At 46.5% G+C, this 1,153,433-nt stretch overlaps 2 protein-coding genes across 2 annotated transcripts; both read left to right on the forward strand.

Annotated features, from left to right (window-relative positions):
* Nucleotides 1-338: 338 nt before the first annotated feature.
* Nucleotides 339-20,061, forward strand: POLR2K (RNA polymerase II, I and III subunit K). The gene is made up of 4 exons (XM_069220553.1): nt 339-469; nt 855-930; nt 15,056-15,148; nt 19,919-20,061. Exons 2-4 carry the CDS (start codon nt 870-872, stop codon nt 19,939-19,941), a joined length of 177 nt encoding a protein of 58 aa, XP_069076654.1. The 5' UTR covers nt 339-469; nt 855-869; the 3' UTR covers nt 19,942-20,061.
* A 108,816-nt stretch (nt 20,062-128,877) lies between these two features.
* Nucleotides 128,878-826,139, forward strand: SPAG1 (sperm associated antigen 1). Its single transcript, XM_069220554.1, has 19 exons — nt 128,878-129,192; nt 132,329-132,457; nt 147,617-147,776; nt 180,091-180,219; nt 180,760-180,827; nt 262,808-262,920; nt 265,255-265,360; nt 370,389-370,519; nt 476,911-477,017; nt 483,624-483,741; nt 564,506-564,901; nt 565,261-565,360; nt 636,495-636,647; nt 695,956-696,104; nt 720,380-720,521; nt 749,567-749,693; nt 785,943-786,107; nt 796,521-796,868; nt 825,267-826,139. Exons 2-19 carry the CDS (start codon nt 132,333-132,335, stop codon nt 825,402-825,404), a joined length of 2,775 nt encoding a protein of 924 aa, XP_069076655.1. The 5' UTR covers nt 128,878-129,192; nt 132,329-132,332; the 3' UTR covers nt 825,405-826,139.
* Nucleotides 826,140-1,153,433: the final 327,294 nt, after the last annotated feature.

A 1,153,433-nucleotide genomic window follows, 5' to 3' on the forward strand; every position in this document is an offset into this window, starting at 1 on the left:
GGAGGTTGGGGGGGGGAGGAGTTACGTCTTTATTATTTTGTTTAAAAAAAAAAACTCCACTTTTTCTTTCTGAAAAGTGTAGTTTGGATAATGGAAGCGGCTTCCCAGTTCCCACAAATCAGGCAACCCGAAAACCCAGACAGGCAGAACCGAAAAGCCACTTGTCTTGGGCCACGTGGAGAGGTCCCAATGAAGCCCAAAACCCCAGAGCGACTCCAACATGTCAATCACTCGCATTCCCATGCCTTGCACCACATGCGGCTCTTGGGTGCCCCGGGGGTGCCAGTCTGAGTTTACCTCTGGCTGATGCTCACTTTCAGTCTAGAACAAGCAGTGTCTGCGCTGGAAAAAGACGTCGCTCCTGACGTAATACGTCATGCGCCGTTCCTGCGGCTGAGTTCCGGTGATCGTGTTGTGCTGGGTGCTGCGAAAACAAACTGGGATAGCGTTTGTGGATGTGATGAAAGAGGTAAACCGCTTCCCACCCGGTTTTCGCCCCGGACCAGAACCTCCTAACCACTGTTGTTTTTTAGACCTCCGTCCCATGCTCTAGAGTGGCGCCGTTTTTTCGTCCTACAGCATGCATGCCGACGTCTTATACCTGTTAAGTGGGAGATTCTGATAACAAAATCGGGGGAATGTATCCTCCCCTTTGGCTTTCACTGAAGCAGGGGTTATTTTAGGCGGACGACTGTTGGAATAATGCTATTTTCGACTTCAAATATCAGAGTCTTACTTAAATCGACACTGTTGGCGTATTGCTAATTCGTGCAGATTAGTTTACAAATGTTCTTCTAAATGTGTTTTTGAATGTATAGTGTTAAGTTTTACCCAACTTAGTATTTGCTTTTCAGTTTTAAGGACAAAATATGGAGCCCCCGAAGGATGCACCACCCCCCAAGCAGCAACCAATGATTTATATCTGTGGCGGTAAGATTAACTGGTCCTTTTAACTCTTGTGGTCTTCTGTAAAGTTAAATTGCGTTGTCGTATGACTACTTTGCTGGAATTAATTTGTATGTAAAATTTGTAATTTCTCGGCTTTTAATTATATTCGGTACTTTAGCTCTACATTTGCATATTTGCGGGTGCTAAAACACAGTTCACAACTATTTTGTAAGAGTACGATTTCCTGACTGTGAGTTCTTGTGAATTCATGAAAGCCACTAATTCAAAGACATATACTGTGGGTGCACTTTTGTGACTTTCTTTAACAATTGGGTCCCTAATTATGTCTGGCTTTAGCAAAGACATTTTGTTTTTATTAAACGACTATTTCTCTATCTGCTGGCTTTACTGTGAGGGATTGCATTCTGCTCTTCCACATGGAACGTATTGTCACACAAAGTAGTTTTGCTCAGTGCCAGGAACTACTGTGGCAATCAGTGGCGTGACGAAACTGGAGGTGCCACCACCCCAACAAAGAACATGGAGGGACCCCTCCCGGCTCCCTCAGTGCAGGTGCTGTGTTGAATGGGCCACCTAGAGTAGGGCTGGGGGAAGGGGGGCCTTTGTTACACCACTGGTTGCAATGTTTGCTTTTCAAGACCAAAAACCTTTTTTTGCTTTTTGCCAATATTCGTTACAATGGTGTGGGCCTAGCAGCTCCCACAACAATAAAGGGTTACAAAAGCCATGTCAAAACAAGACATGCATTGACGAAACTGAAAGACTCACAAAAAATGTTGCATCGGTTGGCTTTGCCAGTGCCTGTTTATTTTCATGGTTCCCTTAATCTTGTTGAAAGTGGTTACACTGATTTTCCATTGAAATATTTTTGGGAAACACTCACATGCATCAACACATTTTACTAAATGACGCTTTAAAGAAATAGCACCTAAAATTTCATAGTAGCAAAACTTTTTTCTGAAAATTTTATTTTGAAAGGAAAGAATCATCACTCTTGCTTACGAGCTTCTGCAAACATTTGCACCTAATCAGATAGCATTATACTTCGCCTCATATTGTTAAACTTTTCAAACATGTTTGTACACTTGTGTTATTTTTTTTATTTTTTTACTGTAACCACTGTCAGTAGTGCAGTATGACCATAAAACATTTATTTACAGTCAAAGGGTTTGTGCTGCAGGGGCTTGGGCCTACTTGTCCTAAGGACAAAATAAACATGAAAACATGTTGCCCTCGGCCCCAAACAATATGTGCAGGGTGATCGGAATTCCACATCCCTGCAGTTGGTAGCTGATTTGCTTTTACTTTCTTCAGTTGTACATTTTTTGTGTTCTATGTTCAAAGGCTGTCTGTCACTATCTGTCTCAACCACTGGATGATTTGAATAAGCATCCATGAATAATAGTATTGTTGCCGTTCAGGGAGTGTGCAAAGATCAGCGCTCACAAGAAACAAAGGTATCGTGAAATATAATTTATAAAGCTCACATCTACTCTATAAACTGTCACAGCACTCGGAATTGACAGCTCTTCACTAGAGAAAAGATGTGTAAAACCCACCCCCTAACCATACTTACTGAGCAAAGAGCCAAGTTCAAGTTTTCAGGCTCTATCCAAATATTAAATGAGTGTCTACCTCTACCCTGAGAGGCAGTTCATTACATGGGACAAAGCTATAGAATCCTTTTCACTGGGTGCAGGACAGTACCTTCAATATATCAACATTTCTACCCTGGCTCACGCAGTGTGGCTAACCTTCCCTGATGCCCCTCCTCCCCAACACCCTAACAAGACTACTAGATATGGCCCACGGCCGTAGACTGATCTCCCACATCTATAGGGTGCTACACGACAATATACTGACACCAATACTCAACATACAGACCAGGTGGGTGGAGTATTATTGCGGGAACCTCTAACAACTGGAGACTGGGTAAAGGTTCATGGGGGAATGTGGCCACCTAATTCCAGTGCATGATTGAAGCTGCTGCTATAGCATTATATACACCAAAAAATACCTCACTCCAAAAACCTTGCGTGCTGTATACACCACTCGACCAGCCTGCTGCACGGGGCCCCAACAGCATACATATGGTATCGTCTTGCCCATCCCTGCCCCCTTACTGACGGGAAATACTGCGGGATGGGCTGTGCCGCTTGAGATCCAACGGGTGTTGCTGGGCCTGCTTCTGTCTCCTGCAAAGAGAAAATTGAGTAGCTCATAGTGGCTCAAACGGATACCCCTCACATATACAACATAATTAAGAGGTTCCTGAATGGGCAGTCACAGAAGAAGTGCAAATAAGGCATGTTCGTAGGGATGATAAACTAGAGGATGACTTGTATTTTTGGTCCGCTATGTTGTCTGAGCTAAAGGAACCACAGAGAATTACCTGTTCCAGGGATGCAGTGACGTGAGGTAATCATTGCACCCTCACTTTGACGGAGAGGGAGTTCAGGGAACCTTAAGCTAAGAATGGATGCACCACAGACTTACATAGACCATTTGTTCTGAACCTATCCTGCACCACTTATTGGAACGAAGCACATAAGCGGGAAGGGGAGATGGGGGTGTGTTCAAGTTTACTGGGTGTGGGTATGGACCGCCGACTGTTGTTTTCATCATTGTTTATCAAAGATAACTGTTTTTGGTGATAAACTTTGTCCTAGGATATCTTTATTAAGTGTATTCTGAAATTATGCTTTCTATTTCATTATGCTAATTTTCTATAAAAACCTTATTTTAAAAAAGTGTTTTTCTAGTGCCGAGATATAGCGAGAAAGAGAATTCCAGAGCTGAGCAGTAAGAAGGACAAAGGCCTGCCTCCCCATCTAGCATTTTGAAATCTGGGAATGATAAACTGTTTCCCCTGTGCAGTGTGTAGCAGTCCAGGGAGATGGTGCAGCTGAAATTTAAACAGGCAAAAAAGTAAGGTCCTTGACCTTGCAGAGCACGATGAGCAATACAAAGAGTTTTGAAAGACGTTCTTTTCTTAACAGAAAGCCAATGCAATTTTTAAAATCTCCTGGAATACTGTTCTGAATTTAGGAATATCCAAAATGAGGCTGGTGGCAGCATTTTGTACAGTTTGTAATTTGGTTAAAGAATTGTGCTTAATGTTGAAGAATAAGGCATTGCAGTAAGCCAACCCAGAGAATATTAAGGCAACAATAAAGTTTCTGCGCTGACTCTGGAATAAAAGGAAAGGCTTTAAGGCAGCAAATTATGTTGGAATAAGAAGAAGCTGTATGATTGACATAGATGTCGAAGGCAAGATGTTCTTCAAACGCCACCCCCAAATTTTTAGGTAGGAACAGGAGGGTGAGCCTATGGTAGGAGGCCACCAATTGTGAGACCAAACCGAGGAGTGACCACCAAAATGAAGAATCTGTTTTCTCGGCTCTTAAGTTTTATGGGATTATCCTTAACCCACTTACTGATTGCCAACACACAGTTGTTAACATTTTGAGCAACAGAAACAGTGTCATCCTTAATCGTAATTATGATCTATGTACAGTCTGTGTAGGCTAAATACACTGGGACCAAAAGATTGAAGGAGCTTGACCAGAGGAATGACCTACAGAATAAATAAGGTGGGGCAAAGGGACAAGCTGTGAGGCACACCACAGGGCTGCAGAAAAGGGCATGGAAGTGAACTGCCCACATCTGACAGTCTCAGGTCTTTAGGAAAGAAAATAACTAAGAAAATTCAGGGTTATTCTCTTGATTCCCCCACTTGAGTAAGACTCCATATCAGAAGTGAGGTGGACATAGTATTGAAGATTTTGCACAAATCTAACACAATAAGCACTGTAGCCTCTCTGGTGTCAACAGTGGTTCTGACATTAGCAACCACTGCCACTAATGAAGACTTCGTGCTATGCCCTCTCCTAAATCCTGTTTGAGACTGCTTTAGTAGGTCCTAGTGATCAACAGCCATCATATTCTGAAAGCAGCCAGAAGTAATTGCAGTATTAAGTGGTGGTGCAAGCTGAAAAAACGACTGCCTCAGAGACTGGATGCAGAATTTTCGATTGACGTGTCCAGGGGGGGAAAAAGGTCTCTCTCTGTCTGGCGTCTGTCCCCCAATCTGTTCTGTACACAATTGTAATTTAGTATTTTGGGAGCTGAAGGCCCAATTTTCACTTCTTGATTATGGTGGATATATGGTGCCTTTTTGAATAGCGAAACAAAAAGTTTGTATCCAGTGATCAGGTTGAACTTACAACAGTATGAATATAGGTGATAATGGGTGACAGCCCACTTTATGGAAAACGCTTTCTTGATTTGTGATTTTGCCTTTTGGTGTCAGTCAGCAATTTGCTTGTTAAAGCAATCAGGTTCCACTGGTTCTTTAGATTAAAGTTTTACTAAGATTGATTCAGGCCTCAACTGAGGTCAACCATCTTAATAATATACATAATAATACAGAAAAATAATAAAAAATAAAAAATAAAAAAAAATTACATTGGTTACTTAAATCAAGAGTTAATGGAAATATTAGTTCAGAAAACCTAGAGAAAATATTTTCAGGACGTTCTTGAAGGATTTAGAAGGATTGAAACACACTCATTGGGAAGGGACATAATAATAAATACAAACATTCTTCCATAATTATTAAATTATATTTATAATGAAAGGGATTTAAAAGATACCTAAGGGGGTTAACAAGAGCTGGACAGCAAGAAACCATATGGCTTAAATCTTGGCTCCCTCCATTACATAGTTGGCACATAAGGGGATATGTTCCCAGATTAACCCATTTACTAGTAAAGAACTTCAAAGGAACCTTTCCAAGCCTCAGTAAAAGTATTACTTTTCTTGCATTATGGCCTAGCGATAAGAACAAATAGCTTTGAGCCCTATCACAGAGTACTGTTTGGAAAAGAGTTATACATTTTTAATCCAGAACAGTATTCTGTTTCACATCTCAGTCTTGATGAGGCATTTGTAAGCTATCATCTCATCTGTCCAGGAGACCAGAAATCGAGGCACATCATTAAACCGTAAAATTTACATTGTGCAAATTTACTACAAAGGTATCATTCTGTTGTCAAGCTAAGGACAATTCCTGCTTTAATAATTATTTGAGAGGACCTTTGTCCTGCATGGATTATATTATATGGCCTTCCTACATCCTGTGCAATTGAATGTGTAAAAATGCCAATGAGGCCAAATTCAAGGCTTAAAGCCTTGATTGGAATCATGGAACTTGCTTTTGCTAAATTTCTGAAAATGTTTTCCTTCATAAAAGTCAAAACAAGACCATTTTGATATTGTAAATACTCTTAATGGAAATTTATGTGGGTGGAATTTTTACTTTATAAATTTCTTATAGGTTTGGAAAATTACGTCTCCCCGAGGAATTCAAAAGAATATTAAGTGCATCTGCATGATCTTAGGCAGTGCTTCCATTTAATAAAAAATTTTGCTTACTCTCCCAGATAGTATAGTTTTCTCACCTAAGATAAGTGTAAGGTGTAACTTGTTCCATATTCTCACCACCTGTTGACCAGCAAAATAGATCGCAGTACCTCTTACCCCTGAAAGATAACACCTTTGCTTTAGAAATATTAATTTTAAGGTGCTGCTTTTCTGTATAACCCATAGTCATCTGTAATTCTATTGGTGTAAAATCAAATAATGCCACATACACCAAGAGGTACAGGGGTTCAGTTCCTATTCTAGGGTTTACTTCCTAACCTCTAAGAAATACGATGGCAGATCATACTAAAACAACAAAATAGGAGTGGTACCAATATGTAGCCCTGCTTAAGTTCATTTACTGTTTTATCTCGGATGTTAACACTTTGTTCACTACCATCAAAGCACTACACCAAACTGAGGTATGGAGTGCAATTTTCACTCTTAGCAAGTTTGGCGGAATGGCTGATCCAACTAGTTGTTCCCACAGAACTGGTCTATCGCCTCTGTCAAAAGCTGTGGAGAAATCTATAAAAGTGGCGTAGAGTATTTGGAGACTCAAATTACTTATCAATTAAATTTTTAACAACTGCAGTATTGTCAGTTACTTGGCATTTAGGTCTAAAACCTAATTGTTCTTGTGGAATAATTCAGTTTTCATATTCCCAGGCTTGTAGCTGTTAATATTTTGTGCAGAAATCTTGCCAGTTGTGTCAGGGAGAGAAATTTGCCTAAGGTTACTAGGATTTGATCTGTCACCTTTTTTAAACAGTGGAATAATGATACTTCCTTCCCATGAGCTTGAAATACAACCTGTTTCAAAACACTGCTCATACAATGGTGCTAAGAAAAGCTCCCCATGATTTCAGATTGATTTTTCAGGGCTAAGACTGGATTTTGATCTGGTTTCATAGCTCCCGAAATTCTAGCTTCTATGATATAATTAACAATCTGTTTACTTGACCGGGGAGGACCTCCTTGAAGTGCTGACTTTGAGCTAAATAAAGATCAAGGAGAGAGTCTTGAGCTGATAAATTTTTATTCTGTGCCTAGAGTGTATTAATATAATAAGACCACCACGCCTTCCGTGAAATTAATCTGGCTGTGATGCTCTTTTTTGGTCCCACATCTAAATGCTACTAATCTACAAAATTGCCTTGAAATTTTATGTGTAGTGGCTTGATGGCATTTGGACCAATATTGATTAAATAATGTGCTTATTAAAGCCAGACAGTGTTTTTGCTTTCCTTAAGCTTGAATTGCTTTACATAGATTTTCAGTTTGGAACAGATTGTTTTCTAGTGAGTTTTTATTAATTCGAAATATACCACAAATTTCCTTTTGCCTTTTGGTTCTTTTTTGAGTCTCTTCCTATCTTAGCAATTTCTCTATGCCCCTCGATTCTATAATTATTATATCAAACTTGGCATCCCTGCCTCAGACCAAATATCCCAAGATTAGTTTATTAGAAAGATCTATACTTTTTATATTCCAGTCAATACAGACCTGTTTGTCAGCCTGACCATTACCAGTCCCCATGAACTACTCTTAAGTAGATTGAAGCAGGATCTTGATGGATACTTTAGACAACTGTGGTCCATGTGCTTTTGGTCCATCTTGTTCAATTTAAGGATCTGGGCAGATGCATCATAGGTAGAGATTATGTAGTTGATTATTGATGATCCACACCTGCCAATTCTAGTCTGTGTTGCAGGGACATCAGGTACAATTTGTGCATTTAATAAGAGTACCTCCAATTGTATTAAGAGTAGTTGTTTACACCTCAAGTTAGCTGTATGACAGTGATTACACTATGGCACAAACATCTTCTATTTCTTAATTTCTATAAACTCTCATTAAATTGTTACGATCTCTTCACATTGAAATCACCCCCAATTAACAACAGAGATTTGGGATTATTTGCAATTGCACTATCAATTAATTTAAATATATTTACTCGTCTCCAGTTTTTCTGACCTTGGGGGTATGTATGTGTGTATTAAGTAGAAGAAGTGAGTTTTTATTATATGGATTATACTCCTACCATTTTATTTTTATATTGGATATAGTTAATAGGTCCCAACAAGAATTCAATATTCTAATTGAAAGCTGTTGAAAGTAATATGGCTAGGTTGCCCCTTGCATGGCCTTTGCTTGAACAGCATGCAGGACTGTTAATTACATAACAATTATCAAAGACCAAATCCTTTACCGAGTCTATCAGAGCTACTCAGTGAGAGTTTTAAATTAGCTAGTTAATGTTGCCCTCCTGTAGGACAACTAAATTCCAGGAAAGAAGAAGGCAACTGTTGTTAATGAGGCAACTTGAAAGCCACACTGTTTTATTTGTGTTTTACCTTCCTGGTAACCTAAACCAATACAGATCCTCATTCGGGACCCCTGGGTTGATTGGTCACAAATATATTACTCTTCTAGCTGCAGGGTCGGCTTACACAATCAATGAATTAGATGATTCTAGAAAGCTTGATATGCCAGGAGATCTAGAACTGTGGACCATGATACTTAAATCAGTTACTGCACTGCACATGCTGTTGGACTCCCTCCATCACGTTGTTGATCTGTATGAGGAATATCAAATCCATTTGTCCGAAGATGATCGTCTGAATGACCAGACATTTAGATTAACTGAATTTAACGATGACTAAAATTCCATTCTTGCAGTAAATATAACCAGATTGTAGTTGCTGGTACTTATAATGTGGCCATTAAATGTTTTGTCCATTTGAAGGACAGTATAATTGCAAAAACAACCTCTTTAAATGATTAATGTGGTGATAAAGATCTTAATACAGCTCAGTGGCTCTTACCTGGAATATGATTAAATGAAAGAAATAAGCTTGACCTAACTGACCTAAACTTTTGTGTTCTGGGGATGAAGGGTTTAGACCCTGGATCTGTTGTTTTTTGAGTTGGCAAGATTGCAGAGCAATCGGTATGCAAAGTTTGAGAGGTTTGATTTGCCATTGGTTGCCATGCTACACTTGAGCTCGAGCTGGTCTAGTTTTCTACTTGGAGGGGTGATGGTGGGGGTAACTTTTTCTACCAAATGGAGATTAAATCGAATGCGATATAGATAGTTTTTTTTCCCTATAATATATATCTATATAAATCTTTGTTAACTTTTTTTTTTTATAGATTTCCTTCTGTGATTAGATTCAGCAAGACTTTTCTGGGGTCATTTTTTTTTTTTTTTGTTAAAAATTGAAAAACAGGGAGCATGGATATTAATTTGGGCATTTCTGAAGGTTTATGGCTTAATTTGACCGCCACTGCTTGACATTTTCTCAAGAGCTTAAGCCTTTGGAGTTCTACCTCTAAAAATTAGCTGCAGGTGAAATTGTCTACTTCTATGGCGGAGGGCTACCTGTTGTACGGATTGGTCTAAATGCAGCTCAGTAGGCTTAGACTTCAGATAGCCTCACACAGTAGAAAGTTCTAGGTAGATTAATCATCTTGTCCAGCTCTCTACTGTGTGAACAAAATATGTTGCTTAGGTGTTCAGCCATTACATTCCTTAAGTTGTATGTGCTGATTTTGAATGTAATTATTATTATTATTTTTTTTTTAAATTTTTATATATATTTTTTAATGGGGTATGATGAATTCCAAAATCCTAGCCTCTGGCAGCTGTGCAGGCCCCCTGTATGCATAGATGCGAGTCTTTACTGATGCAGTTTGGGACTGGGCTTTAGCAATTAATGTTTTAGCAGGACATTCTAAATATATCAAGGTGGCTACTGTGAGTCCTTGTATTTGCACTTTATATTTTGGTGGTGCGCACTTTACTTAGTCTGATCGATCCCTGGATCAAGAATGTCTTTCTCATCACCATCAGTGTTATAGCTTTAAGTTGTGGTGTCTCCAGACACTTGTGGCCACTGAGGCGTGTCTGCAGTGATCTCATTTCTGTTGGTGCACCACATCTAGACAGACAGCAGCCTCAGCATACTCTGACAAAATGATTGTCACCTGCAGGCCGAGCATGTTTTGCTTTGTGCTAGACATTCATCCATTGTGTAATTCTCACCTTTATGCTAAACACAGAGGGATTCTTCATTTTGGTTACTTTGCCTCACTTTTGTCGTGCTGTCTGCTCTGTGCATCTTTTGCACTCTATTTTAATCAGGATTGAAGGTTCTCCTTAATCTTTCACTGACATGCATGCCAACGCAGCTTCTAAATTTGAAGCACAGCCATTTGATTGCTCAGCAGACCTGCCCAGGGTACAGAATGAGGTGTCAAAACACCAAGAATGAACACCCCTGAATTTGCTGTGCTCGAATGCCGTCAGTGGGGGAGAGGACATCATCAATGCACTTGCTGGCAAGTTCTGAGATGAGTACAGAAATTGTTGAACTCATGTTTTGCCTGTTGTAGCACAAACCTTTTGCAGTTTAGGTTAAGTTCTGGATTTAAGTGAGCTACGAGTGCAACAACTACAGCATTTTTGTTATCTTCATTATTTGTATTTCGTAAGGTTTTTGTAAAGGGTTGTATATTTTCTTTTTTTGCTGAGTGCAGCAAGAGGGACAGTTTAACTCTTGGGTTAGTTTCTCTGCAAAATATGAAGTAGTCAGATAGGTGACCGCTCCACAAGATTCAGCGAGGTGCTGCGGTTGTATGTACAGAGAGTTTACTAATAGATGGTAGTAAGCATACCACTATGAGAACATGTATAGGTTAAAGGGTAGCAGCGGACACTGGCACGTTTTGCTTGAGTGCATTGACGTTCTGGTATCGACAGTCGGTTGTTAAAGTTCCACTTGTACCAAAATTTTGATCACATGCTGTAGGGGTTGGCTTCAGTTTCTTACGGGACAACAGCTTGCTGTACTGTATTAACAATAACCAGCAATTGCTGCTTGTGAGGACAGTCAATGTAAATGTGTGGCTGAGCGCATCAGAGCGGTCTATCAGAATGCAGTCTTGGTATGCAGTAGTAGGTAAAGGCCGGTATGTGGTGTATATGAGTTCTGTCTTGTTTCACCCATATTGATGTCTATCCTGCTTTACCTATATTGACATATCTAGTCTTTTTTTCCTTATAACTGGCTGCTGTGCAACTGGTAAGCAGGGCACTATGTAGGCCCAGGTGCATTTAGGGTCACAATAAGCAGGCAGGAACCGTGATGACTGGGCCAGCTGCTACATCGGCCAGCAAATATTCCCCATCCAGTGTCATGGGATTCAGCATAGGTGTGTCGACGCAAAAGTGAACTCACACTCTAGGTTCATTGCATGCCTGGGCCAGGTGAAGGAGAGCTGTGGTTTGGTGCGAGTCATTTGCAGTCTCAATGCTGATTTGCTGTCCCAGTCAGTGTGGAATAAATTGGCAAGACACTTTGGTTATCTTCAGGGGCTGGTCCTGTGCGCGCCAGCTCCTGTAGTATATCTATGAAAAAAGTCTGTCTGTGTGTGCAGCTTGTGTGGACTGTGCTGGGTGGCACACAACAGTCCTTAATAAAGGGGTTTGGGTAGGACTATATAATGTTCTGGGTAAAGTATTGTGAGGAACCAGGGTTTTTCAACTCGATTTACCTTCTGTCCCAAGTAAGCAGCTCTGTAAAACTGTTTGATTAAAAAAAAAAAAAAAAAAAAAAAAGACATTTGATAAAATATTGAGTACAGTCAAGTGGCAATTACTTGGATTAACCTTCAAGCCAGCTTGCAGGATAGCTCCATGGTGATGACCGGTCTGGGATTTTGTGAAATGTCTACTTGTTCAAGACGTGGGATTCTTTAAACAGCTAATTGTCTGGTATAAATATTAACTTGTCCCGTTTGGTACCAGGGAACAAATTATGATAGTCTCAATATATCAGAGCTCTAATAATACTCTTGCTGATTGTGCTAGGGCTGATACTATGGCATGCTTTGGAATCTACCTAAACTTTGAATGTGTCATATTTCGGTTTATGCTTGACTCCGTTTATAGGGCAGCATTTTATTAATGCAGGACTCTGAATATGCCAGTACGTTGGTTATTCATAAGTTATGATTATAAGAGCATCCAGGATTCACTGTTCCTTCTGAGAAATTGTCCTGTGATTTTGGTCTGGCAAATTTTCTTTTAAGCATTAACTTGATTAAACAAATACTTCACATACCAACTACGGTGGGTATGCTGATGGTTCTTAGGACACTGCGTAGGTGACACTTGCTCCTCGTTGAGACCTTTGCAGCCGAAGTCTTTTTGAGTTCTTGCATTCTAAATTTGAACCTTGTCAATCATGGCCTCTGTGTGTTTAGCCCAGTTTTGCTTTCGATTAAGCCTGCAATTTATCAAGCATGTGGCACCCTATGTGACATCTATCCAGTTGTTGGGTTTGTTGAAACACCAGGGCTGCTTATCCACTGTAGGCTTAAGATATTGGAGCACTGAGTTGCGCAATGTTCAGAGATCTATTCAACATGGTCAGATCCTTAACTTGAACCCAATTGTAGAACAGTTTTTAATATTCAGAGGCCAGTTCTTGATTCTCAGAACCATGATTAATGCTTGTTGGACCAAACTAAACTGAATATCACAAGGACGCAAGTTATAGTTTCTTAAGGGTGCAAGTTATAGTTAATTGAAAGAACTCTAACAATAACTCACCCCCTAAGTTAACTATAACTTGCGCAGAGATGCCAGCAGGGAAAGAGATTAAACCTCCACTTCCAGCACTTTGACAGCTCTCACCTGCTGGAAGTTAAGTGTTGACTCTTTCCACGTCTGAGCAAACGGCTGTGTCCCCAAGGGTGGGCACCGCTGGGCATATCAAGAGCCTCCCCTGAGGGTGGTCCCCATGGCCATTATTGGCTCCACAAGGGGGGCTGCGTGGCCCCCTCCAACTTTTACTTTAGCCATTGGGAGGTGGTGGTGGCTGCCGGGGCCAGAGGTCTGTGACTGACACCCTTCATCATGTTATCTGTTATTTCAGCCCTGGGAAGGTGGCAGTCCCCTGGGCTGCGGGGGTGGGCATTGATATGAATTTGTTCAGTTGTATTTAAATAACCATATTTACATATTGGTCTGTGCTATATTACGGTACCTTTGTGTTATGCCGTGGTACATGGCGATGACAGTAATATTATTGGTTAATAAAAGCCTGTGCAAGATAAAGACAGCCAATTTTGTTTTAACGTAAAATGTAGCTCGTTACTCTTTTTGTAATGTATAGACCGAAATCAGGCATTTGAGCAAAGCCTCTAGTTAGGAAAAAGTAGCTTTTTTAATTTTTATTTATTTTGTTCCAAGTTCATGAAGTACCACTGCTTTCACAAAACTACATAGAAAGTACTGCAGTACTCATTGAATTAAAAAAAGGAAAACTGTTATTAGTTATTGGATTAAATATAATTATTTGATGTAGACAATTTTAATTTCATGAAAGTATCGCAATACTACTGAGGAACTGCATTGAATGGAAAACGAAAATGCGGATACTGATGTTCCCAATGAGCTTTGGCCTATCGCAAAAGTACCACGGTACCAAAACAGAAATGTAAACTACTTAGGGCCATAATTAACAACATTATATGCTTAGAAAGTAATTTAAAAAAACTTACAAATGCAAATAAAAAATAGACAGGTTTAGTTACAGTTGGGGAAAACGCAATTTATTATTTCTATACAAAACCAACTTAAACTACACAAACATTAGAAATGCAGAAGTTATAACTTAGTTAGTTACTCTGCCCTCTTCCATGCAGTGTTCCCATAAATGATGTCATTTGAGATGTTATGAGTATTATGACTTAACATGTTATAAGTGATGTAATATGAAAGGGTATAAGTGTGTGCGTGAGGGAGGGGTGATTTATAGTTAATGTAGCCTGGCTAACAAGTTCACAATACTGTGTATGGAGGTGCAAGAGCTATAGCAAGTTTTGGGCGAGGCACAAATTAGAAGTTCAAATCTTAATGTCAACAAAGTTATAGTGTTTGTTGGTTTTATATAGAAATAATACATTACATTTTCCTAACTTACCTACTCTCGAACCTTTGTTTGTTTTTCAGTGTGGTTGTGTGTGCACACATTCTAGTAAAGGGGTTCTGGTCATATCACAAATGGATTGTAAATTTAACCAGAACCAATATAAGACCATTAAGGACCACATTACAGATGATGTATTTAAAAAAAAAAAGAAAAAATCGTTCAACAGGAAACACATTGAAAACAGTAACATTGTGGAATTGTGTTGAAATTGACACCAATTTCTAAAATCGGTGCCCCTAAGAAATAATTAATCTGCCTGAAACAACTGTTTATTATGTTGTCCTTGTATTTGACCTTTTTAAAAAATCCTTCCAATGTGCTTAAAGGTAATGTTCAAGTTTCACAGTGTGAAAGATGATAGTGCTGAATTAAAGAAAAGGCAATTAAAGAGCAGGTATACTTCATACAACGTATCTCTCAAATTGTCCCTTTGAGGCAACACATCGTATAAAGAATCTATTGATTTGCTCTGAACGTTTAATCCATCTAATTTAAAATATCCGGATATAAGGTTGATGCTTCTGTTTACCTGCTGGCCCTGGATTTTGTGTGGTCTCTTGCTTCTTGAGTTCTCTGACGATCAGAATGATGGACTGGATACATTGCAGAATTGCCTTGCATGCTATGAGCACAGTTGCTCGTTAGGAAAATAACTATTTAAAGCATATATTTAGGATGGTACTAGATTTACAGTGTTTCTTCGGTTCTTTCTTCTACAGAGTGTCATACCGAAAATGAAATTAAAGCCAGAGATCCCATCCGATGCAGAGAATGTGGCTACAGAATAATGTACAAGAAACGAACAAAGAGATGTATCCTTTCTCTACATTTGTGTGAGCTTTGGCATAGTCCATATATACTTAGGTTATACTGTTGATTACACTAAGACATTTTTATTCCTTATTTCGTAGTTTTGTTTGACGTTAATAAAAAGAACGTGTGGGATCATAAAACACATTTGAAAAATATTTCCTAAAAAAAATATATTTTCCAGGAAACATGCTAGAATGGGCACAAGTTTCTCTTTACCACTCTGAAACAGTGAACTTCAAAATGTGTAATGCACCCAACGGTGTGAGGGGAAACCACACCCTCCCCTTCCCAATTTTTCACAATTATTTAAAGAAAATTGGCAATGTTGAAATATTTCTAGACTTATTTAATCTTTGTATTAAGTTCTGTTACTGTTTTTAAAATGCAATCAAATGCTTGATACCAAACATACTATTCTGGTCAGGTGGGTTTTACTGATGTGTAAAACTATCCACAGAGTGATTATTGGGGGTAAGGGTGGTGATTTTAAAGAGTATTTGGAGTCTCCTCCAACACACTCCCAGCTTGGATAGAAATGACAAAACATTGCAGAGCGGTTTGGTGGTGATACATTTTTTCAGCTTACAAACAAAGCCCTGTTATCAGCACAATGTTTCTTTTGGCCAGAGCCTGGCACCCCTGCTCCTGAATCATTTGAGGCCCCATTAGGAGGGCCAGCCCCTCTTCCGAAACTCCCACTCCCCCCCCCTTTTTTTTTTTTTTTTTGCTGATCCTAGTTTCTAGATTCATCACTATAAACAAGATTTGACTAGAAACACCACATTGGCAATGTTTCATTAAAGAAACATTAAGTTGGGGATGGCTGTCATATTTAAACTGCATACAAGTTTAAACATTCTGCTGCTGGAATCTGACTGGTGCATCACATGTATAAGGTTGTTATTTATGCTGGTCGGTTTATGCCTTGCCAGTGGAAATAAATGTGGCCAAGCAACCTGTTATAGAACTATGTTACAAATGTTACCAGTGATGTAATTTTTGTATGTTAAATGATTACTTAGGAGTGGATTGCTTGAAAAAAAATGTTCATCAAAATGCAGCTTACAGTGGGCACTGAGTGGAATTAAAATGTGTAGGCTTTGCTTACCTTACATGAATACATTGTTTATAAAACAATGAAAAGTGGATTTGATTTTGTGCTCGTGATATTATTGAAGCTCCACAAATATACTGTTGATTAAACAATATCCTGCATTTGCTTCTGCATATAGGCTGCTTTTTAAACCACGACTACCTGTAAGCTCGGAGTTGCTTGAAAGTTCACCTGCAATGTTCACTTACAGTGGGCCCAGATTGCAGTTTGAATGTTCTGATTTTAGTTTGGTATCAGGAAGAGGTTACTGACGGGTTACTGATTGAATAATAGGCCATGACCTATTATTTAATCAGTAACCTAACTAATTATGTTTTCTTTTCTTGAGTGTTGCTTCTTCCCTCCCACCACATATCCCACTCTCATCCCATCCCGTACCCCGATCCCATACCCCGTTTGTTTGTGTTTTTTATTTCCTCCAATTATTGGTATTGCTTCTTCCATCCTATTATCTGTGTAGCTTCTTTCCTCGTATTATCTGTTAACGTCTTCCTTCCCACTATCTGTGTTGCTTCTTCACTCCAATTATCAGTGGTGCTTCTTGCCTCCCTTTACCCCTGGTGCTTCTCCCTTTACCCCTGGTGCTTCTCTCCTCCCAAACCCTCCCTTTACCCCTGGTGCTTCTCTCCTCCCAAGCCCTCCCTTTACCCCTGGTGCTTCTCTCCTCCCAAGCCCTCCCTTTACCCCTGGTGCTTCTCACCTCCCAAGCCCTCCCTTTACCCCTGGTGCTTCTCACCTCCCAAGCCCTCCCTTTACCCCTGGTGCTTCTCATCTCCCAAGCCCTCCCTTTACCCCTGGTGCATCTCTCCTCCCAAGCCCTCCCTTTACCCCTGGTGCATCTCTCCTCCCAAGCCCTCCCTTTACCCCTGGTGCTTCTGAAGCTCCCACGCTCCCTTTATCACTGGTGCTTCTGAACCTCCCATTATCCGTGTTGTTGCTTCTTCTCTCCCATTACCCGTGTTCCTGGGGGATCAATGGATTTGGTGCAGGTATTTGAAATGGATTAGGCTCCGTCTACTCTTTAGGGACAATCATCTAGTCTACCCACACCAGTGTTTCCACTATTTATCTGTGATTTCAATACCTAGGTCCTCTAGCCTTAGGATATGTCTGTGTATCCTCAGTCTGTATGGTGTGGGGACCTGTATGTAGTAGGAATAGGTAGCTACAGTACCTTGCATGTTGGGGGCTATGGAGAAAGAGGCCTGGCATTCCCTACACATCTCCCAAAGTCTAAGTTAAGAAAGAGTGTCCATCGTTAAATGGTGGTCACCAGTTATCATCACAGACCGGTCCAGGAAGTGGCCCCCGGTGTAGATGTCCGGTTTGTGTATTCCCATACACTACTCTAAGCCTGAGGGTGTGTGTGTGCGTGTGTGGGGGGGGGGGGTGTAGTATGGTAATCCTAGTGTCCTTCCCACACTCAACACTAAAATCCAGTGTGAGGCAGCCACTGTACCCATAATAGACCTATAGACAGAAGTCTGGTAGAACAAAAGCAGAATCCTTCAGCAACCAGACTGTGGATCCACAAGCATAGTCTTGGCATCCTGTTCTTCCCTCTTTCAAGTGTACCCCAGGGGCTTTATGTGGTTCAAAAGACCTGTGATGCTTGTGACTCTGGGGTATCAAAAGGATGGGTACAGCCCCCACCCTTCTGCTGGGCTCAAAGGAATCATCCCTGCCCATTCAGATCAACCTATCAATCAGTGACCTTTTGTGTAGCTCTCAGGAAGAATTTCACACCTCATCACACCTTAGTACAGCTTGGGTGAAGCTTGAGGTGCAATCCATATTAGCCTCCGAGAACTTCAGACCAGGGGGAAGTAGCTTTCTAAGAGTTACTTTTTCTAAATATTACAATCCAACTTAACCATTGAATTGGTTTTTTAATAGTTGTTTATTTGTCTAGCTGGTCCCTTTCCTGAGAGATCTGGTATTAGTATTTTAATCATCACTCTGGTTTTCTGCACAGGACCGCTACCCTACCAAAGTGAAAATAGCTTTTGGGTGCTTGTCACAGTAAGGATATGTAGAAATGTAAAGTTAACATGTCCTACTTTTAAATTCCATGCCTTCTGGGCCACAAGGCCTACATATGGATGACTTAATATTTAAAATGAACTTTCTTATCTATCAAAGAGGGTTTATTTTGGCTGATAGAATTGCAGTTTTTTACATTGTTATAGTTCGGCTACAGTGGTAGGTCCGAATCCATGTTTGTAGTGCTACTGTAGTAGATGGCATGATGGGTGCTGCAGTCCACTGGTGGCAGTTAACTTCCAGGCCCTCGGTACACTTTGTACGACATACTAGGGAATTATGGGCAAGAAAAATATGCCATTTGGGATTATGCTAATACAACCGTGTTTAAAGGGGGAACACACACACTTTACTGCTGGTTAGCAGGAGTAAAATGCAGAGAATTCTAAAGCCAGCGCAAAAAAAATAGGGTCAAGCGAAAGGTGAAAACTCTGTAGTGACCATGCAGAAAAGGTGGATAATCTTATGGACAAACAGTCTTCTTAAAGGTTTTCCAGTGGGTTCAGAACTCGTATGTGATAGAAAATAGGTCTTAACTGTGAAATATTTCCTCTAATTGATTGCGTAATTTGATTTTCCTAAAGAAATAAAGTTAAAAGGATGCTTTCATCTAAAAGAAAAAATAAACAATGGCAATGATGCTCTGAGTGTGAATCAGTACATCTGACAAGCTCAGCCTGGCCAGGCCCACCATACTCTATAGTGTCAATGTGCCACGAACGAAGAGCACATTTTGGAATGTTTTTAATTTCCTTACAGTGAAAATTCCAGTTAAAATTTGACTAATAATTAGAATACACGTTGCATCAAACACATTTCCCCAACAAAAACACACATTTCTCAAAACATCGACAGACGTTTCTTCAGTCTCTGGCAACAGTGAATAGTAAATGGAAAATTATATGATTCTTTTTAAAGCGCACCAAAATCAAGAAACTATGCAATACAAGAAATATATACCAAGTAATATAGTCCTAAATTGGCATCTCGGGGTTCTGGTGACATTTACAGACCACTCTGCCTTTCACCTCTTGGCTTGTAAATGTCATCAGAACCCCTCAATTGCAGTCATTTATCTTTTTTCTCTTAAGAAGGGCTTTAGCTTTTTCAGTTTCCTGTTTTTCATGACTTTGGTGTTTTTCCATTTTGAAAAAAATATTTTCACATGTCTATAGGAAATCCAGGGCAGAGGTGACTTTTTTATTTGGTGTGACAAAATATTAATGCAAAAAAAAAAATAGGTACTTTATATCCTTTTTAGTGCTGCCAATAGGCTCACTTTGAGTTTGAGTAGCCCTTTATGGTCAAAGGGTAGTGGAGTTTTCAGATTGTCTTCATTTTTATTCCTAAAATAAAATGCCTTAATAAATTAAACCTATGATGTTAGTAGTAACCACTTTGATCAAACAGGTCTGGTAAATAAGGTCATCCAAATGTGCTTTTAAATATAATTTCTGTGTGTTCATTGCATTTTGCTCTTTGTATGTAGTCACAAGGATTGTTTCACAAAACAAAATGTGATGGCCAGGTAAGTTGCCTTAAGTTTTCAGAGTTGTCATTTTTAATATACTTTCTTTTGCAAGTATTTGTTCCTTAACCCATCTTGTACCAGTGGTCGTTTTTGATGCCCGATGACGCACCTCCATTACTTTGAAATCTTGTTTTTCTCAAGTTGTTAGATTATGCAAAATGTTTCTGCCCTGATTTAAAAGGCTGTGTTTTTCTATAACTAAATTATTAAACATTTTAGAAGGATTTTCTGTTTCATATGATTATGAGTATTACCAATCTAGCATTTTTTTTCTCGGTAAGATGTCTTTACCTCTGGGACTTCAGCACCAGAGCTAAGGGTTCAGGGTGCCCCTTCCCCGACCCAAGATGTTTGCCAACACCTCCTTGTTTAAGTGTTGGCAGTCAGTCAGATCTCAGCACGAGATCGGGAGGGTTCATGGAGCCTTTGCATATATACAAATTAGAATTTTCTTTAATATCTCAAACTACTGAATGGAGTTAAACAAAATAATATAGGGTGCTTTCTGGACCAAGATCTACCTTTCTGCCAAATTTGGTGTAATTCCATCCAGTGGATCGGCACTATTCCTGTTTTGGAAAAAAAAAAAAAAAAATCCCTATGGAAAGTAACATGAAGAAAACATATTTTGGGAAATATAAAGGAGAGAATGTGTATACTTTAAAATCCAAAGCAGGAGTGACGTAGCATTTGGTTGTTAACTGTATGGGTCCCATGGGAGTATCTAATCTGATTCTTCACTCAGGGAACACTACGCAAAACATAGGCCTGCAGCCTTTAGCAAAATCTTCAAATGATTTTCCTCAGTACCATTAGCAGATCAGTGTTTTTGAAAGGCTATTTGGTCCAAACAGAATCGTGCACTTTCATAGTCTCCTCAGTTTTCTCTGCACACAAACAAAGGTTGTGTCTAGAACAAGTCAAGTTGGATTGCTTCACAGATTAGGGCACAACGCCTGATCAGAGACAAAGCCTTCTGTGCAACACCCTATTGCATATGTTGTGTTAGACCTGGCATAGTTGGTGTGGTTTTTCCCCCTAATCTTTTTTGCCTTCACACCTCCTGTTTTTGCTGGTCTTGGGGCCCTGCACACTTAACCACTGCTAATCAGTGCTAAAGTGCTTATGCATTATCTTAAAAATATGTTGAATTGGTTTATACCTAATTTGCATATTCAGTTTACTTATAGTGACATTTATTATGTTACCCTATTTTCTTTCTACTTGTCTTTTTCTTTTTACTGTATTGGGCTGCCTAAGACTCAGAATGGCTGTATATAGATTAATGGGATCAGCAACATAGTAGGCCTTGAAACTCTGTCAAAAAGTGCTTATTCTTTAGTTACCTTAATGGGCTGTGCATGTTAAGCAGCTCATCTAGCCCACAGCTTAAGTCAAGAACCTCACATATATTCATTAGCCACTGATAAGGCATGTGCAGCCAGGCCCTATGGACAACCCCCAATAGTTTGTAAAAGTACATTATAAAGATTCCTGAAATTAGCAGAATGGCATGCAACCTTAGAACAATGATTAGTACCCTACTGCAAGATAAACTCTGTATGGGTAACCCATACATAATGCATTCTTCAACAATATATAATTTCTGAAAATATTCAGATGTTTTCGAAATAAATACCTGCACCTTATAAGCCTTCAGTTAATATATAAATTATCTATAGCAGTGTATGGCAACTAGTTAACACGGGGGGAGACATGCCCAGACATCCAGTGGTGGCTAACTTTTTGTAAACAGAAGATTCAGCTTTTCTTACGTATTTTTGGGAACAGGTTTTAAACAACGGTCTACTATATTTTCTAAACCTTAAACTTGTTGCATTCAGTCCCTACCTTGTTTAACATGGAGGACTGCTTATAATTAAAACTTTACTGGTAGATAAAGGATACTGAACCTAACTGGTCTCCAGAGGTATGCTATTTCTACTCTATACATACAAACATGCAATTCTGTGCTGTATATAAATGTAGGCCATTCACTGTCAATGTTTTGAAAATTGATTTAAGAGTTTATGGAGTAATGTGAATAGCAGTGTCATGGATAATATAATCAATGATGCCATTTATCATGTCATGAGTAATATGTGAGCTCACCAGCAGTGCATGACTGGGGCACAAGTTATATTTGGCTAATTGAACTATAACTGGTGAACTTCTGTGGGTTTTTTTCTTTTTAAATGTCTTACTGTGTGATTTTGTCACTTAAGTATAACGTCTATTAATCTTTGAGTTTTATTGTGATTTTTTTTTTTTAACATAAGCTAAAGTCTTATTTATAACGTCACTTTAAGCTTTGTTTTTTCTGTGTGTGTGAGATTGCTCCTTTCATTCACAGAACACTCTGCTCATGCTGAGACTCTACTGAGTTTCTTTAACCTCTCCTCATAAGAAGCTCTACTTTGATTTATGATTGATTTTTATTAACAGCTCCTGGTTAATCTTAGCCAGCGTCATTTATTGGTCTGCGAGTAAATGGCTGGAATTTCTCTCTGATGGAAGGTAAATTCTTCTTGTAAAATGATAACTTAACTGAAATCCCCGCTCCACCACCTCATTTTGTATCATTTAGTATAATCATCAATCTCATCCACATACATCATGGGAACTTTAACATCAAGGTGAAGAGACATTCCCTTTGTGACCTGATGTTGCCATTCTAAAACATGCTGTTAACTGAAATATACACTTTACTTAATCTGTGTTCTAGATTCAAGTTGTGGTGATTGGGTACTCTTACATGTCTAATTTTTCTTGCCATACCTGTATACCTTGATATTGTTGGGCTCTAAATATTTTTCCTTTTGCTGTTGATGTAAATCGGGTACCTGAACCTGCCATTACGTCGGACCAATTTGAATAAAGCAATTGGGTGAATTATAACTGTCTTAACCCCTAGAATATTAGTTTTAGGGCAACGTAACTCATCTACTTCCCTTTTTACTCGTGTTTCTGTTGGACATCACTTGGTCAGCATTACCCAGTTCAGTATTTCCATTGGTATCACTTGTACCCAAGTCTACTTGTGAAGTTTCTAAACTGAAACCTAAAACAGTGCAAAGCTTAGCACCCTAATTAAGTCTGCTGTTCTGTACTAAGGAAATGCTTAAGTCAGTTTCGTACCAATATTCAAAAAGTGATCTACTTTCCCCTCACCCAAAGCTCTCTGCCTAAACTAAGTCATGATCTTTACAGGGGTACATGGTTTTTGGAACCACATGTATATATTCCTGATTTCTTTTTTTTATTATTATTATTTATTGTGGTTTTGTCTAAAAGCTCTTACTAGGGATGGCCACTACAATGCTGTTCAGAGCCCACATTCAATGTTTGCATGGAGATATTGTACACTCAATACTTTTGACAGTGTCACTCTCCTAAGAGTGAATGCTTGTGATTCCTAATTCATTATTCTTGCATTTTTACTTATTTGAACACCTAATAATAATTTGCTATCAGATATACTGATCACTGTTGCCAAAGTTATTGTTAGCTGCAAGCACTCAGGTGGTAGCAACATGAATTTGCAAGTTCACTTGCCAACTTATGACGCAACTAAAAAATAAAGCCATTTCATCATTGTGTGTTGCTCTTCCTTAAAATGTGGTTTACCTATCCAAAGTCTCTATTATGTTTAGTATGATAGTTAGTGCCTCTGAACACTGATGGCAAATTCGAGGCAATAAATGCATGTCAAATCTGCAGAGATCACAATTGCCCCCTTTTGACACTGACTCTGATCTCCTATAGACATGCTGATTAATCTGGCTTCTGCAGACATAAATCCATGATGGCTGCCACATAGCACTTCGTGTGTGTTGGCGTATGACTGACTTGCACAAAGCGTGAAGACGACTGGGTGATTTACTGCACTGGAGCCTACCTATAAACCGAATCTGTGCAGTAGAAATCTTGAAGGTTATCCACAGTGCCATCTGCTCCAATCACTTGCCTTCACGGAGTCTGAATTCCGGAGTGCCACAGCAGGCACCAGCATTAGCTCCATACAAAAGCCAACTTGTTGCTAAAAAAAAAAGTGGTAAGAAAAACTACACCATGAGAAAAAGAAACAGTTATTCTTGAAATAGTTGGTGACTGGTGAACATCTCTTAACTAAGTGAAAGAAATTAGAATATAATTCAAATTAAACATACAAACATGGATTGGGAGCAAAATATTTGACTTAGAATTACAGAATGTACAAATATAACACTAGGAATTATATTGCATTCCTTATTTATATACCACAGTGGTACTGGGTAACCATATAGTGTTTGGGGAAGAACTTTTAGTTGGTGATTTCTACTGCCACCTAACCTTTTGTGGCACCACCTGACCTGGATCAGGTCCCTGCTGTTGAAGACTCCGGACATCACTCCCAGAGATCAGCAAGGCTGTGCTGGTAAAGGGCAGGACAGACTAGGAGGCTACCAGGGGATTGGTGGCTGAGTGTTCATGAGATTAAGGAGTGGGCAGGATCAAAGAATCATTGGTCAATAATATGCTTTCACATTTGTACAATGGTACTCACTCCCTCAAACTCTTCTTAAGTTTACCAGGTGATGTATATCATTCAGAACACCATGTTCTTGCATACTTTTTTTTTCATTACAGCTCAATGTGTTTTGGGAGTTGTCGTTCTGACACCTAAGTTGAACCAGTTAAACAATATTTCTATATTACAAAGATTTGCAGAAGGAGAGGCTGGCCTGGCGTAAGGTTCCCCTAGTACGCTTGGCTGAGACCCTCCATTAGTGCACTGACTCATGACTTACCACTTCCTCTTCTATGAGGGAGCCCCAAAAGATATCTTGAGACCAGTATAAATCACTTCTGTCTGTACATAACTCCTCCGCACGTACAAGAACTCAAAGAAATAACTCCGAAACAGTGGCAGCTCCTCTGCAATGGCGGAGGAGCGTTGACCCACTTGCTCAGAGCCAGCAGCTGAAAAATAAAACATTTTATTACTGTATTATTTTTCAGCTGGTGGCTGAGCCAGCATGTGCAGGGAGGGGCAGGACTGGGCCATGGGACGGAGGAGGACGCATAACGTCTTCTTAAAAAGTGTGCTTGTTGGACTGGCCGTCTTAAGCCAGCCAAACTGACATGAGCACTTAGGTTTCTCCAAATCAGCTGTGTTGCACAGATGGGTTGGAAAAACAGGCCAAACTCCAATGCATTGTCCAATCAGCAGACCAAGCTGCTGAGACCAATCCTGGTGCTGCTCTCATGCTATATTTAGCATGAAAGCAGCACCAGGATTGCGGGGGGGGGGGGGGGGGAAGAGCAGGGGAGCCTGTGCTGGTGTCCCAAGGTTGCTGGGGCACCATCAGGCGCAGGAGAGAAGAGGAGCGAGATGGCCGGCAGCAAGTTTTTTTTTTTTTTCTTTTTCTTTTTTCATTTCTCTAATCCCTTGTCCACTCCCCAACCCCCTTACTTGAGATTTGCGGTGGCTGTCACTTCTCCGGAAGGTAACAATGTAAAACCGTCTAATTACACTACAGGTGGCTGCCTTAAAGGCTCTAAAGATGTTTACCTGCTAGTTTTGGGCTCCCGTGCTGTACAGGATTGCCTTCCTTTTTAGTAGTATCGCTATTGGTAAAAAAAGATTCTGAAATTGCTTTGTGCATTAAGCCTCTGCAGCAGGAATTCTTACAACTTTCCCATGAATAAAAATGAGGCCACTCACAAGCACTTATACATTTGCTTTTTTGCTCGTCTAACATTTATCATTATAAGATTAACAGACATTCCAAAGTTGATAGTTGTTAGCTAGTCCAAGCCGTTGTGTTTGCCAATGCTTTTTGCTGATTGCATGTTTGCTCGTGCGCCAAGACGCATGCATGGCTACCAGTCTTGAAATGGGTTCATGTTAAACCTTATTACAAGACAGCTGATGATGCACATGCAGATATTGTGACTCAGGCAGCCATTTTAATTCACTGTTCACACATGGTGGGCAGCCATGTTAGAACACGAATGTAAGATGTAACAAAATAAACAAAATAACGTGTGCATGAAAGGATGCAAGGTGCCGAACAATTCTTTGCAGCAGCTCAGCCCTTGCTAACAAAATTTTATTTCAACTCTGGGAGTCGGATGGGGAGCAGGTTAGTGGGGCCTGAAGGGGTGACAAAAATAGTGGGAGAGAGTAAGAAACATATGAACCGTTATTGAGTGCTGAAATAAAATATTATCTTATTGAACAAGCAGTGGAAGGATGCAATGCATCCCATCAGGACACTGTGACACTGAAATGTTCTTGGGCAGGAGAAATAGAAATAAAGGGAAGACATTCATCGAATGGAGTGGAGACACAAAGCCATCATATCATGAGCAGGGAACCCACTGTCATACCAAAGGCCTCTCTATTCATCATTTCAAACTATAGGCCTTGTCAATTGACCGCTAAAGCTGTTTGTAAATAAGTACTAAATAAATGGGGTTGTAGACCTATAATGTATTAGGATGATCATGTTACAACAGGAACATAAGTTAGTTACCTTGTAGAAGTACTCCATGGGATTGCTGTTTTTCATGGCTATTTCTAAACCATGATATTGGAACTTGAGCCTACATGCCAGAGTGTCAGAAGATGAAAGTGGGAGACTTAAAAAAAAAATCGAGATGTATGTCCCCCATTGACTTTTATGGAAGCAGAGACAATTTCAGGCGGGAGACAGCCAAAATTAAGCCATTTTTGGCTTTCAAAATGGGGTCTTTCCTGCCTGAATTTGGTCTATTGGCACGTTTGCATGAGATGGTAGCATTTTAAATGTACCTGATTTCATGGCCATGATTGCTTTGATGTGGCAGAGAGGCTATGTCACACAAAGGCGTTGAAATGTCCACACCTAAATGTACTGATGTATAAACGTCACACATAAGCAAGCTGAAAACATGGCAGCTACTCATCTCCTTCTTGAGACGCCGCCACCAGATGCATCATCTTTCCATCCTCATGACTGTCCTGGAATCGTGCTCTTCTCTGGTGGTGCCCCTTTTGGGCTGATGCTCTCGGCCTGGTGCGTCCTTGAGGTACAAAATGGATACAGGAGGCCCTTTCTGTTAGCGGACCAGATGTTCCGGACAGTCCCATTGTTTTCAAGGACTAACCCGGCGTCGCAACACATTTTGAAAGAATAAATACGTACTCCGGTTTTTGAGTGAGGGTAAGGTGGCAGGCGCATTCATCACACTGCTATGCAGTCTCAGGTTTACACCGACCCTCGGGGTGCGTGAACCCTCATTTTATGGAAAAAGAGAAGATCAGCAGAATAGACAATAAGGCTGCTTTTGTTTTGCAGCCTCTTCATTCTAGAATCTACAGTGAAAAGTGAATAGGTGTAATTAAAGTCTAATCATCGTAAACAAAGAACATTTTATTAACAAACTACTGCAATTTCTATTATCCACGTTTATATTTACATGGACATGTTTTGATACCTGAAAATAAGGGCCCTGTAGCTGGGGCACAGCACAGGGTGAACGGACAAAGTTACTTCAGAAGTTTCTCAAAACACACAAGAGGAAAATTATTTATTTTTTACATTTGTGTTTCTTGATAAACTTCTGATCAGTCTGTTCACCCTACGCTGTGCCCGGCTACGTATTTCGTTGAAGTGAATATGTGTCACTTAACATTCAAGCGTTCTGGAAAAGACGATTGCAGTTTACACCAGTGTTCTTTGTGCCATGCACTCCTAGTTAAAATTGTATTTCGTATAATAATCTGTCTTAGACATTTAGCAGCGTATTTATCATTGTGTTGTTTCACCCTTTCTCCACACAAGGGACCTCAAGGGCGATGCAACAACAAATTCAGATTTATCAAGCCATGCATGCCACCTTGGATGGGGCCCTGAGGGGCTTGATCATTCCGAGGGCAACACAAGCCAGCACAAATCACTGCCTTGCATTACTGTGCTCCAGGAAGGAGTTCCATGGGTGCAGCGTGGGTGTTCCCAAGCATCCATCAATAGATTTTGGGGCATTTCTAGATTTACAAACACTGGTAAACCTTGGAATGCGTCAAATTGTTACGCCTGAATTCTGCATCACACTAAGAAAGAGGACAAGGCCTCCGAGGATTGTTTTTTACAGGAAGGTGCCCCTTCCGGCACTTCTGTATGATTGAAGTCCCTGTTTCTTTATGGTACAGGGTTTACAATGAGAGTACACTGCAAATTCAAATGCTGAGAATGATGTCTGCTGTTATGTGCAGACCTGCGTCGAAGGATTCGATACTGTAAACAATGAAGTACTCAGTCAATTTTTACTTGATTAAAGAGCGGAGCAGTGTGATTATAGAGCTGAGCAGGCCGTGCCTCGCTCTGCACAGTCTCTGCACGGAGAAGGAGAAGCAAATTGTGATGTCCTGTGACATGATGGCAATCATGTCACATGGCTAGTGCTCTCTGTGCAAAGCCCAGCAACCTTGGAGTGTTATATGGCAGCATTCCAGAATTATAAGTCAGGCTGAGCAGAGGAGCTGGCGGGGCTATTTGAATAAATCTCTTACCTGAACTTTCTTCATGGATGTCTTGTGCCTCAATAAGTAACATTTTCACACTGGCGAAAAGAATGGGATCAAACATCTCAAAGGCAGCTGCTAACTGAAATTAAAGTGGACACCACTTCCTAAAGGAATTAGTGAGACAGCTGTTTAAGCTACATCCTATAGAAATAGGTTTCAGCGCGGAATGTGGCCATCCTGGAACAGGCTCACTTATTGAGACAAGCTCTACTGGCATAGAAAATAAAACATATGTACAGGTGGCCATCATGGAATAGGTTCACCCATTAAAATAAGCTCTACTGCCTGTCAAAAATATATTGAATGTACTGGTGGCCATCTTGGATCATGTTCAAGCATTAAAGCAAACTACTTTCCATAAAAAAAATATACTGAATGAACAGGTGGCTATCTCAGAAAAGGTTCACTATGTGACTTTACAGACACTTTATATATTTGCCTGTTTGCCTTTTCATCTCCCATTGCTTAACGAGTACAGATGTCGCAGTTTTGGAAGTTTGAAGTCATTTTAAGTAAAAACATGTCTTTGGCCTGCACCACGGAGCCTCCATGCGCAGTCTAACTGTCATCCTGACTTGGCATTGAAAACTACTGCCAAACCTTGATCTCTCCTTTTCTTACATTTAATTCACCCCTAAAGTAGGCCCTAGGTAGCCCATAGAGCAGGGTGCATTGTGAGAAAAAGGCAGGACATATACTTTTAGGTTCTCTTGTCCTGATAATGAAAAACTCCCCAAAGCCATTTTTCATGAGAGTGAGGACTGCCCCTCTCATAGGCCAGCATTGGGAATTCCTTATATTGCCTTTAAGCTGTAATTCCTGATCAGAGAGGAGTAGCTGCATCATGTTTAGTACCGTTGGAATGGTCATAATAAATTGTCTCTCCTGGTGAGGTCAGATTTATTATTACTATTTTAGAAATGCTACTTTTAGAAAATAGGCATTTTCTGTCTTCACTGTCCTGGGTGCCTGCAGCCTATCTAATACATGTCTGGCTTGGGTTAGGTGACAGCCACACTTGTGCATTCCCTGTGTGGGAGGGCACCCCAGCATGAGGAGAGGTGCCCCTACGAACTCCGATTCCAATGCACTAGACTTAGTACGTGCAGGTAAGCCATTTAACCTGTGTCCTGGATACAAGTCACCACTACCTGTGGCCCTGTTACATAATGGTAACTCTGAACCTGGGCATGTTCGGTGTCAAACATGTCGGAATCATGCCCCAATATTAATGCCAGTATACATAGAGATAGCCAGTGGCTGTGTACTAAGATGGTGCGCACTTCCCAAATTTTTTCTTCTTTGCTGGTATTAAAATCCAAAAAAGTACATATTATTGACAGTTAGACATATATAATATACGGAGTGCCAGAGTGTCTCCACACCCAGCCACAAGGTGTGTAGATTGTGATCCCGAAGGTCCACAATGAGTGAATTAAGTTGAAAGAACCACGGCACATCCAAGCATTCCAAATGCAAGTCCTTTATTCTTCTTGGGTATTCAATGAAAACAGCAAACGTTGTACCAATCCATGTATATACAGCCGACACGTGCTTCGTCGTGAAAACGACTTTTTCAAGGCTGTGAAACCATATCCAAAACATATCATGGTCAGCCAATAGTCCCAATGCCTAGTGTACGATCTTTGCCATCACCAAAAAAATGTACCCCTCCTTTTGTGTAAGGTGGGTTAGCAAATAACCGATTGGTGCTCGCCTAGATTGCTAGAGAAAGGAATAATAGGCATGCTGAATGGATATAGCCCATAGATAAGAATTTTATGGAGTGAGTCGTATCACCCAGTGTACAAGATTACAAAAATGCATATCAGTGACCCTAGTGGCGAACAAACTAGAGGAAGAGGGAAGATATCTGTATAGAAGCAATAAAAGAACCACCAAGGATTATACTCAAGAATCATACCTTATTAAAGACTGTAAGTTATTTGATCTGTGTCACAATATGGTCGTCTTGTAATATTCGGTGTAGAAGTTGCTTATCACGTGTGGATATATCAATATATATCTGATGGTACACCTTGGTAATGAATCAAGGTTTGTACCAGGACCATGATAAGTCCAACTGAGAAAAGAAAATAATCAAAAGAAAAGCTCAGTGCCATATACTAGTAAGATGAGTAATGAAAATAGTGACATCATATACAGTAACGATCTAGAGGTGAGTGATGTGTCCTTCTATATCTAGAGAAAAGGTATGTGTGTTCATACTACAAAAACATCCATCTCCTGATATGGTGGTAAGAATAAAGTAGACAATTTGCACTATTAGGATTCAATCTTTAAATGCAGCATAGCATATTGGTCCTATCTCCCTCCTAAGGAATATTCAAAACAGATTGCCAAAGTGGAGAAAATAAATGTTCGGTGGCATGTGTAGTTGCAGATACACATGCTGTGCACATCCCTCCATCTGGTGTTGGGCTCGGAGTGTTACAAGTTGTTTTTCTTTGAAGAAGTCTTTTCGAGTCACGAGATCGAGGGACTCCTCCCATTTCGACTCCATTGCGCATGGGCGTCGACTCCATCTTAGATTGTTTTATTTTCCGCCATCGGGTTCGGACGTGTTCCTTTTCGCTCCGTGTTTCGGGTCGGAAAGTTAGTTAGAATCTCGGAAAAATCGTTGGTATTGTTTGCGTTCGGTATCGGGTTAGTTATAACAGATCAACACCGATTTTTGAAGAGCTCCGGTGGCCCTTTGGGTTTTTTTCGATCCCCCCGTCGGGGCCTGGTCGGCCCGGCCACGTGTCTCTTCAAGGCTGATGGAACGGACCCCATTCCGCTTCTGCCCAAAATGCCATAACAAGTATCCATATACAGATCAGCATCTGGTCTGTAACTTGTGTCTGTCTCCAGAGCACAAGGAGGATACATGTGAAGCCTGTCGAGTGTTTCGGTCGAGGAAGACATTAAGAGACCGAAGAGCAAGAAGACTGCAGATGGCGTCGGCGGCGACAGGACAAGGGCGTTTTGAGGAGGAAGAAGAAAGCTTCTCCATCCATGAATCGGACTCGGACGAGCTCGATCCCGAAGAAACGCCGAAAACCGTGAGTAAGACATCGAAACATAAAACTCACGAGAAGACAACAAAAGCCCAGGGGACGCCACCGCCAACAGGCCATGGCTTAACCCGAAAGATAGGTGACCGATCATCGGCACCAAAAAAGGGCATGCATGTGGCGAAGTCATCCGACTCCGGTCGAGATACCGCCACACAGCAATCTCGGGCCAGAGACCCCGATCCCGAACAGATTCAGCACCGAGACAGTGGCACCGAAATGGTTCGGCACTGAGAAACCACGACGCCGAAAATAAAGAAGGTTGCCTCTGAGCCCAAAAAGGCGACCGAAAAGATTTCGATTCCGAAACATCCAGCATCGGAACTGAAAACAGGTTCCTACACAGAGGAACAGGGATTGTCCTCCCAGATGCAAGGACATAAGTTCGGAGAGGAACTTGAATCTGTTGAGCCAGACTACACTCAAAGAAGGCTCCACATTCAAAAAGACACAGGGAAGATAAGCACTCTTCCCCCAATTAAGATGAAAAGAAGACTTGCCTTTCAAGAAAAGGACAAGCAGCCACAGGCAAAGGTGGCAAGACAAACAACTCCACCACCATCTCCACCACCATCAATGCATACATCACCGGTAGCCACTCCACCACTGATGCAATCTCCGACTCATACTGCAATGAGTCAAGATGATCCTGATGCATGGGACCTTTATGATGCTCCTGTATCAGATAACAGCCCAGACTGTTACCCTACAAGGCCGTCGCCACCTGAAGACAGTACATCCTACACGCAGGTGGTCTCAAGGGCAGCTGCGTTTCATAACGTCACCTTGCATTCAGAACCAATTGAGGATGACTTTTTATTTAATACACTCTCCTCCACTCATAGCCAATACCAAAGCTTACCTATGCTCCCAGGAATGCTAAAACATTCAAAACAAATATTTCAGGAGCCTGTTAAAAGCAGAGCCATAACTCCAAGGGTGGAAAAAAAGTATAAGCCACCACCAACAGACCCTGTTTATATTACGCAGCAATTAACACCAGATTCTGTGGTTGTTGGGGCAGCTCGCAAGAGAGCAAACTCTCATACCTCGGGAGATGCACCACCTCCAGACAAGGAGAGTCGCAAATTCGATGCTGCGGGTAAAAGAGTTGCAGCACAAGCAGCAAACCAATGGCGTTTTGCCAATTCACAAGCACTTTTGGCAAGATACGATAGAGCTCATTGGGACGAAATGCAGCATTTCATAGAACACTTACCCAAAGAGTTTCAGAAAAGGGCACAACAAGTGGTAGAAGAAGGACAAAGTATCTCCAATAATCAGATACGGTCATCAATGGACGCAGCAGATACAGCTGCAAGGACAGTAAATACTGCAATAACAATAAGGAGACACGCATGGTTGCGTACGTCAGGATTCAAGCCGGAAATACAACAAGCCGTGCTGAATATGCCCTTTAATGAACAGCAGTTGTTTGGGCCGGAAGTCGACACTGCTATTGAAAAACTCAAGAATACTAATACCGCAAAAGCCATGGGCGCACTCTACTCCCCACAAAGCAGAGGCACATTTAGCAAAACACCATTTAGGGGAGGGTTTCGAGGTCAACCTACAGAGGCCACAACCTCACAAGCAAGGCCCACTTATCAAAGCCAATACCAGCGGGGAAGTTTTCGGGGGCAATATAGAGGGGCACAATTCCCAAAAAATAGAGGGAAGTTCCAAAGCCCCAAAACCCCTCAAAACAAACAGTGACTTCCAAGTCACACATCCCCAACACATAACACCTGTGGGAGGGAGACTAAGACAATTTTACAAACATTTGGAGGAGAGAACAACAGACAGACTTGGGTACTGGCAATTATCCAGCATGGTTATTGCATAGAATTTCTCAAATTCCCTCCAAACGTGCCACTGAAAACACACAATATGTCAAAACAACATATAGATCTTCTAGGACTAGAAGTTCAGGCATTACTACTAAAAGAAGCAATAGAATTAGTACCAGAACACCAGAAAGGAACAGGAGTTTACTCTCTGTACTTTCTCATACCCAAAAAAGACAAGACTGAGACCTATATTAGATCTCCGAACATTAAATACCTACATCAAATCAGATCACATGGTGACATTACAAGACGTAATCCCACTACTCAAACAACAAGACTACATGACAACACTAGACCTAAAGGATGCATATTTCCATATACCGATACATCCTTCACACAGAAAGTACTTAAGGTTTGTGTTCCAAGGAACACATTACCAATTCAAGGTGTTGCCATTCGGAATAACAACTGCGCCAAGAGTTTTTACAAAGTGCCTAGCAGTTGTAGCTGCACATATCAGAAGGCAGCAAATACATGTGTTCCCCTACCTAGACGATTGGTTAATCAAAACCAACACTCTAGAAAGGTGTTCACAACACACAAAGTATGTCATAGAAACCCTACACAAACTAGGTTTCTCAATCAACTACACATAGTCACACCTTCTGCCGTGTCAAACACAGCAATACTTAGGGGCGACAATCAACACAGCAAAAGGGATTGCCACTCCAAGTCCACAAAGGGTTCAAGCATTTCACAATGTAATACAGGCCATGTATCCAAATCAAAAAATACAAGTCAAAAAGGTGATGAAACTCCTAGGCATGATGTCCTCATGCATAACCATTTTCCCAAACGCAAGGTTGCACATGCGGCCCTTACAACAGTGCCTAGCATCACAGTGGTCACAGGCACAGGGTCAAATTCTAGATCTGGTGTTGGTAGACCGCCAAACATACACCTTGCGTCAATGGTGGAACAGTATAAATTTAAACCAAGGGCGGCCTTTCCAAGACCCAGTGCCACAATACGTAATAACAACAGATACCTCCATGATAGGGTGGGGAGCACACCTCAATCAATACAGCATCCAAGGACAATGGGACACTCACCAAAAACAGTTTCACATAAATCACTTAGAACTATTGGCAGTATTTCTAGCGCTGAAAGCATTTCAACCCATAATAAGCTACAAACACATTCTTGTCAAAACAGACAACATGACAACGATGTATTACCTAAACAAACAGGGAGGCACACACTCAACACAGTTGTGTCTCCTGGCACAGAAAATATGGCATTGGGCGATTCACAACCACATTCGCCTAATAGCACAATTTATTCCAGGAATTCAGAACCAGCTAGCGGACAATCTTTCTCTGGATCACCAACAGATCCACGAATGGGAGATTCACCCCCAAATACTGAATACTTACTTCCAGAGTTGGGGAACGCCACAAATAGATCTATTTGCAACAAAGGAAAACGCAAAATGCCAAAACTTCGCATCCAGGTACCCACAAGATCAGTCTCAGGGCAATGCGTTATGGATGAGTTGGTCAGGGATATTTGCTTACGCTTTTCCCCCTCTCCCACTCCTTCCATATCTAGTAAACAAGCTGAGTCAAAACAAACTCAAACTCATAATAATAGCACCGACATGGGCAAGGCAACCTTGGTACACAACACTACTAGACCTCTCAGTAGTGCCTCATGTCAAACTACCAAACATACCAGATCTATTAACGCAACATAAACAACAGATCAGACACCCAAATCCAGCATCTCTGAATCTAGCAATGTGGCTCCTGAAGTCCTAGAGTTCGGACATTTAGACCTTACACAGGAATGTATGGAGGTCATAAAACAAACTAGGAAACCTACCACTAGACATTGCTATGCAAATAAGTGGAAAAAATGTGTCTATTACTGCCACAATAATCAAATTCAACCCTTACACACACATCTGCCAAAGACATCGTAGGATACTTACCACATTTGCAAAAATCAAAGCTAGCTTTTTCTTCCATTAAAATACATCTTACAGCAATTTCAGCTTACCTGCAAATTACGCACTCAACTTCTCTATTTAGAATACCAGTCATAAAAGCATTTATGGAAGGTCTAAAGAAAATTATACCACCAAGAACACCACCAGTTCCTTCGTGGAACCTCAACATTGTCTTAACACGACTCATGGGTCCACCTTTTGAGCCCATGCACTCTTGTGAAATGCAATACTTAACATGGAAAGTTGAATTTTTAATTGCCATCACATCTTTAAGAAGAGTAAGTGAGATTCAAGCATTTACCATACAAGAACCATTTATTCAGATACACAAGCATAAGGTAGTTCTACGAACAAATCCTAAACTTTTACCAAAAGTCATATCACCGTTCCACTTAAAGCAAACAGTAGAATTACCAGTGTTCTTCCCACAGCCAGACTCTGTAGCTGAAAGAGCACTACATACATTGGACATCAAAAGAGCGTTAATGTACTACATTGACAGAACAAAACTAATTCGCAAAACAAACCAATTATTTATTGCTTTCCAAAAAACCTCATACAGGAAATCCAATTTCTAAGCAAGGCATTGCTAGATGGATAGTTAAGTGCATTCAAACCTGTTATCTTAAAGCTAAAAGAGAACTGCCTATTACACCAAAGGCACACTCAACTAGAAAGAAAGGTGCTACCATGGCCTTTCTAGGAAATATTCCAATGACAGAAATATGTAAGGCAGCTACATGGTCTACGCCTCATACATTTACCAAACACTACTGTGTAGACGTGCTAACAACACAGCAAGCCACAGTAGGACAAGCAGTACTACGAACACTGTTTCAGACAACTTCAACTCCTACAGGCTGAACCACCGCTTTTGGGGAGATAACTGCTTACTAGTCTATGCACAGCATGTGTATCTGCAGCTACACATGCCACCGAACGGAAAATGTCACTTACCCAGTGTACATCTGTTCGTGGCTTTAGTCGCTGCAGATTCACATGCGCCCACCCGCCTCCCCGGGAGCCTGTAGCCGTTTAGAAGTTGATCTTGAACATCTGTATATTTGTAAATATATATATTACTTTAAACTACATTATGTACATACGTATTCACTCCATTGCATGGGCACTATTACTAGCATATACAACTCCTACCTCACCCTCTGCGGGGGAAAACAATCTAAGATGGAGTCGACGCCCATGCGCAATGGAGTCGAAATGGGAGGAGTCCCTCGATCTCGTGACTCGAAAAGACTTCTTCAAAGAAAAACAACTTGTAACACTCCGAGCCCAACACCAGATGGCGGGATGTGCACAGCATGTGAATCTGCAGCGACTAATGCCACGAACAGATGTACACTGGGTAAGTGACATTTTCCATATAGAGCTTGAAATTAAATCACCCGCATATGGAGTGTCCATTATGTTGTTGCCACACAACTCTGACTACCATGATCAGTGCTAAAGTGCAAGTGCTTCCAGTGTAAATTGTATTGGTGATTGTGGTTTAACTATGATTGGTATATTTGATTTACTACTAAGTCCCTAGTAAAGTGCACCATGTGTGCCCAGGGCTTGTAAATCAAATGCTACTAGTGGGCCTACAGCACTGATTGGGCCACCCACATACCAATGCAGTGTGTGTGTGTGTGTGCAGGTTTTAAACTGCCAATTCGACCTGGCAAGTGCACCCACTTTCCAGGCCCAACCCTTCCCTTTTAATACATGTAAGTCACTCCTAAGATAGGTCCTAGGTAGCCCCATGGGCAGGCTGAAGTGTATATAAAAGGTAGGACATGTACTGGTGTGTTTTACATGTCCTGATAGTTAAATACTGACAAATTCGTTTTTCACTATTGCAAGGCCTATCTCTCCCATAGGTTAACATGGGGAATGCCTTTAAATATCTTTTAAGTGCAGATTCTTATTGGGAGCCGATAGAGATTTGGAGTTTGGGGTCTCTGAACTCACAATGTAAAAATACATCTTTTGATAGAGTTGGTTTGTAGATTGTCTGTTTGAGATTGCCACTTTTAGAGAGTGGGCATTCTCTTGCTTAACCATTCTGCATTTCTGCCTGCCTGTGCAATCCATGTGTGGGTCAGTCCGACAGTTGGGCTATTTGTGAAATCCCTCTAGACAGTGACACAAAGGGAGCTGAGGTGTGTCCTGCATATCTTGACGAGTCTTCCTGGGCTACAGTGGGGCGGGAGGAGCTGACACCTGCAACTGAAAGGGCTGTGCATGTCCTCAAACAAAGCAGCCTCCAAACCCCTGGAGTGTGTCTGGGGCCAGGCCTGGGCAAGGCATGATCTTGTGAACAACAGTGCCTTTCCTTTGACGTTGGCCAACTTCAAAGGCAGAAATGAGTACCAGTAGTGGACCCAAAACCCTAGACTGGTAGAACACTTCTGGATAAAGAGGAACCTCTGCCAAGGAGAACAGCTGAAGACCTGGATGAGCAGTACTGTTGCTTTGCTGTGTGTGCTTTGCTGGGTTGGCCTGCAGTTGCTACTTCTGCCTTTAAGAGGACAAAGACTGGACTTTGCTGTGTATCCTGCTTGTGAAATTTCTCAAGCCGCTGCTTGCACTGTAACCTGTGGGCCCTGCACTCTGCATCACCTTGCTTACACTGCAGCCACCGCTGCTCTACACTGACACTGACCCCGCTGGCTGCACCGTGGCCTGAGGACACTGCATGTGAGGTACATGAAGCACCATCCTGCCCCACACTGCAGCCCCAGTCCACCGACGCCAGCGCCATCGACCCCAGCATCATCAACAGTTGTCCTAGTCTGCACTGCGACCCGTGGGTGCCGCATGGAGCCCGCTCCGTGTCATACAGCTGCCTTGGGCCTACCGACGCCAAAGCTTCAGCAACAACGACAACGCTGCCTGCACTGTGACCTGGAGACACCACACGCCGCCTCACCCCACTTCACACCGCAGCCCTGGTCTCACCAATGCCACAGGACGCCGTCACCGAGCCGCTGTCTGCACTGTGACCTGTGGGAACCGCATGTTGCATCGTCCCGCTTTGCACTGCAGCCCCAATGCCATTAATGCCAGCCCCCCTGACTTCATCATCAGCCTAGAGTTTGATCTGCAATGTGTGGGACTTCAAGGGCCTGACAACCCCTGTACCAATCTCCGGAACCGATGCCTGTTGACGCTAGTGACGCTGCACTCCGGATCTCATCGCGAGGATCACGGTGTCCTATATTTCCAAAATACTGTTTGCGGGTCTTCCCGACACTGTAGCTGCCCGCAACCCGATGGCCAGCCTGAACTATCAATCAATCAATCAATCACTGCATTTGTAAAGCGCGCTACATACCCGCAAGGGTCTCAAGGCGCTGGGGAGGGGGGGTGCTACTGGTCGAAGAGCCAGGTCTTGAGGAGTCTTCTGAAGGCCAGCAGGTCCTGGGTCTGTCGTAGGATGGTGGGGAGAGTGTTCCAGGTCTTGGCGGCGAGGTAGGAGAAGGATCTGCCGCCGCCAGTGGTTTTTCTGATGCGGGGGACTGTGGCGAGGGCGAGGTTGGCTGAGCGGAGGCTTCGGGTGGGGGTGTGGAAGCTGAGTCGGTTGTTGAGGTAGGTGGATCCGGTGTTGTGCAGTGCTTTGTGTGCGTGGATCAGGAGCTTGAAGGTGATCCTTTTGTTGATGGGGAGCCAGTGCAGGCCTCTCAGGTGGAGTGTGATGTGGCTGCGGCGGGGGACATCGAGGATGAGTCGGGCCGAGGCGTTCTGGATGCGTTGGAGTCGTCTCAGGAGCTTGTTTGTAGTTCCTGAGTAGAGGGCGTTCCTGTAGTCGAGTCTGTTGGTGATGAGGGCCTGGGTAACAGTTTTTCTCGTGTCAAGGGGGATCCATTTGAAGATCCTGCGGAGCATACGGAGGGTGTTGAAGCAGGACACGGAGACGGCGTTGACTTGCCTGATCATGGAGAGAGTGGAGTCGAGGATGACCCCCAGGTTGCGTGCGTGGTCCGTGGGTTCCGGGGCTGTGCCTAGTGACGTGGGCCACCAAGAGTCGTCCCAGGCTGATGGGGTGGGTCCGAGAATGAGGACCTCCGTCTTGTCTGAGTTCAGCTTCAGTCTGCTGTCCTTCATCCAGTCGGCTATGGCCTTCATTCCTCGGTGGAGGTTAGCTTTGGCGGTGTCGGGATCTTCGGTGAGGGATATGATCAGCTGGGTGTCGTCGGCGTAGGAGATGATGTTGAGGTTGTGTTGTCGTGCGACGTGGGCGAGGGGGGCCATGTAGATATTGAACAGTGTCGGGCTGAGGGAGGATCCCTGTGGGACGCCGCAGATGATCTCAGTGGTTTTGGAGGGGAAGGGTGGGAGGCGGACGCTCTGGGTTCTGCCGGAGAGGAAGGATGTGGTCCAGGCCAGGGCCTTCTCTTGGATACCGGCGTCATGGAGGCGTGCTGATAGGGTGCGGTGGCAGACCGTGTCAAAGGCTGCTGATAGGTCCAGGAGGATGAGGGCAGCTGTTTCTCCTTTGTCCATCAGGGTCCGGATGTCGTCAGTGGCGGCGATGAGGGCGGTCTCGGTGCTGTGGTTACTGCGAAAACCAGATTGGGACGGGTCCAGGATGTTGTTGACTTCGAGGTAGCGGGTCAGCTGTTTGTTGACAATCTTCTCGGTCACTTTTGCCGGGAAAGGGAGCAGGGAGATGAGACGGAAGTTCTTGAGGTCCGCCTTGGGCTTCTTCAGAAGGGCGTTGATCTCGGCGTGCTTCCAGCTTTCTGGGAAGGTTGCTGTCTCGAAGGAACAGTTGATTGTTTTCCGGAGGTGGGGTGCGATGGCTGCGCTGGCTTTGTTGAAGACGTGGTGAGGGCAGGGGTCCGATGGGGATCCGGAGCGGATGGAGTTCATGGTTTTGATGGTGTCTTCGTCGCTGACGCTGGACCAGACGGTCAGGCGACTGGTGCGAGTGGTAGTCGCAGGGGTGGTGGACTCGGTGGTGGGTGAGGGGGGGTCGGGGTTGAAGCTGTCGTGGATGTCAGTGATCTTGCGGTGGAAGAAGGTGGCCAGTGAGTCACACAGGTCTTGAGTTGGCGGGATGTCGTTGGTGATGGAGCTGGGGTTGGAGAGTTCTTTCACGATGCTGAAGAGCTCTTTGGTGTTGTGTGCGTTGTTGTCTAGGCGGTCCTTGAAGGCGGTCTTCTTGGCGGTCCTGATGAGTTGGTGATGTCTGCGGGTGGCGCTCTTGAGGGCTGTGTGGTTGTCTGGTTTTCGGTCGTGGAGCCATTTCTTCTCCAGCTTCCGACAGGTGTGCTTGGAGATCCGGAGGTCCTCGGTGAACCAGGCGGCTTTCTTGTTGGTGTGGTTGGTTGTAAAGGTCTTGAGAGGGGCGAGGGTGTTGGCGCAGTCGTTGATCCACTGTGTGAGGTTGGTCGCGGCAGTGTCTGGGTCGGTGGGGTCGGTGGGTGGTCTCAGGGCGAGGGCGGTAGTCAGTTGATCCCCTGTGACCTTGCCCCAGCAGCGGCGTGTAAGCTGTTGGGTGAGGTGGTGTGTGGTGGGTTTTCTGAAGGTGAAGTGGACGCATCTGTGGTCGGTCCAGTGTTGTTCGGTGGTGTGGTTGAAGGAGACGTGGGGGCTTGCGGAGAAGATGGGGTCAAGCGTGTGTCCAGCGGCGTGAGTGGGTGTCGTTACTAGCTGTTTGAGTCCGAGGTTGGCGAGGTTGTCGATCAGGGCGGTGGAGTTGGCGTCGTTGTTGTTCTCGAGGTGGAAGTTCAGGTCCCCGAGGAGGATGTAGTCCGTGGAAGCGAGGGCGTGGGTGCTGATGAGGTCAGCGATGGTGTCACTGAACTGTGGGCGGGGTCCGGGAGGTCTGTAGATGAGAGTTCCTCTGAGGGTGGTGTTGGGGTCGGTGTGGATCTGGAAGTGCATGTGCTCGGCGGTGGTGAGGGTGTCATCGGTGTTCGTTGAGATTTTGATGGAGTCTTTGTGGATGATGGCGATTCCTCCTCCCACTCCGTTGGTGCGGTCTCTGCGGGAGATCTTGTAGCCCTGTGGGATGGCTATGGCAATGTCTGGTGCTGAGGTGGCGTTCAGCCAGGTCTCCGTCAGGAAGGCAACGTCAGGGGCAGTGGAGTCTAGGAGGTCCCAAAGTTTGATGGCGTGCTTGCGAGCGGAGCGGGTGTTGAGGAGGATGCAGCGGAGGTGGTTGGGTTCTCTGGCTGGTGGTGTGGAGGGTTGGATGCTGGTGAATCTGCAGTTCCGGCAGGTGAAAGGCCCCTGGGTGCGTTTCGGGGTGGCCCGGTAGCAGGGGTGGTCTCGTCTGGTGTTGAGTGTGTGGAGGGTGCTTGCGTCGTACTGCAGTCTGGCGTTGCGGGGGGTGCGGGTTCCAGGGGTTCTGGTGCTGGGTGCGGTCCAGGCGCGGACGGGCGCAGACGGGCGCGCCTTAGGCGCGCCCGCTTCGCGGCCTCCATATGAGGGCAGAGGGAGGGAGGAGCAGCTGGGAGGTGGGAGCGGGGCGGCCAATGGGAGTGAAGGGGGCGGGGCAGCAGGGGCTCAGCAGCAAGGGAAAAACCCAGGGGAAAAAACTGCGGGAAAAGACGGCGGGAGAGGGACAACAGAGCACAGGGGTACAGAAAGCAAAACACAGGGGCACAGAATGGAAAAAACAAGTGGCACAGAAGCACAAGCTCAGGGGAATAGAAAAAAGGGAGCAAGTAGTCAGGCGGCAAAAGTGGCAACGGAGGTTCAACCCACAGGGGGCTGCGTGGCAGATGGGGGGAGCGACCTGCCTGGTGACAGGGTCAAAGGTCGCTCCCCCTATTGGATTTGTTGTTCACGACGCTGTGATAGCCACAGATGGAACTATTTACTTCAAGGAACTGTATTTTTAAGTTCATTTATGCAAAATTCATATCTTGATTACTGTATGTTGGATTGTTCTCATTTAGGTCTTGTTTTACACAGATAAATATTGGCTATTTTTTCTCACACTGGTATGGTGTCCGTTTGTAGTGTTTTCACTGTATTACTGTGTGTTATGTGCAAATGCTTTACACATTTCTTCTGAGATAAGCCTGACTTCTCATGCCAAGGTATCAATGGGATGAGCAGGGGTTATCTGAGCTGGGTATCTCCCTTACCCTGACTAGAGTGAGGGTCCCTACTTGGACAGGGTGTACACTGACTGCCAACTAGAGACCCCATTTCTAACATTGGTTTTCAGTGGTGAGGATAGGACTTGCATTTGCACTTGACCTACAGTGATTGGTGTACACTACTACCATATCGCAGACCACTATGTACCACATACAGGTTTTTTGTTTTTGACTTTTCCTTTGATCTATTTTTGGTCTTGAGTTCTAGTTGAACTTCCTACTACATCATCTCTCAGTCAAGAGAATCATCAGTTAAATCCCTGGATTTGGGGTTTGATGAGGATAGGTTAGAAACCTACATCATGAAGGAACTGAAGTCAGTTTGCAAAAGCCTCAAAGTCCAGGGGCCTCACCTAGAAGGAGGAGCTACAAAAGGTGCTGATGGCCTGGGTAGCAGCCAGAAATGCCAGTGGGCATTTTAAGGGTTCAATTGGGGAGACCGTGGTGCCAAATCCAAGGGAAGATATGCTGAGGGTGCAGAAAATGCCAGGAGGGGAGGTTCCCTCTGGGTCAGGCAGCAGTAGTGTTTCCAAGGGTCTGGCCCCAGAAGAGCTGGAGAACAGGAGGGAAATTAGGAGACATCAGATAGAGCTGGAAAGGTTAAAAATGCAGGACTAAAGGGAGAAGCGAGCCATGGAAGAAAGGAAGATGCTATTAGACCATGAGCTCAGAGTAAAGGAGCTAGATCCAACATCAATGGTGGTAGCAATACCTCAGTGCACTCAGATAGAATAGTACAGATTCCAAGAAAGTAGTCAGGGAGTACAAGAAGGGAGATAATATCCAGACGTAGTTTGAGGGATATGAGGCACCTATCCACATGAAGAGTGTCCCTGAGATGAATTGGGGAGTAGGGTTGTGGAACTACTCCACAGAGGAAGGGAGGGACACCTTGTTAGCTTTGGGTAAGGGGTACAACCTCACCTATTCTGACACAAAGGAGGCCCTTATCACTAGGTGTGGTCTCACTCCTGAGAAGTACAGGGATCAGTTTAGAGGAAGTAAGAAAACTGATTCACAGACCTGGTTAGAATGTGTGGATTATTTTTGCAGATCACTGGATGGTTGGGTGAGGGGCAGTAATGTCACAGATTTTCAGGGGCTGTTCAGCTTAATTGCATGGCAGCACTTGTCTAGTCTGTGTTTTGCCAGAGCCAGCACTTGACTGTTAGTAAGCTGACTGACCCCAGGAAGCTTGCTATGGAGGCGGACCACTGGATGATTACCAGGGTCCACAAGAAGGTATGTGGGGGAGACTCTGCCAAGGTGGGCAGAGTCCCCAGCAACAGAGTAGGGGGCAAGGGTAAACAAAAGGACCCCAATCTAGTACCCAGGGTAGAAATTCCTACCCCCTCACCCCACCTTGGAGATAAGAAACCATGGGTCTCTTCATGAAACCCTGCAGACACAGGACCCTGTAAATGTTTTTGCTTGTGACTAGGTGGGCCACTTGAAGGGGGATCCAAATTGTTCCAAGTGGGCACAGCCAACCGCTGGTGGCAGACCAAGAGGTTGGCCAGTGTAGAGCTTAGGGAGGAATTGGTCTGAGGTGGGTGTTGGGAACCAACTGAAATGACCCTTGTCTCACTAGAGAACAGTGAGATGGTCCAGAGAAACCTAAAGCCTGATAACACTGAAAAGTACAGGGGCAGTGGGTGACCATCAATGGGCAGAGGGTAAAGGCTTTCAAAGATATTGTGACCATGGTCTGGTGTATTCCATCAAGTAGTTGCAGTGGATAACTTGTAGCGCCAGTGTAGGGTGATGCAGGTTCCCTTTGAATGGGGGGAGAGGGGGTGTCTCAGGTTCCTTGAGGGTAGCTGTGAGTCCCGCCATGCCTGTTGACTGTCTGCTGGGCAACGACCTAGAGACTTCTGCCTGGACAGAGGTGGAGCTCAGGTCACACTTGAGGGGCTGTTGGGGTTGCCAGAGTGGGCGTGTGTGACCACACAATCCATGGCAACCAGTCAGGTTGATCAGAAGGACCTGGAGCCTGAAACAGTGGCCTAGTTGCCTGACAAGAGAAAGGGAAGGGGTCATGGGAAACCTGCCCACGGTTTAGGAGGAGGTGGGGGGGATGCTCCGGCACCTATAGAGGAACAGGTGGCCAAACTGGGAGGTCTACCTGAGCTGACCAATTGGCAGCAAGAAGGGGGTCCAACTAGGGAGGAATGCTGTGCAGAGCAGAAGATGTGCCCTACTCTTGTGGGTCTTAAGCAGCAGGCAAAAGACCAGGCAGCTGGCTCTAAGCCCAAGTCTCACCTGATCTATTAGGAGAATGGTCTCCTGTATATCAGCCTAAGGCTGCTGAGCCTGGGGCAGCCCATGTGCTGGTGGTATCCCAATGCTTCAGAGCCTTCCTACTGGGTTTGGCTCATGATGGGCATCTGGCAGGACATTTGGGGCAGGGCAAGACCTTTGGCTGACTTTTCACTCACTTCTACTGGTCCCAAATGAGAAAAAATACTGATGCTCTTTGTAGCTTCTGCCACATTGCCAAGTGAGTGGCAAGAGTGGAGGGAAATGTAAAGCTCCCCTCCAACCCTTCCCTGTCGTGAGCATCCCTTTTGGGTAAATGGGCATTGACATAGTAGGGCCTCTGGACCCCAAGACAGCTCTGGGCAACAGGTTCATCCTGGTCTTGGTTGACCATGCCACTTGGTACCCAGAGGCTAGCCCTCTGAGGACAGTGACGGCACCCGTCGCAGCCCGGGCAGTGATGGGGATCTTTAACCGAGGGGGGTTTCCTGAGAAGGTGGTATCTGACCTGGGTACCAACTTTATGTTCATGTACATAAGACCATGTGGAAGGAGTGTGGAGTCAACTAGCTCGCCATTCAGCTGAACCCTGAAAGGCATGATTGGGGGTCTGTCAGACTCCATGAAGCATAAGTGTGATGTCCTCTTGTCATGCCTTCTCTTTGCCTACAGGAAAGTACCACAGAAAGGGGTTGGCTTTGGCCACTTTGAGCTGTTGTATGGGCACCCTATGAGAGGCCCTCTAAGTCTGGTAAAAGAGGGCTGGGAACAAGCTCCTAGGAAGTTACCCCAGGAAGTATTTAGTTTTATGCTGGTCTTCATAAACTAGACTGCCTGCTTCAGGAAGCTCGCTCAGGAGAAACTGGAGGCAAGCCAGGAGGACATGAAACGCTGGTACGGTCAGAATACCTCTTTGGTTGAGCTTCAGCTTGGCCAGAAAGTGTGGGTCATGGCCCCAGTACAGCCCTGTACTCTACAGGACAAGTGGACATGGCCATTTGAGGTAAAGGAGCGCAAGACTGATGTCACCTACTTGGTGGACTTGCAGACTCCTAGGAACTCCCTGAGGGTCCTACATGTGAACAGCCTCAAACCCCACTTTAGGAGGTCTGAGTTAACCATGCTTCTATCTACAGATGATGGGGTAGAAGAGGGGAGTGAGCTTCTCCCTGACCTCCTGTGTGCCAGGGAGCAGGATGGGTCAGTAGAAAGCCTGATCCTCTCCCCTTCTCTGACTCTACAAAAACAGAGTGAGTGTCGCCCAATACTGTGGCAATTTTCAACTCTGTTCTCACTCACTCCAGGTGTCACCCATCTATGCACGGATGATGTAGACACTGGGGACAGCCTCCCTGTAAAACACAATGTTTACAGGTTAGCTGGCAGAGTGAAGGCAGGCATCAGGGATGAGGTATTCAAGAACTTAGCTGTAGGGGTGATTGAGCACTCCAGCAGCTCTTGATCCAGCCCAGTGGTTTTGGTACCTAAGGCTGCTGCACATGGTGCCACACCAGAACTTCATTTTTCTGTGAACTATCGTGGGCTCAATGCAGTCACCAAGACGGATGCCCACCCCATCCCCAGAGCTGATGAGCTCATTGATCGGTTAGGAGCTGCCAAGTTCCTCAGCACGTTTGATTTATTGTCTGGGTACTGTCAGATTGCCTTAACTAATGGGGCCGAAGAGAGGTAGGCGTTCTCAAAGCCAGAGGGGCACTTCCAGGTGCGGGTCATGCCCTTTGGGTTGAAGAACGCCCCTGCCACCTTCCGGAGGTTGGTCAATCTCGTCCTGGCTGGGCTTGAGAACTTCAGTGCCACTACACTGCTGTTTTCAACTCCAGTTGGAAGGACCTCTTGCACCACCTCTGGGAAGTGTTGAAGGCGCTGCAAGACGCCTGTGCTGCTGGCCCCAGACTTCTCAAAGGAATTTGTGGTGCAGACATGCTTCAAAGCATGATGTGGGAGCGGTACTCTCACCACAGCTGAACAAAGAGGGCTTAGGCCAACCTGTATTCTTAACAGGAGGCTACTCCACAGGGAACAGTGGTGGAGTGTAATTGAAAGTGAAGCTTTTGCAGTGGTCTAGGCACTGCAAAAGCTAAGACCCTACTTGCTTGGGGCTCCCTTCCGGGTTCAGACCGACTACAGGCCCCTCAGATGGTTAACGCAGATGAGGGGTGAGAACCCAAAACTGTTGAGGTGGTCCATTTCCTTACAGGGGATGGATTTTACAGTGGAACACCACCCACGCCAATCCTGATGGTCTGTCCAGGTTCTTCCACCTTAGTGATGAGAACTCCCAGGGGGTTGGGTAGTTCTCTCAACTCTCAGCTGGATGGGACACATGTTAGACATGGCATCTTATGGTGTGTTTCCCCAGTCTTTTTTGCCTTCTGACTTCCTGTTTTTATGGAATGCTGGACTTTGTTTTGCTGGTTTATTGTCTCTGTGCACTTAACCACTGCTGATCACATCTAAAGTGCAAGTGCTCCCTGTGTAAATTGTATTGGTGATTGACGTTTAACGATGATTGGTATATTTGATTTACTAGTAAGTCTGTAGTAAAGTGCACCATTTGTACCTGTAAATCAAATGCTACTAGTGGGCCTGCAACGCTGATTGTGCCACTTACATAAGTAGCCTGTAAACATGTCTCAGACCTGCCACTGCAGTGTAAGTGTGTGCAGTTATAAACTGAGAATTAGACCTCACAACTGCACCCACTTGCTAGGCCCAAACATTCCCTTTTACTACATGTAAGTCACCCCTAAAGTAGGCCCTAGGTAGCTCCATGGGCAGGGTGCAGTGTATTTAAAAGGTAGGACATGTATTGGGGTGTTTTACCTGTCATCAAAGTGAAATACTGCCAAATGTGTTTTTCGCTATTGCAATGCCTATCCCTCCCACAGGTTAACATGAGGACTGCCTTTAAATATCTTTTAAGTGCAGTTTCCCAGTGGGAGCAGATGAGACATGGAGTTTGGAGTCTCTGAACTCACAATTTAAAAATACATCTTTTGGTAGAGTTTGTTTTTAGATTGTCTGTTCGAAAATGCCACTTTTATAAAGTGGGAATTTTCCTTGCTTAACCATTATGCTCCTCTGTCTGCCTGTGGAATCCACGTCTGGGCCAGACTGACAGTTGGGCTGTTTGTGAATTCCCTCTAGACAGTGACACAAAAGGAGCTAATGTGTGTCCTGCATATCCTGATTAGTCTTCCTCAGCGAGAGTGGGGAGGGAGGAGCTGAAACCTGCACCTGAAAGGGCTGTGCGTGTTGTCATACAATGCAGCCTCCAATCCCCTGGAGTATGTCTGGGGCCAGGCCTAGGTAAGGCAGGATCTTGTGAACAACATTGACTTTCCTCTGAAGTTTGCCTACTTCAAAGGCAGAAATTAGTATACGTAGTGGACACAAAACCCCAGACTGGTAGAATACTTCTGGATCAACAAGAACCTCTGCCAAGGAGAAGAGCTGAAGAGCTGGAAGAGCAGTACTGCCATTTTGCTGTGTGTGCTTTGCTGGGTTGGCACCTGCAACTTCACTCGAGCGGCTCTGCCCTGCATAGCTGCATCCCGTTCCTGGTGGCAGCACGGCCATGGACATTGGACACTCGCACTGAGGAGTCCCCGGCACCATCCTTTTGACATATTACTAATTTCGTGCACATTGATCTTACTACCCTTAACCTTCAAAGATAAGTATTTCGTAATCGTATTGAGCTTAAAAGTAACCAGATAAACAAGCTTTATTTTTCTATACACCCGTGTGAAGTCTCTTTCTATGGTGTACCTTGTATGACTATTGTGTGTGTGTGTGTGTGTGTGTGTAGTGAAGGAAAATGGCTCCTTGTTGCAGTTACCCCCAACATTTTGCCTGATATTGATGCTAACTTGACTTGAAAATGTGCTGCGACCCTGCTAACCAGGCCCCAGCACCAGTGTTCTTTCATTAAAAATGTATCATTGTTTTCACAATTGGAACACCTCTGGCACACAGATCCGTCCCTTGTAAAAGGTACCAGTAGTACCAAGGGCCCTGTGACCAGGGACGGTCCCGAAGGGCTGCAGCATGTGTTGTGCCACCCAAAGGGACCTCACACCTAACACATGCACACTGCCATTGCAGATTGTGTGTGTTGGCGGGGAGAAAAAGGCAAAGTCGATATGGCATCCCCCTCACGATGCCATGCACACAAAATACTGCCTGTGGCTAAGGTAAGTCACCCCTCTAGCAGGCCTCAAAGCCCTAAGGCAGGGTGCACTATACCACAGGTGAGTGCATAGCTTCATAAGCAATATGCCCCTACAGTGTTTATGTCCATTCTTAGACATTGTAAGTACAGTGTGGCCATATTAAGTATATGACCTGGGAGTTTGTCAAAACGAATTCCACAGTTCCATAATGGCTACACTGAATACTGGCAAGTTTAGTATCATACTTCTCAGAATAATAAACCCACACTGATGCCAGAGTTGGATTTATTAAAAAAATGCACACAGAGGGCATCTTAGAGATGCCCCCTGTATTTGACCCAATCCTGCAGTGCAGGACTGACTGGTCTGTGCCAGCCTGCCACTGAGAGACGAGTTTCTGACCCCCTGGGGTGAGAGCCTTTGTGCTCTCTGGGATCAGAAACAAAGCCTGCACTGGGTGGAGGTGCTTCACACCTCCCCCTGCAGGAACTGTAACACCTAGCAATGAGCCTCAAAGGTTCAGGCTTCTTGTTACAATGCCCCAGGGTCAAAGAACCTGCACAGCGACCATTCAGCAGGACCATCGACCTCTGAGGATTCAGAGGACTGCCCTGCACCCAAAGGACCAAGAAACCCCTGTGGACAGCGGCTCTGTCCAAGAAACCAAGAAACAACCATCTTTAAAGGGACTCCAGCCTCACTCCGGAAGCGTGAGTCCCCAACACTCTGCACCCAACGCCCCCAGCTCGTGTCCAGAAGAACCAACACTGCAGAGAGGACCCCCCTGGCGACTCCCATGACGTGGACACCCTGAGATGACCTCCCTGCACCCCCACAGCGACGCCTGCAGAGAGAATTCGAAGGCTCCCCCTGACCACGACTTCCCGGTAACAAAGGAACCCAACGCCTGGAAGAAGCAGTGCACCCGCAGCCGCCAGGCCTGAGAAAAACCAACTACTGGTACAGGATTGACCAGCAGGCGGCCCTCATCCTTGCCCAGACGGTGGCTGGCCCGAGAAGCCCCCCTGTGCCCTGCCTGCATCGCCAGAGTGACACCCTGGACTCTCCATTGATTTCTATCTACAACCCGACACCTACTTTGCACACTGCATCCGGCCGCCCCTGTGCGATGAGGGTGTATTTTGTGCCCCCTAGTGCTCTACAAAAACCCCCTGGTCTGCTTCCCGAGGACACAGGTACTTACCTGCTAGCAGACTGGAACCAGAGCACCCCTATTCTCCATAGGCGCTTATGCTATTTGGGCCCTACTTTGACCTTTGCACCTGACCGGCCCTGTGTTGCTGGTGCTGGGTGTTTGGGGTTAACTTGAACCCCAAACGATGGGCTGCCTATGTCCCGGAGACTGAACTTTTAAGTGCTTTACTTAACTGAAGGATTAACCATTACTTACCTCCCCCAGGAACTGTTGATTTTTTACACTGTGTCCACTTTTAAAATAGCTTATTGCCATTATTGCCAAAACTGTGTACATTACTGTTTTAATACAAAGTTCCATATTTACCTATGCCAAGTACCTTACAATTTATGTACTTATTGAATTCTGAATCTTGTGGTTCTAAAATAAATTAAGAAAATAATATTTTACTATATAAAAACCTATTGGCCTGGAGTTAAGTCTTTGAGTGTGTGTTCTCATTTATTGTCTTTGTGTGTACAACAAATGCTTAACACTACCCTCTGATAAGCCTACTGCTCGACCACACTGCCACAAAATAGAGCATTAGTATTATCTAATTTTGCTACTATCAACCTCTAAGGGGAACCCTTGGACTCTGTGCACACTATCTCTCACTTTGAGATAGTATACACAGAGCCAACGTCCTACATGTAGTACAAGTACTTTACACATTGCCTCCTCAGTTAGGCCTGCCTGTGCTGCACCTAGCTACCAAAGGGTGAGCACAGGTTATTTTGTGACATGTCACTGACTTGCCCTGACTAGAGCTGTGGTTTTTACTTGGGCCGGGTGCATACCTCTGCCAACTAGAGGCCCAGTTTCTAACATTGGCGTTAAGCTGTGAGGATAGGACTTGTACTTGTGCAATACCACATAGTGATTCAGTGTACACTACAACTTCACACTTAGACCTAGTCTGTTTTTGCCCGACCTGTACCAATTTGCATAGTTTTTTTCGATTTTAGATTAGAATCAGGTTATTCAACAGCAAAAGGATTTCTGCAAGGACTTTCAAGAGTCCACAAGGGGCTTCACCAGGAAGGTGTAACTTCAGAAGGCTTTGAGAGGCTGGGCAGAGGCCCAGGTTGCAGGGGAAGACATCCCGTAGGAGGAGCAGGAAATTCTTGAGGAGGAGGAGGACCTGATCTTGTAAACCCTAATGAGGAAGTGGAACCACCTGTGGAAAAGGCTAACAGTTTGCCAGGACCAATAGTGGTTTCTACACCAGGCAACAGTGTCTCTTCCAGGAAACTGTCACCAGAAGAGCTGGTGGACAGGAGGGAGGAGAGAAAACTGAGGTTGGACCTTGCCAGGTTGGAGCTGGCCTGTGAGTAGAGAAAACTGGAGAGGAAATTGGCCCATGAGTTCAGTTTGAGAGAGCTGGGCATAAGTGTCCTGGAACTGAGATCCAGCAACGGAAATGGTGGCAGCATAGTGTCTTCCAGTGAGTCTAAAATCCACATCCCAAAAGATGTGGTTCCCGGTTTTAGTGTGAATAATGATGTGGATAAGTGGCTAGCAGAATTATGAGGTAGCTTTAAGAGTGCACAGAGTACACAGGGTCCCAAAGGTGTTCTGGGAAAGCAGTCTTTGGTGGTACATGCCCCTGGTGGGAAGAGACACCCTTCTTTCTTTAGAGGTGGGGGACCAGACCAACTACCCTGATGTGAAAGCCATCTTAATCAAGAAGTTTGGTCTAACACTTGAAAGGTATAGCCAAAAGTTCAAGGCCAGTCACAAACTCAACACACAAACATGGGTACATTTTCTAGATTATGCTGGCAAGGCACTGAAAGGCTGGGGGAAGACAGCAATGTGTATGATTTTGATGGACTGTACAGTTTGTTTTTGAAGGAGCACATGCTTGATAGTTTTTTTCAAAGATGAACCAACACTTGGTGGATAGGAAGCTGACTGAACCAAGGAATCTTGCTGAGTAGGCAGACTTCTGGGTCAGCACCAGAGTGTCCTCAAAGGTATCTGGGGGGACTCCCAAAAGAGTTGTCAGGGTTTCCACCAGAAGGAAGAGGGTGGAGATAAAAGGAGTTCTTTTAAAGGCCCCCAAACAACTCACAAGGGAAAGGTCTGGTTCATTTTCCCATTCTGGCCATCAAAAACCAAACCACCCTGACAAAGGTCAGCAACCCAAAACGCCCAAGTGCTATGAGTGTGGCGAGTATGGACTGTAGGAAATTGCCCTCTGTTCGGCATGCTTTTGCCTGCTGTCAGTGTGTTTTGACTGTGTTCACTGTGATCCTGCTAACCAAGGCCCAAGTGACTTTGCACTCTCCCTCTAAATTTGGTTGCTTAGGACTTAGTACACACCACAATTGGCGTACTGGTGTCCCGATGTAAGTTCCTAGTATATGGTACTTAGCTATCCAGGTCATTGGGGCAACAGGGTTTCGCCATGAGCTGCAGCATGTATTCTGCCACCCATGGGAGCCCATGCAAAATGTGTCTGCAAGCCTGCCATTGCAGCCTGAGTAAAAAGATGCATGCACCCTTTCCCTACAGGTCAGTGCACCAAGTCACTGTAAGTCACACCTATGGTGAGCCCTCCTAGCCCAGCGGGCAGGGTGCAGGTACCTGTGTGTGAGGACACCCCTGCATGAACAGAGGTTCCCCAGCTCCATTGCAATGGATTTCGTAAGTTTGGGGAAGCCATTTTACCTGTTTATTGGACACAGTCACTACCTGTGTCCAGCTACACAATGGTAACTCCAAACCTGGGCATGTTTGGTATCAAATATGTCATAATCATACCTCAATACTGTTGACAGTATTGGTTGTATGATTCCATGCACTCTTTGGGCCCCGTAGAGGACTACCAGCATGCCTCCTACTAGTCTTCTGGGGTTTTCCAGGCAGCCCTCGCTGCTGCCACCCCTCAAACAGGTTTCTGCCCTCCTGCTGCTTGACCAGCTCAAGCAGAGGAAGGAAGAACAAAGGATTTCCTGTGGGAGAGGGAGGTAACACCCTCTCCTTAGGAAATAGGTGTTACATGGCTTGTTAGAGGTAGCCTTCCCAAGCCACTGGTATTCTTTGAAGGGCACATTTGATGCCCTCCTTGCATAAATCAGTTTGCACCAGTCCAGGGACCCCTGGTCACTGCTCTGGCACAAAACTGGACAATTGAAAAGGGAGTGACCACTCTCCTGTCCATCACCACCCCAGGGATGGTGCCCAGAGCTCCTTCAGGTGGTCACTTGATTCTGCCACCTTTAACCCCTTCGCTACCAGGCCTTTTCCCCTCCTGTGCCGAGCCTTTTGTTGGCTATTTGGGGCAGTTCGCGCTTAGGCCCTCATAACTTTTTGTTCACATAAGCTACCCACGTCAAATTTGCGTCCTTTTTTTCCAACATCCTAGGGATTCTAAAGGTACCCAGACTTTGTGGGTTCCCCTGAAGGAGACCAAGAAATTAGCCAAAATACAGTGAAAATATATATATATTTTTTTAAATGGGAAAAAAGGGCTGCAGAAGGCGGCTCCTGGTTTTTCCCCTGAAAATGGCATCAACAAAGGGTTTGTGGTGACAAGATCACCATCTTACCAGCTTTCACGAACTGGCAGACTTGAATTAGAAAACCCAATTTTTCAATACAATTTTGACATTTTACTGGGACATACCCCATTTTTACTATTTTTTGTGCTTTCAGCCTCCTTTCAGTTAGTGACTGAAATGGGTGTGAAACCAATGCTGGATCCCAGAACACTAAACATTTCTGAAAAGTAGACAAAATTCTGAATTCAGCAAGGGGTCATTTGTGTAGATCCTAGAAGTGTTTCCTACAGACAATAACAGATGAAATAAAACAATATTGAAATTGAGGTAAAAAAAAACAACATTTTTCTCCACGTTTTACTCTGTAACTTTTTCCTGCGATGTCAGATTTTTTAAAGCAATATACCGTTACGTCAGCTGGACTCTTCTGGTTGCAGGTATATATAGGGCTTGTAGGTTCATCAAGAACCCTAGGTACCCAGAGCCAATAAATGAGCTGCACCTTGCAATGGGTTTTTATTCTATACCGGGTATACAGCAATTCATTTGCTGAAATATAAAAAGTGAAAAATAGGTATCAAGAAAACCTTTGTATTTCCAAAATGGCCACAAGATAAGGTGTTGAGAAGCAGTGGTTATTTGCACAACTCTGAATTTCGGGGTGCCGATACTAGCATGTGAATTACAGGGCATTTCTCAAATAGATGTCTTTTTTACACACTGTCTTACATTTGGAAGGATAAAATGTAGAGAAAGACAAGGGGCAATAACAAATGTTTTGCTATTCTGTGTTTCCCCACATCTCCCGGTTAAAATGGTACCTCACTTGCATGGATAGGCCTAGCACCCGCGACAGGTAATGCCCCATAACACAACGTGGACACATCACATTTTCACAAAGAAAACAGAGCTGTTTTTTGCAAAGTGTCTAGCTGTGGATTTTGGCCTCTAGCTCAGCCGGCACCTAGGGAAACCTAGCAAACCTGCACAGTTTTGAAAACTAGACACCTAGGGGAATCCAAGATTGGGTGACTTGTGGGGCTCTGACCAGGTTCTGTTACCCAGAATCCTTTGCAAACCTCAAAATCTGGCCGAAAAAACACCTTTTCCTCTCATTTCGGTGACAGAAAGTTCTGGAATCAGAGAGCAGCCACTAATTTCCTTCCACCCAGCGTTCCCCCAAGTCTCCCGATAAAAATGGTACCTCACTTTTATGGGTGGGCCTACTGCCCGCAAAAGGAAATGCCCCAAAACACTATCTGGACACATCAAAATGATCAAATATAAAACTACCTGTTTTTGCGAGGGGGCACCTGCGTTTTTGGTCCTGGGCTCAGCAGCTTTCTAGGTAAACCTACCAAACCCAGACATTTCAGAAAACTAGACACCCGAGGGAGTCCAGTGAGGTGTGACTTGCGTGGATCCCCCAATGTTTTCTTACCCAGAATCTTCAGCAAACCTCATATTTAGCTAAAAAATCAAATTTTCCCACATTTCTGTGTGGGATCACCACAATGGGACACATTTCATACCACCCAATGTTCCCCTCAGTCTCCCGGTAAAAATGATACCTCATTTGTGTAGGTGGGCCAAGTGCTTGTGAAAGGGAAGAGCCAAAAACATGTTGATATTGAGGGGGAACCAAAGGGGGTTCAAAAGGGCAGTTTGCAAAAAAAACATTTTTAGGCTGACAAGTGCAGCAGAAGTTTTAGCGGTATATATGAGACAATGCTGGGTGGTAGGAATTTTGTGGATTCCTGCAGATTCCGGAAGGTTCCATCACAACCTGGGAAAAATGTGTGATTTCCAGCAAAGTTGGAGGTTTGCAGGGGATTGTGGGTACCAAAATGGTGCGGGGTGCATGTGAAACACACCACCATGGAATCACCCAGATGTTTAGTTTTCAGATGTGTCTAGGTCTTGTGGATTTTTCTACATGGCAGCGTTCCAAAGTCCATAAAGTGCAGCCCTCACCATTCCTAGTGGGACGATTTTGAGAGTAAGCCAAGCTCTCATGGCCCAAATGTAAAACTAAAACCCAAAATAATCAAATGTCTTCATGCTTGATGTGGGATAAGATGTTTTAGAGTGCAGGGGAGAGCTGAAAGACTGTTACCCCCTTCAGTTGAGGTGGGGGCGTAACCAGGCCCATACTGGTTGGTAGCCACCACACCAATATATATATATATTTTTTAATTCCCTGGTATCTAGTAGACCTTCTGCCCCCCAGGGGTGTGGATCAGGGGTAATTGCCCCATCTGCCCACTGGTGGGCAGAACAACTTTGGCCCCATTTATTTGGGGAGGGGGTATTGCCATACCCCCACCCTCTTATTTAAAAAAAAAAAAATCTTCCCTGGCCTCTGGTGGTCTTTCTGCCCCACCTTGGGGGCATATGGGCCTTCCAAAAATAGGCCCATCTGCCCCCAATGAGGGGCAGATATGGCCAACAGTAATGTTCCCCCATGGGGAGCGACCCTTACCCAAGGGGCTGCCCCACTAAAGAAAACACACACATACACCAATCCCTGGTGCCTAAGTGGTTTCTGCCCCCATGGGGGCAGATTGGCCTAACAAAAATTGTCCGATCTGCCCCCAAGGGGGGGAAGAAATGTTCTAAATACAATTTGCCCCCCAGGGGAGCGACCCTTGACTAAGGGGTCACTCCCCACCTCTAAAAAAACAAAAACAAACAATTTTATTTATCCCTTGCGTCTAGAGGTTTCTGCCACACCTGGGGGCAGATCGGCTTAAAACAATAGGCAGATCTGCCCCCACGGGGGGCAGAAATGGCCTAAAATAAATTTGCCACCCCGGGGAGCCACCCTTGCCTAAGGGGTCGCTCCCCTTGCGTTACATTGGCGCAAAAAAAAAGATCCCCGGTGCCTAGTGGTTTCTGCCCCCTTGGGGGCAGATTGACCTAAAATCGTCCGATCTGCCCCCAAGGGGGGCAGAAATGGTCGAAATACAATTTGCCCCCCAGGAGAGCGACCCTTGCTTAAAGGGGCACTCCCCATCTCTAAAAAACCTAACAAAAAAAAAAAATCCCTGGCGCCTAGAGGTTTCTGCCCCCCCTGGGGGCAGATCAGCCTAATAACAAATGACCTCAAATAAATTCCCCCTTGGTGGCAGACTGGCCTCATAAAAATAGGCCAATCTGCCCCCAAGGGGGGGCAGAAATTGCCTAAATATAATTTGCCCCCTAGGGAGCGACCCTTGCCCAAGAGGTCACTCCCCAACTAAAAAAAACATTTTTATTTATCTAGTGCCGCCCCCCCCGCCCCCGGGGGCAGATCAGCCTAACAATAGGCCGATCTGCCCCCGGGGGGACGGAAAAGGCCTTGAAAAATATTGCCCCCCTGGGGAGTGACCCTTGCCCAAGGGGTCGCTCCCCTCATGCCAGTTTCATCCAAAAATAAATCCCTGGTATCTAGTGGGCATTTCAAAAGCCGGATTGTTTTACAATCTGGCTTTTGAAATGCTCTGAGAGACTTCAAAGGGAAGGAAATTCCTTTCCTTCCCTTTGAAGCCTCTCAGGCCCCCATCACATGATCGGAAGAGAAATGCATGGCATTTCTCCTCCGATCGCGCTGGAAATGGGGAAGTGGCCTCTGATGAGGTCAGCGCGCAAATGTGCGCTGACGTCATCAGACTTCACTGGGGGGGTCAGGTGGGGTCGGGGTGAAAGGGCTTTCCCTTCCATCCCTGCCTTTGGGGGGGTGGGAGCTCTGTGCCCAGGACGTAATGGTTACGTCCTGGGCACACGAGCACTGTGCCGTAGGACGTAACCGTTATGTCCGTGGCACATAACCAGTTAAGCCAAGGTGGGCAGAGGCCCCTGGGAGCATCTGAGTGGCCAGGCCAGGCAGGTGACATCATAGCCCCCTCCTGATAGGTGCTCATCCTGCTAAGTGACCAATCCCGCTTCATGGGCTATTTCAGATACTCAGATTTGATGTGCAAGATTCTGCCAGGACTCCTCTGCATCATTTACTTCATCTTCTGGCCACCGGGACTGCAACTGGACCCCACCAGGAACCGACATTCTGCAACTCCAGCGATGACTCCGGTTGGCAGCATTGTTTCCCCGGCTCCTTTCAGCAACTGCAACATTTCCCTGGCTGTGCATCCTCTGAGGGCAACGAGTATTCAGCCTGCACAAGAAGTAAGAGGCAATCTTCCTTGGAGTGAAGGAGTAACTCCCCTGCATCCGCAGGCACCAACTGCAACGACAACCGGCTGCTTGGATCCTTTGTCCTCCAGAACTACATGGATCATGCATCACAGGTGGTGGTCAGGAGTAGTTCTCTTGCTTCTCTCTACCAGCTGACCAACGTGGGAGATGGTAAGCCCTTGTCTCTCCTTGCAGGACAGTACCCCTGTGCACCACAACTCTTGCAGCTACTGGGGCTTGTTTGTTCCTCCTCCAAGGGATCATCATGGTCCGTGTAGCCCCGGCCCCCAGCACTTCTTCCTTCAAAGCACAGTCTCCTGCCTGCTACTCCAGCGACGTGGGACTCCTCTTCAGGTGTGACAAATGGACCTCACTGCGACTCCTGTGCCTGCTGCCTGTGGGGGCTGCCTCCTCTTCTTGTGACTCTCCCAGCTGCTGAGGTTGACCTTGGACTCCCTTCCTTGGGTCGAGTCCCCTGGACCTTGCTGGTCCCCTTCTGCCTTGCAAAACTTTCATCTTCAACTCTTGCATTTGCCAAGGCTTGTTGGTGGTTTTCCAACACAACTGACTGACTGCATCACAACCGCCAACGTGGGACATCACTTGCATCACTTCTGGAGCCTCCCCCCTCAGGAAACACCAGCACAGCACCCACCCAGCGGGCCCATCCCTCTGTCCCCACGATACATCAATCAGCAGTGTGTCCACCACTACAGGGAACCCAGGCAAACCCACCAACCCAAGAAAATCAGGGACCTGGGGCAGTGGCAGTGGGCACATGGTTCAGGGGACAGAGGCACAGGATAACCGGGAAACTGGGAGGACTGCTGTGCGACAGGGGGAGGACAGGCCCAGGGAACCCACTCTCCACGAGGCACTCTCCCACATCATGGGAGCTTACCATCATTCCCAGGAGATGATGGCAACTGTACTGGCCAAGTTTCAGGAGACCCAGCGGCTGCAGGAGGAACACCACCTTGGGATCAAGGAAGACTTGAAGTCCATTAACACCACCCCGGTCCCCATTGCAGGGGTGCTGGAAGACCTCACCAACACCAGGAGGGACACAGTGGCACAACAACAATGAACAGCCGTCCACCTCTGCTGGCGCTAGTGGACATGAGGCACCGCCACAGGAGCAACAGGACACCAGCACCCCACCCCCTTCAGATGAAGAACCACCCTGCATAAACGGTCCCTGAGACCCCCCTGAATGTCACCCTTCTGTCCCACTATGTCACCCTGTCCATCCTTAAACTGTCATTGCTCCACTTCCTAAGCCCCTTTGGACAATGCACCTGTGAAACAAATAGACTGGACTCTGCCATGGACATTCCTCCACCATCCCCTCAGCCCATTTTACAACCCCCTCCACTTATTAGCACAGGAATAAACACACTTCAATCACAAAACAATCTGGAGTCAGTCTGTGCTTTCATAAATGTGTAATTGCAATAACTATGGAATATATCAATGTCAATTTACTTGTTCACATACCAATGTAACACAGCTGTAAGCCAGCAGTAAACATAGCAGAGGGCACAAAGTTGGACCCAAATTTGTAAAATGGAAAGTCAAAGTGACAAGTCAGGGTCCATACACTAAAAGAAAATGACACTTTTATGCTAGTTCCAACAATAGAATGAGATGTGGGAAGCAGTGGCATCTTCTTACCTGTGTCTCACTGGAAATATTGCCTGATGATGTTGTTTCGGTTGTCGATATCCTCTGTGGTTCTAAAAATTCTGGACCCATGTAATTTACTTTGCCACAGCAGTACGATTTTAGTATCAAAAGACCGATAATGACTAGTACACTAAGCATGAGCATTTTCGCTCAATTCCAGCAGCGTTTTCACCTCGAAATCGCCAATTTCGTACTGCACTCGTGGCTCCCATTTTATACACGGCAGCCATTTTTAAAAGTTGCCCTCACATAGGCTTATAATACAGTCAGATTTGATTCCAAGGACACGTACACCTTGATTGACTTTTCTCTGACCTGGGCAAGCTGGAACCATTGCTTCAGGCCAAACCTGTTTGGTCAGTCCCTCTCCCAGTGGCCGAATCAGATAGCATCAAGGCACACCATGCCATAAAACCCTTATTATCGCTCACACACCCTGCCTAATCTTGCTCACACCTGCACCTGCTCTTTTCTTCTTCTTACTTTACGAGGGGGAGGTGCCCGTTTTTATTGGGGGTCCACACTTATCTGATGTAAAATACTAGGCCTTGCCGGGTAATTTATTATGGGTTGGATGACATGAAATATGAGGTTTCATCATGACACTGTTTTTTCCTTTGTAGTGAAAACATGTGAATGACAAACCAAAATGTCAAGAATGTTTGCCTGAAGCTTAAAAAACTGTATATAAGGAAACCTGACTTTGCATTGAAACACAGTCTCCTGAGAACATACAAACCGTGCTGTTGTACTTCTAGGACGCTTGTCACTTGGTTGCAGCCAATAAATTCGATCTTTGACTTCACCTAGAAGACTCTGAGTTTCTGTGGTCTGAATCAGGAAAGTACACGAGGTCTTTGGGTGTACCCTGGCACCACTGGGTTACCGGATCAGTACCGGTTCTGAAAAACCCAGTACCTCAGTTGGCGCCCAACGTGGGGCGATACCAGCGGTACCGGTCCAAGCCTGAGGTCCGTGGGGAACTTCGTGTGAAAATTCTGGAGGAAGGCCGCCACTTCATCGACTCCTGCATGTCGACGTGGTCCGAAAGTCTTTGCTGCGAGGTTCCCCGCTTCCCGACGGCTACGAAGGACTGCTGCCCTGGCTATCGCCCTGATTTGGACCCTTGATGTTTGGTAGAGTGAAACGATAAGACGAGTCTTCTGGTGACGTCATCGATATTTTCAGTAAAGTATAAGTGGAGCGTCTCCCAGTCCTTAGTTGGACACTTGGTTTGGTCCTTAGTTGGACATTTGGTTTGGTATCCCTTCGGGATCACTTTGATTTGGAACTTGCAAGTACCAAAGCCGAAGGACTCGTGTATTCACAAGACTATCGTAAACGATAATCCTTTGAAGTTTGAAGCTAGACTAGTGAGCGAAGATGCCTGGTCTTAGCAGACTTGGAAATTTGTTTTGTCTTGGTTGTAAAAGGGACTCCCGGTTGGAGGACTCATGTCCGGTTCCTCCGATTGGAACTCCAACCTATGAACTATATGTGAAGCACGGATTGGGCCCCATCACGTTTAATAAAGTATGGGTCCGCTATTCTTGGAAATAAATGTCTGTGAGGCTGTTTTTGCAGTTTTTTGGAACACTATTGAGAAAAGTTTTCTTTTCTCTTGTAAATATGACTTACAACTAGGATCTGCAAATGGTTCTTTAAGTAAATTGCGACGGCGCTATTTATGAAAAATGGCTAAAGCGCGCTGTATTGTGTGTCCTGAGTGTTTTCTGTTTATATCTGAAATGAGCTCAATGTGTGTTTGTGGGTCTTCTTGATGTTTTCAGTTTGTTAAGTAAAATGTTGGTTAATTAATATTAAGTAGAAACTTAGAAAAAATCCAGAAATGAACCATGTGATGTGCTAACATAGCTATATGTTGTTCTTTAATTTATAGAATGAGCAATTGTGCACATATACAAAACTGCAGTTAAATGCTTAATAAATTAGAAAACACATTCAATAGATATAAATAGGGCCCCCCCCAAAAAAACGAAATTATCTATTTTTGCAAAAAAATAAATAAATTTACAGCATTTTTCTTAGATGCATTGTATTAGATGTTCACAGGCAAACTTTTCAGCTGCAGTATATTTGATAGGAATGTTCAATTCAGCCAGCACTTTCCCAGTTAAACACTGGTGGAATTTTGCATAACCTTCCTTTTAAATGAAAGTGGCACAAAAATGTGACGCATTTCAAGTTAGGCTTATGCGCTTAGGCTTGTGAGTTAATGTATCCCAAATAATAGGCCAGGGATGCAGCTTGCTTTTATATGTGGAATTATCACCCAAAAAAAAGAATGATTGGGTTTTTTTTTAAAAAAAAGAAAATTATTAATTATGGAAAAATTATTAAAAAAATAAGTGCCTTTCAAAATCGTTTTTTAATATTTATAAAGCTTAATACCTATACTATGACCTCCTAGCATTAAAATTTAATTTAAGTTATGTTGCACCGCTAAAATGACATTTGTATGTGCAATTTTCCCTTGGCGCAGGAGCAAACAAGCTCATTTCTATAAAGTATAAGTTAATATTTTCAATGGCTGACTCATGGATTGTGTAATAGACATTCTGGTAATGCATATTATGCAAGAAAATTGTAGGATATTGATTTTTAATGCCTAAAATATCAAAGTCGATTTTGGGCAAAAGCACTGTTTAAACTGCATTTTCTTTCATTCAGAGTACTTTTTAAAGTGTCTCGGGCTTCAGTAAATGCATACATTTAGGTTTGATATATATTTGCAGGTTGTGCCTTCTTATGATTCAATGAGTCAATGTGCCAGTACAAAGGCTTGTTTTAATATCGAGGTTGAAGGTTCTAACTTCAGCTGGGCCTACTGAGACGTTCATTCATTCGAGGTTGATGAAATATGTACCATTGCATGGGATTGCAACAAGCATTTATTCTAACAACTGGTATGTGTGTTATTAAGGTTTGTGAATTATTCACAGTAAATGTAGTTTAATAATCTGGAAATAGAGATAATTTTGTTTTGCGCCTAAAAAGGATTTTTTTTTTTTTTTTAAATAGAGTGAATTATTGCAGGTTAGAAGGAAAACAGGAAGGCCTACTGTCTTTGACAGATTCAGAGTGGCATAAGCTAGGAGAGCTACAGAGGCTGGCTCAAGTCACGCTGCTGAGATGCTATCTTTAGTTTTCCCATAAACAATGGAGGAGGCTGTCATGTTGACACTTGTGACCTTTTAAATTAGGGCCTTGTCTCTGTGAAATGCAGAATGACCCTACAAGCCTCTAAAAGTGGGATTTCTGGTTTCTCCAGAAGAACATCAATACAATTAAAGAACTTAATTCCAAAGGGAAAATATAAAAAAAGGGGTTTCTTCGAAAGTCCCAACATCATGTTAAATGCTCTGCAGAACTGATACATTTGTGTCTCCGCTCTAAAAAAATAAAATGATGCCTGCTAGTTGCTTTTATTTGACAGAAAACGAAGTGTTGCATTAAGTCTTAGACAGAAAATAAGATGCAGCCCTTTTCTAAAATTTTGAAGGCTACATGCCTTAATGAGAACGATTTACCAATTAAGACTTATTTTTCACAGTGGAAATTGTAGGTGCCAAATTAATATGGAGTGTCAGTGTAACAATTTTTACTTTTAGAAAGGTAAAACTAAGGTGGCTTGATGTTGCGAAGTAACTGACAAGAGGGTAACAGTTAAGTAATGGAAATTTATTTTCATGTATTTGGTCCTATCATGAATTGTTCTTGCTGGTCCTGTATGTTAGAAGAGAAACAGTAAAGTTATATTTGACAGCAGATTTCCATTGCCTGGTGATCTACTGTCAAAAGGAGGGTAAGGATTTTAAACCTGACAAATTAAACAGGCCCAAATATTGGGTTTTGGGCTGCAGGTTTACAGTGCATAAAGTACATGACATGGTGTTGTGTGTCACCGCTTATTCACACATGCTATTGTTTTGTCTATGCTTTTTGTGCTTGATACACAGCAAGTATATCTGATAGCTTGACGTTTTGTGCATTTTTATTATTTTTTATTTGTTTTTTTTGCATGTTTGTTGCTGCTTTTGATACTATTACAAGCTCCCCTGTGTTGTGAGGGGATGGTCATGACGATGCCCATCGCTACGCAACAGTTGGTTGAACTTGTTCTGGTTACTAAATTCCACAGATAATGATATTTCATGCTGTGAACATAAGAGACAACACTTCACCAGTGCATGTCTATTTGGCTATAATGGTATTGAAGGAAAATAAAAAGAGATATACAGGATCAAAGTGTGTCACCTGCAGTTAGTCACGTTACTGCCCCTTCCCTTAAAGGAACAGGCAGCCCTACATTTATGTAGCCTTGATTGGACCTAAGGATGAAATTATAGATCTGTGACTCAAGGTGGCCTAATTTCTATATTACATTAGTTAATGATGTTCTGTTTCCTAAGTAGCATATGGCTTTTGTTCCTTAAAAGAAAACCAGGTTTTCATTTTTTCCTGAAGAAGGAACTGAAACATTAGCTAGGAGTACCGTATATGGTGTAGTCACCAACGGTAGAGTTAAAATTTGTGTAACTTTGGCCTTCGTGTATCACCCGTACTCTCGGTGTTGTGTCACATGCCTGACTATCACCCAAATAATTTTTTTGTTCTTCCTATAGATTTTTTTCTTTTGTTACTTCCCCTGACCAATGTCGCATCATGCTTAGTTATTGAGATTTTAGCTATGTCCTAGTCCCATTTCTCTTTTTCAAATTCCTTTCACCAGTCAGACCTTTTTATTATTATTGATGTATTGTTCAGGTTCACATTTCCAGACTGCAGTGATGTACCAGGGACCCCCATGTTATGTATAATTCCCTTTGGTATGATCAGACTGGTTTTCAAGAATTTGCCTTAGGCCTGCTTCAATGTTTTCCAGCCTGACTGTCAGGGTAGCGATAGACGGGTTAACTGACTCAATATTATAGTAAGACAAGTTTTCCATCTCAATAGGAGATATCTTATGTTTACCTTTTTGAACATGACAAATTTTCAATGTCTATTTTAATTTGGTTTTCGGTTCCCTTCTGTTCCTGTTACTTAAATTTTTGGTGGGATCAGATGTGTCCTAATCATGCAAATATCAGGACCCTCTAGTTCTTGTCTTTTTGTTTGCACATTTGACTATTAGCCTGTGTATTGCACAGTGCACCTGATGCACAGTTTTTAAAGGAAGGTTTCTACATGTCCCTGATAATCGGTATCATGTGATTTCTCTATTGAGATGTTCTAAGATAAGGAGGGACACCTAGACTTAATCATTGAGGAAAATATGTGTTTACCCCATTAGACAATGCCACTGTGTGAGGAAATCCATTCAGCTAGAATTCTCATGTAGCTATAGATGGCAGAGAATAATGGAGAGAACCCAATTAAAGATGCTAGAGACCCTGTTTTGACCTTCTGCCTTTGTCTTTGTATTTTATGCCCATGGTGTATGGCTACTCCTTTGAAGATTGCAGACCACCTGCTTGCAGTCCCCTTGTTAAAAACCATGAACTGTTTTTGTACTAAATTGAAGGGAACTAACAACTGTGGCACATTTCCTACGTCACTAGATTCTGCGGGTATCAAGTCATAATAACCTGCAGGACATTGATTTAAGCCTAATTCCCATCAGTGACAGCTACAGATGAAAGACGAACGTTTTGGCCCTACAGTCTCAGCACCCAGAAAGTAGCAAAGCTGGACAGCGATCGCCAGCGCATGGTATCGTACTTGCTCCATCAGACGGCGTTGGACATCACAAAACCAAAGTTTCAGTGTAAAAGAGCTAAAGAGAAGGATTCCTGTTGTTGATGGCAGAGCTGTTTTGAGGTTTCATTTCTCTACCTGTCATGTGCTGGTAACCTCTGACAGTGTGCAATCCCTTGAGCCCCTTGGCCTGAGTTTTGGCCACACACCCCCTTTTCTTTGCTCCAACGGAAGAAGGACAGTGCACCGGAGATTTCAAGTTTGGAAAAAGGCACTATATTGTGGTGCCCATGAAAGAGCAGCTTGAGCGTCCTCTGACACTAAATAATGAGTGTTGGAGTCTGAAAGTGCTGCTGAGCTTGAGCTATTTCCCAATTAATGGTGCTTGGGTCTGCACGAGATGATTTGTGCCCTTGATCAATGAAGAGCACATTGTTTGTAGTGTCTGCCACAGGGGAGAGACACTGGTGCATTGCTTTAAGACATTGAGACTTTCGAGTGAGCTGTGGGTGTTTGCCAGGAGGGCACTCCAACTAAGCAGTACTTTTCTCACGAAGAGGCCTGAATTGAGAGGCCCATGCGAAAGAAAACAACAAAAGAAAATTTGATGGACAATAGAAGCCTGCCAGAGAGGCTTTTTGAACGGACTCTGGGCATAGTTGGTTTCACAAGAGGTTTCTGTGTGATTGTATAGACTAGGTGTTAGGAGACTGATTGTTTTGCTGGCATTGTTTTAAAGTACTACTCTGTTTAGTAAAAGCAGAATAAAGTCCATTTTCTGTGGAAAGAGTACCCCCTTTTCACCTTAGAGCATTGATGAGAGTCACCACTGTTCCACCTGAACATACCAAAATTACTGAAATGCAGAGGAGCCCTAAAAATGTTACTAGATAATTTTAGGATTTGCTTTTTGGTTAGGGTTGTGAAAAATTATTATTTCATTTGTAATAGTGGTCACTACTTTCTCCCGTTGTCTATATGTTCTTAATAACGTGTTTTCTAGTGTCTTTTAAACATGATGTTGTCTTTTATGGGTGGGATTGTTTTTCTCTACTCAATTGACTTCTGCACCCACTTCCCAACCTATGTCTTTTCCTACTATTGTTTCTTTGCACTCTTTTCACCCTTTTCCTGAACATGAGCAGGTTAGAAGATCAGAGTTCGTAAGCAATTCTTTTGTACAGCTTCTGCATCAACACTAGTTAGTAGTGAACATCACTAATTGTTGGGTGTGTGATCTTATGCCACCTACTGCAGATAGAGGTATTCCTTACTTTGTCCTGCCATATGTGGCCTCTGTGTTACATCATGCATAAGGAAACTTGCACCAAGAGACGAGCTAAATACTAGGATGATGTTACAGCAACATCTCAACGACTTTAGAAACATAGACCTGGACTCAGATTAGCATGAGAATAGGTTTATTGCCTATGTAAGGGCAAAAGGAGGGTTTGTGGTTCTAAAAATTCTGGACCCATGTAATTTACTTTGCCACAGCAGTACGATTTTAGTATCAAAAGACCGATAATGACTAGTACACTAAGCATGAGCATTTTCGCTCAATTCCAGCAGCGTTTTCACCTCGAAATCGCCATTTTCGTCCTGCACTCGTGGCTCCCATTTTATACACGGCAGCCATTTTTAAAAGTTGCCCTCACATAGGCTTATAATACAGTCAGATTTGATTCCAAGGACACGTACACCTTGATTGACTTTTCTCTGACCTGGGCAAGCTGGAACCATTGCCTCAGGCCAAACCTGTTTGGTCAGTCCCTCTCCCAGTGGCCGAATCAGATAGCATCAAGGCACACCATGCCATAAAACCCTTATTATCGCTCACACACCCTGCCTAATCTTGCTCACACCTGCACCTGCTCTTTTCTTCTTCTTACTTTACGAGGGGGAGGTGCCCGTTTTTATTGGGGGTCCACACTTATCTGATGTAAAATACTAGGCCTTGCCGGGTAATTTATTATGGGTTGGATGACATGAAATATGAGGTTTCATCATGACACTGTTTTTTCCTTTGTAGTGAAAACATGTGAATGACCAACCAAAATGTCAAGAATGTTTGCCTGAAGCTTAAAAAACTGTATATAAGGAAACCTGACTTTGCATTGAAACACAGTCTCCTGAGAACATACAAACCGTGCTGTTGTACTTCTAGGACGCTTGTCACTTGGTTGCAGCCAATAAATTCGATCTTTGACTTCACCTAGAAGACTCTGAGTTTCTGTGGTCTGAATCAGGAAAGTACCCGAGGTCTTTGGGTGTACCCTGGCACCACTGGGTTACCGGATCAGTACCGGTTCTGAAAAACCCAGTACCTCACCTCTTCTTCTCCCTCATCTTCTTCACTGTCCACAGGCTCCACAGCTGCCACAAGACCACCATCTGGCCCATCCTTCTGCAGAAAAGGCACCTGGCGTCGCAAAGCCAGGTTGTGCAGCATACAGCAGGCCACGATTATCTGGCACATCTTCTTCGGTGAGTAGTAGAGGGATCCACCTGTCAGATGGAGACACCGGAATCTGGCCTTCAGGAGGCCGAAGGTGCGTTCGATCACCCTCCTAGTTCACCCATGTGCCTCATTGTAGCATTCCTCTGCCCTTGTCCTGGGATTCCTCACTGGGGTCAGTAGCCATGACAGGTTGGGGTAACCAGAGTCACCTGCAAATGTCGAGGGACAACTGTTAGACACACACTAACCCTTAGGGTCAGACCCATACCCAGAAACCTATGTCAACTGTATTGAGACCTTGCCCTCACCTATTAGCCACACACAGTGCCTCTGGAGTTGGCCCATCACATAAGGGATGCTGCTATTCCTCAAAATGTAAGCGTCATGCACAGAGCCAGGATACTTGGCATTCACATGGGAGATGTACTGGTCTGCCAAACACACCATCTGCACATTCATAGAATGGTAGCTCTTCCGGTTTCTGTACACCTGTTCATTTCTGTGGGGGGGGGTACAAATGCCACATGTGTCCCATCAATGGCACCAATGATGTTGGGGATATGTCCCAGGGCATAGAAGTCACCTTTCACTGTGGGCAAATCCTCCACCTGAGGGAAAACGATGTAGCTGCGCATGTGTTTCAGCAGGGCAGATAACACACTGGACAACACGTTTGAGAACATTGTCTGGGACATCCCTGATGCCATGGCCACTGTTGTTTGAAAAGTCCCACTGGCCAGGAAATGGAGTACAGACAGGACCTGCACTAGAGGGGGGATTCCTGTGGGATGGCGGATAGATGACATCAGGTCCGGCTCCAACTAGGCACACAGTTCCTGGATTGTTGCACGATCAAGTCTGTATGTGACCAGGATGTGTCTCTATTCCATTGTCGACAGGTCCACCAGGGGCCTGTACACTGGAGGATGCCTCCATCTCATCACCTGCCCCAGCGGACGTGCCCTATGGAGGAGAACAGCGAGCAGAGAGTTATCCAACACTGAGATATCACAATGTCTTATTTTCAGAAACGTAATTAATCCGCAATGTGCCGGTATCTGTCTATATTCCCGGCCTAGATAGGTGTGACGCAGTTAACATCCATCCCATGTGGCCTCCTGAAATGGCAGCTGCCTGACCTGTAAGGTGGGACAAGGGGATATGAGATAACTGCGCTGGCATTGTACACCGTCGCGGTGGGCGGTCGAAGACCGCGGCGCAATTCAGCATTGGTTAACATTGGGCCCTGTGGGTCCCAGGAGCCAATAACAATGTACACCGGCGGTGACAGTACGCACCGCCGCGGACGTGACCGCCATTTTTCTGTCTGTTCACTCACTTGATACCTGACCTTCAACAGGAGAGGACCTACACTGCAAGTGCTGCTGTGACCTGAGTCTGGAAGCGACAATGGCTCATGTGTCTGGGGAAAGGGCCCCTGCCTTCATTTCGGAGGAGCTGGAGAAACTAGTGGATAGGGGCCTCCCCAATACACGCAACTGTACGGTCCTCCAGACAAACAGGTGAGTACACTGTGAGCATGCTGCATGGGCAATGCCTGTTTTGAGTGGTGTGGATGGAAGATACTGGGGGGGGGGGGGGGGCTGAGGCCTGCATGTGCGGATGGGGAGTGTATGTGTGTCAGGGCAAGGGTGGGAACTGGGGGGCAATGAGTATGACGGTCCGGACGGGTAAGTAATTTCCTTTCCCCCTGTACCATTCCTCTAGGTCAGCACCAACCAGAAGAAGGGTATTTGGTGTGCCATCGCCAAGGACGTCTGGACCCTGGGGGTCTACCACAGATGGAGCACCCACTGCCGTAAAAGATGGGAGGCCCTGCGCCTTTGGAGCAAGAAGACAGCAGAGGCCCAGCTGGGGATGGCTTCCCAACGTGGGAGGAGTGCCCATCGCACCATGACCCCCCTGATATTCCGGATACTGACAGTGGCCTATCCGGAGTTGGATGGGCGCATGAGGGCATCACAGCAGCCACAAGGGGTTGAGTACACTCTCATTCAGCTGACTCTGCGTGCATTACGAGGTGTCTCGGTGGGGGAGGTGGGCAGTGGGTTCCCCTAGGCCAGGACGAAGTTGGTAGGCAAGGTCCCTTGTGAGGCGGACTATGTGGCACCCCAACCCCACCAGTGGTAAGAGCCATCTACATCTAGTCAGGCTCCTGTGACTTCCAGGTGTGCAGCAATTGGTCTTAGGCCTCGTACCCCATGGTCAGCTGAAATGTCTAGGAACTGTTAGTGCATGGCGTAGTGCAGAAGGCTGCTCCATGTGTGTTGTGTCCGCCAACGGTAGTGGTGTTGCATGCACTGAACATATCTTTCTTTTGTCTCCCCCCCCCCTTTTTGTGGTCTCCCTGTTCTTGTGTGCAATAGCATCATCAGGCGGAAAAGCATTGGCACCGGAGCAGGAGGGAGCTGCAACCCACTTGGCCCTGGTGGGCGAAACAACAGAGTCTGAAGCCACCAGTGGGACAGAGGGTGAGGGGAGCTCCACGGCGGGGACAGGAGCAGACAGCAGTGACAGCGACTCCTCCTCTGATGGGAGCTCCCTTGCGGTGGCGAGCACCTCTGTGCCCACCGCATCAACAGGTACAGCTGCCAACCCCCTACCAGCACCGCCCTCCCGGCAGCCCCTCAGCGTGTGTCCCAGCCCCGCTCACCCAGAAGGGTGGGCATTTCCTTCGCCCCAGGCACCTCAGGCCCTGCCCCAGTCAGCCCTGCTGCCCTCAGTGAGGAGGCTATTGATCTCTTGAGATCCCTCACTGTTGGGTAATCTACCATTGTGAATGCCATCCAGGGTGTAGAGATGCATTTGCAACAAACAAATGCATACCTGGAGTGCATTCATTCTGGGCAGGCAGCCCAACAGAGAGCATTTCAGGCTGTGGCCTCAGCACCGATGGCAGCCATTGTCCCTGTGTCCAGCCTCCCCCCTCCAACTTCCTCCACCCAGATCCAATCCCCTGTACCTCAGCCTATCCCAAGCACACCATCAGACCAGCATGCACACTCATCAACACACAAGAGTGGCTCAGGCAAATATAAGCACCACACATCCCACAGGCACTCACACAAGCACCATCTCCATGCAGACACAGCAACATCCACTGCCTCCATTGTGTCCCCCTCCTCCACGTCCTCCTCCTCCCGCCCTGTCTCGTCTCTACTCACACCTGCATGCACTACATCCTCAGCCACAGCCTCCATCACCAGCACGCCCATCACCACACACTGCTCACGTGCACTCACCACCCCCACTACAATAAACACATCCCCAGTGTCCTCTACCAGTGTGTCTGTGAGCCCTCCTCCCAAAGTACACAAACGCAGGCACACACCCACCCAACAGCCATCCACCTCACAACCACTACCTCTAGCTCCACTCCCAAACCCCTTCCATCTTCCCGTCCCAGTGTGTCTAAGAAACTCTTCCTGGCTAACATTGATCTCTTCCCTACACCTCCCACCATCCTTCCCCTAGGGCCAGGCTTTCCAGGTCCCAGCCCAGTACCTCAGCCACCAAATCCCCAGGCACAGTGGTGCCTGAAACTGCGGGGTCATGGAGTGCGCCACCCATCAGGGCTGCCAGTGTGCCGCGTAGCGAGGGCAAGGACATTCCACCACCTGCCAAGGCGAGAAAGGTGCCCACATCCCGGAGAGAGAAGCCGAAAGTACCAGCCACCAAGGGCTCAGCAAAAACCAAAGGGGATAGTGGCAAGACAACTGCGCCACCATCAAAGCTGGGGAAGAGCCAAAAGCTGAAGAGCAGGTCAGGAGAGGGCATGGTGGCACTGACTGAGGGACCAGTGTCACACTTTCTGTCCACGACCACGCCCACCTGTACGGCGGCGAACACCGCTAGCTGCCCGCCACCACAACCGCCACCTGCACCTTCACCTGCACCGCCCCCAGCACGTCTACAGCCTCAGCAACAGTCCCCAGCGGGCAGCCGTCCGAGGCTGCTGGAAACGTCCTGATGTATCCCTCTGCAGGTGCTGACCCATGCACCGCAAGCACTGCCGGCAGCACCGACGCAAGCACTGCCGCAACAGACACCGCCGCGCGCAGCGCCACCTGCACCGCCCCGGCACGTCTACAGCCTCAGCGACAGTCCCCAGCATCTTCCCCAGTGGGCAGCCGTCCGAGGCTGCAGGAAACGTCCTGCTGTGTCCCTCTGCAGGTGCTGACCCATGCACCGCCGCCAGCACCGCCGCAACAGACACCGCCACAAGCACCGCTGCGACAGACACCACCGCAAGCACCGCCACCTGCACTACCCCCAGCACGTCTACAGCCTCAGCGACAGTCCCCAGCATCTTCCCCAGTGGGCAGCCATCCGAGGCTGCAGGAAACGTCCTGCTGTGTCCCTCTGCAGGTGCTGACCCATGCACCGCCGCCAGCACCGCCGCGACAGACACCGCTGCAAGCACCGCCACCAGCCCGAGGCGTCCTCGGACACAGGCACCACCGCTGACATGGCTACCATCCCCAGTGGTCAGTTGTCTGAGGCTGGAAGAGAGTTCCTGGACCCTGGGCAGCTTCCATGAGGCATTTCTTCCATCACTGTTTACACCTGCAGGTGGAAGGCGCAGCCGCAGCAGTGTGGGGTATGTCGCTGCCTCCATGGTGTACCATGCTACCTGAACCTCGCAAATTTCGTGGCACGCACACCCAGGTGAGAGAATTGTACTGGCCACTCTGCACGTGGAGCACTCTGGGCACCATGCCCCCTCCAGAACCAGTGGAGAGATACATCCACTACCTGAGTCCTTGGCAGGATGAAGCACTCTGGGCACCAGGCCCACTCCAGAACCAGTGGAGAGATACATCCACTACCTCTGTCCTTGGCAGGATGAAGCACTCTGGGCACCAGGCCCCCTCCAGAACCAATGGAGAATGACATCCACTTAAGAGACTGTGGCTTTACACTCCCCAGGATAAATCAGTGGGCAACCCACCCACTGGAGAGACTTGAGAGACTGTGGCTTTGCACTCCCCAGGATAAAGCAGTGGGCAAACCACCCACTGGAGAGACTTGAGACTGTGGCTTTGCACTCCCCAGGATAAAGCTGTGGGCAAACCACCCACTGGAGAGACTTGATAGATTGTGGCTTTGCACTCCCCAGGATAAAGCAGTGGGCAAACCACCCGCTGGAGAGACTTGAGAGACTGTGGCTTTGCACTCCCCAGGATACATCATTGGGCATGGAGCCCCCTTGTGCAGCAGTGACTTCGTGCGTTCATCAGGCTGAGGTGCCCCCCCTCCCTCTGAGGTGCCTGTATATTTTTGATCTGATGCCCCAGCAGTGTTCTCTCCGTTTCCAGTCAGGTATCATGTGTGGGCCTCGCACATGTATTTTGGGCCCAGTGGTCCACGGACAATGATTAGTACACTGTCCGAACTTGTGTAGTTGGTGTACATATTTGTATATACTGAATTTTGACTTTTGAATACTGGATTTTTCTTGATTACAATGGTGACAATCATTTCCTTTTGTCCTTGCATTCTTCCAGGGGGTGGGGGGTGTATATGTAATGTTGCTGCATGTATTTGTACGTCTGTTGTGTGTGGTGGTGAGGGTGGGGGTATTGCGTGTGTGTGTCACTCTCTTTCCTCCCCCCTTCCCTGTGTTGTAGGGTCAGTACTCACCAGGGTCGCCACCACCACCGTTCGTACTCCTGGTAGAAGAGGAGGTAAACCAACATGGGTAACCCATGAAGTTTGGGCTCCATGGCGTCCTGGTTCCTCGTTGGGTGTCGAGAGGTCAGTGTTTTCCCTTCTGTGTACTGTTTCTGCCGTGCTTTTGGTAGCGTTGGTTCCGCCCCGGAAAAGGTGGTGGATAGGCCTCTTGTTATAAGGTGGGCGTTACTTTGTCTCCCACCTGTCTGTTGGCGGTGACCGCTGCGCTGTTTGTTTCTACCGCCGTGGTGGTCGGAGTGTTAAAGTGGCTGTTTATGTTGGCGGTTTCCGCCACGGTTGTAATCCCATTCTTTTTTCCGCCAGCCTGTTTGCGGTATTACCGCCGCTTTAACACCAACCGCCAGGGTTGTAATGAGGGCCATAATCTCAGAAATAGAGACAATATAAAAACGCCTGACAGATATCAATATACTGATACACCCCAATCTCGTTCCTTTCAGGACTCTCTGGAAAAAAGCAGTGAGAGACGTGGGCGCTCAGAGCAAAGAACTGAGTATGTGAGACAGAGACAGGAACCACAACGCTCAACAGAAGTTTCTGTTGAAAAAGAAGAGAAACTTCCCCAACAAAAACACCAATTCAAAAAGAAAAAAGTGGCTACAGTTGTAGTCCGACATGCCAATCAAGATGAGGGCTCTATTGAAGTGGGCATTAGCACTATTAGACAGCGTGGCAGAGGTCACAATAGTTTGCCGGAATTTTCTAGAGCATCTGGAGGTGAAAGCAACTGATGACTTCCCACAAGTAGAAACTGCGGACATGCGTGTCTCTACACCTGATAGGGTGTACAAAGTAAGATTACAGTTAGAAGAAAACATAGAGCGCACAATCAACACAATCTTTTGGGACTGCTTCGTAAACATATATGATAGTCTACTGGCCGAAAGGGATTGGCCACCTGAATTTGTCCGAACTTGCCCATATGGGGAAGATGTTATTAAACCTTTTTCTCAGCCCTTGTTCCCGAGGAGCTCGCAGAATCCTACGCCATCAATTGGGCATTGGCTCAGGCACCCACGTAGGATGGAATAAAGACTCTCCCTATCATGTAATTCCTATTAAAAATCAGCCCCAACCACAACCCCAATAGCCAATAAAACATGATGCAAAAGTGCCCGTGAGGGAAATCCTCACACAGCTGGAGTACCAGGGCGTAACTGAACCCTGTGTCTCACCAATGTATAATCCCTTATACCCAGTAGCTAAACCAGAACATTCATACAGAATAGTCTTAGACTACAGACATTTAAACTGTCATACTTGCACATATGCTATACAAAACTCACATAGCAGAGCACTCATGAACAACATAGTGCACAAAAAAATACAAAACAACACTGGACATTTCCAATGGTTTCTTCTGCCAAAATATAGCGCCTGAAAGTAGAGACCTAACAAGTTTCAGTAGACTAGGCTCCCAGAAAAAATTCTGTCATTTACCTCAGGGGTACAAGAACAGCCCAGGACTGTTTGTGACTCGTGTGACTTCAATATTGCACGACATTGACCCTGAAGCATTGTCCTATGTAGATGATATTTATCTCACGGATGATGAATTACTGCAACATTTAAGACGGGTAGCCTGCATCGTTGTAGGATTTGCCGAGTTCGGCTAAAAATTCAATAAAAAAAAAAACAAATAGCCTTTCTTAGTGTCCTGTTTATGGGATACAAGCTATCAAGTGAAGGAAAGAGCCTAGCACCACAATTCTTAGAAAACTGTGCACAATTACAACCTCCAAATACAATTAAAAAACTCCAATCCCTATTGGGGTTTCTAAATATTGGCAGAACTTGCATTCCTGTTTACGCATCAAGCATAAAACCTTTCAAGTAAATTTTGAACTGTCGAACCCACACACATTCTCAGTGCTTTGCAGACAGACATGCTTGCAGCACAACACCTACACACAAGGGACAACAAAAAACATCTGGTCATCAGAGTAATTGATGGTGCCATTGGTTTCACCTACATAGCTTTCAATGAAGGTGAGACAGTCCCGATTGCTTACAAATCACATTTGAATTCAGCAGCAGAACAATGCTTTGGTCCCATTGAGAAAATTCTCACTGCTGTTCAGATGGCCATCATTGAAGAAAGACCATTAGCCCAAGGGAAACCCATTATTGTCGTCTCTCCAATTACAGCCCTTGAGGCTGTTACCAAAGCCAGGTTTCCAAATGCTAAAGCATTACATCCACATTGGATTCAATGGGCAACGTCTTGAACAGCCACTGATGTTGACTACATTTTCGACCCAAAATTACAAACTCAAGAATTTGTGCAATATGAAGTAGAATACCCAGTTCCAGCAAATACACTGCCTATTAATCAATATTAAAGAGTCATGTACACCGATGTTCAGCACAATCTGCAATTGGCACAAAACATCAATACTTCGCTGCTTGTGGAGCCGTAAGTGGCTATATGGAGGATAATACATTTTGTCCCCAACATACATCCACGCAAACCCTAGGGGATTACACAGAACAACTAACAGAGCTAAAGGCTCTGGTGATGGCACTGGAACACACGGATCCTGCACAGTTAACATTGATTGTCTGTGATTCGTATTATTGTGTCCAGTCCTTCAATGAATACCTGCATTACTGGCACCAGAATGGGTTCAGAGATTCGAAAGGCAACACCATTAAACACAGACTTCTGTGGGGGAAAGTAGGGGATCTGAAAGGAAACGCTGCCAAACGTCAATGTTCTACATACACTTGGACACCAGCGGGTTGGAATACACGTTGCTGGAAATACACTGGCTGATGAAGCCGCCAAATCAGCAGTAGCTACAGCTGCTGTTGCCTCAGTAACCCGTTCTGGAATATAACCAGACTATGACATATGGGCTGTTGTGAAAGCCACGGCTGAAGGCACGCCCCATCCAAAAGCATTTCCTGCTAAATATTCCTACCGAATGGAGGCTGCCTAGACGCCAAAGTAAAAATACCAGGCGTGGGGGTTCGAGTAATTCCCAACAAAGACATGAGATCAGAGTTGATTAAAGCAGCACATGAGGGAGTTGCATCTGCCCATGCTGGTGTGGCGGCTACAATAGCATTATTGCAAGCACATTATTGGTGGCCAGGTCTATACAAACAGACCAAGCAGTATATCCTTTGTTGTGACATCTGCCAACAAATTAAGGGTTCCACCGTCAAACGCCCACCGCAGACCATTGTGTGTGTACTTGGACCATTGTGGTCCCCTAACCCCAGACAGTGCATACAAATACATTTTAGTCCTGTTGACTCTTGCTCCAGATTGCTATGGGTGTGGCCACAATGCTCGCCTGACACTCAGACTGTTATTAAAAATTTGCAAGTCATTATCGGTACATATGCAGTTGCGGCTTTCCACTCTGACCAGGGCCCTGCTTTCACCTCAAGGGCATTCAGGAATGCCATGGCTTTGTTAGGGGTCCAAATCCATTACTCGTCTCTATTTCATCCCAAGGGAAAGAGTGTTGTGGAGTGACAAAACCGTGATTTAAAGCAGTCCTTAACAGCCAGAGTCTTAGCTACGGGTCTTAGTTGGCTTACTCACCTGTATGGAGTCCAGAGAGCACTTAACAATCTGCCTAGAAGGTCCCTGGGGGGTCGTACTTCATACGAGTGCCTGTTTGGAACACAAATGTATGTTCCAGATCTTGATAGTCCTGGCCTGGAGGCGGCAGAAACACCTTTTGACATAAATGAACATGTCACTGTTTTGCAGGAATTACAACAGTTCTGTGACAACAACGCTTCTGCCAGTATTACCTCTGCAGGAATTAAGGATGTTCCAATAACACCTATTGGCTGGATTCCAAATGTTTGGGATCTAGTACGTGAAAAGGTCGCTGTGAAAAAGGACTTTGGTCCATCTTATTGTGCACTGGTCCCAGTCTTGAGAATACACGGTACAAGAACTGTAATTCTACCACCGTTGGCTGGTGCTAAAGAAAATCATTTTGTATCTATTGACAATGTCAAGTTACACCATGTGGCCAATCCTCCACAGCAGACCAAGGACAGCAGCCAGTAGTTCCTGAATCCCTATCATTACTGGTCAAGAAGTCCCTCTACAAGTTTTGCGCAGCAACGCTGACACCTCTCTGAACTTGGGGAGGGTGGAAAATGATCTTGCAATAGTTCCACTAACATCTGTTACAACAAACAATACAGAAATTACTGATCGATTTGACACAAGTTCAACACAGATAAAAACTGATAAACTGGCTTAAGACAAGTTACTTTATTTTCCCATGGAACTATCTGTTGCTTTCCTTGACTGTATTAGCTTTCCTCCTATGGATTGGCTTTGTCATGCCATTCTTTCTATTAGTACATGGTCATTTTCTTCCTGAAAGATCAACAGTTGAACTGGTGGGTGAGGTCCTAAAACCCAATTTTTCTTCTCACAAGGTCCGCAGAGACTTGTTTTTCGTGAACATTTCCGCTGTACTAATTTCTGATGGGATTGTTTGGGATAAAGTCACATTTGATATACACGGCCCCACGGAGGTCATTTGATGTAATAATACCCGGAGTTGTTTCTGATGACTGGGATGTGAAAATAGTTGAGTCTATGATGACTGAATTGCAGTATATTACTGTATTTGAAAGTGAGGACGTTTATCAATCTAAAGATAATTATGGTGATATGTTTTGCTATAATTATTATGGGCACCATTTCTTTCACAGAGCAAGTACCCCAAAGACTATTTTTAACTACACACAATGGGAACATTGTCCAACTCCACCACAAGGGAGTTCTAAAACATATTCTGAAAAGTTTGCATATTTTTCTGGGCACGATGTTAAAAATGCTGAGTCATATTATTTTAAATGACTATAAATGGAAAATGTACATATATTATTGACAAATACTAAATTCATATATTTGGATTCCTTTGTTTCCCGGTTGGCTATAGAAGGCTATGAATATTGGCTGAAGTCGATTGACTTAAAAAGTGTGCGGGGAACAAGAAATTGGCAAATAAGTGGGGAGGAAGCTTTATTAAGAGCATGCCGGATACCTGTTCAAATGATATTTTTAAATGAAACTGTACAGCAGACGAGTTGTTTAAGCTTAGCAAAAATTAAGGATTTGAATGCGCCCAGTATTCCTGCCCCTGCTAAATTTTACAAATGGCAAAAGTATGTAAATGCAACTGAAGATCAGCTCGATGAATGGGTCCAGAATGGCACGTTTAATGCTTCACTCTCACGTCCTGGCAGGTGGTTATGGTGGCCAATAGATACCAATGGGTGTCATAAATGTTTTAGAAACTCTACAGGGGGTTTTATAACAAGTAGGCCGGACCCTCCGTATGTGTCATCCAAACATGTGGGTATAGTAACAACTTACAGTGTAGGGAAACTGTTCCATCAATGGTTGAAGAGTTCCTCACTTGAGGTGTTAGAGAACACCTCGGTCTCCTGTCTAATAACACTGATTTACAGGATTTCCTGTTATGCCCCAGAGAACAACACAAAAAGCGCTTCTTATACGCAGTCTATAATGAAATTTGGGAGCTTTCCCAACAAGAAGCTGCTGCCAGGTTAAGGCAAATTGACCAGGAAAACTTACAGAAGTCATTAGCTGTTGTAGATAATGGGTTTAACATCCTGTCCAACAGGATATACACCTTAAACAACATTGTTTCTTCTGCAATAGACATAATACAAAGTGATATGTCTTTGTTACACCATGGACTGAGTCAACTAAGGTCCATTGTGCAGGACACTACAAAAACTGAAAACAGGTCGCATTCCCTGGCACCACATTAGCGCAAGGGACATATTTTACTTACGTCATGTTTAATATCAAAAAGTTAGAAAAGTTGCCTTTTACTGTAGTCGAAATACCATCTGCTGAGTGGTTAATTCACAGGGTCATTAATCTGCCTATTTCAACACTCCAATTCACGTCCTGCTTAAAAAACATTCCAGTAGGCAGATATGAAAGGCTAGGAGATAGTTACATCCATGAGGTGTGCGAGCTGACCTTCTCGTACAAATGTCTCAGTGGCATGAAAGAGGTCTTTCTTAGCGCTAGCGAATGCGAGACTTCTGTAAGCCATTCGATTGTTTGTAAACAGCTGTCCTTGCACGGGCGTGTAACGCTTCGGCAGCGAACTTGGCTTGTTATCTGAAGGGAGTTCCAGTCCCCTTGATTAAACCTGAGTTCCAGGTGCTCTCAAATGGCAGCTATGTCCTCCTCAATAGTGAAAACTGTTGTAGGATGCAGGCCGGAATAGTTTATGTTGTTTTGGTCTCCAAAATTGTTACATGCTGCGGGAAAGTACTTTTTCCTCCCACAAGACAGAGAGAAGTAGCTGAGATTTGGCCCATATCGCTACTTCAAATGTGATTTTTGACAAGTTGAGCAGACTCAAGGCTTTATTGTTCCAAAAACATGTGGCGCTCACATCTGCACGCAAGAACTATGCACCTCAGGTGGGAAGGTCATCAGCAGAGATACAATCACTTTTAAGTACCAACTTTCTGTGACACTTTGGTGAGCCCGTGGGACAAATATTTAATGGGTCTAGTACTACTAGAATCGCAAATGTCTTTAAGGCTGTTGGTACTGGTTTTGTTCACACCTTCTCCTCTATATTCGGTTTGATAACATCAGCCATCCACTCAATATTCTCCAGTATTTTCGGGGGATTTCCTATAACTTTAACTATAATAGGTGGCATCTTGCTATTGCTACTTTTTCTGCGCAATGGCTGTCCCGCTGCAACAAGGAGGAATGAAAGCACTCCCACCACCACAGCTGTGTTGTGAACGCATGATGCAGTTCTTCGGAGCAACACTCCTGGAGCAATTGGAGTGTGACTAGTCTCTGTCATTCAGACCGGTTTTGCATTGTGTGCAGCCTGTGTTTCGGTGCCTCTGGTGCTCATTTGAACATGCACTGAAAGTTTGTATTTCTACGCAGCACTTGCTTTCATTGGACGCTGATCTGTTGATGTTCTCTCTGAGGGTTCATTATCAGACATGAGCATTGAGGGTGTGTTTGCTACGGGAAGCTGCTTATGAGTTGCCCTTCATGGAAAATGCAGCTCTAAAGTCACTGTTGGCACACCACGGAATGTTGCTGCCTTGGCTGGAGCTCAGGCTTTGGAACACAAATACTCCTTGGTTTTCCTTGGTGATGAAGTTCCAACCACCTGCCGAAGTGAAATATTTCCTGTATTCAATTATCCTGCATTCAACTGGCAACTTCCAAAATGACTCTGACTCTTGAAATTAGTTCCTTTTACGCCACAAGTTACCGTTTTAAATTGTCCTTTTACATATGCTGAACTGTCCTTTTAAATTGTCATTACTGACATTTTTCATACATATGCCTTAGGTTGAATTTTAGTAGCTTTTATATATAATTAGACTTTGAACCACCTTTGAACCGGCAAGGGGAGGGTGTTGTGTAGCCATTTTAGTTATAGCACCATACCCGTTATTTTAGCAAACTAGGCCTGTCACTGTGCACTTTAACCTAGATATATTTTTTTCAGCTTCATTTTATTATTTTGAGAATAGCCACATTTGTGGTCTTGTTTTATTTTCTCTATCTAGCTGTTCTTTGCCTAGGCCACTACCCCGTTCTTAAACAAGACATTTCTTTCACTCTGTGCTTTTCACAAGGCTGCAGTAAGATAGGTTGCCAGCAAACGTGGTAATGCTTTGTCTCTAGTGTGCATAGAAACATACACCCTCTTAAGTAGGGATTCTGTCTTGGAACATCAGCTGTTTTATTATAAAAACACTTCTCTGTCCCATACATGTTAGAGGGAGATTCCAGCCAGATGACCACGACTGTATGTTGATTGCTGAACGCTTCGCTACAGCTGCTTCTGTAAGCTACAGGCCTCTTGCTCAGGTATGAGGGATGATGTCTTCGCTGGGGAACCTGAAAGGCAGAACTAGAGCTTAACATGCTGTGCTCTAATATAGCCTAGGTAGTAATTATTTTAATAATCTTAGTGACAATATGGTAGCGTTATTTTTATGCTTCACTCTCCTTGTCACAATTTTAATCCTGTCCTTCTTTATCGTCCTGGTTATTGAAGTACATGCTTTATTATCTAAGATGCAGTTGCTTCTTTAAAATGCTATTGTAACATATGCTGCCTCTGATTGTCCTTGTATATGTGAGACTAATGTAAATGAGAGAAACGGATTTGATCTGAGTGACCACGATTTCCCTGAGGAATCAATTGTGTCATGCGCTCGGCTGCCCAATCATCCCTGCTCTTGGGTGGAGATGAGGCACTGCTAGTTAGCCGGAGCAAAACCTGGATTAGGCTGACAGTTGTCACCTGTAGTGGGTGAATCTCAGTCCCCCACACTGTAGGTGAGTCTGACGCTCTAATCCAGTAGTCTCATTAGAATGTCTCCTAGATAAGTCTTGGTTGCTCATCCGCAGCTACCTCTAGAAAGCCCTGGCTTACTAGACACTGCTTACACCTCACTAATAGGGGATACCTCGACCTGGTATAAGGTGATAACACCATAGGTGCTTACCACACACCAGGCCAGCTTCCCACATTGACACTGCCTGGGGGGCCTCAAGTGTCCAAAAAGAGCACACCATTCCCACTAGAAGTAAGAACCCAGGGCTGGCTAGCATAGTGCTGGGGAGGAGTGTTTCCCAGTTAATGGGAGGGAGTTAAGTGGGCTTACCCTAGTGTCTCTGGGTGACTGTGAGATGGTTCCTACGCTCCATGTATATCCAATAGTACAAAGTATAGGCAATGGGTCACCATCAATGGGCAAGCTGTTGAGGCTCTGAGGGACACAGTTGCCAGTATGACTAAGGTAAGGAATCAACCGGTGTCCCAAGAGCATTCCACAAAGTCGTGGCGGCTGACAACAGAGAGGGTCACTATCCATTTGCCCTGGTCCATTTGAGGGGGCAGGTTCAGGTCATCTGAGAGTTGCTATAAGCCCTGTCTTGCCTGTGGACTGTTTGTTAGGTAATGACCTAGAGTCCTCTGTCTGGAAGGAGGTAGAACTCAAGAGTCATGTGGAGATCTATGGGTTACCTGATTGGATCTGTGCCCCCACAAGATCTATGGCTGCCTGGGAGGGAAGTAGAGAAGGGCTGGAGCTTGGAACGAGGGCTCAGCAAGCTGCTAAAAAGGGGAAAGGAAGAGGGTGTGGTAAACCAGCCCCTGAGTGTACCCCTAGTGGGATAGATGGGGTGCCCTCTGGGGCCACCCCGGAGTCCACTGAGGAGGGCACTGTTTTCCTAGGCGACCTGCCTAGGTGAAAGGAGGACCCACCAAGGAGGAGTTCTGTAGGGCACAGAGGGAGTGTCCAACTCTTGAGGGCATGCCGCAGCATGCCGAAACCCAAGCAGCAGGTGATGTCTCTGGGAGCTATCACATTTACTGAGAGAAAGGCCTCTCATTTAGTGAGTCTAAGGCTCCTGTGAATAGGACAACAAGAGATCTGGTGGTCCCCTAATACTGCAGGGCCTTCCTACTGGAGCTGGCTCATGAGGTAGCCCAGGCAGGACACTTGGGCCAAGACAAGACCTTTGCAAGGCTTGTCCTTCACTTTTATTGGCCCAAGATGAGGACCTCCTCAGGCACATTCTGTGGGACCTGATTAACCTGCTAGTCCAGTGGGAAGACAGGGCAGAAGTGGAAGGCTCCCCTGGAACCACTGCCAGTCATTAGTACCCTCTTTGAAAGGGTAGGCAGCATCATTGTTGTGCAAACTGATGTGTCAGACCATGGCGTAGAGGCAATACTGTCACAACTCAACGAACAAGGCCTGAATCAACCTGAAGCCTTCTTCTCTAGGAGTTTACTTCCCAGGGAACAGAGGTGGAGTGCTATAGAAAGAGAAGCTTTTGTATGGTTTTGGCCCTGAAAACATTGAGGCCATACCTGTTTGGCACTCACTTCCTGATTTAGACTGACCACAGGACCCTCAGGTTGCTAACACAAATGAGGGGTGAGAACCCAAACTGTTGAGGTGATCCATTTCCCTAGAGGATATGGAATTTGAGGTGGAACAAAGACCTGGGTTAGACCACACAAATGCTGACGGTCTTTCCAGGTTCTTCCGCCTTAGGGAGGAGAACTCCCTAGAGGTTGGGTAGCTCTTCCCACTTTCAGCTGGGGGGGGTGGGCACGTGTTAGACCTGGCATCTGTAGGGAGGTCTATCTCCAGACTTTCTTGCCTTTACCTCCTGTTTTGTTGCTGTATCTTTTTGTTGGCCTTAGGACTCTGAGCACTTTACCACTGTGGATCAGTGCTAACGTGCATGTGCTTCTTCCCTAAAGCATGGTAACATTGGCACATCCAAAACTGGCATATTTAATTTACCTGTAAGTCTCTTGTAGAGTGGTGTACCCTATACTCAGGGCCTGTAAATTAAATGCTACTAGTGGGCCTGCAGTGCTAATTATGCCACCCACTCAAGAAGCTCTGTAAACATGTCTCAGGCCTGCAACCGCAGAGCCTGTGTGCACACTCTAACTGACACCCTGACTTAGCATTTAAAACCTCTGCCAACCTTTAATCTCCCCTTTTCTTACATTTAAGTCACCCCTGAGGTAGGCCCTGTGTAGTACATAGGGCATGGTGCCAAGTAAGCAAAAGGCAGATCGTATACATGTAAGTTCTTAAGTCCTTAGAATGAAAAACTCCCAAAAGTTGTTTTTCATTATATTGAGGCCTGCTACTCTCATAGGCGAGCATTGGGAATTCCTTCTATATTGCCTTTAAGCTCTAATTCCTAATCTGAAAGGAGTAGCGGCATCATGTTTAGTACCATTGGATTGGTAATAATAAATCCTCTCTCCTGGTGAGATCGGATTTATTGTTACTATTTTAGAAATGCAACTTTTAGAAAGTAGGCATTTCTCTGCACTTATTGCTCTGGGTGCCCACATCCTATCTCCAATACACATCTGGCTTGGGTTAGTTGACAGCTACACTTGTGCATTCCCTTCAGACGTCCACAACACAGGATACTCAACTGCATCTGCATACTGGTGGGTCTTCCTGGAGAGGAGGTTGGGAAGGGCTCACACTTATACCTCCGAGAGGTAGTGTCTGGAGTCCACACAAAGGGGCTAATTACCTCCTACTAATAGTCTGGAGCTAAGGCTGACCTGAAAGGGGGACCTATGCACTTTACAAGAACTCTTTGTAGTGACCTCACACAACAAATGCACTTTTTGATATAAATATTTGGCCCATCACCCACTCAAGACAGTACACTTCGGGACTCAAGATACGCTGCTGGAGTAAAGACTGCTTCATGCCAGGATTGCCACTCTGCCAGGACCGTCCGCTCTCAGGAACTGCTGCCCTGCTTAGTTGTGCTGCCCTGCTGCCTGCTGATCTCTGCCCGCTAACCCAAGACTCGACCTCAAAGCCCAGAGTGACTACGAGCAGAGGTCCTGCTTTCCCCTCACCGCTCGCCTGACAACTCTTTGACTTTCACCCAAGCAGCTTCTGCCCTGTTTTGTTGTTCTCATTGCATCAACCCCACCGAGCGGCTTCTTCCCTGCTTTGCCGCTCTCACTGCATCAACCTCATCCGAGCAGGTTCTGACCTGCTTTGCTGCTCTCATTAGATCAACTTCACCCAAGCGGCTTCTGCCAAGCTTCGCTGCTTGCATCTCTACGACTTCCACCTGAGCGGCTTCTGCAGGCTTCACTGCTTGCAACTCTTTCACTTTCACCCAAGCAGCTTCTGCTCTGGTTTGCCACTCTCATTGCAACCCTTCAGCTTTCACCCGAGAGGCCTCTGCTCTGCTTTGCTGCTCTCATCTCTTCAGCTTCACCCGAACGGCCTCTTGCCCCGTGTGGCCGCTCACACCTCTCCAACTTCACTCGAGCGTCCCCTCCCCAGCATGGCCGCTTGCACCTCGTCAACATCCACCCAGGTGGCTCTGGCCCTGCATAGCCGCATCCCACTTCTGGTGGGAGCACAACCAGGGACATTGGACCCTTGTGCCGAGGAGTCCTCAGCACCATCTTTCTGACAGATTACTCTTTTCTTGAACATTGATAGTACTACCCTTAGCATACAAAGTTAATTCTTTCTGTATCATATTGAGCTTAAAGGAATTCAGATAAATGAGCTTTAGATTTCTATATACCCCTGTGAAGTCTCTTTCTGTGGTGTACCTCGTATGATTATTGTTGTGTGTAGCACAATACTTTACACATTGCCTCCTAAGTTAGGCCTGCCTGCTCTGTGCCAAGCTACCAGAGGGTGAGCACAGGCTAATTTGTCCCAGGCTTTCTCTTTCTGTAGTCCCTATTTCCAACAATTGTTTAGAGGGAAGTTGGGTTGTCTAAGGAATACAAAGATGATATCAGGCTAAAGAAGGGTGCCATACCTACTGCAGCCAAGGTACAGCACATTCCTTTGAATGCGCAGGAGTTGTGAAGTTAATAGATGCAGGTGTTGTTGAGACAATAGAGGCTACGGAGTGATTGGCTCCCATAATGGTATCTAGGAAAAGAATGTTCACCTGTGTGTCAACTTAAGAACACTTAATTGGGAGGTGATTGTTGATATGATAAATTTTCTCTTCTTAACTTTGACAAACTAGTCACCACACTGGCAGGAGCAAACTACTTAACTATGTTGATTTGAGTTCAGCCTACCACCGGGTAGAACTTGGAGATTCTTCTCAGGAGTTGACAGCTTTCATAACGCCAATGGGAGCATTTTCATTTAAAAGGATGTCCTTTGGGTTAGTGTCCGCAGCATGAGTCTTCCAGAGAGTGATGTCAGATATCCTAAAAGGATTACAGGGCATCAGGCGCTATCAAGAAGACCTGTTAATTTTTTGGAAAGGACAGAATGGAATACGATGATAGAGTATGTGCAGTTTTGGAAAGACTAACTAGAAAAGAGAACAACGCAGACTCTGAAAAGAGAACAAATGCAAATTTGGTGTACAGGAAGTGAATTAACTAGGTTACCATATTTCTGGTTCGGGTAATAGGCCAAAGAGGGAGTTAGTGGATATCATCATAAATCTTAAAGAACCAGGTAACAAGGAGGTGTTAGTAATGACAGAATACTACAACAAATTTGTAAGAATTTATGCACAAAAGACTGTCAATTTGGGAGTGAGAAAGTGAAGTTTGAATGGAATACTGACTGCACAATGAATTTGAGAGTTTAAAAAGTGATTTGCAGAATGCTCCCCGTTTGCAGGGGTATGTTCTGGGTGATAAAACCATTATAGTTGCATTATAGTTGCAGATGCATGCTGGAAAGTTTGAAGGGTCTTGGTGCAATTCTGCTTAAAAAAAGAAATGGAGTGGAGGAACTGATTGCATGTGCACAAATCACATTGTTTGAAGGGGTCTTAAATTTTTTTCTCAGTAATTAAGAGGGGGCTTTAGCTATATATTGAGTCTTGAAAAAATGCCAACATTTTGTGTTGGAGAATTCTTTTGGGGTTTATTCTGACAGTAACCCTTTGAAAGGGGTCTTCCTGAAAAAGGGACTTCATTCAATATTATCTAGAATACGTAGATTACTCAGGTGACTGTCTCTCACGTCTGGTAAACATCAATCATGAGGAGGCTAAAGAGATTAAGGATGATTTGTTTGAGGAAACTGAGTGTGTGTGTGTGTGAAGTGACTGCTGGTGCTGTGACAGGTACTGAATGGAAAGCTGAGTTAAGAAAAGGCAGGGTTTTATGTAAGTCACAGAGGCAATAATGAGTGGGAAAGTAAATTCACTGTCCAGACCCTACTCCATGATTAAGGGCGGGTTGGCAGTAGATGATGACATTCTCTTATGTGGCACTAGACTCTTTCCACTACAGAACCTCAGGAACAAATTGATATCCTTAGCTCATGAGGGTCATCTTGCAGTTGTTAAAACAAAGAAAAGACTAAGGTCCAGCTACTGGTGGCCGGAAATTGACACTGAAGTTGAAAGATGTGTGAGGAATTGTGTTCAATGTAACAACAGTGACAAGATATTGTTCACAAGACGTACGGTTGGTATGCAGGAAACGTCCTGCTCATCTGTGAGATGAAGTGGACATAGATATCGTAGGTCTGCTGAGGGGAGAGCATCATACACCTTATTTAATCATTTTTCTTGACTTATACTCTGGGTGGGTCGAGGGTAGTTGTGAGTTGGACATATTGTCAAGTTGTATTACAAAATTTTGGAATGAAGTCTTCAAAAGACAGAGCTTTCCCAAATCTCTCTTGTTGCACTACAGTCTGCAAATTTGTTCTGCAGAATTTGAAGACTACTTAAAAAAATTGGGGTATTAAACATCAAAAATGTTTGGTATATTGTCTAGAAATGAATGGGGCTGTTGAGAGGTTAAATAAAATGTTGAATGAGAGCATGCAATTAGCCAAGGCATATAATATAGATTGGAGGAAAGTTTTAAAAGAATGAATCACAGCTTATCACATGTCTTTCCATTCACAACTCCAAAAGGAAGTCTCCATTTGAACTTTTTTAAGGGTGCAATTCCAAGTATGGATGAAGTGGGGTAAAACAATAAATTCAATGGCTTGGGAGAGTTATGTGAGAAAGAACTCTGTGTGCAAAAGAAATGAAAGGAATATTTTGACAGAATTAAGGGCCAGATGTATCAAGCTTTTTTGCATTCGCAAACGGTGCGAATTGCAAAAATCGGCTGTTTGCAAATGCAAAAATGCTCCCTGCGATGTATCAAAGGCATTTTCAGTGTGAAAATACAGAATCGCAAAACTTTGTGAATTTTTGCAAATATGACATGGTTTTGCGAGTCGTAATCAATGTATCACAAACAGTGACATGACATACCGAATCGCTATTTGTGCAATGCAAACTGCAACACAGTTTAGCGAATCGCAGAAAGCAATCCGCAAAATCGTAGGGCAATTTGCAATATGCTGATTGCGACACGCAAAACCATGTCGCAATGGGATGCATCAAAAAATCGCAAATTGTGAAAAATTCGCAGAATGGCCTTTTGCACATGCAATTTACCACAAATTGAAATCAGGTGGTAACCAGGTGCAACCTATATAAAGAGGCCCAGAATGCCTCAGCCGCTATTCCACAATGGCTGCACTCTACATGATGGTGAGGAGAATGAGAATGTTGGCAGGTTTAAGGACAGGGAGGAGATAGGAGCGCATTTACAGAGTGCGCATAACCCTTTTTGACCAGACAGAGGAGGAAATCTATGAGAAGTACAGGTTAAGCTCAGCCATGATACTTGACCTGATAGCAGAGCTCCAACCCATACTGCAGCGCACCACCCATGTGCAGGTATTATGCTCTCTGCACCTATTAGCCTCAGGGAGCTATCTAGGGGTCATAGCAGCAGCAGGAGGGGTCTCACAGAGTGCTCGCTCACGATTCTTCAAAGCATTTCTAAATGCCATCCTGAGCAAAATACAAGAGCACATAATATTCCCCAACACGCCACAGGAAATACAACAAACAAAAATCATTTTTATCAGATTGCATAATTCCCTCATGCCATAGGTGCTATTGATGGGACACATGTAGCTATCTGTCCACCATCAGCCACCGAGTAGGTCTATCGGAACCGTGAAAACCATCATTCCATGAACATACAGGTGATTAGCAATGCCTCTAAAATCATCACCGATCTAGTGGCCAGATACCCAGGTAGCACACATGACTCCTACATCTTTTGCCACAGCGGGATTCATACTAGACTGCTAGCTGGGGAGTTTGGCGAAGGATACCTACTGGGTAAAGTAATAGATGACTATGTTGTATTGAAGTAATAGTGATGTCAGATTCAAACATTGTGATGCTATTAATTCTGTTTGACCAATGACTTTGTGTTTCACCGCTGCGCATATTAGTTGCTCAATGTTCACCAGTAGCACATTATGGGCCTGATTCTAACTTTGGAGGACGGTGTTAAACCGTCCCGAAAGTGGCGGACATACCACCTACCGTATTACGAGTTCCATAGGATATAATGGACTCGTAATACGGTAGGTGGTATATCCGCCACTTTTGGGACGGTTTAACACCGTCCTCCAAAGTTAGAATCAGGCCCTATATGTTTTGTTCAGTTTAGCTGCCTATTGGCTTTAACATGATATTAGACATTACATTTTGTATTCAGCTCAGCTGCCTATTGGCTTTGACATGATATTAGACATTACATTTTGTATTCAGCTCAGCTGCCTATTGGCTTTGACATGACATTAGACATTACATTTGATATTTAGGTTAGCTGCCTATTGGCTTTAACGTGGAGTTAGACATTGCAGTTGAGACATTAGATGTCTGTGTTTTTCCAAGCTGTGTTTTTCCACAAGATGGACCAAGCTGTTTTCTTCACACCAGACTAGACCTGATAAGAGAGAGTACATTTGGTGTTTTCCTTTCTGCTCAGCCTTGGGAATAGGAGAAGTCTAGGAGATCTGGCCAGTCTCCAAAGGCTTGCGTAGTTTTCCCGAGTCTGAGAGGACGGGGCATGCTTTTGTAAGGATGTCTCTGGGCTACAGTGAGTTAGATTCGAATCTGCTTGACTTCAGGCTGGAGCTAGACGTCAGTTTCCAGTCTCCTGTGTGGGTAGATAATCTCTTTCTCGCAGTTGACCGGAGTCATCAACTTGCAGACCCCAGAAAGATGAAGCTGAAGATAGCTCCTACTTGCTCATACGGTGATGAATTTTGACTTTTATGCTTTGCTACTATAATCATATAATATATACCTGCTGTGTACATTGCAAATGAGCAGTACTGTGATATATTTTGTTTTCTTGCTGCGACTACTTTGTGCTTGAAATCTACTAATTTGTCTCTCAAGAACTTGTGGGTGGGGAAGAATTAACAGCAATAAAAGTCTTCTGTGAACTCAGAAGTGCATTCCAGAGAGGTTCTGTAAGCTCTGATATGAGATATGTAGGAAAGCAGAACATTTTGGCGTAGCCGTCAGTCTTGAAAGTCGAATTATAGATTTCTACGTGCACAATTTAAGAGTGTAATTGTTTTTAGTTGTTTGGAGAGTTACAGAAGCACGGCAGACCATGTTTGAAAATGCATGTGTAGTTAAACTGCCTGATGGTGCTGTGAGAAGCATGTTTTCTTGTTGTGATAAAGCATATTTAGAAAATGTGCCTTTTGAAAGAAATGATGTTCTTTTTGCCCTTGACAGAAGGGTTTGGATACTTTTATCTGCTTACAGAAAAATGCAGGAGAGATGTAGGCAGTTAGAACATGAAAATAAGAATTTACGTGAGCAAATTAGCCAGATACATTAACGCAAGATAATGCTGAAAGTTATAAAACTACTGTTGTAGAAGAATCTGTCTTTTCCCATTCCAGTAATGAGGGGGTTACGACAGCTGTGAGCCAGTCTGAGCCTCCGTGTGAGCCAGGTTTTTTGGCAGTCAAAGTGCATTCCTTAACTGATAATACGGAGAATAGAGCTCAGAATGTGATTTACGAGGTCCCGTCGCAAAATGTGCAAGTAAAACAAAAGATTTTAGAGTTTCTTACTGTTTGCACTAAGCAAGAGACACCGAGTTTCATTTGCTTGTTTGATTTTTGGAAACAGAATAGCCCACATCTGAGTGAAATCCTAACACTTTGGAATATGGTCACTAGGAAAAATTATAAGCAGCTGCATGCTTGTGATTTGGCAAATGAAATAATGACTTTAGGTTTCTGCGCAGTGCAAGAGGAAAACACTGATTTACATGTAAATCAGGGACAGGGGAAGAAAAGAGTGCCCCTAGCTAGGATCATACACTGGATCTGGTACTTGCAAGTCAGGGCTAGAGTTACTGCAGCCCTACATGAACAGGTGCCACAAGCCCCTTTTCAGGATGTGGAGAGGGTGCAGAGAGTACCACAGGTAAAAGAGTCACCAGTGAAATTGAATGTCCCATTTGAATTCGTTACCTCTGAGGATAAAAAGCATGTTTGTTTGACTAATGATTTATTGACTGAAATGTTGTTTTCTAGCACAAGAGAAGGAACAGTGTTGTACAATGTGTGTCAGATTTTAAAGCAAGAGCTGCGTGAGATGTGTCATTTTTACTCTGATTCTTGGTTCATTGCCAATGGTTTAGCCGTTTGGTTTTCCACATGGCTTGTACATAACTGGTTCAATTCCCTTGCAGATGTTAATGAGAAAAATTCAGAGTCTGAAGTGTCCACCCAGAATTCTGACTTAGTGGGGATGGCTAAGTGGGTGCACCAGAAATGTGAACAGCTGGGAGAAAAAGCCTCTTACAGGTGGGCAGAGATGAGAGACATGCACATTCCCCTAGATTTGATAAACACCGTGCAGCACGCACAAGAGAAATCTGTCCCACAAGCAGTCACAAAGCAGTTGGAGAGAGGAAAGTTACCAGGACAGATATGGCAAATTGATCAGGTTTTAGGGGGGAGTGATTGCTGCAGATTACCAAGGAGAAATCAAAATTATGCTGATAACTATAAAATAATCTGATTCATTCATACAAATTGGAGACAGAATGGCCCAACTTGTCAAAAATGCAGTAAATGGAGGTTTGGTAAAGAAGGAGTCTGCCCCAGCCCCTCTGACAGTGCAAGAAAAGGGAAGCTGTGGTGCAGCAGATAAAAACCTCAGTGCTGAGGTGTGGGTTGAATCCCCAGATGACCCTCCAGAACCTGCAGAAATAATAACAAAGGGCCCCAAATACGTCCTGCTGATTATAAAACAGGGAAAAGAGGAAGGGTACATTTCAAATGACAAATGTTATTTTCAAGAAAAGTCATACTTGTTTCTTTTGCAGATCCTACCACGTTTCGCCACTGTCCCTGAGTGTGCTGTGTGGTCTCCCTTCAGGTGTGCGCGTGTGGGGTCGGGGAAGGGACCGAACCGCCAACCTGAACCTGACTGAGTAAAGTGCAAGCACCATGGATCCATTTAGCGCAAATGGCGCCTTCTGTTCAAGCTTAACTTGTTTGATTGCATTCTTCCACTGGAACTAAGCAACCTTAACAGTTAACTGTCTGTGTTTTTTCGTGTGGAACTCTGACTTTCGCTTACATTCCAGCAAACCTTTCAGGTGGACCGTGCACCTTTACATGAGTAGTACTCATGCTACATCAAATTGCTATTTTAGAGACACTATTATCTCAATCAGAGTATAAAAGTTTCAGTCTTTTCTTTGTAGATGTATCTGATGTGAAAGGTTTTGAGATCAATATGTTGATCCACTTCCATTGCTTTACAGTGATTGCTTTTATCATTCAAATCTGATTTGCTTACAATGTTTTTTTTGTGTTGATGTTTTTTTTTTTTTTTTTTTTTGTTTGAAACAAGAGATATGTGAAACAAAAATTAATTGGTCATAGGGTGGAATGTGATGCTATTAATTGTGTTTGACCAATGACTTTGTGTTTCACCGCTGCGCATATTAGTTGCTCAATGTTCACCAGTAGCACATTATGGGCCTGATTCTAACTTTGGAGGACGGTCTTAAACCGTCCCAAAAGTGGCGGATATACCACCTACCGTATTACGAGTTCCATAGGATATAATGGACTCGTAATACGGTAGGTGGTATATCCGCCACTTTTGGGACGGTTTAACACCGTCCTCCAAAGTTAGAATCAGGCCCTATATGTTTTGTTCAGTTTAGCTGCCTATTGGCTTTAACATGGAGTTAGCCATTACATTCTGTATTCAGTTTAGCTGCCTATTGGCTTTGACATGATATTATACATTACATTTTGTATTCAGCTCAGCTGCCTATTGGCTTTGACATGATATTAGACATTACATTTTGTAGTCAGCTCAGCTGCCTATTGGCTTTGACTTGACATTAGACATTACATTTGATATTTAGGTTAGCTGCCTATTGGCTTTGAGATGACATTAGACATTACATTTGATATTTAGGTTAGCTGCCTATTGGCTTTAACGTGGAGTTAGACATTGCAGTTGAGACATTAGATGTCTGTGTTTTTCCAAGCTGTGTTTTTCCACAAGATGGACCAAGCTGTTTTCTTCACACCAGACTAGACCTGATAAGAGAGAGTACATTTGGTGTTTTCCTTTCTGCTCAGCCTTGGGAATAGGAGAAGTCTAGGAGATCTGGCCAGTCTCCAAAGGCTTGCGTAGTTTTCCTGAGTCTGAGAGGAGGGGGCACGCTTTTGTAAGGAAGACTCTGGGCTACAGTGAGTTAGATTTGAATCTGCTTGACTTCAGGCTGGAGCTAGACGTCAGTTGCCAGTCTCCCGTGTGGGTAGATAATCTCTTTCTCGCAGTTGACCGGAGTCATCAACTTGCAGACCCCAGAAAGATGAAGCTGAAGATAGGTCCTACTTGCTCATACGGTGATGAATTTGGACTTTTATGCTTTGCTACTATAATCATATAATATATATCTGCTGTGTACATTGCAACTGAGAAGTACTGTGATATATTTTGTTTTCTTGCTGCGACTACTTTGTGCTTGAAATCTACTAATTCGTCTCTCAAGAACTTGTGGGTGGGGAAGAATTAACAACAATAAAGGCCTTCTTTGAACTCAGAAGTGCATTCCAGAGAGGTTCTGTAAGCTCTGATATGAGATATGTAGGAAAGCAGAACAAACAGTACTCATTTTACCCTCTGTTCATTCCAGGAGACAGTGCCTACGCAGTGCGCACCTACATACTGACGCCCTACCTGAACCTTGCAATGCCTGCAGAGAGGAGGTACAATGATGCACACAGGGCAACCCGCAGTGTGATGGAGCGGACTTTTGGTTTCCCAAAGTGCCGCTTCATGTGCATCCATAAGCGTGGAGGGGACTACAGTACAGCCCAGAGACGACATGTAAAATTGTGGCCGCATGTGCAGTGTTGCACAACATAGCAACGAGAAGGGGCATACCTGTTGAACCAATGGAGCCGGACTCAGATGAAGATGGTGATCCCTTACCACCCCATCACCCAGTAGACAGGACCAGTGCAGCAGAGGGCAGGCAAAGACGTGCTGACATCACGTGCAATCCATCACAGGGGCTGTAAGACTGCTGAGGCTAGAGAACTCCTCACTATCTCCACCACCCAGTTCACTGTTTGTAGCACTGTGTGCTGTCTGCATTGTATCTATTGGGTATTTGCACCAAGCCCTGTGCAACGTCCCGACTGCAATGTGCCATCTCGACCTGCATGCCCACAGCACGTCGTGACATCATGGCAGTTGAGCTAGCAAGCCGATTGACTGATATTCAGAACCCATCAATCCTTCTCATAAATTGGTGATGGCGCCTATGGTGACTGACACGCTCCTTCTGACTCTCAGTGCAGAGGTCCTTAATGGCATTTGTCAAGTCCTTTGTGTTTTCGGCTGCTGTTTGCTGTCCCTCTTGCAGTGACTCCAAATGCTTGTTCATTGCGCCCATGTTCTGATTGAATGACACCAACTGCCTGTGCATTGACCTCATGTGTTTGCATTGCAGGATCTGCACTTTCAGCATGGAAGCTTCAAGTTCGCCAAAGATTGATGGGCCCTCTCTTTCCTCTGTGCACTGTCTGCCTGCATCGTGACGCCTCCTGAGGGGAGTTGACTGACGCTGGGGCAGGGACTGCTGTGTACCTGTGGATCTATCCTCTGGGGGTGGTGTGGGGAATTCATCCGGCATCTCATCTGAGTCCAGGGTGTACTCTGGGAGAGATAACACCCTTGCCCTGACTCTGGTTGGTGCAATACTGAGAGACTCACTTGTGTTGGAGTCGGACTGTGGCTGTGTTTCAACATCCCCCAAATTTCCACTTTCTGCTGCAGCAGGGCCCGGGACATCTGCAACGACAATGTGCAGCATGTCATTTATTTATATCTCACAATAAGTAGCACAATAGTACATTTTCTACTCTGACGTCGTATCACTGTGACATGTGTGTGTTGTTTCCCCATGTGGCTTAATACCAAGTTGTTTTTTATGTGGTTTATTGATCTTAGGATTGTGGCCTATCACTCCCATAAGGCATTGTTGTGTTGTATGTAAGATGTGGCATGGACTACTTATATGGCTGCATCAAGCTAATGGCTATTTCTAGGAGACCTTTGAACATGCACATATGGGGATACGCATCATTACTGCCCTTACATTTGCTGGTGCTGGGTGTCCCTGATGTGTCAATGTCAGTGACACCACTGACGGCTACCGGAAGCAGGGTGGACTCCACCATGTCTTCCATTGTTGTGGACAGTGTCTGGATGGGTGGTCCTCCTCCGGTGCTCCTTGCCTCATTTAGCCTGGTGGCTACCCTTTCTTTGGCACGGGAATGCAGGTCATACCATCCCTTGCGAATTTCCTCCACAGAGCGCTGCGCAACACCCACTGCACAGAGTTTTGTCTGGATTTCCAACCAGAGTTTCCTTTTCTCACTTTCAGGGACCTGGAATGAGTTCTTCCCAAAGAGTTTGTCATGGTTCCTGACCACCTCCTTGGTGAACACCTCCAATTCCTGCTCACTGAATTTGAGCTTGGGCTTCCTGTCTCCCTTGTCCTTCACCTTCCCATCAGTGGCCATGTTGCAATTTGGTCCTGGCTGGTTCACAAAGCTGGCTCCCTGGTGCTGGGCTGTGTTTCCCTGCCTGCTCCCGTGGGTGTGGCTCCTGGAAACAGCATGGGCTGACTCACTTCCTGGTTGTGATGTCATCAGGCTGTTCTGGGTTGCCGTTTTCGAAATTTGCGATTTTCAGATACCGAATTGCAAATGATTTGCAATTCGGTATTTGCTAATCGCAAATTGCTTTTGCGAATTTTAAGAAATCACAAATACTAACTCGCAATTTTGATGCATCCCATTTTGCATTTCTAAAATACCAATTTCTTAAAATTCACTATTTAAGAAATGCAAACCGGAAGCCTGATACATCTGGCCCAAAGAAAGTAAAAGACAATGTGAGAAAAAATTAGAGATAGTGTATAAAATAGAGTTCTGGCTGCTTGCACTCAATGGTCCAAATTCACAGAGGTACACAAAGTAGCTGACTAAAAATAATTTGTATTTCATTAACATGTTTAAGGTATAGGTCATATATATTTACTTATGTAACCTCTTGTGTTATTATGGAGGGAGAAGTGTGATGTCCTTCCTGTGACATGATGTCAATGATGTCCCCTGGCTAATGCTCTATGCGCAAAACCCAGCAACCTTAGAAAGTTATATGACAGCATTCCAGAGTTGTCATTTGGGCTGAGTATAAGAGCTGGATGGGGTGTTTGAATAAAGCTCCTACCTGAACTTTCTCCATGGATGTCCTGTGCCTTAATAAGGAACATTTTCACACAAATCCTTCACAGCACAAGATATGAGGATGCTTGCAGTCCAGTTCAAAGCACTGAAATGCAAGTATCTGCATCACAAACCTTGGAGTGCTATATCTTAACAAACTTTCAACTGGGCGTTTGCTATTTTTCTCTGTTAGACTTTGTGATCTGAGCACAATTAACAAAAACCCACTGATGTACCTTATCATTTAAAATATTAAGGCCCTCATTATAACATTGGCGGTAAAAACTGTCTACCTCTGTGGCGACAGCCGCCAAAATACCGTCGCCGCGGCTACCACCAGTCCGCCAAATTATGACCGAAGCCGGAATTCCGCCAGAAGGATGGCGGAATTCCGGCTGCGGTCATGGTGGTGGATGGCGGTAAGGTGGCGCTGCTGCCAGCAGCAGTGCCACGCCAGTAGACTGCCGGAGACCGTATCATGACACATGATACGGCCTTGTGGTGTTCTGCTGGCCAATGCTGCTGCTGGCAGCAGCGCCTGTCCCGTCTCCTGCTGAAGGACCCCCTGAAATCAGGTAAGTTGGGTGCTCTGACAGGGGAGGGGGGTGGGGGCGTTGTGTGTGTGTGTATGTTTGTGTGTGCGTGGATGCGAGTGTGCATGTATGGGCGTGTGGGTGCGTGTATGTTGTGTTGTGCGAATGTGTGTGTGTTTGTATGTATGTAAGTGTGTGTGGATGTGTGTGTGAATGGATGTATGCATGCGTAGTTCAATGTGAGTAATAGTGTGTAAATACGTGTGTTCGATGGTGTGTGAAGGTGCGTGTATGTTGTGGGGGGGTCTGGAGAGGCAGGGTGTTGGGGGTGAAACCTGGGGAGGGGGAGGGGGAAAGGGATATTTTCTAAACAGTTTGTGTGGCTCTGGGTATTATTAAATAAAGATACCTGAGTAAGTCTACCACTAGCAAGGATAGGTTAATTAGTTATTCTGAGCTAGACTGCTTTTACTTTATATGTTTAGCTGATTTTACCTGTGTTTATTTTTTAATTGGGGTTGCACTTTGAATGTGACCTGCACTTTAAATCTATTACACTACTGCTTTGCTGTCATTGGGAAAACAGTTGATACAGTCTTTTGTTTTTTTTGGGTCAGGCAGCCATTTCTTTCTCCTTAAGACAACTGGAGGCGCCCTTCTGGTTGGCAGTGCACACTCTAGTTGTCCAAAGAAGTGGGGCTTGGATGCATAAAACCAGGAGCACAGCCAGAAAGTGCAATCTGAGTTAGACTGCTTTTGCTTTTTGCTTTTTTTTCTGATTTTACCTGCCTTTATTTTTAAATTGGGGTTGCACTTTGAATCTGGTCTGCAGATTAAACCTATGAGAGCCCGTCTGACCTTATTTGGCTTTTTATCTTAAATTAATAAGGGGATGCATTAGAGGTTCGATGGACCTTTTGACTGCGCTTAGATTAAATCCCATCATATGACTCAATTTCAATACAAATCATTAACAATATCAATCAACAATATCAATAATCTCTGGAGTCAGTAATCTCACACACCAGGACCCCTTTGGCCATGAATGACCAAACCTTTATGTAAAAGTTAGAATGTTTATTTCCCTATATTAACAATGCTAATATCAAGTAGCTTAATCTCAAAATCAAATGGTATACACACAGAAACAACACCGGTTGACCGAGCCTTCTAAAGAATCTCAATTTAACTAATGCATGGACTACTACGCATTCGAGAGTTACAGTACAAATCAATAGCAAGAATACAGTAATTCTGCAAAAGAAATAGCATACAACTAGATTCAGCAACTGAGTAACATCAATTATTTATTAATAACAACCTATTTGCATTTTTGGATTTCCTCTACTACCCTTCTGATTAGAATAATATGTTTGGGCTTCATGCAAAATAATTTTGTCAACATAAATTTGGAAAACATCTAGTTATGGCACTATCAAAATTTGCGGTTGGTACCTCCGAACAAAAGACAAATTACAACAACACAATAACATTTGATTAACATCTCTCCTCAATATAGATCAGCAATCTAAATTGTCTTCGTCAATTGGACATCTGTTCGGTCAGCATCAGCAACGGACCATTAAAGGGAATGGTTCAGAACTAGGGACTTTAAGCTATCTGAACCATATGGAAAGCTATGTCTAAGGGATCAGCATTCAGCATCAGAAGTTTAAGCAATAAAGTCAAAGGTAGAAATAAAGTCTTCAGGAACCGTTCAGCTCCTCAGACAGAATAAACAAGCTCCTCTCAGGAGGATAGCAAAGTGGGAAAAAAACTGTCTCTCCTCAGTGCAGTCATGCTAAGTTAAAATCATCCAAAACTCTTCCGACGTCGCAATTGGTCAAAGAATTGTACATTTACATTTAGTCCAATGAAGATGGAACTTCAAATCTAAGATATAACTAAACTGTCTTTAATATGTCGATGATTGGCTCCTCTTCTCCTTTTCCCATTGTCGGACTCGTCAGGTAACAATTTAGCATCACTCTGTTCCCCAGTCAGAGCATCCATTGTTCGCTCCTGGGAACATCGCTTTCTCACACACTAGTCTATACAATGTAACAGTAACTAGTACAGCATATTCTGGCAAGCAGTTCTCATGGGAAAAGACAGCATCTACTAGTGTTTGGTCAACTCAGTGAAACAATGCAAGTATTCATTTCTCTAAACAGCTATTTTATGTGAATTATTTAAGCAGTGCAACTTAACATGAGGTCGTGCAACTAGGCCCAAGACCTTGCTAACTTAACGGCCTACAATGAATAAAGCAAATACATAATACGTGATCATTAATATAACACACTACTACATTAGTTTAAACATGAGCACATTATTTCATATTAATGAGCAATTAATAAGGACACTTTATGAATACTGACGGCCACTCAAGTAGGCACATTTTTCAAGTTGTGCATTATCTTACTATAATAAGTAAAATTCTATGCAGATTCATAATTCAGAACACATGAATATTTATTAGTAATAATTCAGCGTTCGCACCTGTTCCACTGCTGCTTTGCCATCATGGGGAAAGCGGGAGGGTGCCCACACGGCTGATACTTTCTTTTGATTTTTTGGGGTCGAGCACCCATTTTTTCACTTTCGAGACAACTAGAGGCACCATTTTAGTTGGCAGTGTGCACTCTAATTATCCAAGGAAATGAGGCCCCGGATGCATAAAAACGGGACCGGGACGCAGTTCCACCGATGGAATGCCGAATACAAGTCTGTCTATGCCTGTCAGCCTCCTGACAGTGACCAGCACTAGCCACTATGCCCAAAACAATATAGATACAGAGGCTCAAATTTCTTACTCTACCTCAAAGCTCCTTAAGTTAAAGGTCACGAACCACTTCCCCTTTCTGGTCCCTCCTCAGAGAACCAAGGTCTCCCTGTGCTGTACCATGCGTAATTTTCATGTAAACACTACTTCTGGCATAGAAGCCCCCCACCCACCCCTGTGCTTTTATGCATAGCAACACATTTCCAGCCTTTTTGATTAATGCATTCCTCTGTAATAAGTTACCAGACATTCTGTTTATTACAGAAACCTGTCTTTCTTGCACAGCCAGTCTGGTCATTAAAATGGCCATTTCTATGGGATATAAAATGTATAATCAGACTGCCTTAATGGTAGGGGTGAAGGTATCGCCTTAGTGTATAAACATGAATATAGCTGCTCAATATTCCCCACCATCACCTGGTAGGGACTAAAGCATTTGAATTTTGCCTCTCACTCAACCTTCAACAGTCTGTAGGAATGGTCCTTATATACAGACTGCCCGGGCCGGCAGGTTTCTCCTTCCTGAATTTTCTGGACGTCACCCTGTCCCATTTGGCCTTGAGGTTTTCCCATTTTATGTTTTTACAATATTTTTATTCATTTGGACTGTCTGTCCAAAAATGAGATGTGTACTTTGCTAGATACAATGCTATCCCTGGATCTCATACAATGTATCTCTAAGCCTACCCATCATGCAGGTAACACAATTAACTTTGTGTTTTCTAATGAAAAGATGCATATGTGGGATCCTCTTTCTTTATCTTGAACAGACCACTTTCTGACTAAATTAAGGTAGTCTACAACTTCTCAGGCTGGTGAACAGCTCCATTTCTTTAAACCGTACAAAAAGATAAATAAGAGTTAACTTGTAAGATCCTTGAAAGAATCTGTTCTTATACTCTCCGGTTTGTTCGAGGCGGACGTCATTTCCTTAGACACCTGGATTCAAAATTCAGTTGAAAAATTGCCCCATGTTTTGGTCCATAAACATTGCAGAAATAGACCGTCAGGACCTTGGTTTATGGAAAGCTTAAAGCTGGCGAAAAATACTGTAAAAACATTGAGAGAAAATGCAAAGACTATAAAGTGGAGGATAAAGCTATCTATTGAGCCGTCCTTAAGAAATACCAGGCCTCGGTTAAGATGGCAAAAAAACACTTCTATGAAGGTTTGAGAGATGTAGCTAGCAATAAACCTAGGGAAGTTTTTAAAATAGTGAAAAATTTCATCTCCCAGAAGGCTTGCGTTGGAGGTTTGGAGCCTTCAGCTGAATAGTGCAAACAACTGGCCTCTTTCTTTGTACATACAATTCAGGATATTCAGTCTAGCCTGAATATGAAGCAACTGCAGGATTGTAGCCTGACCATCTCCACTGAAGCAACTGAAGCAGTAACAGGCTCGCTATTGTCCTTCAACCCCATTTCTTTGGAAAACACTATGGCTGCCATTCTCTGACTTAAGTCAGGTTCTGCCCTAGATCCCTGTCCTCCTGTCAACATGTGGGCAGTGCGCGCTCTACGGGCGACTGGAATGCAAAAACCCAGCACGTATGAGATGACGTAATTCATGCATTATGTTGATATGCTGTTGCTTAACTTTTTGCATTGCAGAGTTTAATCCTGAAGACTATATTTAAGGTGCTTGTAAATACTGTTCATTTGCAATGTGTTTCTGCAGGCTTTAAGAGTGTGTCAGGGTGTGGTCACTTTCCAGGGCCATCTAGAAACTTCCCCTGCAGCATGCCTGGGTGTGGTTTGTGGGTTGGGCTAAGACTCTATAAAAGGGAGCCAGCCCAGCTCCACGTGCTCACTATTCAGAGGTCCCGGTGCAGAGCAGCAGCAACTTCCTGAGCTCCTGTTCCAGAGGCCTACTTTGATCTTCCAGGCCTCTGCCCTTCATTTACATTGGTGATCCTTAATCAGGGCGGTAAGACGGAGGTTGGGCTGGGCCCCTAACCCCGTTATCGAGGACGCTCGAGTTCTTGGGCCTAATTCTTGCATGATAAACAATTTTACTCTTGCGCTTGTGAATGTGCGCTTGGGCGTTTCGTGGCATTTGCATGCTGACATTCAAATCGGCAAGACGCGCGATTCATGTTCTTGTGATTTAACCATTGATATTCATTGTGCGCTACCATTCCTTGACAGTTACATGGTGGCTTTCGAATCGGCAAGACGCGCCATTATTTACAAGGTTGCATTCGAATCGGCAAGACGTGCGATTCTTTACTCGTGTACAAATCAAGATATTAATTGTGCGCAACCATTTTCTGACATTTACAAGGTTGCATTCGAATCGGCAAGACGCTCGATTCTTTACAAATCAAGATATTCATTGTGCGCAACCATTTTCTGACATTTACAAGGTTGCATTCAAATCGGCAAGACGGGCGATTTGTTTCTTGTGCTTAATTCATGTTACTCATTGTGCGTGCTATCATTTCTTGGCATTCACATGGTGGTCTTCGAATCGGCAAGACGCGCAATTTCTTTTTCCTGCGCTTAATTCATGTTATTCATTGTGCGCAACTATTTCATGACATTTACAAAACTCTTGTGGAAATCCGCGATGTGCGCAATTTGTGTTCTGCATTCTAAAGATCTAAAGTGCTAGAATTCTGGATGTTTATATTCTATGTGCATGTAAGGTCTTTAGTACAATTCCTATTATTTTCCAAGGAATGTTTGGATAGCCTTTATCCTCATGTAATGAGGCCGTGTTAATTCTGGGACATTGTTCTGGAAGGTTCTTGTATTCCTTAAACAGTATGTTTTCAATTCATGAAAATTCCATATGAAACATTGTACTAACCATTTTTGATTCTTTTCCAGGTACCTAGATTTAGTGAGGCATAATTAGAGTCTAGTTCTAGGCCATTCTTGTTTCCTTAGTTTTAGGTATTATTTCATGTCCGAGTATCACTGAACTCTAGACTCAACAGAGTATTATTTCATGTTTCAAGTATCACTGAACTCTAGACTCAACAGTGTGTTATTTCATGTTCCGAGTATCACTGAACTCTAGACTCAACAGAGTATTATTTCATGTTTCAAGTATCACTGAACTCTAGACTCAACAGTGTGTTATTTAATGTTCCGCGTATCACTGAACTCAAGGCTCAACAGAGTGTTATTTCCTGTTCCAAGTATCATTGAACCCTAGATTCAACAGAGAGGTTTTAGGAATCTAAATGTGGTTTTGAATCTGATGTTGTGTTGTTTAATCTTTTGCTTCCCACAGGTATCCTTCCAGGCTGTCCCCTTCCTAATCCCCTCTTTCCCTCTTGAACTCTCTTAGCCTCTGTGATTCATCTATCAGAGTCTTGGAGCTGTTCAGTGGTGGACGTGTTGGGAACGTGCGCAGACCCCGAAGATCTGGTGACTCTGACACCTCCTAACATTCTTGCTCTAGAGGCTGTGGTCAATAAGTTGCTAAATGACTCTCTCACCACCTTGTTTGTTCCATCAACCTGGAAGCATTCTAAGATCCTCTCCTTGTTTAAAACAAAACGGCAGCAGATCTCAATGTGCCAGCTAACTACAGGCCTATTTCTTTGCTGCCTGTGATATCTACACTGCTGGAGAAATGTATCAACCAACAACTCTCACATTATCTGGAGACTAATGACCTCCTCCATTCCAGCCAATTGGGCTTTAGACTTAACTTTAGCACTGAAACAGCCTTACTCAAAGTTATGGAGCTTATCAGTAACACTTTAGGCACAGGGGGTAATGCTGCCCTGATATCATTAAATCTCTCAGCAGGCATTAACATGATAGCCCATCCTAGGCTTCTCTCCCACCTTCAGACTATTGGTATTTATAGTCTTGCACTGAAATGGCTGATGTCTCTCTTAGAGAATAGAGGACAGGAGGCATGTGTAGCATCTACTCCAGTCCCAGAACATGCAAATAGATTACACCACACATGGGAGCTGCGGTTGAGCATGTCTTTATTCCCCAACATCCATTCGCAAACTGTGCATTATGTCACTCTTACCAGAACCACAACCTGACTACTCCCCCACATATCATATAGCTCCTGTTCAGAGTTCGCCCAGAACCACAGAGCTCTAGTGCCTATAGAAACAATATGCTACATCTCCCCCTTTGTTAAATAAAAGGTGGCAGGCATCATTTGAAATTACATTGTCTAAATCAGTCTGCGAGGAGTCCGCACTTATCTGCTGGCTCTGGTGATCTGAGATGATTGAGGTCCACCAGTTTCGGCTAATGGCACAAAGGCTCAGGCTCGGGAGCCGGACCTGAGAGTATGGTTGTCTTCACTATTGTTGCAGGAACTGGCAAGTGTCAGAGTAGGCGTTTAAAGTGTGACGTATCCCAAATGATGGACTTTCCAGAATTAAGTGCTGTCACCATGTGCCAATTGCACGTCACCACCTGTAAAGTATAACTAGCAAAAGGTGTGTCCATCTTGCGCTTGTGTCTCTCCTTTACCAGTACCCAGTCTCCTTTGTTAAATACTGTTTCCTAGGCTTGTTGTCACTGATCTGCATATGTAGGAGGCTGGCTCAGTTTATGATGTACACCTATGGTGTGGCACCCTATACTGATTCCAAGCAACCCTTAATGATAGTGCTTAGGTGTCCAGATAGCAAATACTCTCTAGGGGTAGCAGAGGCGGGCAGTTGAAGCTTATCTAGGAGGAATGTAAAGCACTTGCAATACCACAGTAGCGAGACAGTAACTCCCACATGAGAAAGAACCACACAAGTGTTGCGTAAATAAATGATTCTTTATTGCAGCAGTAACTACTCCCTTTGGAGATTGCAGCAGTAACTACTCCCTTTGGAGATTTCTACGCACAATATATACAAAAAATAACAAGCAGGAATAGCATAAAATATATAGGGCTCTATGGGTGAACCAAACCATATACTAAGGAAGTAGAATGCAAAATAGTAAACACAGCCCTTAGTGATAGTGTTTAGGGGCCAGATAGCAAAAGCTCTCTAGGAATAGATGAGGTGAGCAGCTGAAGCTTTTCCAGGAGGAATGTAAAGCACTTGCAATACCACAGTAGTTAGGCAGTAACTCCACTCACAAGAAAGAACCACACAAGTGTTACAAAATAAAGGATTCTTTATTACAGCACTAACTACTAGACCAGCATTGGTATATCTCCCTTTGGAGATATCTACACACAATATATATATACAAAATAACAAACAGGAATAGCATAAAATATATAGGTCCCTATGGGGGTTCAAACCATATACTAAGTAAGTGGCATGTGAAATAGTAAACCCAACCAAGGTAAGTGTGGGAGTTAGCTAGGTGGTGGGGGTAGATGAACACACCAGAGGTAAGTACAGTAAGTGCCCCAGTGACCAGGAGCGGAGGTTCCTACCCAGTTGTTCCATAGACTAACACAGGGAAGTAGTGGTTGGAGTTTGTGTGTTTCAGGACCCTTCGGAAACCAAAAGAAAAGAGGAAAGTTGGAGAGTGTTCCCTCCCAAGGATACCCAGAAGACAGGAGTACCTACACCAGGGGACCCGAATGCATAGGGGTGAAAGGACCTCGAAACCCCTCACAGAAGTCAACTGAATCCTTGGAATCTCCAGCTGCTGTTGCGACCCATGGACCAGGCCGATGGAACCCAGGGATGGGTCCTGACATAGAGGACCTGAAAAGGAAGGAGACAGAGTTCAACACCTGTGGAGTTGCCCAGGCGGTGCAGGTGGCTATGCCCACCGCCCCCAGAGGTGAAACTCCTGCAGGTGGGTGAAAAAAGACCAGCTGCGGGGTCCAGGAGCTGCAGAAGACCCTAGTAGTCACCTACGAGCTGTCCCTCGCCGGTCGCCGGATTGCAGGACAGTCAGTGACCAGCGAGGCCACCAACAAGCACTGGCAAATGCAAGCAGGAGCTGAAGATATATTTGCAAAGTTTTGGGTCCCAGCAAGGAAGAGGGGACTCTACCCTTAAGAGGGAGTCAGGCTGGCCCTCAGCATGTAGGAAGAGCAGCAGAAGTCCTCAGAGTCCCCATGAGTGACCCTCAGGCGATAGGCACAAGGAATCACAAGAAGGCCTCAGCAGCACAACAAAACAGAAGTCACACATAACATGAGTTGTAGGAGAGAGGTTGAGCTTCGAGTTGTAGTCCACAGGACTTTATATTTGTTTTAAGCCCTAGGGAGGTGACGGTCCCAGGGGCTGCAGGGGGGATTCTGGCCCACCCAGGGGGCTTCTTAAAAACAAGCAAGCAGCCCAAGATTTCTTTTTTTTTATTCCCATAAATTTGTGTCTTGCGAAATCTCAGCAACATTTTTTTTAAAAAATATGTTTTTCAGCCCTGGGGTTGTCCCTCTAAGACCCCATTACCAGAGCTGAGGGATCAGGGTGATTCTACCCTGGCCCCTTGTCTTATTTGCATTTCTCTTCCGATCAGGGGCTGGGGCAGGCAGAGGCATTAAAGGGAAGGCCTTTCCTTTCCTTTGATGTTTCTTTGAGCATTTCTGAAGCCCGATCGTGAAGTGATCGGGCTGCAGAAATGCCCTCTGGACTCCAGGGATTTTGGTTTTGAAATGTAAACAATGGATGGGAGCAACTCCTTTGGCAAGGGTCGCTTCCCTGGGGGGCAATTATTTATTAGACCATTGCTGCCCCCTATGGGGGCAGATTGGCCTATTTTAATTAGGCCTATCTGCCCCCAGGGAGGGCAGAAGCAGCTAGGCACCAGGGATACATTTGTTTTAATCTTTTAGAGATGGGAAGCAACCCCTCAGGTAAGGGTCTCTCCCCTGGGGGGCAAATTCTTTGTAGGCCATTTCTGCCCACTGTGGGAGCAGATGGGCCTATTTTTATTAGGACAATCTGCCCCCAAGGGGGGCAGAAACCACTAGACACCAGGTTTTTTTTTAATGTCAGTTTCACACAAGGAGAGCGACCCCTTAGACATGGGTTGTTCCTCTGGGGGGGGGGGCAAATTTATTTTAGGCCACATTTTCCCCCCCGGGGACTGATCAGCCTATTTAATTAGGGCGATCTGCCCCCAGGGAGGGCAGGAACCACTAGGCACCAGGGATTTTTAATTTTTTTTTTTACAGATGGGGATGCCCCTTAGGCAAGGGTTGCTCCCCTGGGGGGGGCAATTTATTTTAGGCCATTTCTGCCCCCCTTAGGGGCAGATCGGCCTATTTCTATTAGGCCGATCTGCCCCTAGGGAGGGCAGAAACCACTTAGGCACCAGGGATTGGTGTGTGTGTTTTGTTTTCGGGTGCAGCCCCTTGGGCAAGGGTTGCTCCCCATGTGGGCACATTACTGTTGACCATTTCTGCCCCCCTTTCAGGCAGAACGGCCTATTTTTGTAAGACCCATCTGCCCCCAAAGGGAGCAGAAAGTCCACCATACACGAGGGAAGACTTTTTTTCAAAAAAAGAGGTTGAGGGTATGGCCATACCCCCACCCCAAATAAATGGGGACAAAGTTGTTCTGCCCACTGGTGGGCAGATGAGGCAATTACCCCTGATCCACTCCCCGGGAGGGCAGAAAGCCTACTAGATGCCAGAGAATTTTAAAAAAAGAAAAAATAGTGGGGTGGTGGCTACCAACCAGTATGGGCATGGTTATGCTCCCAGCACTACTGAAGAGGGTAACAGTCTTTCAGCTCTCCCCCTGCACACTAAAAGATCTTATCCCAACAGCAAACAAGAGGACATTTGATTATTTTGGATTTTGGTTTTACATTTGGGCCATGAGAGCTTGTCTAACTCTCAAAATCGTCCCACTTGGAACGGTGAGGGCTGCACTTTTTGGACTTTGGGACGCTGCCATGTAGAAAAATCTACGAGACCTATACACATCTGAAAACTAAACATCTGGGTGAGTCCAGGGTGGTGTGCTTCACATGCACCCCACACCATTTTCTTACTTACAATGCCCTGCAAACCTCCAACTTTGCTTAAAATCACTTATTTTTCCCCCATTTTTGCGATAGAACCTAACCTTCCGGAATCTGCAGGAATCCACAAAATTCCTACCACCTAGCATTGTCACATCTATACCAATTAAAGTTCTCACTTGTCAGCCTAAAAATAAATTTTTTCAAACTGCCCTTTTGGAACAGCTTTGGTTCCCCCTCAATTTTGACATGTTTTTGGCTCTTCCCTGTCACAGGCATTTGGCCCACCTACTCAACTGAGGTATCATTTTTTTCAGGAGACTGAGGGAAACATTGGGTGGTAGGATATTTATGCTGCTGCAGTGATCCCACACTGAAATGTGGGAAAAATTAGATTTTTTAGCAAAATTTGAGGTTTGCTGAGGATTCTGGGTAAGATAACACTGGGGGGATCCACGAAACTCACACCTCCCTGGACTCCCTCGGGTGTCTAGTTTTAAAAAATGTCTGGGTTTGGTAGGTTTCCCTAGATGGCTGCTGAGCCCAGGACCAAAAAATGCAAGTGCCCTCCCCCGCAAAAACAGGTTGTTTTGTATTTGATAATTTTGATGTGTCCATGTAGTGTCTTTGGGGCATTTCCTGTCGCGGGCACTAGGCCTACCCACACAAGTGAGGTACCATTTTTATCAAGAGATGTGGGGGAATGCTGGGTGGAAAGAAATTTGTGACTCCTCTCAGATTCCAGAACAACTTTCTGTCACTGAAATAGGAGGGAAAAGTGTTGGTTGTTTTTGCCAAATTTTGAAGTTTACAAAAGATTCTGGGTAACACAACCTGGTGAGAGCCCCACAAGTCACCCCGTCCTGGATTCCCCTAGGTGTCTAGTTTTCAAAAATGCACAGGTTTGGTAAGTTTCCCTAGGAGCCGGCTGAGCTAGAGGCCAAAATCCACAGCTAGGCACTTTGCAAAAAACAGGTCCTGTCGCAAGCATGAGGCTTATCCCCACAAGTGAGGTACCATTTTTAACGGAAGACTTGGAGGAATGCTGAGTGGAAGGAAATGTGTGGCTCCTCTCAGATTACAGGACTTTCTGTCACCAAAATGTGAGGAAAAGGTGTTTTTTTTTGCCAAATTTTGAGGTTTGCAAAAGATTCTGGGCAACAGAACCTGGTGAGAACCCCACAAGTCATCCCATCCTGGATTCCTCTAGGTGTCTAGTTTTTCAGAAATGCACAGGTTTGGTAGGTTTCCCTAGATGCCAGCTGAGCTAAAGGCCAAAATCCACAGGTAGGCACTTTGCAAAAAACATGTCAGATTTCAATGTAAAAATGTGATGTGTCCATGTTGCATTTCCTGTCACGGGCATTAGACCTGCCCACACAAGTGAGGTACCATTTATATCGGGAGACTTGGGAAAACACAGAATAGAAGAACAAGTATTTTTGCCCCTTGTCTTTCTCCACATTTTCTCCTTCCAGTGTGTAAAAAAGACAACTATTTGAGCTAATATGGGGACCCCGGAATTCAGAGCTGTGCAAATAACCACTGTTTCTCAACACCTTATCTTGTGCACATTTTGGAAAATTAAAGGTTTCCTTGATACCTATTTTTCACTTTTTATATTTCACCAAATAAATTGCTGTTTACCTGGTATACAATGAAAACCCATTGCAAGGTGCAGCTCCTTTATTGGCTCTGAGTGCCAGGATTCTTGATGAACCTACAAGCCCTATATATCTCCACAACCAGAAAAGTCCAGCAGAGGTAACAGTATATTGCTTTTTAAAATCTGACATCGCAGGAAAAAGTTACAGAGTAAAACGTGGAGAGAAATTGATGTTTATTTACCTCAATTTCAATATTTGTTTATTTCTACTGTTATTTTCTGTAGAAAAACCTTGTAGGATCCACACAAATGACCCCTTGCTGAATTCAGAATGTTATCTACTTTTCAGAAATATTTAACTGTATGGGATCCAGCGTTGGTTTCACACACATTTCTGTCACTAACTAGAAGGAGGCTGAAAGCACAAAAATTAGTAAAAATGGGGTATGTCCCAGTAAAATGCCAAAATCGTGTTGAAGAATGTGGTTTTGTGATTCAAGTCTGTCTGTTCCTGAAAGCTGGGAAGATGGTGATTTTAGCACCGCAAACTCTTTGTTGATTCCATTTTCTGGTGAAAAAAACACAAGGCTTCTTCTGCAGCCCTTTTTTCCCCACTTTTTTTAATGAAATGTTTGAGGTATTTTGACAAATTTTTTGGTCTCCTTCAGGGGAACCCACAAACTCTGGGTACCTCTAGAATCTCTAGGACGTTGGGAAAAAGGACGCAAATTTGGTGTGGGTAGCTTATATAAACAAAACGTTATGAGGGCCTAAGCGCGAACTGCCCCAAATAGCCAAAAAAAGGCTTGCAACCTGAAGGGGAAAAGGACTGGTAGCGAAGGGGTTAATATCTCAAAAACTACTGAATAGATTTACACCAAATAACAAAAAGCCCTCTTGCCGGACCAATCAATCAATCATAAGATTAATAAAGCGCGGCTTCTCACCCTGGGGGGTATCCAGGCGCTGCGACTAGTAGCTATTCATAAAAGAGCCATGTCTTGAGGCTTCTCCTGAAGTCTAGGAGGGTGCGGTTGGTATGCAGGAAGGGCGGGAGGGTTTTACAGATCCTGGCAGTGAAGCAGAAGAAGGAGTGCCTACTGCTGCAGCTGTGACAAACTCTTGGGACTTGAGCAAGAGTGAGGGTAGTGGAACAGAGTTTACTGGTGGACCGGTGGAAGGAGAGTCTGTGGTTGATGAGATGGGGTCCGATATTGTGGAAGGCTTTGTATGCAGGGGTGAGAACCTTTAATTTGCACCTTTTGTGCACGAGGAGCCAGTAGAGATCTCTGAGGCAGGAGGTGATTCAGGTCTGTCTAGGGAGGTCCCCCTCCATCAGTACCTTGAAAAAATATATATATATACATATATATATATATATATATATATATATATATATATATATATATATATATATATAACTGAAGACGGTGTCCTCGGTGCTGTGAATCTGACCCCGGAGGTGGGATGGATATGAATGAATTAAAAAAAAAAAAAAAAATATATATATATATATATATATATATATAAAATCACTTGCTGCAGCGTAGCCTTCCCGCACCTGACCGCCGGTGGTGATGATTTCTGATTTCTGACGCGTGCCACCGCGTCTATGTACGCGTTTCGGCATTTCTGCCTTTGTCAACCTAACGGTCGCCATATTGTGTTTCCTTTATATATCACATGATCAATTTGATTCAAGGACGCTGAATACATGTTTCAGAGAGACTTATCTTTTTACGCAAACATTAATATACCAATTTCTATATTCCTCAAATTAATATCTACATCATTAACATTATTTTTGAATCGTTTTGCCACAAAAAAGATATCATATGTAAAAACACCTGTCACAAGACATAACGATATGGACAGTTACATAATATCCATACTAAGTCAATCTTGTTTTCGTCCGAATAATTCCCTAATCAATTAGTCCAAACTTGATTTGTATCTTCAATCTCTATTATATTTAACTTATTGCAAATATATCCAAAATTTATAAATAATAATATCTATAGTATGTATTTTCTTAAAAGTCAACACATCTAATATAAATTATGAATTTACCATTTCATTAAATATCATGTGGCCTTTCCATAAATGTAATAGATATTCATTTAATCATGTAACCTACTGACTGGTTGTTTACCAAGATTTCCAGAGACATAAAATATAAAATGTGAAATGGGTGATTGCCATATAAATTTCTAAACTTATTCATTCACTTACCTACTTCTCACCTCACTTGAAATTCTTACATTACAAATGTATATACAGCTCCTCACTACTATTCAACCTGTTTGGTTCTTTAGTATCAAACATTATTATATATCTTGATTCCAAGGTCCTCAGTTTCTTCTCTCTATCTCCTCCTCTAATATTTTTTACTATTCCATCTATCACAATGTACTTTATCTCATCCACCTTACCATCATGTGGCGTGCAACTGGATAAGTCTCATCCTTGTTTTGGATAGCTCTAGGATGTTGTAAAATACGTTTATGTGCCTGTAACTTAGTACTCCCTATATAAATTTTAGGACAACTGCATCTCAAAATGTATATTGCAAAATCACTTTTACATGTGTATCGTCCCCTGATATTATGGACCCTTTTTGTCCCATCATCGCTGTTTTAATAATCTCTCTCCATTTTTGCATGTTTACATTTGGAGCATTTATAAAATCCATTTTGTTGTTTTAACCAAGTGTTACCTGTTTCCTGTTTTCTAATGTCACTTTTTACCAGTACAACTTTCATAGATTTACTTGTGCACCTATCACAGGATAACTTGTCAACATGTGCCCCATGTTTTTGCAATATCCTTCTAACTTGTGCATGTGCAGTGTTATAAGTCATTATAAACCTGTGACTTCCTGATCTCATCTTCCCCTTTTTCCTTTTATTTTCTTGTACATTGAATAAAAGGAAGTCTCTGGGATACAAATTCACTTTTCTTCTGGCAACCTCCAATGTTGTATCAGAATAACCTCTCATTTTTAATCTCATCATCATATCTTGTTGTACTGTATTAAAATATGTTTCAGTACTACATATTCTCTTGGCTCTTAATAACTCTCCTAAAGGGATACTATCTTTCAGTGGTTGGGGATGAAAACTTGCTGCATATAATATATTATTCGCTGCAGTGGGCTTTCTGTATACTGTAGTTTCAATTTTTCCATTTTCTATCCTGATTTTAACAACTTAGAATTCTATCTATTGTGTGTGTGTATGACCCATAAATTTTAAATTTAAATCATTCACATTATATCTCGAATTAAATTTCTTGCACTTTCCACATCACCTTTCCAAATGACAAAATTTTTGTTGATCTACCTCAACCACATTACGATATCATTGTTCCATATATCTAGAGGAGGACTATTGAGAACCTGTTCCTCCCACCAACACATATATAGGTTCGCATAACTTGGGGCGAAACAGGTTCCCATCGCCATTCCGCAACTTTGTTCACAAACATGTTAATGACGTAGATATTAATTTGAGGAATATAGAAATTGGTATTTTAATGTTTGGGTAAAAAGATAAGTCTCTCCAAAACATGTATTCAGCGTCACTGAATCGAATTGACCATGTGATATATAAAGGAAACACAATATGGCGACTGTTAGGTTGACAAAGGAAGAAATGCCGAAACGCGTTCCTGCGCACCAATAAATTTGATATTTATTATTCCTTTGTTTGTGGAGTGCCGTACTTCTTGAAGTTAGGAAGAAAGTGAGGGTACATAGAGGTGGTGGCGCGCGTCAGACATTGACACCACCGGCGGTCAGGTGCAGGAAGGCTACACTGCAGCAAGTGATTGTTCATTTACTTTTTTGCCCCCGCTTTGGAAACTGACATAATCACGCTGCCCAAAGCCACGTGAGGGCCCGCTGCAGGGTTGGAGGGCACCGGAGCAGGAAAACACGACAACAAGTGGTAAGCACGATAAATCTTTATTATTTATACGAGCGGAGCCGGGTGCCACTGAATATAGAATAATGATACTTTGACAGTTGCTCAAACGTTTGGAGAATGAGCATTCATTGACAGAGAAGAGAGGATTCGAGGATGGCCAGTAAAATACAAAGAATCTACGACAATAGAAAACAGAGAGCTAAAATGGTGCTTGCAAAAACCGCAAGTAATGGAATGAATCAGGAAGGATCCAAAAGTGTTAATAATGGAACAGACATTTATGGTTTATTTAAAGAACTTGAGAGGTTGAAAAAAAGAGAATGAAATAAATGGTTGTAATGTGAATCTTTAAAAAGATATTTGGATGCAGAAAGAGTCCCTAGAGGACTAAGAATTTTGATTACTCCCACATATGATGACCCTAATCCTGGTATGTTAAAAGAATGGGTAATACATAACACACAAAGTTCAGCAGGAATGATGAAAATATTAATCAAATATGCTCAGATAGACAGAGATAATGTAATTGAAAAGATAGAGATGGTTATTAAACAAATTGAATTATTTGAAGACAAAAAATTTGCAGAAGCTTTAAATCAAGAAATGGATGATCAATTGAGAAACGTAGAGGAAGATATTGTTCAAAAGAAAGCACGTAAATTCAATAGAGATAAAATGGATTATAAAACAGGACAGATTTATACATTTGCTAAAAAGTTTGACCATTGGAGAAGACAAAAGTTAAATGGATCTCATATGAAGGAAGTGAATCCGAAAATGGGAGGTACAAATGTTGACCTAAGTGAAAGTTCAGATACAGATGAAAATGAATCAATAAGAGTGAATTCACATACCACCTTGCAAGAAGAATTAGATTTTTTAAGGAGGGATCGGAGAACCAATCACAGACCATGGCGAGGAAGTGGCAGGTTAAAAGGAAGAGGCAGAGGAAGAAGAGATGAGGTGGTAAGAGAAGTTCGTACAGACGAACAAGAGAAGATGTCCCAAAGCAACAAACGATATTGATGGATAATAAGACAGTTCTTAATTTATCTGAATGTATATTGTATGAAGAGGGTCAAAAAAATCTTTCATTGGGACTATCATTTTGTGAGGTTAATGGATTTGAGTATGTGCAAAGTAGAATAGACCTTTTCCTTTTCGTGAGAAAAATGTAAGTTGATGAAAATCCATAAACTTAAGAGTAAAAAGAGACTGGACATGATACGATTTGAAACCAACATAAACTTATTAATTGAGGCTATTTCTCTGATGAAAGAATTGTGGGAGTTAGACGAGAATGCCATGGAAACTATTGATGAGATGAGAATCACTGAGAAATTGGAGTCAGAAGGTGTAAAAATAGATGAGGAAGAAGGATCATGTTTAAATAGCAGCCTATTGTGGAGATCTAATGGACAAGTTTGTGGACACAGTTATTAAAGAATTTAAAATGTTAAAATTGAAAGTAACGAAGAAAATAACAAAGATCAAATCTAGCTATACAAAAACATTGGAAAAACTGTCAGAAAATTCTCAAATAGTAAATAGGAGCTCAGATAAGGGAGGCAATGTTGTGATTTGACCTTTACAAGACTATATGGATGAAGCATACAGACAATTAAATGATGAAATCTGCTACAAGAGAGTAGATATGAAATATGTGGAAAATATTAAAATAGAATTTTATAAAGATCTTTTGGAAGGATCAAGGTTTTGTCACGGTTTTCATTGGGCTTACCGTCGAAGTTGATGTGGGTTGGGGAATGACCCCGGTTCCGGCAGGTTCTGCTCTGGTCGAGGTAGGGGCGACCCCTTCCAGTAGCCACAGTGCTGTTTGACAATAGCAAGCAACTACAGCCCGTGCCCTCCAGAAGGAGTCCCAGAGGAAAAAAACCCAATAGGGTAAAAAACCTCCAACAGGAACTCCCTGAAACAGAAGGAGGACACAAGGGCGTTAGAACTGAGGATCCGAGAGTACAGGAAGACTGGTCAGGAAATACTGGATTCACAAGAAGAAACCAGCCGGAGCGTGACTACCACCAAAGGAGTGTTGCAATGCAATGAACAAGCAGCTGAATTCCCCTTATATACCCCTAGACAGGAAGTAGGAAACAGGAAGTAGAAACACCACCATCTTGGATTGGGGAAAAGAGTATAACATTGAATAAAGAACATGCGTCCAACAAAACGAAACAATGCATGCTGGAAAGAGAGGAAGTGGGCAGCATGCTGGGAAAGGGAAAAGGCATGCATAAAAACACCACCATGTGCAGGTATCCGGCTTTTGCCTGTGAGTACTGGTAAGTGCAGAAGGTTACCTAAATGCTTAAATGTAAAGCGCACTAAATGCGCTATGCGCGGCAGGATCTAGACCCAACTCGGGGTCTTATCTCCTGCCGCATCTGCCCTTGCTGTAAAGACAGAAGAAGGGGGCGCGGCGAGTGCTGCAACCCCTGGCCGGACTCGCGGCTTCCCCTGCGGCCTGCCCGCAAGCCGCGGCTTCCCCCGCGGTCTGCATGCAGGCCGCGGTCTTTATCAAATGTTGCACTGCGGCCGCCGCGGCGCGACAGTAGGTCCCCCCCCGAGGCCCCAGGTTTGTGAGGGAAGAGTCGGAAAAAGCAACGGACCAAAAGAGGGGCATGAATTGAAGGGGCATCCTCCCAGGAACACTCACTCATAGGGTAGCCTTTCCAATGAATAAGATATTGGAGGCGCCCATGGAAAAACCGAGAGTCACAGATTTCCTAGACCTCGTATTCGGGCACATTATCAACCAACAGAGGAGGAGGACAGGAGAATTGTCTGTGAAAAGGATCAGGAAGGTAAGGTGTAAGTTGAGAGACATGGAAAACAGGGTGTACCTTCCACTTCGGGGGCAGGCGAAGACGCACAGACACTGGGTTAATCTTTTTGAGAATCAGGAAGGGACCATAAAAACGGGGTTTGAATTTGTTCTGAGTGAGTCGGAGAGGTAGGAATCTAGAGGAGAGCCAAACTTTATCATGGACCTGATAGTGAGGAGCCTCACAACGTCTCTTATCAGCTACCCTCTTCATGCGAGACTTAGTGGCCACAAGGTTGGAATGGATAACACGTTGGACACCTCGTAGTTGTCGGACATAGGAGGAGATGGCAGGAAGATTGGAAGTATCTTTCAGGGGAGTCGGAAAGGCCTTAGGATGGAAACCGTAGGAGCCATAGAAAGGGGAGACCTTCGAGGCGCTGTGTATGGAGTTGTTGTAGGAGAATTCTGAAAGCAGTAAATAGGTAGCCCAATTACTCTGTGTAGCATTGCAGAAACTACGTAAATATTGTTCGAGGCCTTGATTGAGTCGTTCCGTCTGTCCGTTAGTTTGAGGATGGAACCCTGATGATAAGGCCACTTCGATTCCCAAGGTCTTACAGAATTGTTTCCAGAATCGGGAGATATATTGAGGACCCCTATCCGATATAATGACCTGAGGTAATCCATAAAGTCAAAAGATTTCTTGTGTAAAGATTTGACCTAAATCTTTTGCCGTTGGCAACTTTCTTAAGGCCGTGAAGTGAGCCATCTTAGTGAAGAAGTCCACGGTTACCATTATTACGTGATTTCCCATTGAAGAGGGTAATGAGCACATGAAATCTGTGGAGATGGTGTGCCATGGGCCTGGGGGAACTGGTAGTGGGCGAAGTAAACCTACTGGTTTAGTACGGGGTGTCTTGGCTTGAGCACATATAGGACAGGATGATACATATTCTTCCGTATCTGTTTTGAGAGTTGGCCACCAGAAGGAGCGAAGCAGAAGTTCTTGAGTAGCTTTCATTCCTCGATGACCTGCGATGGTGGAATCATGGCACATACGTAAGGCTTCAGTCTGTACTAGTTTAGTGGGTAAGAACAGGGCCTTATCATTATAGTAATACCCTTGATCTATATGAAGTTGCGGCCGCAACTTATTCAATTCTGTGTCTTCTAGACGGGCATATTCGGCCCTGACTTGGTCTAAAAAAGTCTGTGCTAAACCAATGATTTTGTTATTGTCAAATAGGTTCTGAACAGGAGAATCACTGCACTCAGGGTAACGTCGGGACAAGGCATCCGCCAGGATGTTCTGCGAACCAGGGATGTATGTGATATAAAAGTCATATTGGCTGAAAAAGAAAGCCCATTGAGCCTGCCGGCTATTCTGACACTGAAAGTTTTTTAAGCACTGTAGATTTCTGTGGTCTGTCCGGGCTTCAAAGGGTTCTTTCGAGCCCATCAGAAAGTGTCTCCATTCTGTGCATGCGGTCTTTAAGGCGAGTAATTCACGTTATTGCACGGAATAATTCCGTTCTGAGTCGGATAAGATATGGGAAAGGTAGAATACCGGGTGCTCTAGATCATCATCGTCTTGTCTTTGCAGTAAGGCAGCCCCAATGGCTCTTTCGGATGCGTCTGCGACCACAATGAATTGTTTGCTGGTGTCTGGGTGTCGTAAAATGGGGGCTTGAATAAAGGCTTTCTTTAAGTCTTGAAAGGCTAACTCTGCGTCTTGTGTCCAACAAAAGCCCTTTTTTAGATGGTCTTTTTTAAGGGTTTGAGTAATATAGCTGGTTCTCTGTGCAAAGTCTGCTATAAATTGTCGATAGAAGTTGGCTAATCCCAAAAAACACTGAGTCTCCTTGATGGAAGAAGGAGATGGGCAATTCAATATAGCTTGCACCTTGTCTGAATCCATGGCGACTCTGGTTTGGTTAATGCAATACCCCAAGTATTTTACTTCCGTCTGGTCAAACTCGCACTTTTCCGGTTTGCAGAATAAATGGTGTTGTCGGAGTCGCTCTAGAACTTGGCGAACATGCTTAGAGTGTTCCTCTGGGTGAACAGAAAAAATTAAAATATCGTCAAGATAAACTACTACTGTTTGTTGCAAAAGATCGGAAAAGATAGAATCCATGAACCTTTGAAAAATGGAAGGGGCATTGGTGAGTCCGAATGGCATTACTCGATATTCGTAGTGACCAAAAGGTGTCCTAAAAGCGGTCTTCCACTCATCACCTTCTTTAATTCTTAAAAGATGGTAGGCTCCTCTGAGATCCAGCTTGGTGAATCTTTTTGCCCCTCTGACTGCTTCTAGGATGTCCTTAATGAGGGGTAACGGGTACCGATCCTTAATAGTGATCTTGTTTAATCCTCTAAAATCAATACAGGGACGCAAATCTTTAGTCTTCTTAGGAACAAAGAAGAGAGGAGCCCCTGCAGGTGAAGAGGAGGGAGCAATCAACCCGCTCTGTAGGTTCTCATCAAGGTATTCCTTAAGAATCTGCTTCTCAGGTTCTGTGAGAGAGTACATTCGCCCAAAAGGAACCACTGTATTTGGTTCTAAAGGAATGGCGCAATCGTATTCTCTATGGGGTGGCAGTTCAGGTTTTTCTGGCTTCTGGAATACGTCGGCATATTCCTGATATTGCCTGGGAACTCCCTGTAGGACGTTAATAGAGCATCCCACCTTAGGGGGTGCGGTTAGAAGACCTTTTGGGGACCAATAATCCCCTGCTAGGTAGCAGTGGTGCTGGCAAAAGTGAGAGGATAAAGAAATAGTTCTTGTTTCCCAGTTGATATAGGGGTTGTGTCGTGTGAGCCATGGAATTCCCAGGATCATGACGTGGTGTGGCGATGAAATTAAATCAAACGAAAGGTTTTCTTGGTGTTTCCCAAACTGTAGGCAGAAAGTAGGGGTGGTATATTGTACGGGTCCTGAGGCCAAGAGTGACCCATCCACCGTGTGTACTTGTTCTGGTACTTCCTTAGGTATTTGTGCTATCTGTCGTTCTTCGGCCCACGCTTCATCTAAATAGATGCCACTGGCTCCGCAGTCCAATAAGGCCAGGGTTTTTTCTTCTCGGCCATCAGTCAAGTAAAGGATAACTGGTAAAAGAAAAAGAGCAGTTCCTTCCTCCCTGGAAGAACAAATGGAAGGTATTTCACAATATCCCGTCCTCACCCTTCTCACTGAGGACGGGAGTTGGCGTTTCCCAAAGGCTTGGTTGGACGAATGGGACAGGTGCGAATTAGGTGACAAGCTGCACCACAGTATAGACAAAGGGGGGTCATTCTGACCTTGGCGGTCCATGACCGCCATGGTGGAGGGCGGCGGAAGCACCGCCAACAGGCTGGCGGTGCTTCCTGGGCGATTCTGACCGCGGCGGTAAAGCCGCGGTCAGAAAAGGGGAGCCGGCGGTTTCCCGGCGGTTTCCCGCTGGCCCAGGGAATCCGCCATGGCGGCGCTGCTTGCAGCACCGCCATAGGGATTCCGAGCGCCTTCCCGCCAGCCTGTTTCTGGCGGTGTCCACCGCCGGAACCAGGATGGCGGGAACGGCTGCCGTGGGGCCCCTGGGGGACCCTGCACTGCCCATGCCACTGGCATGGGCAGTGCAGGGGCCCCCTAACAGGGTCCCACAAAGATTTTCACTGTCTGCTGTGCAGACAGTGAAAATCGCGACGGGTGCCACTGCACCCGTCGCACCCCTTCAACTCCGTCGGCTCCATTCCGAGCCGGCTTCATTGTTGAAGGGGCTGTCCCGCTGGGCCGGCCGGCGGTCTTCTGGCGGTCGCCCGCCGGCCCAGCGGGAAAGCCGGAATGGCCGCCACGGTCTTTTGACCGCGGAGCAGTCTTTCGGCGGGAACCGCTTGGCGGGCGGCGACCGCCGACCGCCGCGGTCAGAATGACCGCCAAAGACCCTTCCTTCGTCTGTGTTCTCTTTTGCTAGCTGATAAAGGTCCTCGAGCCATATCAATTTGCATTGGCTCTTCCTCGGTAGCCCCCTTAGTTTCAGGACGGACTTCCTCAGTACGATGAGAGAAGGTGCGAGATGTCACTGAGTGTGATAGCAAACGACTCTTCCTTTTCTCCATTCTTCGTTCATTCAACCGACATTCTATCGTCAGAGTCTGATCCATCAATCCTTTAAGGTTCTCTATTCTAGCAGAGTGCACCAGTTCGTCATTAATGTCCTCTCTGAGACCTCTGCGGAACAGTGTCACCAAGGTACGTTCCACCCAGGACGTTTCTGCTGCTAATTGTCTGAAACGGGTGATGTATTGTAATACATCTTGATTCCCTTGTTGGATATCGCAAAGAGCTTCTTCTGCTGAAGCCTCGAGTCCGGGGCGCTCAAACATCTGTTTAAAGGTAGTGACAAAGGCAGAATAATTAGACAGGCAGGGATCATTTCTTGTCACTAAAGGAGTGGCCCAAGCCAAGGCTGGCCCCGATAAGGCGCTAATCAAATACCCCACCTTGGTCTTGTCTTGCACAAATTGCGAGGGGCGAAAGGCAAAGTAAACCGTCAAGGCATCCAGAAATTCTCTCAATTTTGTTAGGCTCCCCAGAGAAACGAGGTGTAGTGGCAGATACTGAGAGGACATCAGTGGTCCTGGATGCAAAGGCTTGTCGATAGACGGTATTTTCAGTACGTAGCTGTTGGAGTTCTTGAGCCTGTTGTTGTATTGTCATGAGCAGGGTCTGACTGGTGGGTTCCGTATTTGCTACTGGATTATCCATGGTTCTGGACTGCAACTGGATTTGTGGGCATTGTAATCTGTCACGGTTTTCACTGGGCTTACCGTCGAAGTTGATGAGGGTTGGGGAATGACCCTGGTTCCGGCAGGTTCTGCTCTGGCCAAGGTAGGGGCGACCCCTTCCGGTAGCCACGGTACTGTTTGACAATAGCAAGCCACTACAGTCCGTGCCCTCCAGAAGGAGTCCCAGAGGAAAAAACCCCAATAGGGTAAAAAACCTCCAACAGGAACTCCCTGAAACAGAAGGAGGACACAAGGGCGTTAGAACTGAGGATCCGAGAGTACAGGAAGACTGGAGACAAAGACAGGTCAGGAAATACTGGATTCACAAGAAGAAACCAGCCGGAGCGTGACTACCACCAAAGGAGTGTTGCAACGCAATGAACAAGCAGCTGAATTCCCCTTATATACCCCTGGACAGTAAGTAGGAAACAGGAAGTAGAAACACCACCATCTTGGATTGGGGAAAAGAGTATAACATTGAATAAAGAACATGCGTCCAACAAAAAGAAACAATGCATGCTGGGAAGAGAGGAAGTGGGCAGCATGCTGGGAAAGGGAAAAGGCATGCATAAAAACACCACCATGTGCAGGTATCCGGCTTTTGCCTGTGAGTACTTGTAAGTGCAGAAGGTTACCTAAATGCTTAAATGTAAAGCGCACTAAATGCGCTATGTGCGGCAGGATCTAGACCCAACTCGGGGTCTTATCTCCTGCCGCGTCTGCCCTTGCTGTAAAGACAGAAGAAGGGGGCGTGGCGAGTGCCGCGACCCCTGGCCGAACTCGCGGCTTCCCCCGCGGCCTGCCCGCAAGCCGCGGCTTCCCCCGTGGTCTGCATGCAGGCCGCGGCTTCCCCCGCGGCCCGCATGCAGGCCGCGGTCTTTATCAAATGTCGCGCCGCGGCCGCCGCAGCGCAACAGGTTTAATTAGTAGGGAAGAATATGCTTATTTGAAGGTGGATCATCCTAAACTTCCTGTGTTCTATCTGACTCCAAAAATACATAAAAATGAAAGAAAACTTCCTGGTAGACCGATTGTAGCAATACAAGGCAGTTTATATGAATTTGTATCAAAATATATATATACATTTTTACACCCACTAGTGTGTAACTTACCATCATATTTGAAAGACACCACAGAGTTCCTACAACGGGTGTTTGATGTGAGCTGGGAGACAGATATGATTCTTATGACCTTAGATGTCACAGCTCTATGTACCAGCATCCCGCATGAAGATGGAGTGAGATCAGTTGAACATTTTTTGAGGGCAAGACCCATAAGGTTTTACAAACATAGTAAAATGTTGATTACCATGATTAATTGGTGCTTGAAGCATCATTTTCTTCAACAATTAAGTTTTTGAACAAAGTTGTGGGACGGTGAAAGGGAACCTGTTTCGCCCCAAGTTATTCAAACCTATAAATGGGTTGGTGGGAGGAACCGGTTCTCAATAGTCCTCCTCTAGATATATGGAACAATCATAGTGTAATGTGGTTGAGGTACATCAACAACATTTTTGTCATTTGGAAAGGTGATGTGGAAAGTGCAAGAAGTTTTATTCGAGATATAAATGTGAATGATTTAAATTTAAAATGTATGGGTCATACACACACACAAGAGATAGAATTCTAAGTTGTTAAAATCGGGATAGAAAATGGAAAAATTGAAACTACAGTATACAGAAAGCCCACTGCAGGGAATAGTATATTACATGCAGCAAGTTTTCATCCCCAACCACTGAAAGATAGTATCCCTTTAGGGGAGTTATTAAGAGCCAAGAGAATCTGTAGTAGTATGATGAGATTGAAAATGAGATATTCTGATACAACATTGGAGGTTGCCAGAAGAAACGTGAATTTGCGTCCCAGAGACTCACTTTTACTCAATGTACAAGAAAATAAAAGGAAAAAGGGGAAGATGGGATCAGGAAGTCTTATAACACTGCACATGTACAAGTTAGAAGGATATTGCAAAAACATTGGCACATGTTGACAAGTGATCCTGTGATAGGTGCACAAATATTTAAAAAACTTCAGTTGACCTATAGAAAAAGTAAATCTACAAAAGATGCACTGGTAAAAAGTGACAATAGAAAACAGAAAACAGGTAACACTTGGTTAAAACAACAAAATGGATTTTATAAAGGCTCCAAATGTAAAGCGTGCAAATATGAAGAGAATATTAAAACAGTGGTGATGGGACAAAAAACGGTCCATAGGATCAGGGGACGATACACATGTAAAAGTCATTTCGTAATATACATTTTGAGATGCAGTTGTCCTAAAATGTATGTAGGGAGTACTAAGTTACAGGTACCTAAACTTATTTTACAACATCTTAGAGCTATCCAAAATAAGGATGAGACCTATCCAGTTGCACGCCACATCCATGAAATGCATGATGGTAAGGCGGATGAGATAAAGTACAGTGTGATAGATGGGATAGTTAAATATATTAGAGGAGGAAATAGAGAAAAGAAACTGAGGACCTTGGAATCAAGATATATAATCATGTTTGATACTAAACAACCGAATGGATTAAATAGTAGTGAGGAGCTGTATGTACATTTGTAATGAAAGAATTTCAAGTGAGGTGAGAAGTAGGTAAGTGAATGAATAAGTTTAGAAATGTATATGGCAATCACCTCTTTCACATTTTATATTTTATATCTCTGGAAATCTTGGTAAACAACTAGTCAATAGGTTACATGATTAAATGAATATCTATTACATTTATGGGAAGGCCACATGATATTTAATGAAATGGTAAATTCATAATTTATATTAGATGTGCTGACTGTTAAGAAAATACATACTATAGATACAATGATTTATAAATATTGTATATATTTGCAATAAGTTAACGATAATAGAGATCGAAGATACAAATCAAGTTTGGTCTAATTGATTAGGGAATTATTGTAACGAAATTGAGATTGACTTAGTGTGGACTTTATTTAACTGTCCATATCGTTATGCCTTGTGATCGGGTGTTTTACCTTATCATAACTTTTTTGTGGCAAAACGATTAAAAAATAATGTTAATGATGTAGATATTAATTTGAGGAATATAGAAGTTGGTAAAAGGTTTGGGTAATAAGATAAGTCTTTATGAAACATGTATTCAGCGTCATTGAATCAAATTGATCATGTGATATATAAAGGAAACGTAATATGGTGACCTTTAGGTTGACAAAGGCAGAAATACCGAAACGCGTTCCTGAGCGATAATAAATTTGATTTTTATTATTCCTTTGTTTGTGGAGTGCCATACTTCTTGAAGTTAAGAAGAAAGTGAGGATATATATATATACACATATATATATATATATATATACATACATATATATATATATATGTATGTAGGTTGGTATAGTTAAGACCTTGTTTTCATAGGAAAAGCGTTTTTTTGTTTTGCCAATAATTTTGGCACCGTTTGACAAATCTTTGCAAAATTTTCTGAACTAATTCAAAAGTCAGTTGAGCTGCTGTCTTGAAAGTTTGGGGTGATCCGTTAAGAGGGGGTAAAAAAAACCAGGGGTCTCAACATACATTTTCCTCATGTATTTTCCGATATGGATTTTAAACATGACTACAGCCGAATCTGCTGGACAGAATTACACCACATTTGCCAGAGAGCATGCTTTTTGTGATTTGGTGTAAATCCATTCAGTAGCTTTAGAGACATTAAAGGCATATGAAATATGGATATCTAAGACGGGGAGGCTCTTGTGCTTGTTCTTAACTTAGCCCCTGGCTGGGCCTGTCCCATGGGCATGCACATATAAAATATAAAGAAGGGGGGCACAAGGCCTCTAAGGGGTTTGTTAAGCTCCAGGGACCCCCACCTCTCTGGGGCTACATTAAAAACAATATATGGGGGCCATGTTGACCCCCTGGGCCCCAGGGACCGCCACCTCCCTACAACTAAAATGAACATAAATGAAGGGGTCTGCATGGACCCCTACCATGGGGACCACCACCTCCCAGGGGCCAATCACTAATTTCAAAGCAGGGGGCTGCACTGCCCCCCTCCATGCCCTATGCGGCACCGGGTACCTCCATCTCCCCATGGGCGGCCCATGCAAAAGAAAGGAGGGATGCTGCACCCCCCACCGGAGTAATTTATAGCCCTTCCGACTGCCATCCCCGAGGGCTGCCCCCGGGGGGGGGGCAGAAATCCACTAGACACCAGGGAAAATGTTATTTATTGTTTTTTTGTTTTTGTAATGTTTGGGGAGCGACCCCTTGGGCAAGGGTCGCTCCTCGGGGGCAAATTATTATTAGGCCATTTCTGCCCCACGGGGGCAGATCGGCCTTGCGATATGCCCCCAGAGGGGACAGAAACCACTAGACACTAGGGATTTTTTTTTTGTACTTGCGCATAAGGGTAGTGGCCCCTTGGGCAAGGGCCACTCCCCAGGGGGGCAAATGTCTAAATCCACTAGACACCAGGGAAAATGTTTTTTATTGTTTTTTTTATGTTTGGGGAGTGACCCTTGGGCAAGGGTCGCTCCCGGGAGGGGGGGGGCAAATTATTATTAAGCCATTTCTGCCCCCCTGGGGGCAGATCGGCCTTGAACCACTAGACACCAGATTTTTTTTTTTTTACTTGCGCATAAGGGGAGTGGCACCTTGGGCAAGGGCCACTCCCCAGGGGGGCAAATGACTTTTAGGCCATTTCTGCCCCCCCGGGGCAGATTGGCCTAAAATTATTAGGCCGATCTGGGGGCAGAAAACCACTAGACACCAGGAATAATTTTTATTTTGTTTATTTTAATTTTTTCATGTTTGGGGAGTGAGCCCTTGGGAAAGGGTCGCTCCCGGGGGGCAAATTATTATTAGGCCATTTCTGCCCCCCCCCCGCGGCAGATCGGCCTATTTTTGTTAGGCCAACCTTTAGACACCATGGATTGGTGTGTGTGTATGTGTGTGTTTTGCTTTGGGGGGGCAGCCTCTTGGGCAAGGGTTTCGCTCCCCATGGGGGCACATTACTGTTGGCTATAACTGCCCCCTTGGGGGCAGATTGGCCTATTTTTGGAAGGCCCATCTGCCCCCAAGGGGGGCAGAAAGCCCACCAGAGGCCAGGGAAGATTTTATTTTTCAAAATAAGAGGTTGGGGGTATGGCCATACCCCAACCCCAAATAAATGGGGCCAAAGTTGTTCTGCCCACCAGTGGGCAGATTGGACAATTACCCCTGATCCACACCCCGGGGGATCAGAAAGTCTACTAGATGCCAGGGAATAAAAACAATAAAAGGAAATAGTGGAGTGGTGGCTACCAACCATTATGGGCCTGGTTTGCCCCCACCCGAACTGAAGGGGCTAACAGTCATTCAGCTCTCCCCGCACACTAAAACATCTTATCCCATGGCAAGCAAAAGGACATTTGATTATTTTTGGTTCTTGTTTTACATTTGGGCCATGAAAGCTTGGTAACTCTCAAAATCATCCCACTTGGAATGGTGAGGGCTGCACTTTTTTTTTTTACTGTGGGAAGCTGCCATGTAGAAAAATCCACAAGACCTAGACACATCTGAAAACTAAACATCTAGTTGATTCCAGGGTGGTGTGCTTCACATGCACCTCGCACCATTTCCTTACCCACAATGCCCTGCAAACCTGAAACTTTGCTGGAAAGCACACATTTTTGTGATGGAATCTGCAGGAATCCACAAAATTCCTACCACCCAGCATTGTCTCATCTATACTGATAAAATTTCTGCTGCACTTGTCACCCTAAAAATGTTTTTTTTTCAAACTGCCCTTTTGGACCCACTTTGGTTCCCCCTCAATTTCGACGTGTTTTTGGCTCTTCCCTGTCACAAACACTTGGCCCACCCACACAAGTGAGGTACCATTTTTATCGGGAGACTTGGGGGAACGCTGGGTGGAAGGAAATTTGTGGCTCCTCTCAGATTCCAGAACTTTTCTGCCACCGAAATGTGAGGAAAAAGTGTTTTTTTAGCCACATTTTGAGGTTTGCAAAGGATTCTGGGTAACAGAACCTGGTGAGAGCCCCGCAAGTCAACCCTTCTTGGATTCCGCTAGGTCTCTAGTTTTCAAAAATGCACAGGTTTGGTAGGTTTCCCTAGGTGGCGGCTGAGCTAGAGGCCAAAATCCACAGGAAGGCACTTTGCAAAAAACAGCTCTGTTTTCTTGGTGGAAATGTGATGTGTCGTCGTTGTGTTTTGGGGCTTTTCCTGTCGCGGGCGCTAGGCCTACCCCCACAAGTGAGGTACCATTTTCATCGGGAGACTTGGAGGAACACTGGGTGGAAGGAAATTTGTGGCTCCTCTCAGATTCAAGAACTTTCTGTCACCGAAATGTGAGGAAAAAGTGTTTTTTAGCCACATTTTGAGGTTTGCAAAGGATTCTGGGAAACAGAACCTGGTGAGAGCCCCACAAGTCACCCCGTCTTGGATTCCCCTAGGTCTCTAGTTTTTGAAAATGCACAGGTTTGGTAGGTTTCCCTAGGTGGCGGCTGAGCTAGAGGCCAAAATCCACAGGTAGGCACTTTGCAAAAAACACCTCTGTTTTCTTTGAGAAAATGTGATGTGTCCACTTTGTGTTTTGGAGCACTAGGCCTACCCACACAAGTGAGGTACCATTTTTATCGGGAGACTTGGGGGAACATAGAATACCAAAACAAGTGTTATTGCCCCTTGTCTTTCTTTACATTTTTTCCTTCCAAATATAAGACAGTGTATAAAAAAGACGTCTATTTGAGAAATGCCCTGTAATTCACATGCTAGTATGGGCACCCCAGAATTCAGAGATGTGCAAATAACCACTGCTCCTCAACACCTTATCTTGTGCCCATTTTGGAAATAGAAAGGTTTTCTAGATACCTATGTTTGACTCTTAATATTTTAGCAAATGAATTGCTGTATACCCGGTATAGAATGAAAACCCACTGCAAGGTGCAGCTCATTTATTGGCTCTGGGTGCCTAGGGTTATTGATGAACCTGCAAGCCCTATATATCCCCGCAACCAGAAGAGTCCAGCAGACGTAACTGTATATTGCTTTCAAAAATCTGACATTGCAGGAAAAAGTTACAGAGTAAAACGTATAGAAAAATTGCTGTTTTTTTCACCTCAATTTCAATATTTTTTTTATTTCAGTTGTTATTTTCTATAGGTAACCCTTGTAGGATCTACACAAATTACCCATTGCTGAATTCAGAATTTTGTCTACTTTTCAGAAATGTTTAGGTTTCTGGGATCCAACATTGGTTTCACAGCCATTTCTATCACTGACTGGAAGGAGGCTGAAAGCACAAAAAATCGTAAAAATGGGGTATGTCCCAGTAAAATGCCAAAATTGTGTTGAAAAATTGGGTTTTCTGATTCAAGTCTGCCTGTTCCTGAAAGCTGGTGATTTATTTTAGCACTGCAAACCCTTTGTTGATGCCAATTTCAGAGAAAAAACCACAAGCCTTCTTCTGCAGCCCTTTTTTCCATTAAAAAAAAAAAAAACGACATTTTCACTGTATTTTTGGCTAATTTCTTGTTCTCCCTCAGGGGAACCCACAAAGTCTGGGTACATCTAGAATCCCTAGGATGTTGGAAAAAAAGGACGCAAATTTTGGCGTGGGTAGCTTATGTGCACAAAAAGTTATGAGGGCCTAAGCGCGAACTGCCCCAAATAGCCAAAAAAAAAGGCCTGGCACCTGAGGGGAAAAAGATCTGGCAGCAAAGGGGTTAAGTAAATAGCGCGCGAGAGAGAGAGAGAGAGAGAGAGAGAGAGAGAGAGGGCGCGCGCTCTGCATTACGTCCTATTTTTATTTCTATGTTCGTCCGAGTTTGTTTGTTTGGTCTGAAACTCTAGTCAACCTATCTAGACGCTATTTAGACGATTCCTACCTGTGTCTCAACCCGGTTCTTGTTCCATCCACGGTCTGCCTGCTGTCAATTTCCATTATCGGCTTTTTTTATTCTTCTTTTATGTTAGAGACAGTGAATAATCCCAATATCAAGATGGCCGCCATGTTACGTACATAGAGCCTTACGAGTTGCAGTCTGAGTCGGTTTTTTCACTGGCGTCCCTTTTCTCTTTTCTTGCACCCTCCACCTTCGATCTTGTTTGGTACGTTCCTATGGAAACGGACGATCCAATTTTGGTTTTAAAGGGACGCAATAATATGGGAGTGTAAAGGCGATACAAAATATTAGAGGGGGCTTCGGTGAAAAGGCTGTGGTGCTTTATGACACTATAATAGGTATAGGTGAATCACTCGGTAACACTAATTTTCGAGTCTCACCCGCAGCTGGAGCGGGCCAACTAATCAATCAATCATTCGAGGGCGCTAGAACTTTGAGACTCCACTTCACGCAGAAGCCAATTTATCTAACGCCAACTGCCGCCCACAACGTCACCGTCCCTGCAGAGGCCAGACACAGCACCTTCCTTTCGACAGGTAAAGCACAACCAGATTGTGGCAAGACCATTCGCAATGCATGTGGCTGCCACATGCATGGCAATGGTCCACCCCTTCTTTCAACTTTGTTGGATCAGTTTATGAAACAGTGCACGTCGTAGGTTTTCGTGATTATAAAGAGTGCCATTGAGACAGGTGTATGCATCCGTCCTTTTAGTTATTTATTAAAGCATGTATCCATGCACTTAGTCTGTCCCCTTCTATAACCATGTGTCCAGTCGTTAATGCAGACATCCATTCGTTTCGTCTTTTGTTCATGGCATTGTTTCTCAGCATTACAAGGAATCCTCTGTGCGCTCGATTCTGAAAAGCTCTCCAGCAAACCCATACAGTTCAAGAGATGGCATCTGGTACTCATTTGCCATTAAAATGCGTACAGTTTTGCACTTCCCGTTTGTGTGATTATTTGTAATACATATAGGACTCCATTGGCTGGAAGAACAGATCTTCGTGGACCTTGTAAGGGGATTTGGTGTTTTGGAAACAAATATTAATAATATTACAATTTGAAGTCTGATTAAATTAAGTTGGTTAAATCATTTAAGATTCAGTAAATATAATATGTTTTATGTAAATGTTCCCAGAAAATAAAATGCTGCCCAATAAGACGCTCAGTTACGCATCATTCTTACTTGGGAGTCCCCACATCTTATAGAATTGGGTAGGTGATGTAAGATCTCCCAATATTACCCTGGCAGATCTATTTACTAATAAACGTTTAGATTACAGCAGTGACTTTGCCTATTGCACTTTGGTCATGTAAAAAAGTTCCAAAAGATCATTTGTCCTCTTCTCCAAAACTGTTTTGGTACCAGTTGTTGTAATTTAGACTGTATAGCATCTAATATGACCATTGGTGAACCAAGTTGATCTTCGTGTTAGAAAGGATTGTTACTTATTTGTCTATAACTTCATAGGAATGTTTTGGCTGGAAGGTGGACAGTCAGCCCATGTTTTGTGGTAATTTTGTGCCCAGCTAAATCTTCATAGATCATATAGGGTAATGTAGTATGTTTGAAAACAACCTAAATATTTATGAGACAATTTGATTTTCCTTTAAGACAAGTAGGTTTACTTATTTGTCCATAACTGCATACGAATGTTTTGAGATGACGATTTGGTGCCACCTCATCTGACAAAATGTACTTGTCTCAGACATTTTGCAACCAGATCAGGTAGATAGATGCTCTGTTTATCGTGATCAGTATGAATATTGGTGAGCCAAGTTGCTGTTCATGAGAGAAAGAAGGTTTACTTATTTGGACATAGGAATGCATTGATGTGAGGTTCATTCATTTGATGCCACCTGTTGACACTTTTTGGTTAGCTCAGACGGTTTACATATGAGTAGTGCAGTGTTTTTTATTAGGATCCGGTGAATATTGAATATGGCACAGTTGGCCCACTTCTTGATGTAAAAGTTACTACAGTTAGGCTTAATATATATATTAATGTTATGTTTGAAAAAAATCATATTCATAGAATGACAATGGTAAGTTTGATTACATGGAGTTGATTGAATTATTTAAGGTATGATAAAATGAGATATGTTTAGTAAAATGTTGCCTGCTTGTAGGATGCTGGCCGAATAAGATGCTAAAGATAGCCTGAAAATAAGATGCTGGATGAATAAGAGACTAACATAAGAATCATCACATAAACACTATGATTTTCAGTATTTGACATCAATGTGCACACTGTAGGACACGTATCAATGGCCCCAGGAATTTGATAACTTATTTATACTAGTGATTACCAGTTCTGTTTGGAGCACCCCACCAAAGGAAGATTTTACAGTCCTTGAATCACATCTAAGCTAGGATGGACAAAAACAGACTTTGATTTGAAAACCTAGTAAAAACGGTTTCTTACAATTACCCCTCCACCTACTTATCTGAAATTATAATAAAGTGAATAGTTTCTGCTTAGCAGGCATCATACAGTAAAGAACGTTGGACAGAGGATCATTTTTAAGGCCCCTTGTCTTATGCACATGAGTTTTAGGCATAGGAATGATCCCCCTAGGTTCCTGTTTTAATTCTTACAAAGCTTCAGAAAAGTTAGTCTCCAGTACCTTCAAACTTTTTTCTTTCTGACCATAGGTTTAAAAGCTCTAGAATGTAGGTTTGGGAAGGCAGGAGTTTTCAGGGGAGAAGGGGTGCCGAGACGAAGGTCCTCTCTTTCTTCTTGGCCCTCAGCCGTGGAACTCACTATGTTTGAAAACCATTTCCTTTAAATCCTGACTTTAGTCAGCTTCTTTTGTTATTTGCATGCTTTCTATCCCAAGATGCCTTTGGGCAGTGCTTAATTTGTAAATAAAAAGTTGCCAGTGCCCAAGGCCCTCCTCTTAAACACGCGGCTCCTGCAATTAAATGTGGAACACGGAATACTGAGGCGGCGTAATCCTGAAGCCATGTCGGGCTTCTTCAATCCATATAAAGTCACTCCCTGCCCCTTCAGCTCACTCTTGCAGCTTTCTACTTTCTCCCTTGGTGACCATTTTTCGTTTTTCCCTTCATCCGTCTTTCCCATATGTGTCTTTTTTGCTTGCAGCAAATTCTTGAGTTGAGGCCGAAGAATAAGCTCCTGCCGTCCAAAGGTAAGTGCCGGTGCTCTTCACTGGAAACCACAAGCACAAATTAAGCACTGCCTTTGGGTGTATGTTGCGTTCCACAAGTTGTTCTTCTGTTCCATCCCTTGAAACTTAACTTGAGGTGAATTTATTTTCTAGTTATTTCGTTTTATGTGCAAAATCCGTGGAAGAGATGGCATTGTTATTGTCTGGAAAGTAATTACTGACACCTCCCCCAAACTGGATTGCACACTGAACGATGGTCTAGAGAAGGTAAAGAAACATGCTGTAAGGTTAGTGAAACAGATAGACTAGTTACACAAATTAATTCAGCACACATAATTACCCAATGCAGAGAAAACCATACTGGGTACACATTTGTTAGTGATGTAGCTTTAAACCTTTGTTTTCGTAGCAAGAGACATTGTAGAACTCTTACAGGCATGTTTCACTTTATACCATTTCCTGCACTTTTAAGATGAGAATAATTAGAGGTATATTTCTGGTACTAAATTCATTTTATTCTTTCTTCCTAATTTTCAGAGACATGTCATCCATAATGAACTACGGGACAACAAAAACCTATAACATTCCTATCGACCATCTTGATTACAAGTTCATTGAATCATGTACAGATGTTAAACACTTGGAAAAGATTCTCAGCATACTAAGGTAGGCCTTCATTGTTGCTGTTGTGTAGTGTTTTCACATTTATATTTCCTTACTGTTTTTTGCAAAATATTTAACTGAGCACCAGATTTTCACTGTATAACTTGTTGCAAATGTTTTGTGGAGAGAAACATAATTGGGTTGGATGGCTCCGTCTGCAGGCATTTTCAATCACTTGCAGTAATCACACTGCATATTACGCATGTGACGTTTTAACAAAATATTTGAAGCATGGGATACATTTTACAGGTACCTTTTCTGTTACTCTTTGAACATTTCGTAAATGTTTCATAAATATTGGTGTTTTTTATTCCAAATCAGCGGGTTGTGATCCCAGTGGGTTTGGCCGCACTTGTGATTGGGTCCCTAGAAGGACCTAGTTATAAGTAATAGGAGGTAGATATGTGAAAATTGGATGTTGTGTCAGTCATACCTCTTTCAAACTCTCGTTACAAAAGCAAATGGGGTCACATCAATGAAAAGTTTTTAAAAAACTCATCCAGAAGATTGATATGGAACTATATTTTCAAAACTCTGGCACTGTTGTTCTTTACCAAGGCAGTCAGTAATATAGCAACTTTGTTAAGGTGGTGACAATTTTAGAAGCCCGTTTATTTCATTCACCATGTTTCCAATGGGAGAAAAATGGGCTGGGGATGGTTGTATGACACAACCACGCATGCCGTAACAATGTGGTTCTAACCATGACTAGGTCTTTCCACACATGCCTTTACCACGCATGCCTTTATAACGAATTTAGTTGTAAACGTATGCTTAGTAAAGGAATATGTGGAAACAACATGCATGGTTGTGTTATACAACCCCCCTCTTAACCTAAAAAAGTACCCCAAATGAGGCCCAAAACAATCCCCACCTCTAAAAACCTCCCACACAAAAACCCTGGCCCCTGTTTACAAAAATAGCTACCTTGCCCCCCCCCCATCCGCCCTGAGCCCTAAAACTTCCACTACCCCTAAACACTAAACTACTCCGACACCCCCCTCTGGCCCTAAGCTCTAAAACCTTCCCCACCTCTAATTACTAAAGTAGCCCGACCCACCCTAAGCCCTAAAAAAGAAAACTAACCCGACCCCCAACACCCCACCCCTAAAAAAAAATAAACTACTCCAACACCCCAACCTACCTGAGCCCCTGAACCTTCCCCTACCACTAATAACTAAACTACCCTGGCCCTCTGACCCCCCCACTCCGTCCCTAAAAAATAAACTACTGCAACTGTCCCACCCACCCTCAGCCCTAAATCCACCCCACTGCCAAACACTGACCCTGCCCCAGCCCCACTTAGCTCACAGCATCCTCTCCTGCTCCTTCCTCCTCTCTGCTCTTCTCCCACCCTTCCTTAATCCTTCGCCACCTCTTGAAAATAAACTACCCACTCCCCCACCCCACCCATAAAAAGTAAACTACCTCCGACCCTGCCCCAGGCCCACTTACCTCACTGCGTCCTCTCTCGATCATTCCGGCTCTTATCACCGCACCACTAGACCGCTCCCTGCCCTATCTCTGCCTAAACCACGCATATGCAATCCATAGCTGTTTAAATATGGTGGTTATGAAGGAAAGAGCCAACTCTTGAGTAGTCTTCTGAAGACAAGATAGTTATCTGTGGATCTTATATTTGGGGGTAATGAATTCCATAGTTTGGCTGCTTGAACGGAGAAGGATGTACCACCTATAGCATTTTTCTTGTATGCTGGTGTTCTAAGGCGGGTTGCCAATCTTGAGCGGAGGTTTTTTTTGTTGAATGTATTTGGTTATTTTGTTTCTGATAAAAAGCGGTCCTGTTCCATGTATAGCTTTGTGGGTGATACAAAGCAGCTTGAAGGTGCATCTTCTGGCAACGGGTAACCAGTGTAATGCTCTCAAGGCAGGTGAGATGTGGGCTTGTGGCTTTACATGTAGTAGTAGCCTGGCAGAGGACTTTTGAATACTTTGTAGTTTTTTCATATTGGATAGAGATGATCCATGGTAGGGGCCATTGGCGTAATCCAGTTTGGATAGTACAAGCACGATAGTAGCCTGAACCTTGTGTGGAAAACCGAGGTGGGGGAATATACGTCGTAGGGTCTTCAAGGTGATGAAGCTTGTTCGTGCTAATTTGTCCACTTAGGTATTCATTGTTAACTTGGAGTCCATGATAATTCCAAGGTTTTTAACTTCCTCAGATAATCGAGGAGTGGTCCGAGATCATCTGGCCAGGCGCACAGTGGATCGTAATGTTTCCAGTCACCACATATGAGTATTTCTGTTTTGGAGGCATTTAGTTTGAGATAGCTCCAAGAAATTCACTGATCAACGGCTCTGAGACAACTGAAGATTTGTGAGTTTTCAATGTTTTGGGGCATTCTAATTTAAGTAGTATTTGTGTGTCATCTGCATAGTTGCAGCATGTGAGTTGAAAATCATTGATCAGTTCTGGTAATGATATCATGTAGATGTTGAAAAACAAAGGTGAGATGATTGATCCTTGGGGGACCCCTGCTTTTGTGAGGTAGGGTTTGGACGAGAAGGGGGGAAAATATATGATATTCTTTTTTGAAGGTAGGATGTAATCCAGTCGAGAGCAGTACCTTCTATGCTGGCTTTGTGGAGAATTTGAGCTAGGGTGTCATGGTCAACCGTATCAAAGGCAGCGGAAAGGTCCAAGAGAAGTAGTGCTGCAACTCCATTGCGGTTCACTGTGTTTTTAAGATCATCCCAGATTGCGGTGAGTGCCGATTCACTGCCTCTTCCTGGGCGGAAACCAGTTTGGTAGTCTGAAAGTATGGAATTGTCTTCAATGAATTGTGACATCTGGGCGAATGCTGCTCTTTCTATCCGTTTTCCCAGGAAAGATCCATTTGTGATTGGTCTGTAGTTGTTGGGGTCCTGCGGGTCTAGGTTTGTTTTCTTTATTAACGGTCATATGTATGCTTTTTTCTGGCCTACAGGAAAAGTTCCTGTAGTTAAAGAATTGTTGATGATTCTTCTTACAGGTGTGGCAGCAGAAGTAGATAAAAGAATGTTCTTAAAGATGTGTGGTGGGCAAGGGTCAGAAGGCTACTATTACATGTAAAGCCACAAGCCCACATCTCCCCTGCCTTGAGAGCACTACATTGGTTACCCGTTGCCAGAAGATCCACCTTCAAGCTGCTTTGTATCACCCACAAAGCTATACATGGAACAGGACCGCTCTTTATCAGAAACAAAATAACCAAATACATTCAACAAAGAAATCTCAGCTCAAGATTGGCACCCCGCCTTAGAACATCACCATACAAGAAAAAGACTATAGGTGGTACATCCTTCTCTGTTAAAGCAGCCAAACTATGGAAAATTACCCCCAAACATAAGATCCACAGACAACTATCTTGTCTACAGAAGACTAATCAAGAGTTGTTTCTTTCCTTCATAACTGCCATATTCAAACAGCTATGGATCGCATATGCCTGTGTTGATAAATACATTTAATCTGATTATGTGTATATTCTAGTTTTTGTATAGTTCTTTAGGAAATATGTATCGTTACTATGTCATTACAAATCACACACATACTCTTTAAACCTGTTTAACTAATGTATATTTACTCACAGTTTAAATATGTATATGTATGGATGGGTATATGTGTATGTATTCATGTGTGTGTGTGTGTGTTATGTGTATATATATATATATATATGTATGTTATTCAGTGCTTAACATATTCATAGGTCATTGCATAGCTCCTAGATAAGTTGTTATATTAGATACTTATGAATCCCTTCTCTCATTTTATATCACACTGATCAAATGTTTTATTATCATAAGCATTTGGATATTCACAAATTGAGTAAAGATAACTAAATGTTAGAAAAGTACACTTATTAATTAACTTCAAATATTACAAATCTTGTAAGTCTGTGTTTATACAATACTACTTTTCTTCTCATATTATACCCATTATTATATTCCTTCAACATATATTCCCTTATGTATTTACATATCTATTTATTACTCTAGTCCTACTGTATTAGAGAAAAATTTAATAAATATAAAATCTATAAATACAATTCAAATTATAAGTACATTAAAAAAATATTAATAATAATGAATAAATAAATTAAATAAAAATAATGATAGTGTGTGTATATATATGTATAGATAGATACAATTAAAAATACAAATATTATAGTTTTACTCTCTTGTAAGCTTTACTTTGTCTACCCATCACCATATGTCATGTCTCTATCAATCTATCCTCCATCCCCACTCTGACTCATCCCAAACTCACTCTACTACTTTCACCTCCTAAATAACCCTGCCTAAGCTCTTCACTCCTCTTCCACATGTAACTCACCCAAACCTCAGTTTAGGACCATGATCTCCCAAACAACTCTACTAAATTCTCCCTCATTTAGCTCACCTTTGACTCATCCAAAACCCCTCCTGGTACTAACCTTTTATCTTCTCACCGGTGTCCACTTGAGGAAACAACAGTTGTTTGTTTTTAGGGATAAGTGAATGGCCAACGGGTCCCTGAACTAAGAAAAACTATGGGTCTGCTACCAATGTTGGGCCCCAAAGGTTTCTTGGAAAAAAAGCCTCTATTTTAAAATCTGCTGGGCGGAGGCACAACTTTCCAGTAGCAAGATGCCCACAATAAATGACACCATGTGCAGTAAATCAACCAGTTGGTGAACATCTTGCCACCATGTCCTTAAAAGACTAAAACATTTGTGTGCATTAGATAGGATGTTGTTTATTGTGTAAGGACCGGATTATGCTCTTTTAAAGTTTACTTAATAATAAAAGAGCTACCTGCATCACATGGCCTTTGAAGCCGCAGCACCTGTATCTAAAATCTTGAAGATTATCCACTCAAGTTTTAGACAATGAAAATTTGACTGAATTGGCACTCCTGAGTTTCTGGGCCGATTGTTTGCATTCATTGGCAAAAGGACTGCTCTTCCGCAGACTATGTTGGACCTCTCATGTGCCTTTGATTCAGTGTAATCACACAATCCTCCTGCAGTGTTTGTCCATTGTGTTAGACTCAACATCTGATATAATTGACTGTTCATGCTTGTTTTTCTCACAGCCCGTCATGCCTCTATATACAGTGCCTTAAGGGTCCAGTGTTTCAGTGACCTTTATTATTTTTATAAGACCTCTGTTTGACCTTGGCAATAACCTCAGAGTTGCTTTCCAATCATATTTGGACAACAGAGCAATCTATATTTGATTTTCACAAGCTTTCCAATCCAGTTTAGGATTGTTTTTCTTTTTGGAGGACATCCAAATTTGGATGAGGATGAACTGTTGTTGGATTAACCAGGCAGAAACCGAGGGGATACACCTTTGGATCAAGGTTAGACCCATACTCCAAGCTCTGGAGTTCCCTGGCATTTTGGCCTCAAATTTCGCACGTGCAAAAAGTGAAAAATGTGGAAATTCTCTTCCACCTGAATCTTCCCTAAGTCACAAATACAGTGTGTAATAAAAGGCGACTTTTACAATCTACGAGATTGGTTGGTTGGTGCAAACATAAGTACTTGAGTGGAATACTGCAGTGACCTCTGTGCAAGCCTTCAAAAACATCTGATAGATGGTAAAGGACTCAAAATGCAGCTACATGGACAATATTTTTATAGATTGAGGGATTTGAAGAGGTCTTTCCTGTGAGTTAGGTCTTTAAACAAACATTAGAAAGGTCGGTTATTGGTTAATGTTGCCTAATTAGGTATAGTTAGTATACAATAAATAATTTTTCCAGGTGACTGCTATATTGTAGTTTGCGAAAAACAATGTACTAGACTTAAAATGTTTTCTAGAAATAATATAACATATCAAAAACCATTGACCTGACTGGGGCACAAGATGACGGTGCTTCTTGGAGTTCTGAGTTAGGGCCCTAATCCATCTCCCATCTTGTCTACCACTGATTGTAGTGGGTCTGTTCCAACTCATGGACCAAGTGGCAAAGATATGGAGCCTCAAATGATGCAACTCTGAGACCACTCAAATGACAGTCACAGCAGAGGCCCTGCTCTTGTTGATCTCAGCCTACTGGAGGAGGTGCGTGTCCCACAGACAGGATGTCAGAGTACATGTAAGGCGGCAATACCTTGAAAGCAGAGGCTAACGGGGGGGAACCCAGCATTGCCTAAATGGTGTAGGCCCATGCAGCTGGCAGAGGCCAGTTGAGGTGGGGAAATGTTGATGCTCAGGCCGTGGCTTAAGGCTGAAATGGGTCTGCAGCAGACAAAGATGTTGGTGCCGGCTGATGGAGGATGGTCTGACTGGAAAACATATATAATTTGAGTCTCGGGAATCATGCAGCAGTTAAAAACATGGAACACTGCAAGAAGTGCAGCGACCCAGGACCTAACAGATCTCCCTATGGTGAATCATCAGCTGAGGAATGTCTGAGTACTTGGGGGATGGGGAATAAATATACGTACTGTGTACTGGGTCTTGTATTGAACACTAATAACTGTGGTTGCACTGCTTTAAGGTGATATGGTGAGCAAGCGATGGCGCAAAAATATATTTTTTCCAATGAAGGTGTGCACTGAGGAAGAGAAAAGGAGAACATGATGCTGGACCCACAGAGTTGATTAGGATCAGGAGAAACATGAAACTAGAGTTGGTGTGATAGAGTGACAAATAAGGACCATATGTACAAACACTTTTTCCCATAGACACAGAATGGGTAAAAACCTTTGCTACATCTAGCCCTAAAGGACTTCAGTACTGTGGTACACGACCTAATGCCCTTAAATGTGAAGTTGGTAGAGGGTTTTAGTGTGATGGGGTCCAAAATGGAACAGGTAGAAAAGCTACAAATTGAATCCCTTAGTGAGTATGTGGGATCCTTGCGCCTTTTCCACCTGCGTCTTTCTGAGCATCTAGCTTTTCAGAGCAAAAGACAGCTGACGCAAGAGCAGTATAGGGAAGAGCACTGCTGCAAGAGTACAGGCCAGCCTTCCAAGGCCTTCTGAGAACTGACAGGGGTTGACCACCAGGATACATTTTTGAGGTGCACTGGGTCCTTCGATGGGAGTGTAGTTTGAGTTCACTGGACACATCAAGGTAGAGGGACTGACAATGTGAAGGGGCAAATGTTTTAGGCATCAGTCAGAACTTTGTTGGGGTGCTACACTGGAGTACCAAACACGTTGCCCTCAGTGCACCAGCCAAACAGACATTGGAGGCAATATTGCCTTCAGTGGGCCCCATGGAATCTGAGTTGGAGATTCCTCATAGCATACGTCTGTAGAAGCTCGATCTGTTTGGTCTGGTGGGGCAAAGGAGATGCCGTCCAGAGAGATGTTCTGTTGGATTTGTGCCTCCGGTTCCCTAGTTGCTTGAGCAGCCACCTTTAGAAGAGCAAAACTGTGGAATAACTTTACAGCTTTTCTGGACTGCCCGTTTGCCTGCAGTCCGACCTTGGAGTGACCTTAAACTTGGAGGTAGTGGGAAAGTCTTGAAGCTTTGAGAATGCATACCAATGAAGGTGCCTGAACATGAAAAGAGGTAGTGTAACTTTACATCCTTTTGGAAAGTTACAAAAAACTCTGCCCACCGCAGAAGGAAAAGATATGACAGAAACCCATGGTATCACAAGGACAAGCAAGAAAGAATATACACAACTCACTAAGGGTGACCTACTGACCACATCTGATCTCCAAAGAGCAGGCAGTAAAAGCTGAGATAGCGGTCACAATGAATGTAATATCTAAGGACTTCCAGTCGATCCGTGAGTGCTAATGAGGATGCCATCTCGACCATGTCCTCCCCTTAGAAAGATAAACTGATTTTGCTCACTAAAGCTGTGAATGATATGAAAGTGATCTAGGACAAATGTGATGATCTTGAGAACAGATCACAATTAGATAGTATATGGATAACGAATGCCACAGAGTCCGTGGAGGGAGAGAAAATTAAAGCCTACTGCACAGGCCTGTTTCATCACCTCTTGTAAGAGAATAATGGCTTTGACATTACGACTAGGAGAGCGCACAGAGTGGGAGTACATGGGAATGAACGTGTGACCAGGCAGAGAGCCATATTAACAAATCTGTTCTCGTCTCAGCTGATGGATATGACAGTACAGGAAGAGAGAAGGGCTAAAGCTATAGTTCATGATGATAATGCTGTCTAGCACTATTAGGGTCTGTCCCTGAATATCCTCAACCAAAGACTCCTTCAGGAGGTCACTAGAGAGCTCAGGAAGAGACAGATGAGATGCAGGTGATGAACATGGCACACAACGGATTTGCTGAACTGCTCCCAATGATTCACAAACACCAAATCAATGGGGAGCACGATTGGAATTAAGTAGGAATAGCAGGAAAAGAGGAGGGGTACACTAGGCTTTTACCCCCCCACCCCAAAAAAAACACAACGGGAAAGACTCCCTAACCTTGTGGTATACAAGTGAATGGACAATCACATTGCTTTGGAAAGATCAGCATACATTTTGTGGGGCACCACATTAGCTCAAATGAGCATAGCAAAACCTATTTCTTAGGCCTAATGGGAGGTAATAAGTAGACTGGCATTAGAGGCACACCGAGGGGGTCTTCACCAGGTGTTGGTCAATGCATCATCCATGGAGGATCCGTTAGGTGGTCCAGTAAGCAGCAGCAGTAGTACTGGGCCAGCTTCCTTCTACTTGATGCCTCATGCCCTTGTCGGTCGCAGTGTACAGGCCTTACAGTGTCTGCGGAGTGTATTTATTTGGGTTCATGCGTCGTCTTTCGGGCCTTGCGAGCAATCAGTGTGGCCTCCCCTTTTGCCTGAGGGTCCCTGGCCATGTCTGGGGCCCAGGCTGCAGGCACGGGGGTAGGTGGAGGAATCAGTCTCATCTTGCCGCCTTGCAACCATCAGCGGTTGTTCTTCTCTGCAGCCTCCAAGCCCCTGCTGGGCTGCCACATTCACTTCTCATTCTGCAAGATGACACAACCCTGCAGCAGTAGCTGCACCAGGGTCTGCCCAAGTCTATTCTAAAGGTCATGGAGGATGCCAGGGGACTATGCCATTCGAGGCTAGTCAGCCAGGATGATCAAGAGGGTCCGGTGCCAAGCGGAGCTCTATCAAGACTGGTCTACCATGTTGCTTTTAAAGCCACGCCCTGGGGAGAATTATTTTGACAGACTAATATGACACCATATATCAAATGTCCTTACAAAAACAGGTCTCAGTCCTAATATGTATACATGGACTAATTTTGTATCATCCTTAGGTAAAATAAAAATTAGTAGTGAATATTCACCTTCCATTCCCTTATCCAGGGGCACACAACAAGAGTGCCCATAGTCTCTTTTCCTATAAGTTTTTCCAATGGAACCATTAATGTGTAACATAAATAAAACCCTATCACAGTTGGTCTGTTAGTGAATCAAAGATGCTCAAGCTTACCCTGTTTGCAGATTACATGCTAGGTTAGCTAGTCAAATCTAACCAGCTCTTCTTGAAGAATCATGCCAATTTACTAAAGTCTCTTGTTTAAAATAAATTGCACATAATTACTCTGACTGGGCTTATTGGATCCCTCAGACAGCCGCAAGACTGTAAAATCATGGTCTGAGTTGGATATTGGCACCCTTTTAAATATTTTGGTTTAATCTTCCCAACACAAACAAATATTTATGCATGAAAAATTCCTCCATTGTAACCTTTTTTTGCACAGACATATATGGAGGAATCCTTAAATCACATCACTGGGATGAACTGCAAGCATAAACATGAATTTCTTGCCAGAATTACATAGCAAAAACTTTGCCTTTTAGGTTTCACTAGTATATATTGATACAAATGCAATGTAACCTGACTGCATTCATTTGGATTAGCCAGAGTACATAGAACCACATTACATAAACGCCTAATAGATGGTGGTTTGGGATTTTCCAATGTAGAAACCAATATAGATGAGCCCAACTGTGCCCAGTACTTCACTGGCTTAACCATCCCTATCTTGGTAAACCCCGGAAAGCACCTATGCTTTTATTTTTTAGACTCCCAAACCACAAGCCCCTACCCTTTATAGCCAAATTTTTAGAATATTGGACACTTTTATTTAGGAAAGGAGGTAAGATAACTTTCCATCCCTAGGGCACCAGTTGTTTTCCACCCCGATTTCTGTCCTGCGATTATAGACCCTGGTTGTAATGGAGCGAGATCACCTAAGCTTCTCTTTTGGGGGAACTATTTCTGAATGTGGAAATGCTCCGCAGAGATGCATACTTTCATTTGTTTAACCTCTTGCATTATGAAACATGATGAATTCTGACTCCACCCCCTACCACACTGGATGAATTCAAAAGAAACTTTTAAAAATGGAGGTCAAGAAAAGACCCCAATGGGAAACTTTTTCTCACATCACCAGACACAAAAAATATCTCTAATCTTTTGTTATATATTTCTTTTATTTATTTTTCAATCAAACATTAGCACAATAAAAGAAATGGTGACTACCTCCTATCCCTCCCCCCACAGGTCCAGAGAGAGATGCACCACTTTGTCAGCATATTTTGTTTAAAGCCAGGACATGATGGTCAAACATCATAATAAAACTGTATATGGTGCACATTTTGGTAACTGGACCACGCTAAGCCATCCTCCCTGGCGCTCACCATCATTTTTTACTGTCACTCCTCATCAGAGTCCGTTCCATGCTCTGCAAATGGTTCCTCTATTTGTTGCTGTAAGCGGATCTCTACCATATCCCGCTTTACTCTACCCCCTTATTCCATCCCGGTATATATCAGTCTATGCCTCACCCCGTATTCTGCATGCACCCATCACGCTAATTCCCAAAGTCATTGTTTCTTAGTGGTGATCTACTGTTCATCCACTGCAGTGCTATGCATTTCTTTGCCACAGCTAAACCTAGTTTTACAACCCTTTTCTGCATATTTTTTATGTTTGGGTCGGGCCACCAGTACCACAAGACTCAGCGGCATTGTGGGTGATAGTGGCAGTTCGGTCAGGACCCCCACCACCGGAATCATATTGTTCCCAAAAAGCTCCCACTTTCGGCCATGTCCACCACATGTGGATTTAAGTCTCTGAAGTTGACCGGCATCTTGGGCAGTGTTCCTGCTTGGTCGAGTCTAGTCTGTGCAGCCATTGTGGTGGAATGCAATCCCTGTGCACGCATTTATAGTGTACTAATTTTAACCGTGCATTACGAGACACCTTCCTGCAATTACCCAGCACAGAGGCCCAATCACGCTCACTTCGTTCTTCACCCATGTCTCCCTCCTATTGTGCTTTCAGAGTGTAAATGCAATCAGCTCTCTAATCCATATCTTTTTATATTTCGCTAAGCAGTCCACCATCCACTAGAAAGCATACCTACATCTTAAACAGTGCAGGCCTGATTCCGACCTTGGCAGATGGGCTACTCCGTCACAAATGTGATGGATATCCCGCCCCCCGTTTTAAAAGTTCCGTTATATCCAAAGGAACTTGTAAAACGGCGGGATATCTGTCACTTTTGTGACAGAGTAGCCCATCCGCCAAGGTCGTACCCAGGCCCTGAATGTCCTGAAAACTTATGGTCCAATATGTGTTCTAGTTTAGACCATTGAAATCATCTATATATCCACTACATAAAGAAAATGCTTATAAAATAATCACAAGATGGCATTTCACTCCATTTGCTTCAAAGCAACATTTAATAGCTTAGACCTTTGTTGAAAAGGATGTGGAATCCTTAATACATTTAAGGGGGGGGTGTGTGTGTATGTATATGTGTGTGTATATATACACACACACATTAGAATTGAGTTGTCTCAAATTGTTCACTTGCATTTATCTACCATTCAATCCTATGGCTATTGCCTTGTTATTTAGGGGACGAGAGTGAATATCCATTCTCATCCCTGACAGTGAAACTACCAACCGATTTACTTATATTGTCTAAACTTATCAAAACAGACTCATCAAAGGTTCAGTCAGTTCCACTGACATATTTGTGATGGACAAAAGGGCTGAATGTGTATGCTGTGGAGACCTGGTCGTGCACTTGGTGAAGCGTCAGTTGATGCGGTGCTGGAAGTCACCCCATGCCGCATCTATTCTCTCATGGAGTGAAGAGATACTGTGCTGGAGCAAAGCCGAAAGTTTGATTCTCAGGTGCGAAAAATACAGAGGGCTGAGACATCAGCCGATATCACTGGAGTGGAATGTAATGGTGAAACGTTTAAGAAACAGAATGAGGCAAAGGAGTTAACACATTAGGATTAGCAGCGTCCCTAAGGAAACGTTTTGGGCCAGAGAGAAGTTGGAATCCCTGGTCTTACACACTTACAGACCCGTGTAGCTTTTATCCTTGGCTTTCCCCCATTGTCACCAAGGAGACAACACACGCAGGTACCCACTTTATATGTGAGCTTTTTCAGAGAGATCAAATGGTACCTGCGACCCACATGGCTTTAGTCAAGTAACTAATGACAGAAGCGGCTTGGGAGGATGTGGGATGGTTTTGTTGTTTTTAACACTGTTACATAACACAAGATTGGTTTGAAATATCTAACGGTCCGATGCTTGGACCGCCCATCTCCACTACTGTTACGCATGTCCACATACCTGATGTATACAATGTTTGTCGAACCTTACTAAAATGAAAAACCAATAAAGTTAGTTTTAAACAAAAAACGTGTATGCTGTGGAGAAATTATGACTTGCTAAGAACAAAATGCACAAATTAAAAAAATAAAACCTGGCTGCCATTTAAGAAGTATGCCAAGTCACAGAAAGTAAATCATATGTGCCTGTCACACTGTGCGCATCTAATTTAGGCAGAATGTTGTCTTACTCAAAAAGCTTCAATAATGAAAATTTATGTGCTATGTAATTCTGTTTCACTCAATTACCCATCAGTGATGTTTTGTTCTTCTATTCTTTTTATCTTTCTAGACATAAAGTATGGAAATAAGTAATGTTTGATCATTTCGAGCTTTCAGTAGCCCAAGATATTTTGTTATTTACTCTAAAGTATCTGTGATGCTCCTGTCTCTCCATATCTAAACAAAGATGAATACTGTTGTTAAACACCTGAAAAAGCATTTGGTATTTTGATATAGTCCATGCTTCATTTGGATCGCTCTGAGGTTATTGAAGCAGTCCAGCACTGCTTGAGGTGCGATATAAAACAGTTAAACGTTACCAAACGTTATGATCATGCTGTCACTACAAGACTCCCATTTTAGGTTTTGTTACTTGCTAACAAGCACATTATTCAGTATATGAAACATCTGAGATCAAAAACTGTAGAGAGTTAATCAGCCTTTTTTAGACTACAGATCTAATCATTTAACCATTTGTGCAAGCAGTCTTCTTTTGAAATTGTAACATATGATTTGTTACTAAGAACGAATGTATCATGTAGTAGCAGATTAATTATGCACAGTTTTTAAAATCTAATAACAGGAAGTTTTTAAAAGTGTGTTTCCTACGTCAGAAAATGTATCCCCTGTTACTAGGGAATGCATAAAATATGGATACCTTTCAGGTTTGCAAGTAAATTAGAGTAAATCCATGCTATTTCCCTTGACTCAAACCAACAAAAGATGTGATGTTGAGTACCCACTAGAATGAACTGTGAAATATTTAAGGATTTGCATAAACGGAGACCAAGACGTTGTTATTAGCTGGAAGATTAGGAATAATGAAATGATCATCCTATAGATGTATAACATTTCTTTGATACTAATTCAACAGAATGCTTAGGTCCCTTCCAGTTAGATTGGTAGGGTGAACTAAGCAGCCTAGCTTGTGCTTGTAAATACTCCGCTTACCCAATGAACAAGGTGGTTTTAAAACACCTGATATGGAACTATATTATTTATGTGCACAAGCACAGCATGCACAGCACTGGTACCACTTGACCTATTGTTACCACACCTAGCAGTGGCTAAAGACAGAGCATCACTTATGACGTTGATGGCTATGATACATCATTTGATGGCCTGAAGAGGCTAAGATGGATATGGTCGGATGTACATTTCATGCATGGCATAAAATTAAAGAAAGAGTGAACCTTACTATTCTGTATCCGCCGGAACTACCACTGTTACACCACCCCAAATTAACACATACGGAAGAAGGGAAGTCACTACAGTGATGACATAGTATATGGTTGAAAATATTTGGGTCATTATTCCGGGAGGCAACCTTCCTTACCATCCACTGCCTAGAAAACTCCTCCTATTACAGTTAGTTCTTGTATTAATCCACACATCTAATTGATGCATATCCCAGGGAGCTCCCAATAATGCAGGCTCTGTGGTTTTTGCTGACATCCAAGATGCATAAAAAACTCTGTAATGTTCCGGGAAATGTTGGACTATAATGTTGCACAGGACCCCAAAGTGTGCCTTTTGGGCTCTGCAAATGAGAGAACAATACATATTAGGAAATCTCCATCAATTGCATTACTGATGGTAAAATACTATAGTTTGCACTTTGTGCCTGTAACGGAGAATTAGAGAAGAGACTTAGTTTACTGCTATGAACAAAAGTTGTTACTTAGAGCTTCCCACCCAAAGGGTATTTGGGAACTGCTTAAACAAATTCTAATAAAACTGTGAAGAGATCCTGATAAATAATGTAGAGCCCAGGGCAACCAAGAGTAGTCTGAGAAATCTGAAGGGGACATGCAGTTATCTTGCTACCGCACAAATTCCTAGCCTGGAGGCAATATTGGTGCATGGAATATGTTACGCATGGGCTACTAGAGTTTTGCTGTAATTGTTTAATAGGATAGCTATGTCACAGTGATGCCACGGATTATACTACATTCATGTTCAACTTCTTTTTCTGTTTGTTTTTTTTTCTTTCTGCATGCCAGTAAAATAAAAACAAAACGGTTTTCTTGATTTTCATTAGACATGAATGTAGGCATGTTTTACAGCAAATAAAAAAGTTGATAATTCAAGAAATCAGCTGTTCCATATTGTCTTGGTTATATATGTGTTATTTGGCCTTCTCTTTGTCGTGTTTTTTTTTATCTACTTCTTACTTGCTCAGGACAAACACAATAAAGTGTATAAGCATTTCAGTTGTACAGTTCTCCCTCTTTCACAGTGATACAGTAGAAACAAGAGTATTAAGTTTGTCTTGTGGTTTATTCATTTGATTGTATTTACTTTAAAATTTTGTATTTCATTTAAGGTCGGGTGAAGAAGGGTGCTACCCAGATCTTACGGAGTTTTGTGAAAAGAGACTTAAAAGCTTGAATCCAAAAAGCAGAGCCCTACGAAAAGACAAACCTGCTGCCACCCCTGCCAGTTTTACTTTCAAGGAATGGGAAAATATTGAAGAGGATGTTGAGGTGCACTGTAAATTCAGTCATTTAAGTTATTGTATTTACAGATCAGAGTACCCGGAAAAACACCGTTCCTTCATAATTGTTTTTTTGTTTGTTCCTAAGACTTATTCCTTTTGGCTGTTTGGCGGGGAGGCTTCATTATTTTTCCATGTACTAACCTTACCATTGGTTATTGTTTTTATACCTGTCTTCTAGTTTTACACCTCTTTAGTGAAAGTAACATGTATAAAGCACTTTTACAGTTTAGTGATTTAAAGTAAATATGCTGACATCTGATTTTGGATTAACGTGTTTGCAGTTGCATGCTTAGCACAATTTAGTGCCAGGTTGACAAGTAAAGTGCATTTTTTACAGCATACGTGCTTTAGTTTCTTACTCCAGTATGCATCATCAGCTATCTTTTCCTGGTCGCTCTTGTGTTCCCCTCGATTCCTTTGATCAATTCATAGTCTTTTGATGATTTGTCTGCCATCTGAGAAGAGTAACCCTCTCAAAGGTTTTAATGTTAGTGTTAGCACAGAGTTATGCAAAGCCGCACAAGACCTTTTTGGAAAGTCAAAATATCTACATAGTTCTTGGACAAATTCCTTTGTTAGCTTTATAGTTAAAGTTAATCTGACATTTCATAATAACTGATGTAGCGAACTGGAGCACCATAAATTAATAATGGTAGCAATAGCAGCATGGTGTACGATTCTGAACAATATCATTGAATAATCCGCTCCATTGTTATTTCTTATACTGGTGTACTTCCATTTTATTGGAATCTTTACAAGCGTGTGCGATGATGTGTTATTTTCAAAAGTGAATCCTAACTAACAGAGAAAGTGAACCAATCCAATTTTGTGCTTGTAAAGTTGTCACTTTTTTGCTGAAGATTGATGTTTTTGTGTTCAAAATATCCTGCATTGGTTTGTTATGTTCTGAATATTCAGCCAGTTGATTTATAAAATTTGTATTAATGCCTGAAGTGCAGCATCACACAGCAAAACTTATTGGTGCAAAATGTATTTGATCAGATACAGATTCTAAGATCGGAGAGAGGTCACAGAGTAAAATGAATCAGAGTTTAGTCTTTTGCACATATATTACAGACACTTAGCTTTCTCAATTTTATAGAGAGTGGATACACCTGCAGGTTATTCTACTGCACCTCAAGTTTTAGGGTTAAACCCTTTTTTGTTAAAAGCACACACAGTCAAGTGTAAAAACTTTAACAATATTATCCATAACCCTGCGCACACCGTTTTACTGGAATCTCTGCTTCATCTTTATGGGGCCTATAACATTTCTCTTATTCTACTCACAGGAAGGACCTGTGACTGGTGGCGAGATATTCATCACAAAAAGTCATTATTTTCCCTCACTCGTTTTTGGGCAATAGTGTGTGGCTGTCTCAGTCTGAATAAATATATACCTTTGACTGTCACAGTCTCACAGTGCCAACCTGCTGATGTTTCTGCCCCCTTTTTCTACATTTTTTAAAAATCTCCACAAACTATCTCTTCCTTGTGAGTGTGATGAGACATTGATCAGAGAAATATAGGAGGCATTCCACGCTTCGGCATCAGTTGCTTTTTTTATGCTGTACAGCCTAGAACCCTCTTTCAGTTATGTCTGCAGAAGAGAGAAACCATCTCTGTCTATCTCAGGTTATAGTCATTATTTCACACTTTTGAGGCAACTGAAAGGCCATATTCACAATAGGATAATGTTATTCTTGTGACTCTATCAGATATCCCAGTTTCTGATGGATACAACTACCTGTGGATTCCTCACCTCATGGATTCCTCACCTCATGAATACTCCCATGGCGCCAGCATTCTACGGAAATCTTCTTACTAGTCTCTGCACGTCGACGAGGACGTCACTGTCTCGCACGCGACGCCGTCTGACGTCATACAGGCAATAAGAGGTCCTCGACGACGTGCGGACGTCAGTTCCCTTTTTTCCGTGCATTCGAAACGGTTATCTTCGAGGGAGCAACTGTTACTCTTGCGGTTACAGTGTATATCTTGCTGCGTACTCTTTCTCTGTGGAAATAATGTCGCAGAGAAAGTCTGGATTTAAGCCTTGTCGTGAGTGTGGAGGCAAGATGTCGGTGACGGATCCTCATTCCGATTGCCTTTGGTGTTTGAGCTCCGACCACGACGTCTCGACTTGTGATTCGTGTCAGCACATGAATCCGAAGGCCATTAAAGAACGCGAGGCGAAGCTGTTTATGGCCAAGTCAAAGGAGAAGCATCACAAGAAAAAGTCTTCTCCAAGACATCGGCGTCATCGAGACTCCCGGCGCCGTAGAGAATCTCGGCGTCATTCAAGGGAGGCTCGTTCCAGGTCTCCGGATCGGCGCCGGAGGACATGGGAGGTCAGCCCCACGGTGACGCCGCATCCTTCGACGCCGTTGCTCTCTCCGACGTCTCCAACTTCGCCTGGACAGGCGTCGGTGATTGAGGTATTGGAGCCTCAGGTGTTTTCTCCGGCGCAGACGCCGAGGCCGGCGTCGGGGTCGCCTCCGAGTCAGGCACCCCAGTATCCGGCTTTTCCCACCCCTGGAGCCGATAGTTCCGCATTCTTGAATGCGATGTATGCCATCTTCCAACAGATGGCTCCAGGGGGTGCTCCGGCTGGGCCTTTGGCCTTTTCTTTGGGTGATCCTGCGCCTCTTCGGCCGGCACCCTTTATGCCCTTTCTCCCGTTTGGGAACGTGGGCTCGGCGCCAGTGTCGGCGCCGGTGGCCGCTCCGATGGCTTCGGAGGGATTGGCCCCAGGGATTTCCATCCCGTCGACGTCGAGATTTCGGCCTGTGACTCCGGTGGGTCCATCCGTTTCATCTGCTCTTCAGTCGGCGCCGAAGTTACCTGTGGCGCCGGATGCGGCGTCGGTGGCTTCGGAAGATCGGCGCCGATCTCCGACTTCGGCGGAGGTGTTGTCGACTCCGCGGATTGAGCAACGACTGCATTCAAGGAGGCGTGCTCTCCGGGTACTAGAGGAGCAGGAGTACCAACGAGCCCTAGAGGAAGGAGAGCTAGAGGACTCGGGTGATGGGCTGCGTGGACTGGAGTCGGCCAGTGGGCTGGACACTTCCCCTGAGTGGGACCTTTCGTCCCCGGGGGAATATACCGAGGAAGCTGCTTCCTTTCATACAGTGGTACGGAAGGCAGCTAGTTTTTTGGACCTGCCTTTGCCGGTGGTGGAGGCGAAACAAAACCTTTTGACAGAGGTGTTGCATCCGGCCTCAGCCGCGGCGGAGCCTCTATTACCTTTTAATGACGCTCTGCTGGATCCGGTTTTAGAGGTGTGGAAGAAGCCGGCATCTTCCCCAGCAGTTCACAGAGCCGTGGCCAGGAGGTATCGGACGGCTCCAACTGATCCTGGTTTCCTATCTAGGCACCCTACGCCGGAGAGCTTGGTTGTGCAGGCCTCCTGTTCGTCCAAATCAGCGCCTGGTTCTTTCCCGACGGTGCCTGGGGACAGAGACTCAAAAAAGCTAGAGGCGCAGTCGAAGAAGATTTTTTCGTCCTGCAGTCTGGCGTTAAAAGCCACTAATGCGACCTGTATCCTGGGGAGGTATATTCATGCTCTGATGGATGACATCTCCTCTTCGTTTACAGAGCTTCCCCAGGGTCTTTTGGATCTTGTCTCTGATGCCCAGGCTGCTGCGACCCAAATTATCCAGACGGGACTGGATACCACCGACTCGGTAGCCAGAGCAATGGGCACAACTGTGGTGGAAAGGAGACAGGCCTGGCTACGTAACTCGGGCTTTTCGGCAGATGTACAGTCCACATTGTTGGATCTCCCGTTTGATGGGGACAAACTGTTTGGGGCTAAGGCTGATTCGGCCTTGGAACGTTTTAAGGAGAGCAGGGCCACGGCTAAGTCGTTGGGACTCCAAGCTCCTTCTTCCACGGCCTCTTCCAGATTCTTCAGGAGGTTTCGTGGATTTGGGCGTGGCTCTTCCTCCTCTTCCTTTCGGGGAAGATATCAGCAACCTGCCTCTTCCCATCCCTATAGATCTTTTAGGGGGAGGGGTAGGGTCCGCACCAGGGGAGCCTCTCAGCAGCACTCTGCCTCTTCCTCATCCTCTGGCGGGGTGCAGCAGGGGAAGCAGCCTTAGGCTTCCACCATTTCCCACTCACTCCTCTCCTGTAGGGGGAAGATTACAGCATTTTCTCACCAAATGGGAGACTGTTACGTCGGACACTTGGGTTCTCAGTGTTGTGGGAAAAGGCTACACCCTTCCCTTTCGGGAGTTTCCGCCCCTCATCCCGCCCCGCCCTTCGTATTGTTCACAAGAACACCTCCTGTTGCTAGAACAGGAGGTAGAAGTCCTCCTTTTAAAGGGCGCGGTGGAGTTGGTCCCGGAGCAGGAAAGGGGTCAAGGAGTTTACTCAAGGTATTTCCTGATTCCCAAGAAGGATGGTCGTTTGAGACCAATTCTGGACCTGAGGATCTTGAATTGGTTCCTCAAGCAGGAAAAGTTCAAGATGCTGACCCTAGCACAGGTGCTTTTGGCGTTGAACATGGAAGACTGGATGGTGTCTGTCGACTTGCAGGATGCTTACTTTCATATCCCGATACTCAAGTCACACAGGAAGTATCTCCGGTTTGTGGTGGGATCGCAACACTACCAGTTTGCGGTCCTTCCGTTTGGTCTTACTTCAGCACCTCGAGTCTTCACGAAGGTGATGTCGGTGGTTGCGGCAGAGCTCAGAAGGAAGGGGATAGCAGTATTCCCTTACTTGGACGATTGGTTGATCAAAGCCAAGTCCCCGGAGCTTGTGTTGCGTCATCTGCAGTCAACAACCCAGTTGTTGTTCGACCTGGGCTTTTCGGTGAACGAGCCCAAATCTCACCTGGAGCCCTCTCAGCGCCTCCTGTTCATAGGGGCAGTACTGGATACGACATTGGGTCGGGCCTTTCCTCCGCCTCAGCGGATTCAAGATATTCAGGATTTGGTTCCAATGTTTCGAAATGGAGCGGTAGTTCCAGTCCTCAAGGTCCTTCGTCTGCTCGGTCTTTTTGCCTCCTGCATTCTGTTGGTCACGCATGCTCGCTGGCACATGAGGGCTCTTCAGTGGTGCCTCCGAAGGCAGTGGTCTCAACACAGAGGAGATCTAGAGGGTACTGTCAAGATCTCCAGAGATGCTGCTGTGGATTTGAAGTGGTGGATTGCAAGCAACAATCTTTCACAAGGAAAACCGTTCCAGCAGTCGCCACCAGTGGCCACAGTCATAACGGATGCTTCCACTCTAGGGTGGGGAGCTCATCTGGGGGATCTGGAGATCAAAGGTCTTTGGTCTCCAGAGGAACAGATTTTTCACATCAATCTGTTAGAGTTACGGGCTGTACGTCTGGCTCTCAAGGCCTTCCTCCCTTCCCTTCGTGGTCAGTCGGTACAGGTCCTAACGGACAATACTACCACGATGTGGTACATAAACAAGCAGGGAGGAGTGGGGTCGTACCTTCTCTGCAGAGAAGCTCTTCGACTATGGTCCTGGGCAAAGGACCATCGGATTTGCTTGATAGCAAACCATCTGGCCGGAGTCTTGAACGTGCGTGCGGACAGTCTCAGTCGCCACTTCTCGGCAGACCACGAGTGGCGTCTCCATCCAGATCAAGTCCGTTTAATCTTCCAGAAGTGGGGGTTTCCTCGGGTAGATCTGTTCGCCACTCGAGAGAACGCGCATTGTCCGTTGTTCTGCAACCTTCAGTATCCGATGCAGGAAGCATTGGGGGACGCGTTTCAAATGACCTGGTGCGGCCAGTTGCTTTACGCGTTTCCTCCCATACCCTTGATTCCTCGAGTATTGAGGAAGATTCGCCAAGACCGGGCTCTAGTAATCGTAATAGCTCCGGATTGGCCAAGGAGGGTGTGGTACTCCGACCTTCTCCAACTCTCAACGTGCCCGCCGCTCCGTCTCCCTTTCAGGGCAGACCTCCTCTCGCAGTCGCAGGGGCAGGTTCTACACCCCAACCTCCAGAGTCTGCACCTACATGCCTGGAGATTGAACGGGGCAACCTGAGTTCCTTCTCTCTCCCGCCTGAGGTAGTGGATGTTATATTAGCGGCCAGGCGACACTCCACTAAATCTATCTACGCTAATAGGTGGTCTAAATTTGTTGCGTGGTGTGGAGAGAGGCAGATTGATCCTTTACAAGCTCATCTATCGGACGTTTTGTCTTTTGCTCTATCTCTGGCGCAGAAAGGTTGTGCAGTGGCTACCATTAAAGGTTATTTATCGGCCTTGTCAGCCTTCATATGTCTTCCAGACCAACCATCTTTATTTAAATCCCCTATTGTTATCAGATTCTTGAAAGGTCTTCTAAATCAATATCCTCCAAAGCCATTCGTTATGCCGCAATGGGATTTGTCCTTAGTCCTGACTTTCCTTATGGGGTCCCCTTTTGAACCTATGCATTCTTGCCCCTTGAGGTATTTGTTTTTAAAAACAGTCTTCCTGATAGCTATAACATCAGCAAGGAGAGTGAGTGAGTTGCAGGCCTTATCAGTAAAACCCCCTTATACAACTTTTTATGGGGATAAGGTGGTGTTGAGGACCAAGGCTGCTTTCCTCCCGAAGGTTGTTTCACCCTTCCATTTGGCTCAGGCAATTACTTTGTCCACGTTCTATCCTCCGCCTCATCCTTCCAAAGAGGAAGAAAGACTGCACCGTCTGGATCCAAAGAGAGCGTTGAGCTTCTTTATCGATAGAACAAAGGATTTCAGGCTGGAGGATCAGCTGTTTATTGGATACGTGGGCAAGAGGAGAGGAAAGGCAGTCCACAAGAGAACACTATCCAGGTGGGTTCTTTGCATTAAAATATGTTACTCTTTGGCAAAGAAGGATCCTCCTGAGGGCATTAGAGCTCATTCCACCAGAGCTAAGTCGGCCACTTCGGCCTTAGCCAGAGGTGTTCCTGTGGTCGACATCTGCAAGGCCGCAACTTGGTCGTCCCTTCACACTTTTGCAAAACATTACTGTTTAGATTCTGAGGTTAGAAGGGACGGCCATTTTGCACGGTCAGTGCTGCAGGATTTCTTGGTTTGACCATTTAGGCACCCACCGCCGGGCGTGGTACTGCTTTGGGACTCTATTCATGAGGTGAGGAATCCACAGGTAGTTGTATCCATCAGAAGAACGAGTTACTTACCTTCGGTAACGACTTTTCTGGTGGATACATTAGCTACCTGTGGATTCCTCACGGTCCCACCCGCCTCCCCGTTGCCTTTATGGTCTTGCCAAGTAATCCTTGAGTGCGCTCCTCTTGATCTTTGAGGGTGCAATAGATGTATATATATAATATATTTGTATATATATATAGGTATATGTGTATATATCTTTATGTATATACTTGGTGTGTGTATATATTTTTAAAAGAAAGAGTTTTATATATATATATATATATGTACATAAAAAAGATTTACAGTTATTCATACAATGTGGTGTATTTTTACAATATAATGGATGTTGCTTTGTTCTTTCATTGCATTGCCTGGTTGTTCTCATGCACGTAAAAAATTATTGGTACTGACGTCCGCACGTCGTCGAGGACCTCTTATTGCCTGTATGACGTCAGACGGCGTCGCGTGCGAGACAGTGACGTCCTCGTCGACGTGCAGAGACTAGTAAGAAGATTTCCGTAGAATGCTGGCGCCATGGGAGTATTCATGAGGTGAGGAATCCATGAGGTGAGGAATCCACAGGTAGCTAATGTATCCACCAGAAAAGTCGTTACCGAAGGTAAGTAACTCGTTCTTTTTAACCATCACCTCCTCCGGGTATTCTGCAGCAAGCTTTGTACTCATCTCCAGGACTCTGTCTGTTCGCTGGTTGACCGGCATTTCAAACCTCTTCTCCAGTGTGACCAGACTCTAAATGGCAAGGGTGTAAACATAAGCTTCTCAACGCTCATGCATTGGTCCATTCCCCGTTTCCATTCCTCCACTGAGGGAAGAGTGGTTTCACTCCAACTATATGTCCTGGCCACAATCAAGTCAAGACGTAGCATTGCCCACCTATCACTACTACTATCCAGGTCTGTATTATTATTTAAAAGGATCAACTTGGGATTGTCAGGAACCCTCCTTTTGATCACTATCCCTAAAGCAGAATAAATTCTTCTTTAGAACCTCTCTATTTCCTGGCAGCCCCATAGGGTTTGAACTAGAGACCCCTCTTGAGAGGGACATCGAAGGCAAGGCGGTGAGCCCACCACACCTATTTTCCAGAGTAAATGGTGAGTAAATTCTGCACTGTGTATGATCTTCTTTAATTATCTCAATCGAAATCAAGAAGCAATGGCTGCCTTCTTTGAAAACATAAGGGCTTCTTTCAATTCTGAGTTGTAGAGTGATCCCAGATCCCCTTCCCACGCTGACTTCAGATCTCTGAAGGGGGTGGGCTTGTTAACCATCAGACATCTGTGAATGTGTAATTTTTTGTGTTCCGAGATTTCCCCGGACAACAACCTGGCTTCTAGAGTTTTAAAATCCATCAGGATTTCCATGCTTATGATATACGGGGTGAGGTCATGTCTAAGTTATAAGTACAGAAAGAACTGGTTGTAGTGTAGCTTATATTCTGTTTGTAGGTCTTGAAAGGATTTCATTTCTATGCCCTCCACTATGTCTCCCAGCTGGGACATGCATCCCACTGCTTGAACCCCTCTAGTGCAGATAGCCATGCCAACTTTGTCCCCACCCACACCTGTGTCTTCCTTGTGATGTTTCGGTCCCACCCAATCCCAAGTGTTTCTGTCTAAAGTATAAACAGCACCGTTGTTGCCAAGGGGAGATTTGGGTCAGGAGAACCACCTTAAATAAAATGTATGGGTGATCTACCCCCCTCTCATAGTCCACTTCTCGGAAGTGAATGGTGGGTCTCCGTGTATTATACCACCATTTGTTTACGGGTATCAAGTGGGCTGCTGAATAGCAGGATCTAAAGTCTAGCACAACATTCACCCCATCATATGTAGATTTGTAGCATCTCTTCAATGCTATCCTGGGAACACAATGATCCCACAGGAAGGTTATCAGCAGTGACCCTGTCTGGGTAAAAAAGGAATGCAGTATTTCAAATGGGAAATTTTGGAGATGGTGTGGTGGCTGCAGCAGAGCTACCATCTTGAATATGGTTGACCTACCCAGTAGTGACAGCGGTAAATTATCCCAGAAGTTCAGGGCTCCCTCTATACGAATGACAGTAGAGTGGATATTAGTGTACTAGGCCATCATAACATTCTGTGTGACATAGACTCCCAGGTGCCTAAACCCATGTTTCCAAATTCATAGACCTTTAGCCCACTTAAAGTCTTTAGTGCAGGATCCCATCACATACACCACGTCTTCGATTTATTTCGATGCGGAGATCTCACCGAATATCCTAAAGATTTGCAGAACTTTCGGGCCAGACCATTCTGGATCATTGAAGAACACCAAAACTTTGTCTGCAGCAGAATTCTCAAATCACTGTATCTTCAGGAAAGCTTTATTGACATCAGTATCCGTGGCTTTATTGAAGTCCATGAAAGAGCAGTGCAAATTATATTGCAGTTTCCGTCTCCTGCACTTTGATGCCACAAAATTATAATGTTAATTTAAGCATTCTTCTTGACTGACACAGTGTATGTTTTCATGGTGGGACCATGACTACTGTATGTGGCATGGTCTCAACCTCTGAGGCCATTCATATTGGATTTATCAATAGCTTTTGAGAAAGTTAATTACACTACATTGATTGTCTAGGAGTTTTTCAGGCCAGTTCTCTGGGGCCTTTGGAATTTTGGGGTAATTAGGCCGACACAAGAGATGACTTGCTTTTAGGCCAGCACCTGCTTGCAGAAAAGCACAAAGCTTTTTCTTTATTTGTTTGATTGTCCTTGTAATTAGGGGTCCTGGCTCCACTCCCTCCGACGTTATGTTAGTTTAATTTAATGGCATTATTGGGAGGGATGCTTTCTCATTATAGCTACCTTAAATTACTTTCCTCTAAGCTAGACACCTTTTTGATAGCTTGTTTTCTTTTCCCAGCCCTCAACTCTGCAGAGTAGGCTTTCGTTTTGCTAGGAGATCACCTGTGCTCCAGTTCATTTTGATTTTTCTAGTCTGTTTCGTTTTTATATAAAAATGTATTAATAACTGAAGAATCGGTGATCCTATATAGATCGCGAGTGACATTTTACAAATGTGCCTTCCTTCTTTTTTATGCATGTTGGAAGACTCTTTCTACAGGAAATTGCGCAACAATGTGCCCCACTCTCCTCAGCCCTAGATGTAAGCCAGCATGTTTTGACCTTTTGTGGGGGAACTGCAGTTTGAGCTGAAGGTCTTCCTCGGGGCTATGCTAGACTAGTTTAGGATACTGTGTGTAAAAAAAAAATCTAAATATATTTGCGTTTGTAGTTTGTGAAATCAAATAGTATTGTACATATCCTATTCTGCTTCTTTGAATTGTCGGGCTGGATTCAAAGGTTCTCTGTGGCCGTGTATTTCTGCTCACTAGGGGTCCAAGTTGGCATAAGCATTTCCGCACCCTTTTGGGCCAAACAAAAATAATAATAATACAGCGGTTGCCTGGGTGGGACAACTCATTTGCAGTAGCAGACAGACAGAGACTGCCGGTTTACCTGGGAGGATTAGTTGTTCATATTCTGGAGTTCTTGGGTCTTTTCAATGCTTGCCTCCTGAACAGTCTGCAGTTAGTAAAGGAACAGCGTAACTAATCAAGTTGTCAATGTTCAGCACTAGTTTGTTTTACTGGTGCTATGGTCACTTTTCTGCATGTTCTATCCTTTTTACCCCAAATCTTCACTGCTGTACCCTTTGTTTTCAGCTAGAAATGTATACTTAAGCAGGCATGAGTCCCGCATCTGCTGGATCGTTTTATCCAGTGGGATATCTTTTTCTTTGGAGTTAGCGGGAGGTCCGGCTAACACTGGGTTCTTTTTACTTCCAGCTGTGTGTGTAATCAATGCCCCTGGCTTATTACAGGCTTTGTCATCAATTTCATTGGCTAAGCAAAACACGGTTCAATGTCTGAGGTGCATATCGCTATAGGTATCAGGTGGCCGCAACTTCTTGATGTTTAATTCTGAAGCCAGGCACCTTCCACGCCATGGCCACCTGCATTTTATACAGGACTAACACAAGGTTAATGAACCTATGAAGGTGTTTGTCTCCCTTCGCTCTGGGGCATAGTCCCTACAGACAGGATTTGGGTGTAGACACAAGGGTATGTTCTGCAAGTTCAGCAACTGTGTTAGCGACCACATGCCAGATAGTGTGCAGCAGCGAGCAATCCCATGCTATGTGGTAAAACCCAGGTTCTAGAAGTTTGCAGCGGGGGCACACAAGGGCCGGCATCGGAAGCATACACTAGATGCGCTGAGGGTAGAAGGCATCATGGTACACGTAATTAAACTGTTTGAATCAGAATCTTGGGTTTGAGATACGTTCTTCACCTGTTGAAGCGCCAGGACCACACCTTATCGGACAAGGGCTGTGGCTACACGCTGTCCCATTTGGCATTCACCCTCACTGCATAATCTGGCAGTGTGGAATAGAGGTATGCGTAAAGGGTAGTAATAGTGTGTCGTATACCATCCTGGGTCTAAAGCATGTGCAACGTGGGAGGCTTCCCGTCCTCATGCCCCATGTGGCACGCATTGTGTTTTGTATGGTGTGGAATGGCAGAAACTGACCGGCCCACATGCAATAAGTGTCCATGACGTCGGGAAAAGACATGAGGATGCTCTCATGATAAAGCTCCTCCAGTTGTTTGACTCCCACCACTGACCTGTTTCATATTGTTGTGCCATGCTGCTGAGTCATGGTAGGTCCCATAACTCACTATACGGCTAGTATAGGCTGAGATGCCCTTTTCCATGGACAAATCTACACCAGCAGACTCGGGCAACGACCATGTCACGTCTCACGTCTGGGGCGAATGGTTGAATCAGACAGCCATGTGTACATGCTCGTGTTACCTAAGACCTGACGGAAGAGCACTAATTCGGTGCATGTGGGTATCCTCAGCCAGGCCATTGGCCACTGCAGCTGTGCTGCCGCATAATACAGATCGGCACTGGACACAATAAGGCCGCCTTTGAGTAAAGGTCGTTGCAGGGTGGTAAGTGCAACCTGATGGCGACCCCCCACTCCATATCAGTTCGAGCAAGATACCATGCAGTTAGCAAAAGAAACTTCTGGGGAGTACTATTGGAGTGCCGCAAAAAATTAAGTAATCGAGGTACCAGCATATTGTAGATCGCCATGTGGCCCAGGGCGGACAGTGGCAACAAGCTCTAAAAGGGCAAAGACCAACAGATAGAACACACACTTTGTCTATATTGCCTTTATTGATGTTTTTTCCCCAGTGGTAAATCTTGACATCCAGGTACTTGAACGTATCATGGCACTGCTGGAGATAAGTCTCAATCGGAGTATCTCTATGCAGTTTGTAGCGCAGCACCAGGGGGAACAGACATAATTTAGACCAATTCACCCAGAGGCCTGAGACGTCCCCAAAAACATCCAATAAGGGCATGAGGCATCGTGGCCTCTACATCAGGAAGATAAACTAGGGCATCATCCACATACAGCAAAACAATGTGATGTACACCCAGCTCCCGAATCCCCAGTCGGTGTACCAATTGTCAAAAATGGCAAGCCAGCGACTCCATGGCAATGGCAAAAAATGTCAAAGCAGGCACCTTTGTCTGGTGCCTCTCCAAACGGCAAAGCTGTCGGAGATCAGCTGACCAGTCCTGACCCACGCCGTTGGGCTGTCATACAGCGTACAGATCCATCCCAGAAAACCAGAGCCGAACCACATGCATTTAAGGGGAGCAAGAGAAAATTTAACTGAAGGTGTCACCCCGCCTCTCCCTCCCCCCCACCCCCTGACCAAAGGCTTCGGCTGGAGTGCTGTGAATGAGGCATAATGGATGGCGGATGTTGGTGAATGTAGTACGCCCTAGTATGAATCCAGATTTGTTGACCTATACAAGAGTAGTAATGATAGGGAGCAGGTGGTTCGCAGGCACTCTGCCTATGATCTTACAGCCAAGGTTCAGTAGTGAAAGAGGGGGGTAAGAACAACCGTTCAGTGGATCACTGCCAGGCCTAGGTAGGACAATGATTATGGCCTCTCAGAGCGAATCTGGAAGGCGCCCAGTCATTTTGGCCTCGTTGAACATGTTCAGCAGGTGCTGAGTGGCTTCTTCGTAGAAAGTAGCAAAATACTCAGTCAGCAGCCCGTTGGTGTCGGGCGTCTTGTTCCTGGCAATTTGGGAAATAGCTGCCCGTGTCTTCTCCAGCTGCAGAGGCTCAACCACCAGCAAGTCTCGTAGAAACCTCTGCATGTGACCCGGTTGGGGGTTGGGCTGGGTCTATTGCTGTGTACAAACCCCAGTAATAGTTCTGGAATGCATCATTGATGGCTGTATGTGACTTTATTTGAGCCATCGTCTAATCTAATCACTGCAATCAGGGTACGTCGCTGGTCCTCCTTCACTAGCCACGTAAGCAGTTTCCCCAAGTGATCCTGCTCAGCATGCAGAATAGCTGTATGCCGTTTGTAATCATGTTTCCCCGGTCTGCTACTTACACAGCTGCTGGAGTTGCTTGTCCGTCACAGTATGGGGTACCCACCCTTATTTACAAAGGCCACACGCCCTGCTTGGTGGTTACTAATTCCCCTGGCAAGTGTCGGCCTATCCCCCATGAGGCCACTAGGCAGGGGCCTCAAGTAACCACTTTATGCTTGCTTTACTCCAGCGCCCAGGATGTAGTGGAGCCCTTGTTTAAATCAGAATAGTGTGTAATGCACTATGGCAGATCCTAGTGGTGAGGGGGTGGGGAGAGAAAAAGGCTCTATTTGCAGCCACTAGGAGGGTATAGTGGGCCGTTGTCTGCCCCATCGCTGGGTAATCAACAAGGGGCAGTGGTCTGAGAGGGTACATGCTAAGCACTACGCCCAGGTAATCAGTGCTCCCAGCTGCTCAGTACAGTGGGAAAAAAAATCTAACCTTGTATGCACATCATGAACCAGGGAGTAAAAAGAGTGCTCAAGAACCAATGGGTGTCAGTTGCTATGCATCATAAAAGCATTGGTGGGTGAGCCAGTTGTGAAAGTGTTGTGTGGTATGAACATATGTGGCTGGGTGCAAGGGAGGGATAGAGTAGTTGAGGCGACATCCGGCACACAGTTAAAATCACCTCTCCAGAGCCCCAGGTGTTGAGGATCTTGGAAAAGCACCGGTGTGAGAGTATAAAAGAAGCCTGACTGGTTAGTGTTGGGGGTATAAATTGCCACCAGTGTACAGGCAGTTCCGTCAAGGTGGCCCTCTAATATCACACAGCGCCCCTCTGTGTCTGCCCTATAAGTGTCTAAGACAAACGGGGACCCCAGATGGGATCCATGTGAGCACTTACCGGGCAGATGTCGATATGGATGTGCTATACACCTGCCCTCTCCACTTTGCAGGGACATTTTGCAGCTTCGCTAACGTGAGATGGGTTTCCTGGAGCATGGCAATGTACGTGTGACAGTCTTTAAGATAAGCATAAATGCAATATATTTTGGTAGGGGTGGCCATACCGTGCATATTCCATGTAAGAATGTGATGTTGCGGGGTTTGATTATCAGCTGTGGATCCCATTATTTGAGCCAGCGGCGGGCATTACATTGAATGATATGGTGCCCCACTGTATCCCGTGTTGAAAGCGACTTACTACAGAGGAGGCCATCCTCTGCCATATAGATTGCCCTCTGAAAACACCTGTGTGGTCGGAAGACCCACAAAGAGACACCAACAAAACAACAATTAGAACCTGAGCAATAAAGAGCTTAAAAGGCTTCATTCCCACATCCCTCCCTCACCACCCCGACAGTGGGCATATGTGTCCTTGTCCAGGATTCCCCAACTTGTAACCAAAAAACAAACGTAGTCCACAGACTAGGGGCCAGATGTATAATTTATTTGGATAGCGATTACCTAATTGCGATTTTCTGGAAATCGCAATTAGGTAATCGCTATTTGAATGTATAAAACTCCAGGAGTTTTGTTTAACGGTTCACAATGGCTCACAATTTGACCTACCTCATTAATATTCATGAGGTAGGTCACAATTTGTGACCCATTGTGAATAGCTACAGTCACAGAGATGGTGGCCTGCTGGGCTCAGCAGACCACTGTGTCTGTGTTTGCTTTTAAATAAAGCAATCTATTTTTTAAAATGCAGTTTAAAAAAGAAAAATAAGAAGTTTTCTTTTCAGTTTTTTAAGAGTAGGCAGTGGTCCGTGCGACCACCGCCTGCTCTTAAACAATATTTTCACATGCATTCACAAAGGAAAAGAGGTCCCTTAGGGACCCTTTCGCTTTTGCGAATGGGTTACCACCTTAGGTGGTAAAATGCTAATGTTTTGCGATTGCATGACGGTCACAAAACATTCCTGCATACCGCTGCGATTCGGTATTAGGAAGGGGCGCCCTTGACACAGCCCTTCCTAATACCGAATTGGTATGTAATCACGATTCCAAATTGCGATTCGGTAACAAGTTACTGAATCACAAATTAGGATTCGTACATGCCAAAATGCATTTCTGCGGTTGCAGATGGCCCGCTCGGGCCGTTTGAGACCGCAAAAATGCATGCTACATCTGGTCCTAGGACCCTTGTGCGTTTGCCCCTTATCCATGTTAAGCATGGATTTTAGGATCCTTGGTAAGATTTTTGCCCTCCGATTACTCCCACATATGCTGGCACTTATACACAGTGACAAAAACCGGTTTATCCCAGAACGGAACACGTCTCTCAACTTTTGTAGACTTTACCATGTTGTCCATCAACTCAATGTATTGCTCTGTCATAATGCTGTTGTTATGTCGGTGGACCTGGAGAAGGCCTTCGACTCAGTGAGTTGGCGCTTTCTTTTTGAGGTCATGCGCCTAATGGGGCTGGGCGAGCTCTGGGTGCAATGAGCTATGTCACTGTATTTGGCCCCCACTGCCTGGGTTAAAACAATCCACACCATTTCCACACAATGTAATGTATATAGGGACACAATGCAGGGATCTCCATTATTGTTTGTCCTGACCATTGGGCCATTGGCTGAGTGTTTCCAACAAAGAGGAGTGGGCTTCGGAGTGACAGTGGGGGAAAGAGAGCACATTATCTCCCTGTACATGGACAATATATTGCTTTATCTTAACGATGTTCCTATGGGAGTTACATCTGCGATGATCTTACTGAGGAAGTTTGCAACATTCTGAGGACTTGGGGTCAATAAATCAAAGGCATACTTATTCCCCATGACTGCAGTCTCCCAGAGGCGAATAGGATATCATTGGACCTGAATTTAGCACTAGTGACCTTCTGATATCTATGAATACATATATTCCATTCAGAAGATGCAGGAAAGTGCCACCGTTGGCATGGTTACCCTTCCTCCCCCCGATACACACACACTCTCACACTTTTTGCCTAGTGTTGATGCCAACTTTGATTGAAAGTGTGCTGGGATCCTGGTAACCATGCCCCAGCACGAGTGTTCTTTCCCAAAATCTGTACCTATGTTTCCACAATTGGCACAACCCTGGCACACAGTTAAATCCCTTGTAAAAGGTACCCATGGTACCAAGGGCCCTGTGGCCAGGGAAGGTCCCCAAGGGCTGCAGCATGTATTATGCCACCTAGGGAACCCCTCACCCAGCACATATGCACTACCTTTGCAGCTTGTGTATGCTGGTGGGGAGTAAAAGGCAAAGTTGACATGGCATCTTGATTTGAGCATGCCAAAGATTTGTTCAATTACAGCTCTAGTGCGGCAATGGGCAATGTTGTATTGCCTCTAGTTTGTGGTCTAGAGAAGCTAGGTATGGGGTCAAAATCCAAAGTCATAAAGCATAAGCTCTTTCTCCTGGTAAAACAAAGATAAATGCGAGCATGACAGCACCTGCTGTTAGACAGACATGTATGTCCTTTGTGTTAAGGCATCACATCACCTAGTAAATAGTACTCATCAAACTCCCCACGTTCCCAGCATTGTTGTACGGCACTGAGCCTGAAGATGTATGCACCATGGGTGATTCCTGGGTGTTTGGGAACTATATCTGTGATGACAGATAAATAGATATATACGCAGACAATTTTACATTTTCAGTTTTACCTGTTGCTTCTTTATATCTACTTTAATAATCTGTTAATATTACTTAATTTTCTAAGCAGTCACAAATACCCTGAGAAGTCATTGCAGACCCCTAGGGTCCCTGGACTGCTTGTGGTCTCCCATCTTCAAATTCTCTGCGGCACTTTAGCCTAATGAGCTTGCATTCTGAAGATTATTTGGAGGGTTTGGTTACTTGATTTTTCAACGTATGGTAGTGTGGAGTGTTGAGATCACTTTCTTGATGCAGCACTGGAATATACTTGACAGCAGGTGAAGTCTCCACAGTTTTGCACTCATGAACCGGGTGGTTTCTGTGCACACAGCAAACGCGTGGGAGAACTGCCGATGTTGTTTTACAGGGGAATTGTGCTATTATGTTAGGCTCCACACTTTGCTTTCATAAAGTGAGCTTGGGGAGTGAAGCTATCGAAGGGTTGTAACATTATTCTTATTGATGGATTGAAGTATGTTAATCAGTTGATGATGGCTGTCAGAACCCCTTTCAGAGGGCCACGGGGCAATCGGATGGTTTTGGCCTTCAACTCCTCCTTTCCCTGGGCTTTGCTTAATATGGACTCTGAGTAACTGGGCCAAGTACAACCTCTTCAGGCTTATCACGCACAATATGCACAGTGATCCCAATAACAGAATAGTTTAGTCCAGTACTTACTTTTGGTAAGGGAAGCAGTATTTATTTATACATCAAAGCACAACACACTAAATAATCCACACATAAAGTCTCTCAATGCTAGCGCCCTAGCGCTGGTCTAGGAAGTATCCCCCTGCAAGTCCTCTCCCTGCGCTAAAATGTGTGTCCCTGACGAATCTATGGAACTGGGGCGATGCTGCAGGGTGGGTTCTGCTCTTGCTCCTGAGTCCCCCTGCTGATTGTAGGGATACCTCCGACACAGGTGATAGCCCAAGAGTTCATTTGGTTCTCTCGTAGCATATGGGGACAGAGACACCAGGAACGATCCCAGTGAGGTTGATTGTAATGGGTGATGGCCCCAACGACCCTAGTGGCCACCTCCTGGCATATAAAAGCCACGGGCGACAGCCCCAATGAAGGCAATTGCATCAGGTGAGGGCCTCAACCCTCCCATTGTCGCCTTCCTGGCATACACGAGTCACAGACACTGGGGACAGCCCCAACGAATGCAGTTGCAATGGCCTTCAGCTTCACAGTAGCCCCAATGGGGTTAACGACTTCCACAAGAGGGCTGGCAGTGCTTTTACAACACCGTTCTTGACTGAACTAGGTTCCTCAAATCACTCACCAAGATCCACCCTCCAGGATTCCCTCTGGTGCTCGGTCCATGCAGGCCAACAGTGATTTAAGTACACAGCTGTGGAACTTTACCTTATGTGTGGTAGGTACTGGTCCCATAACACAAGTAAAAAGGCCTGTTCAGAACACTGATCACTACTAAACTCAAAATTTGTATGCAGCACCACAGCGCTCATGTCACTTAAATCCAAGGAAGGGCAGTAGCCCTCTACCACAATGAGGTTAGAGCTTGGGGTGCCTCTCTTGGTCTAAAAAGACAGCACTACCCGGAGGCAGGCCTTAGTCATGGTGCACACATGATCTGTGTTCGCCTGTGCCCAAAAATCAGTTCTAGGGACCCAGCTGTCTATGTAATTGAGGCACTCGGGGCCAAGGTGCACCATGCAGTTGACGTTTCTATTCAAACAATGATGTAGAAGGCCTTTTCTTGGAGTATTTCTGCTGCCAGTTTTGTATCTTCGGTGGCTCGTATTCTATGCCCTGGTTAAGTGTAGTTTGTGGTGTGCTCAACTTCTGTGCAATTAAGAAATATTCTAACCTTGATTCTATTGTTCTTTTTTACGGAAATCATGATATTGATATTTTTAGGTTTACCTACAGTGGCCAGCATCTGCGGTACTCTTTGAGAAGATTAAGAATGCAATGGAGTCCTTCCTTGGGTGCGAGAGGGATTAGTCCATCTGCATACAGCACACATCTTATTTCTGAACCGTTCAGCACCTTACCTCGGCTTGTGATTCCCTAGTAGATTTGCAAGTCATTAATGTAAAGGTTAATCACGATTTAGCTGAGGTTGCAACCTTGTCTGACTCACCATTCCTGTTTGAAACCTCTAGTTTCCATTCTATTCACCTTCATCTTAAAGTTGATAGAGGCATACATAGATTTTATTATGTCCGATGTTTTGCCCCTATTCTGACTTAAAGTAACTTGGTGTCTAGTCCTGGTGCTAGATTGAATCAAATTCCTTTCAGATTTCAATTAATCAAGCTATAGGTTTCCTATTTTTTGTTCTTTACGTGTTTGCTGGTAAGACTCTAATATGCAGAATATAGTCACTGGTTCGGTATTCGAGGAGGAAACAGATATGGCTCCAATGTGAAATTGTAACTGTCAGTTTGGTACCTCAGCTTTGTATGATTCATAAGACGCAAAACAGGTTGTTTATATTACTGTTTACACAGATTGCCCTGTAGTTTGGATTCAGGCCATCTCTATTTGAAAACAGGACTCGAGAGCCCTTTAGACCACGTGTCTAAGAAATTTCCTGATTGTAGTGTGATGTTGAAATGTTTACTGATGCTTTCCTGAATTTGGTGTGAGCTGTGTTGAGCAACTCGTCCTGTACTTCATCTGAACCACAGGAATCTTTTAGTTTTTAATTCCCCAACTGTTACATGTTTATGTATGGAGTTCTGCTGGTCTGTCCTGCATGATTTGTCCTGAATATTCAGTATTGTAAGAATGTTATTATGGTTTTCAGCAGCGATATGTTTCTTTAGAAGTGGCCTGTTCATGCCAGAAAAGTTTGGACAGCTAGATGTGGGTTCTCACTTGTTTTCAGTTTACCTTGTAGATACAAGAAGGAATCGCTGTTGAATGCCGTAATTGTTTTTGATGCTCGTTTTGCAGGTTCCTATGTTTTTGCTTTATTTTTTTTTAACATTTTCCAGACCATAGATCTGGTTAATATTTGGTTTGAATTTTGCAATTTTTTTATTTTCAGTGCATCTGTTGCTACACTGAGCAAGATATTATTATATCTCGGGCAGCTTGGTTCATTTGGTCTGTTGTATGGTTTTAAGTTTCTTAAGGTGGGCACTACTCATGCTTCTTAGTGCATTGGGGTGAACGCTAACCAAAAATGTTTCATTCCTCTGCCAGACAAATGTAGGAGAAAGATTGTAAATGTTTTTTGGGGTTATCAATTTTTTGTTTACCAGTTTTGAGCTGTTTTGTTGTACATAAGTATTTGCTAGTGTGCTGAGATGGTGATTGTTCTTTGCCATTTATCTCAGAGGGTGTAGGATCTGTGTTAGTATTGTTGATCATCCTGCTGCTCTAAGTTCAGTTGAGTGTAAATTAACCAATGGAATCGCCTTTCCTTCACTTGCAAAGAATAACCAGTCCTAGACTTCTGTGTAGTTTCAGTACATTCTTTCTGTTTGAATTGGAGCTTTTTCACAGCTATTACTGTGTGGTAATGGTTTCCCCTGTGAATATAAGTTGGTTTCCTGGTTTAAAAGTAAATTTTAATCTGCACTAAGATGTGCATTCATAATCTAGCAGTAGATGAGGTTTCCCTCTCTTTAAAAAAATTATTTATGACTGTTTCATTGTGGTGTGGTCTGTATAATTGTGTATTAGACTGAATTCATGTAGGACATGTAGACTGGACAGAGGTAGACTTCTCACAGAGTTTGCATTAACTGGTTTGAACCAGATGTATGCAGAGGCTTTGTTTACTGGTGTGAGAAACTCTGCTGATCTTTCCTCCTGCCACACCAGGATTCTTCCTCTAACTGCCTACTTAGGTTTTTACGTCAGAGCCTACCAGACAACGCAGCTGTGTGGTACATGAAAGACATCTTGAGGTATTTCCGAAAGTTGTCCTGGGAATGCATCCTGCCCGTTGCTTGCCGTTGGCTTTGTGGTTTGTAACTCAAGTTTTCTGGCTTTCCATTTGCTGGCTTTGTTTTCTTTAAGCTCCCAGCTCCAGTTTGTATCTCCTCATGCCAAAGCTGTGTTTACAGTATTTTTCCACAAAGTTGTTTTTTGTAATAAGGCCTATCAACATTTTTCTTATCTCATCACATTTATTGGGCACTCAAAGACCCATGTCAAATGTTAAACTGTGTCTTTGAGGGAGCCTGTGTTTATTTTGCTTTTCAGCTGACTTTGAAGTGAGAGTGTTTACAGGAAGGAAGACTGCACCGTACTGCCTCCATAGAGCCTGCTTGTGCCCATTTTTAAAATTATTTTATTTTAGACATAGCCACCTCAAAAGGTATCTCGTTCTTCAGCTACACAAAACATTTTCCTGTCATTCATGGGGCATGAAGTTCACTATTGGCATTGCCAAGTTGGGTAGAAGCATGAACACTTCTAAAATGGTGTTTAAAAACTATTACTTACGACAAAAAAACTCACACTGATTTAGTCTGATGTACTAGTACTACTAAGAGGAAACTTTTATGCTTGTGAATTAAATATGTTTTTGGAATTTTTGCAGAGACATTTTTATATTTAACACGTTCTTTGCAAAATTCCTCTTTGGTGGATCAATTTAATTTGTGAAGCTGACTTTTTAGTACAAAACTGCATTTCAGTCTCAGCTTCCGCCTAACATTGGTTGATCTTGGGCAATTTACACTGTTTATGGCCAATTCACTTTCAAGCACAGGATAAGATCTTTTCACAGGAAAGACTCCGACTCATTGTAACACAATTTAGCGATGCTTGGTCTTCACTTTGATGTGTAAAGCATATGTTTTAGTTATGCCATCTGTGGCAACTTGTCTTGGAGAGTTGGATATGTTTAAAGGCTCTTTTTAAGAAAGCTTTTCTGTTTATGTTTAGCTACACAATAACTATGTATTCCGTCTGCAACTGAGCCTTTTTCAGAACACATATAATACTGGATATGCACAATTTCCTCATTTGTCCTTGCAGACACTAGGGCCATTAATTGAATGGTGCAGTGGCATAGGGGCCAAAAAATCCAGGAAACCCACTGAACACCAATTATTGCTATATTTTGCTACTAAACAAGCAGTCACAAATGCAGTTACCTTGCAGGCACTAAGGCCATGATTTGAATGGTGTAGCAGGCGCAGTGGAAAAGGGGCCAAAACCACCAGGAAACCCACTGAACACCGATTTATTGCTATATTTACTGCTACCCCCAACTTGGAATAAGCAATAGGCGATATCTCCTCGCTCCATAGTGATGGTCTGCCATCGCAGTGCTGCCTGTGGCGCAGTCTGAGCACCGCCTCTGCTGCCACTGTGCCTCCAGACCCTTCTCCTCTCCCCTCACAACCTTCCTCCCTCATAGGCTTCCTGTTTTCTTCACCTAGGACACTGGCACACCTTAAAAGTGTTTGGATCACCTTTTTTCACATTACGGGCAGCTTCTATGAAAAGCACTTAAAAGTTTTATAAAGTAACTATTTCAGCGCTTTATAATGTTGTGTAGCCATTTTAGTTATAGCTCCATGCACGTTGTTTTAACACACTAGGCCGCTGTGCACTTTAACATAGATATATTTTATTCAGCTTTGTCTTATTATTGTTACAATAACCATTTTTCTGATGGATACACCTACCTGTGGATTCCTCACCTAAAGAATTCTCCCCTCGCGCCAGCTTCAATGGAAATTTCTTCTAGCTCTGCACGTCGACGATGATGTCACAATTGCCCGACTCCACGCAACGCCGTATGACGTCATCTAGGCAATAAGAAGCCCTCGTCGACGTGCAGACGTCAGTTCCCTTTTTTCCTTGCCTTTGAATAATGTTTTTTCTTCGAGGCTAACAGGGAGCTACAGTTGCGCATCTGTAGTTACTATGTCGCAGCCAAGAAAATCTGGCTTTAAGCCTTGTAGCCAGTGTGGGGGTCAGATGTCGGTCACTGACCTCCATGAAAATTGTGTATGGTGCCTTAGTTCCGACCATGAGGTCGAGTCATGCGGTTCTTGCCAACGCATGAACCCTAAGGCGCTTAAGGAAAGAGAGGCTAAATTCTCCCTAGCCCGTTCCAAGAAGAGGAAGGAAAGGCGGCATCGTAGAGAGTCCTCTTCTAAATCTTCGAGGACTCATCGTCGCCATGGAGACTCTCGGCGTCGTCACGACTCGCCGCCGATCGAGTAGAGGTCGGTCCGGGTCCAGATCCGCATCTCCATCAGCTCGGCGCCGTGGGAGATTAGCCCGACCATCACTCCTCCGCCTCCTACGACTCCAGCTTCACCTTTGTCGGTATTTGAAGTCGAGCCTCTTCAAGAGCCGGCGGCTTCTCCGGAGCAGGAGATGCCTGGTCCATCATCGGCTTTTATGCCGGCGCAGACACCACAAGCATATCCAGCTTTCCCGGCCCCGGGTACGGATCCTGCTGCATTTTAAAATGCCATGTTCAACATCTTTTCCACCATGGCGCCTGGTGGAGGGCATGCAGGTCTGTCAGGTCCTTTGGCTTTTAATTTGGGTGCTCCGGCTCCTTACAAGCCGACGCCCTTCATGCCATTTTTGCCTTCTGGAGCCGCTGCAGCGCTGATGCCCTTGGCGTCGCCCAGGAGACCTGTGACACCTACAACGTCTGCTATTCCGGCGCCGGTGGATTCTCCACGGATCCAGGCCACAGTCAAGGTGCCTGTGCCGCCAGAGGGTCCGGCGTCGGATGGATCCGAAGAGCGGCGTCAGCGTAGATCTTCGGCGTCGGCCGATGCCTTATCGACGCCGGGACTCAAATCCAGGCTCCGGTCCAGAAGACTAGCTTTGCGCCTTCTGGAAGAGGAGGAATATAGCAGACAACATCTGGAGGAAGGCGAAATCTTGGAGCCTTCAGGTGATTTTCAGGGCCTGGACAATGCGAGTGGTTTTGACACTTCCCCTGAATGGGATTTGGCTTCCCCTGGGGAGTATACCGAAGAGGCTGCATCTTTTCATGCAGTAATAAGGAAGGCTTCAGACTTTTTAGATCTTCCTCTTCCGGCTGCTGAGGTGAAAAGGAAACTTTTGACGGAAGTGCTGCATCCGGCTTCAGTGGTGGCGGAGTCTCTCTTGCCCTTCAATGAGGCTCTCCTGGACCCCATTAAGGACATTTGGAGAAAACCTGTGACTTCTACAGCTGTCAACAGGGCGGTAGCAAGGCGCTATCGTGCGGCTCCAGGTGACCCGGACTTCCTCTCCAAACATCCAACTCCGAAGAGTTTGGTTGTTCAGGCATCGTGCTCCTCCCGGTCATCCCCTGGTTCGTTCCCAGGGACCCATGCGGACAGGGAGTCAAAGAAAATGGACCACGCAGCAAAGAAGGCCTTTTCGTCATGCAGTATGGCCTTGAAGTCGACCAATGCAACCTGCATTTTGGGACGTTATATTCATGCCCTTATGGAGTAAGCAAAAGGTCATCCAAACTTGCCACAAGAGGTATTGCATTTGCTAACGGTAGCTCAGGCGGCTGCGACCCAGGTGATCCAGTCTGGGTTGGACACCTCAGACTCTGTGGCAAGGGCTATGGGTACATCCATAGTGTCGAGGCGTCGGGCTTCTCTTCGCTCATCAGGCTTCTCTTCGATGTACAGGCAACTCTTCTGGATCTGCCTTTTGACGGGGAAAAACTCTTTGGGACAAAGGCAGATTCTGCTCTTGAACGCTTCAAAGAGAGCAGAGCCACAGCGAGGTCGTTAGGACTTCAGGCAGCCACTTCCTCTACCTTTAGGTCATATAGGAACTTTAGGGGTTTTGGACGTGGCTCCTCCTTTCGTGGCAGGTTCCAGCCACCAAAACAATCTGCAAGCTCCCTGCCTTACAGATCTTTCAGGGGCAGGGGGAGCCACCCAGCAGCACTCTGCCTCTTCCTCTTCCTCGGGAGGGGTGCAGCAGGGAAAGCAGCCTTAGTCCTCCACCACTCCCTGTTCACTTGTCTCCGGTAGGGGGGAGACTTGACCAATTTCTTCCAATGTGGGAGTTTATAACATCAGACTCTTGGGTCATCGACATTGTGAAGAAGGGGTACGCTCTTCCCTTTCGGGAGTTCCCTCCTCCCTTCCCTCCCCGCCCATCCTTCTGTTCGGAAGACCATCTTCTGTTACTGCAACAGGAGGTGTTATCCCTATTGTCAAAAGGCGCAGTAGAGTTGGTTCCCGAGCAGGAGAGGGGTCAGGGCTGTTATTCAAGATCCTTCCTGATCCCCAAAAAGGATGGTCGGTTGAGACCAATTCTGGACTTGAGGATTTTGAATTGGTTCCTCAGGCAGGAAAAGTTCAAAATGCTGACCCTTTCACAGGTTCTTTTAGCGTTGAATGAAGGAGATTGGATGGTGTCTGTCGATTTTGCAGGATGCTTACTTCCATATTCCGATCCTCAAATCGCACAGGAAGTATCTCAGGTTTGTGGTGGGGTCGCAGCATTATCAGTTTGCGGTCCTCCCGTTTGGTCTTACTTCAGCACCTCGAGTCTTCACAAAGATGATGGCGCTGGTAGCTGCAGAGCTCAGAAGAAGAGGGATAGCGGTGTTTCCCTATCTGGACGATTGGTTGATCAAAGCCAAGACTCCGGAGCTCGTGCAGCGTCACCTGCAGTGGACAACTCAGTTGTTGTTCGACCTGGGTTTTTCAATCAATGTGCCCAAGTCTCACCTAGAGCCCTCTCAACACCTTCTGTTCATAGGGGCAGTACTGGACACAACATTAAATCGGGCCTTTCCTCCGCCCCAGCGGGTTCAGGACATTCAGGCGTTGATTCCGATGTTTCGAAATGGAACGGTAGTTCCAGTCCTCAAGGTCCTTCGTCTGCTCGGTCTGTTTGCTTCTTGCATACTGCTGGTCACTCATGCATGCTGGCACATGAGGGCTCTTCAGTGGTGCGTCCGCAGGCAGTGGTTTCAGCACAAAGGGGATCTCGAGGATTCGATCACGATCTCCAGAGACACTGCAGTGGATCTTCAGTGGTGGGCTGCGATCGGCAACCTGTTGCAAGGAAGGCCGTTCTCGCTGCCTCTGCCGGTGGCCACAGTTGTAACGGATGCTTCCACTCTAGGGTGGCGAGCTCATCTGGGGGACCTGGAGGTCAAAGGCCTTTGGTCTCCAGTGGAACAGAGGTTTCACATCAATCTGTTGGAATTGCGGGCAGTACGTCTGGCTCTCAAGGCCTTTCTCCATTCCATTCGCAGTCAGTCAGTCCAGGTCCTGACGGACAACACTACCGTGATGTGGTATATAAAGAAAACAGGGAGGAGTGGGGTCGTACCTTGTTTGCAGAGAAGCTCTTCGACTCTGGTCCTGGCTTCAGGACCACAAGATTTGCTTGGTAGCAAATCATTTGGCCGGAGTTCTGGATGTACGTGTGGATGTTCTCAGTCGACGCAGCTCGGCCGACCACGAGTGGCGTCTTCATCCGGATCTGGTTCTTTACATCTTCCAGATGTGGGGGTATCCGCAGATAGATCTGTTCGCTACTCAGGAGAACGTGCAGTGCCCGTTATTTTGCAGCCTCCAGTATCCGGTGCAAGGAGCTTTGGGGGACGCATTTCAGATGTCCTGGAAGGGTCAGTTGCTTTACGCGTTTCCTCCCATACCCCTGATTCCTCGAGTTCTGAGGCAGATCCGCCAAGACCGGGCCCAGGTCATCTTGATAGCCCCAGATTGGCCAAGAAGGGTGTGGTACACAGACCTCCTCCAACTCTCTCTGTGCCCTCCGCTCCGTCTCCCTTGCAGGGTGGACCTCCTCTCGCAGTCGCAGGGGCAGATTCTACACCCCCACCTCCAGAGTCTGCACCTTCATACCTGGAGATTGAACAGGGCAATCTGAGTGCTTTTTCTCTCCCACCAGGAATGGTGGATGTTATTTTATCAGCCAGACGACACGCCACCAAATCGATCTATGCAAGTTGGTGGGCTAAATTTGTACGTTGGTGTGGAGAGAACCGAATTGATCCCTTAAAGGCTCGCTTGTCTGATATATTATTATTTGCTCTTTCCTTGGCACAGAGGGGTTGTGCAGTTGCCACAGTTAAGGGCTATTTATCAGCACTGTCGGCTTTTCTGTGCCTCCCAGATCAACCTTCCTTGTTTAAATCTCCGCTTGTTTTGAGGTTCGTTAAGGGGCTCACTAATAAGTTTTCGGCCACACCATTTGTTATGCCACAGTGGGACCTTAACTTGGTATTAACATTCCTAATGGGATCGCCATTTGAACCAATGCATTCTTGTGCTTTGCGTTTGCTGGTTCTTAAGACTGTATTTCTGGTGGCCATAACATCGGCCAGAAGAGTCAGTGAGCTTCAGGCTCTTAGTGTAGAGTCTCCATACCTTTCCTTCTTTAGAGACAAAGTGGTGTTAAGGACCAAGGCGGCTTTGCTCCCGAAGGTTGTTACACCCTTTCACTTTGGGCAGTCTATTACTCTTTCTTCCTTTTACCCTCCGCCTCATCCATCCAAGGAGGAAGAGAGGCTCCACTGATTGGATCCACGAAGAGCATTGAGCTTCTTTGTCGAGAGGATGAGGGAGTTCAGGCAAGATGATCAGCTCTTCGTTGGATACGTGGGGAAGAGGAAAGGCAGAGCAGTCCACAAGAGAACGCTATCCAGGTGGGTCCTTCTCTGTATCAAGCTTTGTTATCCCTTAGCTAAGAAAGAACCACCTGTGGGGCTTCGTGCTCATTCCACCAGATCTCAGGCTGCTTCTTCGGCTCTAGCTAGAGGTGTTCCTGTGGTTGACATCTGCAAGGCGGCAACTTGGGCATCCCTCCATACTTTTGTCAAACATTATTGTTTGGATTCTGAGGTTAGGAGGGATGACCATTTTGCTCGCTCGGTGCTGCAGGATTTCTTGATTTGACCATTCAGGCACCCATCTCCAGAGGTAGTACTGCTTTGGGACTCTATTCTTTAGGTGAGGAATCCATAGGTAGGTATATCCATCAGAAGAATAAGTTACTTACCTTTGGTAACGCTTTTTCTGGTGGACACATTAACTATCTGTGGATTCCTCACGGTCCCACCCGCCTCCCCGTTGTCTGACTGGTCGTTCCACGAAATCCGTGGGTGAGCGCCATTGTCATGTGTGTGTGTGTGTGTGTGTGTATATATATATATATATATATATATACCTGCTTTATCTATATAGTTATAGCATGTATATATGTATTTATTTCTCTGGTTCTGATAATTCAAGTACCCATGATTGAATTTGACTGCCATATTGGGTTTCATATGGACCAGTATTGCTGTTAGTTACTCATTATTTTATTGTAATAAATGTGTGTTTCACTTCTTTTGATGTAATTATGTTCTCGTCAAAGTCAATGTTCACCTGTTTGCCTCTAAGGTACGTAAAAAATGGTGATAACTGACGTCTGCACGTTGACGAGGGCTTCTTATTGCCTAGATGACGTCATACAGCGTCGTGTGGAGTCGGGCAATTGTGACGTCATCGTTGACGTGCAGAGCTAGAAGAAATTTCCGTTGAAGCTGGCGCGAGGGGAGAATTCTTTAGGTGAGGAATCCACAGGTAGTTAATGTATCCACCAGAAAAAGCGTTACCGAAGGTCTTGTTTTATTTCTGTCTATCTAACTTTTTTTGCCTAGGCCAGCACTTTGTTCTCAAACAAGACATTCATGATCACTCTGTGCTTTTTCCAGGGCTACAGCACGGTACATTGCCGGTCAACGTGGTAGAAGTTTAGTCTCCAACATTCCTAGAAAATACACATCTTTACGTAGGGACACTTTCTCAGAATATCAGCTGTGTTATTATAAAAACACTTCCTTGTCCCTCACACGTTAGAGGGAGATTCCAGCCAGGGAACCATGACTGTATGCCGATTGCCGAATGCTTCGCTACAGATGCTAACGCAGACCACAGGCCTTTGCTCAGGTTTCGGGGTTGATGTCTTCCCAGGGGAACCTGAAGGGCAGACTTAGAGCTTGACATGCTGTGCTCTATCCTAGCCTAGGTAGGGATTAGTCCATCGATTATAGTGACAATATGATAGCGTTGTTTTTATGCTTCACTCTTCTCGTCACAATTTTAATACTGTCATGTTGTGTCGTCCTGGTTATTGCAGCTCACGCCTTGCTATCTAAGATGCAGTCGTTTTATTAAACTCATTATTGAAACATATACTGCTTCTGTTTGTCATTTATATATGAGCCTGCATTGTAAGTGAGAGAACCGTATGAGACCTGAGTGACCGCGACTTCCCTGAGAAGCCAAGCATGTCATGCGCTTGGCTGCCCAATCATCACTACCCTCTGGTGGGGATGAGGCACTGCTAGTTAGCCGGAGCAGAACCTGGATTGAAGCGACAGGTGTCACCCGCAGTGGGTTAGACTTAGTCTCCCACACCGCAGGCGATTCTGCCGCTCAAAATCCAGTAGTCTCATTAAAATAATGAGAGCCTACGCGACAATAAGAGCACCAGTTACACTGCGCAGTCACTTTTTATGGCACTGGAGAGATAACATGAATTGGCCAGGATCACAGGAAGTTGGGCCAACGCCAAGACTTGCACCCAGTTCCCCAAGTCAGCTACTCTTTTTGTTATTTCACAGCTTTATTACAGTCATCTGCAACACATACAAAAACCATTGACTAAGACAATAGATTTTGTATAGGCGAAACATATAGGCTTTGCCAATGCTTGTTCTTTATTTTTACTTATAATACCATCTAAAAATATATACCCTCAGGATGTTCGCTGTACGAAAACTTCTCCAACATTTGATTTGACTGAAATATTGTCCAAGTAGAATAGCAACCCAGGCCAGCCAAAGGGTGCAAGACAACTGACTTGCCTCTTGGGGCCAGATGTAGCACCAGAACATTTTGCGAGTTGCAAATTGCGAGTCAGACCGACTCGCAATTTGCAACTCGCAAAATTGTATGCAGAAAGGTGTCTCAGACACCTTCTGCGACTCGCTATGGGGTCGCAAAGACCCACTTCATGAATATTAATGAGGTGGGTTGCATTTTGCGACCCCATAGCGAGTCCATGCATTCACATGGATGGTGGCCTGCTGAAGACAGCAGACCTCCATGTCTGTGACTGCTTTTTTAATAAAGCAATTTTTTTTTTTTTTATTGCAGTCCATTTTCCTTTAAAGGAAAACGAGTTGCAATACAAAAAAATAATGAAACCATTTGGTTTCATTTTTTCAGAGTAAAAAAGTAAAAGCTCTGAAAAATTATTTTTTGCAACATTCACAAAGGGGTTCCCGTTTGCGAATGAGTTACCACCCACTTCAAGTGGGTGTTAACTGCAAATTGCTTTGCGACCACTTTCGCAGTCACAAAGCAATTCTGCATTGCGGTGCGAGTCGCAAATAGGAAGGGAACACCCCTTCCTATTTGAGAGTTGGATTCACATTTTGCGAGTCGGTACCGACTCGCAAAATGTGAATCAGCATCGCGATGGCCATTTTGCATGTCGCAAACTGCGTTTTTCACAGTTTGCGACATGCAAACCGGTTCCTACATCTGGCCCTTAGTTCACTCTTGGCATTGTCAGGGTGGAAGGATGAAGGTTTCAGAATTCATGTTTGAAAACTCTTCCTTAAAAAAATAAAAACTTGCACTTATTTAGTCTGATGTACTACTGCTAATAAGATGAAACAGTTCTGCATGTGAATAAAATCAATTTTTGGAATTTTTGAAGAGGCTTTTTCATATGTTACACATTTGTTGCAGAATATCTTTAAAAATGCCCCGAAAGTTAACTGTGCAGGACACCCTAGTTACTTGCTTTCTTTCGCATCAATTTATCTTGTAAAAAAATGCTTGTCCGTTTTGAACAGGGGGCCGCATGCAAAGGTCATGAGTGCTCTTGCGGCCTCCAGACTACAGATCTAAAGAGATGTTATAGTATAGATTATACAGCAGCTCTGGCTTCAGTGTAGCATAACTGCAAGTAAAAAAAAACAAAAAAAACGATAACGCAGTCAACGCTGGCAGTGTCCTAAAACGTTTTATCTTTACTTTCAGCCATTTGCAACATAGCCAAAAAAAACATTGGCAAAGCCAATAGATCTTGCATATACAAGACCTATTGGCTTTGCCAATGCTTGTTACAGTAGGCACATTAAACTCTCTGTACCCAAGAAGGCAGCCATTAAAGAACTGTTTATCAATTCAGAATCATTACTTCGTGACTAACCACCCTCTACCAAAAGTCTGCCTTTTTATTTGTTAAAGCCTATGCATATTACAACTTGTACTGGTGAGATACATAATGATTGGGACTCGGGTATAAAATGTTGATTACTTATAATCGTCCTTGTAGTAGGCTGAACTCGGACTTAAACTAAAATAAAATCATGTAAGTTCTCTCTCTTTCTGTGCAAATGTATAGCAGAACGCTGAGTCAAGGAAGCCTCGTCAGGGTATAAATGCAGCTCATAGACCTTCCAGTATGAACATGCTCTCGGGGAGACCTCACCAGGTTACGTGTGAAATGTTAGCGACCTTTAGGTTTATTCCCTTCACTCCAGGTTATGTGTGAAACGTTCGTCTGATTTACAGCTCTCTGAAACCTGCAAACCTACGCAAAGCAAACACAATTGGAGCGCAACACCGGCTCCGATGCACCACGCCCATCCACACCCACATAGAACACACTCTACCCAGTCTTATCTCCATTTCCACAGACTCCTGAGGACAAAGTAGAAGCCTTCGCAGCTGCATCAGTGACAGTGCCATGCCGTAGCAATAGCTGATACCATAGTGGAATCTGCAGACCAGGCTTGCTATGTTATATTGTCATTAATCGTTCTAAGGAGCCACGCAAAACTTAGGTGCAATATTTATCAGTAAAGTCCAACTCTCCCCTGTATTTACCTGGCATTCTTCTCGTGTTGAACCTCTGCAGTACTGAGTTGCCGAAGTGTATCTGGGGATGCCATTTTCATCGCAGTACTCTCAATTCCGATACGTGTGGTAACATTCACATTTTCCAGTGTGGTTTGGTTATATTTGCTGTTTTAGAAGAGCATGTTGTCCAGTCCGATAGTCATCAGTGGTGGGAGTTTGGAAGGATGAACCAGCCCTGGGCACTGGAGTGGAATCACAGTGCTCTAGCTCATGGCTGTTCTTGCGCGTTATCTAATACACTCAAATGGGGGATTTCTTTTTTTGCAGAACTGGTTAACTGACATAAAGGCGAAGGAAAAAACAGGACATTTTCAGAAAATGGAAAATACACTTGAAGAAAGTCTAGAAAATGTGCCACCAGTTCGTAGTTCTAAAATCTGTGCTTCAGTTGTCAAGGTAATTTTAAAGTACTTGTTGTTTATTTGCACATCTCTTAACTGAAATTTTCCTGTTGATTTACACAAAAAAGTGCTACGACTATCAAAAGTATGAGTTTATTGCATTAAATAATCGGATCAAAATAAAAAAAAAACAGTGTGTTAATTTTCAGCTTTAAATAACTTGTTTATGGTCCCTTAAAGATACCTGTGTGGATTGCTGGCAGTGTTGCACAGTGATGTCAGTTCTTTAGTATGTAGTTCCACCGCTAATAAGCGTCAAAAGAAAATATTTGTTGTGTAGAATCTAAATAATTACACACATTGGAGAAATACAGAGCGCTTCCTTTGTAAGTATTTGTAAGATTAATAAAACTGATTTTGGAGATCTGTTACTTTCCATATACGTGTAGTGCAATATTACCTAAGTTGCCTTTGCAAAAACCAAGGAAAGTGCTGATGCACGAAAGCAATATTAAGCAGTTACAATTTACCCAATTATGAGGAAGAGTGGTGTTCTATTTTTTTATTGACTGTAACCTGTATGTTTCGGTTACAGAATAAAACCCCAGGAAATGCATCGGGAAAAAAGAAGAAAACTCCTCGAGATTACAGGGAGTGGGAAAAGTAAGTCTGCATCCGTGTCATTGCAGGGTGAATGTTCAGCAGAAATGATTTCCCTCCAGTTGAATCGGGAGGGCAGAGGCTCTCAAGCCCTTTTATTGAATGGGTTTATTCCAAGTCAGTAAAGATCTGGGGCATGTGAATTCCCTTCCGCTTCTCTTACAATACTTGTCTTGATTGAAGCTCTTCCCCATTTTTTTTTTTCCCTTCAGCTCCTCACTTTCTCATATTTTATCCTAACTCCATCCCCTTTTTCGTTTTTTTTTTCAAGTGTTTCAAAATGACAGGAAGTGCCTTAAAAGCAGTGCCATATAAAACACCAAAGATGGATAACTTAAGAATTGTCTCACTACTTTCGCTGCTTTTTTGGGATAGAAATGTGAAATCAAGGAGAAGCCTCTTTATGTATTGGTCTTTTCTTTGTAATTATATTTATATAGCGTTTATTTCTCTCGTAGGGGATTTCCATGTATAGTCATAAGCACAGAATAGTTCCGCGCGCCTGCGGGGACCCCGGAGCACTGTTGTGTAGTATATTCTTAAGTGCAATCATCAGCTCCTTGACAAAAAAGGTCTGTGAAAAACACTTAAGAATAACAATGTGCAGCCTATGTGAACAGCTACACAGGCCAAATTGTTAGAAGAAAAAAACAGTTGTAGTGTAAATTTCACGTTTAAACCTCTATTTATTCTATAAATACATAAATAAATACATTCTCATATTTTATTTACACCTCTCATGAGAATAAAACAATGTAGGGCAGTGTAGCCCATAGGCTGCCATTATACAGAATGAAAATAGAACTGTGCCTTTAAGAAAGTAAAGTCTTCCTGTTTCCCATCATGCACAGCAAAAGGCAGTTGCCTCAGTTCTTTTTTCCGGCTCCTTTCTGACAGGACCCTGAAGCATTGAGCTCTACCTCACAAAATCCTTTTGTGACAGAAATTCATTTAAAATCTTTTGAATTTCATTTTCACTCGACGTTTTTAACATTGAGTGATAATTTTCTGTTTTTTTCTGTTAGATTCTGACAGAATTTTGAGGTTTTTCTACTTCAGAAATGCCTTCACTGTTTGACAAATGTCCTTCTTGTGGCAGAAAAAAGGCCAAAACAGATCCACATCGGGTCTGCATAATTTGCCTTCCATCCAGCCACAAACCGGAGTCGTGTGACATCTGCAAAACCTTCTCCAGAAGGACCCTTCGTGACAGGGAGAAGATCCGACTCCAGGCGAAAGAGGACAGGAGGAAAAGTGGTCATTCTACCACAGAGCGAGGAGAAGGTCAGTCTTCTACCAGGGCTCACACTGGTTCCTCTATAACTCCGACCAGACCGGCTCAAAAACGGCACAGGTCTCCGACGACGTCGAGGGCATCGACGTCGAGGCAAGGAACGGCGCCAACATGCTCGCCGTCGAGGAGTGGTTCGCCGGCGAGAAAGAGACATCGCTCGCCGTCGACGACGATTTCGCCGTCGAGACGGCGTGGACTTTCGCCGTCGAGATCTGGGTCACCGTCGACACGGCGAGGACGTTCCACGTCGAGGAGATCTGAATCCGGTTCGCCGTCGAAACGGCGAGATCGATCAACGTCGAGGGGTGCTCGACGTCGTAGACGTTCACCGTCATCACGGCGACGTCGAGGGTCGTCGTCGAGAGATTCTCAACGGCGAGAAGAATCGACGGCGAAGGACACTCGCCGTCACCGTACTTCGACGTCGAGGAGTGTGTCGACGTCGAGACAATCAAAAAGACCTAGGAGGGTTTATACAACCTCAGAATCCTCGGCTTCAATCATCCTCCTTCCAGCGTCTCCACAACTCTCTCCTCGACAATCACCATTGCCACAGACGCCGGTAACACCTACGGCGCCTCTTCCGGCTCCGCCTGCAGAGTCTGTTTTGAGGACTCCAACGCGGTCTGTAAGACGTTCGGGACATTCCTCTAGACGCTCTTCTTCCTCTCGGCACCGTCATGACCCACAGAGATCTCAGCATTCACATCACAGGCGTTCTTCTTCGTCTACACGGGACTACTCTCCAACCCTATCGGACTCACCGTCCCCGAGAGTGTCCCCCATAGATGATGTGAATACGTTCCAGGAGGTCTTAGTACGAGGGGCAACCAAGCTGAACATCCCGCTGGCGGTACCTGCCCCATCGACGTCAGTGATCTTCGAGACCTTGCATCACAGGACATCTTCCAGACCTTTGCTTCCACTGGTTCCAGGTCTCCTTGAACCAGCAATGGATATTTTCCTTGCACCGGCCGCAACAAAGTCTGCTCCTTCCAGACTTATTAAAAAATATCGTCCACCAGAACAAGATCCTCTATTCTTGAGGTCGGACCCAGTTCCTGATTCGGTGGTCATAGTAGCGGCAAAGAAACTGCATTCAACCTCACCATCTTCTTCTTCACCTCCAGATAAAGAGAGCAGAAAGATAGATGCTGCAGGACGAAAAGTATGCTCTACTGCAGCCGTCACGATGAAGGCAGCCAGCGCTACTGCGTTATTAGGGCGGTACGATCGTGCCCTCTGGGACTCTTTAATACAGTTTGCGGAACATCTTCCTAAGGATAAAAGGGAAGATTTCCTGGAGGTCGTGGGTGAGGGAGCCATGGTGTCTAACCAAATTATAAGTGCTGCAGCTGACTCTTCGGTGCTATCCGCACACAATTATGCACACGGGATAGCGCTCAGAAGGCATGCATGGTTGAGACTTACATCTCTCAAACCTGAAGCGCAGCAGAGAATACAAAACCTGCCTTTCTCGGGCTCCACCTTGTTCGGTTCTCATGCCGATGACGAGATGGCTAGAATGAAAGCTGAACTAGATACCTTGAAAGCGGTAGGGATGGAAAGACCGAAAGAACAAAGAAAGGTTTTCCGGCCATATCAACGACGACTTTTCACCCACCGGTATCAGTCGCCACACTGGATGTCTTCGCGCCCCCAGCAGCAGCAACAACAGCAGTATCAAAGGGGTTTCTCTACTCAGCGAAGGTCGACAAGGGGTCGTTCAACACCTCAAACTCAGGCAACTCGACAGGCTCCCACGTCTAAGCCCTGAATCTTTGCTTCCCCCTCCTCCGTTATCCACTCCGGTAGGGGGAAGTATCTCAAATCATCTGGACGAGTGGCTACGCATCACAACAGACGCCTGGGTATTGAATATTGTGAGACATGGTTACGCTCTCAGATTCACCAGTCCTCCACCATCTGTTCCACCCAAAACAGCCAACCGCCATCTCGAAGCTCTACAGTTAGAGGTCAATATCCTATTGCAAAAAAGAGCCATAGAACCCGTTCCCATCAGCCAGCAAGGGAAGGGGATTTATTCGAGATATTTCCTTGTACCGAAAAAAGGCAAACAAGAGTTTCGTCCCATCTTAGATCTGAGGACAGCAAACAAATGGATTCGCAAAGAAAAATTCAGGATGTTAGCCTTACACCAAATTTATCCACATCTACGTCAGGGCGACTGGCTATGTGCGATAGATCTTTGCGACGCTTACTTTCACATCCCAGTAACCAAGAAACATCGAAAATTCCTAAGGTTCACTGTCGGAAAACGCCATTACCAATTTGCAGTTCTACCTTTCGGCCTAAAATCAGCGCCAAGAACTTTTTCCAAATGCATGGCGGTAGTAGCCGCCCATTTGAGGAAACAGCGAATATTCGTCTACCCCTATCTAGACGATTGGCTCATAAAGGCCTCCAGTTGTCTCGAGACACAGCAACATTTCGAATGGACTCTACAACTGCTGCAAAAACTTGGTCTTCAAGTCAATCTCCTGAAATCTACAGCAACACCTGTTCAGAGGTTGCATTACTTAGGGGCCATTGTAGATACCAGGCTAGGAAAGGTGTTTCCTTCGGAGGAACGACGGTTATCGATTCTCCAGAAGTGCAAACAACTGCAGGAAAGACCTCAAGCCACTGCAAGAATAATAGCTTCTCTACTGGGCTCGATGGCGTCTTGTATCCATCTGGTTCCCAATGCTCGCCTCCATATGAGACCATTGCAGGAAAACCTGGAGGATCAGTGGTGTCAACTGAGGGACGATTGGGAGAACAAAGTCCTTCTTTCTCCTCACACCCTACAATCCCTCAAGTGGTGGTGTTTACCCAGCAATCTCTTGGTGGGGATTCCGTTCCAACAACGGCCCCCATCTCAAACCATCGTAACAGATGCGTCACTGATCGGATGGGGGGCGCACATGGAACATCTTCGAGTCCAAGGCGAGTGGTCACAGAGAGAGAGTCTCTATCACATCAACCTGCTGGAACTTCGCGCAGTCCACCTTGCGCTCAAAGCCTTCCTTCCCTCTCTGAGAACGGAAACTCTCCTTCTCCAGACAGACAACGTGGCCACTATGTACTACGTGAACAAACAAGGAGGCACCAGGTCCAGAATTTTATCCAGAGAGGCTCAGACAATCTGGCATTGGCTTCTAGCCAGGAACCTGTCACTAGTGGCAACTCACCTGCCCGGCATCCAGAATGTTCAAGCGGATGCCCTCAGTCGGGTAATGGACGAGAACCACGAATGGGTACTACACGACGACGTCGTTCATTCCATTTTCGCACTCTGGGGTACCCCCTCTACAGACCTATTCGCAACCCCAGAAAACAAAAAATGCCAAAACTTCGCCTCCAGATATTACCATCCAGGGACACTGGGGAATGCCCTGTGGATAAGCTGGTCAGGAGCATTTCTTTACGCCTTTCCACCGCTTCCCCTGATTCCGGCGGTCCTCCAGAAGCTGTCCAATGTTCAGACCAAAATGATCCTAATTGCTCCGGAGTGGCCACGCCAGTGGTGGTTCCCAGACCTTCTTCACCGGTCACTCAAACCACACATCAGGCTACCATATCGTCCGGACCTTCTCACGAAGTTCAGAGGGCAGATATCTCATCCCAACCCCTCATCGTTGAGTTTGGCAGCATGGCTCCTGAGCTAGTGCAATATGGACACTTGAACCTACCTCAGGATTGTATGGAAATTCTGAAGGAAGCAAAGCGCCCTTCCACACGATCAGCCTATGCAAGCAAGTGGAAGAGATTCTGCATTTGGTGTTTACACAACAACATTGACCCGGTTTCCTGTGGAGAACAATCTATCCTGCCATACTTGTTAAGTTTGGCAAAATCGGGCTTACAACTGTCGTCAATAAAAGTTCACTTGGCGGCTGTCACAGCATACAGAAAGAGTCCTTCACAAACTTCCTTTTTTCGGATTCCGATTATTAAGGATTTCCTAGAAGGTTTAAAGAAGGTTTTTCCCCCCATTAGAAAGCCTTCTCCTCCATGGGAACTGAACGTTGTCTTATCACGTCTGATGCTGCCGCCATTCGAGCCAATACATAAGGCATCGCTGCAACATCTCACATGGAAAGCTGCTTTTCTGGTGGCAATCACTTCAGCGCGTAGGGTCAGCGAAATCCAGGCCCTTTGCGCTCAGGAACCCTACACGGTTTTTCATTCTGCAAAAGTGGTAATGAGAACTCATCCAAAATTTTTACCTAAGGTAGTCTCCGACTTCCATGTGAACCAAACAATTTCATTACCGACTTTCTTTCAGAATCCAGCTACTCCTGCTGAGAGAACTCTGCATTCTCTGGATGTAAAGAGAGTCTTGAAATTTTACTTGGACAGGACAAAAAGCTTACGAAAATCACAACAGCTTTTTATTAACTATGGCCCAATCAGAACAGGTTTGGGTACATCTAAACAATCTTTATCCAGGTGGATTGTTTCATGTATAATGTTATGTTATCAGTTAGCAAACAAATCCCTTGGTGGTAGGCCAAAAGCCCACTCTACCAGAGGGAAAGCAGCTACTGTAGCCTTGATGAGAAATGTCCCTTTGGCAGAAATATGCAAGGCTGCCACTTGGAGGTCGGTCCATACCTTTACTAAGCATTACTGCCTTGATACAGACGCTAGGGCAGATGCTCAGGTTGGGCAGGCTTTGCTCAAGAATTTGTTTGCATGATTCATGTTTTTCTCAGTATTCTTATGTCTACTCCACCGCGGTTATGGGGATGGGCTTGCTACTCTATTCAGTGCTTATGACTATACATGGAAATCCCCTACGAGAGAAGAAATGGTTTCTTACCTGTAACTCCAGTTCTCTCGTAGGGGTATTTCCATGATAGTCATAAGCAACCCTCCCTCCTCCCCGGTGGAGTTGACATAGAACATGAATATTATGGAGGTTGGTACTCCAACAAATGTTTTGTTTTTTCTTCATGTCAGGTTAATAGCCTCCAAAAAAGAACTGAGGCAACTGCCTTTTGCTGTGCATGATGGGAAACAGGAAGACTTTACTTTCTTAAAGGCACAGTTCTATTTTCATTCTGTATAATGGCAGCCTATGGGCTACACTGCCCTACATTGTTTTATTCTCATGAGAGGTGTAAATAAAATATGAGAATGTATTTATTTATGTATTTATAGAATAAATAGAGGTTTAAACGTGAAATTTACACTACAACTGTTTTTTTCTTCTAACAATTTGGCCTGTGTAGCTGTTCACATAGGCTGCACATTGTTATTCTTAAGTGTTTTTCACAGACCTTTTTTGTCAAGGAGCTGATGATTGCACTTAAGAATATACTACACAACAGTGCTCCGGGGTCCCCGCAGGCGCGCGGAACTATTCTGTGCTTATGACTATCATGGAAATACCCCTACGAGAGAACTGGAGTTACAGGTAAGAAACCATTTCTTATATAGCGTTTACTACCCACTGATGAGTTGTTGAAGCGCTTTTCAGGGGGTACCAAAGGTGGATTAGTGGCGAATTAGTAGAGGGAAATATAAATTGTTATTAGGAATGATGGTGGTGGTAGACAGGTCTGTTAGTTGGATGGATAGTGTAGAGGATGGATGGCAGAGGGAACAGTATAGAAGTAGTTGTTTTTTGTTCATAGTGGTAAAGAAGTCAGAGTGGAGATTCGGGACATTTTGGAACAGAAATACGATGAGTCATATAGTGGTGTTTTTGTGAGGTTTCGGGAAATTCGTTTTTTTCCTTCTCTGCAGTGGTAAGAAAATATCTTAATATGTAGATACGTGACCACATATAAGAGTTACACACACATAGCTGAATATGCTTATGAAAAAAAGGAGATATAAAATTGTACTAGATAAAGTACCCTATGTACAAGCATGGATCAATATTTACAAACTCAGGCTTTGTTTTTGCTGTAAATTAAATCAGATACTATTAAACGTGTTGAATGTTTGCGAATTGTAGTTTTACCAGGAAGACGTTGGAGTGGTTTATTTTTTCGCTTTTATTTAAAGATACAACATTTACGTTCCATTATCTTTCTTAGTGGCTCTTGATGCAGTCTGTATAGTATCATGTGGAATCAATTTCTGTGCGTTTCGCAGAATTTGTGTTAGTTTGAATCAAGTTATTGGTCACAGCTTTGAGGTAATGTACTTTTTTTTTTTTACTTCCCTGTAACCTTTGTAGATCTTATTAATTATGACAATGTTGCCTACCATGTGTATATCCGACAAATCGTTTTATATTTAATGCCTGTTGATGCAGCTAATCTTTCAATTACTGCTTCAGACAAGTGGAGACATGGATGAAGGCAACGGGTATTTTTCTTAAACTGTGAAAAACGTGTGGCGTTGCTTTCAGGTTTTGAGGTATCAAGCACATTAACATAGCATCTGGCCTTTTGACCAAGGCCCTTAGCCTTTCTCCTCTACACCAAGTCCCTTCCACCCAGACTTTCCCTCAGACTCACTGACTCGCCACCAAGACAGAATAAAAATGAAAGGAATTCCATCAAGGTTTTCCTGTCCCACTTTCTTAATTCATAAAAAATAGGCATCCATTTTGATTTGGAAATAAAAAACTGTGTCCTTGTTTAGCCAGTTTTGGATTGCTACCATTTAACAGAGGACAGTTCATAAGACTGCAGGTCTAATCCAGGTGCATTCTACGTTTATCTATATTTCATCATCCACATGCAATTTAAGGTTTAAAGATGTGGCGCATTTAAAGGCATTCAATTCAAAATTGATACGGTAAGGGTTACAAACTCAAAGCATTGTGTTGTGAAAAGCAATGCCAGTAGTTCTGCAGATAGAATGAAGTCCATTTACATTCAGAGCCGTACATCCTGACAAGGAAAGAATGTTTTTCCATTGACTGGTTGCCACATACTTTTCTCTTCCCTGGTGCACTTGATCCTGGTCTCTTCGTTTCCCTTACTCTGACCTGCTTTCCTGAAGAGTTCCTTCGCTAGCAAAAAGTTACAACAAAATGGCCACTATCTTTTGCTCAGTTTAATACACAAGGTTTGAAGGTTTTCCATCTCACTCCATTCCCTGCGATTGGTCCGAGTTTTCTTCCATGTCAGGAGTTAGGCCACATCAGTTTTGCTGACCCTTTTTAGGTGCTTACGCATTGATCCATAGCTACCTTTTTACCAAATGTACATGTCTCCCTTACTTCAGTGAACAAGCAACCAGGAATGTTAAACTAGAAGAAAATCTAGTTCACTAAATAATTCCATGTCAGGACAAATGTTTAGTATTGTGCTGTACTTTCTTTCCTACTCTAAAACTGCAATGTGAAAAGCATTATAACAAACAAATACCAATAGCCTGGATAGCTCAAGTCCAGGTATGTGGGGTGAAAATAACCACACATACAGCATATAAATCTTGTGCAGAGCGTATTTCTATGCTTCCCTGCAGATCTCAGATATGTGTCATCCTAATACTCTTATCTTTTAAGGCAATTTTTTTTGCTTTGTCTTACCCTGGCTATAATTCCTGTCTTCATATATCATTACCTCAATTGTATAGATGTTTAATAATACCCCTTCTTCCAGTGATATTTACATTTATGGATGTCTCCGGTGCTTGAGCTGGTAGCGCTGCGTAGACCTGTTTCGGCAGCCGTCAACGATTTCCCTCCTTCATTCCAGAGCTCTGTCAGCTTTCAGCCTCAGGCTTGTGGCTCAGTTCAAAGCCATCCTTCTCCTTTGTGCCCGAACTCTTTGATCTGCCTTGATCAAGTGGCAGAATTTTCTCGTTACTTCTCAGCATCTAGGAGTTTAGGAGCACAGGAGGTTGTGAGAGAGTTCAACCGACTCTTTGCCTGCTAAAACCATCAATCTCTGTTCTGACTTGCTTTTGCCTTTTCCATTGATGCTTCAAAACACAAGACCTTGCAAGACTACAATAATTATGCATATGGATGTTACAAGGAAACAAGCTGACACTTCCCATCATATTTTGAGGAGCACCTTCCCATGAGATAACTGTAGCACTACAAGTGCTGAGCAGGGATTTATATATAATTTCATTATCGTTGATTAAAGTGTCTGCACCATACCTCCATGAGTGAGAGGAGAACTCTTTAAGTACAACAGAGCCCCTACAGACCCTGACAAAGACTTTGTGTCCCTTCACGAAAGGATATGAGCAAGATAGATCGCACTGTTCACTTAGATGCTTTTGAAAAATGCAAACTGCTATGTGTGACTGAAACTTCAAAGAGGTCACTCACTGCTATAATCTGACGACCTCAGAAGCAGTCAACTTGTCCAACCCCTTCGCCGAACTCTGATGAACTAGCAGGTGATCCCTATCTGTTACAAGATTAACAGCCTTGGTGATCCCAATTTCTGGGGCTCACACATTTGCTTCAGAACCCCAAAAAAGGTCTCTTGTTAGGGCATGTTCAGTTCAGAAAATATTATTCACCCAAGGTCATCCAAATTGACTCCGTCCCCTAAAGTAGATGCTTATAAGCAATCTGTCCTTCACCAGGCATTTGAAAATGAGATCTACAACCAACTTGGGTAGGAATTCGCTTGGTCATTGCTATAGGGCAAGGTGGCTGCTACTTCTGAGTCTTCAAGATTTGTACATTTATAGGAAAGAATGTGATCCCAAGAAGAGTGTTGGTCAGTACTTCAAGCCCTGCCATGATAAACTGTTTGACCTTTGAAGCCCTGTTATAATAACCTTTGAGATGGCAGTTATGTGAAGGACAATGGTTTCCCGGTAGACCCATGTATTGTGGTGCAATATGCACATTCAGTAGTTTGTCTTCTTCGGTTTGGCCATCTGTGCTATCTCCACAAGGAGCCAAGACATTCATCTACTCCTTGTCAAACTGGGTAAACTTGCAGCCTTTGAAGTTGGACCAGTTATAGACAGTCTTCTGTTTGGGGATCCGTTTGAAAAAAGAGCTTAGTTGATTTCTGAACCAAGCCTCAGACAAGGCTGATTTATATCTTTGGAGGTTTACAATTATAACAATTTTACCTGGGCCGGTTATACAGTAGTTGAGAACTTGCAGTCTACCACTTTATTAAACAAGGTCCCCAAAGGATCCAAGGCAGAGGCAGTTCAGGCAAGAGGGGGTTGCGGCAGCTTCTTCCCTTTGGCGCAAGAGATCACCAGCCAGCAGTGTAAACAACTCCTCACTTCTTCCCAAAGAAAATGGGGGAAAGGTTATGGGAATTCTTTTCACAGTTAGCGGTACCCATCACAAAAGACCTGGATACTAGGTGTGGTGCAGGGTTTCCATGTACATTTCATAGGAACCCCTCACCAACCTTCATTGCCTATCTCATTCTTTCCCTCAGACCAACTTGTCATAGATAAGGCGAATAACACAATTTGTGGAAATAGATGATCCAACTGGCTGTTCTACAGCATCAGCAGTATTTTTTGGTCCAATGGAAAGGCAGAGGTTTTTGATTGGTAATAAACTTCCTGAGAAAATTAGATGGATGGCTCCTCTATAGACACTTCTAGTTGAGTACATTAGTCTTCTGAGAGATCACCTGAAAGAGGATGCGCTGGATGGTCTGTTTGGACCCAAAGCAGGCTTACTTAGTGGTCATCACTGTTCTGCTACAATGTTGATTTCGCCAAATCCTTTGAAACAAATAGATCAATAAGTTAGCCCCCCTCTGTGCCTCTTGTTGTTTCACCAAACTGATTGTGGAGGTTCATGTGGGAAAATGGTTTGCATGATCATTTTCTTGCTGACATGATCCTCATGGAGTAGGACTCGTATGTTTTCCAGGTACATTTACACTGGGCAGAGTCCCATGTCCAGAATCTGGGCTTCATTATGGATGTTGAAGTCTGGGATGACCCCATCCCAGCAGATGAAATTCCAGTGTTTCAGGACTGATTTGGTCTTAGAAGCCCAAAGATTCCCCTTTTCAAAATCAACTCAAAAGGAACGAAAGCGAGTACCAACAATTGAAACATTAATTTGAGACTCTTGGCAAGAATTATAGGCCTGCTTGTTCAGTTGATTCTGGTCATCTTCTTAGGCCCTCTCCATTACAGGCTCTTTTTGAGGGTCTTTCTTGGGCAGACTTAACCCTTTGGTGCCACAGAAGTAATGGTTGCGTCCAGTGGCGCAGGTGCTGGGCCCCCACAGACGTAACCATTACGGCCCCCCCACCCCCGGGCAGGGATGGAAAGTAAACCTTTTCCTATTCCACCCTCGCCCCCCCAGTGACGTCTGATGACACAAGCGCATGATCGCGTGCTGACCTCATCAGAGGTCGCACCCATCGCACTAGAAGCTCAGCTTCCAACGTGACTGGAAGAGAAATTAGAGCATTTCTCTTCTGATCGGGGGTGGAGGCGGTCAGAGAGGCACCAAAGGAAAGGCTTTTCCTTTCCTTTGATGCCTTTCTGAGCATTTCTGCAGCCCAATCGCAAATCGATCGGGCTGCTGAAATGCCCACTAGTCACAACAGAGTGGTTTAAAAAAAGAAATAATGAAAGGGAGCGGCCCCTTGGACAAGGGTCACTCCCCTGCGGGGCATTTTGTTCTTAAGGCCTTTTCTACCCCCACTTGAGGGCAGATTGGCCTAGTTTAATTAGGCCCATCTGCCCCAAAGGGGGGCAGAAACCTCTAGATGCCGGGGATTATTTACTTTTTTTTTTTTTTTTTTTTACACAAGAGGCGAGTCACCCCTTAGGCAAGGGTCACTCTCCTGTAGGGCATTTTGGTATTCAGGCCGTTTCTGCCCCCCTTGGGGACAGATCGGCTCATTTTTATTAGGCCAATCTGCCCCCAAGGGGTCACAAACCACTAGACACCAGGGATTTTTTTTTTGCCTGTGGGGCAAATTTATTTTAGACCATTTCTTTCCCAATTGGGGGCAGGTCGGCCTATTTTAATTAGGCCAATCTGCCCCCAAGGGGGGACAGAAACCATTAGGCACCAGGGATTTATTTATTTATTTTTACAGATGAGGAGCGACCCCTTAGGGCAGGGTCGGTCCCCTGGATGGCAATTTTATTTTAGGTCATTTCTGGCCACCTTGGGGGCAGATCGGCCTATTTTTCTCAGACTTGGGGGCAGAAACCACTAGACACCAGAGATTTGTTTTGCGCCAGTTTCACGTAAGGCGAGCGACCGCTTAGGCAAGGGTTGCTCTCCTGGGTGGCAAATCTATTTTAGGCCATTTCTGACCCCCTTGGGGGCAGATTGGCCTATTTTAATTAGTCCGATCTGCCCCAAAGGGGCGGCAGAAACCACTGGGCAACAGAGATTTTTATTTTTTACAGATGGGGAGTGGCCCCTTAAGCAAGGGTTGCTCCCATGGGGGGCAAATTTATTTTAGGCCATTTCGGCCTAGTTCTATTGGGGGGCAGAAACCACTTAGGCACCTGGGCTTGGTGTGTGTTTTGTTTGTGGGGGCAGCCCCTTGGGCAAGAGCCGCTCCCCACGGGGGCTCATTACTGTTGGCCATATCTGTCCCCCTTGGAGGCAGATCGGCCTTTTTGTAAGGCCCATCAGCCCACCAGACACCAGGGAAGAATTATTTAAAATAAAAAGAGGGTGGGGGGTATGGCCCTACCGCCACCCCAAATAAATGGGGATAAAGTTGTTCTACCCACCGGTTGGCAGCTGGGGCAATTACCGCCAATTCACTCCTTTGGGGGGAGGGCAGAATCCTACTAGATGCCAGGAAATTTTAAAAAAATTGTGGGGTGGTAGCTACCAACCAGTATGGGCATGGTTCTGCCCCCACCCCAGCTGAAGGGGGTAACCGTTTTTCATCTCTCCCCTTGCACACTAAAAGATCTTATCCCAACTGCAAGCAAGAGGACATTTGATTATTTAGGGTTTTGGTTTTACATTTGGGCCATGAGAGCTTGTTTAACTCTCAAAATCGTCTCACTTGGAATGATGAGGGCTGCACTTTTTTGACTTTGGAATTCCGCCATGTAGAAAAATCTACGAAACCTTGACACATCTGAAAACTAAACATCTGGGTGAGTCCAGGGTGGTGTGCTTCACATGCACCCAGCACCATTTTCTTACCCACAATGCCCTGCAAACCTCCAACTTTGCATAAAATCACACATTTTCCCCACATTTTTGTGATGAAACCTACCGGAATCCGCAGGAATCCACAAAACTCCTATCACCCAGCATTGTCACATTTGTCCAATTAAAAATTCTGCCCTACTTGTCGGCCTACACTTTTTTTTTTTTCCAAACTGCCCTTTAGGACTCGCTTTGGTTCCCCTTCAATTTTGAATTTTTTTTCCCTGTCATAGGCACTTGGGCCACCTACACAAGTGAGGTATCATTTTTATTGGGAGACCAAGGGGAACAGTGGGCAGTAGGACATTTGTGCCATTGCGGTGATCCCACACAGAAATGTGGGGAAAATATGTCTATTTTTTATTTTCTTTTATCTAAATTTGAGGTTTGCTGAGAATTCTGGGGAAAACACTGGGTGATCCATGCAAGTCACACCTCCATGGACTCCCTCGGGTGTCTAGTTTTCAGAAATGTCTGGGTTTGGTAGGTTTCCATAGATGGCTGCTGAGCCCTGGGCCAAAAAATGCGGGTGCCCCCCACCTCTCAAAAACAGGTAGTTGATAATTTTGATATGTCCATGTGGTGTTTTAGGGCATTTCCTGTTTGGACACTAGGCCTAGCCACACAAGTGAGGTACCATTTTTATGGGGAGATGTGGGGGAACGCTGGGTAGAAGGAAGTTTGTGGCTCCCCTCAGATTCCAGAACTTTGCAGCACCGAAATATGAGGAAAACGTTTTTTTTTTTTTTTTTGGCCAAATTTTGAGGTTTGCTAAGGATTCTGGGTAACAGAACCTGGTGAGAGCGCCACAAGTTACCCCCTCCTGGGTTCCTCTAGGTGTCTAGTTTTCAGAAATGTCCAGGTGTGCTAGGTTTTCCTAGGTGCCGGATGAGCTAGAGGCAAAAACCACAGCTAGGCACTTTGCGAAAAAAAACATGTCAGTTTTCTTTGGGAAAATGTGATGTGTTCATGTTGTGTGTTAGGGCATTTCCTGTTTCGGAACCTAAGCAGACCCACACAAGTGAGGTACCATTTTTATTGGGAGACTTGGAGGAATGCTGGGTGGAAGGAAATTTGTGGTTTCTCCCAGATTCCAGAACTTTCTATCACTGAAATGTGAGGAAAAAGTGTTTTTCGTTTTTTTTTTTTTTTAAATCAAATTTTTAGGTTTGCAAAGTATTTGGGTAACAGGACCTGGTGAGAGCCCCACAAGTTACCCCATCCTCGGTTCCACTAGGTCTCTAGTTTAAAAAAAAAAAAAGCACAGGTTTGGTAGGTTTCCTAGGTGCAGGCTGAGTTAGAAACCAAAATCCACAGCTAGGCACTTTCCAAAAACCACATCAGTTCTCTACAGTATGTAAACATTTGATGGGCCCATGTTGTGTTTTGGGGCATTTCCTGTTGCGGGCAGTAGTCCTACCAACACAAGTGAGGTACCATTTGTATCGGGAGACTTAGGGGAATGCTGGGTGGAAGGAAATATGTGGCTCCTCTCATATTCCAGAACTTTCTATCACTGAAATGTGAGAAAAAAGTGTTTTGTTTCTGCCAAAGTTTGAGGTTTGTAAAGGATTCTGGGTAACAGAACCTGGTACGAGCCCCACAAGTCCCCCCCATTCTGAATTCCCCTAGGTGTCTAGTTTTCAAAAATGTATAGGTTTGCCAGGTTTCCCTAGGTGCCAGCTGAGCTAGAGGCCAAAATCCACAGCTAGTTACTTTACAAAAAACACATCAGTTTTCTTTGGGAAAATGTGATGTGTCCCTGTTGTGTTTTGGGGCATTTCCTGTTATGGGGACTAGGCCTACCCAAACAAGTGGTGTACAGTTTTTATCGGGAGACTTCGGGGAATGCTTGTTGGAAGGAGGTTTGTGGCTCCTCTCAGACTCCAGAACTTTCTATCATCGAAATGTGAGGAAAAAGTTTTTTTTTTTTTTTTGCCAAATTTTGACGTTTGTGAAGGATTCTGGGTAACAGAACCTGACGAGAGCCCCACAAGTCACACCATCGTAGATTCCCCTAGCTGTCTAGTTTTAAAAAGTGTACAGGTTTGGTAGGTTTCCCTAGGTGCCGGCTGAACTAGAGTCCAAAATCCACAGCTAGGCACTTTCCAAAAAACACATCAGATTTCAGTGTAAAAATGTGATGTGTCCATGTTGCGTCTCCTGTCGCAGGCACTTTACCTACCCACACAAGTGAAGTACCATTGTTATCGGGAGACTTGGGGGAACACAGAATAGAAGAACAAGTGTTATTGCTCCTTGTCTTTCTCTACATTTTGTCCTTCCAAATGTAAGACAGTGTGTAAAAAAGAGGTCTATTTGAGAAATGCCCTGTAATTCACATGCTGATATGGGGACCCCAGGAACTCAGAGATATGCAAATAACCACTGCTTCTCAACACCTTATCTTGTGCCCATTTTTGGAAATACAGAGGTTTCCTTGATACCTATTTTTCACTTTTTATATTTCACCAAATGAATTGCTGCATACCTGGTATAGAATGAAAACCCACTGCAAGGTGCAGCTCATTTATTGGCTGTGGGTACCCAGGGTTCTTGATGAACCTACAACCCTTATATATCCTCGCAACCAAAAGAGTCCAGCCGAGGTAACAGTATATTACTTTAACAAATCTGCCATAGCTGGAAAAAGTTATAGAGGAAAACGTGGAGTGAAATGGCTCTTTTTTTAATCTCCATTTCAATATTTTAGTTTTAGCTGTTACTTTCTGTAGGGAAACCTTGAAGGATCTAAACAAATGACCCCTTGCTGAATTCAGAATTTTGTCTCCTTTTCAGAAATATTTAGCTGTCCGGATCCATCATTGGTTTCACACCCATTTCTGTCACTTACTGGAAGGCGACTGAAAGCACAAAAAATAGTAAAAAGGGGTATGTCCCAGTAAAAGGCAGAAATTGTGTTGAAAAATGTGTTTTTCGCATTTAAGTCTGCCTGTTCCTGAAAGCTGGGAAGATGGTGATTTTAGCACAGCAAACTGTTTGTTGATGCTATTTTCAGGGAAAAAATACATGCTTTCTTCTGCAGCCCTTATTCCCATTTTCATTTTTTTAAAACACAGTTTTAGTTGTATTTTGGCTAATTTCTTAGTCTCCTCCAAGGGAACCCACAAACACTGGGTATCTCTAAAATCCCTAGGATGTAGGAAAAAAAGAATGCAAATTTGGCGTGGGTAGCTTATGTGGACAAAAAGGTAGGAGGGCCTAAGCACAAAATGCCCCAAATAGCCAGAAAAGGCTTGGAACAGGAGGGGGAAAAGGCCTGGCAGCGAAGGGGTTAAAGACACTTACTCTGTTTTTTTTATTTTTTTATTTCATAGGCGTCTAGATTATGTGCAAATGAGACTTCTGTGCTTTCCGCCTCAGTTCTCAGCTTCTGCTGTTTTCCAGATAGAGGCTGGGGATGCAGATTGATTTTCTTGTTATGTTCAAGCTGTAAACTTGCATTATCCTCATAGACCGTAAAAATTTCAAGACATCACCATTAAGAATTTTCTGTTCAGTCCTTATCTGTGTCTATGAAAGACGCAGATGCAAAGATTATCCGATCTTGAAATTCTTCATAATATTGAATTATTTGTTTAGTTACATTGGTGTCTTATTGTTGTTGTTTTACCTTCTAAAATATGTTAAGAATCATTTATGCTGTTTTTTCTTGCCCTTTTTGCCTCCTAAAATTATGCTATAAATGGAACCTGAGATATGTTGAGTAAGATGTTTATTTCCTCCTTCTATGTAATGACGAGAGAGTGGAGTAATGTGTGCCTTTATTATACCTTTCGAGATGGATTTGTAAAAAGAAAGCACTTTAAACTATGTGACCTGTAGTTCTTGCCCCTAAGCGCCATCAGTGCTGATGTGATTTCTTTTCTGGCTGCTGTTTTAAAGAATAGTACTGAAAGTGAAGAACAATCCATGCTGCAGCTTCCTTAACAGAATATAACAATGTTGCTCGTGATAGGTAAAAATGTTTTGCAGCATGACTTTTTTCTGGATCCACATGTGGGTGTTTTATTCTGCCATGTAGTGCTACGGTCTGGAATTCTCCTTGTAGTTTTTTCTTTTTTTTTTTCCTTCGGAGTAGTGTCGACCATTAGGCATGGCTATTGTATAGAACCCCACCAAAAATAAGAGCAAAGACAACCTGCGACTGCTGCAGATAGTCAAGGGCCTCCTAGGCAAACAATCAATAGAAAGAGTACCAAAAGGACCAGAAAACCAAGGGGTCTGCTCAGTTGGCCTTTTTGTACAGAAGTCAAAGCCATTTTGGGCCCACGTCCCTTAAACAATTTCATAAAGACACACAAATTCAAGATGGCTAATCTACATGAGGTCACCGAGTGCTTGCGGAAGGGTAACTATATTGCCACCATAGATCTCAAAGATGTCTACTTACATGTGCCCATGAACAACAAACGCAAGACGTTCCTGAGGTTCGTCATGGACAATGTGTAGAAAAGTGACTTTTTGTGGCATGGTTACCCCCCACATTTTGCCTGATGTTGATGTTAGCTTGACTGAGTGTGTGCTGGGATCCTGCTAACTAGGCCCTAAACTGTATCATTGCTTCCACAATTGGCACACCCCAGGCACAGAGAAAAGTCCCTTGTACTTGTGGCCAGGGAGGGTCCCTAAGGGCTGCAGCTTGTATTGTGCCACCCTAAGGGACCCCTCTTCAAACACATGCACACTACCATTGCAAATTGTGTGTGTTGGTGGGGACAAAAAGGTAAAGTCGATATGGCATCTTTCTCAGGGTGCCATGCCCACAAACCACTGCCTGTGGAATAGGTAAGTCACCCCTCGAGCAGGCCTTACAGCCGTAAGGCAGGAAACAGTATACCACAGGTGAGGGCATAGCTATGTGAGCAATATACCCGGACAGTGTCTAAGTCCATTCTTAGACATTGCAAGTGCTGTGTGGCCTTATTGATTACATGGGTTGGGAGTTTGGCTTCACTGAAGGCTGGAAAGTTTGGTATCAAACTTCTCAGCACTATAAAACCCGAAGAGATACCAGTGTTGGATTTATTGACAAATGCACACAGAGGTCATCTTACAAATGCTCCCCCTGTATTTTACCCAACCCTTTAGTGTAGGGCTGACCAGTCTGTGCTAGCTTGCCACTAACAGACAAGTTTCTGACCACATGGGTTGAGAATGTTTGTGCTCTCTGGGGTCAGGAACAAATCCTGCTCTGGGTAGAGGTGCTTAACACCTCCCCCCGGCAGGAACTGTAACACTTGGCAGTGAGCCTCAAAGGCTCCTGTCTGTGGTTTCACTGCCCCAGGGCACTCCAGCCAGTTGAAATGCCTCCCACCCGGACAAGGCCTCACTTTTGATGGCAGGTCCGGCTGGGAAATTAGTAAACACTAGGAGGTGTGCCTATCCCGGCCAGTACCACCCCTGCAGTGCCTGGGCTGAGGTGAACCCCTCCTGGCAGAATCCTCAATCTTGTTTTGGAGGATGATAGCCAATAGGGGTAGGCATGTGCCCATCTCCCCAAAAGGAGTGCCCACTCCTAGGAAGGGTGTAGCCACTGGCTTCTGCCCTCTGACCATGTAACACCTCTAAATCCAGTATTTAGGGGCACCTGTGAAACTTGCTCTTCAGATTGCTGGCGACCTAACAAGAAAAAAAAGGACTGAAGAGCCGCACCAGCAGAGAAGACTCTAAACGACAGCTGACTTGGTCCCAGCCCTGCCAACCTGTCTGCAACTTCAAAGACTCCTGCTAAAAAAAGAAAACTCGATCTGCAGGACCAGTGACCTCTACAAACCCCCAGAGGACTGCCTGCCTACCCAAGGACCAATATCTCCTGAGGACAGTAGCCCTGTCCACAAGAGACATCCAAGAAGGGCTCCAGAACCGCCCAAGATCTGCGTGTCCTACCCACTCTGCACCGGACGCCCACGGTCTGAGTCCAGGTGGCCCATTGGATCAGAGAGAGTCCCCAGGAGATTCCAACCTCGAGTCCACCATGGGTTGACCCCTCCTGCCCTATACGACAATGCCTGCAGCCTAAGTCCAGAGGACCCCCCCCTAACTGTGACCGGTTCCGGTGAAGATTTCCCAACGCCTAAAGGTACCCCTACACCCGCAGCTCCCTGGCCTGGAGGAACCCAACGCACTGTCCAGCAGCATCCAGTGGGCTCTCTACTTACCTGTCCAGAAGCTGTTTTTCTTCACTCAGTTCCCTGAACCAAGTCTGCAGCATCTTTGTGACCCCCTGGGGTTCCCTCATTGAAAAGCATTGGGAGCCCGATCCTGTGTTTGCGTCCTGCACCTAACTGCCCCTGTGCCGCTGAGGGTGTGTGTTTGGTGCTGACCTGTGCCCAACCTCCCCGGTGCTGATCTAAATGCCCCAGGTCTGTGCCCTGAACTCTCAGGTACTTACCTGCAAGCAGTATTTTTCTGAGCACCCCTGTCTCCATAGGATTCCATTGGGCACTCCACACCAAGTTTGATTCCTGCATCCGGCCGGCCCTTGTTGCTGTGGCGCACTCTTGCTGTTTACCTAAACTATGTCCTGTGGACATCCTAACTGCCAAAGATCGCAAGTCAAGTATTTACATGTGATTTGTGTTGTTACTTTTCGTTTCCTAGGACCGCATTTCTGTGAGAAATTGCTTGGTGTGCAATTTTGAAACTGAAAAGTCTTTCTTGGCTGTAGACTGTTTTATCTGTGAATTCTAAACAAAGTGCATTTGATACATAAGAGTGATACATCATTGAAACTCTACTTACCTGCAACAAAGATCCTTTTGGTTCTAGAAATAGTGACAAAGTATATTTTGATACATAAAAGCATTGGCCTAGAGTAAGTCATTCGGTGTGTGCCTCATTTCTTGACTGTGTGTGTACATGAAATGCTTAACACTACCCTCTGATAAGCCTAAATGCTCGACCACATTACCACAAAAGAGAACATTCGTATTATCTACTTTCGCCTCTGTAAAGCCTCTAAGGATCTACTGGACTATGTGCATACTGTACCTAATTTTGGTATAGTATATGCAGAGCCAGCGTCCTACACAAGTTACATGTCCCAACTGTGAGCCCTCAAAGAAATGAAAATGGATGACTTACCTAAAGTCCTCTGCTGGTCTGCGGCATCCCCAACATTTGAAAAGGAAACAAAGGAAGTGGTTAAAATAAAAGCAGGACAAGAGAAACTGAAAGCAATAAATATAAAAACAAGGGAAGGACTTTTCATTTATAGGGGAATAAAGATGTCATGGAGAGACACGAAGGACTAACAGCTGGGAAGGGGGAGGAGCTAATGGAGGCAAAAGAAGCAGCAGCTGATGAGGAGTCAGTGGGGACTCGAGAGGGAGACAAGCAGAGCGAGGAATGCATGTTCATCCCACTAACTGTGGAGCAAGACAGAGTAGTGGGAAGTGGAGTGTTGGAGCGGCGACCCACTCGAGGAAGAGGGTGCCCATTGAGAAGTGCTAGGGCAGAGGAGGTCAGGCTCAGAGTGGCAAAGAACACAAGTGCAGCAAAACCAGCCGAAACTGGCTTTTCAGCTGATTTGGCTGCCGGTGAGACTATCAGACTGGCCACTCTCCAGGAAGAGCGTGGCTAACCCAGGTGCATGCGAGGGTGCAGAGTTGGAGGTTGGTAAAAGAAGACGCTAGGGGATCCACAGATCAGTAACGAGGAGAGGACTCTTAAAGTATAAATTATGGTATAAACTAAACAAAAGCTATTGCAACCACTAATCCAGTCAAAACAAGCGACTGAGTAGAGTAGAAGTCCTTTGGTATAAATTAATTTTTTCCTTTTTGTGAGTTGTTGAAGAGATATAGTTTTTTTCTGGTTGCATATGAGTTGAAACGCAGAAACTATGCCTGATAAAAAAGGACAAAAGAGTGCAGGGGGACAGTAAAGTAAACCCCAGTATATTTTTTTTTAATAAATCCAGAAATGCAAATTGGGAAGCAACAGTCGTCTATTCCTAATAAGGAAGGGTAGAAGTAGAATAAAAAGAGGGGCAAAGAAAAAGTAATTGAGAGGAACAAGATAAAAAGAAAAAAGAAGAAGAAGAAGGGAAAGGAGAAATATTAGAATAGAATAGAACTTAACTGTGTCTATCTTTACAATGGACTCCATGCGGGAGGACCACATACTGCCTAGAAGAGAATAAAGAATCCTCAGGAAAAATCCACGTAGAAACCCAGTCAACCAGTAGAGTTCAACTGAACTATTTCATATCCGAAAACACCTACTGAAGGAAGGAATATAATTCTAAGACTGTTTAACCAGTTAAATTTGAATAACCCCATATAAATCCCAGTTATTTCTCTGTTGCTTCATTCAGATAAACGAGGGACAAGGTGACAGTACGTTTTCAGTTCAGGCTTCTACTTTTTGGGATAATGTCTGCAGGTAGGGGATTCTCAAAGCATGCCGCTGTAGTCGCAGCATAGGATAGAAGAAAGAGGTTAGGTGTCTACCCTTATCTAGACAACTGGCTAGTAAAGGCGAGATCATGCAAACACTGCCTGAAGGACTATCACAGAAACACTTCACAAATTGGGGTTCTTCTTAATTATGTGGAAGTCATCACCAGTGCCACAAAGAGAAAAGATTTTCTGAGGGGCAAGACTAAACCTTAATGAGTCCCAGTCTGCAAAAGAACCCTGACACTGAAAGAGTAAACTCTCCTTTTCCTGAAGGGACAGTCTCCGACGTTGAGGACATTGGGGAAAATAATGGTCATGGTGGCATCATGCATAACCCTAATAACGTGCATGGTTGCACATTAGACCACTGCAGGAGTTGTTACAGTGCCAATGGTCTCTGGCAGCCAGGTGTTGGTAAGATCTAGTGGTTCTCACAAAAAAGGTACAGAGAAAAATATGGTAGTTGGGGGGTCTGTAGGCATCGGGTTTTCACATCCAAGAGCACTCGTGGTCAGGGGTCCTGTGTGCTGAGGCTGCAGGCATTGTCGGGGAGTCCAGCGGGGAGGGGAGACCCAGGGTGGACTCGAGCTCAGGGGACGTTGTTGGCACCAGTGACACTCCTCAGATGGGTCAGGGGCGATGGGTGCAGTGGTTGCTGAAGGTGTTGGGTTTCCTCTCACCACAAGCCTGCAGGAGAGGGGGTCTGCATGCAGAGGCTGCAGGTGACATGGGGGGAGTTGAAGAAGATTGAAACCTGAGTGGACTCGGACTCTGGACAGATGTGGAACCTTGCTGGCACTGTTCGTTTGCTTTACCTCGGGGTGAACATTAGGTGCAGAGGTCACTTCAGGTGTGAGGTTTTGCTGTTCTTGAGGCTGCAAAGTCCCTTCTTGTTAATTTGTTGCTGAGCAGGTCCGCTGCTCATGGGAGTCTTGAGTATTTTTTAGAAAGCAGGCAGTCCTCCTGGGTATCTTGGAGGCTGCTGCTGGACGAGTCCTCTTCTTGGGCAGAGTGCAGTGAGGTCAGCAGGCAGGTAGGGCTGGTACCGGGTCAGCTGTTTCGTTTCCTCTTCTGCAGGGGTGCAACTCTTCTTTGTCCTTGCTTTGGAGGTCATCGAGGTCTGAGTTCTAGGGTTTATGGTTGCCACCGAAATACTCAAGTTAGGGGCGTTACTGGAAGTACAAGGTGGTAGCTAATGGGTGCTCACCTTTAGGGTGACTACACCCTTTCTATGACCACTTCCACTGGGAAGTGGGCATAACCCTAGCCCTAATGGCCTAATTCCTTCCAAACAAGATGGAGGAATTTAAAAAGTAGTCTTCACTTCAGCTCGTCCACCTTCGGGGTGGGGCTGGCACGAAGAGAGCACTCCTCCTAATTTAACTAATTGTCCCACCTGGGCTGCCACCAACAATAGGGATGGTCATCTCCGCCATCTGGAGAGACCTGGGTCACATTACAAAGGCGACTAGGCCTTTGAAGCCCCCAGCCCTAGAATGTCCATCCTGCCTGGGAGGGGTGTTAACAACCCCACCCAGTGCAGGCTTTTGTTTCTGGCCCTCAGGAGCACTGGCTGTCACCTTGGGGGGCCAGAAATGCATCTGTGGTGGCTGAACTGGTCAGGACCTGTCAGCCAGCACACTAGTAGTTGTTAGGTTTTCAGGGGGCACCTCAAAGGTGTCCTCTGTGTTCGTTTGTTTTATAAATCCCTTACTGGGGACTCAGTGAGGGTTTATTATTCTGAGATGTTGGATACCAAATATCCCAGGGTTCAGAGACGTCATCTTGTAGCTGGGGAACTCGTTGTGACCAATGTCCAGCACATGCATTTACAAGGCTTCCCTGATCACTTTCTGTGTCTCAGAATCGACAAAGACAATGTTGATAGGAGCAGATATTAGGGGCTCCGTTCTTACTCTGGCCATTATTGAGGTATACAGTAGGCAAACCATGTTCGTAAAGCGGGAACTCAAATAATATCTTGTCAGGACCTGGAGTAGGAAAGGCCAGTCTAATGAATTGAACACCTTTTCCAGATTAAGTACCAGGCAGCCATCCTGGGGCCACTGTGGTGGAGGATGCTTTAGGATCCAAAAGAAACATCGTAAGTTAAGTGATGTAGTGTGGGATAGTACAAACCCTTTTTGATCTGCACAGACCAGGGTAGGGACCAGTGGTAGCAGTCGGTCTGCTGTAACCTTGACAAATATTTTGTAGTCAGGATTCAATAGTGCTAGTGGTCTGTATGTGTTAAGGTGTGGCGGGTCCTTATGTGTCTCGGGTCAGGAGATTAGGAATGGATCGTGCAGTGTGTCAGGGATACGTGCAGTGCCAGCGCTTTCTCAGAAGACGCGACCAGTCTGGATGCTATCAGTGAGGCATATGCCTTATAAAATTCCATTGGTAGTCCATCAGGGCCATGGGTTTTTCCAGTAGCACGGGCTTTAATGGTGTTCTGAATCTCCGTTAAAGTGGTGGGTTCATTAGGTTCCAACCATTGATCTGATGTAGCTTGAGGTAGGGGTAGCGTGGATAGAAATGAGTCAATGACGTCCGGGGGGATGTCATATCAGGGATATACAGGGAGTGCAGAATTATTAGGCAAGTTGTATTTTTGAGGATTAATTTTATTATTGAACAACAACCATGTTCTCAATGAACCCAAAAAACTCATTAATATCAAAGCTGAATATTTTTGGAAGTAGTTTTTAGTTTGTTTTTAGTTTTAGCTATGTTAGGGGGATATCTGTGTGTGCAGGTGACTATTACTGTGCATAATTATTAGGCAACTTAACAAAAAAAAAAATATATACCCATTTCAATTATTTATTATTACCAGTGAAACCAATATAACATCTCAACATTCACAAATATACATTTCTGACATTCAAAAACAAAACAAAAACAAATCAGTGACCAATATAGCCACCTTTCTTTGCAAGGACACTCAAAAGCCTGCCATCCATGGATTCTGTCAGTGTTTTGATCTGTTCACCATCAACATTGCGTGCAGCAGCAACCACAGCCTCCAAGACACTGTTCAGAGAGGTGTACTGTTTTCCCTCCTTGTAAATCTCACATTTGATGATGGACCACAGGTTTTCAATGGGGTTCAGATCAGGTGAACAAGGAGGCCATGTCATTAGATTTCCTTCTTTTATACCCTTTCTTGCCAGCCACGCTGTGGAGTACTTGGACGCGTGTGATGGAGCATTGCCCTGCATGAAAATCATGTTTTTCTTGAAGGATGCAGACTTCTTCCTGTACCACTGCTTGAAGAAGGTGTCTTCCAGGAACTGGCAGTAGGACTGGGAGTTGAGCTTGACTCCATCCTCAACCCGAAAAGGCCCCACAAGCTCATCTTTGATGATACCAGCCCAAACCAGTACTCCACCTCCACCTTGCTGGCGTCTGAGTCGGACTGGAGCTCTCTGCCCTTTACCAATCCAGCCACGGGCCCATCCATCTGGCCCATCAAGACTCACTCTCATTTCATCAGTCCATAAAACCTTAGAAAAATCAGTCTTGAGATATTTCTTGACCCAGTCTTGACGTTTCAGCTTGTGTGTCTTGTTCAGTGGTGGTCGTCTTTCAGCCTTTCTTACCTTGGCCATGTCTCCGAGTATTGCACACCTTGTGCTTTTGGGCACTCCAGTGATGTTGCAGCTCTGAAATATGGCCAAACTGGTGGCAAGTGGCATCGTGGCAGCTGCACGCTTGACTTTTCTCAGTTCATGGGCAGTTATTTTGCGCCTTGGTTTTTCCACACGCTTCTTGCGACCCTGTTGACTATTTTGAATGAAACGCTTGATTGTTCGATGATCACGCTTCAGAAGCTTTGCAATTTTAAGAGTGCTGCATCCCTCTGCAAGATATCTCACTATTTTTGACTTTTCTGAGCCTGTCAAGTCCTTCTTTTGACCCATTTTGCCAAAGGAAAGGAAGTTGCCTAATAATTATGCACACCTGATATAGGGTGTTGATGTCATTAGACCACACCCCTTCTCATTACAGAGATGCACATCACCTAATATGCTTAATTGGTAGTAGGCTTTCAAGCCTATACAGCTTGGAGTAAGACAACATGCATAAAGAGGATGATGTGGTCAAAATACTCATTTGCCTAATAATTCTGCACTCCCTGTAAAGCACTGTAATGGCACTACAGTTTGTCATGGATTTTCCATTGTCTGTAGAGTAGAGTACTGGTTTTTGCTTGTAAAGCTTCTATACGGCGTCGGAGTTTATCCTGTCTTATTAGCCAGGAAAGAAGGGAGCCAGCTCTATCTGCAGTGGCGTGTGTCTTGGCTGAGTGTGCTGCATAATTCAGACAGCGCAATTTTTCTAGGAGTTCAGTTTTTTTTTTTTTTTTTTTTTGGGCCGTGGTAAGTAGCAGATTGCGGTCTGAGTCCTGTATTGTCTCTTTTTCTAGATGCAGCAGCCATCGCTCCACTGTCGCACCCTCCCCATCCAATTGTATGTGTATGTTCCAGGTCAGTCCCATCAGTGACCACAAAGGGTGAGCTTGAAAGCATCCCATTCTGTTCAGCGCATATTAACAGAGCACTCGTTAAGGTAGAAGTATTCAGTTATCATATGATTAACGGACTCGGAAACCCGGGGTCCTCAGTTGTCGCCGGCTGCAGCCGCCATGTGGGGACCAGTGGAGGACCCGTGTCCCAGTCCAGTTCTAAGAACTGGGAGTCATGATCAGATTGAGTGCAACCCAGATAATCAGTCTGCGCTATGAATTGTGCAAGATTTCGGTGCAAAGCCCATGCAGAATTGAGTGAAATTTCTAAACTCTGGTGGAGGCATTGCAGGAGTGCCAAAGTTTCCAGTTGTGTAGCCAGTTAGTGAGGGAGTGGACATTAGAGGTTGCTGCTGTGCCCTCTCGGGGGAAAGGAGTGATGAGCGCTGCATCCAAAACACTATTGAAGTCTCCTCCCAGTAACCAGGGTGTTGCACTCCATTGAGAGAGGACCCCCAATAATTTGCATAAAAAGGGGCTCTGATCAGTACTGGAGACATATATGCTGCCAATGAGTATATGGTTGCCTTTTAGGCATCCCTTAACTAATGCATACTGACCCTCCAGGTCTGTTACCACGTCTTCCATCATGAACAGGACCCCAGCTTGGATCCGTATTAGAGTCCCATGAGCATAGGAGGAGTAGTTAGTGGTGTATATCTGGCCGTGCTAGCGTTGTTTAAGTTTGTCAGCTTTCAAAGCTGTCAGGTGGGATTCTTGCAACAGGGCAATGTGTATGGCTTGACGCCAGAGGTAGGAATATATTGTATAGCGTCTAGTGATGGTGTGAATGCCGCACACATTCCAAGTCAGTACTTTAATTTGGGGGGGGGGGGGAGTGTCATGATAATTGACTGTGTTAGTCCAGGTTTCCTCAGTATAAATCAGAGTGAAGGATAACAGGAGTAACAGATGTTTTTACAGTGTGAGGGTTAAAAGATTTGGGTTGTCTGAAAAGTAGCAACATGTAAAGCATAAGATAGGGCACAAAACATGAAATCATTAACATATCACATACAAATTAGGGCAGTGCACAAGAACCAGTGGCCATCCAAACCCATTATAATGGTAATGTTGAGGGGGGGAGAGTGGTTAGGCTGCTAGTCTTAGATGGTTCAAGACGTATGTCTGTTTATCTTGTGGAATCTGTTTGGTCAGCCTGGGTCCGGTTGTTATTTGGTGTATGCAAGGGCGACCCCATACACAGTGATAGTGTGTCATTGCTGATAGTTAGGTGGGTAGTTTGGTCACCTTGTTGCAAAAGTGTGCGTTTTGCGAAATTGATTGAAGCAGAGCAATGTTTTCAGAACACAGGTTGGGATGAAATACAGAAGCACAGATTCACAGAAGGAGGGAGTTCAATTAACAATACCCTCAGTTTGTGGGGTGACATCCGGTCGGGGAATCTAATTACATCCAGAGGGTCACTAACGATTGAGCTCTCTTTGTCAGAAGAATGCGGCCTCTCGATGTCCGAACTGGAGCAGCGGGCGTGTCAGTGATGGTGACAGCTTTCATTAGCTCCTGGTGGCACTCGGCAATGATTTATCTAGATCAGGGGCTGCCTGAGAGTGCAACAGGATTTTAGACGGGTTCTGCTGCGTTTGCGTTGGTTTTTACGAAGCAGGGCTTTTTTGTCTGTCATGGCCAGTCTCCAACCATTCCCATGTGTCTTCTGGAGAAGTGAAGAAGTGTGTAGTACCTTCCGCCATGACCCAGAAGCGTGCCAGAAACAGTAGTGAGTACTGTAGATCCAATTCTCTGAACTGGCGCTTAACAGCAAGGAAGGAGCCCTGCTGGCACTGTACCACAAGTGTACAGCTGGGAAGAACATTATTTTGGCTTTATCTATCTACACCTCAGGAAGAAGTCGTGTCTCCCACAGTAACACATCTCTGTCCCGGAAGTACAAGAATCAGACCACGATTGTGCGAGGGCTCAATCCCGGTGGAGGTCTGCGTGATGGGACCCGATGGATGACCCCTTTGATCTATGGGATACTACATTAGGGTTTGAAATTCAAAAAAGTAGTGGAAGATAACTGTATTAATTTCCAGTCACTGTTCTGAAAAGTTTTTAATGCAGATAATCCCCTGCCTATTAGCTCAGAAAGAATGGATAAAGTGGAGAAACAGTGATAAAATAAAGTATTTTCATTGTCTGAGAGACAGTGCGAAGCACGTCTTATCTACTGACAGAACAGATTCCTAAAGTGGATGGATCACAGGTGCACATACAATACAGGGATAGCCAAGTGATGCTCTTCCAAGGCTTGACAGTGACAACTTTGGTGAAAAGAATGCTGTAACATGAGTTGGAAAGGGTACATAATAAGTCTTCCTTGATGGTCTTCAGTTTCAATAAAAGGACAGGGTAACTTGTAATACTTGTGAAACCAGTGGAATAAACCAAAATAAATCTCAGACCGTGAGGGGGACTGTCACTAACCTGCCCTCAGAAAGGGTAATGGTGGCAAGGGAATAGTGGACAACCTAAAGCGAGGAAGAAAAAACTTCTCTTGAGTATATTAGGGAAAGGTCTTCTTATGAACATACCTTCACTTGAGTTTGGACAAGCCCTAACTGCTGTAGTGATTACATCGGAAGGGTTATCTATCCACAGGAAAAGGAGTTTTAGTTTTTGTGTTGGAGGTTACTGAAATCGGCCTCCACTTTGAGAGAGGAGGATCCTAATAACGTCCTGTGCGGGTTGGATGTTGTCAGAAGTGACATACTCAGTTAATTTTGATTACTTCTACTTTTTCTTCTGTATGTTTACTAGAGGTGTGAATGCATGTTTGCACCACAAGAAAGCCCTGGGACTATCTTTTGCACCTATGATAACCTGAAACACATTGGTTCAAAAGAAGTGCATAACATGTATCTCATTTTGATTAATCTGTTATTTGTTTGTAGCGATGGTATTAGCAGGTCGAACTTGAAGAAGGAATAGGTGGGTGAAGGTTGTGCACATACCTAGTAGACTTTTCCAGCAGCACTGGTTGGTTGTAGACAAGGGCAAGATTTGTTAAAGTTAGTGTCAATACATATACACAGTATACACTTGTTAAATAAACATCAAAGCGTCTGGCAATACTCATAACTCAGATATTGTGTTCCTGGAAGAAAATTCAGACAAGAAGAGGAAGAAACAGAGACTCTTCAACCCAGATTCACTGCTCACTTTAGTCTAAAACAGCAGAGGTAGCCATTTTGATTATGCGTAATGCACCATTACAGCATATCTTAACCAGAAGAGAGTTGATGGTTTGCTGAGTATTTACTCAGTTTGAACATATTGGAACAAACACTACTCAATATCTACACCTCCAGCACAGGTAAGGATACTTATATTATTGGTACCATGCACTAGCTTAGTTACCTGTTAAAGTGTAAGGTATTATGGTGATGTGCTCTCAGTCCACCCAGGGATGTTTGTCTTGCCAGATTGAGCCCAAGGTAAGACAACAAGGTAGCAGTGAGCAGAATGCTAGGGGAGGTGATAGGTGGCTTTAGACTAATTGATGTTTCAAGTTGCATATTTAGGAGAAGGATTATTCCTATTTTACCTCAATATGTAGAACGTACATAAGGCTTTCCTACCTCTATTGATCGGCAGATGAAGGGTTGGAAATATTGTTCTGAGATGGGTGTCCTGTCTCTGTCGGACCATGCTCTCCTTTTACTGGAATGGTGAGATAGTTATCCTAGACAGTGTACATGGAGGTGGCAGCTTAAAGAACATCTCTTCAGAGACTTGGCACATGCGCATAAGATAGGAAATAAAATAATTTTTGAGCAAACACAAGGGTGATGTCACGTATCTGGACACTATATGGGCGGCACAAAAAATGTTGTCAGCAACATGTTGATAGTGCTGAACGTGCAAACTAAAAGATAGTGACTGATAGGATCCTTACTAAGATTACTTGTTTTTTAGCTTTTACTAAGATGACTTGGTTTTCTGCTGACATTTATAAAATCTTTACACTGATACTGTTCATTCGTATTGCAGGAATTTTTTAATATTTTCAGCTTTGTGATGGGGGTCACACCTTCTATGATAGAGGCAGATATAACACTAATATTGAGGCCAGAAAATGACACTAGTCTAGTGCAAGTTCCCTAGAGAAATTGTACTTCTTAATATCAAAGTTAAACATTTACCCTCCTGTCTGGACAAAGACTTACCAAGGTTGAAAGATGCCGAACATTCAGGCTTTATCAGCGATTATCAGATGCACGATATTTGTAGAGCAAGTCACCTCATAAAAAAGGTTACTTGGAAAAAGATCTTACAGATAATTGCAGTGCTCGGTGTTTAAAAAGCATTCACCAGTGCAAATGGGAGCTTCTTAATATTGGTACTCAGTAAAATGGGATTTAGGGCTTATTTCTATAGTTGAACCTTTTCTAGGGATCTGGGAATTGCTTTTTTAGTTGGGCCTTTGCTAATTATACAAACCAGAGGGTGAAGACAGTGGTGAATGGGAGTAGGTCAGAAGTAGATTTCTGATGGATGCTTCTATTCACAGATTCCTTGCCCTAGAACAGTGGTTCCCAACTTTTGACTTCTTGAAACGCAACAATGCACAAACAAATACAGAAACGACCCTTCATCAAACACATACACAAATGATAACACAGTTTATTTAACTTGCAAACAAATCTAAACAAAAAAATATAATTGTTTTTATTTTAATAGGAAGGTTGGAGCTTTTCTAAACTCAATTGACGCATCGTCCGTACTATATACTGTTTAATGCACCTGCACAGCTCCCACAAATCACTCTGAGGATACTAATTTAAATTTTAACCTCCAATTTCAAACTCCTTGACATTTACAGTCCGTTTTTTATATTTTAAATTGTGCATGTAGCCACTTTATTTATATATATTTTATTAATCTGTTAATAATTAATTTTCTAAAGAGGCGCGGACCCCCTCAGGAGGCTTCGTGAACCCCCAAGGGTCCCCTGACTACGGGTTGGGAACCACTGCCCTAGAATATCCCTCAGGTGACCGAGTGGTTCTGGAGAATTTTGTAGCAATACACCTACATGCTGATAGGTGGTATTGTGCTGCTCTGCTCCGACTCTATTCCACCCTGGAAGTGACCGAGAGGAACCACTTATAAGCTCCACCACAGGGTGGCTTCCAGCGCTGATCTAGAGCACCGCTTCCATCTTTGTTTTTCTAAAAACTCCAAAGAGTGTGTTAGGGAACGATATCCCCACCGAAAACTACAGGATTCAAGCTATGAAATGACTGAAAGAAGCAGATGTCTGCCATGGACCCGCATGTGGTATGATTTTTATGCAAGGGTTCTGGACACAACTTAAAGACCTGTCAAATATGCCGTAACCCCTTCACTGCCAGGCCTTTTCCCCCTCCTGTGCCAGGCCTTTTCTGATGGATACAACTACCTGTGGATTCCTCACCTTATGAATTCGTCCTTCCGTCAGCATCCAACGGAAAGTCTTCTTCCTAGCTGTCCACGTCGAGGAGGACGTCATAATGGCACAACTCCACGTGACTCCGTCTGACGTCAACGTGCCAATAAGAGGTCCTCGTCGGCGTACTGATGTCAGTTTTCCTTTTTTCCATGCCTTCGACGCCAACGGTTTTTCTTCCTCGCTCGTTGATAACTGTAGCGCTTTTTGGTGGTTACAATGTTGCCTCCAAAAAAGTCCGGTTTCAAGCCGTGTAGAGAATGGGGGGTCGGGTGTCAGTGACCGACCCCCATTCGGATTGTATTTGGTGCCTTAGTTCGGAGCATGATGTAGAATGATGCTCTTCGTGCCAGAGCATGATTCCAAAAGCTCTGAAAGAGCGCAAGGCGAAGCTCTTCTTGGCAAAAGCGAAGAAGAAGGGCCATAAGAAGGATTCCTCCCATGCTTCTCCCAAAAGGCATAAGAAGAGGCGTCATCATGACTTTCGGCGCCGTCATGACTCTCGGCGCCGTTTGGAGCAGAGCCGGTCGAGGTCTTCTCGACGCCAGAAGACATGGGAGATGAGTCCTACTGTCACACCTCAGCCTGGGAGTCCGGAGTTGTCGCCGGCTCCATCTGTATTTGAGGTCGTTCATCGTAGCCCTCAGTTTTCGCCGGCGTCGAGGGAGCCTGATGTACAGCAGACCTCTGCTCAACAATACCCGGCTTTCCCGGCTCCAGGGACGGATCTGGCTGCATTTTTTAATGCTATGTATGCCGTGTCCAATCCATGGCCCCTGCTGGTGCACCGGCGGGTCCCACGGGGCCATTGGCGTTTAATTTGGGCTCTCCGGCGCCGTACAAGGCGGCTCCATTCATGCCCTTCTGCCCTTCGGAGACTGGCGGTGCAGCGCCAAGGGTATCCCCTGGCAGGAGTCCTCCACTTGTGACGGTGGATCCTTCTTCACGTCAACCGACTCCTTCTCTGCGCCATCCGACGTCGTTGATGTCCCCATCCAGACCGGCTCCATCGCCTTCCTGCCAACCGACTCCGAGAAGGTCATCGTTCGACTCCGTGTCGGCACCGGCGCCGGGTGAGTCTAGGAGTCATCCATCTCTTCCTGGGCCCTTTCGGGATTCGAAGTCGTCGATGGACTCTTTAGAGACGCCGGCCCTAGAGACACATCTTAGATCCCGTAGGAAGGCATTGAGGCTTTTGGAGGAGGAGGAACATAGACAGCTGGAGGAAGGAGAGATTGAGCCTTCAGATGAGTTCCAGGGTCTTGCCACTGCAAGTGGTCTGGATACTTCCCCGGAGTGGGACATTGCGTCTCCGGGGGAGTTTACTGAAGAGGCCGCTTCCTTTCATACAGTGGTGAGGAAGGCAGCAGAGTACCTGGATTTGCCTTTGTCTGTGGCGGAGGTGAAAACTAACCTGCTCACAGAGGTACTACATTTCTCTTCGTCCAGTGCTGACCCTTTGCTGCCTTTCAATGAGGCTTTAACTGAGCCTATTTTGGACTTATGTAAGAAGCCAGTAACTACTCCTGCTGTGAACAGGGCAGTGGCAAGGAGACATAGGGGCGCACCAGGAGATACGGTTTTTCTATCACAGCATCCAACTCCGGAAAGCTTGGTAGTCCAGGCGTCATGTTCTGCAAAGTCTGCTCCTGGGACATTCCCTGGAGTTCCAACTGATAGGGAGTCCAAGAGGATGGAGCAGTCTTCGAAGAAGATCTTTTCATCTTGTAGTATGGCGCTCAAGGCTACTAATTCTACCTGCGTGCTGGGCAGATACGTCCACGCCCTTATGGACTCCACTAAAGAAATGGCGAAGGAACTCCCACAAGAGATGCAGAAATCGTTTGGATCCCTTTTTATGGATGCGCAGGCTGCTGCTCGGCAAATTATACAATCTGGCCTGGATACCTCGGATTCCATAGCCAGGGCCATGGGAACATCTGTGGCTACTAGGAGGCATGCCTGGTTAAGGTCCTCTGGTTTTTCTTCAGATGTTCAATCCACCTTAATGGATCTACCATTTGATGGGGAAAAATTGTTTGGGGACAAGGCGGACTCTGCCCTTGAACGGTTTAAGGACTGTCGGGCGACAGCTAAGTCCCTGGGCTTACAGACCTCTGCTACAATACATTATAGACCTTTTCGCAGGTTTCGGGGATTCACTCGAGTCTCTGCCTTTCGGAGGTTGCACTCCTATGCCCAGCAACCTGCCAATCCGCCCTATCGTGCCTTTAGAGGGCGGGGTAGGGGTAGAGCTAGAGGTCCTGCCCAGCAGCTGTCATCTTCGTCATCCTCCACTGGTGGACAACAGCAGAAGCAGCCCTAGTTTTCCCCACTTTATCGTCCATACTTCTCCTGTAGCGGGAAGATTGAGTCTTTTTCTGCAGAAATGGAAGTCGATTACAACAGACTCGTGGGTGCTAAGAATTGTGGAAAAGGGTTATGCTCTTCCCTTTCAGGAGTTCCCTCATCCCTTTCCCCTCGTCCCTCCTTTTGTTCATAAGACCCTCTTCTGTTGTTACAACAGGAGGTTGTCACCATGTTGGCAAAGGGCGCTATAGAGTTGGTGCCGTTGTAGGAAAGGGGTCAGGGGTGTTATTCAAGATATTTCCTGATTCCCAAAGTGGATGGTCGTTTACGGCCGATCCTAGACTTGAGGATTTTGAATTTGTTCCTCAAGCATGAAAAATTCAAAATGCTGACCCTAGCGCAGGTACTATTAGCATTGAACGAAGGAGACTGGATGGTGTCTGTTGACTTGCAGGACGTGTATTTTCATGTTCCGATAATCAAGTCGCACAGGAAGTATCTCCGGTTTGTGGTCGGAACGCAACACTACCAGTTTGCGGTCCTTCCGTTTGGACTTACTTCAGCACCTCGGGTTTTCACAAAGGTGATGGCAGTTGTTGCAGCACAACTCAGAAGGAGGGAAGTAGCGGTTTTTCCCTACCTGGACGATTGGTTGATCAAAGCCAAGTCTCCAGAGCTTGTGTTGTCTCATCTGCGAATGACAACTCAGTTGTTGTTATTCGATCTGGGTTTTTCTGTAAATGTACCCAAATCTCACCTGGAGCCCTCAACGCCTCCTGTTCATAGGGGCAGTACTGGACACAACAATGTTTCGGGCCTACCCCCCGCCTCAGCGGGTTCAGGACATTCAGGTGCTGATTCCGTTGTTTCAAGTTGGAGCGGCAGTTCCAGTCCTCAAGGTCTTACACCTGCTAGGTCTGTTTGCTTCTTGCATTCTGTTGGTCACTCACACTCGCTGGCATATGAGGGCTCTTCAGTGGTGCCTCCGCAGGCAGTGGTTCCAGCACAAAGGAGATCTCAGGGATTCCATAAAGATCTCCAAGGACGCTATAGTGGATCTTCAGTGGTGGACAGTGGACGGCAACCTTTCCCAAGGAAAACCGTTTTCACTGCCACCTCCGGTGGCCACAGTGATATCGGATGCTTCCACTCTAGGGTGGGGAGCTCATCTGGGGGACCTGGAGATCAAGGGTCTTTGGTCTCCAGCGGAACAGATGTTGAATATCAATCTGTTGGAGTTGCGGGCGGTACGTTTGGCGCTCAAGGTCTTCCTCCCTTCCCTTCGCCGTCAGTTCAGGTCCTGACAGACAACACTACTGCGATGTGGTATATAAACAAGCAGGGAGGAGTTGGGTCGTACCTTCTCTGCAGAGAAGCTCTGCGGCTCTGGTCCTGGGTTCAGGACCATCAGATTTGCTTATTTGCGAATCATTTAGCCAGAGTACTGAATGTACATGCAGACGGTCTCAGTCGTCACTTCTCAGTAGATCACGAGTGGCGTCTCCATCCAGACTTGGTCCTGTACATCTTCGGGATGTGGGGTACGCCTCAGGTGGATTTATTTGCCACTCAAGAGAACGCACATTGCCCGTTGTTCTGCAGCCTCCAGTATCCGTTGCAAGGAGCGTTGGGGGATGCGTTTCAGATGTCCTGGAGCGGCCAGTTGCTTTACGCGTTTCCCCCCATACCCTTGATTCCTCGGGTTCTGAGAAAGGTTCGTCAAGACCGGGCCCAAGTCATCTTGGTGGCTCCGGACTGGCCGAGAAGGGTATGGTATACAGACCTGCTTCAACTCTCTGTGCCCTCCGCTCCGTCTCCCGCTCAGGGCAGACCTCCTCTCACAGTCGCAGGGGCAGGTTCTACACCCCCACCTCCAGAGCCTGCACCTTCATGCCTGGAGATTGAACGGGGCAACCTGAGTTTGTTTTCTCTCCTACCGGATGTAGTGGATGTTATTTTATCGTCCAGGCGACACTCCACTAAATCCATTTATGCCGGCAGGTGGGCAAAATTTGTGGTTTGGTGTGGGGAGAATCAAAAAACTCCCTTGAAGGCCCACCTTTCTGATATTCTTTTGTTTGCTCTTAGTTTAGCAAGGAAAGGCTGTACGGTAGCTACGGTTAAGGGTTATTTGGCTGCTCTGTCTGCGTTTCTTTGCCTTCCGGACCAGCCTTCTTTGTTTAAGTCTCCAATTGTAAATAGGTTTCTTAAAGGTTTAGTGAATATTTTTCCTCCTACGCCCTTTCACATGCCTCAGTGGGACTTGAATCTGGTATTGACGTTCTTGATGGGTGCGCCTTTTGAGCCCATGCATTCATGTCCGTTGAGATATTTGGTCATAAAGACTGTGTTCTTAATTGCGATCACTTCTGCTAGGAGGATTGGAGAGCTTCATGCCCTTTCTGTTAAACCTCCTTTTACCATGTTTTTCCCTGACAAAGTGGAACTGAAAACCAGGGCTGCTTTTCTGCCGAAAGTTGTCACTCCTTTTCATATAGGGCAGTCTATTACCCTACCCTCGTTCTACCCTCCTCACCACCCTTCTAAAGATGAAGAGAGGCTCCATAGGTTGGACCCTAAGAGGGCGCTGAGTTTCTACCGTGAGAGGACTAAAGACTTTTGCCTGGATGATCAGCTGTTCGTTGGGTATGTTGGACAGCGAATATATGTATATAGTTGTATTTTAAGGTATCTATGAGAATATATGGGTTCAATGGACAATGTTATTGTATCTGTATATATATCTATCTTTACGGTTTTTGCTGGGTCGGTTCTCACCTGTTCGCCTCAAAGGCACGAAAAAAATGGGGTGAAACTGACGTCAGTACGCCGACGAGGACCTCTTATTGGCACGTTGACGTCAGATGGAGTCACGTGGAGTCGTGCCATTATGACGTCCTCGTCGACGTGGGCAGCTAGGAAGAAGGCTTTCCGTCGGATGCTGACGCAAGGACGAATTCATAAGGTGAGGAATCCACAGGTAGCTAGTGTATCCACCAGAAAAAGCGTTACCGAAGGTAAGTAACTTGTCCTTTTTGGCTATTTGGGGCAGTTCGCGCTTAGGCCCTCATAAGTTTTTGTCCACATAAGCTAGCCAAATTTGCGTCCTTTTTTTCCAACATCCTAGGGATTCTAGAGGTACCCAGACTTTGTGGGTTCCCCTGAAGGAGGCCAAGAAATTAGCCAAAATACAGTGAAAATTTCGTTTTTTTTTTTAAAATGGGAAAAAGTGGCTGCAGAAGAAGGCTTGTGTTTTTTTCCCTGAAAATGGCATCAACAAAGGGCTTGCAGTGCTAAAATCACCAGCTTCCCAGCTTTCCGGAACAGCCAGACTTGAGTCCGAAAACCCAATTTTTCAACACAAATTTTGCATTTTACTGGGACATACCCCATTTTTACGATTTTTTTGTGCTTTCATCCTCCTTCCAGTCAGTGACAGAAATGGGCGTGAAACCAATGCTGGATCCCAAGGGGTTATTTGTGTAGATCCTACAAGGGTTTCCTACAGAAAATAACAACTGAAAAAGAAAAATATTGAAATTGAGGTGAAACAAATGGCAATTTTTCTCTACGTTTTACTCTGTAACTTTTTCCTGCAATGTCAGATTTTGGAAAGCAATATACCGTTACGTCTGCTGGACTCTTCTGGTTGCGGGGATATATAGAGCTTGTAGGTTCATCAAGAACCCTAGGTACCCAGAGCCAATAAATGAGCTGCACCCTGCAGTGCGTTTTCATTCTATACCGGGTATACAGCAATTCATTTGCTGAAATATAAAGAGTGAAAAATAGCTATCAAGAAAACCTTTGTATTTCCAAAATGGGCACAAGATAAGGTGTTGAGGAGCAGTGGTCTCTGAATTCTGGGGTGACCATACTAGCATGTGAATTACAGGGCATTTCTTAAATAGACGTCTTTTTTACACACTCTCTTAAATTTGGAAGGAAAAAATTTAGGGAAAGACAAGGGACAATAACACTTGTTTTGCTATGCTATGTTCCCCCAAGTCTCCCGATAAAAATGATACCTCACTTGTGTGGGTAGGCCTAGCGCCCGCAACAGGAAATGCCCCAAAACGCAACGTGGACACATCACAATTTTTGACAGAAAACAGAGGTGTTTTTTGCAAAGTGCCTACCTGTAGATTTTGGCCTCTAGCTCAGCCGGCACCTAGGGAAACCTACCAAACCTGTGCATTTTTGAAAACTAGAAACCTAGGGGAATCCAAGATGGGGTGACTTGTGTGGCTCTGACCGGGTTCTGTTACCCAGAATCCTTTGCAAACCTCACAATTTGGCTAAAAAAACATGTTTTCCACTCATTTCGGTGACAGAAAGTTGTGGAATCTGAGAGGAGCCACAAATTTCCTTCCACCCAGCATTCTCCCAAGTCTCCCGATAAAAATGGTACCTCACTTGTGTGGGTAGGCCTAGCGGCCACAAAAGGAACTGGCCCAAAACACAACGTGGACACATCACATTTTTTCACAGAATACAGAGGTGTTTTTTGCAAAGTGCCTACCTGTGGATTTTGGCCTCTAGCTCAGCCGGCCCCGGGGGTGCAGAAATGACCTAAAATAAATTTGACCCCCCCCCCCCCAACACCACCCTTGCCTACGGGGTCGCTCCCCCGGTGTGACATTGGCGCAAAAAAAAAAACATCCCTGGTGCCTAGTGGTTTCTGCCTCCTTGGGGGCAGATTGACCTAAAATCGGCCGATCTGCCCCCAAGGGGGGCAGAAATGGTCTAAATACAATTTGCCTCCCCCCCCCCCCCCCCCCCCCTCTCCGGGGCAGATCGGCCTAATAATTTGCAAGCAATCCGGCTTTTGAAATGCTCAGAGAGACTTCAAAGGGAAGGAAATACATTTCCTTCCCTTTGAAGCCTCTCTGGGCCTCCCCCACGTGATCGAAAGAGAAATGGAAAGCATTTCTCTTTCGATCGCGCTGGAAGCTGAGCTTCCAGCGCGATGGGAGAAGGCCGTGTGACAAATCGGCACGCGATCGCGCGCTGATGTCACAGGCGGGGTAGGGGGTGGTCGGGGGTGGAAGGGGAAGGTCTTCCCCTTCCATCCCTGCCTTGGGGGGGGGGTGGGAGGGGAGCACAGTGGGGGAGCGCTAGTGCTCCCCCCAGTTCCCGGGTGCAGGACGAGGTGATCTGGTCCAAGGCACCCGGGAACCGGTGCCCTGGACGAGATCAACTCGTCCACGGCACAGTAGGGATTAATGCACCCGAAGCTGATTCCAGGCTGGGAGTTGAAGTTGGACATTGCTGAACAAAGAAGTCACAGTCTTCACTCAGGTCCTGCTCTTGCTCCAAGTCACAGAAGGGGAGTCTGTCAGAGGTCCATTCGGTGACTGCTCACTTCCTGCTTTAAATCTTCACTTAAGTCTGAGTGCAAGCAAAAGAAAGTGAAGTAGGACTCACCAATCTGACCCCAAAGAGAAGGCTTGAGAGTGTCAAGATGTAAGTAACACTCTTTGCAGGTAATTACGGAACACATTCCTCAGTTGATCCTGATGCTTCACAAATTACTAGGGCTCTGACCAGCAGAAAATAGAGGCCTCCAAAAAGACCATGCTGCACATCTTTAGTGTGCTGCTGGACTACTGTGGTGCATCTTTGGTTTCCCCTGAACCTCAGGGGCCTAGAGTTGGGTCCTTCTCCAGCATTGTTTGGTGCTCTGGTATGTGTTACCAGACCTCTACCGTCTCCTCATTTTGGGACCTATAACCGGACCCCTACAAACTTCCAAACAAACTTCCACTCTGGCCCGAGACTCACGCCAGTCCCAGTTGCCCCAATGTAGGCTCCACCGCAGCCATTTGAGGATCATGTGCACAACCAACGTCATGCTACAAAAGTATAAGAGAGCAGACAATTGTTGTGCAGGTTTACTCTAATCCAGAGTTTCTAACTCAATGCAGTTCAGAGTAGAGGCTCGTTTTTTTTGTCGTACGCTGAGGGTGCACCTCAGGATACTGATGATGATGCTGGCGAAGAGAATAGCTTACTCCCCCAACATTATGCTGGTGATGCCTTATACCTTGATTTACAGAATGCCAGTGGGGTTGGAAAAAATAATTTGATGTGGTAGTTGGAGAGCAGCTGAAATACTAGAATTAGAGCTGTCCTCCTTTGAGACCAATACAAATGTTTAGACAGAAAGTTTGCAGCAAAGCCTTTGTTTCCTTTTAATGACACCTTCTTGGATACTTTGATGGTTACCTGATTCAAACCATATTCTTGCCTGCCTGTGGCCAGGCAGCATAGGCCTGTGTCAGGTGACCCAGAACTTCTCAATAAGCACCCGTAAAGCTCTCATTGTACAATCTTCGACCAGGCAAGTGAATCCTGATAAATTTCCAACCAATCTCGTGAACAGAGTATCCAAATGGATTTATGCCTTTGGCAAGTGAGTGTTTTCTTCTACTAGCCTGGAACTGAGAACCATAAACACAAACTGTCTGTTGGGCCAATACACATATACCTTTTGGGACATGTCAGCAAGCTCTTGCTAATGGTCCTGCTGTACCCTCTGGACCTTATGAACCCCTTTTTGCCCAGACAATCCATTAGGCGTAGGACACAGCGAAGTGTGTCATCTGCGCAAACTTGAATGCCATGGACTGCATTGGCAGGGCAGTTGGTATCAGTGTTCTGCTTTGCAGGCACCCTGTATGAAATCAGCTAAATTATCTAGCAATGTATAGACATTGTTAATGGGCGTGTCCATTGAAGGATCTTGTCTCTCTGGAGAGATGGGAGAATCAGTTCTGGAGCACTTTAAAGATAGTAGGCCTTTACCCTGTTCCTTTAAGCTGTTGCACACAGCAAAGAAATGTCTCTACCAGTTTTGCATATTTTAGGGGCTACTCAATGAGGATGCCATATAGGAAACACCAGTCATTAATACAGCAGACAGCTCGGCCTTTTCAGGGACGCATCCCGAAGACAGCGAGCAGACAAGTAGGGGACCCAGTCGTCCAACTCCTCATTCACAGTTACCAGTAAGGTGATTTAGTTTGTGTTTAGTGGCTCATATGCAAATGGTTGAGGGCAGTATTCAACATTACCTCCCAGGTTGGTGATCCATTCCTGCCAACCAATGGATCTTACAGTTTGTTCAAAAGGACTGAGCCGTACGTTTACTCTACTCCCCAGCCAATACTCCTCCCAAACCAGAATGAACTTCAGAGGAGCATCTGTCCATCCTACTGCAGAACTTAAACCCGTTTCTCTCCATATGTGCCATACAGTAGGTACTGAATTCAGAGAAAGCCGAAAACCAAGAGTTGTTGTTCCCACTATTTCCTCATCCTGAAAATGGTCAGGCCTTTCTTGAACCTTCAACCCCTGATTGCCTTTCCTCATCCTGAAAATGGTCAGGCCTTTCTTGAACCTTCAACCCCTGATTGCCTTTCTGCAGAGAAACAAAAGAAGCTTGCGCACATTGGCTTACATCCATTTCAACCCTAAACACAGGATACTGGATGGTGTCCATGAATTTGCAGTATGTGTATTTTCGTGTACCTGTCCTGGAGTCCCATGGGCATTTCTTGTATTTCAAGGTGGGTATGAGTATTTTCAGTTTGTGGGGATCCCTTCTGTCCTCACCAGCGCCCCTTGGATATTCACAAAAGTGATGGTGGTGCTTGTTTTCCAGCTTTGGAGGTCATGAGTGACTGTATTGTTGTATCTTGCCGACTGGCTGCTGAAGGCTTGTTCATCGCAGTCAGCTGTGGACAACCTCCGGATGATGATGGAACTCCAAACATTGTTAGAGTTAAGAATTCCTACCTGATTTCATTAGAGACTTACATTCATTGAAGCATGGAGTTCAAGACGTTTCCTCTGCTGCAACAAGTCTAGGATATTTAAGCTATGATCCAAATATTTCAAGCCCAGTTTTGTATCGCAGTGAGGGTGGCTTGAGGCTTCTGGGCCTCTTACCCTTGTGCATCCTCCTTGTCAGTTGTACAAGGTGGCACATGTGAGTCCTGCAGCAAATCCTGAAATCTTAGTGGGCCCAGAACCATGGCCACGTTTCTGACACAATCAATGTCTTGGGAGAGAAGGCCCAAAGATCTGCAGTGATGGCTGACCAACCACAATTTGTCCTGCAGCAGGCTTTCCTCCCAAACCCACAGCTAACAGTGGTGACAGATGTATTGTTGCTACGGACTATCCATTTGGCCCTGAAGGCTTTCCTGTCACCAATCAGGGGAAGCAGGTGCTGATTCTCACAGGCAACACTACTGCCATGTGGTACTGCAACAAGCACCAGCTTGTAGCTGGAGCACCAGAACATCACCTGATAGCCAGTCACCTGCCTGGACCCCAGAATGCTAGAGCAGCTGAACTGGGCAGAAGTCGTTGGGCAGATCACAGGTGGGGTCTTCATCTCAGAAAGGTGCAGGGCATATTTGAGCAGTGTGGAGAGTCCTGGCTAGATCTTTTTTCCAAAGTAAAAAATTTGCTTTTGTACGTTGACGTTTTGCAAGAGCATTTGTTAGAAGACACATTCCAGCTGTAGTGGAACAAGGGACTCCTGAGTTCCACCGCTACCTCTCCTTCCCCACATTCTGAAGAGGATCAAGAACAACCAAGCCCAAGTCATCCTACTTGCCACAGATTGGGACAGGAGAGTGTGGTACCCAGAACTGCTGAGCCACGAGAATCCGCCCTCTGATGATGCTACCACTTTAGGAGGACCTCCTTTCTCAGCAACAGGCAGGGTCCTCCATCTGAACTTTCACAGCTTACACCTCCATGCATAGAGAGTGAGTGCTAACAGTTGACTACATTCAATTTGCCCTGCTAGGTGGTAGCTAGCATCCTCGCTTGTAGACAACCCTTTACATATTCATTCTATACTGGGCGGTGTGACAAGTTTGTTACTTTCAGTGTGTACTGTAACAGGTTATTTTTTGCCCTTTTCGCCTTTCTGCATTTGCCAGACCTTCTGTCTTGTTTAGGTCACCTGTTGTGATGAGGTTTATTAAAGGTTTAACTCACATGTTCCTTCTTAAACTGTGATTACCCAGTGGGACCGTAAACTGGTGCTGCCATTCTTCATGTATATGCTCTTTGAGTTTATGCCTAATTTCTCTCTGCATACCCTCAGTCAGAAAATTGTGAGAAATGTGCAGCTAGAAGTATCCATCTGAAGAACAAGTTTCCTTCCATAACACTCTTTTTGATCATTACTCTACTTAACTGCAGATTTCTTGCTTCTCTCCTACCTCCCCAGTCTGTTAAGTGACCTAGTTTCATCATCTGAAGGGGTCCCAAGTAGTAATCCACCCCCTGTTACCAGCAATTGTTCACACCCTACATCTGAGGGTGCAGAAAGGGAAAATATAAACTGAAACAGACACACAGGTTTGGCCATTATAAGTGGCCCTGCTCCATCACTTTTGGGGTGCTGAGAAGTCAGATTAGAGCCATACAGTGCCACTTGTAAGCATGTGAGAGAACTGCTACAAAATTCTCTGTATCAAATCTGGTGCCTGGGAGATCTTCTAAGTTGAGGAATCAGTGTTTAGGTAGAGTATCCATTCATCATAGCAGGTAAGTTACATGTTCCTTGTAAGGAAGTACATCAGGGCTGCCCTCTGTCCCCTGCTCTTGTTTGATTTATAAATTAACCTCTTAACATCCTCCCTAAGATAGCACTCGTAGATTTTTTGTAATTCCTTTTGGTGAAAAACAACACAAGATAGATTTGCTTATTTGTTGAACATGTGCTTTCAATTTTATACTGCACACAAGTTTCATTGGCAGCTCTCCATGCACAGCTAGAGCTGCTCAAGTATGTTACAAGGTTCAAGGGTAGTAAAGATAGATCAGAGAGATTATTTTTACCCCTGCCTGGGGAGCAGGCCCATAGGTTGAATTGTCATGCTAATTGAATTTAGTGGGTAAATTGTCAATATTTATGACTCAACAATATTGAATCCTTATCTGCAATGTTAATATATTATTGACCTCTGCCTAAACCGAAAATCCAGGTGGATTTCAATAGATGGAGATCTCTGCCATGGAGAGGAAGGTTGACCAAGATGAAAATGAATGTAATGTCACCACTGTTATATCTATTTTGGGGATTGTCTTCCTCAAGCCCCAAAGAGATTTCAGTGTTATAGAAAAAGATCAGTTTTTTATGTGAGGGAGGGGTAAGGGCAAGGATCTTCAGGCAAATTATAATAGGGCTGGAGGAGGGCTAACCAGCCCAAATCTTTTGTGAGATCATCACACTGCACATACATGACTTTACCAATCTAAACTACACAGGAAACTGGTAAAGTGAGTCCACCATATGGATAGGGCAGTGATATGTAGGAGACTATGGGACTTGCTGTGTGCAGTTTATTATTCAATGCACCTCATTAAGGAGACTGAGCAATATATAAGCTATTTAAAAAGGCTGAACAGCACTAGAATTGGGTGTAACAATCATCCAGGGGACATGTGTTAGACAAGGAAATAAGTGATGAGGAGTGGGAGGGTAGTATAATTGCAGGATAAAACAATGAATTACAAAAACACTCAACACAAGGAGCTATGCTATCAAATAATATACATTGGGTACAGCTCTGTAGATTTTTTTTTTTTTATAGCCAATTTTATTTCTTTCTCCTCCTCACCATCCTTTTCCTGTTTTGTATTAGGATTCCCCTGCTGCTGCGTCCCCTGCGGCCCCTCCCGCCTCCCCCCTCTTCCTCACCTTCCTTTTCCGGTTTTGTATTAGGATTTCCCTGCTGCTGCGCCCCCTGCGGCCCCTCCCACCTCCCCCTCCTCCTCACTGTCCTTTTCCTGTTTTGTATTAGGATTCCCCTGCCGCTGCGGCCCCTCCCGCCTCCCCCCTCCTCCTCACCGTCCTTTTCCTGTTTTGTATTAGGATTCCCCTGCCGCTGCGTCCCCTCCCGCCTCTCCCCTCCTCCTCACCGTCCTTTTCCTGTTTTGTATTAGGATTCCCCTGCCACTGCGTCCCCTGCAGCCCCACCCTCCTAGCCTTCCAATTTGTCCAGCCCTCCCTCCTCCCAGCTGCCACTCCCTCCCTCCCGCCCATTTATGGCAGCTGTGGCGCGGACGCACCGCTGGCGCGCCAAAGGCAAGCCCGTCCACACCAAGACGCGCCCAGCGCCAGTCCCCCTTGCCCCCTCAAACAAACCTACTCCCCCCTCACCCTCCACTCACTCAACCCAGGCCCTCGCCCCCACCTGCACCCTTTCCAGCCCCACACACACTCATGGCCCCTTCACCTGCCTCACCTGTCATTTCTCCTGCTCCTCACACCACACACCAACCATAGCGACCCCCTGACAACAAACACAACACCCCCAACGCAATACACACCAACTCTGCCCCCACACCCACCAACCAGCCTGCTACACACCACCCCACAACCAGAACATACCCCGCAACAACACCCTCATGCACCACACCAACACCACCCACCTCAACTGCCTGCTCCTCAACACCCGCTCCCTTCACAAACATGCCATAGAACTCTGGGACCTCATCACATCACACTCACCTGACATCGCCTTCCTCCCGGAAACCTGGACCAACCCCTCCTCGGAACCCGACATAGCCATCGCCACCCCCAAGGGATACAAACTCAAAGACCGCCTCAACAGGCCAAGGGGTGGCATTGCCATCCTACACAGAGACACCATCAAAGTCACCACCAGCTCCCAAGGCACTATTGACAACACAGAACACATGCACTTCCTAATCCACATTAACAACAACTCCACACTCAGAGGTACACTAATCTACAGACCACCAGGACCATGCCCCGCCTTCTGCGACACCATCGCCGACACCATCAGCTTGCACGCCCTCACTTCCACAGACTACATCCTACTCTGTGATTTCAACTTTCACTTGGAGAATCTACAAGACCACAACTCTACATCCCTCATAGACAACCTCACCAACCTTGGACTCAAACAACTGGTCACCGCACCCACCCACTCAGCTGGACACACGCTCAATGCAATTTTCACCTCAAGCCAACACATAGCCTACACACACACCACCAAACTCCTCTGGACTGACCACCACTGCGTCCACTTCTCCTTCGCCAAACCCCCCACACACCACCATCAACACACCACCCCTACCGCATGTGGGACAAGATCCCCACAGAACGCCTGAACTCCCAACTGGCTCACAACCCTCCCCCACACCAACGACCCCAACACAGGAGCACACAACCTCTTGAAATGGATTACTACCTGCGCAGACACACTAGCCCCCCTCAGAAAATACATCGCTACCCGCAACATCAAGAACGCCCCATGGTTCACCCCCGAACTCCAAGCGCAAATGCCACCAAGCGGAGAAAATATGGCGACAAGAACTTTCTACAACCAACTTCTCCACCCTCAGCCACCATTCGCACCCATCACCAACTCATACGCACCGCAAAAAGAGACCACTACAAGACACGCCTTGACAACAACTCTCAAAACAGCAAAGAACTCTTCACCATCATTAATGAATTAGCCAAAGCCAGGCACATAGACCCTTCACACACACAGCCCCTATGTGACGCCCTTTCCAACCACTTCCACCACAAAATCCTGGACATCCACAACAGCTTCATACCACACACACCCCTTACTCACCCAACTCAACCCCCACTCATGATCCCCCCTACCACACTCACCACCTGGGCCCCCACCACACATGAAGAAACCGAAAAAAACATGAACTCCATCCACTCCAGATCCCCCTCTGGCCCCTGTCCACATTGGATCTACAACAAAGCCAGCCCAACCATCTCCCCCATACTCCGTGATATAATCAACTCCTCCTTCGACTCCGCCACCTACCCAGACCTCTGGAAGCACGGGGAACTCACCGCTCTCCTAAAAAAAAAAACAAAGCCGACCCAGAGATCCTCTCCAACTATTGCCCCATCTCCCTCCTCCCTATCCCCGCCAAGGCCGCAGAGAAACTAGTCAACACCTGCCTATCCCACTACCTCGAAGAAAACAACACTCTTGACCCCTCACAATCCGGGTTCCGGAAGAACCACAGCACGGAAACCGCCCTCATCGCATGCACTGACGACATTAGGACCAAAGTCGACAAAGGCGAGACCGTCGCACTCATCCTCCTAGACCTCTCCGCAGCCTTTGGCATTCTCTGCCACCACACAGTCCGCACACGCCTCCACAACATAGGAATTCACCACAAAGCCTTAGACTGGCTCACCTCCTTCCTCACTGACCGGATCTTGGGAAGGCCGCCTCCCACCTTTCCACTCCACCACCACCTAGATCAACTGCGGAGTCCCCCAAGGGTCCTCTCTCAGCCCCACACTCTTCAACATTTACATGATCCCCCCAGCCAACATCCTCCGATCACATGGAATCACCATCCTCTCCTATGCAGATGACACCCAACTCATCCTCTCCCTCCCCCGCAACCCCACCACCGCCAAAACCAACCTACACGCAGCTCTCCTCGACACCGCCAACTGGATGACAACAAACCACCTCAAGCTTAACTCCAACAAAACCGAGATCATCATCTTCGGACCCAACAAAACCATATGGGCCGACTCCTGGCGGCCCACCGGCCTAGGACCAGCACCCACCCCCGCAAACCACGCACGCAACCTTGGCATCATCCTGGACCCGACCCTCTCCATGACACAGCAAATCAATGCTCTAACCTCCTCCTGCTTCCACACATTCCGCACCCTAAAAAATTCCTTCAAATGGATTCCCCCAGAGACCAGGAAGACAGTCACCCATGCACTCATCAGCAGACTAGACTACGGTAACGCCCTCTACGCCGGCACCACACTCAAATCACACGCAAATTCCAGAGAATCCAGAACACAGCTGCACGCCTCGTCCTTGGCCTCCCCCGCCACGAACGAATCTCACCACACCTTAAATCCCTTCACTGGCTCCCCATAAACAAGAGAATCACATTCAAGATTTCAAGATCCTCATCCAAGCACACAAATCCCTCCACAACACCGACCCGACATACCTTTTTTTTATTTATTTTTTTATATATTTTTATTAACACTTTGTTGTCTTACATTTGTATGTCTGTTCATGGTAACATCTTGTACTCATTATACATATCCATCAGATAATCCGCATTTGTGATATATATTACTTGTGATCTCCTTGGTACTGTTAACTTTCCTTATGCGTTCATTGATCATTGACTCTAATAAGCTGATCCCATTGTCTTACTATGCTATGTTCCTCGCTGTTCTGCGTTATCATTTTGAATCACATGAGTAAACAACAATCTTAAATCAGTTCTAAACTATAGCTTGAAGGAAGAAAAAAATAAAGTAAATAAACAAAAAACAAGGAGTCAACGTGTAGCGGCTTTGTGTGGGTGGGTCTTGTAGCTGATATAAAAGGCACAAAAACATAGGAAAAGGGGGTCAGGCCCAGGGCGCACCAATGTACGGGGGGACGGCCAACCACTCACTCCACCCCTCACCACCGTTAGTGGTGTAACAATTTCCGTCTCGTCCGTCTCTATACTACGTCTCTCGGTGTGGTCTATTTATGAGTTCGGCCACTTTCCTGCCCCTATTTGGGAACCTTACCCCCTGGGTCAACCTCGTAGAATGTGCTGATCGTCTCCTACTTCTACATCAGGGCCTACTGGTCTCTTGATTAGGCCATCCCAGCTCGTCACCAGGTCTTCCCACTCCGGGGCGATGGGAACCTGACGGATGCCCCTGGCCTCCTCGGCCTTCAGGACCTGCAGCTCAGCCCTAGACCATCTTAAAACATCACCTTTCCATTCAGCCAGCGAGGGGTGGCCAGAGGCCTTCCAGCCCTTTGAGATCAGTCTTTTGTAAAGGGCCAGGGTCAGGTCCAGGAAACGCCCTCTCACCTTCCCTCGTAGCGCAGCCGCCCTGAGGCCCAGTAAGCACAGATCAGGGGTGGGCCGCAGCTCCGTCCCAAATAACTCAGATAGGATAGTCATTATCTCCTTCCAACCAGACTGAAGCACCGGGCATCCCCACACCATATGGTCGAAGTCCGCATCTCCACCCAAACATCTCGGCCAGGTCCTAGGGGTCCCCCCGTAGATGCGGAATAGTCAGTGAGGTGTAAGGTACGTCCTATGTAGATAATTGTATTGAATGTATCTTAACCGCGTGTTACGCGAAACCCCCGAGGGTAAGCCAGTGTTTTGTTCCACTCTGAGTCAGTCGTGTTCCCCCATCTTTCTCTCAAGGAATGTAAAGGATCTAACACGGCCTCAACCTGGGCCCGGTATATTTTGGGGATCAAATGAGGTTACTCCCCTGATGTCAGCAGTAGGTGTAGCACCCCGTGGGTAGCGGGCTCTGCGTTTATCGTGTCCCAGTGGTCTTTCAGAGTATGCACTAGCCTCCCGAAGAGCAAAAACTGACCCCGGGGAACACCCCCACCCGATAGGACAGTGAATCCCTTCAGCACACCCTCCTCAAAGAGCCCCCTAACTGTCTCCATCCCCGCTCTAGTCCAAGGACCAAGCCCCAGACTCCCTGGTCCTTTCCCCCCGGGCTCCAGAGCCAGTGCTGACAGCGGCAAAGCCGGGGAATATGGCGGGTCCACTCCAACCCTTCTCGCGCACCTTTTCCAGCATGCCATTGCGACACTAATCATTATGTTGTTCCCAGGTGGGGCAATTTTCCTGCCTGCCATGCGCGCTGCAATCCAAGCCATATCCGTTACCCCATGGGCAGTACACAAGTGCAGGCGTCCTCTGCCCACCAGCCAACCAGACACCCACTGTGGTTGGGATGCCAGATAATATGCCTCAAAGTCAGGGACGCCCAGCCCACCCATGCGGGTCGGTCTGCAGATGGTCGTCAATGTAGTGCGTCTGCGTCCATCGTCCCATATTAGCTCCCTGAGCAACGCGTTCAAATCGCGAAACCATGCCGGGGGGATCAGTAACGGTAAGTTAGCGAAGTAATAGAGGAGTCGGGGAAGCATAATCATTTTGGACAGCGCCACTCTGGCCATTATTGTTAGTGTCAGTGAGCGCCAGAACCCAACCGAGGACCGCAATGATCGGATCGCTTTGCCAAGATTACCATCCCTGAGATCGCCCAACTCATGGAATATTTGAATGCCCAGGTATTTGAAGGTCCGTGGGGCCCAGTTCACATCTATCGGGCATACTCCTGGGCGCGCGCAGCCGGGTAACATGGGAAACACATATGTTTTGCCGCGGTTAAGACGTAGCCCCGATACCTCCCCGAAGTCCTCCAAGACCCTTAGAGCCCAGGGGAGACCACCAGCTCCGTCCCTAAGATGGATAGTATATCGTCTGTATACAGGGAGACAACGTGCTCAGTTGGCCCTCATTCAATCCCCTTACCCCACACCCTCCCCCCGCAACTGGGCCGCCAAAGGCTCAATCGCCAGGGCGAACAGCAGCGGGGACAGGGGGCACCCCTGCCTGGTTCCACGAAACACTGGGTATGCACTGGAAATTGTTCCAGTCTTCACTCTCGCTAGTGGGGACGAGTACAGCAGGTCCACCCATCTAACCCAGCTCTCCCCGAGACCCATTGTTAACATCACTGCCCTCAGATAGTCCCACCTAATCGAGTAGAAAGCCTTCTCGAAATCCACCGCCAGCAAGATCCCCGCTGGCGGTTTCAATTTGTTGGGCATGTGCAAGATAGTGAAGATTCGCCTAAGATTCAGGGAGGTGCTGCAACCAGGGACAAAACCATTCTGGTCAGCGTGTATCAGTGTGGTCATGAGGGGGAGCAGTCGGCCGGCCATGATCTTACTAAGGATCTTAAAGTCACTGTTTAGCTTCGATAATGGACGGAAGTCGGTCACCGATGCTTCCCTACTGTTTGTCTTGGGGAGTGGCACCACCAGAGCCTCATGCAGCGTGCATGGCAGCTCTCCACAATGTATTGCCTCTGCGTACATCTCCACCAACCTAGGAACCAGTAAAGGTTTATATTTTTTGTAAAAATCCATGGGAAGACCGTCCGTACCAGGGTCTTCCCAGGGGCCAGCTGTGCTATGGCCTCATTTATCTCCTCCGCAGTCACCGGCCCCCCTAGGCTGTCCCTACCCTCTGGACTCCGCATCGGCAGGGGGATCTCCATTAAAAAGTTGTTGAAGGCCTCCGTCTCCAGATTGCTAGGTCTCCTATACAGGTGCATATAATAATCCCTAAATGCGTCATTAATGGGGCCTGGACTAAGTCTGCGATTTCCCCCTCTGCCCAGTACACTCGTGATGGGCTCGCTATCTCCACTCGGGCGCACCAGCCATGCCAGTAGTTTACCCGATCTGCCCTCCTCTGACTGTAGGGATGCCAGGTATTTTTGCGTGCTGTGACACCTGAGCCGTTCCTCAGCTTGGAAGTGTTCTCTGCGGGCGCGGTCGTATTCCTCATCTCCTTGTGTTACCAGACCCTGTCTCAGTTCCCCCTCATGTATGACCTTCTCCAGGGCAGTTAGTTCCCTCTCAAGCATGCGCCTCACCCCTGCCGACTGCCCAAGACAGAAGCCCCTTGTCACCACTTTGAGTGTCTCCTATTCCACAGCCCTGGAAGGAATGGATCCCTTGTTGGTCTCAATGTGTTCTGCCAGATGGCAGCGCAGTGCCTCTCTGTACGCCTGATCTTCGAGCGCCGCGGGGGCCAGTCTCCACGGCGGTATGGGGGGGTCTGTCCTGCGATACCCTCAACTATAACAATAGTGGATTATGATCCGATATAGTGCGGGCAAGGTATTCAGAGTGAGTCACACTACGAGCCAGCCCTGCAGTGCAGACCACCCTATCAATTCTGGTGTGCACCCGGTGGAGGCCCGAATAAAACTAGTAGTCCCTAACGGCTGGATGCTGCACCCGCCATATATCCACTATCCCCAAGTGCCCAGCCACTCAACCAGTCTTTCAGCTATCTTAATTGACATTGCCCCTTGTAGTGGCGGGGTGGACCTGTCCATGTTTATATCTAATACTGCGTTGAAGTCCCCTCCTATTAGTACTTCCCCATTGCGTTGGCGGGTAAGGTGTCTTGATAAGCCTGTCATGAATGAGACCTGGTCTTGATTAGGGGCATAAATGCAACTCAAAACCATTGGGGTCCCGTGTAACTTCTCCTCCAGTATCACGAACCTGCCCTCTCTGTCTATGTTGGAAGAATCAATCGTTAGGGGGACCCCGCCCTGATCCAAATCAGTACGCCTCTTGTATAAGCTGAGTATTCTGTGGCAAACACCTGCCCCCTCCACCTGCGTCTCAGTTTCTCTCCCTCCCCCAGTGCCAGGTGAGTCTCCTGTAACATTGCTACCTGCACTCCCCTTCTCTTTAGATAGGAAAGAATTCTATGTCTTTTGGCCGTAGTGCCCATCCCCCTGACATTCCAGGTTATGAAATTGTAGTCTGCCATCTTGTTCTTACACTCTGGTAAAACCGGGCCTGGCGCGCCCGGGATTCTGATTGACCCCCCGCATGCTCATACCTTTACTGTGGTCGGTCTCTCCCCCCCACACTGCTGATTTAACTCGTAACTGCAAACCCCAACTCCCCATCCCCAGGGCGCCTCCAGAACTGTAGGTTGCCCAGAAAACTGTGCAACTTGTTAAAAAACATAACTGCAGTACTCACCAGCATAGTTGTACAGGCGAGAATCTAGTCAGGGGGGTGGCCAGGTCTGGAGGGGCCACTCATTCACTCAGCGTGCCATGTCTCCGGGCGCCTCTGCAGGCCTGGGATATCCGAGTTCGTCGGCCATTTGTGGGGTCACCTTCGGGGCGCGAGACAAGCACCCTGAGTCCCCGGCGGAGGACACCATTGTGTCATCTGACTTTTCTTCAGAACCCTCCTGGGGGGACACCTCCCCGCCCACTCGGGCCACCCTCCTGCCCGTCTCTCTCTGCGTTTGCGTTGGCGCCAGTCGTGGGCGATCTCCAGACCCCTTCCCCCTCGGGGCCCGGTGAGTCCTACTCGCCCCCGGGCTCTCACGCGTGGGCCGCGCCGTTTGGGACCCATGTCTCTCGAGCCATTCCCATGCCTCCTCCGGGGACTGGAAGAACGTGGACTTCCCCTCCACAATCACTCTTAGTCTTGCTGGATATAGCACCGAGTACTGGATCCCTTTGTCGCGTAGGGCTCTTTTAACTGCTAGGAATGAGGCTCGCTTGTTCTGAATGTCTAGAGTGAAGTCTGGGAATAGTGTCACCTCCCCATTTGCCACTTTAAACGGGCCCATCTCTCTTGCTTTCTGTAAAAGGATGTCTCTGTCCCTGAAGTGCAGGAGTTTGGCGATTACAGCACGGGGAGGTCTGCCAGGGGCAAGAGGTCTCGACGGCACCCGATGCGCCCGCTCCAGCGTGTAGAAGGGGGTCAGGCACCCCAGTGTGACCACCGTGCTCAACCATTTCTCCAGGAATTCCACCATGTTCTTCCCCTCGGTCCCTTCGGGGAGGCCTACCACGCGCACATTGTTCCTCCTGTTTCTTCCCTCCGCATCTTCGGCTCGTTGTTCGAGCCTAGCCACTCTGCCGTCCAGAGAGGTTACCTCCGCCGCCACATCTTTCTGCCTTGGCACGATGTCCGCCAACGTGGATTCCAGTTTATGGTGATCAGCTCTCAGGAGACCCACCTCAATCGCAACTTGGTTGATGTTGCGTTGCAATGTTGACTTTGTGTCCTTTATCGCCCCAAGTATCTTGTCTAGGGTGTCTTGGACTTTGGCTTGTGTCTGATTCTGTGAGCCCGCTTCTCTGTCCCCGGGCAGCGCCGCGGGGTCCATGGTTCTGTTCTTGTGTCGGCCCTTGGGGGGCATCGGTCAGGCAAGGGGATGTACCCCAGGGGCCGAATGTTATCGTGTGCTCTTCTTCTGTTCTGTCCCCCCGTTTTTGTCTCCACTAATTTCACCTCCGCTCCCGGGTAGCCCTGGGCCGGGCTCCAGGCGCCCCACCGGCCGTCTCCGGCTTCCAGTCGCAAGGCCAGGGGGCTCTACGTTAACAGACCGTGGCCGATTGCCACTCACTTCGGTTCTAGCTCCTCCACTCGTTACTCGCACCGGGCCCCTCCCCACCAACTGGGATCAGGAATGCGCCGCAACCGCGGCCCGGTCGTCCCCCCACGCGGGGCACTCACCATCTCTCCAGCGCTTCCTCAGTGGCTATGTCTACACTCTTGGTCGTGCCCAGTGTCCACACTCAGGGGTCGATGGTGCCCCAAGGCGTCCAGCAGTTCGACAGTCCTCCCCTACCAGGCAGCCGGTCACCATTCCCCTGTGGGGTGAGCCTCTTCCGGCGCGAGCTCCACTGGACGTTCCTTTCTGCTTCAAGTCACACTCTTCAGGGGGATATGGCCCCCCCACTCCCAGAGAGGCCCCCGGTGATCCTGCACAGTATGAACACGGACCGGCTCCTGTTCCGCGCCGGGTTGTGTCCTCACCTACTACTCAGGCCTTCTACTTCTTCTCAGGGGCCTGAGAGGGCCCGCGGAGGCCCCCGACCAGCAGAGTCCATCTCCATACTCATGACTCATGGGGTCCCTCGCCCCCCTTCAGCAACTCTTCAGGTGGCCCCCTTGGGGAGCCCACGGGTCGCGACGCCGATTCGTCTTCCTGGTGCCCCGCCTGGGCATGTCGCAACGCTCGCAGGTCGGCCCCAGCAAAACCAGGGCCGCGCCCGCCTCACCGACTTTGAAGGGAAAGTGTTTGTTGGGGCGAGGACCCACCAGGGCCCCCAGCCCTCGCCAGCCGCTCCAGCGCCTTCAATGTGGCAGGGAGACCCGGACGCGGTCCCCACCGCACACGAGCCGTCCGCTCCGCACTCGCGGCGGCCCTCAGCTCCACCCGAGGCCGCGGCTCCAAGCGAGGGGAGGGGCTGCCAGCCTCCTCCCTCGTCAGTCGGCCCGACTCGATCCTCCGCTCCCCACGGGTCCGCAGCGGAGGCTCAGCCGCGTCGTCGGCTGGTCCTCTGCGCAGCGCTCGCACTCCAAGGAGGGATGGCCCGGGCTGGCTCATTTTTCAGGAGTTTTGCTGTCGGCCCCTCCGGAGCGAGTTATTCAGACGTGCGCCATGTTCAGAACCGACCCAACATACCTCAACGAAAGAGTGAACTTCCACACTCCCACCCATAACCTCCAATCAGCCAACCTCACCCTAGCCACAGTCCCCCGCATCCAACGCACCACCACAGGAGGCAGGTCCTTCTCCTACCTCGCCCCCAAAACCTGGAACTCCCTCCCCACCAACCTCCGCAAAACCAATAACCTCCTGCTGTTCAGAAAGAACCTCAAAACATGGTTGTTCGAACAGTGACCCTCCTGCCTCCCCACCCCCCAAGCGCCTTGAGACCCTCACGGGTGAGTAGCGCGCTTTGTAAATCTTTTTGATTGATTGATTAATTATTTTAATAATAGAACAAGACAGTGAGCACATATCAATTTAATCAGTAAAAACAGATAAATACATTTGACGACAACACCTCCCTCCCCAACAATAAGAACAAAAACAAAATAATTCCACTCAGGAGGGTAACCTATGATAAGCCCGCAATTTCCCCCAGATTTTCTCATACTTTTAAGGACAACCTTGTGCTTCATATATTGGCTTGTGTAGCTGAGAGCACCAGTCAACCCCAGCTCATCATTTAGACATCGATGGTGCCACAGGTCTTCTCCACAGTTGTGCAATGTTTCTTTTAGCCACTAGGCATGCAACCCCCACAAAGGTTTGGTCTGCCCTTGGTCCACCCAACTCCTCCAGAATCCCCAACAGCGCCACCTTAACAGTCAACTCAACTGGATGCCACAGAACCCCGGAATTCTCCAGTTCTACTGCCTCCCAGAAGGGGAGCACCCCAAGACATTTGTTGGCTACATCCAGAAGGTGCACCTTCAGATGACCACATCTAGGACAGCCAGGGGGCGTTGCTGGACATATGCGTTGTAGGCGCAATGGGGACAAATATATATCATATGTAAGTAATTGATCTGCACTATCCGTAGGCTATGCAGAAATTTAAAACTACCTCCGTACAAGGAGGAGTAATTCACAGGACGGTTCCACCATTCATGTCTGTTGGACCCTTCAGAACGTGCAACACTTTTGGTAGGAATTTCTTAGTTGTTATAAATAGATATTTGGCTCCCCAATTTCATAAGTACCTGAAGTAGTAATACGGAGGCTGTAAGATCCCCAAGTCAAAGCAATAAATCTGAGAAGATCCAGGCAGGGCATCTCCTAATGACAGTGATTTATCGGATACTGGTAGCTGTGAATGTGCTGTACCCACTATCTTTGACTTGATCAGCTATAGGCAGACATTGCAGGGAACAAAATTATGTACAGCATAGCCTGCCACATCTTTAGGGGTACCTAGCATCCCCTGATGAAACTCCTTCTCTAATAAATAATATGATCATGAGACTGACAAAGCTAAGTGCATTAGATTTACATTCTTGGCTAGGTTATATCAGTTGTAGAGTGATGACTCTTCCATGATAATTGAAACTCTGATTTACACTTAAGTTTGTACATCTCAAGAGTGTGTGAACGGGAGGCGGAAGGTTGGGGGGATTAATGTTATTATATTAGGCAGTGGCTATATTGATTGAATTTCATCTTTGGATCTGAAATTCTGTATGGTAATTAAGGATATTTAGTGCAAAACTGAATCACACTTACCTGATTTCTGTGTAGTAAATTAATGTCAAACCGCGATAAAATGTTTGTAGTTTAAAAAAAAAAATGTCTAGAAAGTATAGACCAGCTTTGTTTTTTCTTCTGGATCAGTGTGATGATGAACTGTTTTAGCTTCTGATAGAGTGTTTTCATGTGTCAAGTAAGGCACTGATGAGTAAGCTAATAAGCAAGGTCAGGAAGGGTCAGCCAACATGCAAAACTTGGTATTGCAACGTTTGCAATAAGGGGAAATTTGAGAGTAAACAACACGTAGGTCACATCTCATTCTTGAGTGGGAGTAAAATCCCACAGTAGAAGATGTCAATATTTGATAATGAGGTGAAGGAATGAGGGTGCCATTGGTGTAGTTGAAATTATTTAACTAATCGCATAGCAGAAATTACTGTTGGATCCTGAACAGATCTTTGAAATAGTTTTTCTCTTTGACTATTAATGCTTTACAGTTAACATTTATGCTTATTAGCATAGTTTGCTTATATCCTCTATTGGATATATCACACAGTTTGATTCTTTCAGAGTATGGACTTCAACCGGATTTGTTTAAAATTCGGCCAGGCCATTTTAGCATTCTCAGTTTGTTAATGTACCTGACATTGACAGTTTTTTGAGTGGCTCAGATTTTGATCTTCTGTAATTGCATGGGGTCCCCCTGATTCAGGTAGCTGTTAAATCTTTTTTCAACTTGTTCAAGAAGCGCTGATGACCACTGGGTAGAAAGTTTATCAACGCTTAAGAATGCCTCCCAGAATGTGCTGATGAGGAGCCTCCTACACAGTTATCCCTCCCTTTGGAAAATAAGTGCACAGGAGGTGCGTGTAAAGGGCTGATAAGTGAAGGTTAGGGAAAACACAGATATAAGCCTGTGCTCTCCTGTGTTGTGCACTCTGCTTTGTGTATGTGTGTTGCATGTTTTTCCTGTGTACATGGGAAGGAAACTGCATGCTTGGAAAATAGTGATGGGTAGCATAGCATGATCCTGCACAAAAGGATAGCTCCTTTCTAAGTTATCTCTCTCGTTCCCTGTCGAACTGGCTCTGCGGAAGTCCAACTAGTTGTGCAGAGCCCAGGTTGCTCATATCTTCCACTTTTGTTTGAGCATATGTCCTTCACTCTTCATCTACCCAAATAACCATGCCACCGATGAGTAGAACATGATTCTTCATAGTTAGAGGCTTGTTTTAGGTGCAGTGATGGAGCTGCTTGGGTTAGATTCGTAGACCAGTGCTCAAACAAACATCTGCCATTGAAGTATTCAAAAAGCTTTTAGCTGGGCCCTTTGAGGGCCTTGCAATAGGTAGTGTTTGAGAAGATAACGATAAACGAGATTCCCAGGAGTTCCCCACTCGAAGAATGTTTTTGGTAACCTGAGGTGATTGTAGGAGCAAAATGTGAAGCTTTGTTGAACCAAGTCTTGCTTACCGGCTAGTACATGTGAAATATCATTGAGCAGAGTTTTTCACACCAGACCTAGCATAAATGTTGCCTCCATACAGTTGATTGTTTTGATTCTTTTGCTGTGATGCCCTGGTGGATTCATTTGATTATTTGATGGTGATGCCCATCAACATGTGGCAGTCATTTGATACCCTTTGACTAGGTTTGTTTAACATAGTGGGTTTTGGAGTAAGTTAGAAGTGATCCTGACATCCAGTGACGCCATCATACTTTAACTGTGGCTGAATCCTAAGGTTCCATGTATACTTTTACGATGCCTTGAGCCGCATGGAGTTGATATTTAGAGGTGTTTGTATAGATTGACACACAGATAGTCCCTACTTTCTGTTTGGAGGAGGGCAGTATCTTTGGCTTCTGGGAATGCTTGAGGCACTGCTGGTAGACTGACCATGATGAGGACATGCTCAAGAGATAGTTTAGTAGCTCCTTGCCTGCCATGTTCCACTTGGGTACATAAGACTTGATTAATACTGATTTTTGGATGTTGGCTCTAAGGGGCAGAAGTAAGTCTTCATCTTTTGTCATTTGCCTCTAGAGACACTAGGTTGGTAAGCAGGCACTGAGGCAGCAATGAAGGGATCAGCATGTTTATAACAGACACCATAACTAACTCCTGACCTTAGGCCAGGAGGTGTGTTGCTTCTGAACTTTGGGAAACTAACTTCAATGACAGTGATTTGGATAAAGGTAAACTAGTTGTGGTGTTGGCTTTTCTGTGACTTTTTGGAGAAATGTAGTTTTCAATAACTTTTGTTAAGTTTTAAAAACAATGTGACATGGCCCTTGTTATAAGTACAAGGAAACAAAATGAAAGTGCATATACAAGACACCAAGGGCCAGATGTATCAAGCAGTTTTGCCCATTCTGTGTCTATGGGAAAATGTGTTCATACATATGGGCCCAAATGAGCAGTGCCAGTTAACATTTTGTAAAAAGAACTCTCCCCCAAACAGTATTCTGAAACTTGTTACACAGCAAGGTCGGCAAAGGGTGGGATGAAGGACCATGTGACTCATTAGTTTAGGGAATAATCCTCCAGAGTACAACATAAGTTAGTGCTTGAGGAAAGCACTGCCTCGGACGACATCAGAGAGACAGTATTAGCAGTGAGGCCCATGAATATTAAGGAATAAATGTTTGGTAGTGTCAGCCTTTGTTCACTTTTTCATATCCCACTCTTCAGTCTTATTCCACTTCCTGGGAGTATGCGATCTCAAACCGTCCCAGGTGGCCTCTGGTTAAAGCTCAACCATAATCAATTAATGTTGCTCATCTCTGGTCTGAGAACAGGTGCACTCTTTGACCAGAAAGATGTAGTTTGTGTTTCTTGTCTGCAGCTCTCATGATGAATTCTCAGTGTGACATTGGATAATTGCAGCTTCAGTGTGCCAGCTCCTGACCTACTTCCTGGTGGCTTTGGCTGCCAGATGAGAGAAGGAGCATTCTCCCTTGTTGGATCAATGTCCAGACACAAAAACTAGGCTTCTCCTCTTAGGATTCCCATCTTCCTGCAATGTCAGGCTTACCTCCCTCCCTCTCTACAAGAGAGGCAGACTCCCAGGCAGACCTACAGCTGTTCCAGCAATATGGTTCAGACTTCAGATGAATTCCTCTTACCTTTGGGAGACTGTTTGGCTAATACCAGCCTTGGATCGCAGTAGTTTGAGTACTCTGTGGAGCACTTTGTTTGTGAAAGGTCACATCTGCATTTTTTTTATTTATTTCAAAGTCATTTTTATTAAGAATTTATACAAGCAGCAAGATACAGAAAGAGAAATATATAAAAAGAGAACATTTATTAGTGTGAGGGTCACAACTGCATTTCTAAAGCAGTCCAGCCTCCATACTCCCAAATGTCAGTGTCACAGGCTACTCTCTACTACTAGGGAATGTGAGGATTACACTTTCTCTCTGGGGATGCTATATCAGAATTCACAAGACCAATTGTGGATGAGCCTGTGCTGTGCTTTACCAGGGACATCCACAATGGGTTTCACTGGTCTATGCAATCATATGCTCACAATAACCATGGAGTCCATCCTGCTACCAGATGTCATACATGGAGTATTCATAGGGATGTCCGCACAAGGTGTTGCCTCAAGCGGAATATTACTCAGGTGGGACCTTTCGGCACCACACTCATACCGAAACAGGAAAAAATGTCTGTTTAGTATTATCAATCAGAAGAACTATGTGCTGCCAGTAATAGTTAATGTAAATGTCCCAAGACATGCATGGTATTCCTGTGTTGATTAGTGAATGTGCTTGGTGCGTCCCTCCAGACCTGAGAGCAAGGCATTTGGTCTCCAGGTCAGTAACAAGTTCTAGGCCTCAGTGTGCATGCAGGATAATTATGTGTGCTAGGATAAAAATGTCAATATACTAGGTAACCTAGGGTTTGGGTTACTTAGGGCAAAGATGCAAGGCTTATCTACAGTGCAGGTGGCATTCTCAATGCAACAGGGAACCCCAGAGCAGATCCTTCAGTGTGTCTCAGCAGCACTACTCCTGCTCCACCTACTCTCACCTATCACACAGTCTCCCAATATTGCATGCTCTCCATGTTCTCCTCACTGCTGGTTGTTCTAGGTCTACTTTGAGGACCCCCAGTGTAGGAAGTTGGCTCTGCATGTGCTATTTCAAAGTAAGACATAGCATGCACAGAGTCCAAGGGTTCCCCTTAGAGGTAAGATAGTGGCAAAAAGAGATAATTCTAATGCTCTATTTTGTGGTAGTGTGGTCGCGCAGTAGCCTGATCAGAGGGTAGTGTTAAGCATTTGTTGTACACACAAAGGCAATAAATGAGGAACACTCACTCAAAAACAATTCCAGGCCAATAGGTTTTTATATAGAAAAATATATTTTCTTAGTTTATTTTAAGAACCACAGGTTCAAGATTTACAAACAAAACTTTAAATGAAAGGTATTTCACTCAGGTATCTTAGGAACTTTGAATCATCACAATAGCGTGTACAGTTTTGGCAAAAATGGCAATAAGCTATTTTAAAATTGGACACAGTGCAAAAATCAACAGTTCCTGGGGGAGGTAAGTATTTGTTAGGTTAACAGGTAAGTAAAGCACTTACAGGGTTCAAAGTTGGATCCAAGGTAGCCCACCGTTGGGGGTTCAAGGCAACCCCAAAGTTACCACACCAGTAGCTCAGGGCCGGTCAGGTGCAGAGGTCAAAGTGGTGCCCAAAACACGGGTTTTGTAGGGCACCGGGAGGGGGACACAAGTAGGCACAGAAAGTACACCCTCAGCGGCACAGGGGCGGCCGGGTGCAGTGTGCAAACAGGCGTCAGGTTTGCAAAAGGTTTCAATGGGAGACCCACGGGTCTCTTCAGCGATGCAGGCAAGGGGGGGCTCCTCGGGGTAGCCACCACCTGGGCTAGGGAGAGAGCCTACTGGGGGTCGCTTCTGCACTGGAGTTCGGTTCCTTCAGGTCCTGGGAGCTTCCGGTGCAGTGTCTTTACCAGGCGTCGGGTTCCTTGAAGCAGGCAGTCGCGGTCAGGGGAGCCTCTGGATTCCCTCTGCAGGCATCGCTGTGGGGGCTCAGGAAGGTCAACTCTGGCTACTCACAGGCTCGCAGTCCCCGGGGAGTCCTCACAGTGGTGTTAGTTTTCTGCAGGTCGAGCCAGGGGCGTCGGGTGCAGAGTGGAAAGTCTCACGCTTCCGGCGGGCAACGTGTGGTCTTTAAAAGTTGCTTCTTTGTTGCAAAGTTGCAGTTTTGGTGAACAGGGCCGCTGTCCTCGGGAGCTTCTTGGTCCTTTTAGATGAAGGGTAGTCCTCTGAGGCTTCAGAGGTCGCTGGGCCCTGGGGGATGCGTTGCCGTTTTTCTTGAAGTGGGGAGACAGGCCGGTAGGGCTGGGGCCAGAGCAGTTGGTGTCTCCGTCTTCTCTGCAGGGCTTCAGGTCAGCAGTCCTTCTTTGTCTTCAGGTTGCAGGAATCTAGTTTCCTAGGTTCTGGGGTGCCCCTAAATAATGAATTTAGGGGTGTGTTTAGGTCTGGGAGGGCAGTAGCCAATGGCTACTGTCCTTGAGGGTGGCTACACCCTCTTTGTGCCTCCTCCCTGAGGGGAGGGGGGAACATCCCTATTCCTATTGGGGGAATCCTCCAACATCAAGATGGAGGATTTCTAAAGGCAGGGGTCACCTCAGCTCAGGACACCTTAGGGGCCGTCCTGACTGGTGGTTGACTCCTCCTTGTTTTTCTCATTATCTCCCCTGGACTTGCCCGCAGAAGTGGGGGCTGTGTCCAGGGGGCGGGCATCTCCACTGGCTGGAGTGCCCTGGGGCATTGTAACACGATGCCTGAGCCTTTGAGGCTCACTGCTAGGTGTTACAGTTCCTGCAGGGGGGAGGTGTGAAGCACCTCCACCCAGAGCAGGCTTTTGTTTCTGTCCTCAGAGAGCACAAAGGCCCTCACCACATGGGGTCAGAAACTCGTCTCTCAGCAGCAGGCTGGCACTGAACAATTAGGTAAAATACAGGGGTCATCTCTAAGATGCCCTCTGTGTGCATTTTTTAATAAATCCAACACTGGCATCAGTGTGGGTTTATTATTCTGAGAAGTTTGATACCAAACCCAGTATTCAGTGTAGCCATTATGGAGCTGTGGAGTTCGTTTTTGACAAAATCCCAGTCCATATACTTAATATGGCCACACTGTACTTACAATGTCTAAGAATAGACTTAGACACTGTAGGGGCATATTGCTCATGCAGCTATGCCCTCACCTGTGGTATAGTGCACCCTGCCTTAGGGCTGTAAGGCCTGCTAGAGGGGTGACTTACCTATGCCACAGGCAGCATTTTGTGTGCATGGCATCCTGAGGGGGATGCCATATCGACTTTGCCTTTTTCTCCCCACCAGCACACACAATCTGCAATGGCAGTGTGCATGTGTTAGGTGAGGGGTCCCTTAGGGTGGCACAACATATGCTGCAGCCCTTAGGGACCTTCCCTGGTCACAGGGCCCTTTGTACCACTGGTACCTTTTACAAGGGACTTATCTGTGTGCCAGGGGTGTGCCAATTGTGGAAACAACGGTACATTTTAGATGAAAGAACACTGGTGCTGGGGCCTGGTTAGCAGGGTCCCAGCACACTTCTCAGTCAAGTCAGTATCAGGCAAAAAGTGGGGGGTTACTGCAACAGTGAGCCATTTCCTTACACCAAGTTTATATAGAAAAATCCACTGGTCGGTCAGTACTTCCACCACTAGAAACCTTTATCAATAGTAGTTTACAGCGAAGGCAGTGCCACTGAGTCACAGGAAGGGAGTCGTACCATGCTACTTAATAAACTCAGCCATTTCAATCTCCACTTAGTTTTTTCCACAATGTAGATGTTTAGTGGCTCAAATGTATGCCTGCAAATTGACAGTGTTATAGTAAGGCACTGGCCTCCCATGATTCTAAATGAAACCTGATAAAATGAGTACCCACCTAGAGAGGAGCTGCAAGTTTTTAGCAGATAGGAAATAAAATACGTTCTGTGTTAACAGCATTTTCTGGTGCTATGATAGTGGTTAGAATAGGTGATCTCTGTGTATTTATTTATGTATACAGGATGAACAGGTCTGCATGCAATTATTTGCTGAGTACTCAGAGACATTTTAAGGCATGGCTGATATAATAGTTTTTTTCATTTAACACATTTAACTGCTGGTCATTTGCTTCATTGAAGCTCGGTATGCATGCTTGCCTGCTTCAGCCTGACCTTAGTGCTCTTGGATCTCTGATGGTGATTAAATTAAAAATAATTTTTACTCCAGTATTGTAACTTTCATAGATTCACATGCTTAGAAAAGGCAATGTCCCCAAAGACGTGATAGCAATAACATTATAACATTAAAACTTCTACATTTTAGTAATCTATCCAAGTCCTTATGTAAAAAAGGACTAAACTTGAGCCTCAGCCAATCGGAGCACCCCACCCTCTAGAACCCTCCTGAGAGAAGCTCCAGTACCTCAGATTTTCTACCTCACGTCGTGGTAGGGAGTCTCCTCTGAGCTCTGCTCAGTTTGTTTCTGTGGAAGAGGATTTAGTCACTACATCTGAATTTCTACTTGGTTATTAAGTGTTACTGATTTACACTCACACTTTCTTGAGCCTGATTTACCAGCATAATGTCTGAACGAGAAAGCAAAAGTCTCTTTAGAGCCTGCAGTACTTGTGGGAAGAGAAGGCACCATTCAGAGGATCCTCATAGAGATTGCATATATTGCCTCTATTCTGAGCATTTGGCTACTGACTGTAAGCTGTGCCGTACCTTTTCCTCAAAAACTTTGAAGAATAGAGAGGGAAGATTGTTAATATGGCTCCAGAAGCTTGAATCAAGAAAGAACCCTGTCTCTGACTCTGACTCTGACAGTGAAGAGTCTTCATGGTCTTCTAAAAGATCCCAAAACAGGCAAAAAACACCTAATTCCGAAAAGGGTTCAAAACAACCCTCAAAGACTTTCAAAAAGACCTCACAGGGGTCTAGGGAAGGCCACAGTCTCTCATCCTCACCTCAGGAGAAAAGATCTTCCTCAAAGTCCAAGTATCAGCCTTCAACATCAAAGGAGGTGCATAAACCGTCCTCATAGCCTTCTACGCCTCCTCCAAAGGTTCTGTCTGTGCTCAGAAAGCCTTCCTCAGCTCCTGACGGCAGACCGTTGACGACGTTTCCACAGTCGAAGTTATCGTTGTCGACGAGAACTTATACTGCGGCTGCATCTATGGCGACGACATCGACCGTTACCAGTCTCTCAATGGTGGCTTCCTGTTCCTTGACGACATCTACGTCGATGGTGACGAAATCTAGACCGTCGACGCTGAAGAACAAAATGTTGTAGTCGACGATGATCCCAACGACGGCTCTGTCGACGACACCGTCGACAATGAGGATTCCTTCGACTATGCTATCGTCAGCGGCACTGTCGACGGGGACAAGTGCAGTTGGGCTAATGGACACAACTTCGTTGATGGCCACGTCGACAGCACTGTTGTCGACACCGTCGACGAAAAGGAAAGCACAGTCCTTGTCTGGGAGAGGGGATATAACTCCAAGAGGCACATCCCCAAGTAAGGTCACACCTTTAATTCCAACTCATCTTTTGGAAGAAGATTCTGATGATGATGGGCCGTTTGGGGCAGCCCATAGTCCTTTCCAGCTCCATGTTAAATGTCAAGAGGATGAAGAGGAATATTATCAGCAGTATTATTCTCCTCAACGACAGCAGCCAAATGTGTCAGAGGATATGGTCTGTATCCCGAGTTCCCCTTATTTCTGATTTACAACTGATGTTATCAGATTACAAAAAAAAGGTTTCCATCGGCGCCACAATCGGACATACAAACGGTGTCTCCTCCCTTGGTGCCGGCCACTCCAGTGCCACAGCCTAGGTTATCTCCTAGATTGGCTAGAAGTACCCCGCAAAGGTCTTTTATGCAGGTTACTGACTCCTCGGATGAGGAGAGGGAGGAAGCAGAATGTGAATTCGGATTGGGACAACTATATATTGCTGACACCCACATCTCTATCGCCAACTCCTGTGGATTCTCCCCCAGGAGATATTGGGGGTTTCCATAATCTGCTTGAGAGAGCAGCAAAGATATTTGCATTGCCCATGTCACTAAGCAGATGGATTGCTTTTCATGCATCTGAAAGGAGCCTTTTTTTAAAAAGAGTATCCACTCCATACCCATAGTGGGCTACATCTGGGAAGAAGGTCTCAAGGTGATGAGAAATCCAGCTACGGTGACAGCAGTCTTACCTAGATTGGACAAAAAATATAAGGCACCAGAAACCCCCCAGCTTGTCTTGTTAGTCACCCGAAACCAGACTCAGTCATAACCCAGGCAGCTCAGAGATGTTCAAAAAATCCATCAACGCCAATTTCAGCTCCTCCAGACAAGGAAGGGAGGAGGCTGGACAACATTGGAAAGTGTTTCTCCTCCATGTCTGGGCTCATAGTAAGAGCAGCAAATTTGTTGACAATCTTGGGGAAATATGACAGACAGCTGTGGGCTGATATTGCTTCGTATCTAGACCACCTTTCGAAAGACTCTAAGGCGGAGGTCAAGAAGATCCTCTTGGAGGGAGAGCGCACCTCAGCTGAGGTAATAGACTGTGCCATGGACATTGCGACCACAGCCTTTCGGCAACTAGCTGGTGGGGCAGTGCTGCGACGTCAGGGCTGGCTTAGAGCGACTTCCTTTCGTCTGGAGGTTCAGAATAAAGTATTGGACTTTCTGTTTGATGGGGAGGCTCTTTTTGGCAAGCATGTCGATGAGGCCCTACAAGCCATCAAAACGGATACAGACACTGCACGGTCCTTAGGAACCCTCCAGTTTAAGAAGATGTCCTTTCGTGCCTCCAGGAGTTGAGGAGTTTCAGCATATTGAGGGAATTACCAGCGCTTTTGTTACCCCTCCTATACTGCCCAGCAGTTCCGACCTCCATATTCTCAAGCAACTATCCCAGGCGTCCTATTCTAGACCCCCTCCCAGGGGTAGAGCGCATCAGAGAAAAGAGGCGGTCAGACGCCAATGACAAGTTCCAGGCTCCGGCTAAAAACTCACCACAAATCCAAAAGATAGGGGGAAGGATATCACACTTCTATCGGAAGTGGGAGCAAATAACATCGGACTAGTGGGTTTTAAAGATTGTTCGATTTGGCCATACCTTAGAGTTCATTCAATGCCAACCTTCTCATCTTCCTCATACCTTCTTTCATAAGCATCTAAAACAATTCCAGCTGGAGTTCGTGACCATGCCTCAAGAAGGGAGCAATAGAGGGAGTTTCTTCTTCAGAAAAAGTCAGCGGTTTTTACTCCTGTTTCGTTCTGGTACGCAAAAACTGGGAGTCTTGGCGTCCCATTCTCGATCTCAGGGACTTAAACTAATACCTCAAACGTCAAACCTTTCGCATAGTCACATTACAAGACATTTTTCTCCACATGAATCACGGAGATTATATGACGTCCCTGGATCTGCAGGACGCTTACTTTCATATTCCGATTCCACCTGCCCACAGAAAATATCTGTGTTTCACACTAGCCGGCAGCCATTTCCAATTCAGGGTTCTTCCATTTGGACTGAAGTCCGCCCCCAGAATCTTTACGGTTGTGGAGAAAGAAAAAAACTGCACATTTTTCCCTACCTGCTCATGACTTGGCATTATTTGAGGAGCTGGGTCTCACTCTGAATTGGAACAAGTCGAACATAGTGCCAACAAGAGTGACGACCTTTTTAGGGGCAAAAATCGACACCATCAGAATCAATGCTTTTCCTTTGGTGGAGAGGCAAACAAGACTCATTTATCTAACAGAGTACAAAGAAAAAAGTCTCTTTCAGTGTGCAGCTACAAGTCACTTCTGGGAATAATGTCTTCTTGCATACAGTTAGTCCCCTTTTGTCGACTGAGAATGCGTCCCCTGCAAGAGGAACTAGATCCTTAATGGATTCAAAAAGAGGGCTCATTCAACAACTTAATCACAGTAACTCCTCAAATGATCCAAGCGCTCCACTGGTGGGTGGACCATTTAAACATTGCAGTCGGTCTTCCTTTTCTACCTCCTCGTCCTCCTCTGGTCATTACCACGGATGCCTCCCTAGAGGGATGGGGAGGGTATCTTCAAGAGCTTCCGATAAGCGGAAGGTGGAGCAACTCTTTCCAGAAATATCACATCAATTTCCTGGAATTGAGAGCGTGTTTTTCCTGGACCTGCAGGCTTTCCTTCCAAGAATAAGACACTCAGCGGTTCTCATAAGAACAGACAATACTGCGACAGTGCAATATTTAAAGAAGCAAGGGGGATCAAAATCTCTTCTATCTCGAGAATTGCAGGAAATTTGGAATTGGGCCATTCGGAATGGCATCAGTCTACGAGTTGGACATCTTCCAGGAAGGCAGAACGAGACAGCAGACACTCATAGCAGGCTGACGTCCTCCTGTCACGAATGGGAGCTGAACCAGGAGGTGCTTGACCAAGTTTTCAGGAGGTGGGGGAAACCCAAACTGGATCTTTTTGCAGTTCCGCAGAACACCAAATGCCACTTTTATGCAAGTTGGGTTCACCATCCGGGCTCTAGGGGGAATGCATTTTTGTAGACATGGTGAGGAATGTTTGCCTACGCTTTTCCACCCATTCCCCTGATCTCAAGAGTACTTGCAAGGATCAAAAGAGAGCCTTTCAGGCTCATCCTGATAGCTCCATTCTAGCCTTGCCAACATTGTTTTTCGGAACTCTTCCTGCTCTCAGAGACAGACTACATTCCACTGGAAATTTCACCACAGCTCTTGACAAGGAACGAGGGTCAAGTTTTGCATCCGGATCCCAGATCACTCAAATTATTGGCCTCGCTCCTGAACACAATCAGTTCGCCCATTTAAATATTCACCCTGAATGTTGGGATATTCTTTTAAAAGCCAGAGCAGACAGCACCAACAAATCATACTCTTTAAAATGGAAAAGTTTTTGTTTCTGCTGTCAGAAGGAGCAGATTGATCCTCTGTTGTCGCCGCCAGAGCAAATATTGCCCTATCTCCTCCATCTGGCTTCGACGGGCTTGGCCCACGCATCCATCAGGGTGCATTTGGCGGCTATATGTCGCTTCAGACGTTCGCTGACATCGCCATATCTTTGGTCTTCTAGATTGGTCAAACAATTCCTCAAAGGGCTCTCTCGAGTTTTTCCACCAGTAAGGCCTCCTCCACCGTCTTGGCAACTGAACACGGTTCTCTCTCAGCTTATGAAACACCCATCTGAACCAATACACAGGGCGGATTTAAGGCACTTAGGGTCTGATTATAACTTTGGAGGAGGTGTTACTCCGTCCCAAAAGTGACGGTAAAGTGACGGATATACCACCAGCCGTATTAAGAGTCCATTATATCCTATGGAACTCGTAATACGGCTGGTGGTATATCCGTCACTTTACTGTCACTTTTGGGACGGAGTAACACCTCCTCCAAAGTTGTAATCAGGCCCTTATTGTGGAAAGTAGCTCTTCTGCTAGCCCTTCTTCTAGGCAGGTCAGCGAGATCCAGGCATTGACCATTCAAGAGCCTTTCCCTTCAATTTAAACAGGATAGGGTGATCCTTCGTACTAACCCGAAATTTGTTCCAAAGGTGCCATCAGACTTTTATATTAACAAACCGTTGATTTTTTAAATCTTTATTTCCGAACCTGACATCTCTGGCAGAAAGAGCTCTGCACTCGTTGGACATCAAAAGGAATATCAAATTTTACTTGGAAAGAACTAAGCATTTTCAAAAGTCTACTCAATTGTTTGTGTATAGTGCCCCACGGAAGGGACAGGCCCTTTCCAAGCGGAGTTTAGCCAGGTGGATAGTAGCTCCTATAAACTTTTGCCATCAAGCAGCTGCGAAGCCTTTACATTCTTCAGTAAGTGTGCACTCTACGAGATCCGTCTCAGCATCCATGGCACTGTTTGCAGGTGTACCCCTGCAGGACATTTGTAAAGCAGCCACCTGGAAAAGTACTCACACGTTTACAAAGCACTAATGTCTGTATGCCATCCCTAAAGGAGATGTAGCGGTTGGTCAGGCGGTCCTGCGACATCTGTTCCAGTAACGGTGAGCTCACTTTACCTCCCTCCATCCTTCTTTTCTGTTATGCACATTGCATGGTTTGATCTTTGTATGTTTCATTTGTTCATAGTTTTCATAGCATATAAATAGGCATGCTAATAGGTAATACTATCTTTATAGAATGTAATGCTTTCATGTTATTGCAGATAACTCAGTGATTTCTCCCTAATTTAAATCGTGTGAAGTCAATGCAATGTGCTCTGAATACTGCTTTATAGTCTGATTCAAGCATGTGAATCTATGAAAGTTCCAATACTGGAGTAAGAAAATTAGTCACTTACCTGTAACTATAGTTCTCCAGTATTGGAATCTTTCATAGATTCACATGCGACCCACCCACCTCCCAGGGGAAGCTCACCTTTAATATCTCTTCTTCAACCCGTAAGATACCACTAGTGCTTAGAAAATCTGAGGTACTGGAGCTTCTCTCATTAGGGTTCTAGAGGGTGGGGCACTCTGATTGGCTGAGGCTCAAGTTTAGTCCTTTTTACATAAGGACTTGGATAGATTACGAAAATGTAGAAGCTTTAATGTTATTGCTATTATATCTTTGGGGAAATTGTCTTTTCTAAGGTACCGGGGACTCCCATCTCGACGATGGGGAATGATTCAAGCATGTGAATCTATGAAAGATTCCAATACTATAGAACTATAGTTACATGTAAGTAACTTATTTTCTTCTCTTCATTGTCTCTATCCTTATTTTACATCATCTCTTCAACCTCAATTCTTTTGGTATTCTTCTATACCTCTTTAACTAGCTCTAGTCTTTATTTACCTGTCCCTCTCAACTCTCTTTAGCTCATCTCAATGCAGTGTTATCTCTCTCCCTGTAGCTGTATTCCAACTAGTCTTCCAGCTGTTTCTCACGCATTACTTCATCTCTTTATCCTATTGGCCCTCTTTTTCACCTCTCTGTGCCACATTCCCCTAACATCTCTCATTAACTCATCTCTCTCTAACACACCGTTCTCTCTCTTGCTATCTAACCTATTTAACTAGCAGACATTTGCAACTTTAATTGCCCACCTCCCCTCTCTTCCTTCTTCTGTTCCTTCTACCCTTCCTTTTTAATAACCTGTAGGAAATTGGGTTATTAGTTGAGGGGGTAAGTAACCACCTCAAGTAATATTCTTAATATTTGTCAAGGTGAACCACTAAGGTCACCAAAATAACCTGTAGCTCAACCCCCTGGTAGTTATGGAACAAACCAGACATGCTCAACCTATAGGCAATGTGTAAAGTATTTATGCAGTATCAAAACAGTAGTATAGCCAAATGCAAAACAATAAAAATCCAAAACTAAATCAGAAAAACGGAGTACAATTTAATCTGCAGAATGACACCAAAATGACAAAAATCCAATAAGGGGAACGGGAGATGTGAATTTTTAATGTTTTACGTAGAAACAACACCAATAAGCGCAAAGTGCCAATGATAGTCAATGGTTATGGTAGATCAGGACCTATGTGCAATTTGATGCTGACTGTGATGGAGCGTGCATCAGATACACTAATCAGGTTTGCCTTGGTTAAAGATTTTATGTTCTGACTTTTGTCCTTTACGCCCCGGTCCACCACAGGAGTACACCTTTAAATCCTCAAGAGAGGCAACTAGAGGCTCACAGTCTAGCAGGCACAAGACAGCAGTAAAGTCCAATGCAGGTCTAATTGCCACTGGCCAGTTTTAGGAAAAGGCCTCTTATGGCTTGGTTTGTCCCTGCAGCTTTAACATGAAGTCAGCTTTATGACCCTTGGATTTCACTTTGTCCTAGGTAGAAAATGGAGAACAGGTCCAGTCCTCTAGGCTCATCTCAGGCCTCAGGCAGCAGCTTCAGTGCTCCTCTGATCTTCCAAAGGTAGATGCCACATTTTATGCCTGCCATGAGCTAGTGGGTGGGAATGAGCCCTTTGGCATGTCCTAACCAATGCGCTAAAGGTTCCCTGGGCTAATCCTTCCCCCTTTGGGCATTTCCAAAATGACAGCAGTTTTTGGCCACATTAACCAGTTAGGGCTTGGGCTTTGAGGGTTGTGGCGTGTGAGGGGCATTTACTACGATAATCCTAGTGTCCTCCGACTAACATCAAAATTCAGTTTGAGACAGTCACTTTTCCCCCCCAAGAAACTCAGGAGACAGCAGTCTGGTAGAACAAAGCAGGGTTTATCAGCATCCAGACAGTGGACACACAATAATTGTTTTGAAATCTGGCTCTCGTCCTTTGAAGTGGGTCCCAATAGTGATATGTAAAAATCTCAGCCGACCTGTCAAGCAGGTCTTGACAGTTCAGCATGGTGCAACACTGCGATGTGAACATATAAAAAGGGCAAATTTCCAACCTTAACCTACTTGTTTTTTGCAACGTCTCTTTACCTTATTCTCTGTCATTACCTTCTCTTTCTCAACTCTCTTTACACTTTCTTCTCTGTTTCAACTCATCTTTGCTGAAATTTCCTCTTTCTTTTTGCGCCACTCTACCAGACACTGTTTTAACCTCTGTATCAACCTCATGTCTCAACCTCACCTATGACCTCTTTTCTTTCCACACCTTATCTTTTTATACTCATCCTGTCTCTACAATGTTCTGTTCTTTACTACTCTCATCACCTTATTTTTTCCTATACCTCTTCTCATTTTAACCCTTTCTACTCCACCACTTGTTTTCTACCTATATACTTTTCTCCTTACCTCACTTCTCTCTGTCTCTACTTCTCTCTAATACATATCTTTTTACCTTGACACTCACTGCCTCACCTTCGGTATACCCGACATACCCACACCCCTGACTCGCTCTTCATTTTCTTCTCTCTGAACTTTGTGCGTGGGCGTAATTTTAATTTTTAGCACTGGTCCACTGCACATCCACAAAGGGACTCTAAAAAGATGATCACACTTATATGGTAAGGAGCCAACTTTATTGATGCCAACAACACCAGGCTCAGGGTAGCAACTGCCATCCTCACAACCCAGGATCCTACCCACCACATTCTAAGCAGCCCATACCCAACACATCCCCCTTCCTTCAAATGGAAAACAATACATAACTAAATGCACAATTACTAAGCTAAACGAATCAATAACATGGAAATAAAGCAAATTAAACATCACCAAAAAAACTAAAAAGGAAAAGATCATGTACATAATGGTAATACATGTCACAGAGAAAAATAGTGGAGAACAATTCGATATCAACAGTACAGATAGTTGATGAACAAATGACCCCATTGGAATTATACATGTTCAAAACAGCTACAGCACATAATATTTACATTTGTAGTGCAGGGATTTAGTACAAACAGGATTAGTGTGAGCATCTTGGTCTGAGACCACTGTAAGCTTTTCATTAGAACCAACACCCAGACTCGTGCAAACATGCTCAGACATTGAATCAGGAACAATATAAATCATACTTTAGGAAAACCTTGAAGAACCTTTTGCCACCTGGTGAGGTCTTTTAATCTCCATCTTTAATAGGTAACGCTCTCCTAGGTTCTTCGACCATACTGTACTTTCTTTGCAACACACTTCTCACATCCATCACCTGTTCAGCTTTGCTCAGATCCATCATGTTCCTGTCCTTCCATTGTTTATTTAACCCAGAGCCCACCACTCTTCCTCTTAGTAAATTAAAAGGAGACATTCCAGTACTAATGTGAGGTGTAGTTCTAACTGCCCAGAGCATATCCTCGATGACTCTTCTCTAATCTCAACCATTCACCAGTGCCAACTGCAACTGATGGAACTGATCTTTAATGGGGTGATTGAATCCTTTCACTAAACCATTACTGAAGGGATGATACAAAGAGGTTTTCGTGTGTTTGATGCCCACAGATTCCAAAAGTTCGGTTATCTCCCTAGACAGTAACCTAGTCCCATTGTCAGTCACTTATTGTTCTGGATAAACCTTCCTGACAAACACATCCTGCAAAAACTCCTTTATCAAAGTGGTATTCACATTTTCAACAAATTTCACAGCTAGCCATTTCAATGTGTAACCACTAAAACCAAAGCATACTTGGGAGTGTTACCTAAAACAGCCAAAGGTCCAGCAATATCAAATGCTAATTTACTCCGTGGCACATCATCACAATCTACCGGTGTAACAAGACTCAGTACCAGCACTTGAAATGTGTCATGTTACATGACATAATGTTTGACATCACACACCAGGTCAACAAAAGTCTTAGCTCACCCTCTGTTTCATGGCACAAATGCCCATGTGGCATTCATGGGCAAGAACAGTACTTTGCCACGGAGACCACAAGGAACCACCAAAAGTTTGTACCTACGCAATAATCCATCCATCATACAATATTCCCCTGCAACTCTCCAAAAGAGAACAAAGACATCTTGCATCTCCTTAGATATAGGCCATTTTCCTGATAAACATTTATTGACTTTTCGCAACATAACATCACTTTTGATTACTTCTTTCCTCTCCACCTCGTACAGTGCACTATTCATAACAGTACCTACCGAACACACAAACTACACATCATCACAATCCTGATCAATCTCATGAAACTGGTCTGATAAGGACAACTTGGACAAACAGCATCTGAGTTACGTACTCTGGCAATGTATTGCATTCCATATTGAAACTCTTTCAGTCTGTAATGCCATTTAACGAAGCAAGGAGTAGCACTACCAACACAACTAGTTTTAAATAAATCAACATGAGGTTAATGGTCAGACTGTAAAATATACTCATTTCCCCAGATAAAATTCTTGAAGTGCTGGACACCCCACCACATGGTCAAAACGTATTTGTCAATTGTAGAATGTGTGCTCAGCACATCATAAACAATTTGAGGCAAATGCAATAATTTCCTCAGTACTGTTACCTCTTATTTGAACGGTCCCAAGACTCTCAAATCATGTTTTTTTTTTATTATTGCCATAGACCAGGATGTTGTCCTGAAATTATGCAAACCTAGTCATGTCTTTGAATAGATAGCTCATCAATCGCTGAAAAACAGCTGAGGCAGATGCCAGACCAAAAGGCATACGCATATAAGGGTCTCCACTCTAATGTGTTGCAAAAGATGCTAGGTGTCTTGATTCCACACATAGTTCTACTTGATGGTAAGCAGCAGACATACCAAGGGACATGAAACTGCAGCTCCCTTAAGAGTGGTCAACACCTCTGGGAGGGGTTGCCGATCTTCCCAGATATTGATATTTAAGTCACATACTCCACTTACAACCTTAAAGATTTGTCCGGTTTGCTTGCAATAACTGTGGAGGACAACCATTCTGAGACTTCGACCGGTTCAGCCATACCGAACGTACATAATTTATCTAACTCCGCTTTAAAGTCTTTCCTCAACACTATAGGCACTCTGCGTAGTTTGTGTACCATGGGGTGGGCATTCTACTAGAAGACTATTCGATGTTGAAATCCTTTTAATCTTACCATCTCATCCATACGCACATCAGGATACTGGCTAACCCACTTACAATAATCCACTGCCACACATTGCAATTTGCGATCCCCTAAATAGGAAATCGTAAATGAGGATTACCTATTTGTGATTCCTATTCCCATATACAAAGCAATTCCTAAATGCAAATTGGACATTTAGGAAATGCAGTTACCGTCAACTCCAAGTTTATGGTAACCATGTGCAATTAAAAAAAATAAAAAATAAAAAGTGCCCAACTATGTTTTTTTTTATTTTTTTTATTTTTTTTAATAGTGCAGTAGGCACACACATGCCCTTAGGGCATATGTGTGCTCTAAATATGCACCTCTATTTTTGGGGTGCATCACTGGGAGCCTATTGCCCATAGCCATCCTTTGTTTTGCATTTCCCAAATAGCGATTTCCTAAAAGAAATCCCTATTTGGGAAATGCAAAACCGGCCTATTGGAGCAATTGCAAAGGAATTTCCTAATTGCAGTTTCCTAATAGCCATTCCTACTTTGTAGGAATGGCTATTAGGAAATCGGTAATTATTTGCATATCATTTTGTATTTCCTAAATAGCGATTTCTATTAAGTCGCTATTTAGGAAATGCAAAATTGCATTTTGGTACATCTGGCTCACTGTTATCAACCTCCCAATTTAGCTTCAAATTTACCACTACGTCTTTCCCCATAGGCTGAAAATATGATGCGAGATTCCTCAAGATGAACACATGGAAATCCCTTAAAATCATCCTCACTCATCAAAGTATAAGGGGAACAAGAATCAGCCTTTAATTTACTTTCCTCCCCTTAACCAATACTTCATAGTGAAGGGTATTCTCTTCAGATAGGAATTTCCAGACACAGTTTCCACCACTTCTTCTTCAACATCTAATGCAGATAATGTTGACACCACATTTTCTTCTATGTTAGCCACATAATCACTTAAAATACTCATGGTTCCACTCAAACCTTTCCGACTCACTCTTAATTTATGTACACAAGTATAATGCCCCATTTTGCCACACTTGAAACACTTAACTGCTGGACAAAACTGTTACCGGAATGCATCTTGCTTCCACAACGAAAACAATTAAGTTTGCACTCACTGTGAACAAACGTATTACACCCCCCCACATATAAAAAATAAAATAAAACACACATTCATTCTCTCTCTCAGTCCTTGGTTGCTAACAAACGGTTTTAATTGTTTCTATTGTTTTTTTCAAAAAACTGATCTAGAATAATTTTGTCTTTGTATTACTGGTAGTTGTTTGTTGCTGCTAATGTGCGTAATGCTGCCACAAACTCATCAGTTGGTTGACCAGGAAGATGTGACCTTTCTAAAAACTTTTGACTTTCTAAACCTCTATTCTTCTTAGGATTAAGGGCCAGATGTAGCAAGGCATTAGCGCCTCGCAAACTGCGAAAAACGCCATTTGCGAGGCACTAATGCCCGCGCGCGATGCAGAAACACATTTTGCGAGTCGGAACCGACTCGCAAAATGTGTTTGCGACTCGCAAATAGGAAGGGGTGTTCCCTTCCTATTTGCGACTCGCACTGCGATGTAAGTTGATTTGCGACCGCGAAAGCGGTCGCAAATCAACTCGCAGTTACCATCCACTTGAAGTGGATGGTAACTCATTCGCAAACGAGAAGGGGTCCCCATGGGACCCTTTCCCCTTTGTGAATGATCACAAAATTATTTTTTCGTAGCAGGCAGTGGTCCAATGGACCACTGCCTACTCTGGGGGGGAAAAAAAAAAAAAAAAAAAAAGGTTTCGGTAATTTTTTTATGTGCAGCTCGTTTTCCTTTAAGGAAAACGGGCTGCAGATAGAAAAATAAAAACTGCTTTATTTAAAAGCAGTCACGGACATGGTGGTCTGCTGTCTCCAGCAGGCCTCCATCCCCGTGAGTGCCCAGACTCGCTATGGGGTCGCAAACTGCGACCCACCTCATTAATATTAATGAGGTGGGTCTGTGCAACCCCATAGCTAGTCGCAGAAGGTGTCTGAGACACCTTTCTGCATAGCAAATTGCGAGTTGCAATTTGCGAGTCGCTCTGACTCGCAAATTGCAAGTTGCAATTTGCTGTCTACCTACATCTGGCCCTATATCTTTTATCTGAAGTTTTCATGACCGAAAGGCATTCGTCCATTACCTCATTGGCACTACCCTCACCATCACCAGCACTGCTAAGCACATTTACAATCTCTAAGGGTAGAGTTTTCAAAACATTTCTGCCTTCTGGACCCAAGTTAAATGTCAATAAAGCTTTCTTCTTGTTGGATGTGAACGTATCTCCATTAGTGGCATTTAAACGTGCTTCAAAAGCTTCTCGCCATTGTTCCCAACACAATGTAGAAGTACCTGGTACAGATAAAAAATGGTGGTGGTGCCAGAGTTGTTTCCATAGTTATACGCTACACATAAAGGAGGGGACACTAACTTGCGTGGGTGAGTTGCTGCCACCAAAAGAAATCACCGTAAATATGCCTGCAGTGCCAGAACAGAGTGCAAGTCAAATAATAAGCACAATGCAAGGTGTGCCTATCACAATTTATGCAGGCACCAGAACCACTATATAGGTGTGCTTATCGCCGATGATGCGGGCAACAGGATAGCGTAACCAAAAAAACAAATCCCACAAAGTAAAATATGTTCTAGGTATGCCTGTCACAGATATTACAGGCGCAGTCTGAGTATTAAAGTAGAGGTGGTGGTGATGCCAAACTAAGATGGCTGCCAAGCAAAAAGGAATGCTTCAGTAAATATCACGGCATCCTTTTACTCCAGCAATTCCCAATCCAGAATGGCCGCAAGCAAATTGGACTACTTTCCAATGGAAGAAAATGGACACCAGGAGTCATGAGTGCATCACATGGTACATGTTCGGTGCGTGTTTTTAGAACAGGCTGGTCACTCCTCACCACGCAGTTGCAGTGATTTACCAAATATTGCTGGGAGCCCCACAACTGAAACAAGCCAGTCCTCACCATTGGCGGTCCGTTTAATTTGGCCGTGTGCTGCAGGCTGTCTTGCTATGGAACCTGAAACTGTGCACGTCGCTGAAACCATGTGCCAACCAGCACATACAGCATGCAGTGGCTTCGCAATCCAGGTGTGTTTGAACCCAGTGCTGATGGCACTTGTTGCCACTGAAAAGATAATGACACTTTTGTATGGCAAAGAGCCAACTTTATTGATGCTAACAACACCAGGCTTAGGGCAGCTATTGCCATCTTCAGAATCCCTCACCCAAGATTCAACCCACCACATTCTACTCAGCCCATACCCTACAGACTCCTAACATATCTTTCCTACAACTGAAAGAACATGCTGGGTTTGAGACTGAATTCCAAGGAAAGTATTGTTTTTAAATATACCTATTAGAGATCTTAAGTCTGTATCAGCAGCACTGGCCACTATACCCAGAATTAAAAAATCTAGATGGGGAGGTTCCACAATGGCTTATCTCTGAGCTAAATTGTGGAATTCCCTCCCCTGTAGCCTTCAGCAAACAAGCCATGAACAAAATTTCCGGAAAGCACTCAAAACTTGATTTTTTTAGGATCTTCTTTTCTTTAAGCATAATTATAGAGATTGTCCTATAGCGCTGGGAAGCCTTAGGGTCGCCATGCGCTATATAAGCATCTTAACATAACATAAATGACAATGAAAGCCTAGATCCAAGTGGAAAAAAACATATCAATGCTTTTTGAAGCTATCTTTTAGCACTGTTTGGCAGACAGATGTTGAACAGATTGACATTTGCGCTGGTTTTATGTGCCCACTGTTTTGACAAATTTACAAATAATTTAATTTTTTTTTGTTTTGTTTGAATTAACTGAAAATTAACTGAAAAAGGACAATACATTCACACAAGTACCTCAAACTGTGTCTTATGCAGAGCTCTAAAAATCCTTGAGATGACGCTGTCATTATTTCTGAGTGGTGTGTTTTGCAATAGGGCCACACTTGTAGGAATGAGACAAATCAATTATATTGGGAAAGAAATTCAGAGCTAACTTGCAATCACTTGCGGGCCACTTACATGTATGCTTCCCGCAGTCCAATTAATTTTATCTTGCAAATTAAGAATAAGTCTTCCTCTGGAGATGGTCCAAGGTGTCTTCCTCTAGTGGGGTATGCCTTCCCCGGATCTTTTTGCCACTGTTGAGAATGTGCAGTTTTGCAGTCAGTGTGAACTGTAATTTCCACTTCATGGTTCCTTGGGAGACTTGTTTCACCCACTATGGGACTCCAGTCTTCAGTACACATTCCCATGTCTGCTCCAAGTTCTGACCAAGATCAGGAAGGAGTGGCCTCAGATCATCCTGTTATCCTTAGATTGGGCTAGAAGAGTGTGGTACTCCAATTTACTGAGCCTGACTATTGGCCCCCTGGTGCACCTTCCTCATTGGGAGAGCCTCTTGTCTCAGCAAGGAGACTAGATCCTGCACTCAAATCTTCACAATCTATACCTCTGTGTGCAGATCTTAACGTCATAAGTTTGATCTGCCCTCTGAAGTAGTGAATGTCCTTCTTACGGCTAGACATCCATCTACTAAGCCTATATATTTAGATTGTTGGGCAAAGTTTGTGGCCTAGAGTAAATACCTTCAAGTTGATACTGTTCAACAAAGGTGCCTGATGTTTTGCATTATATCTGGACCAGCATGGTTTTCCAATGGGCATCTTTACAGGTTATTTGCCTCCCTGTTCAGCCTTTCTACTGTTGGGTAAACTGGGACCCAAGCCCATGTGCACAAGGTGCAGGGGCTGAGTTCATTGCACCAATCCTTGAGTAGGGGAGTCCAGGTAATTTTAGCCCCACACAACGCACTAAGAATGCCGGCTGGCTCCACCAAGAAGGTGTAGTGTCTGCATTTAGAGTGAAATCTATAACCATGTATGTTTAGATGTGTTTTATAGCTGTCCACAGTGGATCAGCCGTGGTTATCAGACTTCACCTGGGAGAGCGTTTTCCCTTGGAAGGAAAACACATAATCAGTTGGGCTCAGTTCCTATTATTAAAGTATCAACTCTTGGCATAGGAGTGAATACTATGGTAGTCAGGCATGATCTCTCATCATAACTTGATGCACATGCCTCTCTCATTTAGTGATCAACCCAGAGGTCTTCTATAGGGCTGACCACTGACTTTTAGCCTATATTGGGAGATTTTCCAATTATCCGAGCTATAACCGGTCTAAACCAGCATGATGAAAATACGTCAACTCGGACTACATGCTTATCTACACGTCCACTGTCAAGCCTTGAAACTTAGATATTACGTAGCTTGTAACAGACTTGAGTCCACTTATGTAATAGCAAAGTAATTGTGTAGATTAAATAACACATTCACAAGTTCTGCGAAAGACAGTGAAAGGCTAAATGTGGACAAAAGGCAGGCAGACTAATTTGTCGCGCTCAAAATGGCAAAGAGCTTTGGGAATTTACAAGACTGCTTTTTCTAACCATCCTGTTTTTTCATGTCACCAGTGGTGATGTGTTTACGAAGGGGCTCGCATATAAGTTTTGCATTGTCCTGTTTAAATGGCCTTAATTTGGTACTCACATTCTTGATGTGCTTGTCCTTAAAGCATATGTATAGTTGCTCATTGAGACTGCTGAGCATTAAAACAGTATTTCTCATGCAATCACTTCTGCACACCGTGTCAGTGAGTTACATGCATTGTTAGTACAGCCTCCGTACACCACCTTCTTTCTGTACAAGTTGGTATTGCAAACTCTTGTTTCCTTATGGAAGGTGATGTGACCCTGCAATGTGGAACAGTCTGTCACCCACTTAGCCTCCCAGCCTTTTTTGTTCTGTCTCAAACCTCCTAGTAAGAAGAGAGGCTGCACCACTTGAACCCAAAAAGTGCTCTTAGTCTTTATAGTGAATGCATGAAGGAGCACCAGGTTAATTATGAGCTTTCTGTTGGCTTCCCTAGTGCTCAGAATGGAAAATCATTCAAGAAACACATTTGTCTAGGTAGAATGTTGTGTGCATAAAAACTTTAGACCCATTGCACTAGAGCCAAGTCCTTTATAAAAGCATTAATGGGAGGTGTTCCGGTATTGCACATCTGTCAGACTACCACATGGGTGTTCATTCACACACTCACCAGGCATTGCTGTTGTAACTATAAAGTGCCCAGGGGTGTGCTGGTGCTCTCTCTCATTCCTGCAGCACTTCTTGGAGTAAGACTGTTTGACAGATACTCCACCGTTCAAGCGGTACTGCTGTGGCATCTATGCAAAATATGAGGAGTGTACAGTTATAACTATCCATCAGAATAACAATTTACTTCCCTTCAGCAATACTCGTTCTAGTGGATGCTCTGTCTAATGACTGATTCCTCTCTATCGTGTGGAAGGCGCTTTTAGGGTTCTAAAGCTCCCATGTGAGATGTTGCACACTGTTAAACCTAGAAAAACTGAAGTCAGCATGCAGAGGTGGCACTTATAAAAGGATCCGTGCCATCAGTTCTGGAGGCAGTTGTGAGGCTGCTGGTGCAACCTTCCAGCGCACAGGAGCTACAGCTGAGAAACGTTCTGGATCAAGTATGAAGCCTGGGGAAGATTCAAAAGGTGAGAAATCTGGTGTTGGGGTATATACCGGAAAGAGCTTTACCAAAGGTAAGTAACTTGTTCATTGACAGATGAGGTAAGAAATCAGTAAATCTATATTTTAAAATATGTCAAAATACTTTTTTTTTTTTTTTAATTGTAGGTTTGATGTGGAAAAAGAATGTTCTAAGGTTGATGAAGATAGTGGAGAAAAATCTGCAAAAGCAGTGATCAATTCAAAGCTGCCAAAGATCCAGAAGAACATAGACACTTCTGGTAAATATACTTAAGCTTTTGGAAATTTCTTGTACATGTTTTTTTCTCCTGAATGTATGGGGCTGAATAGTGATGTTTTCTATTTTTAGATTTTTAGCGTTTTATGAACACTTAATATCACTGCCTAGGTCTTTTTTAAATATGAAATAAATTAGTGTGTCTTGCCTTCATTTTTTAATTTTTTTTTTATAGCTTTGTCTTTTTGCCTTCCTTTCCCAAACTCTGTTCAAAAAGAAAAAATAACAAGAAATTAAATAGATAAGCAGTTAACTCTTAATTCTAGTAAAAGGGAACTGATAATGTAAAACAGCCAAGACCCACAATGCACTACACTGGCAGTTAAAACCTCTGTTTACTTGTTCCACTGTGTAGAGAAACAAATCCCAGCACACTAAGGGCTTAATATTGTCGAGGTTGGGTGATGAAGCAGTTGGTGTTTTTGCACTCCAAAATTAGATATCTCCCCTGGCCCAGCAGACAACACTTATGTTGATAAAAATTGGCAATGTATTAAAAGTTTGAGGTGTGTTGGTTTCTGTCAATATATTAAAAGTTTGACGGACGTCTCCATCAACATGACATTACCACTTGTCAAACATGTTACTTTTTTTTTTTAATTGCCAAAACAAAATCCCAAAGTGGGAATAGAAAAAACTAGTGACCCTCATACCTTGGGTGTCCTTAGTTTTTCTGTTATCAAAAATAAAATCTTGCGTTTGGATTTTGTTTTTGAAAATTAAAAAAAACATGGTCTGGGGGGTCATTTTACAGTTTTCACTGCATCTTATCACTAGGCTTTACTTGGTGGTGACCGCAGTGAAAACTGTCCATTCAACTGCCTGCTCTAATTGGATGGGCAGTCAAGTTGCCAAATCTCTGACGGCCCTAACTCTGTTGGGCCGTGGGAGGAGTATGTCAGGGACCGAGCAGTCTTTATTTCTGACATACTGAAGGTCTGCCAAACTGTAAGTGTGCTGAGCAGACCTTCAGTTTGGCAATTCCGTTGCTATTGCGACAGAGTACCCTCTTCTCTAACCTGTAAATCAGGTTTAAAGCTCTAGCTGATCTCTCTCAAATCCTCCTTCAATCTATGATCATTCACCAAAACTGGACCTTCCTCCTGTAGTGGCCTTCAGCATCAAACTCCCTTATTTCTGGGTGCCATGGTGAAACCCTACTTGTCCTCCTACTTATTCCCCAAAACCTCTCTGTTAAGACAAAAGTCAAGCTGCCATCCTTTGCCAGACTCTGTTGCACTTTTCTTAACTAACTGGCCTTTATGTCCTTAAGCTTTTCTAAAATGTTGCAGCCTAGACCCATTGCTTGGCGGTGATGGTGGTACCAAAATAAGCATATGAGGTCCTGACTTCTCTTGAAGTACCAGCAGCATATGAGACTCAACCCAACAAGTATTATTAACTGGGACACTTGCATAAAACACACCACTAGAAGTTGAACTGCAATGCTGTTCACAACTCTCACAAATAAACCCACCCACCAAGTCTCAGGGTAGACACCTACCGCTTGTGGCATTTTTTGTAAACAAACACTTCAGGAAAACAGCAAGCAATTGGAAAGAAGTATGTTAAAGCCACGACAGCTTCGTATATTCTTCTACTAACTCACAAACCACCATAATCCCCTATCTTCCCGACCACTTCTTCAAGGTTGCCTCATACTCCATGTTCCTCTAAAGCCACAAATGCAGTGCAGAAAATATAAAACAAACAACTGATTAAATCGATTAGATGGCACACAAAGACCACTAACTATTGTGCTGGGTTACATCAGGAGGGCAGGATGTACAGGGTAGATGGATAAGGGATTAGAAGTGTAGCATTTTCCGTGCAACTTAGTTTAGGTTATTTTTTCTATTGTGGATTGCCATGGAGATAATGATGAATGATATGATGTGCAAAAACTATAAAAGTTGTTGTCATTACTGTATAGTTGGTATGACAATTTTAAAATCTACTTGTTTGAAAATAATAAAAACAAATTTAAAAACAAAACAAAAACTAATTTGCTATGTTCCTGTAGGTTCTGCAGAATCATGTACCACTTTGCAATTATATTTTATTAATGAAATGAATATTAATTTAGGTACCCATGCTAGAGAAACATTGAGACAGTTGATTAACTATTTAAGTGGCTACTGCATTTACTCTGTATACAGTGTGGATTGTTTTAAACTATTTTGTGTTTTTGTTGTTTTGTGGTTTTTGAAACTTTTTAAAAACAGTTCTAGAGTTTGATATACATACAGCAGAGACTAGGTAAGTGCCTGTTAACTAAATTACAACCAACTATATTTGTGCTTAAATTTTGTTTTAGGGTCTTCTGAAATTGAAAAAAACTATATTGCTAACCATGAAAAAGAAAAGGGAAATGAAGCTTTCCGAACTGGAGACTATGAAGAAGCCGTGACTTATTATACAAGGTGGGTTAATGGCAGGCCATTACAGCAAAGTTTTGTACATTACTTAGTTGAAGCATTCAACATGTAACCGTGTAACACGAGAATAGATAGAATTATCTGTAAAGAGCTCACAAACAAAAGTAGGCTTCAGCATATGATAGCGACCACAGTACAAAGACCTGTGACTGGTTTCATATGTGGGACCCAAAGTTCAAATCACCTTGGAATTCGCATCAAAGAACAGATAATTCACAAATAGGTAAGCAATAGCGGAACTATCTATTATGTTCCAATTTGAGCATTTTAAAGATGGTTATGTAAGGTATTAATCACAAGGATCAGTGGAAAGAATAATAAAGATGTATGAGTGGCAGCACCTCAAGTTGGTTGATGGTAATAATATCTAGAGAGGTGAAAGATACTATGAATTGGTATGCGCTATGTCATCTATATGGAGCTTTGTGACAGCAATCAGCTAAATTTTTATTTATTTATGTTTTTTACTTCAAACATTGTATGGTAGAGTCCAAAGGTCTGGTAATACCTGTGCAGCAATTTATAACCAAAAACATTTTTTTAAAAGAAGAAATGGTGCAAATGTAATTAAGTTAGCGTAATGAAGGTAATGTAGCAATGGTCGAGCCAAGTTCCAGAGGAGGGTGGTTAGGCCTAGGTAGGTATTAAATTGATCCTCTTGGGAGGCATGTCCACCATGGTGACTTGATCGGACGCAGAACTGCAGAGCTCTGCCGCCACGATCATAAAAGTGGTGATTTTGGGAGCCACTGTGACCCCCCCCCCTGCTGACAGAGCACGGATAACATCGTGCAGAAGGAGGGTCGGAGGGGAGAGGAGCCGCTGCAGCCACTGACCGGCCCGCAAGACAGTCGCTGAGCCGGAGAGCGCCGCAGGAAGAAATGGCAGCCGCCTCTGGGAGCAAAGGGTGCACTGTAGGTCCCTGCAGCCTTGAGCGTACGCCGTGAGCATAAGAGAGGCGGCCCTGGGACCTGCGGTGGCTCCGATCATGTGAGGCATAGAAGGCCTCCAGCGACAGTGCAACATACGCATTAGAGGCATGCCGCTCCAGGGAGATGCGGGGAGATTGAAGGACTACATCCTCCACCTGTTCCGCCAAGTGGCTCCGGACCTGGAGGAGCAGGACATTATTTTAGACCAAACTCCTAGAGCGGGTCGACTGGCTCGCTCTCCGGGGAAACCACAAGGCATTCTAATATGTCTGTATTACTACTGGCAAAAAGAAGACATCATGGCAGCAGTGAAAGTTAAGAACTTCATCAAATTCGAGGGGATCAAAGGATGGCTCTATCAGGACCTCTCCCAGACTACCCCCCAGAGACGAAGGAGTCTCTGGCCCCCCACAGAACTCCTACGCAAAAAAGGGATCAAATACAAATGGGGGCACCCCTTTTGCATCACTTTCGTGTGGAACAATGAGACACATAGGCTGCGCACCATGAAAGAGGCCTGACAGCTGATGGCAGGGGAAGTATTGGGACTGGACGAGCCTCCCTCGCCCACGGAGAGATCCCGATCCCCACCCGTCCACTCGCCAGGAGCAGAGGAAGGAGATTCGAAAAACCATCAGCCCAGGAAAAAAGTCGTGAATGGTCAGCTCTACTTCAACAGCTACAACAGAGCGAAAATGCCACTGACCCAGACAATGACTGAAGGGGTGCCCCTGAGGAGAGGGATCCCGGTGGTTGGCCTGGTCGCTGGGGGTGCGAGCAGATGAGGGGCTCATGATCAGTTGCCTCAGCGCTCACTCCTATATTTGTGTTTGGATGAAGGGCATCGCCAATGACATGGACCCCAACGTTACGCTACACATGCAGGTTCCCTTTCGGGGGAACCATTAAGTTAACTTGTTGTTTGGTTGTTTTTATGTTTCCCTCACACATAGCCCATACAGATGAAGATGACATGCCTTGCATATACACACACAGTAGGACTCAGAAGGGATTAGGGGTGTGGGGGGGTCACCATTCTCCCCAATAACGGCGAAACAGATCAGATTGCATGCTTATGGTTAAGGTCTTAAGCTTAAACGTCCAGGGGCTGAATGCGCAGGTTAAACGGCTGGCGTGTCTAACCTTTCTCAGAGACTCGTGGTGCGATATATACCTTATCCAAGAGACACACTTGCTTAGGGTGGACTGGAAACGCCTGCGCTCAAAATGGTTTGACTGGCAGTACTTCACATCCAGCCCTAAGAAAACGGCCGGAGAAGAGATCCTTCTGGCTACGCGTTTCCCAGGCCAGGTAGTCCAGATCCAGTTTGAAAGTGCGGGCAGAGCACTGTCCTTGTGCATTGCCATTCAAGGATACACAATCACACTAGCGAACATATATGCACCGAACTCCCACCAGGAGGCAATCTTAGAGGCAGCTGTAGGGCAAATACTGACCACACCAGACAGAGACTTCATGATAGGAGATTTTAATTTGGTCCCACATGCCACATTGGACAGGTCCATGCAGAGGGCCGGTTAGGTTAGCGCACACTCCTCTACATTTCGACAATGTCTGGCGATGGCAGGCCTTGTGGACGTCTGGCGACTACGCCACCCACTAGATAAGAATTACACCTTTTATTCCGCAGTTCACCAGTACTACACCCAGATCTAGTACTTGCTCCTCTCCCAACACTTGAGCACACAAACTACAGCTACAGACATTGGGGTGGATAACTCACCCATTTCAGTTGACTGCCGCTTGCCAGGGTCACCAATACAACAACACTCCTGGCGCCTAAATCACACACTTCTGTGCCAGGACGAGCCGATTTCGGAAATATCCCTAGCTGTTACAGAGTTTCTACAGACTAACGATAACCCAGACATCCCGGTGGCCCTGCTGTGGGACACATTGAAGGCAGTGCTCCGTGGCAAATTTATTGCAAGGGTGAGCTGGCTGAGCAGGCATAGGAGAAACAAGAGGAACCGATTAGACACCGAAGTCAGGGGCTCGGGGGAGGAACACAAACGCACAGGTTCTTGCAGAGTCAAGAGGCAGCTGACGGCTGCATTCAAGCAGCTCAGAGCCCTATACATAGGCAAGGCGGATCATGCTCTTCTGCTCTTAAAACAGAAATTGTATGTGAAAGGCAACAAAGCGGGCGTTTATTAGCTCACCGGCTTTGCGCTCAAACCCTTTGGCTACGAATAGTGGAGGTGGTAGGTCCTCAGGGCAACCGGGTAGTTCAAGATAAACATATAGCACAAGCGTTTGAACATTTCTACACCACACTGTACATGGCCAAACACCTAGACTGCAGCCAAGCAGAATACTATCAGGGCCAGATGCCACTGAACAGCCTCTCCATTTCTGGGTCGGCAGCTCTAAAGAAAGATATTGATGTCGAGGAAGTTCTGCAGGTCATACAAAAGCTCGCTCCAGACAAAGCACCAGGCCCAGATGGCTACGGAGCAGCCTTTTACAAGACCTTTGCCTCAACCCTAGCTCCTGTCTTAGCTAGACTCTGCAACTCATGTAACGTAAGCGTCACCCTTACAGAATCTATGCTCCAAGCTACTATTATAGTCATTCCTAAACCAGGCAAAGATCTGGCCCTGTGCTCATCCTATCAGCCTATTTCGTTATTAAATGTAGATGCCAAGATCTACACGGCATGGCTTGGGCCATACATGCAGCACCTAGTTGACCCAGATCAAGCAGGATTTATTCCAGAACGCAATTGCAATGTTAACTTTAAGCGCCTGTGTCATTTAATAGACAAGGCTCCCCGCTCCCATACCCCCATGGCACTTCTCTCAGTTGACGTGGAGAAATTGTTCGATAGAGTGCATTGGCCATACCTACAGCTGGTTCTCAATAAATGGGACTGGGATTGAGATTTAGTCAATGGGTGTGGGCCAGTTACGAGACCAGAGTAGCAGTCAGGGTGAATGGCATACTACCGCCCCCCTTTGCTATCAATAGGGGAAACCGTCAGGGTTGTCCATTGTCACCGCTACTGTTCGCTCTTTACATAGAGCCTTTTACAGTCTGGGCGCGACTCAAAGGGGGCATTAAGGGCCTGAGAAAGGGCGGCAGAGAGCACAAGATTATGACGTGATAATCATGCTGTTCGACCCCATGGCATCCTTGCCCCCTCTGATGGGGTAACTTGAGACGTTTGAGAAGACCACGGGACTTAAAATCAACCACGTGAAATATTGCATCGTTAACATTACTCTGTACAAAGTCGACCAGACCTACCTGAAACAATGCTTTCCATTTGTGTGGGCACCTCAGGAAATCAGTTACGTAGACCGCCAGATATTTCCAAGGCTAGGCCGCACAATAGATGGCAAATATACAAGGCTCTTGCAGGGAGCCAGGGCAGACTTAATATCCTGGAAGAAGCATCTGACTTCGTGGCAGGGGAGATTAGTGGCAGTTAAGATGTCACTGCTTCCAAAGATGTTATATGTTATGCAAACCCTGCCAGAGCAGGCACCCGCCCCCAGTCCTCACTAAAATACAGCAGCTTGTTGATGACTTAATTGGGGAGGAAAGGTGCAGATTGCAGGGAAGTATGCCAGTCTGGCTCCCGGGGAAGGTGGGCTGGGCATCCCATGCCTAAAGAAATACTACCAGGCAGTTCAACTGAGTTATATGGTGTAGTAGGCCAAAACCCGCACGGAGAAGCACTGGTGCTTTATCGATCAAGCGCTGGCCTGCGTCCACATATGGAAAGTACCCTGGCTGCCCAAGCCCCATAGACCACCCAGTGTCTACATTTCTCCTGTCTTACGAGTCAGTATGGGAGCCTGGGATGCAGTCCAGACCAGCTGCAAGCTATCCTCCCACATCTCACCCCTGACTCCCTTTATGGGTAACCCAGAGTTTTCCCTTGCAGCACGAGGTGCCTCCTTTGACTCTTGTCAGAAGGTGAGTTGCAAGAGGCTGGGAGATGTATTTGACACGGAGGGAATCCTGGATTTTTCGCAATTACAAACGTGTTACGACCTTCCCTCCAATGTTCGATGGCAATGCTTGGCCCTGAGGCACTGGCTACTACAGCCAACCATCCGCCTTCAGGCGAGTCAACCGCTGACTAGTTTAGAAAAGTGGCTGATCACTTGCTCAGAGGACAAGTGCATGCTCTCAGATATCTATAAACTCCTTAACACTCCCATAGAATTTAACTAGCGCAGAAACGCTGGGAACTAGAGTGCGAGCGCACATTCACTGACAAGGAGTGGAGGGACATCTGGCGCAGAGCACACAAGTCGGCAACTAGTGTGATGGGTAAAGAGACATTGATCAAAACAGTTCACTACTGGTTCTACACACCAGCTAGAGTGGCTAAGTGGAAGAAGAATTCCGACGGGTTATGCTAGAGACACTGCTGACAGCCAGACACCCTGGGGCATGTGCTGTGGCATTGCCCCAAAATTCGGACTTACTGGGATGAAGTGATGGCTGACATTAACAAAATCTGGAACACAGATCTGTCTCAATTCCCTAGCTACATCCTGCTGTGTCTACCAAACCCACTCCCATACCCCCTACATTCTCCAAAGGGGCGAGTGATAACGTTGGCACTGGTTGTGGCTAAACAAGTCCAACTGGCATGCTGGGGCACAGATCAAATACCAACACACTTGAAATGGATCTACAAACTGTGGGACCTCCTGGGTATGGAACAATTAACAGCTAGTATAACGCACACATTGCCACAGTTTGAGAAGGCATGGGGAGACTGCATGCGCTTTATGTCTGACAAATTTAGAGAACTCACCTAGCATACATACTTACTCATATTGGGTCTCACACGATCCCTACACGCTAAGTCCTGATCTAAAGGGGGGACCCTTCTGCGACCCTCTTTCACGCTTCAGGCGTCAGGTTCATTGCTATGCTTTGGGAGGTTGTTTATCAAATTTTTTCCGTCCCCTCCCAATCTCTCTCCCCTCTGTCCATCATATGTGTTTACCCACCAGTTGTTTGACGTATTTTGTAATTGCTTGTTATACAAATAAACAGATCTAAACCGTAAATTGATCCTCTTAAGACAAGCATGCGTAAATAGCAGTAGCTGAGGAGGTTAAATCCAGTTATGTGACATAGTAGAGATAGCGCAATGATGAGTCTGAGTACTGACGAAGAAAGTACAGACTTAATTCATGACACCAGTACCCACCATTGGAGCTCTGTGTGTATTGAGTCCAAAAGGATGATGTGCTTCGATTATGACATATCAGTCAAGGGTGAGGACCAATTACTGAATGACCACACCAGTTGTAGGTTGAGTATTTTTAGTCATAAAGGGCCAGATGTAGCAAAAATAAAAACTGCGACTCGCATTTTGCGAGTTGATGCGACTCGCAAAATGCGAGTCGCAAATTGGAATGCCAGAAAAAAAAGCGATCCGATTTTGCGACTCGCAGCCGGACTCGCAACGCTGTGTGCGAGTCTGCAGTTTGCGAGGTCGCTGTTTGCGAGTGTGCAAAAACAAACTCGCAATTAGCGAGTGGGTGTCGCAAATTGCGAATACCTTCAAAATTGCTTGCAGATGCAGCAGAACACTCCAGAAAGCATACCAGAACACTCTAGAAACACTTCCTGGCACATGATGATGGCATCACAGCCAGGAAGTTAACAAATACACCTGGGAGGAGGGCTCAACAGTGAGCAGTGTCTCTGCCACTCACAGTAGGGTGCTGAGGAGTGGTAGGCACAGCACCATGGACGCAGCAGGGACCAGCCAGGCTGGCAGGAGGGGCAGGAGATCATAGATAACAGCCAGGACAGATTAATGTGGCACATGGCGTTAATGTGCCACATGACTGGTTGGCATTTTCCTGCCCATGGACAATTTCAACTTGTATATAGTTTCTTCATGACATTACTAAAACTGTTATTTTTGTTCCACTTAACAAATGGTTAATAGGTGAGTATGGTGGGAGTTGACACGTACTGTCCAAAATATTGCGTTGCAATATGGTCCCGTCTCAGTCTGCCTTGATTAGCTAGACTCCTATCCCCATGATGGCGATGTGGTTGTTCTTGCTCTTCATCATCAGGATCTGGGTCTGCAGGGGTGAGAACTAGCCCACGTCGGGTGGCTATGTTGTGGAGGATGGCGCATGCGACCACAATTTTGAAAGCGGTAATGGGGGTGTATTGGAGGGCGCCTCCACTGCGGTGGAGGCATTTGAATCTTGCCTTCAGCAGTCCGAAGGTGTGCTCGATCAGGTTCCTGGTCCTCTTATGCGCACTGTTGTATTGCCTCTCTGATTCATTTCTGGGTGTTAAAAACGGAGTCATGATCCAAGGCCTGAGAGCATATGCACTGTCACCTGTTGGGCACAAAAGTACACGGTTAGGAAGTCCAGATTGTCGTGCACTGTGACCTGTGTGTATGTCTGCAAGTGTCTGTGTCTCTACCTAGGAGGTAACCGTCTCCAAATTCCCCACGTTCCAGGCGTTGATGTATCCCACTATGCCTAAAAATGTATGAGTCATGGGTACTGCCAGGAAACTTAGCTACGATGTCCGTGATGACATAATGGGCATCACAAACAACCTGTATGTTGAGTGAGTGGGTACACTTCCTGTTGCGGAAAATGTGTTCCAGATTAGCAGGGGGGCATATTTGAATGTGTGTCCCATCTACACACCCTATGACATGAGGAAAGTGGGCAATGCGGTAAAAGTCCAGCTTGGTGCTGTTAATTTCTGCCTCATTCCTTGGTAAGTATATGAAGTGAGACATGTGCGTGACTAAGGCATCTAGGAAGGCCCTGAGGAACCTTGACACTGCACTTTGGGATACCCCACCTGCCACGGCAATGACCCCCTGATAGCTCCCTGAGGCCAAGAGGTGCAGTGCGCATAGTACTTGCACATGCGTAGGGATGGCGCAGCCACGCAGAGTCTTGTGTTCTAGCTGTGGTTTCAGTAAATCTATTAATTCTAGAATGGCTGCGCTGCTAAGGCGGTATTTGTCACAGATCTCCTCTTCAGTTTGCTGAAAAAGAGTCTGCCTGGTTCTATATATCTTCTCCTGTCTGTGGCCCCTCCTCCTCCTCTGCTGGGCTGCGTAGACTCTCCTCCTCACTGCTATCAGGTATATCTCCGCCATCTTGAGTAACCCAGATGCCTTCTGGGTCCCCTTTTATACTTTGGTGATGGTTACCACCTGCTCTGAGTTAGTGGTAAATGGGACATGCAAACTGGGCTTTTTGCGACTAGTCGCAATTTGCGAGTTGCAATTGCATAAGGTTTGCGACTCGCAAATTGCGACTTGCAATTTGCGGGTCGCAAAATGGGGTCGCAACGGATGCGACTCGCAAACGGGTCCCATCGCTTTTTGCGAGTCGGATATGGGCTTTTTGCATCCCATTTCCGATTTTGCACTGTCGCAAATTGCGAATCGGCCCGTTTGCGAGTCGCAAACGTTTGCTACATCTGGCCCAAAGCCTGTTAGTTATGGGAGGCAAAAAATAAACATATTAGATGGGTATGTTAATGGGAAGAAGCAGTGTCATGTGTTGCTCGTGTGGGGAAGATAATACAATTGACGTAAAAAAATTTATAGGAATCAAAAACAGACAGTAAATGTCAAATGTCAGTGAATTGGTAACGTAGGTATTTAAGAGTGAATGTGAACGAAAGAGGAAACCAATATGATATTGTACTGCCAGTAATTGTGATGACTAATCAAACTGGTAATGGAGTGCTAGTAGAGTTCTGTCTGTTAGAATAACAGTATGAATGTTGTTAAAAAGGAGTAGAGACGTCTTATCCATCTGTAATTGACTATAGAGTATGTAGCCACGGTGTGAGTACATGCCATTTTGGCATGCACTTTGGAGCTTGTGTAAACTGTGCTGTAATGGAAATGAAAACAGGACAGAGTATTGCTTTCTTGAGAGAAGAAAACCCAGCCATAATGAAAAGTTTTGAAGGAAGATGAGCGAGGTGTTTTATTGAAAAGGAGTCAGTGAGTTACGTGAAAGCACAATGACAAGTGTTGGTCTCTTAATGTCTCATGTTGATATTGAAAATATGAGAAGTCAGTACTACATAGTGTTCTGATTTTGGACTTTGTGAAATGCATATTGTGTTTATAATGAGTATAATTATCTAGTAGAAGAGAGCGCGACCCTTGTCATTTTGGAAAGGAGACTGAAAACATAAAAAATGTTTGTCAAATGATTGATTCAGGCGTATAGGAAAGGCCAAGCAACATAGCTTTCACATTTTTTCATTTAAAATGAGTACAATTGTTACAAGATAATGCTCTGTTAGAATTTCTATACATAGACATGTTGGATTCATCACAACAGTAGATAACTCATATCCATATTTAGAAGATATTGCAAAGATTTGTATGTCATATTATGTAACAAGCAAAGGAAAAACATATGTTATTATAGACCTATTGTCAATGAGTTTTAATGAAAACAAACCAATTACATTTTCCTGAGAGAAGTGACAGCTGCTCTGTTTACCAAAATAAAGAATAGAACGTGTTGGTCATCCTAATGCAGTTATAACATTATATGATTAGTCATTCAGATGTTAGAAAGTGATGCAGTTACCAGTTTAGTTGAGGCTCTGTTCCAGAGTATGTAGCTTAATAAACTACTTGGCTCCATTCTTACAAAGTCCTAGTGTTCTTTTGCCCCCATTGTAACTGTTCTTGGTTGTCTCTAGCACATGGATTTTCAGTAAGATGTTGTCAGGAGTAGGATGTGTAGTATTGTAAGCGACCACCGGATAGACTCATTCTGGTTTTGTATGGCTCAAATATGTTCTTGGATTTGTTCTTTGAGGTCTCCTAATAGTGCTTAATAATAGATCGGTGAGCAGTGACAGACAATAACATAGGCCACAAAGTTGGTATTACTGTTAATGAAGTTAAATATTTTATATATCTGATAGAGACTTCTAGCTGCAGAACACTTACTTTAGAATACCCTGGCGTCAGCTTCGAATCTGGAATTTTTCTGCTGAGCAGTACCCTGCGTGTGCCGTCAGATGGCGTCATTTGAATCCGCATGCGTCGTCCAGATACGCGTGGCGTCGTCAGCGTTTTTTGAGCCGTCTGTGACATCACGGTTGTCTATACAGACGCCACCTTGGCGCAAAGGTCTGGAAAGAGCTACCCTTTTTCTTCGACTTTCTATGTTTTTCAGCTTGATTGTTTGAACATGTCTTCTAGAAAGACTGAATTCAAACCGTGTGGTGCATGTCATCACACCATGTCGGTCACGGATCCACACAGTGTGTGTCTCTCTGGTGTTTGGAGAAGGTTCACAACTCTTCTTCGTGTTCCGACAGCCGTCTTCGGTTGGTGTGACTCCGAGGAGGTCACGGTCCCGCAGTAGGAGGAGGTCGCGGCACCGCTCACGGAGCCCCAAGTCCTCTTCTACGCATTCGAGGTCATCTTATCATTCAGGTAAGAGGCAGAAGAAGAAGAAGTCCAAGTGGACTTCAACTTCCCAACGCCTGTCAGCCGACGAGGTGTCTAGGGAACATCGATGTTCCGAGCACGGTTCCGCTGAGCCATCACCAGGGCTGTCTTCGCTTCTTCCCCTTTTTCTGGGGACCGGAGTGACCCCCGCTCAAATAAAGGAATTTTACGAGGCCATGCGCCTTGTTTTTGAGCGTGCTGCACCCTCAGGTGGGTGTTTGGGCCCCGCGGGGACAGCAGGGGTCCCGTCGGGTTCAACGTCAGTGGCTTTGGCCTCGCCGCCATTAGGGAACCCAGGATCCGATAGTGGATCCGGACCGGCCCACTGGTGGTAGCCCCATCCTCATTCCGGATGCTCCGGAGCCTGAGCGACTACATCAGAGCCGATGCTGCCCTTCAATGAGGCCCTAGAGGATGTCCTTCTTGGAACATGGTCCAAACCCAACACAGGGGCTCCTGTGAATAGGACGGTCGGCCGCCGCTATAGACCTGCTCCAAATGACCCTAGTTTCCTTACCCAACACCCCACCCTGGAGAGCTTGCTGGTCCAAGCCTCCACTTCCTGTGGTGCCTTCCCTTCCGCACCCCCAGTTAAGGAATCCAGGAGGCTGGATCAGCTTGGAAAGAAAATGTTTGCTTCCTCCAGCCTGGCATTGAGGTCAGTAAATACCTCTTGCCTTTTGGGCTGTTTTTCACATACTTTATGGGATGCAGTGGCATAGGTGCTGCCCCAGAGGGCGTACGGGACACTCTCACCCAGGCTGTCAAGGATGGGAGAGATGCAGCCAAGTTTACAATCAGGTGTGGATTGGACATGACCAACTGGCTGGGTAGAGTGATTGCGTCAACAGTGGCCCTCGTCGCCACTCCTGGCTACGTTCAACTGGCTTTTCAGGGGATGTCCAGTCTAGTTTGATGGACATGCCCTTTGATGGCTCTCGCCTTTTTGGTGAGAAGGCAGACTCCCCGGTTGAAAGGTTCAAGGATTCTCGAGCTACGGTCAGATCCTTGGGCCTCTCAGCGCCACCTCGTCAGCAGTCTGTCTCCCGCCCCTTTCAAGGCTTCGGAAGGGACGTGGTACCGCGCAAGCCACAACTCAGCCACTGTCCTCAGGCTTCACACCATCCCGGGAAAGGATGTGGTCGTGGTACCGTCAGACCCAGAGGGTCTGGCCAGCGGTTGGCCACCACAGAGCCCCCTCCACTGCGCCCAAGTCCTCCAAGTATGGTTCTGCAGGACCATGTCCGTCCAGTTGGAGGGAGGATTCAATTTCATCTCCCTCACTGGCATTCCATCACAACGGACAAATGGGTCTTGCAGGTCATACGGAAAGGCTATTCCCTCCCCTTCCAGTCTTTCCCTCCTTCTATCCCTCCGACAAAAGAACAGCTGATGGAGGACCATTTGGTTTTGCTCCGCGAGGAAGTTATGGCTCTCTTGGCCAAGGGAGCTATAAAAAGGGTCCCGATGTCAGAAGTAGACAGTGGTTGTTATTCCTGCTACTTTCTGATTCCCAAAAAGAACAAGGGCCTTTGCCCTACCTTGGATTTAAGGGACGTCAATCTATTCCTCAAGAAGGAGAAATTCAAGATACTCACTCTTGCTCAGGTCTTGTCTGCCTTAGACCAAGGAGACTGGATGGCAGCGTTGGACTTGCAGGATGCGTATTTTCACATCCCCATCCTGCCTGCCCACAGGCGTTACTTGCGGTTCAAGGTGGGCCACGAGCACCTTCAATTTACCGTGCTCCCCTTCGGTCTCACCAGTGCCCCTCGGGTGTTCACCAAAGTGATGGCGGTGGTGGCAGCTCATCTGCGCAGGTTAGGGGTTTCAGTCTTCCCCCCACCTAGACGACTGCCTGTTGAAGGCTCCGACGCCCCTGGCTCTTGTCACCCTTCTCCAGACGATGGCGGACCTCCTCTCCTGCATTCGTTGGGGTTCACTAGAAATGTGCCGAAGTCACACCTGACTCCCTCTCAGAATCTCACTTTCATTGGAGCTATCCTGGACAGAGTGCAGTATCGGGCCTATCCTCCCGAGCAGCGAGTCCAGGGTATTCAGGTTATGATACAGATGTTTCTGCCTCTATCCTGGATTTCGGTGAGACATACTCTGAGGATGTTGGGACTCATGTCTCCCTGCATCCTATTGGTCAAGCATGCCAGATGGCATATGAGGGCTCTGCAGTGGGACCTGAAGTTCCAATGGGCACAGCATCAGGGGAATCTTACCGACGTGGTTCAGATCTCAGAGGGAACTGCAAAAGATCTGAAGTGGTGGTTAGTGAACTGCGATTGGGTCAGAGGCAGACTCCTCTCCCTTCCCCAAACAGATCTCACAGTAGTGATAGATGCGTCACTTCGGGGATGGGGTGGCCATCTGGGAGAGGTGGAGATCAGAGGTCGCTGGTCTCCGGCGGATTCCAGGCTCCATATCAACTTGTTGGAGCTTCGGGCAATCTGGCTAGCATTAAAAGCATTTCTTCCTGCTGTGAAAGGGAAGGTAGTGCAGGTGTTCACGGACATCACTCCTGCAATGTGGTACTGCAACAAGCAGGGTGGTGTGGGGTCGTGAACCCTTTGTCAAGAGGCTCTGCATCTCTGGACATGGCTGGAACAGCAGGGCATATCCCTGGTGGGTCAACACCTGGCAGGTTCTCTGAACGCCAAGGCGGACAAACTCAGCCGTCGATGCTTAGCGGACCACGAATGGTATCTCATCCTGAGGTGGCGCAAGGTCTCTTTCAGCAGTGGGGAGAGCCTAGGTTAGATCTGTTCACCTCCTTAGAGAACGCGCAGTGTCAGCAGTTTTGCGCATTGGAGTTTCCAAGGGGGCTATCGCTAGGCGACGCTTTTCGTCGCGAGTGGAGTTCAGGCCTCCTGTACGTCTTTCCACCCATACCACTTCTGCCCAGAGTTCTCAAGAAAATCAAGAACGATCAGGCCCAAGTAATCCTAGTGGCTCTGGATTGGGCACAGAGAGTCTGGTATCCAGAGCTTCTCAAGTTGAGCATCAGTCCTCCAATCAGGTTGCCTCTTCGGGAGGATCTTCTGTCGCAGCAACAGAGGAAGGTTCTCCACCCGAAAGTGTCAACTTTGCGGCTTCATGCGTGGAGGTTGAGCGGCGACAGTTGATGGGCGACAGTTGATGGTCTATGACCTCCCTCCCGAAGTCTGTGATGTCAGTCAGTCTATGACCACCCTCCCGAAGTCTGTGATGTCAGTCAGTCTATTGATCCTCTTTCTTTTTCTCTGTCTAATGTCCTTTTGTTTATTCTATCTCTTGCCCAACAGGGTTCCTCCATAGGGTCTCTCAAGGGCTATCTTGCTGCCTTATTGGCTTTTCTACGCTTGCCTGACCAACCATCTTTGTTCAAGTCTCCCATCGTACAGAGATCTTTAAAAGGATTTGTACATATGTTTTCACTTGTGCCTTTTGTCATGCCCCAAAGGGATCTTAATCTTGTACTTACTTTTCTAATGTGTGCTCCTTTTGAGCCTTTACATAACTGTCCTCTCTGGCTGCTCACTATTAAAACAACCTTTTTGGTGGCAATTACATTTGCCACAGGAGTGAGTGAGCTGCAGGCTTTATCATTAAAACCGCTGTATCTCACAATATATCCTGATAAAGTAGTCCTCAGAAATCGTGCCTCTTTCCTCCCCAATGTGGTGACCCCTTTCCATCTGGGTCAGAATATCACCCTGCCCACCTTCTTTGCACCACCGCATCCCTCTAAGGAAGAGCAGCGTCTCCTTCGGCTGGACCCATAAAGAGCGTTGTCGTTCTAACTTGACCGCTCAAAGAGTTCCGGGTGAACAACCAACTCTTTGTGGAATACGTTGGTGCAAAGAAGGGTCGGACAGTACAGAAATGGTCCATTTTGCGCAGGGTCATTCTCTGTATAAAGATTTGCTACGCTTTGGCCAAGAAGCAGCCTCCAGCGGGCTTGAGGGCTCACTCTACCAGAGGAAAAACTGCTACCACTGCGTTAGCTCATGGCGTGCCTATACTTGACATCTGCCAAGCAGCAACGTGGGCTTCCTTGCATACGTTAGCAAGACACTACTGCCTGGATAGCCAGGTGAGGAGAGAGGGACATTTTGCCCACCCCGTCCTGCAGGACTTCCTGGTATGAAATATATCCAGGCGCCCACCACCAGGAGTTATAGCTTAGGTATCTATTCTAAGGTAAGGAATCTGCAGCTAAAAGTCTATCAGATGAACAAGTTACTTACCTTGGGTAACAAATGATCTGGTAGAGACTCTATCTAGCTGCAGATTCCTTACACCCACCTAAGCCTCCCCGCACTGCGGATATATATCTATTATGTTTTTAGATTTTTGCCTTTCTTAGGGGTATGTCTTTTTTCTTCAAACAATCAAGCGTAAAACTAAAATGTTTATTGGTTCTTGCATGACTCTGTGCTTCTGGTGTGGGAAGTTGTGGGGAAAGAACTGTCGTACGTGTGCCGAAGTGGCGTCTATATAGACAGACGGCTCCAACGACGGTGGCGATGCCATGCGGAGCTGGACGACGCACGCGGATCCGAGCGACACCACCCGGCCGTGCGCGGAGGGTACTGCTCAGCAGAAAAATTCCAGATTCGAAGCTGATGCCAGGAAATTCTAAGGTAAGGAATCTGTAGCTAGATAAAGTTTATACCAGATAATTTGTTACCGAAGGTAAGTAACTTGTTCTTCTCTGTTACTGTTGTATTGGAATTCAAATGTTTTGTACTTAGCATAATGACACGTTACAGCTGTCACATTTGTAGAAGCCCGTTGGCTTATGAGTTAACCAGGTACTTGGACTTGATTCTGTCTTGGGCTGTAGAAAGTTGTGACATAGTTTGCCTCGTAAGGTTTTCCTTCTGCTACAAGATAGTTTTAGGTTCAGAGAATCAGATTATGCAAAGTGTTATCCAGGGTTAGAATAAGCCAGTGTTTCAGCATCATTTTGTAGATTTCACTGCTAGATGAGTTTTAGGGAGTAATGAATTGTGAAATAGCTGACTGTAAGGAAATGCCTCCTTGGCATGGTTACCCCCTGACTTTTTGCCTTTGCTGATGCCAAGTTATGATTTGAAAGTGTGCTGAGGCCTGCCAACCAGGCCCCAGCACCAGTGTTCTTTCCCTAAAACTGTACCTTTGTTTTCACAATTGGCACACCCTGGCATCTAGGTAAGTCCCTTGTAACTGGTACCCCTGGTACCAAGGGCACTGATGCCAGGGAAGGTCTCTAAGGGCTGCAGCATGTCTTATGCCACCCTGGGGACCCTTCACTCAGCACAGACACACTGCTTGCCAGCTTGTGTGTGCTGGTGGGGAGAAAATGACTAGTCGACATGGCATTCCCCTCAGGGTGCCATGCCAACCTCACACTGCCCATGGTATAGATAAGTCACCCCTCTAGCAGGCCTTACAGCCCTAAGGCAGGGTGCACTATACCATAGGTGAGGGCATAGGTGCATGAGCACTATGCCCCTACAGTGTCTAAGCTAAACCTTAGACATTGTAAGTGCAGGGTAGCCATAAGAGTATATGGTCTGAGAGTCTGTCAAACACGAACTCCACAGCACCATAATGGCTACACTGAAAACTGGGTAGTTTGGTATCGAACTTCTCAGCACAATAAATGCACACTGATGCCAGTGTACATTTTATTGTGAAATACACCCCAGAGATGCCCCCTCAAAACATACCTGACTTCCAGTGTGGGCTGACTAGTTTTGCCAGCCTGCCACACACCAGACATGTTGCTGGCCACATGGGGAGAGTGCCTTTGTCACTCTGTGGCTAGTAACAAAGCCTGTACTGGGTGGAGGTGCTTCTCACCTCCCCCTAAGGAACTGTAACACCTGGCGGTGAGCCTCAAAGGCTCACCCCCTTTGTTACAGCGCCACAGGGCATTCCAGCTAGTGGAGATGCCCGCCCCCTCCGGCCACGGCCCCACTTTTGGCGGCAAGGCCAGAGGAGATAATGAGAAAAACAAGGAGGAGTCACTGGCCAGTCAGGACAACCCCTAAGGTGTCCTGAGCTGAGGGGACTCTTACTTTTAGAAATCCTCCATTTTTTAGAGGAGGATTCCCCCAATAGAATTAGGGATGTGCCCCGCTCCCCTCACGGAGGAGGCACAAAGAGGGTGTAGCCACCCTCAGGGCTAGTAGCCATTGGCTACTAACCCCCCCAGACCTAAACACACCCCTAAATTGAGTATTTAGGGCCCCCCAAAACCAAGCAAGACAGATTCCTGCAACCTAAGACGAAGAAGGACTGCTGACCTGAAAGCCCTGCAGAGAAGATGGAGACACCAACTGCTTTGGCTCTAGCCCTACCAGCCTGTCTCCCCACTTTAAGAAAAACTGCACCAAAGACGCGTCCCCCAGAGTCCAGCGACCTCTGAAGCCTCAGAGGACTACCCTGCATCTAAAAGGACCAAAAACTCCTGAGGACAGCGGAAGAAACAACTTTGCAACAAAGAAACAACTTTTAAAGGACTGCACGTTTCCCGCCAGAAGCGTGAGACTTTCCACTTTGCACCCGACGACCCCGGCTCGACCTGCGGAGAAACACTACAGGGAGGACTCCCCGCCGACTGCGACCCTGTGAGTAGCCAGGGTTGACCCCCCCTGAGTCCCCCAGCGACGCATGCAGAGGGTGTCCAGAGGCTCCCCCTGACCGCGACTGCCTGCTTCTAAGAACCCGACGCCTGGTAAAGACTCTGCACCCACAGTCCCCAGGACCTGAAGGATCCGACCTCCAGTGCAGAAGCGACCCCCAGTTGGCCCTCTCCCTTGCCCAGGTGGTAGCTACCCCGAGGAGCCCCCCCCCCCCTTGCCTGCCTGCTTTCCTGAAGAGACCCCTGGGTCTCCCATTGAACTCCATTACAAACCCGACGCCTGTTTGCACTCTGCACCCGGCCGCCCCCGTGCCGCTGAGGGTGTACTTTCTGTGCTGACTTGTGTCCCCCCTGGTGCCCTACAAAAACCCCCTAGTCTGCCCTCTGAAGTTGCGGGTACCTACCTGCTGGCAGACTGGAACCGGGGCACCCCCTTCTCCATTGAAGCCTATGTGTTTTGGGCACCACTTTGACCTCTGCACCTGACCGGCCCTGAGCTGCTGGTGTGGTAACTTTGGGGTTGCCCTGAACCCCCAACGGTGGGCTACCTTGGACCCAACTTTGAACCCTGTAGGTGGTTTACTTACCTGCAAAACTAACAAATACTTACCTCCCTCAGGAACTGTTGAAATTTGCACTGTCTAGTTTTAAAATAGCTTATTGCCATTTTTGCCAAAACTGTACATGCTATTTTGCTGATTCAAAGTTCCTATGATACCTAAGTGCAGTACCTTTCTTTTGAAGTATTGATTGTAAATCTTGAACCTGTGGTTCTTAAAATAAAATAAGAAAATATATTTTTCTATATAAAAACCTATTGGCCTGGAATTGTCTTTGAGTGTGTGTTCCTCATTTATTGCCTGTGTGTGTACAACAAATGCTTAACACTACCCTCTGATAAGCCTACTGCTCGACCACACTACCACAAAATAGAACATTAGAATTATCTCTATTTGCCACTATCTTACCTCTAAGGGGAACCCTTGGACTCTGTGCATGCGATTTCTTACTTTGAAATAGTACATACAGAGCCAACTTCCTACACTGACTTACCAGTACCATGTGTTTTGAAAGTAGTTTGAACCTCGGTACTTGTGAGATTTTATGTTTGGACTTGGTCAGTATGTCTATACTATGGCCTCTATCTAAGAAGAGTGATTCCATGAGTGTGAGCTCTTTTTGGAAAATAGTGTCAAAACTGCAGTGGTGCCCTAGTCTAGTCATTTCCCCTAAGGGTAGTGATTGATTGCAATTGCAATGTAGGATGTGCAGTTGAAGTGTGAAGGATAGTATTGCATACTGTAGGTTTTCTACATAGCTTCAGTGCTAATGGTTGGTCCTGACTACTCATCAAAAAATTCAATAGATGTACTACTATCATGATGGATAAAGTGTAAGTTATAGTTGTTAAGATATATGATGAGATCATATAGTGTGAATATTTCAGAGATCCAAATTATAATGATATTGTCAATGTATCTGCCCCAGAAAAATGTTTTCGTAATGTTTGGTGAGTGGTGTTTCCACATATGTTGTCCATTAAAGGAGCCCATGTAGAGGTTTGCATAAGATGGCAATAGTTTAGCTCCCATTGCAGCACCCTATATTTGTTTGTGCCTTTGCTGATCCTGGATAAATACATTATTATGTAGTACAAAATTAACAATTTCTGGGATTTAAGGTAGCCCATGTAGAGGTTTGCAGAGGATGGCAATAGTTTGGCTTCCATTGCAGCGCCCTATATTTTACTGTGCCTTTGCTGATCCTGGATAAATACATTAATATGTAGTACCAAATTGATAATTTCTAGGATTATGACTATTTTAGACGTCTTGATTTCCTGCAAGAGAGAAATTATTTGGTGGCTTGAAGGCCTCCAATCTTGTGTGTGCATGTTTATAAAGAGCTGACATCTAAGGTCATGTCCCAGATCTCTCCATTTTTGTACATGTTTTGTAACAGTTGTAGTGACTGATAATATTTGATTTTTATTTAGAGTCTTTATTGATCTCAGCAACATACCTGGATCTGTTCCTAATCACTATGTTACCCCCATTATCTGCCTCTTTAATAACAATGTTGGAATCTTCCATTAGTGACTCCAGGGGTGAGCGTTATTGGGGACATAAGTTGTCACAGTGCCACATGTATCGGTCTTGGCGCTCCTCAAGGCTGTATAGGTTCATTGGCTACTAGTTTGTGGAAGCAGTCAATGTTGTTACCATATGGTAAAAAATGGGCTAAAGATTAACTTTGTTTCGAGACCACTTTCTTTTGAAAAATTCCTCCTGTGTTTGAAAGTAAGGTATTCTTTTATAATAATAATAATAATAATAAATATACTTTTTCTGCTAAAGAGCCATAAAAGTGTTATATCCAAATACATAAAACGTATATAACTTAAACAAATATACATATATCAATTAAGATAAACAGTATAGCTGTATATTAAAAATTGAAAAGAGAATCAATCATGCAATGAGTAATGATACAAGGTTTCTCTAATAGAGCCTACTATATACATGGACTGCTGCCTAGAACTGGCTTAGTGGTGAATTATGGCTCCCCAAAGTCTATTTGGTTAAGAGATCTCAGGAGTTATCACCTTAAGTCTAACGTTCCAGGCCCACTGCAAACAACATAAGACAGAAAGCGGAACTTTTTTCTTTGGTGTCACTCTTCAGGACCCTTATGGCATCCCAGAATGTCTCACAACATAGTTTGCATACAGCAATAACCCATTTCTATATGGGGGACAGAAAAATAAACCATCTTACTATGTTGCCGGCAGTAGGTTGGTGAGCAAGCTGTTTTGTCCCATTTTAAAGGCAAATATCTTAACGGTAGAATGCCACACCTGAATTCTGTCCAAGTGTGGTTCAAAACTAGGAGTACCTTTGTGAGCCAAAAACTGTCCTGACACACTCCCCTCAGTCTGATCAATCCAGATCCTCATTGTTACACAATCCCAATAGTTCCTTGTCAGTTTCTGGATGACTCCTATATCTATATTTCCCGGGAAGTTCCAAATCTCCCCCATGTTAACCATTTTGCACAAATTCTTAACATGCTTTAACTAGGGAGTACGTGTTTGTGTGTCACTGGAAATTAGTTATGTAAGGGATTCCCTGTAAGGAGCCAGCTCCAAAATCGACCAGACCTGTACCCAGTATAGAAGTGGTTTTAGTGAAATGACCTGATGAATGCTGTTTAGTGCTAGGTCAAATCTTAGGGGTAAGGGGGATGGACTCTGGGGTAAATTTAAAAAAAAGGCCCTTATAAACCTATTTTAAATCATTGTAAGAGCAGTCGTTTATATACCGCCCAAACCTTGGCCCCATACGAGGCTGATGCCACAGCTCTGTATACTTTTAAAGCAGGCGACAAAGATATCTCTGTGGTAGCCTTGTACATCCTGCCTAGGGCTGTTACCATCCGGTAGAGAGTAGACCTACTTTTCTCTAGTTTTGGTCCCCAGGTCATATTGTTTGCTGCCTAACCCCAAAGAAGTAAAAGCTTTTGACCTGTACTAATGGTACAGCCTCAATAGTCATTTTACCCCTGAAGGACGGTGCAGGTTTATTGCCATGTACTTCCAGACCTCTTTGAGAGCAGAAAGCTGCTAATGAATTCAGTTTACATTGCAAGCCTATGGTGGTTCTAGAGATGAGGAGCGTATCATCAGCAAACATAAGGAGTGGGACAGAGACTCCAGCAGATATGGACACGTTGTGCCTGCACTGTAGTAGCCATTTAACCCCCGTTAATGTATCTTCACTGCTTCCTTCAAGCAGTTTTTTGCATTGCAGCACTCTTTGGTGAACCAAATTGGGAGGTGTTTCCTCCCCTGCACCCTGTTTTTTCAAAGAAATTACTCTGCTGGTCCATCAGTTGGCAGTGAAGAGAGACAAATTGGATGTTGTTCCCATAGTGACTAGTGGAGAACGTGTTTTCAAAAATAGTTCAGAAATTTGTGCCAGGACCTTGCTGTTTTTCCCTACTGCTGGCTATTTGATGTTCCTTCTGTTTGTGATCACAATCCGATCAATGTTGTGGCCAAAGTCAGGTTTAAATTTGCAAGTAGGCTGGTTTGCAGTTTGGCACTCAAGGCTTGATGGTCACTGTCCATTCTTGGAATTGCTTCCATATCTGTCAAGAATGGCTGTAGAAGGCGGTGGTCCAAAAATATATAATCTATGGTGCAGGTTAGCTGCCCTCTTTTGAAAGTGATAATACATAGTAAGGCACCCGCCCAAAAATGTCCAATAATGTAATTTTGTATGATCTTCACAGTTTTATTTCCATATTCTTCTTCAGATCAAACTCCAGCCAATACGTGTTTAGTATGGGAAGCAACCCAACGACTTCATCAGGGCTGCAAATAAAAATAAATATACATAGTGTTGTACAGTTTTGCTAGAGTGAGTTTCTGAGAAATTATCTAATGCCCTTTTGAGCCAATACCTTCCCTGTGCCTTTCTGTAGAATTCCCTTGCCCATATTACCAGATTGACCCCACTTTTTTTATGAGCAAGTAGCCCTTGTACCTTCCCCTATTACCAGATTGTCCCCCCTTTTCTTTAGGAGCAAATTAGCCCCTCCACCCCTCTATCAGCGTATCGATTTCTGCCAAGGTGCAATTTTCTGCTTAAAAGTCTCAGAACCTTTTTGGCTACCCCTGCTCCTGGGATTCTGTTGGATGCTTTCAACATAATTATACTCACTCGCTGAATGTGTCACAACTGCTATGGAATAGTTGTTTACCTATCACATTTCATAAAAGAGGAATGGTTAAATTTTTAAAAACTAAACACAATTATGACCAGACTACTTCGTTTTACAATGATTTAGCAATTTTACCTTAAGATGCTAGATGTGGTATAAAAACGAAAACTAATTTATATACTTAAAAGGCGAATATCCCTCTTGTTTAAGCTATCAGAACAAAACGACCACATAAAAAGAGCCACATGCGTTTCAGATTGTTTCATGAGTACTTAGGCCAGTAAGTGCCTTCAGAAAATAGAAGCTCTAAAACAAAAGCCCCTTCATTCAGGGAGCATAGAAAAGTATTTGGGGCTAACAGTAAAAAATAATGCTTTATATGTGAATCACATCAAGCAGAGGTGATCGAAAGATCTTAGATTCCTAAAATCAATGAGGCGGTGATCTTACCAGTCTTTAATAATGGCAGTTGGCACAGCCAGGAGGGGGGCCCTGCCCTGCCTCTTCAGGTGCTGACAGGCACAGGACGAGCCCTTCCTTGGTCTGGGCTTCGCCTGGGTGTGGCCCACGCTGCGGAAGAAGGTAACGTGCTATATAATACCGAACAGGTGAAAATTGTTGCAGGGTCCGCCTCCAGGGGCCCTGGGATTGGTGGATGATGCAGTCCTCAGTTACTTTTGATACCGATGAACTCCCGTGCTGCGGGAGAAGGTAATGCACTCTATAGTGCTGAACTGGAGCACAGATAAAAATTGTTCCAGGGTCAACTTCCAGGGCCCTGGGATTGCTTGATGATGTAGTACCCAGTTACTGCTGACACCTCTGGACTTTTATGTCTTTTCTTATTTCATAAAGGACGTCTGGGTCTTCACAAAATATTATTGTGTGTATACTTAAGCTAATAAGGAGGCACCAATCTGACAAAGTAATTAAAGCATGTGTTCGCAAACACAAACTATTTTCAATCCAGCCTCACAAGAGAAGAAAATGCTGCTACCTAATTGATGCAGAGCATGTGAATCCAGAAAAGATTCACCCTACAAAACAAAAGTCAGTTTTGCAGCCTGAAGATTTTTCTAGATTCATTCACCCCCACATTCCCAAAATGATGAGGACGTTTGAAGACAGAAGACAAAGATGATATAGAGAGAAGTAGGAAGCCATGACAAGTACCAGAGTCACCAAGAGGGGAAAAAGAATTTGCAGAAGGGGAATACAAAGAGGGGCTTTATGAGTAGGTTTCTGAACGTCATAAGAGGATGGACAGGACACCAAATAGTCAACACTGCCCAGAGAAAAAAAAACACAGGACTGCTAAAGACAATTCCTGACCCAAACACAACACTGCAGAGTGATGCACCGCTTTTGCATTAAGAAATTCATCAAGCACCAAACTACTCTTAACTATTTTGCTATGACCCAAACATTTCTCTCAAACTTACCAGAAGAAAATGTGTATTGAGACTGTCAGGTGTATTTAATTTGTTGTTGATGTGAGTTCTGGCACCCTTTTGTCACGAATGACTCACAAGAAATCCACACTGTTACTTTAAAGGCTTTATTTTAAGCCAGTTTTAGTGCATAATAAGTGAAAGAGTATAATTGCAGAAATTCATGAAATCGTATTGCGAGCTTATGCAGAAAATGTAAATGTTAAAAAAGTAGATAACACATTATATTATTAAACAGTGCATTTTAAAGGTTCCCCACTTGCCTGACCTTCAGGCATTAAAGCTTTGCCATAATGAGGGTCAGTATTTCAACAGAAGCATCACACATTCATACCTATACCTCATAGGTTTTCCAGGCTGTAGGTTTGTCTGCAAAACAAGACTGATACACCTCCCCTGAGAGAAATGTTATGATACAAACAACCCAAATTGCTGTGGGTGGCTCAACTTGCAGCTGCACTGCTCTGCTGTCTAGAATGTTGTTGAAGCCCAAATATCTCTTTGGGAGAGGGTTGTGGACAGATAATATATACTGTTGAAACAGATGCCACAAAACAATGTAAATTTTGACTCGCTTTATTCCAGGAAACAGCCCGACTGCAACACATAAATACGCCACTCCTCCCGTCCACCCGTACTCCAACTCCCGCCTTCGAATCCCTCACCACATTCCATTCTTAACATTCTCCGGCTCGCGTGCGTAACTCACACGAGCCAGCCATTACATAGTATTAGATCCACGATATAACACATCTTCCCCTTTACACTTATAGAACTCTTACATGTACATATTTCCATTAAAATAAACCCTACATCATAACACAATAACTAAAAAAAAAACACTACATATAATTATTAATTTTACCTTTTTTACTTTTAACAATTATTGGAATCAATTGCACACATAGTCACTAAGCTTTCCAGGTCTTGTGATTTTTCTGCCACTTCTACTAAATGTATCCTTTTTCCCAGTTGTGACCTCTTCTTGCACAAGAGTCCAGTTGTCTATATCTTCCTGTGCTACATTAGCATCTTGTGTTGGAACATCGACTTCACCCTGCGAGCACATGTTATTCCCAGTTACTTAATCCATTAACCATTTGGTGTTAGTCACACCCTTATTTTCACAACCCTTATATGGTGAGACTCTGCTTAAATGCCACACTTTCCCATCCTCAAGTAGCACAGCATTACACAAACCTGATGGATACAACTACCTGTGGATTCCTCACCTAAAGAATTTTCCCCACGCGCCAGCTTCAACGGAAATTTTTCTTCTAGCTCTGCACGTCGACGATGATGTCAAAATCGCCCGACTCCACAAGACGCCGTATGACGTCATCCAGGCAATAAGAAACCCTTGTCGACGTGCAGACGTCAGTTCCCTTTTTTCTGTGCCTTCAAGTAAGGTTTTTTCTTTGAGGCTACCAGGGAGCTACAGTTTCACTTAGGTGTAACTATGTCTCAACCGAGGAAATCGGGTTTTAAACCCTGTAACCAGTGTGGGGGTCGTATGTTGGTCATGGACCCCCATTAAAATTGTTTACGGTGCCTTAGTTCCGACCATGAGGTCGAGTCATGCGGCTCATGCCAACGCATGAATCCTAAGGCCCTTAAAGAACGAGAGGCAAAATTGTTTCTTGCCCGTTCGAAGAAAAGGAAGGAGAGGCATCATCGGAGAGAGTCTTCTTCGCGATCTTCGAAGACTCATCGACGCCATGGGGACTCTCGGCAGAAGATGCCTGGTCCATCATCGGCTTCTCCTCTGTCGCCGGCTCCTCAGCCTTATCCGGCTTTCCCGGAGCCGGGTACGGATCCCGCTGCATTTTTAAATGCAATGTTTAATATCTTTGCCACCATGGTGCCTGGTGAAGGGCATACAGGTCCGTCGGGTCCTTTGGCTTTTAAATTGGGTGCTCCGGCTCTTTACAAGCCAACGCCATTTATGCCCTTTCTTCCTTCTGGAACTGCTTCGGCGCCGATGCCCTTGGCATCGCCTAGAAGGCCTGTGATGCCGACAACGTCCGCTGTTCCGGCGCCGATGGATTCGCCACAGATCCAGTCGATGGTGAAGTTGCCTGTGGCGCCGGAGGGTCCCGCGTCGGATGGATCTGAGGAGCGGCGCAGTCAGATCTTTGGCGTCGGCCGATGCCTTATCGACGCCGGGGCTCGAATCCAGACTCCAATACAGGAGATTGGCTTTATGGTTCCTGGAGAAAGAGGAGTATAGCAGACAGCATTTAGAGGGAGGGGAGATCATGGAGCCTTCGGGAGACCTCCAAGGCTTAGACATAGCAAGTGGCCTGGACACTTCCCCCTGAATGGGATCTGGCTTCCCCAGGGGAGTATACAGAGGAGGCTGCTTCATTTCATGCTGTGGTGAGGAAGGCTGCAGACTTTTTGGACCTTCCACTTCCTGCTGCGGAGGTGAAGACAAACCTCCTGACCGAAGTGCTGCATCCAGCGGCGGTGGTGGCGGAGCCTCTTTTGTCTTTCAATGAGGCTCTTTTGGACCCCATTAAAGAAATCTGGAAAAAGCCAGTGACTTCGGCAGCCGTCAACAAGGCGGTAGCAAGATGCTATCGTGTGGCACCAGGTGATCCGTACGTTCTCACCAATCATCCAACTCCGGAGAGTTTGGTTGTTCAGGCGTCGTGCTCCTCCCGTTCAGCTCGTGGTTCGTTCCCCGGGGCCCCTGCGGACAAGGAGTCTAAGAAAATGGAGCAAAAAAAAAATTTTCTTCGTGCAGCATGGCATTGAAGTCTACCAATGCGACTTGCATTTTGGGGCGTTATATTCATGCCCTTATGAATGAGGCTGAGGGTCACCCTGGTTTGCCACAGGAGGTATTGAACCTATTGTCGGACGCTCAGGCGGCGGCGACCCAGGTGATTCAATCTGGGCTAGACACCTCGGATTCAGTGGCAAGGGCTATGGGCACTTCCATAGTGACGAGACGGCAGGCCTGGCTGCGTTCATCAGGTTTCTCCCCGGATGTACAGACTACTCTCCTGGACCTGCCATTTGACAGAGATAAACTTTTTGGGGCAAAAGCCGATTCTGCTCTAGAAAATTTTGAGGAGAGTAGAGCCATGGCGAGGTCATTGGGACTTCAGGCAGCCACTTCCTCTACTTTTAGATCTTTTAGGAAGTTTAGAGATTTTGGTTGTGGCGCTTCCTTTCGTGGCAGGCTCCATGCAGCAGGACAACAATCTGCAGGAACTCTGCCTTACAGATCCTTCAGGGGCAGGGGTAGAGTACGTACTAGAGGTGCCACCCAGCAGCACTCTGCCTCTTCCTCTTCCTCAGGAGGGGTGCTGCAGGGAAAGCAGCCTTAGTCCTCCACCACTCCCTGCTCACACGTCTCTGGTAGGGGGGAGACTTGCCCACTTTCTTCCCATGTGGGAGTCCATAACATCAGACTTCTGGGTCATCGGCATTGTGAAGAAGGGGTATGCTCTTCCCTTTCGGGAATTTCCTCCTTCCTTCCCTCCCCATCCCTCCTTCTGTTCGGGCGACCATCTTCTGTTATTGCAGCAGGAGGTGATGTCCCTTTTGTCGAAAGGCGCAGTGGAGTTGGTTCCAGAGCAGGAGAGGGGTCAGGGCTGCTATTCAAGGTACTTCCTTATCCCCCAAAAAGGATGGTCGGTTACGACCAATCCTGGACCTGAGGATTTTGAATTGGTTCCTCAAGCAGGAAAAGTTCAAGATGCTGACCCTGTCACAGGTTCTTTTGGCGTTGAACGAAGGAGATTGGATGGTGTCTGTCGTTTGCAGGATGTGTACTTCCATATTCCGATCGTCAAGTTGCACAAGACGTATCTCCGGTTTGTGGTAGGGTTGCAGCACTATCAGTTTGCGGTCCTTCTGTTTGGTCTTACTTCGGCACCTCGAGTCTTTACAAAGGTGATGGCGGTGGTAACAGCGGAGCTCAGAAGAAAGGGAATAGCAGTATTTCCTTATCTGGACGATTGGTTGATCAAAGCCAAGTCTCCGGAGCTCTTGCAGTGTCACCTGCAGTCGACAACTCAGTTGTTGTTCGACCTGGGATTCTCAGTGAATGTGCCCAAATCTCAGCTGGAGCCCTCTCAACGCCTCCTGTCCATAGGGGCAGTACTGGACACAACGTTGAAATGGGCCTTTCCTCCTCCACAGCAGATTCAACATTCAGGCATTGGTTTCAAGATGGAGCAGTCGTCCCAGTCCTCAAGGTCCTTCGTCTGCTCGGTTTGTTTGCTTCTTGCATTCTGATGGTCATGCATGCACGCTGGCACATGAGGGCTCTTCAGTGGTGCGTCCACAGGCAATGGTTTCAACACAAAGGAGATCTTGAGGATTCGATCAGGCTCTCCAGAGACACTGCAGTGGATCTTCAATGGTGGGCTGCAGTGGGCAACCTGTCGCAAGGAAGGCCGTTCTCGCCGCCTCCGCTAGCGGCCACAGTTGTAACGGATGCTTCCACTCTAGGGTGGGGAGCTCATCTGGGGGACCTGGAGATCAAAGGCCTTTGGTCTCCAGTGGAACAGAGGTTTCACATCAATCTGTTTGAATTGCGGCCGATACGTCTGTCTCTCAAGGCCTTCCTCCCTTCCCTTTGCGGTCAGACAGTTCAGGTCCTGACGAACAACACTACCGCGATGTGGTATATAAACAAGCAGGGAGGGGTGGGGTCGTATCTTCTCTGCAGAGAAGCTCTTCGACTCTGGTCCTGTCTTCAGGACCACAAGATTTGTTTGGTAGCAAATCATTTGGCCGGAGTTCTGAACATGCATGCGGATGGTCTCAGTCAGCTCATCTCGACCGATCACGAGTGGCGTCTTCATCCGGATCTGGCTCTTTACATCTTCCAGATGTGGGGATACCCTCAGATAGATCTGTTTGCCACTCAGGAGAACATGCACTGCCCGTCGTTTTGCAGGCTCCAGTATCCGGTGCAAGGAGACTTGGGGGACGTGTTTCAGATGTCCTGGAAGGGTCAGTTGCTTTGTGCGTTTCCCCCCCATACCCTTGATTCCTCGGGTTCTGAGGAAGATTTGCCAAGACCGGGCCCAAGTCATCTTAATAGCCCCGGATTGGCCAAGAAGGGTGTGGTATTCAGACCTCCTCCAACTCTCTCTGTGCCCTCTGCTCCATCTCCCCTACAGGGCAGACCTCCTCTCGCAGTCGCAGGGGCAGGTTCTACACCCCCACCTCCAGAGCCTGCACCTTCATGCCTGGAGATTGAATGGGGCAATCTGAGTTCCTTTTTTCTCCTGCCGGAGGTGGTGGATGTTATTTTATCAGCCAGGCAACACTCCACCAAATCGATCTATGCAAGCAGGTGAGCCAGATTTGTCAGTTGGTGTGGAGAGAACCAAACTGATCCCTTGAAGGCTCATTTGTCTGATGTATTGTTATTTGCGTTAACCTTGGCACAGAAAGGTTGTGTAGTTGCCACAGTTAAGGGGTATTTATCAGCGCTGTCTGCTTTTCTGTGCCTCCCAGACCAACCCTCTCTGTTTAGGTCACCTTTGGTATTGAGGTTCATTAAGGGTCTCACTAATAAGTTTCCGCCCACTCCGTTTGTTATGCCACAGTGGGATCTTAATTTAGTATTGACCTTTCTAATGGGATCGCCATTTGAGCCGATGCACTCTTGTTCCTTACGATTGCTTGTTTTAAAAACTTTGTTACTAGTGGCCATCACATCGGCCAGAAGAGTGAGTGAGCTCCAGGCTCTTAGTGTAGAGTCCCCATATCTTTCTTTTTTTAGAGACAAATTGGTATTAAGGACCAAGGCGGCTTTCCTCCCGAAGGTTGTTACACCCTTTCATTTGGGGCAGTCCATTACTCTCTCTTCCTTTTACCCTCCGCCTCATCCATCCAAGGAGGAAGAGAGGCTTCACCGGTTGGATCCACGAAGAGCATTGAGCTTCTTTGTCGACAGGACGAGGGAGTTCAGGCAAGACGATCAGCTCTTTGTTGGATACGTGGGGAAGAGGAGAGGCAGAGCAGTCCACAAGAGAACGCTGTCCAGGTGGGTCATTCTCTGTATCAAACTTTGTTATTCCTTAGCAAAGAAAGAACCACCTGTAGGGCTCTGAGCTCATTCCACCAGGGCTAAGGCAGCTTCATTGGCCTTGGCTAGGGGTGTTCCTGTGGTTGACATCTGCAAAGCGGCAACTTGGGTGTCCCTCCATACTTTTGTCAAACATTATTGTTTGGACTCTGAGGTCAGGAGGGATGGCCATTTTGCATGCTCAGTGCTGCAGGATTTCTTGGTTTGACCATTCAGGCACCCACCTCCGGAGGTAGTACTGCTTTGGGACTCTATTCTTTAGGTGAGGAACCCACAGGTAGTTGTATCCATCAGAAGAATAAGTTACTTACCTTCGGTAACTCCTTTTCTGGTGGATACACTAGCTACCTGTGGATTCCTCACGGTCCCACTCGCCTCCCCATTGCCTGATTGGTCTTACCACGAATTCCTTAGTTGAGCACCGGTTTATTGTATATTTGTATATAATGATGAGATGTATATATATATTTCTTTCTGTATATGGTATTTTTCAAAGGAAGCATGTTTGGATATGTATATATATTTGTTTCCATATGAGTGTGTTGTTTCCATTAGTATAATTTTATATTATTGCAATAAATGTTGGTATTTAATTTTACTTGATGTAATTATATTTCTCTGCAAAGTCAATGTTCACCTATTTGCCTCAAAGGCATGTAAACAAATGGTGATAACTGACGTCTGCACGTCGCCGAGGACTTCTTATTGCCTGGATGATGTCATACGGCATCGCGTGGAGTCGGGCGACTGTGACGTCATCGTCGACGTGCAGAGCTAGAAGAAACATTTCTGTCGAAGCTGGCGCGTGGGGAAAATTCTTTAGGTGAGGAATCCACCAGAAAAGGCGTTACCGAAGGTAAGTAACTTATTCTTCACAATCTTTAAGGGAGGATAAAATGTGTTTCACACTCTTCAGACCACTCAAACACACATTTCATTTTTAACAATTGTCTAACGGGAAAAGTCTTATGGGAAAAATTATGCACAAAGCTAGCATAATATCCCCCCTGGACCTAAAAAAGCTGTAACCTCGTCCTTATTTGTTGGTGCTGGTGAATCTTTTATCGCAGCTACTAGACTAGCTTTAGGTTCAATACCTTTACCGCTAATCTCGTGTCCCAAATAAGTGACACTCCGTCTAGCTATTTTGCACTTACTGTATTCAGCTGCAAGACCCTTATCCCCTAACACCTGGAGAACAGTTTTAACATTAGCGTCATTGTTGATTTTCGAATCACCCATAATCAAAATGTCATCCTGCAAAAAAAAAACATCATGCAACTTGCGGAATAATTTAAACATTAGCCTTTGGAACATAGCAGCCGCGGATGCTAACCCCAATGGAACCCTGACAAATTGATAACATCCAAATGGCGTAATAAAGGCAGTTAACATACTGCTAGCAGGATGTAACAAAAGTTGGTGATATGCAGAAGTAAGGTCAATTGTAGTAAACCATTCCTTACCTTTAGTTAAAGCTAAAGTTTCATTGATACTTGGTAAAGGAAATTGGTCAACTAAAATATTGTTATTAATGTCTCTAAGTTCCACACATAACCTCAATTTACCATTAGAACATCTAACCACAACTAATGGAGAAATCCAATCAGACACCTCAACTTGTTCAATAATGCCTGCTTGTAATTTCTTGTCTAACTCACTAGACACTTCATTTTTAATGCTTAAAGCTAAATTCCTCGCTTTATGGACAACCGGTACCGCGTTTTCCTTAAAAAAGTTCCAATATAGGATCTTGTTGAACTTACCAGTGGTACCCGAAAATACTTGGGGAAATAGGTCCTTTACAGATGTATCATTTACCTCTTTAGCCTAAATCACAGACACAGGTTCTGTACTGTTTGGGTCAAGGATCATTCCCAGCGCACCTTGGTCCCACCAACCCAAAACAGAAGGCCCAGACTTAGAAACATACATTTTGCATTCCGCCCTACGATCTTTGAACACGAATAATAATTTCCTGTAGCCAATCAAATGGATAGGTTCACCAGTGAAACTTTTCGGTGAAATATCAGGTGTAACAAGATCCCCACCAATGATATGTTTACATTTCTTTAACCAAACCAATTCATTTACAATTGTGTAAGGTGACCCAGAATCAGCAGTAACAGTGAAAATGACACCTCCCATTGATATTTCACACTTCGTTTTTTTTCGTTGACAATCGGGTATTGAAGACTCAGTATCTTTTATGTTGAGTACCCACATGTTCCTGTCATCACTGTCCGAGGTTGAAGCAGAATCAGTGGCACTCTCTAAAAGCTTTATTGGCGACTCTTTTTTTTTTTTCATGCAGGCTTTAACAAAATGTCCCATAATGCCGCAACCAGAACACTTGTGATTCCGGGCTGGACAGCTCTTGTCATTTGCATAATGTCCCAGTAATCCACATCTGAAACACGTAACATTTGCCCATTGTAAAATCCTTCATCTTCTTCTTCTTCTTAAATTTACTGGAGTTATATTTCCTTGAGGAACCGTTTGTTCCAATCGAATATTTGTTTGTCTCTGTAATCTTGTTGACAAGATTGTTAGACTCTGCTTTCAAATCATCTTCTTTTTTATTTCTCAGTAAAACCGCTTTTGCACACCTTCCAATCAATTCTGCTTTTTTGACAACCTTCATTACTCCTTGTAAAGACGATTCTCCTTTAGTCCATAAACAATCCTGTATATTCTGGTTCACAGCATGCATAACTATTTTGTCTCTTATGAATACGTTGTGTAAGGTACCGAATCTACATGTTAAAGCCAAATTATTTAAAGCTGAAACATATTCTTCAATTGTTTCTTCCTTTTCTTGCTTTCTATGAAAAAACTTGTAACAATCAATGCCAATACAAACAGTGGGGGCACAGTATCTATCCAAATCCTCTAAAGCATGTATGAAGACATCACCCTGTTCTCTTTGTTTCTTTTCAATTCTGTTGTACGTTTTAAGACCATGTGGCCCTAAACAATGTAATAAAATAATCTTCTTTTTCTCTACAGAAAAATCATTATCTTCGTCACATGTAGAAATGTAGTTTAAAAAATATTCTCGCCCTTCTTGACATTTTGTAGATGCATTGCCACTTCCAGGGATAAAAGTTTGTGGTGGCGGTAAATTCAAATTATTTGAAGCCATTGTATGTATTAATTGGTATGTATTTAGTATACAGTACGACTATTTCTTCATAAACTTCATACAGTTCGAAAGTATGACAGTTGCTAAGCATGTTGTGCTCTCTTGGTAACAGTGCTAGGAAACGAGAAGTCGCACAGTTAAAAACAGTGTTGAAGGTTGCCAAACAACCAATACAATGCTGAGCGAGCAGCCGCGCAGTCATTGGCCCAGATAAACGTAGCCATGCAACTAACAGCGTGAGGACGGAGAAGAATAAAAAAAAATTGATCGCTTTTTAAAATGCTAAGCGCTCATTACACAAAGGCATAGGCCACATAAGTCAAATCGGGGTTGGTGGTTTAGTTGTCAGAGTTCCTACTCTGACATCACCATTGATGCAGTGGTACGGCAGTGCAGCGCGAGGAACAGTATAAACAGGACACACGATGCGCAGGTGCAAAGGAATCCAATAATGCTGTAACATGTCACACTGCAGGAACACAGTAGAATACCAAAATAACTCACTAGCGTTGAAAGCCGAATACTAAAGTCCGTGTGGATCGATTGACTGCTAATGAGTCGGATGATGATCCCTGTTGAATGGTTGTTTGTATGTAAGCTGGACGATGATTGTAGATTGCGTGGTGGTCGGGGCTGTGAGTCGCTCATCGCCAAATTTGTTGAAACAGATGTCACAAAACAATGTAAATTTTCACTCGCTTTATTCCAGGAAACAGCCCCGACTGCAGCACATAAATACGCCACTCCTCCCGTCCGCCCGTACTCCAACTCCCGCCCTCGAATCCCTCACTACATTCCATTCTTAACATTCTCCGGCTCACGTGCGTAACTCACACGAGCCAGCCATTACATAGTATTATATCCACGATATAACATATACTCTGTTGACCGTTTATTTGGAGAAAATTAATTCTTGTTATCATGAGGTAAGGTGAAATAAATAACATGAGTTCCCTTGACTTGTGTTAGAGCTTGGCACCTTTCAGCCACCTCCAAAGCCTTGATCATAATAGTGGGTAACTTCTTGGAATACCAGTTTGTATCCAAACATATAATTTTGTGGGCTCAACATAGAAAAAATACACTACATTTGAATAGGGATTTGGGAGGGTACAACACATTTAACAAAATATGCATTACTTATGTCTATAGTTGCATTATATAAACGAACATATGATCCTGGTTTCATTCATTAACAGTTTAGGCACTTGGAACATTTTCATTTATCTTGTCATCGATTTAAGGCAACTGCCCTACTATAGTTATTATAAAGTGCATCATATCCACTAATATCATTTCTAAGGATTTAATGTACATAATGCCAGCATGTTACATTGGCTTATTCCGCTCAAGTCCTATATTGTCTCAAGAGCTGTTCTAGTGCTGGTAATTCCTGAGGACTCAATGAAGAAGTAAACAATGGCACAATACATTGGGGGCTCCTAACAGACATACAAGTCAAGATATATGATAACATGACTGTCCATCAAGCAAATGGCATGTGTTAGAGTTGTTTCAGGCCATTTGTTGGGAATATCTACTCAAACCATCCTTTCTTTCATTTGCTATTCATACACTTTTATATAGTGCAAACATCACCCCAGGGCATTAAAGCACTTTGTAGTAACAGGACATTTGTCAAGATACAGGTAAACAGTTTAGAGTCTTTGTCCAAGATTCCCATTATCACTGGGTGAGGAGATCTATCAGTCTGATAGAGACTTCTAGTTGCAGATTCCTTACCTTAGAAATTATCCCAAGCGTCAGACTGGATCCAGATTTTTCATGACCAGTGCCCCTGCGTGCCCCGGAAGGTGGTGTCGATCAGCTCAGCCTGCATTGTCATCATGCGGAAGTGACGTTCCTGGTACCTATATAGGCGCAATCCAGATGTGCTGACGTCCGTTCTTTTCTTTCCGCACCAGCCAATGCAGATCTGGATCACTGTTTGACTCAGCTTTTTTGGACGTTTTGTCGAAGCTTTTTTGAGATTTTTCTCCTTGTGTGGCAGGATGTCATTTAGGAAGGCCGGCTTCAAGCCCTGCAGGGCCTGTCATTGGCCGATGTCGGTGACGGACCTGCACCTTGTTTGCCTGTGGTGCTTGGAACTCCACCACGACCTCAACTTGTGCTCTTAAGTCTGTGAGGGAGTGCTCCCTACAGCTAATGGCGGCCTGCTGTGCGACTCAACTGTACTGCTGGAAGTAATGGTTGGGTGGAAAGTCCTGGGACTGGTCACAGAGTCCGAGGTCGTCGCCCCATTCAAAATCTTTGGGACACTTGGGTAAGTCCAAGCAGAAAAAGAAGTCGAAGTATGCTTTGACTTATCCATGTCTGTTGTCTGGCAAGATGCAGGAGCATTTGCATTCTAGGCCTCCCTCAGCAGTTGAGCCTGCACCTGGACCGACTCTGCGCTTCCCAGAGTTTCCGGGAGCCGGAGTGACCTCTGTCTAAATGTAAGAATTTTATGACGCCATGTGTGCCCTCCAGCACCGCGCCTTTAGGCCATGCGGGGTAAGCAGTGGGTTCCGTGTTGGCAGCTCTAGCCCCGGCACCAGTAGGGCCGCAAGGATCCGATTCTGGATCTGGACTGACAATGGTCATGCCACCTCGACCTTCCCTGTCACCAGTCCCAGTGCGATGCTTCCGGTGCCGCCACCAGCGGCACCATTCCCATTTTAATCCCTGACTCTGATACAGAGCCATATCCGGCGCCATCGGGAGCCTTGCCTCCTTATTCAGATCCTGAGCCCTATTCCTATGGGCCTGGCCTCAGGGACAATGGGAGGGGTCACTGGACCCTGAAGAAGTCCAACCTTATGAAGACGATCTGGACTGATGTGAAGAAATGGATGAAGCCACTGGGCTGGATACTTCCCCAGATGCTGACATGTTTTCTCTCCCTACAGTGGCTACGGAGAAGGGTGCGTCTTTTTGCAATGGTGGTGCAGAGGTCTGCAGAGGTCCTTGACCTCCAGTTGCCTTTGGTGGCGGTCAAGACTAATGTCTTGAGTGAGGTGCTTCAGCTGGGACCGCTCCTCCTTTTTAATGAGGCCTTCACAGATGTCCTTTTGGGTACCTGGTCCAAACCCAACACAGGGGCTCCTGTGAACTGGACAATCGCCTATCGCCACTGACCCAAGTTTCCTCATGCAACTCCCCACCTCTGAGCGTTTGATGGTCCATGTTTCCATCTTCTGTGTCAATCTTGGTGCGTTCCCTACCACTCCTGCGGATAGGCAATCCAACAGACTGGAGACACTAGGGAAGAGGATGTTTTCTTCCTTCAGCTTGGCATTCCGGTCTGTGATCACTGCATGCCTTTTGGGCCACTACTCCTATGCTCTGTGGGATACAGTTGCGCAAGTGCTGCCTATAGTCCCAGAGGAGGCCCATGTCGTGCTCTCCCAAGCTGTAGCAGACAGGAGAGATGCAGCAAAGTTCACAATTCGATGTGGACTCGACATCACTGACTCACTAGAGAGGGCGGGTTAATCAAAGGTGGCCCTTAGTCGTCGAACCTGGCTACGTAATAGTGGCTGTTCAGGGAATGTCACGTCTTCTTTACTGGACATGCCCTTCGATGGATTCCCGTCTTTTTGAAGATAAAGTGGACTTGGCACTCGAGAGGTTTAAGGACAGTTGGGATATGGCTGGGTCCTTGGGCTTATCTTCCACCCTGCGCCATCCCCTGTCTGTTTTTTGCCCCTTTCATGACTACTGAAGGGTCTACCACCTGTCATCACCCGCCCGCCCCACTTGCAGTCCATAACATTGGACAGGTGGGTTTTGCAGATAGTTCAAAAGGGCTACTCCCTCCTCTTCTTGATTATTCCTCCCCCATGCCACCATCTGAAGACATCTCAAGTTAGGCTGACGGAGGATCATCATTATCCCCTTCCCAAGGAAGCTGCGGCTCTCTTGGCCATAGAGAGGGTTCCGCTGACAGCAGCATGTTGTGGTTGCTATTCCCGCTACTTTCTGGTGCCGAAGAAGAACTGAGTCCTACCTCCTATCCTAAACCTGTGGCTCCTCAACTACTTCCTCAAGAAGGAGAAATTTAAAATGCTCACCTTGGCTAAGGTTCTCTCTGCCTTGGTTCCAAGAGTGGATGGTAGCTTTGGACTTTCAGGATGCATATTTTGATATTCCCATCCTGCCTGCCCACAGACGTTACCTGCAGATCATGGTCAGCCACAAGTATTTTCAGTTTGCTGTGCTCCCTTGTGGCCTGACCAGCACCCCTCAGTTGTTCACCAACGTGATGGCAGTGATTGCAGGTCATCTGCGGAGCTCAGGGGTGACGGGCTTCACCTATCTCAGCAACTGACTGTTGAAGACAGGCTCGCCCCAGGCTATCATTTCCTACCTCCTGACTAAGGTGAACCTCCTCTATTCATAGGGGTTCTTTATAAAAATGCGGAAGTCACACCTGACTCCCTCTCAGATGCTCACTTTCATTTGAGTTGTTCTGGACTCAGTGCAGATTGTTATCCTCCCAAGCAGAGAGTCCAGGACATTGAGGCTATGATACCGATGTTTTGAGCCCTATACTGGGTTTCGATGAGACAGACTCGGAGTCTGTTGGGACTCATAGCCTCCTGTATCCTGCTGGTGACAATAGCCATGGTGGCATATGTGGGCTCAACAGTAGGTCCTGAAGTTCCAATGGGCACAGCATCAGGGGAATCTCTCAGACATGATCCAGATCTCAGAGGGAACTGCAAAAGATCTGCAGTGGTGGCTTACGAACTGGATCAGCAGCAGATCCCTCTCCCTTCCCCATCCAGATCTTAGAGTAGTGACAAATTCGTCACTCCTGGGATGCGACGGCCTTCTGGCAGAGGTACAGATTAGAGGACTCTGGCCTCCGATGGAATCCGGACTCCACATTAACCTGCTGAGCTCTGAGCGATCCAACTGACATTGAAATCCTTTCTACCCTCCATCAAGGCAAGGCTTGTTCAAGTGTTCACAGAGAGCACCACTGCCATATGATACTGCAACAAACAGGACAAAATGGGTTCGTGGACCCTGTGTCAAAAGGCTTTCTGTCTCTGAACGTGGCTGGTACTCCAGGGTTTATCCCTGATGGTTCAACACCTGGCAGATTCGCTGAATGCCCGGGCGGACAAACTCAGTTGACGATGCCTAGTGAATGACAAATGGCCTCTCCATCCAGAAGTAGTGCAAGGTTACTTTCAGCAGTGGAGAGTGCAGTGGTCAGCTCTGTTTGCCACTGCTGAGAACGAGCAATGTTAACGAGTTTTGTGTGCTGGAGTTTCCAAGGCGGCTCTCGCTCAGAGATTCTTTTCATCTCGAGTGGAGCTCAGGCCTCCTGCATGCCTTTCTGCCTATAGCACTTAAGCCCAGAGTTCTCAAGAAGATCAAGAACGACTAGGCCCTGGTTATTCTTGTGGCTCCGGACTGACTAGGCACAGAGAGTCTTGTATCCTGAGGTTCTGAGCATGGCCATCGATCCTACGATCAGGCTGTCTATCACTTTGGAAGGATCTTCTTTCACAGCAGCAGGAGAGGGATCTTCACCTGAACCTGTCCAGTCTCTGCCTTCTTGCGTGGAGGTTGAGCAGCAGCAGTTGACGACCTTCCTCCCGAAGTCTGTGATGTCATATGGGCAGCCAGGCGTTCCTCCACCAAGACTGTATACGCCTGCTATAGGAAAAAGATTGTGGCATGGTATGTAGAAAAACAAATTTACCCCCTTTGTGTCCCCTTCCACCTTTCTAATGTTCTTCTCTTCATTATATCTCTTTCCCAAAAGGGCTGTGCTCTGGACAGTCTTTTTCTACATTTCTCAGATTACCTCATCAAACTTCTCTTTTCAAATCTCCTATTGTACATAGGATCTTGAAAGGTTTAGTTCATCTTTCTCCCCCTTATTCCTTATTATGATGCCCCAGTGGTGCTTTAATCTGGTTCTCACATTATTGATGTGCTCTCCCTTTGAGTTACTTCAAAATTGTCCCCTGTGGTTGCCCACCATCAAAACGGCTTTCCTTGTAGCTATAACATCTGCCCAGTGAGTTAGTGAACTACAGTCCATATCATCTAAGCTGCCCTATCGATCTATACATCCTAACAAAGTGGTGCTTTCTTCCATAGGTGGTCATGTGCTTTCATGTAGGTTAATACGTCACTTTCCCTACTTCTATGCTCCACCTCACCCTTTCAGGGTTGAGGAGTGTCTCCATCGCCTGGACCCCTAACAAGCGTTGTCGTTCTACCTTGACAGCACACAGGAATTTTGGGTGGATGATCAACTCTTTGTGGGGTATGTCAGAGCTAAAAAGAGTTGTGCTGTGCAGAAAAGGACTATCTCCAGATGGGTCATGCTCTGCATTTAAATCTGCTATCGATTGCCCCCCCCCCCCCCCTTGAGGGCTTGCGCGCTCCTTTCTCCATAGCCAAAGCTGTGGCCACTACATTAGTACGCAGTGGTCCGGTCCCGGATATCTACCAGGCAGCAATATGGGCCTCCCTTCACATGTTTACCAAACATTACTTCCTGGACAGTCAGGTCCGTTGTGATGGGCATTTTGCCTGTTTGGTCCTGCAGGACTTCCTGGTCTGAAATTGGTCCGCAGACCCACCTCTTGGGATGGTATTGTGTGGGAATCTGTTCCAAGGTAATGAATCTGCAGCTAGAAGTCTGTATCAGATGAACAAGTTACTTTAAGGTAATGCCTAATCTGGTAGAGACTGTATCTAGCTGCAGAACCCTTACTGGCCCACCCTTCCTGCTTGTTCTGCAAGCGGTTTTCTAGGAACAGGGCTATATCCCTTTCAGGGTCCTGGCTATCCACACCAGTGGTCAGTGTTCTTCATGGCTCCTTGCTTCTGGCGTGGGAAGTCATAAAAAGAAAATGGCGATCATGCACGAGGAGCTGATTGATGCCACCTACCAGAACGCAGGGGTACTGCTCACAAAAAAATCTTCCAGATCCAGGCTGATGCCTGGGATAATTTCTAATGTAAGGAATCTGCAGCTAGATATAGTCTGTACCAGATAAGGCGTTACCAAAGATGGGGAACTTGTTCATCAGCAACATATTTAATATATAAGATCCTTGAGTTCTTGTATTCAATTCCAAGAAGTGCTGTATAAAGTTTAAAGAGAGTTGGTGTTTAAATAGAACCTTTTGCAACACCCTGCATTTGGGGAACAGAACTACAAAAGGAGTAATAGAGTTTGAAATCAATTTGTATGGGATATTCAAGTTAAAGATTGCCATATATGTATGTTTTCATTAGTATTGTATTCATTGATATTTATATAGCACAAATTCAGATTGTTTACATGAAGTGGGGATTACAAAAGTACATTTTTCACACACATAGACACAGGGAGATTAAGTGTTGATTCAATCGCTGAGGCTGTGATTTAAACTTGGTCCTCTGATGCCAAAGTTGGCAACTCTAGCTGCTAGGTCACATCTTCTCTATATGCACATTGAGAATATTAATGAGCATAGCATAAATCACTGTATCAAAGTCAGTGGTTTCAAGGATGCCACAAGCATCATTAACAACCTGGAGTCAACTTAGTTTCATTTCTTTAGCTCTCTCTGAAAGGTGATTGAAAATACGTTGTGTGAGATGAGAGTTTACACAACTTTAAATAATCTCTGTATAGAACATTAGTACCAAGTGAGACAGAAATTTGTTGAGGCACCCTGCATCCGTTGTGAATTTCATATGTAGGACCGTGACTTGGCATACTTTGAGGCTATCCAAGAATACTTCTTGTGCTAGGGATAAATTCACTAAATTGTGAGGTCAAGTCTTTAGCAATATTAGAAACAGCTGTGCCCAACTGCACCACTTTGGCCCATGTAGTATTAGTTCCCACAATGAAAGAACACAGGGACTGGCACCATTAGGGAAGCCTGGTTGAGTGTAAAACAGGGGGTGGGGGGGTGGTTCACCATGTCATCAGAGGATTGATGTAGGATGCATAGGCCCTCATTACCACACTGGCGGTCGGTGTAGAAGTGGCGGTAATACCGCAAACAGGCCGGGCGGAAAAAAAATGATATTACAAGCATGGTGGTTACTGCCATGCCAAACCACCACTTCTACACACCGACCGCTAGGGTTGTAACGACTGCTGGGCTGGAGACTTCAGTCTCCAGCCCAGCAGCCGTCACTGGACCGCTGGCGGTATCACGACCCCGCATACGGCCATGCATTTCGTGGGGTTCTGTACTGCCACGAAATCCATGGCAGTAGGCACTGTCAGTGCCAGGGAATACGTTCCCTTGCACTGATAGGGGTCTCCCCCACCCCTCTCCCCAGAGTTCTCCCCTCAAACCCACGACCCTCCTACAACCCCCCAAAGGCGGCAGGACTCCCCCCAACATTGACACACACCCCCCCACCCCCCTACACGCACACTCACACAACTACTTCACATACACGCAGACATACACGCACCCATTTCCCATACACACAACATACCCCCGCATGCATACACGCACTCACACCCTCCTCTACACACTCACACCCCCATGCATGCACACAACACCCCCTCCACCCCCCTCCCCTAATGGACGATCACCTTACCTTGTCCGGTGATCCTCCGGGAGGGAACGGGAGCCATGGGGACTGCTCCGGCCTCAGCTCCCTGTCACCAGAACACCGCCACACCGAATCCTGGGTTGTGATTCGGTGGGCGGTGTTCTGGATGACGTGGAGGTGGAGCAGCCTCCACTTCACCGCCGACCGCCAGTATGACTGCTGGTGGGCTCTCCGTCCGAAAAAGGGCGGAGCGCTGCCAGCAGTCATGATACGCTGGGCGGAAAACCCCCTGCAATGGCGGTCTTCAGCACGGCGGTACCTCGGCTGTCTTTGAAAAAGACCGCTGAGGTCTAAATGAGGGTCTTAATGTTTTCAGTTTTTTGTGTTTCCGGTTACCTCACTCTTGCATACAGTGCAAGGGTATTCCTCTGAACACAACTGATTAGTGCAGGGGAGTGGGAATTTCATTTGTTTGCACCATTATGGTGGTGGATTTTCCAGGGATCTACACCCTAGTGGGCTCAACGGACCACTTAAGGGGGTCTCTATATTACAGTGTTAAAAAACACAGGTATTTTTCAGCCCCTTCGTCGTGCTCCTCCCCACTCACTGACCAGCACCACTGTTTTTGTGTTTACCTTCTCTCTAGTTGTTCCTCCTTGTTCCCTCCCATCACTGAGAGCCTTATTTAGTTTGATAGAATTTGGCAAATGGCATTCCTGTGGCATAGAAAATCTTAAAGTGGGAAGGAGGAGAGGGGATTGTGTACAGAGACACCATGACACTAGAAGTAGGTAATAAATCTTCCTTTCCAATCCGAAGCTTCAAATTTTCATTTGACACCCAACGCTTTCAGTTTCTCTGGCCATGATTCTGGCCTGTCTTCCAACTGGGAAAGAAAACGGCCTCATGGGGAAGTTTCTGGAGATATGCAGCTCAATATACCTTAACTATGACAACATAGTCACCTAAAGTGACTTAAACTAGCAAGGTGACTGCACCTATGCTTTAATTATAAGTAGGCCTAGGCAGAGTTTACGTAGCCACGATATCCGGAACTCCACAAATTTGCTAAAAAACACCAAGTTACGCTAGTGGGTGGAGTTTCTTGCCACGCATTTTCGTGTGACGTTTAATGTCACTAGCAACGCAAATGTCCTCACGTTGGAATTCTTGTGCGAAAGGCACCACACGGTTTGCATGGGTGCGGCCATCTTGTTTTTTGCTCAGTTATGGTGCTCGGGCCAAGTATTAATCTCTCTTATATCTATCCTTTCCCACACTTTTTTTAAAAGTTCCTCTAGTTTTTGTTTAATATATTACCTTTTTTTTCCCCTCAAAGCACTTCATCAGTTAAGGAAGTAGAAAGTTCTGTGGTGCCCCAGGTCTAGTCAGGGAAGTAGAGTTCATCCTCAAACTCGGGTAGTGCGCCCAGAAGTTGGTCAGCAAGCACACTACCATGACATGAGTCTGACCAGTCAGCCTCATCCAACTCCAGTTGTACTTAAGGTATGGTGTAATTCAGTGTATAAAAAGCTGATTCGTTTTGATCTGGGTCAATCTCTCAATGTTTTGGGGCAAGATACTTGTCCTTCTCACTGTACCAGCTGCACCAGCTGTATAGAACACACGTTCAGCAGACACACTGGCTACAGGGCAAGCCAGATACTTTGCCAGCCTGCTGAGCACTGGATTTTGGTGCCTCTTCCCATACCAATACCCTAATGGGTTTTGATCCAGATAGACCTCCGTTGGGTCATACAGGTAGGCCTGGGCCATCCTCTCAATAGTCATTTGTGCTCCACCTTGCTTGACCTCTTTTACCTTCTCCTCTGTAATGGACTTAAATCCTGCTTTTAAAAAACAATCAAATGCAATTTTGGGGCTGCTGCTCCTGTTGTTGTTGCTGGTGTTGATTTTGGCTGCTGTGAGCCACCAGCACTTTTCCTCAGGCTCTATGGAACTTGTAGGCTGCACCCCAGAACTTCTGCCCATGAGTGGGTTTCTAATTTCCAGATGTTCTTTTTCTAGGTCATTGGCTTGCTCAGCAATCCACTTCTTGTAGATTGAAACATCCCGATCTGAAAAAGGAATAAAAGTAGCCAGTAATTGTTTGTACCGTGGGTCAAGAATTGTGGCACAGATGTAATGTTTGGATGATACAGTGTCTCCTTGCAGCCTTATATTATTAGATAAGCAAAGGATTAAGCTCTCCTCCAACTCCTGTGCATTTGTTTTTTCATCCACACCTGCATACGTTTCAGACACCTCCTTTAGCTGTTTCTGCAGCATATCTGCCTTTCACAGTTGCATCCCCTCTTTGCATGACATTTTCATTGATCAGTCTGTACTGCTCAAACAGATGTTGCAACATATAATAAGTTGAATTCCAATGTGTTGGCACCTCCTGTATTAGGGATTTATTTGGCATTCTATTATCACTCTGAATAATCCTCAACAGCTTGCAGGCTTTGAAAGAATGGCTAAAGTGAGTGCTTATTATTCTGTATGTGGACAGTAAGTTTCTGATTCCGGGTTCTATTTTGAGAAAGTCCTGTAGAATGATGATTATGCAGTGCTCTAAACACAGGACCCTGAAATAGCCGCCATCTGACAAGGCCTTAACTATATTACTGCCATTGTCTGTGGCAACAAATCCAATGCTAAGCCCTCTCGGGCGCAGCCATTCAAAGACCTTGTTGTAAAAGTCAGCCAATATGTTTGCAGTTGTAGGGGATTTCTCCATGGCGAACACAGCTACTGTTGCATGCCTCCGAGCACCCTTAAAAATGTTAGCACTGTCAACACGTGCAGATATAATTTCTCTAACCCCCACAAATGAGATCAAGCGTGCAGTGATGCACATGTAATCAGTGGCTTGGCAACTGGTCCACATGTCTGTCGTCAGGTGGATTGTGTGAACAGCACTCTGCTGCAAAGCTTGTCCAACCAATTCCAGCGCATCATGATGTAGCGCTGGAACAGCAACTTTTGCAAAATAGGTCCGGTCGAGAACCTTCCATTTCGGGCAGATAGCTGCCACAAATTCTAGAAACCCCACTCCTTCCACAAACCAAAAAGGGAGGAGATGCAACACGAGCATTTTAGCCAGCTTCCCATTGTAGAAACGTTCTGTTGGGTGGTTTGCTTTAGTACTACTCCTCCTGCCTAAACATGGCAGTAATAGGATCTTTTTCTTTACTGGGGCCACTGATGCAGGCTGCATCAAAGCAGAAGGCGGTGTTAGGCTCAGTGTGCATCTCAGGGGGGCAGCCACTGTATGTTCTTGACTTGGTGTTTCAACCTGACACTGAGTCTTCCTGTGCCATTGCAATGTTGCTGATGTGGGTGACAACACTACTGCACTGCTGGGGACAGGGCTGATTTGTGTACCAAAAATGTCACCCTCTTTTTCACCTTCCACCATGATCGGATCCGATTCTCTGCTTTCAACACCTTCATCAACACCACTTGCAGGCTTTTGGCCGCTAAGGTATGCCTCCCAGTGGATTGCATGGTGTTTTCTCAAATGGGTTGTTTGGCCTTCAGTTCCATAGTTTGTATCAAGCTTACCCCGACTAACACTTGCTTGACACATAGAGCTTCTTTTCACTAACTGTAAAGAAGTCCCAAACTGGGGAGATCAACTTTTTAACTCTGGAGCCACTGCCAGTGTCTGAAGAAGTGGCAGTAGGCGGATGTTGTTTTGATGATGTTTGCCTCTCTGCAGTGCCTACTTCTGCTGAGGTGGATGTGGTTGTAGGTCGCAGTCGGGGCCTTGTGAATATGGAATCTGGTGGAGGTGGTGGTATCTGTGCCACATCCCTCAGAGCAGGTTGAGAAAATGGGGTAATGTTGGACTCTGCTGGGGCTGGGCTAACATCCATGATGACTGGCTCGTCGTCAGACTCATCCCCTTCTTTAACCATAACACTAAGGCTTTCTGATGGATACACCTACCTGTGGATTCCTCACCAAAAGAATTCTCCCCTCGCGCTAGCCTCGATGGAAATTTCTTCTAGCTCTGCACGTCGACGATGACGTCACAATCGCCCGACTCCACGCGACGCCACCTGACGTCATTCAGGCAATAAGAAGCCCTCGTCGACGTGCAGACGTCAGTTCCCTTTTTTCCGTGCCTGAATAACAGTTGTTTCTTCGAGGCTCACAGGGAGCTACTGTTACCAACTGATGGTTACGATGTCGCAGCCCAGAAAATCCGGCTTTAAACCTTGTAACCAGTGCGGGGGTCGGATGTCGGTTACTGACCCCCACGATAACTGCCTCTGGTGCCTTAGTTCAGATCATGAGGTCGAGGCGTGCGGTTCGTGCCAGCGCATGAACCCTAAGGCGCTCAAAGAAAGAGAGGCGAAGTTATTCTTGGCTCGGTCCAAGAAGAAGAAAGAGAGGCGTCATAGGAGGGAGTCTTCGTCGAGATCCTCGAGGTCTCGCCACCATCATAGTGGCTCTCGGCGCCGTCATGGATCTCGGCACCAATCGAGCAAGGGTCGGTCCAGGTCTAGATCGGCTTCTCCGTCGGCTCGGCGTCGTCCGACGTGGGAGATAAGCCCGACCGTCACCCCTCCTCCTCCGACGACTGCAACGTCACCCGCCTCGGTCTTTGAGGTCGAGCCTCTCCAGAGGCCTGAAGGTTCTCCTGGCCAGGAGTTACCCGGACCCTCTTCGGCAGTTTTGCCGGCGCCGGTGCAGCAACAACAGTACCCGGCTTTCCCGACTCTGGGATCGTATCCTGCAGTGTTTTTGAACGCTATGTTTAACATCTTTGCTTCCATGGCACCGGGTGGAAGTCACGCAGGTCCGTCTGGTCCTTTGGCCTACGATTTGGGTGTTCCGGCATCTTTCAAGTCGGCGCCGTTCACCCCGTTTATGTCTACTGCGTCTGAAGCGGCGCCAATGGCTACACCTGTTACGGCGCCGGTGGATTCGCCTCGGATCCCATCGACGTCTAGGATCGCTGTGGAGCCGGAGCCTCTGGCTTCGGACGGATCCGAGGCTTGGCGCCGACGGAGGTCTTCGGCGTCGGCTGACGCCTTGTCGACTCCAGGCTTGGAGTCAAGACTTAGATCAAGGCGTCTGGCCCTCCGTCTCTTGGAAGAAGAAGAGTACGCAAGGCAACATCTGGAGGAAGGAGAAGTTGTTGAGCCCTCAGGTGACTTCCAGGGTCTAGACTCAGCTAGCGGCCTGGACACTACCCGGGAGTGGGATCTAGCTTCTCCTGGAGAGATCACAGAGGAGGCAGCTACGTTCCATAAGGTTATTCGTAAAGCTGCAGACTTTTTGGATATTACTCTTCCCACCGCGGAGGTTAAGAGAAATTTGCTGACTGAGGTCCTCCATCCAACATCTGCTTCTGCTGAGCCTCTTCTTCCATTCAATGAGGCTCTGCTGGATCCTATAAAGGATATTTGGATGAAGCCTGTATCCACCGCTGCAGTCAACAGGGCGGTGACTCGGCGTTACAGGACGGCGCCTGGGGATCCGGTGTTTCTCTCCAGGCAACCAACTCCGGAGAACCTTGTAGTCCAAGCATCATGTTCCTCCAGATCCTCTCCTGGCTCGTTTCCTGGGGTTCCTGCTGATAGAGAGTCGAAAAAGATGGACCATACTGCTAAAAAGACTTTTTCATCGTGCAGTATGGCCCTGAAATCTTCTAACGCCACATGTATACTGGGACGTTACATACATGCCCTTATGGAAGAGGCAAAGGGCCATCCTAATGTATCACAGGAGATGCTGCTCAAGCGGCTGCGACGCAAGTCATCCAGTCTGGTTTGGACACTTCGGACTCGGTGGCTAGGGCTATGGGCACGACCATAGTCTCTAGAAGGCAGCCTTGGCTCAGATCATCTGGCTTCTCAACGGACGTGCAGGCTACGCTCCTGGATCTCCTGTTTGATGGGGAAAGGCTCTTCGGTTCTAAGGCTGACTCTGCCTTCGAACGCTTTAAAGAGAGCAGAACAACAGCTAGATCCTTGGGACTCCAGACGTCGGCCTCATCCACCTTTAGAGGCTTTCGCAGATTTAAAGGTTTTGGTCGTGGTTCCTTTCGAGGAAGACTGCAAAGACCACAACAAACTGCTTCTACCCTGCCTTACAGATCCTTCAGGGGCAGGGGCAGAGTCCGTACGAGAGGAGCCACCTTGCAGCACTCTGCCTCTTCCTCTTCCTCAGGAGGGGTGCAGCAAGGAAAGCAGCCGTAGTCCTCCACCATTCCCTGTCCATTCGTCTCCAGTAGGGGGGAGACTTTCCCTTTTTCTTCCAATGGGAGAGGTCATAACATCAGACTCCTGGGTCATCGACATTGTGAAGAAGGGGTACGCTCTTCCCTTTCGAGAATTTCCTCCCACCCTCCCTCCCCGCCCATCCTTCTGTTCGGAAGATCATCTTCTCCTGTTACAGCAGGAGGTATTATCCCTATTACAAAAAGGTGCAATAGAGTTGGTTCCCGAGCAAGAGAGGGGTCAGGGGTGCTATTCAAGATACTTTCTGATTCCCAAAAAGGATGGTCGGCTAAGACCGATTTTAGACTTGAGGATTTTGAATTGGTTCCTCAAACAGGAAAAGTTCAAAATGCTGACCCTCTCACAGGTTCTTTTGGCGTTGAACGAAGGGGACTGGATGGTGTCGATCGATTTGCAGGACGCGTATTTTCATATTCCGATCCTCAGATCTCAAAGGAAGTATCTCCGTTTTGTGGTGGGATCGTAACATTATCAGTTTGCGGTCCTCCCGTTTGGTCTTACTTCAGAACCTTGAGTCTTCACGAAGGTGATGGCGGTGGTAGCGGCAGAGCTCAGAAGAAAGGGGATCGCTGTGTTTCCCTATCTGGACGATTGGTTGGTCAAAGCCAATACTCCAGAGCTTGTGCGGTGCCATCTCCAGTCGACGACTCAATTGTTGTACGACCTGGGGTTTTCAGTCAATGTACCCAAGTCTCACCTGGAGCCCTCTCAACGCCTCCTGTTCATAGGGGCAGTATTGGACACGACATTGAATCGGGCCTTTCCTCCGCCACAGCGGGTTCAGGACATACAGGCTTTGATTCCAATGTTTCGAAATGGAGCGGTAGTTCCAATCCTCAAAGTCCTTCGTCTGCTCGGTCTGTTTGCTTCTTGCATACTGTTGGTCACTCATGCACGCTGGCACATGAGGGCTCTCCAGTGGTGCGTCCGCAGGCAGTGGTTTCAGCACAAAGGGGATCTCGAGGACTCGATAAAGATCTCCAGAGTCACTGCAGTGGATCTTCAATGGTGGGCAGCGGTCGACAACCTGTCTCAAGGAAGGCCGTTCTCGCTACCCCCACCAGTGGCCTCAGTGGTAACGGATGCTTCCACTCTAGGGTGGGGAGCTCATCTGGTGGACCTGGAGAACAAAGGCCTTTGGTCTCCAGTAGAACAGAAATTACACATCAATCTGTTAGAATTGCGGGCAGTACGGCTGGCACTCAAGGCCTTCCTCCCTTCCATTCGCGGTCAGTCAGTCCAGGTTCTAACGGACAACACGACTGCGATGTGGTATATAAACAAACAGGGAGGAGTGGGGTCGTATCTTCTCTGCAGACAAGCTCTTCGGCTCTGGTCCTGGCTTCAGGACCACAAGATCTACTTGATTGCACATCATTTGGCTGGAGTCCTGAATGTGCGTGCAGACATTCTCAGTCGCCGCAGCTCGGTCGACCACGAGTGGCGTCTTCATCCAGATCTAGTTCTGTATATCTTTCGGATGTGGGGATATCCACAAATAGATCTGTTTGCAACTCAAGAGAATGCGCAGTGCCCGCTATTTTGCAGCTTCCAGTATCCAGTGCAAGGAGCTTTGGGGGACGCGTTTCAGATGTCCTGGAAGGGTCAGTTGTTTTACGCCTTTCCCCCCCATACCCTTGATTCCTCGAGTTCTCAGGAAAATCCGCCAAGACCGAGCTCAAGTCATCTTAATAGCTCTGGATTGGCCGAGAAGGGTGTGGTATTCGGACCTACTCCAACTCTCTCAGTGCCCTCCGCTCCGTCTCCCTTGCAGGGTGGACCTCCTCTCGCAGTCGCAGGGGCAGATTCTACACCCCCACCTCCAGAGCCTGCATCTTCATGCCTGGAGATTGAACGGGGCAATCTGAGTTCCTTTTCTCTCCATCCAGATGTGGTGGAAGTTATTCTATCGGCCAGGCGACACTCCACCAAGTCAATCTATGCGAATCGTTGGGCTAGGTTTACAAGCTGGTGTGGAGAGAATAGTTAGATCCTTTAAAAGCTGGTTTATCTGACATTTTGTCATTTGCACTCTATTTAGCACAGAAAGGTTTTTCAGTTGCCACTGTTAAGGGTTATCTGTCTGCACTATCTGCTTTTCTGTGCCTTCCTGATCAACCATCCTTCTTTAAGTCACCAATTGTTTTAAAGTTTCTAAAGGGACTCACTAATAAGTATCCACCCACGCCATTCGTTATGCCTCAGTGGGACCTTAATTTGGTTTTAACTTTTCTTATGGGAGCCCCGTTTGAACCCATGCACTCTTGTTCTTTACGGTTCCTAGTATTTAAAACTGTTTTCCTAGTGGCAATAACATCTGCCAGAAGGGTTAGTGAGCTTCAGGCTCTAACTGTAGAAACCCCATTCCTTTCCTTCTTCAAGGACAAAGTGGTGTTGAGGACCAAGGCGGCTTTCCTACCGAAGGTTGTTACACCCTTTCACCTGGGGCAGTCAATTACTCTCTCTTCCTTTTACCCTCCACCTCACCCATCCAAGGAGGAGGAGAGGCTCCATCGGCTGGATACGCGAAGAGCACTGAGCTTCTGCGTCGCCAGGACGAAGGAGTTCAGACACGATGAACAGCTCTTCATTGGATACGTGGGGAAGAGGAAAGGTAGAGCGGTGGGTCATTCTATGTATTAAGGTCTGCTATTCTTTGGCGAAGAGAGATCCACCTGTGGGGCTTCGTGCCCATTCCACCAGGGCCAAGGCAGCTTCATCAGCTTTGGCTAGAGGTGTTCCTGTGGCTGACATCTGCTGGGCAGCAACCTGGGCATCCCTCCATACTTTTGCCAAACATTACTGTTTGGACTCTGAGGTCAGGAGGGATGGCCATTTTGCTCGCTCGGTGCTGCAGGATTTCTTGGTTTGACCATTCGGGCACCCACCACCGGAGGTTATACTGCTTGGGGACTCAATTCTTTTGGTGAGGAATCCACAGCTAGGTGTATCCATCAGAAGAATAAGTTACTTACCTTCGGTAACGCTTTTTCTGCTGGATACAGTTACTACCCGTGGATTCCTCACGGGCCCACCCACCTCCCCGTTGCCTGACTGGTCAAGCCAAGATCTCTTTGGGTGCGCATCCTTGGACTTGTATATAGCTTTCACATGCTTATGGCTGTTTTCTTTGTATATACTTTTCCTTTGCAATTTAAAATAGTGAAAAGGGCATTTTGGACTGGAATTGTACATATAGATATATATTTATTTCTGTCTCGGATTGAGCATTCGAAACTGTGGTTTTTATTGAGTTTTATATTAAATGTTTTTATTTTCATCTATCCTGGATGGATGTGTACTCTTTAGGTTTAACCTGTTCGCCTCTATGGCATGTAAAATATGGTGATAACTGATGTCTGCACGTCGACGAGGGCTTCTTATTGCCTGGATGACGTCAGGTGGCGTCGCATGGAGTCGGGCGATTGTGACGTCATCGTCGACGTGCAGAGCTAGAAGAAATTTCCGTCGAGGCTGGCGCGAGGGGAGAATTCTTTTGGTGAGGAATCCACAGGTAGTAACTGTATCCACCAGAAAAAGCGTTACCGAAGGTAAGTAACTTATTATTCAGGAACTTTCCTTTTCACTTCTTGCCTCTCCTGACTGAGTGACGTGTCTCAGACTGAGGTGGCATCCAAGTGGAGGCTTGATGATCTGAAGAGGGCCTTGAAGAAGAAGATGGCGTAGACCTGGATGACAGTGGATCTTGTGAAAGAGGGGCTTCTTAGGCTTCCTCAGCATGAGGCTCAACATCCTGATGTGCTCCTACTTCAGGAGGAACTGCTTGCTGGCTGTGGCTGTTGTTGTTCACTGGCCTGAGTTTCCGTTAACGATTGGGCACTACTTTGAGAAAGAGAAGTCCAATTCAACGTCACTGCTTGTTGGCGTTCCTGTGAATAGAGGCGGCCTCTGTGCCAGACATGGGCTTGGGCCTAGTTCGGAGTGGGGCCGCTGATGCGGGAGTGTTGCCCCCAGCTTGCTCCCCAGAGGCTGGTGTGGCAGGCACACGTTTTTGCCCGAACAAGTTATGGGGGACTTACCAATGGTGGGTAGCTCCTTCTTATCACTGGCCACTACTTTCTTTGGGACTATCTTGAAGCTGTCAGTTGGCGGTAGCACTTAGCTTCACAAGCTGATGAGATGTCTATGTGGTCTGAGTGTGGTCATGCGTCACGTCGTACACAGGCCTTCTGTCTGGCAGTACTGTGGGTGATGTCTCTTTCTCGTCATGCACATAAAAGCACACATGCAGGAAGGATATCAGTGAAACGTGGCATTGTTGCACTTGCTTTAATAGTAGAAACAATACCATTTAATGGTTACTTAACATAAATATTTATATGATAATACAGTGTATCCATCTGTAAAAGCACGCCAACTTTAACTTTCATTATCACACTCCTGAAGGATAAGAAAGAGCAACAACTAAAAAATACAGAATGTAGCTATTAGCTTTTTGTGCATCAAGTTGGCATGTGGCACTCAGGGAGGTGCTGGTAACAAATTGAATAATCCTTGAATAATGTAATGTAATGCAACTGTACACCTGTGGCAGGCATGAAGCCCATGGGGAAAATGGAAAAAAAATGTAAAAGAATAAAAATGTTAATTTATTTAAACGAAATCTAAAACCAAGAACAAAAAATATATATATATTTTATTATTATTATTATTAATTATATTATTATAAACTTAACATAAGTTACTTTAAAAAAATTGCATTCAAAAATATATATATATTGTTGATATAATAGGGGAAGGGGACTACCATGAAAAAAACACAGGGATTTGGGAGGTAAGGATTGGTTTAGGTGAAAAATGCAAAAAAAAGTATATAATAAAATATAAAACACTGCTCATACAGTACATTTAGTAATAAGCATTGGCCTTCTAGGCTTCAAGCATAACACAACAAAGAAGAACACATGCAGGCCTGAAAGCAAACTGGTTGCCTACACAAAATGGCCACCAGCAACATGGTCAATCAACAACCAGCAAGGAGGCATGGCCACCACAACAAAGAAGAAGACATGCAGGCCTAAAGGCACACTGGCTACCTACCCAAAATGGCTGCCAGCCACATGGTCAAACAACAACAACCAGCAAGGAGGCATGGCCAGTGGCCACAACAAAACACATGCAAGGCCTAAAAAAAAGCACACTGGCTGCCTACATAAACTGGCCGCTAGCCACAGGGTCAAACAGCTGCAAGGAGGCAGGCCCACAACAAAGAACACATGCAGGCCTAAAGCACCCTGGCTACCTACACAAAATGGCCAGCAGCCACATGGTGAAACAGCAACAACCAGCAAGGAAGTATTTAGTCGTCGAAGAGCGCTTCGACGCCTCGCCAGGGATAGTAAGCGCTATATAAATACTATTACAATACAATAAAATAGCCACCACAACAAAGAACACATGCAGGCCTACTGGCTGCCTACACAGAATGGTCACCAGTCACAACAAGCATGAGGAATAGAAAACAGAAAACACATACAGGTAATTTGGTATAAGACTATAATTGACTATACAAAAAGGGCCCCTGGCCACAGGACATGGGGAACAAAGACAAATGGTGGCCTATGAGAAACACTCTCACGCACTGGCCAGACAAATAAGAAATTTGGTACAGGATTAAAAACAGCATTAAGTCAGTAATTCCCAAAAAGAAAATGAAAGGGGCTAAAAATGTTACAACAACACACATCAATCAAAGGCATCAAGTATTATCCCACCATAGACTGTTTGCAGAACAAAAGTTAAATACCGCCTAACAACATTTTTGTTATATTTAATCCAATGCCTTCTATGGTATTTCAGTTCAAGAGATACCACAAACAGTTGTTTCATCATGCACTCATGACTAGTACTGGGCCTACAGATGGAAGGCCTATTCCATTAGCAGTCTAGGCCACTTAACATTAACATAATGCATTAAATGAATATTGCAAATTTACAAAACAAACCATGAAGAAAATGTAGTGAACTGTAAAACATGTTTTCTTTATAGATGACAAATTACACGTAAAACTGTAACTATGTCCCAAATGCAGGCCATCCACCACAATACATTTAAGAACTGGAATAAAAGTACAGATACATCCTGGTGCATGCCCTCTATCAAACAAACAAGCTGTACAACACCCTTTATACAAGTGTTTTGAACTTTGTTGTGAAATTTCAAATACAACAAAGTTCTTAAATCCAATGATACATCCAGGAGACAAAGAAAGTGATCCTTCCAGCTTGAAATCCAAGTGAAAAGTGACCAGGAGATAGACAAAGCATTGGGAGGAGCCTGCTGGAATGGAACAGGAAGTTGGAGTCGCTATAGCACTTCCTTTTGTACTTCTTGCACAAAAAAATCAACGCGAATGGTCAATTAGAGAAGATATTTAACTCGAAGTTGTAGATTTAGCTGCTTTAGCTTTGCCAGTTTGCAGCCGCGGTCGATTGTGCTCACTCGTGCTTGCCTACGTCACAAAAGACGCTCCGGAAGTCGCTGATGCAGAGCTAAATCTCGCGGGCGGGTACAAATCTCGTTTGTGCTTCGAGTGACTGCAAGTCTCTCCCCTCGCTTCCTGCGCATGAAATGACATCAAGTGCGCCAACGGGGAAAAACTCCAGTCCGTTGCGGAGTGCAGAGTCTATCGGTAATGCTGTGTTCTCCGTGAAATGCAGAGTTGCAGAATTCTGCAAACTCCACCAGCGGAGCGGACTTTTTCGCCCAGGTCTAATTATAAGCACTTAGCCAGTGAATTAGAGGAGTTAGTTAGTAAAGGTCCAACTCATAAATCCAGGCAGACTTTGGACCGTATCCACTTTTTGTTTGTATGTTGATCTGTAGAGCTCACATTCCCCTGGAAGTATTTTGGTGCTGCCTGTCTGATGGATGTCCTGAGAAAGGAAGTTATTAAAGCAGTGGTCTGGTACATCAACTTTCTAATTAACTTTGCTCTACAATATGCCTGCTAAAAAAAGGTGATAGAAGTGGGCGGAACTTTGACAAGAAAGTAGGGGAGAACGAACACAGCAAGTTCGTACCCGCTTCATGGACAAGGCTCCTGCTAGCTATGACTCTTCCACATTACTACTGGAGGCAGTTTTTCAGGCCATCATGCAAATTGCAGATACTCTGCTTCTTCATACTAACCGAGGGCAGGAGATGCCCCTGCACAAAATATGTGATATCCAGTAGAACTTAAGGCAGAGAACTGATACTTAGACAGTGCGAGCGTAAAGGGAGGCAGTAATCAAAATCTAATAGAAACTTTTAGCTGCAGATTGCTTACCTTAGAATATTCCCCAGCCATCCAGTTGAATCCTGAAGGAAATTTTGGAGCAGTACCCCTCTGCGCGGAGGTGGCGTCATTCGGTTCCACAAAGGCGTCATTGACCCTGGAACTGACTTGTGCAGTGCCTGTATAGGTGCCACTCCAGTATGCTGACGTCAGTTATTTTCTTTCCGTGCCAGATAGCAATGATCCGTGAAGAGCTACCCCTGAGTCAGTTTTTTCCTAGTCTTTTTGTCAACACTTTTTAAAATAATTTATTCTCCTGGTGTGACAAGGATGTCACCTAAGAAACCTATGGGTTTCAAGCCATGTAGTGCCTGTCATAAGCAGAGTTCTGTGACAGACCCCCACTTGGTTTTTCTGTGGTGCTTGGAGAGGGACCAAGACTCCAGGTCCTGCAAGGACTGCTGCACCATGCATCCGAAGGCGCTTAGGGAGCGTTTTCTCAAGCTCCTTGCTGTCCGACGTTGGATGACCTTGGGGCGTTCATGATTGTGAAAAAGGTCCCTGGACTGTTCGGAGAGCCTCACCCGATAATTTTCACCTCGATTGGAGTCGTCAGGTAAGTCTCATCGCAAGAAGTCAAAGAGGTCTTCGACTTCACTGCACCTGTCCAAATTCTCAGACACGTGGGAGCGTTGGCAATTCAGGCCGTGCTCCTCTGTGGAGTCGGCATCAGGGTCTGCGCCACACCTCCCTGACTTCCCCAGAGCTGGAGTACCCCCTCACCCCACCCAACTAAGAGTTCTAGGAGGCTATGCACTTCCTATTTGGGCAGTCTGACCCCTCTAGAGCATCTTTGGGCCCCATGATTACAAGGTGGACTAGATTCCTGCTAGCCGATTTGCTATCAGCACCAGTTAAGACCCTTGGATCCATTGCTTGTTCCGGAGTGTCACCACCTGCAAGACTGCAACCTTTCTTGACTCCCACTGCAGTAACAATGCTCTCATTGTTATCATCCTCATCATCATGCACGACTCTGACATGAAGGCCATCCGCCAGCTCCGTCGCCAACTAGGACCATGCCCTCTGAGTTGTAGCCAGCGCCTTGTTCTTTCGACAGGCCTGAAGTAGGAGAGGAGTGGGAGGGGTCTGAGGACCCTTATGGATACCATCATCCCCTAGATGACACAGATGACAACTAGTATTAGGAACTGGCGAATGCCAGTAGGTTAGACACCTCACCGGGCACTAGCTTAGTCTCTTCCCACTACCCTGGCTACGGATGAGGGTGCCTTATTTGATTTGGTGCTGTGAAGGACGGCTGAAGTCTTGAACTTTCAGTTGCCCTCAGTGGCAGTCAAGACAAACTTCTTGTCAGAGGTATTTCATCTGGGAGTTGCCCCCTCTGAACCCTTACTCCTATTTAATGAAGCCCTTACCAATGTCCTACTGAGGGCCTTGTCTAATCCATGCACAGGGGCTCCTATGCACAGGACAAATGCCTACTGCCATTGCCCCGCTCTAGGGGACTCCAGCTTTCTCACCAATCACCCCACCTTGGAGTTCCTGGTGGTTCAAGTCTCCATTTCCTGAATCAAACCTAGCATGTTCTTTGCCACTCCACCAGATAGGGAATGCTAAAGGCTGGATACCTTCGGTAAGAGGATGTTCTCTTCTGCAAGTCTGACACTGCCATGAACACAGTGTACCTCTTGGGCTGATACTCCCATACAGTCTGGGACTCGGCTGTGCAAGCTCTGACCATGGTCTTGGAGAAGGCCTAAGCCATACTGTCTCAGGCAATTGCAGATGGCAGGGATTCATCGAAGTTCACCATCAGATGTGGACAGATAACTGTCGACTCGCTGGGGAGAGCGATTTCATTGTTGGTGACCCTTAGACGCCATGCCTGGCTGAGAACCTCTGGCTTTTTGGGGATGTCCAAGCTTTGCTTGTGGACATGCTCTTAGATGGCTTTCGCCTTTTTGTTGAGAATCAAGACTTGGCTCTTGTTCGCTTCAAGGATAGTAGAGCTACGGTCAGGTCCTTGGGCCTATTCATGGCCCCCTGCAAACCCCAGTCTGCCTTCCATCCCTTATGTGGCTACAGAAGGGCCTCACAGCCACGTTCACTCCCACCTAGCCACCACATCCAACAGGCCACCCAGCCATTTCTCAACCAAAGGCATGGTTCCCAGAGACCACATTGGGCCCCTGGCCAGCGTTCGGCTCAGTCTGCCACCCTCCCCGGCAGCTGCACCCTCCAAATTCCTTCAGTGTGTCTTTCTATCAACATGTCCATCCAGTGGGGGCTGAGTACGTTGTCACCTGTACCACTGGAAGTCAATAACATCCAACAGATGGGTTTTACAGATAGTCCGAAGGTGTTAGTTCATCCCCTTTCCGTATACCCCTCCAGCCACGCCACCCACTTATGACCGGCCGACGGAGGACCATCTTTCCTTGCTCTGCCAGGAAGTGTTGGCTCTCTAGGCCAAGGGAGGCATTGAGAGAGTGCCCACATCAGAAGTAGCTCATAGTTGTTATTCCCACTCCTTTCTGGTGCCCAAGAAGGACAAAGACCTTCATCCTATTCTAAACCTGTGCCTTCTCAACTTCCTCCTGAAGAAGGAGGAGTTCAAAATGCTCACATTCGCTCAAGTCCTGCCTACCGTGGAGACTGGATGGTAGCATTGAATGCATTCTTCCACATTCCTGTCCTGTCTGTCCACAGGTTTTATGTGCGGTCTGCAGTACGCCAAGAGCACTTCCAGTTTGGTGTACGCCCCTTTCTGCCTCATGAGTGCCCTAAGAGTGTTCACGAAAGTAATGGCGGTGGTTACAGCATGTCTGCCGAGGTTGGCGATTCCAGTCATCCCCTACCGCGACGATTGGCTGTTGAAGGCAGGTTCGCCCCCGGCAGTCATCTCCCACCTCCTGACTATGGCAGGCCTCCTGCATTTGCTGGGTTCACTATAAACATGCCAAAATCACACCTGACTCCCTTTAAGATGTTCCCTTTTATTGGAGCCGTTCTGAGCGCAGTGCAGTTTCAAGCGTATCCCCCTGAACAGCGAGTTCAGGAAATTTGGGCTATGATTTGAGCGTTGCAGCCTCTATCCTGGAATTCGGTGAGACTGATTCTGAGGTTGTTGGGCCTCATGGCCTCCTGCATCCTGCTAGTTACACATGCCCTTTGGGATATGCAGGCTCTGCTGTGGGACTGGAAGCCCGAGTGGGCACAGCATTAGGGAATTCTCCTCAATGTGGTCCAGATCTTGGAGGGAACTGCAGTGGTGGTTGACGAACCACGACTGGGTCAGCGGCAGACTCCTTTCCCTTCCCCAGCCACAGTTGACTGTACTGACAGATGTGTTGCTCCTGTGCTAGGACCACCATCTGGGAGTGGTGGAGATCAAAGGACTCTGGTCTCTGGCACAGTCGTGGCTTCACATCAACCTTTTGGAGTTTTGAGCGATCTGCTTGGCATTAAAGGACTTTCTTCCCTCTATAACGGGTCGTCTGGTGCATGTGTTCATGGACAACAACAGTGCCATGTGATACTGCAACAAACAGGATGGAATGGGTCATGGATCTTTTGTCAAGAGGCCCTGTATTCTGGACATGGCTGGAACTTCAGGGCATTTCCATGGTGGTTTAACACCTGGCGGGCTCTCTGAATGCTAGAGTGGACACACTCATTGTCAATGCCTCGCGGATCATGAATGCAAAAAGAACAGATGATGGACGGAATGCTGAACAAATCAAACATTCACCCCAAGTCACAGATCTGGCTTTAATCCATTGTTTTTTTGCTCACGATGCCACCCCAGTTTGGAGTTTGGACCTAGCCATATGCAAATCAGTCTTGACCCTGCTCCCCAGGGGAACAGTCCAGCCTGAACTGACAGGCCAGGTCCTTTGTGGACCAGAAACAAGCATCCTGGTACCGTTTTCGGGGTATCACCCCTCATCAGCCAGGCTAGCTTGAATCCAGTGGCACAGAGAGCACGGGACCCAAATCTGGGCATACCCTTCCCACTTAGGGTGACAAAAGCCCTAGGAGATCATGCAACTAGAGAAAACACAGGAAAGAAAAAAGCAACAAAGAATTTGGAGGGATTCTCTAATTTACAGACAAACAGAATTTGTGTAAATAAAATATTAATCTGGTACTGTATAGAACACAATATTAGTTGTAAAACCAAAGCTGTGCATTATGCTTATATTCAAAGTTCATGATATTATATACAAATGTTTTTAAGGTACATGGATGTAACTGTAAGAATGGTGTTTGATTGTATGCATGTGGAGTTTGGATGGACTTTTTTTTAGAAGTATGTGCATATGTTCTTTAAAATATAAAATATTTGAATAAATTAATGTTTTGTGCATTGGTTATGAATTGATAAGAATAAAATAGTTGTATTTAATCAACTTCCTTCATCTGCCATGTAGTTTAATTAGTTAAAGATCCAGTTGGGTTGTTTTTAAAGATGCTAGGGTTGCCTGGGGTTGGGTTTTTTGCATTTTGTATTTTTTGTATTTTGTTAAATAACTGATCCACAATTATGTAAAAGACATCACAATGAATAATTTACCGTTTTGGTGAAAGGTGTGGTTCTAACTGAATCTGCATGATATTGTGAACAACAGTTGGCAATAGTTTTGTTTTATGGGGCATATGTTCCTAGTTGATCTGTCTAACTAAGACGAACACAGGATCTGAAATAGCTAAGTGAGAGGATGAAGACTGAGAATCCTAATCTTCCAGAAGGCAAGGCTAGAAGTGTCCTAATTGGAGAGTGTGCCTTGGTTTAATAGGGATGGAGGTTGAAGTTGCTACACTGAGTACTACATAACTTCAACCTCCATTCCTGTAGGGAAGTACAACGAATAATAAATGATGGAGATAAGAGATGTTTAGCAAACAGAGAAGAATAAGGGTTTAACAGAGTAAGAAAGATGTCAGTCTACATGTTGCCTATGTGGTTAATTTTCTGAGACGTAGCCCAATGGAGAGGAATTGGACATGTAACTGTTGTGCTAGGGACCAATAAGGTCTAGCATAAGCTTTTTCGGGTAGAACAAACATGAGGCGACCCTATGGAGAAATGTAAACACCCTGGAACTTTAGTTCTAGCCCCGCCTCTGACTCAAGAAATAAGTCAGAGGTGACGTCTAAAGGCTGTTATGGGAGTATTGGGGTAGGAGTAGAGAGGAAGAGATGTTGAGGAAGTGGTAGTAGAAAAGGTTTTAAAATTCAGGAAAATAAGGTAAGTTAGCAAGGACAGAGGGGAAGGAAAAAGGTGGGTGCATTCCAAAGTAAGAGTTTGGGATTTTACCTTGTCACAGTTGTTATACTTTTTTATTATCATTGGTAATCATACCAAGGATGTTGTTTCATAAAATTAATTCAGTACATACCCATCTCCTATGGGTTACGGGTTGGTATAGGGTGACACTGGCTAAACTTTGTCTCCTGACGGCAGAGACCTGAAATGGAACTTAACCACCTTGCAGCACTCTAGGTGGGACATGATGAAATGGACACTTGGATAAGCCCCTGAGTGCAAACGGCTGGGAGCTCAGGAGAAAGGAGACCACTTGCAACAATATACTGCCCATAAGCTATTTAGAGAATCATGTATACCTTTTCAAAGCTGTAAGGACGCTGCTCATAAGGCAATCCCAGTGTTAAAGGTTGTTAAGTAATAGGTTTGTGTAGGAAAATGGCTCCCTGTTGCAGTTACCCCCCACTTTTTGCCTGGTACTGATGCTGACTTGACTGAGAAGTGTGCTGGGAGCCTGCTAACCAGGCCCCAGCACCAGAATTCTTTCACTAAAAATGTGCCAGTGTTCCCACAATTGGCACACCCCTGGCACACAGATAAGTCCCTTGTAAAATGTACCAGTGGTACCAATGGCCCTGTGACCAGGGAAGGTCCCTAAGGGCTGCAGCATGTGTTGTGCCACCCTAAGGGACCCCTCACCTAACACATGCACACTGCCATTGCAGATTGTGTGTGTTGGTGGGGAGAAAACGGCAAAGTCAACATGGCATCCTCCTCAGGATGCCATGCCCACAAAATACTACCTGTGGCATAGGTAAGTCACCCCTCTAGCAGGCCTTACAGCCCTAAGGCAGGGTGCACTATACCACAGGCGATGGCATAGCTGCATGAGCAATATGCCCCTAAAGTGTCTGTCTATTCTTAGACATTGTAAGTACAGTGTGGCCATATTAAGTATATGGTCTGGGAGTATGTCAAAACAAACTCCACAGCTCCATAATGACCACACTGAATACTGGGAAGTTTGGTATCAAACTTCTCAGAATAATAAACCCACACTGATGCCAGTGTTGGATGTATTACAAAATGCACACAGAGGGCATCTTCAAAGATGCCCCCTGTAATTTACCGAATCCTTCAGTGCAGGACTGACTGGCCAGTGCCAGCCTGCCACTGAGAAAGTTTCTGGCCCCCTGGGGTGAGAGCCTTTATGGTCTCTGAGGACAGAAACAAAGCCTTAACTGGGTGGAGGTGCTTCTCACCTCCCCCTGCAGGAACTGTAACACCAGGCGGTGAACCTCAAAGGCTCATGCCTTTTGTTACAGCACTCCAGGGCATCCCAGCTAGTAGAGATGCCCGCCCCTCCGGCCACTGCTCCCACTTTTGGCGTCAAGGCAGGAGAGGATAATGAGAAAAACAAGGAGGAGTCACCCACCAGTCAGGACTGCCCCAAAGGTGTCCTGAGCTGAGGTGAACCCTGCCTTTAGAAATCCTCCATCTTGAGATTGGAGGATTCCCCCAATAGGATTAGGGATGTGCCCCCACCCCTCAGGGAGGAGGCACAAAGAGAGTGTAGCCACCCTGACCGTGACTTCCTGGAACAAAGAACCCAGCGCCTGGACCAAGCACTGCACCCGCAACCCCCAGGATCAAAAGGAACCGAACTTCAGTGCATTTGTGACCATCAGGCGACCCTCTGCCTAGCCCAGTCGGTGGCTGGCCCAAGAAGCCCCCCTGTGCCCTGCCTGCACTGCTAGAGTGACCCCCGGGTCCCTCCATTGACTTCTATTGAAAACCAGACTCCTGGTAAGCACACTGCAACCGGCTGCCCCTGTGCCGCTGAGGGTGTGCTTTGTGTGCCTACTTGTGTCCCCCCCCCCCCTCCCCAAGTGCTCTACAAAACCCCCCTGGTCTGCCCTCTGAAGACGTAGGTACTTACCTGTTGGCAGACTGGAACCGGAGCACCCCTGTTCTCCATAGGCGCCTATGTGTTTTGGGCCTTACTTTGACCTCTGCACCTGACAGGCCCTGTGTTGCTGGTGCAGTGACTTTGGGGCTGCCTTCAGCCCCCAACGGTGGGCTGCCTATGCCCAGGAAATTGAACTTGTAAGTGCCTTACTTGCCTGAAAAACTAACCAATACTTAACTCCCCCAGGAACTGTTGATTTTTGCACTGTGTCCACTTTTAAAATAACTTATTGCCATTTTAACTAAAACTGTGTATGTTACTGCTCTAATTCAAAGTTCATTACTTTCCTGTGTGGGGTACCTTGCATTTTATGTATTTATTTCAAATCTTGAATCTTGTGGTTCTAAAATAAATTAAGAAAATATATTTTTCTATATAAAAACAATTGGCCTGGAGTTAAGTCTTTGAGTGTGTGTTCTCATTTATTGCCTGTGTGTGTACAACAAATGCTTAACTCTACCCTCTGGTAAGCCTACTGCTTGGCCACACTACCACAAAATAGAGCATTAGAATCATCTAATTTGCCACTTTCAGCCTCTAAGGGGAACCCTTGGACTCTGTGCACACTCTCTCTCACTTTGAGATAGTATATACAGAGCCAACTTCCTACAGTTTGATTGTGCTTTTGTTTGTTGAGGTTGTGTAGATCTGACCATAAAAAGTGGGACTGAGATGGACTCCTCATGGTGGCCCCAGAATTTAAACCTACTGGAGGCCCACATACTGATGGGGATCCCTGGGGAAAGGAGGAATAGTACAAGTTTATAAACCTTTAATACTGAACTCATCAAATCTTCCCTCAGTAAAGACCAAATGGGAGGCATGGGTGGGTCCACTGGAGGATAGCGAATGAAGAGAGACCTTGATGGCTCCAACGGAGCTAGTGATATCAGCCAGACTTCGACTGATCCAGTTGAAATATTTGTATGTAACCCACTTGACACCAGCACTGCTATGGAAGGCATGCCGACGATTGACATCTGCACACCCCATTGTTCCAAGCCAACAGTAGACTTCTTCTACATGGCTTGGATTTGTCCTGTCGTTGAGAGGCACTGGTCTGCTGTATGTCACTCAGTTCGACAGGTAGTAGAACAGCCCATAGATCTCTCCCTACGTATAGCCCTCCCGGGATTACTCGAGGATGTGGGCAGGAGTAGGAGTGAGTAGTCATTGATGGGGCTCAGCACCCTGGTTGCTAAAAGAGACATCACTGTGCCTGGAATTTGGCAAGCCCACTTGCGTTAATGGCATGGGGAAAAGAGATGGATTGGTTCTGAAAGATGGAAGAAGCAATGTATATTGAAAGAGGATAACCCCACAAGCACAAAAAATCTGGGGCCAGTGGTTGACCCATTATAAACTGGACTAATGTGTGAATTGATGTTTATTACATATTTGGTAATGCTGTTGCACATGACAGTATGTGTTGTATTGTTCCTTTGATTGCTTAACGAAATCAATACGTTTTCGGTTATATAAGAAAAGGGAATTAGATGAGCAATTTGAAAAATGTAATGTTTATGTATACAAAGTGTTCTAAAATAATAAAATATATTTTAAAAAGTTCAGCATCACAGGTGCCGTCATGTGGCTTGTGAGTTTCTAAAATCAAAGCTGTGATACATACTCTTACCAAAAGCACTGTGAGGTGGAATTTGGCATTTAGAGTAGAGCAGAGAATCCACTACATATTACAATATAGGTGATTGCAGGGATGCTGGTTATATGATGAGGTTCTACTGTGTTATCACATCAAATGCACTTAACCTTAAGGCCCATTTCTGGATAACCATATTAGATTGCATCTCACCCTTTGCAGTGTAGTAGTCACCCAATTCCAAGTAGTATTCATGAATGTTTTTGTAGCTTGAGTTATATTTTAATTAGGTGATAATCCTACCCAAAAGGAAGGGGGAACTTCAGAACGGAGAGTATGGTTGGATGAAGTCTGGTAGTACCAGATCTATTTGTGTTTTTTAGGTTATATTAATCAGTTCAGGATGAAGTAGATGTTTCAGAATCTGTAACTCAAGAACAAGAGAAAAGGGACAGTTAGGAATTCAATCAGAGCCAGGCCAAGTTCTGTGTGGTGCTATTGCTGCCCCCAGTTGTGTGAAATTAATTTGTATTCACAAAGGAACAATGAGTTTTCAGTCTTTTGCTGAAGCCTTTATAGTAAGTTTATGCCCTCTGCCTTGTATATTACTCTTCCTCCTTTTTTGTGTATCACCTCCTTGTTGTAGCAGTGTTCCTTGTAAATTCCTGTTCAGCATGTTTGTCTAGTATCAAGGTAGGCACTACAGAATCACATTCATACTTGTATACATCCATGCACCTATACATGGGCTTGAGATCAGTGCATTGCCCAGCCTGGCATTGTTTTCAATTAAGTTTCTGCCTCCATGTTTCATCCATTTGAAAGCTTTTTGTATAATATAGTGGGCTGTTGATGAAAGCAGGGTCTGGTTAGGCACATATCGAGGTTATTAGTTTTTTGCCTGTACTATAACTTGGTTAAGGTACCACACCTGTGATGTTGTTGGCCTGATTTGCAGACCTATTTTCCCTCTGAAGTGTATTTTGGTATCCTCTGTGTACATGTGGAGGTTCATCTGATACTGTGCTTAGAGTTGGGCCCAAAGCACATTGAAGAGCAGGCAAATAGGAATGGTAAATGTAGTACTACTCAAGATAACTTCATGTGATGATTTACTCAGTCTCAAATTATTGACTGCTGTTTGAGGAAAAGCATCAGCTGTTCCAGAAACTCCCACCTAGAAACATTATTTAACAGCCAAGTATTCATCATGCCAGTTTCATACAGTGCTGAGCTGCGTCACTTGCCTATCAAGGAGGCTGTGTCTGCTCTAGAAGCCTTACAGTCGTTTGTATTCATTAAGTTCCCAAAACAGGTGGCAACACTGAACAGTGAACATCATGGATGTACCTTGAAATATCATTGCAGCAAGTTTCTGCTAGTTGTTTCTCTTCGAATCCCTACAATAGAGCTTTAGACAAACCCTCATTTAACTAAATTGGTCAAAATGGTTTCAGTTGCTAGCAGAAGAGAACCTAGAGACTATGGGGGTTATTCCAACTTTGGAGGAGGTGTTAATCCGTCCCAAAAGTGACGGTAAAGTGACGGATATACCACCAGCCGTATTACGAGTTCCATAGGATATAATGGACTCGTAATACGGCTGGTGGTATATCCGTCACTTTTGGGACGGATTAACACCTCCTCCAAAGTTGGAATAACCCCCTATATTTTGTCCTTTCTTGAACTTGCATTACTTGAACAAGTTTTTGCAGAATGACAAGCTCAAAACTGTGAGACAAGCTCAAATGATTCAGGCCTTGCAAAACCAATCAAGTTTATTCACCTTATGGACATGGATTCTTACATTTCTATCAGTTCTCTGTAGCTGGTAAACACTACCAATTTAATGTCTTGACCCTTGCGCCTGTACCTATATGTGAGCAGACTGTCTTAAGCAGGGTCATTGTAGTGGCGATGGTGGTGCATCTGGGCCAGTTGTGTGTGGTCCTTTGTCTAGTTATAGCAGCACAGTTTGTTTTTCAGGGCACTTTCTAATGGCCTGTTCCTGATTCTCTTCATGAGACATGTGCTATACTTCATTCATGTACCAAAGGCTTCCTTGGTACCTTGCTAAACGCATCAGAGCTGCCACTAACAGAATTCAGGGGAAGCCTTTACCTCCACTAAATAGAGTTTCAGCCATCACCCATCAGTCCACCGTTTCAGTACCAGAGGGGATGTACGCACCCTTATTTTGTATCTAGTTCCTGGGCCTCCAGTATGGGTTGTAGTAGTGGTCATCACACTGTCACTGTGCCATCATTGACTCCAAGCATTGGTTGGATTACCAGGGTGTGATGCCAGTGTTCTAGCACTTATCTGCAAACTTGTCTTGATGAGGCATGGATGATTCCTTAATCATGGCAGAAGGCTTCTACTAACCTTCACCCCTGATCAAAGTAGTCATATGTCTACTTTTTTGATTTGGGATCACTTCTGGGGTCTTTGATGCACTTGCAGAGTTAGTACCGCATGTATAGTTGAGTGAGCTCCTTGGTCCTGGGAAACGTTTTTGCTCAGTGAAGGACCTTGTGATGCGGGTCCCAGCTGACCATACCACACCCATACAGAACATCAACAAGAAGGAAGTTGTGGGTTTCTTTGGCTTTAGAGGTAGACCTTGACACTGTAAGTGGGAGAATGCTCATTATGACTTGTTTTATTGTGGATCAATTAGCCAGCTAACGTACTCAGGCACATGCCCTGAGCCAGGTGAAGGTCAGCTAGGTGATGATTGGTTTTCCCATCTCCTGTGGGGGTAGTACCCGCAGTTTTGTTTAAGGGACAAAGGGTCACTTAAGAATATATTCCTACCAGACCAGTCTTAGTCTTTATTTCATGTTCCTCCTAACTTTTGTTCTTCCCCCAGCCCTGGGAGATCTAGTAGAATTGGTTTTGTTAGCACCAAACTCGTTGTAGCAGAGCTAGTATTCTGACCACTATTAGTCTTGGTTTGTGTTGAGGCCAGACTTTATGTCCCAACAGAGAGTAACATGCGTGGAGGCCGAGACGCAAACCCTTGCACAGTAGTCTCTCGTAGAACAGGTTGGTGGGGATAAACCTGGCAGCAAGGCATCTCCGCAACATTATATTTCTGATGGATAATTATGAGCGCAAGTGCTCACCTCTAGAATATTACCCAGGCATCAGACTGGATCCGGGATTATTTTAGCAGTGCTCCTGTGCACTGCTAGGTGGCGCAGTGCAGCTCTGCATTGACTCCATCCCACTCTGGAAGTGAAAGAGCCAACCCAGCATGCTGACTCTAGTTCTTTCTTTTCTCACCCTTGATTACAGATCCCAAACTGCACACCCAATTTTGTCTGCCTTCCGGCAACTCCCCAAAACAAAACCCACTGTGTCAGGGAACAGTGTCCCCTCCTAAAACTATAGGCTTTAAACCTTGCAAAGATTGACAAAACATATATTGGTCATTCACCCTCATGAGGTGCGTCTTTGGGTTTGGGACATGACTCCAAGTCATCCGAGGAGTGTGCTCTCATGTACCTGAAAACTGTCTGGGACCAAGAAGCAAAGCTGCACATCGCCAAACACAAGAAGAATCCACAGATTTCAATAAGTCCTACTCCAGGTTTAGGGTGCAGACTCCTGAGGTCACTTTTGCAAGAAGTCTTCGTGGCTAGAGTCCTTTGGCAAGTCAAAATTCAAACAAAAACACAAGAAAGCATAGCATCCCGCCACTCTGACACCATCGCTCCTTCTCTTGAGACCATTGGTCTCCTTCCCAATCTGCAGTTATGGAAATGATCCTGCAGTTGATCCCAATGCATCCTGAATTCCCCAGGCCACAGGTGACTCCACAGCAGATTGAGATAGTAAGAGGGCGTTCTGCATATTTTTGGCACTCTCCTGGGTCAGCTTTGGACCCTAAGTGTCTGCATGGGGTGGTCAAACATATTGCTGCTGGCAGATCCATCCTCTGAGCTCCTTGTACCCATCATGGACTCTTCACCAACTCTAGTGAAGACTTTTGACTCCACGACCTTCCTTGATGCCTACTTCATAGACACTAGTGCGAGGTGAGTCCAATGCCGGCTCCAGTGTCTAAACCTGAACTGGCTCCGACTTGATCTCGACCAAAGTCATGCTCTGAATCCACTACAGCTAGCCTGGTCACCATACAACTCGAGTCTTAGTCTATGCCTTCAGTACTGCGGAGGTCTTTTCAGAGGATCAACTGTCTTTTTGGCCCCGGCTCGGACCAGAGCTTGCTACCAGATGATGTTGATGGGGATTATTTGCCTCCTCATTATGATGATGACAGATTTTACATGGATATACAGGAATGGGCTTTGTACTTCTCTTATACAGGGTTGAACCCACCTTTTGGACCCCCCAGACGGTAGAGAGTGCTTCCTTTGCTGTGGTTATTCAGCGCACAGCTGAGGACCTGGACTTACACCCGCCTTCTGTTGATGTCAAGACAACCTCCTTACTGAATTTTTAAAACCTGGGCCCTGGCTTCCATCAATGAAGCCCTTACTGACATCTTTTGAAGCCCTGTTCTTGCCCACTTATGAATAGATAGGTGGCCAAATGCCACAGACCGGCACCTGGCAACCCTAATTTCCTTACAAAACATGCCACTCCAGAGAATCAGGTAATGCAGGCTTCCGCCAGCAGGGTGAACCCCAATTCATTCCCTGCAGCTCCACCAGACAGGGATTCAAAGGAGATTGAGGTATTTGAAAAACAAATGTTCTTTCTGTTCAGCCTAGCACTGAGGCCAGTCAATGCTATTCGGCTATTGGGCTGATAAACACACTCCCTCTGGGAACATGGCCAACGAAATCTTGCCAGCAGTCCAGGCCTTTCCACTTATATATTGTTTGGACATTGTCTATTTGTGTGCTTTGGTGTAATTATAAGTTTTCCTCTCTTGGTTCTTCTGCTCAGACAATTATAGATGGTCAGAATGTGGCCAAATATGTGGTTTGTACTTGCCTTGATATTACTGATTGTCTGGGAATGGTGGTTGGCATGAGTGTGTGCTCTGCCACTCATGGATGTGTACCTCAGGTTTGCGACGAGAAAGCAGATTTTGCCTTGTAACGCTTCAGGGAGAGTAGGGGAAAGGCATGCTCCCTGGGCCTTTTGGCCCTCTATCAGTTTCCTCATCTGTGTAGGAAATTCTGAAGGTACTCCATGGGGATGGCTTACAGGCAGCGTCAGTTTCCCCAGCTTCTGCTGCAGTCACTCTAGGGACATGTATCTGGCAAGCAGCAAGGAGGTGGCCAGGGGTATTAGTTGTTCAGCCCCCCTCTATTGCAGGAAGAGCATCCACGCTGCTTTAGCTTGCCCTTAGCGGTGCACCACCACCCTGTGGCAGGCAGAATTTTGTACTTTCTCCCTGAGTATTCATCCATCCCATCTGACACATGGGTCCTTCAGATCGTTAAGCATGGATGTGGGCATTTCTTTCTACCCCACCACACCTTTCTGCCACATCAGAATGGCTCTCAGAGGAGTATCTGTCCATTCTAATGCAGAAGGTGAGAAATTTACTCTCTAAAGGACCTGTTGAGAGGGTTCCAGATTTTTAAATAGGGACGGGTTGTTACTCTTGTTATTTGTTAGTACTAAAGAAGGATGGATGGCTTCTGTCTTTTATAGATCTTTACCCTTCGAAAGCCTTGCTATGGAAGGACAAATTTGGAATGCTCACTCCGGCTCAGGTTTGTCTTCCCTTATATTGAGCGACTGGATGGTAGCATTGGACCTGTTGGGTGTATATACTTATGTATCAACCTTGCAGTACCTGTGGCTCAAGCAGTTCCAGGTTTGATGTTATCTGCAGTTCATGGTAGGCCAAGAGCATATTCAGTTTCATATGCTTCCTTTCAGCTTCACCAGTGCGTATTGGGTGTTCACGAAGGTGATGACAGTGGACACCACCAATCTTCGGAGGTTGGAAATGCCAGTTTTTCCCTACCTCAATGACTTAATGGCTGTCGAAGGGTGGCTCTCCACAGTTGGTCATGAACTACCTTTAAACGAAAGCAAAGTCAATGATCAACGAGTTGCACTTGACCTCTCTTTGCTGCGGCTTCTTTCATAGAAGCTGTCTTGCACACAGTACAAATCAGGGCCTTCCTCCTTAGCATTGTGTACTGGACGTTTGGCCTGATCTGCTTACTCAGCCCTGGTCTTGGATCTCAATAAAAGTAGTTCTGAGGCTTTTTGGCCTCAGCCTCCTGCATCCTCCTTGATAACTACACCAGGTGACATATGCAGCCTCAGCAATGGAATCTCAAGTTCCAGTAGGTCCAGGACCAAGAAAACCTGTCAGATGCCATTCAGATTTTGCAGGATACGGCATATAAGCTGCAGTGGTGGCTCATTGACTTCAGTTGGAACAGCGGCAGATCATGCTCTCTTCCCCAGCCACAGCTGACTGTTGAAGGATGTGTTACTGCTGGGCGAGGGGTGGCCACTTGTGAGAGACTGAGTTCAGAGGATTCTAGTTGCCTGTGGAAACCCAGATCTGTATCTGTCTGTTGGAGTTGTGGGCCATTCTCCTTGCGTGGATCAAAGTAAGGCTGGTGTAGGTTCTCATGGATAACACCACTACCATGTGGTGCTCTATCAAGCACGGCAGAATGGAGTCCAGGGTCCTGTGCCAAGAAGCCCTGTGTCTCTGGAGTGTCGGGGTGTTTTCCTAGTGGTGAACCATCTGGGAGGCTCTTTGAATGCCAGGGTGGATGAGCTATGCTGCTGGTATCTGGTAGATCACAAATAGCATCTATAACCCAAGGTGGCACAGGGCAAGTGGGGGGACCTGGGCTAGATTTTTTGCCACTTTCAAGAATGTGCAGTGTCAGCAGTTTTGCGTGTTGTAGTGTCCATGAAGAGACTGTCTCAGAGACACGTTCGGGCTAGAGCGGAACACAGAACTCATCCACGCCTCCCACCCTGCCTCTCCTGTCAAATGTTCGAAGGAAATGTGAGTGGTCCAAAGAAATCTGAAGCAATATATAGGTCATCTGCATTGTAAAGACTCGATCCACAGGATACTAAGGTTATCACAGCCCTGGTAATGACTGTTATGCATTTTCTGCATTAAGACATACCATACAAACAGGTTGCTCCTATCGTAGATATTTCTTCAGATTTTTTTGGAACATTCACATTTCCTTTGAACATTTGACAATGTCTCAGCCATGAGAAAGTCAAACTGATGAACCACGTGTCAGCTGCCATTGTACCTATATGTGTATTCGTTCATCTACATTGTGAAGACTCCATGGACGCTGAAAGAAACATGAGAATAAATCAAGTTTCAGTTACTTCAGCACAAGTTCTAATTACTTCAGTTTACTCTAATTTACTTTGGCCTTTCCATTTATATATTGTTTGGACGTTGTCTATTTGTGCGCTTTGGTGTAATTATCTATAAGTTTTCCTCTCTGGAGCAGATGTCCCAGGTCGGTTGTATCACCCTTGGGTGGCGGGGTGACCATACTGTGTGAGCAACAGTAAGCAAAAGAATATTGAACTTTTTTTATACTGCACTCCCTTACTTTGGCATCCATATAGTTGTGCGAACACATGGCATAGCCAACATTATATTCGTATTTCAATAGGAAGGTCTTCCTTGGACACCCTCCCCCCAACTGGACATTTTGCAGCGTGATCCATCAGCTCATAGGTTGCAGTGAAAAATAAAAGGCAGCTTGTAAAAAGATATTTCCCAATTTGGACCCAATATTTGCGACCTTCCTTATGTGTCAAGTCTGTGGTTTTTAAGATGATTTGTGGTCTGGACCCAACTTTACTTTAAGGTTGTGTGGGGTCCCCCAGAAAGATGCTTGTTGCAAACAACTAGCTGAAGGCCTGCCGATCTGATGAAAGTTATGGTCCTTTCAGATATGCGCCATACACTCAACTAGGGAGTACGACCTTGATCTTTCATTCGCTACTGTAGAAAGGATGTGCTGTGATGACGACACCCTATCTTTCACCTTACCATGTATTCTTTTTATCTCATCTTACTTGAACATATTTTCCTATAGTTGCTGCTGTTCGTGGTGCATGTTTTTGCTTGTTAGTTTTTTTGTGTTGATTTTTTGGCTCATCGCATTGGCAATCTGTCGCTGGAGAATCTGTCTTTGATAACTGGATTCATTGCCATTCTACCATATCTAATACAAATGTCGTTTTTTTGCACTGTGATACAGAGTCAAGAATAGTTAACCTCCCAAACAAAACAACAAAAAAAAACAGCTGATCGTCCTCAGTTGTTCCGCTTTTCAGTCCAGCCTGTGCTGGCTTGGATATCTGCCAGTGTGACTGTCATGAGTTCTCTTGAAATGTGATTTTAGTGGTGAATTATCGCGTTCTTTCTGTTACAAATGACCCCGCAGGCCTTGATGAACAAACATAGTGGAGATCTTAGGTGTATTTTCGTGTTCAGTTATGTGCATTTATCAGTTAATAGATTATAGTGCTACCTATTGCCTTTGTGCTTTCTTCTGCTGCTCGTTGAGGTGGGTCTTTGAAGGCCAGTCGGTGTCTGTCGGTCAGCAGGCTGAGCAGTTGGCACTGCCTGACCTGGCCGGCCTGTAATCCTGCTGCTGAAGTTATTTTCGGCTCTGCATGCATTATCCGTTCGAAGCTCCTTTCAGGGGATTTACCCTGGTGCCTCTGGTTACACCACAGATTGCTTCCACAATTTAATGTATGAGTGATTTATTCAGTTCTGTGTAGAAATAAGCAACATTTATGGTAGATTGTTCGTAAATGTTTTTATTGAAAGAATGTTACCCGTGATCGGGTCGGCGCTGAATTAGTTCTGTTGAGAATGTGGGCCATTGTTCAAGCTCTAGTCCACTAATTTCATATTTCTTGTGTATGTTCTATACAGCATTGTGCCAGCATCTCACCTTTCCGAGCGCTGAGCCTAGAGCAGGCGCTTTGGATGAAAGTGTGTCTGCTTCGCTGTCAGCCCCCACCCCCAACTCGGATCAGGCTGACAGTGAGCAACGAAACATAAACAGCAAATTATCAGACCATTGACCAACAGTGAACAGGGATATCACCGTTTGCAGTTATCTGAAAAGTGATGCAGACCCACAAACTACCCGATCTTCGTTTTCCAAGGACTTTTCCGTTTTTCTCTCGATCGGGGAGGGAGCAGTTGGCCATTGCTCACCCAGTCTATGGCGCTTTTAATACAGACATCATAAGTCAGACCTGTGTTTACGCTACTATTCCCACCTTGTTTCCAGCTCTATGATGATTGTGCTGTTGACTAGATCGGACTTTGCCGGATGTAATGTTCTGTTGCTGTGTTGTGCACATGATGGGGAGAGGGTTCTGTCTAGTGTGCACTCTTAGAGAAAGACCATTCGTAGATTAAATTGGAACAGTGGTGTGTCGTGTAATTGTTGGGCTTAGTTTGTCTTTGAATGCCCCTTATCTCGTTACATGAGGTTTCTTGTTTGCTTGTGTTCACGATGTATTAAATAGAGGATGTGTATTTGTTTTACATTTAAATGGTGAGAGTAGTCATATGAGGAATAATTCTCCAAAACCAGAGGTACCTCTCCTTTACATTAGTGGTGCTCGCTGTTGGTGAATAGTCAGCCTTGGTTATCCTGTACAAGAAAAACTGAAGGAGATGCAGTGCAGTCTTCACTTACACAAATTCTATAACTCGTGGTTGTGCTCAAGTCATTAATAAATGCTGAACAAATGAATTGAGAGGTCTTCTTTTAATTATGTGAGTGAATTCACAGTAAATAAAGCCTGCATGTGAGGCATCTTACAGATAAATGTTATGTTATCCACATTGTAGAACATCTTCAACCTTTAGTATAACATTGTAGCACTGTCCTGGGCATCCCCTTTGCACCATTGATATACTGGTGTTAAGAAAAAAAAGCGAGAGAAAGGTGTATCTACAGAAGTTGGGGTCTCCTTATACAAGCTACTAGGCCCACCCTGCAGTGTCAGCAGTCAAAGCTCAGTCAGCTGTAGCTCCGTGATTCGTACACACCAAATTAGGGAAAACTAAGAATGGGATCTTTATCCATCAGTACTCGACACCAGTCAGGTATTGTTGCCATGTAAGAGGGACGTGTGTCGCCCACAAAATGAGAAAAAAAATCTGATCCCCATCACTTATCCTGATGGGGGTTAAAAATGAATGGAAGGAGAGCAATTGCATGTTCTATGGTCTAAGTGGTATATGAAAAAATGGTTCGCAATTCCTTTTCTGGGTTGACAGACACATTCGATGAGTTGTGCTTCTGTGATATAATGCATGCAATGTATGCATAATCTTTGCAGTTAACTCTTACACTGTAATTGGAACTATTTTAAAAAAGTGGTTTAAAGAAACAGTGTAGCATGTTCTTGTGAGAAAACATGGCAATTGACCCCATTTTGACACATGGATTTTTATTGAAAACAACCTTCTCTTGGATGAATTCGAAAATGCTCAACACAAGCATAGGTCCTGGTGTTTCAATAGGCTGCAGACTGGTCACAGAGTGTTTGGCCAGAAGTAATGGGACATTTTCCCATTCCACTGACACAGGTTTGTAATCTCAGAGACTTCATGGACAGAGCTACCACTACAAACTCAAGTAGAAGCAGTCGCTAACAGCTGTAACTTTCAGTTCCCTTTCTTCAGAGACTGTTGTCTCTCTTTGTTATTGCTCAAGTGTTGGTCATGGATGCCTTTTTAACAGTTAGACTTTTACTTGGATTGCCAAAGGTAAAACATGAGCCAAGCGGGGCAGTGATAAAACCCCCTGGTCATGTATTCCAGTACTTGAAGCACCTGGACAAACTCCACGTGCTGGACATTTGTTTTATTGGATAGGACTACTGTCTGTAATTTGTTGGTGGCATATTAAGTAGAGGCAGAGCTGGAAAGGCAGAACATGTTCACACTTAGATGTACAAAAGTGAAATGCGTTCCCATGTGGCAAACACTTTATAGCAGCTGTTCTGTCCCTCACTAGGGATTGGCACTCTGTTTAGATACTAGCCACAGGGGCAGCTCCTCCATATCGGCAGAGGAGGGTCGCCCCCGCCAGCAGCAGAAGCTGCAAACTTTTCAGAACCAAAGGATAATAAACTAAGTTTATTATCCTTTCGTGCTGCAAACTTTTCAAAACGAAAGGATAATAAACTATGTTTATTATCCTTTCGTTCTGAAAGGGGCGGGGACACGGGGTGCCGTGCTCTGAGGGAGAGTCACATTTGCCAAGCTGGAGAGAGCCTGCACAGGCTCCTAGTCTGCCTGGGAGCGCCCTGGCTGGGTTCTCCCAGCCAATCCTGACGCCGCTCACAGTTGGCGCAGGGCAGGCTGGGAGCCCCACCCGCCCAGCCCCTCTTAGGAGCTGCGACTGACTAGCCATGCAGTCAGGTAGGTCTTCTGCGTTTTGAGATTGTACTAAGATCTTTATTGAATCTTCTGCTGCTGTGGCAGGGTATGAAACAACTTTCATCCACATAAGATACTGGGATGTATCACTGATCTATTAGAAACAATGACTAATGTAGACTGGAAAAAGGGTGTGGCACTAAGGAGCATTAGACTTTGATGTTGATTTTTAGAGTCCATGCTTAATCTCTTCCTGGTTTCTTCTTTGATTATTCAGGCATGATTTAGTGCTCACCTGTGAGTTGTGTAGCTTTATTTTTCATTAAAGAATTAGTTGTTTGATCATTTACTTCTCGATTCTAGGTGGTTTATTCCTACTAAATCCAGTTTTTTGATACAGGGTGAGAGGCCCACCTTCTTCTAAAAGTGCCAGCTGCAGAGAAGTTGAGTAGGCTATTTTCATATTGCCCCCCAAAAATGGACAGTTTCTTTGGGTAAAATCTGTTGATCGAGGCTTTAGTATCTGCTCTATACCCCAGGCCACAGGAATTTTGCGGCAGGGAAAGACCAAATTATGTGGCATGGTTGATTAAATTATGTGTGAAAAAGGGCAAATTATTTGGTGTAATACAGTATGTTTTGTGTTAGTTTTACTTCATTATTTTGACATTTTCACAAATGGCAATAATGTCTGGGCAAAGTCTGTCTGTACTACTTCAACACCCAAATACAGAAATAAGCAATTAAAAGATGATCCGTCAACCTTTACAAAGAGCTTTCTATTGGGCAAGAAGACATCCCCACATTTTTAGTAATTTTTGTTATCCTTTCGAGCTAGAAAACATTTTTTTTAATTAAAATCTGCAGATAATGCAGCAGATGATGTATTAAATGCCAAATGCTGCACGTTAATAATTATGTGAAAAATGTTGTGGCTGCTGAATCACATAATCAGTCAATCAATCAGGATTCTTATAAAGCACAACTACTCACCCTTAAGGCTCTCAAGGTGCTGGGGGGGGGGGGTTAGAATGAATCTGCAGTTTAGTTGAAGAGCCAGGTCTTGAGGCCCTTCCTGAACTGTGGCAGCGATGATGATTGCCTGAGGTGCAGAGGCAGGGAGTTCCAGGTCTTCACAAGCAAGGTAGGAGACCGATCTTCCTGCAGCTGTGGACTTAGAGATCCATGGGATAGTTGCCAGGGCCATTTGGGCAGAGCGGAGATGTCTGGTGGGAGTGTAGAAGGAGAGGCAGTGGTTGAGGTATGCAGGTCCGGCGTTATGGAGGGCTTTGTAGGGGTGCATGAGGAGCTTGAAGGTAATTATTTTGTTGATAGGTAGCCAGTGAAGGTCTTTCAGGTGGTTGGTGATGTGGCTGAGGCCTGGGATGTTCAGAATGAGATTGGCAGAGGCGTTGTGGGCTGGGATGTTCAGAATTAGATTGACGGAGGCGTTCTGGATGTTTTGCAGTTTCTTTAGGAGTTTCTGGATGGTGCAGGCATAGAGAAGTTGCCACAGTCAAGTCTGCTGCTGACGAGCGCACGGGTGACCGTTTTCCTGGATGTGGGGGGGATCCACTAGAAGATCTTATGAAGTAGGCTGAGCGTGTGGAAGCAGGAGGACGAAATGGCATTGATTTGGTGGTTCGTTGACAGCGAGGAGTCCAGGGTGATGCAGAGGTTTCGTGCGTGGCTTGTGGGTGTGGTGGTGGGGGGCTCTGAGGGCCACCATTTGTCCTCCCAAGTGGAGGGGCTGGTGCCCAGGATGGTCTTGTCAGAGTTAATTTGTGAGGCAGCTGACCTTCATCCCGTTGTGGAACTTGCTCTTGGTAGCTGTGAGTTTGTCTGTGAGGGAGAGAATTAGCTGTGTTGGCGTAGAAGACGATGTTGAATGCATGGCTTTTGATGATGGCTGCAAGCAGGGCCTTGTAGATGTTAGAGGGTGGGGCTCAGGGAGGATCACTGAGGCACTCTGCAGCTGATCTCTGAGGGTTCCGAGTTGAACGGTGGAAGTCTGACTCCGTTCGGCCGCTAAGGAAGGAGTGGATCCATTCTAGGGCTTTGTAGCGAATGCCGGCATCGTGGAGTCTTGTGCAGAGGGTGTGGTGGGAGATGGTGTCAAAGGTGGCTGATAGGTGCAAGAGGATGAGGGCAGCAGTTTCGCCTCAGTTGAGGAGGGTGCGGATGTCATCTGTACCAGCGAGGAGAAGCGGTCTAGGTGCTAGGTTGGCTTCTGAATGCCCATTGGGAGAGGTCCAGGATGTGGTTCATTTTGATGAACTTGGAGAGTTGGGCATTGATAGCTTTCTTGATGACTTTGGCTGGGAAGGGGAGCAGCGAGATGGGTCTGTAGTTCTTGAGGTCCGTCGGGTCGGCAGAGGGTTTCTTCAGCAGGGGTTTGATGTCTGCATGCTTCCGGTGTTCCTGGAAAGTGGCGAACTCAATGGAGCAGTTAATGGTGCGGCAGAGTTTGGGTGCAATGGTGGTGCCGGCTCTGTTAAAGATGTGGTGATCCTCAGGGTGTCGTCAGAGGTGAGGTTGGTCCAGTTGAGCAAGGACTTCTGGGGTCTGGAGCCATTGGGTGCAGTGGTTGTAGTTGTGGGTGGGGTGGGTGGGTCTTGGTTTGCCAAGCTGTTGTAGATCTCCTTGATCTTGCAGTGGAAGAAGGTGGCGAGGTTGTCGCAGAGGTTTTGAGAGGGGGGAAGGTCTTCTGTCTCTGTGTTGGGTTTGGCGAATTACGGTGAAGAGTTCTTTGCTGTTGTGTGTGTTGGTGTTCATGCTTTCCTGTATGACTGCTTTCTTTGTTGTTCTGATGAGATGGTGGTGTGCAGCAAAAGCAGTTTTTAAGGCTGCATGGTCTGCCATGATCTTGCTGCTCCTCCATATTTTCTCGAGCCGTCTGCAGGTGCGCTTGGACTCTTGGAGGGCGGGGTAGAACCAGCTGGCTTTCTGGGAGGGCTGCTTGTCTAAGGGTTTCCTGAGGGGAGCCAGTGTGTTGGTGCAGTTATATGTGAAGTGGCCCTGACTATAGCCTTTATGAGGCAGTGCCATTGTGAGTCTTTGTGAATTTCTGGCTACTCTGCAGTACCATTTTTTTTTTCCAGAGCTCAGAGAGGCACACACTGCAAGGGCATGGCTTCGCAGCGCATGGAGTAGAGTGGTGAGCTCCAGTGAGCCGGGCCCCACCCCACCCTCATCCTGCTGTCGAGAACCACGATGAATTGTTGGATACGGGTTCTGGATGACGTGTGGGTCCCCCAAGATGAAGATCAGACCCCGTAAGCGCGTCGAAGGAGCAGCAACCAAAACTCCGCTGGTGGGATCGAGACGATCCAAGATGGTGGCCTTGCCCGAGACTGCTCCGGCAGCCTTGCATGGCTGAACCCGGAGAGAGGAGAGGAAGATCCAGATGGCGGAGACATCCCCCAAAGGCGGGATCACACTGGGGGCACCAGGAGGGAACAACGGCACCCGCAGACAGGGAGAATTTGAGGAGGCTGGGCGGCCTGCACCAGGAGAGGCCCAGAGGGGAGTGCTCTGCAGATCGCAGATAACAAAGCCCGGGCCGGCGACCAAGGGTACTGAGCTGATCCAGCCCTAGAGGTGCCCCAGACGACGAGCCTGCTGACTTGGGAGACCCTGAAAACACCGGCCGCACAAGACTGTGAGTGGACAGCCGGTGATTAAAGAAGTGGGAGAGGAGAGTGGCAGCTGCAGAGCACGGATGGGACACGGATAGGGGACACAGAGGGGAAGGCCCCAGCTGGCAAACATGAACAACACTTTTGGGAGAGAGAACACTACAGCAACAAACTCAGATCTCACGCTCAAGGGTGTGAATAGACGCAGCTAGATCCCACTAGACAGACTGAGAAGGCGAGCAGCAGAAGAGACTTGGGTTGGGCCATGGAGTCCCCTATGAAAATTTTAATGGCTGGAAAATGTGGGACCCCTTCCATGTTGCGTCACACCTGTTGTGGGGAGAGCTACCCAGTTGTGGGATTTTTAGTGAGGAGGGTGGAGAAACCAATTGTTGATATATAGATTATCATGAAAGCGCCTGATCCCACGGCGGGCAAGGTGCGAACGGCATCTGATGAATGAATAGCCACAAGAGAGACGTAGACAGGAAGCAGTATACAAGGCTGTGCATAGAATCCTGAATGAGGGCACTCCTATAAGGTATTGGAAGGAACGGAGAGCAGAAGAAGAATAAATTACATGGTCTGCCCCACAAGACTACACCATGGGTAAACCTCTAAAAAAAGAGAGATGGGGAATTGGGGGATCTCGGCGCAAGGGGCTAGCTAACGGGAAGTCGGAGCAAAGGTTAGCTGAATCGTTGGAGACAATTCCCCACCCCTTCAATTCAAAATGTATTGCAAGCTTTAGCGGCATCGAAAGAGGCCCTAGAGGTCAAAATTGACACACTTAGTATTGATCTGGTGCTCTTGCGAGACGACCACAGGCACCTATCAGAGAGAGTCACTGCGACTAAAAGGGAAATCTCTGAGATGATACCTACGGTGGTAGAAGTAGGGGAGTCGAATGGACTCTGTGGAGTCTCGACTGCGCGCACTTTAGAATAGAGCAGAGATGTGGAAAACAGAGCACGCTGCAACAACATTAGAGTGGTAGTACTCCCTGAGAAAGTAGAGGGCTCCAACATGGTGCGCTACCTGGAGTAATGGATCAAGGAGGAAGTAGCCCTGGAGGGACTCTCTCCCTTTTTCGCCCTGAAGAGGGCACATAGGGTACTGACTCTACAGCATCCCCGGGGTGACGCCCCCCCCCCCAGGTCTGCAGTGGTGAGGTTGTCCAACTTTAAGGACAGGGGCAAAAGTTTACAGCGCGCTCGGACGGGCAGCGATATAGTAGTGGAGAACAATAGGGTTTCCATATTCCCAGACTTTTCCAGGGAAGTACAGTGCCAGAGGGCCACCTTTACTGCCGTGAAGAGATGATTGAGAGAGGCAGGAATAATATACTCAATGCAGTTCCCTGCACGACTCCACAGGAACACAATTCATTGCTACACCCTAAGAGGCCTGGGACTGGGCGGAGGGGCAGCCCAAACCAAGCCCAAGCGGACCACCCCGATCGCAGAAGAGAAAGTGGTGCCCTCGTTCATGGGAACGGGAGACAAAGACTGGCTCTCCCATGGCGCAGGAAGCACAGAAAGGCCGACAGGAAGCAGTAGCTGCGGCAGCATCCTTGGGTGGAACGTCGCCAGACCTTGGATCCCCGCTCAGGGAGGCGAGTGAAGACGGAACGGACTCAGATAGAGACTCAATAGCATCAATACCCTCCAGCGAGATCCTACCAGTCGTCACCCCGGGAGCTGCAGATGAGATTATTTAGAATGATCTTGGATCATAATCCTTTAATAATAGGAATTTGATGGGTACCCCCGACTCCCGGTGCCCACATGGCGACTCAGGCCAGAATTGTTAGAAGACCAGGTCATTAGAAATGCCATTGCTACAGATATAACTACCTACTTCAGCGACAGTGAGGGTTCCATAGACTCACGACTCCTGGAATGGGACGCCTTCAAGGCAGTAATAAAGGGGAGATGCATCTCCGCTGCCAACGGTGTCAGACATATGATAATACGGGACATTGAGAAGGCAGAGCAGGAGCTGAGGGAGATAGAGCAGAAACGCCCTGGAGAACCAGAACTCCAAACATCAGTCATGGACACCCGAGTAGCAACAGGGGTTGAAAGGCTCTGCTGTTATGACTATAAACCTTACCTGGCGAGAACTCATGCTGAGGGCGACAGAGTGAGCTCACTTTTGGCATGGTTGGCGAATCCGCAAAAGAGGGAAATTAGAAACATCCCTAGGCTGGATGGCCTACAGCCAGGCTGCAATTAATCAGGAATGTTATAATTATTACTCAGATCTCTATAGGAGCAAGGTCCACTCATCACTGACAGACATCCAAGAGTAATTATCCCACCTTAACCTCCTGATAATCTCGGGGCAGGAATCTGAGACCCTAGGACAGGCAATTGAATTGTCTGAAGTGCATGCCAAGGTCACAAGCATGACGTGAAACAAAACTCCAGGACTGGATGGCTTGCTGGTTGAATTTATTCTTCCTATATGGCAGTGCTGGGGCCCCGATTGGTGAGCATGTACGAAGAAGCCAAGATAGCCGGGACTCTCCCTCCATCAGTGCGAGAGGCCCTTCTTATTCCCGTTTTGAAACCTAGGAAGCCACCCACAGATTTGGCTTCCCATCGACCTCTGTCAATGTTATCGGTAGATTACAAAATCCTTAGTAAAATACTAGTGACACGCCTCCTACCACATATGCCCAGCTTGATCTATAGGGACCAGGCGGGATTTATCCCTGGATGATGTACAGCCCTTAACATACGCCGACTTCTTATTATTGGGTGACAGCTCTTATGATAAAGCCAGTGCAGAGGTCTTTGCTGTAGATTTCGAGAAAGCATTTGGCAGCTTACAATGGCCATACCTTTACAAAGTGCTACGCAAATTTGGGCTAGGCGAGAACTTTATAGCATGGTCGCGATTACTGTATGCCATGCCACGGGCGAGAGTCTGCACATGCAGCACTATTTCAGGGGACTATTAAGTGGAACGAGGCCCCAGGCAGGGATGCCCACTCCTCCCTCTCTCGTCTTTGCCCTGGCCATTGAGCCCCTTGCAAGCCTAGCAAGAGCAGGTACTGCCTATAGAGGCTTAAGAATGGGGAACAACACCCGTTATATGGCTTTATACGCTGATGATCTATTGCTATTTTTAGCGAGCGCAGATGATGCACTTCGAGGAGCAAGGCAGCTATTAGGTCGTTTTGGATCATTATTGGGCCTTCGGTTTAACTGGGGGAAATCCAGTCTTATTTCCCATGATCCCTGCCCGAGCGGCACCTCGGAACCTGAGAGGCCTACAATGTGAACCGCATTGTTTGACGTATCTGGGAGTGCATGTCTATCATAACAAAACAGACCTTTTTGAAGGTAACATAGGGCGAGCGGTGCAGGGACTTTCAGCAATATGACATTCTGGGAATCACTGCCCTTATCAGTGGCAGAAAGAGTTGCTTTATGGAAAATGATTACCTTACCATGATGTTACACTACAACTATGGATACCCCAAACCTTTTTTAAGGTTCTGACTTCATTAATAATTAGATTTCTGTGGGGACGGGTAGATGATAACTTGCGCTTGAAAACCTTCAGAGACCAAAGGGGGATGGGGGACTGGCAGTACCACACTTCGAGACCTATTATCTAGCAGGCCAACAGCAATGGTTGACCCAATGGATAGCCAGCCATGTGCGGCTGGACAAAGTGATAACACCCTTTACTCCGGACCTCCTGACTGCCCAGGGTGGTACTCCAGCTCGACTCTCTGGCTGTCACCCTACCAGCGGAACTGAGGGTGCTGTGTGCCTGCTGGCTGTGCTACCTCTGCAGATCGGGTGAGAGCAGGCCTGATACCTCAGAGATCCTCAATGCAATTTTTATCACTTTTACCCCATGGGGGTGACTGGAGTGGACTGTCTAGCTGGGTAGAGGCAGGAGTAACATCGATGGGAACATTGTTTGAGGCAGACGCTTTATTACCATATGCAGAGTTTAGGACTAGATATGACTTACCGCAGGGACACGTCTTGCTCCATAGAATGGGTACTGAGGCAATCACTAAACACTGGCGCATGGGACTAACAGGACCTTCCCTCACTAGAATCTGTCAATACTTGACTAATCGTGCACATACATATAAGGCAGTGACTTTCCTGTACGGTAGAATGAGAGCAGCCCTTTGTCAGCTCCTTGCAACCCTTAAATTGAAGTGGGAAGAAGACCTGGGCACAGAGATCACAGATGTTGAGTGGGAGAACATATTGACCTGTTCCCCAAAGTATCTAGGAATGCCACATATTCAGGCTCATTAACCTATATGTACTATACAGAGCATATTTGACACCAGGAAGTCTGCAAAGGCATTTTAATATCATGGAAGCCAGATGTCTGAGGCGTGAGGAGGAGGCAGTAGAGTTTTTTCATATGTTCTGGGCCTGTCCAGTTTTGGGAGGTTTCTGGAACTCAGTGATTGGTATACTAGCAGAAGTCATTGAGAGGGAAATCCCGTATGACCCCAAATATTGTTTACTCAATGGGTACACACACACATCCCGACAGAAAGTGACGAACCAGTTCCAGGACCTAGCGCTATTGTTAGAAAAAAGAGAGATAACTAGGTATTGGAAATAGGTACAAGGCCCCCAGTGCCCCGGCCTGGAAAATGGAAGTAGTAACGTGGGCAAAGGCTGAAGAGATGGTGAAGGACCGAGAGGTCAAAAAAAGTCAGGGTTTAATTGAGAAAGCCCGGGCCTGGAGTGGTTTAATATGTCTGTTAGAAAATTCAGATAATACAGGTGGAGTTATGCTTGCATGTCTTCTATTGATGAAGAGTTAATTTTCTTCCAGATACTCTATACCAACGACACATAGTGATTTCATTACTAGTGGCTTTGATCTTAGTCTACCACATTCTTTGCGTCACATGAGTAAGAGGCTTTTTCTTCCATGGACATTACTGGAAATCCTGTGGAAAATGAGTCCTGCTCTTATTTTGGGTCTGTAGAAAAGCCCAAATGAGCAGATGGTATATGTTCCACTACTGTCATCTCGCTTCTATATCCCATGTTCGATTAAGGTTATTAGACCAAATATGTCTGCATCAGGGGGTACTATCAGAAAACCAATCTGCAGTTCCTCCTCTTTGCCTTTTGTCAACATCCAGAGAATGTTCACATCAATGGTTGCTGTAATGGTGGGCCACCTTCACTACTAGGATATACATATTTACCTATATACAAAGGACTGGATGATCAGAATCAAACCTCAAAATTGATTTTCAGAACACCTGGATAGTACAATCACCATTATGCATAGCGTTCAGTTTTTCTTTATATGGAAAACAAACTGTCCTTGATGCCTTGGCAGAAAATTCACTTTAAAGGAGCAGTGTTGAACATGGTGCAGGTATTAAATCTTCCCTGACTTTGTGAAAGTGGACAATATTCTCACTATATGATCTGACAATTTATGGATGGCTTGGAGGAAACAGCCAGATGATTGCTTCAGCTTCAGTTCTGATCACCTCCTAAATTTTCCTGGGTTTTCATGCTTAGCTGAGAAACTAGTCTCTTGTAGATGAGTCACCTGGGCAGTAAAATTAATTTGTAAGAAATCTTTCCATTACAGACATTGCATTGGTGGGCTTGTCCTTTGAATGCATTTTAAAGCAGGAGCTGTTCAGGGTTCCGCAGCCCATTCTTACAGCTGCCAACACTGTGGACTCAGGCTACAAATAATCTTGTTATACCTTTGGACTATCTCTTGTTACTTCTGAGCATTTCTCCCCTCGGAGAGACAACAGTTAATAATTGTCACAGACAACTCAACCATCATGTGATTGGTAAAAAAAAATCCCTAATGGAGATAAAGCTTTCCAGAAATTCTGAATCACTCTCCTCTTTCCCTGCTTTTGAAGGTGTTAGTTTGTTGTTATGTCTGATATGGTATACATTTTTTGGGGGTCTGCCTTTTTCCTTAGCCACTGTGAAGGGCATAAACGTTGGTAGGAAAATCAACATGATCATGCCTTACATGGATCCTTTTACTCATGTTCTGCTGACCGGCAGATGGAGCTGCACAGTGGCATTGAAACACCACTGGATCAATACTTTTACAAAAAGATTGTTGATACAGTCTGAAGACTAGAAAGGTGGTTCGTAGAAGGGATCTAAGAGATTCTGTGGCTCCATCTGAATTGTTCAATGTTATTGAAGATGCATAAATTATTCTTATGATGGATCCTTTTAACTGCAGATTCCTCACCCTTTGAAGTTTCCCAGGCGTCCCACTGGATGTAGAAATGTAAAAGCATTACTCCTGCATGCTGGTAGGTTGTGTGATGTGGCTGTCCACCAACGCTGTTCTACTCTGAAACTGACAAATGGAGCCACAAATAAGCTCCACCCATGTATGTTGAAGTCGGCTCCATTCTTTCTGCGCTTTCAGCCGTGGATTGAGAGTTTCTCCTTTGCCAGTAGACCACAAATCTCTTGAAAATTTACCAGTTTACAAGGAAAATGTAATCCCCTAAGATGATAGGGTTTAAAAACAGTGTATGGACTGTTGCAAACTGATGTCTGTGACAGACCCTCACTAAGTATGTTTATGGTGTCTGGGGCACAACAGATGAACTTGAGGGCTAAACTTTGTCACTGAACATCACAAGACTGCACGTTGCAACCAGTCGAAGTCAAAAGGAAGGTTCCGTTCCCACCGTGGATCGTGATTGCGATTAGGGTTCATGTAAGTCCAAGTAAAAGCATAAAGAATTGAAGTGGGAATTGGCCCCTTCTCAACACTATTGGACTCCAGAGAGAGTTCAAGGGCATCAGTGTGCCTCCCAGTTTCACTGCCGATCTCCATCCTAGTGTGGTCCTGCACACCCCGAATTTCTGGGGCCCTCTGCAATGTTGCAGCAAGTAGAGGCCTTCAGGAAGACATGCTACACATTTTTGGCACTTTATCAGATCCCTTTGGCATGCCTTTGGGTGCACCCTAACTGCCCTCTGTGCCCCTTCAATCTGTATCAGGTCAAGACCGACTCTAATGCTCACTTTGTTCCTGGCACAATCCTATGTGCCAGTTTTCTTCACATCGATGGTGATGGTGATGGTGATGTCAATGTCAGGGAGGATATGCAGCCCATCGTGTTATCTGACTCCAAGCAGAATCCAACATAACCTCAACTGAGATTGAGCCTGGCTCCAACCAGCACACAACCAATAGGCAATCCTTCAGATTCTGATACCTTGCCCTTACCGTTTGGTAGGATCCAAACGTTACACAATCTTTGTGGCACTGACTCAGGTAATGATAACTATAATGAGGGGAACTACTGTGTTCATGAGTATGAAGAGGAAAATTGAAATGAAGAACTTCAAGATGCCAGGGTTTAAGATACCTCACCAGATACAGGCCTTGTATCTCCCCATGGCTCTGCCATGGAAAAGAGTGCCACCTTTGCAGTTATTATGCGTTGGACAGCAGTTCTGGATTTCCTGCTCTCGACAATGAAATTCAAGATTACTGTGCTAACTGAGGTACTACAACCAGGCCAGGCCTCTACAGCGCCCGTTAACATTTAATGAAGCTGTTATGGATACCTTTTTAGGCATGTGGTCAGAACCATGATCAGACTCACCTGTTAATAGGCAGGTTGCTCATCTCCTTTGTCTCACATCAGGCGACCCACCCTTTCTTACTCAACACTCAAACGCCAGAGAGCTTGGTGGTAAAAGCATCTAAAAGTTGAGTCAGTCCAAACATTTTTCCTTCCACTGCAAGAATCAAAAAGGTTAGATAAATTGGAAAAATAATTTTCTTACCTGTGAGCCTCGCCCTGAAGTCAGTGAGTGCCAGCTGCCTGTTAGTCCACTTCTCTATTGCCGTTTGGGATAGAGTGGCACAAGTTTTGCCAGCTGGTCCGAACAACATTTGGGCTTCCTTTAATTAGGCTATTTAAGACAGTTGCAATGATGCTAAATTTGTCATATGTTCTGGCATGGACACAACTGACTGCTTAGGTTGAGGGAAGGATACTAATGTGGCTCTTCAGTGCCATGCCTGGATGAGATCTGTGGGCTTAGCCAGAGATGTCTAGTCATCCTTAACCGACATGCTGTTTGATGGCTTTTACATTTTTGGTGAAAAAACGGACTACCCTGGAACGGCTCAAAGAGAGCAGAGCCATAGCACGCTGTCTGAGCATTTCTGCTCCCACAAGACAATTCCACCAGCAATTTTGCCTTCTCAATGTCCATGGGTGGGGGTTTCTATTTTGCCAGCGCTGGCAGCCAAACAAGCATTTAAGCCCTACTGTGGCTACGGCTGCAGTTTTTAGAGAGAACAGTCAGGACAGCAGGGACAACATGCAGTGCAGTCTTTGCCCCTCCAGCACCCGTAGCTGCAAAACATCTTTAATGTGCCCTTACCATCCCACAGTCACCCTGCCAGAGGCAGGATCTGATCTTTCCTCAGGTGTGACAAGCCTTTCCTTTAGACAATTGGGTTTTCCAAATTGTTCATCAAGGCTGTACCCTCCAATTCCTTACTATCCCACCACAGCTTCCACCACGCTCAGAGCAGCTGACAAAGGACCGCATGTCCACCTTGCAGCATAAGTACAGGCCATCTTGGCCAAAAGGCCCATAGAGAGGGTGTCAGCCTTGAAAGTAGGAACTGGGTTTTACTCCTGCTGCTTTCTTGTGCCGATGAAGGATGGAGGCCGTTGCCCCTTTTTTAGATTTCTGCCCTCTCTAAGCCTTCCTGCGGTAGGACAGATTCAAGATACTTACTGTAGCCCAGCTACTGTCTGCCTTAAGCTCCAGAGACTGGATGGTGGCTTTAGACCAGCAGGATGCCTGTTTCCACAACACCGTCTAGCAGGCCTACAGTCATAGTGCTCGCTTTGGGTCTCACCAGTGCCCCTCACGTGTCCTCAAAAGTAAAAAGTAATGACTCAGTCACAGCACACCTTCGACGTCTGTCTGTTTAAGGCAGACTTTTCCCAGGTACTCGTCAATCACATCCAGATGATAGCAACCTCTTAACATCGTTGAGGTTCACTATCAACATGCCAAAGTCACATCATACTCCTTTGCAGACTCTCCCATTTATCAGTGCTGTTCTAGACATGGTATGGTTCAGTACCTTTCCCTCTGAGCACATAGTCCAGGACATTCGGGCTACGACCCCAATGTTTCTGCCTGGGTCATGGATCTCAATGTGGATGACTCAGATCCTACAGGTGATGTTTGCCTCCTGCACCATGATAACCAAATATGCCAGATGGCACATATGGGCTCTGCAGTGGTCCCTTGTGTCCTCAGTACCCTGCAGGTGTTCACAAAAGTGATGGCTTGGAAGCAGCTCACCTTTGGAGGTTGGGAGTATCAGTCTGCCTCTACCTCGACGACTGGCTGTCAAACGCTGGCTCATCCCAGGCAGTGAACATCTTAACATCAATGGGGGTCACTATCAACCTGCCAAAGTCACACCTGACTCCTTTGCAGACGCTTTCATTCAACTAAGCTATTCTGGATACTGTCACGTTTCTTTCCTTTCCCAGGCAGCAGTGAGTCAGCACTTTCTCGCAATAGTTTTCAAAGCAGCTTTCTCTCTTTGAGATGCATTCCATCTAAAGTGGAGAGTGGGACTCCTATATGTCTTCCCACTGCTGCCTTTCCTGCCCGGAGTTCTTAAGAACAACAGGAATGATGATGTCATCCTCTGTCTTCCGATTAAGTTGATGCTTGGGGGGGATTTTCTGACATAGCAGCAGGGCAGAGTACTGCATCCAGTGTTGCACAATTTGCATCTCCATGCTTGGTGATTGTGCGGCGGCAATTGACCTCTTTTGGCTCCCCCGTTGAGGTTGTTAGTTTCCTCTTAGCAGCAAGGTGTACACTGGTTGTTGGGACAAATTTGTAGATTGGTGTGGCACCAGACATATTGAACCCTTACAAGTGAAGTTGTCTGAAGTTTTATTGTTTTTCCCATCCCTTGCCCAGCAAGGCCTTGCTGTGGGCACTTTTAAGGGTTACCTATTGTCTCTTTCAGCTTTTTTGCAGATACCGGATCAGCCCTTTTTATTTAAACCTCTTGTTGTGATAACATTTTTGAAAGGTTTGTGTAAGAGGCTGGCTCAGTATATGGTGTACAACTACAGGTGAGGCACCCTGTACTGAGGCCAGGCAACCCTTAGTGATAGTGTACGTGGATCTAGATAACCAGAGCTCTCTTAGGGGTAACTGTAGAAGGCTACTAAGGCTTATCCAGAAGGGTGTAAAGCTGTTGCAAATACCACCCAGGTCAGTCAGTGAGGCCCATACAGGAAAGAGCCGCACCAGTGTTAAAGAAATATATAATATTTATTATAATACACACTCTAGAACTTACTTAGGTATATCTCCTAACCGGAGATTTGGTCATACAAGAATATACTTAGCAACAGGTAAGTAAAGGCATAAAATGACATAGGCCCCTATGGGGGGGCCAAACCATATACTAAAAAAATACAATGTGAAGCTCACTCCCAACCCAAACTCCCACCAAATAACCTTTAGGACTGGGAAAGTACTAAAACCCCAATAGTTAGTAGGTAGGATTCCCCAGAGCCCATGTGTAGAGTAGAAATCTCAGGTTTGTGTCTATAGGCTAGCATGGGGAAGTCGCAGTTGGAATTTTCACGTTTCTGGACCCTTCCCAGAGGACCTTGAGGAAACCCATTGGGACAAGGGAGGTCGGATAGTGCCCCCACACATGGATGCCCAGAACAGTGGAGTACCTATACTAGGGAGCCCAAGTGCATGGGGTGAAGTCTTGTCAGAACCTTCAGCTGAAGTCAATAGGGATCTCAGTTGTTCAGCCGCTGTCGCAACCCATGGACCAGGTTGGTGAAACCCAGATGTGGATTTTGGAAGAAGAGGACCTTAGGAGAGAGAACAGAATCCAGACCACCCAGAGGTGCCCAGGCAGTGCATGAAGGCACTGCCCACCCTTCTCGGTGGTGCTTCGTAGAGGACAGTGGATGAAGAAGTGCAGCTTTGAAGATCCCAGGAGTCTTCAAACGAGCTGTCCCACACTGATTGTCGAGTTGCAGAGGGGTCAGTGGTCAACTGGACCACCAATAAGCCTTAGCAAATTCAGAGAAGCGTTGCACAGAGTTTGCAGGATTTGTGGGGACCAGCAAGGTCCAGGTGACCCAGCCTTGGCAAGTAGGTCAGGGTCAGCCCTCAGCAAGCAGGAGAGCCCGCAGGAATTGTTGGGGCCCCCATTCAGACCCTCTCACAGCAGGCACAGGGAGGCCTCAGCAGCACAGCAAAGAGGGAGTCCCACGCGGCAGGAGTTACAGAGAGTATGTCGTTCTTGGACCTGGAGAGTGCTGGAGGGCAGGGCTTCTTGGAGCTAGGAGGTCCTTGGGCTGAAGAGCCAACAAGTCTTGGTAATGACAAGCAGAGACAGTGCACAGGGGTTCAAGCCAAGCAGCTCTAGCAATGGACCACAAACCTCCCAGTTGCAAGGAAGATAGGTCAGAAGTCTGGACAGCCACAGAACCACCACCTGTTGCAGAGCCTTGGAGAGTCCGTGGGACAGCAGGGTCCACAAGCGGGTCGTCATCACTGAGGTACCTGCTGATGCAGGAGAGTGACTTCTTCGCTCCAAGGGAGATTCCTTCTTGCTTTCCTAAGTGCAGGCAGAGTCCCAGTGACTTTAGAGGATGCATGACCACAGGATTGCAGAAGCCTTTGCAGAACTTGGAAACTAAGTTGCAGTAGGAGCCCTCCTACTGGTTTCAGTCTTGCGTCTTGTTCCAGCGAATAACAGCAACGGTTCCGGTTTTCAGGTTGCAGAAGTGTCTTGCAGAGGAGACTTGCAGATGGTTCCTGAAGTCTTGCAGACAAATCTAGAATCCCACCCCCAGGGGAGCCCTTAAGTAACCCGGGAAGGGGGTTGGACACTTACTGCAGTTACCCACCTATGAGAGGGGGTCAGGGAAGTCACCAAGCTGGACTAACCAGTCAGATGCTCACAGGGGCCTCTGCTCATCTTATTTCCAAGATGGCAGAATCAAGTGGCCACCTGGCAGAGATCTGTGCACCTCCTTAGGGGAGGAGCTGAACAGTGGGGTGGTGACTCCCCTGTCCCATGTGTAGTTTTGCGCCTGACCATGAACCTGGGGTTCCTGCACAGGTGCAAACCAGTTTGTGCAAGGAGGGCACAAAATGTGCCCTTCAAAGCAGTCTGGTGGCGCTCAGAGGCACCCCCACCCCAGCCCACAGACATCTATTTCTAAAGAGGAGGTGGTCCCACCTCTATCTTACAGAAAATCCTTTGTTCTGCCTTCCCCTGCCCGAGTTAGGCCCAGCAGCAGGATGGCAGAAAAGTGTCTGGGGTCAGCAGCAGCACGGGCTGACATGCAGACCTTGCAAGGCTGTAAAGGCAGACTTCTGGGGATCCCTTAGGGAACCCCAAAGTACATGGTATAATGCAACTAACACTGGAATTGATGTAGTTGCATGATTCCAACATGTTTGATTCCAAACATGCCTAGGTTCGGTGAAGCTATTATATAGTTGAACAACTTGTGTTGACCAGTGTCCACTTCTTACCTTAAAATGGCTTACCCACACTTACAAAGCCCAGGGAATGGAGTCTGTGGTTTGTAGGGGCACCTCTGCTCATTCTTGGGTGCCCTCACACTTACAACCATGTACCCTGCCCTTGGGCTGAAGGGACTACCTTAGGGGTGACTTACAGGGACAGAGTACAGGGATCATGATATAATGTAAACCTTATACCTGGAATGAAAGGTGCATGCATCATTTCACACAGGCTGCAATGGCAGGCCTGTAGTCACAGTTTGTGTGGGCCCCAGGGGTGGCACAATACATGCTGCAGCCCATGGGGCACCCATGGTGTACCAATGCCCTGGGTACCGAAGTACCATATACTCAGGACTTACATGGGAGCACCAGTTTGCTAATTGAGGGGTGTAAAAGTTACCTTTCAACTACATTTAGGGGAGAGAGCACTGACACTGGGGTCCTGGTTAGCAGGATCCCGGTGTACTACAGTCTGAACATGCCGAAACCAGGCAAAAATTGGGGTTAACTATGCCAGAAAGGTGCTACTTTCCTACAGTTTGCAGCATTTATTTCCCCCCCAAACCATTTGTGTTGCCACCTTGGGACTTGAACTTAGTCCCTAATTTTTTTATGTGCACCCCTTTTGAGCCACTGCATAGTTGTCCATTGAGACCTCTTATGTTGAAAATAGCCATTTTCTGATGGATACAACTACCTGTGGATTCCTCACCTCATGAATACTCCCATGGCGCCAGCATTCGACGGAAATCTTCTTACTAGTCTCTGCACGTCGACGAGGACGTCACTCTAGCCCACGCGACGCCGTCTGACGTCATACAGGCAATAAGAGGTCCTCGACGACGTGCGGACGTCAGTTCCCTTTTTTCCGTGCATTCGAAACGGTTATCTTCGAGGGAGCAACTGTTACTCTTGCAGTTACAGTGTATATCTTACTGCGTAGTCTTTCGCTGTGGAAATAATGTCGCAGAGGAAGTCTGGATTTAAGCCTTGTCGTGAGTGTGGAGGCAAGATGTCGGTGACGGATCCTCATTCCGATTGCCTTTGGTGTTTGAGCTCCGACCACGACGTCTCGACTTGTGATTCATGTCAGCACATGAATCCAAAGGCCCTCAAGGAACGTGAGGCGAAGCTGTTTATGGCCAAGTCAAAGGGGAAACATCACAAGAAGTCTTCTTCCCCAAGACATCGGCGTCATCGAGACTCCCGGCGCCGTAGAGAATCTCGGCGTCATTCAAAGGAGACTCGTTCCAGGTCTCCGGATCGGCGCCGAAGGACATGGGAGGTCAGTCCCACGGTTACGCCGCATCCTTCGACGCCGTTGCCCTCTCCGGCGTCTCCAACTTCACCTGGACAGGCGTCGGTGATTGAGGTATTGGAGCCTCAAGTGTTTTCTCCGGCGCAGACGCCGAGGCCGGCGTCGGGGTCGCCTCCGAGACAGGCACCCCAGTATCCGGCTTTTCCCACCCCTGGAGCCGATAGTTCCGCATTCTTGAATGCGATGTATGCCATCTTCCAACAGATGGCTCCAGGGGGTGCTCCGGCTGGGCCTTTGGCCTTTTCTTTGGGTGATCCTGCGCCTCTTCGGCCGGCACCCTTTATGCCCTTTCCCCCGTTTGGGAACGTGGGCTCGGCGCCACTGTCGGCGCCGGTGGCCGCTCCGGTGGCTTCAGAAGGATTGGCCCCGGGGATTTCCATCCCGTCGACGTCGGGATTTCGGCCTGTGACTCCGGTGGGTCCATCTGCTTCAGCTGCTCTTCCGTCGGCGCCGAAGTTACCTGTGGCGCCGGATGCGGCGTCGGTAGCTTCTGAAGATCGGCGCCGATCTTCGACTTCGGCGGAGGCATTGTCGACTCCGCGTATTGAGCAACGACTTCATTCAAGGAGACGTGCTCTCCGTGTATTAGAAGAGCAGGAGTACCAACGAGCCCTAGAGGAAGGAGAGCTAGAGGACTCGGGTGATGGGCTGCGTGGACTGGAGTCGGCCAGTGGGCTGGACACTTCCCCTGAGTGGGACCTTTCGTCCCCGGGGGAATATACTGAGGAGGCTGCTTCCTTTCATGCAGTGGTACGGAAGGCAGCTAGTTTTTTGGACCTGCCTTTGCCGGTGGTGGAGGCAAAACAAAACCTTTTGACAGAGGTGTTACATCCGGCCTCAGCCGCGGCGGAGCCTCTGTTACCATTTAATGACGCTCTGCTGGATCCGGTGTTAGAGGTGTGGAAGAGGCCGGCATCTTCCCCAGCAGTTCACAGAGCCGTGGCCAGGAGGTATCGGACGGCTCCAACTGACCCTGGTTTCCTATCTAGGCACCCTACACCGGAGAGCTTGGTGGTGCAGGCCTCCTGTTCGTCCAAGTCAGCGCCTGGTTCTTTTCCGACGGTGCCTGGGGACAGGGATTCAAAGAAGCTAGAGGCGCAGTCGAAGAAGATTTTTTCATCCTGCAGTCTGGCGTTAAAAGCCACCAATGCAACCTGTATCCTGGGGAGGTATATTCATGCTCTGATGGATGACATTTCCTCTTCGTTTACAGAGCTTCCCCAGGGTCTTTTGGATCTTGTCTCAAATGCCCAGGCTGCTGCGACCCAAATTATCCAGACGGGACTGGATACCACCGACTCGGTAGCCAGGGCAATGGGCACAACTGTGGTGGCAAGGAGACAGGCCTGGCTCCGTAACTCGGGCTTTTCGGCAGATGTACAGTCCACATTGTTGGATCTCCCGTTTGATGGGGACAAACTGTTTGGGGCTAAGGCTGATTCGGCCTTGGAACGTTTTAAAGAAAGCAGGGCCACGGCTAAGTCGTTAGGGCTCCAAGCTCCTTCTTCCACGGCCTCTTCCAGATTCTTCAGGAGGTTTCGTGGATTTGGGCGTGGATCTTCCTCCTCTTCCTTTCGGGGGAGATATCAGCAACCTGCTTCTTCCCATCCCTATAGATCTTTCAGGGGGAGAGGTAGGGTCCGCACCAGAGGAGCCTCTCAGCAGCACTCTGCCTCTTCCTCATCCTCTGGCGGGGTGCAGCAGGGGAAGCAGCCTTAGGCTTCCACCATTTCCCACTCACTCCTCTCCTGTAGGGGGAAGATTACAGCATTTTCTCACCAAATGGAAGACTGTTACATCGGACACTTGGGTTCTCAGTGTTGTGGGAAAAGGCTACACCCTTCCCTTTCGGGAGTTCCCGCCCCTCATCCCGCCCCGCCCTTCGTATTGTTCAGAAGAACACCTCCTGTTGCTAGAACAGGAGGTGCAAGTCCTCCTTTCAAAGGGCGCGGTGGAGTTGGTCCCGGAGCAGGAAAGGGGTCGAGGAGTTTACTCAAGGTATTTCCTGATTCCCAAGAAGGATGGTCATTTGAGACCAATTCTGGACCTGAGGATCTTGAATTGGTTCCTCAAGCAGGAAAAGTTCAAGATGCTGACCCTAGCACAGGTGCTTTTGGCGTTGAACATGGAAGACTGGATGGTGTCTGTCGACTTGCAGGATGCTTACTTTCATATCCCGATACTCAAGTCACACAGGAAGTATCTCCGGTTTGTGGTGGGATCGCAACACTATCAGTTTGCGGTCCTTCCGTTTGGTCTTACTTCAGCACCTCGAGTCTTCACAAAGGTGATGTCGGTGGTTGGGGCAGAACTCAGAAGGAAGGGGATAGCAGTATTCCCTTACTTGGACGACTGGTTGATCAAAGCCAAGTCCCCGGAGCTTGTGTCGCATCATCTGCAGTCAACAACCCAGTTGTTGTTCGACCTGGGTTTTTCGGTGAACGAGCCCAAATCTCACCTAGAGCCCTCTCAGCGCCTCCTGTTCATAGGGGCAGTACTGGATACAACATTGGGTCGGGCCTTTCCTCCGCCTCAGCGGATTCAAGATATTCAGGATTTGGTTCCAATGTTTCGAAATGGAGCGGTAGTTCCAGTCCTCAAGGTCCTTCGTCTGCTCGGTCTTTTTGCCTCCTGCATTCTGTTGGTCACGCATGCTCGCTGGCACATGAGGGCTCTTCAGTGGTGCCTCCGAAGGCAGTGGTCTCAACACAGAGGGGATCTAGAGGGTACTGTCAAGATCTCCAGAGATGCTGCTGTGGATTTGAAGTGGTGGATTGCAAGCAACAATCTTTCACAAGGAAAGCCGTTCCAGCAGTCGCCACCAGTGACCACAGTCCTAACGGATGCTTCCACTCTAGGGTGGGGAGCTCATCTGGGGGATCTGGAAATCAAAGGTCTTTGGTCTCCAGAGGAACAGATGTTTCACATCAATCTGTTAGAGTTACGGGCTGTACGTCTGGCTCTCAAGGCCTTCCTCCCTTCCCTTCGTGGTCAGTCGGTACAGGTCCTAACGGACAATACTACCACGATGTGGTACATAAACAAGCAGGGAGGAGTGGGGTCGTACCTTCTCTGCAGAGAAGCTCTTCGACTATGGTCCTGGGCAAAGGACCATCGGATTTGCTTGATAGCAAACCATCTGGCCGGAGTTTTGAACGTGCGTGCGGACAGTCTCAGTCGCCACTTCTCGGCAGACCACGAGTGGCGTCTCCATCCAGATCAAGTCCGTTTAATCTTCCAGAGGTGGGGGTTTCCTCGGGTAGATCTGTTCGCCACTCGAGAGAACGCGCATTGTCCGTTGTTCTGCAGCCTTCAGTATCCGATGCAGGGAGCGTTGGGGGACGCGTTTCAAATAACCTGGTGCGGCCAGTTGCTTTACGCGTTTCCTCCCATACCCTTGATTCCTCGAGTATTGAGGAAGATTCGCCAAGACCGGGCTCTAGTAATCTTAATAGCTCCGGATTGGCCAAGGAGGGTGTGGTACTCCGACCTTCTCCAACTCTCAATGTGCCCGCCGCTCCGTCTCCCTTTCAGGGCAGACCTACTCTCGCAGTCGCAGGGGCAGGTTCTACACCCCAACCTCCAGAGTCTGCACCTACATGCCTGGAGATTGAACGGGGCAACCTGAGTTCCTTCTCTCTCCCGCCTGAGGTAGTGGATGTTATATTAGCGGCCAGGCGACACTCCACTAAATCTATCTACGCTAATAGGTGGTCTAAATTTGTTGCGTGGTGTGGAGAGAGGCAGATTGATCCTTTGCATGCTCATCTATCGGACGTTTTGTCTTTTGCTCTATCTCTGGCGCAGAAAGGTTGTGCAGTGGCTACCATTAAGGGTTATTTATCGGCCTTGTCAGCCTTCATATGTCTTCCAGACCAACCATCTTTATTTAAATCCCCTATTGTTATCAGATTCTTGAAAGGTCTTCTAAATCAATATCCTCCAAAGCCATTCGTTATGCCGCAATGGGATTTGTCCTTGGTCCTGACTTTCCTTATGGGGTCCCCTTTTGAACCTATGCATTCTTGCCCCTTGAGGTATTTGGTTTTAAAAACAGTCTTCCTGATAGCTATAACATCAGCAAGGAGAGTGAGTGAGTTGCAGGCCTTATCAGTAAAGCCCCCTTATACAACTTTTTATGGGGATAAGGTGGTGTTGAGGACCAAGGCTGCTTTCCTCCCGAAGGTTGTTTCACCCTTCCATTTGGCTCAGGCAATTACTTTGTCCACGTTCTATCCTCCGCCTCATCCTTCCAAAGAGGAAGAAAGACTGCATCGTCTGGATCCAAAGAGAGCGTTGAGCTTCTTTATTGATAGATCAAAGGATTTCAGGCTGGAGGATCAGCTGTTTATTGGATACGTGGGCAAGAGGAGAGGAAAGGCAGTCCACAAGAGAACACTATCCAGGTGGGTTGTTCTTTGCATTAAAATATGTTACTCTTTGGCAAAGAAGGATCCTCCTGAGGGCATTAGAGCTCATTCCACCAGAGCTAAGTCGGCCACTTCGGCCTTGGCCAGGGGTGTTCCTGTGGTCGACATCTGCAAGGCCGCAACTTGGTCGTCCCTTCACACTTTTGCAAAACATTACTGTTTGGATTCTGAGGTTAGAAGGGACGGCCATTTTGCACGGTCAGTGCTGCAGGATTTCTTGGTTTGACCATTTAGGCACCCACCGCCGGGCGTGGTACTGCTTTGGGACTCTATTCATGAGGTGAGGAATCCACAGGTAGTTGTATCCATCAGAAGAACGAGTTACTTACCTTCGGTAACGACTTTTCTGGTGGATACATTAGCTACCTGTGGATTCCTCACGGTCCCACCCGCCTCCCCGTTGCCTTTCTGGTCTTGCCAAGTAATCCTTGAGTGCGCTCCTCTTGGTCTTTGAGGGTGCAATAGATGTGTATATAATATATATTTATATATATGTATATATCTTTGTGTATATACTTGGTGTGTGTATATATTTTAAAAGAGAAAGTTTTATATATATATTTATATAAAAAGATTTACAGTTATTCATACAATGTTGTGTGTTTTTGCAATATAATGGGATGTTGCCTTGCTCTTTCATTGCATTGCCTGGTTGTTCTCATGCACGTAAAAAATGATTGGTACTGACGTCCGCACGTCGTCGAGGACCTCTTATTGCCTGTATGACGTCAGACGGCGTCGCGTGGGCTAGAGTGACGTCCTCGTCGACGTGCAGAGACTAGTAAGAAGATTTCCGTCGAATGCTGGCGCCATGGGAGTATTCATGAGGTGAGGAATCCACAGGTAGCTAATGTATCCACCAGAAAAGTCGTTACCGAAGGTAAGTAACTCGTTCTTCATCACCATAACATTTGCAATGCGTGTGAGCAAGCTGCAGGCTCTTTCTCTCATGCCACCTTATATTACGCTCTTTATAAATCAGTTGGTGTTGAGGACCATAGCTTCTTTTCTACCAAAGTGGTCACTTATTTTCATGTCGGGCAGGTTATCTTCCTTCCTGCATTTTTTGCTCCACCTCACCCAAACTAAGGAAGAGAGGAGACTCCACTGTTTGTATCCTTCGAGGGCACTAAGCTTTTATACTGATTTCTGCACAGGACATTGAGTAGATGATCAGGTCTTGGGGATTTAAAGAGCGTAGGTAAGGTAAGGCACTGCAAAAATAAACCATATCTTGAGGGATTGTTCTTTGCAAAAGGATCTGCTGAGGACTAGCTAAAAAGCAGTCCCCCGGAACGCTTATTGGCTCATTCCACCAGAGCTAAAGCTGCTACCTCTGCACTGGCAAGTGGGGAGCCTGCTCTGGACATTTGTCAGGCAGCTATGTGAGCTTTGGTACACACGTTTGTGAAGCGCTACTGCCTTGATAGGTTGTTGAGAGGGACATTTTTCCTGCTCTGTCCAGCAGGACTTTTTGTTCTGAACCAGTTCACAAGCCCACTACCTGGGGAGGTTCTGCTATACAGTAGTATGTTTTCACAAGATGAGGAATCTGCAGTTAGAAGTCTCCATTGGAAGAACAAGTTACTTACCTTCAGTAGATGCTCTTGCTAACTGCAGATTTCTGACCAACCCTTTGTCCTCCCCGTTCTGTGAACTGGATTATTTTCCATCTAAAAAGGTTCCTGTCTAGAAATCTTCACACTGGAGATGCCAATATGCCGATAGGCTCTATACCGGAGGACAGCCTAGAAAGCAGCTGATTTCAGGTATGGGTGGCGCTTATATGCAGCTCTGGTCATCACTTTCGGAAGTGAACGATTTCTGTGCAAAGTTACAGAATGCCACCTAGTTGTGCTCGAGTACTGTTTTAAATTTTCTTGATCTAGTCTTATGCTTGGGAAATATTCACAAGGTAAGAAATCCACGGTTAGATTATACACCAAAAAGAGTGTTACCATGGGTAAGTCAATTATTCTTCCGGACACTGTTGATTTTTATTTGAATGACTGTAAGACACTAAATGCCCTGAAATTCTAGTCTCCTACAGCATCAGGATCACTTCAGTTTTATACAGAACAGCTCATTGAAAAATAATATAGTCACAGCTTTAAGGACGCAGGTTACACCAGCCTTGGCTGATCCAAACGGGTTAAAGGCCAGGCCAAAGGAAAGTGGTGAACTACTTGTTGTAATACAAATACGTTTCAATATTCTTTAAAAGGATATCAATGTTATATTCTTATCTGTAATATGGAAAAGGCCTGTCATAGAAAAAGCATGCTTGCTGCAGGTTGCCTTCAATATGAAGTATTCACAAATCTTGGCAGCGTTAGATCTTTTACTGTGGAATCTCATATATTTCCCGCTTTAGTTCTTTGTTACGAAATATTTGTTACTTAAGAATCAGCCCAATGCCAGTTGTGCTTGGGTCACAATATCTACAGAACACATGCCAAACTGAGAGTTTTAAGTACTTTGCACGTTAATTTTGGCCTTTAGACTTTTATAAAAGCTACAATGAAAATGAATATTTTTCCAAATCGATTTTGTTTTAGTGAAAATTGTTCTAGAAAAATAGATCACTCTGCATCTACCCAGTTGTTTGAAAATTGATTATTTATTTCTTACAAAAAATTGGTGTATGTAGATTGATGCATTTTTGATGCATAGTTTTAGAAGATTTGTATTGCATTAAAGTAAAATACTTTGTGAAGCTATTATTTAAGTTATTTGTTTTTTTTACCGCATGTGGCAGTTTAAGAATTAAAATGTATTTGCAGCTTACAAAAAATACTCACTATGGCAGGCGTTGTGTATCTCAGTGCCAACTGTCATGCTACTTCACCAAACAAATGTGCATGTTTTTAAGAACATAACAAATTACCAAGCCATGCTGTTATTCGAAATAAACTTTAGACTATCAGAGTGCTGTTGTGCTCTGATAGGCTAGACACTAATAAATCATTTTTTGCGGAAGCTTTCACTCAACTCTTTACACATTCATTCAGGTCCATTTCGAATAGGACTCGTGTCTAGAAAATATAGAAAAAGTGCAAATCTTCACTTAATTTGTCGTTCAGGTTAGATAATACGGGTTTGTGTTAATATATATATTTATTTTGGTCAATTTCATTATTGAGGTTTTAACAATTTTTAATTAACTGCATCTCGCTGATGCAAACAAGACATCATCAAACTATGTTTCTACTGCTGTACTGTTCTGCTTTTTAAATATGGGATCAGAATCAAGGATAAGAGTGCAATTGTGTAGTTATGTCAAGGGACCTATTCCTAAACGTCACTTGGAGTGGTGTATAATTTTAGTCATGGATCAATTATTTATCCCATCTGCAAAGTACTGTTCCCATTTGTTACACATTTTTTAGGTATAAACCCTAGCCGTGTATGTTGAGATCTATCAATGCCACATTTACATATTATGACATTTGGGGACACTTGGCGTCTCCGCTTTTGGGCTAGGTTTCTTTTTCCTAATGGTTTAGGGAATATTTTCTCAGAATTTGTAAAGCCCTAAGTCAGTGTTATTCTTTACATTTAAGGTCCCATGTACTCTAAGCGGGAAAAAGTACCTCAAGTACACCTCTGGAATAGTCCTCTGCGTCTCTCATAGGGGATTTCCATGTATAGCCATAAGCACTGAATAGTTCTGCCCATGTGCAGGAACCCCCTAGCAGTTCTTTAATAAATCTTCTTCAGTGGAGATATTTGCCTTTCTTCAGGAAGGTATTAAAGACACTTAAGAAAGAGACAGATAATGCAGTCAATATATATCTAAGCTACAACGTACCAATTCTTCATCATGAAGTCGAAAATGGGCCAATACATTACATATGTGTATAATGTACGATGTTTTGCAAATAGTATAAATCTTCTTCACAAACCCCTTTTTATGATAGAGCAGGGCAGAGTAGCCTCATAGGCTGCCATTATATGTCTAAAATAGAGACAGTGCTTTTAAGAACCTAGGGACCATTAGTATCCTATCATGCCCAGCAGGTGGCAATTGTTTCCGTTTTTTTTCCCTGCTCCTGCTGAGAGGACCTGAAGCATTGAGCTCGACGTTTTATAGTTTTTTTTTTTGTCCTCAAAAAATGTTTGTCTGAAATTGGTGACAACACCTTTACTTGACGTCATTTAACTTCTCCTGCCTTTGCCTATTATTTTTTGCCAGACAAACTGAGGCATTTTGTCAATTAAAATGCCTTCTTTGTTTGGTAAGTGTCCTCCCTGTGGCAGGAAAAAGACCAAAACAGTCCCTCATGAGGTCTGTATCATCTGCCTACTTTCATCACATCTTCCTGACACCTGTGGCATCTGCAGGTGCACTCTGCACAACAGAGAGAAGATTTCCCTTCAAGGAATAGAAGAGAGATGTTGTCAGCAAATACCGCCTACCAATGGGACTTCAGAATGAAGGGAAGTTCAGTCTCCCACCAAGGCTGTTCCCTCAGCTTCTAGTGGACGTGGAAGGTATGAAAAGCGTGTTTCCAACCAAAGACATTGGTCCCGGTCAACGTTGAGAGGATCAATTTCGAGGCAAGGTATGGCACCAACATGTTCGCCATCAAGAGCTGGCTGGACCTCAAGGAAACAACACTTGACATTGAAGGGACATCAGTCGATGTCAAGGGATCATACACCCTCTGTACATCGCCGGCGTACAGTGTTGAGAAATGCTTCGTCGTTGAGGAGTGCTGGTTTGCCATTGAGACTGTGGACGGTCACAGTCGAGGGCTAAATATCAACAGGAAAGTTCAACGTTTAGGAGTTTGTTGATGTTGAGGAGGGAAAGATAAAAGAGAAGAAGAATGTATTCTTCATCGGAGTCGGAGTCTTTACCTTCTCTAGTTGTGTTACCATCTCCATCACCTCCTCCAACTGCTTCACCCCCTCCAACGCCACCACCTCTACTATAGGTGCTTCCTCTTTCGTCAGCGCCTCCTCCAGTATCTCCTGCTTCCAAGCTTCAGGACCCAGAAGCACTCCAGCTCCCAGGCCTCAAACATGCTCCTGTTCACGCCATCACTCTTGTCATCGACACCATACACGGGGTGCCCTTGTATTTCGACTCATGCTTCCCATATGTTAAAGGTCAGGCTCCCATTGTCGACATGCTGATCAGTCCTCTTCCCCAACTTTATCAGACTCACTGCCACCAAGTCTCTCTGGTTTGATGACATTACTACCTTTCAACAGGTGCTAGTCTGAAGGGCCGCAAAACTCAGTATACTGATGTCGGTACCCACACCGTCTACATTGGTAATCTTTGAGAAGCTACATCCGCGTACTGCTCCCAGACCATTGATTCCACTGGTCCCGGGTCTCCCCGAACAGGCCATGCACTTGTTCCTAACTCCAGCAATAGCTAGGTCTGCTCCATCCAGGCTTCAGAAGAAATACCAACCTTTAGATCAAGACCCATTATTTCTTCGCAATGATCCTCCACCCGACTTTGTCGTCATTTTGGCTGCTAAAAAAGTCCTCTCTGTCATTCCCTACATCTCCAGATAAGGAAAGTAAAAAATTGGACTTAGCAGGCTGCTAAGTCTGCAGTATAGCGGCCGCGTCTGAAGGGGGATTGGCTTTGCTCCATCAACCTTCACAATGCATACTTCCACTTTCCCATTGTCAGGAACCATCGGATATTTCTCAGATTTCTTGTGGGGCAAGACCACAACCAGTATGCAGTACTACTATTTGGCCTCAGGTCAGCACCCAGAACATTCTGCATGGCTGTTGTGGCAGCCCGTCTAAGAAAACACAGAATCTTCATCTACCCCTATCTAGACGACTGGCTCATAACGCCATCCACTTTTCACAAAGCTCAACTGCATTTCAGTTGGACTTGCCAGCTCCTTCGTTGGTATTCACATCAACATCAACCAGTCCACATCAACACCAGCCCAGACATTGCATTACTTCACGCAAGGTGTGTCCTTCGGAGGACCGATGCTTATCGATCCTTCAGAAATGTCAGACTCTCAGGACAGTGCATCATCCAACAGCAAGAGCAGTCTCATTTTTCTCGGCTCGATGGCCTCCTGTATCTTCCTCACTCCAGAGGCTCGGCTCCTCATGCAACCTCTCCAGAAGTGTATAGAGGACCAGTGGGACCAGCTGACGGGCAACTGCGAGGACAAGATCACACTCTCCTTACATGCGATATGATCCCTCAAGTGGTGGTGTTCTCCAAGCAATCTCCTTCAAGGGATGCTATCCCAACAACAGGTCCCTCTCAAACCACTGTGAAGTATGCATCGTTGCTCATATTGGGAGCCCCCCATGGATCACCTCCAGATTCAAGGCTCATGGTCTCAGAGATGACATACCATATCAATTTCCTCAAGCTCTGCACAGTTAATCTAGAGCTCAATGCCTTTCACCCATCATTCACCACCAACACCCTGCTTGTACAGACTGACAATACAACCACCATGTACTACCTGAATGAACAAAGGGGCACCAGATCCAGAGCCTTGTCACTAGAGGCCCAGACCATTTGGAAATGGCTTTTGGCCAGGAACCTCAGGGTAACAGCAACTCAGCTCCCAGGCGCACAGAATGTGCAGGCAAATGCTCTCAACAAAAATCATGAGTGGGTCCTGCACAAAGAAGTCGTTCAAAGCACCTTCCACTTGTGGGGCACCCCTTCTACTGACCTTTTCACCACAGTGGAAAACACAAAATGCTGCAGCTTTGCCTTCAGGTTTTACCATCCAGAGTCACTGGGGAATGCGCTGTGGATCGACTGGTCAGGCAAATTTCTCTACGCCTTTCCACCGGTTCCCTGATCTCGTCAGTCCTGATCAAGGTGTTCCACTCCATAGCCAAGATGATCCTAATTGCTCCTGAGTGGCCATGGCAGTGGTGGTTCCCGTATCTTCTTCACTGGTCACAGCGTCCACATCTCAAGCTACCATGGTGGCCAGACCTACTGACAAAATTCGGATGACAGATAGTGCACCCCAATCTCTCCTCCTTGAGTTTGGCGGCAGAGCTTCTGAGCAAGTGCAGTATAGACATTTGACCTTGCCACAAGACTGCATGGGGATCCTCAAGACGGCCTTCCACTCGCTCCGCTTACGCCTTCAAATGGAATAGATTTTGCATCTGGTGTTCCTCAAAGAACGTGGACCCGATTACTTGCCAAAAGGATGCGATTCTACAACACCTTCTACACTTGGCTAAATCTGGCTTCCAATTCACTTTCATGAAGGTTCATTTGGCAGCTCTTACTGCCTGCAGGAGATTGTCACAAACATCTTTTTTCCAAATCCCTGTCATAAAATGATTTCTTAGAGGGTTGATTAAGGTTTTCCCTCCAATTAGGCGTCCCTTGCCTCCCTGGGAATTCAATATGGTGCTTTCTTGCCTTATCCAGTATCCCTTTGAACCCATCCACAAAGCTTTCTTACAAAACCTTACGTGGAAAACAGCTTTCCTGGTAGCAATTACATCAGCTTGTCTGGTGAGCGAGGTACAAACACTAGGTTCTCACAAACCATACGCTGTTGTTCATTCTAGCAAAGAACTCACACAAAAGTCCTTCCTAAAGTAGTATCAGACTTCCATGTAATTCAGACTATCTCATTTCCTACATTCTTTCAGAATCCCTCTACTCCAGCACAAAGTTCTCTCCATTCACTGGATGTTCGGAGGGTTCTGAAGTTTCATCTCTATAAGATAAGGGAATTCCGACAAACTGACCAATTGTTTATTAACTATGGTCCGGTACGCACGGTATTAGCCACCTCCAAACAATCCATCTTCAGGTTAATAGTTTTATGTATTTTATTGTGCTACCAAAAAGCTTATAAATCTCTTCCAGCTAAACCTAAAGCAGATTCTGCTAGTGGGGAAGTGGTTACTGCTGCTTTACTATGCATATCTAGATTCCACAGATTTGCACAGCAGCTACTTGGAATTCAGTACATACTTTTAACAAGTACTACTGCCTAGACTCTGATGCTGGAGCAGATGCTCATGTAGGGCACACTTCCCTCTGAAATCTGTTTGCTTAAACCGTTTAAGTGATGCTCTGTCTTCTCCACAGTGATTTGTGAGGATGGGCTTGCTACTGTATTCAGTGCTTATGACTATACATGGAAATACCCTACGAGAGAAGACATTGTTTCTTACCTGTAACTCCTGTTCTGTCATAGGGAAATTTCCATGATTTTTAGATTATATTGTGTTAAGTCTTGTACATATTTGTATAGGCATGCACATACTTTATATCATTTATGAAGGTATTTTATTAAATAAGGTCATTGCATTTTATTGTTGACAATCTAAAGCATACCTTACTCAATTTATCTAATTTACTTTCTTAATTTAGAAGTATATCAGCCCAGCCCACCATAACTGCATATAACAACAGAGCTCAAGCAGAAATCAAGAGACAGAACTGGCAAAATGCTTTGAATGATTGTGAAAAAGTACTGAGTCTGCAACCTGGCAATTTAAAAGGTAAACAAGTTAAAATGACATTACTTGATATGTTAAAATGGTGTCACAAACTTCTGTATTATTACAAATTTGTGGGTGAAGTTCACCATCACTGCAAAATTATTTTTATTTTCAGGTCCAAACTTTGTTTATATTGTTTTATTCCTGTCTTTTATTTAACACGTAGTTTCAGGGAGCACTGGAGAACTTTACAGGGCCATAACATATCTAGGGAAACCTAAGAGAGTGAATGGGGGAGAACAAGCCAGATGTCAGCTGCAATATATGTGTGTGGAAAGGAGGGATGCATCAATTTGGTGCATTTGGCAGTGAGTCTGGGTCATCCTTGTAACCATGAGAAACAGTGGCTGGCCGTGAGAATGTTTCAACAATGACATTTCTTCCACCCCTTCCCACACTCATTGGTCCATATATTAATAAAGTCTGAAAGAGAAAAGGGTGATTTTTGCATAACACTCATGTGAATAATAGTCACCTTAGAACACTGCAACATCCATTTTGTTGAATTATTTACCTAGGCATTAAATATAGGACTAGCCTGCCCTTTCAGAGTACTTTGAGGCCCTATTAGGAAATGAAAGATACTAGAAACAAAATCAAGATCTGAATAGCTGTTATCAAAGTGTGTATCACATCAAAGAAAATATTCTCAACAGTAGGCCATTAGGTTAAGGTTGCAATGGCTGTAGGGAACACAAGCCTTTTATTTGGTCTGTGACCTGCCCTCAGTTAGATATATGGTTAACAGTTGACCAGCTTACTGTATTATTTATCTAGGGTACGTTTACAATTGAAATAAATAAGTATTCCCTCTTTTGCAGGTAGGTTTGCTTAGGAAAGCATTATTGTTGGTATAATTTGAAAAATCTATGAAGTTAACCTGTGCTGCTCTAGGTATAAACTGTCTAGTCTGATCATTTTATAGATGTGGAATGACTTGTGTCATTAAAAATTAACTAGGTAAGGGCTTTTATATATTTTTTATTTATTTATTGAGAGTTTTCATATGCTTATACTTTGAGCATCAGAGCACTATATGGCTAGAGGCTGTTCTGAAAGAAAGAACATGCTTGTAGGGCACACTTGCACTAAAAACAACTGCTTGTTGGTATGTAGCATCTGTAATACAAAAATGCACCCTGTAGTGCAGGACTTGACGATAATTGACAAAGATAGCTCTTGGAACATCCCCCTACCATCCATAGATCATTGCTTGAGTACAAAGAAGGGTGCATTTATCTTGGAAGCTCTAGTTGAGAGAAGGATGCACCCATTGAATGGCTGAACACTATCATAAACCCTCCTAAACCACTTTTAGAGTTGGTCAGAGGCAAAGTATCATTGATTACATGGCGCTAAATATCAAAGCATGGCCCTGAGCTGTTGACATGAAAGTTCATGGCAGGATTGAAACTGATCATGATCCCCTACTTTTGGTCATGAAGCATCCACATTCGAGCCCCCCCCCCCCTTTAGATTATCGTGCAAGTAGTGCTAACTTTGCCCTAACACCAAAGAAGAACATTGTCGACATCAACAACAATTGTGGCTCAAAGATTTACACTTGTCACAAATGGATAACCCTGTAATCCTCAATCATAGCCCCGGTTCTGGGAAACAGCAGCTGAAAAAACTTGGAGTTGTTGGCGCAGACGGCTGTGGCCAGAAAAACAAAACCCAGGCTTTATTGTAATACCCTTCTCTAGACTTTCTAGACTGCCACGATGTGAATGCTTAAAACTAAAAAGCCACTTTCCTTAGCTGTGAAAAACCGACATCTGTCAGACCACAATGAACAGCTCTTCTGTGACAGCAGAAGGCAGTATAAACAGTTAATAATGTTTAAGAAGAAACACCATTCCAAAAGCTCTGGCAAGCTCTACTGGACCTAATAGCCTCAAGAAAATCAAGGAAATTTTGGGAGATCATAAGATGGGGCTGATAAGGTCATCTGAAGAACTTAGAGCTGAACATAAGCTCACAACTTTGGCTAAACCTCTTCATAATACTCTATCAGAAGGAAGGAGTTCATTCACTGGGAAAAATAAACGCTTCAGCCCTGCAGTTCCATGCTACGCTAGGAGAAGTACTACCCCAATGGAAACATTACAACTAAAACTGAACTGCGGGAAAGCTGGTCCGAAGCGAACATTAGCAGAAATCTCAGCTTAGAACAACAACTTTTGGACCACTTTTGCAATTCCCTATTTTTGTCCGTTAGTGAATGCCCCCATCATTTAACTCTGGGGCTAATGGATAAATTCAGCAAAAATGAAGTGGCTCAAGTGATTCAAGTTCAAAAGACAGGTAAAGCTGCTGGACTGGACAAAATTCCTTCCAATGTCTTCCGCAATCACTTAACCTTATGGTCACCTGTATTAACTTGCTCTTTTAATAACATCTGGTCTCTTAAGGGAGATCCCATCCTCCTGGAAATAATCATTAATCATGCTGTTACGTAAAAAAGGGGCCATAAATATAGTGGGGAATTATCAACCAATTTTATTGCTTGATGAAGTGGGAAAACCTTTCGGGTAGCTGTTATTATCCCGCTTGGAGCAGTGGCTGGAAGAAAAATATTTAATATCCCCGTACCAAATGGTTTCAGGACAGGTCAGAGTAGAGTGGTTCAAGTTTTTAGACTAAATCTCATCTGTTCCAAATTATACATTGCTTAAAAGTTGTCACTTTATCTAGTTTAATCGATTTCCAAGCAGCTTTTGACATTGTTGATCGCCCCAGACTATAGCAAACCTTAAGAGAGCAAGGAATCCCAGAAAAGCTATTAAATCTAATAATTCCACTACATTCCAATAACATCACCTGGGTGAATTACAGTAGCAGAGGCGAATATACAGCAGAGCCCCAATACAGTGTGGCGTCAAGCAAAGCTGTGTCCTAGCACCTAGCCTTTTTAATTGCTTCATTAATGCTGTTGTGAAATCATTAACAAAACTTAATATAGATGTGCCCAAAATGAAGTAGGAGTCAATCCAAATAGTACTCTTTGCAGACAGTGCAGTGCTAATGGCCAGAACAGATCTATCACTCCACCGCTTACTGGCAGGTTTTGAGTTATTCTGCGGCACCAGAAGTTTAACCATCAATGTTGGGAAAACAAAACAGATGATTCTCAATCAAAAATCTAATTTGAAAGCAACTTTTAGGCTCCACAACAAGCCTCTGGGTCATGTGTCCATTGATGACTACTTCGGAATCTGTCTGGATGACAACCTCTTGTGGGCCCCGCAACTGTCCAAAAGCAATACTATTCTGGCCCTGCAAGAGGGAGCAGTGCTGCAATTTGCTAAATCATGCGGAAACCACTCAGCAGGCTCGGCAATGCTAATGTACAAAATGAAAGCGAGAGTAGCAAGTACTATGGGACAGAGATCTGGAGGTATAGAAAATCCCCATCAGTTTAAATCACTGGAAATATATTCATACAACGCCTACTGCATCTAGGCTGGGGAACACCAATGGACGCTTTGAGAGCGGATCTTTATGTCGAAAAAAATCAAGGATCACATCACATTGGCATCGTTAAAGTACTTGATCCTTATGTGGTCTGAAGGTGAGCTTTCCTCTTACGATCCACACTCTTGGATATCATGACGAATCAAAATCATCACAAAATACCATTGGTCACCCATATATCAACTGTTTTTCACAACATCGGCATAGAGGATCTCTGGCTCCATCCATCAGGGAACCATCACAAAGGCTAGCCGCAATCTGGTTATAAAGTCAAAATGGGAACATATTAATCAAGCAAAGCTAAGCCGAGCAGGTCGTCTGATAAAATGCTTTTTGCCATTCAAACAAACCAGCAACTTTGAAACCTTCTAAGACGAAATGTTTCCAGCAGAAAAGAGAACTCTCTATCTAAAATTCAGACGGGGCACATTGCAAGTGGCATCAGTTACTAAAAGATGGTCACCAAGCCTTATGAGGGAGCAGATATGATCCTTGGGAGGCCCATAAACACTAACCCATTTCCTCCTGCTTTGCCATCACACATTATGGATAAGAAAATACTATCTATGGCACTTTTTATTCAGCATAACATTATGAAATGCAATGAAGCAGAAGCTCTCTGCATAAGAACAGATTATAAAATCATAAGTCTCGGCTATCTCGTCTTATATTCACCCAGCTTGGATATCAAGAGCTTCAGTCCAGGAACAACTCGGAATTAGCATCCCATATTGCTTTGATAAACTGCAAATCAAGAACTCACTGTGCACTTAATATACTGTCTTTGGACTTGTATAATATTAATTAATTAGTAGCTGTGGTCCACTAAGTTAAGGCACTGGGAAAATGCACTGCTCTTTGTTTCCAACCAGCACTATAATGTTGTGTGCAGAGAAGCGTTGTTACCAGGGCACGAGCATGGCACTCAAACTATAAGTTATGTAAAACTCTCACAAATACCTTACCCAAGTTGGTTTGATCAACACTCTCTCAGACCTATAACATTTGTTGTTTATCCTTCTATCTGTTGTTAACACTAACTTTGGGGTTTGTTCTGTGCCTTTTACAATATCGATGGCCTTTCTGTAGCTTCCATAAGCCAGTTGTGATTGCCACATAAAGGGAAAGTACTCAGAAAACTGCCAAGCACTAGCACTTCAATGGAGGAAGCCAGCTCATAAGTAGATACATTTTGCCCAGCTGCCTACTTGCGTACTGCTAACGCACCCTGTGACAACCTAATGGCAAAGGCATCCCTAAATAGGGTAATCCAATGCCATTTGGAGCAGTGGGGGATGGCACCAAGGGTAGCACTACTGCACCTGAGCCCCACAGTAGAATGCCAACCCCTTTAAAGATACCTAGTGTAATAATTCGAACTACACTAATAAAGTAAGTCCTTTCTTTTGTTAGCATTTAGCGGTGATGTGCCGATTAGTTGCAGGACTGTTACCAAGGGATGTATCTCTGCACTTGCATTATATCGGGTTTCAAGTTGACCGCCCTGCGATAGCACTTTGTCTTGATGCCCCAAGTACAAAGCTAGTTGGTTTCTTTTGTGCGGCAGACATTGTAAAAAAAATATTGAATTTAGCGAACCATCCACACTCTTTAATGTGTTTTCATGAGCTAATTGCGACTCTTACTGTAAGTATTGTGTTTTTAACCTGCACTGCTATTTGTTATGGTCTGATATGGCAAAAAACAATAAAGATTTTATTTGGATTTGATTTGATTTAGAGAGAGGGTTGTTGAGTTAGAATCCAGTCTGTGAAGAAACAGCCATAGTCTGATATCATTCCGTCTCTACTCCTGTGATTGTGAGATTTAGTCAAACACAAACTGCAACAATTCTGTTTCCACAGCTTTACTGAAAGAGTTGTTGAAATCTAGTTCCACCCCTAGCCTTGGGTTCAGTACGTTCCATCGTCTGGCTCCCTAGATTCCCAGAAATCAGTTTCCATGTGTATTTCTTCTGAAGGCTCTTCGAGAGAAAAGGTGTGTTATTGTAGATTGACTATACTTTCTATTGAACATGTAGTGGGGGCAGTTTCCCATGAATCCTGATCCTCTGCCACTATAAGAGTTGCGTATGGTGCAAAGAACTTCAAACTTTGATCTTGCATCTACTAGGAACCAGAAGAGAGATTTCAAGTCTGGTTTTATATTGTCAAACATATTGTTGGTGCTTGATTTTGGAACCTTTGAAGCCTGATTAGGTTTTTTGGGAGCCTCTGTAAGCATGTTTAAAGTAGTGTAAATTAGCCATGACAGGACCGCTTGTCTACTCCACCTGATGTTCTTCTTAGAAAAGTGGAAGGATTCTCTGGCTTAGGCTGCTAGTGCTCCCTTTGACCACATCATCTGCCTAGTAAATGAAGGAGAGTTTGAAGTCAGATGTGACTCCCAGGAACCTGGTTATGGGGGAACTCAAGTGGCAGTGAGGTTGATTCTAATTCTCCCTCAAAGGGGATTACTATATGTTCTTCATTCAGGCAAAGGACGCTCTGTTTCGTGCTGCGATGTACGTGGTCAGGCAATTGTCACACACACATACAAAGCTTTACGCAACATTGACCCCATGTACCTCAACAACATAACCTACCACCCCCTATCCCTTCCTTATATGCAGAACCCGGTCCAGAGGTTGTGCCCTCTCCTACCTTGCTCCTAAACCCTGGAGCGACCTGCCTTTGCACCTCAAAGCCTCCTCTACAGTTCTTGAATTCCACTAGAAACTGAACCGGGTTAATATTATCTGCCACACCTTGGCCTCTGGCCCCATATTCCATTCTCCAGGAACTTCCGGAAACAAACCCCTGTTTGGATACCCAACATAAAACATTAAGTACAAACAACTAATCCCAGTTTCCTCCCTCCACAGCAGAGCAGCAACGGTCCTCCACTCAAACTTGAAAAGTTTAATTGGAGAGTATATTCTATTGTCTGACTCATGATCAAGGCAATCTAGGTGGGCGTGTCTACTGACCAAGTAGAGTTGCGATTCTCAAGTCCCCCAGAGTCATGTTCTTTCTAAACTTGCAGGATAAATGAAAACCACTGGGCTTTTCATGGCAGCATCATCATATACATGGACCCACCCCTATTTCTGGGGACTTCTACTCTCTACAGCTTAGGAGTTTACACAGATGCTGTATAGATTCTCCATCTCTTAGAGGGTGTCCAACTGCCACCTGGTTGCCTTTGTCTCAAATACCTTATCTCTCAGAATCACGTCTTCAGCAGTTAGAGGTGTGTGAGGCGGCATCCCTTTCAGACTGCCACTCAGAGGTCCGAAGCTCTCTGCTCTCTACATCTGAAGTTCCAGGTTGACCAATTGCAGACACCACTATCACTGCAACTGCCTTGTCTTTGTATGTTTGTGATCTGGTCAGTCTTTAACTGCTTTTTCTTTCTCTCTGGGAGAGTTGGGTATTAAAGTCTGATCAATTACATTTCTGTACATTTCCAACCTATCCCATGCTACTGAAGGTGCAGTAAAAGAACACCTATTTATTGTCAATCTTACATTTCAGTTTAGATATTTATCTACGAATATCAACAAATACTGCAGACCAGGTTCTCTCAGTGCTCTCTTGACCTCTAGGAAGGAGGCCCTTTTATGCTGCTGCCATATAGTCTGGGAACAGTGTCACAGAACAGTTCTCGATCTTAAAGGTTCCAGTGGTACATGCCTTTTTGCAGAAGAATCTCTCTGCCACAGTAATGGAAAAGCCTGGCCGCTACTGGTCTAGGGAGGCCCCATTTGGGTGGTCGGCAAGAGATGACTTTAAGCACCCAGTGAAAGCGAGAAAAAACTTCTGGGGTACCACCTCAGTCTGCATCCAGTGTTCAAGATAGGAAACCATGCCCTATACCCCTCCTGTAGGCCAACGTAGCTTGTTCCAGCACTTTCTATACTCTGCATCTTCACCCTGTATTCCAGCAGGTGAACTTTTTCTGCAGGCTAGATGAACTGTTTTGAAGAAGTGCAGGCAAGATGCATCTCTTTCAGTGATTCCTCTGTGGCTTCACCCTGCCTGCCTGTCTGAATATCTGCAATTATCTACTCGGCATATACCTACATACAAAGTCACGGTATCAGTTTTCAGTTGGCTGGCCTCCCTGGATTCTGAGATTGCCTCCAGGATCTTCATAGGATGACCCTACCCACCCCTTACGTACGAGCCATTTTCAGCCTGGGTGTTCATCTCCTTCTGCCTGGGCTTACCCATTGTGATCACCGTCCGCAGATATTCAGTGATAAAGCTTACAATTTTAATTGGCTTCTTCTCAGCATCAAGGAGAGACTAACACACTGGATAGCCCACCAGGCATATCTAATGTAAAAACATTAACAGAGCTTATGCACTAAGCAACTGGCTTCTCTGACCTGGCATCCTCCACAGCATTATCACCCTGCTAATCATACACCGCCTGCTGCTTTCAGTTGGTAATTTGCCCCTTCAAAGTCTTGTAGACCAGTAGGCCACCTTAAATTGTTTACTGCACTAGATACGGCCTCCAGTGGTCTATACCTTGCACCTCCTGCTCCAGGTTCATAGTCCAGGCATCACTCACAGAAAAAGGGCAACCAGTCCCTGGGGCAGCAGCGAAATTATTTAGCCCAAGGGGTTTGTTACACTTACAGCTTACCTCCTCCAGAGTGTCACTTTCTTACAGCACTGTGTTCCTCCTCAAAGCTTCGAGTGCGCCTGCTGTAGCCATCAGAGACTCCTGCCACAAGTGTGCCACCATGAGGCTCATAGCGCGATCATCGTATAGAGGTCTCATGAGTCCTGGAGAATCATGGGTTCCTTCCAACTCCGGAGGAAGTCTACCCACCTAATATGGAATCCTCTTGCGGATCCTCCGTGACCCCAATCCCTGACATGTTCTACACCTCTCTTCCTCCTCAATGTGCCTCTCCACTGCCAGGTCCAGGCACACACAGCATACCCTGAGGCCCTCTCCGTTCCCTCCGCTGGGTTGTGTTAGAGGCAGGATCCAGCTGATAACCCAGGTTTCAGAGCCAGTACTCCTCGGACACGATTGTATGTGCCACTGACATCGCCCCAGCACTGGCTCCCTTCTACAGCTGCACAGTACTCTGTCAGTGCTGCTGTCACCAAGAACTAAATCCGAAGGTCTCAGTAAGTGAGAACCAGTGCTCAGTATCCTATTATTATGGATGTGTATATAATAATACAATCTACCTTGACTAAAAAGATCAAAATCAATCTAATGTAGTATGTATATGTAAGGAAATGTCTCGTTGGCATGGTTACCCCCAGACTTTTTGCCTTTGCTGATGCCAAGTTATGATTTGAAAGTGTGTTGAGGCCTGCTAACCAGGCCCCAGCACCAGTGTTCTTTCCCTAACCTGTACCTTAGTTTCCACAATTGGCACACCCTGGCATCCAGGTAAGTCCCTTGTAACTGGTACCCCTGGTACCAAGGACCCTGATGCCAAGGAAGGTCTCTAAGGGCTGCAGCATGTCTTATGCCACCCTGGGGACCCTTCACTCAGCACAGACACACTGCTTGCCAGCTTGTGTATGCTGGTGGGGAGACAATGACTAAGTCAACATGGCACTCCCCTCAGGGTGCCAAGCTAACCTCACACTGCCTATAGCATGGATAAGTCACCCCTCTAGCAGGCCTTACAGCCCTGAGGCAGGGTGCACTATACCATAGGTGAGGGCATAGGTGCATGAGCACTATGCCCCTACAGTGTCTAAGCAAAACCTTAGACATTGTAAGTGCAGAGTAACCATAAGAGTATATGGTCTGGGAGTCTGTCATACACGAACTCCACAGCACCATAATGGCTACACTGAAAACTGGGAAGTTTGATATCAAACGTCTCAGCACAATAAATGCACACTGATGCCAGTGTACATTTTATTGTGAAATACACCCCAGAGGGCATCTTAGAGATGCCCACTGAAAACATACCCGACTTCCAGTGTGGGCTGACTAGTTTTACCAGCCTGCCACACGCCAGACATGTTGCTGGCCACATGGGGAGAGTGCCTTTGTCACTCTGTGGCTAGTAACAAAGCCTGTACTGGGTGGAGGTGCTTCTCACCTCCCCCTGCAGGAACTGTAACACCTGGCGGTGAGCCTCCAAGGCTCACCCCCTTTGTTACAGCACCCCAGGGCACTCCAGCCAGTGGAGATGCCCGCCCCCTACGGCCACAGCCCCACTTTTGGCGGCAAGGCCGGAGGAGATAATGAGAAAAACAAGGAGGAGTCACTGGCCAGTCAGGACAACCCCTAAGGTGTCCTGAGCTGAGGTGACTCTGACTTTTAGAAATCCTCCATCTTGCAGATGGAGGATTCCCCCAATAGGATTAGGGATGTGCCCCCCTCCCCTCAAGGAGGAGGCACAAAGAGGGCGTAGCCTCCCTCAGGGCTAGTAGCCATTGGCTACTAACCCCCCAGACCTAAACACACCCCTAAATTGAGTATTTAGGGGCTCCCAGAACCTAGATTCCTGCAACCGAAGATGAAGGACTGCTGACCTGAAAGCCCTGCAGAGAAGACGGAGACACCAACTGCTTTGGCCCCAGCCCTACCGGCCTGTCTCCCCACTTCAAGAAAAACTGCAACAGAGACGCGTTCCACAGGGTCCAGCGACCTCTGAAGCCTCAGAGGACTACCCTGCATCTAAAAGGACCAAGAACTCCCGAGCACAGCGGCTCTGCTCCAAAGAAGAAACATCTTTGCAACAAAGAAGCAACTTTTAAAGACAACACGTTTCCCGCCGGAAGCGTGAGACTTTGCACTCTGCACCCGACGCCCCCGGCTCGACCTGCGGAGAAACAACACTACAGGGAGGACTACCCGGCGACTGCGACCCTGTGAGTAGCCAGAGTTGACCCCCCCCTGGACCCCCCCCAGCGATGCCTTCAGAGGGAATCCAGAGGCTCCCCCTGACCGCGACTGCCTGCTTCTAAGAACCCGACGCCTGGTAAGGACACTGCACCCGCAGCTCCCAGTACCTGAAGGATCCGACCTCCAGTGCAGAAGCGACCCCCAGGTGGCCCTCTCCCTTGCCCAGCTGGTGGCTACCCCGAGGAGCCCCCCCCTTGCCTGCCTGCTTCGCTGAAGGGACCCCTGGGTCTCCCATTGAACTCCATTGCAAACCCGACGCCTGTTTGCACTCTGCACCCGGCCGCCCCCGTGCCGCTGAGGGTGTACTTTTTGTGCTGACTTGTGTCCCCCCCCCGGTGCCCTACAAAACCCCCCTGGTCTGCCCTCCGAAGACGCGGATACCTACCTGCTGGCAGACTAGAACCGGGGCACCCCTATCTCCATTGGAGCCTATGCGTTTTGGGCACCACTTTGACCTCTGCACCTGACCGGCCCTGAGATGCTGGTATGGTAACTTTGGGGTTGCCCTGAACCCCCAACGGTGGGCCACCGTGGACCCAACTTTGAACCCTGTAGGTGGTTTACTTACCTGCAAAACTAACAAACACTTACCTCCCCCAGGAACTGTTGAAAATTGCACTGTCTAGTTTTAAAATAGCTTATTGCCATTTTTGTGAAAACTGTACATGCTATTCTGCTAATTCAAAGTTCCCAAGTTACCTAAGTGAAATACCTTTCATTTGAAGTATTACTTGTAAATCTTGAACCTGTGTTTCTTAAATTAAACTAAGAAAATATATTTTTCTATATAAAAACCTATTGGCCTGGAATTGTCTTTGAGTGTGTGTTCCTCATTTATTGCCTGTGTGTGTACAACAAATGCTTAACACTACCCTCTGATAAGCCTACTGCTCAACCACACTACCACAAAATAGAGCATTAGAATTATCTCTTTTTGCCACTATCTTACCTCTAAGGGGAACCCTTGGACTCTGTGCATGCTATTTCTCACTTTGAAATAGTACATACAGAGCCAACTTCCTACAGTATGTAAACTAATCCTTATAAAGAATGAGAGTTTGTTCTCTTATGGTAAAAAATTAGATGCTGAATACAGTTAAAGTGGGCAAAGTGACCCACTTACAAGATAAATAGGTGCATGCTTGGCAACAAATTAGGCAAATTAACACATAGTGCAGGGTACAATACACCCCTATCATGTATTAGTTATAGGGAATTTGTTGGGGAGGACAGAAAACCTAGTCATGGTCTGGTGCTTTTGTAAACAGTGGACTCTCGAACCAAGTATTCTAGGTTGGTGCTTCAATCATAGAAGTATAGAGGGGGAAGGGATTGTTTTACAACAAGAACTTAGTTTAGTATGGAAGATTGGCATGCACATGCGCAGACCACCATACGTTTCGGGAGTAATGCCTCACCATGGGGCTCCACCTGGTGGCCCCCAGAACTTGGACCTACCTCCATGCCTTGCTTACAAGCGAGAAACCTCAGAATCACCATAGAAAACAAATTGTACATGACTGCCCAAGTCACTGCACTGGTCTCGCCCTGCTTCATCACCATAATGATGCTGAAGAAAATCTTCACGTAGCTACCAGATAACACCATGGAGAAGATCAAACAAGTCCTCATCACCAGCAGATTAGGCTATGGGAACACCCAGTATGCAGAGATAACCAGCCAGCTCACAGGAAGACTGCAGACTGTCCAAAAGGCAGCAGCCAGACCAGACCTCAACCTCCCATGCAGAGCCCAAATCACACACACCTTACGGAACTCCACTGGCCCAAGATACACAAGTGCACACACTTCGAACTCCATCGGCACCTACAAATCACTCCACAACATAGGCCAGGCCTACTCTAGCAGGAGCATTCATTTCCATCAACCTTTCATAAACCTCCGCTCTTCTGCTGTCTCAGTGGCATACACCCCATGCGTATACAAAACACAGCAGGGGGTCTTGTTTATTCATACTTTGCTTCTAGAGCCTGGAGCAACCTATCACAACACATCGTAGCCTCCTCTCTTTCTGAGTTTGTCAAGAAGCTGAAGACCTGACTTTTCATGTTAGCCCTCCAGGGCTGGACTCACACACTAGTTATATAGCACTTGGATACCCTCATGGGTGATCAGCGTGTTATAAAAACACTGATAACAATAACATATTTCATCCCTTATTGTGGGATATGAATGCCCTCATCCACTATGTCACATGCTTCATCATTGGGCTGCTACTACTCCCCCTGTGTTGCCATCATCGGGATGGAGGAAAATATTTTTTTATCATTTTTCTAGGGATCCAATCATTTACAGTGATATAAGGCTAAAACTGCCTTAGAGATATCCAGTCGGTTCTGATCCTTTAGTTGTGGTTTCCCCAGACAGGATTAAAAACCTTGTAGATCGTCGCTGGGCTTTATCACCCTACCATCTCTCAAATTGATGTTGTCTACATGTTTGGGCCAAACCTCTTGCCCGGCTAAGGGTTGATGGCCTTCATCAGGACTATAAGATCTCTACTTCCAAGTCACTGTCAATGTCAATCTGTCAGTCTTGTCACTAAAAAGCAAAGTGTTGAATATTGCACCATGCAAGTACCTTACTTTTCAAATGGGAATTTTGATGATAGGAGTGTTTCTCCAAACATCTTGTTAAGTAACTCCTAACCCAGGGTGGGGACAAGAGCATCACACTGGAGACGCATATTCGTCACAAGCCTGACTCCTCTTCATTAAGCGCTCCAGACCCTCCTTCACTGCACAGATTAGGCTACACCTCGACCTCCCATTGATTTCAGTGTTAAAGTTTAATCTACTGCTTTCTATTTACCGTTGGACTCCCATTTCGATGACGGGGAATGATTCAAGCATATGAATCTATGAAAGATACCAATACTGGAGAACCACAGTTACAGGTGAGGAACTTACTTTCTTACTAAGTGAAACCTTTGTTGACATATAGCCAGAGCATGGACCGAAAAATAGGCTGATATGTAATGTTTTTCAGCACCCTTTGCAACACACAAATCACACTTCTTACTATATATTCACCCCTGTACTTTTCTACACCAAGATGGTGCCGATTTGATGGAGACACTCCAAGGCCTTACAGTCCTGGGTTAAAACTTAGATGTGCAGATGAACTGGGAGGTAGATAGATCTGGGCCTCCACTTGCAGCCCCACTGAATTATTCTCCTTTGGCAGACTTCACACATTCATTGGGACTCACAAACATCTGGTGACACTTCTACACTGAGACAGCGGAGTGAGTACAACATTCCCTCAGGAATACAAAGACCATTCTCTCAATTAGACTATTTTTTGTCTCAATGGCTGAATTTAGGCAAGTAGCTGCAGTCAACCTGCATGCTCGCTGTTTGGTCACGCCTCGCTAGAAATACAAGTCCATAGTAGAGCTCCACAAACAGCCTCACCCTGACAACACCTTGCTTTATTTTCAGATTAATGCTGGCGCAGTAAACTTCCTGGCTATCACATGGGAGTCATAGAGGGTAGTTATGTGCTGTACTGTCATTGGCGTATCACGTTTAAAATGCAAACAGGCAGAGACAATAGCTGAACTAGAGGGGAACTCGAAAACGCATGTAGGGAAAATAACAGACGAACACCTGCAGAAATGACAAAACAATAAACTGAGATAGCATCATACTTTGATGAAGAAAGAAAAACATGTCAAGGATCACAAAGTATGCTATATGGTCCGAGCGACAAATCTGATAAACTAGTTAATTGGCTGAATCAGAGAGAAAAATGCACCAGATGCGTATGTTGAGTAAGTGACAGGAACAGTACATTCATATCTCTCCTGAAAGAAATAGCTATCAGTTTGCCCAATACTATAATAATCTCTTCAACCCTACAGCCTATCTCACAAAATGCCCTGAATGCATCCGCACAGCCCCATCTCTTCAAGAAAATCAAGCAATACTAGGTGAAATATTAACACTTAAAGAAATATCAAAGGGCTGCCACACAGCTTATTTCTAGGAAAACCCCTTGTCTAAATGGTCTAAGTTTATTAACTCATCCTCCCCAAGACTTGTATATTTTTGACCAAGGGAGACAAGAGTCCTCCCCAATGACCTTGATGAGCCACATATCAAGGTTATTCTTAAGCCAGAGCTCCCAGATGAGGATGCTCGTCATATAGGCAGATGCCCTTCATAATAACGAAGGCTAAGCTCCTTAGTGAAAACTATTGCAAACCAACTATTAAAAGTGTTTGGGGATCTGGTCTGTACGTATTCATGGCACTCATCACTCAGGTCAGCACATTATAATATTCAACATGTCTGTTTTTTAATCCAACATGTCTTTAAAGACCTGGCTCTATAGTTTAAATTACAGGAACTTCCATCCCTTCTGCTGATAGTCTTCTTTGAGAATGCACCTGATACCCACCTTCTCTTGAGTCTATATATTACTCCTTCTTATTCACCTAAATATTGGTTCTAACTTAATTTCATACACTTAGATACTATAAAATGGACTAACGGTGCAAGTTAAAGTTGGAGGTACCCTGTGGTACCCTTCCCTATCAGAAGGCAGTGCCCACAGGGATGCCCTCTATCACTATTGTTGTTTACCATAGCCATTGAAGCACTTGAATACAAACTAAAACAAGGCACAGAATGCACAAGTGTACATTGGTCAGAAAACAGAGGCTATAGAATTCCTATATGCTGAAAATGTATTAATTTACTGAAATAACCCCATGTCAAGTCTACAGATTTTCCTAATTCTCAACGAGTCTAGTCTATACTCTGTGCTAAAGGTGAACAGAAGTATGACCCAACTCTTCTCTTTGTGTCCCTTGGTCCACTATAGGGCCTGATGTGCCCCAGCAATGTACAAGTAAACACACAATATGTAAGTATTTGGGCATCTTTATGCCCAATAAAGAACTTAGTTGTTGAAGGTGAAAACGTATAGCTGTATTGGATATAACCTGTTAAGATATCCACCACTGGCCTAGTATACCACTTATCTATTATGGATAAGATCAACTTAATTAAAGTTATTTTTTCCTTAAAATCTTAACTATTGCAGCTCCAACAGCCCTTTTTAAAGCCCTTATTTCCCTAGTGAGATCATTTATATGGTAGGGCAGACCTCACTGGGTGGCCATGACCAGGTGCTATAAATCCACCTTTGATGAAAGATTATGCATGGCTGACTTTACCTCCTACTACACATCCAGACATCTGCAAGTAATAAATGACTGAATATATGGCTGCACCTCAGACTTTGGGAGAGTCTTTCTGCTATATTCTATGCTATATATTGCTATGTGGCAGCAAACTGTCTCTTAAGCTGCTGCCCACCAAAAAAGTGGAGCTTAAAACATTTTAGGGCTTTTTGATGCAGGTAAAATGGTCCAACAAAATTAGTGGCGTAACCCCTCTCTGGGTGTAAGGCCACTTCCCCCAAGTTAACGTTCTGGAATGTATTAGAAAATTGGACTGATTGGTTATGTCAACAGTGAATGATATTGCCTCATGCAACATTCAGAACGTCCCTTAAGAAGTCCCAGACCTATTCTTTTGCAGCGCTACCAGGGTCAGGTATCTTTGTTTATGGGAAGGGAAGGTACCTAGCGTGGCCATAGATTTGGTCTGTGACCAGGGCCATCAGGTTGTACTGCTGGTTGGCTCATCTTACAGTAGTGAATGATTGTTTGAGCTATTTGATTACACCACTAAACTGGAATCATGTTGTTTAATTAAGTAAGTGTATTTGACTTGCTGTAAGGCAACCGGTTGTTTGTAAGATGCTGGTGCCTCATATTGGTTGGAATGGCAGTCTAATGTGGAAGACCACACTGTGATTTGAACATGTTTGAGGCAGGATTTGGCACCTAATAGATGCCTGGCTGGTCAGTATCTCAAAGTTGGGGGATATATGGAGAGGTGATCAAATTAACTATTTGCAGATCTTGGCGCTGGATTTGATATGCAATTTTATCAGCAACTGCAAGAATGACTTGCACTTGGATCTTATGGAACATCCTTCTCAGAGTTTAGTCCTCCTGGAGCAAAATTCAGTACAGGCATTTTCCAGGTTAACAAGACGCTTCTCATTGATACCCTGACGCCTTTGCTCATATGAAGGAACATTGAGCAGTTGACTTGGGTGTGTGACAGAAGAGAAGTGGATGGTCCAATGGCAGGTGATGATCTCTGCCAGCTGTACCTGATTTAATTCAGATACAGTCTTAGAGAATATTGCTGTTAAGGGTACACGAGAAAAATGCAGAGAAGTCAGCTGACAGACTGCCTCTACTGCCTCACACAGATTGGTAATTTCATTTGACAACCTGGGACCCTGGGTGGTTTAGGGTACTTGGAGGAAGGTTGCACATACGTTGTTAGTGGTGCGTGGTTGGAACCTTGAACAGACCCTAAAATGGTGCTCTTTGGTCTTGAGAACATTGATACAATAGAAGGATGAAAATACTGGTCAGCCTATGGCTCCTCTTAACCTGCTGGGATAGCTCTAAACACTGGTGGTCTAGCGATGCTGCAAAGAGGCGGGTCTGGCTATAAGTGTGCCAGGATATTGGGATCATGTTATAGCCATTTCCGGTTCTCAATCTAGTTCTCAGTTAACTCTGTGTCCTTTCGTTATATGTTGTCTAAATTCACCAGTGCGGATGGAAGTGTGCTATCCCCATATTTTAAATGTGCTAACTTAAATCTGTTGTGAATGCTACCCCCATAGATGATTTTACTTTCTTGTAGATTTTATTTTTTACTTTCAAAAGGCCAAGAAAACTTTGTTAAAAAAAATTTATGTTTTTGAATGCCTCTTCTGTATATGTCATTGACATTCCCAAATAACACCCCTGCTATCTTTTATTGTGTCTGGACATTTGTAACTTATGTTTTTTTCTTAGAAGTTTTGAGTCACAAGACTTGCTGTGACTACTCCCTTAGCCACCAAAAACCAGGATTATGATTCCAACTCAGATTGTTTATTTCCGCCATGGGATTTCAGACGTTCAAAGATCTGCTGTGAGATGAGCATTTTTTTCAACACATACTTCACAACTAGCCTTCAAGATCTCCATCCCAGTGACTTGAAAACAATTGCTACTTATCCTGTGCCATGTGGTAAGATTTTCACCAGCGTCAGAGCACTTTAGTTTGAAACCACTGTATCAATGACTCTTCGACAGATATCGATCAACACCTCTGCCCACCGCATCAACAGGACTTTGATACTTTCAGATCGTATTTCAGAGAATGACTACGGAGGGGTGAAGGGCTCTTTTTATAGTGGACCAAAATGAGGTACACTATGCAAAGAGTCCTAGAAATCTGCCAGAGGTATCACAGAGGCTCCAATGACATCCCAAATGTTCTCTTTTGTGGTAGTGTGGTCAGGCAGTTAGGCATATCAGAGTATAGTGCTAACCATGTACGGCACACACTCATACAGTAAGTGAGACACACACTCAAAGAAATCTGACACATATTTATAAAAATAACACTTACTTTTATGTAAATGTTTACACCAAGATCACTGGAATCAAGTGAGTACTTTTCGAGATATGGCTTTGTAGAGTTTTTGAAAGTTGACACCTGGTGCAAGTTTTGAGTGCGGTAATGTTATCCTATGGGGGAAAAACATGTACTTCATTCGGGCACTTCACACTGCCTTTTGGAACTGTTTTCCAAGATTTAAGGTGAGTAAGGGGCAAGGTCCAAGGCCACATCAACAGGTCACCTCGGGAGGTTCTGTGGCGTCCGGGTGCAGAGATGTTTTATGGCACCTGGTGTTCCATTCACTTAAATGGGGAACAGTCCAGTCACAGAGTTGCTGCAGGGATGGATTGGAAGGTCAGTTCAGGGGAACCCACAGAGAGGCTCGAACTTTGAGGTTCTCAGGCTGGTATCGGGGGTTCCCTAAATACTGAATTTAATGGGCGTTATGGGGAGGGATGGGTAGTAGCTAATGGGCCACTTACCCTTGGGGTCACTACATCACCTAGATGACCTCTTCCTGTGGGGAGTGGGCATCACCCTGTCCAGAGTTTCTAATTTTCACCACAAACATGATGGTGGAAATTCCTAGGTTGTGTCCACTTCAGGCCAACGGGTGTGTCCAGCCTGGAACGGCGACATGCTTCCTGCATAGATGTTTTCCCACCTGTCCAGGTGTCAGACGGGCCCTGGGGCAGGGAGAGTTGGCATACTCCTGTTAGGAAAGCCAGTTGTGCATAGCTAAAGGCAGTGGCCTTCTTTGAAGCTCCCTGCCTTGGAATGCAGATTTGTGGGTTATCCTTCTAGAGAGAGGTGTGTTAACACTCCGACCAGATCAGGCTTTGTTTCTGACCTCTAGAGAGCGGAGGCTTTCACCTTGGGAGGTCATATTCTCGTCTGTTGGTGGCAGACTGGCTAGAACTGGTCAGCGAGCTCACCAGCAGTTGGTAGGTTTTTCAGAGGACACCACTAAGGGGCCCTCTGGGTGTATGTATTAATAAATCCATCACTGGAATCAATGAGGGTTTATTAATACGAGATGTTTGATACCAAACAACCCTATCTTCAGAGAAGCCATCATGTAGCTGGGGAACTTGTATTGACCAGTGTCCAGCACATGTGTTTAAAATAGCTGGCCCTGCACACTTACTATGTACAAGAACCGATAAAGACACAGTAGGGGCGTATTTTCTCATTCATATACTCCTTCTCTTTTAATATAATGCACCCTGCCTTAGGGCTGAAAGGCCTGCTGCAGGAGTGACTTAAACAGATATTAGAAGCAGTGTTTTAGGGGATGCGACACACACAAGTATGTACCATGTCGTGTTTTCACTTTTGGGAGCACTTTATCACTCATCCTGCAATGGCAGTCTGCATAAGTTTGGTGCTGGGTCTCTTTGAGTGGCACAAGTTGTGCTGCTATTCTTAGGGGTCCTCTTCAGTACCCATGCCCTAGGTACCAGTGCCATCATTTACTAGGGACTTACAGAGGTGCTAAAGGTCCTTAACACTTGGGGCTCAAGTGACCAGGTAGCTTGTTTTGGGGAAGGAATAGTGTCACTTGGGACCTGGTTAGCAGGAACCCAGTGCACTTCAGTTACATTACATCAAAACCCCTGGCAAAAAGTGGTGGCAGGGGAGTACTACAACCAGAACCTAGCGTCCTACAAGAGTTGTTCTTAAACTTACATTGTTACAGTTTTGCCCTTGGTGCAACATCAAGTACCCCTGGTCAGACTGTCACATAACTCACTGTCTCACTGGAATATGACTAGCCACCTGTGATACCTGCCCAGCCTGTTGTTGCACGAAGACCCTTCAACACTGATGAGAAAAGTATTGGGCACATCACAGAATTCAACAACAAGACTCCCCTGACATCTTCAGACCGGAAGACTTATTCAGCCTTAGGAGGCGGAGGCAGGCCCATCCTCCCTACCAGTCCCCCAGGTGGGTGAGAGCCTAGAGATGGTTTTCTCTGAAGGCTTCAGCATCGAGCAGGAAGAGGAGAAGGAGGAGCATGTGCACCTGGCCCCAGTGCTTGAGGCTGAGGACCATACCCACCCCTATGCCCTCAGTCCTGCATGACGAGATGCAGCAAGGTCAGTCTTCTCAATCTTGTAAGTGCTCCTAGACTGAAACTGCATCAGACTTCATATCCATCTCCATTATCGGAGACAACCCCATCCCTTTATACCGATCAAGCCTTTAAGGATATTGAGCCTTGCCACCCATCAATGCACCCAAGGAACCAAAACACCCTGCGAAAGAGCCCGAAGTCGACCTGAAAGGCCAATCTCTAAATGGACACAGAAAAAAACACTTGATGCTGAGATCTAGCACTCAGTAGCAATCTACCCAGCTGCCGCTGCCAGAGGCCCCCAACAGGAGGCAAAAGAACATTTTCATCTGCCTCTGAGGGAAAGATTCTTGCCAAGCCTCCTTAACCAACATATCCACCTTTATGAATACCCGAGAAGTGCAAGTTTGCCTTTGAAGAGAAGAGTCACCCTTTCACCCTCCTGCTCCTCCAGGCTGCAAAAGGGTTAGGGGCACTGCTTCAAGCCTGCTACTTCCTCCTCCCTGCTCCTCGGTTTCTTCTTTACCACTGCCATGTCCTCGTCCTTGAACGCTTCCACAGCCTCTCTCCTCAATTCCCTCCTGATTTGCTCTCCTTTGAATCAGACCATGGTTATTGTTAGCACCCTCAGGACCTGTACATTTGAGCCCTTGGTGCCCTTGTAAGGGTATGACGCTGGGGACGACTATAACTTGGCTCCCATTGATTGACCTGACATAGACACGTACTACACCAAACCCTCCCCAGCAGATGACACCACAGTTATTCAGTAATTTGGAGGGTCACCCACCATCACAAGGTGAACATGCACATCATCCAGGACAAAGATGATTTCCTGGTGGAGACTCTTTTAAAAATTGAGAGTTCTGTTCAGTATCTCCTCATTCTCAAGGGTATGCTAAGGTCGGCAACCAATGACTTTCAGAAGGTGGTGAAAATGAGGGGCATCATCCCATAGGTTGGAAAGAAGTTCAGATCTGCTCTAAAAGATCCACAGCTACATTTGGGTGAAGTTCCACCAGACTAGCTGGTTGAACACACAGTTGCAAACCTCCTTCAGCGCCAGTAAAAGTGATATCTCTCTGTCTGACAAAGACAGCAAACAGAAGGATGCTACTCGCAAATGTATCATTATATAAATTGGGGAAAACTGTAATATATAGTTTAAAGGCCTCCCAAACTGATGAAAACTGGGCAGTAGATATGGTATGATACTTGAATCCCACCTGTAAATGAAGCGAATTTCAGTAAAGACTAGGCCATGGAAAATCCATTCACATTTCAACAGTTATAACAACCTGTGCAGATTTGGGGCCTGATTACGACCTCAGCGGAGGGGATTACTCTGTCCCAAATGTGACGTATATCCCGCCCGCCGTATTACAAGTTCCATTATGTCCTATGGAACTTGTCACACAGAGGACAGGGTATCCGTCACATTTGGGACAGAGTAATCCCCTCCGCCAAGGTTGTAATCAGGCCCTTGATGTTTTATGCTGTATTATGTGAGCTCTCATAAACATATGATAGAAAAATGAAACCATCAGACAAACAGTGTGATGATCAAGATTTATTTTTAGATTTTGACAAAATAGTCTGATTTGGGATTTTCATTGCATTCAACCACTTGGTTTTTGCAGAAACAATCTACAGTTGAAAATGCAATTAGTAATACTGGTAATAAGGTTATAAGATTATATATATAATAATATTCGAAAACAATAGAGTACTTAAGAATACTGTTGCCCAGCGCAAAAGTCCCAGATCTATGGGCCCCCACCTACAATTGTTGAACCTCTCTCCACTAGCAAATGTGTTGCCTATATACAATTGGATTAGGTTAACTCCATGCCTGACATTCAAAAGTGTGAACCCAATGAACAGGGAAGCACAAACAAGAAATTAACAAGAAATCTAAAAAACAAAATGGATTATAGGTAAAATTTAAAAATCAATACAATAAAATTAAAAATTACTGTACAGTTTCAAGACCATAGCCACAATTTACTGATAAATGAAACGTGCAACAATCACAAAACATATTTGAATTTCCAAGTCCAATATTTGAAAGGAACTGACATATTAAATATGATTGTAACTCAGTGTTGCTTTCTACTAATTTCAAACCACTCCTATTAATCCAATATCGATGTACTGTAATAAATATTACCATCTATACAAAACCATTCTAACAAACCTATTCAAACCTAATAATTCTAACACTTAAGGTACAATGACATGTACTTCAAGTTTCTCAACTCCCTTATTAGAATTGCATGCTTCACTTGATATACATTGACACATGTTGATGAATTAACACAAAAGAGTCTGCTCAGTAACCAAATAGTCCCTGGTAATTTATCTGAATTAAGTAAACCGAAAAACCATGTAAAATGTCAGTGTTAATCACCTAATAATAGAACAAAACCTCCATAAAAGACATGGAGAAAGGTTATAGTTACTTTAGTAATGAATTAACTCCCTAACGGAAGTTACTAACACTTACAACCCCGAAAACATACAGTGGACCAGTTATCACAGACTGTCAAAAGGCCCTCATCCCACCGGAATTTTCTAACATCACTAAAAAACAGCCTAAGTATGTAACAAGTGTTTCGCTCAATAAGTCTAATATTGTAAAACGTATTGTTAATAAATTTTGACTTTAGCATACCTACCTCCTGTATAGCTCTCAAACCATCATAGTCTATCCCACATTCAGTCCTTGAAAAGTGTGTCAACTTTGTTGATATAATGGTGTAGTCAAATTAAAACAATTATACACTATCCAAAAAAGTAACGCAACCATCTCTAATAATTAAGAAACCAGACATACTTAATAGCAAGTTAAGAATCCTCAGTTATCCATATCCATGAGTCAATGTTCTGGCATATGATATAGTAAAGAGTACTTATCTGAAAGCAAGACAAAAACATCCAATTAAGTTTCCAAGAAACCAATCAGGTTAAGGTTTTAAGCATTTACACTACCATCACAGTCAAATGGTAATACATACCCCTTATTATAAGCAATAAGAGTATTTCATAAAATTTCTGTCTGGTCTTTCACAACAATAACCCCACCTGATAATACAGAAGAACTGTAAAACAAACAAAATGGCTCAGATAACAAACTCCGAGAAACACTATAAAAGTGTGGGCTCAGCCCAGAAAAAACCACCCCAAAATACAAGGGTAACCTTAAAGCAAAGTACACAAATCCAATATCCCCCATGTATCAATTACCTAAAAATAAGGCTCAACATTACTAACTCTCAAAGTTGCCATTGCCACTTATGTGTGACTCTTGACTTTTACAGTTATTGTTGTGGAAAGACTGGACAGAATTTTGATGCAATACTCTTATTGCTTTAAAAAAAAAAGGGGTATGTATTACCATTTGACCGTGATGGTAGTTTAAATGCTTAGACCTTTAACCCTACTGGTTTCTTGGGTTCATACTTTCTTTTTTTTTGTAACGTCTTTTTATTCATTTTTCATAGTTGTAACATTAGCATGGCTGTTGCCATACATATTGTGAAAAAAACATAACTCATTCCCCACCCCACCCCTCCCTGCCCAGACCTCCACCCGGTCCACAGGCCATGGTGTGGCAATCGATCCATTCCCATTTCCCCGGGTCCATTTTATCCATAAGAATGCTGGTATCTGTAATAGCAGCCCCCTCTGTTGAAGGGGTGAAGGTATTCATAACCGGAGTCCATGTCCTTGGTACCCACGGGTCATTCCCCCTAAATTCCCCATTCGCCCTATAATTTCTCGAATTTCGTTTTTTTTGGTGCACATCCTCTTCCCTTGTATATCTCTTTCCAGCACTCTACAGTACTCATTCCCATTTCCCACTCTGTGTGTGTGTGTGTGTGTGTGTGTGTGTGTGTGTGTGTGTGTGTGTGTTGGGGGGTTGTTTCCCACTTCTGTGTGGTCTTGCTTCACCACAATACATCCCAGGTTTATCAGGTGTTTTTGATATCTTCTGTGTTCTGATGGATACAACTACCTGTGGATTCCTCACTTCAAGAATTTTCCAAAACGCGCCAGCTTCGACGGAATTTTTTCTTCTAGCTCTGCACGTTGACGATGACGTAACAATTGCCCGACTCCACGCGACGCCGTATGACGTCATCCAGACAATAAGAAGCCCTCGTCGACGTGCAGACGTCAGTTCCCTTTTTTCCATGCTGTAGGACGTTGGCTCTGTATGTGCTATTTCAAAGTAAGGAATAGCATGCACAGAGTCCAAGGGTTCCCCTTAGAGGTAAAATAGTGGTAAAAAGAGATAATACTAATGCTCTATTTTGTGGTAGTGTGGTCGAGCAGTAGGCTTATCCAAGGAGTAGTGTTAAGCATTTGTTGTACATACACATAGACAATAAATGAGGTACACACACTCAGAGACAAATCCAGCCAATAGGTTTTTATATAGAAAAATATCTTTTCTTAGTTTATTTTAAGAACCACAGGTTCAAATTCTACATGTAATATCTCATTCGAAAGGTATTGCAGGTAAGTACTTTAGGAACTTCAAATCATCAAAATTGCATGCATACTTTTCAAGTTATTCACAAATAGCTGTTTTAAAAGTGGACACAGTGCAATTTTCACAGTTCCTAGGGGAGGTAAGTATTTGTTAGGTTAACCAGGTAAGTAAGACACTTACAGGGCTTAGTTCTTGGTCCAAGGTAGCCCACCGTTGGGGGTTCAGAGCAACCCCAAAGTCACCACACCAGCAGCTCAGGGCCGGTCAGGTGCAGAGTTCAAAGTGGTGCCCAAAACACATAGGCTAGAATGGAGAGAAGGGGGTGCCCCGGTTCCGGTCTGCTTGCAGGTAAGTACCCGCGTCTTCGGAGGGCAGACCAGGGGGGTTTTGTAGGGCACCGGGGGGGACACAAGCCCACACAGAAATTTCACCCTCAGCAGCGCGGGGCGGCCGGGTGCAGTGTAGAAACAAGCGTCGGGTTTGTAATGGAAGTCAATGGGAGATCTCGGGATCTCTTCAGCGCTGCAGGCAGGCAAGGGGGGGATTCCTCGGGGAAACCTCCACTTGGGCAAGGGAGAGGGACTCCTGGGGGTCACTTCTCCAATGAAAGTCCGGTCCTTCAGGTCCTGGGGGCTGCGGGTGCAGGGTCTCTCCCAGGCGTCGGGACTTTAGGTTCAAAGAGTCGCGGTCAGGGGAAGCCTCGGGATTCCCTCTGCAGGCGGCGCTGTGGGGGCTCAGGGGGGACAGGTTTTGGTACTCACAGTCGTAGAGTAGTCCGGGGGTCCTCCCTGAGGTGTTGGATCGCCACCAGCCGAGTCGGGATCGCCGGGTGCAGTGTTGCAAGTCTCACGCTTCTTGCGGGGAGCTTGCAGGGTTCTTTAAAGCTGCTGGAAACAAAGTTGCAGCGTTTCTTGGAGCAGGTCCGCTGTCCTCGGGAGTTTCTTGTCTTTTCGAAGCAGGGGCAGTCCTCAGAGGATGTCGAGGTCGCTGGTCCCTTCGGAAGGCGTCGCTGGAGCAGGATCTTTGGAAGGCAGGAGACAGGCCGGTGAGTTTCTGGGGCCAAGGCAGTTGTCGTCTTCTGGTCTTCCGCTGCAGGAGTTTTCAGCTGGGCAGTCCTTCTTCTTGTAGTTGCAGGAATCTAATTTTCTAGGGTTCAGGGTAGCCCTTAAATACTAAATTTAAGGGCGTGTTTAGGTCTGGGGGGTTAGTAGCCAATGGCTACTAGCCCTGAGGGTGGGTACACCCTCTTTGTGCCTCCTCCCAAGGGGAGGGGGTCACAATCCTAACCCTATTGGGGGAATCCTCCATCTGCAAGATGGAGGATTTCTAAAAGTCAGAGTCACCTCAGCTCAGGACCCTTAGGGGCTGTCCTGACTGGCCAGTGACTCCTCCTTGTTGCTTTCTTTGTTCCCTCCAGCCTTGCCGCCAAAAGTGGGGGCCGTGGCCGGAGGGGGCGGGCAACTCCACTAAGCTGGAGTGCCCTGCTGGGCTGTGACAAAGGGGTGAGCCTTTGAGGCTCACCGCCAGGTGTTACAGCTCCTGCCTGGGGGAGGTGTTAGCATCTCCACCCAGTGCAGGCTTTGTTACTGGCCTCAGAGTGACAAAGGCACTCTCCCCATGGGGCCAGCAACATGTCTCTAGTGTGGCAGGCTGCTGGAACCAGTCAGCCTACACAGATAGTCGGATAGGTTTCAGGGGGCACCTCTAAGGTGCCCTCTGGGGTGTATTTTACAATAAAATGTACACTGGCATCAGTGTGCATTCATTGTGCTGAGAAGTTTGATACCAAACTTCCCAGTTTTCAGTGTAGCCATTATGGTGCTGTGGAGTTCGTGTTTGACAGACTCCCAGACCATATACTCTTATGGCTACCCTGCACTTACAATGTCTAAGGTTTTGTTTAGACACTGTAGGGGTACCATGCTCATGCACTGGTACCCTCACCTATGGTATAGTGCACCCTGCCTTAGGGCTGTAAGGCCTGCTAGAGGGGTGGCTTACCTATACTGCATAGGCAGTGAGAGGCTGGCATGGCACCCTGAGGGGAGTGCCATGTCGACTTACTCGTTTTGTCCTCACTAGCACACACAAGCTGGCAAGCAGTGTGTCTGTGCTGAGTGAGAGGTCTCCAGGGTGGCATAAGACATGCTGCAGCCCTTAGAGACCGTCCTTGGCATCAGGGCCCTTGGTACTAGAAGTACCAGTTACAAGGGACTTATCTGGATGCCAGGGTCTGCCAATTGTGGATACAAAAGTACAGGTTAGGGAAAGAACACTGGTGCTGGGGCCTGGTTAGCAGGCCTCAGCACACTTTCAATTGTAAACATAGCATCAGCAAAGGCAAAAAGTCAGGGGGCAACCATGCCAAGGAGGCATTTCCTTACACATGCCTTCAAGTAACGTTTTTTCTTCAAGGCTACCAGGGAGCTACAGTTTTACTCCGGTGTAACTAGGTCTCAACCGAGGAAGTCTGGTTTTAAACCCTGTAACCAGTGTGGGGGTCGAATGTCGGTCACGGACCCCCATGAAAATTGTTTATGGTGCCTTAGTTCCGACCATGAGGTCGAGTCATGCGGCTCATGCCAACGCATGAATCCTAAGGCCCTTAAGGAACGAGGGGCAAAATTGTTTCTTGCCCGTTCGTAGAAGAGGAAGGAGAGGCATCATCGGAGAGAGTCTTCTTTGCGATCTTTGAAGACTCATCGGCGCCATGGGGACTCTTGGCGTCGTCATGAATCACGGTGCCGATCGAGCAGGGACCGATCCCGTTCAAGATCTCCGTCAGCTTGGCACCGGCCGACGTGGGGGATTAGCCCAACTGTCACGCCTCCACCTCCAACGACTCCGGCTTCTCCGACATCTCCACTGTCGGTATTTGAGGTCGAGCCACATCAGGAACCGAGGGCTTCTCCAGAGCAGTAGATGCCTGGACCATCATCGGCTTGCTTCTCCTCCGACACTGGTTCCTCAAACTTATCCGACTTTCCCGGTGCCGGGCACGGATCCCGCTGCATTTTTTAATACAATGTTTAATATTTATGCCACCATGGCGCCTGGTGGAGGGCATGCGGGTCCGACAGGTCCTTTGGCCTTTAACTTGGGTGCTCCGGCTCCTTACAAGCCGACACCCTTTATGCCCTTTCTTCTTTCCGGAACTGCTTCGGCGCCAATGCACTTGGCGTCGCCCAGAAGACCTGTGACGCTGACGACGTCCGCTGTTCCGGCGCCGATGGATTTGCCACGGATCCAGTCGACGGTGAAGTTGCCTGTGGCGCCGGAGGGTCCTGCGTCGGAAGGCTCCGAGGAGCGGCGCCGTCGAAGATCTACGCGTCAGCCGACGCCTTATCGACGCCGGGGCTCAAATCCAGGCGCCGATCCAGGAGATTGGCTTTACGGCTCCTGGAAGAAGAGGAGTATAGCAGGCAGCATTTAGTGGAAGTTGAGATCGTGGAGCCTTCGGGGGACCTGCATGGCTTAGATACAGCAAGTGGCCTGGACACTTTCCTGGAATGGGATCTGGCCTCCCCGGGGGAGTATACTGAGGAGGCTGCTTCATTTCATGCTGTTGTGAGGAAGGCAGCAGAATTTTTTGACCTTCCACTTCCTGCTGCGGAGGTGAAGACAAACCTCCTGACCGAATTGCTGCATCCAGCGTCGGTGGTGGCAGAGCCTCTTTTGACTTTCAATGAGGCTCTTTTGGACCCCGTTAAAGACATCTGGAAAAAGCCAGTGACTTCAGCGGCCGTCAACAGGGCGGTAGCGAGAAGCTATTGTGTGGCTCCAGGTGATCCGACTCCGGAGAGTTTGGTTGTCCAGGCATCGTGCTCCTCCCGTTCTGCTCCTGGTTCATTTCACGGGGTCCCTGCAGACAGGGAGTCTAAGAAGATGGACCTTTTCTTCTTGTAGCTTGGCATTAAAGTCTACCAATGCGTCTTGCATTTTGGGGCGTTATATTCATGCCCTTATGGATGAGGCTAAGGGACACCCGGGTTTGCCACAGGAGGTATTGAACCTGTAGGCGGTGGCGACTCAGGTAATTCAATCTGGGCTGGACACCTCGGAGTCAGTGGCAAGAGCTATGGGCACATCCATAGCGACGAGACGGCAGGCCTGGCTGCGTTCGTCAGGATTCTCCCCGGATGTACAGACTACTCTCCTGTACCTGCCATTTGATGGAGACAAACTTTTTGGGGCAAAAGCCGATTCTGCTCTAGAACGTTTTGAAGAGAGTAGAGCCACGACGAGGTCATTGGGACTTCAAGCAGCTACTTCCTCTACTTTTAGATCTTTTAGGAAGTTTAGAGGTTTTGGTTGTGGCGCTTCCTTTCGTGGCAGGCTCCGTGCGGCAGGACAGCAATCTGCAGGAACTCTTCCTTACAGATCCTTCAGGGGCAGGGGTAGAGTATGCACTAGAGGTGCCACCCAGCAGCACTCTGCCTCTTCCTCTTCCTCCAGAGGGGTGCAGCAAGGAAAGCAGCCTTAGTCCTCCACCACTCCCTGCTCACACATCTGCAGTAGGGGGAGACTTGCCCACTTTCTTCGCATGTGGGAGTCCATAACATCAGACTCCTGGGTCATCGGCATTGTGGAGAAGGGGTATGCTCTTCTCTTTTGGGAAATTCCTCCTCCCTTCCCTCCCCGTCCCTCCTTCTGTTGGGACGACCATCTTCTGTTATTGCAACAGGAGGTAATGTCCCTTTTGTCGAAAGGCGCAGTGGAGTTGGTTCAAGAGCAGGAGAGGGGTCAGGGCTGCTATTCAAGGTACTTCCTGAACCCTAAAAAGGATGGTCGGTTGAGACCAATCCTGGACCTGAGGATTTTGAATTGGTTCCTCAAGCAGGAAAAGTTTAAGATGCTGACCCTGTCACAGGTTCTTTTGGCGTTGAACGAAGGAGATTGGATGGTGCCTGTCGATTTGCAGGATGCGTACTTCCATATTCCGATCCTCAAGTCGCACAGGAAGTATCTCCGGTTTGTGGTAGGGTCGCAGCACTATCAGTTTGCGGTCCTTCCGTTTGGTCTTACTTCGGCACCTCGAGTCTTTACGAAGGTGATGGCGGTGGTAGCAGCGGAGCTCAGAAGAAGGGGAATAGCAGTATTTCCTTATCTGGACGATTGGTTGATCAACGCAAAGTCTCCGGAGCTCTTGCGGTGTCACCTGCAGTCGACAACTCACTTGTTGTTCGACCTGGGATTCTCAGTAAATGTGTCCAAATCTCACCTGGAGCCCTCTCAACGCCTCCTGTTCATAGGGGCAGTACTGGACACAACATTGAATCGGGCCTTTCCTCCGCTGCAGCGGATTCAGGACATTCAGGCGTTGATTCCAGTGTTTCAAGATGGAGCGGTCGTTCCAGTCCTCAAGGTCCTTCGTCTGCTCGGTTTCTTTGCTTCTTGCATTCTGCTGGTCACTCATGCACGCTGGCACATGAGGGCTCTTCAGTGGTGCGTCCGCAGGCAGTGGTTTCAACACAAGGGAGATCTCGAGGATTCGATCAGGATCTCCAGAGACATTGCAGCGGATCTTCAATGGTGGGCTGCAGTCGGCAACCTGTCGCAAGAAAGGCCGTTCTCGCTGCCTCCGCCAGTGACCACAGTTGTAACGAATGCTTCCACTCTAGGGTGGGGAGCTCATCTGGGGGACCTGGAGATCAAAGGTCTTTGGTCTCCAGTGGAACAGAGGTTTCATATCAATCTGTTGGAATTGCGGGCGATACGTCTGGCTCTCAAGGCCTTCCTCCCTTGCCTTCGCGGTCAGTCAGTCCAGGTCCTGACAGACAACACTACTGCGATGTGGTATATAAACAAGCAGGGAGGAGTGGGGTTGTATCTTCCCAACAGAGAAGCTCTTCGACTCTGGTCCTGGCTTCAGGACCACAGGATTTGCTTGGTAGCAAATCATTTGGCCCGAGTTCTGAACATGCGTTCGGACGTTCTCAGTAGACTCATCTCGTCCGATCACGAGTGGCGTCTTCATCCGGATCTGGTTCTTTACATCTTCCAGATGTGGGGGTTTCCTCAGAGAGACCTGTTTGCCACTCGGGAGAACGCGCACTGCCCGTCGTTCTGCAGCCTCCAGTATCTGGTGCAAGGAGCTTTGGGGGACGCGTTTCAGATCTCCTGAAAGGGTCAGTTGCTTTACGCGTTTCCCCCCCATACCCTTGATTCCTCGGGTTCTGAGAAAGATTCGCCAAGACCGGGCGCAAGTCATCTTAATAGCCCCGGATTGGCCGAGAAGGGTGTGGTATTCAGACCTTCTCCAACTCTCTCTGTGCCCTCCACTCCGTCTCCCTTACAGGGCAGACCTCCTCTCGCAGTCGCAGGGGCAGGTTATACACCCCCACCTCCAAAGCCTGCACCTTCATGCCTGGAGATTGAACGGGGCAACCTGAGTTCCCTTTCTCTCCCGCCAGAGGTGGTGGATGTTATTTTATGGGCCAGGCGACACTCCACCAAATCAATCTATGCAAGCAGGTGGGCCAGATTTGTCAGATGGTGTGGAGAGAACCAAATTGATCCCTTGAGGACTCATTTGTCTGATGTGTTATTATTTGCTTTAACCTTGGCGCAGAAAGGTTGTGCAGTTGCCACAGTTAAGGGCTATTTATCAGCGCTGTCGGCTTTTCTGTGTCTCCCAGACCAACCCTCCCTGTTTAGGTCACCTTTGGTGTTGAGATTCATTAAGGGTCTCACTAATAAGTTTCCGCCCACTCCGTTTGTTATGCCTCAGTGGGATCTTAATTTAGTAATGACCTTTCTTATGGGGTCGCCATTTGAGCCAATGCATTCTTGTTCCTTATGGTTACTAGTTTTAAAAACTGTATTTCTAGTGGCCATAACTTCGGCCAGAAGAGTGAGTGAGCTCCAGGCTCTTAGTGTGGAGTCCCCATATCTTTCCATTTTTAGAGACAAAGTGGTGCTAAGGACCAAGGCGGCTTTCCTCCCGAAGGTTGTTACACCCTTTCATTTGGGGCAGACTATTACTCTCTCTTCCTTTTACCCTCCGCCTCATCCATCCAAGGAGGAGGAGAGGCTCCACCGGTTGGATCCGCGAAGAGCGTTGAGCTTCTTTGTCGACAGGACGAGGGAGTTCAGGCAAGACAATCAGCTCTTCGTTGGATACGTGGGGAAGAGGAGAGGCAGAGCAGTCCACAAGAGAACACTATCCAGGTGGGTCATTCTCTGTATCAAACTTTGTTATTCCTTAGCAAAGAAAGAACCCCCTGTAGGACTCCGAGCTCATTCCACTAGGGCTAAGGCTCCTTCGTCGGCCTTGGCTAGGGGTGTTCCTGTGGTTGACATCTGCAAAGCGGCAACTTGGGCATCCCTCCATACTTTTGTTCGCCATTATTGTTTGGACTCTGAGGTCAGGAGGGATGGCCATTTTGCCCGCTCAGTGCTGCAGGATTTCCTGGTTTGACCATTCAGGCACCCACCTCCGGAGGTGGTACTGCTTTGGGACTCTATTCTTGAAGTGAGGAATCCACAGGTAGTTGTATCCATCAGAAGAATAAGTTACTTACCTTCGGTAACGCCCTTTCTGGTGGATACATTAGCTACCTGTGGATTCCTCACGGTCCCTTCCGCCTCCCCGTTGCCTGTTTGGTTTTACCAAGAATTCCTTGGGTGAGCACTGGTTTCTGGTATATTTGTATATAATGATTAGATGTACATGTACATATTTATTTATCTATATGGTATTTCTTAAAAGAAACATGTTCGGATATGTATATACATATATTTATATATTTGTTTCCATATGAGTGCTATGTTTCCATTACTATAGTTTTATATTGTTGCAATAAATGGTATATAATTTTATTTGATGTAATTATATTTCTCTGCAAACTCAATGTCACCTGTTCGCCTCAAAGGCACGTAAAAAAGTTGTGATAACTGACGTCTGCATGTCGACGAGGGCTTCTTATTGTCTGGATGACGTCATTCGGCGTCGCGTGGAGTCGGGCAATTGTGACATCATCGTCGACGTGCAGAGCTAGAGAAAACATTCCGTCGAAGCTGGCGCGTGGGGGAAAATTCTTAAAGTGAGGAATCCACAGGTAGCTAATGTATCCACCAGAAAAGGCGTTACCTAAGGTAAGTAACTTATTCATCTGTGTCCTCCCACACACCAAACAGCGCCGTCTATGATGTTAGGTCTAGTGCCTTACCGGTGGCTGCTTCCAAGGTCCTACCAACTCCCTCCCAAAAGGGCCAGATGCAAGCGCAGGCCCACAGAGTATGCAGGAAAGTGTCCTCTGAACCACATCCTCTTAGGCAGTGCACATGAGTTATTTTACCTATCCTATAAAGTAGGGTACGGGTATAGTACACTCTGTGTAGAACTTTCAGTTGGATCAATCAGAAGCTGGCTTTAATGGCTACCCCAGCTGGGTGTGCCAGTGCCTCCTGCCATATCTCCTCCTCCAGCTCATGTAGGTCCCGACTCCATTTTGCTTGTAAAGGCAAAAGAGGTTTTTGTGTGTTTCTCATGAGGATGCCGTATGTCAGCGAAATTAGTTTCCTGTTTATTTCCCCATTAAGGAGTCTGGCTTCCAGAGGGGATTCTTCCTGTGTTTCATTGTCCAGTGATTTGCATGCCCTGAGTGTGTGACATATGCTGTGTATTGTAACCATTGTATATGTTAGTTGTGAGTTTGTAAAAGGTACCACCCAGTTTGCGTCCCACACGTCAGTTAAGCTGGATATTCCGATTGCATTCCAGCCTGAGAATCCCTTCAATGCGCAAACCTGCTTTAGTCTAAATCCCTCCCACAGCAACGTTTTGGGGGTGAGTCTACCCGTCCAACACATCTTCAATGTTAGCCTCTGCCGTATTAACAATACCGTTTTGGTTGCCGGGCATGCCTACAGTGATAATTTACCGCCATAGAGTGTGTGCATATAGCTGTGGTCCCCAAGCATTCACCGGTCCTGTCTAAATGCCAGGTTGTCCCAATCCGCGTGTGCCCATTCATTTACTGTGCTAACATGTGCCGCCTCATAGTATTTTTTAATGTGCGGCAGGGCTATACTTGTATTTGGATCTCTGCAAAGCTCTCAGGGAGATTCTAGGCTGTCCCCCTGCCCATAGTATGTTGGGTAGCAGGGAGTCTACCTTGCCAAAGAAGCAGCATGGCACCCTGTATGGGTAGTTTTGTAGAATGTAAGGCAAGTGTGGTAGAGCCACCATCTTATACATTGCAGCTTTGCCTAGAAGCTAGAGTGGGAGTGTCTGCCAGTGCCCCACCTCCTGCTCTAATCGTTTAATCTGGGGTACATGGTTTGCCTTGTATGCCATATCCGGGTCCTTTGTGATCCACATTCCTAGGTATTTCAACTGCTGTGTCTCCACCCTCAGTGGAAGTCGCATATCATGGTGCCATGTCCCTGCGCCAGCAGAAGGAGGAGCGACTTCTCCCAGTTTATGGCTAAGCCAGAGTGGTCATCAAATAATCTAAAAATAACTTCCAACCGGACTGTAGATTGCGGCACCTTACACAAATATAACAGGATATCATCAGCATATAAGGGGATAATCTCCTCCTTGTCCCCTCTACCTGGCTGCCCCCACACCAGCGGGTCCGTTCACACCCAAGCTGCCAGCGCCTCAGTAGCAAGTGTGAAGAACATCAGGGATAGTGGCCACCCCTGCCTTGTGCCTCTACCAATATGGAATTGCCTCCATCAGTGTCCATTGACCTTGACTCTTGCTGTTGGGCGGTCATATAAAAGTTTGACCCACTGAATGTATTTGGGTACAAATCCCATTTTAGCCAGTATCCCAAAGAGGTAGGGCAATACGATGGAGTCGAAGGCCTTGTTTGCATCTAATGACGCAATGGCCCCACCCTTTGGTGAGTCTCCAATTGTGGCCAAATTATTGTGTAGTCTACATAGGTTCAGTTTGGTGGATCTACCTGGTATAAATCCGGTTTGATCCAGATATATTAATTTGTGGATTACTACCTGTAACCTATTAGCCAACACTTTGGCTAAGTTCTTGATATCAGCATTTAATAAGGATATGGGTCCGGGAGAGTCCCATTTGTCGAAAGGCTTGCCTGTCTTCAAGATCAGTATGCTTGTAGCTGTTCGCATGTCCTCTGTTAACTGGCTGTCCTGAAGTGCTTGGTGATAGGCCGCAAGTAGTGGAGGTGCCACTTTGTGGCGTAAGACCTCGAGTAGTTCAGCTGGAAGCCCTTTAGGGCCTGGGGCTTTCGCTGACACTAGCTGTCCCACTGCGGAGGCTATCTCTTCCACCGTTATGTCAGAGTCCAAATTCTCTGTTTACTGGTTACCCAGCCACCTCATAGGACAGTCTTTAATGACATCCAGCACCTCCAGGTGGGTGGCCCTCAATTGTGATCCATAGAACCCCTCTAAATGGTCTGCCAGTGTCTGCGCTATGTTCCTACTGTCTCTCACTAGGTCTCCTGCTGCCGACCTCACCTCCCTTATCGTCATGTGTTCCCTTTCCTTACTGGCCAGCCATGCTAATAATTTCTCAGTTATGTTGCCCCTTAGTAAATATGTTTTTGTTTTGCTAGGTATGCCGTCTTCACCTCATCTCTAGCTGCTGTCTAGTATTCTGCTCTCTTATATTCCATGACATCTTTCCGCGAGGGTAGTGGGCTGTGCATGTATTCTCTTTCTAAACTTTTTAGTTCCTCTTCTAAGCTAGTCAGCCCTTCTCGTCTTCTCCGTCCATCCCCTTCTTCCCCGCTAATAATAACCACTCATATTGTTGCTTTTATAGGCCTCCCATGTTGTCATTGGGCTATCTACTGAGAACTGGTTTTCTGCCAAAAAAAAAAATGTTTGGTTTCTGTGTCGAGGTGCTGGACCTCCTTTCTAGTAGCGAGGTGCCACGTTTCTATTCGCCATTGCCATCTCGGCTTTGGAGTCTTGGTGTCGATTGTCGCCACCATCGGAGAATAATCACTAATACCTCTTGCCCGATATTCCACTGACCGGAATGTAGAATGCGTGTTCCCCATGGTGAAGATGTAGTCTATCCTAGAATGCATGTTATTTGCCCCTGAATAATAGGAGTACCCTCTCTGTCACGGGGATGTAAAGATCTCCATGTGTCGCACAGCCCCAATGCATGGGTAAAACCAGGTAGTTATCCTCTGGTGGAGTCCCCCCTCCTTTTTCTCGCTCCCCCGGTCCAAGATAGTGTCCATTGCCAAATTGAAGTCTCCCCCCAATAGAACTAAATCTGGGCCAGCTTTGGTCAGCACTCCGCCCACCTTTCTTAGTGTCTCTAATTGTAATCCCAGAGGGGCATACACATTAACTAGCAGGATTTTTCCCCCTCCATCTAACCCAGGAGTGCAATGTAGCAGCCAATTGTATCTTTCCACATGCATGTTATGTGGAATTGAAGTTGTTTTTTTCAACAGGCTCCGTGTGAGCCCGATTTGTATTGAGCAAAATCAGCCACTTTGAATCTGCCATGTCCCATGCTTAGTTGCTGTTTGTCCATTAAGTGAGTCTCTTGCAAGTACACTAGGGCCCTCATTACAACCCTGGCGGTCTGTGTTAAAGTGGCGGTAATACCGCAAACAGGCTGGCGGAAAAAACTGGGATTACGACCGTGGCGGAAACCGCCAACATAGACAGCCACTTTAACACTCCGACCGCCACGGCGGTAGAAACAAACACCGCGGCGGTAACCGCCTTCAGACAGGCGGAAGACAATGTACCGCCCACCGTATTTCAAGATGCCTATCCGCCACCTTTTCCGGGGTGGAACCAACGCTATCAAAAGCATGGCGGAAACAGTACACAGAAGGGAAACCACTCACCTCTCGACACCCAACGAGGAACCAGGACGCCATGGAGCCTGAACTTCAGGTGTTACCTATGTTGGTTTACCTCCTCTTCTACCAGGAGTACGAATGGCGGCGGCGACTACAGTGAGTACTGCACCTACAACACAGGGGAGAGGGGAGGAAAGAGAGTGACACACACACGCAACACCCCCACCCTCACCCTCACACCCAACAACATACACATAAATACATGCATCAACACTACATATACACCCCCCAACCCCGGGAAGAACGCAAAGACAAAAGGAAATGATTGTAACCATGAAAGATCCATAAGTCAAAAGTAAAAATTCAGTATATACAAATATGTACACTAACTACATAAGTCCAGATAGTGTACCAATCATTGACCGCAAACCACTGGGCCCAAAATGCATGGGCGAAGCCGACACATGATACCTGACTGAAAACGGAGAGAACACTGCTGGGGCATCAGATCAAAAATACACATGCACCTCAGGGGGGAGGTGAAGGGGGGCACCTCAGCCTGATGAACGCACGACGCCACTGCTGCACGAGGGGGCTCCATGCCCATTGCTGTAGCCTGGGGAGTGCAAAGCCACAGTCTCTCAAGTCTCTCCAGTGGGTAGTTTGCCCACTGATTTATACTGGGGAGTGCAAAGCCACAGTCTCTCAAGTGGATAACAGTCTCCACTGGTTCTGGAGGGGGCCTGGTGCCCAGAGTGCTTCATCCTGCCAAGGACTGAGGTAGTGGATGTCATTTTCCACTGGTTCTGGAGGGGGCATGGTGCCCAGAGTGCTTCATCCTGCCAAGGACTGAGGTAGTGGATGCCATTCTCCACTGGTTCTGGAGAGGGCATGGTGCCCAGAGTGCTTCATCCTGCCAAGGACTGAGGTAGTGGATGTGATACTCCACTGGTTCTGGGAGGGGGCCTGGTGCCCAGAGTGCTTCATCCTGCCAAGGACTGAGGTAGTGGATGTGATACTCCACTGGTTCTGGAGGGGGCATGGTGCCCAGAGTGCTCCACGTGCAGTGTGGCCGGTACAATTTCCTCACCTGGGTGTGCGTGCCATGAGATTGGCGAGGTTCAGGTAGCATGATACGCCATGGAGGCAGTGACATACCCCACACTGCTGCGGCTTCGCATTCCACCTGCAGGTGCAAATAGTGATGGGACGGCTGCCCACTGGGGAAGAGGCTGGGGACTGTCGCTGAGGCTGTAGAGGTGCCGGGGCGGAGTCTGTGGCGGCGGAGCTGGCGGCCGTGTCTGTGGCGGCGGAGCTGGCGGCCGTGTCTGTGGCGGCGGTGCTGGTGGCGGGGCATGGGTCAGCAACTGCTAAGGGACAAAGCAGGACATCTCCTGCAGCCTTGGACGGCTGCCCACTGCGGAAGAGGCTGGGGACGGTTGCTGAGGCTGTAGACGTGCCAGGGGCGGTGCAGGTGGCGGTTGTGGTGGCGGGGCGGTTAGCGGTGTTCGCCGCCGTACAGGTTGGCGTGGTCGTGGACAGAAGGTGTGACACTGGTCCCTCAGTCGGTGCCATCATGCCCCCTCCTGACCTGCTCTTCTGCTTTTGGCCCTTCCCCACCATTGATGATGCCACAGTTGTCTTGCCACTATCCCCTTTTGTTTTTGCTGAGCCCTTGGTGGCTGGTAGTTCGGCTTCTCCCTCTGGGATGTGGGCACCTTTTTCACCTTGGCAGGTGGCGGAATGTCCTTGCCCTCGCTATGTGGCACACTGGCAGCCCTGATGGGTGGCGCACTCGATGACCCCGCAGTTGCTGGCACCACTGTGCCTGGGGATGTAGTGGCTGAGGTGCTGGGCTGGGACCTGGAAAGCCTGGCCCTAGGTGAAGGATGGGGGGGGGGGTTAGCCAGGAAGAGTTTTTTAGACTCACTGGGATGGGAAGATGGAGGGGGTTTGGGAGTGGAGGTAGTGGTTGTAGGAGGTGTACGTCTGCTGAATTTGGGTGAAGGTGCATGGGCAGGAGGCTGTTGTGAGGTGGATGGCTGTTGGGTGGGTGTGTGCCTGCGTTTGTGTACTTTGGGAGGAGGGCTCACTGACACACTGGGAGAGGACACTGGGGATGTGTGAATGGTAGTGGCGGTGGTGAGTGCACGTGAACGGTGTGTGGAGATGGGCGTGCTGGTGATTGAGGTAGTGGCTCAGGATGTAGTGCATGCAAGTGTGAGTGGAGACAGGGAGGGAGGAGGAGGAGGAGGACGTGGAGGAGGGGGACACAGTGGAGGCAGTGGATGTTGGTGTGTCTGCATGGGGATGGTGCTTGTGTGAGTGCCTGTGGGATGTGTGGTGCTTAATGTTTGCCATGTCCACTCTTGTGTGTTGATGTGTGTGCATGCTGGTCTGATGGTGTGCTTGGGATAGGCTGTGGTATAGGGGATTGGGTCTGGGTGGAGGAAGTTGGAGGGGGGAGGCTGGACACAGGGACAATGGCTGCCATCAGTGCTGAGGCCAGAGCCTGAAATGTTATCTGTTGGGCTGCCTGCCCAGAATGAATGCCCTCCAGGTATGCATTTGTTTGTTGCAAATGCCTCTCTACACCCTGGATGGCATTCACAATGGTAGATTGCCCAACAGTGAGGGATCTCAGGAGGTCAATAGCCTCCTCACTAAGGGCAGCAGGGCTGACTGGGGCAGGGCCTGAGGTGCCTGGGGCGCAGGTGATGCCCACCCTCCTGGGTGAGCGGGCACGGGACACAGGTTGAGGGGCTGCTGGGAGGGCGGTGCTGGTAGGGGGAGTGGCAGCTGTACCTGTTGATGCGGTGGGCACAGAGGTGCCCGCCACTGCAAGGGAGCTCCGACCAGAGGAGGAGTCGCTGTCACTGCTGTCTGCTCCTGTCCCCGCCGTGGAGCTCCCCTCGCCCTCCGTCCCACTGGTGGCTTCAGACTCCGTTGCTTCACCCTCCAGGGCCAAGTGGGTTGCAGCTCCCTCCTGCTCCGGTGCCAATGCTCCTCCGCCTGATGATGCTATTGCACACAAGAACAAGGAGACCACAAAAAGGGAGGGGGAGAGACAGAAGAAAGACCTGTTCAGTGCATGCAACACCACTACCTTTGGCGGACACAACACACATGGAGCAGCCCTCTGCACTACGCCATGCACTGACAGTTCCTAGAAATTTCAGCTGACCATGGGGTACGAGGCCTAAGACCAATTGCTGCACACCTGGAAGTCACAGGAGCCTGACTAGAAGTAGATGGCTCTTACCACTGGTGGGGTTGGGGTACCACATAGCCTGCCTCACAAGGGACCTTGCCTACCAAGTTCGCCCTGGCCTAGGGGAACCCACTGCCCACCTTCCCCACCCAGACACCTCGTAATGTGCGCAGAGTCAGCTGAATGAGAGTGTACTCACTGCCTTGTGGCTGCTGTGATGCCCTCAAGCGCCCATCCAACTCCGGATAGGCCACCGCCAGGATCTGGAACATCAGGGGGGTCATGGTGCAACGGGCACCCCTCCCATGTTGGGAGGCCATCCCTAGCTGGGCCTCCGCCGTCTTCTTGCTCCAGTGGCGCAGGTCCTCCCATCTTTTATGGCAGTGGGTGCTCCGTCTGTGGTAGACCCCCAGGGTCCGGACGTCCTTGGCGATTGCACGCCAAATACCCTTCTTCTGGTGGGCGCTGACCTAGAGGAATGGTACAGGGGGAAAGGAAATTACTTACCCGTCCGTGCCCACCAGTTCTCACCCATGCCCTGACGCACATGCACTCATCATCCGCACATGCAGGCCTCAGCCCCCCCATGTATCTTCCATCCACACCACTCAAAACAGGCATTGCCCATGCAGCATGCTCACAATGTACTCACCTGTTTGTCTGGAGGATCGTACAGATGCGTGTACTGGGGGAGGACCCCATCCACTAGTTTCTCCAACTCCTCCGAAGTGAAGGCAGGGGCCCTTTCCCCAGACACTGTAGCCATCGTCGCTTCCAGACACAGGTCACAGCAGCACTTGCAGTGTAGGTCCTCTCCTGTTGAAGGTCAGGTATCAAGTGATGGAACAGACAGAAAATGGCGGTCACGTCCATGCCGGTGCGTACCGTCACCGCCGGCGTACATCGTCATTGGCTCCTGGGGCCCATGGGGCCCAATGTTAACCAATGCAGAATTGCGCCGCGGTCTTCGACCGCCCCCCCGCAACGCTGTTCAACGCCAGCGCCGTTACCTCATATCCCCTTGTCCCGCCTTACAGGTCAGGCAGCTGCCATTTCAGGATGCCACATGGGATGAATGTTAACTGCGTCACACCTATCTGGGCCGGGAATATAGACAGATACCGGCACATTGCGGATTATTAATGTTTCTGCTAATAACAAATTGTGATTCCTCAGTGTTGGATGAATCTCTGCTCGCTGTTCTCCAGCACTGGGCACGTCTGCTGGGGCAGATGATGAGATGGCGGAATCCTCCGGTGTACAGACCCCTGGTGGACCTGTCGACAATGGAAGAGAGACACATCCTAGTCACATACAGACTTGATCGTGCAACAATCCAGGAACTGTGTGCCCAGTTGGAGCCAGACCTGATTTCATCTATCCGCCATCCCACAGGAATCCCCCCTCTAGTGCAGGTCCTGTCTTTACTCCATTTCCTGACCAATGGGTCTTTTCAAACAACAGTGGCCATGGCATCAGGGATGTCCCAGCCAATGTTCTCTAACATGTTGTCCAGAGTGTTGTCTGCCCTGCTTAAACACGTGCAGCTATATCGTTTTCCCTCAGGTGGAGGATTTGCCCACAGTGATAGGTCACTTCTATGCCCTGGGACATATCCCCAACATCATTGGTGCCATTGATGGGACACATGTGGCATTTGTACCCCCCGCCGGAATGAACAGGTGTATAGAAACCAGAAGAGCTACCATTCGATGAATGTGCAGATGGTGTGTTTGGCAGACGAGTACATCTCCCATGTCAATGCCAAGTGTCCTGGCTCTCTGCATGACGCTTACATTTTGAGAAATAGCAGCATCCCTTATGTGATGGGGCAACTCCAGAGGCACTGTGTGTGGCTAATAGGTGAGGGCAAGGTCCCAATACAGTTGACATAGGTGTCTGGGTATGGGGCTGTCGCTAAGGGTCAGTGTGTCTAACAGATATCCATCAACATTTGCAGGTGACTCTGGTTACCCCAACCTGTCATGGCTACTGACCCCAGTGAGGAATCCCAGGACAAGGGCAGAGGAACGCTACAATGAGGCACATGGGCGAGCTAGGAGGGTGATCGAACGCACCTTCGGCCTCCTCTAGGCCAGATTCTGGTGCCTCCATCTGACAGGTGGCTCCCTATACTACTCACCGAAGAAGGTGTGCCAGATAATCGTGGCCTGCTGTATGCTGCACAACCTGGCTTTGCGACGGCAGGTGCCTTTTCTGCAGGAGGATGGGCCAGATGGTGGTCTTGTGGCAGCTGTGGACAGTGAAGAAGAGGAGGCATAAGAAGAGGATATCGACAACCGAAACATCATCATCATGCAATACTTCCGGTGAGACACAGGTAAGAAGATGGAACTGCTTCCCACATCTCATACTATTGTTTGAGCTTGCATAAGTCTGTCATTTTCACTCAGTGTATGGATCCTGACTTGTCACTTTGACTTTCCATTTCACAGATCTGTGTCCCACTTTGTGCCCTCTGCTCTGGTTACTCCTGGCCTACAGCTGTGTTACATTGGTATGTGAACAAGTAAATGGACAATGCTATATTCCATTGTTATTGCAATTACATATTTGTGAAAGCACAGACTGACTCCAGATTGTTTTGTGATTGAAGTGTGTTTATTCCTGTGCAAATATGTGGAAGGGGTTGAAACATGGGCTGGGGGGGATGGCGGAGGAATGTCCATGGCAGAGTCCATTCTATTTGTTTCACAGGTGCATTGTCTAAAGGGGCATAGGAAGTGGAGCAAGGGCAGTTTAAGGATGGACAGGGTGACATAGTGGGAGAGAAGGGTGACATTCAGGGGGGGTCTCATTTCCTGGTGGGGGTCTTGGCAATGTTCTCTGTCTTGTTCCCGGATCTCAGGGACCATTTGCGGGGTGGTTCTCCATCTGCAGGGGGTGGGGTGCTGGTGTGATGTTGTTACTGTGGCGGTGCCTCCTGTCCACTAGCGCCGGCGGAGGTGGAGGGCCGTTCATTGTCCAGGCTAGTGTCAGGGGCCCCTTGTTGTGCCACTGTGTCCCTCCTGGTATTAAGAAGGTCTGCCAGCACCCCTGCAGTGGTGACCAGGGTGCTGTTAATGGACTTCAAGTCCTCCCTGATCCCAAGGTAGTGTTCCTCCTGCAGCTGCTGGGTCTCCTGAAACTTGTCCAGTACCGTTGCCATCGTCTCCTGGGAATGATGATAAGCTCCCATGATTTTGGAGAGTGCCTTGTGGAGTGTCGGTTCCCTGGGCCTGTCCCCCCCGTCGCACAGCAGTCCTCCCAGTTTCCCTGTTATCCTGTGCCTCTCTCCCCTGAACCGTGTGCCCACTACCACTGCCCCCAGGTCCCTGATCGGCCTGTGTTAGTGGGTTTGCCTGGGTTCCCTGTAGTGGTGGACGCACTGCTGATTGACGTGTCTTGGGGACAGAGGGATGGGCCCACTGGGTGGGTGCTGTGCTGGTGTTTCCTGAGAGGGGAGTGTAAGGAAATGCCTCCTTGGCATGGTTACCCCCTGCATTTTTGCCTTTGCTAATGCCAAGTTATGATTTGAAAGTGTGCTGAGGCCTGCTAACCAGGCCCCAGCACCAGTGTTCTTTGCCTAACCTGTACCTTTTTCTCCACAATTGGCACACTGTGGCATCCAGGTAAGTCCCTTGTAACTGGTACCCCTGGTACCAAGGGCCCTGATGCCAGGGAAGGTCTCTTGGGGCTGCAGCATGTCTTATGCCACCCTGGGGACCCCTCACTCAGCACATACACACTGCTTGCCATCTTGTGTGTGCTGGTAGAGAGAAAATGACTAAGTCGACATGGCACTCCCCTCAGAGTGCCATGCCAACCTCACACTGCCTATGGCATAGATAAGTCACCCCTCTAGCAGGACTTACAGCCCTAAGGCAGGGTGCACTATACCACAGGTGAGGGCATAGGTGCATGAGCACTATGCCCCTACAGTGTCTAAGCAAAACCTTAGACATTGTAAGTGCAGGGTAGCCATAAGAGTATATGGTCTGGGAGTCTGTCATACACGAACTCCACAGCACCATAATGGCTACACTGAAAACTGGGAAGTTTGGTATCAAACTTCTCAGCACAATAAATGCACATTGATGCCAGTTTACATTTTATTGTAAAATACACCCAGAGGGCATCTTAGAGATGCCCCCTGAAAACATACCCAACTTCCAGTGTGGGCTGACTAGTTTTACCAGCCTGCCACACACCAGACATGTTGCTGGGCACTCTCCCCATTGCTGGCCACATGGAGAGAGTGCCTTTGTCACTCTGTGGCTAGTAACAAAGCCTGTACTGGGTGGAGGTGCTTCTCACCTCCCCCTGCAGGAACTGTAATACCTGGCGGTGAGCCTCAAAGGCTCACCCCCTTTGTTACAGCGCCACAGGGCATGCCAGCTAGTGGAGATGCACGCCCCCTCCGGCCATGGCCCCACTTTTGGCGGCAAGGCCGGAGGAGATAATGAGAAAAACAAGGAGTCATCACTGGCCAGTCAGGACAACCCCTAAGGTGTCCTGAGCTGAGGTGACTCTGACTTTTAGAAATCCTCCCTCTTGAAGAGGGAGGATTCCCCCAATAGGATTAGGGATGTGCCCCCCTCCCCTCAGGGAGGAGGCACAAAGAGGGTGTAGCCACCCTCAGGGCTAGTAGCCATTGGCTACTAACCTCCCAGACCTAAACACACCCCTAAATTGAGTATTTAGGGGCCCCCAGAACCTAGGAAGACAGATTCCTGCAAACTGAAGACGAAGAAGGACTGCTGACCTGAAGCCCTGCAGCGAAGATGGAGACACCAACTGCTTTGGCCCCAGCCCTACCGGCCTGTCTCCCCACTTCGAGAAAAACTGCAACATCGACGCGTGGCCCAGGATCCAGCGACCTCTGAAGCCCCCAGCTCGACCTGCGGAGAACAAACAATACAGGGAGGAGCCAGTGAGTAGCCAGAGTTGAGCCCCCACCCCAGCGACGCTGCAGAGGGAATCCCGAGGCTCCCCGTGACCGCGACTGCCTGCTTCAAAGAACCTGACGCCTGGGAAACACACTGCACCCGCAGCCCCCGGACCTGAAGGATCCGACCTCCAGTGCAGGAGCGACCCCCAGGTGGCCCTCTCCCTTGCCCAGGTGGTGGCTACCCCGAGGAGCCCCCCCCCGCCTGCCAGCTTCGCTGAAGAGACCCAATGGTCTCCCATTGAAACCTATTGCAAACCCGACGCCTGTTTGCACTCTGCACCCGGCCGCCCCTGTGCCGCTGAGGGTGTACTTTTGGTGCTGACTTGTGTCCCCCCCCCCCCCGGTGCCCTACAAAACCCCCCTGGTCTGCCCTCCGAAGTCGCGGGTACCTACCTGCTGGCAGACTAGAACCGGGGCACCCCTATCTCCATTGGAGCCTATGCGTTTTGGGCACCACTTTGACCTCTGCACCTGACCGGCCCTGAGCTGCTGGTGTGGTAACTTTGGGGTTGCCCTGAACCCCCATCGGTGGGCTACTTTGGACCCAACTTTGAACCCTGTAAGTGCTTTACTTACCTGCAAAACTAACCAATACTTACCTTACCCAGGAACTGTTGAATTTTGCACTGTGTCCAATTTAAAAATAGCTTATTGCCGTTGTTGCCAAAACTTTACATGCTATTGTGATGATTCAAAGTTCCTAAGATACCTGAGTGAAATACCTTTCATTTAAAGTATTGTTTGTAAATCTTGACCCTGTGGTTCTTCAAATAAACTAAGAAAATATATTTTTCTATATAAAAACCTATTGGCCTGGAATTGTCTTTTGAGTGTGTGTTCCTCATTTATTGCCTGTGTGTGTACAACAAATGCTTAACACTACCCTCTGATAAGCCTACTGCTCGACCACACTACCACAAAATAGAGCATTAGAATTATCTCTTTTTGCCACTATCTTACCTCTAAGGGGAACCCTTGGACTCTGTGCATGCTATTTCTTACTTTGAAATAGTACATACAGAGCCAGCTTCCTACAGGGAGGCTCTTTGGTGGCTTGTGACAGTGGCAGGGGAACCGACTGTCCCGCGGTCCCAGATGGCCAGGCTGGTCATCTTGATCCAGGCGTGCAGAGTTGCTGTCATCACTGTGGGCCTCTTCTTTGGGGGGAACTGGATATGTCTGGCACCTCCTGTCCAGTGACGTTGGGTAGGGGTGCTGTTGGGGTGTAAATGCATAGTTATTGTATCTGTGTGTGCCATCGTGTGCAAGGGGTGAGTTACCCTCTACTCCTGTGCTTGCATTATTGGCTTGGTCCTTGTGTGATTGGTGATTTTGGGGCAGGAGTGAGCCTCTGTACTGGACATGCTTGGGTGATGGGTGTCCATGCATTGGTGTTACATGCAGGGCTGTCGGGGTGATGGGTGTGAGGGTAAGAGTGGGAGTATGTGATAGGATGCAGGTGGGGTGGGGGATAAGGTAGTAAAGATTTGCCTTACTAGAGTCCTGTCCTCCTGATACTTCTGCGAGGCCCTCAGGATGCAGTATTGCCAAGACCTGCTCCTCCCATGTTGTTAGTTGTGGGGGAGGAAGTGGGGCTCCACCGCCAGTCCTCTGTACAGCAATCTGGTGTCTGGATACCACGGAACGCACCTTCCCCCGTAGGTCATTCCACCTCTTCCTGATGTCATCCCGTGTTCTTGGATGCTGTCCCACTGCATTTACCCTGTCAACAATTCTTCGCCATAGCTCCATCTTCCTTGCAATGGATGTCTGCTGCATCTGTGATCCGAATAGCTGTGGCTCTACCCGGATGATTTCCTCCACCATGACCCTGAGCTCCTCCTCAGAGAACCTGAGGTGTCTTTGAGGTGCCATGATGTGGTGTGGGTGATGTGTGAGGTGGTGTCTGTTGTGATGTGTGAGGGGATGTGTTGGTGTGTGTTGTTTGAGGTGCGTGGATGTTGTGTAAGTGATGGTGTTGTGTGTCTGTGGATGCTGGTGTTGTTTTAGGTAGTGTCTCTCTCTGGCCTGCTTTCAAATTTCTGGTAGTAAGGGTTTGTGGGAAATGTGGGTGTGTGTGTGGGTGTGGTGTGTGTATGTGTATCAGGTGTGTGTATATTTTGAATTGTCCAATGTGGTTGTGTTTTGTAAATGTGTGTGTGTATTTTGAACGCAGCGGTGTGTACCGCCAATGTTTTACAGCGGTTGAAAGACCACTGCGTTGATTTGTGGGTTGTGATAGTGTGGGTGTATTCTTGTTGGTGTCACGGTGGCCATTTTGTTATCGCCAGTTTTTCACTGACCTTTGGTGTGGCGGACTTGTGTGGGTGTCTGTATTGTGGCGGATTCCGACCTGTGGGTCGTAATACCTGTAGCGGAATTCCACGGCCACAGCGGTATATTGGCGGTCTTCTGCACGGCGGTAAGCGGGATTTACCGCCAGGGTTGTAATGAGGGCCTATGTCCGTTTTGATCCCATTAAGAGCCCGTTGGACTAACCCCCTCTTCTCTTTATTTTGCAAACCATTGATATTCCATGATGTCAGCAGTATGGAGATCGTGTGTGTCATGGTAGGTATTTACACTCTCTTCCGAATTGATGGGCCTACCTGTCTAAATGATGCTAGTGTGCTGGTGCATGTCGGGTGAAGAATAACATCATAACAGATCCCCCATCCCTACATCACGTGCTGTGATTTTTTAACTAACCACCTCCCCAATTCACGGCATGTGTACATCCTAATTCAACTTTAACGATAACTCAGTAAAACACTCTTTGCTGGGGTGGCTATCCGCCACACTCTTTGAGCAATCCACTGTAACCTTGCACCCCTCCCTGCATCCCTATCTTCTGAAAGGGGGTGGGGGGGCAGTGATATTGTTTTCCCCTCTCCCGTACCACTGGGCCCTGCTGCGTCTGCCTTGACCCTGCCACAGTAATATGGGCTTTATCCCAGTTGATCGGCCATCATGGGTGTTACCACTGGCCTGTCTTCCTCGGGTTCAGTTTCTGTTTTTTGTGTGTTTTGGATCGCTATCCTGATCCTCGGTTTCCAGGACTCCATTTGTTGAAGCTTAGGACTTTGGTGTGTTGTTGCGGCTCTTGAACAGTGTAGGAAGTTGGCTCTGTATGTGCTATTTCAAAGTAAGGAATAGCATGCACAGAGTCCAAGGGTTCCCCTTAGAGGTAAAATAGTGGTAAAAATAGATAATACTAATGCTCTATTTTGTGGTAGTGTGGTCGAGCAGTAGGCTTATCCAAGGAGTAGTGTTAAGCATTTGTTGTACATACACATAGACAATAAATGAGGTACACACACTCAGAGACAAATCCAGCCAATAGGTTTTATATAGAAAAATATCTTTTCTTAGTTTATTTTAAGAACCACAGGTTCAAATTCTACATGTAATAGCTCATTCGAAAGGTATTGCAGGTAAGTACTTTAGGAACTTCAAATCATCAAAATTGCATGTATACTTTTCAAGTTATTCACAAATAGCTGTTTTAAAAGTGGACACTTAGTGCAATTTTCACAGTTCCTAGGGGAGGTAAGTATTTGTTAGTTTTACCAGGTAAGTAAGACACTTACAGGGTTCAGTTCTTGGTCCAAGGTAGCCCACCGTTGGGGGTTCAGAGCAACCCCAAAGTCACCACACCAGCAGCTCAGGGCCGGTCAGGTGCAGAGTTCAAAGTGGTGCCCAAAACACATAGGCTAGAATGGAGAGAAGGGGGTGCCCCGGTTCCGGTCTGCTTGCAGGTAAGTACCCGCGTCTTCGGAGGGCAGACCAGGGGGGTTTTGTAGGGCACCGGGGGGACACAAGTCCACACAGAAATTTCACCCTCAGCGGCGCGGGGGCGGCCGGGTGCAGTGTAGAAACAAGTGTCGGGTTCGCAATGTTAGTCTATGAGAGATCTCGGGATCTCTTCAGCGCTGCAGGCAGGCAAGGGGGGGGTTCCTCGGGGAAACCTCCACTTGGGCAAGGGAGAGGGACTCCTGGGGGTCACTTCTCCAGTGAAAGTCCGGTCCTTCAGGTCCTGGGGGCTGCGGGTGCAGGGTCTCTCCCAGGCGTCGGGACTTTAGGTTCAAAGAGTCGCGGTCAGGGGAAGCCTCGGGATTCCCTCTGCAGGCGGCGCTGTGGGGGCTCAGGGGGGACAGGTTTTGGTACTCACAGTATCAGAGTAGTCCTGGGGTCCCTCCTGAGGTGTTGGATCGCCACCAGCCGAGTCGGGGTCGCCGGGTGCAGTGTTGCAAGTCTCACGCTTCTTGCGGGGAGCTTGCAGGGTTCTTTAAAGTTGCTGGAAACAAAGCTGCAGCTTTTCTTGGAGCAGGTCCGCTGTCCTCGGGAGTTTCTTGTCTTTTCGAAGCAGGGGCAGTCCTCAGAGGATGTCGAGGTCGCTGGTCCCTTTGGAAGGCGTCGCTGGAGCAGGATCTTTGGAAGGCAGGAGACAGGCCGGTGAGTTTCTGGAGCCAAGGCAGTTGTCGTCTTCTGGTCTTCCGCTGCAGGGGTTTTCAGCTGGGCAGTCCTTCTTCTTGTAGTTACAGGAATCTAATCTTCTAGGGTTCAGGGTAGCCCTTAAATACTAAATTTAAGGGCGTGTTTAGGTCTGGGGGGTTAGTAGCCAATGGCTACTAGCCCTGAGGGTGGGTACACCCTCTTTGTGCCTCCTCTCAAGGGGAGGGGGTCACAATCCTAACCCTATTGGGGGAATCCTCCATCTGCAAGATGGAGGATTTCTAAAAGTTAGAGTCACCTCAGCTCAGGACACCTTAGGGGCTGTCCTGACTGGCCAGAGACTCCTCCTTGTTATTCTCATTATTTTCTCCGGCCTTGCCGCCAAAAGTGGGGCCTGGCCGGAGGGGGCGGGCAACTCCACTAGCTGGAGTGTCCTGCTGGGTTGGCACAAAGGAGGTGAGCCTTTGAGGCTCACCGCCAGGTGTGACAATTCCTGCCTGGGAGAGGTGTTAGCATCTCCACCCAGTGCAGGCTTTGTTACTGGCCTCAGAGTGACAAAGGCACTCTCCCCATGGGGCCAGCAACATGTCTCGGTTTGTGGCAGGCTGCTAAAACTAGTCAGCCTACACAGATAGTCGGTTAAGTTTCAGGGGGCGCCTCTAAGGTGCCCTCTGGGGTGTATTTTACAATAAAATGTACACTGGCATCAGTGTGCATTTATTGTGCTGAGAAGTTTGATACCAAACTTCCCAGTTTTCAGTGTAGCCATTATGGTGCTGTGGAGTTCGTGTTTGACAGACTCCCAGACCATATACTCTTATGGCTACCCTGCACTTACAATGTCTAAGGTTTTGTTTAGACACTGTAGGGGTACCATGCTCATGCACTGGTACCCTCACCTATGGTATAGTGCACCCTGCCTTAGGGCTGTGAGGCCTGCTAGAGGGGTGTCTTACCTATACTGCATAGGCAGTGAGAGGCTGGCATGGCACCCTGAGGGGAGTGCCATGTCGACTTACTCGTTTTGTCCTCACTAGCACACACAAGCTGGTAAGCAGTGTGTCTGTGCTGAGTGAGAGGTCTCCAGGGTGGCATAAGACATGCTGCAGCCCTTAGAGACCTTCCTTGGCATCAGGGCCCTTGGTACTAGAAGTACCAGTTACAAGGGACTTATCTGGATGCCAGGGTCTGCCAATTGTGGATACAAAAGTACAGGTTAGGGAAAGAACACTGGTGCTGGGGCCTGGTTAGCAGGCCTCAGCACACTTTCAATTGTAAACATAGCATCAGCAAAGGCAAAAAGTCAGGGGGCAACCATGCCAAGGAGGCATTTCCTTACACAACCCCCCCCCAAACGAAAGAGGATGAGACTAACCTTTCCCAAGAGAGTCTTCATTTTCTAAGTGGAAGAACCTGGAAAGGCCATCTGCATTGGCATGGGCAGTCCCAGGTCTGTGTTCCACTATAAAGTCCATTCCCTGTAGGGAGATGGACCACCTCAACAGTTTAGGATTTTCACCTTTCATTTGCATCAGCCATTTGAGAGGTCTGTGGTCAGTTTGAACTAGGAAGTGAGTCCCAAAGAGGTATGGTCTCAGCTTCTTCAGGGACCAAACCACAGCAAAGGCCTCCCTCTCAATGGCACTCCAACGCTGCTCCCTGGGGAGTAACCTCCTGCTAATGAAAGCAACAGGCTGGTCAAGGCCATCATCATTTGTTTGGGACAAAACTGCCCCTATCCCATGTTCAGAGGCATCAGTCTGCACAATGAACTGCTTAGAATAATCTGGAGCTTTGAGAACTGGTGCTGAGCACATTGCTTGTTTCAGGGTGTCAAAGGCCTGTTGGCAGTCCACAGTCCAGTTCACTTTCTTGGGCATTTTCTTGGAGGTGAGTTCAGTGAGGGCTGTCACAATGGATCCATATCCCTTCACAAACCTCCTGTAATACCCAGTCAAGCCAAGGAATGCCCTGACTTGAGTCTGGGTTTTTGGAGCTACCCAGTCCAGAATAGTCTGGATCTTGGGTTGGAGTGGCTGAACTTGGCCTCCACCTACAAGGTGTCCCAAGTAAACCACAGTTCCCTGCCCTATCTGGCATTTGGATGCCTTGATAGAGAGGCCTGCAGATTGCAGAGCCTTCAAAACCTTCCTCAGGTGGACCAGGTGATCCTGCCAGGTGGAGCTAAAGACAGCAATATCATCAAGATAAGCTGTGCTAAAGGACTCCAAGCCAGCAAGGACTTGATTCACCAACCTTTGGAAGGTGGCAGGGGCATTCTTTAAACCAAAGGGCATAACAGTAAACTGATAATGCCCATCAGGTGTGGAGAATGCTGTCTTTTCTTTTGCTCCAGGTGCCATTTTTATTTGCCAGTACCCTGCTGTCAAGTCAAAGGTACTTAGAAATTTGGCAGCACCTAATTTATCAATGAGCTCATCAGCTCTTGGAATTGGATGAGCATCTGTCTTGGTGACAGAATTGAGCCCTCTGTAGTCCACACAAAACCTCATCTCTTTCTTTCCATCTTTGGTGTGAGGTTTGGGGACTAAGACCACTGGGCTAGCCCAGGGGCTGTCAGAGCGCTCAATGACTCCCAATTCCAGCATCTTGTGGACTTCCACCTTGATGCTTTCTTTAACATGGTCAGATTGTCTAAAGATTTTGTTCTTGACAGGCGTGCTGTCTCCTGTGTCCACATCATGGGTACACAGGTGTGTCTGACCAGGGGTTAAGGAGAAGAGTTCAGGAAACTGTTGTAGGACTCTCCTACAATCAGCTTGCTGTTGGCCAGAGAGGGTGTCTGAGTAGATCACTCCATCTACTGTACCATCTTTTGGGTCTGATGACAGAAGATCAGGGAGAGGTTCACTCTCTGCCTCCTGATCCTCATCTGTTACCATCAACAGATTGACATCAGCCCTGTCGTGGAAGAGCTTAAGGCGGTTTACATGGATCACCCTTTTGGGGCTCCTGCTTGTGCCCAGGTCCACCAAGTAGGTGACCTGACTCTTCCTCTCTAGTACTGGGTAAGGGCCACTCCATTTGTCCTGGAGTGCCCTGGGAGCCACAGGCTCCAGAACCCAGACTTTCTGCCCTGGTTGGAACTCAACCAGTGCAGCCTTTTGGTCATACCAAAACTTCTGGAGCTGTTGGCTGGCCTCAAGGTTTTTGGTTGCCTTTTCCATGTACTCTGCCATTCTAGAGCGAAGGCCAAGTACATAGTCCACTATGTCCTGTTTAGGCTCATGGAGAGGTCTCTCCCAGCCTTCTTTAACAAGGGCAAGTGGTCCCCTTACAGGATGACCAAACAGAAGTTCAAAGGGTGAGAACCCTACTCCCTTCTGTGGTACCTCCCTGTAAGCGAAAAGCAGACATGGCAGGAGGACATCCCATCTCCTTTTGAGTTTTTCTGGGAGCCCCATGATCATGCCCTTTAATGTCTTGTTGAATCTCTCAACCAAGCCATTAGTTTGTGGATGGTATGGTGTAGTGAATTTATAAGTCACTCCACACTCATTCCACATGTGCTTTAGGTATGCTGACATGAAGTTGGTACCTCTGTCAGACACCACCTCCTTAGGGAAACCCACTCTGGTAAAGATACCAATGAGGGCCTTGGCTACTGCAGGGGCAGTAGTCGACCTAAGGGGAATAGCTTCAGGATACCTGGTAGCATGATCCACTACTACCAGGATATACATATTTCCTGAGGCTGTGGGAGGTTCCAGTGGACCAACTATGTCCACACCCACTCTTTCAAAGGGCACCCCCACCACTGGAAGTGGAATGAGGGGGGCCTTTGGATGCCCACCTGTCTTACCACTGGCTTGACAGGTGGGGCAGGAGAGGCAAAACTCCTTAACCATGCTGGACATATTGGGCCAGTAGAAGTGGTTGACTAACCTCTCCCACGTCTTGGTTTGTCCCAAATGTCCAGCAAGGGGAATGTCATGGGCCAATGTTAGGATGAACTCTCTGAACAGCTGAGGCACTACCACTCTCCTAGTGGCACCAGGTTTGGGGTCTCTGGCCTCAGTGTACAGGAGCCCATCTTCCCAATAGACCCTATGTGTTCCATTTTTCTTGCCTTTGGACTCTTCAGCAGCTTGCTGCCTAAGGCCTTCAAGAGAGGGACAGGTTTCTTGTCCCTTACACAGCTCTTCCCTTGAGGGTCCCCCTGGGCCTAAGAGCTCAACCTGATAAGGTTCAAGCTCCAAAGGCTCAGTTCCCTCAGAGGGCAGAACTTCTTCCTGAGAAGAGAGGTTCCCTTTCTTTTGCTGTGTTGCAGTTGGTTTCCCAACTGACTTTCCTGTTCTCTTGGTAGGCTGGGCCATTTTTCCAGACTCCAGCTCTACTTTTTCACCCTGTGCCTTGCACTGTGCTCTTGTTTTCACACACACCAGTTCAGGGATACCCAGCATTGCTGCATGGGTTTTTAGCTCTACCTCAGCCCATGCTGAGGACTCCAGGTCATTTCCAAGCAGACAGTCCACTGGGATATTTGAGGAGACCACCACCTGTTTCAGGCCATTGACCCCTCCCCATTCTAAAGTAACCATTGCCATGGGATGTACTTTTCTCTGATTGTCAGCGTTGGTGACTGTGTAAGTTTTTCCAGTCAGGTATTGGCCAGGGGAAACCAGTTTCTCTGTCACCATGGTGACACTGGCACCTGTATCCCTCAGGCCCTCTATTCTAGTCCCATTAATTAAGAGTTGCTGTCTGTATTTTTGCATGTTAGGCGGCCAGACAGCTAGTGTGGCTAAATCCACCCCACCCTCAGAAACTAGAGTAGCTTCAGTGTGGACCCTGATTTGCTCTGGGCACACTGTTGATCCCACTTGGAGACTAGCCATACCAGTGTTACCTGGATGGGAGTTTGGAGTGGAACCTTTCTTGGGACAGGCCTTGTCTCCAGTTTGGTGTCCATGCTGTTTACAGCTATGACACCAGGCCTTTTTGGGATCAAAGTTTTTACCCTTGTACCCATTGTTTTGTGAAGAGGCTCTGGGCCCACCCTCCTGTGCAGGTTTTTGGGGGCCTGTAGAAGACTCTTTACTATTTTTAGTTTTGGTTGTCTCATCACCCTTCTGCTGGGGAGTCTTTGTGACCCCTTTCTTTTGGTCACCCCCTGTTGAAGTCTTGGACACCCTTGTCTTGACCCAATGGTCCGCCTTCTTTCCCAATTCTTGGGGAGAAATTGGTCCTAGGTCTACCAGATGCTGATGCAGTTTATCATTGAAACAATTACTTAACAGGTGTTCTTTCACAAATAAATTGTACAGCCCATCATAATTACTTACACCACTGCCTTGAATCCAACCATCTAGTGTTTTCACTGAGTAGTCAACAAAGTCAACCCAGGTCTGGCTCGAGGATTTTTGAGCCCCCCTGAACCTAATCCTGTACTCCTCAGTGGAGAATCCAAAGCCCTCAATCAGGGTACCCTTCATGAGGTCATAAGATTCTGCATCTTGTCCAGAGAGTGTGAGGAGTCTATCCCTACACTTTCCTGTGAACATTTCCCAAAGGAGAGCACCCCAGTGAGATCTGTTCACTTTTCTGGTTACACAAGCCCTCTCAAAAGCTGTGAACCATTTGGTGATGTCATCACCATCTTCATATTTAGTTACAATCCCTTTGGGGATTTTCAACATGTCAGGAGAATCTCTGACCCTATTTATGTTGCTGCCACCATTGATGGGTCCTAGGCCCATCTCTTGTCTTTCCCTCTCTATGGCTAGGATCTGTCTCTCCAAAGCCAATCTTTTGGCCATCCTGGCTAACTGGATGTCCTCTTCACTGGAGTTATCCTCAGTGATTTCAGAGTTGTTGGTCCCTCCTGTGAGGGAACCAGCATCTCTGACTATTATTTGTGGAGTCAGGGCTTGAGAAGCCCTGCTCTCCCTAAGTAGGACTGGAGGGGGGGAATTTCCCTCCAAGTCACTATCTTCATCCTCTGAGTTGCCATCCTCAGAGGGGTTGGCCTTTTCAAACTCTGCCAAAAGCTCCTGGAGCTGTACTTTGGTAGGTTTGGGGCCCATTGCTATTTTCTTTAGTTTACAGAGTGACCTTAGCTCTCTCATCTGTAGATGGAGGTAAGGTGTGGTGTCGAGTTCCACCACATTCACATCTGTGCTAGACATTTTGCTTCTAAAAGTTGGAATACTTTTTAAGAATCTACAACTGGTTCTAGAATCTAATTCAAACTTTTACAAACTTTTAAACCCTAAAAGAAATGCTAAACAGGATCTAACACAAGGCCCTAGCAGGTCTTTTAAGAATTTAGAAAACTTTTCAAATTGCAAAAATCAATTTCTAATGACAATTTTGGAATTTGTCGTGTGATCAGGTATTGGCTGAGTAGTCCAGCAAATGCAAAGTCTTGTACCCCACCGCTGATCCACCAATGTAGGAAGTTGGCTCTGTATGTGCTATTTCAAAGTAAGGAATAGCATGCACAGAGTCCAAGGGTTCCCCTTAGAGGTAAAATAGTGGTAAAAATAGATAATACTAATGCTCTATTTTGTGGTAGTGTGGTCGAGCAGTAGGCTTATCCAAGGAGTAGTGTTAAGCATTTGTTGTACATACACATAGACAATAAATGAGGTACACACACTCAGAGACAAATCCAGCCAATAGGTTTTATATAGAAAAATATCTTTTCTTAGTTTATTTTAAGAACCACAGGTTCAAATTCTACATGTAATAGCTCATTCGAAAGGTATTGCAGGTAAGTACTTTAGGAACTTCAAATCATCAAAATTGCATGTATACTTTTCAAGTTATTCACAAATAGCTGTTTTAAAAGTGGACACTTAGTGCAATTTTCACAGTTCCTAGGGGAGGTAAGTATTTGTTAGTTTTACCAGGTAAGTAAGACACTTACAGGGTTCAGTTCTTGGTCCAAGGTAGCCCACCGTTGGGGGTTCAGAGCAACCCCAAAGTCACCACACCAGCAGCTCAGGGCCGGTCAGGTGCAGAGTTCAAAGTGGTGCCCAAAACACATAGGCTAGAATGGAGAGAAGGGGGTGCCCCGGTTCCGGTCTGCTTGCAGGTAAGTACCCGCGTCTTCGGAGGGCAGACCAGGGGGGTTTTGTAGGGCACCGGGGGGGACACAAGTCCACACAGAAATTTCACCCTCAGCGGCGCGGGGGCGGCCGGGTGCAGTGTAGAAACAAGTGTCGGGTTCGCAATGTTAGTCTATGAGAGATCTCGGGATCTCTTCAGCGCTGCAGGCAGGCAAGGGGGGGGTTCCTCGGGGAAACCTCCACTTGGGCAAGGGAGAGGGACTCCTGGGGGTCACTTCTCCAGTGAAAGTCCGGTCCTTCAGGTCCTGGGGGCTGCGGGTGCAGGGTCTCTCCCAGGCGTCGGGACTTTAGGTTCAAAGAGTCGCGGTCAGGGGAAGCCTCGGGATTCCCTCTGCAGGCGGCGCTGTGGGGGCTCAGGGGGGACAGGTTTTGGTACTCACAGTATCAGAGTAGTCCTGGGGTCCCTCCTGAGGTGTTGGATCGCCACCAGCCGAGTCGGGGTCGCCGGGTGCAGTGTTGCAAGTCTCACGCTTCTTGCGGGGAGCTTGCAGGGTTCTTTAAAGTTGCTGGAAACAAAGCTGCAGCTTTTCTTGGAGCAGGTCCGCTGTCCTCGGGAGTTTCTTGTCTTTTCGAAGCAGGGGCAGTCCTCAGAGGATGTCGAGGTCGCTGGTCCCTTTGGAAGGCGTCGCTGGAGCAGGATCTTTGGAAGGCAGGAGACAGGCCGGTGAGTTTCTGGAGCCAAGGCAGTTGTCGTCTTCTGGTCTTCCGCTGCAGGGGTTTTCAGCTGGGCAGTCCTTCTTCTTGTAGTTACAGGAATCTAATCTTCTAGGGTTCAGGGTAGCCCTTAAATACTAAATTTAAGGGCGTGTTTAGGTCTGGGGGGTTAGTAGCCAATGGCTACTAGCCCTGAGGGTGGGTACACCCTCTTTGTGCCTCCTCTCAAGGGGAGGGGGTCACAATCCTAACCCTATTGGGGGAATCCTCCATCTGCAAGATGGAGGATTTCTAAAAGTTAGAGTCACCTCAGCTCAGGACACCTTAGGGGCTGTCCTGACTGGCCAGAGACTCCTCCTTGTTATTCTCATTATTTTCTCCGGCCTTGCCGCCAAAAGTGGGGCCTGGCCGGAGGGGGCGGGCAACTCCACTAGCTGGAGTGTCCTGCTGGGTTGGCACAAAGGAGGTGAGCCTTTGAGGCTCACCGCCAGGTGTGACAATTCCTGCCTGGGAGAGGTGTTAGCATCTCCACCCAGTGCAGGCTTTGTTACTGGCCTCAGAGTGACAAAGGCACTCTCCCCATGGGGCCAGCAACATGTCTCGGTTTGTGGCAGGCTGCTAAAACTAGTCAGCCTACACAGATAGTCGGTTAAGTTTCAGGGGGCGCCTCTAAGGTGCCCTCTGGGGTGTATTTTACAATAAAATGTACACTGGCATCAGTGTGCATTTATTGTGCTGAGAAGTTTGATACCAAACTTCCCAGTTTTCAGTGTAGCCATTATGGTGCTGTGGAGTTCGTGTTTGACAGACTCCCAGACCATATACTCTTATGGCTACCCTGCACTTACAATGTCTAAGGTTTTGTTTAGACACTGTAGGGGTACCATGCTCATGCACTGGTACCCTCACCTATGGTATAGTGCACCCTGCCTTAGGGCTGTGAGGCCTGCTAGAGGGGTGTCTTACCTATACTGCATAGGCAGTGAGAGGCTGGCATGGCACCCTGAGGGGAGTGCCATGTCGACTTACTCGTTTTGTCCTCACTAGCACACACAAGCTGGTAAGCAGTGTGTCTGTGCTGAGTGAGAGGTCTCCAGGGTGGCATAAGACATGCTGCAGCCCTTAGAGACCTTCCTTGGCATCAGGGCCCTTGGTACTAGAAGTACCAGTTACAAGGGACTTATCTGGATGCCAGGGTCTGCCAATTGTGGATACAAAAGTACAGGTTAGGGAAAGAACACTGGTGCTGGGGCCTGGTTAGCAGGCCTCAGCACACTTTCAATTGTAAACATAGCATCAGCAAAGGCAAAAAGTCAGGGGGCAACCATGCCAAGGAGGCATTTCCTTACAAACAGCCTGTAGTTGCACCACTTTCATCTGTGCCTTGGCGGGGGAGGATGCCGTGGTCTTTCCCCCTCCGCCTTTGCCTCCCCTCCTCTTCTGTGACATTGTTCTCCATTCCTTTTTCTCTTCTTTTGTAGCCTGCTCATCTCTTCCCAGCCCCTGATTGTCCATCCATCTCCAGGCATTTTGTGCGTCTGTGAAAAAGTGTGTTTTCCCTCTGTTCAATTCTCAATTTAGCTGGGATTAACAGTGAATATTTGAGTCCCGCTTGCCACAGTCTTTTTTTAACTGATATGAATGCACTTCGCTGGGACTGCACCAGGTTCGTATAGTCCGTATATATGTGTACCTTTTGACCTTCTATGGACCAGGGGCCATATTTCCTAGCGGCCTACATAATTACATCTCTGCCCCGAAAGTTCATGAGCCTGGCTATTATTGGGCTGGGGGATCCTCCCCGTTTTAGGGGTATGCTGGGATTTTCTGCGCCCGTTCCACCGAAAAGAAGTGGGAGGGTTTACCCTGGAGGATGGTCTGCTCCTTCCAGTTCTCCATGAACAGTTCTATGCTTGGACCGTCAGTCTTCTCCGGCATCCCAACCAGTCTCACGTTGTGGCGCCAGAATCTGCTTTCTGCATCCTCAATCCTGCTCGCCAGGCGCTGCAGTTCCCTATCCATTGCTTTGCATTTTTTAGTTAGGTCTACAACTTGCGGCGTAACAGTACTCAATTGGTCTTCAGATTCTTTGACTCTGTCTGTCAGTTTCCGTTGATCATGTCTGAGGAGCACCACCTCTCTCTCTCTACTGCCGCAATTTGACTTTCCAGTGATATTTTGGTGTCCTTGATGGCTTGTAAAATGGTGGTCGTATGAGCCGCCAGTTGCGTATTGTCGTCTTCTCTGCTCAATTCTTCCGGACTAGGGCCCGCTGCACCTCCATCCATCCTAGATTCTCTCTGTCCCCGGTTTTGCACCATTGTACCACTGTATTTTGGCTACCTATGTGCATCCTGCACTGTGCTGCACTTTTTTCCACCACACAGCGCGGGGTTCGTGGGAGGCCCTGCAGAGTCCCCAAAGCTGGTTGTCTCTCCGTGGTCACTCACATGCAAACCGGGGTGCTTCAGGTGTCACCCACAGCACTCTTTCTCATGCGGTGTTCTACTCGCCTTCCGGGGATTGCCGTTGGTGCAGGGGTTATCCACTCTCAAGTGTTGGAGGGCAAGAGGGGGCGCTGGCCTTGGTGCTTCCAGCGGTCGGCATCTTCTCGATCTTCTATGCCGCATTCTTCCTCATCCCAGTCCAGCTCCCACCTCCATGTCCCTGCCCTGCTTTAGTCCCCCAGAGGGAGGGGACGGGGCACCTCCCTCAGTCGCGCGCGGGCAAAAGGAACGCCCACAGTGTCCCCTGCCACGCATGTTTGCGCATTTCCTATTCCTCTGTGCGCTTCCAGGTGTTAAAGGGTGGGGCAGGGGGTCTTACTGGTGCTTCTCCCAGCAACCGGCATTGCCATTTTTCTCCCGGGCCATGTCCTGCTGCGCGCCCATCCTCTGCCTTGTTCCTCCTGGCTGTCACTCCTCGTTGTCCCTCGAAGAGGTGGAGATAGGGCAGTTGGGGTGCTCTGCCTGGCCCCCCACGACTTCCAGTGTGGGTCCCTCTGGCCCACTATATGTCTTCCGGGCCTGTGCTCGCCCCTGGTGCGCTTCAGACACCGGGCAGGGCAGCTCTCTCCAACTGTGGGTCCATAGGCGCTTCTTCTGTCACCTCCTGGAGGGCCCCAGCCCAGTCGGTCCGGGGCTTACCGACTCACCTCCTCCGGCGTCCTCTCCTCAGTCTTCCTTTAGTGCGGTGCTCACCAGGCGCCATCTTGGAGTCAGGCAGTTCGCTGCAGCTGCCTCTGTGTCACGGCAAATCCGGCCTTCTGCTTGGTTTTGCGGCCCCACAGTTGGTGCCCTGTGTTCCGCCCATTGGTGGTGTGGGTCCAGAAGGGTCTACGATTGTTTCCAACCAGGATTTAGGGGGGTCCCCAGGGCTACCGGGCCGGGAACTCGACGAGACTACGTCCTGTCGCCTGGGTGCTCATGCCACGCCCCCAGGGTTCATACTTTTCAATGCAAGGCAAGGAGTTAACCCAATCCATTTGTATCTAGGCAGCGCAACATTTGCTACTGAAGTGAAGTGTTTCAATTGTTCAGATCAGTTGTATGTATTTTATTGGTTGCATTTTTAATCCTGTTTGTTGTTGTTGTTTGACTTATGAGATATACTAAAGTGCACTTATTTTGATCCTACAGCCCTGAGGAAGTGCTTTATGGTGAAACGCGTGTTGATTCTTCTAGTTATCTATTTTTATTGTGATCTGGACTAAAGAAACATTCATGATCAGCGAGATATTAAATGTCTTTGGAAGTGGGTTCAAATTAGTGTGAAAAGTTTTGTTATTCTCAGATCGCAACAAAGTAGACCACTTGCCCTGGTCAGCAATATCCTGAAACTCTCTATTTTTGGATTATATATATATATATATATATATATATATCACTCTTCTTTTTTGCTTATCACCTTATTACCAAACAGTATTTCTAATTGTGTTTTCCACTGTAGATTTTTTCTGCAAAGACCAAGTTGAGGAATGCAAATGAAAATCTGAATACCTTGTCAGAATCTAGGAATAAATCCTGATCATCATTATCTGGTTGTTCCTTTTTCTATCATATGCTTATGAGCGCTCACATAATATAGAACAAACATCAAATCCACACGTTATTTCTGTGTGAGACGTTTATTTATTCTCAGATCATATACATATATATATATATATATATATATATATATATATATATATATATATATATATATTACCTACTGGCACTTGTCAGTAGGTAGTTATACTTAGGACCTAGTTTCCATTGAAAAAGCAGTTATTGACTTGCCTGTTTCTTTGGCACAAATGATGAATCCTCACAAACGTTTTCATAAGTGTGCCTGAGATTTATGTTGGGCATGGAAAGTTTTGGGGTGATCCGTCAAGCGGGGCCGAGAAAAAGGGGGAGTCAAAAAAGTGCATTTCATATTTTAATTCCCATAGGGATTTTAGACACCACTACAGCCTGAACTGCTGGCTGGAATTACACTAAATTTGGCAGAAAGGTAGTTCTTGCTAGGAGAAAGAGTGTTTTTTGTTATTTAGTGTAAACCCATTCAGTGGTTTTTGAAATATTAAAAGAAAACCAGATTTGTATATCTGGAGGCGCGAAAGCTTATTGAATACTCCCAATCCCCTGTAGAGATCTGATTGCCTGCCAACACTTCAACCAGCCGACCAAACATACATGCACACTAGGGGAGTGCTCTGTGCACTACCCTCACTGCTTGTCACTCCCATGGCCCAGCCCCCTTTAAAAATAAAACGATAATAAACTTAGTTTATTATCGTTTTAATTTTAAAGGTTTGTAGCTCCTGCTGCTGGCAAGGGGGGAGGGGGGCAACTCTCCTACACCCTGAAGGCTGAGCCGCCCCTGATTTTATTGGCCTTTTGTGTTGATCTTGAGATTGCCTCGAGTTCCACAGTGGTCGGGGAAGAGAAGAGGCCTTGCTTTATCCCAGACTTACGGAAGGAAAAAGAGGTCCTCTTTTACCTCAGGCTGTGGACAGATCTACACCTGATTTAGAATTTAGTGGTAATGAAAATTCCTCCTATTTCTGCCTGAAGTGTTACAGCCGGAGCAGAATATATTAATGACATTTCCTTCACCAACACCATGCATTTGTGACACTTCAGCAGACACTGAAGGATTCTCTGTTACCATCAACCTCTAGATCTGGCCCCCTTTACTGCAGTGCTACTAGGGAACTTAGTTAGCATAAGTAGGGCACTCCCTATCCTTCTCTTGTTACAGGTGAGAACATTCCAGACACCCTCTCTCCTTACTCTCTCCAGACTTCTCCCTCTCCCCTTTTTCACCTTACTCTACACTTTCTCTCTCTACTCAGCTACCCATTCAATACTAGCTGTATGTCTAGAACCCCCTAGGCATTCCCTCTCTCTCTTTCTTGTGAGTCTCCATCTTGCTTTCCTTTCTTGTTATACTCCTTCCTCTAGTTATATGGTTGCTATGCACATGCTTATCCAGGTCTGCGTTTGTAAACAGAGCCTCTGCTCCAACCTCTTCTCCTTGACAGCTTCCACTCATTTCACTGTTCTGCTACTACTACTCACCCAAGTGCCTTTGAGAACTTTCAATATACCCCATCAGTCATTTTTCAGCCTGGCCTAATGATAGGAAGTGCTGCAGATCCCCTAGTATTGTTCACCCGTTTGCTAAATCCTCTCCCACCTTTTTGTCTTGTCTTACCTGCCTCATGAACAGTTCCTCCACTAGTGCAGATTGCTGCATTTCCTTTAGTCACCTGTTCACTCGAGTAGCTGGTGGGTGAAGCACTTGTATTGAAAAACATCTTGTTGCCATCAACCCCCAACATTGCAAAATGACCCCATACTCTTCTGAATAAAGGCAGCACACTGAAGTATACAAAAAATTGCTGGGTGGAATGCTTGAATTAATCTCAGCCACTGGTAATTACTAGGGGTCGCATCCCAGTCCATCGTTACTTTGCACACCATGCCACCTCAGTTTGGACCCAGCCATATGCAAATCAGTCTTGACCCTTTTGCAATGGGAACAGTCCACACCGAACTACCAAGCAAAGTCCTCCCTAATTCAGAACACAAGCAACCCAGGACTGGTTTCACCCTTATTTGGGATTAACGTCCAGGTATGGCTTGGTTCCAGTGGCACAGGATCCACGTCTGGGCATACCTGTCCCACTTAGGCTGTCACACTGAAGTATACAAAATAGTGATGGAAGGAATGCTTGGTGACACGGTGTGCAAAACAACAAGTGGCTGAAATGTGTATGCGAGCTGGGGTCTACGTTAGAAGCATTACGCGCTGTGTTGTGCGTGTTAGTGTTTACATGCTGGACTTCGTCCTTCAGAAAGATCTATTTTTCAAAAGAAGTAATTGCTTTCTTAGCATATAGGTGGAATGATCCTGTTCCTGTCAAACAGTTGCCCAAATAAGTTGTAGCCTGCCTATTGTCAAGGGAGAAAGCTATTCAGTAGGAGGCCTGGGTTAAATTTGGGGTTGTCAAAATGGGCTTCATTGGAGAGGGTAGGACATCGGGTCCTTATGCAGTGCCACTTTCTTCTTGACCGCTAGCATTGTTCGTGTAATAGAAGATGAGTAAAGGCCCAGGTGCTGTTTCTGAGGAAGCCATGGGACCTTCCAGACGTATGTGTTTGCTACTGCCTGATCCATGAAGTACCATTGTTTGTGAATTTCTGTGTAGCTCCATTCTACCATCTAGCACAGCTACACTACCTGGTATTATTGAGTAACATTGGGCACACCCAATCCCCCCTCAGTTACAGGTCTATATAGAAAGTTGTATATATGCATGGCTTCTTTATGGTTTCCACACAAAGCGAGTAATTTCAGTTTGAAAACATTTTAAGGGTATTGGATGATTTTGTCAATGGGAGGGCCTGCAATAGGAATAGCACCCTAGGCCGAATGGTCATTTTTAGGGCTGCAATGCGACCTAGCCAGGAAAAGCGATATTGTCGCCATTAATGTTGGACTTCATGTGTCGGAGGAAGTGGTAAATGATCACTGCCATGTTGTTACCAGTTGAATCTATATGTATACGTAAATATGAGATAGATGTGGCGGCTCAGGCTATCTGATTTTGGCTGATTAGTTGAACTTTGTGGGTCTTCGGGGACAGTGAGATTAGGAGCCTGTATTTATTTGAGGTTAACTTTAAAGCCTGTGACGCCTCCAAAGTGTTGGAGCTCAGCTACTAAAGCAGGCACAGAGTTAAAAGGGTCTCTAAGCCCTCACGTCATCAGCATAAAGGCTAATAGTGTGGGTGTCCACAACAAAACGCACCCCAGTAATCCAGGGGTAGTCTTGGGCACCCTGTGCACCCTGTGTTCCATATGAAGTGCAAATTATAGCGGCCATAGTAGGCACACCTGCTGAGTCCCTCTTTGTATAGGAAAGGGGCCCGGCTCCCTTCACTCATACCACCGCCATGGGGAAGCCATACCCACATAGAATCCACTGGCAGAACCTATCCCCAAAACTAAAATTGTTTTCAGAGTAGCAATCTGGTATGGCTATTGAAGCCTATTGAACACTTTTTCGACGTTGACAGCAAGTACCATCGCCTCCCACTGGGACCACCTTACTTTATCCACAATATGTAGTGTCCGTTTGGTATTATTCTTACAACTTCTATGTGGTATAAACCCTGCCTAGTCTGGTTCTATCAGTGTGGGCATGAGGGGGGTTCAGTCTATTGGGAAGGATACCAGTGAAGAGTTTCTTGTCGCTGTTGATTAATCCGATTGGCATATATGAGTTTACCAGACAGTATTCTTTCCCTGGTTTGAGATTAACTGTTATGGAAGCATCTAGAATAGAGGGAGGCAGTGCAGTTGATCTGTGAAGGAATTAGAGTCTAGTGGGGATCCACGCCAGTGGTTGACGGAATGTTTTGTTGTACAACGAGGGGAAGCCATCTGGGCTAGGGGATGCAAAGGGTTTGAGCCATGCTATAGCTGCTGTGAGCTCCTCGTTTCAGATAGGTGTCTCAAGGATTTCAGCCTACTGGCTGTGTAGTGAGTCTAATCATCCGGACACCCTGCAGGTATGTAGTGATACCACTGTCATACATATCTTTGGTGAGGTAGAACGTTTGGTAAAAATCCCTGAAGATCACAGATGTATGTTAATTTCAGTACCCTCTGTCCCACCCTTGTTGACAATGTCATGTACTCTGTCACTGTGATGTTTAGCACACAGCTTGTGCGCTAATAGTTTGTCACATTCTTCTTCCCCTATATACAATTTGTGTTGTAAATGGTACATTGCGTATTCTGCCCTATTAAAGTCCAGTCAGTTAAGTTGGGTAAGTGACGCATCTAGTTTACGCCAAACTCGTGGTGCATTTGTGCGTTTGTGGATGGCCTTGAGTTCTTTCAGTTGTCCCTGCAGCTCTGCCATTTTTTCCCATTGAAGCCTGTTTTCAGTGGCAGAGATGGCTACCAGAGTGTGTCTATCTGAACATCCCTGGTGTCCTTTATGAAATTAGCAATAGTTTCAGAGATCACCAGGACAATGCCTATTTTTTAATAATACTGTCCTGGAGTCTCCACAGCCCCAGGACTTGCCGAGCTCCATTCAACCTCAGGGAAATAGTGGGGCATGGTCCGACAATGAGATGGGATCTATACATGCCTCATGGACCAATGCCTGTAGCACTGGGATACCCAGAAAAATATCAATGCATGCGTATGTTTTCTGGGCAGCTGAACAGCATGTGTAATCCTGAAACTCTGGGTGTGCAAACCTCCACATTTCCTCTAGTGTCTCCCCATCCCGCACCCGTGCCAAGCCGCCTTGAGAGATCACCCCCACCTGTCCATAATGCTGGCTCAATCTGCCAGGGTCATTGTTCAGCTCTAGGTTGAGGTCATCCCCTTATTAGGACTCCAGAATCCAGGGATTGAAGAACCTCCGGGACACCTCTCTGCAGGATCTGCTACTGGCTCTCGTTGGGTGCAAAAATAGTTGCATTGCTGAGTGGTTTCTCTCCCACCCGCATGCGAAAAGCCAGTGCTCTCTCCTTTATTTGTGGCAATCTTGCTAATCACCTCCCAGCAAAATGTTCAGGAAATGAGGGTGGCCACCCCTCTTTATTTGTCGGTCTAGAGGATGGGTATTGCTGTGGGAAGTGACAGAATTTAAATCTGTGCCAGTCCTCTTTTATGAGTTGTGTCTCTTGTAGAAGGCAGATGTCTCCTACATTTTGCTCTAAAAAACATAGCACCACTGCCCTCTTAAAGGGTATTTAAGCCTTGCCCATTGGGGCTAATTATTTTCACATCAATGGTAGCATTGGAGAGATCTCTAAGATAACAGTTCAGACCTGTGCAAAAGAGCCAGGGGCTTTGTGGGCGGCTGACACCTCTGGGTAGTAGTTTGAATGAGGAGACAGTCATAAGAGTGTAAGGTGGGGGCAGTACAGTGGTTGTAGTGTGAGTTAACTCCAAAACCTTCCACATACCATAAACATTAAAACAAACGTAAGGTCCATGCACTGTGGTGAACCAAGAGATGTGTTCAGAATCCTGGCCAATGATCATCGTTCGCTGCTCAGGGGCATTCCCCCACCTCCCTTTACCCCCTCAGCTCCTCCAAGGTTTCAGAATTTGGCAAAAGGACTTCAGCCTGCAGGTTTAAACCATCTATTGCAATACCAAGGGTGGTGCTGTGGTCATTCTATATCCTGGTGGCCTCCCTCTTCAGTAAGGTTATCCAAGACCACCTGTCTTTCTTGTGCCCTTGCATCAGGGTTGAAACCCAGGCCCGTTCGGAACTGGCTTTACTTCTTGTACTCCAAGAAGATGGAGACTTGAGGCCCCTCTCAACTCTTAATCTCTTGAATCTGATCATTCAGCACAATAGGATCAAAATGCTGTCCTTCAACCAAATTCTGTTCGCCCTCCATCTGCATATTGGCTGTTGTCCCTGGACCTCCAGCACTCCTGCTTTCATCTGCCAAACTCACTCGACACTCCCTACCAGAGGGCCATCATGAGGTCTCAGCACTATCAGTTCATGGTTCTACCATTTGGGGTGACGTCCATACTGTGCGTTTTCACTAAGTTGCTGGCTGTAGTGATGTTTTAACTGCAGATTTCTGGAATCAGTGTATTTCTGTACTTCATGACATGCTCGTAAAGCACACCATGACACTCCTCTATAACTTGGCCTTCATAATTTCCCAGAAGTGCAAACCTATTGTGACACAGAGTATGACATTCATAGGTACGGTGCTGGACATAACCTGTAAACCGGATGGCAAAGGTATAATATATGATTTTGATGTTTCTGGGTCAAACATGAAACTCGATTCTGCAAATCTTGCTCCCATTACGTTTGATGGCCTCATGCATTCAGGTGGTACCACTCATCAAATAGTGAATGAGGGCCCTTCAGTGGTGCCTGAGGAAACAATGGCTCTATCATCGTGGGAGCCTCTCAGTTTGTGTGCTGATCTATGATTCTGTTCTCTCACTAGTGGATCTTCCCTTCCAATCTTCTAGTAGATCCTCTGTCCAGTCCTCCATATTCACAGGCTGCTGTAGTTACGGACATCTCCTTGTTGCGCTATAGTGTTCATCTGGGCAATATCACAGTTCCAGGCCTATTGTCTATGTCTGAGCAGTCCTTACTAATAATAAATAAGTTAGAGCTGCTGGCGGTCCCATCCTGCCATGTAAGCTTTCATCCCCTCAGGGAGTGCCATTCAAGTTTTGTCAGACAAGACGGCCACTGTTCATTATATCAACTAACAGGAAGATCTGGGCTACATGAGCCTATGTTTGGTGACAGCTTGACTGCGCCAATGGGCACAGCAATGGTACATTTTGCCAGTAGCTGCACACTTTGCAGGAACACTCAACATGAGGGCATTTCCTCAGAGACCCTGTTCTTAGAGGACCATGATTAGGAACTTAATCCCAAAGTGACAGAAATTATCTTTTCCAGATTCTAGTGTTCATGTGTGGATTTTTTGCCATGGCTCAGAACATAAAGTTTCCTTTATTTGTGTTACTCTTCCCTCTCAATGTTTCCCCGAAGGATGCTTTCGTGTTCAGTTGGTCACAGGGACTGTTTTACTCCTGCTTCTGCAGAATGAGCTGCAGAAGGTGTTGGCTCATTGAAAGCTGATTGCTCCGGTTGGGCTAGGAAGATTTAGTACATTGTTATGTTGGAACTCAGCACTCTGCTCTCTCACCCACTCCTACCTAAGGTTGTCTGTGCTTGCAGTAGTGTGTTCAGATCCTTCAGCTTAATTCTCACAAGAGAGTGAGCAATGCCTACTAGAGACTGTCTCTTGGCTACCAGGAAACTTGCCACAAAGTCCAATTATCCTGGTTGTTGAAATACGTTTGTACAGTGATGTGAGTCGGAAGATCTGAACCCCTTTTTGACTTTATACACTTCACTCAATCTTTAAGCTGTATCTGCCTTTGTGTCTCCCTGACCAGCCTTCTTTGTTTAAGTTCCCAATAGTGGCACCTATTCTGAAAGGCTGACTCCACCTGTTTCTTTCAAATCCTTTTTGTTGTTTTATCAGTTGGTTTGAATCTTGGATTAACCATTTGGCATGGCATCGCCATTTGAGGTGATGCATACTTGCCTGGTTTGACTTCTGACTACGAAAACTGCTTTCTTCTTGACAATAACCTTGGCTTGTAGAGTTGGAAAAATCAGGCTCATTTGGTCTGACTATCACTTACAGTATTCTAGTTGGATAATCTGGTTTGCTTTCCTACTGAAAATGGTATCTACTATCCTTTTTTCCTCCTCCTCCCACCAGTGAGGAGCAGCGACTGCACAGAACGGACACCAGTCACAGAATATCTTCTTATATTGACTGCACACAACAGGATACAGTGGATGATCTGCTGTTTGTTGGCATTGCTAGCCAATGGGTAACCGAGTGCACAACTCTTTGGACTACCCTTCTTCTGCTGGAATTAATCCTCATGCCAGGCAGGCTATGGCTGCTTTCATGGTTCTCACCAGAGACTTTCAGTGGCTGACATGCGTCAAGTGCACATATGGCGATCTTCACATACTTTTGGTAAGCATTATTGCCTCATAGGTCAGGCTTAACAGATACTTTAACAGGGCTGTATTGCATGACTTACGTGATCAATTGGCACAACTCAATCCCACCTCTTTGGGGGCTGTTTAATTGAGAGTCATTTATAAGGTGGGGAATCTACAGAAAGAAGCCTTCATAAGAAAAAGTTACTTAACTTCTGGAATTATATTTCCTGAAGATTACCCACACCTTCCTTCCTCCCCCAATAAATTAGTCATGTGATTATTAAGCTTCAAAGGTACCCCAAACATTTTGGTTCCTATCAGCACTCCTCAATGGGGTGCAGAAAATGTTCCAAGGGCTTTCCCCAGGGCGTCTCTTGAGACGTTACATATCTGATGTCTGATGTTGCACATCTTGGGCGATGGGATGACTGAAGCTGCATGCGCCCACCTGGTAATACAAAAGAGCTGTTGCAGAAATACAAAGTTTCCATATTCATTCTGGTGCCTGGAGAACATTCATAAGGTGAGGAATCTGCAGTAACTGAAGGTAAGTAAATTTTGTCTTCTTTTGCAAAGAGGCAATTTTATTACCATAAAAGTTGAAGCAAGAAAAATACATTCCTCCTAAATACAAACATGAGCAAATTGTTGTGAAATATGTGTTTCACTAGAGCCTTAAATGGTCTTTCCCTCTACCTTCTGATTGGAGAGAAGTTATCTCTAAGAACTGTGCAAATTGTCCTTTGATTATTTGCTTAGCAATGAATATGCATGATTTGGTGTGCATATTCATGTTGGTCCCCATTGTATGGTCCACTATATATGCACAATCCGAGGGCATAGTGTTTGTCAAGTGTCATTTTCTCAACAGGACCATTAAAGGTTTCCTAGTTGAGAAGTACTTGAAAGTCATGACCCCACTTTTCAGTGGAGCACAACTGATCTCTTAACTCCCAACCGGAATTACACGTAGTGTACCCTTTGGGTAAAAGGTGAATGGACAGATGTCTCCTCACTACATCGAGTTATGCTCATTCAGATAATGTGTGTGAAGAGTCAACAACTCTGTCATATTAACTGTCATCTCCAAAGGGAGTATTGTATATGGATAAGGATCCCCATCTTTGCCCATAGAAACAGTAGACACACTCAGTTGTTGGTATTTTACAATAAAAGGTTATTTGTTATGCACTATTCAAACATAAATCATATCGGAATGGTGGTAAGGCAACAATATTGACATTTCAATTTCCTTCCCAGCCTGATTAATGGGAGGCTAGGATTCCATGTAGCTCTAATTATTGCATGAAGTCCTTCAGAGAACGGGCATTTTCAGTTCTTTGTTGTGTTAGCGTGACTAATGTCAAGTTATAGCTCTGAAAATAATATGGTGATCTTGTACACCAACTGCTAGTATTCCATTTCACAATACTAGTTTGTAGGCCCTAAGCCTGACACACATGCTCTCCAGAGTTAGTGCTGTCATGTTGGTATACAATTAGATCTGCCTTGCATGTATAACCAGGTATGCCCTTCCACACATGACAGAGCATCTTAATGAACAATTACAGCTTGGGCCAGCAGTCAGTGCTGAAGCAAATGCAAATATAATGTCACTGCTTTCAGGACTGCCAGTAGTGACTTTAGAGAAAGGATCATGTTTACATAATGACCGAGAAGCAATAACAGGAAATTCATTACAGAATTAATTGGCAACTTTTTCATCTAATGTACGTGTTACTTCATAGTGTGTGCTTCAAGCATTTAGCATGTTTCTAGGTGCTTCAGGTTTGTAAGAAAGAACAGAGACGACTTGATTGACCATATTTAACTAATTGGTCAAGTCAAGAAGTTGGGATTAGAGTCTAGGACTCGATTCGCAGACCGAGATGTATCTAGGTCACAACTAATACCTACATTTTTAGGTCTTGACTATAAGCTCAAACTTCTGGTTAGAAAAGACAAATTGTGGGCTTATCAAGAACTTGCAGAATGCTTACAGAATGCCTATTGCTTACCATTGGTTGGCTTTCTCACTTTTACTTCTTATTTGATGGCTTGCCATATCCATCTTCTCATCTTGTCTTTGTCTCTTCACTGGAGCATAGCCTCTGTAACATCCTTTTGCTTGGCTGACTTGTATCTTTCCACTGCTTACTTGTAGGTAACTACTTTGTTCTTTTTGCTTAAGTACTCCATGAGAATGCATGTATTTTTAAGCTGTGTCCCTGTGAGCTTCTCCCCTGACAAACATCTGCCTCCAGGCTCCATATTGCTGTCTTAATCGTGTTGCAACCTCTCTCTTGTGTGCTTCTACCCCTCCAAAACTCCCCTTGCTCCTCAATGCTCTGTGTTGCTTTCACGCTTGTTTACTTCACCACCCCCATGTTGCTGTCTTTTGTGTGCTGTTTGTCTCCTCGTTTGTCCACTCCTGGTTTCTTTCCACAACCAACTTCTCCGTTGCCACCACCCTATGGTCTTTTTCAAAATATTTTGGTTTGGGAGGACCAGCCTGCAAGTTGTTGCTGGCCCATAAGCCTAAAAAAGTGCTTTTCTATGACATTTTCGTTTTTTTAATTACTGATTGATCACCATCAGGAAATTTTAAAAATGGCATATGCATCATTTTCTAGGACCTTGCATGCATAATGACATACGCTACGCACTCACACACATCATCAAGTATACGGCTGGTCATCATGCCTTTCTTTTTTCTTTTGGCTCTGCCACACAGCATCTTGCCTTTATTCCACAGCATCTAAAAAATTCATCCGCAAAGCCAGTAGTTCTCGAATGTGACGCCCACTGTCTTTGCTAGTGCTTGTTATTTTTTATTTTTCACACAATTTGTTCAATTCAGCAACAGTTGTGGAGTTAGTGTAAGTAAGAAAGGAGATAAAACAAGAAAAAGTAGAGGATTACAATTTCATACAGCAAACAGCCAACAAATGCTTAATACTGAAATGGAAAACACTATTGGACTGCATCATTGCAAAGAGGAACTACTAGGGTCTTGGACCTTTACACCAGGAATAGTAAAGTCACTATGGGTAATAAGGACATCTTCAGACAGCTGAGGACTATTCCCATGGACAACATACCCAGCAAGCCCTGAACAAAACCCTTTCCCAACATCAGCATATTGATCATAAGCTGTGAGCGGGCACATGACATGAAGAGAGAAAACTCATTATTCCACAACATACTCAAAGAACCACCAAATACTTCATCTTGAGGGATTCCATATGAAGATAGGTTACGCCCATTTGCAAAAACTACCCTTAAGACTAGCAGGATACAAACCACTGGCTTGAGCACAATGAGCTACAAAGTTCTTCCTAATCGTCTGCATTTCCCTTGTTTGAATAAATAGCTACAATGTGATGCTTGGGATACTTCTATGTTTTGTCAGCGTTTCATGTACACATATTTTCATTGAGTTGAACTTGCAATCAGCAACATTACTGGTTGCTTTCCCTATGCCATTGATTGATTTGCAGTTTTCCTGGTGTATTTCACATTAATTCTAGGGCTTTAAATAATAACCAATTAAAAAATACATGTAATATAGTGCTGTCACTGAATTCTCATTAGGTTCAGAACATGTTGGTGTCTACTACAGCTCACATGTACTCGTTTTGTTGATCTTTGAATGAGCCAGAGTCAAATCTTCTTAAACTTATGATTTCCAGTGTTTTAAACTGTGGAATGCAGAGTGCTTAAGCCACAAAGCAATAATATAAAGAAAGAAAGATTAACTATTTCCTTCTGCCTCTAAAAGAATTGACCTCTAAGAGAATGTACCATTTCCTAGCTATCTTTAGGGATATTTTCAATTCCATTAAGGACACCGAGGCGAGGATTATGCATTTCTTTCAACTTTTATTGCTGCCCAAAATGACTACATATACTTCAATCAAAAAAGACTACATGTCCCATGAGTCTTAGGCTTTTGACCACCAACAACTAATAACGTTGCTCAATGTTCAACAAAGCAATTCACAAAGGAAAAACACTTCCTATTTCTTTATGCAGACTTATTCACTTTGTTTGTGCAGACTGTTCACTTATTCTGTTTAATCAAGATGTTAACACATACCTTTGTAAAATCTCCTGGGTGGGAGGTATGTAACTCTGTACATGGGAGGGACACTCTTCCCGTCTGTGTCCATAATAGAATTTAAACTTTCTTTCACAATAGTTAGGAAATTGTACATTCTGTGTCAGAACCAGAGGCTCAGATTAAGTTTAAAACTTACTTCCCATCAGTAAAGCCAGTAAAACCACCCTCATCATTGATTTGAAATAAAACTTTTTAAAAGTAGAATCTGTGGACTGAGCAGCCGGATTAAGTATGACCCTCCAAACGGCTACAGAAAGAGAAGGCTTTAGAAGCCATAGCCTTCCTGGTGAAGTGCACCCTAACATAGACGTGTGAGTGCCTGCTTACTCCATGACTCACCTTACCCATTGTCCAATGGTAGGGGATGGAAGTTGTTGAAACATATTCTTTGTCTTTGAGTAGCTGTACCATACCCACAGGACTTAATTAATCTGTCATAACCTATGGGGCACCTCCCCACACACATTTTAGGGTAATGGGGGGAAAGCTAGGCAATGTACCACTCTTGTGTGGGATTTCTTGTTTCTGGAAACCATAATAGATACTTCCTCTGGAGTAAACATCCTCAAAGTAATAGACAGTGCTTTTACATCAGATACTCTCTTAAATGAGACGAGACATGGTAAAATCGCCAACTTACCTGTTAACTGTTTCCTGGATAAGAATTGGTTGCCTTGCCAGGACATCAATAACCTAAGAACCATGATTACATCCCACAGTTGGGAATATCTGGGTTCACATCCAAATTCCTCTTAGCAGCTTGCATACTAATGAGTGCTCTCTTGCTGGAATCCCATTGAAGGTTAGATGGCCCCCTGAAATACCTGCTCTTCAGATGCTAATTGTCCGATATGCCCAACCTGCATCTGCCAGTTCTGCACTATGTCTGTCCCAACAGGATCTAAACCCCCTCTCACACACCACTGTGACCACTGCGCTAAGCAGAGCTTTAACGATTGATAATAGATTCCGCCCATGCTCTCTTGATGAAGTTAGAAGCATGTTGTGATAAGCCTGTGATATCACACTGTCCCTTGTAATCTTCCATGTCTTCAGATTGAGGGCCCCTTCCTATACAATTTAGTGTGTGTTTCTCTACCATTTAGTGTGTGTTGCTGTGAGCATCCCTCAGCAAGTTGAGAGTCCAGGGAAGTGTGATTGAAGAATCTACAGAAAGTTGAAGATCTGTAAACCAAGACTGCCATCTCCAAAGTTTGTAACTAACACCGCCTAATATCTGCCTTCTGCCTCCTGACCTGCGTGGTCAGTCTCGTTATAATTGGAAACAGAGGAAAGGCCTATCCAGGGATTGACTCCAGCCCTGGAGGAATGCAACTGGTGCAAACCGAAGAAGTGTGGAAGCTATTTGGCACTGCCTCATTTGTTCATTAATACTCGAAACAAATCCGGATCCATCTTCCAGGCACTGAAATCCCGTAAATGTTCGGAATTCCAATCTGCTATTATGTTCAGTTTCCTGGCTGTCACAGATATCTTGTGTTCTAGGCAAGGATCCCACAACTCTTTGGCTAATTCTGTTAGGGCCTTAGATTTTGTTCCACCTAATCAGTTTATGTATCAGACGGTTGATACATTGTCCATCTTCAGGAGTATTGAGCATGACACCTTGTTCGCCGCCAGACTCCTCACTATAAATGAGCCTGCCAGTTATTCTAGACAGTTGATGTCCAGCATCATGGCCCTCCTGTGGTAATATCGCCACAATGAGCTCCCCAGACTGAACAGCTTGCAACAGATTCTATAACTAGAGTGAGCCTGAAAGTGGCTCTGGCATTCCATGCCACCAGTGTTTCTCCATCTTTGCTTCCTGGATAAGGTCACCTTATCTGCGCATATCTGTTGCTAGCTGGGGTGCATGATCTTCAGTCTCTGCAGCACCCTGTTATGCAGGGGTCCAAGCAATATCACGTGTATGAACAACATAAATAAACCTACTGTTCTGGTTAACTGTCTCAAAGAGACTTTTTCCTTTACTAGATTTCTCTTCACCTTCCTTCATGTTAAAGCCATCTTTTTCTAAAGTAACTTCATCGTATGTTGGACTACACCTGTCATAAATCATAAGAACACTATCCTTGGAGAGGGTTTGAATTTAGTTTTTTGTTTATCGATTATAAATTCCTGGTCCATCTGAAAATAGTCCTAAAGTCATTAGGGATCCAAAGCATCAGTAGCATGTTCTCTGGATATACTATTAACCAGAGCCCACGATCTCTGAGACATTCTGTGGGCATTTTCATTACTTTGTGAAAGCATCAAGGTGCAGAGGAAAGGCCAAATGGCAGGCTTGCAAATTCTTATACTTGTGGTCTCCACTTGAACCGAAGGAACCTTCTGTGTTGTGGGAAAATTGGTATGGTGAAGTATGATCCTTCCGGTTCAATCTCACCAGCCAGTCATTTGGCAACAGAATATCCCTGAAGAGGTGCATACCCTCCATTTTGAAATGGCCATATACCAGCCATTTGTTAAAGTTTTTCAAGTTTAGGATGGAGCGAAGCCAGCGTTAACACTCATTTTACGATCAGGACCTACACTTCGTGATATACAATCGCAATATTTGCTTGTGAATAGGAAAAGGTTTGAGGTTGAGTTTGTTGGTGTGGAGTGTTCCGCATTGAGGTCGAGTTTGTTGGTGTGGAGTTCCGCAAAACTCTAGTGTGAAACCTCATAATGGTCTGAAGCACCTAGCGTCCCCTGTCATTTCCTCCCTTTGTACAAAAACCACCTGAGCCTTCCTCTACCTTATGTTTGAAAGAAAGGGTACGTCTTACCAGTGGTTTTGCCTGGTACATTGCTGGCACCCCGGATGAAACCCATTTGCCTCGGACCCTGCTGTTGCCTCAGGTGGGGAAGAAGCCCCCAAACTTCTGCTGGTCCTGCCAATGTACAGGTAATCTTGTGTCTGATAGAGACTTCTAGCTGCAGGTTCCTTACTTTTGAATTTTCCCAGGCGTCAGACTGGATCCGGAAACTTTTGCTCAAGTAATACGCCTCTGTGTGCCATCTGGTGGCTCTGTTCCGATACACGTGGTATTGTTGGCACTAGAAATTACGTTGTGGTTACCTACATAGGTAAAAAGAACAGTAGATGGACAGAATGTAGACCAAACCAAACATTCATCCCCCGTCACAGATCTGGGTTTAATCCATCATTTATTTTTTGTTGCTCACCATGCCATTCCAGTTTGGACCCAGCCATATGCAAATCAGTCTTGACCTTGTTCCTCATGGGAACAGTCCAGCCCGGACTGCCAGGCCAGGTCTGTGACTCCTACTACTGTGTGCAATCCTTCAATGAATATCTGCATTATTGGAAAATGAATGAGTTCAGAGATTCTAAAGGCAACACCATTAAACATAAATTGTTGTGGGGTAAGGTTGCGGGTCTGAAAGAAACGCTTCCTAAAGTCCATGTTGTACATACACTTGGACACCAGCGTGTTGGAATACACGTTGCTGGGAATACTTTGGCTGATGAGGCTGCAAAGTCGGCAGTGGCTATCGCCACTGTAGCCGCGGTAACTCGTTCGAGTTCAAAACCAGACATAGCGATTTCGGCTGCCATAAAAGCTACGGCTGATGGCACGCCATTTCCTAAAGGATTCCCTTCTAAATATAGTTACTGCTTGAGTGGTGCACTAAATGCTGTTGTTAATATTCCAGGCGTTGGTGTACGTGAGTTACCGAACAAGATTGAGAGACCTCGATTAATTTCTGCAGCACATGAAAGGGTGGCATCTGCACATGCTGGTGTGGCTGCCACGATTTCACTTTTACAGGCCCGTTATTGGTGGCCTGGTCTCTATAAGGAGACAAAGCAGTATGTCCTTTGTTGTGACGTCTGTCAACAAATGAAAGCATCGTCGGCTAGACGCCCGCAGCAGACTCCTCTTCTGATATCAAATAGACCATTACAGTGTGTGTACTTGGACCATTGTGGTCCACTGACACCAGATAGTGCATGCAAATACATATTGGTTGCTGTAGATTCGTGCTCCAGATTTGTGTGGGTCTGGCCACAGCGCTCGGCTGACGCTCGGACTGTTATTAAAGATTTGCGTATCTTTGTCGATACATTTGCAGTTGCGGCTTTTCATTCGGACCAGGGCCCTGCTTTTGCCTCTAAGGCATTCAGGGACACCATGGCTTCGTTGGGGGTCCAACTCCAATTCTCGTCTCCATTTCATCCCGAGGGAAATTCTGTCGTGGAGCGTTTAAATCGTGATTTAAAGCAATCATTAACAGCCAGGGTTATAGGTACGGGTCGTAGTTGGCTAGCCCACCTGTATGGAGTACAGAGAGCACTTAATAACTTGCCTAGAAGGTCACTGGGGGGTCGTACTTCATATGAGTGCCTGTTCGGAACACGAATGTATGTTCCTGATCTAGATGGTCCTGGTGTGGAGGCGGCAGATACGCCCTTTGACATAAATGATCGTGTCACTGTTTTGCAGGATTTACAACAATTTCGTGAAGATAACTCTTCTGCGAGTGCTGCCTCCTCTGGAATTAAGGATGAGCCAGTAACACCTACTGGTTGGATACCCAGGATTCGGGATCTAGTGCGTGAAAAGGTCGCAGTAAAGAAAGAATTTGGTCCTTCTTATCGAGCACCTGTCCCGGTGTTGGGGGTGAGCGGCACGAGAACTGTGATTTTGCCGCCGCTGCAAGGGGCCAAAGGAAATCGTTTTGTTTCCATTGATAATGTCAAGTTACAACATGTGGCCGATTCTGCACAGCAGACCAAGAGGGACACCCAGTAGTTCCGGCATCCCTCTCACTACTGGGGAAGAAGTCCCGCTGCAGGTGATTTGCACCGACCCTGTTTCCTCTCCGAGCTTGGGGAGGGTGGAAGATGATCTTGCGATTGTTCCACAGTCAACGATTGATATCGATTCTTTTTCTCAAGTTGCTGTACGTTCTACTGATGTTTCTGAACATGTGATTTATAGCGTACCTAGGAGAGAACCTCCATCAGCTTCCTTGTTCACTGTTGCACCTTTTGCAAGAACTGCCTCTGGCTGCTTCAACGACGCGGATGCGGCTGTATCCAGCTCTTCGTCTTCGCTGTCTTCAATCCGAGGTCCACGTAAGCTACTCAGTTGGCTTAAACGTACATATTTTGTTGTTCCTTGGAACTATTTGTGGCTTTTTATGGCTGTACTGACTATTTTTTTATGGTTGGGATTTGTGGTTACCTTTTTTCTGGTAATACATGGTCATTTTCTTCCTGATCGATCAGACATTGAGCACGTGGAGACTGTGTTGAGACCACATTTTTCGTCTCATATGGTTCGAAGAGACTTATCCAATGTGAACATTTCTGCAATACCAATTCCGGATGCAATTGTGTGGGATAAAGTAATGTTTGATATATATGGTCCCACTGAATTGATTCAAATACCGTATGTTCTTAAGTTATCAATGAATGATATTGTTATTCTAGGCATTGTTTCTGATGATTGGGATGTGAAGACAGTAGATGCTATGCTAAAAGATTTGCAATATTATACTGTCTATGACGATGAAGATGCTTACCAATTTAGAGATAATCATGGTGATATGTTTTGCTACATCTATTATGGACACCACTTTATTCACAAAGCGAGTAGCCCTAAGTCCATCTTTAATTATGTACAATGGGAACATTGCTCGACTCCTCCACAAGGGAGTTCGAAAACGTATAATGATAAATTTGCATATTTTTCTGGGCATGATCAGCGAAATGCTAAGTCTTACTATTTTAAAGTGACACCGTATTCTAATAAGCAAATTTTGTTGACCGATACTAAATTACTGTATTCTAATTCGTTTGTTTCTAAACTTTCGGTCGAAGGATATGAATACTGGTTGAAGACTGTTGACTTGAAAAGTGTTTGGGGTACGAAAAATTGGCAAATGCAAGGCAGAGATACATTATTTCGAGCATGCATTATCCCTGTGCAAATGATTTTCCTCAATGACACAGTACAACAGACTAGTTGTTTGGGCTTGGCGTCGATTAGAGAATTGACTTTGCCTAGTATACCTGTCCCTTCTAAATTAAATAACTGGCAGCACTATGTGAATGCTACTTTTAGTGAATTTACGCATTGGGTCCAGAATGGTACGCTTAACGCTTCATCGTTACATCCGGGCGGGTGGTTATTGTGGCCTGTAGACACTAATCAGTGTCATCAACGTTTTGTTACCTCTTCTGGGGGGTTCAGGACTAGTAGGGCAGACCCTCGTTACATTTCACCAGAACATGCTGATATAATAACTACATACAGTGTGGGGAAACTTTGCCAACAATGGTTGAAGTACTCCACGCTGGGTGCAGTTAAGTCACACCTCAAGTTACTGTCTAATGGTACTGATTTACAAGATTTCTTATCAGGTCCCAAGGTGCCCCGGAGAAAAAGGTTCTTATACGAAGTGTATAATGAGTTTTGGAAACTTTCCCAGCAGGAGGCTGCAGCCCGGTTAAGACAGATTGATCAAGAAAATCTGCTGCAGACTTTGTCTGTTGTTGATAATGGCATGCATACCCTTTCTGACCGTGTTTACACGATTGACAGCATTGTCTCTTCTGCTATTGACATTATAAAATCAGACATGTCTTCTTTATATCATGGGCAGAGTCAGACACGATCTATCATGCAGCTGGGTTGGACTCTTCAGACCTTGAAGGGCGGGTCGCGTTCCATGGCAGCACATTCGTGCCAGAGAGATCTTTATCTCCTTTAATTTAACTCGTCAACAACAATTGATGGCTAAGAAGGAAGCGACGTATGTTATGTTAAATATTGAAAAGTTGGAGGAACTGCCTTTTACGGTGGCTGAGATTCCGTCAGCTGAGTGGTTGATTCATGGGGTTATTAATTTGCCTATCTCCACTCTGCAATTTACTTCTTGTTTGAAGCACATTCCGGTGGGTAGATATGAACTATTGGGTGACAGTTACATACACGAGGTGTGGGAGCTTCCTTTTCAGTACAGATGTGTTAATGGTTTGCGGGAAGTTTTTCTTAGCGGTAGCGAATGCGAAGCTTCTGTTAGCCATTCCATGGTTTGTAAACAGCTGTCCTTGCACGGAGCGTGTAATGCTTCGATTGCTAACTTAGCTTGTTATCTGAAGGGAGTTCCAGTCCCGGTAATTAAAAACACTTTCCAGGTGCTTTCTAACGGCAGTTACATTGTTCTTAACAGCGAACGCTGCTGTGGCATGCGTGCCGGAATAGTTTACGTCGTTGTCGTCAACAAGGCCGTTACGTGCTGCGGGAATGTGTTGTTTCCCCCTACTGAATTTAGGGAGGTAGCGGACATCTGGCCTCATATTGCTACTTCCAAGGTTGATTTCGACAAGTTGAGTCGGCTGAAAGCTTTATTGTTTCAAAAGCATGTGGCCCTTACATCTGCTAGCGAGACCTACGCACTTCAAGTGGCAAGGTCATCGGCGGAGATACAGTCCCTTTTGAATACTAACTTTCCGAGTCACTTCGGTGAACTTGTGGGACGTATATTTAATGCATCCAGCACTGCTGGTATTGCTCATTTTTTCAAAGCCGTTGGTGTTGGTTTCGTTCACACCTTCTCTTCCATATTCGGTTTGATTCCTTCGGCTATACACTCTATTTTCGGAAGCATTTTTGGGGGTTTCCCGATTACTTTGGCTTTATTGGCTGGAGTTTTGCTGTTGTTGCTATTTTTTTGCAATGGCTGTCCCGCCGCAACGAGATCCTGTATTGCTGCTCCCGTCAGCACAGCTGTGTCGTGAACGCATGATGCAGCGTTTTGGAGCAACACTCCTGGCTCATCTGGAGTGTGACTGGTCTTTGTCGTTCCGACCGGTTTTGGATTGTGTACAACCTGTGTTTCGATGCCTTTGGTGCTCGTTTGAACATGCACTGGCTTTCTGTCTCTCACTGCAGCGCTCTCCAGTGGTTGATCTTGATCTGTTGATGTTCCCGATTAGGGCTCATTCCCAGACTTGTGCACTACGGTTGCGTTTGCTTCGTGAAGCGGATTATGAGATTCCCTTCCTGGAGGAAGATGGTTTTGTCTCTTTCCTTGGCACTACACGGGGTGCCGCCCTGAATGGTTTTGGGGCTTTGGAACACACCTGCTCCATGGTACTTTGTGGCGTGGATCTTCCGATATTGACCTATCTCGAAGTGGAGGAGCTTCTACGTTCTATTGCTTCTGTCTGACAATTGGATTTTTTTTCTCTCTCTCCCGACTAAATTGACACTATATTGCAATTCGCTCTATCGTCACATGTTTCCTAAATTTATGACTTTGTTGTCTTCTCATCTTGTCGAAATGTTGGGTTTAAATTTAGGTCATGTTTTTTTTTTATGTTGTTGGAACCACTTGCTACCGACAAGGGGAGGGTGTAGTGTGGTCAGTTTTACGTATATTTTGCGCATTAGCTTCAGGCCTTAGGCCTCTGTGCACTTTGCCCTAAATATATTTTATTCATTTGCTAACAGCTTAGAGCCTCTGTGCACTTTACTCTAAATGCTTTCTATTAGGCTTCGTACTGTTATTTTACAGAATAGCCAGTTCTACGGTGTTGTTTTTTATTCATATCACACTGTTTTGCCTACTTCAGCACTGGAGTTCTTCATAACATATTCACTCTGTGCTTTAGTCAAGGATACAGTCTGGTACATTGCCGATAGACGTGGTAGGAGTCTAGACTTGCCATTCCTGCGTAGGAACATTTTGTGATCACGATGACATGTTAGTTATAAAATCACTTCCTTGTCCCAATACATGCAAGAGGGAGATTCCGACCAGGGAACCACAACTAGACGCTGACTACCTCGTTGCAGATGCTGAACCAGATCACAGGCCTTTGCTCAGGTATGAGTGTGTCCGTCTCCCTAGTGATACAGAAAGGCAAGCTGAAAGCTTAACATGCTGTGCTCTAAATAGAACAAGCAGAGGGAGAGTAGAAACGGTTAGGAATTATGATAGCTTTATTTCTATGTTTTACTCTCCTGGTTACTATATCAATCCTACTATGTTGTATTGTTCTGGTTATTGCGGCTCACGCCTTAATATCTAAAATACAGTTGTTTTATTAAAACATTATATAAAACTTATACTGTCTTTGTCATTTGTATATGAGACCATATTGTGAATGAGAGAGTTGGTTTGGATCTGAGTGACCACGACTTCCCTGAGAAGTTCCAAAGATGTCATGCGCTCGGCTGCCCAATCATTTCTTCCCCGTGGGAGAAATGAGGCACTGCTAGTTAGCCGGAGCAACAACCGGATTTAGGGTGAAAGAGTTCCTTACACGTGGGTCAGACTCAGTCCCCCACACCGTTATCGATCCTGCTGCCTAGAAATCCAGTAGTCTCATTTAGGATAATGAGAGCCCACGCGACACTCCCTGGACCAGAAAAAAGCATCCTGGGACTGGTTTCGGGGTACCACCCCTCTTCAGGCTAGCTTGAATCTGGTGGCATAGTGAGCATGGGACCTCCTTCCCACTTGAGGCGACAAATGCAAACAGAACAGTAGATGAACAGAATGTAGACCAAATCAAACATTCACCCTTAGTCATAGGGGCCATACAGGTGTGCGAACATCACTTATTTTCTTTCCACGCCAGTTATCGTAGATCCGGAGAGAGCTACCCCTCTGTCATTTTTTGACAGGGCTTTTTTGACATTTTGTTTGTTGTTCGTGTGTCGAGGATGTCATCTAGATAAGCAGGGTTCAAACCCTGTGGCACCTGTCACCATGGCATGTCAGTTACAGACCCTCACCTCATCTTCCTCTGGTGTCTCGAAGGCGACTATGACTTCAAGTTGTGCTTGGACTGCCTGGCCATGGCGTTGAAGGCTTTGAGGGAGTGGTCCCTAAAGCTGCTTGTGGCCCGGCAATCGACGACACCGGCACGCACGACTCCTTGGAGGTCTCAGTCGAGGGACCGCTCCAGGATCCCTAAGTCCTCTTCATCACACTCAAGGTACTCAGGACACTCCGGGAAGAGGCACAAAAAGAAAAAGAAGTCCAAGAGGAATTAGACTTCACCTCGTCCGTTGGCTGATGATACGAGCGGAGAACATTGGCGTTCCACGCACGGTTCTGTGGAACCGTTGCCCAGTTTGACTCTGGGCCTCCTCCCGTTTCAGGGAGCCGGATCGACACCCACTCAAATAAAATAATTTTATGAGGCCATGTGATGTGTATTCCTGTGGGCTGACCCCTCTGGGCGCGCCTTTGGGCCCCATGGTGTTGGAGGAGGCCTCAACAGGTTCCGCCCTGGTGGCTTTGGTCTCAGCTCCAATGGGGTCCCACAGATCCTCACCGGCACTGGTCTTACCGAGGCGACTTTCTCCCAACACCGATGTCCCCAGTGCTACCAGTGGCTCTACCTCCATTTTGATTCCAGACGATCCGGAGCTGAAACGGTGTCGCATGACGCTGATTCCAGCACCGCCGGCGCCTACAGGTGCCAGATCGTTGCCTGAGCCTTATTGTTCACAGCCAGGCATGGGAGAAGATTGGGAGGGGTCACTGGACCCTCTAGAACACCAGTTAGAAAGATCTTTGGACTGGTATGAGGAACCAAGGAAAGGCCAGTGGACTGGAAACCTTTCCAGATACTGGCTTGCTCTCTTCCCCCCACGGTGGCTACGGAAGAGGGAGCTTCCTATGCAGTGGTGGTGCGTAGGGCAGCGGATGTCCTTGATCTCAAACTGCCCTCAATGGCTGTCAACACAAACATCTTGACTGAAGTACTTCAACCTGGCTGGGGGTTCCACTTCCGAACCCCTTCTGCCCTTTAATGATGCACTTACTGACATCCGGCTGGGAACTTGGCCCAAGCCCAGCACATGGGCTCCTGTAGACAGGATGATTGTCTGCCGCCTTTACCCTGCACTGGGTGACCCTAGTTTCCTCAGCCAGTACCCCACCCCTGAGAGCTTGGTAGTCCAAGCCTCAACTTCCCATGGCACATTCCCTTCCTCTTCCCCGGATAGGGAATCCAAGTGGGTGGACCATCTTGGGAAGAAGTTGTTTTCTTTCATCAGCCTGGCACTGAGGTCAGTGAACACTTCATGCTTATTCAGCCATTAATTTCTCACACACCATTTGGGATTCGGTTGCACAGGTGCTGCCTGAGGTCCGGGAGGAGGCCTAGGCCATTCTCTCCCAAGCAATAAAAGATGGGAGGGACACAGTGAATTTCACCATTCGGTGTGGCTTGGATGCGACTGACTCGCTGGGCAGAGCGGTTGCGTCAGCAGTGGCCTTATGGTGCTGAGATTGGCTGAGAACATCTGTTTTTTCGGGGGATGTCCAGGCAAACCTCATGGACATGTCCTTTGACTAGACTCGCTTGTTTGGTGAGAAAGCATACTCGGCGCTGGATGGCTTTAAGGACTCTTGGGCTACAGCCAAGTCATTGGGCCTCTCGGCAACCCCTCATCCACTGTCTCCCTTTTGCCCCTTTCGTGGCTACGGAAGGAGCGTGGCACTGCACCAGCCCCGTGCCTGCCACTGTCCTACGCAACCACCCCAGGCTTTGTGAGGATGTGGGTGCAGTGCCTTCAGACTTGGAGGGTCTGGAAGCCAGAAGTCGTCCGCCAGCCAGCACCTGGCAGCTGCAGCCTCAAAGCCATCCTAGTTTGGTTCTGCAGGACCATGTTTGCCCACTTGGAGGGAGAATTCACCATCATCTCCTCCACTGGCAGTCCGTCACATCAGATGCATGGGTACTGCAGATCATTCGGAAGGGCTATACCCTACCTTTCCAATCCTTTCCCCACCCCATCCGCCAACATTTGAACGGCTGGCGGAGGATCATTTGTCTCTGCTCCAAGAGGAAGTTACGGCTTTCTTGGCCAAGGGAGCCATAGAAAGGGGCCCGATATCAGAAGTAGGCCATGGTTGTTATTCCTGCTTCTTTCTCATACCCAAAAAGAACAAGGGTCTTTGCCCTATTCTAGATCTATGGACTGTAAGTCTCTTCATCAAGAAAGAGAAGTTCAAGATGCTCACATTGACTCAGGTCTTGTCTGCCCTAGACCTAGAAGACTGGTTGGTAGCGTTGGACTTACAGGATGCCTATTTTCATTCCCATCCTGTCGGCCCAGAGGCTTTACCTCCACTTCAAGGTAGGCTATAAACACTTTCCGTTTAACGTGCTGCCATTTGGCCTTACTAGTTCCCCTCCAGTCTTCACCAAGGTGATGGCGGTGGTCGTAGTTCATATGGACAGGTCATGGGTTTTAGTCTTCCCATACCTTGACGACTGGCTGTTGAAGGCGATTTGCTCCAGGTAGGTGTCTCCCACCTCCAGACTATGGCAAACCTTCTGCATTTGCTGGGGTTCACTATAAACATGCCAAAGTCACACCTGACTCCCTCTCCAACACTCTCTTTCATAGTAGGAGTTCTGCACCTGGTGCAGTTTCGGGCTAATCCTCCAGAGCAATGAGTCCAGGATATTCAGGCTGTGATACCAATATTTAAGCCTCTATCTTGGATTTCGGTGAGAATGACTTTGAGGCTGCTGGGCCTCATGGTCTCCTGCATCCTGCTGGCAAATCATGCCAGATGGCATATGCTAGCTCCGCAGTGGGACATGAAGTTCCAGTGGATGCAGCATCAGGGAAATCTCTCCGACGTGGTCTAGATCTCGGAGGGACCTGCGAAAGACCTGTAGAGGTGGATTATGAACCGCGATTGGGTCAAAGGCAGACTCCTCTCCCTTTCCCAACTAGAACACACAATAGTGACCAATGCGTCACTCCTGGAATAGAGCCGCCATGTGGTAGAGGTGGAGATCAGAGGACTCTAGTCCCCGGCGGAATCCAGACTTCACATCAACCTGTTGATGCTCCGGGCGATCCGCCTAGCATTGAAGGCATTTCTTCCCACTGTCAAGGGGAAGTTATTTCAGGTGTTCACGGACAACACCACTGAAATGTGGTACTGCAACAAGCATGGCGGGGTGAGGTCGTGGACCCTTTGTCAAAAGACCCTGCGTCTTTGTACATGGCTGAAACAGCAGGGCATAACCCATGGTGGTTCAACACCTGGCATGTTCTTTAAACACCAGGGCGGACAAACTCAGCCGTCGATGCCTAGCGGATCACATGCAGCGTCTCAATCCAGAGGTGGTACAAGGTCTCTTTCAGCAGTGGGGAGAGCCTTGGTAAGATTTATTTGCCTCCGAAAAGGAAGCTCAATATCAGCAGTTTTGCGCATTGGAGTTTCCAAGGCTGCGATTGCTCAGCGATTCTTTTTGTTGTGAGTGGAGCTCAGGCCTGCTGTACGCCTTTCCGCCCATACCATTGCTGCCCAGAGTTGACCAGGCCCAATAATCCTTGTGGCTCCAGACTGGGCACGGAGAGTCTGGTATCTCGAGCTTCTGAAGTTGAGCATTGATCCTCTGATCAGGCTGCTCCTTCGGGAGGATCTTCTGTCGCAGAGGAGGGTTTTCCGCCCAAACCTGTCAATTCTACACCTTCATGCTTGGAGATTGAGCAGTGACAGTTGACAGCCTTTGTCCTTCTTCTCGAAGTCTGTAATGTTATTTTAGCAGCCAGGCGTTCCTCCACAAAAACCGTATACTCGTCATTGGCAAAGATGTGTAAAATAATGTACAGAGAAGTCTTTAGATCATCCTTCTGCTTCTCTCGCTGATGTTTTTATTTTCAATCTGTCTCTTGCCCAGCAGGGCTCAGCTCTGGGCACTCCTAAAGGCTATCTGTCTGCTCTACCCACCTTTCTGCGGCTGCCTGATGAACCCTCTTCAAGTCCCTCATTGTAAATAGGTTTCTAAAAGGGCTTGTACATCTGTTTCCCCCTACGCCCTTTATCATGCCTCAGTGTTTAGTTCTCACATTCCTCATATGGGCTCCCTTCGAGCCACTGCACAATTATCCCCTGTGGCTGCTTATCATCAAGACAGCCTTCTTAGTGGCAATAACATCTGCCCGGAGGGTGAGTGAAATACAGACCTTGTCATCCAGGCCGCCACATCTCACAATATTTCCTGATAAGGTAGTGCTTCGCACCTGTGCCTCTTTACTCCAGAAGGTGGTAACCCCATTTCATTTGGGATAAACTGTTACCCTGCCCACCTTCTTTGCTCCCCCGCTTCCCTCTAAGGAACAGGAGCGACACTCGAAAAAGACCCTAGGCCGCACAAAAGAGTTCCTGGTGGATGACCAACTCTTTGTGGGGTATGTGGGTGCAAAGAAAGTTTGGGCAATACAGAAATAAACCATTTCACGCTGGGTCGTTCTCTGTATAGAGATCTAGTACGCCCTGGTAAAGAAGCAGCCTCCTGAAGGCTTATGAGCCCATTCCACCAGGGGAAAAGCTGCAAGCATGGGGTTAGCTAGTGGAGTCCCAGTCCTGGACATGTCAGACACCAACGTGGGCCTCCCTGCACACATTTGCCAAACACTACTGCCTCGACAGTCAGATCTGCAGGGACGGGCATTTCGCCCGTTTGGTCCTGCAGGACTTTCTAGTATGAAAGAATTTGTCCGCGGTCCACCGCCAGGAGGGTATGGCTTGGGTTTCTATTCAAAGGTAAGGAATCTACAGCTAGAAATCTCAGATGAACAAGTTACTTACCTTCTGTAACGCATTATCTTGTAGAAACTCTATCTAGCTGCAGATTGCTTACACTCACCCATGTCTACCCCCTTTGCAGACTTATTTGCTAGGGTCAGGGTTTTCCCTTTCAGGGCCCTAGTTTGGACACAAATACTTATCATTTCTTGTCATGGCTCTTCACTCCTGCATTGAAAGTAATTATTAAAGTAATTTATGGCCGCGTGCATGGGGGGCGCCTATATAGGTGACCTTGCCATCACTTCTGGGGCCAGTGAAGCCAACCACACCATGCAAAGCCGAACGGAGCCACCCAATGGTGCACGCAGGGATATTTGTAGGGAAATGCCTCCCTTGGCATTGTTACCCCCTATCTTTTTGCCTTTTGTTGATGCCAGTTATGATTGAAAGTGTGCTGGGACCCTGCTAACCAGGCCCCAGCACCAGTGTTGTTTCCCTAAACTGTACCTTTGTCTCCACAATTGGCACATCTCTGGCACACAGATAAGTCCCTTGTAACTGGTACCCCTGGTACCAAGGGCCCTGTGGCCAGGGAAGGTCTCTAAGGGCTGCAGCATGTATTATGCCACCCTGGAGACCCATCACTCAGCACATGCACACTGCCTCACGGGTTGTGTGTGCTGGTGGGGAGAAAATTACTAAGTCAACATGGCACTCTCCTTAGGGTGCCATGCCCTTAACCCACTGCCTGTGGCATAGATAAGTCACCCCTCTAGCAGGCCTTACAGCCCTAACGCAGGCTGCACTATACCACAGGTGAGGGCATAGTTGCATGAGCACTATGCCCCTAAAGTGTCTAAGCAAAACCTTAGACATTGTAAGTGCAGGGTAGCCATGAAGAGTATATGGTCTGGGAGTCTGTCAAATACGAACTTCACAGTTCCATAATGGCTACACTGAAATCTGGGAAGTTTGGTATCAAACGTCTCAGCACAATATATGCACACAGATGCCAGTGTGGGATTTATTGCAAAATGCACACAGAGGGCATCTTAGAGATGCCCCCTGCATGCCAGTCCGACTCGTAGTGTTAGGCTGACCAGTTCCTGCCAGCCTGCCACAACCAGACGAGTTTCTGGCCACATGGGGTGAGTGCCTTTGTCACTCTGTTGCCAGGAACAAAGCCTGCACTGGGTGGAGGCGCTTCTCAACCCCCTGCAGGAACTGTAACACCTGGTGGTGATCCTCAAAGGCTCATGCCTGTTGTTACAGCGCACCAGGGCATCCCAGCTAGTGGAGATGCCCGCCCCTCCGGACACAGCCTCCACTTTTGGCGGCAAGTCCGGAGGAAATAATGAGGAAATCAAGGAGGAGTCACCTACCAGTCAGGATAGCCCCTAAGGGACCCTGAGCTGAGGTGACCCCTGCTTTTAGAAATCCTCCATCTTAATTTTAGAGGAATAGGGATCTGCCCCTCTCCCCTCAGTGAGGAGGCACAAGGAGGGTGTAGCTACCCTCAAGGACAGTAGCCATTGGCTACTGTCCCCCAGACCTAAACAGACCCCTCAATTTAGTATTTAGTGGCGACCCTGAACCCAGGAAATCAGATTCCTGCAACCTACAACAAGAGGAAGGACTGCTGACCTGAAAGCCCCGCAGAGATGACGGAGACGACAACTGACTTGGCCCCAGCCCTACCGGCCTGTCTCTAGACTCAAAGAACCTGCACAGCATCGCATCCAGGGTGACCAGCGACCTCTGAGGACTCAGAGGACTGCCATGCACCCAAAGGACCAAGAACCTCCAAGAACAGCTGCACTGTTCAGAAACAGCAACAAACATGCAACAAAGAAGCAACTTTGAAGAGACTCTCACTTTTCGCCAGAAGCGTGAGTCTTCACACTCTGTACCCGACGCCCCCGGCTCGAGTCCAGGACAACAAACACAGCAAAGAGGACTCCCAGGCGACTCCAACGACGTGGACACCCTGAGACAACCTCCCTGCACCCCCACAGCGACGCCTGCATAGAGGATCCAGAGGCTCCCCTGACCACGACTGGCTGGTAACAAAGGAACCTGATGCCTGGACCAAGCACTGCACCCGCAGCCCCCAGGACCGAGAGGAACCACCTACCAGTGCAGGAGTGACCAGCAGACGGCCCTTATCCTAGCCCAGTCGGGGGCTGGCCTGAGAAGCCCCCCTGTGCCCCGCCTGCATCACCAGAGTGTCCCCCAGGTCCCTCCATTGTTTTCAATACAAAACCCGACGCCCAATTTGAACACGGCACCCGGCCTCCCCTGTGCCGCTGAGGGTGTGTTTTGCATGCTTGTGTCACCCCCCCCCTTTCGCCCCCTCCTGCAGTGCGCTACAAAACGCCTCTGGTCTGCTCTCCGAGGAAGCAGGTACTTAAATGCTTGCAGACTGGAACCGGAGCACCCCTGTTCTCCATAGGTGCCTATGTGTTTTGGGTCCTCCTTTGACCTCTGCACCTGACCGCCCCTGTGTTGCTGGTGCAGTGGCTTTGGGGTTGCCTTGAACCCTCAACAGTGGGCTGCCTATGCCCTGGAAACTGCACTTGTAAGTGCTTGCTTTATTTACCTGAAAAACTAACCAAAACTTACCTCCCCAGGAACTGTTGATTTTTGCTCTGTGTCCATTTTTGAAATAGCTTATTGACATTTTAACCAAAACTGTGTGTACTACTGTTTTAAATCAAAGTTCTATACTTACCTGTGTGAAGTACCTTACAATGTATGTACTTAACTAAAATTTGAATCTTGTGGTTCTAAGAATAAATTAATAAAATAAATGTTTCTATATAAAAACCTATATGCCTGGAGTTAAGTCTTTGAGTGTGTGTTCTCATTTAGTGCCTGTGTGTGTACAACAAATGCTTAACACTACCCTCTGATAAGCCTACTCCTCGACCACACTACCACAAAATAGAGCATTAGTATTAGCTAATTTTTCCACTATCAACCTCTAAGGGGAACCCTTGGACTCTGTGCACACTATCTCTCACTTTGAGATAGTATATACAGAGCCAACTTCCTACAATCAGTATGACAGTGCAATGACTCTGCAGATTAGTGGCCTATGCCAATGAAAGATGTAGCCTCCTCAAGTTTTGTCTAGTCTGTTTGTGGCAAACAGCTGTTTTGTTCTGGATGGATCAGCATTGGGATTTCCTTTTGATGATGAGCAAAGGCTTTAACAAAGACTTATGGCTCAACGTTAATGAGGTATATAGGGGAGCAAGAGCTATCTAGTGGATCTGCAGGTTTTGGCACAAGTGCAGTGGTTACCACATGGCAGTCTTAGGAAGAGTACCGACGTGCACAAACTCATGAATCATGAATCATAAATATTGCAGTATGGCTAGAGAAAAGTGCTCAAATTGCTCGGCTGGGAGGTCATTTGTCCCTAGATCTTTTAAGCCTTCATGGATGCCTGTACCTTTGCTAGCATAGGAGACATTGGAGAAGGAGCTTAGCTAGTAAGTCTGCCCAGGCCAAAGGGCATGTTGAAGGCCGCACAGCTTGTAACCCCCATAGCATCCTGAAAAGGGCATTAACAATATGGATTAGGCCTGTGATCCTCTCGAAAGACTTGGTACTCTGCTCAGGGGCCTAGCCTTGTGGGCTCATCTGTTGAAGCCTGACAATTCTCAACTTTGCCATTAAACATGTATACTTTGTGTTATGAGGCAAGCCATGTGGCACTTGTCAAGTCCAGAACAGTCTGTTTCAGGGTGAAGATGGTCGCCTCCAGCCAATGAAAGCAAGAATCATTTTGTCTGGATGTGTAATCTTTTTCTAGTTGAAAGAGTTTAGATTCAAGTCTGGTGATTGTTTCCTCCCTATGCATCTCTTATTGACACCAGCAGTCCATTGCTTTCCCCCAAATGATGACTTTGAATGCCTCCCAGAGCACACCAGCTGATTGAAGAGACTGTGCATTCAGCTGGAAGTAGCACTCAGTTTTTTCTTTGAGATATTGGGAGAACTCACCATCCATTAGCCATGAGACTTTTTACTGCCAAATACCAAGGAGCACATCATTGTTGTGTCCCAGACAGACTTTTATTAATACAGTGTCAGATATCCCCTTGCCAGGATGTGGTTACTCAACACACAAGGGACATTCAGAGGGTGAATTAAAACATATTTTAGGAAAGAAAAGAAATGATGTGACAATGACAAATCTGGGGATACTAACCTACTGCACGTCGGCTAGTCTAAGTGATCCCAACCAAGTGGGAAGGGGAGAAGCCAGGTGTGGAGCAGATGTTTTCTTGCTTCAGATGTCTAAATCCTGATACATGACTTTGTTAAAGGCATCATCAATTACCATGACACCCCGGTAGACGTCTGTGATGAGGGACCTCAGTTCATCTAAACAGGAATATAAGAGGGGGAGATAGATACATATGAAAGTCTGTGGTTGCCCTCACAGTGTCCCAGAGACATGCCGATCTGGAGTGGTCCTGGAAACTGGGAAAGGGAATAATTTTTAAAGAAGAATGGCATCTCATCTAGATCCCATTGTGAAGCTTCCGTGGCATGCTTATGTGTATGCAAACCACCAGAAAGGCTGCACTTGCTACCTAGGTGGTGAGTCTCCTTGAAGCATTCACACTGCAGGAGAGAATGTATTTTCACAAATTGTAGACCTGCCTCCTTTAATCCCATCTTTCAGTCTGTTGATGTTCCAGGACATCACCCAGAAGCAAAATGTCACAATCATTATCACACAATGCCATCTGTTCTCATTAGCAGATATGTGTGAGCAAAAATGCAAGAGCCTTAAACCTGAAGACAGCCTTACAAAGAACCCTTCCAACATTGCTCCCTCACTTACTCTTGTACCCCAGAAGTATCTGTTGCCCCAAATAATCTACATCCAAACCACCCCTAAATAAATATACCTAACCACCTCCTAAATAAGCATACTTAAATATTGAAGTCCTTCCACTCCCCATCCTGTTTGTCTGGAGGTGTGCAGCCCATAGCTCTCTGTGAGTCTCATATGCCAAGGTAAGCCAAGCTGCATAATGGTCAAAGAGGGCGGAGAAAAAGAACTAACCCCATTCATGTCTCTTCCCTCAATATCCTGCAATAGCAGAGCCCCGAGGGGAGATGCCAGGAGCAAAATATGTATCTCCATTGAAACAGAAAGTTTGTTGAGGTCAGGCATTTGGATGAGCACTCCACTACAGTCACATTCTCCTCCCTAGGGCAGGCTGTAAGGCATACTACCCCACAGAGTTAGCACAGCCAGTGTCCATGTAGTATATAATGGCTTAGGTGCAAGAGTTGTAAAATGCAATGCCAACTTAAACCCCCACCATGTCCCCCTCACCATAGTCTCCCCAATAGTATATATACACCCACCCTATGGCAGGTTCAGGGCCTGTGATAGAAACAGTCAGTAGAAATTGGCACAGATAGATAGAGAAGGTCATGTGCTTGCAGGTCAGCAGAGGGATGAAAGATTAGAAAATCAAACATAGCATGTTTCAGATTTCTAATACAGACTTTTAGCTGCAGATTCCTCACAATTTGATTCTTCCCCAAGCGTCACATTGGGTCTGGAAACTTTTCAGCAGTGCCTCTGTGCTGTGGTATGTGGCTCCGCGCAGCTCCTCACTGAGGCTATTCTGTTCCAGAAACGATGTGCAGGGCCTATATGGGTGCTTGTATAGGTACCACTCCTGCGCTGACATCAGATTCACCACATGCTGATTCAGAACTCTCTCTAATTTCTCAGAGACATTTACCTCAGATATTTTGTCAAAAACATTCACACTGTTCAAGCGAATGTCACCGCAAAAACAGGTTTTAAACCCTATAGGGACTGGTGCAAACAAATGACTTGACAGAATCCCATCACATATGCCTGTGGTGCATGGGGTCGAGCCACAACTTCAAGACCTGCAACAAATGCGCACTGATGAATCCAGGACCATCTGAGACCGCCAGGTGAAACCCTACTTCGCCAAGCTTAAAACCCCATGACAAGACCAGTCCAAGTTGAAGATTAGATATCGGTCCCATTCTTGCTTCAGAAGTCGACAAAGCCATCCCAGAAGACAGTCTTCGTCGAGACCTAAATCGTCTGGTAAGTTACAAACAAAACATAAGAATTCAAAGTGGGACTTGCCCCCTCTCACCACTCGCATTCACCTGAGAAGACACGGGTGGCACCATGGCTCTCGATCTCGATTCCAGAGTCTGTCAACTTCTTTCCAGCACAATTTGAGATTCTGGTGCCATTCACCACTCCTTCAAATATTGAAGAAATCATTCTGGGAGACCATGCTCTAACTCTTAATACCTTTCCTGGGTCTCTCTGGCATGCCTTCGGGGTCCAAGGAGCTGAGTGGTCTTTCATTGGGAGTACTGCCGGCAGATTCTTCCTCTACACCAGTCGGACTCTACAAGCCCCTCACAATGCCTCTGCTCCAATTCCGGTCCTTGCTTCTGGCACCACAGTCCACAACAGTCCCTGAAACTTTGACGCCAAATCCATTGATGCCGGACTAGCAGATTTCAGTAGTACTCTCGGACTCAAAGGTGGTGTTGGTCCATCCTCGACAAATGCCATGCCCGACCACTGTTGCATCGCTGCTTTCCCTAATTTACCTGCCGACTCCACAAGGGAAAACGCACACCGTACACTCCCTTTTCGGCATGGACTCACACAAAGATTATGACGCTGGTGATGAGTTTGCTCAGTCCTATCATGAGGACAATTGGTTTGACAACTTGCAGGAGGCCAGTGGTCTTGACACCTCCCCTCAATTAGGCCTTCCCCCACCCCTTGGCCCAGCCACCGAGGAATTCCCCTCTTATGCCATGGCGATGCGTAGGGCAGCTGAAATCCTTAACTTCAAGCTCCCTACCTTGTAGATTAAAACAAATGTGCTAACAGAAGTCTACCAATGGAGCACACACCTGCTGAGCCTCTTCTGCCATTTAATAAGGCACTAACAGATACCTTGTTGGGTGTGTGGGCAGAGCCTTCCTCCCAGGCAACAGGTAAATAGAGACCAACGTCCTGCCCTAACTTTTGGTTGTGCAAGTGTCCATTCAGTAACTGCCAGCTTTTTCTTGGAATGCTTCTCAAATGCCCTTTTTGGAATTAGTCGCTCAAGTCCTCCTTGGCGTCCCTGAAGATCACTGACTTGTCCTTGACAGTCGGGATTTGGCCAAGTTTAAAATTTGTTGTGACTTAGACACCACTGATTCAAATGGGTGGGCCATTAACACTGCTGTTGCCATTCACCGCCACACATGCCAGTGGGCAGCCAGTTTTTCAAGTGACATCTGGTTGTCCCTATTGGACATGCAGTTCGATGGGACTTGTCTGTTCGGGGGTAAAGCAGACTCTGCTCTCAAGCGGTTGAAGGAGAGCAGGGCCATGGCTCACTCTCTATGCCTGTCTGCCCAACCTTGCCAACTGCACCAGACTTGTTCATTTTGTAGCTTCAGCAGAGGAACCCCATACCACCAGCCAATCCAACCACAGCATGGCACCCAGCATTTCCAGTTCCTTCTTTCTTGGTACTGAATTTCAGTGAGGTTGACTCAGAGACTGCTGGGATTGATGGCTTCCTGCCTCCTTCTGGTCGAGCATGCCAGGTGGTATTTGGGGGCTCTCCAGTGAGACCTAAAGTCTCAGAGGGCCCAACATCATACGGACTTCTCCGGCCACATTCAGATTTTGAAGAAGACTGCAAAAGACCTGCAGTGGTGGCTACTGGACTTCTATTGGATCCACAGCAGACCCCCTCCCTACTTCACCTTGAGCGGACATTGGTGGCTGATGTGTCACTTCTGGAGTGGGGTGGCTACCTGGGAGAGGTGGAGATCAGAGGCATCTGGTCTACAGCAGAGACCGGGCTCCATATAATCTCTCAGGAGCTGAGGGCCAGCCGCTTGGAGCTGAAAGCCCATCTTCCATCCATCAAAGACAGGCTGGTACAGGTGCTTATGGACAAAACCACTGCATGTGGTAGTGCAACAAACAGTGCAGGATGGGGTCACAGACCCTGTGCCAGGAGGCCTTGCACCTCTGGAAATGGCTGGACCACCAAGGACCACTGGCAGGATTGTTGAATGCCAAGGCTTAGCCATCTGCACCTAGTAGATCACAAGTGGTAGTTACACCTGAAGGTGGTGCAAACTCTCTTCCACAACTGCTAAAACTTTGGCTTGATCTGGTATCCATCATTGAGAACGTGCAATGTCAACACTTCACGTTGCAGTTTCCAAGGTTTCTCTCTTGTTCTGAGACATGTTCCACCTTGAGTGGCACTCAGAACTCCTGTATACAATTCTGCTAATACCACGCTTGCTCCCATTTCTCAAGAAGATTAGGACCGACTAGGCCCAAGTCATCCCAACATGGGGCATGCAGAGTATGGTATCCAGAACTCCTGATCCTGAGCATCTGTCCTCCAATTAGGACGCTCTGAAAGGATCTGCTGTTGCAGTAGCAGGACAGGGTTCTGCCCCCGGGCCTTTGGAATCTCCTGCTTCATGTTTGGAGATTGAGTGACAACGACTGAACCACTTCAACCTTGCTCTGGCGGTGGATGATGTCATCTTGGCAGCCAGGTGTTCCTCGACAAAAACTGCATTGTATGGCAGTTTTTGTCGAGGAACATGCAACAATGACCACCTCCAGTTCAAGTTAGCTGACGTTTTGTTATTTCTTTTTTCCCTAGCCCAGCAAGGCCTTGCTCTAGGCACAGATAAAGGGTACCTTTCAGCTTTTTTGCAATTGCCAGATCAGCCCTCTTTAATGAAGTCTCCAATTGTCTTTCTTGAAAGGGTTGCAACCTTTGTTTCCTCCTCCTCTCTTCGTCATGCTACAGTGGGGTCATATATTGGCCCCCACTTTTTTTTAAATAAATTCTTTTTGTTGTTTTTCAAACCATAAACAGGGTCCACACTGTCATATCCATTAATGCATAGAAGGTACATACATAGGTTACGTAGCACCTTAGAACATTATGATTTAATTTATCATCCAGCCCTTCATGGCGCTTTTACGTCCATCTCGCTGTCTTGGCGAAAGATTGCTTTCCTTTCCTCGTTGCCCACCCCCACTACCCTTCTATGGGCCATGGTCTAGGCCAGAGTAGTTGCCCGCCCCCCCCCCCCCCCATACCTTTTCCAATTTCTTAGGGTAGCCTCTGCCATCATATATAACCTTCTCAATTTGCGGACACCAGTCCAGATCACGTTGCCAGTGTAATATTTGAGGGATAACCACGCTCCCCAGGCTCTTGCAATGTTATGTTTAGCCACTCCGGCTGCCAACCTCTGCCAAATTTCTGTTAATCTGGGCCGGTATGTTCCCCTGAAATTCCCAGGATTAGCCACTTAGGATCCAATGGAATTTCAAGTGAAGTGATGTGGGACATTTCTCCGACTACTCCTGCCCAATATTCCCTTATTTGGGGACATTCCCATATTATGTGTATAAATGTGCCATCTTCGTTGCAGTTCCTTAGGCAGCGCAGATTCTCTGCCCTGCCGGCTTCCCTGCCCTGCCAATTTTAAATAGGAGAGTACGCAGGTAATATAATCTGTGCAGAATTTTTTGTTGTACCAGCCTGAATCTGGCCCTAATGGGTAAGGTCAGTGAGTTTCCCCATCCACCCCAAGTGTGTAGTTGCATCTTTCCAGACCCGGATCACTGTCCTAGTGTGGTGAGTAGAGCTTGCTCCCGTCGCGTGTCATGTAGCAGGGCTTTGGGTCCCCTCCTTCCCATCAGATGTCTTTCCATCTTGCATGCCGGGTCCTGTTGGTCCCCAAACACCCACTCGTTGACAAAGAGAAGGTGTGATGTCCAGTAGTATTTCTGAATGTCTGCTACCGCCAATCCTTCCTTGTATAGACTCCTCTGTAGTTTGGTTAGATCAGTCCTAGGCATCCCCTGCCCCCACAACTGTCTTCCCACCTCCGAGTCTATCGCACCAAATACCTCACGTGGAATGCTGTATGGAGTGTTTTGCAGGAAATAGAGGAGGCGCGGCAGGCTCATCATCTTATAAAGCAGTGGTTCCCAACCTTTTAATTTCTGTGGACTCCCACTTTAATATTAATGGAACCCAGGGACCCCCAGTGAATCATCATGAGAATCCAGGGACCCTCGCCTGAGTCATTACTAGAAGTTGGGGACCTAATTTGTCAATATTTGTTAATATTTTTTAATTTTCTAGGCTCCTCCTGAGAAGGCTTCGCGGACCCCCAGGGATCCCCGGACCACAGGTTGAGAACCACTGTTATAAAAGAAGCCTTCCCCCATCAAGGTCAGAGTGAGTTCGTGCCAGTGAGTCACATCCCCCTTAGGTTTTTCCAGTTGGGGGTTCAGGTTTTTCCTCAGAAAGTCCCCGGGGTCTCTGGTTACGTATATTCCTAGGTAGCGAAAGCCCTCCGTCACCACTGGGGCCCGCCAATTCCTTGGGAGGTTGGGCTTCTCTCCTGCAATCGGATACACCACCGATTTTGACCAATTTATAGTATATCTAGAGTGGTTGCCAAATATTCTAAATATTTGCATGAGCCTGCCTATTATCAGTGAGGGCCGTGAGACGTAAAGAATATCATCCGCATACAATGATATACTTTCCTCCCAGCCTCCCAAAGCTTGGACTCCCTTCACCAAGGGATCCTGGCACATCAGTGCTGCCAGTGGTTCTAACACCACTCCATTGACCCTTACCCATGCCATGGGTGAGGTGTATAGCAGCTTGGTCGACGTACAAAACTGCGGCCCGAACCCCAGTCGCCCCAGGACTGCAAACATATAGTTCCACTCCAGGGATTCAAAACGCCATTTTGGCATCCAGTGCCATCAGCTGCCTGGTCCACATCCGGCCTCGTGGTCCGGTGCAGCACACCAAACAGGCGTCGAAGATTGAGTTTCATGCTTCCATCCGGCATGAAGCCTGACTTGTCCGGCTGTACCAGGGATTCTATTACTCCCCACAACCTATTGGCTAACACTTTGGCTAGTACCTTAGCCTCCATATTTAGTAAAGATATCGGCATATATAAACTGCATGCCTCTGAGGCCTCCCCTCTTTTTGGATCACCGTAATCGTCGCTGCTCTTTGGTCTGCTAGTAGGCAGTCTCCAGTAATGGACTGGTAATTACAGTAGCCATTCCTTTATACAGTCCGACTACGATCACATTCTGGCCCGCAACCTTCCCCTTCTGTAAGTCTCGCAGCGCAGGGTCACCTCTTCCTCCATCATCTCGACCTCCAGGGCGTCTCTATCGTCTTTCTGCAGTTCCTGCAATTGGATATCTCTGAGGAAATCCTTGCAGTCCTCGGCAGACATATCTGTCCTAGAGGCATACAAGTTTTCATAGTAATCTGTGAAGTTCTCCGTTATGGCTGTCCCAGTTGTTTGTGTGGCCTGCTCTGAGTTTTCTACCCTTAGCACCCATGCACATTCTCTGTCCCTCCGCTCCAGCCATGCGAGTAGCTTGCCTGCCTTTGTAGCCCACATCGTATAGCCAGCTCTGAAGCGCTATGGCATACTGCCTGACCTGATTCTCTGCCAAAGATCTCAGCTCCATCTGTCTCAGTTTCTCTTGATCTTCTGGATCATTTGAAGCCAGAACTGCCGCTTCCAGGCTGACTATGTCTTTCTCTATGACAGCGCATGCTAACCGCGTCTCCTTCTTTGCCACTGCCAGTAATGCCTGTGCCTGTCCCCTCAGAACTGTCTTGAAGGCCTCTCACAACGTTCCCGCCGACGGTACAGAGCCCTGATTCTCTGTGAAGTAAAGAGCTGCCCCCTCCCGCAGGCTCTCTTTGGTCCCCGAGTCCCTCAGGCCCCAAACGTCCATCCGGCCCGGCAATGTGTAGTCCCTTTGTGAGCCCATCAATTTGACCCAGACCGGGGCATGATCAGAGATATCTTCCGTAGATAGTCGCGTTGCGGAACCAGTAGGTATGAGCGCACTGAGTGAAAAGGTAGTCCAATCTAGAGAAACACCCATGGGCCGGCGAAAAGTATGTGTATTGTCTTGAATGTGGGTTCCTTTCCCTACAGAGGTCAGTCAGGCCCAGTGCCCCCGCAGACTGGGAAAGTGTCCCCAAGCCCCCTCCCTCTCCTGAGGTACCGGATCTATCTAACTCCGTGTTCATGGTCAGATTGAGGTTGCCACCTAAGATAAGGATCCATGAGGATAGGTTCAGCAGCAGATCCCCCACTTCCGCAAGGGTCGCCGCCTGCAGTCGAGAGGGGAGATATACTGAGCACCGGTTGAGCGTGGTACCCTCCCAAGTCCCTGTTCGAGCCACATTGCGGCCCCTATGACTGCGCCACAACCGGTGGATGATAAGGGGTAGCGTTTTCTTAACAACGATGCTCACTCCCCTGGAGTCTGTGGTGTACGCTGTGTGTGCTTTATGTGTGTAACCAAATCTGTCCAGGGCCTTGTAGTGGTTGCCTCTGAGATGTGTTTCCTAGAGCAGCACCATACCCAGGGTATGGCGTTTTATGTGCTGTAAAACTAAGGTGCGCTTTATCCTGCTCCCCAGACCATTTACGTTCCAGGACCATATGGTCAGGTTGTGTACTGGACTACTCATTATGCAGCGTTGATTCTGTAAAGGGGCCTGACCCTCCTGCCTCCTGATGTGTCCTCCTGCACCATGCCAGGGATCTCAATCCCTTTTGAACGTATTGTGTAAACTCCAATTGCCCAAAAATAGGGATCTAAGAACATAACTATTCCTGAATTTCTCACATGAAAACAGTTGTTTCCCCAACTCCCCCTCCCTGCTGCTCTGCTCCGTGAGCTCAGAACAGCCAACCCACCCAACTTACAGAGCACCTGTCACCCTAAACAAATCATACTTTGCCGGGGGGGTGCCGCCGCCTATATGGTGTCGCTCAATGGATCTTATTTGGGCAAGCGCCCAGTGTCTTCCCCCTTTGTTTTGGTTAATTGTTGTGCTCCTGGTTGCTATGTAGCGGAGCGAACCTAAGCGTTATTCATCAACTCCCCCTGGGAGGGAATTCAGTCAGCCCAATGTGTACATATTCTGGATGTTCTCAGTCCTCCTCTTGCATTGGGCGCTTTCCATTTTTCCCTCTTGGTCTGGGTTGTGTTGTTGCCACTACACTGGTGGCTCGAGCTCTCCTTCCATCTCCCTGCCTGTTTCCTGGTCTCCAGCCCTCCAGCCAGTCCCATGCCTCTACATGGGTGCCAAAATACCAAGTCTTACCCTCAGCTTCCACTCTCAGTTTAGCTGGGAATAGCATCATGTATCTCAGTTCCTTGGCCCTCAACGCTCTTTTAACTCAAAACTCTTTTGTTGGTGCTGTACCTGGAGGGTTAAATCAAGAAAGAAGTGAATGACAGCGTTGTCTTGCTTCAGGTTCCCGAAGGTTCTAGCCGCCTGTAATATGGCATCCCTATCTCTATAGTTAAGAATCCTGGCGACTATTGTGTGCAGCGGCCTTCCTGATTTCGGTGGGGGGGCCAGGTATCCTGTGTGCCCTCTCCTCCGAAAAGAAGTTAGACAGGCGTTTTGGTTTGAGCTTGTTTAGGACCAAGTCCTTCATGAATAGGACCCTCCTTGGGCCTTCCATGCCCTCCGGAACACCCACCACCCTCACATTGTTCCTCCTGGATCTTCCCTCCTGGTCTTCCAGTCTGGCTTCCATTACTAACTCTTTTTGGTGAGTGACCGGACCTGCTCCTCCAATTTTTTTGTTGTAGCCAGTAAACCATCTATGTGGGTTTCTGCGACTGCTACTTTCGCAGAGATCTTGCTCATATCCGCTCTGAGGAGAGTGACATCGATCTGAACTGCGTCCAGCTTCGGTTCCAAGGGGGCAGTGGAGACCCGAAGGTCCTGTATGGCTGCCTTGATTGTGCTCAGCTAGGGCTCCCCTCCCGGGCTCAGGACTTCACAGGAGGACCCGCCTCCCCCTCCTTGGGATGAGCACTCCACCATCTCCCTTACTGTGTACCTATCCAGGCTGTTTGTAGCTTCTTGGGAGTGCGGCCTTTAACCATGGTCTCTGCCTTCTATTCCACACTTTGTGTGGGCAGACGTCGAAGCTGCTTGCCTCCGTGCTGTCCTCCTTGAGTTGCCTCACTGATAAACCTCTTAAAATGTTGCCACCTCCAGCTCACGCTTTCCACTATTTGCTTTCCTTTCTTGGCTGCATGGGCGCCAGACTTGGGTTCTTCCTTACAGGCTCACCGCGTGTGTCTTCTTTTGTTCCCCCGGGGCCTTCCTTATTTTACTTACTTTGCCCGATGGCTCCCGGCATCCTGCGCCCCGCTCCATGTGCCCTGGCTGTCACTCTGTGGTTTCCCCCCTCTGCACTCTCTGAGGGTGTCCACGGGGTCAAGATGTGAGGGGTGGCATTCACTGCACCGCTGTCCCCTCTGTCGGATCTGCGCTCTGTTCCGCTGGTTTCTCAGCTTCTGCGTGTGGTTGTCTCCCTAGCCGATGGGATTCCCCAGAGATCCCCGGGGCTGTCCTACCACCTCCCAGGAATGGCAGGAGGCACCGATGAGGGCCCTTCCGCTTAAGGCTCTTCACTGCGGTTACGACCGGCGCTCCCCTCCAGTGCAGCTGTCAGGCTGCCTTGCTCCGTCCACCATTTTGTGGGCCATCGGTCGGCTCTGGTTATGCCGTCCTCAGCCCTCAATTCGCCTCGTCCACAGCTGGGCTGGTGTTTCCAGGGTCTCGGGATCAGGGCTTGCCTTGTGCCCCGACATTCACAGGATGATGCCAGATTTTGGGGGTCTATTCACCCCGGCGGCACTGGAGCTCGCTCAGAGCACAGCCATCTTTGTTGGCGGCAAGCTCCCGGCCCTCACTTTCTTGATGCATACTCCATTTGAGTTACTTCACAGTTGTTCATTATGACTCCTCACCCTTAAGACTGTGTTGCTCAGTGCCATAACATCAGAACAGCGTGTGAGTGAGCTTTAAGCTCTGTGTTATCCAACTGTATACCAATTTCTTTGCAGGCAAATTATTTTGGGGGGTTTCGTTTTTTTTAATGGGTAGAGGCATCTTTTTTGCCCAAGTTTGTTATGCTGTTCCATGTCGGTCAAAAATCACCTTTCTGGTGTTTTACGTTTTGCTCTCCTCTCTAAGGAGGACAATAGATTCCTTAGCTTGGACTACTGAGAATCTACATAGATTGTATAAAAAAACTCCAGGTGGATGATCAACTCTTTGTAGGGTTCGCCGGAACCAAAAAAGGCAAGGCAGAAGAGAACCATTTCCCCCTGGATTGTGCTCTGCATTAAAATCTAATATACACTGGCTAAAAAGCAGCCTTCGTAATGACTACATGCTCATTCTACCAGGGCCGAAACACTATTGTCTGGACGGTCTGGTTCACCTAGAAGGGCTTTGGGGACTTTCTGGCTTGAGTCCATTCACAGACCTACCTCGGAATAGGTACTGCTTTTGTCTGGGGGCAGGGACAGTCGAAAGCAACTAGCATCAGTGGGCAGGAGTGATGCCTATATAGGCCCCACACATGATTTCCAGAGCAAAATGGCATCAGTGTGGAGCTGCATAGCTCTATCTATGGGTGCACAGAAGGTACTGCTGAATGGTTTCTGGATCCAGTCTGATGCCTAGAGAATATTCAAACGGTGAGGAACCTGCAGCTAGATAGAATCTCCCAAAGGTAATTAACTAGTTCTTCACTGGCATCAGCCCTGTCAGTTGTTAAGTGATTTTGATTGGAGACTAGACCCTTTCTTACATTAGGGGACAATCCAATTTGTTCAGCACTCTGTTGGGTCAAAACTCCTTTCAAGGCTTGGTGCATGTTTCCTTTTCGCACTCAATTCTGTCTCGGTTGTTACCTGTCATGAGGCTGGCTGCTAATGAGTTGTTGCTCCTTGACCAAGTTTCATTCTGTCTCTGGTGGGACAAAGAAATTAGATTTTCCTCGGAGGATCAGCCTGAGTTGAATGGGGAGCAATAGTTTGTAGTCAAGTTGCATCACCCAGATGTTTTCTAATGTAAACATTTAAAAGAAAGAAATGCATTACATACTTGGCATGTTCACCATGGAGTACATTGAGTTGTTTCTATACATCATATTGGACTTATAGGAGTAGGAGTAGGAATTTTAAAAACAAGTGCACATTTCCCACCCAAACACAACAGTTTTAGTATACATTATGTAACCAAATGATATGAGTATTGCACATGCATCCTTTCGCTGATATCTTTCACAGAAGTCACATCCCTGGACCCAGTTTAGTCTTTAAGCGCTAGTCTATGATGTGGGTCTTGGGTTTAAGAGATCATCTTTAAGGGGACCCCAAATTTCCCTGGGATGGAAACACTGTGGAATTATCTCCACATGCATTTCAGGTTGTTTATTCAAATATATAAGGTCCTTAAGCCGTCAACCTTGAATAGTTGCGCGGCTATGCCCCAGTGTTTAGTCACTTGCCTTTTCTGTTTCTCTGCAGGAAAATCCCTAACATAATCCAGCAGAGCTACTTAGGGGGTCCAACAAAACACTGTAACCCACCATTTTAGACACTGTTTCAGTAATTACCTATGAGTATTTATTGATCAGAGGGCATAGCCCAGCCAGATGTAAGAATTCTACATTTGGAGCCTTACACCTATGGCACCTTGCATCCTCTCTAAACCCACACTTCTTCAGTCCAATTAGTGTGCAATAAATTTGGTAAAGGAATTGGAAATGTAATATCCTCAGCCAGCTGTTGGGTGTGAAAGGGCTCCAGGCTGTGCACATCAGAATGACCAGTCTGTGTTTGATAGCTGGCTGTGTAGTTTGAGGTTCAACTTGATCCCCAGTTTTGGTTTAACAGCAATAAAAAATGTCCCCTTGTCCTGGACTTGCATTGTGTAATTAGGGATAAGCATCACTCTTGTTGACTCAAAGAAGACCTCGCTATTCTGATGGGCACCCAGAATATATTGTCTCAGTTCATGTAGTTAAAAAGTCTTCAGGTGAAGGGCCTTGGTGGCTCTGGGTGGTGAACAGGGGTGGAGCCTTGTCGACAGGGCCTGGTGGGCTTGTTCAGTGATGAAGCACAAAGATAATTCATCTGTCAGGACCAAACACAAGAGTGAGGACTGAAAGAATTGCTCTGCATTGCCTTCAGTCTCTTCATGGATTGATTTTCACAGAGCATACACACCTCCGCATACTCTACTTGGCCTTCCATGTGTTTGGTTGAGTCTGCTAGACACATCACTGTAGTTTTGAGGGTAAGAAGCATGTATTGCATCTGAGATCTGACGCTCTGTTGCGGTTACTTGGTCTACCATTAAGGAGGTCCTGAAAAGTAGAAAAAGATCCATGGCCTCTTCTCTAATCTTATTCTCCAGTGATGACTGCATAGTTTGGATAAATTGAAGGGTAACATCTGCAGTTATAGTTGCTGCTTCAGTCCTCTGCGTTAAGATTGATAATGAGGTTTGGGAGTGAAGGGATTGACATGTGCATTGGCGTTGCATTTGATGATTTTAGTATGTTGCTAGGGGCAACTCCCTTCTCTTTTGCAATGTTCTCAGTGATAGGGGGGTAACCAAAATCATGTTAGTTGCCACCTCTTCAGAAGGTGTTCAGTGTCCCCAGTCCACCTCATTCTGTGGCCTCCCCTGCCTTTGCCTTTATGGATTGTTTTCTCAATCCTGTCCCCTCTTTTATCAGTCTTTTAAGTAAGGATTGCTGTATATTCCCATCATCTTGTGTCAGTTATTTTGATATGTTGTTTCTCCTTCTGGTTGTATTGATAGCTGCAACACTGCACCAACCTGGGGCACCAGAAACCCCTAAGACAGCCTTTCACTAGTCAAGTCTCCATAAAACTCACCCAATTTCACCATCTGCCAAAGTCCGATTGGCGATGGATGCATGTGCAGGTGGGTGGTGTGGAAGGACTTGGAGCTGGTGGCCGGCACTGTCTGCCGGAAGAGCCTCCCCAAGATTACTTTTGTCCAAGCTAAAGTCCTAGAAGTTTTTGTGTTTGGGCTCTGCCCCTCATTGCAGCAGTGAGTAGTCGGGGATGGGGTGTACATTACCGCCAGAAGCAGCCCACCTACATAGCAGTTAAGGATTTTGGGAGATATTCACTGCACCACATACAGGTGCACCAGCTCTCCTCTCTGCCGGTATCCATCCGCTGCAGGAAGTGATGCAGCATGCTTGGGGACACAGCAGACCTGGAGTGACTTAAAAAACAGGGACCCCATATTAAAGGGCACCAGAGACCAACTTCCCTCTTGCCTTGGGTGCCATGCAATGGGCGAAAACTGTATGTTGCTGAATATCCAGTTGATGAGATGGAAGCCCAGTACTGTAGAGTGGATGGCCACCTCACCTCATTCAGCACAGCCTAGTACTCCTTTGTGGGCCAAGTTCCCCAATTGTGCGTATGTTTTCAACTTTGCTGCCCTGGTATCTTTTGCCTGTGTTCATTTCTTCATTACATCAATGGTGCATGTAGTCCTGGGTCATGACCAGAGAAATACCTTGCTCAAAATACATGCGGTGCTGCTAGAAAACCAGTTGGGTGGTAACCCTAGTTGGTCACAGGCAATGTGGCTCTGCTCAACTCTGGCATCCCATAGCCATCTCAGAGTTGATGCCTTCAGGAGTCGCCATGGATGCTTCACTTAAACATCTTTCTAACTTCTGCTCTGCAGCCTATTGATATGGGCAGCTGGGACAGCATCAGGACTAGCATTAGGTGCTTGTAGATCAAGGGGCAGTGGAACAGCATTTCCTCAGCTGCGCTGGCCTGTTCCTCTCTCGATAGGATTGTAAAGGCATAAGGCCTCAAGGCAGACACTCCCTAGCTGGCGGCCCGCCATGTTGACCAGCCTGGTCATGATCTACAATCTGCTAATTCATATTTGGAGGTACTTTGTGAATAATTCTGTTATACAATTGTATAGCCTATTAGCACCCACTAATCTCTTGCACTGTTGCTGTTAATTATCTGTTCCCCTGCAGAGATTGCAATATTAATGTTCCACAATGGCTGTTTTTTGTTTTTAGGACTCTTGCGCCGGGCGACTGTAAACAATCACCTGAACAACTGCCAGCGAGCAGCAGAAGATCTTAACAGAGTGCTACAGGAGGAGCCAGATAATGCAATAGCACAGGTAACACTACACAACTGAATGCAAGATTATCTTCTGTCACTCTCTGAATATTTGTGTGGCAGTGTGCAAAAGGGGCAGCTTATGTGAACACATTAACAAGGGTAGAATAAATGATGACACAATTTGTGCGTGGTTGCATTTTATGCATCACGTATATGTGACTTACTGTTCAATTTGAAGCAGTAAGACAACTTCCAAAGCAAAACCTTCTGTTGTGTGCTCTGGCTGACTAGTTGAGAACCTATAAGTAACTTGGCCCTCTGTAGTATTCTTGGCTAGTATTCTCACTACTATGGAGTACTGGCATGTGTATAGCACTCATAGGACCTGCATGAATTTATCTACTCTCAAGCTAGGACTCCCTGGTTGAAAATGACTACAACATTCATCACATGTACTCTCCTTTAATCCAATTTATACAATATTAATATCCAAAGTGGTCCTTTCTAAGCGTCTCAATGTTTGTTTCACTTAGGCTTGTAATTTTTGCCAAATGTTCTTTTTCTCATGTTCATCTTTACCTTCCACCCTAAGAGACAAGTGAAATTAGTGCTTGCAGTTGAATAAAGTGGAATTAATACATTTTAGCTTTCTCGTCCAATGGATAATTGTTGTACATTTTTCACCTGCGTGACCCTATTCCTTTTGCAATATTTTTAGAAGAGTCAGAGGTAAAAGTGACAGCACCATTGTTTTCTCTCTAGCCTACTGGAAAGTAATCAGTGCTGATATGTGATTTTGCTCAATAAACACATACTTCCACAGGAGTAAAACCTACATTTAATGATTCATATGTATTCTTAAACGTCAAAATGATAAGTACTAAATGTGCATTAGATTAAAATAAGAAAGCACCTTTGAAAGAGCGAATTCCATGTTTCTGAAAAATTGGATTGGTGAATCTCATAGGTCCATACCTTAATTTGATAATGACAACACATGTAGTATATTGTGTAACTACAAAACGGACAGTGTTGGTCCCATTTAGACGCGTCAGTCTCTGCTCTTAGATTAATTGCTAACGAAGAGGCCTCTATTTTAAAAACTGAATTGGAACGGACATACTCTAGGAGCTAATGTGACCTAAGTATGCTTTCATAGCCATAATTTTAGCGGTGTCATAGATCAAGCACGGTGTCCTATTATTTGCATAGTTCAGTAGATAATTTTCTCAACTAATTTGTGCTGTAGCTCTTTTAAAATAGAATAGAATTATTATTTGACCTGCTGGACCCCCATAGATCTATTGTGGCTTTAGAGAAGTTCAAGCAAGAAAGGGCATTTGTTACTGATCTGTTAAACTAAAGTTAACAATTAGAGATAAGTCGAGATAAATAAGCTGCCGTAAAGTATACAGATCTGCGTTGTACAATGTGACTAAGATCTAACAATCCAAGTGCATCCCTTGATCTGACAATTGGCATTCTCGGGTCAAGATGGTTTGCTTTCACTGATAAATTATGATTAACATCAAGGGAAGATTCCTTCTGCAGCTTTGACGCCTTTCCACTACATTTCTCAATAGGCACTGTAGGTAATGTAATAAAACAACCGGATTCTTTTATTCATACAATAATTTCATAGCATCCGGACTCTGCTTTCCTATGCTTGAGAGATAAAATCAGTTACAATCTATTTACGTTCATAATTTTCCCATGACAAAGTTGATCGAAAAAGGACACCAGAATCGACATTTGTTAACTGTGATGGGTAGTTGGTCTCAGAAATATCAAGTCATTGATTATTTTTACCTCATAATTACTAGAAAACACAATGATGTAACACATTGTTTGAATCATTTTCTCTGGAGTCCAAAAGGAGTAAAGCCTAAAAAGCAATTTATCAAGAGGTCATCTGTATATAATAAAAACAAGAGAGGGGTAAGCACACAGCCTTGTTTTAATCTGATCTGTTACCAACCTGCTTCCAATATTTACCTTTAGGAGTTTGTCCTACTCCCCAAATGTCCACCACAGAAGTGATGAAAAGAACCTCATACAAGTGCTGCTTCTATGTGTTAAGGTTGGTTCCTTTCTTTTTGTGCCTTCGAATGCAGACCAGCAGCGCGCTCTCACTTTTTTCTCATCGGTTCATGAGTGTTTTTTCTCTAACAAACAGGCAACATGTTCCCTTCTAAAACGACAGGGTTTAAGCCTTGTTGGGACTGTAGTAAGCATATGCCTGTGACAGACCCACTTGAGATATGCTTCTGGTGCTTGGATTCAGGACACAACTTCAAATCATGTAAAGAATGTGCCCTAATAATTCAAAGGCGGTCCAGGACAAGCAGCAAAGATGCACATCGCTGAACACAGTAAGAAATGGTACAAGTCCTGATCTTCGTTCGTAGTCAATGGTGTGGTCTCACTTACACTCTTGGGGCCATTCCTGTGACAGATTACCTTCACTTTCCAAGTTTTCTGACAAGTCAAAGATAAAGCGAAAGCACATAAACCTTAGCAAAATTCGTTCCAGTCCCGCCACTCTCTGCCAGGGAAGTTGCAAGGACATTAGGGTGTGCCTCTTGGCCTGGTTCCCAGCCCCTCACGGAGGAGCCTACTCTGAAGCTGCAGTCTAAGATTCCTTGGCCATTGGTGCCATCGCTACAGATTCAGGCCTTCAGGCCCAAGGATCCGCAGAGGCCTCCAGTCAGGGTACCGCTGACTGGTCCGAACTGTGCACCTTCTGTGCCTCCCTATCCCATCTTGGGTTCAGCACTGGCTTTGATGGTGACTTAAACTGATGCACCAAAATCCATAGGAGTCCCTTCTTTGCAGACGCCAGTCGCGTCACCGGCATAGGAGGAGGATTCAGTAACAATAAAAGTGTTCAGCTTCAGACCGAAGTTGTCTTGGCCTCGACCAAGGTCGTATCCCGAATCTGCCAAGGCGCACCTGATCCCTGTACAATTTGATTCTGAGAAAATGCCTCTACCTCGCAGCCACCCTTCAGCGCTCCAACAACTTTTTGATTCTGACCAGAGTCAGACAGCTTTTGGAGATTATGGGGTGATTTACATCCACACTATGATAATGGCAACTTTTATATAGATTTACAGGAAGCCAGTAGGTTGGACATGCCCCTGGACACCATTGGTTCCACTCCAACCCCCTCCAGCCCATTAGTGGAGTAGAGTGGTTACTTTGCTGTGATCATATGATGTACAGCAGAGGTACTGGAGTTAAAGCTTCCTTCTATGGAAGTCAAAGTGAACATACTGAATATAGTTCTGCAGATTGGAGAAGCTTCCTCAGGACCTCTGCTGCCAACTTCTGAGGTCCTGACAGATGCAATACAAATATTTCAGGGTCTTCTACAGATTTCAACAGTTCCAGCAGAGGGGGCATTGAATAAAGAATATGATGGTTGCTTCCTAAACCACTCCAGAATCTTCCTCTATCTATCTTGCTACATCCTGTTGCTGGCAGACCAGCAGGACCTCCCCCAATGCCCAGGAACCCTTAATACAGGAGGGAAGGTTTGCTTGAGGCCTCATTTTTAAATCCGGGCCTGTATCTACAAAGTGTGGGGTCCCCCTGCTGCCAGCCCACTCCACATGACTGGGATGTTGTGGCAGGAGACTGTGGCAGGCCTCAGAAGTAGTCCATGAACATAATGTCTCGTCACCACCTGCACCAACGGAACTGCTGAGATTCCGACAGAGGAATCCCACCTCGCTGGGGTCAATGCACAGTGAACCGCAGTTGCTGGGGTGGCATGCAGCCTTCGAACCTGTGGCATACTAGGTTAATCTTTTCCCCACTCAAGTCCATCATTCCAGGCCTCACTTGCTGACAAATTGCTGGCTTAGACCTGCGGCATGGCGATCCAGCTACAGAAGCACACCTGAAGCCCTTCATGCACATTACATTTTGCCACTCCTGAAGCTTTGGATGCAGCTTAGCCTCCCATCAGTCCCCCTGGGGTTCCTGTCTGTCAATGAGGCGTTGTATCCGTTGAACATGGGGAGACACCGTACTCGCTGCCTGGATGAGCAGTACCCATCTTCACTTTAGCTATGGGGAGATACTTACCTGCTTCCTCACAAGAGAAAAACAAAATAGACATTTACATTCCAACCATCCGAACTACCCAAACTAGCCAATGAGGTTCCTCTGAATCAACAGCCAATAAAGCCATCAGGTACTGACCCCATAGTGCAAGCAATACATGCCTTCCATGCAGCTCTCAAAACCAGCATAGGGGAGGTAGGAACAAATGTTGCACTACTGCGTAATGTAATGCCAGGATCCCTAAAACAGAAGGCCACATAATGAACTGAAAGATGTAGTCACAAAAGTAAAATCTACTCTGTCACGCCTCAGCACAACATTCAGAATGAGCTGAAGATGCTGAGAACAGGCTGTGGAACAATAGCCTAATTGTAGTTGGCTTCCCTGAGGAAACGGAGACCCTATCTACTGAAAGGTTTCTGGAAGCCTGGTTTACCTCTTTGCTGTCACTGAGCTAATTGTTGCCTTCCTTTCACCTGGAAAGGGCCCACAGCAAGCTAACACAGCACCTCCCACCAGGCTCTTCCTCCCTCATCTACCCACCCCTTGGCAGGCTAAAGTCTTGAACTATACAGACAGAGCCGCAATTTTAAAGGGTGCAAGAGTAATGGAAAGCCTGTCATTTCAGTCTGCTGTTATGATGTTTCCCGATTACAACCGCCTGTTTCAAAAACAGAGCAGAGTCTTTGATAAAGTCAAACAGAAGTTGCAGGCAATGAAACTAAAGTATGTGCTTATGTTCCCAGGCATGCTTATGCTGCTCCATGACTCTCACTTCTTCTTTGATTTCCCCTGCGACTGGGTGGCAGAGAAAAGGGAGCTGAAGCATAACTCCCTTCTCCCTGTGGAGGATGCTGTCCTCAATGGAGGCACGGCCTTCACTTGGGCAGCACCACCCAAGAAGGTGGAGGTGCTCGCATCAGCATGGCTTGCAAGGCGAGGGTGCCTGTCTGCAGTAGATTGGGTTCAGGGCCTGACCGTAGGATGTGCCACAAGGGGTTGGCATAGTTATATATGGTAATAAAATATTATTTTACGTAAAAAAAATAAAAAAAAACTGATAAAAACAAAGGTTAAAGTGATGTTATACTTAGGTATGGTAATAATAGCTTACTTTGCGTTAAAAGAAACCTCAGAACGTCATTGTAAAAAAACACACAAAAAAACAAAGGTAAAAGTGATGTTATAGTTAGGTGAAAATGCTAGTTCAAACATAACACTGCTTATTACATCACTTATGATATGTTCTGTAACATCAATAACATCAGTGATGACAACATTATGCTTAGGGGACCCTGTGAGTTGTAGTTACTTAAAATAACTATAACCGGTGAAGTGAAATTCAGTGTTTGTTAGTTTAAAATTCTACGTTAAACTGATATTTTCACCTAACTAAAATCCCACTTTAAACTTTTGTGTGTGTGTGTGTGTCTGTGCGTGTGAGTGTGTCTGTGCGAGCCCCCCTTCTAACTACAGAGTACCACAATGCTATCTTTATTCCCTTTTCCCCAGCAATACCACCTAAGCACAGCAACACAGTGCTCTGTTGTGGCACTTAAGTCCGTTCGAGAGCAAGAAACAAGGCTATATTGAGAAAAGCGTGATTGGTTAGAGCAGGATATAGTCTCTACTTTCACTGCGCATCCGCTGTAGCAAAGCATGCAGCTGTATCGCGTTCCCAAAGAAAGTAAAGTCCAGCTATAGCAGGACATGCTGTCCTTAACAGTGTTTTCATAAAGCAATTCTTTTGAAAAATGTATTTTTGTATTTTCAAAAACGAAACACATACTTTGTTTGTGTAATTGTCTCCACAAGAGACACAAGCGAAAGTGGTTGTGAGAAGACAGTATTGTAGGCAGTTTAATGGTGTAGTTAGGATACAGAGGAGGAAAGACTTATTTTGAAAATGGGTAAGTGTTTTTTTGCGGCTAGATATTTGTGGGCAGTGATCTCATGGGAGGCTCATTGGCCATGTACACAGAACATGGACAATGAAGACTGACAAGAAGGTAATATCTTCGCACCTTCCTTAACCCATGCTTTTTTAATGTTCCATGTATAGGAAACCATATTTCTTTGTTCACTTTCAGTGACCTACAAATGTTTGTTCCAAGCTAGGGATCAGAAGATTGAGGGGTTTAAGTGCTTGAAGCACTGAATGCCAGTACCAATTTTCAGTAATATTGAGGCTTTCAGCATGTGCAGAAAATTCTGATTTTCTGGGTAGGTCCTTCTACTGTAAGTCTTCAAAGCTAATTGTTAGGATCCATACTTTTTTTGCTTATGTCTTGTGTCAAGTTTGTTCTCATTTTGGCACCAGGCTAATTCAGTTTCTTACAAAGTAATCCATTAATGATTTATGGCCTATCATGGAGGAGGCTAAGGAAAGCAGGGCTTGTGCGTGATACCATGTCTTATTATTGTGAATCTTCTCATGTTGCCTTTTGTCACTATATACAGTGAATGATTACTTGGTCATGTGGATAGGCTTGATATAAATTGGCCACATGTGATTAGGTCTAGTTGTTCATATCAATGTCTACTTAAAGATTTTGACCCTATGTGTCCTGTATTCATCTTGTTAACATTTCAGAAACTTCTGTCCGAAGTAGAACAAAAACTGAAAAGTTCTGAGAATGTCACTCATGGAAAAGGAAGAAGAATTCTTATCCAAGATGTAGAAGGATCTGATGAAGAAGAAGATAAACAAGGTGAGGAAAATGGCTAAACAGATAAAAGTATAAAACCTAACACTTGCTACACAATTTTAATACTTTTAGTCTATGATATGAGCTTTGGAGTATATACAGCCTTCTCTAACATGCTCTTTTCCCTAGCAGCACCTTTCTTCTTATGAAAGGACTTCTTTGGCTTCACAGATGCTGGACAGATTTCCCATCATTGTGCACTATCTCCCGCAGAACTATCACTATCACACGTGTAACTGAGGTTGACTTACCATATGTAAATGCCTGCCATCCCATGCTCTTGAGCATCTTCCATACTGACCTGCCAGCCACTAAGGATTCGTACAGTGCCCTTTATGTTGTACTACTTAAGCTTTGTACTTATTGTGGGCTTTAACCATAGTGTCATAAAAAAGAAGCAAGAGCCCTAAACACAATGCTCTAGTCATGATTTTTTTATCCTTTCTCTCACCAATTAATTTTCCGTTAACACTTGCAGCTGAGCAGATACTATCTGCAAAGCAGGGAAAACGAAACCTGGCCTCATCAACCCTCTTGTGAACATAGTTCACAAGGATAAACTGGCACATAAACTACCTCAGATCTTCTGCACACTCTGGAGAGGACAAACTCATGTTACATCCTTCTCCAGCTATGCCTGAGGGGTTCTAATCTGGGTGGCCCTTGGTGTTCCCTCAACATCATATCCTAGTCCCCGAGGGACGCTACGTAATATTATATGGCACTCTGGATGGAAGAGAGGTTTGCTTTATTAATACCTACGCCCCCAACACTAACTCCCCGGACGTTTATACCATTGTGGCCCAAGCCGCCACTCCGTATCTAGTGGCAGATGTGATCATGGCAGGGGACCACAATTGTATTTTAGAGGGCAAAAAAGACCGCAATCCCCCACAACACACTGAACCTTACATGAATGAAGCAATTCATGATCCCATAGAATTACACCTGTGTGACCTCTGGCATCCCTGCAACCCTGACACTTATCAATTCTCCTGTTGTACCCCAGCCACGGGCACACATAGTAGATTGCACTATGCCTTATGTCCGACTCCATGGCACCCTGGGTTTTACATATTTCTTATTTACTTCGATATTTGTCGGATCATTCCCCCATCCTGTTTGAATTTGGGCGGTTGGAGGGTAGACTGCAATTGCAGTCGAAGACACCTTGGCCCATTATTTCCTGAAGAACTGGGGTACCTCGTTCAGCAGGGCGACTGATTGGGACATAATGAAATCTGTGATACAATGGGTATGCCTCAAAACAACTTACGAGGTTAGAAAACAACTTGAGAGAGACATCACACTGCATGAACAGACCCTCCACGATATTGAGAGGGACCTCTCTTCCCACCCAGAGCGCCTGGAAGACTGACGCGACATAGGCAAAGCCCTGGTAGATGACTGGCATCGACTAGAAAAATACACCTTTACAGCATACTGCCAGAGACTCCACGCAAAAGGAAACAAAACGGGTGCAATGCTTGCCTGATTGACCAAACAGGAACTTTCTAGAGCCCCAATCCTGACTCTACACACTAATACGGGACATCCTATTTGTACACAAAAAAACATTAATGAAGTATTTTTCTCTTATTTGAGTGATATGTATGCCAGCCATGGGCAACCTCAGCTCAATAACATATTAGGATATCCCCTCGCCATCTCAAACCCTAGCCTTTCTTCAGAGGATAGTATGAACTTAGATAATCCACTCACATGAGAAGAACTTCTCACAGCTCTCCGTAAAATAAAAACTGCAAAAACTCCCTGGAAAGACAATCTCCCAGTTGTGTTCTACCTCAAATACTCAGATATCCTAGTAGGTAGGTTATTGGAGGTCTTTGAGGATGCCCTCCAGAGAGGGGCCCTTCTTCCTACACTCCAGGAAGCCATGATAGTGATGATATCAAACCAGGCAAGGACCCTACTGTGGCCTCAGTATACAGACCCATTTTTCTCTTAAATGTTGATGTTAAGATACTAAGGAGTGTCCTCGACGGTCGTCTTCGTCCATATCTCCCGTCCCTCATACACTTGGGCCAATCTGAGTTTATTCCTGGGAGTAGTAAATTACACAACCTGAGACGGCTTTCCCACATATGTATATAATGCCTCCTAACACCTAGACGGTGAACAGGCTTTCTTAGACATCAACAAGCCTTTGATTCTTTAAACTGGATGTATTTATGGCAAGTCCATGGCAAGGTTGGGCTGGGCCCCAACTTTATTCTGTGGATCCAATTATTGTATGTGGGTCCATGTGCCCGAGTGCGCACTGAAGGGATAGTTTCCGATCTAGTTAATTTGAACAGGGGCACCAGGCAGGGATGCCCCCTCTAAATACTTCTTTTCGCATTGGTGATGGAACCCTTGGCTACACGACTGCACCAAACACTACACTCATGGGGGATTACCATAGGAGGGACTACTCATGTGGTGTCCTTTTACGCCGATGATGCCGTGGTCTATCTCCGGTGTCTGCCCTATTGCTCATACAGAAGATGCAAGAGTTTGGCAAGATTTCTGGGTTGCGAGTCACCCATTTCAAGTTTAGCTTATACCCTTTGGCCTCCTTATTGGGAGTCGATATCAATGATTTGCCCTCCAGTGGAATATCCTGGAAAACTTGAGATGTTGGATATTTAAGGATATACCTTGCCCCCACAGAACCAGGACTTCTGAACTTAAACACTGGAAGAGTAATTACAGGACTTAAGATATCACTGGAGAGGCTTCCCTCTCTCGCTTATGAGAAAATGGCAATAGCTAAAATGATCTTACTCCCCCTGCTGCCCGTATATCCTCTAGCGCACTTTTTTTGTGACCCCCTGCCACTACTTCCAACTAATTGATAGTATATTCACTGATTTATTGTGGGGTGATAAACGTGTGAGCCTCTCTACACTAAAAAGACCTTGGTCCCGTGGTGGGATTGGGACCCCAAACCTATAATTTTACTACATGGCCGCACATATTCAGCTTGTCATCTAATGGTTAGCTGATAAAAGCTCATGGGAGACAAATCTTCGAGGGCTCTTACGGGGACACAACACTCCCTACATTGCTGATGACTGGCTCAAAATGTCCTCCTGACACACCCTACGTAATACGTCAAGTGGCTGGGATATGGGAGGAAACGGTCAAGATGGTAATCCAAAAGGCCCCAATTGCCACAGACCTCCCCATTTGGATACTACAACCATTCACCAGAGTGGAGGAATCCATGTCGCTACAGTGTTGGAAATTTGCTTTGGGTCCAGGACAATTTTTACAATACCACAAACATTCGGCCACAGCTTGCAAGATATGGCCCACATTTCTCGATGCCCCACCTAGCTCCATTACTCTCACCACACTACAGGGCATGGCTGGGATTGACGCTTAATTATACACCTATATCAGGCATTACGAGATGATCTTCTGCTGCAGCCTCTTTGGAGCCAAGCCAGATGAGAGGAGTTGCAACTAGACACGCTGACAGATAATGATTGGGAACACATAAATAAGGAAGCCCGCACCGCAAGCACTAATGCAAGATTCAAACGTACACAATATAACTTTATTCATCAAACCTACCTTTCTCCCACTACATTAAGTATCATTTATGCCACACACTCCAATAGGTGTCCTCGATGCCAGACCCCAAAAGCGGACTGTGTGCACATGGCTTGGGACTGAACTGCCCTCTCCCCCCTACTGGACACAAGTGATGGGCAACCTTAATAGAGGCTCGGATGGACTATGCCACTGGAAACATGACAGGTACTTCTAGGCCTTATTGCTTCCCCTTCTGGTAAAAAAACTCAGTAGAAAGTTTCTTATACTGGGTCTGACATTGGCAAAACATTGAATTGCTATACAATGGTTGAATCCTTCACCTCCTGTATATGGTGACTGGCTCAGAGTTACTCCAGTATTGGAACTTTCATAGATTGACATGCTTGAATCATTCCCCGTCGTCGAGATGGGAGTTCCCGGTATAATTTACACAAGTAATGTCAAGATATATTAACAAAGAAAAAGGCCCTAGGCCTCTTCAATTTAACAGTCTATCAGAGTCATTTTGTGAAAAGGACCAAACTTGAGCATCCACCAATCAGGCATCAGCACCCTCCAGAATCCTCCCGAGAAAAGCTCCAGCACCTCAGATTTTCTACCGCATGTCGTGCTAGGGAGTCTCATCAGAGCCCTGCTCTTTCTTCACACCTTTTTCAACATTTTTCTCTCAGAGAAACTTATCTAACTTGATTTGTCAACTATTTTCCAACTATGTCTGACAAGGAGAAGGGTCTCTTCAGAGACTGCAAGACTTGTGGAAAGAAAAGGCTTCATTCTGAAGACCCTCATCAAGACTGCATTTACTGCCTCTACCCAGACCATTCAGCTAAAGACTGTAAGATTTGTCATACCTTTTCCTCTAAAACTTTAAAGGACAGGGAAGGCAGATTATTGATATGGCTGCAGAAACTAAAACATAGAAAAGACCCAGTTTCCGACTCTGAGAGTGATGAATCTTCAACATCCAAGAGATCATCAAAGAGGGCGAGATCAGGCTCCAGATCTCCCTCACAACTCTCAAGAAAAGCCCACAAAAAGACTGCTTCAGGGTCTTAAAAGGGCCGCAGCCCATCTTCTTCCCCAAAGAAAGTTTCCAGGAAAGTGGGGAAAGGCCATTCTTCCAGTTCAGAGAGGCACAGGAAATCTTCCTCTGTACAACCTTCTGTGCCTTTTAAGAAGCCATCCTCTGTAACTGGGAAAAAAGCATAGTCGACGACGGATTCATTGTCGACGGTACCGTCGGTGAGTGCTTTTCCGGCGATGACATCTACTGCTGTGTTTCCACCGTCGACGAGGACAGGTACCCCACCATCGTCGAGAACTGCAGCTACGACATCAGCATCGACGACCGTCTATACATCGTCATCGTCGACGGTGCTGATGTCAGTGTCAGCCCTACCGTCGTCGACGGTAGACTCGGTGGCGAGACTTTCTTCTATTAAAATCTCTGTGCATCCAGCGTCTACGACACTGTCCACGACGAAGTCTATATATACACCGTCGACGAGAGAGAAACATCTAAAAAGTGTGGAAAAGCTGACGCCAACTCATACATCACCTAGTAAGGTGTCCTCCCTTGTTCCAGTACACCTTTTAGAGGGAGACGGAGACTAAGATGATGAGGGGCCATTTGGAACAGCCCACAGTCCAGCCCAACTGAACGTAAAGTATCAGGAAGAGGAGGAGTATGAAGAGGCCTATGACCCCCAATTTTATTCAGAACAGCAGCAATACCAACAGGGAGCATTTATTCCTTCCTCCCTATTAACTGACCTCAGAGCGATATTGGTTGATTACAACAGGAGGTTTCCCCCTCAAGGAGAACAACCTCCCCCATCGCCCGTCTCTGGGGTTACCACTCCACACCAGAGGCCAACTTCCTTACCTCTCACGAATGTGGCCACTCCTGATATGACACTTCCTCAAGATACCGACATCTCAGAAGGGGATCAGGAAGAAGGGGAGCTCCTGGACACTCACTCAGAGTGAGACGAATACATCATCCCTGGTCCTCCTTCTCCTTCTCAATCGAAGGTGGAATCCCCACCAGAAGATATCGGAGGGTTTCACAATGTTCTAGAGAGAGCTGCCAAACGTTTTGCTTTACCAATGCCTACCAAGCAAACAGACTGTTTTCTGTACGACTTTAAGGAGCCTTTTCATAAATCCGTGCGCTCTATCCCGATGGTAAACTACCTGTTGGAAGAGGGCCTTAAGGTCATGCATAATCCGGCTACAGTTACGGCAGTACTGCCTCGTTTGGATAAGAAATATAAAGCACCTGATGATGCGCCAACATGCCTAACTGGACACCCTCCTCCAGATTCAGTGGTAGCTCAGGCAGCACAAAGAAGATCTAAGAATCCTTCTGCCTCGATTTCCGCACCCCCAGACAAAGAGGGTAGACAACTAGATAACATAGGTAAAAGGTTTTCTTCTATGGCTAGCCTAGTGGTTAGAGCTGCCAACTCTTTAGCAATACTGGCTAGGTTTGATAGACAGCTTTGGGCGGACATTGCACCTTATATTAGCCAGTTGCCGGAAGATGCAAGATCAGAGGCAAACTAAACTGTACAGGAGGGTCAACGCACGTCTGCAGAGCTTATAGACTGCAATGGACATAGCAACTACTGCTTTTCGACAACTCGACGTTGCAGCTGTGCTAAGAAGGCAAGGTTGGCTTAAAGCTACCTCTTTCCGTCCAGAAGTGCAAAATATTATCTTGGACTTACCTTTTGATTGCCAGGCGTTATTTGGGAAACACATTGATGACGCCTTACAATCCATCAAATCGGAAACAGACACGGCAAGGTCACTAGGGACCCTGCTATATCGAAAGTCTTCCTTTCGACCTAGAGGGCGTGGCCAACCCTCATAAAGAGGAGGATATCAACAACACAGGTATTCCACCTATCCTTCCTCTTCCCAACAATATCGTCAATACTACTCACAAAGGCAGCCGCCGCAACCTGCCTATGGTAGACCTGGAGGCCGTGGATGCTCAACCCGCCCGGCCAAAGATTCGGCTCGTAGAACCTGATGCTTCCGAGGCTCCGGCTACGTCCAATTCTCCTCCTTTCATTCTGGGCGGGAGGATATCACTGTTCCTCAAACAATGGCAAACCATTACTTCAGACAAGTGGGTCCTACAATTAGTGAAACAGGGCCATACTTTAGAATTTATCCAGATACCTCCATCTAACCCCCCTGTCCCCCCCCGCAGGACTCCTTCAAGATACCCTCAACAACTCAAAAAGGAGATCGACAAAATGCTTCTCAAAGGAGCTATAGAGAAGATGCCTCGAGCCCAGCGAGGAACAGGATTTTATTCCAGGTTCTTCCTCATTCGGAAAAAGTGGAAGGATTGGAGGCCGATCCTCGATTTAAGGGAGCTAAATATCTACTTAAAAAAGCAATTGTTCCGTATGATCAGCCTACAAGGCGTCCTCCTGCATCTCAATCAGGGAGATTTCATGTCTACACTAGACCTGAAAGACGCATACTTCCACATACCCATCCACCCTGCCCACAGAAAATACTTGAGATTCACCATAGCCGGCAGCCATTTTCAATTCCGTGTCCTTCCTTTCGGACTGAAATCAGCTCCCAGAATATTTACCAAATGTCTAGCACCAATCGCAGTCTTTCTCAGAAGGAGAAAACACAAAAATGTTCCATACTTAGACGATTGGCTGATAAAGGCAAGCACCTACGCAGGAGCGCACAAATCAACAAAAAAGTGCGTTTCCTTACTAACCAACCTCGGACTCACCATCAACTGGGAGAAATCCAAGCCTCTACCAGCACGCAATATTACCTTTCTAGGGGCAAAACTGGACACACAATCCACCATGGCATGTCCCATGTCAGAGAGGCAACAAAGGTTACTGACTCTAGCAAGTGGCATACAGAAAAGAAGAAAGGTTACTGTCCGTCTGTTCAAGTCTCTGTTGGGCATGATGTCTTCATGCATACCTCTAGTTCCTCTATGCCGTCTAAAGATGCGCCCCTTACAGGAGCAACTAAATTGTCAATGGCTCCAAGTGTCAGGGACTTTCGAGGATCAGATACAAATAACTCCGATAATGCTCAGAGCTCTGAGATGGTGGTCTCAAAGGCATCATCTATCAATCGGCCTTTGTTTCTACAGCAGCCAGCTCCGTGGACCATAACGACGGATGCATCACTGGAAGGCTGGGGAGCTGTGTTACAGGATCTGCAAATAAGTGGCAAATGGCCACTGCATCTGGCATCAATGCATATCAATTGGCTGGAGCTCAGAGCAGTGCACCTGGCCTTACAGGCGTTTCTTCCCAAGATCTCAGGATCGCAAGTGGTAATAAGGATGGACAACACCACTACGATGCATTACCTCAACAAACAAGGAGGCACAAGATCTATCACTCTCTCCAGAGAAGCCCAAACAATCTGGAACTGGGCCTCGCAGCAAGGCATCACACTATCAGCGGTACACTTGCCGGGAATAAAAAACAAGACAGCAGATGCACTCAGCAGGCAGAAGTCAAACTGCCACGAGTGGGAGCTAGACCAGACAATAGTGAACAACATTTTTTCCCAGTGGGGAACACCAACAGTAGACCTGTTTGCGAACAAACACAACGCCAAATGCCAGTTCTTCGCAAGTTGGCATCACCAGAAGGGATCTTGGGGGAATGCATTTTCGATAATCTGGTCTGACATCTTTGCTTACGCCTTTCCTCCAATTCCGTTGATCCCAGGGGTACTCACGAAGATGAAAGCAGAGCCGTGCACTCTGATATTGATAGCTCCGTACTGGCCGTGTCAACATTGGTTCACTGAACTTCTCCTTCTATCAATCAAGCCTTACATTCCGCTGGAGCCGTTACCCCAATTGCTAACAATGAACAAGGGCCAGGTTTGGCACCCCAATCTGAAGTTGATGCGTTTATCAGCCTGGCTCCTCACCACAGAGAGTTCGCGCATTTGAATATCCCACAGGAGTGTAGGGATATTTTGTCAAAAGCCAGAGCGGATAGCACAAATAAAACGTATTACTGTAAATGGAGACGATTCTGTGTATGGTGTCATCAGCGACAGATTGACCCATTAGTCTCACCACCAGAGGAAATATTACCGTACCTATTGCAGCTAGCTCAAGCTGGCATGGCACATTCGTCCATTAAAGTTCACCTAGCAGCTACAGCTGCATACAGACGTTCAGATGCTACACCCTCACTCTACTCCTCTCATCTGATTAAGAGGTTCTTGAATGGGCTTTTCAGAGTTTTCCCTCCTTTCAGACCACCACCTTCCTCGTGGAACCTGAATATTGTCTTAGCACAACTGATGAAGCATCCGTTTGAGCCGATCCATCGTGGTTCTCTCAAGTTCCTGTCATGGAAGGTTGCTTTATTGGTAACTCTCACATCAGCTAGGCGAGTCAGCGAGGTGCAAGCTCTTTCCATTCAAGAGCCATTCCTACAGCTTAAACACGACAGACTGCTAATGCACACTAACCCGCATTTTATTCCAAAGGTTCCTTCAGACTTTCACATCAACGAACCTTTAGTCTTCAAATCCTTTTTTCCTCATCCATCTACTCCGGCTGAGAGGGCATTACACTCCTTAGACGTTAAAAGATGTGTTCAATTTTATTTGGACAGGACAAAATCTTTTCAACGCTCTAATCAGCTATTCGTAGCATACAGTGCTCCTAGGAAAGGACATCCACTCTCTAAGCAGAGTATTTCCAGATGGATCGCCTCAGCCATTCGCTTCTGCCATCAGGCAGCGGGAAAACCTCTGCACTCGCCTGTTTATGCTCACTCCACAAGAGCAGTCTCATCGTCAGCGGCATTGTTCGCAGGAGTTTCACTACAAGACATCTGTAGGGCAGCAACATACATTCACAAAACACTACTGCTTGGAATCTCTATCTCAGGGAGAGGTAGCAGTGGGTCAAGCGGTTCTCAGGAATCTCTTCAGGTGAAGGTGAGCCATCTCTTCTACATCCCTCCATCCTAGAACAGGTATGCACATTGTTTATGTCCATTATACTCGCTTATACAAAAAAAAAAAGAAAGTAAACAAGAGTAAGAGAACATTCTAACAGACAGATAAGTGGTCGTTTTTAATGATAGTATTCATATCACAGACGTGTTTTGGGATACTTTTTGCTCTCTCTCTCTCTCTGCTGTCCTTTATGTGTATGTATGTATATGTATGTATATGTGTATATATATATATATATATATATATATATATTTATATAGGTATTGATGATTATAGATATATATTTATATATAGATATAGTTACATATTTAAGTGTATACCTTTATAGTTACATATATTTTATACAGGAATATAATGAGATTTCATGTATCAAGGTGCTTTCGATCAAATATGTTATTGTATTACAATGTGCATAGCTACTGCTATCTACTCTGATTCAAGCATGTGAATCTATGAAAGATTCCAATACTGGAGTAAGAAAATAAGTTACTTACCTGTAACTGTAGTTCTCCAGTATTGGAATCTTTCATAGATTCACATGCGACCCTCCCACCTCCCCGGAGAAGCTCACTTCACCTCTCTCTCTCTCTCTCTCTCTCTTTTTCCTGTACTGTACGCACTTGTGCTTGGAAAATCTGAGGTGCTGGAGCTTCTCTCAGGAGGATTCTGGAGGGTGCTGTCGCCTGATTGGTGGATGCTCAAGTTTGGTCCTTTTCACAAAATGACTCTGATAGACTGTTAAATTGAAGAGGCCTAGGGCCTTTTTCTTTGTTAATATATCTTGACATTACTTGTGTGAATTATACCGGAGACTCCCATCTCGACGACGGGGAATGATTCAAGCATGTGAATCTATGTACGATTCCAATACTGGAGAACTACAGTTACAGGTAAGTAACTTATTTTCATATTGTTGAATGAACTACAGCAGAAGAAAGTTGAATGAAACATGTACACACTGATGACAAACTAGCAGATGTTTTTATAGTGTGGGCAGCATCGCTGGCTGACCTTAAGGACTTCTCCTCTGATGCCAATACGGAACATTCATATAAAACTGCACACACTAATGATGCTACTTAAATATATGTTCCCCTCTGAGATATTACTGTGTTCAATGTTATATCCATGGAATGCCTAACACAAGAGCAAGGGAGGGGTCTGGAAGAGGAGTTCAATCTGTTGATATGATCTTATTGGTGAATCATAAGATCTCATGTCTCATAAGGTAATATGTTTTCCGAAATATGTATAGCTTTGAAACACTAATAAAGATTATTTAAAAAACAAAACCTCAGATCTGCCAGAAACGCTTCAGTTATGGGATCCCCAGCTAGATTTTGGGAAGTCAAAGATAATCCCAATTATCTATTTTACAAGTCTTTCTTTAACACTAACCAAGGCAGTAGCAAATGCAGGGCTATTACAGTAATAATACTTGAAACGTTGGCAAGTATTGGATACGTAAACAGATAGTAAATACCTAACATTTTAAGAAGAGCTAGAAAGAACCTCCGTTTGATTGTCTGCCAATCTGCTAGAAATGTAAACCTTCCAATTTCCTTGAACTGTTCCTTATTGACTGATTTTGAATGCATCTTTCATGAGGTCACAGGCAGGCAGCTAACCTTTTGGGCACTGTCTCTTTGAATCAAGCAGGTACGCTCTCATATACCAAAACTCTGAGTTTTTACATACTATTTCCCTGTAGAAACATCACACTGGACATCAGACCACAGCATGAGATGTATAATTTAATGAGGTTAAGAGAAATACGGTGCAGGAACTATACACGTGGCTAGGCACAGTTGCAGATTTAATTGTGATATTGCTGAACACAAGCAATGGTAAGTGTAAGGAAAGGCCTCTTTGGCATGGTTACCCCCTGACTTTTTGCCTTTGCTGATGCCAAGATATGATTTCAAAGTGTGCTGGGACCCTGCTAACCAGGCCCCAACACCAGTGTTTTTTCCCTAAACTGTACCTTTGTCTCCACAATTAGCACAACCCTGGCCCCCAGGTAAGTCCCTTGTAACTGGTACCTCTGGTACCAAGGGCCCTGATGCCAGGGAAGGTCTCTAAGGGCTGCAGCATGTCTTATGCCAACCTGGGGACCCCTCACTCAGCACATACACACTACTTGCCAGCTTGTGTGTGCTGGTGGGGAGAAAATGACTAAGTCGACATGGCACTCCCCTCAGAGTGCCATGCCAACCTCACACTGCCTGTGGCACAGGTAAGTCACCTCTCTAGCAGGCCTTACAGCCCTAAGGCAGGGTGCATTATACCACAGGTGAGGGCATATGTGCATATGTGCATGAGCACTATGCCCCTACAGTGTCTAAGCAAAACCTTAGACATTGTAAGTGCAGGGTAGCCATAAGAGTATATGGTCTGGGAGTCTGTCAAACACGAACTCCACAGCACCATAATGGCTACACTGAAAACTGGGAAGTTTGGTATCAAACTTCTCAGCACAATAAATGCACACTGATGCCAGTGTGCACTTTGTTGTAAAATACACCCAGAGGGCATCTTAGAGATGCGCCCTGAAAACATACCCGACTTCCAGTGTGGGCTGACTAGTTTTTGCCAGCCTGCCACACACCAGACATGTTGCTGGCCACATGGGGAGAGTGCCTTTGTCACTCTGTGGCCAGGAACAAAGCCTGTACCGGGTGGAGGTGCTTCTCACCTCCCCCTGCAGGAACTGTAACACCTGGCGGTGAGCCTCAAAGGCTCACCCCCTTTGTTACAGCGCCACAGGGCATCCCAGCTAGTGGAGATGCCCTCCCCTCCGGCCACTGCCCCCACTTTTGGCAGCAAGGCTGGAGGAGATGAGGAAAACAAGGAGGAGTCACTCCCCAGTCAGGACAGCCCCTAAGGTGTCCTGAGCTGAGGTACTCTTACTTTTAGAAATCATCCATCTTGTAGAAGGAGGATTCCCCCAATAGGATTAAGGATGTTCCCTTCCCCACAGGGAGGAGGCACAAAGAGGGTGTAGCCACCCTCAAGGACAGTAGCCATTGGCTACTGCCCTCCCAGACCTAAACACACCCCTAAATTCAGTAGTTAGGGGCTCCCAGAACCGAGAAAGATAGATTCCTGCAACCTAAAGAAGAAGAAGGACTACTGACCTGAAGCCCTGCAGTGAAGACGGAGACGACAACTGATTTGGCCCCAGCCCCACCGGCCTGTCTCCCTACTTCGAAGAAAACTGCAACAGCGACTCATCCAACAGGGTCCAGCAACCTCTGAAGCCTCAGAGGACTACCCTGCATCTAAAGGACCAAGAAGCTCCCAAGAACAGTGGCCCTGTTCAAGAAACTGCAACTTTCTGCAACAAAGAAGCAACTTTTAAAGACCACACGTTTCCCGCCGGAAGTGTGAGACTTTCCACTCTGCACCCGACACCCCCGGCTCGACCTGCGGAAAACTAACACTACAGGGAGGACTCTCCGGCCACTGCGAGCCCGTGAGTAGCCAGAGTTAACCCCCCTGAGCCACCACAGCGACACCTGCAGAGGAAATCCAGAAGCTCCCCCTGACCGCGACTGCCTGTAACAAGGAACCCAACGCCTGGAACCAGCACTGCACCCGCAGCCCCCAGGACCTGAAGGAACTGAACTCCAGTGCAGGAGCGACCCCCAGGCGACCCACTGCCTAGCCCAGGTGGTGGCTACCCCGAGGAGCCCCCCCTGTGCCTGCCTGCATCGTTGAAGAGACCCCCGGGTCTCCCCATTGATTGCTAACAGAAACCCGACACCTGTTTGCACTCTGCACCCAGCCGCCCCTGTGCCGCTGAGTGTGTACTTTCAGTGCCTGCTTGTGTCCCCCCCCGGTGCCCTACAAAACCCCCCCTGGTCTGCCCTCCGAAGACGCGGGTACTTACCTGCTGGACGACTGGAACCGGGGCACCCCTGTTTCCATTGAAGCCTATGTGTTTTGGGCACCACTTTGACCTCTGCACCTGACCGGCGCTGAGCTGCTGGTTTGGTAACTTTGGGGTTGCCTTGAACCCCAAACGGTGGGCTACCTTGGACCCAACTTTGAACCCTGTAAGTGTTTTACTTACCTGTGAACTTAACATTTACTTACCTCCCACAGGAGCTGTTGATTTGTGCACTGTGTCCACTTTTAAAATAGCTCATTGCCATTTTTGTCCAAACTGTACATGCTATTGTGATTATTAAAAGTTCCTAGAATACCTGAGTGAAATACCTTTCATTTGAAGTATTATTTGTAACTCTTGAACCTGTGGTTCTTAAAATAAACTAAGAAAATATATTTTTCTATATAAAAAAACTATTGGCCTGGAATCAGTCTTTGAGTGTATGTTCCTCATTTATTGCCTGTGTGTGTACACAAATGCTTAACACTACCCTCTGATAAGCCTACTGCTCGACCACACTACCACAAAATAGAGCATTAGAATTATCTCTTTTTGCCACTATCTTACCTCTAAGGGGAACCCTTGGACTCTGTGCACGCTATTTCTTACTTTGAAATAGTATATACAGAGCCAACTTCCTACAGTAAGCATTATCAAGGTTACTACATTCACAAATTGTATATTCAAACAATTGAAAATCATCACAAGCCAACAAAATATTTCATAATCTGAATTCATTATTTATAATATAAAATCATGTTACCCCTTACTGGAAGTAGGGTGACAAGTCATAGGTTATAAATTGTGATGATTCAGAACACCACCCAATATCAGTTCGATATATGGGGGATGATGTTAGTTAAAACAGTAGTTTCCTTAAGTCAACACACAAGACTAACCAAAATTTAATATTTCTCCTGTATCTGTGTGGATGATTATAACTATGAAATCACAATGCTTATAAAAGTTGCACTTCCATGGTCACTTTGAGAAAAATATGATAGGTGCAAAATAAAAAGACAAATCTGGTGACAAAAATGCAGTGGCGTCTTATTTCAGAGATATAGATTTTGATGCATAAGCAGCAAAATCGAAATGTCATCTGAAAAGTCAGTCACCAGAGGGAAAATGCTGGAACAGATGTGGATGGTGACAGGACTGAAAAGGAATGTTCTACTCAATTGTAGCCAGAGTTACTTAAACATCCTTTTTAGAAGGATAGCAAGTTGCTACTAGCTGAATTGTATCTTTGACAAATTTAGTACCAGGTATTGTCAGCAAAGGGAGTGTTGTATTCTGAATGATGTTTTCAGTGGCTCCAGACAACACGGTAGATCATGCAGCAGCAATGTTGCTCAACAGAGTAATTAAGGAAGCAGGTGTTCCACTTGTACCTGTTGCAACAGAGAAGATGATGTACCCGTTGTATCAGGTTTCATGTTCTCAAATTCAGAATCGGCACTGGTGAATTTAGACATGGTGAACACCTCGCCTTCATCATAATGAACAATATGTGGAGAAGCTGTCAAATGTGGATTCACTGCCAAAAGTAAATTTTCATTGAAAGAAGCATATATCATGTTTTTCTCCAATGGAAAACAGGTTTTACAACTGATGCTTGTGGCATTTTACGAAAGGTCAGGGTGAATGTTTAAAGAGTTGTCTAAGGATATCTGCCCCATATACTTTCCGGACAACTATATGAGCCACTTAATTTCACAGCTGAAGTAAAGATGGAACTATAGCAACATCTACCAGCAAGAAAGGTCCAACTATAACCATGGCCATTTGCCCCAACTAAAGCATCACTCCCATACTCTTAAAATCTCGAACGATGGGAATACATCAAGATCTACTGGTAAGACAGGTGTAATTCCTGAAAACAATGCTGATATTGTTGTTGTAAGTATTGAGCTGACCTCTCTAAATATAAAGCATGAGCAACACTGATGTTGGTATTTGAGAAAGCTGTATGAATTCCAGTGGTTTTTGATGCCTCAAATATGTTCAGAAGCAATTTGATAAAACAAGTATTGTGAGCCATTTGAAGAAGTGCAGAGATTTTGTAACGGTTCCAGAGCACTCCATACATAATAATCTGCTGGAGAAGTGAGAACAATATTTTGTTTCCCTAGGAGTCCTAAAGGCTGAGAGAATTTATCAAAGTTCAAGCTACTTAGTTCAGTGTTGGGCCACCTTAGATCAATTAATGTTTCAACAGATGGTGGGATAATAGTCATCCCACCGCAGTGGGGTTATTAAAAACAAAATCTAAGGGAGTGATTCTGACCCCGGCGGTTCACTACAGCCGGGGCCAGGGTCGGCGGGAGCACCGCCAACAGGCTGGCGGTGCCCCGCAGGGCATTCTGACCGCAGCGGTTTGTCCGCGGTCAGAAAGGGAAAACCGGCGGTCTCCCGCCGGTTTTCCGCTGCCCTGGGAATCCCCCATGGCGGCGCAGCTTGCTGCGCCGCCATGGGGGATTCTGACAGCCCATACTGCCATCCTGTTCCTGGCGGTTCTCCCGCCAGGAACAGGATGGCGGTATGGGTTGTCGTGGGGCCCCTGGGGGCCCCTGCAGTGCTCATGCCAATGGCATGGGCACTGCAGGTGCCCCCGTAAGAGGGCCCCACATTGTATTTCAGTGTCTGCATTGCAGACACTGAAATACGCGACGGGTGCCACTGCACCCGTCGCACCTTCCCACTCCGCCGGCTCAATTCTGAGCCGGCGTCCTCGTGGGAAGGCTCTTTTGCACTGGGCTGGCGGGCGGCCTTTTGGCGGCCGCCCGCCAGCCCAGTGCAAAAGCCAGAATCACCGCAGCGGTCTTATGACCGCGGAGCGGTGTTCTGGAGGGGGGAATTCTGGCGGGCGGCCTCCACCGCCCGTCAGGGTCAGAATGACCCCCTAAATCTTTTAGGGTATTTTTTAAAGTGGTTCCTGCTGATTGTACTGCATACTTATTTTGGAAGCAAGAATTTAAGGAGTCGAATGAGCTGCGAACACCATAAGTGGCTCATTCTTTTTGTTAGACTGACAAAAACTAATTCTGTTTATTGTATATTCTCACCAGAAAATCTTAATGTCATTAATATGGACCAATACAGTTTCATCATTGTTGACCATTATTTCGCTGACCTCCTGAGTGTGAACCCGTAGCCAGCACTCAAGAATGGCTTGTAAACTTAATTTTCTTTTTCAAAGAGTGCAAACCTACCTGAAAGCTGGCGGTTACGTTGCTGCTGAGAGCTCATTGTTCATTCATATTTTCAAATGTATGCACACATGTAGTTCAGGTGGGCATACAAATCTGCTGCAAATACATTCACTTTGCTGCTTAGATCATCTACTTGGCTGAAAACGTAATCTTGGAAGAAACTAGGTGCAAATAAAAACATGTTTGCCCTTTGAGACTCACATACGCTGTAGTTTGTTCTTTTGTCAATCCCTTTGGCCCTCGTTCTGGCTAAACCACTGATAACACATTGAAGATCCTATGCTTTTTGATCAGTTGGAGGTGGATGAGGGGTAGCTATCAATCTAGGTGGGTGAGCATTGGGTTTGGTTGTCATCACTTTCTCAGAAAACTCAGATTCTTGTTGTGATTCACTGATTTCTGCTATTTTTGGACAATTTGTTCAGGTTTTTTTCCATTGTACACGACCTGTAGCACTCGTTAAAATGATGAAATATTTCATCCTCTTCACCTATCAGTTTCAATCTTTTGTGAACTTTGTCTTGCCGTATTTCTGCAGCATCTCAAACTCTCTTCTGTCCACCTGCAATTGATGTTAGCTTTACTTTCTGATTAGTCTGACATATGGCACATTTTTCTTTGTTGAATGAGTACTCAGATTTTGTAGTTAGCAATACTCTGTCAGGAGGTAAAGATCCTCTGCCACCAACTACTTCGCTAAGGTATATGAATTTTAATCAACAGGAAACCTGAAACAAAAACAATATTAAAATAAATTACCAATATGATGGCTAAAACACATCATTATAGAGCTGCCAATTTGGAAAATGGCAGAAGGGTTGCTCTGATGAGTTATTTTCTGTCTCTATAATAAGACTACTTGACTCCCAAAACCTATGTTTTGACATCAAAATAAAGTATATAGGTCTCATGGTTCCTGAAATATTACATTATCACTGCAACTCAACCGACATTTTAAAAAATATTGTCCAGAAAACATTATCCCCGGATTAGCAATGTCTACCTAAGCTAAATTACTTCTATAATGATACAAAAACACAAATCAAAAATAAAAATCTCTGGACAACAATTTTTTTTTACTGAGGTATATCAAGGGTTTAGGACTATATTGCTAAAGTATTATTATCTTGACTTCTCAGATTTATAACTCTTAAAAGGACAAAGTAGGGCCCCCTTCATTGAGAACTACTACCTGAGCTAAATGATTTTTGTCCCAAATTTGTAGCTTTCTGTAGGAAATGGGTTATTGTTTTGGGGGAAAGTGGTGGAGCCCTAATCAGGAAGCAACCACTATTTCTATCTGATAGAGACTTCAAGTTGCAGATTCCTTACGTTGGAATTTCCCCCAGGCTTCAGTCTGGATCCAGAAGATTTTCTCGAGCAGTACCCCTGCGTGCCTTTAGGTGGCGTCAGTCGACTCCGTGTCCGTCGTCTGTGTCATGTTGAGTGGATATCACGTCACGGGTCCTATATACGCGCCTCCCTGGTGCGCTGACGTCAGTTCTTTTCTTTCCACGTCAGCCTACCGCAGATACGAAGAAGAGCTAACCCTGCAGTCACCTTTTGACAGACAACTGTTGTGGAAGCTTTTTTGACATTCTGGTGCGTCAAGATGTTGTCACAGAAGACTGTATTCAAGCCTTGTGACTCCTGTCACGGGCTGATGTCAGTGACGGATCCACACCTCTTGTGTCCCTGGTGTTTGGAGCACGACCAGGACCCAAAGTTGTGCTCTGAGTGCTGGGCCATCAACCCAAATGCTTTGAGGAAGTGGTCCCTAAAGCTACTTGTGGCCCGGCACTCGGCTCCATCTCACTCTCGGTCTCGGTCAAGAGGAAGGTCCCGAGACCGCTCGCAGAGCCCACACTCTTCATCGTCCCACTCTGAATCCTCTGGACATTCGGCTAAGCACGAGAAGTCAAAGAAGAGCAATCGTTATTCGTCTTCACCACATCGGTTGGATGACACAATGCGGGGAAAGGAGTGTCGTCTCTGTAGGCCTCCATCCTCGGAGCCTACTTCTAGGTCGGCTCCGCACCTCCTCAAGTTTCTGTGAACAGGAGCCATCCCTGCCCAATTGCGTGAATTTTAGGTGGCCATACACCTCATCTTTTGGCAGTCTGACCCTGCCGGTGCACCTTTGAGTCCCGCGTAGTCGGCAGGGACCGCCTTGGTTTCCGCACCAGTGGCTTTGGCCTCAGTTCGAGAGGGCACCCAGGGATCTGTTTCCAGATCGGAACCGGCGACGGTCATGCCATTGCGACCGTCCCCGATGACAGTTCAGACGACTGCGCTCCTGACGCCACCCAGGCCCATGGTCGGTGTTGATCCCATACTCATTACCGACTTCGACACAAAGCCGGATCAGTGTTGCTCTCTGCCGATTCCTAACTTCTATTCTTATGGGTACGGGTACAGTGAGAGTATGGAGGGGTTGCTGGACCCTTTAGAATACCAGCTTGATGATCCCATGGACTGGGCTCAGGACCTGGGCAAAGCCAGGGGTCTGGACACTTCCCCAGATGCTGGCATGCTCTCCCAAACCACCCCCCCCCCCTTCCATGGCTACGGAGGTTTGAGCTTCTTATTCAGTGGTGGTGACGAGAGTGGCCGAGGTCCTAGGCCTTGAGCTGCTTTCAGTGGCCGTCAGGTGCTTCAGCCTGGGGCTTCCTCTTCAGAACCCCTTCTAGGAAGCTTGCCTGGTGTGTGGTGAGCACCTATGGTATTATCACCTTATACGAGGTCCAGATATCCCCTATTAGTGAAGTATAGGCAGTGTCTAGGAAGCCAGGGCTCTCTTGAGGTAGCTGTGGATGAGCAGCCAAGACTTATCTAGGAGACATGCAAAGCTTATGCAATACCACTACTGTCACACAGCACTTACACACATGAAAGAACCACACAGTGTTAAAAAAATAAAGGTACTTTATTATGGTAACACAAATACTAGAATACTAAATAAGCAATGCCCCAACGGGAGGTAAATAAACCTCCAGCCACTGTGATGTTCATGCTGCCCAGCCTACGCGTGGCCGGAGGTGTGGGATCCAACGTCCTTGTGGATCAGGGGGCCAGCGGTCTCCAAAACTTCCTAGTCTGAGGCTGCTGCCTCCAAACCTCCCACTGCAGCCTCCAAACCTACCTAGTCTGATGCTTCCCCATCAGGGATCAATTGGAGGCAGGATTCGCCATCAACTGCCCCACTGACAATCTATCACATCAGACAGGCGTGTATCGCAAATAGTCCAAAGGGGCTACTCTCTCCTCTTCGAGGCTTTCCCTTCGTCCATGGGACCATCCTATGACTGGATGACGGAGGTTCACCTGGCACTTATCTGTGAGGAGGTTACAGCTGTCTTGGCCAAGGGAGCCATAAAGAGGGTTCCTGTGCCAGAAGTAGGTTGTGGTTGTTATTCCCGCTACTTTCTGGTGCCCAAAAAGGGCAAGGGCATCCGCTCTATCCTAGACCTACAGGCCCACACTCTCTTCCTCAAGAAGGAGAAGTACAAAGTGCTCACTCCCTGGACCCAGGAGACTGGATGGTAGCTTTGGACTTGAAGGACACAAGTTTCCATAATCTGATAAAGACTTCTAGTTGCAGATTCCTTACCTTTGAATTCCCCCAGGCGTCAAGTCTGGATCTGGAGATTTTTCTTCGAGCAGTACCTCGCCGTGCCGTCAGGTGGCGTCGGTTGTCTCCACGGGCATCATTGGCGGCACGTTCGTCGTGATCGTATATAGGCACCACCCCGACGCGCTGAAGTCAGTTCTTTTCTTTAAGCACCAGCCTCAGCGCAGATCCGGAGAGAGCTACCTCAGTCACTTTTTTAATACAATTACATTTTTGTCAAATTGTTTTTGACGAGGTTGTGGATAAATTGAGGGATGTCCCGCAAGACCGGTTTTAAGCCCTGCGACTCCTGTCACTGAATGAAGTCAGTGACGGATCCGCACCTCGTGTGTCTTTGGTGCCTGGAGCGCGATCACGACCCGAAGTCGTGCTCCAAGTGTCATGGACCCGAAAGCTTTGAGGGAGTGGTCCTTAAAGCTAATGGTGGCCTGAAACTCCCGTGGCGCTCACGGTCTCGTTTGAGAGGAAGGTCTCGAGACCGGCCGCGTAGTCACCACCACTCTTCGTCCTCAAAGTCATCAGGACATTCGGGTCATAAGAAAAAGAAGTTGAAGAAGGACAAGCATTTTTTGACTTCACCCCATCGCTCGGATGATGTGGCGCAGGAAGATTGTCGACACTCTAGGCCTCCGTCCTCGGAGCCTTCATCTGGGTCTGCTCTCTGCTTCCCCGACTTCCCGGGAGCTGGAGCAACCCCTGCCCAGCTCAAAGAGTTTTATGAGGCAATTTGCCTCATTTTTAGGGCAGACCAACCCACCTTCGGCACCCTCGGGGACAGGTGAGTTGGTGGGGGCCCACTCGGGTTCGAAGTCGTCGACTTCAGCCACGGCTCTGGAGTGCTCCTCCGAATCCAATCTTGAATCCGTCCCGATGCCGGTGGTGTCACAGCAACCTTCCCTGGTGTCTGGTCAGATATCGACACTGCCGACGTCAGTTGGGCCCACAATCGACGTCGATCCCATTCTCATACCCGCAGACCCGGAGCAAGAATGATGTTGCTCAATGCCGATTCCGTTCTCTATGGCTTCTCCTGGATCCAGACCCTTATGCTTATGGGTATGGATACGGGGAGAGTTTGGAGGGGACGCTGGACCCTTAAGAATACCATCTTGACCCCCAAATGGAAAGGGTGTAGGATTTGGGTGATGACAGTGGTCTAGACAACTCCCCTGACACTGGTATGTTCTCTCCTCCTACTGTGACTACGGAGTAGGGCACCTCATACTCCATGGTGGTGAGAAGGGCAGCTGAGGTCTTGGATTTTGAACTACCTTCTGTGGAGGTTAGGCCTAATATCCTAACTGACGTGCTTCAGCCGGGGTCTTCCACGTCAGAACCCCTTCTTCCCTTTAATGAGACACTGACGGACTTCCTTTTAGGTACTTGGTCCAGACCCAGCTGCGCCGACAGACCCAAAATTCCTCACCCCACACCTGAGAGCCTTGTCATCCAGGCTTCATCTTCATCGGGCGTATTCCCTGCCGCACCCCCGGATAGGGAATCAAAAAGACTGGACAACTTGGGGTAGAAGTTGTTTTCTTCCAACAGTCTAGCGCTTCGGACCATGAACACCGCATGCCTTTTGGGCGTCTATTCCCATACTCTCTGGGATACGGTTGCGCAAGTGTTGTCTAGAGTTCCGGAGGAGGCCCGGACTGTCCTTTCCCAAGCTGTGACAGATGGGAGGGACTCAGCAAAGTTTATGATTCTTTGTGGACTGGATACGACCGACTCTGTGGGCAGATCGGTTACATCGACGGTGGCATTGAGCCTGGTGTTACAATGCCCCAGGGCACTCCAGCTAGTGGAGAGGCCCCCCGGGGCACAGCCCCCACTTTTGGCAGCAAGTCCAGGGAGATAATGAGAGAAACAAGGAGGAGTCACCTCTCAGCCAGGTCCACCCCTAAGGTGACCAGAGCTGAAGCGACCCCCTCCTTAGAAAAGCCTTCATCTTGGTTTGGAGGATTTAGTCCAATGGGATTTGCTCCCCTCCCCAAAGGGAGGGAGCAGAAGGAGGGTGTAGCCACCCTCAAGGACAGTAGCCATTGGCTACTGCCCTGTGACCCTAACACACCCCTAAATTCAGTATTTAGGGGTGACACTGAACCCAGGATTTCGGATTCCTGATGACCTACTAAGAAGAAGGACTGCCTAGCTGACGAGCCCCGTAGAGAAGAAGGAAGACGACAACTGCTTTGGCCCCTGCCCTACCGGCCTGTCTCCAACTTCAAAGAACCTGCACCAGCGACGCATCCGACGAAACCAGCGAACGGCAGAGGACTGCCCTGCAACTAAGAAGGATCAAGAACTCCCGTGGACAGCGGACCTATCCAAACAAGAAAGAAGAAACCATCTTTGAAGGGACTCTCACCTCACTCCAGAAGCGTGAATCCCCACCACTCTGCACCCGACGCCCCTGGCCCGTGTCCAGAGAAACCAACGACCCAGAGAGAACCCCCAGGCAACTCCAAACGACGTGTCCACCCTGGGCTGACCTCTCTGCACCCCTACGACCACGCCCACAGAGGGAATCCCGAGGACCCTTCCTGACTGCGACTGCCCGGACAAACATATCTGATGCCTGGAGAAGCACTGCACAGCCCCCAGGTCTGTGAGAAACCGACCACCGGTGCAGCAGTGACCAGCAGGTGGCTCTCACCGTTGCCAAGTTGGTGGCTGGCCCAAGAAGCCCCCCCTATGCCCTGCCTGCAACGTTTGAGTGACCCCCGGGTTCCTCCATTGATTTCTATTACAAACCCAGCAACCTGTTTGCCCACTGTACCCGGCTGCCTCTGTGCTGCTGAGGGTGTGGTTTCTACTTGGGGCCCCCGATACTCTACAAAAACCCCTTGGTCTGCCCTCCGACAACACAGGTACTTACCTGCAAGCAGGCTGGAACCGGAGTACCCCCTGTCTTCATAGGCGCCCATGTTTTTTTGGCTCCTGTTTCACCTCTGCACCTGACTGGCCCTGTGTTGCTGGTCCTGTGTGTTTGGGGTTAACTTGAACCCCCAGCGGTGTGCTACCTATGCCCCAGAGACTAAACTTGTAAGTTGGTTACTTACCTCACAAATTGTATTGTACTTACCTTCCACAGGAACTGTTGAAAATTGCACTGTCCACTTTTAAAATAGCTTTTTGCTATTTTGAAGAAGTCTGTGTACAATATTGAAATAATTCAAAGTTTTGAACTTAACTGTGCAAAGTACCTTTCATTCAATGTACTTACATGCTAAATGAATATTGTGGTTCTAAAATTAATTAAGAAAATAATATTTTTCTATATGAAAACCTATTGGCCTGGAGTTCAATCATTGAGTGTGTGTTCTCATTTATTCTTGTGTATGTACAACAAATGCTTCACACTAGCCTCTGATAAGCCTAACTGCTCGACCACACTACCACAAATAGAGCATTAGTATTATCTATTATTGCCTCTGTCAAGGCTCTTGGGGAACCCCTGGACTCTGTGCTCACTATATCTCATTTTGATATAGTATATACAGAGCCAGCTTCCTACAGTAATGTTAGCAGCCAAGCGTCCTGCCAGCAGAACTGTATACGGCTGTTGTTGAAACAAATTTGTGGCATGGTGCACAGACAAATCTGTTGATCCCCTTCGGAACAGAGCTCCTCAAATAGAGTTCCTCTTGTTTGTTCTTTCTCTAGCCCAACAAGGCTGTGCTTTGGGCACCGTAAAGGGTTACTTGTCTTGATTCACTGCTTTCCTATGAACCTGAGCAACCCTCCTTATTTAAATCTCCTATTGTTAGTAGATTCCTGAAGGGTCCTGCCCTTATGTTTCCTTTTTCACTGTTCATTATGCCCCAATGGGAATTAAAATTGGTTCTTATTTTTCTGATGAGTGATCCTTTCAAGACACTTCAGAATTGTCCACTTACTCTAAAAACAGCCTTCCTTGTAGCCCGCATGGTCAGTGAGCTGGAGGACCTTTCATCAAAGCAACTCTTGTTTTCCATCCATCCTGCTAAGTTGGTGCTTCGTCCCAGGGCTTTCTTTTTACCAAATGTGGTCACACCCTTTCATGTGGGCCAATCCAACACCTTGCCTACTTTTTACACACCCCCACATCCTTCTAAAGAAGAGGAAAGACTCCACCACCTGGACCAAAAAAGAGTGTTTTGATCACACCAAGGAGTTCAGGGTGGATGATTAACTCTTTGTGGGTTAAGTGGGTGAGAAGAAAGGTTGGGCAGTGCAGAAGAGAACCATCTCTATATGGCTTGTTCTATGCATTAAAATGTGCTATGCATTGGCTAAGAAGCAACCCCCGAAGGGTTTGCATGCTCACTCCACCAAAGCAACAGCTGCAACAACTGCTTTAGTACGTGGAGTGCTGGACTTTCCTCATTAGTATTGTAGTTCCCTTACAAACTGTTGTGTTGTTCCTAGCACAACTCCTCATCTCCACTTGTCATCATGACATTCTTCGGCCATTCAGGCACACCTGTGTTCACTAGTTCTCTAACCCAAATTAACATGTTACATTCAGAACCTTTCCCCAAACTACTAGCTAGGAATGTTTTTTTTAAATTTTTTTAATGAGCTAGCATGATGTGTAGCCATTATTTATTAGCTATGAACACTTTTTGTTACAGTCCATTTTTAATTTACATTTGTCAAAATAGACACCATTAATGCACATTTGCATTGGCCAGAAAGGTGGAGAGTTTCATCAAGTTGATTAGCCAACAGATGTTCGTTTCAGTGGTTGTTTTATGCAGCTTGACAAAGTCTATAGCTTCTAACGTTGAGGGTAATATGTACAGTTATTAAAATGTATACCCTGAAATAAAACCAAATTAAAACACTGCCTGCAGCATATTTTTCCTTTCATTTACGTCACAAGAAGAATTTAACCCAAAAGTAATGAAGGTGCCACCTGCCTAAAGTTACTCTTCAGTTGTGCAATAGATGTGCATGCAAAACCAATAGAGCAGCATGCACATACTTGAAAGCAGAATACTTAAGGATACTAGGGGTTACAGGAACACCTACACCACTGTCTCCCTGCACAGATTCCACAATTTCTCACAAAGTTATTTCTATTTCACTTAGTCATTAAATAGAGCAAGTGCAGAAGAGTGAGTAAAATCTATTTCAGTTAATATTCATATATTAACTGATGGGTGTTCTCATGCTACGCTTGGGGGCTGCCTATTCCATACCATAGTACAGTCATTAAATGCTAACTTATAAGTTCAGATATCCACTTATTGTCCTTACATACACAGGCCTAGTCTCAAATGACTAGGTATAGTCCCAACCGCCCAGACACAAATAATGTACACCCAGATATAACTTGAATGTTTAGCTACAGCGTTGCATGTGCAGGTATAGCCCAAAATCCACAGGCCCAGCAACAATATGCCATGAGCCAAGAAACAGCTTTGAATGCCTACTTACTTACAGCCTGGAATGATGAGATGTAACCATAACATACCTAGGTACAAGTAGCACGTTACATGCTCATACTTAGTTATATGTATGCCCAGAACATTCTCATAAATGTTGGTATAGCCTCATATACCATGGCAAACTCAGAATGTGCCTCTGTAGTCTTGGATGCCCGTAGCTCTTATTGCCTGTTGCAACTGCCAATTATACATGCATCTGTTCTAAAGTCCAATGTAACGTAAGAATGCACCTTTCTAGTGTTTGATACCCATTGTGGCCTCTCCACATGCGGATGGACCTACTTAACGCCTCCCAATCAGGATTCCATGCCAACCACAGCACTGAGACCACACTGTTCGATGCCACAGAAGACATCAGAATCCTCCGGGACCACAGAGAGACTGTTGCCCTGATCAGACTCATCAACAAACTCAACAATATCGGTATTCAGCAAAATCCCCTCAGGCAGATCGCCTCCTTCCTCACAGGGGGCACACATAGCTCCGGCTGCCTCCCTTCACCTCAGAACCCAAGGGCATCTTATGCAGCGTGCGCCAAGGATCATCCCTCAGCCCCACCTTGTTCAACACCTACATGACCCCCCTCCTCACAGACATCGTCAGATCCAACGGCCTCAATATAATTTCCTAAGCAGACAACACTCAGCTCAACCACTCACTCACCAAAGACCCCTTCACCACCAGAATCAACTTTTGCAACACCATGACCAACTTAGCTAACTGGATGAGAAACAACTTCCTTAAACTCAAGTCCAACAAGACACAAGTACTGATCTGAACTGAACACAACCCAATGAGACCACAGCTGGTGGTCAGCAGAATTCTGACAAACACCCACACCTACAGAATCTTTAAATGGACCTCAGTCAGCACTATAAAGACTGTCTTGCAGGCCCTTGTCACCAACTGACAACCACAGCAATGTGCTCTATGCCAGCATCTCCACTCACCTCCTCAGGAGACTCCCGAACATACAGAACACTGCAGCTAGGCTCATCCCGGACCTCCACAAACTGACCCACATAACCCCTCACATCAGAAGCCTCCACTATCTCCCCATCCGTAAGAGATGCCAGTTCAGTATCCTCACAGATGCCTACAAAGCTCTGCACAATCAAGAAACATCCTACATCAACTATTGACAGAAATTCCACCGACCCCCAAGACACTTGCGCTCCTCCTCACAAGCCCATGCGCACACCCCTCGCATCCGTTGCAGCCTCAGCGAGGGTCGTTCGTTCTCCTACATTGCCGCCAACACCTGGAATGATCTACTCCTCCATCTCTGAACAGCACCCTCCCTGGCAGACTTCAGGAAGAAACTCAAGACCTGGTTCTTCGATGCAGACATTGCTCCCACTGCACCCAGATACCCCTAGGGGGGACTGTGCTGCGCTATAAAAATGCTGATTGATTGATGTAGCCTCAAATACCCAATGTAGGCTCTGAATGCACGTGGGTACCCTCAAGTGCCATCTGGATGGCCCCAATAAATAGTTATTGATTCAAACCAGTTAGAGGCTCTGCTATGTGCTATTACTGTATCAGCTAAACCGTTGTCCCTTATTGACTAGGGATACAATGAAAGGATAGTATCACACATTCTAAAGTGTAGCTCCTGTCCCCTCACTGGCTAAGAGGAGACTTCCAGATGTTGTAAACTGATTAATAAAGGAACTGGGATAGGGATTTGTCCTTAAGGCTGCAAAAGCACCTTTTTACCTAACAGTATACTTGAATTTCTCATTTCTTGAGCATTAACTGGAAACAAAACGAATCATTTTGTTATGAATTACAAGCACAAAATGTATTGCAGATACATTTTGTGACTCCCCTACTGGTAGCCACTGTGTCCAGTGTAAAGCCCACTCCTGTGGGCCTGTGGCATCCTGGCACTGAAAACCTTGACCATGATGAGCAGGTTCTGAGTTACAGAAACATAATTTTGGAGTTTCTTTGGGTCCTAACAGCAAAGTAACATTCTGTTTTTGGTCTGTCACTAGATCTCCTGAATTTGTTTGTATCCAGTTTAATCTTTTTAAAGGATTCCCTGTAACAGTCACCAGAATTAACAATGCAAACCAGGCATTGAAGTGAGCAATGCCCTTTCATTTGGTTTGGGCTTTCCAGTGGACAGTTAGAAGGTAGATGTTGATGTGCTATAGTCTTTGTAGAACCCCCTACTATTCACTCTCTAGACTTTGGGATTGGAAATGTATAGTAAAACAGAGACCAGATCAGATTTGAAGATCTGTGAGTCTTCATGATCCCTCTCAAATAGAATAGCATTATTTATAGACTCCAACATTAAATAGACTTTAACGTTGTACTGTATAAAATGGAGGATAACATTTGTTTATAGTTTTATTTATATATATTCGATTGCATGTGTAGCTGCACAGATACACATGCTATGCATATTCCTTCTGACATCTAGTGTTGGGCTCGGAGTATTACAAGTTGTTTTTCTTCGAAGAAGTATTTTCAGAGTCACGGGATCGAGTGACTCCTCCTCGGTTTCACTGCGCATGGGCATCGACTCCATTGTTAGATTGTTTTCTTTCCGCTGTCGGGTTTGGATGTGTTTCCTCTCACTCCGAGATTTAGATTCGTAAAACCTTAGAAAACCTTCTTATTCGCCTGTATTGTTTCGATCACGTTTTCCATCTAGCATCGAACTGGTAGTACCGTTGGAACCTTCTTTTTCGCCCTTTGGGGCGCGTGTGCCCAACTCAGGCCTATTCAGGCCTACTGCGTGGAAAGCCTGATGGATCGGACTCCATTCTGATTCTGGCCTCTGTGCCATGCGAAGTACCCCTATACAGACCAGCACTTGGTTTGTAATTTGTGCCTTTCTCCAGACCATCAGGAGGAAAATTGTGAGGCCTGTCGATCATTTCATTCAAAGAAGACTCTCGGAGATCGCAGAGCTAGAAGACTCGAAATGGCGTTGAAAAGCAGTGACCTTCCACTACCTTTTTGTGACCGAAAAAACAACAAACTTAGGAGCCGAAAAAATCCTCATATACAGAGGAACAAGGACTTTCAAATTTTGTTTGAGAAACCCATAGAACCTCTGAGGAAGAGCCTGACATTGACCCCATTTTACAAATTATGGATGAGAGACAATCCAGAATACACATCCATGAAGAGACAGGAAGAATTGTCACTGCGCCTCCTTTACAAACAAATAGAAAGCTGGCTTTCCAAGAGGAACTGAACTCAGTACAGCCACCAGCAAAGGTGCAAAAACAAAAGGAGAAGCCAATACCTCTTCATACTTCTCCTCCTCATTCATCTGTCTCACCTCACACCAACCCACCACCAATGCCTTCTCTTACACATTCATTTTATTCACAGGGAGATACGGCAGACCCCTGGGATCTTTGTGACCCTGATCCCATCCCAGATAATGACCCAGATACTTACCCATCAAAACCATCTCCACCAGAAGATACCACTGCATACAACCAGGTCATATCCAGGGCAGCAGCTTACCATGGGGTAACCATGTATTTAGAGCCACTGGAAGAAGATTTCTTATTTAATACACTATCTTTTACACATTCCAAGTACCAGTGTCTCCCAGTGTTAACAGGCATGGTAAAACACGCAGACCAAATTTTTAGCGAGCCTGTAAAAGCTAGGATTATCACACCTAGAATCGATAAAAAGTATAAGCCTGCACCCTCTGACCCAGACTAAATTACTCACCAGGTCCCTCCAGATTCAGTGGTGGTCAGTGCAGCAAGAAAGGGGGCTAATAGCCAGTCTTCAGAAGATGCACCTCCCCCTGATAAAGAAAGCAGAAAATTTGACGCAGCAGGAAAAACAGTTGCTGCATAGGCAGCAAATAAGTGAAGAATTGCAAATTCCCAAGCACTTCTAGCCCGCTATGATAGGGCCCATTGGGATGAAATGCAGGATATTATACAGCATCTTCCAAAAGAGCACAAGAAGAGGGCACAGCAAGTAGTAGAAGAGGGGCGCAAGCGATTAGTAATAATCCAGTAAGATCTGCCCTTGATGCTGCTGATACAGCTGCAAAGAGCGTAAACACTGCCATCACAATCAGAAGACATGCATGGCTGCGCTCCTCTGGTTTTAAACCAGAAATTCAACAGGCTGTACTTAACATGCCTTTTGATAAAAAAGCACCTCTTTGGCCCAGAAGTGGACACTACTATTGAAAAACTGAGAAAGGACTCCGATACTGCGAAAGCAATGGGCGTTTTGGACACCATCCCATATAGAGGTTCATTTAGCAGGCCACAGTTTCGAGGAGGTTTTAAACCACAATCCTCAGAGGCTTTTACCTCCCAAACAAAGCAACCACAACAAACCTAGTATCGACGAGGTGGGTTTAGAGGATCGTATAGAGGTCAATACTTTAGAAATGGAGGTAAATTCCACACCTCTAAACAAACAACAACAAACCCTAAACAGTGACTTCCTTCCCTCCCTTCCACTCCACACATCTCCTGTGTGTGTGTGGGGGGGGGGCTACAGCAGTTCCACTCTCATTGGCAAAATATCACCACAGACAACTAGGTATTATCAATTATCCCCAATGGCTATTGCCTAGAATTGATAACCACCCCTCCAAACATTCCGCCAAGATATCACAAGTTGTCCCCCGAACATGCAGTTCTGTTACAACAAGAGGTACAATCTCTACTGTTCAAACAAGCAATAGAATAAGTTCCACAGTCCCAACAAGGAACAGGAGTATACTCACTATACTTCCTAATTCCCAAAAAAGATGACACCCTCAGGGCCATACTAGACCTCAGGCCCCTCAATCTATACATCTTGTCAGAGCATTTTCACATGGTAACTCTGCAAGATGTTATTCCACTACTTCAAAAACAAGATTTTATGACTGCTGTAGACCTCAAGGATGCGTATTTCACATACCCATCCACCCAGCTCACAGAAAATACCTCAGGTTTATCACAGCAAGAAAATACTACCAGTTCAAAGTGTTGCCATTTGGCATAACATCAGCTCCAAGGGTGTTCACAAAGTGTCTAGCAGTAGTAGCGGCATACTTAAGAAGACAACACATCCATGTCTTTCCATATCTAGACAATTGGCTAATAAAATCAAGCAATCTTACACAATGCCAAAAACATACTCGTTATGTGATAGAAACTCTGCACACAGTAGGGTTTTCTATAAACTACCAAAAGTCACACCTTCAACCAGCACAAGTACAACTGTATCTAGGTGATATCCTAAATATTCAACTAGCTCTAGTGTATCCAAATATACAAAGGACACAAGCTTTCCAAAATGTAATACCACTCATACAGCCAAATCAACAATACACTGTACTATTTATCATGAAGATTCTAGAAATGATGGCATCTTGCATAGCAATAGTCCCACATGCAAACTGGAACTTGATACCCTTACAGCAGTGCCTTTCACAACAATGGTCACAAGCACATGGTCAACTTCAAGATCTAGTGTTGATCGACCGCCAAACACATATGTCCCTTAAATGGTGGAATCGCAGCAATTTAATGAAGGGGCGGTCGTTTCAAGACCCTGTGCCGCATACCATAATTACAACAGATGCATCAGTGATCAGTTGGGGAGTTCACCTCAACGATCAAACCATTCAAGGTCAATGGGATGTCAAACAGAAACAGCTACACATAAACCACTTAGAATTATTAGCTGTGTTCCTTGCCCTAAAAGCATTTCAACCTCTTCTCAAACAGAAGAATGTTCTCATAAAAACAGACAACATGACAACCATGTATTATCTCAACAAACAGGGAGGAACACATTCATCTCAACCGTCCCTTCTAGCCCAAACAATTTGGAAATGGGCAATTCACAATCAAATTCACCTACTAGCACAATACATTCCAGGAATAGACAATCAGTTGGCAGATCTCTTCAGCAGAAATCACCAACAAACACACGATTGGGAGATTCACTCCCAAGTACTTCAAAAGTACTTTCAAAGGTGGGGAACACCAGACATAGATCTATTCGCCACAAGCGAAAACGCAAAATGCCAAAACTTTGCATCCAGACACCTTCATCCCCTACCCAAGGGCAATGCTCTATGGATCAATTGGTCAGGGATATTTGCTTACGCTTTTCCCCCATCCCAATCCTTCAATTTCTAGTCAACAAATTATGTCAAACATCACTCAACATGATACTCATAGCACCAACATGGGCACGCCAGCCTTGGTACACAACACTATTAGACCTATCTGTAGTACCTCACTCCAAACTCCCTAACAGACCAGATTTGTTAACACAAAACAAAGGTCAAATCAGGCGTCCAAACCCCAATGATCTCAATCTAGCGATTTGGCTCCTGAAGTCATAGAATTTGGTTATTTAAATCTTTCATCAGAATGTATGGAAGTAATTAAACAAGCATGAAAACCTACTACTAGACAGTGCTACGCGAACAAGTGGAAAAGATTTGTCTACTATTGTCAATCTAAAACCATAGATCCACTTACAGCATCTACACAAGATATTGTATGCTATTTGCTTCATTTACAGAAATCAAATTTGGCTTTTTCATCCATTAAAATACACCTTACTGCAATATCTGCACACTTACAAACTATTCAACATACTTCTCTATTCAGAGTTCCTATTATCAGAGCCTTCATGGAAGGATTAAAATGCATCATTCCACCCAGAACACTACCTGTTCCATCATGGAATTTAAATATTGTACTTACCAGACTCATGGTACCACCTTTTGAACCTATGCACTCTTGCCAAATTCAATTTTTAACATGGAAGGTCACCTTCCTTGTGGCTATTACTTCTTTAAGAAGAGTTAGTGAAATACAAGCATTCACTCTTGAAGAACCTTTTTTTCAAGTACACAAACATAAGGTTTTACTAAGAACAAATCCAAAGTTTCTACCAAAAGTAGTATCACCTTTTCACATCAATCAAACCGTGGAATTGCCAGTCTTCTTTCCACAGCCAGCTTCTGTGGCAGAAAGAGCTCTTCATACATTAGATCTCAAAAGAGCTCTTATGTACTACATAGACAGAACTAAAGCTTTAAGGAAAACAAAGCAACTTTTTGTTGCTTTCCAACAACCTCATACAGGCAATCCTATATCAAAACAATGTTTAACAACATGGATTGTTAGATGTATACTAACAAGTTATATCAAAGCAAAGAGACAACTTTTGATCACTCCTAAAGCACATTCTACAAGAAAGAAAGGTGCAACAATGGCTTTTTTAGAAAACATACCAATGGTTGATATATGCAAAGCAGCTACATGGTCAACCTCTCATACATTTACAAAACACTACTGTGTTGATGGGTTCTCACAGCAACAAGCCACTGTAGGCCAAGCTGTCTTAAGGACTTTATCCCAAACAACTTCAACTCCTACAGGGTAGCCACCGCTTTTTGGGAGGACAAACTGCTTTGTAGTCTATGCATAGCATGTGTATCTGCAGCTACACATGCCATCGAACAGAAAATGTCACTTACCCAGTGTACATCTGTTTGTGGCATGTAGTGCTGCAGATTCACATGCACCCTTCCTCCTCCCCGGAAGCCTGTAATCGTTTCTAACATTTGTACATATGTATATACATCTACATTTGCATGGACATCTCTTTATATTTCTATACTCTATCACTCCTTTCTTCACCCTCTAACAATGGAGTCGATGCCTATGCGCAATGGAACCAAGAGGAGGAGTCACTCGATCACGTGGCTCTGAAAAGACTTCTTCGAAGAAAAACAACTTGTAACACTCCGAGCCCAACACTAGATGTCGGAAGAGATATGCATAGCATGTAAATCTGCAGCACTACATGCCACAAACAGATGTACACTGGGTAAGTGACATTTTCCATATATATCTTTCTTGCCCTTAACTATTGGAAATAAAAACCTACTATTTTCTGAAGATATACCTGGACATTAATATGTCTTGAGTGCTTATCAGTAATCTTCTATATTTCATGTCCTACTCTTCCTCATCACAGAATTTATCTATGAGGTTTCACCCATCGACTTGTTCACGGCTGAACAGCTAAAGATCTTGTTTATTTTTTATAAGTTATGTCTCTCCTGAAACTCTGGTAGTAACAAGTACATAAAATATTAAACCATTACTGCAAATCTCCCAGGGACTGAGGGATGGCTTGCTGGACTGTAATGAGGAAGAGTACAACTTGACGTAATGAAAATTACCAGTAAGTAATCAGGACATTAGCACATCAGTTTTTAACTCCTCCTAATCCTTACCTATGAGGAGATAGCAAGCAGTATTGGAAGGGCATGGAACAAAAACATAACACCTAATAATGCAGCATTCTTGAAAAACCTTATTACAGATAGCATATTATATAGTTACAGATTTCAGTATGGCCGTACAAAACTCATAAAAGTTCTGAGTGATGCCCAAGTGGCTGTACTACAGCTTCAAGAAGAGGCTGCTGCACCCCTAGTTGAACAACCAGGGACATAGGTGGGCAGAGAAACTTCAGACTGAATAAATACCATGAATGTGGCAGAATGTAACCACCTGTTAAGAGCAGCAACTTGGGGGTGGTGACCTATACAAAAATGATGCAAAGAAAACCAAAAACCCGAAAGGAACCAGTTTGACTGAAATAAATCTGTACCTCTCTGCCCACATCAAGGATGTGGATTGATCTTTGCAGTAAAGTACCATCATTCTAGCATAGTTACCCCCACTTTTTGCTTGATGTCTGTGTGTTTAGACTGTAGTTCATTTGGGACCCTACTAACCAGGGCCCCAGTGGCTGTCTCTCTCCAAATTTGGTTGCTAGGTAACTTTATACACCCACAATTGGCATACTGGTGCACTCATATAAGTCCCTAATATATTGTACTTAGGTACCCAGGGCATTGGTACACCAGGGTTCCCCCATGGGCTGCAGCATGTATTGTGCCACTCATGTTGGCCCATGCAAACTTTGTCTGCAGGCCTGCTGTTGCAGCCTGCATGTAATGGTGCATGCACCCTTTCACCACAGATATAAGGCTTGCCGTACTTCCTGGTCACTGCAACTAGGCCCAAGGGCAGGGTGCATGTCCCTAAGTGTGAGGGTACCCTTGCATGAGCAGAGTACCCCTACAAAACCCCAGACTCCATTCCTTGGGCTTTGTAAATGTGGGGAAGCCAACTTAAGATACGTAGTAAACACTGGTCAACAAGAGTGATCCAACTACATAATGGTTTCTCCAAACCTAGTCCTGTTTGGTATCAAACATGTTGGAATCATGCAATTACACCGATTCCAGTGCTAGTTGCATGATCTCCTGTACTCTGGGGGTTCCTTAGAGGATCCCCCAGTTCTGCCAATGCAGCCTTCTGGGGTCTGGCTGCCAGCCCATGCTGCTGCCGACGCCAGACACTGTTATGTTCTCCTACTGGTGAGCCTGCCTTAGGCAGAGGAAGACAGAACAAAGTTTTTCATGCAAGGGAGAGGTGTGACCACCTCCCCCTGTGTATTAGGTGTCTAAGGGCTGGGGTGAGGTGGGCTGCTTTACAGGGTGCATTTGGTGCCCTCCTTGCATAATCTGGTTTGCACCAGTGGAGGAAACCCCAGTTCCCGCTCTGGTGAGAAACTGTACAAAGGGCAGGGGAGTAACTACCCCCCTATCCAGCTGCTCCCCAGGGAGGTGCACAGAGCTCTGCCAGGTGGCCACTTGATTCTGCCATCTTGAAAATAAGATGTGCAGAGGTCCCTGGGAGCATCTGACTGATTAGGCCAGGTAGATGACGTCCCTGACCGCCTCTGATAGGTGAGTCACCCGAGAGTGACTAACCCCCTTTTAGGGTTACTTAAGGGCTCCCCCGAGGGTGGGTCATCGGTAATGTCGAGCAAGAATCTACAGGGAACTCTCTGCAAGACATCTTCCGCTCCTGGACTCTGGAACTGCAGCTGGTCTGCTTTGGAACCAAAACAAGTCTGCTTCTGGTCGAAGGCTCCCATTGCAACATTGTTTCTCCGGATCCTGCAATAATTCTGCAACCTCCAAGGCTGTGCATCCTCCAAGGTCACAAGGACTCTGTTTGCATCTGGAAGAACAAAGGAATCTCCCTAAGAGTGAAGGAGCCATTCCCCTGCGTCCACAGGCACCTCAAGACAATGTCGACCAGCTGGTGGAGTCTGCTGTCCCACAGACATCGAAAGGCTCTGCATCACAGGTGGTGTGTCTGTGTCATCCTCTGGGTCCTGCTTTTCTTCTGATCAGCTTGGGAGACTGTGGGCGCCTGCTTCTGCCACTGAAATGGAACCCCTGTGGACCGTGACTGTTGCTCTTGCCTCCAGGAGATCTCCAGGCACCACGAAGCCCAAACCTCCAGCACTCTTCAACTTGAAGATCAGCCCCTGTCCTGCAACTCCTGCAACGTGGGATTCCTGTTTTGTTATGCTGCTGAGGCCTCCTTGTGTCTCCCTGTGTCCATTGCCTTTGGGTCTCTTGTGGGGGCTCCAACAACTTCCGCTGGCCTTCTTGTGTGCTGTGGGCCAGCCCTGACTCCCCTCAAGGGTAGGATCTTCTAGACCTTGCTAGACCCCAAAAGTCTGCAACTACATCTTCAGCTCCTGCTTGCATTTGCCAGTGCTTGTTTGTGACCTGGCGGGTCACTGACCCTCTTGCAATCCGGTGGCCGTTGTGGGACAGTTCGTAGGCGACTCCTAGGACCTTCTGCAGCTCCTGGCCCCTGCAATTTGACTTATTTCTCCACCACTTTGCAGGAACTTCACCTCGAGGAGGGTGGACATTGCCACCTGCACCACCTGGGCACTTCCAAGGGTGCTGGACACTGTGCCCTTCCTTTTCAGGTCCCCCACCTCTGGAATCCGCCCCTGGGTTTAACCAGCCTGGTCCACGGGTCACAACAGCAGCTGGGCAATTCGAGGCTTCCACTGACTTCAGAGAGAGTCCCTTCTCCCCTCTACATTCAGGTCTCCTGGTGTAGGTACATCCGTCTTCAGGGTATCCCTGGATGGGGCACTCTCCAACCTTCCTCTTGCCTGTTGGTTTCCTCTGGGTCCACTGGGAAGGGTCCCAAAATACACAAATTCCACCCACTACTTCCCTGTGTTAATCTATATGACGACTAGTGGGTGGGTAACCACTTTGCACCTGGTTACTGGGACAATTACCGTACTTACCTCTAGTGTTTTCATCTACTCCTATCCCCTAGCTAACTACCACACTTACGTTGGTTGGGTTCACTACTTCGCATTCCACTTACTTAGTATATGGTTTGGCCCCTCCGATTGGGCCCCGTATTTTTTATGCTATTTCTACTTGTTATTCTGTGGATATATTGTGTGTGGACGTCTGCAAAGGGAGATATACCAAAGCTAATCTAGTAGTTAGTGCTGTAATAAAGAATCCTTTATTTTGCAACTGTTGTGTGCTTCTTTCTTGAGTGAGTTACTATCTGACTACTGTGATATTGCAAGTGCTTTACATTCCTCCTGCATACGCTTCAGCTGCTCGCCTCAGCTACCCCTAGAGAGCTTTGCTATCTGGAAACCTATTCACTATCACCAAGGGTTTCCTGGATTCAGTATAGGGTGCCACACCATAGGTGTACACCATAAATTGAGCCTGTCTCCTACAATCTCCACCTGAAGAAAGTGAAAGCCCAAAATAAGGTTCCCACTCTCCTAATGAAGGTAAAAATGGCAGAGTATTTTTGGCACAAACTTTAATGAAGGGCAAAGAAATTGACCTTCGAGAGAAAAGTGGTAGAACACTTCAAACTTCCCATTTCTCCAAGTCTTCACACAGATGTAATTGCTGCCAAAAAATGACCTTGGCAGAATGTTTTTTAAAGGAACGTACTTCCAGAGGTTCAAAAGAAGGATAAGAGCTCTAGGAACAGGGAAATGTACTTCAGAGTAGGTAAGCTCAAAGCTCCTAAGTAAGCGAAAAGCTGGGTAATTAATCTGACTCAAGTTATCCTTTGGGTCGCTAAAAGCTCTAAGGCAGCTAACATAGAAGAAAGGAGACAATAAGACCCAAGATAAACCATATTATCTGTGCCATAAAGCAAGATACCCTGTACCTTCTGTAGTGGACATACATGAGGTTTGGTAATCCTTCTGTGAAGTAGTTTAAACTCAATTAAGAGATACTGGGAAAAAGTTAAACCATCATAAGGATTTCACAAAAATTCCAACGGGTTACAAGAAAGTGGAGCCAAATCTCTACAAGAACATCAACGAAAGAAAGGATCCCATTGCTGATTACAAGATTTCAGAGTAGAGCTCCTGAAAGACCGTTGGATATACTTCCCTTTTGCTTCTATATCAGGGCAATCACTCCCCCCCCCCACCCCCCCCCCCCACCCCCGCACAAAACTGAGTCCTCTGCATCCACATAATCTCCACTTGGTAGATCTCCAATATCACTTACGGATTGTGGAGTAATAACTAGGGCAGGTGATTATCTTCAGCTGGTGTGATCAATGAAGGTATACGCCTGGAATTATTTTACTGTAAAATGCCACCACAGCCGCTTCAAAGCTTGTAATGCCTGATTATTCTCTGTACTGGTGCCTTCCGGGTTCTCCAGTAAGTTGGTGTCTGACTCAGTAGAGGTGAGCTGGAGGAACTAGGAACCCCAAAAGGTAAGTACCAGGGTGCCCCCCTGCAACCAGGAGAGAAGAGGTAAGTACAAGGTTCTTCCCCAAACCCACAGGAGAAATTTGGAAAAGGACTGTGCAAGACCCAGACAAGACTGGAAGAAACCAAAGGTGGATCCTGACAGAAGAGGACCTGCAAAAGAAGGGGACCAAGTCCCGTTCGAGTTGGAGTGTCCGGCTGTGGCAGGAGCCACTACCCACCCTTCTGTGGATGCAGGACCAGGTCGACGGTGGATAAAGAAATTCAGCAGTGCAGCACAGGAGCAGAAGAGGAGTTCCAGAAGTGATGCAAGTGGTGTCCCACGTCGGCGGTAGTGATGCAGTCAGTCAGTGGTGTAGGAAAACTACCAACAAGTCTTGGCAAATGCAAGAGTTGGAGAAGAAGGTTTTGCAAGGCTGAAGAGGACCAGCAAGGTCCAGGGAACTCGATCCATGGAGGGTGGTCTTAAGTGACCCTCAGCATCTGGGAAGTCAGAAGAAGAAGAGGCATCCCCCACAGACGACTCACAGGTAGCAAGCACAGGAGTCCCAGTGAGGCCCTCTCAGCACATCTGAAGAGGAGTCCCACATTGCTGGAGCAGCAGGCAGGAGACTGTGCTTTGCAGGGAAGAGTGCTGGAGGGTGGAGCTATACGGAGCCTGAAGATCCCTTGGAGGAGTAACAAACCAGCCTTGGTAGCAGCAAGAGTCGAGGTGCACAGGGGTACTGTCCTTCAAGGAGATGCAAGGACTTACCGTCTCCCAAGCTGGACGGCTGGTAGAGAGGACCAGTGGGACCACTCCAAACCAACACCTGTGATGCAGGATCCACGCAGTTCTGGAGGAGGGAGGATCCACGCAGCCGGTCGTCGTTGCAGTTGGTGCATGCGGATGCAGGGGAGTGACTCCTTCACTCCAAGGGAGATTCCTTCTTGCTTCTTGTGCAAGCTGAAGACTCATCGCCCTCAGAGGATGCACAGCCCGGGAAATGTTGCAGCTGCTGGAAGGAGCTGGAGATACAATGTTGCAAAGTGGAGTCGTCGCTGGAGTTGCAGATTGTCAGTTCCTGGTGTGTCCAGTTACAGTCCTAGTGGCCAGAAGATGAAGTAAACGATGCAGAGGAGTCCTACTGGAATCTTGCACATCGAATCTGAAGACCCGCCTGAGAGGGAGACCCTAAATAGCCTAGGAAGGAGGATTGGTCATCTAGCAGGCTGACCACCTATCAGTAGGGGGCTGTGGAGATCACCTGCCTGACCTGGCCACTCAGATGCTCCCAGGGGCCTCTGCCCACTTTGGATTCCAGATGGCAGAATCAAGTGGCCACCTGGAGGAGCGCTGGGCACCACCCCTGCGGTGGTGATGGACTGGGAAGTGGTCACTCCCCTTTCCATTGTCCAGTTTCACGCCAGAGCAGGGACTGGGGTACCTGGACTGGTGCAAACCGGTTTATGCAAGGAGGGCACCAAATGTGCCCTTCAAAGCATACTGGTGGCTTGGGGAGGCTCCCCCTCCCAAGCCATGTTACACACATTTCCAAAGGGAGAGGGTGTTGCTTCCCTCTCCAAAAGGAAATCTTTTGTTCTGCCTTCCTCTGCTTGAGCTGGTCAAGCAGCAGGAGGGGCAGAAACCTGTCTGTGGGGTGGCAGCAGGACGGGCTGCCTGGAAAACCCCAGAAGACGGGTAGGAGCAATGCTAGGGGCCCTTTAAGGAACCCCCAGAGTGCATGGAATCAAACAACCAATACTGGCAACTTATTGGGTGTATGATTCCCACATGCCCAGGTTCGGAGTTACCATTATGTAGCTGGACAAAAGTAGTGACCTGTTTCCAGTACACTGGTAAAATGGCTTCCCTGCACTTACGAAGTGCAGGAAAATGGAGCTGGAATTCGTAGGGGCACCTCTGCTCATGCAGGGGTGCCCTCACACACAGGTACCTGCACCCTGCCCTCTGGGCTAGGAGGGCCTGTCATAGGAGTGACTTACAGTAACCTGGTGCAGTGACCTGTAGCGAAAGGGTGCATGCATGCACCTTTTCATGCAGGCTGCAATGGCAGGCCTACAGACACATTTTGCATGGGCTCCCATGGGTGTCGTAATACATGCTGCAGCCCATGGGGAATCCTTGGTGCCCCAATGCCCTTGGTATCCAAGCACCGTATACTAGGGACTTATATGGGGGCACCAGTATGCCAATTATGGGGTGTACTAATTCCTAAGCAACCAAATTTAGAGAGAGAAAGAACAGTCACTGGGGTCCTGGTTACCAAGACCCCAGTGAACACAGTCAAAACACACTAACAGCAGGCAAAAAGTAGGGGTAACCATGCCAAAAAGAGGGTACTTTCCTACACTGCATATCAGTTTTTTAAAATGCCACGGAGTGCTGGATGATGTATTCTACACAGCTGAATCCTCTAAAGAAACAGACAAAAGAGAACATATGGTAAGCTTAAAATTTACCATTAATTTGCGGGTGCTGCAGAGCTAGGCGCCTGTCCTAACAAACAGGAAAGAAAACCGACATTAGGAGGGATGTAGCTCTCTTATATCTTATCTCTTATATCTTCTTCTATCTGAGGAGATAAAAAATAAAAAAAAGTGGAAGATAGGGCCTTTAGGTTCCTGTTCATAAGAGGTGGATGGGTTACAGCTCATAGGTAAGGACTAAGATGAAGAAGATGGACTAGATGGTAATGAACATTTATTTGAATTGTAATCATTTTTATTGCCTTTTTAATGATAAAGCAGTTTCTCAACAGAATCTATGTAATTTACCCTCCTCCTCTCCAGGTTCACACCATCTTCATCTTTGTTTGCTCAAGATAATACTTCTCATTCCCCTTTTCCAATTTTTGCTTGTCCCCGTCTTGTCTATTGTGATGTCCATGAATGTGCTTTTAGTATATTCGGTCATGATGTCACACTAATACAATCTCGTGTGAGGAACTTTAGAACTGGGCCTGAGCCTCTGAGTCTGTTTGTTCATGTTTGTGCTTTCATAGGTTAACTTTACGGTACCCAATAGAAACCACAAATTTGTATTCACAAACTAAACCCCATGGTTTTCCTTTTACCATAAAATGTGAAAATTGTTTGATTAACTGCCAGTAACAACTTAGATATTGTTTTCTCTTTCATACCATAAAGCGGATATAGTTCTTCAGATGGGGATCCCAATAATGTTACAGATAGAAATCTGGTCAAATTTGCAACTGTTTTTGCTTGAATGGAGTCTAGTATCTTGTAGTAATTCTCTGTTTGGACAGCTCCATAATATGTGGACCAAAGTGCCCTCTTAGCTGCATTCCCTCCTGCACATGTTAGGATGTGTGCTGTGTACCTAATACATTCTGTGCAGTGTCAGGTGCCTTCTTTACAGGGTTTTATTGTCACTGTTTCATCTCCTGCCCATTTCTTTGAAAATTGTCTTGCCCCAGTAATATTTGTTCCTGTTGCTCATGTAATGTTGTATCTAGATCCTCTTCCCACTGTCTGTCGTAAGGTTTACATACAGAGGCTTTTGTTTCCATCAGAATTTTGTATATTAAAGAAATAGCTTGTATGTGATAGAGACTTCTAGCTGCAGCTTCCTTACCTTAAAATTCCCTGGCGTCAGCTTTGAATCCGGAGTTTTCTGTGAGCAGTACCCTGCGCGCGCGCCGTCGGACGGCGTCGTTCGGATCCGCGTGCGTCGACCAGCTCTGCGTGCGTTGCCAGCGTCGTTGGAGTCGTCTATGACGTGACGGTTGTCTATATAGACGCCGTGTCGGCGCGCGTACGTCAGTTCTTTTCCTTCCGCGCCAGTTAAGCGCAGTTTTGGAAAGAGCTACCCTGCTTCGACGGTTTGTCGACGCTTTTTTGACTGTTTGGAGTCATGTCTTTGAGAAAGACAAGATTCAAGCCATGTGGTGCGTGTCATCGCACCATGTCGGTGACGGATCCGCACCGAGTTTGTCTTTGGTGCTTGGACAAGGACCACGATTCCACCTCGTGCTCCGATTGTCGGGCCATGGCGCCGAAGGCCTTGAGGGAGAGATCCCTTAAGCTTCTTGCGGCCCGACATTCGTCTCCGGTCGGCGCGACTCCGCGGAGGTCACGGTCTCGCAAAAGGAGGAGGTCGCGGCACCGCTCCCGGAGCCCCAAGTCCTCTTCCTCGCATTCGAGGTCATCGGAAGGTAAGAGGCAGAAGAAGAAGACCAAGCGGACTTCGTCTTTGCCACACCCGTCGACCGTTGAGGCGTCTAGGGAACGTTGACGTTCCAAGCGCGGTTCTGTGGAGCCGTCGCCAGGGTCGAGTCCGCGTCTTCCCCCCTTTCTGGGGACCGGATCGACCCCGGCTCAAATTAAAGAATTTTACGAGGCCATGCGTCTCGTCTTTGAGCCGGCTGTACCCTCGGGTGGGTCTTCGGGCCCCGCGGGCTCAGCAGGGGCCCCTTCGGATTCGACGCCGGCGGCTTTGGCCTCAGTGCCGTTGGGGACCTCAGGATCCGATAACGGATCTGGACCGGCGCCGGTCTCTCACAGTCGACCTCCTTCGGCGCCAGATCCGACGTCGACGATTCCGCCACTGGCGCCCACCGGTGGCAGCCCCATCCTTATTCCGGATGATCCGGAGCCGGAGCGACGTCCTACGACGTCGACTCCGACGGAGCCGAATCTGCCCAGATCATTGTCTGAGCATTATTTGGAACAGCCAGATGCAGGAGAGGAATGGGAGGGGTCTGAGGACCCTTTAGAATCAGGACTGCAGCAGGACTGGTATGTGGATCTAGGGAAGGCCAGTGGACTGGACACATCTCCAGATACTGGTATTCTCTCTCCTCCTAATGTGGCTACGGAGGAGGGGGCTTCTTTCGCTATGGTGGTGCGTAGGGCAGCTGAGGTCTTGGACCTAGATTTGCCTACTGTGCCAGTCAGGACAAATATCCTGACAGAAGTGCTTCAGCCGGGGGTGTCAACATCGGAACCGTTGTTGTCCTTCAATGAGGCTCTTACAGACGTCCTTCTGGGTACGTGGTCCAAACCCAGCACAGGGGCTCCTGTGAATATGACGGTCGGCCGCCGCCATAGACCCGCTCTCAGCGACCCTAGTTTCCTGACACAACACCCCACTCCTGAGAGCTTGGTTGTCCAAGCCTCTACTTCACGTGGTGCCTTCCCTTCCGCTCCCCCGGATAGGGAATCCAAGATACTGGATCAGCTTGGGAAGAGGATGTTTTCTTCCTCCAGCCTGGCATTGAGGTCTGTAAACACCTCTTGCCTATTGGGCCGTTATTCCCATACTTTATAGGATACGGTGGCGCAAGTGCTGCCCTGGTCCAGGAGGGCGTACAGGACACTCTCACCCAGGCGGTAAAGGATGGGAGGGATGCAGCCAAGTTTACAATCCGGTGTGGCTTGGACACGACCCACTCGCTGGGCAGAGCGATTTCATCGTCAGTGGCCCTTCGTCGCCACGCCTGGCTACGTTCTACTGGTTTTTCAGGGGATGTCCTGTCCAGCTTAATGGACATGCCCTTTGATGGCTCTCGCCTTTTTGGCGAAAAGGCAGACTCCGCGCTTGAGAGGTTCAAGGATTCTCGAGCCACGGCCAGATCCTTGGGCCTTTCAATGCCGGCACGACAGCAATCTGTCTTTCGCCCCTTCCGAGGCTTCGGGAGGGGCGTGGTGCCACGCCAGCAACAGTTTAGCCACCGTCCTCAGGATTCACAGCATCCCGGAAGAGGACGTGGTCATGGTACCATCAGACCCAGAGGGTCTGGCCAGAGGTCGACCGCCACACAGCCCCCCTCCACTGCGCCCAAGCCCTCCTAGTGTGGTTCTGCGGGATCACGTCCGTCCAGTTGGAGGGAGGATTTGTTTTTATCTCCCTCACTGGCTTTCCATCACCACGGACAAGTGGGTCCTGCAGATCATACGGAAGGGCTACTCCCTTCCCTTCCAGTCTTTCCCTCCTTCTATCCCTCTGACAAAGGAATGGCTGATGGAGGACCATTTAGCTTTGCTCTGCGAGGAAGTTACGGCTCTTTTGGCCAAGGGAGCCATAGAAAGAGTCCCAATATCAGAAGTAGGCAGTGGTTGTTATTCCCTCTACTTTCTGATTCCCAAAAAGAAAAAAGGCCTTCGCCCTATTTTCGATTTAAGGGATGTCAATCTCTTCCTCAAGAAGGAGAAATTCAAGATGCTCACTCTTGCTCAGGTTTTGTCTGCCCTAGACCAAGGAGACTGGATGGTAGCGTTGGATTTGCAGGATGCGTATTTCCATATTCCAATCCTGCCAAGCCACAGGTGTTACCTGCGGTTCCAGGTGGGCCACGAGCACTTTCAGTTTACCGTGCTTCCTTTCAGTCTCACCAGTGCCCCTCAGGTGTTCACAAAGGTGCTGGCGGTGGTGGCAGCTCATTTGCGCTGGTCAGGGATTTCAGTCTTCCCCTACCTGGACGATTGGCTGTTGAAGGCTCCTAAGCCCCAGGCTCTCGTCACCCACCTCCAGACGACGGCGGACCTCTTGCATTCGCTGGGGTTCACTATAAATGTGCCGAAGTCACACCTGACTCCCTCTCAGAAGCTCTCTTTCATCGGAGCTGTTCTGGACACAGTGCAGTATCGGGCTTATCCTCCCGATCAGCGGGTTCAGGATATTCAGGTTATGATTCAGATGTTTCGGCCTCTATCCTGGATCTCGGTGAGACAGCCTCTGAGGCTGCTGGGACTCATGGCTTCCTGTATCCTGTTGGTCAAGCATGCCAGATGGCGCATGAGGGCTCTGCAGTGGGTCCTGAAGTTCCAATGGGCACAGCATCAGGGAAATCTTACTGACGTGGTTCAGATCTTGGAGAGGACTGCAGAAGATCTGCAGTGGTGGTTAGTGAACTGCGAGTAGGTCAAGGGCAGACCCCGCTCCCTTCCCCAACCAGATCTAACAGTAGTGACAGATGCATCACTTCTGGGATGGGGCGGCCATCTGGGGGAGGTGGAGATCAGAGGACACTGGTCTCTGGCGGAATCTGGGCTCCACATCAACTTGGAGCTGCGGCGATCCGGCTAGCGTTAAAAGCATTTCTTCCTGTTGTGAAAGGGAAGGTGGTGCAGGTGTTCACGGACAACACTACCGCAATGTCGTACTGCAACAAGCAGGGCGGTGTGGGGTCGTGGACCCTTTGTCAAGAGGCTTTACGCCTCTGGACATGGCTGGAACAGCAGGGCATGACCCTGGTGGTTCAACACCTGGCAGGTTCTCTGAACGCCAGAGCAGATGAACTCAGCCGAAAATGCCTAGAGGATCACAAATGGTGTCTCCATCCGGAGGTGGCGCAAGGACTCTTTCAGCAGTGGGAAGAGCCTTGGTTAGATCTGTTCCACTCCGCAGAGAACACGCAATGTCAGCAGTTTTGCGCGTTGGAGTTTCCAAGGGGGCTATCGCTAGGTGACGCTTTCCGTCGCGAGTGGAGTTCAGGCCTCCTGTACGCCTTTCCGCCTATACCACTTCTGCCCAGAGTTCTCAAGAAAATCAAGAACAACCGGGCCCAAGTAATCCTTGTGGCTCCGGATTGGGCACGGAGAGTTTGGTATCCAGAGCTTCTCAAAATGAGCATCGGTCCTCCAATCAGGCTGCCTCTTCGGGGGGATCATCCGTGGAGATTGAGCAGCGAAAGTTGATGGTTTATGACCTCCCTCCCGAGGTCTGTGATGTCATTCTGGCAGCCAGGCGTCCCTCAACTAAGTCGATCTACGCCTGCCGTTGGAAACATTTTGTTTCTTATTGTTCAGAGGTCTATTGATCCTTTTTCTTCTTCTCTGTCTAACTTCCTTTTGTTTATTTTGTCTCTCGCCCAGCAGGGTTCCTCCTTGGGGACTCTCAAGGGCTATCTTGCAGCCTTATCGGCTTTTCTTCAGTTGCCTGATCAACCATCTCTGTTTAAATCACCTATAGTACAGAGGTTTTTGAAAGGGCTTGTACATCTGTTTCCGCCTGTGCCTTTCGTTATGCCCCAGTGGGATCTTAATCTGGTTCTTATTTTCCTTATGTGTGCTCCTTTCGAGCCCTTGCATAACTGTCCTCTCCGGCTGCTCACTACTAAGACAGCATTTTTGGTGGCAATTACATCTGCCAGGAGAGTGAGTGAGCTGCTGGCTTTATCTTCTAAACCTCCTTATCTAATGATATATCCTGACAAGGTGGTGCTAAGAACTTGTGCCTCTTTTCTCCCCAAGGTGGTGACCCCTTTCCATCTAGGTCAACATATCACCCTGCCCACCTTCTTTGCACTACCGCATCCCTCTAAGGAAGAGGAGCGTCTCCATCGACTGGATCCAAAAAGAGTGTTATCGTTCTACCTTTACCACACTAAAGAGTTCCGGGTGGACGACCAACTCGTTGTGGGGTACGTTGGTGCAAAGAAGGGTCAGGCAGTACAGAAATGATCCATTTCGCGCTGGGTCGTTTTCTGTATAAAAATATGCTACGCTTTGGTGAAAAAGCAGCCTCCTGAGGGCTTGAGAGCTCACTCCACTAGGGGGAAAGCTGCTACCACTGCGTTAGCACGTGGCGTACCGGTGGTGGACATATGTCAGGCCGCAACGTGGGCTTCTTTACACACGTTTGCGAAGCACTACTGCCTGGATAGCCAGGTGAGAAGAGAGGGGCATTTTGCCCGTTCTGTCTTGCAGGACTTCCTTATATAAAATACAAATAAAAAATAAAATCTCCTTCAGACCCACCACCATGGGTTATAGCTTGGGGATCTATTCTAAGGTAAGGAAGCTGCAGCTAGAAGTCTCTATCAGATGAACAAGTTACTTACCTTCGGTAACGAGGTATCTGGTAGAGACTCTATCTAGCTGCAGATTCCTTACACCCGCCCAAGCCTCCCCGCTCTGGGGAAATTTTTTCTAATGTGCATATGTTTATATATATGTATCTATCTATATATATATATATATATATATATGTTTCATTTTGGCAACTTTTGCCTTTCTTACAGGCATGAAAGTGTTTTTTTCCAAACTGTCAAAGAAGTTAAAAGTGTATTGGTTGGTTCTTCCATGACTCTGTGCTTCTGGCGCGGGAAGTTGTGGAAAAGAACTGACGTACGCGCGCCGAGATGGCGTCTATATAGACGACTCCAACGACGCTGGTCGACGCACGCGGATCCGAACGACGCCATCCGACGGCGCGCGCGCAGGGTACTGCTCACAGAAAACTCCAGATTCGAAGCTGACGCCAGGGAATTCTAAGGTAAGAAATCTGCAGCTAGAGAGTCTCTACCAGATACCTCGTTACCGAAGGTAAGTAACTTGTTCGTTTGATAGGTGTGTGTTTTAATCAGCTTTTCGAAGGGTGTGAGGGATCTGGACCTGCCCCCTTAATCTGTGGTTGGCACACCCAGGACTTTCTTTGTATTTATCTATATCTTTCTTTTTTCTGTAGCCCACATTTCCCCTTGACTTGCTAGAATGACTTAATCTGATGTTTATGAAATACGTTACCTACAGTGTCACATCTAATGCTTTTCCAGCCTTTAAAGGCCTTGTCGTCTAATCCTGGAATAAAATCAGTGTTATTTAGTAGGACAGGGTAAAGTTTGCCAAGTATACCATACCTCTAGGGTGGACCTTGTCCTTCCATGCTTTTGGTATCCATGCCACCTCCCACAAAGATCTGTCAGTCTGCATAGCTTAGATCTTGTTTTCCCATTTTCATGTGTGTCCACCCTGACAAATATTGAAGGTGGGATGCTTGATAGTATCTGAGGATATGTGCTGTACCCAAACCTCCCCTTCTTGGTGTGAGTATTCTTTGATTTCAGTCAATTCTAGGTTTCCCATCCGCCCAGATGTAATATGGGTATAAAGCTGTAGTGTTTTTATATCCCTTTTCACTATTACCAGAGCAGTTGCGCCAAACAGGTAGACGTATTTTGGCAATATTGTCATGCATATGGCTGCTTTTCAACCTAGACAAGCTATCTTGTGAGTGTGCCAGCCATTAAGTTCCAGCTGACATTTATTTGATTTGTGTAGTTGTTGTGTCTAAGCCTAACTCAACCTCCACAAGTAATCATTGACTGTGCATCAAAGCTACCCTTGGAGAGTTGGTAGTACCAATGTGTGAGGAAATTAGATGTATTATATTATATTGTATGGCTGTGTGACCCTCACGGTGTAATACACTTGCCAACCCCTTTAGGATTCATTTGTCAACCCTGCAGCCCAACCCTGTCTAGCTGTGGCTCTAAGCAGCACAATTTACACAAAGTAACAAGTGTAAAGCGTTTAAACTTCACCAAAACAATTGAAGAAGAAATTGACAAGACACCAAACAAATCTGTCACCAATTTATAAAAATAGACTGTATTTTATGTATTTTAGACACCACAATGAAAAGGATTCACTGTAGAGTTCTGTAGATATAGAATTCGCAAGATATCATAACTGAAAACATTTCACTCAATTGCGAACAAACATAAGTAAGTTAACAAATTTAACACTTAGAAAAGTTTTCAGCACAATGTTTAGGCTAGGTGTAATGCAGTCATTTAGAGTCACTTAAGTTGATCCAGTCGAGGGACAATCAAGGTCCTCAGAAACAGTTACCTCAGCAGGTGAGGCAGTCTTCAGTTTGTTCCAGGCACCGTTATCCCTTGCAGGGCTTTGTTATGAAAGTGGTCCTGATGCAAGGAATGAAGGATGCTAAAGATGCTCAAAAGATGCTGTGAAAGCGATGCAGTCAAAGGGAGTCTTGCTGATACTACTCCTCTGTCCACGGAGGGGACAAGGTGATATTGTCACAGGGTCTTCATCCCTCAGAACCCGCTTGGTGGTGGCGGCAGAAGTCTAGTTTACAATCGGCCACCAGTCAACCAGTATTGCGATCACAGGCCAATCCTTCGTGGGTTGAAAACTCATCCTCTAGACGTCCCAGCTGCACTCGGAAGACACTTTCTGGCTTATTGAATTCGGTTGCAACATTGTGCATCTTTTCCTGGTCACTGGTGCTGCACGGGGGCGGTTAGCCGCAGTTTGGAGATGTTCTGACCATGAGGTATGTTTCACCCTGCCTTAGGACTTGCTAGGCCTGCCACAGGGTGACTTACACATATACAAAAGGGAGGTCTGTCAATTACTTTAAATGGCAAAGTTGGGCTAGCAGTTTAAACTGCTCTTCAAGTCTGCAAATGGTGCGTTGTAAATCTTTTTTTGTTACTCCTATCACACCCAGGCACAATCAGTGCAGAAGTCCCTGGGGTGACCCTCTAACTTACATGCCCAGGGTACCCTGGGTACCATTTACTAGGGACTTACAGGTAAGTTTGCTTAGTCAATTGGGTATGAGCCAATTAACAGTACTATTTAAGGGTAAGGGCACAGCCATAAAGTCTGATTAGAAGGCATCAGTGAACTCTCAGAGTTGAAAACCCAGCAGCGTCAGTAAAAGCACTTGGGGGTGACCATACAAAAAGAGGCATTTCCTTACACAGTGAAGTACTTGTTCAATCCAGTTTGAGTGAAATATGACCCAAGTGTCTGGAAAGCTAGTGGTAAATAACTACGCACCATGGAAACTGCCTAGTAACTACTGACTGCAACAAACCGGGGAGAAGGCATTGCATTGGTGAGAAAGCACTGTTCCAGACTTCAGGATAAAGTAATACCACTCTAAGTCCAGTACATTTACAAATAATGTTTAAAAGATGGTTGACATTCTACGAGTAGAGGAATTAATATTGAGGGTCATGATTGTTGGAGAGCTTAAGATTGCTTGTAATTAAAAAAAAAAAATAGATTTGAATGAATGCAGAAAGATGAGCTAACGATCTAGCTTTGTAGGTGGATCAAGCAGCCTCTGATGTTGGGGTTGTTGGAAGTCAGGACCACTGGAGTTTTCTCCCTCTCTTCACACAACCTATGTTCCAAGTTAACTAGCTCTTGTATCCCCATGGGCTTCTTACTTCTGAATTCAAATAAAAACAGTGGAGTTTTGGATACCTAAAGGCTTAAGAGAGTTTGGGATATAGAGACTCCTCACATGTAATCCCTCCCTCTCACTGTACAATATTTTTTATCAGAGTGGCTCATATTCACTGACAACTAAGATATAATAACTACAGAAAACAAGCACATGCTCTTTTGTTGCACAGAAATACTACTCCTGGATATTATGGAAGTGCTTAATAGAGGCCTTTAGGCAGAATAAGAGTGCAAGGAGGGAAAATACGTTTTCAGATAAAAAATATTATAGATTTTTGAAAGAGAGGAATGCTCATGTCCTGAAAGCTAGGAAGTTAATATAGGAGACAGTTAAAGCAAAATCACCCCACCCCACATTGCAGCTGAAACTGTTACTTCCATATGTCCCTCGACTAGATGCACACAAGGAGCCTGCGGGAAACCACATCATTGGTACCGTTCTGCTTGTATGAGTGAGTGCATTTGAGGTAGTATGTAACAGATTCATTATGGATGTAAAGGTAGCAACTGTACTGGGTCTGTCCATCCCCCTTAGTAACAACAATGATATGGAAATAAAAAATATATACTTGCACAAAGGAGGCCATTGTGCTCTGGTTATGGCTGACCTTGGACATTACTCTAAGAATTCCAAGAGTGTGACGAAACACTGTATTTCCCAGCTATTGACTTACATCAATATATGGAGTGAACATCAAGGTGTGTTTTCTGATAGAAACTTCTAGCCGCAGATTCCTCACTTTGTCAATATTCTCCAGACATTCAACAGGATCCGGAAACTTTTTCCATAGTGCCCCCGTGCCCTGGAAGTTGGCCCAGTGCATCTCTGCACTGACACCGTTCTGATCCAGAGGGGTAGTGCAGGGCCTATATAGGTGCTGCTCCTGCATACTGACATCATGTCCTTTATTTCTGCGCCTCCAGACACAGATCGGAGCTTCTCTCATCTCTCAGACCACTTTTTTGATTTTTCTTCAACAAATGTCTACAGTGTGCAAATGATGTCACTCCCTAAGACGACCAGTATTGAACCCTATAAGGGATGCCCGTGACAAATCCCCACCATGTTTGCCTGTGGTGTCTGGGGTCGAACCACGACTCCAAGACCTGTGGGGACTGTGTGTTGATGAACTCAAAGGCCATCAGAGAATGCGCAGTGAAACTTTGTTGCCAAGCACAAGAATACACAATGCCAGGACGGCCCCAAGTTCCACTCCATGTCTTAGGGCTCGATTCCCGAAGTCGACAGAGCTGCTCTAGAGACTGGTCTTCATTGTGCTCCAAGTCCTCTCGTAAACATAAAAACATAAAAAGTTGAATCAGAGCTCTGTTCCTTCATGCCATTCCCACTCACCTGACAGTGTGTGGGCGGCGACAACAGTCCCATGCCCATTCCCAAAGTTGGCTGAATTTGGAGGCGATTCTACAGCTGTTTCTGGCACAACCTGCATTTCTGGAACCTTTTGCCAGATTGCGCCAGATCGAACAGTCCTGCGCAGCTATTCTCTGGCTCTTCAGGTCTTTACTTACTCATTCTGGTGCTCCGTTGGGCCCCAAGAAGCCAAGAGGCCTCCCACCTGGATTACAAGTGATCCCTCTGAGTCACTTCTGCCCTGGGTTCCAGACCCCACACTGCCACCAGCATCCATGAGCACATTAGGCCCAGGAGCACTGATGCCAAGCTTGCCACCCTGATTGTCCTCTCCCATGTCAACTAGGACCATTGTCACAAAAGAATCTAACAGAAGTTTCAGCACTCACTTTACCACATGGAAAGTAACATTCTTTACACTCCTTCTTTGGGACAACCTCTAATAACAATTACGACCAGAGTGATGAGTTTGCTCAGCCCTATGCTTACAACAGATGGTATGAGAACTTGCAAGAGGCTAGTGGGCTAGCCACATCCCCATGAAACAGTCCTTTTCTCTCCACCTGGCCTGGCCACAGAAGAATCTGCCTCCTATTCAATGGTTATACGTAGGGCAGCTGAAGTTCTTGAGCTCTACTTCCCCACCTTGGAGGTAGAAAAAACATCTTAACCGATGCCGTGCAGCCTGTCCAGACTGCTTCTGAGTCTCTCCTTCCCTTCAGTGAAGCACTGATGGATATCCTCCTAGAAGATTGGGCTAAGCTTTGTTCTGGCCCTCCAGTTAACCGGCAAATTGCCAGGTGCCACTGTCCTGATCCAGATAACCTGGCATTTTGTCACAGCGCTAGTGGCTTCTGGTACCCTCTGAAAGTGGTGGGGTAAGTGAAGTGCTCCACCACTTCCCAAAAAGTGAAATAAAACACCTCCTCCCCCCAAAAGTAAAACCTTAACCACCTCCCTCCAAAAGTCCAAAATAAAATACCCCCTCCCCCCAAAAGCCCAAATAAAATCATAACCACTAACTACAAAACATAACCACCACACTTACATGCATTACACATTTCTAATAAATAAAATAAAATGGTACTGTCGCGTAGGCTCTCATTATCCTAATGAGACTACTGGATTTTGAGATGCAAGATTGTTCACAGTGTGTGGGACTAAGTCTGACCCACGGTGAAGGACCCTTGTCACTCTAAATCCGGGTTTTGCTCCGGCTAACTAGCAATGCCTCATCTCTCCCAAAGGGAAGAGACAATTGGGCAGCCGAGCACATGGCATCTTAGTACTTCCCAGGGAAGTCGTGGTCACTCAGGTCACAACCGGTTCTCTCACACACAGGGCAGTCTCATATATAAATGACAAAGGCAGTTTGAGTTTTAAAGATTGGTTTAATAAAACAAATGTATTTTAGATAGCAAAGCGTGAGCTGCGATAACCAGAACTACACAACACAGTAGGATTAAAATAGTAACGATGAGAGTGAAGCACAAGAATAAGGCTATCATAGTGCAACTAGATTAGGTCCTCTCTAAGTTATATTCTGAGCACAGCATGTAAAGCTCTAAGCCTGCCTTTCAGGTTCCCCCGGGAGGACATCAACCCTCATACCTGAGCAAAGGCCTGTAATCGGCATTAGCATCTGCAACGGGGCAGTCAGCATCTAGTTGTAGGTTCCTGGCGGAATCTCCCTCTTACGTGTACTAGGACTAGAAAGAGTTTTTATAACTAACACGCAGATGTTCTAGGAAAATGTCCCTACATAAGGTTGCGTTTTGTCTACGAACACTAGAGACTAAACTTCTACCTCGTGTACTGGCAATGTACCAGACTGTAGCCTTGACTGAAGCACAGGGTGAGCAAGAATGCATTGTTTGAGAACACAGTGCTGAACTAAGCTAAACAGTGTGATAGAAATAAATAAAAACAAGACTGCAAAACTGGTTATTGTAAAATAACAGTGCAAGGCTGAATAAAATGTATCTACGCTAAAGTGCACAGATGCCTAATATGTTAACCTAACGTGCATGAAGCTATATTAAAAATGGCTACACTACAGTACTTACCCACGGCTCTGCATCCTCCTCAGTGTTCTTCTGCAGTCTGATGCACGAAGAGCTCTCTGAACCAATCCAGTCTAAGACAGCTGGGTGGAGAGCTTCAAAGTGTGTATGTCATTGGCCAGCACAAGACAGATGGCCTAAGTGACGTGCACTTTCGAGCATCCAGTTAGCCCTGCTTCAAACCTCCATGCTGCCAATTGGCGGCAGATGACACGTCCTGCATGTCTCTGTGCTCGGGGTAAGCTGGCTGCTGCAGTACGCACATTGGTAAAAAAAAATTGATAATGAAATCTTTTTATTGCCATTTAATTTTTTTGCTGCGCGCATCGCAGCTGGCGGGCTTTTGTGAAGAAACCGCAGGTGCACAGCACCCCTCTCTTGAGAATCCTGTGGTGCAAACTTCTGCGAGCCAATCCCAACAATTTCCCTACCTCTCCCCCATAGAGGGACTCTGAGAGAGTGGAGACTTTCTGGAAATTATTATTCTCCTCAGCCAGTTTGGCCCTGCGATTGATCTATGTTTCCTGTTTGTTAGATTGCTATACTCATGCCCTATGGGACTCAGTGGCACAAGTCCTCCCTGGTGTTCCAGAAGACCTTTGCCCTGTTCTTTCACAGGCTATTGTGGATGGTAGTGATGCAACCAATTTGTCGTGGCTTGGACAGAACAGACTCCATTAGGTGACCGATGCTTGGCTGCGATCAGCTGGGTTCTTGAGCAACATTGAGTCCACCCTAGTGAAAATGCTGTTCGATAAGACACACTTGTTTGGGGACAAGGCTGATTCTGCCCTTGAACATTTTAAGGGGCTACAACTCTTTCTCCGGGCCTTTCTATCCAGCCTCACCAGCAACAATTCCAGCATTCCTTTTGCGGCTTTGGACAAGGCATTCCCTACCGCCAGACTGTCCCACCTCTGCAGGGAACCCAGCAGTTTTGCGAGAGAGGCTGACGTGGCCACCTCCATTGCAGCCAAGCTTAGCATGCTGGTCAGGCCTCCCCTCCCCACCCCCTCTTTAGTGTACCCTTACAAGGTCACACCTGCTCTGTGGGAGGCAGAATACACTAATTCTATCCGGATTGGCAAGCAATCACGTCATACAGATGGGTTCTGCAGATTGCAGAGGTTATGCCTGACCTTTCCTTTCTTCCCCATCGCTCCTTCCACCATCAACCAGTGACTGATGGAGGACCATCTTCCCCTTTTTGCAGCAGGAAGTGCAAGCCCTTTTGTCCAAGGGGGCTGTTAAGAGGGTGCTGGTGCCACAGGGTGGGCATGGTTGTTATTCCTTCTACTTTCTGTGCCCAAGAAGGAGGAAGATCTAAGGCCTATTCTAGATCTGCATCCTCTCAATGCCTTCCTCCAGAAAGAGAATTTCAAAATGCTCATCCTGGCCCAGGTGTTGTCGGCAGGAGACTGGATAGTGGTGTTGGACCTGCAGAATGCCTATTTCCATATTCCCAACCTGCTAGCCCATCGTCACTACCTTTAGTTTGTGGTGGGAGAGGAGCATTTTCAGTTCACTGTGCTCCCCTTTGGTCTGACCAGCATCCCTGAGGTGTTAACAAAAGTGATGCTGGTGGTGGTCTCACACTTTCAGAGGTAGGGTGCACTCTTTCCCTACCTCAATGACTGGCTATTAAACTTGGGTGCACCCTAGGCAGTCAACCACTGCCACACTACAGCGAACCTCCTGTCATCTTTGGGGTTCACTATGAACGTGCTGACATCTCACCTAACTCCTTTTCAGACACATCTTTTCATCAACCATTCTAGACACGGTTCAGTTTCTTGCCTTTCCCCTGGGAAAGAGTGTCTAGGACATTCAGGCTGTGATTCTGATCTTTCCGCCTCAGTCCCGAATTTCAGTGAGGTTGACTCTGAAGCTGCTGGGATTGATGGCCTCCTGCATCCTGCTGGCCTAGCACTTCAGGTGGTATATGTGGGCTTTGCTGTGGGATCTGAGATATGAGTGGGCTCAATATCAAGGGAACTTCTCCAACTACATTCAGATTTTATAGGAGACTACTGGACTGCGATTGGGTCAGAGGCAGACCCCATTCCATTCCACCCCCCTCCCCCCCCCCCCCCCCCCCCCCCCCCCCCCCCAGAGCTGACATTGGGGACCAATGCGTCATTTCTGGGCTGGCCGGCCTCCTGGGAGAGGTGGCGATTTGAGTTCTTTGGTCTCAAGCTGGGTCCCGGCTCCATATCATCCTTCTGCAGCTGAGGGCCATCCACTTGGAGCTGAAAGCCTCCCTGCTGTCCATTCAAGGGGAGGTTGTTACAGGTGCTCACGGACAACACCCTTTCCATGTGGTACTGCAATGAACATAGTGGGGTGGGGTCATGGACCCTGTGCTAGGAGAGCTTGAGCCTCTGGAAATGGCTGGACCACCAAGGGGGTCTTTCTAGTAGTGAACCACCTTGTGGGTTCACTTGATGACAGGGCGGACAAACTCAACCATTGAAGCCTAGCAGATTACCCCAGGAGGTGGCGCAAGTTCTCATTTGCAAATGGGGAGAACCTTGACTCGGTCAGTTTGCCATCGCTGGGAACACGCTGCCACCACTTCTGCTTGCACAAGTTTCCAAGGTGTCTCTTGCTTGGAGATGTGTTCCACCTCGAGTGGATTTTGGAACTCCTACATGAATTTCCACCATTAGCACTCCTGTCCAGAGTTCTCAAGAACATCAAGACAGACTGGGCCCAAGTCATCCTTGTGGCCCTGGATTGGCCATGGAGAATATGGTATCAAGAACTCCTAGATTTGAGCATATGTCTTCCGATCAGGCTGATGCTCTGGGAGGTTCTGCTATTGCAGCAGAAATGTCGAGTTCTCCACCCCAGACTTCACAATCTCTGCCTTCATGCATGGAGATTGAGCGGCACCAGCTGAACGCCTTTGATCTCCACCCGGAGGTAGGTGATGTCATCTTGGCAGCCAGGCATCCTTTGACGAAGACTGTATACACCTGTCTCTGGCACACGTTTTTGACTTGGTTCGGAATGCCAAATTGACCCCCTACAGGCCCAATTTTCTCATGTCCTGTTGTTTTTTCTGTTTCTGGCCCGGACAAGGCCTCACTTTGTGCAATGTAGAAGGTTATATTTCGCCCTTTTGAATTCCTATGATTGCCCGATTAGCCTTCATTGTTTAAATCACTGGTTGTCATGCAGTTTTTGAAAGTGCTACAGCATATGTTTCCCCCTTCTCTATTTGTGTTGCCCCAATCGGACCTCAGTCTCATCCTTACATATTTAATGTGTACTCTGTTCGAGGTGCACCACAGCTGTCCCCTTCAGCTTCTCATGATAAAAACTGTGTTCCTAATTGCCGTCGTCTCCACATGGTGTGTGAGTGCACTTCAGGCTCTTCCCTGATATGCTGGTTCTGCGTACACCGGCATTATTTCAAATGAAAATTGTGACACCATTCCATGTCAGTCAAACCATCACCCTGTTGGCATTCTGTGCTTTGCTTGTCATCTCTAAGGAGGAGGGACTTCATCCATTGAATCTTAGAGAGCGCTCTGCTCCTACATTGAGTGTACAAAAGATCACAGAGTGGACGATCAGCTCTGTGTGAGGTTCGCCAAAACAGAAAAGACAAGGCTGTAAAGAAGTGTACAATCTCACGCTGGATCGTGCTCTGCATTAATATCTGCTACGCACTGGCAAAGAAGCAGCTGTTGGAACGTTTATGGTGCACTGTTGCCTGGCCTGCCAAGCCCGCTGAGAAGGGCACTTCACCTGCTTGGGCCTGCAGGACTTTCTTGTTTGAATCCATTCACAATCCACCTACCCTTTGGTCCTTTGGTATCTATTCACAAGGTGAGGAATCTGCGGCTAGAAGTCTCTAGCAGAAGAACAAGTTATTTACCTTTGGTAATGCTCATTCTGATCGAGAATCTATCTAACTGCAGATTTCTCCCATCCTCGTCCATTCTGTGATTAGACTCTACCCATTAATAAAATCCCAAGTCTAGGAATCTTCACAAGGACCACACCAATTTCCTTTTGGGGCTTTATCTCTGGGGGTGTGGTCATTCTCAAAAGCAACTGACGTCAGCATGCAGGAGTGGCCCCTATATAGGCTCTGCACATCATTTCCGGAGTGAACTGTTATCAGTGTGGAGCAGCAGGGAGTCCCCTGCCAGCACGCAGACGTACTGCTGAAAAGTTTCTGGATCCAGACTGATGCCTGGTTAAATATTCCAAAGGTGAGAAATCTGCTGCTAGATAGAGCCTTTACCAGAAGGAGTTTTACAGAAGGTAAATGACTTGTTCATTAGTGTGGTCTGCGAGTTTATTTTAATAATATACTACAAATGACCTGATTCATATCAGTAAATTTTTATGTTGAATGTTGATCCCTGTAAGTACCTGTACTATAATATATAAAAGTAATTTTTATATAATATCAGCATTCTAGGCTCTTTGTAGGTAGACTTAAGTTAGCCCACAATGCAACTCTTTGTCTAACTTTAGGCCTCTGTAAACATAATCTTGTCTTATTGGTACAGAGTTTCTTGCATTGCCGTTTATTCAAAGAACACAGCTCCTTTGAAATTGCCTAGTTAGCCTTCAGATGTTGGCCTGGGATCTTCTGACCTCGCAAAAATGGCCCTACTTACTCTTCCGCTTGCATGTACTCTACAAAGTGCTAACCTGATGCCTTTTGATGTACTCTGCACAATACTGAAAACTAGCAAGGATTGATGCTCCACTGTCCAGGTGTGTGTGTGTTTGTGTGTGTGTGTGTGTATATATATATATATATATATATATATATAACACCACTTAAAAAAACAAAGGTAACAGGGACGTTATAAATAGGTTCTGAATTTTCTCACACAAAACTATAGAAATTCAGCAGTTATAGTTAGTTATTTCAAGTACCTATAACTCGTGCCCTGAAGTAACTATAACTCTGGCCTCTGCCATGCTCAGTTGTTTCTTCAATAATTTGACTGCTAATGATTCATTGATATTTTTAATGACGTTATAGGAGTTGTCATGAGTGCTATAATATCTGGGGTAATTAACAGTGCATGGCAAAGGCTCGAGTTAGTTACTTGAAATAACTCTAAATGTAACGACTGAATATCTATGGTTTTGTGCAAACAAATTCAGAATCTAACTATAACATCCTTGTAATCCTTGTTATTTAAGTGAATTTCTATATTTATTTTATTCCATTTCCTAACTATAACATCCCTTTAAAGTTGTTTTTACTGAATTTCTATATTATTATTTTTTATTTACGTAAAGTAATTTTAATTACTATATGTTAATTCAACCACTGCCTAGCATGGCCTTTGGATGTGTGCGGTGCAGTTGGCCGTATGGCCTGGCCACATGCCAGGCCCTGCGGCTAACCCCCTATAATCACCTAACTCCGCAGGCATACGTCTCTGAGTGGGATTTCAGTCCCGGGCACCCCATCTCCCAGGGCCCAGCCATGTACCCTGGGTGCCCCAAAGGGCAATCAGTGTGCAATAGGACCGCAGGGGAAGTCTCAAGGCCTCTGCCGTCCCAGCTGGCCCCCTGCCTCCTGTGGGAGCCGGCATTGCTATTGCACCCAGGGAGCTGCTAAACATGCAGCTCCCTAAAAGAGCAATCATTTCATCTCTTTCCCTGCCCGCATCTCTGTGGGCAGGAAAAGAGATTAAACCTCCAGTAGGTGAGAGCACTTTGACAGCTCTCGCCCGCTGGAAGCAGAGTGTATGTTCTGACTTGGTAGGAGCTGTCAAATTTGTTCAGTAGTTTTTGAGTTATTTAAGGTTACAAAATATAGCTATATAAGTACGCTGATCCCACTTGTGGCAGAATCATGGATCCAGGGCAAAAGCAAGGCCCTTTTTGGCTGGCTGCAACCTCAAAGGAGAATTGCGCCCGCCATTTTGTTTTTCACATCAGCCCGGGGAAGGTAAAAATATAGGCCTACATTACAACATTGCCAGTAAGTACCGCCTACCGCCACGGCGACGGCCGCCAAAACTCAGTCGCCGCGGCTAACATCCGTCTGCTGAATAATGACCACAGCCGGATTTCTGCCACAAGAAGGGTGGAAATCTGGCTGTGGCCATGCTGGCGGATGGCGTTAAGGTGGTGCTGCTACCACCAGGTGGTAGCAGCGCCATGCCAGTAGACCGCCGTCAGCCATACTATGACATGATACGGTCTGGTGGTGTTCTGCTGGCGGGCGCTGCTGGCGGTAGCAGCGCCCGTCCTGTCCCCTGCCGGAAGTACCCCTGGATCCAGGTTAGTCAGGTTTTCTGACAGGGGAGGGGGGTGGGAGGTGTGTGTGTGTGGAGGGAGTGGGGGGTGTGCATGAGTGTGTGTGTGAATGCAAATGTATGTGGAGTGTTGTTTGCATACGTGTATGCGAATGCGTGTGAGTATGGATATGTGAATGTGTGGCTGTGTGAATGTGGTGCGGATGTGTGCATGAATGAATGGATGCAAACTTGTATGCCTATGTGAGTGAGTGTGTGTATGCGTGTGTGTGGGGAGGTGGAGGATTGGAAAGGGGGAAAGCGTGGATGGAGGGGGGTGAGGGGTGTCAAGGGAGTTGTTAGGGGGGAGGAGACCTCCTATCAGTAACAGGGAAGGAAATCCCTGGCGGGCCGACCGCCATGGTTTTTGTGGCCTTGCGAACACCACAAAAACCATGGCGGTAGGCAGGGTCAAAATGCCTGAGGCGGTACAATAGGAGCCACCGGCTAGATATTCTTATCTCCAGCCCAGCGGCTGCTACCGCCATGGCGTTCGGAATGGTACATTAGCGGGTTGGCTTCAGCCAACCTGCCAATGTCATAATGTGGCAGTATGTACCGCCAGCCTGTTGGCGGTACCATTACCACCGACCGCCGGGGTCATAATGACCCCCATAGTGTAAAAACATGTAAGGGGTCAGGATACGGGTATCCTGACCCCCATAGGACAGATGGAGGGGTCCCTTAGGATCTGCTCATGAGCAAACAATTGCCCAACTTTTTTTTTCATCCAATCTGTGCATCCCTGAATCCACCACAGGGCTCAGCACTGCCCCCCTGTGTAAACTTGCAAAGGATCCGCAGGTCCAGGAAAAAATGGAAAAAAAATACACCCATGGCATCTAAACCCATGCTGCATGTGGCCTTGGGTGCATGCCGGACAGTTGGCTGCAGGCTATGCGGCCAACCCCCACTGCACATGGCCGATGGCCGTGCACGGCAGAGGTTGTATTAACGTGCAGTAAGTAGATATTACTTCACATGAAAAAAAACATAGAAATTCACTGGAAAAAAAATAAAGGTTACAAGGATGGAGGTCCGGCTTTAGGGCAGTGCAACTGGTGTAGCCGCAGTGGGTGCTGACCTGAGGGGGGGTGAGGGGGTACTGTGTTTAGCATTAACTTTAAAAACACCCTACTGCAGAGTTCCTTGTGTGACCAGCTTTCAGTCAGCTACAAAAATGTCAAGATAACTCGTGTGATTAATGTTCCTGCTAGAGAGAGATCAGAGTTTTGTCTAGTGGCAGTTTTGGCTCTCCATAAAGTAATACAGATGGTGTAGGAAACTGGCCCTTGTTGCAGTTACCCCCCTCCCCACTTTTTTGCCTGATGTTGATGCTGACTTGACTGAGAGGGTGCTGGGATCCTGATAACCAGGCACCAGCACCAGTGTTCTTTCCCTAAAAATGTACCATTGTTCCCACAATTGGCACACCTCTGGCCCACAGATAAGTCCCTTGTAAAGGGTACCAGTGGTACCAAGGGCCCTGTGGCCAGGAATGGTCCCCTAAGGGCTGCAGCATGTGTTGTGCCACCCTAAGGGACCCCTCACCAAGCACATGCACACTGCCATTGTAGATTATATGTGTTGGTGGGGAGAAAAAAAAAGGCAAAATTGACATGGCATTCCTCTCAGGGTGCCATGCCCACAAAACACTGCCTGTGGCATAGGTAAGTCACCCCTCTAGCAGGCCTTACAGCCCTAAGGCAGGGTGCACTATACCACAGGTGCGGGCATAGCTGCATGAGCAATATGCCCCTACAGTGTCTAAGTCCATTCTCAGACATTGTAAGTGCAGGGTGGACATATTAAGTATATGGTCTGGGAGTTTGTCATTACGAACTCCACAGCTCCATAATGGCTTCACTGAATACTGGGAAGTTTGGTACCAAACTTCTCAGCACAATAAACTCACTCTGATTCCAGTGTTGGATTTATTCTAAAAAGCACACAGGACATCTTAGAGATGCCTCCTGTATTTTACCCAGTCCTTTTGCTGTTTGGTCTGTGCCAGCCTGCCACTAGCAGACACGTTTCTGAGTCCATGGGGTGAGGGCGTTTGTGTTCTCTGAGGTCAGAAACAAAGCCTGCATTGGGTGGAGGTGCTTCACACCTGCCCCCTGCAGGAACTGTAACACCTGGCAGTGAGCCTCAAAGGATCAGGCCTCCTGTTACAGTGCTCCAGGGCACTCCAGCTAGTGGGGATGTCCACCCCCTGGACAAAGCCTCACTTTTGGCTGTAAGTTTGGTGGGAAACTTAGGAAAAACAAGGAGGAGTGACCATTTCAGCTCGGGCAACCCCTGTGGTGTCCAGGGCTGAAGTGACGCACCTCCCTGCAGAATCCTCCTTCTTAGTTTTGAGGACAGGGACCATGTGGGTTAGGAATGTGCCCCCCTCCCCAAAGGGAGTGGACACAAGAAGGGTGTAGCCACGCTCAGGGACAGTAGCCAGGATTTAAGGGCTCCCCTTAACCCAGTTCATCAGGTTCCTGGCGACCTCACAAGATGAAAGAAGAAAGAAGAAGGACTGCTAAGTTGAAACCCAGGCAAAGAAGGAGGAAGATGAAAACTGACTTGGTCCCAGTCCTACCGATGTGTCTTCTGCTTCAAAGAACCTGCAAAAAGAAGGCAATGCATCCTGTGGGCCCAGCAACCTCTGCCAAGCTTCCAGAGGACTGCCTGCATCACAGAGGACCAAGAACTCCTTTGGACAGCGGCCCTGTCCAAGAAGAAAAATCATCCAAGGACTCCAGAACCTCCTCGGATCCAGAAGTACTGACCATTCTGCACCCGACGCCCATGACCCGTGTCCAGTTGGCCCAACCGGCTAGAGCGGATCCCCAGGCAATTCCGAACAAGTGCCCACCCAGGGCTGACCACTTCTGTCCCTCACGACGACGCCTGCAGTTTGAATCCAGTGGACCCCCTGACTGCTAAAGCTCCAGACGAAGATATCCGATGGCTAATGGTACACTGCACCCCCAGGCCTTGGAGAACCCGACCTCCGGTGCAGCAACGTTTAGCAGGCAGCCCTCCTACTTGTCCAGCCTCTGGTTTTCCCGAACTGACCCCCTGGACTTAGCCTGCAGCATCTAAGTGACCCCTGGGGTCTCATCATAGAAAAGCAATGGGAGCCCGACACTCTGTTTGCACCCTGCACCCAGCTGCCCCTATGCATGTGTGTTTGGTGCCTAGTTGTGCCCCCAGCATAACCACTCCCCCAACCCCCACCAGTGCTCCTCTAAACCCCCCAGGTCTGCCCTCCGAAGACTTGGGTACTTACCGGCCAGCAGATCTGAAACCGAGTGCCCCCAGTCTCAATAGGAGCCCATGTTTAATTTGCCTCAACTTTAACTCCTGCACCCGGCCGGCCCCATGTTCCTGGTGGTGATTGTTTGGGGTTAACTTGAACCCCAACCTGTGGACTTCGTAACCCTGGGAGACTCGAACTGTAAGTCAAGTACTTACCTGTAAATCGTACTAACTTTTCTCCCCCCCAGGAACTGTTTCTGAAAATTGCACTGTCAACTTTTAAAACAGATAATTGCCAGTATTTCAAAAACTGTATAATTTATCAATTTCAAACAAAGTATTATTGATATATGTGTGAAATCCGAATCAATTGAAGTACTTAACGGCAACTTGAAACTTGAGGTACTACAAATAAATTAAGAAACTATATTTTTTATATATAAAAACCATTGGTCTTGAGTTACGTCATCAAGTGTTTGCTTCTTCAATTGTCTCTGTGTGTACAACAAATGCTTGCACTACCCTCTGATAAGCCTAACTGCTCGACCACACTACCACAAAAGAGAGCATTAGTATTATCTACTTTATCCTCTGTTAAGCCTCTGGGGAGCCCCTGGACTCTGTGCACACTATATCTCATTTTGATATAGTATATACAGAGCGAGCTTCCTACAGAAGGTGAATATGCCTGCTGCAAAGAACGCCTACTGTGTAGATCACAGATCTATATTTTATGTGGCTAGAGCTGTGGATTACTGCTGCTGTCACAGAGGCTCTTTTGTTACCATGGGTTATAAAATACATCCCTAATATAGAACAGTGACTGTTATCAAAGAGCTGCATGCAAACTACATAAAATAGTTAGGACATTATGTTTTTCCCCATTCTTTCACTAACTATTCCTAATGTTGCCAAAGAGGGTTTGTTTGGGTAGAAGTGCATTCTTATTAGTAAAGCCAGCCTTTACCACTGCTTTAAAACAAAAGATATATATGTGAGAGAGGGCATATGGAGGGGCCCTTTTGCCCAGTGGTACTGAAGGAATCAGAGAAGGTCATGGGGGAAGGGGATGCCAAAGATTATTGTCGCACTGGGCTCCACCAGCGCTAAAGCCAGCCTTTCAGGGACGTTATAGTTAGGTTGATGTTTTACCCACACAAAACCATAGAAGTTCAGCAGTTACTGTTATAGTTATACTTAGCTGAAGAAACTATAACTTGTGCTGTTAAGTAAATATAAGGCACAAGTTATAGTTTCTTAACATAATTATAACTATAGGTGCTGGATTTCTATGGTTTTGTACAGATAAACGCAGTGGCTGGCGCCGCAAATCTCAAGGGGTGGGGGTGTGGCAGAGATGGGGGGATAATAAAATATATTTTTTAAAACAACTTACCTGTACTGCTGCCGGCCGCCTCGCTCCTCTTCTTTTCCTGATGGTGTCCCAGCAGTCCCTGGGACACCAGCACATAATCCCCCACATAATCCTGGTGCTGCTCTCATGCCATAACTAGCATGAGAGCTGCACCAGGATTATTCTGAGCGGCTTGGGCTGCCGCTCAGACAGTGCACTGGATTCTGTGCTGTTTCTCCAAACCGGCTGTGCAACACAGCTGGGTTGGAGAAACCTAAATGCGCATGTCAGTTTGGCAGGCCTAAGACGGCTGGCTAAACCGGCATGCGCACTTAAGTGCACTCACTCCACTTCTCCTCCTCCCCCATGGCCCAGCCCCGCCCCTCCCTGCACACACTGGCTCAGCCAGCAGCTGAAAAACTTTAATCATATATTGTTTTATTTTGCAACTGCTGGCTCATAGCCAGGGGGTGACACTCCTTCGCCCTTTTGGAGGAGCCGCCCCTGTTAAAACGTTAACTTCACTATAATGTCCCTGTAACCTTAATTTTTTTCAGTGAAAATATCTTTATATATATATATATATATATATACATATATATATGTTCGATGGCATGTGTAGCTGCAGATACATATGCTATACATTGCTTCCGCCATCTAGTGTTGGGCTCAGAGAGTCACAAGTTGTTTTTCTTCAAGGAAGTCTTTTTGGAGTCACGGGATCGAGTGACTTTTCCTCTCGGTCATACTGCGCATGGGCATCGACTCCTTTGTTAGATTGTTTTCTTTCCGCTGTAGGGTTTGGACGTGTATCCTCACTCTCCGAGATTTCGATTCAGAAACTCTAGATAACTTTTTTTGACCGTTGGTATGGTTTCGATTGCGTTTCCATCTATAGTCGAGCCGATAGTACCATTGAAAATCAGATTTCGCCCTTTTGGGTGCGAGCGTCCAACTCGGATCTGTTCAGGCCTACCACGCAGAAGCCTGTTGGATCGGACTCGATTATGATTCTGTCCTCGATGCCACGTGAAATTTCCATCCACAGACCAACACTTGGTATGTAATCTGTGTCTCTCTCCCGATCACCGAGAAGAAGATTGTGAGGCCTGTTGACTGTGCCGATCCAAGAAGTCACTTTGTAACCGGAGAGCCAGGAGACTGGAAATGGCATCGAAGAGTACAGAATATAAACCGACACAGTTGGGGAAGAACAGGCGCAGACGGCAGTTTCCATTCAGGACACCGACTCCGAAGAAGACTTGGAGGAAGATAGCCAACTCATCACTGCGGGTCAGCACGTGAGTACGACTGCCCCTATGCCCACTTCTAAAAAATCATCAAAGGTCTTGGGTGCACCACTGCCAGAAGGCCATGGTTCGACCCGAAAGAAAATACTCGGCGACCAACCATCGGGTTTGGCCACGAAAAAGGCCACAACAACTTCGATACCGGAATCAAGCAAATCTACCAAAAGCTCAACATCCAAACCAAGCCGGCGTCTACACTCTTTGGAGTAGAAACTGCGACGTCCTGCCTCAGAGCCAAAACAACAGGCTGCATTTTCAGGCCCCAGAAAATAGCAAACTTCGGAGCCGAAAAAGTATTCTTACACAAAAGACCAAGGACTTTCGAGCCGATTAAAGCAGAGCTCCAAACCATATGATGAACAGTCCTATAAATCACAGAAACAATCAGAATACATTTCTGAGGACACTGACATTCAACCTATTCTGGAAATCATGCATGAAAGACAGTCAAGGATCCATATCCATAAAGAGACTGGGAGGATCATTGCTGCACCTCCTCCACAAACAAAAAGAAAGTTGGCTTTTCAGGAACATCTCGATACTGCTCCACCACCACCAAAGATTTTTAAAAGGAAGGAGAAGCCATTACCCTTGCTTTCTTCTCCCCCGCATTCACCACAATTTTCTTTTTCACCACCACCCTTAGCTCACCACCATTGCCTTCACCAACTCACTCACACACTTATTTCCATGATAATACAGTTGATCATTGGGATCTGTATGATCCAGATCCCATACCAACTAATGACCCAGACCTATATCCTTCAAAACCTTCGCCACCAGAGGATACAACTGCATATACACAGGTCATCTCTAGGACAGCTGCATACCATGGGGTACTCATGCATAGTGAGCCTTTAGAAGACGATTTCCTTTTTGATACACTATCCTCCGCGCATTCACGTTACCCATGCCTACCAATGCTACCTGGCATGATCAAGCATGCAGAAGAAATATTTAAGGAACCTGTTAAAGCTAGGATTTTAACATTATGCATAGATAAGAAATATAAGCCTGCATATATTACACATCAGGTACCTCCAGACACAGTGGTTGTCAGTGCTACCAGAAAAAGAGCCAATAGTCAATCATCGGGGGACACCCCTCCCCCTGACAAGGAAAGCAGAACGTTTGATGCTGCTTGCAAGAAGGTAGCTACACAGGCAGATAACTAAAGGCGCATTTCCAGTTCTCAAGCCTTGCTAGAAGGTATGATAGAGCACACTGGGACGAGATGCAGGAACAGTTACAACACCTGACAAAAGAACATCAGAAGAGGGCTCAACAATGTTGAAGAAGGTCAGGCAATAAGTAATAACCAAATAAGGTCTGCTCTTGATGCTGCAGATACAGCAGCTAGAAGTGTAAATACTGCTGTAACCATACGCAGACATGCATGGTTATGTTCTTCTGGATTCAAACCAGAAATACAGCAGGCAGTACTAAATATGCCTTTCGAAAAGAAACACCTATTTTGTCCTGAGGTTGATAACACAGTAGAGAAACTCAGGAAAGATTCCGACACTGCTAAAGCAATGGGAGCCCTATACACAACACCTTACAGTGTCTCCTTTCATAAGCAGCAATTTAGAGGAGGATTCAAGCCTCAATCTACAGAGGCTGCTACCTCCCAACCTAAACAAGGTCAACAACAACAGTACCAGAGAGGGGGATTTAGAGGCTCTTATACAGGCTAACATTTTAGAGCCAGAGGCAAATTCCAGGCCCCAAACAATGTCACTACATCAAAACAGTGACTTCATAAGCATGCCACAACCCTACATATCTCCTGTGGGGGGCTGTAAGGAAATGCCTCCTTGGCATGGTTATCCCCTAACTTTTTGTCTTTGCTGATGCTAAGTTTTGATTGGAAGTGTGCTGGGACCCTGCTAACCAGGCCCCAGCACCAGTGTTCTTCCCTAAACTGTACCTTTGCTTCCACAATTGGCACAGCCATGGCACTCAGATAAGTCCCTTGTAACTGGTACCCCTGGTACCAAGGGCCCTGATGCCAGGGAAGGTCTCTAAGGGATGTAGCATGTCTTATGCCACCCTGTGGACCCCTCACTCAGCACATACACATTGCCTCACAGCTTGTGTGTGCTGGTGGGGAGGAAATGACTAAGTCAAGATGGCACTCCTCTCAGAGTGCCACGCCAACCTCACACTGCCTGTGGCATAGGTAAGTCAACCCTCTAGCAAGCCTTACAACCCCAAGGCAGGGTGCACTATACCACAGGTGAAGGCATATGTGCATGAGCACTATGGGCCAGATGTACGAAAGGATTTTACCCATTCTGTGTCTATGGGAAAAAGGTTTCGTACATATGGCCCTATGCCCCTACAGTGTCTAAGCAAAACCTTAGACATTGTAAGTGCAGGGTAGTCATAAGAGTATATGGCCTGGGAGTTTGTCAAACACGAACTCCACAGTTCCATAATGGCTACACTGAAATCTGGGAAGTTTGGTATCAAACTTCTCAGCACAATAAATAATTTATTGTAACATGCACCCAGAGGGAATCTTAGAGATGCCCCATGAATACCAATACGACTACTAGTGTAGGCTGACTAGTTCCTGCCAGCCTGCCACAAAACCAGACAAGTTGCTGGCCACATGGGGAGAGTGCCTTTGTCACTCTGTGGCCAGGAACAAAGCCTGCACTGGGTGGAGGTGCTTCACACCTCCCCCTGCAGGAACTGTAACACCTGGCAGTGAGCCTCAAAGGCTCACCCCCTTTGTTACAGCGCCTCAGGCCATCCCAGCTAGTGGAGATGGCTGCCCCTCCGGCCACTGTCCCCACTTTTGGCGGCAAGGCTGGAGAAGATAATGAGAAAAACAAGGAGGAGTCACCCACCAGTCAGGACAACCCCTAAGGTGCCCTGAGCTGAGGTGACCCTTGCCTTTAGAAATCCTCCATCTTAGTTTTGGAGGATTCCCCCAATAGGATTAGGGATGTGCCCCCCTCCCGACAGTGAGGAGGCACAAAGAGGGTGTAGCCACCCTCCAGGACAGTAGCCATTGGCTACTGTCCTCCCAGACCTAAAAACCACCCATAAATTTAGTATTTAGGGGCACCCCAGAACCCAGTAAAGCAGATTCCTGCAACCTGAACTACAAAGGAGGACTGCTGAGCTACAAGCCTGCAGAGACGACGGATGACAGCAACTGCTTTGGCCCCAGCCCTACCGGCCTGTCTCCAGAGTCGAAAACCTGCAACCAGCGAGGCATCCAACAGGGACCAGCGACCTCTGAAGCTTCAGAGGACTGCCCTGACCCCCAGGACCAAGAAACTCCTGTGAGCAGTGGCTCTGCTCAACAACAGCTACATCTTTGCAACAAAGAAGCAATTTTCAAAGAACTCACTCTTCCCGCCGGAAGCGTGAGACTTCACACTCTGCACCCGACGCCCCCGGGTCGAGATCCTGAGAACCAACACCCCAGGGAGGACTCCCCGGTGACTGCGACCCCGTGAGTAGTCAGAGATGACCCCCCTGGACCTCCACAGCGACGCCTGCAGAGAGAATCCAGAGCCTCCCCCTGACCGCGACTGCCTGTAACAAGGAACCCGACGCCTGAACCAAGCACTGCACCCACAGCCCCCAGGACCTGAAGGATCCAAACCTCAGTACAAGAGTGACCCCCAGGCAACCCTCTGCCTAGCCCAGGTGGTGGCTGTCCCGAGAAGCCCCCCCTGTGCCTGCCTGCACCGCCAGAGTGACCACCAGGTCTCTCCATTGTTTCCTATCTAAAACCTGACGCCTGCTTTGCACACTGCACCCGGCCGCCCCTGTGCCACTGAGGGTGTGTTTTGTGTGCCTACTTATGTCCCCCCGGTGCTCTACCAAACCTCCCTGGTCTGCCCCACCGAGGACGCGGGTACTTACCTGCTGGCAGACTGGAACCAGAGCACCCCTGTTCTCCATAGGCACCTATGTGTTTTGGGCACCTCTTTGACCTCTGCACCTGACCGGCCCTGAGCCGCTGGTGTGGTAACTTTGGGGTTGCCCTGAACCCCCAACGGTGGACTGCCTAGGCCCAAGAACTGAGACTTGTAAGTGTTTTACTTACCTCACAATCTAACCTTTACTTACCTTCCCCAGGGACTGTTGATTTTTTTTTTAACTGTGTCCACTTTTAAAATAGCTTATTGCCATTTTAACAAATACTGTATATGATATTGCTTTGATTCAAAGTTCCTAACTTACCTGTGTGGAGTACCTTGTATTTTATGTATTTACTTCAAATCTTGAACCTGTGGTTCTTAAAATAAACTAAGAAAATATATTTTTCTATATAAAAACCTATTGGCCTGGAGTATGTGTGTATTGCCTGTGTGTGTACAACAAATGCTTAACACTACCCTCTGACAAGCCTACTGCTCGACCACACTACCACAAAATAGAGCATTAGAATTATCTAATTTTGTCACTATCTTACCTCTAAGGGGAACCCTTGGACTCTGTGCACACTATTTCTTACTTTGAAATAGTATATACAGAGCCAACTTCCTAAAGGGGCAGACTGCAGCAGTTCCACTCCCAATGGCAAAATATCACCACAGACCAATAGGTACTTTCAATTATCTGCAATGGTTCTTGCCTAGAAATGATTTCTACCCCTCCAAATATTCCTCCTCGTTATCACAGGCTGTCCCCAGAACACAGCGTTCTGTTACAAGAAGAAGTACAATTGCTACTACTAAACGAGGCAATAGGATTAGTTCCAAAATCTCAACACGGAACAGGGGTATACTCACTATTCTTCCTCATTCCCATAAAGGATGGCACTCTGACCCATTACAGATCTCAGACCACTAAATCTATTTATCCTGTCAGAACACTTTCACATGGTAACTCTCCAGGATGTCATTCCACTACTACAAAAACAAGATTACATGACTGCATTAGATCTTAAAGATTAGTATTTTCATATTCCCATCCTGCTCACAGAAAATACCTAAGGTTTGTGATAGTGGGAAAACACTACCAATTCAAAGTTCTGCCATTCGGCATAACAACAGCTCCAAGTGTATTCACAAAATGTCTAGCGGTAGTAGCAGCTTACCTAAGAAGACAACAAACGTGTATTTCCTTATCTAGACGATTGGCTAATAAAATAAGGCAATATTATACATTGTCAATAAAACACTCAATACACAATAGAAACCCTACATAGAATAGGGTTAACTCTCAATTACCAAAAATCACATCTTCAGCCAGCACAGGTTCAACCTTACCTAGGTGGTACTCTCAATACACAAAAATCCTTAGTCTATCCAAATACACAATGGATACAAGCTTTCAAAAATCTCATACCACAATTGCAGCCAAATCAACAATATACAGTAAGATTTATCATGAAACTATTGGGAATGATGGCATCCTGCATAGCAATAATATCACATCCAAGACTAAATATGAGAACAGTGCCTCTCACAACAATGGTCTCAAGCACAGGGTCAATTGCAAGATCTAGTGTTGTTAGACCCCTAAACGCACAAGTCCCTTCAATTGTGGAATCTCAGCAATTTAATGAAGGGGCAGTCATTTCAGGACCCTATGCCTCAGACCACAATAACAACAGATGCATCAATGATAGGTTGGGGAGCTCATCTCAACACCCTTACCATACAAGGGGAATGGGATTCAAAACAGTTAAATTATCGCATAAACCATTTAGAATTATTAGCTGTGCTCCTTGCCCTAAAAGCGTTTCAACCACTTATCAAACACAAGATTGTCTTGATAAAAACATACAATATGCCAACCATGTATTATCTAAAGAAACAAGGCGGGACACATTTATCTCAACTGTCCCTTCTAGCCCAAACAATATGGAAATGTGCAATTCACAATCACATTCACGTACTAGCAGAATACATTCCAGGAATACACAATCAGCTAGCGGATCTCCTAAGCAGAACACACCAACAGATACACGAATGGGAGATTAACTCTCAGGTACTTCAAAAGTACTTTCAAAAGTGGGGGACACCAGAAATAGACCTATTCACAACAAGCGAAAGCGCAAAATGACAAAACTTCGCATCCAGACACCCACACCCTCTGTCCAAGGGCAATGCTCTCTGAATCAACTGGTCAGGAATATTTGCTTACGCTTTTCCCCCTCTCCCACTACTTCCATTTCTGGTAAAAAAAACAGTGTAAAACCTCTCTCAACATGATACTCATAGCCCCCACGTGGGCATGACAACATTCGTACACAACACTCCTAGACCTGTCAATAGTACCTCACTGCAAACTTCCAAACAGACCGTATTTGTTAACCCCTTCGCTGCCAGGCCTTTTCCCCCTCCTGTGCCAGGCCTTTTTTTGCCTATTTGGGGCAGTTCGTGCTTAGGCCCTCATAACTTTTTGTCCACATAAGCTAACCAAGCCAAATTTGTGTCCTTTTTTTCCAACATCCTAGGGATTCTAGAGGTACCCAGACTTTGTGGGTTCCCCTGAAGGAGGCCAAGAAATTGGCCAAAATACAGTGAAAATTTAGTTTTTTTCAAAAAAATTGGAAAAAGTGGCTGCAGAAGAAGGCTTGTGGTTTTTCCCCTCAAAAAGGCATCAACAAAGGGTTTGCGGTGCTAAACTCAGCAGCTTCCCAGCTTTCAGGAACAGGCAGACTTGAATCAGAAAACCCAATTTTTCAACACAATTTTGGCATTTTACTGGGACATACCCCATTTTTGCAATTGTTTGTGCTTTCAGCCTCCTTTCAGTCAGTGACAGAAATGGGCATGAAACCAATGTTGGATCCCAGAAACCTAAACATTTCTAAAAAGTAGACAAAATTCTGAATTCAGCAAGAGGTCATTTGTGTAGATGCTACAAGGGTTTCCTACAGAAAATAACAACTGAAAAAGAATAATATTGAAATTGAGGTGAAAAAAACATCAATTTTTCTCTACGTTTTACTCTGTAACTTTTCCCTGCAATGTCAGATTATCGAAAGCAATATACTGTTACGTCTGCTGGACTCCTCTGGTTGCGGGGATATATAGGGCTTGTAGGTTCATCAAGAACCCGAGGAACCCAGAGCCAATAAATGAGCTCCACCCTGCAGTGCGTTTTTATTCTGTACCGGGTATACAGCAATTCATTTGCTGAAATATAAAGAGTAAAAAATTGCTATCAAGAAAACCTTTGTATTTCCAAAAAGGGCACAAGATAAGGTGTTGAGGAGCAGTGGTTATTTGCACATCTCTGAATTCCGGGGTGACCATACTAGCATGTGAATTACAGGGCATTTCTCAAATAGATGTCTTTTTTACACACTCTCCTATATTTGGAAGGAAAAGATGTAGAGAAAAACAAGGGGCAATAACACTTGTTTTGCTAATCTATGTTCCCCCAAGTCTCCTGATAAAAATGATACCTCACTTGTGTGGGTAGGCCTAGCACCCGCGACAGGAAACGCCCCAAAGCGCAACGTGGACACATCCAAATTTTTGAAAGAAAACAGAGGTGTTTTTTGCGAAGTGCCTACCTGTAGATTTTGGCCTCTAGCTCAGCCGGCACCTAGGGAAACCAACCAAACCTGTGCATTTCTGAAAACTAGAGACCTAGGGGAATCCAAGGAGGGGTGACTTGCGGGGCTCGGACCAGGTTCTGTTACCCAGAATCCTTTGCAAACCTCAAAATTTGGCTAAAAAACCACATGTTCCTCACATTTCTGTGGCAGAAAGTTCTGGAATCTGAGAGGAGCCACAAATTTCCTTCCACCAAGCGTTCCCCCAAGTCTCCAGATAAAAATGATACCTCACGTGTGTGGGTAGGCCTAGCGCCCGCGACAGGAAACGCCCCAAAGCGCAACGTGGACACATCCAAATTTTTGAAAGAAAACAGGTGTTTTTTGCGAAGTGCCTACCTGTAGATTTTGGCCTCTAGCTCAGCCGGCACCTAGGGAAATCTACCAAACCTGTGCATTTCTGAAAACTAGAGACCTAGGGGAATCCAAGATGGGATGACTTGCGGGGCTCGGACCAGGTTCTGTTACCCAGAATCCTTTGCAAACCTCAAAATTTGGCTAAAAAAACACATGTTCCTCACATTTCTGTGGCAGAAAGTTCTGGAATCTGAGAGGAGCCACAAATTTCCTTCCACCCAGCGTTCCCCCAAGTCTCCCGATAAAAATGATACCTCACTTGTGTGGGTAGGCCTAGCGCCCGCGACAGGAAACGCCCCAAAGCGCAACGTGGACACATCCAAATTTTTGAAAGAAAACAGAGGTGTTTTTTGCAAAGTGCCTACCTGTAGATTTTGGCCTCTAGCTCAGCCGGCACATGGGGAAACCTACCAAACCTGTGCATTTCTGAAAACTAGAGACCTAGGGGAATCCAAGGAGGGGTGACTTGCGGGGCTCGGACCAGGTTCAGTTACCCAGAATCCTTTGCAAACCTCAAAATTTGGCTAAAAAACCACATGTTCCTCACATTTCTGTGGCAGAAAGTTCTGGAATCTGAGAGGATCCACAAATTTCCTTCCACCAAGCGTTCCCCCAAGTCTCCAGATAAAAATGATACCTCACTTGTGTGGGTAGGCCTAGCGCCCGCAACAGGAAACGCCCCAAAGCGCAACGTGGACACATCCAAATTTTTGAAAGAAAACAGGTGTTTTTTGCAAAGTGCCTACCTGTAGATTTTGGCCTCTAGCTCAGCCGGCACCTAGGGAAACCTACCAAACCTGTGCATTTCTGAAAACTAGAGACCTAGGGGAATCCAAGATGGGATGACTTGCGGGGCTCGGACCAGGTTCTGTTACCCAGAATCCTTTGCAAACCTCAAAATTTGGCTAAAAAAACACATGTTCCTCACATTTCTGTGGCAGAAAGTTCTGGAATCTGAGAGGAGCCACAAATTTCCTTCCACCCAGCGTTCCCCCAAGTCTCCCGATAAAAATGATACCTCACTTGTGTGGGTAGGCCTAGCGCCCGCGACAGGAAACGCCCCAAAGCGCAACGTGGACACATCCAAATTTTTTAAAGAAAACAGAGGTGTTTTTTGCAAAGTGCCTACCTGTAGATTTTGGCCTCTAGCTCAGCCGGCACATGGGGAAACCTACCAAACCTGTGCCTTTCTGAAAACTAGAGACCTAGGGGAATCCAAGATGGGGTGACTTGCGGGGCTCGGACCAGGTTCTGTTACCCAGAATCTTTTGCAAACCTCAAAATTTGGCTAAAAAAACACGTTCCTCACATTTCTGTGGCAGAAAGTTCTGGAATCTGAGAGGAGCCACAAATTTCCTTCCACCCAGCGTTCCCCCAAGTCTCCAGATAAAAATGATACCTCACTTGTATGGGTAGGCCTAGCGCCCGCGACAGGAAACGCCCCAAAGCGCAACGTGGACACATCCCATTTTTTGAAAGAAAACAGTTCCTACCTGTGGATTTTGGCCTGTAGCTCAGCCGGCACCTAGGGAAACCTACCAAACCTGTGCATTTCTGAAAACTAGAGACCTAGGGGAATCCAAGATGGGGTGACTTGCGGGGCTCGGACCAGGTTCTGTTACCCAGAATCCTTTGCAAACCTCAAAATTTGGCTAAAAAAACACATGTTCCTCACATTTCTGTGGCAGAAAGTTCTGGAATCTGAGAGGAGCCACAAATTTCCTTCCACCCAGCGTTCCCCTAAGTCTCTCGATAAAAATGGTACCTCACTTCTGTGGGTAGGCCTAGCGCCCACGAAAGGAAATAGCCCAAAACACAACGTGGACACAACATATTTTTTCACAGAAAACAGAGGTGTTTTTGCAAAGTGCCTACCTGTGGAGTTTGGCCTCTAGCTCAGACGGCCCGGGGGGGGGGGGGGGGGGGGGGTTGCTCCCCATCTCTAAATAAACAAACCAAAAAAAAAACATAGGGGGGCAGAAATGGCCTAAAATAAATTTACCCCCCCCACCCCCACCCTGGGAGCGACCCTTGGACCCTTGCCTACAGGGCGCCTAGAGGTTTCTGCCCCCCCACCCCCCGGGGGCAGATCGGCCTAATAATAGGCCAATCTGCTCCTAGGGGGGGCAGAAATGGCCTAAATATAATTTTCCCCCAAGGGGAGCGACCCTTGCCTAAGGGGTCGCTCCCCACCTAAAAAAAAAAAAAAAAAAAGTTACAAATAAAAAACAATTATCCCTGGTGCCTAGAGGTTTCTGCCTTCCGAAAACATGCCCCCCCTGGGAGCGACCCTTCCCCAAGGGGTCGCTCCCTTTATGACAATATCACCCAAAAAAAAAAAAAATCCCTGGTGTCTAGTGGGGTTTCAAAAGCCGGATTGCAAGCAATCAGGCTTTTGAAACCCTCGGAGAGACTTCAAGGGGAAGGAAATACATTTCCTTCCCTTTGAAGCCCCTCCGGGCCTCCCCCACATGATTGAAAGAGAAATGCTTAGCATTTCTCTTTCAATCGCGCTGGAAGCTCTGCTTCCAGCGCGATGGGGGAGGCCCCTGTGACTAATCAGCGTGCGCTGATGTCACAGGAGGGGTGGGGGTCGGGGTGGAAGGGGAAGTCTTCCCCTTCCATCCCCGCCTTGGGGGGGGGGGGTGCACGGGGGCGCGCTAGCGCTCCCCCAAGTTCCCCTGTGCCATGGACGAGATGATCTCGTCCAAGGCACAGGGGAACTGTAGCCTTGGACGAGATGATCTCGTCCAAGGCATAGAAGCGGTTAACACAAAACAAAGGATAAATCAGACATCCCAATCCCAGTGCTCTCAACTTAGCGATTTGGCTCCTGAAGGCATAGAATTTGGATACTTGCAACTTCCATTAGAATGTATGGAAGTTCTCAAACAAGCATGCAAGCCTACAACTAGACAATGCTATTCTAACAATTGGAAACGATGTGTTTATTACTGTCAATCTAAAAATACTGACCAACTTACAGCATCAATACAAGATATTGTATGCTACCTTCTTCATTTACAAAAGTCAAATTTAGCTTTCTCATCTATTAAAATTCATCTTACTGTCATAACAGCATACTTGCAGACTATACAACATACCTCTCTCTTTAGGGTTCTAGTGATTAAAGCCTTCATGGAAGGACTAAAATGTATTATTCCACCGAGAACACCACCAGTTCCTGCTTGGAATCTGAATATTGTACTCGCAAGACTAATGGGCCCACCCTTTGAAACCATGCATTCGTGTGAGATTCAATTCCTAACTTGGAAAGTTGCTTTCTTAGTAGCGATTACTTCATTAAGAAGAATTAGTGAAATACAGGCATTCACTCTCGAGGAACCTTTTTTCCAAGGACACAAGCATAAAGTTGTAGTTAGAACTAATCAAAAACAATTCCCAAAGTTTGTATCACCTTTTTACATAAACCAAACAGTGGAATTGACACTCTTCTTCCCTCAGCCAGATTCAACTGCAGAAAGAGCCCTTCACACTCTTGATCTTAAAAGAGCTCTAATGTATTATGTGGTTAGAACAAAAGAGTTTAGAAAAACTAAACAGCTTTTTGTTGCTTTTCAACAACCACATAACGGTAATCCTATCTCTAAAAAGAGATTAGCTAGATGGGTAGTTATATGTATTCAAACATGTTACATTAAAGCAAAACGACAACTTTTAATAACAGCTAAAGCTCATTCCACTAGAAAAAAAGGTGCTTCTATGGTATTCTTAGGAAACATACCAACGGCAGACATATGCAAAGCTGCCACATGGTCTACGCCACATACATTTACAAAGCATTACTGTGTGCATGTATTTTCAAAGCAACAGTCCAGTGTTGGTCAAGCTGTCCTTTAATCATTATTTCAAACAACTCCAACTCCTACAGGCTAGCCACTGCATTATTTTAGGGATAGCAACTGTTTTTTAGTCTATGCATAGCATGTGTATCTCCAGCTACACATACCATTGAATAGAAAATGTCACTTACGTAGTGTACATCTGTTCGTGGCATATAGTGCTGCAGATTCACATGCACCCTCCCTCCTCCCCGGAAGCCTGTAGTCATTGCAGTTTCTTATTTGTACATATGTATATACATTTACATTTGCATGGACATCTATTTTACTTATTACTTGTATAGTACATTTGCATTCTTACACTCTATCACTCCTTCCTACACCCTTTTGCGGGACAACAATCTAACAAAGGAGTCGATGCCCATGCGCAGTATGACTGAGAGGAGGAGTCACTCGATCCTGTGACTCCGAAAAGACTTATTCGAAGAAAAACAACTTGTAACACTCTGAGCCCAACACTAGATGGCGGAAGCAATGTATAGCATGTGAATCTGCAGCACTGCATGGCACGAACAGATGTACACTAGGTAAGTGACATTTTCAATATCTTTCTACACATTCACTAAAAAAACAAAGGTTACCAGGACGTTATAGTTATGTTCTGAATTTACTCGTACAAGACCATAGAAATTCAGCAGTTATAGTTAGTTATTTCAAGTAACAATAATTAGCGCTGCAAGGTAACTATAACCCACGCCTTTTGAGTGAATTTCTATGTTTTTTTAACGTAAAGTAATTTTGATTACTATACGTTAATCCAACCAGCGCCGCGCACCGCTTTTGGCCATGCATGGCAGGGTTTTGCCATAGAGCTTGCAACCAAGCCCTTACCCAACCCCACACCATGCATGGCCTTTTGGCCATGCACAGCGGGGGTTAGCCATAGAGCCTGTCTGTCAGTGGATCTGTGAGTGGATGTGCGAGTGCCGGACTGGGTCTCAAAGTGGGTGTGTGAGTCTGAGTGGCTACATGAGTGTCTGAGTGGGTATGTGAGTGGGCACATGAATCCCTAAGTGCATGTATGAATGAATGAATTAGTGTATGAATGAGTCTGTGAATGTTTTCTTACTCTTTTTTTTTTGTTGCATATTCTCGAATGTCTTTGAATATGTGAGGATATTCACGAATATCGTGCATGGAGAAGAAAAACAAAAAATTTCAACCTACAATTTGACCCTCAAACACCCCTACACCACACCCCTTGGGTCAGGGCGCCTCCACCCTGACCCCTTATACCACTTATCATTTCTATTTTCAGCCCTGGGGACCCTCTCCCATGACATAAAATGGCTGCCAGAACTTTCTAGTGAGATTGCGGCCAGCCAGTCGCAGCATTCCTGTTGTCGCGCGCATTTGCAAATTCGCTGCAATCATCGGGAACATTTCACAGCCAGAGATTTACAAATGTATTTTCTCTGTAATTTCTCAAAAACTACTGAATGGATTTACACCAAACAACCGAAAGCACAATCTGAAACCAAAATCTAGCTTCCTGACAAATTTGGTGTAATTCCGTCCAGTTGTTCGGACTGTAGTCATGTCTAAAGGTCCTAAGGGAATGGATATGGGAAACACAACTTTTTTTTACCCCGCTTTTTCTTCTAAGTCCCCACTTGACGGATCACCCTGAAACTTTCCATGCGCAACAATAATCACCTGCCACTTTTTGGGGAAAATTTTGTGAAGATTTGTCAAACCGTGCCAAAGATATAGGCAAGTCAAAAAAATGCTTTTTCTATGGAAACATTGTCCTAATTATAACTACCTAGTGGCGACTGCCACTAGGTTATTTATATATATACATACATATATACTTATTTTATTTTTTTTCACTGATTTACTTATATACCGCTATGCAGCCATGTATACCATTCCCTTTGAAATGTTTTTCATGGACATTTTTTTAATTGATATTTACACTTATTTATGGAACGCATTTTAGGCAGCCCTTATATGTTGTTTTATTTGCGTGCTGCGTCTCCTGTTGCTGTATTTTCTTAAAGGGACTGCCTGTCAAAGGAATGTGGAATACTGTGATATATGATTCTACAATTATCAATATATTACATGTGTGACTTTTAATTACTTTCAGCTTAATTTAAATTTCAGCTAATCATTTCGTAGAAAAAGTGCTCTTTGCCTGATTTCTCTAATCGATCTTACTCATTGTCCTGCCTTTAAGTTCTATTGACCACGTGCTTTTGGTGCTTATATACTTCATTTACCACTGACGTGATCTGATCTTGAACCCGTAGCTTGGAGGTGAAATGTTTTCTAACTGTGTTTGCTATCGGGAGCATGCAGTGCCTCAGTTTGGAATCCTTTGCATGAGTGAACATATAAAGGAGGATTGCGCTAAAGGAAATGGAAAGGGATATTTAAGAATGAAAAGGCATTTAGAATGTAAAAGGATTCTGAACCCAACAATATCTGAGCACTTCAGAGAGCTCTGTGACACAGACACCCCGGTGTACAGCGGCAGAATCAATAATGTAGCAGATAATAAAGTGTCTTCGTGTTTGCATCTGCGGTACCACATTACTTATGAAGTCTGTTGCCCGGAAGTTATTGTGTGTCTTTTGTACGCGAACGTTTACAATAAGTACACAGTTTATTATTTCAGCTGGTGGTTTCTCGTCTATATTTTACTTAGTGACTAAAATACATTGTTACTTTCTGTGCTGCTGCAGCAGTGCTTGTTTCACGTGCACTTTAAGCCCCAGAGGGTTAAGTGGGAGGTTTGTGTAATGCACCTTCCGATTACTTCCCCAAGGGGTGCTGTCTGCGCTCTGGAGTTGGGGGCTCGGCCGCGCGTGACGCCCATCTCCCTCTAAACATAAAACAGCAGGGCTGCTGGTGTGCAGGACGTCACTTGTGTTACAATCGATGTCCCCGCGGCAGATTTATGTTTTTCCGCCTCTGAAGGTTCCCCGGGCAGGTCTTGCCGGTTGCTTCCCCCTCCCCGTCGCTGTATTGGTTGCTCCTGATGATGCGCGTACTAACTGAGCTGCTCAACTTCCTTGTAGAAGCCGGAGTGCCCGTGGGAGGAGAGACCGCAGAGCAGAGGAGGAGCGCAATGGGCAACGCGCAGAAAAAGTTTCCCGGCCGAGAAGATGAGTCCCCGGCCAGGAGGCCAAGGGAGGAGGTGGAGAGCGAGCTGGGCAAAGGGAACAGCAGACCGTCGCCGGGGAATAACGGCAACCGGCAAAAGGAGGCTGACATCGCGAGGAACGCCGGCCCCGGGCGGACAGAGCCGAGGAGCGCCCCTTCAGGTGCAGCGACGGATGCAAACCGCTCCGCCAGCCGACTGCCTCTCAGCGCAGCCGCCCTCAAGAACCAGGGCAACGAGCTCTTCAAGCACGGCCAGTTCGGAGAGGCGGAGACCAAGTACTCTGCGGCCATCGACAGCCTGGAGAGCACTGGTGAGTCTGCCTGCCTTCCCTTCCACCTTGTCTCTGAGTGACAGTGGCATGCAGAAGTCGCCCTCCTTGTCAGGAAGTGACAGGGCGAATTCCTTCTCCGTGACTCAGTGTCTTAAGGTGTGCGAGCAGAATGGTGACGCGCGTGTGTGTGCTGTAATAATCTAGTGGTGAGTGCTGAGGGCGCGTGCTGGCCTGGAGTGCCCGGGTACTGGGTAAGCCCGGTCCGGTCATCGAGGACTCTGCATCATCAGCAGGCTGCCTCGCTGCAGTGAAACTCGGAGAACGCATGCCGCGCGCGCCTCTGCTAGCACAGGCACTGGCTCTTGAATATTAACACAATGAATTATAAATCCTTTCAGGGGCGGGAATCCCGGAAGAGCTGAGCATCCTGTATTCTAACAGAGCGGCGTGCTACTTAAAGGATGGCAACTGCGGGTCCTGCATTAACGACTGCACCAGGTACATTATTAAATAAAACAATACCCTCCCAGGGACTCCCAACCCACAATACACTCAGCGTTTTGTGTATGTACATGCAAAATCCAAATGTAACGACGATGGTGCCAGAAATATGTTTGCGATTGTGGATGTATCCACGGTGCTGGTTCTTTGTGCCTCACTTGCTGGCTTGTCAGCAGTAGGCTGTGAAGACGCGTGCTGCATACATTTCAGTTAGTGTTCAGTCTTTGGGTACCCTGTTTGCAAGTGCTGCTAGGATTCCCTGACAAGAAGACTGAGGTTAAGGGAAGCACAGGTATAATTTACATGAATGTATTCACAATATGAAGTCGTTTCACTGAGATATGTTCTGCTACCAGCCCCTTTGCATTTGTGGAAACACAACACCCTGCCAGATGTGTCTGGAAATATATGACCAGAATACAGTAGGTTAACATATATATTGGATCAGTTACAGACAAGATAGCAAACGTATATATTTTAGTATAGTTGCTAGCTTACTTTGGTCATACGCATTTATGACATGCGGTTTGAGTTTTATAGAAACAATTCATCATGTATGTCGGCATTCACTTTTCCATAAGAACGCAGTCGCTCACTGATGACATCATTGGTATGCATTGTCATTCTGGTCTGCCTTTGAAACAAAAAAATATGTCAGACTGTGCATTGGCGTATTCTGGTTTTGGGAATATGTGTTATCAGCATGGCGCAGTCACTGTTGTGTTCTTCTGGTTTGCATTGGTGTTATAACTGGGGCAGAAAACTAGGTTAAAAAAACAAGCATTGGCAAGGGCAATAGTTCTCGCATATGTAACATCTGTTGACTTTGGAGTGGACTGGAACGAAGTGGAGTGTATTGCGTGGAGTGACGTGTGTGGTGGTGTAGAGTGACATTGTGTGGCATGGATTCGCATTGAGTGGAGTAGCATTGTGCGGAGTGGCGTTATGTGGCATTGTGTAGACTATAGCGGAGTGGCGTTATGTGGCATGGAATGGCATTGTCAGATGTGGAGTGGCATTAGGTGATGTGGGGTTTAAGTGACATTCAGAGGCAGTGTGTGGAATGAAGGGGCGTTGTGTGGAGTTGAGTGGAATTGTGTGGCATGAGTGGAAGTTGGTGGAGTGGACCTGTATGTGCATTGTGTGGAGCTGAACTGGGTGGAGTGACTTTCCATTGTGTGGAATGGAGTGGGATTGTGTGGCATGGAGTGGAATTGTGTGGAGTGGAAATGTCTGGCATTGTGTGGCGTGGGACTGTGTGGTGTTGAGTCAAGTGGAACTGTGTAGCACTGTGTAGTGTGAAGTGCTGCAGCCCTTAGAAACCTTCCCTGGCATCAGGGCTCTTGGTACCAGGGTACCTGTTACAAGGGACTTATCTGAGTGCCAGGGCTGTGCCAATTGTGGAAGCAAAGGTACTGTTTAGGGAAAGAATACTGGTGCTGGGGCCTGGTTAGCAGGGTCCCGGCACACTTTCAATCAAAACTTAGCATCAGCAAAGGCAAAACTTTAGGGGGTAACCATGCCAAGGAGGCATTTCCTTACAGTAGGGGTACCTCTGCTCATGCAGGATTGCCCTCAGATACAGGTACCTGCACCCTACCCTCTGGGCTAGGAGGGCCTGGCATAGGGATGACTTGCAGTGACACAGGCTGCAGTGGCAGGACTGAATACACATTTTGCATGGACTCCCATGGGTGGCATAATACATGCTGCAGCCCATGGGGAAACCCTGATGCCCCAATGCCTGGATGCCTAGGTGTCATATACTTGGGACTTATATGGGGTCACTAGTATGCCAATTTGGGGGTGTACTAAGTCAGGGACACCTGAATTTAGAGGGAAAGAGCACAGTCACTGTGATCCTGGTTAGCAGGATCCCAGTGAACATAGTCAAAACACACTGACAGCAGGCAAAAAGTGGGGGTAACCATGCCAAAAAGATGGTACTTTCCTACAGTGTAATTATGTGGAATTGTGTGGCATGGACAAAAATCAAGTAATATGGAGTGGATTTGTGTGTGTTGGACCTGGCCCTTTTTACAGGGTCATCCGAAAACCTTTTGCCTTCCCCCTCGCTGTTTTTTTTCTGCCCCTTTTTGTTGATGTTAGGACTCTGGGCACTTTTTGCTAAAGTTCGTATGCTCTCCCTTCTAAACTGGGCATGATTGGCTTACATCTGATTGGCACATTTAATCTACTTATAAGTCTATTGTACAGTGGTATCGCTATACTCAGGGCATGTAAATTAAATGCTACTAGTGGGCCTGCAGCGCAGCTGGCGCCACCCACAGATGTAGCCTTTCAAACCTGTCTCAGGCCTGCTACCGTTGAGCCTGCGTGCGCAGTTTTTTGCCACAGGGACCTGGCATCTAAATTTACTTGCCAGTCCTAGAACTCCCCTTTTACTACATATAAGTAATCCCTAAAGTAGGCCCTAGCTAGCTCTATGGGCAGGGTGCTTTGTGGGTAAAAGGCAGGACATGTTCCTGGTTGTGTGGCCTCAGCTAGTAATGACAAACAGTCTATTTGGTTTGTCACTATTATCGTTGCTTCCTCACTCATAGGATCGTATTAGAAATTCCCTAACATAAGTCTAAGTGGTATTGCCTGATCTATGAGGTACGGCGTAGGCATATTTGGTATGATTGGAATGGTAGTGAGAAATGCTGCCTTCTGGTGTAGGTGGGTTTTTCATTACCATTATAGAAATGGCACTTTTAGCAAGTGAGCATTTCTCTGTGCTTATGACTCTGGTGTTTTGCAGCTTGCCGCCAATCCACGTCTGGGGCAGAATGACAGCTGGGCTTTGTCCATCCGTTCCATACAGCCTGTAGACCGGGAGGGTGGAGGTGTCACAAGAGTGCATACTGAATGGTCCTCCTCGGCAGGGAGAAGGAGAGGCGGATAAACACCTGCATTTGTAAAGGAGGTGCCCTGGCCTCACACAAAGGGCTCGTTTACCCCCTACTAATGTCTGGAGCTAGTGCTGGAGAAGAAAGAAGGCTCTCCTGGAGACAGTTGGTGCTAGTTGGAGCCCCATCTCCCCCTTTATGGAGCCTGCGCAAAATGAGTATAAGTACAGGGGGTTGTCCCCCACATTGGAAGGACACTGATGGACTTGGAAGCAGATGCTGCTGGAGGGGGACTAAGAAGCTGTAAGGAACCACCACTGGACTGACTTGTGATCTGCTGACCTGAGGTCTGCTAAGTCCCGGAGGGACTGTCACTTATTCTACAAGGCCCCGGTGAGCTGGCCAGATGCTTACCCTTTGCCTTGAGTTCCCCCAGTGATCCCCAGGGGTTGCGTTGAGTGCCCCAGTCTCCTCTGCCTTAATGCCTCCCTTGGGCTGCGTCGTACAGCTGAACACTAGGAGATTGCCGCTGTCTCTGATGGAGCACATGGAGAGAGCTTTTGGGGACTCGGCGTGTGAAGAGCACTTGATTTTGGCCCCAGGAGCGTAAAGAGTGCTTCAGTCCCGTTTTTCTTCGCAGCCCGTGAAGAGCGCTTGATTGTGGTCCCAGCAGCATGAAGTTCGCTCCTCTCCTTTTTGCCTTGCCAAAGCGCTGTTCCCCATCCAGGAGGGCCGGGGCGAAGAAGGAGAGCGGCGGTGATCGCAGGCAGTGTTTTGCTGAATTTAGGCGAGGCGTACACTCCCTGGTGCCCCTGGGGCACAAGCCGGAATCTATTTCTACAAAGTGAGGACGCAGAGTAACACAGCGCTCCTCTTCACTAATTTACAGCCATGGCCTGGGCTGCCGAAGATGAGGAGCCGACTTGCGGCTGAACCCTTCAGGAGGTTTCTGGGGGGGGGGAGGGCAGGTTTTCCTCTCAGGGAGAGGGCAGTGGCTTTGTGGACCCCCAGACACCCTTGGGAAATGAGAGGCAGTTCGGAGGAGGAAGCCGCACCCGCAAGCAGCTGCATTGGCGTGGGCGGCTGCCAGAGGATTGCTACTCAAGCAGGGAACCCAGAGGGGTCGCCCCGCCAGGAGGAGTCTTGAAGTAAGGGCATACCTTTGGTTGGGGACACTCCCCTTGTCAACCTTTGCAGGGTGTGACGGAACCTCGACTGAGACCCCGCTCTAGCTAGAGGGAAGGTGCCCGCATCTACAGTGGTAGAAGCGCAGGAGCTCCCGAGGGGATGGAGCGCGTCCAGGTCCCCATATTGTTCCTAAAAGAAGCGCGTCAGCGCTGTAACTTTCAGATCGAAAGAACTGTGGGGTGGTTACCTCCTTACTCTTGGTCTCTATCGCCAGGATGTTTATGCCCTTTTGGCCTGCTAAATATTATGGTATAACCTGACTGAGATTTTCCATCACACGTCATGTTTATCAGGTTAGGTGAGGATGTGTGTATTTTCAGGCTATACATTTCAGGAGGGGCATTGCAAACTGAGCTGGTGACCTGACCAATATGGAAATTCTGTCATGATATGTGCCCGTTTTATGTGCATTCCTACTGTTGTCTTGCCATTCATGATCATGGGCTCATTATGTTATGGGCATTTATAGTGATAATGATGATCTGCCATATGGGAATGTTCCATTCTGTGCATATTTTTGGTGATAAGGACAACCTGACTACTGCTTGTGTTTCTGGGTATTACTAGTTGCCTATGTGTTTACTTGACTACTGCTTATTTTCGCAGAGTACCAATAACCTGTGTAATGTTCTGATAACTGCTTGTGTAGCAGGATATTACAGATACATGTCGTTTTTGGGCTAATGATGTTTTATGCAATACAGTTTATTTTTTACATAACTTGTTGTGGTGTTTCCTTTGTGGTATATTTGTGTCACATGTGTTGTGTGTGTTGTACAAATACTTTGCACATTGCCTCTGGGATAAGCCTGACTGCTTGTGTCAGGCTACCAAGGGGGTGAGCAAGGTTTATCTTGGGTGTGTAACTCCCTTGCCCTGACTAGAGTGGTGGGTTTTGCCTGGCTTTGGTGCATACCCTAGCCATCCAGAAACGCCATTTATAACAGTGTGGCATGAAGTGAATTTATGTGGCATGGAGTGGAATTGTGTGAGGTGGAACTGGGTGGAGTGGATTTGAGTGTAGCGTAGCGTAGTGGAGTGGCGTTGTGTGGAGTGGAATTGAATGGCATTGTGTGGAGTGCAGCTGAATTGTGTGGCATAATGGACAAAGATGGGCGGCAGAGGCACTGCTTGGCACACATACCGACTATATTTGATTACAAGCATATATCACATGCACAGCTCCCACAGATAAAGGCAGCTATGTAGATGTTCCTAAGAAGCTTGCAATTCTATCTTCAGTACCTGCAGCGGGATCTCGGATGAAAAGTGGCTCCATACCTGTCCAATCTGATAGAGACTTCTAGTTGCAAATTCCTTACCTTAGAATTTATCCCAGGCATTAGACTGGATCAGGAGATTTTTCTTTCAGCAGTACCCCAGTGCACCATCGGGTGGCGTCAGTCGAGTCCGCAGGAGTTGTTGCTGTGATGTCACTGCGGTTGTACACAGGCGCCACCCTTGAGCGCTGATGTCAGTTCTTTTTTTTCCGTGCCAGCCTACGCGCAGATCTGAGAAGAGCTACCCCTAGTCATTGTTTTGACTAACTGCAAGACTTTTCTCAAGTCCTTTTTGATGAGTTTTGGATGCATCGAGGGATGTCCCGGAACACCAGTTTTAAGCCATGCGACTCCTGTCACTGAATGATGTCTGTGACAGATCTGCATCTTGTCTCTTTGGTGTCTGGAGCGTGACCACGACTTTCCGGGAGCCAATGCCACCCCTGCCCAATTGAAAGAGTTCTATGAGGCCATGCACCTCATCTTTGGGCAGACCGACCCGTCCTCTGCGCCTTCAGGCCCAGGAGAGTCCGTGAGGAGCCTCCTCGGATTACACACTGGCGGTTTCGACCTCTGCTCTAGGGGGGCACCTGCTGATCTGCTCTTTGATACAGACCGACGCCGGATGTGCCAATGCGACCTTCCCTGGCATCGGGACAGACCTTGACGCTCCTGACGTCAGTTGTGCCCGCAATCAACGTTCATCCTATACTTATCCCCGACGACCCGGAGTCGGACCGGCATCGTTTGACGACAATTCCATTTTCTATGGGCTCTCCTGGGCCCAGGGTGGATCCTGACCCTTCTTTCTATGGGTACGGATATGGGGAATAGTGTAGAGGAGTTGCTGGACCCTTTAGAATACCAGCTTGACCCTAAAATGGACTGGGTTCAGGATTTGGGCGACACTAGCGGACTAGATACCTCTCCTGATGCTGGCATGCTTTCTCCCCCTACCGTGGCTACGGACGAGGGGGCTTCATACTCCATGGTGATAAGAAGGGCTGCTGAGGTTTTAGACCTCGAGCTTCCTTATGGGGAGGTCACTACTAACCTCATGACCAAGGAGCTTCAGCCTGGGGCTTTCAGTTCGGAACCCCTCCTTCCCTGTAATTAAACCCTTACAGACGTCCTACCGGGTACCTAGTCCAAACCCAGCACAGAGGCTCATGTGAATAGGATGGTTGCCTGCCGCCATCGGCCCGCGCAGATGACCCCAAATTCCTCATCCTACGCCTGAGAGCCTTGTGAACCAGGCTTCTTCATCATCTGGCGCATTCCCTACTACTCCCCTGGTAGGGAATCACAAAAAGACTCGATAACCTTGGGACAAAAATGTTTTCTCTAGTCTAGCGCTGTGGTCTGTGAACACTACATGCCTTCTGGGCCAATACTCCCATCCTCTCTGGGATATGGTTGCGCAGGTGCTGCCTCGAGTCCCGGAGAAGGCCAGGGTGGTTCTTTCCCAAGCTGTTACTGAAGGAAGCGATGCTGGAAAGTTCATGATTCGTTGTGGACTGGATACAACCGACTCACTAGGTAGATTAGTTTAATCGACAGTGGCGTTGAGGTGCCACGTCTGGTTTAGGACATCTGGCTTTTCAGAGGATGCCCAGCAATCTCTGATGGACATGCCCTTTGATGGCACACGTCTCTTCGGAGACAAAACGGACTCAGTGCTTGAGCGCTTTAAGGAGTCCCAAGCTACAGCATGGGCCCTTGGCCTCGTAGCTGCTACTCGCCCCCCCGTCCCCACAGTGCTACTTTTCACTCCTTTCATGGCTATGGAATGGACATCCAGCCGTGTTGGTTTCCACGCTGGCACTGACCAGCGCATGCTTCAAGGCCTCTGGGCAGCTGCAGGATCCCACGTGCTCATGGATCAGGAAGCCAGCGGTCCACCCGGTCTACCCCCACCCCCTCCATTGCTTCCAAGCCTTCCTAGTCCGTTGGAACATCCTGGACCAGTTAGTGACAAGATTCACCATCACCTGCCGCACTGGGAATCCATCACCACAGACAGGTGGGTGTTACAAATTGTCCAAAGGGGCTACTCCCTCCCCTTGGAGACTTCCCCTCCGAACATGCCACCATCATTTGATCATCTATCGTAGGATTATTTGCCACTACTCCAAGAGGAAGTCAAGGCTTTCTTGGCCAAGGGCACCATAGAGAGGGTCCCTGCACCAGAAGTAGGTTGAGTTTGTTATTCCCGCTACTTTCTGGTGCCCAAAAAGGAAAAGGGCCTTCGCCCTATCCTAGATGTCCGGTCACTCAATCTCTTCCTCAAGAAGGAGAAGTTCAAAACACTAACTCTAGCTCAGGTCCTGTCTGCCGTGGATCCTGGAGACTGGATGATAGCATTGGACTTGCAGGACATCTATTTCCACATTCCCGTCCTGCTGGCCTACAGATGTTACTTGCGATTTGTGGTAGGTCATGAGCACTTTCAGTTCACCGTGCTCCCTTCGGTCTTACCAACACCCCTCCAGTGTTCACAAAAGTGATGGTAGTGGTTGCAGGTCATCTGCGCAGGTTAGGGGTTTCAGTCTTCCCGTACCTCGACGACTGGCTGTTGAAGGCGAACTCTCCTCAGTCTGTCGTCTCCCACCTCCAGACTACGGCAAACCTGCATTCGCTGGGGTTCACTATAAACATGCTGAAGTCACACCTGACTCCCTCTGAGACGCTCCCTTTAATTAGAGCTGTTCTGGACACAGTGCAGTTTGGGCTTATCCTCTGAAAAAGCCAGTCCAGGATATTGGGGCTATGATCCCGATGTTTAGGCCTCTATCCTGGATTTTGGTGAGAATGACTCTGAGGCTGCTGCACCTCATGGCCTCCTGCTGTTTCAATATGCCAGATGGCATATGCGGGCTCTGCAGTGGGACCTGAAGTTCCAGTGGGCGCAGCATCAGGGGAATCTCTCTGGCAAGGTCCAGATCTCAGAGGGGACTGTACTAGTTCTACAGTGATCTCACCTTAGGGACAGATGTGTTACTCCTGGGATGGGACGGCCACATGGAAGAGGCAGAGATCAGAGGCCTCTGGTTTCCGGCAGAGTCTGAGCTCCACATCAAGCTTTTGGAGCTCTGGGCGATATGACTTGCATTGAAAGCATTCCTTCCCTCTCTCAAAGGGAAAGTGGTGCAGGTGTTCACCAACAACACCACCGCCATGTGGTGCTGCAACAAGCAGGGCGGAGTGGGGTTGTGGACCCTCGGTCAAGAGGCTCTTTGTCTTTGGACATGGCTAGACCGCCAGGGCATTTCACTGGCGGGCTCTCTGAACGCCCGAGCAGACGAACCCAGCCTTCGATGCATAGTCAGTCACGAATGGCGTCTCCATCTGGAGGTGGCACAAGGTCTTTTTCTGCAGTGAGGAGAGAATTGGTTAGATCTGTTCGTCTCCGCAGAGAATGTGCAATGTTGGCTGTTTTGCATGTTGGAGTTGCACGGTGGCACTCACTGTGTGACACTTTATGTCACAAGTGGAGCCCAGGCCTCCTTTACGCCTTCCCGCCAATACCACTTCTGCCCAGAGTTCTGAAGAAGATCAGGCATGACCGGGCCCAAGTAATTCTGGTGGCTCTGGACTGGGCACAAAGAGTCTGGTATCCTGAGCTATTGAGCATTTCCATCAATCCTCTGATCAGACTGCCCCTTCAGGAGGATCTTCTGTCGCAGCAGAAGGGGACAGCCCTTCATCCAAACCTGTCCTATCTGTGCCTCCTTGCGTGGAGATTTAGTAGCGACAGTTGGCAGCTTTACAGCCTTCCGCCGAAGTCTGTGATGTTATCTTGGCAGCCAGGCATGCCTCCACCAAAACGGTACACGCCTGTCATTGGAAAAAAAATTGTGGCATGGTGTATCAACAACTCTTGATCACCTTTCTGTACCTCTCTCGGAGGTTCTCCTTGTTATTCTTCCTCTTGCCCAGAAGGGCTCTGCTCTGAGTGCCATCAAGGGTTATTTGTCTGTCATCTCTGCCTTTTTAAGGCTACCAGACCAACCTTCTCTGTTCAAATCTCCCACTGTTGGGAGGTTTCTTAAAGGACTCACCCACATGTGCCCTCCTATGCTGCTCATAATGCCCCAGTGGGACTTCACCGTGGTCCTCACATATCATGTGTGCTCCTTTCGAGCCGCTCCACAACTATCCCCTGCTGCTCTTGACTCTTAAAACTGCCTTCTTGATTGCCATCACCTCTGCTCGCAGAGTTAGTGAGCTCTAGGCTCTCTCTTCAAAGCCACCCTTTCTGGCTTTCCATCCTGACAAGGTGGTGCTTCGTACCAGGGCATCCTTCCTTCCCAAAGTGATACCTTTTCATGTAGGCCAATCAATAACCCACCCCCACATCCCTCTCATGGGGAGGAGAGTCTCCACTGCCTGGATCCAAAAGGAGCACTGGCGTTCTACCTAAATTGCACCAAAGATTTCTAGGTGGATGTCTAACTCTTTGTGGGTTATGTGGCTACGAAGAAAGAAAGGAAGGGTGGTGCAGAAGAAGACCATCTCGCAATGGGTAGTCCTCTGTATCAAGATGTGCTATGCTTTGGTGAAAAAGCAACCCCCTTATTGTTTGCGTGCTCATTTCACCCCGATCAGCTGCTGCTACCACAGTGTTAGCACATGGAGTTCCAGTCCTGGATATCTGCCAGGCAGAGACCAGGGCATCCATGCACATGTTCACTAAACACAGGTATCTATTCTGAGGTAAGGAATCTTTAACTAGAAGTCTCAGTCAGATGAACAAGTTAGTTACCTTTGTTAACGATATATCTGGTAGAGACACATTCTAGCTGCAGTTTCCTTACTGACCCACCCAATCCTCCCCTCTCTGCGAACTGATTTCTAGGAACAGGAACTTCCCTTCAAAGGCCTTAGTTTTGGTGCACCATTCTCAGTGTTCTTCAAGGCTCTGCGCTACTGGCTTGGAAAGTCATGAAAGAAACTGACGTCAGTGCGCCAGGGTGGTGCCTATATACAACCAAGATGTCATCACTGCGACCACAATACCCGTGGAGTTGACCGACTGGGGTACTGCTTGAAGAAAAATCTCTGGATCCAGTCTGACACCTGGGGGAAATTCTCAGGTAAGGAATCTGCAACAAGAATATGTCTCTACCATATATATTGTTACCAAAGGTAAGTAACTTGTTCATCACCTCCACTGTCCCGTGTACCAGGCTATTCACTTAGGAGCAGCACAAGTGTCATGACAGAAGAGGTTCTCCTAAAATATCTGAACCATCTACACAGAGTTCCCAGTTAGTGCTCCGAATGGGCCACAAAACACTATAATAAAGTACGTGAATCAGTTCATATGATCGAGGAATCATATGTATTGCACATAAGTGGTAGTGCTTAATGTTTGCAGATGGTGGGCATCCACACTTATTTTTGTAACCTGGAGCGTTTGCATCTTCACACACTGACTCACAGCATGCAAGAGAGTGTGAGAAGCAGAAAAATGAGAATAAAGAAGCAAGAGAAAGATAGTGACACATTGAAAAAAGAAGAAAGAAGGGGTAAGGTTGTGCAATCAACACTGACAGCAGCCTTGTTGTTCGGCAACCCCGGCATTGGGCACGGCTGGCAGGGGCTCCAAGAAAACCTCCTGGATCTAGCCTTCCTCCTATATTTATACACAAAATGAAGGATCAGTGAGGGGTGGCGAGGGCCAGGGGGCGAAGGATGTGGCATTGTGGCCTGAGTTGCTGACTTCGGAACTGGGGAACGAAGTTTGAGTGTCTGCTTCGGTTCAATATTGTGTAATTCGTGGATAATCACAGAATCTCCTGTGTCTAAAAAATGAATGTGAAGTTGTAGTGTAACTGTTGACCATGTAAAGAGCTCCAATACCTTGGAGTTTGGTCGAGTTCATGCGATAACAAAAATGCTAAATCAAAAAAAGAAATATTACCTCCATCGTAGCTTGAGCAGAGGATGGGGACTAACTAAAGTTAATCAATCTGTGCTTCGTTCGTGCACCAGAGGCTGAAAAGGAAGTGCTGTAGGACACACTCTTGCCAATTAGGAGGCAGCAAAGTAGAGTGCCAGTGATGCCAACATATGGTAAGCGATCGGCGTGCTGCAAGCCCTTTATTATAAACAGTACCCCTCCCTGCGGAACAGCACATGCGCTGTCTTCAGCAAGACCTAAAAATGTGTAGCCAGGTTTTCTTGACTGGACGGACCTAGCCCCAAATCTTCTCTTTTTGAATACTGATTGACTATTAAATGGCACAGTTACAGTGATGGACATTGTGTCATGGCATACTAAAGCAAATTTGGTGTTATTTCGAAGGGCACAGGGTTTTTGCTTGTTTTTTTTTTAATCCCATGGAACCTCTTTGGCGCTGCTGGGTAGATTGTGGGAGCACGCTCTATGGTAGATTTCTAATGCACATTCTTATTGATTACTCCTGTGTTGCACGTGTGGCAAATCGAACATTTATAATATACTCAATGGAATAATGTACCACCTAGGGTAGATGTTTCACCCTTGAGCTCTTTCTAAGATTAATACAAATTGATTTACCGTATGATACAGACCACATATATGTGATTTGCTGTTCTGGGGAAATGTTGTTCAAGGGTACTGCGGCAGCCTCTGAAGTAACTGAATATTTTATTAGCTGCCATGCCTATAAAACCCATAAAATTAAAGCCAACCTATTTGAAAAATTGGCCTATAAAATGCACTGTGGCCTAACGTTTTTCCAAAATGTTCTTATGGTTCCTAGGGGAGCTTGGGGATCGTGTACAAATCCTCCAACCCTCAATGTAAGTTTTTCAAGCAATTTCTTGAGGGTTGGTTGTGGACATATAGAACTTAGCCTGCACTGCCCGCAGAGAGTGCTCGCTTGGTTGAATGTATGATAGGTGTACTTGCTTGCTTGGTTGAATGTGTCATATTTTTTCGGTTCTGGTCTGTGTTTGGTTTCTCACCGACTCGTTATCCCTCCCTCTGTTTAAAGTACTGCTATAGGTTCAAAAGTCCCTGACAGTGCCAATGTGACATCATAATTTTCAGTCAGACCTGCTGCAGTTTCTTTGCACAAAAGATGTGTATGAGAAGTGTAAGGCAAGTGTTCTACATGGAGTGTTTGACTCTGAAGTGCATGTGGGGACCTTCCAAACTGGTACTCCTATTAACTCCTCACTCTTTCTGGTAACAATTTTATATTTGGTCATAAATGGTCCCCCTCAAAGTTCTGATTGTCTGTGTATCATGTATGGATTTGTTTGGAAAACGTATATGGTGCGCTGTGTGTGCACCCCCTCCACTGTTATGTATGAAACTACTATGGTTAAAGGATGCTCTATAGTGGGTAGACTCCTCCCCTGCTGGCTTATCATGTCACTTCACCTCTTTAAGTGCATCTTTCTGACTTCCATTGCCCATCCTCAATGAAGGAGAGGCGTTGTATTATGAACTGGACTAAGTTCCATAAGGCTAGTTTGACCTTGGTTGAGTGACATTAAACACACAGAAATGACCAAAAGAGCAAGGTCAGTCTAAATACCTCTTAAAGTAAAAGAGGCTTTATGCGTCACTTGCACATCTTGCGATGTGTGCAGAACAGCAGGGACTGTCTGAGGTACTCCTCTTGAAAGTGGTGCTGCTGAAGCCACAGACTTTGTGTGGCACCTCTACGCCTGCACCACGCATTTACCCCACTTATTCCTTAAAGTGACATTGAGGAGCAGAGTAGGCCAGTAAGCCTGCATCACCTCTCATTTCTTCAGCAAAACGAGGAACCTTCACTCCTCACCTTCGCTTCAACCTTTCCCTTTCACTGGGAGTGACTGCCCGAGCTCTGCATGACTGCCACTGCAGTTCATTTAATTCCATTGCACCCAGAGCTAGTTTTTTCCCCCCACCCCGACTCCAGCAATCGCAGGGCTCATACCTTTTTATTACCTCTTGCAGCCACGATAGATTGAGAACTGTGGTCCCCTTTCCCTGTTCTCGTAAACTTGTGATGAAGATCAACAAAGACAAAACTCCGCTATCGATCTGTGCCCTTAAACCTCTCTCAGAGCAGAATCTTGTGCAAAGCTGTACGGTTTAGCCCTGCCAAATGTAAACAGTTCTGATTTAAGCATAAACACAGCAAAGGTACAGTGTAACCAAGATACAGTTTTAGCTAATTAAATCATACCGTATGAACTTCTTAAAGTCACAAAACACTTTTTGTTAATGACTACTAACTCTTGTGTCTTTTACTTGCAAGACTAACACTGGGCATTCTAATTATTGCGAGCTGTCTGTGTGCTGCCTGAACGCGATGTTCCCACCCCCACACCACCGCTCCAGAGTAAGCCATGATGTTTTGAAACCATTGCCTATAAAGGAGGCCTTTCGTGTTTCAGTTAGATTGCAGTAGTTGGTGGGGTTTGTCTGTTCACAATTGACAACAGTACTGGCCACAAGGATTGGCTGCCTGCACTTGAGCTGCGCAGACACCAGCATACAGGACTGAGAGTATCTGTATGTCACACGCATGCCTGTGATAGCTGCCGTCTGATCTGTGAGTAGCCTGGATGTGTATCAGTGCGCCCAGGTGGTGGTTGAGACCGAAGAGAAGGTTGAAGACATTAGTGGACCTTGTATGTGATGGTAGCCGCAGCTGATACCTCAAGGACCAGTGCAACTGGGTGACTGCGGTTGCCCCTGAAGCATGTGATGCACAGAATCTAGCTCGCCTACATAAGCTGCAAGATATCTGACCTAAATTTTGAGTAAACTATGGTCAAATGCTTAAAGGTCCTTGCCTTGGATCATGATTACAGTTCATCCCCAGTTGTAACTACCCCTCCCCGGGTGGTAAGCACTGTGCTTTGCCTCCCACGACAGAGATGAACACATGACTGGACGTCGCCCAGCAGATTGTTGTTCTGTAAAGGTGTGCTTATTTGTGGTACCCATCAGCAGAAAGTTTGAGTTTTCACAGGAACAGAGTACAGAAAGCAGCCAGTGTGGTACCTCTCCTCGTATTTTATTTTACCGCATGGAACCGAATCTTTGAAGGGCCGGTGGTCATTGCGTACTGTGATAGTAGACCAGGGTCAAAGCGAAGAGCCTTTAAACAGAGTGGACGATATGTAATGCTTTAGAAGTCGCAGGCAATGACAACTAAAACAGTGTCTTATGCATCACAACACCATTGCATATGTGAGCATGCGCACACAGGGTTACTCCAGTATTGGAACTTTCATAGATTCACATGCTTGAATCATTCCCCGTCGTCGAGATGGGAGTCCCCGGTATAATTTACACAAGTAGTGCCAAGATATAATAACAAAGAAAAAAGGCCCTAGGCCTCTTCAATTTAACAGTCTATCAGAGTCATTTTGTGAAAAGGACCAAACTTGAGCATCCACCATTCAGGCAACAGCACCCTCTAGAATCCTCCTGAGAGAAGCTCCAGCACCTCAGATTTTCTAACACACGTCGTGCTAGGGAGTCTCCTCAGAGCTCTGCTCTTTCTTCACACCTTTTCAACATTTTCTCTCAGAGAAACTTGATTTGTCAACTATTTTCCAACTATGTCTGACAAGGAGAAGAAAGATCTTTTCAGAGACTTCAAGACTTGTGGAAAGAAAAGGCTTCATTCTGAAGACCCTCACCAGGACTGCATTTACTGCCTCTACCCAGACCATTCAGCTAAAGACTGTAAGATTTGTCGTACCTTTTTCTCTAAGACTTTAAAGGACAGGGAAGGCAGATTAATGATATGGCTGCAGAAACTAAAAGATAGAGAAAATCCAGTTTCTGACTGTGAGAGTGATGATTCTTCAACATCCAAGAGATCATCAAAGAGGGCGAGATCAGGCTCAAGATCTTCCTCCAAACTCTCAAGAAAAGCCCACAAAAAGACTGCTTCATGGTCTTATAAGGGCCGCAGCCCATCTTCCTCTCCTAAGAAAGCTTCCAGCAAGAAAGAGGAGAGAAGTCATTCTACCAGTTCAGAGAGGCACAGAAAACCTTCCTCTTTACCACCATCTGTGCCTTTTAAGAAGCCATCCTCTGTAACTGGGAAAAAAGCATAGTCGACGACGGATTCATCGTCGATGGTACCGTCGGTGAGTACTTTTCCAACGACGACATCCATTTCTGCGCTTCCCCCGTCGACGGCTCCGCCGGTGACAACGTCGACCAGGACAGGTACCCCACCGTCGACGAGAACTGAGGCTACGACATCAGCGTCGACGACCGTCTACACATCGTCATCGCCGACGGCGCTGATATCAGTGTGAGCCCTACCATCGTTGACAGTAGACTCATCGGCGAGACTTTCTTCTATTAAGATCTCCATGCGCTCAGCGTCTACGACACCGCCTACGACGAAGTCTATGCATGCGCCGTCGACGACACCTTCGACAAGGGAGAAACATCAGAAAAGTGTGGAAAAGCTGACGCTAACTCATACATTACCTAGTAAGGTGTCCTCCCTCGTTCCAGTGCACCTTTTAGAAGGAGACAAAGACTCCGATGATGAGGGGCCATTTGGAACAGCCCACAGTCCATCCCAACTGAACGTAAAGTATCAGGCAGAGGAGGAGTATGAGGAAGCCTATGACGCCCAATTTTATGCAGAACAGCAGCAATACCAACAGGGAGCATATATTCCATCCTCCCTATTGACTGACCTCAGAGCGATGTTGGCTGATTACAGCAGGCGGTTTCCCCCTCAAGGAGAACAACCTCCCCCATCGCCTGTCTCTGGGGTTAACACTCCACATCAGAGGCCAACTTCCTTATCTCTCACGAATGTGGCTACTCCTGATATGACACTTCCTCAGGATACGGACATCTCAGAGGGGGATCAGGAAGAAGTGGAGCTCATGGATACTCACTCCGAATGGGACGAATACATCATCCCTGCTTCTCCTGCTCCTTCTCAATCTAAGGTGGAATCCCCACCAGAAGACATAGGAGGGTTTCACAATCTTCTAGAGAGAGCTGCCAAACGTTTTGCTTTACCAATGCCAACCAAGCAAACCGACTGTTTCCTTTACGACTTTAAGGAACCTTTTCAGAAATCTGTGCGCTCTATCCCGATGGTTAACTACCTGTGGGAAGAGGGTCTTAAAGTCATGCATAATCCGGCTACAGTTACTGCAGTACTGCCTCATTTAGATAAGAAATACAAGGCACCGAACGATGCACCAATATGTCGAACTGGACACCCTCCTCCGGATTCGGTGGTAGCTCAGGCAGCACAAAGAAGATCTAAGAACCCTTCTGCCCCGATTTCCGCACCCCCAGACAAAGAGGGTAGACGGCTAGATAATATAGGTAAAAGGTTTTCCTCTATGGCTAGCCTAGTGGTAAGAGCCACCAACTCTTTGGCTATACTGGCTAGGTTTGATAGGCAACTTTGAGAAGACATTGCACCTTATATTGGCCAGTTGCCGGAAGATACAAGATCAGAGGCAAACAAAACTGTACAGGAGGGTCAACGCACGTCTGCAGACCTTATCAACTGTACAATGGACATCGCAACCACTGCTTTTCGACAGCTCGCCGGTACAGCAGTGCTTAGAAGGCAAGGTTGGCTTAAAGCTACCTCTTTCCGTCCAGAGGTGCAAAATAAAATCTTGGACTTACCTTTTGATGGCCAGGCGTTGTTTGGAAAACACATTGATGACGCCTTACAATCCATCAAATCGGACACAGACACAGCAAGGTCACTAGGGACCCTGCAATATCGAAAGTCTTCCTTTCGCCCTAGAGGGCGTGGCCAACACTCATACAGAGGAGGATATCAACAACACAGATATTCCACCTATCCTTCCTCTTCCCAACAATATCGCCAATACTATTCACAGAGGCAGCCGCCGCAACCAGCCTATGGTAGACCTGGAGGTCGTGGACGCTCAACCCGCCCGGCCAAAGATTGGGCTCGTAGAGCCTGATGCATCCGAGGCTCCGGCTACGTCCAACTTTCCTCCTTTCATTCTGGGCGGGAGGATATGTCTATTCCTCGAATAATGGCAAACCATCACTTCAGACAAGTGGGTCCTACAATTAGTGGAACAAGGCCATACTTTAGAATTTACCCAACTACCTCCCTCCAACCACCCCCTGCAGGACTCCTTCAGGATACACTCAAAAGGGAGATTGACAAGATGCTTCTCAAAGGAACTATAGAGAAGGTACCTCGAGCCCAGCGGGGATCAGGATTTTATTCTAGGTTCTTCCTCATTCGGAAAAAGTGGAAGGATTGGAGGCCGATCCTCGATTTAAGGAAGCTAAATGCCTACTTAAAAAAGCAATTGTTCCGTATGATCAGCCTACAAGATGTCCTCCTGCGTCTCAACCAGGGAGATTTCATGTCTGCGCTAGACCTGAAAGACTCATACTTCCACATACCCATCCACCCGGCCCACAGAAAATACCTGAGATTCACCGAAGCCGGCAGCCATTTTCAATTCCGTGTCCTTCCTTTCGGACTGAAATCAGCTCCCAGAATATTTACCAAATGTCTAGCACCAATTGCAGCCTTTCTCAGAAGAAGAAAACACCAAATTCTTCCATACTTAGACGATTGTCTGCTAAAGGCAAAGACCTACGAAGGAGCGCACAGATCAACAAGAAAGTGCGTTTCCTTACTAACCAACCTCGGACTCACCATCAACTGGGAGAAATCCAAGCCTCTACCAGCACGCAACATTACCTTTCTAGGGGCAAAACTGGACACACAATCCACCATCGCATGTCCCACTTTAGAGAGGCAACAAAGTTTACTGACTCTAACAAGTTCCATACAGAAAAGAAGCAAGGCTACTGTCCGTCTGTTCAAGTCTCTATTGGGCATGATGTCTTCATGCATACCTCTAGTTCCTCTATGCCGTTTAAAGATGCGCCCCTTACAGGAGCAACTGAATTGTCAATGGCTCCAAGTGTCAGGCACTTTCGAGGATCAGATACACATAACTCCAACAAAGCTCAGGGCTCTGAGATGGTGGTCTCTAAGGCATCATCTATCAATCGGCCTTTCGTTTCTACAGCAGCCAGCTCCGTGGACCATAACAACGGATGCATCCCTGGAAGGCTGGGGGGCTGTGCTACAGGATCTGCAAATAAGTGGCAAAGGGCCACCACATCTGGCATCAATGCATATCAATTGGCTGGAGCTCAGACCAGTGCACCTGGCCTTACAGGCGTTTCTTCCCAAGATCTCAGGTTCGCAAGTGTTAATAAGGACAGACAACACCACCACAATGCATTACCTCAACAAACAAGGAAGCACAAGATCTCTCACTCTCTCCAGAGAAGCCCAGACAATCTGGAATTGGGCCTCGCAGCAAGGCATCTCATTATCAGCGGTACACTTGCCGGGAATAGACAACAAGACAGCAGATGCACTCAGCAGGCAGAAGTCGACCTGCCACGAGTGGGAGCTAGACCAGTCAATAGTGATCCACATTTTTTCCCAGTGGCGAACGCCAACAGTAGACCTGTTTGCAAGCAAGCACAACGCCAAAATGCCAGTTCTTCGCAAGTTGGCATCACCAGAAGGGATCTTTGGGGAATGCGTTTTTGATAGTCTGGTCAGACATCTTTGCTTACGCCTTTCCTCCAATTCCGTTGATCCCACGGGTCCTCACAAAGATGAAAGCAGAGCCGTGCACTCTGATATTAATAGCTCCGTACTGGCCACGTCAGCATTGGTTTGCGGAACTACTTCTGTCAATCAAGCCTCACATTCCGCTGGAGCTGTTTCCCCAAATGGTGACAATGAACAATGGCCAGGTTTGTCACCCGGATCCGAAGTCGATGCATTTATCAGCATGGCTCCTGACCACAGGGAGTTCACACATTTGAATATCCCACAGGAATGTAGGGATATTTTGTCAAAAAAGCCAGAGCGGATAGCACCAATAAAACTTATTATTGTAAATGGAGACGATTCTGTGTCTGGTGTCATCGACAGATTGACCCATTAGTCTCACCACCAGAGGAAATATTACCGTACCTATTGCAGCTAGCTCAAGCTGGCCTGGCACATTCTTCCATTAAAGTTCACCTAGCAGCGATAGCTGCATACAGACGTTCGGATGCTCCACCCTCACTCTACTCCTCTCGTCTGACTAAGAGGTTCTTGAAGGGGCTTTTCAGAGTTTTCCCTCCTTTCAGGCCACCACCTCCTTCTTGGAACCTAAATATCGTCTTAGCACAATTGATGAAGCATCCGTTTGAGCCGATCCATCGTGCTTCTCTCAAGTTCCTTTCATGGAAGGTTGCTTTATGGGTAGCTCTCACATCAGCTAGGCAAGTCAGCGAGGTGCAAGCTCTCTCCATTCAAGAGCCATTCCTACAGCTTAAACATGACAGACTGCTAATGCGCACTAACCCACATTTTATTCCAAAGGTTCCTTCAGACTTTCACATCAATGAACCTTTAGTCTTCAAATCCTTTTTTCCTCATCAATCCACTCCGGCTGAGAGGGCATTACACTCCTTAGACGTTAAAAGATGTGTTCAATTCTATTTGGACAGGACTAAATCTTTTCGACGCTCTAATCAGCTATTCGTAGCATACAGTGCTCCTAGGAAAGGACATCCACTCTCCAAGCAGAGTATTTCCAGGTGGATCGCCTCAGCCATTCCCTTCTGCCATCAAGCAGTGGGCAAACCTCTGCACTCACCTGTACATGCTCACTCCACGAGGGCAGTCTCATCGTCAGCGGCGCTGTTCACCGGAGTTTCACTACAAGACATTTGTAGGGTAGCAACATGGAGGAGCTGTCATACATTCACAAAACACTACTGCTTGGAATCTCTATCTCAGGGAGAGGTAGCAGTGGGTCAAGCAGTTCTCAGGAATCTCTTCAGGTGAAGGTGAGCCATCTCTTCTCCATCCTAGAACAGGTATGCACATTGTTTATATCCCTTATATTCGCTTACACAGTTAAAAAAACAAAAAAAAGTAAACATGAGTAAGAGAACATTCTGACAGACAGATAAGTGGTCATTTTTAATGATAGTATTCATATTACATACATGTTTTGGGATACTTTTTGCTTTGTCATTCTGGATATCTATATGTGTGTGTGTGTGTGTGTGTGTATATGTGTATATATATATATATATATATATATATATATATATATATATATATATATAGGTTTACCTTTATAGTTACATAGATTTATATACAGGAATATAATGAGGTTTCATGTATCAAGGTGTTTTCGATCAAATATGTTATTATACTACAATGTGCATAGCTACTGCTCTCTACTCTGATTCAAGCATGTGAATCTATGAAAGTTCCAATACTGGAGTAAGAAAATAAGTTACTTACCTGTAACTGTAGTTCTCCAGTATTGGAATCTTTGTGGGGTACTTACCTCCCCGAGTAACTGTTGAAAATTGCAGTTTCCACTTTTAAAATAGCCTTTTGGTATTTTAATGAAAACTGTGTACAGTATTGAATCTATTCAAAGTCTCAACTATTACTATGCAAAGTACCTTTCATTTAATGTACTTACCTGCTAAATGAATCTTGTTGTTCTAAAAATAAATTAACAAAATAATATTTTTCTATATAAAAACCTCCTAGCCTGGAGTTAAATCATCGAGTGTGTGTTTTCACTTATTGCTTATGTGTGTACAACAAATGCTTAACACTATCCTCTGATAAGCCTATCTTCTGGACCACACTACCACAAATAGAGCATTAGTATTATCTATTATTGCCTCTGTCAAGCCTCTTGGGGAACCCCTGGACTCTGTGCACATTATATCTCAGTTTGATTCAGTATATACAGAGCCAACTTCCTACAACCTTTAAGGTTTTAGACTGTTTGTTTCTTCGTGGAGGTTTATTTTGTACACAAACAAGGGTTCATCTAAATCTAAACAAATGTTAGAGAACAATTAGTTCAGAAATGCTTATCGAAAAATGCAGAATTTGGGCTTTCTTGTTTGCATTCAAATAAAAAATAAAAAAAATTAAAAGATCAGCCAATGCTTAGTTTTTGCTGCTTTTCTCTTTTTTTTTTTTTAGAAAATCTATTGTTTTGGTTTTTGCATTTTATTTACTAAACAGCTATGCAGTTCATCTGAATATTTTGTCCAGTACTAGGCATTCGACCAAATACACAGTGCTGTGCATTCGATGTGAGTCGATGGTGCTGGCGTTGGTGGACCGGGGCTGCAGTGCGAGACAGGACGGTGCTTTGTGTACCTCACGAGCTGTGTCTACAGGCCACGGTGCAGGCAGCGGCGCCAGTTGCAGGAGGAGCGTCATCATCCATCTGGGGTGCCCAGGCTGCAGTGTGAGCAGGCAGTGCCGGATTGGGGGGCCCACAGGTCGCAGTGTGAGCAGTGGCTTGGTAAAGTCATCTGAGTACGGCGTCGGTGAGACCAGGGACACAGTGCAAAGCGGAGCAATGTGACTTTGCAGCGTCTTCCAGTCACAGTGCAGGCCAGGAGCTTCGTTTGTGGCAGTGCAGTGATTTATCCTCTTGAACAGCACAAAACTCACAGGTCCCAGTGCTGCAGGTCGAGGAAACTGAAGTCTTTGGTGTCCCTGAGACTTCCAACAGGAGGCAAGCTCTACTTCAAGCCGTTGGAGAACTTTCTCAAGCAGTACACACAGCAAAGGTTCCCCCTTTGCACTCTTTTCAGGCAGAAGCAACAACTGCAGGCCAGTCCAACAAAGGAACACAGCAAAGGGACAGTACACCTCCTCCAGTTCTTCAGCTCTTCTCCTTGGCAGAGGGTACTCTTGATTCCATAAAGATTCTAAAAGTCTGGGGTCTTCGTTTTATACCCTGTTCTGCCTTTGAAGTTGGCAAACTTAAAAGCAAAGTCTTAAGTGTTTACAACATACTTCCTTGGCCATGCCCCAGATGCACACCGGGGGATTGGAGACTGCATTGTGTGAGGGCAGGCACAGTCCTTTCAGGTGTGAGTGACCACTCCTGCCCTCCCTCTCGGCACAGATGGCTCATCAGGATATGCAGGCTACGCCCCAGCTCCCTTTGTGTCACTGTCTAGAGGAGAGGTGTAAACAGCCCAACTGTCAAACTGACCCAGACGGGGGATCCACAAACTGGCAGAGTCACAGAATGGTTGATGCAAGAAAATGCCTACATTCTAAAAGTGTCATTTTCAAACTCACAATCTAAAAACCAACTTTACTAAAAGATGTATTTTTAAACTGTGAGTTCAGAGACCCTAAACTCCACATTTCTATCTGCCCTCAAAGGGAATCTGCGCTTTTAAAGTTATTTAAAGGCAGACCCCATGTTAACCTATGAGGAAGATGGGCCTTGCAACAGTGAAAAAAAATTTGGCAGTATTTCACTGTTAGGACATGTAAAACACACCAGTACATGTCCTATCTTTTAAATACACTGCACTCTGCCCATGGCGATACCGAGGGCCTAACGTAGGGGTGCCTTACATGTACCAAAAGGGAAAGTGGGTACACTTGCCAGGTCAAATTGACAGTTTAAAACTGCACACACAGACACTGCAGTGGCAGGTCTGAGCCATGTTTACAGCGCTACTAATGTGGTGGCACAATCAGTGCTGCAGGCCCACTAGTAGCATTTCATGTACAGGCCCTAGGCACCTCTAGTGCACTTACTGGTAAATCAGATATGCCAATCAGGCATATACCAATCAACAGTAAAATTTACACAGAGAGCAAATGCGCATTAGCACTGATTAGCAGTGGTAAAGTGCCCAGAGTCGGGCGGAGCTTGCCTGGCCGCAAGATGGCCGCGCTGTGAGAGCGCTCCGTCAGCCACTTCACAATCCGTGTATAATCCTCTACTATGAGCAAGCTAAGAAACCTGATTAAGTAACTGCAATTGCCGGCGCTGGTGTCCCGGCGGTGAAGATTGAGGAGTCAGTTGCGGAGATTGCCCCCGTCCGCGGTAGTCGGGACTGAGGCCTAGGGGGACCTGTGTGCCGGCATGCTTGGGAGCGGACCCGGCTGGGTGGCTCCTCCTCTGGGCGCTGGTTGGGGCGCAGCACAGGCACAGGGGAGCCGTGGAGGACAGTGGCGGCTGTCGCGGCCTGGGCGTCGGCTGGAGTCGGATGCTGTGCTGTGGTGTGCCCTGGGGCGGCGGCGAGAAGGGAGGCTGCCTGGGGCTTGACTGAGGTGTGACGCTGGAGGGCTGTGTTGTCGGAGGGCCGCGCCTGGCGCGGGAGCGGCCCATTGCTGTGAAGCCCAGCGGGGAGTGTTGTGCGACTGACCGGCTGCCCGTCTAGGAGTGCGACGGTGAAATTCTCTGCTTGGTGAGATTGGCCCCCTGGGACCCCCTTTGAAATCTGCCTTATGAGGATGACTACCCTGGGGCAACACACTGACAGCCCCGCGGAGTGAGGGGCAGTAACATTGGATGCGCTCCTTGGGCAGCTGGTGATGCGGCACATCAGCTTGGATCAGGCTACTGCCAAGGCAAGACAGTGTGGTTGGTAGTGAGTGGGGCAGTGCGGTCGGAGAGGTACGGAGTGCTGCCCGGAGAGCAACAGGGCAGTCCTGCGCGGAGTGTATTTTGGTGCCTGTGAGCTAGGGCACGCGACATCACTGTGGTGTGGAGAGTCTTAACTGGCATTGTGTGCCCCCGAGGTCCATACAATGGGCAAGTCTGACAAAACCAAGGCCGAGCTGCAGTTCGACCGGCGTAAGACAGGCGATCCCCCTGGCGATGATGCAGACCTTGCCAGGCAAGGGGATCGGGTGTGCCGGCAGGTGAGGAGCAGGACTTGAGACAAATCCTGGTGGAGATGCAGCACAACTTGACCCAAATTAATGGGAAGATAGATTCCTTCTCTTACCGCATGACAGAATGGCCAAACACTTAGTCAAACATGCAGAGAGGCTGGACTAGTCGGAAAGGCATGTATCCGAGGTAGAGAATGGTCAGATGGAATAGACCAATGAGCAGACCAAACTGAGCAAAAGTGCGAGCTACTTACAGGCCAAAGTAAATGACTTGGAGGCCAGGTCCAGGAGAAACAACTTACGCATAGTTGGTATAGCAGAGTCAACTGCAATAGACAACATGGAAAGTTTCATTGAACGCTTGCTGGTCCAGTTGCTGGGACGAACCACCTTCTCTGATTTGCTGGTATTTGAAAGGGCCCATCGCTCTTTGGTGGCCAGTCCGCCTCCGGGTGCCCTATCATAGCGAGACTACTAAATTACAAGGACCGGGACGCAGCTCTGCGCCGAGCCAGGGAACTGAAGACACTGCATTATGAGGGCATGACGATCTCGCTATTCAGAATTTCACACTGCAAGTGCAGGAGGCGTGACAACAGTTATTGCTGGGGAAAAAACAACTTTGAAACCTACATCTGGAATACCGTATGCTTTACCCAGCCAAGTTACGTGTGGAGGCGGACGGGAAGCCGTTGCTTTTTACGAACCATAAAAAACGGGCTAAATTTATTAAGCGTAGAGCGGCGAGGAGTGGGAATTGTGGTGGTGAAGACACCGATTCCCAAGCAGCCAGAGATTGAATTGTCCATTCCTATTGTGTACCTTTGGGGGGCGGGGGGAGGGGGACATCGATAGCACCATGGTGTTGTGAACTATGCTGTTATGATTTACATGATTCGCTGTTTACAGGTGGGCGGTTGTGGGACTTCTGCTCTGCTAGTTGGCGTTGGAACAATTGGTACTTTTGTACTCTCTGGCACTAATGGAGGAGCTTTCTTGATCCTTGCTTATTACCTTTTTGGAATATGATTCATTCTACAGCTTGCTAGTTTGTTTGTTAAAACTGCAGGAGGCTGACGCATAGGTGCAGTACGAAGCGGCTGGGTAACATCCACCTAATCGTTTACCACACTTAAGTGGGGTAGTTGAGTGTTTAATGTCAGCATTGCGTGTTAGGGTAGTGCCTGCTTGGGGTGGGGTGGGGGGATTGAGGGGTATTTTGTACTTTCACTGTAGATATTGTGCTGTATGTATCCAATCAAGCGATTGCAGACTTATGGACGGGACTGGCAGGCTATTGTGATTACCATACACTCAATGTCACATGATTCTTTGCACCCAGATCGCAAGAGGAGCCAGGGCCAGTTCAGATTGGTGATGTGGATCGTGAGAGACTTAAATGATGCTTGAAAAGTTCATAAGGGGGTCACCTACTTACACAGACACAAGTGGATCTTGCATTTTGCAAGAGACGCATTTAGCGCTGGGCAGCCCCATGCTCATCCCTAGAAGGTTACAAGGGCAATTTGTGGCGGTAGGTTTCTTTACTCATGCACGGGTGTATTGATCTGGGCTTCACGGTCCTCGGGTGTAGGCCTCAGGGAGGTTGTGGCCGATCCAGGAGGGAGGTATATAGTGACACAGTGTGATGGGAGTGTTGCTCCGTTCTTGTTGGTGGGGATCTATGGCCCAAATTTTGACAATCCTCAATTTTACTACGACTTGGCTGCTAAATTAGGATCTTGGGTGGGGGGGAGCGAGACGTTGTGGGGGTTGCCGCTGATCTGGGGGGGGGGTAGAAGACTTCAACTGTATGCTGGATCCCATGCTTGACAGATGGGACGGGGGCAACCGTAGGCCGGCAGCCGCAGCTAGACCAGTGACGAAAATAGCATCTGATCTGGGGCTGGTAGATATATGGCGAGATAGGCATCCAGACAGGGGTGGGTATACTCACTACTCGGCTGCACACAATTTGCACACACATTGATTTGTGGCTGGATGCCAGGAGCCTTTTGGGCGGCGAACTTTCAGGGGTTCAGTGGCCGAGGGCATATTCTGATCACTCCCCAATCCCATTGAATGTGACTGTAGGCATGCGGGTGCCCCCCCCTTTCTCATGGCGATTCCCTCCCTATTCGCTATTAGACTCAGTCTTCTAAAAAAGAGCTTGCCACGGCGATCAAAGACTTTTTCCAAATCAGTAAGGGTTCGGTGGCTAGTGTGGGCACAGTGTGGGAGACACTCAAAGTATATATCAGAGGGGTGACAATCTCCTAGCATGCTGAAGTTCTGCAGTCGATCAGGGGGCGCCTATGCATGCTAGAACGAGAGCTGGTGCAGCTTGAGCAGAAACAGGTGCTCAGCGCTGATCCCCACACTTCGGGTCGCATGCGTGCTAAATTGACTGAGTTTCAGGATACGGCTCTGGCTGAGGTTCAGCATCTGAGGAAATGTGCTACGGCTCGGGTGTATGGCGAGGGAGAGAGAGTGGGATCGGCCCTGGCGAATGTGATTCGTCCTCACAAAGAAAGTAACTTTATTATAGCAATACAGGCAGACCATGGTAACGAAATCCGGGAACCAGAGTTAATAGCCAGCAGATTCCGTGATTACTACGAATCTCTTTACACTTCAAGGGTCGCTCCGGATTCAGGGGAGTTGCTGAATTATTTAGTACATATTGAGCTGCCGAGATTGGAAGACGTTGATAGAGAGTCTCTCAGCGCACCCCTGACACTAGAAGAAATGGACAAAGCGATAGGTAACATGGCAGAAGGAAAGGCCCTGGGCCCTGATGGGCTCACTGTGAGGTTTTATAAAGCCTACAAAGACCTACTGTTCCCCCATCTCAAACAGGTTTATGAGAAAATGCCGGAGAATGGTCTTATTCCTTCAGTGTGCGAGGTAATGCTGATCACGCTACTCAAGCCAGGTAAGCCCCCAGTACAGTGCTCATCTTATCGTCCGCTATCTTTATTAAATGTGGATGTTAAAATTTATGCTAAGATATTGGCAGACCCATTAGCCAAGCTGCTGCCGAAAATGGTGCGGCTGGAGCAATCGGGGTTTGTCACAGGCCGCGGTCTCACCATGAACGTCCGAACACTGTTTGGCACCATACAGAACATAAACCCAGAACTGAAGGCTGTGGTGGTTTTCTTGGACGCCGAAAAGGCGTTTGTGGATGGAATGGTGCTTTATGAAGGCGGTTTGGAGTGGGAGACATTTTTATGTGCTTGGTGTCCACACTGTACGGGGAACCATCGGCTAGAGTGAGAATCAATGGGATGGTTACTGATGCATTCCCTATCAGTAGGGGCACCAGGCAGGGATGCCCGCTGTCCCCTCGCCTATGCGCTCTTGTAGCTGAGCCCTTGGCGTGTGCCTTACAGGAATACCACATTGGGGTCTCTGCTTTTCCGGCTACACCCTCCTACTCTCGGCCTGTGCGGATGACACATTACTATATATTAAAGACCTGCAGCGCAATGTTGCTCCGGTTCTGTGGGAGATCGCGCAGTATGGTACCTTTTCAGGCCTTAAAGTGAAATGGGTCAAATCCATTATGTTCCCCCTGACGCCGGTGACATCACAGGTAGATGTGGGATTCCCACTCAAGTGGGAGGCAAGCACGGTCAGATACCTGGGCATCAGAGTCCATACGGACCCAAAGGTGGTGGTGACAGATAACTACATGGTCGCTCTTGAGGCACTGGCAGGTGAAATTATGAGGTGGATTAGGCTCCCGCTCTCGTTGATGGGCCGCGTAGCACTTATGAAAATGGATGTGCTCCCTCGATTTCTGTTTCTATTTCAGAATATCCCTATGTCCTTACTGAAAACATACTTTGCAGCTTTGCAAGGGTTACTTATCAAACTAGCATGGGCGGGTAAACAACTGCAGGTTAGGTGGCCCACCCTGAGACTCCCATATGGGCTGAGACGTTGTAGCTAGCTAGCGTCTCTGAACTCTGTTGCACGTGTTTGACATGGCTTATTACATAGGCAGGGGTTAGCTCTACTATACTCTCCGCATGTGCCCTTGAATTGGTGTGCTTGGTTTGAGTTGTGGCGGGATAAGAGTTTAATACAGGCCATAGGCACCCTAGATATCACCACTATGGGGGATCTGTTTGAGGATGGTGTTATGAGACCATGGGAAATTATACAGGAACGGTTAGCGGGCGATCACACTTCTCCAATATCTATATTATAGGGCGAGAGATGTTATGGCAGCTCACTTAGGGGAGAATATGCAGGAGCCTCCAGATATGCTGGCCTTATCCACGGTGCTGGTGAATGACCAACCACGGAGTCTGGTATCCTGTTTATATGCACACATACAGAAGACACGTCTCAATGACTTGAACAAAGCACAAATTGAATGGCAGAGAGATTTGGGGGTGCAGCTCACTGATGATCAGTGGCCTTGTTGTTTGCTGACTCGTACTGTCTCCTTGAATGGTCGACATCGTCTGAATAGAGTATACTACACTCCCCTTAGACTTTTTAGATATGGCTTGAGCACTAAGGCGACTTGTCCCAGTTGTAGTGAAGACCACGCTGACTTTTTCCATATGTCCTGGGCCTGTGCTGGGGTGCAGCTATTCTGGGGGTCGGTTTTCGGGGAGCTGGAGGCGATATGTGGACAGCGACTTAGCTGTGAACCGATTTCGGTGCTTCTGGGGCGGGACAGAGATATACGAAATCATTTAGACGGTTGGTGGCTATTGGCCTGCTGCTAGCTAAGCGTCGAGTTGCCATGGGTTGGGATTGCAGCCCGGTGCAGACAGCTGAAGACTGGCACAGAGATATGGTGTATTGTAACACACAAACAGACGTTTATAGCAAACTACTTCCATCAACTAACAAACCAGCGAAATATTGGGACATCTACAAACAATATTTAATTGGTAAAGAAACAGGTGAACCAGAGTGCACGTGTAGTGGCACTTGAGGGGAGATTGGGGTTGGATCTGTGGCAGCATTGGTTTGGATGTGGATATTAACAGTAATGTGGAAGCCTCATGCTGGAACTCTCTGGACAATGCTGGGACGGTCGGGTTCTGTATAATTTTCGATTATATTCTGATTGGATGCAATTGCTTTTTTTTTTTGCCTTTACTGTATATGTTTAAAAGCATAAATAAAATAATTTTAAAAAAAGTGCCCAGAGTCCAAAAGCCAACAAAAAGTGGTCAGACAAAAGAGGAGGAAGGAGGAAAAAAGATTGGGGATGACCCTGCAAAAAGGGCCAGGTGCAACAACATATTACTGAGATACTGAAAAAAAATAGAAATGTATTGTCAAAGTGAATTCTTTGTAACTTATTTTGTTGTTTTCCTTGTGAGTAAGGAACCATCTATGCTAAAGCTGCATCTTCTGTTGTGTGAAATGCCTAGGCAACCTACACTAATATTTTCTGCTTCTTGAAGTATAACCGGTTTAGCAGGATTATGGCTGCATTGTCTCTTTGGTCTATGACTTTCAGTACTCTCTTTCTATAAAACAACAATGAGGATTCTATACTGTACCCTTTTGCTAAGAATGAAAGTTGGTTATAGGTTAATGGTTTGCTGGGGTGGTTTGGTCAGCCTGAGAGGATGTTTGAAGATTAGTGTGACTGGTACATTTATTTTTTATTTTGTTCTGGCTCTGAAGCAGCATTTATGCGTTTCATGGCCTACAGCAGGGTGGTATCTAGCCCTTAATCAGAGATGCTGTGAAGTGGTCAGATGGTGACAATGATGCTCAGTTCATCCTTGCAGAGTTCAGCACATTGAGAAGACTGTTGCTCAGAATAGCTGGTTTACTGACCATTACTAAAGTTGGTTTATTGTCCCCTTCTACAGTTGAGTTCCAGGTCATGTATATAGTTCTGTAAGATATAGGAGGTATTTGGTGAATTTATTGGCGATTCCAGTTACATTACTTTGAGCGAGCTCTTGAGATATGTTTTTAGATGCTGAGATTAAATCTGTTTAAAATACCACCACCCCTTATTTGGTGCTTATGTTCCGGCATCTCATACATTTTGCATGCAGTTTATCTGTTGCCTTTTGTGATTATATTATTTTTTCTTCAGCGATATACGCTGCTTCATCTTAAGTAGATCTGTGGGTTCACATGTGATCAGGTTTTTGTGCTGACCCAATTTTAGAGAATGTTTCAAGGCTATTAAATCTAAGATTTTCTTATGTGGCAGTACTTTCGTTGCTCCAGTGGTTCCTGATCAAAGAGAGATTCAAATCGAGACTCTACAAAGGTTGCATGTCGTCTCCATTGCCTCCCAACAGTCTACTAGTAAATCCTTCCAGGCCTACTAATCAATTCTCTCCAGAATAGACTCTGTTAATCCATCAGCTTGTGTAGGTTCAAAGACGCACATTTCATTTGTCCAATGTGTTGGCCTGATACATCCGAGTAGGTAGATAACAAACAAAACCCGGGCAGCATTTTGGACTCCTCCAAATGATTTCCCATTAAATGTGGAATTAAAAGAATGCATTTTGGAATTCCAGATTTGCAAATATTTGCACAATTCAGTTCAGCTCTTTGAAAAAGAGAGCCCACAATCATGCTAACAGGCTGTGTTTTTCACTTTGACATCTTTCTTGCACTCCCCTCCCTTTCAGAATACTGAGGGAGCAGACAGAATCATGTAGTGCTTCACGGAAACTCTAAATGCATAAATTAAATAAATACAGATTTGTCTCAATTCATGCGATATTCTGCTGGTAGGTTGTGTGTGCAGTTAATATTTTGGATGCAGGTATTAGAAAGTGATTTAGGTGAGATTGACTTTCTTGTTTATGAAGGACATCGCTCCTGATTTAGCCACTCTAGGCACTTGTGCCTTATTTATATACAATAATCTAATAATTTGATTTGCTGCTGTAGTTGTCTTTCAGAAATACAACTCCTTGATGTCCGATCCTTTTCCAGTCCTGCTTTTATACAAGACCAAAGATTAAAAAAATAAATAAATAATGTGCTGACCAGGGCTATGTTGGGTTTGATGAAACAGACTTTATTTATAAATATGGGCACAAAGGTTTTGCCCACATTATTTTGATGGGTGGACTTCTGTCATCCAAGTTTTGAATACACTCTTGCATGTTTTCTTACAATGTAGTTTACTTGACTTAGCAATGAGTCTTCATGTGTAGGCTGAAAAAGATTGCTAGGGTTTCCTACCCTCAAGTCATCAATAGAAAGAGCTTGATGTATAACAACTCTCTTGTAAACACCATTTGTAGCACACTTGCTTATTTGTATCGGCTTGGAATCTGGGTTGCCCTTCCTGAAGGCGTTTTGCTTTTCACTTTCACTCCATGCATAGCTATTTTCAAAGTGGGCACAGTGCAAAAATCACCAGTTCCTGGGGGAGGTAAGTATTGGTTAGTTTTTCAGGTAAGTAAAGCACTTAGACAGTCAGTCTCCTGGGCATAGGCAGCCCACCGTTGAGGGTTCAAGGCAACCCCAAAGCCACAGCACCAGCAACACAGGGTCGGTTAAGTGCAGAAGTCAAAGGAGGGCCCAAAACACATAGGCTCCTATGGAGAACATGGGTGTTCCGGTTCCAGCCTGCTAGCAGGTAAGTACCTGCGTCATCGGGAAGCAGACCAGGGGGGGTTTGTAGAGCACTGGAGGGGACACACAAGCATATAAAACACACCCTCAGCGGCACAGGGGCGGCCGGTGCAGTGTGCAAAGTAGGCGTCAGGTTTGCTGTAGACATCAATGGAGGGACCCGGGGGTCACCCTGGCGATGCAAGCAGGGCACAAAGGGGCTTCTCGGGCTAGCCACTGACTGGGCTAGGATGAGGGCCATGTGCTGGTAACTCCTGCACTGGTAGGTTGTTCCTCTCTGTCCTGGGGCCTGCGGGTGCAGTGCTTGGTACAGGCGTCGGGTTCTTTTGTTACCAGGCAGTTGCGGTCAGAGGAAACCTTTGGATCCTCTCTGCAGGCGTCGCTGTGGGGGTGCAGAGGGGTAGACTCAGGGTGTTCACGTCGTTGGAGTCACCTGGGAGTCTTATCTGCAGTGTTTGTTGTCCTGAACTCGAGCCGTGAGCGTCGGGTGCAGAGTATGAAGACTTGCGCTTCTGGCGGGAAGTGCAGTCTCTTTTAAGGGGCTTCTTTGTTGCAATTTTGTTGCTGTTTCTGGACAGAGCCGCTGTCCTCGGGAGGTTCTTGGTCCTTTAGGTGCAGGTCAGTCCTCTAAGTCTTCAGAGGTCACTGGTCCCGCTGGGTGCGTCGCTGTGCAGGTGAGTCTGGAGACAGGCCAGTATGGCTGAGGCCAAGTCATTTGTCGTCTCCGTCGTCTCTGCGGGGCTTTCAGGTCAGCAGTGCTTCTTGTTATTGTAGGTTGCAGGAATCTGATTTCCTGGGTTCAGTCTCGCCCCTAAATACTCTCCTTAGGGGTGTGTTTAGGTTTGGGGGGCAGTAACCAGTGGCTACTGTCCTGGAGGGTAGCTACACACTCTTTGTGCCTTCTCCCTGAGGGAGGCACATCCCTATTCCTATTAGGGGAATCCTCCAAAACCAAGATGGAGGATTTCTTAAGGCAGGGGTCACCTCAGCTCAGGACACCTTAGGGGCTGTCCTGACTGGTGGATGACTCCTTCTGGTTTTTCTCATTATCTCCTCCAGACTTGCCACCAAAAGTGGGGTCTGTGTCCAGGGGGCGGGCATCTCCACCAGCTGGAATGCCCTGGGGCATTGTAACACGAAGCCTGACTTTGAGGCTCACTGGTAGTTGTTACAGTTCCTGCAGGGGGGAGGTGTGGAGCACCTCCACCCAGTGCAGGCTTTGTTTCTGGCCTCATAGAGCACAAAGTCTCTCTCCCCATGGGGTCAGAAACTCGTCTCAGTGGCAGGCTGGCACAGACCAGTTAGTCCTGCACTGAAGGATTCGGTAAAATACAGGGGGCATCTCTAAGATGTGTGCATTTTGTAATAAATCCAGCACTGGCATCAGTGTGGGTTTATTATTCTGAGAAGTTTGATACCAAACTTCACAGTATTCAGTATAGCCATTATAGAGCTGTGGAGTTCGTTTTGATAAACTCCCAGACCATATACTTAATATGGCCACACTGTACTTACAATGTCTAAGTATGGACTTAGACACTGTAGGGGCATATTGCTCATGTAGCTATGCCCTCACTTGTGGTATAGTGCACCCTGCCTTAGGGCTTTAAGGCCTGCTACAGGGGTCACTTACCTATGCCACAGGCACTATTTTGGGTGCATTGCATCCTGAGGGGGATGCCATGTAGACTTTGCCTTTTTCTCCTCACCAACACACACAATCTGCAATGGCAGTGTGCATGTGTTAGGTGAGGGGTCCCTTAGGGTGGCACAACACATGCTGCAGCCCTTAGGGACCTTCCCTGGTCACAGGGCCCTTGGTACCACTGGTACCTTTTACAAGGGACTTATCTGTGTGCTAGGGATGTGCCAATTGTGGAACAATGGTACATTTTTAAATGAAAGAACACTGGTGCTGGGGCCTTCTTAGCAGGGTCCCAGCACACTTCAGTCAAGTCAGCATCAATATCAGGCAAAAAGTGGGGGGGTAACTGCAACAAGGAGCCATTTTCCCACACCATTGTATTCTGTGGACTGGATAAGAGTGATTGCTTTGTCAGTGGCACTCATTCGTCACCTAGGTTGGGGTCTACTGGCTTTTCAGGAGATATCCAGGAATCCCCTTTGATTATGCCCTTCAGTGGCACTCCCCTGTTTGGCAATAAGGCAGATTGGGAGCTTGAGCGCTTTAAGGTCAGCAGGGCCACTGCCCGGTTGTTGGAACTCTTTAAGGCCCCTCAACAGCTACAATCTGCCTCTCACCCCTTCTGTGGCTATGGTAGGGACTACCACGGCGAACATTCCTGCCCAGCCACCAAGGCCAACAGGTTCCATAGTCCCTTTGTTGATGTGGATGAAGTTACTACATGTCCCCTGAGATCCAAAGCCAGTTCCCCCACCCCTCTGCAGCCCCAGTCAGAAAACCCCTCTAATATGCCCTATTACCATCGAGGGCAACCGGTTGGCAGAGGTATCAAATGGAAACCATAACCTCAGACAAATGGGTGCTTCAAATTGTTTAGCAGGGTTACACCCTCAGATTCACAGAATCCCCGCCGCCCATGCCACTATCCGCAGACAGGCTGATAGAGGACCACCTCTCCATGCTGTGTCAGGAAGTGCAAGTGCTTTTGGCCAAAGGAGCAATCAAGATGGTACCGGCATTAAAAGTAGGATGTTCTTGCTTTTCCTGCTACCTTCTAGTGCTGAAAAAAGACGGAGGACTCCTTTATATACTAGACATGTGCCCTCTCAATTACTTCATGAAGAGGGATAAGTTCAAAATTATAAATTACAAATCTTTACAATAACTTTCCAAAGCCCTTACTTAAAGTGCTTCTCTGGTATCTAAGGTACAGGGGCCTCACAGACCCCGCACCAGAAGAGGCTTTCTGAGGTGGGTTAATCTTACAGTGCATGTTGGCCTGGAGGTGTCCTACAGCTTCATTATAGTTGAAGCAACATAGTGTTTGCAGGCACTAATCTTGATGGCCACTTAACTGGACTGTGGAGCGTTAACGCTTCTCACAGCAAGGTAAAGGAACCTCACAACAACAGGATTCCAGAGGCTGTCCCAGAATCATCACTAACTGTTAATCACAGCACAATGTTGATTGTTTTTTCTGTGTTTAAGGATCTCAGTCCGTCATTGTTACCCTTCATTCTGTTTGTGGTTTAGACCCCACAGCACTCCACCAATGAGTGCAATCAGTGTATCTGAAGGTTGTCATTCTTGTTGCATCTTCATGTCCTGCTTGATTTGTGGCATGCCCGGAGTTCATATAAAAGAAACTTCCATTGTTGCGGGCTTCTCCAACCAACAGCAGGTCCTCTACAGCCTGTATATGCCAGAACCGTACCTCCATCCTTATTCTAAGTGTTACTGAAGCAAGCATAGGGTATTTTAGGCACCGTTTTCTTAGCCTCCTTTCCGTGGCATCAGACCTTTGGATTGTTTCTGGACTACTTGTGTGAAGTGTGGGAACAAGAGTACTTTATAAGAAATTGGGCCTATTGTATGAGTTGCTTGAAGCATAGCGTCTCGGTCTTGATAATTTAGGAATTTAAAACATAAACTCAGTGCATGTGGAACTGTAAGTAGTGTAAAAAGGTCTGTAGTTTTTAGGACCGCTGGAACCCAAATTCCTATAAAGAGTTCCTAAGTAAGACATTGTCTGTCCAGGCCTTTCCACACATCAAACATTGTGAGAGGAGAGCAGCCTTCCATATCTTCAGCCATCTGGAAACAACATAATCAGGAGTGAGCATCTTTTTTTTTTTAGTTATTTTACCTCAGTCCCAACTTCTGATAGTTTCTTCTTGTTGGCTCCAAGACTTTCACACATCTTTAAGAAGTCGATGCATATCCAGTTTGGATCTCTTCTCCTCGAGTCCATTTTTTACTGCAGCATGTTTATTCTATTAGTAATTGCAAAAAACATTGAGCAGAGATGATTTGGATGATTGTGGCACTTTAGCAGGTGCACCGGGCCTGTATATTGTTTCTTAACCCAATTTTTCCTGGGAGAGTCTTCAGAAGATATTTGTCTGGACTCTGGTCTAGACAATGGCAGCCGGTTGTTTTTCCACTATGCTTCAATTTAAATGATGCAGATGCTTTGTGATTATCAAAAACAGAAACACAGAGCGGGGCAGAGAGGAAGTCAGACTGCAAGTATGGTCACATACACCAAGTTCCTATCGGCCCTGATCTTGTGTGACCACAATCATTAAGCCAGTAGGGATTTTGCATTAGTCTTACATATTGAACTGCAAGATCCATTGGACCTGAGTGACAAAGAGAATACGTAGCAGCTTTGCCTTTGCTCAGATTACTGCCCAAAATAATTTATCTTGAAATCTCCTTTTAGAAACTATGGAAGATCCGTGTTGGTTATTTGTAGTGGAACATAGACCTGTGCAAGTTAGCCATGTTGCTTTTTCACTTCAGTTTGCTTTCCATATCCTTGTAACCCAATTTCAGGTTCAATTTTGGCAAAGAGACTGTACCTGTCTTGAAATACTCACTGCATGGATATTCTTTGTACCACTGTACTCCCAACATCATTTTTATCTTTCTAGAAAAATGTAATCGGTTGTTATGTAGCAGTCATTTGACATTTTACTGCAGTACGTCTTAGTGTTATATACTGATAGACCAACTTAGCTGTGTATGATTGATTCAAAATTATTTGTAGAATGAATCTTCTTATGTTAAAAGAACGTGCAAAGCTTATCAAAGGAGTGGGTTGTATTCATCCTGTAAATATCAACTGGTAAGAGAAATCATAACAGAACTAAACAGTCTAAGGTAAAACTATCTGATAACAGCTGCTTTAAAAAGCCCAATATTATTTAAATTTGCAATTACATTTCTGTAAAGTCCTCAAAAGCCAAAGCATTGGTAATCATCTGTTACCAAAATCTTGTGGCTGCCGCCTGATGGGAGAGGCTAGTCAGTGTAAGTCTTGTTATGGATGCACATGCTTTTCATTAATTCGCCATTCAGTATCTAGTGTAGGAATATTCTCATTTTCTTTGCTATAGCTCTTCTGAGGATAATTCAGTGGATGTTGACCAAAAACTCACCTGCCTTTTTGTAATTTGACATAAAGAATAGTTTATTCAGTGGCGTGTGTGTCTGTAGATACACATGTTCTGCATACTACTGCCATCTAGTGTTGGGTCACGATGTGTGCAAGTTGTGCAAGGAACTCCTCCTCTAGGCGATAGTGTGCCCGGGCATCGACTCCATTGTTAGATTGTTCTCTTTCCACCATCGGGTTCGGACATTTTCTTTGGTGCTCCTGTTCGAGACTGGTTTTTTGGGCTCCATTCGGTACATCTGCACCTCTATTTCCGTCAATATTGTTCTCAATCGCGTTCTGTATCTCGCCTTTTGAAAATGAAGAAAATAGTCACTCGTCAATTCGACATGCTTCACTCATGACCTTTGGGCCTCACCTGTTGGGCCGTCTTTACTGATCTCAACGGTCTACAACTACAATGAGCTGCTAATGGAATCATTACGATTTTGTCCTGGCTACCGAGCAAAGCACCCTCATACCGTCCTCAACCAGGATTGTAACCTGTCCCTGTCTCCTGACCACGACAAGGAGAACTGCAAGGCCTGACGATTGTTCAATCGAAGAAAACATTGTGTGGTCGCAGAGTGCGTTGGAAAGAGATGCAGCGTAAGGACCTCAAGGAGACACCTGACATCTTCGGACTCCATGACACCGAACAGGACGAAGAACTGCTCGAGGTCTCAGAGGCAGAAGAGGAAGCTCTTTCTATTCTGGACTCTGAGTCGGATTCGGAATTACAGCTCAGTGTGCAGATCCAAGATCTTCCTACAAAACAATGCGCAGAGAGTAATGACGTCCCTGTCCAGCCTACTAAAAGACACTCGGTTTTGATCACTACTTGCGGGCCGTGATAGGCCACCCTCAGGCCTGGCACCGAAAGCCAAGCTTGAAGCACCTCTACTGTTCCAAGCTGACTAAGCTCCAAGAGTTTCCACCTCCACAACTTTGGCTCAGACCACCTCGGCACCGAAAAATACCATCTCAGCACCAGAACCAATATTAGAGACTATGGCTGAGATGATCGTCCTGAAACAGAAGAAAATTCATAATTAGCCTTCTACAGCACGTATTTAGGCAAAAGCAGTCCATTTGGTGTCTACTCCCTCTAAGCGCCAGCTTACGTTTGAGGAGGCTAGTCTTATACATCCACCTCTATCTGCTTCGCCACCACCTCTACCTCTCTTCTCCACATCACACATTTAATGATATAAGTGAGGCTACACCACAAAACTCCCCGCAATCTTTCACAGGGGATCAATGAGAGGGTGATACTATGCTTCCAACAGCCATAGATCCATGGGATACCTATGACATTGAAACCCCTGAGGATAACAGCGCAGGCCTCTACCCAGCTAAGCCTTCACCTCTGGATGATGCACAATCATTCCAGTAACTAATGGCCAGGGCAGCTGCATACCACTAGGTCCCATTACACATATAATTTAAACCCTAACTTCTACTTCCAGGGTATGTCAGTATCTGCCCATGCTAAAAGGGATGACCAGACATGCTGGGATCTCTAAAGATCCAGTAAGGGCACTGCGTCTGTCGTTGGCTTCTTCTGCAACAGTTATGACTTTGCAGATCCTATATAGGCACCCCCCCAGCATGCTAATGTCAGTTCTTTTCTTTCCGTGCCAGCCAACGCTGATCCAAAGGAAGAGCTACCCCTCTATCACTTTTTGACTGGTCTTCTTTTGCATAAGTCCCGGTTTCGGTCGAGAGGAAGGTCTTGGGATTGGTCAAAATGCTCACTCTGGCTTAGGTTCTATCTGCCCTGGATCCAGGAGACTGGATGGTAGCGTTGGACTTGGAGGATGCGTATTTCCATATCCCTTTCATGCCTATCCACAGATTTTACTTGCAGTTAACGGTAGGCCACAAGCACTTTCAGTTAACTGTGCTTCTTTTTGGCCTTACTAGCGCCCCTTGTTGTTCACCAAGGTTATTTTTATGGTTTCAGCTCATCTACCCTGATCTGGGCTTTCAGTCTTTCCCTGTCTCAAGGACTGGCTGTTGAAGATGGGCTCGGACCAGGCTGTTGTCTCCCACCTCCAGATTACAGCGGACTTCCTGCATTCACTGGGGTTCATTATAATCGTGTCAAAGTCACCCCTGACTCCCTCTCAGGCTTTCCCTTTCATCGGAGCTGTCCTGGACACAGTGCAGTTTTGGGCTTATCGTCCTGAGTGGCGAGTCCAGGATATTGAGGTTAGGATACCTATGTTTCATCCTCTACCTGGATTTTGGTGAGAATGACTCTGAGGCTGATGGCCTTCTCCATTCTGCTTGTGACACATGCCAGGTGGCATATGAGTACTCTACAGTGGGACCTGATGTTCCATTGGGCACAGCATCAGGTAAATCTCTCTGACATGGTCCAGATCTCGGAGGTAACTGCACGAGAACTGCGTTTGTGGCTAATGAACCGCGATTGAGTCAGAAGCAGATCCCTTTACTTTCCTCTACCAGATCTCATAGTAGTGACAGATGCTTCACTCCTGGGATAATATGGCCACCTCGGAGAGGCAGAGATCAATGACATCTGGTCTCCACATCAACATCAACAGCTCCAGGCGATCAGACTAGCACTGAGAACATTTCTTCCCTCTCTCAAAGGGACGGTAGTGCAGGTATTTACGAACAACCCCGCCGCCATGTTGTACTGCAGCACGCAGGGGGCGGGTGGAGTTGTTGACCCTTTATCAAGAGGCTCTGCGCCTGTGGACATGGCTGTAACAGGACATTTCCCTGGTGGTTCAACATCTGGTGGGCTGTCTGAACGCTAGAGTGGACAAACTCAGTCGACAATGCTTAGTTTATCACAAATGCCTTCGGAGGTGGCAGATGGTCTCTTTCAGCAGTGGGGAGAGCCTTGGTTAGATCTGTTCACTTCCGTAGAAAACCTGCAATGTCAGCAGTATTGCGTGTTGGAGTTTCCAGGGCAGCAATTGCTTGCAATGCTTTTTGTCTCAAGTATAACTCAGGCCTCCTGTATTTCTTTCCACCCAAACCACTTCTGCCCAGAGTTCTCAAAATCAAGAACGACCGGGCCAAAGTAATCCTTGTGGCATGGGATAGGGCATGAAGAGTCTGGTATCCCAAGCATTGCCATTTATCCTCCGATCTGACTGTACCTTTTGGTGGATCTTCTGTCGCAGCAGCAGGGGAGGGTTCTCCACCGGAACCTGTTCAGTTTCCACCTTCTTGCGTGGAGATTGAGCGGCGGCAGTTGACAGCTTTTGACTTTCCTCCCGATGCCTGTAATGTAATCTTGACTGCCATGGGTCCCTCCACCAAAACGGTATACACGTGTCGTTGAAATACATTTGTGGCATGGTGTACAGACCAGTCTGTTAACCCCCATACTGCCCCTCTTTTCTGAGGTTTTGTTGTTTATCCTTTCTCTGGCCCTGGAGGGCTCTACTATGGGTACTCTTAAAGGTTATCGGTCTACCATTTCTGCTTTTTTTTGTGGTTGCCTGATCAACTTTCCTTGTTTAAGTCTCCAATTGTAAATAGGTTTCTTAAAGACCTTACTGTTTCCTCCATCTCCATTCATTTTGCCTCAATGAGATTTTAATTTAGTGTTGACATTTCTGATATGTGCGTCTTTCAAGCTGCTCCGTAATTGTCCTTTCAGGTTTCACAATTTTGAAAACAGCCTTCCTTGTGTCCATTACATCTGCCAGCAGGGTGAGTGAGCTGCAGGCATTGTCATCTGTCGCCCTACCTTTCCATCCTTCCTGACAATGTGGTGCTTCGTAGTTGGGCCTCCTTTCTGCCAAAACGGGTTACGCTGTTCCATGTAGGCCAATCCGTCACCTTACCTACTTTTTACGCGCCCCTGTATCCTTCTAAGGAAGAGGAGAGACTCCAGGACCTGGTCCCAAAAAGAGTGTTGGCATTCTATCTTGATCTGACCAAAGAGCTATAAGTGGATGATCAACTGTTTGTTGGTTTTGTGGGTATGAAGAAAGGTCAGGCAGTGCAGAAAAGAACCATCTCCAGATGGGTCGTACTGCGCATTAAAAAGTGGTACGCACTGGCTAAGAAGCAACCTATTGCAGGCTTGCGTGCTCATTTTACCAGAGCTTATGCTGTGACCACTGCAATGCGGAATTCCTGTCCTTGACATCTGTCAGGCAGCAGCGTGGGCATCTCTGCACATATTTACCAAACACTACTGCCTGGACAGTCAGGTCCGTAGGGACAGGCACTTTGCCAGTTCGGTCCTGCAGGGCTTTTAAGTGCAGACCCACCTTGGGGGATGGTATTGCTTGGGTATCTATTCTAAGGTAAGGAACAAAGATTCCACAATGGGTGTGTGTGTGTGTATTTATATATCTTTGGAACTCGTTTTAGCAGTTTTTAAAAATATTTATTTTCAGAACAAGGCATGATCTACTTCTGAAGTTGGAACCCTCTATATGGTCCCTTTGGCCAAAAGGACCTGCACTTTCTGCTGCAGAACAGTTAAGTGGTCGTCCATCAGCTGCCCTGGTAGTGGTGGAAGGTGTGGCAGGATAGAAAGGAATGGGAGGGTGTAGCTTGATGTTAGAGAACCCACTTGTCTGAAGTAATGGTTTGCCATCCCTGGAGGAAATATTGGACCTTGCTTCTGACAGGGTGGCTGTGTGACATAAACGGCACACTAAAGTGATTTTGAGGATGCTGGAGGGGTGGGTGACTGAGCTGCACATTGTCCCTCCTGTCCTGGGCATTGTCTATCAGACCTGCGGCTTTGGCCATGAAAGGGCTGAAAGGCCTGCTGAGCTGGTGGAGGGGTCTGACTTTAGCAAAACGGTAAACTCCAACTGTAGTCACGGATAGGGCAAAAATTGCTAGTGGAGTTGTCTTGTAGTACCAGGAAGACCAGGAAATGCACTGCGGTTCTACTCTCATTAAACTGTTACATGGCGAGCCCATCAAATGGCATGAGCATGAAGGATGCTGAAACCTGCGGGGACATCCCCATAGACCTCATCCAGGTATGTGCCGAACAGCCATACTAGGGCCCATGGCTCAATCTTATAAGTCAGTCATGTCCAAGCTAGAGCTTATGATAATTTCCACACCATAGCATCCGTCTTGGATAGCCTGTGCAAAGGATGCCAGGAGGTCCCCCAGAACAGCCAATAAAACCTTCTGCACAGTATGCCAAAGGGCATGAGAGTAGGAGCCTAAAAGGAAGCTGGCGTTGTCTGTCCTCAGGGCATGGCTCATAGAGAGGAAAAACAGTTTTCCAAATGTCTTTATTCTTTTAGATACGCAATCGGGTGCAGCACATGGTCCAGCTCAACTGTTTAGGGTGCATAGCAGAAGTCAAAATGCCAAAATTTCTTTTAGAAGCAAAATTAAATTAGAAAATCATCAAAGCAGTTGCAATTGGAAACTCGCAGACATACTGTGGAGCTCACAATGCAGAATTTCATTCAATCAATCAATCATTGCATTTATAGAGCGTGCTACTCACCCGAGAGGGTCTCAAGGCGCGGGGGGGGTTTACTGCTGCTCGAAAAGCCATGTCTTGAGGCACTTCCTGAAGGCAAGATGGTCCTGGGTAGTTCTTAGGTGTGCGGGGAGGGAGTTCCATGCTTTGGCTGCCAGGTAGGTGAAGGATTTTCCTCCTGCGGTGGTTCTGCGGATATGTGGGACGGTGGCGAGGGCGAGGCTGGCTGAGCGAAGCTGATGGGTGGGCATGTAGAATGAGAGGCGGCTGTTGAGGTATTCGGGGCCCATGTTGTGGAGAGCTTTGTGTGCGTATGTGAGAAGCCTGAAGGTGATCCTCTTGTTGACGGGGAGCCAGTGCAGGTGTTTCAGGTGGGTGGATATGTGGCTGGGGATGTCGAGGATGAGGCGTGCGGAGGCGTTCTGTATGCGTTGAAGACGTTTCTGTAGCTTTGCGGTGGTCCCTGCGTATAGGGTGTTTCCGTAGTCCAGACAGCTTGTGACGAGGGCATGGGTAACTGTCTTTCTGGTTTCGGCGGGGATCCATCGGAAGATTTTTCAGAGCATGCGTAGGGTGTTGAAGCATGATGACGAGACGGCGTTGACTTGCTTGGTCATAGTGAGGAGGGGGTCCAGGATGAATCCGAGATGGCGTGCGTGGTCTGAGGGGGTTGGTGCGGTGCCCAGATCCGTGGGCCACCAGGAGTCGTCCCAGGCGGAAGGGGATTGTCCGAGGATGAGGACCTCCGTCTTGTCTGAGTTCAGCTTTAGGCGGCTGAGCTTCATCCATTCCGCGACGTCTTTCATTCCTTCCTGTAGGTTGATTTTGGCGGTGGTTGGGTCTTTGGTGAGGGAGAACATCAGCTGGGTGTCGTCGGCGTAGGAGATGATGTTGATGTTGTGTTTGCGTGCGATGTCGGTGAGGGGGCTCATGTAGATATTGAAGAGGGTTGGGCTGAGCAAGGAACCTTGGGGTACGCCACAGATGATCTCGGTCGGTTCTGAGCAGAAGGGCGGGAGGTAGACTCTTTGGGTTCTGTCGGAGAGGAACGAGATGATCCAGTCAAGGGCCTGTCCTAGGATTCCAGTGGAACGGAGGCGGGTTATTAGGGTGCAATGGCACACGGTGTCGAAGGCAGCCGAGAGGTCCAGGAGAATGAGGGCAGTTGTTTCTCCGTTGTCCATCATAGTTCTGATGTCGTCGGTGACTGTGATGAGGGCGGTTTCTGTGCTGTGGTTGGCCCGAAATCCTGATTGGGAAGGGTCGAGCGAGTTGTTAGCTTCAAGAAAATTGGTCAGCTGCTTGTTGACGGTCTTCTCGATGACCTTGGCCGGGAAGGGGAGAAGAGAAATGGGGCGGAAGTTCTTCAGGTCATTGGGGTCAGCCGTGGGTTTTTTCAGGAGGGCGTTGACTTCCACGTGTTTCCAGCTCTCGGGGAAGGTGGCAGATGAGAACGAGCTGTTGATGATGCTCCGGAGATAGGGGGCGATGATGGAGTCGGCTATTTGACTTCTAGAGAAGCAGTGGTCAGATTAATTAGCAACTGGTAAAATACCCCTGATAATTTCATAAATCATTCAGATAGATGTGAGCAGTGCTGCGGGGATTGGGCATCCTAACCAATCTGCTGTGGACTTCCCAAAACTCCAGTCACACTGAATAGAGGTTTGGATGCAGTAGACCTTATGTTTAACACAACCGTACCATAATTTCCAGTGTACACACTGCTAGGCCTATCAAACAAACTCATCTTCTGGCTATATATTAATTATGAGGCAAACATATGTCATTGTCCTTGTGTTCTACAAGGCAGGCCATCATGGCCCTAGGGGGCAAAATGACACCACAAATCGCCCAGGAATTGCTCTGGTGATTGCCAACAATGGCAATAAATTTAAAAATGTGTGTGCACTAACTGCAGAGTTCCTCTTGCTTAGGATGCTCTAGACCCAGGGGCCCAGAAAGACTGTGTTGGGGTGTTAGAAAAGCGAAGGTGGCCTGACAGGACTGTCTGCCCTATTTATTTTTTAAAAAATATTTCTGATATCCACTGGGCTTTCAAACCTCCTCTCTCCCCCAGGGTAAATCTTGCACTCCACCCCACACACCCCCAGGGTGATGGAGATTAAAAAGACCCAGATGCTCCAATTTTTTCTATGTTTCTTAGAGTATCCCCTGGCATGTACATGGCGTCCTCCAGTCATAATCAATGATCCATTCCTCTTACCCATTCACTAACTAGGGTAGTTCTGTCACAGTGCCAGCATCTTGCAATATCTCTATTACCTAACAGGAACCCAACCCTTGTTTAGATTCAGCTGCACTATGGCCCCACCATTTCCTCCATGATCATGGCCTTTGGATTAAGGTGTATTGTATTGGTTTTCTCTGTATTGTGGCAGCCTCACATTGATTCTATTCTCAGTAGCACTGAATTGTTGGCCACCTCCAAATGATATGACAGAAGGTTTGGGTGTCCTTTTTACAATGCGGGGAATTGGGGCTAGTGCTTCTGCACATTTCTACAACCTATCTGGGGAAAAATATACTCTTTGTGGATATTCAAATTAAAAGTATCTCAAGCAAGAGGAAATGGCTGATGCCCAAGGGACCATCTTTGCATCCCTCCATTTATCTTCTTCCATGGGCCCCAAATCTGATTCCCAGTGTTCTCATAAAGCCCTGTTATGGTTAGGTGTATTCTCTACCTGGGCACAACAGATGCAGGTGATTCTCTTTCTGCCTAATTGTTTGTTTGTGGCTTGGTTCTAATATGTTACATTCTGTGACAGCTGCTATCTCTTCTTAGTTAGCATCCAGGGTGTGCCTCAGTTGCAGAAATCTATAGTATTTTGAGTTATGGAGGCAAATTACTCTTTTAAATTCTCAAAGGAATTGATTTGTGATTTGGATATACCAATACAGTCTCGTGCCCTAAACCCAAATAGTTGTGCTGGTTGAGATAACAACATGCGTTGCCACAAGGGATTCTCAACGTAACTCTGCCATCCTAACCTTTTCACTTCAGTGCTGTCCAGTAGCAGTCCACCGCCACTGATGTGATTGGGGGTAGGCCTGTCTGTGGTTTAGACAGGAGGCTAAAGTCATCAATCCGATCTACCCCATCCAAAAAGCTTGGTCATCTCTATCCTTGAATAACCAGTGATTAATGGTGATGAGATGTGCCTCCTGCTAAAAAGCTGTATGTCTGTCATCCCTAATCCTTAGTCATATGTGGATTGCACATATCTACTGAAGAATACTCTCCTTTATCTGCCCAGAGAAATTCTCGAAAACAATGTGTACCGTCCTGAAAAGGGTCAAAGAGATCTGGTATGCAGAATTCTGCAAGAAGTAGAGCCTTTTTGGTAGTGTGACCATCTTAACAAATGCCACTCAGCAAAGTATATTTTATTGTTTTCGAGGAGGAGGACCATGTCAACCACCTAATAGCTGTGGGGATCAGCAGCAATGTGGGTACCCAAATAGTTAAGGCACTCTCCATAGGTTTGTTTGTACCCAGTTGCCATTGGGTTGCTTGTGCTCCCTGTTGCACTGCAAATGTTTTTTTCTCAGCTCACCTTGAGCTCAAAGGCATCCTTGTACAAGTGGACTAGTTTTTAGCTAGTCAATCTTTAGTATCTGAGAAAGAGAAATGGTCTTTAGTGCCCATTCCCACTGAGATCTCTGCACTCAGCCATCTCTTTTAGCGAGCAGGGTGACAGTGGGCAACCCTCTTTAGTGCCCACATCAGTAGGAACGGGTGCCATTGAACCTTCCCCTTAACAGGAGTCTGTGTAGAGCGTTTGATATAGAAGATACAATTTGGGACAAAATCAGTTTTTATAAGGATTTGATGGATGAAGTCCTATCTAATGAAGTCTAAGGCATTTTTGAAGTCCACTAAAACTAGTACACTGGGACAGAGAATTCATGTTCCTGGGCAAGCACCAAGTCACCCTCCTGAAGCAGTGGCCCTTGCACCTACATGGCATAAATCAGGTTGGGTCTTGGTACGTTATGGAGGTGACGACCTTGACTAATCTGTTTGTCAGCAACATAGGAGAAACAGTGGCTCAGGTGTTCAGGTTTCAGTAAGATCAAAATCGAAGCTCCTCAGAGGTCCTCTTGGATGTAGCCCACTTGGAATGCCTTTTTGAACATATCGCTGAGGGGAGGAGTCTGGAAGGATATCAAATTCTATTGGGAAACCACTTGGCCATGCAAGTTTCCTGCATTCTCATCAAAGTCTTCCATAAAAGACTCCCTTCTGCTTTCTCATTGAGGACTCCCTTGCAGTCTTGTTTGTGGAGGGATCTAATACAATGCTTTTAGAGCAAGGGGTTTGTTAGTTCTGCCTCTGCAGGCGGGTCCACTTCATAGTGATGGCAGTATTAATCTGCAAACATGGCCGCAATTGATGGTGCCCCCATTACATGCTGGTTCTCCAGGATCTCTGCTTGCCAGTCAGTAGACTAACTTGCCTGCTTTGCCACACTCCCCATAAATATGCTGGGTGTGTGGCCACTTAGATTATCCCAGCTGTGGCTAAGACTATGGTGGTCATTATGACATCGGCGGTGACTATTAAAGTGGCGGAAATACCATCAACACGCTGGCCGTAATTACTGCCAAATTATGACCATGACGGTGATACCTCCCATAGACAGCCAGTGTACCACACCAACCGCCAGGGCGTTAACACCACTGACCACGGCAGTAGCCATCAACAGCCAGGTGGAAGACAAGGTACCTCCTAACATATTATGACTTAGCAAACTGACACAATTTCCGGGGTGGTACTAACACCATCAAAAGCCTGGTGGAAACACTGCACAGAGAACAAAAGACTCGCCATCAGAGACACAGAGAAGACCTCTGCCGCCATGTAACTGGAACTTCAAGTCTTCACGATTCTCTTCTACGCCATGGTCCACCAGGAACACCAATGCCGACAAAGATGATGATGTTGAGTACAGCCGCAAAGCACACATGGGAGGCAGAGAGGAAGTACGCCTGCTGGACTTGGGTGCATGGGCAGTGTGCGTGTTTGTGTCTCTTAGGAGGGGGCAGACAGGGTGGGAGAGGACAAAGGGGATGCATGGATAGATGTAGTGGAGGTGTCTGCAAGTGAGGTGTGTGTGCTGCTTGATGTGATGGCGGCTGTTGATGCAGTGCATGCAGGTGTGAGTGCGGATGTGACTGTGAGGGAGGAGGAGAGGGAGACAGTGGAAGCAGTGGATGTTGTTGTGTATACAACTGTCTGTTGTTTGTGTGAGTACTTGTGGCCTGAAGTGTGCTGCCTGTGTTTGACTATGCTACTCTTGTCTGATGTTTTGTGTGCATGATTGTCTGTATGTGTGCATGGGATGCGTTGGGTTTGAGAAGACTGGGACTGGGAAGTGGTAGTCGGAGGGGGGGTGGTAGGAACAGGGACACTGGCTGCCAGCAGAGAGGAGGCCAGAGCCTGAAATGATCTCTGTAGTTTCGTCAACCCAGTGTGGATGCCCTCCAGGTATGGATTGCATTGCTGCATCTGGGATGCCAGCCCCTGGATGGCATTCACTATGGTTGACTGCCCTACAGAGATAGATCTCAGGAGGTCAGCAGCCTCCTCACTGAGGGCAGCAGGGATCACAGCTGATATTAAGGAGTACCCACTAACTGAAACCCACCACCAGGATCCCATGGCAGCCTGAAGTGCCTGGGGCAAAGGAGATGCCCACCCTCCTGAGTGAGCGGACATGGCCAACTCGTTGGGGGGTTACTGGGAGGGCAGTGCTGGTACGGGGGATGGTGGCTGTACCTGTAGCTGGGGTGGTCCCAGAGGTGTCCACCACCACCAGGGAGCTCCCATCGGAGGAGGAATCAGAGTCAGTTTTGTCACCTCCTGTCTCTGCCATCGTGCTCCCCTCGCCCTCTTGTCCCACTTGTCCCCTTGGTGTCGGTGGGCTCTGCCTCCTGAGTCCTGTGGGATGCAGCTCCCTCAGTTGCCGGTGTCCCTGCTCCTGCGCCAGATGATGCTAATGCACATATGGGCAGGATGACAGAAGAAAATAGGGGGGGAGGGAGAGAGAAAGGGAGCACTGGGTCATTTACAGCACCAACACCTCAGATGGCATACACATTACCATCACCCACAGGGATCAGGATTGAGCACTATGCATCGCACTGGCATTCCACTGACTAGGTACCACAGTAAGATGAGAGCCAAACACTGCCAACTGCACACCTCCTGGGACCCACTAAGCCTTGTCTGACCTGGAATGCCACCTAGCTAGATTACAGGTTTTTGCTGTACACCCATTTAGCTTGAGCTGGACCAGGCAGCAAAGTCTGAGCTGACATTAAGGGGTACCCACTAACTGAAACCCACTACCAGGATCCCATGGCAGCCAAAAAACATGGTTGTCACGCTCACTGTACTCACCCCCTTGTGGCTGCTGTGCTGCCCTCAAGTGCCCATCCAGCTCTGGGTAGGCCACCGTCAGTATGCAGACCATCAGCGGGGTCAGGTTCCGACGGGCACCCTGCCTTCGTTGGGAGGCTATCCCCAGCTGGGCCTCCGCGGTCTTCCGAGCCCAGCTTCTCAGGTCCTCCCACCTTTTCCTACAGTGGGTGCTCCGCCTGCTGTACACACCCAGGGTCTGCACGTCCTTGGCTATGGCACGCCACAATCCCTTCTTCTGATGGGTGCTGACCTGCAGAGGTAATACAGACAGGAGGACACCATTAAACATACAATCCAGCCTGTCACACATATGGCCCTGAAATACCATTTGCATCCCCACTGGCACATACATCACCCAGCGCCCACCATGTACACGACCACCAGACCCCCCCCCGCACAACTGACACACTGCTAGCACACACATCTCCATGCAACCTTGTCACATGCATTGTGCCGATGGTGTACTCACCTGTTGGTCAGGAGGCACATACAGCCTGTGCATATAGGGGTAGGATCCTATCCACCTGGCGTTCCAACTCCTCTGAAGTGAAGGCAGGGGCCCTTTCCCTGGTCACACGGGCCCTGGCAGGATCCAGACACGGGTCACAGTAGCACATGCAGTGTAGTTGTAGTCCTGTGGAAAGTCAGGAATAAAGTGAGGTTTTAGACTTAAAATGGCAGTCACGTCATAATCGTCTGTAATCCCCATTGGCCACTGTACTCCATAGAGCCCCATTTTAGCCAATGAAGATTAGCTTGGCGGTGCAAGACCGCCTTCCGCCATGATGCCCAACGCCAGCGGAGTTACCTCACTTCCACTTGTCCCTACATACAGGACAGGTGGTCGCCCTTTTAGGTGGTGGACAACATTTTGAAAATTGAGAAGTGTGTTATTGCTGTAAATTGCACATACATTGCCATTCACATTGTCCCATCACATAAATGCTCGATGTACACTGAAGTGGTGGTTCCATTGTTCAATTTGTGACACCCTACTCACTCTTGTATCCCTTAGATACCTACCACTGCGGAGGGATAGGAGGAGGGGAAAAGACTCCGTTTACAGACCCCTTGTGTACTTGGCTACACTGGAGGACAGGCACATAATACTGACCTATAGGCTGGACAGGGCCACAATCACAGAGCTGTGTGCACAATTGGAGCCTGATCTGATATCAGCTATCTGTCATCCCACTGGGATCCCCCTTTTTGTACAAGTTCTATCAGTGCTACATTCCCTGGCAACTGGTTCTTTCCAAGTGACAGTGGGCTTGGCAGCAGTCAGTGTTCTCAATTGTGCTGGCAAGGGTTTTGTCTGCCTTGGTCAAACACACGCGCAGCTTCATTGCTTTCCCCCAGCTGGAAGAGTTGGCCATTGTGAAGGCAGGATTCTATGCAATGGGACATAAACCAAATATTATTGGTGCGACTGACTGAACAACTATTGTGTTTAACGGGCCAATGAGCAAGTGTCCCCACCCACTGTATGTCAGTGTATGCCTTCAGGAGTCATCCCCCATACCATTGTGTAAGGCTAATGTTTGTACCTCAATACTCGCAGGAGACTCTGGCTACTCAAACCTATTGTGGCTCCTGACCCCTGTGAGGAATACCAGGACAGGGGCTGAGATTCGGTATATTGATGCACATGGGCGAACCAGGCGAATCATAGAACGTACCTTCGGCTTCCTGAAGGCAAGGTTCAGATGCCTCCATCTGACAGGTGGATCCCTGTACTACTCCCCTGAGAAGGTATGCTAGATAGTAGTAGCATACTGCATGTTGCACAACCTGGCCCTCAGACGACATGTGCCTTATCTACAGGAGGATGAGATTGGAAGTGCCCCGGGACCCTGAGGACAGTGAGGATGAGGAGGCAGAGGATGAGGATGTGGACAACAGAACATCAGTTACACGTCAATACTTCCAATGACACACAGGTGAGACAGTGTAACTGCCATTCCTCTGATTATTTATGTTTCCAGTGTGGCTGTAGCAGGATGGCATTCACTTCCTTTGCTTCTCAACTGACTGTCACCTATGGCTTCTCATTTTGCAGATGTTGGTGTTGTAGCAACTGCGTACTGATGTAATGACTACACACAGCTACAGGTGATTATTTGTATGCTATCATAGTGTTCAGGTAATTTGCACAAGATGTGACTGTTTCCATATTTGCACATTTTCAGCACATAAGATACTATCACTCAAGTTGTGTTCAAGGGTGTTAATTGTAGTGAAATTCAGAGACAGAAAGGTGCAATGGAATGGGGTGATGGTAGAGGTAAGTCCAGGGTATTGGTCCAGTCTGTTTGTACCACAGGTCCTTTGTCCAAGGGGCCATAGGAAGGGGAGCAAAGGCAGTTCAAAGTGGACAGGTGACAGGGTGGGACACAAGGGGGACATTCAGGTGGGGCTAATTTCCTGGCAGTGGTCTTGGTCTTGGCTAGTGTCTCTGGCTTCTGTCTGGGTCGCAGGGAACGTTTGCTGGGTGGTTCACCGTCTGCAGGGGGAGGGGTGCTGGTGGCCTGTGGGGCCTGTGGCAGGGCCTCCTGTGCACTAGCTGAAGCAGATGTGGTGGGCTGTTCAATTGACTGGCTAGTGGAAGGGGCCCGCTGGTGTGCTGTCCATTCCCTCATGATGTTGGCCATATCAGCCAGCACCCCTATTATGGAGACCATGGTGATGTTGAGGGCCTGCAAATCTTCCCTGATCTCCTGATGGGGTACCTCCTGCAGCCGCTTGTTCTCCTGCATGTTGTTAAGGATCTGGCCCATCTTGTCCTGGGATTGTTGGTAAGCCCCCAGGACATTAGTGAGTGCCTCCTGGAGAGTCTGTTCCTTCGGCCTGTCCTCCCCCTGGCACATAGCTGTCCTCTGTGTATCACTGTCCCCCTGTGCCTGTGTCCCCTGAACGGTGTGCCCACTGCCACTGACCCCAGGACCCTAATTGTCTTGGCTGTGAGGTGTGGACTGGGGTCCCTGTACAGGTGGACACACTGCTAACTGACGTGTCCTGGGGACAGAGGTGTGGGGACGTTGGGTGGGTGCTTTGGTGTTGGATACTGAGGGGGGGGACTCGGTGGTAGACTGGGAGTGGGCTGGGGTGGCCGACTGACCAGTGGCTCCTAATGGGCCAGGTAGTTCAGCCAGAAGTCCAGAGTTACTGTCATCACTGGGGGCATCTTCTGGTGGGGAACTGGATATTTGTGGCTCCTCCTTGCCACTAGGATTGGCTGGGGCACCTGTGGGGTTGTAAATGCTTCATGTCTGTGACATTTTGTACATCCCTAGCTTCCCCTTTATCGTTGCTGTTTCACTGCCACCTTTGTTTTTGTATGGTGATGTATTGTCAATCAATCAAAAAAAATTATATAGCGCGCTACTCACCCATGAGGGTCTCAAGGTGCTTTTGGGGGTGGGGGGGTAAGGGCAGGAGGGTCACTGTTAGAACAGCCATGTTTTGAGTTTTTTTTCTGAAGATCAGGAGGTCTTTGGTTTTGCGGAGGTGGGTGGGGAGGGAGTTCCAGGTTTTGGGGGCGAGGTAGGAGAAGGACCTGCCTCCTGTGGTGGTGCGTTGGATGCGGGGGACTGTGGCTAGGGTGAGGTTTGCTGATCGCAGGTTGCGGGTGGGAATGTGAAAGTTCACTCTTTCGTTGAGGTATGTCGGGCCGGTGTTGTGGAGGGATTTGTGTGCGTGGATGAGGATCTTGAATGTGATTCTCTTGTTTATGGGGAGCCAGTGAAGGGTTTTGAGGTGTGGTGAGATTCTTTTGTGGCGGGGGAGGCCAAGGACGAGGCGCGCAGCTGTGTTCTGGATTCTCTGGAGTTTGCGTGTGAGTTTGAGTGTGGTGCCGGCGTAGAGGGCGTTACCGTAGTCTAGTCTGCTGCTGATGAATACATGGGGTGACTGTCTTCCTGGCCTCCGGGGGAATCCATTTGAAGGATTTTTTTTAGAGTGTGGAGTGTGAGGAAGCAGGAGGAGGTAAGAGCATTGATTAGCTGTGTCATGGAGAGGGAGGGGTCCAGGATGATGCTGAGGTTGCGTGCGTGGTTTGCGGGGGTGGGTGCGGGTCCTAGGGCGGTGGGCCACCAGGAGTCATCCCATATGGTTTTGTTGGGGCCGAAGATGATGATCTCGGTTTTGTTGGACTTAAGCTTTAGGTGGTTAGTTGTCATCCAGTTGGCGGTGTCGAGAAGAGCTGCGTGTAGGTTGGTTTTGGCGGTGGTGGGGTTGCAGGTGAGGGAGAGGATGAGTTGGGTGTCATCTGCGTAGGAGAGAATAGTGATTCCGTGTGATTGGAGGATGTTGGCTAGGGGGATCATGTAAATGTTGAAGAGTGTGGGGCTGAGAGAGGACCCTTGGGGTACTCCGCAGATGATCTTGGTGGTGGTGGAGTGGAAAGGTGGGAGGCGGACTCTTTGGGTCCGGTCAGTGAGGAAGGAGGTGAGCCAGTCTAAGGCTTTGTGGTGAATTCCTATGTTGTGGAGGAGTGTGTGGTGGCAGACAGTGTCAAAGGCTGCGGAGAGGTCTAGAAGGATGAGTGCGACGGTCTCGCCTTTGTTGACTTTGGTCCTAATGTCGTCAGTGCATGCGATGAGGGCGGTTTCCGTGCTGTGGTTCTTGCGGAACCCGGATTGTGAGGGGTCAAGAGTGTTGTTTTCTTCAAGGTAGTGGGATAGGCGGGTGTTGACTAGTTTCTTGGCGGGGAAGGGGAGGAGGGAGATGGGGCGATAGTTGGTGAGGATCTCTGGATCGTCTTTGTTTTTTTTTTTTTTTAGGAGAGCGGTGATTTCCGCTTGCTTCCAGGGGTCTGGGTAGGTGGCGGCATCGAAGGACCCAATATTGTGGGATTGTTAGTTCTCCTTGCTGTGCATGCTTTGGTGTTGGGTGTACATGCAGGGCTGGGAAGACTGTACATGCATTGGTATGGCATGCAGGGCTTTGCATTGGGGTTAGTCACACGTGTAGGTGCACTGTGTGGGATGGAGTGGAGTGATGGCAGTCAGGGTGATGGTGTGACTTGGCAAACAGGTATGGGGATGATGAGTAGCAAATATTAACTCACCATTGTCCAGTCCTCTGGCTACTCCAGTGAGACCCTCAGGATGCAGGATTGCCAAGACTTGCTCCTCCCATGCTGTCAGCTGTGGGGAGGAGGTGGGGGTCCACTGCCAGTTCTCTGGATGGTGAGCTGGTGCCTTGCTGCCACGGAACATACCTTCCCCTGGAGGTCGTTCCACCTCTTCCTGATGTCGTCCCTTGTTCTTGGATGCTGTCCAGCGGCGTTCACCCTGTCCATGGTTCTCCGCCATAGCTCCATTTTCCTGGCAATGGATATTTGCTGTACCTGTGCTCCAAACAGCTGTGGCTCTACCTTGGCTATTTCCTCCACCATGACCTGCAACTACTCATCTGTGAAACGGGGGGGACATGGGTGTTGTGTGGTGTGTGTTGTGCAGAGGGTGTTGAGTAATGTGATGGGGTGTGGGATTTGGGGTGTGTGACGAGTGGCTGGGTGTGTCTGTGATTTGTGTGTCTGTCTCTTGGCTAGTTTTTCGTGTTCGTAAAGGGTTGTGGGTAATGCAGGAATATGTTTTATAGTGCTGTTGGTGGGTGGGTGTGGTGTGTGTGTTAGTATCAGGTGTGTGTTTTTGGTATTGGCCAATGGTGTGTTGTTTTGTATTTGGGTAGCCATTCTGACCACGCTGGTGTGCACCGCCAGTAGTTTACCACCATTGAATGTCCACCATGGGGATTTGTGGGTCATAATGTGGTGGGTGTTGTTTGTTGACGTAACGGTATGGGTGTTCGTACCTACACTTTACCACTTACCTTTGGTCTGGCGGAATTGTTTGTGGCAGTATTCTGTTGGTTTAGTGTGTGTGTGTCATAATATGGCGAACGGATGTTCGCCTCCGCGACGGTAAGCAGGACTTACCGCCAAAGTCATAATGAGGGCCAAAATGTTTTAGTTGCATTTTGGCTACCTCTAGTTGGTGAAAGAGGGCCTCCACTCGGGACCAAGGAAAGGATTTGGGCCTTTAGTGTAGTCACTTGTACTCCATTGGGAATTTGGAAAATTGGGATTTACTCCATACTTGCTTTCAGTAACTGGGAATCTGAACCTAAATTGTAACCAGACTTACACAGTGCTGTTGCCCTTGTAGTAACGGCTGTGAAATGGTCCTGCACATTAAACACAGATCTCAACTAAAGGGAACCACAGGTGAGACTGTTGCATCCAGATAAAGTACCTGTTTGTTGCATCCAGATAAAGGAGAGGTGGTCTTATTTCCCAGACCCATGTGACCTCTAATTCAGCAGACGATGACTACAGTGTCATCCCTGCACTACTATGACTTGCCTGCCAGACTAAACATGTGTCATCACCCATGGCTGGGCCTCAGGAAACATTTTCACCCTAACTGGGACCAAAGGAGGGAGGACCAGACTTATCAGAATATTACTAATTGGCAGTCTAGGCCTCGGGGTACAATGTCGGAGTCCGCCGAGGGGAGGTCGCAGTTAGTCCTGTCATCTGGCTCTGCTCCATCAGTTCATCTGATCCTCCCCCTTCCATGGGCGAGTGCTGCACCTGGACTCCGGTGAGGGCAGCGTTTTCCGTGGTGGTGCCTCCCTAATTTAAAGCATTTTCATCCTCTAATCAGGGTTATACATTTTTTTTTTCTTAACAGAAACAAAGTGTTTTGCTTTTGAGTAATTGGGTTTTAAGAATTAATTTGCCAGCCATTGCTCGGTACTCATGATGGGAGTTCCTGAATACCTTTAGATGTTCGGTAAAAGACACCCGCATGTGCTGCTAACTTTGGTAGGCATACTAGTGCACAGGAACTCCCAAACTTAAAATTAGATCCTCCAACTACACTGTATAGTGTGTGTAAAAAGTGGTCTGGATTGCCTCTTGGACCAGAGCCCTCTTGTGAACGTTGGAACTTGTGGTGTGTAGAACATTATAATATGAAACCAGCACATCAACCCGCTTTACTTCCAGACATGCCATTGTGATTCAAAACCCACTTCTGTAAGCAGGTTTTGCATATGATGGGTCTATGAAGCTTTACAGCTGTTTGAGTATAACAACACTTGAGTGTTTGTGTGGTGTGAGGGTAGTGGTGGTGATATCCTCTCCACTTTTTAATGTTCTTCTTACTATTTGGGAAGGGAATGCAGATGGTTTACTAGAATGTGCAATCCCACAGAGTATTTACTATTTGTACTTATTACTATGCTTGTGATGTTACAGAGCAGTGCTGTGGTTGTTTTCCACAGCATACGCATGCAGTTGAATGTTCACTTCCCTCTAAGTCACACTTTGGAATTGTGTCCAGAAAAACTGTATTTCATTTTGCCATTTTTTAACATTATTTTTAAATAGTTCTGTACTTTCACTTTTCGGTACTTCCTGCAGCTGGTGGGTATCAGGATCTTATCAATTTGTTTGTTGCTGTGTGAATCACTTGTACAAACGCCGTTGAATGTAACACCTGATGTGTTTGGAATGTGCAAGGCTGAACAGCTCAATAATCAGAACTGTTGCAATTTGAACATATAATAAGTAGAAGAATTAGGAGAAACATGCCATAGCATTGTTGTCAACCTCAAGAGCAGAAGTGATGCTTTTCTTGAATGAAGCGCACAAGTCTAAAAGAGGAATGCACGTTAAGACTGATGTAAATTGCTAATGGTTCCTCCATGCAAGACTTGAAGCCAACTATTTTTCTCATATTATATTTTAGTTGGTTTTCCCTAAGTCAGTGAAATATCATATTGAAGGAAGATATAAAATTATTCAGTGTGAGCAGGAGGTAAAATACGATTTGGAGATGTTTTTTTTCTTCTTTGAGCCAAACACTGTAGCTTCTAATGATGGTGTCTGTTTCGAATTAGAACTACCACAGATAAAAAATCAACTATTGGTGCACCTTCAAAACGTCATCTTTCCTTAATCTCTGCATAGCAATTCCTTCTGTCTTCTACAATGCATACCAGTATTTGCTCTCTTATTAGCATGTTCAGTTGAATTTATCAAACGTGTTGGACACGCCTTCTTCAGCCACTTAATATTTTATTTATTGTTTATATAGAGTGCAGAAACCGTGCGTCTTAAAGTGGTAGAAATAATTGCATCGTAAGGTGCCAGATAGCTGGATTCTATGAAAACTCAGTTGTGGCATAATCCAAAAGCTTGTTGGAACAGTGTCTTTTTAATGCCTTTCCAAAGCCTGAGATTGTTTTTAAAGTATACGGAAAGAGAAAGCGTGTTTCAGAAGAAGGTCCCGTTTATACCTGCTTCTAAAATATTTGTCTTATCAGGCGAATAGATAATTTGGTTTGTGTTTAGAAGCTTGGTCAACCAGAATGGTATCCCTGATGGGGATAGGATTGTCAGTAATTAAGTAGGCTTCTGAATCTAACTTTCATTTAGAAATAGTTAATGACATCACTGTGGGTGAGATTTTGCATGATGGTTCAGTCCGTTTGGCTTGAATGTTTTCTTAGCAGTTTCAGCATTTGCCAGTTCATTCATCTGCCTATGTTCTGTAAGTGCTTCTTTTTGGGGGAGGGGTCCCCTCGATGTTCATACTGTTTCTGTAATATGTTGTGACACTTCCACAGGAGGAGCAAATGTGAAAGGGAAATTTGGCTCCATCTCGCCTTTAAATGTACATAAAAGCGGAATACTTAATTGAACATCTCACTACTGTTTGTCCGTCTGTCCACCTGGAGCAGGTTTTATGGCAAAATCATGTGCAAAAGTATAGGTTTAAGCTCTGTATCAAAATATTCTGTCTGTCCAATGTTAATACATTTATGGTGAAATGTGTTAATATAAAACTTGTGCAGTATATTCAGATGATGATTTATCTGGAAGAATTGTGTGAAGTTTAGGTTTTTTATCTGAATAAAACGTGATTTGTATCATTATACCTAGTCTCAGTGTTTGCATTGCAAGTGACATTTTGTCATAGCATTTGAAAAGCAGGCATCTAGCAGCCGCTTCTTTCCTACTTTACAGGCAATGCCTTTGCCACCTCAGTTTCAAATATTTTTCTCTGCATTGAACAAATAGCAGCATTCACTTTGAGGCAAACCACCTTGTCATGTTTGTCCATCGCTGGCATTTACCCCTTTTTCTTTGATTAAAAACAACAACTCGAAATAAAGTAAACACTTCGCCCTAAATGTTTACCTCCCATCATTGGGATGAGTGGCCTATGTCCTATTGTATTCACCTAAAAAGAAAACAATAAATGTGAGCAGCTGAACACATTCCTATGTCATCATGTGTCCAAGACAACAGTAAGAAAAAAGTATTTTAGGAATGTATATACTTCAGTCCTTTTTATGAAACAATAGACCATGCTTATAGCGCATTACAAGTCAAATGAGTTTAAATTAACAAAACCCAACTTCAAATAAAAGTATAAATCAAGCACTTGTAAAAGTGGTTTAGGCATATTCACAAAAGTCTCTGGACCCATGACCTGTTAGATTTCTGACTAAGGAGTTGTGGATGAAGATCAGAAGATTTTTGTGATAGTACGAAGAATGTTGATGTTGTTTACTCTCTGCTCTTGTCAAGAACAGATTATTTCACACAGTAGCAAAACTCTGCATGTTTACGTACAGTATAGTGCCTACAATATGCTTAAAGCATTCAGAAAGAGTACTTGAGAGGAAGAACAATAAAAACATTAAACATCAACTATGAAACATACATAAGAGTCCATAAGAACCATAACAATGATACCAGAATGATACTTAAAAAAGTATGTAGACTATTAAGGAATTTATTATTTAAATCAAGCATCCACAGTCTATTCATTGTTGTTGAATGCATGATAATTAGAATTTCTTATATGCCTAAGCGAAACATACATTTCATTGTAAAAGGTACACTTCCATTCAGCACAAACACAGAGAAATGAGCAGCCAAAAATAAGTATGTATTAAATTGTCATAGATGCACTTCACTTTGAGAGTGACAAAGAACAAACCCTGTGGTAGAGCTGCTCGTTATTCCATCAAAGTTTGGATGAGCTAAATAATGCTTGCAAATAATTCCTGAAGCAACTCCTCAGGATGAGTGCCAATTTATTAAATTGTTTACAATAGCTAACTGATATACAAGATATGATATTCTTGCAGTACTACTTGCACCACTAACATGATGTTCAAACATACTCCCATGTCGCTTTCAAGTTGGGGAATTCAGGTGGAGGAACTGGTGTGCTGGTGCTGGTGACGTGGCTGCTCTCACGGCTAATGCTAATTAAATACAACAGCTGTGCATCTAATGCAAAAGATGTGACGAGAGAATGATAATCATCAAATGACCTTGCCTATTTACTTGCATCAGAGGAAACGCTGGTCTTTGGTTATTGCTATTTGCACAGTTGTACGGTCCTGCCAAGTGCCACACATTTGCATGACAATCTCTACTTTGTCTGGGAATGTGAGGATATTACCCATATAGTTTAGTTTAACACAAGATGTGTGCTCTTCCTGCATCACTCTTACTTTTTGACATGATCTTGCTTGTCAGATACTAATGCATGTACTAATGTGCATGACACCAAGAACACTTTCCGAACTTCAGGACCACGTACTCTGCTGTACCTATGAACTAGGGATGGATTGGTAGAAAGTGTGGGCTATTGACTTACCTATTATCATACACTAGAGGAACCCATTCTTATCCACTCATGCTTTGGGATCTGGTCACATGTAATCCAGTCACTTTTTGATGACAAAAAGTAGTAGCTTCTTCTACGCTACTCCATTTGACTCTACCCTCCCAGAGAAGGGAATATGTTTAGTTGTTTATCTATATTTGCAGCCCGAAGCACGTAGGTAATGGGTCATACTACACTGGGTTCCATCCTGACTCTGCAACTCTTCTCTGCATGCAGTGCTGTTCCTTCTCTTATCTTCAGGAAACTACATTATGGCACTTTGAAAGGTTGGGGTCTAATCCATACATCACTGTTCACTCACCTAGATTTCAAATGAGGAATCACTTGGTAGACCAGCCTGAGTGAGCCTCATCTATTATCTGGGCAGGAAATTATGTAATGAAAACATCAGCATCAAGCTCCGCTAAATCTAAATCGGGATCTACAAATGAAAAGGACGGATCAGTCATTTAATACAGGGTTCAGTCAGCAAAAGTCAGTGTGATTGCTGGTAGCCTTGACTGAGCAAAACAGTGCCTCAATGCACACACCCTTGGCTTTGAAATATACAAGCAACCTATTGAGAAAATGGAAGCTAAAACCTAGACTCTAGTGTTTCTGATGACACATGTTCACTGTACAAACTAGGAAGTCAAGCGGCCTTACATCCCTCATGTTAGAAAGGTCTGACAAGTTTCTTGATATTTTCTAGACCTCATTGTTGTCTACAGTTACACGATCACACTTTATGCTATCATATCCCTGTAGACACTACCTTATTTTAGGTCCAGTCAGGTCAGTTTAACTGGTCGGAGCTTGAAGTTCTTATTTGCTGTGGCATGGCACATTTGAAAACTATCAGTGCTGTTTAAGATTTTACAAATTCAGGAAGATTATAAAAGGTTATGCTGAAGGTCTCCTGAAAGCCTCAACGTTGGGTTCTCAGGTTTCATTCTCAGAATTATACCAAATATCTTTGGTACTTGCCAGTTAGGCCTTTCTTTAGGTGTCATTCTGAGGGTATGAGCCTCTCCAAGTATGTGGACTTGTTCCAGACTGGCCGATTGAAGATCAGGGAGACAGCAAAATATTATTTAATGGAAATGATGGAATCAGTCTGAAGCACTAATAATTATTATGGGTGAGTTCCATTAAGTTCAGTTACCTGATATAAACTTCAAGTTGCAGATTCCTTACCTTAGAATTTTCCCTAGGCGTCAGACTGGATCCAGGGATTTTGGCCACCATCAGGTGATGCCGGTCGATTCCACGTCCGTTGTTGGCTTTGTGGTGGCCGTGATGACATTGCGGTCATCTATATAGGCACCACCCTGGCACGCTGATGTCAGTTTTTTCTTTGCACTCCAGCCTGTGCCCAGATCGGGAGATGACTACCCTCAGTCGTTGTCTGACTGACTTTAACAGTTTTGTCGAATTTTTTGAACTTTTTGGTGCATCGAGGATGTCACAGAAGACCAGGTTTAAACTGTGTGGCCCCTGTCACTGAATGATGTCAGTGACAGAGCCACACCTCGTTTGTTTGTGGTGTCTGGAGCACGACCATAACTGGAAGTTGTGCTCCGAGTGCCGGGCCATGAACCCGAAGGCTTTGAGGGACTGTTTCCTAAAGCTCATGGCTGCATGCTGCTCGACTCCTCATTGCTCCCGATCTTATTCAGTAGGAAGGTCACGAGACCGCTCACATAGTCACCACCACTCTTCTTTATCCCACTCGAAGTCCTCTGGACAATCTGGTCACACGAAGGAGGAGAAGTTAAAGAAAGCCAAACATTCTTCGACTTCGCCCCGTCATTCAGACGACGCGATACGGGAAGAGCGTTGATGTTCTAGGCCTCCATTTGCGGAGCCTACTTCTGGGTTGGCTTTGCGCCTCCCTGAGTTTGTGGGAGCTGGAGTTATCCTTGCCCAGCTAAGGGAATTTCATGAGGCCATGTGCTTCATTTTTAGGCAGACTGACCCCATCTCCGGCCCCTTTGCAGTCGAAAAGGGTTCCCTTGGGTTCTACGCCAGCAGTTTGTGCCCCAGCTCTAGAGGGCCCCTCCGGATCCGTTATTGGATCCGTGCCGGTTGTGCCAACGTGACCTTCCCTAGCGCTGGCAATGCTCCCGATGTCGGTTGGGCCCACGATTGATGTTGACCCAATGTTTATCCCAAACAAGCCGGAACATCATAGTTCGATGCTGGATCAGTCTTCGATGGGGTCTACTCACCACAGGTTGTATCCTAGCCCTTTTTCATATGGGTACGAGTACGGGGAACATTTGAAGGGGTCACTGGACCCTCTAGGATACCACCTAGAGCAGAGGTCTCCAAACTATTTAATGCCGCGCCCCCCATTTGAAAAATAAAAATCATTGGGCCCCCCTACGAATTTTTCACAATTATTTCATAAACATGGCAATGTTTAAATATGTCTAAACCTATTTAAACATTGAAGTTAAGTACTGTTACCTTTTTAAAACTGCAATAAAATGCTTCTGCTTAAAATAAAGGCCTGTTGTCTGTATAATATTTATTTTGGCCAGAGGCTGGGGCCCCCCCTGGGATCACTTCAGGCCCCCCTAGGGGGGCCCGCCCCCCAGTTTGAAGATCTCTGACCTAGAGTATCCGGAAATGGACTGGGCACAGGAACTGGGTGAGGCTAGTGGTCAGGATACTTCCCCAGATGCTGGTATGCTTTCTCCCCCTATCATGGATACAGAGGACAGTGTGTCATAATCCATGGTGGTCAGAAGGGCAGCTGAGGTCCTCTACCTCGAGCTCCCTTCTGTGGCAATCAGGACTAACCTCCTGGCTGAGGTGCTTCAGTGTGGGACTTCCACTTCAGAAATACTTTTACCCTTTAATGAAGCACTCATGGATGTCCTCCTGGGTACCTGGTCAAGACCCAGCACAAGGGCTCCCTTGAATAGGACAATCTGTCGCTGCCATTTGCCTGCGCCGCTGAGTTCCTCAAATTAGGAGGGGCGACGTGTAGGATTAGTAAATTCTATGCTACCTCAGATTATGTGTAAGTGACTGGAGATATTATAACTAACGGTTGTAAGTTATAGGAGCCTTATCATTTCAGCAATTTGTGGTAGGAGAAGTTTATGTTGTTTTTGGTCCTGAAGAAGCGCCATGGGATCCGGCTGGACCATAGAGACGCCTGTGCACCGCATCTCTTGCAACTACCAAGGTTCCTGCTCCAAGGGATCTTCAGGCTCTGAGTAGCCCAACCCCCAGCACTTCTTCCTGTCAAGCAGAGTCGCCTCTCTGCTGCTCCAGCGACGTGGGCCTCCTCTTAAGGTGTGCTGACTGGACCTCACTGCGACTTACTGTGCCTGCTGCAGGTGGATTGCCCGTGAGGGCTGTGACTGCTTCTGTTGGCTCTCCCAACTGCCGAGGGTCACCTCAGACTCCCTTCCAAGGGTCGAATCTCCTGGGCTTTGCTGATCCTCTGCCGCCAGGCAGCACTTCTTTTACTCCTCTTGCATTTGACAATGCTTGTTTGTGGTTCTCCAACACAACTGACCATCTGCAACCGGACAACTGACATGGGACACCACCTTCACCGCTCCAAGGACTCCTCCTTGGCTCCTGGCCTCCACAGATGGTCTTCTTCTCCCCTCGTCGACCTGGTTCTGCACCACTGCCCCCACTGGACACTCCATAGTGGGCTGAACCCTGTTACCTTCTTTTTCAGATCATCTTCTACCGGAATCCACTTTTGGTTTCCTCTAATGTGGTCCTGTTCTTATACAATCCTTTTTGCAAGTCCTCCTGTTAGTCCTTAGTAAGACCAGGCACCTACCTCTGCTCTCCTGATCTCTGGGGGCCACTTAGGTACTCACCTCTTGGGGTTCCTAGTTCTTCCAGCTCCCCTCTAACAACGCCACATCCTTGGTTGGGGGACTTTATCTCGCATTCCACTCTCTATTTTTACTGAGTATTACCAATGCTCATTGTTTCTATGCTAATTGCTGATTGTTATTGTGTATATAATTAGTGTGTACTCACTTCCAGTTGGGGGGGGAACTGCCTATAAGCATTCTAGTGTTGTTTTACTATAAAAAAGTACCTTTATTTTTGTAACACTGTGTGGTTCTTTCATGTGTGATAAGTTACTGTTCGACTGAAATGGTATTGCATGTCTCCTAGATAAGTCTTGGCTGCTCATCCATAGCTATCTCTATAGAGCCCTGTCTTCCTAGACACTGCCTATACTTCACTAATAGGGGATACCTGGACCACACACCAGGGAAGCTTCCTACACCGATGCTCAAAGGTACCCCTGCATCCGCTGGCCCCTGGCCTTGGGGAATCCGACCGACGGTCCAGCAACGTACAGCGAGTTCCTCTCATTCCTGTCCAGCCTTTGGTTTTCCAGAACGATCCCCTGGGCCCAGCCTGCAACATCTTTGTGACCCCCCAGGGATCCCCCATTGAAAAGCATCAGGCACCCAATGCTCTGTTTGCACCCTGCATCCAGCTTCCCCTGTGCCACTGAGGATGTGTGTTTGTTACTGACCTAAACCCCCTAGCACTGTGTCCTCAAGCCACGGGTACTTACCTGCAATCTTTTTTCTTCTGAGTGCTCCCAATCCTCATAGGATTCCATTGAAAACCCAACACCAACGTTGACCTCTGCACCTGGCTGGCCCTGTGTTCCTGGTAGTGCGCTTTTAGGGTCAACCTGAACGATGACCTTTTGACATCCTAATCCCTGAAGACTGGGATAGTAAGTCGAGTACTTACCTGTTATCTGTGCTAACACTTTTTCTTACCTAGGACTGCATTGGTTCCTATGAAAAATTGCACTGTCAACTTCTAAACTTGAAAAGTGTTACTTGTAAACTGCTTTATCTCCTAAACTTAAACAAAATACATTTGATACATATGATACAACTGTACTTACTTGCAACAACATCTTTTGGTTCAAGTAATAAAGTAACAAATTATATTTTTGCTATATAAAAACATTGGCCTAGAGTTAGTCATTGAGTGTGTGCCTTATTAATTGACTGTGTGTGCACAAAAAAAGCTTTGCACTACCCTCCAGTAAGCCTAACTGCTCGACCACACTACCACAAAAGAGAGCATTAGTATTATCTACTTTAGCCTCTGTTAAGCCTCCGGGTAACCCCTGGACTCTGTGCACACTGTACCTCATTTTGATATAGTATACACAGAGCCAGCTTCCTACACAGGATATTCAGGCTATGATACCGATATTTCAGCCTCTATCCTGGATTTCAGTGAGAATGTCTCTAATACTGCTAGGCTTCATGGCCTCCTGCTTCCTGCTGGTCTCACATGCCAGATGGAATATACAGACTCTGCCGTGGGAACAGAAGTTGGTTACACTCTTTCATGTAGGTCAATCCATAACTTTGCCAACTTTTTAGGCACCTCCATATCCTTCTCCTGAAAAGGAGAGACTCCACTCTCTGGATCCAAAAAGAGCCTTGGCGTTCTAACTCAGTCGTACCAAAGATTTCCAGGTGGACGAGCATCTCTTCACAGGATATGTGGGTGTGAAGAAAGAAAGATGGTGCAGAAGCGGCCATTTCACTATGGGTGGTGCTCTGCATTAAGATTTGCTACGCAACCCTCTGACCGTTTTTCGTGCTCACTCCACCAGATCAACTGCTGACACCACAGAGTTGGCACCCAGAGTTTCTGTCCTGGACATCTGCCATGCAGCAACCTGGGCATCTCTGCACACATGCGTAAAACATTACTGCCTGGATAGTGAGGCCCCTAGAAATGGCTACTTTGGCCGTTCGGTCCTGCAGGACTGATTAGTATGATCTTGGATTACAGCCCACCGCCAAGGATGGTATTGCTTGGGTATCTATTCTAAGGTAAGTAATCTGCAACTAGAAGTCTCTATCAGATGCACAAGTTACTTACCTTCGGTAACTAATTATCTGGTAGAGACATATTCTAGCTGGATATTCCTTACCGACCCATCCATCCTCCCTCCACTGCAAACTAATCTCTAGGGACAGGGATCCTCTTTTCAGGGCACCATTCTCAGTGTTCTTCATGGCTTCGCTCTACTGCCGTGTAAAGTCGTGAAAAGAAACTGCAGTCAGTACGCCAGGGTGGCTCTTATATATGACTGCAATGTCATCACGGAGACCATGACACTAACAAAAGACGTGGAGTCGACCGACAGCACTTGACTGCGGGCAAGGGTACTGTTCTAAGAAAGATCTCCGGATCCAGTCTTGATGCTTGAGGGAAATTCTAAAGTAACAGCTAGAATATTTCTCTACCAGATCATTTGTTACCAAAGGTAAGTAACTTGTTCATTTTAGCTCATTTGTTCTGTTTAAAAACATTTTCATTGATTTCCGTAAAACAAAAAATCACATCTTTCATGGCAGCATATAACAAGAGACAGCGTTACAAGTCTTCGTTTTTGGGAAAAGAGACCAGTTAACAAGTTAGTTGCTATACTTTTTGGCGGCACTTTACACCTCTGTCTCTTATAGCAATCCACTCTACCACCTCACTACAACCCCTCAGGTATCTCCCTGTGACACTCAAATAGTTTGCCCCTTTTTAAAGCAGCCATGCCACTCATTTCTGGATGTCCAACTTTTTCCACGTGTCTGTCTGTGTATCATTACCCCTCCCTGAAATAGCCCTGCAGGCTATTATTAAATCCACTGTGTAGGGAAATGCCTCCCTTGGCATTGTTACCCCCTAACTTTTTGCCTTTTGCCAGTTATGATTGAAAGTGTGCTGGGACCCTGCTAACTAGACCCCACCACCAGTGTTTGTTCCCTAAACTGTACCTTTGTTTCTACAATTGGCGCAGCCCTGGCACACAGATAAGTCACTTGTAACTGGTACCCCTGGTACTAAGGGCCCTGTGGCCAGGGAAGGTCTCTGAGGGCTGCTGCATGTATTATGCCACCTTGGGGACCCCTCACTCAGCACATGCACACTGCCTCACAGCTGGTGTGTGCTGGTGGGGAGAAAATGACTAAGTCGACATGGCACACTCCTCAGGGTGCCATGCCCTCAACTCACTGCCTGTGGCATAGGTAAGTCACCCCTCTAGCAGGCCTTACAGCCCTAAGGCAGGGCGCACTATACCACAGGTGAGGGCATAGTTGCATGAGCACTATGCCCCAGCAGTGTCTAAGCCAAACCTCAGACACTGTAAGTGCAGGGTAGCCATAAAGAGTATATGGTCAGGGAGTTTGTCAATTACGAACTCCACAGTTACATAATGGCTACACTGAAATCTGGGAAGTTTGGTATCAAACGTCTCAGCACAATAAATGCACACTGATGCCAGTGTGGGATTTATTGCAAAATGAACACAGAGGGCATCTTAGAGATGCCCCACTGCAAGCCAGTCCGATTCTTAGTGTTAGGCTGACCAGTTCCTGCCAGCCTGCCACAACCGGACGAGTTTCTGGCCACATGGGGTGAGTGCCTTTCTCACTCTGTGGCCAGGAACAAAGCCTGCACTGGGTGGAGGTGCTTCTCACCTCCCTCTGCAGGAACTGTAACACCTGGCGGTGAGCCTCAAAGGCTCATGCCTGTTGTTACAACGCCTCACGGCATCCCAGCTAGTGGAGATGCCCGCCCCTCCGGACACAGCCCCTACTTTTGACAGCAAGTCCGGAGGAGATAATGAGAAAAACAAGGAGGAGTCACCCACCAGTCGAGCCAGCCCCTAAGGTGTCCTGAGCTGAGGTGACCCCTGCCTAAGGAAATCCTCCATCTTATTTTGGAGAATTCCCCCCAATAGGATTAGGGATGTGCCTCCTCCCCTCAGGGAAGAGGCACAAAGAGGGTGTAGCCACCGTCCAGGGCAGTAGCAATTGGCTCCTGCCCCCAGACCTAAACAACCCCCTAAATTCAGTATTTAGGGGTGACCCTGAACCCAGGAAATCAGATTCTTGCAACTTACAACAACAAGAAGGACTGCTGACCTGAAAGCCCTGCAGAGACGACGGAGACGACAACTGACTTGGTCCCAGTCCTACCGGCCTGTCTCCAGACTCAAAGAACCTGCACAGCGACGCATCCAGCGGGACCAGCGACCTCTGAGGACTCGGAGGACAGACCTGCACCTTAAGGACCAAGAACCTCCTGAGGATAGTGGCTCTGTCCAGAAACAGCAACAAAATTGCAACAAAGAAACAACTTTAAAGGGACTCTCACTTCCCGCCAGAAGCGTGAGTCTTCACACTCTGCACCCGATGCCCCTGGCTCGAGTTCAGGACAACAAACACTGCAGAAAGGACTCCCAGGTGACTCCAACAACATGGACACCTTGAGTCGACCCCCCCTGCACACCACTGCGATGCCTGCAGAGAGGATCCAGCGGCTCCCCCTGACCGCAACTGCCTGGTAACAAAGGAACCCGATGCCCGCACCAAGCACTGAACTCGCAGCCCCAAGGACCGAGAGGAACCACCTACCAGTGGAGGAGTGACCAGCAGGCGGCCCTCATCCTAGCTCAGTCGGTGTATGGCCCGAGAAGCCCCCCTGTGCCCTACCTGCATTGCCAGAGTGACCCCGGGTCCCTCCATTGATTTCTACAGCAAACCCATTGCTTACTTTGCACACTGCACCCGGCTGCCCCTGTGCCGCTGAGGGTGTGTTTTGTGTGCTTGTGTGTCTCTCCCCCAACCCCCCCCCCCCCCCAGTGATCTACAAAAAAACCCTGGTCTGCTCCCTAAGAACGCAGGTACTTACCTGCTAGCGGACTGGAACCGGAGCACCCCTGTTCTCCATAGGTGCCTATGTGTTTTGGGCCCTCCTTTGACCTCTACACCTGACCGACCCTGTGTTGCTGGTGCTGTGGCTTTGGGGGTGCCTTGAACCCCCAACAGTGGGGTCCCTGTGCCCAGGAGACTGACTGTGTAAGTGCTTTACTTACCTGAAAAACTAACCAATATTTACCTCCCCCAAGAACTGTTGATTTTTGCAGTGTCGACTTATAACATAGCTATTTGCCATTTTTACCAAACCTGTGTGTACTAGTTTTAAATCAAAGTTCTATACTTACCTGTGTGAAGTACCTTGCATTTTATGTACTTACCTCAAATTTAAATTTTGTGGTTCTAAAAATAAAAATAAATGTTTCTATATCAAAACCTATTGGCCTGGAAAAAGTCTTTGAGTGTGTGTTCCTCATTTATTGCCTGTGTGTGTACAACAAATGCTTAACACTACCCTCTGATAAGCCTACTACTCGACCACACCACCACAAAATAGAGCATTAGTATTATCTAATTTTGCCACTATCAACCTCTAAGGGGAACCCTTGGACTATGGGCACACTATCTCTCACTTTGAGATAGTATATACAGAGCCAGCTACCTACTCACTGTGTTAAGGAATGTTTTATACCAAGTGAGTTCAATCTTTTCCAGAGCTGTTATCAGTGGTGCCAATGGTGTTTGCATGGCTGTGACAGCTGCCAAATCCAACCAAACCTTTACCAAGAACAAACGGACCGTAAGGCAAGCCTATAATGCGTGGAAGGATGTGTTTTCATTGTGTCAGCATCCCTCTCACTGTGGGCTAGAGAAAAGATCCATTGCATGCAGGGTTGACGTATGATGATGTAATTTAATTGAGTTTTTTTAGTTGGATGAGTCTAAAGCTAGATGTATGACCAACTGTCTAGGTATGATTGTGCCTCTTCTCTGTCCACTTCTTCAATCTGTCCCCTATACATTTCCCATTTGTGTTTCAAACCTAGCGATGCTGTTGACACATTATACTGTAGTTAGTAGCTATGTACTTTTTAGAGAATTCCGGTTTTGCCAATTTTTCTAACAATGCACATTATGCCATTTATGCCTAGAATCTGAGTGAAATCTTTCAGTCGGGAGAAACACTTTCTTGGACTTGTGAATGTGACACTGTCTTCTGCCTTAAAATGTGCACCTGTTCTGCCAGTGAGACCAAGGCTAGGCAAAAGGATTATAGCAGAAATTAAATATGTTTGCTGACCTAAACATTTTATGTGCTCTCATAAGTGTACCTGTTATTTCTAATAAAGTGTTTCAATACAGATGTAACAGCAACTGCTTTGAAAGCCAACCATTTGCTCCAAAGGCCCTATTTGTTGTCAGTTATTCAGAATGATTAGCTTATTCTTGCCTATCTGAGGGCTTTTCATGACAATTTGCTTTTAAGTTTATCCTCTTCAGAAATTGGCCCATGACAGGTACTCTTGCATGCTTAGTAGAAAGTAAACTCTTTAGACATCTTCTGAAGAGGGTATACTTCAGAGTGAACGGTAAATGGGGTTCCATAAAGTTAACTTACATATGTGAGTGAGGTACATGTGCAAATTTACTCTTATACTTCGGAGTAACTCTATTATTTTGGTTATTTGCCATTTGGGAGTGTAAAGTTACTCAGAAAGTGTAGCCTTGCATGTCTCCATTCACTGAAAAAGGTAGAGCCAAACTTACTAGTGTAAAGTTACTACAGCCAAAAAGGTGCAGTAGTAACACCAGCACCATACAAGGACAACCACTACGATGCAATACCCTCATGCAGAAAATAATGGAGGCTAGGACTTAAAATAGAACCCCAGGGCAAAGTATTCTAAATTGCGTTCATTATTTAAAATATTTAAATATACATACATGTAATTCAATGTTAAAGGTATCTGCAAATAAAACATTTTATTACATAATAATTATTAAAAGTAATATACAGAATTAATTAAAAGTAGTTTAATTGTATTTCATTAAAAATCGTGTAAAATGCACGTTTAAATGAAAAAGTAATTAAATTAAGTTAAAATAAAGCGACAATGTTTTATTTTTAGTTACTTTTTTAACAATAAATTATATTTTTAACTAGTTTAATGATAAATGAATTGAACATTATTTGCTAGTAGGTTTTATTTTAAGTCCCGGCCTCCATTGTTTTCTATGGGAAGGTGTTGGAGTACTACTGGTTGGCCATGTGTGATGCTACACTTAATCTATGAATGGAAGTATATTTACCACTGTTTTGGGTCCTCCTTGGTTGTAGTAACTACAGAAGTGCAGTTTATAAATAGGAATGCGTTTACTATTTTGTGGATTGCTGCACGTCCCTCCCTAAACGCTTCTCTAACCCCTCCTTTCTTCTCCCTAAACCCCATTTGTTTTGTAGTAAGTACACCCCATTTACTTCTAAGTACTAGACTAACATTTGTAAGAATCTTCCCATAGAAAGGATAGAAGAGTTGGAGATGTACACACCTAGGTTTCTGAATAACATTTAGTAGTTTTGTAGTAGTAATAGAAAATGCAGTTTGTTAGTAGTCATCAAAATGCTAACGAAGAGTAAATACTGTGTATGATTGGGAATTCGAAATCATTTGATACAGTTTAGTAAAACTATGGTAAATTCTGATATAATGGTTAAATAATTCACACTACAAGACCTCACCTTAATTTATAGTCTTTCATCATTTCAATGGTTAGACAGCCCACACCTTATCTTTGGTATCTCTTCAACTTCACAGGTGGCTCTGCTTTCTCCGACCCCCAAATTACTTGGGTCTCGACCTAAATCACTGTTAGACACCCCCCCTCATTCCTCCCAATTGCACCCCTTTTCTTTCTTCCTGTTACTGTTCACTCCAGTTAGTTTATTACTGTTCAAAAAGACAAGAACAGATCTGCCTGACCAAAGAAAATGCAGACATATTTTTTAATATTTGTACTGGCTATAAAAGTTGCACTGTAATTTGTGTAGGTTTATTTCAGAGCTTTGTAATAACATAAAGTTATGAAACATTTTAAATCTAATCCTATTGTTTTTTTTCTAGAGCTTTGGAACTCCAGCCATTTTCCATTAAACCTTTGCTTCGTCGAGCAATGGCATATGAATCTGTGGAGAAATACAGACAAGCATATGTTGATTACAAAACAGTTCTACAAATAGACAGTGGAGTCCAGTCTGCAAATGACAGTATTAACAGGTACTCAAAGTCTGGCGCTTAAAGAGCGCACTGCTTTATAATACGCATTTTATATGTTGTTACTCTCTCAGACACCATGCAATTAATATTACAGCTATAAAGCGTTATGCTTATTGGTGCAAGTCATTGATCCTGTCAAGACCTGAAAAAACGTCTAGTAGGGCAAAGCATGCACCATACATTTGAACTCATGGAAAATTCGTACATTATCTTTGAAAGTTTTACTTGGGCAAATGACCTGAACTGGGATAGTCCATACATTAAGTACTTTTGAACTACACACTTCTCCGCATGGTTGTGATTTATGCAATTCTCTAACCCATCCCTCAAGTAATTAACCCTGGGAACCGTAGGGCATCTGCAAGGGTATTGCATTGGTTTACAATGTAATTGAGTTAGGATATAACATGTCAAAGGTGTTTTCAAAACTAAAGAGGGGAAGGATGCCATAAGAAGCACACTAGTAGAGGGGCCTTAGAGGTGTAATGTTCATTCCTTACACTATAGGTAATATATTCTCAAAAGAAAGGATTGAGGCTGACAATGATCAGTTATTCAATTTTCATTACAAAAAATGTTTTTCTCATATTTTACCTTAGTAATTTGCAATAAAGTACATTGAAATGTTTATGTTCAGTACACAAATCTCAGATTTATTTTGCAACTTATTTATAAATCAATGACAGTGGCTTTTGTTGTAGGATTACTTAAAAATCATTACAAAATGTATACATTTAAGAGAATGATTGGATAAAATCGCTAATTAAGTAAACACATGTAAGACAGTGCAGGCAAATATTACAATCAGTGAAACATACTACTGATTGTTAAAAAGCAAATTGATAAATAATGTAGGGCTTATTCTCTCCAAGTTGCAATACACGACAGGGTTCAGGTTTGTGTTCCCTAACTTATAATGAGATGATGACAGTACAATATTTGTGATGTTATGAGGGACACATCTCCCAAGGTGCAGGCATCAGTAAAAAATGTTTCTGATGGATACAACTACCTGTGGATTCCTCACCTCATGAATACTCCCATGGCGCCAGCATTCTACGGAAATCTTCTTACTAGTCTCTGCACGTCGACGAGGACGTCACTGTCTCGCACGCGACGCCGTCTGACGTCATACAGGCAATAAGAGGTCCTCGACGACGTGCGGACGTCAGTTCCCTTTTTTCCGTGCATTCGAAACGGTTATCTTCGAGGGAGCAACTGTTACTCTTGCGGTTACAGTGTATATCTTGCTGCGTACTCTTTCTCCGTGGAAATAATGTCGCAGAGAAAGTCTGGATTTAAGCCTTGTCGTGAGTGTGGAGGCAAGATGTCGGTGACGGATCCTCATTCCGATTGCCTTTGGTGTTTGAGCTCCGACCACGACGTCTCGACTTGTGATTCATGTCAGCACATGAATCCGAAGGCCCTTAAAGAACGTGAGGCGAAGCTGTTTATGGCCAAGTCAAAGGAGAAGCATCACAAGAAGTCTTCTCCAAAACATCGGCGTCATCGAGACTCCCGGCGCCGTAGAGAATCTCGGCGTCATTCAAGGGAGGCTCGTTCCAGGTCTCCGGATCGGCGCCGAAAGACATGGGAGGTCAGCCCCACGGTGACGCCGCATCCTTCGACGCCGTTGCCCTCTCCGGCGTCACCAACTTCGCCTGGACAGGCGTCGGTGATTGAGGTATTGGAGCCTCAAGTGTTTTCTCCGGCGCAGACGCCGAGGCCGGAGTCGGGGTCGCCTCCGAGACAGGCACCCCAGTATCCGGCTTTTCCCACCCCTGGAGCCGATAGTTCCGCATTCTTGAATGCGATGTATGCCATCTTCCAACAGATGGCTCCAGGGGGTGCTCCGGCTGGGCCTTTGGCCTTTTCTTTGGGTGATCCTGCGCCTCTTCGGCCGGCACCCTTTATGCCCTTTCTCCCGTTTGGGAACGTGGGCTCGGCGCCAGTGTCGGCGCCGGTGGCCGCTCCGGTGGCTTCAGAAGGATTGGCCCCGGGGATTTCCATCCCGTCGACGTCGGGATTTCGGCCTGTGACTCCGGTGGGTCCATCTGCTTCAGCTGCTCTTTCGTCGGCGCCGAAGTTACATGTGGCGCCGGACGCGGCGTCGGTGGCTTCTGAAGATCGGCGCCGATCTTCGACTTCGGCGGAGGCATTGTCGACTCCGCGTATTGAACAACGACTTCATTCGAGGAGACGTGCTCTCCGGGTACTAGAAGAGCAGGAGTACCAACGAGCCCTAGAGGAAGGAGAGCTAGAGGACTCGGGTGATGGGCTGCGTGGACTGGAGTCGGCCAGTGGGCTGGACACTTCCCCTGAGTGGGACCTTTCGTCCCCGGGGGAATATACTGAGGAAGCTGCTTCCTTTCATACAGTGGTACGGAAGGCAGCTAGTTTTTTGGACCTGCCTTTGCCGGTGGTGGAGGCAAAACAAAACCTTTTGACGGAGGTGTTGCATCCGGCCTCAGCCGCGGCGGAGCCTCTGTTACCTTTTAATGACGCTCTGCTGGATCCGGTTTTAGAGGTGTGGAAGAGGCCGGCATCTTCCCCAGCAGTTCACAGAGCCGTGGCCAGGAGGTATCGGACGGCTCCAACTGATCCTGGTTTCCTATCTAGGCACCCTACGCCGGAGAGCTTGGTAGTGCAGGCCTCCTGTTCGTCCAAGTCAGCGCCTGGTTCTTTCCCGACGGTGCCTGGGGACAGAGACTCAAAAAAGCTAGAGGCGCAGTCGAAGAAGATTTTTTCGTCCTGCAGTCTGGCGTTAAAGGCCACTAATGCGACCTGTATCCTGGGGAGGTATATTCATGCTCTGATGGATGACATCTCCTCTTCGTTTACAGAGCTTCCCCAGGGTCTTTTGGATCTTGTCTCTGATGCCCAGGCTGCTGCGACCCAAATTATCCAGACGGGACTGGATACCACCGACTCGGTAGCCAGAGCAATGGGCACAACTGTGGTGGAAAGGAGACAGGCCTGGCTCCGTAACTCGGGCTTTTCGGCAGATGTACAGTCCACATTGTTGGATCTCCCGTTTGATGGGGACAAACTGTTTGGGGCTAAGGCTGATTCGGCCTTGGAACGTTTTAAGGAGAGCAGGGCCACGGCTAAGTCGTTGGGACTCCAAGCTCCTTCTTCCACGGCCTCTTCCAGATTCTTCAGGAGGTTTCGTGGATTTGGGCGTGGCTCTTCCTCCTCTTCCTTTCGGGGAAGATATCAGCAACCTGCCTCTTCCCACCCCTATAGATCTTTTAGGGGGAGGGGTAGGGTCCGCACCAGGGGAGCCTCTCAGCAGCACTCTGCCTCTTCCTCATCCTCTGGCGGGGTGCAGCAGGGGAAGCAGCCTTAGGCTTCCACCATTTCCCACTCACTCCTCTCCTGTAGGGGGAAGATTACAGCATTTTCTCACCAAATGGGAGACTGTTACGTCGGACACTTGGGTTCTCAGTGTTGTGGGAAAAGGCTACACCCTTCCCTTTCGGGAGTTTCCGCCCCTCATCCCGCCCCGCCCTTCGTATTGTTCACAAGAACACCTCCTGTTGCTAGAACAGGAGGTAGAAGTCCTCCTTTTAAAGGGCGCGGTGGAGTTGGTCCCGGAGCAGGAAAGGGGTCAAGGAGTTTACTCAAGGTATTTCCTGATTCCCAAGAAGGATGGTCGTTTGAGACCAATTCTGGACCTGAGGATCTTGAATTGGTTCCTCAAGCAGGAAAAGTTCAAGATGCTGACCCTAGCACAGGTGCTTTTGGCGTTGAACATGGAAGACTGGATGGTGTCTGTCGACTTGCAGGATGCTTACTTTCATATCCCGATACTCAAGTCACACAGGAAGTATCTCCGGTTTGTGGTGGGATCGCAACACTACCAGTTTGCGGTCCTTCCGTTTGGTCTTACTTCAGCACCTCGAGTCTTCACGAAGGTGATGTCGGTGGTTGCGGCAGAGCTCAGAAGGAAGGGGATAGCAGTATTCCCTTACTTGGACGATTGGTTGATCAAAGCCAAGTCCCCGGAGCTTGTGTTGCGTCATCTGCAGTCAACAACCCAGTTGTTGTTCGACCTGGGCTTTTCGGTGAACGAGCCCAAATCTCACCTGGAGCCCTCTCAGCGCCTCCTGTTCATAGGGGCAGTACTGGATACAACATTGGGTCGGGCCTTTCCTCCGCCTCAGCGGATTCAAGATATTCAGGATTTGGTTCCAATGTTTCGAAATGGAGCGGTAGTTCCAGTCCTCAAGGTCCTTCGTCTGCTCGGTCTTTTTGCCTCCTGCATTCTGTTGGTCATGCATGCTCGCTGGCACATGAGGGCTCTTCAGTGGTGCCTCCGAAGGCAGTGGTCTCAACACAGAGGGGATCTAGAGGGTACTGTCAAGATCTCCAGAGATGCTGCTGTGGATTTGAAGTGGTGGATTGCAAGCAACAATCTTTCACAAGGAAAGCCGTTCCAGCAGTCGCCACCAGTGGCCACAGTCATAACGGATGCTTCCACTCTAGGGTGGGGAGCTCATCTGGGGGATCTGGAGATCAAAGGTCTTTGGTCTCCAGAGGAACAGATTTTTCACATCAATCTGTTAGAGTTACGGGCTGTACGTCTGGCTCTCAAGGCCTTCCTCCCTTCCCTTCGTGGTCAGTCGGTACAGGTCCTAACGGACAATACTACCACGATGTGGTACATAAACAAGCAGGGAGGAGTGGGGTCGTACCTTCTCTGCAGAGAAGCTCTTCGACTATGGTCCTGGGCAAAGGACCATCGGATTTGCTTGATAGCAAACCATCTGGCCGGAGTCTTGAACGTGCGTGCGGACAGTCTCAGTCGCCACTTCTCGGCAGACCACGAGTGGCGTCTCCATCCAGATCAAGTCCGTTTAATCTTCCACAAGTGGGGGTTTCCTCGGGTAGATCTGTTCGCCACTCGAGAGAACGCGCATTGTCCGTTGTTCTGCAGCCTTCAGTATCCGATGCAGGAAGCGTTGGGGGACGCGTTTCAAATGACCTGGTGCGGCCAGTTGCTTTACGCGTTTCCTCCCATACCCTTGATTCCTCGAGTATTGAGGAAGATTCGCCAAGACCGGGCTCTAGTAATCTTAATAGCTCCGGATTGGCCAAGGAGGGTGTGGTACTCCGACCTTCTCCAACTCTCAACGTGCCCGCCGCTCCGTCTCCCTTTCAGGGCAGACCTCCTCTCACAGTCGCAGGGGCAGGTTCTACACCCCAACCTCCAGAGTCTGCACCTACATGCCTGGAGATTGAACGGGGCAACCTGAGTTCCTTCTCTCTCCCGCCTGAGGTAGTGGATGTTATATTAGCGGCCAGGCGACACTCCACTAAATCTATCTACGCTAATAGGTGGTCTAAATTTGTTGCGTGGTGTGGAGAGAGGCAGATTGATCCTTTACATGCTCATCTATCGGACGTTTTGTCTTTTGCTCTATCTCTGGCGCAGAAAGGCTGTGCAGTGGCTACCATTAAAGGTTATTTATCGGCCTTGTCAGCCTTCATATGTCTTCCAGACCAACCATCTTTATTTAAATCCCCTATTGTTATCAGATTCTTGAAAGGTCTTCTAAATCAATATCCTCCAAAGCCATTCGTTATGCCGCAATGGGATTTGTCCTTAGTCCTGACTTTCCTTATGGGGTCCCCTTTTGAACCTATGCATTCTTGCCCCTTGAGGTATTTGGTTTTAAAAACAGTCTTCCTGATAGCTATAACATCAGCAAGGAGAGTGAGTGAGTTGCAGGCCTTATCAGTAAAACCCCCTTATACAACTTTTTATGGGGATAAGGTGGTGTTGAGGACCAAGGCTGCTTTCCTCCCGAAGGTTGTTTCACCCTTCCATTTGGCTCAGGCAATTACTTTGTCCACGTTCTATCCTCCGCCTCATCCTTCCAAAGAGGAAGAAAGACTGCACCGTCTGGACCCAAAGAGAGCGTTGAGCTTCTTTATCGATAGAACAAAGGATTTCAGGCTGGAGGATCAGCTGTTTATTGGATACGTGGGCAAGAGGAGAGGAAAGGCAGTCCACAAGAGAACACTATCCAGGTGGGTTGTTCTTTGCATTAAAATATGTTACTCTTTGGCAAAGAAGGATCCTCCTGAGGGCATTAGAGCTCATTCCACCAGAGCTAAGTCGGCCACTTCGGCCTTAGCCAGAGGTGTTCCTGTGGTCGACATCTGCAAGGCCGCAACTTGGTCGTCCCTTCACACTTTTGCAAAACATTACTGTTTAGATTCTGAGGTTAGAAGGGACGGCCATTTTGCACGGTCAGTGCTGCAGGATTTCTTGGTTTGACCATTTAGGCACCCACCGCCGGGCGTGGTACTGCTTTGGGACTCTATTCATGAGGTGAGGAATCCACAGGTAGTTGTATCCATCAGAAGAACGAGTTACTTACCTTCGGTAACGACTTTTCTGGTGGATACATTAGCTACCTGTGGATTCCTCACGGTCCCACCCGCCTCCCCGTTGCCTTTATGGTCTTGCCAAGTAATCCTTGAGTGTGCTCCTCTTGGTCTTTGAGGGTGCAATAGATGTATATATATAATATATTTATATATATGTAGGTATATGTCTATATATCTTTATGTATATACTTGGTGTGTGTATATATTTTAAAAGAGAGAGTTTTATATATATATATATATATATATGTACATAAAAAGATTTACAGTTATTCATACAATGTGGTGTATTTTTACATTATAATGGATGTTGCTTTGTTCTTTCATTGCATTGCCTGATTGTTCTCATGCACGTAAAAAAATGATTGGTACTGACGTCCGCACGTCGTCGAGGACCTCTTATTGCCTGTATGACGTCAGACGGCGTCGCGTGCGAGACAGTGACGTCCTCGTCGACGTGCAGAGACTAGTAAGAAGATTTCCGTAGAATGCTGGCGCCATGGGAGTATTCATGAGGTGAGGAATCCACAGGTAGCTAATGTATCCACCAGAAAAGTCGTTACCGAAGGTAAGTAACTCGTTCGTTTCTCATATTTTACCTTAGTAATTTGCAATAAAGTACATTGAAATGTTTATGTTCAGCACACAAATCTCAGATTTATTTTGCAACTTATTTATAAATCAATGACAGTGCCTTTTGTTGTAGGATTACTTAAAAATCATTACAAAATGTATACATTTAAGAGAATGATTGGATAAAATCGCTAATTAAGTAAACACATGTAAGACAGTGCAGGCAAATATTACAATCAGTGAAACATACTACTGATTGTTAAAAAGCAAATTGATAAATAATGTAGGGCTTATTCTCTCCAAGTTGCAATACACGACAGGGTTCAGGTTTGTGTTCCCTAACTTATAATGAGATGATGACAGTACAATATTTGTGATGTTATGAGGGACACATCTCCCAAGGTGCAGGCATCAGTAACAAATGTTTAGTGCAAACATGCAGGAGTTAAAATTCAAGACACTTTGTTTAGAGCCCATGATTAGTGCAAACTATTAGACAAACTTTACTAACCGGGATCATGCAGGAGAGATATATTTCCCAAATTTGGCTATGTCTGCCACTGTCTCCAAAGTGTATAGGAGGCGAATAGGTTCTTTGGGCGAGCGGGTGCCCTGTTGCTGGAAAATTGGCCTCGGTAGCGTTCTGGGGGCGTGTAATAATGCCGGGCAGCAGAGTAGTAAGTATGCCAGCGACTCCCTTCTATATTTACAGTCTGCAGTGTTTGTTTGTTTCAAGTGATTTCCAAGACGGGTTCAGTTGTCTGATTGGTAGTGGTACTAGCCTTGTGGATAAAAATTGGTGTAGAGCACATAGTCCCACTGCCTGATGAAGGTAAGGTTTGGTTGTATGGCTAATTTGTGGCATCGTTAGGGTGTCATGTAGGTCCTTGGCCAGAATGGCTTCCATGTCCAGTTCACATGAATGGAGATGTAATGCTTTTTTATTACAGATTTGACACATGTATAATTGATACCTTTTGTGTCCCAGTTCTCCACAGCAAGTTGCAGGATTTCCTTTGCAGCAGTGAGATTCGTGGACCAGGGTTTATTGGCTCTTCTGAAAATTGTTTTTATGAGTGTCTTCATTGTATTACTAGGAGCAATTGTTGTCTGGAGGTAATATTTTGCCAGCACGACCATGATTTCGACCTTTTGCTGCATGAGGCCAAATTCCAACCTGATCACTGTATTCCTTGTATGGGAGGGAAGGCAAAATACTTTCTAATTCGGTTTCCAGCATTCTGGAGAATGCCTGCTGTGCATAATTGAGCAGTTTTGCCCGACTGACCATATGTATGGGCGTTTAGGCTGCAGAAGAGAGCCCCTCCATGAGTCTGGAATGTATTTAAGGAGCTGGGATACGGCATAAAACAGTGCCAGTGGTGTGGCCCAGAACTGCATGTCCTCTCTGAATAGGGAACCTGGTAGGCCATTGGAGCTTGGACGACCTGCCACCATCCTTTCTGATCCTTTTCAGGACGTTGTAGACCACAAGTTCACTCTGTGCTGGCCCTGCCGTTAGTGGCGAGTTCTTTCTAATCCATTTGCCAGCATTCCAGGGAATGCCTTCTATGCATAATTGACCAAGCGGAGGAGTTTTGCGTGAATCTTCCTCCATATGGCCGTGGTCATTGGACTATTGAGAGTAGTATCTAACTTGTAGAGTGCAAACGTTACCATCTTTCCTGTGATCTTCATTTTTTGTAGATGCAGCGTTGGTCTTCCGGTTTTGCACAGCCATGCTCCCAAGTAGTTGTAATGTTTTAAGCATTCCAGCCTCTGTGACCCCCAACCACCGGCTCAAAGTCCTTTTTTTTTTTTTTTTGGTATCGACCAAAGATTACTATTTTTGTTTTGCTTGCGTTGGCTACAAGTTCATTCTTTAGGTTATATGTGTTCAAGGCTCTGAAGGCTTTTTGTTGCCTGATTTTTGTGTGATCCAAGAGTACTAGGTCATCAGCGTATACCATTAGTTGGATTTTCATGTCTCCAATTCTTGAGGTGAATAAGGGCACACGGGATAGAGCCGGGCCCAGGTCAGCTGTATAAAGATTAAATAGGAGCGGGGCTAGCACACAGCTCTGTTTTAGCCCTCGATCTGTGGTGATTTTTACGATTTGTGAGTTTGACCCTTACCCAGGTCCTGGTGTAAATGGACATAATGGCGCGCAATAGTTTAGGGCAGATACTCCACCTCTCTGGTTTCACCCTGAGGATGTTCTAGGCAACTCTGTTGAAAGCTGCAGAGTGGTGGATGAAACAGGCGAAGATGGGGAGAGATGCACAGATTACCGCTTGATAAACTAAATACCTGAGGGCTACAATGTCATCCACAGTTGACTTTCCTGCACAAAACCTTGTTTGGTAAAAGGGTAATAAACCCTCAGCAGTGGCCCAATTTGCTAGCGCTTCAAGTAGTGTGCTGGCGTAGGCTTTGCCCTCCATATCCAGTAATGTTATTAAACAACAGTTTCTTGGATCATTGTTAAAACCTTTCTTGAAGATGGGCTGCAGAATAGAGCCCCTCCATTAGTCTTGAAAGTCACTAAGGAGCTGGCATTCGCCACGCCATACAACAGCACCAGTGCTGTGGCCCAGAACTGTGTGTCCTTTCTGTATAGGGAATCCCGTAGGCCATTAGGGCCCGGGGCACCATCCTTTCCAAAGCTTTTCAGGATGTTGCAGACCGCAAGTTCACTTGGTGCTGGCCTTGCCGTGGGTGGCAAGTTCTTCTTTACACCAGTTTCTTTCTTGTCCCTTCGGGGGTGTGGGATCTTTGAGCTGGGATTGGTCTGGCACTCGATGTAAAGGGATTTGATGTGTGCGATCCAATCACCTGCTTGAACAGCATTCCTTCTATTGCAGTCCCCATGGCATAGGGAGTTCAGCTATTCTCAACATTGTTGTTTTGCTAGCGGGTATCAGATCGAAGATTTTGATCCCCGTGACCTCCTGTGCGTTTCTCCTATACCCCCAAACCAGGGGCTTATGATTCTTGGCTGCTAACCTTAGATGCTCCTTTGAATAGATAGTTTTAATTTTCCTATGTGCCCTTTGCATTGCCCTTAAGCGCTGGGTACTTTTTGTTTTTATCTCAGGGCATGTGAGTTCCATTGTTTTTATATTGTGATCGAAGATTTCCCTTAAAGGGCGTACACGCAGATCCAATGACAGCCCAGCCAGTCCTTAATGATGGCTGCTTTTTAGTGCATTTGGGGCCAACCTTCCTAGCTTGTTTTTCAACTTTCAGACTTCCTTGCGGAAGCTGTTGACCATTTGATCCTCCACAAGAGCTTGTATTGCTCTTCATCATTACTGTTTCCGAGTGTACATAGGGGATGAAGGCCGACCATCAGCTTGGTGTGATCACTCTATTTTCGTTGGATCACCTCATAGCTAGTGATGCGTTTGCTTAATCCCTGACTCAGAAAGACATAGTTGATAGTAGTTAAATTAAATCCTTAGACACTGGCACCTGTACTCTCAGGGCTTCTACTCTAGTCCCATTGATTAAGAGCTGCTGCCTGTATTTTTGCATGTTAGGTGGTCAGGCAGCAAGTGTGGCTAAATCCACCCCAGCCTCAGAGACTAATGTAGCTTCAGTGTGAACCCTGATTTCCTCTGGGCACACTGTTGATCCCACCTGGAGACTGGCTATTCCATTACTAACTGGAGTAGTATTTGTTGTGGCACTTTTCTTGGGACAGGCCTTGTCTCCAGTTTGGTGTCCATGCTGACTACAGATTTGACACCAGGCCTTCTTTGGATCAAGGTTTTTACCCTTATACCCATTTGAGAACTGTGAAGAGGCTCGGGCCCACCCTCAGGAGACTATCCCAACGCTTTCCAGTAAACATTTCTCAATGGAGAGCATCCCAGTGAGATCTGTTTACTTTTCTGGTTGCACAAGCCCTCTCAAAAGCTGTGAACCATTTGGTGATGTCATCACCATCTTCATATTTTGTTACAATCCCTTTGGGGATTTTTAGGATGTCCGTATTCTCTCTGACCCTATTTATTTTGCTGCAACTATTGATGGGAATTAAACCCATCTCTTGTCTTTCCCTTTCTATGGCTAGGAGCTGCTTCTCCAAAGCCAATCCTTTGGCCATCCTGGCTAACAGGAGGTCCTCTTCGTTGCGACTGCCCTCAATGCTTCCAGAGGTACTGGTCTCCCCTGTCGAAGAACCAGACTCTCTGACTCTGATTTGTGGAGTCAGGGCTTGAGGGACCCTGTTCTCCTTGATTAGGACAGGAGGGTGTCAAGTAATACACAAGTGGAAAAGGTAAGTATGATGTTTATTGCACCACTCCAGAGAAGCGTCCCACTCCTGGATCAGCAGAGAACAACTGCCGGACCGAGAGTGGAACGTTACCTACATACACATCATAACAATGCACGCGTTGCCATGAACACAAAGTGGCAACCACACGCGCACGACATAACACATCTCCCTTTTCTTAATAACCAAAATATATAAACATTCAAAGAAAAACAATAAAAATAATGAAATCTAAAGAACAGTCAACGAAAATAATGCAGATCTAATTAACATAGTCATCTAGCCATTTTGGTTTACATCTATTCCTTTTACATTTGGTAACATAGTTATCATCAAGTATATTTGGAGATGAAGACTTAGCTCCGGACTCTTTGAATAACATGTTACTGTTCAAGGAATTATTCTCTTCAAGTCTATGAGGCTCGAAATCTAGGTCATTTTGTTCTACTACTAAGGGGGTCATTCTGACCCCGGCCCGGGATGCGGGAGCACCGCCAACAGGCTGGCGGTGCCCCGCTGGGCATTCTGACCGCGGCGGTTTGGCCGCGGTCAGACAAGGAAAACCGGCGGTCTCCCGCCGGTTTTCCGCTGCCCTTGGAATCCCCCATGGCGGCGCAGCTTGCTGCGCCGCCATGGGGGATTCTGACACCCCCTACCGCCATCCTGTTCCTGGCGGTTCGCCCGCCAGGAACAGGATGGCGGTAGGGGGTGCCGCGGGGCCCCTGGGGGCCCCTGCAGTGCCCATGCCTATGGCATGGGCACTGCAGGGGCCCCCATAAGAGGGCCCCACTGTGTATTTCAGTGTCTGCAATGCAGACACTGAAATACGCGACGGGTGCAAACTGCACCCGTCGCACATACCCACTCCGCCGGCTCCATTCGGAGCCGGCTTCCTTGTGGGGTGGGGTTTCCCGATGGGCTGGCGGGCGGCCTCCTGGCGGTCGCCCGCCAGCCCAGCGGGAAAGCCTGAATGGCCTCCGCGGTCTTTCGACCGCGGAGCAGCCATATGGCGGTTCCCGCGAGGCGGGCGGCTACCGCCGCCCGCCTCTGTCGGAATCACCTCCTAAATCTTGAGCCTCATGACCCCCACTCTCCTCATTGCAATTTGACCTACTCGATTCAATTACTGGGTCAAAGTCCAGAAAAGTCCCACGCTCACCTTGGCTATTAGTAGGATACACCCACTCATTACCTTTTAATATGGCAATGCGTCTGAAATTCCAGACTCTACCATCAGATAACCTGACCACATTTCTTAACACTTCAATTACCCTGAAAGGTTTGGAATATTGACTTTCTCCCTTCCTGACCTTCCAAGGTTTCTTAGTTTTAACTAGCATCCCTACCTTTACACTATGGGTGTGCTTGTTACTACAGTTTTGCTCAAATTTCGTTTGATAACGCTCATGAGTGTTACTTAATTTGTTTCTTACAACATCTAAGTCCATGGTAACTACAGGATCCTCAAACAACCAAGAAGGATTAACTTTAGTTCTAGCAATTCTCCCTCTCATAATCTCAAAGGGAGTACATCCAGTCATTTCATTTAACGTAATACGATACATCCACACTGTTTTAAGGACTTGTAATTCCCAGTTCTCATCCGCTATACCTTCAGATTGAATTGCCCCTTTAAGCACTCTGTTAAATCGTTCGATAAAACCATTGCCACTGGGATTGTATAAAGAGGTAGTACAATGTCTAATTCCAACTCTACTGAAATATTCCTTAGCTTTTTTTGATGTAAATTGTACTCCATTGTCTGTGACAATCCTGGAGGGAATACCTTCATCAGTAAAAATCCTGTCTAAAAATTTTAGAACAGCATCAGAGTCTACCCTATTTACAATTTCAACCACCGGGCATTTTGAAAAAACATCTATAGCTGCGATTATATATTTACTATTAATGCCAATGGGGCCCATAATATCCAATGCAATGACTTCCCAAGGATTCTTGGGGTTACAAGAAAAGTACTCATTGGGTTTCAAGGTTTTTAAAGATTTGTCGGCATTAGCACATTTTACGCAATCTCTAACACACCTTTCAATGAAGATATCGTAACCAGGCCACCAAAATAATTTTTTAACAGATTGTTTGGTTCTAACGATGCCTCCATGACCCTCATGGCATTGTAAAGTAATAGATTTCCTAAGGTTAGTCGGTGGAATAGCTCTATCACCCCTCCATAGTATACTTTTGAAGTGAGACAATTCATTCCTAACTTCCCAAAAATTCCTCAAATTAGGGCTCAGATCTTTCTTCTCTGGCCATCCCTCAACCATGTACTTCAAAACTTCTTGAATTATAGCATCCTTGGAATACTCCTCAATCCACGACTGTTGATTGATAAAAGGAATATCTTCATCGTGTAACCAGGCAATATGGTAGTCATCCCACTCAGATTCAGTTTCATGTTTACCACTTAAAGGCATTCTGGAAAGGAAATCAGCTGACACATTATCCTTACCAGGAACATAAGTTACATTGTAAAGAAAATCTTGGAGTCTCATGGATAACCTGGCAATACGTGCCGAAGCCTTGGCCATCCCTTTAGTGGTGAGTAATTTAACCAAAGGTTTGTGATCACTACGAATTTCACAATGTTTGCCCCAGACAAATGCTCTAAAATGCTCCAAAGCCCACACGCACGCCAATGTTTCTCTTTCTATCACCGAATATTTAACTTCTGCGTCAGTCAGAGACCTAGAAGCATAGGCAATTAAATTTTCACTGCCATCACTCTTTCTCTGGGACAATATTGCACCTAAACCTTTCGAGCTGGCATCGGTGGTAACAATGCTGGGCAAATTGGGATCAAAACCTGACAGAGGAACAGCATTAGCAATAGCTGTTTTAATGTTTCTGAATTCATAATCACACTCCTTACACCAATTAAATTTGCTACCGTTCTTGAGTAACTGTCTTATGTGGAATGTTTTGCAGGAAAAATTCATAATGTATTTGGAGTAAAACTCTGTGAGACCAAGAAAGGACTTTACATCATCTTTACAACTGGGTTCCGGCGCTAAACGTATTGCATCAATTAAATCAGGTTTGGGCCTAATTCCCTCCTCACTCAACACGTGACCCAAATACGTAACACTCCTGACAGCGAATTTGCACTTCGAAAATTTGACTGTCAAACCTCTTTCATTTAGGATACTTAATACACGATCCAACAAGTGATTATGTTCGATTTTATCTCTGCCATGGATTAGGATGTCATCTTGAAAGCAATGTACGTTGGGCATGTTACCAAATAATGAATGCATGAGTCTCTGAAAAACAGCAGCAGCAGAGGCCAAACCAAAAGGCATCCTCTTGTATTGGAAACATCCAAAAGGAGTAATGAATGCTGTATAGTTTTTTGAATCTTGGTGTAACACAATCTGATGGTAAGCGGCCGAAAGATCTATGGTGGAAAACAGTTTTGCGTCTTTAATTGTGGAAAGCATTTCTGAAATGCGTGGTAAAGGAAACTGGTCAACAAGAATGTTGTCATTAAGATGACGTAAATCAATACACAATCTAATTTTGCCATCGGAACGTCTAGCAACCACAATGGGAGAAACCCACTCAGAAGATTCAATCTTTTCTATAATGTCTGCACTCACTAAAGCATTTAATTCCTTCTCAACTTCACATCTAACAGTTAAGGGTATGTTCCTTACTTTGAAAATCTTGGGTGAAGCATTATCCTTGAGCACAATTTTGTGTACAAAATCAGTTAACTTGCCAATACTATCATTAAAGACTTTAGGGAATTTGTTTTTAAGGGAACTAGATCCAGATTCGCACACATTGACTACCATCACTGGTTCAGGGCTATTGGGATTCAATATGATATCTAAACTGCCTTGATCTTGCCAACCTAAAATTGCAGGACCTCTCTTCGCAACATACAATTTGCATAAACTAGATCTATCTTTGAATTCAAACAAACAAGTGGTAAATCCTACTAAATCAATTTTCTCCCCCGAAAATCCTTCAGGAGCAATATCAGGAAGGACTAGAATATCCCCTAATTTCTTTTGAAATTTATCAAACCACAACTGTTCATTAATAATAGTGTAAGGTGAGCCAGAATCTACATACATTTGGACTTCAATTCCACCAATAGTCATCATACAAATAGGTTTCTTCCTGACTTTCACAGAATCAACATTTAGGACTGATTTGTCATTACTTCTGACAAACAAACTTATTGTCATCATTTCTTTCCCATGGTAAAGTATCATCACACTCTTTCTCTACAAATTTGACTTCATTGAAGAGTTTCTTCCTACACACCTTAGAAAAATGTCCAACCACTCCGCATGAAGAACATTTCTGTTTTAATGCAGGACACGATTTGTTATTTGCTAAATGTGAGCTGCTGCCACAGCGGAAACATTTAAGGTGTTCACTAGAAGTGCCCTTAACTACTTCTGGTTTTTTGCATGTATTCTGCCCTCGAATTTTAGAATGAACTTTATTTACACTCTCATCCAACTTAGATTCTTTGAGTATGACTTTAGCACTCCTAGAAGACATTTCAGCTTTCCTGACAATGTCAAGAATTTGTTGTAAGCTAGCATCTCCATTAACCCATAACCTTTCTTGAACAGAAGAATCATTAACATGCATAACAATTTGATCTCTGATTAATTCTTCTTGTAATTGTCCAAAATTGCAATCTAACGATAACGTTCTAAGAGCAGCAAGATAATCATCAATAGTCTCATCAATTTCTTGTTTCCTGTGAAAAAATTTGTATCTTAGAATACCAATACATACTTTAGGGGAAAAATAATGGTCAAAAACACTGATAGCACTATCAAATGCATTTTGATCCCCTTCTCCGCCCCCAGCTTTAGTTGCTTGGTTGTATGCCTTTAAACCTTCCGGGCCAACACAATGCAAGAAAATCCTTTTCTTTTGTTGGGGAGGCATGTCACCTTGGATATCAATAGTATCAATGTAATTGAGAAAGAAGGCTTTCCATTCTGGCCACTTCATGCAAGGAGCGCCACCTGCAGGCCAGAACGATTGAGGAGGAGGAAGAGAAAAACTCTGAGCACACATATTGCTAATGCGTGCTTCGAAGGTTGATCAGATAAGTTAAGTGAAGTAGCAATTACTACAATGGCACAGCGCGTGCACGCAGCAGAGTCAAGGTGTTCCTCCGTAGTTAACCGTACTGCTGTCACTGGTTGAACTGCTTTAGAACGAAAGTAAATGGACGTAATAAATGTGGCGTAAAACGCCAGATGATAGAGAAAAAATAAATGAATAATAATAAATCCTCTTAGATTGTAGTAGCACGAATGAAAATGTTCAATGCAATGCACAGGACGTCCAACGACGGCATTCAGTTGACAGGCATCCACTGTTGCTAAATGATGTGCAAGAAGGGCACACGTCACTAGGTATCCAAACAACTGGAAGAACGCAATGAAAACTTCCAACAGCGGCAAATTTGCACTATACAGCGCGAGCCATAAGTCTAAAAAAAAAAACAAGTAAAAGAGAAAATGCCGCTAAACTTACTGCACAGTAAACTTGAAGAGAAGGAGCCGTCAGCAGGAACAACGATGAAGGAGTGATGGAAAAGAAATCCAGGAGGAAGAAAAAAAAACAAAAAAACAGAAGACACTGTAAAAAAAAATGCTGGAGGAGAACGAAGAGAGAACCTGGAATATGGGTTCGGGGAGTGGTGCAGCTCGTCGCCACTTGTCAAGTAATACACAAGTGGAAAAGGTAAGTATGATGTTTATTGCACCACTCCAGAGAAGCGTCCCACTCCTGGATCAGCAGAGAACAACTGCCGGACCGAGAGTGGAACGTTACCTACATACACATCATAACAATGCACGCGTTGCCATGAACACAAAGTGGCAACCACACGCGCACGACATAACAGAGGGGTGGGTTCTTCCTCCTGGTCACTAATTTCCCCATCTGAAGGATTATTCTCAGAGTGGTGGTCCCTTTGGAACTCTGCCAAAAGCTCCTGGAGCTTTACTTTGGTAGGGTTGGACCCCGTTTTTATCTTTTTAATTGTACAGAGAGACCTTAACTCTGAAAACCCTAGATGCAGGTAAGGGGAGAGGTTGAGTTCCATCACCATCTCATCTGTATTAGACATTATCACTCTAAAAGGTGGGAATACTTTTTAAGAATCTAAAAACTACTTCTAGAACTTAAATCCAAACTTTTACAAACTTTTAAACTCTAAAAGAAATACTAACAGGGACTTACACAATGCCCTAGCAGGACTTTTAAAAATTTAGAAAAATAGTTAAAATTACAAAAATTAGCTTCTAATTAAAATGTTTGGAGTTGCGTGTGATCAGGTATAGGCTGAGTAGTCCAGCAAATGCAAAGTCTTAGAGCCAACCGCTGCCACCAATGTAGGAAGTTGGTTCTATATATACTATCTCAAAGTGAGAGATAGTGTGCACAGAGCCCAAGGGTTCCCCTTAGAGGTTGATAGTGGCAACATTAGATAATAATAATACTCTATTTTGTGGTAGTGTGGTCGAGCAGTAGGCTTATCAGAGGGTAGTGTACACACACAGGCAATAAATGAGGAACTCACACTCAAAGACTTAACTCCAGGCCAATATAGCCTATATAGAAAAATATATTTTCTTAATTTATTTTAGAATCACAAGATTCAAGATTTGGTAAGTACATAAAATGCAAGGTACTTCACACAGGTAAGTATAGAACTTTGATTCAAAGCAGTAGTACACACAGTTTTAGTTAAAATGGCAATAAGCTATTTTAAAAGTGGACAGAGTGCAAAAATCAACAGTTCCTGGGGAAGGTAAGTTTGGTTACGTTTCTCAGGTAAGTAAAGCACTTACACAGTCAGTCTCCTGGGCATAGGCAGCCCACCGTTGGGGGTTCAAGGCAACCCCAAAGCCACCGCACCAGCAACACAGGGCCGATCAGGTGCAGAGGTAAAAGGAGGGCTCGAAACACATAGGCGCCTTTGAAGAACAGGGGTGCTCTGGTTCCAGTCTGCTAGCAGGTAAGTACCTGCGTCCTCGAGGAGCAGACCAGGGGGGTTTTGTGGAGCACTGGGGGGGACACAAACAGGCACACAAAACACACCCTGAGTGGCACAGGAGCGGCCGGGTGCAGTGTGCAAAGTAGGCGTCAGGTTTGCTATTGAAAGCTATGGAGGGACCCGGGGGTCACTTAGGCGATGCATGCAGGGCACAGGGGGGCTTTTCGGGCCAGCCACTGACTGTTGTAGGTAGAAGGCCGCCTGCTGGTCACTCCTGCACTATAAGGTGGTCCCTCTTGGTCCTGGGGGCTGCGGGTGCAGTGCTTGGTCCAGGCGTCGGGTTCCTTGTTACCAGGCAGTCGCGGTCAGGGTGAGCCTCTGGATCCTCTCTGCAGGCATCGCTGTGGGGCTGCAGGGGGGTCGACTCAGGGTACTCACGTTGTCGTAGTTGCCTGGGAGTCCTCTCTGCGATGTTTGTTCTCTGGAGCTCGAGCCGGCGGCATTGGGTGAAGTGTGTGAAGTCTCACGCTTCCGGTGGGAACAGAGAGTTCTTTGTAAGTTGCTTTAAAGCTCCAAAGTTGTTGCAGTTTTTGAACAGTGCAGTTGTTCTCTGGAGTTTCTTGGTCCTTTGGGTTCAGGGCAGTCCTCTGAGTCCTCAGAGGTCACTGGTCCCTGTCGGATGCGTCGCTGTGCAGGTTCTGATCTGGAGACAGGCCGGTAGGGCTGGGGCCAAGCCAGTTGTTGTCTCTGCGGGGCTTTCAGGTCAGCAGTCCTTCTTCTTGTTGTAGGTTGCAGGAATCCGATTTCCTGGGTTCTGGGTCTTCCCTAAGTACTAAATTTAGCAGTGTGTTTAGGTCTGGGGTGGCAGTCGCCAAAGGCTACTGTCCTTTAGGGTGGCTACACCCTCTTTGTGCCTCCTCCCAGAGGGGAGGGTGGCACATCCCTGTTCCTACTGGGGGAATCCTCCAAACTCAAGATGGAGAATTTCTAAAGGCAAGGGTCACCTCAGCTCAAGGCACCTCAGGGGCTGTCCTGACTGGTAGGTGACTCCTCCTTGTTTTCGTCATTATCTCCTCCAGCCTTGCCGCCAAAAGTGGGGGCAGTTGCCAGAGTGGCGGGCATCTCCACTAGCTGGGATGCCCTGGGGTGCTGTAACAAAAGGCATGAGCCTTTGAGGCTCACTGCCAGGTGTTACAGTTCCTGCAGTGGGAGGGGAGAAGCACCTCCACCCAGTACAGGCTTTGTTCCTGGCCACAGAGTGTCAAAGGCACTCTCCCCATGTGGCCAAAAACTTGTCTGGTTGTGGCAGGCTGGCAGAAACTGGTCAGCCTAGCACTAGGAGTCGAACTGGTATTCAGGAGGCACCTCTAAGATGCCCTCTGGGTGCATTTAACAAACAATCCCACACTGGCAGCAGTGTGCATTTATTGTGCTGAGAAGTTTGATACCAAACTTCCCAGGTTTCAGTGTAGCCATTATGGAACTGTGGAGTTTGTATTTGACAAACTCCCAGACCATATACTCTTTATGGCTACCCTGCACTTACAATGTCTAAGGTTTTGCTTAGACACTGTAGGGGCACAGTGCTCATGCACCTATGCCCTCACCTGTGGAATAGTGACCCTGCCTTAAGGCCTGCTAGAGGGGTGGCTTACCAATGCCACAGGCAGGGAGAGGTGGGCCTGGCACTCTGAGGGGAGTGCCATGTCGACGTAGTCTTTTTCTACCCACAGCACACACAAGCTGTGAGGCAGTATGCATGTGCTGAGTGAGGGATCCCCAGGGTAGCGTTGGGCTTGCAGAACACGTGTTTTCAGATCCCCATCCTGCCAGCCCACAGGCGTTACCTGCGGTTCAAGGTGGGCCACGAACACTTTGTTTCCCGTGCTCCCTTTCGGTCTCACCAGTGCCCCTCAGGTGTTCACAAAGGTGATGGTGGTGGCGGCAGCGCATTTGCGCAGGTCAGGGATTTCAGTCTTCCCCTACCTCGACGATTGGCTGTTTAAGGCTCCCACACCCCAGGCTCTCGTCGGCCATCTCCAGACGACGGTGAACCTCCTGCACTCGCTGGGATTCACTATCAGTGTGCCAAAGTCACACCTGACTCCCTCTCAGAAGCTCACTTTTATCAGAGCTGTTCTGGACACAGTGCAGTATTGGGCCTATCCTCCCGAGCAGCGAGTCCAGGATATTCAGGTTATGATACTGATGTTTTGGCCTCTATCCTGGATTTCGGTGAGACAGACTCTAAGGCTGCTGGGACTCATGGCTTCCTGCATCCTATTGGTCAAGCCTGCCAGATGCCATATGAGGGCTCTGCAGTGGGACCTGAAGTTCTAATGGGCATTGTATCAGGGGAATCTTACCGACGTGGTTCAGATCTCGGAGGGAACTGCAAAGGATCTGCAGTGGTGGTTAGTGAACTGTAATTGGGTCAAAGTAAGACTCCTCTCCCTTTCCCAACCAGATCTCACATTAGTGACAGATGCGTCACTTGTGGGATGGAGCGGTCATCTGGGAGAGGTGGAGATCAGAGGTCACTGGTCTCTGGTGGAATCCGGGCTCCATATCAACTTGTTGGAGCTTATAATCCAACTAGCATTAAAAGCATTTCTCCCTATTGTGAAAGGGAAGGTTGTGCAGGTGTTCACAGACAATACCACCACAATGTGGTACTGCAACAAGCAGGGCGGTGTGGGGTCGAGGACCCTTTGTCAAGAGGCTCTGCGTCTCTGGACACGGCTGGAACAGCAGGGCAATCCTGGAGTCATAAAATTCATATTCACAAAGAATGGCTCATAAAAGTTATCCTGGAGCAATGGCAGTCTCATGGGACACCACTGAAAATGAACCCTTATAAGGGACATCAGTAGATCTATGTCCGTAGATTGTACCACTTGCGTTGCAAGACAGATGTTGAGTGCACACTCAAAAGCGCCTTCCAAAAACAGTGGAGCACAGGCTGCATACAGCAGAACCATACTGCCAAAAAAGACAAAGACCACTCGCCATTTAGTTCCTATAAAGGTACACCAAAGTACTGTATCAGGCATTCGCAATACAGCTGGAAGTGCAGTAGTTCCATCACCATTTGGCTTCTGGATAGGACGAAATCCATTGTGGAGCAGCAAAAGTAGAATTAAAATACCACCAGTTAGGAATAACACAAGTGGTATGCCTCTAAACACACTCTAAAACAACGGGTGTATAAAAGATGGAATCACTCTGAAAATAGTCTGGAAAATATTGACAAAGCCAGACCCCACCAATTAAAAAAATTGTAGAACATCTGTGGTGTTTGGTGAACCTGAGAGTCGCATTTTTAATGCATCAAAGTGTCGAGGAAAGTTGGTGTTTAACATTGATTGTATTTCAGGGGGCGACCTTGCAGCTTGCAATTTGAAGGTTTCACAGGTAGATATAAGTGCCACGTTTTTCTGAAACAATAGTGCGTTCAGCCCGCTCAGCTTGTCAAAATTAATATTCCAAGTAGAAATGGAAGGCCACAAACTAGCTACTCTAATCTCATGCATGGGAGGAAAAAGTAAGTTATTACCGCAGGTCACTATTTGAAAATCTGATACCACATCAGGGTCACCTGCTCTCACCCCACAACAGCCTTGATCATTCAGCATTAACTAACTTCCATTTAGCAGTACCTGAAACTTTGGCCCAATCAAGGGAACTGGTACTCTGTTCAAGTAACACGCTAGATTGGCCACAGACACGTGCAATGTCACCTGTTTTCAAGTCATAGTGGCTTAGAGAAGTTTTGCAATCATTTCTACTAAGAAAAAACTATTTTTCCTCACTCATCATTTGTAATCGAAGGGTAATTCCCACATCTTGTGTATAAAGCTCTCCACTAGAGCCTTATATCTATCTACTGGAAAATATTTCAAACATTATGTAAACTGAAACTTGGCAGTGACATAACTTTTTCAATATCTCTGTATTAGGCATTGTGTATGTAACATCTTTCTTTACCATTATTATTGGTTTCTGTGTTAAACTGAAAGGAAAGAATAGTTTGGTTGTGTTTGCATGCTTCTAGGGCATGCGGTTCGATTTAAAAACCTGTAATGCCCAACTCAACTGCATAATAAATCTAAGTTGGCTTTGCCCATGCTGTAAACAAGACATATCATTTTGTAGAATGTTAGTTGCAGAAGACACAATGTTTAAATACGAGTGGACGATGTATTCATTCCATTAACAACAGGTAATACTGTTTATAAATTAGCCTAATCTATTTGCCTTAAACGAGCAGCAGCTTCAGTTTGTGAAAGCTTCCACATTTCACTGTAAATGGCATACAGGAATCATTTGGAGCATAGTGACCTAGGACCTAACAAGAAATCCTGCAAATCCATATTATCAGAGAGGAGAGAGAGGTGCTCTTTTGTGCTTATAAAGTGGAATGTTGCAACCATTGCTAAGAAAGCTTTCCCACGCTCTGTGTACTTACCACTCCTGAGTGTTGTGCCTGAATATAATAAGGGTCAGGTCTGCATGCTTTAAAATCCTGCGAGGAGTTTTAAAAACATGCATGACAACCATTTGTGTCCACTGGCCACAATAACCACCTTTTTCAGAAAAATCATCTGCAGTGGAATTGGACACACCTTAAAGAAGACGTCCATGCCCTGCACTTGCCAGCTTTTTGTTCCCTAAACCAATTTTAAATCAATGATATCTTTTCAATATTCATAGCCTTTAATTGTTGATTGGGAAACAAACTAGTTTAAATACATTAATTTAGTGTTGGTGAGCATATTTCTCTTTGATTTTGCGAGGGTTATTTTAAAATAATAGCACACAGGATCTGAAGTATCCTGCCTAGAAAAATATGTGAATTTGTCTAAATATGTTTTGGAACTTACCATTAGTTGAGTTGGGCAATGTTCCCATTGTGAATAACTGAAAACTATACGTGGAATGCTAGTTCGATGTAGGTAATAGTGTGCATAGTGATGAAAACAATAATCACTGTAATTGGCAGAATTCATATACATAGCCTTACTTTCGAAAACAGTATAACATTCAAGCTCAGAGAATATTGAAGACACCGCTTTAACACCCCATTCATTAGACAAAACACCTGGGGTTATCACATCGTCCATGGCCACTTTGAAAACATATATAATTTGTATAGTCTCTGTAGGACCAAATATATCATAGGGGATCTTATCCCAAACAATTCTGTGAGCAACTGGAACAGCAGAAATATTAAACAAGCATTTACAATGCTTTGGGTCTCGCATTTGATTGCGTTAGAGCTATTAGCATTGTGAAATCCTAACCGGACTTTTCTTGCCACATAAACTGATAATTAAAAGTAAAGCAGTTTCACATAAGTGAGACGATTCACAGCGCCACAGCCGCCATGAGCATCAGCGTGATGAGACAGACAAAAGGAAAAAGAAGTTTGCTCGCAGTCAAACTTATCAGCAAAAGTGCAATTAGCCATGTAACAGGGGTGATGGCCAAGGTAGTAACAACACCTCCCCAAGGAGGGACAAACATAAACCAATTACCAATGTCATCAAAGGATTTTTGAAGGGCAAGCCCATGAACGAGTGGTAGTGATGGGCATGAGGTGGGTGTGGTTAAAAGCCAAGATACATACCAACATGTCGGAGAAGCAGCGCTTGCGCGCTGCTATGCTTAACCTAAAAGGCGACATATCTCTTTGCACTTTGTGCGAAGAACAGTGAGGCTTCACCACTTCAGATTCCAGTTCTACAGCAGAGTGTTCTGGAAGATACTGGCTGTTTATGAGCAGGAAGAACAAAGCCACAAATCCATTCTACAGGAGCACAGAAAGTAATGCAAGTGTAATCCACAAATAGGACCACTGAAAGATCAGATGTGTCTTTTCAGGCACTAAAGAAAACCACATACACCATGAAGTGAAGTGTGAGAAGAGTCAGAAGATTTTGACAAAGTAGCCAGAAGCAGTCTGTGTGAAGCCAGGAGCCTCAGCAGGTGAAAAAGAACTCGTAGACACTTCCAAAGGTTGTTCTGTTGCTTTGAGATGTATTAGAAAACTGTAGACTTACGTCTGGTATATTTCTTGCATTTGCAGTGGTAACAGGAATCAACAAAAGTTAATTCTCTGCCCTCCCCAGCCTGGGGAAACAATATTGTTTTTGCTTAATGCTTGAACAGGTATTTCTTGTAGGGTAGTGAGAGGGGCTAGGAAAGTACCCAGAAGTCCTCTGGGCCTACTGTGTAGGATCTGCCACATGACACCGTTTTACTTGATCAATGGAAGCATGGCATTTGTTTTTACAACCAGCAAGTGATGGCAAAATCACAGTTCTGGTACCCTAAATTCCAAGGACTGGCACTGCTGGTGCACGCTATGATGAGCCAGATTGTTTCTTCACCACAATGTTTTCTCAAACTAGATTGCCAACTTTTGGAATCCAGCCGGTAGGTGCTGGTTGCTTCTTCACTCCTTCAGTGGCATCATTCATGTTTGAACGCTCATCTTGGAATTCTTGGAGTTCTTGTTAGACATCAAAACATTAATTTAGGTCAAAAGGTGTGTCTTCTACTACTGCGCCAGGACCATCAAGATTCGGGACATAGATCTGGATGCCTAACAGGACTTCATATGGGGTTCGGCCACCCAGTGGTTGTCTAGGCAGATTATTTAATGCTCTCTGGACTCCATACAGGTGATGGAACAAACTGTGAATGGTTCCCAACACTCTAGCTTTTAAGAATTGCTTTAAGTCTCGTTCTTTCATCGTCACTCTCAAATTTCCCTCAGGATGATATGTGGAGGAATAATGCACAGCTACATCCAGGGTTCCCATAGTGTCCTTGCAACCCTAGGAGGCAAGAGCAGGGGCCTCTTCCGAGTGGAATGCAACTACTGCATATATCCAGATAAAGACTTGCAAATCTCCAATAACATTGCAAGTGTTAGCCGATTGCTGTGGCCACACCCAGAGGAATCTGGAGCAAGAATATACAGCAAGTAGAATATATTTAAATACACCAATCCGAATTTAATGGGCCGCAGTAGTCTTGGTACACTCATTGTAGCAGTTTGTTTGAACCTAGGAGTCGTGTCTGCAGTGGGTGTTTGATGGTGGAGCCTTTAATTTGTTGGCAAATGTCACAACTGAGCACATACTGCTTGGTCAGCTTGTACAGAACGTGCCACCAATAATGTTTTTGTAACAAAGAAACTGTGGTTGCCACACACCAGCATGGGCATATGCTAGGCCCTCAGGTGTGGCTTTAATTCTAACTTGCACTCTTGGTTGGGGATAACTCGATCACCCATCCCCGGAATGTCTGGGCACCTAAGTGGCAGGAATATTTTGCTGGATGTGCTTTAGATAAGGACTGCCATTGTTCAAAGCATTAACAGCAGACATAATTTCTTCATCTACTCTCCTATGGGAACAAGTCATTGCAGCTACTGTTGCAGTCTTAAATGCAGATTTGGCTGCTTCATCAGCCAGTGAATTCCCTACAACGTGTACTCCAATGCATTGATGACTCAATGTATGAATTACATGAGCCCGTGGCAGACTGTCTTTCAGTTCTGCCACTTTCCCCCAAAGCACTTTGTGCTTTATAGTATTCCCTTTTGAGTCTCCGAATCCATTTAAGTGCCAATAATGCAAGTTTTCATTGAAAGACTGGACACAGAAAGGAACCACACACTAAAAAAGCCATTGTGACAGCGCTAGGCTGGCACAGGAGTGACAATGATACGTTTCCCTTGAGCCAGTGGTCTTTTCTTTCTTTCTGTATATTTATTTTTTTATTGCACAAAACTCAAGCTCAGTTTACCAAAACAGCAATGGTAGCGATAATTGCACATTAGACATATACCAGAGAGCAAAGACAATCCTAAACACAGAGACAACACTCAAAGAGCACAGAGCATAGACATAATTCAAGGACTTTGGGTGATACAAGACGAAGTCATAGGACGTTGCACAACCGTCCTTCGCCTCCCTCACCCCTCCCCCTTCCATTCACTCATCTCTGTAAGCGTGCCAGTGGCTCCAAACTTTCTCCTCCCATTTCTTGGGGCATCCCCTGCTTTGATATACCATGTGTTTTGCCCTTTGGCACCAGTCTATGTCTGTCACCCACTTCTCTATGTAGGAAGGGGCTACTGCATCCCAGCTCATGCTATATTGCATTTGGCTACTATAGTTGCGACTGCCAACCAGATCATTTGGTGCTGGTTCCAAGACTCCTCTCCCATAGAGCAGTTTAGCGTACCAGTACTGTGGACAAAATCTGCAGCACTTCCGCCTAATAGAGCTGTATGGATGGACACAACCATAGCACGTGGCAGAAGGTGCTGCCCTATCTGCAGCCCCTCAGACATGGCCATCTTATACAGAAGCATCCTAGAATAATACGCCATGTGTAATATTCAGGGTTTTATTAGTCACAAGCAGGCCTGTATTGCTACCTCTCTCAGGCTTTGGATAGCCTCAGCCCAACTGCTGTCCTCAAACGTCGGTATGTCTCTTTCCAAGGCTTTGTGCAGGGCTGACAAAGGGTCAGGGGATTATTCATTATTATCCAATAACATTCTGGAGAACACCTTATCATCTAGTGGGGCCAGAAGGAGGCAGTCCTCCAGTGGTTCTGCATCTGGCAAGTGCTCACCTTCTAGGACTTGGCCTCGGAGGGCATGTCCTAATTGAAGTACGCATAGCACTTGGTGTCTTCCATCCCATATGCAAGACGCAGAACTTCAACAGTCACCATTGTTTGGCCTCTCTAGATGTCCCCCAGATGCTCTATCCTAATCAGTGTCCATTTCCAGAGTCCAGGAAGGACCCCTGCTTCATGCAGGAGGTTGCTGTTCCACAGGGGAATGGGGGGTTCAAGTCTGCCACCTTCCCAGGCCAGGAATCCCGTTGCCTCCCACCATGCTTGCACCACTGCTCGAGTATAGACTGGCAAGGCGTGCTCGCGTGCCGATGGTGTAGCGTAGCCTCTAATCCCCATGGCCTCCATGTCAATGCGGTACTCTGTTTCCATTTGATGAATGCCCAGTCATTGAGTGTCACCAATTGTGCTGCCAAGTAATACTTGCGAATGTCAGGGACAGCCAATTCCTCGTCATAAACACCTCTCTTCAGTTTAAGGAGCACAATGCGGGAGCCACCCGCATTCCTTAGCAGCTGTCTGATCTCCTGGTCTATCCTTCTGAATATATCCGGTTTACCCTGTAAGGAGTATCCTGGAGGGCATAGAGCAGACGTGGGAGGCAGACATCATTTTTCTTTAAAGAGCTTGACCTATTAACCACGCTGGGAGGGTCTTCCATCAGTCCACGTCTCTATGGAGCCTATCTTGTTGTGTGAGTATATTTTCACGCAAGAAGTCATCAAAGTTACGGCTGACAAGGATACCCAGGTACTTAAATCCATCATATGCCAGCAGCACTGCACAGCTCGACAGAAGTCTCTGGATCTCTCCCCACAGTGGGAACAATAGAGACTTGTCCCAGTTGATCTGGTAGCCAGAATGGTCCCCCAAAAAAATTCTGAAGATCTACCGTACTATATCTGAGGACTGGAGGGGTTTGGTGGCATAAAGTAGAATGTAGTTGGTAAAAAGAGAAATTAATTCCTCCCACGTTGCATATGCACTTATCCCCCATAAAAGGGGATCTTGGCGAACCAAGCCTGCCATTGGCTCAAGTGCCTAGTCAAACAACACAGGGGAGAGGGGGCTACCCTGGCGCGTGCCCCTTTGCAGTACAAAGGTCCTGGATAGTGTGGAGTTGACTCAGACGTTTGCTAGCGGGCCCTGGTACAGGAGTTCCACCACGTCCCGAAACCAGGGACCAAAACCTAGTCGTTCAAGTGTTGCAAAAATGTAATTCCATTCAACATTGTTGAATGCCATTTTTCCATCCAGGGAAAGAAGCGTAGAGGCGTCATAGGTCTAAGCATGTACTCCTGTGAGTAATAAAGTTGGACTGATCTGGATGAATTATTGTGGCAACGGCTGGCCTCAGCCAAGACACCAGGGCCTTGGACAGGACTCTGGCCTCTAGGTTTAACAAAGAAATGGGTCTGTAGGATCTGCACCCGGTTGGCTGCTTGCCCTTTTTTGGAATATCAACAATAGTTGCTGCTTTGTGGTCCCTTGCAGCTTGGAACATTACTAGCATGCGTTCTGCTACTTTGTCCATTATGCATTTATCCAGCCTCACAGTTCGCCCATACAGCCCTGCCTGACAGCAGGCCATGCAATGCCGCTGCTATTTAGTCAGTGGTCAGATCGCCCTCCAGAGTGTCCCTGTCCTCGGCAGAAAGCGTTGGCAGGGTGATATCTTTAAGGCGGTCTGCACAGTCCTCCTTGGACATGAAAGTCTTGTTGGCGTATACCCCTTTGTAATACGTAGCAAAGGCTTCTGTAATTTTGTAATCAGAGTTGCCCTGTTGTTGTTTACAATTTTCCTGACCCAGTGTCTCCTCTGGCCCCTGCATCATGTAACTGGCACTGAGTCGCTAGCACATGGGCATGGTGTTTCACCAATGCTCTCAATTCCAGCTGTCTGAGACACAGCTGATGGTGTAGCTACCTTTAGGAGTCGGGCCTCCAAGGAGACGATATCTGGCTCAAGCACCTCACACTGCAGCTTGTTTTCTTTTTCCCCCCTATCAAGGCCTGGGCATGTGCTTGAATGAGAGTTTTGAACACCTCCAAAAGAGTGCAATCCGAGGTGACCATACCATTGTTTTCTTTAAAGCATTGGTCAACCCTCACCCTTAGTTTGTCCTTGAAGGGTGAATCTTTTAGATGCCAAGGGTTAATTCTGAGAGGGTAGTGTGTACTCGCTTACAGGACCACAGTTTCACATTTACCAGTGAATGGTCTGAGATCCCTCTCGGCCTGTGGGCTGTGTTCTTAAAGTTTCCTGCATGTAGCCAGTGGGTGAGTATGTAGTCTACGCGTGAGAAGCTACAATGTGACACAAATACGTATATTGTCATGCCTTGGGGTTGTGATCTCGCCAGAGGTCTACCAGTACCAAGGCATCTATCATGGCCTCCAAGAGGTCCTGGCCTCCCTGGGCCACCACCCTAGACTCCCTGTCCCTCCCAGGGTCTGCCACTGTGTTTATGTCTCCCCCTTATATGAGTATCCCAGTAGGCATTTCCAAAAGGAGGGTGCAAAGGTTGGTAAATGTCTGTCTGTGTAACTTTGGAGGTGCATATACAGAACATATGTTGAGTGTGCAGCCCTCCCAGGATCCTGAAAATGCCACATATCTACCAAATGGGTCCCACAAGGTATGATTCGGCACAAAAGGTACAGATTTTTGTGATGAAAAAACTTGTCCCCCCTATAATCCCCCTAGAATCCTCATGACACAAGAGAGAGCCCAAGTCTAACCAAAGCCTTGTATCTATTACCTCTCAAATGGGTTTCCTGCATTAGGACCAGGCCAGGGGCATGCCTACCTAGCCCTGCCCAGCCTATTGACGTTCCATGTCAAGACCTTTAAAGTTCGTGGCGCTGATGTCCCCATCTAATATGGTAGAGTGTCAAGGGCAGCTTGTGCATCTGCTCGATGTCTTGTTGTCTTGTCGCCCTGTCACTGTATTCCATGTGTCTCTGCCTACCACTAAACGACCCACACTTCACGTGAGCATGATTGAAAACAACTAGAAGAAATATAAACCAGTAGCATGTATCCCCCACACACAAGTATCCTCCCTCCCAGCTACCCTGCAATGCAAGCTCAAAACTGCCCACCTCCCCAACTTGTCTTGCCTGTCACCCGAACAATCACACCACATTTAGCGGGTACGCTTGGCCGTCTTGACCAGTCTTGAAAAATAAAGCTTTGGAACTTCATCCCCTTTGCAACCAATTATTCCATACCTCTGCACTTCAAACCCTCAGCATCATACTCTCCCACTCAATGACCAATGGAAACAGGTCGGGCCTGACTGACACCCACTGTCGCCGACAGAGTTAAAGCTTCTCATCTCCCCCAGCCCATCGTTTGTTGCACCAGGGCAATCTATCTTTACGCAAAGCTCTTCTCCCAACCCAGGAGTCCTCCAAGCCAGATAGGTCATGTTTCTGCAGGGAGGTCAGTTCCTTGCTGAGGGTCTGGCTGACCCACTCCCCCTCCCCCTTATCTGGTCCAGTTTTATGGCACCCCTATCGACTGTCCCCCCTGCTTGTTTCATCAGCCTGGGGTATGCCATCAATCCAGCCACTCCCAGGCTTCCTCCCTCCTTCCTTTCCTCAGGAGAAGTAAAGTGCCAGGATTTGCCATCTGCATTTACCCTGAGGGTGCGCTGGGTAAAGCACCATGTACTTAAGTTCCTGGGCCCATAGCATTTTTTTGACCTCATCAGAACTGCACCTTTGCAGCTAAACATGTAATGTGAAATCAGGGATAAAGCGGATAGAGGTGTCAGGCGGCCTGGATCCTCCAACACAACTTCCTCAAATTACATTTTGCGGCCCTCAAGCAAGATGATTACTCGTGCACTGTGCAGGTCAACACGGATAGGACGTTCTTACAGTAACAGGGCTCCCAGGATTACCACCTCTACCACCAACCTTGTGGTAACCTGAACATGACACTCTTGACTCCCAAAGAAGATGTGGAAACAGATCTCACCCTTTTGTTGTATTACTCATGCATGCCCAGGCGTAAACACAAAAAAGATATGAGATACTTTTTCAATACATTTGTTGAAACAATCGTCTTACATAGAGAGAATGAGCTACGATAATTAGGCAGATGAAACAAAGCAAAGTAACCAGCATTACGAACATTGTAAAGAGGTAGGATAACCCAACAATGATAAATGATGTCTAGATGTTCCTACATAACCCTAAGACTATACTGAAAGCATAGCGGGTGTGCTCTCTGACAGAGCTAAAGGATTAGCCTTAGTGCCATACCTAGAACTGCCAGAAGCCATCCTGTAGTGTGGATGGCAATCCTCTTGGAAACTTGTAGGTTAGCATCAACAAAGCTGCATGTCCAACATAGCATTCGTCCCAGGACACTCAAGGCTGGAGTGCTCCACTGCCTCTTCCGGGCCAGTGCACCCTTTGTATAATAAAAGCCACACTCTGTTCTATTCCTGTATCTATTTTGATGTAGAATCTACACATAGTTTGGCGATTTGAGAGTAGCAACACAAAAGGAGGATGGATGGAGTGATGAAATGTTTTAAGTACTCACCACCAGTCACAGATCTGGGTTTAATCCATCGCTCTTTTGCTCACTATGCCACCCCAGTTTGAACCCAGCCATAGGCAAATCAGTCTTGACCCTGCTCCCCATAGAAACAGTCCGGCCCGAACTGCCAGGCTAGGTCCTCCCTGCACAGGAAGCAAGCATCCCAGGTCCGGTTTTGGGGTATCATACCTCATCAACCAGGCTAGCTTGATTCCAGTGGCACAGTTAGCAAGGGACCCACACCTGGACATACCATGGCCACTTAGGTCAACTTTAGTGACACAAAATGGTGATGGACGGAGTGCTGCAACTTTTCAAGCACTCACCTCCAATCACAGATATGGGTTTAATCATGTTGTATCATGGGGCCTGCTGGTGCAACTGTAGTTGTCATACCCCTACGGAATGGCTGTTTGGACAGGAATTCATTGGATGACGTGAGAATGGAGGTGGATGGTGGTAGTCTAAGAGCACTGATTCTGTTTGATCTTATAGCTACTTGTGACGCAGTCATCCATCCAGTAGATCTAAGGGCAAAGACAAGTGTTTAACCTTAATGTGGTGGGCTGAATGTTGTCTTCCATACTTCATCCAGTCAACTGCACTAGCCCTGCATAATTCCAATCAGAATGGAGTTGTGTGTCCCGTAAGATTTCACAATGTTTTCATTACTGTCCATACTACAATAACGGCCTCTTAACACTCTTAAGGAATAAACATTTTTATGTATGATTTTCAGCTTGCAAAATAGAGCAGGTATCATACTGGTTTAGCATTCAGAACATAGCAGATCACTGGTGGATGTAAGCAAATTGTAGAAAGTTGGCTCTGTATATACTATCTCAACGTGAGATAGTGTGCACAAAGTCTAAGGGTTCCCCTTATAGGTTAATAGTGGCAAAATTAGATAATACTAATACTCTATTTTGTGGTAGTGTGGTCAAGCAGTAGGCTTATCAGAGGGTAGTGTTAAGCATTTGTTGTACACACACAGGTAATAAATGAGGAACACACACTCAAAGACTTAACTCCAGGCCAATAGGTTTTATATTGAAAAATATATTTTCTTAATTTATTTTTAGAACATAAGATTCAAATTTGAGGTAAGTACATAAAATGTAAGGTTCTTCACACGGGTAAGCATAGAACTTTGATTTATAACAGTAGTACACACAGTTTTGGTTAAAATGGTAAACAGCTATTTTAAAAGTGGACACTGTAAAAATCAGCGGTTCTTGGGGGAGGTAAGTATTGGTTAGTTTTTCAGGTAAGTAGAGCACTAACAGTCAGTCTGCTGGGCATAGGCAGCCCACCGTTGGGGGTTCAAGGCAACCAGCACCAGCAACAGAGGGCCGGTCAGGTGCAGAGGTAAAGGAGGGCCCAAAACACATAGGCGCCTATGGAGAACAGGGCTGCTCCGGTTCCAGTCTGTTAGCAGGTAAGTACCTGCGTCCTCGGGGAGCAGACCAGGGGGGTTTTGTAGAGCACCGGGATGGGGACACACAAGCATACAAAACACGCCCTCAGAGGCACAGGGGCGGCCAGGTGCAGTGTGCAAATTAGGTGTTGGGTTTGCAATTGAAAACAATGGAGGGACCCGGGGGTCACTCTTGCGATGCAGCCAGGGCTTAGGGGGGCTTCTTGGGCCAGCCACCGACTGGGCTAGGATGAGGGCCACCTGCTGGTCACTCCTGCATTGGTAGGTTGTTCCTCTCGGTCCTGGGGGCTGCGGGTGCAGTGCTTGGGCCAGACGTCTGGTTCCTTTGTTACCAGGCAGTCACGATCAGGGCGAGTCTCTGGATCCTCTCTGCAGGCGTCACTGTGAGGGTGAAGGGGGGTCGACTCAGGGTGTCCACATTGATGGAGTTGCCTGGGAGCCCTCTCTGCAGTGTTTGTTGTCCTGAACACGAGCAGGGGGCGTCAGGTGCAGTGTGTGAACACTCACGCTTCTGGCGGGAAGTGAGAGTCTCTTTAAAGTTGCTTCTTTGTTGCAATTTCGTTGATGTTTCTGGACAGAGCAACTGTCCTCTGGAGGTTCTTGGTCCTTTAGATTCAGGTCAGTCCTTGGAGGTTGCTGGTCCCGCTGGATGCATCGCTGTGCAGGTTCTTTGAGTCTGGAGACAGGCCGGTAGGGCTGGGGCCAAGTCAGTTGTCGTCTCCGTCGTCTCTCCGGGGCTTTCAGGTCAGCAGTCCTTCTTCTTGTTGTAGGTTGCAGGAATCTGATTTCCTGGGTTCAGGGTCGCTCCTAAATACTGAATTTAGTGGTGTGTTTATGTCTGGGGGGCAGTAGCCAATGGCTACTGCCCTGTGTGCATATTGCAATAAATCCCACACTGGCATCAGTGTGCATTTATTGTGCTGAGAAGCTTGATACCAAACTTCCCAGATTTCAGTGTAGCCATTATGGAACTGTGGAGTTCATAATTGACAGACTCCCAGACCATATACTCTTTATGGCTACCCTGCACTTACAATGTCTAAGGTTTGGTATTGACACTGTAGGGCAGAGGTCTTCAAACTTTTTGATGCCGGGACACCCTCTTAAAAAAATTTAGTTTTAAGGGCCCCCTCCTGATAAAAAGTTCTAGAACCTGGTACTCCTCATCATCAACAATAATAAACGTCCCCATTTCCCACAGCAAATCATTTTTACTGTGAGGAAATAATATTAAACAGTGTTTAGCAAATCAAAGATCAGTGAGTGTGGGGGCGTGGTCAGGGGTGTGGCTAAAAACAAAGGTCCTCATTTATTAGGAATTGACATGGGGCAGAGCTGCAAGTCTTCTTGCTACACTGCCACACTCCAATACAAAAGGGCAGGAATGGACCGTATTTATGAAATACAGTGCATTTCTGTCCTTTCCCCACTGCACTGGCGCACAATTGCTGCCTAGTACCAACATAGGCAGGATTGTATTTGTGCAGGAAGGGGCACCTCCCTGCACAAAAACAATCTAGAAAGGCATTGTACCTCTTTCTATATGTGTGGCAGATAGCAGCACACATGGAAAGAGAAAACAACAAGGAGAAATTAAAACATTTCTCATCATTATGCATGCTCTGGGGAGACATAAGGTTTTGGTACTGCTCCAGTTCACGTGATTTTGTAAATCTGGGGCAGCGTCAAAATCCATCTGTGTTGCATGGGAACCCCCACCACTATACCCATATAACGCCTCCTTGAAGCAAAGTAAGGCAATGCAGCGACTTGCACTGCCTTGCTTTACTCCATATCTACAAGGCCATTCAATCCATTCAGGGTGGCTTTGAGTCAGCTCATAGGTATGATTGAGAGGCTTGGGCTGCTGGAGCATCAAAAAAAGTGATGCTCCAGCAGCGCAAGCCTCTCATAAATAAACCAAAAATATTCTCTACATTTTAAGTCGTTCACCGCCAGATAGCTACAATAAAATAATAGCCAGCTGAAATGAAAAATAAATAAAATAAAGTTGTTACTCAACGGGAAATGCACTGTAGTGCATTATGAAACCTCTATTAGTTAATGCACTGCAGAGGTCTGTGTTTAACCGGAGGACAACAGAACTAAATTTTTGTTAGTATAGTTGAGAATAGTGACTTGTGTATTTTTAGTGCCATGAGGTCACAGCCTGTGACAGAAAGTACTGTGAAATATGTAAGGCATTATTTTATACTTGCATTGCACACAGTATAAGATAGGCCACTACAAAAAGGTTTATTGTAAAACTGTGCTTCCAAAATGTGGATTTAAGTAATATCAGAGCATATGCAATACCTTTTTTTTTAATAGCTGTCCCTTCAACTCCTCCAGAAGAAGTAAGCGCTGTGTAAATACAATTACAATTAAAAGCATGCACTTCATAGCGCAGTTGTGAACTATTCGCACTACCCCTCAAAAAGAATAAATGTTTGTCCTCACAAAGCTGTGAGTGATTCGATCATTAAAAGCTGCTCCAAGCACCCTTTACATTTGCAGATCAGCTCGTAGAGCATATTTGCATTTCATTCAGGAAGCAGACGCCATGGGCTGAAAGTCTCCTTAGCTGTCTGTGCGGCTTTCACAGCACAGGAGACTCAAATTAAAGTTCAGCTGAGGCATTTTAAGGATCAGCTGGGGGAATGTGCGACCCCCTTTCCAGGTCTCCAAGGCCCCCCCTGGGGGTCCAGACCCCCAGATTGAAGACCTCTGCTGTAGGGGCATAGTGCTCTTGCAACTATGCCCTCACCTGTGGTATAGTGCACCCTGCCTTAGGGCTGGAAGGCCTGCTAGAGGGGTGACTTACCGATGCCACAGGCAGTGGGTTGAGGGCATGGCACCCTGAGCAGAGTGCCATGTCGACTTAGTCATTTTCTACCCACCAGCACACACAAGCTGTGAGGCAGTGTGCATGTGCTGAGTGAGAGGTCCCCAGGGCGCCATAATACATGCTACAGCCATTAGAGACCTTCCCTGGCCACAGGGCCCTTGGTACCAGGGGTACCAGTTACAAGGGACTTATCTGTGTGTCAGGGATGTGCCAATTGTGGGAACAAAGGTACAGTTTAGGGAAAGAACACTGGTGCTAGGGCCTGCTTAGCAGGGTTCCAGCACACTTTCAATCATAACTGGCATAAAAAAGGCAAACAGTTAGGGGGTAACCATGCCAAGGCAGGCATTTCCCTGCACAAATATTCTCAAGCTAATCCTCACAAATTCTGATATTCATTTTACTCAAGACTCACCATTGGTGAACACTTTGGTTTGACCACTGTGTATGGTAATTTTGTCTGACACCCCACCACAGTAATAGGGAATTCAATTAATTTCTTCGGATTTCAAATCAATTTAAATAATGCTTTTTCAATCAAAAATAACTGAGCCAAATTCTTTCCTACATATCTTTTCTGCACTTGTTTAAAACCAATTGACTGTTGTGTTAACAAGTTTTGATATTGGTGGCAGAATCTACTTGGGCATGTCTGACTGGTCTCCCAAAAGTTTTGGGTATCTTCAGAATCTCATCGCTCCAGTACCTTTTGGTCAGTGAAAAACATTTTTTTTGTATCTGAATACAAATTACACTGGTTTCTTGTGCAAATGTTGATTCAGATCTGTTAAAAACATTATGCGCGAGTCATTAGACGTTCTTTACTTATAGCTATGGCCCTGTATATTGAAGGGAAAACATTCTGAAAATAATAGGCACTCTCTGGACTCAGCCGTCAAACCATTCTTAAAAATAACAAAATTCCAACTGAAAACAGTTAGTGGTAGACTTCAGATTACTTCCATGCTCATCAGTAGAAACCGTACTTAGGCCTCTTTGATGTGAAGAATTCTTCTTAACGTTAAATAAGCTAAACACAGCCTTTTTCACAAATTTCAGTAGGATGCATAGACCCAGTTTGAACCCATATTTCTCCATGGTAAAGAGACCTTCTAGGGATAAGTGTTCATTACAAAACTATTTAAAACAAGAACTGATGAAAAAAAACTGGTATTCATATTACTGAAGTCATTGATGCACCAAGTACACTGCTAATGGCATCACTGCACACAGACTGCATATACAGTCACAACCAGAAATAATCTGTATTTAGAACAAGCTGGGGGTATAGGATGAACGCATAGAGATCACAGTTGTCAACTCTGTAGGCACTTTATTAGGTAGATATATCTCAATTTCTATAAGAAGTACATTTGAAAATACTTTTAAATGGGCATGCTGTATTATTTTCTGGAAATATAAATAGAATAAATAGAGAAACAGTTGATCTAAAACCTTCTTTCTTCATTGTAAAGGAATACAGTAGAAATGTAATGTCTGGCATCATTTGAGGTTTTAGGAAGTTTCTGGCATCATTTGAGGTTTTAAGCAGTATCTACTATGAGGGGGATGCAGATAAATGCTTCACCTTGGTTATACAATAGCATGATGGGTAAATAGTGTTCAGCTGAGTAGGATCTTCATTGAGAACCATAAACAAGACACCTTATGGAAACGAAGTACTCCAACATTGTTGTGCTTGCCATTAATAGAGTCCAAATGTTTGACACCCCTGCAGCGATCCTCAACAGTGCCTAGAATGATGCAGAGGTGTTTTCTGTTGACATTTCCACCTGCTCGCAAAAAAGAGACTTAGACTATCTTAGACTATCTTCTGCAATTGAGTCGCCTCCTCAACTTTTTGGACCCCAAGATTTACTATTCTGATGAATATTCCTAACTGCAAATTCTTCCTGGGAAGTTTAGGGTTTATTCCATGGGACTAGCCTTCAGACAGTGCTAGCCTACTCAACCTGTGCATCATCAATAGGCTCAGTTCTTTCTGGGCAGAGGTTATGGCCACAGCCAATGCTGTTCACCCTAGTATGGTCATCTCTCCTGTACTCTTTCCTCCTCTGCTGGCAATTCATTTTAACTTGCCCTCGCAGGCCCATGCTCAGCCGGGAAGAGGCAGGATACAACATTTCCTTCCTTCACATCAGATTGGGCAGTTGGGTCTTACAAATTATTCAGAGGGGTTAGTTCCTGCCTTCATAACCTTACCACCTCGATTTCCCACCACATCGGAGCAATTGTAAGCGGGGTTCTCTATAAATGAGTCGAATTTCTACACAGAGGATTCTCCATCACTGGACTAGGTCGCATTCAAGGCCTTTCCACTGCTGCAGAGAGTTCTGGACATTTGAGATATGACACTGATGTTTTGGGCTCAATCCTGTATCTTGGCGTAGACATTTGTGAGGCTTCCTGGGATGTTTAGCCTCATGCTAGTCTTGAATGCCATCAGGCATATGAAAACCCTGGATTGGAGCCTAAGGTGTCAGTGGAACCCACATCAGGGCTGCCTCTCCAATTCCATCCATAACTTGCAAGAGATGGTTCAGGATTTTTGGTGGTGGCAGACTGCGCGGCAGTTGAGAATCATATGGGACAAATACAGATCAGAAGTCATTGGTCAATGGTGGAGAGCCAGCTTCACATAAGCCTTTTGGATCCTGAGGCAATCTAATTAGTTGTGTAAACTTTCCTGGCATCCATCACGGGAGGCTGGTGGACAGCCGTATGGGCAACATTCCCACCATGTGATACTGCAACAAGCAGGGCGGAGTGGAGGTCTTGTTCTTCTGCAGAAATGGTCTACCCCCTCTGGTAGTAGCTGACCAGCCGAACCCATTTCAGATAGCTAAACATCTGGATGGTTCCCTGAAAGACAGATCAAACAAGCTGGGCTGGCACAGGTTGGCCTTATTTAGATCTTATCTGTTCACCAATCAGCAAGAACACACAGTGTCCACTCTACTGCACACTAGAGTTTCCTCTACAAAAGTTACTAGGAGACACATTACGACACGATGGGACATGGGGCACCTCTACACATTCACTGCCTCGAGTTCTGAGGAAAGTCAGGACAGACTGGGCCCTTTTCATCTTGACTGGGCCAGGAGAAGATGTACCCAGTGTTAGACCTGACAGCCTTAGGGTGGTCACTCCTAACTTTTTTGCCTGCCTCCCTCCACTTTTTTTTTATACTGTTTTTGCTGGTTTTAGGCCTCTGTACACTTTATCACTGCTAACCAGTGTTAAAGTGCATATTCTCTCTCACTTTAAACATGATGACATTGGATCATACCCAATTGGATTATTGGATTTACTTATAAGTCCCTAGTAAAGTGCACTATATGTTCCCAGGGCCCGTATAATAAATGCTACTAGTGGGCCTTCAGCACCGATTGTGCCACCCACTTAAGTAGCCCCTTAACCATGTGGCAGGCCTGCCATTGCAAGACCTGTGTGTGCAGTTTCACTGCCAATTCGTCTTGGCATTTAAAAGTACTTGCCAAGTCTAAAACTGCCCTTTTCTACATATAAGTCACACCTAAGGTAGACCCTAGGTAATCCATAGGGCAGGGTGCTTTGTAGACAAAAGGCAGGACATGTACCTGTGTAGTTTACATGACCTGGTAGTGTAAAACTCCTAAATTCGTTTTGCACTGCTTTGAGGCCTGCTCCTTTCATAGGCTAACGTTAGGGCTACCCTCATATACTGTTTGAGTGGTAGCTGCTGATCTGAAAGGAGTAGGGAGGTCATATTTAGTATGGCCAGAATGGTGATACAAAATCCTGCTGGCTGGTGAAGTTGGATTTAATATTACTATTTTAGAAATACCACTTTTAGGAAGTGAGCGTTTCTCTGCACTTAAATCCTTCTGTGCCTTACAGTCCACGTCTGGCTGGGTTCAGTTGACAGCTCCCTTGTGCATTCACTCAGACAAACCCCAAACACATGATGCTCAGCCTCACTTGAATACCTCTGCATTTTGAATGGGTCTTCCTGGGCTGGAAGTGTGGAGGGCCTGACACTTATATGTCAAAGGACAGTAGCCTGCCCTCACACAAAGGACTGCCACACCCCCTATTGGGACCCTGGCAGACAGGATTGAACTGAAAGGGGACCTTGTGCACTTCTAAGCCACTCTTTGAAGTCTCCCCCACTTCAAAGGCACATTTGGGTATTTAAACAGGGCCTCTGCCCCTACCAACTCAGACACTTCCTGGAGAAGAGAACCTGAACCAGAACCTGCAACCACCAAGATGAACTGCCTGGCTGCCCAAAGGACTCACCTGACTGCTTTCTGTGAAGGACTGCTGCCTTGCTGTTGCCCTGCTGCTCTCTGGCTTTGCTGAGAAGTGTTCTCCAAGGGCTTGGATAGAGCTTCCCTCCTGTTCCCTTAAGTCTCAGGACCAAAAAGACTTAATCTCTGGAAGAAGAACTCCTTTTGCGGCAAAAATCAACGCACAGCTTGCCAGAAACGACGTGCAGCTTGCATCGCAGTGAAAAATTAATCGCACGCCGAACCGGAACAACGCAGCCCGACTTTTCAACGAGAAGATCGACGCAGCCACCAGCAAAGCGACTGGAAATTCGATGCATGGCCTACTGGATCGCCGCACAGCCGAGCCGGAACTACGCAGCGCCTGCCATGCAGTAGAAATTTCCACGCAATGTCCACTGGATAAACACAGCCCCTGTGACTTCGTCCTGTCAGAGCCGGGATTCCATGCATCGTCCCCGGGGAGTCCGAAAACCCCGCAACCCGAAGAGGATCCAAGACCGAGCGCCGGAAATCGACGCAAAGCCTTCCCTGCGTGACAAATAAATAAAGCATCGCTGTGTGCGGCCAGAGAAATCGACGCACACCTCCCTGTTTTCCACACATCTCCTCCTCTGCAGTTCCTTGCAGAGATTTTAAACGCAAACCAGATACTTTATGCTTGCACTTCATATCATTTTTACAGTGATATTGCAACATATTCTAAACACTGTGTGGTGTATTTTTGTGGTGTTCTACTGTCTTATTGCATGATTTATCGCACAAATACTTTACACATTGCCTTCTAAGTTACGCCTGACTTCTCAGTGCCAAGCTACCAGAGGGTGGGCACAGGATAATTTGGATTGTGTGACTTATCCTGACTAGAGTGAGGGTCCTTGCATGGACCTGACTGGTAACCTGACTGCCAACCAAAGACCCCATTTGTAACTACCAGTATTCCTGAGCATGAGCATTTGTTCTCTGATGTGGCAATGTTTAGTAGTTGCTCCGGTTTCAGCAACAGGGGAAAGTTTTGCAGTGAGATACTACAATCTATACCTGGATGTGTGAAGATTGAGCAGCAACAGTTAAATGTGTTCAGTCTGTCGGCAGCAGTTGAAGATGTTATCCTTGCTAATCAGTGCCTTTCGACAAAGTTGATCTACTTTGTGCACTGGAGAAATTTTTTACTTGGAGTGGTGCCCTTCACACAGACCTTTTGCAGGCCAAACTTTGTGATGTGTTGTTTTCCTATTGGTCCAGCACGACTTTGTAGTGGGCACATTTAAGGCATTTTGTCAGCCCTTTAAGCCTTTATGTGTTTATCTGATCAACCATCTCTACTGAAATCATCAATTGGGATGCATTTTATCAAAGGACTCAGTCACCTGTTTCCCCCAGAGCCTTTCATCATGCTGCAATGGGATTTGAACTTAGTTTTGAAATTTCTTATGGGTGCGCCTTTTAAGACAATGCATACACCTTATTTACGGATGTTAGTGCTGAAGACCTCGGTGGCTTTTATACTCACAGCTGTTACAACTTCCCATTTTAGCCAGTCCATCACTCTGCCTCTTACTTTGAAGGCGGACTTGAGACCCAATAGGACCAACTATACTAAAGTAATTGAGCTTTTATATTGACCGTAAAAGGACCCTGCCAAGATGGATAGTCCTCTGAATTGAAATCTACTGTGCACTAGCCAAGAAGCAACCCCCGCTCATTACCTACAGATTCATTCACCAAGGCCAATGCGGCTACAAATGGACTGGCATGTGGTTTGCCAAATCTGGACATCTGCCAAGCTGTGCTGTGGAGAGTAGTCCACAATTTCATAAAACATTGCTACCCTGACAGGCAGGTCCACAGAGAGAAGCTTTTTATTGTCTCCTCAATTATGCAGGACTTTTAATTTGAGTCCACTCCTCAGATACTATATGGTACATATTCATGAGGAGAGTAAATCTCACTGTGCTACCATTACCTCACAGTGATTACATTGGGAGCCATTACATCACATTGAAAAGGTCTGATTCGGAATCTTTTCTAAAGCAAGCAAGTAAATAAACATATTTTTTAAAGTATCTATGCATGTTCGATGGCATGTGTAGCTGCAGATACACATGCTGTGCATTATCCTGCCATCTAGTGTTGGGCTCAGAGTGTTACAAGTTGTTTTTCTTCGAAGAAGTCTTTTCGAGTCACGAGATCGAGGGACTCCTCCCCTTTCGGCTCCATTGCGCATGGGCATCGACTCCATCTTAGATTGTTTTCTTTCCGCCATCGGGTTCGGACGTGTTCCTCTTCGCTCCGTTTTCTGTTCGGAAAAGTTAGGTAACTATCGGAAAATTTGACGGTATTGTTTGCGCTCGGTTTCGGTTTAGTAAGAGCACATCGACACCGAAGAAAAAAAGAGCTCCGGTAGCCCTTCGGGGCTTCCATTCCCCGGCGGGGCCTGGTCGGCCCGACCGCGTGCGTCTTCAAGGCTCATGGAACGGACCCCATTCCGCTTCTGCCCCGAATGCCACGCTAAGTATCCTTATACAGACCAGCATTTGGTCTATAATTTGTGTTTGTCCCCCGAACACAAAGAGGATACCTGTGAGGCCTGTCGGGCATTTCGGTCGAAGAAAACACTACGGGACCGGAGAGCTCGAAGGCTTCAAATGGCGTAGACGCCGGCAGGACACCCTGACGTCGAAGAATAGGAGACCCGAGAGTGAGCAGCCGGCGAGGCAACAAACCGTGAGTAAAACAGCCCCGGCCAAAACTCACACAAAAATACTGAAAGCCCAGGGGACGCCACCGCCAGCAGGCCATGGCTTAACCCGTAAGCACGGTGACCAAGAATCGGCACCGAAAAAAGGGCACACACATGCCGAAAACATCCGACTCTGGTCGAGATACCGGCAGAGAGTATACTTGGCACCGAGATACCGGCTCCGAACAATTTCGGCACCCCGAAACCGAAAAAGGTGGCTTCGGAGACGAAAAAGACTGCTGAAAAGGTTTCGGTGCCGAAACATCCAGCCTCGGAGCCGAAACAAAGCACCTATACCGAAGAACAAGGCCTTTCATCACAACTACAAGGCCATAAGTTTGGACAAGAACTAGAGATGGGAGAGCCAGACTACACACAGAGAAGGCTCCATATACAGAAGGACACAGGGAAAATAAGAACTCTTCCCCCAATTAAAATGAAACGGAAACTCGCTTTCCAGGAAACTGAAAAACAGCCAAAAGCAAAGGTGGCTAAAGAGAAAACTCCACCACGATTTTCTCCACAGCCATTGCCACAGCACTCACCGCAACCGTCCCCAATTGCAACACCACCAATGATGCAGTCACCAACGCACACAGGGATGAGCCAAGATGACCCAGATGCATGGGATCTATACAATGCACCAGTATCTGACAATAGTCCGGATTGCTACCCGGCAAGACCATCACCACCAGAAGACAATACTGCTTACATGCAGGTGGTTTCCAGGGCAGCTACTTTTCACAACGTAGCACTGCATTCTGAACCTATAGAGGATGACTTCTTATTCAATACCCTGTCATCAACACATAGCCAATACCAGAGTCTGCCTATGTTACCAGGCATGTTAAAACATGCGAAACAGGTGTTTCAAGACCCAGTCAAAGGCAGAGCCATCACACCTAGGGTGGAGAAGAAGTACAAACCTCCCCCTACGGACCCTGTGTACATCACGCAACAACTAACACCTGACTCGGTGGTAGTAGGGGCAGCCCGGAAAAGGGCAAACTCACAGACTTCTGGGGATGCACCACCACCCGACAAAGAAAGTCGAAAGTTCGATGCAGCAGGGAAAAGGGTTGCAGCACAAGCAGCCAATCAATGGCGCATTGCCAATTCACAGGCTTTATTGGCAAGATATGACAGGGCTCATTGGGACGAAATGCAATATTTCATTGAACATCTTCCCAAAGAGTTTCAGAAGCGTGCACAACAAGTGGTGGAGGAGGGCCAAAGTATCTCCAACAACCAAATAAGGTGGACGCAGCGGACACGGCTTCAAGAACAGTAAACACAGCGGTCACCATTCGGAGACACGCATGGCTCGCACCTCCGGATTTAAGCCAGAGATCCAGCAGGCTGTGCTGAATATGCCTTTTAATGGACAACAGTTGTTTGGGCCGGAGGTGGATACAGCTATAGAAAAGCTAAAAAAAAGACACGGACACGGACAAAGCCATGGGCGTGCTCTACTCCCCACAGAGCAGAGGCACCTTTAGGAAGCCACACTTTAGAGGGGGGTTTCGGGCCCAAAGCATAGAACCTTCAACCTCACAGGCCAGACCCACATACCAGGGCCAATACCAAAGACGAGGCTTTCGGGGACAATATAGGGGTGGACAGTTCCCTAAAACAAGAGGGAAATCCCAAAGCCCAAAAACCCCACGAACTAAACTGTGACTCCAATGCCACAAATCCCCAACACAACACCAGTGGGGGGGAGACTCACAGATTATTACAAAAATTGGGAAGACATAACTACGGACTCGTGGGTCCTAACCCATTATCCAACATGGTTATTGGATAGAATTCCTACAATTACCACCAAATGTGCCTCCAAAAGCACACAACATGTCCAAACAGCACTTGGATCTATTACAACTAGAAGTCCAAGCGTTGTTACAAAAAGAAGCAATAGAACTAGTACCCAACCATCAGAAAGGAACAGGTGTTTACTACCTGTATTTTCTAATACCAAAAAAGGACAAAACACTGAGACCCATCTTAGATCTCAGAACACTAAAGCTTTACATCAAATCAGATCACTTTCACATGGTGACACTTCAAGACGTGATTCCCTTGCTCAAACAACAAGACTACATTTCAACATTAGACCGCAAGGATGCTTACTTCCACATACCTAAACATCCTTCCCACAGGAAATACTTAAGGTTTGTAATCCAAGGAGTACATTACCAATTCAAAGTGTTACCATTCGGGATAACAACAGCACCAAGAGTATTTACAAAATGCCTTGCGGTAGTAGCTGCACATATCAGAAGACAGCACATACACGTATTCCCGTACCTAGACAATTGGTTAATAAAAACCAGCACTGAGAAACAGTGTCTTCAACACACAAAATATGTCATAGAAACCCTTCACAAGCTAGGGTTCTCAATAAACTACCTAAAATCACACAACCGTGTCAAATACAACAATACTTAGGAGCAACAATCAACACAGAAAAAGGGATTGCCACTCCAAGTCCACAAAGGGTACAAGCATTCCAAAACGTAATACTAAACATGCACCCAAACCAACAGTATCAAGTAAGGTTTGTGATGAAACTTCTAGGCATGATGTCTTCATGCATAGCCATTGTCCCAAACGCCAGATTACACATGCGGCCCTTACAACAGTGCCTAGCAACACAATGAACACAAGCACAGGGTCAACTTCAAGATCTAGTGTTGAAAGACCGCCAAACACACTCCTCACTTCAATGGTGGAATCCTATAAATTTAGACCAAGGGCGGCCTTTCCAAGACCCAGTGCCTCAATAGATGCTTCCATGGTAGGGTGGGGAGCACACCTCAACCAGCACAGCATCCAGGGACAATGGGCCACTCAACAAAGCCAGCTTCATATAAATCAACTAGAACTACTAGCAGTGTTTCTAGCATTGAAAGCATTTCAACCGTTAATAGCCCACAAACACATTCTTGTCAAAACAGACAACATGACAACAATGTATTACCTAAACAAACAGGGAGGGACACACTCATCACAGCTGTGTCTCTTAGCACAGAAGATTTGGCATTGGGCGATTCACAATCACATTCGCCTAATAGCACAGTACTTCCCAGGAATTCAAAACCAGTTGGCCGACAATCTCAGTCGAGATCACCAACAGATCCACGAATGGGAAATTCATCCCCAGATACTGCAAACTTACCTTCAAAACTGGGGAACACCGCAAATAGACCTATTCGCAACAAAAGCAAACGCAAAATGCCAAAACTTCGCGTCGAGGTACCCACACCCTCACTCCAAGGGCAATGCGTTATGGATGAGTTGGTCAGGGATATTTGCTTACGCTTTTCCCCCTCTCCCACTCCTTCCGTATCTAGTAAACAAATTGAGTCAAAACAAACTCAAACTAATACTAGTAGCACCAACTTGGGCTCGCCAACCATGGTACACAACACTACTAGATATGTCAGTAGTACCTCATATCTAACTACCAAACAGACCAGATCTGTTAACTCAACACAAACAACAGATTAGACACCTGAATCCAGAATCGCTCAATCTAGCAATCTGGCTCCTGAAGTCTTAGAATTTGGACATCTAGACCTTACACAAGAATGTATGGAGGTCATTAAACAAGCTAGGAAACCTACTACAAGACACTGCTACGCAAATAAATGGAAAAGATTTGTTTATTACTGTCATAATAATCAAATTCAACCACTACATGCGTCCACAAAAAACACTGTAAGCTACTTATTACACTTACAAAAATCTAAGCTAGCTTTTTTATCCATTAAGATACATCTCACAGCAATTTCTGCCTATCTGCAAATTACACATTCAACATCTCTCTTTAGAATCCCAGTCATAAAAGCATTTATGGAGGGTCTAAAAAGAATCATTCCCCCAAGAACACCACCAGTTCCCTCATGGAACCTCAATATTGTATTAACACGACTCATGGGTCCACCATTTGAACCCATGCACTCTTGTGAGATGCAATACTTAACATGGAAAGTAGCCTTCCTAATAGCTATCACATCTCTTAGAAGAGTAAGTGAAATACAAGCATTTACCATACAAGAACCCTTTATACAAATACACAAACATAAAGTGTTTCTACGCACAAATCCCATATTTTTACCAAAAGTTATATCACCGTTCCACCTAAATCAAACTGTGGAACTCCCAGTATTTTTTCCACAACCAGACTCTGTAGCTGAAAGGGCATTACATACATTAGACATCAAAAGGGCACTAATGTATTACATTGATAGAACCAAACAAATTCGCAAAACAAAACAGTTGTTTGTAGCTTTTCTAAAACCTCATGCAGGAAATCAAATATCCAAACAAGGCATTGCCAGATGGATAGTTAAGTGTATTCAAACCTGCTATGTAAAAGCAAAGAGAGACCTGCCTATTACACCAAAGGCACACTCCACTAAAAAGAAAGGCGCCACAATGGCCTTTCTAGGAAATATACCCATGACAGAAACCTGTAAGGCAGCCACGTGGTCTACACCTCATACATTCACAAAACATTACTGTGTGGATGTGTTAACAACACAACAAACCACAGTAGGACAGGCAGTATTACGAACATTATTTCAAACAACTTCAACTCCTACAGGCTAAACCACAGCTTTTGGGGAGATAACTGCTTACTAGTCTATGCACAGCATGTGTATCTGCAGCTACACATGCCATCGAACGGAAAATGTCACTTACCCAGTGTACATCTGTTCGTGGCATGAGACGCTGCAGATTCACATGCGCCCTCCCGCCTCCCCGGGAGCCTGTAGCCATTATAAGTTGATAAAGATAAAACTTGTACATTTGTAAAATTTGTAAATATATATCACTTTTAGACACATTATGTACATACATACTTACTCCATTGCATGGGCACTATTACTATATACACAACTCCTACCTCACCCTCTGCGGGGAAAACAATCTAAGATGGAGTCGACGCCCATGCGCAATGGAGCCGAAAGGGGAGGAGTCCCTCGATCTCGTGACTTGAAAAGACTTCTTCGAGGAAAAACAACTTGTAACACTCCGAGCCCAACACTAGATGGCAGGATAATGCACAGCATGTGAATCTGCAGCGTCTCATGCCACGAACAGATGTACACTGGGTAAGTAACATTTTCCATATATATATATAAAATATGAAGTGCAACGTTTTGATGCTCACTCACAACTGGGAAGGTGCATAGGCCTGCAAGGGTGAGCTTGCAAGATGTGCTGATTAATTTTCTAAGAGCAGCACTGTCATCGTGAAAGTGTTTTATGTATTGTTTCCATATAGTGCATGTATAAAGTGAATGTTTGCCTCTGGCTTCAAAGCTCATATTTCATTAAAAAAAAAGGTCTAACTGTATTATTTCCCATAATTCACAGTGCTGAATCAATCTGCAGGAAATTTAAATTCCCTCAATACATAAAACACTATCACAATGACAGTGCTGCTCTTAGAAAATTAATCAGCAAATCTTGCAAGCTCACCCTTGCAGGCCTATGCTCCTTCCCAGTTGTGAGTGAGCATCACAACTTCGCACTTCATATTTTATATATATATATATATGGAAAATGTCAATTACCCATTGTACATCTGTTCGTGGCATGTAGTGCTGCAGATTTCGTCAAAAAGCGATAATTCCAATGCTCTATTTTGTGGTAGTGTGGTCGAGCAGTAGGCTTATCAGAGGGTAGTGTTAAGCATTTGTTGTACATACACACAGGCAATAAATGAGGAACACACACGCAAAGACAATTCTAGGCCAATAGGATTTTGTATAGAAAAATATAATTTCTTAGTTTATTTTAAGAACCACAGGTTCAAGATTTACACACAATACTTTAAATGAAAGGTATTTCACTCAGGTATCTTAGGAACTTTGAATCAACACAATATCATGTACAGTTTTAGCAACAAATGGCAATAAGCTATTTTAAAACTAGACAGTGCAATTTTCAACAGTTCCTGGGGGAGGTAAGTTTTGGTTAGTTTTGCAAGTAAGTAAAACACCTACAGGGTTCAAAGTTGGGTCCAAAGTAGCCCACTGTTGGGGGTGCAGAGCAACCCCAAAGTTACCACACCAGCAGCTCAGGGCCGGTCAGGTGCAGAGTTCAAAGTGGTGCCCAAAACGCATAGACTTCAATGGAGAAGGGGGTGCCCCGGTTCCAGTCTGCCAGCAGGTAAGTGCCCGCGACTTCGGAGGGCAGACTAGGGGGGTTTTGTAGGGCACCGGGGGGACACAAGTCAGCACAAAAAGTACACCCTCAGCGGCAAGGGGGCGGTCGGGTGCTGAGTGCAAACAGGCATCAGGTTTGCAATAGGTTTCAATGGGAGACCCAGGGGTCTCTTCAGCGAAGCAGGCAGGCAAGGAGGGGGGGGAGCTCCTCGGGGTAGCCACCACCTGGGCAGGGGAGAGGGCCACCTGGGGGTTGCTCCTGCACTGGAGGTCGGATCCTTCAGGTCCTGGGGGCTGCGGGTGCAGTGTCTTTACCAGGCGGTGAAATACGGTGGGCCATCTTCTCCCAAGTAGTGAAAGAAAGGAAAGATGCAGCAAAGTTCACCATTCGATGTGGTTTGGACACAATTGACTTGTTGGGCAGATCGCTTACCTTGAAAGTGGCCTTGAGGTGCCACGTCTGGCGGAAAACATCTGACTTTTCGGGTAATGTTCAGGCCAACCTCATGGACATGCCTTTCAATGGGACTCGTCACTTTGGAGAAAAGGCGGACTCGGCACTGAAGTGCTTCTAGGACTCACAGGCTACAGCTAAGTCCTTGGGCCTTTCAGTGACACTTCACCCCCAGTCTGGCTTTCACCCCTTTCATGGCTATGAAAAGGGCATGCCACAGCACCAGCCCTATGCCTGCCACCGTCCTGTGCAAGCTTCTCAAGCTGTGCAAGAACGTGGACATGGTGCATTCTGACCCCGTGGGTCTGGTAGCCAGAAGTCATCCACCAACCCCCCCAGCAGCTGCAGCTGCTAATGCCTCCTAATTTGGTTCTGCAAGACCATGGCTACCTAGTTGGAGGGAGAATCCAACATCATCTCCACTGGTAGTCCATTACATCGGACAAATGGGGGATGCGGTGCATATCATTTAGGGGGCTACTCCCTCCCTTTCCAATCTTTCCCTCCCCCAATACCACTAACAGCAGAACGGCTGACGGAGGATTATCTGTCCTTGCTCCATGAGGAAGTTACATCTCTCTTGGCCAAGGGAGCAATAGAGAGGTTTCCAGTAGCAGAAGTAGGCAGTGGGTGCTATTCCCACTTCTTTCTGATAACCAAAAAGAACAAGGGTTTTCGGCCCATTCTAGACCTCCGAACCATCAATCTCTTTCTCAAAAAAGCAGAAATTCAGGATGCTCACTTTAGATCAGGTCTTGTCTGCCCTAGACCAAGGAGACTGGCTGGTAGCATTGGACTTGTAAGATGTGTATTCCCACACATACATCTTGGCTGCCGCCAGGCGTTACCTGTGGTTCAAGGTAGGTCATGAGCACTTTCAATTCACCGTGCTTCGCTTTGGCCTTACCAGCGCCCCTCTGGTGTTCACCAAGGTGATGGCAGTGGTTGCTGCTCATCTGCGCAGATCAGAGTTTTCTGTCGTCTCCTATCTCGAAGACTGAGTGTTGAAGTCGGGCTCATCCTAGGCTGTCGTCTCCCACCTTCAGACTACGGCGGACCTCCTGCATTCACTGGGGTTCACTATAAATGTGCCCCCCTGACTCCTTCTCTAATATTCCCTTTCATCGGAGTAGTTCTGGACAAAGTGCAATTTTGGGCTTATCCTCCCGAAAAGAGATGCCAAGATATTCAGGCAATGATTCCGATTTTCCAGCCTCTGTCTTGGGTTTAGGTGAGACTGACTCTAAGGCTGCTAGGCCTCATGGCCTCCTGCATCCTGCTAGTGACACATGCCATATGGCATATGCATGCTCTGCAGTGGGACTTGAAGTTCCAGTTGGCGCAGCATCAGGGGAATCTCGCCGACATGGTCCAGATCTCGAAGGGGACTGCAGAAGACCTGCAGTGGTGGCTTTCGAATCCGCATTGGATCCATGGCAGATCCCTCTCCCTTCCCCAACCAGATCTATCTATAATGACTGATGCGTCGCTCTTGGGTTGGGGCAGCCACATGGGAGAGGCGGGGATCAGAGGCCTCTGGTCCGGCGGAGTCTGGGGTCCATGTCAATCTTCTGGAGCTCTGGGCGATCAGGCTTGGGTTGAAGGCACTTCTTCCCTTTCTCAAAGGGAAGGTATTGCAGGTGTTCACGGACAATACTACCACCATGTGGTACTGCCACAAACAGGGCAGAGTAGGGTCCTGGACCCTTTGTCAGGAGGCACTACGTCTCTGGATATGGGTGGAACATCAGGGCATTACTCTAGTGGTTCAACATCTGGCGGGTTCTCTCAACGCTGTCGATGCACAGCCGATCACGAATGGTGTCTCCATCCGGAGGTGGTGCAAGGTCTCTTTTAGCAGTAGGGATAGCCTTGGTTAGATCTGTTCGCCTCCACAGAGAACGTGCAATATCAGCTGTTTTGCATGTTGGAGTTTCCAAGGCGGCACTCGCTCGGAGACGCTTCTCGTGTCGAGTGGAACTCCGGCCTCCTTTACGTCTTTCACCCTTTACCACTTCTGCCCAGAGTTCTCAAGAAGATCAGGAATGATCTTGGTGGCTCCGGACTAGGCACGGAGAGTATGGTATACAGAGCTATTGAGTATGCCCTTTGATCCTCCACTCAGATTGCCTCTTCTGGCAGATCTTCTGTTGCAGCAGCAGAGGATGGTTCTCCACCCGATCCTGTCCCATCTCCGCCTTCATGCGTGGAGATTGAGCAGCGACAGTTGACGACTTTTGATCTTCTACCCGAAGACAGTGATGTTATCTTGGCAGCCAGGCGTCCCTCCACCATAACGGTATACGTCTGTTGTTGGCATAAATTTGTGGCATGGTGCACCAACAAGTCTGTTGATCCCCTCTCTGCCCCTCTATCTGATGTTCTTTTGTTCATTCTTTCTTTGGCCCAGCAAGGCTCTGCTTTTGGCACCCTTAAAGGGTATTTATCTGCCATTTTGGCCTTTCTTAGATTACCTGATCAGCCCTCACTCTTTAAATTTCCTATTGTGGTAGATTCCTAAAAGGTCTCACCCATTTATTTCCTCCCACTCCATTTATCATTCCTCAGTGGGACCTCAAACTTGTCCTTACTTATTTAATGTGTACTCCCTTTGAGTTGATGCAGAACTGTCCCTTATGGATCCTCACCTTTAAAACTGTCTTTCGTGTTGCCATCACTTCTGCACGCAGAGTGAGTGAGCTTCAGGCCCTCCATTCTTGTCTGTGCACCCTGACAAAGTGGTGTGCGCACTAAGGCTTCCTTCCTTCCCAAGGTGGTTACGCCTTTTCATGTATACCAGTCCATCACCTTGCCTACATTTTACGCATCCCCACATCCTTCCCATGAGGAGGAGGGACTCCACCGTCTGGACCTAAAAAGAGCATTGACGTTCTATCTTAATCGTACTAAAGATTTCAGAGTGGACGATCAACCCTTTGTCTGGTATGTGGGTGCGAAGAAAGGGAAGGTGGCACAAAAACATACCATTTCTCAATGGGTACTTCTTTGCATCAATATGTGCTACACTTTGGCCAAGAAGCAACCCCCTGAGGTCTTGCGTGCTCATTCCACCAGAGTGACTGCTGCTTCCACTGCATTAGCACGCGGAGTTCCTCTTCTGGATATCTGCCTGGAAGCTACACACGTTTGCTAAACACTACTGCCTGGACAGTCGGGTCCGTCGAGATGGCTACTTTGGTTGGTCAGTCCTGCAGGACTTTCTAGTATGATCTTGGTTCGCAGCCCACCTTCGAGGATGACATTGCTTGGGTATCTATTATAAGGTAAGGAATCTGCAACTAGAAGTCTCTATCAGATGTATAAGTTATTTACCTTCGGTAACGTAATACCTGGTAGAGATATATTCTAGTTGCAGATTCCTTACCAAACCACCTATCCTCCCTGCTTGCGAACTGATTTGTAGGGACAGGGATTCCCCTTCAGGTCCTTAGCTCTGGTGCACCAATCTCAGTGTTCTTAGCTGCTCTGCGGTCTGGAGTGGAAAGTCGTTAAAAGAAACTGATGTCACTGCACTAAGGCGGTGTCTATGTACTACTCCCGAAGTCATCACGGCATCTACGCAATGCCGCCCGCAGAGTCGACCGACGCCCAAGGGTACTTACTCGAATAAAAATCTCCAGCTCCAGTCTGACGCCTGGGGGAAATTCCAAGGTAAGGAATCTGCAACTAAAATATGTTGCTACCAGATATTTTGCTACCGAAGGTAAGTAACTTGTACATTAACCCAAGGCTACTGAAGAAAGGGAGGCAAAATGTTTCATAGCTTGCACCCGTGATGACCGTCTCTGACTCTGGTCTCGGCTTATATCCAAGCCTTCATCTTCTCCCTCTTCTAAATCTTTGAGAGAGAAATGTTACAAGCACATATAGAGGAAGCGTGTAAACTTATTATCAAAACATTGTTCTTCTAAATTTAAGTTGCCACAGCATTCCCGCCCTCCTACTGAGTCGTCTTCAGAGACAAAGTTGGTGGAATTCCCTCTCACTGAAGAGACTTCCACTGCACTCTTGGCCCTTAGGCCTACACCAAGATTCCTGCCTGATTCTCGTGACTTTAGGCTCTGTTTTGATGCTACTTCTCGACTACCCTGAGTTCTGCCACCAGGTGCCATTCCAGCATTCTCTCTGAAAGCATGTTCAAAGTGGTCGGACTTGCAATGCTCCCCACTACAGCAGGGTCTACACATCAACTTGATCTAACTGAGGGCAAGGCCTTCCTCCCTTCCTGATTAGTCTGTACATCTTAACAGGCAACACTACCACAAGGTGGTACATCTACAAGCAGGGAGGAGTGGGGATCTTACCGTCTGTGTTGAAAACCAACATAGGGTCTGGCTGGTCACCATCCATCTGGCCGGTTTTATGAACACTAAGGCTTGACAGCCTCAGTCCCCATCAATTCGTTCACCATGAGTGGCTTCTCTAACCAGAGGTAGTGCAGAACATCTTTGCTCTGTGTTGCACGCCTCAAGTGAATTTGTGGTGCATCCTTGAAGTGGATCTGTTAGCCATGTGCAAGCAGTTGCTTGCAGTTCTCTGCCCTCCACTATCCTTTGCATGGATCCTTTGGGCACTTGTTTCAGTTGAAGTGAAATATTCCACTTCACAATGCATTTCCTCTCATAATGCTTGATCCCTGAGGTGCTGATGAAGATTTCCCAGGACTAGGCCCAAGTCGTCTTCATCGCTCTGGATTTGCTGACAAGGGTATGGCACCTCTCATTTTGTCCCCTGTTATTCCTAACTATCTTAGCGGACAGTCTCTCCCAGTTAGAGGACCAGGTTCTGCATCCCATCCTCCAGAGCGTTCGTCTTCATCCCTGAAGATTGAGCAAGTTTCTTTAATTTCTTTTCAGCTGCTACAAGAGGTGGTCAACATGATCCTTTCTGCTCATCGCCTCGCCATCAAAACAATATACTCTAAAAGGTGGAATAGATTTGTCTCCTGGTGTGTATAGCATTTTGCGGATTCCTGAAAAGCCTGCTAGCTGGAGGCCTATTGCTTTGCACACTCACTAGCTTAGCAGAGCTATAGGTGAGTAATGGTACTCACCTACAGCTCTGCTGAGCCACACTGCAGCCTTGTCTGCATTTATCTGCCTCCCAGACTTGTACAAATTCCAGATTGTGATGATGTTTTTGAAGGCACTGACAACCTGTTTTCCTTTGTCCCAATTTATTGTGCCCCAATGGGATCTGAATCCGTGTTGACTTCTTTGAATGTTGCTCTTTTTGAGCCACTACACAGATGGCAACTGAGAGTGTTGACTCTTAAAACAGTTTTTCTAGTAGCCATTGTTTCAGGGAGATGCATTAACGAGTTGCAGGCATGGAGTGCCAAACATCCTTTCGTCTGCTTCTTTCCAGACAGGTTGGTCCTCAGGACTAAAGTGGTTTTCTTTACCAAGGTGGTGACTTCTTTCCATCTGGAACAGTCTAGGACCCTTCCCACTTTTTTACCATCTACTCCCTCCAAAGCTGAGGAGTGGCTACACTGGCTGGACCCCAGAAGGGCAGTCGGTTACTACATCAACCACACTCAAGGCAAAAGGTCTGAAGACTAGCTCTTTGTGGGGTAAAGGGCTAGCAGTAAAGGCAAGGCAGGCCAAAAGTCATCTTTACCCCAATGCATAATTTTGGATACCATGTGCTACTCCCTGGCAAAAAAAGGAGCTGTCAGACGCAATCCCGGACCATTCCATCAGGGCAAATACTTCCGCTTCAGCATTAACCACAAAGGTTCCTTTCTTTGAGATCTGTCAGGTAATGACATGGACGTTCTTCACACCTCTACCAAGCATTATTGCCTGGATTCAGAAGTGAGAAGGGGTGGCAATTTCACACGCTCACTGCTCCAGAATTTCCTTGTTTCACCATTCCATCAGACCCAGCACCTTGGGAGGTACTGCTTTGGATCTAGTCAAAAGGTGAAGATTCTGCAGGTAGAAGTATTCATCAAAAGAAACCGTTACTTACCTTCAGTAATGATCTTTCTCGTGGATGTAGTACCTGTGGCGTTGTTGCAATTGCACCACCCTCCCTGTTCTCAAACATGGTCATAGGCCAGGTAAAAAGTATGCAAATGGGACTGCACTGTACTGTTTCTATGGATGCATTTCTTGGCTCTACCTCTAAGGACATGAAAAACATGGATGGGAAAGTGACAATGATGCTCCAGGCCTGGATACTTTGACTCCAGTGACATCACCAAGGAGTTGTTTCTGGTCCTAAAATAGTCAAACACCCCGTACAGGCACAGAGAGCTACAGACGTTTCTCGATCCAGTCTGGGAACTGGAGATATTAAACAGGTGAGGAATGTGCAGGTAGAGTTTCCTCCAGAAAGATTGTTAGAGAAGAAATTTTGCCTTTATTGTGATTACCACAAGACATTTTGAAGTTGAGAACAATGAAAAGGACTGGTGACAGAAATTGGGAACATATTCATCTGAAATAACACAGGAAGCTGGCCTGTTGTGTGGTTACCACCTATGGTATTATTACCTTATACCAGGTCCAGGTATCCCATATTAGTGAGGTTTAGACAGTGTCTAGGAAGCCAGGGTTCTCTAGAGGTAGCTGTGGATGAGCAGCAAAGACTTATCTAGGAGACATAGAAAGCTTATGCAATACCACTGTATTCGCACATCTCTTACGAGCATGAAAGAACCACACAGTGTTACAAAAATAAAGGTACTTTATTATGGTAACACAAATACTAGAATACTCTATAGGGTATAACCCACCTGGAGGTAAGTAAAAACACTATTATATTCACATCAACATCAGCAATCGGGAAATAGCATAGAAAGAAATAGGCATTTGTAAAAGCAATGGCAACAGTGAAGGCCCTATATGGAGCCAAACCAGTATACTAAAAAAGAGGCGTTTGAAAGGCAGTCCCCACCCAAGGATGTGGAATCAGAAGAGGGGAGCTGGAGGAACTAGGAACCCCAAGAGGTGAGTACCAGTGTCCCCCCCAGCGACCAAGAGAGAAGAGGTAAGTGCCTGGTTTTCCCCAAAACCAACAGGAGGACTTTGGAAAAGGACATGTGCAAGACTTAGACAAGACTGGAAGAAACCAAAGGTGGATCCTGACAGAAGAGGACCTGCAGAGAAAGGGGACCAAGTCCAGTTCGAGTTGGAGTGTCCGGCTGTGGCAGGAGCTACTACCTACCCTTCTGTGGATGCAGAACCCGGTTGACGGTGGATGAAGAAAGTCAGCAGTGCAGCACAGGAGCAGAAGAGGAGTTCCAGAAGTGATGTAAGTGATGTTCCACATCGACTATTGTGATGCTGGTGCTGGAAAGAGTCAGTGAAGAAGGTTTTGGAAGGCTGAAGAGGACTAGTAAGGTCCAGGGGACTCAACCCAACGAGGGGAGTCCGAGGTGACCTTCAGCAATTGGGAGAGTCGCAGTGAGGCCCACTTAGCACACCTGAAGAGGAGTCCCACATCGTTGGAGCAGCAGGCAAGAGACTGTGCTTTGCAGGATGGAGGGCTGGGGGCCGGGGCTACACGGAGCCTAAAGATCCCTTGGAGGTGGAACAAACAAGCCTTGGTAGCTGAAGGAATTGCGGTGCACAGGGATACTGCCCTTCCAGGAGAGGCAAGGGCTTACCGTCTCCCAGGTTGGACAGCTGGTAGAGAGGACCAAGGGGACCACTCCAGACCACCACCTGTGATGCATGATCCTTGCAGTTCCGGAGGCGAGAGGATCCACACAGCTGGTTGTCATTGGATTCAAGATCGCAGAATCAACTGGCCACCTGGAGGAGCTCTGGGCACCTCCCCTGGGGTGGTGATGGACAGGGGAGTGGTCACTCCCCTTTTCATTGACCAGTTTCGCAGTAGAGCAGGGACCGGTGGTCCCTGGACTGGTTGCAAACGGTTTATGCATGGAGGGCACCAAATGTGCCCTTCAAAGCATACCAGTGGCTTGGGGAGGCTACCCCTCCCACGCCATGTAACACCTTTTTCCAAGGGGGAGGGTGTTACCTCCCTCTCCCACAGGAAATCATTTGTTCAGCCTTCCCCTGCCTGAGCTGGTCAAGCAGCAGGAGGGCAGAAATCTGTCTGAGGGGTGGCAGCAGTGCAGGCTGCCCGGAAAACCTCAGAAGACTGGTAGGAGCAATGTTGATGGTCCTCTAAGGAGCCCCCAGAGTGCATGGAATCATACAACCAATACTAGCAACCGTATTGGGGTATGATTCCGACATGTTTGATACCAAACATGCCCAGGCTCGGATTTACCATTATGTAGCTGGACACCATTATGTAGCTGTCCAGTACATGGGTAAAATGGCTTCCCCGCACTTGCGAAGTCCAGTGTAATGGAGGTGGAGTTTGTTGCGGCACAACTGCTCACGCAGGGGTGCCCTCACACACATGCACCTGCACCATGCCCTCTGGGCTAGGAGAACCTGCCAAAGGCGTGACTTACAGTGACTTGGTGCAGTGAACTGTAGTGAAAGAATGCATGCACCTTTTCACACAGGCTGCAATGGCAGGACTGCAGACACATTTTGCAAAGGCTCCCATGGGAGCCACAATACGTGCTGCAGCCCATGGGGAACCCCTGGTGCCCCAGGCCCTCGATAGCTAGGTACCATATACTATAGACTTAGATGGGGACACCAGTATGCCAATTGTGGGGAGTGTTAAGTCCTAAGCAACCAAATTTAGAGGGAGAAAGCAGAGTCATTGGGGTCCTGGTTAGCAGGATCCCAGTGAACAGTCAAAACTCACTGACAGCAGGCAATAAGTGGGGGTAACCATGCCAAAAAAGGGGGTACAAGCAAATGCAAAATAGTAGTTATGTCAGGTACTGCTGATGCTGGAAAACTAGCTTCAGCAGTTCTACTAGGCATACTGGTAATGCAACCAAGGCACTAGCTAAGAGAGAGACTAGGAGCTTGTAGGTTTGGATGGGGAAAGAGACACTACATAATTAAATAACAGCACAGCGTCACAAAGAACTGGGCAGACAAACCAACCAATTCAGAATTCCGTGTTGACTGCTTATATAACAATTGTTAACGGGAGTTTGAAATCTTATAAAATGGCCTCAACAAGAAGGGCAGGAGTGAGTCACACTTAGTAAACAGTAGGATCTCAGAGTTGCAGTGCTTATTTACTATATTCTATTAACCTCTCTCTTGCTAAGAATCTGCACTATGCGTCTTCAGTAGTGCATCTGTAGTGCTACAGACGTGGCACATCAGTAAATCATTGACACTTCTGTTCCTGACCTTCTCTCACTATACCACCAGTATTTGACTGTCTCCCTTTCAGCCAATGCTTATTGATTTTTTTGCATCAGTGAATCCTACCTCACTGAGGTCAGTACTGATCCTGGAAGTCGCCAGAGCCATGGTGAGGGAAGCAGCAACTTATGGCCCTCAAGATAGGAGAAGGTGAGAGACTATCCGTTCCAGCTGAGGTTGGAGATTTGTTCCCTGAAAAACACAAATCGTGTTGGGCAATGTGCTTTATTAACCATAGCTGACAAGTAAACATAGGTGTAACTATCCAAGACCAGTATTACTCAGCAAGAATTTTCCTGACGTGGGATGTGCAAATGAGTAAAATCAGGGGAAAGTATGCATTTGCACTGTTTACAGTTTTCTTACTTTTTGTTCTCAGGGACATATTGTCCTGTATGCAGAAGCCTCTCAGGCTGCAGCTGTGTGGCATTCCTTAACATTTTACTTAAAGTAAACTTAAGAGTTCATAAACATGGATAGGGCTTATACAGTCTTGTCCAAAATCTGTCCCTTTATGCTATAAATGTACTGTTTTTCTAAGAGCTAAGAGCTGTAGTGTAGTGTATGCATATTTTCAACTACACTGTTTGTTTTCTCAGAATAACAAGAACTTTAATGGACCTTGATGGAGTGAATTGGAGAGAAAAGCTACCCCCCATTCCAACCGTACCTATATCAGCTCAGTCACATCGATGGACAGAAAACTCTAATTCTCCCAGTAAAGTTAAAGATCCCCCACAGATTAGCAGTAAGTGAGATATCACGTTTCATGGTCAATTTTATTCTGTGTTTAAAAGATAATTAGTATCCGATGTTTGAATACTGTTCACAATAGAAGGACACTGTTAAGCCTAATAATGCATTTACTTTTCATTCGTATACATAATGCATCTAAAGTTGTTCTTTCATGATTCTGTTTATGTAGCCTTTTTGGCTTGCAATGTAACAGTTAAAGGAAAACCATTTGAATATATATTATCCTCATATTTTCCATGGATGTTGTTTCACATAGGCTATGAGTCTCTGAGCCTCTAAAACTCCTAAATTACAAATTTAGTGTTTTACTTACTACTATTGCAGATGGAAACATCTCGTTGCCTTTTGGCATTGTATGTGTTCAGAAAGCTAGTTGCACTTATTGAAGTTTTTTTTGTGTTAAAACTCTTAGAGAAGGAGGAATATGTCATAGTTGTTCCTTTTCTCTACTGTTGGCCTCTGCCATTAGTCACAATTGCTAGTAACCATAAAAAGCAGCCAAAAGAGTTAAACCATTGCTTTTCTTCTGATAAAAGCCTTCAAGCAAGTAAAGTCATGTTGAAAACTGTCAACATTTTAAAACCTACTTGCCAAGGATCGTGAGCAATAGGCTGTTCATGACTCTGACTGGCAGCCAGGGAATATGAAATTGGAGAATATCCTCTCTGATCAGTTTAGGAATTGAGGCATCAAGACCTTTAGTTCAGTTTTTGGTTGTGCCAACAAGAGCACTTTTTATTGGATATGATCTCCAGATTAATCATGCACACAAACCCTTCGAAGACAGGATTTCCAGTGTCCTTCACTTAGCAGACATCTGATGTTGTGTGACTTACCTTTTGGAGCCAAGACAGCGGTCCCTCACTTACTGGAGATGTAGATTACTGCCTTGGCTCAAAGCATAAATCCCACAACATCAGATGAGTTGTACCTCTTCGGTTTGTTGATCTCATATAGGGATGGAGTTACACCAGAATGCCGAGTTTTCATCATATGTGCTTTTAAGTTCAGTGACTACCTTATTTACGCTCAGCAGGAGTGGGAAGAAGCCTGTAGGAGCCATATCTTTTGACTACTCATTAAGGGATTTACTTGGACATACTCTGTTCAATATTTTCCAGGGAATGAAATGAGAAGGGGCAGTATATTTGATGATCCTCCAAGCGAGTGTGGCAGCTGTTTTGGAGATTAAGTTGAATGATGTCTGAGAAACATTTTCTGTGTTGACTGTCACGGTCATTGTTTGTGGTGGTGGCTGTTATTGTTTACTGGTGTCCTAGGATGCTTTGTACAATCTCCAAGTGTAGTTAAGTTGATCACTTAAGGCTTACTCCAGGGTTTGGAATTCTGGTTCAATCTGACACACTGTCCCCAATTTAAAAGTCTGCCTAGAGCTATTTTTTGTTACAGTAGACACCTTAATTTCAATAGAAGGACTTGTGGGGCACTGAATCAAATAAAAGGGTTTAAGCACAAATTGGGGTGTTGATAGAAACCAAAATATTATTGTAGCACTTGCACTGTTTGGTATCTGTCAACAGTTTAATTCTTTGGGAGCAAAGTCATGAGTTTATGGATAACTTTGAAAATCTTAAGGTATCAGTCTTTTACTAGAACTGTTTTGTTTACCAAGAATAGAATCAATGGTGTCAGCCCGAATTCTACAATACATCAATATGTTATGATAAGTTGTAATTTCTTAGTGGTCCTGGGTGCAAGGGAGGCAACTTGCTTTACCAATGTTTTTTTTTATTGTGACGTTTTATTTGCATAATATCTTCAATTCAAACATGCCTCTGTATGTGCATTTTCCCCCAGGTAATGCAACATGACAAGTATGTACTGGTACCACATTTGTTAAAGAAAATAGGTACATTACTATTCTTTTGAATTGTCTCATGTTACTGTTACTTTAAAATATTCCAACTATATTTCCCATATCCTATAATTTTTATGTGGGCACCTTCTCAATTTATATATTGTAAATTAAGCAGAAGATCATCTGTCCATTTGTGTCTGCTATTCACATATTGGGGGTGATGTTTTGGACTGCCACTGCTTAGTCTCAGTACTACCACTGAGTGTTGCCTTTTTGTATTTATTTCCTTCTTTCTGCATCACACTCAAGAGCACCATTTTGGGGGAGACTGAATGGCCAGGGTAATCCCTTCGTCAGCACCTTGCAGATCCTACCTCAGCACCTTAAAATGATTGCACATATCCAACTGATATGAAAAGAAATCCCCAGCTGCAACTCTATATCCTAATGCTCCAGATCATTGTCCATGGTCGTTCTTGAGAATAATATATCCTGCGTAAATACTTGCGTTGAATTAGGAATAAAGTCACCATAGCCTGAGCACAAGGGGCCATTAGCACATCTCTCCAGTCATCTTCTAATGATCCTTTATCTGCCACTAATTGTGAGTTAAGTGCTTGATTCTTATTGAGTGCATTGATAAGTAATGTTTCCGAAATTTGTGATATGTTTTTGTTTCCAAGACCTTCCACTGTCACTTTTGCCTCCAATGAGCTAACTTTGTGAAGGGCGTTTGAGCCATGTTTGTGGGCTTCTTTGGTGTGGCATAACCTAGGTATTTGCAGATTTTGAAATTTGTCAAGTAGAAATTCCTAACTCGGAGCCTGGAACGTTTTAATATGATTTCTCTCTCATATACGCCATGCTTGGTTATTCCGATGTGATACCATTATTGAAACCAGGTAAGCCAGTAGTAGGTTATAGCCAGTCTCCCACCTGTCTTCTGCATATGATTATATCCAACCCCATCCATTGGAGAACTTCAGGGCAGCAGTCAGTAACTAATTTGGTGACAGGGTGAAGGATTGTAAATTTCTGGCCACCATATAAGATTGATATTAAGTTCATTTCTAGTGGAGCTTAGAGTTTTTTAGTCTGTATGCTGGGTTGTCCCATTGTCCAAATAGCCAGTCGTTGATCATATTAAGTAGGGATGACAGTTAATAGTGTAACAGCTGATCAGCTATTGCTAGCCATTCATAATACACAGGCTGAACAAATGTATCCAATGCTAACTGTAGAGTTTAGTCTGCTGAACTAAATGTATATTGCCGAACCTTTTTGAAAAAGGTGCAATGGATTTGCTATGTGTAGTTTTGGCGTATATACGGGATGTGGGGCAAGGCAAACTGTTCAGTCCTGCCCATGATTGGCAATGACTTACAATTGTCCAGGTCGTTGCACAGCTTGCTTAGTAGAGGTTTGAGATTTACGTTAGCATTGTTAGGGGTTAGCAGTGATCTATATTTCCAGTTTTTTTAAACTGTCCAATGCTGTCCATAAATGGTAGTGCTAGAAAATTGCTGGGGCGCTTCCTAACAATGGGTATATTACATATTTGTCCCAATCAACTGACAGTCGAGAGACCTTCCCAAATGCATCTAGGGCGTCCATTAATCTTTGACCTGTTCAACGTGGGTATCTTGCAAAAGGTTGTCCGCATAAAGGGAAGCTGTAATTCGTGATTTTGTCCCACTTTAATTCCTGTACCAGTCCTTCAGAGTTTATCCATGCTCTCAGTGGTTCACTGGCCAAGGCAACTTTAAGAGGTGATTAGGGGCATCCCTGTTCTGTACATTGTTTTGTCTTAAAGGGAAGGGGTTGTGCCATTTATTCTAGCTAGCTGTTCCCTATAGAGAAGTTTGAGATATGTCAGGAATTGTGCTCCAAAGTCCGGTCTCCGAAGAATTCTGGAAAGAAAGTTCCAGGCTAAAGAGTCAAAGGCCTTTTTGAAATCTATTATGGGGGCTTGTCGCTTAGCAAATTGCAGTACTATTCTCCTCCTTATTTTATCGTCAGTCCATTAACATTTCGTGACATTATGCAAAACCTATAGGTATCTTGTTCAGTCTTCTGTATTACTATTGAGCATCTACTAATAATAATGACTTAATTTGGATAACTTACAATGTTGTCTCACCAGACACAAACACCTAAAACAACACTCCACATCCCTAAGTCCCCCACATAAATGCTCCTCTCCCAGTACTTCCACCCCAGAAGTATCCATTGCCCTTAGAACTTAAAATATAACAAACTTGAGATCACAGGGTTCGAGAACTGACTGTAATGTTTCTAAGCCCTAATAAAATCAAAGTACACATACACCCATTTTACCGGTCTTTGCAAAAAATTTATCTGATATAGACTTCTAGCTGTAGATTCCTTATCTTAAAATTCTCTGGCGTCAGCTTAGAATCCGGAATTTTTCTGCCGAGCAGTACTCTGCACCCATCGTCTGGTAGCATCGTTCGGATCTGTGTGCATCGTCCTGCTCTGCGTGGCGTCGTCAGCATCACTGGAGCCGTCTGTGACATCACAGTCTTCTATATAGGCACCACCTCGGTGCGTGTACGTCATTTCTTTTCCTTCTGCGCCAGTTAAGCGCAGGTCTGGATAGAGCTAGCCTTTTTTCGAAGTTTTGTCAAATACTTTTTCGATTGTGCGAATGACTTTGAGGAAGACTGGATTCAAACTGTGTGGCGCATGTCATCACGCCATGTCGGTCACTGATCTACACCAAGTTTGTCTCTGGTGCCTCGAGAAGGCCCATGATGCGAAGTCGTGCTTTGACTGTCGGACCATGGCTCCGAAGGCCTTGAGAGAGAGATCCCTTAAACTTCTAGTGGCCCGGCAGCCGTCTTCGGTCGGCGCGACTCCGAGGAGATCACAGTCTCGCTATAGGAGGAACTCGCGGCACCGCTCTAGGACCCCAAGTCATCTTCCTCTCATTCGAGGTCATCGGGGCATTCAGGTAAGAGGCACAACAAGAAGAAGTCCAAGCAGACTTAAATTTGCCTACGCCCGTCGGGCGACGAGGCGTCCAAGGAACCTCGATGTTCTGAGCACAGCTCCATGGAGCCCTCACCAGGGTTGACTCTGTGTCTTCCCTCCTTTCCGTGAACCAGAGCGACCCCGCTCAAATTAAGGAATTTTACTTGGCTATGTGCCTTGTTTTTGAGTGGGCTGCGCACCCTCTGTGGGTCTTCGGGCCCCACAGGGTCAGCAGGGGCCCCATTGGATTCGGCATCAGCGGCTTTGGTCTCAATGCCGTTGGGGACCCCAGGATTCGATAGCGGATCCAGACTGGCACTGGGTTCTCACAATCGACCTCCTCCGGTGCCGGTCCAGACGTCGACGCTCCATCCACCACAGGCGCCCACTGGTGGTGGTAGCCGCATCCTCATTCCGGATGATCCGGAGCTGGAACGAGGTCATACGATGTTGATTTTGACAGGGCCGATTAGGCCCAGATCAGTGCCTGAGGCTTATTTGGAACAGCCAGGCACAGGTGAGGAGTGGAAGGGGTCTGAGGACCCTTTGGAATATGAATTAGAGGGACTGGTATGAAGAGCTAGGAGAAGCCAGTGGACTGGATTCTTCTCCTGATACTGGGATGCTCTCTCCTCTCGCTGTGGCTACAAAGGAGGGTGCATTATATGCTAGGGTGGTGCATAGGACAGCTGAGGTCTTGGACCTAGACTTGCCTACAGTGCCAGTCAGGACTAATATCCTGACAGAGGTGCTTCATACAGGGGTTGCTACATCGTAGCCTATGTTAGCGTTCAATGAGGCCCTCACAGATGTCCTTCTGGTAACGTGGTCCAAATCCAGCACAGAGCTCATGTGAATAGGGCAATAGGCCGCCGCCATAGACCAGCTCCAACTGACCCTAGATTCCTCACCCAACACCCCACCCCGGAGAGCTTGGTGGTCCAAGCCTCCACTTCTCATGGTGCCTTCCATTCCACTCCCCCAGATAGGGAATCCAAGAGGCTGGACCAACTTGGAAAGAAGTTTATTTTTTCCTACAACCAGGCACTGAGGTCGGTAAACACCTCTTGCCTATTGCGCCATTTTTCCCATACTTTATGGGAAACTGTGGCACAAGTGCTGCCCCAGGTCCCAGAAGGTGTATGGGGAGCTCTCACCCAAGCTGTCACGGTTGGGAGAGATGCAGCCAAGTTTACTATCAGGTGTGGCTTTGACACAACTGACTCGCTGGTCAGGGCGATTTCTTCAACAGTGGCCCTCTGACGCCACTCCTTGCGACGTACCACTGGCTTTTCGGGGATATCCAGTTGAACTTAATGGACATGCTTTTGATGGCTTACACCTTTTTGGTGAGAAGGCAGACTCTGCGCTTTAGAGGTTCAAGGACTCTCAAGCTACGGCCAGATCCTTGGGCCTCACAGCAACAACTCTAAAGCAGTCTGTCTATAGCCCTTTTTGAGGCTTTGGGAGGGGCGTGGTACCATGCCAACTACAGGTTAGCCACTGTCCTCCAGCTTCACAGCATCCTGTGCGAGGACGAGGTTGTGGTACTTTCAGACCCAGAGGGTCTAGCTAGAGGTCGGCCACCACCCAGCCTCCCTCTTCCGCAACACCCAAGCCCTCCTAGTATGGTTCTGCAAGACCATGTCCGCCCAGTTTGAAGGAAGATTCAATTTCATCTCCTTCACTGGCGGACAAATGGGTCTTGCAGATCATACAGAAGGGCTATTCCCTTCCAGTCTTTCCCTCCCTCTGCCCCTCCAGCAAAAGAACGGCTGATGGAGGATCATTTGACCTTACTCCGCAAGGAAGTTATGGCTCTCTCCGATGTCAGAAGTAGGTAGTGGTTGTTATTCCCGCTACTTTCTGACTCCGAAGAAGAGCAACGGTCTTCGCCCTATCTTGGATTTAAGGGGCGTCAATCCCTACCTCAAAAAGGAGAAATTCAAGATGCAGGAGAAATTCAAGATGCTCACTCTTGCTCAGGTATTCTCTGCCCTAGACCAAAGAGACTGTATGGTACATTGGACTTGCAGGATGTGTATTTTCACATCCCCATCCTGCCCGCCCACAGGCGTTACTTGCGGCTCAAGGTGGGCCACTAGCACTTTGTTTACCATGCTCCCCTTTGGTCTCACCAGCTTCCCTTGGGTGTTCACCAACGTGATAGCGGTGATGGCAGCTCGTCTACGCAGGTTAGGGATTTCAGTTGCCCCTACCTGGATGACTGGCTGTTGAAGGCTCCATCATCCTAGGCTCTCGTCACCCACCTTCAGACTACGGCGGACCTCCTGCATTCGCTGGGGTTCACTATAATGTGCCAAAGTCACACCTGACTCCCTCTCAGAAGCTCCCTTTCATCGGGGCGTTCTGAACACAGTGCAGTTTCAGCCTATCCTCCCGAGCAACGAGTCCAGGATATTCAGGTTATGATACCGATGTTTCGGCCTCTATCCAGGATTTCGATGAGACAGACTCTGAGGCTGTTGGGACTCATATCTTCCTGCATCCTATTAGTCAAACATTCCAGATGGCATATGAGGGCTCTGTAGTGGGACCTGACGTTCCAATGGGCACAGCATCAGGGAAATCTTACCTACATGGTTCAGATCTCGGAGGGAACTGCGAAGTACCTGCAGTGGTGGTTAGTGAACTGCGATTGCGTAAAAGGCAGACTCCTCTCCCTTCCCTAACCAGTTCTCACAATAGTGACAGATGCGTCACTCCTGGGATGGGACGGCTGTAAGGAAATGCCTCCTTGGTATGGTTACCTCCTGACTTTTTGCCTTTTGTTGATGACAGTTAAGATTTAAAGTGTGCTGGGACCCTTATAACCAGGCCCCAGCACCAGTGTTCTTTCCCTAAACTATGCCTTTGTTCCTACAATTGGCACAGCCCTGGCACCCAGGTAAGTCCCTTGTAAATGGTACCCCTGGTACCAAGGGCCCTGATGCCAGGGAAGGTCTCAAAGGGCTGCAGCATGTCTTATGCCACCCTGGGGACCCCTCACTCAGCACATGCACACTGCTTCACAGCTTGTGTGTGCTGGTGGGGAGAAAATGACTAAGTCAACATGGCACTCCCCTCAGAGTGCCATGCCTACCTCACACTGCCTGTGGCATAGGCAAGTCACCCCTCTAGCAGGCCTTACAGCCCTAAGGCAGGGTGCACTATACCACAGGTGAGGGCATATGTGCATGAGCACTATGCCCCTACAGTGTCTAAGCAAAACCGTAGACATTGTAAGTGTAGGGTAGCCATAAAGCGTATATGGTTTGGGAGTTTGTCAAACACGAACTCCACAGTTCCATAATGGCTACACTGAGATCTGGGACATTTGGTATCAAACTTCTCAGAACAATAAATGCAAACTGATGCCAGTGTGGAATTTATTGTACAATGCACCCAGAGGGCCTCTTAGAGATGCCCCCTGAATACCAGTCCGATTCCTAGTGCTAGGCTGACCAGTTTCTGTCAGACTGCCACAACCAGACGAGTTGCTGGCCACATGGGGAGAGTGCCTTTGTCACTCTGTGGCCAGGAACAAAGCCTGTACTGGGTGGAGGTGCTTCTCACCTCCCCCTGCAGGAACTGTAACACCTGGCAGTGAGCCTCAAATGCTCATGCCTTTTGTTACAGCACCCCAGGCCATCCCAGCTAGTGGAGATGCCCGCCCCTCCGGCCACTGCCCCCACTTTTGGCGGCAAGGCTGGAGGAGATAATGAGGAAAACAAGGAGGAGTCACCCACCAGTCAGGACAGCCCCTAAGGTGTCCTGAGCTGAGGTGACCCCTGCATTAAGAAATCCTCCATCTTGAGATTGGAGGATTCCCCCAATAGGAATAGGGATGTTACCCCTCCCCTCAGGGAGGAGGCACCAAGAGGGTGTAGCCACCCTCCAGGACAGTAGCCATTGGCTACTGCCCTCCTGACCTAAACACACCCCTAAATTCAGTATTCAGAGGCACCCCAGAACCCAGGAAATCAGATTCCTGCAACCTACAACAAGAATAACTGCTGACCTGAAAGCCCTGCAGAGACGACGGAGACGACAACTGACTTGGCCCCAACTCTACTGGCCTGTCTCCAGACTCCCAAGAACCTGCACAGCGACGCATCCGACAGGGACCAGCGACCTCTGAAGCCTCAGAGGACTACCCTGAACCCAAAGGACCAAGAAACTCCAGTGAACAGGGGCACTGTTCAAAAACAGCAACCACTTTGCAACTTTCTTGCAACTTTTAAACCCTTCACTCTTCCCGCCGCAAGCGTGAGACTTCATCCTCTGCACCTGACTCCCCGGCTCGAGCTCCAGAGAACCAACACTACAGGGATGACTCCCAGGCGACTGCTACCTCGTGAGTAGCCCGAGACGACCCCCCTGGATCCCCACAGCGTCACGAACTTCAGTGCAGGAGTGACCATCAGGTCGACTCTCTGCCTAGCCCAGTCGGTGGCTGGCCTGAGAAGCACCCTGTGTCCTGCCTGCACCGCTAGAGTGACCCTCGGGTCCCTCCATTGATTTATATTATAAATCCTACGCCTGCTTTGCACAGTGCAACCGGCCGCCCCCGAGCCGCTGAGGGTGTGTTTTGTGTGCCTGCTTGTGTCCCCACCCCACCCCCAGTGCTCTACAAAACCCCCCTGGTCTTCCCTCTGAAGACGCAGGTACTTACCTTTTGGAAGACTGGAACTGGAGCATCCCTCTTCTTCATAGGCGCCTATGTGTTTTGGGCACCTCTTTGACCTCTGCATCTGACCGGCCCTGTTTTGTTGGTGCAGTGAGTTTGGGGTTGCCTTGAACCCCCAATGGTGGGCTGCCTATGCCCATGAACTTGAACTTGTAAGTGCCGTACTTACCTGAAAAACTAACCATTACTTGCCTCCCCCGGGGGCTGTTGATTTTTGCACAGTGTCCACTTTAAAAAAAGCTTATTGCCATTTTAACTAAAACTGTGTATGTTACTGTTCTAATTCAAAGTTCCTAACTTACCTGTGTGGAGTACCTCACATTTTATGTATTTACTTCAAATCTGTGGTTCTAAAATAAATTAAGAAAATATAGTTTTCTATATAAAAACCTATTGGCCTGGAATAAGTCTTTGAGTGTGTGTTCCTCATTTATTGCCTGTGTGTGTACAACAAATGCTTAACACTACCCTCTGATAAGCCTACTGCTCGACCACACTACCACAAAATAGAGCAATAGAATTATCTAATTTTGCCACTATCTTACCTCTCTCTAAGGGGAACCCTTGGACTCTGTGCACACTATCTCTTACTTTGAGATAGTACATAGAGAGCCAACTTCCTACAGCGGCCATCTGGGAGAGCGGGTATCAGAGGTCTATGGTCTCCGGCAGAATCAGGGCTTCATATCAACTTGTTGGAGTTCCGGCCGATCCGGCTAGCATTAAAGGCATTTCTTCCTGTTGTGAATGGAAGATAGTGCAGGTGTTCACAGACAACACTAATGCGAGGTGGTACTGCAACAAGCAGGGCGGTGTGTGGTCGTGGACCCTCTGTCAAGAGGCTCTATGTCTCTGGACATGGCTGGAACACCAGGGCATAACCCTGGTGGTTCAACACCTGGGAGGTTCTCTGAACGCCAGAGTCGACAAACTCAGCTGGCGATGCTTAGCGGATCACATATGGTGTCTCCATTTTGGAGGTGATGCAAGGACCCTTTCAGCAGTGGGGAGAGCCTTGGTTAGATCTGTTCGCCTCCGAAGAGAACGCGCAATGTCAGCAGTATTGCGCATTGGACTTTCCAAGGCGGCTATCGCTAGGCGACGCTTTTCGGTGCGAGTGGAGTTCAAGCCTCCTGTACGCCTTTCCGCCCATACCACTTCTGCCCAGAGTTTTCAAGAATGACTGGGCCCAAGTAGTCCTAGTGGGTCCGGATTGGGCATGAAGAATCTGGTATCCAGAGCTTCTCAAAATGAGCATCAATCCTCCAATCAGGTTGCCTCTTTGGGAGGATCTTCTGTTGCAGCAGCAGGGGAAGGTTCTCCACCCAAACCTGTCAACTCTGCGTCTTCATGCGGGGAGTCTGTGATGTCATTCAGGCAGCCAGGCGTCCCTCTACCAAGACGGTTTATGCCTGCCGTTGGAAGCGTTTTGTATTATATTGTACAGAGAGGGCTATTGATCCTCTTTCTTCTTCTCTTTCTAATATCCGTCTTTTCATTCTGACACTCGCCCAACAGGGGTCCTCCTTAGGGACTCTTAAGGGCTATATTTCTGCCTTATCAGCTTTTCTTCGATTGCCTGATCAACAATCTTTGTTTAAGTCTCCTATTGTACAGAGATTCTTAAAAGGGCTTGTACATATGTTTCCACCTACGCCCTTTTGTTATGCCCCAGTGGGACCTTAACCTGGTGCTCACTTTTCTTAATGTGCTCTTTTTGAGCCTTTACATAATTGTCCTCTCCGGCTGCTCACTATCAAAACAGCCTTCTTAGTGGCGATCACATCTGCCAGGAAAGTAAGTGAGATGCAAGCTGGATCATCAAAATCGACGTATCTCACAGTATATCCTGATAAGGTAGTCCTCAGAACTCGTGCCTCTTGCCTTCCCAAGGAGGTGATCCCTTTCCATCTGGGTCAGAACATCACCCTGCCCACCTTCTTTGCTCCCCGCATCCTTCTAAAGAAAAGGAGCGTCTTCACCGTCTAGACCCAAAAAGAGTGTTGTCATTCTACCTTGACCGCACAAAAGAGTTCCGGGTGGATGACCAACTCTTTGTGGGGTACGTTGGTGCAAAGAAGGGCCAGGCAGTTCAGAAACGAACCATTTCGTGCTGGGTTTTTCTCTGTATTAAACCTGCTATGCATTGGCTACGAAGCAACCTCCTGAGGCCTTGAGACCTCACTCTACAAGGGGGAAAGCTGCTACCATGCCCTTGGCAAGGCGAGCTGGTTCTAGACATCTGCCAGGCGGCAACGCGGGCTTCCATAAACATGTTCGCAAGGCACTACTACCTGGATAGCCAGGTGAGGAGAGATGGGCATTTTGCTCGCTCAGTCCTACAGGACTTCCTTGTATAAAGTATATGTCCGAAGCCCACCGCCAGGAGGTATGGCGTAGGTATCCTAAGATAAGGTAGAAGTCTCTATCAAATTAACAAGTTGCTTACCTTCGGTAATGAATTACTGGTAGAGACTCTATCTAGCTGCAGACTCCTTACACCCACCCATGCCTCCCTACTCTGCGGATATATCATATATTTTCAGATTTTTAAAATTTTTCAGGGTATGTCATTTCGCACAGACAAACTGAAAAAGTTGGTTCTTCCATGACTCTGTGCTTATGGCGAGGGAAGTTGTGGCAAAGAAATGACGTACGTGCACCAGGGTGGTGCCTATATAGAAGACTGTGCCGTCACAGACAGCTCCAACTACGCTGACACCCCGTGGAGCCGGATGACACACGCGGATCTGAACGACACCACCCGACGGCACACGCAGGGTACTGCTCAGCAGAACAATTCTGGATTCGAAGCTGATGCCAGGGAATTCTAAGGTAAGGAATCTGCAGAGTCTCTACCAGATAATTTGTTACCGAAGGTAAGTAACTTGTTCGTTATTTCCAAGTATCTCTTATTTGTCTGTTAGCCTGCCCTTTCTCATCCACCCCATTTGGGCAAGTAGCTTCCCTGATTCCTTGACGTCCATTGTCTTAGATTACAATTTAAAGACAATAGAGTTAGGGGCCTCCAACTATGTATTGGGAGACTCCTAGTGCTTCGAGGTTGAAAGAAATTCTTAATAAGTATAGCCTGTTTAGAATAAGTTGTCAGTAGTAGGTCCTTCTAGGAACATACACACATGGTCGTGAGACTTTGATCTCCTTAGCTGGGGACATGGGGGACCGGTGAGGTGGCACAGTGGCCTTGTCATCTTCCAGTTCGAATTCTATAGGCCAGCCTGTATTCTAGTCAACTTAGTTTCTCTGGTTCATCAATGTCGTTTCCTCCTCCCTTTCGGGGACTCAGGATCCAATATCCATTTTTGTCTTCTTGTGTTTGACCAGTAGCCCCTCTCTCATGCCCCACTATTCTTTACCCAGTCTCCTGCAGCCCTCGCCCTGATCACTGTTTTGTCGGGTGGAGTAGAGCATCCCCCTACCTCATAGCCCTCCGTTTTAACTTAATGGCCACTAGCAATTTACTTTGCTGCTGATCCTGATTGTTGTATTCTGAGAATAAAATAGGACATGCGTGAATCATAAAACAGTTCACCTTTCTGATTGGCTTCTCTCACCAAATTTTCATCATCCATAAAATTAAGGATCCTGGCTGTTAACAGCATGGGCTGTATCCAGACGGTGGCTTTCGAGCTAGTTCTAAATTAGCATGTTCAATTATAAAACAAGTTACAAGGACTTCTGAGAGGGACCCAGATCTTTAGCCAAGTGCGGAGAAACTGCTTAGGTTGGTCTTCCTCTGCCCCCTCTGGAACTCCTATGATCCACACGTTATTACAGCATGCCTTCCCCTATTATCCGCATCCCCTGTCTTCTAGCCACATAACGGAGTCTAATGATCAAGTTTTTTTGCTTTGAAATGTATTTGTCACCAAAATGCAGCTCTGTGTCTTGATGACCCAGTCCACAACATTAGAACAGCCAACACTATTTTGCAAATATTTTCCTCTAATGAGGTACAGGTCCCTTGTATCGCTTGAAGAATATTGTCCATATGGAATGGCACAGTGTTCACTTCACCCGTAATCATTGTCATGGTGTGTTCTATGTGCTGAACTAATCTGGTAGTTTTTGGCAGACGTATCGGTCTTTGATTTAAGTGAATAATTGCTCTCTTTATCTTTCTCCATCACTTGAACTGATGAGTTGGTGGCAGCTGAGGTTTTGTTCCAGTGGTGAGTCTGATCATCTGCCAACCGAGGCTCAGTTCAGAGAGATTGTAGCCTCCTTGGAATTTCTTTAGGTCTCTCACTGTTGCAGCAATGGTCAGGGGAGGAGGTGGAGCATGGCCTATGTTGCTGTTCTTCAGTGTTGAGGCACCCTATGCAAGAGAAGTGAAGCAGGGAAGAAACAGAGGAGAAAGGAAGCTCCATTCAATTTCCTCCTCAACTGACCACTCTCCTCCCACACCAGTTTTCACCCCTGCCCATGATGAGTGGGAGCTAGGCACTTTTCTGACAAGGATAGGGATTCTGATTTATCCTCTGTCCCATCCACCTTCTTCAGCCTCACTCACCAGATGAGAGATGGAGAAGTTCTACATCAGTCTGTTCTGCACAATTCAAGACTCAAGGCTGATATTTGAATCTTTAATTCTGCTGGCCCCGCGGGTGTGGCTTCTCCCCAGATGGTGCACACTTTACAGCTGGGTTCCCCTTTGTGCCAATCACCCCTCTCTGGGGATGTTGCCTTTGCTGGTCTCCTACTTCTGTGCTATGGCTCTGGAGTACATTGGGAGCCAGGTCTAAAATAGCCACTGCTCCCTCTCTTTGGGAGTGCACCTCAGCAGGAACGATCCAAGGCAGGCAGGAAGCAGAAGAGAGGGATTATGGGGCAGCAGACACAATGTCCCCTTTCTTTGCAGTGTGGTCCCAGCTGCAGACCATGGTGCCTTGGTATAGTCATCCCACTCTGGGAATGTTTTATCCCCTCGCCTTGGTGCTGCACCACAGGTGTGTGTCAGACCACAATTTTCTGAAGGCCTTTGGCCTAGCTCCCTCACCATGGGTCACTCACCAGTGGTGTGGACAGTAAACATAAGAGATGAACAGAGGAGGTAGCAGGTGCTGTTTCACCTTTCCCCATGTTATGGCCCCCTCTACAAGCAGGACCAACTCGATACAGTGAGGCCCTTGGCGGCTCTGCTGATATCACACTTCCTAGTGGGGGAGCCACAACACTATCTCAACCTTGGAAATAGTGCCCTCGAATGGGCCTTTTATCTCCCAACAGTTACTCAGTGGAGGCCATTGTGGATGTGCAACTGTACACAAGGATCTGAAAGAATTTTGTGGGCCCAAGATAAGGGCTTCTTCAAAGTGGAGGTGCCTTGTTGCATGCCAGAGCACCCCTCTCCCTTCATAACCAAATATTTACACAAGGTAAAGTGCTACCCAAATCTACACTGTTACCATCCTTAGTCTTTAATGTACTTTGTACTAACCAAGGACTTGAGGCAAATGGCACAGGTTAGGGACACTCAGAACTAGAACCTACACAGAGACAAACAGTGGTGGTGAGTCTCATTTATTTGTCTGTCTGTATATCCTCCAGTTGCACACCTCCCTGTTTTGGGGAAGAAAGGAGCTGACCTAATATATCCCGCGGAGTACCAGATTGTGGATTTAAGTGCATATAAACACAGAAGGCATCAATAATCCTTCCCAGACATTGTGATCTAGATGGCTACCTTCCAGCACACAGCTCAATATACCTTAAAGTACTATAAGAGTGTGTCTTGGAGTGGTTTCATTTGAGCTCAAATGAGGTGTATGCAATGTCTGTTACAAAGATGTGCTTAATTGTAGTGTTCAGCTAAGAGTTCGGCTCATTTATGTTCTATTCAGACAGTGACTAGTTCTGTGCTGTTGCACATCTGTTCTGTTATCCTGAGCACATAAAATGCCATTCATGTCAGCACAGTTCACCCCCTACTGGGGTTCACAGCAATGGTTATCAGCACTGTCTGTTAATTAAGAATTTCATTATATGCTTCCACTCCTCACAAGTGAAGGTATTTCATTACAATGATAGCCTCTTTCCTAGAAGTCACTGACTTTTACTGATGTAAAACTTTGGATTGCCTTTTTTGCCATCCACAGCGACGGCAAGATAAGAAGGCATTGATGCCCTCCAAATCCCTAGGACACAAGATGGCACTCATAGTATAATGGGTATCACAAGAGTGTCCAGAGGTAGCGCAAAACTGGGGTATTGTAGAGACAAAAATAAACTTGCTACAAACATTCTACTCTATCTGTGCAGTGAACAAAGACAGTGTTTGTGGCATCTGTAGCTGTAGATACAAAAGCTCTATATACTCTTGTCATCTTGTGTTGGGATCAGACATGTACAATTTGTTTTTCTTCAAAGAAATATTTTGAGTCACAGGTATAGTGACTCCTCCTATAACTGGTAATGCGCATGCGCATCAACTCCATAGTTAGTTTTTTCGGCTGCTGGGGTTGGACATGCGTCTCTTGGACTCCAAGTTGATGCCACGTGGCACTATAAGTCAGGGGTGAGGGGGCTCTCAAGTTCTCCTGTCTTGGTAGCCTTCGAACAATCCTTCGGTGCACCAAGTTTTTTTGTTTGCATTCCAGGGGATGGGGGGGGGATCCCATCTTCAGATACATGTCTTCGGGTTCATCGATGCCCTGCTCGGGGATCTGCCCTCCTTTCATCAACTCTCATGCTTGAGAATGCAAGTACTGTAATGGAAAATATGCCCTTTTGCTACTGTCCACCGTGCTATTCCAAATACTTGTGGGCAGATCAACACGCAATTTTGCAACCTCTTCCTGTCCCCCAGAGCATAACAAAGCCTCCTGCTTCCCTTGCCTCACCTTCCTCTTCAAAAAGACTATTCAGAAGAGTTGTGATTTGACTGACACAATGAGCCATAGAGCAACACTGAGGCGGCGATACACCCATCTTCTGGGAAGATGTCAAAGAGGAAGACGCGGAAGGAGAGCTTGAGGTCGAACAGGTTGCCTCCTTCATCCCATAACCCAACTCTCCCTCAAACTCAGAGGTCCAAGATCAGCGGGTCCATGCCTTGTCAGCATCAAAAGGCGACTACTGTGGGTACGAGTTTGCCTCCCTACCCCAACCCCGGGGGCTGAGTGTTGATCCCGCAATTGGGCTTTCGGACTGCCACTGCCTTCCAGCCATGGTCGGCACCATTCTAAGGCAACTGATAAGAGACTTCTAGCTGTAGAGTCCTTGCCTTTGAATTTCGCAGGCTTCAGTCTGGATCAGGTCGATTTTTGTGAGCAGTACCATTGTGCACCACCAGGTGGTCCATGCGTCGTCTGCACCAGGATGACGCAGTACTTATATAGGCACCACCCAGATGTGCTGACGTCTGTTCTTCTTCCACGGCAGCCAGTGCGGAGGAGCTACTCTTCAGTCATTTTTTTGACTGGCTTTTTTCAGTATTTTGTCGACTTTTAGAGGATTTCCTCCTGGTGTGTAGATCATGTCATCTAATAAGACAGGTATCAAGGCCTGTCATCAGGGAATGTCAATGACAGGACCCGCACCTTGCCTGTGGTGTCTGGAGCTTGACCACGACTCGATGTCGTGATTCGATTGCTGCGCCATGCACCCGAAGGCTTTGAGGGAGAAGTCCCTAAAGCTCATGGCGGCCTGCCATGCAACTCCACTTAAATATAGGGCCCCGGTGAGAGGAAGGTCCTGGGACTGGTCGTGGAGCCTGAAGTCATGATTGTCCCACTCCAAGCCCTAGGGACAGTCGGGTACGTTGAGACACAAGAAGAACAGCAAGAAGTCTAAGAGGTCTTCAACTTCACCTTGTCCGTCAGCTGACGAAAAGAGGGAGCTCGACATTCAAGGTCTTGTTCCTCAGAGCCTACTCAGACTATGCACCTTCTCAACATTCCAGGAGTCAAAACGACCCCCCCCTGCCCAGCTGAAGGAGTTTTATGAGGCCATGCTCTTCAGTTTTGGGCGGTTCAACCTCTCCAATGCCCCGCAGGGTCGGATGGGGCGCCATCTGGAACCTCGGCTCCAGTGGGCTCCCAAGGGATCCAATCTTGGATCGGGACCAGCGCCAGTCATCCAACTTGACCTTCCCCAGCATGAGTTCCAATGTGAACATTCCCACTACCATCTGCATTGTGATCCCCGACTCCGACACAGAGAGGTGTTGCACAACGCAGGCAGGAACCTTGCTTCCTAGATCGGAGCCTGAGCCCTATTCCATTGGACTAGGCCTCGGGGAGGATTGGAAGGGGTTGCTGGACCCTGAAGAATACCAGCCCTACAGAGAAGACCCAACTATGGACTAGTGTGAGGGCCTAGATGAAGCCAGTGGACTGGGTACTTCTCGAAATAGTGGTCTGCTTTCTTCCCCTACTGTGGCTATGGAGGAGGGAGCTTCATATGTGATTGTGGAGCGGAGGGCGGATGAGGTCCTTGACCTTCAGTTGCCCTCAGTGGCAGTCAAGACTAACTTCTTGACACCAGTGTTGCAACCAGGACTTTCCTTGTCAGAACTCTTGCTCTTGTTCAGTGACGCTATTACTGACGCCCTGCTGGGGACCTGGTCCAAACCCAACACAAGGGCTCCTGTGAATAGGACTATCACCCGCCACACCACACCAACCCAGGGGACACAAACGTCCACATCCAACACTCTACCCCGGAGAGCTTGGCGGTCCAAGCCTCCACATTCCAATGAGCATTACCTATTCCTGCCCCCACCCCCACTCTAGCTCTCTTGGCCAAGGGAGCTATAGAAGGGTTCTGGTGCTAGAAGTAGGCTGTAGTTGCTATTCCCACTACTTTCTGGTCCCCGAAAAGGACAAGGGCCTTCGTCCTATTTTTGGTCTCCGAACCCTCAACCTCTTCCTCAAGAAGGAGAAATTCAAAATTATCACATTGCCTCAGGTATTGTCTGCCCTAGACCCAGGAGACTGAATAGTAGTGTTGGATTTGCAGGATGCCTATTTCCACATTGCCATCCTGCCTGCCCACAGATGTTACCTGTGGTTTAAGGTAGGCCACGTGCACGTTCAGTTCACCAGCTCCCCTCAGATGTTCACCAAGGTGATGGCAGTGGTCGAAGCTCATTTGTGGAGTTCAAGGATGCCAGTCCTCCCCTATATCGACAACTGGCTGGTGAAGGTTGGCTCACCCCAGGCTGTCGTCTTCCACCTGGAGTTCACTGTCAACATGCCGAAGTCACACCTGACTTCCTCTCAGACACTCCTTTTCACCGTAGCTATTCTTGACACGGTAGTTTTGGGCCAGTCCTACGGAGGGGCAGTCCAGGATATTCAGACTATGATACTGATGTTTCAGCCTCTATCCTGGATTTTGGTGAAAGTAACTCTGAGGCTGCTGGCCCTCATGGCCGCCTGCATCCTGCATGCAATCTCTGCAGTGGAACCTGAAGTTCCAGGGAGCGCAGCATGAGGGAAATCTCACTGACCTGGTCCAGATATCAGAGGGAACTGCAAAAGATCTGTAGTGGTAGCTATTGAACTGCAATTCAATTAGCAGCAGATCGCTGTCCTTCCCCAACCAGAGCTGACTGTGGTGACAAATGTGTCACCCCTGGGTTGGGGCAGCCATCTGGGAGAGGTGATCTAAAGGACTTTGGTCTCCAGTGGACTCAGCTCCATACAAACCTGTTGGAGTTGAGAGTGATGTGCCTGGCATTGAAAGCCTGTAAATTTTCCATCAAGAGAAAGCTGGTTCAGGTGTCCACGGACAACATCGCCATCTAGTATTGCAACAAACAGGGCGGGGTGGGTCATGGACCCTGTGTCAGTAGAGCCTGCGTCTTGGGATATGGTTGGAACATTTTCCTGGTCGTATAACAACTGGTGGGCTCTCTCAGTGCCAGATTGGACGAACCGAGCCATTGATGCCTCACACAGAACAGGAATGGCATCTCCGCCCGGAAGTGGTGCAAAGTCTCTTCAGTGATGAGAAGAATCTTGGTTAAGTCTATTCGCCAACACCGAGAACGCACAATGCGATCACCTCTGCACGCTGGAGTCTCCTAGATGGCTCTCGTACTGAGATTTCATTTAGTCTTGAGTGAAACTCGGGCCTCCTATATGCTTTGCTGCCGACACCACTCCGGCTCGGAGTTCTCAAGAAGGGAAGGAATGACCAGGCCCAAGTCAATCTCTTGGCTCTGGATTGGGTACAGAGATTATGGTATCTCAAACTCCTGAGCATGAGCGTTGGTCCTCCGATCATTCTAACCTTTTGAGAGGATCTCCTGTCATGGTAACAGTTGAGGATACTGCATTCGAATCTGCATGCTTTACCTTAATGCATAGATATTGAGTGGTCACAACTGGCAATTTTTGACCTCCCTTTAGTTTACAGTGTCATTTTGTTGGCCAGACATCCCTCAACCAAGACAGTATACGGCTGCTATTGGGATAAATCTGTGGCTTGACGTACTACCAAAAATGTTAATCCTTTCTCTGCACCTTTGTCTATGGTGTTAGTTGTTATTTTGTTAGCCCGGCAAGGCTTTGCTTTGAGTACAATTAAAAAGTATCTTTCAACCTTATCAGCTTTGTTGCAATTGCCAGATTATCCCTCCCTGTTCAAAGCACCTGTTTTTCTTAAAGGCCACCAACACAAAATCCTCTATCATGCCCCCAAACTTGGTTCTGACCTTTCTGAGGTGCTTGCCATTCGAGCCTCTGCATAGCTGCTCCTTGCATCTTTTAATCATCAGAAGACCCCTAAAAGTGACCATTATATCGGCCATGAGGGTTAGCAAACTGCAGGCTTTCTCTGTGCACCTTCCATACACCACCTTTTCCCAGATAAATTGGTTTTGACAACATATGCCTCTTACTTGCCGAAAAGTGATGACACCCTTCAACGTCCATCAGACCATTACACTGCTTACCTTCTTGGTTCTGTGACTACCTTCGAAAAAGGAGGAGATGCTTTACCGCTCAGACCCGAAAAAGAACATTATTGTTTTACATTGATTGTACCAAAGAGCACTGGGTGGGCAATCAACTCTTCATTGGGGCAAAGAAAGGAAAAGCTGTGCAGGAACTGACCATCTCCAGATGGATTGTACTCTGCATTCAAATCTGCTACGCACTGGCCAAGAAGCAACCCCCTTAAGGCTTGTGGGCTCATTCCAACAGAACCAAGACTGGGACCACTGCCTTAGCTATCGGAGTGCCTGTCCTGGATATCTGTTAGGCTGCTATGTGGGCATCTCTGCCCACGTTTACCAAGCACTACTGCCTGTACAGTCAGGTCTGTTGTGACATACATTTTGCCTGTTTGGTCCTCCAGGACTTCCTAATCTTAATCTGTTTGCAGATGCACCTCCAGGGAGATATTGCCCGAGTATCTATTCTAATGTAAGGAATCTGCGGTTAGAAGTCTCTATCAAATGAACAAGTTATATAACTTTAGTAACACCTCCTCTGGTAGAGTCTGTCTAGCTGCAGATTACTTACCGACCCTCCCATCCTCCCTGCTTCTGCGTACAAATTTTTCCATTTATTGTGACCCTTGTAGGTCCTTAGTGTTTGTTGTGGCTCTGTCCTTATGGCGAGGAAATGTAATCAAAAGAAACTAATCCCAGAGTGCTGGTGTGGCGCCTATAAAGGCATCGCGCACTTCACTTTTGGCACAGACGCAGCCACTGAGCCCATTGATTCCACCTACTGGTGCGCAGAGGTATTGCTCAAGATTTTTCGGTTCCAGTCTGACACCTTGGTAATATTTCAAGGTTAGGAATATGCAGCTACATAGAGTCTCTAGAAGATAAGGTGTTACCAAAGGCTACCCCTCCCAAGCCATGTAACGCCAATTTCCAAGGGGAGAGGGTGTTGCCTTCCTCACCCAAAGAAAATCCTTTGTTCTGCCTTACTCTGCTTGAGCAGGGTAAGCAGCAGGAGGGCAGAAACCTATCTGTGGGGTGGCAGCAGCACGGGCCCGGAAAACCCTAGAAGACTGGCAGGAGCAATGCTGGGAATCCTCTAAGGAGCCCCCACAGTGAATGGAATTACACAACCAACAATATTGAGGTATGATTCCAACATGTTTGATAGCAAATATGTCCAGGTTCGGAGTTACCATTCTGTAGCGGACACAGATAGTGACTTTTCTCTCATTTCCTAACATGTGTATGTCCGTACACTTTGCACTTTTGCGCAGGGCCTTGTTGGTTTTTTCCCCTTTATTATTCCATTGGGGCCTGGAGCTGTTTTCCCTGCTCCTTCTGAGGCAACCATTGCTGGTCTGCCTGCACATTTTTAGTTTTTAATTCGTTCTTTTCCATGCCCTGTGTTCTGTCTTGGCGTTTGTGTGTTGTTACATATCGCCTCTGCTGGGGTACTATCTCATTCTCACTGTGAGAGTGTTTGTATATCATGCTTTCACTTGTCCTTCTACTTTGTCTCTTTTATACGTTTTCCATCACATGTTTTCAAGTTCTCTCTCTGACTGTTTTTTTCGCAGTTTGCACTCCCCTATGGGTGTGGTTGCTGCCTAGTTTCCTGTGGACCCTTTCCTTTACCAGTCCTGACTTAGCGTTTTCCTTATGGATTTGCTGGTCATTTTTTCATGTGAGTAACTTGTCTCTGGTTATTCCTCTGTGTTACCAGGTTGTTCTTTGCAAGACTGGTGTGATCCGTTCGCACCCCTCCTTGGGGTTCGGGGGAGTTGGGGTTCAGGTACTACTGGGGTATCTAATTCTTAGATGGAGAATCTGCGGCTATTTGTCTCTATCAGATGAACAAGTTACTTACCTTCAGTAATGGTTTATCTGGTAGAGACACAGACTAGCCGCAGATTCCTTATCGACCCACCCATCATCCCTGCTTGCAAACTCTGTACTCTTCAGTCAGTAGGGTGTTTTCTAGTTTTGTACATCTCATGACGTGTCTTTTTTTTTCTGGTTGGCATATACACTTTTACTCTGTTTTACTAATTCACTGCCAGTTTCTCTGTGGCTCCTCGTTGTTCTGCAGCTTCAAGTCACTGAAAAAACTGATATCAGTGCACCTGAGGAGGGAATATAGGGACTCCTCTGACATCATGTCCGGGGACGACGTCGCTGCATAGTCGCGCGACGCCCTCTACTGACGCGCAGAGGTACTGCTGAGGAGAAGTTTCTGAATCCAGTCTGGCGCTTCGGGGAGAATTCTAAGATGGGGAGTCTGCGGCTAGTCGGTCTCTCTACCAGATAAGGCGTTACTGAAGGTAAGTAACTTGTTCATCACAGCCAGTACTTACATCATTCCGAAACAAACGGATGCATAGGGCGGTCAAAGCTGGTCAACTGAGGGGTCAACAGCTGCCATATCATATAGAATTAGCCATTTCTATTATTGCGATATAACAACATAAAAAAAGCAAGAAAACAAGCCTGATTCTCGTACACCCACCTTCGCTCCCTTCTGCCAGTTAGAAGCAACTGGACACATGATAATGCTGAACCACATACATCTTCTTGGGCCTATTGTGGGGTGAGCTAAGAGAGGCAGGTTGCCACATGGATACTGTGCCGTTAGGTGCCTCCTCAAGACTCCGCTGTTCCGTTGCACCCCCCATGTTCTAGGTCTGGGGAGCCATGGTCCAGAGGTGTCTCATTTTCAAAACCTTTCAGGATTGTATCCCAGTTGGCTGCAATGGGATTACTTATGCAGTTCTAAATTCTCCTCCCTGTGGAATGCAGTACTTTCTACTTGTGCCCATATAATAAGCGATCGTCTCCAAGCCACCAATGATGGGGAGGCATTTAGTCATCAAAATGTCCAAGTGACCGTATACTTTTTGACCGTATGGTGAAGGCCCAGTATACAAATCTCTCACATGTGTAATGCAGGGCACCCTGTGCAGCGGGCAGTTGAGTCGTGACGCCTTGCCAGTAAAAGTAAAGAGTTGGGCAGGCCCAGAGCATGTGAAGTAGGTCAGCATCAGGCAGATGGCACTGTGAGGACTGTCTGACTGCCTCTTCTACGTGATGGAAATAACGGTTTATATTGGTGGGGTGAGATAGGCCCTGTGTACAATATAGTACATATTCGGAATATAGTCAGATATGGGTGTTGGAGGGGACTTGACCAGGGATTTCTATTAATGCAGCCTATCCTTTGTCTGTGCAGGGGCGGGCCAGGTTGTCCTTCCAGTGGGTACGCAAAGACAGGAGCTGCGGTGCTGTGTGAATGCGCAGCGAATCTGCAAACCAATGTATGAGTCGTCTGCCGGGGCCCATGACATGCAGACATTGTAGGCTGTGGTGTGTAGCATATTCACCCATATGTTACCCAATGTAGCATGCAGTGAGGTGTGTAGAAGTAACTGACCAGTGGCCGTCCGTCATCTGCCTATATTTGATACTCCAAATGAAAAGTGTGAATCGAGTCCACCAGAGATGTTAAGTGCACATTCAGTAATCATGGTGACTCTGATGTGCCAAAGAAAGTATCCGTTCAAGAAGTGTGATAATAGTAACAATACCACTTTGTTTTTATAAAGCGTTTCCTTGGACATTTCTAAGCAACGTAAATTAAGTTTTGCTATTGCTCAGTTTACTGGTTACCAATCTCAGAGCATAGAACGCTATAACTTTCTTGCATATTATGTTATGTTTGCACTTAGTACTGAGCTCTTTGCACAGCTCTGAGTGCCAAATCAGAATCTGTTTTGTTTACAAGGCAAGCAGTGTAATTTTTCAACATTGTATTTGTATGTGTAACATTTTGATCTCGGATTTTAGGTGAGAAAGCTGAAGACATGTTCTTGTCACTCAAAGGAGAAGGGAATGCATTTGTGAAAAAGGCACAGTATAAGCAAGCAATAGAAAAGTATAGCGCATGTGTGAAGTTAAATTCTGAAGAGTGTTCTGTATACACTAACAGGTAAGCCCCTAATCTGGCAAACTTTGAATGGTGTTTTATCTCATCTTGGTATTTGTATTCAATCCTTTTATTCAGATATTACGTTCTGACGTGTTGTGACATGGTTTAATTTTAAGTTAAAATAGAAATGTGCTGTTAATGTGTATTTTTCTTTAATCCACAAAGGTTCTTTATGTATTTCACATTTGGAGAAATCCTTTGATGCAAACCTCTTAGCATCCCTTGCACAAAGACCACAACAGGAAATTATATTGTCCTACATTGCTGGCTGACCTAATGTTATCAGCATTTAATTAAAAGCGAACAGCTCACTCCATCAGAAGTATTCCTGCGCTGAGGCTTAATACAAAGAAGGCGGATAGTGGACAGACCTAAAAGAGAGGTCATTAACTAAAATAGCCAGGTTTTGTATGACTTTTTAAAAACAGTAAAGCTGTGACAAGAGTGAATATGTGAAGGTAACTTATTCCAGTGGTAAAATGCAAAGTAAGAAAAAGAGCAACCTCTGCCTCGAGTAGTACGGGGGGAGCCAGTGCCATGTTAGATGATCTAAGTTTACTGGCTGGCTGGTAAAATCTCATTCATGGCCCCACGTATACTGGACCCTCACCATACAAGGCTCTGTGAGCATGGCACAGGAGCTTAAAAATACTATGGTTCCTAACAGGCAACCAATGAAGGGATCCTAGAAGCAGACCTGCTGAGGTGCTGGATGGAAGATGGCAAACCAGTCAGGCAGCCGTGTTCTGGACCACATGCAGGTGCAATATGAGGGACTCATTTGCTGCAACAAGTAGAGCATTTCATTAGTCAAGGCGACTTGGTATAAGGGCCTTTAGTATGTACTTCCTACAGTTCAGAAGGAACCAGGACAAGGCCTTGCAGGGCACATGAAAGATTCCAACGCAAGTACTACAGATTGCAGTAACTCGACTTGGCATGTTACATTTGTCATCCTGCAGAATACTGAGATTCTTTGCAACTTTATTCAGTAAGGAGGGTTGCTTAAAGCCATGGGCCACCAATCATCGGACCAGATCTGAGTGGCTTTGCGTTTTCCCCCCATTTAGTTGAGGACAGTGCTGTTTTATCCAAGATGCCATAGTACATAGACAGTCACAGAACCTGGCTCTTGTTGCTTCCTGGTTTTTGTCCATTCTAAACCTCCAATTCGGTGTCATCAGCATATGACAGAAGCTCCAGATCGAAAGACCTGGCAACCTTTGCTAATGGGGCCACATAAATAATAAAGGGGGCGGGACTCGGAGAGGATCCCTTTGGCATCCTGCAGGTGTTGCTAACAACCCTTGATTTAAAAGGGGAGATGAATACCACATGAGATTTCTTCCTCTAGAAAGTCCCTCAGCCAGGCCAAGGCCTGTGAGTGAACCCCTATCAAAAAGCCTGTCAAGCAAAACCATATGAGGCCTTTCAAAAGCTGCAGAAAGATGTCATAATGTAAGTGCAGCTGGATTTCTTTCATCTAGGCTGTACCTGACAGCATCAGTGACTGCAAAAAGAGTAGTTTCTCTATTGTGGTCTGCCCTAAAATCTGACTGCAAGGAGTCCATTATGTGGTTCGTCTCCAAGTATTGGTACTATTGCTTGTTGATAATTTTCTCCATCATTTTACAGCAGCAGCAAGATAGAGTGGTAGCTGGAGAGGTTGGCAGAAACAGCGTTTTTTTCTTAAATGAGGAGACATGGGCAAGTACTAGGCTATTTTTAGTGAAAGATTAAAGAGATCGGTAACATGTGGCACAAAGATAAGAAAGTGGAAAACAGATGGACTGGCCACGAATTGTCAGGAGACCCAGACTTAATTGAAGAAAGCAAATCACCAACGTCTTCTGGTGAAACTGGCAAACCTTCCCTCCTGACACAATGCTTCAGGAGGTAGAAGTAGGAGCCATGCATCGCAGTGTAGAGGCTCTATCTGGCAGTCTTAATCCTCATATATTTTATTAATTAATGTGAAAATAGGATGACAATGATTAATACCGTTCAGGGGAGGCAGGGGTCGATAACCAGCAAGAATTAGACTGTACATTTTTTAAGGTATTAAAAAATCAACTTTTATAGCGTATCAGCCAAGAAACTAGTAAGATGTTTATGATAAATGCTTTGTGAGCATTTGTGAGAGTCTGTCAAAAGCTCTATCCAGCTTCTTGCACCCTTGCTTCTCTCTTCCAAAGTCATCACTGTACCATTTGGTCTGGTGTTTATGTTACCTTGTTTTAAATGATTTAAACGGGGCCGCAATATTCATGGCATTAGCCAGGGACATATGATACATTGCAGAAAGACCTGAAATTGTAAACCGGTACGGAAATTGACATGATTCATTTGTTTCCAGGGACGAAAAGCGAGTTAATGATCCAGTATTGGATCTTTCGTTAATTCACATGCTTGAACCATCCCCGTCGTCGAAGTGGGAGTCCCACGTTAGCCTAAAAAAGCAGTAAGTAAGAACATCCATAGGATATAACGCTAGTAAACTTAAACATATAGTCTATGAATGTTCTTTTGAAAAAAGAACCAAACTTGACCTATGACCAATCATGTGCCAGCACCCTCTAGAATATTCCCAAAGGAGGCTCCTTTCCTCAGATTTTCTACCACACGTCGTGTGAAGGGAGTCTCCCTGAGCTCTGCTCAGTTTTTTCCTTTCAGAACAACTTTCTGTCTCAGCTGATACTTTCAAGAAAAGCCTTTTTCACCCTTGTAAGACCTGTGGCAAGAAAAAGCTCCATGTGGATGATCCACATAAAGATAGTCTGTACTGCCAAAACAGGCTCCTTCCCTCAGATTTTCTAGCACCAGAGTGAAGAGTATAGCCTGAAAAAAGGAAGGTGAGCCTCAAAGGGGAGGAGGGTGGGTCACATGCTTTATGAAAGATACCAATACTGGATAACTGTAGTTACAGGTAAGTAACTTGCTTTCGTATCCAGTATTGGATCTTTCTTAAAGTCACATGCTTGGATCGGAATAGCCAGCAGTACTCACAATCACTGTTATGCCCATAGTGGATTGTGTGTGTAAGCATTCCAGCATATATCTATCTATCTATCTATATACATAGTCAGACAATAATTGTGCAAGTGTTAGAAGCAATTGTATACATACATTCAAAAGAGCCTAATCTTAATGAAATAGATGCCCTAGAACCGCCTGTCCCACAGCTGAATTGCTCCTTTGTGCCGATTCTTAACAGTAATGCTGCGTCAAAGAATGTGTAGTCTTCCACATTGCAGCTTGGCATATCTTGTCTAAGGTGATGCCTTGAACCAGAGCAACTGATGTTGAGATTGCTCTTGTAGAGTGTGCTTTAGGCCAGCTGGTTAGTGGTTTCCCACTGGCGCATGATTGGTCATTGGTCAAGTTTGGTTCTTTTTTCAAAAGGACATGGGGAGGCTATATGTTTAACTTTGCTAGCATTTTAGCCTATGGATAGTCTTACTGCTTTTTTAGGATACCGTGGGACTCCCACTTCGACGACCTTATCAGGATGGTGTTACCAAATATTAGGTCCAACATGTGTTGGATCCCAAACATTTTGTGTCAGTTCAACTCTTCCCAGATCTGCTATTAATGATATAACTTCACTGTTTTCTGTGTGTTTCCTGTGGTAGTTAAATTCCCCAAGCAATAAACAATTATCAGCCCCAATAATGTAGGAAGGAAGCAAATCTAACATCCATAAACTGAAATTTGTCTTATATTCAGGTGGGCGATAAATTAAAGCCCCTTTCCATGTGTTATACATAGGGGTCTCTAATTTAAATGTCTCCAACTGTATGGAAAAATCGGACCCAATAATGGAGGTATTTAGAGTATTAGTAAAAATTATTGAGCAAGTTTCGTTGATAATAAAAATGTCGAGAGATCAAAAGGTACAACATGTTCGATGGCATGTGTGACTGTAAATACACATGCTTTGCATAATCCTGCCATCTAGTGTTGGGTTCGGAGTGCTGCAACTTGTTTTTCTTCAAGAAGTACTTTCGAGTCACGGGATCAAATGGCTCCTCCTCATTGATACTGACTATGGGCATGGAGTCCATTGTTAGATTGTTTTCTGTCCGTCATCGGGTTCAGACATGTTTTACTCGCTCTGTATTGCACTCGCTCCAGGTCAAGATTCTCTTTACGTCTTTCCTCTGCATTGACGGTATTGTATTTTCAACTGCGCTTTCCCATTTTACACCTGGTCTGTCCGAATAAAATTTCAACCGCGCCCCATTCAGGGTGGGCCTTGCCTGGCCTCGGGCCTACCTCCACGTGGCATAGAAGACCAGGATACCCTGATGGAACGAACGCCATTACGATTCTGCCCCCAATGCCATGCCGAGTTTCCACACACTGATCACCGCCACCTGTGTAATCTCTGCCTCTCACCAGATCACCACAAGGCCTTATGCGACATGTGCCGATCGTTTTGATCCTAAAAGACCCTTCCTGACAGACGAGCTCACAGGCTGGCAATGGAGCAGTCATCCCAAGGGCAGACCTTAGATATTGTCGGTGAAGAACATGGAAAGGAGGAGGCTTTCTCCATTCAGGACTCGGACTCCGATCTTCAGTCTAATATTGAGAGCCAGAACATTACCCCAGCGCAGCCTGTGAGCACAATTACCCCTCCTCCCTCCGCAAAGACTTTAAAAAAAAGCCTCAACAGAGGTCGCTGGACCACCACTGCTCTCGGGCCATGGTTGGTCACAGAAGATTGCTTCGCCCACCACGCCTTCTGGCTCGGCTCTGAAAGCTGGCAATATTCTGACTATGTCTTCCATCTCAACTTCCTTTACTTCAGGCCGAATGACTACAGGCAAACCTTCGACACCAACAACTTTGGCACCAAGTGGCAGCAGCACATCCACCGTTTCAGCAACGAAAAAGGTCCATCGCCCCAAAACTTCGGTACCAAAAGGTCACACCACGGTTCTTTGGGACGGATGTAGTTTACCCAGTTCTCCAGCACATCATCTCCCATTGAAACCATCCTTGAAGCCATGGACACTAAGCAGCGCCAGCTTAAAACAGAAAGCACCCCAAACACATTATTGCTTCCCCATCCACAACTCTGAAAAGGAGATTTACTTTACAGGAGGCCCTAGACACCTCACCTCCTCCTGAGAAGACTCATAAGGACAAAGCTGCCACTCTTGCAGCCACAACTCATCCTACTCCTCCACCCCCGCTTCCTAATTGCCCTCCGCCTGCCTCTCTACAGCAGGAAACTTTTCTCCACAAGGTTCACCTCTTTATACTGGGATGGGCTTAGGAGATATACAACAGGACCCGTACTCCTGGGACTTTTATGATCTGCATCCTCTTATCTCTACTGATCATGATCTTTACCCTCCAGGCCTCTCTCCTCCAGAGGATACCACCAGCTATCAGCAGGTCATTGCCAGGGCCGCTGACTACCACAGCGGCCAGCTCCACAGGTATCCTATAGAGCATGATTTCTGTTCAACACCCTCACATCAACACACAGGGACATCTGGTACCTCGCTATGCTGCCAGGGATGCTTCACCATGCCAAAGACATCTTCAACAAGCCTGTCTGCCCAAAAATAATTACACCTAGGGTGGACAAGAAATATTAACTTCCCCCTTCTGATCCACTTTTCATCTGGTCTCAGGTTCCACCAGATTCCACTGTGGCTACCACCACTAGAATGAGGGCTAACAGTCAGGCTACTGGGGACACCCCCCCCCCCCTCAACCTGACAAAGAAAGTAAGAAAATTTACACAGCAAGCAAACAGGTAGCTGCACAAGCCGCCAATTAATGGTGTGTTCCCAATTCGCAGGCTTTAATTTCATGCTATGACCTGGCTCGATGGGCTGAGATGGAGGAACTCCTCCAATACCTCCCAGAAGAGCACCGTAAACGTGCACAGCAAATAGTTTCAGAAGGTCAAACAACTGCCAACAATTCAATCAGGTGCACATTAGATGCAGCAGCCACAGTCACATGGAGGGTGAACACCAGTGTCCTGCTCAGAAGGCATGCGTGGCTCAGACCCTCTGGATTCAAGCCAGAAGTGTACAGCAAGCTGTGCTTAATATGCCTTTTGATAAGGAGCACCTCTGTGGTCCCCAAATTGACTTCACCCCTGACAAACTTAAAAAGGATTCCGGCACAGCAAAGGCCAAGGGAGCCCTACAGTCCCAAGCACACATGGTTTTTTTTTTCACCGCCCAATGTACAGGTCATCCACAAAATCTGACCAATCGGCCTCAAAACATAAACCTCATCCTCCTATTTCACAGGCTCTTTTAGAGGAACATACAAAGGAGACCATTCCAGAGGGAGGGGCGAGACCACCACCACCTGTGGCTCACCCTCCTCAGCTAAACACTGACTACCTACAACTCCCCACTCCTCATTCCACTGTGTATGGGGCACACCTCCAACTTTATCACATTCAATGGACACACATAACATCGGACCTTTGGGTCCTCTCCATTGTCCAGCATGGTTATTGTCTGGAGCTAATTCAACACCTTCAAACATTCCACCTTGCAGTCACAAACTCGCAAGAGAGAGCACCTTGCTCTCCTGAAAGAAGATGTCCAATCTTTACTTCTGAAAGGGCCAAAAGAGCCAGTTCCTATACAGTACCAAGGAACAAGAGTATACTCCCTATACTTCCCCATCCCAAAAGAACACGGGGCTCTCAGATCCATTCTGGATGTAAGACCTTTAAATCAATATATCCTGTCAGAACTTTTTCATATGGGTACCCTTCAGGACGTTATCTCACTTCTTCAGTAAGGTGACTTCATGATGGCCCTACTAGACATGAAAGATGTCTACTTTCACATTCCACATTCACCCTGCACACTGTAAATACCTATGATTTGTGGTCGAGGGACATCATCATCAATTGAAGGTTCTGACTTTCAGGGTCACAACCGCTCCGACAGTGTTCACCGAGTGCCTAGCCATAGTTGCAGCACATCTCAGAAGACAAAAAGATAAGTGTTCCCTTATCTAGAGGACTGTCTCATCAAAGCCAGCACTCTGCACCATCCACCAATGTCAGTCTCACACTCAAACAACAGTAAACTTTTCCACAAGTTAGGGTTTACAGTCAATATAATCAAATCACACCTAGAACCCCTTCAATTTCAACCATACCCTGGGGTAATTCTCAACGCATAGTTGGAGTTAGCTTACTCCAATCCAGCCCGTATTCACAACTTCCAGTATACAATCTCTCAGTTCCAAGAGAATCACACCTACACAGTCAGGACAGCTATGAACCTCTTAGGCATGATGACATCCTGTATTGCCATCGTGCCTTATGCCAGGCTCCACATGCATCCCCTACAGCAATGTCTCACCAGTGGTCTCAGTCACAGGGTCACCTTCAACATCTAGTGTTGTTAAACTGCCCCACTTATCTCTCTCTGCTACAGTGGAATTCCCCCAACCTAGTAAAAGGGTGGCCTGTTCCTCAAATAGTTTTGACCTTAGACGCATCTCCGACAGGTTTGGGTGCACACTGCCAGAACTTCACAGTGCAAGGGTAGTGGGACTTCAGTCACCAGTCCATGCACATCAATATGTTCGAACTACTACGGGCAGTGTTTCTAGACCTGAAAGCTTTCCTTAGTCACCTATTGCACAAGACTGTCTTAGTGCGAACAGACAAAATTACAGGAATGCATTATCTGCAAAAACAGAAGGGCATGATCACTCCAGTTGTCTCAATTGACACAAGCAATATGGAAATAGGCTCGCCATCACCACATTCATCTACTGGCAAAGTATCTCCCAGAACGGACAACAGTTTTGAAGACCTGCTCAGCAGAATGCATCAATAAGTACATAAATGGGAACTCCACCCGATAGTCCTCCAAATGTACTTCTAAAAGTGAGGAACTCCTCAAATAGAACTGTTTGCCATTGCAGAAAGCTCAAAGTGCCCAAGCTTTGCATCCAGGTACCCACACCCTTTCTTCAAGGGCAATGCCCAATGGATAGACGGGTCAAGGATATTTGCTTATGCTTTTCCACCTCTTGCCCTCATTCCATTTCTGGTACGCAAACTCAGACAAACTTCTGTCACCTTGATTCTTGTAACTCCCACCTGGGCTCGTCAACCATGGTTCATAATATTGCTGGACCTCTCCCTGGTACCTGACAAGAGGCTCCCCAAAAGGCCGGATCTTCTCACACAAAACCTCCAGTAGATCGGACATCCAGACCCCAAACCACTTAACCTTGCGATATGGCTCCTGAAGTCATAGATGGTTACCTACAGTTACCTTCCGAAAGTATGGACATTTTAAAACAGGCCCACAGACCTGCAACCAGGGAAGCACTTTGTCTGCTACTGCCAATCTAAACATATTGATCCCTTAACACCGTCTATACAAGAAATTGTTTGCTATTTGCTTCACTTGCAAAAAGCTACCCTTGCTTACACTTCAATCCGATTACACCTCGCAGTCATTGCTGCATATTTACAAAACAGACAGCATACTTCATTGTTCAGAATCCCAGTTATTAAAGCCTCCACCCAGGCTGCCCCTGTACCATTCAGGAATCTTAAAATTGTGCTCACTCGGCTCATTGCCCCTCTTTTTGAGCCACATCACTCATGTCCAATTCAGTTCCTTTCTTGGAAAGTAACTTTTTTAGTCGCTATTACATCACTTAGACATGTTAGTGAGTTACAGGCCATAACATTAGAAGGACCCTTCTTTCAAGTACACAAAAACAAGATAGTCCTTTTTTTAAACCCAAGGTTCCTCCCAAAGGTGGACTCACAGTTCCACATTAATCAAACCATTGAGTTACCGGTTTTCTTTCCACAACCTGGCTCCGTGGCAGAAAGAGCACGCCACACCTTAAATGTCAAAAGAGCGCTCACGCATTACATTGACAGAACTAAGGAATTTAGAAAAACTAAACAGCTACTTGTAGCTTTTTCAGCACCACTATTTCAAAGAATAGTTTAGCTAGGTGGATTGTAAAATGTATACAAATCTGTTATGCTAAAGCAAAAAGACAATTGGCACTAGCTCCTAGAGTGCATTCCACTAGGAAAAAAGGTGCTACTATGGCATTTTTAGGAAACATTCCCTTAGCTGACAAAGCAGCTACATAGTCTACAATGCATACATTCACAAAGCACTATTGTGTAGATGTACAAGCACGTCAACAAGCTAATGTAGGACAGGCTGTCCTGAGAACACTTTTTCAGACAACTGCAAATCATACAGGGGAGCCACCATTGTTTCTAGGAGGGACTGCTTTGCAGTCTTTGAAAAGCATGTGTATCTACAGTCACACATACCATTGAACGGAAAATGTTATTTGACGAGTAGACATCTGTTTGTGGCATGTGGTGCTGTAGATTCACATGCACCCTTCCTCATCCCCGGAAGCTTGTGGCTGTTTCAGTTACTTTATACTTGTATAGTTACTTACACTCGCATGGACATCTTCTTTCTCTAACTCTCTTATACTCTATTTACTCCAGTATTGGAACTTTCATAGATTCACATGCTTGAATCATTCCCCGTCGTCGAGATGGGAGTCCCCGGTATAATTTACACTAGTAATGTCAAGATATATTAACAAAGAAAAAGGCCTCTTCAATTTAACAGTCTATCAGAGTCTTTTTGTGAAAAGGACCAAACTTGAGCATCCACCAATCAGGTGACAGCATCCTCCAGAATCCTCCTGAGAGAAGCTCCAGCACCTCAGATTTTCTACCGCAAGTCGTGCTAGGGAGTCTCCTCAGAGCTCTGCTCTTTTTTCACACCTTTTTCAACATTTTTCTCTCAGAGAAACTTATCTAACTTGATTTGTCAACTATTTTCCAACTATGTCTGACAAGGAGAAGAAGGGTCTCTTCAGAGACTGCAAGACTTGTGGAAAGAAAAGGCTTCATTCTGAAGACCCTCATCAAGACTGCATTTACTGCCTCTACCCAGACCATTCAGCTAAAGACTGTAAGATTTGTCGTACCTTTTTCCTCTAAAACTTTAAAGGACAGGGAAGGCAGATTATTGATATGGCTGCAGAAACTAAAACATAGAAAAGACCCAGTTTCTGACTCTGAGAGTGATGAATCTTCAACATCCAAGAGATCATCAAAGAGGGCGAGATCAGGCTCCAGATCTCCCTCACAACTCTCAAGAAAAGCCCACAAAAAGACTGCTTCAGGGTCTTATAAGGGCCGCAGCCCATCTTCTTCCCCAAAGAAAGTTTCCAGGAAAGAGGGGAAAGGCCATTCTTCCAGTTCAGAGAGGCACAGGAAATCTTCCTCTGTACCACCTTCTGTGCCTTTTAAGAAGCCATCCTCTGTAACTGGGGAAAAAAGCATCGTCGACAACGGATTCATTATCGACGGTACCGTTGGGGAGTGCTTTTCCGGCGACGACATCTACTTCTGTATTTCCACCGTCGACGGCTCCGCGGGTGACATCGTCGACGAGGACAGGTACCCGTCAACGAGAACTGCAGCTACGACATCAGTGTCTACGACCGTCTATACATCGTCATCGGCGCTGATGTCAGTGTCAGCCCTACCGTCGTCAACAACCTCGTTGACGGTAGACTCGTCGGTGAGACTTTCTTCTATTAAAATCTCTGTGTGTCCAGCGTCTACGACACTGTCCACAATGTAGTCTATATATACGCCGAATACGACATTGTCAACGACACCGTCGACGAGAGAGAAACATCTAAAAAGTGTGGAGAAGCTGACACCAACTCATACATCACCTAGTAAGGTGTCCTCCCTTGTTCCAGTACACCTTTTAGAGGGAGACGAAGACTCAGATGATGAGGGGCCATTTGGAACAGCCTACAGTCCATCCCAACTGAACGTAAAGTATCAGGAAGAGGAGGAGTATAAAGAGGCCTATGACCCCCATTTTTATTCAGAACAGCAGCAATACCAACAGGGAGCATTTATTCCTTCCTCCCTATTAACTGACCTCAGAGCGATGTTGGTTGATTACAACAGGAGGTTTCCCCCTCAAGGAGAACAACCTCCCCCATCGCCCGTCTCTTGGGTTACCACTCCACACCAGAGGCCAACTTCCTTACCTCTCACGAATGTGGCCACTCCTGATATGACACTTCCTCAAGATACCAACATCTCAGAAGGGGATCAGGAAGAAGGGGAGCTCCTGGACACTCATTCAGAGTGGGACGAATACATCATCCCTGCTCCTCCTTCTCCTTCTCAATCGAAGGTGGAATCCCCACCATAAGATATAGGAGGGTTTCACAATCTTCTAGAGCGAGCTGCCAAACGTTTTGCTTTACCAATGCCTACCAAGCAAACAGACTGTTTTCTTTACAACTTTAAGGAGCCTTTTCAGAAATCTGTGCGCTCTATCCCGATGGTAAACTACCTGTGGGAAGAGGGCCTTAAGGTCATGCATAATCTGGCTACAGTTACGGCAGTACTGCCCCCTTTGGATAAGAAATACAAAGCACCTGATGATGCGCCAACATGCCTAACTGGACACCCTCCTCCGGATTCAGTGGTAGCTCAGGCAGCGCAAAGAAGATCTAAGAATCCTTCTGCCCCGATTTCCGCACCCCCAGACAAAGAGGGTAGACGACTAGATAACATAGGTAAAAGGTTTTCTTCTATGGCTAGCCTAGTGGTTAGAGCTGCCAACTCTTTGGCAATACTGGCTAGATTTGATAGACAGCTTTGGGCGGACATTGCACCTTATATTAGCCAGTTGCCGGAAGATGCAAGATCAGAGGCAAACAAAACGGTACAGGAGGGTCAACAAACGTCTGCAGAGCTTATAGACTGTGCAATGGACATAGCAACCACTGCTTTTCGACAACTCGCCGGTGCAGCGGTGCTAAGGCAAGGTTGGCTTAAAGCTACCTCTTTCCATCCAAAAGTGCAAAATAAAATCTTGGACTTACTTTTTGATGGGCAGGCGTTATTTGGGAAACACATTGATGATGCATTACAATCCATCAAATCGGACACAGACACGGCAAGGTCACTAGGGACCCTGCAATATTGAAAGACTTCCTTTCGACCTAGAGGGCGTGGCCAACCCTCATAAAGAGGAGGATATCAACAACACAGGTATTCCGCCTATCCTTCCTCTTCCCAACAATATTGTCAATACTACTCACAAAGGCAGCCGCCGCAACCTGCCTATGGTAGACCTGGAGGCCGTGGATGCTCAACCCGCCCGGCCAAAGATTCGGCTTGTAGAACCTGATGCTTCCGAGGCTCCGGCTTCATCCAATTCTCCTCCTTCCATTCTGGGCAGGAGGATATCTCTGTTCCTCAAACAATGGCAAACCATTACTTCAGGCAAGTGGGTCCTGCAATCAGTGAAACAGGCCATACTTTAGAATTTATCCAGATACCTCCCTCCAAGCCCACCCGCAGGACTCCTTCAAGATACCCTCAACAACTCAAAAAGGAGATCGACAAAATGCTTCTCAAAGGAGCTATAGAGACGGTGCCTCGAGCCCAGCGAGGAACAGGATTTTATTCCAGGTTCTTTCTCATTCGGAAAAAGTGGAAGGATTGGAGGCCGATCCTCGATTTAAGGGAGCTAAATATCTACTTAAAAAAGCAATTGTTCCATATGATCAGCCTACAAGACGTCCTCCTGCGTCTCAATCAGGGAGATTTCATGTCTACACTAGACCTGAAAGACGCATACTTCCACATACCCATCCACCCTGCCCACAGAAAATACTTGAGATTCACCGTAGCCGGCAGCCATTTTCAATTCCGTGTCCTTCCTTTCGGACTGAAATCAGCTCCCAGACTATTTACCAAATGTCTAGCACCAATCGCAGCCTTTCTCAGAAGGAGAAAACACAATTTTTTTCCATACTTAGACGATTGGCTGATAAAGGCAAGGACCTACGCAGGAGCGCACAAATCAACAAAAAAGTGCGTTTCCTTACTAACCAACCTCGGACTCACCATCAACTGGGAGAAATCCAAGCCTCTATCAGCACGCAATAATACCTTTCTAGGGGCAAAACTGGACACACAATCCACCATGGCATGTCCCACGGCAGAGAGGCAACAAAGGTTACGGACTCTAGCAAGTTCCATACAGAAAAGAAGAAAGGTTACTGTCCGTCTGTTCAAGTCTCTGTTGGGCATGATGTCTTCAGGCATACATACCTCTAGTTCCTCTATGCCGTCTAAAGAGGCGCCCCTTACAGGAGCAACTAAATTGTCAATGGCTCCAAGTGTCAGGCACTTTCGAGGACCAGATACAAATAACTCCGATAATGCTCAGAGCTCTGAGATGGTGGTCTCAAAGGCATCATCTATCAATCGGCCTTTGTTTCTACAGCAGCCAGCTCCGTGGACCATAACGACGGATGCATCACTGGAAGGCTGGGGAGCTGTGTTACAGGATCTGCAAATAAGTGGCAAATGGCCACCGCATCTGGCATCAATGCATATCAATTGGCTGGAGCTCAGAGCAGTGCACCTGGCCTTACAGGCGTTTCTCCCCAAGATCTCAGGATCGCAAGTGGTAATAAGGACAGACAACACCACTACGATGCATTACCTCAACAAACAAGGAGGCACAAGATCTCTCACTCTCTCCAGAGAAGCCCAAACAATCTGGAACTGGGCCTGGCAGCAAGGCATCACACTATCAGCGGTACACTTGCCGGGAATAAACAACAAGACAGCAGATGCACTCAGCAGGCATAAGTCAAACTGCCACGAGTGGGAGCTAGACCAGACAATAGTGAACCACATTTTTTCCCAGTGGGGAACACCAACAGTAGACCTGTTTGCGAACAAACACAACGCCAAATGCCAGTTCTTCGCAAGTTGGCATCACCAGAAGGGATCTTGGGGGAATGCGTATTCGATAGTCTGGTCAGACATCTTTGCTTACACCTTTCCTCCAATTCCGTTGATCCCACAGGTACTCACGAAGATGAAAGCAGAGCCGTGCACTCTGATATTGATAGCTCTGTACTGGCCGCGTCAACAATGGTTCGCAGAACTTCTCCCTCTATCAATCAAGCCTCACATTCCGCTGGAGCCGTTACCCCAATTGCTAACAATGAACAAGGGCCAGGTTTGGCACCCCGATCCGAAGTCGATGCGTTTATCAGCCTCGCTCCTCACCACAGAGAGTTCGCGCATTTGAATATCCCACAGGAGTGTAGGGATATTTTGTCAAAAGCCAGAGCGGATAGCACCAATAAAACATATTATTGTAAATGGAGACGATTCTGTGTCTGGTGTCATCAACGACAGATTGACCCATTAGTCTCACCACCAGAGGAAATATTACCGTACCTATTGCAGCTAGCTCAAGCTGGCCTGGCACATTCGTCCATTAAAGTTCACCTAGCAGCTATAGCTGCATACAGACGTTTAGATGCTACACCCTCACTCTACTCCTCTCGTCTGATTAAGAGGTTCTTGAAGGGGCTTTTCAGAGTTTTCTCTCCTTTCAGACCACCACCTCCTTCGTGGAACCTGAATATTGTCTTAGCCCAACTGATGAAGCATCCGTTTGAGCCAATCCATCGTGCTTCTCTCAAGTTCCTTTCATGGAAGGTTGCTTTATTGGTAGCTCTCACATCAGCTAGGCGAGTCAGCGAGGTGCAAGCTCTTTCCATTCAAGAGCCATTCCTACAGCTTAAACACAACAGACTGCTATTGCACACTAACCCGCATTTTATTCCAAAGGTTCCTTCAGACTTTCACATCAACGAACCTTTAGTCTTCAAATCCTTTTTTCCTCATCCATCTACTCCGGCTGAGAGGGCATTACACTCCTTAGACGTTAAAAGATGTGTTCAATTTTATTTGGACAGGACTAAATCTTTTTGATGCTCTAATCAGCTATTCGTAACATACAGTGCTCCTAGGAAAGGACATCCACTCTCTAAGCAGAGTATTTCCAGATGGATCGCCTCAGCCATTCACTTCTGCCATCAGGCAGCGGGCAAACCTCTGCACTTGCCTGTTCATGCTCACTCCACGAGAGCAGTCTCATCGTCAGCGGCATTGTTCGCAGGAGTTGCACTACAAGACATCTGTAGGGCAGCAACATGGAAGAGCTGCCATACATTCACAAAACACTACTGCTTGGAATCTCTATCTCAGGGAGAGGTAGCAGTGGGTCAAGCGGTTCTCAGGAATCTCTTCAGGTGAAGGTGAGCCTTCTCTTCTACATCCCTCCATCCTAGAACAGGTGTGCACATTGTTTATGTCCCTTATACTCGCTTATACAAAAAAAAAGTAAACAAGAGTAAGAGAACATTATAACAGACAGATAAGTGGTCGTTTTTAATGATGGTATTCATATCACAGACGTGTTTTGGGATACTTTTTGCTCTCTCTCTCTCTGCTGTCCTTTATGTGTATGTATACATATATATATGTTCGATGGCATGTGTAGCTGCAGATTCACATGCTGTGCACATCCCGCCATCTGGTGTTGGGCTCAGAGTTTTACAAGTTGTTTTTCTTCGAAGAAGTCTTTTCGAGTCACGAGATCGAGGGACTCCTCCCATTTCGGCTCCATTGCGCATGGGCGTCGACTCCATCTTAGATTGTTGTTTTTTCCGCCATCGGGTTCGGACGTGTTCCTTTTCGCTCCGTGTTTCGGGTCAGAAAGTTAGTTAGAATCTCGGAAAAAACATCTGTATTGTTTGCGTTCGGTATTGGGTTAGTTACAACAGATCGACACCGACTTTTGAAGAGCTCCGGTGGCCCTTCGGGTTTTTTTTCGATTCCCCGTCGGGGCCTGGTCGGCCCGGCCACGTGTCTCTTCAAGGCTGATGGAACGGACCCCATTCCGCTTCTGCCCAAAATGTCATAACAAGTATCCGTATACAGATCAGCATCTGGTCTGTAACTTGTGTCTGTCTCCAGAGCACAAAGAGGATACCTGTGAAGCCTGTCGAGCGTTTCGGTCGAGGAAGACATTAAGAGACCGAAGAGCGAGAAGACTGCAGATGGCGTCGGCGCCGACAGGACAAGGGCGTTTCGAGGAGGAAGAAGAAACCTTCTCCATCCAGGAATCGGACTCGGACGAGCTCGATCCCGAAGAAACGCCGAAAACCGTGAGTAAGACGTCGAAACATAAAACTCACGAGAAGACAACAAAAGCCCAGGGGACGCCACCGCCAACAGGCGATGGCTTAACCCGAAAAATAGGTGACCGATCATCGGCACCGAAAAAGGGCATGCTTGTGGCGAAGTCATCCGACTCCGGTCGAGATACCGCCACACAGCAATCTCGGGCCCGAGACAGCGGCTCCGAGCAGATTCGGCACCGAGACAGTGGCACCGAAATGGGTCAGCACTGAGACACCACGACGCCGAATATAAAGAAGGTTTCCTCGGAGCCCAAAAAGGCGACCGAAAAGGTTTCGGTTCCGAAACATCCAGCCTCGGAACCGAAAACAGGTTCCTACACAGAGGAACAGGGATTGTCCTCCCAGATGCAAGGACATAAGTTCGGAGAGGAACTTGAATCAGTAGAGCCAGACTACACTCAAAGAAGGCTCCACATTCAAAAAGACACAGGGAAGATAAGCACTCTTCCCCCAATTAAGATGAAAAGAAGACTTGCCTTTCAAGAAAAGGACAAGCAGCCACAGGCAAAGGTGGCAAGACAGACAACTCCGCCACCATCTCCACCACCATCAGTGCACACATCACCGGTAGCCACTCCACCACTGATGCAATCCCCGACTCATACTGCAATGAGTCAAGATGATCCCGACGCATGGGACCTTTATGATGCTCCTGTATCAGATAACAGCCCAGACTGTTACCCTGCGAGGCCGTCGCCACCTGAAGACAGTACATCCTACACGCAGGTGGTCTCAAGGGCAGCTGCTTTTCATAACGTCACCTTGCATTCAGAACCAATTGAGGATGACTTTTTGTTTAATACACTATCCTCCACTCATAGCCAATACCAAAGCTTACCTATGCTCCCGGGAATGCTGAAACATTCCAACAAATATTTCAGGATCCTGTAAAAGGCAGAGCCATAACTCCAAGGGTGGAGAAGAAGTACAAGCCACCGCCAACAGTCCCTGTTTATATTATGCAGCAATTAACACCAGACTCTGTGGTTGTCGGGGCAGCTCGCAAGAGAGCAAACTCTCATACCTCGGGAGACGCACCACCTCCAGACAAGGAGAGTTGCAAATTCGATGCTGCGGGTAAAAGGGTTGCAGCACAAGCAGCAAACCAATGGCGCATTGCCAACTCACAAGCACTTTTGGCAAGATACGATAGAGCTCATTGGGACGAAATGCAGCATTTCATAGAACACTTACCCAAAGAGTTCCAGAAAAGGGCACAACAAGTGGTGGAAGAAGGACAAAGTATCTCCAATAATCAGATACGGTCAGCAATGGATGCAGCAGATATGGCTGCAAGGACAGTAAATACTGCAATAACGATAAGGAGACACGCATGGTTGCGTACGTCAGGATTCAAGCTGGAAATACAACAAGCCGTGCTGAATATGCCCTTCAATGAACAGCAGTTGTTTGAGCCGGAAGTCGACACTGCTATTGAGAAACTCAAAAAAGATACTGATTCAGCAAAAGCCATGGGCGCACTCTACTCCCCACAGAGCAGAGGCACATTTCGCAAAACACGATTTTGGGGAGGGTTTCGAGGTCAACCTACAGAGGCCACAACCTCACAAGCAAGGCCCACTTATCAAAGCCAATATCAGCGGGGAAGTTTTCGGGGGTAATATAGAGGGGGACAATTCCAAAAGAATAGAGGGAAGTTCCAAAGCCCCAAAACTCCTCAAAACAAGCAGTGACTTCCAAGTCACACATCCCCAACACATAACACCTGTGGGGGGGAGACTAAGCAAATTTTACAAACATTGGGAGGAGATAACAACAGACACTTGGGTACTGGCAATTATCCAGCATGGTTATTGCATAGAATTTCTCAAATTCCCTCCAAACGTCCCACTGAAAACACACAATATGTCAAAACAACATATAGATATTCTAGGACTAGAAGTTCAGGCATTGCTTCAGAAAGAAGCAATAGAATTAGTACCAAACCAACAGAAAGGAACAGGAGTTTACTCTCTGTACTTTCTCATACCCAAAAAAGACAAGAGTCTGAGACCTATATTAGATCTCAGAACATTAAATATCTACATCAAATCAGATCACTTTCACATGTGACATTACAGGACGTAATCCCACTGCTCAAACAACAAGACTACATGACAACACTAGACCTAAAGGATGCATATTTCCATATACTGATACATCCTTCACACAGAAAGTACTTAAGGTTTGTATTCCAAGGGGTACATTACCAATTCAAGGTGTTGCCATTCAGAATAACAACTGCGCCAAGAGTTTTTACAAAATGCCTGGCAGTCGTAGCTGCACATATCAGAAGGCAGCAAATACATGTGTTCCCATACCTAGACGATTGGTTAATCAAAACCAACACGCTAGAGCGGTGTTCACAACACACAAAGTATGTCATAGAAACCCTCCACAAACTAGGTTTCTCAATCAACTACACAACGTCACACCTTCTGCCGTGTCAAACACAGCAATATTTAGGGGCGACAATCAACACAGCAAAAGGGATTGCCACTCCAAGTCCACAAAGGGTTCAGGCATTTCACAATGTAATACAGGCCATGTATCCAAAACAAAAAATACAAGTCAAAATGGTGATGAAACTCCTAGGCATGATGTCCTCTTGCATAGCCATTGTCCCAAACGCAAGGTTGCACATGCGGCCCTTACAACAGTGCCTAGCATCACAATGGTCACAGGCACAGGGTCAACTTCTAGATCTGGTGTTGGTAGACCGCCAAACATACACCTCGCTTCAATGGTGGAACAGTATAAATTTAAACCAAGGGCGGCCTTTCCAAGACCCAGTGCCACAATATGTAATAACGACAGATGCCTCCATGATAGGGTGGGGAGCACACCTCAATCAACACAGCGTCCAAGGACAATGGGACACTCAGCAAAAACAGTTTCACATAAATCACTTAGAACTATTGGCAGTATTTCTAGCGCTGAAAGCATTTCAACCCATAATAAGCCACAAACACATTCTTGTCAAAACAGACAACATGACAACGATGTATTACCTAAACAAACAGGGAGGGACACACTCAACACAGTTGTGTCTCCTGGTACAGAGAATATGGCATTGGGCGATTCACAACCACATTCGCCTAATAGCACAATTTATTCCAGGAATTCAGAATCAGTTAGCAGACAATCTCTCTCGGGATCACCAACAGATCCACGAATGGGAGATTCACCCCCAAATACTGAACACTTACTTCCAGAGTTGGGGAACACCACAAATAGATCTATTTGCAACAAAGGAAAATGCAAAATGCCGAAACTTCGCATCCAGGTACCCACAAGATCAGTCTCAGGGCAATGCGTTATGGATGAGTTGCTCAGGGATATTTGCTTACGCTTTTCCCCCTCTCCCACTCCTTCCATATCTGGTAAACAAGTTGAGTCAAAACAAACTCAGACTCATACTAATAGCGCCAACATGGGCAAGACAACCTTGGTACACAACACTACTACACCTCTCAGTAGTGCCTCATGTCAAACTACCAAACAGACCAGATCTGTTAACGCAACACAAACAACAGATCAGACACCCAAATCCAGCATCGCTGAATCTAGCAATTTGGCTCCTGAAGTCCTAGAGTTCGGACACTTAGACCTTACACAGGAATGTATGGAGGTCATAAAACAAGCTAGGAAACCTACCACTAGACATTGCTATGCAAATAAGTGGAAAAGATTTGTTTATTACTGCCATAATAATCAAATTCAACCCTTACACGCATCTGCCAAAGACATCGTAAGATACTTATTACATTTGCAAAATTCAAAGCTAGCTTTTTCTTCCGTTAAGATACATTTTACCGCAATTTCAGCTTACCTGCAAATTACGCACTCAACTTCACTATTTAGGATACCAGTAATAAAAGCGTTTATGGAAGGCCTAAAGAGAATTAAACCACCAAGAACACCACCAGTTCCTTCATGGAACCTCAACATTGTCTTAACACAACTCATGGGTCCACCTTTTGAGCCCATGCACTCTTGTGAAATGCAATACTTAACATGGAAAGTTGCATTTTTAATTGCCATCACATCTTTAAGAAGAGTAAGTGAGATTCAAGCATTTACCATACAAGAACCATTTATTCAAATACACAAGCATAAAGTAGTTCTACGGACAAATCCTACATTTTTACCAAAAGTCATATCACCGTTCCACTTGAATCAAACAGTAGAATTACCAGTGTTCTTCCCACAGCCAGATTCTGTAGCTGAAAGAGCACTACATACATTAGACATCAAAAGAGCGTTAATGTACTACATTGACAGAACAAAACTAATTCGAAAAACAAAGCAATTATTTATTGCTTACCAAAAACCTCATACAGAAAATCCAATTTCTAAACAAGGCATTGCTAGATGGATAGTTAAGTGCATTCAAACCTGTTATCTTAAAGCAAAAAGAGAACTGCCTATTACACCAAAGGCACACTCAACTAGAAAGAAAGGTGCTACCATGGCCTTTCTAGGAAATATTCCAATGACCGAAATATGTAAGGCAGCTACATGGTCTACGCCTCATACATTTACCAAACACTACCGTGTAGATGTGTTAACGCCATAATAAGCCACAGTAGGTCAAGCAGTACTACGAACATTGTTTCAAACAACCTCAACTCCTACAGGCTGAACCACCGCTTTTGGGGAGATAACTGCTTACTAGTCTATGCACAGCATGTGTATCTGCAGCTATACATGCCATCGAACGGAAAATGTCACTTACCCAGTGTACATCTGTTCGTGGCATTAGTCGCTGCAGATTCACATGCGCCCACCCGCCTCCCCGGGAGCCTGTAGCCGTTTAGAAGTTGATCTTGAACATTTGTAAATTTATAAATATATTACTTTAAACTACATTATGTACATACGTATTCACTCCATTGCATGGGCACTATTACTAGCATACACAACTCCTACCTCACCCTCTGCGGGGAAAACAATCTAAGATGGAGTCGACGCCCATGCGCAATGGAGCCGAAATGGGAGGAGTCCCTCGATCTCGTGACTCGAAAAGACTTCTTCAAAGAAAAACAACTTGTAACACTCCGAGCCCAACACCAGATGGCGGGATGTGCACAGCATCGGAATCTGCAACGACTAATGCCACGAACAGGTGTACACTGGGTAAGTGACATTTTCCATATATATATATATATATATATATAAGTATATAGGTATTGATGATTACAGATATATATATATATATATATATATATATATATATATATATATATATATATATATAGATATAGTTATATATTTTAGTGTATACCTTTATAGTTACACATATTTTATACAGGAATATGAGATTTCATGTATCAAGGTGCTTTCGATCAAATATGTTATTGTATTACAATGTGCATAGCTACTGCAAGCATGTGAATCTATGAAAGTTCCAATACTGGAGTAAGAAAATAAGTTACTTACCTGTAACTGTAGTTCTCCAGTATAGGAACCTTTCATAGATTCACATGCGACCTTCCTGCTTCCCCGGAGAAGCTCACTTCACCTCTCTCTCTCTTTTTCCTGTACTGTACGCACTTGTGCTTGGAAAATCTGAGGTGCTGGAGCTTCTCTCAGGAGGATTCTGGAGGGTGCTGTCGCCTGATTGGTGGATGCTCAAGTTTGGTCCTTTTCACAAAATGACTCTGATAGACTGTAAAATTGAAGAGGCCTAGGGCCTTTTTCTTTGTTAATATATCTTGACATTACTTGTGTAAATTATACCGGGGACTCCCATCTCGACGACGGGGAATGATTCAAGCATGTGAATCTATGAAAGATTCCAATACTGGAGAACTATAGTTACAGGTAAGTAACTTATTTTCTTGTCACCCGCCTGTGAGAAGACAATTTAACAAAGGATTTGATGTCCATGCGCAGTATCACTGAGAAAGAGGAGCCACTCGATCCTGGGACTCGAAAATGCTTCTTGAAGAAAAACAAGTTTCAGCACTCTGAATCCAACACTAGAAGGCATGATTATTCAACGCATGTGAATCTACAGCACTACATGCCACGAACAGATGTCTACTGGGTAAGAAACATTTTTCTCCCGTAGAATGTTTGGGCAGGGATATGGTATTAAAATAAAGATTTCTAAAGATCCTCTCTCCTCTTTTAGGAAGATTTAAACAGCCCACCCTCCACTAAGCCTGCGGTATGTGGTCCCCAGTGTCCCATCTAGCTTCTTCCCCCAAAACAGAGGGTAAATCCACCAAGCAGGAAATTTGACATAAACGGCAGAGGAAGGGCCCCTTCGAGTAGTCTAAAGAGTGTATGAAACATTTCCCAGACCGGCATGCGCGAGCGAATGGAGTTACTTACTTGAATAAGTCACCTTGCCTCATGTCCTAGAGAAAACAGCACAGGGGTCCTGATGACTGTCAGACACCAGTGGGCTTGCCTGTGGCACGCCTACCCACTGCATGTTCGCGCCACCATCTTGTTTTTAAAGCCTACCCCAGTGGGCATTCCTGGCTGCCCATCAGTTAACCACCACAAAATGGCAGCCAGGAGAGAGGAAAATGGCCAGCGACTGCAATGCTTTTTCAGCAGAGCAGTACAAACCAGAGCAGGCCAGAGAGCTAGTCAAAGAACCCAGCAGGAAACAAAAAATCACCCCAGTTAAAAATGCAACAAACTTTCCAAACATTGAAACTGTTCTTTTTTTTTTTTTAAGAAAACTTAGTTGCACTGCCAGTTGCGTTAAATAGATGCTGGCAGCAATGCCTGCATACCTCTTGTTAGAGTATGCATGTACACACCGCCGCCTTGTTTTTAAAGGATGCCTCAGTGTGAATTCCTGGCCACTAGAACGTAAACCACCACAAAATTGTGCAGCAAATGGCCAGGAGAGTAAACAAATGTCTGCTGATAGCAGTGCTCTCTCTGTAAAATGATAGAAACCAGAGCAGACCAGGGAGCTAGTCAAAGGACCAATAGAAAATACAAAATCACTCCCAGTTCAACATACAGCAAACTTACAAAATTAAAACTTTTTTTTTAAAGTAAACTTGGGTGCACTCTTTGTTATACGCTACATAGATCCACAAGTTTTGTAAATTGGATGTTTCTAAAGAAATGCAAACTAATCTCATCTAATAGATTCACACTTGATTGATTAATGTTCCCAATGGTTCTATACATTAAGAACATATTTTTTGGTGGCAGATTTTCTTTATTGATTGTGAAAGTTGTTTACTATTTTTGTGAATAAAAAAAATATGTACGGTGCTTTGCTGGATGCAGAGCAATTATGCTGTGGCTCTTATGACACCAATATTCCATCTAAACATTGTTTAGCTATGGTTTCTTTTGAGGTTTTATTGTTTCCTACCTCTAATATGCAACATTCATGTATTTTATCATTTACTTGCAGGGTTCAGATTGGCATGATTAATTTATTTAAAACCTTTTTATTTTCTCAGCCAAACCTTGTGTGCTGCAAAAAGGTGAACCTCTCTAATAATAGTACCAAAGGGGATTGAAAGGGTCAGTAGCCCAATATGAACCAAACATGTCTACATATTAAACAGAACCCAGATATAGATGCCCTGTCAAAAATGTCTTTTGCATGTTCTTGTATAGTTCTTTCTGTGGTCCCCTACAGAGCTAACACATTCTCATAGTTTGTTGTGTGGCAAACTATCTATTTAACAAGCAAGTACGCTCAATGTAAATAGTGTGGTTTTCCATAGTAATGCTGTTTTCTCACATGGATTCCCAGGCAGTTCTTCTCAGTCAAGAAGTACTGGCCTGGGTTGTGGTCCTGCAATGCAGAATGTCAGTGATTTAGCCAGAAACATTGTACAAAAGACGACTGCTGTAGATGACCAAAATCCATGTTTCAAACTTGTGTGCATGTCTACAGACCCTTCAGTGCTCACCAAGAAACACTCTTACACCATACTGCTTACTATCCTGTGTTAATGAAAGGCTGGCAACTGATAGACTTGTAGACTCACTGGGTTGAACTAATTTACTATGTGCACACATTGAGGACAATTCACTAAGGATGTAGCTCACTGACCACAACCATGCTGTGTGTTAAATTCTATTTCTGTTGCGCATGTTAAAGCATTGGGCTTTAATAAGTAACTAGTGAACAGCTAATAGTCCATGAATTACTGGAGGGGCTAAAAAAACGTCATCTTGTGGAACAGGGGCATTTTGTTTAAATGTCCCCTGTGTCAAATAAAAAAATACAAACATCCTCTTGCAAGAGTTGCATGATGGCAGTGGACAAAACACACAGTATAGGATTTAGAGAAGGGAAAGTAGAAAGGAAGATGTGTGAGAGGTAGAATGGGCACCTTATCGTTTGGGGGAAGGAAAGGGAGCCTCTGTAGCCTGATTAAAGACCGTGTGATTTCTGATATGGAGGTTTAAGACGTAACATACCAGTTGCCGAGGTTTAAGACGTAACATACCAGTTGCCCTTGCAGCGTATAAGGTTGAAGGAGAAAAAGTGAATTACGTGACATAAGGTGAAGGCCGAATTTAAAAGAACAGCTGGATCATCAAATGAAAACCAGTATATTTAAAACAGCATAGAAAGAAGGAAGTTTATGAAACACATAAAAACAAGTGAGACAGCAGAAGGGCTAGCATCTACTTCAAGATCCACTGAAGGAATGGGAAGAAAGTATCCAATTAAAGTTAAATGGGGAAGGGCTAGGCCTAATCTATTGCTGGTCTGGGAGAGTGAAATGTACACAAGAGACAGCCTAAACAGCAGCAAATGACATGAGAAAGCTTGCCAGGTCAACAGCTCCTATTCGGGTTACATATGTATGCCCCATTGTGGGAAGTTGGCTCTGTATATACTATCTCAAAGTAAGAGATACAGAGTCCAAGGGTTCCCCTTAGAGGTAAGACAGTGGCAAAATTAGATCATTCTAATGCTCTATTTTGTGGTAGTGTGGTCGAGCAGTAGGCTTATCAGAGGGTAGTATTAAGCATTTGTTGTACACACACACAGGCAATAAATGAGGAACACACACTCAAAGACTTACTCCAGACCAATAGGTTTTTATATAGAAAAAATATATTTTCTTAATTTATTTTTAGAACCACAAGTTCAAGATTTGAAGAAAACACATAAAATGCAAGGTACTCCACACAGGTAAGTTAGGAACTTTGAATTAGAGCAATAAAATATACAGTTTTTGTTAAAATGGCAATAAGCTGCAAAAATCAACAGTTCCTGGGGGAGGTAAGTAATGGTTAGTTTGTGAGGTAAGTAAGACACTTACAAGTCTCAGTTCCTTGGCATAGGCAGCCCACCGTTGGGGGTTCAAGGCAACCCCAAAGTTACCACACCAGCAGCTCAGAGCCAGTCGGGTGCAGAGGTCAAAGAGGTGCCCAAAACACATAGGAGAACAGGGATGCTCCGGTTCCAGTCTGACAGCAGGTAAGTACCCGCGTCCTTGGAGGGCAGACCAGGAGGGTTTTGTAGAGCACTGGGGAGGGCACAAGTAGGCACACAAAACACACCCTCAGCGGCACAGGGGCGGCCGGGTGCAGTGTGCAAAACAAGCGTCAGGTTTTGTATTGGTGTCAATGTAGGTACCCGGGGGTCACTCTAGCGGTGCAGGCAGGGCACAGGGGGACTTCTCGGGCCAGCCACCACCTGGGCTAGGCAGAGGGTCACCTGGGGGTCACTCCTGCACCGAAGTTCGGTTCCTTCTGGTCCTGGGGGCTGCGGGTGCAGTGCTTGGTCCAGGCGTCGGGTCCCTTGTTACAGGCAGTCACGGTCAGGGGGAGCCTTTGGATTCTCTCTGCAGGCGTCGCTGTGGGGGTCCATTGGGGTTGTCTCGGGCTACTCACGGGGTCGCAGTCGCCGGGGAGTCCTCCCTGTGGTGTTGGTTCTCTGGATCTCGAGCCAGGGGGCGTCGGGTGGAGAGTGTGAAGTCTCACGCTTCCGGCGGGAAGAGTGAGGTCTATAAAGTTGTAGAAAAGTTGCAAGTTTGTTGCAGGTTGTTGAGCAGAGCCGCTGCTCACAGGAGTTTCTTGGTCCTCGGAGGTCGCTGGTCCCTGTTGGATGTGTCGCTGGTTGCAGGTTTTCGAGTCAGGAGACAGGCCGGTAGGGCTGGGGCCAAAGCAGTTGTCGTCTTCCATCGTCTCTGCAGGGCTTATAGTTCAGCAGTCCTTCTTCTGGTTTCAGGTTGCAGGAATCTGATTTCCTGGGTTCTGGGGTGCCCCTACATACTAAATGTAGGGGGTGTATAGGTCTGGGGGCCAGTAGGCTAAGGGGAGGGAGGCACATCCCTATTCCTATTGGGGGAATCCTCCAAAATCAAGATGGAAGATTTCTAAGGGCAGGGGTCACCTCAGCTCAGGAAACCTTAGGGGCTGTCCTGACTGGTGGGTGACTCCTCCTTGTTTTTCTCATTATCTCCCATGGACTTGGCGCCAGAAGTGGGGGCTGTGTCCAGGGGGCGGGCATCTCCACTAGCTGGAGTGCCTTGGGGCATTATAACACAAAGCCTGAGCCTTTGAGGCTTATCTCTTTGAGAATAAGCTACTCGCCTTAAGTAATGCTCTTTCTGATAGTCTGAATCTAGCTGCAGATTCCTCATCAACCCTCCCTTCCTCCCCATTGTATTGTTGGCTTCTATCCATTAAAAAGATCCCAAATCTAATAATCTGCACACTGGTCACACCAATTTGTTTTTGGGGCCCTGTGTCTGGGGGCATGGTCATCATCAAAAGCAGCTGACGTCAGTGTGCAGGAGTGGCACCAATATAGGCTCTGTGGGTCATTTCCAGAGCAGAATGGTGTCAGTGTGGAGCAGCCCGGTGCCACCTACTGGCACGCAGAAGTGCTTTCGAAAAGTTTCTGCGTCCAGGTTTGATACCTGAGGAATATTCAGAAGGTGAGAGGTCTGCTGCTAGTACTCTCTACCAGAAAGAGCTTTACGAGAGACAAGTAACTTTTTCATATGCGCTAGAAGCATACTATCAAACCACACAATAAATGTAATATACAGTGTTTCAAAATAATGAAAATAAATGCATTAGCAAATGAGTAACGACTTCTATGGCCTTAAGCGTAAATGAGCAACTTAACAGACATATAAGGCAAAACATACAACACTGTATCCGCTTCCACACCACACCCCCCCAGCCTTCTATTATTCCTGCTTTTCAACAGTGCACGTTCTTTGATTAGTGGCAAATGAGATGTGTTTGTTGCTTTGACTGCATACGCAAGCCTTAATTTAAGCTGTCATTGAACACAGTGAAATTCTCCTCCTGACACCTGTGTGCAGAGATATAGAGACCATGTTTCTGCGTGATTGATCAACAACGGTCTTATAGCTTGGCGGGTACGGAGAGGTATCGCTACCTGGTACATGCCATGCACATATCTGGAGAAGAAGAGTTGGCAGAATCCTTGCCACTGGAGGTTAAGCTTCTTCTTGATCCTACCCTGGATAAGGCCATCTCACTTTCATCCAAGAAGATAATGAATAATGCCCCAGACACACCAGGCACAAGTGGGTGGCTGAAGTGGGGAGTTGGATGATGAGTGGGGTGAGGCCATGCAGGCCTCTCGAGCCTTGCAATAAGTGCAAGATTTTGATTGTTCCAGCTCTGTATCTTACACAGGTCCTATTACTCTAGAACACTGCTATACAAGATCAGGAGTGTGGCTCCTCTCACTGCTTGAGAGGTTGCGGACAGAAGGGCACCTTTATTCACACTCTGCGTGATGTCCAGGGTCATGGCATTGGAGGTCCCAACAGATGCCAAGTATCTTCTCCTGAATGTACACGGTGTGTGTAGCTGGCCCAAATACTTGAAGTTGTGGTTGGTGGTGAGGGCCAGGGTGGCTAAAAGGACTCTGGTACAGACATGGCGCTCTCCTGCTCCCCCCTGGGATTCCTGACTGGGAGAAAGACATGGATTGGTGTCAACTGGTGGAGAATGTGGTGTACCAGACCAGGTGGTGCCCGTAGAAATGGGAAAAGATTTAGGATGGCTGGAATGCCAATATAGCGCTCACAGTAGCATTTGCGGGATGGGTTTGTCATAATTGGTACATATAATGGGAAGGGGGACCAATGTGTATGATGTATGTCTGTCCCTACACCCCCCAACTTCCTGCGGACCACTATGCTATTTCAGTGTACCTCTCTCCTGTATCTGACTGTTCTTTGGTTTTTGCTTTGCTCTGTAAAATAATAAAAATATGTTTACCAAAAACTGTCTTTTCAGAACACTTGCTTAATCAGCTAGCGAAGGCCACTAGTTTGTGCAGTTCCTTGGTTTAATTGCTTTGATGATTGCCTTTCGTTGTAAACTTAAACCAAGAAAAATCTGAAAACATTCCACCGAAACGCTGACTCTTGTACATTGGTAGCTTTCTGAAGATCTAAGTGCTCCCAACTACTTTGTTTTATTTTGCTTATTTTTAATTTTGTTTTAAGTCTTTTATCATATATATTTTTCTGTGATGATTGCACTTTATTTCTATTGTACCGTGCCCACTTCCATTAGGTTATGACCACACATTATAAGTAGGCAAAATAGAAATAAAATATGAATATGGTTTTGGACAGTATATTCGTTTTAGATTACATTAGTACATCAGTACATTCATATAACATTGCCAATGCTAAATGCTGATCTCAACAGATATCTTTATAAGAACAGAAGTTGAATTGAAGCTGCAGGCCGAAAACGATCATTCTCCGCTGAGCTTTTCAGTCTTTGCACACCTGCAGCAAGCGCCCGGATACCCACTAGGCTAGGGTAACAAGCCGCGCTATACAAATAACACCTGATTTATTGATTGTACGCCACTAGCCAAGCCTGCACTATATAAACTGTTTTGAGATTACTTTGTCTTATCGTCATTCTCTAAACATTTTGTCTTGTGTGTGCTTCTTTTTCAGAGCCCTCTGTTACTTGAAGTTATGCCGGTTTGATGAGGCCAGACAGGATTGTGATCGTGCCCTTCAGCTAGATGACGTAAATGTCAAAGCATTTTATAGACGAGCTCTTGCTCACAAAGGATTACAGGTACGTAACTGCTGATTACACAAAGCATTTAAATCTCCCTTATTATTCATAGAAGGTCCTACTGATCTTAATGTTTGAGCTCTGAAGCTGTGTTTATTGTCCACCTTCCCACCACTCTCGGGATAAGGCCTGTGATATAGTAATACTCTGCTCACGTTACCTCTGTTACAGCCAGTGGACATCCTCTTCAAATGTGTAATTCAGTGTTTATTTCCAGCATATTTATATAAAGTGAAAAATTAGGATTAGATATTAAGCCTAATGGTGGTTTCTGTGCACCCCAAAAGGTTCGAAGACCTCTGCCTTAGAGAAGCCAGAGGAGGCAGACGTCAGGGGCTGATTTTCATGAGATATGGATGAATTCCTGAAGCGATATAGAAATGCATTATTTTTACTCAAATAAAGTTAGAACAAACAATGCCGAAAGTAACGGACTCCGAGGCAAAAGAAAACAAATAATGGTGTTTTTAACATTCGAAATGGCGACAATCAAAAAGCATAGCAACACATGGATCGAAATGAAAAGATACCGAGGTGCAGAAGAGGCCTAAACCGCCTAGCTTGGCACTAAAAGAAGATCCAGCCCGGAGGAGGAGTCTGACGCTGCTAGACAAAAAGAAGGCTCTAAAAACTGTTGAAAGACATATGTAGGCTTGAAAGTGAAGTGCCAGATTTTCTTCAAAGAAAGAAAAAACATGACATCATCGTGGCTTCTTTAAAAATTCCAGAGAACACTGGTCATTAAAGTCCAAGAGAGGCAGAAATAGAAGTAGTAGACACTTTCCACTCCAGAACCTGATGTACAAACAAAGTTGCAGAGACAGGCGGGAGATGCACATGGCATACAACACAAAGATACGCACGAGACATACAGTGACATTTGGAAGCAGATAGACACAGAGTCCCCTGCAGGAAGACATAGACATGTACTCATCCAGTCCGGTTGTACGACGTTAAAATGCACGGTTTTTTAAGTGCAATATCCCTACCACTCATACGTTGACAACGCAAGGTAAGTATATTTAAGGTAAGCTAAACCTAATTTGTTGGGGGTGACCCAACTCCCCCATAACCGTTTTTTTTATTTTTAAATAATTATAACTTAACATTTTCCTTAATGGAGGGAACCTATCCCCCCTGTTTTAATTACTCTTACAATCATATACTCCTATCTACCACTAAACCTTAAAATACCCTTACCTGTTTATACCCTTATCACCTGATACTATTACCCACCCCTAAACCCCAAAAATTCTCTTACCACCCTATACCTGTACCCAACCCTAACCTCTTAAAACACCCTTACCTACCATATACTCCTAACCCCACCCTTAACACCCTTAACCACCCCTAAACCATAAATTATATGTAGCTTAAATATACATACCTTCGAGGTAAAGCCATGCGTGGTAAAGGCTTGTGGGAAAAGCACTACCTGGTACAGACAGTGTTGTAAAGGTCTTCCTCCAGCTCATCCCTGCTATATGATATTTTCATCGTGGCTCTGTGGGAAAGGTGAACCCTGGTCTGTAACACTAGTGGACGGCCCCCCAACATCATGTTAATTCTAAAGGTATCCAGGGCTTGTGAATTCCCATACGAAATTTCTGAAAACTAGACTGTGACTTCTGTGGTTCAAACGAGGTGTATGTACCCAGGAGCCCTTGCAAAACTCAAACTTTGTATAAAGAAACCATTTTTTCACATTTCTGTGAGAAAAACTTCAGGAATCGGCAGGGAACTCAAAGTTCCTCAGCATCTCCCTATAAAATGGTATTTCACTTGTGTTGGTGGGCTGACCACTGTTTAAAAAAGGCTCCAAACACTAAATGCGAAAATCAAAATTTTCCACCCAAAAACCAACTCTTTTCTGCAGTGATAGTGCCTGCGAAATTAAAATTCTAGCTCAGCCAGCATCCAGGGAAATCTACAAAACCCTCACATTTCTGAAAACTAGACGCCCAGGGGTAGTCAAGGGTGGTGTTTGGCTAAAACACACACTTACCTCACAGTTATGTGATGGCAAGTTATGGAATCTGCAGGGAGCCTCATGTTTTGCACTATGAAGCATTCCCCCAAGTCTCCCAATAAAAATGGTATCTCACTTGTATGGATGAGTCTAGTGGCCACAACAGGAAAAGGCCAAAAACGCAACATGGACACATCACATTTTTGCAATTTAAGTAGCTGCGGGTTTGGGCCCCAGCTCAGCCAGCACCTACAGAAACCCACCAAACCTGCACACTAGACACCCAGGGTACAGAGAAGTGATGGTCGTAAGACTTGCATGGCTCTCATCATGTTTTTCTTTTTTTCTTATTACCCAGAAGCCCTTCCACACCTTATACGTTGCCTGAAAACACACATTTTTCTCACATTTCTGTGTTGGAAAGCTCTAGAACCTGCAGAGAGCCACAAAATTCCTACCACCCAGCATTCCTCCAGGTCTCCCGATAAAAATGGTGCCTCACTTCTGGGAGTGAGCCTTTTGCCTCAGAAAAGGACGCACAATGCAATATAGAGACTTCTAAATTTCCTGTAAAAAGAACAAAAAACCCACCTCATTTCTCAATGGGAGTAGCTGCAGTATTTGGGCCTGAGATCTGTGGCCACCACTGAAACCTACCAAACTCCAAAATTTCGAAAAATGGTTTGATCTGTTCCTGTTATGGGTACCAGGCCCAGCCACACAAGTGGGATAGTGTTTTAATCAGGAAAAGTGGGGGAACTCTGTGATGGCAGAATTTTGTGGATCCCTGCAGATTTTGTGATTCTCCACTGATTCTGGAACTTTCCTTCACAAAAATGTGCAGCGTATTTTTTGTGAGTAAGAAAACATTGTGCAATCCATGCAAAACACTCCACCTGGGAGTCGCCTCAAATGGATACTAAATATTATAAGATATGGTTATTTCATATTAACAAAACCACCTCCAACAACCCCACCAAAAAAGAAAAGACTCAAAAGGGAGGAACTAAAATAGCTATGACAGGAAGTAAAGGACCTGTTAAATAAACAAGATATAGAGTTAGTACCACCACTGGAAAGTCTCAAAGAGGTCTACACAAATTATTTCTTAGTACCAAAACCACAGAAAACACTAAGACCAATATTTGATCTAAGAACACTTAACAACTTAATAAAAACACAAAAGTTCAATATGACATCTCTTCAAGAAGTCATTCCCCTTATATAGAAACTAGACGACATGGTAACCGTAGACCTCAAGGACGTTTACCTCCACATACTGATAAACAAGCAACACAGACTATTCCTAAGGTTAGCAGTGAACAAGAAATACTACCAATTCACATGACCTTTTGGGATACAATCAGCTCTGTGGGTATTCACAAAATGCCTAGATGTGGTGGCAGCACACCTCAGACGAAGGGGAATACACGTCTAGCCCCACCTGGCTGACTGGCTAGGAAAGGCAAATACGTTCAACCACTGCAAAGACAATATCAACAAGGTCATAAAGATAGTACACATACTGAATTTCTCTATCAACTACGAAAAATCATAACCAAAACCAGAAAAAGTAGACCTTTCTAAGAGTGATCCTAAAATCACAGACCATAAAAGCCTTACCAGTGGAAAAGAGAGTCAAAATAATGGTAAAGCAGAGTCGCCGTTAATGCAATTGGAAATGTCTGATCGCGAGTACAGTGGGGAAAATGATGGACATAATGACCTCCTGCATTACCCTAGTACCATATGCAAGGTTACTTAAGAGACCAATTCAAGAACGGCTAAAACTACAATGGTCACTGACAACCGGGAGTTGGGACGATCTAGTGGTTGTTAGAGACAAGGTTTAGAAAGAAATGCAATGGTGGAAGCTGCAGAATATTACAGTGGGAACGTCATTGTAACCACTGGATCCCTCACTGACCATCACAACTGACACCTCCCACACAAGTTAGTGCATGTGAGCTACCTAACTAAACAAATTGTTGATGGAAACCTAAAGAAGCCATACAACACAATTATTTTTTAGCTGAAGCCTGTATTCCTAGCACCAAAAACCTTCTAGAAACATCGAATGGGAAGGATATTACTAGTTCAAAATGACAACACAACAATTTTCTACTTAAAGAAGCAAGGCGGGACAAAGTCATACCCACTAACAAATAGAGATGGTCGATAGAGAACAGTATATCACTGGTAGTGATACACCTACATGGAGAAATAAACACAGAAGCAGATAGGCTAAGCAGACAAGCAATCACTACACACTAGTGGAACTAAAACAAGAAGTGGTGGTTGCAAGTCTTCCAGAGGGGGGAAACACCACAAGTAGACCTATTCACAAAACGCAAGCATGCAAAATACCAAAGTTTCACATCCAGGTTTTACCATCCAAGATCGCTAGGGAAGGCCCTGTTGAGAAAATGGACAGGGAGATTTGCCTTCACTTTCCCCTTTCGTAATCTGCAGGTAATACACAAGTGCAGACTAGAAGACTTCACTTTTATCATGATAGTCACACAATTTGCTTGACAGACATGGTTATCAGACCTAATACAGATACATTGGGGACAGTAATAAGACTTCAAATGCATCAGGACGTGTTGATAATACAGGAAGGTCAGGTATGGCACCTGGAATCAGACACCAGGAATCAGTTTGACAGCATAGCTCCTGAAGATGAAGAGTTTGGCCACATTAATTTATCAAAGAGAGCAATGGAAATTCTGAAAGTGGAAAGGCTACTGACAATGAGAAGATGTTACAGCAACAAGTGGAAGAGATTCCTACACAAGTGCAACCTAGAAGGAGACCCAGGGAGTGGGCACAAGATGCCATTCCGATTGGATACCTGACCCACTCAATCAAGGTCCACTGTAGGCCATTGTAGCATACACAAAAAGGGTATAGGAGAGCAGTTTCTTCACCATTCCAGTGATATTTTCTAGAGGTATCACCCCTCAGAAGCACGCCCAAGCCCATCTAGAACCTGAATGTGGTGCTTACTCAGCTAGTGACATCAACTTTTGAACCAATGCAAAATGCACAACTCAAGTTCCTAACTCTAAAAACAGCCTTTTTTTAATCATCAAAGAAATACTGGTGTAATAATAATAGCATGATATATATGTAATAAATATATGGAAAATGTCACTTACCCAGTGTACATCTGTTCGCGGCATGAGACGCTGCAGATTCACATGCTTTGCACAGCCCGCCATCTAGTGTTGGGCTCGGAGTGTTACAAGTTGTTTTCTTCGAAGAAGTCTTTCGAGTCACGAGATCGAGGGACTCCTCCCCTTTCGGCTCCATTGCGCATGGGCGTCGACTCCATCTTAGATTGTTTTCCCCGCAGAGGGTGAGGTAGGAGTTGTGTATTATAGTAATAGTGCCCATGCAATGGAGTAAACATGTATGTACATAATGTAGTTTAAAGTGATATATTTACAAATTTACAAATGTTCAAGATCAACTTCGAAACGGCTACAGGCTCCCGGGGAGGCGGGTGGGCGCATGTGAATCTGCAGCGTCTCATGCCACGAACAGATGTACACTGGGTAAGTGACATTTTCTGTTCGATGGCATGTGTAGCTGCAGATACACCTGCTTTGCATAGACTAGTAAGCAGTTATCTCCCCAAAAGCGGTGGTTCAGCCTGTAGGAGTTGAAGTTGTTTGAAACAAAGTTCGTAGTACTGCTTGTCCTACTGTGGCTTGTTGTGCTGTTAAAACATCCACGCAGTAGTGTTTGGTAAACGTATGAGGCGTAGACCACGTGGCTGCCTTACATATTTCAGTCATTGGAATGTTTCCTAGAAAGGCCATGGTAGCACCTTTCTTTCTAGTTGAGTGTGCCCTCGGTGTAATAGGCAGTTCTCTTTTTGCTTTGAGATAACAGGTTTGAATGCATTTAACTATCCATCTAGCAATGCCTTGTTTGGAAATTGGATTCCCTGTATGAGGTTTTTGGAAAGCAACAAATAATTGTTTTGTTTTCCGAATTTGTTTTGTTCTGTCAATGTAGTACATTAACGCTCTTTTGATGTCTAATGTATGTAGTGCTCTCTCAGCTACAGAATCTGGCTGTGGGAAGAACACTGGTAGTTCTACTGTTTGATTCAAGTGGAACGGTGATATGACTTTTGGTAAAAATTTGGGATTTGTCCATAGAACTAATTTATGCTTGTGTATTTGAATAAATGGTTCTTGTATGGTAAATGCTTGGATTTCACTGACTCTTCTTAGAGATGTGATGGCAATTAAAAATGCAACTTTCCATGTTAAATATTGCATTTCACATGAGTGCATGGGCTCAAAAGGTGGCCCCATGAGTCTTGTTAAGACAATGTTGAGGTTCCATGAAGGAACTGGTGGTGTTCTTGGTGGTATCATTCTTTTTAGGCCTTCCATAAAGGCTTTAATGACTGGCATCCTAAACAGTGAAGTTGAGTGGATAATTTGCAGGTAAGCTGAAATTGCGGTCAGATATTTTTTAATGGATGAAAAAGCTAGTTTTGACTTTTGCAAATGTAGCAAGTAGTTTACGATGTCTTTAGCAGATGCGTGTAAGGGTTGAATTTGGTTATTATGGCAATAATAAACAAACCTTTTCCACTTATTTGCATAGCAATGTCTAGTGGTTGGTTTTCTAGCTTGTTTTATGACTTCAATACATTCCTGTGTAAGGTCTAAGTGTCCGAACTCTAAGACTTCAGGAGCCAAATTGCTAGATTCAGCGATGCTTGATTGGGGTGTCTGATCTGTTGATTGTGTTGAGTTAACAGATCTGGTCTGTTTGGTAGTTTGACATGAGGCACTACTGAGAGGTCTAGTAGTTTTGTGTACCAAGGTTGTCTTGCCCAAGTTGGTGCTATGAGTATGAGTTTGAGTTTGTTTTGACTCAACTTGTTTACTAGATATGGAAGGAGTGGGAGAGGGGGAAAAGCGTATGCAAATATCCCTGACCAACTCATCCATAACGCATTGCCCAGAGACTGATTTTGTGGGTACCTGGATGCGAAGTTTCGGCATTTTGCGTTTTCTTTTGTTGCAAACAGGTCTATGGGGGTCATTCTGACCTCGGCGGTAAAAGGCGCTTACCGCCGGTCAGAAGACCGCCATAACGCGGGCGCGGTAAACCGCCACGGTCATTCTGACCCGCAACTGGCAAACCGCCAAAAACCCGACAACCACAAAAGTCCGCCACACCAAAGGCCAGCGGGAAACTGGCGATGACCAAACCTCCACCGTCACGCCAACAGAAATACGCCCATTCCATTCCGACCCACGAATCCACGCGGCAGTCTTTCAACCGCTTTCCATTGGCGGTACAAACCGCAGCGCTCAAAATACACACACTCTTACAAAACACAGCCACATTGGACAATTCGAAATACACACACCTGATACACATACACACAACACTCCCACACACCCAACACAATATAAAACACACACCCACATCACCCACAAACCCTTACGACCAAAAAAACCGACAGAAAGCCAGAGACAGACAGCACAGAATAGAGAACACCATCACACAGAGGCAAACCACACCATCACCCACACAATATCCACGCACAAAACACCACACATCACCACACTCACCACACTCACCACACTCTACAACACATACACCACCCCACACCTCATCCACACCACCCCATGGCACCCCAAAGACACCCCCGGTTTTCAGACACCGAACTCCGGGTCATGGTGGAGGAAATAGTTCGGGTAGAGCCCCAGCTCTTCGGGACACAGGTGCAGCACACCAGCATTGCCAGGAAGATGGAGCTATGGCAAAGAATAGTGGACAGGGTCAACGCTGTGGGACAGCATCCACGAAATCGGGATGACATCAGGAAGCGGTGGAACGACCTACGGGGGAAGGTGCGTTCCATGGTATCAAGGCACAACATCGCGGTGCAGAAGACTGGCGGCGGACCCCCACCTACTCCCCCAGAGTTTACAGCATGGGAGGAGGAAGTCTTGCACATCCTGCATCCTGAAGGCCTCGCAGGAGTATCTGGAGGAATGGACTCTGGTAAGTCAAATCTTAACTACTTCATCTCCCCCCACCCCACCTGCATCCCAAATCATACCCCCACCCTCACCCTCACCCCCACCCCCATCACACCTACTCCCTGCAAATGTCTCACCATCACAACCCACCCATCCCAACACCTAGCCCTGCATGCGTCCACAAAGCATGGACACCCATCACCAAAGTATGCCCACTGCACATACACATCTCCCCCACAAGCCACCCTCACAAAAGCCCCCACACAGGAATGCCAGCCCTGGGGTACACGGGCACCCACCCATTGCATGATATGGCACACACTGAAGCAATAACCATACCTCTATACCCCTGCAGGACCCGAACGCCACCACACCGCCCAGGAGGGTCCAGAAATGTCCATCCCACCCCCAGAAGAGGCCACCAGTGATGACAGCAGCTCTGTCTCCCTGGACCCAGATGACCAGCCCGGCCCATCGGGGACCTCGGGACAGTCGGTTCCCCTCACACAGCCACAGGCCACAGCAGACCCAACCCCCTCTGGGAACACCAGCACAGCTCCCACCCAGCGGGCCCATGCCTCTGTCTCCAGGACACGTCAATCAGCGGTGTGTCCACCACTACAGGGCACCCAGGTTAACCCACCACCCCAACAACAACAGGGACCTGGGGGCAGTGGTAGTGGGCACACGGTCCAGGGGACAGAGGCCCGGGGAAACAGGGGAACTGGGAGGGCTGCTGTGCGACGGGGGGGGGGACAGGCCCAGGGAACCCACTCTCCACGAGGCCCTCTCCTCCATCATGGGAGCATACCACCACTCCCAGGAGACGATGGCGACGGTACTGGCCAGGTTCCAGGAGATCCAGGTCATGCAGGAGCAACAGTACATGGGGTTCAGGGAAGAATTTCGAAGCATCAGTTCCGCAATGGGCACCATCGTCTGGGCACTCAACCAGATTGTCACCACATTGCGGGACCATGTGGCACCACAAAGGGCCCCTGTCACTAGCATGGACCAAGAACAGGCTACCACCTCCGCCGGCGCTAATGGACAGGAGGCCCCCACACAACAACAGGCCACCAGAACCCCACCCCCTGCAGAAGAAGAACCACCCCGCAAGCGGGGCCTGAGATCTCGGAAAAAGACAGAGTAGGATGCCAAGACACCCGCCAGCAAGGATACCCCCTGATGTCATCCCACTGTCCCACATTGTCACCCTGTCCAACCTTAAACTGCCCCTGCTCCACCTTCCACAGGCATATGGACAATGCACCTGTGAGACTGAAAAGCTGGACTCTGCTATGGACATTCCTCCACCATCACCCATCACCGATTTTCAACCATGTCCCTAAATTCTGCACTTTAATAAAAACACTTATTGCACAAAAATCATCTGGAGTCTGCCTGTATTGTGAATAAATGTATTAGACATAACGCTGCCAAAATGTCCAGTTACACAGTGATGAGAACATACCACTGTCACACAGCTGTAGTCCATGGGTAAACAAAGCAGAGGTCACGCAGTGGGGGCCACATCTCTGAAATTTGAAGGGAAAGTCACAACTCAGTTAACATACACTGGGGGAATAGGCCAGACAGTAGAGAGACAGGAGACTGTAAGTAATTGTAAAATGCCGGTGTTGAATCTTACCTGTGTGTTATTGAAAATACTGTAGTATCACTCTGTCCCTGTTGTCTGTGTCGTCCCCGTCGTCTTCCTCCTCTTCACTCTCCACAGGTTCCACCGCTGCCACAACACCACCATCTGGACCATCCTCCTGCAGGAAAGGCACCTGGCGTCGCAAAGCCATGTTGTGAAGCATACAGCAGGCCACGATGATATGACACACCTTCTTTGGTGAGTACATTAGGGATCCACCTAATGCAGGCACCTAAACCCAGCCTCAGGAAGCCGAAGGTACGCTCGATCACCCTCCTAGTACGCCCATGGGCCTCATTGTACCGTTCCTCTGCCCTGGTCCTGGGATTCCTTACTGGGGTCAGTAGCCAGGACAGGTTGGGGTAACCAGAGTCACCTATTAGCCACACACGGTGTCTCTGTAGCTGTTCCATCACATAAGGGATGCTGCTATTTCGCATGATGTACGCGTCATGCACTGACCCAGGGAACTTGGCATTTACATGGGAGATGTACTGGTCAGCCAAACAGACCACCTGGACATTCATCGAATGATAATTTTTTCGGTTCCTGTACACCTGTTCACTTTCTCTGGGGGGAACCAAAGCCACATGGGTCCCATCAATGGCACCAATGATGTTGGGAATATGTCCAAGGGCATAGAAATCACCCTTCACTGTAGCCAAATCGCCCACCTCAGGGAAAACAATGTAGCTTCGCATGTATTTCATCAGGGCAGACAACACTCTGGACAATACCTTAGAAAACATAGGCTGGGACATCCCTGATGAAATGGCCACTGTAGATTGAAATGACCCACTTGCCAAAAAATGGAGTACTGACAGAACCTGCACTAGAGGGGGGGATCCCTGTGGGTTGGCGGATGGGTGACATCAGGTCTGGCTCCAGCTGGGCACACAGTTCCTGTATAGTGGCACGGTCAAGTCTGTATGTCAGTATGACATGTCTTTCTTCCATTGTCGACAGGTCCACCAGCGGCCTGTACACGGGAACATTCCTCCATCTCCTCGCAAGTCCCAGCGGACGGTGCCTAGGAAGGACAACATGGAGCACAGAGTCAAGCAACCCACAGGTACGTTCACACAGCTTGCACAGTACACAATTCTCTATGCATTGAATGGCTTGTATGAGTGGCAATGCAAGGCCTAGGTCTGTGTGACGCAGTAGAAATTAAGCCATGTGGGCCCTTGAAATGGCGGCTGCCTGACCTGTGAAGTGTGACAATGGGATGTGAGGTCAATGCGCTGGCGTAGCACACCGTGACGGTAGGCGGTCGTAGACCGCGGTGCAAAGCCGCATTGGTTAACATTGAACCATATGGGTTTCAGGAGCCAATGAGGATGTGCGCCGGCGGTCGCGGTACGCACCGCCGCAGCCGTGACCGCCATTTTCTATCTGATTAATCACTCGAGACCTGATCATCCACAGGAGAGGACCTATACTGCAAGTGCTGCTGTGACCTCGGTCTGGAAGAGACAATGGCTGCTGCGACTGGGGAAAGGGCCCCTGCCTTCACTTCTGAAGAATTGGAAAAACTTGTGGATGGGGTCCTCCCCCAGTGTGCGCTACTCTACGGTCCTCCAGACCAACAGGTAAGTACACTGGGACCATGTTTTGTGGCCTATGCCTGGGTTGAGTGGTGTGAATGAACGACGGTGCCTAGGGGAGCGAATGAGGCATGCATCAAACAACAGATGAGAGCATGTGCCACATGGCAAGGGTGGGGAGGGGGGGCCACTCACATCGAGCATGCAGAAAAAGTTGATATTTTTTTTTCTCGCCCTGTACGTGTCACATAGGTCAGCGCCCATCAGAAAATAGACATTTGGCGTGCCATCGCCAAGGATGTCCGGACCCTGGGGGTCCACAACAGACGGGGCACCCACTGCCGCAAAAGGTGGGAGGACATCCGCCGCGGGAGCAGAAAGACCGCGGAGGCTCTGCTGGGGATGGCCTCCCAACGTAGGAGGGGTGCCAGTCGTCTATTGACCCCCCCTGATGTCCCGGATCCTGGCGGTGGCCTACCCCGATTTGGATGGGCGCGTGAGGACATCACAGCAGACACAAGGGGGTAAGTACAAGCACATTCTGCAATCTTAGCGCGCAGTGGAGGTGTCTGGATGGGGGAGGAGGGATGTGGGTATCCCTAGGCCAGGGCGATTTCTGTAGGCTAGTCCCCTCCGTAAGGCATGGCCCTGTGTCCCCGCGCTCCACCTCTGTAGGGTGCGAAGTACAGCTATCCATGGCCCTGTGTCACCTATGTGTGCAGTTGTCGTCCATTGGCTTGTAGGCCAGGTCTCACTGATTGCGTAGTGTACCCCAAGTGCACGGCGTAGTGCAGGGGGCTTCTGTATCTGTCCTCTCCGCCAACTGTGTTGCCAATGCATGCACTCAACATGTCTTTATGTCCCCCCCCCCCCCCCTTTTTTTGTCTGCTGTTCATGTGTGCATTAGCATCATCTGGCGGAGGAGAAGTGGCATTGGAGCACGAGGGAGCTGCATCTCACATGGCCCCGGAGTGCCATGCAACAGACTCTGATTTGACCAGTTAGACGGAGGGCGAGGGGGGCTCCACAACGGGGACACGTGGAGACATCAGCGACACTGACACGTCCTCGGAAGGGAGCTCCCTTGTGGTGGCGGCAACATCCGTGCCCACCGCAACAACAGGTACAGCCGCCACCCAGCGCACCAGCTCCACCCTCCAAGCAGCCCCTCAGCGTTCGCCCCGTGCCCGCTCGCACACCAAGGCGGGCATCTCCTTCGCCCCAGGCACCTCAGGCCCTGCCCCAGTTACCCCTGCTGCCCTCAGTGAGGAGGTCATTGACCTCCTCCGGACGCTCATTGTTGGGCAGTCTACCCTTTTGAATGCCATCCAGGGGGTAGAAAGGGAGGTGCATCGGAGCAATGCATACCTGGAGGGCATTCATTCGGGTAAGGCTGCCCATCAGCGATCGTTCAACGCTCTGGCCTCAGCACTGACAGCAGCCATTGTCCCTGTCTCCAGCCTCCCTCCTCCAACTCCCTCCACCCAGTCCCACTCCCCTGTTCCTCTGCCTATCCCAGACACACCTACAGACCAGCCTGCACACACCTCAACACCCAAGGTCAGCTCATCCAGACATAAGCACCACACATCCCACAAGCATTCACACAAGCAACATCCACATGCAGACATGCCAACAGCCACTGCCTCCTCTGTGTCCCCCTCCTCATCGTCTCCCTCCTCCCTCCCTGTGACGTCTCCACTCACACTTGCATGCACAACATCATCATCCACTACGTCCATCACCAGCACACCCACCAGAACACTCCGCACACGTGCAGTCACCACCCCCACTGCCATTTACACGTCCCCTGTGTCCTCTCCCACTGTGTCTGTCAGCCCCTCATCCAAACCACACAAACGCAGGCAGCCACCCACCCAACAGCCATCCACCTCACGACAGCCTCCATCACAAGCACCTGCACCCAAAGACAGCACACTTGACTCTCCTACAACCACATCCTCTTCCTCCACTCCCATACCCACTCCACCTACCCTTCCCATTGCTCCGAAAAAGCTTTTCCTCTCAAAATTGAACCTCTTTCCATCACCTGACCCACCCCCTCCATCTCGTAAAAGTCCAATCAGCACCTCAGCCACCACAACCCCTGGACCTACAAGGACCATAGTCCAGGGATATTGGAGTCCACCACCTTCGAGGGCAGCTACATCGGCCAGCAGCAAAGGGACAGCCAGCCCACCCCCTGGGAAAAAATCTAAAAAAGGGAAGGCCCGGCGCGAGAGGACAGAGACGGCAGCCTCCACAGCCACCACCCTGGCACCGTCAGGAAGTGGGGTGCCACCTGGCACGTCTACAAAGGGAGGCAAGGGCCACAGAGACTCAAAGAAGGATGGCAAGGGCAGCACGGCCGACAAGTCCGGCAGCAGGCGAGCAGCCCAGGAGGGCCCAACCAGCCCCATTCCTGGGGTGAAGGAGGACACCCACAGGCACGGGACACCAGCACAGGAGGGCCCAGCAAGCAAGAAGTCGGATGGCGAGTGAACACCATCTATTGTCCGGATCTGGTGCCCTGGAGACACATGTGAAGAACCGCTGAACAGGACACCGCCGTCTCAAGAACCGCTGAACAGGGCCCTTCAAGACCTGCACCGCTGAACAGGGCCCTTCAAGACCAGCACCGCTGAACAGGGCCCTTCAAGACCAGCACCGCTGAATAGGGCACCGCCGTCTCAAGAACCGCTGAACAGGGCCCTTCAAGACCTGCACCGCTGAACAGGGCCCTTCAAGACCAGCACCGCTGAACAGGGCCCTTCAAGACCAGCACCGCTGAACAGGGCACTGCCGTCTCAAGAACCGCTGAACAGGGCCCTTCAAGACCTGCACCGCTGAACAGGGCCCTTCAAGACCTGCACCGCTGAACAGGGCCCTTCAAGACCTGCACCGCTGAACAGGGCCCTTCAAGACCTGCACCGCTGAACAGGGCCCTTCAAGACCTGCACCGCTGAACAGGGCCCTTCAAGACCAGCACCGCTGAACAGGGCACCGCCGTCTCAAGAACCGCTGAACAGGGCCCTTCAAGACCTGCACCGCTGAACAGGGCACCGCCGTCTCAAGCACCGCTCCGCTGGGCCCTTCATCTCAAGCACCGCTCCGCTGGGCCCTTCCTCTCAAGCACCGCTCCGCTGGGCACCGCCGTCTCAAGCACCGCTCCGCTGGGCCCTTCATCTCAAGCACCGCTGGCCCATTGGCAGAAGGGGCAGGCCCGGATCAGTGTTGGGCAGGGCTGCACGATACACTCTGGCCACCAAGACTCCTCCAGTACCAGTGGAGTCTGTAATCCACTTGAGAGACTGTGGCTTTGCACTCCCCAGGATGGCACAGTGGGCAGGCCACCCACTTTAGAGACTTGAGAGACTGTGGCTTTGCACTCCCCAGGATGGCACAGTGGGCAAACCACACACTGTAGAGACTAGAGAGACTGTGGCTTTGCACTCCCCAGGATGGCACAGTGGGCAGGCCACCCACTGTAGAGACTTGAGAGACTGTGGCTTTGCACTCCCCAGGATGGCACAGTGGCCATGGAGGCCCCTCGTGGATCTAGCGTCATGGACTCATCTGGCTGAGGTGCCCCCCCTTCCCTTCCCCCTGAGGTGCCTGTAGTTTTCCTATCTGATGCCCCTGCAGTGTTCTCTCCAATGGATTCCGGTCTCCGGTGTGGGCTTTGCCCATGTGTTGAGGACCATTGGCCCACGTACAATGACTGTAAGCCAATTTTGACGGGACAATTTACATGTGTATATAGTTATTGGATGTTCGAATTACTTATTTATATATTTGGTTTTCGATATCATATTTTTTTGTCTTTGCATTCTTCTGTGGGTTTTGGGGGGTGTCACTCTGAGTTGTTGCTCTGCATTGGTGTGTAGGTAGTTAAAGGGGGGGAGGGGTGTCGCGTATGTGTTTGCCCGTTACCTTTTCTCCTCCCCCCTCCCCTGTGTCGTAGGTGCAGTACTCACCGTAGTCTTCTGCGCCGGCGTTCGTGCTCCTGGTAGAGGAGCAGGTAGACAATTGCTGGTAGGATGTGTAGTTCGGGTTCCATGCTGTCCAGATTCTTTGTGGAGTGTGTAGAGGTGAGCGTTTTCCCGTTCGTTGTCTGTTTCCGCCGTGTTTTTATCGGCGGGGCTCCCGCCCCGGAAAAGGTGGCGGATTGGTGAGTTGTTATAGGGTGGGCGGTACATTGTCTGCCGCCTGTCTGTTGGCGGTGACCGCCGCGCTGTTTGTTTGTTCCGCCTTGGCGGTCGGAGTGTTAAAGTGGCGGTCTCTGCTGGCGGTTCCCGCCAGGGTCAGAATTCGATTTTTTTGACCGCCTGCCTGTTGGCGGGTTGGCCGCCGCTTTAACACCGACCGCCAGGGTTAGAATGACCCCCTATTTGTGGTGTTCCCCAATTTTGGAAGTAAGTGTGTAGTACTTGGGGGTGAATCTCCCATTGGTGGATTTGTTGGTGATCCCGAGAGAGATTGTCTGCTAATTGATTCTGAATCCCTGGAATAAACTGTGCTATTAGGCGAATGTGGTTGTGTATCGCCCAATGCCATATTTTCTGTGTCAGGAGACACAACTGTGTTGAGTGTGTTCCTCCCTGTTTGTTTAGGTAATACATTGTTGTCATGTTGTCTGTTTTGACAAGAATGTGTTTGTGGCTTATTATTGGTTGAAATGCTTTTAACGCTAGAAATACTGCCAATAGTTCTAAGTGATTTATGTGAAACTGTCTTTGCCGAGAGTCCCATTGTCCCTGAATGCTGTGTTGATTGAGGTGTGCTCCCCACCCTATCATGGAGGCATCTGTAGTTATTACGTATTGAGGCACTGAGTCTTGAAAAGGCCACCATTGAATCGAGGTGTATGTTTGGCGGTCTATCAACACTAGATCTAGAAGTTGACCCTGTGCCTGTGACCATTGTGATGCTAGGCACTGTTGTAAGGGCCGCATGTGCAATCTTGCGTTTGGGACAATGGCTATGCATGAGGACTTCATGCCTAGGAGTTTCATTACTATTTTGACTTGTATTCTTTGGTTTGGATACATGACCTGTATTACATTGTGAAATGCTTGTACTCTTTATGGACTTGGAGTGGCAATCGCTTTTGCTGTGTCGATTGTTGCCCCTAAGTATTGGTGTGTCTGACACGGTTGAAGGTGTGACTTTGTGTAGTTGATTGAGAAACCTAATTTGTGTAGGGTTTCTATGACGTACTTTGTGTGTTTTAAACACCGTTCTAGTGTGTTGGTTTTGATTAACCAACCGTCTAGGTACGGGAACACATGTATTTGCTGCCTTCTGATATGCGCAGCTACTACTGCCAGGCATTTTGTAAAAACTCTTGGCGCATTTGTTATTCCGAATGGCAACACCTTAAATTGGTAATGTACCCCTTGGAATACAAATGTTACGTACTTTCTGTGTGAAGGATGTATTGGTATATGGAAATATGCATCCTTTAGGTCTAGTGTTGTCATGTAGTCTTGTTGTTTGAGCAGTGGGATTACGGCTTGTAATGTCACCATGTGAAAATGGTCTGATTTGATGTGGGTATTTAATGTTCTAAGATCTAATATAGGTCTCAGTGTTTTGTCCTTTTTGGGTATGAGAAAGTACAGAGAGTAAACTCCTGTTCCTTTCTTTTGAATTGGTACTAATTCTATTGCTCCTTTTTGTAGCAATGCCTGGACCTCTAGTCCTAGAAGATCCATGTCTTGTTTTGACATATTGTGTGTTTTCGGTGGAATGTTTGGAGGGAATCTGAGAAATTCTATACAATAACCATGCTGGATAATTGCCAGTACCCAAGTGTCTGTTGTTATCTCTTCCCAATGTTTGTAAAATTTGCTTAGTCTTCCTACCACAGGTGTTATGTGTTGGGGATTTGTGACTTAGAAGTCACTGCTTGTTTTGAGGAGTTTTAGGGCTTTGGAACTTCCCTCTATTCTTTTGGAATTGTCCCCCTCTATATTGCCCCCGAAAACTTCCCTGCTGATATTGACTTTGATAAGTGGGCCTTGTTTGTGAGGTTGTGGGTTCTGTAGCTTGTCCTCGAAACCCCCCTCTAAACTGTGTTTTGCGAAATGTGCCTCTGCTCTGTGGGGAGTAGAGTGCGCCCATGGCTTTGGCGGTATCAGTGTCTTTTTTAAGTTTTTCTATAGCAGTGTCCACCTCCGGCCCAAACAACTGCTGTCCATTAAAAGGCATATTCAGCACGGCTTGTTGTATTTCCGGCTTGAATCCTGACGTACGCAACCATGCGTGTCTCCTTATTGTTACTGCAGTATTTACTGTCCATGCAGCTGTATCTGCTGCATCCATTGCTGGCCGTATCTGATTATTTGAGATACTTTGTCCTTCCTCCACCACTTGTTGTGCCCTTTTTTTGGAACTGTTTGGGTAAGTGTTCTATGAAATGCTGCATTTCGTCCCAATGAGCCCTATCATATCTCGCCAGAAGTGCTTGTGAGTTGGCAATGCGCCATTGGTTTGCTGCTTGTGCTACAACCCTTTTCCCTGCAGCGTCAAATTTGCGACTCTCCTTGTCTGGAGGTGGTGCGTCTCCCGAGGTGTGAGAGTTTGCTCTCTTGCGAGCTGCCCCTACTACCACAGAGTCTGGTGTTAATTGCTGCGTGATATACACAGGGTCTGTAGGTGGTGGCTTGTACTTTTTCTCCACCCTTGGAGTTATGGCCCTGCCCTTCACAGGCTCCTGAAACACCTGTTTGGAGTGTTTTAGCATTCCAGGTAGCATAGGTAAGCTCTGGTATTGGCTATGAGTGGAGGATAGTGTATTAAACAAAAAGTCATCCTCAATCGGTTCTGCATGCAAGGTGACATTATGAAAAGCTTCTGCCCTTGAGACCACCTGCATGTAGGATGTACTGTCCTCAGGTGGGGACGGTCTCGCTGGGTAACAGTCTGGGCTGTTATCCGATACTGGCGCATCATAAAGGTCCCATGCGTCGGGATCGTCCTGACTCATTGCAGTATGTGTTGGGGATTGCATCAGTGGTGGAGTGACTACCGGTGATGTGTGCATTGATGGTGGTGGAGATGGTGGCGGAGTTGTCTGTCTTGCCACCTTTGCCTGTGGCTGCTTGTCCTTTTCTTGAAAGGCAAGTCTTCTTTTCATTTTAATTGGGGGAAGAGTGCTTATCTTCCCTGTGTCCTTTTGAATGTGGAGCCTCCTTTGAGTGTAGTCTGGCTCCATTGATTCTAATTCTTGTCCGAACTTATGTCCTTGCATTTGGGAGGACAATCCCTGTTCCTCTGTGTAGGAACCTGATTTCGGTTCCGAGGCTGGATGTTTCGGAATAGAAATCTTTTCGGTAGCCTTTTTCGGCTCCGATGACACTTTCTTTATTTTCGGCGTCGTGGTCTCTCGGTGCCGACCCATTTCGGTGCCGCTGTCTCGGTGCCGAACTTGCTCGGAGCCGCTGTCTCGGGCTCGAGATTGCTGTGTGCCGGTATCTCGACCGGAGTCGGATGACTTCGACACAAGCGTGCCCTTTTTCGGTGCTGATGATCGGTCACCTATTTTATGGGTTAAGCCATGGCCTGGATGGAGAAGGTTTCCTCTTCCTCCTCCAAATGCCTTTGTCCTGTCGGCGCCGACGCCATTTGCAGTCTTCTCGCTCTTCGGTCTCTTAATGTCTTCCTCGACCGAAACGATCGACAGGCTTCACAAGTATCTTCTTTGTGTTCTGGGGACAAACACAAGTTACAGACCAGGTGCTGATCTGTATACTGATACTTGTTGTGACATTTTGGGCAGAAGCGGAATGGGGTCCGTTCCATCAGCCTTGAAGAGACACGTGGCCGGGCCGACCAGGCCCCGACGGGGGATCGAAAAAAAACCCGAAGGGCCACTGGAGCTCTTCAAAAGTCGGTGTTGATCTGTAGTAACTAACCCGATACCGAACGCAAACAATACCGTCGAATTTTCCAAACCGAAACACGGAGCGAAAAGGAACACGTCCGAACCCGATGGCGGAAAAATAACAATCTACGATGGAGTCGACGCCCTTGCGCAATGGAGCCGAAAGGGGAGGAGTCCTTCGATCTCGTGACTCGAAAGACTTCTTCGAAGAAAACAACTTGTAACACTCCGAGCCCAACACTAGATGGCGGGATGTGCAAAGCATGTGTATCTGCAGCTACACATGCCATCGAACATATATATACAGGGAGTGCAGAATTATTAGGCAAGTTGTATTTTTGAGGATTAATTTTATTATTGAACAACAACCATGTTCTCAATGAACCCAAAAAACTCATTAATATCAAAACTGAATATTTTTGGAAGTAGTTTTTAGTTTGTTTTTAGTTTTAGCTATGTTAGGGGGATATCTGTGTGTGCAGGTGACTATCACTGTGCATAATTATTAGGCAACTTAACAAAAAAAAATATATACCCATTTCAATTATTTATCATTACCAGTGAAACCAATATAACATCTCAACATTCACAAATATACATTTCTGACATTCAAAAACAAAACAAAAACAAATCAGTGACCAATATAGCCACCTTTCTTTGCAAGGACACTCAAAAGCCTGCCATCCATGGATTCTGTCAGTGTTTTGATCTGTTCACCATCAACATTGCATGCAGCAGCAACCACAGCCTCCCAGACACTGTTCAGAGAGGTGTACTGTTTTCCCTCCTTGTAAATCTCACATTTGATGATGGACCACAGGTTCTCAATGGGGTTCAGATCAGGTGAACAAGGAGGCCATGTCATTAGATTTCCTTCTTTTATACCCTTTCTTGCCAGCCACGATGTGGAGTACTTGGACGCGTGTGATGGAGCATTGTCCTGCATGAAAATCATGTTTTTCTTGAAGGATGCAGACTTCTTCCTGTACCACTGCTTGAAGAAGGTGTCTTCCAGGAACTGGCAGTAGGACTGGGAGTTGAGCTTGACTCCATCCTCAACCCGAAAAGGCCCCACAAGCTCATCTTTGATGATACCAGCCCAAACCAGTACTCCACCTCCACCTTGCTGGTGTCTGAGTCGGACTGGAGGTCTCTGCCCTTTACCAATCCAGCCACGGGCCCATCCATCTGGCCCATCAAGACTCACTCTCATTTCATCAGTCCATAAAACCTTAGAAAAATCAGTCTTGAGATATTTCTTGGCCCAGTCTTGACGTTTCAGCTTGTGTGTCTTGTTCAGTGGTGGTCGTCTTTCAGCCTTTCTTACCTTGGCCATGTCTCTGAGTATTGCACACCTTGTGCTTTTGGGCACTCCAGTGATGTTGCAGCTCTGAAATATGGCCAAACTGGTGGCAAGTGGCATCGTGGCAGCTGCACGCTTGACTTTTCTCAGTTCATGGGCAGTTATTTTGCGCCTTGGTTTTTCCACACGCTTCTTGCGACCCTGTTGACTATTTTGAATGAAACGCTTGATTGTTCGATGATCACGCTTCAGAAGCTTTGCAATTTTAAGAGTGCTGCATCCCTCTGCAAGATATCTCACTATTTTTGACTTTTCTGAGCCTGTCAAGTCCTTCTTTTGACCCATTTTGCCAAAGGAAAGGAAGTTGCCTAATAATTATGCACACCTGATATAGGGTGTTGATGTCATTAGACCACACCCCTTCTCATTACAGAGATGCACATCACCTAATATGCTTAATTGGTAGTAGGCTTTCGAGCCTATACAGCTTGGAGTAAGACAACATGCATAAAGAGGATGATGTGGTCAAAATACACATTTGCCTAATAATTCTGCACTCCCTGTATATCAGTAATAATAACCATATAGCCATAATAATACGAAGGTAATACAACCGCTCTCCACACACGAACCATATCTTTATATACACAAGGACAGAGTGGTGATAAGAACAAGCTCAACGTTCATACCACATCAAAATGCCATATTGATCTGGCCAGCCACTTTCTGCCTTTTTCCAGCAGATGAAATGAAAGACAATGAAGGCCTTCACACAATGGATGTACAAAGAACAATAATGTACCAACTAGAAAAGACATAATCCATCTGGAAAGGAAAACAGTTCTTTGTATCCTCAGCCTTTTCTTGCGTGTGCGATCTGTCACCAAAGAAACTATTGCAAGACTTCTAGTGCAGGCAGTACAATTCTGTTACAAGGCCACAGTAGCAACACTCAAAGACAGACCAAAGGCACACTTAACAAGGAAGAAGGGAGCAACACTCGCCTTACTGGGAAGAGTAGTACTAGATGATATCTGTGCAATGGCCACATAGTCGTCAGTACACACATTCATGAAGCATTACTGTGTGGACATCCAAGTCAACAAGGAAGCTAAAGTGAAACAAACAGTGCTAAAACATTTGTTTGTAAACTCACACTCTAAAGCACCAAGCCAGCTCACAGGATAAAATACTGATATATAATCAATGCACATTGTGAATCCAGAAACGTTTCATAATGCAAAACAAAATCGTTCCTTACTTGTAGGAGTAGTTTTGCAGCTTGAATATTTTTGGGATTTGCATGCAGCTCAGCCACTTTCACCAGCAGAGGTGTAGTTACACAATAAAACAGAGAGAGAAATCACCATGGATAAAGGGCACTAACCCTTCAAAACGCAAAAAAGAAAAAGGTAAAAAAATTATCTGATGATGGTGATTATGTTGAAGGGTTTCTGAGACACACATCTGATGTCACACAAGGAGGGCCATAAGCCCAAATGGTTGGTGCTGCCCACACTAAAAATTAAAAAAAGAGAGCCAAGCGGGCCCACAAGGAGACAGTTCCGGACCCAATCACTAGAAAGTGGAATAATGCACTGCAAGTGAATCCAGAAAATTCTTCAAGCTGCAAAACTACTCCTACCGGCAAGTAACTAATTTCTATATTTCTTTTTAAAGAAAATAGTATTTGTACTTTTCAAACATTTTGTTTCAACTTGGACACACCTCCTCAATACATTGGTAATGCAAACTATAGCTCATTCAAAAAGCAACCCAAATGGAAGTTACTTTGATATACCTGTGCAGACAATTGAAGGAATTGGAAACTATACAACAGAAAAAGATTTTCAGTGACATGCAATGTCTGGTTTATATTAGCAAGGCTGCAATATTATGACTGCATTGATAGCTGAACTCAAAACTTTTCACATTGCTTTTGAGCTTTTATCATGTGTCTCCAAGTTTCAGCTCCTTGGAGAAAAAAAGTTTGCTTCTACACACAATTGCTTGTTAATTTTTGAGGATTTCCACAACCAGTAAGTGCATGGTGAATAACCTGCAGATGAGTACTTGAGGGGTGTGCACGTGTGGAGGTTCATTCTCCCACAAAAAGGCATTTTGTGATTTCAAAGTTGAGCGTTTCCTTTCTAAAACACAATTTTTACTTGGATATAAAGAAATCTAGGATGGCACCAACCTGCTATTAGGACTGGCAGTGCCAATGTGGAAGCTCTGCGTTACAGCAGGAGCCGTAGGGATAAGATCAGCAGGGGATAACATATTTCCTTGAGGTGTGAGCAGCATAACAGAGTTGACTGTGATTCGCCCCAGACTTACACTGGGAGCAATGACAAGTGAGATTGCTGGGGGGGAGGAGTTGGAGTTGTCGTCACTTGTGTTACTTCTGGCAAGAATGCTTGCTGCCCAGGTCTGATAAGTAACCATGTTGTTTCCTTCAGATTGTGCTGTCTTTTTTGTTGTTGTTTTTTTGCCCATATACTCTTCTCCTATTTGTCCGTTCTCCTCAGCCCCTTGTCGTCTCAGATTTGTCTAGTGGGAGGAGGGTTGTTTATTTTCTAATGCAAACATTCTTAGATGTTACGTAACCTTTTGGCCAGAAACTGGACAGGGCTTGCGCTACAGGTTTCGAGGGACTTAGATTATCCCAATTTAAATTAAGATGATTGGAATTCATCTAATGCTGAACCCTTACTAGGTAGTGACACAGATCTGACAATTCTTTCACATCACCCTTTTTAAAGTTGGCAATTATTTTGGTGGTGCCTGGATAAAAAAGGTTTATTGGCTGAGAGACTTTTAGATGGGCCAAATGAGTTAAATATAGGGTAAAAAGGAATAGCAAAAGAATTGAACTTTGAAGGATGCCACAGGAGCATTGCCTGAGAGAATATTCAAATGGGGCTACTCTTACTCGAAAGACTTTTGGTTAGAAAATCATTGAGCCACCCCAGAGTTATGCCCCGGTGGTTCATGGTGTCAGACTCTGCACTTAGGTCCAGCAAGATTAGTGCCATTGGTGTATTCATGTCTGCATATAACCTCAAATCATCCAAATCTGAAACTATTGTGAATCCTGATTTTTCTGGGGTGAAAAAATGATGCTAATGTGAATGATTCAGGATCCATGCCTCTCTCTGAGAGGAATTCACAATGACTTTAGCCCAACTCTACTTGGCCAGTAGATATAGTATGTATCAATGGTTTGCAACTGTAATTCGTCTTGAAAACCACTGATCAATTATGGGCTCTCAGACTGCAGTGGTAACAGATCTACAGAGAGGAAGGGATCACATTTGAACCTTTTACCCTTTACGAATAAGTGTAACAGATTCAGGTGGGCTACTTTTTTAAGGAAATCAGGTGTGTTGGATCTCTCAGCCTTAAGGTGGCCTTCCTCTAAACCTTTGTGCCTGTTTTGCTCCATTTTTATTTTGGGCTGCAATGCATTTTTGTTGACCATAGGACTCTAGCACTGGTTAGCAGTGGTGAAGTGCACAAAGTGAGTATGTTCACTCCACTAACATGGAAAATGTGGCTTATATGTGCTTGCCATATTTAATTTACAATTCCTTGTGTACCATATAACCAGGGTGTAGGAAGTTGGCTCTGTATGTACTATTTCAAAGTAAGAAATAGCATGCACAGAGTCCAAGGGTTCCCCTTAGAGGTAAGATAGTGGCAAAAAGAGATAATTCTAATGCTCTATTTTGTGGTAGTGTGGTCGAGCAGTAGGCTTATCAGAGGGTAGTGTTAAGCATTTATTGTACACACACAGGCAATAAATGAGGAACACACACTCAAAGACAATTCCAGGCCAATAGGTTTTTGTATGGAAAAATATATTTTCTTAGTTTATTTTAAGAACCACAGGTTCAAGATTTACAAACAATACTTTAAATGAAAGGTATTTCACTTAGGAACTTTAGGAACTTTGAATTAGCAAAATAGCATATACAGTTTTCATTCAAATGGCAATAAGCTATTTTAAAACTACCACACCAGCAGCTCAGAGCCGGTCAGGTGCAGAGGTCAAAGTGGTGCCCAAAACACATAGACTTCAATGGAGAAGGGGGTGCCCCGGTTCCAGTCTGCCAGCAGGTAAGTACCCGCGTCTTCGGAGGGCAGACCAGGGGGGTTTTGTAGGGCACCGGGGGGACACAAGTCAGCACAAAAAGTACACCCTCAGCGGCATGGGGGCGGCCGGGTGCAGAGTGCAAACAGGTGTCGGGTTTGCAATGGCGTTCAATGGGAGACCCAGGGGTCTCTTTAGCGAAGCAGGCAGGCAAGGGGGGGGGGCCTCCTCGGGGTAGCCACTACCTGGGCAAGGGAGAGGGCCACCTGGGGGTCGCTTCTGCACTGGAGGTCGGATCCTTCAGGTCCTGGGGGCTGCAGGTGCAGTGTCCTTACCAGGCGTCTGGTTCTTAGAAGCAGGCAGTCGCGGGCAGGGGGAGCCTCTGGATTCCCTCTGCAGGCATCGCTGGGGGAGCTCAGGGGGGTCAACTCTGGCTACTCACAGGGTCGTAGTCGCCGGGGAGTCCTCCCTGTAGTGTTGTTTCTCCGCAGATCGAGCCAGGGGCGTCGGGTGCAGAGTGCAAAGTCTCACGCTTCTTTGTTGCAAAGATGTTTCTTCTTTGGAGCAGAGCCGCTGTCCTCGGGAGTTCTTGGTCCTTTTAGATGCAGGGTAGTCCTCTGAGGCTTCAGAGGTCGCTGGACCCTGTGGAACGCGTCGCTGTTGCAGTTTTTCTTGAAGTGGGGAGACAGGCCGTTAGAGCTGGGGCCAAAGCAGTTGGTGTCTCTGTCTTCTCTGCAGGGCTTTCAGGTCAGCAGTCCTTCTTCGTCTTAGGTTGCAGGAATCTCTTTTCCTAGGTTCTGGGAGCCCCTAAATACTGGATTTAGGGGTGTGTTTAGGTCTGGGGGGTTAGTAGCCAATGGCTCCTAGCCCTGAGGGTGGCTACACCTCTTTGTGCCTCTTAGGCCTAATCCTATTGGGGGAATCCTCCATCTACAAGATGGAGGATTTCTAAAAGTCAGAGTCACCTCAGCTCAGGACACCTTAGGGGCTGTCCTGACTGGCCAGTGATTCCTCCTTGTTTTTCTCATTATCTCCTCCGGCCTTGCCGCCAAAAGTGGGGCCGTGGCTGGAGGAGGCGGGCAACTTCACTAGCTGGAGTGCCCTGGGGTGCTGTAACAAAGGGGGTGAGCCTTTGAGGCTCACCCCCAGGTGTTACAGTGCATGCAGGGGGTTGTGAGAAGCACCTCCACCCGGTACAGGCTTTGTTACTAGCCACAGAATGACAAAGGCACTATCCCCATGTGGCCAGCAACATGTCCGGTGTGTGGCAGGCTGCTAAAACTAGTCAGCCCACACTGGAAGTCGGGTATGGTTTCAGGGGCATCTCTAAGATGCCCTCTGGGATGTATTTTACAATAAAATGTACACTGGCATCGGTGTGCATTTATTGTGCTGAGAAGTTTGATACCAAACTTCCCAGTTTTCAGTGTAGCCGTTATGGTGCTGTGGAGTTCATGCATGACAGACTCCCAGACCATATACTCTTATGGCTACCCTGCACTTACAATGTCTAAGGTTTTGCTTAGACACTGTATGGGCATAGTGCTCATGCACTTATGCCCTCACCTATGGTATAATGCACCCTGCCTTAGGGCTGTAAGGCCTACAAGAGGGGTGACTTATCTATGCCATAGGCAGTGTGAGGTTGGCATGGCACCCTTAGGGGAGTGCCATGTCGACTTAGTCATTTTATCCCCACCAGCACACACAAGCTGGCAAGCAGTGTGTCTGTGCTGAGTGAGGAGCCCTCTGGGTGGCATAAGATATGCTGCAGCCCTTAGAGACCTTCCCTGGCATCAGGGCCCTTGGTACCAGGGGTACCAGTTACAAGGGACCTACCTGGATGCCAGGGTGTGCCAATTGTGGAAACAAAGGTACAGGTTAGGGAAAGAACACTGGTGCTGGGGCCTGGTTAGCAGGCCTCCGCACACTTTCAAATCATAACTTGGCATCAGCAAAGGCAAAAGGTCAGGGGGTAACCCTGCCAAGGAGGCATTTCCTTACACAGGGCCTGTGGATTAAATGGTACTAGGGGGCCTACAGCATTTATTGTGCCACCCACTCAAGTAGCCCCTTAAACCATGACTCATGCCTGAAGGCAGCCTTAAATTCTTAAATTGCCTATTCCACTTGACATTACCACCCCCCTTGCCAAGCCTTAAGCTCCACTTTTATTACACATCAACCCTATGGCAGGACCTAAGTAGCCATTAGGGCAGGGTGCATTGTAATTAAAAGGTTAGACCTGTACTTTTAAATGTTACATGCCCTGATAGTAAATAAATCCTACATTTATTTTTCAGTACTGTGAGCTCTACCTGTCCCATAGGATAGCATTGGGTTGCCTTATTACATTTAGTAAGTGCTACATTTTGATATGGGGCAGACAAGCATTGCATGTTTTTTTTTCTATAAAATCCTCATTTGTGACAGATAGGAGCTCAGGTGAGGAGTAACTGTGAATGACCTTGTCCAACATTTCGACAGAGTCACGGGATACCCCTAGTACCCCCTCACTTGTTGATTTATAGTTCATACTCAATTGACAAGACCGCTCTCACAGTGATGTTACAAGTTCGGAAATTCTACCTTATTCCAGTTCCTGAAGGATGCCCACATTTTAACCCTTTTGACAGAATGGCAACAGTGTTCAAGCCAAGATCACCCAGTCCGTGAACATCGGAGGTATAGCCGACACCCATTTCATGCATAATTCCCTTTGTGCAAGAAATATTAGTAAAAACAGAAGAGATGATTGCTTCCTTTGCAATTTTTTCAAGGACCCATCACCCTCTAGAGTGCTGAAGATAACCAGTGCAGGCTTATTTTAATTTATGTACCCAGTATTTCAGATAGTGCCGTACCCCTTTCTCGCCAGAACAACTGGATATTAGGACACTGCAGAAACATATGAACATCATCCACCTTCTCCAAGCCACACTTGAGGCAAGTCTTTGTTCCACATCTTCCTTCGCTTGATAACTTCTTCTGATCCAGTAAGCTCTGTGGACTGTAAATGGTTGGTTCTTCCTAAGAGATGCAGAGTTTACTCAGTCCCAAAGAATGGACATAGATACTCGGCACAAGTGTGTGAACTCCATCGTCGGCAGTTCCCTTCACCAGGTCTTGTCTGGCATTGTAAAGGCTCCTTGGACGCCTTGCACTAACCCAGTACCATTTTGCCACATCTCTTTTTTAGGTAGTGCATCCTCGTAGCTTTCCTTCCCCTTCCAAATTTCCTTCTCGATCTTTACCGAAACCTGATACCCAACTTGCCAACTGATAGTGGCTGAATTTAGATAGCCTATTATCTGTGCGTTGAGATCGTTTCCCTGGGCACCAGCGTGCTAGCCTCAATAATCAGGCCCCATCTGTTCACACCAGCTTCCTTCAAAGGTTTTGCTAGACTGTCCTGTAGGCATACCATCGTTATGGGTGATTTTCAAATTGGGGCAAAAGTCACTATAGTAAGGTATCCCTAATACCCACCTGATCTAGATCCAAAGCCTACAAGCAGCACTGAAGACCTTCAATCTGACCTTTTTGAAAAATCTGGGATGGCCAGATTTATACAAAAAATTTGTACCCCCGAACAGCAAATTTTTCACCACAGCTTGAAGTAGGGGAGTTTCCTGCGGGGGCCCTCCCATTAATAATGTTCTTATGTTTTTCAGCTGGAAAGCCCAAGAATAAAGTTGAAAATCTGGGACTGCTAAACCACCTTCAAATTTGTTCCTTCAAAGCTTTTTGTGTGCGATCCCCACTCCTTTGGTTGACCAAATAAAACTACTAATTTTACCCAGCAATTTTTAACCACTCTCCTCTAAAAGTTAGCAGAATCATATTATTAAAGATAAAAGTACATTTTGGGATTATCACCATTTTTACTGTTTATTCTTCTGATAATTGTGAGAGGGAGGCATCCCCCATGCTCTCAATAATTTCTTGGTCTCCGTCATGAGCTTAACAAAGTTCACTTAGGGCATTCTTTCCAGCTACTGTACAACCTAAACTCCCAAATACCTTAGTCCAGTGGTTCCCAACCTTTTGATTTCTGCGGACCCCCACTTTAACATTAATGGAACCCAGGGACCCCCACTGAATCATCATTGGAATCCGGGGACCCCCACCTGAGTCATTACTGGAAGCTGGGGACCTAATTTGTCAATATTTGTTAATATTTTTTAATTTTCTAGGCTCTCGCGGACCCCCTGAGAAGGCTTCGCGGACCCCCAGGGGTCCCCGGACCACAGGTTGGGAACCACTGCCTTAGTCATTAACTCTGTTTTTTGTTGATTTATCAGATATCCAAAGTCCCTCCCAAAATCATTTCATGGATGGTATCTATTAAAAAAGTCCTCTTTAATGGGAAAGAAAATGTCACTTTTAGAAAGTTGACATTGTCCTGCCCCATGCCTTCTGATGGATACACCTACCTGTGGATTCCTCACCTAAAGAATTCTCCCCTCGCGCCAGCCTCAACGGAAATTTCTTCTAGCTCTGCACGTCGACGATGACGTCACAATCACCCGACTCCACACAACGCCATATGACGTCATCCAGGCAATAAGAAGCCCTCGTCGACGTGCAGACGTCAGTTCCCTTTTTTCCGTGCCTGAATAACGGTTGTTTCTTCGAGGCTCACAGGGAGCTACTGTTACCAACGGACGGTTACGATGTCGCAGCCTAGAAAATCCGGCTTTAAACCTTGTAACCAATGCGGGGGTCGGATGTCGGTTACCGACCCCCACGAAAACTGCCTCTGGTGCCTTAGTTCTGATCATGAGGTCGAGGCATGCGGTTCGTGCCAGCGCATGAACCCTAAGGCACTCAAAGAAAGAGAGGCAAAGTTATTCTTGGCCCGGTCCAAGAAGAAGAAAGAGAGGCGTCATAGGAGGGAGTCTTTGTCGAGATCCTCTAGGTCTCGTCATCACCATAGTGGCTCTCGGCGCCGTCATGGATCTCGGCGCCGATCGAGCAAAGGACGGTCCAGGTCTAGATCGGCTTCTCCGTCGACTCGGCGTCGTCCGACGTGGGAGATAAGCCCGAGCGTCACCCCTCCACCTCCTGCGACCCCGACGTCACCTGGGTTGGTCTTTGAGGTCGAGCCTCCCCAGAGGCCTGAAGGTTCTCCTGGCCAGGAGTTACCTGGAGCCTCTTCAGCAGCTTTGCCGGCACCGGTGCAGCAGCAACAGTACCCGGCTTTCCCGACTCCGGGATCGGCTCCTGCAGCGTTTTTGAATGCTATGTTTAACATCTTTGCTTCCACGGCGCCGGGTGGAAGTCATGCATGTCCATCTGGTCCTTTGGCCTACGACTTGGGTGTTCCGGCGTCTTTCAAGTCGGCGCCGTTCACCCCGTTTATGTCTGCTGCGTCTGAAGCGACGCCGATGCCTACAACGTCGATCAGGATGGCTACACCTGTTACGGCGCCATCGGATTCGCCTCGGATCCCACCGAAGTCCAAGAACGCTGTGGAGCCGGAGCCTACGGCTTCGGACGAATCCGATGTTCAGCGCCGATGGAGATCTTCGACGTCGGCTGACGCCTTGTCGACTCCAGGCTTGGAGTCCAGACTTAGATCAAGGCGCCTGGCCCTTCGTCTCTTGGAGGAGGAGGAGTACACAAGCCAACACCTGGAGGAAGGAGAAGTTGTAGAGCCCTCAGGTGACTTCCAGGGTCTGGACTCAGCTAGTGGCCTTGACACTACCCCGGAATGGGATCTAGCTTCTCCTGGAGAGATCACAGAGGAGGCAGCTTCTTTCCATTAGGTCATTCGTAAGGCTGCGGACTTTTTGGATATTACTCTTCCTACCGCGAAGGTTAAGAGAAATGTATTGACAGAGGTCCTCAATCCGACATCGGCTTCTGCTGAGCCTCTTCTTCCATTCAATGAGGCTCTGCTGGACCCTATTAAGGATATTTGGATGAAACCTGTATCCACCGCTGCGGTCAACAGAGCGGTGGCTCGGCGTTACAGGACGGCGCCTGGGGATCCGGTGTTTCTTTCCAAGCAACCAACTCCGGAGAGCCTTGTGGTCCAAGCTTCATGTTCCTCCAGATCCTCTCCTGGCTCGTTTCCTGGGGTTCCTGCTGATAGAGAGTCGAAAAAGATGGACCATACTGCTAAAAAGACATTTTAGCAGTATTGCAGTATGGCCCTGAAATCTTCCAATGCCACATGCATACTGGGACGTTGCATACATGCCCTTATGGAAGAGGCAAAGGGCCATCCTAATGTGTCACAGGAGATGCTACACTCCTTGATCTTCCGTTTGATGGGGAAAAGCTCTTCGGTTCTAAGGCTGATTCAGCCTTAGAACGTTTTAAAGAGAGCAGAGCGACCGCTAGATCCTTGGGACTCCAGTCGTCGGCCTCATCCACCTTTAATGGCTTTCGGAGATTTAAAGGATTTGGTCGTGGTTCCTTTCGAGGAAGACTGCAAGGACCACAACAAACTGCTTCTACCCTGCCTTACAGATCCTTCAGGGGCAGGGGCAGAGTCCGTACGAGAGGAGCCACCTTGCAGCACTCTGCCTCTTCCTCTTCCTCGGGAGGGGTGCAGCAAGGAAAGCAGCCGTAGTCCTCCACCATTCCCTGTCCATTCGTCTCCAGTAGGGGGAAGACTTACCCTTTTTCTTCCAATGTGGGAGGTCATAACATCAGATTCCTGGGTCATCGACATTGTGAAGAGGGGGTACGCTCTTCCCTTTTGGGAATTTCCTCCCATCCTTCTGTTCGAAAGACCATTTTCTCCTGTTACAGCAGGAGGTATTATCCCTGTTACAAAAAGGTGCAATAGAGTTGGTTCCCGAGCAAGAGAGGGGTCAGGGGTGCTATTCAAGATACTTTCTGATTCCCAAGAAGGATGGTCGGCTGAGACCGATTTTGGACTTGAGGATTTTGAATTGGTTCCTCAAACAGGAAAAGTTCAAAATGCTGACCCTCTCACAGGTTCTTTTGGCGTTGAACGAAGGAGACTGGATGGTGTTGGTCGATTTGAAGGACGCGTATTTTCATATTCCGATCCTCAGATCGCACAGGAAGTATCTCCGTTTTGTGGTGGGATCACAACATTATCAGTTTGCGGTCCTCCCGTTTGGTCTTACTTCAGCACCTCGAGTCTTCACGAAGGTGATGGCGGTGGTAGCGGCAGAGCTCAGAAGAAGAGGGATCGCTGTGTTTCCCTATCTGGACGATTGGTTGATCAAAGCCAGTACTCCAGAGCTTGTGCCGTGCCATCTCCAGTCGACGACTCAATTGTTGTACGACCTGGGGTTTTCAGTCAATGTACCCAAGTCTCACCTGGAGCCCTCTCAACGCCTCCTGTTCATAGGGGCAGTATTGGACACGACATTGAATCAGGCCTTTCCTCCGCCACAGCGGGTTCAGGACATACAGGCTTTGATTCCAATGTTTGGAAATGGAGCGGTAGTTCCAATCCTCAAAGTCCTTCGTTTGCTCGGTCTGTTTGCTTCTTGCATACTGTTGGTCACTCATGCACGCTGGCACATGAGGGCTCTCCAGTGGTGCGTCCGCAGACAGTGGTTTCAGCACAAAGGGAATCTCGAGGACTCGATAAAGATCTCCAGAGACACTGCGGTGGATCTTCAATGGTGGGCAGCGGTCGACAACCTGTCTCAAGGAAGGCCGTTCTCGCTACCCCCATCAGTGGCCTCAGTGGTAACGGATGCTTCCACTTTAGGGTGGGGAGCTCTGGGGGACCTGGAGATCAAAGGCCTTTGGTCTCCAGTAGAACAGAAATTACGCATCAATCGGTTAGCATTGCGGGCAGTACGGCTGGCACTCATGGCCTTCCTCCCTTCCATTCGTGGTCAGTCAGTCCAGGTTCTAACGGACAACACGACCGCGATGTGGTATATAAACAAACAGGGAGGAGTGGGGTCGTATCTTCTCTGCAGAGAAGCTCTTCGACTCTGGTCCTGGCTTCAGGACAACAAGATCTGCTTGATTGAACATAATTTGTCCGGAGTCCTGAATGTGCGTGCAGACATTCTCAGTCGAAGCAGCTCGGTCGACCACAAGTGGCGTCTTCATCCAGATCTAGTTCTGTATATCTTCCAGATGTGGGGATATCCACAAATAGATCTGTTTGCAACTCAAGAGAATGCGCAGTGCCCACTGTTTTGCAGCCTCCAGTATCCGGTGCAAGGAGCTCTGGGGGACGTGTTTCAGATGTCCTGGAAGGGTCAGTTGCTTTACGTGTTTCCCCCCACACCCTTGATTCCTTGAGTTCTCAGGAAAATCCGCCAAGACCGAGCTCAAGTCATCTTAATAGCTCCAGATTGGCGAGAAGGGTGTGGTATTCGGACCTACTCCAACTCTCTCAGTCCCCTCCGCTCCGTCTCCCTTGCAGGGTGGACCTCCTCTTGCAGTCGCAGGGGCAGATTCTACACCCCCACCTCCAGAGCCTGCATCTTCATGCCTGGAAATTGAACGGGGCAATCTGAGTTCCTTTTCTCTCCATCCAGATGTGGTGGAAGTTATTCTATCGGCCAGGCGACACTCCTATGCAAATCGTTGGGCTAAGTTTACAAACTGGTGTGGAGAGAATAGTTTAGATCCCTTAAGAGCTGGTTTATCTGACATTTTGTCATTTGCGCTCTATTTGGCACAGAAAGGTTTTTCAGTTGCCACTGTTAAGGGTTATCTATCTGCACTATCTGCTTTTCTGTGCCTTCCTGATCAACCATCCTTCTTTAAATCACCAATTGTTTTAAAGTTTCTAAAGGGACTCACTAATAAGTATCCGTCCACGCCATTCGTTATGCCTCAGTGGGACCTTAACTTGGTTTTAACTTTTCTTATGGGGGTCCCGTTTGAACCCATGCACTCTTGTTCTTTACGGTTCCTAGTATTTAAAACTGTTTTCCTGGTGGCAATAACATCTGCCAGAAGGGTTAGTGAGCTTCAGGCTCTAACTGTAGAAACCCCATTCCTTTCCTTCTTCAAGGACAAAGTGGTGTTGAGGACCAAGGCGGCTTTCCTACCGAAGGTTGTTACACCCTTTCACCTGGGGCAGTCAATTACTCTCTCTTCCATTACCCTCCACCTCACCCATCCAAGGAGGAAGAGAGGCTCCACCGGCTGGATCCGCGAAGAGCACTGAGCTTCTACATCGCCAGGACGAAAGAGTTCAGACAGGATGAACAGCTCTTCGTTGGATATTTGGGGAAGAGGAAAGGTAGAGCGGTCCACAAGAGAACGCTATCCAGGTGGGTCATTCTATGTATTAAGATCTGCTATTCTTTGGCGAAGAGAGATCCACCTGTGGGGCTTCGTGCCTATTCCACCAGGGCCAAAGCAGCTTCATCAGCTTTGGCTAGAGGTGTTCCTGTGGCTGACATCTGCAAGGCAGCGACCTGGGCATCCCTTCATACTTTTGCCAAGCATTACTGTTTGGACTCTGAGGTCAGGAGGGATGGCCATTTTGCTCGCTCGGTGCTGCAGGATTTCTTGGTTTGACCATTCGGGCACCCACCACCGGAGGTTATACTGCTTGGGGACTCTATTCTTTAGGTGAGGAATCCACAGGTAGGTGTATCCATCAAAAGAATAAGTTACTTACCTTCGGCAACGCTTTTTCTGGTGGATACAGTAACTACCTTTGGATTCCTCATGGTCCCACCCACCTCCCCGTTGCCTGACTGGTCAAACCGGGAAATCCTTGGGTGAGCATCCTTGGTCTTGTATATATGTATATAATTGATTCATGTATATAGTTGTAATATCTGTATATACATTTCCTTTGCAAATTAAGATAGTTCAAGGAAAACATGTTTGGACTTGACTTAATATATTTTACTCTTGTATTAAGCAATCATCACTGTTATTTAACTTTGTTTTATTATAATAAATGTTCTATTTTCATTCATTTGAGATGAATATGTACTCTTTAGGGTCAACCTGTTCGCCTCTATGGCACGTACAAAATGGTGATAACTGACGTCTGCACGTCGACGAGGGCTTCTTATTGCCTGGATGACGTCATATGGCGTCGCGTGGAGTCGGGCGATTGTGACGTCATCGTCGACGTGCAGAGCTAGAAGAAATTTCCGTCGAGGCTGGCGCGAGGGGAGAATTCTTTAGGTGAGGAATCCACAGGTAGTTACTGTATCCACCAGAAAAAGCGTTACCGAAGGTAAGTAACTTATTCTTCTGGTGCCTGCACATGACTTGAGATAGCTGGCAGTTAGACCTTATGAATTCCTCACAGGCAGTCACACAGTAGAGGACATAGGTGTGCCTGAATGGGCCAGTTGGGGGGCCTGAGCTGAGCACAACACCACTTGCAACTGAATAGGCAGAGCTCTTACATCACTCAAAGGGTTTGACACCATTGCATTGTTCCTGCTACCAGCTTAGAAACAGGTCAGGGGACTTGGGAAATCCAAGGCACTTCAAAGAGAAACCTCTAGAAATGTTCCTTACTTCAAAGAAGGCAAAAGGTAGGAAAATAGAGACCACCTCAGTTAATTTTCTGGATCTGCGGAAGCGCTCTCAGAGAACTGCCTACTCCTATGGCTCCTGTCTACTCCACAAGACTGCTTTGCCGCACCTGGAAGGACTGCTTTGCTGCCTGAAGCCTGCCTTAAAACCTTAGAGACCTGTCCTGCTGCTTGAGCCCTGCTTCTTTATCTGAATTCAAGACTACCAGAGTGACTTCAAGGGCTAGTTTGCTGGCCTCCTGCTCATAACCTCAGGGACATAGCAGGCTTCAACCATGTAGAACCTGTACTTGGACCCAGCCTGAGTGAATACAAACCCGCTAGTGGTGCCCCTCCAGTACTGGAATCTTGATGGTGGGGCTAGATGTGTCTAGATTGCCAACATCTAAAACATGGCACTTAAAAACATTTTTGGTGAAAAACTGCTCTGAGAACTGAGAGAAGATCGAGACCAACCTGCTAATCTAGTCGCCTGAAGTACATCGCTAGTCGGCCTGTCTTTGCAGCAGCACCCCCTATTATGTTCTCCGCAAGCAGCAAATTCTGTTCTGCGGTACTTAACTAAAAGGCTACCCGGCCTCCTGGAACTCTTGTCAGCCACCAACCTCCTGCCTAGTCCCAGTGGAGATTTTCATCTTCCAAAACAGTGATTATGTCCAAACATAGAAGTCTTCACCGCAGCTTTGTCCAGCGGTTCCCTGGCGATGACGCTCCCCCCTCAGACACCGCCTGCAGGCTTGCCCCGTTGAACTTTACCTTCTCAGAACTTTGTCTTCCAAATTTCTCTTAAGTCCAAAGGTAAGGACTGACCAGGCCCAATCCACTTCTTGCATCCAGCCCATGCTCCATTGTGGTTGGCCATATTTTCCACTTTGACCCAGTCTCACGTGACTACATTTCTGCAGTTGGTACAAATTTTCTTTAAAAACTTTCAAAATTCATAACTTCGGTTCTACTGATTAGGTTGTCTTCATTTTGGTGTCAAATTATTTTTTTTATGTGCTCCATTTTCCTGAATTGATGTGGGATTTTTGTTGTGTTTTATTACTGTATAAGTGCTGTATGCACACTTTACATATTGCCCCTAAGCTTAACCCGGACTGCTTTTTGTGCCAAGCTAAACAAGGTGAAGCACAGGTTAATATAGGCATCTGGCAGTAATGTCATTACATTTTTGTCTTCTAACTCATTAAAAATATTTAACCATTATGAGTTCTGTGTTTTTTTCCTATCCTATCACACTGATAGAGCAATGTCAAAATGATGTGTTATTTACTGTGTATTTATTTTACAGAATTACCAAGCCAGTATTAATGATCTCAGTAAAGTACTCCAGTTGGATTCAAACGTCTCAGAAGCACATAAGGAATTGGAAGAGGTCACGCAATCTCTTAGAGCAGCAACTAACTTCACAGTCAACAGCCACGAAAAGCCAAGAAAAAAGATACAAATACAAGAGGTATGACCATATCCTTTAAATACAATGATTCTTAAACATTTTATACTGGCCCGATAAGTTAACACAACTAGAGGGAGAAAAAAAAACCTGTACATTACCTTGACCCCTTTGTGTGCCCTTGCTGTGCTGTTTAAAATAATACAAGCTGCTGCAGACTAAATATTGCCTGCAACAAACGGTCTCATTTAAACAGGAGAGTAAGATTTAAATCCTGAATTATTCAGGTAAACCGTTTCTGAGGCTTTATTCACAAATGCTTTTTTTGTCCAAAAGCTGTTTGTTAGAACATAACTTCACTATTTACTAGGGTGTTTGAAACATGTTAACTGTCCATGCAATTTTCACATGTTGCTTAGGAAATGAAGTGTGGTTGCCCTGATGCAAATGTTAATCAGTGTACCTTATTAGTAGAATAATTTATTTTTTTCTATTATTTGCTGCTGCCGGCATCCAGTGTTAAAGTTAATATTGATGCGCTCTATTTGTCTTGTTATGAATATAATGCGTTTAAATACTTCTATTGCCTTACTTTGGTGCTTTAAGAATTTATATTTAATTGCTTGAAGGTATTTACAAGTGATTTTCTTTAAGATAATGTCAGACATATAGCAAAACTGTCAATTTTGGTGCAACCGTAATTCCTGACTGCTCTTCACAAAGCCTCTGTCTGGTTGAGTTTAGGGGCTCAGTCACTGTAATGCCTCTGACTTCATCTTTTGGAGTGGAAATGAATGTACCATCCTCCTGGTTGTTTTTCTTTAGATCACATCAGTTAATTTTGTTTTTCAAATTACTGAGATGGTGAATAATTGAGAACAGGTGTCTCCTGCAGTAACCTCTTTTATGTTCATGTCTAGCCGAAGTTTATTCACAGTATGTGTGACAGTACTACTAACCAACTCAGGAGAATGTCCTACATCAGATAAAAAAAACATGGGTCATTGTGGGGGTAGGATATGAGATTTCCTTAATCTTCGGTTGGATGCAGAGGTTCTGTCCTGTGTTAAAAACGTTAAGTGTTAACCTTTTTGTGTTTTGAAATGTAATATCTCCTTTTCCTTTTCGACAGCCTGTAAGCTAGTTCAATACGTTATTTTTTTATTATCTGTTTTGGAGTTTTCTAGAGTGTTATATGTAACCATTCTGTTCTCCATCATTGGAGCTTTCATAGATTCACATGCTTGAATCATCACTGTTGTCAAGCTGGCGGCCCCATTTTAGATGTAGAGAGTAGTGTAATATTAATTATAGCATAGAAAGCTTTAATATTGTCATATTAGAAGCCTATTCACAACATTTCAAAAGACCCAAACTTCAACCATTGAGGAGAACGCACAGTGAACAACACTCCCCCAAAGGCCATCATATTTCATATATCTACCACACATCATGTGTGAAGGAAGTCCCCTGAGCTTAGCTCAGTCTTCTTCAGATCAGTTAGCTTTCCTACTTCAAACTTGTTTTCATACTTCTAAGAGGAATTTCATCACCTTTTACGAATTATTAACCCTGACAGAACAGATCCCTCTTTAAAATGATCTTTTCAGACCATGTTGAACCTGTGAGAAAAAAGAGGCTTTACTCAGAACATCCTCACAAGTAGTGCTTTTACTGCATATATCCTGGCCACAAGGACTACAAAATCAGATGTACTTTTTCCACAAAAATCCTCAAGAAAGAGAGAGGGTAGCCTTTTACTGTGGGTTCATAAATGAAAGTTTAGAGGTATTCCTTCCTCTGAGAATGAATAGGAATGTTCCTCAAGAGCATCAAAAAAAGCCTAAGTAGAATTCATTCTAATGAAGCGTTATCCTCAGTCAACATCTGAGGGCATGCCCTTCGCTTTTAAGGAACCTACGTAAAAAAAATCAGTCAGGTTCAGATAATGGTTTTGACCAAGAAATTATAGTTAAATTGCCCTGCTGACAAAACAAAGGTGCCTTTGGAACCAATTCCAAGACCCAGTTGTTGACATTGTTACTGCTGACTAGGAGACCACCTTGAAGAAAGAAGACATCTTGCCACCATCATCAACCATTTCAAGGATAATACCATTAACAACCGTTTCTATGCCAACACTATCAACGACCGCTTCCGGACGACACCCTTGATGACCAACTCGTATATAACACCGCCAACAATCATCTTGACGACACTCTTGACACGGAACAATCGGAGTATAAAGTTCCCATTGGGCTAGTTTATAGCCCAACATAATTTATAGTTAACTATCAGGACCTGAATGATAAAGAGTATGGGGAAACAGTGGATGTTTTTGCTGTTGATCCTCAGGAACAGATCCTAATCCCAGGTTTTCATATCAACCCTTTGAGGAACTATTGCGTTAGTTACACCTTTGGCATAACTCTACAAGAGGTCCCCTCCCGTCCACAGAAGATACCAGTGAACTTAGTTCAACACACCAGCGCTAAGTATGAAGGACAAATCATTGTAGCCCCGCAAGACACTATTAAATATGTAACTGACATAGAAGTATTGTTTTTGGTTACTAACTATCCCATAAAGAGATCAGGGGCATTGTGGAAACAGCAACAACTTAATTTTGTTAATCATAGTACCATACATGTTGTACTAAGAAGAATGAAATGCTTTTATGCTAAAAGTATTTATTACAGAAAGAATCTGTCTTTATCAGTACATCTAAAAAAAAACTACACAGAGTATTATAAAAAAAAACAGAAGACACGTTATAAGTAACAGGAATAAAATGAACATTTTCAGTATTGCTAAAACGTCACTGAAAAATGGTCTAAAACACTCTATTGCCTATTTGTATGTGCTATACCCTAAGAACAGGAAAAGCAAAAAAACTTGCATTCTATAGTTTCTTGGGGAAAAGGGACGCACTGCATACATTTTTGACAGCAGAGAATTTTGCTGTTGGTGGAGGCGTGAAGACACTGTCCCCCGCGAAGGGCAAACATCCACTGCAAAGGCAGTCAATCAGTCTTCCTTCAGGACTTAGATATATCAGCTGCTGGTTTCAGGTGAGATGTGTTGTCTGTGAAGTGTGAAGTGCGTTTGCAATAGGAGATCATCTCTGTCAAATTCTCGAGTGATGATTTGGGCAAAGGATCTCTCTACAAAGTGGGCACATGACAGTTCTTATATCCTAAACCTTTATCAGAGATTGTAATGTGTGTGCTAGATTATGGACATCAAAGTGTAAGCTTATGATATTGATGTTATGGACATATAGAGGAAAAGGATGTCAATTCAGACTACACTCCTTTGAATAAATATCTATATAATGTGTTATCTGTCCTTAACTTAGGAAGGAATCAACACTTGACCCAGCCGAACGTCACCTTAGAGTTTGTATCTGTCAGTGATCAAAAAACTGAACAATGTCATGTTTCTTAGGGAAAATGCTGTCTGGGGACAATGGTATTATCATACATACATGACAGTAATTCTGTAAAAACAGGGAACATGGTGATGTCCATGGGCTAGGATGGAATCAGGGACTATCTAAGATGGAGACTGACCTTAGGGAGTTTACATCAGAACACCATGAATACCATGATGAATGGCAGTTTTATTATGGCCCATATAGGCAAACTATGCATCCACAAATCAACCAATAATTCAAGTACCAATTACATTGCTTAAGGATTAGTATACTTATCTATTTTCCTAAACCTGCAACAGCTGATTCTTGAGGACAGCCTTACAAACCATTGTCTTCTCTTCAGTTATGAGCTTAAACTCAGCCTAGGACGCCACACACTCCTATGCCTGTTCAGTCAAGACAGCCTCAGCTACTGCAATCACCTCTTGCAGCACAACTTGTAACATAAGCTTGTGGCAATTTCTTTTTAGCTAATGGCTATGGGTAAGTACATCAATACATGAGCGCAGAATAAGAAGCATATGTTGCACCAATATCAGGAAGTAATACTCACCCTGCTGCAGACTGTCCTCCAGATGACATTATAATAGGAAGGGCATCTAAACATTTGGTTCACCTGTTCCAATGAAGGAAAACAACTGCTTCCTTTATGAATTCAAGGGACCTACACATAAAGCGTTCAGAGAAATACCCATAACTGACCATATTTGGTCTGTGTGCCTAAACGTAATGGAAAACCCAGAAAGCAGAAGCAGTGATTCCCAGGCTGGAGAAAAATACAAAGCACCTGATGATACCCCTGCTTGCTAGGTATGGCACCCTCACGCAAACTCAGTGGTAATGGCCTAGAGGCGATTCAGGAGTCCGACAGTACAATGCATTGCACCACCTGACCGAGAAGGCATAAGACCTTAAGATACCTGCAAAATGCTTTCTGCTAAAAGGAATTCAAGGCAGTACTTGCCTGATACGACAGACAAATGTGGTCTGATATAGGGCCATACTTGGATCTACAGCCAGAAGACAAAAAGTTGAGTTAGAGTATCCTCTCAAAGGGGGAATGAGCATCATCTGCAGTAATTGACACAGCAATGGACATTCACACTTCTGGTTTCAGACAGCTTGCAGGGACAGCTGTTTTACACAGGAAGGCTGCAATCTACTCCTTTAGACCAAAGGTTCAAAGTAGAATATTGAATATGTTATATGATGTTGAATCCCCATTCGGACGGCATGTTGGCAAAGTGCTTCATTCCTTAAAGTCTGATACAGACACTGGAGAATCACTGGGGGCTCTTCCACATAGGCAGGCAAAGCCATTTCAGGAAGTCAAACAAAGGAGTTAGCACTCCTCGTAGGTCAGTAAAGTGATAGGTACCGACCATATCAATTTCATCAGCAGCCTTACCACCACTAATATGTACTACAGTACAGGGTGCCACCACCACTAGCATTTTGTCAGAAACAGGTTACTCATAAGAAAAGTGACAACCAGACAAGAAGCCAAGGAAGATCAACGAGACAGTGCTGAGACTCGTGCAGCTGTCACAGTAACTAACTACTAGTTTGTCTCCAGTCAGTCCTGTAGGTTTGGAAGTTTTCTTGTTATATAAGGAATGGACTAATACAACATCGGACTGTTAGGTGCTGGATTCAGCATAATTTAGCCACATACAGGGTTTCATTCAGAAGCTGCCACCTACACTGCCACACAAGAGGTCCCATCAAAATATTCACCCCTTACTGTTACAAGCCAAGATCTCACCATGTTAAAAAAAGGGGTACAGAGTTGGTTTCCAAGTGCCGGTAAAACATAGGTTTCTGCTCTCATTTTTCCTCTTCAAAACGAAATCAGGCAAATGGAGTCCAAGTTTAGATCTACAGCTATTGAAAGAGTTTCCCCAAGAACACATGGTAACTTTACAAGAACGCCTTCTGCTTCTACAGGAGGGGATGGTTGGGTGCAATTCTTAGACAAACAAGATGCATATTTTCATGCCCCGGCCCAAACATCAAAGATATCGGAGATTTGAAGTGGCCGGTCGCCATTATCAATTCAGAGTCCTCTCATTCGGCCTCAAATCTGAAGCAAGTATATTCATAAAATGTATGGCTCAGAATGCTACACTACAAAATCCAAATGATGCATCTGAAAGACTATTTCATACACATAAGGTGTCTTAAATTTTATATCGACAGGAACAAGTATTTTCATCAATCCGATTAACTTTTAGTGACTTGTGGTCTTCCTCAAAAAGAACAATCTTTCAAAGCAATCCAAAAGCTTGCTGGGTGTCTTCAGGTCCATAGTATTTTGAAGCCACCGAGACAGGTGAAGTTACTTGTATAGTATGTATGTATGTAGTATGGGTACTAAGTGAAACCGTAGTGTGAAGCCTGGCCACTGGCCCTCCTTTCCATTTGAGGTGTTACTGTTTTCTTATTTTGGGCTCCCTGTTTCACATGTCCGGGTTGAAGTCGTAGGATATGCCTGCCACCTGAGCAACCATCCTGGTGAGGTCTTTGTAAAAAGTACGGTGTACATTTAGGCAATGCCCCATACTTCTTGAATCCTCCTCACACTTCTCCTGCTGAAAGTACTTTCTTCATCCTAATAACTCTTAACTGTGTTTATGTATAACATGTGCATCTAATTCACAACTGCCTCCTTGCCACTTGTGAATTCCTTGCTGTGCTCTCTGCATGTTCCTTTTCTGTGCTGTATCGTAATTGAGCACAGAATGAATGTGCCTGCAGGCAGACAGGTTGACGATTGGCAAAAGACAAGTGGCTCCTTCACCAGACCAACTGCAGCAATACAGGCAGGATGCATGCTCCTCCCATAGAACAATAACAGGCACCATTTTAACAAGCAGGACATGTCTGTAATGGCAAAGGAAGGAAAAGCTTTCTGGATGCCTCTGCCGACGTATGTTGAACATTTACAGAGAGAATTAGGTTGGAATGGCTAGACGTGAAGGCAAGATTGCACCTTAGTGGGCTTCTCCTGCTGCAGACAGGGGCACATCTGCCTAAAATTGAGCTCCTCACGCAGGGATGCACCGGTGGACTGGCCTGTCTTGTCCATACAGAGGCACTGCTGCAACATCGGAAAGAGGGGCATCAGCCCCCGAGAGTCTGGGTTGACGACACGCAAGCTGCAAAGATGGCAGCAGAGACAGAGTAACTGTCTTGCAGACCATAGCAAGACCACCTGGAGCACTGCAGTGATACCAGCAGCTGTTGCGGCTTGTTGCCCAAAGGCAGACCACCAGTGAGACCATGGCAGAGACTGTGATCTCCCATTTGAGAAACTCTAACAACATGAGGTGACTGAAGCAAACTTATCTGCTATTGACTGCTTAATCATGTGCAGGGTGGGTACAGACCCCTCTTAGATGAGACTGCAGACTAATCCTCCCTGGAGAGCAGAGTGCTGCTAGCCCCATCACATAAACACAGAAAATCCTAAATTTATAGAAATCTGATCACTAACACCCATGACTCCTTGATGAGCCATAAATGGAAATGGGAGGCCCACCTTGAAATCCTGAAGGATGGAGGAGACGATTAGAGCGGGCTTCCAACTAATTTAACTTCAAAGACTTTATAGATTATACTTTACTAGAACATGCCTGTATAAAATGGAGAGAATAGCCACTGTTGCCTGTCTACAGGGATGTCAAATGTTAATTTCCCTGATACACACTCTCTGGAGGTGCCCGAGGATCCAAGGGTTTTGGGTGGGAAGTTCAAAAGCAGATATCCGGGGCCCTGGGAAAATCACTAAAGCTTACCCCACGGTAAAATTACCAAGGAGGTGTTGTGTCCTCTATGAGCAGTATAAGAAACTGGATAGCTGATACAATCCCTGTGGACCAAACCTTGGACCCTGTTGCACTGGTGTGCCTGGTTTTTAAGGCTGAGCTTGCTATATCTTTAGAAAGCATAGAAGCCATTACAACTTCCAGAAGTACTCCACTGTTACAAGTGGAATACATTTTCAGTTAAAGAAATAGTTTAAGTCTCAGTCAAGCAAAAATAAGTGAATTTTGTAGTATTGCTTTTGTTAAGTAAAGTGAGCTTACAATGTAACGTTTTTTTAAACAGATGATTGACTATGTTTGTTTTGTCCACTTAACTAAATCTTTTAAAGACTACAGTAAGGTTGCAGATAAGCTATGATGAAAATGCATATTTTCCTAGCAAAATTAGTGAAACTCCTTATATTATGAGAGACAATGATAAAAGACACGGTGGTAGAATGCATTCTCTACTTTTATCATCACAGCCACATAAAAAATGAAATTACATAGACATCCCTGAGCCATAAACTCCAAGCTACGGATTTTAGAACTACCAATTTTGAACCGTGATAGTCCTTAGAAGTGCCCAGAGCCAATATCACAGCCTCTTTGTTTGCTGCTCAACCAAAAGCTAAGCTGTCAATTAATTTCTTCATTATTTATTCTCAATTCTAGAGTAATGTTTTGCCATTTGGTCAGTAGGTAATGGTTATTTCTTTTAAAAGGATTTATTGTGGTAATATATAGAAAATTTTAATTTTTTGGCCGGACTGCTTATTTACTTTTTACCATAGACTGGTCGAAAGTGTCATTGTGTTTTTGATACACCCATGTTGTACATTTTGTTTTCCAAAGCTGAAGAAGAAATTGTTTTAATTTGAGCAGTTGTTAATGCTGCCTACTCACGCTTGTCTGGATTTGTGCACCGTCCTTCCTTGTTGTTGAGTCTTTTTTTTTTCGTTACAGAGCTCTCGTGCCAACTTCAGCTCTCACCTACTCCTTTGATCAGCTTTTGCTTTTAGTTGTGGCCTACAGTTATCGAAATACCTCTTGTGGACAGCCATATCACATACTTACAGTGGGTTTAGCGCCTAGGCTTTACTCAAATTTAGGGAACTACTTTTTTCTTTTTCTTTCAGCACTCCATGAGAGTGTATGTGTTTTTTGACTCCCACACACTTCCTGTGCTGCTGTTGTTCCCCATTCCTTCCTCTGTAAGAGCACAGCAACAGGTATATTTTTGTCATGGTGTGACTGAAGAGCAGACTTTAAGGGCTGTTTTTCTTTTGCCTCCTGCATTGCACATATTGCATGACTGCACAAGCCTTAGCAGACAAAGGCTTTAACAGCACTGGGAGAGGGGCTGGCTGCTGCACTCACTCAGTTTAATTTGAGGTAGAAGGTGTACTTAGCAGGACTTAAAAGTAGCTGTCCGTTAAATAAATGAATGACGGATGTTTAGAGCACGAAGAGCCGCTCAAGACAGGTCATCCTGATGCTGGAGAGTAGTCTGATTGAGGTAATAACTAGGGAGTAATTGGAATGTATTTATAAGTCAAGTTTTGAGAGTCGTGCAGAATGAGCTACCAGTGGAGCATCTCAAAGATAGGGAGGTAGGTTATTCCAGAAGTTGCCGGCCGAATCCCTAAAAGCTCTGCCACCATTTCTGACAGATCGGGGCATGGCAGTCACATTGGCCAAAGAAAAGCACAGAATCTACACAGGAGCACAAGGTGGAATCAGATTATGTAAAAAATGGAAGGCCCTTTTTCTGTTGGGTTTTCTGTGTAATACCCAAAGACTTTAATTGGATTCTGTTATGTACAGGAATCCACTGAAATTCACTGAGCTGGGAGGAAATTGCTGTCTGAGTGGAATGCTCAAAAACAGATGGGCTGCTGTATTTCCTGATCAGATGTTTGGAGCTGCCAGATAAAGAGAACTGACATAATCAAGACTAGATGTGATGAACACTTACATTGCATCTTTGCGAGTGAATGATGGCAATCTGAGGGCCAAAGAGAAGCGAATGGACTCCAAGTTCCAAGTTTATAAGGGCCACTAAGAGTGAGAATATATAGATTGAAATTAAATAGAAGGAGGGATTACACTCTTCTCTGCATTTAGTTGCTGGCAGTTTTTCCTTTGTCCATTTAGATAAGGAACTGAGGCAGGCTTTTAACGAAATTGGTCCTGGATGCTCAGCAATCTGCTCCTTCAGCTACTGCTGAAGAACAAATGGCTGGAGCATGTTTCAGTTCTTAGTCCTGTAAAAAGTTAATCTAGCCTTGGAAGCGTGTTCCTTTAAACTCTTCTGCTTTCTTTTATTTTTAAATTATGTTCAGGGTTCCCTGTGAAAACATCAAGCAGGCAATTTATAAAGATTGAACATTTTGAATTCAATGTACTTTGAAATATTTTTTAAATAATTCTTTACAAGCAAACTTTAGCAAAGCCAAATAGCTTGGCACTCATAAAGGTGAGACCTACAGACTTTACCACTGCTTGTCTTCTGAATAATGAACAGCATTTTCAGCAGAGTCTGAAGCTGACCGTCCGAGATTTTGGAAAGCCTAGTGTGTAGGGCCCTTTAGGCTGTTCTTTGAAAAACGTCACTTTTCATTTGTCTCAAAAGCCATCTCATGGGCTGTAAAAGCAAGGGGATCCATGCATTTTCTGTGCAATCACTTTAATTTGTTTTTGCATTAAATAGCCTGGCCTTAGAAAGCTGGCCGATTTCCCTATCTTGGGTTGTGGCATTCTTTTACTTAAGTTGGTCCGTCACTTTCATTTTTCTTCCATAGACTATATTTAGTCATAGGTTGGAGTTTTATACAAACATGATGTAAGGTGCTCTGAACTTTAACATAAACAGCCTTTAAGACCCACCAATCACTTGATGTAGCTTTTTGGCCTAATGTAATTGGAAATGTTTGAAATCCAATAGCATTTCTCCTCTTTGCCTTAACACTTGAGAGCATATTCTACCATCCCCAAACAGCATCTACTGACTTATTAAACATACACCTCTTTTATAATACTGCACATTTGACAACCTAGATCACAGTTCATATGACTCCAAAAAACTACTGTATTGAGTTAAGTGTGTTTGAATTTTGAGAATAAATATAAATAAGCAGATCATGTTGGTCTTGGAACCTAACCTGTAGTAGATACGACGTGTTTTTGCTCTTAGAGTGACATGACATTTTATATATGGTTTTGTTTTCCAAGGTGAATGAAAACGGCGATGAAGAAGTGAAGACATCTGTAAATTCCTTTGAAAGTGAAAGAGTAAACAGCAAGGACACTGTGGCCAGGAAACGTACAGTTTCCCAACCTACAAATGCATATGATTTTGGCCAACTTATAAATACAATAAAGGCAGAGAAAGATACAGCTGCCTGTGCAGAACTTTTAACAACAGTTGAACCTAAGGATTTGCCAATCTTCTTAAGTAACAAACTGGAAGATGATACATTCATAATAATTATTTGCTCTTTGAAAATGCATCTTTTGGAAAAGGACCCCAATCTTGTTTACCAACACCTTTATTACCTCAGTCAAGCGGAACGATTTCAGGTGAGTTGGCTGTGTAATTTAGTCAAAATCCTACCTTGGATCGAATGCTGCTTAGCTACATATGGAGCTAAATGCACGCCTCCAATGTTTTTGAAAATAAACCTTGTATAATGTGATGTTTTTTAATATATTCCAGGGTTGCATGTCAATGTCATGGATCACAAAAATGGTGTCAATGTTTTATATGGAATTAAAAAACGATACTTTTTTTGCAAGAGACATGTTTTGCATAAACTACATACTTATAAATGTAGCTTCTAATCACAAGTCCGTCATCATAGCCTCTTTCATTTGAAAATGATATAATTACAGATATTGAATAAGTTATGTTGAGAATGAAATACAGCAGCAATCTTTAAACAAGAAATCATGATTCTAGGTTACTGCATTTGCTGACTGAGAGCTTTTGTTGTTAGTACTTTAACATAAATATTGTTTAAATGTGGTGGATTATCCCTTTTTCATTTCTCCTGTATCTTAATTGAACACTCTAAACTCCTTCAACTTCCTAGTGCGTAAGTAGTGGCCAAATCTATTCACAGTCCCATTAGATTACACAAACATAGGTAAACTTCTGCTTTTGTTTACAGACTTATACTTTGTGTACTGAAGATATGTTTTATTTTATTGTACAAAGTCTAGATTGGGTATAGCATAAACAAGGTTTATGCTTTTCTCCTAACTAAGCAATAATGTAGAGTACTGCAGATACCAAGACACATGGAGAAATTGAAATAAGGTAGGCACTATGGAATAAATGAAGTGGTAACACAGTTTATTCTTACGCCAGCCAGAGCTCCCGATCAACCGATCCTCACAATTCAAATCGCTCTTCGTGTTCCAAGTTTGATGGAAATTGGAATGCTGCTGAGCAAACCATGAGGAAACATTAAGTAAAGACCGCATATCTCCCCTTCTTTAATAGCAAAAACTACAAAATGAACAATAGCTTTACATAATGACTTGAAAAAATGAGAACTTACACACCATCTTTTGATCCTTAAAAAGAAAGACAACGTATGGCTCGTCTTGGTACTGCTGACATCCCCTGCTTCTTGTGCTGCAGCTTGCTGCTTCAGGCTTTCCAGACTAGGACAGGCTTGCTGTTCTACACTGAGTTCCTCCATGGTGCGCCCCCTACACCTAGGAGCTAAGCTGTATTAGCTTTAAGCTCCTCTGGTGTAGGTTCCATCCAAGGAGTAGGTTCCTCTCCCTCAGGAGCGAGATCCTCACTGACAGGTTGAACAGGGGGTAGCTTTCCACCCTGCGTGCTTCTCTTTTTAGGAGCCTCCTGAGCCATTATTCCAGGCTCCAGTGCTCCTTGTTCCCTTAGCCTTTTGGCCTGTGGTCTGGAGAGGGCAAAGATACGCCTAGGGATGCCCAGCATTGCTGCATGGGCTTCTAACTCCACCTCAGCCCAAGCTGAAGTCTCCAAATTGTTCAGACACTCTATAGGTAGATCAGGGGACACTACAACTTTCTTTGGGGACGTAACCCCCTCCACACACACACATACACAGCTAAAGTTAACAACTGCCATAGGGTGGCACTAGGTGTTGTTATGAGCATCAGTCACTTGGTACGTGTGACCAAGTAGGTGGTGTCCAGGTAACACCAGTTTCTCAATCACCAATGCGACATTGGCACCTGTGTCCCTGCAGCCCTCAGCCTCAACACCATATATAAAGGGATGCTGCCTGGTCTTATCCATATTAAGGGGACAAGTATCTAGGGTGGCAAGGTCAATGCCACCCTCAGAGACCAAGATGGATTCAGTGGTCTTTCTGACTAGCCCAGAGCCCACTACAGCCCCCAAGGTGAGCCCAGCTACACTTTTGGACTGACTACTGCAACCACTATTGTGCTAGGGGCACTAGGGGTAGAAGTGGTAGTAGTAGTGGTTCGAGGCTTGGTGCTCTTTTTAGGACGGGTGCGGTCACCTGCCCTTGTCTACATAGGTAGCACAAAGGTTTCTTGTGGGCAGAGGAAGAGGACTTAGATCCACCCCCAGAAGAGTTTGGTGGGCCTGATGAAGACCCTTTTTCTTTGTTTGTCACCACCCTTGTCCTTACCAGAATCCTTCTTCTTGTGATCACCCCCTGTGGGAGCTTTCCTACCCACCCTGTTGCAGACCCATTTGTCTGCCTTCTTTCCCAGTTCTTGGGGAGATGTCAGATCAGAGTCCACCAGGTAGTGATGCCGCTGGACAGAAATGCAACTGTTAAGAATGTCCTCTCTTAAAATAAGGTTGCACAAGGCTTGATAGTCACTCACTTTGCCTCCATGCAACCAGCCTTCCAGAGATTTAACAGCTCTGCAAAATCCACAAAATCTACCCAATCCTGGGAGCACTTCTTTTTAGTCTCCCTGAACGTGATCCTCTATTGTTCTGTGATTAGCCCAAACCCATCTAAGAGTGCATTCTTTAGTGCTTGGTAATCATCTGCCCCTTCCTCTCTGACAGTGAGGAGTTTGTCTCTGCCTTTGTCAGAGAAAGAGAGCCACAAGATTGCTGCCCATTGTCTTTGATGGACCCTCTGTACTTTAGAGGCCCTCTCAAAGGCAGTGAACCACTTGTGGATGTCATCTCTGACCTTGTAAGGTGGGACTATCTTACTCACGTTCCTAGAGTCAAAGGCGTCCTCCCTGACCCTGGTGTCCCTAAAGTTATTGTTGCTGCCACCAAGGGGAGTTAGCCTTATAATCTGTCTCTCCCTCTCCACTGCCAGAGCCTCCCTTTCTAGGGATAACTGCTGCAGCCTCAGTTTGGCCTGGTCTAATTTCAATTTGTAGAATACCCTATCTAGCCTTCCCCCCCCCCCTCCGAATTACAGTGGTGGGTCCCATCAGACACTGATGAGAGATGATGAGGACCTATCCCTTCTCCTGGAGACCCTTTGTACCAACCCTCTAGGAGTAAAGTGGGCCTGACTGAGTGACCCCCCCCTTTTTCACTACCTTCAGTGCTCATAACAGGACTGTGGTGTTTCACAGTTTCTTCCTGACGTTCCTCAGTGTAGCTCAAGTCTAACCTGTCTAAGATTGAAGTGTCAGTCTCTACTTCCTCCTTCCCCTGTATGCCTGGGTTTTCCTGGTCAGCTTGGAGTAGTAATCCCAGAAGTAGATTCTTGTTGGGACTTCTCCCTTTCTTCAGTTTCCTGGAATCACACATCCTCATCAACTCCTGAAAAGTGTAGCTGTCATACTGAGAGTCTGGGACCGGAGTTGTGTTTTCCAATGAAAACATTTTACCTAGAGTAGTGTGGGTGCACCTACCTACTCTAAGTAACTAGACTACCTAAGAGTGTGGAGAAAGGGCTATGCCAGACCCCCAACTTACCCAAACTAGGAGGCTAGTGACCCTAATCACTAAGTGCAGTGTGTCCTAAAGACTAGTAGTGGACTTTCCTGTGGAAAGTTACTAGTGACCGAGTGGTAAGGCAATTGCAAGTGTCTTATCCCACCGATGCTCCACCAATGTAGGAAGCTGGTCTGGTGTGTGGTGGACACCTATGGTGTTGGTACTTTATACCAGGTCCAGGCATCCCCGATTAGTGAATGTAGGCAGTGCCTAGGAAGCCAGGGCTCTCTAGAGGTATCAGTAGATGAACAGCCATACTAGGAGACATGCAAAACTTATTCAATACCACAATAGTCACACAGTAACTTATCACACATAAAAGGAACCACACAGGGTTACAAAAATAAAGGTACCTTATTACAGTAACACTACACTAGATTACGTGTTGGCAGTCCCCCAACTGGAGATAAGTATACTATATATATATTGCTCCGTCAGGAGTCAGTACCCATGGGAGGTGGCGCATTTCCACCAGCGTAGCATACAGGCAATCAATTCCGAGGTCCAAACAAAAACACATAATAATGCGCTCTCAAGTAGATGCCTTCATAGCGTTTATTACTTGCATAACGTTTCGCCCGTAAAACGGGCCAATTCACATTGCAAGTTTCTCGTCACCCTTCCCCATTTAACTCTGTGATATACAGTAAACACAAAAGAAGGACTTACACATCAGAGTTATACTTGGCAGACATCTTAGAGGAGTATAAAGTGAAACACAATGTCAATATCGCACAGTGTAAACATATAAAATGAAAATAACATCATGAGTAAGGGATAGGTACAACCTTTTTTCAAAACATATCTACAAAAAAATTTAACATCATTGTCATATACCCAAGACTACTTAGGCGGCCGTCAAGGTAACTTAATTACCATTTGACCCCGTTCAGTGAAATAAATGACTGACTATTAAGAACTTGTCCTAATAAGAGACCTCTTTATACATCTATCAGTCATATGATCATCACCTACTGAAATGAAGATGTCCTTAGCAACCAGTTGCTATTTCCCTTAGATCGAAATATACAACACTGATGTAACAGTGCATATCATTATGGTATATTCCCATTTACACGTCATCCTGCTAAACCTTATTATCGATACTAAAAGACATACCGCATAACGTCATTAACCTATTCGATTTCATTGTTATATCAAAGACATTTTCATACGTTCTTAGGTACATCTTTAAAGTCAACGCATAGTGCGAAATTCATAAATATTTCCTCTTCAATGTCTGACATCCCACTGTTAGTATACAGTCTCTATTTGTTCAACACTCAATGTGGCAACTTAAATGTTCTTATATGACCACTGTAAAGTTGTCCAATTCAACAAATTCTATAATGAGTTAATCTCCCGTATCTAAGAAAACAATCATCTAAAACCCTATTTTTAAAAAACATTGCTACTTGAACTCATTATGTATGACATGTCCCTTAATGTATCTTTTTTATTCTACATGGAGATGAATTCCCAATTCCTCATCCTGATTAAGACCTATAGGGGTCTTCGTTTCAAAGTCTAATATCAGCCTAGATTCCTGCTGTCTCAATCTAAGTTCATGATTACCCCCTCTTGGACTCAACGGTATATGTTGAACAGCATAGAAGGATAGGAGTGAACTCTTGCTCCCTTGTTTATCCAGAAAGTGTGTAGCTACTGGATAATGCGGGTCAACATTATTGATTGCCCGCATATGTTCCATCACTCTCTTTTTCACCATGAGAGTTGTGCTGCCGATGTATCTTAATTTCCATGGACATTCCAGTACATAGATCACATATATGGTACTACATATTTATATATATATATATATGTTCTATGGCATGTGTAGCTGCACATACACATGCTATGCATATTGATGCCGACATCTAGCGTTGTGCTCGGAGTGTAACAAGTTGTTTTTCTTCGAAGAAGTCTTTTAGATTCACAGGATTGAGTGACTCCTCCTCTTCGGTTCCACTGCGCATGGTCATCGACTCCATTGTTAGACTGTTTTCTTTACGCCGTCGGATTCGGACGTGTTTTCTCTCGCTCCGACATTTCGATTTGGAAAACTTTTAAAAACTATCCTTTTAGTCGGTATTGTATCGATGGTGTTATTCATCTTCCATCGAAACAGCAGTACTGTCGGAAAACAACTTTGTTCACCCTTCGGGGTGTGCGCGCCCAACTCGGGCCTACCGTGTGGAGAGCCTCATGGATCGGACTCCATTCCGATTCTGCCCTGCCAAGTACCCATACACAGACCACCATCTGGTTAGCAACCTCTGCCTTTCTCCACACCATCGGGAGGAAAACTGCGAGGCCCTTTGATTGTTCCGATTGAAAAAGACTCTGAGGGACCGAACAGCAAGAAGGCTGGAAATGGCGTCGAAGAGCGGAGAACATTTTGACATTACAGAGGAGGAACAAATGCAGACAGCAGTTTCTATCCGAGACACAAAGTCAGAGCAGGAATCTGAGGAAGACAGACCCATCACAGCAGGCCAGCATGTGAGTACGTCTGTCCCTGCACCCCCACATAAGAAACAACAGAAGACCTTGGGTACGCCACTGCCGGAAGGCTATGGCTCACCCCGAAAAAGACTTTTGGTGACCGACCCTCGGGTTCGGCACCGAAAAAGGCCACGCCTCCGACGACTTCGAAGTCGACAAAGACTATTGAAAGCTCCATTTCAGACTCCAGTAGACAACAACAAATTTCTGAGTCGAAAATGAGAATAACTGTTTTGCAGCCGAGACCTTCCTCATCATTTTCGATCCCGAAAAAACATCAAACTTCGGAACCGAAAAAGGCAAGTTATACAGAGGAACAAGGACTTTCCAAAAGACTGCAAGAAAGCCATACAACCTCTGAGGAAGAGACAGAAATTGAACCAATCCTATAAAAATTATGAAAGAGAGACAGTCTAGGATACACATCCATAAAGAAACAGGGAGAAACATCACAGCACCTCAAAGCCTTTCAACCTCTTCTCACACAGTAGAATGTTCTGATAAAGACAGACAACATAACAACCAGGGAGGGCCACATTCATCCCAGCTGTCCCTTCTAGCCCCAAAAATTTGGAAAATGGGCAATTGTAGGAAGTTGTCTCTGTAAATACTATCTCAAAGTGAGAGATAGTGTGCACAGAGTCCAAGAGTCTCCCTTAGAAGTAAGATATTGGCAAAATTAGATAATTCTAATACTCTATTTTGTGGTAGTGTGGTCGAGCAGTAGCCTTATCAGAGGGTAGTGTTAAGTATTTGTTGTACACACACAGGCAATAAATGAGGAACACACACTCAAATACTTACTCCAGGGCAATAGTTTTTAGATAGAAAAATATATTTTCTTAGTTTATTTTAGAACCACAAGATTTGAAGTAAATACATAAAATGCAAGGTACTCCACAAAGGTAAGTAAGGAACTGTGAATTAGAGCAGTAACATACACAGTTTTGGTTAAAATGGCAATAAAGCTATTTTAAAAGTGGACAAAAATCAACAGTTCCTGGGGGAGGTAAGTATTGTTTAGTTTTTCAGGTAAGTAAGGCACTTACAAGTTCAAGTTCCTGGACATAGGCAGCCCACCGTTGGGGGTTCAAGGCAACCCCAAAGTCACCGCAAGCGCAACACAGGGCCGGTCAGGTGCTGAGGTCGAAGGAGGGCCCGAAACACATAGGCGTCTACGAAGAACGGGGTGCTTTGGTTCCAGTCTGCCAACAGCTAAATACCTGTGTCTTAGGAGGGCAGACCAGGGGGGTTTTGTGTAGCACTTGGGGGGACACAAGTAGGCACACAAAACACACCCTCAGCGGCACAGGGGCGGCCGGGTGCAGTGTGCTTAGCAGGTGTCGGGTTTGCAATAGGAATCAATGGAGGGACACGGGGTCACTCTGTCGGTGCAGGCAGGGCAGAGGGGGGCTTCTTGGGCCAGCTACCGACTGGGCTAGGCAGAGGGTCGCCTGATAGTCACTCCTGCACTGGAGTTCGGTTCCTTCTTGTCCTGGGGGCTGCGGGTGCAGTGCTTGGTCCAGGCGTCGTATTTTTTTGTTTCAGGCAGTCGTGGTCAGGGGGAGCCTCTGTGTCCTCTCTGCATGTGTCGCTGTGAGGGTCCAGGGGGGTCGTCTCAGGTTACTCATGAGGTCGCAGTCGCCTGGGAGTCCTCTCTGTAGTGTTAGTTCTCTGGAGCTCGAGCCGGGGGCATCGGGTGCAGAGTGTGAAGTCTCACGCTTCCGGCGGGAAGAGTGAGTTCTTTAAAAGTTGAAAAGTTGTTGCTGTTTTTGAACAGTGCTGCTGTTCACAGGAGTTTCTTGGTCCTTCGGGTTCAGGGCAGTCCTCTAAGGCTTTAGAGTCGCTGGTCCCTGTCAGATGCGTTGCTGTGCAGGTTCTTTGAGTCTGGAGACAGGCCGGTAGGCTGGGGCCAAGTCAGTTGTCGTCTCTGCAGGGCTTTCAGGTCAGCAGTCCTTCTTTGTGTAGGTTGCAGGAATCTGATTTCCTGGTTTCTGGGTTGCCCCTAAATACTGAATTTAGGGGGGTGTTTAGGTCAGGAGGGCAGTAGCCAATTGCTACTGTCCTGGAGGGTGGCTACACCCTCTTTGTGCCTCCTCCCTGAGGGGGGCGGGGGGGCACATCCCTAATCCTATTGGGGGAATCCTCCAAAACCAATAAGGAGGATTTCTAAAGGCAGGGGTCAACTCAGCTCAGTGACTCCTCCTTGTTTTTCTCATTATTTCCTCTGGACTTGCCGCCAAAAGTGGGGGCTGTCCAGAGGGGCGGGCACCTCCACTAGCTGGGATGCCCTGGGGTCCTGTAACAAAAGGCATGAGCCTTTGAGGCTCACCGCCAGGTGTTACAGTTCCTGCAGGGGGAGGTGAGAAGCACCTCTACCCAGTGCAGGCTTTGTTTCTGTCCTCAGAGAGCACAAAGGCTCTCTGTAAGGAAAGGCCTCCTTGGCACGGTTACCCCCTAACTTTTTACCTTTGCTGATGCCAAGTTATGATTTGAAAGTGTGCTAAGGTCTGCTAACCAGGCCCCAGCACCAGTGTTCTTTCCCTAACCTGTACTTTTGTTTCCACAACTGGCACACCCTGGCATCCAGGTAAGTCCCTTGTAACTGGTACCCCTGGTACCAAGGGTCCTGATGCCAGGGAAGGTCTCTAAGGGCTGCAGCATATCTTATGCCACCCTGGGGACCCCTCACTCAGCACAGACACACTGCTTGCCTGCTTGTATGTGCTGGTGGGGATAAAATGACCAAGTCGACATGGCACTCCCCTCAGGGTGCCATGCCAACCTCACACTGCCTATAGGTATAGATAAGTCACCCCTCTAGCAGGCCTTACAGCCCTAAGGCAGGGTGCACTATACCATAGGTGAGGGCATATGTGCATGAGCACTATGGCCCTACAGTGTCTAAGCAAAACCTTAGACATTGTAAGTGAGCAAATAAGTGACCTGCGGCGACCAGGAGCGCAGAGGTAAGAACCTGGTCTTCTCAAGGACAAACAAGAGGACTTCGTAAAAGGACTGTGCAAGAACAGGCCCAGACTAGAAGAAACCAAGGGTGGATTCTGGAAGATGAGGACCTGCAAAAGAAGGGGACAGAGTTTAGTCCACAACTGTGCCACTACTCGCTCTTCTGTGGATGAAGGTCCAGGTTGACGGGGGAAGAAGACCACTTGTGAAGCCCAGGAGCTGAAGAGGAGTCCTTGGAGCGGTGCAGATGGTGTCCCACGTCGGTCATCGGGTTGCAGATGGTCAGTGGTTAAGGAGAACCACCAGCAAGCCTTGGCAAATGCAAGAAGAAGAAAAGGAAGAGTTGCAAGACTGAAGAGGACCAGCAAGGTCCAGGGAACTCGACCCTTAGAGGTGAATCCGGGCTGACCATCAGCTGTCGGGAGAGCCAGCAGAAGCAACCCACTGGCAGCAGGCAGAGTAAGTTGCAGTGAGGCCCAAACAGCACACCTGGAGAGAAGTTCCATGTTGCCGGAGCAGCAGAGAGGAGACTGTCCTTGGCAGGATGAAGTACTGGGGGCCAGGGCCACTCGGAGCCTGAAGATCCCTTGTAACAGGAGATAACAAGCCTTGGTTGCTGCAAGAGTTGCAGTGCAGATGGGTACTGTTCTGCAAGGAGAGGTAAGGGCTCACCATCTCCCAATTTGGACAGCGGGCAGAGAGGACCAAGGGGACCACTCCAGAACACCACCTGTGAGGCAGGATTGAGGCAATTCCAGAGGACAGCAGATCCACGCAGCGGACATCCCTGCAGTAGGTGCTTGCAGATGCAGGCGAGTGACTCCTTCACTCCAAGGGAGATTCCTTCTTACTTCTTGGTGCAGCTGAAGTCTTGCCGACCCCAGAGGATACACAGCCGGCAATGTTGCAGTTGCTGGAAAGAGCCGGAGAAACAATGTTGCAAGTAGAGGTTGTTGTGAGAGTTGCAGTCTTGTTGGATTCCTAGAGTCCAGTTGCTGTTCCAATGGCCAGGAGTAGAAGCAAATGATGCAGAGGAGTCCTGGTGGAGTCATGCATGTCCAATCTGGAGACCCACCTGCAAGGAAGTCCCTAAATAGCGTTAAAAGGGGATTGGTCCCCTTGCACAGTGACTACCTATCAGGAGGGGTCCCTGACTTCACCTGCCTGACCTGGCCACTCAGATGCTCCCTGGGGCCTCTGCACATCTTGGTTTCAAGATGGCAGAATCAAGTGTCCAACTGAAGGAGCACTGGGCACCACCCCTCGGGTGGTGATGGACAGGGGAGAAGTCACTCCTCTTTCCTTTGTCCAGTTTCGTGCCAGAGTAGGGACAGAGGGTCCCTGGACTAGTGCAAACCGGCTTATGCAAGGAGGGCACCAAATTTGCCCTTCAAAGCAAACTGGTGGCTTGGGGAGGCTACCCCTCCCAATCCTTGTAACACCTATTACCAAGGGAGAGGGTGTTGCCTCCCCCTCCCACAAGAAATCATTTGTTCTGCCTTCCCCTGCTTGAGCTGGTGAAGCAGCAGGAGGGCAGAAACATGGCGCAGGCTGCCTGGAAAACTCTAGAAGACTGGAAGGAGCAATACTGGGTGGGGGGCTCCTCAAAGGAGCCCCCAGAGTGAGTGGAATTATACAACCAATACTGGCAGCAGTATTAGGGTATGATTCTGACATCTTCAATACCAAACCTGCCCAAATTCGAAGTTACTATTATGTAGCTGTACACAGGTCGTGACCAGTGTCCAGTACAAGAGTAAAATGTCTTCCCTGCACTTATGAAGCATGGGCACCTCCGCTTTTGCAGGGGGGTCCTCACACACAGGGACCTGCACCCTGCCCTCTGGGCTAGGAGGGCCTACCATAAGGGTGACTTAAAGTGACTTGTGTTGAAAGGAGGTGCACGCACTTTTTCACACAGGCTGGCAGACCTGCAGACACATTTTGCATGGGCTCCCATGGTTGGCATAAGACATGCTGCAGCCCATGGGGGACCCCTGGTGTCCCAATGCCACAGATACATAAGTACCATATACTAGGGACTTATAAGGGGACACCAGTATGCCAATTGTGGGGACACCAGTATGCCAATTGTGGAGTATACAAAGTCCTAGCAACCAAATTTAGAGGGAGAGAGCACAATCACTGGAGTCCTGGTTAGGATGATCCCAGTGAAAACAGTCTAAGCGTACTGATAGCAGGCAAAAAGTAGGGGTAACCATGCCAAAAAGAGTGTACTTTCCTACATGCTCCCTTTAATTGGAGCTGTTCTGGACACAATGCAGTTTCAAGCTCACCTCCTGAGCAGTGAGTCCAGGACATTATGATACCAATGTTTTAGCCTCTCTCTCCTGGAATTCAGTGAGAATGCATGTGGGGCTGCTGGGCCCCATGGTGTCCTGCATACTGCTGGTGAATCATGGCATATGCGGGCTCTGCAGTGAGGCCTGAATTTGGGATAGCATCAGGGGAATCTCTCTAACATGGTTCAGATCTCGGAGGGAACTGCAAAGGACCTGTAGTGGTAGCTTACAAATTGTGATTGGGTCTCCCTTCCCTGTCAGATCTGACAATAGTGATAGAGGCGTCACTCCTGGGATGGGGCGGCCATCTGGGAGAGGTGGAGATCAGAGGATTTTGGTCTCCTGCGAAATCCGGTCTCCCCTTCATCTTACCTGAGCTCTGTGTGATCCAGCTAGCACTGAAAGCATTTCTTTCATCTGTCAAGGTTCATGAACACCACCACCATCAAGTGGACAACAAGCTGGGCGGGGTGGGGTTGTGGACCCTTTGTCAAGAGGCACGAGTCTCTGGACATGGCTAGAACAGAACTGTATAACCTTGGTGGTTCAACACCTGGCAGGTTCTCCGAACGCCAGGGCAGACAAACTCAGCAGCCAATGCCTAACGGACTACGAAAGGTGCCTCCATTCAGAGGTGGCCCACGGACTCTTTCAGCAGTGGGTAGAGCCTTGGTTAGATCTGTTCACCTCCAAAGACAATGTGCAATGTTGACAGCTTTGCGCTTTGGAGTTTTCAAGGTGGCTATCGCTCAGACAGACTTTTAGTCTGAAGTGGTGTTCAGGCCTACTGTAGACCTTTCCACCCATACTATTTCTGCACAGAGTTCTCAAGAAGATCAGGAACAACCGGGCCCAAGTAATCCTTGTGGCTCCTGACTGGGCATGGAGAGTCTGGTATCCCGAACTTCTAAGAATGAGCATTGAGATATTGTCTCTACCAGATAATGCGTTACTGAAGGTAAGTAACTTGTTCATTTAGGGGAGCCCCTGACACCAGCAAATCAAATTCCTGCTGACCTACGAAAATTGACACGACCTGCAAAAGCAAAGACTGAAAAAAAAGCACTTGACTTGGCCCCAGCCCTGTCGACCTGTCTGCTATTCTTGCTGATTTGCACCAAGGTCGACTCTTCCTGCACGCTTTTGGGCCTTCAGATTCCTTTGACGGCTGCCTGGCTTCAACAAAGACCCAGTAACTACCATGGAGCTGCTTCCTTGTATCTTACAGGCACCCCAAGAGACCTGATAGGACTCCAAACCACAAAAACCAGACACCGGAAAGCCCCATTGTACCTATGCCGCCTATCCCAGGCTGAATTGGGCCTACGATCCCAACATAGTCTGCAAGCCCTCCAGGGACCTTGCCTGCCTTGAACTTGCCCACTGTAGACTCTCTGATGCCATGTGCAGCCTCTGCCTGCAGGCTCCCTCAACTGAGTGCTTCTGGTAGAGAAAACCCAACATATCAGGGCACCTCTGCCCCTGTCACACCTGACCCCTGGAGAAGAGGACCTAAGGTGTCCTCATGTCCACAAGCAACTCAAGACCTGAACCCACCTATTGGTTCCCCACGATTGGACTTCCTGTACAAACCTGTAGCCTCTTTTCAACCAGACTGATCCGTGAGGCGCCCGGCGGTGTACTGCACCTCTGAACCCAACCGCCTAGTGTGACCTGTTTGTGTGGCCTTAGACCTTGCTCCATACTCGCCTTAAGTCCAGGAGATTGGTCCCAGAAGTCGCTGTACTATACCTGAACATAGTACTTGTTTTCCCTCCATAGGATAACATTGCTGCTTTTGAACAATGTGCTGTGTCGACTTTTGAAATTTGAATGTATTTTTCTTCAAAAACGTACCTGACTGTATTGATTCCAGTGCTTAAATACATATAAAGATACCTATTTTTGTACATTGGTGTGGACCTCTGTAGGAAAGTCCCCTCTTTTTGACATGGTTACCCCCACTTTTTGCCTGTTGGTATGCTTAGACTGTTTTCACTGGGATCCTGCTAACCAGGACCGCAGTGATTGTGCTCTTTCCTCCACATTTTGTTGCTTTGGTACTTCTTACACCCCACAATTGGCATACTAGTGAACCCCTATAAGTCCCCAAGGCATTGGTACACCAGGGGTTCCCCCATGGGCTGCAGCATGTATGATGTCACCCATGGGAGCCCATGAAAACTGTGTCTGCAGGCAGGTCATTTGCAGCCTGCATGAAAAGGTGCATACACCCTTTCACTACAGGTCACTAGACCAGTTCCCCTATAAGTCACCCCTATGGTAGGCACTTTCAGCCCAAAGGTCAGGTTGCAGGTCCTTGTGCGTGTGGGCACCCCTGCATGAGCCGAGCTGCCCTACAAACTCCAACTCCAATTCCCTGGACAACGTAAATGCCCAGAAGCCATTTTAGCTATGTACTGGCCACCGGTCACTACCTGTTGTCTATCTACATAACGGTAACTCCGAACCTGGGCAGGTTTGGAATCAAACATGTCGGAATCATACCCCCCATACTGATTCCAGTATTGCTGGCATAATTAAATGCACTCGGGGGAAGATGGTGGGGGGTTCTTAGAGGATCCCCCAATTCTACTCCTGCCAATCTTCAAGGGTCTGCAGGCAACTGCTGCTGCTGGGAGCCCTTCAGACATAATTCTGCCCTCCTGCTGCTTGACCAGCTCCAGCAGGGAACAGCAGAACAAATGATTTCCTGTAGGAGAGGGGTGCAACCACCTCTCCTTTGGAAAAAGGTGTTACAGGGCTAGGGAGGGGTAGCCTCCCCACGCTACCGGTTTGCTTTGAAGGGCATAATAGGTGCCCTCTGGTTTGCACCAGTCCAAGGACCACTGGTCTCTGCTCAGGGCGCGAAACACACACAAAGGAAAGGGTAGTGTTGACTCCCCTGTCCATCACCACCCTGGGTGTGGTGCCCAGAGCTGCTCCAGGTGCCACTTGGTTCTTCCATCTTGGAAACAAGATCTGCAGTAGCCTCTGGGAGCATATGAATAGGTAGGCCAGGTACCTGACGTTAGGGACCCTTCCTGATATGTGGTCACTCCAGTGAGTGACCATACACCATTTGCAGGCTATTTAGGGACTCCCTTGAGGGTGGGTCCCCAGATTCGTTATGCAAATTTCCATCAGGACTCCTCTGCAAAGACCTCTTCTGTTCCTGGCCTCTGGAACCGCTGCTGGGCAACACAGGAACCAAACAAGACTGCAACACCTGAGAAGACTTCTCCTTGCAACATTGTTTCCACAGCTCCTGTCAGCAATCTGCAACATTTCCACAGCTGTGCATCCTCTGGGTCGGCAAGACTACACCTGCCCTAAGAAGCAAGAAGGAATCTCCCTTGAAGTGAAGGAGTCACTCCCCTGGATCCGCAGACACCTAAGGCAACGGAGTCAGGTTGGTGGAATCTTCTGTCCTCTGGCTCTGCAAAGATTCTCCAACCCAAGTGGTGGTTCTGGGGCATCCCCTGGGTCCTCTCTGCCTTCTATCCAAAGTGGGAGATGGTGACCCCTTGTCCTTTCCATCAGGACAGAATCCCTGTGCACTACGACTTGTGCAGTTTCCAGGGCTTGTTGACTCCTGCTCAGAGGGCTCTTCAGTCTCCAAGTAGCCCCGGCCCTCAGCACTCTACCTTTGCAAGGACAGTCTCCTCTCTGCTGCTCTACTAACATTGGATTCCTCTTCAGGTGTGCTGACTGGGCCTCACTACGATTTATTGTGCCTGCTGCCAGTGGGTTGCTTGTGAGGGCTCCGACTGCTTCTGCTGGCTCTCCTGTCTTCTAAGGGTCAGCCCAGACTCCCCTACAAGGGTCGAGTCCCCAGGACCTTGCTGGTCCTCCATAGCACTGCAAAACTTCCAACAGCTCCTCTTGCATTTACTTGTGCTTGTTGGTGGCCATCTTAACCACTGACGTGACTGCAATCCGATGACCATCGAGGGACAGCTCTTAGACGACTACAAGGACTCCTCTGCAAGTCCTGGACCCTGCAGCTGGACGTTATCCATTACCATCAACCCAGATCTTCACACTTCCCCCTAAATGAGCACCTTGGGATTGCTACAGCAAGCCCCTGTCCACTAGTACGGGAACCTAAGGAGGCTTTCCACAATATATTTCATTTTGATATATCCTATTATGAGCCAGCTTCCTACACACCCCATGGGTGCTTTGCGCAAAGCCGGCATGGAAAGTTCTGTTGTACGTCGAGTAGAAATGGACATTGGGTGCCCAACAGATGTGTATCTGATTCAGACTTCTAGCTGCAGATTCCTTACCTTTGAATTCCCAGGCATCGGCTTTGAATACAGAACTTTTGCTCAGCAATACCCTGCGTACGCTGTCGGGTGGTGGTGTTTGGCTCCGCGTGGCACCATCAGCGTCGCTTGAGCTGTCTGTGACATCACGGTCATCTTTAAAGGCACCACCCCGGCGCGAGTACTTCAGTTATTTTCCTTCCGGTTAAGTGCAGGTCCGAGATGGAGCTACCCTCTTCTTTTTTGGCAGGCTTTTTTTTACCTTTTTGTCAAAGATTTTTTCATGTGTGCGAGATGTCCTTGGGGAAGATGGGGTTCAAGCTGTGTGGCGCCTGCCATAGCGCTATGTCTGTGCCAGACCCCCATCAGGTATGTCTCTGGTGCCTCGACAGAGACCACAACTCGAAGTCATGTTCCGATTGCCGGGCTCTGGCCCGAAAGTTTTGAGATCGCTCTCTGAAGCTCATGGTGGCCTGGCAGTCGACTTAGGAGGCCATGGTCCCGCTCTAATAGGTGGTCGCGGGACTGCTCCAGGAGCCCTCAGTCCTCTTCTTCTCATTCGAGATCCTCCAGGCACTTGGGGAAAAGGAACAAAAAGAAGAAGTCCAAGTGGACTTCGACTTTGCCACGCTCCTTGGCCGACAAGCCGACTCAGGAACGTCGACATTCCGAGCACGGTTCTGCAGAGCCGATGCCAGGGCCGACTTTGCATCGCCAGAGGCCCCCCATCGGGTTCAACACCAGGGGCTTCAGCCTTAGCGCCGCTGGGGGACCCTGGGATCCGATATCAGATCCTGATCGACACCGGTTCCACACAGTAAGCCTCCTCCTGCATCAGTCCCGACATCTAAGCTCCTCCCACCGCCGGCACCCACCGGTGGTGCGGGCCCCATCCTCATTCTGGATGATCCGGAACAAAGTCGTACGACGCCGATTCCAACTTCGACGGCGCCGACAGGGCCCAGATAAGTGCCTGAGGCTTATTTAGTACAACCAGGCACACGTGAGCAATTGGAGGGGTCTGCGGACCCTTTAGATTATGGATTGGAGCAGGACTGGTAGGAGGATTTAGGGGACACCAGTGGACTGGATACTTCTCCAGATACTGGCATGCTGTGGCTATGCAGGAGGGAGCTTCATATGCAGCGGTGGTGCGTAGAGCAGCCAAGGTATTGGACCTAGACTTGTCTACTGTGCCAGTCAGGACTAACATACTGATAGAGGTGCTTCAGCCTGGGGTTTCTACATCGGAGCCAATGTTACCCTTCAACGAAGCCCTTACTGATGTCCTGCTGGGGACGTGGTCCAAACTAAGCACATGGGCTCCTGGAAATAGGACAATCGGCCACCGCCATCAACCAGCTCCTATTGACCCTAGTTTCCTCACCCAACACCCTACCCTGGAGAGCCTGGTGGTTCAAGACTCCACTTCCCATGGTGCCTTCACTTCCGCTCCCCCGGATGGGGAATCCAAGAGGCTGGATCAGCTTGGAAAGAATATGTTTTCTTCCTCCAGCCTGGCATTGAAGTCAATAAACACCTCTTGCCTACTGCGCCATTTTCCCCATACTTTATATTATACGGTGGCACGGGTGCTGCCACAGGTCCTGGAGGGTGTACGGGACACTCTCACCCAGGCTGTCAAGTATGGGAGAGATGCAGCCAAGTTTACAATCAGGTGTGGATTGGACACGACCGACTCGCTGGGTAGAGCGATTGTGTCGACAGTGGCCCTACGTCGCCACACCTGGCTACATTCGACTGGCTTTTCAGGGGATGTCCAGTCTAGTTTGATGGACATGCCCTTTGATGGCTCTCGCCTTTTTGGCGAAAAGACAGACTTCGCGCTTGAGAGGTTCAAGGATTCTCGAGCCACGGCCAGATCCTTGGACCTTTCAGTGCCAGCACGACAGCAGTCTGTCTTTCGCCCCTTCCGAGGCTTCGGGAGGGGCGTGGTACCACACCAGCCACAGTTTAGCCACTGTCCCCAGGCTTCACAGCATCCCGGAAGAGGACATGGTCGTGGTACCATCAGACACAGAGGGTCTGGCCAGAGGTCGGCCGCCACACAGCCCCCATTCACTGCGCCCAAGCCCTCCTAGTGTGGTTCTGCGGGATCATATCCGTCCAGTTGGAGGGAGGATTCGTTTTCATCTTCCTCACTGGCTTTCCATCACCACGGACAAGTGGGTCCTGCAGATCATACGGAAGGGCTACTCCCTTCCCTTCCAGTCTTTTCCTCCTTCTATCCTCCGACAGAAGAATGGCTGATGGAGGACCATCTGGCTTTGCTCCGCGAGGAAGTTACAGCTCTCTTGGTCAAGGGAGCAATAGAAAGAGTCCCGATATCAGAAGTAGGCAGTGGTTGTTATTCCTGCTACTTTCTGATTCCCAAACAGAACAAAGGCCTTTGCCCTATCTTGGATTTAAGGGACGTCAATCTCTTCCTCAAGAAGGAGAAATTCAAGATGCTCACTCTTGCTCCATATTCCTATCCTGCCAAGCCACAGGCGTTACCTGTGGTTCAAGGTGGGCCACGAGCACTTTCAGTTTACCGTGCTTCCTTTCAGTCTCACCAATGCCCCTCGAGTGTTCACAAAGGTGATGGCGTTGGTGGCAGCTCATTTGCGCAGGTCAGGGATTTCAGTCTTTCCCTACCTGGACGATTGGCTGTTGAAGGCTCCTAAGCCCCATTGTCTCGTCACCCACCTCCAGACGACGGCGGACCTCTTGCAATCGCTGGGGTTCACTATAAATGTGCTGAAGTCACACCTGACTCCCTCTCAGAAGCTCTCTTTCATCGGAGCTGTTCTGGACTCAGTGCAGTATCGGGCTTATCCTCCCGATCAGCGGGTACAGGATATTCAGGTTATGATTCCGATGTTTCGGCCTCTATCCTGGATCTCAGTGAGACAGACTCTGAGGCTGCTGGGACTCATGGCTTCCTGCATCCTGCTGGTCAAGCGTGCCAGATGGCGCATGAGGGCTCTGCAGTGGGACCTGAAGTTCCAATGGGTACAGCATCAGGGAAATCTTACCAACGTGGTTCAGATCTTAGAGAGGACTGCGGAAGATCTGCAGTGGTGGTTAGTGGACTGCGAGTGGGTCAAGGGCAGACCCCTCTCCCTTCCCCAACCAGATCTAACGGTAGTGACAGATGCGTCACTTCTGGGATGGGGCAGCCATCAGGGGGAGGTGGAGATCAGAGGTCACTGGTCTCTGGCGGAATCTGGGCTCCACATCAACTTGTTGGAGCTTCGGGTGATCCGGCTAGCATTAAAAGCATTTCTTCCTGTTGTGAAAGGGAAGGTGGTGCAGGTGTTCATGGACAACACTACCTGCAACAAGCAGGGCGTTGTAGGGTCGTGGACCCTTTGTCAATGAGCTTTACGTCTCTGGACATGGCTGGAACAGCAGGGCATGACCCTGGTGGTTCAACACCTGGCAGGTTCTCTGAACGCCAAAGCAGACGAACTCAGCCGAAAATGCCTAGAGGATCACGAACGGTGTCTCCATCCGGAGGTGGCGCAAGGACTCTTTCAGTAGTGGGCAGAGCCTTGGTTAGATCTGTTCGCCTCCGCAGAGAACGCGCAATGTCAGCAGTTTTGCGCGTTGAGTTTCCAAGGGGGCTATCGCTAGGCGACGCTTTTCGCTGCGAGTGGAGTTCAGGCCTCCTGTACGCTTTTCCGCCTATACCACTTCTGCCCAGAGTTCTCAAGAAAATCAAGAACGACCGGGCCCAAGTAATCCTTGTGGCTCCAGATTGGGCATGGAGAGTTTGGTATCCAGAGCTTCTCAAAATGAGCATCGGTCCTCCAATCAGGCTGCCTCTTCTGGAGGATCTTCTGTTGCAGCAGCAGGGGAAGGTTCTCCACCCGAACCTGTCAACTCTGCGCCTTCATGCGTGAAGATTGAGCGGCGACAGTTGATGGTTTATGACCTCCCTCCCGAGGTCTGATGTCATTCTGGCAGCCAGGCATCCCTCTACGAAGTCGATCTACGCCTGCCGTTGGAAACGTTTTGTTTCATATTGTTCAGAGAGGTCTATTAATCCTCTTTCTAACATCCTTTTGTTTATTTTGTCTCTCGCCCAGCAGGGTTCCTCCCTGGGGACTCTCAAGCACTATCTTGCAGCCTTATTGGCTTTTCTTCAGTTGCCTGATCAACCATCTCTGTTTAAATCACCTATAGTACAGAGGTTTTTGAAAGGGCTTGTACATCTGCTCCCGCCTGTGCCTTTCGTTATGCCCCAGTGGGATCTTAATTTGGTTCTTACCTTCCTTATGTGTGCTCCTTTCGAGCCCTTGCATAACTGTCCTCTCCGGCTACTCACTATTAAAACAGCTTTTTTGGTGGCAATTACATCTGCCAGGAGAGTGAGTGAGCTGCAGGCTTTATCTTCTAAGCCACCTTATCTCATGATATATCCTGACAAGGTGGTGTTAAGAACTCGTGCCTCTTTCCTCCCCAAGGTGGTGACCCCTTTCCATCTGGGTCAAAATATCACCCTGCCCACCTTCTTTGCACCACCCCATCCCTCTAAGGAAGAGGAGCACCTGCATCGACTAGACCCAAAAAGAGCGTTATCATTCTACCTTGACCGCACTAAAGTGTTCCGGGTGGACGACCAACTCTTTGTGGGGTACGTTGGTGCAAAGAAGGGTCGGGCAGTACAGAAACGATCCATTTCGCGCTCGGTTGTTCTCTGTATAAAAATATGCTACACTTTGTGAAGAAGCAGCCTCCCGAGGGCTTGAGAGCTCATTCCACTAGGGGGAAAGCTGCTACCACTGCGTTAGCACGTGGCGTACCGGTGGTGGACATCTGTCAGGCTGCAACGTGGGCTTCTTTACACACGTTTGCGAAACACTACTGCCTGGATAGCCAGATGAGAAGAGAGGGGCATTTTGCCCGTTCTGTCTTGCAGGACTTCCTAGTATTAAAAAAAAAAAAAAAATCTCCTTCAGACCCACCACCATGGGTTATAGCTTGGGTATCTATTCTAAGGTAAGGAAGCTGCAGCTAGAAGTCTCTATCAGATGAACAAGTTACTTACCTTCAGTAACGAGATATCTGGTAGAGACTCTATCTAGCTGCAGATTCCTTACACCCGCCCAAGCCTCCCCGCTCTGGGGAAATTTTTTCTCATGTGGATATGTATATATATATATGTATTTATGTTTTTATGTGTACATATGTATATTTTTGATTTTGGCAACTTCTGCCTTTCTTATAGGCATGAAAGTGTTTTACTCCAGGTTAAATGCATATTGGTTGGTTCTTCCATGACTCTGAGCTTCTGGCGTGGGAAGTTGTGGAAAAGAACTGGCGTACGCGCGCCTAGACGGCGTCTATATAGACAACCGTGATGTCATAGACGGCTCCAACGACGTTGACGACGCACGCAAAGCTGGTTGACGCACGCGGATCCGAACGACGCCGCCTGACGGCGCGCGTGCAGGGTACTGCTCAGAAAAAACTCAGGATTCGAAGCTGACGCCAGGGAGTTCTAAGGTAAGGAAGCTGCAGCTAGATAGTCTCTACCAGATACCTCGTTACCGAAGGTAAGTAACTTGTTCTTCAAGCCTTGTCAGGAGTGCGGGGCACATGTTGGTGACTGACCCGCACAATGACTGTCTGTGGTGCTTGAGTTATGAGCACGATGTGGAGGAGAATTAACCCAAAGGCGCTCAAGGAGTGGGAGGCCAAACTCTTTTTGGTCAAGGCGAAGAAGAAGGAGAAGCATGGAAGTCATCTGAGGTCTTCTTCCGGAAAATCCTCAAGGTCGCAGAAGAAACGGCGTCAGCATGATTTGCGGCGTCGTTCGGATAGAGGTCTGTCCCGATCGAGGTCTCCATCAAGTCTGCGACGTGGGAGGTTAGTCCGACGGCGACTCCATCACCTCAGAGTCCTTAAGCTTCTCTGGTGCCTTCAGTCTTCAAGGTGGTTGGACCTCAGGAGAGTCCTCGCTTTTCGCCTGGAGCGCCATCTGATGTTCCGGATCCGGCGCCAGCGCCACAGGAGGAACAGGGGTATCCTGCCTTCGCGGCTATGGGTGCGGATCCAGCAGCATTTTTAAATGCCATGTTCAACATCTTTAATTCAGTGGCCCCTGGTGGTGCACCGGATGGTCCCACGGGTCCTTTGGCCCTTTCTGTAGGCGCTCCGGCTTCATATAGACCAGCACTGTTTATGCCCTTTTGCCCTGCGGAGGGTGTTGGTCCGGTGCTGATACCATTAGTGTTGCCTGGAAGACCTTCGACGTCGGTGATGTCACCTGCAAGACCAATGGTACAGATGGCGTCGCCCCATACTCAATCGATGCCGGTGAAGCGGGCCTGCGTGTCCTCGGTGTCGATTTGATTTGGTTCTGGCGTTGGATGAATCCGTGGATCGGGGTGTGTCTCCTGGTCCCCGTCAGCCAAGATCTTCGACGTCGGTAAATTCCATGTCGACGCCAAGAATAGAGGCCAGGTTAAGTCAAGGAGAAAGGCTCTCAGGCTTTTAGAGGAACAAGAGTATCAGAGGCAACTCTTGGAGGAAGGAGAAATTGCTGAGCCCTTGGGGGACTATCGGGGTTTGGACTCGGCAAGTGGACTAGACACTTCCCCTGAGTGGGATCTAGCCTCTCCTGGGGAATTTACAGAGGAGGCAGCATTTTTTCATACTGTGCTAAGGAAGGTGGCAGATTTTCTGGACCTCGAACTACCATCTGCAGAGGTCAAGACTAATATATTAACTGAGGTCCTCCATCCTGCTTCAGCTGCTGTGGAGCCACTACTGCCTTTTAACAATGCTCTTACAGAACCTATTCTGAAAGTCTGGAAGAAGCCAGTGACTTTGTCTGCTGTTAGCAGATCGGTTGCAAGGAGGTATAGAGTGGCTCCGGGGGACCCGGGTTTCCAGTCGAAACATCCAACTCCGGAGAGTTTGGTGGTCCAGGCTTCATGCTCATCTCATTCGGCTCCTGGTTCCTTCCCTGGTACGCCTTCAGACAGCGAATCCAAGAAGATGGAGCAGTCTGCCAAAAAGACCTTTTCTTCATGTAGCATGGCCCTCAAATCTGCCAATGCGACAGATACATACATGCTCTGATGGACGTGGCCAAGGCTGTGCTACCGGATCTGCCTTTGGAGATGCAGGGACTCTTGTCGGATGCTCAGGCTGCTGCTACACAAGTTATGCAGTCAGGTCTGAACACTACAGACTCTGTGGCCAGAGCGATGGGCACTTCCATTGTCACCAGAAGACATGCATGGTTGAGGTCTTCGGGGTTCTCGACAGATGTCCGAACGACCCTCTTGGACCTGTCCTTTGATGGGGACAAATTGTTTAGGGCTAAAGCTGACTCTGCAATAGAGCGCTTTAAGGAGAGTAGGGCTACTGCCAAGTCCTTGGGCCTGCAGGCTTCTACTGCCACCCCATTCAGATCCTTTAGGAGGTTTAGGGGGTTCAGAAGCTTCCTTTCGTGGGAGAACCCAACCAGCAGGCCAACAACCCTCAAGTCTGCCCTATAGAGGGCGGGTAGAGTTAGAACAAGAGGGGCCACCCAGCAGCACCCTGCCTCTTCCTCTTCCTCTGGGGGGTGCAGCAAGGAAAGTAGCCTTAGTTCTCTGCCCATTACATCTCATGTTTCTCCTGTATGGGGAAGGTTATTTCATTTTCCCTGTGGTGGGAGTTAATCACATCGGACTCCTGGTTCCTCAATATTGTGGGAAAAGGTTATGTCCTTCCTTTTTTGGGAGTTTCCCCCACCCGTCGATCCTTTTGCACAGAAGACCATCTCCTGTTGTTACAGCAGGAAGTTCTAGTCCTTTTATCAAAAGGTGCAGTGGAGTTTGTCCCAGAGCAGGAAGGGGTCAGGGTTGTTATTCAAGATATTTCCTGATCCCCCAGAAGGATGGTCGTTTGAGGCCTATCCTGGCTCTGAGGGTTTTTAATTGATTCCTCAAACAGAAGAAATTCAAAATGCTGACCCTAGCGCAGGTGCTCCAGGCATTGAACAAAGAGGATTGGATGGTGTTGGTCGACTTGCAGGACGCTTACTTTCATATCCCTATTCTCAAGTCGCACCCGAAGTATCTCCGGTTTGTGGTGGGGTCGCAACACTACCAGTTTGCGGTCCTTCCGTTTGGTCTTATTTCCGCACCTCGAGTCTTCACAAAGGTGATGGTGGTGGTTGCAGCAAGTCTCAGGAGGAAGGGAATAGTGGTATTCCCTTACCTGGACGATTGGTTGATCAAAACCAAGTCTCCAGAGCTTGTACTCCATCACCTGCGGATGAGAACCCAGTTGTTGTTCAATCTGGGATTTTCGGTAAACGTGCCCAAATCTCACCTGGAGCCCTCTCAACGCCTCCTGTTCATAGGGGCAGTGTTGGCTACAACATTGAATCAGGCCTTTCCTCCGCCTCAGCGGATTCAGGACATTCAGGCCTTGATTCCAATGTTTCAAAGTGGAGCGGTCGTTCCAGTCCTCAGGGTCCTTCGTCTGCTCGGTCTGTTCACTTCAGGCATTCTCTTGGTCACTCATGCACGCTGGCACATGAGGGCTCTTCAGTGGTGCCTCCGTAGGCAGTGTTTTCATCTCAAAGGGGATCTCGAGGAGTAGAAAACGATCTCTAGAAACACTGCAGCGGACCTACAATGGTGGGCTGTGGAGGGCAACCTTTCCCAAGGAAGGCCGTTTTCACTACCGCCTCCAGTGGCCACGGTTATAGCAGATGCCTCCAATCTAGGTTGGGGAGCTCATCTGGGGGACCTGGTGGTCAAAGGTCATTTGTCTCCAGTGGAACAGATGTTTCATATCAATCTGTTGGAATTGCGGGCGATATGTCTGGCTCTCAAGGCCTTCTTCCCTTCCCTTCGCGGTCAGTCGGTCCAAGTCCTGACGGACAACACTACCGCGATATAAACAAGCAGGGAAGAGTAGGGTTGTACCTTCTCTGCAGAGAGGCTCTGCGGCTCTTGTGCTGGGCTCAGGACCATCGGATTTGCTTAGTAGCAAACCATCTGGCCGGTGTTCTGAACGTGCGTGCGGACAGTCTCAGTCAGCATTTCTCAGCCGATCACGAGAGGCGGCTCCATCCAGACCTGATCCATTACATCTTCCAGATGTGGGGGTTTCGTCAGGTAGACCTCTTTGTCACTCGGGAGAACACGAACTGCCCGTCGTTCTGCAGCCTCCAGCATCCGGTGCAAGGAGTGTTGGGGAACGTGTTTCAGATGTCCTGGAACGGCCAGTTGCTTTACACATTTTCCCCCCATTCCCTTGATTCCTTGGGTTCTGAGGAAGATTCACCAAGACCGGGCCCAAGTCATCTTAATAGCTCCGGATTGACAGAGAAGGGTGTGGTACACAGACCTTCTCCAGCTTTCACTGTGCCCTCCACTCCGTCTTCCTTACAGGGCAGACCTCCTCTCGCAGTGGCAGTGGCAGGGGCAGGTTCTACACCCCCACCTCCAGAGCCTGCACCTTCATGCCTGGAGATTGAACGGGGCAATCTGAGTTCCTTTTCTCTCCCGCCAGAAGTGGTGGATGTTATTTTATCGGCCAGGCGACACTCCACCAGGACTATCTATGCTGGCAGATGGGCAAAATTTGTTGACTGGTGTGGAGAGAAGCAAATTGATCCCTTACGAGCCCATTTGTCATATGTTTTATTGTTTGCATTGTCCTTGGCGCAGAAGGGTTGTGCAGTTGTGTAGGAAAATGGCTCCTTGTTGCAGTTACCCCCCCAGTTTTTGCCTGATATTTATGCTGACTTGACTGAGAAGTGTGCTGGGACCCTGCTAACCAGGCCCCAGCAGCAGTGTTCTTTCACTACAAATGTACCATTGTTTCCACAATTGGCACACCCCTGGCACACAGATAAGTCCCCTCTAAAAGGTACCAAGGGCCCTGTGACCAGGGAAGGCCCCTAAGGGCTGCAGAATGTATTGTGCCACCCTAAGGGACCACTCACCTAACACATGCACACTGCCATTGTAGATTGTGTGTGTTCGTGAGATGAAAAAGGCAAAGTCGAGATGGCATCCCCCTCAGGATGCCATGCCCACAAAATACTGCCTGTGGCATAGGTAAGTCACCCCTCTAGCAGGCCTTACAGCCTTAAGGCAGGGTGCACTATATCACAGGTGAGGGCATAGCTGCATGAGCAATATGCCCCTTCAGTGTCTAAGTCTATTCTTATTGTAAGTACAGCATGGCCATATCAAGTAAATGGTCTGGGAGTTTGTCAAAACGAACTCCACAGCTCCATAATGGCTACACTGAATACTGGGAAGTTTGGTATCAAACTTCTCAGAATAATAAACCCACACAGTGTTGGATTTATTAAAAAAAATGCACACAGAGGGCATCTTAGAGATGCCCCCTGTATTTTACACAGTACTTCAGTGTAGGACTGACTGGTCTGTGCCAGCCTGCTGCTGAGACACGAGTTTCTGACCCCCCTGGGGTGAGGGCCTTTGTGCCCTGAGGCCAGAAACAAAGCCTGCTCTGGGTGGAGGTGCTTCACACCTCCCCATTGCAGGAACTGTAACACCTAGCAGTAAGCCTTAAAGGCGCAGGCTTTGTGTTACAATGCCTCAGGGCACTCCAGCTAGTGGAGATGCCCCCACCCCCTGGACACATCCCCCACTTTTGGTGGCAAGGCCAAGGGAGATAATGAGAAAAACAAGGCGGAGTCACCCACCAGTCAGGACAGCCCCTAAGGTGTCCTGAGCTGAAGTGACCCCTGCCTTTAGAAATACTCCATCTTGATTTTGGAGGATTCCCCCAATAGGAATAGGGATGTGCTCCCCTCCCCTCACGGAGGAGGCACAAGGAGGGTGTAGCCACCCTCAAGGAGAGTAGCCATTGGCTACTGCTCCCCAGACCTAAACACACCTATAAATTTAGTATTTAGGGGCACCCAAGAACCCAGGAAATCAGATACCTGCAACCTGAAGAAACAAGAAGGACTGCTGACCTACAAGCCTGCAGAGAAGATGGAAGACTACAACTGCTTTGGCCCCAGTCCTACCAGCCTGTCTCCTGACTCGAAAACCTGCAACCAGCGAGGCATCCGACAGGGACCAGCGACCTCTGAAGCCTCAGAGGACTGCCAGGGACTAAAGGACCAAGAAACTCCCGTGAGCAGCGGCTCTGCTAAACAACCGCAACTTCTTTGCAACAAAGAAGCAAGTTTTAAAGACTTCACGTTTCCCGCCGGAAGCGTGAGACTTCCCACTCTGCACCCAACGCCCCCGGCTTCAGATCCAAAGAACAAACACCACAGGGAGGACTCCCCGGCGACTGCAAGCCCGTGAGTAGCCCGAGACGACCCCCCTAAACCACCACAGCGACGCCTGCCTACTTGTGTCCCCCCCAGTGCTCTACAAAACCCCCCTGGTCTGCCCCCAAGGAAGCGGGTACTTACCTGCTGGCAGACTGGAACCGGAGCACCCCTGTTCTCCATAGGCACCTATGTGTTTTGGGCACCTCTTTGACCTCTGCACCTGACCGGCCCTGAGCTGCTGGTGTGGAAACTTTGAGGTTGCCTTGAACCCCCAGGGGTGGGCTGCCTATGCCCAGGAACTGAGACTTGTAAGTGTCTTACTTACCTCACAACCTAACCAATATTTACCTCCCCCAGGAACTGTTGATTTTTGCACTGTCTACTTTTAAAATAGCTTATTGCCATTTTAACAAAAACTGTACATGATATTGCTCTAATTTAAAGTTCCTAACTTACCTGTGTGGAGTACCTTGCATTTAATGTATTTACTTCAAATCTTGAACTTGTGGTTCTAAAAATAAATGAAGAAAATATATATTTCTATAGAAAAACTATTGGCCTGGAGTTAAGTCTTTGAATGTGTGTTCCTCATTTATAGCCTATGTTATTTACAACAAATGCTTAACACTACCCTCTGATAAGTCTACTGCTCAACCACACTACCACGAAATAGAGCATTAGAATTATCTAATTTTGCCACTATCCTACCTCTAAGGGGAGCCCTTGGACTCTGTGCACACTATTTCTTACTTTAAAATAGTATATACAGAGCCAACTTCCTTTGCGACTGTCAAGGGCTATTTATCGGCACTGTCGGCCTTTATGTGCCTTCCTGATCAACCTTCCTTGTTTAAGTCCCCTATAGTTGTAAGGTTCTTAAAAGGACTAACCAATAGGTTTCCTCCTACTACTTTTGTTAGGCCTCAGTGGGATTTGAATTTGTTTCTCACTTTTCTGATGGGTTCACCGTTTGAACCTTTGCATTCTTGCCCGTTAAGGCTTTTGGTTTTGAAGACAGTTTTCCTCACAGCCATCACGTCTGCTAGGCGTGTGAGTGAGCTTCAGGCTCTTAGTGTTAAACCCCCTTTCGCATCTTTTCATGCAGACAAGGTGGTGCTGAGAACCTGGGCGGCTTTTCTACCAAGGGTAGTTACTCCCTTTCATATGGGGCAATCCATCACACTCTCGTCCTTTTACCCTCCTCCCCATCCATCGAAAGAGTAGGAGAGACTGCATCGGCTTGACCCAAGGAGGGCTTTAAGCTTTTATATTGAGAGGACCAGAGAGTTTAGAGTGGACGATCAACTCTTCATTAGCTATGTGAGGAAGAGGGAAGCTCATTGGGACAAGTCTGTACTAAAGAAATAAAGTGCATTTACAAACCCACCAAAAGCACTGGTTACCTCTATCCTGCTGTCATAATCTGCAATGTAAGTTGCCGCTTATCACTTTGTTGGCTGTTATTGTTTCACAAAATGCAATAAACTATGTGAAAAAAACACCAAAAGTGAAAACAAGGAAGAGATCTTGTGTGATAAGGTAGATCTGTATTTCATTTATTTTAGAATAATTTGTTATAGCCGATCTTTAAAGCAAGACTGTTCAACTGTATGTTTAAAGCATGTCAGGGATGCATAGAATTAGCACAAACTAGAAACTTTTGCATCTCGCCTGCATAATTAACTGGGTAATGTTTTATTTCAATTGCAGATGGTTTTGATGATGCTCAGGAATGATGAAAAGTGCACGGTTAAGGAACTGTTTGATGCCCTCAATGAAAAGCAGGAAAAGAAAATCCTTTTAGAAGATGTTTCAAGCCTCTCAAGGAATTACAACCTTAAATTTTGAATGTTGCCCAGTGTGCATGTATTGTTGTAATGTTGTTCGGCGGTCAAGACTGGTGGTAAATAAGATCAGAAAATTCATATCACAAATAAATATGTGAACTAAATTGTTTCCTTGGTTAACAAATGCTACCCAATTGAGTGGCATTTCCTGGTACTTATGGACTGGAAGATGGGTTTGAGTTTTTTTCGTGAAGTATTTCTTCTTTCAAAACAGATATAGGACAAATCAATTACGGATAATGCTGCAAAAAGATAGTGTTGAGAAATGTAATGTTCTATATTTTATTGAAGGTTTCAGTTTCTGCTAGGGTATACATACTGTTTTACACTTCAGCACATTGTGTCGTTATTGCCCCAAAATTAAGATTGCTTATTCTTTTAAGATTGGGTCCATTACTCCACCTAGCTAAAGTGACCCTTTCATAATCAACTTACCATAACTACATAAGAAAGTCACAAAATTCAAGTTAAACACAGTTACGTTATGCTCCTGAATACCTCCTAATGCTGGATTGTAGACAATGTAACAGAAAAGTGCATGTTCAAAACTGCTGCTGTCAGAAGTTTTTATTGGTTGGTTGTACATATGTTTTATTCTGTAAAGTAAATTCCGACAAAATATCAAATATATTATTTGGTAATATATGAATCTTTTTAGAAATAATGAATTATAAAGAGAACTGTTTACACACATTTACCGCTGAAATATCTATAATAAAAATCAACCTTTCATACATCTGTTTTGCCACTGTTTTCAGTCTCCACAGGGTAATTTATTCCAAATTAACTCTGATCTCCACTTACTCTTTTACCCCTTCCCCTGCTTTTGAAACAGGCAGAATATTATGTCATGAACTACCTATTTTTATTTTTTTGGGGTGTAATATACAGAAGTGCTTAAGGCCCGATAAAGGAAATTAGAATTGTGAAACTCCAAAAAATATTTAATCGATGTATAGGCCAAAGAACATTTGGTTTTAATGATAAAACATTTTAGCACTCCACGAAATGTTTATACCCACTGTTTTAAGGGCCAAACATCACCCGGTTAATGCATGGAAAACTGTACTTATCTTATCCCCTATAAACTATCTTACAATGGTGGTGAAGGTATCCAGCACAATCAGCCCCCACTTCGACCACCAGGTATTCAGAACCCTCAGATAGTGTTGCCAGTTTCTCTATTCCTGCCCCCATACCGAAGTCCCAGCTGCCTCGACCAATGGGAAACCTGACTGAATTGCCTCTGATCTTGCAAGAGAGGATTTGCCCAGCCAGTACACACTCATATATCTCTTGCACCTTGGAGGCAAGCAGCCCAGATAATGCAAAAGACAGAAGCCAACTTGGTTACAGGTGGTTCTGCTAGGGGTCTGAATCCCCACCTGGCTAGACCTGAGACTCTCCTATGAAAGAAGCCTACCTCGCTGCTCCCACTATTCTCCTCGCCATACCCTTCTGTTCTTTTTAAACTCACAGGTTGGGGTGTGGCACCAACACACTTCTTGTAATCTTTTCATATTTTATAGTGCCGACACTTTAACTGTCGGTGATAACCAGTCTTTGTTCATCTGCCTGGTGTGCTTTTTTCCCTAACGAACATTAGATATTGCTGCCACTAAGTGCTTTGTTTGTTATATCATGCATGTTAATGACAGAATTACTGCTCCGTATGCATGTTAGATTGTAGTTATAAAGTATATAATGAACCATGCCTCCATCGTGCCAGGAAAAAATCTTAAAATGCAAAATACTGCATCTCAAGAATTTTTTATAGCAATTCCCTTGGGTGTAAACAGATGGAGTTGTGCGGCTCTTCATCAGACCTGTCCCGCACCAGATGTGAAGTCAGGACCACTATATTTGTGCCACCTCCACACGCACTGGCACCAGTTCCTTTCTTTAAGCGCCTTTCGACTCGAATCTGGAGCACCACTAAATCCTGTCAACCTTCTAGGATTTCTAATTCCTAAAAAGTTTCCACTGTGCTAGAGATATGTCCCCTCAGAAGGACCACAGGGTTCAAACTGAGCAGGGACTGTAACTGCCAAATGTTTGTGACAGACACCCACAAATTCTGCATCTGATGTCTCAGCTCCAAGCATCATGTGACTGCTGCCCGAAAATGAACCAAAAGGCCATCTGCAACTGCCAAACATGCCATTGTGGTTCTCCGAAGGAAGTCAAAGGATGCCCAGTCTAGGTCGAAGTTGAGAATGCAGACGTGGTCCAACTGCTGTGGCTGATCTCGCAATTGATCATCATTGAAATCACGAAGCTCAGGTAGGTCGAAGAAGTCCAAAAAATGCAAGAAATCCAAACACTGTTCACCTGCGTCCTGCCACTTGCACAACAACCTGAGTATTTCTAGGCCACAGAGACATTCCCCGAGCTAATTTCTATGCTGCGTCAAGCCACAACAGCTCTTTTCCCTTTTAACGAAGTGCCTGCCGGATGGGCACCTGGTCAAAGCCAGGATCTTGACTATCAGTCAGTAGATCAGTCGCAATGTGGCACAGTTCTGCGCACGGGAATCCATACTTCCTCATTCAACACTTCAACCCAGAAAGCCTTGTGTTCCAGGCTTTTACAAGTAGATTCAAACACAATATGTTCCCTACAGCCCCACAAGACAGTGAGTTGAAACAGATGGGGACATTTCCCAAGCGTATGTTATCATTTGCCATCCTTGCACTCAGATCAATCAACACCAACTGCCTTCTGGGAAGGTACTTTTGTGTTGTGGGACAGAATGACGGGCGTTTTTTCCAGCTGTTCTTGAGGGCATCTGACCAACGCTACAACTCCATACTGGAGATGGCCAGAAAACAGCAAAGTACTCCATATGTTAGTGAATGGACACTACTGACTGACTGGGTAGGGCATTCGGGATCAGTGCAGTATTTAGGCGCCACACCTGGATTTGCTCCACTGGCTTTTCAAATGACGTCCAGAAATCCTTGATTAACATGCCCTTTACTGGCTCCAGTTTCTTTGGTGCAAAGGTGTACTCATCTTTGGAAAGATTTAAAGAAAGGAAGGCTACAGCATGCTCTGTAAGCTTAGCCCTGCCTGTTCAAAGGTTACCCCAGTATCAACGTTGTCTCTTTCATGGCTTTGGCAGGGGATATCAGCAGGGGCTATGCCATAGTGTTCCTCAAAAACAGCTTGCCTCTCAGTCCTTTCGAAGTAGAGGCAGAGAATCAAGCTGACAGTGTCCAGGGGCAAAGCACTATCCAAAACCATTCCAACCCCCTGCAGCAAAACTGCTTTAAATAGCCGTCGGTGGCTCACAAACACTTGTTGAGAGGACATTTCACCTTTTATTTCTCTGGGTGGAAGAGCATCACATCCAAGCAACAGGTGCTCCAGATTGTGGCATACAGTTACTACTTACCTTTCCTGTCACGTCCCCCAAATATGCCACCCAAGCCACAAAAACTCCTAGAGGACCACTTGGTCTTCTCCTCCGAGTATGGACAAGTTCTCTTGTGCTCACAGTGGCACAAGTTCTGTCGGCCCTGGATTGAGGAGAATGGATGGTGGCACTGAATATGCAGGATGCCTATTTTCATATCCCCATCCTGCAATCCCCCTGACGTTACCTAAGGTTTCAGGTAAGCCAAAAGCACTTTCAGTTTTCTGTGTGGCCCTACCAGTGCACCTCAGGTGCACCTCGGGTGTTCACAAAGGTGGTGGTCGCAGCTCATCAGCAGAGGTTGTGAATACAAGTCTTCCCATACCTTGACTAATAGCTGAAGGTGGGCTAGCCCCAAGCAGTTGTGAACCATCTGCAGACAACAACTGACTTGATGACATTGTTGAGCTTTTCCATCAACTTGCCAAAGTCACCCCTGGCTCCTCTGCAGGGGCTCCCATTCATCAGGGCTATTTTGAATATGGCACTTTTCTTAATATATCCCTCACCTCACCAAGTTCAGGACATTCGGGCTGTGTTCCGATTTGTATGTGGGTCTCGATGACAATAAAGGGGGGAGCAGGACTGCTTCAAGGTCCAGCATACATGCTCGTATGAACTATATGTCAGTACCCAAGGAAAAGAAAAAGACAAAGGGACACAGGTTGAAAAAGGACCCCAGAAGTGGAACAGAAAACTGTTCATTTAGGAAGAAAAAGCCCTCAAGACGCAGATGGGTGTCATGCTTCATCATAGGGCTTGCTCCTCATTGAGCCAGCGCTGCAAGGCTTGGAGGGCAACCACAAGGGGGCACTTTGGCGGAGATCTTTTTCCCAAAGCCATATGTGAAGTGTATCTGTGCAAAGGGCCTATAGTGTAGATTGGTGTGTGATAGAGATGTACAGCTAGGCATGTGTCTAAAATGGCTAAGTAGCCCTCTTCATTAAGTTGCATTCTCTGAGTCAGGTTAAGAACGTGGTGGCTATCATTAGATACAATGGTCAATGATAGATATGTTTGAAAAACAAGGTCAACATGTTTCTTGCCTCAATTTAGTCAGAAATGATCAAGTGGCAATTCATCAGGACCAGTGTTGCCCTAATCTATAAAATGGTTGGAATCTTAAAAGTATCCAATACCCGTTAACTTCTCTATAATGTAATGGCACATACAAAAAGGTGTTTGTGAAGGACCAACCAACCTGTAAAGGTAAAAAACCAAAGACATCACTAAAATCACCTACTTCACACCGAACTGATGTGAAGGTTGCAGCAAGTGCCTCAAAAATGCTGCTATATATTAAATGTGCCACTAGCACCGTGAATTAAAACACTAAACACATAAGGTAGTTGACATATAAACATGTAACAAAATACATAAAAGATTACCAACACTATGGCCCTCATTCAGAGTCTGGCGGTAACCTGACCGCCCCCAGGGTTGCGGTGCAGACCGCCATATAACAAGTAAGGCAGTGAACCCAAAGCAACACATACAACTCGCCACCGCCACTGCCGACGCGCAGCATCCGGCAGCGTAAGCCAACTTCAGGGTGACGGAAGCCAATGTCCCACCCACCATATTCTGAGTCACCACAACACCAGGATATCAAGAGCATGCTGGCCGCAACGAAAAACCTAGCGGAAACAAAGTACAAAAGAGACACCTACCTCCAGGCACAGAGAAACGTCCGCGGCAGCCATGGCAACAAACTGCTAGGCTTTCTAGCATTGTATCTCGCCATACACCTTCAGGGCCACGGACAGTGATGAGGATGACAACCGTAGGTACGCCTAGCACAGAGCGGAGCTAATGGCAGTGATACACACCCACACATTACCGGCACGCACACCGAAGACCACACACACATGCATACAAACGTACCATAACAGCACACACATGCACGCAAACAAACAAAGCCAAGCAGATACGTCACACACAACGCACACCAACACACCCCATAACCACACAACGTCAACTAGATCACAAACACCTCAGCGAAGGCATAGACAGGCATGTTGTGCAGCACCATACATACATACACACACACACTGTAAGGAAATGCCTCCTTGGCATGGTTGCCCCCTGACTTTTTGCCTTTGCTGATGCTATGTTTACAATTGAAAGTGTGCTGAGGCCTGCTAACCAGGCCCCAGCACCAGTGTTCTTTCCCTAGCCTGTACTTTTGTATCCACAATTGGCAGACCCTGGCATCCAGATAAGTCCCTTGTAACTGGTACTTCTAGTACCAAGGGCCCTGATGCCAAGGAAGGTCTCTAAGGGCTGCAGCATGTCTTATGCCACCCTGGAGACCTCTCACTCAGCACAGACACCCTGCTTACCAGCTTGTGTGTGCTAGTGAGGACAAAACGAGTAAGTCGACATGGCACTCCCCTCAGGGTGCCATGCCAGCCTCTCACTGCCTATGCAGTATAGGTAAGACACCCCTCTAGCAGGCCTTACAGCCCTAAGGCAGGGTGCACTATACCATAGGTGAGGGTACCAGTGCATGAGCATGGTACCCCTACGGTGTCTAAACAAAACCTTAGACATTGTAAGTGCAGGGTAGCCATAAGAGTATATGGTCTGGGAGTTTGTCAAACACGAACTCCACAGCACCATAATGGCTACTCTGAAAACTGGGAAGTTTGGTATCAAACTTCTCAGCACAATAAATGCACACTGATGCCAGTGTACATTTTATTGTAAAATACACCCCAGAGGGCACCTTAGAGGTGCCCCCTGAAACTTAACCGACTATCTGTGTAGGCTGACTAGTTTTAGCAGCCTGCCACAAACCGAGACATGTTGCTGGCCCCATGGGGAGAGTGCCTTTGTCACTCTGAGGCCAGTAACAAAGCCTGCACTGGGTGGAGATGCTAACACCTCCCCCAGGCAGGAATTGTCACACCTGGCGGTGAGCCTCAAAGGCTCACCTCCTTTGTGCCAACCCAGCAGGACACTCCAGCTAGTCGAGTTGCCCGCCCCCTCCGGCCAGGCCCCACTTTTGGCGGCAAGGCCGGAGAAAATAATGAGAAAAACAAGGAGGAGTCACTGGCCAGTCAGGACAGCCCCTAAGGTGTCCTGAACTGAGGTGACTGACTTTTAGAAATCCTCCATCTTGCAGATGGAGGATTCCCCCAATAGGGTTAGGATTGTGACCCCCTCCCCTTGGGAGGAGGCACAAAGAGGGTGTACCCACCCTCAGGGCTAGTAGCCATTGGCTACTAACCCCCCAGACCTAAACACGCCCTTAAATTTAGTATTTAAGGGCTACCCTGAACCCTAGAAAATTAGATTCCTGCAACTACAAGAAGAAGGACTGCCTAGCTGAAAACCCCTGCAGCGGAAGACCAGAAGACGACAACTGCCTTGGCTCCAGAAACTCACCGGCCTGTCTCCTGCCTTCCAAAGATCCTGCTCCAGCGACGCCTTCCGAAGGGACCAGCGACCTCGACATCCTCTGAGGACTGCCCCTGCTTCGAAAAGACAAGAAACTCCCGAGGACAGCGGACCTGCTCCAAGAAAAGCTGCAACTTTGTTTCCAGCAGCTTTAAAGAACCCTCCAAGCTCCCCGCAAGAAGCGTGAGACTTGCAACACTGCACCCGGCGACCCCGACTCGGCTGGTGGCGATCCAACACCTCAGGAGGGACCCCAGGACTACTCTGATACTGTGAGTACCAAAACCTGTCCCCCCTGAGCCCCCACAGCGCCGCCTGCAGAGGGAATCCCGAGGCTTCCCCTGACCGCGACTCTTTGAACCTAAAGTCCCGACGCCTGGGAGAGACCCTGCACCCGCAGCCCCCAGGACCTGAAGGACCGGACTTTCACTGGAGAAGTGACCCCCAGGAGTCCCTCTCCCTTGTCCAAGTGGAGGTTTCCCCGAGGAATCCCCCCCTTGCCTGCCTGCAGCGCTAAAGAGATCCCGAGAACTCTCATAGACTAACATTGTGAACCCGACGCCTGTTTCTACACTGCACCCGGCCGCCCCCGCGCTGCTGAGGGTGAAATTTCTGTGTGGGCTTGTGTCCCCCCCGGTGCCCTACAAAACCCCCCTGGTCTGCCCTCCGAAGACGCGGGTACTTACCTGCAAGCAGACCGGAACCGGGGCACCCCCCTTCTCTCCATTCTAGCCTATGCGTTTTGGGCACCACTTTGAACTCTGCACCTGACCGGCCCTGAGCTGCTGGTGTGGTGACTTTGGGGTTGCTCTGAACCCCCAACGGTGGGCTACCTTGGACCAAGAACTAAGCCCTGTAAGTGTCTTACTTACCTGGTTAACCTAACAAATACTTACCTCCCCTAGGAACTGTGAAAATTGCACTAAGTGTCCACTTTTAAAACAGCTATTTGTGAATAACTTGAAAAGTATACATGCAATTTTGATGATTTGAAGTTCCTAAAGTACTTACCTGCAATACCTTTCGAATGAGATATTACATGTAGAATTTGAACCTGTGGTTCTTAAAATAAACTAAGAAAAGATATTTTTCTATACAAAAACCTATTGGCTGGATTTGTCTCTGAGTGTGTGTACCTCATTTATTGTCTATGTGTATGTACAACAAATGCTTAACACTACTCCTTGGATAAGCCTACTGCTCGACCACACTACCACAAAATAGAGCATTAGTATTATCTCTTTTTGCCACTATCTTACCTCTAAGGGGAACCCTTGGACTCTGTGCATACTATTCCTCACTTTGAAATAGTGCATACAGAGCCAACTTCCTACATTGGTGGATCAGCGGTGGGGTACAAGACTTTGCATTTGCTGGACTACTCAGCCAATACCTGATCACACGACAAATTCCAAAATTGTCTTTAGAAATTCATTTTTGCAATTTGAAATTTTTCTAAATTCTTAAAAGTCCTGCTAGGGCCTTGTGTGTAAGTCCCTGTTTAGCATTGTCTTTTAGAGTTTAAAAGTTTGTTAAAAGTTTGAAATTAGATTCTAGAAACAGTTTTAGATTCTTTAAAAAGTATTCCAACTCTTAGCAGAATAATGTCTGATACAGAGATGCAGGTGGTGGAACTCGACACCACACCTTACCTCCATCTTAAGATGAGGGAGCTAAGGTCTCTCTGTAATATAAAGAAAATAACCATTGGCTCCAGACCTACCAAAATTCAGCTCCAGGAGCTGTTGGCAGAGTTTGAAAAAGCCAACCCCTCTGATGATGACATCACAGAGGAAGATATTAGTGACTTGGAGGCCAATGTCCCTCCTCCAGTCCTAAATAGGGAGAACAGGACCCCTCAAGTCCTGTCTCCAACTGTGTTAGTCAGAAATAGTGAGTCCCTCACAGGAGGGTCCCACATTTCTGAAATCACTGAGGATGCTCTCAGTGAAGATGACCTCCTGTTAGCCAGGATGGCCAAAAGATTGGCTTTAGAGAGACAGCTCCTAGCCATAGAAAGGGAAAGACAAGAGATGGGCCTAGGACCCATCAATGGTGGCAGCAATATAAATAGGGTCAGAGATTCTCCTGACATGTTAAAAATCCCCAAAGGGATTGTGACAAAATATGAAGATGGTGATGACATCACCAAGTGGTTCACAGCTTTTGAGAGGGCTTGTGTAACCAGAAAAGTGAACAGATCTCACTGGGGTGCTCTCCTTTGGGAAATGTTCACTGGAAAGTGTAGGGATAGACTCCTCACACTCTCTGGAAAAGATGCAGAATCTTATGACCTCATGAAGGGTACCCTGATTGAGGGCTTTGGATTCTCCACTGAGGAGTACAGGATTAGGTTCAGGGGGGCTCAAAAATCCTCGAGCCAGACCTGGGTTGACTTTGTTGACTACTCAGTGAAAACACTAGATGGTTGGATTCAAGGCAGTGGTGTAAGTAATTATGATGGGCTGTACAATTTATTTGTGAAAGAACACCTATTGAGTAATTGTTTCAACGATAAACTGCATCAGCATCTGGTAGACCTAGGACCAATTTCTCCCCAAGAATTGGGAAAGAAGGCGGACCATTGGGTCAAGACAAGGGTGTCCAAGACTTCAACAGGGGGTGACCAAAAGAAAGGGGTCACAAAGACTCCCCAGGGGAAGGGTGATGAGACAACCAAAACTAAAAATAGTAAAGAGTCTTCTACAGGCCCCCAAAAACCTGCACAGGAGGGTGGGCCCAGAGCCTCTTCACAAAACAATGGGTACAAGGGTAAAAACTTTGATCCCAAAAAGGCCTGGTGTCATAGCTGTAAACAGCATGGACACCAAACTGGAGACAAGGCCTGTCCCAAGAAAGGTTCCACTCCAAACTCCCATCCAGGTAACACTGGTATGGCTAGTCTCCAAGTGGGATCAACAGTGTGCCCAGAGCAAATCAGGGTCCACACTGAAGCTACTCTAGTTTCTGAGGGTGGGGTGGATTTAGCCACACTAGCTGTCTGGCCGCCTAACATGCAAAAATACAGACAGCAACTCTTAATTAATGGGACTAGAATAGAGGGCCTGAGGGATACAGGTGCCAGTGTCACCATGGTGACAGAGAAACTGGTTTCCCCTGGCCAATACCTGACTGGAAAAACTTACACAGTCACCAACGCTGACAATCAGAGAAAAGTACATCCCATGGCAATGGTTACTTTAGAATGGGGAGGGGTCAATGGCCTGAAACAGGTGGTGGTCTCCTCAAATATCCCAGTGGACTGTCTGCTTGGAAATGACCTGGAGTCCTCAGCATGGGCTGAGGTAGAACTAAAAACCCATGCAGCAATGCTGGGTATCCCTGAACTGGTGTGTGTGAAAACAAGAGCACAGTGCAAGGCTCAGGGTGAACAAGTAGAGCTGGAGTCTGGAAGAATGGCCCAGCCTACCAAGAGGAAAGGAAAGTCAGTTGGGAAACCAACTGCAACACAGCAAAAGAAAGGGAACCCCTCTTCTCAGGAAGAAGGTCTGCCCTCTGAGGGAACTGAGCCTTTGGAGCTTGAGCCTTATCAGGTTGAGCTCTTAGGCCCAGGGGGACCCTCAAGGGAGGAGCTGTGTAAGGGACAAGAAACATGTCCCTCTCTTGAAGGCCTTAGGCAGCAAGCTGCTGAAGAGTCCAAAGGAAAGAAAAATGGAACCCACAGGGTCTATTGGGAAGATGGACTCCTATACACTGAGGCCAGAGACCCCAAACCTGGTGCCACTAGGAGAGTGGTAGTGCCTCAGCTGTTCAGGAAGTTCATCCTAACATTGGCCCATGACATTCCCCTTGCTGGACATTTGGGACAAACCAAGACGTGGGAGAGGTTAGTCAACCACTTCTACTGGCCCAATATGTCCAACATGGTTAAGGAGTTTTGCCTCTCCTGCCCCACCTGTCAAGCCAGTGGTAAGACAGGTGGGCACCCAAAGGCCCCCCTCATTCCACTTCCAGTGGTGGGGGTTCCCTTTGAAAGAGTGGGTGTGGACATAGTTGGTCCACTAGAACCTCCCACAGCCTCAGGAAATATGTATATCCTGGTAGTAGTGGATCATGCTACCAGGTATCCTGAAGCTATTCCCCTTAGGTCGACTACTGCCCCTGCAGTAGCCAAGGCCCTCATTGGTATCTTTACCAGAGTGGGTTTCCCTAAGGAGGTGGTGTCTGACAGAGGTACCAACTTCATGTCAGCATACCTAAAGCACATGTGGAATGAGTGTGGAGTGACTTATAAATTCACTACACCATACCATCCACAAACTAATGGCTTGGTTGAGAGATTCAACAAGACATTAAAAGGCATGATCATGGGGCTCCCAGAAAAACTCAAAAGGAGATGGGATGTCCTCTTGCCATGTCTGCTTTTCGCTTACAGAGAGGTGCCACAGAAGGGAGTAGGATTCTCACCCTTTGAACTTCTGTTTGGTCATCCTGTAAGGGGACCACTTGCCCTTGTTAAAGAAGGCTGGGAGAGACCTCTCCATGAGCCTAAACAGGACATAGTGGACTATGTACTTGGCCTTCGCTCTAGAATGGCAGAGTACATGGAAAAGGCAACCAAAAACCTTGAGGCCAGCCAACAACTCCAGAAGTTTTGGTATGACCAAAAGGCTGCACTGGTTGAGTTCCAACCAGGGCAGAAAGTCTGGGTTCTGGAGCCTGTGGCTCCCAGGGCACTCCAGGACAAATGGAGTGGCCCTTACCCAGTACTAGAAAGGAAGAGTCAGGTCACCTACTTGGTGGACCTGGGCACAAGCAGGAGCCCCAAGAGGGTGATCCATGTGAACCGCCTTAAGCTCTTCCATGACAGGGCTGATGTGAATCTGTTGATGGTAACAGATGAGGATCAGGAGGCAGAGAGTGAACCTCTCCCTGATCTTCTGTCATCAGACCCAAAAGATGGCACAGTAGATGGAGTGATCTACTCAGACACCCTCTCTGGCCAACAGCAAGCTGATTGTAGGAGAGTCCTACAACAGTTTCCTGAACTCTTCTCCTTAACCCCTGGTCAGACACACCTGTGTACCCATGATGTGGACACAGGAGACAGCATGCCTGTCAAGAACAAAATCTTTAGACAATCTGACCATGTTAAGGAAAGCATCAAGGTGGAAGTCCACAAGATGCTGGAATTGGGAGTAATTGAGCGCTCTGACAGCCCCTGGGCTAGCCCAGTGGTCTTAGTCCCCAAACCTCACACCAAAGATGGAAAGAAAGAGATGAGGTTTTGTGTGGACTACAGAGGGCTCAATTCTGTCACCAAGACAGATGCTCATCCAATTCCAAGAGCTGATGAGCTCATAGACAAATTAGGTGCTGCCAAATTCTTAAGTACCTTTGACTTGACAGCAGGGTACTGGCAAATAAGAATGGCACCTGGAGCAAAAGAGAAAACAGCATTCTCCACACCTGATGGGCATTATCAGTTCACTGTTATGCCCTTTGGTTTAAAGAATGCCCCTGCCACCTTCCAAAGGTTGGTGAATCAAGTCCTTGCTGGCTTGGAGTCCTTTAGCACAGCTTATCTTGATGATATTGCTGTCTTTAGCTCCACCTGGCAGGATCACCTGGTCCACCTGAAGAAGGTTTTGAAGGCTCTGCAATCTGCAGGCCTCTCTATCAAGGCATCCAAATGCCAGATAGGGCAGGGAACTGTGGTTTACTTGGGCCACCTTGTAGGTGGAGGCCAAGTTCAGCCACTCCAACCCAAGATCCAGACTATTCTGGACTGGGTAGCTCCAAAAACCCAGACTCAAGTCAGGGCATTCCTTGGCTTGACTGGGTATTACAGGAGGTTTGTGAAGGGATATGGATCCATTGTGACAGCCCTCACTGAACTCACCTCCAAGAAAATGCCCAAGAAAGTGAACTGGACTGTGGAATGCCAACAGGCCTTTGACACCCTGAAACAGGCAATGTGCTCAGCACCAGTTCTAAAAGCTCCAGATTATTCTAAGCAGTTCATTGTGCAGACAGATGCCTCTGAACATGGGATAGGGGCAGTTTTGTCCCAAACAAATGATGATGGTCTTGACCAGCCTGTTGCTTTCATTAGCAGGAGGTTACTCCCCAGGGAGCAGCGTTGGAGTGCCATTGAGAGGGAGGCCTTTGCTGTGGTTTGGTCCCTGAAGAAGCTGAGACCATACCTCTTTGGGACTCACTTCCTAGTTCAAACTGACCACAGACCTCTCAAATGGCTGATGCAAATGAAAGGTGAAAATCCTAAACTGTTGAGGTGGTCCATCTCCCTACAGGGAATGGACTTTATAGTGGAACACAGACCTGGGACTGCCCATGCCAATGCAGATGGCCTTTCCAGGTTCTTCCACTTAGAAAATGAAGACTCTCTTGGGAAAGGTTAGTCTCATCCTCTTTCGTTTGGGGGGGGGTTGTGTAAGGAAATGCCTCCTTGGCATGGTTGCCCCCTGACTTTTTGCCTTTGCTGATGCTATGTTTACAATTGAAAGTGTGCTGAGGCCTGCTAACCAGGCCCCAGCACCAGTGTTCTTTCCCTAACCTGTACTTTTGTATCCATAATTGGCAGACCCTGGCATCCAGATAAGTCCCTTGTAACTGGTACTTCTAGTACCAAGGGCCCTGATGCCAAGGAAGGTCTCTAAGGGCTGCAGCATGTCTTATGCCACCCTGGAGACCTCTCACTCAGCACAGACACCCTGCTTACCAGCTTGTGTGTGCTAGTGAGGACAAAACGAGTAAGTCGACATGGCACTCCCCTCAGGGTGCCATGCCAGCCTCTCACTGCCTATGCAGTATAGGTAAGACACCCCTCTAGCAGGCCTTACAGCCCTAAGGCAGGGTGCACTATACCATAGGTGAGGGTACTAGTGCATGAGCATGGTACCCCTACGGTGTCTAAACAAAACCTTAGACATTGTAAGTGCAGGGTAGCCATAAGAGTATATGGTCTGGGAGTTTGTCAAACACGAACTCCACAGCACCATAATGGCTACACTGAAAACTGGGAAGTTTGGTATCAAACTTCTCAGCACAATAAATGCACACTGATGCCAGTGTACATTTTATTGTAAAATACACCCCAGAGGGCACCTTAGAGGTGCCCCCTGAAACTTAACCGACTATCTGTGTAGGCTGACTAGTTTTAGCAGCCTGCCACAAACCGAGACATGTTGCTGGCCCCATGGGGAGAGTGCCTTTTTTCACTCTGAGGCCAGTAACAAAGCCTGCACTGGGTGGAGATGCTAACACCTCCCCCAGGCAGGAATTGTCACACCTGGCGGTGAGCCTCAAAGGCTCACCTCCTTTGTGCCAACCCAGCAGGACACTCCAGCTAGTGGAGTTGCCCGCCCCCTCCGGCCAGGCCCCACTTTTGGCGGCAAGGCCGGAGAAAATAATGAGAAAAACAAGGAGGAGTCACTGGCCAGTCAGGACAGCCCCTAAGGTGTCCTGAACTGAGGTGACTCTGACTTTTAGAAATCCTCCATCTTGCAGATGGAGGATTCCCCCAATAGGGTTAGGATTGTGACCCCCTCCCCTTGGGAGGAGGCACAAAGAGGGTGTACCCACCCTCAGGGCTAGTAGCCATTGGCTACTAACCCCCCAGACCTAAACACGCCCTTAAATTTAGTATTTAAGGGCTACCCTGAACCCTAGAAAATTAGATTCCTGCAACTACAAGAAGAAGGACTGCCTAGCTGAAAACCCCTGCAGCGGAAGACCAGAAGACGACAACTGCCTTGGCTCCAGAAACTCACCGGCCTGTCTCCTGCCTTCCAAAGATGCTGCTCCAGCGACGCCTTCCGAAGGGACCAGCGACCTCGACATCCTCTGAGGACTGCCCCTGCTTCGAAAAGACAAGAAACTCCCGAGGACAGCGGACCTGCTCCAAGAAAAGCTGCAACTTTGTTTCCAGCAGCTTTAAAGAACCCTGCAAGCTCCCCGCAAGAAGCGTGAGACTTGCAACACTGCACCCGGCGACCCCGACTCGGCTGGTGGCGATCCAACACCTCAGGAGGGACCCCAGGACTACTCTGATACTGTGAGTACCAAAACCTGTCCCCCCTGAGCCCCCACAGCGCCGCCTGCAGAGGGAATCCCGAGGCTTCCCCTGACCGCGACTCTTTGAACCTAAAGTCCCGACGCCTGGGAGAGACCCTGCACCCGCAGCCCCCAGGACCCGAAGGACCGGACTTTCACTGGAGAAGTGACCCCCAGGAGTCCCTCTCCCTTGTCCAAGTGGAGGTTTCCCCGAGGAATCCCCCCCTTGCCTGCCTGCAGCGCTAAAGAGATCCCGAGATCTCTCATAGACTAACATTGTGAACCCGACGCCTGTTTCTACACTGCACCCGGCCGCCCCCGCGCTGCTGAGGGTGAAATTTCTGTGTGGGCTTGTGTCCCCCCCGGTGCCCTACAAAACCCCCCTGGTCTGCCCTCCGAAGACGCGGGTACTTACCTGCAAGCAGACCGGAACCGGGGCACCCCCCTTCTCTCCATTCTAGCCTATGCGTTTTGGGCACCACTTTGAACTCTGCACCTGACCGGCCCTGAGCTGCTGGTGTGGTGACTTTGGGGTTGCTCTGAACCCCCAACGGTGGGCTACCTTGGACCAAGAACTAAGCCCTGTAAGTGTCTTACTTACCTGGTTAACCTAACAAATACTTACCTCCCCTAGGAACTGTGAAAATTGCACTAAGTGTCCACTTTTAAAACATCTATTTGTGAATAACTTGAAAAGTATACATGCAATTTTGATGATTTGAAGTTCCTAAAGTACTTACCTGCAATACCTTTCGAATGAGATATTACATGTAGAATTTGAACCTGTGGTTCTTAAAATAAACTAAGAAAAGATATTTTTCTATACAAAAACCTATTGGCTGGATTTGTCTCTGAGTGTGTGTACCTCATTTATTGTCTATGTGTATGTACAACAAATGCTTAACACTACTCCTTGGATAAGCCTACTGCTCGACCACACTACCACAAAATAGAGCATTAGTATTATCTCTTTTTGCCACTATCTTACCTCTAAGGGGAACCCTTGGACTCTGTGCATACTATTCCTCACTTTGAAATAGTGCATACAGAGCCAACTTCCTACACACACCATGCACTGTATGCAGCAATGACACAATTAAATGCAGTGAACACACAGCTAAACAATGACACAGGTGACACATCATGTACAACCAACAATCAAGGAAATCCACATATGCAGCACCATACACTCGGACGCACACTACACCCCATACAATCCCACAAGCAAGCAGTCAGACACATTAAAACATGCCTGTGGCTCAACCCATCTACCCAGCGCATGCAACAACGCAGACAACCCATACGCAGACCTCACACACCGTTGCACACAGATGTCACACCACTATGTAGAAGGAAACCAAGACCAGCATCTCAACTTGTCAACCATAGTAATGTGGGCAGTTGTACTGTACAACAATATATAAAAATAAACTATATACAATATGTGCCAAATCGCAAGTCCAATGTCCAGAAATGCAGGACACATTATCCATATATCATGGCCCCAACTTGACTCCTGTCAGCAAATAGGCCTCCATGTCATAGGGGCATCAGTGGGTCAGGCAGGCTCCTCAGGGGTATTGGGGTGGCTTGGATTTGGAAGGGGCATGTTTAGGTTTGGGCTTGGGAAGGGGTGACTTTGGCACTGGGAGGGGTGGATTTTTTGCTGAGTGGAGGAGCAGGGGAAACACGAGAGGGGGCACCAGAAGAATGGGAGGTGGGAGGGACAGGGAGACACGACGTTTATGAGGAACACAGGGTGGGAGAGGAGTAGGGAAGAGGTTAAGGGCAGCAAGGAAAACTTTCTTATGTACACGGGGGCGGTCACATGTTTGAGGGTTGGAAGTGGAGGTAGAGGGAGTGCTCGTCTGATGTGTCGGTGTGCTGTACGTGGATGCTGGTGTGTGCGGTGGGTGAATGTTGAGTGGGTGCGTGTGCATTCTTTGGGAGGAGGAGGTAGAGATGCAGGGAGAGGGAATGGGAGATGTGTGAGTGAATGTTGCAGTGTTGTGTGCAAGTGAGGTGGATGTGCTCCAGGTGGCACAGCCGGTAGTCGTGGTGAGTGCGGATATGGTGTGAATGTCTGCTGTTGTGGTGATTGAGGGTATGACAGGAATGCTAGCAGGACGTGTGATGCAGTGCTGGCAGGTGTGAGTGGAGATGTGACTGTAAGGGAGGAGGTGGAGGGAGAAGTATCTCTAGCTGTGTATGTAGATGTGTGTGTATGCCTGTGGGAACGTTTGTGATGTCCATGTCTGTTTTTGCACACCTTGTCTGTTGTATTGGGTGTATGCGGGTCTGTAGGTGTGCTTCGGACGGGTGTAGGGAGAGGGGTTGCGGACTGGGAACAGGTAGCAGGGGGAGGGCGGGAGGAAGATGAAGGGACACTGGCTTCTGTCAAGGAGGCCAGAGCCTGAAACAATCTCTGTAGTCCAGACAAGGCACCGTGAATGCCTTCCAGGAACGCATTGGACTGCTGCAACTGGGATTCCAGTCACTGGATGGCATTCACGAAGGTTGTCTGCCCCACAGAGATGGACCTCAGGAGGTTAATAGCCTCCTCACTGAGGACAGCAGGGCTGAATGGGGCAGGGGCAGAGGTGCCTGCGGCGAAGAAGACGTCCACCATCCTGGGTGAGTGGGCACAGGCAACTGGGTGGGGTGCTACAAGGAGGGCGGTGCTGGTAAAGGGGGTGGCAGACAAAGATGGTGCTGGGGTGGTCCCAGATGGTTCCGCCACCATCTGAGGAGGAATCTGTATCAGATGTGGTGGTTGCTCCAGTCTCCTCAGTGGTGCTCCCCTCGCCTTCCGTCCCACTGGTCCCCTAGGCTTAGCTGGTGCCAGCCTCTTGGGTCCTGTGGGCTGCTGCATCCCCAATTGCCAGTGCCCCTCCTCCTTTGCCACATAATGCTAATGCACACACACACAGAGAGCCGGCGCTAATTTTTTTGACGCAAAACTGCGTTAGCGCAGTTTTGCGTCAAAAAGTATAAATATGGCCCCAAATGTCATCCATTACGGGATGAGACAAATCTGAGCTCAGAGGAACTGAGCACACAAACAAACTGACAGGAATGTGTGGAGTACCTGTGATACAGAGATCCACTGATGTAGCAAATGAAGCAATTGCAATGTTCATGAGACATTCCTGTCATTACCCACCTACAGTGCCAATATGATCACCTTGTACTACTACAGTACATGCAGAGATGGATTATGCAGCCAGTGACATGATAGCATACTTGTGCGACCCATACCTACAGGTGAATGTGTGTCACAGTACCACCACTTCTTTTCCTGCATTGCTCAACACAGCTAACGTGTCACACACATTAGGGGAGTCCGTGTCCGACGGGCATCACTCTGATGTTGGGAAGCCGTCCCTAGCTGGGACATCTGCGGCCTTCTGGGCCCAGCATCTCAGGTCATCCTACAGCTCCTGCAGTGGGTGCTTCACCGGCTACGGACCCCAGGGTCAGCACTTCCTTAGCGATGACTCTCCATAACCCTTTTTTCCGGTGGGCGCTGACCTGCATGGGAAACATTCTGAAAATGGGGGACATGATGAAATTAATACCAATACTAATACCTTTAGCTACACACAACAAACACGGACCATGCACGCTGTCAATATCCCACACCTATCGTGAATGCAAAACACCTAATCACTCATGACATGTCAATGTGCACACACATACATTGTCAAACATCACCCGACATGTGGGACAAAGGATGTTGTATTGACCTGTTGCCCTGGAACACCGTACAACCGCCCATACAGGGGTAGGACCCCTTCCACCAGTTTCTCTGTAGTGAAGACTGGGACCCTATCCCCTGCAGCGCGTGTCATTGTTGCTCCAAGATACAGGACACAGCAGCACCAAAGTGGAGGTCTGTCTTGTCCGAATGCCAGGAGTCAAGTGAGCTGGCCCATACAAAATGGCAGTTTCGACCGCAGCGGTCATAACCATCACCGCCGGCGGTGATAGTCATTGGTCCCGTCTCCCATAGACGTCAATGTTAACCAATGAGGAGTTGCACGGCGGTTCAGACCGCCTTCCGCAATGACGACTTCTGCCACTGGAACGGGGTCACTTCCAGTGTCCAATGCATGCCGGACTGGCGGATGCCATATTTGTCTGTAACATGACTGTCCTGGGCTCACACAGCGTAATTACCTGCATGTCGTCACAAATTGATACATTAGGTCACACACTGGATAATGACATATGTAGTGAGTGTCTGGTGACATCACCACACTTGTCACTACAGTTGTTAGTATATATGATCTGTATAGTGGAACACAAGGATGGTGCATGTTTACATGTCCTATATGCGTCCATTGTAAGGTGTTGCAGGTTGTGCTGGATGCCCTACTCAAGCATGTACACAGGTACATTAGGTCTCCATAACATCCTGAATTGCCCACTGTAAAAGGAGCCGTCTACCACATATCAAATGTCCCACATATAATTGGGGCTATTGATGGGACTCGCATCACCTTGGTACTTCACAGGACCAATGAACAGGTCTACAGAAACTGGAACAGTAAATTCGCTCAATATAAAAGTGGTGTGTCTTGCAGACGAGTACATAACACATGTAAACACAAAATTCCCAGGATCAGTACAAGATGGATGGTAGTGGAATTGCACTGCTGCTAAGGACGTGTGGAATGCTGGTGCCATTACAGTACAGCCTTATAGTTCTACCAAAGGTTTAGAGTCCTAAGTCTGCCTGTTTGGCTAAATGGAAGGACCACGATTCAAAGTTGTGTTCCGACTGTCGGGCCATGGCTTCGAAGGCCTTGAGAGAGATCTCTCAAACTTCTAGTGGCCAAACAGCCGTCTTTGGTTAGCGCGACTCCGAGGCGGTCATGGTCCTGCTCTAGGAGGAGCTCGTGCCACCACTCCAGGAGACCCAAGTCATCTTTCTCGCATTCAAGGTCTTCGGGACATTCAGGTAAGAGGCACAAAAAGAAGAAGTCAAAGCGGACTTCAACTTTGTCACATCCGTCGGCCGACGAGGTGTCTAGGGAACGTCGGCGTTCAGAGCGCAGCTCTGCGGAGCCGTCGCAAGGGCCGACTCTGCGTCTTCCTCCCTTTCCAGGAACCAGAGTGACCCCATTCAAATAAAAGAATTTTTCGAGGCTATACGCCTTGTTTTTGAGCAGGCTGCAACCTCGGGTATACCTTCGGGCCCACAGGGTCAGCAGGGGCCACATCAGATTTGACGTAGGCAGCTTCGGTGCTGTTTGGGAGCTCGGGATCCGATAGCGGATCAGGACTGGTGCTGGTTTCCTACAGTTGACCTACTCCGGCGCCGGGCCTGACGTTGACGCTCCCTTCACCAACGGTACCCACTGGTGGTGGTATCCACCATCCTCATTCCGGATGATCCAGAGCCGGAAAGACGTCGTACGATGCTGATTCAGACTTCAACAGCGCCGATTAGGCCCAGATCAGTGCCTGAGGCTTATTCAGAACAGCTAGGCACAGGAGAGGAGAGGAGAGGAGAGGAGTGGGGTGGGGGGGAGGGGGATCTGAGAACCCTTTAGAATACGGACTGGAGCATGAGCAGGACTGGCATGAGCATCCAGGGGAAGCCAGTGGACTGGATACTTCTCCAGATGCTGGCATGCTCTTTCCTCCCGTTGTGGCTACTGAGGAAGGTGCATCTTGTGCCATGGTGGTGCTTAGGGCAGCTGATGTCTTTGACTTAGACTTGCCTACGGTGCCAGTCAGGACTAATCTCCTGACAGAGCTGCTTCAGCTGGGGGTTGCTACAGCAGAGCTGATGTTAGCTTTCAATAAAGCCCTCACAGATGTCCTTCTGGGAACATGGTCCAAACCCAGCACAGGGGCTCCTGTGAAAAGGCCAATCAGCCGCCACCATAGCCCAGCTCCAAAAGACCCTAGTTTCCTCATCCAACACCCCACCCCAGAGAGCTTGGTGGACCAGGCCTCCACTTCCCATGGTGCCTTCCCTTCCGCCCCTCCAGGTAGGGAATCCAAGAGGCTGAGCCAACTTGGAAAGAAGTTGTTTTCTTCCTCCAGCCTGCCATTGAGATCGATAAACACCTTGTGCCTACAGGGTCATTTTTCCCACACTTTATGGGATACTGTGGTATAGGTGCTGCCCAAGTCCCAAAGGGCATGTGGGACACTCGCACACAAGCTGTCAAAGATGGGAGAGACGCAGCTAAGTTTACCATCAGGTGTAACTTGGACATGACCGACTCGCTGGGCAGGGCAATTTCTTCAACAGTGGCCCTCCGTTTCCACGCCTCGCTACATTCTACTGGCTTTTCGGGGGATGTCCAGTCAAGTATGGTGGATATGCCCTTTGATGGCTCTTGCATTTTTGGTGAGAAGACAGACTCTGCGCTTGAGAGGTTCAAGGATTCTCGAGCTACGGCCAAGCTCCTTGGGCCTTTCAGCACCGGCTCGTCAGCAGTCTGTATATCATTCCTTTTAGGGCTTTGGAAGGGGCGCAGTACCACGCCAGCCACAGGTTAGCCTCCGTCCTCAGGCTTCACAGCATCCTGTGCGAGGACGAGGTAGTGATACCCTCAGACCCAGAGGGTCTGGCCAGAGGTCGGCCGTCACCCAGCCCCCCTCTTCCGCAGCACCCAAGCCCTCCTAGTATGGTTCTGAAAGACCATTTCTGATGGATACAACTACCTGTGGATTCCTCACCTAATGAATACTCCCATTGCACTAGCACTCAACGGAAATCTTCTTCCTAGCTTCTGCACGTCGACGAGGACGTCACAGTTGCCCATGCGACACCGTCTGACGTCATACAGGCGATAAGAGGTCCTCGCCGACGTGCCGACGTCGGTTCCCTTCTTTCCGTGCCATTCGAAACGGTTATCTTCGAGGGAGCTACTGTTGCTGTTCGACAGTTACAGTGTGTTTTTTTTTTTGGGATCTGTTTTTTCTCTGAGATTACAATGTCGCAGAGAAAGTCAGGATTCAAGCCCTGTCGTGAGTGTGGGGGCAAAATGTCGGAGACGGACCCACATTCTGACTGTTTGTGGTGTCTTAGTTCCGATCATGATGTTGACAAGTGTGTTTCTTGTCAGCATATGAATCCGAAGGCCCTGAAAGAGCGCGAGGCCAAGCTTTTTCTGGCAAAGTCGAAAAAGAGGGAAAAGAGACACCATCGAAAATCCTCGTCACCGAAGTCTCATCTGCGTCATCGGGAATCCCGGCGTTGTCGAGAATCATGGCGCCGGTCAAGTAAAGAGAGGTCTTGGTCGAGGTCACCATCGACTCGGCGTCGGAAGACTTGGGAGGTCAGTCCCATTGTCACTCCCCATCTGTCAACGCCGTTGCCTTCTCCAGCCTCACCGACTTCGCCCGGGTCATCGGGCCAACCACCTTCAGTGTTTGAGGTTCTGCAGCCTCAAATGTTTTCTCCGACGTTGCAGACGTCGAGGCCAGCGTCGGTGTTGCCTTCGAACAAGGCACCCCAGTACCTGGGTTTCCCGGCCCCTGGAGCTTATAATACCGCATTTTTAAATGCAATGTTCTCCATCTTTCAGCGGATGGCTCCAGGTGGTGGACCGGCTGGGCCTTCGGGCCCTTTGGCTTTCAACATGGGTGCTCCGGCTCCCCTTTGACCCCTTTCTCCCCCTGGGGAACGTGGGCCAGGCGTCGGAATCGGCTCCGGTGGCTCCGGTGGCTCCTGAGGCTTCGACATCTTCGGCTCCAGCTGCTTCGATGTTTCAGCCAGTGGCGCCGTCTAGACCTCCTACGACTCCGAAGCAGTCTTCTCTCCATCCGACTCCTCGTTCGGCGCCGAAGGTACCTGTGGCGCCTGTAGACCCGGCGTCGGACGGATCCGGAGATCGGCGTCGTTCTTCGACATCTGCTGACGCCATGTCGACGCCGAGGATTGAGGAGAGGCTGCACTCGAGGAGGCTCGCTCTCCGCCTCCATGAAGAACAGGAGTACCAGAGACCGAACCTGGAGGAAGGAGAGATTGAGGACTCTCATGAGGGTCTCCATGGGCTGGACACTGCTAGATACTTTCCCCGAGTGGGACTTGTCATCTCCTGGGGAGTATACAGAAGAGTCGGCCACTTTTCATGCTGTTATCAGGAAGGCAGCTAACTTCTTGGATCTTCCTTTGCCGGTGACTGAAGCCAAGCAGAATTTGTTGACAGAGGTGTTGCACCCGGCCTCTACATCGGCAGAACCACTTTTGCAGTTCAATGAGGCGCTGCTGGAACCTGTTTTGGAAGTCTGGAAGAAGCCGGTGTCTTCTTCAGCTGTCAATAGATCTGTGGCTAGGAGGTATCGGGCTGCACCTGCTGACCCTGGTTTTCTTACCAGACATCCAACACCTGAAAGCTTGGTGGTCCAGGCTTCCTGCTCGGCAAGGTCTGCTCCTGGTTCTTTTCCAACTGTGCCCTCGGAAAGAGACTCCAAGAAGATGGACATGGCATCCAAAAAGGTGTTCCCGTCATGTAGCATGGCATTAAAGTCCACCAATGCTACATGTAATTTAGGAAGGTACATTTATGCTCTGATGGACGAAATTGCATCTACGCATACGGAGGTCCCTCAGGGGCTATTGAATCTGGCATCGGACGCTCAAGCAGCTGCAACTCAGGTTATCCAATCTGGGTTGGATACAACTGACTCTGTGGCTAGGGCAATGGGCACTGCTGTAGTTATGAGGAGGCAGGCTTGGCTTCGTAACTCAGGATTTTCCTCGGATGTACAGTCGACCCTACTGGACCTTCCTTTTGATGGGGACAAGCTCTTTGGTGCCAAAGCGGATTCAGCCTTAGAGAGATTTCAAGGAGAGCAGGGCCACGGCCAAGTCGCTGGGTTTGCAAGCCACTTCTTCTGCCTCCTCCAGATTTTTTAGGAGGTTTTGAGAATTTGGTTGTGGCTCCTCCTCCTCCTCCTTTCGAGGGAAATTCCAGCAGCCTACCTCTGCTCTCTCCTATAGATCTTTTAGAGGGAGGGGTAGGGTCCGTACCAGGGGAGCCTCTCAGCAGCACTCTGCCTCTTCCTCTTCCTCTGGAGGGGTGCAGCAGGGGAAGCAGCCTTAGGCTTCCACAAATGCCCACTCACTCCTCTCCTGTGGGGGGAGGTTACTGTATTTTCTCCACAAGTGGGAGGTCATCACATCAGACTCCTGAATTACGAGCATTGTGAGAAAAGGCTACACCCTTCCCTTTCGGGAGTTTTACCCCCCCATCCCGCCCCGCCCATCTTATTGTTCAGAAGAACACCTCCTGTTGTTAGAACAGGAGGTTCAAGTCCTCCTTTCAAAGGGTGCGGTGGAGTTGGTTCCAGAGCAGGAAAGGGGTCACGGTTGTTACTCGAGGTACTTCCTGATTCCCAAGAAGGATGGTCGGTTGAGACCAATCCTGGACCTGAGGATCTTGAATTGGTTCGTCAAACAGGAAAAGTTCAAGATGCTGACCCTAGCTCAGGTGCTTTTGGCGTTGAACAATGGAGATTGGATGGTGTCTGTCGACTTGCAGGATGCTTACTTTCATATCCCGATACTCAAGTCGCACAGGAAGTATCTTCGGTTTGTGGTGGGGTCGCAGCACTATCAGTTTGCGGTCCTCCCGTTTGGTCATACTTCAGCACCTCGAGTCTTCACGAAGGTGATGTCGGTGGTTGCGGCAGAGCTCAGAAGGAAGGGGATAGCAGTATTCCCTTACCTGGGCGACTGGTTGATCAAAGCCAAGTCCCCGGAGCTCGTGTTGCATCATCTGCAGTCGACAACCCAGTTGTTGTTCGACCTGGGCTTTTCGGTGAACGTGCCCAAATCTCACCTAGAGCCCTCTCAGCGCCTCCTGTTTATAGGGGCAGTACTGGATACAACATTGAATCGAGCCTTTCCTCCGCCTCAGCGGATTCAAGATATTCAGGCGTTGGTTCCAATGTTTCAAAGTGGAGCGGTCATTCCAGTCCTCAAGGTCCTACGTCTGCTCGGTCTGTTTGCCTCCTGCATACTGTTGGTCACGCATGCTCGCTGGCACATGAGGGCTCTTCAGTGGTGTCTCCGGAAGCAATGGTCTCAACACAAAGGGGATATCGAAGGTTCTGTAAAGATCTCCAGAGATGCTGCCACGGATTTGAAGTGGTGGATTGCGGGCGACAATCTTTCCCAAGGAAGGCCGTTCACGCAACCTCCACCAGTGACCACGGTAATAACGGATGCTTCCACTCTAGGGTGGGGAGCTCATCTGGGGGACCTGTAGATCAGAGGGCTTTGGTCTCCAGTGGAACAGATGTTTCATATCAATCTGTTGGAGTTACGGGCTGTACGTCTGGCTCTCAAGGCCTTCCTCCCATCCCTTCGCGGTCAGTCGGTTCAGGTCCTGACGGACAATACTACCGCGATGTGGTATATAAACAAACAGGGAGGGGTAGGGTCGTACTTTCTCTGCAGGGAAGCTCTTTGGCTATAGTCCTGGGCAAAGGACCATCGGATATGCTTGGTAGCAAATCATCTGACCGGAGTCTTGAACGTACATGCGGACAGTCTCAGTCGCCATTTCTCGGCCGACCACGAGTGGCGTCTTCATCCAGATCAAGTCCTTCTAATCTTCCAGATGTGGGGGTTTCCTCGGATAGATCTGTTTGCCACCCGGGAGAACTCGCACTGCCCGTTATTCTGCAGCCTCCAGTATCCGGTACAAGGAGCGTTGGGGGACGCGTTTCAGATGACCTGGTGCGACCAGTTGCTTTACGCGTTTCCCCCCATACCCTTGATTCCTCGAGTATTGAGGAAAATACGCCAAGACCGGGCCCAAGTAATCTTAATTGCTCCGGATTGGCCAAGGAGGGTGTGGTATTCCGACCCTCTCCAACTCTCACTGTGCCCTCCGCTCCGTCTCCCTCTCAGGGCAGACCTCCTCTCGCAGTCGCAGGGGCAGGTTTTACACCCCAACCTCCAGAGCCTGCACCTTCATGCCTGGAGATTGAACGGGGCAACCTGAGTTCCTTTTCTCTCCCGCCTGAGGTAGTGGATGTTATCTTATCGGCCAGGCGACACTCCACTAAATCTATCTACGCTAATAGGTGATCTAAATTTGTGGTATGGTGTGGAGAGAGGCAGGTTGATCCCTTACGTGCTTATTTGTCAGATGTTTTATCTTTTGCTTTGTCTTTAGCACAAGGGGGTTGTGCAGTGGCTACTTATAAGAGTTACTTGTCTGCCTTGTCAGCCTTTCTTTGTCTTCCAGACCAGCCTTCTTTATTTAAATCTCCAATAGTACTTAGATTCTTGAAGGGCCTTATGAATACATTTCCTCCAAATCCTTTCGTTATGCCTCAATGGGATTTGTCCTTGGTTCTAACTTTCCTTATGGGGTCCCCTTTTGAGCCTATGTATTCTTGCCCCATAAGATTGTTAGTTCTTAAAACAGTTTTCCTGATTGCTATTACATATGCAAGGAGAGTGAGTGTGTTGCAGGCTCTATCGGTAAAACCCCCTTATACGTCTTTTTATGGGGATAAGGTGGTGTTGAGGACCAAGGCTGCTTTCCTTCCGAAGGTTGTTTCACCTTTTCATTTGGCCCAGGCAATTACTCTATCCACGTTTTATCCTCCGCCTCATCCGTCAAAGGAAGAAGAGAGACTACACCGCTTAGACCCAAAGAGGGCGTTAAGCTTTTATATAGACAGGACAAAGGATTTCAGGCTGGAGGATCAGCTTTTCATCGGATACGTGATAAAGAGGAGAGGAAAGGCAGTCCACAAGAGAACATTCTCCAGGTGGGTTGTTCTTTGCATTAAAATGTGTTACTCTTTAGCGTAGAAGGATCCCCCTGATGGTATAAGAGCTTATTCCACCAGAGCTAAGTCGGCCTCCTCGGCCTTGGCTAGGGGTGTTCCTGTGGTCGACATCTGCAAGGCCGTAACTTGGTCGTCCCTTCACACTTTTGCGAAGCATTACTGCTTGGACTCTGAGGTCAGAAGGGACGGCCATTTTGCACGGTCAGTGCTGCAGGATTTCTTGGTTTGACCATTCAGGCACCCACCACCGAGTGCGGTACTGCTTTGGGACTCTATTCATTAGGTGAGGAATCCACAGGTAGTTGTATCCATCAGAAGAACGAGTTACTTACCTTCGGTAACGACTTTTCTGGTGGATACAGTAGTTACCTGTGGATTCCTCACGATCCCACCCGCCTCCCCGTTGCCTGTTTGGTCTAACCAAGTAATTCTTGAGTGTGCGCCTCTTGGTTTTGAGGATTGGTATATATTATGTATATATGTTATATGTATATGTATATATATATATATATAGTTCATATATTTATTTACTTGTTAAAAAAAAAAAAATGGTGGGTTGAATTCTCAGAATGATGTGTTTGTTTGAAATGTCATTAAATATTACTATTGTTCTTTCATCTCAATGGCCTATTATTCTCAGGCACGTAAAAAATGTTGGTACTGACGTCGGCACGTCGGGGAAGACCTCTTATTGCCTGTATGACGTCAGACGGCGTCGCGTGGGCAACTGTGACGTCCTCGTCGACGTGCAGAAGCTAGGAAGAAGATTTCCGTCGAGTGCTGGCTCAATGGGAGTATTCATTAGGTGAGGAATCCACAGGTAGCTACTGTATCCACCAGAAAAGTCGTTACCGAAGGTAAGTAACTCATTCGTCTGCCAAGTTGAAGGGACGATTCAACTTCATCTCCCTCACTAGCGGTCTATAACATTGGACAAAGAGGTCTTGCAGATCATGCAGAAGGGCTATTCCCTTCCCTTCCAGTCTTTCCCTCCCTCTATCCCCCGTAAAAGAATGGCTGATGGGGGGGTCATTTGATCTTACTCCGCAAGGAAGTTACGGCTCTCTTGGCAAAGGGAGCCATAGGAAGGGTCCCGATGTCAGAAGTAGGCAGTGGTTGTTATTCCCGCTACTTTCTGATTCCCAAACAGAACAAGGCATTTGCCCTCCCCTGGATTTAAGGGATGTCAATCTCTTCTTCAAGAAGGAGAAATTCAAGTTTCACACTCTTGCTCAGGTGTTGTCTGCCCTAGACCAAGGAGACTGGATGGTAGCGTTGGACTTGCAGGATGCGTATTTTCACATCCCCATTCTGCCCGCCCACAGGCGTTACAGTTTACCGTGCTCCCCTTCGGTCTCACCAGTGCCCCTCAGGTGTTCACTAAAGTGATGGCGGTGGTGGCAACTCATCTGTGCAGGTTAGAGATTCCAGTCTTCCCCTACCTGGACGACTGGCTGTTGGAGGCTCCTACACCCCAGGCTCTCGTCACCCACCTTCAGACTACGGCGGACCTCCTGCATTCGCTGGGGTTCACTATAAACGTGCCGAATTCACACCTGACTCCCTCTCAGAAGCTCAGTTTTATCGGAGCTGTTCTAAACAGAGTGCAGTTTCAGGCCCATCCTCCCGAGCAGCAAGTCCAGGCTATTCAGGTTATGATACCGATGTTTCAGCCTCTATACTGGATTTCGGTGAGACAGACTCTGACGCTGTTGGGACTCATGGCTTCTTGCATCCTATTAGTCAAACATGCCAGATGGTATATGAGGGGTCTGCAGTGGGACCTGAAGTTCCAATGGGCACAGCATCAGGGAAATCTTACCGACATGGTTCAGATCTCTGAGGAAACTGCAAAGGATCTGCAGCGGTGGTTAGAGCACTGCGATTGGGTCAAAAGCAGACTCCTCTCCCTTCCCCAACCAGATCCCTATCGGAATCCGGGCTCCATATCAACTTACTGGAGCTCCGGGCGATCCGGCTAGCATTAAAGGCATTTCTTCCTGTTGTGAAAGGGAAGAATAGTGCAGGTGTTCACGGACAACACTACCACAATGTGGTACTGCAACAAACAGGGGCGGTGTGGGGGTCGTGGACCCTTTCTCAAGAAGCTCTACGTCTCTAGACGTGGATGGAACATCAGGTCATAACCCTGGTGGTTCAAAATCTAGCAGGTTCTTTGAACGCCAGAGCGGACAAACTCAGTCAGAGATGCTTAGAGCCTCCATTCGGAGGTGGCGCAAGAACTCCTTCAGCAGTGGTTAGATCTATTCGCCTCCAAAGAGAACACGCATTGTCAGCAGTATTGCGTGTTGGAGTTTCCAAGGCGGCTATTGCTAGGCGACACTTTAGTTGCAAGTGGAGTTCAGGCCTCCTGTACGCCCTTCCGCCCATACCACTTCTGCCCAGAGTTCTCAAGAAAATCAAGAACCACTGGGCCCAAGCCTAGTGGGTCTGGATTGGGCACGAAGAGTTTGGTATCCAGAGCTTCTCAAAATGAGCATCAATCCTCCAATTAGTTTGCCTCTTCGGGAGGATCTTCTGTTGCAGCAGCAGAGGAAAGTTCTCCACCCGAACCCGTCAACTCTGCGGCTTCATGCGTGGAGACTGAGCGGCAGAAGTTGATGGTTTATGACCTTCCACCAGTCCTCATGACGGCGATTTGGTGCCTGCAAGCCATGGCCCGTACCTTCCCCTGTAGGTCGTTACACCTCTCCCTAATGTCCTCCCTTGTGCGTGAATGGTTCCCCACTACATTCACCCTGATGACTATCCTCTACCATAAGTCGTTCTTCTGGGCTATGAATGTCTTCTGGACCTGTGCTCCAAACAGTCCCGCCTCCGCTCTGATGATTTTGTCAACTATTACCCTTAGCTCCTCATCTGTAAATCATGGGTTTTTCGTGGTGCCATGGTGGTTGGGGAGTGGGTGAGGGTGTATGTACGGGGATGCTGGGCATGCTGTTTGTTGGTGTGAGTTGGGGTAGAGGTATGTGCATGAGCTCTGTGGTGTTTGTGTACAGTGGTATGTTGTGTGATGCATGTTCACTGTGATGGTGCTTGATATCTAGTGCAGTGCCTCCTTTCAGTGTGCTCTTGCCTCGCTCTGTCAAAGTTTCTGGTTGCAAAGGGTTCTGGGTATGTCTGGGGGGGTGTTTTGTAGTGCTGTGGACAGGTGTATGTATGTGTCTCAGGTGTTGGGTAATGGCACTGTCCAATGTGGTGCAGTGTTCTGGTGGTGGTGCCTTTTTTCCCGTGGTGGTTCGTGCCATCATTGGATTGCTGCCATGTTGAGACCACGGTGCTGATTTGTAAATCGTTATTTGGCACGTGGGATGTTCTCGGCGTGGCGGTGCTAGTGGTGAAACTGTTGTTTTGGCCAGCAGTGTCGTATTTTGGTCGCTGTTGTGTGGGTGACTCGTAACACGGTGGTCTTCACACCACCATCACTGGCGGTCTTTCGGCGGCCGCTTGCACAGCGTTCTTCGGTATAGACCACCAAACTCGGAATCACCACCTATGTTGTATGGCGTCGTTGGGCACTCACCCCATTGGGGTAGTTTTCCTGCCTCCTCGCTAGGGAGAACTGCGGACGCTGACTTAGCATCCAGTGAACAAAGATAAGGTTTAAGAAAGTGTGTAAAACACAAGACTCGTTTTACGTCTTTTATCATGCAGAGATCAAGTAGTTACTGTAAAGAAATGCCTCCTTGGCATGGTTACCACCTTACTTTTTGCCTTTTGCTGATGCCAATTATGATTGAAAGTGTGCTGGGACCCTGCTAAGCAGGCCCCAGCACCAGTGTTCTTTCCCTAAACTGTGCCTTTGCTTCCACAATTGACACAGCCCTGGGACTCAGATAAGTCCTTTGTAAATGGTACCAAGGGCCCTGATGCCAAGGAATGTCTCTAAGGGCTGCAGCATGTCTTATGCCACCCTGGGGACCCCTCACTCAGCACATGCACACTGCCTCACAGCTTGTGTGTGCTGGTGGGGAGAAAATGACTAAGTCGACATGGAACTCCCCTCCGAGTGCCATGCCAACCTCACACTGCCTGTGGCATAGGTAAGTCACTCCTCTAGCAGGCCTTACAGCCCTAAGGCAGGGTGCAATATACCACAGGTGAGGGCATATGTGCATGAGCACTATGCCCCTACATTGTCTAAGCAAAACCTTAGACATTGTAAGTGCAGGGTAGCCATAAGAGTATATGGTCTGGGAGTTTATCAAACACGAACTCCACAGTTCCATAATGGCTACACTGAAATCTGGGAAGTTTGGTATCAAACTTCTCAGTACAATAAATGCACACTGATACCAGTGTGCAATTTATTGTAACATACCCCCAGAAGGCATCTTAGAGATGCCCCCTGAATACCAATCCGACTTCTAGTGTAGGCTGACCAGTTTCTGCCAGCCTGCCACACACCAGACATGTTGCTGGCCACATGGGGAGAGTGCCTTTGTAACTCTGTGGCCAGGAACAAAGCCTGTACTGGGTGGAGGTGCTTCTCACCTCCCCCTGCAGGAGCTGTAACACTTTACGGTGAGCCTCAAAGGCTCACCCCTTTTGTTACAGCGCCCCAGGGCATCTCAGCAAGTGGAGATGGCCCCCTCCCCACCCCGGCCACTGCCCCCACTTTTGGCGGCAAGGCTAGAGGAGATAATGAGAAAAACAAGGAGGAGTCACCCACGAGTCAGGACAGCCCCTAAGGTGTCCTGGGCTGAGGTGACCCCTGCCTCGAGAAATCCTCCATCTTGAGTTTGGAGGATTCCTCCAAAAGGATTAGGGATGTGCCCCCTCCCCTCAGGGAGGAGGCACAAATAGGGTGTAGCCACCCTCCAAGACAGTAACCATTGGCTACTGCCCTCCCAGACCTAAACACACCCCTAAATCTAGTATTTAGGGGCCCACCAGAACCTAGGAAACCAGATTCCCGCAACCTGAAGAAACCAGAAGGACTGCTGAGCTGAAAAACCTGCAGAGAAGACGGAGACACCAACTGCTTTGGCCCCAGCTCTACCGGCCTGTCTCCCCACTTCTAAAGACACTGCTCCAGCGACGCGTTCCACAGGGTCCAGCGACCTCTGAAGCCTCAGAGGACTACCCTGCATCTAGAAGGACCAAGAACTCAGAGGACAGCGGCTCTGTCCCACAAAGACTGCAACTTTGCAACAAAGAAGCAACTTTGAAACAACACACGTTTCCCGCCGGAAGCGTGAGACTTTGCACTCTGCACCCGATGCCCCCGGCTCGACTTGTGGAGAACAAACACCACAGGGAGGACTCCCCGGCGACTATGAGACCGTGAGTAGGCAGAGTTGACCCCCTGAGCCCCCACAGCGATGCCTGCAGAGGGAATCCCGAGGCTCCCCCTGACCGCGACTGCCTGCTTCAAAGACCCAACACCTGGTAAAGACTCTGCATCCGCAGCCCCCAGGACCTGAAGGATCCGACCTCCAGTGCAGGAGCGACCCCCAGGTGGCCCTCTCCCTTGCCCAGGTGGTGGCTACCCCGAGGAGCCCCCCCCCTTGCCTGCCTGCATCGCTGAAGAGACCCCTTGGTCTCCCATTGAAACCTACCGCGAACCCGACGCCTGTTTGCACACTGCACCCGGCTGCCCCCGTGCCGCTGAGGGTGTACTTTTTGTGCTGCTTTGTGTCCCCCCCGGTGCCCTACAAAACCCCCCTGGTCTGCCCACCGAAGATGCGGGTACTTACCTGCTGGCAGACTGGAACCAGGGCACCCCCTTCTCCATTGAAGCCTATGCGTTTTGGACACCACTTTGACCTCTGCACCTGACTGGCCCTGAGCTGCTGGTGTGGTAACTTTGGGGTTGCCCTGAACCCCCAACCGTGGGCTACCTTGGACCGAACTTTGAACCCCGTAGGTGGTTTACTTACCTCCAAAATCTAACAAACACTTACCTCCCCCAGGAACTGTTGAAAATTGCAGTGTCTAGTTTTAAAATAGCTATATGTCATTTATGTGAAAACTGTATATGCTATTTTGCTAATTCAAAGTTCCTAAAGTTCCTAAGTGAAGTACCTTTCATTTAAAGCATTACTTGTAAATCTTGAACCTGTGGTTCTTAAAATAAACTAAGAAAATATATTTTTCTATATAAAAACCTATTGGCCTGTAATTGTCTTTGAGTGTGTGTTCCTCATTTATTGCCTGTGTGTGTATACAACAAATGCTTAACACTACCCTCTGATAAGCCTACTGCTCGACCACACTACCACAAAATAGAGCATTAGAATTATCTCTTTTTGCCACTAGCTTACCTCTAAGGGGAACCCTTGGACTCTGTGCATGCTATTTCTTACTTTTAAATAGTACATACAGAGCAAACTTCCTACAAAAGTCTTCTACAGGGCCCCAAAAACCTGCTCAGGAGGGTGGGTCCAAAGCCTCTTCACAATCCTTATTTGGGAACAAGGGTAAAAACTTTGATCCCAAAAAGGCCTGGTGTCGTAGCTGTAATCAGCAGGGACACCAAACTGGAGACAAGGCCTGTCCCAAGAAAGGTTCCACTTCTACTACTACTCCAGTTAGCACTGGAATAGCCTGTCTCCAGGTGGGATCAACAGTGTGCCCAGAGCAAATCAGGGTCCACACTGAAACTACATTAGTCTCTGAGGGTGGGGTGGACCTAGCCACACTAGCTGCCTGGCCGCCTAACATGCAAAAATACAGGCAGCAGCTCTTTATTAATGGGACTAGAGTAGAAGCCCTGAGGGATACAGGTGTCAGTGTCACAATGGTGACAGACAAACTGGTTTCTCCAGGACAATACCTGACTGGACAAACTTATCCAGTCACCAACGCTGACAATCAGACTAAAGTACATCCCATGGCTATGGTAACTTTAGAATGGGGAGGGGTCACTGGCCTGAAACATGTGGTAGTCTCTTCTGCTATACCAGTAGACTGTCTGCTTGGAAATCATCTGGAGTCCTCAGCATGGGCTGAGGTAGAACTCAAAACCCATGCAGCCATGCTGGGTATCCCTGAACTGGTGTGTGTCAATACGAGGGCACAGTGCAAGGCTCAGGGTGAAAAAGAAGTGTTGGAGTCTGGAATAATGGCCCAACCTTCCAAGAGAAAAGTAAAGAAGACTGGGAAACCAGCTTCAGCACAGAAAAAGAAACAGAACCTCTCTTCCCAGGAAGAAGTTCAATGCCATGAGGGAACTGAGCCCATGGAGTTAGAACCTTATCAGGTTAAGCTCTTGGGCCCAGGGGGACCCACAAGGGAGAAACTGTGCAAGGGGCAACACACATGTCCCTCTCTTGAAGGCCTAAGGCAGCAAGCTGCTGAGGAAACCAAAGGAAATGTCAGTGGAACCCACAGGGTCTATTTGGAAGATGGACTCCTTTACACTGAGGCAAGAGATCCAAAACATGGTGCCACTAGGAGAGTGGTAGTGACTCGGGAGTTCATTCTGACCTTAGCCCATGACATTCCCCTTGCTGGGCATTTGGGACAAACCAAGACATGGGAGAGGTTAGTCAACCATTTCTATTGGCCCACTATGTCCCAGAAGGTGAAGGACTTTTGTGCCTCCTGTGCCACCTGTCGGGCTAGTGGTAAGACAGGTGGCCACCCAAAGGCCCCCCTCATTCCACTTCCAGTGGTGGGGTCCCCTTTGAAAGAGTGGGAGTGGACATAGTGGGTCCACTTGAACCTCCCACAGCATCAGGGAATCAGTATATCCTAGTAGCAGTGGATCATGCTACTAGGTACCCTGAAGCAATTCCCCTTAGGTCTACTACTGCCCTTGCAGTAGCCAAAGCACTCATTGGTATTTTTACCAGAGTGGGATTTCCTAAGGAGGTGGCTTCTGACAGAGGTACCAACTTCATGTCAGCTTACCTAAAACATATGTGGAATGAGTGTGGGTTGACTTACAAATTCACCACACCATACCATCCACAAACCAATGGGCTTGTTGAAAGATTTATCAAGAAATTGAAGGGCATGATCATGGGGCTCCCTGAAAAACTCAAAAGGAGATGGGATGTCCTCTTGCCATGCCTGCTTTTCGCCTACAGAGAGGTGCCTCAGAAGAGAGTAGGGTTTTCCCCCTTTGAACTTCTGTTTGGCCATCCTGTCAGGGGACCACTAGCTCTTGTAAAAGAAGGCTGCGAGAGACCTCTCCGTGAGCCTAAACAAGATGTGGTGGACTATGTACTAGGCCTATGTTCATGGATGGCAGAGTACATTGAAAAGGCAAGCAAAAACCTTGAGGCCAGCCAACAATTCCAGAAGATGTGGTATGACCAAAAGGCTGCTATGGTTGAGTTTCAGCCAGGGCAGAAAGTCTGGGTTCTGGAGCCTGTGGCTCCCAGGGCACCTCAGGACAGATGGAGTGGCCCTTACCCAGTGCTAGAGAGAAAGAGTCAGGTCACCTACCTGGTAGACCTAGGCACTAGCAGGACCCCCAAAAGGGTGATCCATGTGAGCAGCCTCAAACTCTTTCATGACAGGGCAGATGTAAACATGTTAATGGTTACAGATGAGGACCAGGAAGCTGAGAGTGAACCTCTCCCTGATCTCCTCTCCTCTGACCCTAAAGATGGCTCAGTAGATGGAGTGGTCTACTCAGACACCCTCTCTGGCCAACAGCAAGCAAACTGACTGCAAGCAAGTCCTCCAGCAGTTCGCTGAGCTTTTTTCTCTAACCCCTGGTCAGACACACCTGTGTACTCATGATGTGGACACAGGAGACAGTATGCCTGTCAAAAACAACATTTTTAGACAGTCTGATCAAGTTAAGGAAAGCATCAAAGTGGAAGTCCACAAGATGCTGTGTATGCTATTGCTCTAATTCAAAGTTCCTAACTTACCTGTGTGGAGTACCTTGCATTTTATGTATGTACTTCAAATCTTGAACTTGTGGTTCTAAAAATAAAATAAGAAAATATATTTTTCTATATTAAAACTATTGGCCTGGAGTTAGGTCTTTGAGTGTGTGTTGTTCATTTATTGCCTTTGGGTGTACAACAAATGCTTAACATTACCCTCTGATAAGCCTACTGCTCGACCACACTACCACAAAATAGAGCTTTAGAATTATGTAATGTTGCCACTATTTTATCTCTAAAGGGAACCCTTGGACTCTGTGCACACTATCTCTTACTTTGAAATAGTATATACAGAGCCAACTTCCTACAGTTACTTACAAGGTTGTTGTGTAGACTCCACCGATCCACCTACCTTCTTGCGAAGTAACGAGGCTGCCGGGGCAGGTGGAATATAAACTGAAGTTGATTAACCACAAGTGTCAGTGTTCTGTTCAAGAGGGACTATATCGCCAACTGAAGAAACCATGTCTGCAATATTGGGTGGTGAATTAAGATTGAGACTAAAAATCAAATCACACCGGACAATGGCGGAACCTCTGGTTATAAGGAGTTGTGAATGGGCCCATCCATACCACCTTGTGGGGGTGAAATGGTTCTCCCATTCTTCTAATCATGAAGTGAAAAACCGTCTGCCCATTAAAGTGGAAAATGGGGTGCATTGAGAGTTGTCCAGTGTGGATCTTATTCCCAGTGTGCTGAAGCCATTTCAAAAATTTCTACAGATAAGTTTATTATTAGCTCTTGATTCAGCTTATGGTAGCAAGTGTGGGAGCCATATTGGAGTGTTGCACTAATGATTATGGAGAAAGGTACGGATGGGTATAGTTGCTGGAGCATGTGAATTGCCCCAGGGGGAACTTAACATCGGTGTGGTCCATCCAAACTCAATGTACCGAGCCATGAATCATTTAGGCAAGAACCTATAGCCCCAAAGGTGCATCTGTGCACGAGACAAGGCGCTCAAGATTAATTATTGATGTCTTGACAAAAACCAATGTGAACGCTCGCTTGAATGGTCTGTATGCCTCGAAGATGAGAATTAGCAATATATAAGTATATCCATAACTATATATTTGTCTACTGGGTTACCAAAAATTCAAGCCCCCATGGAGGATGAACTACATAGTTAACGGGATTGTCTCAGCACAATTTGATGGCTCCTCTAGTATTATGGAATGATTCCAATTGCATATAAGTGGAACCCTTTGCTCGTCAAATACACTAACAATGTAAGACTTCAATCACCCTGTGGCTCTTTGTTTTTCATATGTGAGCACTGGCAAGTTAACAAATTTGTGGCAACCTAGAAAACCTACAATAATTAAGGGAACAGTCTCGGTACACCTTGGACGGCTCGTCTATTGTTATATAAAGAGATTACTAATGTGTGTATCTAAATGCCCTCTACCGGTCAAATGGACTAGAGATGTGTAAGTTCACACACCCAGTAGCTCTCTGTTCTGTATGTAAGCACTGGTCAATCAGCAAGCTACCACTGGAAACATATTGGGGTGACCTCGATGACCTACCTTTGGACACGGGCCCCTAGGTCTAAAATTTATTTTTTAAATGTGGTGATTTAGATCTTTATCTCACTCCATGGGATACCGTCATTGAGGCCCCATATGTGTGTGGACAGATGATAGATCCAATTCTGTTCCCTTTTGAAAAATGCTTCCTTGGACGTGTGTATGTGCTTCTAGGATAGTCCATCGTATCTCATTGGGAAAGTGGCCCTCTGTTAAGAAATATGTGCACATTCTTGTGTTCTCTCTTGCAACAAATATTACTAAATGTTCCATAATGAGTGTCTTCACAGGTCTTGTAATCAAGCCTATATATTTCTTTTTGCAAGGCCATGTCACCATGTAAATGCAATTTCTAGTGTTACAGTTAGTATGTGTTCTCTGTTGCCAGGAAAATGTGGATGTAAGTTTTATTTCTTTTGTCATACTAGTGAATGTACAGACCGTACATGATCCACAAGGGAAATGCCCCACCACCTTGCGGAGGTTCCACAGTTCTGTTTGTTCTGTGCTTGTCGATCTCTTGGGTCTAGTATGTATGAGCATGTCCTTCAGATTAGACATACATTTGAAAGCACACATGGTGGTGGAAATGTCAGGTCACCCGTTTGTAGGATACACCAATGATTCCTTATGGCCTTTCTTATTCTGTTAGAGTCAGGTGTGAAAGTAGTCACACACGTCAATATGTCTTCCTGTGATCTAGTCCGTCTATCTAGAAGTGCTTCTCTGTGGTTGTTTCTGGAACGTTTCCTAGAGGTTCTGACACAGTATGCTAGATATTTTCTTGCCTCTACGTTTTTTGACAGCTGCAGTGCCTGTGTTCGGCAGTCCTGTAGTTTGCTACAAATACAGCACAGACGTAAAAACTGTCCACAGGGTAAATTGTCCTGAAATGCCTTAGGATGATGGCTGGTATGCAAGAGAAGGCTGTTACAGTCAGTTGGTTTATTATATGTGGTTGTGCACAATCCCTCCCTTGTTTGACAGAACATGAGATCCAGAAAGGGTAGCCTGTCATTTGATATATTACGAGAGTGTTAACCCATTCACAAAATCTGTCACATGTGGTCCTGTCCTCTTTCCAGAACACCAGGACATCATCGATGTATCTGCACTAGACGGATATATTGTCACTGAAGGGGTTCGAGATGTGAAAAATGGTGTCCTTCTCAAAAGCTGCCATATGGAGGCAGGCGAGGTTCGGGGCAAAGGTGCTTCCTATGTAAATAGCCTGGGCCTGGTGCTATAATTGCTCTCCATATTGTAAAAAAATAAAATAAATTAAGGCAATTATGGCACACACCATTACAAAACTCACAGGAGTCGATGTCCATTCCATTGATTGGAGTGAGTTTTCTACCACTTCCAAAAGTGCTGTTTGTGAAATGTTCGTGTAGAGTGCCTCCACATCAAGGGTTACTAGTAAGTCAATCTGATGCATGTCATTTGTCTCTTCAATGAGATTAAGGACAAATCTCTTGTCTTGTAGGAAAGAAGGAGCTCTTTTTACAAATGGATGTAGAAAGGGATCACAGAATTTAGACAGAGGCTCTAGAAGTGACCAATGGCTGACACAATAGATCTGCCTGGGGGAGGTAATGTGCCCTTGTGAATTTTCAGCAGTTTGTTAAAGTAGGGAATCCCTGGTTTATCTTCAACCAGGAAATCAGCCTAATTTTTACTGATCCAACCCTGTGCTTCTGCAGAGGACACCACTGAACTAATATGTGAGGTGAGGTGCCTGGTGGGGTCTTGGTTGATTGGGGTGTAGTATGACTTGTTAGCCAGTTGCCGGCAGCATTCGGTATCATAATCAGTGCTGGACATAATGACTGTAGCACTCCCTTTATGTGCCTGTTTAATTACAGTTTGCCTGTCATTAGCCAGGGATTGTACTGCCTCTAGTTCTTGTTTAGACATGTTGCTAAAGTTAGGTCCTCGAGAACATTTAGCCAAATCTTTAAGAACTGCCTGTTTAAAGGTAACAAGTTCATTAAATACCATGCTTTGAAATAGGGGTAAATGTGGAGGGATTTGGTAGACCTGAGTTAATCTATTCATACACTTGGTCTTTCATGGAAGAACACCGAAAGCGTATTTTCCTGAAGAAGTTGTGGAGTTGACAGTATTCACTGAACCTATCAACACTGGGTATAGGCACAAAGCCCAGACCTTTTTTCAAGACTCTCATTTCTGTTTCCGTGAGTATGCTCCTTGACAGGTTAACTATTAGTTTTTCTTACCTGTCTAGTTACGGGTTAGTATTTGCTGTTGCGGTGTCACCTGCCACCAAACCTGTTTGTAACCTCCTTTTCTTCAACCTCTTCATCTGCTCCAAACTCTGCCTAGAAAAGTGGGGTTAACTTGTGGAAAGGGTTGTTGGGGGCCCTGTGAGAACAAAGGATATTGCCAGAATGGTGTTCCCTGATAAGGGGCTATATTGTAAACCAAACATCAGTGGTAGAGGTCCCCTTCTACCTTTGCTACTACTCCAACTCTCCACGCTGGAGTTACTGTTGGATGAGGAATTCCTTCTACATGATCCCTGGCTTTCATCCGATGAGGTGTCCCCCATGGTGCCCTGAGATTCTTCCTTGAGATAAGGACATATTTTTTCTTTATCAAACTTTTTTATATACTTCTGGAGTTTGGAGATCTTTTTTTTCTTTAAATACTCCTTATTATCGGCAATCTCCTTATTCGTTTCAGCTATTTTGTTTTTGTAAGCTGAAATCAGCAATGTTGTTTTTAAAGCTCCTTCTGCTATCTGAATCTTGACTGACAATGCATTCACCAGGAGTTTGGCAGTATTAATGATCAAGGTTAACCTGTCTCTGGTGCATTTCCATGCCACCAGGGACCACTCTTTTCTGAAAATAGCATTTTCCAAGAAAATGCTGGAGACATTATTCACCACAAGTTCATCAGGAAAGATGTTAGCTCTTAAATACTCTGTCATCAATGCACCATGGAATGTGATTGTAGGAAGCTGGCTCTGTATATACTATATATCGAAATTATATATACTGTGCACAGAGTCCAGGGGTTCCCCAAGAGGCTTGACACAGGCAATAATAGATAATACTGATGTTCTATTTGTGGGAGTGTGGTCCAGTAGTTGGGCTTAGCAGAGGGTAGTGTTAAGCATTTATTGTACAAACACAAGCAATAAGTGAAAACACACACTCAATGACTTAACTCCAGACGTTTAGGTTTTTATATAGAAAAATATTATTTCTTAATTTATTTCTAGAACCACAAGATTCATTTAGCAGGTAAGTACATTAAATGAAATATACTTTGCATACTAATACTCAGAACTTTGAATGGAATCAACAATGTACACAGTTTTCTTTAAAATGGCAAAAAGCTATTTCAAAAGTAGACACTGAATTTTCAACAGTTCCTAGGGGAGGTAAGTAAAGTACAGTTTTTGAGGTAAGCAACAAACTTACGAGTTCAGTATCCGGGGCATAGGTAGCCCACCGTTGGGGGTTCAAGATAACCCCAAACACCCAGCAACAGCAACACAGAGACGGCTAGGTGCAGAGGTCAAACATGAGCCAAAAAAATGTGGGCCCCTATGGAGACAGGGGGTACTCCGGTCTGCTTGCAGGTAAGTACCTGCATTGTCAGAGGGCAAACCAGGGGGGTTTAGAGGAGCACTGGGCGGGCGGGCCCTAAGTAGGCACCAAACACGCACCTTTAGCGGCACTGGGGCAGCCAGGTGCAGGGTGCAAACATGGCATCGGGTCCCCGATGGAACTCAATAGGCAGACCTGGGGGTCACTTAGGTGCTGCAGGCAAGGCACAGGGGGTCTTCTCAGGCAAGCCACCGACTGGGCAGGGAGGAGGGCCACCTGCTGGTCACTTCTGCACCAGTGGTCGGTTTCTCTCGTATCTAGGGGCTGTGGGTGCAGTGCTTCTCCAGGCAGCAGATATCTTTGTCCCAGGCAGTTGCAGTCAGTGGGATCCTCTGCAGGTGTCGTCTTGGAGGGGTGGAGAGATCAGCCCAGGGAGGACACTTAGTCATAATCGCCTGGGGGTCCTCACTGGCTGGTTGGTTCCTCTGGACACAGCCCAGGGGTGTCAGGTGCAGAGTAGTTTGGACTCACACTTCTGGAATGAGGTGGGAGTCCGTTTAAAGATGGTTTCTTTGTCTTTTTGTTGGACAGGTCCGCTGTCCACAGGAGTTTCTTGGTCCTCGGTGAGGCAGGCAGTCCCCTGGAGGTTTTTCAGGGGTCGGTGGTGCTGCAGAACGCGTTGCTTCTTCTTGTGCAGCTTTTCGAAAAAGGAGACGGGCCGCAGTAGGGCTGGGGCCGAGTCTGTTGTTGTCTCCTTCTCTTCTCTGCAGTGTTTTCAGCGCAGCAGTCCTCCTTCTTTCTTGAGGTCATCAGGAATCTGAAGAGCTGGGTTCAGGGTCGCCCCTAAACACTACATTTAAGGGTGTGTTAGGGTCAAGGAGAGTAGCCAATCGCTACTCTCCCTGACGATGGCTACACCCTCCTTGTGGCGGGGGGCACATCCCTATCCTTATTGGTCCTACTCCTCTCAAGAAAGATGGAGGATGTCTCAAGGAGGTGGTCACTTCAGCTCTGGATACCATAGAAGTGGTCCTGGCTGAGGGGGTGGTGACTCCTTCTTTTTCTCATTATCCCTCTGGACTTGCTGCTAAAAGTGGGGGCTCGTCTGGGGGGGCTGGCATCGCCACTGGCTGGAGTGCCCTGGGGGAACTGTAACACCAGGCCTGATCCTTTGAGGCTCACTGCCAGGTGTTCCGGTTCCTGCAGGGGGAGGGTTGAAGCACCTCCACCCAGGGCAGGCTTTGTTTCTGACCACTGAGTGCACAAAGGCACTCACCTCATGTGGTCAGGAACTTATCTGAAAGTGGCAGGCTGCCATAGTCAGCCTTACACTAGGAGTTGGGTTAATATACAGGGGGCATCTCTAAGATGACCTCTGTGTGCATTTTTCAAAAAATCCCACACTGGCATCAGTGTAGGGTTATTGTGTTGAGAAGTTTGATAGCAAACTTCCCAGTATTCAGTGTAGCTATTATGGTGCTGGGAAGTTCGTAATGACAAACTCCCAGACCATATACTCAGTATGGCTACCATGCTAAGAATTGACTCACACACTGTAGGGACATAGTGCTCATGCAGCCACGCCCTCCCCTGTGGTATAGTGCACCCTGTCTTAGGGTTGTAAGGCCTGCTAGAGTGGTGACTTACCTATGCCACAGGCAGTGGTTTGTGGGCATGGCACTCTGACTTTATCGACTTTATCTTTTCTCCCCACTAGTACACACAAGCTGCAAGGCAGTCTGCGTGTACTAAGTGAGGGGTCTCCTAGGGTGGCATAATACATGCTGCAGCCCTTTAGGGAGCTTCCCTGGCTACAGGACCCTTGGTACCAGGGGTACCTTTTACAAGGGACTTCACTGTGTGCCAGGGCTGTGCCAATTGTGGAAACAAAGGTACAATTTTAGGGAAAGAACACTGGTGCTGGGGCCTGGTGAGAAGGGTCCCAGCACACTTCCAATCAAAGCTGGCTTTAACACTAGGCAAAAAGTAGGGGGTGATCATGCCAACAGTGGTCCAGCGGAGTGTGTTGGAGTAGTGACGAGTTGTCTGAGTCCGAGGGTGGCGAGGTTGTCGATTAGGGTGGTGGAGTTGGGGTTGTTGTTATTCTCCAGGTGGAAGTTCAGGTCGCCGAGGATGTAGTCGGTGGAGGCTATGGCGTGCCTGCTGACGAGGTCGGCGATGGAGTTGCAGAACTGAGTCCGTGGTTCAGGGGGGTCTGTAGATGACGGTTCCTCTGAGGGTGGTGTTGGGGTTGGTGTGGATCTGGAAGTGCAGGTGTTCGGCGGTGCAAAGGGTGTCGTCGGTACAGGTTGTGACCCTGATGGTGTTCTTGTGGACACTAGCAATTCCGCCTCCGACTCCGTTGGTGCGATCCCTGCGGGTGATCTTGTAGCCCTCCGGAATGGCTATAGCGATGTCTGGGGCCGAGGAGGCGTTCATCCAGGTTTCTGTTAGGAAGGTGACGTCCAGGTGGAGGTGTCGAGCGGGTCCCAGACTTCGATGGTGTGTTTGCGTGCAGAGCAGGTGTTTAGTAGGATGCATCGGAGGTAGTTGCAGTCAGGCTCGGCGGAAGGTTTGGTGATTTGGAGGCTGGTGAGGCTGCAGTTCCGGCAGGTGAAGGGTCCCTGGGTGTGCTTAGAGGAGGCCAGGAAGCAGGCGTGTGCTCTTCTGGTGTTGAGTGCGTGGAGGGTGCTGGCGGTGTAATGGCGTTGCTGGCCGTGGTGGTCTTGGGGACCAGGGGTCCTGGCGCTGGGCGTGGTCCAGGCACGGATGGGCGCAGACAGGCTTGTCTGTGGTGTGCCTCTGGCGCGCCCGCTGCGCCGCCGCCATTAAGAACGGGAGGTGGGAGGGAGGAGCAGCTGGGAGGAGGGAGGGGGTGGACCAATGGGAGCACGAGGGGGGCGGGGCCGCAGGGGACGCAGCAGCAGGGACGGGGAACCGGCAAGAGCCGGAGGGGGAACGAGGCAGCAAGAGCAGCAGGAAAAACTAATCGGGGCACAAAAAAGGGCACAAATACAACAGAGGCAGAGGTAAAAACGAAATTCGATCTGCAGGAACGAAATACAGAGCAGTGTAGAAAATACTAGAAACTCCTACCGCACGGCAGTGAGGCAGCGAGGCAACTAGGATGGGGTCGGGACACGAGGGCAGAATGGAGGATCTGCCCGACGCGAGGAGTCGTTCCTGGCCTTAAGGCAGGTCAGGGATCACTCATCCCGCTGCGCAGCGGCTGCCATTAAGGGGGGGAGGTGAGAGGTAGAAGTAGCTGGGAGGAGGAAGGGGGTGGACCAATGGGAGCGCGAGGGGGCTGGGCCGCAGGGGACGCAGCGGCATGGACGGGGAACCGGCAAGAGCCGGAGGGGGAACGAGGCAGCAGGAGAAATGAATCGGGGCACAAAAAAAGACACAAATACAACAGAGGCAGAGGTCAAAACAAAATTTGATCTGCAGGAACCAAATACAGAGCAGTATAGAAAATACTAGAAACTCCTACCGCACGGCAGCGAGGCAGCAAGGACGGGGTCGGGACACGAGGGCAGAATGGAGGATCTGCCCGATGCGAGGAGTCATTCCTGGCCTTAAGGCCAGAATAATCTGGAGCTTTTAGAACTGGTGCTGATCACATAGCTTTTTTAGGGTGCAAAGGCCTTTTGAAAGTCTAGGGTCCAGTTTACCTTCTTGGGCATTTTCTTAGAGGTTAAGTATGTGAGGGGAGTCACAATGGACCCATATCCATTCACAAACCTCCTGTAATACCCAGTCAAACCAAGGAATGCCCTGACTTGGGTCTGGGTTTTATGAGCCTTCCAGCCCAGAATTGTCTGGATCTTGGGTTGTAAAGGTTGCACTTGGCCTCCACCTACAAGGTGGCCCAAGTATACAACTGTTCCCTGCCCTAGCTGGAATTTGGAGGCCTTGATAGAGAGGCCTGCTAGTTGCGGGGCCTGCAAAACCTTCCTCAGCTGGATCAGGTGATCCTGCCAGTTGGAACTAAAGACAGCAATAGACTCTGGATATGCTGCACTAAAAGACTCCAAACCAGCAAGGACTTGATCCACCAACCTTTGGAAGGTGGCAGGGGCATTCTTTAAGCCAAAGGGTGTAACAGTTAACTGATAATGCCCATCAGGTGTTGAGAATGCTGTTTTATTTTTTGCTCCAGGTGCCATCCTAATTTGCCAGCACCCTGCAGTTAAGTCAAAGGTACTCAGAAATATGGCTGTACCTAACTTGCCAATAAGTTAATCTGCTCTGGGTATGAGGTTAGCATCTGTCTTGGTGACAGAATTGAGTCCTCTGTAATCCACACAAAACCTAATTTCTCTCTTTCCATCCTTGGTATGAGGTTTGGGGGCTAAGACCACTGGGCTAGCCCAGGGTCTGTCAGAGTGCTCTATTACCCCTAATTCCAGCATCTTGTGGACTTGATTTGGTCAGACTGTCTGAATATTTTGTTTTTGACAGGTAAACTGTCTCCTCTACATCATGGGTACACAGGTGTGTCTGACCAGGGGTCAAGGAGAAAAGCTCAGCATACTGCTGAAGGACGTGCCCACAGTCAGCTTGCTGTTGGGCAGAGAGGGTGTCTGAATAGACCACTCCATCTACTGTCTTATCCTTGGGGGTCAGTTGAGAGGAGGTCAGGGAGAGGTTCACTCTCTGCCTCCTGATCCTCATCAGTAACCACCAGCATGGTTACGTCTGCCCTTTCATTGTAGAGTTTAAGGCGGCTAGCATGGATCACCTTTTTGGGGGTCCTGCTAGTGCCCAGGTCCACCAGATAAGTGACTTGACTCTTTTTCGCAAGAACTGGGTAAGGGTCACTCCATCTCTCCTGAAGCGCCCTAGGAGCCACAAACTCCAGAACTCAGACTTTCTACCCTGGCTGGAATTCAACCATTGCAGCCTTTTGGTCATACCACAACTTCTTGAGTTGTTTGCTGGCCTCAAGGTTTTTGGATGCCTTTTCCATGTACTCAGCCATCCTTGGGTGGAGGCCAAGCACATAGTCCATCACATCTTTTTTTTTTTTTTTTAATCTGTTTATTCAACGTTATACAAAACATAATACAAGAGCTGCAGTACATTCCACTTAACTTAGCAAGAGAATACACAACTTTCCTACTCATGTATATCCGTGCATATTAGTGGTTTGTGTATAATACAGGTACATTTTAGCGTACTGGCGTATAACTTAACATTGTGTAACTTTCAATACTAGTCTTGTCAATCAATATGCGTAGGTCTATATGTCGGTGTCAGAAGTAATGATGTTTACGTTAGGCTGTATAGGCGCGAAAGGTAACTATCTTTTGCGTTTGCCTGGCATGGTTAGTTAGTTGTATTGGAACAGGGCCGGAAGATTAGTGGTGCGCGAGCGTGGTGTTTCAGTTCGCCTTAGGGTACGGCTCTGTGTCTTTTATGCTTTAGTTGAGTGTGATAATATCCTGTCAGCCTATTAGTGCATAGTAAAAGGAAGGGAGAGGGGTGAGGAGGCATGTATTGTGTTTGCTGAGTATCGGACAGGGGGTTCACTGATGGACGTACATTACTTTGGGTGTTTCAGGGAGGGTACTTGTCATCTCTGGTCTCTATTTTTACTACGAAAAGATCCCAACTTGCAGCGCCTTCCTGTATCTGTCCCTTAAGTTGCAGTTGTCTAAGTGTTTGAGCCTCTGCTATTGCGCAACTATGTAAGTCTCTCAGCCAGGTGGAGTGAGAAGGGGCATTTGGGGCCTTCCAGTGAGTGGCGATCAGGCGCTTGTATATCACAAATGCCAGGTCCACAAACTTGTGGGTGTGTTTATCTCCCTTAGCACGGTGTCGTATACCAAGCAGGCAGGATTCCGGAGTGGGTGTTAACGCGTGGTCCACTATGTCTGCCGTGGTTTCAATAATGTGACACCAACCAGTATTTATAGAGTGACATTCCCAAACCATATGGTAGAAGTTAGCTGCAGAGGTGGCGCACCTTGGACATATTGGTTTAGAATTTGGGTATATTTTATGGATACGAGCCGGAGAAAGATATGATTGATGTATGTAATTAAATTGCGTATATCTTAGCCTAGTATTACGAGATACGGACTTAATAGAGGTGAGGGCTGCTTCCCAGGATTTTTGAGTGGTTGGTGTATTGAGGACTGAATCCCATCGGTGTTTAGCCTGAGTTAAGGCAGTGCAGTTGCTTGTTAGGAGCGTTTTATATAATTTGGTAATGGTGCCTTTTGCGTTGCCCATTGAAAGCACTGAAGTGAGTAGAAGGGATTCATTAGGTTCGTTGGGGGTTCGTCCCCATAGGTTGTGTAAAAGATTAGCGATGGCGCTGTATGTCAAGAAAGCCCCAGGTTGTATTATATCTGCTGCTACCAATTCTGCAAACGTACTTGCTTTGGAGCTCGAGTAGAGGTCTCCCAGGTTCAAGGTATTGGTCACGCGTATATCGTGATAGGATGAAAGGGCTTGTATGCCTGGTACCTGCGACAGTGGAAGCAAGGGGGAGTAGGGGGGGGGACAGTGCCTTGCCTTGTACGTATCTCTGCCAACAGTGCCTGGCCGTGTTCCATAGAGGTGAATACTTTGCTGGGTAGGGGGGTCCTGCCAGCAAAGAGGTCAGTATCGCTTGTGGTGCTGTATGAGCAGCTATCGCTATGCTCTCCGGAATGGTCGGTTCGTTGAGCCACATTTTGACCCATTGCAGTTGGGCTGCTACGTAATATAATTCTAGATTCGGCATGCCAAGCCCACCTTCTTCTTGTGGGTATTGCATAATGGCTAGTGCTACTCTGCGCCTGTCCTTGCCCCAGAGTAAGTCAGTTAGTAGTGAGTGTATTTTGCGAAAAAACGAGCGTGGCAAGGGTATTGGGAGCGCGTTGAAGTAATATAGGAATCTCGGTAGTACTAGCATCTTGGCTATGGCCGTCCTGCCCATTGGTGATAAGGGTAGCGAGCTCCAAAATGACAGGGAGCCACAGGTGGAGCGGAGTAAATGATCTAGGTTACCTTCTCGTAGGTCTGACAAAGAGTGGTATATCTGAACGCCAAGTATTTGAAGGTCTGGTAAGCCCATGGTAACTGGTGACTAGGGATTGTCGTTTGCTGCTCGGTGGGTATACGAGTGAGGGGGAAAATACATGATTTAGTCCAATTGACACGAAGACCAGAGGCAAGAGCAAAAGTATCCAATATTTGCATAACCCTAGATAGAGAGGTAGAATAATTGCGTAAATATATCAGGGCATCATCTGCGTATAGGGATATTATGTGGTATGTTTTAAATTCCTGGATGCCCCATTTTTTAGCATAGCTGCGAAGCTTAATTGCCAATGGTTCCATGGCTATTGCAAATAATAACGGAGAGAGCGGGCATCCCTGTCTAGTGCCTCTACCGATAGGGAATGCTTCCGATATTACTTGACCGGTTTTGACCCGAGCTATTGGTTTGGAGTATAATGTTGCGATCCAGCTGATGAAGCCGCTCTGGAAACCAAACGCTTTAAGAGTGCGGAAGAGGTAATCCCAACCGAGCGTGTCAAATGCTTTTTCTATATCTAAAGACACAGCCACCGTTTCTGGTTCTGTGGTATTATGCATGATACGAATTAACCGTCTGATGTTTAAGAAGGTGTTCCTACCCGGGATAAATCCTGATTGGTCTGAGTGTATGAGGTGCGGTAGATGAGGGAGCAGTCTGTTTGCCAGGATCTTCCCTAACAGTTTGCAGTCGGAGTTCAGAAGGGAGAGTGGTCTGTAGGATCTGACGTCTAGTGGGTCGCGGCCTGGTTTTGGCAGGACTACTATAAGTGCTTCGCGCATGGAGTCTGGTAGCTGTTTTCTATTGCGTGCTTCGTTAAACACCTCGAGCAGAGGTTGTAGAAGGTGAGTGGTTTGTGAGTTATAGTATTCTACTGGCAGACCATCTGAGCCAGGGGTCTTGCCGCGTGCCATTTTAGAGACAGCCAAGCGAAGTTCCTCAATGGTGATGGGACCGTTAAGTATAACTGCGCTGCTAGTGATATTTGGATTTTGGGGAATCTGTGCCAATAGCTCGGTCAATTGTTGGTCTTTTGGAGGGGTAGTAGGTTGATATAAAGAGCGGTAGTACATATAGAAGGCTCTGTTTATGTCTACCTGAGTATTAACCATATCACCTGATTGTAACCTAACCGCACCTATTGGCAGAGATTGCGACGGTTGTCGTACCAGCCATGCTAACAATCTTCCTGATCTGTCTCCTTCTGCGTGCTGTCTCATTTTAAAGTGTCTATAGTCATGCCTACCAAGTCTATCATTGGTTTCTCTGTATTTCGCCTTCAATAGATTTAGGGGGTCATTCTGACCCCGGCGGTCTAAGACTGCCGGGGCCAGGGTCGGCGGGAGCACCGCCGACAGGCCGGCGGTGCTCCCAAGGGCATTCCGACCGCGGCGGTAAAGCCGCGGTCGGACCGGCAACACTGGCGGTCTCCCGCCAGTGTACCGCCGCCCTTTGGAATCCTCCAAGGCGGCGCAGCTAGCTGCGCCGCCGAGGGGATTCCGACCCCCCCTACCGCCATCCAGTTCCCGGCGGTCCGCCCGCCGGGAACCGGATGGCGGTAGGGGGGGTCGCGGGGCCCCTGGGGGCCCCTGCAGTGCCCATGCCGCAGGGGCCCCCGTAAGAGGGCCCCTACAAGTATTTCACTGTCTGCTTGGCAGACAGTGAAATACGCGACGGGTGCAACAGCACCCGTCGCACCTTCCCACTCCGCCGGCTCGATTACGAGCCGGCATCCTCGTGGGAAGGGAGTTTTTCCCTGGGCTGGCGGGCAGTCTTTTGGCGACCGCCCGCCAGCCCAGGGAAAAACTTAGAATACCCTCCGCGGTCTACTGACCGCAGTGCGGTATTTCGGAGGGGGGAACTCTGGCCGCCCGCCAGAGTTAGAATGACCCCCTTAGTGTTGCTGATGGGGTGTTGCTTGTGGAGGCTTCAATCTCTGCTCTATGTATTTTGGCTTCCAGCGTTAGTAGTTCCCTAGTGAGCGTTTTTTTGACCCCCACAGAGGCTGCCAAGCATTGTCCCCTGATTACGACCTTATGGGCATCCCATTCCGTAGCGCGTTAGTGTTGAATTTCTGTTTAGGGAGAAATAGTCCGATAGCCAATTGGTTATTTCAGCATTAAAGGGAGGATCAGATAGGGCTTCTGGTTGTAGGCGCCATGTTGGGATGCGGGTGTTTGTGTAGCCCCATAGCAAGGTTGCGTAGTGTGGGTTGTGGTCTGATATGGTACGGGCTAGATAGCCGGATGTGCTTATTTTTGAGATTATGTTGGGTGATGCGAAAAACATATCTATTCTAGTGTAAATTTTGTGTACTGGTGAATAGAAAGAGTATTCGCGCAATGTAGGGTGGCCAGTTCTCCAGATTTCGCTTAACCCATTGTTAGAGGCCCATTCTGTCAGGTCGAGTGATGCACGTTTAGTTGGGTCACTAGGTAGTGGGGGGATGGAGCGATCTTTTTGGGTGTCTAAGACACAATTAAAGTCGCCTCCCCATACTGCATCTACCGCAGGGTCTCCGAGCCTACTGTTGTTAAGTGACCAGAGGAATTCTCGTTGATTTACATTGGGGGTGTATAGTGCTATCAATGCTATAGGGTTACCGTCTAATACACCTTCTAAAATCACGTACCGACCATTTGGGTCACTTTGAGCATGGGACACAATATATGGGACCCCGGGGGCAATCCAGATTACCACTCCTCGTGCATATGTTGAAAAGGTGGTGCCATATAGTTGTCCCCTCCATTTTGTTTTTATGCTTGCAAGCAAGGGTGCATCCAGATGTGTTTCTTGGAGCATGGCAATTTGTATTTGGTGTCTTCTGAGATATGCATAGATCCGTTGTCGTTTACTAATGGATGCCATGCCTCTTATATTACATGTGAGTATTTTATAATGTGGGATATGTCGTTGATTTTGAGAGGCCATGGTGTATATGTGGTTTTACGCGAGCGAATAGTGATTTCGCATATCTAACTTCCCATATGTTGATGATGTACTTTGCGCCTATTAAGCTCAGCCATTTTGCCTCAGGTTTACCTAGCTTGTTCTTTATGTTTGCATTGTGGTAGACCAACTTGGTATTGACATTGATTAACTCATGTAACCGGGAAACGTCCCATTTGGTTTTAACAATAACTTTTACCGAAGTTAACTTTAACTGTAAGTGTGACGAGCACAAGGTTGGTGCGGAATTTGCCAACCTGCTGTAACGGTCCATATGGAGCGGGGGGTGCTTCAGGTTGATGGGTGCAAGACAGCGTTGATCCCAGCTCATTTTACACTTGGTGGTGTAGCTGCTGTCCGGGAGCCACAGTCAACAAAATAGTATTGCTGGGAAAGATGGTGTCACCGTGGCGTGCCAGAGCGGTATTCAAGGGAAAAAAAAAGGAGGGGGGGTAGGGGGAAGGGAGCTAACAGATATCGTCCGCTGTCCGTGGAGTGAGGTTGGGGCCACGGGCCGAGTCCGCAGAGTCCGAGTTTACTTCTGGTTCAGGGCCTGCTTCCGATTGCGCAGACATGGATGTTGGTGATGTCGAAGCAAAGCGCGATGTGGTTTGTAATAGTAGTGAGCGCTCTTCACGAGACTGCTCAGGGGTAGGTCTGATGTCTTGCTTTCTGCGGGTTCTCCGTTTATCCATTGGTGGAGGTCTTTTGTCTGTGGGGTTACTCGTGGATAACGGGTCAGCAAGGCCTTTTGCGTGAAGCCACGTCCACGCGTCTTCCGGAGTAGTAAAAAAGAGAGTGCGGGCGTTATCTTGTATTCTGAGTTTAGCGGGGAACAACAGGGAATATTTGATGTTATGGTCTCTTAGTCGTTCTTTGACTCGATAGAATGAATTGCGCTTCTTCTGTACCTCAACCGTGAAGTCTGGATAGGCCGAGATTACGGTACTTTCAAAGCGTATTGGGCCTGACTTTCGGAATAGCTGTAATATGAGGTCTCTGTCCCGATAGTTAAGGAATCTTGCTATTAGGGGCCGAGGCTGAGCACCTGGTGGTAAGGGCCTACCGGGGACCCTATGGGCGCGTTCTATGGAGAAAAACTTTGGGACATTGCTCTTTAAGACCGTTTCAGTTAGCCATTGTTCGATGAACAGTTCTGCGCTCGGGCCCTCGGCCCGCTCAGGAAAACCCACAAAACAGATGTTGTTGCGGCGGGACCTGCCTTCTGCGTCTTCGGCTCTGCGTTTTAGTGCTTCCACCTCCATTGTTACGGCTCCCATCCGTGAATTGAGTTCAAGTATAGATGGTGTAAGGTGTGACGTGTCCTTTTCCAGTCCTGCAACCTTTTCAGCCAGCGCTTGTTGATCTGCGCGTAGCAGGTTAACATCTTCAATTACTGAGCCTATTTTTGCTTCCAAGGTGGTTTTAGTGTCTAGTATGGCTTGCAGTACTTTTTCAAATTGTATTGTATGTGTTTGTAGAGTTGCATCCATTTTTTGCAGAGCCTGGAATGTGTCAGAAGCCACCGCAGGCGGGGACGAAGCACCTGAGTCCATGTCTCCTGGGGGCCCACGTAGCGGCTTTGGTTTGCCCATTTGTTGGCTGTTTTGTAGTATTGTTGTTGGTAGCTGGATTCTATGCTGTGCTGATTGATTGGTGCTGAAATAATTTGCCGTTATTATATGGGCACCTTGTTTAGGATGGTGCAAGAAAGCTGTAGAGTGCTCAGGTCCTCGGGTGCAGTAAATGATTGGTTTAATTATTATAGTAGGTACTCAGACTTTATAAATTCGTTATTCGGTTTCCTTGGGTGCTGTGCAAATGTTTAAGCCTTTGGGGCAGACAGTACTGAATGTAATTGTATGTTGGGACAGCCTATTAATTGCGTAATGTGTATTACACAGGGTATTTGCGTTACTGTCTCTTTTCTCTTCTCTTTCCTTTCCTTCCTCCCGTCTTTCAACACACTCCACCTTTGTGTAGTGTTATGGTTAGCTAGTATTGGTAAACTGCTAACTTCAATTTTACGGGCGTTTATTTAAAAATTGCTTTGGGGGGGTTGATATCAGCAAAAGTTTGCCTTACTGCATGCTTTTGTGTTCATTAAAGGAGAATTTCATGTCTTTGCGCTGCGACTCGCTTTATGTCGCCGGTTATGCGCGTTGTGTGCGTTCCTGTTAGCAGTTGTCTGGATGCTGCTTTGTAACTTTACTGGCTGCCTGCAGATGAAAAGGGCACGGTATGTCCCAGCGCTTCGTTGTGCTTTTAGGCCCCCACGGAGCCACGGGAGTACTCCAGGATTCGTAGTGGCCCCCACGGCGGCCACCTCAGATTCAGCGTAGCACAGCAGGAAGTGGACAGCCGACAGGGCGCTCGCGCGTCGCACCGGAGCTCCGGTCTTCCCCACAGCGGGCGCGATCTCCTCGTCCCAGGGCCACGTACCCGACGCGGCAGCACAGCCTCACATCCGCACCCCCGACCGCAATCACGGCACGGGGCGCGCGCTGATGGCTCAAGCCGGCTTTCCCTATTCGGCGCAGGAGCCGCCCGGGCCGGCGCCGACTCCGTGCAGGCCACGACACTTACTGCGCAGCTTGGTCAGCACCGCAGGCGGACAGGTCCTCACTCCTAGTGGCTCCCGACAGGACGCCTCGCGTTGCACCGGTCTCCCACCTCAAAGGATCTTCAGCGCCTGCCTTTCCAGTGTGTGCAGGCGCCTAGGTGAGGATATTTGTTTAGGGCCGGGATCGGAGCTATGGCTTATGAGTCCGACCCGGTCGCCATGTTGGACACGCCCCCCATAGTCCATCACATCTTGATTAGGCTCATGCAGAGGTCTCTCGCAGCCTCCTTTTACAAGTGCCAGTGGTCCCCCTACAGGATGGCCAAACAGAAGCTCAAAGGGGGAAAACCCTACTCCCTTGTGTGGCACCTCTCTGTAGGAGGCGAAAAGCAAGCATAGCAGGAGGACATCCCATCTCCTTTTGAGGTTTTCAGGGAGCCCCATGATCAGGCCCTTCAAGGTCTTGTTAAACCTTTCAACAAGGCCACTGGTTTGTGGATGATATGGTGTGGTGAACATATAAGTCACTCCACATGTGTTTGAGGTAAGCTGACATGAAGGTAGCACCTCTGTCAGAAACCACCTCCTTAGGGAAACCCACTCTGGTAAAAATACCAATTAGGGACTTGGCTACTAAGGGGAATTACTTCAGGGTATCTGGTAGCATGATCCACTACTACCAGTATGTATTGGCTCCCTGAGGCTGTGGGAGGTTCAGGTGGACTCACAATGTCCACACCAACCCTTTCAAAGGGGACCCCCAATAATGGGAATGGAATGAGGGGGGCCTTTGGATGGCCACACAGGAGCTATTAAAAAACTCCCTTACTTTCTGGGACATACTGGGCCAATAGCAATGGTTCTCTAATCTGTCCCATGTCTTGGTCTGTCCCAAATGCCCAGCTAGGGGGATGCCATAGGTCAATGTGGGGATGAGCTCTCTAAACGTTTGAGGCACTACCACTCTCCTAGTGGCACCAGGTTTGGGATCGGTTGCCTCAGTGAAAAGGAGTCCATCCTCCCAATAGACCCTGTGGGAGCCACTGACATCTCCCTTCTCTTGTTCAGCAGCTTGCTGTCTCAGGCCTTCAAGAGTGGGACAAGTCTTTTGTCCCTGGCACAGCTGTTCCCTTGAGGGTTCCCCTGTTTTGACTGAGTAGTCAACAAAATCAAACCAGGACTTGTTGTGTAGCCATTTTAGTTATAGCTTCATAAATGTTAGTTTAGTGAACTAGGCCTGCAGCTGTGCACTTTAACCTAGATATATTTTATTCAGCTTCATTTATTATCTTAAAAATAGCCACATTTGCGGTCTTCTTTTATTTCTCTCTATCTAGCTGTTCTTTGCCTAGGCCAGGATTACGTTCTTAAAGAAAAATTTATTTCGCTCTGTGCTTTTCTCAAGGCTGCAGTAAGATAGGTTGCTGGTAAACGTGGTAATGCTTTGTCTCTATTGTTCATAGACATACACACTCTTAAGTAGGGATCCTTTCTTGGAACATCAGCTGTTTTATTATAAAAACACTACTTTGACCCATGTACGTTAGAGGGAGAGTCCAGCCAGATGACCACGACTGTATGCTGATTGCTTCACTACAGCTGCTTATGTAGACTACAGGCCTCTTGCTCAGGTATGAGGGATGGTGTCTTCCCAGGGGAACCTTAAGGGCAGAACTAGAGCTTAACATGCTGTGCTCTAACATAGCCCAGGTAGGAATTATTTTAATGATTCTAGTGACAACATGGTAGCGTTATTTTTATGCTTTACTCTCCTCGTCACTATTTTAATCCTGTCATGCTTCATCGTCCTAGTTATTGTAGTACATGCTTTATTATCTAAGATGCAGTTGCTTCATTAAAACCTTATTGAAACATATACTGCCTCTGATTGTCCTTGTATATGTGAGACTAATGTAAATGAGAGAAACGGATGCGATCTGAGTGACCATGATTTCCCTGAGGAATCAACTGTGTCATGCGCTCGGTTGCCCAATCATCCCTACTCTTGGGTAGAGATGAGGCACTGCTAGTTAGCCGGAGCAAAACCAGGATTAGGCCGACAGGTGTCACCTGTAGTGGGTTAGACTCAGTCCCAGTCCCCCACAGTACAAGTAATTCTGCCGGCCAAATCCAGTAGTCTCATTAGAATAATGAGAGCCAACACAACAGACTGGCTTGAGGTTTTGTGAGCCCCCCTGAACCTAATTCTGAACGCCTCAGTTGAGAATCCAAAGCCCTCAATCAGGGTAGCCTTCATGAGGTCATAAGATTCTGCATCTTTACCAGAGAGCGTGAGGAGTCTATCCCTACACTTACCAGTGAACAGTTCCCAAAGAAGAGCTCCCCAGTGAGATCAGTTTAGCTTTCTGGTTGCACGAGCCCTCTCAAAAGCTGTGAACCATTTTGTGATGTCATCACCATATTTTGAGACAATCCCTTTGGGGATTTTTAGGATGTCAGTATTCTCTCTTACCCCATTTATGTTGCTGCCACCATGTATGGGTGCTAAGCCCATTTCTGTTCTCTCCCTTTCTATAGCTAGGAGTTGTTTCTCCATAGCTAATCTTTTGGCCATCCCTGCTAAAAGGATATCCTACTCATCGAGGGTGCCCTCAATGTTTACAGAGGAACTGGACTCCCCTGTGGAAGAAGGAAATCCTGTCAGTATTATCTGTGGAGGCAGGGGTCTTGGAACCCTTGTCTCCCTAGTTAGGTTAGGAAGGGGGGAGTCCTACCTCCTGATCCCTAACTTCTTCCCCATCTGAGTGGAGGTCTTCCTCCTCAGTAGGGTGGTCCCTGGTGTATAATGCCAAGAGCTCCTGGAGCTTGACCTTGATAGGGTTGGAACCAGTTTCAATCTTTCTTAGCTTACAGAGGGACCTTAGCTCTGCCATCCCTAGATGGCGGTAAGGAGTGAGGTTGAGTTCCATCACTATATCCTCTGAGCCATTCATTATGTCTCTAAAGTTGGGATGACTTTTTAAAAAAACTAAAAACTACTTCTAGTAACTAAATCCTAACTTTTACAAAACTTTTACACTTAAAGAAAGATGCTACCAGGGACTTAATCAAGGCCCTAGCAGGACTCTTAGAACTGTAGAAAAATAATCAAAATTAAAAAATCTGTTTCCTAAAGGCAATTTTGGAATTTAGTCGTGTGATCAGGTATTGGCTGTATAGTCCAGCAAATGCAAAGCCTTAAACCCCACCGCTGCTCCACCAATGTAGGAAGCTAGCTCTGTATATACTATATCAAAATGAGATATAGGTGGTCATTCTGACCTCGGCGGTAAAAGGCGAATACACACAAACGAACAAAACTCAGCCACATTGGCCGATTTGAATACCACACACCTGATACACATACACACACCACTCCCACACACACAATACAATATAAAACACACACCCACATCACCCACAAACCCCTACGACCAAAAATTCTGAAAGAAGGCCAGAGCGAGACACCACCATCCACAAACTAGCAGCCACAGCCACTCCACACCATCACCCACACACTATCCACACACAAAACAACACACACCACCACACTCAACACACTTAACTACACATACTCCACCCCACACATCATACACACCACCCCATGGCACCCCAAAGACACCCCCGCTTCTCAGACGAAGAACTCAGGGTCATGGTGGAGGAAATCGTTCGGGTAGAGCCCCAGCTGTTCGGCACACAGGTCCAATACACCAGCATTGCCCGGAGGACGGAGCTATGGCAGAGGATTGTCGACAGGGTCAACGCTGTGGGACAGCACCCCAGAAATCGGGAAGACATCAGGAAGCGATGGAACGACCTACGGGGGAAGGTGCGTTCCATGGTATCCAGGCACAACATCGCCGTGCAGAAGACTGGCGGAGGATCCCCACCTCAACCCCCACAATTTACAACATGGGAGGAGGAAGTCTTGAACATCCTGCATCCTGACGGCCTTGCAGGAGTCGGCGGAGGAATGGATACTGGTAAGTTGAAGCTTCACTACTGCTTCCCCCCCACCTGCATGCCAAATCATACCCCAACCCTCACCCCCATCCTCGAACCCCACCCTCACCCCCACCCCCATCCTCACCCCCACCCTCACCCCCACCACCATCCTCACCCCCACCACCATCCTCACCCCCACCCCCAGCACACCTATTCCCTGCCAATGTCTCACCATCACAACCCACACATCCAAAAACCTAGGCCTGCATGCGTCCACTAAGCATGGACACCCATCACCAAAGCATGCCCAATGCATATACACATCCCCCCCACAAGCCACCCTCACCAAAGCCCCCACACACGAATGCCAGCACTTGGGGACACGGGAACCCACAGATACACCCATATGCCACACATTGAAACTATAACCATACCTCTATACCCCTGCAGGACCCGACCGTCAACACACCGCCGCGGAGGGCCCAGAATTCTCCACACCCCCCACCCAAGAGGCCGTCAGCGATGACAGCAGCTCTGTCGACCTGGACACCGATGACCAGCCCGGACCATCGGGGACCTCTGGACAGTCGGTTCCCCTCACACAGGCACAGGCCACTACAGACCCAAACCCCTCTGGGAACACCAGCACAGCTCCCACCCAGCGGGCCCATGCCTCTGTCTCCAGGGCGCGTCAATCTGCGGTGTGTCTACCACTACAGGGCACCCAGGATAACCCACCACCCCAACAACAACAGGGACCTGGGGGCAGTGGTAGTGGTAGTGGGCACACCGGCCAAGGGGCAGAGGCCCAGGGAAACAGGGCAACTCGGAGGGCAGCTGTGCAACAGGGGGGGGACGGGCCCAGGGAACCCACTCTCCACGAGGCCCTCACCACCATCATGGGAGCATACAACCGCTCCCAGGAGACGATGGCGACGGTACTGGCCCGGTTCCAGGAGATCCAGGTACTGCAGGAGGAACACTATCGGGGGTACAGGGAGGACATCAGAGCCCTCACCTCCACCCTGGTTACCATGGTAGGGCTGCTGCAGGACCTCATCAACACCAGGGCGGACACTCAACAACACCCAAGGGCCCCTGCCACTAGCCTGGACCAAGAACAGCCAACCACCTCCGCCGGCGCTAGTGGACAGGAGGCCCCCGCACAGCAGCAGCCCACCAGACCCCCACCTCCTGCAGGAGAAGAACCACCCCGCAAGAGGGCCCTGAGATCTCGCAAGAAGACAGAGTAGGATGTCAAGACCCCCGCCAGCAAAGGATACCACCTGATGTCATCCCACTGTCCCACATTGTCACCCTGTCCATCCTTGAACTGCCCATGCTCCATCTCTCCACAGGCCTCTGGACAATGCACCTGTGTGACTGTTACTCTGGACTCTGCCATGGACATTCCTTCACCATAGCCCCCACCCACTTGAAACCACCCATCCCATTTTGAGCACTTAAATAAACACCTATTTTGCACAAAACTATCTGGAGTCTGGCTGTGATTTCAATATATTGTAATTGACATGAGAGTGCAAATATGTCCTTGTACATAGTGAAGTCAACAAACAGCTGCCACAAAGCTGTAGTCCATGGGGAAACGAAGCACAGGACTCGTAGTGGGGACCCCAGATCTGAAATAGGGAGGGAAAAGCCACAACTCAGTCATCATACACTGGGGCAAATAGACAGGCAGCAGAGATGCAGGAGAGTAGTTCACATTTACTAAATTATCTTTGAATTGTTACCTGTGTCCTATTGGAAGTACTGTTCAATGATTCTGTCCCTGTTGTCTGTTTCAGCCCCGTCGTCTTCCTCCTCGTCACTCTCCTCAGGTTCCACCGCTTCCACAACACCACCGTCTCGACCATCCTCCTGCAGGAAAGGCACCTGGCGGCGCAAAGCCAGGTTGTGAAGCATGCAGCAGGCCACGATGATGTGACACACCTTCTTAGGTGAGTACATTAGGGATCCACCTGTCATATGCAGGCACCGAAACCTGGCCTTTAGGAGGCCAAAGGTGCGTTCGATCACCCTCCTAGTACGCCCATGGGCCTCATTGTACCGTTCCTCTGCCCTGGTCCGGGGATTCCTTACTGGGGTCAGTAGCCACGACAGGTTGGGGTACCCAGAGTCCCCCAATAGCCATACACGGTGTCTCTCTAGCTGTTCCATCACGTAAGGGATGCTGCTATTCCTCAGGATGTAGGCGTCATGCACTGACCCTGGGAATTTGGCATTTACATGCGAGATGTACTGGTCAGCCAAACACACCACCTGGATGTTCATTGAATGGTAACTTTTTCTGTTCCTGTACACCTGCTCCCTGTCTCTTGGAGGAACCAAAGCCACATGGGTCCCATCAATGGCACCAATGACATTGGGAATATGTCCAAGGGTGTAGAAATCACCCTTCACTGCAGCCAATTCGCCCACCTCAGGGAAAATGATGTAGCTCCTCACGTATTTCATCAGGGCAGACAACACTCTGGATAACACCTTCGAAAACATGGGCTGAGACATCCCAGAAGCAATTCCCACTGTTGTCTGAAATGAACCACTTGCCAAGAAATGGAGTACTGACATGACCTGCACCAGAGGGGGAATCCCTGTGGGTTGGCGGATGGGGGACATCAGGTCGGGCTCCAGCTGGGCACACAGTTCATGTATAGTGGCACGGTTAAGACGGTAGGTCAGGATAATGTGGCGTTCTTCCATTGTCGACAGGTCCACCAGCGGTCGGTACACGGGAGGATTCATCCGTCTCCTCGCCAAACCCAGCGGACGGTGCCTAGGAAGGACAACATGGAGCACACAGTCAAGCAACCCACAGGTACGTACTCACAGCTAGCACAGTAAACGATTCTCTATGCAGTGAATGGCGTGTCTGAGTGGCTATGCAAGGCCTAGGCCTGTGTGACGCAGTTGAAATTGAGCCATGTGGACCCTCGAAATGGCGGCTGCCTGACCTGTGAAGTGTGACAATGGGATGTGAGGTCAATGCGCTGGCGTGGCACACCGCGGCGGGCGGCGGGCGAAGACCGCGGCGCGAAGCCGCATTGGTTAACATTGAAGCCTATGGGTTTCAGGAGCCAATGGCGAAGGGCGCCGGCGGTGGCGGTACGCACCGCCGCGGACGTGACCGCCATTTTCTATCTACTTATCCACTTGCGACTTGAACTTTCACAGGAGAGGACCTATACTGCAAGTGTTGCTGTGACCTCGGTCTGGAAGGGACAATGGCTGCTGCGCCTGGGGAAAGGGCCCCTGCCTTCACTGGAGAAGAGTTGGAGAAACTTGTGGATGGGGTCCTCCCCCAGTATGCGCTACTCTACGGTCCTCCAGACCAACAAGTGAGTTTAATTCAATATGGATTTGGGGCCACTGGCTGGCTTGGGGGCCTGGCGGGGATGGGGGGCATGTTGGGCCTGGCGGGGGGCCTGGCGGGGGGCATGGCGGGGGGCCTGGCGGAGATGGGGGGCATGTTGGGCCTGGCGGGGGGCCTGGTGGGGATGGGGGGCATGTTGGGCCTGGCGGGGGGCATGGCGGGGGGCCTGGCGGGGATGGGGGGGCATGTTGGGGCTGGCGGGGGGCCTGGCGGGGATGGGGGGGCATGTTGGGCCTGGTGGGGGGCCTGGCGGGGATGGGGGGGGCATGTTGGGCCTGGCGGGGGGCCTGGCGGGGGGCCTGGTGGGGATGGGGGGCATGTTGGGCCTGGCGGGGGGCCTGGCGGGGATGGGGGGGCATGTTGGGGCTGGCGGGGGGCCTGGCGGGGATGGGGGGGCATGTTGGGCCTGGTGGGGGGCCTGGCGGGGGGCCTGGCGGGGATGGGGGGCATGTTGGGCCTGGCGGGGGGCCTGGCGGGGATGGGGGGCATGTTGGGCCTGGCGGGGGCATGGCGGGGGGCCTGGCGGGGATGGGGGGCGTTGGGCCACTGGCAACGAAAATGCCGACAAACTTGAACGTGGTATTTCTCCCTCCCTGTACGTGTCACATAGGTCCGCGCCCATGAGAAGATCGGGATTTGGCGTGCCATCGCCAAGGAAGTCCGGACCCTGGGGGTCCACCATCGACGGGGCACCCACTGCCGCAAGAGGTGGGAGGACATCCGCCGCGGGACCAAGAAGACCGCCGAGTCTCTGCTGGGGATGGCCTCCCAACGTAGGCGGGGTGCCTGCCGTCAACTGACCCCCCTGATGTTCCGGATCCTGGCGGTGGCCTACCCTGATTTGGATGGGCCCGTGAGGGCAGTACAGCAGACACAAGGGGGTGAGTACAAGCATTATCTACTCTGTTGTCGCGCAGTGGAGGTGTCTGGGTGGGGGAGGAGGGCTGTGGGTCCCCCTAGGCCAGGGCGATATCTGTAGGCTGGGCACCCCCGTAAGCCCCTGTGTCCCCAGCCACCACCCTCAGTAGTTTGTCAGTACAGCCATCCCTGGGCCGTGTCATCCATGGGTGCAGTTGTCAACTCTAGGCGTGTAGGGCATGTTCCACGGAATGCGTAGCGGACCCCAAGTGCGCAACTTAGTGCAGGGGGCATCTGTGTCTGTCATGTCCGCTAACTGTACCGGAGATCCATGTACTCAATATCCCTTTATTTCTCTCTCCCCCCCCCTTTTTGTTTGTCTTTCTGTGCTTGTGTGCATCAGCATCATCAGGCGGAGGAGAAGTGGCATCGGGGCAGGAGGGAGCTGCATCTCACATGGCCCAGGAGGGCCATGCCACAGAGTCAGACTGGACCAGTGAGACGGAGGGCGAGGGGAGCTCCACAACGGGGACGACTGGACCCTGCAGCGACACGGACACGTCCTCGGAAGGGAGCTCCCTTGCGGGGGTGGCACCATCCGTGCCCCCCGCCATTACAGGTACAGCCGCCACCCAGCGCACCATCTCCGCCCTCCCAGCAGCCCCTCAGCGTTCGCCCCGTGCCCGCTCTGCCAGGAAGCCGGGCATCTCCTTCGCCCCAGGCACCTCAGGCCCTGCCCCTGTTACCCCCGCTGCCCTCAGTGAGGAGGTCATTGACCTCCTTCGAACGCTCATTGTTGGGCAGACTACCCTTTTGAATGCCATCCAGGGGGTGGAGAGGGAGGTTCATCGCAGCAATGCGTACCTGGAGGGCATTCATTCGGGTCAGGCTGCCCATCAGCGATCGTTCCAGGCTCTGGCCTCAGCACTGACGGCAGCCATTGTCCCTGTCTCCTGCCTCCCTCTACTAACTCCCTCCTCCCAGTCTCCTGTTCCTCTGCCTGTCCCACCCACACCATCAGACCAGCCTGCACACACCTCAACACCCAAGAGAAGCTCATCCAAACATAAGCACCACAGATCACGCAGACATTCACACATGCAACATTCTGATGCAGACATGCCAACAGTCACTACCACCTCTGTGACCCCCACCTCCTCGTCTCCCTCCTCCCTCCCTGTGACGTCTACACTCACACCTCCATTCACCTCACCATCAGCCAGTGTTTCCATCACCAGCACACCCTCCACTCCAGTCCGCACACGTGCAGTCACCACCCCCACTGCCATTTACACGTCCCCTGTGTCCTCTCCCATTGTGTCTGTCACCCCCTCTTCCACACCACACAAACGCAGCCACCCACCCACCCAACAGCCATCCACCTCACGACAGCCTATCCCTCCTGCACCTGCACCCAAAGACAGCAAACGTGACTCACCTACAACCACATCCTCTCCCTCCACTCCCATTCCCACTCTACCTACCACTCTCCATTGTCCCAAGAAACTCTTCCTCGCCACTGCTAACTTCTTTCCTGACCCTGAGCCCCCCCCTCCTTCTCGTCGGGGTAAGAAGAGCACCTCAGCCACCACCAGCCCTGCAGCCCCCTTGACAAGGGTGCAGGGGTATTGGAGCCCACCAGCCCGCATGTCTGGATCTTCGCCCAGCAGCAAGGGGACAGCCAGCCCTCCCCCTGGGAAGAGGAGCAGAAGGCGGAAGGGGCGCCGCAGGAGCCCGGCTTCTACATCCCCCCCGGACACCACCCAGAGACAGTCACCAGCCACAGCTCCAAAGGGAGGAAAGGGCCACAGACTCCCGACTAAGGAGGGCAAGGGCAGCAAGTCGGAGAGGTCAGGCTGCAGGCCTGCTGCCCAGGAGGAGCCCACCACCCCCATAGCCGCTGCCCAGGGAGGACCCAGCCCAGCTGGCCAGGAGGGCCCCACCACCCACAGCCCAGGTGGGCATTGAAGGAGCACCATCCCCGCTGCCCAGGAGGGCACCACCAGGCAATGAGCAGTTGGCCATAGACCGGCCGCCGTCTCAAGCCCCGCTGAACTGGGCCCCGCCGTCTCCAGCACCGCTCCGCTGGGCCCCGCCGTCTCAAGAACCGCTGAACTGGGCCCCGCCGTCTCCAGCACCGCTCTGCTGGGCCCCGCCGTCTCAAGAACCGCTGAACTGGGCCCCGCCGTCTCAAGCACCGCTCCGCTGGGCCCCGCCGTCTCAAGAACCGCTGAACTGGGCCCCGCCGTCTCCAGCACCGCTCCGCTGGGCCCCGCCGTCTCAAGCACCGCTGAACTGGGCCCCGCCGTCTCAAGCACCGCTCCGCTGGGCCCCGCCGTCTCAAGAACCGCTGAACTGGGCCCCGCCGTCTCAAGCACCGCTGAACTGGGCCCCGCCGTCTCAAGAACCGCTGAACTGGGCCCCGCCGTCTCAAGCACCGCTCCGCTGGGCCCCGCCGTCTCAAGAACCGCTGGACTGGGCCCCGCCGTCTCCAGCACCGCTCCGCTGGGCCCCGCCGTCTCAAGAACCGCTGAACTGGGCCCCGCCGTCTCCAGCACCGCTCCGCTGGGCCCCGCCGTCTCAAGAACCGCTGAACTGGGCCCCACCGTCTCAAGCACCGCTCCGCTGGGCCCCGCCGTCTCAAGAACCGCTGAACTGGGCCCCGCCGTCTCCAGCACCGCTCCGCTGGGCCCCGCCGTCTCAAGCACCGCTGAACTGGGCCCCGCCGTCTCAAGCACCGCTCCGCTGGGCCCCGCCGTCTCAAGAACCGCTGAACTGGGCCCCGCCGTCTCAAGCACCGCTGAACTGGGCCCCGCCGTCTCAAGCACCGCTCCGCTGGGCCCCGCCGTCTCAAGCACCGCTCCGCTGGGCCCCGCCGTCTCAAGAACCGCTGAACTGGGCCCCGCCGTCTCAAGCACCGCTCCGCTGGGCCCCGCCGTCTCAAGAACCGCTGAACTGGGCCCCGCCGTCTCAAGCACCGCTCCGCTGGGCCCCGCCGTCTCAAGAACCGCTGGACTGGGCCCCGCCGTCTCCAGCACCGCTCCGCTGGGCCCCGCCGTCTCAAGAACCGCTGAACTGGGCCCCGCCGTCTCCAGCACCGCTCCGCTGGGCCCCGCCGTCTCAAGAACCGCTGAACTGGGCCCCACCGTCTCAAGCACCGCTCCGCTGGGCCCCGCCGTCTCAAGAACCGCTGAACTGGGCCCCGCCGTCTCCAGCACCGCTCCGCTGGGCCCCGCCGTCTCAAGCACCGCTGAACTGGGCCCCGCCGTCTCAAGCACCGCTCCGCTGGGCCCCGCCGTCTCAAGAACCGCTGAACTGGGCCCCGCCGTCTCAAGCACCGCTGAACTGGGCCCCGCCGTCTCAAGCACCGCTCCGCTGGGCCCCGCCGTCTCAAGCACCGCTCCGCTGGGCCCCGCCGTCTCAAGAACCGCTGAACTGGGCCCGCCGTCTCCAGCACCGCTCCGCTGGGCCCCGCCGTCTCAAGAACCGCTGAACTGGGCCCCGCCGTCTCCAGCACCGCTCCGCTGGGCCCCGCCATCTCAAGAACCGCTGAACTGGGCCCCGCCGTCTCAAGCACCGCTCCGCTGGGCCCCGCCGTCTCAAGAACCGCTGAACTGGGCCCCGCCGTCTCAAGCACCGCTCCGCTGGGCCCCGCCGTCTCAAGCACCGCTGAACTGGGCCCCGCCGTCTCAAGCACCGCTCCGCTGGGCCCCGCCGTCTCAAGAACCGCTGAACTGGGCCCTTCAAGCCAAGACCCGCTGAACTGGGCCCTTCAAGGCAAGAAGCGCTGAACTGGGCCCTTCAAGGCAAGAAGCGCTGAACTGGGCCCTTCCAGGCAAGAAGCGCTGAACTGGGCCCTTCCAGGCAAGAACCGCTGGCCCTTTGGCAGACGTGGCAGGGCAGGATCTGTCTCGGGCAGGGCTGCAGGATGTCCTCTGGCCAACATGCCTCCTCCAGTGGCAGTGGGGTCTGTTATGGACTGTTTGGACTGTGGCTTTGCTCTCCCCAGGATGGCCCAGTGGGCAGGCCACCCACTGTATGGACTGTATGGACTGTGGCTTTGCACTCCCCAGGATGGCCCAGTGGGCAGGCCACCCACTGTATGGACTGTGGCTTTGCACTCCCCAGGATGGCCCAGTGGGCAGGCCACCCACTGTATGGACTGTATGGACTGTGGCTTTGCACTCCCCAGGATGGCCCAGTGGGCAGGCCACCCACTGTATGGACTGTGGCTTTGCACTCCCCAGGATGGCCCAGTGGTCATGGAGTCCCCTCGTGGATCTGGCGTCGTGTACTCAAGTGGCTGAGGTGCCCCCCCTTCCCTTCCCCCTGAGGTGCCTGTCCTATTTTCTTTCTGATGCCCCTGCAGTGTTCTCTCCGTGGAGTTCTTGTCGTGGGACTGGGCCTTGCCCCTTTGCACAGGACCCCTGTGGTCCACGGACAGTGGTTGGACTACATTTAGTAGCTGTATATATTTTGTACATAGTTTATTTATTTTTTGGGATTACTGGTGTCCATATTTCAATATATCTGCCCGTTTATGATCTCTTCTTTTGGTCTTTGCATTATTTCGGGGGGGGGGGGTTTGTGGGTTGTGACAGTGATCTGTGGGAATGCATTGATGTGTGTGTTGTAGTGGGTATGGGTGGGTGGGTGTGTGCCGGTAATCTTTTCCCTCCCCTGTGTCGTAGGTGCAGTACTCACCGATGTCTTCCGCGCCGCCGGGCGTGCTCCTGGTACATGAGCAGGTATAGGAGTGCGGGGATGACCTGCAACTCGGGTTCCATACTGCCGGAATCTCGCGTGGAGTGCGTAGAGGTGAGCGTTTTCCCGTTCGTAGTCTGTTTCCGCCGTGTTTTTATCGCCGGTGCTCCCGCCCCGGAAAAGGTGGCGGATTGGTGGGTCGTGATAGGGTGGGCGGTACATTGTCTGCCGCCTGGCTGTTGGCGGGGACCGCCGCGCTGTTTGTTTGTGCCGCCGTGGCGGGCGGAGTGTTAATGCGGCGGGCTGTGTTGGCGGTTCCCGCCAGGGTCAGAATTGCATATTTTGGACCGCCGGCCTGTTGGCGGGTTGGCCGCCGCATTATCACCGACCGCCAGGGTCAGAATGAGGGCCATAGTTTGCACAGAGGTTCCCTAAGAGGCTTGACAGAGGCAATAATAGATAATACTGATGCTCTATTTGTGGTAGTGTGGTTGAGCAGTTAGGCTTATCAGAGGGTAGTGTTAAGCATTTGTTGTATACACACAAGGAATAAGTGAAAACACACAATCAATGACTTAACTCCAGACCAATAGGTTTTTATACAGAAAAATATTCTTTCTTAATTTATTTCTAGAACCACAAGATTCATTCAGCAGGTAAGTAAATTAAATGAAAGGTACTTTGATAGTAATACTTAGAACTTTGAATGGAATCAATAATGTACTTTTTTCTTTAAAATGGTTAGTGTAAGGAAATGCCTCCTTGGCATGGTTACCCCCTAACTTTTTGCCTTTGCTGATGCTAAGTTTTGATTGAAAGTGTACTGGGACCCTGCTAACCAGGCCCCAGCACCAGTGTTCTTTCCCTAAACTCTACATTTGTCTCCACAATTGGCACAACCCTGGCACTCAGGTAATGCCAACCTCACACTGCCTGTGGCATAGGTAAGTCACCCCTCTAGCAGGCCTTACAGCCCTAAGGCAGGGTGCACTATACTACAGGTGAGGGCATGTGTGCATGAGCACAATTCCCCTACAGTGTCTAAGCAAAACCTTAGACATTGTAAGTGCAGGGTAACCTTAAGAGTATATGGTCTGGGAGTTTGTCAAACACAAACTCCACAGTTCCATAATGGCTACACTGAAATCTGGGAAATTTGGTATCAAACATCTCAGCACAATAAATGCACACTGATGCCAGTGTGCAATTTATTGTAACATACACCTAGAGGGCATCTTAGAGATGCCCCCTGGATACCAATCCAACTTCTAGTGTAGGCTGACCAGTTTCTGCCAGCCTGCCACACACCAGACATGTTGCTGGCCACATGGGGGTAGTGCCTTTGTCACTCTGTGGCCAGGAACAAAGCCTGTACTGGGTGGAGGTGCTTCTCACCTCTCCCTGCAGGAACTGTAACACCTGGCTCACCCCTTTTGTTACAGTGCCCCAGGGCATCCCAGCTAGTGGAGATGCCCACCCCTCCTGGCTGGAGGAGATAATGAGAAAAAAAAGGAGGAGTCACCCACCAGTCAGGACAGCCCCTAAGGTGTCCTGAGCTGAGGTGACCCCTACCTTTAGAAATCCTCCATCTTGAGTTTGGAGGATTCCCCCCAATAGGATTAGGGATGTCCCCCCCCTTTGCACAGGAAGGAGGCACAAAGAGGGTATAGTCACCCTCAAGGACAGTAGCCATTGGCTACTGCCCTCCCAGACCTAAACACACCCCTACCTTCAGTATTTGGGGGCTCCCCAGATCCCAGGAAATCAGATTCCTGCAACCTGAAGAAACAAGAAGGACTGATCACCTACAAGCCTGCAGAGAAGGAGGAAGATGACAACTGCTTTGGCCCCAGCCCTACCGGACTGTCTCCAACTTTGAAAACCTGCACCAGCGACGCATCCGACAGGGACCAGCGACCTCTGAAGCCTCAGAGGACTGCCCTGGACTAAAGGACCAAGAAACTCCCATGAACAGTGGCCCTGTTCAAAACCAGCTACCTCTGTGCAACAAAGAAGCAACATTCCAAGACTGCACGTTTTCCGCAGGAAGCGTGAGACTTCTCACTCTGCATCCGATGCCCCTGGCTCGAGATTTAGAGAACCAACACCTCAGGGAGGACTCCCCAGCGACTACGACCCTGTGAGTAACCAGAGACGACCCCCCTGAGCCCCCACAGTGACGCCTGCAAAGAGAATTCAGAGGCTCCCCCTGACCGCGACTGCCTGTATCAAAGGACGCCTGGAACCAACACTGCACCCGCAGCCCCCAGGACCTGAAGTAACCGAACTTCAGCTCAGAAGTCACCCCCAGGCGACCCTCTGCCTAGCCCAGGTGGTGGCTGTCCCGAGAAGCCCCCACTGTGCCTGCCTGCACCGCTAGAGTGACCCCCGGGTCCCTCCATTGTTTCCTACCTGAAACCCAACGCCGGCTTTGCACACTGCACCTGGCCGCCCCTGTGCCGTTGAGGGTGTGTTTTGTGTGCCTACTTGTGTCCCCCCCGTGCTCTACAAAACCCCCCTTGTCTGCCCTGAGGACGCAGGTACTTACCTGCTGGCAGACTGGAACGAGAGCACCCCTGTTCTCCATAGGCGACTATGGTGGTCATTACAACCCTGGCGGTCGGTGTTAAAGTGGTGGTAAGACCGCCAACAGGCCGGCGGTAAAAATTTTGCAATTACGACCGTGGCGGAAACTGCCAACAAAGACAGCCACTTTAACACTCCGACCGCCACGGCGGTACAAACAAACAGCGCGGCGGTCACCGCTAACAGACAGGCGGAGGACAAAGTACCGCCCACAGCATCACAACAGGCCAATCCGCCACCTTTTCCGGGGCGGATTCACTGCGGATAAAAACACGGCGGAAACAGGATTTCGAAGGGAAAACGCTCACCTCCAAACACTCCACGAGGAACTAGGACACCATGGACCCGGAACTCCAAATTCTCCCTGCGATTGTCTTCCTGCTCCTCTACCAGGAGCACGAACACCAGCGGCAAAGACCACAGTGAGTACTGCACCTACGAACCAGGGGAGGGTGGAGGGAAAAAACAGACACACACACACACGCAACACCCTCACCCCCACCCTCACCCACTACAACACACACACCAATACATATTGATACATCACAGTTACATCCCGCAATCCCCCCGGAAGAATGCAAAGACAATAGAAAATGAGTGTAACCATTATAGTAAAATCAACTAGGCAAAAATATATATATACACCATGTACAAAATATATACCAAGCATAGTAGTCCAGGTAGTGCCCCAATTAAGTCAGTGGAACACTGGGCCCACACGGTATGGGCGAGGCCCACACAAGATCCCCGACCATGACGGAGAGAACACTGCAGGGGCATCAGAGAGCAACAAAACAGGCACCTCAGGGGGAGGGAAAGGGGAAGCACCTCAGCTGGTTGAGTGCACAACGCCAAATCCACGAGAGGGCCACATGCCCACTGGTCCATCCTGGGGAGTGCAAAGCCACAGTCTCTCAAGTCTCTACAGTGGGTGGGTTTGCCCACTGTTACATCCTGGGGAGTGGAAAGCCACAGTCTCTGAAGTCTAACAAGTGGGTGGGTTTGCCCACTGTTCCATCCTGGGGAGTGGAAAGCCACAGTCTCTGAAGTCTAACAAGTGGGTGGGTTGCCCACTGTTCCATCCTGGGCAGTGCAAAGCCACAGTCTCTCAAGTCTAACAAGTGGGTGGGTTGCCCACTGTTCCATCCTGGGTAGTGCAAAGCCACAGTCTCTCAAGTCTAACAAGTGGGTGGGTTGCCCACTGTTCCATCCTGGGGAGTGTAAAGCCACAGTCTCTCAAGTGGATACCAGTCTCCACTGGTTCTGGAGGGGGCATGGTGCCTAGAGTGCTTTATCCTGCCAAGGACAGAGGTAGTGGATGGATCTCTCCACTGGTTCTGAAGGGGGCATGGTGCCCAGAGTGCTTCATTCTGCCCGTGACGGACTCAGTAGCGTCAGTGCCCTTGGCGCTCATGTGTCAGCGTTGCTTGAGATGGCGGTGCCCTGTTCAGCGTTGCTTGAGACAGCGGTGCCCTGTTCAGCGGTGCTTGAGACGGCGGTGCCCTGTTCAGCGGTGCTTGGAGCGGCGGTCTCCTTTGTAGTGACTCAACTGCTGGCGGTCCTTCATGGCCCAGCGGGGCTTGTGCTGGCGGTCCTCTCTGTCCCAGCTGGGCTTTTGCTGGCGGTCCTTCATGGCCCAGCGGGGCTTGTGCTGGCGGTCCTCTCTGTCCCAGCGGGGCTTTTGCTGGTAGTCTTCTCTGACCCAGTGGGGCTTTTGCTGGCGGTCCTTCATGGCCCAGCGGGGCTGGTGCTGGCAGTGGCCTCCTAGGCAGCAGGGCTGGTGCTGGCGGTGGGCTCCTGGCCAGCAGGGCTGGTGGCGGTGGCCTCCTGGGCAGCTGGGCTTGAGCTGGCGGTCCTTCATGGCCCAGCGGGGCTTGTGCTGGCGGTCCTCTCTGTCCCAGGGGGGCTCTTGCTGGCGGTCCTTCATGGCCCAGCGGGGCTGGTGCTGGCGGTGGGCTCCTGGCCAGCAGGGCTGATAGCGGTGGTCTCCTGGGCAGCTGGGCTGGTGCTGGCCTCCTGGGCAGCTGGGCTGGTGTTGGCGGTGGCCTCCTGGGCAGCAGGGCTGGTGGCGCTGGCCTCCTGGGCAGCTGAGCTGGTGCTGGCGGCCCCCTGGGCAGCTGGACTGGTGCTGGCGGTGGCCTCCTGGGCAGCTGGGCTGGTGCTGGTGGTGGCCTCCTAGACAGCTGGGCTGGTGCTGGCCTCCTGGGCAGCAGGGCTGGTGGCGGTGGCCTCCTGGGCAGCTGGCCTGGTGCTGGCGGTGGCCTCCTGGGCAGCTGGGTTTGTGCTGGCGGTGGTCTCCTGAGCAGCTGAGCTGGTGGCGGTGGCCTCCTGGGCAGCGGGGATGAAGGCGGTCCTCTTTGCCGTACTGCCATTCCCAGACTTCCTGAGTTTCTTGTGCCCCTTCCCCACCTCGGAAGGTGTCGCAGCTGACTCCACACTCCCACCTGTACCCCTGGGAGCCGCTTTGGTGGCTGGAGTCTTCCCCCTCTCCCACTGGGATGGGTAGCTGGAGGGGGTTTGGGAGTGGAAGAAGAGGTTGTGGTTGTAGGAGGTGTTCGTTTGCTGACTGAGTGAAGGTGCATGGACTGGAGGCTGTCGTGAGGTGGATGGCTGTTGGGTGGGTGTGTGCCTGCGTTTGTGTATCTTGGGAGGGGGTGTCACAGACACACTGGGAGAGGACACAGGGGACGTGAGAATGGTAGTGGGGGTGGTGACTGCACGTGAGCGGGGTGTAGTGGTGGGTGTGCTGGTGATGGTAGTAGTGGCTGTAGAGGTAGTGCATGCAGGTGTGAGTGTAGACAAGACTAGGAGGGAGGAGGGAGACAGGGAGCAGGGAGACGAGGAGGAGGGGGACACAGTGGAGGCAGTGGATGTTGATGTGTCTGCATGTGTGTGATGCTTGCATGAGTGCCTGTGGGATGTGTGATGCTTATGTTTGCCTGAGCTTCCCTTGTGTGTTGACGTGTGTGCATGCTGGTCTGTAGGTGTGCTTGTGATAGGCTGGGGTACAGGGGATTGGGTCTGGGTGGAGGAAGTTGGAGGGGGGAGGCTAGAGACAGGGACAATGGCTGCCATCAGTGCTGAGGCCAGAGTCTGAAAAGCTCGCTGAAGGGCCGCCTGACCAGAATGAATGCCCTCCAGGAATGCATATGTTTGTTGCAACTGCCTTTCTACACCCTGGATGGCATTCAAAATGGTAGACTGCCCAACAGTGAGGGACCTGAGGAGGTCAATGGCCTCCTCACTGAGGGCAGCAGGGGTGACTGGGGCAGGGCCTGAGGTGCCTGGGGCAAAGGTGATGCCCACCCTCCCGGGTGAGCGGGCACGGGGCAAAGGCTGAGGGGCTGCTGGGAGGGCAGAGCTGGAAGGGGGGGTGGTGGCTGTGCCTGTAGATGAGGGGGGCACAGATGTTGCCGCCACCACAAGGGAGCTCCCATCAGAGGACGAGTCCGTGTCACTGGTGTCAGCTCCTGTCCCCGCCGTGGAGCTCCCCTCGCCCTCCGTCCTACTGGTGAAGTCCGATTCCGTAGTGTGGCCCTCCATGGCCATGTGGCATGCAGCCCCCTCGTGCTCCAGTGCCAATGCTCCTCCGCCTGATGATGCTAATGCACACAAGAACAGGGAGACCACAAAAAGGGGGGGGCGACAGAAGAAAGACATGTTGAGTGCATGCATTACCGCTACTGTTGGCGGACATGACAGACACAGATGCCCCCTGCACTAAGCCGCGTTCTTGGGCTCCACTGTTCAATTCCTGGGACATGGCCTACTAGGCTATGGACGACATCTGCACACACGGATGACACAGGGGCATGACTAGGTGTACTTGGCACTCTACAGAGGTGCGGTGGGGTGCCACATGGCCTGCCTTACGGAGGGACCTTGCCTACGGAACTCGCCCTGGCCTAGGGAAACCTACAGCCCACCTCCCCCACCCAGACACCTCCACTGCGCGCAAAATCAGCAGAATGAGAGTGCACTCACCCCCTTGTGTCTGCTGTGATGCCCTCAAGCGCCAATCCAACTCGGGGTACGCCACCGCCAGGATCCTGAACATCAGGGGGGTCATGGTGCGACGGGTACCCCTCCCACGTTGGTAGGCCATCCCCAGCTGATTCTCTGCCGTCTTCTTGCTCCAGCGGCAAATGTCCTCCAATCTTATCCGGCAGTGGGTGCTCAGTCTGTGGCAGACCCCCATGGTCCGGACGTCCTTGGCGATGGCACGCCAAATATATTTTTTCTGGGGGGCGCTGACCTACATGAATTGTACAGGGGGAAGAGAAAGTTATTACCAACTGCACTGTCAAAGTGATTGGCCCCCATCCCTACCCTTGCCATGTGGCACATGCACTCACCGTCTTTTCATGCACGCCGCACTCTCCCCCCTTCCTTCTTACATCCACCCCTCTCCACACAGGCATAGCCCATACAACATGCTCCCAGTGTACTTACCTGTTTGTCTGGAGGACCGTAGAGTAGCGTGCACTGGGGGAGGACCCCATCCACAAGTTTCTCCAACTCCTCAAAAGTGAAGGCAGGGGCCCTTTCCCCAGACACTCAAGCCATTGTCTCTTCCAGACCAAGGTCACAGCAGCACTTACAGTGTAGGTCCTCTCCTGTCGAAGATCAGGTATCGAGTGATTGAACAGATAGAAAATGGCGGTCACGTCCGCGGCGGTGCGTACCGTCACCGCCGCCATACATCATCATTGGCTCCTGGGACCCAGAGGGTCCAATGCTAACCAATGCAGCATTGCGCCACGGTCTTCGACCGCCTACCGCGACGGTGTACAATGCCAGCGCAGTTACCTCACATCCCATTGTTCCACATTACAGGTCAGGCAGCCGCCATTTCAGGGGCCCACATGGCTTCATTTTCAACTGCGTCACACATACCTAGGCCTAGACTCAACACACATACATGCCACTTTTTAGATTATGAATGGTGTTCTGTGTAAGCTGTGGGTAAATACCTCTGAGTTGTTTGACTCTGTGCTCGCTGTTGTCCTTCATAGGCACCGCCCGCTGGAACATGTGAGGAGATGGCGGCATCCTCCGGTGTACCGACCGTTGGTGGACCTGTCGACAATGGAGGAAAGACATGTGATAATCAGAGACAGGCTTGACCGTGCCACAATCCAAGAACTGTGTACCCAGTTGGAGCCAGACCTGATGTCAGCTACCAGCCATCCCACAGGAATCCCCCCTCAAGTGCAGGTGCTGTCAGTGCTCCATTTCCTTGCAAGTGGGGCATTTCAAACTACAGTGGCCATCGCATCAGGGATGTCCCAGCCTATGTTTTCCAATGTGTTGTCCAGAGTGTTGTCTGCCCTGCTGAAACACATGCGGAGCTACATTGTTTTCCCTCAGGTGGAGGATTTGCCTACAGTGAAAGGTGACTTCTATGACCTGGGACATATCCCCAACATCATAGGTGCCATTGATGGGACACATTTGGCTTTGGTACCCCCCCCCCCGCAGGAGTGAACAGGTGTACAGAAACCGGAAGAGTTATCATTCTATGAATGTACAGATGGTATGTTTGGCAGACCAGTACATCTCCCATGTGAATGCCATGTTCCCTGGCTCAGTGCATGACGCCTACATCCTGCGGAGTAGCATCATCCCTTATGTGATGGGTCAACTCCAGAGGCATCGTGTGTGGCTATTAGGTGAGCACCTGGAAGCTAGTCAGTGTGAATGGTTGTCTGGGTCTGGGGATATCCCTCCAGGTTAGTGTGTGTCTAACAGTTGTCCCTCGCCATTTGCAGGTGACTCTGGTTACCCCAACCTGTCATGGCTACTGACCCCAGTGAGGAATCCTAGGACAAAGGCAGAGGAACGCTACAATGAGGCCCATGGGCAAACTAGGAGGGTTATCGAGCGGACCTTCGACCTCCTGAAGGCCAGGTTCAGGTGCCTCCATATGACAGGTGGATCCCTATTCTACTCACCAAAGAAGGTGTGCCCGATCTTCGTGGCCTGCTGTATGCTTCACAACTTGGCTTTGCCACGACAGTGCCTTTTCTGCAGGAGGATGGTCCAGATGGCGGTGTTGTTGTTGCAGCTGTGGAGCCTGTGGACAGTGAAGACGAGGAAACAGAGGAAGAAGACATGGACAACAGGGACTCAGTGATCCAGCAATATTTCCAGTGAAACACAGGTAAGAGTACAAACCTGCCTACTACATGTACTTAAACACTACTGCCTCTCTACTGTCTGTCGTTTTCACCCAGTGTATGGTCACTGAGTTGTCACTTTCCCTTACGATTTCACAGATCTGGGTCCCACAGTGGGACATCTGCTTTGATTCCTCATGGACTAGAGCTGTGTGACATAGGTATGTTGACATTACAAATGAAAGTGCTTTTTGCCACAGTTATTGCTAATACAGTAGTCCGAAAACACAGACTGACTCCAGATTGTTTTTTGCTTTAAGGGTGTTTAGTTTAGTGCTCAAAATTGGAGGGGGTAGCAAAATGGTGAGGGGTGATGGCGGAGGAATGTCCATGGCAGAGTCCAGGCTATTAGTCTCACAGGTGCATTGCTCAAATGGGCATAGGAAGTGGAGCTGGGGCAATTTAAGGATGGACAGGGTGACAAAGTGGGACAGTAGGATGACAATCAGGGTGGTCTCATTTCTTGGCGGGGTCTTGGCATTGTTCTCTGTCTTGTTCCTGGATCTCAGGGACCGTTTGCGGTGTGGTTCTCCCTCTGCAGGGGGTGGGGTGCTGGTGTGGTGGTCCTGTGGCAGTGCCTCCTGTCTACTAGCGCCGGCGGAGGTGGTGGGCAGTTCATCGTCCAGGGGGCCCTTGTAGTGCCACAGTGTCCCTCCTGGTGCTGAGTTCTTCCTTCAGCACCCCTACGATGGTGCCCAGGGTGGAACTAATACTGTTCCTCCTGCAGGCGCGGGGTCTCCTGAAACTTGGCCAGTACCGTTGCCATCGTCTCCTGGGAGTGGTGGTAGGCTCCAATGATGGAGGAGAGGGCCTCGTGGAGAGTGGGTTCCCTGGGCCTGTCCGCCCCCTGTCGCACAGCAGCCCTCCCAGTTCCCCTGTGTTCCTGGGCCTCCGTCCCCTGGACCGTGTGCCCACTACCACTGCCCCCAGGTCCCTGTTGTTGTTGGGGTGGTGGGTTAGCCTGGGTTCCCTGTAGTGGTGGACACACTGCTGATTGACGTGTCCTGGGGACGGAGGTATGGGCCTGCTGGGTGGGTGCTGTGCTGGTGTTTCCAGAGGGGGAAGCTCTGTGGTGGCCTGTGACTGGGTGTGGGGAACTGACTGTCCTGAGGTCCCCAATGGGCCGGGCTGGTCATCTAGATCCAGTTGGACAGAGGTGCTGTCATCACTGTGGGCCTCTTCTGTTGGTGGTGTGGACATGTGTGGACCCTCCTGTCCGGTGACGTTGGGTAGGGGTCCTGCAGGGGTATAAAAGGATGTTTTACATCTGTGTGTGGCATGGTGTGCAATGGGTGGGTGACCGTGTACCCCAGTGCTTGCATTCCTGTGTGGGACCTTGTGTGATGATGGTTTAGGGGGGTATATGGGTATGTGCAGTGGGCATGCTTTGTTGTTGCATGCAGGGCTTGGGGTTAGGATGTGTGGTTTGTGATGTTGGGACATTTGTGAGGAGTTGGAGTGATGGGGGTGAGGGTGGGGGTATGTGCTGGCATGCAGGTAGGGTGGGGGATGTAATAGTTAAGATTTGACGTACCAGAGTCCATTCCTCCACCTACTCCTGAGAGGCCCTCAGGATGCAGAATCGGCAAGACCTGCTCCTCCCATGTTGTTAGTTGTGGGGGTGGAGGTGAGGGTCCGCCGCCAGTCTGCTGAACCGCCAGGTGGTGCCTTGAGACCACGGAACGCACCTTCCCCCGTAGGTCGTTCCACCTCTTCCTGATGTCCTCCTGATTTCTTGGGTGCTGTCCCACTGCGTTGACCCTGTCCACTATTCTTCGCCATAGCTCCATCTTCCTTGCAATTGAGGTGTGCTGCATCTGTGATCCGAATAGCTGTAGCTCTACCCGGACGATTTCCTCCACCATGACCATGAGCTCCTCCTCCGAGAACCTGGGGTGTCGTTGCCGTGCCATGGGGTGGTGTAAGTGATGTGTGGGGTGGTGTGTGGGGTGATAAGTGTGCTGATATGTAGTGGTGTGTAGTGTGCGGTGCGTGGAAGTTATGTGGGTGATGGTGTTGTGTGCCTGTTGATGCTTGTATTGTTGATGGTGATGTGTCTCTCTGGCCTTCGTTCGTGATTTGGTGTCGTAAGGGTTTGTGGGTGATGTGGGTGTGTGTTTTATATAGTATTGGGTGTGTGGGAGTGGTGTGTGTATGTGTATCAGGTGTGTTTATTTCGAATAGTCCGATGTGGCTGTGCTTTGTATATGTGTGTGTATTTTGAGCGCGGCGGTGTGTACCGCCAATGGAATACCGCGGTTGAAAGACCGCCACGTGGATTCGTGTGTCGTGATAGTGTGGGCGTATTTCTGTTGGTGTGACGGTGGAGGTTTTTTTATCGCCAGTTTATCACTGACCTTTGGTGTGGCAGACTTGTCTGGGTGTCTGAATTTTGACGGATTCTGTGCTGTGGGTCATATTAGCTGTGGCGGTTTTCCGCGTCCGCAGCGGTGTGTTGGCGGTCTTCTGCACGACGGTACGCGGCTTTTACCGCCAATGATGTAATGAGGGCCTATGTGTTTTGAGCACCTCTTTGACCTCTGCACCTGACCGGCCCTGAGCGGCTGGTGTGGTAACTTTGGGGTTGCCTTGAACCCCCAACAGTGGGATACCTATTCCCCAGAACTGAGACTTGTGTTTTACTTACCCCCTAATCTAACCGTTACTTACCTCCCCCAGGAACTGTTGATTTTTGCACTGTTTCCACTTTGAAAATAGCTTATTGCCATTTTTACAAAGACTGTATATGATTTTGCTTTTATTCAAAGTTCCTAAACCAGTGGTTCCCAACTTTTTGATTTCAGTGGACCCCCACTTTAACATTAATGGAACCCAGGGACCCCCACTGATACATCATTCGAATCTGGGGACCCCCACCTGAGTCATTATGAAGTACCTTGCATTTAAAGTGGTTAATGTAAATCTTAAACCTGTGGTTCTTAAAACAAACTAAGAAAATATATTTTTCTATATAAAAACCTATCAGCCTGGAATTGTCTTTGAGTGTGTGTTCCTCATTTATTGCCTGTGTGTGTACAACAAATGCTTAACACTACCCTTTGATAAGCCTACTGCTCGACCACACTACCACAAAATAGAGCATTAGAATTATCTACTTTTGCCACTATCTTACCTCTAAGGGGAACCCTTGGACTCTGTGCACACTATTTCTCACTTTGAAATAGTATATACAGAGCCAACTTCCTACAGCTATTTTAAAACTAGACACTGCCTTTTCAACAATTCCTGGGGGAGGCAAGTAAAGTCCAGTTTTTGAGGTAAGTAACAAACTTATGGGTTCAGTCTCCGGGGCATAGGTAGCCCAACGTTGGTGGTTCAAGATAACCCCAAACACTGAGCATCAGCAACACAGGGCTAGTTAGATGCAGAGGACAAACAGGAGCCAAAATAACATGGGCCTCTATGGAGACTAGGGGCACTCCGGTTCCGGTCTCCTTGCAGGTAAGTACCTGCATTGTCGGAAGGCAAACCAGTGGGGTTTAGAGGAGCACTGGGGGAGCCCCAAGTAGTCACCAAGCACGCACCCTCAGTGGCACTGGGGCGGCCTGGTACAAACAGGGCATTGGGTTCCCAATGGAACTCAATGGGCAGACCCAGGGGTCACTTAGGCGCTGCAGGCAAGGCACAGGGGGGCTTCTCGGTCAAGCCACCAACTAGGCAGTGAGGAGGGCCGCCTGCTGGTCACTTCTCCACCAGTGGTCGGTTTCTCTCGCATTTTGGGGCTGCGGTTGCAGTGTTTCTCCAGTCATCGGATATCTTCATCCCGGGCAGTCGCAGTCAGGGGGATCCTCGGGATTCCCTCTGCAGGTGTCGTCGTGGAGGGGTGGAAGGGTCAGCCCTGGGTGGACACCTAGTCGGAATCACCTGGGGGTCCTCTCTGGCTGGTTGGTTTTATCTGGACACGGGGCAGGGGCGTCAGGTGCAGAGTAGTTTGGACTCACGCTTCTGGAGTGAGGTAGGAGTCCCTTTAAAGATGGTCTCTTTGCCTTCTTGTTGGACAGGTCCGCTGTCCATGGGAGTTTCATGGTCCTCAGTGAGGCAGGGAGCCCCCTGGGGGATTTTCAGGGGTCGCTGATCCTGCAGAACGTGTTGCTTCTTCTTCTGCAGCTTTTCGGAGCAGGAGACGGGCCGGTAGGGCTGGGGCCGAGTCAGTTGTTGTCTCCTTCTCGTAAGGTCGTCAGGAATCTGAAGAGCTGGGTTCAGGGTCGCCCCTGAATACTAAATTTAGGTGTGCGTAGAATCAGGGGGCAGTAGCCAACGGCTACTGTCCCTGAGGGTGGCTACACCCGCCTTGTGTCCACTCCCTCTGGGGAGGGAGGGCACATCTCTATCCCTATTGGTCCTACCCCTCCCAAGAAAGACAGAGGATTTCTCAAGGAGGGGGTCACTTCAGCTCTGGACACCTTAGGGGGGATCCTGGCTGAGGTGCTGACTCCTTGTTTTTATCATTATCCCTCTGGACTTGCCTTCAAAAGTGGGGGCTTGTCCAGGGGGGGCAGGCATCTCCACTGCCTGGAGTGCCCTGGGGCACTGTAACACCAGGCCTGAGCATTTGAGGCTCACCACCAGGTGTTACGGTTCCTGCAGGGGGAGGTGTGAAGCACCTCCACCCAGGACAGGCTTTGTTCCTGACCACAGAGTGCACAAAAACACTCACCCCATGTGGTCAGAAACTCGTCTGGAAGTGGCAGGCTGGCATAGACCGGTCAGCCTTACACTAGCAGTTGGGTTAATATACAGGGGGCCTCTCTAAGACGCCCTCTGTTTGCATTTTTCAATAAATCCCACACTGGCATCAGTGTGGGTTTATTGCACTGAGAAGTTTGATACTAAACTACCTAGTATTCAGTGTATCCATTATGGTACTGGGGAATTCGTAATGACAAACTCCGAGACCATATACTCAGTATGGCAACCCTGCACTTACAGTGTCTAAAAATTGACTTAGACACTCTAGGGTCATAGTGCTCATGCAGCTATGCCCTCACCTGTGGTATAGTGCACTTTGTCTTAGGGCTGTAAGGCCTGCTAGAGGGGTGACTTACCTATGCCACAGGCAGTGGTTTGTGGGCATAGCACTCTGAGGGGAGTGCCATGTCGACTTTGTCTTTCCTCCCCACTAGTACACACAAGCTGCAAGACAGTGTGCATGAAGGGTCCCCTAGGGTGGCATAATACATGCTGCAGCCCTTTAGGGACCTTCTCTGGCTACAGGGCCCTTGGTACCAAAGGTACATTTTACAAGGGACTTAGCTGTGTGCCAGGGCTGTGCCAATTGTGGAAACAAATGTACAGTTTTAGGGAAAAAAACAATGGTGCTGGGGCCTGGTTAGCAGGGTCCCAACACACTTCCAATCAAAGCTGGCATCAACACTAGGCAAAATGTGGGGGGTGACCATGCCAGCAGTGGCATTTTCCTACAGTGATTGTGCCCCACCGTCTTTTCATTGCTATCAAGGAGTTCCAGTCTTCTGATTGACTCCCTGATAAGGTCATACCCTCAGCCCCTAATAAAGACAGGGCCTTCAAGATTTCTGAAACCATGTCATTGTTGAAGCCCAGGCCTTGGTTGTCATCCATCATAGGTGTCATGTCTGAGCAGAGACCACTCTCTGTTAAATCACGTGGAGTAGTCATGTAAGGACAAAAGGACAAGGACACGGTTTCTTCAGTTGGTGATCTAGTCCCTCTTGGACAGAACGCTAACATCTGTGGTTAATCAACTTCAGTTTATATTCTGCCGGCCCCAGCAGCATTGTCACCCCGCCGGAGGCAGTGCCTGGGTAGGTGGATCAGTGGAGTCTATATGACGGCCTTGTGAGTAAATACTTGAACCCTGCATGATAACAGATGCCTAGTGAGTCTTGTGTTTTACACAAATTTCTTAAATCTTGTATTTGTTCGCAGGACGCTAAGTCAGCATCCGCTCTGGTCCCTAGCGAGGAGGCAGGAAAGCTACCCCATTTGGGTGAGTGCCCAACCACGTTCTACAACATAGTGTTTGAAATCTTTGTGTGTTTTGTTACGTGTGTGTATGTAATCTACCTCATGTGGTAAATGTTTTAATTCACTGTGCTAGTGGCAAATTTAGTATGTAGCAGCATGTGGCACGTTTTGAGGCACCTGCTGCAACCTTCCCATCACATCGATATGAAGTAGGTGATTTTAATGATCTTTCTTTTTTACTTTCACAGGTTGGTTGGTCCTTCACAAAAACCTTTTTAGATGTACCATTACATTACAGAGAGGTTAATGGGCATGGGATACTTTTTAAGATTCCAACCATTGTGTAGATTAGGGCAGCACTGGTCCCAATGAATTGCCACTTGATCATTATTGACTAAATTGAGGGAAGAAACATGTTGACCCTGCTTTTCAAACATATCTATCATTGACCACTGTATCTAATGATAGCCACAACGTTTTGAACCTGACAAATAGACTCAGTGAATACAATTTAATTTAGTTTTCTGTCCTACATCTGAGGTCTTGTTCTGACCTGTGTCCTTTCGTCATTTTCTCGCTTTCCCCCCCTTTTTTCTCTTCTCCATGGCTTATTGGCCTGGAAGGAACTGCACACCTTGGTTATTGATATAAGCAATCCATCACCTTGACAGCTTTCTATGCTCTGTCTCAGCCCCTGATGTGGGTCTCGGTGAGAGCGGCTCTGAGGTTTCTTGGCCTCTTACTTATGGACCACACCAAGTGGAACATGCGGTCTCTGCAGTGAGATGTGAAATATCAGTCAGCTCAACGGGAACTTGTCAGATTCTATCCAAGTGTCAGAGGAGACTGCAGTGTTGAATGCTCACCCACATTTAGACTGGTGGCAGACCCCTCTCCCTACCCCACCCAGAGCTGACGGATACACCAATGGTGGATTGGACAGGTCATATGACCACCAATGGAGACCCATCTCCACATTAACATCCTGGAATTGCAAGCAATTCACTTAGCACTGAAGGCGTTCCTTTCATCTGGGAAAAACTGGTACTGGTTCTCCCAGAAAAGCATTACCGCCATGTGGTATTGCAACAAACACAGTGGCGTGGGGTTGTGGGTCCTGTGCAGGAGACTCTACGTCTCTGGAAGTTGCTGAGCGCTTAAGGCATCTCCCTGATTGCCCAGCACCTGGCAGGATCTTTAAATACCAATGTCAATGAGCTCAGCAGACACTGCCTCGTAGATCACGAATGTCAGCTGCATTCAGAAGTGGCACAAAATACCTTTCAGCAGTGGGGTGAACCCTGGCTTGGTCTATGCACCACCACAGAGAATGCACAGTCTAAAACTTTGCACTTTGAAGTTCCCAAGGCAGATCTCTCTTGGCGATGCCTTCCACCTAGATTGAACGTCTTCCCACCATTCCTTCTCCTGCCCTGAGATCAGGAAAACTATGCCCACCTCAGCCTAGTAGCTCCAGAGTGGGGGAGAAGGCGTGATATCCAGAACTTAAGGCCATAAACACGTTCTTCTATCCAGCTGCCCCTCCGGGAGGCCCTCCTGTTGCAACAGTTGGGCCGAGTCAGGTATCTGAACTGAACCTACATAACCTACACCTCCATGCATGGAGATAGAACAGTAACAGTTAATGGCATCTGATCTTCCTCTCAGAGTGGTTGGTGGCATCCTGGCAAAAACTGTAAATACAAAATGCTGGGAGAAGGTTGTTGTGTTGTTCTCTTCCTGTGGTATGCAAACTTTACAGGCAATATTGTAACGCCCTACGGTTTTGTCTTTCCCTTGCCTAGCAAGACATTGTGTTGCAACAGTTAATGGTTATCTTTCAGCCCTTTGGGTTTTTTATATTTGCCAGATCAGCCGTTCCTTTTCAAATCACTCACCTGTTGTCATGCGTTTCTTAACCTCTTCACTGCCAGGCCTTTTCCCCTCAGGTGCCAGGCCTTTTTTTGGCTATTTAGGGCAGTTTGCGCTTAGGCCCTCATAACTTTTTGTCCACATGAGCTACCCATGCCAAATTTGCGTCCCAACATCCTAGGGATTCTAGAGGTACCCAGATTTTGTCGGTTCCCAAGAAATTAGCGAAAAAATACTGTGAAAATGTAGTTTTTTACAAAAGAAATGGGAAAAAAGGGCTGCAGAAGAAGGCATGTGGTTTTTTCCCTGAAAATGGCATCAACAAAGGGTTTGTGGTGCTAAAATCACCAGCTTCCCAGCTTTCCGGAACAGGCAGACTTGAACCAGAAAACCCTATTTTTCAACACAATTTTGGAATTTTACTGGGACATACCCGTTTTGTTGCTTTCAGCCTCCTTCCAGGTAGTGACATAAATGGGTGTGAAACCAATGCTGGATCCCAGACAGCTAAACATTTCTGAAAAGTAGACAACATTCTGAATTCAGCAAGGGGTAATTTGTGTAGATCCCACAAGGTTTTCCCACAGAAAATAACAGCTGAAAAAAACAATATTGAAATTGACGTGCAAAAAACAGCAATTTTTCTCAACGTTTTACTCTGTAACTTTTTCCTGCAATGTCAGATTTTTTAAAGCAATATACCGTTAAATCTGCTGGACTCTTCTGGTTGTGGGGATATATAGGGCTTGTAGGTTCATCAAGAACCCTAGGTACCCAGAGCCAATAAATGAGCTGCACCTTGCAATGGGTTTTCATTCTATACCGGGTATACAGCAATTAATTTACTGAAATATAAAGAGAGAAAAAGAGGTATCAGGAAAACCTTTGTATTTCCAAAATGGGCCCAAGATAAGGTGTTGAGAAGCAGTGGTTATTTGAACATCTCTGAATTCCAGGGTGCCCATACTATCATGTGAATTATAGGGCATTTCTCAAATAGACTTCTTTTTTACACAATGTCTTACATTTGGAAAATGCTCACGACAGGAAACACAACATGGACACATCACATTTTTACACTGAAATCTGACGTGTTTTTTTGCAAAGTGCCTAGCTGTAGATTTTGGCCTCTAACTCAGCCGGCACCTAGGGAAACCTACCAAACCTGTGTATTTTTGAAAACTAGAAACCAAGTAGAATCTAAGATGGGGTGACTTGTGGGGCTCTTACCAGGCCTAGCACCCGCGACAGGAAATTCCCCAAAACACAACATGGACACATCACATTCTCCCCAAAAGAACAGAGCTGTTTTTTGGAAAGTGCCTAGTTGTGCATTTTGGCCTCTAGCCAGCACCTGAGGAAATCTACCACACCTGAGCATTTTTTTAAACTAGACACCTAGGGGAATCCAAGATGGGGTGACTTGTGGGGCTCTCAACAGGTTCTGTTACCCAGAATCCATTGTAAACCTCAAAACTTGGCTAAAAAAGCACTTTTTCCTCACATTTCGGTGACACAAAGTTCTGAAATCTGAGAGAAACCACAAATTTCCTTCCACCCACCGTTCCCCCAAGTCTCCCGATAAAAATGGTACCTGTCTTGTGTGGGTAGGCCTAGAGCCAACGAAAGGAAATGCCCGAAAACACAACGTGGACACATCAAAATTATCAAATACAAAACTACCTTTTTTTTCAGCGGGGGGACCTGCGTTTTTGGTCCTGGGCTCACCAGCAATCCAGCAATCTAGGGAAACCTACCAAACCCAGACATTTCTGAAAACTAGACACCCGAGGGAGTCCAGGGAGGTGTGACTTGCGTGGATCCCACAATGTTTTCTTAATCAGAATCCTCAGCAAACCTCAAATTTAGCTAAAACAAAAAACAAATTTTTCCCACATTTCTGTGTAGGATCACTGCACCGGCACAACCTACCACCCAACGTTCCCCTCAGTCTCCCGGTAAACAAATGTGTAGGTGGCCAAGTGCCTGTGACAGGGAAGAGCCAAAAACATGTTGAAATTGAGGGGGAACCAAAGTGGGTCCAAAAGGGCAGTTTGAAAAAAAAACATTTTTGGGCTGTGCAGCAGAACTTTTATCGGTATAGATGAGACAATGCTAGGTGGTAGAAATGTTTGTGGATTCCTGGAGATTCCAGAAGGTTCCATCACAAGAATGTGGGGAAAATGTGTGATTTCCAGCAAAGATGGAGGTTTGCAGGGCATTGTGGGTAAGAAAATGGAGGGGGTCGCATGTGAAGCACACCATCCGGGAATCACCCAGATGATTAGTTTTCAGATGTGTCTAGGTCTTGTGAATTTTTCTACATGGCAGCGGCCCAAAGTCCAAAAGGTGCAGCCCTCACCATTCCAAGTGGGAAGATTTTGAGAGTTAGCCAAGCTCTCATGGCCCAAATGTGAAACCAAAACCCAAAATAATCAAATGTCCTCTTGCTTGCAATGGGATAAGATGTTTTAGTGTGCAGAGGGAGAGCTGAAAGACTGTTACCCCCTTCAGTTGGGGTGGGGGCGTAACAAGGCTGTAGGAAGCTGGTTCTGTATATACTATCTCAAAGTGAGAGATAGTGTGCACAGAGTCCGAGGGTTCCCCTTAGAGGTTGATAGTGGCAAAATTAGATAATACTAATGCTCTATTTTGTGGTAGTATGGTTGAGCAGTAGGCTTATCAGAGGGTAGTGTTAAGCATTTGTTGTATACACACAGGCAATAAATAAGAACACACACTCAAAGACTTCACTCCAGGCCAATAGGTTTTTATATAGAAAAATATTATTTTCTTAATTTATTTTAGAAACCACAAGTTTCAGAATTCAAGTAAATACATAAGTTGTAGGATACTTGGCATAGGTAAATATGGTACTTTGAATTAAAACAGTAATGTACACAGTTTTGACAAAAATTGGCAATAACCTATTTTAAAAGAGGACACTGCAAAATTCAACAGTTCCTGGGGGAGGTAAGTAAAGGTTAGTTTGTCAGGTAAGTAAAGCACTTACAAGTTCAGTCTCTGGGGCATAGGCAGCCCACCTTTGGGGGTTCAAGTCAACTCCAAACACCCAGCACCAGCAACACAGGGCCGGTTATGTGCAGAGGTCAAAGTAGGGCCCAAATAACATAGGCGCCTATGCAGACTAGTGGTGCTCCGGGTCCAGTCTGCTAGCAGGTAAGTACCTGCGTCTTCAGGAAGCAGACCAGGGGGGTTTTGTAGAGCACGGGGGATCACAAACAGGCACACAAAATACACCCCCAGCGGCACAGGGGCGGCGGGTGCAGTGTGTAAAGTAGGTGTCGGTTTTAGATGGAAATCAATGGAGAGACCAGAGGGTCACTCTAGCGATGCAAGCAGGGCACAGGGGGGCTTCTTGGGTCAGCCACAGACTGGGCAACGATGAGGGCCGCCTGCTGGTCACTCCTGCACGGTAGTTGGTTTCTCTCGGGCGTGGGGCCTGTGGGTGTAGTGCTTCTTCCAGGCGTCTGGTTCTTTGTTACTGGGCAGTCGCGGTCAGGGGGAGCCTCTGGATTCTCTCTGCAGGCATCGCTGTGGGGGTGCAGGGAGGTCATCTCAGGGAGTCCACGTCGTTGGAGTCACCTGGGGGTCCTCTCTGCAGTTTTGGTTTCTCTGGACATGAGCGGGGGCGTCAGGTGCAAAGTGTAGGGGACTCACAGTTCCGGAGTGAGGCTGGAGTCCCTTTAAAGTTGGTTTCTTCTTTGTTGTTTGGACAGAGCCGCCGTCCTCAAGAGTTTCTTGGTCCTTTGGGTTGCAGGGCAGTCCTCTGAGTCGGCAGAGGTCGCTGGTCCCGCTGGATGCATCGCTGTTGCAGGTTCTTTGAGTCTGGAGACAGGCCGGTAGGGCTGGGGTCAATTCAGTTGTTGTCTCCGCCATCTCTGCAGGGCTTTCAGGTCAGCAGTCCTTGTTTCATGTCCTCAGGAATCAAGTTTCCTGGTTTCAAGGTCGCCCCTAAATACTAGATCTAGGGGTGTGTTTAGGGCTGTCCAATGGCTACTGTCCCTGAGGGTGGCTAAACCCTCCTTGTGCCTCCTCCCTTTGGGGAGGGTGGCACATCCCTAATCCTACTGGGCTAAATCCTCCAAAGCAAGATGGAGGATTTTCTAAGAGGGGGTCACATCAGCTCTCGTCGCCTTAGGGGTGGACCTGGCTGAGGGGGTGACTCCTCCTTGTTTTTCTCATTATCTCCCCGGACTTGCCGTCAAAAGTGGGGGCTGTGTCCGGGGGGCAGGCATCTCCACTAGCTGGCGTGCCCTAGGTCACTGTAACACAAAGCCTGAGCCTTTGAGGCTCACTGCTAGGTGTTACAGTTCCTGAAGGGGGAAGGTGTGAAGCACTTCCACCCAGAACAGGCTTTGTTTCGGCCCCAGGCAGCACAAAGGCTCTCACTCCAGGGAGTCAGAATCTCGTATATTAGTGGCAGGCAGACACAGACCAGTTAGTCCTGCACTGAAGAATTGGGTAAAATACAGGGGGCATCTCGAAGATGCCCTCTGTGTGCATTTTTGTAATAAATCCAGCACTGGCATCAGTGTGGGTTTATTATTCTGAGGAGTTTGATACCAAACTTCCCAGTATTCAGTGTAGCCATTATAGAGCTGTGGAGTTAATTTTGACAACCTCCCAGACCATATACTTAATATGGCCACACTGTACTTATAATGTCTAAGAATGGACTTAGACACTGTAGGGACATATTGCAGCTATGCCCTCACATGTGGTATAGTGCACCCTGCCAGACGGCTTTAAGGCCTGCTAGAGGGGTGACGTACCTATGCCACAGGCAGTATTTTATGTGCATGGCATCCTGAGGGGGATGCCATGTCGACTTTGCCTCTTTCTCCCCACCAACACACACAATCTGCAATGGCAGTGTTCATGTGTTAGGTGAGGGGTCCCTTAGGGTGGCACAACACATGCTGCAGCCCTTAGGTGCCTTCCCTGGTCACAAGACCCTTTGTACCACTGGTACCTTTTACAAGGGACTTGCCGGGGGTGTGCCAGTTGTGGAAACAATGGTACATTTTTAAGTGAAATAACACTGGTGCTGGGGCCTGGTTAGCAGGATTCCAGCACACTTCTCAGTCAAGTCAGCATCAATATCAGACAAAAAGTGGGGGGTAACTGTAACAAGGAGCCATTTTCCTACACACGCTCCCCCCAGCGCACAGGCCAGGAGACTCAGCCAAAGCTGGGAGAGTCTTCCTAGTCTGTCAGGCGAGGAAGAGTAGGGAAACAGGCTGGTTTGTTGCAGGGCCTACTCTGCCTCACATCCTCCTGTTCAGGTCATTCCCTCTAGGGAACTGACCTACTTCCACAATGATAGGACCCATAGATATATGAGGTCAAAAACAGGAAGGGGAACAGGATTCGTCCTTTTACTCCAACATTCATAGGTCCTATCACAAACAGATATTTTCCTGATATTTTGCAATCTCTCACAAACAATTTTATCATTAGGAATCAGCACTAAAATCCTCTCTTATCAATCACTGGTGCTTTTGACTCTCCAGTTGATCCCTTCACACACCCTTCTTGAGCAAACATGGCAGCTTAACGAGAGCGCTCAGAGACCTGGTTCTCTGGGCAAGTACCAGGGAGGCTCTAAAGAAATAGGTCCGGGAGACGCGGCCGAAGCCATACAGTAATTGGTTATTTGTAATACTACAAAAACAGTAATGAGAGGAGAATTAATTAAACCTAAAACGTTCTTCTATAGGTTGGCTACAATAAGACGTTTAGCAATAGAGGTTGAGCTAGAGCAGCTAGAGAATGAACATAAGTGAAAAGAGTCAAGGCGTATTTATATAAACCTTGGCTCCCGGAGTGGTGAATCAGAAGGGTTGGTTAAGGATATAGCCGACATACCGTTGGGCATTACCGCATACTTTGCAAAGTAAAGGGGAGAAAGCCGATAAATTGTTACTGTACAAGTAATGCCAGTACACCAACAATCAACAAGAAACTATGGGGCGTATTTATGGGCTCCTAGCGCCACAGGAGCATCACTTTCCGTGACGCTCCTGTGGCGCTAAGCACTGCGCCGTATTTACAAGGTGGCGTTAAGCCACATTTTGTGGCTTAATGTCACCTTGTAAATATGGCCCCTTCCCACGCAGCACTGTGCGTGGAAGGGGTGTGCAATGGGTGTTGCTATGGGCATGCCACAGCAACACCCATTGCATTTTGACGCTGCCTCACATTTATGAAATTTCGTAAACCTGAGGCAGCACCAAAATCTAACACCACCCCATCATTCTGCAGCATGCAGAGAAAAAGCAAAATGCCATACATTTTGTTTTTTTTGCAGGAAGGAGGCCCTTGAAAATGACGCTTTGGCACTTCTGTTTGTGCTGCACTGTGCAGCACACACAGAAGTGCCAAACCACCATTAGCGATTGCACAATCACACCCCTCAATGCAGACATCCTTGCACGATGGTGCACACATGCCTGCGTTGGCAGCTAAATTTAGCGCCAGCGCAGGGGTCCGCACAGGGTTGCGCAGTATGCACTTAAATACAGTGCATCCCTGCGTTTCTAAAGTGATGTGGCACTGCCAATTTTGCCATAGCACCGCGCTGCTCCACATTTCCATCAATCAGGCCCTATATCCATACTTTTGAACTCAAGACTCAGAACTTCAGAATAGGATACATTGGACACCTTTTAACATGTTTTACTCCATGCTGTAACGAGAGGAACAGTGCAGGGATGTGGATTCCCGGGACATCTTGTTTGGGGTCAAGGGCTACAAGTTTTTATGTTTACTTTGTCCTTGGGACAAGTAGGCCCAACCCCCTGCAGCACAAACCCTTTGGCTGCCTGATTACAGAGAGTGGAACTCTCTGCAGTTGAGTTAATGTGTTTCCAAAAGATAATGCTGTTCGAACTTGTATTTATGGTTCATTATTTGAAAGTCTTCATTATTAGGGTGAGTGCTGTAAATAAATGTTTTAAGGTCACACTTCACTACTGACGTTGGTTCCAGTACAAAAAAAAAAAAACGTGTATACACATGTTTGAAAAGTTTAGGCTATGAGGCTAAGTATAATGCTCCCAGAATGCTCTCTGATTATATGCAAATGAAGTGTCATTTAGTAAAATGTGTTGATGCATGCTAGTATTTCCCAAAAATATTTCTAATGGAAAATCAGTGTAACCATTTTCAACACGATTATGGGAAGCATGAAAATAAACAAACACTGACAAAGCCAACTGATCTGACATATTTTTATAAGTCTTTTAGTTTCATCAATGCGTGTCTTGTTTTGACATGGCTTTTGTAACACTTTATTGTTGTGGGAGCTACCAGGCCCTCAACATTGTAACAAACACTGGCAAACCCCCCCAAAAAAGTTTTTGAACTCTCTAAAAGCACACCAGCGGCATAACAAAGGCCCCGCAGCCGCCCTCCAGGGGGCCCCTTCAGCACAGCACCTGCCCTGAGTGAGTCTGGAGAGGGGGCTCCTCCATGTTCTTTACAAAGGGGCACCCTCCAGTTTAGTTACGTCACTGATTGCCACTGTAGTTCCTGACACTGAACAAAACTACTTTGTGTGGCAATATGCTCCTTGTGGAAGAGCAGAATGCGATCACTCACAGTAAAGCCGGCCGAAAGAGAGAGAAATAGAAGTTTAATAAAAACAAAATGTCTTTGTTAACACCAGACCTAATTAGGGACCAAGACCCACATGTAGGTAGCTTTATGCATGTCGCAAACAGCGACTTTCGCTGTTTGCGACATGCAAAAAGCACACTGCGATGCACAAACCCAGTTTTGCGATTCGGTAACCTGGTTACCGAATCGCAAAACGGGTTTGCAACTCGCAATTAGTAAGGGGTGTTCCTTTCCTAATTGCGACTCGCAGTGCAATGTAGGATTGTTTTGTGACCGCGAACGCGGGTGCAAACCAATCGCAGTTTGCACCCATTTCAAATGGGTGCTAACACTTTCGCAAAAGGGAAGGGATCCACATGGGACCCCTTCCCCATTGTGAATGTCACTGTAAACATTTTTTCAGAGCAGGCAGTGGTCCTGTGGACCACTGCCTGCTCTGAAAAAATGAAACGAAAACGTTTCATTTTTAATTTTTGTTATGCATCTCGTTTTCCTTTAAGGAAAACGGGCTGCATTACAAAAAAAAAAACTGCTTTATTGAAAAGCAGTCACAGTCAAGGTGGTCTGCTGTCTCCAGCAGGCCACCATCCCTGTGAGGGCCGCCATTCGCGAGGGGGTCGCAAATTGCGACCCACCTCATGATTATTCATGAGGTGGGCATTTGCGAATCCCTTGCGAATCACAGATGGTGTCAGGGACATCATCCTACATTCGGATTTGCGACTCGCAATTTGCAGGTCGCAAATCTGAACCTACCTACATGTGGCCCCAAATTCTTAAAGAAAGTCACAAAAGTGCACCCATGGTATATGTTGTACCCTATAAAATATTTGTGAACTGTATTTTAGCATGGGTAAATACGATGTGTAGATTTGCTCATGTAAAAATCTATTGAGCATTTGCAAGTTCATTTTCCCTCCAGCCACTTTCTTCCCAACCCTGGAAGAAGTTCTAATTCTGCCATTGTCAGGAGTAAATGTCCAACCTTTCTTATTATGGGAAAATATTAGAGAGAAGCTGGTAAAAATCTTTAAAACATGCAGGTTAGTAGGTTTGCAGACTCAAAGGCATTCCAGCCCTAGAACTATTGCTTACTGCTTCCTCCAGCCCAAGTATGCAGATCTGCAGAAAGGTGGCAAAATAAGGAAATTGTTACAGTAGGGATTGAAACTGCAAGTATTTAAGCCCTACTATGGTAGTAGCCCTGGCATAATCAGAGAGGCTATTATCAGAGCACTTACATAATGAGATTGCTGCCATAATTTGTCGCCACACTACATGGCACCAAAGGGACAAGTAGATCTTTTTACAGGACAAGTAGATTTGAGAAGCAACCTGTCCACTGGACAAGTAGATATTTTAATAAATTCCACACCCCTGCAGTGTGATCTACTCTCCAAAATCAATACCTCAGAGGGGCTCAGTACCCTGAGAATCTTTGATAATTGCTCAAAAGCTAGGAGGAACTTGTCTCTAAAGAGGAGAAAAAAACAGCCATCAGATCTCTCCCAAATGGAAAGACACCAGGCCCCAAGGTTTCTCTAACTCGTTTAACCAAGTGTTTGTGGGTCTTTTGGCCACTCTATTAACCAAAGAGCTTGCAGACTTTCCTAACAGGCAGGCACTCTTTTACTATGATGGAATCCACCTAACCCTCACTCTTAAGCACAAGAACGACTCAACAACTTGTAGCTCATAAATGCCTATAACTTTATTTAATAATGACATCAACATTTAACCAGAATTCTTAATACTAGTATTCAAGATGTATGCCCATTGATAATTTCACTCTAATAAGCATGATTTATAAGGAATAGGCAGAGAGGAGATAACTTACGACTGTCCCTGATTCTGAGAAATAAGGCCTCCTGTGAAAACCTACAAATATTAGTTTTTCTCCTTTCTTGAAAAGGCCTTTGACAGCATGGACGGGCTTTTGTGCAGGTAACCCTGTCTCAAGCTGGCTTTCAAACCTTGAGATTAGCTCATTTTCAAGAGCTTTTGACTTGCGTGTTGGTAAGATCCCAATTGTCCGATTGAGCCCGTTAGCAACAGGAATGAGATAGACGGCGACAATGGACGCCCCTATCTTCACACTAATAATGGAGCCATTCATCCAAAAAGTGAACTTTAACATAGAGATTTCAGGGTTGTTGGTTGCTGGGGAGCAGGTTAAAAAAAACCTTTGTTGCTGATGATGTGCTTCCTTACCAACCCTTCAATCTGGCTTCCTAGATTGCTTGAAGAGCTTTAGGTATTTGAAACGGTCTCTGACTTTAAGGTTAACTTTAATAAGGCATTTGGCATGGGAGTGGATCAACAACCCAAAGGCAGCTAACCATGATGTATGGGTTTTTTATGGACCAAGACTAGGGTTGAATTTATGAGTGTGGTTCTACGTCCACAGGTACACAAGACATGTTGCTAAAGCACTACCTTTTCTTGATACCCAGTTTAATTACTTGAATACAAGGGGAAGGCTTGAAATTTCATGGCAGGGGCATAATAACAGCATATTAAGGTGTATATTAACATAATTAAAATCGGTTTCCTTCCAAAACTCCTTTATACTCTCTTCTATTTAGCACAACCTTTCCCTTGATTTTTCCACTACGGGCGATTCAGACAATACAGAAAATGTACGGATTTTTATCTGGGATTACAAACAGTAGCAAAGACTCTACTAAATCATTCCCTATCAGAGGAAGAGGTCGGAGCACCAGATATTCACAGGTACATCATGCCAAATCAACTTGCGCCAGCCTTGATTTGGTTTTCACAGACTAAAACAGAACACTGGTGCTTGTTCAAATACGATTCTACATAGATCCCATTATGTACAGCACTTTTAACACCTGTTGGCAGACTGATAACCCAGTTGTTGCTTGTAGCCAGACTGACAACAGTCTGGGTCTCTTCACCCTCCGACTCTAGAACTATAGTGGAGTAAAATCTGGATTTCTTTGGTATGGATAAATTAACATTGATTGTGTGAGATAAAGTAGCTGGATTTGACAGAGCATGAACTCCCTTCTGAACCACAAGAGACACTGCCCAGTATCTTGATCCTTACCCCCTTTGCCGCTGCTGCCTGCAGCAAGAGGGGAAGTGAACATCAATGATCAGCCCACTTGGGCGACCTTGAAGCTGACTGGGGATATGAGTAATGTATATACTGTGTATCCGAAACGTTTTATATTTGTATTGTTTGAATCCGATTGGAAATACGAGACTTGTATGGTGCATCTTGATGTACACTTTAGAAATTATAGACTTCTCAAATACCTTACATGAACGGATTTGGAGAGTTGAGGGAGGAAAATGGATTGGGGTTAATGTTGGTGTGAGAAGGGCTTACTGCTTCCTTCTGATGACAAGCATTCGTCCTAGGAATCTCTGTGTGGGAATAAGGGATCTAGATACATTATCTTTTTGTTCAGAATATAATTTCCGACTTTTTTTTTATCAACCACATTAGTTGTTTGTAAAGTATTTGACAATATTGGTATCTACTTAAAAACAAAGTTTAAGAAAAAAACAGTATGGGTCTGGGACTACCCAAGATGCAAGAGATGATTACTGGAAAGTTAGTACGCCACAGAAATTACCAACAAGAGAGGGAGTTAGACACAGTGACTGAGTGCGACTGGGAGGTTTCACTTCTTTATAGGGTGAGGCAAGAAATAAGTTAGTCATTGATACATTTTCATTTCCCGTTACCTGGTTGTTTAAAAAGGAATTTGAAAAGGAATCACCAGGGAAAGACTACAGTCAGACACGCAATGAAACTGAAGATTCAAATGTATTTCTCTGAATGTGAGGGGTCTAACTCCTCCCCACCCCCAATTCAAAACTCAATGTATGGACCTACCTCTGCCACAAATATCCAGCGATAGTTTTCATCCAGGAGTCTCACTTGATGGGAAGTGACCAATTTAGAATGAAATATAGGGGCTATGTAATCGAATTCTGGGCCTCAGTGAAAACTACAATGGAAGGGGTGGCCATACTGTGGATCCAAAAATTTTAAATCACACCACTGGAACACACCTATGACCTGTAGGGTACATTTTTGGGGATGTGACAGATCGCGCTCAAGTCCCATAAGGGTCGTCAGATCGGTTTGGCACTAGGGGCAGCCCTCCAAAACATTCTTGCTCATTGGGGTAACAACACTCTCCCGACTCACTTGAGGTGGCTGTATCGAATTTGGCACGTGCAAGGCTCGGAGAAGCTAACCCTGACCATTACTGCTCAGGTAGATACCTTTAGGGAACTTTAGAGGCAATACTTTGCCCTTATTTCCAAAGAGTTCAGAGAGCCAACATGCCCCAAATACTTGTGAATTCTGCAGCTGACAGATAATTACACACCCCCGCTTTGTGCCTTCTCATACGATTTCTCCACTTTGAGCGCTCCCGGGGTAGGTGTTTGGGAGGGATTTATTTTGTTGCTTTTAGTTATATACTAGAAGGCGCTGCCAACTCCAGGGCGGTTTGTTTTCTATGTTTGCACTAAATATCCTGTCAATAAAGAGATTTTAACCTAAAATGTGGCAGCGATAAAGAGGAAGTGCTATATGTTCACATACGCATACACACCAAACACACATCAGGAAAATACTTGGAGAAGGTAGTGAGAGAGTAGGCAGAGCAGGAGGGTGTCTCCTTCTGTGATAATATGACGCCAAATACGAAATAGGACTGCTCAATACGCTAAGGCAATGTCCAAGAATTTAAAAAACACAAATTTACTGAAAAGGGTTTAACTGATGCCTCAAGAGATTTGCGTTCAAAACAGAAGGCGTATTCCCATAAGCATAAATCCCACACTATAATTGATTATATACTTCTATCCACATGCTTACTTTACAGGTTCCAAAATTCATGGATGATACGAGGTTAGAGTTTTAGATCACTCTTACTTTGAGACAGGGGCAAGGGATTTCGGGGGTAGGGGCCCATGCCCAAAAATAAAGGAAGCTGGAAATACTAGTTGGGCTCGATGAGAGACCCAGAACATAGAGCTGAACTAGCTCAGGCATAAGAGATTATTTCTCAAAACAATTACCTCACAGGAGACCTTCCTTAATAACCATTGGGATGTGTTTAAAGATCCTATGAAAGGTTTATTTATAGCCCTATCTGGGACAGTGATATGTGAGGAGCGACTGAAATGAGACAGAAAGTAGAGTATCTAGAACTTAAGAGAACAAGCTCTTACAAGGGCACAGATCTAGCCATTTTGCACAAGCAACTGAGGGTAATAAGAACTAATAAGGCTGAAAAAAAGCTCCTGCACATAAAGCAAGCGTTCTATGAAAAGGGCAATGCAGCATCGAAGAGTATGAGAGCCCAGAGAATCAAAGGGTTTATAGACACTGTATGATCCCCAGACGAGTTTGGGGTTGCAAATGAATAGGATAAAAGAGATCTCTACCAATAGCTATATGCGGCTGGTAATAGCCAGCTTCTTAGATCAGGTCCAGCTCTCAACCCTCACCCCTGAATAAAGAGAGGAATGGACAAGCCCACTGAGGGGCAGAAAATATTGACTGCCATCAAGCCTATGACCCCCTAATCAAGCCATGGTCAGGGCTTTCAGTAGCGTTCTATAAAGAATCTGTATCGATACTTTTATGCCCGTTGACAAACCTCTTTAACTCATTTAACTGTGGGCTTGGTTTTGCTGAGAGATGCAAATGTCACAGAAATTCCTGAAGCAGGGGAACCCACAGTAAAATGCAAATCCTATAGCCCTGTTAAACGCAGATGTTACTAAAGTACTCCCAGGATTAACTGATAAAGCCCTTTTGGCACTGACAGAACCAGACTAAGTGGGATTCTTTGAGGCAGAAAGGGAAAATAGCACACCTACTAAAGAAGGCGAAGAGAGCAGGGTTCCCAGAGCTTCTGTTGAGTTTTGATGTAGAAAAACCATTTGATAGGGTGCGCTGAGACTTCCTGGAGGCTGTGATGGTAAGGATAGGGAAGAGTGTGATAATGAGAAACTAGTTTCTGGCTAGTTACAAATCTGTAAGATTCTACTGTACACAGTGAAGAGTCTCATAAATACAAACTAGAGAAAACAAATATCCCAACAGAGAGGCACTTGATATCCAGTTTATGGCATATTTTAACTAGGGATACATTTACATATAACATTCAAGTTACCAGTGCCCAGTTTGAGAAGATTTTGCCTAGGATTGAATTTATGCGTAACATTCAAGATACCAGTGCCCAGTTTGAGAAGATTTAGAGTCCTTTCACAGACTATTCGTCATTGATGACCCAATGGACATTTGTTCCACCCGGATGCTGCGATCTACAACCAGAGGATTAAATGGTAGGAATCACCCAATCAGTGCATGGATGTTGAGACTGAGGAGAGGATGACAAGGGGGGTATTGTTGGAGTAGTTTAGCTAGTTGTTCTTTTTGTGGATTTTCTGTTATTCAAGATTTGCTTTTATGAAAGAGGACAACTAAACTTGGAGTGGGTTCCGGAGTCTGCTGTCTTAAGATTCTATGTCAGGACCGGAGGCGAGGATTATGCCTTGCTTTCTCCACTTTATTAATGAGCAGCCAAGTAATTAACACAACTACAAGACCCATGAACAGTTGGGAAAAATGAGTACAGTTATAACCAATAAAACGTAAGAATTTTTATCCAATTAAAGAAGGCAGTCCATAACATAGTCCCTTGTTTGTGTTGAGTCTTCCTCTTTCTTCGCTGCTCGCAGCCGAGATAAGTCGTTTTTTACCTGCTCTATGTATTTGTCACATGTATTTGTATGTTTATGCTCATTTCGTTGTATTTTCGTATCTACTGTAATTATTTAACATTCGCTGCCTCGCGGAGCGTTTTTCGCCCCTTCGCGAGCGTTTCTTCTTATGGTGCACATTCCTTCCCGGCAACCGTCAGAGGGCGCTTGCCGGGAAGGTAACCGTGGCAACGAAGAGAGACGCGCTGAACCAGACGCGCGTATTTCTCTCCTCAGAGCGCAGTGAGGTGTTTTCCCTCGACACGCTCGTTCGTTTTCCAGCCCAACTAATCATTTTTTCTTCTGCCTGGAGAGCGACGCCCTGCTGGGTCAGTAAATAATAACAAAGAAACAAAAAAAGAAAGGCTGTGACGCTCCTTTACAGGAGTCAGTATTCATTATATATATATTTTTCTTCATACTTAACCCTTTGGGTTCTTATTATTAAACAGCCTTTTGGGACATTCTCCCAGGCAAGCAACGAAGGTTGCTATCAACCCCTTTTAATCATTTTTGGTGCACTGGGGTGTAGTTTGTCCCGGGCTTTAGCCTCTTGAACTTGAGTGCTCAGACACTCTTTTTCTTATCAACTGACGCCCAGTTGCTTACAGATATCGGTATATATATAAATATAAACTAATTTTAAAAAAAAAAAAAGAAGAAGGAAAGAACTTCTGAAACTATTTTATTGTTTAATATTTTTATTGTTCCCATATATTTTTTCTACAATGGATATGGATCCTAACGAGGAAGAGGAATTCTTTGATGCTGTGGACGCGTCCATTTATAGGGCCGTCTCGGAAGCAATTGGTCCCCTTGAGGACAGACTATCGCAACAGATAGCGCGCGAATGCGCAAAATTCTCATCCCCTCAATTCTCATCCCCTCCTGTTATTCCTTCTGCCCCTCCTGCATCTAATGATACCTTTGCAGATGTGCCTCCAACGAAGCGTCCCCGTGAATCAGGGTTTGATGTGGACCTCTTCGATAGAGTTAGAAATTCTCTGAGTACTCTCTCGGATCCTTCTTTTCCTCTAGTCTCCTCAAGACCTAGGTCACCAAATCTCCCTCACAGTAATTCGTCGGGGATCAAGAAGCGGACGCCAGTCCTTCCAGATCTTGGCTTCCTTCTGGATCGCAATCTGCTCCTCAAATCTCAGACATGTTGGATCCCGATGATATTATCCATCCTAGATCGTCTGAATGGGCGCCATCTGACAAGGTGGCAGCTTATGTTGCGTCACGTATAAGAAAGCCGCTGGAAAAGGATTCTCGTAATTGCCTTCGAGCAGAGTGTCCAAGACCATCTTTGGCGGACAAGGTAGCCATCACTCCAGATTTAGATCCCAAAATGTCTACTTTTCTGCAGAAATTTATAAAAGACCCTAAGAAAGGAATTGATAGATCCTGGAGAGCATGTCAAGACAAACTTCTGGATGTCTTGGGACCCTTGACAAAGATTTTAGACATGGCAGAAGATGCTAAGTCCTCTGATGCTATAATTTCTCCTGAGATTCTCTCAGGTTGGGCGCAACGCGCTATTATTTTTTGGGGAAATGCTAATTGCGCTCTTTCCACCGAACGCAGACGTTCTTTATGAATTAAAGTGGATCCCAAACTAGGGGATCTGGCTGATTCTGAAGCAGGTCCGATAGCGCAAGGAGGTTTGTTTGGTGAACCTTTCATAAAGGATTTAGGGAAGTTTGTTAATACTTTCACGTCCCTGGACAAGGCACACTCTTCAATGAAAAAGGTTTTTCCCACTCGGATTTTCCATGGGGCCGGTCGAGGAAGGGGCCGCTCGTCCGGCCGCCCACAATCAACCAACTCCTTCAGGGGGCAAGGCTCCAGGCAGAATCAGTTCCAAGATCACAATCGATTTGCCAACTTCTACCCGACAAGAGCCAGACGTTTCAGACATCGTGGTGGCAGAGGATCTTCAGCAACAACCTCTTACGGTAAGTGTTCTCCCTTCTTCCCTTCTAAAAGTAGGGGGTCGTTTGGCGAATTTTATCCACAAATGGAATCAAATTACACAAGATGCATGGGTCCTACAAACAATTCAAGGTTTCCATATAGAATTTGTAGGAACTCCCACACAAGTTTCACTTCCAAAACCCCTGGTGTTCTCTTCGCAGGACTCCCTTTTAGTAGACACCGAAATTTCGGATTTACTACAAAAACAAGCCATTTGCCCAACAACCCTACACCCGAGGGGTTTCATAAGCAATATCTTTTTAGTGGACAAGACGGATGGCGGTCGCCGGCCAGTCATCAATCTAAAAGAGTTCAACGAGTGGCTGGTATATCGCCACTTCAAAATGGAAGGAATCCACCTTCTTCGAGACGTTTTACGCCCCCTAGATTGGATGGCTTGTCTCGATTTAAAAGACGCCTACCTTACTATTCCGGTCTACCCACCCCACAGACGTTTTCTTCAGTTTTTTTGGGGAGATCAAACTTTCGAGTTCACTACCCTTCCATTCGGTCTTTCCTCAGCCCCGTGGAGTTTCACCAAGGTTCTCAAACCGGTGGTGGAACACCTCAGGGCTCAGGGAATTCGGTTAATTGTTTACCTCGACGATATTTTACTTCTTGCCCAGTGTCCCAAACAACTTTCATCGCATCTACAGACAACCGTCAACTTACTACAAAACCTAGGTTTCATCATAAACGAGACCAAGTCTCTTTTAACCCCTTCTCAAAAACTGGTTTTTCTAGGTTTCACTATCGATTCGGTATCCGCAACTTTAAGGCTTCCCTCCCGCAAGATGACAAAAATACGTCACGAACTTCGCCGTACCTTGGTCAAACACAAAGTCTCTCTACGCCAGATTGCTCGCCTCATAGGACTTCTCTCCTCTTCTATTCAGGCAATTTTCCCGGGTCAACTGCATTACCGCGCTCTTCAACGACTCAAGGCAGCTCACCTGCGCAAACGCCTTTCGTATTCCCAAAAAGTGATTCTGTCGCAAGAAGCGGTAGAAGAAATTTGCTGGTGGCTTTCACATATGGAAGCCTGGAACGGCAGAGCTATTTTTGGCTCGGCTCCAGATTTGGTTATAGAGTCGGACGCCAGCAGAGTAGGCTGGGGTGCTCGATGTGGCAATTTTTCTACCGGAGGGACGTGGTCACTACAGGAACAGAACTTACATATAAACTGTCTCGAATTGCTAGCCGGTTCATTTGCAGTGAAATGCTGGACCAAGGATTCTATCAAGTCGAACGTCCTCTTGAAGATGGACAATATTTCGGCGGTCCGGTATATCAACCATCTAGGTGGCTCTCGTTCCGAAACGCTTTCCAATCTAGCGTCCAGTTTTTGGCAGTATTGCCTCGACCATCAGGTTTCTGTGACAGCACAGTATCTTCCGGGAAGCCAGAATCAGATTGCGGACTTTCATTCTCGACATCTCAAGGATTCCAGTCTATGGAAACTCCATCCGGAAGTTTTTTCCTCTCTGTCCCATCTTTGGGGACCATTCTCAATCGACCTCTTCGCTTCGAGGTTGGATCATCAGACTCCCAGATTCTTCAGCTGGAGGCCAGACCCTTTAGCGACAGCTACGGATGCATTTCTACAAGATTGGAGTCAGGAGAAAGCTTATGCTTTCCCTCCCTTTGCGATGATTACTCGAACATCCGCACAGGTACGTCGTCAATCGGCATCCATTGCGATCATAACTCCAATCTGGAGGTCTCAAGTGTGGTTTCCGGTTCTTCTGGAACTTTCCTGGGATTTTCCAATCCGACTCCCCCTGTTTCCCTCGTTTCTTCTCAGTCCGAATGGTGCTCCTCATCAAATGGTCCTCGAACGTTCTCTAACCTTGATGGCGTGGCGGATTTCCGGGGACGCTGGTCGGTGTCGGGACTTTCGCGACAGGCTGAGGAATTATTATCCAAAGCATGGGCTCCCAGCACTTGTAAACGCTACAGATCTGCGTGGGGAAGATGGTCCCGTTGGTGTTTGCGAAGGGGTTTTAATCCCGTGGAGACAAATATAGTTCATATCCTGAACTTCCTTGCTGACCTTGCTTCCAAAGATCTAGCTTATCGTTCAATTAATACTTATCGATACGCGATTTCAGCTGGACATGTACTAGTTGATGGTCTCCCTGTCGGTGAACATAAACTGGTGTGTCGTCTTCTTCGGGGTATAAGACTTTCTTTACCTCCGGAGCCCCGTTATTCTTTCCTCTGGGACGTTAATCAAGTTCTGAATCTCTTCCTATCTTGGCAACATAATCACTATCTTTCCAGAAAGGAGCTGTCGGCTAAACTAGCCATGTTACTTTGTCTCGTTTCTTGCAGAAGGGTCTCCGATGTTCGTGCTCTCGACGTTTCCCATAGATCTTTTTCTCCTTCAGGGGTTTCGTTTACAGTACGAAGACGCACCAAAACCAATACCAGAGTTATATCCTATCCGGCTTTTCCTGACGTTCCAAAACTATGTGTGGTTCAATGCCTTAAAGCATACGAGGACATGTCCTCCGAACTCCGTCCTCCAGGTGAAGATCAGCTCCTTATCTCATTACGTAAACCTCATAGAGCTGTTTCTTCTCCTACTATTGCTCGCTGGGTTCGTTGGGTCATGCATGAAGCGGGCATTGATCTTTCCCTTTTTGGTGCACATTCTGCTCGTGGGGCTATGGCCTCTAAAGCATTCCACTTAGGTGCTCGTCTGGAAGACATCATTAATGCAGCAGACTGGTCATCAGATTCTACCTTCAAAAGGTTTTACTTCAAACCAGTTCTGAATATAGCACAATTGGTTGTCAACGAGCTTTAAACTAGCATAATCCTCGCCTCCGGTCCTGACATAGAATGAAAAATTTCCTAGCTATCGTAACGGAAAGTTTCAATTCTATTAAGGACTCGGAGGCGAGGATTATCCCACCCGGATCACCTTTATAATACTACAAAGTTTAGGTGAACCCACCCCGTATTTAGTAAGTATATCCTATCTTATATATTTCATGTTTTTTCTCATTCTCATACTGCATTTAAAAAAAAAAAAAAAATGTAAAAAATATATTGTTTAACTTAAACAACAATCTGATTAGTTTTTCTGAATAAGAGTTTTTTTCCTTAAATCTGTTTTATTTTTCATATGATCTGATGCCACAAAACAAGACGGTTCTTGACTGGCTCGCGCTTCGAAAGAGGAAGACTCAACACAAACAAGGGACTATGTTATGGACTGCCTTCTTTAATTGGATAAAAATTCTTACGTTTTATTGGTTATAACTGTACTCATTTTTCCCAACTGTTCATGGGACTTGTAGTTGTGTTAATTACTTGGCTGCTCATTAATAAAGTGGAGAAAGCAAGGCATAATCCTGGCCTCCGAGTCCTTAATAGAACTGAAACTTTCCGTTACGATAGCTAGGAAATTTTTCATTCTATGCTACAGTGCTTACATATAACAACGTCATCTTTAGCTGTTAAATGAAATGTTGTGGTGACTCTCCTGGTCAGTCACAGTATTCTTATTGTTTTCACAACAAAAGAACTAATGAAGTGTTATAGATTTAAAAAAGAAATAAAATAAATTCTGCTTATAGCAAAAAAAAAAAAGGAAAACGGCTGTGGTCGGAGGCTTAAAAAGGCATCAACCTGTGCTCCCACACGCGAATAGGTGCACAGGTCTTTTATGCCGTCACCACCCCCAGGGGTAGATTGAGGGTCTTTACCCAAAATCTGTCGCCGGGGTACAGAAAGGTCACTAGACACAAGGGGAAGAATAGGCCCAAAAAATAACAAGCACTGGTAAAGCCAGGTCTCACCTATGCAACAGCAGTTTGCTTTGCTAGTAAGGTTTAGCCATATTGTACACCATTTCAGCATGGCTAAAAGTTAGTGGGGTAAAGCAGAGTAGTGCGGAGTGTCGTAAAGGGCAGTATGGTGGAGTGTTTTGGAGTGGTGCAGAATTTGTGTTGAGTGGAATAGTGTTGTACAGCGCAGTAGTCTTGTACAGAAGAGTGGCATGGAGTGGAGTAGTGTCATCAGGTGGAGTAGAGTTTAATGGAGTAGAGCATCAGATTGGAATATCATGGAGTGTGGTGTTCTAGAGTGGAGTGTCCTAGAGTAGAGTAGAATGGCCTAGAGTGAAGTGGGTTGAAGTAAAGTGGTGCAGAGTAGAATGGCACAGAGTGCAGTGATGAAGAGCAGAATGGCGTAGAGAGCAGTGGCGTAGAGTGGTGCAGAGTAGACTGCAGAGGCGTAGAGAATAGTAGTATAGATTATTTCAGAGTATAGTGAATTGGCGTAAAGTGGAGTGGTTCAGGGTAGAGTGGAGTGGTGCCGGGTAGCGTGCAGTGGCATAGAGCAGAGTGGGGCAGAGTGCAGTGCCATGGCGCGCATGGTGCACAATAGATCAGAGTAGCATGGAGTGATGCAGAGCGTAGTGGTGCAGAGTGCAGTAGAGTGCATAGACTTGCTGATGCAGAGTAGAGTGGTGAAGAGTAGAGTGGTGTAAAGTAGAACAGAGCGACCTAGAGGGAAGTGACGTAGAGTGCAATTTTGTAGAAGGGCGTAACTTGCAGTGGGGTAGAGCGAAGTGGTGTAGAGTGATGTTGAGGTCAGTGGCGGAGAGTGCAGTCTTGCAGAGTAGAGTGTTGTAGAGTGCAGTGATTGTAGAGAAGAGTGGCGTAGAGTAGCGCAGAGGGTACAGTGGTGCAGATTAGAATCAAGAGGCTTAAAGTGCATTGACAGTGCAATGGTATATAGTGGCATAGAGTGGAGAAGTGTAGAGTGCAGTGGCCCATAGTTGAGTGACACAGAGTTCAGTGGCAGAGACTGCAGTCTTGCAGAGTAGAAAATCAGAGTGCAGTGGCACAGAGCAGAGGGGAGTAGCATGCAGTGGTCTAGAGTGCTGCAGAGTCGAGTACAGTAGCGTAATATGCAGTGGTGCTGAGTAGTTGGCATAGAGTGCAGTGACACAGAGTACTGGTTTTTAGTGAAGTGGTGTTGAGTGTATCGGCATACAGTGCAGTTGTTTAGAGTAGAGTGGCGTAAAGGACAGTGGAACAGAGTAGAGAGTGGCATAGAGTGGTGCAGTGTAGGATACAGTGGGGTAGAGTGGAGTGGCGCAGAGTGGATTACAGGGGTGGGGAAATCATATCGCCCGATGCCCGAGCCATGTTGATTTTTATGACAGGCAATAAGATTTAATCTCTATTCCGTCCGATGGACAAGTAGACATTAAATCAGTAAATAGCTGAGAGTGCTCGGGCTTTTCCAGTCTGCGCTCCCATCACCTGCGGCGACGCGCTCAAACAATCTGTGGTCCCGCCCTCTCCAAACACTCTGTCTCCGTGAAGGGTAAACAGGAACGGAGCAAGTGGCTGCCACGCCAGAGAAATCACCAGAGGAGACTGAGGTAACAGCTGCAGGGTGGAAAAAAGAATGCTGTTCATTACCTGTCTGCCTGTGTGATCATTAGGCAGGGCAGGCCATCATCATTACAAGTAGTACATATTGTAATGACGATGGCCTGCTCTGCCTAATGATCACACTGGCAGCAAGGCCCTTGTTTAAACGTACGCGAAGGCGTATCGTGTGATCATTAGGCAGACCAGGCCATCGTCATTACACATATGTATTACTTGTAATGGCGTTGACCTGCCCTGCCTAATGATCACACAGGCGGCAAGGTCCTTGTTTAACAGTAAATAAAGGGCCTTGCTCCCCGTGTGATCATTAGGCAGGGCAGGCCATCGTCATTACAAGTACATATGTACGTTTGTGTAATGACGATGGCCTGCCCTGCATAATGATCACACGGATAGCAAAGCCCTCTATTTACCGTTAAGCGAGGACCTTGCTGCCTGTGTGATGATCATTAGGCAGGGGCCAGCTTAATCTGTAAATTAAAACGTGCCGGTGCGCAAAGCCCTCCTCTTAAACCCAGGGCTGTTCATTAAATGGGGGAACACGGAATACTGAGGCAGCATAATCCTGAAGCCATCTCGGAGAGCCGCCTCTTCAATCCATTTAAAGCCACTGGCACTCCCTGCCCCTTCAGCTCACTTTTGCAGCGTTCTCCTTTCTCCCACTGTGACGCTTTTTCATTTTTCTCTTCCTCCCTCTTTCCCATATGTGTCTTTTGCTTGCAGCAAATGCTTGGGTAGACTAATAAGCGCCGGCCCTCAAAAATATTCAGCACCGGAAACATCAAGCACAAATTAAGCACTGGGCAGGCCAGGCCATCATCATTACAAGTACATACAAATGTGTAATGAGGATGGCCTGCTCTGCCTAATGATCACAAGGGCAGCAAGGCCCTTGTTTAAACGTACGCCTTTGCTGCCGCTAGAGAAAACTCCCATCTCTCTCCCTAGCAGGAACATTAATCACAAGAGCTATCTTTCTTAAGCAGTCAATTCTACATAATTTCTAATGGTTTTGAATTTTTTTATGGTAACATGGATGGTAGATTTGAATCCCATTTAGGTAAGCTTGTCCTTTTCCAAAGCCCACATCCTTGTTCTTAGTGTAAATCTTTTCTTGGCTTCTGGGTCTACTGTGCAGCCAGTGTAGCACCAGACTCACAACTTGGCAGGAAACAGAATCAGTACGAACCACAGCAGCATAAAGCTTCATTGCAGCAGGCTGCCTCAGCCCCTTGTTCTCAGAGAGTTTGGAAAACTGTCTCTAGATTTATTGGAGTCTCCTATGTGAAAGGCTTGTTGCAACTGGCTCTACATTTCTGGACTGTGAGTATGAAATGGAATCAAATAGTCTCAGACTTGATCACTTTGCCCTGTTGACAGGCAAATATGTCTCAGCAAAGTCTTTTCAACTTTGGATAGTAAAGACACTGATAAAGAAATGCCAGAAGGAAACCAAAAAGAACCAACTGAAGTCCCGTGTTGTACCACCCCACATAATCTTAACATAAACAATAACAAAAAGTATGATGCTGAAAAAAGAAAACAGATTTTCCAGTCTCAGTGGGTAGAATCCTGGTCATGGCTAGTCGTGAAGGAAAGCCAGGAAGGAGAAGGAACAAAAATGTACTGCACTATTTGCCAAAAAAATCCTACTGTAGAAGTCAGCTATTCAGGTTCAGGTAGAATTGCATTCTTAAGTGAATGTGACCAGTTGCGCATTGAACCACTTCGAGTTCATGAAACTAGCAAGGCACATGACGTATTTCATGGCACCACCACGAAATGAAAGAAACGGCGTTGCAGTCTCAGACTCTTAGAGCGAGCACTTCAAATTCCAGTCCCCCTACAGAGCAGCCCCTCATCATGCAAGCACTGCAAAATCTGAAGGAGAGAAAGAAGGAAACGGACCATCTTGTTTAACAATGCCTACCTAATAGCAAAACAAGGTAAGTCACTCTCAGACATGATAAACATATGCAGGGCTATGAAGAAAGCTGGTGTGGATATAGGAGAAAATTATAGAAACCGTGAAAAAGCCTCAGAGTTCACAAGATGTGAGGCAGATATACTTCGACAAGACATCAAAAAAATAGTTTCAAATTCTTGCTTCATTTGCATTATTGCTGATGGAAGCACAGATAGCGCCATCATTTAACAGGAAACTGTGCTGGTGAGAGTAGTTAGTGATGGGAAACCCTACACTCTATTTGCAGATCTTGTTCCACTTGAACATGCACATGCTCACGGTGTTCTGGATGGTCCACCTAAAGGAATCCAAAGGTCATCTTTGGATTTAGTAGGTATGAGGTCTACAGAATATCCAGGCTCCTCACTAATAGATGTCAATTGTGATGGTGCTGCAGTTATGATGGGATATAAAGGAGTTGCAGCACTTCTAAAGAAAGACATTCCTTATCTTCTACCATTCCACTGTGTAGCTCCCAAACTTCAGCTTGGGATTCTAGACGCTGTAAAATCCAAACCCTCTATTTGTCAGTTTGAAGAATCATTTAAATGGATTTTCAAATTTTACTGGTTTAGTGCTAAGAGGCGAAGAGATGCCAAATAAATTTCAAGAATAATTGATGAAAACCTTGCCCAACAGGTTAGATGGGTATCCATCAAAACCAGGGCTTTGGCACCCATGCAACAAAACCTGCAGACAGCGGTTCTACACCTGGGACAGGTTGCAGCTGGGAGTGATGACTCTGCCACTAAGGCAAAAAAGTCCCTCTCAATTGTAACTAGCTTTACATTTATAAAAAAACCTTTACAGCCTGAGAGATGTTCTGAAGCCAGTGTCTAAGCTTTCAGAATTCTTTTACTTGAATAAACTGCTTTTATTGCATGTTCCACCTTCTGTAGAGAGGTGAGCATTGACCCTAGTAGGCCTTAATAGTGAGTTGGATGAATACATGCAGCAGTTAAAAAAACTGTACCACCCTGAAAAAAAAAAGTTTGGAAACATTTCTAATGATGGCTGGGAAATAAAGATATCAGGCTGCTGTCCACTAGCAGCAACAATCCAAAGTGACAGTGAGCTCATTGACAGTGTAGCTAAGTAGACTGATGAGAGTTTTGCAAATCTTAATTCCATGCCAGTTCAAGGATTTCAGGCATTTGATTATACACTATGGCCAGAGAATAGAGAGGAACTGTATAAATATGGCTCTCTGATAATGAGGCAATTGTTCAACATTCTGAAGTACTTTACACCACAGCCAATGAAGAGGAGTTTTGTGGACTTAAAACCCATGTGAAAAGCTTTCAGACCAAAGGCATTCCTGTATTGCCTGCATACTCCACCCTGCTAGCAACAAAACCTTCTACGTTAATTAATATATTACAGCTCGTGGAGATGATATTCACATTTAGTGTGTCTACAGCAGAAGCTGAACATGTGTTTTCTGCAATGAATGTCATTAAGAACCCACTACAAACACGGTTAAATCAAGATGTTCTCCAAGATCTAATGCTTCTTAAAACAGAAAGGCCCAACTTTAAGGAATATGACCCCAGCAGAGCTAATGATCTCTGGCTTACAAGAGGAGCCACAAAGCATGTGTGCGGACATAAGAGGCCACATCTTAACTACTGAATTATTGTCAATAATGAGTCTTAGAGCAGCTTGTCATGCAAGATCATTTACTGCTGTATTCCTATACAATTTCTATACTTTTGGATAATAGGCATAATGTAGCTGCTTTTCAAGATTTTCTTTAGCATGATTACAAAGCACCGAATAGTTATTGGTTTAATAAAACAAAATAAAAACATATTACATGTTTCCTGTTAGCCCTTATAATTGATGTAGGAAGTAGGTGGGACAAGTGGATTTTTCAGGACATGTAGCTCTCATTAGCATGTTGTCCCTTGGCCAAGTAGATTATTAAAAAAATTCCACACCCCTGGGATTAGAGTAGAGTGCAGTGGCATAGAGTGGTGCAAGGTAGAGTACAGTGGCAGTAGTATAGAGTGCAGTGGCATAGAGTGGAGTGGCATAGAGTAGATTGTTTCAGAGTACAATGAAGTGGTTTATAGTGGAATATCGCAGGTTAGAGTGGTGCAGAATAAAGTGCAGTGGTATTGAGTAGTGGTGTAGAATGCAGTGTTTCAGAGTAGAGTGGCACAGAGTGGAGTGGTGCGGAGCAGAGTGGAGGGGCCTGGTCTGGATTGAAATGCAGTGACGAAAAGTGCAGTGGTGCATAAAAGAATAGGGTTGAGTGCACTGGTATCGTGTAGAATGGAGTAGAGTGGAGCAGCATATAGTGAAGTGGCATAGAGTGCAGTCTCACAGAGTGCCGTGGTGAACAGCAGATTAGAGTGATGTACAGAGCACTGACAAAGAGCAGTAGAGTACTATGCAGTGGTGCAGAGTAGAGTTGCACAGAGCGCAGTGGCATAGAGAGGTGCAGAGTAAAATGATGTAGAGTGAACTGGTGTAGGGTGCAGTAGCATAGAGTGCTGCAGAGTACAGTGGTGTACAGTGCAGTAGTGCAAACTAGATTGGCATATAGGTGGTCATTATGACATTGGCGGTGACTGTTAAAGTGGGGTTAATACCGCCAACAGCCTGGCAGCAATTACTGCCAAATTATGACCATGGCGGTGATAACTCCCATAGACAGCCAATGTACCACACCATCCAGCAGGGCATTAACACCACTGACCACTGTGGTAGCCATCAACAGCCAGGCGGAAGCCAAGGTACTGCCCACCATATTACCACGATTTCCAGGGCAGTACGAACATCATCAAAAGCCTGGCGGAAACACATCACAGAAGACCAAAGACGCAACAAAAGAGAAGATCAACGCCGCCATGGAACCGGAACTGCAAGTCTTCCTGATGCTCTTCTACGCCATGCTCCACCTGGAACACCAACGCTGACGAGGATGGTGAGTACAGCTGCTTGGCACACAACGGAGGAAGGGAGGGAGGGAAGAAAAGAAGAGTGATACACACACACATGCATGACACAGAGTGACACACACACACACGCATGACACACACCAGACACACACAACCAGCTGCAGACGTAAACCAATGGCACACGACGCACAACATAATAACAAAAGGACTAAAGTTCGGCAGCACTGACATTGTAATAGCAAGGCAACACCCACCATATGGACCAATTTTAGAACAAAGATACATGAACAATTGTTCAGAAAGGGCCAATGCCCAGTCCAAAGTACATAAGGCCCACATGGCCTCAGGGCAAAGTCCAAGCCCCAACTTGATCCTGACGAATTCCGCACAACACTGTGCAGGGGCAACATCTTGGAAGTGGACAGGCACCTCAGGGGGAAGGGGGATGAGGGGCACCTCAGCTGAAGTCAGGAACTTGCCCACTGCTCCTGGAGGGGTCTCCATTCCCATTTCCTCATGCTGGGAAGTGCAAGATCACAGTCTCTGAGGTGGGGAACTTGCCAACTGCCTCTGGAAGGAGCGCCATGCCCATTTCCCAATGCTGGGGAGTGCAAGGTCACAGTCTCTGAAGTGGGGAACTTGCCCACTGCTCCTGGAGGGTGCTCCATGTACAACAGTCCCTGGAGGGTGGCCTACATGCCCTCTGCTGGAGGTGAGGGCTGCATTGTCTCTGCTGGGGGAGGTGTCTCCTGGGCAGCCTTTGCTGGAGGTGAGGGCTGCATTGTCTCTGCTGGGGGAGGTGTCTCCTGGGCAGCCTCTGCTAGAGGTGAGGGCTGCTGTGTCCCAGCTGGAGGCGAGGGCTTCTTGCCTGTCATTGGTGGATGAGTGGGAATCTTCTCTGACATTGGTGGTTGAGTGGGAACCTCTTCTGTCATTGGTGGTTGAGTGGAACCTTTTCTGACATTGGTGGTTGAGTGGGAACCTCTTCTGACATTGGTGTTTGAGTGGGAACCTCTTCTGACATTGGTGGTTGAGTGGGAACCTCTTCTGTCATTGGTGGTTGAGTGGGATCCTTCCCTTTCCTGGCTGGTGGAGTTGGATCCTTCCCTTTCCTGGCTGGTGGAGTGGGATCCTTCCCTTTTCTGGCTGGTGGAGTGGGATCCTTCACTGTCTTGACTCCGCGACGAGGAGGTTCCTCCACTGTCCCGTGGACTGTCTGGCTGAGGTGCTAGTATGGGTCCTCGGGACCCTGCTCCTATGGGTCGGACAACAGGGGGGTGTGTGTGGGGGGGGGGAATTGAGAGGTTAATTTGGGCATGGAAAAGCTTCTTAGGGACTGTGGGGCGGGATGAGGGAGGAGGGATGGGATTGGAGGTTGAGGGTGTGGTTGCTGGATGAGTACGTCTGCTGGACTTGGGTACAGATGCATGGGTAGTGTGCTGATGTGAGGTGGATGGCTGTTGGGTGTCTAAGTGCCTGCATTTGTGTCCTTTAGGAAGAGGGAGGACAGACAGGGTGGGAGAGGACACAGGGGACGCGTGGAAGGATGTTGTGGAGGTGTCTGCTGTTTGGTGTGGTGATGCTGGTAGTGGCTGTTGGAGGAGTGCGTGTAGGTGTGAGTGTGGACGTGACTGTGAGGGAGGAGGAGGGGGAGGGGGAGACAGTGGAGGCAGTGGAGGTGGATGTGTGTGCAACTGTCTGTTGTTTGTGTCAGTGCTTGAGGACTGAAGTGTGGTGCCTGTGTTTGACTGTGCCACTCTTGTGTGATGTCTTGTGTGCATGCTCATCTGTATGTGTGCATGGAATGGGTTGGGGTTGAGGAGACTGGGACTGGGAAGTGGTAGTTGGAGGGGGGACGGTAGAAACAGAGACAAAAAGCTACCATAAGAAAGGAGGCCACAGCCTGAATCGATCTCTGTTGGGACGCCAATACACCATGGATGCCCTCCAGGAATGCACTACATTGCTGCATCTGGGATGCCAGCCCCTGGATGGTATTCACAATGGTTGACTGCCCTACAGAGATGGATCTCAGGAGGTCAATAGCCTCCCCACTCAGGGCAGCAGGAGTCACTGGGGCAAGGCCTGAGGTGCCTGGGGCGAAGGAGATGCCCACCCTCCTGGGTGAGCGGGCACCGGCAACTCGCTGAGGGGCTACTGGGAGGGCGGTGCTTGTACGAGGGGTGGCAGCTGTACCTGCAGCTGGGGTGGTAACAGAGGTGTCCGTCACCACCAGACAGCTTCCATCGGAGGAGGTATCTGAGTCAGTGTTGTCACCTCCTGTCTCCGCTGTGGTGCTCCCCTCGCCCTCTGTCCCACTGGTTCCCTCGGCGTCGGTGGACTCTGCCTCTTGGGTCCTGTGGGATGCAGCTCCCTCTGTCACTGGTGCCCTTGCTCCTCCGCCAGATGATGCTAATACACACATGGACAGGATGACAGAAGGAGAAGGGGGGGCGGAGAGAAAGGGGGTCAATTACAATTACAATGACTGGGTCAATTACAGCACCAACACCACAGTTGGCATTCACAGCACCGTCACACACAGGGATCAGGATTGAGCACTATGCATTGGACTGGCATTGAATTGGCTAGATGCCACAACAAGTTGAGGGCCAAACACTGCCAACTGCACACCTCCTGGGACCCACAAAACCCTGACTGACATGGAATGCAAACGAGCTAGGTTATCTGCATTTTCCATACAGCCATTACCCTTGAGCTGGAGCACACTGCAATGTCTGTCCAGGCATTAAGGGGCACCCACTAACTCACAACCACCACCCGGATCCCATGCCACCTACCAATTATTGTAGTAAGGTCCACTGCACTCACCCCATTGTGGCTGCTGTGATGCCCTCAAGCGCCCATTCAGCTCTGGGTACACCACCACCAGTATGTAGGCCATCAGAGGGGTCAGGTTCCAACAGGAGGCCATTCCCAGCTGGGCCTCCGCGGTCTTCAATGCCCAGCGTCTCGGGTCCTCCCACCGTTTCCTGCAGTGGGTGCTCTGCCATTACAATATAAAACACACACCCACATCACCCACAAACCCCTTCGACCACAATTACTGAGAGAAGGCCAGAGAGAGACACTACAAACAACTACCAAGCATCCACAGGCACACAAGACCATCACCCACATAACTTCCACGCACCTCACACAACACACCACTAAATACCACCCCACTTATCACTACACACACCACCCCACACATCACCCACACCACCCATTGGCACGGCAAAGACACTCAAGGTTCTCTGAGGAGGAGCTCAGGGTCATGGTGGAGGAAATCGTCCTGGTAGAGCCACAGCTATTTGGATCACAGGTGCAGCACACCTCCATAGCTAGGAAGATGGAGCTATGGCACAGAATAGTGGACAGGGTTAACGCAGTGGGACAGCACCCAAGAAATAGGGATGACATCAGGAAGAGGTGGAAGGACCAACGGGGGAAGGTACGTTACGTGGTCTCAAGACACCACCTTGCGGTTCAGCGGACTGACGGCGGACCCCCACCTCCTCCCCCACAACTAACAACATGGGAGGAGCAGGTCTTGGCAATTCTGCATCCTGAGGGCCTCGCAGCAGTAGATGGAGGAATGGACTCTGGTAAGTCAATTCTTAACTATTACATCCCCCACCCTGCCTGCATGCCATCACCATACCCCCACCCTCACCCCCATCACTCCAACTCCACACAAATGTCCCAACATCACAAACCACACATCCTAACACCAAGCCCTGCATGCATCAACAAAGCATGGACACCCATCACCAAAGCATGGCCACTGCACATACCCATACACCCCCCTAAACCACCATCACAGAAGGTCCCACACAGGAATGCAAGCACTGGGGTACACGGTCACCCACCTATTGCACACCATGGTACACACAGATGTAATAAACATCCTTTTATACCCCTGCAGGACCCCTACCCAATGTCACCGGACAGGAGGGTCCACACATGTCCACACCACCAACAGAAGAGGCCCACAGTGATTACAGCAGCTTTGTCCAACTGGATCTAGATGACCAACCCGGCCCATCGGGGACCTCAGGACAGTCGGTTCCCCTGACACAGTCACAGGCCACTACAGAGCTTCCCCCCTCTTGAAACACCAGCACAGCACCCACCCAGCGGGCCCATACCTCTGTCCCCAGGACACGTCAATCAGCAGTGTGTCCACCACTACAGGGAGCCCAGGCTAACCCACCACCCCAACAACAACAGGGACCTGGGGGCAGTGGTAGTGGGCACATGGTCCAGGGGACGGAGGCCCAGGAACACAGGGGAACTGGGAGGGCTGCTGTGCGACAGGGGGAGGACAGGCCAGTGGAACCCACTCTCCACAAGGCCCTGTCCAACATCATGTGAGCCTACCACCACTCCCAGGAGACAATGGCAACGGTACTGGCCATGTTTCAGGAGACCCAGCGCCTGCAGGAGGAACAGTATTTGGGCTTCAGGGAGGAACTCAGATCCATGAATTCCACCCTGGGCACCATTGTAGGGGTGCTGAAGGAAGTACTCAACCCCAGGAGGGACACTGTGGCACAACAAGGGGCCCCTGACACTAGCTGGACGATGAACTGCCCACCACCTCCGCTGGCGCTAGTGGACTGGAGGCACCGCCACAGGACCACCACACCAGCACCCCACCCCCTGCAGAGGGAGAACCACCCTGCAAACGGTCCCTGAGATCCAGGACAAAGACAGAGAACGATGCCAAGACACCCGCCGGGAAATGAGACCACCCTGAATGTCATCCTTCTGTCCCACTTTGTCACCCTGTCCATCCTCAAACTTCCCCAGCTCCACTTCCTATGCCCATTTGGGCAATGCACCTGTGAGACTAATACACTGGACTCTGCCATGGACATTCCTCCACCATCACCCCTCACCATTTTACAACCCCCTCCAATATTGAGCACTTAAATAAACACCCTTGAAGCAAAAAACAATCTGGAGTCATTTCGAAATAGTGTATTAGCAATTACAGTGACAAATGCTCTTTCAAATGTAATGTCAACATACCTATGTCACACAGCTCTAGTCCATGAGGAAACAAAGCAGATGTCACACTGTGGGACCCACATCTGTGAAATTGTAAGGGAAAGTGACAACTCAGTGACCATACACTGGGTGAAAACGACACACAGTAGAGAGGTAGTAGTGTTAAAGTAAATGTAGTATGCAGGTTTGTATTCTTACCTGTGTCTCACTGGAAATATTGCAGGATCACAGAGTTCCTGTTGTCGATGTCCTCTTCTTCTGCTGCCTCGTCTTCACTGTCCACAGGCTCCACAGCTGCAACAACACCTCCATCTGGACCACCCTCCTGCAGAAAAGGCACCTGTCTTTGCAAAGCTAAGTTGTGAGGCATACAGCAGGCCACGATGATCTGGCACACCTTCTTTGGTGAGTAGAATAGGGATCCACCTGTCATATGGAGGCACCTGAACCTGGCCTTCAGGAGGCCGAAGGTCCGCTCTGTTATCTGCTGAGTTCGCCCATGGGCCTCATTGTAGCGTTCCTCTGCCCTTGTCCTGGGATTCCTCACTGGGGTCAGTAGCCAAGACAGGTTGGGGTAACCAGAGTCACCTGCAAATGGCGAGGGACAACTGTTAGACACACACTAACCTGTAGGGATATCCCCAGACCCAGACAACCATTCCCACTGAGTTGCTTCCAGGTGCTCACCTAATAGCCACACACAGTGCCTCTGGAGTTGACCCATCACATAAGGGATGCTGCTATTCCGCAAGATGTAAGCGTCATGCACTGAGCCTGGGAATTTGGCATTAACATAGGAGATGTACTGATCTGCCAAACACCATCTGCACATTCATGGAATGATAACTCTTCCGGTTTCTGTATACCTTTCCACTCCTGCGGGGGGGGGGTAACCAAAGCCACATGTGTCCCATCAATGGCACCTATGATATTGGGGATATGTCCCAGGGCATAGAAGTCACCTTTCACTGTAGGCAAATCCTCCACCTGAAGGAAAACGATGTAGCTCTGCATGTGTTTCATCAGGGCAGACAACACTCTGGACAACACGTTGGAAAACATAGGCTGGTACATCCCTGATGCTATGGCCACTGTTGTTTGAAAAGTCCCACTTGCTAGTACTGACAGCACCTGCACTTTAGGGGGGATTCCTGTGGGATGGCGGATAGCTGACATCAGTTCTGGCTCTAGCTGGGCACACAGTTCCAGGATTGTGGCACGATCAAGCCTGTAGGTGATGATCACATGTCTTTCCTCCATTGTCGACAGGTCCACCAGCGGTCTGTACACCGGAGGATGCCGCCATCTCCTCACATGTCCCAGCGGACGGTGCCTATGAAGGATACCAGCAAGCACAGAGTCAACCAACTCGGAGGTACGTACCCACAGTTTACACAGAACACAAATCATAATCTGAAATTTGGCCTGTATGAGTGTTGAGGCAAAGCCTAGGTATGTGTGACGCAGTTAAAAATTATGCCATGTGGGCCCCTGAAATGAAGGCTGTCTGACCTGTAAAGTGGGACAATGGGATGTGAGGTAACTACGCTGGCATTGTACAGTGTCGCGGTAGGCGGTCGAAGACCGCGGCGCAATTCTGCATTGGTTAACATTGGACCCTACCCTATGGGTCCCAGCAGCCAATGACGATGTACGCCGGCGGTGACGGTACGCACCGCCGTGGACGTGACCGCCATTTTCAATCTGTGCAATCACTCGATACCTGAACTTCGACAGGAGAGGACCTACACTGCAAGTGCTGCTGTGACCTTGGTCTGGAAGAGACAATGGCTCGTACGTCTGGGGAAAGGGCCCCTTCCTTCACATCGGAAGAGTTGGAAAAACGCGTGGATGGGGTCCTCCCACAGTACACGCTTCTCTACGGTCCTCCAGACAAACAGGTAAGTACACTGGGAGCATGCTGTATGGGCTATGCCTGTGTGGAGTGGGGTGGATGAAAGATGGGGGGGGGGGAGATTGAGGCATGCATGAAACGACGGTGAGTGCATGTGCATCATGGCAAGGGTAGGGATGGGGGCCAATTACTGTGATGGTCCATTTGGTAATAACTTTTCTTTTCCCCCGTAAAATTCATGTAGGTCAGCGCCCACCAGAAAAAAGATATTTGGCGTGCCATCGCCAAGGACGTCCAAAGAGGTCTACCACAGACGGAACACCCACTGCCGTAAGAGATGGGAGGACATTCGCCACTGGAGCAAGAAGACAGCGGAGGCCCAGCTGGGGATGGCCTCCCAACGTGGGAGGGGTGCCCATCGCACCATGACCCCCTGATGTTCAGGATCCTGGCTGTGGCATACCCGGAGTTGGATGGGTGCTTGAGGGCATCACAGCAGCACCAAGGGGGTGAGTACACTCTCATTCTGCTGATTTTCCAGCCAGTGGAGGTGTCTGGATGGGGGAGGTGGGCTGTGGGTTTCCCTAGGCCAGGGCAAGGGTGTTAGTTAGGTCCCCTTGTTCTGGCAGACCCTGTGGCACCCCACCCCACCTGTGTACAGTGCCAAGTACACCTAGTCAGGCTCCTGTGTCATCCATGTGTGCAGATGTCGGCCATAGCCTTGTAGGCCATGTCCCAGGAATTGAACAGTGGAGCCCAAGTGCGCAGCGTAGTGCAGGAGGCTTCTGTGTCTGTTGTGTCCGCCAACAGTAGCGGTAATGCATGCACTCAACATGTCTTTCTCTTGTCGCCCCCCCCCTTTTTGTGGTCTCCCTGTTCTTGTGTGCATTAGCATCATCAGGCGGAGGAGCAGTGGCACCGGAGCAGGAGGGAGCTGCATCCCACATGGCCCTGGAGGGCGACACTATGGACTCGGAGTTCACCAGTGGGACGGAGGGCGAGGGGAGCTCCACGGCGGGGACAGGAGCTGACACCAGTGACACAGACTCGTCCTCTGATGGGAGCTCCCTTGTGGTGGCGGCAACATCTGTGCCCCCCGCATCTATAGGTACAGCCGCCACCCCCCTACCAGCACCGCCCTCCCAGCAGCCCCTCAGCCTTTGCCCCGTGCCCGCTCACCCAGGAGGGTGGGCATCACCTTCGCCCCAGGCATCTCAGGCCCTGCCCCAGTCAGCCCTGCTGCCCTCAGTGAGGAGGCCATTGACCTCCTCAGTTCCCTCACTGTTGGGCAGTCTACCATTTTGAATGCCATCCAGGGTGTAGAAAGGCAGTTGCAACAAACAAATGCATTCCTGGAGGGCATTCATTCTGGTCAGGCGGCCCTTCAGCGAGCTTTTCAGACTCTGGCCTCAGCACTGATGGCAGCCATTGTCCCTGTCTCTAGCCTACCCCTCCAACTTCCTCCATCCAGACCCAATCCCCTGTACCTCCGCCTATCCCAAGCACACCTTCAGGCCAGCATGCACACATGTCAACACACAAGGAAAGCTCTGGCAAACATAAGCACATCCCACAGGCAATCACGCAAGCATCACACACATGCAGACACACCAACATCCACTGCCTCCACTGTGTCCCCCTCCTCCTCGTCTCCCTCCTCCATCCCAGTCTTGTCTACACTCACACCTGCATGCACTACATCTACAGCCACTACTTCCATCACCAGCACACACACCCCCACACCCTGATCACGTGCAGTCACCACCCCCACTGCCATTCACACGTCCCCTGTGTCCTCTCCCAGTGTGTCTCTGACGCCACCTCCCACGATACACAAACGCAGGCACACACCCACTCAACGGCCATCCACCTCACAACAGCCTCCAGCGCATGCACCTTCACCTAAAGTCACCAAACGAACACCTCCTACAACCACAACCTCTTCCTCCACTCCCAAACCCCCTCCAGCTACCCGTCCGAGTGTTCCCAAGAAACCTTTCCTGTCCAACCTTGACCTCTTTCCCTCACCTCCCCCACCCCGTCCGTCTCCTAGGGCCCGACTCTCCAGGTCCCGACCTAGCACCTCAGCCACAACAACTCCGGGACCAGTGGTGCCTGTAGTCACCGGAATATGGAGTGCACCAGCCACCAGGGCAGCCAGTGTGGCACGGAGACACAGCACAGACAGTCCCCCACCTGTGAAGCATCAAAAGTTGGCCAGTGCCCGGCGGGAGAGGGGGAAGACTTCAGCCACCAAAGCCGCTCCCAGGGGTACAGGTGGGAGTGTGGAGTCAGCTGCGACACCTTCCAAGGTGGGGAAGGGCCACAAGAAAGTCAGCAAGTCTGGGAAGAGCAGCACGGCTGAGAAGACCGCCATCATTCCCGCTGGCCAGGAGGCCACCGGCCCTGCTGCCCAGGGTGCCACCGCCACCAGCCCTGCTGCCCAGGGGGCCACCGCCACCAGCCCTGCTGCCCAGTAGGCCACCGCCACCAGCCCTGCTGCACAGGAGGCCAACGCCACCAGCCCTGCTGCCCAGGAGGCCACCGCCAGCACCAGCCCCGCTGGGCCAGATAGGACCGCCAGCACCAGCCCCGCTGGGCCAGACAGGACCGCCAGCACCAACCCCGCTGGGCCATGAAGGACCGCCAGCACCAGCCCCGCTGGGCCAGACAGGACCATTAGCACCAGCCCCGCTGGGCCAGACAGGACCGCCAGCAGCTGAGTCACTACAAAGGACCCCGCCGCCACAAGCACCGCTGAACAGGGCACTGCCGCCACAAGCACCGCTGAACAGGGCACCGCCGCAACAAGCACCGCTGGCCCATGAGCGCCAAGGGCACTGACGCTACTGAGTCCGTCACAAGCAGGATGAAGCACTCTGGGCACCAAGCCCCCTCCATAACCAGTGGAGTATCACATCCACTACCCCTGTCCTTGGCAGGATGAAGCACTCTGGGCACAAAGCCCCCTCCAGAACCAGTGGAGTATCACATCCACTACCTCTGTCTTTGGCAGGATGAAGCACTCTGGGCACCAAGCCTTCTCCAGAACCAGTGGAGTATCACATCCACTACCTCTGTCCTTGGCAAGATGAAGCACTCTGGGCACCAAGCCCCCTCCAGAACCAGTGGAGTATCACATCCACTAACTCTGTCCTTGGCAGGATGAAGCACTCTGGGCACAAAGCCCCCTCCAGAACCAGTGGCATCCACTTGAGGGACTGTGGCTTTGCATTCCCCAGGATGGAACAGTGGGCAACCCACCCACTGTAGAGACTTGAGAGACTGTGGCTTTGCACTCCCCAGGATGGAACAGTGGGCAAACCACCCACTGTAGAGACTTGAGAGACTGTGGCTTTGCACTCCCCAGGATTGAACAGTGGGCAAACCACCCACTGTAGGGACTTGAGAGACTGTGGCTTTGCACTCCCCAGGATGGAACAGTGGGCAAACCACTCACTGTAGAGACTTGAGAGACTGTGGCTTTGCACTCCCCATGATTGAACAGTGGGCAAACCACCCACTGTAGGGACTTGAGAGACTGTGGCTTTGCACTCCCCAGGATGGAACAGTGGGCAAACCACCCACTGTAGAGACTTGAGAGACTGTGGCTTTGCACTCCCCAGGATTGAACAGTGGGCAAACCACCCACTGTAGACACTTGAGAGACTGTGGCTTTGCACTCCCCAGGACGGAACAGTGGGCATGTGGCCCCCTCGTGGATTTGGTGTCGTGCACTCAACCGTCTGAGGTGCCCTCCTTTCCCTTCCCCCTGAGGTGCCTGTTTTATTGCTATCTGATGCCCCTGCAGTGTTCTCTCCGTCATGTTCGGGGATTGAGTGTGGGCCTCGCCCATACCGTGTGGGCCCAGTGTTCCACGGACTTCAATGGAGCACTACCTGGACTACTATTCTTGGTGTACATTTTGTTTATAGTGTATATATATATTTTTGCGCACTGGATTTTAATATATTACAATGGTTATACTAATTTTCTTTGGTCTTTGCATTCTTCCGGGGGGGGGGGGGGGGGGGTTTGCGGGGTGTAACTGTAATGTATCATGCTGTATTAGTGTGTGTGTGTTGTCGTGGGTGAGGGTGGGGGTGTTGCGTATTGCATGTGTGTGTCCCTGTTTTTTTCCTCCCCCTCCCCTGTGTCGTAGGTGCAGTACTCACCGTTGTCTTCGCCGCCGGCATTCGTGCTCCTGGTAGAGGAGCAAGAAGATAAGGGCTGGCAGGATCTGGAGCTCGGGTTCCATGGCATCAGGATTCCTCGTGGGGTGTGTAGAGATGGGCGTTTTCCCTTCGAAGTCCTGTTTCCGCCGTGTTTTTGTCCGCGGTGAATCGGCCCCGGAAAAGGTGGCGGATTGGTAGGTTGTGATACTGTGGGCGGTACATTGTCCTCCGCCTGTCTGTTGGCGGTGACCGCTAAGCTGTTTTTTTGTACCGCCGTGGCGGTCTGAGTGTTAAAGGGGCTGTCTTTGTTGGCGGTTTCCACCACGGTCGTGATTCCATTTTTTTTTTTGCCGGCCTGTTTGCGGTTTTACCACCGCTTTAACACCGACCGCCAGGGTTGTAATGACCACCAATGTCTGCACACACATCTCCATGCAACCCTCCCACATGCATCGTGCCACAGGTGTACTCACCTGTTGGTCTGGAGGCCCATACAGTTGTCCATACTGGAGCAGAACCCCATCGACCAAGCTCTCCAACTCCGTTGAAGTGAACGCAGGGGCCCTTTCCCCGGTCACACGGGCCGTGGTAGGTTCCAGGCATAGGTCGCAGCAGCACACGCATTGAGGTGTTCTCCTGTGGAAAGTCAGGAACCAAGTGAGGTTATAGACAGAAAATGGCAGTTACATCCATGGCAGTGTACACAGTCACCGCCGACGCTGATCCCCAGTGGCCACTGTACTCCATAGAGCCCAATATTAGCCAATGAGGAATTGCATGGTGGTGCAAGACCACCTTCTGCCACGGCGCACAACGTAGGCAGAGTTACCTCAATTCCACCGTGCGGTCGCCATTTCATGGTGGCGGACTACATACAGATCTTCCATAACTGCGTCATTTATGAAAATTGCAAATACATTGCCATTCCCACTGTCCCATCACAATAATGCTGTATGCACACTGAGGAGGTGGTTCGGTTGTACAAATTGTGACAGCCTACTCACTCTTGTGTCCCTTAGATACCTACCACTGCGGATGACTAGTAGCACGAGACAAACCCCGTGTACAGACCCCTTGTGGACTTGGCTACACTGGAGGACAGGCACACTATACTAACCTATAGACTGGACAGGGCCACAGTCACAGAGCTGTGTGCCCAAATGGAGCCTGACCTGATATCAGCTATCCATCATCCCACTGGGATCCCACCTCTTGTGCAGGTTCTATCAGTGCTCCATTTCCTGGCAACTGGTTCTTTCCAAGTGACGGTGGGCTTGGCAGCAGGAATGTTAAAGCCAATGTTCTCAATTGTGCTGGCAAGGGTATTGTCTGCCTTGGAGAAAACAAGTGCAGCTACATTTCTTTCCCCCAGGTGGAGGATTTGGCCACTGTGATGCAATGGGACATATTCCCCATAATATTGGGGCAATTGATGGTACACATATTGCGTGTGTCCCCCCGCCAGAATGAACAGGTGTTCAGGAATCGGAAGAGTTTCCACTCACTCAAAGTGCAAATGGTATGCCTGGTGTACCAGTACATCTCCCACGTTACTGCCAAGTATCCTGGGTCTGTGCATGACACCTTCATTCTGAGGAATAGCAGCATCCCAAATGTGATGGCCCAACTACAGAGGCACAGGGTGTGGCTAATAGGTGAGCCAGAGTCCCCATCCACTATGTCAGTGTATGCCTTCAAGTGTTATCCCCATAGCATTGTGTAAGGCTAAATGTGGTCCCTCAATACTTGCAGGTGACTCTGGCTACCCAAACCTATTGTGGCTCCTGACCCCTGTGAGGAATGCCAGAACAGGGGCTGAGAACCGATATAATGATGCACATGGGCGAACCAGGAGAATAATCGAGAGGACCTTTGGCCTCCTGAAGGCCAGGTTCAGATGCCTGCCTCTGACAGGTGGATCCCTATGCTACTCACCCGAGAAGGTCTGCCAGATAGTAGTGGCATGCAGCATGTTGCACAACCTGGCCCTCAGACGACATGTGCCTTTTCTAAAGGAGGAGGGGCCTTGAGATGACCCTGTGGCAGCAGTGGACCCTGAGGACAGTGAAGACGAGGTGGCAGAGGATGAGGATGCAGACAACACGACATCAGTTATACGACGATACTTCCAATGACACACAGGTGAGACAGTGGAACTCAGCACATAAAACGGTGTCACTCAAGTTGTGTTCAAGGGTGTTTATTGTAGTGCAAACAATTGACTGAAAAGTGCAATGGAATGGGGTGATGGTAGAATAAAGTCCAGTTTATTGTTACAGTCTGTTCGTAGCACAGGTCCAGTGTCTAAGGGGCCATAGGAAGGTGAGCAAAGGTTGTTCAAAGTGGACAAGTTGACAGGGTGGGACACAAGGGAGACAATCAGGAGAGTCTAATTTCCTGGCAGTGGTCTTGGTCTTGGCAAGTGTCTCCGGCTTCTGTCTGGGTCGCAGGGAACGTTTGTGGGGTGGTTCACCTTCTACAGGGGCCTGTGGGTACTGTGGCAGGGCCTCTTGCCCACTAGCTGCAGCGGAAGTGGAGTGCTGGTCAATTGACTGGCTGATAGTAGGGGCCCGCTGGTGTGCTGCCGATCCCCTCATGAAGTTGACCATGTCTACCAGCACCCCTGCTATGGAGATCATGGTGGTGTTGAGAGCCTGCAAGTCCTCCCTGATCTCCTGATGGTGTTCCTCTTGCAGCCACTTGTTATGCTGCATGTTGTTAAGGATCTGGCCCATCATGTCCTGGGATTATTGAAAGCCCCCCCAGGATTTCGGTGAGTGCCTCCTGGAGAGTCGGTTCCCTGGGCCTGTCCTCCCCCTGGCGCATAGCGGTCCTCCCAGTGTCCCTGTTGCCCTGTGCTTCTGTCTCCTGAACAGTGTGCCCACTGCCCCTAACCCCAGGTCCCTGATTGTCTTGAGGGCGAGGTGTGGACTGGGGTACCTGTACAGGTAGGCACACTGCTGATTGACTTGCCATGGGGACAGAGGTGTGGGGACACTGGGTGGGTGCTGTATTGTTGGATACTGAAGGGGAGGCTCTGTGGTTGACTGGGAGTGGGCTGGGGTGACCGACTGACCAGTGGTCCCTGATGGGCCAGGTAGTTCACCCAGAAGTCCAGAGTTACTGTCATCACTGGGGGCATCTTCTGTTGGGGGGACTGGTTTGTCGTGGCACCTCCTCTCTGCTGACATTGGCTGGGGCACCTGTCGGGATATAAGTGATGTATTATGCTTCATGTCTGTGACATACTGTACATCCCTATCTTCCCCTCGATCGTTGCTGTTGCCCTGCTACCTTTGTTTGTGTATGGTGATGTATTGTGTGATTGTTAGTTCTCCATGCTGTGCATGTTTTTGTGATAGGTGTCCATGCAGGGATGGGAGGGCTGTCCATGCATTGGTATAGCATGCAGGGGTTAGCATTGGGGTTAGTCATATGTGTAGGAGCAGTGTGTGGGATGGAGTGGAGTGATGGGATTGGGGGTGAGATGGCATGCAGGTATGGGGGTGATAAGTAGCAAATATTGATATTGAGTTACCAGTGTCCAGTCCTCCGCCAACTCCAGTGAGTCCCTCAGGATGCAGTAATGCAAGATTTGCTCCTCCCATGCTGTGAGCTGTGGGGGGAGGAGGTGGGGGTCCACTGCCAGTCCTCTGGATGGCGAGCTGGTGCCTTGCTGCCACGGAACGTACCATCCCCGTAGGTTGTTCCACCTCTTCCTGATGTCGTCCCTTGTTCTAGGATGCTGTCCCACTGTATTCCCCCTGTCCACGATCCTTCGCCATAGCTCCATCTTCCTGGCAAAGGATATTTGCTGTACCTGTGCTCCAAACAGCTGTGGCTCTACCCTGACTATCTCCTCCACCATGACCTGCAACTCCTCATCTGTGAAACGGGGGTGCCTTTGTGGGGACATGGGTGTTGTGTGGTGTGTGTATGTATGTGGGTGTTGGGTATTGTGGTTGGGTGTGTGAAGTGGGGTGTGTGAGGGATGTATCCGTGTATGTGGTGTGTGTCTAGTTGTTGCAGTGGTTTTGGTGTCAGTCTGGTGGCAATAATTTGTATTTCTAAAGGATTGTGGGTAATGTGGGTGTGTTTTATAGTGCTGTGGGTGGTATTGTTATGTCTGTATGAGTGCCAGGTGTGTGTTTTTGGTATTGGCCAATGTTGTGTAGTTTAGTATATGGGTGTCCATTTTGAGCGCCCGGTGTGTACCGCCAATGGTTTACCGTCATTGAATGTCCGCCGTGGTGATTTGTGGGTCATAATGTGGTGGGCGTTGTTTTGTTGGCGTAAAAGTATGGGTGTTGTACCGCCACTTTAGCACTGACCTTTGGGCTGGAGGATTTGTGTATGTGTCAGTATTCTGTCAGAGTGGTGTGTCATAATTTGGTGATTTTGGCCTCTGCGGTGGTATTTTGGCGGCCATCACCAAGGAGGTAAGCGGGATTTACCGCCAATGTCATAATGAGGGCCATAGTGTATTAATTTTGAGTAAATTATTGTGGAGTACATTGGTGTTAAGTGTATTGCTCTAGAGTGCAGGGATGGAGAATAGACTTTTGTGAAGTGGTGCAGGGCAGACTGCAGAGTCAGAGTGTAGTGGTGCAGAGCAGATTAGAGTGGGGTAGACTGGATTGACGTAGAGTGCAACAGTGCACAGTGGGTTAGAGTGGACTGGTGTAGAGTGCAGTGGTGTGGTGTAGAGCTGTGTATTGGCCTACAGTGCATTAGCGTAGAGTAGGGTGGTGCAGAGTAGTTTGCAGTAGCACAGAGTAGAGTGGTGCAAACTAGAGTAGAGTGGACTGCCACAGAGTAGAGTGGTGTAGAGTGCAGTGGCACAGAGTTCCGGGGTCGATAGTAGAATGTCGTAGATTCCAGCAGTCAAAAGTAGTATTCAGTACAGGAGAGTAGAGTGGAGTAGTGCAGGGTAGAGTGCAGTGGCATAGAATCAAGTGTTCCAGTGTGCAGTGTTGCAGAGTGCAGGGCGCAGAGTGCAGGGGCAGAGAATGCAGTGTTGCAGAGTAGCCTGTCAGAGTGCAGTGGTATACAATAGAGTGGCATAAAGTGCACTGGCATGGAGTACAGTGGCGCAGAGTACAGTGGTATAGAAAGCAGTGGCCAGGGGTACAGTGGTGCAGAGCGGAATAGGGGGGTGTAAATTGCAGTGGCATAAAGTGTTGTCGAGTAGAGTATAGCTGCATAGAGTGCAATGGTTCAGAGTAGATTGTGTAGAGTGCATTGACTTTGAGTAAAGTGATGTAGAGTGCATTGGCATACAGTGCAGAGTAGACTGCAGTGGCACCGAGTAAAGTGGAGCTCAGTGGAGTGGCGCAGATTTAAGTGGCACAGAGGAGATTGTTTCAGAGTGGAGTGGTGCATGGTAGACTACCATGGTGTAGAGTGCAAAGTAGATTAAAGTGGTGTAGTGTTGACTGGCACAGAATGGAATGGTATGGAGTAGAGTGCATTGGCGTAGAGTGCGGTGGCAAAAAGTGCAGTGATGTAGAGTAGCATACAGTGGAATGGCCCGGAGTGGAATGGCGCAGAGTAGAATGACGCAGGGCGCAGTGGTGCATGGTAGACAGCTAAGGCCCTTATACCAGTGGTACTAAGGGCCCTGTGACCAGGGAGGGTCCCTAAGAGCTGCAGCATGTATTGTGCCACCCTAAGGGACCCCTCACCAAGCACATACTCACTGCCATTGTAGACTGTGGGTGATGGTGGGGAGAAAAGGTAAAGGTGACATGACACCCCTCTTAGGGTGCCATGCCCACAAACCATTGTCCCTCTAGCAGGCCTTACAGCCCTACGGCAGGGTGCACCATACCTCAGGTGAAGGCACAGCTGCATGAGCTGAAGTGACCCCCTCCTTGCAGAATCATCTATCTTGCTTTGGAGGAGAGTAAACAAAAGGGATTGGAATGTGCCCCCGTCTCCAAAGGGAGTGGGCAAAGGAAGGGTGTAGCGCCCTTCAGGGACAGTAGCCACTGGCTACTGCTCTCTGCCCTAATGCCCCTAAATCTAGTATTTAGGGGCACCTCTGTATGTTGTTCTTCAGATTCCTGGTGACCTCAAGAAGAAGAAGAAGAAGAAGAAGAAGAAGGACTGTATAGCCGACCCCAGCAGTGAAGACTCGAGACTACAAATGATTTTGCCCCAGGCCTACCGGCCTGTCTGCAGCTTCAAGACTCCTACTACAAAAAGACGATGCATCCTACAGAACCAGCGACCTCTACAAACCCCCAGAGGACTGCCTGCCCACCAGAGGATCAAGATCTCCCAAGAACAGGGGCCCTGTCCACAAGAAACCTTCTAAAAGGACTTCATAATCGTCCGGATCTGCAAGTCCTGCCCGTTCTGCACCCACCGACCACGGCCCATGTCCTGGTGGCCCACCGGTCCAGAGAAGGTCCCCAGGTGATTCCAACCTCGAGTCCACCCTGGCCTGATCCCTTCTGGCCAACACCACGACACCACAACGCCTGGAGCCTAAATCCGGACCCCCCCCTCCTCTGACCGTATCTGACAAGGTTTCCCAACACTCAAAGGTAACCCTGCATCAGCAGCCCCCTGGCCTTGGGAAATCCGGTGACGGTCCAACAACGTCTAACTGTCTCCTCTACTACCTGTCCAGCCTCTGGTTTTCCCTGACCCCAGCCTGCAGCATCTTTGTGACCCCCGGGGTTCCCCCACTGAAGAGCATTGGGTGCCCCACGCTTTGTTTGCACCCTGTACCCAGCCGCCCATGTCGACTCCATGTCGCTGATCTAAAGGCTGAAGCAGCGGGTACTTACCTGCAAGAGTTTCTTTTCTCAGGCCCCCAGTCTCCAGAGGTTTTGTTTCAAATCCTGACTCCAAATTTGACCTCTGCACCCGGCCAGCCCGGTGTTGCTGGTGGTGCACTTTTGGGATAAATTTCACTCTTGACCTGTGGACATCCTAACCCCCGAAGACGGGCACCGTACATTGAGTACTTACCTGCAAACTGTGCTAACACTTTTTCCTTCCCTAGGACTACACTGCTTCCTATGAGAAACTGCATCAAGTTTTGAAACTGAAAAGTGTTACTTACTTGTAAACTGTTTTATGTGCAAACCCTTAACAAAGTACATTTGATATAGGACATTGATGCATTCTCGAACATGTACTTACCTGCAACAAAGATCCTTTTGGTTCTAGAAATAAAGTAACAAAGTATATTTTTAATACATAAAAACATTGGACTGGAGTTAGTCATTGAGTGTGTGCCTCATTTCTTGACTGTGTGTACAACAAATGCTTAGCACTACCCTCTGATAAGCCTAACTGCTCGACCACACTAGCACAAAAGAGAGCATTAGTATTTTCTACTCTGGTCTCTGTAAAGCCTCTGGGGATCCACTGGGCTCTGTGCACACTATGGGGGTCATTACAACATTGGTGGTAAATCCAGCTTACCGCCGTGCAGAAGACCGCCAACACACCGCCGCGGCCGCGGAATTTCGCCACAGCTATTACAACCCACAGCTCGGAATCCGACAAAATCCAGACACCCACACAAGTCCGCCACACCAAAGGTCAGTGATAAACTGGCAATACCAAAACCCACACCGTCACGCCAACAGGAATACGCCCACATTATCACGACCCACAAATCCACGCAGTGGTCTTTCAACCGCAGTATTCCATTGGCGGTACACACCGCCGCGCTCAAAATACACACACTTGTACAAAACACTACCACATTGGACATTTCAAAATACACACACCTGATACACACACCACTCCCACACACCCAATTCAATATAAAGCACACACCCACATCACCCACAAACCCTTACGACCAGAAATTTAGACGAAGGCCAGAGAGACAGCACAGCATAGACAACCCCACCATAAAGAGGGACACAACACCATCACACACACACACATCCACGCACAAAACACCACACTCCCCTAAACATCACCCCACACACCACCCACACCACCCCATGGCACCGCAAAGACACCCCAGGTTTTCTGAGGAGGAGCTCAGGGGCATGGTGGAGGAAATCATCCGGGTAGAGCCACAGCTATTCGGATCACAGGTGCAGCACACTACCATAGCGAGGAAGATGGAGCTATGGCGCAGAATCGTGGACAGGGTCAACGCAGTGGGACAACACCCAAGAACACGGAATTACATCAGGAAGAGGTGGAACGACCTACGGGGGAAGGTACGTTCCGTGGTCTCAAGACACCAGATTGCAGTTCAGAGGACTGGCAGCAGACCCCCACCTCCTCCCACAGAACTAACAACATGGGAGGAACAGGTCTTGGCTATACTGCATCCTGAGGGCCTCACAGGAGTAGCTGGAGGAATGGACTCTGGTAAGTCAAATCTTCAACTACGTCATCCCCCAGCCTACCTGCATGCTATCACATACCCCCACCCTCGCCCTCACCCCCATCACTCCAACTCCTCACATACGTCCCACTATCACAAACCACACATCCCAACACCAAGCCCTGCATGCAACAACAAAGCATGGACACCCATCACCAATGCATGGCCACTGCACATACCCACACACACTCCTAAACAATTATAACACAAGGTCCTACACAAGAATGCAAGCACTGGGGTACAGGGTCACCCACCCATTGCACACCATGGCACACACATATGCAATAATCATGCCTTTACACCCCTGCAGGACCCGTACCCAACGTCACCGGACAGGAGGTCCAGACATGTCCACTCCCCCCACAGAAGAGGCCCACAGTGATGACAGCCGCTCTGTCCAACTGGATCTAGATGACCAGCCCGGCCCATCTGGGACCTTGGGACAGTCGGTTCCCCTCACACTGGCACAAGCCACAACAGAGCCTCCCCCCTCTGGAAACACCAGCACAGCACCCACCCAGCGGGTCCATACCTCTGTCTACAGGACACGTCAAGCAGCAGTGTGTCCACCACTACAGGGAACCCAGGCTAACCCAACAACAGCAGGGACCTGGGGGCAGTGGGCACACCGTTCAGGGGACAGAGGCCCAGGAACACAGGGGAAGTGGGAGGGCTGCTGTGCGACAGGGGGAGGACAGGCCCAGGTAACCCACTCTCCACGAGGCCCTTTCCAACATCATGGGAGCCTACCACCATTCCCAGGAGACGATGGCAACGGCACTGGCCAAGTTTCAGGAGACCCAGCGGCTGCAGGAGGAACAGTATTTGGGGTTCAGGGAGGGACTCAAAACCATCAATACCACCCTGGGCACCATTGTAGGGGTGCTGAAGGAACTCGTCAACACCAGGAGGGACACTGTGGCACAACAAGGGGCCCCTGACACTAGCCTGGACGATAAACTGCCCACCACCTCTGCCGGCGCTAGTGGACAGGAGACACTGCCACAGGACCACGACACCAGCACCCCACCCCCTGCAGATGGAGAACCATCCCACAAACGGTCCCTGAGATCCAGGACAAAGACAGAGAACAATGCCAAGACCCTCGCCAAGAAATGAGACCACCCTGATTGTTATCCTTTTGTCCCACTTTGTCACCCTGTCCATCCATCAACTGCCCCAGGTCCACTTCCTATGCCACTTTGGACAATGCACCTGTGAGACTAATAGACTGGACTCTGCCATGGACATTCCTCCACCATCACCCCATACCATTTCACAACCCCCTCCACTATTTTGCACTTAAATAAACACCCTTGAATCACAAAACAATCGGGAGTCAGTCTGTGCTTTCGAAAATGTGTATTTGCAAGAACTGTGGAAAAATGCAATATCCATTGTATTGTCAACATACCTATGTCACACAGCTGTAGTCCATGAGGAAACAAAGCAGATGTCACACAGTGGGACCCACATCTGTGAAACTGAAAGGGAAAGTGACAACTCAGGGTCCATACACTGGGTGAAAGTGACAGACAGATGAGAGGTAGAACAAGTGTATCAGATGTAGCAGGCATTGATGTCTTCTTACCTGTGTTTCACTGGAAGTATTGATGAATCACTGTGTTTCTGTTGTTGATATCCTCTTCTTCTGCTTCCTCGTCTTCACTGTCCACAGGCTCCAGAGCTGCCACAAGACCTCCAGCTGGACCATCCTCCTGCAGAAAAGGCACCTGTTGTCGCAAAGCCAAGTTGTGAAGCATACAGCAGGCCACGATGATCTGGCACACCTTCTTTGGTGAGTAGAATAGGGAACCACCTGTCATATGGAGGCACCTGAACCTGGACTTCAGGAGGCCGAAGGTCCTCTCTATAACACTCCTAGTTCGCCCATGGGCCTCACTGTAGCATTCCTCTGCATTTGTCTTGGGATTCCTCACTGGGGTCAGTAGCCATGACAGGTTGGGGTACCCAGAGTCACCTGCAAATGTTGAGGGACAACTTTTAGACACACACTAACTCTTAGGGACAACCCCAGAACCAGACACCTAGTCACACTGTATAGGGTCCATGTCCTCACCTAATAGCCACACACGGTGCTTCTGGAGTTGCCCCATCACATAAGGGATGCTGCTATTCCTCAGAATGTAAGCGTCATGCACTGAGCCAGGAAACTTGGCTTTCACATGGGAGATGTACTGGTCAGCCAAACACACCATCTGCACATTCATTGAATGGTAACTCTTCCGGTTTCTGTACACCTGTTCACTCCTGCGGGGGGACCAAGGCCACATGTGTCCCATCAATGGCACCAATGATGTTGGGGATGTGTCCCAGGGCAAAGACGTCACCTTTCACTATAGGCAAATCCTCCACCTGAGGGAAAATGATGTAGCTGCGCATGTGTTTCAGCAGATCAGACAACAATATGGACAATACGTTGGAGAACATAGGCTGGTACATCCTTGATGCTATGGCCACTGTCGTCTGAAAAGATCCACTTGCCAGGAAATGGAGTACTGACAGCACCTGCACTAGAGGGGGGATACCTGTGGGATGGCGGATAGCTGACATCAGGTCCGGCTACAACTGGGCACACAGTTCATGGATTGTGGCACGGTCCAGTATGTAGGTGGCAATTACATGTCGATCTTCCATTGTCGACAGGTCCAACAGCGGTCTGTACACCGGAGGATGCCGCCATCTCCTCACCTGCCCTAGCGGACGTGCTCTATGGAGGAGAACAGCGAGCAAAGGGTCAGCCAACACTGAGGTACGAAAACACAACTTTATTACACATATTTTTAAATCCGCTATGTGCCTGTGTGTATGCAAGGCCTAGATATGTGTGACGCATTTAAAAATAATGCCATGTGGGCCCCTGAAATGGCGGCTGTCTGACCTGTAATGTGGGACAAGAGGATATGAGGTAACTGCGCTGGCGTTGTACACTGTCGCGGTAGGCGGTCGAATACTGCCGCGCAATCCTGCATTGGTTAACATTGGACCCTATGGGTCCCAGGAGCCAATGACGATGTACGCCGGCGGTGACGGTACACACCGCCGCGGACGTGACCGCCATTTTCTCTCTGTTCACTCACTTGATACCTGATCTTCGACAGGAGAGGACCTACACTGCAAGTGCTGCTGTGACCTCAGTCTGGAAGAGACAATGGCTCATGTGTCTGGGGAAAGGGCCCCTGCCTTCAGCACAGAGGAGTTGGAGAAACTAGTTGATGGGGTCCTACCCCAGTATACGCTATTCTACGGTCCTCCAGACAAACAGGTGAGTACACTGTGAGCATGCTGTATGGGCAATGCCTGTGTGGAGTGTTGTGGATGGAATATGGGGGGGGGTGGAATGAGGCGTGCATGAAACGACGGTGAGTGCATGTGCGTCATGGCAAGGGTAGGGACGCGGGCCAATGACTGTGACGGTCGGAACGGTTATATCTTCTCCTTTTCCCCTGTACTATTCCTGTAGGTCAGCGCCCACCAGAATATTTGGCGTGCCATCGCCAAGGAAGTCCGGACCCTGGGGGTCCACCACAGACGGAGCACAAACTGCCGTAAAAGATGGGAGGACATTCGCCGCTGGAGCAAGAAGATGGCGGAGGCCCAGCTGGGGATGGCCTCCCAACGTGGGAGGGGTGCCCGTCGCACCATGACCCCCCTGATGTTCCGGATCCTGGCTGTGGCGTATCCGGAGTTGGATGGGCGCTTGAGGGCATCACAGCAGCCCCAAGGGGGTGAGTACACTCTCATTCTGCTGATTCAGCGCGCATTGGAGGTGTCTGGGTGGGGGAGGTGGGCTGTGGGTTCCCCTAGGCCAGGGCGAGTTTAGTAGGCAAGGTCCCTTCGTAAGGCAGGCCATGTGGCACCCCACCCTACCAGTGTTCAGAGTCAACTACACCTAGTCAGGCTTCCATGTGTGCAGCAATCGGGCATAGGCCTGGTACCCCATGTCCCTGTGATGAATTACGGAACTCAAAGTGCAAGGCGTAGTGCAGAGGGCTTCTGTGTCTGTAGTGTCCGCCAACGGTATCGGTATTGCATGCACTGAACATGTCTTTCTTCTGTCTCCCCGCCTCCCCCCCCCCATTTTGTGGTCTCCCTGTTCTTGTGAGCAATAGAATCATGGAGGAGCAGTGGCACCGGAGCAGGAGGGAGCTGCATCCCACATGGCCCTGGAGGGTGAGACAACGGAGTCTGAAGCCACCTATGGGACGGAGGGCGAGGGGAGCTCCACCCGGGGACAGGAGCTGAGACCAGTGACACGGACTCCTCCTCTGATGGGAGCTCCTTTGCGTTGGCGGGCCCCTCTTTGCCCCCGCATCTATAGGTACAGCCGCCACCCCCCCCCCACCAGCACCGCCCTCCCAGCTGCCCCTCAGCATGTGCCCCGTCGCCGCTCACCCAGGAGGGTGGGCATTTCCTTCGCCCCAGGCACCTCAGCCCCTGCCCCTGTCAGCCCTGCTGCCCTCAGTGAGGAGGCCATTGACCTCCTCAGATCCCTCACTTTTGGGCAGTCTACCATTTTGAATGCCATCCAGGGTGTAGAGAGGCAGTTGCAACAGACAAATACATACCTGGAGGGCATCCATTCTGGTCAGGCAGTCCAACAGCGAGCTTTTCAGACTCTGGCCTCAGCACTGATGGCAGCCATTGTCCCTCTGTCCAGCCTCCCCTCCCCAACTTCCTCCACCCAGACCCAAACCCCTGTACCTCAGCCTATCCCAAGCACATCCTCAGACCAGCATACACACACTTCAACACACAAGGGAAGCTCTGGCAAACGAAAGCACCACACATCCCATAGGCACTCACACAAGCATCATACCCATGCACACATACCAACATTCATTGCCTCCACTGTGTCCCCCTCCTCCTCATCTTCCTCCTCCCTCCCTGTCACATCTCCACTCACACCTGCATGCACTACACCTTCAGCCACTACGTCCATCACCATCACACCCATCACCACACACCGCTCACGTGTACTCACCAACCCCACTACCATTCACACATCCCCTGTGTCCTCTCCCAGTGTGTCTGGGAGCCCACCTCCCAAGGTACACAAACGCAGTCACACACCCACCCAACAGCCATCCACCTCACGACAGCCTCCAGCCCATGCACCTTCACCCAAAGTCAGCAAACGTACACCTCCTACAACCACTACCTCTTCCTCACTCCCATACCCAGGACTACAGTTGGGAGTGGGAAGACAGCTGCACTACCATCCAAAGTGGGGAAGGGGCACAGAAAGAAAGGCAAGTCGCCGCAAACCAGCACGGCGGACAGGACCGCTACCAGCACCGCCCCAAGTACACCGCCGCCACTAGCACCGCTGCCAAGGACACCGCCGCCACCAGCACCGCTGCCCAGGACACTGCCACCATCAGCACCGTTGCCAAGGACACCGCCGCCACCAGCACTGCTGCCAAGGACACCACCGCCACCAGCACCGCTGCCCAGGACACCGCCACCACCAGCACCGCTGCCAAGGACACCGCCGCCACCAGCACCGCTGCCAAGGACACCGCAAGCAACGCCACTACTGAGGCCGCCACGAGCAGGATGAAGCACTCTGGGCACAAAGCCCCCTCCAGAACCAGTGGAGAAAGGCATCCACTACCTCAGTCCTTGGCAGGATGAAGCACTCTGGGCACAAAGCCCCCTCCAGAACCAGTGGAGAAAGGCATCCACTACCTCAGTCTTTGGCAGGATGAAGCACTCTGGGCGCAAAGCCCCCTCAAGAACCAGTGGAGACTGTTTTCCACTTGAGAGACTGTAGCTTTGCACTCCCCAGGATAAAGCAGTGGGCAAACCACCCACTTGAGAGGCTGTGGCTTTGCACTCCCCAGGATAAAGCAGTGGGAAAACCACCCACTTGAGAGACTTGAGAGACTGTGGCTTTGCACTCCCCAGGATACAGCAGTGGGCATGGAGCCCACTCGTGGATCTGGCGTTGTGCACTCATCCGGCTGAGGTGCCCCTCTTTCCTTTCCCCCTGAGGTGCCTGTTTTATTTCGATCTGATGCCCCTGCAGTGTTCTCTCCATTTTGATCAGGTATCTTGTGTGGGCCTCGCCCATGTAATTTTGGGCCCAGTGGTCCACGGACCTTAATGGTGCAATACCTGGACTTGTGTTATTGGTGTATATATTTGTTTATAGTGTATATTTATTTTTGAGTACTGGATTTTAATAGATTACAATCGTTCAAATCATTTCATTTTGTCTTTGCATTCTTCCGGAGGGTTTGGGGGGTGTAACTATATTGTATCAACATGTATTGGTGTGTGTGTTGTAGTGGGTGAGGGTGGGGGTGGGAGTGTTGTGTGCTGCGTGTGTGTGTCACTCTCTTTTCCCTCCCCCCTCCCCTGTGTCGTAGGTGCAGTACTCACCGTGGTCTTCGCCGCCGGCTTTCATGCTCCTGGTAGAAGAGCAGGAAGACAAAGGCAGGGCGAATATGAAGTTCCGGCTCCATGGCGTCCTGGTTCCTCGTGGGGTGTGTAGAGGTGAGCGTTTTCCCTTCCAAGTCCTGTTTCCGCCGCGTTTTCGTTCGCGGTGAAACCGCCCCGGAAAAGGTGGTGGATTGGCCTGTTGTAATACTGTGGGCGGTACATTGTCTTCTGCCTGTCTGTTGGCGGTTACCGCCGCGGTGTTTGTACCGCCGTGGCGATCGGAGTGTTAAAGTGGCTGTCTTTGTTGGCGGTTTCCGCCATGGTCGTGATTCCATTTTTTTTCCGCCGGCCTGTTGGCGGTTTTACTGCCGCTTTAACACCGACCGCCAGAGTTGTAATCACCACCTATATCTTACTTTAGTATAGTATATACTAAGCCAGCTTCCTATACAAGGCACAAGGAGCTACTAAAATGTACTACATCTGCTATGCTGTGGGTACTCATTGCCTATAGGGGGCACCTATACTCACATTAGTAATATTAAAAGGACGCAACTTAGTCTCAAACGCGGAAGTTGAACTGAAGGCTTTAAATGAGCAACACATGAGAAGAAAAAAATACTTCAGATCTTCCTTAATACGGGGGGGTTATATGAATCTTGGCAAAGCTCTCATCAAGGACACATAAAAATAATGCAATTGCAAGGCCTGTACCATTAAAATGGCCCTTTGCCGCCTGTCCCACTGGCAGAAGTAAGGTGCAGTTAAGTCTGTAGCAGAACAAAATATGTAACACATTTTGCACTTAAACCTGGGAGACAATTGAGTAAAGGATCCCTTTGCAGAAACCTGCTATGAGCACAATGATTGCCCATACTAAAGTTCAGGAAGTTAGTTCAACTAGCATTAGAGGTGCGTACATAGTGGTCTTTGGTCTTGCTAGATATAGGCTTGGAATATTTTGTGACACCATCTACAATTTCCTTGTGATGGAAAGAGCTATACAAAGTCTAATACAACCTGCTTAGTTAACAGAAAACATCAAAAAAGTTAAAACCTTATTAACAAAGGAATTTTATTAACCCTGTTTTGATTTATACAGAAGCTTACATAATTTATTTACATAAATTGTATAGAGAAAAAGAAACACATTTATGTTTTAATAGAAAACATTTCTACAGGGTTTGAAAGAAAATAACAAGTAGGGCTTGGGCGCACACAGCTCAAAACTGAGAACGAACTGTGATTGAGGCACCTCTTTTCTGTATAAAAAGTTGGATTTTACACGTGATAACCATTTCGTGGCTTTTAAGTAACTGAAAGTGAATTATAGACGTATCAGTCATCTTTGATAATTTACTGCTGCTTACTGTGAAATGATGCTCACTCACTAATGAACAACATAATTAGGTTTTCATTCAATACAAATGTTAGTAGTACACTATAACGGAATTTAAAACAAAACAACGCTGGAAGTCCATGACCTTTGTTTATTTTTAAATATTCCGCCTGACTGGGCATTTCAGCAATAAAGTAAAAATGGGAAGTTTAGTAAGAGAGATGTGTTAGCTGACGAAGTACAAGAAACATTTGCTTCACATGGCGCTGAATGCCAGGTGGAGTATTTAATCAGGTCCATTGCCAGAAGTATATTTTTAAGGGGGCATGGCCCTCAGCTATGATCAAACATTAAAGCTATGCCCTTAGGGTAATTTCGTCCCTATTTACTGGCTACACTACTAAATGTTAACCCTAAGAATAACATGGCACAAGAATATTGAGAGCATACTATTGAAAGGTAAGTGCATATAAGGAAGCATAGATTTGCTATTACCAACTCCATATCTACATACACTGAAGATATATATCACCTGTCAATTTGCCTGTCAATTTTTTGGATTGCATGTCAATTTTTTGGATTTGATATCCTGTCTTGATATTCTATTCCATCGATATTGTACTTTTGATTTTGTGAAAGAATATGTGATTTAAAAAAAAAAAGTAAATATTTAAACAAACTTAATCAACTTTCTGCAATCCAACTTTAAATTCTATCACTTAGATTGAATTTTAAGTAGAGGCGTATACAGTAGAGTAACTCAACGTTGTATATTTTCTAAACTGTTCTGTGAAATGCAAAGCTTATGATGTTCCTTTTTAAAAAACAAAAGGTGGCTTTAAATCTTTAAATCAGAACCCCACCACCCCATACCTCTTAACTCAGGAATTGGATGTCCAGCTTCCACAGTCAACATTTTTTTTTTAGCTGGAGGGTGACCTACCTGCAAAATTCTGCAACAGGTAATCATCACACTTGGAAGAGTTGAAAGGATAAATTAGGAAACTTCATCTTTTTCGTAAAGTGTAGAGTTTCCTAATTCCACTCAACTTCGTAAGGGAAGTTTTAATTTGACTCACCATTAATTAAAAATTACTTTACAGAAAGCTTATAGCATATCCATCAACATTAATTTGGGAAATTAGTGGCAAACAATGTTTTAAACATTTGTGGGCTGTAACAAGGGTGAAAACAAAATAGAATTTACACGTCATTTTACAGGGCAAGTTTGAAAGGTCCCACAATCAATTTCACTATGTTGTGACAAAAGATGGACAGTTCTATTACATTTTATCTAAAGCACCAGTCAAACAGCTTGGACTTGAAGATGGCACCATTAGCATACACCCCTCATAGTTACAGGTTGTGTGAAAGGTGCTGTAAAAAAGGAGATCTTTGGTAGGCATGATAAAGGATAGGTAATTGTGTAGGCCTAGGATGGATCCATTGCAGGCCTGTAGACTGGCTGAGGATATAAGTTCCATCTGCAGTTATAGGAGTCTTAAAGGGGATGGCAGCACTGCCTTTAAGGCCCAAATGGTGATTTCATGGTTTGCTTCTAGCATATAAGATCCTGCTCTCCGATAACCGCTCTCTTTGATGATTTTTGCATGGCACCTCCCATTTGGATGGTACAGAGTTGTCCACTTCCAGAATTATGGACATTCTCCACTCTTTCATATGCAGTAGTCTCCTTGCATAGGATCGAATCCTCAAGGTGGCATCCTCTATGTGGCTAACGTTGCTTTGACGAGTATGTACGTTTCTGAATGGTGAATATGGAAAACATGAAAGCCTGCCAGCTGTACTAGAAATGTAAAATATTTACTTGCAGAGGGACTACTCGGCATTACTACAGCTACAGATAAAATTCAAGCTTCATGTTATAGAACAGTTAAGAGACTGCCTTATTTAAATGCACTTTAGAAAGCCAAATCACCTTCTAAATAGACATCTCTGCAAGTAGGCTGCACTTTCCAGTGACTATACCAGCAAATGGAGACATCCATCAATCAATCACAGCATTTATAAAGCGCAGCACTATCACCCCTATGGGTATCTGGGCACTGATGGTGCTGTGTCTCCATCGAAAAGCCATGTCTTGAGTCTCCGTCTGAAGCTTGCTAGGGAGGGAGCTGTTCTAAGGTGGAAGGTAAGGCTGTTCCAGGACCTGGCTGCTGTGTAGGAGAAGGAACGGCCTCCGCTGTGGCTGCAATGGGTGTGGGTGTGTGTGTGTGTGTGAAAGGCTTAGTGAGGCGAAGCATGGTTGTCTTGCTGGGATGTAGAAGCTCAGTCGATGGCTGATGTAGGAGGGCCCTAGGTTGTGGAGAGCCTTGTATGCAAGTGTGAGGATTTTGAATTGACATCTCATCTGGACTGGGAGCCAGAGAAGGTTCCTGAGGTGTGAGGTGGTGCCTAAGCGCTTGGAGATGTTGAGGATGAGCCTGGCTGCAGTGTTCTGTAAAATCTGGAGTATTTAGCTAGCTGGGAAGCCCCCCTGCGTAGAGAGCATTGCCAAGGCAGCTGGTGACCAGGGCATGTGTGACTGCCTTTCTGGTGTCGGTAGGGATCCATTTGAAGATTCAGCAGAGCATACGGAGGATGTAGGTGCAGGAAGAGCCAAGTAAGTTTACTTGTCAATTCATGGATAGTTAGCAATTATGGATGGATGCTGAGGTTTTGAGCGTGGTCTGACGGAGAAAGCGCTGGTCTGAGTTCTGCTGGCCACCAGCTGTGGTTGCCTAAAGAGGTTTTCTTCCTGAAGATCAGGACTTCCATTTTGTCAGTGTTTAGTTTAGTTTGAGGCAGCTGTTTTTCATCCATGTTGCTACATTGGTCATGGAGTTGCAGAAGTTGGCTTTGGCATTGTGGGGTCTTCGGTGAGTGAGAGGATTTGTTGAGTGTCGTCAGCATAGGAGATTATACTGAGTACATAGGATCTGACAATGTCTGCGAGGGGTGTCATGTAGATGCTAAACAGGGTTGGGCTGAGGGAGAATTCTTGGGGTATGCTGCAGGTGATATTCTTTGGTGTTAAAGTAGAGGGTGGAAGGTGGTTTCTTTTCGTGCCTCCTGAGAGGAACAAGGCGACCCACTTGAGGGCATTTTGTTAAATGCCTATGTTGTAAAGTCTGTTGAGAGTGTGGTTGGAGACTGAATCAAATGCTGCGGGGAGGTCCAGAAGGATCAGAGCTGACAACTCTCCTCCATCGAGGAGGGTTTGTTGTCGTCCATGGCAGCGATCAGTTCAGTCTTCGTGCTTTGGAATACTGATTGTGAGGTGTTGAGAAGTGCCTTTGTTCGAGGTAGTGAGTAAGTTGCTGGTTGATGGCTTTCTCAAGCACTTTGGATGGGAAGGGAAGCAGGGAGATTGGTCTGTAGTGTTTTAGTTTGCTGGGTTTGGCGGAGGGCTTCTTTAGAAGGAGTCTGACCGCTGAGTGTTTCCATTCATCTGGGAAGGTCGCCAAGGAGATGGAGATGTTGAGGATGTGGGTTAGTTCTGTGCTAATAGTGTTGGTTCCAAGGGGCCAGGAGGTGCCCTGGAGTGGATGTGTGACATGATGGCTGCTGTGGTCTGTGTGGTAATTGGGGACCAGGAGGTTATCACATGGCTATTTTTTGCTGCTTGAGATATGTTGTCTAGGCTTGAGGTTGAGGGTCGAAATTGTTGTATATGGTGGTGATCTTGCTGTGGAAGTAGTCTGAGAGGGTGTCACAGAGTTCCTGGGATGCGTGGATGGTGGCCTCTATTGCTATCAGGTTAGTGAATTTCTTGATGATTCTGAAGAGTTCTTTTGTGTGGATGGCTGTGGTGTTGATGTGGGCAGTGATTGCTGCTCTTTCTGCTGTTGCCTTGGTGTGGTGGTGGTAGTTGTTGCGGGCTGCTTTGTAGGTGGCTCTTCGTTGGGGTCCTTGGCCACGCGCATTCGTTTCTCGAGTCGTGACAGTCGTGATTGGAGTTTCTGAGCTCCGGAGTGTACCGTCTCGCTGACTTGGAGGTGTTGTTGGTTTTAGCTGGTTTCAGCAGAGCAACTGTCGGTGGATTTGGTGATCCAGGTGGTGAAGTTTTGGACGGCCTGGTCGAGATCAAGGTCTTTGGTGGGTTCAGGTTGTGCGGTGCTTAGGGCCTGTGCCCATAGTGTCTCAGGTACCTTACCCCAGCTTCAGTGTGGGGGTGCTGAGGTGCTTGGAGGTGGTGTGCTGGAAATTGGAGATGGTAAAGTGGACGATGATGTTGTCGGTCCTGATGAGTTGAGTGATGTTCAGAAATTGATTCTGTCGCTACAAGTGAAGATCAAAACCGCAAGAATGTCCCTCATACAAAAAGGATTCCTGAATTTGGAATCCCAAACTCACAAATTGACAAATGTCTCAAGCCACAGGGATCCAAATGCAATTAAGTATGTCAAGAATCTTATTAAATTAATTTAATGATATGTATATTCATAAATCGAATTATAGCATAGAAAACACAATTTCTTGCTGAAATATTATTGTTATATCCCTTGGGAAGAATCAATAAATATAAAAACAGTGAACACAATCACACCAAATCACTCATACAGAAATATAAAAAGTAAGTACAACAGGGACAAAGCTAGTCAAAAATAGCAAAGGAAATACCAGCACATGAAATACTCCACTAGAGTGACCATCCGGTCTCACCAATTATGCTTCAACAAAATTGTATTTAACCAATATATGTAACTTTATAGTCCTCAGACTATCATGTTTTAAAGAAGTCCTTTATTTCTATTTTGTTATTTATTCAATCAACACTTCTTGTATCAATCTCATTCTTTTGTATGAGTCCTCCTTTGCTATAATTCGATTTATGAAAATACATATAATTAAATTAATAAAATAAAATTCTTGTGGTTTTAATTTGTTTTCCCTTGCCCCACTTCTGCATTAGTTGATGGGGAGCCCTTTGTGTTATTGAGCTGAAAGTGAAGATGCCGTCCTGTGTGTGTCTGGCTTTGTGTGTGGGTTTGGTGACAAGTTGGGTGAGACCAATGTTGCTGAGTTTCTCTATGAGCGAAGTGGAGTTGGTGTTGGGGTGACGTTAAGGTGGAAAATGAGATCGCCGAGTAGGACAGAGTGGAGGGAGTCAATGGCGAGGGGGGCAATGAGGTTGGCGATTGTGTCACAGAAGGCTGGGCAAAACCCCGGGTGTCTGTATGCAAGGGTGCCTTGCATAGTGGGGTTGGCATCGGTCTGAAGTCAGAAGTCGTGGTGCTCCATGAGAGGAATTGGGTAGTTGTCGTGATGGTGCATTGGATGGTTTCCTTGAAGATGATGGCGATGCCCCATCTGGTAGCCATTAGGGGTGGCCTTGGCGATGTCAGAGTTTGAGAGGAGTGTTAGCCTTTTTCGGTGATGAAAGCGACATGACCAAAACCAGTTAAATCATTCTATCTCACCTGTTACAACTATGCAGATGACACCCGAATCATTTTAAAAATGGATGGCCTGAGAGACCTTTACTCTTTAATACTTGATGATGAATAATCATCTAAAGCTAAATACTGCAATGACAGAGATTATGACCTGCAGCCATGGGCAAAGATACCAGCCTATGCCCATATGGTCGAGGCAAAATGAGGCCCCTCCACCAATATCAATAGGAATATCAATAGGAATCAGAAACATAAGCGTAGCCATGGATTCAGACCTCAGTTTGATACCACATGTTACTAATGTCAAACAGAGACCTTCTATAGAATGAAAACTTCCTCCTGTACCTTGAATACCTACAGACACTACAAACCATTCTCACACTTGTAATCTTCGAGCTTGACTTTGACAAAAGCCTGTATCTTAATGCACGAGCAATTAGCATACACAAAATACAACTCATCTAAATTGCTGCCGGAAGAATTCTTCACTTTTACCCAAGTGAGCACATGACTCCACTGGCTACCTAAAGCAAAAAAGGACAATGTTCAAAGCACTTTGCATTGACCACAGAGCCTCCAAGGAAAAGGACTGCTAAACCTACAAGCCAAATTCAAGCAAAGTAAACAAAACAGAACAGTGCACTCCAGGCTTGCTCCTCTTATCGTTATACCACCTTATCATAAGAAATCCTTAGGAGACATCGCTTTCTCCGTACAAGTCACTAGGCTCTGTAACTAACTACCAGCCAGCAGTTGAAGCATCCAGGAGCATGCATAGTTCAGAAGACAGTTGAGAACATGACGATTTCCAAGACAACTGCACCGTCACAGATTCTGGCAACAGAACAGGGAACGACAGTCAAACCCTCACACACAATCTTCACCTTACAATCCACAGACTGAAAACAACTCAACCAGCAAACTACTTTCAATAGGCAGGCACAGTAAGGAGGGCTAACCTGTGGTTCACATGAGTAGTACATAGTTTTGTAATTTCATATTTAACATTTCTGGCCCACCCTAATGCTAATACCATAACACTCAGTGGTCGGCAGCTGTAGGAAAGTACCCTCTTTCTTGGCATGTTTACCCTCATTTTCTGCCTGTTGTCAGTGTGTCAACTGGGATACTGCTAACCAGGACCGTAGTGGTTATGCTCTCTCCCTGAAAACTTGTTAACTGTACATTTTTCTCCCCAAATTTGGCATACTCGTGCCCCCATGTAAGTCCCTAGTATATGTAACACAGGTACCCAGGTCATTGAGGTACCAGGGGATCCCCATGGGCTGCAGCATGTATTATGCCACCTATGGGGAGCCCATGTAAAGTGCTCTGCAGGCCTGCCATTGCAGCCTGCGTGAAAGGGTGCATGCACCATTTTTCACCATAGGTCACTGCACCAGGTCACTATAAGTCACCCCTATGGCAGTCCCTCCTACCACAGAGGGCAAGGTGCAAGTACCTGTGTGTGAGGGCACCCCTGTACTAGCAGAGGGCCCCCCACAAACTCCAGTGCCATTTTTATAGACTTCGTGATTGCGGGGGCGCCATTTTACATGTCTACTGGACATAGGTCACTACCTATATCCAGCTACATAATGGTGACTCCAAACCTAGGCATGTTTGGTATCAAACATGTCAGAATCATACCCCAATACTGTTGCCATTATTGGAAATATGATTCCATAAACTCTGGGGGCTCCTTACTTTATAGGACCCCCAGCATTGCTACCACCAGTATTCTAGGTTTTTCCATGCAGCCCAAGGTGCCCTCACCCCTCAGACAGGTTTCTGCCCTGCTGCTGCTTGATCTGAGCAAGCTCAGGAAGGCAGAACAAAGAATTTCCCTTTGGAAATAGGTGTGACTGACTTGGGAGGGGTAGCCTCCCAAGCCACTGGCATGCTTTTAAGGACACATTTGGTGCACAACGTGCTTAAACCAGTCCACACTGGTTCTAGGGCCCCCAGTCCCTGCTCTGGTGCGAAACTTGACAATGGAAAGGGGAGTGACCACTACATCTGAGAGGCCAGGCCACGCATGTGACGTCAGAACCCCCTCCTGATAGGTGGTCACCTGGCTAGGTGAAAAATACCCCTTTCAGGGCTATTTTGGGTCTCTCTCTCTTGGGTGGGTTCTCGGATTCGGCTTGCAAGATTCCAGCAGGACTCCTCCCCAACTGCCACTTTGACTTAAAGCAACTGGAACCGCGACTGGACCCTCCATTAACCGTCAACCTGCACCCACAAAGAACACATTGTTTCCAAGGCTCCTTCCAGCTTCTGCAACATTTCCCCAGCTGTACATCCTCTGACGATAAGAAAGAATGAATCTCCCTTGGAGTGAAGGAGTCACTCCCCTGCATCCGCAGGCACCTACTGCAACGACGACCGGCTGCGTGGATCTCTTCTCATCCTGAGCTGCGTGGATCCTGCATCACGGGTGGTGGTCCAGAGTAGTCCCCTTGCTCCTCTCTGCCAACTTTGGTGGAGGTAAGCCCTTGCCTTCCCACGCAGGACAGTACTCCGGTGCACCGCGTCTCTTGCAGCTGCCAAGGCTTGTTTGCATCTCTTCCAAGGGAATTTCATGCTACGCGCAGCTCCAGACCTCAGCACTCCTTCCTGCGACTCACAGCTCTCTGCGGGGTTCGCCTACAGTGTGGGACCCTTCTTCTGTTTGCTGCGTGGGCTCCTTTTGCAACTTCTGTGTCCCCGTCCTGTGGGACTCCTGTAGGTGCAGCCTCTGCTCCTGTGGGCTCTCGGTATCGTTTAGGGTCCCCTCTGGCTCCCACTCTAGGGTTGAGTCCTCCTGGGTCTTGCTGGTTCAAGGCACCACCACTTTCCGCCAACCACAATATTTGCCTTTGCCAAGGCTTGTTTGTGGAATTCCTTCACCGACATCCGTCTGCAATCTTCCCTCCAGCATGGGACATCTTCTGAATTGCTCAGGAACTCTTCTCTGGCTCCAGGGCTGCAGTGGTGACCTTCTCTTCCTCACTGTCGACCAACTCCTGCAAGTACATCTGGGTGGGTGATAGCTCCTACTCCTCCTGGACTCCACTGTGACCCCGCTCCACTGCTGGTTTCTTGCACACTTGTCTGGGTGTCTTATTTTCTTCTTTTCCTTCATTTTGGGTGGTTTGGGGAAATTCCAGTAATTTACTCCTGCTTTCCTGGTCGCTTGGGGTTCTGTGTTACCCCTGTGGTTTTCTAGTACTCCTAGCTCCCTTCTACACATTTCACTTACTTAGGGGTCCTGTGTTCGCATTTAATTTGTTTAGTCTACGGTTTGGGCTCCACCTAGGGTCACTATTGTCTAACTACATTTACACTGTTTTCTAACCTTTTCTAAGCCTATTGCTGTTTACTAATGCATATAATTAGTGTATTACTTACCTCCTGTTGGAGGGGTGCCCTTCTAGTATTTTGTTGTGTTGTGTGACCAAAAATAAAGTACTTTTTTTTTGTACAACTGGGAGTTTTCTTTCATGTGTGCAAGTGTTGTGTGACTACAGTGACTTGGCATTAGCTTTTCATGTCTCCTAGATAAGCCTTGGCTGCTCATCCTCAGCTACCTCTAGAGAGCCTGGCTTCTCTACACTGACTGCACTACACTAAAGGGGATACCTGGCCCTGATATAAGGTGTAAGTACCTTAGGTACCCACCACACACCAGGCCAGATTCCTACAGCAGCCAATAGTAACTTTTACACCTCTTAGATTCACATAAGACATATCTGCTATGAGGGTTGTCCATCACCAGTACTGACCAGCCAATAAACCAGCTATCATTGAACGGACAGACATGGAATAACTGAAGAGATTTGTCACACACTTCAGGTAAATTGGAGGACTTTAATCTAGTCCACAACTGCAGGTCCCAAATATCTGGGTACTGTGGCCGCTTATTTACATTTCACATTGGTGCTCAGATATGGGATGATAATAACTTCTCTCCCCCTCCATCCATGCCAGCTCAAGCTCACAACTATACACAAAATGTCTGATTGGACAACCCAGTGCCATAACCACCTAAGCATACCACAATCAAAAGAAATACCATAAAGGAAGCTGCAGAGACGTTCAATGCTGCCAGCTTACTGAAGCCCACAAACTGTACATTTGTGTGTCTCACACCTCATCATCCACCACACTGTTATGTGCTGTGCTACATAACATGATAACCACACCTCAATGGTAAACACAAATTACATGAAAAACACTTCCTACATAGGATAACAAAACAAAGGCAACACTCTTTCAACCGCAGCCACCCTATAGCATAGCTTGCTGCAGGTGTACGTAAGCACATCAGTGCCACACAAAGGAGTAGTAAGCGCTATACAAATTCTGCAATACAATATTTAAAAAGTGTGCATTACCAAGATTTGTTTTATCCTATTAAAATCTTTGTTTCCTTCACACTTCAGAATTACAAAACAAATGTGCTTCTTTCATAACTGCTATGTGGAACTATTTGTACAGTTTATAGGTGTTTACATGTTTTTGTGTTAGAAACAAATTGGCATCCTGCAGCCTTTCTTTTTGCACTCCCTGTATGCCCTGCCACTGGAATTATTTGATTCTGTGGCCACTGCGTTTTCCTCATAATTAGGAATTTACTGCATTTTTCACTTAAACCATCATCTGCAGATTTTAACCAAAAAATGTTGTTTCTAGTTCAAACGGATTAAAAGTTACTAAAAATGCTGCAACACGAGCTGCTGCACAGTGGAAGGTTCTTCGCAAAGTTGACTGGTCATCTGCAGTTGTTTATAGCTGTATTTCGATGTGGAACTGATATTGATGTGTAACCTTTGCGCAGTGTTAAAATTCATAACAATGACAAAATAATTCTACCACAAAATGTGCCACATTAGTCCACATAATTAATGTTTTCTGGCTACATACTTTAGTCAACTTTGCTGCATAATCTGGGCCTCGCCTGCCGCATAATTCAAGTGTCCCTGTCTGTGCCCCAGTGAGACAGTCACATAATTCACATTACAAAATCCCCTGACTTTGCAGTCAGAGAAAGAAAATCAAACAACGTCTCCACATTAGAAGAATAAGAAGCAATTTGTTAGAAGAAATAGCCTGGCATTTAACTCACAGCAAATATAGCTAGATAAAAAAAAGTCATTTTTATTGGTCTTTCACCTTCTGAACTCCAGCATGGTTTTATTTCGATTAGACTATTTACATTCAAATGTGAATGCAGTTTGTTTAAACAATTTGAGTTTAAATTGCATTTGACGACTTCCCTGCTCTGATATGCAGAAAGTGTATACTGAATCTGTGCCCTTCATTCGAAGGAACAGAAAAGTAAACAAGGTCTGATGCAGCTGCACAGCGGTGACTTCCATGTGGGCCAGAGTGGCACCCTTGGCTCCCATCAGATGTACAAGCCCAACACGTAGCACAGTGTTAACATGCAGCAGTGGCACCAAAGCGTGCTAAGAAAGGGAAGAGCCGTAATGGGCGGGGTCATGGCGCCCCATATGGGATGTGATACTCTGCCCTGTCAGTGAAAGTGGGATAGGAGCACATAGACAGCAGATGCAGAGCACAAGCCGCCATATGAACATAGGACTCCACTGAAGTGGATCAGACCCTGTAACAAGCCCCCAGCTACTCGCAAAAAATACCCAAAAGGAAGTAAAAACAAGTATTTGCAATGCAATGTGTCTGGCCTTTGCATTTTACTGTTTCACATAAGTGAGCCGGCAGCCGCCATGAGCGCAAAGCATACACACAAAGGGAAACAGAAGTTCGCTTGCAGTGAAACGTAACAGCAAAGGTGCAATGATCCACGTAACTGGCAAAAGTGCAAATATCCATGTAACAGGGTCAATGTCATGCGAAGCGCTCGACTACTGCCCAGCGAGATCACACTGCCTACAAAATAAAGAGAACAAGTAGTCCAGAAACCATATAGAAAACATGGGGCCTCGTATGTTTTCAGTAGCTGGCTGGTGTGCTTGAGGAGGGCTAAACACTGGAAAAGGCATGACATATGCATGCCTTTCACTCAAGTGAATTTTAAAAGGTAAACCCACGAACCAACCAAACTGTGGTTAAAAGCCCACAGAGAGATTACACCAGGGACAGAGCGCTTTGCGCTCAACCCTAAAAAACGAATTAGGAAGGACAAGTTGGAGTGACAAGGTGAAAAATCTCAACAATGCATTTAATAAGGTGTAAACAGAATGTACAAACAGTACAGAAAAGAAGAACACACTAGCAGTTTTCATTAATGACAATTTGGGGTTAAAACATGACATTTTTAACTATTGCTGTTCTCTTGTAGCCACTGGTTTCAGGCACTCGTTTTACTGCAACAGATTTAATTACCTCAATGCAATTTGTATAGGAAAATTGAGGAACTGACAGCCAACCTGCTACCCGTGCCCAGCTACGTTGGCCCTTTTTTAAAGAAGTTACCAGAACTTCTAACAAGCCACAGGTCGTGTGTCGACTCAGCTAGTCGAACTTCATGGGCATTGGGAGTGAGAGACAGATAGTCGATCAGTACCATGGAAGTGCCATGCCTCAATCCTGACCTGCAGCTGCAATGAGTAGTTTCATGGGTACGTTTTGTGTCATACAGTGCTACAAGAAGGGGTGATTAGCTCCTGAGCATCCTATGTCTGCAACTGATTGCAAATGTGTTTACCTCTAATGAGTTAAAAATAGAGCAGTCCAGACTGTAAAAGGCGCGCTTGTAGCAGTTATTCTAAAACTCACTGGAACCGACCGCGGTCGCAAACCCGGGTCGCTGACTTAATCTATTGAGAGTGATTCACCGAGATGCTCACAACCACCCCCCCTACAATTTCCAACCAAGATGCTTTTGACTAGTGGTTGGAGCATGTGCAGACTACCGGTACCTGCTTATCTCTAAAGCTGGGGTCTCCAACCTTTTCTGTAGCGAGAGCTACTTCTGACCACTGAAAATCATCATGAGCTACTAAAGGGTACACAAGTCGCGCATTATTACCAAACACCCGCACGCTCAGCTTCATCGAATTTAAGCCTAATGCCCATACAGCCAGATACCATGGTTTGAACAAAATGCTTTGACTAGGGGCACTATGACAGGGCTGCCATGTGTGTCAGTGAGAGCATGGTATTTGGGGTTGTATGAACATGTGTGCATATGATTGTGATATATATGTATGGGGTAACTGAGAGCCTTTGTCATATGTTCTTGTGACAAAGGACATACCTTTTGCCATATCTGCCACTGTTTTATGTATAACACAAACAGATAACCATTTTGTTTAAATGCAGAAATCTAAACTGCATAAATGCTCATAAAGTGGAACTTTTTTCTGCACTTTAAATTTCTCCCATTTAAAAAATGACTGTTTTTTTAGTTATAAATATGACACAGTTCTACTGGCCACTGTGAACAAGAGGCCTGCTGTTTGTAAAAGCAACCATTTGAAAAATAATTAAGAAAATTAAAATGAAAAGTTAGCTTAATTATAACATAACTTTTTATTTTAATTTTCCCCCAATTTAAAAGCACTGAGTAAAGTCATTTTGTTCTCACCACAAATACTGAGTTGACAAGGACTTTTATTTAAGAGTTGAATATCTTAGTGCTTCAATTCTTCACCTCTGTGCCCTGGGTTATACATCTGACTCCAGAACTGCTCCTTATCAGACCTTGCTATCTGCAGCCTGATGATAATAATGTAACATAAGCACAGCCTTAATGTGACCCTGTGCTTATTTAAAAAAGAACTCCAGGTTGTGAGCTACTCAAAGGTGGTCTGAGAGCTACTGGGAGCTCGCGATCGACTGGTTGGAGGCACCTGCTCTAAAGCCTCTGAATGCACTGTGCTGGAACTTTTATTTGAAATTTACGTAAACGATGCGAAATAATTAGACAGGCAGGTCATCATTAGTCATATTAAACTTTCAGTCCTGTTTAGCACAGATCCATGTTAATTTCTGTTTATTTTCTGGTGCCAGTTTTCATATTTGCTACAGCATAAGCATTGATTAGTGTCGTAACTGTGGGCCTTCAGACAGAGAGCACTAGTACAAAAAAAATAAAAATTAAATCGCTAAGCACTGGTGAAGATGAAAAGCTACACGAGGTGTCTCAAGCCTCTGACTGCTCATAAACATTGGCTATCACTGAAATAGGTAGCCAACATCTCCGTCATTCGCACTATGATGCCTGAGCCTCATTTGAAAGTTTGGCTTTGAGGAACGAGACATTCCCTCTCAGGTGTGCGAAAGAAGAAATATCACATGGAAAAAACACATTACTGTTTCCACAGCAGTTTAGATGCTTTGAGCAAACACGCCATGTATGTGAGTAGAACGGAGAAGTCTCTACTGCTGTACTGCAAACGTGTAATCAAGCATGCAATGTCTGCGTGCTGTGTGGTGTCCGAGCAGGATCCATGGGGAAAGTAATATGGATTCCTCTTTCATGTTCACGCTTTTAGTTTGAAGTCAACGAAAGCAAAGTAAACACCAAACTTCCTGGAAGACACAGCTTGACATTTGACCTCTGTCTTTGAATGCACAGCAAATGTGACAAGATAAGAACAAGATGTAAAGACCTGTTTAAAGATAACAAGTTTGTGGAAGGATTCAGTAAACAGTTTCTGTAAAGGAAGGGATGAAATTAACCTGGACAGTCTAAAGCAAATCAAGCCATCAATGGAAAGCAAGAAAACCTGAGTTACAAACCACAAAGCCAGTAGCAAGCAATGGGTGGAATGCATTTCTAGGTCAACTATCTGAAAGCCCACAAGATGTCTTCAACAAACCAAACAGCTGTGCTGTCTGGTAGGATGCAACCTAAAAAAAAAGGGGGCTACTCACTCAGGAATCATGTGGTACTGCCATCCTAGAACAGGTGCATTGGTCTTTCTGCCACCTGGTGTTGAGTTGAAGGTGTTTACCCAAAATTTGCCCCGGGTGACAGGCCACTAGACTCTACGGATTTCAACATTGGACCAAAAAAAAAAAAAAAAAGGTTAGGGTGACCTCCTCTGGCATCCAGCTAATACTCCTACTCCTAGAATAGGAGATAGTGTGTTTCTGGCCCCCATACGAACTACAGAACTCCTTTCTTTTTGTCAAGAGGAGACATTTAGATTCTTTTTGATTTTTTTTTACATATGGGTAGCAGAGTTGGGCAAAATGCCAATATTGCCCTACTTCTATGCCAAAAGGCTGCATTTTTCAGGTGTGGGTCATCTGCCACCTGGGAAAACCTACCACACTCAGCCATTTTTGAAAACTAGAAAACTGGGGCAGTCCAAGATGATGTGCCTCATGTAGATCTTATGACAGGCACACATAAACCCAGAGTCAATGAGAGTTGCTGCGCCAGACTCCCATTGACCTCACTCTGATGCATGCTTCACTCGGCCACTAGGTCCAACCACAAAAGTGGGGTAGCATTTCTATTGGAACAAGTGGGGGAATGTTAGGTGGTAAGAATTTTGTAGAATCCTGGAGATTCCAGAAGTTGACATCGTAGAAATGCAAGAAACATGCATAATTTTAGGCAACATTTGAGATTTGCAGGTCGCTGTGGGTGAGAACACTTTGTGGAATCCTTGCAAGGCACACCACCAAGGACTCACTGGTTGTCTTGTTTTCAGAAGTGTCTGCCTTTATTATGTTTCCTTGGGTAGCTGCAGAACCCTGGCCCAAAAATGGCAGCCATCCCAATTGCCTAATCAGATGATTTTTGTGACAGAAAACCTACCCTCACAAGTGAGATACCATTTTTATGGGGAGACTTGGGGGAATGCTATGTAGTAGGAACTTTGTATCGCTTCACAGATCTAAGAACTTTCCATGACAGTAATGTGAGGAAAATGTTTTTTACTCAATGTTTGAGGTTTGCAAGGACTTCTGTAAGAAAACCTGCCACAAGCCACACAAGTCACCCCACCCTGGATTTCCCAGTGTGTCTAGTTTTACAAAAATGTGCAGGTTTTCTAGTCTGCCCTAGGTGTTGCCGAGCTAGGGCCCTAACTTCAAAGCTACCCACCCTGCAAAAAAGAGGATCAGTTTTCAGTGGAAAACTTTTGATGTGTCTGTGTTGCGTTTTAGGCAACATCACCTTTGGGGCCTTTCGTGTCGCCGGCACTAGCCCTTCCCACACAAGTGAGGTACCATTTCTATCAGGAGGCTTGGGGGGGAAACAGAATAGTAGAACAATTGTTATTACCAATTTTATTCCTTACATTTGTGCCTTCGAAATATAAGTCAGTGTATGAAAAAGATGACATTTTGAAAAATGCTCTCTGATTCACATGCTTGTATGGGTACCCACAAATTCAGAGATGTACAACGAACAACTGCTTCAAAGTCTGTATGTGGTGACCATTTTAAATTACATAGGTTTCCTTGATACACATTTTTCAATCTTTTTAGTTTACTATATGAATTGCTCTATACCAGGTGCACAAGCAAAAACCAATCTAAGGTGCATGTCAGTTGTTCGCTCTCAGGACCTTGGGTTCTTCGAAAATCTACAAACACTATATATATCACAGCAACCTGGAAGGTCTAGTGGGCGTAATGGTATATTGCTTTTGTAAATCAGCCATCATAGCAAAAAGCTACTGTAGGAAACTGGCCCTTGTTTGCAGCTCACCCTCCCTCGCCCACACACTTTTCTGCCTGATATCTGATGCTAACTTGACTAAGGGTGTGCTGGGATCCTGCTAAATAGGCCCCAGCACCACTGTTCTTTCACTAAAACTGTACCATTGCTTCCCCAATTGACACACCTCTGGCATATAGATATTACCTCGTAAATGGTACCAAGGACCCTGTGGCCAGAGAGGGTCTCTAAGGGCTGCAGCATATATTGTGCCACCCTAAGGGACCCCTCACCAAACACATGTGCACTGCCACTGCAGATTGTCTGTGTTGGTAGGGAGAGAAAGTTAAAGTCGACATGGCATGCCTCTCAAGGTGCAATGCCCACAAACCACTGGTTGTGGCATAGGTAAGTCACACCTCTAGCAAGTCTTACAGCCCTAAGGCAGGGTGCACTATACCACAGGTGGGGGCATAGCTGTATGAACAATAAGCCACTACAGTGTCTAAGTCCATTCTTTGACATTTTAAATGCAGTGTGGCCATAATAGGAACATGGGCTGGGAGTTTGTCAATACGAACTCCACAGCTCCATGATGGCTTCAATGAAGGCTGGGAAATTTGGCATCAAACTTCTCACACTGATGCCAGTGTTAGATTTATTGTTAAATGCACACAGAGGGCAACTTAAGAGATGCCCCCTGTATTTTACCCAACCCTTTAGTGCAGGGCTGACCAGTCTGTGCCAGCCTGCCACTAACAGACAAGTTTCTGACCCCACGAGCTGAGAGCCTCTGTGCTCTCTAGGGTCAAAAACAAAGCCTGCTCTGGGTGGAGGTACTTCAAACCTCCCCCCTGCAGGAACTGTAACACTTGACGGTGAGCCTCAATGGCTCAGGCCTCCTGTTGCAGTGCACCTGGGCACTCCAGGTAGTGGAGATGCCTGCGCCCCTTAACCAAGCCCCACTTTTTGGTGGCAGTTCCGTCAGGAAAATGAGGTAAAACAGGGAGGAGTGACCACTGCAGCTAGGACCACCCCTAAAGTGTCCAGAGCGGAAGTGATCCCTGCCTTGCTGAATCCTCAATCTTGGTTTTGAGGAAAGGGACCAATAGGGTTAGAATGTGTACCCCTCCCCAAAGGGACTGGGCACAGGAAGGATGTAGCCACACTCAGGACAGCAGCCACTGGCTACTGCATTCTGACCCCTGTAACGCCCCTAAATCTAGTATTTAGGGGCACCTCTGAACCTTGCTCACCAGATTCCTGGCAACCTCAAGAAGAAAGAAGAAGGACTGCTAAGCCAGCCCCAGCAGTGAAGACTCCAGATGACAAATAAATTGGCCACAGCCCTACCGGCCTGTCTGCAGCTTTAAGACTCCTGCTCCAAAAAGGCGACGCATCCTGCAGGACAAGTAACCTCTACAAACCCCTTGAGGACTGTCTGCCCAGCAGAGGACCAAGAACTCCAAAGGACAGCAGCCCTGTCCAGAAGAAACCTCCAAAAAGACTCCAGAACCGCCCGGATCTGTAAGCCCTGCCCACTTTGCACCCTTTTGCCCACAGCCTGAGTCTGAGTCCCTGAATATGAGAGTGGCGGTCTCAAGACCGCCACACTCGCAATGGCAGTCGGACCGCCACAGACAGGGCTGTCCGACTGCCCTATTATGACCATGGCAGATGGGCCACGGTCCGACCGCTGGCACCACCAAATTGCTGCCTGTCGACAGCCTGGTGGTCTCGGCAGTCACAACCTGCCAGGCCAGCGCTGCCCTGGGGATTACTAGTCCCCTTTCCGTCAGCCTTTGCATGGCGGTCTTACCGCCATGCAAATGCTGGCGGAAAGGGGGCATCGGGGGCCCATGCACTTGGCATGGGCAGTGCAGGGGACCCCATAGACAGCCCCGTCGTGCATTTCACTGCCTGAATTACGGGCAGAGAAATGCGTGCCGGGTTGCTGTCACACCCGACGCCCCAAAACATTGCCGCCAGCTCGATTACGAACCGCGTCAATCTTGTGGTGAATTTTCTGCTGGGCCAGCGGGGGGGAACACAGTTTTCGCCCGCTGGCCAAGCAGAAAACTCCTAATAGGGCGGGCAGCATACCACCAGCACTGGCGGTATGCTGGCTGCAGGGGCTTGGGCGAAAAAGACCGCCGAAGTCATTATGAGGGCCTGAGTTTGACCTCTGCACACAGCCAGCCCCTTGTTGTTAGTGGGACACTTTTGGGGTCAGCCTAAACTTTGACCCTTGGACATCCTAACCCCCAAAGACTGGAATTGTAATTTGTGTATTTACCTGTTAACCGCACCATTCCAACACCCCTCCCCGCCCCTTAGGACTCTATAGACTCCTATGAAAAATTGCACTGTCAGCTTTTGAAACTGAAAAGTGTTACTTTCGTGTAAACTGCTGTACCTGCAAAAAAAAACAAAGTACATTTGATACATATGCCACAAAGTTCTTCAGCTTCTAGTAATAAAGTATGAAAATATATATTTGCTATAAAAAAACAATTGGTCTGGAGTTAGTCATTGAGTGTGTGCCTCATTTCTTGACTATGTGTGTACAACAAATGCTTTGCACGACCTTCTGATAAGCCTACCTGCTCGACCACACTACCACAAAAGAGAGCATTAGTATTCTCTACTTTAGCATCTGTTAAACCTCTAGAGAACCCCTGATCTCTGTGCGCACTATACCTCATTTTGGTATAGAATATACAGAGCCAGTTTCCTACAGTTATTAATGAAAATGTAGTCTCAACTGGATGTTTATTCCTACTCATTTTGTTTTTATTTCAACAGTTAGTTTCTTTGGGAAACCCTTGAGGGATCTACACAAATGACCCCTTGCTGAATTCACAATTTTGATTACTTTTCGGACATCTACAGCATTCCGGGATCACCCATGGGTTTCAAAGCGGGTTAAACCACAAACTGGAAGTAGGATGAAAGCACAAAATTAAAACAAATGGGCTATCTCTTTAAAAAAAAAAGCTGAAACTGTGGTACAAGAAACAGTTTTTTTTTATTCATGCTTTCTGCATCTTCCTGAAAACTGGGAAGATGGTGCCTTTAGCGCAGTAAACATTTTGTTGATGTTGTTTTCAGGAGGAAAAAAGCAGACTTTTTTTGCGGAGCACTTTTTTTCTCCTAAAAAATTTAAATTGTCGCTATATTTTGGCTTCTTCAGGGGAATTAACAAACCCTAGGCAGCATAAGAATCCTTAGGATGTTAGAAAAAAGGGACGCAAATTTGAAGGTGATATCTTGTGTGGACAAAAAGTTATGGATGACTGAGCACAAGCTACTTCTAAGTAGTCAAAAAAGGGCTTGGCATTCTAGGGTTAAAAGGCCAAGTGGCAAAAGGGTAAACACACATATATATGTTTTTTTTACATGTAACTTTATTTACAAACAACAAGAAAAACATTGATTCACATATATTCACTGCAGAATACATTTAACATATTTTTACATATTTTTATCTGTTAATAAATGTAATCTAATTTGTAATGTCACACATACATATATAGTTCACGTTTCATACAATGTATTATTTTTTAACCTATACATTTTAATTGAAAAATAAAAATAAAGTAATATTTATTTTTTAAATAAATAGTAATTAGTACTATAGGTTAATTATATGTTTGCATATTTTTAATTATTTCACTATTTTTTAATATATATATTTTGTACTTTTATTATTTGATAGTTTCCATTCAGTTTTATTACAACTGCTTTCATTTTCATTTAGAGGCCTTCTTTTATCGCTACCTATATTTTTTAGTCTATCATCATCAAGGTGATGTGATTTCGGTTCCTGTTGTGGTTCCATGCTACTGGTCTACAGATAGGGTAAGACTAGGGTCATTGGAATTATGCAGAATTATATAATTGCCAAATAATCCATCATCTGCCGCAGATTTCAAGAAAATAAATGTGTTTTTATCTCAGACTGTTCAACCCTTACTAAACATGCAGCAACACGTGTTGCTGTGCAGGGAAAGGCCCTTTGCTACGACTGGTCACCTTTCTATTGCTTATTGCTGTATTTGGGTATTAAACTGGTGCTAATGAGGTGTAACCAATTCCCACACACTGTTACCAAGCTTAAAGATGATCAAATAATTATGTAATACTAAAATGTGCCATGTTATGCCACATAATTTGCCTTTTCTTGCTGCATAATGTACTCAATCCTGTCGCATAATTTGGCCCTCTCCTGCAAATAAATTCCAGTGGCCCTGGGTAGGTCTACTTTTAAGTTCTTATTTGGAATTTTGGGGCTAGAGGTAGTTCGTGTAGAATAGTGTATTGGTTTGGTGCAGTAGTGAAGTTTTATTATAGATTGTGTTCTGTAATTATGTAGTCAAAAGAGGTAGCCCTTAGTGTAATATGTACAGTGTAATTACTTATTTTTTATGATGAGAGTATAGTTTGTAAATGCGTTTTAAACTTTCTAAAAACAAAGATTACTTTTTAAATTCTTCTTATTTTTCAGTTTTCAGGTGCAGTTTTTACAATAATTATTGGGTTTTTATGGTTCCCTAGGCCTATGATGGAGCTTTGTTCTTTTTTCTTTTTTGGGGGGGGATTTCTAGTACTTGGTATAGGTATAAGGTAAGATGTCTTTGGCTTATTGTAACTAGGGGGCCGTTGCATCATCCTTCCACTGTGTTGTTTGTTTTGGCTTTGTTGGACTATGATGCTGTCATAAACATTCCACCATTTTCTTTAAAACATGGGTTGGTGTATATCGCCATAACGGTACAGTCTGCCAACCCAAGTGTCTTTAAAATAGTCCATTAGGGGACATAGATTTCACTCATGGATTTGGTGCAGGAATTCTACAAGGAACATGCTAGGGCTATTTATTTTTTACTTTTTTAACCAAATATGCTGCCTGTTGCATATTCTAGAATTGTATGACTCTATAGGGGTAGATTTCCTGGACAATAATTTTTTCTTTTATGACCAGAAATGGTATAGATCAGGGGTCTCCAACCGGTCGATCGCGAGCTACCAGTATCTCGCTGACAACTTGTCACTATCTCGTGGCCTGATGCCCCCCCTCTGTATCCCATCATTGTCATTTTGGTAATTTTGTAGGCTTTTTGGGCTCTTATCTGTTCTTGCCTGCTGTTGTACACATCAACTGCTCTCATTGGCTATTAGTGTTTGCAGTGGACGGGTGAAGCAAAGCGGGTGATGTCAGCCCGGCATGAGCAGTGTTAAACCAGGACACCTACCTTCTGCTGCCTGGTGGCACAATTTGATCCTGTGCGACTTCTGCGGCCGGCGAGGCAGTATGGAAGGCCTGTTGTCTCTATGAACCACACCACAGGTGGTGCAAAACGCGGCACCATAGGCACCACACTACTGCTGGCAAAAGGTTTGTGGCACTGAGATCCTTTTTTTTTTTTTTTAATGTCTGAGAAATGCTTTATTTGAGGCATCAAAAAACAAGAGATACTTTATTTTTTTGAAATAACATTTGAAACGCTGTTTTAATTTAATCATGTAAGTTAAAGCAGTGTTTCACAGAGATCTTTAATTTTTAAATACATAAAGTATTGCAAGTTGTTCCTGGCCAAAACCCGGTGCCATGAACATAATTTTACATTTCTTTTCTTTACATTTTAATGAAATAATGAAAGAAATGTAAAATATCTCCATGGCTCTGATTTGTGCCTAGGTACAACTTGCAAGATGCAAGATGTATTTTATTTATTTAAAATAAAACCATGTACAACGCTGCTTTAATTTAATTAAATGATTGGAGAAATGTAAATTGAAGTGTTAATGTTGGCTCAATGAACATAAGGCTTAACATGTCACTTTAAATTTACCCCATTTGAAAAAAGTGCCTCGCCACTGCAATTGCTATATTTTTCTGTTTTAAATGTGGCCATTTAACAGGAAAATATGACACATGAACCAAGCTTGTTTGCGACCCTTTGCTTGCAATAGCACAGATTTCAAAATAATGCAAATAGTGACATAAAAGTCATACAAAAATGGTATCTTTAAAAAAAATCACAACTTTTATTTCTAAAATATGCAGAAATATTTCATCAGAGCATCAAACTATAACACTGCATTGAGAGGCGTTTTTAGAAGTGATAGTTTTCAATCATGAAACAGTCATGGACTCCCACCGTCCCTGATGACATGATATATTAATGAACTAAGAGGAAAACCGTGTGTACAAAACGTGGCAATGCTTATTACAACATGGAGGAACGTTATGGTCTGTCAGGGGAGATTTGATTTTTGTACAGTGCACAGTGCACACCCTGAACACAAGCATTTATATAGCACTTAATACCCTTATGTGGGGGCACTGAAGCACTTATATACGTGGTTAGCAAGCTATGCTATGTAGCATGTGTGGTTGGAATGGTGCAGTCATTGTTTTGTGATCCTATGTGGGAAGTGTTTCCATGACATGAGTGATGACCACCGAGGTGCATTTACCATATTATGGGATGTAGTTGTGCGGTAGATGACAAGGTATGAGAGACAGATGTGCACTTTCAGGTTTTCAGTATGCTGGTAACAACTCTGCAGGCCTTTATAATTTCTTATGATTGTAGTCTACTTAGTGGTGACTGCATAGGTCAGGATATCACAATTTGTTTAAAAGGAAAGCCGGGACTAATGTCAGGTTTTCTTGTTTCATGTTGTGCATTGTGTACACTACATGAGTAGCTCTTTCTCCGTACTGGCCCTTTAGTCAATGAAGATGGGTATGGGCGTACTCTGGGAACAGTGCACTCTGGAAAGAGTTGTTTGGCCTTTAGTAGCTCATGATGATTTTCACTAATCGGAAGTAGCTTTCGCTACAGAAAAGGATGGAGACCCCTGGTATAGAGAAACCCGTGGAGTAGAAATGGGGGCAAATGTTCTCCGTCCTATGAAAATTTATACATGGGACATTTTAAAACGTTTCACCTTTGGCAATCTGGCGTACCTGCCCTTACTGATAACATCTTGTTTTGGGGCAGGTACATCAATTATATTTTTCTCATTTGGACGGGGTCTGAGCTCTTTCTCTTAGATTTGGTGGGCTATCTGAATAATAATAATGATTACAATCTTAGCTTCACTTTTAGTGAAACCTCCATTGAATTCATTGACATTGCTATCTATGAACACAATCAGAAGATTGCTTCAAGTTTATACAGAAAACGTATCTCCTGTTATTGCAGGACTCAAAGCCACCAGTGCCCATCCCAAACACCAGAGCAAAGCCATTCCCTATGGGGAACTGGTTCGCATTCGACGCAACTGTAGTGAACTTTCAGGCAGAAATTCAGAAAGTTGAACAGAGGTTCCACAGTAGGGACTATAGGTGTGATGTGATTCAAAGGGCCAAAAATCCCATCAACTTCTTCAATCTTCTTACCTACTTGTTACTCAGGCTAAACATAAACAAAAAAAGATCTCCGCCTCTTACAACTGCATTCAACAGAAACAGTAGTGACATATATAATGTCCTACGTAGGCGATGGCACATCTTAACTGTAGACAACAACACTAGGAGTATTGTCTCTGTAAAACCTAGTATTTTTTTTTTTTTTTAAAGGCAGAAATCTGTGTGATTACTTAGTTCACAGTTTCTTGTACCCCTTACCGTCTTTGAATTCCAGCACATGGCTTCCTGCTAAACCTCAGGGTTTTTTTATAAATGTGGACAATGTCATATTTGCCCTTTTACTATTGTGTGTTTCCAGTAAGATAACAGTGTTTGTTTTCACATTTGCGCTTTAATTAATTGTGGCTCCAAATTCATAGTTTAAGTCATTATTTGCCAGTGTTCATGCACTATAATTTGACACATGATAACCATGTCACCTCATCATGGGATAACCACACCTGAGCTATTTACTTCTAAGCAACTAATGAGCTGTCTGATGGTCATACAAAGACCCTTCACAAACATCTCTAAGCCCTTCCCAAAACCCACTGAGTCAAGTATTTTACAGAACAACACATACCTACAGTCAGTTGAAGTACTGATTTATGAGATCTGCATGGCTGTCTCCACTTTCATTCTCATTACCGTCAGCCTCACTTGGCAATTCTGCATTCTCACCCACTAGAACTGCTGGCTCCCTCTCATCTGGTATATATGGGATCTGGCGTCTCAGGGCGAGGTTGTGGAGCATGCAGCAGGCAATAATGATTTGACCCACTTTGGCGGGTGAGTAGAGTAGGGCTCCACCAGACTTATCAATGCAACGAAATCTAGTCTTTAGGAGATTAAAAGACGGCTCCAAAATACGTCTTGTCATTCCGTGGTCCTCATAGAAGCAAACTTACCTCACTGGTGTCAACAACCAGGGCCAGTTTGGTTAGCCAGAATCCCCTGTAAGAAATCGTTACATGTGTGCAAACATAAATATTGGACATCCTTACATTTGGCAACAGACATAAGATACTGACACATCATATATATGACTCAGCCAGGCCCTCTCGGTGTACTGTCATGTCATCATCTGTGGGATGTTGCTATTCTGCATGATAAGGCATCATGAACTGAACCCGGGTACTTTGCACATACTTGGTAAATGTGGAGGTCAGCCAAAAAAGACTACTTGGGCATTTACAGAGTAGTAGTTCTTCCTGTTCCGATACACCTGTTCATTGCCATTTGAGGGAACCAAGGCTACACGGGTACCATCAGTGACTCCCACCAAATGTGGAATGTGTGCCAAAGCATAAAAATCAGCCTTCACCTGTGCCAAATCCTCACGTTGATGAAATCGGATGTAGCTGTCCGGGTGTTTCAACAGGGCTGAGAGGACATCCTTCAAGAGCAAACTGAACATAGGCTGTGACATCCCTGCAGTTAGGACCACTGTATTTTGAAAGGAGCCTGTGGCCAGAAAGTGCAGCCCTGACATGACTTGTACAATGGGTGGAATGCTATTGGGATGAAGAAGGCATCAGATCTGGCTCCAACTTGTGACAGAGATCCAGGATTGTCTGCCTATCCAGCTGGTAGATCTGGATGACATGTTGAGCCTCCATAGTCTGCAAGTTTACTAGTGGAAGCCACACTGGAGGTTGTCTGACCCTTCTCATTCCAGGGTAACTAGATAAAGGAATATAAGAAGGTATGTCTATCAGTCATTGTATCTAGTGTATGTGTGAAAATACATATGTCACACATGATGATTTGACATGCCATATGAAATAGCAAAAATAGGGTGCACAGGACATACCTAGGGAAATAATGGCTAACTGCTGCAGTGCCATCCCCTTACCTCAATTGTGACTTGATAATGGATACTCATGTCACTGAAAGTCTCAGTGATAATTACATTCTTACCATATTTCAAATATAATATACACAAATATCATCTACCCAATTGCTATGAGGGTGCAGACTATGCCACTAATGATACATTACTCACATATCATGAATATTACAACATGTACTTAATTCGGATTTAAAAAACATAGTTTCTCATAGCCAGCACTTAAAACTATGACAAAGATATGTTTCTGACTCCGTGACACATCTTTAATGTAACTTTCCCGACCATCTAAGGACCTTAAAATGGCATTTGCCTGACCTACTGTACTGGACATCAGGAAATTACATATGTCCGCCGGCGGAAGTATAAATGGCAGTAGGCGGGTACTACTGCAGTGGATATTGCCACTGGAACACATAGCTCCCTTTGGCGGTCTTGGGCAAATGGGGATGACCACCGGCAGTGACGGTCTCTTACGTGGCGGACATGACTGCCATTTCATACCTCATCTCTCTTGACTCCTGATACTGCTGTCAGCAAGACCTCCACAATTTGAGCTGCTGTGTACTACCTCTGGGAGCAGTCATGCCACGTCCTACAGGTGATAGGACACCTGCCTTCTCACCTGAGGAGCTGGGGACGCTGGTGAAGGAGGTCCTACCGCTGTATGGACAGGTCTACGGTCAACCAGAGGAGTAGGTAGGTGCACCATGTGCCCAAATATTTCATTATGGGCAATGTTTCAGATTGTGTCCTTAAAGTATGTAGGGTGCCAAAGTTGGCAAAGGATAGTATGAGTTCTTGTTCATGTACTTATGTTTAGTGACAGATTTTCAGTCCTGAGACATTGCAGAGAGTGTTTGATGTATGTTCCCTGACCCACCTTGGGACTGTTTGCACAAGGTTAGTGAAATTGGTATTCCAGACACCTCCTGAAATACCATATTTGCAAATGAATTTGCTGTCTGGTCATATGTGATAACGTGACAGCTGGAGCTGAAGATGCATGTTGTCTGCCTGTTTCCACCTCACATCTGGCCTGACTGCATATGCTCATCTATCAGTGGAGGGGATGTTAAAGACAGTCTGTGCTTGGCTTGTTGTACTAACTATTTAGTAACCCTGCCTGTTTTAGTATGGTACATGTGGACGTGGCATATTTTTTTTATCTTTGTCATCCATGCAGGTCAACGCCCATTAGAAGAAGGGGATCTGACGTGCCATCGCCAAGAAAGTGCAGACCCTGGGGGTCCACAGCCAGTAGTCCACCCACTGTCAGAAGAGGTGAGAGGAGACGCTGGGTCCGAAAGACCGCAGAGGCCCAGCTGGGGATGTCCTCCCTATGAGGACGTGCTTCTCATCACACCATGACCCCCCAATTGCCTGCATTTTGGCAGTGGCCTACCCTGAGTTGGATGAGCGTTTCAAAGCAGCACAGAAGCCACAAGGAGCCAAGTACCGACCTAACTCATGTTTGTCCCTTCATCAGGTGACTGAGTGAGGGAACCGAATGTTGGCTCTGACAATGTAGTAAGTCCAAAGTGTCATAGATCTTCTATGTACACAATGATGTACCGTAGCCATCTATAGCACACAGGTGTGCACATACAAATGTATTTAGAAGCATGTTACTCAACTATGTTGTCCCCTCAGTACAATAGCATATTATCGTGCACATATGACTGTGTCACATGTGTACCGATATACAGTATTTTCTACTCTGGTAATTGTTAATACCCAACAGGTCAATCCTCCCAATGTCATAGTGGTAAGGTGTGTAGGTCCTTGATCTCTGTCCTCTGCAATGTCTCAAGATTCCTGTCTACGTGCAACATACAGTCAGACATTTTCAAGTTATCTCTAGTTATCTGATAGGTGACAGCAGCATGTGAGGCTGGGATGTCCTTGTATGTCACATGACATACAAAGTTAACATCTTCACACCTGTTACAAGGTAATCCCCATTGGTAAGTGAGGGATGTACATTGACGATTGAATTGTGAAGTCTAAGAGTAGACAGCATGCATGTTGGATACCTTTGAGGTCTTGTAACATTTCTATGGGTACACATATTTTGGTTTCAGAGGCTAGGAATGTTACTACCTGGCTAATGTTCTGTTAGTGGAAAGTGGCCACACAGTATTGTTGTTGGGCATACTGTTGTAGGCATGACACATAGGCAATGGTAGCCTATTCACAATTACATTCTTGACAGATATGTATCAACATCATGTATCAATTGAAAGGTTCAGTAATGTTTCAACATTGTCAATAGTTATGTCTACTTGCTGTGGCTATGAAGGATGTGACAAATGAGTCCTGGCCACCTATGTGGTGCAGGTGTGGTAGTTCACATATACATGTGAGTAGTATTCTAAGTTTATGTAGGCCTGTGACTTGCATCATAGTAGGTGTACCTGTCATGTTAGCAACACATGCTTTGGCCCTAAGAATCATCCACAGACAGATGGAAGGCTTTCCATGTCTAATGTGTGTGTAGTGATGAACCCACTTAGTGGTCCATTGATGGACTAATTGCTTGAATATGTAGGACTGATTGTCATCGTTCTGCACAGTATAGTAGTCCACACAGGTCTGAGCTTATTTGGCCCTTACTTGACTGATAAAGTTTGCTTTCAGAAGATCAATGACCTAGATGACTTGATCCACAATGTATTTCAATCCTTGATACTTCACTATTGGTGCATGTATGTGTTACATGTGTTCTGACTCCTTAACCTTAAAATGAAATGTATTACAATTTGAGTTGTTACAGGTTTGCATATGTCCATTGTGTATGGCTGTAAGTATGTGACATGAAGAAGGTATGGCTAGTCTACACTAGGGTTGCTTGCCTTTACTTTATAACATGTCATAGCCTGGTACATGACATTGGAGTAAGCGATTTTTATGTGTAGAGTATGCATTTGTTATTAGTGATAAGCAATTTCACATTCCTAAACTATTGCTTGATTGGTGCTTGACTATGTTGTTGTGGATAGGGAACCTGTATCATGTGGCAAAGTCACCTTGTCATGGTATGGTCAGTGTAACTGGTCAACTTCATTCATGGTATCGTAGGTGTCAGTTAGGTAGCCTAGCTGGTGTTTAACAATGTTCATATTGAGGGACATACATATTTTGTTGTGACATGACATTGGCACTTTACTGGCACTACCTGGGGGTGTTGGTGAACAGGATGTAATGAGACTTATGTGTACTGTGTGATGGAAGTGTTATCTTGTGAATGTGATGACCATACCTGACTTTCTGTTTTTTAGCAGCAGGAGACGGGGTACAGCAAAGAGGGGAAGCTTCTTGCCACAGGACCTCCAGTCATGAGAACACTGACACCAAGGGACTCAGTGGCCCGGACGGTGAGGGGAGTGCCACGGGGGAGACTGGATCCAGTACATCTTCTTCGGAATCCTTCCCCAGTGGCCACTCGCTAGTGGTGGTGGACCCATCTGGGATCACCCCAGTACCATCTCTGTCCTCAACCCGTCATTCTATCACCGCACTCCTTGTTCTCCCCACCCAGTTGCCGGTGCCTGCTCAACCAAGAGGGTGGGCGTCTCCTTTTCTGCAAAGACCTCTGCCCCAGCCCCTGTTAGCCCTGCTGCCCTCAGTGAGGAGGCTATTGACCTCCTGAGGTGGATCCCTGTGGGTCTGTTGACCATCATGAATGCCATCCTGGAACTGGCAACTCAAATCCAACAGAGCAATGTGTTCCTGGAGGGCATTCACAGTGTACTGGCTGGCCTACAGAAATCATTTCAGACTTTGGCCTCCATACTGACGGCAGCCAGTCACCCCTTGCCTACCGTACCCCCTCCACCTTCCTCTTCCCAGTCAGAATCCTCCCTTTCCCCAACCCAGCCAAAGCACACAAACAGACAGGCATGCATCCACCTCAACATCCAAGGGTAGCGCAGACAAACATAGGTACCACAAGACACACCACCGGCATGCACACAGACAACATCCGCCTGCAGACACAGTAACTGCTACAACCTGCCCTGACACCCCCAACACTCCCAGCATCACAGACACAACACCAGACACACATGCAGACACCACACCAACATTTAGTGATCCAACCACCACACCTATCCTGCCTGCAGGCAGCACCCCAGCAGAACCTCAGACATCCACCCCAGTCACCACACCCGAAGAGACCACATCTACTGACACATCTGCATGCAGCACATCCACCATGCCAGCAGTCACCTCCCTAACAGACAGCCACACACCCACCACGGCATCACCCAGAACCTCCATCCAACCTCAGTCCAAGACACATAAACGGCCTCAGACACCCACCACCCACAAGCACACCTCCCACAAACATGCACCCAAAACATTCACTCCTAAACGTCAAACAACCACTCCCTCACCCTCCACACCAAAATCCCCTTCTCATGACCGTCCCTGTGTGTAAAATAAATGTTTCCTTTCTGAGATTGACCTTTCCCCAACCCCCCTCCTGTGACACCCCAAAAAGATCTGTTTCCCTCCCCAAGGCCATTCCTTCCACCTCCAAAGCCTCCCCTACCTCCCCCTGCCAGCACCCATGCCCCTCCTCCGCCAAAAAGAAGTCCTCCCAAAAAGGTCAGACTCCCCTCCCAAGCCAAAACCTAAACCTCCCAAGCCTAAACCCAAATCACCCCTTCCCCCACCACTCCCAAGGATCCATGAGTTGACTGCCTGCCTCCTTGATGCCCCTACCTTTGGAGGTTACATGGCAGTCAGGAGTCTCGTTGGGGCACCATTTTGTGCCTTTTGTGCAACAGCATGTATGTCAACTGGCCAATGGCCTTGGGCTTGAATTTTGTTTAAAATATTTATTACAATATAGTATAACCAACCAGTTGTTGGCTTTCTTTGTCCTGCATGTCATTCCCTAGGTATGAGTTGCTCCTGGCCGACATTGGTTTGAGGCAGTATTTGTTTGTGTATGCTGCTTGATGCTTCCGGTATCGCCTGGGCAGTCTTATAAGGTTGTGTGCAGTGCTTTTATCCCCCAGGGATGGGGTGTGTTTTGTGCGATGGGTATGTGTATGTAGCTGAAATGTTGTCATGGTGTTGTGTCAGTGTTGATATGTGTTTGTTGTAGTGCTGTGTGGCTTTGTGTGTTTGGACTGTCCGGGTCTGTGTGTATTTTGCATGGCATAATAGGTCCGTTGTACTTTGTGTGTGTGTGATTGCAGGTTGCATGATGGTGTAACTGTGTGTGTTTCATCACAGATGGTTGTATATTGTGTTGCATGTGTGTGGAGTTCCTGGCCAGTGTCGATTGTGAGTGTTGGACATGTTTTCATATGTGGTAGTGTTGTTACAAGTCTGTATGTTGTATGTGAATTTGTGAGGTTAGGCCTGTGCTATGTTGCAGTGCGTAGGTGTGCTATTGAAGTCTGATGTGTATGTGTGTGCTGGCTGCAGTGTGCGTGCTGTGCATGTGTGGGTGTATTTGTTGCTCTATGTGAGTGTGTGTGTCATCGTACTACTATGTGTGAGTATAGCCCTTGCACCCCCCTCCCTATGGGATGTTATGTAAGATTTCCAAATTAAACATTTTACAACTGTAACAGGTGAGTGTGAGTACTTACAAGTGTTGGCTTCCTCGTAGGCGATGATTCCATTGTCTTTCTTCGAGCAGGAGTAGCGGGATGATGTCTAGTTGTGGTTCCATGGAGGCTCCGGACGTGTATGTCTTCCTGTAACGAGTCCCGTGAAAACATGGTCTTTGCCAGCCTGGTGGTGGTTCCAATCGACCACAGCAGTCCAACCATACCGGTAGTGCCGGCGGTGCACTGGCGGGATTCTGTGTGCACCACCACCAATGTCATTATTTGCAGGTCCTAGAAGCCATCCTGTTGGCAGTCAGACCTCCACCGCCAACATGGCGATCCTTGGACCGCCAAACTCGTAATGAGGCCCTTAGTGTCTATTGTGGTACCTTTATACGCGAGAAGATTCAGAGTCTGTTTTTCAACTCTGGCAACCTGGCTTACTGCAGTCTCCAGGTTGTGGACTTGTACAACAGAGGAAAGTGCAGCGTTATTTTGGTCTTGGTTACTCTTTAATGGTTATTTGGTCTGCCAACACTGTGCTGATATTAATAGTACAATGGTTTTCATATGTCTTAAGGATTGGCATTGCATTTAATCTCTGCTTGTTTACTTTATTTATGTCTGTATTACTTTAATAGTCCTAATTTGCATTTTGGATATTTGTTAATGGCCCGCTTTGGTAATAGGGTTATATTCACTGGTTTATGTATTTGTCTTGTGGTATGGGTGACTTTACGCTAGTTCAACTCATAAGGATGTTTGATTTTTGTTTTTTCTTTGTTTATTTCAGATCCATATACCCTTATCAGGGGGTTTGCTGATTGTCTTACTTTTGTGACGATTGTCTCGTTTTTATACAAATTTTCCAATGGAGGAAGCCCTTTTTAAGTATTGGGGCATGGTTCTACATTGGTTCTACTTACATCATAAGTATGTGACTTACATTTTGGTAGGTTTACGTTTTGACTCTGTAGGAAGGTACCCTCTTTTTGGAATGGTTACAGCCACTTTTTGCCTGATGTCAGTATGTTTTGACTGTGTTCACTGGGATCCTACTAACCAGGACCCCAGTGACTATGCTCTCTCCCTCTAAATGTGGTTGCTTGAGACTTCACACACCCCACATTTGGCATACTGGTGCCCCCCTATAACTCCCTAATCTAAGTTACCTAGGTACCCAGGGCACTGGGGGACCAGGGTTTCCCCATGGGCTGCAGCATGTCTTGTGCCACCCATGGGAGTCCATGTAAAATGTGTCTGCAGGTCTGCCATGCAGCCTGGTGAAAAGGTCCATGCACCCTTTCACTTCAGGTCACTGCACCCAGGTCACTGTAAGTCACCCCTATGGTAGGCCCTCCTAGCCCAGAGGGCAGGGTGCAAGTTCCTGTGTGTGAGGGAGCCCCTGCACAAGCAAATGTGCCCCTACAAACTCGGGGAAGCCATTTTACTGGTGTACTGTGTCCAGCTACATAATGGTAACTCTGAACCTGGGCATGCTTGGTACCAAACAATCATACCCCAATACTGTTGCTAGTATTGGCTGTATGATTCTATGCACTCTGGAGGCTTCTTAAGAGGACCACCAGCTTTGATCCAAAGGTTTTGCAGGGTTTTCCTGGGCAGCCTGTGCTGCTGCCATCCTACAGACAGGTTTCTGCCCTCCTGCTGCTTGACCAGCTCAAGCCCAAGAAGGCAGAACAAAGGATTTCCATTGGGAGAGAAAGGCAACAGCCTCTCCCTTTGGAAATGGGTGTTACATGGCTTGGGAGGTGTAGCCTCCCCAAGCCACTGGTATGCTTTGAAGGGCACATTTGGTGCCCTCCTTGCATAAACCGGTTTGCACCAGTCCAGTCCACTCTCCTGTCCATCACCATCCCAGGGGGGGTGGCCAGAGTTCCTCCAGGTGGCCACATGATTCTGCCATCTTGCATCCAAGATGGGCATAGACCCCTGGGAGTATCTGAGCTGCCAGAACAGGCAGGTGACATCACAGCCCCCTCCTGACAGGTGCTCACCCTGCTAGGTGACCAATCCCCCCTCCTGGGCTATTTAAGGTCTCCCCCTTGGGTGGGTCCTCATATTTGACATGCAAGATTCCAGCAGGACTCCTCAGCATCGTTTACTTCACCTTCAGACCACTGGAACTGCAACTGGATCCTCCAGGAACCAACAATCTGCACATAAAGCGATGACTCTGCTCTGCAACATTGATTCTCCAGCTCCTTCCAGCAACTGAAACAATTCCCCGGCTGTGCATCCTCTGAGGGCGAAGAGTATTCAATATGCGCAAGAAGGAATCTCCCTTGGAGTGAAGGAGTCACTCCCCAGCATCTGCAGGACCAACTGCAATGACGTCCGGCTGCATAGATCTACTCTCCTCCAGAGCCTGTGGGGGCTGCCTCCTCTTTCTGCGACTGTCCTCACTACTGAGGGTCACCGGGGACTGCCTTCCGTAGGTTGAGAACTCCTGGACCTTGCTGGTCCCCAGCAGCTGGACCACCACCAAAGCTTGTTGGTGGTTTTTCCACACCACTGACTCGTTACAACTCTCCTTTGACGTGGGACATCAACTGCATCCCTTCAGGAACTCTTTTGCTGATCCGGTGCTGCACTGCTGACGGGCTTCGTCCACCGTAGACCTGGTCCTGCATCCACATACAAGTGGGTAGTGACTCCTGCCACACTCCAACACGATCTGGACTTGGTCCCCTTCCTTTACAGGTCCCACCTTTGGTTTCTTGCAGTCTTGCCTGGGTCTTGCAAAATCCTCTAATGTAGTCCTTTTGGTGGGTTTGGGGCGAACCAGATACTTACCTTTTTTCTCCTGGTTGCTGGGGGGCACTCTGGTACTTATCTTTGGGGTCCCTAGTTCCTCCAGCTCCCCGCTACCGATTCCACTTCACTGGGTGGGGGCTGCACTTTCGCATTCCACTTACTTAGTATTTGGTTTGGTTCCCCCACCTTGGGCGTTCAGTACTTACTGTTGTTTTCACTGTTTGTTTTATTGCCTTTTATGCTAATCACTGACTCCTAATGTATACATAATAGTGTGTTCACTTACCTGCAGTTGGAGTATTGCCTATACAGTATCTTGGTATTTGCGTTACCATAATAAAGTACCTTTATTTTTGTAACACTGTGTGGTTCTTTCATGTGTTTAAGTGCTGTGTGACTGCAGTGGTATTGCATAAGCTTTGCATGTCTCCTAGGTAGGTTTTGGCTGCTCATCAACACTTATCTCTAGAGAGCCCTGGCTTCCTAGACACGGACTACACTTCATTCCTAGGGGCTACCCGGACCTGGTATAAGCAGTGCTTAATTTGTGCTTATTGTTTCCGGGGGGAGCACCAGCACTTATTTTTCTGCCTCAAGCATTTACTGCGAGCAAAAGACACATATGGGAAAGACGGAGGGAGAGAAAAAAGAAAAAGCGCCACAAAGAGAGAAAGCAGAAAGCTGCAGGAGTGAGCTGAAGGGGCAGGCTCTGGCTTTAAATGGATTGACGAGGCAACAGATGGCTTCAGGATTACACTGCCTCAGTATTCCGTGTTCGCACATTTAATTGCAGCAGCCGCGTGTTTAAGAGGAGGGCTTTGAGCACCGGTACACTTTTATTTACAAATTAAGCACTGGGTATTGTGATTACACCATAGGTGTTCACCACCCACCAGGCCAGCTTCCTACAGACTCGAAATTTCCAAATATGGTGGGTTAATATATTATTTACCTTTGGTGGTTGTTTAAATTTTTTTCAGTAAATTGAAGCTGGTTCCTATTATTCTCTGCTGGATTAGTCCAGAGTGATGATTACTGACTGACTTGCCTTGACATGTTGTCTAAGTCATTGGTTGTTAGTCCCTGGTTGTTCTATTGGGGGCTATTGCAATAGGTAGTCTGTTTAGATATCTATTTTCACACTTGATTGTGCACTATGTTGAACTCGTCTTTGGTCTCTGATCCTAATGCTCATTTCACACTGTTATTGGTGTTTGGGGTGTCGCTTTTGCCTCATTTCTGTAATCTATTGTCTTGTACACCCCTCTTTTTTTCGGGTGACATATGATGATTCCTATTTATACATATTTTCACAGGTCTTTTGTGACACATTTTTAACTAATAACAGTTTATGTGTCCCCTTGTGGGATTTCGTTTTTTATTGACATATGTTACTTGATGTGTCTTTACAGCCCTGAAGAAGTATTTATTCCAAAGATAAAACATGTGTTGGCTGTTTAATCTTCGCTTTAATTTCATTTAGCATAAAATGCAGACAACAACCATAGCTGGAAATCTCCAAAATTGCCTATATATAATTTTGAACTTGTAGAGACTATGGCCCTCATTATGACTCTGGCAGTCCGAAGACTGCCAGGGCCACGGTGGCGGTCTCACTGCCAGCAGGCTGGCGGTGAAGACCGTCACATTATGAATGTGGCGGGTTGGCCTCTGCCAACCTGCCTCATACCCACTCATACCGCTAGGGCGGTGTGACCGGCCGGGCCGGAGATGAACATCTATGACCCGGCGGTCCACAGAAGGCCACCAGCAGTATTAGGAGCCAGCTTTCCACCAGGGCTTCCGTGGCTGTAGCACTGCCACGAAAACCCTGGCGGAAAAGCTACTGGTGACAGGGAATTTGTTCCCTGTTACCAGCAGATGACTTTCTCCCCCTCCACCCCACCCCAGCAAGCACAATAACCCCCTTTTCCCCCACCCCTTTGGGTACAGCACCCCCCTTCCAGGTACAGCACACCCTACCCCCTCTCCCTGCATACATGCATATGAACACAGACACCCATAGGCACCACGCATACACTCATTTACAAACATTGACATACATGCATTCACCACAACATTCATACATGCAAACACACATGCCTACAAAACTTACATTCATGCACACACTCACTTCTACATTCATACACGCATTCACCCATGCATACACACACCCGTGCACACATGCATATACACACGCATACACACTCACATGCACATATGCAGACAACACACGCAACACCCCTTACCCTCTCATCCCACTCCCCTGTCGGGCGATCGACTTACTTGGTCCAGGAAGGAGGTCGTCTGGCAGGGAAGGGGCACTTTCACTGCCGGTAGTGCCCCGCCATCAGGATAGCGCCAGCGTGTATTACAGCACGACTACTGCTAGATTTCCACCCAAAATGTGGCGGAAATCCAGCAGTACTTGTAATATGGTGGGCAGAAGATCGCCAGCACCAGCAGTCTTCTGGCGCCCATGGCTTTGGCGGTCTTGCTAAAAGACCGCCAAAGTCATAATGGGGGCCTATATTTGTAACTGGGTATACTCAGATGGCCATCATATCCTATTAATTTATGTTATGTTTCTATATATATTTTTCACAATGTGCAATTATAAATAAATATGATATATTGGTATATATTAAAAAAAAGTTTACATATAAATATGGATTCATAGTTTTGTTGTCTTTATGCTTTAGACTTGTGTTTATTAATTGCAAGTCTTTATTTTAATTAGGCTCAGCAGTTCATAGTGAATAGCATCCTGCTTGTTAGAAGCAGGGCTTATATCAGACGTACATTATTGTTATGATATTCACCATGTATGGTGTCTATCTGTATGAATGGTGGAGGGCATGATCTAAAAGTCTTGCAGGTTTTAGTTTGGCTTATTCTAAGGAGGTAATTTTCTGTTGCATATACTATTATTCTCCTGTCATTATTTGTATTGTTGTACAGGAGTAAGGGTTTTTCTGTATGTGTAGTGGTTAGATTTTCAGTAGTAATGTCTATACCTTTGTATCTCCTGCGTACTGCAGGGGTTACTATTGTCGATTATTTTGGTTCATGCTATTAACCTTTTTAAATTGGGGGTTCCTGGAATTTACAACCCGGTGTGTTCAGGTAGTCTGGGGTCTGTATGTTTTAAAATTCTTACTGAGTTTTCATGCGAAATGGTGATTGTTCCTCTCAGGTCTTGTACTACACAGCTTACTTTTATCTCACTTATATTTTGGGGGCTGGTTGTGTTCCCTAACATTCATTACTAGTTGTAACCCTCCCGAACAAGTTTTAGCATAGTATTTACTACATTTCCAATGCATAGTCTCAGTGTTCGTGCTCTCCTGGCTATATGTTTACCAAATATGCAATAATAATTTTATGCCTTTTGATTTCGCACACTCTATATGCAAACGTTAGAAATATATATTTATTACTTACTTTTAATTTGTAATTTACAACCGATAGTTTGAAATGCATTTTCATAGTTTATATTTTATGCTTTCATGTCTGCTGTCTTAACTTACTGCTTTTTTTCTTTTTGCAGTGTTTGGTCAAGATGTGGTTCAGGTGGTAGCTATTTGTCTGTTGCATAGAGGTTTGTTTTTGTTTTACATTTAAAACAATAGTTATGCTAGTTTTAGAGGTGCTTGGCTGTTTAACATTTAGGGGTTTAGAGGTATTAAACATTTAATCACATTTACTTGCATTTTCAGTCTGTTTGTTGAGTTTGTGGTTTTGTAAGTTGGTGTTTTTGAGGATGATGTTCTTCTTTGCCCTCTTGTAATGGTATCTAAAGCTTGGAGATATAAAGAAAGCAGATTTATTTTAGTGATTTATTTCAAGTTAAGCAATTGGCAAATAGTTTGGTTTCATGTTTAGATAATGGATATATTTTCCCTACTTTTTTTATGCAGATGACCCAGTTTGTAATGTGCAGCGCCTGGATAGAATCTGGCAGTTTGGTGGAGCAGTTGTTTTTTCTGCTCTTTTTAATAGTGTTTATTTAATTATTTTCAGGGTTACACTGGATACTCTGTTTTACATTTAATTTTATTGGCACTTTGGATTTAAATTTTATTTTGAACTTTATTGGCACTTTGTTGCTTATTTGATGGACGCTAACTATGAATTATGTTTAACTGTATCATATACTTTTATTATTATATAAAGTGTATCCAAATGAATAATATTTTTTCTAGGTAATGTATATATATTACTTTCTCAGTTTTATATTATTTTTGTGTGTTTGTTAAAATCATTGAATATTTAATAAAGCTGCTTATTTAGTAAACATGGTTCTAAATATATTTTTAATTTTTTTTATTTGGTTACTCTAATATTTAAAAACAATCTTTCTGTTTGGTTAGTTTGGAGGGTTTTAACAGCAATAATTGATTAAAAATGAATTGTTTTTTAATGTTTCTAAATGATATTTTCGTAGTTGATGTTGTTTTCAGTATTTTATTCTTTTTGTATCTATTTAATGTTTTAGTGATATCTTATTTTACTAATTTTTGTGTTTGTTATTATGGTATTTTAGATATTTTTAACAGCAATATTTTGTATTTCCAGTTTGTGTATAGGGTCAAAATATTTTGGTAAACAACATTTTGTTTGCCAATGTTGTTGTAAATTGTTACTTTGGTTATTGATATTGTGTCCTATAACCCCTTTACAGGTGTTCTTCCTGAAGAACAGCCTTTACAAAAATAATACTAGGTGTTTCTGCACGTCACTGAAAAAGCAAAACTAACAACATGTTCAACTGTAGCAATTAGACTAGATAGAGAAAAGGCCTTTAACGAGGTGGCAGGCCCTTCTAAAACCAGTTATTCACAAATTTAAAGTAGGAGACAACTTCATCAAAATGGTGTTGGTCCCGTACAGCAATCCTTCAGCAAGAGACAGAGTGGAGGAACGATACATGACTTTCTCAACCTGAAACAAGGAACCAGACAAGACTGTTCCCTCTCGGCCACTCTGTTTCTTTTAGAGATCGAACCATTACTATACTATTACAATCTTACCTAATTACTGGATTCTCAGATTTGAACCTCAAATGTGATGCAGACGAACACTCCAGTAACACTCTTTCTGCTGGCTACTATCTCTACCTGCAGATTCCTCATCTTAGAATATTTCTCAGGCATCAGACCAGATCCAGAAACTTTACATTGCAAGGACCCACCACTTTTGGGGTTCATTTGAAGGAGCCACTCCCCCTGTTTTGTGGGGTGAGAAAGGGAAAAGAATGCTGAGACAGTGATGGACTGCTTAACATGGAAAGGAGTCATGGGTTTCGTCAAGAAGGCCTCACAACTCTTCAGCACCAATTTTCCCCCAAAAAAGGTGGTATTGTGTGGTTGTACTGATAGGTCTGATGTTCACTCCCACGATAAGCTGAACAGATCACAATGAGGAAGACCATCTTTAAAATAAGAATACAAAACAAGCAGCTCTGCATTGGCTTCATAGGAGTACACATGAGGAAGGTCAAGTTAAGGTCCCGCTGTGGCATCATAAAAGGTTTGGGAGGGAACATGTGTTAAACTTGTGATGAACTACAAGACTACAGGAGACTTAATTAGGGATGGTTGGTCCAGCAAACCCAGAAAGGCTGCAAGGGACGACAAATAATATTTAATTGTACTCAATGCAAAGCCTTCCTGGGCCAAAAATAAAAGAATAAAACATCCAGCACTTTGGCTTGGAAAGGGTCTGTCTTGAAGACTCCACATCAGGCTACAACTCTGTTCCAGCACCTGGCGTAAATTGAATTCATAGGCAGACAACTGGCAGCAAGGATGACACCTACTGTTGTGTAGCCATTTTAGTTATAATTTTATGCATGTTATTTTAGCAAACTAGGCCTGCCACTGTGCACTTATACCTAGATATATTTTATTCAGCTTTGTCTTATTATTTTAACAATAGCCACAGTTGTGGTCTTGTTTTATATTCACTATCTAGCGGTTCTTCGCCTAGGTCAGCACTGCGTTCTTAAACAAGACATTTCTCTCACTCTGTGCTTTTCTCAAGGCTGCAGTAAGACTGGTTTGCCGGCAAAAGTGGTACGCTTTGTCTCCAATGTTCACAGAAACATACATACTCTTACATGGGGGTCATGGAACATCAGTTGTTTTATTATAAAAACGCTACTTTGACCCATGTACGTTAGAGGAAGATTCACGCCAGATGACCACGATTGTATGCTGATTGCTTCGCTACAGCTGCTTATGTAGACTACAGGCCTCTTGCTCAGGTATGAGGGATGATGTCTTCCCAGGGGGAACCTGAAAGGCAGAATTAGAGCTTAACATGCTGTGCTCTAACATAGTTTAGGTAGGAACTAGCCCTACAAACGTTAGTGACAATATGGTAGCGTTATTCTTGTGTTTTACTCTCCTTGACACAATTTTAATATTATTGTGCTTAATCATCATAGTTATTGCAATAGATGCTTTATTATCTAAGATGCAGTTACTTCAATAAAACCTTATTGAACTTTACTCTGCCTCTGATTGTCCTTGCCTACGTGAGACTAGTGTAACTGAGAAAACAGATGCAATCTGAGTGTCCACGATTTCCCTGAGGAGTCATGTATGTCATGCGCTAGGTTGCCCCAATCGTCCGTGCTCTTGGGTGGAGATGAGGCACTGCTACTTAGCCGGAATAAACCCGGATTAGGCCAATAGGTGTTACATGGTGCGGGATCAGACTCAGTCCACCCGCAGTACAGGTGATTCTGCCGCCCGAATCCAGGAGTCTCATTAGGATAATGATAACCTACGCGACACTACAACCTTATGCAGTTGATAGAACGGAATCAACTGCTGCAGGTTAATCTCCAAGCAGGAAGGTGTAAATTGTGCAGGTTCTGGTACAAATCCCTGCTCTGCTGCTGCAATAGCAGATCCTCCCGGGGTGGTAACCTAATCAGGAGACAGATACTCTTGCCTAGAACTTCTAAGTACTACTCCCTCCTCGCCCTATCTATAGTTACGAGGTTGAAATTGTCCCATTCAAGCCTACTCATCTTCAGAACTCGGGGCAAGAGAGGCAACAAAGCGGAAGGTGTACATGTGTGCCATGCTCCACTTTAGCCACAATGCATGAGTGTTTGCAGGAGCTATAGTGCACAAACTTTTTGACACTGAGTCCTTGACTGTGGCAAAAGGATCTAGCCATGGGTATCCCCCACCACTGTTGAAAGATGCCTTGTGCCACCTCAGGATGTAGGTGCCATTTGTATTCTGCAAGGCGTCGTTGGCTAAGCTTGTCTACCTTGGAGTTCAAGGATTCCGCTAGGTTGTTCACAATCATGAATATCCCCTGACACTACAGCCAACTCCAGACAGGTAGAGCCTTTTGGCACATGCACCACATGGTGGTAGTGTTGTCATGAGAACATGTACCAGCCCCCTATTGATAGACAGCAGGAAGGCCTTCCGCACCAGATGAATTGCCTGCAATTCCAGCAGACTGATATGGAGCCAAGAATGTGGAATCCCTGTAGCCCAACAACTAGGACAAATTGTTTGAGGTCAAGGACAACGAGTTTTCATGTTTATCTTGTCTTCGGGACAAGTAAACTCAACCCCCTGCAGCACAAACCCTTTCGCTGCCAGTTTACAGTACCACAATATGGATTTGGAAGGAAATTGTCTTCATTTAAGGTAATACTTGTGTCCAATGGTGAAAGCTGTTCAAACCTGTATTTATGATTCATTAACACAAGGCCCTTATTATTAGGGTGAGCGCTCTAAGGACATGCTGTAAGGTCGGATTGCACTACTGCGAGGTTCCAACATAAAAATGTGTACACACGTTAGCAAAGTTTACCACTATGAGGCTAGACATAATGCTTGCAGAATGTTCTCTGATAAGATGCAAATATTTGCAGACACTTGAAAGACAGCTTGATGATTCTTTGTTTTCAAAATAAAATGTCCACAAACAAATGTGACTAGGAAAACATTTTCCTATACAAACCTTTAGATACCATTTCTAGTAAAATGTGTTGATGTATGCTGGTATTTCCAAAAACTACTGATAACATAAAATCAGTGTAACCAGTTTCAACAAAATTATGGGAAACATGAAAATAAACAAGCATTGACAAAAACAATAGGTCTAATATTGGTGGTCAGCCCTTTGCTTTTGTCCGTGCATGTCTTGTTTTGCCACGGTTTTTGTAAAACTGTGTTGTGGGAGCTATTGGGCCCTCACCATTATAACAAACGTAGGCAAAAATCAAACATATTTTTTGGTCTAAAAAAGCACACATTGCCACAATAGCCACTGGCACTGAACAAAACTACTTTGTGTGCTGATATGCTCGTTGTGAAAGAGCAGAATGTTGTCACTCACAGTGAAGTAAACTCACAGATAGAGACAGAATTACATAAAAACAAAAGGTCTTGGTTCACGCCAGACCAAATTAGGAACCCAATTTTTAAAGAATGTCACAAAAGTGCACTTATGGGATATGTCCTTACATTAGTGTAGATTTACGACTTTCATGAATTCACAAGAATTTACAGAAGTGGGCAAGGAAATCGTACTCCCAGAAAATATTTGTGAGCTGAATTTTAGTATGAGCAAATATGCATGTGTAGATTTGCTTATGCAAAAAACTGTTGAGCGTTTGCAAGTTCACTTTCCCTCCAACCACTTTTTACCCCAACCCTGGAATACGATTTACATCTGCCCTTTTCAGGAATAAATTTCCAACCTTTCTAAGTAAAAAATGCAAGTCTGTAGGTTTGCACAGATTCAAAAGGACATTCCAAACTTTGAACTACTGTTTACCACAACTTCCAGCCCCAGCATGTAGATCTGCAGAAAGATGGCAAAATCATAAGGTAATTGCTAGTATTCAAACCATACTGTATTATGAGTCCTGGCATAATCCGAGAGGCTATTATCAGAGCTCTTATATCATGAGATTGCTGCCATAATTTGACGCTGCACTAAGTGGCACCAAAGGGACAAGTGGCTCTTTTTACAGGACAAGCAGATTTGCAAAGCAACGTGTCCCTTAGGCAAGTAGATATTTTATTAAATTCCACACCCCTGTGGAGCCGGTTTCGGCTGAAGACCAGAGTACTCCGATTGCTACCTCCTGTAGATGACCACACCAACCCAGCTGTGCCACATCTGGGTGGGAATGGGAGAGAGACCTACCGCTGGCCCAGCTGCATTAGATCACCCACTACTGCAGATCACGTGCAGTCACCCCTGAAACCTGCATAGTAACTGACAGGTTGTCTTGGTGCTAGGCCCATTGGGACTTTAAATTCCAATATACAGCCCATAATGCCACCTGGTGCAGTCGACAAGCGGAAAGCAGAAGGCTAATAGGTGAAGAATCCTCAGTCCTGCTCTCATTGAAATCTATGACTGCAGTTGAGACATTGGAATGATAGCTGGAATATCATGTACTCATTGAAAAAGAAGGAAGGCCTTGAATGGCACCATCCCCAAGACAGATTCTGTAAAAGGAAACCTCTACGAAGAAGGCAGGAGCGACTCCGGCTCATTCATTGTTAACTTCAATGATGTCAGAAGGCTCGCAGTAATCTGGAGGTAGTCAACTACTGACTGTCACAAGCCTGCCTTAAACAGCCAGTTGTTGAAGTAGAAGAAAACTTGTATTCCTCATCTCCATTAGATAGGGAGTGACCACCACCATGATTTTTCTGAACACCCAATGGGCTCTGGTGAGGCCGAAGGAAAGCACAGCAAACTGAAAATCTTCCTGGCCTAGCTTGATACACAGGTATCAGCTGTGAAGCTGCAGGACTTGTATAGGAAAATACAAGTCCAGCAGATTAAAGACTACCATCCAGTCACCTGAATCCAGGGTAGATAGAACCTGGGTCAGCATATCGGAAGGGATTCGGACAGCGACGATCTAAGATGGGTTGAAGCCCTCCATCCTTCTTTGGGACTAGAAAATAACAACAAGCCAAACCTGTCCCTACGTCCGAGTCCAGAACCCTCTTGATGGCACCTCAAGAGAGTAAAGCTCAGACCTCCTGCATTAGAAAGGACAGGTGTTCATCCAAGAGCCCGTCTGATGTGGGAGAGGTGTGATGAGGATTATAAACAATAGGGCATTACTATTATGAACAATCTGAGAACCCATCTATTGAATATGATGGATCACCACCCTGGGAAATGTACTAGAATCTGCCTCCCACAAGTTGTTGTGTGCCACTAAAGGGAAACTAGAGCGACTTGGAGTCTGTTGCAACATTGGACAGGGACTGGGAGGACTAATGGCCTGGATGAACTGCACACTGCCTGCCAGAGTCACCTCCTTGGCCAGGAAAGGACTGCAGATGGGACTGGGAAGACTGCAGTTGCCTGTATGCAACTCCTTGGAATAGCCTTGGAATTAGGTGAAGTAGTGAGGAAATTGTTGAAAGTCACAGAAAGTCTTCCGTGGCCCTTAAAACGTTAAAAGGCCTAATCAGCTTTTTCGATTAATAGATGCATCCATGAGGAAGGACTCTACATCCCCAGCAAAAGTGTGGATTTCATCTACACATGGCAAAGGAGAAACAGCTGGTGACAATTTCCCATCCCAGACAATCAGTACTATCATGGGCAGCACGACTCACGTACTTGACCTCATCCTGACCATCTTCAATGATTTTAGCTACAGGCACTGTAAGTTTGCAAAATCTACTTGGCTATGTCCCAGCATGAGCAAATAAGCCCAATAAACAAACCGCATTGACTGACCTCAATGCCATGCTAGTCAAGGAGAACATTTGTTTCCCAAAAGCTACAATCCTCTTTGACTTTGACTCCCCTTGTCGTGGAAACTGTGACCATCAGGCTCTGCAGAGTAGGATGCTGTGCCAGGAGGCGTTCTTTGGCGTCTGGCCACCTGCTTATTCACTGGCAGGCATGAACAGGACAGTGTTTGAACCAAAAACACAGTGGAGTCTCAGAGTGTGTCTGTGCACTAATGAAGACATAGGATCAGATGCACTTCAGCGGATTCAGCACGCAACCTCTGTCGGGGTCAAGCCAACGCTGTTCAGGGTCTGACACGAACACGGTTGTGGAAAAAAGAGGTGCCAACTCTGGTTGCGGAGCTCGGGAGGATATCTGCACCGCAGTCTGTGTTGAGCCCAAGTGGAGTTTAAGGGATTCACACGGCACAAAAGACAGATTCACCGGCAGCAGTCCGACTGCAGGACATTGAAAGCACACCACAGAGAGCCAGAAAAGTGCCAAAGATAGGCAGCATGTATTGTTTAAAGAAAGGCCCTTACCTCTAGCAGCGTTGCCCATGACCCAGGAAACTCAGGCACATGGGGATTAACAGCTGGATTGTGTCTTCAACTGGAGATCAGCAGCAAGATCAATTGACACTTTTATGCCCTGGCAACTTCTCTTTTAATAAGAGTGACCCTTGACCTGTTTTTGAGGTCAGGAGAAGCTCCCCACACAGCGCAGCTCCACCTGACTGTGCCCGTGTCCTTTTTCCCGACCTCGCTGCTGCTGCAAGTTCAAGGCCCTCCTCCAACCACAGGCTCCCGCCTGCGCCTCATCCCTGGTGGCCAGTGGTGAGCAGTAAGTCCTTTGCGTCTGCCTTTGTGGCTGTTTCATCCTTTTTCTTCCCCTTTACTGTTTTTTTCTCTGTTTTTTCACCTTTTTCCTCTGCCTTTGCCCTTTCACGCTCGATCTCTGTGCTCCCCCTTCAGTATTCCCACCGCTGCGTCCCCACCCCACTCGCGCACCGATTCGCGCTTCGCTCCCGCTCCCACCTACTCTTCTTAATGGCGGCCTTTGCGCGGTCACGCAGCGGGCGGGCCAGAAGCAAGCCCGTCTGCGCCCGTCTGTGCCTGGACCGTGTCCAGCACCAGACCCCCTGGCCCCGTGATCGCCCGACGCTACTAAGACGCCAACACTCTCCACACCCTCAACGCTGGCCGATCAGCCACCTGCTTCCAGGCCTCGCCAAAGCTCGTCCACAGACCCTTCTCCTGCCGGAGCTGCAACTTCACCAGCCCCCGAGCCGCCGCCCCGCCCGCCAGAGCCGGACACAACCACCTCAGATGCATCCTTCTCAACACCCGCTCAGTCTACAAGCACGCAATCGAACTCTTGGACCTTCTCGACACATCCTCCCCAGACATCGCCTTCCTGGCGGAGACCTAGATGAACCTATCGTCAGCACCCAACATCGCCATAGCCATCCCGGACGGCTACAAGATCACCCGCAGAGACCGCACCAACAGACTGGGAGGAGGGATCGCCATCGTCCACAGGAACACCATCAGAATCTTGACCAACACCGAAGACACCCTCAGCACTGCCGAACACACGCACTTCCAAATCCACATCGATCCTAAGACCACCCTCAGAGGTACCCTCATCTACAGACCCCCGGACCTCGACCACAGTTCAGTGACTCCATCGCTGACGTCGTGAGCACTCAAGCCCTTTCCTCTACAGACTACATCCTCCTCGGAGACCTGAACTTCCACCTAGAGAACACCAATGACAGCATCTCCACCGCCCTGCTCGCCAACCTCGTACTCAAACAGCTCATCACGTCACCCACCCACTCTGCTGGACACACGCTCAACCCCATCTTCTCCGCCAGCAGCCACGTCACCGAACTCCACTGGACCAACCAGAGCTGCATCCACTTCACCTTTGAGAAACCCACCACGCACCATCACCCGCAACCGATTCCCTGCCGCAGCTGGAACAAGGTCACCAATGACCAGCTGATCTCCGCCCTCGCCCGAGCCCCACCAGCTGACACCACCGACACGACACAGCTGCCCACAACCTCAGGCAATGGATCAACGACTGCGCCAATGCTTTTGCCCTGATCAAGAAACCCTTCTACAACAGCACCGTCAGAAAGGCCAGCTGGTTCACACCGATCTCTGGACCTCCAAACAGACTTGCTGAAAACTTGAGAAGAAGTGTTGCCAAGAACAGATACCGGCCACCCACACGGCCCTCAAAAACGCCATCCGCAAGCACCACCAGCTCATCCGGACCACGAAGATATCCTCCTTCAAGGAACGCATCAACAACAACGTGCACAACAGCAAAGAGCTCTTTAACATTGTGAAGGAACTCTCCAACCCCAGCTCCAGCACCAACGACATCCCACCTTCGCAAGACCTCTGCGACTCCCTTGCCCCCTTCTTTCATCGCAAGATCGCAGACATCCACGACAGCTTCAACACCAAGACCCCACAGGCTGTCGCCAACACCTCAGACTTACTGCCCCCCAGCCACACCAACCTCCTGCTCTTCTGGACCCACGTCAGCGACGATGACACCACCAAAGTCATGAACACCATTCACTCCGGCTCACCATCCGACCCCTGCCCGCACCACATCTTCAACAAAGCGAGCCTCATCATCGCCCCCCAACTCCGGATGATTATCAACAGCTCCTTCGAGACCACCACCTTCCTGGAAAGCTGGAAGCACGCTGAGATCAACGCCTTACTCAAGAAACCCAAGGCGGACCCAAAGGACCTAAAAAACTACTGACCCATCTCCCTGCTCCCGTTCCCGGCGAAGGTCATCGAGAAGATGGTCAACAGGCAACCCGTCCCAATCCGGTTTTCGCAGCAACCACAGCACCAAGACCACCCTCATCGCCCCCACTGACGACATCAGGGCCCTGTTGGACAAAGGCGAAACCGTGGCCCTCATCCTCCTGGACCTCTCTCCTGCCTTTGACACCGTCTGCCACCACACCCTATGCACACGCCTCCATGACGCAGGGATCTGTGACAAAGCCCTGGACTGGATCACCTCCTTCCTCAACGGCAGAACCCAGAGAGTCCACCTCCCTCCTTTCCGATCTGAAGCCACCAAGACCATCTGTGGCATACCCCAAGGATCTTCCCTCAACCAGACCCTCTTCAACATCTACATGGCACTGCTCCCCAACATCGTTCGATCTCACAACCTCAACATCATCTCATATGCTGATGACACCCAGCTGATCCTCTCCCTCACCAAGGACCCCGCCACTGCCAAAACCAACCTCCACGTACGAATGAAGGCCGTCGCCAACTGGATGGAGAACAGTCACCTGAAACTGAACTCAGACAAGACAGAGGTCCTCATCCTCGGCCCAACCCCTTCCGCCTGGGATGACTCCTGGTGGCCGACCACACTGGGAGCCGCACTTACGCCCACCAACCACGCACGCAACCTGGGTTTCATCCTAGACTCATCACTCTCCATGACCCAACAAGTCAACCCCGTCTCAACACCCTCTGCATGATCAGCAAGATCTACAGGTGGATCCCCACCGAAACCAGCCGGACGGTCACCCAGGACCTCGTCAGCAGCAGACTGGACTACAGCAACGCTCTCTATGCGGGAACCACAGCCAATCTCTAGAAAAGACTCCAACGCATACAGAACGCCTCCGCACGCCTCATCCTCGACATCCCCCGCCGCGGCCACATCACAGCCCACCTGAGAGACCTACACTGGCTCCCCGTCAACAAGAGGATCACCTTCAAGCTCACCACCCACACCCACATAGCACTCCACAACACCAGACCAGCATACCTCAATAAACGTCTCACCTGCTACATCCCGATCCAACGGCTCCGCTCCGCCGACCTCGCCACTGTCCCACGCATCCACAGGACAACAACCGGCGGCAGATCATTCTCCTACTTCGCCACCAAGACCTGGAACACCCTCCCCATCCACTTACGGCAGACCAAGGACCTGCTGACCTTGAGGAGACACCTCAAGACCTGGCTGTTCGAGCAGTAGCAGCTCCCTCCCACCCTCTAGTGCCTTGAGACCCTCACGGTGAGTAGTGCGCTCTACAAATGTACTGATTGATTGATTGATTAAGAGTGGACAAGAATGGGGTCCAGTGCCACTTTGCTTTCTTATGCCTCCACTTGGACTTCGACTTACCTGAAGTCTTTGGCAGCGACCACAACTTCTCACGGTTGCAGCCTCACAAATGGGTCCATGCCCTGGACTTGGAAGTGGGGACAGGACTTTTGTGAAACCAGTGACTTCCTTCTATGTTGGCTGACATAGTGCTTTGAAGTCCTGAATCCCCTACAGATGCAGGAAAGCACACACATCACACGATTTCAGTTGTGCCTTGAACTTAAGTACCAAAGACACACCTCGTGTGGGTCCGTGACCGACATCTGTTTTCTGCAGTCACAGCATGGTTTGAAGCACGTAGTTTTAGGAGGGTACATTGTTCCCTTCCACAGTTGATTTAGTTTGGGAGTTGTCAAAAGACGGATCTGCATACAAAGGTGTGGAAGGAAAGAAATTGACATTGGCATGCATGGGTGGGGCTTATATGCTATTCTGCGCTATCACTTCCTGGGGGAGGGTAAGAAATCTACACATTCACAATGCGCAACCTAATGGTGCGCGGGTGTACTACTATGAAAGATTTCTGGATTCAGTGGTGAGGAATCTGTGATTTGAAGAATCCATCGGAAAAATATTTATTAGATCTTATGCTCACACTATATTGCTAAACGATTTTATGTAATTGGAAAAACATAAATAACTTTTCATTTAATAGCTGGATAGAAATGCTTACCTACATCAAGTGGATAAGATTTCCCTCCCACTTCCCGTATGAGAAAAACTACACTTATATTTAGAAAAACTGGAACCTACTTGAATTTCCTAACACCCACTTCTCAGTGCACTCCGTGAACTTCCCGTCTGTTATAGATCATAAACCCCTGCACTACAACAACACTCTATATGCATCTTAATGTGCAACCAATTCTTTTCAATGCCAACAGATTCTATTTTCTCTTTTAACGCTCCAACTTTCCCAAAACTGCTAAAAAGCATAGGTTTCAATTATAGCTTTAAGGAATAATTTGTCAAATAATCCAGTATTTAAGGTCTCAGTAACAGCAGAGATCATGCATGTAACTGGACCCTTCAAAAATGTAATAATTAGAAACAATGCATGCTACTGAAGAATGCCGCAATTGTCTTTTCCGCAGTGTACTATCCTCACATAGATGTTGATAAAATGGACCTGCTCTGCACATTGTGCAGTGGGAAAGCACAAAAGGCCAACTCTGCCTAATGCCCCACGGTTGGTGACAAGTCTACGCGCTGAATTGCCCATTGGTGCCTGTGAAATTAAAGTGACAATTCAATATGTGTGAAAGGTGACAGACTAGGAACACTGGATCCTGAAAAACTCTTTGTCAATACAACCACCCATTCCTGTCCCTAAGTGTGCATCAACCTTGCCCAGGAGAATAAAGGCAATTCAGAATCCAAGCTTGTTCGTTCTTTGAACTTTCTGTGGAAAACGCAACAAGAAGACTAATTGTGAGCCAAATGTTGTGCTGGTTTGTGGGAAATAGTACAAAAATTGATATATGTGACTACTGAAGCAACAAAAATCACTGTTAAGACACCAGTAACATACTACATGAAGCCTACTGTTGTGCGATCCTGATATTTCTGATACATACATCTTGCAGATTCACCACTTTAAGATTATCCTCCAAGACATCAGACTGTCATGGAAATATTTTGCCTGCAGTAGTCTCTAGTACCTAAAGGAGGCAATAAAGATGCCTTTAAATCTTGTTTTCAATGGGCTACTTTTGATGGCTATTCAAAGACAGAGGTCAAATGTATTTTCTTTACTACTTATTTTATCCTGGAGATTGGTGTTTATTTTTTTTTTAACTGCAAAGTTGGATAATTTTGTAAAGTGAACTGTGTGACAACTGCGCTGGGTACACACCAATTAAATATCTTGTAAATTAACTGCTAATAGTTTAAAATATATTTGAGTAGTTAGGAAAACACTTTTTTGTAATTCTGAAGTGAAATGGGAATGAAGATTTGAATAGGATCAAAACAAATCACAACACTTTAAACTTGGAGATGTGCAATTGATAAATATTTGCTGAAATCCGATTTTCACACATTACTGTTTGGATGCTGTATGTACAGTTTATCAGTGGCAATGTTTGTGGCTAGTTCAATAGAAAATGTCTGTCTATAAATGAGAGAACGCAACAACATCATGCTTTAGTATTATAATTATTAAAAGTATGAGTTTTTAAATGAGAAGCATTCCTGCTCTTGCCATGATGACAATCCTATTAGTGAAGTAAGTGGCAAGTCAATCTTATGTACCCTAGGATGTGGGCTAAATTGTTTTATAATATATGAAAAAGAAGTTAAGTCTAATACATGAAACAAGTGTTTTTGTACAGGTGACCTGCTGAACTCACTTATTTGAAGATGCTCTCATATGTGATAATAAAGAAAAAGGCAACTCAATTAAATAAAATATTTGTCTAGGATCACACAATTGGAGGCAAGTTTATGGGTCAAGGGCATTACAGTTAGTTCTGGTAGATTATTCAAATCACTAGACGTGCAGGTCTGGTAATATTTTTCTGAATTTTCGTGGCCTGTCTGTGTGGTGTAGTCAGTTCCTGTTTTGGAAACTTTTTTGACGTGGTCCAAAACTCTCAACAGGGGAAATTACGAGATCAAATTCATGCATCCTCCAAAGGTTTTACAGTTCAGCCCTGCTGTAAATGCAGCAAGCGGATGACTCTATGAAATGTACACATTTTGTAAATGTCATGTCTTAACTCTGTGGCATGTGACTTGTGTTCCCTGATGCAGATGAAGTCCATCAGGGAGCAGATGTCAAAGTTATTTTTGGCGAAGTCCTGCAGGGACACTCAAAAACATACCTCTTTCCTTACGGGTGAGTTTCCTGATAAGAAACACTCTCAAAAGAGTTCTTCCCACAAAAAACACAGTAGGAAGCAGAAGTTGTCTTCTTCCTCTAGAAACTCATTCTGTTCTCAGGAGTATTTGGAGAAGTGTCTCTTTTACCTGACACCAGGCTTTTACTCATCCTTGAAGCTAATTCCAAAGCTGCAAAAGTCCAGATTTCCCTGCTTTGTTAAGTAACCATGCATAAGGGGAGACCTTCCAACTGGTCTTGTTGGATGTCTATAGGACGATTCCGGTAACCCCTAGGCAACTCCCCAAGCACAGTCCCATTGTTTTGGGTGGCGCCAACCCCAACATCTACAGATCTGGTGACTCTGCAACCCCAGTCTTAGCACCCAGGAAGCAACCACAGATCATGTTACCATCTCCTGTTTATCTAGCACCGTCCATGCTGCTGCCTTCAGAGGCAATCATGAAGCAGTGCCTGTAGCAATCACTTATACTGCCCTCAAGGTCAGCTGAAATAATCTGGGTGGATAAATAGGTTGTCAGAGCTTGACTTGATGAACACACTCTTCCTAGTGTCCAGAACTTTGCTCAGATGAAGATGTAATTCGAATCCAACTCCCAGCCGTAAACATGCCTCGAAATATGGCTGAATGGAAGATGATAATTCTGAGGCAGACAACGCCCTTCCTCCTTCTTATTTAATGCTCTCCTTTAATTGATTTACAAAATGCCAGTGGTCTGATAACTATTCAGATGGGTGAAAATCCCTAGCCCCTGTGGGCTTTCAACAGAAGAAGTATCCTCCTTTACTACATTGGTGGGTAGAGCTGTAGAGACCCTGGAACTGGCTTTGCCCTCCAAGAATCCAAAGTCTAACCATTGCTTCTTCAGTGGTGGGAGCCTGTGAAAGACCATTCCTGTCCTCACACTTGTTGCTACAGAGCCTGATGGTTCATGCTTCATTCTCCAACTTTAACAGTCATACCACCCCTGTGGGACAAGGAGCATAAATGACTGGATCCTTGGGCTCTAAGGTTTTTGCTTCAAGCATTCCCTCTCTTCTCTCATGTCATTGTCTTGTGGGAATTGGCAAAACTGGTGGTTGTACGCATTTTAGAACACATAAAGAAGCCATTTTCTGATTTAGTCAATGATAGCTTGGATGCTTCAAAGTTTATTCTGAAGTGCAGATTGGACTCTGTAGATTCCACAGCCAGGTCCATGGGTATCACTGCACTGCCATTCTATATGTCTTCAACTGGCTGTACAAGAGCTGCCCAGGCCACCCTGATGGACATGCCCTTCAATGGTAAAAGAGAGAAGGCCTACTCCTCCCTGGAAATCTTTAAGATTAGTAGGGCTATGGCCTGCTTCCTAGACCTGATCTCACCAGCGAGGCAGTTTTATCAGCAATTCTGCACAGACAATGCTCTTAACCAATCCAGACATACTTCAGCAAAAGTACTGCTCTTTTCACAGCAAGAGTAGATCTGAAGGTCATAACATAGAAGTAGCAACAGTCCCAACCCCTACCATCCTCTGCTAGCTCTGCTGTCTCCAAACATCTCGGATTCCTCCTCCTTCACACCACTATCTTCCAGTTGTGGTTTCAGTCAACTGGGAGACAATCACAATGGACAGCTGTGTCATCTACCTAATCCACAAGGGATTTGCTCTATCTTTCCTGTGCCTCTCTCCTTCTGGACCACCCTCCTTGCATCAGGACATGCTCTCCGCACATGCCTACATTCTGGAGGCACAAGTCACATGACCTGCTGCATAAGAGGGGCCTTAGAGTTGCTGCTTATGAAAGAAAAGGCCACAGACTTCTTTTTCCTTTACTTTGAGATCCCAAAGAAGGATGAAAGTATGAGACCCATCATGGATACTCTGCATTCTGGCTTTAAATGCAGGAGATTAGTTAGTGGCCCTAGATCTCTAGGACACCTGCTTCTATCTTCTAATTCTTCACAGTCGTAAGATTCACAGTGGGGACCCAACACTATCATGGATATTTGGGTTATGATTCAGAGGTTTCAGACTCAAAAGTATCTCCTGATCCTGCGGATCTAATATCTGTGATGTGCACCCATTTGGTTCCACATACTAGATGGCGGATAAGGGCCCTCTAGAGGTGCCTGTGACAGCAATGGCTCCAACACAAAGAGAGCCTCTTGATTCAGCTGCAGATATTTCAGTTGGTGTACTGAGACCTGCATTGATGAATGGACCTCTTTAACCTCAAGGTGGGCTCCCCATTAAGCCCTCCTCAAGTGCATGCAATTGTAGGCACGGATACCTCCTTGTTGGACCGAGGCACCCTGGTAGACCTATGAGTGGGCTGCCTTCCCATGAAGGTATTTCTCATATTCATCACACGAAGTGCCATATAACGCCAGACACCACCACCACCGACCATTACATCAACATTCCTGGTAGGGTGGGGTAATGGACCCCAAGTGTGGAGCCGATTCACCTATGGAAAGGTCATAAGCAGTACATTGCAGGGAAGGCGTAAGTTATAGTTGGCTTATAACTGCTGAGTTTCTATGCTTTTATGCATGTAAAATCTGAGCCTAACAACGTCCCTGTAACCTTTTTTTTCCAATGAATTTCAATGTTTTTTTTTCAATTCTATTTCCTAACTGTAACGTCTCTGTAACCTTTGTTTTTTTCAGTGAATTTCTACGGCTTTTTAATATGAAATATAGAAAAGGCCTTGTAAGGAAATGCCTCCTTGGCATGGTTACCCCCTAAGTTTTCGCCTTTGCTGATGCTAAGTTATGATTGAAAGTGTGCTGGGACCCTGCTAACCAGGCCCCAGCACCAGTGTTCTTTCCCTAACCTGTACCTTTGTCTCCACAATTGGCACAACCCTGGCACTCAGGTAAGTCCCTTGTAACTGGTACCCCTGGTACCAAGGGCCCTGATGCCAGGGAAGATCTCTAAGGGCTGCAGCATGTCTTATGGCACCCTAGGGACCCCTTACTCAGCACATGCACACTGCTTCACAGCTTGTGTGTGCTGGTGGGGAGAAAATGACTAAGTCGACATGGCATTCCCCTCAGACTGACATGCCAACCCCAAAGTGCGTCTGGCATAGGTAAGTCACCCCTCTAGCAGGCCTTACAGCCTTAAGGCAGGTTGCACTATACCACAGGTGAGGGCAAATGTGCATGAGCACTATACCCCTACAGTGTCTAAGCAAAACCTTAGACATCGTAAGTGCAGGGTAGCCATAATGGGTACACTGAAAACTGGGACGTTTGGTATCAAACTTCTCAGCACAATAAATGCACACTGATGCCAGTGTATAATGTATTGTAAAATACACCCAGGGGGCATCTTAGAGATGCCCCCTGAATACATACCCGACCTCTAGTGTAGGCTGACCAGTTCCTGCCAGCCTGACACACACCAGACATGTTGCTGGCCACATGGGGAGAGTGCCTTTGCCACTCTGTGGCCAGGAACAAAGCCTATACTGGGTGGAGGTGCTTCTCACCTCCCCCCTGCAGGAACTGTAACACCTGGCGGTGAGCCTCAAAGGCTCACCCCCTTTGTTACAGCACCCCAGGGCATCCTAGCTAGTGGAGATGCCCGCCCCTCTGGCCACTGCGCCCACTTTTGGCAGCAAGGCTGGAGGAGATAATGAGAAAAACAAGGAGTCGTCCCACCAGTCCGGACAGCCCCTAAGGTGTCCTGAGCTGAGGTGACCCCTGCCTTGAGAAATCCTCCATCTTGAGTTTGGAGGATTCCCCCAATAAAGATGTTATTAGGCCAACAATCACATACTTTATGGAGTCTGTCCTGGAGCGATAGAGGCTTAACTCTCTGAAAGCACTGTTAAGCTAGCAGTGGCTCTTTGGAATCTATACAAAAGTGACAGAACATATTAGGATGTCATGTAATACGATAAGCTGTGTTGTCAGTTTAACACTCACACTGTCATTGTGAGCGTGCTATGAAATGTATGAGTGTAAAGGTTCTGGGAGGTAATGTAGAGAGATGGCAGTTATCCGGTTGATGGAGAAGAGAGGAGCCAGTAGTTGCCCTGCTGTGATTATACAATAAACATAATTCAACCTACTTGAAGTTGTTCTTCCTAATACTGGCGACGTAGGAAAAACAACAGCAGGACATTCCCACGCATACCCTGGTTCAGAGTCTTCAATGCAAAGAAGCAGCATTTGTAGCCAGATAACTGCAACACTGGGGCAGCTGCTTTGCAATGGCGAAGGAGCTTCGCCCCCCTGGTTAAGGCAGGAAATGAAAGATAAAAAAATATTGTTTTATCTTTTAACTGCTGGCACAGCCAGCAGCGTGTTCAGGGTGGGGCCGGGCTGTGGTAGGAGGGAAGAGTGTACTAAGTGTATGTGTGTGTTTGGCTGGCCGTCTCAGACCGGTGTAACACGCATGCGCGCTTAGGTTTTTCCAGTCGGCTGTATACACAGCCGGGCTGAAGAAACAGCACAGACCCCAGGCTGTGTCTGAGCGACAGTCACTGCCACTCAGACCAATCCTGAGGCTGCTTACATGTTATGTCTAGCATGCAGTGCCAGGATTGCTGGGGAGCTAGTGCTGGTGTTGTCCCAGCATTTGCTGGGACACCACAAGAAGATCAGTGCAGCAACGCAGCAGGAGGCAGCGGTGGTGGGAAAAAGGTACGTTTTTTTAATTATATATTTTTTTACTGTGTGCATTGTTACAGGCACACTTGTATCCACTTTTGAAGACATACTATACGAAAAGGAAAAATAATAAAGACATATTAAAGACATATAGCACATTCCATTCCAGTGACGCACACACTATGTATTCATCATAAGCATATTCTTTAATAGGCAGCAAAGGAAGTTTAGAGATTAATAACACATTAATTTTCCCAGTTAGCGTTTTGACCTTGGTGGTGCACCTAATACTATCAGGAAAAATAAGGTACTGAGAAGTGTAGCAAGCGAAAGCATATTTAACATATCGCTCTACTGTCAAAAACACATATATATATATATATATATATATATCACGATGGAACAGTCAATTGCGCCGCCTCCTCATTTTTGCGAAACCCATCTTCATCTGATACTGATTTGGAGGAGTGGGAGGAGGGGTTTAAGGTGTATCTAGATGTGCTTGAAGAAGAGAATTTCACATATAAAAAGAAGTATACCATATTAAATCACTGCTTATGCGTAGAAGGACGCAAAATATTGAAACATATCTCAAAAGAAGTAGTACTAATAGTAGAAGGAGATGGAGTAGTAGATGAATATGCTTCTGCCATCGTCAATGGATGCTCGATTTAAAAAATGTTAAAAACGTCTCTTTAGAAAGGCATAAGTTCTATAAGAGGGTACAAGTTGCAGGCAAAACAGCATCAAGCTATAAAGGCACAGTGAGAATTTTAGCAGTGTCCTGTGAGTATAAGGATTTTGAGGAAGAGATGATAAGAGATCAAATAGTAGAAAAGCCTAATAATAAAAAATTGCAAGAGGCCTTATTGTCTACACTTAATTTAACATTGCAAAAAGCTCTGGAAATAGCAACAAGGATATAGAGTACTACATCACACATAGAATAGATGTCAGTAGCAGACGGCATTCTACAGAGTGTATTGACAGCCAAAAGTAAATGTAAAAAGGGCAAGAAGAAGGAAGAGCAGGAGAAATATAATAAAAATATAAAGGTTGAGTAGAGACTGACATTCAAACCTTTGGAATGTTACAGGTGTGAGAGTACATCGCACCTTTGGAATACTAATGTGTGTCCAGCTATACATAAAGCATGTGCCAAATGCATGTAAAAGGTCATTTTGATATGGTGTGAAGGTCGTCGGGAAAATCAGTCTTAAACAAGGTAGACAGAAGTGAACCTAACAACCCCAGTGAGGAAGGCACGTGGTCAAGCGAAGAAGATGAAGTGTTCACAATTTTAGAGCCCATTTCAAATATGCACTACGAAGATCTACGGGGTGAGACTTTACAAGGAACTAAGAGACCTTTCTGCCAATTATACATTAATGGGGTGGAGGTCAGAGCAATGGCAGATTTAGGGTCTCCATTTACACTAATGAGTGAAAGAAAATGGAAAGAACAATTCTGTGATCAAGGGATACAATTGAGGAGCTCGAAAGTTCACCCTGTGGGACATAGGGGTACAATCATCAAGGTGTAGGGAGAGTTTGATGCAGAGTTAACCTCAAGGGGTTGTATATGTGGCAAAGGGTGACATATGTCTTTTAGGATGGTATGAACTAAGGAATCTAGACACTTTATTAAACTCCAGTAATGATGAACAAGTCATATTTAAGCAGGATAATTTACACATATCAGCAGTAGAGGCAAATGTTTGAGAAGAGTAATATCCTGACGTATTCAAAGATAAGTTAGGCTAGTTCAGATGGTTAATGCATAAAATAAGGATTAGGCAGAATGCTCAATCTGTGGTTCATAATTTACATAGGGTACCATTAGCCTTGAGAGAGGAGTTGAAGAAAGAACTAGACAAGTTATGTAACAGTGACATAATAGAGCATACTGAATCTTCCTATTGGGTTGTTCCTGTTGTCCTGTCTCGTAAGGCCAATGGTTCTATTCACATGTGTGTTGACTTGTTTGATCTAAATGCCCAAATATGGATATATCAGTACCTTTTACGTAACATCATGGAGATGTTGTCCACGATCAAGGTTGGTAAATTGTTTAGTTTACTGGATATGCCATCAGCATATCATCAAATTAATTTACATCCAGACTCTAAACATTACACAGCATTCATCACTCCTGGAGGGTTATTCCACTTTAAACACACTTCCTTCAGATTAGCTTCAGCGTCCGCTATTTTCCAAAGAACAGTGGAGAGTTTGTTTAAAGGCATGGTTGCTGTGAAGACCTTCCAAGATGATGTGCTAGTTTATGGGGAAAGTGATAAACAGCATGATGAGAGATTGCGACAGGTACTAGATATATTAAGGAGCAAAGGTGTGACATTTAGTACTGAAAATTGTAGGATGAATGCTAGCTATATAGAACACATAGGGTACACCATATCAGCTAAAGGAATAGAACCAAAACTAGTTTGATAAAGGCGTTTGAAGAGTTTTATTCACCAGATAATAAGGATCGATTGAGATCACTTATGGGATTGAGTTTTACACAAGATTTGTGCCCAACTGTGCAGAAATACCTTCAACATGAGGGTTTAAAAAGAAAAATCACAATTTATATGGAATAAAGAATTGAAAGGGAATTTACCTTAATTAAGAAGGAAGTAGCACATGCTATTCTGCTGAAGTCTTTTGATACTGGGGATGAAACTATAATTATGACGGATGCCAGTCAAAGGGATTAAAAGCAGTGCTGATGCAAAGAAGAGATGGGGAGGATGAAGTGGTTGCTTTCTCTTCTAGAAGCCTGAGGGGAGGTGAAGCAACCTATTCAGTGATTGAATGGGAAGCACTGGCTTGCTAGTGGGGCATAGTGCATTTTAAACCTTATTTCTAAGGTTCACAGTTCATTGTACAGGTGGATCATAAACCCTTAATGTAGTTGTTTACAACTAAAGGAGGAAAAAAGGCCACACAGAGGATTGCCTAATGGCAGTACAGACTTCAAAAGCACAATTGTAAGGTTGAATATGGGCCCGGAAAGAAACATGTATTAGCAGATTGCATGTCAAGATTAACAGGAGGTGGAAAAAATGAAGTTAATGATGAATTATTAAAAGATAACACATACTTCCTGTGCACTGTAGAAAACCATTCTGAGGGAGCTATTTAAGAGCAAGAGTGGAAGATGTGGTGAATTAAATCAGGAAATCAAGGAGGTCATGCAAGGTATAAGTCAAGGGTGGTCAAGACGGTGTCTTAAAGAAGATTCTGGAATGAAGTACAAACATGTTTTTAAGGAGTTGTCTACTATCAATGGTCTCTTATTTTGTTCCAATTTGTTTATAGTACTGGAAGGTATGAGGAAAAAAGTACTTACTGTAGCCCATGAAGGACATATTGTAATGTGTGTTATGAGGGGAAGAGTAAGCAAGAGTTTTTGGTGGCCAGGTTTAGACAGAAGTGTGGAACATTTTGTAAGTGATTGTATAAGTTGTGCTATCACCTATAAATCACAACTGACTATTCCAAGTCCGTTAGAGGCAATCAAGGTTCCAGAGAAAGCATGGAGCAAGTTGGCCATTGATATTATTGGCCCAATGATATTATCTGGAGCAGTGGTTCCCAACCTGTGGTCTGGGTACCCCTGAGGGTCCGCAAAGCCTCCTCGCGGGGTACGCGACTGTATAGAATATTAATTAACATTAACAGATTAGGTCCCCAGCTTTCCGTATTGATTCAGTGGGGGGTGCCCGGATTCCAATAATGATTCAGTGGGCATCCCTGGGATCCAGTAATGATAAAGTGGGGGTCCACAGAAGTCAAAAGGTAGGGAACCACTGATCTGGAGGAAATCCCGGATATGGCATAGTGGTCACTGATCTGGCTGTTGGCCTGAAGTTAAGTTTGTGAAGGTGCCAAATTCCAAGAGTATAATCAAGTTTATTTAATCCATTTTTGCAAAGGAAGAATGTCCTGATGAAATTTTAACAGATAATGGGTGCCAGCTTACATATGCACAGTTTGAAGATTTTTTGAAATTTATGGGCATTAAGCATACCAAAACATAGCTATACCACCCAAGGAATAACGGTCTTGTTGAGAGATTCTATAGAGCCATCAAGGCAAATGTGCAATTGGTTAAGGCAAGTAGGTTAGATTATAAATTGGAGTTAAGCAAATTGTTGTAGACAGTACGCACCACACCTAATGCAGATACAGAGGTCTCACCGTTCATATTGCTGAGAGGACATGTACCTACATCAAAGTTATTGAGAGAGTGGATGGGTCAATTTGATATACCAAGAAGAAAAACTGATATGGTAGGAAAGAAAATGTATAAGCGCAAGGTAAATATGTTCAGACACAATATAAGCATGGAGGCAGAAGTCAAATATAAGGGCTGGTGATTATGTGAGACTAAAATACTCAAGAATTACACTCAAACGTGAATCAAAAGTGGTGGAAGTGAGAAACAGTGTAGTTTTGCTGGAGGATGGTAAATGGTGGAAAAAGGATAAAATAACATTGTCTCAGTTTCAGAAGCATGATAAATGAGAGGGAATGAATGACATAGGTGATGTATATAAAAGAAGGTGTGACCTGCAAACCATCAACAAGGATAACTAGCTTACCTAATACCTGCTGTGATTATATTTTGTAATAGTAATATGGAATTATTGCTAATTGAAAACATTATATATATGCTTTTAGACTGTAATGACTACATGATGGTTAACTGTATTTCACAAAATTGTATTAAATGTTAAATCCATAATATAATAGTTCACGTGTTGTGGGTTCAATCTCTGGAAGGTTATGATAATCAACATCCATTGAACTGTTAAAACCTGGAATTTATTTATTTTTTGTAATAAAGGGGAAAGTTGTATGTATGGGATGTAATGTAATCCAATAAGCTATGTTGTCATTGTGAGTGTGCTATGCGTGTGGGTGTAAAGGTTCTGGGATGGAATATACGGAGGTGGCAGTTAGCCAGTTGATGGAGAAGAGAGAGGAGCCAGAAGCTACCCTGCTATTATACAATAAACATAATTCAACGTACTTGAAGTTGTACTTCCTAATAGAAGCCCAATATCAGGAGGCACTCTAAAGTTGTAAGTTGACATTTGAGTGCACACCACAGAGTAGACATGCTTATTTTTACACATTCCACCTTTGTGGTTGTCGGAGGATACCGCAGCTGCCCTGTGCTGTACAAAAAAGAAAATTTCATAATAAAGCCACATCTTGAGTTAAACGGTATGGATGCTGGGAGTAAGTCATCTTTTCTGAACAGACTGCAGTATTAGAGGTAAGCTGTAGCTTCACTACAGAATGGGATGAAAAGAAGTCAGAAGATCAAATGTGTTTTGTAGGTGCTGACCTCAATAGGGAAGCATTGTAAAAAAATACTGCACAGTAAATACATTTGACAAAGGGCCAGTGTAGGAAGTTGGCTCTGTATGTGCTATTTCAAAGTAAGGAATAGCATGCACAGAGTCTAAGGGTTCCCCTTAGAGGTAAAATAGTGGTAAAAATAGATAATACTAATGCTCTATTTTGTGGTAGTGTGGTCGAGCAGTAGGCTTATCCAAGGAGTAGGGTTAAGCATTTGTTGTACATACACATAGACAATAAATGAGGTACACACACTCAGAGACAAATCCAGCCAATAGGTTTTGTTATAGAAAAATATCTTTTCTTAGTTTATTTTAAGAACCACAGGTTCAAATTGAACATGTAATATCTTGTTTGAAAGGTATTGCAGGTAAGTACATTAGGAACTTTGAATCATTTCAATTGCATATACTTTTCAAGTTATTGACAAATAGCTATTTAAAAAGTGGACACTTAGTGCAATTTTCACAGTTCCTGGGGGAGGTAAGTTTTTGTTAGTTTTACCAGGTAAGTAAGACACTTACAGGGTTCAGTTCTTGGTCCAAGGTAGCCCACCGTTGGGGGTTCAGAGCAACCCCAAAGTCACCACACCAGCAGCTCAGGGCCGGTCAGGTGCAGAGTTCAAAGTGGTGCCCAAAACGCATAGGCTAGAATGGAGAGAAGGGGGTGCCCCGGTTCCGGTCTGCTTGCAGGTAAGTACCCGCGTCTTCGGAGGGCAGACCAGGGGGGTTTTGTAGGGCACCGGGGGGGACACAAGCCCACACAGAAATTTCACCCTCAGCAGCGCGGGGGCGGCCGGGTGCAGTGTAGAAACAGGCGTCGGGTTCGCAATGTTAGTCAATGAGAGATCAAGGGATCTCTTCAGCGCTGCAGGCAGGCAAGGGGGGACTTCCTCGGGGAAACCTCCACTTGGGCAAGGGAGAGGGACTCCTGGGGGTCACTTCTGCAGTGAAAGTCCGGTCCTTCAGGTCCTGGGGGCTGCGGGTGCAGGGTCTTTTCCAGGCGTCGGGACTTAGGTTTCAGAGAGTCGCGGTCAGGGGAAGCCTCGGGATTCCCTCTGCAGGCGGCGCTGTGGGGGCTCAGGGGGGACAGGTTTTGGTACTCACAGTCGTAGAGTAGTCCGGGGGTCCTCCCTGAGGTGTTGGTTCTCCACCAGCCGAGTCGGGGTCGCCGGGTGCAGTGTTGCAAGTCTCACGCTTCTTGCAGGGAGTTGCAGGGTTCTTTAAAGCTGCTTCTTGAAACAAAGTTGCAGTCTTTTTGGAGCAGGTCCGCTGTCCTCGGGAGTTTCTTGTCGTCGTCGAAGCAGGGCAGTCCTCAGAGGATTCAGAGGTCGCTGGTCCCTTTGGAAGGCGTCGCTGGAGCAGAGTTCTTTGGAAGGCAGGAGACAGGCCGGTGAGTTTCTGGAGCCAAGGCAGTTGTTGTCTTCTGGTCTTCCTCTGCAGGGGTTTTCAGCTAGGCAGTCCTTCTTCTTGTTGTTGCAGGAATCTAATTTTCTAGGGTTCAGGGTAGCCCTTAAATACTAAATTTAAGGGCGTGTTTAGGTCTGGGGGGTTAGTAGCCAATGGCTACTAGCCCTGAGGGTGGGTACACCCTCTTTGTGCCTCCTCCCAAGGGGAGGGGGTCACAATCCTAACCCTATTGGGGGAATCCTCCATCTGCAAGATGGAGGATTTCTAAAAGTTAGAGTCACCTCAGCTCAGGACACCTTAGGGGCTGTCCTGACTGGCCAGTGACTCCTCCTTGTTGCTTTCTTTGTTCCCTCCAGCCTTGCCGCCAAAAGTGGGGGCCGTGGCCGGAGGGGGCGGGCAACTCCACTAAGCTGGAGTGCCCTGCTGGGCTGTGACAAAGGGGTGAGCCTTTGAGGCTCACCGACAGGTGTTACAGCTCCTGCCTGGGGGAGGTGTTAGCATCTCCACCCAGTGCAGGCTTTGTTACTGGCCTCGGAGTGACAAAGGCACTCTCCCCATGGGGCCAGCAACATGTCTCTAGTGTGGCAGGCTGCTGGAACTAGTCAGCCTACACAGACAGTCGGTTAAGTTTCAGGGGGCACCTCTAAGGTGCCCTCTGTGGTGTATTTTGCAATAAAATGTACACTGGCATCAGTGTGCATTTATTGTGCTGAGAAGTTTGATACCAAACTTCCCAGTTTTCAGTGTAGCCATTATGGTGCTGTGGAGTTCGTGTTTGACAGACTCCCAGACCATATACTCTTATGGCTACCCTGCACTTACAATGTCTAAGGTTTTGTTTAGACACTGTAGGGGTACCATGCTCATGCACTGGTACCCTCACCTATGGTATAGTGCACCCTGCCTTAGGGCTGTAAGGCCTGCTAGAGGGGTGACTGACCTATACTTGCATAGGCAGTGAGAGGCTGGCATGGCACCCTGAGGGGAGTGCCATGTCGACTTACTCGTTTTGTTCTCACTAGCACACACAAGCTGGCAAGCAGTGTGTCTGTGCTGAGTGAGAGGTCTCCAGGGTGGCATAAGACATGCTGCAGCCCTTAGAGACCTTCCTTGGCATCAGGGCCCTTGGTACTAGAAGTACCAGTTACAAGGGACTTATCTGGATGCCAGGGTCTGCCAATTGTGGATACAAAAGTACAGGTTAGGGAAAGAACACTGGTGCTGGGGCCTGGTTAGCAGGCCTCAGCACACTTTCAATTGTAAACATAGCATCAGCAAAGGCAAAAAGTCAGGGGGCAACCATGCCAAGGAGGCATTTCCTTACACAACCCCCCCCAAACGAAAGAGGATGAGACTAACCTTTCCCAAGAGAGTCTTCATTTTCTAAGTGGAAGAACCTGGAAAGGCCATCTGCATTGGCATGGGCAGTCCCAGGTCTGTGTTCCACTATAAAGTCCATTCCCTGTAGGGAGATGGACCACCTCAACAGTTTAGGATTTTCACCTTTCATTTGCATCAGCCATTTGAGAGGTCTGTGGTCAGTTTGAACTAGGAAGTGAGTCCCAAAGAGGTATGGTCTCAGCTTCGTCAGGGACCAAACCACAGCAAAGGCCTCCCTCTCAATGGCACTCCAACGCTGCTCCCTGGGGAGTAACCTCCTGCTAATGAAAGCAACAGGCTGGTCAAGGCCATCATCATTTGTTTGGGACAAAACTGCCCCTATCCCATGTTCAGAGGCATCTGTCTGCACAATGAACTGCTTAGAATAATCTGGAGCTTTTAGAACTGGTGCTGAGCACATTGCTTGTTTCAGGGTGTCAAAGGCCTGTTGGCATTCTACAGTCCAGTTCACTTTCTTGGGCATTTTCTTGGAGGTGAGTTCAGTGAGGGCTGTCACAATGGATCCATATCCCTTCACAAACCTCCTGTAATACCCAGTCAAGCCAAGGAATGCCCTGACTTGAGTCTGGGTTTTTGGAGCTACCCAGTCCAGAATAGTCTGGATCTTGGGTTGGAGTGGCTGAACTTGGCCTCCACCTACAAGGTGGCCCAAGTAAACCACAGTTCCCTGCCCTATCTGGCATTTGGATGCCTTGATAGAGAGGCCTGCAGATTGCAGAGCCTTCAAAACCTTCTTCAGGTGGACCAGGTGATCCTGCCATGTGGAGCTAAAGACAGCAATATCATCAAGATAAGCTGTGCTAAAGGACTCCAAGCCAGCAAGGACTTGATTCACCAACCTTTGGAAGGTGGCAGGGGCATTCTTTAAACCAAAGGGCATAACAGTAAACTGATAATGCCCATCAGGTGTGGAGAATGCTGTTTTCTCTTTTGCTCCAGGTGCCATTTTTATTTGCCAGTACCCTGCTGTCAAGTCAAAGGTACTTAAGAATTTGGCAGCACCTAATTTATCTATGAGCTCATCAGCTCTGGGAATTGGATGAGCATCTGTCTTGGTGACAGAATTGAGCCCTCTGTAGTCCACACAAAACCTCATCTCTTTCTTTCCATCTTTGGTGTGAGGTTTGGGGACTAAGACCACTGGGCTAGCCCAGGGGCTGTCAGAGCGCTCAATTACTCCCAATTCCAGCATCTTGTGGACTTCCACCTTAATGCTTTCTTTAACATGGTCAGACTGTCTAAAGATTTTGTTTTTGACAGGCATGCTGTCTCCTGTGTCCACATCATGGGTACACAGGTGTGTCTGACCAGGGGTTAAGGAGAAGAGTTCAGGAAACTGTTGTAGGACTCTCCTACAATCAGCTTGCTGTTGGCCAGAGAGGGTGTCTGAGTAGATCACTCCATCTACTGAGCCATCTTTTGGGTCTGATGACAGAAGATCAGGGAGAGGTTCACTCTCTGCCTCCTGATCCTCATCTGTTACCATCAACAGATTCACATCAGCCCTGTCATGGAAGAGCTTAAGGCGGTTCACATGGATCACCCTCTTGGGGCTCCTGCTTGTGCCCAGGTCCACCAGGTAGGTGACCTGACTCTTCCTTTCTAGCACTGGGTAAGGGCCACTCCATTTGTCCTGGAGTGCCCTGGGAGCCACAGGCTCCAGAACCCAGACTTTCTGCCCTGGTTGGAACTCAACCAGTGCAGCCTTTTGGTCATACCAAAACTTCTGGAGCTGTTGGCTGGCCTCAAGGTTTTTGGTTGCCTTTTCCATGTACTCTGCCATTCTAGAGCGAATGCCAAGTACATAGTCCACTATGTCTTGTTTAGGCTCATGAAGAGGTCTCTCCCAGCCTTCTTTAACAAGAGCAAGTGGTCCCCTTACAGGATGACCAAACAGAAGTTCAAAGGGTGAGAATCCTACTCCCTTCTGTGGCACCTCTCTGTAAGCAAAAAGCAGACATGGCAAGAGGACATCCCATCTCCTTTTGAGTTTTTCTGGGAGCCCCATGATCATGCCTTTTAATGTCTTGTTGAATCTCTCAACTAAGCCATTAGTTTGTGGATGGTATGGTGTAGTGAATTTGTAAGTCACTCCACACTCATTCCACATGTGTTTTAGGTATGCTGACATGAAGTTGGTACCTCTGTCAGACACCACCTCCTTAGGGAAACCCACTCTGGTAAAGATACCAATGAGTGCCTTGGCTACTGCAGGGGCAGTAGTCGACCTAAGGGGAATAGCTTCAGGATACCTAGTAGCATGATCCACTACTACTAGGATGTACATATTTCCTGAGGCTGTGGGAGGTTCCAGTGGACCAACTATGTCCACACCCACTCTTTCAAAGGGGACCCCCACCACTGGAAGTGGAATGAGGGGGGCCTTTGGGTGCCCAACTGTCTTACCACTGGATTGACAGGTGGGGCAGGAGAGGCAAAACTCCTTAACCTTCTGGGACATATTGGGCCAGTAGAAGTGGTTGACTAACCTCTCCCACGTCTTGGTTTGTCCCAAATGCCCAGCAAGGGGAATATCATGGGCTAAGGTCAGAATAAACTCTCTGAACGACTGAGGCACTACCACTCTCCTAGTGGCACCAGGTTTGGGGTCTCTGGCCTCAGTGTACAGGAGTCCATCTTCCCAATAGACCCTATGTGTTCCATTTTTCTTGCCCTTGGACTCTTCAGCAGCTTGCTGCCTAAGGCCTTCAAGAGAGGGACAGGTTTCTTGTCCCTTACACAGCTCCTCCCTTGAGGGTCCCCCTGGGCCTAAGAGCTCAACCTGATAAGGTTCAAGCTCCAAAGGCTCAGTTCCCTCAGAGGGCAGAACTTCTTCCTGAGAAGAGAGGTTCCCTTTTTCTGACTGTGTTGCAGTTGGTTTCCCAACTGACTTTCCTTTTCTCTTGGTGGGCTGGGCCATTTTTCCAGACTCCAGCTCTACTTTTTCACCCTGTGCCTTGCATTGTGCTCTTGTTTTTACACACACCAGTTCAGGGATACCCAGCATGGCTGCATGGGTTTTTAGTTCTACCTCAGCCCATGCTGAGGACTCCAGGTCATTTCCAAGCAGACAGTCTACTGGGATGTTTGAGGAGACCACCACCTGTTTCAGGCCATTGACCCCTCCCCATTCTAAAGTTACCATTGCCATGGGATGTGCTTTAGTTTGATTGTCAGCATTGGTGACTGTATAAGTTTTTCCAGTCAGGTATTGGCCAGGGGAAACCAGTTTCTCTGTCACCATGGTGACACTGGCACCTGTATCCCTCAGGCCCTCTACACTTGTCCCATTAATAAAGAGCTGCTGCCTGTATTTTTGCATGTTAGGCGGCCAGGCAGCTAGTGTGGCTAAATCCACCCCACCCTCAGAGACTAGAGTAGCTTCAGTGTGGACCCTGATTTGCTCTGGGCACACTGTTGATCCCACTTGGAGACTAGCCATTCCAGTGTTACCTGGATTGGAGTTTGGAGTGGAACTTTTCTTGGGACAGGCCTTGTCTCCAGTTTGGTGTCCAGACTGACTACAGTTTCGACACCAGGCCTTTTTGGGATCAAAGTTTTTACCCTTGTACCCAGGATTGTTTTGTGAAGAGGCTCTGGGCCCACCCTCCTGTGCAGGTTTTTGGGGGCCTGTAGAAGACTCTTTACTATTTTTATTTTTGGCTGTCTCACCACCTTTCCCCTGGGGAGGTTTTGTGACCCCTTTCTTTTGGTCACCCCCTGTGGAAGTTTTGGACACCCTTGTCTTGACCCAATGGTCTGCCTTCTTTCCCAATTCTTGGGGAGAAATTGGTCCTAGGTCTACCAGATGCTGATGCAGTTTATCATTGAAACAATTACTTAACAGGTGTTCTTTCACAAATAAATTGTACAGCCCATCATAATTACTTACACCACTGCCTTGAATCCAACCATCTAGTGTTTTTACTGAGTAGTCTACAAAGTCAACCCAGGTCTGGCTCGAGGATTTTTGAGCCCCCCTGAATCTAATCCTATACTCCTCAGTGGAGAATCCAAAGCCCTCAATCAGGGTACCCTTCATGAGGTCATAAGATTCTGCATCTTTTCCAGAGAGTGTGAGGAGTCTATCCCTACACTTTCCTGTGAACATTTCCCAAAGGAGAGCACCCCAGTGAGATCTGTTCACTTTTCTGGTTACACAAGCCCTCTCAAAAGCTGTGAACCATTTGGTGATGTCATCACCATCTTCATATTTAGTTACAATCCCTTTAGGGATTTTCAACATGTCAGGAGAATCTCTGACCCTATTTATGTTGCTGCCACCATTGATGGGTCCTAGGCCCATCTCTTGTCTTTCCCTCTCTATGGCTAGGATCTGTCTTTCCAAAGCCAATCTTTTGGCCATCCTGGCTAACTGGATGTCCTCTTCACTGGGGTTATCCTCAGTGATTTCAGAGTTGCTGGTCCCTCCTGTGAGGGAGCCAGTATCTCTGACTAGTATTTTTGGAGTCAGGGCTTGAGAGGCCCTGTCCTCCCTAGATAGGACTGGTAGGGGGGAATCTTCCTCCAATTCACTATCCTCTTCCTCTGAGTTGCCACCCTCAGAGGGGTTGGCCTTTTCAAACTCTGCCAAAAGCTCCTGGAGCTGTATTTTGGTAGGTTTGGGGCCTATGGTTATTTTCTTTAGTTTACAGAGTGACCTTAGCTCTCTCATCTGTAGATGGAGGTAAGGTGTGGTGTCGAGTTCCACCACAGCCACATCTGTGCTAGACATTTTGCTTCTAAAAGTTGGAATACTTTTTAAGAATCTAAAACTGGTTCTAGAATCTAATTCAAACTTTTACAAACTTTTAAACTCTAAAAGAAATGCTAAACAGGATCTAACACAAGGCCCTAGCAGGTCTTTTAAGAATTTAGAAAACTTTTCAAATTGCAAAAATCAATTTCTAATGAAAATTTTGGAATTTGTCGTGTGATCAGGTATTGGCTGAGTAGTCCAGCAAATGCAAAGTCTTGTACCCCACCGCTGATCCACCAATGTAGGAAGTTGGCTCTGTATGTGCTATTTCAAAGTAAGGAATAGCATGCACAGAGTCCAAGGGTTCCCCTTAGAGGTAAAATAGTGGTAAAAATAGATAATACTAATGCTCTATTTTGTGGTAGTGTGGTCGAGCAGTAGGCTTATCCAAGGAGTAGGGTTAAGCATTTGTTGTACATACACATAGACAATAAATGAGGTACACACACTCAGAGACAAATCCAGCCAATAGGTTTTGTTATAGAAAAATATATTTTCTTAGTTTATTTTAAGAACCACAGGTTCAAATTTAACATGTAATATCTTGTTTGAAAGGTATTGCAGGTAAGTACATTAGGAACATTGAATCATTTCAATTGCATGTATACTTTTCAAGTTATTGACAAATAGCTATTTAAAAAGTGGACACAGTGCAATTTTCACAGTTCCTGGGGGAGGTAAGTTTTTGTTAGTTTTACCAGGTAAGTAAGACACTTACAGGGTTCAGTTCTTGGTCCAAGGTAGCCCACCGTTGGGGGTTCAGAGCAACCCCAAAGTCACCACACCAGCAGCTCAGGGCCGGTCAGGTGCAGAGTTCAAAGTGGTGCCCAAAACGCATAGGCTAGAATGGAGAGAAGGGGGTGCCCCGGTTCCGGTCTGCTTGCAGGTAAGTACCCGCGTCTTCGGAGGGCAGACCAGGGGGGTTTTGTAGGGCACCGGGGGGGACACAAGCCCACACAGAAATTTTACCCTCAGCAGCGCGGGGGCGGCCGGGTGCAGTGTAGAAACAGGCGTCGGGTTCGCAATGTTAGTCAATGAGAGATCAAGGGATCTCTTCAGCGCTGCAGGCAGGCAAGGGGGGACTTCCTCGGGGAAACCTCCACTTGGGCAAGGGAGAGGGACTCCTGGGGGTCACTTCTGCAGTGAAAGTCCGGTCCTTCAGGTCCTGGGGGCTGCGGGTGCAGGGTCTTTTCCAGGCGTCGGGACTTAGGTTTCAGAGAGTCGCGGTCAGGGGAAGCCTCGGGATTCCCTCTGCAGGCGGCGCTGTGGGGGCTCAGGGGGGACAGGTTTTGGTACTCACAGTCGTAGAGTAGTCCGGGGGTCCTCCCTGAGGTGTTGGTTCTCCACCAGCCGAGTCGGGGTCGCCGGGTGCAGTGTTGCAAGTCTCACGCTTCTTGCAGGGAGTTGCAGGGTTCTTTAAAGCTGCTTCTTGAAACAAAGTTGCAGTCTTTTTGGAGCAGGTCCGCTGTCCTCGGGAGTTTCTTGTCGTCGTCGAAGCAGGGCAGTCCTCAGAGGATTCAGAGGTCGCTGGTCCCTTTGGAAGGCGTCGCTGGAGCAGAGTTCTTTGGAAGGCAGGAGACAGGCCGGTGAGTTTCTGGAGCCAAGGCAGTTGTTGTCTTCTGGTCTTCCTCTGCAGGGGTTTTCAGCTAGGCAGTCCTTCTTCTTGTTGTTGCAGGAATCTAATTTTCTAGGGTTCAGGGTAGCCCTTAAATACTAAATTTAAGGGCGTGTTTAGGTCTGGGGGGTTAGTAGCCAATGGCTACTAGCCCTGAGGGTGGGTACACCCTCTTTGTGCCTCCTCCCAAGGGGAGGGGGTCACAATCCTAACCCTATTGGGGGAATCCTCCATCTGCAAGATGGAGGATTTCTAAAAGTTAGAGTCACCTCAGCTCAGGACACCTTAGGGGCTGTCCTGACTGGCCAGTGACTCCTCCTTGTTGCTTTCTTTGTTCCCTCCAGCCTTGCCGCCAAAAGTGGGGGCCGTGGCCGGAGGGGGCGGGCAACTCCACTAAGCTGGAGTGCCCTGCTGGGCTGTGACAAAGGGGTGAGCCTTTGAGGCTCACCGCCAGGTGTTACAGCTCCTGCCTGGGGGAGGTGTTAGCATCTCCACCCAGTGCAGGCTTTGTTACTGGCCTCAGAGTGACAAAGGCACTCTCCCCATGGGGCCAGCAACATGTCTCTAGTGTGGCAGGCTGCTGGAACTAGTCAGCCTACACAGACAGTTGGTTAAGTTTCAGGGGGCACCTCTAAGGTGCCCTCTGTGGTGTATTTTGCAATAAAATGTACACTGGCATCAGTGTGCATTTATTGTGCTGAGAAGTTTGATACCAAACTTCCCAGTTTTCAGTGTAGCCATTATGGTGCTGTGGAGTTCGTGTTTGACAGACTCCCAGACCATATACTCTTATGGCTACCCTGCACTTACAATGTCTAAGGTTTTGTTTAGACACTGTAGGGGTACCATGCTCATGCACTGGTACCCTCACCTATGGTATAGTGCACCCTGCCTTAGGGCTGTAAGGCCTGCTAGAGGGGTGACTGACCTATACTTGCATAGGCAGTGAGAGGCTGGCATGGCACCCTGAGGGGAGTGCCATGTCGACTTACTCGTTTTGTTCTCACTAGCACACACAAGCTGGCAAGCAGTGTGTCTGTGCTGAGTGAGAGGTCTCCAGGGTGGCATAAGACATGCTGCAGCCCTTAGAGACCTTCCTTGGCATCAGGGCCCTTGGTACTAGAAGTACCAGTTACAAGGGACTTATCTGGATGCCAGGGTCTGCCAATTGTGGATACAAAAGTACAGGTTAGGGAAAGAACACTGGTGCTGGGGCCTGGTTAGCAGGCCTCAGCACACTTTCAATTGTAAACATAGCATCAGCAAAGGCAAAAAGTCAGGGGGCAACCATGCCAAGGAGGCATTTCCTTACAGCCAGTATTATCATGTTATTGTCATGTTATGACAGGAAGTGAAACAAATGAACATGCAACAGTGATTAGTGCATAACACTTTGTTTTCATAAGAGGATAAGGCTTCCATAAGGCAAGCACATAAATCAAAAGTTAAATGGCCTTGTAGCAGCAAAGTAACTGCATCAAAGACCTTTAATCTACCAAAAGGACTACTTGAGCCCCATCACCCAAACTCAATGGGAACACAAACAGAACAAAATAACCATCTACAAAATACCATGACCTTGCTGGACAGCCTATTCAAGCAATGGAAAGCCTTGATAAACACATGAAAAGCAATGACTGAATGAGACTAACCCAAAGGCCGCCTTCTCTCTGTTCTTCTTCTACCTGTTTGAAGAATTGATAACAAGAGGTCGTATTATTAAAATATCCATAGCCAGACCTAAAAAATAGAAAAAATAGGAAAAACACTCTGAAAACCACACACATGATGTCCAAAGCAGAGACGTTTACTGTACTGGGCCAAAGAGTATCGAAAAGTTGTTGGTGCACATGGCCAGCTGACGATAGGAGAGGAGCGCTGTGCATTTTATTTCAAATGATACAATTGCCCACCATATATTACATAAAAAGGTCTTCACATACAAGATGGCTATGTCTCACCTTATGAGTAACCCTCTCACTGGCTGATCTGGAAAACTGGTCAAGCTCTTTTTGTGGTATGTTCTGATATGAACTTCATCGCCTGGGTTATCAGTTGTAATGCTATGAAATTTTACTAATCATGTTATGATTGAAGACTAATGAGACTGTTTGGGACGATTTGTCAACTGACCAAGGAATAATCAAGATGAACACCACTTAACAAAAAAAAATCAAACTTCCTTTCAAGTGACAAACATAATTCTTAGCTCAACTCAATTCACCTAAGAATGCCATTACTGTTACTGTGTAACAACTTTCTATGTGATCAAACTCCACTTAACAAAGAATGTCTGCTATGGCTTCTACTCACCAAGCAATGGCCACTTATGCAGCACTCAATACACAGGATAGGTTTGAATGCCAATGAACAAAGACTGACCATCACAATTTCTCTTCACCAAGTGACGTCACATATGACATGGCATAACCCCACTGAAAAAAGAATGTGCACTGGATATCCTCCTTGCCAGTTGTTTTCTTTAATCAATGCCATAGAAGCTGATGTAACAAGGGGTGAGGCTAACAGTAGACTGCTTTCCCTTGAAGCTCTACTATAGCACCAATCGTCTCTGTCCTGCTGCTTTTCCTGGGAGCTGTTGGCTGCCGATACTCATGTGGTGGAGGGGGGTCTACGATGTCCAGCGGCTGATGGGACATCGGTTGCTCCCATCAGATGGAGCGTTCTGCTGCCCAACAGCATCCTGTATGGGCCTACTTCACTATCCAGCACAAGAATTTTCTGCACCGGCCCTCCATCCTGCCTGATCTCTGGAAGCCCTTTCCCCTGCAGTTTGCAAAGGTTTCTGAACTGGCTACCGCAATGGAGGCCTGCTTTATGCAGGAACACCAGATGGGAGCCTGGGGCAGTGAGGTCAACACCACCTTAGCCTACTGTGGAGTTCTTTCTGGGACGCATGCTAGTTGACTACCCCCTGCAAACTGGTGGGAGTCCACAACCACCTGATGAGGCTCCTTACGCTTCAGCCCCCAGAGAGCTATACTAGGAGTTGCTGTCTTTCTCTTCCTCTGAGCTTAGATGGATGTTGGGACACACACCTCACTGACACTGGGGCACTTTCATTGAACCATGCAGCGAGGAGGGTGCTCCCGTTCTCTTTCCCCTACGTGTTGAACCCCTGGCATACCAGTAATGGCTCCCCTTCATCTCCTGACCATCGGTGGGGCGTCCCTGGGATGTTACACTGGGGACTGCGAATATCACTGCCAGGACTCTGAGAACTGCAGATTATTTGGTCACAACAGATAAGTAGAAGGCCATTGGGGGCTGTGACTTTTGTGGCCCCTTTTGGAGGCTCAGCGAATAGGGGGTTCTTCTGCAGCTCCTATTAGGTGAACTTACACCGGACCCCCTTGGTTGCTACCCTCTTTCCTGACTCCAGTCCTCATGGAAGCTGTGTGGATCTCGGAGTGTGTCAACCCACAACTATCTACCCTTCGAGACTTTTGTTTTTACAATGGCTACCTCCATTGGGAGGATAGCTAATAGCCAAGAGTGCAGGGATGTGGAGGGGGACCCTTGCATAGAGTTAACTGCGTGAGCGCATAGCCGGCCTATTGTCATACCTCCAATGGCGTGGAGCCGGTGGGGTTCTGGGGCCCTTAGTCTGCAGTTCTGTACCATATCAGGACTATGAAACTGAGATTGGAGTTACACATTGTGGGTCGTGCCCTGAGGGCTCTCTTTTTCTGCCTCATCTTCAGTCCCTGGTGATGATCATTTTCCCAGCCCTCGCCAACTATTCCCTGAGGGCACTAGGTGCGCAGTCCTGTACCATATGATGTTATAAAGACAAGCGGGCCATCAAATGCTCTTTTTGGAAGCAGTCAGTCGCCCCAAGAAAAGCTAAGCACTGACTGCCCTTTCGCCGTCCACCTCAAGCATGCACGCACGCCTGAAGGAAATCACGACCACTGGCACAACCTTGACTACCATAGACTTCAAAATGACCGATCTCACTGTGGGAGTGAAATCACTGAGACAGGAAGTCTCCATTCTCCACACCCTATTAGACACAGCTGACCACTGGCTCATCGATGTAGAAGTTCACTACGACTCTGTGTTCCACTGGGGCAGGGACATTGACTTTCTATGGCACAAGATAACAGACCTAAAGGCTAAATCATGGCATAAGAACTTTTGTAGATATGGTGTACCAGAGGAGGTGGAGGGGGGAATTCAGCCTCCTTTTTTGGAATCTCCTCCTGAAACCACTTGATCCCCATCCCTCTGAACCACTGAATTTTCAAAGATAACATCACATTCGGGGTCCAACTTCAAAGCCCCGATCCCTCCCCACGCCCTATTATTGCCTGCGCCCTATGCTGCCAGCATGTCAAAGTCAACCTTCAAGTTGCATAGCAATCCAAGTACACAATGTTGTTTGAGGGATGTCACAATTCTTTTTTTTGCAGATTATTCATCGACTACTAGCATCAAGCACAGGACGTTTCTTGCGCTCTGATCTCGGCTCAAGCAATGGGAACTTTGGCCTTATGGAGCCAGCGGGTATTTTGATTACGATGGATGGCAAAATCAAAGACGTTTCCAACACGGAAGACCATGAAGCCTTTTTAAACAGGATAGAGGACTCCAGCATGGATACCCATGCTGCCCATGATAAACCTGGCCCCTCTCTAACTGCCATTGTAATGGTGCCTTGGTAGTGTCCTTCCCCTCACTTGCAAGGTTAGAGGTCTTTGCATGGTTTGCACAGGAAATTGGACTGTGAGAGTCTTTAAAACGTGGCGGACTCTCTTTATGAAGAAAGGGACAAGCCCTGGTCACACTGTCAAGCCGGCACCGATACATGCAGTATCTGAAGGTAGAACCAACTGAAATGAGTGGGACTTTAGTGCCTGAGGGTTGAGGGTTGGGGGTAATATGGGTCCGATGATGCTGGAGATGTTGTAAGACTCCGTTTCCTCTTCCTGTCCACTGTCGAAGGGAAGCTCTGTCTCTGTACTGTTTTTTTCCATTCATATCCTCTTTGCTTCTCTTCAGCTTCTTTTGCTCTACATGCACAGGTGGAGCCACTGGGAACACCAGAGAGTTAAACTGTTCCTGAACATTGGGGCCTATCCCCTAATTCTTTGATAACCTGAGCTTGTATGGTGTGGTTTAGAGTACTGAATGTAGCTGTTTTTGCAACATATTCAGGGCTTTCTGGTTGTGTCTGCTCTAAACAGTTACAGTGTCTCTTTTCACGGGTTGCATAAATGTCACATTATAGTCTTTATTTCTTATATATGCCTTATTACAATTAGCCATGAAAGTAGATGTTTCTTATTTAATGAATCATCCATTTTTGTTTTACTATTGGTCCACGTGAAAGTTATCTTATTAATACAGTCCTATGATGTCAGATCTCACCGTATCAAAAGTGTAATTTTCCCCACCTGAAACCTATAAAATGTGCTCCTCTTTTTGGGATGTGTGCAATACTTTTTTCACCCTTTGAACTGTATAGGCTCCATGTCAGTCTGTCTAATGGTTTAGATTTAGACCTTGTTTGCTTTCCAAATTGAACAGACTCAGGTTATTCTGCTAATCATTATTACTTAGACTTTCCTTGACTTATGAACTTAGCAGATTTATGCTAGTTCTTCTGCTGTACTATATTTTGGTTCTGGCTATATACTTACTTTGGGGGTCGACTTCATATTGATCCTCTTGCAATTGGTGTGGTTAGATGTTGAATTTGTGTTACTGGATTATTGGTATTATTCGTGCTGGGGACTTTATGATGGCTGTCCACACTTCGGCACTGACTGGCAGGACATCAAACTACACCCACACTGCAGGGCTTCTCTAGCGGACCCAGGAGAAGGTAAGGTCCACATGCTTACTGGTATATTCCACCTGAGCCAGTCTGTGATGATCCATGCTGGAGCTCCCAAGATGAACATGTACACTCAGATAAGGGAAAGCCAGAAGGTGTAGTAAGTAGTGTGCAGATCTGGACCCATAGTGGGCAATACCCCCAACAGCCTTGTGAGTAAGGAAAGCTCTCCTGCCCCCCGAGACCGTGAGGCCCAAAAGAGAAGAGAGTGAATTTGCCACTGCATGTGGGGATATGGTACAATTCCCTAAGGAGACACAGCAGGCCCCAGTCAGCGACCCGGCTGTTACCGTTGAGGTCAGAGCAGCCGGTGACTCAGTAACACACACATGAACTTGTAAAGTCTCCCCTCTTGCTAGCACCAAATTACAACAACCAGGGAACACATTAAAGCAGACAGGCTGTGATAGCCCCATGGACAATCCAGCTAGTAGTGCGTCCACAGTACTGAAGCATAAATAACTTTGTGACGGCCGACTTGGGGGTTTGGGTGTATGGCATTACATGAAAGGTGCATGGCTGCAGGCCCTGAAATAACTAGGCTGAGGAAGCATCCTTAAAACTCATCCACATATGAAATTTGTGCAACTAACTTTAAGAGAGGGGCGAGCTGCTAATGCTCCAGTAATGAGGTTGAGCTCCTTTCTTGCAGAGTGATCACTGACACTGCACAGCACCTCAAAGTAATATACACCCACCTGAGAAGTAAGTGACCCACCATGTTACAAAGTGGCCAAGAGCTAGGCATGTACCAAAGCCTTAGTACAAGCTTTTAGCCTAGAAGAAGGGGCTAGTCCCTGGTAACCATATCAAAGAGGAAATCCTTCAAGCATATCGCTGATTTTCAAGTTTCAATGACATAACATACAGACTGGGTCACCCCTTTAAAGTAATATTAAGTTGGGAGGACAAAACATGAGCTAACAGCGTCACTCTGGAAAGCATGGACCAACCTGGACTTGAATGTGAAGGATAAGGAAGACCAGTCAACGCTATATCATAAGAGGATGTTATCAGCAAAGTAAGGGAAAGCAACAAGGCGAAACATAATTCACTGACAAGGTTAAAACTAAATTTAGGCAAGCAAAGAAAGGGTGCTGCAGCATCTCTGCAGATCCAGGGGTGAAAACATAGAAGGAGTCCAACTCACTAAATGACCCCGGACTCATCTTTAGAAAACCTAATATTAGGGACTCACTGCCTAGCACTGCTACTTGCTAATGTGGATGGGAGGAAATCAGGGGATGCAGGGGCGATACTCTCAATGAACTATACCTTAGTAGTGGGAATTTGGGTGAGGGAGGGGAGTTGGGGAGGGAGGTGTTGGGCGGGGGGAGCTATCCATAGTTTAGTAAAATCAATCCTAATAGGCGAATACCACATGGAAATATAGCAACACAATTGCAGCACTCCATGCACCACATACATATTGATGGCACCTGAAATTCTGAAATTGATAGCAACCACATATAAGGTTAGAGGCCTCAACAGCCGCTTCATGAGAATTAGTATACTATAAGAATTACAAAATATAGGAGCGGACAGCTGCCTCCTGCAGCAGACCCGCCCTCCTAAGTTACACCAACACAGAGTGAAATTGAAAAACTACCTGAAACATCATCATGGGCTCCAACGAAGAGCGGTGTTGCTCTTGAGCTCCAAAAAGTATGTTTTTCGAATAACAATTTAAGGCCGATAACAATGGTAGATGGGTAGCAGATAAAGGGCAGTGGTAGTGATTGCCCATTTCACCAGTGGAACTATATATACACCCCTAATCCCCAAAAAGGAAAAGTTATTTGAACCCGCATTACAAGAAATAACAGAATTCACAACTGGCACACTACTGATTAAGGAACATCAATAGTTATTAATGCCTCTTTAGACAGGTCACAACAGAGGCTAGGGAACCCCAGAATTGTCAATAGAAGGGAAGTCGTGGTTGGATGACTTGGATCTTGTAGACACCTGGTAGTGCAGTCAGCCTCTGACTATTCACACTCTTCCTTAGCCCACCACACATATGATTGATAAACAAATAGAACAATTAGGGGAGGCAGATCAACTAGAGCCAAATGCTCTTAGATCTCAGTCCAATGGTCATAACTCTTGACAGGCAGAAGGAGGAGGACAAGAGATATAGTGGCTCATGGTACCTAAATGACACTTTGCTGAAAGACGCAGTGATTCACCAAGAAGTTCAGGAGTAAATCAAGGAATACATCTCTTTCAATGACACAGGAGACAGACTGACTAGAAAGTAGTGTGGAATGTATTGAAGATTATCACCCGGGGGACTCTCCATCATGAACCTGCATGCCTTAAGCTTATGCAGGAACTAGCCTTCTACAAACTGATGTACGAGCTAGATCAACAGCACAAAATCATCAATCACCTATAAGAAAAGCTGGAGGAAAATGACCACAGTTCGGGGTTGCTGGAGCTGGATAGAGTCAACTGCATACTGAACAGGCTGGAAGCTTGCTTTAAGTGGTGTGGCCGAGGGGCAGGGGAAGCGAAACAAGCCAGGGACACTATCAGCACATAAACTGACAGCATATCAGGCATGCTGGTAGATAGGGAAGATTAACAATGACAGCGGTTGCTGGTCTGACCGGAGGTGTGGAGTTAAGGATTGTTGTTCTGAACTAACCCCGTGTAGACTTTGACGACGCTATTGGCCCAAGGCCAATGTCCTCTTGAGGGGGAAGAGTGGGAGGCACTAAATGGTAGTATACACAAAGGGTGAGTGGGAAGATAAAGTCGACACACAACACACAATGGCAGGTAGTAGGATAATTAAATATTCCTTTTTCACATGGAACGGAAAAATCTACACCACAGATTTTTCTGTGTTCTCCAGGGGTGGGGAGAGGGGTCCTGATTTGGGTGAAGCTTGGGACACTATTGGCAGTCACAAAAACCCACATAGGTGAGAAGGGCCACCGTTATCCTGCTTGGGAGGTTGGATGGGCTGTAGAGTGTACTGGGCAGTCTACGCTGCGGACGTCTACTTGAACAGATTTGTGCCCCCTCTAGGTGATACCCCATCGGTGAGGCTGACGTAGGACTTTTGGGAGAGGATGAGTAATTGAAACCTCTGGCGGCTAAGAAATAAGCAGTGAAATTTTATATACCCTCACAATCGCCTAGATAAAATGATATGCTTCCCCGGGGTTGAAGTACAAATTATGCATATAGAGTACCTGGGACAAACATTTTCAGACCGCAACCCGCTGCTCATGTGCATGCGATTAGGAGGGGGAAAAGTATCGCCTGTAGCTGCCTGGGGGCCTGAGGGACTCCCTGAGAGACTTACTTGAAGACATTTTTTAGAATAATTGTCACACAGCATCTAATGGCATGTGGGATGCCTTTAAGGTAATGGTGCAGGGATACTGTCTAGGCCAAACTGTAGGAGTCTGAAAATACCTCAATATGGATCTCTCCCCGCTCGAGGACAATATCCAGTATTAGGAGGTGGCAGCTCCAGGGAACATTAAAGTTCTTGGGGAAATGTGGAAAACCCATGCAAGCACATTGGAATAACTGAGTCTACTAAACAGACACAAGTATCTGTTCACAGCTCATACAGAAGAGGATGGGCGGGGAGACTTCTTTCACAGCTGATATGCTCATAGGACAGGGAATGCCCAATGACACAGATTTCTGGCTTTTCGGGAGAGACTGTCTATGTCCAACAAAACATCCATGAAGTATTTACCCAGCATTACAGGGAGCTGTATGGTGAATGTCACACAAAACCCTAGAGCGCCCTTGTAGCCTTGCACTCTAGCCCTGTGCTACCACGACTTTTGGTGCAAGATCGAGAGACTTTAGGGGGACCCACCATAGAGACCAAAATCTGGGGTGCTATTAAAGAACTGACAAGAGGCAAGATGCCTGGCTGAGATGGCCTGTTTTTTAAATTTTATCATACATAGTGTAGGAAAGTACCATCTTGCCTGGCATGTTACCCCCATTTTTCACTGTATATATGTTGTTTTAGTTGTATGTGTCACTGGGACCCTGGTAACCCAGGGCCCCAGTGCTCATAAGTGTGCCTGAATGTGTTACCTGTGTAGTGACTAACTGTCTCACTGAGGCTCTGCTAATCAGAACCTCAGTGGTTATGCTCTCTCATTTCTTTCCAAATTGTCACTGACAGGCTAGTGACTATTTTTACCAATTTACATTGGCTTACTGGAACACCCTTATAATCCCCTAGTATATGGTACTGAGGTACCCAGGGTATTGGGGTTCCAGGAGATCCCTATGGGCTGCAGCATTTCTTTTGCCACCCATAGGGAGCTCTGACAATTCTTACACAGGCCTGCCACTGCAGCCTGAGTGAAATAACGTCCACGTTATTTCACAGCCATTTTACACTGCACTTAAGTAACTTATAAGTCACCTATATGTCTAACCTTTACCTGGTAAAGGTTAGGTGCAAAGTTACTTAGTGTGAGGGCACCCTGGCACTAGCCAAGGTGCCCCCACATTGTTCAGAGCCAATTCACTGAACTTTGTGAGTGCGGGGACACCATTACACGCGTGCACTACATATAGGTCACTACCTATATGTAGCTTCACCATGGTAACTCCGAATATGGCCATGTAACAAGTCTATGATCATGGAATTGCCCCCTCTATGCCATCCTGGCATTGTTGGTACAATTCCATGATCCCAGTGGTCTGTAGCACAGACCCTGGTACTGCCAGACTGCCCTTCCTGGGGTTTCTCTGCAGCTGCTGCTGCTGCCAACCCCTCAGACAGGCAGCTGCCCTCCTGGGGTCCAGCCAGGCCTGGCCCAGGATGGCAGAACAAAGAACTTCCTCTGAGAGAGGGTGTGACACCCTCTCCCTTTGGAAAATGGTGTGAAGGCAGGGGAGGAGTAGCCTCCCCCAGCCTCTGGAAATGCTTTGTTGGGCAGAGATGTGCCCAATTCTGCATAAGCCAGTCTACACCGGTTCAGGGACCCCTTAGCCCCTGCTCTGGCGCGAAACTGGACAAAGGAAAGGGGAGTGACCACTCCCCTGACCTGCACCTCCCCTGGGAGGTGTCCAGAGCTCCTCCAGTGTGCTCCAGACCTCTGCCATCTTGGAAACAGAGGTGCTGCTGGCACACTGGACTGCTCTGAGTGGCCAGTGCCACCAGGTGACGTCAGAGACTCCTTGTGATAGGCTCCTTCAGGTGTTAGTAGCCTTTCCTCTCTCCTAGGTAGCCAAACCCTCTTTTCTGGCTATTTAGGGTCTCTGTCTCTGGGGAAACTTTAGATAACGAATGCATGAGCTCAGCCGAGTTCCTCTGCATCTCCCTCTTCACCTTCTGATAAGGAATCGACCGCTGACCGCGCTGGAAGCCTGCAAACCTGCAACATAGTAGCAAAGACGATTACTGCAACTCTGTAACGCTGATCCTGCCGCCTTCTCGACTGTTTTCCTGCTTGTGCATGCTGTGGGGGTAGTCTGCCTCCTCTCTGCACCAGAAGCTCCGAAGAAATCTCCCGTGGGTTGACGGAATCTTCCCCCTGCAACCGCAGGCACCAAAAAGCTGCATTACCGGTCCCTTGGGTCTCCTCTCAGCACGACGAGCGAGGTCCCTCGAATCCAGCGACACCGTCCAAGTGACCCCCACAGTCCAGTGACTCTTCAGCCCAAGTTTGGTGGAGGTAAGTCCTTGCCTCACCTCGCTGGGCTGCATTGCTGGGAACCGCGACTTTGCAAGCTACTCCGGCCCCTGTGCACTTCCGGCGGAAATCCTTCGTGCACAGCCAAGCCTGGGTCCACGGCACTCTAACCTGCATTGCACGACTTTCTAAGTTGGTCTCCGGCGACGTGGGACTCCTTTGTGCAACTTCGGCGAGCACCGTTTCACGCATCCCCGTAGTGCCTGTTTCTGGCACTTCTCCGGGTGCTACCTGCTTCAGTGAGGGCTCTTTGTCTTGCTCGACGTCCCCTCTCTCTGCAGGTCCAATTTGCGACCTTCTGGTCCCTCCTGGGCCCCAGCAGCGTCCAAAAACGCCAAACGCACGATTTGCGTGTAGCAAGGTTTCTTGGCGTCCATCCGGCGGGAAAACACTTCTGCACGACTCTCCAAGGCGTGGGGGATCCATCCTCCAAAGGGGAAGTCTCTAGCCCTTGTCGTTCCTGCAGTATTCACAGTTCTTCAGCCTAGTAAGAGCTTCTTTGCACCAACCGCTGGCATTTCTTGGGCATCTGCCCATCTCCGAGCTGCTTGTGACTTTTGGACTTGGTCCCCTTGTTCCACAGGTACCCTCAGTCAGGAATCCATCGTTGTTGCATTGCTGATTTGTGTTTTCCTTGCATTTTCCCTCTAACACGACTATTTTGTCCTTAGGGGAACTTTGGTGCACTTTGCACTCACTTTTCAGGGTCTTGGGGAGGGTTATTTTTCTAACTCTCACTATTTTCTAATAGTCCCAGCGACCCTCTACAAGGTCACATAGGTTTGGGGTCCATTCGTGGTTCGCATTCCACTTCTGGAGTATATGGTTTGTGTTGCCCCTATCCCTATGTTTCCCCATTGCATCCTATTGTAACTATACATTGTTTGCACTGTTTTCTAAGACTATACTGCATATTTTTGCTATTGTGTATATATATCTTGTGTATATTTCCTATCCTCTCACTGAGGGTACACTCTAAGATACTTTGGCATATTGTCATAAAAATAAAGTACCTTTATTTTTGGTATAACTGTGTATTGTGTTTTCTTATGATATTGTGCATATGACACTAAGTGGTACTGTAGTAGCTTCACACGTCTCCTAGTTCAGCCTGAGCTGCTTTGCTAAGCTACCATTATCTATCAGCCTAAGCTGCTAGACACCCTATACACTAATAAGGGATAACTGGGCCTGGTGCAAGGTGCAAGTACCCCTTGGTACTCACTACAAGCCAGTCCAGCCTCCTACATTGGTTGTGCAGCGGTGGGATAAGTGCTTTGAGACTACTTACCACTCTTGTCATTGTACTTTTCATAAGAGAAAAATATACAAAACAAGGTCAGTGTATATACACATAGCCAAAAAGTTTTGCATTTCCTCTTTTCACTCTTTTCTAAGTGCTGAAAAGTACTTCTAAACTTTCAAAAAGTTCTTAAAAGTTTAAAAAGTTTTTTCTGTCTTTCCAAAAAGTTCTGAAAACTTTTTTCTCTTTGTCTATCACTTTAACTCTCTCTAAAAATGTCTGGCACGGGCCAAAAAGTTGAACTGTCCAAACTTGCATATGATCACCTTAGCTGGAAAGGAGCAAGGAGTCTCTGCATAGAGAGAGGTTTGAGTGTAGGGAAGAATCCTTCCTTAGAACTGTTAATTAATATGCTTAGAGTACAGGATAAGGCCATAAGTGCCCAATCTGTAGAAAAAGTAGCTAATGGTTCTCAATCTGATCCAGGGACTCCCCCAGGAAAAGGTTCAGGAAAGAAACTTCTCAGCCTGCCCATTACTAGACAGTCTAGCATAGTTGGTACAGAGGTTGAATCACATCATACTGATGATGTGCTCTCACATTATGCTGGTAGCCAAGCTGTTAGGGTGCCCTTGGTAAGGGACAGGTCTCCTTCTGTTCATTCCCATCATACCTCTGTATCTAGAAATGTCCCTCCCACCCACCCTGATGACAGATTGTTAGAAAGGGAGCTCAATAGATTGAGAGTGGAGCAAACCAGACTGAAGCTCAAGAAGCAACAGCTGGATTTGGATAGACAGTCTTTAGAAATAGAGAGGGAAAGACAGAAGATGGGTTTAGATACCCATGGTGGCAGCAGCAGTATTCCCCATAGTCATCCTGCAAAAGAGCATGATTCCAGGAATCTGCATAAGATAGTTCCCCCTTACAAGGAGGGGGATGACATTAACAAGTGGTTTGCTGCACTTGAGAGGGCCTGTGCTGTACAGGATGTCCCTCAAAAGCAGTGGGCTGCTATCCTATGGCTATCATTTACTGGAAAAGGTAGGGATAGGCTCCTTACTGTAAAAGAAAATGATGCTAACAATTTCCAAGTTCTTAAGAATGCACTCCTGGATGGTTATGGCTTAACCACTGAACAGTACAGGATAAAGTTCAGAGATACCAAAAAGGAGTCTTCACAAGACTGGGTTGATTTCATTGACCAGGCAGTGAAGGCCTTGGAGGGGTGGTTACATGGCAGTAAAGTTACTGATTATGACAGCCTGTATAACTTGATCCTGAGAGAGCATATTCTTAATAATTGTGTGTCTGATTTGTTGCACCAGTACTTGGTGGACTCTGATCTGACCTCTCCCCAAGAATTGGGAAAGAAGGCAGACAAATGGGTCAGAACAAGAGTGAACAGAAAAGTTCATACAGGGGGTGACAAAGATGGCAACAAAAAGAAGGATGGTAAGTCTTCTGACAAGGGTGGGGACAAATCTAAAAATGAGTCTTCATCAGGCCCACAAAAACACTCTGGTGGGGGTGGTGGGCCCAAATCCTCCTTTAATCAGAACAAGGAAAAGAAACCATGGTGCTATTTATGTAAAATAAAAGGCCATTGGACAACAGATCCCAGTTGTCCAAAGAAAGGCACCACAGCTCCTACCACTACAACCCCTACTGCTACACCTAGTGTCTCTACTAATAGCAGTGGTGGTGGGAGCAAACCTACTAATAGCCAATCCAAGGGAGTAGCTGGGCTCACTTTTGGTAATTTAGTTGGGGTTGGTCTAATTAGGGAGACCACAGAGGCTACTTTAGTCTCTGAAGGGGCTATTGACTTAGCCACTTTGGTTGCTTGCCCCCATAACTTGGAGAAGTACAAGCAACTAACCCTAATAAATGGTGTTGAGGTCCAGGCCTACAGGGACACAGGTGCCAGTGTCACAATGGTGATTGAGAAACTGGTGCACCCTGAACAACACATACTTGGACACCAGTACCAAGTAACCGATGCTCACAACATAACACAAAGCCACCCCATGGCTGTTGTAAATCTCAACTGGGGGGGGGTATCTGGTCCAAAGAAAAATGTGGTAGCTTCAGATTTACCTGTAGACTGTCTATTAGGGAACGATTTGGAGACATCAGCTTGGTCAGATGTGGAGTTGGAGGCCCATGCAGCAATGCTGGGCATCCCAGGGCATATTTTTGCTTTGACAAGGGCTCAGGCCAAAAAGCAAAAAGGACAGGGAAGCTTGGATCCTGGAACAATGGACCAAGTGCTCCCTAAAACTAGGGCTAGTAGAAGCAAACCACTTCCTACTATCCCTCCCTCTACAGTGGATTCTACTTCTGAGGAAGAAGAATTCCCTCCCTGTGCAGAACCTACACCAGAGGAGCTGGAAGCAGACACTGCTGAGCTTTTGGGTGAAGGGGGGCCTGCCAGAGAGGAGCTGAGTGTGGCACAGCAAACCTGTCCCACATTAGAGGGTCTCAGACAGCAAGCTGTCAAACAGGCTAATGGGGATGTCAGTGACTCACACAGAGTTTACTGGGAGGACAACCTCTTGTACACTGAGCATAGGGATCCTAAACCTGGAGCTGCCAGGAGATTAGTGATTCCTCAGGAGTACAGAAAGTTCCTCCTAACACTGGCACATGACATTCCCTTAGCTGGGCACCTGGGTCAAATGAAAACTTGGGACAGATTGGTACCATTGTTTCATTGGCCTAGGATGTCTGAGGACACAAAAGAATTTTGTAAGTCCTGTGAAACCTGTCAAGCCAGTGGCAAGACAGGTGGCACTCCAAAGGCACCCCTTATCCCACTGCCTGTGGTTGGGGTTCCCTTTGAAAGGGTAGGGGTTGACATAGTTGGCCCCCTTGACCCTCCTACTGCTTCAGGCAATAGGTTTATCTTGGTGGTAGTGGACCATGCCACAAGATATCCTGAAGCTATTCCTTTAAGGACCACTACAGCTCCTGCAGTGGCAAAGGCCCTCCTGGGAATATTTTCCAGGGTGGGCTTCCCAAAGGAAGTAGTATCAGACAGAGGAAGCAATTTCATGTCTGCATACTTAAAGGCCATGTGGAAGGAGTGTGGTGTAACTTACAAGTTCACAACACCCTATCATCCACAAACAAATGGACTGGTGGAGAGATTTAATAAAACTCTCAAAGGCATGATTATGGGACTCCCTGAAAAACTCCGCAGGAGATGGGATATCCTTCTACCATGCCTCCTTTTTGCCTACAGGGAGGTACCCCAGAAAGGAGTGGGCTTCAGCCCCTTTGAACTTCTTTTTGGACACCCTGTTAGGGGTCCACTCACACTTGTAAAGGAGGGTTGGGAACAACCTTTAAAAGCTCCTAAGCAGGATATTGTGGATTATGTACTTGGCCTCAGATCAAGGATGGCTGAGTACATGAAAAAGGCCAGTAAAAACCTTCAGGCCAGCCAAGAGCTCCAGAAGCAATGGCATGATCAGAAGGCTGTTTTGGTTCAGTACCAACCAGGGCAGAAAGTGTGGGTCTTGGAGCCTGTGGCCCCAAGAGCACTCCAAGATAAATGGAGTGGACCCCACACAATTGTTGAAAAGAAGGGTGAAGTCACCTACTTGGTTGACTTAGGCACTGCCAGGAGTCCCCTTAGGGTGCTCCATGTCAACCGCCTGAAACCCTACTATGACAGGGCTGATCTCACCCTGCTCATGGCAACAGATGAGGGACAGGAAGAAGACAGTGATCCTCTACCTGATCTCTTCTCTTCCACAGAACAAGATGCTCTTGTGGAAGGTGTAGTTTTGGCTGATTGTCTTACTGCTGAGCAGAAAGATAATTGCATAAATCTCCTAGGACAATTTTCAGAACTCTTCTCCATTGTGCCAGGCACCACTTCTTGGTGTGAGCACACTATAGATACTGGAGACAGTTTACCTGTCAAAAGTAAGATCTATAGGCAGCCTGACCATGTCAGGGACTGCATAAAGCAAGAAGTTCAGAAAATGTTGGAACTAGGAGTGGTTGAGCACTCTGACAGTCCATGGGCTTCTCCTGTGGTACTGGTACCAAAACCCAATTCTAAAGATGGAAAGAAGGAAATGAGGTTTGTGTCGACTATAGAGGTCTCAACTTGGTAACCAAAACTGATGCTCACCCTATACCCAGGGCAGATGAGCTCATAGATACACTGGCATCTGCCAAGTATCTAAGCACTTTTGATTTGACTGCAGGGTATTGGCAGATCAAATTGTCAGAAGATGCTAAATCTGAGACTGCATTTTCTACCATTGGAGGACATTACCAGTTTACTGTAATGCCTTTTGGTTTCAAAAATGCACCTGCCACTTTTCAGAGGTTGGTGAACACAGTCCTGCAAGGGCTGGAAGCTTTCAGTGCAGCATATTTGGATGATATAGCTGTCTTTAGCTCCAGCTGGGATGATCACCTGGTCCACCTTTGGAAAGTTTTGGAGGCCCTGCAAAAGGCAGGCCTCACTATCAAGGCTTCAAAGTGCCAGATAGGGCAGGGTAAGGTGGTTTATCTGGGACACCTTGTTGGTGGGGAACAGATTGCACCACTTCAGGGGAAAATCCAAACTATTATTGATTGGGTTCCCCCTACCACTCAGACTCAGGTGAGAGCCTTCCTAGGCCTCACTGGGTATTACAGGAGGTTCATTAAGAACTATGGCTCCATTGCAGCCCCTCTTAATGACCTCACATCCAAGAAAATGCCTAAAAAGGTATTATGGACAGCAAACTGTCAGAAAGCTTTTGAGGAGCTGAAGCAGGCCATGTGCTCTGCACCTGTCCTGAAAAGCCCTTGTTACTCTAAAAAATTCTATGTCCAAACTGATGCATCTGAATTAGGAGTAGGGGCAGTCCTATCACAACTTAATTCTGAGGGCCAGGATCAACCTGTTGCTTTTATTAGTAGAAGGTTGACCCCTAGAGAAAAGCGTTGGTCTGCCATAGAGAGGGAGGCCTTTGCTGTGGTCTGGGCTCTGAAGAAGTTGATGCCATACCTGTTTGGCACTCACTTCATTGTTCAGACAGACCACAAACCTCTACTTTGGCTAAAACAAATGAAAGGTGAAAATCCTAAATTGTTGAGGTGGTCCATATCCCTACAGGGAATGGACTATACAGTGGAACATAGACCTGGGAGTAGCCACTCCAATGCAGATGGACTCTCCAGATATTTCCACTTAGACAATGAAGACTCATCAGGTAATGGCTAGTCTTATTGTCCTTCGTTTGGGGGGGGGGTTGTGTAGGAAAGTACCATCTTGCCTGGCATGTTACCCCCATTTTTCACTGTATATATGTTGTTTTAGTTGTATGTGTCACTGGGACCCTGGTAACCCAGGGCCCCAGTGCTCATAAGTGTGCCTGAATGTGTTACCTGTGTAGTGACTAACTGTCTCACTGAGGCTCTGCTAATCAGAACCTCAGTGGTTATGCTCTCTCATTTCTTTCCAAATTGTCACTGACAGGCTAGTGACTATTTTTACCAATTTACATTGGCTTACTGGAACACCCTTATAATCCCCTAGTATATGGTACTGATGTACCCAGGGTATTGGGGTTCCAGGAGATCCCTATGGGCTGCAGCATTTCTTTTGCCACCCATAGGGAGCTCTGACAATTCTTACACAGGCCTGCCACTGCAGCCTGAGTGAAATAACGTCCACGTTATTTCACAGCCATTTTACACTGCACTTAAGTAACTTATAAGTCACCTATATGTCTAACCTTTACCTGGTAAAGGTTAGGTGCAAAGTTACTTAGTGTGAGGGCACCCTGGCACTAGCCAAGGTGCCCCCACATTGTTCAGAGCCAATTCACTGAACTTTGTGAGTGCGGGGACACCATTACACGCGTGCACTACATATAGGTCACTACCTATATGTAGCTTCACCATTGTAACTCCGAATATGGCCATGTAACATGTCTATGATCATGGAATTGCCCCCTCTATGCCATCCTGGCATTGTTGGTAATATTCCATGATCCCAGTGGTCTGTAGCACAGACCCTGGTACTGCCAGACTGCCCTTCCTCGGGTTTCTCTGCAGCTACTGCTGCTGCCAACCCCTCAGACAGGCAGCTGCCCTCCTGGGGTCCAGCCAGGCCTGGCCCAGGATGGCAGAACAAAGAACTTCCTCTGAGAGAGGGTGTGACACCCTCTCCCTTTGGAAAATGGTGTGAAGGCAGGGGAGGAGTAGCCTCCCCCAGCCTCTGGAAATGCTTTGTTGGGCACAGATGTGCCCAATTCTGCATAAGCCAGTCTACACCGGTTCAGGGACCCCTTAGCCCCTGCTCTGGCGCGAAACTGGACAAAGGAAAGGGGAGTGACCACTCCCCTGACCTGCACCTCCCCTGGGAGGTGTCCAGAGCTCCTCCAGTGTGCTCCAGACCTCTGCCATCTTGGAAACAGAGGTGCTGCTGGCACACTGGACTGCTCTGAGTGGCCAGTGCCACCAGGTGACGTCAGAGACTCCTTGTGATAGGCTCCTTCAGGTGTTAGTAGCCTTTCCTCTCTCCTAGGTAGCCAAACCCTCTTTTCTGGCTATTTAGGGTCTCTGTCTCTGGGGAAACTTTAGATAACGAATGCATGAGCTCAGCCGAGTTCCTCTGCATCTCCCTCTTCACCTTCTGATAAGGAATCGACCGCTGACCGCGCTGGAAGCCTGCAAACCTGCAACATAGTAGCAAAGACGACTACTGCAACTCTGTAACGCTGATCCTGCTGCCTTCTCGACTGTTTTCCTGCTTGTGCATGCTGTGGGGGTAGTCTGCCTCCTCTCTGCACCAGAAGCTCCGAAGAAATCTCCCGTGGGTCGACGGAATCTTCCCCCTGCAACCGCAGGCACCAAAAAGCTGCATTACCGGTCCCTTGGGTCTCCTCTCAGCACGACGAGCGAGGTCCCTCGAATCCAGCGACACCGTCCAAGTGACCCCCACAGTCCAGTGACTCTTCAGCCCAAGTTTGGTGGAGGTAAGTCCTTGCCTCACCTCGCTGGGCTGCATTGCTGGGAACCGCGACTTTGCAAGCTACTCCGGCCCCTGTGCACTTCCGGCGGAAATCCTTCGTGCACAGCCAAGCCTGGGTCCACGGCACTCTAACCTGCATTGCACGACTTTCTAAGTTGGTCTCCGGCGACGTGGGACTCCTTTGTGCAACTTCGGCGAGCACCGTTTCACGCATCCCCGTAGTGCCTGTTTCTGGCACTTCTCCGGGTGCTACCTGCTTCAGTGAGGGCTCTTTGTCTTGCTCGACGTCCCCTCTCTCTGCAGGTCCAATGTGCGACCTTCTGGTCCCTCCTGGGCCCCAGCAGCGTCCAAAAACGCCAAACGCACGATTTGCGTGTAGCAAGGTTTGTTGGCGTCCATCCGGCGGGAAAACACTTCTGCACGACTCTCCAAGGCGTGGGGGATCCATCCTCCAAAGGGGAAGTCTCTAGCCCTTGTCGTTCCTGTAGTATTCACAGTTCTTCAGCCTAGTAAGAGCTTCTTTGCACCAACCGCTGGCATTTCTTGGGCATCTGCCCATCTCCTAGCTGCTTGTGACTTTTGGACTTGGTCCCCTTGTTCCACAGGTACCCTCAGTCAGGAATCCATCGTTGTTGCATTGCTGATTTGTGTTTTCCTTGCATTTTCCCTCTAACACGACTATTTTGTCCTTAGGGGAACTTTGGTGCACTTTGCACTCACTTTTCAGGGTCTTGGGGAGGGTTATTTTTCTAACTCTCACTATTTTCTAATAGTCCCAGCGACCCTCTACAAGGTCACATAGGTTTGGGGTCCATTCGTGGTTCGCATTCCACTTCTGGAGTATATGGTTTGTGTTGCCCCTATCCCTATGTTTCCCCATTGCATCCTATTGTAACTATACATTGTTTGCACTGTTTTCTAAGACTATACTGCGTATTTTTGCTATTGTGTATATATATCTTGTGTATATTTCCTATCCTCTCACTGAGGGTACACTCTAAGATACTTTGGCATACTGTCATAAAAATAAAGTACCTTTATTTTTGGTATAACTGTGTATTGTGTTTTCTTATGATATTGTGCATATGACACTAAGTGGTACTGTAGTAGCTTCACACGTCTCCTAGTTCAGCCTGAGCTGCTTTGCTAAGCTACCATTATCTATCAGCCTAAGCTGCTAGACACCCTATACACTAATAAGGGATAACTGGGCCTGGTGCAAGGTGCAAGTACCCCTTGGTACTCACTACAAGCCAGTCCAGCCTCCTACACATAGTCATCTACCCTGGTACCCAGGCTGGTGAAAATGTATAAGGCCGAATTTGAACTGGGGTGACTAACTGACACCACCTGAGAGGCCATAATTGTCTCTGGCCTTAAAACCTTGAGTGAAGTGCTGGATGTTGTATTCTACAGACCCCTATTCATGCTTAATTAGGATCACAAAATCCTTCGTAAAGTACTACCCACTTGGCTGCAGCCCCATTAACAAACGTTGGTGCATAAACACCAAAATGGATTCACGTCCCACTGCAACAGCTCTTACAAAATAAGGTGCTTGTAACAAATCCTACATGAGACACCACTGGCACGGTTATTGAACAAGGTAATTCTCTCGACTGATATCCGCAAGGCACTTGATACCTTACAGTGGGACTACCTGTGAGCAACTATGTCCAAGATATCCCTAAGTATGGAGTGGAGCAAAAGGATCTCCCTTCCCAATATGGCTGCAGACGCGCAGGTATGCATGGGAAGATGAATCTCTCAACCATTCACAATCTTTAGAGGGACACAGCAAGGTGGTCTGCTCTTGCTGATGTTGTTTGCATTGGAAATTGAGCCAAGGGCTAGTATTCTGAGGCAAGAAGGACTGGGCAAGAGCATTTGTATGCGAGAGAAGGAGCACCTTGTGTCGCTGTACATGGACGATATGCTGCTGTATTTGGTGTATGCTCAGCTGGGGCTCCCGTGGAACATGCCCATACTGGAGGAAATAGGATTGGTATTGAGGTTGTGCACTAACTGCAGGAAGACCTGCAGCTTCCCCATGTCGGACGCACAGCAGAAGCCTCTGGAAGCAGTCCAACACTGGGGCATTTGTTGAGAACTCAAGTTTTTTAGATACTTGGGGATCAGATTCTACCACTCTGACATAGATACAAGTGAGGGTAACCTAGGAATTCTCCTTCATGCCTTGAGTTGAAATGTAGCATTCTGGTGGATGCGACACCTGCCCTTCATGGCCAAACTGGCTCTGATGAACATGATCATTCTTCTGTGTGTCTAATACTGCTTTGCAAATCTATGAGTGAGGAGCCCACACAATTCCTTCCGGTCCCTGGACACTTTGCTCAGGCAACTGATGTAGGAAAGGACCATGCAGTATGATTTCCCTATGCATACTACAGAGGCCAGGGCAGGAGGTTCTAGCTGATGCGCGGGGAGTTTGGGGAGGAACAAAGAGAAGGTGCATTACTGGCTCTGCTACTAAAAGTGACACTCTGACCAGTGTGAACAATGAAAAGCCTAAATATAGCTCTTCAGAGTTGGAAGGGTGCACTTAGAACAGGTGAGGGGTGAGGGCATCCCAAACTGAATGCACATGCATTGCTCCTGGTAGGGTTGCCAACAACCATGGGAAGATTTTTCACGACCCAATAAATGCAGGAGGGGATGACAGCAGAGTTGACGACACTGGATGATTGCTAAGCAGAAGGAGCTTTCCATAGCTTAGAGCGTTTGACTGGAGAAAACAACCTACCTGCACTCAGTTTCTAGTTTATGAAGCACAGGTGCTTGCTATGCAACAACTTGTCAGGGACCTCAACAAGGACAAGGAACCCCCTACACATTACCTTTTACAGGTCATGCTGATAATTGCCAGTAGTCACCATCTCATCACTTGGCTACACAAAACAATGGTTGCCATGTCCCCGGATGACTTGCTGCCCTTTCGCTGCTGGGTTGGAGATCGTTATAGGCCAGCATTTCATAGCAAAAGATTGGGAAAGGACCATAGGAACAAACTTATATCTCCAGGAACACCTGTTTCAAGGTCACACAATTTAACTACCTGCACACCATATATCTCACCCCTCACAAACTGAACATCGTGATACACACCTTTGACCTGGGCTGGCGTTGGAGTGCGGGGCTTAAAGTGGACTTTGAATACATGGTATGGAACTGCCCAGTGATCACAAGATTCTGGACCAAGGTCGCAGCAGATCTAGAGAGAATTCTAAATAGACAAGTGCTTCATACTGTGAAGACTTCCATATTGTGCCTTTTCAGAGAAAGACCATTCCGCAAAGCAGGCAGCAGGTTTCTGGATCTGGCTCAAGGTAGAGCCTGTAAGGACACTGCGCTTCATTGGAAGTATCCTGATGGCCGGCTGCATAGTCGCTGAAAAAAGGAGGTGGAGAATTGGACACTGGCAAAGGAAGCTCTGTGATTACAAGAGTACAGGGGTATCTATAGGAAACCCTTGGCGGAACAATGGATGGAAGTGGTTGCAAATGGCTTTCTGACTGGCGTAAGTGCTGGTACTCCAGCCCTGGCATTTGGGGATCACAGACAAAGAGCACAAATTGCCTCCCCCTCAAGACTTAAAGACACCCACCGACACTGATCTGGCTGGACCTCTGTCAATGTCACTCCGTACTACACACAATTAAAACCATGATTTGCACGCCACTCACCAATAGCTACTACGACTGTAATTTTTCAGTTGGTAATCCAACATATCTACAACAGTGGAATGAGTGTGCACCCTAAGGGCCAGATGTATCAAAGGATTTTACCCATTCTGTGTCTATGGGAAAATGCTTTAGTACATATGACCCAAAATGACTGCATCTGAATGTACAGACTGTTTTGTAGCTAACAATGTGTAAATGATAAACCCTAACAAAAACAGTTACAAAACTTTCTCTAATAATATCCTAGCTTGTCTTTAATTGCATAAAGATTCTGAGTGTGGAACATCAATTCCTTAAAAAAAATAACAGATTGGCAACATTGACAAACAAAAGTTCACAATCAATAAATCAACATCGTGATTTAATCTAACCTCTCTTCATTAAGCTAATGAAAGTAGAGACCATCAATTCTGTTAAAGTAATTACTTTAAATTGTAAGTCTTCAAGATTATGGCCCTCATTTTAACACTGGCAGTAAATCCTGCTTACCGCCACGGTGACGGGCGCCAACATACCACTGCAGTGGCGAATATATCAGTTCCTCATATTATGACACACACACACCAATCCGACAGAATACTGCCACATACACAAATCTGCCAGCCCAAAGGTTAGTGGTAAACTGTCAGTACCAATACCCATACCGTTACGCCAACAAAACAACATGTGACACCGCGAAGACGGGCGGCATCCCACTTGCGGGTGGCGGTCTGCGTCTCGGACAGGCGGTTCTGACGCAGGCCGCTTTACGGGTCGCAACCTGTTTTTTGGGCCACAGCGCAACCTAAAACTTTCCCTTTGGGCTGTTTCACGCTGTGCCCACCTTCTAGCCCCCCTAGTTTTTCTTACTGTTTTTCTTCTTTTTTCCCTTTGTCTTTTCTTGGCCATATTTTCTCTTTCCCAGGAGTCTGTGTTTCCTTCCCTGCATGCCTTGCCCCTACTTCTTGTACTACAGCTATTTTTCCATTTACTTTAATGTGGCTTTTCCCAATCCAAGATGGTGTCTTCGTTACTTCTTGCATGTCACTTCCTGTTTGTCAGTATATAAGCACGGTTAGTCTTCTGTTCCTTGCAATGCAAACACTTCGGTTCAGGTTGTGCTCCTCGCTCCTATATCCTGTGATTTTGGATTTCACCTGCTCTTTCTTGTCTGCAGTTTTTGTTCCAGACTTTTTGTACCTTACTTTTTCTTTTCTTTTTATCTTTTTCAGGAGTTCCTTGAGCTGAGGTTTTTTCCAAGTTAGTTTTTTTTCCTCTGGGACTCCTGCTGGAGGTTACGGCCTGCTTGCTATTATCAGCAGCACCGTGGCTACTGGAAAGGGTCGCCCCTACCTTGGTCAATCCAGGGCATGCAAGAAACCTGGTGGTGCCCAGAGACTGGCAAACTACAGCAGTAAGAAGCATTCAGGTTGTGACAGATTGCAATGCCAAACACTTCTGCATTGCTCTGGAACCATGGAAGGACCACCTGAAGATGTTGTGGAAACCACACAGTCTATGCTTTATACCGTACAGGCACAGGAATTACAACAATTGCGTGCTGAAAATACTGCTCTGAGACAAGCTCTTGTGTCTCGATCCACTGATGTACCTACCATCTCCGCCTCATCAACACGTTATTCTCGAGAGCCTAATAAGTTAAAGGAATTTCTGTACTCTTTAATGGTGTATTTTGCATTTTGACCCTCTCAGTTTACCCAGGACAAGACCAAGGTTTGTTATTTGATAAGTTCTCTGTCTGGCCCAGCCTTATCCTCGGCAGCCCCATTGGTAGCTGCCAATTACTCTTTATTATCCAACTATTCAGATATTCTTCAAGCCTTTAAACAGATGTTCAAACGACCTGGACTGGAAGCTGCTGCGGAAGAGGCGTTATCTGAGACACAACAAAGGAATCAAGATGTCCTGACCTACACAATCCGTTTCAAACAACTAGCGGCTGAAACCAAATGGGTTCAACGCACTTTTGTGACACTCTTCCGTCGAGGGTTACGAGACAAAAAAAAAGGATAAACTGGTGCGTTCCACCCAGGTAGAATCATTGAAAGAATTGATGGACCGGGCACTTACTATTGAGTACCGTTTACGGAAACGTAGTTTGGAGAAACGAAGGTCCTGGTTTCAACCCCAATCAGTAACAATGCCCTCTTCTGCATGCCGCCCTGAAGAAAACCAACCAGAGAAACCAACCTCCACATAAGAAGAACCCATGCAAATTGATGTTACTTGTGTTTTTTTTGTGGCAGTGCGGATCATCTAATTCGAATGTGTTCAATCCGTCCCACCAGACCGTCGGGAAACGCCAACTCCGTCCCCTGTGAGAGGGAAGGGGACGAGGGACATTGAGATACCTTCTATCTGCTCCTCCAGAGAAGATACTACAGCTCTTTTTATATTTTCTGTAATTCTACAGTGCCCTAACCAGGAAGAACAAGTATTCGCGTTATTGGATTATGGAGCCAGTGGGATATTCCTAGATGAGAAATCAGCTAAGGAAAAAGGAATACCTCGCGTTCCTAAAGAGATCCCCAAAAATGTTCAAACAGTAGATGGCTCTCCTTTAACTTCCGGACCAGTGGTGGATACTACCCCTACCCTTTGCCTGCAATTTGGAAGATATAAGGAATACGTTGCCTTTGACTTGATATCTTCTTTTAACCATACTATGATTCTGAGTATTCCTTGGCTAACACAACATAATCCATATATAAATTGGGAAACAAGGACTATATCACTCTCATCCCATTTTTGTCAATTACATTGCTATTCGACAGATTCCTATTGATCTCCGAAAGGGTCCATTTCCTCTTCCAGTGAAGCAAGCAGTACCATTAATATGATTCAAGGAATACCCAAATGCTATCAAGGATACTCCGACGTGTTCCAGAAACCTCAAAACCCATTTTGCCTCCTCATCAGGATTATGACTGTGTTATTCCTTTGATACCTGGGGAAGTTGTTCCATTCGGAAGAATGTATTCCTTATCAGAGCACAAAAGAAAAGTACTTAAGGAATACATAGATGAAAACATACAAAGCGGATTGATTGTTCCCTCCTCATCACCAGCCGGGGCTCCTCTTTTCTTTGTACCAAAGAAGACTAAAGATCTCCACCCCTGTATTGACTTTCGAGAGCTTAATAAAATTACCATCAAGGATAGATATCCCCTACCTCTTATTAAGGATATTTTGGAAGCAGTCCAAGGAGCCCAGACATTCACCAAGTAAGATCTGCGGGGTGCTTGTCATCTTTTACGGATTAAGGAAGGTGATGAATGGAAGACCGCTTTTTGTACTCCATTAGGCCATTTTGAATACTGCGTCATGCCTTTTGGTCTGACTAATGCACCTTCCATATTTCCAAGATATATGGATTCATTTTTCTCTGATCTTTTGAACCAAAGTGTTGTCATCTATCTAGATGACATTCTGGTATATTCTCGTTGTCCTGAACACCATACTAAGCATGTTCTTCAGGTACTGGAAAGACTCCGACAAAACTATCTGTACTGTAAGCCAGTAAAGTGCGAGTTCAACAAGACCGAGGTTCAATATCTTGGTTCCCATCAACAAAGTTGGCAATGCCATGGACCCAGAAAAGGTACAAGCTATATTAGACTGGCCTTCTCCTGCTTCTGTTAAGGAGACATAGTGCTATCTAGGGTTATCCAATCTCTACTGACAATTTAGAAAGGACTATGCCCAACAACAAGGTCAGATAACCCAGACCATCAAAAAAGAAAGTCTAAAGAAGGGTTTCATTTGGACTGAAGAAGCAGAAAGAGCCTTTCAGGGTCTAAAACGTGCCTTTACACAAGCTCCAATATTACATCATTCTGACACTACAAAGAAATTTATAGAGGTCACTGATGCATCCGATAGAGCTATTGGAGCCCTGTTACTACAAAGACAAGACGATAATGGCCTCGAACATCCTGTTTTTTACCCATCCCATGTGTTGTCAGATGCAGAACGAAACTATTCCGTGTTGGAGAGGGGATTACTAGCATTAAAAGCTGCCTGAAAGGAATGGAGACATTTTCTAATGGGTTCACAGGAAACGTTTCAAATTAGAACAGATTATCACAATCTACAATGCCTCCGCAGTTTTCAATGCCGGAATAGTCGGCAAGCCAAATGGGCTTTTTTTTTTTTAGCCAATACGATTTTGTAGTAACATACATACCTGGATTCCAAAATGTTGTAGTAGATGCTTTATCCCACCGATATCTGAAGGGCACAAATACTACTTATCCACACATCATAGAGCCATGCCGAATATTAGGAGTCGTTCAAACCTTTCTCAACCGTTTGAAAGCAGAGTATCAAAATTTACCCGTGGAAGAATGGAACACTTTCAGTTCCCACTTAAAACACCTTATTTTTGCCTACTAAGAAGGTGCAAACTGAAGCTGTGCAAATGTGTCACAACTCCCCTATTGTTGGATATTGTGGAATTAGGAACACACAGGACCTGCTCCTTCACTCCTTTTGGTGGCCCACATTGAAATCTGATGCTGAAACATAGGTTTATTGATGCCCTTGCCTGTGCCATCCGTTCCGTGGCATACGTTGAACACAGATTTTACATGTTCATTGACATCCTCTGGGGGTTATCAGGTCATAATGGTAACGGATGACTCTTTTACTAAGAGGGCTCATTTTTCTGCTCTAAAGAAATTACCCACCGCTAAGGAAATGAGTCAAGTCTTTCTACAAGATATCTTTTGATTGCATGGGCTCCCTCAAGTAATCATTTCCGATCAAGCACCTCAAAATGTGTCCTGTTTTTTTTAGAACATTTTGTACGTTTTTACTTATTGAGGTCACTCTATCGTCCGAGTTCCATCCTCAGACCAATGGTCAAACAGAACGCCTAAATCAAGGATTACAACAATATCTATGCTGCTTTTGTAATGCAACTCAAAGTAATTGGTCTTCATATCTACCTGTCACAGTGTCCTTCAGTAGCTGCATCACCATTCAGATATGATATAAGGAATGCAATTCTAGATTGTGCGTCCGGAAAGGCACTAGGCCGACACGTAAAATGTAATTCCACCTGTGTCAAAACAATTGGAACCTTATTGGGGTCCCCAGAAAACCTCTCTGGTGCAGCTAAAGTAATCTGTGTCAGCACATTCACAGCTATGTTAGTAGGTGCGGGAGGCGTAGGACGAGACTCAGATTTAGAACCATCTACCTTACTCTGTAACTGAGCTACTTTATTCACTAAATCAGCTGTAACACCTTTTGAGTCTATCAAATCCTTTTGCATCTGAGTGACTACTTGCATAAGGGTATCTAGGGTGGCCATTTTGCACAGCTCCCGTACAGACCAAGAGGAAAGTATAAAACTCGTGGGCTCACTATTCTGTCACAGTGTCCTTTCCTCAGGATCTGCACGTCACTGAACAAAAGGCCCACCTTCCGGCGTCACCAACTCAGAAAGCTATTATAGCACAGAGGTATGGTGAAGCCAGTCAGGGGGAAGGGAATTAGGGTAGGGAACAGCAGGGAGAGAGATCTGAAAAGAAAAGGTTAGAACAGATATGCATTTACACATTCATAGAAATGCAACTTATCATTAGACTCTTGACTAAATGCGTCTCCGAGATGTCAGGTGGGGACCCCTTTTGAAATGAGGACAAAGCCTCTTCTTTGAAACGTGGAACAAGAATAAACTACGACCTCAGAATCAAGAGATGGCAAGACCTTTAAACTATGATTACACACAGAATATCAATCCTGTAACATCTATGTATTCACAACATAAACCTTTGATCATGACTTAGAAAATCTCAAAGAATTAAATATGCTTTTCACATCTTAAGCTTTTCAAAGAACAATGAAAACTATGATTTGTTTATCTTCAGAAATACTTTCACAGTCACAACAATAAAGGCCCAAAAGTTTTTTACTCCTAGAACTTGAAATGCTTTGCTTAAGAATACCAGGAAGCATTTTTACGTGCCTTGCCTTAAAGCAATATGGTCATTATACTAAGGGGGCGCTTTTACTCAAGTGGCCTAAATCACTTTGATTGTTGTGCCAAAACCTTTTACTCCTGTGAACTGAAGCGCTTGAATTGTCGTGCCAAGAGCGTTTTACATCTGTGAACTGAAGCGCTTGAATTGTCGTGCCAAGAGCGCTTTACATCTGTGAACTGAAGCGCTTGAATTGCTGTGCTAAGAACGCTTTACATCTATGAACTGAAGCGCTGGAATTGTCGTGCCAAGAGTGCTTTACATCTGTGAACTGAAGCGCTTGAATTGCCATGCCAAGAGCTCTTTACATCTGTGAACTGAAGCGCTTGGATTGCCGTGCCAAGAGCGCTTTACAACTGTGAACTGAAGCGCTTGAGTTATCATGCCAAGAGCGCTTTACATCTGTGAACTGAAGCATTTGAATTGCCGTGCTAAGAGCGCTTTACACCTGTGAACTGAAGCGATTGAATTATCATGCCAAGAGCGCTTTACATCTGTTAACTGAAGCGCTTGAACTGCTGTGCAAAGAGCGCTTTACACCTATGCTCTGAAATGCCTTTGATCGTTGCGCCAAGGCCGCTGTACTCTAGAAACTGAAAACGCCTTGCTCTTTATGCTAAGGGGCGCTTTACCTCGTTTTTGAATGCACCAAGCAAACAAGGATACTTCGGTTGGATGACACTCTGCCATTCAGGAACTCTGCTCTTCTCCAGAGAAACCCCCACGAGGTCTGGCTGCATTGAAGTCTTCAAAATAGTGAGCAATGTGCTTGGGCGTGGCTGGGCTTTATAGGCCTGCCACACCCCAAGATGGCTGCTGCCTCTAAAAACATGGGAATTGTAGTCCCTTCATAGAATAGCAATGAAAAGTGCATCTTGTCCACCAATGTCCTGACCCTGCAGCTCTATGGGCTTTGCCACAGGGCAGACAAAGTTGACAGTCACCTTTGGAACAAGAGGGAATAACAAGTGGTGCGCATAAAGCGCCGCACAGTCGCGCAGCAGAGTAGCGGGCGAGACCTGGACCGCGCCTGGCCTTATTCCTGACATTACACCCCTCTCCCAAGCGCGGTCCAGGGCCTGGTTTATCAGGATGGAGGAGGTGAAATCATTGCACCAAACATGGAGCATGAACATGTCTAGCAGGTTCCCAAGCGTCATTTTCCAGTCTGTATCCTTTCCAGGACGCCAAGTACCAAAGGAAAGACCCTCTATATTTAGAGTCTAGAATACATCGCATCTCATACTCCCAATGACCTTGGACTAATAGAGGAGCAGGTTGTGTGATGCTTGTGGGCGAAGCAGGTTTAAGAAGCAAAGTGTGAAACACCAGATGAATTTTCAAAGACGGTGGTAATTTTAGCTTATACGTTACTGGGTTTACTTGTCGTATTACTACATAGGGCCCTATGAATTTTGGATGAAACATATTTTTATTTTTGAATATAAAGTCTTTGGTGGATAACCAAACTCTATCTTTGATTGTATACTGAGGACCAGGCTGGTATTTTTTGTCATATTGTATTTTATATTTTTTTTCTTTGCTTGATGAAGATTTGTTTGTAATTGTGCATGTATCTTTTTCATGTGTGTTAGCATGTCCATGACTGCTGGAGAGGTTTGAGTAGATGCAGGTAACGTAACTGGCAAAATGTGCGGATAACGCCCATATAAACCATAGAAAGGAGTTTAGTTTATTGAAGAGTGGTGAGAGTTATTATAAGCCAGTTCTGCAAGCCACAAAAGATCCAGCCAGGTTGTAGGAGACTTTGTTGCATAACATCGGAAATATTGTTTCAGAGTTTGGTTTAGTCTCTCTGTTTGACCATCCATTTGTGGATAATAACTAGTAGATAACGTCAAATCAATTTGTAGAGCCTTGCACCATTTTTGCCAAAAACGCGCAGAAAATTGTGTTAATCTATCAGAGAGGATAACTCTTGGAAGTCCATGAAGACAAGCTATATTTTTTAAGATGATAGTTGCTAAGGTGTCAGAAGTTGGGAGACCTTTACAGGCAATGAATTAACATACTTGGTAAGACTGTCTACTACCACTAGAATGGTTGTAAATTGTTTTATTTGAGGAAGACCAGTAATAAAATCCATAGAGATATGTTCCCATGGATGACTGGGAAAGGGTAGAGGTATCAGTAGACATTTGGGCTTGCTATTTTCGCTTTTGCATCTTGCACATACTTCACATGACTGTAGCATTTGCTTAAGGTCGTGAACGAATGAAGGCCACCAAAAATATATTTTCATGAGTTCTATTGTTTTTTTTTAGGACCTGGGTGACCTGCCAGAGGATGCTTGTGTAACCAGTGAAAAGCTGTCTCTCTTAACTCCTCAGTAGGCAGGAATACTCGAGATTCATGTAGAGGTAAACCTTGTTGAATCGACCTCTTGGTGTCTTGTTGTAACCACTCTTGCCACTTAGTGATGTGAAAATGATTACGAATGAGATCGAAAAATTTCTCAGCAGCTACTAAACACAACACTTTTGGAGGCGTTATAATAGGCATCGGTTTTTGTTCAGTAGGTGTGATTGAAGAATCTTGTCTAGCTAATGCATCGGCCTTACGATTATCTATTCCTGGTCTAAAAGTCACTATGAAATCAAATTCTGCAAATAATAGCATCCATCTTAGTTGTCTAGGAGTTAGTAGTCTGGCAGAACCCATAAATTGTAAATTTCTATGATCAGAATATACAGTTATGGTGTGTTTCGCTCCCAACAGATAATGTCTCCATTCTTTAAAAGCATTACGAATTGCTAGTAATTCTTTTTCCGCTATGATGTAATTCTGTTCTGCTTCATTCAATTTTCTTGACACGTATGCTATTGGGTGCAATTGTCCAGTTTCTCGATGACGTTGAGACAGGATGGCCTGTAGGAAAGTACCATCTTGCCTGGCATGTTACCCCCATTTTTACTATATGTATGTATTTTTCTGCCTATGTGTCACTGGGATCCTGCTAGTCAGGACCCCAGTGCGCATAAAGTATGCCCTGTATGTGTTCCCTGTGTGGTGCCTAACTGTATCACTGAGGCTCTGCTAATCAGAATCTCAGTGTTTATGCTCTCCCTGCTTTTAAAATTGTCACTGCAGGCTAGTGACTAATTTTACCAATTCTCAATGGCACACTGGTACACCCTTATAATTCCCTTGTATATGGTACCTAGGTACCCAGGGTATTGGGTTCCAGGAGATCCCTATGGGCTGCAGCATTACTTTTGCCACCCGTAGGGAGCTCAAATAATTCTTACACAGGACTGCCACTACAGCCTGATTGAAATAACATCCACGTTATTTCACAGTCATTTTACACTGCACTTAAGTAACTTATAAGTCACCTATATGTCTAACCCTCACTTAGTGAAGGTTAGGTGCAAAGTTACTTAGTGAGTGGGCACCCTGGCACTAGCCAAGGTGCCCCCACATTGTTCAGGGCAAATTCCCCAGACATTGTGAGTGCGGGGACACCATTTCACACGTGCACTACATATAGGTCAATACTTATATGTGGCGTCACCATGGTAACTCTGAACATGGCCATGTAACATGTCTAGGATCATGGAATTGTCCCCCCAATACCAGAATGGTATTGGGGGGACAATTCCATGCATCCCCGGGACTCTAGCACAGAACCCGGGTACTGCCAAACTTGCTTTCCGGGGTCTCCACTGCAGCAACTGCTGCTGCCAACCCCTCAGACAGGTTTCTGCCACCCTGGGGCCTGGGCAGCCTGGCCCCAGGAAGGCAGAACAACGAATTTCCTCTGAGAGAGGGCGTTATACCCTCTCCCTTTGGAAATAGGTGTGAAGGGCTGGGTAGGAGTAGCCTCCCCCGGCCTCTGGAAATGCTTTGATAGGCACAGATGGTGCCCTCTCTGCATAAGCCAGTCTACACCGGTTCAGGGATCTCCCAGTCCTGCTCTGGCGAGAAACTGGACAAAGGAAAGGGGAGTGACCACTCCCCTGACCAGCACCTCCCAGAGGAGGTGCCCAGAGCTCCTCCAGTGTGTCCCAGACCTCTGCCATCTTGGATACAGAGGTGTGAGGGTACAATGGACAGCTCTGAGTGGCCAGTGCAGCAGGTGACTTCAGAGACCCCTCCTGATAGGTGCTTACCTTTCTCAGTAGCCTCCTCTGTGGGCTATTTAGGGTCTCTCATGTGGGCTATTCCTCAGATAACGAATGCAAGAGCTCACCAGCGACTTCTTCCAAGGACTGACTGCTGACTGCTCCAGGACGCCTGCAAAACTGCAACAAAGAAGCAAGACGACTACCATCAATATTGTTGCGCCTCATCCTGCAGGCTTTCTTGACTGTTTCCTGGTGGTGCATGCTCTGAGGGCTGTCTGCCTTCACCCTGCACTGGAAGCCAAGAAGAAATCTCCTGTGGGTCGACGGAATCTTCCCCCTACTAACGCAGGCACCAAACTTCTGCATCACCGGTCCTCTGGGTCCCCTCTCATCCTGACGAGTGTGGTCCTTGGAACACAGGAGCTGGGTTCAAGTGTCTCCCACAGTCCAGTGGCCCTTCTGTCCAAATTTGGTGGAGGTAAGTCCTTGCCTCCCCACGCCACACAGAAATCCTGTGTGCTGCGTGATCTGCAGCTGCTCGGGCTTCTGTGCTCTTTTCCAAGACTTCCTTTGTGCACAGCCTAGCTCAGGTCCCCAGCACACCGTCCTGCATTGCCCAACTCGTTGAGTTGGACTCCGACATCGTGGGACCCCTACTTTGTAAACATTTAAAAGTTTTCAAAAAGTTTGAAAAAGTTTTTCTCTCTGTGCTTTCAAAAGTTCTAAAACTTTTTCTTTCTCTGTCTTAAACCTTTTCTATCATGTCTGCAGTAGAGCCCACTCGCACAATTGTTCAAGAAACCTATGAGAGTTTAAACTATAAAAGTTTGTCGGGTCTCTGCCTAGAAAGAGGTTTAAGCATTGGTAAGAATCCTACAAAAGAATTTCTCTTTAACCTGCTCCTAGAAAGTGACCAGAACCAGTCTGGCCCATCTCAGGAAGAAGAGGTAGGAGGGGAAGGTATCCAATGAGACTCAGAGGAGTCCCCTGAAGAGATTGGGGAAGGTTCTTACAAAGACCTGCCCTCTAGAAGGCCTCCTAGTGACACTGGTAGTGGGAGAGGTTCACACATTAGTAGGGCATCTTTCACTCCTAAAGGCCAGGTTACTAGGGTCCAGCCAGTTAGGGACAGGTCTCTCTCTGCCAATTCCCACATTTCCTCTGTATCCAAAAATTCCCAAGCTGCCCACCCTGAGGATAACTTAATGGGAAGGGAACTCAGAAAGATGAGGTTGGAAGAGACCAGACTGAAGCTTAAACAGCAGCAGCTGGCCTTAGACAGGGAATCCCTACATATAGAGAGGGAAAGACGGAGAAAGGGGTTATTTCCCCATGGTGGCAGCAACAGTGTTTCCAATACTAATCCTGTTAGAGAGCAAGATTCCAGAAACCTGCATAAGATAGTCCTCCCTTACAAGGAGGGAGATGACATTAACAAGTGGTTTGCTGCACTTGAGAGGGCCTGTATGGTACAGTTGGTCCCTCAAAGGCAGTGGGCTGCTATCGTGTGGCTATCTTTCACTGGAAAGGGTAGGGATAGGCTCCTTACTGTCAGCGAAAGTGATGCCAATAATTACAAAGTTTTGAAGGATGCCCTTTTGGATGGATTTGGCTTAACCACTGAACAATACAGGATTAAGTTCAGAGACACCAGAAAAGAGTCCTCTCAAGACTGGACAGATTTTGTTGACTGTTCAGTGAAGGCCTTGGAGGGATGGTTACATGGCAGTAAGGTGACTGACTATGAAAGCCTGTATTATCTGATCCTGAGAGAGCATATTCTTAACAATTGTGTGTCTGATTTGTTACACCAGTACTTGGTAGACTCAGATCTGACCTCTCCCCAAGAATTGGGAAAGAAGTCAGACAAATGGGTCAGAACAGGAGTGAACAGAAAGGTTCATACAGGGGGTGACAAGGATGGCAAGAAGAAGGATGGTAAGTCTTCTGACAAGGGTGGGGACAAAGATAAAAAAACATTCTGAGTCTTCACCAGGCCCACAAAAATCTTCTGGGGGTGGTGGGTCCAAATCCTCTTCAAACAATCAGAAAAGGCCTTGGTGTTATTTATGTAAAGTAAAAGGCCATTGGGCAAGTGATTCCACTTGTCCAAAGAAAAACACCTAACCTCCCACCACCACAACCCCAACTGCAACCTCTAGTGCCCCTAGTAATAGCAGTGGTGGTGGGAAATCTACTACAAATAGCCAATCCAAGGGTGTAGCTGGGCTCACTATTGGCAGTGTAGTTGGGGTTGGTCTAGTTTGGGAGGCCACAGAGGCTGTTTTAGTCTCTGATGGTGGCATTGACTTTGCCACCTTGGTTGCTAGTCCCCTTAATATGGATAAGTACAAGCAACTACCCCTAATCAACGGTGTTGAGGTTGAGACCTACAGGGACACAGGAGCCAGTGTAACTGTGGTGATAGAGAAACTGGTCCACCCTGATCAACACCTACTTGGTCAGCAGTACCAAGTGACTGATGCTCATAACAACACTCTTGGGCACCCCATGGCTGTTGTGAATCTCAACTGGGGGGATGGGGGGGGGTTACTGGTCCAAAGAAAGTTGTGGTAGCCACTGAATTACCTATAGATTGCTTACTAGGCAATGAATTGGAAACATCAGCTTGGGCAGAAGTGGAGTTGGAGGCTCATGCAGCAATGCTGGGCATTCCTGGGCATATTTTTGCTTTGACAAGGGCTCAGGCCAAAAAGCAAAAAGGACAGGGAAACTTGGATCCTGGAACAATGGACCAAGTGCTCCCAAAAGCTAGGGGTAGGAAGGGTAAATCTTTGCCCACTATCCCTCCCTCTCCAGAAGATTCCCCTTTTAAGGAAGAGGAATCCTCTCCCTGTGCAGAACCTACACCAGAGGAGCTGGCAGCTGACACTGCTGAGCTTTTGGGTGCAGGGGGGCCTGCTAGGGAAGAGCTGAGTGTGGGACAGCAGAACTGTCCCACACTAGAGGGTTTAAGACAGCAAGCTGTCAAGCAGCAGAACGGGGATGTCAGTGATAGCCATAAGGTGTATTGGGAAGACAACCTCTTGTACACTGAGTCAAGGGACCCTCAACCTGGAGCTGCCAGGAGATTGGTTATTCCCTTGCAGTACAGAGAGTTTCTTCTTACCTTGGCACATGACATTCCTTTGGCTGGGCATTTGGGTCAGACGAAAACTTGGGAGAGACTTGTCCCCCTGTTTCACTGGCTTCTTATGTCAGAGGACACTAAAGAGTATTGTCTCTCTTGTGTGACCTGCCAAGCCAGTGGCAAGACTGGTGGCACTCCAAAGGCCCCCTTAATTCCCCTTCCAGTGGTGGGGGTGCCCTTTGAAAGGGTAGGGGTTGACATAGTTGGCCCCCTTGACCCTCCAACAGCTTCAGGCAATAGATTCATCCTTGTGGTAGTGGACCATGCCACTAGGTACCCTGAAGCCATCCCCTTAAGGACCACTACAGCTCCTGCAGTGGCAAAGGCACTCCTGGGAATCTTTTCCAGAGTGGGTTTCCCTAAGGAAGTGGTGTCAGACAGAGGTAGTATCTTCATGTCTGCATACCTCAAAGCAATGTGGAAGGAGTGTGGTGTAACTTACAAGCTCACAACTCCTTATCATTCACAAACAAATGGTCTGGTTGAGAGGTTTAATAAAACTCTCAAAGGTATGATAATGGGACTCCCTGAAAAACTCAGGAGATGGGATGTCCTGTTACCTTGCCTCCCTTTTGCTTACAGGGAGGTACCCCAAAAAGGAGTGGGCTTCAGCCCCTCTAAACTCCTCTTTGGGCACCCTGTGAGAGGTCCCCTTGCTCTTGTAAAGGAGGGTTGGGAACAACCTTTAAAAGCTCCTAAACAGGACAGAGTGGACTATGTACTTGGCCTAAGATCAAGAATGGCTGAGTAAATAAAAAAGACCAGTAAAAAGCTTCAGGCCAGCCAGGAGCTGCAAAAGCAATGGCATGACCAGAAGGCTATCCTGACTCAGTACCACCCAGGACAGAAGGTGTGGGTATTGGAGCCTGTGGCAAATGGAGTGGACCCCATCTAATTGTGGAAAAGAAGGGTGAGGTTACCTATTTGGTAGACCTAGGCACTGATAGGAGTCCCCTTAGGGTGATCCATGTCAACCGCCTAAAACCCTACTATGACAGGGCTGATCTCACCCTGCTCATGGCAACTGATGAGGGACAGGAAGAAGAAAGTGACCCTCTCCCTTATCTCTTCTCCACCACTGAAGCTGATGGCTTAGTGGAGGGAGTGGTCTTAGCAGATTGTCTTACTGCTGAACAGAAAGACAACTGTGTTAATCTCTTAAGTCAGTTTTCTGAACTCTTTTCACTGATACCAGGTACTACTATTTGGTGGGAACACACTATCAATACTGGAGACAGTTTACCTGTCAAAAGTAAGGTATATAGGCAGCCTGACCATGTCAGGGACTGCATTAAACAAGAGGTGCAGAAAATGTTAGACTTAGGGGTGATTGAGCCTTCAGAAAGCCCCAGGGCTAGCCCAATTGTGCTTGTCCCAAAACTTCACAGTAAAGATGGAAAAAGAGAGATGAGGTTTTGTGTTGATTATAGAGGGCTCAACCAAATAACCAAGACAGATGCTCACCCTATACCCAGGGCAGATGAGCTCATAGATACACTGGCTTCTGCCAAGTATCTAAGCACTTTTGATCTAACTGCAGGGTATTGGCAGATTAGGTTATCAGAAGATGCTAAACCAAAGACTGCATTTTCAACCATTGGAGGGCACTATCAATTCACAGTAATGCCCTTTGGTCTGAAAAAAGCACCTGCCACTTTTCAAAGGTTGGTGAACACAGTCCTGCAAGGGTTGGAAGCTTTTAGTGCAGCATATCTAGATGATATAGCGGTCTTTAGCTCAAACTGGGATGATCACCTGGTCCACCTTTGTAAAGTTTTGGAGGCCCTGCAAAAGGCAGGCCTCAAAGTGCCAGATAGGACAGAGGAAAGTGGTTTATCTGGGACACCTGGTAGGTGGGGAACAGACTGCACCACTGGAGGGGATGATCCAGACCATTATGGAATGGACTCCCCCTACAACTCAAACCCAGGTGAGAGCCTTTTTAGGCCTCACAGGGTACTATAGGAGATTCATCAAGAATTATGGCTCCATAGCAGCCCCTTTTAATGATCTCACTAGCAAAAAGATGCCTAAAAAGGTATTGTGGACAGCTAGCTGTCAAAAAGCTTTTGATAAGCTCAAACAGGCCGTGTGCTCTGCACCTGTCCTAAAAAGCCCTTGCTACTCCAAGAAATTCATAGTACAGACTGATGCTTCTGAATTAGGGGTTGGGGCAGTGCTATCACAGCTAAATACTGAGGGCCAGGATCTACCTGTTGCTTTTATCAGCAGGAGGTTGACCCCTAGAGAAAGTGTTGGTCTGCCATAGAGAGGGAGGCCTTTGCTGTGCTCTGGGCACTGAAAAAGTTGAGACCATACCTGTTTGGTACTCACTTTATTGTTCAGACAGACCACAAACCTCTACCTTGGCTAAAACAAATGAAAGGTGAAAACCCTAAATTGTTGAGGTGGTCCATATCCCTACAGGGAATGGACTATACAGTGGAACATAGACCTGGGAGTACCCACTCCAATGCAGATGGACTCTCCAGATAATTCCACTTAAACAATGAAGACTCATCTGGGCACGGTTAGCCTTATTGTCCCTCGTTTGGTGTGTGTGGGTGTGAGGGTGCGGGGGGTGTAGGAAAGTACCATCTTGCCTGGCATGTTACCCCCATTTTTACTGTATGTATGTTTGTTTTTGCCTATGTGTCACTGGGATCCTGCTAGTCAGGACCCCAGTGCTCATAAAGTATGCCCTGTATGTGTTCCCTGTGTGGTGCCTAACTGTATTACTAAGGCTCTGCTAACCAGAACCTCAGTGTTTATGCTCTCTCTGCTTTTAAAATTGTCACTGCAGGCTAGTGACTAATTTTAACAATTCTCATTGGCATACTGGTACACCCTTATAATTCCCTTGTATATGGTACCTAGATACCCAGGGTATTGGGGTTCCAGGAGATCCCTATGGGCTGCAGCATTTATTTTGCCACCCATAGGGAGCGCAGACAATTCTTACACAGGACTGCCACTGCAGCCTGAGTGAAATAACGTCCACGTTATTTCACAGCCATTTTACACTGCACTTAAGTAACTTCTAAGTCACCTATATGTCTTACCCTCACTTACTGATGGTTAGGTGCAAAATTACTTAGTGAGTGGGCACCCTGGCACTAGCCAAGGTGCCCCCACATTGTTCAGGGCAAATTCCCCGGACTTTGTGAGGGCGGGGACACCATTACACGTGTGCACTACATATAGGTCAATACCTATATGTGGCTTCACCATGGTAACTCCGAACATGGCCATGTAACATGTCCAGGATCATGGAATTGTCACCCCAATACCATTCTGGTATTGGAGGGACAATTCCATGCATCCCTGGGTCTCTAGCACAGAACCCGGGTACTGCCAAACTTGCTTTCCGGGGTCTCCACTGCAGCTACTGCTGCTGCCAACTCCTCAGACAGGTTTCTGGTGTGAAGGGCTGGGAGGAGTATCCTCCCCCAGCCTCTGGAAATGCTTTGATGGGCACAGATGGTGCCCTCTCTGCATAAGCTAGTCTACACCAGTTCAGGGATCCCCCAGCCCTGCTCTGGCGCAAAACTGGACAAAGGAAAGGGGAGTGACCACTCCCCTGACCAGCACTTCCCAGGGGAGGTGCCCAGAGCTCCTCCAGTGTGTCCCAGACCTCTGCCATCTTGGATACAGAGGTGTGAGGGCACAATGGACAGCTCTGAGTGGCCAGTGCAGCAGGTGACGTCAGAGACCCCTCCTGATAGGTGCTTACCTTTCTCAGTAGCCAATCCTCCTCCGTGGGCTATTTAGGGTCTCTCCTGTGGGCTATTCCTCAGATAACGAATGCAAGAGCTCACCAGAGTTCCTCTGCACTTCCCTCTTCGACTTCTGCCAAGGATCGACTGCTGACTGCTCCAGGACGCCTGCAAAACCGCAACAAAGTAGCAAGACGACTACCAGCAACATTGTAGCGCCTCATCCTGCAGGCTTTCACCTGGTGGTGCATGCTCTGAGGGCTGTCTGTCTGCCTTCACCCTGCACTGGAAGCCAAGAAGAAATCTCCTGTGGGCCGATGGAATCTTCCCCCTGCTAACGCAGGCACCAAACTTCTGCATCACTGGTCCTCTGGGTCCCCTCTCATCTTGACGAGCGTGGTATTTGGAACACAAGAACTGGGTCCAAGTGTCTCCACAGTCCAGTGGCCCTTCTGTCCAAATTTGGTGGAGGTAAGTCCTTGCCTCCCCACGCCAGACAGTTATCCTGAGGACTGAGTGAACTGCAGCTGCTCGGGCTTCTGTGCACTTTTCCAAGACTTCCTTTGTGCACAGCCTAGCCCAGGTCCCCAGAACACCGTCCTGCATTGCCCAACTCGCTGAGTTGGACTCCGACGTCGCGGGACCCTCCTTTGTGACTTTGAGTCGACCGCTGTCCTCAGATCTTCTAAGTGCCTGTTCCGGTACTTCTGCGGGTGCTGCCTGCTTCTGTGGGAGCTCTCTGAGTTGCTGAGTGCCCCCTCTGTCTCCTCCTCCAAGGGGCGACCTCCTGGTCCTTCCTGGGCCCCAGCAGCACCCAAAATCCTCAACCACGACTCTTGCAGCTAGCAAGGCTTGTTTGCGGTCTTTCTGCGTGGAAACAACCCTGCATCCTCCAGCACACCGTGGGACATCTTCTGAACAAAGGAGAAGTTCCTGGCCCCTTCTGTTATTGCAGAATCTTTGGCTTCTTCCACCCGGAGGCAGCCCTTTTGCACCTTCATCCGGGGCCCCCCTGGACACTTGGACTTGATCCCCTTCCTTTACAGGTCCTCAGGTCCAGGAATCCGTCTTCAGTGTTTTGCTGGCAGCTGTTGGACTTGCAGAATCCCCTATCTCGACTTTACTGTCTTTCTGGGGTAGTAGGGTAACTTTACTCCTACTTTTCAGGGCGTTGTGGTGGGGTATCTTGGACACCCTTAGTGTTTTCTGATACTCCCAGCGACCCTCTACAACCTACACTAGGCCTGACGTCCATTCGTGGTTCGCATTCCACTTTTGGAGCATATGGTTTGTAGGCCCATTTCTTCCTATTGCATTCTATTGTGAGTCTACATTGTTTGCACTACTTTTCTAACTGTTACTTACCTGATTTTTGGTTTGTGTACATATAATTTGTGTATATTACTTACCTCCTAAGGGAGGGTATCCTCTGAGATACTTTGGCATATTGTCACTAAAATAAAGTACCTTTATTTTTAGTAACTCTGAGTATTGTGTTTTCTTATGATATAGTGCTATATGATATAAGTGGTATAGTAGGAGCTTTGCATGTCTCCTAGTTCAACCTAAGCTGCTCTGCTATAGCTACCTCTATCAGCCTAAGCTGCTAGAACACCTCTATTCTACTAATAAGGGATAACTGGACTTGGCACAAGATGTAAGTACCACAAGGTACCCACTATAATCCAGGCCAGCCTCCTACATGGCCCCAACGGCTACATCAGATGCATCACCTTCCACGATGAATGGTTCTTCCACATTAGGGTGAGCTAGAATGGGAGCGGTAGTAAAAGCCTTTTTTAAATCTTGAAATGCTTTCTCTGTTTCTTGGGACCAGTTGAAGACGGCCTTTTTTCTTAGCAATTTGGTGATTGGTGCCACCTTTTGAGAGAAATGAAGGATGAAGCGTCGATAAAACTTTGCAAAACCCAAAAAACATTGAATATCACGTACTGATTTTGGTGTGGGCCATTCGGATACAGCTTGAATTTTTCTTTCAGTCATTTGCATGCCGTCACGTGTTAGAATGACTCCTAGAAATTCAACTTCTTTGGTATGGAATTCGCATTTACTTATCTTACAAAACAAATGATGTTTTTGTAGAGTTTTTAATACTTTTTTAACATGTTCTTCATGTATATCTTCAGAGTTTGAATAAATCGAAATATCATCAATATAAACGATGACAAAGATGTCTAGATATTGTCTCAGAACATCATTTAGGGAATATTGAAAGGCTACTGGGGCATTACACAGACCAAAACAGCATCACTAAATACTCAAAGAGACCATAACGAGTCTTAAAAGCCGCTTTCTACTCCTCTCCCTCTCGAATTCGAACTAGGTGGTAAGCACCTCGTAAGTCCAGTTTATTATAGATGACAGTGGATTTTACCTGGTCTAACAAGACTGGTATGAGAGGTAGTGGATATTTATTTTTAACTGTGATCTTATTTAGCGCTCTAAAGTCAATACAAGGCCTCAAATCGCCATGTGCTTTAGGTACGAAAAACAGTGGAGAAGCCGCCGGAGATCGTGATGGTCAAATCAGCTTGTTGGCTAAACATTGATCAAGGTATTCTCGTAGGACTTGATTTTCTTTCTCTGACAGTGCATAGATCCTACAATTTGGTATATTGGCGCCAGGTACAAGGTCGATCTGACAATCGCATGGCCTTTGAGGTGCTATGGAGCTCACTTTCTTTTCACTGAAAACATCAGTATATTCTGAATACTGTGATGGTAAATCAATTTCCTTCTAAACTGCATTAGCTATGGAGTGTTGAAGATTTCCTTCTTTGTTTCATCTTGATTGAAAACATTTCTTTGCAGAAGAAGAAGAAGAAAAACGCAAAACTTGGTTGCGCCACTCTATGCATGGATTATGTAACATTAACCGCGCATTCCTAAAATAAAACCATATTGAGGTGCTTGGATTATATCAAAGCAAATTATCTCACAGTGGTTCTGATTCTCATCATCTCTGCAAATCAATTATATTCGTGAGGTTTGCTTAGAAACGGGTCCTCCTGCCAACTCACTTCCATCAACTCCATACACAACTTCTGGAACCTTTTTCTTGACATTGGGTATATGCAGGTCTAGTGCAGTTTGTTGGTCCACAAAATTTCCTGTTGCCCCTGAATCAATTAGAACTTGAACATTATGGCCCTCATTACAACCCTGGCGGTAAATCACGCTTTCCGCCGTCCAGAAGACCGCCAACACACCGCTGCGGCGGTAGAATTCCACTACAGCTATTACGACCCACAGCTCGGAATCCGCCATAATCCAGACACCCATACAAAATCGCCACACCAAAGGTCAGTGATAAACTGGTGATGACAAAACCGACACTGTCACGCCAACAGGAATACGCCCACACTATCAGGACCCACAAATCCACGCGGCGGTCTTTCAACCGGAGTATTCCATTGGCGGTACACACCGCCGCAATCAAAATACACACACATTTACACAACACAACCACATTGGACAATTCGAAATACACACACCTGACACACATACACACACCACACCCACACACCCAATCCAATATAAAACACACACCCACATCACCCACAAACCCTTACTACCAGAATTCTGATACCACGCCCGAGAGAGACACCACCAGAAACAACACCAGCATCCACAGACACACAACATCATCACTCACACAACATCCACGCACCTCAAACAACGCAACAACAACACATCCCATCACGCATCACAACACACACCACCTCACACATCACCCACACCACCTCATGCACCTCAACAACACCCCAGGTTCTCTGAGGAGGAGCTCAGGGTCATGGTGGAGGAAATCGTCCGGGTAGAGCCACAGTTATTCGGAGCACAGGTGCAGCACACCTCCATTGCTAGGAAGATGGAGCTATGGCGCAGAATCGTCGACAGGGTCAACGCAGTGGGACAGCATCCAAGAACTAGGGATGACATCCGGAAGAGGTGGAACGACTTACGGGGCATGGTGCGTTCCGTGGTCTCCAGACACCAGATTGCTGTACAGAGGACTGGTGGTGGACCCCCACCTCCTCCTCCACAACTAACAACATGGGAGGAGCAAGTCTTGGCAATACTGCATCCTGAGGGCCTCACAGGAGTAGGAGTAGGAGTAGGACTGGACTCTGCTAAGGCAAATCTTTACTACCTTATTCCCAGCACCTGCATGCCATCACATACTCCCACCCTTACCCTCACACCCATCACCCCAAAAACCCACAGATACCCAACCAACACAACCCACACATCCCAAAACCAAGCCCTGCATGTAACACCAATGCATGGAAACCCATCACCCAAGCATGTCCACTACAGATACCCACACAGACCCCAAACCAATTATCACACAAGGACCTAGACAAGAATGCAACCACTGGAGTACAGGGTCACTCGCCCATTGCACACGATGGGACACACAGATGCAATAATCATGCCTTTACACCCCTGCAGGACCCCTACCCAATGTCACCAGACAGGAGGTACCAGAAATATCCAGTCCCCCCACAGAAGAGACCCACAGTGATGACAGCAGCTCTGCACAACTGGATCAAGATGACCAGCCTGGCCCATCAGGGACCTCGGGATAGTCGGTTCCCCTGACACTGGCACAAGCCACCACAGAGCCTCCCCCGCTCAGGAAACACCCCCACAGCACCCACTCAGTGGGCCCATCCCTCTGTCCCCAGGACACGTCAATCAGCAGTGTGTCCAACACTACAGGGAACCCAGGCAAACCCACCAACCCAAGACAATCAGGGACCTGGGGGCAGTGGCAGTGGGCACACGGTTCAGGGGACAGAGGAACAGGAAAACAGGGGAACTGGGAGGACTGCTGTGCGACAGGGGAAGGACATGCCCAGGGAACCCACTCTCCCGAGGCCCTCTCCAACATCATGGGAGTCTACCATCATTCCCAGGAGACGATGGCCACGGTACTGGCCAAGTTTCAGGAGACCCAGCGGCTGCAGGAGGAACACTATCTGGGGATCAGGGAGGAACTGAAGTCCATTAACACCACCCTGGTCACCACTGCAGGGTGCTGCAAGACCTTGTCAACACCAGGAGGGACACTGTGGCACAACAAGGGGCCCCTGACACTAGCCTGGATGATGAACAGCCCTCCACCTCCGCCGGCGCTAGTGGACAGGAGGCACTGCCACAGGAACACAACACCAGCACCCCACCCCCTGCAGATGGAGAGCCACCCCGCAAACGGTCCCTGAGATCCAGGAACAAGACAGAGAACATTGCCAAGACCCCCGCCAGGAAATGAGACCCCCCTGAATGTCACCCTGTCCATCCATCAACTGCCCTTGATCCACTTCCTTGCCCCTTTGGACAATGCACCTGTGAAACAAACAGACTGGACTCTGCCATGGACATCCCTCCACCATAACCCCTACCCATTTTACAACCCCCTCCACTTATTTGCACAGAAATAAACACACTTCAATCAATCGCAAAACAATATGGAGTCAGTCTGTGCTTTCACAAATGTGTAATTGCAATAACTATGGAATATAGAAATGTCAATTTAATTGTTCACATACCGATGAAACACAGCTGTAGGGCTGGAGGAAATATAGCAGAGGGCACAAAGTATGACCCACATCTGTTAAATGGAAAGGCAAAGTGACAAGTCAGGGTCCATACACTGAGTGAAAATGACAGACTTATGCTAGCTCCAACAATATTATGAGATGTGTGAGGCAGTGACATCTTCTTACCTGCGTCTCACTGAAAGTATTGCTGGATAATGTTGTTTCTGTTGTCGATATCCTCTTCTTCTGCCTCCTCTTCTTCACTGTCCACAGGCTCTACAGCTGCCACAAGACCACCAGCTGGACCATCCTCCTGCAGAAAAGGCACCTGCAGTCACAAAGCCAGGTTGTGCAGCATACAGCAGGCCACGATGATCTGGCACACCTTCTTTGGTGAGTAGTAGAGAGAACCACCTGTCATATGGAGGCACCGGAACCTGGCCTTCAGGAGGCCGAAGGTCCGTTCAATCACCCTCCTAGTTTGCCCAAGTGCCTCATTGTAGCGTTCCTCTGCCCTTGTCCTGGGATTTCTCACTGGGGTCAGTAGCCATGACAGGTTGGGGTAACCAGAGTCACCGGCAAATGTCGAGGGACAACTGTTAGACACACACTAACCCGTAGGGACAACCCCAGACAACTATTCACACTGTATAGGGTCCTTGTCCTCACCTATTAGCCACACACAGTGCCTCTGGAGTTGCCCCATCACATAAATGATGCTGCTATTCCTCAGAATGTAAGAGTCATGCACTGATCCAGGAAATTTGGCATTCACATAGGAGATGTACTGGTCGGCCAAACATACCATTGGCACATTTATCGAATGATAGCTCTTCTGGTTTCTGTACACCTGTTCACTCCTGCGGGGGGTACCAAGGCCACATGTGTCCCATCAATGGCACCAGTGATGTTGGGGATATGTCCCAGGGCATAGAAGTCACCTTTCACTGTGGGCAAATCCTCCACCTGAGGGAACACGATGTAGCTGCGCATGTGTTTCAGCAGGACAGATAACACTCTGGACAACACGTTAGAGAACATTGGCTGGGACATCCCTGATGCAATGGCCACTATTGTTTGAAAGGAACCACTTGCCAGGAAATGGAGTACTGACAGGACCTGCAGTAGAGGGGGGATCCCTGTGGGATGGCGGACAGCTGACATCAGGTCTGGCTCCAACTGGGCACTAGTTCATGGATTGTTGCCCGATCAAGTCTGTAGATGACTATAACGTGTCTCTCTTCCATTGTCCACCAGCGGTCTGTACACCGGAGGATGCCGCCATCTCATCACCTGCCCCAGCGGACATGCCCTATGGACGAGAACAGCGAGCAGAGAGTCAGCCAACACTGAGGTAACACAAAATGTAATTTGCACACATTTATTAATCCGCAATGTGCCTGTTACTGTGTGTATGCAAGGCCTATATTGGTGTGACGCAGTTAAAATTAATGCCATGTGGCCTCCTGAAATGGCGGCTGCCTGACCTGTAAGGTGGGACAAGGGGATATGAGGTAACCGCGCTGGCATTGTACACCGTCGCGGTAGGTGGTCGAAGACCGCAGCGCAATCCTGCATTGGTTAACATTGGACCCTATGGGTCCAAGGAGCCGGTGACGGTACACAGCGCCGCGGACGTGACCGCCATTTTCTATCTGTTCCCTCACTTGATACCTGACCTTCAACAGGAGAGGACCTACACTGCAAGTGCTGCTGTGACCTCCGTCTGGAAAGCGACAATGGCTCATGTGTCTGGGGAAAGGGCCCCTGCCTTCACTTCGGAGGAGTTGGAGAAACTAGTGGATGGGGTCCTCCCCATGTACACACAACTGTACGGTCCTCCAGACAAACAGGTGAGTACACTGTGAGAATGCTGCATGGGCAATGCCTGTTTGGAGTGGTGTAGATGGAAGAAAAATCTGGGGGGGGGCTGAGGCCTGCATGTGTGGATGGCGAGTGTATGTGCGTCAGGGCAAGAGTGGGAACGTAGGCCCAAGAGGATAACGGTCCGGACGGGTAAAGATTTTCCTTTTCCCCTGTACTATTCCTCTAGGTCAGAACCCACCAGAAGAAGGATATTTGGCGTGCCATTGCCAAGGACATCCGGACCCTGGGGGTCCACCACAGACGGAGCACCCACTGCCGGAAAAGATGGGAGGACCTGCGCCGCTGGAGCAAGAAGACGGCGGAGGCCCAGCTGGGGATGGCCTCCCAACATGGGAGAGGTGCCCATCGCACCATGACCCCCCTGATGTTCCGGATCCTGGCGGTGGCGTATCTGGAGTTGGATGGGCGCTTGAGGGCATCACAGCAGCCACAAGGGGGTGAGTACACTATCATTCTGCTGACTTTGCGCGCATTACAAGGTGTCTGGGCGGGGGAGGTGGGCAGTGGGTTTCCCTAGGCCAGGGAGAGCTTTGTAGGCAAGGTCCCTTGTGAGGCAGGCTCTGTGGCACACCAACCCCACTGGTGGTTAGTGCCATCTACACCTAGTCAGGCTCCTGTGACTTCCATGTGTGTAGCAATTGGGCTTAGGCCTTGTACCCCATGGGCATGTGATAAATCTAGGAACTATAAGTGCATGGCGTAGTGCAGAGGGCTGCTGTGTCTGTTGTGTTTACCAACGGTAGTGGTGTTGCATGCACTGAACATGTCTTTCTTCTGTCTCCCCCCCCCTTTTTGTGGTCTCCCTGTTCTTGTGTGCAATAGCATCATCAGGCGGAGGAGCAGTGGCACCGGTGCCGGAGGGAGCTGCATCCCACTTGGCCCTGGAGGACGAAACAACGGAGTCTGAAGCCACCAGTGGGACGGAGGGCGAGGGGAGCTCCACGGCAGGGACATGAGCAGACAGCAGTGACAACCACTCCTCCTCTGATGAGAGCTCCCTTGCGGTGGCGGGCCCCTCTGTGCCCCCGCATCAACAGGTACAGCCGCCACCCCCCCCTACCAGCACTGCCCTCCCACCAGCCCCTCAGCGTGTGTCCCATGCCCGCTCACCCAGGAGGGTGGGCATCTCCTTTGCCCCAGGCACCTCGGGCCCTGCCCCAGTCAGCCCTGCTGCCCTCAGTGAGGAGGCTATTGACCTCCTGAGATCCCTCACGGTTGGGCAGTCTACCTTTCTGAATGACATCCAGGGTGTTGAGAGGCATTTGCAACAAACAAATGCATACCTGGAGGGCATTCACTCTGGGCCGGCAGCCCAACAGAGAGCATTTCAGGCTCTGGCCTCAGCACTGATGGCAGCCATTGTCCCTGTGTCCAGCCTCCCCCCTCCAACTTCCTCTACCCAGACCCAATCCCCTGTACCTCAGCCTATCCCAAGCACACCATCAGACCAGCATGCACACACCTCAACACACAAGGTTGGTCAGCCAAACATAAGCACCACACATCCCACAGGCACTCACACAAGCATCATACCCATGCACACATACCAACATCCACTGCCTCCACAGTGCCGCCCTCCTCCACGTCTCCCTCCTCCCTCCCTGTCACGTCTGCACTCACACCTGCATGCACTACATCCTCAGCCACTACCTCCATCACCAGCACGCCCATCACCACACACCGCTCACATGCACTCACCACCCCCACTACCATTCAAACATCCCCAGTTTCCTCTCCCAGTGTGTCTGTGAGCCCTCCTCCTAAAGTACACAAACGCAGGTACACACCCACCCAACAGCCACCACCTCACAACAGCCTCCTGCCCGTGCACCTTCACCCAAATTCAGCAGACGTACATCTCCTAGAACCAGTAATTCTACCGCCACTCCCAAACCCCCTCCATCTACCCATCCCAGTGTGTCTAAAAACTTTTCCTGGCTAATATTGACCACTTCCCTACACCCCTCCCCCCGTCCTTGTGCTAGGGCCAGGCTTTCCAGGTCCCACCCCAGGACCTCAGCCATCACATCCCCAGGCACAGTGGTGCTAGCATCTGCGGGGTCATGGAGTGCGCCAACCATCAGGGCTGCCAGTGTCCTGCCATTTGATAAAGTTTGTTTTGACCAATGACTTTGTGTTTCACCACTGCGCATATTAGTTGCTCAATGTTCACCAGTAGCACATGGTATGTTTTGTTCAGTTGAGCCGCCTATGGGCTTTGACATGGCATTAGCCATTACTTTCTGTATTCAGTTTAGCCGCCTATGGGCTTTGACATTGCATTAGTCATTACATTCTGTATTCTGCCTATTGGCTTTGACATGGCATTAGCCATTACTTTCTGTATTCAGTTTAGCCGCCTATGGGCTTTGACATTGCATTAGCCATTAGATTCTGTATTCTGCCTATTGGCTTTGACATGCTGTATCCAGTCTAGCCGCCTATTGGCTTTGACATTGCATGCCTATTGACTTTGACATGATGTATTCAGTTTAGCTGCCTATTGACTTTGACATGCTATTAGATATTCTGCCTATGGGCTTTGACATGATATTATACATTGCATTTTGTATTCAGCTCAGCTGCCTATTGGCTTTGACATGATATTATACATTGCATTTTATATTCAGCTCAGCTGCCTATGGGCTTTGACATGATATAAGACATTGCATTTTGTATTTAGCTTAGATGCCTATTGGCTTTGACATGACACTAGACATTGCATTTGATATTTAGGTTAGCTGCCTATTGCCTTTAACATGACATTGCATTTGATATTTAGGTTAGCTGCCCATTGCCTTTAACGTGGAGTTAGACATTGCAGTTGAGAATCCAAGCTGTATTTTTCCAAGCTGTGTTTTTGCACCAGATGAACCAAGATGTTTTGCTCTCACAGTAGACTAGACCTGATAAGAGAGAGTACATGGGCGTTGTTTCTCTTCCCTTGAGCTTGGGAACAGGAGTAGTCTTGGAGACCTGGCCAGTCTCCAAAAGGCTTGCTCAGTTTCCCAGGTCTGAGGGGAGGGGGCACACCTTTGTAACAAATGTAACAGGCTGCAGAGAGTCAGATTCGAATCTGCCGGACCTCGTGCTGGAGCTTGGCGCCAGCTGCCAGCATCCCGTGTGGGTAGATGACACTCTTTCTCGCGGCTGACAGGGGTCATCAGCTTGCAGACCTTAGAAAGATGTAGCTGTAAATAGTTCCTACACGGTGAAGTATTTGTTTTGCTTTGCATTCAATATCTTATAAATATAACCTGCTGTGTATATTGCAAACTGATATATTTTGTTTGATTAACGCGGACTTGAAAGCTACTAATTCGTCATTCATATAACAACAATAAAAGTCTTCTTTGACCTCAGAAGTGCATTTCTGTTGTGTTATGTTATTGCTTAGAAACTAAATAAGAGGAAAGCACTACAATTGGTACCTGGAGTCGTGGGGTCGGTCATTAAGAGGTGATTAAGGGGTTTGACGAGTTAGTAGATTTCTAAGTGCACACTTTAAAAGTGTAATTGTTTTTTTTGTTGTTTGGAGAATTACAGAAATTGTTTTCTGTTTGGAGAATCACAGTAGCACGGCAGACCATGTCTGAGAATACATGTGTTGATGAACTGCCTGATGGTGCTAAGAAAAACTGTGAATTGTTTTCTGTTTGGGGAATTACAGAAGAAAATGCATGTGTAGCTAAAAGGCCTGATAATGTTTTGAGAAATAATTCCTGTTGTATATATGTAGAAAACGTGTCTTTTGGAAGTAATGATGACAGAAAGGTCTGGATACCTTTATCTGCTTACAGAGAAATGCAGGAGAAATGTAGGAAGTTGGAACATGAAAATAGGAATTTACGTGAGCAAATTAGCCAGGATACAATAATTCAAAATAAGACTGAAAGTTATAAAAGGGCTGTTTTTGAAGAATCTTTCTTGTCCCATTCCAGTAATGAGGGGGTTAAGACAGCTCCGAGCTGCACTGAGTTTCCGTGTGAGCCAGGGTTTTTGGCAGCCAAAATGCATTCCTTAACTGATAACACGGACGAGAGAGCTCGGAATGTGATTTACGAGTTACCGTTGCAAAATGCACAAGTAAAACGAAAGATTTTAGAGCAAGAGCCGACTTTCATTAGCTTGTTTGATTTTTGGAAAAAGAATAGCCCTCATTTGAGAGAAATCCTAACACTTTTGTATATGGTCACTGTGAAAAATTATATGCAGCTGCGCGCTTGTGATTTGGCAAATTAAATAATGCAGACTTTAGGTTTCTGCGCAGTGCAAGAAGGAAATACTTATGTACATTTAAATCATGAACAAGGAAAGAAAATAGTGCCCCTAGCTAGAATCATACAATGGATCTGGTACTTGCAAGACAGGGCTACAGTACCACAGGTAAAAAAGTTATCAATGAAGTTGAATGCACCATTTGAATTCGTGTCCACTGAAGATAAAAAGCATGTTTGTTTTACTAATGATTCATTGACTGAAATGTTGCTTTCTGGCACAATAGAAGGAACAGCGTTGTATAATGTGTGTCAGATTTTAAAGCAAGAGCTACGTGAGATGTGTCATTTTTACGCTGATTTTTGGTTCTTTGATAATGTTTTAGCCACATGGCTTGTACCTAACTGGTTCAATTACCTTGCAGATGTTAATCAGAAAAATTCAAAGAGAGAAGTGTACACCCAGAATTCTGCCTTAGTGGGGATGGCTAAGTGGGTGCCCCAGAAATGTCAACAACTGAGAGAAAAAGCCACTTACAGGTGGGCAGAGATGAGAGAGATGCACATTCCCCTAGATTTGATAAAAACTGTGCAGCACGCACAAAAGCAATCTGTCATGCAAGCAGTCACAGAGCAGTTGGGGAGAGGAAAGTTGCCAGAACAGAAATGGCAAGTTGATCAGGTTTTAGGGAGAGTGATTGCTGCAAATTACCAAGGAAAAATCGAAATTATGCTGATACCTAGAAAATAATCTGATTCATTCATACAAATTGGAGACAGAATGGCCCAACTTGACAAAAATGCAGTGAATGGAGGTTTGGTAAAGAAGGAGTCTGCCCCAGCCCTTCTGACAGTGCAAGAAAAGGGAAGCTGTGGCGCAGCAGATAAAAACCTCAGTGCTGATGTGTGGGCTGAAGCCCTAAGTGACCCTCCAGAACCTGCAGAGAATATAACAAAGGGCCTCAAAAACGTCCTGCTGATTATAAAACAGGGAAAGAAAGAGGAAGGGTGCAGTTTAAATGAAAAATGTTATTTGCAAGAAAAGTCATACTTGTTTCTTTTGCAGATCCTACCACGTTTCGCCACTGTCCCTGAGTGCGCTGTGTGGTCCCCCTTCCGGTGTGTGCGTGTGGGGTCGGGGAAAGGACCGAATCCCCAACCTGAACCTGGATGAGTAAAGTGCCAGCACCATGGATCCATTTTGCGCAAACTGCGCCTTCAGTTCAAGTTCAACTTGTTTGCTGTGTTTTTTTTTTTTTTCCCTCTCGTATGGAACTCTGACTTTTGCTTACCTTCCAGAAAACCTTTCAGGTGGACCGTGCACCTTTACATGAGCAGAACTCATGCCACATCAAATTGCTAACACTGTTGAATTAGAGACTCATTCAGAGAAAAAAAAAAAAAAAAAATTGCCCAGTCTTTTCTATGTAGATGTATCTGATGTGAAAGGTTATGAGATCAATGTGTTAATTCACTTCTATTGCTTTACAGGGATTGCTTTGATCATAATGTTTTTTTTTTGTGCTGATGTTTTTTTTTTGTTTGAAATATGAGATATGTGAAACAAAAATTCATTGGTCAAAGGGCGGAATGTCCTGCCATTTGATAAAGTTTGTTTTGACCAATGACTTTGTGTTTCACCACTGCGCATATTAGTTGCTCAATGTTCACCAGTAGCACATGGTATGTTTTGTTCAGTTGAGCCGCCTATGGGCTTTGACATGGCATTAGCCATTACTTTCTGTATTCAGTTTAGCCGCCTATGGGCTTTGACATTGCATTAGTCATTACATTCTGTATTCTGCCTATTGGCTTTGACATGGCATTAGCCATTACTTTCTGTATTCAGTTTAGCCGCCTATGGGCTTTGACATTGCATTAGCCATTACATTCTGTATTCTGCCTATTGGCTTTGACATGCTGTATCCAGTCTAGCCGCCTATTGGCTTTGACATTGCATGCCTATTGACTTTGACATGATGTATTCAGTTTAGCTGCCTATTGACTTTGACATGCTATTAGATATTCTGCCTATGGGCTTTGACATGATATTATACATTGCATTTTGTATTCAGCTCAGCTGCCTATTGGCTTTGACATGATATTATACATTGCATTTTATATTCAGCTCAGCTGCCTATGGGCTTTGACATGATATAAGACATTGCATTTTGTATTCAGCTTAGATGCCTATTGGCTTTGACATGACACTAGACATTGCATTTGATATTTAGGTTAGCTGCCTATTGCCTTTAACATGACATTGCATTTGATATTTAGGTTAGCTGCCCATTGCCTTTAACGTGGAGTTAGACATTGCAGTTGAGAATCCAAGCTGTATTTTTCCAAGCTGTGTTTTTGCACCAGATGAACCAAGATGTTTTGCTCTCACAGTAGACTAGACCTGATAAGAGAGAGTACATGGGCGTTGTTTCTCTTCCCTTGAGCTTGGGAACAGGAGTAGTCTTGGGGACCTGGCCAGTCTCCAAAAGGCTTGCTCAGTTTCCCAGGTCTGAGGGGAGGGGGCACACCTTTGTAACGAATGTAACAGGCTGCAGAGAGTCAGATTCGAATCTGCCGGACCTCGTGCTGGAGCTTGGCGCCAGCTGCCAGCATCCCGTGTGGGTAGATGACACTCTTTCTCGCGGCTGACAGGGGTCATCAGCTTGCAGACCTTAGAAAGATGTAGCTGTAAATAGTTCCTACACGGTGAAGTATTTGTTTTGCTTTGCATTCAATATCTTATAAATATAACCTGCTGTGTATATTGCAAACTGATATATTTTGTTTGATTAACGCGGACTTGAAAGCTACTAATTCGTCATTCATATAACAACAATAAAAGTCTTCTTTGACCTCAGAAGTGCATTTCTGTTGTGTTATGTTAGTGCTTAGAAACTAAATAAGAGGAAAGCACTACAGCCAGTGTGCCACGGAGCAAGGGCAAGGACATTCCGCCACCTGCCAAGGTGAAAAAGGTGCCCTCATCCCAGAGGCAGAAGCCGAAAACACCTGCCACCAAGGGGTCAGGGAAAACGAAAGGGGATAGTGGCAAGACAGCTGCACCACCATCAAAGGTGGGGAAGGGCCAGAAACTGAAGGGCAGGTCAGGAGAGGGCATGGTGGCACTGACTGTGGGACCAGTGTCACACCTTCTGTCCACGTCGACGCCAACCTGTACGGCGGAGAAGACCGCCACCTGAACCGCCACCTGCACTGCCACAGAGCCCACCGCCAGCCCTGCTGCTACAGAGCCCGCCGCTAGCACCACTGCCACAGAGCCCGCCGCCAGCACCGCTGCCACAGAGCATGCCACCAGCACCGCTGCCACAGACCCCGCAGCCAGCACCGCTGCCACAGACCCCGCAGCCAACACCGCCGCCACAGACCCCTCCGCAAGTACCGCGTGCAAAGAGCCCGCCACAAGCACCGCCGCCAGAGCCCGCAGCCAGCACTGCCGCCATGTAGTCCGCAGCCAGCACTGCCGCCACGTAGTCCGCCGCAAGCACCGTTGCCACAGAGCCCGCCGCAAGCACTGCCGCGACTGACACCGACGCAAGCACCGCGAGCGGCCCCGCAACATCCTGAGCCAGTGGCACCACCACAGACATGGCTGCCATCCCCAGTGGTCAGTCGTCCAAGGCTGGTAGTGAGTTCCAGGAACCAGGGCAGCTTCCATGAAGCATCACTGTCATCACAGTTGTCACCTGCATATGGAATGCGAAGCCGCAGCAGTGTGGGGTATGTCTCTGCCTCCATGGTGTATCAACCTACCTGTACCTCGACAATCTTGTGGCACACACACCCCAGAACCACTGGAGAAAGGCATCCACTACCTCAGTCCTTGGCAGGATGAAGCACTCTGGGCACAAAGCACCCTCCAGAACCAGTGGACTTTCACATCCACTACCTCAGTCCTTGGCAGGATGAAACACTCTGGGCACAAAGTCCCCTCCAGAACCAGTGGAGAAAGGCATCCACTACCTCAGTCCTTGGCAGGATGAAGCACTCTGGGCAAAAAGCCCCCTCCAGAACCAGTGGAGTATCACATCCACTACCTCAGTCCTTGGCAGGATGAAGCACTCTGGACACAAAGCCCCCTCCAGAACCAGTGGAGAAAGGCATCCACAACCTCAGTCCTTGGCAGGATGAAGCACTCTGGGCACAAAGCCCCCTCCAGAACCAGTGGAGTATCACATCCACTACCTCAGTCCTTGGCAGGATGAAGCACTCTGGGCACAAAGCCCCCTCCAGAACCAGTGGAGACTGTTATCCACTTGAGAGACTGTGGCTTTGCACTCCCCAGGATGCAGCAGTGGGTAAACCACCCACTGGAGAGACTTGAGAGACTGTGGCTTTGCACTCCCCAGGATGCAGCAGTGGGCAAACCACCCGCTGGAGAGACTTGAGAGACTGTGGCTTTGCACTCCCCAGGATAAAGCAGTGGGCAAACCACCCACTGGAGAGACTTGAGAGACTGTGGCTTTGCACTTCCTAGGATACATCAATGGGCATGGAACCCCCTCGTGGAGCAGTGGCGTCGTCAGGTGCCCCCCTCCTGCTCCCCCAGAGGTGCCTGTGTATCTTCTATGTGATGCCCCTCCAGTGTTCTCTCTGTTTGGAGTCAGGTATCTAGTGTGGGCCTCGCCCATGCATTTTAGGCCCAGTGGTCCACGGACAAAGACTGGTGCACTATCCAGACTTGTGTAGTTGGTGTACATAATTGTATATACTGGATTTTGAGTTTTGACTGATGGATTTTTTTATTTTTTATTACAATCGTTACAATAATTTCCTTTTGTCCTTGCGTTATTCAAGGGGGGTGGAGGGGTGTATGTGTAATGTTGCAGCATGTGTTTGTATGTTGTTGTGGGTGAGGGTGGGGGTGTTGCGTGTGTGTGTCACTCTCTTTTCCCTCCCCCTCCCCTGTGTTGTAGGTGCAGTACTCACTGTGGTCATCACCGCCGTCGTTGGAGCTCCTGATAGAGGAGCAGGAAGACCATCGCCGGCAGGATCTGCAGTTCGGGCTCCATGGCGTCCTGGTTCCTCGTGGGGTGTGGAGAGGTGAGTGTTTTCCCTTCTGTGTACTGTTTCCGCCATGTTTATTTGCGTTGGTTCCACCCCGGAAAAGGTGGCGGATAGCCGTGTTGTGATAGGGTGGGTGGTACATTGTGTTCCGCCTGTCTGTTGGCGGTGTCCGCCGCGCTGTTTGTTTGTACCGCCGTGGCGGTCGGAGTGTTAAAGTGTCTGTCTATGTTGGCGGTTTCCGCCACGGTCATAATCCCATTTTTTTTTCCGCCGGCCTGTTGGCGGTATTACCGCCGCTTTAACACCGACCGCCAGGGTTGTAATGAGGGCCTATGTCTTTTTCCCCGCACAGTCATTTGTAATAAGATTCGGAAATGTTTCACATAACAATTTGTGCAAGAGCATACTGAAGGGATTGTCAATTTTCCCAAGAGGTTCCCTTTGTTTTTTCTTGCGCACCTTAGTCTGTGAATTTTCCAAAGCAACCGCTATCTTTTTCTTTGCCACAACTGTTGGATCAATTTTACCTTTGGGTTTCTTTTGGCATTCTTTTACAAAATGACCCTTTTTCTCACAATACAGACACTGACCATTTTTTCGTCGCATGTCTTTCTCCTCCTTGGTAAAGTGGTGGGCGAACAGTTCCGATATCTGAGGACAATTGAAAGTGTCTGGATCTTTGCATTCACCAGTTTGTTTTTTCCCATTTTGTCCTTGCTCCTTTTCTTTCAGAAAGTCTGTGATCTTACCGTAGAGTAAGATTAATTAGATCAGTGCAAGTTTCTGGTTGCAGTTCAACTTGGGCCAATACATCTTTTAGTTTGTCTTTTAGCCACTGATAAAATACTTCTGACTTTTTTTCCTCAGGCCAAGCGGTTTCCACCACTAACCAGTTGAAGTGTGACAAATACGTTATCAGGTCTTTATTTCCTTGACGTAATTCTAGTAGCTCTTTGTCTGCAGACATAGTGATTGTGCGTCTGTCAAAAACCTGTATGAATTCTTCTACAAAACAACACCAGTTATATAAAAGAGGACTGTCTAATCAGATTAATGGTACTGCCCAAGTAGCTGCATCACCATTCAGATATGATATAAGGAATGCAATTCTAGACTGTGTGTCCGGAAAGGCACTAGGCCGACACGTAAAATGTAATTCCACCTGTGTCAAAAAAATTGGAACCTTATTGGGGTCCCCAGAAACCTCTCCGGTGCAGCTAAAGGAATCTGAGTCGGCACATTCATAGCTATGTTAGTAGGTGCGGGAGGTGTAGGACGAGACTCAGATTTAGAACCATCTACCTTACTCTGTAACTGAGTTACTTTATTCACTAAATCAGCTGTAACACCTTTTGAGTCTATCAAATCCCTTTGCATCTGAGTGACTACTTGCATAAGGGTATCTAGGGTGGTCATTTTGCGCAGCTCCCGTACAGACCAAGAGGAAAGTATAAAACTCGTGGGCTCACTATTCTGTCACAGTGTCCTTTCCTCAGGATCTGCACGTCACTGAACAAAAGGCCCACCTTCCGGCGTCACCAACTCAGAAAGCTATTATAGCACAGAGGTATGGTGAAGCCAGTCAGGGGGAAGGGAATTAGGGTAGGGAACAGCAGGGAGAGAGATCTGAAAAGAAAAGGTTAGAACAGATATGCATTTACACATTCATAGAAATGCAACTTATCATTAGACTCTTGACTAAATGCGTCTCCGAGATGTCAGGTGGGGACCCCTTTTGAAATGAGGACAAAGCCTCTTCTTTGAAACGTGGAACAAGAATAAACTACGACCTCAGAATCAAGAGATGGCAAGACCTTTAAACTATGATTACACACAGAATATCAATCCTGTAACATCTATGTATTCACAACATAAACCTTTGATCATGACTTAGAAAATCTCAAAAAATTAAATATGCTTTTCACATCTTAAGCTTTTCAAAGAACAATGAAAACTATGATTTGTTTATCTTCAGAAATACTTTCACATTCACAACAATAAAGGCCAAAATGTTTTTACTCCTAGAACTTGAAATGCTTTGCTTAAGAATACCAGGAAGCGCTTTTACGTGTCTTGCTTTAAAGCAATATCCTCATTATACTAAGGGGGCACTTTTACTCAAGTGGCCTAAATCACTTTGATTGTTGTGCCAAGAACCTTTTACTCCTGTGAACTGAAGCGCTTGAATTGTCGTGCCAAGAGCGCTTTACATCTGTGAACTGAAGCGCTTGAATTGTCGTGCCAAGAGCTCTTTACATCTGTGAACTGAAGCGCTTTAATTGCTGTGCCAAGAACGCTTTATATCTATGAACTGAAGCGATTGAATTGTCGTGCCAAGAGCGCTTTACACCTGTGAACTGAAGCGCTTGAATTATCATGCCAAGAGCGCTTTACATCTGTGAACTGAAGCGATTGAATTGCTGTGCCAAGAGCGCTTTACACCTGTGGACTGAACCGCTTGAATTGTCATGCCAAGAGCACTTTACATCTGTGAACTGAAGCGCTTGAACTGCCGTGCAAAGAGCGCTTTACACCTGTGCTCTGAAATGTCTTTGATCGTTGCGCCAAGGCCGCTGTACTCTAGAAACTGAAAACGCCTTGCTCGTTATTCTAAGGGACGCTTTACCTTTTGATAGTAACGACTTCCTCCAAACTTGGATTCAGCAAGGCCTTACCGCTACAAGTATGACAGACTTGTTTCTGAATACACCAAGGAAACAAGGATACTTCGGTTGGATGACACTATGCCATTCAGGAACTCTGCTCTTATCCAGAGAAACCCCCACGAGGTCTTGCTGCATCGAAGTCTTCAAAATAGTGAGCAACGTGCTTGGGCGTGGCTGGGCTTTATAGGCCTGCCACACCCCAAGATGGCTGCTGCCTCTAAAAACATGGGAATTGTAGTCCCTTCATAGAATAGCAATGATAAGTGCATCTTTTCCACCTATGTCCTGACCCTGCAGCTATATGGGTTTTGCCACAGGGCTGATGGTCACCTTTGGAACAAGACGGGGTGACAAGTGGTGCGCAGAGTAGTAGCGGGCGAGATCTGGACCTCACCTGGCCTTATTCCTGACACTACCATTGGCTGAATTTTCCTATAATAATACAGTTCACAGTGCAACAAAGTCCACACTTTTTTTTTGTACTTATGGTTTCCAACCTACTGCTTTTCCTACCGCCACTAATAAGGATTCCTCTGTTCCTGAAGTTACCTCAGTTGTTCGAATTCTCCGTCAGGTTCAGAACCTGCTACGTACCAATGTCTTAGCTACAAAAGGCTACATCAAAAAGATAGCTGATACTCGGTGCAGTCCTGCACCATCCCAGCCTGTGAACAAGGTCTGGCTTTCTTCTAAGTTTTTGCCTTTTGTCCTTTCCCAGAATAAGTTCAAACCCCGTTACTATGGCCCTTATAGAATCCTGAAGGTATTAAACCCAGTCTCAGTTCAACTTCATCTACCATTGTCTTGGAAGGTTCATCCTGTTTTTCATGTATCTCAGCTCAAACCTTTTGTTCCTGATCCCTACAAGAGAAATGCCCATTGTGCTCCACCTCTTTTGGTTGATGGCCATCCTGAGTATGAAGTACAAGAGATATGGGATTCTCGCATTTTTCGGAATCGTCTCCAATTCTTCATTCACTGGAAAGGATACCCCATTAGTGATCGTTCATGGGAGGGTGCTTCCTCAGTCCATGCTCCTCGCTTGGTCTGCACATTTTTTCAGCATTTTCCAGACAAGCCTGGGGCTTCGGGTGGGGACCTACTCTTAAGGCGCGAAGACCGGCGGCGTCCCACTTGTGGGCCAAGGTCAGATCAGCGGTCTGCATCTCGGACGGCCGTTTCTGCTGCGGGCCACTTCGGGTCGTGACCTGTTTTTTGGGCCGCAGCGCAACCTGAAACTTTCCCTTTGGGCTCTGTTTCACATTGCACCCACCTTTTACCCTCTAGTTTTTCTTAACTGTTTATTTGTTTTTCTTTGTTTCTTCTTTTTTGTTTCTTCTTGGCCATATTTTCTCTTTCCCAGGAGTCTTTGTTTCCTTCCCTGCATGCCTTGCTCCCTACTTTTTATACTACGGCTATTTTTCCATTTACTTTAATGTGGCTTTTCCCAATCCAAGATGGTGTCTTTGTTACTTCCTTCATGTCACTTCCTGTTTGTCAGTGTATAAGCAAAGTTGGTCTTCTGTTCCTTGCGTTGCAAACACTTCGGTTCCGGTTGTGCTCCTCGCTCCTGTATCCTGTGATTTTGGATTTCACCTGCTCTTCCCTGTCTGCAGTTTTTGTTCCAGACTTTGTGTGCCTTCCTTTTTTTTTCTTTTTATCTTCATCACACACCCCAACACATTACTCGACACACTCTCACCAACACACAACACCCATGTCCCCACTAAGGCGCCCCCGTTTCACTGATGAGGAGTTAAGGGTCATGATGGAGGAAATAGTCAGGGTAGAGCCACAGCTGTTTGGAGCACAGGTACAGCAGATATCCATTGCCAGGAAGATGGGGCTTTGGCAGAGAATCGTAGACAGGGTGAACGCCGTGGGGCAGCACCCAAGAACAAAGAGACGACATCAGGAAGAAGTGGACTGACCTACAGGGGAAGGTACGTTCCGTGGCAGCAAGGCACCAGCTCACTATACAGAGGACTGGCGGTGGACCTCTACTTCCTCTCCCACAGCTCACAGCATGGGGGAAGCAAGTCTTGGCATTACTGCAGCCTGAGGGACTCGTTGGAGTAGCGGGAGGACTAGACAATGGTGTGTCAATATTTACTACGTATCACCCCCATGCCATCACACCCCCTCACTCTCATCACTTCACTCCATCCCACACACTGCACCTACACATCTGACTAACCCCAATGCCAAATCCTGCATGCCATACCAATGCATAGACAGCTCTCCCAGCCCTGCATGGACACCCATCACTAAAGCATGCACAGCATAGGGAAACTAACAATCCCACAATACATCACCATACACAAACAAAGGTGGTAGGGCAAAAGCAACGATAGAGGGGAAGCCAGGGATACACAATATGTCACAGGCATGAAGCATAATACATCACTTACATCCCAACAGGTGCCCCAGCTAATGTCAGCGGAGAGGAGGTGCCACGACTATCCAGTCCACCAACAGAAGATGCCCCCAGTGATGACAGTAACTCTGGACTTCAGGATCTGGATCAACAACCTGGCTCATCAGGGACCACTGGACAGTCGGTCACCCCAGCCCACTCACAGTCCACCACAGAGCCTCCTCCCTCAGTATCCAACACCACAGCACTCACCGAGGGTACCCACACCCCTGTCCCCAGTACAATCAGCAGTGTGCCCATCTGTACAGGGACCCAGTCCACACCTCGCTCCCAAGACAATCAGGGACCTGGTGTCAGTGGCGGTGGGCACACCGTTCAGGTGACAGAGGCACAGGGCAACAGGGACACTGGGAGGACCGCTGTGCACCAGAGGGAGGACAGGCCCAGGGAACAGACTCTCCAGGAGGCACTCACCAAGATCCTGGGAGCCTACCAACATTCCCAGGACACGATGGGCCATATCCTTGACAACGTGCAGGAGAACACGCAGCTGCAGGAGGAACCGTATCAGGGAGGACATTGCAGGCCATCAACACCACTTTGATCTCCATAGCAGGGGTGCTGGCAGACATGGCCAACATCATGAGGGAAGCAACAGCACAGCAGCAGGTCCCTGCCACTAGCCAGTCCATTGACCCGCCCTCCACTTCTGCTGCAGCTAGTGGGCAGGAGGCCCTGCCACAGGACCCACAGGCCACTAGCATCCCTCCCCCTGCAGAAGGTGAACCACCCCGCAAATGTTCCCTGCAACCCAGACAGAAGCCAGAGACACTTGCCCAGACCACCGCCAGGAAATGAGACTCTACTGATGGCCCCCCTTGTGTCCCACATAGCCACTTTATCCACTTTAAACTGCCTTTGCTCCCCCTTCCTATGGCCCCTTGGACACTGGACCTGTGCTACAAACAAACTGGAACAATACCCTTGACTTTCCTCCACCATCACCCCATCAACCCATTATTTTGCACTTTTCCCTCAATTTCAAAGCACTACAATAAACAAACTTGAACACAGCTTGTCTACTTGTATTTTATTGGTTGAAATTCTACATTTATGGAAACAGTCACATCTAGTGCAAATGATCTGAACACTGTGAGAGCATGGAAATAATGACCTGTAGCTGTCTGCAGTCATTATATCTGTACACAGTTATCTCACCAACATCTGTAAAATGACAAGCCATAGGTGACAGTAAGTTGAGATGCAAAGAAAGTTAATGCCATCATGCTATAGCCACACAGAAAACATCAATAGTCAGAGGAATGGTCAGTTGCACTGTCTCACCTGTGTGTCATTGGAAGTACTGACATATAACTGATGTTCTGTTATCCTCATCCTCTGCCTCCTCATCCTCACTGTCCTCAGGGTCCACTGCAGCCACAGAGGGATCTCCAGTCCCCTCCCTCTGCAGAAAAGGTACATGCCGTCTGAGGGCCAGGCTGCGAGTAGCACAGGGATCCACCTGTCAAATGGAGGCACCTGAAAATGGCCTTCAGGAGCCCGAAGTTCCTCTCAATGATCCTTCTGGTTCACCCATGCGCCTCACTGTAACGATTCTCCGGCATTCCTCACAGGGGTCAGGAGCCACGATAGGTTTGGGTAGCCAGAGTCACCTGCAAGTATTGAGGGACAACATTTAGCCGCACGCAGTGCTATGGGGATGACACCTGAAGGCATACACTAACATAAAGTGGGTGGGTAGCCACACCCTCTGTCCCTGTAGTTGGGCCATCAGATTTGGGATGCTGCTATTCCGCAGGACAAAGGTGTCATGCACCGACCCAGGATACTTGGCAGTGACGTGGGAGATGTACTGGTCCGCCATGCATACAATTTGCACGTTCACTGAGTGCGAACTCTTACGTTTCCTGGACACCTGTTCATTCGGGCGGGTGGACAAACGCTGTATGTGACCCATCAATTGGCCCAACAATATTGGGGATATGTCCCATTGCATAGAATCCGGCCTTCACAGTGGCCAAATCTTCCACCTGGGGGAAAGATATGTCGCTGCACGTGTTTCACCAGGGCAGACAAAACTCTTGCCAGCACAATTGAAAACATTGGCTGTGACATTCCTGCTGCTAATCCCACTGTCAATTGGAAAGAACCAGTTGCCAGGAAATGGAGCACTAATAGCATTTGCACAAGAGGAGGGATCCCAGTCGGATGACGGATAGCTGAGATCAGTTCAGGCTCCAATTGGGCACATAACACTGTGATTGTGGCCCTGTCCAGTCTATAGGTGAGTATTATGTGCCTGTCCTCCAGTGTAGCCACGTCCACAAGGGGTCTGAACACAGAGGGTTGTCTCCTCCTCCTATTCATCCACAGCGGTAGGTATCTAAAGGACACAAGAGTGAGTAGGCTGTCACTATCTGAACAATAGAACCACCACCTCAGTGTACATTGTGCATTTATTTGATGGGACAGTGGGAATGGCGAGCTATGTGCTAATCTAGGTTGTGACGACGTTAAGGTTGATATGATCGTTATCCACCACCATGAAATGGCAACAGCCTGTCCTGTATGTAAAGACAGGTGGAAGTCAGGTAACTCCGCCAACGCTGGGCGTCGTGGCGGAATGAGGTTTTGCACCGCCATGCAATTCCTCATTGGATAAAATGAGGCTCTATGGAATACAGTGGCCAATGGGGATCAGTTCCGGCAGTGACGGCGTACATCGCCGCAGACGTGACCGCCATTTTCCATCAGATTCCTCACTTGTTTCCTGACCTTCAACAGGAGAACACCTACACTGCGTGTGCTGCTGTGACTTGTGTCTGGAACCTACCATGGCCTGTGTAACCGGGGAAAGGGCCTCTGCCTTCACTGCGTAGGAGTTGGAGCGATTGGTGGATGGGGTCCTACCCCAGTACGGACTGCTGTATGGGCCTCCAGACCAACAGGTGAGTACACCTTAGACTCGATGCATTAGTGAAGGATACATGGAGATGCGTGTGCAAGCATTGTTTCATCGGGAGGTGGGGGTGTCTTGTGGTGGTGTACACTGTGTGTGGCAAGCGATGTGTGTGCCAATGGTGATGGAAACAGGATTGTTGGGACATATGTATGACAGGCTGGATTGTATGTGTAGTGGTGTCCGCCTGTCTGTATTACCTCTGCAATGCCCATCAAAAGAAGGGATTATTGTGTGCCATTGCCAACGACATGCGAACCCTGGGGGTCTATGGCATGCGGAGCACCCACTGTCGGAAACGGTGGGAGGACCTGAGACGCTCGGCACGGAAGACTGCAGAGGCTCAGCTGGGGATGACCTCCAAACGAGGAAGGGGTGCCTGTCGGAACCTGACCCCCTGATGGCCTGCATACTGCTGGTGGCCTACCCAGAGCTGGATGGGTGCTTGAGGGTATCACAGCAGCCACAAGGAGGTGAGTACAGTGGGCGTTACAACTATAATTGGTAGGTGGCATGGGATCCAGGTGGTGGGTGTAAGTTAGTGGGTGCCCCTTAATGCCAGGTCAGACATTGCAGCGTGATCCAGCTCAAGGGTAATGGGTGTATGGGAAATGCAGATAACCTAGCTTGTTAGCATTCCATGTCAGTTATGAGCTTTGTGGGTACGGGAAGTGCAGTTGGCGGCGTGTGGACACATCTTGCCGTGGCATCTAGCCAAATCACAGGCAGTCCAATGCATGGTGCTCAATCCTGATCCCTGTGTGTGACGGTGCTGTGTATGCCAACTGTGGTTTTGGTGCAGTAATTGACCCAGTGTTTCCTTTCTCTCCCCCCCTTTTTTCTTCTGTCATCCTGTCCATGTGTGCATTAGCATCATCTGGTGGAGGAGCAGGGGCACCGGCGACCGAGGGAGCTGCATCTCACAGGACCCTGGAGACAGAGTCCACTGACACCGAGGGAACCAGTGGGATGGAGGGCGAGGGGAGTCCCACAGCGGAGACAGGAGGTGACAACACAGACTCAGATACCTCCTCCGATGGAAGCTCCCTGATGGTGGCAGACACCTCTGTGACCATCCCAGCTGCAGGGACAGTCGCCAACCCCCATACCAGCACCCCCCTCCCAGTAGCCATTCAGCAAGTTGTCCGTGCCTGCTCACCCAGGAGGGTGGGCAGCTCCTTCGCCCCAGGCACCTCAGGCCCTGCCCCAGTGAGCCCTGCTGCCCGGAGTGAGGAGGGTACTGACCTCCTGAGATTCATCCCTGTATGAAAGTCAACCCTACAGCCGCCACCCCCCATACCTGCACCCCCCTCCCAGTAGCCATTCAGCAAGTTGTCCGTGCCCGCTCACCCAGGAGGGTGGGCATCTCCTTCGCCCCAGGCACCTCAGGCCCTGCCCCATTGAGCCTTGCTACCCTGAGTGAGGAGGCTACTGACCTCCTGAGATCCATCCCTGTAGGACAGTCAACCATTGTGAATGCCATCCAGGGGCTGGCATCCTAGATGCAGAAATGCAATGCATTCCTGGAGGGCATCCACGGTGGATTGGCGGCCCAACAGAGATCGATTTAGGCTCTGGGCTCCTCTCTGTTGGCAGCCATTGTCCCTGTTCCTACCGTCCCCCCTCCAACTACCATTTTCCAGTCTCCTCAACCCCAATCCATCCCATGCACACATACAGACGAGCATGCACACAAGATAACACGAGTGGCACAGTCAAACACAGGCACCACACTCCATCCCACAAGCACTCCCGCAAACACCAAACAGTTGCAGACACAACCATATCCACTGCCTCCACTGTCTCCCCCTCCTCCTCTTCCACCTCCCTCACAGTCACGTCCACACTCACACCTGCATGCACTGCATCCGCATCACCACACCAAGCAGCACACACACCTCACTAGCAGACACCTCCACTACATCTATCCATGCGTCCCCTGTGTCCTCTCCCACCTTGTCTGTCCCCCCTCCTAAAGGACACAAACGCAGGCACTCAAACACCCAACAGCCATCCACCTCACATCAGCACACTGCCCATGCCCCCAAGTCCAGCAGACATATACTTCCAACAACCACTCCCTCAACCTCCACTCCCATCCCTCCTCCCTTATCCCGTCCCACCGTCGCAAAGAAACTTTTCCGTGCCCAACTTGACCTCTTCCCTCCCCAACCCCCGTCCTGCCCGTAAGAGCAGGGTCCCAATGACCCAGCCCAGCACCTCAGCCAAACAGTCCACGCAGACAGTGGAGGCACCTCCTAGTCGTGGTGGCAAGACAGTGAAGGATCCCACTCCACCAGCCAGGAAGGTTAAGGATGCCACACCTCCTGCCATGAAGGGGAAGGAGCCTGCGCCTTCTGCCATGAGGGAAAGAAGCCCTCGACTCCTGCCAGGAAGGCTAAGGGGCCCGCACATCCTGCCACGAAGGGTAAGGATCCCACACCTCCTGCCATGAAGGGGAAGAAGCCCTTGACTCCAGCAGAGGCTGTTAGGGTGACTCCATCACCACCACCAGTGGGCCTGGAGCCCTCACCACCAACTGAGGAAGTGCAGCCCACTCCTCCTGCCGAGGCTGCCCAGGAGGCACATTCAGCTGCTGAGAAGGTGCAGCCCTCACCTCCAGCAGAGGCTGCCCAGGTGGCACCTTCACCTGCTGACACAGTGCAGCCCTCACCTCCAAATGAGACAGTGCAGCCCTCGCTACCAGCGGAGGGCATGTAGGCCACCCTCCAGGGACTGCTGTACAAGGGGCCCCCTCCAGAAGCAGTGGGCATGTTCCACACCTGAGATACTGTGACCTTGCACTCCCCAGCAGAGAGAAATGGGAATGGAGCCCCCTCCAGAAGCAGTGGGCAAGTCAGCCACCTGAGAGACTGTGACCTTGCACTCCCCAGCAGAGAGAAATGGGCATGGACCCCCCTCTAGAAGCAGTGGGCATTTTCCCCACCTGAGAGACTGTGACCTTGCACTCCCCAGCAGGGAGAAATGGGCATGGTGCCCCCTCCAGAAGCAGTGGGCATGTTCCAGTATTCGGTTGAGGTGCCCCCCCATCCACCTGAGGTGCCTGCCCACTTGCAAATTGATGCCCCTGCAGAGTTCTATCCGGATGATGTCAGGATTCGAGTTGGGCCTTGGGCTGTGCTCTGTGGCCATGTGGGCCCTTAGTACTTTGGACTGGGCACTGGCCCTTTGTGTAGGTTTGTACATATCTGTTTTTCATACAATTGGTTCATTTGGTAGCTGTTCACAATCAATACATTCTCATTACTGCATTCTTGTTCTCCTTGCATTATTATGACGTGTGTCGTGTGCCATTGTTTTTCGTCTGCAGTAGGTTGTGTGTATGGTGTGCGTGTGTGTGTGTGTCACTCTCCTTTTCATCCCTCCCTCCCTTGTATGCTAGGCAGCTGTACTCAAGGTCGTCGTCTTTGTCAGCGTTGGTGTTCCAGGTGGAGCATGGCATAGATGAGCATGGGGAAGACTTGCAGTTCCGGTTCCATGGCAGCTTTGCCCTTCTCTGTGTCTCTGATGGTGAGTCTTTCGTCTTCTGTGATGTGTTTCCACCAGGCTTTTGATGGCGTTGGTACCGCCCCGGAAATTGTAGTGGTTTCCTGTGTCATGATATGGTGGGTGGTACTTTGTCTTCCGCCTGGCTGTTGACGGCTACCGCTGTGGTGAGTGTTGTTAACGCTCTGGCGGTTGGTGTGGTACGTTGGCTGTCTATGGGAGTTATCTCCGCCATGGTCATAATTTGGCGGTGATTACTGCCAGCCTGTTGGCGGTATTAAAGCCAATGTCATAATGAGGGCCTGTGTCTTCTTATATCATGTATTTCATTAGAAAAAAACATGCCTAGATATTTTGTGTTAGTAAAGTTCCAGACTAATCCAATTGGTTGAAAAATGTATTTAAAGCAGTAATTATTTATAGACAACACTTCCAATGTTTCCACATTTAATTTATAGCCAGATACTCCAGAAAAGGTATGTAATTCCTTTAAAAATGCAGTTACAATACAGCAATTTGTCATATCCTGAGAATTTTACGTCCCAAACATTAAACGAGAAACCAGACATAGAAGCCAACTAACTTCTTTTCTCTAAAAAAGAGTCTGTAGGAAAGTAGCCTCTTTTTAGCATGGTTATCCCCACTTTTTGCCTGTTTGTCAGTGTGTTTGACTGTTTTCACTGGGATCCTGCTAACTAGGACCCCAGTGATTATGCTCTCTGCCTTCAAACTTGGTTGCTTGGACCACTTACACTTCACATATGGTGTACAGGTGCCCCCATGTAAGTCCCTCATATGATACCCAGGGCATTCGGGTACCAGGGGATCCCCATGGGCTGCAGCATGTATTATGCCACCCATGCGGAGCCAATGCAAAATGTATCTGCAGGCCTGCCATTGCAGCATGCGTAAAAGGGTACATGCACCCTTTTTCACTACAGGTCACTGCACCATGTTACTGTAAGTCACCACTGTGGCAGGCCCTCCTAGCCCAGAAGGCAGGGTCAAGTACCTGTATGTGAGGGCACCCCTACACACGCATAGGTGCCCCCACGAACTCCAGTTCCATTTTCACTTTGTGAGTGCCGGGACTCCATTTTATGCGTGTACTGGCCCTTGAAGCCATTGATTTCTGTTTAGAAATACTTAAAATACCACATGTGGTACAAGTATATTTTGTCTTCCTGGCAAGATTTGCCCTCAAAAGGAACTATTTCTGCTGATGGTGAATTTTATCTTTTAGTTAATGGTATGGCAATAGGATGTTCTTTTGCCCTAGAGGCAGTCATTTTGTATGTAACTGAGTTCAAAGAACAGTCAGCTACGGTAAGAGTCCATTCATCGAAAACCTCTATATAGGGCATTATTATGATGATGGCACCTTTTATATCTGGATGTGGACAACGCAAGAACTGACAATTTTCTTCCCCTGGCTCAATGATGGGTCAACAGACATTAAGTTCAATATGACCTTCGATCACCACAAAAAATAATTTCCGGTATAATTGGAGTAAAAGAAACAATGGCTTGGTTATAACTCAATATACACAAAACCATCTGACACAAACCTACTCTGTGATACATTTTTCATCCATAAAGCCTTTGGAGCAATCTCCCACTCACACAATTCCTAAGAATACCATAACTGCATGACTAAAGAAAACTACCACAAGGATGCCTCATGTCTAATTGACAAGCTGGAAAATAGAGATTTCCTGCTGAAACAATGAAATAAACTCAGCCAGAAGAGCCTGGCTTGCACATCATCAACTGCAATGAGGAGTTGTATAATGCAGTCATATAGTGTACTTTCCACTTTTTTTTTTAAACAAGTGGGTGGTGTCCTGAACTATGATCTTACAGAGGTGGCAAACAATTTTAAGTAAGAATGTGTCAACATGTTTGGGGATGGTAAATAAGAGAGAGTAAACGATAGAAACTACTGGTCTGTCTGGGGATGCCACAATACTGGCATTCTTGGGAAGTAATGTTCATGAAGTGACATTCCTTAGATCCGATCCATCCTGTAATAATTCTCTGATATTTTCCTTGAGATGCTGCCCAATTGACAATGCCATTCTTGGTTGTTGACTTGCTGAAGGCCGTATTTTAGCTAGTTAACCTATTCTGGATTACTGTGGCTCTGTCTTTGTCATGAAGCTTGATCAAAACATCTTTGCTGTGCTTTGTTTCAAAGACGGCATTCATTTGAAGAACTGAAATATTAAGTCTGAAATACTTTGATCTCCTTTCCAGTTGGTTGATAACTGAAAGAGCTGTTTTTTCCAAAAAGCAGAATTACATGGGGCATTTTTGTTGTTGGTAACATGAACATTGATATTTGCCGTAGTCCTGAAGGGTCCACCTGTGGCCGGGGAGCAGCTTGCCTACTAAAGAAGAACTGGAGTCTTATTTTTCAGAAAAGTTCAAAGATTTAGCTTCTAAGCCTAATAAAATTGGTAAGAGAGACTGGTAAAAATGAAAGTCCTTCTGATAGCAACTTTGTTACTGTATGTTTTGAGAGTTTCAATATAGGGTTGTTTAGGGTCTCTTGTAGTTCTGTCTCTGTATTCTCCTTTCCCATGATACAGTACCTGTTTTTGTCCAGCTTTTTTCTCTGTTTTGGCCTTGCCCTAAAAATGTTGGTAATTAAGCCGCTTTTCGTTGGAGGGGCTTTCACCAGGATCTTGCTCTGCTCCGTTTCAGATAATGAGAAGGGTGTACATTTGTTGCATAGTAAGGGATCGCAATCTGTTTTCCGAATTAAACAAAGCATGGTCTCCGTAAAAGACCCTTCAGTCTTTCCATTGGATAACCAGAAGCTAAATACTGAACATAAACAGCTTAGACAATTGTGGGTAACACTTCTACAATAAAGTCATCAGGGTCATGAGCTTTTACTTTTAAAAGCTTTTGAAGTGTTCTATAAAGGGTTTGTGTTATCTCATTATTATTATTATCTTTTAATGAAGACAGGTCTAGTACCTTCTGGTCATAATTTTGAATATCAGAAATTATGAATTAAAAGCTATGCAGGTGAGTGTTCAGGGGTGGATACATCTTCATAACAATTACCAAAACTATTAGATATTTCCGCATTTTAAAATGTTTTACCCTCTGAATCTATCATAAATACAATATAGTATCATTTTCTTGCCTTAAGGAAATTAGCTAGCAGGTTCCCAGAGTCATGCTGTCCCCTTAATAATGTGTATTTACCCATAGTAGGAAACCAAAAATACTCTGACGTCCTCTTTTTAACTCTAATTTTGTTTAATGCGTTTTTCAAAACAATACTTATTATCACTAAAAATATAAAGAGTAAGCTCAGCTTCTTAATCCTGTCAAGAATAATCAACAATTCTTTTTCACCTTATTTTAGAAGCATCATCACTAATAATGAAGCATCTTGCTGTTGCTTTAATGAAATCATGGGTACATCCTCAGTAGTATTCAAAAGACTCAAATCATCAATTGCGTGCCAATATGATCCTTGTGGAAGAGCACAATGTGATCACTCACAGTAAAGCCAGCCGATGGAGAGAGAAATTGTAGTTGAATAAAAACAATCTTTGTTAACGCCATACCTAATATGGGACCCAATTCTTAAAGACAGTCACACAAGTGCACCCATGGTATATGAATTAGTGGCTTTCATGAATTCACAATAACTTACATAAGTAGACCAGGAAATCGTACTTCTAGAAAATATTTGTGAACTGTATTTCAGCACAAGCAAATATGTAGATTTGCTCACCTGAAAATCTACTGAGCGTTAACCAGTTCACTTTCCCTCCAACCATTTTTTTCTCAACCGTGTAAAATCTTCTACTTCTGCCATTGTCAGGAGTAAATTTCCAACCTTTCTCATTATGGGAAAATATTAGAGAAGAGCTGGTAAGTAACATGCAGGTTAGTAGGTTTGCAGACTCATAGGAATTCCAGCCCTAGAACTACTGCTTACTGCTTCCTCCAGCCCCAGTATGTAGCTCTGCGAAAAGGTGTCAAAATAAGGAAATTGCTATAGCAGGGATTGAAATTGCAAGTATTCAAGCCCTACTATAGTAGTAGCCCTGGCATAATAATGGATGCTATTACCAAAGCTCTTAAATAATGAGATTGTTGCCATAATTTGTCACTGCACTACATGGCAACAAAGGGACAAGTAGATTTTTTCTGCAGGACAAGTAGATTTAAGAAGTAAACTGTCCCATGGACAAGTAGATATTTTTTTAATTCCACACCCCTGCAAAGGATTGTGTAAGATGTTTGTTTGAAAAAATTATACCAAATTCCAGATGAGGGGTATAGGTTAGAGAGTAAAATATATATGCTTGATATATGGGTTGTAAGATTCTCCTGGAATCCATTAAATCAGTTTGAGAAATTGCCTTTCTGAAAATATTCCTGCATAACATTTGGCACAAACTTAAACTACAAGTTCCTTTCAAGAAAGGGATCCATTAACTGATTACAGTCACTCACCCCTTATAAAATAATTTGAAAATACATAAGCATTTTAGAGAAACTTTTACATTAAAAAGATGCAAGTGTACTGATAGGACCATATGCACTAAGGCAACACAATAGCCTCATCAATTTTGTCCTCAAGCAAAACCAATCTACCTACAGAATCATTTTCTAATGATGCCAATTCCAGTTTTGGTATCTTTTGAAGCAAGATCATTACACCATTCATCATACTGACAGCTAATGAGCAGAAAACCTCACCAACCCACTGTTCCTAATTTTATGTAAATCATCTGTAGATAAACATGTTTCTTGGAGTGGGGCAATATGACTTTTAAGCCTCCCTAAATGAGGTAAGACCTGTTGTTTTTTTTATCAGGTTTCATAAACTATGAACATTCCATATGAATACAGGGAAATGACACATAAAGAAAATACATTTTTAATAATACTGGCAGAGAACATAATAAACAAATTGAAACACATATACCATCGTTTCCAAAGCAAGAGAAAGAAAAAAGCAAAACGCACTGACCCAAGACTGAAACAAGACTATAACAAATGTCTCCAAAAATCACAATCAATAGACGTAAATGGTCTATAAGACTACAACCAAAGAATCTGAAATAGTGAGGTATAAATTGAATGGATATGCTATTGGATCCTTCCAGTTATAAGAAAAGGCCATGGAAGAATTACGTAAATAGACAAATTAAAAAATAATACAAATATAAGGCATATCAAGAAAATAAATAAGAACTAGACAAAATGTTATCCTGAAAACATTGAGGGTCATTGGAAAGATAACTAAAACCACTTACCCATTTAGAGGGGAGACCATACGAATATTGTAACAAGAAGAGCATTTTCCCTTATAACGACTTTTTCTCAAATATGATTTAGCACAGTCTAGTGTCAAGAGAATACTACCTAAGAACTGGCATGTATTGAATAGAGATGAACATCTAAATACAATAGTGAAAGCTGGACCGCAGATAACGTTTAAGAAGGCTAAATCGTTGGGGGATATCTTAACATCAACCTTTTTAGATACGAACATGAGGGGTGAAAATTGGTTAACCAAAAAAACTTTGGGGTTTTATAGATGCCTCTGATGTAAAGCCTGTCAATATGGCTTAAATTGTAAAAGTTATCATACTTTTGAGGGATGGAATGTGTTAATTCAGAAGAAGAATACTTGCAGAACAGATCACGTGGTCTATGCTTTAAAGTATGGATGTGATAAACTATATACAGGGAGCACCACTAAAAAGCCAAAGATCAGGATTCTCCAAAAATGAGAGCTACTGTGAATGGTGATAAAAGCTACCTTCTGGCAGCTCATTTTGAGAAATATCATTCACGTTCTCGGACTACCTGTAAGAACTTTGGTATAAAGCATGTTAGGATTCATCCAAGAGGATGTGATAGGGAGAAAATATTGTGAAGGGAGGAATCCAGATTGATGATAATGCTGGGGACTGAAGCTCCTTATGGTCACAACTACATGCTGAACTACATGTACATCTATAATGATGTGAATTATCTGACTTTATTGTTCAATTTGCACTGTTTAGAGCACTTTAATGCTGATGCACCTGATTTTGGGCATAAATAGTATATATTCTTTAGATTTGATCGATATAAGTCATGATCACTCTTAGCATTGAGATATTTTGAGTATGTAGTATATTGTTTTCTGGAATATTTATATACTGATTGGCAATTCCTGAATATGGAGTTGCGCTTGATTATATCAAACAGTATACAAAAAACAGTATACAAAATATATGGATATTGGTTGAGATATACAATATAAATGTGTCTTGACAGCAGTGATAAGAAAATGTATACATTTATTAGATTGACACATCTTATAGATGGCAGAAGAAAATATCAAGGAAAAGTACTATTTTTTGTATTCATATCTTTTTATTGATTACTCCATATGGTGTCAGCAGGTAATTGTATGTGGAATTTATATTCTGCACATTGTTTTTTTGTGTGTGCAAATTTGTACTTTATTTTGCTTTTCTGACATTAGCACTTTACTCCATTTTTGCAAATAACAACCTTATATACATTGTAGTATGGGTGCTGCAGCTTGAATCTCAAATGCTATTATTGTGGACTCATACTTGGAGCTCTGCAAAGTTATATATAATGTTTGAAACGTTAGAGTATGGCATATAGGCACTTTATTTTGGGCTCCTAGGGACATCAATTGTGGATTCATATCTGGAGTCCCATATAGTAAAGTTTGATGTCTTGGATACCATATTAATGAGAGCCCTGAGGGAATGATAGACGAGTAGATAAACATGTATTAACTTAACAAATTAGTCCCTCATTCAGTACTTTCATGAATAGTAAGGCACATGAGCACTTTAATTTTGATTTTAATATTCATGAATGTGTTGAACATTTTCATTTTCATCTATTACTCGGAATGTCATTGTACTTCTAAAGTTAAAATAATTATTGGAATCTGAATTAATGCTCCAAGCCTTTGTAACGGTGTTAGTTTCTCTTTAAATTACATTCATTAAATGAGTATTAAGAGAGAAAATATTGATGATAAAAGTTGTAATAACCTTTAAATGAATAAAAAGAGAGAAAATTATAATGAAAATAATGAAATAAGTAAAAATGGCAGAAACATTGTTACACAGTAGACATTTGAAGTTGCAGCTCCTGTGTCTTTTGGCCATTGAAATGAAGAAAGGACCTTATAAAGCTTACTGTGAAGCCTAGTAGGATGTTTTGTGAGGCCTGGTTGAAGGCGTAAGCTGAAACGCGTAGGCCGCTTTTCTCTTTTTAAATGTGTTTTGCACTTTTTTGAAATATACATATATATTTATGTATAGTCACCAGTAAGAAGTTATAGTTAGGACCTAATTCCCACAGACAAAGCATTTTTTGTTTTGACAATCACTTTGGCACCGTTTGATGAATAGTCACAAAAGTTTGCAAACTTGCACATTAATTACTTCAGCTGCTGTCTTGAAAGTTTCAGGGTGATCCGTCGAGTGGGCCTGAGAAAAAGTGGGGGTCCCAAAATGTGTTTTCTGCATGTAATTTCCCATAAGGATTTTGAACTTGACTACAGCCCGAACCACTAAAAGAAATTACACCAAATCTGGCAAAAAGCTAGATATTGGTCCAGAAACATCTCTTTTTGAGATTTGGTGTAAATCTGTTCAGAAGCCTTTGCGTAATTAAATAAAAAATCAATATGTATATTTAGGGACGCAGATCCTCTGTGGATCAGACAGACCTCATGCTGAGATCTTATTGGCTGCCAACACTTTAACCAGGAAGTTTTGGAAGCCATCTTTGCAGATTATTTTGGGGAGTCATGATGATGAAAATCCGTATTTCATAGGCAACTGTGAAATATTTTCCACATTTCACCGTTCCTTATAATATTTATGGGTTTTGGAACAGCTGCATTTTGTACAATACAAAAGGCCAAACTATTAGATATATATACATGTAGTACATAAATATTTTATTACACATATATATAACAAAAAATAAGGGGCATACTGTGGGCCGCTCTGATGCAAGATTGAGACATTTGAGCAATCTACACTATCTATCTGTTTTTATCTAGATAGGTCAACTGAGTGTTGATAAGCTTTTTGGGAATTTTGTCAGGACTGGACAAGAGAGATAAGCCTGTAGCTGGATAGTATTAGCAGATCTGTCAATGGCTACTTTAGGATGGGGAGAACCTTTCCTTGTTTCTACGACATGGGAAGGTGGGCAGTCATAAGGGAGACATTAAAAAGATTAGAAAGAATCACATTGGAGGAGAATATGGAGTGGGACTAAGATCATCAGGAGAGCCTGATTCTGCAGCCTCTATAACTTTGTTCACTTCCGTGAAGGGAGAAAAACTGGTAAGAGTGTGAGCCACGGTTATCTTGGGTCTGTCACTAAGAAATGGCAGTAAGTCAAGGGAGTGTTACGCCGCGCCTTGACGCGGCGTCTCTCTCTGCCTTCGCGGCAGGAGCGCGCTGCCGACACTCGGAGCGTCGTTCCCCACGTTTTTTGGTAGCGCGTCCTGGGAAGCGTGCATTACGCTCCCGGTCGCGTTACCCTTACCTGTAGACATTTTTTCTTCTTTTCTGTTGGTGGTGGTTTTTCTCTGCTCTTTTTCCTTCTTGACTCTGTCTTCTACATGTCCATGCTTGTGTCCATCTTGTCTTCTTCCTGTTTGTGTTCCCAGCATGCTCTCTTTTCTTATATACTGCTTTCTTTTTCCTATTCTTGTCTGTGGGCTTTTCCCAATTCAAGATGGTGTTCTTTCCCTTTCCTGTAATGTCACTTCCCCTTTTTCAGTATATAAGTCAGTCAAGTCTTGCTCTACCTTGCGTTGCAAACACTTCCTTTTGGTTGTGCTCTTCGCTCCCGTTCTTCGTTCCTGCTTTGATGCCTTGGAATATTTTGGCCTATTTTTGTTCCTGTTGTCAAGTCCTGTTTTTTTCTTCTTCTCTTCATGAGTTCTTTTCCCAGTGTTTGGGGGTTTTTCCCTCTGAGACTCCTTCTGGAGGGTACGGTCTGCTTTGGCGTTTCCTGTCAAGCGGCACCGTGGCTACTAGAAAGGGTCGCCCTTATCTGGGATTAGCCAGAACCTGTAGGACACCGGGTGTGTTCGCCAACCCTGTATCCAGAGGTGAGAGGCCAAGTGCAGTTCGTAACAGGGAGGGCTGTGGGACAAAGTCTTTCTAAGTTTTCTAGATCCTACTGTGGAATGAGGAAGTAAGGGTGTAGTAACAGGAATGCCCAATACTGGGCATGATTTTAGACAGTTGTGCTCTTTATAAATACATAGGTGGCTATTTCTTTCCCTAAAGGGTACTCCATTACAATTGATAGGCATGGTCCTTGGCACAAGATTCCAACCACCTGAATTTCTTCTCTGGTAAATAACCCTTAAGGCCTTTACCCAAAACAAAACCTGCATTACCCTTCCTAGGTGGTAGACAAATACCGATGTACATAAACATAAGTACAATCGTTACTGCTCTTTTGATTTAGGAAGTAGTCAGTTTTACACTGATTAAAGTGCTGGCAATGGTTTTGAAAAATGTGGGCATGTTTGGAGAAAATTCACTTTCCCTGCTCGTTTTTTGTATATTTATTTCATATGTTTACATGTCCTAAAGATCTGTATGTCCTGTCACAATTGATGCACCAACAGTCACTGTCTGCTTTGGCTCTGCTTTTTGATCATTTAATCTTTTGTTTTTACTTTGAGCGTTGAAAAGGAGTAACCTATCAAGCTTTTGCTGGGGGGTGTTACAAATGATAATTTGAAACCATTCTGTTAGCTTTGTCAACTGGGTAAAGTTGTGTGTGCGTTTATGCGAACCAAATATGACTCCAGAATCCAAATGTGCATTTGGTAAGCACATGTTCCTGGAAGCAGTCTAAAACAGTCAAGCCAACATTCCAGTCTCAGGTCATTTTTTGGAAGGAGGAGGTAAGGGTGGAACAAAGGGATTGTGTTGCAGGAATGGGCTGGAAGTACGCATCAGGATGTGAAAACGTTTTAACAATTTTGAAAATATTGCGACTGTTTACTTTCTTCAAAGTATAATAGTTTTGCAAGATCTTGTGGATATTTTTGTTATATATACAAAAGGCAGAATAATATAAGGAACTGTCAGGTTCCAGTATAGAATGGAGTTATTTTTGGAGTGATGCCTGAATTCTTTCACTTCAATATTTGGGTCCAAGAGTTTTCCTAATCTTGTGATTACTTTGAACGGGGTGATATAATCTAAACCATTTGTGATGGCATTACTGATATGGTAGTCACAGTGGCAATATTTGCTAATTTCGATATGAGTAGTCACAGTGGCAATATTTTACAATTTCCTAAAAGGCGGGAGGGAAGTGGAGGCTTTTCGGCAGGTTTTATTAATTCAACAACACAACAATGAATACACAGTTCCATAAAGGGAAAAAGAGGTGTGGCCCCTGCAGAATCCCAGGGGCAGTAGGACCAAAAGAAGTCGCTGGGATCCAAATGTAATGTAACAAGAGCCCTCACTCACCAATAGGTGACATGCTTCATTATTGGGCTAAGCTCCTCGTCAGGCTGGCACTGCAATGCCTGATGGGCCCCACGAGGGGGGCTCTTTGCCGGAGTTCTTTTATTGTAGAAAAATGCCAGTTGATGTATATTGGATTGGTACAAAAAGAAAATGCTGTTAAAAATGGCTAGAGGTAAAAATTATAATTTATTTGATATTAAACCTCTGTCATGATTAAAAATGAAAAATAATGGGGGGTGAAAAGGATAAGGTCTCGTCTCCCCTGCTTCAATCAAATATCGAAACTACGCTACCCTAAATTCTGGAAGTGCAGTGTAAGCAAGTACAGGAGCCCCTATACTACTTCTATATAAAGGTCAACAGGTTTCTCGCTACATAAGACTATAAGATCTAATGCGATTCATCAGGACCAGAAAAAAACCTACCTAATCCTAAATGTCTCAGTACCTACAGTCGGTATTGCAGTGTTTCGCAGCAACCTGGAAAATGAATGTAGAAGAAAGTAAAGCAAATATATATTGCACAACTCATGATATGTACTGTGAAACGCATAGGGCAAAAAAACACACACTGGTGACCTGTCCCCTATGTGATGTGCATGCCTGAGAAAATACGTGAACAACAAATTATGCACTCATTAACTAAAATAGAGTTGTGCTTACCCTCCTCATATTGGGGGATGGGCCTCATCGGGTTCGCAACAAGTTACTGTAGTCCAGAGAAGTCTAAATACGAGATTGTGAAGTCACTATGTTGAAGTAAGCCTCAGCAAGGCCTACTAGTGCAAGGGGTTCACCCTTCTCTGCACAAAGTCCTCAGACCATATAGGAAGAAGTTGGCACAGAAACTGAAATAAAAGACAAAGTTTATTAAACCTCATGAGGTGGTACTACAATTCAAACAGCACCCTTCGGTAATGTTTGATGTAGCACCCTGAACTGAGAGAGCATGGTCCTTTTATACCCACGCAGGGGCTAAAAGGAGGTGGTACAATTATAGAAGCAAGATTTGCATACATGTAAGGTCATGTGGAAATGCACAGTCGACAGGTAGGAGGGGCTAACAGTTTTCAAGGACTAACAGCTGCAGACCTTACTGGGCATGTGCGAAAGTGGGAGATGCTAAATATAACTTGTCACTAAGCAGATTTTCAAGAGTAGTTAACAGAAAGGTAGAACAGAGCACATGGTGAGCACATGGCAGCATGTGGCAGAGAAAATGGCTGCCATGAATACAAAATGGATTCCGCAAAATGTTCACAATAGTTACTAAATACAAGATGTCTTCTGCTAATGCTTAATCTAATCGCTGCTAAACTACAACAGACGACCCTTTCAGCATTAGCTGAAGGCATTCGTCTTTCTGGGATAATCTAAATATTCATCTTGTATATTTATGCTCATCATTTCAGCTATTTCCTTATCTAACATGTGTTGTGCTTTCATTTCTGTAATATTTCTTTTGGTGGGTATACAAGCAGTAATACACATGGAGCAGAACATTGGACCACACTGAATACAGATACTGCATGTGAAAAATATTGCAATCATTACACACAGGATAGTCAGAAGTTTCCAGCCCCAGGTGGAAACAAGAGCCCAAAACCATCCAGAAAAAGTCCAAGTACCAGTCTCTGTGTGGATTTCTGCAGCATTTTTATGCAATTTAGATATTGCATCATATACTGAAGGTGAGTGATCTGGAATAAAAACACAGCAACTACTACCGATGATGCGACATGCACCACCTCGGTCAGCTAATATCACATCTAGTACCATACGATTTTGGAGCGCTACAATCCTCGCAATTTGGAGCTCCTCAGTAATATTCCCAAGTGCCAGAGCTGCCTGATTGGTAACAGCTTCCACAACCCTAGTCAATCATCTCACTTTCCTACTGTTTAACGCAGCACCCACAAAGGAGAACAACCCTAAATTAAAATCAACATATTGTTGCAGGCTAGTATCCATTTGGTCTACCTCATTTGTACTTATTGCCCTTTTATATCTATTTTTAATGATGTCATTGAACAGTTTAAAATCTCGGTGATATGATGCAGGGGCCAAAAACACAGGGGGTAATAGAAAAGATACATAACAGACACCTGACCACCCAACAGGTAGTTGGTAATATCCATAGTTACCACAAACAAAATATGTATTATGTGAAGCTATAAAACTACTATTATTTACACCCTCAATAGTTAAAATCAAGGTACAATCGCTTATCCCTACTGGAATTCGCCCAATGCTACGTATACATAAATCTGCTTTAGTTTTTGTAACAGAAATCACAAATTGTTCTTTCTTGTCACAGTCTCTTATATTTGTGAAGACATATGGTATTGAAACATTGTCCGGTTGATACTCTTCCCATTCCCATTTAGTTCCTTTGGCTTGGGGATACCCATCTTTGTCTTGGTAGCATACTTTATTAAGGCGAAAAAGAAGTCCGCCCTCTGCACGTTTTCCAGATGCAAACAAAAGCGTATACCAAGCTTGACAAGAACCACTGTGTGAAAAAGGAAGAGGAATGAAAGGTGTTCCTCCTTTCTTTTGATGCACAGGTATCATTCCACATACCCAACAGTTAGTAGTATTTGTAGCATTATGAGTATGATGCAACATCTGAATGAAAGTATTATTGAAGTACGATTGACGGTGCTTCTGCTCCTGATAGGGAAGCGTAAAGTAATAGTGATACTCTGGTACTGGAGTAGTGGCAACAAAAAACTCACGAGCAGGAGCCTTCTTTTCAACAAACCAAGTGATTATTGCTATAATCACCAAAACAACAACAAACCCCATAGTACTAATGATCAGTTTGTTACTCATTTTAGCAACAGTGATAATCGACCCTTTCAGAAATGAATTAAAAACAATCGCTGGAGCTCTTATCCCTGGGCAGCCGCTGATTTCTTCACCACGGGCCAAAACGGTGTCACTACTCTAATGCATGGGTGATTCCCCCCCCCCTTGCCACATTGGCTCTCTGTTTCACTAACCCAGGGCGGTAGCTCAACCAGTTAAAAAAAAAAAAAAACAGATTCTTTCCTCGGTCTCAAATTATAACGCGACACTCCAGAAGTCGTATGGTCCGGGAAGACCTCTGCAGATTCGTCAGGTGATATAGCACGCCCTTTCTCTGTAGTCAAAATCTCTCGATGATCGGTCAGCACAGCAGGTTCCACCAAGGTAGGTAGCACTCTCTTGCAGTGAGTATTATGGACCCAATTCTTTCGGTTCGTCACTCGAACTGCTTTCCTTGTCGCAAGGAGCACCTGTTCTGGGCCTCGCCACCTTGGTTCCAAGCTGCTTGATCTTTCAAAGGACTTAATCATCACCTGGTCACCAGGTCGGAGTTCATGGCCTTCACCTGTAGATCTGTCAGGAAGAGCTTCTCGAACCTGTTGATGAATAGAAACCAAATTGTCGGTTAACTGTGCCAAATAATCATTCATCAGGACACAAGGTACATCATATACAGAATTTGGCTTAGGAACTCCCCAAATGTTCATTGGCCTCCCAAAAACCACTTCATAAGGACTAAGGCTGATTCGAGAGTGTGGCACTGACCTAATAGACAATAATACCAATGGTAATGCATCTGGCCAAGTTAAGGATGTGGAAGCCTGTATCTTTGCTAACTTCAGCTTCAAAGTAGCATTATACCTTTCCACCAACCCTGCTGACTGTGGGTGGAAAACCGGATGGAACTTCTGTTTTATCCCTAATCCTTTCAGGACATACTTAATAACTTCCCCAACAAAATGAGGTCCGTTATCATTCCGTAAAAGACTGCAAACACCAAACCTAGGGAAAAATTCTTTCAAAAGCACCTTCGCTGTGGTAATGGCAGTATTATCCTTTGTGGGGTACGCCTCTGTCCATTTACTCAAGGCACATACCACCATCAAGACATACTTTAAATTGTTGCAGCGTTCAAGCTGAATATAATCCATTTGTAGAACTTCAAAAGGTGCAGTTGGTGTAGCAAACCCTCCCGCAGGAGTACGTGTCCCTTTTCCAGGATTGTATTGTAAACAGATCAAACAAGACTGTACTACTCTCTTAGCTGTACTGGAAATTTCTGGATGCTCCCAAACGTGCGTAAGCAACTTTGTTATTGTTGAAGCTCCAACATGTGCCAGCCCATGTGCCATCTGAACCATAGGTTGTACGAAAGCTATAGGCAATTTCCATTGATCCATCTGCTTATTCCGCCAACAGCCCTCATCATCCAATTCTCCTTCTTCAGACGATTGCTCACGTTCTTTCACAGAAGCTGATTTCTGTATATCTAATACGTCTTGTCTAGCATTATGCCAACGTTCAGCTTGTGACTTCACTACATACATAGAAGTAGTACTTCGCTGCATCGCAGTCTCACGTGCTATGCGGTCCGCAAGAGCATTACCTTGCCCTATCTTATGGGTCACTTTCTTGTGTGCACTACATTTCACAATAGCTAGTTTCTTTGGATATTGCAATGCAGTCAAGAGGTTATGCACTAATTCTCTGTGCATTATCTGTATCCCGTGGGATGTGAGAAAGCCTCTCTCCTTCCAAAGCAAACCAAAATCATGAGCCACTCCAAAAGCATAGCGGCTGTCTGTATAAATGTTCACACATAAGTCAGTACTAAGCTCCCATGCTCGTGTCAAAGCTATTAGTTCAGCTGCTTGAGCTGACTTCTGTGGTATACGAGCTGTCTCCACTATCGTGTGTATTGTGGTGATTGCATATGCAGCTGAGGTCGTACCGTCTGGCAACTTCAAACAAGACCCATCAACCCACAGTTCCCTGTCTACATCTGGAAGGGGCGTATCTTGTAAATCAATACGACCCTTTGTCTGTTCTTCGGTAAGGAATATACAATCATGTGTTTCTTGTGACTGAGGCTGAGTCACCGGATATGGCAGCAAAGTGGCTGGATTTAGTGTTGCACATCTCTTCAGTGTAATGTGAGGAGCCAGCAATGTCAATTCATATCCTGTCATGCGAGCGCCAGTTAAATGTTGTGTCTTTGTTTGATTTAAAAGAGCATCAACCGCATGGGGTACTAACACCAACAGCTTATGTGACAAAACTATCCCTTCACTCTGACGTATTGACACAGCTGTTGCGGCAACTGAACAAAAACACCCAGGCAACGCTCGAGCGACAGGGTCAAGTACTGCTGAAAAATATGCACAGGGACGCTGCTTATCGCAATGTGTCTGTACTAAAACTGACAATGCACATCCATCTTTCTCATGTACGTAAAGTGCAAAAGGCTTCATGTAATCTGGAGTACCTAACACTGGTGCTGAACAAAGGGCTTGTCGTAGCTGCCGGAAAGCAGTCTCACATTCATCTGTCCATGGGAGGGGCATTGGAGTATCTTTAGTCAAAAGTGCTGGCAAAGGATTGACAATGTGTGAAAACCCTAATATCAATTGCCTACAAAAAGAAGTAAGACCAAGGAATGCACGAACATCTTTCTGAGTAGAGGGTACTGGTGTGTCTAAAATTGCTTGAATACGATCTGATGTAAGTGCACGGCCCTCCTTAGACAAAAGGTGACCTAAATAGGTTACTTTTGGTCTACAATATTGCAATTTCTTTCGTGACACTTTATGATGGTGTGAAGCAAGAAAAGAAAGTAAGGACAAAGTGCACTTTTCACATTGCTCAGGGGTATCAGCCGCCAACAAAATATCATCGACATATTGTATGAGAGCCACACCTTCAGGCAAAACAAAAGAATCAAGTTGTCGTTTTAACGCTTGACTCTAAATACTTGGACTCTCAGTATAGCCTCGAGGAACTCTGCAAAATCTATATGATCGTTCATTCAAAGTAAAACCAAACAAATATCGGCTGTCAGGATGAATAGGGATCAAAAAGAAAGCATTCTTCAAATCAATCACAGAGAACGTAGTTGCTGTCGGGGGAACCAAAGTAAGAAGTGTTGTGATGTCAGATACCACAGGATATTGTGGTATCACAATCTTATTGACTTCTCGTAAATCAATAATGAATCGGTAAATCCTGGTATCAGTATACTTTTTCAGAATAGGAAGAATCGGACTGTTACAAACATTATACAGAACTTCCTCAACAACTCCAACTGCAATAAGATCATGCACAATTCGTGTGAGTGCTTCTTCGCCCTCCTGTGAAATTTTGTATTGAGGCAAATCTGGCAATACAGCTCCCTCCTTGACACTAATATGTACAGGTGGAATAATCATTTGTCCCACATCAGTATCTGAAGTAGCCCACAAAGTACTATGGAGTGAAGCTAATGCAATATCCTCTTTAACAAGACAAACTCTTTCCATCACAGGATGATTATCATTTAAAATAAAATAACACGCACCCCTTCAGGAGAGCATCGTATTGTAGCCCTGAAATACTTGAGCATATCAAGACCCACAATATTGTCTGGTGTATTTGGAGAAAGCAAAAATGGACATGGAGCAGTAAATTTATCAACATGGAATGCAAGTGATTGTGACAATGGGCTAGTGGAAGGTGTTCCATCGAAACCTATCGATGTAATGGTTAAGCCAGACAGGGGAGCCCTTGGAATCAATTGTTTAGACAAGGCGCTACGAGTAGCTCCTGTATCAACCAGAAACTGATCTGTAGAACCCAAAACATGTGCTGTAACATAGGGACCCCTCTGATCTACTGGAACTTCAACTGATTCCTTACCCCATCCTAGGCAATCCTATGCATAAGCAGAATCTTGGAAATCAGGCTGCACATGGTTAGACATCTGGTATTGGTTCCGTCTATCAAAAGTGTTAAACCCATCCTGCCCTCGTACATTAGCATAAACCCTAGCATGATCATTTGTGCTTCTTCTAGGTCCTGAATATCCTGAGGGATTTCTCATTTGTCTCCGACCACGTGAACACTGCTGAACACGTAGTGCTGGACAATCGGCAGCCCAATGCCCAAATTTCTTACAATACGCATACTGATCAACAGACAAATTCGAACGAGTGTAAGAAGAACAATAAGATCCACGTCCACCTCTATCACTACCTCTAAAAGGCGGACCATAAGCTTGAGCCAACATAACCTTCGTCTTTAATCTTTTTATCCTCGCTACCTTTTGTTTCTAATTCCTGACGTTCATAATACTGAGCCATAGTCAAAAAAGAAACCGGAGTAGAGGTAGTCCATGAACTTTCACTAGCTTTTAGACGACTAGCTATTCCTGGTAACAGATTTGCGACATATTTATCGACAAACAAATGTCTGCCCGTATCATCTGACAATAACTGGCTGCTAAAATCATGAAATGCTTCTTCAAAGCGTGTAAAGAAATCAGAGACCGATTCATCTGCCTTTTGCTTACAAGACGCTAAAACAGTCCAATCTATCCTTTTAGGGGGAATAATCGTTTTTAACTTAACTAATATGGCTGCAGGAAGCTCTAGATTCAACTGATATGGCTTTTTCGCAGGTTCCCTATCCCCGTCCATCTGTTCTAATTCTTTCCATGACGCCCCAAAAACTACACGATCATCAATTTTACGAACAGTTCTCCACATATCTGGCGGTAATATCAATCCGAAAAATAAATCAATGTCAGCCAAAGTCATAGTACAAGAACTAATTGCTCCCTCATCTTCCTCATAAAAGGCGGCTGGATTTTTCCGCGGGTCAGGTAATGCTGTTTTAAGTGCCATTACATCTGCCCTATTCCAAGGAGTATACACCCAATTATAAATAAAATAACCCTTAGCATCAACAGAAGTTTTATCATCACTTGTACCCAATCCTTTAGGAGGAACATACAAAGGCGCGGCGTCCCGCATTGGTTTCGCGTGAACTATCATAGTCTTCTCTGTTCCGAAGATGGAAGCTTGCACCCCGCCAGTCTGAGATGGCCGTGCAACTACGTCCGCAGCCCTTTTCTCCTCTTGCAAACGGACTGCCACGGACAACACATAATTTCACCAAACGCCTGATTGCATCAGCCACCTGGGAGAAAACAAAAAGACCATCACGCATTTGCTTATGATCAGCTGCTACATCATCGGGCTCTAACTCATCAGAATATTTCTGATATAGTTAATTAACTTCTGAGCCAAATGCCTCAGTAAAATATAGCTGCTCCTTTTCCATCCACCCTTTCATGTTGTCTAAAAGTTCAGAAGCAGAGACAATGCTACAAATTGTTTTACGAGCAATAGATCTAAGCTCAGACGCACGGTCAGCAGGCAACATAGAGCGACTGTCTCGCATCTTCTGTTGCTCCGAACTGGAGACCTTAGCTAACTCATGAGGGGCAGAAAGAACGACATACGGAGGTTGAGGGCGATCTAGTAACAAAAAATCATCATGTGGTTTATTAAGGATAGGATAGAGAGGTTGCCTAACGGTGTATTGGCCAGTTACCTGTAATTTACGTTCTTTCTCTTCTAGCTCCTTTAAGTCATTTATTTCTTTCTTTCTCATTTCCAATGCTTTCACATATACATTCTTCCGCTGCTCTTTCTCAAGCAAAGCTTGCTCATGCTTCACTCGTCCACGCACTTCTTTCTCCCACATTCGTACACAGTCAAACATATCTTGCCTAGACTTTCGCTTACACATACATTGTTCCACATACTCAATCTTTTGCAAATCAAATGACCCATGCATAGGCCAACGTAACTCAGGATCCGCATGAGTGTATTTATTCCATAATGTTCTGTACATTATAGAAGAAAGACCATGTTTAACATACATATCTCTATTGGGCGTCCCCTCTGGGGGTGCCGGTTGCGATTCTTCCAGTCTCAAATTGGTACCATTACAAAAGCAACACATCCTACGAAGTGCGCTAAAAACAGGCATGCCAAAAATAGTGCAGAATATGCAATATTATAATCAAAGTAGCACTTAAGGTGCCGTTCAAATCAAAATTAAATTGGAGAAAATTCTCCTCATTACCTGCCTATATAAATTGCAATTTATATATCAATTCAAAGGACACAAATTGAAAAGCCACCCAAAACACAAGAGCCACAGTAAGTAGTGCTAAACTTCATTACCAAACAAAGGCATCAAAACCCGCAGCAAGTGCCGTAAAACGGCTCTTACCAATCACAGGGTGTCCAGGTTCCAACTGCCAAGTTCTAAAATCGACCAAATGGTCACTGCATGACGAATGAACAAAAAGGAGCTCAGTCGAGGACCGGCGCCACCTGGATGGTCAAATCAGAAAGAAGGGAAAAACGCCGTGGTTGCCAAGACTCGGGTCTCCTCAGGCATTCATCATCCGCAGCGAGATCCCAATCCTTCGTCGCGACCAATCCGTTGGGCGTTCGAGTCGCCGATGAGTCCCTGTTCGGGCACCAATTTGTTGAAGTAAGCCTCAGCAAGGCCTACTAGTGCAAGGGGTTCACCCTTCTCTGCACAAAGTCCTCAGACCATATAGGAAGAAGTTGGCACAGAAACTGAAATAAAAGACAAAGTTTATTAAACCTCATGAGGTGGTACTACAGTTCAAACAGCACCCTTCGGTAATGTTTGAAGTAGCACCCTGAACTGAGAGAGCATGGTCCTTTTATACCTACGCAGGTGCTAAAAGGAGGTGGTACAATTATAGAGGCAAGACTTGCATACATGTAAGGTCATGTGGAAATGCACAGTCGACAGGTAGGAGGGGCTAACAGTTTTCAAGGACTAACAGCTGCAGACCTTACTGGGCATGTGCGAAAGTGGGAGATGCTAAATATAACTTGTCACTAGGCAGATTTTCAAGAGTAGTTAACAGAAAGGTAGGACAGAGCACATGGTGAGCACATGGTAGCATGTGGCAGAGAAAATGGCTGCCATGAATACAAAATGGATTCCACAAAATGTTCACAATAGTTACTAAATACAAGATGTCTTCTGCTAATGCTTAATCTAATCGCTGCTAAACTACAACAACTATCAAGCAATAACAATATACAGGTTTAGTGACTATATTGAATGTCAGACATAGCAAACAAATCATGAATTCACTTATAAGTAAGTGCCCATGTTACTGCCTAGACACTTCATAATCCCTTGTATTATCTAGAAATAACAGGAGATTGAGGAATATAACAGGCCCAATCAACATATTATGTTAAAACACTGTAACTCTATAAAGTAAAAGGGCTACAGGATCAATTTGTAGTCGTGTAGTCTTTGTACGGAATGTTATACTTCATCTTTGAATACAAAAATAGAACATGGTACCAAAAACATTGAAAAATACATTAAAACATGGTCGCAAAAAAAGGGGGGAGTTTAAGAAGTTGGAAAAAGGGCACGGAGTAGAAGGACCCTTTCAATAGCTCCCACTGATAAATGTAACAAAAGACATTGTGTTCCTACTTGAGTGCACGAAGGAATAATAAGTCCTGTATCCAAAGAAACAGGTTAAACGCTGAGAAATCAATTATACAACAAGGCGCTGGTACCTGTGTAGCTGTACCGCGCTAAAATCCCAACTGCGGAGCAGGAAAGAGGTTTAAAACACGCACCGCATTCAGCGCGGTCCCGCACCACGGCAGCAACTGCCAAGGGTAATGGAAACCATAATCAATTACAGCATTGGTTTCTTAAAGAAACGCAAAGGATTTCTAATAAGGGGCACTGACTTGTCGGTCTGCCACAGTGTCCGGTGTCACCTACCCAACTTGAAGCTCCCGGAAGTATGAAAAACATACCACGATGGGGCATTAAGTAGAGAAAAAAAACAACAACAAAAACAAAGGACTACTCATATTGGTAGAGGGCAGGAGCCATCTTGATTCTTGGAACATAGCCTTGCGATCTATGGTAAAGCTAAAGAAGGGACAAGTTCCCTTCTTTTAGTTTGGCGGCCATCTTGCAATACTCTCAAGGATTCAAAAGGATCTTTTTGATATTGAGACTTATAATACATCCTATGGAGTTTTAATTAAATATTACATAATGTATGAAGTATAAGAAAAGCAAAGGAAGGGACAGCTATTGATATCCTTCAAAATATGCTTGTCTCAAGTGGAGTAAGATATCTCTAATTTATGAAAAAAAGGGGATGGTTAGCCCAACGGCCTGGGAAGAGAGGTCACTTGTTCATAATGTATGTGGGTAGCCAAGCCAAAGACTACCACAAGGTGAAATAAGAATCAGAAAAAGGACCTCAGAATAATTCTGGATAGTATATTAGAGACCCAGAGATGTAGTCAAATGAAATGATGGTGAATTTTATCAACGATGAATGAAATCTACTCATTGGATGTCATCATTGAGTCACGTTTCATCTACAATGAATGAAATCTACCCATTGGATGTCATCATGGAGTCCTTTTTGGTGTGTCTTAAGTCTACATATCCAACGTTGTTCTTTCTCGAACAGTCTAGTAATGCACTCTCTATTATCCTTGAAACTCTTCAGAATTACCCACTTATGATCATTAGGGGTGTGCTGTTGTTCTATATAGTGTTTAGTCAACTTAGTTGAGGATCTCTGGCATCTTATAGTACTGCGATGTTCGTTGATCCGGGTCTTCACCATCCTTGTAATATATCTTAAATTACAAGGGCAGGTGATCATAGAGATGCAGTTCTTAGTCCAGCAATTTGTGTGTATTGTTATCTGCCATTTCTTAGTTTCTCCTAGATCTAGCTCATGGGTGCTTATTGTTAGGGGACAAACATTACACCCACCACAGGGATGATGGCCTCTGACCCCTAACCAAGATCTAGTGATAGATGTATCTTTTTTCTTGTTAAGTGTGGGTCCAGTAGGGGTGTGTGGCTAGGCCGGCCAAGATGGCGGCCGCTTAATTTATCGGCTCTCGAGGGGCCTCTCATTTATCTGCAAAAACAAGCCTCATCTCTGGACCATCCCCGGGTGTATTGCGCCTCGGAAGCAGCTGGCACCGAGCACAGGCGGCGGAGCGGATTCCCGACTCTGGGACCCCACAGGAGGAGAGTCGCAGAGCGGCCCGGCCGGGGCCCGGAGATGAACTGAACCCGGGGGCTCGAGTGCCGGTCTACCTGGCGGCGGCACTGCGGCGCACGCGACGCTGTGGTGCTGGGGAGTGACGGCCCGACTGCGCAACCCCTTTGATAGGGGGCGAAGGCACGTCATCCCGGGCAGAGGTGCGGTGGGCCCGGACGGCTCCATTGAGTCTGAAGAGTGGTGCGCTGTGCCTCGCCGGGGCAGCAGAGGCAGAGCCTTGCCGGGCAGGCCGTGCGATCAACGCTGGGCCTGCAGGACCCAGAATTTCCCTCAGTAGAGAGGCGCGGGACCCCTAAACACCCCGGGCCCTCCTGGCTGTTCGAGGGCACCGGGGTGCGAAGAGCTGGGCACCCGGAAAGAGGCCCACTATGAATTTGACTTGACCGCGGGGCCCAGACACAGCTGCAAATTAAGAGCAGCAGACAGAGCACACCCACGAGGTATTGGAGAGGACTTTGGGCCATCTGCAAAAGAGCCTAGGGGCCCCGTGGGTGACGAGATCGTCGAGTACGAAGCGGAGTGGGGCTCAGTGCTACACCTGGCATCAACCCTTGGAGAATGGTGCGACCGGGCCCGGAGGGCCTCCACATAAGGACAGTACAAAGATGAGAACACGCCTTGCATGGTCAACCGGAGCAACCTGAGGAGGATTGACGGGACGCTGCTACACCGGTAAAAGAACCTGAACTGGACACGCTGGAACTAGAGGTAACAGGGACGGGCAGAGTTGTGGTTTTGGCCTCAGGCACTGTGGAGGTCCCGGGTCCCGTGCCACTCTGTGCTGATGACCTCTAAGGGCCGACGCAGGAGTAAAGCGATGGAACGCGCCACTAACGCTGATCGCAGCGGAGGGGACCTGCGAGACCTCACGCAGACCAAAGTACAAAATACCCTAGATAAAATATTGGGTGCAAATGAGGACACAAAAGCAATTTTACAGCATGACATTAACCAGGTGGCGGTGGAAATGGGCCTTCTGCAGGCGGATCACCAGAAGCTTGTTGATAGAGTCAAGGAAACAGAGACCACACTTGCGGACCTCACACTGAGACAAAAAGAACTAGAAGCCTCAGTACTGAGCCTCACAGACAGAGTGATGCACCTGGAGCGCAGGGCAGAAGATGCGGAGGGAAGGAATCGAAGGAATAATGAAAGAGTGGTTGGACTCCCGGAAGGAGCAGAGGGCACAAATATGATGGAATTTTTTGAGGAATGGCTGCACACTGTGGTAGCACCGGGACAATTGACACCATTCTTTACGCTGGAGAGGGCCCACCGGGTCCCCTCCAGGCCCCTGGCTCCTGGAAGACTGCCTCGCGCAGTGGTCACCAGGCTACTCCACTATAAAGACAGAGACATTCTGCTCCAGAGAGCCAGAGAGGCGGGACCATTTAAGGTGGCGAATGGAGAAGTAACTCTTTTTCCGGACTTCACCATGGACGTCCAAACTAAGAGAGCGTCATTCATGGCGGTGAAGAGGGCCCTCAGACACGAAGGGATCCAATACTCACTCCTCTTCCCAGCAAGACTGAGGGTGATTGTGGAGGACAAGACCACATTCTTCCAGAACTCAGAGGAGGCATGGGAGTGGATAGAGACCCGCGGAGGACGAACAGGGCGGCTCACGAAACCGGATATCGCCGAGAGAAGGCCACGGGGAGCTTGGGTTTTCAATTTTGAGTTTAGATGGCACCTGGGGGCAACGGATTACATCTAAGCAGCAAAGGATGGTGGATGGAAGGGTGTGGAATACCGAGGGTGATGGGTTAGACCGTAATCCTTTGATGCTTTTCAATGACAGTCTATAGTTTTCTAGCGTGGAACATCAAAGGGATGGGGTCACCAACTAAAAGACACAGAATATTATCTTATCTAAAGAGGAGAGGCATACATGTAGCGATGCTGCAGGAGATCCACCTGACTGCCACGGAAGTGGAAAAGCTAAGGCGCATATGGAGAGGGCAGGTGTTCGCTACTAAATACTCCACGTATGCTAGGGGAGCGCTGGTTTGGGTGCGGGCAGGTGTCCCCTTCGAGGTGGTCTCTACCAACGTAAATCAGGAGGGTAGGTTCGTACTGGTGGAAGGGAAACTCCATGGGGTCCCATTGGTGCTGGGAAGTATTTACGCCCCCAATCAGGACCAGATTCCCTTCATGCAGCGCTAGTCGAGCCGCCTCACGTGCCAGCAACATGGGGAGTAATTGCTGGGGGGGGGGGATTTCAATAGCATTACAAACATAGACTTGGATTGCTCCATTCCACCATTACCGGGAGCAGCGGTCCACAAAGTGGCCCAAAAACTGAGGGAATGGATCCATGAGTGGGAGCTGATTGACATTTGGCGCGAACAGCACCCCGATGACAAGGACTACTCATATTATTCAGGGCTACACCACATATACACCAGGATAGACAGGGTGGTGTGCTCTGCCGCCCTAGCACGGGGGATGACCCACTCAGAATACTTGGGACGCACAATATCTGACCACAACCCCCTATTGCTCAACTGGAGAGTAGTTGAGGATAGGCCTCCCATACCGCTGTGGAGACTATCACTGGCCACACTTGAGGACCAAGCATGCAGGGAAGCGTTCCGTACATTCCTGACAGACCACATTAAAATTAATAAGGGATCTGCCACTTCAAGACACAGAGTGGGAAACACTTAAGGTAGGGACGAGAGGTTATAGTATAGGGCAAACAGGGGGGATTAAACACACCTTAGAGCGCGAACTGACCAAACTAGAGGAAACCATACATGAGGCGGAACAGGAATGGAGCCAAGGCACACCGAACCAGGAAGAATATATGCAGGCAAGGAGGTCCCAATCCCAGGTAGAGGAACAACTCCGATGCCACTGCACGCAGAAATATTTAGCGTTGATACAAGCTGAGGAGGGTAGGGCAGGTAAGCTATTGGCCTGGCTGGTGAGGCCGGGCGGGGAGGGATCCCCGATCATGAGCATTCGGGATATGAAAGGCGAGCACAGATTCAGACCAGGCCCCATAAATGACACCTTCAGTGACTATTATACTTACCTGTACCGGAGCCCCGATCAGGTTGAGGAAGGGCGACTCGATACATTTTTACGACCGATCCCACTGACTGTATTGGCGTACGAAGGAAAGGGCGAATTGGGGGGACTGGTGACAATGGAAGAGGTGAGGGAGGCTATAACACAGCTGGTCCCTGGGAAGACACCTGGCACAGACGGTCTCCCAATGGACTTTTACAAAAAAGTACATGCCACTGGTGGCGCCCTAACTGGTGGAACAATATGCAGAAGCGCTGCGCTCCAGCCAACTCACAGACTCGCTTAGAGAGGCACTGGTGGTGCCCCTACCCAAATTGGAATCAGGTGAGGCATCAGTGTAAGGAAATGCCTCCTTGGCATGGTTACCCCCTGAATTTTTGCCTTTGCTGATGCCATGTTATGATTTGAAAGTGTGCTGGGACCCTGCTAACCAGGCCCCAGCACCAGTGTTCTTTCCCTAAACTGTACCTTTGTCTCCACAATTGGCACATGCCTGGCACCCAGGTAAGTCCCTTGTAACTGGTACCCCTGGCACCAAGAGCCCTGATGCCAGGGAAGGTCTCTAAGAGCTGCAGCATGTCTTATGCCACCCTGGGGACCCCTCACTCAGCACATGCACACTGCTTGCCAGCTTGTGTGTGCTGGTGGGGAGAAAATAACCAAGTCGACATGGCACTCCCCTCAGGGTGCCATGCCAACCTCACACTGCCTATGGCATAGATAAGTCACCCCTCTAGCAGGCTTTACAGCCCTAAGGCAGGGTGCACTATACCACAGGTGAGGGCATAGGTGCATGAGCGCTATGGCCCTACAGTGTCTAAGCAAAACCTTAGACATTGTAAGTGCAGGGTAGTCATAAGAGTATATGGTCTGGGAGTCTGTCATGCACGAACTCCACAGCACCATAATGGCTACACTGAAAACTTTGAAGTTTGGTATCAAACTTCTCAGCACAATAAATGCACACTGATGCCAGTGTGCACTTTATTGTAAAAATACACCCAGAGGGCATCTGAGAGATGCCCCCTGAAAACGTACCCGACTCCAGTGTGGGCTGACTAGTTTTTGCCAGCCTGCCCGCACCAGACATGTTGCTGGCCACATAGGGAGAGTGCCTTTGTCACTCTGTGGCCAGGAACAAAGCCTGTACTGGGTGGAGGTGCTTCTCACCTCCCCCTGCAGGAACTGTAACACTTGGCGGTGAGCCTCAAAGGCTCACCCCCTTTGTTACAGCGCCACAGGGCATCCCAGCTAGTTGAGATGCCCGCCCATCCGGCCACTGCCCCCACCAAGGCTGGAGGAGATAATGAGAAAAACAAGGAGGAGTCACTCCCCAGTCAGGACAGCCCCTGAGCTGAGGTGACTCTTACTTTTAGAAATCCTCCATCTAGCAGATGGAGGATTCCCCCAATAGGATTAGGGATGTGCCCCCCTCCCCACAGGAGGAGGCACAAAGAAGGTGTAGCCACCCTCAGGGCCAGTAGCCAGTGGCTACTGCCCTCCCAGACCTAAACACACCCCTAAATTGAGTATTTAGGGGCTCCCAGAACCGAGGAAGATAGATTCCTGCAACCTGAAGACGAAGAAGGACTGCTGACCTGAAGCCCTGCAGAGAAGACGGAGACGACGACTGCTTTGGCCCCAGCCCTACCGGCCTGTCTCCCCACTTCAAGAAAAACATGTAACAGCGACGCATCCAACAGGGATCAGCGACCTCTGAAGCCTCAGAGGACTCCCAAGAACAGCAGCCCTGTTCAACAAAACTGCAATTTTGCAACAAAGAAGCAACTTTTAAAGACCACCCATTTCCCACCGGAAGCGTGAGCCTTTCCACTCTGCATCTGACGCCCCCTGCTCGACCTGCGGAAAACTAACTCTACAGGGAGGACTCCCCGGCGACTGCGAGCCCGTGAGTAGCCAGAGTTGACCCCCCTGATCCCCCACAGCGACACCTGCAGAGGAAATCCAGAGGCTCCCCCTGACCGCGACTGCCTGCTTCAAGGAACCTGACGCCTGGAACCCACAGGACCTGAAGTAACCGAACTCCAGTGCAGGAACGACCCCCAGGCAACCCTCTGCCTAGCCCAGGTGGTGGCTACCCCGAGGAGCCCCCCCCCCCATGCCTGCCTGCATCATTGAAGAGACCCCCAGGTCTCCCCATTGATTTCTAAAGAAAATCCGATGCCTGTTTGCACTCTGCACCCGGCCGCCCCTGTGCCGCTGAGGGTGTAACTTCTGTGCCTTCTTCCCCCCCCCCCCCGGTGTCCTACAAAACCCCCCTGGTCTGCCCTCTGAAGTCGCGGGTACTTACCTGCTGGCAGACTGGAACCGGGATACCCCTATTTCCATTGAAGCCTATGTGTTTTGGGCACCATTTTGACCTCTGCACCTGACCGGCCCTGAGCTGCTGGTGTGGTAACTTTGGGGTTGCCTTGAACCCCCAACGGGGGGCTAGCTTGGACCCATTTTTGAACCCTGTAAGTGTTTTACTTACCTGTGAACTTAACATTGACTTACCTCCCCCAGGAACTGTTGATTTCTGCACTGTGTCCACCTTACCTCTAAGGGGAACCCTTGGACTCTGTGCAATCTATTTCATACTTTGATATAGCATATACAGAGCCAACTTCCTACAATCAGTCACTGATTTTCGCCCGCTATCCATGCTGAACAGCGATTTTAAAATCCTTAGTAAGATTCTGGCTAATCGATTGCTCCAGCATATGCCAATGTTGGTCCACTCGGACCAGAATGGGTTTGTCCCGAACCGTAGTACATCGCTGAATTTCAGACGCCTCTTTGCCATATTGCAGATGCCTAAGACGGAGCGACCCCAAGCTGGTGCGCTAATAGCAATTGACTTTGAGAAAGCTTTCGACTCAGTCCGATGGGACTATTTACGAACAGTGATGCTTAGGATGGGGCTAGAGGAAGAGTGGGTGAGATGGGTGGACTTGCTATATACATCTCCACTGGCGCCACTGGCGCGAGTGAGAACAGGAAAGAAGATCTCAGAGCCCTACCCAATATACAGAGGCATCAGCCAGGGTTGTCCACTGTCACCATTATTTGCCATGGCTATTGAGCCCTTGGCGGCACTATTCCGGATGGAGGGAGCGGGCAAGGGAGTGGAATGGGGACAAACTGAGCACATAATCTCACTCTATGCCGACGATGTCCTGATCTATCTCAGAGATGGGGAGATGGGACTGCCTTGGGCACTACAAATATTGGACTGCTTCGGGGATATGTCGGGGCTACGACTTAACAGGAGCAAAACGTTTGTCTTCCCTATCACAGCAGGATGTGCCCGCCCCTCCTCGTGCCCCCGGGATATGGTGTGGGCACCACATACCATCAAATACCTGGGGGTACAGGTGTACCACGATGTTAAAGATCTCTGAGATGGGAACTTTGGAAAAGCACTCTCCTCCCTCCGGTCCTCGGTTAGGTTCTGGCTGACATTGAAATTGCTGATAATGGCCAGAATATCATTATCTAAGATGGTTATGTTACCACGCCTCCTTTACTATTTCACAAACCTCCCGGTGTCGATCCCGGCGTCGTGGTTCAGGGAGTTGAATACCCTCCTCAGGGAACTGGTATGGGACGGAGGTCGAAAGAGCACAGCGCTCACAATTCTCAGCAGGCCAGCACTTGAGGGTGGACTTGGTGTCCCAGACTTCGAGACAATTGGGGACCTCTTCTGTGATGGGTTTTGAGGCAATTCACCGATTTGATGGACAATGGGGGTACCGAGTGGACAGTTCCTACTGTACCAGAGGCTGACACATAATTTAATGAAGCACTGGGACATGGTTAACGTGGAACCTGCCACACACCAAGTACTGCACCTACTGCTGACAGCAGAAGATGATGCTCACCTAATAACTAAGTTATACAAGACACAAGTCGGAAGCGTAGTGGACCCACTACAACCCCATAGGGAGAGATGGGAGAGGGCCTTGGGCAGGGATCTCACGGACTCTGAATGGCGGAAGGGACTAGCACACCCACGGGACGTATCGATGAACACACGACTAAGATATACCGAATTCAACTATTTACATAGGACGTACCTTACTCCACTTAGACTGACTCTAATATACGGCGGAACCCCCAAGACAAGCCCCAAATGTAGCGAAGTTGACGCTGACTTTGACCACATGGTATGGCACTGCCCTGCTATTCAGAGGGGCTGGGGAGCAGTGGTGTCCGAACTGAAAGAGTTGCTCGAGACCGGTGTGACCCAGACTCCAGCTATGTGTCTGCTGGGCCTGAAAACAGGCTTAGTAATGGGGAAGATAAAGGAACGCTTCCCCGATCTGGCACTGGTACTATTTAGGAGATTAATAGCACATGGCTGGGGATCACCCAGGAGCCCTTCCCTGAACGAATGGAGACAAGACGGGTTGAAATGGGCCAGAGCCAAATTACAAGCTCTTAAGTGTGAAGATGCGCGGGGCCTGAGATTGACACCCATTGCCCCGGCATGGGAAGAAATACTGATGAAGTGGGAACATATATTTAAGGGAGAGGGAAACACGGAAACGGGGACAGTTGACATGTGAGGCATGATGTTGAGATACAGAGGACACAAATTACAAGATAGGACACGTGAACAGAGAGGGATGGCTAGGCCCACAATAGATGGGAGAGACATAATAAGAAGTCAGAACGTGATACAGGCCTCCACAGATCCAGTATCGATTGGGCCCGGAGAGTAACAGGGCAACGTCTGGGAGACCCCAGATATACACTGAGAGGCAATCTAGAGATGAAGACGGTATTGAGAGCCGGGCCACTTCCCCGGTGTGGGTCCGCCCCCACATGTTACAGCAACTATCCTTGGCATGCCCCCATGTGCGCCATCATGTTAATATGTTAAGAGTTTGGTTAAGACAATTGGAAGGGGAGGTGGGATAGCATGTTACATGACAGAGGACACTAGGGATGCTACACCCAAGCACACGGCAGATAATGTGCAACAGCGAAACACAGACATAGGGATAAGGTAACATAAATAAGATGAATGATGAATCAAAAAATGTGCGCTGGGGAAGCAAGTATAGCTGGCACATGATATGATAAGAAACTGCCGATGCCATGCTATTGTTTGTAATTAACCCACGACAAAATGTGAATAAAAATATATTTTTTTAAAGTATGGGTCTAGTATGTACCACAAGGTCTTTAATATTCTGTGTTCTTTTGAAGGCAAACAAGGGGCATTCTAAAGATTCTCCAGAACTATTCAGAATGAGCCAATGTTTCTTAATAATCTTTTTAACGTGATTGCTCAGAGGAGTGAAAGTAGTAACGCAGGTTAACATAGTCTGGGGTGCACGTACATTATCAGTCAAAAGAACATCTCTAGGTATGTTCCTGGCTCTTTTCTTGGCCTGTCCAATGATGTATTTGGGGTCATTGTGATCCCTCAATTTTTGACTAAGGACATCAGCTTGTGAATAAAAATCGGAGATATTAGATCAATTACGTCTCACTCCCAGGAACTGTCCAAAGAGTAAATTCATCCTTAAAGATTTAGGATGATGACTATCAAAGAGCAATAAGCTGTTACTATCAGTTGTTTCATGAAAGATGGATGAGTGTAAGACCCCATTCATTAATATAATCCGTAGGTCCAGGAAAGAGACCTCTTTATTGGAGAAGTTGGCACTAAAATAAAGATGATTATCCAAAGTGTTAATCCAATGTATAAACGCCTGGACCTGGTCTGTGTCGCCCTTCCACACCACCAAGATGTCATCTTCGTATCGGTGCCATAGATGAATGTTAGAAAAGAATGGTTGTGATGACGTGAGAATGTGACGTTGTTCAAAAGAGTACATGTAGAGGCAAGCTAAACTAGGCCCAAATGTGCTTCCCATGGAGGTCCCTTGTATTTGATGATAAAGATTGTCTTCAAACTGGAAAAAATTATCTTTAAGAGCTAGACTCGCACATTGTATAATGAAACTGATAGGGTTGTTATAGGTCCAAGTCATAGAATAGAGAATCTCTTCCACTGCTGCCAAGGTTGCATCCTGAGGTATATTAGTATATAGGGCCTCTACGTCAATCATTTGCGTTTCTTTAAGAAACCAATACTGTAATTGATTATGGTTTCCATTACCCTTGACAGTTGCTGCCGTGGTGCGGGACCGCGCTGAATGCGGTGCGTGTTTTAAACCTCTTTCCGGCTCTGCATTTGTGATTTTTATCGCGGTACAGCTACACGGGTACCAGCGCCTTGTTGTATAATTGATTTCTCTGCGTTTAACCTGTTTCTTGGGATGCCGGACTTATTATTCCTTCTTACATTCAAGTAGGAACACAACATCTTTTGTTACATTTATCAGTGGGAGCTATCGAAAGGGTCCTTCTACTCCGTGCCCTTTTTCCAACTTCTTAAACTCCCCCCTTTTTTTTACAACCATGTTTTAATGTATTTTTCAATGTTTTTGGTACCATGTTCTATTTTTGTATTCAAAGATGAAGTATAACATTCAGTACAAAGACTGCACGACTACAAATTGATCCTGTAGCTCTTTTACTTTATAGGGTTACAGTGTTTTAACATAATAATATGTCGATTGGGCCTGTTATATTCCTTAATCTCCTGTTATTTCTGGATAATACAAGGGATTATGAGGTGTCTAGGCAGTATTATGGGCACTTACTTATAAGTGAATTCATGATTTGTTTGCTATGTCTGACAGTCAATATAGTCACTAAACCTGTATATTGTTATTGCTTGATAGTGACTTCACAATCTCGTATTTAGACTTCTTTGGACCACAGTAACTTGTTGCGAACCCGATGGGGTCCATCCCCTAATATGAGGAGGGTAAGCACAACTCTATTTTAGTTAATGAGTGCATGATTTGTTGTTCACTTATTTCTCAGGCATGCACATCACTTAGGGGACAGGTCACCAGTGTGTGTTTTTTTGCCCTATGCGTTTCACAGTATATCCCATGAGTTGTGCAATATATATTTGCTTTACTTTCTTCTACATTCATTTTCCAAGTTCCAGGGAAACACTGCAAAACCCACTGTAGGTACTGTGACATTTAGGATTAGGTAGGTTTTTTTCTGGTCCTGATGAATCGCATTAAATGTTATAGACTTATGTAGCGAGAATCATGTTGACCTTTATGTAGAAGCAGTATAGGGGCTCCTGTACTTGCTTACACTGCACTCCCAGAATTTAGGGTAGCGTAGTTTCGATATTTGATTGAAGCAGGGGAGACAAGACCTTATCCTTTTCTCGCCTCATTATTTTTTGTTTTTAATCATGACAGAGGTTTAATATCAAATAAATTATCATTTTTACCTTTAGCCATTTTTAACAGCATTTTCTTTTTGTACCAATCCAATATACATCAACTGGCATTTTTCTACAATAAAGAACTACGGCAAAGAGCCCTCCCCGTGGGGCCCGTCAGGCATTGCAGTGCCGGCCTGACGAGGAGCTTAGCCCAATGATGAAACATGTCGCCTACTGGTGAATGAGGGTTCTTGTTCCATTACATTTGGATCCCAGGGACTTCTTTTGGTCCTCCTGCCCCTGGGATTCTGCAGGGACCACACCTCTTTTTCCCTTTATGGAACTGTGTATTCATTGTTTTGTGATTTAAATGGGAGTATTATACACAGGACCAGGTTCTTTTTTCCAAATCTCCTGCCTTTCGAGTTCCCCTTTGATTTATTTGATGTAAGAAGAATATGAATACATCACATACAAACATAAGTTCCCAAATCCCAATACAAGCACTTTAGGCTAGATAGTTGTAAACCAATGTAAGTAGTGAAAGGCTTAATACATGACATGTTAAAAAAAGACAGACTGTGGGTTCAATAGAAAAGGCAGGCCATATTTAGGACAAACACTTATTACTTAGGAAACTTATACACATGCTGCATTGTTCAGTTAGCTGTGCTGAAACACACAAGAGGCCCAAGACACATTAGAATGAGAGTTTTTCTTTAAAGCTGCACCAACTGTCGCTTTCAAAATTTTCACTTAGCATGAACATGGTGGAACAGAAGGGTGTATCCTTCCTTAGCAGAGGGGTCCTAAAAACCAAAATTCATTCATATCGTGTTAAGGGGAACTGTGTAAGGGTCAGATAAGTATTTGCAAGGCAGGCCTACCATGAGCAGCACGCAACATATAGGGGGTTATTCTAACTTTGGAGGAGTGTTAATCCGTCCCAAAAGTGACGGTAAAGTGACGGATATACCACCAGCCGTATTACGAGTTCCATAGGATATAATGGACTCGTAATACGGCTGGTGGTAAATCCGTCACTTTTCCGTCACTTTTGGGACGGATTAACACCTCCTCCAAAGTTAGAATAACCCCCATAATCTCTTGTTGTGCAGAAAGATAGATATGGTGTTTGACGTCAGTGTAACTTACCCACCCATGAGGCCAACAAGTGCATGTGCTTCTTTCCAGAGGCACCTCATTATCTTATCTGTACTGCTTGTAGTTGCTTACGTCAATGGTGAACTCTTCACCACAGTTTTTTGTGGTTTTTACAGTATAAATGCTACTGGTGTTTGAACTAGATCTTTGAACTTCAGTCATGGCCTCTATGTTGAGACTGCCTGTTGTTCCCAGCTGAAAATCGATTAAACCTATATTATTGTGTCAAATTGATCTGTCTTATTTTATTAACAGATTTCCCTCTAACATATTAATTCAACTCCAGGTTCTGGACCTATGACTAGGAAATTTAAATGGGTTGGAGGGGCTGTAAGGAGTCAATTGGATTAAAAAGCAGAGGAAATAGTGATCCTTTTAAGTAAATGTTTACATGGCTTCCAGAGATTTATTTGTAGTATTGTAAAAGATCAAATCTAGGGTATGCCCATCAGAATGAGTGGGTCTGGAGACTGAGAAAGGCATGGGATTTAAAGTTTAAGGGTACTAACGCGGGTGTCATTTCTATCTTTAAAATTAAAATTACCCAGAAGTAAGAAATTCTCGAATTTAATCAGATGGGGGTTAATGTGTTGCCCAGCATATAGCTACAATCATTTTTCAGGCTTGGAGACCTGTAGATCAGATGCCTATAAGTGGGAAGAAGAACCCTACTGGAGATTCAGGATTTAGAAACTGATGGCTTGAGGTAGTAGATAATAGGATAGTGCACTGAAACCAGGTCTGATTGATAATGGCTCACCCTCCTCCCATCCAAACTTGCCAAGTTTCCCAAATTCATGTGTGATGTTCCGCTCAAGTCCATTTTTTTTCCTCCTGAGGTTGAATTCTGAAACTGTAAACCTTGACTATTCTATTAGAAAACAGTACTACAAGTCACATAATCAAAATGTTAAAAAATGAACTTAAGTAGTACATTAAGCATGGATCTGGGAAACTTGGCGGATATGCTCATTGTACAGAGCGATCTAGAGTGAGACGATATATTTGCAGGGGGCAATGGCTAGATCGGGACTGGAGGATGGGTTTGGTCAGGTATAAATCATGAAGCATTTACCCGGTGATGGTCTCTCCAGCATGTCACTTATTGCCAAGTTTTCACTTTACTTATGGGGGACATCTACAGGTTTTCAGTGCATTTATGAGTGACATTTCACTGCCCTGTGTGTGACACTTTTAGTGACACTTTACAGCAAGTTCAAGAAATGAATTATTTTCAGAAAATAAGGCATGTAGGCGTAATGGGACAACTTGAATCGCCATAAAACAGATTCCATGCGCATAAATATTCGCGGTCAGTAAACGCTGTGTTTGTGAAGCGGTCTGATTTTACTCACCCCCATGAAGGTGGTGGAACTTCTAAGGTGGGCGAGCCCAATGCTCTAATGGGTGGAGTTTTGAAGGAGGTCGCGCGCTGAGAGGTCGGGCCTCCCTCGCTACAAAGTGCGCACGGAACCCCGCAATAGTAGAGCCAGAATAAAGAGCCTTGCGTTGAGGTACCATGTACAGCAAAGGGCTTGCGTGTGGGCCTCGTTTAAAAGACTGGAGTTCCAACACACAATACAATATTCTCACCTGCAAGTAGGCGTGAAAGTTGCGGAAGCTCAGGAGTCGCCTTTGCGCGCCCGCGCTGCGAGACTCCAGCCGTGGGGCGGGGGCGGGCCCAGCTACTCCGAGTGGGCGGGGTTCAGGCCCGAGGAAAGCGGTAAACCAAAGCAAATGGGCCATAAAAATAAAAGAAAGTAAAGCATAGAAAGTCAAGTCCAGGCAAGTTATGGAGTATCGGTCAGAGCAGCAAACTGTGAAACTAGAGAATCAGATCCGTGTCTCGATACTGGCGCCATAGCCTGTGGTTCTCTGTGCAAATCCCCATATCTCCCCGTGCCTGCAAAACAAAAATGAATATGTCTTTGCATAATGTTGCTGGTGCTCCAGTACCTTCGGGTCGAGTCCGTGAGATATAGAACTATTAATAAAAAAAAGAGGTGCCTTCTCATCTATGCTTACCGATCTGGTCACAGTGGCTAAGACAGATGGAGCATGACTCGACAGTGTTCATTAGCAAGCATATATTGTTTTATGAGTTGGTTAGTGTATGTTAAAAACAGGCACCAAACAAGTATACACTATTCACAATGCTCTTCGGTGCATGACTCAGCGCCCAGGATCAGTTACGTTTTTGCATTATATCTGGAAACAACGTGTACCTATATCTACTGTCCGATGGATCAAAAGCGGCCCCCAGATTGCCTCATCGTGTGACAGTCTATGTAGTTGCAGGTGTAGCGTTGCTATTCTAACTACCCCCATGGAAGAAATTACATCATTTTCCATCAGAGACATTATTTATCAGTGGAATGATATGGGACACATTCAGAGTGTATAATCAGAGTGATGTGATTTTGGATGAGGGCGGAAATATGGAGTGCGTGCCAGGCATTCTATGTCAGGACCGGAGGCTCCGATTATGCTTCCCTTTCTTTACTACAAATAAACAGCAGCCAATCAGATACAATGAAAGAAAAAGCAATAAACTACAAATCCCATGAACCCCAGATCATAAGTCACATGGGCCAATCCCCAACCGTTTAGCCCTTCAATAGTCCTTGCCACCATCTTAATCCCCTCTTTCTTTGCTGCTCGGCAGTCAGTTAAGTCAAATATTTTTTTCCTCCTATGAAGCATGCTTAGCTGAGTGATTCTGTGTGTGTACGACTCTGTTCCGTCCTGGTTGCCAAGGACGCCGGTTGGCGGGCTGTCGGCACCGCATTGTTTTCCCGTTGCTTGTTTCCGTGGCAACGGTGTTGCTGACAACGCCGGCTCCCGGGCCGTCAGCAATGCGGGTTGCCAGGATCTCGCACCGCGCTCATTTATTATTTTCTCTAGTCAGGGGAGCGCTCCGGCCTCCCGCGGCTGCGACAGCTGTCGTTTGCCTCTCAGCCTGTGGAGTGGGAGCGGGGAGCGGCCGCCATTTTTGGTCGGCCGCTAAGTCCCATTCTAGTCCTTCGGGACTCTGGCACTCGCGCGCATGCGCTTTTCAACCCGCGCGTCTTTTGAACGCGAATTCTGAAGGGAAGACTATGATCCCTCATCTCGTAGTGGCTGGCAGCATTGTTTTGGGTGTAATTATACCCTTATAATATATTTTCCAGTGTGCCACTGAGCTCCCTATGCCCTGTGGCATCAGAGTGTGTCCAGGGTCGTATAAATATTGCATAGGCTCTGCCTAGAGTGTTTGCAGGCACCTCCCTCCACGCTTTATTTCGTTTTTGCACCTGCTGGGGTTGCACTCCCCCATTTATACAGTTCACAGACTGTTGCCCTGTTGAAGGGTTGCCATATAGTCTGCGCTATGGCGAATTATGATACCTATGATGAAGAGTTTGGACAGGAGAACCCCTCTTCCTTGGAGGAGAGTCTGGTGGAGGCGTTGGACTCCAATGTCCAGCTCTCGATAAACAAGGCGGTAGCCAAAGCCCTCGGCCCTCTGACGTCTCACCTTAAGGGTTTTGCGTGCCAGCAGGGCTGGTTGCCATCTATAGCAGCTCCGGCAGAGACCCCCTCGCAGCCGGCTAAGCCTTCAAAAGCGAAAGCTAAAACCAAGAAGTGGCCGCACTCGGAGGCCTTCGAACGGCTGTCAGCCACAGTTTTGGAAGAACATGGCTACAGCAACTCCCGCGCCCAAGAAGCTACTTCTGATAACTCAGAATGGGCCGGTTCCGACTCCTCTCAGGAGGTTTCGGATAGTGATAGGGAGGATAAACCCGGCCCCAGCAAAAGGAAGCGTTCAGATCATGGTTCTTCCCACCAGGCGCCTCTCAAATTACTAACATTCGACCCAACGGAGATAGTGCACCCCCGTTCCACCAACTGGACGCCCCTCCCAGAAGTGGCTAGTTATGTCCAGTCACACCTCCGTCAAAGTTTTGACAAGCACGTCAGATTGAGGCTGAGGTCGGAGTGCCCTAGACCTGACCTGGAGGGCAAGGTCTCCGACACACCAGAGGTGGACCCCACCATGGTGAATTTCTTGAAGAAGTGGGCCAAGGACCCCAAGAAAGGTCTGGACAGGGCCTGGCGGTCCTGTCAGGATAGATTATTGGATATTTCGGGCCCTTTGACCAAGATCCTGGAGATGGGAGTCCAGGCTAAGGAGGCCGGGGTAACAGTGGACCCGGATGTCCTCATTGGATGGGTGCAGCGTGCCGTCTGCCAGCTAGGCAACGCTAATGTGTCGATTTCTACAGAGAGAAGGCGCTCCATCCTCATGCGGATCGACCCTAAGCTCAACGACCTTGCATCTTCTGAGGCGGGTCCGGTGGCACAGGGTCTCCTTTTTGGTGGGCCGTTTGTAAAGGACTTAGCCAAGTTTGCGGCGACGTACACCACCTTAGACAAGGCTCACTTGTCTCTAAAGAAGGTTTTCCGTAACCACCTTTTTGGCAGGGCCGGACGATATAGAGCCCGTTCGTCAGGCCGCAGAGTATACCAGGGCTCCCAAAGGGACAGTTTTAATCAGCCCCGAGGAGGTTGGCAAGAGCAAGAAGCCGATCGAACCTTCTATCCCACCAGGAATCGTGGGGGTCGCCAACGATTCCGCAGAGGTTACGGCAGGGGACAGCAACGGAACAACCCTGAATCAGGATATTCCGGTGAGTCTCATTCCTTTATCAGGGGTGATTTTGGGGGGCAGGATCGGAAGGTTTATTCAGAACTGGAAGTTGCTAACTCAGGACTCTTGGGTTCTCGAGTCAGTCAGGGGGTACAAGTTGGAGTTCTACAGCTCCCCTATTCAGACATCCCCTCCTCAAGAGCTATTTTTTTCCCAACAAGATCAAAACCGCATATCAGAGGAAATTTCCGTTCTCAAGCAAAAAGGCGCCATTTGTGTGTCTTCTCCTCACCCCGGGGGATTCATCAGTTCTATCTTTCTTGTCAACAAAAGAGGAGGCGGTTCTCGCCTAGTGCTCAACCTAAAGACCTTCAATTCTTGGATTGTCTATCGGCATTTCAAGATGGAAGGCATTCACCTTCTTCGAGACCTATTGCAGGAGGGGGACTGGATGGTCCGACTGGATCTGAAGGACGCATACCTTTCAGTCCCTATCTTCGCTCCCCACCGGCGGTTCCTTCAGTTTTACTGGCTCGGTCAATGTTACGAGTACAAGGTCCTTCCTTTCGGTCTTTCCTCGGCTCCGTGGTGTTTCACAGAGCTGATGAGACCAGTGGTAGAGGCTCTTCGAGCTCGCAGCGTCAGGTTGATCATCTACCTCTACGATATCCTCATTTTGGCCCAGGATCCTCAGACTGTTTCCATCCACTTATCCTGGACGATTCATCTTCTGCAGGATCTGGGTTTCATCATCAACCAACCGAAATCCTGCCTGGTTCCTTCCCAACAGATGGAATTTTTGGGGTTCCGGATAGATTCGGTGTTGTGCCAATTGATTCTTCCGCCGCAAAAAGTTCACTCGATAAAGAAGGAGTTGAGAGCGGCACTGCAAAGCCAGACAATATCATTGAGATCAGTAGCTCGGATTGTGGGCCTTCTAGCCTCTTCCATCCAGGCCATTTTTCCGGGTCCCCTCCACTACAGGGCCCTCCAAAGCCTCAAAATACAACACCTCCAGAGGGGGTTGGGTTACTCGGATCTGACCCACCTCTCATCGGAAGCCAGGCTAGAGATGAATAGGTGGTTAGCCCACATGGAAGCCTGGAACGGCAGGGCGATTTTTGGCAACGCCCCCGATATTATCTTGGAATCGGATGCCAGCAGGTGGGGTTGGGGGGCCAGATGTGGGTCCCTCTCGACAGGCGGCCGTTGGTCGGAGCAGGAGCTTCAGCTCCACATCAACTGCCTGGAGCTTCTAGCGGGCTCCTTTGCGGTCAAGAGCCTATCCCCGTCCAAGACGGACTGCTGCATTTTACTGCGGATGGACAACATCTCAGCAGTCAGGTATGTCAACAAGCTGGGAGGTACGAGGTCCCGGATGTTGGCGGAGATTGCGAAAGACTTTTGGCACTTTTGTCTGCAGCACCGGATTTCGCTCATAGCAGAGTATCTGCCGGGCTCGAAAAATGCGGTGGCGGATTGGTACTCTCGTCACCTTCAGGATTTCAGCGATTGGAGATTACACCCGCGGGTGTTCTCCTTCCTCAATCGCAGATGGGGCCCATGTTCAGTAGACCTCTTTGCATCGCGGCTCAATCGTCAGCTTCCAAAGTTTTTCAGCTGGCGTCCGGATCCGGAGGCTCTGGCGACGGATGCGTTCCTGCAGGACTGGTCGACTCTCCTGGGCTATGCCTTTCCCCCTTTCAGCATGATCCCCAGGGTTCTGGCTCAGTCGAGACGCCAGTTGGCCGAGATTGTTCTAGTCACTCCGCTATGGAGGGCTCAGCCTTGGTTCCCCATGGCGTTAAGCATGTCATGCGAGATACCGCTCTTAATTCCAGGCAAGCACAATCTTCTTCTCGACCCGGCGAATCTTGCACATCCCTTGATCACATCAGGCTAAATGAGGTTAGTAGCTTGGAGGGTTTCCGGGAACGTTGGAATTTGCCAGGCATTTCGGCACAGGCTTCAAACTACATTGAACAGGCCTGGGCGCCTAGCACTCACAAGCGATATGCCTCCGCATGGCGGAAGTGGGTTTCTTGGTGCAACGAACGGGATGCAAATCCCTCTCGAGCAGATGTCTCTCTGGTAGTCAATTTTCTAGCCTCTTTGGCAGATTCCGGTTTGGCTTACAGGTCAGTAAATAACTACAGATCAGCAATTTCAGCAGGCCATTTGCAGGTTAGTGGTAAAGCGATTGGGGAAGACCCCTTGGTGTGCAAGTTAATGAGAGGCATTAGGTTTTCCAGACCTCCCCTGGCCAGGTATTCGTCCTTGTGGGACGTGAACATTGTGCTTCGACTCTTGCTCTCTTGACCTCATAATGAGTATCTATCCCGTAAACAATTATCGGCTAAACTAACCATGCTTTTATGCCTCATTTCTTGTAAAAGGGTATCGGATGTTCGAGCTCTAGAGGTCAGAGGTAGAACTTTTTCTCCTGAAGGAGTTAGTTTTTCCATATCCCGCAGAACCAAGACTAACATCAGATCAGTGTCTTATCCGCCTTTTCCTTCTGACAAGAAACTTTGTGTGGTAGAGTGTATCAAAGCATATGAGGCAGCTACCAGTGAATTCCGAGTGGAACCTGAGGGACAATTGCTCATCGCTCTCCGTAAACCTTTTGGGCCGGTGTCATCGGGAACCCTGGCTAGATGGATGCAATGGTTGCTATCTGAGGCAGGAATTGACACCTCAATTTTTGGTGCTCATTCAGTGAGAGGTGCTATGGCGTCAAAATCATTTGATTTGGGATCTCGCCTGGAGGATATCATGAAGGCAGCGGACTGGTCTTCGGAGTCCACATTCAAGTCCTTTTATTATAAACCGATTGTGGATGTAGCGTCGGTTGTGGTGGCACAGCTTTGAACAAGCATAATCGGAGCCTCCGGTCCTGACATAGAATACAATTTTTTCTAGCTAACGCGATAAGAATTTTCAATTCTATTAAGGACACGGAGGCGAGGATTATCCCACCCTGAGTATGGCATTACTGCGTAAGGTATAAGTACGCTGTTTTCAATAATTTTATTGTGTCAAGACTAATTCCCATCCCTTATTGTTTACCTTTTTTCTCATGTTGTGGATACAGTTTTTATGGCTATGATTCTTCTCCTAGGTAACGACCAGAAGCAAGCTTGAATTGGAGTTTTTGGTTCCAGGTGGTTTGCCATTTTGCAAAGTCTTCTTCCGAAGATCTTCGTCCTGTCCAGGGAAGTTTTCCGAGTTCCGGGCATTGTTGTTACTATCGGCATTGTTCGATCAGTTGGATTTATGAACTTTTGGCTTTGAATTTTACTTCAACCTCTGCAAAGAAAGAGGAGATTAAGATGGTGGCAAGGACTATTGAAGGGCTAAACGGTTGGGGATTGGCCCATGTGACTTATGATCTGGGGTTCATGGGATTTGTAGTTTATTGCTTTTTCTTTCATTGTATCTGATTGGCTGCTGTTTATATGTAGTAAAGAAAGGGAAGCATAATCCTCGCCTCCGTGTCCTTAATAGAATTGAAAATTCTTATTGCGTTAGCTAGAATTTTTTTTATTCTGAATGAGACAGAGCACTTGCCCAGACAATTAAACAGAAGCAAGACACCGAAATTCTATATCAGGACCGGAGGCTCGGATTATGCTTTCTCTTTCTTTACTGGAAAATTCACAGCAGCCAATTAAAACACATTTAAACAAAAAACAACATTTCCCAAGGTGCTCTAGTGTATAAGTCACATGCACCAATCAACCATAAGTGACCTTAGTCCATAAAGTCCATAACCTCGAACGTCATATCCTCTTTCTTTGCTGCTTCGCAGCAGATAAGTAACTTTTCTCTTTATCTTAAATTTATTATCACTTGTACTAATGTATTGAAGTTTAAAATTGTTAAATATTACAGGCGCCGCGAGTCCGCGCGCCTCAGTGATCACTTTAATCCCTAGGTTTCGGCTTCTCGCCAAATTAATTGTGTTTATTGATTTTCGCTTTAAAAGCGGCTTGCGTTTATCTTTGCACTCGGCTTCCCGCCGAGTTAAGTGCTATTATTGATTTTCCCTCGAGGAGGGAATTTCTCTTGGTTATTGATTTTCTTCTTTTAAAAATGCCAAGCGCGCTGCTTTTTTCTATTTAGCCTCCCGCCGAGTGGGTTATTTAATTGAATTTCCCTTGTGTAAGGGAACCCGGGAGAGGTCTGCACGTTAGACGCGCAGTCTGTTTTCTCTGGCAACCGGTGTTGCCAAATGCGCGCGTCATTTGCGAACCGATCTCATTCCCCTTTGTCTTTACATGAGATCGGTTCGTTTTTTGACAGCGCATGAGGCATCGGAGCTTGCCTGAAGCAACTGCTCACATCCTCCCCGACGCCCAGTTAAGGAGAACTCTTACTGGGTTGTAAAAAATTTATACAAAGGCTGGGCCTAGAGTGAAATAATTATTTGCTGCAGGCATCCTTCTCAGTGATTTATCATTGATGTATATGTATATACTTGTCTCTCATTAGGTGTGGTTTTAAGTATATATATATTTAATTTTGACCTGCTAGTGCACCTGCTGGTTTTTTTTCACTCCCCCTGTTATTATTATTGTCTTCTGGTCATATATTTTACTCACTATGGCTCAATGGAGCGACCAGGATGCAGGGTTCTACCCTGGTGATACCGACAACCAACTAGAGTTAAATTTGGTTGAAGCACTAGATTCAAGAGTGCAACAGTCGGTTAATGATGCTCTGGCTAGAGCTCTTGGCCCCTTTTCAGGCCAATTATTAGAATATGCCAAAACGCAGGGCTGGATGACCGGGGACCCCTCCCCCTTCTCCGAAGACACTGCTACACCTGTTCCGACAAAATCAAAATCAAAATCTAAGAATATCTCACAGGAGGATTCTGTTGGAGAGTTACATGCCAACATGTTTGACAAATTGCGCAAGAAAAGAAGCGCAGAGCACAACTATAGCTCCCAACGTAATTCCTCTTCATCGTGAGACTCCGATGATCCAGATTCCAACGACATTACCACCCTAAACCTTAGTAAAAAATCAAAAACTACCTCCACTACACCTCAAATTTTAGATTTTAACCCATCAGAGATTATACACCCTAGATCTTCGAGTTGGCTCCCAACTCCTGAGGTAGCACTTTACGTTAACGCAAACTTAAGGAAAGGTTTCGATAAAGAGGTGCGTTCCAGGCTCAAGGCGGAATGCCCCAGACTGGAGTTAGATAATAATGTAGCGGAAACTCCCGAAATTGACCCCACTTTGATTACCTTCATGAAGAAATACGCGAAAGATCCCAAAAAGGGTCTAGACAGATCCTGGCGCCTTTGCCAGGACAAATTACTAGACATGGCAGGCCCATTGACAAACATTTTAGATCTGGCTACCACATCCAAGGAATCAGGCACCCCAGTGAACACTGATGTTTTATTGGGATGGGCCCAGAGAGCAGTTTGCCTTTTAGGCAATACAAACTGTGCTATCTCCACTGAACGCAGGAAATCTATACTGATGCGGATGGATCCTAAACTAGTAGACTTGGCTTCCTCCGAAGCGGGACCAGCAGCTGAGGGTCTCCTCTTTGGCTCATCCTTCATTAAGGAACTGGCCAAATTTTGCTCTACTTTTTCGACTCTGGACAAGGCTCAACTGTCCCTTAAAAAGGTTTTTCGAAGGGGCCTTTTTGTCAGGGCCGGGCGTTACGGCGGACGAATGCCCGGCCGAGGTAACTTTGTCAGTCCCCAAATTGCTACCCGAGGGGTAGAGGTAACTGGTCTGGAGATCAAGCAGACACCACTTTCTACCCTTCACGGCCCCGTGGAGGAAGACCCAGGTTCCGCAGAGGGTACCGTAGAGGCCAGCAAGGAGCTATACAAGACGCCTCCTTTACCGGTAAGAATTATTCTACATTCACAGGTTATTCTTGGGGGAAGAGTCAGACTGTTTGTGCACAAATGGAGGGAGATTTCAGGAGATCCCTGGGTTATTCAGACTGTGTCAGGCTTTCACCTGGAGTTCCTCAGCACTCCGTTTCAGCAGGCTCCTCCGATAAACATGTGTTTTTCCCAGTCAAATCAGAATTTTATAGATCTAGAGGTGCAAGCATTGTTAGACAAAGGTCCTGTAACATTTTCAACTCCACACCCTACCGGCTTCTGCAATCCTATTTTTGTGGTAGACAAAAAAGGAGGCGGTCACCGGTTAGTATTAAATCTGAAAGACTTCAATTCTTGGATTGTTTACAGACACTTCAAGATGGAGGGAATTCACATGTTGCAAGACATTCTTTTGGAAGGGGATTGGATGGTTTGTTTAGATCTAAAAGATGCGTACCTCTCAATCCCGATTTTCGCCCCCCACAGGAAGTATCTTCAGTTCCAGTGGAAGGGGCGTTGCCTAGAATTCATGGCTCTCCCATTCGGCCTATCCTCGGCCCCCTGGTGCTTCACAAAGCTCTTGAGACCGGTAGTGGAATGGTTGAGAACCAAGGGAGTTCGTCTTATCATATATCTGGACGACATCTTACTGATGGCGCAGGATGCAACGACGCTACTGACACATCTGAATTGGACAGTCACGTTACTGCAGGAATTAGGTTTCCTTATCAATGCGCAGAAGTCATTGTTGAAACCATCCCAAACGATAGAGTTTTTGGGTTTCAGGATAGATTCCATTTTCTCCCTATTGATACTTCCAGCTGCAAAAATTCGCAATATCAAACGAGAATTGAGAGCAGCATTGCTCAACCCGAATATTTCCCTAAGGAGCATTGCTCGACTAGTGGGTCTGTTAGCCTCATCCATTCAAGCAATTTTTCCTGCCCCCTTACACTATCGGGCCCTCCAGAGATTGAAGATTCAATATTTGAGGCAAGGTCTGAGTTACTCAGCCCAGGTTCCTCTGACTTCAGAGGTCAAGGAAGAGATTCAGTGGTGGCTTCACCACATGGAAGCGTGGAATGGCAGGGCCATTTTCGGATCTCACCCAGAAGTTGTCATAGAATCGGACGCCAGCCAGTGGGTCTGGGGAGCTTGTTGTGGCTCAATGACGACAGGGGGTCGTTGGTCATCAACAGAGAAAGATTTGCACATAAATTGCTTGGAGCCCTTGGCGGGGTCTTTCGCAATAAAGAGTTTATCCCCGATCAGGACAGATTGTTGCATTCTTCTGAGAATGGACAATATATCAGCGGTACGATATGTGAAAAAACTGGGGGGAACAAGATCCAGAATTCTGGCGGAAATTGACAAGGAATTTTGGCATTATTGCCTGAGACACAGATTAGTGGTGTTGGCGGAGTATCTTCCGGGAGATCAGAACTTAGTAGCAGACTGGAACTCCAGATATCTGACGGATCCCAGCGATTGGAAGCTGGATCCACAGATATTTCAACAGATTATCCAGGCTTGGGGTTTCTGCGAGATAGACCTTTTTGCGTCTCGCCTCAACAATCAGGTTCCAAACTTTTTCAGTTGGAGACCGGATCCTCAGGCCTCGGCAACGGATGCTTTTCTACAGAATTGGAACTCGTTCCAGTGTTATGCATTCCCGCCGTTCCTATTGATACCCAGAGTTGTGGCTCAAGTGAGGAGACAGAAGTCAGAACTGATTTTAGTGACCCCGTTGTGGAGGTCTCAGCCGTGGTGCCCTATTGCTCTTCAATTAGCATGTGCTCCTCCACTGCTAATTCCTCCTCGTCTGGACCTCTTGCTCAGTCCGGAGGGCCATCAACATCCCTTAATTGTATCGGGGACTCTAACTCTGATGGCTTGGAAGGTTTCAGGGCAAGATGGAAAGCCCCGGGAATTTCGCAGCAGGCTGAAGGCTTTATCAAGTGAGCATGGGCTAAGAGTACCCACAAGAGATATGCATCGGCATGGCGTAAATGGGTTAGTTGGTGCAATGGAAGAGATCTTAATCCCATGGGGTCAGGTATTGATATGATTATTAATTTTCTGGCTGAGTTAGCCTCTTCAGGTTTGGCCTATAGAACAATCAATAATTTTAGATCGGCAATTTCTTCAGGTCATCCACCTATTGAAGGCAAGCAGGTAGGTGAACATCCGCTAGTATGTAAACTGTTGAGGGGTATCAGATTTTCGAATTCTCCTCAGCCTAAGTACTCTGTACTTTGGGATGTGAATATTGTATTAAGATTCTTGGATTCTTGGCCCTGTAACAAATACTTGTCCCGGAAACAACTGTCAGCTAAATTAACAATGTTATTATGTTTAGTCTCGTGCAAGAGAGTCTCAGACGTGAGAGCCCTAGATCTATTGGAGAAACTTTATTCTCCGGAGGGAGTAACCTTTATTATCTCTAGAAGAACCAAGAGCAACTGCAGGTCAGTAACGTACCCTTGGTTTCCAGATAATCCAAAATTATGTGTGGTACAGTGTCTTAAAGATTATGAAATATCTACTGAAGAACATAGACAGTACATGAATGGGCAAGTATTAATTGCACTTCAGAAACCTTTTAAACCAGTTGCTTCGGCCACTCTTGCGAGATGGTTAAAATGGCTTATGAATGAAGCAGGCATTGATACTAGTCATTTTGGAGCTCATTCAGTAAGGGGAGCAATGGCTTCTAAGTCTTTTACGTTAGGTTCCAGTTTAACGGATATTATTAAATCTGCAGACTGGTCGTCTGAAAGTACTTTTCGTAAGTTTTATTTTAAGCCTGTTTTGGATGTGGCCTCTGTTGTTATGGGTCAGCTTTGAACTAGCATAATCCGAGCCTCCGGTCCTGATATAGAATAAAAAAAATTCTAGCTTACGCGATAAGAATTTTCAATTCTATTAAAGACACGGAGGCGAGGATTATCCCACCCGTTCATGAATATTGATAGTTTTATTGCTCTTAATTTTTTTTTAATTCATTGTTACCCTCCCACTGTTTATATCGTATAATAAGATGTGAAAGATATTAAATGGTTTTTACCATTATTTTGAAAATATTACCTGCTGTTTTTTTTTATTATTATCTCTTAGGAACTGATCAGAAGAATTCCTGAGGTTCTTTCCATCCAGATGTCTACGTTCTTGGAAAACCGACTTGATGTTCAGTCTGGTCTCCTTCGTTGGTTTCTTCCTTCCTAGATGAGAGTTGGTATCATCTAAAGACTTTGAGGTCGTGAGAAAGAAATTACAGTTTTCGGCTGAAGCAAAGAAAGAGGATATGACGTTCGAGGTTATGGACTTTATGGACTAAGGTCACTATGGTTGATTGGTGCATGTGACTTATACACTAGAGCACCTTGGGAAATATTGTTTTTTGTTTAAACATGTTTTAATTGGCTGCTGTGAATTTTCCAGTAAAGAAAGAGAAAGCATAATCCTCGCCTCCGTGTCCTTAATAGAATTGAAAATTCTTATCGCGTAAGCTAGAAATTTTTTTATTCTGGCGCTCGCCGGTGTTAGCAATTTTCTTTATTCAAATTCGAGAACTATAAAGCGCTCCTTTCGATAGACTGAGAATAGTGTTTCCTCTAAGGATTTTGGTACTCTACTGCAGAGCCTGGTCAACAATTAAATATTACGTAAGGCACATTAGCTCCACAAAAAGTACAGAAAATATTTTAATTATCAAATCATGAAGATCTATTAAATGGCAATAGTTTACGGCAAGCAAAGATCTTGTTAGAAGCCATTGTTACTCAACTTCAGTAACAAAGTATCTAGTAGAGACATATTCTAGTTGCAGATTCCTTACTTTAGAATTTTCCCCGGGCATCAGACTGGATCTGGAAATTTGTTTTCGAGCAGTATCCTAGCGCACCTGTCTGTCGTTGGCGTCGTGGTCGCCGTGATGACGTCGCAGTCGTATATATACTCACCACCCCAGCGCACTGACGTCAGTTTCTTTTCACGGCTTTGTACGCCAGAAGCGGGGAGCCATGAAGAACACAAACTGGTGCGCCAGAACTAGGGCCCTGAAAGGGAAGTCCCTGTCCCTAGAAGTCAGTTTAGAGAGTGGGGAGGATGGGTGCGCCGGTAAGGAATCTGCAACTAGAATATGCCTCTACCAGATAATTTGTTACCGAAGATAAGTAATTTGTTCATCTGATAGAGACTTCTAGTTGTAGATTCCTTACCTTAGAAAAGATACCCAAGCAGTACTGTCCCCAGGAGGTGGGTCTGCGGATCAAGACCATACTAGGAAGTCCTGTAGGACCGAATGGCCAAAGAAACTGTTCCTGCAGACCTGACTGTCCAGGCAGTAGGGTTTTAAGAACATGTTCAGGGATGCCCATGTTGCTGCCTGGCTGATATCCACGACTGGAACGCTGCGTGCTAACACAGTGGTTGTGGCAGTTGCTCTGGTAGAGTGAGCGAGCAAACCCTCAGATTTTCAGTCAAAGTGTAGCACATTTTGATGCAGAGGACAACCCATCTACAGATGTTCCTTTTCTGCCCCGTCCTTCATTTCTTCGCACCCACATGACCAACAAAGAGTTGATCGTCCAGCCAAAAGTCTTTGGTAAGATTTAGGTAGATCTCCAGTAGCGGAGTCTCTCCTCTTCACAAGAAGGATGTCAGGGTGTGTAAAAAGTAGACAAGGTGATGGATTGGCCTACATGACAGGACCTGACCACTTTAGATAGGAAAGAGACTCTGGTACAATGCACCACTTTGTCAGGATGGACAGAGATGAAGGGTAACTTTGAAGAAAGAGCTTGCAGCTCACTCAATCTCTGTGCAGAGGTGATGGGCACAAGGAAGTCTGTTTTTAAGGTGAGGAGCTGAAGAGGACAATTATGAAGAGGCTTAAAAGGAGCACACATAAGGAAAGTGAGTACCAATTCAAATCGACCAGGACCATAGCCACGGGGGGCCCACAGGGGTCAGGCCAGCCTATATTTTGTTGTGCCCCCCCAAAAAAATACTGTTCAATTTTGTGCTGTATAGGGTCCTCTCCTTTAATCTGTAGGCAGGTCTTTGCATAATTAGGCATGCTGGGGCATGTCATATGTGGTCCAAGGGCTTGGTGGGAAGAAATTATGGGACAGCATTTCCAAACTCTGTCAGCTCTGAAACCAAACATGAAAATGAGGGGCTGAAGTTGCTGATTCTGTGTGCACCCAGTCTCCTGTTTCCTTGTGATAAAATAGACACCTTCAGTAACTGACAAGCTGCTACTTCTTCTGCCCACCGTGGAGCAACGGCATAGAGTCTGTGCAAGTACAGCTGCTGTGTAAGGCCACAACTTCCATTCCTTTGAGTCCCTAGCATTCAGTGGTGGCCGGCGGCTTTAGGAGGAAGGGTGGCGGGCGGGAAGCGCCCACACACACACACACACACACACACACACTCTCACACTCACACTCATTCTTTCACACACAGACACGCACGCATGCACATCCATTAACAACACTCATAACATTCAAACATGCACGCACGCACCAAACATTCATTTTAAAAGTTCACACACACTCAATCTTTCTCACACACACACACACACAAACACACATTCATTAAGAACCCTCATACCATTCAAACATGCACACACCAAACATTCATTTTAAAACATCACACACAAACACTCATTCTTTCACACACGCACGCATGCACATCATTTAACACTCATAACATTCAAACATGCACCCACGCACCAAACATTCATTTGAAAACATCCCACACACACACACTTACCTTCAGCCTCGAGGTCCCAGGAGGGTTAGGACTGCTGCCTTCCCTCGGCAGCAGTCCCAGCCTCGTCACAGAGTGGGATGGGGTCAGTGAGACTGCTGACCCCATCCCACTCTGTGACGAGGTGTCACTGATTGACACTTGCCCTGGTCGCTTCAGGGCTTAAACCTGAAGCACCCAGGTCGAAGTCAATGGGTCACGCTTTCCTTGTCACCCAGGGGAGGGCCTCAAGGCACCTTTGCTAAGCTGAGGAGGTCACGCCCATAAGGGGCTGTGACCTCCTCAGCCCAGCAAAATTCAGCTCAGGCAGCCAGGAGTCTGTGACCTTTGTTCAGCCTGACAGACACTCTTCATGAGGGGCAAAAGGTGGGGGGCATGGCCCCTCCACCCTAAAGGACGGGCCGCGCCTGCTAGCATTGTTACCATACAGGACTGTCATGGTGTTGTTTCGAACGGCAGCAGCTGGGCCCCACATTTTAATTGCAGCTCATGTTTTCACCTTCCTTTAAAGCTCTGAAAGGCTGTCAGCATCACCAGCACAAACATACAAAAACTGATGTGCACTTCTAAATTCCCTTCTTTTAGTGTCTACTTGTTTTATTTTACTAAGAAAGCTAACTTGTGTCAGATTAATTTTACTCGTGAACACAGTATTTACTTAACATGGTGAATAGCTGCCTAGTTTCTCAGGTCCATGCGTGGTGTGCTGCTCCACTCCAGGTTTTTTCTTTGCAGTCTGGGGGTTGTATTCCTGTTTTATCATGGAATAAAAACAACACTACAAGTCCTAGAATGCAAAGAAAAGCCCTGGAATGGAGCAGCACATCATTCATGGCCCTGGTAAACTTTGCAAGGCTGCATAGTGTACTATTTAGCTCCTGTGAGAAGTATGATCCTCTGGTGTCAAATGTGCATTAGAAGATGGTAGTAGTTAAAATGCACAATCTGTCCCTAGAAAATATGAGGTTAAGCTCCAGTTTCAGCCTTGACTAAATAGTGTGATCTTAGTCAAGTTACTGACCAGCTCCAAAAGTGTAAAAATGCAAGGTGGTTAAGCAAGTAGTCCAGCTACTAATGCACCCATCTTGGCCCCACACGTGCATCATGTACCACTGCCTGCCTCCCGAGATTGTGCCTTCAGAGGGTGCATGTGCCTTCCATCCATCACATGACAGGCACTTCAGCACTCCTCTGACCACCAACATCATCTGTGCAATGAGACTGGTATCAGCTCCTAGCTTTTTACATTTTTTACTTTAAAAAAAAAAAAAAGAAAGATGTCTTACGTACAATTAATGTACCTTGTGATCAGAGTATTTATTTAGCACAGTGTACTATTTCACTCCTGGTATATTTCAACAAAATCACTGTTCCTTGATGTGAAAGGCAACATGGAAGAAGATATCAATCCAATAACTAAATAGCACATTTTATAACCAGGAAATCTGGGTTCTTCATCACTGCTTCTCGCATTTACCAAGTTGTAGGATCATATAGAAATCACGTTACTTCATTGTGTGACTTATACAAAATTTCTCTTGTGTACGGTTTAATCACTACAATCTTGCCCATCTTTCATAACAATATAGGCCATCTATGGGGGAGTGCTAACATCTGAATTGTCGCTCAACATGCTTGTGGCATCATCTTACAGTGGTAATGGATGGTGGGCAGAGGAAGTGGTTCATAAATGTTTTTAAGTACAAGCCTTCATTAGTGATAAATGTCACTAAATGCAGTGATGTCACTAACTTCAGCACTGAAAGCTTGTTTGGAATTGTAAGACTTTATCATGTTTTTACATGTTTGTTGAATAATATACATAACAAATTACACAATAAAAGTGCTTTGGCACTTGGGTAAACAAACGCCAGACCCCTGGTCATAGCTTGGCTCAACTGCTACTGTTAATTTTCACTCCATCCAGGCTTACATTATTGCTGTTTGCAAGATGGCAATACAGTATTGCTTTTAGTAGCATAACTTTAGGATATGCAGAATTACTGAACGTTAGATGTTTATACATTTTCTTGAAAATCAGGGGGTTCCATTGGTTACTTATATAGTGCTTT

The sequence above is a fragment of the Pleurodeles waltl genome, chromosome 2_2 (assembly GCF_031143425.1).
Source record: "Pleurodeles waltl isolate 20211129_DDA chromosome 2_2, aPleWal1.hap1.20221129, whole genome shotgun sequence".
Classification (NCBI taxonomy): Eukaryota; Metazoa; Chordata; class Amphibia; order Caudata; family Salamandridae; genus Pleurodeles; species Pleurodeles waltl.

Bases quoted from the DNA above. Each gene is read 5' to 3' on its own strand.
- POLR2K (XM_069220553.1), top strand. From the start codon at position 870: ATGGAGCCCCCGAAGGATGCACCACCCCCCAAGCAGCAACCAATGATT. The intron at 931-15,055 runs GTAAGATTAACT...TTTCTTCTACAG, and splicing joins AATGATTTATATCTGTGGCG to AGTGTCATACCGAAAATGAA. The intron at 15,149-19,918 runs GTATCCTTTCTC...ATCTTGTACCAG, and splicing joins CAAGAAACGAACAAAGAGAT to TGGTCGTTTTTGATGCCCGA.
- SPAG1 (XM_069220554.1), top strand. From the start codon at position 132,333: ATGTCATCCATAATGAACTACGGGACAACAAAAACCTATAACATTCCT. The intron at 477,018-483,623 runs GTAACACTACAC...TTAACATTTCAG, and splicing joins CAGATAATGCAATAGCACAG to AAACTTCTGTCCGAAGTAGA. The intron at 796,869-825,266 runs GTGAGTTGGCTG...TTTCAATTGCAG, and splicing joins GTCAAGCGGAACGATTTCAG to ATGGTTTTGATGATGCTCAG.